The sequence below is a fragment of the Stomoxys calcitrans genome, chromosome 1, assembly GCF_963082655.1.
Source record: "Stomoxys calcitrans chromosome 1, idStoCalc2.1, whole genome shotgun sequence".
Classification (NCBI taxonomy): domain Eukaryota; kingdom Metazoa; phylum Arthropoda; class Insecta; order Diptera; family Muscidae; genus Stomoxys; species Stomoxys calcitrans.
This window is the reverse complement of record NC_081552.1, coordinates 192,481,024-193,634,456: the sequence shown is the minus strand read 5'-3', so window position 1 is coordinate 193,634,456 and position 1,153,433 is coordinate 192,481,024. Positions and strand designations below refer to the sequence as shown.

Below are 1,153,433 nucleotides of genomic sequence, written 5' to 3'. Positions count from 1 at the left end.
ATACCGAAAAGGTTATCAGACCACTGCAGTGTGTGTCAAGCGGAGATCCTTGCAATTAAGGAAGTGGTAAAATGGCTAAGATATAATGCAATAACGATGATTGGCATTAATATCTACTCAGACAACCATTAAATCCCTGGAGAACGTACTTCTGAACACAACAGCCGCCCTCGAATGTCGTTCAAAATTCACCAGTTTTAGGTGCCGGGTCACAGAGATATCCCAGGGAATTGTAAAGTGAACGAGCTTGCGAGACTAGAAACTACCCTACACATTCCAGGGATACTGGAATCTGTGGGTATACCTCTAAGCTTAGTCGACAGGACCAGGCCCTAAGTACAACGAATGATAAATGATCACAAAGAGGGTCGTTCCAGAACTATGTGACCTAATCTTGACTTGAAGAGATCTACCGCTTTGCTATCATTGGCTGGAACAGACGTCTCAGTCAGTCATGACAGGTCACTGTCTAATCAGAAACGAGGACATCGAAGAAGAAGAGGCTATAGAACACCTTCTGAGTGTGTGTGTACCGCACTAGCAGTCAGAAGGAGTTCCACTTTAGGTTCTCATTTCGTTGAGTACCCGTTTGATTTAACGGATGTGAACATTCGCAGGTTTTTGGGTTTTTGTAAGCGTTCTGGATGGTTCAACGATAGGAACTATGGTTGCCCAAAAAGTAATTGCGCATTTTTCATATAGTCGGCGTTGACAAATTTTTTCACAGCTTGTGACTCTTTAATTGCCTTCTTTTTACTGTCAGTTATCAGCTGTTACTTTTAGCTTGCTTTAGAAAAAAAGTGTAAAAAAAGTTTATTTGATTACAGTTCATTCTAAGTTTTATTAAAAATGCATTTACTTTCTTTTAGAAAATCCGCAATTACTTTTTGGGCAACCCAATAGAAGGGATCTTCCTTCTTCTGTTGCTGAGGTATCACAATGGATGAAAACGTCTAAGTGACTGGCAGACTGCCACTTAAACCTATCCTAACAAAGATGGAGAAGAGACATCATTGACATCACTGTATGGCGGCTTTCGTGCTTTCATCTCCGAAAGGCATTTTTAGGTAAATCCGGGAGACTTGCATTGTTCGAAAGAGTGCAAACTCCATCGAACACTATAACCAAGTACCAAGACTCTTCGCCATATCAGCCACCTAGCCTTTTGCCGTGATTATTGATCTTGTTGGACTTTAAAAGCATTTTCATATCCTAGTTTGCGAAAATCTGCCATAACCCGACCTTTGGGCGCTTACTTTCAAAACATATCAGTATTGTAATTTAATCATTAAATTTAGTGATCAAATCGATACGAGAACTTTTGCCATGGCAGTTTCTTTGAAGGTAACGCTTCCATATCACATTAAAATTCAATTGCATTTTAATCAGTCTCATGTCATAACCTTTTTCATACACAAGAGTAGGAAGAGTAGGAATCATTAGGGATGCCTAAGTAAATGCTGTTTCTCCCAAAGAAAACTAAAAGCGAGCACATACTTGAATTTATGTAAAATCAATGCAAAGCAATTTGATTCAATTCGATTCGGTTCAGTTGCTGCCTGCTCTTGTGTGCAACTCGAAGAACGCTTGGGGAAGAGAGTAACGAAATTATGCCACGATTATCATCACAACCCGCTGAAGATTAAAGTTTTCCATTTGCAATTTTTATGGGTTTATTTTCATTGTAGTTTGATGATTATGTCTTCTTTTTGTCATTGAGAGATTTGCAGATGTTCGATAGCGTCAAGTTACAGGGGCCTTACCCCTTCATACAGTTGTGTAGTAGGGTTTGGATTTTCCAATGGAGATTAAAACACCGCCATGGATATGGCCAAAACTGTTTTGGCATATTCTTTGAAAGAAAGCAAACGGAAAAAAAGAGCTTTTCTTGAAGATGTAACAATCCGGGAAAGAAGTATTGGGAAACTGCTAGAAAGTCCTTCGCCACATGTGATTGGGCCTTAGGAAGATAGAAAAATATGAGCAGGTATGTTCAGAATGGTGTGTCAAAGATAAAAGACCTCAAGGACATGATGGAAATTTACCAAAAAAAATTTGAAAACTTCGGTGAAGCAGAGACAACAAAGAAGGCAAAGACTCCTACGGCAACGAATAACATGCCGAAGTACTCAACGATTTGGAATCAGAGGAGCGCACCAAGTCCAGTTTATGAGCAACCCCACAATTATAAGAAAGACAAGGCCATCGAATTGTTACCACCAGCAAAAGCGGAGGCCACCGTAGCGCAGAGGTTAGCATTTCCGCCTATGACGCTGAACGCCTGGGTTCGTATCCTGGCGAGATCGTCAGAAAAAATTTTCAACTATGGTTTTCCCCTCCTAATGCTGGCAACATTTGTGCGGTACTATGCCATTGTAAAACTTCTCTCGAAAGAGGTGTCGCAGTGCGGCACGCCGTTCGGACTCGCCTATAAAAAAGAGGCCCCTTATCATTGAGCTTAAAACTTGAATCGGACTGCACTCATTGATATGTGAGAAGTTTGTCCCTGTTCCTTAGTGGAATGTTCATGGGCAAAATTTGCATTTTGCAAAAGCGGTAAAAAGGAAGAAGCCCGATTAAGACTCAAAGAAGACCCAGTGGTGAAAACATCTAGCACGAAAAAGAAAGAAGTCCGTTAAAGATGCCGAAGAGAACCCGGTGACGAAAACTTCTAGCAAGGAAACCCGACCCGACAAAACGAAAGGAGATAGCTGTGCAGACGTGCTAAGGGACCTTAGGCGGCATGCAACAAGTAAAAGCATGCTAAGTTTGGTCGGACCGAATCTTCGGAACCCACCACCATGGATTCTGCTAAAATATGAGAGCTATAACTGGTTATAGACCAACTTGGACCGTACTTGGCATAGTTGATGAAAGTCATAACAGAACACTATATGCAAAATTTCACACGAATCGGATAAAAATTCGGGCTTTCAGGGTCTCAAGAAGTCAAATTGGGAGATCGGTTTATATGGGAGCTATATCATGTTCTTGACCGATTTTGACCTTAGGTTAGGCTAGGTTTAAGTGACAGTCTGCCGTCAGACTCACTTAGACGTTTTCGTCCATTGTGATACCACAGGAACAGAAGAAGGAAGATGCCTTCTACTTCCTACCGTTGAACCATCCAGATCGCCTTAAAAAAGCCCAATAACTTGCGAATGTTCAAATCCGCTTAATAAGACAGGTTCTAAAAGAAATGAGAACCTAAAGTGGAACTCCTTCTAACTGCTAGTGCGGGACAGTTACAGTTTCTGCAAAAATCGTTGCTGGCAATCTTCAGTCTGTTAGACAGTGCCCTGTCATGATGGACACCATGACTGAGACGCCTGTTCTAGCCAATGACAGCAAAGCAGTAGACCTCTTCCAGTCTAGATTAGGCCACATAGCTTTGGAATGCTCACAGCCTCCTCTTTGTGGTAATCTATCATTCGTTGTCCTTCGGGCCTGGTCCTGAAAATTTTGTTTATATGTCGCTAGAGGCTTACCCACAGATTCCAGTATCCCTGGAACGTTAAGGGTAGTTCCTAGTCTCGCAAGCTTATCCGCTTTAGAATTCCCTTGGATTGTCTGTGGCCCGACACCCAGAACAGGGGAATTTTGAACTGTTCAGCCATTTTGTTAAAAGATATCGGCATGGTCCAAAAATGTTTACCCTTTGGTAGTGTTTTGGGGAAAGGGTGATGCCTTAAATTCATGGTCCTACCGTTAGATATCAAGTTCGTATTTTACCCCTACATATCTTTATTTGAGACCCATATTGCGATGGTAAAAAAAAATTTGCTGTTTGTTTGTGTATTTTGGGAAAGGGGTAGACCCCCAGAAAATTGTTCCCGAAGATGGGTATCAATTCTTGCTCTACCACCCAATACCTTTCATTTAAGCTTCACATTGACATGGTCGATAAATATGCACGAATTAGGGGTGTTTTGGGGATGGGGATGGTCTCCCAAACACTAAGCCTGGAAAATATATCAGCAACGTGCTCTATCCTCATATATCTATATATATTTTATTTGAACCCCATTTTGCCATTGGCCCTCAAAATTGGATATCAAATTAGTTTTCTAATCCCATTTAAACTCCCTATTGCAAAAGTCAGCAAATATGGCTGGTTTGGGGTCTTGCCCCTAAAAATTTTAAATATTTACTTCCACTCTCTTTAAGACCCAAATTGTCTTGGTGAGCAAATACGTCCTATTCGGGGTTGTTATGGTGGTGGGACGTCCGCTAGACAGTTGGCCCCTAATGTTGATATCAGATACGTGGTCTACTCCCACATGTCTTTAATTTGAGCCCCATATTTCCATAGTCGGCAAACATGACCGGCTTGGGGGTGTTTTGGGGGATGGGCGGCCACTTAGTGAGTTGGCCTTGAAAATATATATCGGCTTCGTGTTCTACTCTAAAGACCCCTCTTATTTGAGCCTCATGTTGCAATAGTCAGAAAATACTTACTAAAGGGTGATTTTTTTGAGGTTAGGATTTTCATGCATTAGTGTTTGACAGATCACGTGGGATTTCAGACATGGTGTCAAAGAGAAAGATGCTCAGTATGCTTTGACATTTCATCATGAATAGACTTACTAACGAGCAACGCTTGCAAATCATTGAATTTTATTACCAAAATCAGTGTTCGGTTCGAAATGTGTTTCGCGCTTTACGTCCGATTTATGGTCTACATAATCGACCAAGTGAGCAAACAATTAATGCGATTGTGACCAAGTTTCGCACTCAGTTTACTTTATTGGACATTAAACCAACCACACGAATGCGTACAGTGCGTACAGAAGAGAATATTGCGTCTGTTTCTGAGAGTGTTGCTGAAGACCGTGAAATGTCGATTCGTCGCCGTTCGCAGCAATTGGGTTTGTGTTATTCGACCACATGAAAGATTTTACGCAAAGATCTTGGTGTAAAACCGTATAAAATACAGCTAGTGCAAGAACTGAAGCCGAACGATCTGCCACAACGTCGAATTTTCAGTGAATGGGCCCTAGAAAAGTTGGCAGAAAATCCGCTTTTTTATCGACAAATTTTGTTCAGCAATGAGGCTCATTTCTGGTTGAATGGCTACGTAAATAAGCAAAATTGCCGCATTTGGAGTGAAGAGCAACCAGAAGCCGTTCAAGAACTGCCCATGCATCCCGAAAAATGCACTGTTTGGTGTGGTTTGTACGCTGGTGGAATCATTGGACCGTATTTTTTCAAAGATGCTATTGGACGCAACGTTACGGTGAATGGCGATCGCTATCGTTCGATGCTAACAAACTTTTTGTTGCCAAAAATGGAAGAACTGAACTTGGTTGACATGTGGTTTCAACAAGATGGCGCTACATGCCACACAGCTCGCGATTCTATGGCCATTTTGAGGGAAAACTTCGGAGAACAATTCATCTCAAGAAATGGACCGGTAAGTTGGCCACCAAGATCATGCGATTTGACGCCTTTAGACTATTTTTTGTGGGGCTACGTCAAGTCTAAAGTCTACAGAAATAAGCCAGCAACTATTCCAGCTTTGGAAGACAACATTTCCGAAGAAATTCGGGCTATTCCGGCCGAAATGCTCGAAAAAGTTGCCCAAAATTGGACTTTCCGAATGGACCACCTAAGACGCAGCCGCGGTCAACATTTAAATGAAATTATCTTCAAAAAGTAAATGTCATGGACCAATCTAACGTTTCAAATAAATAACCGATGAGATTTTGCAAATTTTATGCGTTTTTTTTAAAAAAAAAGTTATCAAGCTCTTAACAAATCACTCCTTATTTGGGTGGTGTTGTGGGTTTGGGGCGGCCCCATAGACACTTTTCCCGAATATTGATATCAAATTCGTGCTTTACTCCCAAAGACCTTTCATTTGAACCCCACCTTGCTATGGTCGTAAATTTGTCCCCTTTGGGGCATGTTTTTGGTGAAAGACGGCCCCCCAAACACTTGGTCCCATATTTCGATATCAGATTCGTATTCTACATTCAAATACCTTTTATTTAGGTCCCATATTCCCATGGTCAGTTAATAAGTCCTGTTTGGGGGGTGTTTTGGGAAAGGGGTGGACCCCCAGAAACGTGGTTCCACATTTGGATATAAGATTCGTATTCTACTCGCAAATAGCTTTCATTTGAGTCCCATATTGCCATGGTCGGTAAATATGTCCGATTTAGGGGTGTTTTGGGGCTTGGGGTGGTCCCCCTAGCACTTGATCAATTGAATATCAGATACGTTTTCATTTGAGTCCCATATTGTCGTGATTGGTCTAAGTATATGTTTGGTAGGTTTTAGGGTGGGGCAGCCCCCTTAGGTACCCCATCCGAAATTTGGATATCAAATTTTTATTTTTAGGGTACTATATGAGAGCACACAAAATTTCGTTTAAATCGCACCACGCATCTCCGAGATCTGGCGTTTCTGAAAATTAGGGTAAGGGGGAGGGTCCGCCCCCCCTTCAGATATCAAAAAATGTAGTACCCTATTTTCACCAAGGGGTCAATGTGCACCATCTGTGAAAATTTCAAGAAAATCGGTTTAGCCGTTTCTGAGTCTATAAGGAACACACAAACATACAAACAAACACAAATTGATTTTTATATATAAGAAGAAGAAGACTACACCACCTAGTGAACGTAATACTTTTAATATAAGGATTTTATCTCCAAATCTAGTCAGACTTTAGTTAAGCAGCTTATTCAAATATCAACCACAAGTTGGAGCTCCATTTTCCAGCCCGTTTGTTCCCAGTTGCCGGCCGGGTTTATAAGGTACTATGCCAAGTAAAAACTTCTCCCCAAAGTGATCTCGCTGCACTCCGTTCGGCCTTAAAATAAGAGATCCCTTATCATTGAGCCTGAAATTGTATTGGACAGCAATCATTGATATGAGAGAAGTTTCCCCGCTGTTCCTTAGTGAAATGATCAAAGGCAAATCTGCAAAATTTGCGATAGGATTCACATAGGTCTGGCTCTTGATGTCGCCGTCATTGTAACTAAACTCCCAAATTTAGTGTCATCATAAGGTTCGCCGAAAATAAATGGTGGTGGGTATACAAAATGTAGTCCCGGCACTACTAAATGTCATTTTTCTTTTTATACCCTCCACCATAAGATGGGGGGTATACTAATTTCGTCATTCTGATTGTAACTACTCGAAATATTCGTCTGAGACCCCATAAAGTATATATATTCTTGATCGTCGTGAAATTTTATGTCGATCTAGCCATGTCCGTCCGTCTGTCCGTCCGTCCGTCCGTCCATCCGTCCGTCCGTCCGTCCGTCTGTCTGTAGAAAGCACGCTAACTTCCGAAGGAGTAAAGCTAGCCGCTTGAAATTTTGCTCAAATATTTCTTATTAGTGTAGGTCGGTTGGTATTGTAAATGGGCCATATCGGTCCATGTTTTGATATAGCTGCCATATAAACCGATCTTGGGTCTTCATTCTTGAGCCTCTAGAGTGCGCAATTCTTATCCGATTGGGATGAACGACGTGTTTTGTTGTGATATCCAACAACTGTGCAAAGTATGGTTCAAATCGGTCCATAACCTGATATAGCTGCCATATAAACCGATCTGGGGTTTTGACTTCTTGAGCCTCTAGAGTGCGCAATTCTTATCCGATTGGAATGAAATTTTGCAAGACGTGTTTTGTTATGATATCCAACAACTGTTCCAAGTATGGTTCAAATCGGTTCATAACCTGATATAGCTGCCATATAAACCGATCTGGGGTTTTGACTTCTTGAGCCTCTAGAGTGCGCAATTCTTATCCGATTGGAATGAAATTTTGCACGACGTGTTTTGTTACGATGTCCAACAACTGTGCCAAGTATGGTTAAAATCGGTCCATAACCTTATATAGCTGTCATATAAACCGATCTTGGGTCTTGACTTCTTGAGCTTCTAGAGGGCGCAATTCTTACCCAATTTGAATGAATTTTGGCACGTAGTATTTTGTTATGATATCCAACAACTGTGCCAAATATGGTTCAAATCGGTTCATAACCTGATATAGCTGCCATATAAACCGATCTGGGATCTTGACTTCTTGAGCCTCTAGAGGTCGCAATTATTCTGAAATTTTGTGCGACGGATTCTCTCATGACCATTAACATACGTGTTTGTTATGGTCTGAATCGGTATATAGCCCGATACAGCTCCCATATAAATCGATCTCTCTATTTTACATCTTGAGCCCACAAAGGGCGCAATTCTTATTCGAATTGGCTGACATTTTACACAGGTCTCCAACATATAATTTAATTGTGGTCCAAACCGGACCATATCTTGATATCGCTCTAATAGCAGAGCAAATCTTTTCTTATATCCTTTTTTTGCCTAAGAAGAGATGCCGGGAAAAGAACTCGACAAATGCGATCCATGGTGGAGGGTATATAAGATTCGGCCCGGCCGAACTTAGCACGCTTTTACTTGTTTTTACTAATATTTAGCAACATTTTTGTACAACCCAAAATTGTCCTTAAAAACTATGATTTTTCAGCGAATACTTCCCACAAATGCGATAAAAAAATTTGTTGCACTAGTTTTTAACATTTTTTTAGCTGCAGACAAATTTAAGAAGCGTAAGCTCTCAATCTCTCTCAACCTCTAGACTTTGTCTTTGCATGAAAAAAAAAAAACACTTTTTGTGTTTTTCTTTTCGGATCCTTCTTAGGAAGGATGGTTATTTCATAACGTTGCTCTTGCCAAAAGATTTCGACTACAGTGTACACACATAATGACTATTTCCTTTCGACAGAATATGCTCGCGGTAGTTTTCCGTATGTGCTGTGTTAATTTGAATGCTCGACGTGCATTTGTATGTGTGCTTGCGGATGTATGCAACATATCCTTGCCATTCATAAACCATTTTCATTGCAATTATTCACAACTAACGCTTCCATACACATGGTCTTATCAGAAGCGTTAACACAAGTAATGGATTTCGCTACGAGTACAAAGATAGTATCTTGATGAAATTTTGCAAAATAGGGTTGAAACAATTTTGAACAGTTCAAATGGAAAAAGGCACTCATCATTTGTAGGTTAAGGTCATTTTTAAAATACATGCAAGAAACATCAGAAATATTCGTTAAAGATTTGTATTTCTTTATGAATTCTCATGACCAGGAAGTTCGAGGGTCAGGTGGTCCCTTAGACACTTGACCCTGAAAAAATATCAGCATCGCGTTCTTCTCTCAAATGCCGTTTATTTGAACCCCATATTGCCATTGGTTTAGGGGAGTTTACACGATGAGGCGTCCCTCAAACACATGGCCCCAAAATAGGTTATCAAATTCGTCTTCTAATCTCAAATACCTTTCATTTGAGCCACATATTGGCATGGTCGAAAAATGTTTACCCTTTGGGGGGTGTTTTGGAGAAGGGGTGATGCCCTAAATACATGGTCCAACATTTGTATATCAAATTCGTATTCTACTCCCAAATACCTTTATTTGAGCCCCATATTGCCATGGCCACTAAAAAATTGCTATTTGAGGGGTATTTTGGGAAAGGGGTAGACCCACAGAAAATTGGTCCCGAAAGTGGGTGTCGATTCTTGCTCTACCTCCCAATACCTATCGTTTAAGCTCCACATTGACATGGTCGGTAAATATGCCCGATTTAGGGGTGTTTTGGCGATTGGGGTGGTCCCCCAAACACTAAGCCCGGAAAATATATCAGCAACGTGCTCTATACTCATATATCTATATACCATTTATTTGAACCCCATATTGCTATTAGCCTCAAAATTGGATATCAGATTCGTTTTCTAATCTTTAATTTAAATGCCTTATTGCAAAAGTCTGCAAACATATTCGGTTTGGGGTATTGGCCCTAAAAACTATGAATATCGAGCTCCACTCCCTTTAAGGCCCAAATTGTCTTGGTGAGCAAATAGGTCCTATTTGGGGGTTGTTATGGTGATGGGACGTCCCCTAGACAGTTGGTCCCTAATGTTGATATCATATACGTGATCTACTCCCAAATACCTTTAATTTGAGCCCCTTATTTCCATAGTCGGCAAACATGACCGATTGGGGGAGGTTAGTTTTGGAGGATGGGGCGGCCGCTCAGTGACTTGGCCATGAAAATATGAGATTCATGTGGTATCGAAAATACCTCTTATTTGAGCCCCAAACTGCAAAGTATACGTCCAATTTGGGTTGAGCTATGGGGGTGGGGTGGCCCCATAGACTTTTTACCCGAACATTGATATCAGATTCGTGCCTAACTCCCAAAGACCTTTCATTTGAACCCCATTTTGCTATGGTCATACATTTGTCCTCTTTGGGGGACATTTTTGGGGAGAGGCGGCCCCCCAAACACTAGGTCCCATATTTGGATATCAGATTCGTATTCTACTTTCAAATACCTTTTATTTAAGTACCATATTACCATGGTCAGTAAATAAGTCCTGTTTGGCGGTGTTTTGGGAAAGGGTGGACCCCCAGAAACTTGGTCCCACATTTAGATATTAGATTCGTATTGTACTCGCAAATACCTTTCATTTGTGCCCTATATTGCCATGGTCGGTAAATATGTCCGATTTAGGGGTGTTTTGGGGGTTGGGGTGGTCCCCAAACACTTGGTCCGACAATTGGATATCAGATATGTTTTCTACTCTTAAATACCTTTCATTTGAGTCCCATATTGTCGTGATTGGTCTACATATATATTTGGTAGGTTTTAGGGTGGGGCGGCCCCCCTAGGTACCCCATCCGAAATTTGGATACAAATTTTAATTTTTGGGTTACTATAAGAGATCACACAATGCTCGAACCATCGCCGAGATCCGGCGTTTCGGAAAATTAGGGTGAGAGGGAGGGTCCGAAGGATAGGGAGAATTTGTTATGATGAGCTTCCGTACGCATCCAGGAGCAGGTGAGAAAGCTGTGGAACCACTCTTCCTCAGGACACTGCACACTTGCGGTGTGGACCATTCCTCCTTAGATGCTTCACTAGCTGCTTCTTTCGAAGTACTTTTTCAGTTCCGTGCTTCCCCGCTGTCGCACACCTGGAGCCCTGTTCAACTTAATAACCCACCCACACAGGGCTTGTCGGGTCCAGGTTGGATGCCACCCCCTGTCTCGATTGTGGCATGGGGATTTTTCAGTCTCCTGCAATCCGCCAGACTTTAGCGATGTGGTCGTTGGTTCCACCAGGAGTTCATCCTGACAAGAATCATTAGATCTTGTCATGATGAACTTCAGTACGCATCCAGGGGCAGGTGAGAAATCTGTGGAACAACTCTTCCTCAGGATACCGCACACTTGCGGTGTGGACGATTCCTCCTTAGATGCTTCACAAGCTGCTGCTTTCGAAGTACTTTTTGAGTTCCTTGCTTCCCCGCTGTCGCACACCTGGAGCCCAGTTCAACTTAATGACCCACCTACACAGGGCTTGTCGGGAGCAGTTTGGATGCCATCCCCCCCTGTCTCGATTGTGGCAGGGGGATTTTTCTGTCTCCTGCAATCCGCCAGACTTTAGCGATATGGTCGTTGGCAATCCGCCAGACTTGTTAAGGTCTGCAAGACAGCCCGAGTTTAGTACGAATACTGCATGTCTCCGGTCATCATCAGCCTCATCCAATCTACCAATCTTCCTGACGGTGGTTGAAAGATTGGGATTGCATTTCCTTAGTCTTCAAAGTGTCGATCCAGGATCTGAGAGAATCCTTGGTATCCAAGCATGCGCCATTGGTCGAGAAGGAATATCTTCCTTCTTGACTAAATCCAGCGCTGCACCTGGCCAGATCTCACCAATCTTTTTTAGCGCACAATGATACGTTTCACTTAAGCGTTGATCCCCGCAGGAATTAGTCTGTATCGGCCCCGATACCAGCCTGCATCGTCAAAAACTGGAGGAGACTCAGGAAATTTCTCAAGAACATCAGAGTATACTGATGACAGTCCATTGACTATCCCACTCCAATTATTCCTAGGTATGCAGCCCTGTTCTTCTCCTTTGTCGACAACTGCCATCACCAAACTGTCCCTAGCAACATTAGCAAAGGTTCTTGGACCCATCTAACTATTATTCGCCTTAGTTCTTTTAGGCATGGGATGCGCCCAGATGACTGATCATACTTCATCGACTATCATACACCCCATGTTGTATGAAGTGAAGCCTATTGAGAAAAACTCCACCATAGGATGGGGGTATACTAATTTAGTCATTCTGTTTGGTCTGAGACCCCATAAAGTATATAAATTCTTGATCAGCGTCAAAATCTAGCCATGTCCGTCCGTCTGTCCGCCAGCCTGTCCGCCCGTCTGTCTGTTGAAATCACGCTTCAGACAATAAAGACAGTGATATTGAGCTGAAACTTAGCACAGACTCTTTTTTTTTGGTCATAAGCAGGTAAGTTCGAAAATGGGCTATTTTGGACTATATCTAGATGTAGCCCCCATATAGACCGATCCGCCGATTTAGGGTCTGAGGCCCATAAAAGCCACATTTATTATCCGATTTTGCTGAAATTTGGGACAGTGTCTTGTGTTAGGCCCACCGACATCCTTCGTCAATTTGGCCCAGATTTGGATATAGCTGCCATATAGACCGATCCTCCGATTTAGGGTCTTAGGCCCATAAAAGCCACATTTATTATCCGATTTTACTGAAATTTGAGACAGTGAGTTGTGTTAGGCCCTTCGACATCCTCCGTCAATTTGGCCCAGATCGGTCCAGATTTGGATATAGATGCCATATAGACCAATTCTCCGATTTATGGTCTTAGGCCCATAAAAGCCACATTTACTATCCGATTTTGATGAAATTTGGGACAGGGAGTTGTGTTAGGCCCTTCGACATTCTTCGTCAATTTGGCCCAGATCGGTCCTGATTTGGATATAGCTGCCATATAGACCGATCCTCCGATTTAGGGTCTTAGCCTATAAAAGCCATATTTATTATCTGATTTTGATGAAATTTCGGACAGTGAGTTGTGTTAGGCTCTTCGATATTCTTCTTCAATGTGGCTCAGATCGGACCAGATTTGGATATAGATGCCATATAGACCAATCCTCCGATTTATGGTCTTAGGCCCATAAAAGCTACATTTATTATCCGATTTTGATGAAATTTGAGGCAGTGTGTTGTGTTAGGCCCACCGACATCCTTCGTCAATTTGGCCAAGATCGGTCCAGATTTGGATATTGCTGCCATATAGACCGAGCTCTCGATATAAGGTTTTGGGCCCATAAAGGACGCATTTATTGTCCGATGTCGCTGAAATTTGAGACAGTGAGTTAAGTTAGGCCCTTAGACATTCTTCGTTAATTTGGCCCAGATCGGTCCTGATTTGGATATAGCTGCCATATAGACCGATCCTCCGATTTAGGGTCTTAGACCCATAAAAGCCATATTTATTATCCGATTTTGATGAAATTTAGGACAGTGAGTTGTGATAGGCTCCTCGACATTCTTCTTCAATTTGGCTCAGATCGGACCAGATTTGGATATAGCTGCCATGTAGACCGATATCTCGATTTAAAGTCTTGGCCTCATAAAAGGCGCATTAATAATCCGATGTCGCTGAAATTTGAGACAGTGAGTTTAGTTAGGCTCTTCGACGTCCTTCTTCAATTTGGCACAGATCTGTCCACATTTGAATATATCTGCCATATAGACCGATCTCCCGATTTTCTTTTCTTGGGGATGACATAGTCATAAGTTGACCACAGTCAACTTTTGGATGACTGCTGTACCGTTGCGGAATTAAGGCATGCATCAATCAGGGTAGCAAAGCTGTTACTATTCCCCTAGCCCAATAAAGAGAATCTCTGTCCGTATGGGTGACAGTCGTAAAATCCATCACACCAAGCCTTTCAATAAACTCGATATTTATCTTTCCAACTCTCACAGAGCCTCCCCCCATTCAAATGATATCAAGTCAATGATTTTGCTTTATAGCAAATCCATCCTTTGTCATGGCATTACATTACAAAAGTGCATACAACAGCTACTAATTAACAACATATTATGAATGTTGTAAATATCTGACGATAGCAATGATTGAATGTGTCCGATAACCACAGTAAAAATCAATTATATGTGCCATTAAATTGAAATGTGACCGCTTGTCGACCAGCATGAATGTCAGATATCTTATTCAGGTCTACATTTCTCTGACAGATTTGCACGCAGATAACCACGAATCACAACTGAAACATTGGGACTCATTTTATGTTAGTTCAGCAATTCACTTGCCATGATATTTGATTGAGTGACACCATTGACCAATATGACACGTACAACATTTCTGTTTTGTATTCGATGTTAAGGCATTCCAAGTAATCAACCAAATTGGTATGAACCAATGATTTATTACTCCCCACATCCCAAGAGGCGAGAGCGGTCATTAAACTTTTGAACTCAGTTTCCTACAACAAATGACAAATTTGGTATCTTATTCCAATTTTTTGGGGAAAAGGCTTCATTGTAAGTTGCATTTTCCCTATTCGATTTCTTTTTGCCAAAATATAATGAGGCCTTTAATAAGATTTCGCAATGAGTGATAAACAAAAGCACACAATTCCAACGTTAAACATGAGGTAGAGCAATATGAAGAGTAAGCTAAAGAAGAGTTGCAATAATAGGATATGCCGAATATATAAAGCCAGAAAATTCAAACAAGATACATATACCAAGAAATGGATGTTTCAATGGTAATGGGCACAAATATGAATGACAGATTGGTATTATGCAACTAAAACAAGAAGGTTAGGTTAGGTTGAAAAGAGGGTGCAGATATTAATCCGCCCCATATCACTATGGTCATACACCTAAGCCAGTAATCGGCTTGTTGTGCGTTCTAAATACAAAAAAGTAACTTCGAAAAAAAAAAAATAAGTTAGGAATTCCGTGCTTCTCACAAAATCCTTAATTGTTCTTCATGCCACTTCCCTAAGTTGGTTCATGTCTGGTATAGAGTCCCCACCTAAGTGCCGGTATCTGTTAGATGCCAAAGCCGGGCAATGACAAAGGAAATGCTCCAATGCCCTACACATGCTATCACTTGCCGCACCGATTTTTTTATGAGCTCACCCATAGTCCTATGTGTCTCGTTATGATACCAATAGCTATACTGACCTCCTTTTTGCTTCCTTTCAGTATTAGTCTCGTCTTCACACGATCTGGATCTCCCCATAGGATTTTTGCCGTCCCACCGACCGATCGCCCACTCCCTTAACTTGGACTGCGTCGACCCGAAAGGCTTCGGGTTAACCAAGTTAATTGACGGCATTCCTCTGACCTTCACCGCCAAATCTATCATGCCCTATCATTTCCCCTTACTCCGATATGATGTGGATTTTCCCATCCTCAGAGAAGGCTTTAATATCCTTCCTACACTGCAAGGCTGTTCGTGACCTTACCGTTCTGGTTGTTATTGCCTTTATGGCAAGATGTTTACAATCGACGTCCTTGCGTTAGCACCACACCTATTCACGCATTTCGTGATCGCCCGGATCTCTGCCTGCATGACCGTATTATGGTCAGGCAGTCTAAAACAGATCTCAGTCCCTGGGTTCTCAATGTAAACCCCCAGGCGCACTCTGTCCTCGAGCTTTGATACATCCGTGTAACATTATCTTCCAGATGGCAATACTAGGGTTCCGTCAATCCGGTGCCAATGGTAGCTGTGCCTCGAACTCGACTTCAATGTTCATATCAGGTAACCGATCGGAAACCTCTTCCCTTCCTTCCAAGTTTCCTATCGTCGCCTCGATTATACCGCGATGGTATGACCTGCTTCCATCCTCAATCCATTCTCCCATCACCTTAAGTCTCATAGTCGTAGTGGCTGCCTCACACTTAATCTGTATGTCTATGGGTCAGATATCTAGAAAAGCCTCCAGTGCCCTAGTGGGCGTGGTTCTCATCGCTCCGCCTATGCCTAGATAACATGTTTTCTAAATCTGTTGTATGGTCCTTATGTTGCACTTTTTCTCCATAGCAGTCCACCAAGCTACTGAGACGTAAGTAAGTATTGGTCTAATCACGCTCCTGTAGAGCCAGTGGACTATCCTAGGATTCAGGCCCCATTTCGAGCCTACGGCCCGTCTACATGGTGCCCAACATCTGTGAGCCCACTCAGTACACTCCTGAATGTGACACTTTCAATTCAGTTTCCTGTCTTCTCTGGGTTAACATTGAGACCTCTGGGTCTAGCCCAGTCATATGCCATATGCAAGACCCTTTCGGCCCTTCTGCATAGCTCGTTCGGATCCTTACCTCTTAGAAGTATTACAACATCGTAGCAGAAGGGTTCAAATCCCTCCTTAGTCAGCATCCGTAATAGGTCATTTATGGTGGTCACCCTTAGGGGTGGCGACAAAATGCCCCCCTGTGGCGTGCCTTGTGCCATTCTCTCCCTTCTAGTTATGCCATGGGACACATAATTTATCCACCTGTTGCTTAGCATATGGTTTATCCAGTGTCTAAGGACCAAGTCCACCCGGTACTGGATTGGATGAGTGTGTCGGTCCGCACATTGTTAAAAGCCCCCTCGATGTCAATGTATACCGCCAGTGGGTACGTTTTGACATCGAAGGATTCTTCTATTTTATGCATAAACTCGTGCAGGGCAGATTACACCGACCTTCCCTTGTCATAGGCATGCTCTTTGTATTTGAGCAGTTCGCTGGATGTCCTACTCTTTATCAGGGTGTCCACAATACGTTCCATGATTTTGAGTAGAAAAGACGTAAGGCTTATGGGTCTGTAGGCCTTTGGTGTCGCATAACTTGCCTTGCCGGCTTGGATATAAACACCACCCTTGCCTCCTGCAAAGCTTTTGTAGTATATGCAAATCCTAGGCATGCTGTGAAAATGGTGGCGTGATGAGGCGCCAGATAGTTTGCCTCCTTCTGTTGTAACATCGGAAGTATTCCATCAGGTCCAGGTGACTTAAATGGTTTGAAGCTCTTCAAGGATTCCTTCACCATAAATTTCGTAATAATAAACCTTCGATCAACGTCATTACTCCAAGATTCTGGTGACTCAGTGAGTCCTAAAACAGATAAAAAGGCATTAAGTTCCGCCGAACCGAACCTCGGATACCCACCACCTCGGGTATATATGTAAGCACCCCTTCGTCACAATCCGGTGAAAACTGGAAAATTTAAGCACCCAAATTCGGCACGAACATTGAGTGGTCGGATGTTGGGAGGCCTTTACCTACTCACGGTTTCAAATTTCAGCGAAATCGGTTAAAAAATAAAGCTTTTATGGGCTTCAGACCCTTTATTGGGGGATCGGTCTATAAGGCAGCTACATCTAAATATAGTCGGATCTGAACCATATTTAGGTCGGATATCAAGAGGCTTAAAATAACTCACTGTTGCAAATTTCACCGAAACCGGGTAATAAATAAAGCTTTTATGGTCTCTAGACCCTTTATCAGGAGATCGGTCTATATGGCAGCTATATCTAAATATAGTCCGATCAGAACCATATTCAGGTTGGATGTTGGGCGGTCTTAACCTACTCACTGTTTCAAATTTCAGCGTAATCGGTTAAAAAATAAAGCTTTTATGGGCTTCAGACCCCTTATCGGCAGATCGGTCTATATGACAGCGATATCTAAATATAGTCCGATCTGAACCATATTTAGGTCGGGTATTGGGAGAAGCAAAGCTATTCACTGTTTCAAATTTCAGTGAAATCGGATAAAAAATAAAGATTTTATGGGCTTCGGACTCTTTATCGGGAGATCGGTCTATATGGAAGCTATATCCAAATATAGTTCGATCTGGACCATGTTTAGGTCAGATATCGAGAGGCTTAAAATTACTCACTGTTTCAAATTTCAGCGAAACAGGGCAATAAATAAAGCCTTTATGGTCTCTAGACCCTTTATCGGGAGATCGGTCTATATGGCGGCTATATCTAAATATGGTCCGATCTGTACCATATATGGGTCGGATGTTGGGAGGCTTAAGACTACGCACTGTTCCAAATTTCAACGAAATCGGATAAAAAGTAAAGCTTTTATGGTCTTCAGACCCTTTATCGGAAGATCGGTCTATATGGCGGCTATATCTAACTATAGTCCGATTTCAACCATATTTGGGTCAGTTTTCGGGAAGCCTTAAACGACTCACTGTTGTAAATTTCAGCATTATCGGGTGAAAAATAACGTTTTTATGGGCATTAGATCCTTTATCGGAAAATCGGTCCATATAGCAGCCATATCCAAATATAGTCGGATTTGACCCATTCAAGAACATAACCAGCGTGCATCAAAAAGATGTATCTGTGCCAAATTTCAGCTCAATATCTCAATTTTTGAAGGCTCTAGAGTGATTACAACAGACGGACGGACAGACACACGGACATCGTTAAATCGTCTTAGAATTTTACGACGATCCGAAATATATATACTTTGCAGGGTCGGAAATTGCCATTTCGATGTGTTGCAAACGGAATGACTAAATGAATATACCCCCTATCCTACTGTGGTGGGTATAAAAATGCCATAAGACTGTTAAATATTGCTGATTTTTGTAGATATTTACTTGGTAGACTTTGCGTTCAAGATGGCTTCACCTTTTCTTGGTCGCAAACTTGAATGCCAAATTCTTATTCTTCTATGCTGGGGTTTAAAAATTCATAACACCCTATTATATTATATCTCAACGCATTAAAATTAATAAATTCACAATGGAAAAGTTGACGAAAAATCCTCAGCTTCATTAGCATAATGGGCAAAGTGGTAAAACTGTCACATAATAGATGAGCAGCAAAAACGTTTTCTCACAGATTTACGTATACATAATGTGGCAGGTTTTCCAACGCCCTCGCCAATGTAAGTCCCAGTAGAAGTGTGACAACCAGAGTTTTCAAACCCCCTACAAAGACCCATCAACGGACAGAAACGATGTCAAAAGTTATGTTTGTCGTTTCAGCATCTGCTAACTGTAAATATGTAAAGGGTGATTTTTTAAGAGCTAAGAGGAGAGTTTTCCAAGAAAAAAAAAACAAGTAAGAGCATGCTTAGTTCGGCGGGGCCGAAACTTATATACCCTCCACCATGGATCGCATTTGTCGAATTCTTTTTAGGCAAACAAAGAATATTGAATAAGGACTGAAGGTCATGAGAGAAGCCGTTGTACAAAATTTCTGTCAAATCGGATAAGAATTGCGCCCTCTAGAGGCTCAAGAAGTCCAGATCCCAGACCGGTTTATATGACAGCTATATCAAAACATGGACCGATTTGAACCATACTTGACACAGTTGCTGAAAATGATACCAAAACAACTAATGCAAAATTTAAGTCAAATCTGATAAGAATTGCGCCCTCTAGAGGCTCAAGAAGTCAAGATCCAAGATTGGTTTATATGACAGCTATATCAGATTATGAACCGATTTGAATCATACTTTGCACGAAAACACCACGTGCAAAATTTCAGGCAAATCGGATGAGAATTGCGCCCTCTCGGGGGTCAAGAAGTCAAGACCCAAGATCGGTTTATATGGCAACTATACCAGATTATAAACCGATTTGAACCATACTTGACACAGTTGTTTTAAGTGATACCTAAACACTACGTGCAAAATTTCAGCCAAATCGGATGAGAATTGCGCCCTCTAGAGGCTCAAGAAGTCAAGACCCAAGATCAGTATATAGGGCAGCTATATCAAAACATGGACCGATTTGAACCATACTAAGCGCAGTTCTTGGAAGTGGTACCAAAACGCTATGTGCAAAGTTTCACCCAAATCGGGCGAGAATTGCGCCCTCTAGAGGCTCAAGAAGTCAAGACCCAAGATCGGTTTCTATAACAGCTATACCAGATCATAAACCGATTTGAATCATTCTTAGCAGAGGTGTTGGAAGTGATACCAAAACACTACGTGCAAAATTTTAGCCTAATCGGATGAGAATTGCGCCCTCTAGGGGGTCAAGAAGTCAAGACCCAAGATCGGTATACAGGGCAGCTATATCGAAACATGGACCGATTTGAATCATACTTTGCACAGTTGTTGAAAGTGTTACCTTAACACTACGTGCAAAATTTCAGTCAAATCGGAAGAAAATTGCGCCCTCTAGAGGCTCAAGAAGTCAAGATCCCAGATCGGTTTAAATGGCAGCTATATCAGGTTATGTACCGATTTGCGCCATACTTAGTACAAATTTTGGAAGTCATAACAGAATCCCTCATGCATAATTTCAGCCAAATCGGACGAGAATTGCGCCCTCTAGAGGCTCAAGAAGTCAAGAGCCAAGATCGGTTTATATGGCAGCTATATCAAAACATGGACCGATTTGACCCATTTACAATCCCTACCGACCTACACTTATAAAAGGTATTTGTGCAAAATTTCAAGCGGCTAGCTTTACTCCTTCGAAAGTTAGCGTGCTTTCAACAAACAGACGGATGAACGGAAAGGCGGACGGACATGGCAAGATCGACTTACAATGACTTACATGACGATCAAGAATATATACACTGTCCCTATAATTTAAAGTTTCAAGTTTATTTCATGCAAATGTTGACCGTGACTGCGCCTCAAATGGCCCATCCGCTTAGTCCAATTTTGGCATACTATTTCCTATAATACGGCCGGTGTCTCACGAATGAAAATGCTTCAATGTTGTCTTCCAATGCGTCAATTGAAGCGGGCTTGTCTGCATAGACAAGAGCTTTAACATAGCCCTACAAAAAATAGTCATAAGGCGTAAATTGCACGATCTAGGTTGCCAATTGACTGGTCCCGAACATGAAATGAAATTCCGAACCGAACTCGCCTCGCAATAAGTCCATTGTTATGCGTGCTGTGTGGCATGTGGCACCGTCTTATTGAAACCACATGTCATGCAAGTTAAGCTCCTGCATTTTGGGCAAACAAAAGTTCGATATCATCTCAATATAGCGCTCATCATTCACAGTTACGTTATGATTCGCATCATCATTGAAGAAGTACGGTCCAATGATGCCACCAGCCCATAAACTGCACCTAACTGTGACGTTTTCTGGATGCATTGGTAGCTCTTGCAATGCTTCTGGCTGATCTCCACTCCAAAATCGATAATTCTGCAAAGATAATAGCCAAAAAATCACCCTTTATTTATTTATTTCATTTAACACATTGTCACTTCAGTCGTACAGTGCGACGTTACTGGGTTAAGTGCACATTTCATAGTAATGTGTTAATTAAAAGTTAATTAAACATAAAGGTAATGAAATGGACAAGATAAAGTTCGAACCAGATTTCGGAAGATTACTTCAACGCCCACTCGCACTCGCACTCGCACTCGCACTAGGACGGTTCATTCAATTCCAATTCATTTCAATGTCTGAAAATATTTAGCCAAGACTCTACTGAAACGGTTGAGCGGGGCGGGGTTTTTTAAACCCACCACCAAACATTGATGTGGGACCCCATAGACCCCATGTCTGTCTATCCGTCTATCGAAAGATATCGATATCTATCACGATAGCGTCCGAACGAATGAAGATATCCGCTTGAACTGTTGCACAAATACTCTTTATTGAGGCCACCGTAGCGCAGAGGTTAGCATGTCCGCCTATTGCGCTGAACGCCTTGGTTCAAATACTGGCAAGACCATCCGATTTGGTTGAAAATTTGTATTAAGTGTTCTGGCTCGAATAAGTCAATAACCTGCTATAGCCGCCATATAAACCAATCTCCCGATTTGATATCTGGAGACCCTGGAAGTCGCAGTTGTAACCCGATTTTGCAAAAATTTTGCATTAATTGTTCTGTTGTGACGACCCAAACCGGTAAATAACCTGAGATTGCTCCCATATAAATCGATCTCTCGATTTGACATCTTGAGCCCTGAAAGCCGCTATCCGATTTGGCTGAAATTTTGTATAAAGCGCTCTGGCTCGAATAGGTTAATAACCTGATATAGCTGCCATATAAACCGATCTTCCGATTTGACTTCTAAAGCCCCTGGAAGCCGCAATTGTTACCCGATTTGGCAGAAATTTTGCATTGAGTGTTCTGTTAAGGCGATCCAAATCGGTTAATAACTTGACATATAAACCAATCTTCCGATTGATTTGACATCTTGATCCCCTGGAAGCCACAATTTTTGTCTAGTTTGGCATGTAGTGTTTTGTTATGAATTCCAACAACAGTGCCAAGTACGGGCCAAATAGGTCTATAACTCCTTCCAGCTCTCATAAAAACTGATCTCCCGATTTAACTTCTTGAGCCCTTACACGCCGCAAATGTTGTTCGTTGATCGATGATTGTCTGGAGATCAGTTTATATGGGAGCTATATTTGGCTATAGACCGATTCAGACCATATTTGTGCAAAGTTTAAGCCAGACAACAACTGCGCCCTCTAGAGGCTCAACAAGCCTCTAGAGGGCGCAGCTATAGCACGTTTTAGACCGATTCAGGCCATACTTAGCACGTATGTTGGTGGTCATATGAGAAGTCATTGTGCAATATTTCAGAAAAATCGAAAAAGAATAGCGCCCTATAGGGACTAAAAAGAACAAGTAAAAGCGTGCTAAGTTCGGCCGGGCCGAATCTTATATACCCTCCACCATGGATCGCATTTGTTTAGTTCTTTTCCCGGCATCTCTTCTTAGGCAAAACAGGATATAAGAAAAGATTTGCTCTGCTATTAGAGCGATATCAAGATATGGTCCGGTTTGGACCACAATTAAATTATATGTTGGAGACCTGTGTAAAATGTCAGCCAATTCGAATAAGAATTGCGCCCTTTGGGGGCTCAAGAAGTAAAATACAGAGATCGATTTATATGGGAGCTGTATCGGTCTATAGACCGATTCAGACTATAATAAACACGTATGTTGATGGTCATGAGAGAATCCGTCGTACATAATTTCAGGCAAATCGGATAATAATTGCGGCCTCTAGAGGCTCAAGAAGGTAAAATATCAGATCGGTTTATATGGCAGCTATATCAGGTTATGAACCGATTTGAACTATACTTGGCACAGTTGTTGGGTATCATAACAAAATACTACGTGCAAAAATTCATTCAAATCGGATAAAAATTGCGCACTCTAGAGGCTCAAGAAATCAAGACCCAAGATCGGTTTATGTGGCAGCTATATCAGGTTATGGACCGATTTGAACCATACTTAGCACAGTTGTTGGATATCATAACAAAACACGTCGTGCAAAAATTTCATTCCAATCCGATAAGAATTGCGCACTCTAGAGGCTGAAGAAGTCACGACCCAAGATCGGTTTATATGGCAGCTATATCAGGTTATGGACCGATTTGAACCATACTTGACACAGTTGTTGGATATAATAACAAAACACGTCGTGCAAAATTTCATTTCAATCGGATAAGAATTGCGCACTCTAGAGGCTCAAAAAGTCAAGACCCAAGATCGATTTATATGGCAGCTATATCAGGTTATGGAAGGATTTGAACCATACTTGGCACAGTTGTTGGATATCATAACAAAACACGTCGTGCGAAATTTCATTCCAATCGGGCAAAAATTGCACACTCTAGAGGCTCAAGAAGTCAAGACCCAAGATCGGTTTATATGGCAGCTATATCAGCTTATGGACCGATTTGAACCATACTTGGCACAATTGTTGGATATCATACCAAAACACGTCGTGCAAAAATTTCATTCCAATCCGATAAGAATTGCGCACTCTAGAGGCTGAAGAAGTCACGACCCAAGATCGGTTTATATGGCAGCTATATCAGGTTATGGACCGATTTGAACCATACTTGACACAGTTGTTGGATATAATAACAAAACACGTCGTGCAAAATTTCATTTCAATCGGATAAGAATTGCGCACTCTAGAGGCTCAAGAAATCAAGACCCAAGATCGGTTTATGTGGCAGCTATATCAGGTTATGGACGGATTTGAACCATACTTAGCACAGTTGTTGGATATTATAACAAAACACGTCGTGCGAAATTTCATTCCAATCGGTCAAAAATTGCACACTCTAGAGGCTCAAGAAGTCAAGACCCAAGATCGGTTTATATGGCAGCTATATCAGCTTATGGACCGATTTGAACCATACTTGGCACAATTGTTGGATATCATACCAAAACACGTCGTGCAAAATTTCATTCAAATCCGATATGAATTGCGCACTCTAGAGGCTCAAGAAATCAAGACCCAAGATCGGTTTATATGGCAGCTATATCAGATTATGAACCGATTTGAACCACACTTGGCACAATTGTTGGACATAATAACAAAATACGTCATGCAAAATTTCATTCCAATCGGATTATATGGCAGCTATATCAAAACATGGACCGATATGGCCCATTTACAATACCAACCGACCTACACTAATAAGAAGTATTTGTGCAAAATTTCAAGCGGCTAGCTCTACTCCTTCGGAAGTTACCGTGCTTTCGACAGACAGACGGACGGACAGACGGACGGACATGGCTAGATCGACATAAAATGTCGCGACGATCAAGAATATATATACTTTATGGGGTCTCAGACGAATATTTCGAGTAGTTACAAACAGAATGACGAAATTAGTATACCCCCCATCCTATGGTGGAGGGTATAAAAAGGGGTCGTTTGATTTTCATGAGGGCTAGCTATATCGGGTTACGAACCAATGTAGGCCATATTTTGCACGTATATTGAAGGTCATGGAAGAAATCATTGTGCGAATATTTAGCCAAATCGCATAATAATTGAGCACTCGGGAGACTCCAGAAGTCAAATCTTAAGATCGGTTTAGCTATAACAGATTATGAACCGATTTGGACCATACCACCTAGCGCAGTTTTTGGATATCAAAACAAAGCACCTCAAACAAAATGTTAGCCCAATCCAATAATGATAAAGTATATGTATTCTTGATCGTCATAAAAATCTAAGATGATCTAGTCTTGTCCGTCCCTCTGTCCTTCCGTCTGTGTTGAAATCACACTAGAGTCTTTAAAAATAGAGATATTGACCTGAAACTTTGGGCATACCTTTTTTTGTCCATAGCCAATCTAGGTTCGAAGATGGGCTATATCGGACTATATCTTGATAAAGCCCCCATATATACAGCTCCGCCGATTTAAGGTCTTGGGCCCATAAAAGACCCATTTATTACCCGATTCTGCTGAAATTTGGTAGAGTGATATCTTTCGTCAATTTGGCCCTAATCGGTTGAGATTTGGATATAGCTGCCATATAGACCGATCCGCCTATATAGGGTCTTAGGTCCATAAGAGGCGCATTTAAAGTGCGATTATGCCAAAATTTTAAACAGTGAGATGTGTTAGGCGCCTCGACATCTCTATGCAATTTGACCCAGATTGCTCCAGATTTGGGTATAGCTGCCATATAGACCGATCTCACGAGTTAAGGTTTTGTGCCCATAAATGCTGCATTTATGGTCCGATTTCGAAATTTGAAACAGTGAATTGCATGAGGCCTCTCGATATCTCTCTGCAATTTGGCCCAGATCGGTCTAGATTTGGATATAGCTGCTATTAGACCGATTTCACGATTTATGGTCTTGAGCCCATTAAAGGCGCATTTATTGTCAGATTTCGCCGAATTGTTGGACAGTGAGTTGTGTTAGGCTCTTCAATATCTCACGATTTGAGGTTTTGGACCAGTGAAAGGCTCATTTATTGTCCGATTTCGCCGGAATTTGGTAGATTGAGTTGTGTTGGGCTCTTCAACATCTTTCTGCAATTCGGATCAGATCGATTCAGAGTTGGGTATAGCTGCCTTATAGACCGATCTCTTGATTTAAGGTTTTGGATCCATAAAAGGCGCATTCATTGTCCGATGTCGTTGAAATTTGGGACAGTGAATGGCCCTTCTATATCCGTTTCCTTTATGGTTCAGATTTGTCTATATTTGGATGTAGCTGCCAAAGAGGTCCAATATTGAATCAAAATTAAACACTGACTTGTATTTATCAGACCACTCAATGTCGAATTTGGTCCAATTCGGATCATTTTTGTATATAGCAGCTATGTGGGCATAAATTATGCATTTTTCACCAGATTATGACGAAGGATGGTTTACATACATATATCCAAAGTTCGGCCCGGCAGAACTTAACACCTTTTTACTCGTTTTATATCGAAGGGGAGAGTGGACTCTCCCCCCAACCAGAGTTTTCAAAAAGAGGCGGATCTCGGAGATGGGTAACCCAAAACCACGAAGTTGGCTTAAGACTTTGGGTTCAAATAGTCTGGGGGAACGCCCTACCTCAAAACCCACCCAAACGGGCATGTTAATCGATTGGGACAATATTGGTATCAATTGAGAAGTATTTGGAAGTAGAATATGAAACTTATAAAAGAATTTTGGTTTAGTTCCAGTGGACCGGTCCACCCCAAAAACCACACTCAAACGGAAATGTTTATCGATTGGGACAATATGGGTACCCCAGTTTTTGATATGTGAAAAGGAAGAGGATCCTCCCAATTACCAGAGTTTTCAAAAACGCCATATCTCAGATAAAGGCGCACCGATTTAAGCAAAATTTGGTTTACACGCTTATGATAAAAACACGAAAGTGGTAAAAAAAACTTTGGGGTCAAATAAACTGGGGGAACGCCCGATCCCATAACCCACCCAAACAGACATGTTTATCGATAGGGACAATATGGGTATCAATTGAAAGGTATTTGGTAATAGAATACGAAACTTATGAAAAAAGTTGGAGTCATCTACCAGGGGGGTCTAACCACCCCAAAATCCTCTCCCAATTAGACATGTAGGCCGATTGGGACAATATGGGACTTAAACGAAAGCTATTTGAGAGGGTATGGTACCCCATTTTTTGAAATACGAAAAGGGAGCGGACTCTCATCCTTACCAGAGTTTATAAAAACGCCAAATCTCGCAGATGGGTGCACCGATTTAAGCGAAATTTGGTTTGCATGCTTATGGTAACCCAAAAACATGAAATTGGTAGAAAACTTTGGGGATAAATAATCTGGGGGAACGCCCGATCCTATAACCCACCCAAACATACATGTTTATCGATAGGGACAATATGGGTATCAAATGAAAACTATTTTCAAGTAGAATACGAAACTTATATATAAAAATTTGGACTTGCTGCCCAGGGGGGCCGCCCATCTTGAAAGCAACCCCCAAACTGACATGTGGATCGATCCGGAGTTCTGCTGAAACGAAATTGAGAGTAAAATACGAACATGAACTATTTTAAAATTTGGACCGAAAACACTTTTGTTTGTATCGATGCACACCAGGTCAGCAAGGTTTAGACAAGCTGTGGTCTACTATTAAGTCACTCTCGAATCCCGGTAAAGGGGATGGCAGGATCTTAGTCATTTTTGGCGACGTAATCGTGACTGATCCAAAGAGATGTGCCGGTTGTTCAACCGTCAATTTATTGTTCATCATGAGAGTAACAGGGCAAGGAACAGAGCCATTCGCAATATCCATGGTCTCCGAGCCAATGGACAGCCATCACAATTTTCCTTGGGCGAAGGGCCATCCGATGCACCAAATCATCCAAGGTGTTGGGCCCCGTCTGAATCTCTGCACTGATGCTGAATAATCTGGATTTAGCTGGAGTTGAGTACCTTACTACTGTCCTCAACCTGTGTTTAAACTCTCTTACAGTTCCCGATGTCTGGAAAATGGGCAGAGTGATCCTGCTACTGAATCCTGGAAAGGACTCGAGAACTGAAGCCTGTAATGGACCCAGTAGCAAAAACGCTTGAGGCATTACTCCTCCCGAGCCTCGTAGGATAATTTCCATTCGCCGAGCATCAACATGGATTTCCAAGACTGCATGGGACATGAATTGCTTTGCATGCCATCAGCGCACACATTTGCCGTCGCTTCAATCGACCCAGGCCTTGTGATAGGACGGTCCTCGTGGCACTGGAACCATCGAAGGCATTTAACACAGTCAGTAAACTGTTTGAGGACATCGCCAACACGTCTCTCCAGCCGGGTTGGATACGCACGGTCCTCGTGGCACTGGAACCATCGAAGGCATTTAACACAGTCAGCAAACTGTTTGAGGACATCGTCAACACGTCTCTCCAGCCGGGTTGGGAACGGTGGGTAGCAAATTATCTGTGTGGTCGCCAGTCATTTGTGGAATTTAAGGATAAGAAGTCGAAGCACCGCAGAGTGAAACAGGGAGTTCCCCAAGGTGGGGTGATATCTGCGGCACTGTTTAACCTCTACCTATACTCCATCACACCCCCTCCAGACGGCATAAAGATCGTATCATATGCGGATGATTGTACGATCATGGCATCAGACCCCCCACTCATTGTTGACATCTGCGATAGGTTGAATGTCTACCTCAACGAGCTTGCCCCATATTTCGTTGCTAGGAAGCTGGAGATATCAGCCACCAAATCTTCAGCCACATTGTTCACTACAAATATGTGTGAGGTGAATGCCGAGCTGACTGTGATGATCGATGGAGAAATGATTCTGACCATCAAGTGTCCCAAAATACATTCTCCCCATAAGCCACAGCAATTTGTAGGTCAAAAGTAGAAACAAGGTCCTCAAGTCACTTGCCGGCGGCACTTTGGGTGCAGAAAAAGAAACCTTTTTGACCACGTATACAGCAATTAGCCGGTCTGTGGTATATTATGCAGCACCAGTATGGTCTCGTCAGCTTTGTGACAAGCAGTGGAATGATATTCAGATCTGCCAGAATGCCTGCCTACGAACTGCGACGGGCTGTCTCCTCAATTCTCATGTGGTCCACCTCAATTAGGGGACAAAGATCCTACCAGTGCTAAGACATAACTACATGCTGTCTAAGCAATACCTTTTGGGCTGTTATCGCAGAAACCATCCACATCATCATCTTGAGGATAGATATCCACCGCCCAGAAGCCTGAAGGTAGATCTACATGATCTAGAGCGTGAGGTTCAGAGCTACAAGAGAGAACCTCTAGATCAAGCGGCATATCAAGCGGGTCTAGACAACATTCGTGCAGACACTGTAGCAGATGCGGTATATAGCTACCGGGTGAATGTAGTACTTGGAGAATTACCGCCTGCCATTGTAGCTGAAGAAATTTACCTCCCCCTCCCTCCCATCTCTTATTATGTCCATTGGGCCTGCAGTGCACTGTGGACAAAGTTATTGTTTCTGATCCTCTCCTTAAAAAGACATCCATTTCCAATTTGCTGTGGTTATTAATGCCTGCCGAGTTACTAAATCTCGGGCATACATCGCTATCATCAATTCAGTGGCTAGAATATAAAAGAATCACCATTTCTGTCCTATTCACTTTGACAATGACTAATATCTGGAAACATAGGGGAAAACAAAAATTGTTATACTCGTATCTTGGACATATTAAATAAATTCAAATATCAAATGAAGCATAATTTAATAGATTTATTTATCCCAACATTTGCTTTGAGAGCTTTATTTAAAGTTTTGTCAACCTCTTTTTGCACAAATTGAGCAAAAACAGCAACCAAATGAAACGCCAAGCACAGCACGACAATGGAATGGCAGCCACAACAAAAGGCCAGAGCGGGCAAAAAAAAAAAAAAGTATGCAATTGACACAGAAACCCCTGACAATTCGTGACAATTTATACGACATATCAATGACACCATGGACACATTGTGCCCGTATTCCTGCCCGCCGGCCGACCGACCCACCACCCAAACGTCACTATCGTTCGACCGTCACACGCACTCACAGTGTGCAATGACGAATGCCCACACACTGCCGTTGTTGTCCGTCTTTCAGTCGGTCATAGTCCAAGTGCCACTGAAGTCAAGCAATAGACGATGGACGCAGGCAGCAGTGCCGACGTCAGCAAATGCCAAATCTTGTTGAGATTGTTGTCTGTGAGGGGGAGTTGCAGGCAAAACAGCTGAAATGCAGAAATGGTTTGATTTCTATGACAGCGGCTTCGAAAAATGCACATAAAGCTCACAACTAGAAGCAGAAATCCATTCAACCGAATAAAAGTCCACATTTAGTGATGCAGAGTCATATGTTGGCCGCTTACGATGAAGTTGTGGCAGAGGTACACTCAGCGAAAAAAAAAAAAAAAACAAGTAAGTGCGTGCTAAGTTCGGCCGGGCCGAATCTTATATACCCTCCACCATGGACAAAGAATATTGAATAAGAACTGTTATGCTATTGGAGCTATACCAAGTTATAGTCCGATTCCGACCGTAAATGAATGCTGAACCTTGTAGAAGTCATTGTGTAATATTTCAGCTCATTCGGATAATAATGGCGCCTTGCAGGGGCTCAAGAAGCAAAGTCGGGAGATAGGTTTATATGGGAGCTGTATCAAGCTATTGATCGATCCAGACTATATTTGACACGTATGTTGAAAGTCATGTGAGAAGCCGTTGTACAAAGTTTCTGCCAAATCGGATGAGAATTGCGCCCTCTACAGGCTCAAGAATTCAAGATCCAAGATCGGTTTATATGACAGCTATACCAGATTATAAATCGATTTGAATCATACCTAACGTGCAAAATATCTGTCAAATCGGACCAGAATAGCGCCCTCTAGAGGCTCAAGAAGTCAAGATCCAAGATCGGTTTATGTGGCAGCTATACCAAAACATGGACCGATTTGAACCATACTAAACACAGCTGTTGAAAGTGACACCAAAACACTACGTGCAAAATTTCAGTCAAGTCGGAAGAGAATTGTGCCCCCTAGAGGCTCAAGAAGTCAAGATCCCAGATGGGTTTATATGACAGCTATATCAAAACATGGACCGATTTGAACCATTCTTAGCACAGTTATTGGAAGTCATAACAAAACACATCATGTCAAATTTCAGTCAAGTCGGAAGAGAATTGTGCCCTCTAGAGGCTCAAGAAGTCAAGATCCCAGATGGGTTTATATGACAGCTATATCTAAACATGAACCTATTTGAACCATACTTAACACAGTTGTTGAAACTGTGTTATTTTTACACTACGTGCAAAATTCCAGTCAAGTCAAGAAGTCAAGATCTGTTTATAAGACAGCTATACCAGATTATGAACCGATTTGAATCATACCTAACACAATTGTTGGGAATGACATCAAAACACTGCGTGCAAAATTTCTGTCAAATCAGAGTGGGAATTGCGCCCTCTAGAGGCTCAAGCAGTCAAGACCTGAGATGGGTTTATATGACAGCTATATCAAAACATGAACCGATTTGCGCCACACTTAGCACAGTTATTAAAAATGACACCAAAACACTGCGTGTAAAATTTCTGTCAAATCGGACCAGAATTGCGCCGTCTAGAGGCTCAAGAAGTCAAGATCCCAGATGGGTTTATATGACAGCTATATCAAAACATGGACCGATTTTCGCCATACTTAGCACAATTATTGGAAGTCATAACAAAACACATCATGCAAAATTTCAGCCAAATCGGATGAGAATTGCGCCCTCTATCGGCTCAAGAAATCAAGAAGTCAAGATCCATGATCTGTTTATAAGACAGCTATACCAGATTATGAACCGATTTGAATCATACCTAACACAGTTATTGGAAATGACACCAAAACACTGCGTGCAAAATTTCTGTCAAATCGGACCAGAATTGCGCCCTCTAGAGGCTCAAGAAGTCAAGATCCCAGATGGGTTTATATGACAGCTATACCAGACTAGAACCGATTTTAACCATACTTAACACAGTTGTTGAAAGTGACCTAAACACTAAGTGCAAAATTTCAGCCAAATCGGGCGAGAATTGCGCCCTCTTCAGGCTCAAGAAATCAAGACCCAAGATCGTTTTATATGACAGCTATATCAAAACATGGACCGATTTGAACCATACTTAACACAGTTGTTGAAAGTGACACCAAAACACTACGTGCAAAATTTCAGTCAAGTCGCAAGAGAATTGCGCCCTCTAGAGGCTCAAGAAGTCAAGATCCCAGATGGGTTTATATGACAGCTATATCAAAACATGGACCGATTTTCGCCATACTTAGCACAATTATTGGAAGTCATAACAAAATACATCATGCTAAATTTCAGCCAAATCGGATGAGAATTGCGCCCTCTATCGGCTCAAGAAATCAAGAAGTCAAGATCCAAGATCTGTTTATAAGACAGCTATACCAGATTATGAACCGATTTGAATCATACCTAACAAAGTTGTTGGAAATGACATCAAAACACTGCGTGCAAAATTTCTGTCAAATCAGATGAGAATTGCGCCCTCTAGAGGCTCAAGAAGTCAAGATCCCAGATGGGTTTATATGGCAGCTATACCAAAACATGGACCGATTTGAAACCTAGTTAACACAGTTGTTGAAAGTGACACCAAAACACTACGTGCAAAATTTCAGCTAAGTCAGATGAGAATTGCGCCCTCTAGAGGCTCAAGAAGTCAAGATCCCAGATGGGTTTATATGGCAGCTATACCAGGTTATGGACCGATTTGAACCATACTAAACACGGTTGTTGAAAGTGACACCAAAACGCTAGGTGCAAAATTTCAGTCAAGTCGGACGAGAATTGCGTCCTCTAGAGGCTCAAGAAGTCAAGATCCAAGACCGTTTTATATGGCAGCTATATCAAAACATGGACCGATTTGATCCATTTACAATTCCAACCGACCTACACTAATAAAAAGTATTTGTGCAAAATTTCAAGCGGCTAGCTTTATTCCTTCGAAAGTTGGGGTGCTTTCGACAGACAGACAGACGGACGGACATGGCTAGATCGACTTAAAATGACGTGACGATCAAGAATTTATATACTTTATGGGGTCTCCGACGCATATTTCGAGGTGTTACAAACAAAATGACGAAATTAGTATGCCCCCATTCTATGGTGTAGGGTATAATTGGATATTTTATATCCTCCACCATAGAATGGGGGTATACTAATCTCGTCATTCCGTTTGTATCATATGTTGAACTGAGCCTTAAGAAAGTAAAGGGTAACTAAACAGAATTTTCGAGAGGGTAGACTATAACTGGCCTAAACCGCTACCTAAGTTTGCTCCAAGTTTTCCAGCCTCAAATTCCGCTTATGGTCGTTGATTACCCTGTTTATATGCAGATTCAGCTCGCTGATTCTTAAATTCGTGCAACCTATCCCATCACTCTCGTCTGCGAGTGCGGCTGCCTGCGACACAAAATTGGGCAGCAGTTTAGGTATTCGACCGGCTGTTATAAAACAAGCGCCTGCTGTGCTGATGATGTCTTTGAATTTCCGCTCAACAACGAACAAATTTCACTGAACCGGTGATTGGTTTACACTCTGAAGCCGACCCAATCGGCTTTCTTCTGATTGATGAACGTCCGGCGCTCAGATGTTTTGCAGTCGGGTTGTCGGTCAATGGTTAGCATTATGAGGAGGTGGTCTAATTCCAAAAAAATTACGGCTTGTCAAGATACTCCAATCGGGAAATGCAATGAAAATGTCTGGCGAGCTACTGCACTTTCTCGTAATCCTAATGGGGATATCCTCATTCTCCATGCAAAACGTGGAGCCTTCAATCTGCTCTGCCAAAGCTATGCCCAATAATTATTCTTTCTTCCTACTCTTCTGTGTCCCTCCTACACCAGAGAACGATTGTGTATGTGGGCGTTTAGACGAGTGCTTGACAGAAATACTCACACTATTGCACTTTACTTTGTACGTAAGTAGGCCCATGGGCTTGCAAATAATTGGAATTGGGTGCTCGTCACTGGTATAGACACATACCCGCACACAATATTTTTCCTTTATTGATTTAGCTGAGCAAAGAGCAGTCAGTATATTGAGCAGTTCGGTAGAGTCCGGATGGTAAACTAGAAAAGTAAAATATTTTAATATTTCACCTCAAGTTCTAAAACTTTGGTATGTCTAGAGATGGGAGATGGATAAATACCGAAAAGGTATTTACCCGGTTAATTGGGTTAATACCCGGGTATTTACCCATTTATACCCAAAGGCAGGGTATGTAGAATTTTGCAGATATCTTGGGTATAAAAACATTTTGATGATCTCGTATCCTTTCTATACAAACCTGATCTTATGATCTCATAAAATTGGATTTTAGTTGTATGTAGCCGCTATATAGACCGATCTCCAGACTTAATCTTGAGGCAATAATTGGTAATTTTTCATTCAATTTCGATGATATTTGGCACAGTGAGTTCTGGTAGACACCTACCCATTTCCTTGAAGTGTGGTTCAGATCGGACTATATTTAGATATAGCTGTCCAATAGAGCAACCGCCCGATCTCCTGATATGGGGTATTGAGGCCATAAAAGATCCATTTATTACCCAAAATCGGTGATATTTGGCACAGTGTAATCTGGTAAACCCCTACCCATTCCAAAACGCGCTGTCTCAAATTCCATAAAAAAAGCCCCTTTTATGGGCTTAATACTCTATTTCGGGAGTAATATCCAAATATGGCGCCTTTTTATAGTACCATTACAAAAAAATCGAGCAATTTTTACACCTTCCCCATAGGATGGGGGGTAAACTAATTTCGTCATTCTGTTTGTAACTCCTCGATATTTTCGCCTCAGACCCCATAAAGTATATATATTCCTGATCGTCGTGACATTTTATGTCGATCTAGCCATGTCCGTCCGTCCGTCCGTCCGTCTGCCCGTCCGTCCGTCTGTCCATCTGTCCGTCCGTCTGTCTATCGAAAGCACGCTAACTTTCGAAAGAGTAAAGCTATCCGCTTGAAGTTTTGCACAAATACTTCTTCTAGGTGTAGGTCAGTTGGGATTGTAAATGGGCCATATCGGTCCATGTTTTGACATAGCTGCCATATAAACCGATCTTGGGTCTTGCCTTCTTGAGCCTCTAAGAAGCGCAATTGCTATTCGATTTGGCTGAAAATTTGCACGACGTGAAAATCGGTCAATCACCTGATATAGCTGCCATATAAACCGATCTTGAATATTGACTTCTTGAACCACTAAAGGGCGCAATTCTTATCCGATTTGGTGGAAATTTTGCATGTGGTGTTTTGTTATGACTTTCAACAACTGTGCCAAGTATGGGTGCAATCGATGCATAACGTGATATAGCTTGCATATAAACCGATCTGGGGTCTTGACTTCTGGAGCCTCTAGAGGGCGCAATTCTTATTCGATTCCAATGAAATTTTGCACGACGTTTTTTTTATGACTTTCAACAACTGTGCAAAGTATCGTTCAAATCGGTTCATAACCTGATATAGCTGCCATATAAACCGATCTGGGATCTTGACTTCTTGAGCCTCTAGAGGTTGCAATTCTTATCCGATTTGGTGGAGTATTCGCATGTAGTGTTATGTTATGACTTTCAACAACTTTGCCAAGTATGGATGAAATCGGTGCATATCCTGGTATAGCTTTCATATAAACCGATCTGGGGTCTTGACTTCTTGAGCCTTTAGAGGGCGCAAATCTTATCTGATTTCGCAGAAATTTTGCACGACGTGTTTCGCTAAGACTTGCAACAACTGTGCAAAGTATCGTTCAAATCGGTCCATAACCTGATATAGCTGCCATATAACCGATCTGGGATCTTGACTTCTTGAGCCTCTATAGGGCGCAATTATTATTTGTTTTAGATGAAATTTTGTACTACGGCTTCTTCCATGACCTTCAACATACGTGTCAAATATGGTCTGAATCGGTCTATAGCCTATTACAGCTCCCCCATAAAACGATCTCCCTATTTTACCTTTTGAGCCCCCAAAGGGAGCAATTCTTATTCAATTTGGCGAAAATTTTACACAATGATTTCTACTATGGTATCCAACAGTCATTCCGTTATGGTCCGAATCGGACCAGAACTTAATATAGCTTCAATAGGATAGCAGTTCTTTTCTTTTATCCTCTCCTTTCCTTTGTTTGCCTAAAAAGAGACAACAATTTTTTCATAATTTATTAAAAGGAATTCAAAATTCCTACTTTGAGTACCATATTGCCTACATTCGGCGTCATTCCACTTGATCTGAGGTGGCCCTAGGCCCGAGCCCCCAAAAACGGACTTAATATTCGTGTTAATGGTGTGACTTTGGGGGGCTGTGCAAAAAAATCGATTTTTTTGCACCCACCACCAAAGCATTGTGGTATACTAATCTAGTAATTCCATTTTTGGTCGTTTCGACGCTGTGAGTCGATCTAGCCATGTCCGCCTGACTGAAGAAATCAGGATAGCGGTCGAACGCGTAAAGCTAGCAACTATAAATTTTGCACAGATACCTAATATTGATGTAGGTCTTTGGGAATTGCAAATGGGCCATATAGGTTCAGATTTAGATATAGCTCCCATATAAACCGATCTCCCGATGTGATCTCTTGAGCCCCCTGGAATTTTTGTCTGACTTGGCTGAAGTTTTGCATGCAATGTTCTGATACGACTTCTAACAACTGCGCCAAGTACGATCCAAATCGGTCAATAACCTGATATAGCTCTCATATAAAACACTCTCCGGATTTAATTTCTTCAGCTCTTTCAAGCCGCAATTTGTGTCCGATTTGGCTGAAATTTTGCATGCGGTGTTTTGTTTCGACTTCAAACAATTGCGCCAAGTACAGTCCAAATTGGTCTATAACATGATATAGCTCCCGATCTCTCGAAATCTAAATTCTCATCGGATTTGGCTGACATTTCGCATGCGGTGTTCTGGTATGATTTCAAACAATTGCGCCAAGTACAGTCCGAATCGGTCTGTAACCTGATGTAGCTACCATATAAACCGATCTCCCGATTTGACTTCTTGAGATCTTACAAGCCGCAATTTCTGTCCAATTTGACTGAAACTTAGCGTGTTGTGTTCAATTGTGACTTCCAACAACTGTGCCACGGCCCAAATCGGTCTATATCCTGATATAGCTCCCATATACACCGATCTCCCGATTTGACTTCATGAGCCCTTACAAGTAGCAATTTTTGTCCGATTTGGCTGAAATTGTGCATGTAGTGTTCCGTTGTGACTTTCAACGACTGTGCTAAGTACGGTCCAAATCCTTCGGGAATTGACTGACCTATATGCCAAATAGGGCCACGCACATCACACCCTCACAACACCTTCACCCAAATAGTGATACTCTCTCACCATGTTTTTCTCTTACACTCACCACTAATACTCCCACCTATGGCTTTGCATTTGCAGACTCATAACAAATGCTTTAGAAAAAAAGCCAACAAAAATTTGCTGTGTCTATGCTTCTTCTTTTTTTATTGAAAATTGATTCCTCATTTTCATGGCTTTTCGTTAAGGAAAATTAGTTTTCATATATATTCGTCGGTTCTCTGAAAAAATATCTTTTGATTTCTACCAATTTCATTAAAAACCATTCAAATGTTTGGCCATAAAACGTATCACGAAATCGCCTATACAAAACTCTTGGCCGTTTAATCTTCTTCTTCTTGGACGTTTAATCTTCTTCTTCTTATATATTTAATTTGTGTTTGTTTGTCGCTTTGTTTGTTCCGTATAGAATCAAAAACAGCTGAACCGATGACCTTGAAGTTTTCGCAGATTGTAAAGTTTGGTCTGGAAGAAAACATAGGTTTTTTAATTTTTTGATATCGGGAGGGGGGCGGACCCTCCCCCTTACCCCAAAAGTACTACCCAAAAATAAAAGCATACCGATCGGGACAATATGAGATTCAAATGAAAGCTATTCAAGAGTAGAGTACGAATTTCATAATAAAAGTTGGGTCCAAGTACCTTGGGGGCCGCCGCAGCCCCAAAACCCCTTGAAATAAGTTTATTTTACGATCATGACAATATGGGACTCAAACGAAGGGTATTCGGGAATAGATTAAGAATATGGCCAGGAAGTAGGAATATGCTTTATAATTTATCGGACCCTCCACCGTTACCCCAAAAACACCACCCAAAATCAAATTGGACCGATAGGGACAATACGGGATTCAAATGAAAAGTATGCTGAGAAAGACAGAACCGATTTTTCGAAATTTTCGCATATTGTTTAAGTTGGTCTGGAAGGAAATATAGGCTATATAATTTTTCGTAATCGAAAGGGTGGCGGACCCTACCCCTTATGCCAAAAACACAACCCAAAATCAAAAGGGGAACGATCGGGACAATATAGGTATCAAATGAAAGGTATTGGTGAGTAGAATACGAATATGGTATTAAAATTTGAGTCTTAGTACCCTTCGGGCCGCCTCAATCCTAAAACTCCCTAAACAGACATATTGGACGTTCATTTCAATATGGGGTTCAAATGAAAGGTATTCGGGAGTAGATTTCGAATCTGGCATACAAAATCAGATCGAAGTATAGGAGGTCATGCCACCCCTCAAAAACGCCATTAGACCCATTATGACTATGTGATACTTGGCTGAACCGATTTTCTTAAAATTTTCAAAGATTGTGTACGTTTGTCTGGAAGTAACATTGGCAAATTTGTTTTTAGAAATCGGATGGAGGCCACCTATATCCCAAAGTGGTCCGATGGGCACAGTAAGGGTATCAAATTAAAGGAATTGGACACCAGAAAACGAATATGGTATTAAAATTTGGGTCCAAGTATCCAGCGACCCCCCCCCCCCCCCACTTTAAAACTCCTCTAAACAGAAAAGTTCGAAGTTCATGTCAATATGGGACTCAAATGAAAAGTATTAGGCAGTAGATTACTAATATGGCATAAAACGTTAGGTCCAAGTAGTGGGAGGTCGTCCACTCAAGAATTTTGAATATCGGACCACAAATGAAGATTTGTCATCCCGCATAATTTTTTGAAATTTCGGACCACCTAGAGCATTGGAATTTTGCACGCGATCGCGCTAGCACCTCAGCTCTAGCCATTTCAAATTTCAAAGATAGATCTCTACCCCTTCTCACAGGGCATATTTTTTAATAGTTTTTTCGATTATCTTCCACTGTGCGACAGCCCCTGTCCAATGAAAGGTCCAATCGGGTCAATCCGGTACATAGAAGAGCCTGTCATTGGATTGAGCTAAAGCTGGTCATGCACTTTAGTAAAAATGGTTTCACTTTGTTTTTCTACCATCTCAACAACCTATTTCCTTGAGTCTACAATGGTAGGGGGATGAAATCTCAACTGCAGTGCTTTGTTTGCCCCCCAACCATCGAACCCATTTCATTGCAGCAGCCTAGGCTAGTTCGATTGCTCAGTTGTGCTGTTTTTGTCGCTGTATGGCTCATGTTGAATGTTTTTCGAACAAACATTAGACAACGAGTCAGCCAGTTTAAGAGTCATTTAAACCCAACAAAAATTAAATAAGCGGCTTTTTATATGAATTGCCAAACAAATGTCATTTGTCAAGAGTTTTTTTTTCGATTTCGTTTGCTGCGCAAATTCATTTTTATTTTTTCGTCGATGCCATATTGTGGCTGTCGTTGCCGTTGCCATCGTTCAGACTCCTTTTCCGTTTGGATTTTGTCATTCCGTTGGGAATCGTGGCAATGCGGAGAATGGCCAAAATCTAGCCAACGAACAGAAAGTGCAATGCCCAACACGGTTACGCCGCCATCCAAGCCAAAACTGCAATAGTGCCACGTTCGATATGCTTGGTAAATGGCAAAGCAATCGCGCTCTGATGTCTTTGTCGTCAATTGTGCCCCTGTAAAGGTTCAAAGTAATGACCATAAAAATGTTCGAGAAACGAGCATTTAATAGTTAGAGAATTACTAAACTTGTATATGAGGCTTGTTTTAATTTTCAAATGTCTTTATAAGCCAGAATTGGAGTCGGCATGAAGGATTACAACAGCAAACGTGAGCCAGAATTCGGCAAGTTCGAATATTGTACACCCTTCACCAGATTTTCGAGGTGCTGGGAGAGCAAAGAAGTTTTTTTTCGCATTTCAGGATGTTTTTGAAGGGCCAATATTACTTATTTACACCATAAGACGGATTCACTCTGTTGCTACAGACTGCACCATACCACATTGATTGCTATATAAAGTCTTAAATTCTTTAAGAAAGCGTCCTTGTTAACTTTTATGGTGATAATGTAATTCAATCAGCAATGGATATGTAGAACTTGTGGGAAAATATTTTCTGATTTATCTAAAGACTTTGAAATAATGAAAGAAGCTTTGAAGCTTTGGAATATCTCATTCGCATGCTCGCATATTGCTTCTCGAAGATCTGAAAGAAATCGCAGTTAACTAAGAAAAAGTAAAAGCGTTCTAAGTTCGGAGGGCCGAATTTTGGAAACTCACCACCATGGAAATTTAAGCCAAATTCGACAAAAATTGCGGCGTGTAAGGAAGTCAAAACGGGAGATCGGTTTATATCGGAGCTACTAGCTGGACAGGGCCCGCTACGCTGTGCCTTCTTTAACTCCGTTATATCTATTTAACATCGGACAATAAATGCGCCTTTTATGGCCCCAAAACCTAAAACCGAGAGATCGGTGCGATCTGTGCGATAATGCAGAAGTATGTCAAGGGGCTTAACTTAACTCACTGTCCCAAATTTCGGCGACATCGGACAATAAATGCGTGTTTTATGGGTCTAAGACCCTAAATCGGAGGATCGGTCAATATGACAGCTATATCTAAATCTGGACCGATCTGAGCCAAATTAACGAAGGATGTCGAAGGGCCTAACACAATTCACTGTCTCAAATTTCAGCAAAATCGGACAATAAATGTGTGTTTTATGGGCCTAAGACCCTAAATTGGAGGATCGGTCTATATGGCAGCTATATCCAAATCTGAACCGATCTGAACCATGTTCACGGAGGATGTCGAAGGGCCTAAGACAACTCACTGTCCCAATTTTCGGCGACATCGGACAATAAATGCTTGTTTTATGGGCCTAAGACCCTAAATCGGAGGATCGGTCCATATGGCGGCTATATCCAAATCTGAACCGATCTGAGCCATATTCACGGAGGATGTCGAAGGGCCTAAGACAACGCACTGTCTTAAATTTCAGCAAAATCGGATAATAAATGTAGCTTTTATGGGCCTATGGCCCCAAATCGGAGGATCGGTCCATATGGCGGCTATATCCAAATCTGAACCGATCTGATCCATATTCACGGAGGATGTCGAAGGGCCTAAGACAACGCACTGGCTTAAATTTCAGCAAAATCGGATAATAAATGTGGCTTTTATGGGCCTAAGACCCTAAATCGGCGGATCGGCCTATATGGGGTTTTTAGAGGGTGGGGTGACCCCTTACACTTCGGTCTGATTTTGTATGCCCGATTCGTAATCTACTCCCGAATACCTTTCATTTAAGCCCCATATTAATATGAACGACCAATTTGTCTGTTTTTAGACATTTTAGGGCGACATTTAGTTAGGGCGATTTCCTGGGAACTTAGAACCAATTTTTAAAACCATATTCGTTTTCTACTCTTATATACCTTTTATTTGATATCCATATTGTCTTTATCGGTCCACTTGTGATTTTGGGGGGTATTTTTGTCCGACCGGACCAATTATAAAGCATATTTCTTATTCCTGACCATCTTCGTAATCTACTCTCGAATATCTTTAATTTGAGTCCCATATTGTCATGATCGTCAAATAAACCTATTTTTGGGGATTTTGGGGCTGCCGCGGCCCCCATGTATTTGGACCCAACTTTAATTATGAAATTCGTACTCTTCTCTAGAATACCTTTCCTTTGCACTTTTGCGATAGGGAGATCGGTTTATATGGCCCATTTGTAATCCCCAAAGACCTACATCGACATTAAGTATCTGTGCAAAATTTTATGCGGGTAGCTTTACGCGTTCGACCGCTATCGTGATTTTGACAAACGAACGGGTCGCAGATCAATATTTCGAGGTGTTACAAACGGAATGACTAGATTAGTATACCCCTATCCTATGGTGATGGCTATAAAAAAGAGAGATATTGAGCACAGATTCTTTTTTTGTCCATCAGGTTAAGTTCGAAGTTGGGCTATATCGGACTATTTGTTCATGTAGCCCCCATATAGAACGACCTGCCGATTTAAGGTCTTAGTCACATGAAAGCCACTTTTATTGTCCGATTTTGCTGAAATTGGTGACAATGAGTTGTTTCAGACCACTCGACCTCGTTTTTCAGTTTTGCCCAGATCGGTCCAAATATGGATATAGCTGCCGTATATACCGATCTCTAGACTTAAAATTTTGGTTCCATGAAAGGCTCATATATTGTCCGATTTCGCTCAAATTTGGTATAGTATGTTGCGTTAGGACTTTTGATATCCTTTTCCAACTTGACCCAGATCGGTCCAGATTTTGATATAAGTACCATATAGACCGATCTCCGGATTTAAAGTCTTGGGCCCAGAAATGGTGCATATATTGTTCGATTTCGCTGAAATTTGGAACAGAATGTTATGGGAGGCCCTCCGACATCTTTTTTTTCAATTTGGTTCAGATCGGTCCAGATTTGAATATAGCTGTCATACAGACCGATTTAAAGCCTTGGGCCCATAAAAGGCGCATTTAATGTCCGATTTCGCTGAAATTTGGAACAGTGAGTTGTGTTGAGCCCCTCGACACCTTCTTTTATTATGGTTCAAATCGGTCTAGGTATAGATATAGCTGTCATATAGACCGATCTTTCGATTTAAAGTCTTGGCCTCGTAAAAGGCGCATTTATTGTCCCATGTCGCCGAAATTTGCGACAGTGAGTTTTGTTAGGACCTTCGACATCCTTCTTTCATTTGGCCCAGATTGGTCCAGATTTGGATATAGCTGGCATATAGACCGATCTCTCGATTTAAGGTTTTGGGGCCTTAAAAAGCGCATTTATTGTCCGATGTCGCCGAAATTTGGTACATAGAGTTGTGTTAGTCTCGTCGACATCTTTCTGCAATTTGGCCTAGATCGGTCCAGATTTGGATATAGCTGTCATATAGGCCGATCTCTCGATTTAAGGTCTTGACCCCATAAAAGGCTCATTTATTGTCCGATGTCGCCGAAATTTGGGACGATGAGTTGCGTTAGCCCCTCGTCAACCCCATAAAAGGCTCATTTATTGTCCGATGTCGCCGAAATTTGGGACGATGAGTTGCGTTAGCCCCTCGTCATCCTTCTTTCATTTGGCCCAGATTGGTTCAGATTTGGGTATAGCTGCCATATATACCGATCTCTCGATTTAAATCTTGGCCCCATAAAAAGCGCATTTATAATCCGATTTTGCTGAAATTTGACACAGTGACTTTTGTTAGGCTGTTCGACATCCGAGTCATATATGGTTCAGATTGGCCTATATTTGGATGTAGCTCCCAAAAAGATCAATATTTGGTTCTACAAAATGGAACAATGACTTGTCCTTATTAGACCACTCAATGTCCGTGCCGAATTTGCTCCAAATCGGACCATTTTGCTTTATAGCTGCTATGTGGGCATAAATTAGGCTTTTTTTTTACCGGATTATGACGAGTGGTGGTTTACATATATACCCGAGGTGGTGGGTATCCAAAGTTCGGCCCGTCAACTTAATGCCTTTTAACTTGTTTCAAAGTTATTCCTTCAGGTTTTTCGAGTTATGTGCTACTAACCCGACGCCCCAACCTATCTTTTTAGCGTTCCATAGGGGATTTCATTTCATTTTCATTTCAGCTCACTACCTTTAACGTAGGGGAGGTTTGTGTCCACATTTTAGATGAAGGAAAACCAAAGTAAGCCTGGATTTTGCAAAGTCAAACCAATCAGAATCACTACTTGATTTCCAACTTCCCCATGTCCCCCTGAAATATTTTTTACCGCATACTAAAACACATGTTACGCCAGTTTTGGGAACTGTAGATATACACAGATGGTTTAATAGAGCGACATTTCAAGAAGATGGACTTTCTCGACACATTTGAAACATAGTCATTGATATTTTATTATGGTCTCTGCAAAAAAGTGGAGTGAAAGTGACTGTGTATTCTGATTACATGGCTATCGTAGATACGGAAACATTCCACTGCTCTCGTAGAAACGTATTTCCGGATGTTTTTCCTTAAAACGGCGAAGAGAGTGGCCAAAGATGGACTGGGCATTAGTGGTTCTTTCAGCAGTAAATACCTACGATACCGGCACTTAGGTGGGGACACTATACTAGACATGAACCAACTTAGGGGAGTGAGAAGCAATTAAAGATTTTGTAAGTAGCACGGAATTCTTAATCTAGATTTTCTTTTTCGAAATTAGTTTTTGTTGTATTGTGAGAGCACAACAAGCCGATTACTGGCTTAGGTGTATGTCCATAGTGGCATGGGGCGGATTAATATCTGCACCCTCTTTTCAACCTAACTTAACCTAACCTAAATACTTACGGTGGGTATTCTCCTGGCCAGAAAATTTAACTTCAATTTTTAATATCTTGGAAAGCACAAGTAATGCAACTCTTGCCCTATGTACCTGTAAGAGAGCCATTAGTGATAGTTGGTAGTCCGAACTTCTAATCATGCACTGTAGTTGTCACAGCTATAACGATCTATGGTGTTGTAGGCTGGTGGATATAGCTTTAACAAGTAAGAGCGTGCTAAGTTCGGCCGGGCCGAATCATATATACCCTCCACCATGGATCGCATTTGTCGAGTTCTATGCGTGGTATCTCTTTTTAGGCAAACACAAAATGTTGAATACGAATATGCAATTGTGCCATATCTCAGTTCACTCGGATAAGAATTGCGCTTTGTAGGGGCTCAAGGAGCAAAATCGGGAGATAGGTTTCTATGGGAGCTGTATCAAGCTATTGATCGATTCAGACCATATTAGACACGTATGTTGAAGGCCATGGGAGGAGTCGTTGTACAAAATGTGTGCCAAATCGGATGAGAATTGCGCCCTCTAGAGGCTCAAGAAGTCAAGACCCAAAATCGGTTTATATGGCAGCAATATCAGGTTATAGACCGATTAGGAACATACTTCGCACAGATGTTGGGAGAGATATCAAAACACTATGTTCAGTTTAATCGGACGAGAATTGCGCCCTCTAGAGGCTAAAAAAGTCAAGATCCCAGATCGGTTTATATGGCAGCTATATCAGGTTATGGAACGATTTCAACTATTCTAAGCACACTAGTTGAAAGTCACAACAAAACACCTCGTGTAAAATTACAGCCAAATCGGATAATAATTGCGCCCTCTAGCGGCTCAAGAAGTCAAGACCCCAGATCGGTTTATATGGCAGCTATATCAAGTTATGGACCGATTTGACCTATTCTTAGCACACTTATTGAAAGTCATAACAAAACACCTCGTGTAAAATTTCAGCCAAATCGGATAATAATTGCGCCCACTAGAAGCTCAAGAGGTCAAGACCCAAGATCGGTTTATATGGCAGATATATCAGGTTATGGAACGATTTCAACTATTCTTAGCACAGTTATTGGAAGTCTTAACAAAACACTTCGTGTAAGATTTTAGCCAAATCGGATAATAATTGCGCCCTCTAGAGGCTCAAGAAGTCAAGACCCCAGATCGGTTTATATGGCAGCTATATCAGGTTATGGACCTATTAGGACCATACTTCGCACAGTTGTTGGAAGTGATATCAAAACACTATGTGCAAAATTTCAGTCAAATCGGATAGGAAGTGCGCAATCTAGAGGCTCAAGAAGTCAAGACCCTAGATCGGTTTATATGGCAGCTATATCAGGTTATGGACCGATTTCAACTATTTTAAGCACACTAGTTGAAAGTCACAACAAAACACCTCGTGTAAAATTTCAGCCAAATCGGACAATAATTGTGCCCTAAGAGGCTCAAGAAGTCAAGACCCCAGATCTGTTTATATGGCAGCTATATCAAGTTATGGACCGATTTGAACTATTCTTAGCACACTTATTGAAAGTCATAACAAAACACCTCGTCTAAAATTTCAGCCAAATCGGATAATAATTGTGCCCTCTAGAGGCTCAAGAAGTCAAGACCCCAGATCGGTTTATATGGCAGCTATATCAGGTTATGGACCGATTTCAACTATTCTAAGCACACTAGTTGAAAGTCACAACAAAACACCTCGTGTAAAATTACAGCCAAATCGGATAGGAATTGCGCCTTCTAGCGGCTCAAGAAGTCAAGACCCCAGATCGGTTTATATGGCAGCTATATCAGGTTATGGACCGATTTCAACTATTCTTAGCAGAGTTGTTGAAAGTCATAACAAAACACCTCGTCTAAAATTTCAGCCAAATCGGATAATAATTGTGCCCTCTAGAGACTCAAGAAGTCAAGACCCCAGATCGGTTTATATGACAGCTATATCAGGTTATGGACCGATTTAAACCATACTAAGCTCAGTTATTGAAAGTCATAACAAAACACCACGTGCTAAATTACAGCCAAATTGGATAGGAATTGCGCAATCTAGACGCTCAAGAAGTCAAGACCCCAGATCGGTTTACATTACACGTGGACCTATTTAGCCCATTTACAATCCCAACTGACCTACACTAATAAGATGTATTTGTGCAAAATTTCAAGTGGCTAGCTTTACTCCTTCGAAAGTAAAGTGAATTTTGTGCTACACTTAATGCCTCTGGACATTGTGGCTTGGCAAGTTGCTGAGAAACTTAAGGACACGGTATTATCCTTGCGGTTACGGACACAGTATTATCCTTGATACAATGTCCGGTGTTGCAAACAGTGTTGGTTACACATTTCCTGAGCCGTTATTTCATAAAAATTTTTGTTTCACCATCTTTGATAGAACCGATTGAAAGTGCTGGTAATAGAGGGTACATGGACTTCTATACGGAAGTCTACTGCAGGACCAGGGGGTATTTGGGATGTTCTGTAGAGAATTGACGCTAGGCATATCGAAATGGTTACCTGATTACTGTAGTGTGTATCATGGCAAGATCATTGCAATAGAAGGAGTAAAAGCCAATTCAAACGGAATGACGAAATGTAATGGCTACCCTATATGGTGTAGGGTATAGCCATTATGCGTTAAATGGAGGAGTCCATACAGCATGGAGCGTCGTTTGGATTGGCAGGTTGTTGCTTTGGCATGGCATTACATTGTGACGGCGGCGGCAGTTAACAAAATGTTGCTGTCAACAAAAGAAAAATTGATTGAAGTTGTCTGTCCCCAATCAGCGATCAATTATGAAATGAATATCGAATTTCGGTGCGAGATATTCGAATGAGTTTAATTTTATTGACAGCAAATTTAATTTTTGTAATAGTTAGAAGAAAATAGTCAAGTCGCATGTTAGGAGTATATCAGTTAGCATCAGCTCACATAGTATTTCCAGAAAAATTTATTTTCCCCTTAAAGGCTTTCCACTTACCTCCCCCCCCCCCCAAAAAAAAAAAAAAAAAAAAAACAAGTAAAAAGGCGTTAAGTTCGGCCGGGCCGAACTTTGGATACCCACCACCTCGGGTATATATGTAAACCACCTTTCATCAAAATTCGGTGAAAATTTCATACCTTATGACCCATATCAGTTATATCAAAACATGTTCCGATTTGGACCAATTACTAATAAGTACAGTAGCTATATCTAAAAATTAACCGATCTGAACCATATACGACACGGATGTTGAAAAGCCTAACGTAAGTTACTATGTAAAATTTCAGTGAATTTGGATTATAAATGCGCTTTTTATGGGGCAAAGACTTTAAATCGAGAGATCAGTCTACATGGCAGCTATATTCAAATCTGGATCGATCTGGGCAAAATTGAAGAAGGACGTCGAAGAGCCTAACTAAACTCATTGTCTCAAATTTCAGCGACATCGGACAATAAATGCGTCTTTATGGCCCCAAAACCTAAAACCTAGATATCGGTCTATATGGCAGCTATATCTAAACTTGGACCGATCTGTGCGATATTGCAGATGTATGTCAAGGAGCTTAACTTAACTCACTGTCCCAAATTTCGGCGACATGGACAATAAATGAGCATTTTATGGGCCCAAAACCTTAAATCAAGAAATCGGTCTATATAGCAGCTATATCCAAATCTGAACCGATCTGGGCCAAATTAAAGAAAGATGTCGAGGGGCCTAACGACACTCACTGTCCCAAATTTCAGCAAAATCGGGTAATAAATGTGACTTTTATGGGCCTAACACCATAAATCGGAGGATCGGTCTATATGGCAGCTATATCCAAATCTAAACCGATCTGGGCCAAATTGACAAAGGATGTCGAAGGGCCTAACACAACTCACTGTCCCGAATTTCAGTAGAATCGGATAAAAGATGTGGCTTTTATGGCCCTTAGACCCTAAATCGGAGGGTCGGTCTATATGGCAGCTATATCCAAATCTGAACCGATCTCAGCCAAATTGACGAAGGATGTCGAAGGGCCTAACAAAACTCACTGTCCTAAATTTCAGTAAAATCGGGTAATAAATGTGGCTTTTATGGGCCTTAGACCATAAATCGGAGGATCGGTCTATATGGCAGCTATATCCAAATCTGAACCGATCTGGGCCAAATTGACGAAGGATGTCGAAGGACCTAACACAACTCACTGTCCCGAATTTCAGCAAAATCGGATAATAAATGTGGCTTTTATGGGCCTAAGACCCTAAATCGGCGGATCGGTCTATATGGGGGCTATATGAAGATATAGTCCGATATAGCCCATCTTCGAACTTAACCTGCTTATGGACAAAAAAAGAATCTGTGCAAAATTTCAGCTCAATATCTCAATTTTTAAAGACTGTAGCGTGATTTCAACAGACAGACGGACAGACGGACAGACGGACGGACATGCCTAGATCGTCTTAGATTTTTACGCTGATCAAGAATATATATACTTTATAGGGTCGGAAATGGATATTTCGATGTGTTGCAAACGGAATGACAAAATGAATATACCCCCATCCTTCGGTGGTGGGTATAAAAAAAAAACATATTCACTATATTTTGTGGGAGAAAATATTCTTGCCACTGTAATTGAAGCCATTAAAAGTGCAATTAACATTAAAGCACGCCTTCAGCAGAAGATGCCCCAAATTGTTGCAATATGATGTATGTATGCCAACACTTAACGCATAACCATTTAGCAACATGCACACAACAATGCCCATACAACAACATTCTAAGTGTTCTGTGGTTCGAAAAAAAAAAACGAGGAAGCTATGAAAGAAGGAAGGAAGGATCGAAGGGGGGGTAAATGCTGTTGAACACAGTACTTGAACTGCTCCAATTGATTTGGTTGAACATCAACCATCGACCATAAAATTGAATTGGGAAACAGCTTTTCACACATCATCAGGCAGCTGCCACACCACACATACACCCACCCGCCGAAACATATATGGTGGGCCAATGTGGACTACATACTGGGGCCTGCTTACAGAATGTAACTCTGTTCTGAATACATTTCTTGCCACAAAATATTGTAACTAATTAGGCGAAAAGCCACAACAATTGAAGCCATACAGCATTACAGCGATAGCTCTGTGTGGTATGGGGAAAATTGTTCAAAACATTAGAAAATATTTTAGAATTTTTTCGATAATTAAAGTTTAATAAAATTGTTTAGCTGCCTACAAACATAACTTAGGGCCCAATAATGTGTGCAGAGTTGTGGATGGAGTTGTATTGTTTCCCCTCAATTAACATTAACATCGTGTTATATGGTTAACTAGCTGGACAGGGCCCGCTTCGCTGTGCCTTCTTTCACTCTCTTATATTATCTGAGCCCTATACTGGCACGGTCTGGAGATAAGTCTTGTATGGGGGTGCTGGTATGGTAATGCAAATATTTCGCCCTAATGTGGATATCATATTGGTGCTCTACTCCCAAATACTTTTCATTTGAGCCTTATATTGCTATGGTCGGTAGATATGTCCGGTATGGGGGTATGTTTTGGGGTGAGGCGGACTCTCATATATCAGATTCTCAAGTACCTTTCATTTGAGACCATATTGTCATTATTGGTTTATATTTTCGGCGGCCCCCTAGAAATCCCACCCTCAATAAGGATACCAAATTTCTGTTTTTGTGTTATAAACAAACCAATTTCCATCTGTTTGGCTTTTGACGGCCGGTCATGCGAGTCAATTTTTATTTCATCGTCTTTCAAGTGGAGCTTAATGACCAAGCCAATGCAACATCCAACATCTCAATTTCCGTTGAAACTTTTTTGAAAATAGGGTAAAGCGAGGGTCCGCCCATTAAAGTTTGGATGTTAGGTCTACTTCATTCTCTTGGTCTTGTTGGTGGATTGGAGTAGCCAAACCCTTTGCCCCAAAAGTGGATATCAGATTCATACTCGACTCCCAACATCCACATTTGAGCTACATATTGCTATAGTCGAGGTGAGGCGTCCTGCAACATTTGGCCATAAAACAGACATCAGATTTGAGCACCTTTTGCCATAGTTCACAAATATGTTCAGTTTGGGTGGTATACACTTAGCCCTGGAAAAATATCAGCATCGTGCTCTACTCTCAAATTCCTTTTATTTGAGCCCCAATTGACATTTGCTAGGGGGGGTTTATGGGTTGAGACTGCCCTCACACACTTGGCTTCAAAATTGGATAACAAAAATCATTTTTTACCATCAAATACCTATTATTTGAGCTTCTTATTTCTATGGCAGGCAAACATGGCCCGTTTGAAGGGAGTTAAGGGGTGGACCCTAAAATCATCGTGCTAAAGCCCGATTATGTTTGAGTCCCATAATGTCAAGTAATTTGAAGGTGGCGATCAAGATATTCTAAGCTGTGTGTCTTGTTCAGATCCAAATTAATTAACTTTTCATACCCTCCACCATAAGATGGGGGGTATACTAATTTCGTCATTCTGTTTGTAACATCTCGAAATATTCGTCTAAGACCCCATAAAGTACATATATTCTGGATCGTCATGTCATTTTAAGTCGATATAGCCATGTCCGTCCGTCCGTCTGTCCGTCCGCTCGTTCGTCCGTCCGTCTGTCTGTCGAAAGCACGCTAACTTCCGAAGGAGTAAAGCTAGCCGCTTGAAATTTTGCACAAATACTTCTTATTAGTGTAGGTCGGTTGGTATTGAAAATGGGCCATATCAGTCCATGTTTTGATATAGCTGCCATATAAACCGATCTTGGGTCTTGACTTCTTGAGCCTCTATAGGGCGCAATTCTCGTCCGATTTAACTTAAATTTTGCACGTAGTGTTTTGGTAGCACTTCCAACAACTACGCTAAGTATGATTTAAATCGGTTAATAACCTGGTATAGCTGCCATGTAAACCAATCTTGGGTCTTGACTTCTTGAGCCTCTAGAGGGCGCAATTCTTATCCGATTATATTGAAATTTTGCACGTAGTGTTTTGGTAGCACTTCGAACAACTACTTTAAGTATGGTTTAAATCGGTCCATGTTTTGATATAGCTGCCACATAAACCGATCTGGGGTCTTGACTTCTTGAGCCTCTAGAGGGTGCAATTCTTATCCGATTTTATTGAAATTTTGCACGTAGTGTTTTGGTAGCACTTCCAACAACTACGCTAAGTATGATTTAAATCGATTAATAACCTGGTATAGCTGCCATATAAACCAATCTTGGGTCTTGACTTCTTGAGCCTCTAGAGGGCGCAATTCTTATCCGATTATATTGAAATGTTGCACATAGTGTTTTGGTAGCACTTCCAACAACTACTTTAAGTATGGTTTAAATCGGTCCATGTTTTGATATAGCTGCCACATAAACCGATCTGGGGTCTTGACTTCTTGAGCCTCTAGAGGGTGCAATTCTTATCCGATTTTATAGAAATTTTGCACGTAGTGTTTTGGTAGCACTTCCAACAACTACGCTAAGTATGGTTTAAAACGGTCCATAACCTGATATAGCTGCCATATAAACCGATCTTGGATCTTGACTTCTTGAGCGCTAGAGGGCGCAATTCTTATCTGATTTTATTGAAATTGTGCACGTAGTGTTTTGGTAGCACTTCAACATCTGTGCTAAGTATGATTCAAATCGGTTAATAACCTGGTATAGCTGTCATATAAACCGATCTTGGATCTTGACTTCTTGAGCCTCTAGAGGTCGCAATTCTTATCCGATTCTATTGAAATTTTGCAAGTAGTGTTTTGGTAGATTTTCCAACAATTACGCTAAGTATAGCTTTAATCGGCCCATGTTTTGATATAGCTGTCATGTTAACCGATCTTGGGTCTTGACTTCTTCAACCTCTAGAGGGCGCAATTCTCGTCCTGATATAGCTGCCATATAAACCGATCTGGGATCTTGACCTCTTCAACCTCTAGAGTGCGCAATTCTCATCCAATGAGAAAGAAATTTTGTACAACGACTTCTCTCATGACCTTCAAAATTGGATCGGATGGAAATTGCTATGCAGACAGACATAGCTAAATCGAATCAGAAAGTGATTCTGAGTCGATTGGTATCCTTATCAATGGGTCTATCTTTCTTCTTTTTGGGTGTTTCAAACAAATGCACTAAGTAATAATACCCTGTACCACAGTCGTGTTGTAGGGTATAAGAAAATGCAAATTTTGCCCATGAATATTTCACAAAGGAACAGGGGCAAACTTCTCACATATCAATGAGTGCAGTCCGATTCAAATTTAAGCTCAATGATAGGGAGCCTCCTCTTTATAGCCGAGCCCAAACGGCGTGTCGCAGTGCGACACCTTTTTCGAGAGAAGTTTTACATGGCATAGTAACTCACATATGTTGCCAGCATTAGGAGGAACAAATCTGACTAAAATTGCGGCTTTCAGGGGCTCAAGAAGTCTAATCGGGAGATCGGCTTATGTAGGAGCTATATCCAAATCTGAGCCGAAATGGCCCATTTGCAATCCCCAATGACCTACATCGATATTAAGCATCTGTGCAAATTTGTAAGCGGCTAGCTTTATGCATTCGACCGCTATCGTGATTTCGACATACGGATGGACGGACAAACATGGCTTGATCGTCTTAGATTTTTACAACGATCAAGTATATCTTCTTCTTCTTGTATATAAGAATCAATTTGTGCTTGTTTGTAGGTTTGTTTGTTTGTGTGTTCCTTATAGACTCAGAAACGGCTGAACCGATTTTCACACCTGATGCATAATGACCCCGTGGTGAAAATAGGGTACTACATTTTTTGATATCTGAAGGGGGGGCGGACCCTCCCCCTTACCCAAATTTTCAGAAACGCCAGATCTCGGACCTGGGTTGTGCGATTTAAGCGAAATTTTGTGTGCTCTCATATAGTATTCTAAAAATAAAAATTTGGTATCCAAATTTCGGATGGGGTACCTAGGGGGGCTGCCCAACCCTAAAACCTACCAAACATATATTTAGACCAATCACAACAATATGGCACTCAAATGAAAGGTATTTAGTATAAGAAAACGTATCTGATATCCAATTGTCGGACCAAGTGTTAGGGGGACCACCCCAACGCCAAAAACACCCTAAAATCAGACATATTTACCGACCATTGCAATATGGGACTCAAATGAAAGGTATTTGCGAGTAGAATACGAATCTAATATCCCAATGTGGGACCACGTTTCTGAGGGGTGGACCCCTTCCCCAAAACACCCCCCAAACAGGACTTATTTACTGACCATGGGAATATGGGGCTTAAATAAAAGCTATTTGCATGCATTATACGAATCTGATATCCAAATGTGGGACCAAGTGTTTGGGGGGCCGCCTCTCCCCAAAAATATCTCCCAAAGGGGGACAAATTTACGACCATAGCAATATGGAGCTCAAATGAAAGATCTTTGGGGGTAAAGCACTAATCTGATATCAATATTTGGGAAAAGTGTCTATGGGGCCACCCCACCCCCACAACACTACCCAAATAGGAAGTATTTGCTGACTATTGCAATAGTCAGTTGAGGCTCAAATAAGAGGGTTTTAGGGTCATGTTTGCCGATTATGGAAATATGGGGCTAAATTTAAGGTATTTGGGAGTAGACCACGTATCTGATATCAATATTAGGAACCATCGATTTAGGGGACGTCCCACCATCACAACAACCCCCAAATAGGACGTATTTGCTCACCAAGACAATTTGGGTCTTAAAGAGAGTGGAACTAAATACCCAAACCAGCTCACTTTCGCAATAAGGAGTTTAAATGAGATTAGAAAACGAATTTGATATCCAATTTTGAGGCTAATGGCAAAACACCCCCCAAAGGGAGCATACCTCACATTCAAACTTAAATTCGTAGACCATATGCGATTCAGATAAGGGCACTTATATTGTTAAACTGTTAGTCAAGCGATATATTCTTAATACTCTTTAAGCTCTTTAATTGTCGAATATAAAAATTCCAAGGAAAATTTTGTTCCATATAAAGTGAAAGAAGGCGCAGCGGAGCGAGCCTGGGTCAGCTAGTACTTTATAAAGTATACCGAGATCAATATTTCGAGGCGTTACAAACGGAATGACTAGGATAGTATATCCCCATGCTATGGTGGTGGGTATAGAAATGTGCCCAATTGGGTGATCTGGGATTTGGAATTTTTGAGTTCGATAGGTTTTTCCAATTTTTATACCCACCATACCCACCATTGTGGTTCAGTAATACCCTGAACTTTGTGCATTTGTTTGTAAAGTTAAGATGGAGTATAGCAAACGGCTTAGAATCACTCCCTGATTTCACTATGTCCGTCTGTCCGTCTGACCATGTATTCTTGTAATCAAGGTGCAGGGCGCATTTGTTGTCCGATTTTCATAAAATTTTGCACAAGTCACTTTTTTGGTCCAAGGACGAATGCTATTGATTTTGAAAAATCGCTCCAGATTTATATATAGCTCCCATATATATCTTTCATCCGATAGGCCCTTCTAAAGCTGTACAAGCTTTCTTACACGGCACATTTTTCGATTTTCTCCCACTGTGCAACGTTTCATCATCTTCCACGCATGCCCCACACATGCTTTCACTTGCCGCACTGATTTCGCTTAAGTGAGCTCGTAGTCCTATGTGTCCCGTTATGACTCCGAAAGCTATACTGACCTCCTTCTTATTTCCTTTCAGTCATAGCCATATCCACGTCACGATCCGAATCTCCCCATAAAATTTTCCTTATCCTACCGACCCTTTCGCTTAAGACCAACGTCTTACGGCCCAAATGTGTGAAATTTGCCCAACACATATATGGACCACATAGATCTTTAGTTAGATGCAAATGAATGCTTGAAAAATAGAATTTTCGTTGTCCGAAGCGTATGCTTGAGGCACAATATGCTCCATGCATATGCGGATGAGGCGATTCTTGTGCCACATACTTCAACTTCATATTCTGTTACAAGCAGACAAATAAATGCATCTTTGTACTGTTGTTCGTCTTAATCATCCGAGGGAAATGTAATGCCAGATGTGTACAATGCAACATTTACAAACAATCAACCAGGCAACAACAATGGTTTAGGCATTGTCTTCTTCTCAGGCATTGGAATAAATTGGATTAAACAACAACAGCAGGCATAACAACATCGGGGAAAATAAAGTCCTACAGATGCAGTAATAACTTGCATATGTGCATGAATATTTCCAGCTAGATGTTAGATTGAATACTTGAGAAGGGGATCGGAGAGCATTATTCTCACATTCTGGTATTCAATTGACCTTAAGGCAAAGTTATTCGAAGGACTATGTGCACAATTCTCTCCAAGTTAAATAGGGAGAAAGGTTTTAAGTGGTTATAACTGTATTGAGGCCTATCTGAGACAAATAGACGAAAGTAGATGGCTATATCGAATTTCAAGGCAGCCACAAAAACATGCTTCCATTTAATAAGCGGGGCCAAGCCATGGCAGAAGCCATAGAATTAATACTAACGACCTGATAACACTCAATATTGGTAATATCGCTATCTTTGTTAATGGGATTAGGGAGGAGGTATAAGACGTGACGATATGTTTGGAAAATCTGGGCCATGAAGTTGAGGGTTGGAGGGTCTCCAAGAATCACTCGTTCTCTCACCATCGCTACATCAGGTTAAGAATTTCCATAATAAGTTGAAAACCAACCGGCCAAAATTCGGAAGACTACTCAGAAGAATACTTGGGCAAGATAATTAAGATTGTACAGGACATTGATGACAATGTCAACAGGATAACCTTTTCGAGAAAGGAAATCTTTCTTTACTTTACTTTAATTGGCTATGACAGAATATTTGTTCCACTAGCCGAACGTAGAATAGCGTTCCAAACGCCTCGATCTTCTGCGCTCATTCTAAAATCCCTGACACCAAGTTTCGAGGTGTCTCCCACAACTTGATCTTTCCATCGGGCTTTTGGAGCTTCTTCATTCATTCTTACAACATGACCTAGCCAATGCAACCGTTGTATTTTGATGCGTGTAACTATGCTATCGTCGTTATACAGCGCATACAGCTCGTGGTTCATACGCCGGCTATATTCTCCATTAACGCAAACTGGTCCATATATTTTACGAAGAATCTTTCTCTCAAATACTCAAAACACTGCCTCATCTGCAGTACCCATGGGTCAGAACCATATAACAACACGGGTAGTAACAGTGTCTTGTATCATGAAATCTTCGTCTGTCGAGAGGTGGCCTTGTTTCTAAACTGCTTACTTAGTCCAAAGTAGCATCTGTTTGCCAGTATTACTCTTCGCTTAATCTCAAAACTGGTGTCATTCGTTTAGGTTATGGCGGTGCCAAGGTAGTTACAGTTACTGACTGTCTCAAAGTTGTGGCTGCCAACTTTCTACATTTTCTTTATCTGCTCGGTTGCGCAAGGCTTTTTGGGAGTTGAAACCATCCATTTCGTCTTATCTCCATTTACTGCCAGACCCATTTTCAATGACTCTCTTTCGATTCTTTCGAAGGATGCAGTTACTACCTCCGGTGACCGATCTTGATATCGATGTCGTCGGCATAGGCGAGTAGCATATGTTCTCTTGTGATTTGTGTGCCATATCTATTCACATCTGCACCTCGTATAAACTTCTCCAGCAGGATATTCAAGAGATCACACGATAGGCTGTCTCCTTGTCTGAAACCTCTATTGGTATTTAATGATTCGGGGAGATTCTTTTCTATTCTTACTGAGGAACGCGTATCAGCAAGTGTCATCCTGCAGAGTCTTATTCATTTTGCAGGGATACCAAATTCAGACATGGTTTGAAATTCCTTTGAACTTAAAGGGGTAGCGGCTTTGTAGTCAACATAGAGATTGCAGGTGTTTATTTGTCCTTCTCGGGTCTTTTTCAGGATTTGGCGCAGTGTTAATATCTGGTCAAGGGTGGATTTACCAGGTCTAAAGCCGCATTGATAGGGCCCAATTATCTCATTTCACTTTAGATTTTAATCTTTCACACAGTACGCTCGAGAGTATCTTGTATGCGATGGAGAGGAGACGTACTCCTCTGTAGTTGACACATTCCGTCTTGTCTCCTTTCATGTGTATGGGACATAGTATGCCGAGGTTCCAATCATCGGGTATGCATTCTTCTAGCCAGATTGCGCAGTCAAGCTGATGCGTTCGCCTTATCAGCGTGTCGCCTCCGGTCTTAAATAGTTCAGCGGGTAACTCGTCGGCTGCTGCTGCCTTGTTGTTCTTTATTCGGGTCACTGCTACTTGGACCTCATTCTGTCTAGGAGGTAAACATTCTATACCATCATCAGGGATTGGTTCTGCGATATCCTCTTCACCGCCAACGTCGGACACTAGCAGTTGGGTAAAATGTTCTTTCCATATCCTCAGCATGTTATCTGTATCAGTTACCAGATTTCCTTCGCTGCCTCTGCAGGAGCATGTGCCTGCACCAAAGCCATCGGTTTGATGTTTAATTCTTTGGTAGAATTTCCGGACTTCATTCCGACCCTGTACATCTCAATTCGCTCTCACTCACTTCTTACCATTTCCTTTTTCATTCCGAGGAATAGACGTTTCTCCTCTCTCTTTTTCTCTCGATGCCTGGCCTTCAGTAGCATCTCGACACTTTTGGTCGTACCATGGGTTTCTTGGAGGAGGTACCCAAGAACGAATTTCGCGGCATTTTCCATGGAGTGGGCAATAGCTTGCCACTGCGTCATTATATCATCGGAACAAGGAGTGCTTTCATCCAGCAGTTGGCTCAGTCGAGTGGAGTATGCCGCTGCCATTTGTTGTGTTTACAGCTTTTCAATGTCGAGCTTCCATGCAGTGTCAGATCGTACTTTCCTCGCCATGTTCAAACGGTTGCAAACCTTTGCTGCAACAAGGTAATGATCCGAATCTATATTCGCTCCACTGATCGATCATATATCTAACACGCTGGATGAATGTCTTCTATCTATCACAACGTGATCAATTGGGTTTTTCGTGTTTTGATCGGGTGACAGCCATGTGGCTTTGTGAATATTTTTATGTTGAAATCTGGTGCTACTAACTACCATGTTTTTTGCCGCGGCGAAATCTATCAGCCTCAACCCATTACTGGGCGTTATCTCGTGGAGGCCAAACTTTCCGACTGTTGGACAAAACATGTCTTTCTTCCCTATCTTTTTTTTTTTCCTTTGTTTCTCATAGTAGTTCTCAGTTTTCCGGGGGCGGTTTACTGGCCCAGCGCCCCAACCGTTTGGGTTTTGTGGGATTGCACACGTATCCCTCGTTGTGGCGAGCCGGTTGCTCCAAGATCCGATGCTCGCCGCCAGTGCCACCTGACTCCTCACTGAGACTCTCCCCTCGAAAAGAAAGGAAATCACCCCAAGAAAAACCCCGGATGATCGGGAAGATTCGCAATATTGTGAAAGGGCCCCGCAGACTTTTAAAAAGAGCACGTCTTAAAAAAGCGGCAATTTTTTGGGATGTGTATTACACACGTCTTAAGGAATACCAAAAGATTACCAGAGCGGCAAAGCATGCCTCCTGAAATCTTTACTCCGAACAGGTCGATTGAGTTAATGACGCCGCCATGATGAAAAAGTTTCTCTAAAAACTCTTGTTCAAACTCAAACTTTAGAAGGCGACATGGGAGTGAGAGCAGAGACAATGGAGGACATGTTGAGGCTTTTGAAAAACGCATTTTACCCTTGATACGACGAGACTCACGGAGACACCGGAATCTTGGAATAAAGAGGTTGATCAAAGGCTTATCATAACAGAATTCATGCCAAAGGAAGCCTTGAGGAGCTTCAAATCATTTAAGTCACCCGGACCCGATGGAATATTTCCGGCGTTACTACAGAAGGAGACGAAATATCTGGCGCCCCATGTGGCCTGTATTCTTAAAGCATGCCTAAAACTTGCATATACTCCGAAAGCCTGACACGAGGCAAGGGTTGTATTTATAACCAAGTCCGGCAAGGCAAGTTATACGTCACCTAAGGCCCACAGGCCTATAAGCGTTACGTCCTTTCTACTCAAAACCATGAAACGTATTGTGGATACCATGATAAAGAGTAGGACATCCATCTGAACTGCTTAAATAAAAAACATCATGCCTATGTCAAGGAAAGGACGGTGGAGACTGCCCTGCACCAGGTTGTGCATAAAATAGAAGAATCCTTCGAAGCCAAGACGTACACATGGGCGGTTTGCAATGACATTGAGGGGCTGTTTAACAATGTGCGGATCGACACACTGATTCAATATTTAGACCAATACCGAATGTACCAGGTCCTTAGAGGTGGATAAATTGCGGGTCCCATGACATATATATAAGGGAGAAAGTGGCACGGGGCAAGCCACAAGGGAGCATTTTATCGCCACTGATGATGATAACGGATGCTGACTAAGGACTGATTTGTTAGCATCCGTCTGCTATACCGACGATGCTATAATACTTCTCAGTGTTTTGGATCCAAACCAACTATGCAGAGAGGCTGAAAGGGTCTTGCACATAGCATATTACTGGGCTAGATCCAGAGATCTCAATGATAACCCAGAGAATACTGAAATCAGCCTGTTCATGAGGATGGCGAAGGTGAGCCAATTTGACGCACTACGTTTCCTCAGCGAAACGATTTCGATATCTGACAAGGTCAAATACTTTGGTGTGATCTTGGACAGGAAACTGAATGGGAAGTGTCACATTCAGGAATGTACTGAGAAGGCTCACAGATGTTGGGCACTATGTGGACGGGCCATAGGCTAGAAATGGGTCCAGAATCCAAGGCTCAACAGGAGCGTGATTAGACCAATATTTACTTACGCCTCAGTAGTTTGGTGGGCTGCTATGGAGAAAAAGTGCAACATAAGGACCATACAACAGGTTCAGAGAACATGTTGTCTTGGCATAGGCGGAGCGATGAGGACCCCGCTCACTAGGGCACTGGAGACTATTCTAGATATCCGACCCATTGACAAACAGATTAAGTGTGAGGCAGCCACTGCTGCTATGAGACTTAAGCCGATGGGAGAATGGATGGAGTATGGGAGCAGCTCCTGCCATCGCTGTATAATCGGGGCGACGGTAGGAAACCTGGAAAGAAGGGAAGAGGTTTCCGATGGGAAATCTCAGACGAAACTTGAGGTTGAGTGCAAGGCACTGCTGCAAGTGGCACAGTCTTGGATGGACGGAACCCTAGTATTGCCATCTGGAAAATCATGTTAGACGGATGGATCAAAGCTAGAGGACAGAGTTGACCTGGAGGTTTACATTGAGAACCCAGGGACTGAGATCTGTTTTAGACTGCCTGACCATGATACGATCCTGCAGGCGATCGGAGATTGAATTGAGGATGGGAGCGGCTCATACCATCACGGTATAATAGAGGCGACGATAGAAAACCTAGAAGGAAAGATAGAGGTTTCCGATCGGATACCTGAGACGACACTTGAGGTCGAGTCCGAGACACTGCTACCAGCGGCACAGTCTTGGACTGACGGAAGCCTTGTATTATCATCTGGATGATTATGTTACACGGATGGATCAAAGCCAGACAGACCGTGCGGGCCTGGGGGTCTACATTGAGAGCCCAAGGGCTGAGATCTGTTTTAGACTACCTGATCATAATACGGTCCTGCAGGCGGAGATACGGGCGATCACGAAATGCATAAGGTGGTGTGGTCAGAACATCTTTACCGACAGTAAACAGGACATAAGGGCAATAACAACCAGGACGGTAAGGTCACGAACAGTCTTGGAGTGTAAAAAGGAGATTTACGCCTTCTCTGAGGATGGCACAATCCGCATCGTTTGGGTGCCGGGCCATAATAGAGTAAAGGGGAATAGAAGGTGCAGACGATTCGGCAGAGAAGACCAGAGTACTGCCGTCAGAGTACCAGAGTCAGAGACCAGAGTGTTGCCGTCAGAGACCAGAGTGCTGCCGTCGGGTTAACCCGAAAACTTTCCGATCAACGCAGTCCGAGTTACGGGCGTGGCATTGTGGAACAGCGGAACAGTCGCTAGGACGGCGAACATCCAGTGGCGTGTTCGGATCGTGAGAAGACGAGGCTATTACTGAACGGAAGTAAGAAGGGGGTCAGTATAGCTTTCGATATCATAACGGGACACATAGGACTACAAGCTCACTTAAGCAAAATCGGTGCCGCAAGTGATAGCATATGTAGGGCATGTGGGGAAGATGATGAGACTTTGGAGCATTTCCTATGTCATTGGCCGGCTTTCGCGGCTAAAAGACACCAGTACTTAGGTGGGGAAACAATACCAGACATGAACCAACTTGGGGGCGTGGCATGGAAAACAATTAAGGATTTTGTTAGTAGCACCGGATTCCTAACATAAAATTTTCTTTTTCGAGGTTACTTTCTAGTTTTTGGAGCGCACAAGAAGCCGATAACAGGCTTAGCTGTATGTCCATAGTGGAATAGGGCGGATTAATATCCTCTCTCATTTTAAGCTAACCTAACCCTAACTCTAATGAAATCAATTTTTTTTTTCGTTTTTTATAGATCAATTTGAACCAAAGACAAGGTAGGTGCATGATACTTATTATACATAAAGTTAGTATAATTTTTGATCTGAACATCTGATATCTAAATATCGTCCGATATTCACTATGTTCTTGTCGGATGATAGGCTTGAAACAACTTACTGATTCGAATTTCCATGAAAATGGTCTTTGTGTCAGCTATATCTCAATATGGTACAATGTGGACTTTCTTCTGATCTCATGAAGAGCATTACACTGCTAAAATGGTGAAGACGAAAAAGAGCTCCCTGCTTTCAAGTAATCTGGGAAACCCATGCCAGCCATTCCGCAATGGAGACGCCAGACAGTGTCCTGCGGAGGTAGGCAAAGTCGCAACAGAAACGAAGGAAGCGCGCACGTCCCCTGGATCTTTATGGAGGGCTGTGACTTCCAAAAGGTTGCCACAGCCATAACGGAAGGGGATGGTGGTCGCTGAGAATGGTAAGAAGACGCCCTCTTACGCCAGAGTGGCTAGGAAGCACAACAGAGATGAACTGACCCGTGCAGTCATCAATATCGGCAGTGCATCCGGTAGGATTCCACCGGATCATCGGTCCCAAGTTGGGGATCTGGTTACCGATCGGATTTTCGTAGAGGGTCCACCCATACAAATGATGAGCTGCGAGTATAGAGGGGACATCTTTACGCTGCGTTTCCGATTTTTCGATTTAAGGTCTTGGGCCCATAAACGGCGCATTTATTATCAGATTTTGTCAAAATTTGAGACCGTGAGTTGCGTTGGGCCAGTCGATATCTTTCTTCAATTTGGGCCAGATCGGTTCAGATTCGGATATAGCTGCCATAGAGACCGATCCTCCGATTTAGGGTCTAAGGTCCATAAAAGCCACATTTATTATCCGATTTTTGCTGAAATTTGGGACAGTGAGTTGTGTTGGGCCCTTCGACATCATTCGTCAATTCGGCCCAGATTTGGATACAGCTGCCATACAGACCGATCCTCCGATTTAGGGTCTTAGGCCCATAAAAGCCACATTTATTATCCGATTTTTGCTGAAATTTGGGACAGTGAGTTGTGTTGGGCCCTTTGACATCCTTCTTCAATTTGGCTCAGATCGTTTCAGATTTGGATAAAGCTGTCATATAGACCAATCCTCCGATTAAGGGTCTTAGGCCCATAAAAGCCACTTTTATTACCCGACTTTGCTGAAATTTGGGACAGTGAGTTGTGTTAGGCTTTCCGACATCCGTTTCATATATGGTTCAGATCGGTCTGTATTGGGATATGGCTACCAAAAAGACCAATATTTTGTTCTACAAGAAAGCAAGTAAATAGTAACAAGTAAAAGCGTGCTAAGTTCGGCCGGGCCGAATCTTATATAACCTCCACCATGGATCGCATTTGTCGAGTTGTTTTCCCTGCATCTCTTCTTAGGCAAAAAAGGATATAAGAAAAGAGTTGCTCTGCTATTAGAGCGATATCAAGATATGGTCCGGTTCGGACCACAATTAAATTATATGTTGGAGACCTGTGTAAAATTCAGCCAATTCGCCAATATGGGATCTGTATCGGGCTATAGACCGATTCAGAACATAATAAACACGTTTGTTGATGGTCATTAGAGGATCCGTCGTACAAAATTTCAGGCATATCGGATAATAATTGCGACCTCTAGGGGTCAAGAAGTCAAGATCCCAGATCGGTTTATATGTTGAAAGTAAAAATAAAACACGTCATGCAAAATTTCAGCCAAATCGGATAGGAATTGCGCCCTTTAGAAGCTCAAGAAATCAAATCCCCAGATCTGTTTATATGACAGCTATATCAGGTTATGGACCATACTTGGCACAGTTGTTGGATATCATGACGAAATACTTCGTGCAAAAACTCATTCAAATCGGATAAGAATTGTGCCCTCTAGAGGCTCAAGAAGTCAAGACCCAAGATCGGTTTATATGGCAGCTATATCAGGTTATGAACCGATTTAAACCATACTTGGCACAGTTGTTGGGTATCATAACAAAACACGTCGTGCGAAATTCCATTCCAATCGGATGAGAATTGCGCCCTCTAGACGCTCAAGAAGTCAAGACCCAAGATCGGTTTATATGGCAGCTATATCAGGTTATGGACCGATTTGAACCATACTTGGCACAGTTGTTGGACATAATAACAAAACACGTCGTGCAAAATTTCATTCAAATCGGATAAGAATTGCGCCCTCTAGAGGCTCAAGGAGTCAAGACCCAAGCTCGGTTTATATGGCAGCTATATCAGGTTATGAACCGATTTAAACCATACTTGGCACAGTTGTTGGATATCATAACAAAACACGTCGTGCAAAATTTCATTCTGATCGGATAAGAATTGCGCACGCTAGAGGCTCAAGAAATCAAGACCCAAGATCGGTTTATGTGGCAGCTATATCAGGTTATGAACCGATTTGAACCATACTTGGCACAGTTGTTGGATATCATAACAAAACACGTCGTGCAAAATGTCATTCCAATCGGATAAGAATTGCGCACTCTAGAGGCTCAAGAAGTCAAGACCCAAGATCGGTTTATGTGGCAGCTATATCAAAACATGGACCGGTATGGCCCATTTACAATACCAACCGACCTACACTAATAAGAAGTATTTGTGCAAAATTTCAAGCGGCTAGCTTTACTCCTTCGGAAGTTAGCGTGCTTTCGACAGACAGACGGACGGACGGACGGACATGGCTAGATCGACATAAAATGTCGCGACGATCAAGTATATACATACTTTATGGGGTCTCAGACGAATATTTCGAGTAGTTACAAACAGAATGACGAAATTAGTATACCCCCCATCTTATGGTGGAGGGTATAAAAATGGAAAAACACAGACCCAAAGTTTGGAACCACAGCATACTATGTCCCATACTCAAGAAAGGAGACCAGACGGAATGTGCCAACTACAGGGGAATAAGTCTCCTCTCCATCGCATACGAGATACTCTTGAGCGTACTGTGTGAAAGATTAAAACCAAAATTCAATGAGATAATTTGGACCTATCAATGCGTCTTGAGACATGGTAAATCCACCCTACACCGGAGGCCGGCGTAGCGCAGAGGTTAGCATGTCCGCCTATGACGTTGAACACATGGTTTCGAATCTTGGCGAGACCATCAGAGAAAGTATTCAGCGGTGGTTTTCCCCTCCTAATGCTGGCAACATTTGTGAGCTACTATGTCATGTAAAACTTGTCTCCAAAGAGGTGTTGCACTGTGGAACGCCGTTCGGACACGACTATAAAAATGAGGCTCCTTATCATTGAGCTTTAATTTTAATCGTACTGCACTCATTGATATGTTATAAGTTTGCCACTGTTCCTTAGTGGAATGTTCATGGGCAAAATTTGCAATTTGCAATCCACCCTAGACCTGATATTCACACTGCGGCAATTCTTGAAAAAGACCCGAGAAGAACAAATCAAGACTTTCTTTCTTTTTGTTGACTACGAAGCCGCTTTCGATATCCCTTTACGTTCAAAGGTATTTCAAGACATGTCAGAGTTTGGTATCCCTGCAAAATTTATAAGACTCTGCAGGATGACACTTGCTGATACGCGTTCCTCAGTAAGAATAGGAAAGAATCTCTCCGAACCATTTTATACCAAACGAGGTTTCAGACAAGGAGGCAGCCTATCGTGTGATCTCTTTAATATCCTGCTGGACAAGATTATACGAGATGCAGATGTGAATAGATATGGCACACTAATCACTAGAGAACACATGCTACTCGCCTATGCCGACGATATCGATATCATAGGTCGGTCACCGGAAGTAGTAACTGCAGCCTTTGAAAGAATCGAAAGAGAGTCAGTGAAAATGGGTCTGGCAGTAAATGGAGATAAGGCGAAATGGATTGTTTCAACTCCCAAAAAGCCTTGCACAATCGAGCAGATAAAGAAAATGGAGAAAGTTGGGAACCAAAACTTTGAGACAGTCAGTAACTTGATCTACCTCGGCACCCCGTAAGCGAAACGAATGACACCAGTTTTGAGATTAAGCGATGAATAATACTGGCAAACAGATGCTACTTTGGACTAAGTAAGCAGTTTAGAAACAAGGATATCTCTCGACAGACGAAGACTACACTTAACAAGGCACTGATACTAGCCGTGCTGTTATATGGATCTGAAGCATGGGTACTTGAGAAAGCGGATGAGGCAGTGCTTGGAGTATTTGAGAGAAAAGTTCTTCGTAAAATATATGGACAAGTTTGCGTTATTGGAAAATATAGGCGACGTATCAACCACGAGCTGTATTAGCTGTATGACGACGATAGCATAGTTTCACGGCTGCGTTGGATAGGTCATGTTGTCAGAGTGAATGAAGAGGCACCAGCACAAAAGCATTTTGAAGGCAAACACGGTGGTACATGCAAACCGGGAAGACCAAAAGCCCATTGGAAATATCATATGGTGGGAGACACCTCGAAACTTGGTGTCAGAGATTTTAGAATGAGCGCAGAGGATCGATGCGCTTGGAAGGCTATTATATGTTCGGCTAGTGGAACAAATGTTCGGGTCATAGTCAATTAAAGTAAGTAAAGTTTTATTCTACATACCAAACTTCTGGCAAACCAGCAAAAATTAAAGCTTCATGGAAACGAGAACTGAACCGGATGAGCGAGAGAACGGTTTATATCGGAGCTATATCAGGTTATAGACAGATTTGGACCGTACTTGGCACAGTTGCTAAAAGTCATATCAAAGTACAACATGCTCAATTTCAGCCAAATCGAACAAAAATTGGCACTGGAAAAGATAAATCGGGAGAACGGTTTATATGGGAGTTATATCAGGTTGAACACCGACACGGACCATAATGGGTTAACAGAACAACACGTGCAAAATTTCAACCAAATCGAACAAAAATTGCGACTTGTAAGGGCTCAAGATGTCAAATCGGGAGATCGGTTTATACGAGAGCTATATCAGGTTGTAGACCGACATGAACCGTACTGAGCACATTTATTGGAATTTATAACAGAACACTACATGCAAAATGTAAGCAAAATCGGTCAAAGATTTCGGCTCGAAATGGCTCAAGAAGTCAAATGGTAAGATCGATTTACATCGGAACTATGACAGGTTACGCACCGATTCGGACCATATTGGGGTAACAGAACACCACGTACAAAATTTCAGCAAAATCGGACAAAATTTACGGATTGCAAGGGCTCAAGAAGTCAAATCGGGAGATCGGTTTATATGGGAGCTATATCAGCTTATTGACCGATTCGGACAGTACTTAACACAGTTGTTGAAAATTTTAACGGAACACCACACCATTCAGCCATTTCGGACAAAAATTGCGGCTTGTAAGGTCTCAAGAAGTCAAATCGAGGGATCGGTTTATATGGGAGCTATATCAGGTTATAGATTGATTTGAACATAACTGAACACTACATGCAAAATTTCACCTAAATCGGAAAAAATTGCGGCTTGTTAGGGCTCAAGAAGTCAAATCGGAAGATCGGTTTATATGGGAGCTATATCCAAATCTGAACCGATATAGCCAATTTGCAATTTCCATCAATGAGAAATATAATTTGCAAGCGGCTAGCTTTACGCGTTCGACCGCTATCGTGACAGAGGGACGGACATGGCTATATCGACTCAGAGCGTCCAGACGATCAAGAATGTACATATTTTATGGGGTCTTAGATGAATATTTCGAGGTGTTACAAACGGAATGATTAGATTAGTATACCCGCATCCTATGGTGGTGGGTATAAAAAAGGAGGAACACGTTCACTGATGCTGGAGCCCCCGGCCGATGAAAGGTTCCATTAGAGCAATACGGTACACCGAACCCGCTGGCATGGGTTGAAATCCGTACTCCCCCATTGTGAGTGATACGAATTGGCATCGCAACCCAAGATTAGGCACATTCTGCGTTCATTCTCCCACAGTAGCCTCCGCACTCCCTTGGTGTGGGGGCGGCCCGTTTTCTCTAGGGCAGATAAACCGATGAAATCAGTAAGGATCGGATTACTATTGCTTCGATTGATGGATTCGATCGATTTAAACTCCATATGGAGTTAAGATAATATAGTTCCCCTTGCTTAATCCAGAGACCTCATTTCTAACAATATAGGTGTCCTGCATGAACACATTATCGACTGGGGAGTTAGAAAGTGCTAGCCACGGAGTGATGCAGTTTAATCTGCAACACTCTTAGCCTGCTTGCTCCACTCTAAGGTTGCACCCTCTTCGGCTTATCTAAGTCCTCATTGAAACAGGACTTGTCTGGTCATTCCAAGTTTAATGAGAATCGGATAATTAAGCCTTCTTTGTCCTCAAAAAATGAAATGAGGATGTCTTTCAAAGTTCGCCAACTAAAACAAATTTCTTTGAAATGGCCAGCTAAGTATTTAAATGCTTTTGCTTATATTTAACTAGCTGACCCGGGCCCGCTCCGCTGCGCCTTCTTTTACTTTGTATGGAACAAAATTTTTCTTGGAATATTTATTTTCGACAATTAAAGAGCTTTTAGTGAAATACCATGCTACGAAAATAGTATATCGCTTGACTAAAAGTTTAACAATACAGGTAACTTTATCTGAATTCCATATGGTCTCAATTGGTCTACGAATTTAAGTTTGGATGTAAGGTGTACTCCATTATAAAATACTTCATTTCAGCCCGATATTCTCACGATGTCTGATTTAGGAGTGTTTTCGGGGGAGAGGTGGTCCCCCAGACACTTTGACTTGAGAAATTATCAACATCGTGCTCTTCTTTCACATACCATTTATTTAAACCCCATATTGCCATTGGTTTAGGGGAGTTTACGCGATGAGGCGTCCCCCAAACACATGGCCCTAAAATAGGTTATCTAATTCGTTTTCTAATCTCCAAAACCTTTCATTTGAGCAGCATATTGGTCGAAAAATTTTCACCCTTTTGGGGCTGTTTTGGTTAAGGGGCGATGCCTTAAATATAAGGTGATTTTTTTGAGGTTAGGATTTTCATGCATTAGTATTTGACAGATCACGTGGGATTTCAGACATGGTGTCAAAGAGAAAGATGCTCAGTATGCTTTGACATTTCATCATGAATAGACTTACTAACGAGCAACGCTTGCAAATCATTGAATTTTATTACCAAAATCAGTGTTCGGTTCGAAATGTGTTCATTCACCGTTCAGCGATGAGGCTCATTTCTGGTTGAATGGCTACGTAAATAAGCAAAATTGCCGCATTTGGAGTGAAGAGCAACCAGAAGCCGTTCAAGAACTGCCCATGCATCCCGAAAAATGCACTGTTTGGTGTGGTTTGTACGCTGGTGGAATCATTGGACCGTATTTTTTCAAAGATGCTGTTGGATGCAACGTTACGGTGAATGAACACATTTCGAACCGAACACTGATTTTGGTAATAAAATTCAATGATTTGCAAGCGTTGCTCGTTAGTAAGTCTATTCATGATGAAATGTCAAAGCATACTGAGCATCTTTCTCTTTGACACCATGTCTGAAATCCCACGTGATCTGTCAAATACTAATGCATGAAAATCCTAACCTCAAAAAAATCACCCTTTATATCATTTATTTGAACCCCATATTGCCATTGGCCTTCAAAGGGGATATCTAATTTGTTTTCTAATCTCAAATACCATTCATTTAAATCCCTTGTTGCAAAAGCCAGCAAAAGCCCTAAAAACTATAATACTTTAGTTCCACTCTCTTTAAGATCCAAATTGTCTTGGTCAGCAAATACGTCCTACTTGAGGGTTGTTATGGTGGTGGGACGTGCGCTAGACAGTTGGCCCCCAATGTTGATATCAGATACGTGGTCTACTACCACATACCTTTGATTTGAGCCCCATATTTCCATAGTCGGCAAACATGACCGGCTTGGGGGGTGTTTTGGGAGATGGGGCGGCCCCTCAGTGAGTTGGCCTTGAACATATATATCAAAGTCGTGTTCTACTCTAAAAACCCTCTTATTTGAGCCTCATATTGCAATAGTCAGGAAATATGTCCTATTTGGGTGGTGTTGTGAGGGTGGCGTGGCCCAATAGACACTTTTCCCGAATATTGGTATCAAATTCGTGCTTTACTCCCAAAGACCTTTCATTTGAGCCTCATATGGCTATGGTCGTAAATTTGTCCCCTTTGGGGAATGTTTTTGGGGAGAGGCGGCCCCCAAACACTTGGTCCCACATTCGGATATCAGATTCTAATTCTACATTCAAATACCTTTTATTTAAGCCCCATATTCCCATGGTCAGTAAATAAGTTCTGTTTGGGGGTTTTTTTTTTTTGGAAGGGGTGGACCCCCAGAAACGTGGTGCCACATTTGGATATCAGATTCGTATTCTACTCGCAAATACCTTTAATTTGAGTCCCATATGACCATGGTCGGTAAATATGTCCGATTTAGGGGTGTTTTGGGCGTTGGGTGGTCCTCCTAGCACTTGGTTCGGCAAATGGATATCAAATACGTTTTCTTATCCTAAATACCTTTCATTTGAGTCCCATATTGTCGTGATTGGTGTAAATATGTTTGGTAGGTTTTAGGGTGGGGCGGTCCCCCTAGGTACCCCATCGGAAATTTGGATACCAAATTTTTATTTTTAGGGTACTATATGAGAGCACACAAAATTTCGCTTAAATCGCAACACCCATCTCCGAGATCTGGCGTTTCTGAAAGTTTGGGTAAGGGGGAGGGTCCGCCCCCCCTTCAAATATCAAAAAATTTAATACCCTATTTTCACCACGGGGTTATTGTGCACCATCTGTGAAAAGTTTCAAGAAAATTGGTTCAACCGTTTCTGAGTCTATAAGGAACACACAAACATACAAACAAACAAACACAAATTGATTTTTATACACAAGATTCGATTTAATTACTATACCTGACTCGACATGCAATGTTATTCAAGATATGCTTACAAATACATATGCCATTTACGTATGTTATATATCCGCAGACAACTAAGAGATCTGTAAATAAATGGTCTGTTTGAATAGTACACAACAATCAAATATCATTATTCACATACATTGGTACATAGTCTCAAGCATTCCATTCTATTCTATTCGTCATCACTATCAGCGTCTACATTATTATCTGCAGCATCATGAAAGTGTAAATGTTGTGTAATCTAAATAAGATACACCACCAACATACATAAATATCTAAGCACTTATCATATTTATACTCATCAACATCATCATCATCATCATCGTCATCGTCATCAGCAGCAACATCTTCGCCAACATCAACTTCATCTACTTCAATTACTCGGTCATAATAAGTCGTAAGTGTTTGTCTTATTGCACTTATCTGCATTATATGACATGGGGGGGGGGGGGGGGGGTTTGTTTGGGGAGTGGAGCATGATAATCATTTTAATTGAATGTTTAACCAACAAATTTGTTCAGCGTCATGAAAGAACATTCTTAACATGCATATTTGCTGTACGAAATAGCTTTGCCGCAAAGCAAAGTCCTAGGGTTTATATCATTTGGTAGATTGTCGACTTTACTGTGGACGAACGGCCGGACAAGCAGACAGGGTCGACAGCCATTTCTCTTGCATGATTTATTTGACACCATGATGAAAGTTTCTGAATGAATTCCTTCCACATACATTCATAGCTGAAGCTCTTCTTTTATTTAATCTATTCAACCATGAAGAGATACGAGTTAGGTTCAGTATGGACAGTTTTATTTCACTTTAATTGTTCCACAGCCAGATACATATATATATCTTCTTCTTATAGTCTTTGTTTAATCAAAAGTAATGTTTCTTGGCCACTTGTCCTTTAGTGATGATTTATGGAGACTTTACAGGAGAAATATATAGCACACCATTTGAAGAAAGATAGTGTGACACATTAATGTGGATATCTCTTCATTGAATCGTTGAGTAGAGCGCATGTTTTTATACCCACCACCGAAAGATGGGGGTATATTCATTTTGTCATTCCGTTTGCAACACATCGAAATATCCATATCCGACCCTTTATATATATATATATATTCTTGATCAGCGTAAACACCTAAGACGATCTAGCCATGTCCGTCCGTCTGTCTGTTGAAATCACGCTACAGTCTTTAAAAAAAGAGATATTGAGTTGAAGCATTGCACAGATTCTTCTTTTGTCCATAAGCAGGTTAAGTTTGAAGATGGGCTATATGGGGATATATCTTGATATAGCCCCCATGTAGACCGATCCGCCGATTTAGGGTCCTAGGCCCATAAAAGCCACATTTATTATCCGACTTCGCTGAAATTGGCTACAGTGATTTGGGTTAGGCTTTTCGATAGCCCTCTTCAATTTGGCCCAGATCGGTCCTGATTTAGATAAAGCTGCCATATAGACCGATCTCTCGATTTAAGGTCTTGGGCCATAATAGGCGCATTTATAGCCCGATTTTGCCAAAATTTAAGACAGTGAGTTGCGTTAAACCCCTTGACATTCTTCTTCAAATTGGCCCAGATCGGTCCAGATTTGGATACAGCTGCCATATAGACCGATTTCGCGATTTAAGTTTTTAGACCCATAAAAGGCGCCATTATTGGCCGAAATTTGGGACCGTGAGTTATGTTAGGCCCTTCGACATCCTTCTTCAATTTAGCCCAGATCGGTACAGATTTCGATATAGCTGCCTTATAGACCGATATTTCGATTTAAGGTTTTGGGCCCATAAAAGGCGCATATATTGTCCGATGTCGCCGAAATTTAAAACAGTGAGTTAAGTTAGGCCCCTCGACATCTTCCCAGAATATGGCACAGATCAATCTAGATTTGGATATAGCTGCCATATAGACCGATCTCTCGATTTAAGATCTTGGGTCCATATAAGGCGCATTTACTGTCCGATGTCGCCGAAATTTGGGACAGTGAGTTGTGTTGCACCCTTCGATATCCTTCTTCAATTGACCGAGATCGGTTCAGATTTGGATATAACTTCCATATAGACCGATCTCTCGATTTAAAGTTTTGGCCCCATAAAAGGCGCTTTTATTGTCCAATGTCGCCGAAATTTGGGACAGTGTGTTAGGAACTTCGACATTCATTTTCAAATTGGCCCAGATCGGTCCAGATTTCGATATAGCTGCCATATAGACCGATCTTTCGATTTAAAGGCTTTTCGACATCCGTGTCGTATATGGTTCAGTTTGGTCTATATTTGAATATGGCTACCAAAAAGACCAATATTTTGTTCTACAAAATTGAAGAGTGACCTATACTTATTAGACCACCCAATATCCGTGTCGAATTTGGTCCAAATCGGACCATATTTCGATAAATCTGCTATGGGGGCAAAAATTTTGCATTTTTCACCGGCTTATGACAAAAGGTGGTTTACATATATACCCGAGGTGGTGGGTATACAATGTTCGGCCAGGCCGAACTTAATGCCTTTTTATTTGTTTTATTTCGTTACTCAAGAATATTCTGGTACTCGTATTAGGTAGTTTAGGTAAGGTTTAAGTGGCAGTCTGCCACTCAGACTCACTTAGACGTTTTCGTACATTGTAATACCACAGGAATAGAAGAAGGCAGATGCCTTCTAGTTCCTAACGTTGAACCATCCAGATCGCTTTAAAAAGCCCAATAACTTGCGAATGTTCACATCCAGTAAATCAGACAGGTTCTCAAGGAAATGAGAACCTAAGTGAAACTCCTCATTTTGACTGCTTGTGTGTGACACACACAGAAAAGGTGTTCTATAGTCTCTTCTTCTTCGATGTCCTCAGAGTTTCTGTCCTTCTGACTGCTTGTGTGGGACAGACACAGAAAAGGTGTTCTATAGTCTCTTCTTCTTCGATGTTCTCACAGTTTCTGCAAAAGTCTTCAGTCTGTCGGCATGTTTTCCGATTAGACAGTGACCTGTCATGACGAACACAATGACTGAGACTTCTATTCTAGCCAATGACAGCAAAGCGGTAGACCTCTTTAAGTCTAGATGGGGCCACATAGTTTTAAAATGCTCATAGCCACCTCTTTGTGACCATCTATCATTCGTTGTTCTTCGGGCCAGGTCCTCAAAACTCAGCTTACATAGCGCTAGGGGCATACCCATAGATTCCAGTATCCCTAGAATGTGTAGAGTAGTTCCTAGTCTCGCAAGCTTGTCCGCTTTACAATTCCCTGGGATATCTCAGTGACCCGGCACCCAGAACAGGTGAATTTTGAACTGTTCAGCCATCTCTTTGAGAGATCTGCAACAGTCGAGGGAGGTTTTTCAATTCACAAATATGTTCTCCAGGGTTTTAATGGTTGCCTGGCTGTCTGAGTAGGTATTTATGCCCTTCGTCGTTACGACATAACATCTTAGCCATTCCACTACTTCCTTAATTGCTATGATCTCCGCCTGGTACACACTGCAGTGGTCGGGTAACATTTTCTTTATGACCAATTCTTGATCTTTAGAGTGCACCCCAAAGACCACCTGGTCGTCTAGTTTGGAAGCATCCATATAGAATATCTATGTAACTTCTGTTACCAGGGATATCATAGTTCCAATCGGTTCCATCAGAAATAGTGGTACAGTACTCCACATTGCCTGGAACATTGGATATTGAATCAAGGATAACACAGTGTCCGTAGACACCACATGACCAATGAGATAGCCCCCTTAACCTTACGACAGTGGTCGCTGCAATTTGGTTGGCCACAATGTCCACAGGCATAAGATGAAGCATTAACTTCAGTGCATCAGATGGTGTCGTCCTCAGTTCGGCTGTGATGCACGAAGAATCCATCCTTTGGATCTGGTAAAGTATTGAGCAGTAGGTGGACTTTTGAAGCGCCGTCCACCAGACCACAACACCACATAGCATTTTTGGCAACTGTAGAATATACCCAATGCATGACACGCGGTCTAAACCCCCAACTTTTGCCAATGGCTCTCTTGCAGGTGTATAGGGCATGAGCTGCCTTTCTTGCCCTTTTCAAAATGTTGGATTTGTAGTTCAATTTCCTGTCCAGCAAAACACCCAGGTATTTTGCGCCTTCTGTAAATGAAGCATTCTCTCCTCCCAAGGAGACAGACGCCACTGTAGGTAACTTGTATCTCCTGCTGAAAAAAAACTACCTCTGTCTTGCACGGATTTATACCTAGACCTCTTTCGGTAGCCCACTTTGCTGTTGCACGTAGAGCGTCCTGAAGTAAATCTCTTAGAGTGCTGGGAAACTTTCCCCTAACCTCACTTGCCAATCATGAAGGATTTGGACATGACTGACGTCGGTTTTACATTATTGAAAGCACATTCAATATCAAGAAATGGTATCTTTGCCACATATTCCTTGACAGCGAGAGAACCCCTATGTAGCCGACTAGTTCGTGAAGGGCTGTTTCAGTGGATTTGCCCTTTTCATATGCATGCTGCTGCCGCGATAGGCGACATCCAAAAATCTTTTCCCTAAGATATGTTTCTATCAACCTCTCAAGAGTCTTCAGCATAAAGGATGCCAGACTAATAGGACGAAAGTATTTCGCCTTCGTTTGGTAGGGATTTCCTTCTTACGGAATGAAAATGATCTTCGTGTCCCTCCATCCCAGAAGTATATATGGCATTCTGATACAAGCAGAGTATACCTCCCTAGGCCAGGGAACCAGTCTATCCGATACAGCTTGTAATTCAACCGGTGATACATTATCAGGGTCTAGCGACTTAAAGGAGTCGAAACTTCTTATCGCCCAATGATTTTTCGGCACATACACAATTTTTCTAATAACCTCTGAGGAATGCATACCAGTGCAACCTCTTTTGGAGCCACGTTGTCCGTCGGAGAATTTCTCCGGGAAATGTGTATCAACGAGTAGTTCTAGTGTTTCCTCACTAGACATTGTCCATATATTCTCTGACTTCTGAATATATCCCACCGTAATAGGTCTCGAGGGCGGAATCTTCCTTAGTCTAGAGGCCTCAGATGTATACTCCACGGAGCTGCAGAATTCCACCCAGGATTTGCTCTGAGCCTTTTTCAGCTTATAATACGTAGCTATTTTCGAAAAAATTCAACTCACTCAAGGATAGCTGCGATAGTGTTATCCATTAGGGGGTTGATGGTCTGCGTCTGGCCAGATCTACAGCCCGGGAGTAGGCTTAGAATGAATTTCAAAGACCCAAAAGCTGCGGTAGTGGTATCGGAGCAGAGCATGCAAATTTTTTTATACCCACCGCCGAAGGATGGTGGTATATTCATTTTGCCATTCCGTTTGTAACACATCGAAATATCCATTTCCGACCCTATAAAGTATATATATTCTTGATCAGCGTAAGAATCTAAGACGATCTAGACATGTCCGTCCGTCTGTCAGCCTGTCCGCCTGTCTGTTGAAATCACGCTACAGTCTTCAAAAAAAGAGATATTGAGCTGAAACTTTGCACAGATTCTTTTTTTGTCCATAACCAGGTTAAGTTCGAAGATGGGCTAAATCGGACTATATCTTGATATAGCCCCCATAAAGACCGATCCGCCGATTTAGGGTCTTAGGCCCATAAAAGTCACATTTATTATCCGATATTGCTGAAATTTGGGACAGTGAGTTGTGTTAGGTCCTTCGATATTATTCGTCAATTTGGCCCAGATCGGTCCAGATTTGGATATAGCTGCTATATAGACCGATCCGCCGATTTAGGGTCTTAGGCCCATAAAAGCCACATTTATTATCCGATTTTGCTGAAACTTGGGACAGTGAGTTGTGTTGGGCCCTTCGACTTTCTTCTTCAATTTGGCCCAGACCGGTCCAGATTTGGATATAGCTGCCATATAGACCGATCCTCCGATTTAGGGTCTTAGGCCCATAAAAGCCACATTTATTATCCGATTTTGCTGAAACTTTGGACAGTGAGTTGTGTTGGGCCCTTCGATATTATTCGTCAATTTGGCCCAGATCGGTCCAGATTTGGATATAGCTGCCATATAGACCGATCCTCCGATTTAGGATCTTAAGCCCGAGAGAGCCACATTTAGTATCCGATTTTGATCAAATTTGGGACAGTGAGTTTTTTCAAGCCCCTTCGACTTCCTTCGTAAATTTGGTCCAGATCGGTCGAGATTCGGAATGAAAGGTGGTTTACATACATACCTGATGCCTTTTTACATGTTTTTGTTGCTATTATTTCGCCATAGCTGTTTATTGAAACAACATTTCATTGAGTTTTTCGCTCACTACTGCCGGGTATTTATTAGAAAATTTCTTTTTCAATAAAACATTTCTCATTTTTCATTTCCGCATACTTTCGATAAGAGCTGCTGCTAAATGTTCTCACACGCACACAACGAAATGCTACGACCATGATGCCCCAATAAGAACAGCTCATGCGAATTTCTTTTGCGTTATTTATGCAATCAACAACAAATTTATATATCGACGATGATGATGATGATGATGAAGACTAAGTTTGTTGCCACTATGCTTGAGTGGAATTGTGTGTTGCTCTTGTTGATGTCGATGTTGCTGTTGCTGTGTTGATGCTGTTGCAAGTTAGTGTTGTATAGTTATTAATTAAGATTAATTGACGAGGAACATGATTTGTATGACTTCACCTTCTCCTTCTGTGCCATCGCTTCGGGAAGCACTATAAAGTGTGGATAACATAGAACCGCACTTTATTAGTTCTGGTTGGCCAGTAGACAGACCAATGGACATAAAAACTAATGGATGCAGATTTCTATGACTAAAGAAATTCCATGTGATTGAAATTTGCATACTATCCAACCATTACTGAAGATAGGAAAACGACAAGAAATGCCAAATAAGATTACTCTCTGAACCTGGATATGGGATATGGCTCATAAGTATCTTGACCAAAACAAGCAAAGATTCTCAGGGCACACGCATGCATTGAAAAGATACAAAAAATTAAGTTTTGACATAAATTGAAATTTTATTTTTATTTAAGTTAGAATTCTCTGAAATGTTTATCTAAAAATCATATTTCATAGCTACCACTTGGAATACCACATTTTTAAAGATCCGCAGGTCCATCTCAAGTTGAAGGTTAAAAGTATGCTCTACTACCAAAGACCTTTTATTGATGTCCTATTCTATCCTGATTGGCCAACATATGTAATTATACCCTCCACCATAGGATGGGGATACACTAATTTCGTCATTCTCTTTGTAACACCTCGAAATATGCGTCTGTCCGTCCGTCCGTCTGTCTGTCGAAAGCACGCTAACTTTTGAAGGAGTAGAGCTAGCCGCTTGAAATTTTGCACAAACCCTACTTCGGTTGGGATTGTAAATGGGCCAAACCGGTCCATGTTTTGATATAGCTGCCATATAAACCGATCTTGGGTCTTGACTTCTTGAGCCTCTAGAGGGCGCAATGCTCGTCCGATTTGACTGAAATTTCGCACTTATTGTTTCGATATCACTTCTAACAACTGTGCTAAGTATGGTTAAAATCGGTCTATAACCTAATATCGCTGCTATATAAACCGATCTTGGGTCTTGACTTCATGAGCCTCTAGGGGGCACAATTCTCGTCCGATTTGACTGAAATTTTGCACAGTGTTTTGATATCACTTCCAACAACTGTGAGTAGTATGGTCCTAATCGGTGCATAATCTGATATAGCTGCCATATAATCCGATCTTGGGTCTTGACTTCGTGAGCCTCTAGAGGGCGCAATTCTCGTCCGATTTAACTGAACATAGTGTTTTGATATCTCTCCCAACATCTGTGCGAAGTATGTTCCTAATCGGTCTATAACCTGATATTGCTGCCATATAAACCGATCTTGGGTCTTGACTTCTTGAGCCTCTAGAGGGCGCAATTCTCATCCGATTTGGCACACATTTTGTACAACGACTCCTCCCATGGCCTTCAATATACGTGTGCAATATGGTCAGAATCGATCTATAGCTTGATACAGCTCCCATATAAACCGATCTCCCGATTTCGCTTCTTGAGCCCCGAATCGGACTATAACTTGATATAGCTGCTCCTCCGTCCTTATTCATTATACTTAGTTTGCCTAAAAACAGACAGTGCGCAAAGAACTCGACAGATGCGACCATGGTGGAGGGTATATAAGATTCGGCCCGGCCAAACTTAACACGCTCTTACTTTTTTTAATTCATTTGAGTACAATATATTCTCGGTCGTCCTATATGACAGTTTAATGATATTTTTATTGGTAGAGAGGGTCGCTCCCCCCGACGCTAAGACCCAAAAGACAAATGATTTGAGTTCTTTATTGTCGCGATATGCATGTCCTGCTGAACGACAGGATGGCTGGACTTGACCCAGATTCTTGAATCATTATATCAACATTAGATTCGAACTCTTCTGTAATAGACCTTTCTTTTACTTCACATATTAATCCGTCCGAACTACACATCTTATTGGAGGATATTTAGTGGTTTGGTCGATCCCAGGCTGTTTACCAGATTCGTAGTCAACTCGCAAAGACTTTTCATTTGATACCCATTTTGTGACGTTGGACATTCATGACCGTTTAAGTGGTTTTGGGGTTGGGAAGGATGTGTACTTCCAAGCACCTTTCATTTGATATCCATGTTCTCTCAATTGATAATTAACCCTGCTGGTGGGTTTTGGATGACAATTTTTCTATCAGATTCTTCCTCTACTTTTAAATACCTTTCATTTGATATCCACGTTGTCCTTAATTGGTAAATATGCCCTGCAAGGGGTTTGGGGGATAGGGAGGCCCTCTAGACACCAAGGAATACATTTTAATGTGAGATTTGTACTCTACTTTTAAATACCTTTCATTTGATACCCATATTGCACAAAGCAGTGAAAGAGTCCTGTTGGGGGTGGAGGTACCCCCAAAAACACTTTGGGGGAATTTATATACCAAGTTCGTACTCTTCTCTTAAATACCTTTAGTTTGATACCCATATTGTCCCAATCGATAAACGTGTCCGTTCGGGTGGGTTGCGGGATAGGGCGTCCCCCCAGGTTATATGACCCTAAAATTTTATACCAATTTCGTGTTTTTCTGAAATTTCGTGTTTCAAATTCGGAGACGAGATTTGGCATTTTTAAAAATTTGGGTAAGGGGGAGGCTGAAATTTTGCATGTGGTGTTCTGTTATAACTTTCAACAAATGTGCCTAACACGTCTCAAATCCGTCTATTACGTGATATGGCTCCCACATAAACCGATTCCCCAATTTGACTTCTTGAACATTTACAAGCCCCAATTTTTGTCCGATTTGGCTGAAATTTTGCACAAAGTGTTCCGTTATGACTTCCAACAACTGTGCTAGGTAGGGTTCTAATCGGTTTTAAACCTAATATAGGTCACATATAGACCGATCTCGCGATTTGATTTCTTGAGTCCATACAAGACGCAATTTTTGTCCGATTTGACATAAATTTTGCATGTGGTGTTCTGTTATGACTTACAACAAATGTGCTCAGTACGGTCTGAATCGGTCCATAATCTGATGTAGCTCCCATATAAACCGATCTCCCGATTTGACTTCTTGAACCATTACAAGCCGCAATTTTTGTTGCATTTGGCTGAAATTTTGCACGTAGTGTTCCATCATGACTTACCACATAGACCGATCTCCCGATTTGACTCCTTGAGCCCCTACAAGTCGCAATTTTTTTCCGATTTGGCTGAAATTGAGCATGTGGTATTTCGATATGACTTCCAATAACTGTGCTAAGTACGATCTGAATCGGCCCATAACCCGACGTAGCTCCCATATAAACCGATCTCCCGATTTGATTTCTTGAGCCCTTATGAGCTGCAATTTTTGTCTGATTTGGCTGAAATTTTGCATGCCATGTTATGTTAAGTATTCCAACAACAGTGTGAAGTACGGTGCGAATCGGTCTATAACCTGATATAGCTCCGATATAAACCGATCTCCCGATTTGTCTTCTTCTGTTCTTACAAGCCGTAATTTTTGTCTGATCTGGCTGAAATTTTGCATGTGGTGTTGACTTCCAACAAATGTGCTCTGTACGGTTTGAATCGGTCCATAATCTGATATAGCTCCCATGTAAATCGGTCTCTCGATTATCCTTGGCAGGTTCCTAGAATCTTTCAAGTGGCAACACTTGTGAGGTGCTATGCCATGCATAGAAGCCACGTAAAAACTTCTCCCCAAAGAGAGGGCCCCTATCATTGATCTTTATCCTGAATCAGACAGCACTCATTGATATGTGAGAATTTTGCCCGTGTTCCTTAATAGAATGTCCATGGGAAAATTTGCATTTGCATGCTTTTCAGGAAATCTGATTCTCCTTACAACTTCCGTAGAAGTGCATGAAACATTGCTTATATCCCTACTAGAATCCGGCACTAACGCCCGATTGCTCTGCCGTTGCATATCCTCAAACCTCGCTTAGTACTGCCGTCATCCCGCTGTCCTTATCTCTACCATCTAAAGGTAGGTCAGTACGCCCAAATAATTTTTTGGGAGGCCATCGTAGCACAGAGGTTACCATGTCCGCCTATGACGCTGAACTCCTGGGTTCAAATCCTGGCAAAACCATCAGAAAAAAATTTCGGTGGTGGTTTTCCCCTCCTAATGCTTGCAACATTTGTGAGGTACTATGCCATGTAAAATTTCTCTCCAAAGAATTGTCGCACTGCGGCACGCCGTTCCGACTCGGCTATAAATGAGCTTAAACTTGAATCGGGCTGCACTCATTGATATGTGAGAAGTTTGCCCCTGTTCATGGGCAAAATTTGCAATTTGCAAGTTTTTGGGCGTTATGTGCCCTGGGTGTTATGACCTGTCACCTGGACAAACAGGTTCTTGTCTTGGCTAAATAGTATTTCAATTTTCTTCAAGGACTTCATTCTTTGATGATTTAGCTATATCTGTCTTTCTCTCGTGCTACAGTCTTCATAAACGATTATTGCTTATAGGCCGATTATGTTAGACAATAAACTTCATCGGACAACATCTTGTTGCGGCTCCCATGTAAAGACCGATTTCTAGATTTTTCTTCTTGAATTCATAAAATTGTTTTTTAGTACGCGGATTTTAAGAGGAATAGAACCATCGCAACAATTGGTGCAGTTTTAATGAAATAATTTCCAACTGATTCTGTCTTTGAACCCCTTTCAACTCCTCCGTCTATTTATTTCTCTTTAAATACCACTTTCTTGCTTTTTTCTGACACATTTCTTACAAAACAAAAAGTCCAACCAAAAACAAGGGAAGTGCAAAAAATCGATTTATTTTATCTATCGTGATGAGTGCCACCGAAACACGTACGACCAGAGTTATGGCCAAACATTTGCTCTCTTTCTTAGTGAAAATTACGTGCAAAATGTTTTCTGTGTCAAAGTGAATAGCTTGGAATAGCAGCCACCACAAATGAACGCTGGCAAATGTACGGAATCTTTTGGCTTATTTCGCATTGTTGCTTGCTCCTCCTTTTGGAGGAAAAAAGAGTGAGTGTGAAAACTATTGAATTTTCCAAGATTCCAAAAATGTAATCATTGAACACGTTTAGTTGCAAACTTTGTCCTTTAAGTTGCACGCAATTCTTTTTCTCACCCAACCACTACCCTCTCACATTCACTCTCTACGGCTTCTTAAGTGGAATTCTCCAATCAATGAACTTTTCAATGCAACACCAAGCTTTTGTATAGCAGCAGTGCAAGGCCAGCCAAGTAAAGAGAAGCATTCACTTGAAAAGTATTTCAAGTTCTCAGCTTTTTGGTGAAAATCCATTGAAACTGCAAAACCAAAAAATTAATAGGCAAAATCAATGCACCACAATGGGATCAAATGTAAAAACCCAATGGTTTTGTTTAATTTGGCTGGTGTAGAAGGGCACTGGAGACTGTTCAGTGATTAAGTCCTATTTGGGGGGTGTTTTGGGAAAGGGGTGAACCCCCAGAAACGTGGCCCCACATTTGGATATCAGATTCGTATTCTACTCGCAAATACCTTTCATTTGAGTCCCATATTGCCATGGTCGGTAAATATGTCCGGTTTAGGGGTGTTTTGGGGCTTGGGGTGGTCCCCCTGGCACTTGGTCCGACAATTGTATATCGGATACGTTTTCTTATCCTAAATACCTTTCATTTGAGTCCCATATTGTAGTGATTGGTCTAAATATATATTTGATAGGTTTTAGGGTGGGGCAGCCCCCTAGGTACCCCATCCGAAATTTGGATACCAAATTTTTGTTTTTAGGTTACTATATAAGAGTACACAAAATTTCGCTTAAATCGCACCACCCATCTCCGAGATCTGGCATTTCTGAAATTAGGGTAAGGGGGAGGGTCCGCCCCCCCTTCAGATATCAAAAAAAGTAGTACCCTATTTTCACCACGGGATCATTATGCACGATCTGTAAAAATTTCAAGAAAATCGGTTCAGCCGTTTCTGAGTCTATAAGGAACACACAAAAAACAAACAAACAAACTGACATACAAACACAAATTGATTTTAATATATAAGACTAGCTGAACCCGGCCCGCTCCGCTGCGCCTTCATTAACACCACGCGAAAAATTGATTTTCTTTATAATACCATATGTATCTCCCCAGAGTAATTGGTTTATCTACCCTCAAATACCATACCCCTTATTTGTACCCCATACAGCCATAATTGGCAAATATTCCCATATGGACCGACGTTTGGAGTCCCAAATTGTCAAGATTGTCAAAAATGCCTATGGCCAAATTGGTAATATCAAATTCACACTCTACTCTCGAATAACTTTCATGTAGGTTCCATATTATCTCCATCGGTCTACTTTTATTTTTGTGTGATGCTTCTCAGTAAGGGGGAGGGTCCGCCACCCCTCCGATAACAACAAATTATGTAGCCTATTGCTCCTTCCAGATCATATGCATAATCTTCTCCCTATTACTTTTCATTTGAGGTCCATATTGTCATTATCGTCCAATATGTCTCTTTAAGGGGTTTTTGGGTCGGGGTTGCCCCTAGGTACCTGGGACCAATTTTTAATATCAAGTTTGTACCCTACTCTTCAATACCTTTCGTTTGGGTCCCATATTGTCATTATCGTCCAATATGTCTCTTTGAGGGGTTTTTGGGTCGGGGTTGCCCCTAGGTACCTGGACCCAATTTTTAATATCAAGTTTGTACCCTATTCTTCAATACCTTTCGTTTGGGTCCCATATTGTCATTATCGTCTAATATGCCTATTTGAAGGGGTTTTGTGGTCGGGGCGGCCCCCTAGGTACCTGGTCCCAATTTTTAATATCAAGTTTGTACCCTACTGTGGAATATGTTTCATTTGAGTCAAATATTCTCTCGATCGGTCTACTTTTATTTTTCGGTGATGGTTTTGGGGTTTTTTATATCTTTCCGATATAAAAAATGTCCTTCCAGACCAACCTACACAATCTGTGAAAATTTCAAGAAAATCGGTTCATCCGTTTTCGAGTCTATTCGGAACAAACATACAAACAGACAGACTGCTGGGGGGTTTTGGGGGGGTGGGGAGGCGTGGGCACCTCACCAGATTTTATGTCAGATTTGTATTCTACTTTTAAATACTTCTCATTTGATACCCATATTGCCCAAGCGGTGAGAGAATCCCCTTGGTGGGTTTTTTGAGGGTGGGAACTCCCCCGCCACTTAGAGTGCCATTTTTATGCCAACTTCGCACTCTACTCTTAAGTACCTTTCGTTTGATACCCATATTGTCCCAATCGCCAAACATGTGGCGGGTGGGTTTTAGGATGGGGCGTCCCCCCAGGTTATTTGACCCCAAAATTTTAGACCAATTTCGTGTTTATGGGGTTTATGGCATACAAAATTAAACTTAAATCGGTGCACCCATCTCCGTGATCCGAAGATTGTGAATATTGGGGTAAGAAGGAGGAGGATCGCCTTCGTATATCAAAAAATTTAGTACCCTATTTTCACCGGGGGCTCAAAACTCTACCATCTGTGAAAATTTCATGAAAATCGGTTCAGCCGATTTTGGGTCTGTACGGAACTGGCAAACAAACTAACAAACAAACAAAGCGCAACAATTTGCGGAATCCACTTCGACGCATCGTCAGACACCAGCTGCTTAGTGAAATGTTATTTCCATATCCTTAGCACACTATCTGTATCAGTTACCAGACTTCCCTCTTTGTCTCTACAGCATCTGTGGTGTTAGCAGTACCGAAGTCCAAGAGGGGAACTCTGTCTCCATTACACTCCTCAGCAACATCAGGAAACTCCCTGACCAAATCGCCAGTAAAAGTATCTTTCGGCTGGTCCTGCATGTACAAAGCCAACGCCTCAGCCTTACCGGCATCGTCCACCACATATCCTTCAGAAGGTGTCCTTAGGTCTCCAACAGGTTCCCGTTCTTGCCAATTCTGCTGCCTTCTTTTTATGGTCATATGTATGGCTCTTTTGTTTAGAACAGTGTACAACGCCTGATATTATCCTATACAGTTTTCAAATATTGGCCTTAGGCACCGCACGTGTCTCCGTATCAGCCTACTTGTGCATCTTCCCGCAGAGTCTCCTACGCTACCGTATAAACCCATGTATATGCGATGGTTAGACAGGCGTGCCCCTTCGGGAATATTAGTCACAGTAGCGTCAATCGCCTTTCTAAAAATCTCACTCATCCTCTCAATGCACTCATCAATCTGTTCCACCGATTCATTCTGGTCAACAGGAAGCAGACAAGTGCCCAAACCATGCTCCATGCTACGACCTATTTTTGTGTGCATCCGCCTAGGAATGTGAGAAATGCTCTTCCGTCCAGGAATGTGCAGGATTCCCTAACCCTAACTTCACCACAAGAAACGCTGATAAGAATGGCCCTATGATCCGAGTCGTAATCGATCGTGCCAAATCGATTGCTATCCAGCAAAAGAAGAACTGGAGTCAACAACAGGAGGTCAATAAATGAGCCAGAATGCCATTAGGCCGCTTTGGCTCATCAGCAGGACTTGCCATAAAGTTTGGCGTTCCCAAAAGCAGATCCGCAAGCATTCTACCTCTCGTGTATGACTCCACACCCCCCCATGGATGGATGTTTTGCGGTCAGATTCGCACCAATGACCACCTCACCACCTTTGCACATGGAGAATAAGGAATTCAGGTCATCCACAATCATGTCGGCGCCTGGTCTCAGATAAATACAAGAAATACTGAAATACTAGAATTATCTCTAAGCCAAATTCTAATCTCGCATGATTCCATATAACCAGTGTCGACAATAATACTCTCGCAGCAGAATGTTTTCCTTATAAGGAATGCCCTATAACCATCACTGCGTCCAATCCTACTTTGAGAAGTCCAGTAGCCTTCCAACTCAAGTTTGTGAGAGCCCGAGAGCTTGTGTTCTCCCAAAAGCAGCACATCAGATTTTTGCTCTCTCACAAAAGCTTACAGGGAGTGCCAGCTAATCCGTGACACGAACCAGTTAAAATTTGGAAAGAAAATGGAAAAATATCTAAATATCGCATAAAGAAGGTAGAAGGGCCGTAAGAGCACCGGCCTCACCTATTTCACCAACTATTCTACCATGGTCCGGATTAAAACTCTTGGCAAAAACCTCGATAAGATTTTGCACCAAATACACGCTGGCAATCAAGAAGCATATCAATCCATAAATTCGAAGCCATTCTCACCGTTCCCGAGGGGACTATCGACATGATCCAATAGAAGCCGCATACGAAATACTAGCAATTATGCCGGACCTAGTCCCCACCTTAGCTCTGGCCTCTGCTTAGCCACAATCGCCATCCAATGTGGACATTCCTTCAAGCCTGTCGAATGACTCACAACAACGCAATTCACACAGCGAGACCCTTGCAATACGCAGATTTGGATATAGCTCCCATATAAACCGATCTCCCGATTTGACTTCATGAGCTCCTAGAAGCCGCAAATTTCAACCGATTTGGCTGAAATTTTGTACATAGTTTTCCGTTATGACTTCTAATAAGTGTGCCAAGCATCGTCCAAATCGGTTGAGAACCTGATATAACTTCCCTATAAACCGATCTCTCGATTTGACTTCTTGAGCCCCTGGAATTGGCAATTTTCAACAAATTTGGCTGAATTTTTCAACATAGTTTTCCGTTATGATTTCCAATGAGTATGCCAAGTACGGTCCAAATTGGTCGAGAACATGATATAACTCCCATATAAACCGATCTCCCGATTTGACTTCTTGAGTGTTCCGTTAGGATTTCCAACAACTGCGCTAAGTACGGCCCAAATTGGTCGAGAACCTGATATAGCTCCCATATAAACCGATCTTCCAATTTCACTTCTTGAGCCCCTGGAAGCCTCAATTTTCATCCGATTTGGCTGAAATTTTGCACATAGTCTTCTGTCGTGACATCCAATAACTGTGCCAGGTACGGTCTAAATCGGTCGAAACCATGATATAGCTCCCATATATATCGATTTCCCGATTTGACTTCTTGAGACCCTGGAAGCCTCAATTTTCATTCGATTTGGCTGAAATTTTGCACATGGTGTTCTGTCATGACATCCAATAACTGTGCCAGGTACGGTCTAAATCTGTCGAGAACATAATATAGCTCCCATATAAACCGATCTCCCGATTTTATTTCTTGAGCCCCTGAAGGCTTTAATTTTTGCCCGATTTGGCTGAAATTTTGCAAGCCGTGTTCCGTTGAGATTTCCAACAACTGTGCCAGGTGCGGTCTAAATCGGTCTGGAACATGATATAGCTCCCATATAAACCGATCCCCCAATTTCACTTCTTGAGCCCCTGGAAGCCTCAATTTTCATCCGATTCGGCTGAATTTTTGCAAGTAGTGTTCCGTTAGGATTTCCAACAACTGTGCCAAGTACGGTCCAAATCGGTCGAGAACCTAATATAGCTCCCATATAAACCGATCTCTCAATTTCACTTCTTGAGCTCCTGGAAGCCTCAATTTTCATCCGATTTGGCTGAAATTTTGCACATGGTGTTCTGTCATGACATCCAATAACTGTGCCAGGTACGGTCTAAATCGGTCGAGAACATCATATAGCTCCCATATAAACCGATCTCTCGATGTCAACTCTTGAGCCCGTGGAAAACGCAATTTTCAACAAATTTGGCAGAATTTTTCAACATAGTTTTCCGTTATGATTTCCAATGAGTATGCCAAGTACGGTCCAAATTGGTCGAGAACATGATATAACTCCAATATAAACCGATCTCCCGATTTGATTTCTTGAGTGTTCCGTTAGGATTTCCAACAACTGCGCTAAGTACGGCCCAAATTGGTCGAGAACCTGATTTAGCTCCCATATAAACCGATCTTCCAATTTCACTTCTTGAGCCCCTGGTAGCCTCAATTTTCATCCGATTTGGCTGAAATTTTGCACATAGTCTTCTATCATGACATCCAAAAACTGTGCCAGGTACGGTCTAAATCGGTCGAGAACATCATATAGCTCCCATATAAATCGATCTCTAGATTTCAACTCTTCAGCCCGTGGAAAACGCTATTTTTGTCCAATTTGGCTGAAAATTTGCACATAGTGTTCTATTATGACTATCAACAACTGTGCTAAGTACGATCCAAATTGGTCGAGAACATGATATAGCTCCCATATAAACCGATCTCTCGATTTCAACTCTTGAGCCCGTGGAAGCCTAAATTTTCATCAGATTTAGCTAAATTTTTGCAAGTAGTGTTCCGTCCGGATTTCCAACAACTGTGGCAAGTACGGTCCAAATCGGTCGAGAACATGTTATAGCTCCCATATAAACCGATCCCCCAATTTCACTTCTTGAGCCCCTGAAAGCCTCAATTTTCATCCGATTTTGCTGAAATTTTGCACATAGTCTTCTGTCATGACATCCAAAAACTGTGCCAGGTACGGTCTAAATCGGTCGAGAACATGATATAGCTCCCATATATACCGATTTCCCGATTTGACTTCTTGAGACCCTGGAAAACGCAATTTTTTGTCAGATTTTGCTGAAATTTTGCACATAGTGCGCTGTTATTACTTTCAACAACTGTGCCAAGTACGGTCCATTTCAAATCAGTCTATAACCAGATATGGCTCCCATCTTTTAGCAGAATCCATGGTGTTGAGTTCCAAAGACTCGGCTCGGCCGAACTTAGCACACTTTTACTTGTTTTTATTACTAAATATTCACCCTAAAATTTTCAGATCTTGCCTTATCAGTTCGAATAAAAAAATTAATCTCTTTAATCCCTATGGTTGCCAACTTCCAAAGGCAGCTTTCAACAAGGAAAACCACAAATCTTCTTTTAGACGCCATGGCACTCAAGCCATTCGCTTCTTCGTTTTTTTTTTTTTTTTTTTTTTTTGGCTTAATTCTCACCATTGAATGCAATGCTTTGTGGCAACTTTAATCTTTCTTCCGTCCTTCCTTGCCTTCCATTTGCACCCAGCTGCAATCACACAGTTGGGTGTGCGTGGTAACAATTTAATTACTTATCCTCTACTCAATTATAGGACCATTACTCCAATTGCCTCGTGATTGTGGTGGATGATGGTTCAGGATGTGGTGTAGAATTGATCGTGGCATCCAGAAAATGCATTTTTATAATGTGGATATTTCATTCGAATTTTCCATGTTCACTGCTTTGCCAATATTTTAAAGAACTTAGTTTGCAATTCATCAGAGTAGAGAGAGAGAGAAGAGTTGGTGGATTACGCTAATTTGATTCATTGCAAAGGAAAGTTCGTTTTGAAAATGAATTAAAATCAAACGCAATAACAAATGCAGCCATAGAGATTTTGTAAGAGCTATGATTGTAAACACAAATACGGAAACGGAAGCTTATGAATTAAAAAAAAACAGCATAGCCACAACTTCCATTGAAATGAACGCAGCTCTTATGGATTTAGTAAAACCTTTCACTAGTGTTTAAGGGGAAGTTGGATGCCAAGTAATAATTGTGGGGTACTTCGCAAGTATTTGTCTTTGTCAGATATCGAAAACGTTATTTTGAGGAAGCATGGTGTATCAAAGTGGCCCACCTTCCTCTTCCTCGTGAACAGACTGTTTCAGTCTTCTCTGGGTTAACATTGAGACCCTTCTGCATAGTGGATTCGGATTCCTTCCTCCCAGCGGTTTCATAGAACATATGCGTAGCAGACGAGTTATATACCTTCTCAGTCAGCATCCGTAATAGGTTATTTATGGTGGTCACCCAAAAGAGTGGCGATAAAATCCCACTCTGTGGCGTGTCTTGTGCTACTTTCTCCCTTATATTTATGTCATTGGACCCATAATTTATCCCTCTGTTCCATAGCCATATTATCCAGTCTCTAAGGACCCGTTGTCTCTGTGCTCACTTCCATGTCGTTTAAGTTTGGACATGGTTTTTGAGACACACATTTTCATCTTAGCGATGTCATCAACGCTATCGACCTGTTCGTAGAAAAGCTTCCAGGGGCATGTTTTGCCGCTTCGATAATTGTGTGTAGCACACATCCCAATATCCTTCCGCTTTTTTACGACGTGCTCTTTTTTAAAATCTGCGAACCTCTTGCCCAATATTGAGAGTCTCCCCGGTCATGTAGGGTTGTTCTTTGGCTGATTTCCTTTCACGAAGAGGACAACTGTCTTCGAAAGATTCCACTATTGCAGTCGTAATCCGGTTGACATTGTCGTCTATGCTTGGACAATCTTAATTATCTCGCTCAAGCCTTCTTCTGAGTAGTCTTCCGAATTTTGTCCAGTTGGCTATCAACTTATTATGGAAGGACTATGGGCCCTTATAAGGCTGACGTTGAAGAATTTGGTCCTTATGCTCTTAGGGGCTAGCTTGGTCTACCAAACCGTTTGTTTTTATAACAAACTAGCCGAACCGGGCCCGCTCCGCTGCGCCTTATCTAAATCTCGAATATCTTTTTAGGTTGGCGACACTTTCCCCTGAATGCGGATATCGAATTCGTGCCATTGTAGCCTATGACGCTGAACGCGTTCGAATCCTGACGAGAACATCGGAAAAATCAGTTATTTATCCCCTCTTAATGTTGGCGACATTTACGAGGTACAATGTATGGCCATTTAAAAAATTTTCCCCAAAGAGGTGTCGCACTGCGGGACGCCGTTCGGACTCGGCATTAAAAAAACGTCACTTTCATTTGAGCCCATATTGCCATGGCCGGTAAATATGAACCATTTGGAGGGTGTTTTGGAACTGGGGCGGCTACCGGCACTTTGCACAGAAAATAGATATCAAATTCGTTCTTTATTCCCAACGGAAAAGAAATTCAGTTTAGGGAGTGCTTAAGGGCGTACCCCAAAATACTTGGCTCCAGAATTGGATATCAAATTAGTTTTCTACTCTCAAATACCTTTTATTTGAGTCCCATATTGTCGTAATGGTTCAAATAACCCATTTGACGTATCAATAGGAGGAAAAGCGACACCTATACTTGAACGCAAATTTTAAGGTCATATTCGTAATCTACTCCCTAGTACCTTTCATTTAAGTCCCATATAGCCATGGTCGGCTGTTATGCCCATTTGGGAGTATTTGGGGGTGGGCGACCTCCCATTACTTGGACCTAATATTTGATGCCATATTTGTAATCTACTACCTAATACTTTTCATTGAGTCCCATATCGACATTAACTTTGAATATATCTGTTTGGAGGAGTTTTGTGTTTGGGGGGGGGGGGGTCCCCGCATGGTACTTGGACCCTAATTTTAATACCATATTCGTTTTCTGGTCTCCAATACCTTTCATTTGATATCCTTATTGTGCCCTTCGGACCACTTTCGGTTATGGGTGGCGTTTTTGGGGTAAGCGGGAGATCCGCCTCCACCCGATATCTAAAAATTATATAGCCTATGTTTCCTTCTAGACAAACATACACAATCTATGAACACTTTAAGAAAATCCATTCAGCCAAGTATCATATGGTCATAGTGGTACTAATAGGGTTTTTAGGGGTGGCGTGACCCCCCTATGGTTCGGTTAGGTAAGAGTGCCAGTCCTTTACAGACTAACGTAGACAATTTTAAGTCCATTGTGATACCACAGTAGCGACAGACCAAGGCTTCTGGCGGGAATCGAACCCACGACCCCTGCACTGGTAATCCAAGGACGCTACCAACTCGGCTACCGGGGCGCCCTAATATAATTCGATCTGATTTTGTATTCGAAATCTACTCCCGAATACATTTTATTTGAGCCCCATATTGAAATGAACGCCCAATATGTCTGTTTGGGGGAGTTTTGGGTTTGGGGGGGCCCTATAGGCACTAAGAATCAAATTCTAATACCATATTCGTATTATACTCTCCAAAACCTTTCATTTGATACCTATATTGCCCCGATCGGTCCACTTTTGGTTTTGGGTTGTGTTTTTGCCCCCCTTCCGATACCGTCCCCCTTCCGATACCGAAAAATTATATAGCCTATGTTTCATTCTAGACCAACCCACACAATATGCGAAAATTTCGAGAAAATCGGTTCTGCCATTTTTTAGACCAATACGGAACAAACAAACCGAGTCCCATATATCCGTGATTGGCTAACGTGCCCATTTTGGGGGTTTTTGTGGGGGTGGGGTGACCCCCTATACTTCGACATGAATTTGTTTGACAAATTCGTTGTCTACTCCCGCATGCTTTTCATTTGATACCTATATTGTCCCGATCGGTCCAATTTTGATTTTGGGGTAATGGTGGAGGGTCCGTCCCCTTCCGTTATCAATAAATTATAAAGCCTATTCCTATTTCCTGACCATATTCGTAATCTACTCCCGAATACCTTTAATTTGAGTCCCATATTGTCATGATCGTCAAATAGACCTATTTTAAGAGGTTTTGTGGCTGGGGCAGCCCCCCGGTACTCGGACCCAACATTTATTATGAAATTCGTATTCTACTCTTGAATACCTTTCATTTGAATCCCATATTGTCCCGATCGGTCAACTTTTATTTTTGGGTAGTACTTTTGTGGTAAGGAGGAGGGTGGAGGTGGAAGCCCCCTCCCGATATCTGAATCCCATACAAGTGCCTTTATCTGAATCCCATATGAGCTTTGTTGGTCTACGAATTTAATTTTGGATGTAAGGTGTACTCCATTCTTAAAATACTTTATTTTGGTCCAATATTATCAGGATGTCTGATTTAGGTGTATTTTCGGGTTTAGATGGTCTCCCAGACACTTGGCCCTGAAAAAATATCAGCATCGTGGTTTTCTCTTACTTTATTTCAATCCCATATAGTCATTGGTCTTGAGGGGAGTTTACAGGTTGAGGCGTCCCCCAAACACATGGCCCCAAAATTGGTTATCTAATTCGTTTTCGAATCTCAAAAACCTTTCGTTTGAGCAACATATTGGCTTAGTCGAAAAATTTTCACCCTTTGGGGGCTGTTTTGGCTAAAGGGACGATGCCTTAAATACATGGTCCTACATTTGGATTTAAAATTCGTATTCTACTCCCAAATACCTTTATTTGACCCCCATATGGCGATGGTCAGTAAAAAATTGCTGATTGTGGGGTTTTTTGGGAAAGGGGTAGACCCCCAGAAATTGGTCCCCAAAGTAGGTATCAATTCTTGCTCTATCCACCAGTTCCCTTCATTTAAGCCCCAGATTGACACGGTTGATAAATATGGCCGATTTAAGTGTGTTTTGGGGAGTGGGGTGGTCTCCCAAACACTAAGCCCTGAATATGTATCAGCAACGTTCTCTCTACTCATATATTTGAACTCCATATTGCCATTGGCCTCAAAATTGGATATCAAATTCGTTTTCTAATCTCAAATACCATTCACTTAAACCCCGTATTGAAAAAAGCAAGCAAATATGTCCGGTTTTGGGGTATTGGCCCTAAAAACTATGAATATTTAGTTCCGCTCTCTTTAAGACCCAAATTGTCTTGGTGAGCAAATACGTCCTTTTCGGGGTTGTTATGGTGGTGGGACGTCCCCTAGACAGTTGGCCCCGAATGTTGATATCAGATACGTGGTCCACTCCCAAATACCTTTAATTTGAGCCCCATATTTCCATAGTCGGCAAACATGACCGGCTTGGGAGGTGTTTTGGGGGATGGGGCGGCCACTCAGTGAGTTGGCCTTCAAAATATATATCGGATTCGTGTTCCACTCTAAAAACCCTCGTTTTTGAGCCTCATATTGCAAAATTCAGCAAATACTTACTATTTGGGTGGTGTTGTGTGGGTGGGATGGCTCCAAAGACAGTTTTCCTAAATATTGATATCATATTCGTGCTTTACTCCCAAAGACCTTTCATTTGAGCCTCATATGGCTATGGTCGTCAATTTGTCCCCCCAAACACGTGGTCCCATATTTGGATATCAGATTCTAATTCTACACTCAAATACCTTTTATTTAAGCCCGATATTCCCATGGTCAGTAAATAAGTCCTGTTTGGGGGTGTTTTGGGGAAGAGGTGGACCTCCAGAAACGTGGCCCCACTTTTGGATTTCAGATTCGTATTCTACTCGCAAAAAGCTTTCATTTGAGTCCCATATTGCCATGGTCGGTAAATATGTCCGATTTAAGGATGTTGTGGGGGTTGGGGTGGTCCCCCTAGGACTTGGTCCGACATATGGATATCAGATAAATTTTCTTATTCTAAATACCTTTCATTTGAGTCCTATATAGTCGTGATTGGTGTAAATATATGTTTGGTAGATTTTAGGGTGGGGCGGCCCCCCTAGGTACCCCATCCGAAATTTGGACACCAAATTTTTATTTTTAGGGTACTGTATGGGAGCACACAAAATTTCGCTAAAATCGCACCACCCATCTTTGAGATCTGGCGTTTCTGAAAATTAGGGTAAGGGGGAGGGTCCGCTCCCCCTTCAGATATCAACAAATTTCTTGTAGTATCGTATTATCACCACGGGATCATTAGGCACCATCAGTGAAGATTTCAAGAAAATTAGTTCAGCCGTTTCTGAGTCTATAAGGAACACACAAACAAACACAATTTTTCTATATAAAATTCCGTATAAAGGTGTAGCTTACCAGTTTCAAGGCATGGTTTATCGTTAACCAATCGCCATAATTTTTCATATTTTGTTTATTAGGGTCAAAATGAAAAATTGGAGGAAAAAAATATATAGCATGGAGCATACAGTACATACGCATATCACTGATACAATTTACACTCCCTTGTTTTCAATTGTTAATTTTTTATTCAATTAATTTCATAGTTAAAGTTTATATCTACCAAGAATTCGCCTACTATTTGGGTGACAATGCGACAACGCCATTTTTGGCCGGCCAGGATGATGAGATAGATAAAAGAAATAACAATTTCATGATGTCACCGGCAGATAAGTGCTCAGTTTTTTAAATGGATATCGACAATGGCATGTTGTATTCCACCTCCGAGGTGGTTGTGTTAACGACAATTCGCTATTTTTTCCCAACTTAATACGTTAAAAGCTTTCTGCTGTTTTATTCCATGGAAGGCCAACAGTAAAGGTGGCGACATCTTAACAAGCATGGAGCCAAGCTTTGGTAGCCCCATACGATGCATTTGCAGTGACACCTTATTAACGTAAACACCTCTGCAAAAATGATTGCCATTGAAGGACATTGCAGTTGGCAATGTTTCTCTTTGTTTTCTGTTTTATTTTGCTTTTCTTAATACACAGCAAAGATTAGAGATTTAGAAGCTGGTGTGTAAAACCATCGATGTATTGAATGAAGCGTGTACTAGAGTGCGCATTTGGACGTACTGTATGGCTCAGTGTTACCGTTGTAAAGCGCCATTAACAAAATTGAATTTTCAGAATCTAACAAAAGGAATTTTTATAAAATTAGGTAAAATAGTTCCGAACAACACTTAAAAATCGATTAGTCTTAAATCCAAAAATTTTTCTCATTCCTCATTTACTCACGACTCGTTCTACCAAACGAACATACATCGTGTAAATCGTTGCCTACCTACGATTTGTTCTGCCGAACAGATGCTCATATAGTACCGTACGAACGTACCTTGTATATCACGTATCCCAACAACAACTCTATTAATGAGATGTGATCGATGAATGTGATAGTCATAGTTGAGTGTTGATACGATATTGGGTGTTTATTTTATTGCTTGTATTTTTATAATGTTTGAAATAATTCCCATTCAATTCATGATCGTTTGTAGTCTTAAGGTTGGGAGTGAACTCTCTAGTTCATCAGTGTGAACACAATAGTTCTAGAGAAAGACTGGCCAAAGTGGATAAGTGGTAGTGTCTGTAATAGAAATAATTTGTCTTAACATAATTCCAATTAGCTTGGATCCGCACCTAGTTTGCTTAAGCGACTCTTTCGCATCAGCGCCTAGCTTGCATCCGCGATTCGTTCACATCTGCGCCTAGCTTGCATCCGCGATTCGTTCACATCCGCGCCTAGCTCGCATCCGTGATTCTATCGTTTGTAGTCTTAAGGTTGGGTCTTTGCTGCCATCAGTGTGAGCTCACTAGTTCTAGAGAAAGACTGGCCAAAGTGGATAAGTGGTAGTGTCTGCAATCGAAACAATTTGTCTTAACATAGGTCCAATTAGCTTGAATCCGCACCTAGTTTCGCATCAGCGCTTTGCTCACATCCGCAATTCGTTTGCATCCGCGCCTAGCTTGCATCCGCGATTCGTTCACATCCGCGACTCATTCGCATCCGCGCCTAGCTCGCTTCCGCGCCTAGCTCGCATCCGCGCCTAGCTCGCATCCGCGCCTAGCTCGCATCCGCGCCTAGCTCGCATCCGCGCCTAGCTCGCATCCGCGCCTAGCTCGCATCCGCGCCTAGCTCGCATCCGCGCCTAGCTCGCATCCGCGCCTAGCTCGCATCCGCGCCTAGCTCGCATCCGCGCCTAGCTCGCATCCGCGCCTAGCTCGCATCCGCGCCTAGCTCGCATCCGCGCCTAGCTCGCATCCGCGCCTAGCTCGCATCCGCGCCTAGCTCGCATCCGCGCCTAGCTCGCATCCGCGCCTAGCTCGCATCCGCGCCTAGCTCGCATCCGCGCCTAGCTCGCATCCGCGCCTAGCTCGCATCCGCGCCTAGCTCGCATCCGCGCCTAGCTCGCATCCGCGCCTAGCTCGCATCCGCGCCTAGCTCGCATCCGCGCCTAGCTCGCATCCGCGCCTAGCTCGCACCCGCGCCTAGCTCGCATCCGCGCCTAGCTCGCATCCGCGCCTAGCTCGCATCCGCGCCTAGCTCGCATCCGCGCCTAGCTCGCATCCGCGCCTAGCTCGCATCCGCGCCTAGCTCGCATCCGCGCCTAGCTCGCATCCGCGCCTAGCTCGCATCCGCGCCTAGCTCGCATCCGCGCCTAGCTCGCATCCGCGCCTAGCTCGCATCCGCGCCTAGCTCGCATCCGCGCCTAGCTCGCATCCGCGCCTAGCTCGCATCCGCGCCTAGCTCGCATCCGCGACTCATTCGCATCCGTGCCTAGCTCGCATCCGCGCCTAGTTCGTATCAGCGCCCAGCTCGCATTCGCGATTCGTACATATCCGCTATTCCTTCGCATCCGTGCTTACCACCAATCCACGACTCATTCGCATCCGCGCCTAGCTCGCATCCTTAGATTGCATAGCCGGCCGTAGATATCGTGTTGTTCCAATACACACCCCCCTGCTAAAAATCTTCTCATCCCGTACACGTTGTGGCACTGACACTTGAAGTCCCAATTATAAAGTAGTGTCTTTATAGGTATAGAACGCACTTGCTTTTCCCTACCACTGAACCAGAAAACGCCCACACCGCATCCGCCAGCTCCAGCTAAAGCGAAGACGACAATCCTGAGGTCAGCCAGACCAACGCTCAGCTTACACAAGGATTGTCCGTCAACAAGACGCCCGCTATGTATCCAAACCATCATTCATTGCAAATTTTGCCCATGAACATTCCACTAAGGAACAGGGGCAAACTTCTCACATATCAATGAGTGAAGTCCGATTCAAGTTTTAAGCTCAATGATAAGGGGCCTCCTTTTTATAGCCGAGCCCGAACGGCGTGCCGTAGTGCGACACCCCTTTGGAGAAAAGTTTTACATGGCATAGTACCTCACAAATGTTGCCATTTGGAGGGGAAAACCACCGCTGAAAATATTTTTCTGATGGTCTCGCCAGGATTCTAACCCAGGCGTTCAGGGTCATAGGCGGACATGTTAACCTTTGCGCTACGGTGGCCTCAGCCACCATTCATTACCCGCACCGACAACGCACGCCTTCCACCCACGTCCCCGAAGTTCCTTGTCGAATATAAATCGAACGCAGTCGGCAACCGCACCAACAAGCAGGATTTGAAATTGCGAGGGCCTCACCGTCGGAACTGCATCAGCCTAGCCCGCATTAACATCCATAAACTTAACGATTTTCCATGAGGAGCTTCTAAAAACAAGCAAAAAAAAGCTCGCAAGCAACGTAAACCTGAAATGTCACCTTATTGTTAACCCTCGATTAACTTGTGTTATTAATTAAGCTTTGTGGGTCCTTGTCCTTGTCTTGACCCTGGAGACGACTGAACTTACTTCAGACTTCGACAAACTCAAGTTACAAAACTTCAGTGGGACAGAACACGCATACCTCAAAGGCAGGTCAGCGGAGACGTCCCTTTTAGAAGAGGTCGAGATAGTAGGGGTACACCATGGCGGTCTTCTTGCATATTGAGGGGACCTTCAATAACGTGGCGATCTATAGGATCTATAATCGTTGCCCTCACGGGGATTCACCCCATTATCTCCCATTGGATTAATAATATGCTTTATGGCAGCTTTATGCTTTATAAAAGCGAACCGGGAAGATAGTGAGGTCAGAAGGCGGGCGACAAGACGATGAGGTGCCGATTTTGAGGAACCTCGTGATAAATGAAATCCTGTTGGATCTCGGCGGAGATGGCACGAAGCTAATCGATTATGCAGACGACGTTGTGTTGTTGGTCCGGAGCAGGTTTCTGTCGATTACCAGCGAGATCATGGAAGGCTTACTGAGAAGATTGTCGCCATGGGCTATTAGAAATGGGTTGAGGACCAATCTAAGCAAGACTGAGCCGGTGTTCTTTACTCACAGATACAAGATACCGGATTTTCAGACACTCGTCCCACAGTGGGATAGAACCGAAAAAAACTAGTAAAATATATACCGCGTGAGAACGGATAGATATATTTTGTCTGAAATTTGGAATGGTTAAAGCTGAGATGCTAGCGAAAAGGCGCCCGAACATCATGTGGTCAACTCTGTATTTCAAAAATTTGTTTGGACTGCCAAATCTTCATTTATGGTCCGATTTTTTTCGCTGGATAGTGCTCTAAAATCCCTCTAAAAAAGTCTGCGTGAGGAGCAAAAACGAAGATTTGGCAGCCCCAACAAATTTTCAAAATATAGAGAGTTGGCCAAATATAGGGGACTGGCAACAAAAGGCGCCCGGACAAGCTAGGGCCTTGAAATATTCCACACGATCTCAATAGCATCTCAGCTCTGACCATTTTGATTTTCAGAGATATATCCCCATCCGTTCTCACACGGCATATGTTTTACTCGTTTATTGCGGTTCTAACCCACTGTGAAACGAGTGTGAAATTCTAACCCACTGTGCCTCCCTAGACGGTATCACCCTTCAGCTATTGAAGGAGGCGAATAACTTTGGCATAGTCCTCGATTCGAAGCAATCCTGGAAGAGGAATACGGCGGAAAAGAGCCGTAAGGCACTGTTAGCTTTTTAGTCCTGCATGAGAATGTTCGGTAGGAAGTGGGGGGGAAACCCCCACCTCCATTATAAGATCAGTACTGACATATGGGGTACTGCTATGGTGGAGGCCCATAGATAAGAGGACTCGTACGAGGGTGTTCGAGAAGGTCTTGGGATTGGCCTGCATTGAAGTCACTAGGCCATTGAGATCCGCACCTCAAGCAGGTCTGGAGGCGATGCTGTCTATGCAGCCCATTGAAGGCTATATTGGGAAGTGCGCCGCCAACATTTACGGCAACATTTGTGAGGTACTATGCCATGTAAAACTTCTCTCCAAAGAGGTGTCGCACTGCGGTACGCCGTTCGGACTCGGCTTTATAAAGGAGGCCCCTTATCATTGCCTATCCTATGTGAGAAGTTTGCCCCTGTTCCTTAGTGGAATGTTCATGGGCAAAATTTGCATTTTTTTTACTTATCCGCCAGGAGGCGTTCGTCCTCGTCGGACCCGGTCATACGAACATGCCATTTTTCGAGCTACTGAACATGGTAGAAGAGATGGCCAGAGCGGCGTCGCACAATGGGATACAACCAAAAAAAAACTAGTGAAAAATATACCGAGCGAGATCATATGCAAAATTTCAACGCCCCTTGGTTGTCCTACATATAAGTGGACATATGGCCCGATAGTAAAGATGACAGAAAGCCCATAAAAAATTAACGTTGCCCGTAAAATTTCAGTCAAATCGGAGAAAAATTGCAGCTTGTAAGGACTCTAGAAGTCAAATCGGGAGATCGGTTTATATGGATGCTATATCAGGTTATAGACCGATCCTGACCGTATTTGACACAGTTGTTAGAAGCCCTAACAGAACACTACATGCACAATTTTTAGTCAAATCGGATACAAATTGCTCCTTCCAGGGGCTCGACAAGTCAAATCGGAGGATCGGTTTATATGGGAGCTATATCAGGTTATAGACCGATTTAAACCGTACTTGGCTCAGATGTGGGAATTCATAACGGAACACTTCCCGAAAAATGTCTGCCAAATCGGACAAAAATTGCGATATTTGGCTCTTCATATTGCCCAAAAAATTATTGGACGTTATGACCGTATCGTAGGTCACAAGTTTCAAAAATTTGTTGGGCGTTATGTCCCCTGGGCGTAATGTCCCATAGGTGTTTCGTCCCCTAAGCGTTATGTCCCCTGGGCGTTATGTCCCCTGGGCGTTAAGTCCCCTATGTGTTATGTCCCCTGGGCGTTTTGACCGGTCACCGTCACACCTTGTTATGCCCTCCACCATAGAATACCTCGAAACATGCGTCGGAGACCCCATAAAGTATATCTTGATCGCCATGACATTATAAGTAGATCTAGCCATATATGTCCGCCTGTCTGTCGAAAGCACGCCAACTTTCGAAGGAGTAAAGCTAGTCGCTGGAAATTTCATATAATTACTCTTTATTAGTGTAGGTCGGTTGAAATTGAAAATAGGCCAAAACCGTATCTGTTTTGATATAGCTGCCATATAAACCGATCTTGGGTCTTGAATTCTTGAGCCTCTAGAGGGCGTAATTCTCGTGCGATTTAACTGAAATTTTGCTCAAGGTGTTATGTTATCACTTCTAACAACTGTGTTAAGTTCGATTCAAATCGGTTTATAATCTGGTATAGCTGTCATATAAATCGATCTGGGATCTTGACTTCTTGAGCCTCTAGAGGGCGCAATTCTCATCCAATTTGACTGAAATTTTGCACGATGAATTTTGTTATGACTTCCAACAACTGTGCTAAGTATGGTTCAAATCGGTCCATGTTTTGATATAACTGCCTTATAAACCTACCTTGAATTTTGACTTTTTGAGCCTCTAGAGGGCGCAATTCTCGTCCGATTTGACTGAAATTATGCGTGAGGTGTTATGATATCCAAAAACTGTGCTAAGTATGACGCAAATCGGTTCATAACCTGATATAGCTGCCATATAAACCAATCTTGGGTCTTGCCTTCTTCAATCTCTAGAGGGCGCAATTCTCGTGCGATTTAACTGAAATTTTGCTCAAGGTGTTATGCTATCACTTCTAACAACTGTGTTAAGTTCGATTCAAATCTGGGATCTTGACTTCTAGAGCCTCTAGAGGGCGCAATTCTCATCCGATTTGGCTGAAATTTTGCATGAAGTGTTTTGTTATGACTTCCAACAACTGCGCTAAGTATGGCGCAAATCGGTACATACCCTAATATAGCTGCCATATAAATCGATCTGGGATCTTGACTTCTTGAGGCTCTAGAGGGCGCAATTCTCATCCGATTTGAAAGAAATTTTGTACAACGGCTTTTCTCATGACCTTCAACATACCTTTCTAATATGGTCTGAATCGATGAATAGCTTAATACAGCTCCCATATAAACCGATCTGCCGCTTTTGCTTCTTGAGCCGCTTCAAAGCGCAATTCTTATCCGAATGAACTGAAATATTACACAACGACTTCTACAATGTTCAGCATTCATTTATGGTCCGAATCGGACTATAACTTGATATAGCTCCAATAGCATAACAATTCTTATTCAATATTCTTTGTTTGCTTAAGAAGTGATACCACGCATAGAACTCGACAAATGCGATCCATGGTGGAGGATTATCACGCTCTTACTTGTTCTCTTCTCTTTCTTTCTGGGGTATCAAAATGGGCCTATGGCGGGCAACCCATTCAACCTAACCTGAAAGAGAATCTGTAAATGTTTGTTCCATCTTTGAAAAAAAAAAGTTGTAAAAGATCTCCTTGACATACACCATTTAAAATAACTTTCAGCGTTTTCCTTCAAAAAAAAAAAAAAAAAACTGTTTCACTACGGTGGCAACACCTATTGTGGCACCATCACCTTAACACCTTTTTTCCACTATATTTTCTTGGATGATGGGCTGCACAAGTGACGCCCAATAGCTACAACCCCATAGCCGTTGTTGTCATTTGAACGCACGCCTTTTCTAGGCTTCATAGGTTACAGGAGGCCAGATAGCAGACTTGCTAGCTAGCTGCCAGCCCAGCTGACTGTGTGGCTTTGCACGCAGGCGCACAATCTGGCGTCGTTGTTCACCACTCTGAAATATGAGTAAATGCAGCCTTGTGCAACAGGCGCCCGGCTGACTTTCATCAGACACGCGACTTGTAAACCTACGAACGTGGCTTGGAAGAGAATTCTGTTTTCTGCTATTCTGCCAAGTTTCTGCCGCTCGTACTTATGATAGTTGACAGTTTTGTTTTTCGCGAATTTTATGTTTTTTTTTTTATTCGCCTTTGTATTTTGTGTTGCAATAGCTTGGGAAATTGTGGCTGCAACTCAAAAAACAAAAAAATAAAACTACGATTTATGTTTTCTACGTGGGCTTAGGTTAAAAACATTCCTTGATTTACAATTAATAATGAAAAGTTGCTTTATTGCGACATCATGAGTTAATTATATAGGAACATAGCAAAAAAGACTATTGGACTTGAAAAAAGTATATAAAACCTGGTTTCTGACATGAATTATTTGAGTAAGAACACACCAAATAGTAAACAAGTAGCCGAGCAATAATAGAATTTACTTGGAGTTTGGAGATTTTAATTAAGTCTCTACCAAATTGAAGGCAGTGCACCTTTTTATATCTACCACCATAGGATGGGGGTAAACTAATCTAGTCTTTGCTTTTGCAACACCTCGAAATATTGATCTGCGACCGCATAAAGTAAAGTTTGGTCTATAATTTCATCATGAGCCGTCTCACAAGCAAACAACGCTTGAAAATTATTGAATTTTATTGAAAAAATGCGTGCTCTGTTAAGAAAGTTCTTAGCGCGCTTCTTCCCTTGAGCGACGAAACTCATTTAGGTAAATAAGCAGAATTGTCGATTTTGGAGTGAAGATCAGCCAGAAGCATTGCAAGAGCTACCAATGCATCCAGAAAAAGTCTCCTTTTGGTTTATGGTTATGGTTTATGGGCTGGTGGCATCATTGGGCCGTACTTCTTCAAATCTGAAGCGCATCGTAACGTAACCTTTTTTTGGACAAAATGCAAGAGCTTGACTTGCATGATATGTGGTTTCAACAAGACAGTGCCTCATGCCACACAGCACGCGTAACAATGGAATTATTGAGAGGCGAGTTTGGCGAACATTTTATTTCTCGTTCCGGACAGGGCAAATGGGCGCCTAGATCGTGCGACTTAACGCCTTTGGACTATTTTATGTGGGGCGATGTTAAAGCTCATGTCTATACAGACAAGCTCGATTCAACTGACACGTTGAAAGACAACTTTAAAGCATTTGTTCGTGAGATACCGGCCGAAATTTTGAAAAGAGTATGCCGAAATTGGCCTAAACGGATGGATCATTTGAGGCGCAGTCACGGTCTACATTATTGCATGAAATAAACTTCAAACATTAAATTATATGGACAGTGATATCGATTCAAATAAAGATTTCATGGATTTTTATGAATTTTATGTGTCTTTTTTTGAAAAACCCTATAGCTCTTAAAACATCACCCTTTCCATGCCATAATACCTCACATTTGTCGCTAGCATTAGCGACCGGGCCAAAACTTTTACGATGTTCTAGCCAGAATTCGAGCGCTGGCATTCAGCTTCACAGGCAAACATTCGAACCTCTGCGCTACCGTGGCCTCATGTTCAATTTTTCCAATATTATTTGCCGTTTGGCCCACTGTGCGTCGCTCTCCTGATCAGAATATAAGAAAATACCATGATATGAACAGACAGACGGACGGACATGGCAAATCTCAGCAGATTGGGTTCAGCACACTTCCCCATAATTCTACCCATTAGACCATTTATGCTTGACCCTCGATTCCCTTGTCCGATTTTTATGAAATTTCCTTTTTTTATCAATAAGAAAAATTTTTATGTAACAAGTTAAAGCATGCTAAGTTCGGCCAGGTCGAATCTTGGGAAGTCCTAACAGAACACCATGTGCCAAATTTCAGCCAAATCGAACTAAAATTGCAGCTTGTAAAGGCTCAAGAAGTCAAATCGGGAGAGCGGTTTATATGGGAGCTATATCAGGTTATATACCGATTTGGACCCTACTTAACCCAGTTGTTGGAAGTCTTAAAAGAATACCACGTGCCAAATTTCAGCCAAATCGAACTAAAATTGCAGCTTGTAAAGGCTTAAGAAATCGAATCGGGAGAGCGGTTTATATGGGAGCTATATCAGGTTATATACCGATTTGGACCCTACTCAACACAATTGTTGGAAGTCATAACAGAAAACCAAGTGCAAAATTTCAGCCAAATCGAACATAAATTGCGGCTTGTAAGGGCTCAAGAAGTCAAATCGGGAGATCGGTTATATGGGAGCTATATCAGGTTATATACCGATTTGGACGCTACTTAACCCTACTTAACACATATTGAAAGTCATAACGGAATACCAAGTACGAAATTTCAGCTAAATCCGACATAAATTACGGCTTGTATGTCAAATCGGGAGATCGGGCATAAATTGCAATTTGCAACTCAAATAGGGAGATGGTATAGACTCAAAAACGGCTGAACCGATTTTCATGAAATTTTCATAGATAGTAGAGTTTGACCTCCGGTGAAAATAGGATTCTACATTTTTTGATATTCGAAGGGGGAGCGGACCCTACCCCATGCCCCAATTTTCAAAAACGCCAGAACTCGGAGATGCGTGCACCAATTTAAGCGAAATTTTGTATGCCAGTTTATGGTACCCCAAAAACACGTAATTGGTATAAAAATTTTGGGTCAAAAAAGCTGGGGGGACGCCCCATCCCAAAACCCACTCGAACGGACATGTTTATTGATTGGGACAATATGGGTATTAAATGAAAGATATTTAAGAGTAGAGTGCAAACTTGGTATACAAATTTCGCTCAAAGTGTTTGGGGGGTTCCCCCACCACCAAAGATTCCCCCAACAGGACTCTTTCATCGCTTTACTCAATATGGGTATCAAATGAAAGTTATTTAAAAGTAGAGTACAAATCTGACATAGAAATTTATTCCTGGGTGTCTGAGAGAACTGCCCACACCCCAAATGGCCATTTTACAGTCCGTAAAGGACCATAACACCTCACGCATTCCGTGATCGCCCGGATCTCTGCCTGCAGGACCGTATTATGATCAGGCCGTCTAAAACAGATGTCAGTCCCTGGGGCCCCCAGGCCCAATCTGTCCCCTTTTTTTGATCCATCCGTGTAACATGATCTCCCAGATGGCAATATTAGAGTTCCGTCAGTCCAAGATTGTGCCGCTGGCAGCAGTGCCTCGCACTCAGGTTTCCTTCCAGGTTTCCTATCCGCGCCTCGATTATACCGCGATGGTATGAGCTACTCCCATACTTAATCCATTCTCCCATCGACTTAAGTCTCATAGCCGCAATTTTTACCTAAATGTGAGGCAATCTGTATGTCAATGGATAGTGCCCTAGTGGGCGTGGTAATTATCGCTCCGCCTATGCTAAGTCAACATATTCTCTGAACCTGTTGTATGGTCCTTGCAAATTTGCAAATTTTGGCCATGAACATTCCACCTAGGAACAGGGGCAAACTTCTCACCTATCAATGAGTGCAGTCCGATTTAAGTTCAAGCTCAATGATAAGCCGAGTCCGAACGGCGTGCCAAATGTTGCCAGCATTAGGAGGGGAAAACCACCGGTGAAAATTTTTTCTGTGCTACGGTGGCCTCTATGGTCCTTACGTTGCAGTTTTTCTCCATCGCAGTCCACTGAGGCGTATGTAAGAATTGTTCTAATCCCGCTCCTGTAGAGCCAGTGGACTATCCTCGGATTTAGGCCCTATATCCGGCATATTTCAGTCTTCTCTGGGTTAACATTGAGACCTCTGAGTCTAGCCCAGTCATATGCCATATGCAAGACCCTTTCGGCTCTTCTGCATAGCTGGTTTAGATCCTTACCCCTAAGAAGTATTGTAACATCGTCTACATAGCAGATGGTTTCAAATCCCTCCTCAGTCAGCATCCGTAATAGGTTATTTATGGTGGTCACCCAAAGTAGTGGCGATGAAATGCCCCTTGTGTCGTGCCTTGTGCCACGTTCTCCCTTATATTTATACCATGGGACCCGCAATTTATGCACCTGATCCTTAGCATATGGTTTATTCAGTCTCTAAGGATTGGGTCCACCCGGTACTGGTCTAAGGATTGGATCAATGTGTCGGTCCGCACAGTGGTAAACGCCCCCTCGATGACAATAGATGAGGCGCCAGATAATCGGGCTCCTTTTGTAGTAACGCCGGAAATATTCCATCAGGTCCGGCTGACTTAAATTGTTTGAAGCTCCTCAAGGATTCTTTCACCATAAATTCTGTATGAGATTGTGGACTTCATGAGTCGGAAGAGTATATTGGTCGCAGCGATCCAGGAGACAAAGCTGACCAACACCTGCAGCTTGCACAGTTGTCACGGTTGCAATGTGCTACATAAGGATCGCTAAAGGAATGGAGGTGGGGGATTGGCCTTTGTGATACACCATTACGTGAATATAGACTAATTTCGTCTGCGCCTGGCGCTGGTCACCCTTATATGGTGTGTAGGGGGATAGCAGTCAGGTCCGGTACTGCCGAGATAGAGCTATACAATGTGCACATACCGCCGGTTGGTAACTGTGTCCCGATTAATTGCCAAGCTTACTATCTAGCCATAATGGTCTGGTTCTAGGGGACTTTAATATGCATCATGTTTCATGGCATTTTCCCCTAAGTAACGACCAGCGTGGCATAGCTATGTCAGAGCAGATTGAAGGCTCCACGTTTTGCACGGTGAATGAGGATGGCCCCACTAGGATTACAAGGAGATGTAGCAGCTCGCCAGATATTCCCATTGAATCTCCTGAGTGACGTGTTGTGGCAAACCGTCATCTCCTTGGGATCAGACCACCTCCCATAAATCTCATCATCGACCGACCACCACCCGACTTCATAACCTCTCAGCGCCAGACGTTTATCAATCAGAAGAAGGCCGATTGGGCTGGCCAAACGCCGCTTCAGTAAACTGACACCCCCCTCGGATGTGCTAGTTGCCGAGAAGAATTCCCGAGACATAATAAACGCAGCAGCTGCTCGCTTTATGCCAGCCGGTCGAATACCCAAGTGCGGCCGAATTTCACAGCGCAGGCAGTGGTACTCGCAGATGAGCGTGATGGGTAGTCAACAAACATAGGTGAAATTTGTGGCTGGAACACTTGAAGCAATGTAACTTAGGCAACGGTTTAGGCAAGCTGTAATCTACTGTTAAGTCACTGCCGAACTCCGTTAGACGGGATGACGGGACCTCAGTCACTTTTGGCGACGTAACCGTGAATGATCTGAAGAGATGCGCCAGGTTGTTCAACCGTCAATTTATTGTGCATCCCGAGAGTGACAGAGCAAGGAGGAGAGCCATTCACCATTTCCGTGGTTTCCGAGCCTATGGACAGCCATCACAATTTACCGTTGGGCGAAGTTACGAATGTCATCCGTGGCTCAAAATCATCCAAGGCGTTGGGCCCCGACGGAATCTCTACATTGATGTTGAAGAATCTGGATTTACCTGGAGTTGAGTGCCTTACTACTGTCCTCAATCTGTCGTTGAACACTTTTATAGTTCCCGATGTCTGGAATATGGGCAGAGTGTTCCCGCTGCTTAAGCCTGGAAAGGACCCGAGTTTGGGAGAGTCGTACAGACCGATCTCGCATCTCTCACCAGTAGCAAAAACGCTTGAGGATTTACTCGTCGCGAGTCTCGTAGGAGAATTTCCATTCGCCGAGCATCTACATGGATTTCGAAGACTGCATGGCACATGAACTGATTTGCATGCCATCACCGCACACATTTTCCGTGGCTACAATTAGCTTAGGCCATGTGGCACTGGACCTATCAAAGCCATTCGACATAGTCAGTCATGCCAAACTATTTGAGGACATCGCCAACACATCCCTCCAGCCAGACCTTAAACGCTGGCTCGCAAATTATCTGTGTGGTCGCCAGTCATTTGTGAAATTTAGGGATAAGAAGTCGAAGAACCGTAGAGTGAAACAGGGGGTTCCCCCAGGCGGGCTGATATCTGCGGCACTGTTTACTTCTTCCACCCCCTCCAGACGGCATAGAGATCCTATCAAATGTGGACGATTGTACGATCATGGCATCAGGCCCCCACCCATTGTTGACATCTGCGATTGGTTGAACGCCTACCTCAACGAAGTTGAGTCATATTTCGCTGCTAGAAATCTGAAGATATCTGCCACCAAATCTTCAGCCACATTGTTCACTACAAATACGCATGAGGTGAATACTGAGCTGACTGTGATGGTTGATGGAGCAATGATTCCGATCAACAAGTCTCCCAAAATACTTGGCGTCACATTTGACAGCTCTTACGCATTCTCCCCATATGCCACAGCAATTTGCGATTAAGTCAAAGTTTGTTTCTACTACCGGCTGTCTCCCCAGTTCTCATGTGGACCACCTCCATCAGGAGACAAAGATCCTACCAGTGCGAAGACATGCTGTCTAGGCAATACCTTTTGGGCTGTTATCGCAGATACCATCCAAATCATCATCTTGTGGATAGATATCCACACGGCCAGGAAGATCTACATGAACTAGAGCGTGAGGTTCAGCGCCACAAGAGAGAACCTCTAGATCAAGCGGGTCTAGAAGTTACAGGGCCACCCACGCTGTCCGCAGAATTTTAATTCATTATGACTATGGATTTTTGCAGCATTAGCAAAAATCCATGATCAACGAAATTGTCGCAAATGGATTTTGTATATACAAAATCCATTTACCCCAACCAGCCACAGAGAAACAGAGATCAATGCAAATATCATTTGACCACCCATAGCGAGCCATAATGAAAACATATACTATGAAGAATTCATCAGCTAATTGTAAACATTTATTTATTAAGCTAGCGTTAAGGAAAATTTGAAATAAAGATTCAGTTAGACTTGAAACTTACACAAGAGAAGTTTGTATCTAAAACTGGCGCAGTCGGTAGGATCCTACAAGGTATCCACGACTCAACACCATCCAGGAAAAGGATGAAAACATAAATCCTCGAAAAGGATTTACTTTCGGAATCCAGGAAAAGGTTTTGTCCGGGCAACAGGAAAAACCATACGACGGATAAAGGAAGAAAGAGGGAGAAACATACCAGCTCTAATTTATGGTAACTAATAAGAAAATAATATTGAATATTAAGAAATTGTGAAAAAAAAAATTGTGAAAAATTTACGCTAAAAAAAAAAATTGTTTCTGATAACTCTAATTTATGGTAACTAATAAGAAAATAATAGTGAATATTAAGAAATTGTGAAAAAAAAATTGTGAAAATTTTACGCTAAAAAAAAATTGTTTCTGATAAAAAAAAATCAGCAAAGAAAAAAGTTTTAATTTAGACAAAAAAAATTTAAATAATAGTAGAATGGCACTTAACGCAGTCACGGTTGACCCTATAAAGTATTTATCAAAATTACCGGTTTATAACGGTAGTTTTAGCGAACTCTACACCTTTATTGACTTAGTTGACAGAATTACGCAAATTTTAGAAACCTATGATGACTTGTCGAAGGGAATATTTTTAGACATAATTAAGTCAAAACTAAGTGGACCGGCTAAGGACATTTCCGAAATAAACAATCACCTTACAAGATGGACAGAGCTAAAAGAAACCCTTATTAACAACTTTGGCGATAGATTAACAGATGAACAGTTATATGATAAATTAAGATCAGTTAAATTTAAAACTAATGCAAAGAATTTTTATGACGAGATAATAACTTATCTCAGAAGACTTAACATGAAAACTCGATCATTACATCAAAACGAAGCGGGCTACAATGCTCTCATTGCAGCTAATAAAAGGGTAGCATTGGACGTATTTAAAAACAAATTAATTGAACCAATGCGTTCCATTATAATTTGTAGAAATCCAAATAATATCGAGAATGCGATGAAAATACTTTACGATACGAATTATGCTTTCTATAATCCTAATCCAATTCCAAATAAAAACGAAACAAATTCTACTCATGACAATAGAAATAAAAGCGTGAATCAAAATACGAACTTTAATAAAAATCAAAACTATAAATATCAAAATCAAAGACACAGACAAAATCAACATCAGAATCAAAATTATACCAGATATCAGGATCAATATCAAAATTATATTCCGAGACAGAATGATAGTAATAATCGAAACAACCCGTTTCAAAATAACACCGTTAGCAGTGATTCAACTAATCAGCCAATAAATGATAGTGATAGACCAACACCAATGGATATTGGAAATTTTTGTCAGACAGCTCCAATGAACTCACCTACATAGTAATTAACAAGTGCAAATTTTTGATTGATACAGGAGCCACAAACTCCTTAGTGAATCCAAATGTTTTTCATCAAAGTAAAATAGTACAATTAAAAGGACCAAAGGAAATGTTAGCTTTAAAAAATTCACATATAGTTACACATAAAGCCGTGGTGAAGGCTTTCAGGGAATTTAATTTGCCAAATCAAATGTTTGAATTTTATGTTTACAATTTTAATAATAATTTTGAAGGATTAATAGGCAACGACATTTTATTGAAAAATAAAGCGATTATAAATTACGAAGGGATGTATTTACTTCTAAATGGTTCAAAACTGCCATTACTTTCTGAGAAAATAACGACGAAAGTAAAGATAACTATTCCACCGGGAGAGCAAGATTGTAAAATATGTCTTCCTTTAGAAAATGGAGACGTATTAATTAATAATATTATGCAGGGTAATGGAATAATTCTCAATGAAGGTCTTTATAAATGTGAAAATGGAGAAGTGTGTGTAAAGATTAATAATAAATCAAATAAACCTATTGTTTTAGATACAGGAGTGATTTTGACGTATGAAGAAATTTCGGAAATTCATAATATTAATGATATTAGTGGAAAAATCAATAGCGAAATTATAGATGTTGATTCAGTTCTAAAGAAAATTAGAACCGAACACCTTAATTCTAAGGAGAGATTAGAATTGGAGAAACTAATTAGGGATTTTAAGGTTTTACTTTCTGATAATGGAAAATTGACTTTTACCCACGAAATTAAGCATACTATAGATACCACTGATGAAATACCAATAAGAAGTAAAATTTATCGGTACCCTTATATATACAAAGATGAAATCCAAAAACAGATTTTGGAAATGTTAAGTAATGGAATTATTGCACCGAGCAGTAGTCCATACAACAGTCCTGTTTGGGTTGTACCAAAGAAATCAGATGCATCGGGCATGAAGAAATTTAGATTAGTCATTGACTATCGAAAATTAAATGATAAAACCATTGAGGATAATTATCCGATTCCAAATATAACAGATATATTAGACAAGTTAGGAAAATCAAATTATTTTTCTATTCTTGACCTCAAAAGCGGTTTTCACCAAATCGAAGTCCATGAAAAGGACAGACAAAAAACTGCATTTTCAGTAGATAACGGCCATTATGAATTTAATAGAATGCCATTCGGGTTGAAAAATGCACCGAGCACTTTTCAACGATTGGTAGATAATATTTTAAGGGAAAATGTTTCGAAAAGGGAGTGTATGGTTTATATGGATGATATTATTGTATTTTCCAATGGACTAGAAGAACATGTAAAAAATTTGAAATCAGTGCTTAACAAATTAAGAAATGCAAGGCTCAAAATTCAATTAGATAAATGTGAATTTTTCAGGAAAGAAGTCGAATTTTTGGGTCATACAGTAAATGAAGAAGGCGTGTCCCCGAACCAAGCTAAAATTGAAGTTATAAGAAAATTACAAATTCCTAGAACTGAAAAGGAAATAAAAAGATTCTTGGGAATGACGGGCTATTATAGAAGATTCATAAAAAATTATGCACACATTACTAAACCCATGACTAAATACTTGAAAAAGGACTCGATTTTAGATATAAAAGATATAAATTACATCGATGCATTTAACATTTTGAAGGAAAAGTTGGTTCATGCTCCAATATTAGTTTATCCCGACTTCAGTTTACCTTTTGAAATTACTACGGATGCGAGCAATGTTGCTATTGGAGGAGTTCTATCGCAGAACGATAAACCGATTGCATACGTATCTCGAACTTTGAATGAACACGAAATAAACTATTCCACCATTGAGAAAGAATGTCTTGGAATTGTATGGTGTTTAAAACAATTTAGGCCATATGTCTATGGCAGGAAAATTAAACTTTTTACTGACCACAAACCACTAATATGGTTAAATAACTTAAAAGAGCCAAATTCGAAATTAATGCGGTGGAGACTTCAAATAGGAGAGTATGATTATGAAATAAACTATAAAGAAGGACACCTAAATAAGGTGGCAGACTGTCTTAGTAGAATTGAAATTAATAATACCATATCATCAAATCAAAATTTTAACAATAATGAAAATCTAAATTCAATTAAGGAATTGCAAAAACCAATAAATATTTATGACAATCAAGTTATATTTCAAAAAATAATATCAGGCGCTGTATCAATTAGAAACTCAGTCATACATAACCCCAAAAGAAAAGTAATAAAGGCAAAGGAATTTGACGATGATTTCCTGAAAACAATTATAGAAAATCATTTTGATCACGAAAAAACAAACGCACTATTTGTAGATGATGACATATTTAATAAATTAAAATCAATCTTATTTAAAGATTATAGTAATCTAAAAATTGTCAGATGTCTCAAGAAATTAATTGATATCCTCGACGAGGAGTATTTAGAAGAGATAATCTCTAATGAACATTTGAAAAATAACCATAGAGGATGCAATGAAAACTACAAAGAAATTAAAGATAAATATTATTACCCATATTTGTATAAGAAAGTATCGGAATTTATAAACAATTGTGAAGTTTGTATGCTGTCAAAATACGAAAGGAATCCAGATCTAGTTCCTTATAAAATATCTGAAACCCCTAGAAGACCACATGAAATTATCCATATGGATGTATTTTATTCCATAAATAAAAGTATATTTGTTACCATGATAGACAAATTTAGTAAAGTAGCACTTATAACTCGTGTTACCAATAGATCAGACCCCGAATTTAGGAAATGCATCTTAAGATATTTAAGCTCTTATGGAAATATTGAAAAAATTGTAACAGATAACGAACTCGGAATGAAATCACATGGAATGATGGAGTTCTTAAAAGAAAAGAATATTGAAATTAACTTTACATCAAGTTTAAATCATAATAGCAATAGCGATATTGAAAGGCTACATAATACTATCAATGAACATTTAAGAATTCTCAAGCAAAGCAAAATTGACATTTCTATAGAAGAACAGATGATTCAAATAAATGGTTTCTACAACCATACTATACATAGTACAACAAATATAAAACCAATTGATTTTATTCAAGGGAAGATTAATGAATCTCAATACCCGGATATATATGATAGGATGCTAAAGAAAAAGGAACAAGTAATTAATAAACTGAATGAATCAAGGATAGGAGAAAAAATTCTAGAAGACGGCATCAATTATATCAAAGAGACTAGAGGAGGCAAAAATTATCAGAAATTCAGGAAAATAGAAGGAAGGAAAATTGACGACTCTCATTTAAAAGACCAAAATTCAAAACAAATTTATTATAAAACACATGTTAAAAAGAAAAAGAAATTCCAAAACGCACAGAACGTAAGATTCCCAGTGCAACAAACCACTAGAAGGGGTAATGCTGTTAAACGAAATAATTAGTAGCAACAATACAGGAGCATAAAATCGAATTTTAAAGATTACTGCATTAATTTTATACATATATATATATATATATATCTAAATAACAAATAATTATCATAATTGTCTAAATTGGTCTTCCTTGATCTTATATTCTATTAGATCACAATGACAACTTTGTTGGTACTAATAATTTTGATATATGGAATTCATGCGGAGAATATCGAAATAATCGATTTGGACAACAACAATGGTTATTTACCAATCAAAGTGGATGAAGTGCGGCTTATTGAGTATAATATGAAAGTATTACACATAATTAATATAACAGAACTAGAAGTTGCTAGAAACCAAATAGAAGTTAATATTAAGATGTTAAATGAAACGCTACCAAGTGACACAAAAAATGACTATATACATAGGACGTTGCTTAGGAATTTTAGGGAACTGGATACAAAACTTAAAGCTTTAACACCAAAAATAAGAAATAAAAGAGGATTAATTGACTTATTAGGGAAAACATTAAAAGTTATTGCAGGAACCATGGACAGTGAGGATGAAAAAGCAATCTATAATGCATTACATAATTTAGATACAGAAAATACCGAACTTATTAATGAAAATAACAAACAAATTAAAATAAACAAGGAATTACAGGAACAGATAGAAATTCTAAACAAAAATATTTTGAATATTGAAAGATATATTTCCAGCCAAATAAAAAGTCTTGTATTAAATACTCAGATTAGGGAACATTATTACTATTTGAAAGTATGTTTTCAAATACACAATGACATTAATTCTTTACTTCATTTTATCGACACAATAGAGGACGTTATTTTGACCAGCCGATTAGGTATCCTCACAAGAAATATTTTGACAGACCAAGAAACAAAACTGATAGAATCTGACGAAGAATTTAAAAATATTGATTTAGTGTCATTACTATATAAGCATAATATTATTATATTTACTCTATTAATTCCTAAATACGGAAAAGAAAAATATGAAAAATATCGTCTTTTTGAAATTTTGGATGATAAAAATGAAACAATTAGTTTTAAGCACAAAGAAATATTGTTAAAAGACGGTATTGTTTACGAATTTAATGAGAAATCGGAAAAAGCAAGCAATCTTGTAAAATTAAATGATGAATGTATTATCGATATTTTTACAAAATCCATAATAAAAAAATTGCATTAGAATTAAGAAAAAAGCAGAAGAAACAATAAAAATTATAACGCCAGGCTCTATTGTAATACAGAAATTTCATAAAACCAAAATGAAAACTACTTGTGGTCATAATATTTTTGTAGAAGGAACAAAATGGATTAAATACAAAAATTGTACTTTATACCTTAAAAATCAATCTTTTACAAATGTCGAAAACACTATTAAACACCATTATTTAAACCCTGAGTTTATTAAAGCTATACCATTTACAAATACAACCAAAGAAGAACTTACTATGGAAATATTGGACACAAAAAATGTCCAAAATAGAAACAAAATTGAAAAACATCAAAAAGTGTCAAATTACCATTATACATGTCTGTATTTGTTAATATCAATTATAATTATACTTATTTCATATCAAAGTGTAAAAAGATTTAAGTTAAATCTATCATCGACTCCGAGGACGGAGCCCGAAACAAGCGTTGGGGGAGTTACAGGGCCACCCACGCTGTCCGCAGAAATTTAATTCATTATGACTATGGATTTTTGCAGCATTAGCAAAAATCCATGATCAACGAAATTGTCGCAAATGGATTTTGTATATACAAAATCCATTTACCCCAACCAGCCACAGAGAAACAGAGATCAATGCAAATATCATTTGACCACCCATAGCGAGCCATAATGAAAACATATACTATGAAGAATTCATCAGCTAATTGTAAACATTTATTTATTAAGCTAGCGTTAAGGAAAATTTGAAATAAAGATTCAGTTAGACTTGAAACTTACACAAGAGAAGTTTGTATCTAAAACTTCTAGACAACATTTATGCAGACACGGTAGCAGATGCTGTAAATAGCTGCCTGGTGAATGTAGTCCTTGGGGAACGACCGCCGCCCATTGCACCTGAAGAAGTCGACTTTGCCCCGGCAAACCAGAGTAGTAATGGCTCAATTACATTCTGGCAGATGCGGCCGCCTCAATTCCTACAGAGCTAGGATTGATGCCGACGTGCAAGATGTATGTCCCGATTGTAACCAGGGACCTTACGATACACGTCACCTTTTTTAACTGCCCAGCCAGACCCACTGGACTCAGACCGAGATCTCTGTGGACGCAGAGTTCCTGGGTCTTGACACTCAACAGACGAAAGATAGAAAATACAAACTGCTACAACAACAACAATTATATTTCCCATATATTGTCTACCATCAATATTCTCCAGTGATATTATCTCACCCCAGTGTCCATATAAATTGAGGAGTAGATAAAACGCAGTTTGACGACCCATTTATTATTTTGCCATGAATTGCATTTAGCTACAACACTAAACCGTGAACAAAATACAAAAACAAAACAGAAACAAATCCAATAGAAATTGAAGATAAAAAAAAAATAATTATAAATAAATGAATGCTTAACGTTAATCCTATAGATCAGTTTTTATTAATGGCAATCATTTGTTGTGCACTTAATTGTCCACCATCAGCGACACCTCCAATAATGCAAAACCAGTGACTTAGTTAATTTGTATGGGCAACAGCAACTTAGCAGGCCATAGTGGATGCCAAACTCAAACACGTACCGTTGATGTTCATTGTCACTCGGCCGATCAATCAACATTCACACCCATTTCAATGATTTATGGAAATAATGCGACAAATCTTGTATGGATGCGATAAACACTTAGCCATACATAATGTATTAGAAATGTTTGATTCTCTGCTTGCCATTAACCATCACACAGTGGGTGGAATGTTGATAAAAATTAATGTACATCCAGCCAACTTGCATCTTTTGCTATGCATTTGATATTCTTATATAAATATCCTCTTTTCAAGTTTGTTATGGGCAGTTGACACTATAGTCTATATGATGAAACTCAATTTAAGACGTAGCGAACTAATATCGGGCGATCGAAATAATTGCTTCTCACAAATAACGAGGCAATGTTGGGTGATCGATTTACTAGAGCTGCGATACAAGTTTATGGCCTAGACAACACTAAGTGTGGCCAAATCCAATCAAACATTTCCTTTGAAAAATTTGTCATTTTCTATTTCACAGATAAAAATAAGAAAAAAACAACTTTTGTTGTAAAACCGACGACGAAATTTGTTAATTTTCCTGCAACAATTTTTTTGAATTTAGACCCAAGGTACAAATTTGTTATTGAAAAGCCCTCGCCTTGCAAGCCAACATATAACAACAACAAAAGCAAAACAACAAAAACCCATTTTACCAACGATATCACACATGTGCTTGCCTTGCTGCACAGCTTCGGTGTGTGTGGTTGATAGTTAGTTTTATTTTCTTTGTTCAGTTCGCGCTGTTTTTGTTCTCGTTTGTTTATTGCTGCACTCGTGTTTTTTTCTCTGTTACACTCTCTACTATTACCCTTAAAAACAAATTTTAATCATTTTGCCTCCGCTGAGGATTGAACCCATGATCTCATGTTTGGAACTCTTGCACGCAGCCTCTAACCTACGGACATCATCTTCCTTATGGTGAAATTGCTTAATAAGTATTGAAGCACAGTAATAAATGTATCAATAAATTCAATTAAAAATTCAATTTAAAAAAAAAAACAAAATTGTGAAAGGATGACCACCACCTCGGGTATATATGTAAACCACCTTTCGTCATAATCCTGCGAAAAATGCATAATTTATGCTCCCATAGTAGCTACATCGAAATATGGTCCAGCTATATTCAAAAGTGGACTGATCTGAGCCAAATTGAAGAAGGATGTCGAAGACCCTAACACAACTCACTGTCCCAAATTTTGGCGACATCGGACAATAAATTCGCCTTTTATGGCCAAAGACCTTGAATCGAAAGATCGGTCTATGTGGCAGCTATTTCCAAATCTGGACCGATCTGGGCCAATTTAAAGAAGATTGTGGAAGAGCCTATCACAAATCACTGTTCCAAATTTTGGCAAAATCCAACAGTAAATGCGTCTTTTATCGGATCAAGAGACCTTATATCGAGAGATCGGTCGATATGGCAAATCAGGACCGATCTGGGCCAAATTAAAGAAGAATGTCAAAGGGCCTAAAATTGAAATTGAAGAGGGATGTCAAAGGGCCTAACACAACTTACTGTCTCAAATTTCGTCAATATCGGTCAATAAATGCGCCTTTAATGGGCCCAAAACTTTATATCAAGAGATCGGTCATATGGTGGCTATATCCAAATCTGAACTGATCTGGGCCAAATTAAAGAAAGAAGTCGAGTGGCATATCGTAACTCACTGTCCCAAATTTCAGTAAAATCGGATAACAAATGTTGCTTTTTTTATACAATAAAAGTCATTGTGTAAAATTTCAGCCAAATCGAATAGGAATTTGCCCCCTTTAGGGGCTCAAGAAGTAAAATAGGGAGATTGATTTATAGGGGAGGTGTATCAGGCTATAACCGATTCAAACCATATTTTGCACGTATGCTGAAGGTTATGGATGAAGCCGTTGTACAAAATTTCAGCCAATTCGGAAAATTATTGCGCCCCCTAGAGGCTGAAGAAGTCAAGATCCCAGATCGGTTTATATGACAACTATATCAGGTTATGCACCTATTTGAACCATATTTGCCACAGTTATTGGAAGTCATAACGAAACATGTCATGCAAAATATCAGCCAAATTGGATAAGAATTGCGCCCTTTAGTGGCTCAAGAAGTCAAGACCCCAGATCAGTTTATATGGCAGCTATATCAGGTTATGGGCCGATTTGAACCATACTTAGCACAGTTGTTGAAAGTCATAACAAAACATCTCATGCAAAATTTCAGCTAAATTGGATGGGAATTGCGCCCTCCAGAGGCTCCCGAAGTCAAGACCCCAGATCAGTTTGTATGACAGCTATATCAGGTTATGGACCGATTTCAACCAAAATTAGCACATGTCATACAAAATGTCAGCTTAATCGGATGAAAATTGCGCGCTCTAGAAGCTCAAGGAGTCAAGACCCAAGATTTATATGGCAGCTATATCAAAACATGGACCGATATGGCCCATTTACAATCCCAACCGACCTACACCAATAGGAAATATTTGTGCAAAATTTCAAGCGGCTACCTTTACTCCTTCGAAAATTAGCGTGCTTTCGACAGACAGACAGACTAACGGACGGACGGACATGGCTAGATCGACTTAAAATGTCATGACGATCAAAAATATATGCACTAGACAAATATTTCTGCGACTTAGGTGGGGTGAGTCCTGAGGGATCTGGTTCTCAGTCGTGTGGCTCTGGCTGGCAGCTATACACGTGACATGTGTCGTGTGGTTCGAGGTCAAGATCGGGACACACATCCAGCACTTTGTCATCAATCCTTGCTCTTCACGAGTTGAGGCGTCTTCATATGCCGGATTGTGCCAGAATTACTCGTGTTTGCCGGGGGAGGTCAATTTCTTTTGGTGCAATGGGAGGCGGTCGTTCTCCAAGGACCACATTCACCCGATAGCTGTTGACCGCATCTGCTACCGCGTCTGCATGAACGTTGTCTAGACTCGCTTGATATGCCCCTTGATTGAGAGTCTGTCTCTAGAGTAGATCATGCACATAAACCTTAAGGCTTCTGGGCGGCAGATACCCATCCACAAGATGATGATTTTCAGGGTGGGAATCCTTTCTCCATGCGACTATCATTATTATGTTTGAGTGAAAAATGTGGCTTAAGATTTGGTGGCAGAAAGATAAGTAGAATGAAAGATAAGTAGAAGTTAAACAGTGCCGGAGATATCATCCCAACTGGGAAAGTTCTTGTTTCACTCTACGGTGTTTCGACTAGCTTGTCCAGGTAGACGTTAAATCTATCGCAGATGTCATCAATGGATGGGAGCCTGCTGCCATAATTGTACAGTCGTCCGCATATGATACAATCTCTATGCTCCGCCCGGAGGGGGTGGAATGAAAGATAAGTAGGAGTTAAACAGTACCGGAGATATAACCCCACCTGGGGGAAGTCCTTGTTTAACTCTACGGTGTTTCGACTTCTTTTCCCCGAATTCCGCGAATGACTGGCGATATTTCTCTACCCCGAGTTTCAGGCCGGGCTGGAGGGATGTGTTGGCGATGTCCTCAAATAACTTGGCATGGCTGACCGTGTCGAAGGCCTTCGACAGGTCCAGTGTCATGAGGACCGTCCCATCACATGGCCTAGGCTGATTGAAGCCACGGCAAATGTATGTGATGATGGCATGTAAAACAGTTGTTGTGCTATGCGTTCTTCAAAATTCTTGCTAATGTTCGGTGAATGGAAATTCTCCAACGAGGCCCGATCATCTCGACTACTGGTGAGAGAAGGGAGATCGGTCTGTTCGACTTCCCCAAACTCAAGTCCCTTCCAGGCTTCAGTAGCGGGATCACTCTGGCCCTCTTACAGATATCGGGAACTATAAGAGTGTTCAAACACAGGTTGAGGACAGTTTTAAGCTGCTCAACTCCAAGTATTTTCAAACTCTTTAGCATCAGTGTAGAGATTTCTTCGTGGCCCCACGCCTTTTGATGACTTGACATCACGGATGACATTCGTAACTGCAACTACGGCAAAATTTGATGGCTGTTCATCGGTTCGGATACCACGGATACAACGGATGGCCCTCCAACTAGCCTTATAACTCTGGGGATGCTCCAAAGATTGAGGTTGAACAACCGGTAAATTTCTTGGGGTCAGTTACAATTATGTCGCTCCGGTAGCCGAGTTGGTAGCGTACACGAATTGCCAGAGCGGAAGTCATGGCTTCGATTCCCAACAGAGGCTTTGGTATGTCACTTCCGGTCTCAAATAGTTCAAACGGCAACCCATCGGCTCCTGCTGCCTTAATGTTTTTCAGCCTGGTTACTGAGGCTCTTTGAATTCCATTAATTTTTGGGGAGAAACTTCATTATGAAATAAATTCCCAATCTCAAAAATGGAACAAGCCCCAAGCTAAGTTTTTAGGGAATTATTTCATTATACCCACCACCATAGGATGGGGATACACTAAACTAGTCATTCCGTTTGTAATACCTCGAAATATTCGTCTAAGACCCCATAAAGACATATACTCTTGATCGTACTGACATTCTGAGTCGATTTAGCCATGTTCGTCCGTCCGTCTGTCAAAATCACGATAGCGCTCCCAGCCGACGCGGGATAACTATGAGCACCACACAAGCAGAAACTTTGAGCTCCGACTTGTGTGGTGTTCATCGTTACCACGGGAAGATTAGCTGAAAGCTATCGGCCGCGTCCACAGGGGTCAGTTACAATTATGTCGCTCCGGTAGCCGAGTTGGTAGCGTACACGAATTGCCAGAGCGGAAGTCATGGCTTCGATTCCCAACAGAGGCCTTGGTATGTCGCTACTGTGGTATCACAATGGTTTTAATTTTGGCGACAAACCTATGTCGCCAAAATTGACTGAGGTCCTGTCACCCCTATTTCCGGGGCTTGAGAGTAACTTAGCAGTAGACCACAGCTTTCCCAAAACTGTAAAAAAAAAATGCAAAATTTGCCCATGAACATTCCACTAAGGAACAGGGGCAAACTTCTCACATATCAATGAGTGCAGTCCGATTCAAGTTTAAGCTCAATGATAAGGGGCCTCCTTTTTATAGCCGAGTCCGAACGGCGAGCAGCAGTGCGACACCTCTTTGGAGAGAAGTTTTACATGGTATAGTACCTCATAAATGTTGCCAGCATTAGGAGGGGAAAACCACCTGTGAAAATTTTTTTTCTGATGGTCTCGCCAGGATTCGAACCCAGGCGTTCAGCATCATAGGCGGACATGCTAACCTCTGCGCTACGGTGGCCTCCGTACCTAAGTTAAATTCCAGCCTGAAATTCCGCTTATGTTCAACGTCCGGCGCTCAGAGGTAATGAAGTCGGGTGGTCGGTTGTTGGTGAGTGGTGGTCTGATTCCAAAAAATTGGCTTGGCAAGATACGCCACTCAGGAGATCGATCGAGGGATGCAATGGAAATGTGTGACGCGCTGCTGCACCTCCTCGTAGTTCTAGTAGTGGCATCCATGCAAAATGTGGAGCCTTCAATCTGATCTGCCAATGTTATTCCCCGCTGGTCATTACCTAGGGGGGAATGCCATGAAACATAATGCACATAAAAATCTCTTAGAATCAGGCGATAATGGCCAGACAGTGGGCCACTAATGTCTGGCCAGTAAACTTGTCCATTAATCGGGACACAATAACCAACCGGCGTTATGTACACATTGTATAGCCCTATCTCGGCAGTACTGGAACTGACTGCTATGTCCATACATTGCATGTAGGGTTCACTGGCGCCAGTCGCTGTATAGATGGGTCTTTACTGCACGGAATGTGTGTATCACGATGGTCAATCCCCCATCCCCACTCCATATGCAATCCTTACGCATCACATGCTATCCGTGGCAACTGTACAGGTGTTGGTCAACTTTGTCTACTGGATCGCTGGAACCCAATTTGTTCCTCTGACTCATAAAATGTACTATCCCGTCGTTCTTGCCTCTGAGACCATTGCAATTCAATTGCAAGAAGGGAACACCTAATTGCCGGCATTGACCCGGCAATATTGGGGCCTGGGGTGCTGCTCTTCCGTATATTGCCGCACGGGAGGCGTCAGATAGACCGACGACGAGGACGCCGAAGGCTATGTAGAGTCTATTTGCCAAAATCACTTTGAACGTTTGAACGATTTAATCTATAAACTTTGTTTTTTAGGTTTTAGAAGCATTCACATGAAAGCAAAATACCCCATTGTGCGATTGAGAGGGGAACAAATTATAGACATCCACTCGATTGATTCTCCATTCTAAAGTCGATACTGAATAACAACAGATGTAGCATATATGATGTCATTTGAAAAAAAAAACGCTGATACGGATTTCACATCTAAACTCGTCTTCAATGGAATGCTTCGATACTGAGGACTAGTAAAATATCATTGGGGTTGGATTTGCGACTCAGTGTAGAAAAAATCTAAAGTGCTTTAGGTGAAAAAACTTTAAAACGGCGAGAAAGCGAAAATAACAAAATTTCCCACAAATTAGTTCAGTTAATTACTTTATGTGGCCATTACGGAACATTTGTTCCTCTCTCCGAACGAAGAATTGATTTCCAAGCGCCTCGATCTTCCGCGCTGCTTCTCCAAACTCTGGACGCACAGTTTCGAGATGTAATTCATGACTTGGTCTTTCCTTCAGAGTTTAGGTATTCCCTGCTGCTTCTCCAAACTCTGACGCGCAATTTCGAGGTGTAATTCATGACTTGGCCTTTCCTTCAGAGTTTAGGTACTCCCCTTTGGGGGTATTCTGTTATGGTCGCCTTCAAAAGATTTCTCCTCATTTTCTCCTTCGACGCAAATTAGTCCATAAATTTGTTTATGAAGTTTTTCTCTCTTAAACACTCCAAACACTGCCTCGTCTGCTTTCACAAGTATCCATTCAGCGGAGCCGGAACACCACAAAAGCTGAAACTTTGAGCTCCGACTTGTGTGGTGTTCATCGTTACTACGGGAAGCTTAGCTGAAGGCTACCGGGTGCGTCCACAGGTTGCGGATGGTGGAAAGCTCCGTTTTTCAGCGGAGTAGCTGCAAATACGGCCGCGGGCAGTCAGCGATTTTCGAGAGAAGAGTCTCAGTGAAGAGTCAGGTGGCACTTAATTATATACTGAGTGCCAATGATACTCGAGTTGACAAGACAAGAGTTATTGGAGCCTTCAAATAACCAATGGCCAACATTAACGTCTGTTCCCAGATTAGGGGCGGCTGCAGGCGAGCGCCGGATCTTGGAGCATACGGTTCGCCACAACGAGGGACATATGTGATCCCACAAAACCCATGCGGTTGGGCCCTGTGCCAGTAAAAACGGACCCAGCAAACGAAAAAAGGACCATGATTTGCGGATCTGCATTTGGAATGTCCGCACTCTTTATAGAGAAGGTGCAGTATACACGCTGGCGGATGTATTAGAGAAGTACAAGGTAGATATTACCGCCTTACAGGAAGTATGATGGACTGGGAATGGCGTCACTACAACACCAAACGGTGACCAGCTATACTATAGCTGCCATAACACGAGGCATGAATTTGGCTGTGGATTTGTGGATAGTCGGAGACTGAAACACCTTGTCTCCAGCTTTACTCCGGTGGGTGAGGAGAGGCTAGCCAAAATCCGCATAAAAGCCAAATTCTTCAACATCAGCCTTATTTGTGCCCATGCCCCGACGGAAGACAAAGACGAGCAGACCAAGGATATTTTCTACGAGCTCCTAGAGAGAGAATATGACCGCTGGCCCGCCCATGATATTAAAATCGTTCTGGGAGATTTTAATGCGAAGATAGGCAAGGAAGAGATTTTTGCTCCAACAGTCGGAAAGTGTGGCCTCCACGAGATAACGTCCAGTAATGGGTTGAGGCTGATAGATTTCGCCGTGGCAAAAAACATGGTAGTTAGTAGCACCAGATTTCAACATAAAAATATTCACAAAGCCACATGGCTGTCCCCCGATCAAAACACGAGGAACCAAGTGGATCACGTTGTGATAGATGGAAGGTATTCATCCAGCGTGTTAGATATACGATCGATCCGTGGAGCGAATATAGATTTGGATCATTACCTTGTTACAGCAAAGGTTCGCACCCGTTTGAACATGGCGTAGAAAGTACGATCTGACACTGCACGGAAGCTGGACATTGAAAAGCTGCAAGCACAACCGATAGCAGCGGCATACTCCACTTGACTGAACCAACTGCTTGATGAAAATGCTCCTTGTATCGATAATAAAATGGCGATGTGACAAACCATTGCCCAATCCATGGAAAATGTTGCGAAATCCGTACTTGTGTACCGAAAGCCTCCTCCAAGAAACCCATGGTACGACCAAGAGTGTCGAGATGCTACTGAAGCCAAGAATGCGGCATATAGAGCAACCCTGCAATCAGTAGCAACGCTCCAGATGAAGGAGAGGTATCGGGAAAAAAGAAGAGAGGAGAAACGTCTATTCCGCAGAATGAAAAAGGAAATGGAAGGACCTGAGTGTGAGCGAATTGAAATGTACAGGAGTCAGAATAAAGTCCGGAAATTCTACCAAAGAATTAAACATCAAACCGTAGGCTTTGGTGCAGGCATATCCTCCTGCAGAGACAGAGAAGGAAATCTGGTAACCGACACAGATAACATGCTGAGGATATGGAAATAACATCTTACCCAACTGCTAGTGTCCGACGTTAGCGGCGAGGAGGATACCGCAGAACCAATCCCTGATCATGGTATAGAATATTTACCTCCTAGTCAGAATGTGGTCCAAGTAGCAGTGACCCGACTAAAGAACAAAAAGGCAGCAGAAGCCGACGGGTTACCCGCTGAACTATTTAGGACCGGAGGCGGCACGCTGATAAGGCGCATGCATCAGCTTATCTAAGCAATCTGGCTAGAAGAACGCATACCCGATTACTGGAACCTCAGCATACTATGTCCCGTATAGAAGAAAGGAGGCAAGACGGAATGTTTCAACTACAGAGGAGTCAGTCCTCTCCCCATCTTAGAAAAGATACTCTCGATCGTTCTGTGTGAAAGATTAAAACCTAAAGTCATTGCGATAATTGGGCCCTACTAAAGCGGCTTTAGACCTGGTAAATCCACCCACAGATATTCACACTGCTCCAAATCTTGGAAAAAGCTCGAGAAGGACAAATCAACACTTGCCATCTCTATGTTGACTACAAAGCCGCTACCCCTTTAAGTTCAAAGGAATTTTAAGCCATGTCTGAGTTTGGTATCCCTGCAAAATTAACAAGACTCTGCAGGATGACACCTGCTGATACGCGTACCTCAGTAAGAATAGGAAAGAATCTCTCCGAACCATTTAATACCAAACGAGGTTTCACACAAGGAGACTGCCCATCGTGTGATCTCTTTAATATCCTGCTGGAGAAGATTATACGAGAAGCAGATGTGAATAGATATGGCACACTTATCACAAGAGAACAAATGCTACTCGCCTATGACGACGACATCGATATCATAGGTTGGTCTCTGGAAGTAGTAACTGCTGTCTTTGAAAGAATCGAAAGAGAGTCAGTGAAAATGGGTCTGGCAGTAAATGAAGATAAGACGAAATGGATGGTTTCAACTCCCAAAAAGCCTTGCACATCCGAGCAGATAAAGAAAATGGAGAAAGTTGGGAAACACAACTTTGAGACAGTCAGTAACTTTATCTACCTCGGCACCACCGTAACCGAAACGAATGACACCAGTTTTGAGATTAAGCGAAGAATAATACTGGCAAACAGATGCTACTTTGGACTAAATAAGCAGTTTAGAAACATGACCACCTCTCGACAGTCGAGGATTACACTATACATGGCACTGATACTACCTGTGCTGTTATATGGTGGTTCCGAAGCATGGGTGGTTGTGAATGCAGATGAGGCAGTGCTTGGAGTATTTGAGAGAAAGATTCTTCGTAAAATATATGAACCAGTTTGCGTTAATGGAGAATATGGGCGACGTATGAACCACGAGCTGTATGAACTGTATGACGGTGATAGCATAGTAAAACACATCAAAATACAACGGCTGCCTTGGCTAGGTCATGTTGTCCGAATGGATGAAGAAGCTCCAGCAAAAAAGTCTTTTGAAGGCAAACACGATGGTACACGCAAACCGGTAAGACCAAAAGCGAGATGGAGAGTTCAAGTGATCAGAGACACCTCGAAACTTGGTGTCCTAGATTTTAGAATGAGCGCAGAAGATCGAGGCGCTTGGAACGCTATTCAACGTTCGGCTGATGGAACAAACGCTCTGCTATAGCCAATTAAAGTATGTGAATAAGGTTGAACGCCTAAAGCTAGCCGCTTGACATTTTTCACCGATTCTTAGTATTGGGGATTTCAAATGGATCATATCGGTTCAGATTTAGATATAGCTCCCATATAAACCGATCGCCCGATTTGACTTCTTGGAGCCTTACAAGCCGCAATTTTTGTGCGATTTAGCTGAAATTTCGTATTTGGTGTTCCATTATGACTTCCAACAACTGCGTCAAGTACGGTCCGAATCTGTGTATAACCTGACATAGCATCCATGAAAACCGGTCTCTCGATCACCCTTGTTCAGTTCCTAGAAGCTTGATTTTTTGCTGGTTTGACAGAAGTTTAGTATGTAGAATGAAATTATGCCCTGTAACTAAATTTATTTAGTATAAACTTTTAGCAGGATCCATGGTGGTGGGTTCCCAAGATTCGGCCCGGCCGAACTTAGCATGCTTTGAAGGGGTATGAAAATACACTACCATACAATCACTTACATTCGGTTTGGGTTCATACCAACCATTCATTATCAATGTGAACAAATTGCGTTCGTACTCGTGCTTTGATAGATAACCCAAGATAAATACAAAAGGTGTCATATTTGTACTAAACTTCAACAAAATGTTCATACAACACCTAACGCATGTATGGGCAGGGATAACCTTAATCAGATCTTAAAATCACATCCTATGGCTTAAGTTGCTGGCCTTTTCAAACATAAATATACACTGTCTACTTGATAGTGATAACTCCAGATTGTTTATTGTTTTTTAGGGAAATTTTTGTTTATGACCATTCAGGGGTCATAATCCTAATCTCATCATTCCAGATTTTCTTTCTAGGTAGTCACGTTCGCCAGAGGAAAACACGAAATTATTCCAACGAATAATACTTCTTTTTGGCTGTTAAAATCACACTACAGTCCTTTAAAATAGAGATATTGAACTGAAAATTTGCACAGATTTTTTTTTTTTTTTTTTGTTCATAGGCAGGCTATATCGGACTATATCTTCATATAGCCCCCATATAGACCGATCCACCGATTTAAGGTCTTAGGCCCATAAAAACCACATTTATTATTCGATTTTGTTGACATTTGGGACGGAGGGTTGTGTTAGCCTACTCGATATCTTTTTTCAATTTGGACCTGATCGGTCCAGATTTGGATATAGATGCCATATAGACCGATCTCTTGATTTAAGATTTTGGGCCGATAAAAGACGCAATTATTGCCTGACTTCGCCGACATTTGGGACAGTGAGTTGCGACAGATCCTTCGACATCCTCTTGCAATTTGGTCCAGATCGGTCCAGATTTGAATATAGCTGCCATATAGACCGATCTCTTGTTTAAGATTTTGGGCCGATAAAAGCCGCATTTATTGTCCGATGTCGCCGACATTTGAGACAGTGAGTTGTGTAAGGGCCATCGATATCCTTCTTCAATTTGGCTCAGATCGGTCCAGATTTGCATATAGCTGCCATATAGACCGATCTCTCGATCTATGGACATGGGCCTATAAAAGGCATATATATTGTCCGATGTCGCCGACATTTGAGACAGTGAGTTGTGTTAGGGTCTTCGATATCCTTCTTCAATTTGGCTCAGATCGGTCCAGATTTGCATATAGCTGCCATATAGACCGATCTCTCGATTTAAGGATATGGGCCCATAAAAGGCGCATTTGTTGTCTGATTTCGCCGGCATTTGGGACAGTGAGTTGTGATAGCTCCATCGACATCTTTCTGCAATTTGGTCCCGATCAGTCCAGATTTTGAAATAGCTGCCATATAGACCGATCTCTCGATTTAAGATTTTGGGCCCATAAAAGCCGCATTTATTGTCTGATTTCGCCGGCATTTGCGACAGTGAGTTGTGATAGCTCCGTCGACATCTTTCTGCAATTTGGCCCAAATCGGTCCAGATTTGGAAATAGCTGCCATATAGACCGATCTCTCGATTTAAGATTTTGGGCCCATAAAAGCCGCATTTATTGTCCGATGTCGCTGAAATTTCAGATAGTGAGTTGTGTTAGGGCCTTCGATATCCTTCTTCAAATTGGCCTAGATCGGTCCAGATTTGAATATAGCTGCCATTTTGACCGAACTCTCGATTTAAGGTCTTGGGCTCATAAAAGACGCACTTATTGTCCGATTTCGCCGAAATTTGGAACAGTGAATTGTGTAAGGCCCTTCGACGTCTCACCTTAATTTGGTTCTAGATCGGTTCATGGTTGATTATAGCTGCCATATAGACCGATCTCTCGATTTAAAGTCTATGCCCCATACAAGGCGCATTTATAATCCGATTTCGCTGATGTCGAATAGCCTGACTTATGTTAGTCTATTCGACATCCGTGTCGTATAAGGTTCACATCGGTCTATATTTGGAAAAAGCTACCAAAAAGACCAATATTTTGTTTTCCAAAAAATTGAACAATGACTTGGATATATTAGACCTCTCATTATCCGTTCTGAATTTGGTCCAAATCGGACCAATTTCGATATAGCTGCTATGGGGACATAAAATATGAATTTTTCGGCGGACTATGAAAGGTGGTTTACATGTATACCCGAGGTGGTTGGTATCCAAAGTTCGGCCCGGCGGAACTTAACATTGAATTCCCTTGTTCTGCTACATTGAATTTAGTGGCCCTTGAATTATAAATATCTAAGGTCATACTGGCATTCTAGTTTTTTCTTTGGTGGCATTTCGCATGCCTGGATTGAGTCGTTTGACGGCAGAAAGTTCAAGTAAAAGCTGCTTATAAAATGCCTTAGTTTAGAGACAGAAGACATACCACAAACCATTTTTGCTCCTTGCTGTTTAACAAGGCGTTTCCAAAATTATAAGGCCTTCCATTCTCATATCCAAAAGTAGGCTTACAGAAGGCCGTATGCCGAAGTTGGTTTTGAACGTGTAAGACAATAAAACAAAAAGAATAATGCCCTATTGATTGAGAAGGAGAGAGAGAGAGAGAGTCTACTTAATTTAAAATCTTTCTCTTTAGACTGGGATCTTTTTATTATACCCTCCACCATAGGATGGGGGTATACTAATTTCGTCATTCTGTATGTAACTCCTCGAAATATTCATCTGAGACCCTATAAAATGTATATATTCTTGATCGTCATGACATTTTAAGTCGATCTAGCCATATCCGTCCGTCCGTCCGTCCGTCTGTCTGTCGATAGCACGCTAACTTTAAAAGGAATAAAGCTATCCGCTTGAAATTTTGCTAAAATACTTTTCATTGGTGTAGTTCTGTTGGGATTGTAAATCGGCCAAATCGGTCCATGTTTTGATATGGCTGCCATATAAACCGAACTTGGGTCTTGACTTCTAGAGCCTCTAGAGGGCGCAATTATCATTCGATTTGGCAGACATTTTCTACAACGGCTTCTCTCATGACCTTCAACATACGTATCTAATATGGTCTGAATCGATCAATAGCTTGATAATGCTCCCATATAAACCTATCTCCCGATTTTACTTCTTGTAAAACCATGTCCGTCCGTCCGTCTGTCGAAATCACGATAGCGGTCGAACGCGTCAAGCTAACCGCTTGAAATTTTGCACAGATACCTAGTTTTAATGTAGTTCGCTGGGGATTGCAAATGGGTCATATCGGTTCAGATTTGGATATAGCTCCCATATAAACTGATCGCCCGATTTGACTTCTTGAGCCTCTGGAAGTCCCAATTTTTGTCCGATTTGGCTGAAATTTTGCATGCAATGTTCTGTTACGACTTCCAACAACGGTGCCAAGTACGGTCCAAATCGGTCTTTAACTTGATATAGCTCCCATATAAACCGATCTCCGGATTTGATTTCTTGATCCCCTGAAAGCCTCAACTATGACCGATTTGGCTGAAATTTTGAATGCAATGTTCTGTTACGACTTCCAACAACGGTGCCAAGTACGGTCCAAATCGGTCTATAGCCTGGTTTAGCTCCCATATAAACCGGTCTCTCGATTATCCTTTTTCGGTTCCTAGAAGCTTTAATTTTTGCTGGCTTGACAGAAGTTCTGTATGTAGAATAAAATGATGACCATCAACTAAATATATTTTGAATAAATCGTCTCGACTCAGAATCACTTTCTGATTCGAATTAGCTATCTTCGTCTGTCTGTCTGTCCATGTTAACTTGTGCCCAAAGTACAGGTAGCAGTTTTCATTCAATCATCTTAAAATTTTGCACAGGTATGTTTTTCGGCCAAGAGATTTTGTCTGTTATTCTCTCTATTGAAATTGGAAAAACTCGGTTCAGATTTGGATATAGCTCCCATATATATGTTCGTCCGATTTGCAGTAATAATGTTACAAAATGGTCATTTTTTAACCGATTCTCTCGAAATGTGGACGGAGGGATTTTCTCTTGACTCTAGACATAACTGATGAACTTCATGGAAATCGTTCAGATTTAGATATAGCTGCCGCATATGTATATCTCCCGATTTTCACTCCAAGAGCCATAATATCTAAGAAGTTTGCCTCAAATCGGATCAGATTTAGATATAGCTCTCATATATATGTTCGTCCGATTTTGAGAATTATTGCAATGAAATGCTCATTTGCTGACCGATTTTTAGCATGAGGGAAATTTAGCATGAGGGATTTTCCTATGACTGTAAGAAATACTGGTGATTTTCACAGAAATCGGATCAGATTTAGATACAGCTCTCACATATATATATTGCCCGATTTTCGCTCTTAGAGCCACTGCAAGAGCATTTATTGACCAATCTTCCCAAAATTGTTTACAACGCTTTCCTCAATGCCTACCATAATATCTTAGAAGTTTGCTTAAAATCGGTTCAGATTTAGATATAGCTCCCATATATATAATCGTCCGATTTTGAGAAATATTGCAATTAAGCGCTCATTTGTTAACCGATTCTCCACTGCCTTGAAGACCCAAATTGTCTTGGTAAGCAAATATTACGTCCTGTTTGGGGGTTGTTGAAGTGGTGGGACGTCTCCTAGACCGTTGATCCCGAATGTTGATATCAGATTCGTGGTCTACTTTCAAATATCTTTAATTTGAGACCCATATTTCCATAGTCGGCAAACATGACCGGTTTGGGGGTGTTTTGGTGGATGGGCGGCCACTCATTGTCTTGGCCCATATTGCGATGGTCAGCAAATACTTCCTATTTGGCAATATGGGGCTCAAATTAAAGGGATTTGAAAGTGCAGCACGAATTTAATATCCATATTTGAGTCGAAATGTCTGAAATGCCATCCCTCCCCTAATGAGGACATTACCTTAAGGAAGAATCTTACCACCAGGAACCGAGAAGGAGCAAATTCTCACACATCAATGAGTGCTTTCCGATTCAAGTTTAAACTTAATGATAAGGCACCTTTTTTTAAAGCCGAGTCAGAACAGCGTCCCGCAGTGCGACACCTCTTTGGGGAAATTTTTTTAAAAGACCATGCATGGCATTTTGTACCTGCCAAATGTCGCCAACATTAAGAGGGGAAAAACACCGCTTTATCCGATGTTCTCGCCAGGATTCGAACGCCTTCAGCGTCATAGGCTTCAATGGCACGAAATCGATATCCGCATTCAGGGCATAGTGCCCCACCCAAAAAAAGATATTAGAGACATAAAGAAGGCACAGCGGAACGGGCCAGGTTCGGCTAGTTCTTTGTATATAAACCTGATCTTCTGAACTCATAAAATCGTATTCTAGTTATAAATAGCGGCTATATAGACCAATCTCCAGACTTAAAGTCTTGGGGGCAATAAATTGGTCACTTTTCATCTGATTTCGATGAAATTTGGCCTGAACTCGCTGTGCCACATTTCATCGAAATGGGATGAAATGTTTCTTGTATAGGCTCATAACATTATATCGCAAGATCGGTTCATTTGGTAGCTATATCCAAATATTATCCGATTTGGACCACATTTGACAGGAGTGGCTAGTTGTCTACCAGAACACACTGTGCTAAATTTCATCGAATTCAGGTAATTAATGAATCTTTAATGGCCTCAATAACCTATATCCAAATATAGTCCGATCTGAACCACATTTCGCAAAAATAGGTAGGGCTCTAATGTATTTATATGGGAGCTGTATCAGGCTATAGACCGATTCAGATCATAATAAACACGTATGTTGATGGTCATGAGAGGATCCGTAGTACAAAATTTCAGGCAAATCGGATAATAATTGCGACCTCTAGATGGTCAAGAAGTCAAGATCCCAGATCGGTTTATATGGCAGCTATATCAGGTTATGAACCGATTTGAACCATACTTCGCACAGTTGTTGAAAGTCATAATAAAATACGTCATGCAAAATTTCTGCGAAATCGGATAGGATTTGGGCCCTCTAGAAGCTCAAGAAGTCAAGATCCAAGATCGGTTTATATGGCAGCTATATCAGGTTAGGAACCGATTTGAGCCGTACTTAGCGCAGTTATTGGAAGTGATACCAAAACACCACGTGCAAAATTTCAGTTCATTCGGACCAGAATTGCGCCCTCTAGAGACTCAAGAAGTCAAGACCCCAGATCGGTTTATATGGCAGCTATATCAGGTTAGGAACCGATTTGAACCATACTTAGCGCAGTTATTAGAAGTGATACCAAAACACCACGGGCAAATTTTCAGTTAATTCGGACCAGAATCGCGCCTTCTAGAGACTCAAGAAGTCAAAACCCCAGATCGGTTTATATGGCAGCTATATCAGGTTATGGACTGGTTGTCAACCATACTCAGCACAGTTATTGAAAGTCCTAATTAAGCACCTCATGCAAAATTTCAGTCAAATCGGACCAGAATTGCGTCCTCTAGAGACTCAAGAAGTCAAGACCCCAGATCGGTTAATATGGCAGCTATATCAAAACATGGACCGATATGGCCCATTTACAATCCCAACCGACCTACACTTATAAGAAGTATTTGTGCAAATTTCAAGCGGCTAGCTTAACTCCTTCGAAAGTTAACGTGCTTTCGACAGACGGACGGACGGATGGACAGACGGACGGATGGACAGACGGACGGGCGGACAGACGGACGGACAGACGGACGGACAGACGGACGGACAGACGGACGGACAGACGGACGGACAGACGGACGGACACGGTTAGATCGACATAAAATGTCACGATGATCGACGAATATTTCTCAGACGAATATTTCGAGTAGTTACAAACAGAATGACGAAATCAGTATACCCCCGTCCTATGGTAGAGGGTATAAAAAAGAATATCGTTTTTGCCCTGAAACTTGAAACGAATTTAACTGCCTAATGTAATGACGTGGAGATTGCTTAAAAAAATAGAAACAATCTCTTACTGCTAATCCAAAGACCATAATCATAAAATTTAAGATTAAAGGCACTTAAAATGATCACCTTCTATGAGGACAGAGACATATTAAGCGATAGAACTTTCTCCAGATAACCTGTGACAAAAAAAAAACAACTCAAAAGTTCAAACTTAATTGGGTTACATGTAAAACCGATAAGGAACAAAAAAAAATCGAAATGGCTACATTTTCCAACCACATCATGCATTAGGAAAAGTGCAACTTTTCAGGAAAACCCTACAAAAACACAAACGGCAAAATGATAAAGACTGTTGCATTCAGTGGTGGCCCAAAACGGATGTAATGCCATCTTTGGAATTTCAAATTGATGGCCTTACTTTGACCAAGTTTCTACACTTTTCACATTCGTCGCATTTTTTTGCTCTTTTGCTGTCGGAAAGTAAAACAGACCAAACGGCTATCATCATCAGTAGCAGCAGCTATTTCAAAAAAAAAAAAGTGCACACCACGTAGTCGTCAGCCTCATTCCTCGTTATCACCGCCATGTCATTATGGAGCACTTTGAAGAGACCTCGTGAAAATAGAACACAACTTGACGACATATGAACTGTTTTATGGGACTTGTTGGTGTTTCCTTCACCGGGCCAACAGAGGAGAACAGCAGCCAAAGTTCAAATAGAAACTGAAACTGAAACCTTAGACATACAAAAACTTTGTTAACAAGTTGAGGCACATTAAAAATTACTTTTACACTGCCATTGATGAGGGCAGTAAAAAAAAGAGCAGTAAAGTATGGTATGAAAAGGAAACAACTTGAAACTTGGACATTACAAACAGTTTTAATAGAGAATGAGTTTTCTTAAAAAAAGCTGAAGTTTAAAGAAATTGCCTGCGAATACCAAAATTGAAAGGATTTTTTTTCGTAAGACAAATTCTTGTACAACATTGATATTCCGATTTGCCAACAAACCACATTCATTTTTCACAAAATTTAAAAGCACCAAGAACTTGAAGAGAAATTCTCACCCAAAAATACAAAAGAATGATCAAATAGAACAAATTTTTTAAGGCAAAAACTAACAGAATTTTTTAAGCTTTTGGCAAAATTGTGTTGACACAAAACAGCATTGGTATGACATAGAAAGCAAATACAGAAAACTCTCCTACAAAATCCTGGAAAATGCCAATCCCACAAATAGTTGTTATGTTCTCTTCTATGTGGCCCAAGATTAGGCAACATATCATGATGTTGTTTGCGCCTAAAAGTAGACAACAAACCTAGCAGAACAGTTCTTGCCTTTTTGTGGGTAGCAAACTCAGTTTGGGGTATAGAAATCTGCAAAAACCAAGTCCCCGTTGACAAAGTGAGAATATCAATCAATTTTGCTGATTACAAGTTCTTAAGGCATCAGCATGTCGTGTGTGTAGTTTTTTTTGTAAATTTCTAAATGACTCATTTAAAAAGCCACTATGTGAATCACTACCGCATCACAGCAAAGGTGACAAAATGCTGCAGACAATACTGAATTCACCTTAGGTTAGGGTAGGTTGAAAAGAGGATGGGAATATTAATCCACCCCATGCGACTATGGCTGTAGTTGGCTAGTTATGCACTCTTAACACTAAAAAGTAACCTCGAAAAAGAAATCTAAGTTAGGAATTCAGTGCTACTTTCAAAATCCTTAATTTTTTCCACACCACGCCCCTCAGTTGGTTTATATCTGGTATTGTGTCCCCACCTAAGTAACGGTGTCTGTGCAATGACAAAGTAAATGCTTCAACGTCTCATCATCTTCCCCACGTGCCTTCCACAGGCTATCACTTGACGAACCGATTTTTTATAAGCAAGCTCCAAGTTCCATCTGTCTCGTAATGATGGCGAAAGCGCTACTGAACTCCTTCTTGCTTCTTTTCAGTAATAGCCTCGTACTCTCACGATCCCCATAGGATTTTCGCCTACCGACCGCAAAGTGAATGCTTCAACGTCTCTTCATCTTCCCCACGTGCCTTACACAGGCTATCACTTGACGAACCGATTTTTTATAAGCGAGCTCCAAGTCTTATCTGTCCCGTTATGATGCCGAAAGCGCTACTGAACTCCTACTTTCATAGCACGTACTTTCACTCCAAGACTGTTCGTGACCTTACCATCCTGGTTGTTATTGCCTTTATGGCGATTTTACTCTACGCCGTAAAGATATTCACACTCGACGTCCTTGCGTTAGCACCTCACCAACTCACGCACTTTCCGTGATTGCCCAGATCTCCACCTGCAGGATCGTATTATGGTCAGGCAGTCTAAAACAGATATCAGTCCCTGGGTTCTCAATGTAAACCCCCAGGCACACTCTGTCTTCTAGCTTTGATCCATCCGTGTAACATGATCTTCTAGATGGCAATACTAGGGTTCTGTCAATCCAAGACTGTACCGATAGCAGTAGTGCCTCGCACTCGACTTCAGCTCAGGTTCAGCTCAGGTATCCGATCGGAAACCTTTTCCCTTTCTTCCAGGTTTCCTATCGTTGCCTCGATTTTACCGCAATGGTATGACCTGCTCCCATTCTCTATCCATTCTCCCAACGCCTTAAGTCTCATAGCCGCAGTGGCTGCCTCACACTTAAACTGTATGTCAATGGGTCGGACATCTAGAATAGTCTCCGGTACCCTAGTGGGCGTGGTCCTCATTGCTCCGCCTATGACAAGACAACATGTTCTCTGAACCTGTTGCATGGTCCTTATGTTGCACTTTTTCTCCAAAGCAGACCACCAAACTACTGAGGCGTAAGTAAGTATTGGTCTAATCACGCTCCTGTAGAGCCAGTGGACTATCCTAGGATTCAGGCCCCATTTCGAGCCTACGGCCCGTCAACATAGTGCCCAACATCTGTGAGCCATCTCAGTACGCTGCTTAATGTGACACTTGCAATTCAGTTTCCTGTCCACGTGGTGCGTCCTCGTAAACAGGCATATTTTAGTCTTCTCTGGATTAACATTGAGACCTCTGTGTCTAGCCCAGTCATATGCCATATGCATGACCTTTTCGGCCCTTCTGCATAGCTCGTTCGGATCCTTACCCCTTAGCAGTATTATAACATTGTCTGCATCAAATCTCTCCTCAATCAGCATCCATAATAGGTCATTTTTGGTGGTCACTCATAGGAGTGGCGATAAAATGCCCCCCCTGTGGCGTGCTCTGTGTCACTTTCTCCCTTATATTTATGCCATGGGATACACAATTTATCCACCTGTTCCTTAGCATATGGTTTATCCAGTTTCTTAGGATCGGGTCCACCCGTCACTGGTCTAAGGATTGGATCAGTGTGTCGGTCCGCACTTTGTTAAGAGCCCCTACGATGTCAATGCATACCGCCAGTGTGTACGTTTTGGCTTCAAGGATTCTTCTATTTTATGTACAACCTCGTGCAGCGCAGTCTCCACCGACCTTCCCTTGACATAGGCATGCTGTTTGTATTCGAGCAGATCGCTGGATGTCCTACTCCTTTTCATGGTGTCTACAATGCGTTCCATGGTTTTGAGTAGAAAGGACGTAAGGCTTATGGGTCTGTAGGCCTTTGGTGTCGCATAAATTGCCTTACCGGGCTTGGGTATAAACACCACCCTTGCCTGCTGCCAGGCTTTCGGAGTATATGCAAGTCCCAGTCACGCTGTGAAAATATTGGCCAGGTGGGGCGCCAGATAGTCTGCCTCTTTCTGTCGGTACACGGGAAATATTCAATCAGGTCCGGATGGTTTGAAGCTAGAGTTCTTACAAGCCGTAATATTTGTCCGCCTTGGCTGAAATTTTGCATATGGTGTTATGTTATGACTTCCAACAACTGTGCCAAATAAGTTTCAAATCTGTCTATAACCTGATATAGCTCCCATGTTAACCAATCTCCCGATTTGATTTCTTGAGCCCTTACAAGCCGAAATTTTTGTTCGATTTGGCTGAAATTTTGCATGCGGTGATCTGTTGCGACTTCCGTGACAAATACGGTCCAAATCAGTCTATAACCTGATATAGCTCTCATGTAAACCGGACTCTTGATCATTCTTGTTCGGTTCCTAGAAACTTTAAGTTTTGCTGGTTTGATAGAAGTTTGGTATGTACAATAGAATAAAACTATGCCCTTCACCTTCATTTATTTTGTATAAAATTTTAGCCAAGTCCCTGGTGGTGTGTTGCCAAGATTCGGCCCTGCCGAACTTAGCACGCTTTTGCCTGTTTTTCTTTTTATTTTGGTTATCTACATTCAAAATCATATTTCAAAGCTACCACTTGGGATACCACATTTCTAGAGATCCGTAGGTCCTCCTGTGTCTATCCCAATTTGAGGGTAATTAGTGTACTCTGCTACCAAAGTCCTTTTATTGCTGTCCTATTCCAATCTGATCGGCCTTCATGAATTATTTTTAATTCCTTTCTTTGGATAGGATAGGGGGAGGGGGATTGTACTCTGATACATCCTTTCATTTGAGTACAATATGTTCTAGGTCATCCTGCATGACAGTTTGATGTTGTTTTTATTGGGAGGCGAGAGGCGCTCGCCCCAACGCTAAAACCCAAGGAATACATTTTTATATCAGATTCTTACTCTACTTTTATATAACTTTCACTTGATATCCATACTACTTGATCTTTCCATCGGGCTTTTTGGTCTTCTCGGTTTGCGTGTACAACCGTGTTTGCCTTCAAAAGACTTCTTTGCTGGAGCTTCTTCATCCATTCTGACAACATGACCTAGCCAACGGGATGCGTGTAACTATGCTATCGTCGTCATACAGCTCATACAGCTCATGGTTCATACGTCCCCTATATTCTCCATTAACGCAAACTGTTCTACATATTTTACAAAGAATCTTTCTCTCAAATACTCCAAGCACTGCCTCATTTGCTTTCACAAATACCCATGCCTCAGAACCATAAATAACATGGGAAGTATCAGTGTCTTGTGTAGTGTAATCTTCGTCTGTCGAGAGGTGGAATTGTTTCGAAATTGCTTACCTACACCAAAGTAGCATCTGTTTGCCAGTACTCGTATTATTCTTCGCTTTATCTCAAAACTGGTGTCATTCGTTTCGGTTACGGTGGTGCCGAGGTAGATAAAGTTACTGACTATCTCAAAGTGGTTGTGGTTCCCAACATTCTTTATCTGCTCGTTTGTGCAAGGCTTTTTAGGAGTTGAAACCATCCATTTCGTCTTATCACCATTTACTGCCAGACCCATTTACACTGACTCTCTTTCGATTCTTTCAAAGGTTGCAATTACTACTTACGGTGACTGACCTATAATATCGATGTCGTCGGCATAGGCGACTAGCATGTGTTTTCTTGTGATTGGTCTGCCACATCTATTCACATCTGCACCTCGTATAAACTTCTCCAGCAGGAGAAGTTGTCTCCTTGTCTGAAACTTCTTTTGGTATTTAATGATGCGGAGAGATTCTTTGCTGTTCTAACTGCGGAACGCGTATCAGCAAGTGTCATCCTGCAGAGTCTTCATTTTATTCATTCATTTACAGGGATACCAAATTCAGACATGGCTTGAAATTCCTTTGAACTTAAAGGGGTAGCGGTTTTGTAGTCAACATAGAGATTGCTGATGTTGATTTGTCTTTACTTGGTATTTTCCAGGATTTGGCGCAGTGCGAATATCTGGTCTAGGGTGGATTTATCAGGTCTAAAGCCGCATAGATAGATCCCAATTATCTCATTGACTTTAGGTTTTAATCTTTCACACAGTACGCTCAAGAGTATCTTATACGCGATGGGGACAGGACTTATTCCTCTGTAGTTGGCACATTCCGTCTTGTCTCCTTTTATGTGTACGGGCACAGTATCCTGAGGTTCCAATCATCGGGTATGCGTTCTTCTAGCCAGATTGCGCAGACAAGCTGATGCTTACGCCTTATCAGGGTGTCGCCTCCGGTCTTAAATAGTTCAGCGGGTAAGCCGTCGGCTCCTGCTGCCTTGTTTTTCTTAAGTCGGGTCACTGCTACTTGGACCTGATTCTGACTAGTAGGTAAACATTCTATACCATCATCAGGGATTGGTTCTGCGGTATCCTCTTCGCCGCCAACGTCGGACACTAGCAGTTGGGTAAAATGTTCGTTACATATCCTCAGCATGTTATCTGTGTCAGTTACCAGATTTCCTTCTTTTTCTCTGCAAGAGGATGTGCCTGCACCAAAGCCATCGGTTTGATGTTTAATTCTTTGGTAGAATTTCCGGACTTCATTCTGACTCCTGTACATCTCAATTCGTTCACACTCACTTCTTTCCATTTCCTTTTGCTTTCTGCGGAATAGATGTTTCTCCTCTCTCCTTTTCTCCCGATACCTCTCCTTCATCTGAAGCGTTGCTACTGATTGCAGGGTTGCAAATAGATCGAAGAATGAAATTTTCACTTCAAAAAGTTTAGTTGGCCACATTCTTTAATTGGCCAGTTATACTATATCCTTAATACCATACTGCGCATTTATTCCCGTCAAGTTCAGTTTATTTGCAATATAAAATTCTAAAATTAATTTCATATCCCGGCCAAATGCAATGCTTTAAAACCATATGTCCATAGCACGGCAGCAAAAAATAACACATAACTTCATTCAACAAATATAGAGGAAAATTGAAATGCTTTTGGGAAGCAGTAAGGTTAAAATAAGTTTGGCCGGGCCGAATCTTATGTACCCTCCACCATGGATAGCATTTATCGAGTTTTTTTCCCAATATCTCTTTTTAAGAATTGCTATGTTATTGGAACTATACCAAGTTATGGTTCACTTCGGACCATAATTGAACTGAATATTGCAGACTATAGTAGAAGTCATTGTGTAAAATTTCAGACAAATCTAGTAAGAATTGCACCATTTAGGGGCTGAAGAAGAAAAATAAAGAGATCGGTCTATAGGGGAGCTGTATCAGGCTATAAACCAATTCAGACCATATTCGACACGTATGTTGAAGGCCATGGGAGAAGCCGTTGAACTAAATTTCAGCTAAATCGGATAATAATTGCGCCCTTTAGAGGCTCAAGAAGTCAAGACCCCAGATCGGTTTATATGGCAGCTATATCAGGTTAAGGACCGATTTGAACCATTCTTAACACAGTTGTTGGAAGTCTTAACCAAACACCTCATGCAAACTTTCAGCCAAATCGGATAAAAATTGCGCCGTCTAGAGGCTTAAGAAGTTAAGATCCCAGATCGTTTTATATGACAAAGCTAAACCATACTTGGTACAGTTGTTGAAAATCATAACAAAACACCTCGTGCAAAATTTCTGCTAAATCGAATAATAATTTCGCCCTCTAGTGGCTGAAGAAGTAAGACCCCAGATCGGTTTACATGACAGCTGTAGCAGGTTATGGATCGATTTGGACCATACTTGGCTCAGTTGTTAAAAGTCATAACAAAACACCTCACTCAAAGTTTCAGCCAAATCGGATAAGAATTTCTCCCTCTAGAGGCTCAAGAAGTCAAGACCCCAGATGGGTTTATATGACAGCTATTTCAGGTTATTGACCGATTTAAACCATACTCAGCACAGTAGTTGAAAGTCATAACAAAACACATCACTCAAAATTTCAGCCAAATCGGATAAGAATTGCGCCCTCTAGTGGCTGAAGAAGTCAAGACCCAAGATCGGTTAATATGGCAGCTATATCAGGTTATGGCCCGATTTGAACTATTCTTAGCACAGTTGTTGAAAGTCATAACAAAACACCTCATGCAAAATTTCAGCCAAATCGGATAAGAATTGTGCCCTCTAGTTGCTGAAGAAGTCAGGACCCCAGAACAGTTTATAGGGCAGCTATATCAAAACGTGGACCGATATAGCCCATTTACAATCCCAACCAACCTACACTAATAAGAAATATTTGCTGAAATTTTCAAGCGTCTGGCTTTATTACTTCGAAAGTTAGCGTGCTTTCGACAGACGGACGTACGGAGGGACGGACGGAGGGACGGACGGAGGGACGGACGGAGGGACGGACGGAGGGACATGGCTAGATCGACTGACATAAAATGTTGTATCTTAGACGAATATTTCGAGGAGTTACAAACAGAATGACGAAATTAGTTTACCCCCCCATTCCTATGGTGAAGGGTATAAAAAGAGTACATATTTTGCATAAAGTAAAGGGGGCGAATGATGAAAAAATCAACCAAAAGCCAGATATGTTTGCATATTTTTTCAACATAAGACGGAATCGACTGCGAGCTAGCTTAGAAGTCAACATTAATGACGTCATTATGTTTGTAACCCCTGGAAATAGCGATCTGCTGTACCACAAAATGTCTCCATAAATTCATTCTTCCACATGGTCATATTTACCTCCTTCTTACTCAATCCCGATTATGTTTGAATGAATAAAACTTTCAGCTTGCTCTTGATGTAGGTTCCTGGGTATTACAAATGGTCCGTAGATTGAAAATCCAAAATTTTTTTCATACACCGTTTCGAACCTCTCTATTACACTGGAAACTTGGTAGATAGGCCAGCAGTTAGGTATGTAGGTAGGTAGGTAGGTGGTATTCATGTGGTAGAAATAAACGAGTTGTTGCTGCATTCATTTGCCAGATTACCTTAACATTTGTATCCCACTTTCATATTGCCTCTACGCCTTTTTCAGGGGCGTTTAGTTTGTGTGCAAGTGTGTGTGCTTTGGTGGTGTATATGCGTCAATGCAAATCTGCCCGTCCTTCTGATGCACTGTGAAATTCTTTTAAAAGCGTTGACTTTTTTCGGTATGAGACCATTCTGCCATACTGGTCTAAAGTTTACCATAAGCCAAGTATTTTGTTGTTGTTAAGGCATTGCACAATGTTGCTGTTGCTGTATCCAGTTGGTGTGGCAGGCCCAATGTCGTTGAGCTTTAACTCAGAGTGAGGATTCCCACGCTTTAAATATGCCCCACAGGTTTCACTGCCATGTTTTTTTTTCGTTTTGTGGCCATTGCTCTCGTTGCACTTCTCCTCTGTATGCATTTCCTTTTGGTTGTTCTTCATTCTGTTTTTTTTTTTTTTGTTTTGCTTGTTTGGAGGCAGGTATCCTCATGCAGATTTGATATGTTGTGGTTCCCCTGTTAGCATGACTGAGCAACCTTCCTCTTTCTCAAATAGGTGGCTTATCCACTGCAGCTTTTGTTGTGGTCTTTCCTGTCGTCTTCTAATACTTGTTGTTAACGAAGAAAAAGCCTGGTATTGAAGAAATCAACTCAAATACCAAGAATATGTAACAATGGGCAAGGGGAAAAAGTGAGAAAAACCGCTCAGTGTGAGAATTGGAGTGGAATTTTTTATTTCAAAAATTATATTTGTCACCGAAGGATGAGGGTATATTCACTTTTGTCATTCCGTTGGCAGCTAATCGAAATATCCATTATCGACCCAAGGTATTCTTGATCGTCAAAAAATTCTAAGAAGATCTATCCATGTCCGCTCGTCTGTCCATCCGGCCGCCTGACTCTTGTAATCACGCTTATAGAAATATAAAGCTGAAACTTTGTACAGTTCTTTTATACCCTCCACCATAGGAGGGGTATACCAAGTTCGACATTCTGTTTGTAACTCCTCTAAATATACGTCTAAGACCCCATAAAGCATATAAATTCTTGATCGTCATGAAATTTTAAGTCGATCTAGCCTTGTCCGCGCGTCTGTCTTTCGAAAGCACGCTAACTTTCGAAGGAGTAAAGGTAGCCGCATGAAATACTTCTTATTCGAGAAGGTCAATTGGGATTGTAAATGGGCCATTACGTTCCTTGTTTTGATACAGCTGCCATATAAACCGATCTTGAGTCTTGACCTCTTGTGCCACTAGAGGGCGCAATTTTTATCCAATTTGGCTGAAATTTTGCATGGGGTGTTTTGCTATAATGTCAACAACCGTACTAAGTATGGTTGAAATTGGTCCATAACCTGATATAGCTGTCATATAAATCGATCTGAGGTTTTAATTTCTTGAGCCTCTAGAGGGCGCAATTCCCATTCATTGTGGCTGAAATCTTGCATGACATGTTTCGTTATGACTTCAAACAACTGTATCATGTATGGCTTAAATCGGTCCGTAACCTGATATAGCTGCCATATAAACCGATCTTGAATCATGGCTTCTTGATCCTGTAGAGGGCGCAATGAACCTTGCTTGGCACAGTTGTTGGAAGTCATAATATAACACCATATGCAAAATTTTAGCCAAGGCGAACATAAACTACGGCTTGTAAGGACACAAGCTTCAAACCATTTAAATCACCCAGACCTGATGGAATATTTCCGGCATTATGGAAAATGACAGATCTAGCCATGTCTGTCTTTCGAAAGCCCGCTAACTTTTAAAAGGATATTAAATTCTTGAGCCTCTAGAGAGCGCAATTCTTATTCGGTTTGACTGAAATCTAGCATGACGTGTTTCGTTATGGCTGCCAACAACGTATGTTTTAAATCGCTTCATAACCTTATATAGTTGCCATATAAACCGATCTTGGGTCTTGACTTCTTGAGCCTCTAGAGTGCGCAATTCTTATCCGATTGGAATGAAATTTTGCACGACATGTTTTGTTATGATATCCAACAACTGTGCCAAGTATGGTTTAAATCGGTCCCTAACCTGATATAGCTGCCATATAAACCGATCTTGGGTCTTGACTTCTTGAGCCTCTAGAGTGCGCAATTCTTATCCGATTGGAATGAATTTTTGCACGACGTGTTTTGTTGTGATATCCAACAACTGTGCCAAGTATGGTTCAAATCGATCCATAACCTGATATAGATGTCATATAACCAATCTGGGGTCTTGACTTTTTTAGCCTCTAGAGGGCGCAATTCTTATCCGATTTGGCTGATATTTTGCATGAGGTGTTTTGTTATGACTTCTTACTACTGTGCTAAGTATGGTTCAAATCGATTTATAACCTAAAATAGCTGACACATGAACCGATCATGAATCTTGACTTCTTGAGCCACTAGAGGGCGCAATTCTTATCCGATTTGGCTGAAATTTTGCACGAGGCGTTTTGTTATGACTTCCAACAACTTTGCTTAGTATGTTCAAAATCGGTCTATAACCTAATATAGCTGTCGCATAAACCGATCTTGGGACTTGACTTCTTGAGCTTCTAGAGGGCGCAATTCCTTTCCGATTTGGCTGACATTTTACAAGACGCATTTTATTCTTACATTCAACAACTGTGCCAAATAGGGTTCACATGGGTGAATAACCCGATATAGCTGCCATATAAACCGATCTGCGGTCTTGACTTCTTGAGCCTCTAGAGGTCGCTATTATTATCCGACATTTTACACAGATCTCCAACATGTAATTTAATTGTGGTCCGAACCGGACCATATATTGATATCGCTTTAATAGCAGAGCAAATCTTTTCTATTATCCTTTTTTTTTTGCTTAAGAAGAGATGTCGGGAAAAGAACTCGTCAAATGCGATGCATCGTGGAGGGTATATAAGATTCGGCCCGGTCGAACTTAGCACGGTTTTACTTGTTTATACTCACCACTGAAGGATGGGGGTGTATTCATTTTGTCTTTCCGTTTGCAACACATCGAAATATCCATTTCCGATCCCATAAAGTATATATATTCTTGATCAGCGTAAAAATCAAAGACGATCTAGACATGTCCGTCCGTCCGTCTGTTGAAATCACGCTACAGTCTTAACAAATAGAGATATTGGGTTGAAACTTTGTACAGATTCTTTTTTTCCATAAACCGATTAAGTTCGAAGATGGGCTATATCGGACTATATCTTGATATAACCTCCATATAGACCGATCCGCCGATTTAGGGCCTTAAGCCCATTAAAGCCACATTTATTATCGGATTTTGCTGAAATTTAGGACAGTGAGTTGTGTTGGGCCCTTCGACATCCTTCATCAATTTGGCTCAGATTGGTCCAGATTTGGATATAGCTGCCATAAAGACCGGTCCTCCGATTTTGGGTCTTAGGCCCATAAAAGCCACATTTATTATCCGATTTTGCTGAAATTTGGAACAGTGAGTTGTGTTAAGCCCTTCGACATCCTGCGTCAATTTGGCTCATATCGGTCCAGAGGTGGATATAACCCCCATATAGAACGATCCGCCGATTTAGGGTCTAAGGCCCATGAAAGCCACATTTATTAACCGATTTTGATGAAATTCAGAACAGTGAATTGTGTTAGGCTCTTCGACATTTTTCTGCAACTTGGCCCAAATCTATTCAGATTTAGATATAGCAGCTATGTAGACCAATCTCTCGGTTTCAGGTTTTGGGGCCATAAAAGGCGCATTTATTGTCGAATTGTCGCTGAAATTTGAGACAGTGAGTTAAGTTAGGCTCTTCGGGGTCGTTCTTCAATTTTGCTCAGATCGGTCCAAATTTGAATACAGCTGCCATATAGACCGATCTCTCGATTTAAGGTTTTGGGCCCATAAAAGGCACATTCATTGTCCGATGTCGCTGAAATTTGGAACAGTGTGTAGTGTTAGGCTCCTCGATCGTCTTTTTCAATTTAGCTCAGATAGGTCCAGTTTTGGATTTAACTGCCATATAGACCGGTCTCTCGATTTAAGGGTTTTGGCCCATATAAGGCGCATTTTTTTGTCCAATGTCCGCGAAATTTGGGACGGTGAGTTAAGTTAAGCTTCTCGACATACTTCTGCAATATGGCACAGATCGGTCCAGATTTGGATATAGCTGCCATATAGACCGATCTCTCGGGCCCAAAGCTTTAGGCCCATAAAAGGCGCATTTATTGTCGCTGAAATTTGAAACTGTGAGTTTAGTTAGGCTCTTCGAGGTCGTTCTTCAATTTGGCTCAGATCGGTCCAGATTTGAATACAGCTGCCATATAGACCGATTTCTCGATTTCAAGTCTTGGGCCCATAAAAGGCACATTTATTGTTAGATGTCGCCGAAATTGGGGACAGTGAGTTGCGTCAAGCTCGTTGAGGTCCTTTTTGAATTTGGCTCAGATCGGTTGAGATTTGAATATAGCTGCCCTATAGACCGATCTCTCCTTTTAAGGTTTTGGGCCCATAAAAGACGCATTTATTGTCCGATTTCGCCGAAATTCGGGACAGTGAGATGTGTTAGGTCCTACGGCAACCTTCTTTAATTTGGCCCAGATCGGTCCAGATTTGGATATAGCTGCCACGTAGACCAATATCTTGATTTAAAGTCTTGGCCCATAAAAAGCGCATTTAAAATCCGATTTCACTGAAATTTGACACAATGATTTATGTTAGGCTTTTCGACATCCGTATCGTATATGGTTCACATCGGTTTATTTTTAGATATAGCTACTCTACTTATTAATATTTGGTCCAAGTCGGAAAATATTTCAATAACTGCTATGGGACCTAAGGTATGCAATTTTCACCCGATTTTGATGAATGAATGATGAATGACATATGACCATGAATGGAGGGCTGTGTATACTCCAAGTTTATGAGACCCCATCTAAATTGGAGGGGGTCTACCGCTTTGCAGTCGTTGAAAAGTCTCACTCATAGTGTCCGTCGTTATTGTTCACTGTATGATTTCAAAACATGCTGATATACTAAAAGCCGCAAATAATTAGAAGTCCTCTTTCTTTATCTATACCCGTGGGCTTATTTTCCTATCCTGTACAAAGGACTGGAATGTCTAAGTAAATCTTACTGCAGCCCGTCTCTAAATTTTTTTTTTTTTTAATTTTTCCCAATTTCTTTACTACAATTGCCCACACCTTGTTATAGGACAAAATAAATCTTAATTTATGGTTAACTATTTATTTGAATAAAAAATTATTAACACTTAGCAACAATGTTTAATTAATGAAATGATATATGGTAGCACGTTTCACAATTATACGCTAATATTCATTAAATTTCATTAATTTCTAATGACCATAAATTACACGAAAAAATCGTGATCAAACAATTAAAGCTCTCCAGACATGTGAAGCGAACAGCAAATAGGAAGTTTTGTTCACACTAGACTAGGTGTACACTAAGTGCAAGTAAATTGCCCCCCTTTGGTATGTTGCAACCGAAAATCAAAAGTCGTTGGACCTTTGCTGCCTCATTGACTGTCAAGATAATTAATTTGAACCAACTACCAGAGCGTGGCTTCTGTTATGGAAAAAGCATACATTTTGAGGAAAGTTACCATTTACCAATATGCATTTTGCAGCAGCGAGTCTTATCATTAGGAATTGATCTCTATGCAATTAAGAAGTCAAGTACCATGCCATTCATATGCACTCGTTAACAATTATAGGCATCAAATTTATTATTTATGTAATTCTTAGGAATTCCATGAGGAGAAAATAACAATTACATTAATTTCATATTAAATAGGCTGAAGAGATATTTTAATGTAGTTGAATGAGGTCACCGTGGTGCATAGCTTATTGCAACGAAAGGCTGTGATTGCATACCAAAGATCACATCGATACCATTCTTGGTTGTGGTCTACAGTTAGTGGTTATTTCCCCACTAAATGTTTGAGATATTTGTAGCATTTCCATCTTGGCAAACAAGAAGTGTCGCTGTATAAGATACGCTCACTGGAGCATACGACATATGAGAAGTCTTTGTAAGTGTAAAGAGTACCTAAACTTAGATGTTCACTATAGGTCTGGAATATATGCCTCTGCAAAAGAAACATGAATGTAAGTGTGTGGAAGTTTCATAGGAACCCCCCTAGGTTACAGAACATCATCCAAATCCCTTTATTCTCAACTCAAAGTTCAACTGTTGATTGCTTTAATCAAACATGACACGTAATGCTACTTTTCACCAGCAATACAATAAAAGCTATTTCGAAATATCAAAATTTCTCTCTTCGTTTACCATTAACTATCAAATGGTTTACAGAACAGTAACAATGAAACAGCCATCATTTAGTAATGAAACAATTCTCAGCAGGAATTTATTTAAGGGTTGTCATTTTGCCCACATTGAGTGCCAAATTCATTCATTTCGTTTCAAAAGCCCCATATTCAGCTCACCCGTTTAGATTAAACAAAACAAGTAAAAGCGTGCTAAGTTCGGCCGGGCCGGAATCCCTCCACCATGCATCGCATTTGTCGAGTTCTTTTCCCGGCATCTCTTCTTAGGCAAAAAAGGATAAAAGAAAAGATTTGCTCCGAATGATTGGTCCGGTTTGGACCACAATTAAATTATATGCTGGAGACCTGTGTAAAATGTCAGCCAATTCGAATAAGAATTGCGCCCTTTGGGGGCCCAAGAATTCAAATAGAGAGATCGATTTATATGGGAGCTGTATCAGGCTATAGACAGATGCAGACCATAATAAACACGTATGTTGATGGTCGTGAGAGGTTCCGTCGTACAAAATTTCAGACAAATCGGATAATAATTGCGACCTCTAGAGGCTCAAGAAGTCAAGATCCCAGATCGGTTTATATGACAGCTATATCAGGTTATGAACCGATTTGAACCTTATTTGACACAGTTGTTGAAAGTAAGAATAAAATACGTCATGCAAAATTTCAACCAAATCGGATATGAATTGCGCCCTCTAGTGGCTCAAGAAGTCAAGTCCCCAGATATGTGTATATGACAGCTATATCAGATTATGACCCGATTTGAACTATTCTTAGCACAGTTTTTGGAATTCATAACAAAACACCACGTGCTAAATTACAGTCAAATAGGATAATAATTGCGCCCTCTAGAGGCTCAAGAAGTCAAGACCCTAGATCGGTTTATATGGCAGCAATATTAGGTTATGGAGCGATTTCAACTATTCTTGGCACAGTTGTTAAAAGTCATAACAAAACACCTTGTGTAAAATTTCAGCCAAGTCGGATAGGAATTGCACCCTCTAGAGGCTCAAGAAGTCAAGACCCAAGACCGGTTTATATGGCAGCTATATCAGGTTATAAACCGATTTGAACCATACTTGGCACATCAGTTGGATATCATAGCAAAACACGTCGTGCAAAAATTTATTCAAATCGGATAAGAATTGCGCCCTCTAGTGGCTCAAGAAGTCAAGACCCCAGATTGGTTTATATGGCAGCTATATCAGGTTATGAACCGATTTGAACCATACTTGGCACTGTTATTGGATATTATAGCAAAATACTACGTGTTAAAATTCATTCAAATCAGATAAGAATTGCGCCCTCTACAGGCTCATGAAGTCAAGACCCAAGATCGGTTTATATGGCATATATATCAAAACATGGGCCGATATGGCCCATTTGCAATACCAACCGACCTACTTTAATAAGAAGTATTTGTGCAAAATTTCAAGCTTCTAGCTTTACTCCTTGGGAAGTTAGCGTGCTTTCGACAGACAGACGGACGGACGGACAGACGGACGGATATGGCTAGTTCGACTTAAAATGTCATAACGATCAAGAATATATATACTTTATGGGGTCGTAGACGAATATTTCGAGGTGTTACAAACAGAATGACGAAATTAGTATGCCCCCATCCTATGGTGGAGGGTATAAAAAAATATATATATAAATATATGCCCATATTTTAATAGATTTCAATTCAGTAACCACAAAACCAGCGACAAAAACTGCAAATTCATGCTGAACAATAACACAGGCCCGATGGTGTCCATGTCCGGCATCAGCAGCAAAACAAGAACAAATTGTAAAACCATAGGAACCGCAGCAGTTACAAATTCAAACAAATCACTTTTTTACAATACGCCCGTCAACCGCCATAGCCCCCACCACCCACATCACTGCTCGATGCAATGCGGATGGCAATGCACCCTGGGATGGGATTTTAAAGATCTGGTGAAATGCAAAAGTATTCAGAATTACTCCTCTGGTATATTAGTCTCCAACTTAGGCAAAGGTTTTTTTTTTTGTTTTTGTAACAGGGAGGATACCGTGTCGCACAGAGGTTAGCATGTTCGCCTTTGAATCTGAACATCAGACAAATTGTCAGCTTTGGTTGTACCCTGCTAATGCTAAAGGCATTTTTGAGGCATTATGCCTTGTTTACATGGCAAGCTGTCATGCAAGAACTTCTCTCGACAGAGTAGCAGCTCTGCTGCAAGCCATTCGAACACATCTAGACAAACCAAGGCCTCTATTATTGAGCTGATACTTGAATCTGATAGCATTCATTGATATATGAGATATTTACCCCATGTTCCTTAATGGAATGTTCGTTGGGCAAATATGCGTTTGCAGATTTCGGCTCCAATCCGATGGAGTCCATCATCAACAAGGGCTGTCGCCTCAGTGTACAACAACAACTGTAGCTCATAGGTTATCATATCCGACTTTGACACTGAAAGCCTATGTCGAGAACATCTGAAAAAAATTTCGGCAGTGGTTATACCCCCGCCATATGGCCAAAGACAAAAAGCCCTCAGCCTTAGTGCTGCGAGGCTAAGGGAGCTTTCTCGTTGGTCATGCGGCGGCTAAAAACACTGAGTTATCCTTTATACAAAGTCCTATGTTCCAGATAGTGTGTTTTACATATTTCATGAGCCGCTTTTTAATAAAAAAACAAGTAAAAAGGCGTTAAGTTCAGCCGGTCGATCTTTGGATACCCACCACCTTGGGTATATATGTAAACCATCACTCGTCATAATCCTGTGAAAAATACATTATTTAAGCCCCCATAGCGGCTTTATCGAAATATGGTCCGATTTGGACCAAATTCGACACGCAAATTGAGTCGTCTAATAAGTACAAGTCATTGTTCAATTTTGTAGAACAAAATATTGGTCTTTTTGGTAGCTATATCCATATATAGAACTATCTGAACCATAAACGAAACGGATGCCGAAAAGCCTAACATAAGTCACTGTGTCCAGTTTCAGCCAAATCAGATTATAAATGTGACTTATATGGGGTGAAGACTTTAAATCAAGAGATAGGTGTATATGGCAGCTATATCCAACTCTCGACCGATCTGGGTCAAATTAAAGAAGGTTGTCGAAGGGCCTAACACAACTCACTGTCCCAAATTTTGGCGAAATCGGACAATAAATGCGCCTTTTATGGGTCTAAGACCTTAAATCGAGAGATCTGTCTATATGACAGCTATACCCAAATCTGGACCGATCTGGGTCAAATTGGAGAAGAATATTGGAGGGCCCAATACAACTCACTGTCTCAAATTTTGGCGAAATCGGACAATAAATGCGCCTTTTATGGGCCCAAAACCTTATATTGAGAGATCGGTCTATATGGCAGCTATATCCAAATCTCAACCGATCTGAGTCAAATTAAAGAAGGTTCCCGAAGGACCTAACACAACTCACTGTCCCAAATTTCGGCGAAATCGGACAATAAATGCGCCTTTTATGGGCCCAAAACCTTATATTGAGAGATCGGTCTATATGGCAGCTATATCCAAATCTCAACCGATCTGAGTCAAATTAAAGAAGGTTGCCGAAGGACCTAACACAACTCACTGTCCCAAATTTCGGCGAAATCGGACAATAAATGCGCCTTTTATGGACCCAAAACCTTATATCAAGAGATCGGTCTGTATGGAAGCTATACCCAAATCTGGACCGATCTGAGCCCAATTTCGAGATGAATATTGGAGTGCGCAATACAACTCACTGTCCCAAATTTTGGCGAAATCGGACAATAAATGCGCCTTTTATGGACCCAAAACCTTACATCAAGAGATCGGTCTATATGGAAGCTAAATCCAAATCTGGACCGATCTGGGCCAAATTGCAGTAATTTGTCGAAGAGCCCAACACAACTCACTGTCCCAAAATTTGGCGAAATCGGTCAATAAATGCATCTTTTATGAGCCCAAACCCTTATATCAAGAGAGCGGTGTACATGGCAGCTATATCCAAATCTCGACCGATCTGGGTCAAATTAAAAAAGGTTGGCGAAGGACCTAACACAACTCACTGTCCCAAATTTCGGCGAAATCGGGCAATAAATGCGCCTTTTATGGGCCCAAAACTTCATATCGAGAGATCGGTCTATATGGCAGCTATATCCAAATCTCAACCGACCTGGGTCAAATTAAAGAAGGTTGCCGAAGGACCTAACACAACTCACTGTCCCAAAATTTGGCGAAATCGGACAATAAATGCGTCTTTTATGGGCCCAAAACCTTATATCAAGAGATCGGTATACATGGCAGCTATATCCAAATCTCAACCGATCTGGGTCAAATTAAAGAAGGTTGCCGAAGGACCTAACACAACTCACTGTCCCAAATTTCGGCGAAATCGGACAATAAATGCGCCTTTTATGGGCCTAAGACCTTAAATCGAGAGAGAGAGCTATATCCAAATCTCGACCGATCTGAGCCAAATTGAAGAAGAATATTGAAGGGCCCAATACAACTCACTGTCTCAAATTTTTTATGGGCCTAAGACCTTAAATCGAGAGATCTGTGTATATGACAGCTTTATTGGCCCAAAACCTTAAATCGAGTGATTAGTCTATATGGCAGCTATATCCAAATCTGGATCGATCTAAGCCAAATTGAAGAAGGATGTCGGCTGGCCTAACACAACTCACTGTCCCAAATTTCAGCAAGTCGAATAATAAATGTGGCTTTTATGGGCCTAAGACCCTAAATCGGCGGATCGGTCTATATGCGGGCTATATCAAGATATAGTCTGATATAGCTCAGCTTCGAACATAACGTGCTTATGGACAAAGGAAGAATCTGTAAAGTTTCAGCTCAATATCTCTATTTTTAAAAACTGTAGCGTGATTTCAACAGACGGACATATCGCTACTGACGGAGTCACCATTATGAAGGACCTTTAGACGCTTAACAGGACTATAGCCGAGCAATATATAGCTATCTTGACCTGCATCAAATCAGATGGGGGACTATGAGTCATGAATCGAACTCAGTCTGAACCAGGCAAAGGTGATTTGACCCTGTCGGATGCTAATTTTGAGACCTCTTTGATCCCAGCTCTCCCTACTAAAGCCTCAAGAACTACAGATTATGCAAAGCGGGAATCCTCTCCATCTGTGAAGATGTATATGATGAGTCCAGTATGTCGAAAGGCAACCGACCAAAGCGCTTCTGATCGATCAGAAACATGAGGCTCTATTCTCACAGGGCAGGGTGCATTGGATCTTGATGTGCCAAGTGAAGGGCACTCGAGAGGTTAAACAAGTCGAAGGCCAAGAATGCGAAGAAAGCCCATCAACCCATCAAAGGGCTTGCTCTTACCTACATGAAATTGAACTTCAAATCAAACATCTAGGAAACGGCAAGAAAAGCAACTCTGATGCTATACACCTGACAGAGAGCCTTTGTCCAAAGTGAGAGTGTTTCAATCGCGTGCCATGCACTAGGGTTTTTTCAGACTCACAATGCTATATGGTGTTGTGATCTGGTGGACCGCCCTTCAAGAGTCCATCTTCTATTCAATAGTCAGCTGTTACAGCCGCAGAGAGGACGACACCATCTGAACGTAATGCTGAAAATTGTGGCTAGTGAAATAGCAGCGACTACTGCTATGAGGCTAATTAAGCTTTCTCTTTGGTCATGTGGCGGCTACACTCAGAGAAATTTGATTGTAAAAACAGCAAACATGTTTGCTTTAACAGCATAATGTCTGCTGAAAATGAGACAGCAGTAATTGTTTGCTATACCAGCAAACATTCTTACAAGCTTATAACGTAACATTTTTCCAATTTTCTACAATTTGCTATTTTTCCATTTTTCAAGATTTTTTGCCTGTTAGGGCAAAATGCAAATGGAAAAGGAAAGCCAAAGATAGCAACACACACCAACCACTATGGGACGCGTTTCGTCTTTGGTATATATGATACAATTATGCATATATGATACAATTACCACATTAACCACACTCGACAACCCTGTCTATTAGCTGTACTTTTCCCAATGCATGTATTTTGGTATAATGACAGACATTCTTTCTGTGACAAATTACACTTCTTCCGTACTACACATGATTTTGTGCATCTGTTGGAAGTTGTATTGATGGCTTCGAACTTCAAGACAACGTCAAGGGCTCTTGCCGTTATTCCGTGTGTCCAGGTTCGAATTCTGGCCGGGCTCTGCCGAATTTTTCATTTTTCAAGTTTTTTTTTGCCTGTTAGGGCCTGTCATTACACAAAAATACATGCATTGGGAAAAGTACAGCAAACACAGTCTGCTGATATCAGCAGACTAATAACTTTGGGTGTACGAGCACTTAGCTATCCTTCATGCAATGCCCAATGTTCCAGGCAGTTTGGATTACACATTGCCTGAGCCGCTATTTGGTAAAAACTACTGTACCGCTGTAACTGATAGAACCGATTGAAACTGCAATATTCCTGATAATTAAAAGAAGTTATATAGACTTATATACGGATGGTTTCACATAAACGACCAGGTGGGCTTTGGGGTGTACTCTGAAGAACTAGGACTGGTCAAATCGGGAAGATTAATCTGTGGGACACATATTTCTGAATTCAAAAACCGCCCTCGTCTGTCGCACATCTCTCAACAACATGGCTGAACAGTTCAAAATTCACCTGATCTGTATATCGGGGAAAAGAGATATACCAGGGAATTCTATTACCTTACACATTCCAAGGGAACTGGTATCTGTGGGTATACCTCTAGCGCTGAGTAAGCTAAATCTTCAGGATCAAGCCCGAGGGCCAACGAATGGCAATTGTTGGCCATTCTTGATCGACGTAAAAAATCTAAGACGATCTTGCCATATCCGTCCATCTGGGACAGTGAGTTGTGTTAGACCCCTCGACATCCTTCTTCAATTTGGTTCTGATCGGTCCAGATTTGGATAGAGCTGCCATATAGACCGATCTCTCGCTTTAAGGGTTTGGGCCCAGAAAAGGCGCATTTATGTCCGATGTCGCCGAAATTTGGGACAGTGAGTTGTCTTAGGCCCCTCGACACCCTTTTTCAATTTGGTCCAGATCGTTCCAGATTTGGATATAGCTGCCATATAGACCGATCTCTCGCTTTAAGGGTTTGGGCCCAGAAAAGGCGCATTTATTGTCCGATTTTGCTGAAATTTGAGACAGTGAGTTATGTTACGCCCTTTGGCATCATTCTTCAATTTGGCCCCAATCGGTCCAGATTTGGATATAGCTGCCATATAGACCGATCTCTCGGTCTCGGTCACAACATCCGCTCCAATTTCCTGCCTTTGAGAGTGTTAAGTGAGATAAAGAAACGTGAGCGCGAGTGAGTGACACGACATTCATGAGTCGTGATTTTCTCGTGAGTAAAATTTTTGTCTCTTGTGCTTGAACGTGCGTCGACACAACAAGTAAAAGCGTACTAAGTTCGGCCGGGCCGGGAATCTTGGGAACCCACCCACCATGGATTCTGCTAAAATATGGGAGTTATGTTTAGTTATACACCGAATTGGACCTTACTTGGCGCAGTTATTGAGAGTCATAATCGAACACTTTATGCAAAATTTCGTCCAAATCGGATAAAAATCGCGGCTTGTAAGGGTTCAAAAAGTGAAATCGGGAGATCGGTTTATGTGGGAGCTATATAATGTTCTTGATCGATTTGATCTCTATTTTTCATCCTTTTTGGGACTCATAACAAAACACCATGTACAAAATTTCAGCCAAATCGGACTAATATTGTGGCTCAAGAAATCAAATCGGGAGATCGGCTTATATGGAAGCTATATCAGGTTCTTGACCGAAGGCACAACAGAACACTATGTGCAAAATTTCAGTCAAATCGTCAAATATATATGGCGGCTTCCATGGGCTCAAGAAGTCAAAGCGGGAGATCGGTTTATGTGGGAGCTGTATTCAAATCTGAACTGATATGGCCCATTTGCAATCCCCAAATCGACCGTTATCGTGATTTCGACAGACGGATGGACGGACATGGCTAGTTCGAATCAGAATTTCGAGAAGATCAAGAATATATATACTAAATGGGGTCCTAGATCAATATTTCGAGGTGTTACAAACGGAATGACTAGATTAGTAAGCACCCATCCTATGGTGGTGGGTAATTAAAAGTCGTGCATGAGTAACATTTTTTTTTTCTCGTGAGCGTTAGGGAAACCCCATCTCCCCCATCTCCGTACAATGGCTTTATTCAGCGCATCCATACTGCCATAGGATGGGCGGTGCACTAATTTCCGTTATTCCGTTTTGTAACAAACCTCCGCAAATTTTCCAATAATCAATTCGATGAACTTTTCATTTTCGCAAGTTTGACATTTTCTTGCTAAACGCCGTTTTTTTTTAACACATCCCATTGTACAATGATAGCTTCTAATTTTTTTGTAGTTTTTAAATGATGGAATCGCTAACCACTGTGGTGCTGATCATAATGATGCTGCTGCTGCTGGTTGCTATTCATGTCCGCCAATATAAGACGCGAACGAGATAATGATGGCGGTAGCGATAGTGGTCTATGGGCGGCAATGTTTGTTCATTCTATGGTGGTTGTGAAGGCGGTGATAATGACGTTGATTGTAACCGCTGTAGTTAATGATTCGTTGAGATTTTGCGGCTCGCTCGTGGTGCCTGAGGTTTGATTCATTTCATCGCTAACAAATTGATTTGAATTGTATTTGAGCGAGGCCGAACAACCGCACTTTTAAATGTTTGTGCCTGGTTGCAAAGCAATTTACAGTTTAAATTTTCATTTAATTCAAATGCACCCAGAAACGATATATCTTCATTAGACATCGCAGTGCCACACAGACATCACAGAAGCTAGTGGAGGAAGAGTGATTTAAGATTTTTACCGTTCATTTTACTGTAATCGATTTAAATTCAGTTTCAAATCTGAACATTTGAGCAAAATTTAAGAACATCTTTTAGAAATTGAGAGGCGACCGTGGTGCGTGGTGTATTAGAACGTCCACCCATGAAGCTGAAAAAAACCTAGAAATAAATGTTTAGTGGTGTTTGTGTGGTAATCAGCCATAGAAAACTACCTCACTGTGGGGTGTTGTCAAAGGAGGAGGTCCTTTGTTCTTGAGCTTAAACTTGAATTGGACAACACTCATAGATATGACAGAAGTATCATGCAAAATGCCATCTTAGAAATTTGGCAATTATTCCACCACATCTTCTTATATATTGGGTTGCCCAAAAAGTATTTGCGGATTTTTCATATAGTAGACGTTGACAAATTTTTTCACATTTTGTGACTCTGTTATTGCATTCTTTCTTCTTCCAGTTATCAGCTGTGAATTTTAGCTTGCTTTAGAAAAAAAAGTGTAAAAAAGTATATTTGATTAAAGTTCATTCTAAGTTTTATTAAAAATGCATTTATTTTCTTTTAAAAAATCCGCAATTACTTTTTGGGCAACCCAATATAACAAGTAAAAGCGTGCTAAGATCGGCCGGGCCGAATCTTATATACCCTCTACCATGGATCACATTTGTCGAGCTTTTGCCACGGTATCTTTCTTTAGGCAAACAAAGGATAAAAGGAAGGAATTGCTATATTATTGGAACAATATCAAGTTATGGTTCATTTCGGACCATAATTGAATTGAATATGGGAGACTATAGTAGAAGTCATTGTGTAAAATTTCAGCCAAATCTAATAAGAATTGCGCACTTTAAAGGCTGAAGAACTATTATAGGCAGATCGGTTTATAAGGGAGCTGTATTAGGCTATAAACCGATTCATGCCATATTCTTATGTTCTCATGAGAGAAGCCGTTGTACAAAAGATCCCAGATCGGTTTATATGGCTGCTATATCAGGTTATGTACCGATTTGCGCCATACTAATCATAGTTACTGCACGTCATAACAAAACACCTCATGCAAAATTTCAGCCAAATCGGATGAGAATTGCGCCCTCTAGAGGCTCAAGAAGTCAAAACCTCAGATCGGTTTATATGGCAGCTATACCAGATTATGAACTGATTTGAACCATACTTTACACAGTTGTTTGAAGTGATACTAAACCACCACGTGCAAAATTTCAGCTAAATCGGACAAGAATTGCGCCCTCTAGAGGCTCAAGAAGTCAAGATCCCAGATCGGTTTATATGGCAGCTATATCAGGTTATGTACCGATTTAAACCATACTAGTTAAAGTTATTGCAAGTCACAACAAAACACCTCATGCAAAATTTCAGCCAAATCGGATGAGAATTGCGCCCTCTAGAGGCTCAAGAAGTCATGACCTCAGATCGGTTTATATGACAGCTATACCAGAGTATGAACCGATTTGAACCATACTTAACACAGTTGTTGGAAGTGATACCTAGACACCACGTGCAAAATTTCGGTCAAATCGGACGAGAATTGCGCCCTCTAGAGGCTCAAGAATTCAAGACCCCAGATCGGTTTATATGACAGCTATAACAGATTATGAATCGATTTGCGCCATACTAATCATAGTTATTGAAAGTCATAACAAAACACCTCATGCAAAATTTCAGCCAAATCGGATGAGGATTGCACCCTCTAGAGGCTCAAGAAGTCAAGACCCAAGATCGGTTTATATGGCAGCTATACCAGATTATGAACCGATTTAAACCATACTTAACACAGTTGTTGGAAGTGACACCAAAACACCATGTGCAAAATTTCGGTCAAATCGGACGAGAATTGCGCCCTTTAGAGGCTCAAGAATTCGAGACCCCAGATCGGTTTATATGGCAGCTGTATCAAAAGATGGACCGATTTGGTCCATTTACAATCCCAACCGACCTACACTAATAATAAGAATTTGTGCAAAATTTCAAGCGGCTTGCTTTACTCCTTCGAAAGTTAGCATGCTTTCGACAGACAAACGGACGACACATCTCGGAGATGGGTGGTGCGATGTAAGCGAAATTTTGTGTGCTCTCTCTCATAGTAGCGTGCAAATAAATATTTTGTATCCAAATTTCGGATGGGGTATCCAGGAGGGGCGCCCCACCTCAAAACCTACCAAATATATTTATACACCCATCACGACAATATGGGACTCAAATGAAGAGTATTTAAGATTAGAAAACGTGTATGATATCCAATTGTCGGACCAAGTGTTAGGGGGACCACCCCAGCCACCAAAGTACCCCTAAATCGGACTTATTTACCGACCATGGCAATATGGGACTCAAAAGAAAGATATTTGCGAGTAGAATACGAATCACGAATCTGATTTGGTTTTTGGGAGTAAAGCACGAATATGATACCAATATTCGGGAAAGTGTCTATGAGGCCACTCCACCCCCACAACACCACCCAAATATGAAGTATTTGCTGACCATTGCATAATAAGGTTTAAATAAAAAGGGTTTTTAGATTACAACACGAATCCGATATATATTTTCAAGGCCAAATCACTGAGTGGCCGTCCATCCGCCAAAAAACACCCCCCAAGCCGGTCATGTTTGTCGACTATGAAAAAATGGGGCTCAAATCAAAGGTATTTGGGAGTAGCCCACGTATCTGACATCAACATTGGGAACCAACGGTCTAGGGATGTCCCACCAACATAACAATTTGCTCACCAAGACAATTTGGATCTTAAAGAGATTCAAACTGAATATTTTTAGTTTTAAGGGCCAATGCCCCAAACCGGACATATCTGCTGACTTTTGCAATAAGGAGTTTAAATGAGATTAGAAAACAAATTTGATATCCAATTTTGAGGCCAATGGCAATATGGGCTTCAAATAAATGATATATAGATATATGAGGATAGAGCACGTTGTTGATATATTTTCCGGGCTTAGTGTTTGGGGGATCACCCCAATCCCCAAAACACCCCTAAATCGGGCATATTTACCGACCATGTCAATATGGGGCTTAAATTAAAAGTAAATAGGGGGTAGAGCAAGAATTGATACCCACATTCGGAATCAATTTTCTGGGGGCCTACCCCTTTCCCAAAATACCCCACAAACAGCAATTTTTTACTGACCATCGTAATATGGTGCTCAAATAAACGTATTTGGGAGTAGAGTACGAATTTGATATCCAAATGATGGACTATGTATTAAGGGCATCATCCCTTCCCCAATACACTCCCCAAAGGTAAACATTTTTCGACCATGCCAATATGTGTCTCTAATGAAAGATATTTGAGATTTGAAAACGAATTTGATAACAAATTTTGGGGCTATGTATTTGGCGGACGCCTCATCCTGTAAACTCCCCTTAAACCAATGGCAATATGGGGTTTAAATAAATGGTATTTGAGAGAAGAGAACGATGCTGATATTTTTTCAGGGCCAAGCGTCTGGGGGACCACCTTACCCCCGAAAACACCACTTAATCAGACATCATGAGAATATCGGGCTGAAGTGAAGTATTTTAAAAATGGAGTACATCCTACATTCAAACTTAAATTCGTAGACCAATAAAGGCACTTATATTGTTTAACTGTTAGTCAAGTTTGCATGGTATTTCACTAAAAGCTCTTTAATTGTCGAAAATAAATATTTCAAGGAAACTTTTGTTCCATATAAAGTAAAAGAAGGCGCAGCGGAGCGGGCCCGGGTCAGCTAGTTTTATATATAAGACTAGTTTGTTTGTTTGTTTGTTCCATATAGACTCAAAAACGGCTGAACCGATTACCTTGAAATGTTGTGTAGGATGGTCTGGAAGGAAACATAGGCTATATAATTTTTTGTTATCGGGAGGGGACGGACCCTCCCCCTTACCCCAAGAGCACTACCCAAAAATAAAAGTGGACCGATCGGGACAATATGGGTTTCAAATGAAAGGTATTCAAGAGTAGAGTACGAATTTCATAATAAAAGTCGGGTCCAAGTATCTGGGGGGCCGCCCCAACCCCAAAACCCCTAAAAATAAGTTTATTTGACGATCATGACAATATGGGACTCAAATGAAAGGTATTCGGGAGTAGATTACGAATATGGTCAAAAAGTAGGAATAGGTTTTATAATTTATTGATAACGGAAGGGGCCGGACCCTCCACCGGTACCCCAAAAACACCACCCAAAATCAAAGGTGGACCGATAAGGACAATATGGGTATCAAATGAAAAGTATGCGGGAGTAGATAATGAATCTGGCATACAAATTCTAGTCGAAGTATAGGGGGTCACCACACACACACACACACACCCCCCCCCCCCCCCCCCCCAAAAAAAAAACGCCCAAAATGGGCACATAAGCCAATCACGGATACATGGGACTCGGTTTGTTTGTTCTGTACAGACTGAAAAACGGCAGAACCGATTTTCTCAACATATTTGGCATATTATGTAGGTCGGTCTGGTAGGAAACATAGGCTATATATTCTTTCGGTATCGGAAGGGGGACGGACCCTCCCCCTTATGACAAAAACACAACCTAAAATCAAAAGTGGACCGATCGGGACAATATAGGTATCAAATGAATGGTATTGGAGAGTATAATACGAATATGGTATTAAAATTTGAGTGTAAATACTCATCGAGCCGCCGCAACCTCAAAACTTCCCCAAACAGACATGTTGGACGTTCATTTTAATATGGAGCTCAAATGAAAGGTAGTCGGGAGTAGATTTCGGATGTGGCATACAAAATCAGATCGAATTATAGGGGGTCACGCCATTTCTCAAAAACGCCATTAGACCCATTATGACTATATGATACTTGGCTGAACCGATTTTCTTAAAATTTTCATATATTGTGTACGTTTGTCTGAAAGGAAACATAGGCTACAGAATTTTTAGATATCGGCTACCCATATCCGAAAGTGGTTCGATAAACGACGAACGAATATGGTATTAAAATGTTGGTCCAAGTACCCGGTGGCCCCCTCCAACCCCAAAACTCCTCTAAACAGACATACTCGAAGTTCATGCCAATATGGGACTCAAATGAAAAGTATTAGGCAGTAGATTACAAATATGGCATAAAACATTAGGTCCAAGTAATGTGAGGTTGCCCATCCCCAAATGGGCATATTAGCCGACCATGGCAATATGGGACTCAAATGAAAGGTATTAGGCAGTCGATTACGAATATGACATTAAAATTAGCATTCAAGTTTAGGTGGTGCTTTTCCTCCTAAAGATACGTCAAATGGGTTATTTGACCCATTATGACAATATGGGACTCAAATGAAAGGTATTTGAGAGTAGAAAACGAATTGATATCCAATTTCGGAGCCAAGTGTTTTGGTGTACGCCCTAAAGCACCACCTGAACTGAAATTCATTTCTGTTGGGAATAAAAAACGAATTTGATATCTATTTTCAGTGCAAAGTGCCGGTGGCCGCCCCAGCCACAAAACACCGTCCAAACGGTTCATATTTACCGGCCATGGCAATATGGGGCTCAAATTAAAGGGATTTGGAAGTGCAGCACGAATTTGATATCCATATTTGAGTCGAAATATCTTAGGTGCCATCTCTCGCCTAATGAGAACATTACCCTAAGGAAGAACATTACCACCAGGAAGCGGCAGGCTTAAATTCTCACACATCAATGAGTGCTCTCCGATTCAAGTTTAAACTCAATGTGATAAGAGGCTTTTCTTTGGGGAAAATTTTTTAAATGACCATGCATTGCATTGCACCTCGCAAATGTCGTCAAAATTAAGAGGGGATAAAAGCCACTTTGTCCGATGTTCTCGCCAGGATTCGAACGCGTATAAATCAAAATTGTATTGTATTGGCATTTCATTTATTACACTCGTAATGATGAGGATTACTAAGCAATCTCAACTGATGAGGATTACTAACCAATCTCAATCTCTCAAGTTTGAATGATTCCATAAAAGTTCTTGAATCATGGAAATCCACTTTGAAACCTCTTCTATCAAAGCATATGAGAGTTTTTACAAAATTAAGCTATAAATCAGCAACACAGTGGCTACATTGTTGTGACAATGTAAGGAACAGAGGTCATATTAATATTCATTTACTCATATTCTTCCTCCTGCCCCCACAGCAGAATGAAAGAGGAGAGGAGAAAACTGAAACCTCATTAGCAAAACAGCGATGACAGCAACAGACTCTGGGTAAGTCAGTCAGTTGTCAACATTTCATTCATCCAGCCATTTATCCATTCATCCATTGTTTCATTCATTTATGATGTCCAACAAATGCAATGCTGTGATGAAAGCTTCTCATGATACTGGCTAGCTGGGCGATGATGGTGACATTGATTGTAGCAGTGACTATGTACCAGCCACCGAGGTAGTCAGTTTGAATCTTAAATTGACCTCATTTCAAAGTGACATTCATGTTCCTCGAGAATGCAGTGTTATACAATACAACACCAAGGCGAGAAAGACAATGCTCCAAAGATTCCAACGGCAAATGTCAACGCCATCATAGACACAATGACATTGTATCTAAAGCGGAATTAAGACAGTAGCTGACACATCCATACACCTGTGTGACTGTCATGAGATTAAATTAAATGAATCAAAAAACTTTAAATGAAAACAAGCAAAGAAGGACAAAAGTAAGGCGGAGCCGACTATTTATTGCCTGTACCACCGAGCCTAGATACACAAAAAATACCTTCGTCTTAGCTTTAAAGCTTAAGTCTTTGAAAGATGAAGAACTTAATTTGACGATGCCCAATTTTCCAACTAGATTATACCCTCCACCATAGGATGGGTGGTATACTTATTTCGTCATTCGGTTTGTAACACAACGAACTTTGAATTTTGCAAATAAAACTGTTCTTAAAAAAAAAACAACTAAAAAGGCATCAAGTTCGTCCGAGCCGAACTTTGGAGACCCACCACCTCGGGTATATATGTAAATCCCATTTTGTTACATACCGGTGAAAATTGGATAACTTAAGCACCCACATTCGACACGGATATTGAGTGGTCTAATATATATGTCACTATTCAATTTTGTGGAACAAATTCTTGGTCTTTTTGGCAGCTATCATAAACCGATCTGAACCATATTAAGGTCGGATATCGTGAAAAACTCACTGTTTCAAATTTCAGCGAAATTGGGTAATAAATAAAGCTTTTACTGGCTTTAGACCCCTTATCGGCAGATCGGTCTATATGGCAGCTATATCTGAATATAGTCCGACCTGAACCATATTTAGGTTGGATGTTGGGAGGTCTTAACCTACTCACTGTTTCAAATTTCAGGGAAATCGGGTAATAAATAAAGCTTTTATGGGCTTCAGATCCTTTATCGGGAGATCGGTCTATATGGCAGCTATATGTAAATATTTCCCGATCTCAACCATATTTAAGTCAGATATCATGAGGCTAAAAATAACCCACTGTTTCAAATTTTAGCGAAATCGGGTAATAAATAAAGTTTTTATGGTCTTTAGACCCTTTATCGGCAGATCGGTCTATATGGCAGCTATATGTAAATTTTTCCCGATCTCAACCATATTAAGGTCAGATGTCATGAAGCTTCAAATAACCTACTGTTTTAAATTTCAGCGAAATCGTGTAATAAATAAAGCTTTTATGGGCTTCAGACCGTTTATCGGGCGATCGGTCTATACGGGAGCTATATATAAATATTTCCCGATCTCAACCATATTAAGGTCAGATGTCATGAAGCTTCAAATAACCCACCGTTTTAAATTTCAGCGAAATCGTGTAATAAATAAAGCTTTTATGGGCTTCAGACCCTTTATTGGGAGATCGGTCTATATGCAGCTATATGTAAATATTTCCCGATCTTAACCATATTTAAGTCAGATGTCATGGGACTTAAAATAACCCATTGCTTTAAATTTCAGCGAAATCGGGTAATAAATAAAGCTTTTATGGGCTTCAGGCCGCTTATCGGAGATCGGTCTATATGGCAGCTATATCTAAATATGGACCGATCTAGTCCATATTTAGGTCAGATGTCACGAGGCTTAAAATAACCCACTGTTTTAAATTTCAGCGAAATCGTGTAATAAATAAAGCTTTTATGGGCTTCAGACCCTTTATCGGGAGATCGGTCTATATGGCAGCTATATGTAAATATTTCCCGATCTCAACCATATTTAAGTCAGATGGGGCGAGGCTTAAAATAACCCACTGTTTTAAATTGCAGCGAAATCGGGTAATAAATAAATCTTTTACTGGCTTTAGACCCCTTATCGGCAGATCGGTCTATATGGCAGCTATATCTGAATATAATCCGATATGAACCCTTTTTAGGTTAGATGTCATGAGGCTTAAAATAACCCACTGTTGCCAATTTCAGCGAAATCGGGTAATAAATAAAGTTTTTATGATCTTCAGACCATTTATCAGGAGATCGGTTTATATGGTAGCTATATCTAAGTATAGTCCGATCCTTAAACTACTCACTGTTTCAAATTTCAGCCAAATCAGATGAAAAATAAAGCTTTTGTGGGCAATAGACCCTTTATCGTAAAATCGGTCTATATAGCAGCTATACCCAAATATGGTCCGACTTGACCCGTTCAAGAACTAATCCAGCGTGCATCAAAAAGACGCATCTGTGTCAAATTTCAGCTCAAAATCTTAATTTTTAAAGCCTGTAGAGTGTTTACAAAAGACGGACGGACAGACACACGGACATCGCTAAGTCGTCTTAGAATTTTACGAGTTTGGATGTAAGGTGTACTCCATTCCTGAACTACTTCATTTAAGCCCGATATTCTCATGATGTCTGATTTAGTGGTGTTTTCGGGGGGAGAGGTGGTCCCCCAGACGCTTTCCCCTGAAAAAATATCACCAACGTGTCACTATTTTCATATATCTACATATTTGAACCCCATTTTGCCATTGGACTCAAAATTGGATATCAAATTCGTTTCTAATCTCTTTTAAACTCCTTTTTGCAAAAGTCAGCAAATATGTCCGGTTTGGGGTATTGGCCCTAAAAACTATAAATATTTAGTTCCACTCTCCTTCAGACCCAAATTGTCTTGGTGAGCAAATACATCCTATTTAGGGGTTGTTATGGTGGTGGGACGTCCCCTAGACAGTTGACCCCTAATGTTGATATCAGATACGTGGTCTACTCCCACATACCTTTAATTTGAGCCCCATTTTTCCATAGTCGGCAAACATGACCGGCATGGGCGGACACTCAGTGAGTTGGCCTTGAAAATATATATCGGATTCGTGTTCTACTCTAAAGACCCTCTTATTTGAGCCACATATTGCAATAGTCAGCAAACACTTACTATTTGGGTGTGGTTGTCGGTGTGGGGTGGCCCCAATAGACACTTTTCCCGAATATTGATATCAGATTCGTGCTTTACTTCCAAAGACCTTTCATTTGAGCCCCATATTGCTATGGTCGTAAATGTGTCCCCTTTGGAGGAGGTTTTTGGAAGAGGCGGCTCCCCAAACACTTGGTCTCATATTTGGATAACAGATTCTAATTCTATACTCAAATACCTTTTATTAAAGCCCCATATTCCCATGGTCAGTAAATAAGTCCTGTTTGGGGGGCGTTTTGGAAAGGGTGGGCCCCCAGAAACGTGGTCCCACATTTGGTTATTAAATTCGTATTTTACTCGCAAATATCTTTCATTTGAGTCCCATATTGCCATGTTCGGTAAATATGCCCGATGTAGGGGTGTTTTGGGGTTGGGGTGGTCCCCCTCACACTTGGTCCGATCATCAATTTGATATCAGATACGTTTTCTCATCCTAAATACCTTTCATTTAAGTCCCATAATGTCGTGATTGGTCTAAATATATGTTTGGTAGGGTTTAGGGTGGGGCAGTCCCCCTAGGTACCCCATCCGATATTTTGATACCAAATTTTTATTTCAAAATTTCAATCAATTTGGACAAAAATTGCGGTTTTCAGGGGCTCAAAAAGTCCAATCGAGAGATCGGTTTATATAGGAGCTATATCTAAATCTGTACCGATATTGCCCATTTGCATTCCCCGATGACCTACATCAATACTTAGTATCTGTGCAAAGTTTCAAGCGGCTTGCTTTACGCATTGGACCGCTATCGTGATTTCAACAAACGGACGGACGGACATAGCTAGATCGACTCGGGATGTCGAGACAATCAAGAATATATGTACTTTATGGTGTTCTAGATTTATATAGTTGGAGGTATTGCAAATGGAATGACTAGTATACCCCCATCCTATGGTGGAATGACTAGATTAGTACATCCCCTTTATGAGGCAGACATGAAGAAATTAATTTAACCATTATCAATTTCCCATCTACACATTTTACCCCCAACCATAGGGTGGGGGCTACACTAATATGATAATTCCGTTAATAACACATCGACATATTCATCTAAGACCCAGCAAAGTCTTTATTTTCTTGGTCGTCTTGACGCTGTTAGTCGTCCGTCTGTCGAAAGCACGCTTACTTTCGAAGGAACAAAGCTAGGCGCTGGAAATTTTGCACAAATATTTTCTATTGGTGTAGGTTAGGTAAGGTTAGGTTGAAAAGAGGGTGCAGATATTAATCCGCCCCATGCCACTATGGACATACACCTAAGCCAGTAATTGGCTTGTTGTGCGCTCTAAAAACTATAAAGTAACCTCTAAAAAGAAAATTTTAATTTAGGAATTCCGTGCTACTTACAAAATCCTTAATTGTTTTCAATACCGCTCCCCTAAGTTGGTTCATGTCTGGTACTGTGTCTCCACACAAGTACCGGTATCTGTTGGACACGAAAGCAGGACAATGACAAAGGAAATGCTCCAACGTCGCATCATCTTCCCCTCATGCCCTACACATGCTATCACTTGCCGCACCGATTTCACATAAGCGAGCTCATAGTCCTATGTGTCTTGTTATGCTACAGTAATAGCCTCGTCTTGGCACGATCTGGATCCCCCCATAGGATTTTCGCCTTCCTACCGACCGTTTCGCTGTTCCACTATGTTGCATGCGCATTCATCGCCCACGCCCTTAACTCGGTCTGCGTCGACTCGAAAGGCTTCGGGTTAACCAAGTTTATTGACGGCAGTCCTCTGGCCTTCACCGCCAAATCGTCTGCCCTTTCATTTCCCCTTACTCCGTTATGGCCCGGCAACCAAACGATGAGGATTTAGCCATCTTTAGAGAAGGCGTTAATCTCCTTCTTATACTGCTAGACTGTTAGGTACCTTACCCTCCTGGTTGTTCTTGCCCTTATGGCAATTTAACTGTCGGTAAAGATGTTCAGACTCGACGTCCTCGCGTTAGCACCACACCACGTCACGCATTCCGTTATCGCCCGGATCTCCGCCTGCCTGATTTTTATACCCTCCACCATAGGATGGGGATATACTAATTTCGTCATTCCGTTTGTAACACCTCGAAATCTGCATCTGAGACCCCATAAAGTATATATATTCTTGATCGTCATGTCATTTCAAGTCGATCTAGCCATGTCCGTCCGTCTGTCTGTCGAAAGCACGCTGACTTTCGAGGGAGTAAAGCTAGCCGCTTGAAATTTTGCTCAAATACTTCTGATTGGTGTATGTCGGTTGGGATTGTGAATGGGTCAAATCGGTCAATATTTTGATATAGCTGCCATATAAACCGATCTTGGGTCTTGACTTCTTGAGCCTCTAGAGGGCGCAATTCTCGTCCGATTTGACTGAAATTTCGCACGTTATGGTTTGGTATCACTTCTAACAACTACGTTAAGTATGATTTAAATCGGTTCATAATCTGGTATAGCTGTCATATAACCCGATCTTAGATCTTGACTTCTAGAGCCCATAAAGCACGCAATTCTCATCCGATTTGGCTGAAATTTCGCATGAGGTGTTTCGTTATGACTTCCAATAACTGTGCTTAGTATGGCGCAAATCGGTACCTTGCCTGATATAGCTGCCATATAAACCGACCGTGGGTCTTGACTTTTTGAGCCTCTAGAGGGCGCAATTCTCATCCGATTTGGAAGAAATTTCATGCAACGACTTTCCTCATGACTTTCACCATACGTGTCCAATATGGTCTGAATCGATCAATAGCTTGATACAGCTGCCATATAAACCGATCTCCCGATTTTGCTTCTTGAGCCCCTTCAAGGCGCAATTCTTATTCGAATGAACTGAAATATTGCACAATGACTTCTACAATGTTCAGAAATCATTCATGGTCCGAATCGGACTATAACTTGTTATAGCTCCAATAGGACAACAGTTCTTATTCAATATTCTTTGTATGCCTAAGAAGAGATACTGGGCATAGAACTCGACGAATGCGATCCATGGGGGAGGGTATATGAGATTCGGCCCGGCCGAACTTAGCATGCTCTTACTTGGTATTTCTTTTTTGGATTGCTTTTTTGGATTCTTTTCCACTGTGCGACATGGTAGTGAGAGCATAAAAACGCACTTTCAACAGGATACGATGGGGCTTACGGAGATAGCGAAATCTTAGAACTATGAGGATGATCGAAGGCTTATCATTACAGACTTCATGGTACAAGAAGCCTTGAGGAGCTTCCAACCATTTAAGTCAGCAGGAGCTGATGGAAATTTCTGGCATTGGCATTGCGGAAACGTCAACTGCGCTGATGATGTTGTTATACTTCAGAAAGGCCGGAAAGATCTTGGAGATGGCATATGACTTGGCTAGACCTAGAGTTTGGAATGTTAACCCAGCGAACACTGAAATCTGAATATTTACGAGGAAGACGAAGTTGAGCAACCTTGAGGCGCCACGTTTCCTCAATAGAATGATTCGGATACCCGACAAGATCAAATTCTTAGGGGTGATCTTGGGCAAGAAGCTGAACTGGAATTGTCACTCAGGAGGCTCACAGATGTGTTGCAGTTTAAAAACGGGCCGCAGGCTTGACCTGACCTTCGAACCTTTTTCTGAAGACTAGCTTACATGTCGCTAGAGGCATACCCATAGATTTCAGTTCCCCTGAAATGTGGAAGGTAGTTCCTTCACTCGCAAGATCGTCGGCTCAAAAATTCCCTGGGATATCTCTGTGGCCCGGTAGTCAGAACAAGTGAATATTGGCAACTGCCTGACTGTCTGAGAAGATAAATATGTCAATCGTCCATTCCACCACTTCTTTCATAGCAAGGTCTTCGCTTGATATGCATTACAGTGGTCGGGTAACCACCTCAATATGACCAGTCCAAGTTCTTCAGAGTACATGCTAAAGCCCACCAGGTCCTTTTGTTTAGAATAATCCGTATCGAAGTCTATGTAACTTTTATTACCAGGGATAGTGTGTTTCCAAAAGCGGCACAGTCAATGTATAAGCCACACTGCCTGATACATCGGGCATTGTATGAATGATAACGCAGAGTCCGCAGCTGCCGCATGACCTTAGAGAAAGCTCTCTCAGTCTCACAGCAGTGGTCGCAACAATTTGTCTAGCCACAATATCCAGAGCCATTAAATGTAGCACTTAATCCAGTGCATCAGATGGTGCCATCCCCAGTACGGCTGTAATGCACAACCAAATCATACTTTAGATCCGGCTGAATATTGAATTTTGTGGACTTTAGAAGCGCCATCACCAGATCACAACACCATATAGTATTATAGGTGTGATAAACATATGACTGGGCTAGACCCAAGGATCTCAATGTAAACACAGAGAAGACAGAAATATGCCTCTCCTCAATAAAACGATTTGGATATCTGACAAGGTCAAATACTTAGGAGTGATCATGGATAGGAAACATAATTGGAAGTGTCACATGCTGGACCGTACAGAGAAGGCTCACAGATGTTGGGCACTATGTTGACGGGCCGTAGGCTCGAAATGGGGCCTGAATAGTCCACTGGCTGTACAGGAGCTTGATTAGACCAATACTTACTTACGCCTCAGTAGTTTGGTGGACTGTTATTGAGAAAAAGTGCAACATAAGGACCATACAACAGGTTCAGAGAACATGTTTTCTTGGCATAGGCGAAGCGATGAGGACCACGCCCACTAGGGTACTGGAGGCTATTCTAGATATCCGACCCATAGAGGCAGCCACTGCGGCTATTAGACTTAAGGCGATGGGAGAATGGATTGAGGTTGGGAGCAGATCATAAGCGATGTATTCGAGGCGACGATAGGAAATCTGGAAGGAATGGAAGAGTTTTCCTATCGGATAACTTTTTTTCTGTCAGTCAACACGCAGGGGATGTCCCCTATGAATGCAGTGCTTTGCGTTGGCGAGAGAAAATTAGGAATTGGAGGGGTGGACAAGGATGTAGTGCTTATTGACATTTGTCTTAAATATTTGGATGTCAAAGTGCGTGGGAAAAACATTAGCCGAAAGTCGATTCCACATACGAACGGTTCGGGCGAAATAAGAATTCTCTCTAGAATGTGATTGTGTGGTCTGCTGGCCAATCAATTATAAGCGGGTGTGAGTTCCTGGAATGTCTAGTATCCCTGACAGACATCCTTACATCAGGGATAAGAAGACGAATATCAGACGAACACACACCCTGAAAGTAGCGATAGAACAGCGCCAAACAACCCACATTGCGACGATGATCAAGGGAGGCAATAGAGATGGATACCCCACTGTCCCCAATCAACGCAATGGCTCTCCTCTGTACACGGTCCAGTAGCTCCAGGGATGATTTTGAAGCTCTAGCCCATACATGTGAGTTGTACTCCATTTTTGGTCTTATGCAAGTGGTGTAGATGTTAAGAAGATCAGACAGAGTGAAGTAATTCTTACACCGCTTAAGGAAGCCTAAAACTTGAATGCTTCTTTCGACACTTCGAATACATGTTTAGCCCAACGGACATCACTTTGTGTTTTCATGCCCAGAACATCAAGAGCTTCTCATTGCTCAACATCTACACCGTTGATAGACAAAGATGATCGTAATGGGTCAGCGAATCGTTTGTGTGACAACAAGCAGCACTGAGTCTTCCGTGCATTAAAATCTACTCGATACACTCGACCCCACTCAGAAATGGCCAGCAAATTCTGGCAGAGTGTATCATCCATAACCCGCCTCTTATCGTCAATCTCTCGAAGACTTGGCCTATGGTCGAATGAGTACGAATGACAGATTTCGATGTCTGACCCAACAGATCGTTGATGAAAATTAGAAAAAGAGAAGGAGAAAGAACAAAGTCCTGGCATACAACTGCGGTCAATTTGCGCTCATTGGATGAGAACCCATCTGTAACGACTCGAATAGTGCGATCTCTGAGAAAGCTCGACATAAATCGAACGAAGCCATTACCGCCACCTGAGATGAACCTTGAAATTGAGTATGCGGCACTGCTGCCAGCGGCACAGTCTTGGGTTGACGGAACCCTAGTATTGCTATCTAGAAGACGGATGGATCAAAGAGAGCGCACAACAAACCGATTACTGGCTTAGGTGTATGTCCATAGTGACATGGGGTGGATCAACATCCGCACCCTCTTTTCAACCTAAGCTTACCTAACCTATTGAGAAAAGTTGGGGCAGGTAATAGCGTGTGTAGAGCATGTGCTAAAGATGAAGAGACATTTTGACACTTCTATGTCTTTGAAAGCCTTTCAAGGACTTGGGTGGGGACACAATACCAGGCTTGGACCAACTTTAGGGCGCGGATTGGAGAATAGTCAGTCATCTTATGAGTAGCACGAATCTCTTCACTAAGATTTTTTTTGGTTACCTTTTAAATTTAGAGCGCACAAAACGTTGATCACTGGATAAGGTTAGATTTAACTTTCAGTCGGCCATCAGACTTTCTTAAACGTTTTTGTTCATTGTGAGACACCAAGAACAGGAGAAACACTATGCCATCTGGTTCCAACCGTTGAACCATCCAGATCGCTTTTAAAACCCCGGCAATTTGCGAATGTTCAAAAAATGCAAATCTTGCCCATAAACATTCCACTAAGGAACAGGGGCAAACTTCTCACATATCTATGAGTGCAGTCCAATTCAAGTTTGAAGCTCAATGATAAGGGGCCTCTTTTTTATAGCCGAGTCCGAACGGCGTGCCGCAGTGCGACACCCCTTTGGAGAGAAGTTTGAAATGGCATAGTACCTCACAAATGTTGCCGGCATTAGGAGGGGAAAACCACCATTGAAAATTTTTTCTGATGGTCTCGCCAGGATTCGAACACAGGCTTTCGGCGTCTTAGGCGGACATGCTTACCTCTGCGCTACGGTGGCCTCACCTTGCGATGTTCACATCCGCTAACTCAGACAAGTTCTCAAAGCAATGAGCTCCCAAAATGGAATTCCTTTTGACTGCCAGTGCGGGATATAAACACAGCAACTGTTCTATAGCCTCTTCTTCCTGGGCGTCCTCAAGGTAGACCTCTTAAAGTCTAGATGGGAGCACATAATTTTCGAGTGTTTAAAATCCGATCTGTGTCACCATCTGCCCTTCATTGTCCTTGGGGCCTGGTCCAAAAGACTTGGCTTTCATGTCGCAAGAGGTATACCAACAGATTCCAGTTCCCCTGAAATGGCTAAGGTAGTTCCTAGTTTTGTAAGCTCGTCTGCTCTACGACTCTCTTGGATATCTCTGTGGCCCGGTTCCTAGTTTCGCAAGCTCATCTACTCTACAACTTCCTTAGATATCTCTGTGGCCCGGCTCCCAGAACAGGAGAATTTTGAACTGTTCAACCAACTTGTTGGGAAATCTGCTACAGTCGAGGGGAGTTTTTGCCTATCGTCGTTGTGATATTCATTGTAGCCATTTCATCACTTCTTTAATTGCTAGAATATCGGCTTGATATACACTGCAGTGGTCGGGTATCGATATGACCCGTTCTGGTTTTTCAGAGTATACCCCAAAACCCACCTGGTCGACTAGTTTGGAACCATTCGCATAAAGGTCTATGCAATTTCTCTTACCAGGAATATTGTAGTTCCAATCGGTTTTATCAGAAATAGTGGTAATGCAAATTTTGCCCATGAACGGAAACAGGGGGCAAACTCCTCACATATCAAAGATTTGGGGCCGATTCAAGTTTTAAGCTCTATCATAAGGGGCTTCTTTTTTAGCCGAGTTCGAACGGCGTGCCGCAGTGCGACTCCTCTTTGGAGATAAGTTTTACATGGCTTAATACCCCTAAAATGTTGCCAGCATTAGTAGGGGAAAAACCACCGCTGAAAAGTTTTTCTGATGGTTTCGCCAGGATTCGAACCTAGGCATTCAGCGTCACAGGCGGACATATTTACCTCTACCCTACGGTGGCCTCCCAAAAATAGTGGTACAGTACTTTTCATAAATAAGTGGATCAGGCAGTGTACAATCCACACTGACTGCAACATCTCGCTTTTTATCAAGGATAACACAAAATTCGCAGCTTATGCATGACCAAAGACAAAGCTCCCTTAGTCTCACAGCAGTGGTCGCAGCACTTTGTCTAGCCACAAGGTCTAGAGGCAGTAGGTGTAGCATCAGTGCATCAGATGGTGTCGTCCTCAGTAAGGCTGTGATGCACAAACAAGCCATCCTTTGGATCCGGTTGAGTATTGAACAGTAAGTGGATATTTGAAGCGCCGTCCACCAGATCACAACACCATATAGCCTCGTAGGTCTGACAACTGCAGTATGTACCCAATGTATGACACGAGGTTTACACTCCAACTTTGTCGTTCTCAGTTAGGCTGTGATGCACAAACAAGCCATCTTTTGGATCCGGTTGAGTATTGAACAGTAAGTGGATATTTGAAGCGTCGTCCACCAGACCACAACACCATATAGCCTTATAGGTCTGACAACTGCAGTATACATCCAATGCATGACACGCGGTTTAAACTCCCAACTTTTACCAATGGCTCTTTTTGCAGGGCAAGTGATGCTCCTCTTGCCCTTTCCAAAATGTTTGGTATGAAATTCAATTTACTGTCCAGAAAATCACAGATATTTTGCGCTTTCACTGTATGGAATATTCTCTCCACCCAAGGAGACTGATGCCACTATGGATTGCTAGTATCTCCTGTTGAATAGAACAACTTCCATCTTAGACGGATTTACGCCTAGACCACTTCGCAGTTGTACGTGGGTCTTCCTGAAGTATGCCGGGAGACTATCCCTTAACCGCAACAGCCCCGTGATTTGCTTACGCGACTAATTCGACACCATTTGGTTCCATAGACATTAACATGTTCAAAGTAGAGGAGACGGTACACCTCCTTGAAGTGTGTCTCTGCTAACCCATTTTTGAAGATCTACAAATGCCAAACCTGTAGTAATGCATTTTTTTATCTTTGCCCTATGATACATATGTTTCAATCAACCTCTCTAGAGTCTTCTGCTTGTATGATGACAGACTAATAAATCGAAAATCTTTCGCCTTCGTGTGGTAAGTTTCCTCTGCATTCGGAATGAAAATGAACTTTGTGTCGGTTCGTGACGAAGAGTACAAGCAGAGTATATCTCCCTAAGCCAAGGAACCAGTCTATCGTACACAGCTTGTAATTCAATCAGTGAAACATCATCAGGCCCTGGCTACTTAAAGAAGTCGAAACTTTTTATCGCTTAAAGGATTTTCCATTCACCAGCAACTTTTGACGAATGCATATCAGTCACAATATCTTCCGGTGCCAAGTTGCCCGTTGGATAGTTTTCCGCGCAAAAGTGTATCAAAAAGAAATTCTGAGTTTTCTGACTGCTGAATTCATACCACCGTAATAGGTTTCCATGGTAGGATCTTCCTTAGCCTAGAGGTGTCACATGTATCCTCCACGGAGCTGCAGTATTCCACACAGACATTGTTCTGAGCCCTTTTTAGCTCGCCCTTGTATTTTCTTGGCTCAGCTTTATAGATGTCCCAATATTTGTTGTTATTGTTGTAGCAGGGTGTTATACACTGAGGCGGCAGTCCTTGCCGATGAAGGACTCCACCGGGTCAATTCGGTTCGTACAACCCGCTGCCATTGGACGGACATCCCAATCGTATGCCCTTGTGGCTTTCGCCCTGTTGAAGGGTTTTCTGCAGTCCTTCCTTAGACCAACCAGTCCTGCGATCCACCATGGCGGTCGCTGTTTGCCCCATGGATTGGCTCTAGGACATGCTGACGCAAGCGAGTTGTTCAGGGATTTGGTTCCCCTTCGCAGTTTCCACTTCCCTTTCAGGTCTAGAGGGGATAATAGTGCAGAATGTATGCCGAAATTTATCTTTCTTTTGTTTAGCCAAAAAACCACTGCATTTTTTTCTCCAAGGCTGAAACTAGTATAACGATGATCAGAGAAGCTATGGTCATCCAACACTTCCCAGTCACATATCCTTTCGTTGATATTCTATGATACATAGGTAATATCTAGCATCTCCCGCTCAATGGGTTAGATGCATGTTTATAGTTATTGACATAAGGGGGGGCAACTAACATACCTAACCCAATCTAACGCAACTATACTTCTGCTGTCTTATTTTACTCTTTCATAAACGTTTAGGACTTAATTTCAACTGCATTTGCTAGCACTAAGGATTCTCTATTTACAGTTGAACCACCCTTTTGGCTATTTTATGTGGCAATCATTGATTCAATCGATAAACTATTTTCATTTCACTCTGTATTTGACTTTGTGGTTATTAATACAAATCTATTTGAGAACTTCACATTATTAATTCCAATACGTTGAAACATTTATTGAATATAAATCTTCCCAAGTCTTGGGGGAACTGCACACATTTCTTGTGGAATTGTCCCCAAAGAAAATCCCAAAATTTAGTAAATCCTTTGATGGCTTATTCTACATTCCATGTATGCAGAAATCCTTGATTGTTGCAAATGTCGATTACCCTGCAACAGCAGCTTGGGCCTTTCCCTTCTTCTTCATCTCCCCAGTCATTTGTGGCAAATCCAGTTAGAATCCTGTGTGGTATGTGTGGACAGACACAAGCTATTATTTATGTGTATAAGTGGGCATTCTGCCTCATCTGCATGGGTGTGCGCATATGAGTGTGTGTGTGTGTGTGTAAGTTTGTTTTATGCCTGCATGGGTATTCAAATATTAAGCAATGAATTTTATTCCCAAGAATATCTCATCCATAAAACCCAACTCTAGCACTCACACACACACTCGCACACACACACGCAGCACTGACTGAAACGATACGAAGGAGCAAGGAGAAAAAAAATCTGGTTCTACAACATGTTTTGCATAACTTAAAGGGAACAAGTCTTAAATCATGTTTGCCTCTTCATCTTCAACTTAAAGTCAGTTAACTTCTTCTTCTCTTCTATGCCGAAACTTTAGGCGAAACAAGAGTAACCCGATGAGAAGTATTTGCTCTGGTAGAATTCACCAAACTTAGCGATGACCCTCATCGCCTGAATGTTGATGCAATATCCTCGCTTACTCTGTACCAGTTACGAGGGATGTATTCGACAATTAACGAATGTTGATTGCCAAAAGTTCTATAAAATACTAGCTGACCCGGGCACGCTCCGCAGCGCCTTCTTTTACTTTGTAAGGAACAAAAGTGTGCTTGGAATATTTATTATTGTATTTTCGACAACTAAAGAGCTTTTATAGAAATACCATGCTAACTTGACTAACAGTTTAACAATATAAGTGCCTTTATCCGAATCCCATATGATCTTTATTCGTCTACGAATTTAAGTTTGGATGTACGGTGTACTCCATTCTTAAAATACTTCATTTCAGCCCGATATTCTCATGTTTTCTCTGATTTTGGGTGTTTTCGGGGGTAAGGTGGTCCCCCAGACTCTCAGCTCATCTTGCAAATACCATTTATTTAAACCCCATATTGCCATTGGTTTAAGGGGACTTTACAGGATGAGGCGTCCCCCAAACACATGGCCCCAAAATATTGGGTTGCCCAACAAGTAATTGCGGATTTTTCATATAGTCGGCGTTGACAAATTTTTTCACAGCTTATGACTCTGTAATTGCATTCTTTCTTCTGTCAGTTATCAGCTGTTACTTTTAGCTTGCTTTAGAAAAAAAGTGTAAAAAAAGTATATTTGATTCAAGTTCATTCTAAGTTTTATTAAAAATGCTTTTACTTTTAAAAAATCCGCAATTACTTTTTGGGCAACCCAATAGGTTATCAAATTCATTTTCTAATCTCAAATACCTTTCATTTGAGCCACATATTGGCATGGCCAAAAAATTTTTCCCTTTTGGAGGGTGTTTTGGGAAAAAGGTAAACCTCCAGAAAATTGGTTCCGAAAGTGGGTATAAATTCTTGCTCTAACCCCCAATACCTTACATTTAAACTTCACATTGACAAGGTCGGTAAATATGCTCAATTTAGGGGTGTTTTGGGGTGGTCCCCCAAACACTAAGTCCGGAAAAAATATCAGCAACGTGCTCTATTCTCATATATCTCTATAACATGTATTTGAACCCCATATTGCCATTGGCCTCAAAATTGGATATCAAATTCGTTTTCTAATCTCATATAAACTCCTTATTGCAAAAGTCAGCAAATATGTCTGGTTTGGGGTATTGGCCCTAAAAACTATAAATATTTAATTCCACTCTCTTCAAGACCCAAATTGTCTTGGTAAGCAAATACGTCCTATTTGGGGGTTGTTATGGTGGTGGGACGTTCCCTAGACAGCTGGTCCCCAATGTTGATATCAGATACGTGGTCTACTCCCAAATACCTTTGATTTGAGGCCCATATTTCCATAGTCAGCAAACATGACCGGTTTGGGGGGTGTTTAGGGGGATGGGGCGGCCAATCAGTGAGTTGGCCTTGAAAATATATCGGATTCGTGTTCTACTCTAACAACCCTTTTATTTGAGCCTCATATTGCAATAGTCAGCAAATAATTTCCTATTTGGGTGGTGTTGTGGGGGTGGGCTCATAGACACTTTTCCCGAATATTGATATCAGATTCGTGCTTTACTCCCAAAGACCTTGCATTTTAGCCCCATATTGGTATGGTCGCAAATTTGTCCCCTTTGGGGGATGTTTTTGGGGAGAGGCGGTCCCCCAAACACTTGGTCCCATATTTAGATATCAGATTCGTATCCTACACTCAAAAACCTTTTATTTAAGCCCCATATTCCCATGGTCAGTAAATAAGTCCTGTTTGGGAGGGGGGGGGGTGTTTTGGGGAAGGGGTGGACCCCCAGAAACGTGGTCCCACATTTGGATATCAGATTCGCATTCTACTTGCAAATACCTTTCATTTGAGTCCCATATTGCCATGATCGGTAAATATGTCCGATTTAGGGGGGTTTTTGGGGCTTGGGTGGTGTTGTGGGGGTAGGGTGGTGTTGTGGGGGTAGCGTGGCCCCATAGACACTTTTCCCGAATGTTGATATCAGATTCGTTCTTTACTCCCAAAGACCTTTCATATGAGCCCCATATTGCTATGGTCGTATATTTGTCGCCTTTGGGGGATGTTTTTGAGGAGAGGCGGCCCCCCAAACACTTGGTCCCATATTTGGATATCAGATTCTAATTCTATACTCAAATACCTTTTATTTAAACCCCATATTCCCAAGGTCAGTAAATAAGTCCTGTTTGGGGGTGTTTTGGGGAAGGATTGGGCCCCCAGAAACGTGGTCCCACATTAGGATATCAAATTCGTATTCTAGTCGCAAATACCTTTCATTTAAGTCCCATATTGCTATGGTCGGTAAATATGTCCGATTTAGGGGTGTTTTGGGGCTTGGGGTGGTCCCCTAGCACTTGGTCCGACAATTGGATATCAGATACGTTTTCATATCCCAAATACCTTTCATTTGAGTCCCATATTGTCGTGGTTGGTGTAAATATATGTTTGGTAGGTTTTAGGGTGGGGCAGCCCCCCTAGGTACCCCATCCGAAATTTGGAAACCAAATTTTAATTTGTAGGGTGCTATATATGAGCACACAAAATTTCGCTTAAATCGCACCACTCATCTCAGAGATCTGGCGTTTCTGAAAAGTAGGGTAAGGGGCAGGGTCCGCCCCCCCTTCAGATATCAAAAAATGTAGTACCCTATTTTCACCACTGGGTCATTATGCACCATCTGTGAAAATTAAAAAAAAAAAAATTGGTTCAGCCGTTTCTGAGTCTATAAGGAACACACAAACATACAAACAAACACAAATTGAGTTTTTAGGGTTGGATGGGGGGCAGGGGATTGCCCACTTTTATTTGTGTACAATATGTTGTCAGTCGCTCTATATGAGAGTTTGGTGTTGTTTATATAGAAAGCAGAGGGTGGATTCAGCCGACGCTATGGTCGAAAACACCATTTATTTGAGTCCTCTATTGTCGCGATCTACATGGTCTGCTGAACGGCAGGACGTGACTCAGATACTTGAATTCCTATATATCAACATCAGATTCGAACTCTATAGTCATAGACCTTTCTTTTAATTCACCTATTATCCCAACTACAGGTCCTGTTAAAGGGTATTTAGTGGATGGGCAGGTCCCAGACTCTGCCAAATGTGTGTACCAGATATAGAGACACCTCCCAAACAACTTTAATTTGTGACTTTGGGCATTCATGCCCATTTTAGGAGTTTTTAAAGGTGGGGAAGCCCCATAGTCACTTGGACAAAATTCTTATAATAGATGTGTACTCACTTTCCAAATATCTTTCATTCGATATCTAAATATATTGTCCCAATCGGTAAATATGTCCTATTGAGGGGTTTTGGGGGATGGGGAGGCCTTAGATTCCAAAGAATAAGTTTGTATATCGGATTCTTATTCTACTTTGAAATGATGACATTTGATGTACATATTATCCCAGTCGGTATATATGTCCTGCATGGGGGTTTTGGAGGGTTGGGAGACCCCCCAGACACCAAGGAATAAATTTTTATTTCGTATTCTTACCCTACCTTTAAATACTTTTCATTTCATACCCATATTGCCCAAAGCGGTAAAAGTGTCCTGTTGGGTAGTGTTTTTGGGAGTGGGGACACTCCCGACACTTTGTGTGACATCTCGTTCGTATTCTACTTTTAAATACCTTGCATTTGATACCCATATAGCCCCATTCGGTAAACATGTCCGTCCGGATGGATTTTGGGATGAGACAGACGTCCGTCATCCCCAGGTTAATTTACCCCAACATTTGTACCATCGGGTGTTTTAATTCAGTTCATTGGGATAAGAATTGCGACCTGTAGGGGCTCAAGAAGCAAAATCGGGAGATCGGTTTATATGGGAGCAGTATTAAGCTATTGATCGATTCAGACCATATTACACACGTACATTGTTGAAGGTCATGAGAGAAGCCGTTGTAATAAAAATGTCTGCCGAATCGGATGACAATTGCGCCCTCTAGAGGCTCAAGAAGTCAAGATCTCAGATCGGTTTATATCGCAGCTATATCAGGTTATGTACCGATTTGAACCATACTTCGCACAGTTTTTGAAAGTTATACCAGAATACTTCATGCAAAATTTCAGCCAAAGCGGATAAGAATTGCGCCATCTAGTGGCTCCATATTTGTCCGTGCGTCTGTGTGTCGAAAGCACGCAAACTTTCAGAGTAAAGCTCATATAAACAGATCTGGGGACTTGAGTTCTTGAGCCTCTAGAGGGCGCAATTCTTATCCGATTTGCATGAATTTTGGCACGACGTGTTTTGTTATAATATCCAACAACTGTGCCAAGTATGGTTCAAATCGGTCCATAACCTGATGTAGCTGCCATTTAAACCGATCTTGGGTCTTGACTTCTTTAGCCTCTAGAGTGCGCAATTCTTATCCGATTGGAATGAAATTTCGCACGACGTGTTTTGTCATGATATCCAACAACTGTGCCAAGTTTGGTTCAAATCGGTTCATAACCTGATATAGCTGTCATATAAACCGATCTGGGATCTTGATTCTTGAGCCTCTAGAGGTCGCAATTATTATCCGATTTTAATGAATTTTGGCACGACGTGTTTTGTTATGATATCCAACAACTGTGCCAAGTATGGTTCAAATCGGTTCATAACCTGATATAGCTGTCATATAAACCGATCTGGGATCTTGATTCTTGAGCCTCCAGAGGTCGCAATTATTATCCGATATGCCTGAAATTTTGTACGACGGAACCTCTCACGACCATTAACATGCATGTTTATTATGGTCTACATCTGTCTATAGCCTGATGCAGCTCCCACATAAATCGATCTCTCTATTTGAATTCATGGGCCCCCAAAGGGCGCAATTCCTATTCGAATTGGCTGACATTTTACACAGGTCTCCAACATATAATTTAATTGTGGTCCAAACCGGACCATATCTTGATATTGCTCTAATTGCAGAGCAAATCTTTTCTTATATCCTTTTTTGCCTAAGAAGAGAACTCGACAAATGCGATCCATGGTGGAGGGTATATAAAATTCGACCCGGCCGAACTTAGCACGCTTTTACTTGTTTTACATATATAGATGGTCTTGATCGTGTTTGTATTCTGATTCGATCTAGCCATGTTCGTCCAAGAGTCTGAGGAAACCATGATAGCAGTCTACCTAAAATTTTACGCACATACTGCTCATTGGCTTAGATCGTTGAAGACCGCAAATGATTCAGATTTGGATATAGCCATATAAACCGATCCATCGATATGACTTCTTTTGCCCCTGGAGGGAGCAATTCGTCCGCAATGACTTCTTCAGTGACCTTTAATATTCGTGCCAAGTATGGTATAAACTCATCTCCCAAATGTACTTCTGGAGACCCTAGAAAACGCAATTCTTATCCAATTTGAAATTTTGCACAATGATTGCTACTGAGACCCCTAATATTCGTGTCAAGTATGGTCTGAATTGGTTCATAACCTGAGCCATAGATCCCATGCAACCTATTACTCAATCTGACTTGCTAAGCATCTGCGTATTTAGATAAATCAAGCAAAAAAAACTAGACAATCCCTATCCATTGTGGAGGGTTTATGAGATTCGGCCTAAATTCGTGTACCAAATTTTAACAAAATCGATGAAATTTGGTACTTGGTGTACACTCATGTCCTCTAACTGCCACGCAAATATCATTCGGCCCAGTAAAACTTTCCACATGTTTTGCTTATAACTGCCATAAATTTGGCATCATATATTGTCAACCTTATTTTTTGATCATATTTCAAACGCTCCTCGTACACTTTGTTAGTTTCGTATTGCTGCTGATGTTGCCGAAGTTTGTTGCTGGCTTGGAATTTTATTTTTTTTGCCAAAACACACTCACCAAATGTACGATCCTCTCTAACCCCCGCCTCCCAGTGGCAACACATGCCATGAGATATACTTGTGGATATACACCAAAGACCCGGCAGTCCCGGTTGGACGACGGTGCAAAGGAAACAAGAAACATTCCATAACGTTTTAAACAAAGCATCCGACACAAAGGTTGCGCATGTGATATTCTTGCTGTTATCGGTTGTTGGTTGCCTGTCGATGTATGCATGCATGTTTATGTGTTGCTCTTGTACGAAAAATGTTTGTTCCAATATCCTTACCTCTGTCTCACTGCCTTCGCCATAACTGTCTAAAGTGGCCTTAGTGGTGGTGCTGGTGCTGGTTGTAGGTAAGTAAAGAACTTTGGATGGTAAGAAGATGGTAAACTTGAAATAAAGGTAAACTTGAACCAAAATTAAAATTTAGAACTTCATTCTGAAAGTGAAGCAAGAACGAACGGATGATTTGAACGAACAAGCAAAGCACACCACTGGCAGCCAGGGATGCCGCCTTTGATTTAGTTTTTGGCCTGCTGAAATTTAGCAAAGGCAATTTTTAATTGATTTACACAGCCTCACTGTCCAGTAGTAGTTATCGATGTTGTGGCAGTGTGTTGTGTTTTATCTTTCGTCTGCTTGATTCTGTGGAATGTCTAAATCAAGAAACTCTGCAACTAAGATGGGGTGCGTCCAGAGAGAGCTGGGTCTGAGACCAATGGGTCTGGCTGGGCAGTTAAACAGGTGACGTAAGTCGTGACAATCGGTACATACACCCAGCACGTTGGCATTAATTCTTGCTCTGTAGGAATTGAGGTGGCTCCATCTGCTGGATTGTAATTAACCAAACCTATTCTAGTTTGCCGGGGGAGGTTAATTTCTTCAGGTGTAATGGGAGTGGGTCTTTCTCCAAGAACCTCATTCACCCGGTAGCTATTCACAGCATCTGCTAGCGTGTCTGCATGAATGTTCTCTAGGCCCGCTTGATCTAGAGCTTCTCTCCTGTAGCTCTGGACCTCACGCTCTAGATCGTGTAGATCTACCTTAAGGCTTCTGGGATGGTCTCTGCGTTAACAGTCCAAAGGGTATTGCTTAAACAGCCTGTAGTTATGTCTTCGCACTGGAAGGATCTTTGCCTCTTGATGGTCCACGGGAGAAGTAAAGAGTCTGCCTGTTGCAATTCGAAGAGCGGCATTCTGATAGATCATTTTTGAATTTCCACTATATGGCACAAAGCTAACGGGACCACACTGGCCCTGCATAACTTATCACAGACCGGCCAATTGATTTGTACGTGGTCAAGAAAGTTTCTTTGTCAGCACCCCAAGTGCTGCCGGCAAGTGACTTGAGGACCTAGTTTCTACTTTTGGATTTATCGTAAATTGCTGTGGCATGTGACACGAATTTGTAAGGGCTGTCAAATGTGATACCAAGTGTTTTGATGGCACTTGATGGTCGAAATTGTCATTCCGTCGACCATCGCTTTTAGCTCTCTACGCACCTCATGCGTGTATGTAGTGAACATTTTGTGGGAGATATCTTCAAACTTATTGCAGCGAAGAAATTTAAAGATATCTGCCACAAAATCCCCTGTAGTCCAGGCCACTAGTTCCAAACCAGTTTATTCACTAGTTCTAAAGTCATCACAACAAGTTCTACAACGGTTTACTTTCCATTATAACAACTGTTGAATTTATCAGGAGCGCGCTCAGACAGTAACCAGTTACACGTAGAACTAGTGCTTAAAGTAATTCCGACAAACTAGTTCCGTATAGATTTCTTTTGACATTTGTCAATGTTTGAAAAAATATGTTTTACGATCATTTTTTAAATCGATCCCTGTTAGCTGTACATGTTACTAGTTCGGTAAATAGTATTTGATGGCCAAATGCATAACTAACTACATTTCTTAGAATTTTGTGTAAAATGAAGAAACAATGAGTGATGAAGTCATCACAACCAGTTCTACAACAGTTTTCTTCCCATTATAACAACTGGTGAAAATGTCATGGGCGCGCCCAGACAGTAACCAGTTACACGTAGAACTAGTGCTTAAAGTAATTCCGACAAAATAGTTCCGCATAGACTTCTTTTGACATTTCCATTCCCTGTTAGCTGTACATGTTACTAGTTCGGTAAATAGTATTTGAGGTTCAAATGCATAACTAACTACGTTTCTTAGAATTTTGAGCAAAATTAAAGAGACAAAATTGCCTCTGAAAGTTAGCTACTCAACTAAATGATGGTGCTAGCTGGTTACATACTGGCTCTACTTTTGCGGGTGTTTGAGCCTTAGAAAACTCTTCTCCACAAAGGAGTGTTGCTCTGTGACAACTGGTTACCTACTGACTACTTTTGTTGGTGTTTGAGCCTTAGAAAACTCTTCTCTACGAAGAAGTGTTGCTCTGTGGTACTCCTTTCGGACTACACAAGGCCGCTAAACATTGAGCTTCACTTATATCGGTCAAGTTACTTCTTATATGACTTGGCTTAGATTTGTAAGAATTTGATTTGTTTTATTTTTCCACATCTATGCCAAGTATGATCCATAACGATTTGAAACCTGAGAGCCAAAATGGACATTTATAATCTGATTTAACCGAAATTTGACATGCAATGTTCTTTTACTACTCTGCTGTAAATAGAAGGTCTCTTTTCATTGGCCAGCTAATCTCTTATGTGATTTGGCATGTGATCTTATGATACGACTTCAAACATCAGTTTCAAATATGACTCGAGTCGGGCCATGAGCTCATATCAAACATTTATAAATAACGGTCTCCCAAATTGACTTCTTCAGAACCCAAAAAGTAGAAAGGCGTTAAGTTCGGCCGGGCCGAACTTTGGATACCCAACACCTCGGGTATATATGAAGACCTCGGGTATATATGAAGAAATCGTACAATAAATGCGCCTTTTATGGCCCCAAAACTTTAAATCGAGAGATCGGTCTATATGGTAGCCATATCCAAATCTGGACCGATCTGAGCCTAATTGAAGAAGAGTGTTGGAGGTCCTAACACAAGTCACTGTCCCAAATTTCAGCAAAATCGGACAATAAACGCGCCTTTTATGGGCCCAAAGCCTTAAGTCTAGAGATCGGTCTATATGGTAGCTATATCCAAATCTGGACCGATCTGGGCCAAATTGACGAAGGACGTCGAAGAGCCCAACACAACTCACTGTCCCAAATTTCGGCGACATCGGAGAATAAATGCGCCTTTAGTTCCTTAAAGTCTTAAACCGAGAGATCGGTCTATATGGTAGCTATATCCAAATCTGGACCGATCTGGGCCAAATTGACGAAGGACGTTGAAAAGCCTAACTCACTGTCCCAAATTTCGGCGAAATCGGACAACAAATGCGCCTTTTATGGCCCCAACACTTTAAATCGAAAGATCGGTCTATATGGCAGCTATATCCAAATCTGGACCGATTTGAGCCAAATTGAAGAAGGACGTCGAAGAGCCCAACACAACTCACTGTCTCAAATTTCGGCGACATCGGAGAATAAATGTGCCTTTTATGGGCCCAAAGCCTTACATCGAGAGATCAGTCTATATGACAGCTATATCCAAATCTGAACCGATCTGGGTCAAATTGACGAAGGAGGTTGAAGGGCCTAACACAACTCACTGTCCCAAATTTGGGTGACATCGGACAATAACTGTGTCTTTTATGGGCCAAAAACCTTAGCGCGACAGATCAGGTTCTATGGCAGCTATATCCAAATCTGAACCGATCTAGGCCTAATTGACGAAGGATGTTGAAGGGCCTTACACAACTCACTGTCCCAAATTTCAGCAAAATCGTATAATAAAAGTGGCTTTTATGGGCCTAAGACCCCAAATCGGCGGATCGGTCTATATGGGGGCTATATCAAGATATAGTCCGATATAGCCCATCTTCGATCTTAACCTGCTTGGGGTCAAGAAAAGAATCTGTGCAAAGTTTCAGCTTAATATCTCTTTTTTCTGACTGATGCTCAACTCTGACTGATGCTATGTTGACACTTGGCCCATTCGTCACCAATAATACAAACCCCACATATTTCACGTCAGCCGTCAACTCTACCCTCTTAGATTTGTTCTTTGCCGATAATTCTTTGAAGATATCATTGTATGATCAGATTTCTGTTCCATGTTTCTCTAAGCATCATCTGATTTATCTCGCCTACGATTTTGATTTGCTGGAGGAAGAGGAGAACATATCTTATCGTGACTATGAATTATGAACATTTAGTTGGTATGGTTTACCAGGTGAACTGGGATGACCTATTTACACTTTTAACTGTCGATCAGCAGACGGCTTTCATGACGGATAACATTTTTCGTCTCTATGATGGAACACTTTCAATACAGATTAAAAGGGCTTCGACCAAAACAAGGCCATGCTTCAGTTCAAGAATCAAGGCGCTTATCGGGGATAGGGACTTGTCCAACAGTAGACGAAAGCGTTTCAAGTCTCCACAGCTGAAAGAAGAGTTCCATGAAGCCAGGAGGAAAGTTAATAGTTTTATTAATGCGGCTAAAATGGAGTATTATTCTTCAAGATATGATTGCACAGTGGGCTCGAAGAGTAAGTGGAAGGTGAAGGTCATGACATCGGAGTGGGTAAACCCAAGTCAAACACTCGATACCATGGGGATCTAGATGAACTCAACAGGACCTTCGTAAGCATACCCGATATATTGGGTTGCCCAAAAAGTAATTGCGGATTTTTCATATAGTCGGCGTTGACAAATTTTTTCACAGCTTGTGACTCTGTAATTGCATTCTTTCTTCTGTCAGTTATCAGCTGTTACTTTTAGCTTGCTTTAGCAAAAAAAAAAGTATATTTGATTACAGTTCATTCTAAGCTTTATTAAAAATTCATTTACTTTCTTTTAAAAAATTCGCAATTACTTTTTGGGCAACTCAATAGAAACGGACACGCAATTTTACAGTGATGATGATGGGCCGGCTTTCCTCTTTTTGATGCCCGTAGTCCTTTTGAGTTTAAATGTGTTGGCCATGAGGAAGTTTATGAGAGTTTTGTCCGCATTAAGTCAAATGCAATTGGCTTGGACGGAGTTGATCCGAGATTTGTACGAATGTTACTTCCATATCTCCTACCTGTACCTGTTTAATTAAATTTTGAACTCCAGTGTATATCCTATTATTTGGAAGCATGCAAAGATTATCCCCATTGCCAAATCCAATTCTCTAAGGTTTTCGAGAAAATTCTTCATGGACAGATGTCGGTATGTATCTTCACCAAGAGTCCCTGTTGTCAGAAAGCGAGTCCGGCTTCCGTTCTGATCATAGTTGCATTACTGCATTGGTTAAAGTGGCTGAATCGATTAGAGATGACATTGATGAGAACAAAATTGGCTTTCTGGTTCTTTTGGATCACTCCATAAATTTCGACAAGGTTGATCACCTGAATTTGTGCATGAAACTTCGGAATTTTCTTCACATCACATCAACGACAACGAGTCCGATTATATTGTATCTGAGCGATATATTATCTAACCCCTTGTTCGTACCCAAGGGTGTTCTCCAAGGCTCGATTATAGGTCCACTTCTTTTTTCATTATATGCGAAGGACTTGCCTCGTCAACTAGCACACGGTCATATTATGATGTATGCTGATGACGTGCAGATTTTTCAAAGCGACTTTGTGGACAAAGTAAACATGAGTAAACTTAACGCGGAACTACTTAGCGTTTAAGACTGGGCGACTGCACGTGGTTTGTTGTTAAATCCAAGTAAGTCTAAATGTTTGATTGCTCACAACAACAAGAATTTCAACAGGCGACAATCGGATATTTACGTTATTGGTCAGAGGGTTGATATTGTATCTATGGGTTGCCCAAAAAGTAATTGCGGATTTTTCATATAGTCGGCGTTGACAAATTTTTTCACAGTTTGTGACTCCGTAATTGCATTCTTTCTTCTGTCAGTTATCAGCTGTTACTTTTAGCTTGCTTTAGAAAAAAAGTGTAAAAAAGTATATTTGATTAAAGTTCATTCTAAGTTTTACTAAAAATGCATTTACTTTCTTTTAAAAAATCCGCAATTACTTTTTGGGCAACCCAATTAGAGCGAAGAATTTAGGCGTGGTTTTTAACAGTTCTTTGAGGTGAACTTATGCAAAGCCTCGTGCTTTATGGATCACACACTCTTTTACATCCATAAATATCCGAATTCTTCTGGCGAAAACATTTCTAGTTCCAGGTTTGATATATGGTTGTGAACTTTTTTCGAATTGTGATTCTTCGAGCCTCCGAACTTTCTTCTCAACCGATATTGATGAATGTTTCCCATGTATTTGTGTTCTATCTTCCTCACCCATTACAAATGTGCTCTTAATCAATGAATATATAATGAAACCATCTGCAGAAATGTGCTCCTGGTAACCCCAATGCCAACACCAATTCAATGCAAACTTCTTTTGTGGCAAGTTTGGAGCATGTTTCGTAAATTTTGAGTGTGCATGCAGCACATGAGAGATGAACTTGAGGAATGTGGTCCTTCTTCTTCTTCTACTACAACTGGAGTCGTCGCTGTGACTGTCTTCGTAGGTTTGCCGCCTATCTGCACAGAACTGCCCAAGAACTGGTTATGAATTGTCTGCCTGCCTGGATGGCTGGTTGGTAGACTGGCTTTGGGTCTTTGGTAACATTTTTGCATTTTCTTCTTTTTTGCATTTGGCTCGTTTGCAACGTTTCGCTTCGTTTGGGCTGCGCTCCAAAAAAAAAAGAACATGAATTTACAATTTTATGATTCATCGCAAACTGAACATTTTATGTCTTACTTGCCATCTCCTCTTCGTGTTGTTCCTTGGGCATGGCCTGCAGAACGTCACCGCTCCTGAAAGGGGTGCTCGTTTCCACTTACCCACCACAATTGGATTGGAATGAATTTTTTATTTGTTCGTTTGTTTTTGTTATCGCTTGGGCTTTTGGCGGCGTTTCTTATTTTTTTTTTTTCGTTCATGTTTCTACCTCCACCTCAATTCTTCACTTTGGGCTTTCGAATTGACTTTTTCTTTTTTTCGGGGGCCTGCATCATCAGATGAAGAAGTTTTTACTTTTATTCGCAATTTCTGTTATGCATTCGGCATACCTTTGCATGCCTAAAGGTCTGTTGGTGGGTCACAGTGTACTGCAACCGTTTCTAACAAGGACTTTATGTGAGAGGCGTTAACAAAGAAAGTGTTTTTCGACGTGTGTAGCGATTGTAATACGTGGTGCTTGGCTTTCAAAAGCCAAGTGCAAGAAACAGTAAAATTTCTCGTACATATTTCAAATGCGATAAAAAATCCACCATTTATGAAGCCCAGAAGTTTATTCGAAAGGTTGCACCATATTCCTCACGGATATTTAAGGGGACTTGTAAAACTCCCTGGACAAAATGTATGCGCCTTTTACAGACCCAAAGCCTTGATTAATTTTGGGGGCCTTACATAACTCCCTGCACATAATTTCAACCAAAGTTGTATATGAGCCTTTTGTAATCCCAAGACCTTGATTTAGGAGGTTGATAAATATGATAGACTTGCTGAACCGGGCCCGCTCTGCTGCAACTTCTTTTGCAATATGTGGAACAAAATTATTCTTTGAATATTTATTTTCACCAATTAAAGAGTTTTTAGTGAAATACCATGCTACGCTTGCGTAACAGTAACATTGGTCTATGAATTCGCTCGGAGGGCTTAGGGTCATTTAAGTTTGGATATTAGATGTACTCCATTCTTAAAAGACTTTATTTGAGTCCGGTATTCTCATGGCGATTTTGGGTGTGGGAAGGCCCCCAGGGTGGTAGTTGGTAGGTTTAGAGGATGGTTTAAAGCCCCAGAAACGTTGTCCGGAAAATGGCTATGAATTTCGTGCTCTACTCCCAAATACTTTTCATTTGAGCCCCATATTGTCATGATCGGTAAATATGTATGACCGATTTAGGGGTGTTTTCGGAGGTGAGGTGCTCCCCCAGACACTTAGCCCTGCAAAAATATAAGCATCATGCTCTACTCTCAAGTACCATTTATTGAAAACCCATATTGCCTTTAGGGGTGAAAGCGATGCGTCTACCAACGCCCCCATATAAAGCCGAAGCTAACATGAGTACCAATTCGAGTTCACATTGTCTGGACGTGTCTTCCCCCTTGGTTAGGAGCGGAGCACTATTCAAATTTTTTCCATTCTATGGGTCACGGCACCCGGTTGAGTACATGTAACTCCACACTGAGCATCGAAATGCCCTTGCTGCGATTTAAGGTGTTATACCACAGCTACCACGTTGCTTCCAACTGGGGCCTCACCAATAATCAGGCCAACTCCAATCAGACCAACTCCACACCGAGCATCGAAATGCCCTTGCTGTGATTTAAGGTGTTATACCACAGCCACCACGTTGCTTCCAACTGGGGCCTCACCAATAATCAGGCTGGAACCGAAGTTCCAAAGGCGCCTGACTCCCGTGGTACCAGATAAAGGACTCTAGTTCTACCACGTAGTTCAACTACTACCAGTTGAACTCCAGACAGTTCCGGGCTGGTCACCTTAGGGGATGGCGCAAACACCATCCCTTAGCAAACACGTCATTCAGAAACAGTCCGAAATTAGGTGACATAACCCGAAATGACTCAGCTCAAGTTTGAGCCAAAACAGGAGTGCCACCGAAACATTCACACACACGGTATACAGTATAATAATATCGACACCGTGTTAAAAATTTCAAAAGATCCGAATTGCACGCACACCCATTCGGCCAGCTCCAAGACTTCATGGTCCAGCCGCCTTCAGCTCATCGAGCTTTTCGATGCAGCCTACTAACTGATCATCCATCCATCATCATATCACTTCACCCGTCCATCACCACATCCACCTTCTCACGAACAGTTCCGTAACTTTATGGTCCAGCTGCCTTCAGCTCACCGACCTTTTCGATGCAGCCTACTAACTGATCATCCATCCATCATCATATCAATTCACCCGTCCATCACCACATCCACCTCCTCACGACCAGCTCAGAAACTTCATGGTCCAGCCGCCTTCAGCTCACCGACCTTTTCGATGCAGCCTACTAACTGGTCATCCATCCGTCGTCCCATCGCTTGACACGTCACCGCCACATCCAACTCCTACCTACTTGCCTTCCTTCCTTCCTACCATCCCCATAATATTCCACATGCACTACGTTTATCAGCTTTTTATACCACGTTGTGTGGTACCCAGGAAATCGATTGCTAAGGAAATCCCAAAGCAACACCTGGCTAGCTTTAATATTCCACTTCAGACCGTGGTGAAGAGCTATTATATACTTTTCACCTAAATGGTCCCTCGTGGAGGGTTTCTGGGGAGCCAGTGGACTATGCTCTGATTCAGGTTTTCGCATTGTACTTCCTCTCCATCGCGGTCTACAACACTAGCGATGCGTACATCTAAGTCTGCCAGACTACATTTTCGTGAAGCCAATGGACTATATTGCCACTCAGTCCCCATTTCAAACCAAAAGCCATAGGGGTTTTCAGCATAATGTTTAATATCTGCAATAGTACTTCAACTTTTCTTTCCTCTCCAAGACCACCTAAATATGTCTAACTGCTTAGCAAAAAACTAGCTGAATTTTCAGCAGCTTCAGCAGCAGAAATTATTACCACTTTACGGATTCGTTTTTATTTCTCCCCTGTTCGTTTAACATCGTTATATGTTCTATCGTTCAATGATGGTCATGCCAAAAGCAAAGCTTCCATACAGGAGTGCTGCTTTGTATGCGGAGAAAGAAAGCAACCGCTTACGCTAGTGCACTGGAAACGCGCTAAATTCAGCACTACAATTAGATGAGTGGAAATAATTTACGCTTTAGAATAGGTATATTCTTCCCTTACATAATTACTAAGAGTAGCGCTGAAATCAGCGCTAGTAACAATAGCGCTTCATGGTAGTGCCTATAGCAATTTCAATTTTGTGAACATTTTTTGCTGGGTGTATCATTTTATCTAAGGGGCATGGGCTCTTTTATTGACCCATCTTGGTGCTCCTTGTAAACTGGCATATCTCTGTTTTCAGAAGGCTGAAGTTGAGACTCCTCGATTGGATCCATTCATATGCCATTCCCAAGACCCTCTCGGTCTACAGAGAACATTTACTTGAACCCTAATTTTAATACCATATTCGTTTTCTGGTCTCCAATGCTCTTCATTTGATACCCTTATTGTGCCCATCGGACCACTTTCGGAAATGGGTGGCGTTTTTGGGGTAAGGTAGAGGTCTGCCTCCCCCCGATTCTTAAAATATATATAGCCTATGTTTCCCTCTAGACAAACGTACCCAATCTATGAAAATTTTACGCAAATCTTTTCAGCCAAGTATCATATAGTCATAGTGGGACTAATGGCGTTTTTGAGGGGTGGCGTAACCCGCCTATGGTTAGGTTAGTGTTAAGGTCGAACCGACCTAATATCCAATAATACTTAAGATGCCCTCTGTATCTCAAATATTGTATCTGCTACACTATGTTGAATATCTTTTTCCAATGAAAATACAAAATGGTTAGCCCTAAGTAATGCGACAAGTCCACTGACTTGCTCAGTTCGACTTCAACTACAAACGAATAAACATCTGAACTCTGAAGTGAATTAGTTGCGTTTTTATTTACTACACAATTCCTCTAAAACAACAACGGTAAGCAGAACAAGGATTGGCACTATTTCCATCAGTTCAAAATATTCCTACATATTTGTGGCTAACTCCCTTGGTTTCTTCTGCCGTTCATTTCTTTTCATGTTACGAAATTGTGGTTAAATTCCGAGCCTCAATTATCCAGGTTGTTCTCCTTATAGACAAGCGGTTACATCACCCAAAGTCCTAACCATTTCCAAAGCTACAGTCCACCACTCCCAGGAAGCATTTCCCGAGCTGCACATTGGTCCTTCGAACCGGATCCCGCAGGCATAAGGAGATCCAAGATTTATTTCCACCAAAGAAGACATCCCCATCAATAGAAAAATCAAACAGGTGCGTTGCATATATAAATTGTGTGTTCAAAGTTCAAAGTAAATGCGCTTGAAATACATTATATAAAACTAAAGAAAAAGTTTAAAAATTCAACAAAACAACAATCGTAAATTTGATTTCACTCAAATTGTAGTTAAGTTGTTTTTAAAGGCCAACGACGAGTTTATACTTCCATAAAACACTTTATACGGAATACATTTTTACCTTTCTGGTTAATTATCCCACTTCTCCTCATTTCGTGGTTATTTTTCTCAGTTTTGTAAAAACGAGTTCACTTGCAGCCTTAGGGCAATTGAAAGAGTTATAGAAAAACGAAAAAGTTGAAAGAAGAGGAGAAATATCCCATTAGTCAACTATTACGATAATTTCCATTCGCATGACTTAATCCACATGGGTTTAATATTCCCCCTCTAAAATATTATAAGAGTATTCTGCCCTTGTTGGTTATAATTCCGCTCACCTTTATTTAATTTCCCAACCAAACTCTCTTATAATATCCCTTTTTTATCAGCAACACTCTATTCTCTTCTCTTGCTAAAACAATTTCTCAGTGTGATCAGATTTAACCCTATCCCCACCATTACCATTTCCCCACTTCACTGTTGGACTGTTACACTCTAGAGAAACAATTCACAACAACTATTTATGCCTTTTAAGCTCCGTGCGTTTTTGTCTACTCTTTCATCTTGTTGTTCTAATCTTGTGTTGGGAAGAAGGGTAAGTCGAGCGTTGTTGTTTCCTTAGCAGTCCGCAGTACAGACATCAAGTTAAAAGGAGAAGAATTTTTTGATTCTTTCCCCGCGTTTCTCCTCGCACTCATCTGTTTAGAAAAAATCCCTCTAACACGAGGTTTTCGCATTCAGTGAAAGAAATAAGCAAAAAAGTACGACGGGTGGTCACCAAGCAGAAGAAGTGAGAATCGAAGAAAGTTTAATAGAATTCTGATGAAGAAACATTTTTGAAAAGACGTGGTTTTGAAAAACCATTATAAGAATTATCAAAAGTTAAATAATATAGAAAGGGAAGAGTTTTTGAAGAACATTATAAGAATTACCAGAGGTGAAACAATATAAGTTTTGAAAAGGAAGAAATTGATTTTTGATGTCACAACCGAGCCATAAGAAACGGGCGGACATACATTGATGGATTAAGGCTGCTCCAGCGGGGACAAGGGTAGCGTTGGGCAAGGAAAAACGCCAACACCTCCATCGGAAGAATCGGCCATAGGCAATCAGGAACCTTGAATAAGCTTGGTAAATGGATATTTAGTCTATAATTTTTTATTCTATGCTGTTCTTATATTACGTTTATGCAAATACCAGAATACCTATTCGTTATATAGATATTTGTTAAGACCAATGTATTGTATAGAAGGGCAAGGCGAAGAGTTATTCCAAGTAATTCAAATTAAAGTGCACTTGTTTGTCGATAGATCAAATTCCTTCCAGCACTTTCAGAGGCAATCGAGGCCATCTACTGCCATAAGAATAAATTTGAATCCAAGTGTAATTTTTTAAGGAAGAAGAGGCACAAAATTTTCTAGGCATATAGTACAGATACGCGGAACTATTATTTGTGCCTGGGGATATTTGATGGTGTCCCTGGTCTAGTACATCTGCTACAAAATCAATTCTTTTAGTTAGATTGCCATTCCTCACTTGATCTGTCCACCCTATGTGCTTATTTGGTTAGCTGTCACAGACTATTCGTTTCCCAACCCAGATTGGATTTTTCTTGTTTCTTGATTTCCTTTTGAGATCTTCAATATGACCGCACTTTCCAGCTTTATTCAAATATCCGACGCTCTCATTGAATTCAATGCGGAGATATGCGGAGAATCCCTAGCGAACTCCTCCGTACACTCACTTGAGGTTCATAAGGAGGAACTTAGAGCGATTTGGAGTCGCGTTAAACCTTGTTATGAAGCCAGTCTTAAGGAATTACTGGACTCTCCGGACGATAACACTAGGCTTGATGTTGAGACATTAAAGTCTAGATATCAGTCCACATATCAGACCTACGTCAACAGCATAGCAAGGATAAGCGAATATATCGAGTCTAAAAGAGCTCCTCCTGCCCCGAGTTCGAGTCATGTTTCCCCTGGGGCATCATACATGCCAAGTGTCCATCTTCCTCCTTGTGACACGGATCCATTCGGTGGAGACTATTTATCTTGGCCAACATTTCGTGATCTATTCACAGCCATCTATATCAATAACCCCCGATTGTCCCCAGTTGAGAAACTTTTTCACTTAAATTCTAAGACACGGGGAGAGGCCAAGGAGGTAGTAAGGAAGGCTCCTCTTACGAATGAGGGTTTTGAAGTTGCTTGGAAGGCACTTCAACATCGATTTGAAAATAAAAGGCTCTTGATAAACAGTCAGCTCAGATCTCTTTTTAATATTCCAAAGAGCAATGATGAATCGGGGTCTTCGATAAAGGACATTCAAAGCACCATTAATGGCGCTATTTCGGCCCTCAGTCTTTATAAAGTTGAGATTTCAAGCTGGGACCCAATTTTCGTTTATTTGTGCTGCACCCGATTATCGGAGACCACGTTGTCCATTTGGGAACAATCGCTTACCAATAAGACTGAGAGTCCAACATGGAAGGAAATGGATGCCTTCCTCACTAATCGCTTCCAGACTCTTGAAACTGTGGGCGATTTCAACCAGCCTTCAGGTTTGAATTCCGGCCATTCTCAGACGTCTGAGAAGTCCAAGGCGGTACCGAAACTACCGAATCTTAGGCGTGTCAATTCCTACCAAAATAGTTTGGCTTCTCCACACTGTAAACTATGCCCGGAACAGGTCCACACAATTCGATTATGTCCTAAATTTTTAAATTTAGGTTACCAGGACAAGGTTTCACACATCAGGAAGTACAATTTATGCCTTAACTGTTTTGGAAAGGGTCATAATGTGAAGGCTTGCAAGAGTGCATTCAATTGTTTAAAGTGCCAGAAAAGGCACAACACATTGCTCCATCGGAATGAGGCCAACCCTCCTCCAACTGGGGATTCGGGGGCTCAGTCTGGATCTTCAAGCACCCAGTCGGTTAGCACGGATGGTGCTGAGGTTTCACAACCGACATCCGTACAGGTTCCTCCCGATACAATTCACTCTTGTACGGCAACTACTTCCAAGATGGTTCTGCTTGGAACTGCCATGGTGGACATTGTTCACCACGGAGAGCATTTTAGGGCACGGGCGCTTTTCGATTCCGGGTCGGAAGCTTCATTTATTTCCGAACATTTGTTCAATCTCCTTAAGTTGCCATGTAGTCCCACTTCTGCACAGATTTCTGGGTTAAATGGGGCAGTATCGGCCAAATCTCAGAAGATATGTTCGTTTGTCATTTCATCTCCCATTGATGATCAGGTTTCCTTGAGAATGACGGCGATAGTTCTTCCCACTTTGACTTCATGCCTGCCCACCTTTACGGCGTCCCGTGACATGTTTCGAAATCTCCCTGACATTTGTTTAGCAGATCCTGAGTTCTATCGAACGAATTATGTAGATCTTTTAATCGGATCGGACTTGCTTCCACTGGTTATGTTGGGGGGCATTCGGACGAATGTGTGTCATTCACTCATGGCCCAGGAGACCATTTTCGGGTGGATCCTAACGGGCCCTGTCCAGCCACAGTCGTTATCATCATTTCGTACTGGCGTTTCCTATTCCGACGAGATGTCATTGGAGAGTCGAATCACCAAATTTTGGGAGATGGAAGATCTTCCTCGACGGAAGTCAATGTCCGACGGCGATAGATTTTGCGAAGAGAATTATAAATTGACCACAAGGCGAGATCCAAACGGTCGGTATATAGTTACTCTTCCCTTTAAAGCTGAATTTCCTACCACAGTTCAGCTGGGTCAGTCCAAGAGTATTGCAACAGCCCAGTTCATACGAAATGAATCCCGTCTCATGAGGACTCCAAGCTTTAAGGAGCAATATGATAGTGTTCTTTTGGAATATCTCCACTTAAATCATATGCGTCCTATTACCTCTTCGAATTTCGAGAAATTTTCCTGTCACTACTATTTGCCACACCACGCTGTGGTTCGACCTCATAGCGTTACGACCAAGGTCCGTGTGGTCTTTAACGCTTCGAACCCAACTTCCAACGGGGTTAGTCTGAACGACGTCCTTTACTGTGGCCCACCTTTACAGAGTGATTTGACTCTCCTCCTTCTCCAATGGCGTTTTTATCGTGTGGTATTCAATAGTGACATCGAGAAAATGTATCGACAGATCCTTGTCGATGAAAAGCATACACCGTTCCAAAGGGTATTGCATCGAAAGTCTCCGCAGGATGATATTCATGAGTACGAGCTTAAGACCGTGACATTCGGCTTAAATTGTGCTCCCTATCTGGCAATCCGCACCCTTCAGCAGTTGGCTGAGGACGTGAAAGCCATTTATCCCATAGCCAGTCGAATTCTTAATTCCCAGATGTACGTCGACGACGTCTTGGGAGGGAGTTACGATGTTGAATCAGCAGTGAGGGCTAAGGCTCAACTGATTAGGGCTCTAGAGTCGGCGGGTTTTATTTTACGCAAATGGACTTCTAATTCCAAGGATTTCATTGAGACCCTTCCGAAAGAGCACCTTCTTGACGGTGAATTTCTTAACTTTGACGACCATAGCTCTACGAAGACGCTGGGGGTCAGATGGAACGCCAAGAAGGACGTGTTCTATTTTGAACTGCCCAAGCTGCCACTTCTTCCACATCCTTCCAAACGGCAGGTCCTTTCCGAGATATCCAGACTATTTGACCCAGCGGGTTGGTTATGTCCGTTCATAATGCTCGCGAAGTTATTAATGCGCAATATATGGATTTCGAGAATTGGTTGGGATGATCGACTGCCTGTACACCTCGAGCGAACATGGCTCGATTTTGTTGATAACTATGAATTCATTAAGGATATTGAAGTCCATCGATGGCTTCATTATTTTCCTGGTTGCAACGTGCATTTGCACGGATTCTGTGACGCATCTGAGCAGGCTTACGCTGCTGTTATTTATATCCGAGTGGAGACTCCAGACGGTACTGTAAGAACGAAGCTTTTGACTGCAAAGTCAAGAGTTGCTCCAATTAAGACGCTCTCCATTCCGAGATTAGAACTGTGCGGTGCTGTGCTTCTTGCCGAGACTCTCGAGTCTTTGATCCGTGAGCTCCCTATTGACGACTTTAAAATATTCTGTTGGACTGACTCCATGATAGTGCTTGCATGGTTAAGAAAACCTGCTTTCCATTGGAAGACATTCGTTGCAAACAGAGTGTCAAGAATTTCCGAGATCGTACCAGTTGAAAACTGGTCCCACGTAGATTCGAAATCTAATCCAGCGGATATTGCATCGCGTGGCCAATATCCTAAAGATCTTGTTGGTAATGGTTTGTGGTGGTTAGGTCCTTCCTGGCTTCAGAATCCCGCCAGTATTTGGCCAATTACGGCTCCAGTCGGAGTCGAGGAGAATCTGTTAGAGGCTAAAACCATTTCATGCAATTTCTCCTACTTTGAAAAATTTTCGGATTTATTAGATCGGTTTTCCTCATTAGGAAGTGCTCTAAGGGTAATGACATATGTTTATCGCTTTGTGATCAGAACTCGACGCCTCCCGAACGTAGCGTTTAATTCACAACGACTTACATCGGCGGAGATGACATATACACGTAATCAGCTTGTCGTAGTCACCCAGAAATCGGCTTATCCCAATGAATATCGAAATCTGTCCACTAAGGTGATGATCCCATCTTCAAGTTCAATTTCGAATCTAAATCCATTCTTGGATGCTAATGGAGTACTAAGGGTATGCGGTCGTATTTCCAATTCCAATGGCCTTACTTATGACGAACGGTATCCGATCATTCTTCCGTATGATTGTCATTTCTCTCGGCTTCTTATTCGTTTTATTCATCAAATTTCGCTGCATGGTGGCAATAGTTTAATGTTACGCCTACTACGAATGCAATTTTGGATACCCAAGGCGAAAAATCTCATAAAGAACGTAATCCATCAATGTAAAATCTGTGTTATATCCAAACACAAATTACAAAAGCAACTAATGGGCACCCTACCTCCAGTTAGGTCCAGCTTTTCAAAAGCTTTCACGAATACGGGTCTCGATTTTGCGGGACCATTTGAATTAAAAACATATACGGCCAGGAATTGTGCCTTTACAAAAGGATACGTTTGTATTTTCATATGTTTTTGCACTCGGGCAATTCATTTGGAGGTTACAAGTTCGCTTTCCACTCCAGCGTTCCTCGCCGCCTTTCATCGGTTTATCTCGCGAAGGGGATGTCCCATTAATATGTATTCGGACAATGGAAAAACATTTGTAGGTGCTTCTCGGGAACTAGCCATGGATTTTTTGAAGACCTCGCGAGACCACATTCTGTCTCAGTTTTCGTTCCAGAATATTAAATGGCATTTCATTCCGCCAGGAGCTCCTCATATGGGGGGTCTATGGGAAGCTGGCGTGAAAAGCTTTAAAGCTCATTTCCTAAAAATAGCTGGCAACCATAGATTCACGTTTGAGGAGTTCTCCACTATTCTCTCCAGGATTGAGGCTTGCCTAAATTCCAGGCCAATCTCGCCCATGTCGGAAAATCAAGATGATCTTATAGCTCTCACTCCTGGCCATTTTTTAGTAGGTGGACCAATCCTTTCTATTGCGGAACCGGCAGAGATCGAGTCGAATCTCTCAATTTTGAATCGTTGGCGAAGGGTCAAAGCACTTTCGCAACAGTTTAGTATTCGTTGGAAGCACGAATACTTAAAGGAACTCCACAAGAGGGTGAAGTGGCAAAGGCCACAGAAAAACATCGAAATCGGAGCCATGGTGGTGATAAAGGATGAATGTTTGCCACCCACTGAATGGAGACTAGGTAGGGTCATCAAATTACATTATGGCAAAGATAAACTCGTTCGTGTGGCCGATATTAACACAAGTAGGGGCGTTGTCACACGTCCTATAGTTAAGCTTGTGCTTCTTCCTCCTTGCTAAAAATCCAGTCGAGTAAATATATATATTCCTCTTACAACGCCACTTTTTTCAGAATGGCACCTATTCATCAACGTCTTAGCAAGAACCAATTACGAATCTCATCAAAAAAGTTCATATGCAAAGTTTGCAAGGGACGGCATGCTCTAAAGGATTGTAAAGATTTTCACCGTTTGGCTGTTGATGAAAGGATAAGAGCGGTTATGATCCATGGCTACTGCACTAACTGCTTAGCCCATCTTCATTCAGCTGGATCGTGCTTTACGAAATCTGGTTGCAAACGCTGTGGAGGCAACCATCATACCCTTTTACACATTCCAGATGACCATAAACCAGGAAAAGTAAACGTCAAGCATCCGAAACTGAAGAAGAGCTCATCCATTTCCTCTCTTAATAAATCGGTTACCTTATCATCAATCACATCCCAACATCACTTTCACCTTTTCCCCACTGCGGTTCTATTGGTTCAGCATGGAATGAAGCAGCACCATGTAAGAGCAGTTATAGATACATGCTCATCCTTTAGCAAAATATCAAGCAAACTTGTAAACGAATTGGACCTGTCAATAGCTAGATTGGGTGATGAGTCGATATGCTCAGTTACTTTACAATCTCGCCAGCCCTCCCAGCCAACAATACAAGCGACAATGAAGGTCAACAACAAAATTTCCATGAACACTCCGACAAAATCGATTGACTCCATCATTGCTACCAGATTTTCCAACCTAAATCTCGCCGATCCTCAATTTTTTAAATCCAGATCTATAGCCATGGTTTTAGGTGCAGATCTCTATTCGAAACTTATTCTAAATGGATTAATTCCAAGCAATAATGGCCTTCCGGTTGCCATGAATACCATCTTCGGATGGGTTCTTGCTGGGTCGTGCGCCATTTAATTAAAAATTACGAACTAAACAATTTTCAGAATTAAAACGCATTGAACTTTGAAATTTCTTTATATATGCAAACACCCTTTATATATCCTACCATGACAGGATTGAATATTTTTGTTTTAAATTAGCATAAGTTTTTTTTTTTTTTTTTTTTTTTTTTTACCTGCTTTATATTGCATTCCTGCAACACGGGCCGGTAATGTTAAGGTCGAACCGACCTAATATCCAATAATACTTAAGATGCCCTCTGTATCTCAAATATTGTATCTGCTACACTATGTTGAATATCTTTTTCCAATGAAAATACAAAATGGTTAGCCCTAAGTAATGCGACAAGTCCACTGACTTGCTCAGTTCGACTTCAACTACAAACGAATAAACATCTGAACTCTGAAGTGAATTAGTTGCGTTTTTATTTACTACACAATTCCTCTAAAACAACAACGGTAAGCAGAACAAGGATTGGCACTATTTCCATCAGTTCAAAATATTCCTACATATTTGTGGCTAACTCCCTTGGTTTCTTCTGCCGTTCATTTCTTTTCATGTTACGAAATTGTGGTTAAATTCCGAGCCTCAATTATCCAGGTTGTTCTCCTTATAGACAAGCGGTTACATCACCCAAAGTCCTAACCATTTCCAAAGCTACAGTCCACCACTCCCAGGAAGCATTTCCCGAGCTGCACAGTTAGGTAAGAGTGACAGTCCTTTACAGACTAACATAGACAATTTTAAGTCCATTGTGATACCACAGTAGCGACAGACCAAGGCTTTTAGCGGGAATCGAACCCACGACCCCTGCACTGGTAATTCAAGGACGCTACCAACTCGGCTACCGGGGCGCCCCAATATATTGCGATCTTGTTTTATATGCCAGATTCGAAATCTACTCCCGAATACCCTTCATTTGAGCCCCATATTGAAATGAACGTCCAATATGTCTGTTTGTGGGAGTTTTCGGTTTGGGCAGCCCTAAGGGCACTCAGACTCAAATTCTAATACCATATTCGTATTATACTCTCCAAAACCTTTCATTTGATACCTATATTGCCCCGATCGGTCCACTTTTGATTTTGGGTTGCGTTTTTGTCATAAGGGGGAGGGTCCGTCCCCCTTCCGATACCGAAAAATTATATAGCCTATGTTTCCTTCTAGACCAACCCTACACAATATGCGAAAATTTCGAGAAAATCGGTTCTGCCATTTTTCAGTCTATACGGAACAAACAAACCGAGTCCCATATATCCGTGATTGGGTAATGTGCCCATTTTGGGCCCTATACTTCGACATGAATTTGTATGACAGATTCGTTATCTACTCCCGCATACTTTTCATTTGACACCCATATTGTCCTTATCGGTCTTTTTTGGTCACTTTTGATTTTGGGTGGTGTTTTTGGGGTAACGGTGGAGAGTCCGCCCCCTTCCGTTATCAATAAATTATAAAACCTATTCCTACTTTTTGACAATATTCGTAATCTACTCCCGAATACCTTTCTTTTGAGTCCCATATTGTCATGATCGTCAAATAAACCTATTTTAAGGGGTTTTGGGGCTAGGGCAGCCCCCCAGGTACTTGGAGCCAACTTTTATTATGAAATTAGTACTCTACTCTTGAATATCTTTCATTTGAATACCATATTGAACCGATCGGTCGACTTTTAGTTTTGGTTGGTACTTTTGGGGTAAGGGGGAGGGATCTCAAAGGTCCTAACACAACTCGCTGTCTCAAATTTCAGCGGAATCGGATAATTAATGTGGCTTTTATGGGCCTAAGACCCTAAATCCAACATTTTGGAAAGGGCAAGAAAAGCAACTCTTACTCTATACACCTGCAAGAAAGCTATTGGTTAAAGTTGGGGGTTTACACCGCGTGTCATGCATTGGGTATATACGGCAGTTGTCAGACCTATAATGCTATATGGTGTTGTGGTCTGGTGGACGTCGCTTCAAAAGTCCACTTACTGCTCAATACTTAACCGGATCGGAAGGATGGTTTGTTTGAGCATCACTGAGGACGACACCATTTGATGAACTGAATTTAATGCTGCACTAAATGCCTCTGGATAGATAAATTGCTGCGACCACTGCTGTTAGGCTAAGGGAACTTTCCTATTAGCCATGCGGAATCTACGGGCACTGTGTTGTCCTTGATACAATGCCCAATATTCTAGGCAGTGTGGATTACACTTTGCTTGAGCCGCTTTTTTATAAAAATTACTGTAACACTATTCCTGATAGGACCGATTGGGACTGGGATATCCCGGGTAACAGAAGTTACATAGACTTCAATACGGATGGACCAAAACCATACGACTAGGTGGGCTTTGGGGTGTACTCTGAAGAACAAGGACGGGTCATATTGTGTAGGTTACACGACCACTGTAGCGTGTATCAAGCGTAGATCCTTGCAATTAAGAAAGTGATGGAGTGGCTGACATATAATGTCATAACGACGACTAGCATAAGTATCTTATCAGACGCCTGGCTGTCCGATAGGATACTTATGCCATTAAAACCCTGGAGAGCGTAGTTCAAATTCAACTATGACGCTTGAAAGCGATCATCATTCTGTGCAGCTACACGCGAAGAAGGGTTTTTAGTTGTCAATCTTAAACATTGTTTAACTTTTGCTAGCTGAAATTTTGCATGACGTGTTTCGTTACGACTTCCAACAACTGTGCTAAGTATGGCTCAAATCGGTGCATAACCAGATATAGCTGTCATATAAACCGATCTTAAATCTTGACTTCTTACCCTCTAGAGGGCGCAATTCTCATCTGATTTGGCAGAAGTTTGGTATGACTTGTTTCGTTACGACTTCCAACAACTGTGCTAAAAACGGTCCATAACCTGACACAGCTGTCATATAAACCGATCTGAAGTCTTGACTTCTTGAGCCTCTGGAGGCCGCAATTCTTACCCGATGTGGCTGAAATTTTGTAAACGACCTTCAACATACGTGTCAAATATGGTCTGAATCGGTCTATAGCCTGACACAGCTCTCATATAAACCAATCTGCCTATTTTTCTTCTTGAGCCCCAAAAGAGCGTCATAATCGGACCATAACTTGATATAGCTCCAATAGCATAACGATTATTATCTCTTTTCCCTTGTTTGCCTTAAATGAGATACCGGATTCGGCCCGGGCAAACTTGGCACGCTTTTACTTGTTACCATTCATCTTTGTCTTCTCAGAGTAATTCTTACAGTTTTCCGTCTGCTGGTTATCGAACTAGCGCCCCAACGGCATTGTTTTTGTGGGATCGCTCGAGCTGCCTGCTCCAAGTTCCGACGCTAGCCTCCAGCCGTCCCTAACCTGGGATCAGGAGCTGATGTTGGCCACTGGTTATTTGAAGGCACCAATAACACAACTTGTCATCTCGAGTATCATTGGCACTCAGTATTTAATTAAGAGCCAGTGCCACCTCAACACTAAAGGAGATGGCAGCATCCGATCATCGATATGCAGAGGAGATGATGAGAACCCTGTCACTCTGCGATAAGGACACAACAGTCTGATCTCAACTGCAGAACTTATTAAGCATTAAATACGACAGATAATTTTTCGCCAGTATACAGGTCCTATATATGATAAAATCCTTTTTATACCCACCACCAAAGGATGGTGGCTTTTATGGACCTAAGACCCTAAATCGGCGGATTTTTATGGGATTTATGGGCGCGTTTTATGCGCCCATAAAACGCGCATTTATTGTCCGATTTCGATGAAATTTGGGACAGTGAGTACTGTTACGCCCTTTGACATCTTACTTCAATTTGGCCCCAATCGGTTGAGATTTGAATATAGCTCTCATATTGACCGATCCTCCGATTTAGGGTCTTAGGTCCATAAAAGCCACATTTATTATCCAATTTAGCTGAAATTTGAGACAGTGAGTTGTGTTAGGCCCCTCGACATCCTTCTGCAATTTGGCCCAGATCGATCCAGATTTGGATATAGCTGCCATATAGACCGATCTGTCGATTTAAGGTTTTGAGCCTATAAAAGGCCCATTTATTGTCCAATTTTAATGAAATTTGAGACAGTGAGTTATGTTACGTCCTTTGATATCTTTCTCCAATTTGGCACCAATCGGTCCAGATTTGGATATAGCCCTCACATAGACCGATCCGCCGAATTAGGGTCTTAGGCCCATAAAAGCCACATTTATTATCCGATTTTGCTGAAATTTGAGACAGTGAGTTAAGTCCCTCGACATCCTTCTTCAATTTGGCCCAGATCGATCCAGATTTGGATATAGCTGCCATATAGACCGATCTGACGATTTACGGTTTTGAGCCCATTAAAGGCGCATTTATTGTCCGATTTAGCTGAAATTTGAGACAGTGAGTTGTGTTAGAACACTCGACATCTCTTTTCAATTTGGCCCAGATCGATCCAGATTTGGATATAGCTGCCATATAGACCGATCTGTCGATTTACGGTTTTGAGCCCATAAAAGGCGCATTTATTGTCCGATTTAGCTGAAATTTGAGACAGTGAGTTGTGTTCGAACACTCGACATCTCTTTTCAATTTGGCTCAGATCGCATTTATTGCCCGGTTATGCCGAAATTTGGGACAGTGAGTTAAGTAACGCCCTTTGACATCCTTCTGCAATTTGGCCCAGATAGGTCCAAATTTAGATATAGCTGCCATATAGACCGATCTCTCGATTTAAGGTTTTGGGCCCATAAAAGGTGGTTTACGTATATACCCAACGAAAGGTGGTTTACCTATATACCCGAGGTGGTGGGTATCCAAAGTTCAGCCCGGCCGAACTTAACCCCTTTTTACTTGTTGAAAATCTAGTTATATTCACTATCATCGAGCCCCTTGATCCCGTCACCGTTGATCCATGATTCCTGAATCAAAGCCATGTTCATGTTGTGCCTGTTTATGGTGAGGATAAGGTTATTAGTGGCCGCTACACAGTTTTAGAGAGATTGGTCTGAATACAACTAATCATCCTAAACTTATAGTGGTCATAACCCGAACCTCCGCTTCCGAAAACGGCCTGTCAATCGGATAAAATGAATTAAGTTCGGCAAGAGGAACAAATAAAACCGTGCAAAATCGGCCGAGACGAATCTTAGGAACCCACCACCATGGGTTCTGCTAAAATATGGCTGATTATTGACCTATTTGCGCAAAATTTCCGCTAAGTTGGACAAAAAATGTGGCTTCCAGAAGTCAAACAGTGAGATCGGTTTATATGGGAGCTATATCAGGTTATAGACCGGCTTAGACCGTACTTGGCACAGTTGTCACAACAGAACACTATGTGCAAAATTTCAGTTAAATCGAATGAATAGTGAGGCTTTCAGGGGCTCATGAAGTCCAACTGGAGATCGGTTTATATAGGAGCCATATCCGGTTATAGATCGATTTGGACCATACTTTACACAGTTATTGGAAGTCGTTGCGGAACACTTCATGCAAAATTTCAGCCAAATTGGCTTCCAGAAGCTCAAGAAGACAAATCCGGAGATCGGTTTATATGGGAGCTATATCTAAATCTGCACCCATATTAAGTACCTGGGCGAAATTTCAAACGGCATGATTTCGAAAGACGGACGGACGGACATGGCTAGATCGACTCAGGATGTCAAGACGATCAAGAATATATATATATAGGGTGATTTTTTTGAGGTTAGGATTTTCATGCATTAGTATTTGACAGATCACGTGGGATTTCAGACATGGTGTCAAAGAGAAAGATGCTCAGTATGCTTTGACATTTCATCATGAATAGACTTACTAACGAGCAACGCTTGCAAATCATTGAATTTTATTACCAAAATCAGTGTTCGGTTCGAAATGTGTTCAAATTTTGACAAATTTTGTTCAGCGATGAGGCTCATTTCTGGTTGAATGGCTACGTAAATAAGCAAAATTGCCGCATTTGGAGTGAAGAGCAACCAGAAGCCGTTCAAGAACTGCCCATGCATCCCGAAAAATGCACTGTTTGGTGTGGTTTGTACGCTGGTGGAATCATTGGACCGTATTTTTTCAAAGATGCTGTTGGACGCAACGTTACGGTGAATGAACACATTTCGAACCGAACACTGATTTTGGTAATAAAATTCAATGATTTGCAAGCGTTGCTCGTTAGTAAGTCTATTCATGATGAAATGTCAAAGCATACTGAGCATCTTTCTCTTTGACACCATGTCTGAAATCCCACGTGATCTGTCAAATACTAATGCATGAAAATCCTAACCTCAAAAAAATCACCCTTTACTTTACGGGGTCCCAGATCAATATTTCGAGGTGTTGCAAACGGAATGACTAGATGAGTATACTCCCATCCAATGGTGGTGGGTATTAAAATTTTTAAATCGGTTTATACAGAAGTTATATCTAAATATCTACCAATGATGAGTATGTATATAAAAACCTTGGGCTCGTCAATGACCACTGTTCTAATGTTCCATCATTTCGTGTCATATGCTTCTCAGTTTATTCCCCACACTTTGTGCTTTCCTTTCGATTGCCCAAATACATTCATCGTAAATATGTATGATAATACTTTGTATGTTCTTCCAACTTTTACTGATTCTTCTCTTTAAAAATATTTCTTTTCTTTTTTTTTTGTGCCCCACCAAGTTATTTCTCATATCATCAAGTGAGAGGAAAAAGTGAAAAATGTTTTAAGACTTAAAGTGTTGAATAATGGTTCACTTCAGTGGTGTTCTTCTTTACGTGTTATGCGGAGTTTTATGTTTTTTTTTTGGATTTTGAAGTTCACTTTAGTGCGCCACATTCTTTTTGAACGGTTTGAGTTTTGGCTTTAATATCTTTGATATGCACTTTTTGGTTTGTTTGAAATTCTGGCAAGTGATTTGTTGCAAATCGAACCTATTATTATAACTGTGCTGCTAAAGTGTTTCTAATGGCCATAATGTTATGGGGGGTTGGAATTTGATTATCTTGAGGAGTAATTGGAAGATTTCGGTTTATACTTTCATAAGAATATGGAATGTTTTGGATGCTGCTTACAGATTCCCTGATCGTTGCGGGAGTAGACCCTACGGCAAACAGAAGAAAGATGGACTGGGATACCTAGCTTAGGTTAGGTTTAAGTGGCAGCCTGCCATCAGACTCACTTTGACGTTTTCGTCCATTGTGATACCAGAGGAACAGAAGAAAGAAGATGCCTTCTAGTTCTTAACATTGAACCCTCCAGATCGCTTTAAAAAGCCCAATGAATGTTCACATCCGCTAAAACAGACAGGTTCTCAAAGAAATGAGAACCTTATGTGAAACTCCTTCTAATTGCTAGTGCGGGATGGAACATCGCATATGGTATTAAGGATAACACAGTATCCGTAGCCAGCACATGACCAATGAGAAAGCTCCCTTAACCTCATATTGCCTTAATTCAGGAGCCACGGATGACCCGGAACATTGTTTCTGGACTGAACCATATCAACTAACAATTATTCACTGGTACTCGACCGAGGACCTCCACTATTTGTCATAAAAATTTGCAAATTTTGCAAATTTTTGATAAGGGGCCTCCTTTTTATAGCCGAGTCCGAACGGCGTGCCGCAGTGCGACACCTCTTTGGAGAGAAGTTTTACATGGCATAATAGTACCTCGCAAATGTTGCCAGCATTAGGAGGGGAAAAACACCACTGAAAATTTTTTCTGATGGTCTCGCCAGGATTCGAACCCAGGCGTTCAGCGTTATAGGTGGACATGCTAACCTCTGCGCTACGGTGGCCTCCTAAATTTGGATTATATATTTTCCCCAGAGTTGTCAACGTCGGATGCAACAGTGGTGAGACAGGAAGACGGTGGAGCATACCTGGCATCACTTTATCAACCTTTCGACTCTCCGACACCACCACCCACGTCGGAGCTGCAACGGATGGTGAGGAAAGCAAAACAGGCCGGAAACGAGGTACTAATAGGGTGCGATGCGAACTCTCACCACATTTCGTGGGGTAGTACCAACACTAATAAGCGGGGCCAAGCTCTGGCAGAGTTCTTGAATGCTAACGACCTAATAACACTTAATATTGGTAACACCGCTACCTTTGTTAATAGGATTAGGGAGGGGGTATTATATGTGACCAAATGTTCCGAAAATCTGATCGACGTGGATCAGGATTGGAGGGTCTCCATGGAGCTTTCCTTCTCAGACCATTGCTACATTAGGTTTAGAACAGCGCGGCCAACGCCCAATCCGGAAGACTACTCAGAAGAAGACTTGATTTTCCAAGCATAGAAGACATTGACGATATTTTCAACAGGATAACAGGACATTGACGATAATGTCAACAGGTTTACGACTGCACTGTTGGGGTCCTTCGAAGATAGATGTCCTCTTTGGGAAAGGAAATCAGCCCAAGAAAAACCCTGGATGACCGGGGAGATTCGCAATATTGGGAAAGAGGTCCGCAGACTATTTAACAGAGCACGTCGTAAAAAAGCGGAAGTTTATTGGGATGTGTATTGCACAAGGCTCAAGGAACACAATAAGATTACCAAAGTGGCAAAACGTGCCTCCTGGAAGCTTTCCAGTGAACAGGTCGATAGCGTTAATGACGCCGCCAAGATAAAAAAGTTTCTCTCAAAAACCCATGTCAAAACTTAAACTTAAGAAGACGACATGGGAGTGAGAGCAGAGACTTCGGAGGCTTTTGATGAAAACCCATTTTCCATAGGGTACGAAGGGACTCACGGAGACACCGGAATCTTGGAATAATGACGTTGGTCTAAGGTTTATAATTAGGGAATTTATGGTGAAGGAATCCTTGAGGAGCTTCAAACCATTTAAGTCACCCGGACATGATGGAATATTTCCGGCATTACTACAGAAAGAGGCAGATCATCTGGCGCCTCATCTGGCCACAGCTTGCCGAAAGCCTGGCAGGAGGCAAGGGTGGTGTTTATACCCAAGCCCGGCAAGGCAAGTTATGCGACACCAATGGCATACAGACCCATAAGCCTTACGTCCTTTCTACTCAAAACCATGGGACGTATTGTGGACACCATGATAAAGAGTAGAACATGCAGTGAACTGCCCAAAACAAACAGCATACCTATGTCAAGGAAAGGTCATTGGAGACTGCCCTGCACGAGGTTGTGCATAAAATAGAAGAATCCTTCGATGCCAAAACGCTTTTAACAATGTGAGGACCGAAACACTGATACAATCCTTAGACCAGTACTGGTTGGACCCGGTCCTTAGAGACTGGATAAACCATATACTAAGGAAGAGGTGGATAATATGTGTGTCCCAAGGCATAAATATAAGGGAGAAAGTGGCACAGGACACGCCACAGATGGGGCATTTTATCGGCACTCCTATGGGTGACCACCATAAATGACCTATTACGGATGCTCACTGAGGAGGGATTTGAACCCGTCTGCTACGCAGACGATGTTAAAATACTTTTAAGGGGTAAGGATCCGAACGAGCTATGCAGAAATTTCGAAAGTGTCTTGCATATGGCATATGACTGGGCTAGACCCAGAGGTCTCAATGTTAACCCAGAGAAGACTGAAATATGCCTGTTCACGAGAAAGACGAAGGTGGGCCAATGAAACTCTCCACGTTTCCTCAAAAGACAATTTCGTTATCTGACAAGGTCAAATACTTAGGGGGGATTTTGGACAGGAAACTGAATTGGAAGTGTCACATTCAGGAGCGCATCGAGAAGGCTCACAAATGCTGGGCACTATGTAGACGGGCCGTAGGCTCGAAATGGGGCCTGAATCCGAGGGTAGCCCACTGGCTTTACAGGAGCGTGGTTAGACCAATACTTACTTACGCCTCAGTAGTTTGGTGGACTGCTATGGAGAAAAAGTGCAACATAAGGATCATAAACAGCTTCAGAGAACATGTTGTCTTGTCATAGGCGGAGCCATGAGAACCACGCCCATTAGGGCACTGAAGACTATTCTAGATATCCGAACCATTGACATACAGATTAAGTGAGAGGCAGCCACTGCGGCTATGAGACTTAAGGCGATGGGAGAATGGATTGAGGATGGGAGCAGCTCATACCATCGCGGTAAAATCGAGGCAACGATAGGAAACCTGGAAGAAAGGGAAAAGGTTTCCGATCGGATACCTGAGCTGAAGCCGAGTGCGAGGCACTACTGCTATCGGTACAGTCTTGGATTGACGCAAGTCTAGTATTGCCATCTGGAAGATCATGTTACACGGATGGATCAAAGCTAGAGGACAGAGTGGGCCTGGGGGTTTACATTGAGAACCCAGGGACTGAGATCTGTTTTAGATTCCTGACCATAATACGGTCCTGCAGGCGTAGATCCGGGCGATCACGGAATGCGTGAAGTGGTGTGGTGCTAACCCAAGGACGTTGAGTGTGAACATCTTTACGACGGATAGTAAGCTGGCCATAAGGGCAATAACAACCAGGACGGTAAGGTCACAAACAGTCTTGCAGTGTAAGAAGGAGATTAACGCCTTCCCTGAGGACGGCAAAATCCGCTTCGTTTGGGTGCCGGGCCATAACGGAGTAAGGGGAAATGAAAGGGCAAACGATTTGGCGGTGAAGGCCAGAGGACTGCCGTCAATAACCTTGGTTAACCCGAAGCCCTTCGGGTCGACGCAGTCCGAGTTAAGGAGCAGGCGACGAATGCGCATGCAACATTGTGGAACAGCGAAACATTTGGTAGGACGGCGAAAATCCTATGTGGTGATTCGGATCGTGAGAGGACGAGGCTATTACTGAAAAGAAATAAGAAGGAGGTCGGTAGTGATTTTGGTGTCATAACGGGACACATAGGACTACTAGCGCACTTATGCAAAATCGGTGCGACAAGTGATAGCATGTGTAGGGCATGCGGGGAAGATGATGAAACGTTGGAGCATTTCCTTTGTCATTGCCCGGCTTTGGCATCTAACGGATACCGGCACTTAGATGGAGACACAATATCAACTTAGGGTAATGGTATTGAAAACATTTAAGGATTTTGTAAGAAGCACGGAATTGCTAACTTACAATTTTCTTTTTAGACGTTATATGATAGTTTTTAGGGCGCACAACAAGCCAATTACCGGGTTAGGTGTATGTCCATAGTGGCATAGGGCGAATTAATATCTGTATCCTCTTTTCAACTTAAGCTAACTTCACGGCAGTGCTCGCTGCAATTTGGGTAGCCACAATGTCCAGAGGCATAAAATGTAGCATTAAATTCAGTGTAGATGGTGTCGTCCTCAGTGCGGCTGTGATGCTCAAACAAACTATCCTTCCGATCCGGTTAAGTATTGAGCAGTAAGTGGACTTTTGAAGTGCCGTCCACCAGACCACAACACCATATAGCATTATAGGTCTGACAACTGCAGTATATGCCCAATGCATGACATGCGGTCTAAATCCCCAACGGATCTCTAACAGGTGTATAGAACAAGAGTGGCCTTTCTTGCACTCTCCAAAATGTTGGATTTGAAGCTCAGTTTCCTGTCCAACAAAATACCCAGGTATTTGGCGATTTCAGTAAATGGCACATTCTTCCCTACCAAGGAGGCAGGTGCCACTGTAGGCAACTTTTATCTCCGGATGAAAATAACTATTTCTGTCTATATACGGATTTATACCTAGACCACTTTTGGTAGCCCACTTTGCTGTTGCACATAGAGCCTCCTGAAGTATATCTCTTTGAGAGCTGGGAAAGTTTCCTAACCGCAAACTGGGAAACTTTCCCCTAACCGCAATTGCCACATCATCAGCATACGCCGTCACTTTAACACCTTTTTCTTCCAGAGACAAAAATATATTGTTAATGGCTATACTCCAAGTAGAGGAGACAGTACAACTCCTTGAGGTGTTCCTTTGCTGACCTATCTTTTTAGATCCACAAATCTCAAGCCTCCGGTAATGCATCTTCTAGTAAGTAATTTATTAATAAACTTTCCTATGGTAGAGTTGATGCCTAGAAACTCTAACTCCTTCATGATTGATGTCGGTGCTTTCAGCACCATCAATGTCAAGAAATGCTACCATTGTATATTTCTTGACAGCGAGAGAACCCTCTGTGTTGCCGACTAGGTCGTGAAGGGCTGTCAGTAGATTTGTCTTTACTATATGCATGCCGCTACAGGTGATCTCCAGGGATCTTTGACCTAAGACAAGTTTCTATCAACCTTTCAAGAGTCTTGAGCATAAACGATGACAGACTAATAGTACGATAGTCTTTGGGCTTCATGTGGTTCATGTGGCAGAGTATATCTCCCTAAGCCAGGGAACCAGTCTATCACAGACTGGACCAGTCTATCACAGACCAGACACTGCTTGTAATTCAACCGGTGATTCATCATCAGGGCCTGGCGACTTAAAGGAGTCGAAACTAATTATTGCCCAAAGGATTTTCGGCTCAGACACAATTTCCCTAATAGCACGAATGCATACCACTGACAACCTCTTCTGGCGCCACATTGTCCGTTGGAGAATTTCCCGGCAAATGTGTATCAAAGAGTAGTTCTAGTCTTTCCTCACTTGACATTGTCCATACTTTCTCTGACTTCCAAAAATACCCTCCGTAATAGGTGTCTGGGACAGAATCTTCCTTAGCCTAGAGGCCTCAGATGTATCCTCCACGGAGCTGCAGAATTCTACCCAGGATTTGTTCTGAGAATTCTACCCAGGATTTGTCTCGAGGACAGAATCTTCCTTAGCCTATAAGCGTCAGATGTATCCTCCATGGAGCTGCAGAATTTTACCCAGGATTTGCTCTGAGCCTTTCTCAGCTCGCCCTTATATATTCTTAGCTCGGCCTTCCCAATCGTGTGGTGCTCTTGTGGCTTTCGGTCTGAGTTTTCTGCAGTCCTTCCTTAGATCAACCAGCTCTGAGGTCCACCATGGCGTTCGATGTTTTGCCCTTGGCTTGGCACCAGGGCTTGCTGACACAAGCGAGCCATTCAGGGCCTTCGTGATCCGCTTGACCACTATGCCTATATCCTCGGTAGTTTCCACTTCCTTTTCTGATCTCGAAGAGATGGGGATACCTAATGAAATGCATTTTCAGCTCTCTGTCTTGAGCAACTGAATAGAAGTTAATGCTCTCCAATTTCTCCTTCCTGAATCCTTAGTTTATGACTCTTTTAGAATTTTTGAATTGTCCCGGGCACCTGAAGTTGAATACGAATACTGCATGTCTAGAATAGCAATCAGCTTCATTTAATCCAACAATCTTCCAATCGATGCCCTAGAGGCACATCTGATGTTTGTTTTTTCTCTTTACCACCCAACATAATACAAAATTTTAATATGTCATTGAGGTACATCATAGACATTGCTCACTATGCAATGAATCTCCTGATTGTGGCTTTTGTTTTATTTTCTTTGCCTCGAAACACATGATAAGTCAGCAATATTTCGTTGCAAATTTAAGTCGTTCGGCTAAAGTTTTGGGTGGTATTGTCTTTTATTTTTGAGATTATGTAATTTTTTCGTTTGATGATAAAAATTTCTTAGAACTTTGATTCATGACGAATATTCCATGTGTCACAATATTCCTTTACATTTTCTGTTGTGATAAAAGTCGATAAATGTCTTGTTTTGGCACTTTAAGAGGCTACTTGAAGTCATCATGTGTTCCTTTAGCCTCCATATGAGTTTAGCTTGGCGTAGGCATGACCATCCATCGCTTTGGACCACCTTCGAGGAAAAATGTCAAAGTTTATTTTTTATGGTTGTTTCTTCCGCATTTTTCACTTGGTTTGCTGTCGTCGTTGTTGTTTTTCATTTTGTTTTGGCAAAGGTTAAATAAGCGTTTGTTTTACAAGTAGACAGCTACTTTGTCCTCCATTCGGTGCGTTGACAGCCGTCCTTTGGTAATGGAGTTGGTATTTTATCTTTATCTACTCCGGCTAAGGGATTTAGCTCGTTTCAATTTTGTGTACCCTACAACACTACCATCATAAAAGGATAATAACAAGTAAAAGCGTGCAAAGTTCGGCAGGGTCGAATCTTGGAGACCCAAACAAAATAAATTTAGTTGAACGGCATAATTTTATTCTACATACCAAACTTCTGTCAAACTAAATGAAAGCTTCTAGAAACCGAACAAGGATAATCCAAATACAAAATGCAAAATTTTGCCCATGAACATTCCATTAAGGTACAGGGGCAAACTTCTCACATATCAATGAGTGCAGTCCGATTCAAGTTTTAAGCCCAATGATAAGGGGTCTCCTTTTACCTAGTACCTAACAAATGTTGCCAGCATTAGGAGCGGAAAATTTTTCTGATGGTCTCGCCAGGATTCGAACTAAGGCGTTCAGCGTCATAGGCGGACATGCTAACCTCTGCGCTACTGTGGCCTCCAGAGACCGGTTTATATGGGAGATATATCAAGAGAAAGCGAGATGGATGGTTCAACGGTAGGAACTGGAAGACATCTTCCTTCTTCTGTTCCTGTGGTACACGATGGACGAAAACGTCTAAGTGAGCCTGATGGCAGATTGCCACGTAAACCTAACCTCACCTAAGGGCCCGGTTTATATGGGAGCTATATCAGGTAATAGACCGCTTACGACCGTACTTGACACAATGAATAAAAGCCACTACATGCTAAATTTCAGCCAAATTAGATGAAAACTGTTTTTTTGTAAGCGCTCAAGAAGTCAAATCAGGAGATCGGTTTATATGGCAGCTATATCAGGTTCTAGACCGATTCAAATGGTGCTAAGTATAGTTGTTGGAAGACATAACGGCATACTCGATGCAAAATTTTATCCAAATTGGAAGAAAAATGCGGCTTCCAGGGGCTCAACAAGTCAATTCGGGAGATCGGTTTATATGGCAGCTATATCAGGTTCTAGACTGATTCGGACCGTACTTAGCACAGTTGTTGACAGTCATAACAAACCTCTAGAGATCGTTTATATGGGAGCTATATCCGGTTATATACCGATTTGACTTCGAAGGGCTCAAGAAGTCAAAGTCAGGTTACACACCGATTCAGACCATATTAGGCTGACAAAAATTGTGACTTCGAAGGGCTCAAGAAGTCAAACCGGGAGATCGGTTTATATGGGGGCAAAATCAAGTACACCGATTTGGACAGTACTTGACACAATTGTCAGAAGTCATAACAGAACACTATGTGCCAAAATTTTAGTTAAATCGGAGAAAAACTTCCAGAGGCTCAAGAAGTCAAAACGGAACTGATATGGACCATAGGACAATGGGGATCGCAACCCAATACTAAGTATCCGTACAAAAAATGCATGTGGCAAGCTTTACGCGTATGACGATCGCGATTTCGGCGAACGGACGGACGGACATAGCTAGATCGACTCTGAATGTCGAGACGATCTACAACACATACTTTATAAGGTCGCAGATCTATATTTCGAGGTGTTACAAACGGATTCACTAGATTAGTATACCCCCAACCTATGGTGGTGGATATAAAAATAATTTAAATTGCTTGTAAGGCCATACAGAGATTATTTTTTTTAAGTAAAATGATCGCAGGTCATTGCCTCCGGAGGCGAACTCTGAAAAATATTCAAAGTTTTCTCCACCCCATATACAGCTACATGCAAATATAGTCCGAACTATACATTATTGGGAGAGAAGGTTCAATTCAAACAACTCTCTGTTCCGGAACTTTCAACACTCAAAACTTAACTGTGGGAATCAGTCTGACCCGACTGAAGAACAACAAGGCAGCAGGAGCCGACGGGTTGCCCGCTGAACTATGTGAGACCGGAGGGGACACGCTGATAAGGTCTATAAGCTTGTCTGCGCGATATGGCTAGAAGAACGCATACCCGATGATTTGAACCTCGACATAATATTGGGTTGCCCAAAAAGTAATTGCGGATTTTTCATATAGTCGGCGTTGACAAATTTTTTCACAGCTTGTGACTCTGTAATTGCATTCTTTCTTCTGTCAGTTATCAGCTGTTACTTTTAGCTTGCTTTAGAAAAAAAGTGTAAAAAAATTATATTAGATTAAAGTTCATTCTAAGTTTCATTGTATTAAAAATGCATTTACTTTCTTTTAAAAAATCCGCAATTACTTTTTGGGCAACCCAATACATACCGTACACAAGAAAGGAGACAAGGCAGAATATGCCAATTACAGAGGAATAAGTCTCCTCCCCATCGCTTACAAGATACTCTTGAGAGTGATGTTTGAAAAGATAAAAACCTAAAGTCAATAAGATAATTGGGTCCCATCATAGACCAGATATTCATCATAGACGCCACATCCTGGAAAAGACCCGAGTAGAACAAATCAACACCTACCATTTCTTAGTTGACTACAATGCCGCTTTCGACAGTCCTATAAGTTCAAAGGTATTTCAAGCCATGTCTGAGCTTGGTATCCCTGGAAAATAAAAATAAGACTCTGCAGGATGACCCTTGCTGATACACATTCCTCAGTAAGCCAATACCAAACTAGGTTTCATACAAGGAGACAACCTTTCGTGTGATCTCTTTAACATTCTGTTGGAGAAGATTATACGAGATGCAGATGTGAAAAGATATGGCACACTACTCACAAGACATCAAATGCTACTCGCCTATGCCGATGACATTAATATCAAAGGTCGATCACCGGAAGTAGAAGCTCCATCCTTGGAATGAATCGAAAGGAAATCAGTGAAAATGGGTCTGGCAGTAAATGGAGATGAAACGAAATGGATGGTATCAACTCCCAAAACCGCCCTGTACAACCGAGCAGATGGGAACCACAACTTTGAGATAGTCAGCAACTTTGTCTACCTCGGCACCGCCGTAACAGAAAAGAATGACGCCCCTACACAAGACACTGATACTACCCGCGTTGTTATATGGTTCTGAGGCATGGGTAGTTTCGAAAGCAGACGAGGCAGTTCTTGGAGTGTTTGAGAGAAGGATTCTTCGCAAGTTTGCGTTAATAAAGAATATAGGCGTCATATGAACCACAAGCCTTATGAGCTGTATGACGACGAAAGCATAGTTACACGCATCAAAATACAACGGTTGTGTTGGCTAGGACATGTTGTCAAAATGGATGAGGAAACTCCAGCAAAGAAGTGTTTTGAAGGCAAAATGAGCGCACAAGATCGTGCCGCTTGGAACGCTATTCTAAGTTCGGCCAGTGGAACAAATGTTCTGTCATAGTCAATTAAAGTAAAAGAAAGTAATACTGTCTATTAAGCGTTCACTCTTTTTCGATAGCTTCTGCAATTAGGCCCTAAGTGAATGGTCCGAGTAGGAGTGTTTCATAGAGACCCTCTATTTCTTCATTTTATCCGTACAAATATATATCGGTTTTCTTTCGGCCTTCCTAAGTTTTACAATCTTAGCAATGTTCTATTGATATTTAAAATATCCCCTGCATATAAATATGTAAGTGTAGCACATCGAAAAGTCGGTTTATTCCTTCTTAAACTTTCATTGTATTGTTCATTGTGTAGAACTAAGCTCATATGAAATCCGTTTAGCACTACGATGGTAATTTAAAAGCTGTTAAGAAGGCATATAAATCTCTGGCAATGAGGCTGAGAGAGGGGTTGTGTATGTGTTTGAGTAACTCCTATGGCGCCATAACAATCAATAAATCATTATTCTCGACCATTCTCTTGGCATCCTCCACATGTATACTCTCACATACACATGCAGCCTTCTGCTGAGACTTCACCAGTTAAAGTTGAAATATGAATATGTAACTGAATGAGTGTGATGCGATGTGCAGTTATCAAAGTTGGTCGTTTGAGGTCAAAGGTCACACATTGAATGTTATCTAATGAGCTTTTAACCTTATGATCTAAATAGTTATGGAGTAAATAACATCTTTGATAGAGGTCAAGCTGGCAAGAGTTTTCCTCTCTAAAAAAAAGGCGAATATGAACTGCAGAGGAAAGAAGGTTCTGGTAATAACCTTGAAGGTTGGATTGTCCCAACAGAGGGCTAGAAGCCATTTTAGAGATTTCCAAGTCACCCTGCAATACGCTGGTCCATTTGTTAAAGATGAGAGAACAAAAGCAAGCCACTTTAAAAATAAGTGCACATGGTAGACATTTAGCGAATTGCAAGCTCACACCTTATACTACCAATAATTATTGACGCTTACGACCCTCAACAACCAAAACATGAAATATTTGCTTAAATTCGTTCAGCTATTGTAAGTGTTTTTGCTAATGAGCATAAAATGATTGGCTGACCGTATTTTAGATTTTGAGTAATACTCACATTTACGCCATAATGAAATATCCATCACAAAAGTAGGTATTTAAATGTGCGAAAACAACAACAACAACTATTGTTTGTTTTATTTACGGCATAACGAATACAGCAGATCATAACACAAAACCATAATGGAGTTGTGGGAAAATGGAAGACAATTGATATAATTGTGTATTATAACTTCGAAATAAATCCAAATAAACTGAGATCTGCTTATAATTCGTAAACGTCTTCAATGCGAACAATCCATTTTAAACTATTGACATTATATTAATTTATAAATAAAGAAAAACTAGCTAAAAATATCAAGAATGAAAGGTATTGTCAGGGCAAAAAGCCATTCGTGACAAATACTGCAAGAATTTTTCGCAAAAACATGCACTTTTATCGTAAACAAAGTCGAAAATTTTTCAGAAAAAAGTTTACTTGGCGAAAATTTCCTTTGTGTTAAACGAATTATTTTTTGACGTGTAGGCTCGGGAGGAGAAGTCCCTCAAGCGACTTGATTTCCCTCGGCAGAAGGTAGATTAGTCTATACGACTCTCTCTTACTCGGGTCTATTCAGGGCTTGTGAGTGTTTTGTGAGTCATGAGTGTTTTGTGAGTCGTAAGCGTTTTGTGGTGAAAAACTTTATATTTGTGACAAATTCTTCCAAGAATTTATCGCAAAAGCATGCACTTTTATCGTAAACAAAGTTGAACATTTTTCAGAAAAAAGTTTACTTGGCGAAAATTTCCTTTATGTCAAACGAATTATTTTTTGGCGTGTATGCTCGGGAAGAGAAGTCTCTGAAGCGTCTTGACTTCCCTCAGGAGAAGGTAGATCAGTCTGTACGACTGTCTCTTTTACTCGGGTCTTTTCTGGGCTTCACTCTGCTTATTTTCCGGATATCGGAAAATATGACAGGTGCTTAGAGACAGGTCTAGCATCTGTATCATGTACTCGACTCCTGGTACATCCAAGTTCCTCAGCTTAGGTGTAGAGACTACGTCTGAACCCGGATAACATTTTTTGCTTCGTCCATGGCAAATTGTGATGGTTTTTCATCGGCTTAGAGACCACGAATGCGACGAATGGGGTTTCTTCTTCTCTTGTCACACTTGTGATGCTTAATAAATTGACCACCCTACTAATTTCTAGATACAGTTTGTAGATTCTGAGGTTAGCAGTTTCGAAGCAGCAAATCTCATCATGTTTGTTTGCGTGCATCACAACTTGCGCCAGGAAGTTGGGCCACACTTAGGTTATTCGACCGACTGGTATGAAGAAAGCGGCTGAGGAAGGTGGCAATTCACGGCGAAGCGGCGATTGGTGTACTGTATGAAGCCTTAATGTTATACGTCCGGCGTGAGAATTATCGGGCAATGGCCTGATCCCAATGAAATGAGGGCTTGCCAAGATACTTCAGGTGACGCAATGAAAATGTCTGGTGAACTGCTGCAGTCGCCCGCAAATCAGTTGGGCGGGTCAAAATTCACCCTGCCAAACGTGGATAAGACAATCTGCATTCCCAACGCATGCCCATCTGGTCCTTTTGGGACCAGGCCCGAAGGGCAACGAATCATAGATCGTCACAAAGAGGAGTCTGTGAGCATTCCAAAACTATGTGGCCTAATGTAGACTTAAAGAGGTCTTCTGCTTTGCTTTCATTGGCTAAAACAGACGTCTCGGTCATTGTGTCCGTCATGACAGGTCAGTGTCTAATCGGAAAACTTGCTGACAGACTGAAGGCTGTGAGGACATCGAGGAAGAAGAGACTACAGAACATCTTCTGTGTGTGTATTGTCCCGCACTAGCAGTCAGAAGGAGTCTCACTTTAGGTTCTCATTTCTTTGAGAACCTGTCTGATTTGGCGGATGTGAACATTCGCAAGTTATTGGACTTTTTAAAGCGATCTCGATGGTTGAACAGCAGGAACTAGCAGGCATCTTCTTTCTTCTGTTCCTGTCATATCAGAATGGACCAAAACATCTTAGTGAGCCTGATGACAGACTGCCACCTAAACTTAACCTAACCTTCACACTAGACATTGTCCATACATTCCATACTAACAAGATATGACCTATGGGCTGATTATTTCAACTTTGATGAAATTTAGCGCTTTTCCCGCACTATACCCATTGCTCCAAGCTTGAGTGTTGCTCTCAAGTAAACCCAATTCCCGATTTACCATTGACATAAGTTTATTTTTCCACAATAAGTACAAAACCAATTCTCCATCAAAGAAAGTATTTTTCATCCATCATGGTCATGTTGCCAGAGCGTGGTGCATTTGCCGTCAGCCTTGAATTGTTAACATTGAAGTTCACAAATCAATTTGAAAATTCTCCAATGATTTCAATTGTCATGTGCCATTCTCGTTAAGCCGTAACAAGCACTTAGGGCGCATTCTGTACTGTGGCCACTCGATGGATTGAGAAATATCTTCAATTCTTGTGCGTAGCATTGGCAATTAGAGGCAATAATTGCATTTGGTTTTTCTAGTTTTTGTCTTTAGAAAATTGCCAAGAATGCTTGAACAAACATTTCCTCTATTTGAGAGAGGAAATTATGAAAGAATTTCCTCTTCACAAAAGTGCGTATGTCGGCAACTCACACACACGCACACACACACACACAGCTGCACGGGCTACCACACTCCACACTAATTTCTCACAGGATACGAAAGTGATGATTACATGTTTCACACATTTCACAACGATAGACTGCATAACTAAATTCCTGGTGCAAGTCATCTCTCTCTTCCTGACTTTCGCATCGTCTTTCATCGTCCCATGCCAAGTGAGTGGACAGCAATTTATGAACTAGAACTCAATATTAAATAAATCAATTAAATTGCTTCTTATTGTTGCATAAAAGTGCAGGGAACAGGAATAGAACAATCAGGTATCGATCGTCGTCCATGCCTGCCACTTGCCTTCTAGAATGAAATGGCTTTGAGCTCTGCTACGGCTAGCTTGTCCAGGGGGGGGTTTGTTTGCAGCCATTCATTGACAATTTCATGTTACGATTTAAAATTCTAGGGAGCATGTGTTTCCATCCTTGCCAGTCGATTGGCCTCAATTCCGTAGCTAACAACATAATGAAAATGAAATTGTTGCCACTGGCAGGGCGGAATGAATGAGTCCACATCACGTATGAATGATAGGAGTCACAATTCATGATGTCTTGTCAATGTGAGACGATAGTGTGATGGATGGAGTACCAGTACTACATAACATTGAAGGTAACTATCAAAAGAATAAACTATCAAAGACACACTCAGACGCTAAAGATCTCTAGGCTGCTGTAATGCAGTGGAGAAATGGCACTCACAAATGATCAATGAAGCCATTGTTGGTTCTAAACCATTAATGCTTACATTCCTCTAAATCTAACGACGATCCTTATTGGTCTTCCCAGAGGTTATGCTAGGTTGAAGTGGCAGTCTGCCATCAGACCCACTTCTATTCTAGCCAGCGACAACATAGCGGTTTACTCGATCAAGCCTAAATTGATTATCACAGAATGTCTATGAATCTATTTCCTGACCTTAACAGTCTTTGCCTCATCGGGTGGCCTGTTAAGGGCTGGAAAAATATTCATAGACATTCTGTGAAAATCAATTTAGACTTGAAACTCTTTGTATCGTTGGATGGACTGATCCACCCACAAAAACCCCCAGCAGTTCAGAACAAAATGGGACTCAAATGAAAGTCTATTGGGAATCTTTTATATAAAAATCAATTTGTGTTTGTTTATGTGTTTGTTTGTTTGTATGTTTGTGTGTTCCTTATAGACTCAGAAACAGCTGAACCAATTTTTTTTTTTGAAATTTTCACAGATGATGGATAATGACCCCGTGGTGAAAAAAGGGTACTACATTTTTTGATATCTGAAGGGGGGGGGGGGGGGGGGGGGGGGGGGGGCGACCCTCCCCCTTACCCTAATTTTCAGAAACGCCAGAACTCGGAGATGGGTGGTGCGATTTAAGCGAAAATTTTGTGTGCTCTCATACAGTACCCTAAAAATAAAAATTTGGTGTCCAAATTTCGGATGGGGTACCTTGGGGGGTCGCCCCACCCTAAAACCTACCAAACATATATTTAGACCAATCACGATAATATGGGACTCAAATGAAAGGTATTTGGGATAGGAAAACGTATCTGATATCCAATTGTCGGACCAAGTGCTAGGGGGACCACCCCAAGCCCCAAAACACCCCCAAATCGGACATATTTACCGACCATGGCAATATGGGACTCAAATGAAATGTATTTGCGAGTAGAATACGAATTTGATAACCAAATGTGGGACCACGTTTCTGGGGGTCCACCCCTTCCCCAAAACACCCCCCAAACTGGACTTATTTACTGGCCATGGGAATATGGGGCTTAAATAAAAGGTATTTGAATGTAGAATACGAATATGATATCCAAATATAGGACCAAGTGTTTGGGGGGCCGCCTTTTCCCAAAAACATCCCCCAAAGGGGACAAATTAACGACCATAACAATATGGGGCTCAAATGAAAAGTCTTTGGGAGTAAAGCATGAATCTGATATCAATATTCGAGAAAAGTGTCTATGGGGCCACCCCACCCCCACAACATCACCCACATAGGACGAGTTTGCTGACTATTGCAATATTAGGCTCAAATAAGAGGGTTTTTAGAGTAGAACACGAATCCGCTATACATGTTCTAGGCCAACTCACTGAGTGGCCGCCCATCTCCCAAAACACCCCCCGACTATGGAAAAATGGAGCTCAAATTATTGGTATTTGGAAGTAGACCACGTATCTGATATCAACATTAGGGACCAATTCTCTAGGGGACGTCCCACCATCAAAACAACCCCCAAATAGGACATATTTGCTCACCAAGACAATTTGGGTCTTAAAGAGTGTGGAACTTAATATCCATAGGTTTTGAGGGCCAATACCCCAAACCGGACATATTTGCTGACTTTTGCAGTAAGGAGTTTAAATAAGACTAGGAAACGAATTTGATCCAATTTTGAGGGCAATGCCAACATGGGTTCAACTAAATGATATATAGATATATAAGAATAGAGCAGGTTGCGATATATTTTCTGGGCTTAGTGTTTAGGTGACCATCCCAATGTCCAAAACACCCCAAAAACTGACATATTTACCTACCATGACAATGTGGAGCTTAAATGAAAGGTATTGGGGGGTAGAGCAAGAATTGATACCCATTTTCCGAACCAATTTTCTGGGGGTCTACCCCTTTCCCAAAATACCAGACAAACAGAAATTTTTTAGTGACCATCGCAATATGGGGCTCAATTAAAGGTATTTGGAGGTAGAATACGAATTTGATATCCAAATGTAGGACCATGTATTTAGGGCATCACCCCTTTTCCAAAAACACCCCCAAAGGAAAAAAAATTTTGACCATTTCAATATGTGGCTCAAATGAAAGGTATTTGAGATTAGAAAACGAATTTGATAACCTATTTTTGGGTCATGTGTTTGGGGGACGCCTCATCCTGTAAATTCCTCTTAAGCCAATGGCAATATGGGGTTTAAATAAATGGTATTTGAGAGAAGAGCATGATGCTGATATTTTTTCAGGGCCAAGCGTCTGGGGGACCACCTCTACCCTGAAAACACCACTAAATCAGACATCATGAGAATATAGGTCTGAAATGAAGTATTTTAAAAATGGAGTACACCTTACATCGTGGACCAATAAGGATCATATGGGATTCAGATAAAGGCACTTATATTGTTAAACTGTTAGTCAAGTTAGCATGGTATTTCACTAAAAGATATTTAATTGTCGAAAATAAATATTCCAAGGAAACTTTTGTTCCACAGAAGGTAAAAGAAGGCGTTGCGGAGCGGGCCCTGGTCAGCTAGTATCTTATATATAAAATTCAATTTGTGTTTGTTTGGCGGTTTGTTTGTTTGTTGCGTATAGACTCAAAAACGGCTGAACCGATCACAGATTGTGTAGGTTGGTCTGGAAGGAAACGGACCCTCCCCCTTACCCCAAAAGTACAACCCAAAAATAAAAGTGGACCGATCTAGACAATATGGGATTCAAATGAAAGGTATTCAAGAGTCGAAAACGAATTTCATAATAAAAGTTGGGTCCAAATACCTGGGGGGCCGCCCAGCCCCAGCCCAAAACCCCTTAAAATAGGTTTATTTGACGATCATGACAATATGGGACTCAAATGAAAGGTATTAGGGAGTAGATTACGAATATGGTCACCAAGTAGGAATAAGCGTAATAATTTGTTAATAACGAAAGGGGGCGAACCCTCCCCCGTTACCCCAAAAACACCACCCAAAATCAAAAGAGGACCGATAAGGACAATATGGGTATCAAATGAAAAGTATGCGGGAGTAGATAACGAATCTGGCATACAAATTCATGTCGAAGTATAGCACGGCCACAAAAACGGCCAAAATGGGCACATTAGCCAATCACGGAAATATGAGACTGGGTTTGTTTGTTCCGTATAGACTGAAAAACGGCAGAATCGATTTTCTCGAAATTTTCGCATGTGTAGGGTGGTCTGGAAGGAAACATAGGCTTTATAATTTTTCAATATCGGAAGGGGGACGGACCCTCCCCCTTATGCCAAAAACACATCACATTATCAAAAGTGGACCGATAGCGACAATATAGGTATCAAATGAGAGTTATTGGAGAGTAGAATACGAGTAGGTTATAAAAATTTGAGTCTAAGTACCCATCGGGCCGCCTCAACCCCAAAACTCCCCCAAACAGACATATTGGACGTTCATTTCAATAAGGGGCTCAAATGAAAGGTATTCGGGAGTAAAGTTCGAATGTGGCATACAAAATCAAATCGAAGTAGAAGGGGTTACGCCACACCTCAAAAATGTCATTAGACGCATTATGATTACATAATACTTGGCTGAGTCGATTTTCTTTAAATTTTCTTAGATTGTGTGCTTTTGTCTGGAAGGAAACATGGGCTGTACAATTTTTAGATATCGGGTGGAGGCGAAAGGTATTAAGGAGTAAATTGCGAATATGTCATAAAAATTTGCGTTCAAGTCTAGGTGGCACTTTTCCTCCTAAATATACGTTAAATGGGTTATTTGACCCATTATGACAATATGGGTCAAATAACCCATGATTTTCATTTCCGTTGGGAATAAAGAACGAATTTGATATCTATTTTCAGTGCAAAGTGCACGTGGCCGCCCCAGCCACAAAACACCCTCCAAACGGTTCATATTTACCGGCCATGGCAATATGGGGCTCAAATTAAAGGGATTTTGAAGTGCAGCATGAATTTGTTATCCATATTTCAGTCGAAATGTCTGAGGTGCCATCCCTACCCTAATAAGAATATTACCCTAAGGAAGAACATTACCATCAGGAACCGAGAAGGGGCAAATTCTCACACATCCATGAGTGCTTTTCAATTCAAGTTTAAACTCAATGATAAGTGAACTGTTTTTTATAGCCGAATCCGAACGGCGTCCAGCAGAACGACACTTCTTTGGGGAAATTTTTTAAAAGGCCATGCATGGCATTTTACTTCGCAAATGTCGCCAACATTAATAGGGCGACATGGCTTTGTCCAATGTTCTCGCCAAGAATTCGATATCCGCAATCAGGGCAAAGTGTTCCCACCCTAAAAATATATGAGAGAGTTAAAGAAGGCGCAGCGGAGCGGGTCCGGTTAGACTAGTGTAATATATATATTCTGGATCAAGTGGCTGGGGATCGACACCACCTTTAAACTTCTCAAACGATCACATAAGTCGATCGGGTTAATATGGAAATCTAATGAAAGATCTTTGGAAGTATAGTAGCAAGCTGATATCCAATGATAGTGAAAAGTTGCAAAAGGGCCATCTTCAACAAAAAAATCCTTCAAACAGGTCGATCGTGATTATAAGAAGTGAAGTCCTTCAGACGACGACTACATCCATCTTCCACAAAAAATCCTTCAAAAGGTCTATCGTGATTATAAGAAGTGAAGTCCTTCAGACGACGAGCACTACACATCTTTTTGACTAATGGCCTGAGAAGCGGCATCACCCAAAAAAAAAAAAACCCCCCGAAAGGGATTGAGTTCCAATCGAAATAGTATAGGACTCAAGTGAAAGGTCTTTGGGAGTGCATTACGAATCTGATAGTCAATTAAATCTTTGTGCCAGTTTTATAAAAATGCCGAAAGATTTGGACTTTACTATGCTTTGGAGTTAGAGGGATTTGAAACAGTTCAAAGTTCCAAATTTCAGGGTTGGTCAGCCGCAACCATTCGAATATGGCCATAAAATGAATAACCCTTATAAAGGAGAAGTGGGCGAGTTTGATTTATTTGTTGTATTGGGCCACTAGATATCCACTCCATATAGGTTTAGATTCTCTTCTTCCCGAAGATAGATACTTCAAATCGTCTTTTCGAAGATAATCCTACAACTGTTCATCTATATATTGAAACATGGACCCATAAGGCACACAAACAACAATCGCCAAGAATTGTTTGTCATAAAAAATCTAATTCTCGGGTAAATCAATGAAAAACGCTATCTTCGAAAATCAATGCGCCAAGAAAATTGGTCAGTTTTGCAAAAAAAAAAAAGAACATTAAACACACATTCTTATTGCTCTTCGGCTACACTGATACTCTCGACATACTTTCATGCACATAGTGTCTTTGGGTCATTGTAGAAGATTGAAAACGGTAGGCTGTTTCATCAACCCATCATTTCAACCGAACTTCATTCAGGTGGATTCGTGTATGTATGAAGGAGTGCTGCTTGTTTTGTGTAATCGTATCATTATATAGCCAATGACTGATGAAACGTGACAACGAATTAAAGCAGGGATGTATCACCTATTTGGAAAGGTTTTATATGCTTTTATACCCTCCACCATAGGATGGGGTATACTAATTTTGTCATTCTTCATTTAAATGCATTTTTAATAAAACTTAGAATGAACTTTAATCAAATATACTTTTTTTACACGTTTTTTTTCTAAAGCAAGCTAAAAGTAACAGCTGATAACTGACAGAAGAAAGAATGCAATTACAGAGTCACAAGCTGTGAAAAAATTTGTCAACGCCGACTATATGAAAAATCCGCCCAAATTACTTTTTGGGCAACCCAATATATTCTTGATCGTCATGACATTTTAAAGCGATGCGTCCGGACAGACGGACGGACATGGACGGATGGGATTGTAAATGGGGCAATGCGGTCCATGTTTTGATATAGCTGCCATATAAACCGATCTTGAGTCTTGAATACTTGAGCCTCTTGAGGGCGAAATTTGACTGAAATTTTGTAGGTAGTGGTTTGGTGTCACTTCCAACAACTGCGCTAAGTATGGTTTAAATCGGTCCATGTTTTGATATAGCTGCCATATAAATCGATCTTGGGTCTTGACTTCTTGAGCCTCTAGAGGGCGCAATTCTCATCCGATTGGACTGAAATTTTGCAGGTACTGTTTTGGTGTGTCTTCCAATATCTGTGTTAAGTATGGTTCAAATCGGTCCATGCTGTGATATAGCTGCCGTATAAACCGATCTTTGATCTTGACTTCTCGAGTCCATTGAGAGCGCAATTCTCATCCGATTGGACCGAAATTTTGCATGAGGTGTTTTGTTATGACATATAAACCGATCTTGGATCTTGACTTCTTGAGTCTATAGAGAGAGCAATTCTCATCCGATTTGGCTGAAATTTTGCATGAGGTGTTGTGTTATGGCTTTCAACACCTGTGCTAAATATGGCGCAAATCAGTACATAACCTGATATAGCTGCCATATAAACCGATCTGGGATCTTGATTTCTTGAGCCGCTAGAGGGCTCAATTCCCATCCGATTTGGCAGAAATTTTGTACAACGGCTTCTCTTATGACCTTCAACATACGTGTCTAATATGGTGTGAATCGATCAGTAGCTTGATTCAGCTCCCATATAAACCTATCTCTCGATTTTTCTTTTTGAGCCCCTACAAGGTGCAATACTTATCCGAATGAACTGAAATATTACACAATGACTTCTGTAATGGTCAGCATTCATTTATGGTCCGAATCCGACTATAACTTGATATAGCTCCTATAGCAAAACAGTTTTTATTCCAAATTCTTTGTTTGCCTAAAAAGAGATACCGCGCATAGAACTCGAGAAATGCGTTCCATGTTGGAGGGTATATAAGATTCGGCCCGGCCGAACTTAGCACGCTTTTACTTGTTTGTCTTGCTTATGGATATATTGTTGTTGTTGTTTTATGTTGCCTTTCGAAGAGTGCTTTTCAACAACAAACTTGTACTTGGGGTCGTTGAGATTCAAAATAAATTGTTGCAGAAAAATAAACAAATTTCGTAGTTGTTTTTCAACCAAAGTTGTTGTTTTTCAAAATTATTTTTATCGGTGTTGGCTCTTCGATAGTCGTGTTCAATATGGTTCAGATGGATCTAAATTTGGATATAGCTGTCCTAAGGCCCAAAAAAAGGTGCATTTTATTCCCGATGAGTTTGGTAAGACCCTTACATAGCCTTTCTGAATATGGTGGAGATCGAACTATTGTTAAACATTGCTGGTGTGGGCTCAAAAATGATGCATTTTTCACCTTTTTATGACGAAGGGTGTTGAGCATGCAAAGTTCGGCCGGGCCGAACTTGTTTTCTTTGATTCTATCCCATTGTGGGACGCTTCGTCTTTTCTTAGGGCCATTTTAAAATCTCCCCAAAAGTTTTGCCTGAGCACTTTGAAACCTTTTAGAGTTTTGTTCCACTGACCTAACACCATTATCCTGATTGGAAATTTTTCACATCCTCGACCTTAATCCCAAAAATTGACTACCATATATAGTTGCCCTTAATAAGGTTTGAACCTGAAACCTGCAATTTTCCCCACCCCAGATTGGCTTTTGGGCAGTGCAATTTTTAGTTAAAGTTACTCAAGTTTTCCCATCTCTGTACAAGCTACATCAGTTACACTCACTATGCTTAATACACTTTTGATTGGCTACATCTGTAGTTGGTTATGCATTCATGGTTGCCACAGTAGCACTTGGTATTGCAATTGTTCAATTGATCACTGTAATGTCTTGATAATACCAAACTGAAAAATGCTAACAAAAAAATACCAAGTGGGCCGACATGTGGATCTGGAATGATTGGGATCCAGTCCCATCTCCATAGATACGCAGACACAAACATGGTCTCGTATGGATTCGAAATGCCAAATGTTGCTTCTGGACACGATTTCCTGCACACATTTTTTGTTTGTTTCTCATCTAGGCAACTGTAACAAAAGTCAGTTATGATTGATGGTCAAGATGGGATTTTCCATTGGGTGCGTGGCTGGTTGATGGTGGTGGCAATGATGATTATGATTGTATAGATAGATGGATGGGATGGATGAATGGACAGACAGCATTTCGAATGTATGAATGAACGCCAAACCATAGACTGCCGTAAATTCACAAAGATGTGATTCAATGGATACAAAACTGAAACTCGAAACATACTAAACATCATCATTATCATCATCACAACACACCCACCTCTGGGGCAGGATGAATCGCCTTGGCGTTTTTGCTAAACAACCAACAAGCTTCGCATTCAAATGGCAGACTTCATTGTTGATATGATAGTTTAACGAATTGTTAGCCATGAATTGCCACTTTCCTTAGCTGTCGATAAACTGAGAGCTATGCAAATGTCTTTATATGATGTTTCTTGGATCGTGTCCATGCCAATGTTGGAATTAATCAGAATTTTAATGATTAGCCTGGATTTTTTTTTGTTTTTGTGTTCAGTAGTAAATTCGAACAAATCGAATCAAGTCATTACTAGAACATGCTGTGAAATCCAATATAGTTTTGAATATTTTTTTTTTTTAACAATTTGTCTAATTGGATATTCGCTTGTGACTGCAGAGAAATGTTGCTCGACAGGGCAATGGATTTACCAGACTAACATTAGCAAAGATGACCTCATTTGGCAAGTGTGTGATAAAAAATCTGCTAAACTTGGATTTTCATCATAATTTGAATTTCATTTCAAAATTTGGTCAAAATATGATTGTCAATGATTTGTGAAAATGCATCACTTTCACGAAAATCACCAAAGAGTAGCTACTTTGGGGTTATTTATGACTAATCCCATTTCATTCCACATGACATCTGCCTTCTACATATAGAAATTCTTCAAGTGTCATCCTTATAAACATTGCATAATAACGCCTTACCATGCCAACACCTTGCCTCCTCCCATACCATAGAAAAATCTGCACGTGTCATTCGCAACTTCTAGACGAACTTGTCATAACGTAAATCAAAATTCCAAATGCCACAATTATCAATCGATCACTTTTACTTTCGATGCCTTAATGCCATCAATTACACACAACAATAGCCAAAGTAAGCCACAATAAAAACTTCAGCAGGAATAGAAAGGCAGCAAGGCAGGCAGCTTATGTCAGCAGCATAATACTGCAAGGCAATAGTTCGATAGTTGATTGCCTCAAAAAGGCCACCGCCTTTAGACGGTGGACAGCAGCACACTTGGCCAGCTATTCCATGATTTATAACAAAAGTGAAAAATGTGATGTTCGAGTCCATGTCCATGTCCATGAAACACCATCCCAGCGTGCTCATGAAATATTTATATGGACAAAGGAAGACCATGTGGAAACTATTGCAGGCAGCAGTTGTTTGCAGAAAAAAGAAGTAAGAGCGTGCTAAGTTCCGCAGGGCCGAATCTTATATACCCTCCACCATGGATCGCATTGGTCGAGTCCAATAACGGAATCTCTTTTTAGGCAAACAAAGAATATTGAATAAGAACTGTTGTGCTACTGGAGCTATTGGGTTGCCCAAAAAGTAATTGCGGATTTTTTAAAAGAAAGTAAATGCATTTTTAATAAAACTTAGAATGAACTTTAATCAAATATACTTTTTTTTACACTTTTTTTCTAAAGCAAGCTAAAAGTAACAGCTGATAACTGACAGAAGAAAGAATGTAAATACAGAGTCACAAGCTGTGAAAAAATTTGTCAACGCCGACTATATGAAAAATCCGCAATTACTTTTTGGGCAACCCAATATATCAAGTTGTAGTCTGATTCGAACAATAAATGAATGCTGAACATTGTAGAAGTCATTGCGTAATATTTCAGTTCATTCGGATAAGAATTGCGCCTTGTAGGGGCTCAAGAAACAAAATCGGGAGATAGGTTTCTATGGGAGCTGTATCAAGCCATTGATCTATTCTATCCATATTAGACACGTATGTTTAAGGTCATGACAAAAGCCGTTGTACAAAATTTCAGCCAAATCGGATGAGAATTGCTCCCTCTAGAGGCTCAAGAAGTCAAGACCTAAGATCGGTTTATATGGCAGCAATATCAGGTTTTGTACCGATTTGCGCCATACTAAACACAGTTATTGCAAATCATAAGAAAATACCTCATGCAAAATTTCAGCCAAATCGGATGAGAATTGCGCCCTCTATTGGCTCAAGAAGTCAAAAGCCAAGATCGGTTTATATGGCAGCTATATCAGACTTTGTACCGATTTGCGCCATACCTAACACAGTCATTGGAAATCATAAGAAAATACCTCATGCAAAATTTCAGTCAAATCGGATGAAAATGGCGCCCTCTAGAGGCTCAAGAAGTCAAGATCCAAGATCGGTTTATATGGCAGCTATAGCAGGCTTTGTACCGATTTGCGCCATACCTTACATAGTCATTGGAAGTCATAAGAAAATACCTCATGCAAAATTTCAGTCAAATCGGATGGGAATTGCGCCCTCTAGAGGCTCAAGAAGTCAAGACCCAAGATCGGTTTATATGGCAGCTATAACAGGTTTTCTACCGATTTGCCCCTTACTTAACACAGCTATTAGAAGTCATAACAAATTACCTCATGCAAAATTTCAGCCTAATCGGATGAGAAGCGCGCCCTCTAGAGGCTCAAGAAGTCAAGATCCAAGATCGGTTTATATAACAGCTATCCCAGATTATAAACCGATTTGAATCATACTTAACACAGTTGTTGGAAGTGATACCAAAACACTACTTGGAAAATTTCAGTCAAATCGGATGAAAATGGCGCCCTCTAGAGGCTCAAGAAGTCAAGATCCAAGATCGGTTTATATGACAGCTATACCACATTATGAACCGATTTGAACCATACTTAACACAGTTATTGGAAGTGATACCAGAACACCATGTGCAAAATTTCAGTCAAATCGGACGAGAATTTCGCCCTCTAGAGGCTCAAGAAGTCAAGACCTTGGGTTTATATGGCAGCTATATCAAAACATGGACCGATTTGACCCATTTACTATCCCAACCGACCTACAGTAATAAAAAGTATTTGTGCAAAATTTCAAGCGGCTAGCTTTACTCCTTCGAAAGTTTGCGTGTTTTCGACAGACAGACGGACGGACGGACAGACGGACGGACATGACTAGATCGACATAAAATGTCACGACGATCAAGAATATATATACTTTATGAGGTCTCAGACTCATATTTCGAGGTGTTACAAACAGAATGACGAAATTAGTATACCCCCATCCTATGGGGGAGGGTATAAAAATTAAATTATTTTTTTCCTCATTTCAGTAAGCATCAATGGAGAAGACACATTTAACCTCCTGGCAAGCTGAATTGACTGTTTATCTGCGTGGCAATTCAAGGAATGATGATGTCTGAATGGACCATTTATAAAGAGCAGAGAAAATAAGAAAATTTAGTAAAAAAAAAAAATATCACCTCTCTCATCAAACAGCTAGAGCATGTTCATCTTTTTTCATGCGTTATGCAGTCATCGATATCAGCAGGGTATCCGGTAGGATTCCACTAGATCATCCATCCCAAGTGGAGGATCTGTGTTGAACTCTGAAGAGGGTCTACTCATACTAATTAAGAGCTACGCAAAATGAAAATTTTCCATTCCACTAACGAACATGGGCAAACTTCTCACATTTCATTCAAGTTTTTAAGCTCAATGATAAGGGGCCTCCTTTTTATAGCCGAGTCCGAACGGCGCGCCGCAGTGCGACACCTCTTTGGAGAGAAGTTTTTACATGGCATAGTACTTCACAAATTGCAAATGGGCCATATCAGTTCAGATTTAGATATAGCTCCCATTTAAACCGATCTCCCGATTTGACATCTTGAGCCCCTGAAAGCCGCAATTTTTGTCCCATTTGGCTCAAATTATGCACGAAGTCTTCTGTTATGACTTCCAATAACTGTGACAAATACAGTCTAAATCGGTCTATAAGCTGATACTGCTCCCATATAAACCGATCTCCTGATTTGACTTCTTTAGCCCTTACAGGCGGCAATTAGTGTCCGATGTGGCTGAAATTTTGCACGTAGTGTTCTGTTATGACTTCCAACATCTGTACCAAATACAGTCCGAATCGGTCGATTACTTGATATAGACAGCTTGAGCCCTTACAAGCAGTAATTTTTGTCCGATTTGAAAAATTTGCACGCAGTGTTCCGTTATGACTTCCAAAAATTGTGCCAAGATTAGTTCAAATCGGTCTATATCCTGATATAGCCCTCATATAAACCAATCTCCCGATTTGTCTTCTTGAGCCCTTACAAGCCGACATTTTTGTTTGATTGGCTGAAATTTTGCATGCGGTGTTCCGTGGGCAAGACAAAAGTAGTTCTTTTCAGCAGGAGATACAAGTTGCCTACAGTGGAATCTGTCTTCTTGGGTGGAGAGAATGTTCCATTTACAGAAAGCGCAAAATACCTGGATGTTTTGCTGGACAAAACCAACATTTTGGAAAGGGCAAGACAGGCAGCTCTTGCCCTATTCACCTACAATAGAGCCATTGGCAAAAGTTGGAGGTTTAGACCGCGTGTCATGCATTGGGTTTATACTGCAGTTGTCAGACCTATAATGCTATATGGTGTTGTGGTCTGGTGGACGACTCTTCAAAAGCCCACCTACTGCTCAATACTTAACCGAATGCAAAGGATGGCTTGTTTGTGCATCACAGCCGTACTGAGGACGACACCATCTAATGCACTAAATTTAATGCTACATCTTATGCCTCTTGACATTGTGGCTACCCAAATTGCAGCGTCCACTGCCATTAGGTTAAGGGAGCTTTCTCATTGGTCATGTGGCGGCTACGGACACTGTGTTATCCTTGATACAATATCCGATATTCCAGGTAGTTGTCAGACCTATAATGCTATATGGTGTTGCGGTCTGGTGGACGGCACTTCAAAAATCCACCAACTGCTCAATACTTAACCGGATCCAAAGGATGGCTAATTTGTGCATCACAGCCGCACTGAGGACGACAACATCTAATGCACTAAATTTAATGCCACATCTTATGCCTCTGGACATTGTGGCTACCCATATTGCAGCGACCACTGCCGTAAGATTAAGGGAGCTTTCTCTTTGGTCATGTGGCGGCTACGAACACTGTGTTATCATTGATACAATGACCGATGTTCAAGGTAGTGCGGATTACACCCTACCTGAGCCGCTTTTTGATAAAAATTACTGTACCACTATTCCTGATAGAACCGATTGGAACTACGATATCCCTGGTAACAGAAGTTACATAGACTTCTATGCGGATGGTTCCAAACTAAACGGCCAGGTGGGCTTTGGGGTGTACTTTGAAGATCTACAACTGGTCATATCGAAAAGGTTACCTGACCACTGCAGTGTGTATCAAGCAGAGATCCTTGCAATTAAGGAAGTGGTGGAATGGCTAAGATATTATGTCATCCGACGATTGGCATAAATGTCCTCAGGCAGCCATTAAATCCCTGGAAAACGTATTTCTGAACACAAAAACCGCCCTCGACTGTCGCAGATCTCTCAACAAGATGGCTAAACAGTTCAAAATGCATCCACTATGGAAAAGGGGCAAATTTCTCACACATCAATGAGTGCAGTCGGATTCAAGTTTTAAGCTCAACGACAAGGGGCCTCCTTTTTATAGCCGAGCCCGCGCATATCAGCATCGTGCTCTACTCTCAAATTTCTTTAACTTGAGCCCCAATTGCCATTGGTTTTGGGGGGAGTTTATGGGTTGGCACGACCCCAAACATTTGGCCTCAAACTTGGATATCAAATTCGTTTTCTACTATCAAATACCTATTATTTATCGCCTTAATAGGGAATCATGTCCGGTTTGTAGGAAGTTTAGAGGCGGACTCTGAAGTAATATCAGCATCGAGCTAGAGCACGATTTTGTTCGAGCCCCATAATGTCAAGCATTTTGAGGGAGGTTATCAAGATATTCAGAGCTAGGGGGTCTCGTTCTGATTCATACTAATTAATTTTTTTGTATTGGTTATCTACATTCAAAATCATATTTCAAAGCGACCACTTGGGATACAACATTCTTAAAGATCCGCAGGTTCTCCTGTGTCTATCGCAATCTGAGTGTAAAAAGCGTATTTTCTACTACCCAAGATTTTTTATTTCTGTCCTATTCTATCCTGATCTTAATGCCTTCTTTTTTGGGTAGAATAGGGGGAGGGGGATTGCCCTCTGACACGTCCTTTCGTTTGAGTACAATATATTCTCGGTCTTCCCACATGACAGTTTGGCATTGCATTGCATGGCGTTGGACGTGAACCAGATACCTGAATCCTTATACCAACATTGGATTCGAAATATACTATCATAGACCTTTCTTTTAATTGACATATTATCCCGATCGAACTACACCTACTATTGAAGGGTATTTAGTGGGTGGGCAGGGTCCCCAACTCTGTCCTAATTGTACACACCAGATTCATAGTCCCAAAGACCTTTCATTCGATACCCATTTTGTGATGTTGGACATTTATTCCGTTTTGGGGGGTTTTTTGGATGGGGGGGGACCCCTAGACATCTTGGAACAAATTCTTATAACAGATGTGTATTCAGCTTCCAAATATCTTTCGTTTGATACCCATATTGTCCCAATCGGTAAACATGTCCTGTTGAGGGGTTTTGGGGGGTGGTGAGGCGCCTCAGACACCAAGGAATACGTTTTTATATCAGCATGGGACTCTACCTTTAAATAGCTTTCATTTAATATTCATATTTTCCCAATAGGTAAATTTGTCCAGCTATGGGGTTTTGGGTGGTGGGGAGGGTCCGCAGACACCAAAAAAAAAGTTTGTGTATCAGATTTGTTTTCTACTTTTAAATACCTTTTATTTGATACCCATACTACTCAAAGCGGTAAAAGTGTCCTGTTGGGTGGTGTTTTTGGGGGTGGGGCCCCCCCGTCAATTAGAGTAACATTTTAGTGCCAAGTTCGTACTCTACTCTTAAATACGTTCCAATTGATACCCATATTGCCCAAAGCGGTGAAAATGTCCTCTTGGGGCTTTTTTTTGGGGGTGGGGGACCCCCCGAAACATAACAGTGGAATTTGTTTACCAAATTCGTACTCTACTCTTAAATACCTTTCATTTGATACCCATATTGTCCCAATCAGTGCACATGTCCGTTCGGGTGGGTTTTGGGATGGGGCGTCCCCCCACCACCCATCCACCCCTGGAAGCCGCAATTTTCATACGATTTGGCTGAAGTTCTGCACATAGTGTTCTGTTATGAAACTTGAGGCTTCCAGGGGCTCAAGAAGGCCAACCTTAAGATCGGGTTATGTAGGAGCTATATCAGGTTCTTTACAGATCTAGATTTTAAATTTTAGCCAAAAAGAGTAAAAATTGAGGCTTCCAAGGCGCTCAAGAAATCAAATCGGGATATTGGTTTATATGGGAGCTATATCAGGTTATAGACCGATTAAGACCGTACTTGGCATAGTTGTTTGAAGTCATAACAGAACACTTTGCGCTAAATTTCAACCAAATGGAATGAAAATTGCGGCTTCCAGGGGCTCGAGAAATCAAATCGAGACATTGGATTATCAGGTTATAGACCGATTAAGACAGTACTTGGCACAGTTGTTGGAAAGTCATAACAGAACACTATGTGCAAAATTTCAGCCAAATCAGACGAAAATTTCAGCGTCCAGAGGTTAAAGAAGACAAATCGGTAGGTCGGCTTATATGGGAGCTTTATCCAAATCTGAACCGATATGGCCCATTTTCAATCCCCAAGCGGCTAGCTTTACGCTTTCGAACGCTATTGTGATTTCGACAGACGGACGGACGGACATGGCTACATCGACTTAGAATGTCGAGACGAACAAGAATATTTGTACTTTATGGGTTCCTAGATCAATATGTCGAGATGTTACAAACAGAATGACTAGGTTAGTAAATCACCATCCTATGGTGTTGGGTATAAAAACGGCTAAACCGATTTTTTGCCGAAATTTTGCCAGATTATGTAGGTTGATCCGGAGGACGTTAGAGGTAATATAATATTTTGATATCGGAAAGGTGTGGGACCCTCCCCCTTATCCAAAAAATGAAATTCGACCGATTGGAACAATATTGGACTCAAATGAAAGATATTTGGGAGTAGAGTACAAATTTGAAGTTAAAAGTTGAGTCGAAGTATTTGGGGAGCCGTCCCCATCTTACACCCCTTTTAACACCCATATTGGCCGATAATAGCAATATGCGACTCAAATGAAAATCATTGGTGAGTAGAATACGAATATGGCATTAAAATTTGTGAGGAATTACCCCTTAAAAACCAGGCATACATACCGGTTGTACAATAGGAGACTCTTATGAAAGGTTTTTAAAAGTAGAGCACGAAACTGACATCTATTTGCAGGATCAAGTGTCTGGGTGGCCGCCCCACCCTCAAATCACCCCAGAAGCCGGATATATTCATCGATCTTGCAATATGGGCCTCAAAAGAATGGTATTTGGAAGTATCGAATTCGGAAGTAGAACACGGATTTGGTATCAAGAGTCTGCTGCCAAGGGTCTGCGAGCCCGTCTCACCCCCATATTGTCATGTTCGATAAGTATGTCCTGTGTGTTGGTGTTTTGTGGGTGTGGTGGACAACCAGGCATTTGGCCCCAGAAGCGACTACCATTGGTCCAGTACACGCATAATCGTTTGCGGCTATCAAAGCACTTTTGCAATTAAAGATGTTTTGGTTTTATAACAAAAGGAAGGTCCTATTAAGAGTTCACAATAAACAATGTTACAATAAAATTTCGGCCAGGTCGGATAAGAATTGCCCTATATCTATAAGCTCAAGAAGTCAAGACCCAAGATTGGTTTCTATGGCACAATATATCATGTATCAACCGACTTAGACCATACCATTGGCATAATTGGCAAAATGTCAACCATATTGGATAAGAATTGCGCCCTCTAGAAGCCCAAGAAGTCTTATCGGGAGATTGACTTATACGGCGGCTATATCAGGTTATGGATCGATTTAGACCATACTAAGCACAGTTGTTAGGAGTCATACCAACACACTTCCTGCTAAATTTCAGCCAAATCGGATAAGAATTACGCGCTCTAGAAGTCAAGACCCAAGAGCGGTTTATATGGCAGCTATATCAAAACATGTACCGATTAGGCCCATTTATAATCCCAACCTACCTACAGGTATAAACCGATCTGGGATCTTGAATTCTTGAGCCTCTAGAGGGCTGAAATTTAATACAACGGCTTCTCCCATGACCTTCAGCATGCGTATCGAATAGGGTGTTGAGCTGAATCTAAAACGCACTTCTCTGATGCTAGATTTATACTGACCATTTATTTTCAAATTTCCTATCACTACAATAAATGAAAATCTTAAAACTAAACTAGAACGAGATACCAACGCAGTGATATCTCCGTTTCTCCTTATCTGATATTTTACGATCCTAAGTAAACACACACATGCATTTCTTAGACTCATTATCTATTCCCTTTTTAAAAGTACACATGCAGGGTTTATACGGCTGTGCGTATTGGTTTTATGAGATAGGCGATCGTACAAATAGACCCTAAACAGCACACAGACTCTATAAGATAACAACGCGTGGGCTATGAAATGCTAATGCGTTATCTCTCATGTTCAAAATAAATGTATTTTGAACATTCTGCCGGGCGCGTAAGTCTACATAGTGGACTGACTGTATTTTTGTCTAATTATATCTTTGATTTGTCGTTCGATAATTTGTAATAGTGGACTGTAATTTTAGATATATTATTTTACATAAGTTCTAAAGATCTAAAAATTTAAAGCTGATACATTTTGCCTTTGAATAAACTTCTTAATAAAACATATCGCTAATATTATTATTATGAGAATAACTAAAATAAGAGCAGCATGACCACTCATATGATGAATACCTTTCTATCAAATCGTTCAATAAGGTAGGTGCTTCCTTGGAAGCCGTGGAAGCGCATGTCTTCAACTCTGGAGGGGTTAGAGACCATTCCGCCTCCGGCAACAGCAGCCACTGGGGACCTTCCCACCATAGCTTTGAGTCTACAAGTTTATCTGGGGACACGCCTCTTGACCCCAAGTCTGCTGGATTCTCTTTTGACTTTACATACCGCCACTGCGCCTGAGATACCAAATTTTTTATGCCGGTTACTCGTGACCTTATAAATTTATCTTTGCTCTTGTTATTTTCAATCCAAGCAAGTGTAATTGTGGAGTCACTCCAGGCATAAACTTCCGATTCGGCTTTGACCACACTAATTATTCTATTTAGCAGCTTGGCCAATAGGAAGGCTGCACACAGCTCTAATTTCGGAAGCGTCTTTTTGTTTTTAATCGGGTTTACTTTGCTTTTTGCAGCCATCAAGGAAACTCCTTTATCGGTTTTAATATAAACCACTGCTGCATAGGCCTTCTCTGATGCATCCGCAAATCCCAAAATTTTAATTTTACTTTCGGATGAAGAGTTTAGCCATCTAGGTATCTTAACGTCTTGTAGAGACGAAATACGTGTCACGAATTCTTTCCAGCTGATCTCCAAATCTCCATCGATTTTCTGGTCCCATTGCATCTCTAGCAACCATAAACTCTGAATAAACAACTTCGCCGTTATTATGACTGGTGTCAGCAACCCAAGCGGATCAAATATTTTTGCTAGATATGATAAAGCCAGCCTCTTTGTTGTACTCTCCGCTGGGTATTCCGATATTTTAAATCGAAATTCGTCTTCCTTCGGTTTCCACTGAAGTCCCAGGGTTTTTACATTAGTGGTTTCATTGATGTTTATTATTTCGTTCTCCTTGTCTTCTTTCGATGATTTCACAATGTGTTCATTGTTTGAACACCATTTTCTGAGATGAAATCCATAACCCTCTAAGTGCCTTGATATTTTGAATCGAAGCTGGAGACACTCTTCTATTGTGTCTGCCCCCGTAAGAAGATCATCCATATAAAAATCTTCTTCAATTATTTGCTTCACCTTCGTATCCGCGCATTCTTTCGCAATCTGCATTAAGGTTCTTACGGCCAAGAACGGGGCACTTGCTGTTCCGAATGTCACTGTTGTCAGCTGATATTCTTTGATTTCCTCATTCCTATCTTTCCGCCACAGAACATGTTGATACCGCTGGCTCTCCTCATCCACCATTATTTGGCGGTACATTTTTTCAACATCTGAAGAAATCACGAACCTTTTTAAACGAAAGTTGAGTAGTATGTCGAAGACGTCTCTCTGCAACCGTGGCCCGACATGCATTATGTCGTTCAGACTTCTTCCATTATTTGTACTCGCGGAACCGTCGAAAACCACTCTGACTTTCGTAGTCAGACTGTCCTCTCGAACAACCGCTTGATGTGGTAAATAATATTTACCGCTATGAATCTGTTTCACTGGCTTCATGTGCCCCAGTGCAATATATTCCTCCATAATTCTTGAGTATTCATGCTTCATAGCATTATCCTTGATGAGCTTTTTCTCCAGGCTAATGAGTCTGGCTGCTGCCTGTTTATACGATGTTCCCAGCTCTTTATCTTCTTTGAAGGGGATTTGAACTATAAACCGCCCTTCTTCATTTCTTTTCGTTGTAGCAGCATAATTATCCAAACATTTTTCGTCATCGTTTGTAACCATGTCCATATCCAACTCTTCAGTTTCCCAAAATCTTTCAATCTCTGTAGTGACATTGACACCTTTTTTCGCTACTGGGACTCGAATCGTTAATGGGCCGGACAACATTAATCCCAGCTTGGTATGTTGCCCCAACATTCCATGCTTCTTATGTATTCCGTTCTTTAGTATGTCCACATACACATCTCCGCCAAGCACCATATCTATCCTCTCGTTCTTGTAGTAGTTTGGATCAGCCAATTGAAAGTTTTTCCATACACCCTGGTTGTGTACTAACGAAGAATCCAAATGGACGGAAGCTAACGCTGGTAAAATAAGAGCTTCGACATCGAGTGAATAGTTGCTGGGAAATCTCGGATGGATCCTAACTTTTACTTTTGATTTTGCAACTCCCACCAAATTGTCACCTAGTCCATGCAATTCCATATTGGCCTTTTCTCGAGGGATTTGAAGTATCTGTGCTGCTTCTTCCCTTAAAAACGTTGACTGTGATCCTTGGTCCACCAAAGCTTTCAAGGTAACCATCTCTCCATGTATATTCTTGACCTGCACCTGAGCCGTTGCCAGTAGGACACTCCTTGTCCCGTTAGCAAGACATGTAGTGGATGTCTTAGTTAGATGGAGTACCGAATGATGTTTAAACCCACAGGTTCCACATTTGATGGTACTATCGCATCTTGCATTCTGATTGTGGTTCAAGCATCTATGGCATATATTTTTTGTTTTAACCCATGATACTCGTTCCGCCACTGGCAATCTCAACAGACTTCGACATTCTTCCGTTAAGTGTCCTTGTTTTCTACAGTATAGACACGCACTTTTATCCGTATAGAGTGTCGTACTTTTCATAGGCTGCTGTTGCCGATGATTGTAATTGCTGCTGTACTTCTTTGTACCTGCTGCCTCCAAATTTTGATATCGTTCCTCCAAGAACTCCAAAACATCTTTAAGCTCCTGAATTTCTTTCGATTTCTTTGTATGCTGCTCGTATAATAATAAACCTTCTTTGTCTAGCTTACGGATGATTACACGCGCCATTACAGCATCCTCGATGTTGCATTTCATTGCTTTTAACCCTTGGACGCATTCAATTGTTGTATCAAGTAATCCTTTTACTTGTTTAGCGTTCTCACTACACACATGGGGTTGATCTAACAATCGGTCTAGTATCGTTTGAAACAAAATTCTTTTATTTCCAAAGCGTTGATTTAGTATCTCCCACGCTGGCTGGTAATTGCTTCCATCTGCCGGTAAATGTTTAATTACTTTTGACGCTTCTCCTTTAATATGAGCTTTCAGATAAAACATTTTCTCAACGTCCGATAAGCTCTCGGCATCATGTACGAGCTTCTTGTATAAATCATGGAAAGATGGCCATTCTTCCACGTTACCGTAGAAGTCCGGTATTTTTATCTCCGCTAGTTTTATAGGACATCTCTCCTCCTTACATTTGTCCAATCTTAAGATCAGCGTTGTTTTACTTCTTTTGTAGAGGTTTTCTACTTCATCAACTTCTTTAGTGATGTCTTCGTAAGACCCCTCATGGTTGATAGTGAGTTCCCATAATAGATCATTAATTTGATTCATCTGTGTTTCCCATGATCTTTTTGCTTCTTCCAGCAAGACTTTAATATTGAGTTGTTCCAACTCTAGTAGTTCTCCTACTAACTTTCGAATAAGTTTTCTTATTCTTTCCTTCCTTTTTTCCGCTATTCTTTCCTTCTCATTTTTGGACTCCCCATTTTCCTGCGGTTGGATTTGTTGTAATTTCAACCCCGACGATTCAGTTTTTCCAGTTTCCAATTGGCTGGCTGCATCCTCGTTCGTCTCTAGGGCTGCACAGATTTCCTCCACCAATGAGTTCACCTTCTCATAATACTTGTTTTTAAAGTACGGTTCCTCGGTGATACCCAATTCGGTTAACTTCGTGTGGTTATTTTTGAATTCCTGCCAAACTTGCCCCAACTGGGCTTTGCAGGTTTCCTTAGCCACACTTCTTGCGGTTTCCTTAAGGCAGCTTTGCTTCAAATTGATGATATATTCACCAATCTCATTTTGACGCTTGTATAACTGCTGACGAACCATTTTACTTTATTTGTAGTTTTGTTTGTTTATTTTTCTGATATTTTTATTATGTGTTTTTTTTTTTCTTCTCGTTGTCTAAAGCCACGAGAACGCTTCTTCACTGTATTTCCACTTTTTAGTGGATTGTGATTTCTATTATTATTTTTCTTCTCGTTGTTTAAAGCCACGAGGACGCTTCTTCACAGAATTTAATTTTTCAGTGGGTGTTAAACAATTTTTATTAAATTGCTTTATAGGCCTAGTTCCATTGAGCTTCTTACCTCGGGTGGGGGATAACTCAATTTTACGAAGGACCAAATGTTGAGCTGAATCTAAAACGCACTTCTCTGATGCTAGATTTATACTGACCATTTATTTTCAAATTTCCTATCACTACAATAAATGAAAATCTTAAAACTAAACTAGAACGAGATACCAACGCAGTGATATCTCCGTTTCTCCTTATCTGATATTTTACGATCCTAAGTAAACACACACATGCATTTCTTAGACTCATTATCTATTCCCTTTTTAAAAGTACACATGCAGGGTTTATACGGCTGTGCGTATTGGTTTTATGAGATAGGCGATCGTACAAATAGACCCTAAACAGCACACAGACTCTATAAGATAACAACGCGTGGGCTATGAAATGCTAATGCGTTATCTCTCATGTTCAAAATAAATGTATTTTGAACAAGGGTCTGAATCGGTCTATAGCCTGATACAGCTCCCTCATAAACCGATCTGCCCTATCGGCTCCACCAGACTTTTGCCTTTCCTTACTGGTTTTTCATTGATATTTAAATGGTGACCATATTTCGGATTACTTACTGAAATGTTTTTTCTTTCATGGTGGCGGAAATTTAAACTCTCCAAAGTTTTCCGTTTGCCTCAAAATTGCAAACAAGATTTTCTTGAATGAAAAAAAAAAAATAGAAGTGTCAAAAGGAATCATATGGAATTCCTGCGATCAACGCAAGTGTTTGACTGAAACAGTGATTTAACAACTTCCCAGTCAGGCCCCATTCCAGTTCATTACCTTCAACTTCATGTGACTCCTTTACAGGGATGTGCACAATGTTTTGACCATATTGGAAGTCAACCTTGGCAAATGCATTCGAATGATATAAAGGCTCACACGGGAAAAGGCTGTTGTGAATTCACTGAGACCTATGGTATACGTTGTTGTTGTTGTTGTTGTTGCATCATTTTTTCAAACATTCAATATGGCTATAATTGAATTTGTTGTTGAGAGTGCAATGCCAACAACAATCACAGTAACAACAACACCATCAGCAACATCATCGCTGACGGCGACCAACAACAGCTCCAAATTTAGAGAACAGCCTGCAGCTTTCAGTAGTGAGGCGGCCAAGTGGGGGGGAGGGGGGCATAAAGAAACCAAATGTTTCTCATAAATCTAAATATACCCCAAGAGGATATGATCGGACACGTACCTACTTCGAGTGTGTTCAGCATCATGCATCATGCATACATCCGTGGATAACGTGTAACAACATCCCGAAAAGTACCTCCATTGTACTTCAACCTTAGCTTCAGCTTCAACTTCAACTAAGGCTATGGCTGCGCGTTCAGTTTCAACCTTAGCCCCAGCGCAAGCTTTGGTTTCCACTTGGTTTCTTTGTGTCTTCCATTTGGGCGTTTTGTGTGCCATTGTTTTGTTAGTGCTCGCTCCCCCCAGTTCCTTCAGCTCCAATGTGGCCACAGCAAAGGTATGTCGAATTTTTGTTGCTCTTTTTGATGATCTTTGTACATTCGTATGTATGTCGATGGGTCGGATGGTCGGATGTATGTATGGAAATGGAATTCTCAGAAATCTTGTGATCTTATAACATCTCACACACAATTTAGGTTGCCTCTTATGATAGAAGAAAACTGGACAGACAATCGATTGGTTGCTTGCTTCGATGGGCAAAACTAGCAAAGGCTTCGTTTGCGCCGATGCTGATGCTGCCGCTTTGCAATGCATGCCATGTAGCATGCATGCATTCAGCGCCTTTGTTAAGGGTTTCTTGAAATGGCAAAAGGGATCTGTGAATGCCGAATATTTAAGGGAGGGGACGCTGTACGGTGTACGGACAGTGGAGAATCTGCGCATTGAGCCATGAAACCAACAAAAGAATGTTGTTTGACTGTTTTTTTGTTTTTGTTTTTTGTTGTTCTCATCCATGTTCGTTTGAAGTTCAGCACCCGTATGCGAATGTGTTGCCAGCAATGGTGATCATGAAAACGTTCCATTCAATAAAACAAAACTTTGGGTTTTAAATGCCGCTTGGTGGCGAATTTCTGTCAGAGATGCTTATACTACTAGTTGAGATGCTTGGCATCAGGAGGCGGGAATGGGTCTTTGGCTATATTCATCCAAAAGCTTCCAGTTTTTGTAGCCAAGTTGAAACCGCTGACGGAAGAGAAAGAAGGAGCCTTCTAGGTCCCACCATTGAGCCTACCAGATCGCTTTAAACAGGGCCAAACTTCTCACATATCAATGAGTGCAGTCCGATTCAAGTTTTGAGCTAAATGATAAGGGGCCCCCAAGTCCGAACGGCGTGCCGCAGTGCGACACCTCTTTGGAGAGAAGTTTTTACATGGCATAGTACCTCACAAATGTTACCAACATTAGGAGGGGAAAACCACCGCTGAATATTTTTTTTGATGGTCTCGCCCGGATTCGAACCCAGGCGTTCAGCGTCATAGGCGAACATGCTAACCCCTGCGCTACGGTGGTCTCCGGATGTGGCCTCCGCAAATGTTCTTCACTTTACCTTAATTGGCTATGAGAGAACATTTGTCCCATTAGCCGAACTTAGAATAGCGTTCCAAGCTCCTCGATCTTCTGCGCTCCCTATCCAATCTCTGTCATCTAGCTTCGAGATGCATTTCACCACTTGATCTTTCCATCGAAGTTCTGTTTGTCCCGGTTTGCATGTGCCACCATAATGATCGCCTTCAAAAGACTTCCTCATTCATTCTGAAAACATAGCCTAGCCAATGCAACCATTGCACAGTGGGATACAACCGAAAAAAAACTAATAAAAACAAGTAAAATCGTGCAAAGTTCAGCCGGGCCGAATCTTGGGAACCCAACACCATGGATTCTGCTAAAATATGGGAGCTATATTAAGTTATTGACCGATTTGAACTGTATTTGGTACAGTTGTTGGGAGTCACAACAACCAAATCGGACAAAAATTGCGGCTTCAAAGGGCTCAGGAAGTCAAATCGGGAGATCGGTTTATATGGGAGCTATATCAGGTTATAGACCGATTTGAACCGTACTTGGCATCGTGGTAGGGAGTCTTAATAGAGTACTATGTTCAAAATTTCAACCAAATCGAATGAAAATTGTGGCTTCCAGGGGCTCAAGATGTCAAATCGGGAGTTCGGTTAATATGGGAGCTATATCAGATTATAAACCGAGGGGCATTATGGCCGATGGGCATTATTTTATTCATCATACCAAATTTCTGTCAAGCCAGCAAATATTAAAGCTTCTAGGAACCGAACCAGGATGATCGACAGACCGGTTTACATAGCACCCATATTAGGTTATAGAACGATTTGGACCGTATTTGGCACAGTTGTTGGAAGTTGTAACGAAAGACCGCATTCAAAAAATTGCAGCTTGTAAGAAGTCAAGAAGTCAAATCGGGATATCGGTTTATATGGGAGCTATATCAGAATAAAGACCGATCTGAACCGAATTTGGCACAGTTGATCAAAATCATAACGGAACACCATATGCAATATTCCAGTCAAATCGGGCACAAATTGCGGCTTGTAAGGGCTCAAGAAGAGGGCTCAAAATAGAGAGATCGTTTTATATGGGAGCTGTATCAATCAATAGACCGATTCAAACCACATTAAACACCTATGTTGATGGTCATGAGAGGATGCGTCGAATAAAATTTCAAGCAAATCGGATAATAATTGTGCCCTCTAGAGGCTCAAGAAATCAAGATTCCAGAACCGGTTTATATGGCAGCTATATCAGGTTATGAACCGATTTAAACCAGACTTGGCACAGTTGTTGGATATTATAACAAAACACGTTGTGCAAAATTTCGTTCCAATCGGATAAGAATTGCGCCTTCTAGAGGTTCAAGAAGTCAAGACCCAAGATCGGTTTATATGGCAGCTATATCAGGTTATGGACCGATTTAAACCAGACTTGGCACAGTTGTTGAATATCATAACTAAACACGTTGTGTAAAATCTCATTCCAATCGGATTAGAATTGCGCCCTCTAGAGGCTCAAGAAGTCAAGACCCAAGATCGGTTTATATGGCAGCTATATCAGGTTATGAACCTATTTAAACCAGACTTGGCACAGTTGTTGAATATCAAGAATATATATACTTTATGAGGTCTTAGACGAATATTTCGAGTAGGTACGAACTGAATAACGAAATTAGTATACCCCCATCCTATGGTGAAGGGTATAAAAATGAAATTGTTGCGCTTTGCCTGTATGTCTGTTCCGTATAGACTAAAAAACGGCTGAACCGATTTTCATGAAATGTTCACATATGGTAGAGATTGGGCCCCCGGTGAAAATAGGGTACTAAATTTTTTCATATCCGAAGAGGGGCGGGCCCTCTCCCATACCCCAATTTTCAAAAACGCCAGATCTCGGAGATGCGTCCACCGATTTAAGCGACATTTTGTATGCCACCTTATGGTAGCCCAAAAACACAAAATTGGTGAAAAATAATCGGGGGGACGCCCCTTCCCAAAACCCACCCGAAACGGACATGTGCACTGATTGGGACAATATGGGTATCAAATGAAAGGTATTTAAGAGTAGAGTACGAATTTGGTAAACAAATGCCACTGTTATGTTTCGGGGGGGTCCCCCACCCCCAACAAAGCCCCAAGGGGACATTTTCACCGCTTTGGGCAATATGGGTATCCATTGAAAGGTATTTAAGAGTAGAGTACGAACTTGGCATTAAAATGTTACTCTAATTGACGGGGGGCCCCCACCCCCAAAAGCACCACCCAACACGACACTTTTACCGCTTTGAGTCGTATGGGTATCAAATAAAAGGTATTTAGAAGTAGAAAACAAATCTGAGAAAAAAAATTATTTTTTGGTGTCTGTGGACCCTCCCCACCACGCAAAACCCCATACCTGGACAAATTTACCTATTGGGAAAATATGAATATCAAATGAAAGCTATTTAAAGGTAGAGTCCCATGCTGATATAAAAACGTATTCCTTGGTGTCTGAGGCGCCTACCCACAAACTCCCCCTAAACCAATGGCAATTGGGGCACAAATTAAAGAAATTTGGGGGTAGAGCACCATGCTGATATTTTTCTGGGCTAATGTTGGCAACATTTGTTTGATTTTCGGGATTTCTCTCTGCCCACTTTTGGGGCAGAGAGAGTTTGGCTGCTCCTATCCACCACCAAATCCAAGAGAATGAAGAAGATCTAACATCCAAACTTGAAGGGGCGGACCCTCCCCTTACCCTATTTCCAAAAACGCCAGATGTCGGAGATGGGTGGAATATTTAGGGGGCCGCCCCCCTCTCCAAAGCCACCAACCAAGCGGAATAAAACCAATAATGACAATATGGAACTCAAATGAATGGTATTTGAGACCAGACCACGAATCTGATATATGGGGAATCGCTTCACTCTCAAAAACACCCCCATACCGCTCATATTTACCGACCATAGCAATATAGGGCTCCAATGAAAGTATTTGGGAGAAGAGCACCAATATAATATCCACATTGGCGCAAAATATCTGAAAGGCCGTACCAGCACCCCTAAATAGGACTTATTTCCTGACGTGACCGTATAGGGCTCTGATAAAATAAGAGAGTGAGAGAAGGCGCAGCGGAGCGGGCCCTATCCAGCTTGTCAAGCGAAAATTTAAGTTCTGCTTACAAGTGCTAAAAAGCTAAGAAAAGTATTAAACCTATCCACGAACCAAATAAGATGGACAAAGCAAAAGACGAAATGAAATTTAAAACTACTTTGCAATCTCAGTTCGAATTCTTGCATACTCCAACAAAAGTAAAAGGTCTCATTGATGACAGAACTCAGACAGGGTATGGTGGGCAGAGGTGCCACGCAGCATCCTCATGTACTAGCAACTGCTGGACGACAAGACAATACCACAGCACCAGCAACTGCAACAGCAACATTTCATGTTGGCAAAACGCTGTAGTAGCCTGGGAGGGCACAGTTAAAACCTTGCACTGCATTTATCATGTGAGACGAAAATGTATTCCAACAGCAATGCACCACCACCATTGCCTGGCAGAAAAAATTGGTCCCGATTTTTTCGCATTTTTTTGTTTTCCAACTGAAATTCCTTAGCGCATGAATTTCCCAAGTTCGGATAAGCAAAAGTTAACTATTGGCTGCCATGCTGACTGTCTGACTGACTGGCTGGTGGTGGCGGTTTCATCACTGTGGTTGCTGCAACAGACTGGCAGACAAGTCGGCTCACGCGACATGGATGGCAGCAGCAACAGTGAAAAGACACCAGAAACACATTTTAGGATATCGCGGAATATTGACAATTGCAAACAGGGCCCAGTTGGCAATACACAGCTATCCTTTTGTTCCATTTGAAGTCCAAGAATCATGATGATAACCAGCAGATGCAGGAGGCACAGTGCAGCATACGATATTCAAAATAAAATTTGAGAATAAGTAACTCAAAAGGCCGCTAGACATACCGTCAACATTTGGACAGACGAATTTGCTAAGTTCGGCAGAGCCGAATCTAGGAAGCCCACCCAACCACCAAGCTCAAAACCGCCCGAAAAGTATCGCCAAAATTCAAAGTGGACCGATCGGGACAATATGGCACTCAAATGAAAGCTTGTTGGGAGTAGAATATAAATATGGTGTCAAAAATGGGATCCAAATACCCAAGGGGTTGGCCCAAGAATACCGCCCAAAATGAAAAGCGGACCGATCGGGACAATATAGGACTCCAATGAAAAATATTCGGGATTAGAGTTATATGATATGAATAATTCGATCCAAGTATTTAGGCAGCCGTCCCAAGCCCATAGCCCAAATTAAAAAGTGGGTCACGTCCTGCCGTTCAGCATATGATATTTAAGTTTGTATGTAAGGTGTACTCCATACTTAAAATACTTTATTTCAGCCCGATATTCTCATGATATCTGATTGAGGGGTGTTTTCGGGGGTGAAGTGACCCTGAAAATATATCAGCATAGTGCTCTGCTCTCAAATACCGTTTACAATATTTAAACCCCATATTGCCATTGATTTAAGGGGAGTTTACACGATGAGGCGTCACCCAAACACATGGTCCCAAAAAAAGGTTATCAAATTTGTTTTCTAATCTCAAATACCTTTCATTTGAGACACATATTGGCATGGTCGAACAATTTTTACCTTTTGGGGGGTGTTTTGGGAAAGGGGTGATGCTCTAAATACATGGTCCTACATTTGGATATCAAATTCGTATTCTACTCCCAAATACCTTTATTTGACTCCCATATTGCGATGATCAGTAAAAAATTGCTGCTTGTGGGATATTTTGGGAAAGGGGTAGACCTCCAGAAAATGGGTATCAATTCTTGCTCTACCCCCCAAATACCTTGTATTTAAGCTTCACATTGACATGGTCGGTAAATATGCCAGATTGTACATAGGGGTGTTTTGGGGATTGGAGTGGTCCCCCAACATTGCAAATGCAAACTTTGCCCATGAACATTCCACTAAGGAACAGGGGCAAACTTCTCACATATCAGTCCGATTCAAGATTTTAAGCTCAATGATAAAGAGGAGGATAAAAGGAGGCCCTTTTGATAGCCTTTTGATTGGCAAGGACCTCACAAATGTTGCCAGCATTAGAAGGGGGAAAACCATCGTTGAAAATTTTCTCTGACATTCTCGCCAGGATTCGAACCCAGGCGTTCTGCGTCATAAGCGGACACGCCAACCTCTGCGATATGGTGGCCTCCAACAGTATCCAACATGGTCCCCAAATATTAAGCCATGAAAATATATCAGCAACGTGCTATATTCTCATATATCTATATAACATTAATCTCAACCCCATATTGCCATTGGCCTCAAAAATGGATATTAAAATCGTTTTCTTATCTCATTTAAACTCCTTATTGCAAAAGTCAGCAAATATATCCGGTTTGGGGTATTGGCCCTAAAAACTAAAAATATTTAGTTTCACTCTCTTTAAAACCCAAATTGTCTTGGTGGGCAAATACGTATTGGTCTACTCCCAAATACCTTTAATTACCCCCCAGAAACGTGGTCCCACATTTGGATATCAGATGCGTATTCTACTCGCAAATACCTTTCATTTGAGTCCCATATTGCCATGGTCGGTAAATATGTCCGATTAAGGGGTCTTGTGGGGCTTGGGGTGGTCCCCCTAGCACTTGGTCCGACAGTTTGATATGAGATACTTTTTCTCATCGTAAATACCTTTCATTTGAGTCCTATATTGTCGTCATTGGTCCAAATATATGTTTGGTGGGTTTTAGGGTGGGGCAGCCCCCCTAGGTACCCCACCCAAAATTTGAATACAAAATTTATATTTTTAGGGTACTATATGAGAGCACACAAAATTAAAATCTCACCACCCATCTCCGTGATCTGGCGTTTCAGAAAATTAGGTTAATAGGGAGGGTCCGCCCCCCTCTCCAGATATCAAAAAATTTAGTACCCTATTTTCACCACAGGATCATTATACACCATCTGTGAAAATTTCAAGAAAATCGGTTCAGCCGTTTCTGAGTCTATAAGAAACACACAAACAACACAATTTTATTTTTATATATAAGAAGATATAATGGCCGATCGGGATAGAATAGGACAGTAATAAAGGGTGATTTTTTTGAGGTTAGGATTTTCATGCATTAGTATTTGACAGATCACGTGGGATTTCAGACATGGTGTCAAAGAGAAAGATGCTCAGTATGCTTTGACATTTCATCATGAATAGACTTACTAACGAGCAACGCTTGCAAATCATTGAATTTTATTACCAAAATCAGTGTTCGGTTCGAAATGTGTTCATTCACCGTAACGTTGCGTCCAACAGCATCTTTGAAAAAATACGGTCCAATGATTCCACCAGCGTACAAACCACACCAAACAGTGCATTTTTCGGGATGCATGGGCAGTTCTTGAACGGCTTCTGGTTGCTCTTCACTCCAAATGCGGCAATTTTGCTTATTTACGTAGCCATTCAACCAGAAATGAGCCTCATCGCTGAACGGTGAATGAACACATTTCGAACCGAACACTGATTTTGGTAATAAAATTCAATGATTTGCAAGCGTTGCTCGTTAGTAAGTCTATTCATGATGAAATGTCAAAGCATACTGAGCATCTTTCTCTTTGACACCATGTCTGAAATCCCACGTGATCTGTCAAATACTAATGCATGAAAATCCTAACCTCAAAAAAATCACCCTTTATAAGGTCTTTGGCAGTAGAGTACACTTTTTGCGCTAAATTGGGATAGACATAGGAGGACCTGTGTCAGCAAGCCCTAATGCCAAGCCAAGGGGCAAACAGCGACCGCCATGTTGGACCCCAGAGCTGGTTGGTCTAAGGAAGGACTGCAGTAAACTTTCCACAAGAGCACCACACGATTAGGACATCTATAAGGCTGAGCTAAGAAAATATAAGGGCGAGCTGAGGAAGGCTCAGAACAAATCCTGGGTAGAATTCTGCAGCTCCGTGGAGGACACATCTGCAGCCTCTAGGCTCAGGAAAATTCTGTGCTCGAGGCCTATTACGATGGTGTATATTCAGAAGTCAGGGAATGTCTAATGAGGAAACACTAGAACTACTCTTTGATACACATTTCCCGGGAAATTCTCCAACGGACAATGTGGCGCCCGAAGAGTTTGTCACTGGTATGCATTCGTCGGAGGCTATTAGGGAAATTGTGTCTGAGCCGAAAAACCTTTGGGCGATTAGAAGTTTCGACTCCTTTAAGTTGCCAGACCCTGATAATGTATCACCGGTTGAATAACAAGCTGTGTCTGATAGACTGGTTCCCTGACTTAGGGAGATATACTCTGCTCAGAATGTCCTATATACCTGTGGGATGGAGGTACACGAAGGTCATTTTCATTCCGAAAGCTGGAAAACCCTACCACATGAAAGCGAAAGATTTTCGTCCTATTAGTCTGTCATCCCTTAAGCTGAAGACTCTTGAGAGGTTGATAGAAACATATCTTCGGGCAAAAATCCCTAGAGATCGCCTGTTGCGGTAGCAGCATGCATGTAGTAAAAGCAAATCCACTGAAACAACCCTTCACGACCTTGCCGGCTACATAGGGGGTTCTCTCGCTGTCAAGGGATATACAATGGTGACATTTCTAGACATTGAAGGTGCTTTCAATAATGTAAAACCGATGTCAATCATGAAGGAGTTTGAGTTTCTAGGCATTAACTCTACCGTAAGAAAGTTTATAAACAACTTACTTACCAAAAGTTGCATTACGGCATGCTTGGGATCTGTGTATCTAAAAAGATGGGTCAGCAGAGGAACACCTAAAGGAGGTGTACTGTCTCCTCTACTTTGGAATATAGCCATTAACAATATATTATGGCCTCTGGAAGGGAAAGATGTAAAAGTTGTCTCGTATGCTGATGACGTGGCAATTGCGGTATCCCAGCACTCTGAGAGATAAACTTCAGGAAGCTCTACGTGCAACAGCAAAGTGGGCTACCGAAAGTTGCCTGAGTATAAATCCGTGCAAGACGGAAGTAGTTCTTTTCAGCAGGATATACAAGTTGCCTACAGTGGAACATGTCTCCTTGTGTGGAGAGAATGTTTCACTTATAGAAAACGCAAAATACCTGTTTGTTTGGCTGGACACGAAATTGAACTTCAAATCCAACATTTTGGAAAGGGCAAGAAAGGCAGCTCTTGCCCTATTCACCTATAATAGAGCCATTCGCAAAAGCTGGGTGTTAAGACCGCGTCTCATGTATTGGGAATATACTGCAGTTGTCAGAACTATATTGCTATATAGTGTTGTGGTCTGGTGGACGGCTCTTCAAAAGTCTATCTACTGTTCAATACTTAAGCGGATTCACTGAGGACGACACCATCAGATGCACTAAATTTAATGCTACATCTTATGCCTCTTGACATTGTGGCTACCAAAATTGCAGCGACCACTGCCATGAGGTTAAGGGAGCTTTCTCATCGGTCATGTGGCGGCTACGGACACTGTGTTATCCTTGATACAATATCCGATATTCCAGGCAGTGTTCATTACAACCTGAGCTTCTTTTTGATAAAAAGTACTGCACCACTATTCCTGATAGAACCGATTGGAACTACGATATCCCTGGCAACAGAAGTTACATAGACTTCTATGCGGATGGTTCCAAACTAAACGACCAGTTGGGCTTTGGGGTGTACTCTGAAGATCTAGAACTGGTCATATCGAAAAGGTTACCCGACCACTGCAGTGTGTTGTATCAAACGGAGTTACTTGCAATTAAGGAAGTGGTTGTATGGCTAAGATATAATGTCATTACGATGATTGGCATAAATATCTTCTCAGACAGCCAGGCAGCCATTAAATCCCAAAACTATGTGGCCTAATCTGGATTTGAAGAGGTCCACGGCTTTGCCGTCGTTGGCTAGAACAGACATCTCAGTCATTGTGTCCGTTATGACAAGTTACTTTCTAACCGGAAAACATGCTGACAGACTGAAGGTTGCCAGCAACGACTTTTGCAGAAGCTGTGAGGACATCGAAGAAGAAGAGGCAATAGGTATATACGACATGTTGATACAAACAGAGTATATCTCCCTAAGTCAAGGACCAGTCTGTTGGACACAGCTTGTATTTCAGCCGGTTATACATCATCAGGGCTTGGCGACCTAAAAGAGCTGAAATTTTTTATCGGCCAATAACCTCCTACGAATGCATACCAGTGACAACCTCTTCTGGCGCCACGTTGTCCGTTGGATAGTTTTCCGGGAAATGTATATCAACGGGTAGTACTAGAATTTTCTCACTAGACATTGTCCATAAATTCTCTGACTTCTGAATGCATCCCACCATAATAGGTCTCGGGAATGAAATCTTCCTAAGCCTAGAGACCTCAGATGTATACGCCACGGAGCTACAGAATTCCATCTAGGATTTGTTCTGAGCATTTCTCAGCTCGCCCTTGTATTTTCTTAACTCAGCCATATAGAAGTGGCAATCGTGGGGGTGCCCTTGTGGCCCTCGCTCTGTTGAAGAGTTTTCTGCAGTCCTTCCTTAGACCAACCAGTTCTGGGGTCCACCATGGTGGTCGCTGTTTGCCCCTTGGCTTGGCATGCTGACGGAAGCGAGTCATTCAGGGCCTTCGTGATCCGCTTGACCATTATGTCTATATCCTTCACAGTTTCCACTTCCTTTTCTGGTCTAGAAGGGATAGACGTATAGAATGTGTGCCAAAATCTATCCCAATCCGCCGTTCTTCTGTTTAGCCGGGGAACCTCTTCTGCAGTATTTTCCCAAAGCTGAATCTAATATAACGATGATCAAAGAAGCTGTGGCCACACTTCCCAGTCGCATATCCTTTCGCTTAGATCTTTCGATGCAATGGCGACATCTAGTACCTACTGCCTGTTCCTGATTATAAAGGTCGGTTTATTCTCTTTATTACAAACCGCCAGGAATTTATGTTGAAGAAATCCTTGAGGAGCTTCAAACCGGGTGACTTAACCCGGACCTGATGGAATATTTTCGGCGTTACTACAGAAAGAAGCAGACTATCTGGCGCCTCATCTGGCCAACATTTTCACAGCGTGCCTAGGACTTGCATATACTGCGAAAGCCTGGCAGGAGGCAAGGGTGGTGTTTATACCCAAGCCCGGCAAGGCAAGTTATGCGACACCAAAGGCCTACAGACCCATAAGCCTTACATCCTTTCTACTCAATACCAGGGACGGTATTGTGGACACCATGATAAAGAGTAGGACATCCAGAGAACTGCTCAAATACAAACTGCATGCCTATATCAAGGGAAGGTCGGAGGAGACTGCTCTGCACGAGTTTGTGCAAAAAAAATATTCTGTTGCCCAAAAAGTAATTGCGGATTTTTCATATAGTCGGCGTTGACAAATTTTTTCAACGGCTTGTGACACGGTAATTGCATTCTTTCTTCTGTCAGTTATCAGCTGTTATTTTTAGCTTGCTTTAGAAAAAAAGTGTAAAAAAAGTTTATTTGATTAAAGTTCATTCTAAGTTTTATTAAAAATGCATTTACTTTCTTTTAAAAAATCTGCAATTACTTTTTGGGCAACCCAATAGAAGAATCCTTCAATGTCAAAACGTACACCCTGGCGGCATGCATAGACATGGAGGGGGCTTTTAACAATGTGCGGACCGACACAATTATCCAAACCTTAGATCAGTACCGGGTGGATCCGGTCCTTAGAGACTGGATAAACCATATGCTAAGGAACAGGTGGATAAATTGTGTGTCCCATGGCATAGATATAAGAAAGAAAATGGCACAAGGGGGCATTTTATCGCCACTCCTATGGGTGACCACCATAAATGACCTATTACGGATGCTTACTGAGGAGGGATTTGAACCCGTCTGCTACGCAGACGATGTTATAATACTTCTAAGGGGTAAGGATCCGAACGAACTATACAGAAAGGCCGAAAGGGTCTTGCATGTGGCATATGACTGGGCTAGACCCAGACATCTCAATGTTAACCCAGAGAAGACTGAAATATGCCTGTTCACGAAGAAGACGAAGGTGGGCCAATTTTACGCACCACTATTCCTCAATGAGACAATTTCGATATCTGACAAGGTTAAATACTTAGGTGTGATCTTGGACATGAAACTGTATTGGAAGTGTCACATTCAGAAGCGTACTGAGAAGGCTCACAGATGTTGGGCACTATGAGTCTACGGCCCGAAATAGTGGTAGTTGATGTAGTAGTAGTAGTTTGATAGACCTTGGCTTAGGCGGAGCAATGAGGAACACGCCCATTAGGCCCATTGAGACTTTTTTAGATATCCGACACATTGACATAAAGATTAATTGTGAGGCAGCCACTGCGGTTATGAGACTTAAGGCAATAGAAGAATGGATTGAGGATGGGAGCAGCTCATACCATCGCGGTATATTCGAGGCGACGATAGGAAACCTGGCAGTAAGGGAAGAGGTTTCCGATCGGTTATCTGAAACGAACCTTGAAGTCGAGTGCGAGGCACTGCTGCCATCGGCACAGTCTTGGATTGACGGAACCCTAGCATTGCCGTGTGGAAGATCATGTTAAACGGATGGATCAAAGTTAGAGGCCTAGGCCTAGGGCCTAGGGGTCTACATTGAGAACCCTGGGGACAGCGATCTGTTTTAGACTGCCTGGCGATAATACGGTCCTGCTAACGCTAGAATGTCGAGTGTGAACATCTTTACCGACACTAAAATTGAAATAAGGGCAATAACAACCAGGACGGTAAGGTCACCAACAGTCTTGAAGTGTAAGAAGGAGATTGAGTATGGCAAAATCGCCTTCGTTTGGGTGCCAGGCCATAACGGAGTAAGGGGAAATGAAAGGGCAGACGATTTGGCGGTGAAGGCCAGAGGACTGCCATCAATAAACATGGTTAACCCGAAGCATTTCAGGTCGACGAAGTCCGAGTTAAGGAAGTGGGCGACGAATGCGCATGCGATATTGTGGAACAGCGAAACGGTCGGTAGGACGGCGAAAATCCTATGGGGGGATTCAGATCCAGAGAAGACGAGGCTATTACTGAAAGGAGGTAGGAAGGAGGAGCTATTGGTATCACAACGGGACCCATAGGACTACGAGCTCGCTTTTGTAAAATCGGTGCGGCAAGTTATAGCATGTGTAGGGCATGCGGGGAAGATAATGAGACCTTGGAGCATTTCCTTTGTCATTGCCCGACTTTCGCGTCCAACAGATACCGGTACTTAGGTGGAGACACAATACCAGACATGAACCAACATAGGGGAGTGGTATTGAAAATAATTAAGGATTTTGTAAGAAGCAGGGAATTCTCTTTTTAGAGGTTATTTTATAGTTTTAAGAGCGCACAACAAGCCGATTACTGGCTTAGGTGTATGTCCATAGTGGCATGGGGCGGATGAATATCTGCACCCTTTTTCAACCTAACCTACAACGTACTTCGCACAGTTGTGGAAAGTAGTAACCGGACAACGAAATGTCAGCCAATTCGGACAAAATTTATGGCTTGTTAGGACTAAAAAAGTCAAATCGGGAGATCGGATTATATTGAAGCTAAATATATTCAAATTTGAACCGATCTATTCGCAATCCTTACATAGACCCTACATCAATAAAAAAGAGTATTTGTGCAAAATTTCGAGCTGCTAGCTTTGCGGGTTCAACCGATATCATGATTTTGACAGACGGACGAAAGGAGGGAGATTCGGACGGACGGATGGACATGGCAAGATCGACTAAGAATGTCTTTACGATCAAGAATATAATAATTGGGTTGCCCAAAAAGTAATTGCGGATTTTTTAAAAGAAAGTAAATGCATTTTTAATAAAACTTAGAATGAACTTTAATCAAATATACTTTTTTATACTTTTTTCTAAAGCAAGCTAAAAGTAACAGCTGATAACTGACAGAAGAAAGAATGCAATTACAGAGTCACAAGCTGTGAAAAAATTTGTCAACGCCGACAATATGGAAAATCCGCAATTACTTTTTGGGTAACCCTATACTTTATGGGGTCGCAGATCAATATTTCGAGGTGTTACAAACGGAATGACTAGATTAGTATACCTCCTATGGTGGTGGTTATGAAAAGGTTTAAGGAGTATATTTCTGGACATTCTATTTTTCACTTACCCACACCGTGGCATCGAAACACTGTTTGTTATAAATTGAACAGATATTGCATCAGCACTTGCAACTACTAAACTAAAGAATCATCATCATTGCTATGCTCATTATGACCTGTAATGGCAGAAGTAATAGCGCCACTTAAAATGACGGTTGGTTGGTAGTCTGGTTGGCTTGTCATGTATTTGCTAAAACCCAACAATCCAAAACAGTTACATTGTTGCCTAAAGAAAAACCTCTTTTCGGTAGAGAAATGTTTTAAAGAATGTCAAAAAAGGAGGTCTTCCGAAAACTGCCAATGGATATGTTTCCCATATCAATAAGTCAGTCCATAACGCTTTAAAGGTGCACAATCTCTCGATAAATACATTTGTACCAAATTTCAGCTCAAAAGCTTTATTTTGACTAGTTGAGGTTAATAACAACAGGCAGACAGACATGGCAGTTTCAGCTAATACTTTTGCTATAATACAGACATTTTTACTACAGTAGTAACTTAGATAAAAAATTCTCACTTATCCGAAATTATCCATTAAGCGTAATTCGGATAAGTGAAATTGGTTTCCAGTTAAGCGGCATAAGCACAGATTATGTAAGGTTAGGTTTAAGTGGCATTCTGGCATCAGACACGCTTAGACCTTTTCGTCCATTGTGATACCACACAGAACAGAAGAAGGAAGATGCCTTCTAGTTCCTACCGTTGAACCATCCAGATTGCATTAGAAAGCCCAATAACTTGTGAATGTTCACATCCGCTAAATCAGACAGGTTCTCAAAGAAATGAGATACAAAAGTGGAACTCCTTCTAACTCCAAGTGCAGAAGGTGTTCTATAGTCTCTTTTTCTGCGATGTCCTCACAGCTTCTGCAAAAGTAGTTGCTGGCAAACTTCAGTCTGTCAGCATGTTTTCCAAAAAGACAGTGACCTGTCATGACGCACACAATGACTGAGACGTCTGTTCTAGCCAATGACAGCAGTAGACCTCTTCAAGTCTAGATTAGGCCACATAATTTTGAAATGCTCACAGCCCCCTCTTTGTGACCATCTATCATTCGTTGTCCTTCGGGCCTGGTCCTGAAAGCTTAGCTAACATGTCGCTAGAGGCATACCCACAGATTCCGGTATCCCTGGAATGTGTAGGGTAGTTCCCAGTCTCGCATGGTCGCCTGCTTTACAATTCCCTGGGATAACTCTGTGGCCCGGCACCTAGAACTGATCAATTTTAAACTCTTCAGCCAACTCGTTGAGAGATCTGCGACAGTCGAGGGCGGTTTTTTTTGTTCCAAAATACATTCTCCAGGGATTTAATGGCTGCCTGGCTGTCTGAGAAAAAATTTATGTCAATCGACGTTATGAGCTTATATCTTAGCCATTACAGCACTTCCTCAATTGCAGGGATCTCCGCTTGATACACACTAAAGTGGTCGGATTAACCTTTTCGATATGACCAGTTCTAGATCTTTAGAGTATACCCCAAAGCCCACCTGGTCGTTTAGTTTGGAACCATCCGTATTGAAGTCTATGTAACTTCTGTTACCAGGGATATCGTGGTTCCAATCGGTTTTGTCAGGAACAGTAATTTTTATCAAAAAGCGGCTCAGGTAGGGCGTAATCCACACTCCCTGGAACATCGGGTATTGTATCAAGGATAACACAGTGTCCGTAGCAGCCACGTGACCAATGAAAAAGCCCCTTAACCTCACGGCAGTGGTCGCTGCAATTTGGGTAGCCACAATGTCCAGAGGCATTAGATGTGACATTAAATTCAGTGCATCAGATGGTGTCGTCCTCAATGCGGCTATGATGTACAAACAAGCCATCCTTTGGATCCGCTTATGTATTGAGCAGTAGGTGGACTTTTGTAACGCCGTCCACCAGACCACAACACCATACAACATTATAGGTCTGACAACTGCAGTATATCCCAAATGCATGACACGCGGTCTAAACATCCAACTTTTGCCAATGGCTCTCTTGCAGGTGTATAGGGCAAGAGTGGCCGTTCTTGCCCTTTCCAAAATGTTGGATTTGAAGTTCAATTTGCTGTCCAGCAAAACACCCAGGTATTTTGCGCTTTCTGTAAATGGAACATTCTCTCCACCCATGGAGACAGTTTCCACCGTAGGCAACTTGTATCTCCAGCTGAAAAGAAGCACAACTTCTGTCTTTCACGGAAGTTGCACATATGTAAGGCGATTTTTACGTCAACGTTTTTATTATATGGGCACTACGTAGACAGGCCGTAGGCTCGAAATGGGGCCTGAATCCGAGGATGGTCCTCTGGCTCTACAGGAGCGTGATTAGCCTAATTCTTACATACGCCTCAGTAGTTTGGTGGATTGCAATGGAGAGAAAGTGCAACACAAGGACCATGCAACAGGTTCGGAGAACATGTCGTCTTGCCACAGGCGGAGCTATGAGGACCACGCCCATTAGGCCCATAGAAACTATTCTAGATATCCGACCCATTGACATACAGATTAAATGTGAGGCAGCCACTGCGGCTATGAGACTTAAGGCGATGGGAGAATGGATTGAGGATGGGAGCAGCTCATACCATCGCGGTATAATCGGGGGCGACTATAGGAAACCTGGAAAGAAGGAAAGAGGTTTCCGATCAGATACATAAGGTGAACCTGAAAGTTGAGTGCGAGGCACTGCTGCCAGTGGCACAGTCTTGGATTGACGGAACCCTAGTATTGCCATCTGGAAGATCATGTTACACGGATGGATCAAAGCTCGAGGACATAGTGGGCCTGGGGGTTTACATTGAGTACCCAGGGACTGAGATCTGTTGTAGACTGCCTGACCATAATACGGTCATGCAGGCGGAGATCCGGGCGATCACGGAATGCGTGAAGTGGTGTGGTGCTAACGCATGGAAGTCGTGTGTGAACATTTTTACCGACAGTAAAATTGCCATAAGGGCAATAACAACCAGGACGGTAAGGTCACGAACAGTCTTGAAGTGTTAGAAGGAGATTAACGGTTTCTCTGAGGATGGCAAAATCCGCATCGTTTGGGTGCCAGGCCATAACGGATCAAGGGGAAATGAAAGGGCAGACGATTTGGCGGTGAAGACCAAGGCACTGCTGTCAATAAACTTGGTTAACCCGAAGCCTTTTGGGTTGGTGCAATCTGAGTTGAGGGAGTGGGCGAAGAATGAGCATGCAACATTGTGGAACAGCGAAACGGTCGGTAGGACGGCGAAACTCTTATGGGGGGATCCAGATCGTGAAAAGGCGAGGTTATTACTAAAAGGAAGTAAGAAGTAGGTCAGTATAGCATAACGGAACACATAGGACTACGAGCTCACTTATGTAAAATCGGTGTGGCAAGTGATAGCATGTGTAGGGCATGTGGGGAAGATGATGAGACGTTGTAGTATTTCCTTTGACATTGCCCGGCTTACGCGGCTAAAAGACTCAGGTACATAGGTGGGGACACAATACCAGCCATGAACCAACCTAGGGTAGTGGTATGGAGAACAATTAAGGATTTTGCAAGTAGCCCGAAATTCCTAACATAACATTTTCTTCTGCGAGGTTACTTTTTAGTTGTTTGGAGCCATTACTGGCTTAGGTGTATGCATGCATAACCTAACCTATTTATTATATGTGAAATAACATTAGTTGAAGAAGAGCAATGCTCAGTAGAACTCTTCAAAAATCAGAGACAATCATAGGCGACATATCAAAATATGATTTTGGATATTTTATCGATGACACGAATTTTTAAAATTCCATAGAGTTTTCTATAGAAATAACTTTTTAACTTCAAGTTTTCACAAGTTTCATATTAACACGGAATTTGGGTTGTAAAAACTTTTCAATTTAGGGGTATTTGCAGTTACACAATTTCATTTACATTGAATAACACCAAAAAAGAATGGTCATTTCCCTCAAGTTTCACTTAAGAGGAATTTTCACCAAAATGTATTGCATTTAAGCGGTTTTAACTGTATATAGTTCGATATATTGCAAACGTTATGAGTCGCTCATCATTGTATGATGGAGTTTACAGAAACACTTTAATATCAGTCCTTTCGCTGTTTGGATCAAACCCTACGTCATATTTAAACATACCAAAATACGTAAAAAAAAAAAATCCGTTCTAAATCCTCCACCATCATCAGCATCCATTCTTGTCCCAAGCAAAGATCCGGTTTCAACCTCAACTCTGTCAATGACAAACATGTCAGAACCACTAACAGTGTTAGCTTCATGTTGGCATCGATGCAACATGAAGCATTTGAATTCATGCCACAATAGTCCTTTGCATGGCTCCTTCAATCACTCTCCTCCATTTCTCCCACAGTGTATAGTAGCTCTCCTATTGCACATATAAAGGCAGTAAAACGGCACCCACTCATTAGTTGTTAGCTCTGACAGTTGCCTGTATTTGACAGTGATGACTTAAATGATTATCAGTTTGCAAGCAAGAAATGTGAATGAATCGATTGTGTTTTAGCATGAGTAAATGTTCTTGTAGGTTAGGTTGAAAATAGGGTGCGGATATTAATCCGCCCCATGACACTATAGCCATTCACCTTAGCCAGTTGTACGGTTTGTTGTGGGCTCTAAAAACCAAAAACGGTAACCTTAAAAAAGAAAATTTTAAGTTAGTAATTCCGTGGGCCCCCGGTAGCCGAGTTGGTAGCGTTCTTGGATTACCAGTGCAGGGGTCGGTGGTACGAAGCCCGCCAGAGGCCAAAATTTTTCAAGTGAGTCTGTAAACGACTGCCACGCATACCTAACCTAACTCGGAAATTCCGTGTTACAAAATCCTTAAATGTTTTCTATGCCACGTCCCTAAGGTGGTTCATGTCTGGTATTGCGTCCCCACCTAAGTGCCGGTAACAGGTAGATAGGAAATGCTCCAACGTCTCATCATGTTCCCCGCATGCCCTACACATGCTTTAACTTGCCGCATCGATTTTACATTAGTGAGCTGTTAGTCCTATGTGTCCCGTTATGATACCGAGAGCTATACTGACCTCCTTCTTACTTCCTTTCGGTAATAGCCTAGTCTTCTCACGCGTCTGGATCTCCCCATAGGATTTTCGCCGTCCTACCGCCCGTTTTGCTGTTCCACAGTGTTGCATGCGCATTCGTCGCTCACGCTCTTAACTCGGACTGCTCGGACTACCCGAAAGGCTTCCGGTTCTCAGACCTTCACTGCCAAATCGTCTGCTTCCTCATTCTCAGTTTCTTCGCTATGGCCCGGTACCCAAGCGATGAGGATTTTTGCCATCTTCATCTCCTTACATGCCAACACTGTTCGTGATTTTACCGTCCTGGTTGTTATTGCCCTTATGACCTGTTTACTGCCCGTAAATATATTCATACTCGACGTCCTCTTGTTAACACCACACCACCTCACGCATTCCCTGATCACCTGGTTCTTCGCCTGCAGAACCGTAATATGGTCAGGCAGTCTAAAACAAATCTCAGTCCCTGAGTTCTCAATGTACTCCCACAGGCCCACTCTGTCCTCTAGCTTTGATTCATCCGTGTAACATGTTCTTCCAGATGGCAATACTAGGGCTTCGTCAGTCCAAGACTGTGCCTCGCACTCGACCTCAAGTGTCGTCTTAGGTTTCCGATTGGAAACCTCTTCCCTTCCCTCCAGGTTTCCTACCGTCGCCTCAATTATACCCCAATGGTATGAACTGCTCTTATCCTCTATCCATCCTCCCATCGCCATAAGTCTCATAGCCGCAATGGCTGTCTCATACTTAATCTGTATGTCTATGGGTCGGATATCTAGAATGGTCTCCAGTGCCCTGGTAGAAGTGGTCCTCATCGCTTCGCCTATGCCAAGGAAACAAGTTCGCTGTACCTGTTGTATTATTATTGCAGTCAACAAGACTACTAAGGTGTAGGAAAGTATTGGTCTAATCTCGTTCCTGTAAACCCAGTGGACTGTCCTCGGATTCAGGGCCAATATCGAGGCTACGCCCCGTCTACATAGTGCACAGCTTTTGAGAACCTTCTCGGTACGCTCCTGAATGTGACACTTCCAATTTAGTTTCCTGTCCAAGACCACAACTAAGTATTTGACCTTGTCAGATATTGAAATCGTCTTATTGAGGAAACGTGGTACGTTAAATTGGCCCACCTTCGTCTTCCTCGTGAACAGGCATATTTCAGTCTTCTCTGGGCCAACATTGAGACCTCTGTGTCTAGCCCAGTCATATGCCATACGCAAGACCCTTTGGGCCTTTCTGCATAGCTGGTTCAGATTCTTACCCCTAAGAAGTAATATAACATCGTCTGACGTCGTAGCATCGTAGCCGATGGGTTCAAATCCCTCCTCAGTGAGCATCCGTAATAGGTCATTTGTGGTGGTCCCCCATAGGAGTGGCGATAAAATGCCCCCCAGTGGTGTGCCTTGTGCCACTTTCTCCCACATATTTATGTCATGGCATACACAATTTATCCACCTGTTTCTTAGCATATGGTTTATCCAGTCTCTAAGGACCGGGTCCACCTGGTATTGGTCTGAGGATTGGATCAGTGTATCGGTCCGCACATTGTTAAAAGCCCCCTCCATGTCTATGCATGCTGCCAGGGTGTACGCTTTGGCTTCGAAGGATTCTTCTATTTTATGCACAACCTCGTGCAGAGCAGTCTCCACCGACCTTCCCTTCACCGACCTTCCTTGTGCCGGATCGTCCATGGCTACTGAATTAAGGCAATATGAATCTTGCGCTTGCTGATTTTCTACATCAGACCGTGAGTAGTTGTCTCGCTCCGATGGAGGTTTATGTGGATGACCTCAATAATTGGTCCTCCATTAGATGGGCTTTTTAGGAGTGGGTGATGGTCTCATCGTCTGCTCCCTGTCCTTTAGACTGCATTGAGTTTCCCGCTACTGCACTGCCTGATGTCTTAATATTAGGAGTTTTGCATATCCTTGTCTTCCGAATCTTAAGAAAGTCAGCAATGGTTCCATCGTCGCTTCCCTGTTTGTTAGGCTGTATTGAGTTTCTAGTCTCTGTACTGCCTAATGTTTCACTAATAAGATCTTTGCCTATCTTAGTTTTACAAATCTTAAGTGAATAGGCTTCTTGGGAGTAGGTGATGGAACCATCGTCGGCTCCCTGTTCAGTAGGCTGCATTGAGACCCCTATCACTGCCCTATCTGATGTTTCAGTATTCAGGATCTTTACCTATCCTCGTCTTACGCATCTTGAAGTCGGTGATGGGTCCCTCGTCGTATCCCTGTTTGTTAGGCTGTGTTGGGTCTATCGCCACTACACTGCTTGTTGTTTTAGTATAAGGATCCTTGCTTATCCTAGTCTTCCCAATATTGGGAAAGACGTTGATTGTCTCGTCATCAGCCGCCTGTTTGTTGAGCGGTATTGAGTCACCTGCTACGGCACGGCCTAGTCTTGCAAATCTTGAAAAAAGACAGTCGTGCTCCGGTGTGCGCCATGCCTTTAGTCTTAGTCAAACTTGTCACGCAGAAATGATCAATGCGAACCACAAGGAGGGTTACTTTCACCTTCTCTTCCCTGCGGAAGACATCCCAATTCTCTGCGACCAAACCTTGGCTTTGCTTGCCCAAGGATCTCAACAAGCGTTCCGTTGCAAATTTACTGTCCCATCCCCTGATTAAGACCGTCGCCTTTGTGAGCTAGGGGATGTCCATCTTTCTCACCAGGTCGAGCTTTGCGCTTTTGCCCAGGGAGCGTGGATACCTATGACGAGCTGTTTGGTGGTATCAATACATTGCGCCGATGCAAAACGCATCGTAAAGGTGTCCCCTCGATACTCGTAGCTCATCATTTGTATGGGTGGACCCTCTACAGAGGGTCCTATCGTTACCCAGGTCCTCCACTTGAGACCGATGATCTGGTGGAATCCTACTGGATGCACTGCCGATATTAATGACTGCATAAGTCAGCTCATCTCTGTTGTGCTTCCTTGCCACTTTGGCGTAAGTTGGCCGGTCGTCGCTTACCATTCTCAGCGACCATCTTCCCCTTCCGTGATGACTGTGCCCTCCTTTTGGAAGTCACAGTCCTCCATGAAGTCTCAGCGGTCGTGCGCGCTTCCTTCGTTCCTGTTCCGGCTTTGTCTACCTCCGCAGGACACTTTCTGGAACCTCAATTTCTTGAGGGCTGTTTGGGTTTTCCCAGAGTACTTGAAAGTGGGGGAGTACTTGGTGGCCACCTATGACACTAAACGCAAGGGTTCGAATTCTGGCAAGACCATCAGAAAACATTTTTAGCGATGGTTTTCCACTCCTAATGCTGGCAACATTTGTGAGGTACTATGCCATGTAAAACTTCTCTCCAAAAGAGATGTCGCACTGCGGTACGCCGTTCGGACTCGGCTATAAAAAGGAGGCCCTTTAACATGAATCGGACTGCACTCATTGATATGTGAGAAGTTTGACCCAGTTCCTGAGTGAAAAGTTCATGGGCAAAATTTGTAAATTTAATTGAAAGCGGGGAGCTCCTTTTCTTCTTCAGCATTTTAGCAGGTGTTATGCTCTTCGGTAGATTTGATTCTCTTTCTAGCTTCCTTAGAAGCGCTTGGAATGTCAGTTCTATCCCTTCCAGCATCCTGCACATTCGCCCTCTGCCAGTGCACACACCTCTGTCTCCTTCGTCATGCCCCGGATCGTTTTCTCGGTCTCTTTGTGAGCTAAGCAAAGCCAACGCTCACTTCTGCCGTCATCCCGCTTTCCTCGTCTCTCGATTAGGCTCCGATGACACTGTCGCTGTCTGAATCGAGTCGGAAACACCACCTTTACTTAAAGGCTGGGAACGAACTGTGCATCCCTTTGTTCTATCTGTCTCTTCCTAGACCCCGTCTTCTTCTCTATCCCTAGTCTGACGACTAGTTGAGCACTTGAAGCTTGATTCTCGACTACAGGTGCTAAAGCACCCCACCTATAGAGCAGGAGTACAACATGTTATAGTCTGACGCCACCACCGCAGCTTTTGTAATAGGGAAGAGAAAGAAAATGTGAGACCTCGTACTAGAGGTTATACACGAATAAAAGAAAAAGACAGGAGGAATGATGAACCCGAGCTGGGGGTAAAGAACCAACCGTCGATACGCAAGCAAGGATCTACCTAAACCGGAGCTTGTGGCACCCCCCGTCGAACCCACACTGTTCCCTCAACAAACCTCAGGAGACATACCAGAGGTACATTTGCAAGTTCACCCAGAACACAGAAGAAACCACTCCCCAGAAAGAAGAGACTACGTCTCTGTAGACCCCGGACAGGAACACAGCAAGTGCTCAATAGTCTCCTCCGCATCGAGACAACTCCTACAGAAGTCACTGTGCGGTATCCCCATGCGCGCCGCCATATGACACAGTGTCTGGTTATGACTTCTCTCAAAGTACTCATCGATCTCTTATTGAAGGCCAGGTGTAAGTGAGTCTGATGGCAGAATGCCCCTTAAACCTAACCTAACCTTACTCATTGTCGGTGAAAAAATGAGTTGCTCGATTTTCAGGCCACGGTAGCGCAGAGGTTAGCATGTCCGCCTATGACACTGAACGCCTGGCTTTGAATCCAGGCGAGACCATCAGAAAAAAATTTCAGCGTTGGTTTTCCCCCCCTAATGCTGGCAACATTTGTGAGGTACTATACCATGTAAAACTTCCCTCCAAAGAGGTGTCGCACTGCGGCACGCCGTTCGCACTCGGCTATAAAAAGGAGGCCCCTTGTCACTGTGCTTAAACTTGAATCGGACTGCACTCATTGATGTGTGAGAAGTTTGGCCCTGTTCCTTAGTGGAATGTTTATGGGTAAAATTTGTTGTTGTACTCATAGTATGGGCAGCTGTTCTAGCTAATGGTCGCCCTTCCTTCGCTCGACTTAGGACGAAAAGTTACTTGGGAAGTCACTATGGACTTACCAACAAGACACGTCACCATTACCTATAGCATATGTAAACTATGTTGTATCGAGCCTGGCGCCAAAGTATCCATCGGCGGTCAAAGCTGTCCATTCCTCCACCTTCTAGGATCGGGAATAAATATGTTCTATGACAAATTAGTATACTTAGGTCTCACCATTTGAACCTTAAGAAACAAGTAAAAAGGCGTTAAGTTCGGCCGGGCCGAACTTTGGATACCCACCACTTCGGATATATATATATATAACAAAATATTGGTCTTTTTAGTAGTTATATCTAAAAATAAACCGATCTGAACTATATACCACACAAATTTCAGTGCAATCGGACTAAAAATGCGCCTTTTATGGGGCCAAGACTTTAAATCGAGAGATGGGTTTATATGGCAGCTATATGCAAATCTTGATCGATCTAGACCAAATCGCAGAAATATGTGGAGGGGCTTAACTTAACTCTTTGTCCCAAATTTCGGCAACATCGGACAATAAATGCGCTTTTTATGGCCCCAAAACCTCAAACCGAGAGATCGGTCTATATGGCAGCTATATCCAAATCTGGACCGATCTGAGCCAAATTGACGGAGGATGTTGAAGGGCCTAACGCAACTCACTGTCCCAAATTTTAAGCAAAATCGGATAATAAATGCGACTTTTATGGGTCTAAGACCCTTAAACGGAGGATCGGTCTATATGGCAGCTATATCCAAATCTGAACCGATCTGAGCCGTATTGACGGAGGACGTTGAATGGCCTAAGACAACTCACTGTCCCAAATTTTCTCAAAATCGGATAATAAATGTGGCTTTTATGGGCCTAAGACCTAAATTGGCAGCTATATCCAAATCTGAACCGATCTGAGCCATATTGACGGACGATGTCGAAGGGCCTAAGACAACTCACTGTGCCAAATTTCAGCAAAATCGGATAATAAATGTGGCTTTTATGGGCCTAAGACCCTAAATTGGAGGATCGGTCTATATGGGGGCTATATCAAGATATAATCCGATGTAGCCCATCTTCGAACTTAACCTGCTTATAGACAAAAAAAAAGAATCTGTGCAAAATTTCGGCTCAATATCTCTATTTTTGAAGACTGTAGCGTGATTTCAACAGACAGACGGACAGACGGACGGACATGTCTAGATCGTCTTAGATTTTTACACTGATCAAGAATATACATATTTTATAGGGTCGGAAATGGATATTTCGATGTGTTGCAAACGGAATGACAAAATGAATATACCCCCATCCGTCGGTGGTGGGCATAATAATGGATGCCTTTCTTTAATCGTCATCAATGAAGGAGTTTTTGGAAGCCTTTGCTCTCCTTCGTACATTTAATTGTGTCATGTATTTCCCATAGCAGTTAATAAAAACATTTGCATCCCATGCATTTTAAAGCCAAACGACGCCCTTTAAGCCAACGACAGGACCCGCTTAAGCGTCGTCAAAACTATGTTCGCTGAATACCAACACAGGAGCATTTTCATTGTGCCTAGACTTTGTTATGCTAATAAGCCGTAATGCTAAATGACTCACTGCACCAAAAGTGGTGTCTCAGGTTTTTTATGCAGGTTCATGCAATCACTTAAAACGCACACTGACCAACACAGAAATAATTAAAAGTTCTAAAGAAGGGGAAAGCAATGAAATGTTCAACAAAATTGCGGCATATCTGCGGAAATCATAAATCAACCATCTACCATTCTTGCTGTGAGACTGAGATGCCATCTCATTGGAATTTCCATGCCACCAATGGCCAATAATATTCCTACGCTGCTCTTGTTATTCATCTAGCCAAAATGTTGCTATGGTTTGGGGACAGAGTGTGAGCCCAAGTGGTTTCCAGGCTCTTATAAATACAGCCATTTAAAATATAACACCCATCAAACGCATCAATAAAGGACTGTGTTTTGTGTCCGTGTATGGCTGCAATATTATTCGGTTATATTGTATTTGAAAAAATTTTTATTGAATCTTTCTGTGGGTCGCATGGCTATGTGGTTGGGTAGGAAACACGGAATGAAGATGAAATGGATAAAAGAATTTTTTGTGCATTCACAGTCTGTTGCCAAGATATTGACATGTTGAGAGTGAAATGAAATATGAATTGGTTATCAATTTCTGACAAACTTCTAATGGGCTATAGAGTCTGTTTTATATCTCTATGCCATTTTCAAGGAACTTTTCAACCGACTAAATCAGAATTAAACCTGAAAGTTCTTTCATCCATTTAGACCACTCAGTAAAAACAAGTAAAATGGCATTAAGTTCAGCCGGACCGAACTTTGGATACCCCTCACCGGGTGTAAACCACCTTTCGTCATAATCCAATGAAAAATGCGTTATTTATGCATCCATAGCAGCTGTTTTCAAATATAGTCCGGCTTGGACCAAATTTGACACGGACATTCACTGTTCAATTTTGGTTCAATATTGGTCTTCTTGGCGGCCATGGAGGCCACCGTGCCGCAGAGGTTTGCATGTCCGCCTATGACACTGAACGCCTGGGTTCGAATCCTGGCTAGACCATAAGAAAAAATGTTCACCGGTGGTTTTCCCCTCCTAATGCTGGCAACATTTGTGAGGTACTATGCCATGTAAAACTTCCCTCCAAAGAGGTGTCGCTTTGCGGCACGCCGCTCGGACTCGACTATAAAAAGGAGCACCCTTATGATTGAGCTTAAACTTGAATCGAAAAAGAAAAAAAGATGTCGAAGGAACTAACACAGCTCACTATCCCCAATTTCAGCGAAATCGGACAGTAAATGCGGCATTTATGGGCCCAAGACTTTAAATCGAGAGATCGGCCTATATGGCAGCTATATCCAAATTTGGACCGATATAGCCCCTCTTCGAATCTGTGCAAAGTCTCTGGGCAATATCTCCGTGGCGCAGAGGTAAGCAGCTGTGAAAATCAACAAAAATGTTCAGCGGTGGTTAACCCCCTTCTAATGCTGGCTACATCCTGCCATGTTAAAACTTCTCTACCAAGTAACTTCTTGACCAAGTCACTATGTAGCCCCCCTTTCGGATTCGGCATAAAAAAGGAAGTCCCTTATCATTGAGCTTAAAAACTTTAATCGGCTTAAAAACTGTGTTCGGCCGGGCCGAATCTTGAGAACCCACCTCCATGGATTCTGCTTAAACCAGGATGGATTCTTGGGACATGAAATAAAACATCCCAAGCCCTATGTTTTAGAGATGTGACCAAGAATGTGGATTTTGCTGTCTTAAAAGTCTATATTTGATGAAATATACACATTGGAGCTACATCTAAATTAAGCCCGATTTTAATGAAATTTTGCGCACGTATTGAAACGTCCCATGCAAAATCGGACGAAAATGTTGGCTTCTACAGCCATAATGGATGAAAAATATATGTGGGAGCTATATCTAAATCTGAACCGATTTTTATGAAATTTTGCACACATCTGAAGACGTCAAATAAAGCACGCAATGCGAACATTGTGGCTTCTACAGCCTTAAAAGTCCAAATCGGATGAAAGCTATATGTGGGAGATATACCTAAAACTGAACCGATTTTTATGAAATTTTGCACATATCTAAAGACGTCAAATAAAGCACGCAATGCGAAATTTTGTAAAGATCGGACCAAAATTGTGGCTTCTATAGCCTTAAAGGTCCAAATCGGATGAAAGTTATATGTGGGGGCTATACCTAAAACTGAACCGATTTTTATGAAATTTTGCACATATTGACGTCTTTAGTCAAATAAAGCACCTAATGCGAAACTTTGTAAAGATCGGAACAAAATTGTGGCTTCTATAGCCTCAAAAGGCCACAATGGATGAAAAATATATATGGGAGCTATATCTAAATCTGAACCGATTTTTATGAAATTAGACACACATCTGAAGACGTCAAATAAAGCACCTAATGCTAAATTTTGTAAAGATCGGACCAAAATTGTGGCTTCTACAGTCTTACAAGTCCAAATGGGAGGAAAGTTATATGTGGTAGCTATACTTAAACTGAACCGATTTTTATGAAATTTGACACACATATGAGGACATTAAATAAAACACCCAATGCAAAATTTTGTAAAGATCGGACCAAAATAGTGGCTTTTACAGTCTTAAAAGTCCAAATCGGAGGAAAGTTATATGTGGGAGATATATCTAAATCTGAACCGATTTTTATGAAATTCGACACTCATATGAGGACATTAAATGAAACACCCAATGCTAAATTTCGTAAAGATCGGACCAAAATTGTGGCTTCTACAGCCTTAAAAGTCCAAATCGGAGGAAAGTTATAGGTGGGAGATATATCTAAATCTGAACCGATTTTTATGAAATTTGACACAGATATTAGGACATTAAATGAAACACCCAATGCTAAATTTCGTAAAGATTGGTCCAAAATTGTGGCTTCCACAATCTTAAAAGGCCAAATCGGATGAAAGATATATGTTGGAGATATATCTAAATCTGAACCGATTTTTATGAAATTCGACACTCATATGAGGACATTAAATGAAACACCCAATGCTAAATTTCGTAAAGATTGGTCCAAAATTGTGGCTTCTACAGCCTTAAAAGTCCAAATCGTATGAAAGATATATATGGGAGCTATATCTAAATCTGATCCGATTCTGATGAAATTTTGCACACATATTGGGACGTCACAAAAAGCCCGTCGTGCTAAATTTGGTAAAGATCGGATTAAATTTGTGCCTTCTTCAGCTTTAATAGGTCAAATCGGATCAAAGTTATATATGGGAGCTATATCTGAATCTGAACCAATTTCGATTGAGTATATATTTTGACGTCACACCAAACAGCTCATGCTAAATTTGGTAAAGATCGCACCAAAATTGTGGCTCCTACAGCTTTAAAAGGGCATATCGGATGAAAGATATATGTGGGAGCTATATCTTAATCTGAACCGATTTCAATGAAATTTTGCGTCAATAAAAACGCGTTGTGCCAAAATTTGTAAGGATCGGACCAAAATTGTGGCTTCTACAGCTTTAAAAAGGTACATCGGATGAAAGATATATATGAGAGCTACATCTAAATCTGGACCGAATTTTTATACCCTCCACCAATTCGTCATTCTGTTTGTAACTCCTCGAAATATGCGTCTAAGACCCCATAAAGTATATATATTCTTGATCGTCGTAACGCCGTGTCCGTCCGTCTGTCTGTCGAAATCACGCTAATTATTGATGGAGTAGCGCTAGCCGCTTGAAATCTTGCACAAATACTTCCTAGTGGTGTAGGTCGGTTGGGATTGTAAATGGGCTAAATCGGTCCATGTTTTGATATAGCTGCCATATAAACCGATCTTAGGTCTTAACTTCTTGAGCCTCTAGAGGGCGCAATTCTCGTCCAAGTTGACTGAAATTTCGCACATTGGTATCACTTTCAACAACTGTGCGAAGTATGGTTGAAATCGGTTCATAACCTGATATTGCTGATATATATACCGATCTTGGGTCTTGATTTCTTGAGCTTTTAGAAGGCGCAATTTCTATCCGATTTGGCTGTAATTTTGCACATGGTGTTTTGGTATTACTTCCAACATTTATGCGAAGTATGGTCCAAATCGGTCCATATCCTGATATAGCTGTCATATAAACCCATCTGGGATCTTGAATTCTTGAACCTCTAGAAAGCGCAATACTCATCCGATTTGGCACAGATTTTGTACAACGGCTTCTCCCATGGCCTTCAACATACGTGTGCGGTCTGAACACAGCCCCCATATCAACCGATCTCCCGATTTTGCTTATTGAGCCCCGAATCGGACTATAACTTGATATAGCTCCACCTCCTCCACCTCCGTCCATATTCATTATTCTTTGTTTGCCAAAAAAGAGATACTGCGCAAAGAACTCGACAGATGCGATCCATGGTGGAGGGTATATAAGATTCGGCCCGGCCGAACTTAGCACGCTCTTACTTATTTCGAAACCCAATCGTCCTTGGACCAAAAAAGAGACTTGTGCAAAATTTTGTGAAAATCGGACAACAAATGCGACCTGTACCTTGATTACAAGAATACATGGACAGACGGACATAGCTAATACAAATAGGACAACAAATGTGGCTTCCAGGGACTCAAGAAGTCAAATCGGGAGATCGGTTTATATGGGAGCTATATGTAAATCTCAACCGATATGGCTCATTTGCAATCTCCAACGACCTACAGTACTATAAAATATGTGTGCAAAATTTCAAGCGGCTAGCTCTACGCGTTCGACCGCTATCGTGATTTCGACAGACGGACGGCCGGACATGGCTAGATCGATTCAAAATGTCGAGCCGATCAAGAATATATATACCTTATGGGGGCCTTGGATCACTATTTCGAAGCAGGCCACCGTACCGCAGAGGTTAGCATGTCCGCCAATGACGCTGAACGCCTGGGTTCGAATCCTGGCGAGACCATCAGAAAAAAATTTCAACGGTGGTTTTTCCCTCCTAATGCTGGCAACATTTGTGAGGTACTATGCCATGTAAAACTTCTCTCCCAAGAGATGTCGCACTGCGGCACGCCATTCGGACTCGGCTATAAAAAGTAGGCGCCTTATCATTGAGCTTAAAACTTGAATCGGACTGCACTCATTGATAAGTGAGAAATTTGCCCCTGTTCCTTAGTGGAATGTTCATGGGCAAAATTTGCGTTTGCAGATCAATATTTCAAGGTGTTTCAAACGGAATGACTAGGCTGGTATACCCCCATCCTATGGTGGTGGGTATAAAAAGTGCTTGGTTGCTTGATCTACAATGAAGACACCCATACGCGTTCAATCACTATACATTTCTAGGGTTGGACCTGATCAAATTAAGCGCGTATTCTTGTTTGTTTCTCTTTCGAGACGAGCTCAATGATTGAAGATTTTCTTTGCAAATGGAACAGGAAAGCCAGAGATCGCAACACACCAAATACTATGGGACGCGTTGCGTCTTTGGTTAGAAGACTTTTCAACCATACTAGGTGTGATGACTTCAAGGGTCGTGCGTTGGTATTTATTGCGAAAATGCCTCTATGATACAATCACCACAATAACCACGCTCGGCAACCCTGTCTATTAGCTCTACTTTTTCCCAATGAACCGTAATGGCAGACTTTTTTCTGCGACAATTACACCAATGATGCATATGATTCCGTGCATCTGTTGGAAGTTGTATTGATGGTTTCGAACACTAGACAAAGGCAACGGCTCTCGCTGTTGCTCCGTGTACCCAGGTTCGAATCCTGGCCGGGCTCTGCCGAATTTTTACATTTTCAAGTTTTTTGCAGTCAGGGTGAAGATCATTCAATTTCACAATTTTTGTTTGTTTCTCTTTCGAGACGAGCTCAATGATTGAAGATTTTCTTTGCAAATGGAAAAGGAAAGCCAGAGATCGCAGTCCACCAAGCACTAGGGGACGCGTTTTGTCTTTGGTTAGAAGACTTTTCAACCATATTAGGTGTGATGGCTTCAAGGGTTGTGCTTACGTATTTATTGCGAAAATGCCTTTATAATACAATCACCACAATAACCACGCTCGACAACCCTGTCTATTAGCTCTACTTTTTCCCAATGAACCGTAATGACAGACTTTTTTTTCTGCGACAATTACACTACTTTCATGATGCATATGATTGTGTGCATCTGTTGGAAGTTGTATTGATGGCTTCGAACACTAGACAAAGGCAATGGCTCCCGCAGTTGCTCCGTGTACCCAGGTTCGAATCCTGGAGTTTTCGTGTAATGACAGACTTTTTTGTCTGCGACAGTTACACTACTTTCATGATGCATATGATTGTGTGCATCTGTTGGAAGTTGTATGGATGGCTTCGAACGCTAGACAAAGCCAACGGCACTCGCTGTTGCTCCGTGTACACAGGTTCGAATCCTGACCGGGCTCTGCCGAATTTTTTCAAGTTTTTTGCTGTTAAGGCGAAGATCATTAAATTTCACAATTTTTGTTTGTTGTTCTTTCGAGACGAGCCCAATGATCGAAGATTTTCGTTGCGAATGGAAAAGGAAAGCCAGAGATCACAACACACCAAGCACTATGGGAAGTGTTGCGACTTTGGTTAGAAGACTTTTCAACCATATTAGGTGTGATGGCTTCAAGGGTCGTACGTTGGTATGTTATATTTGAATCGTATTTATTGCGAACTGATCATTCATTTGAACTGATCATATTAACTACACTAGGAACCAGGAACCTTGACGCTTTTAATTCGCAGCATTAATTGAAAATTAGTTTTTAAAATTATTTACATTTTGCAGGTGCCAGAAGTGATAATTTTCAGGCACAAAATTCCTTCCGTGGCCAACATTTAAGTGGCCAAAGACTGTCCTAATAAGGCACCGGCCAGCTTATACAGCTGGAAATACTCCAACTTAGGTAGTTATAACTATCTTACGCACATACCACGCCATAAATCGACAAACATATTTGCACGCCAATAAAGAGGGACCCCACAACAAAACCACATGGAAGAGAAATTCTTGCACAATTGAGCTAGAGACAGAAGGGGCAGGCATTTGAGGAAGGGTCGCAGGCTGAAAGAAGCTTTAATTCTCTACTATGTCAATACGCAATGCGCTTCCTTGCTCCCTTCCTGGCTGGCTGGTTGGCTAACTCCAAACATGCCCGTGTCAAAGTAAAGCAGAGGCGACTAAACGAAGGAGGAACTCGCATAACAGCACACCAGCACTCGGCAAAGGTGAAATTAAAACACTGCCACATCATTAAGATAAAGTTATAAATTATCGCATAGCCATGCTATGCCGCCTCGCGACTGGTGTGACCCATCTCAAGCGATGAGTCTTGCCCAACCATTTCAATGGAGCAGCCTAAAAGACAGGGCATACAAAAATGAATTTTGGTTTTTGTGTTGGTGTTGGTGTTTCGAACATCCATCCTCCATGAAAGTTTGTTGGCTTTTTAAGGATGAAATATCGGTACATCTTGTCTCTGTGACCATTAGTCGGTGTATGTTTGAGTGTGGTGAATGTCAGAGAATCAGAGTGCGATTTAACCAATATTGGCAAACACTTTTTGACGCTTCTTAGTCATCCTTTTGATGGGAGCATTTACTCGCAATGAGTAACCCAAAAAGGCCTAAATATTTCGTGTTAATTTCACAGCTTAACTAAGTTTGTGGTTGAATATTTCCTTGAAATTTAAATGTTGTCATAAGGCTAAATTAGATTCGGAAATATTTATGAGATACATAAAAGACTCTCGGTTTATCAGACGCCTTATGGGGTAAGCTCATTAGCCTTTTTTCCCACAGTCATTTAGAAATGTGTTCATTTAAAATGATTTAAAGTCTCTCTCAACTCTATGATTTTATGCTGTGATTAATCAAGAGCCTACTTTTGTTAACAAATTCAAATATCCGCTGATAAACTACGAAAGACCACACAGGTCTTTCGTAGCAGGTTAGTATACCCCACCACCATAGGATGGGGGTATACTAACCTATAGTCATTTCGTTTGTAACACCTCGAAATATTGATCTAGGACCCCATCTGATTCGAACTAGCCATGTCCATCCGTCCATCTGTCGAAATCACGATTGTGGTCAAACGCGTAGAGCTAGCCGCTTGAAATTTTGCACAGATATTTAATATTCATTGGGTCATGTGGGTCGTTGGGCATAGCAAAAGGGCCATATCAGTTCAGATTTGGATATCGCTGTCATATAAATCGATCTCCCAAATCCCCAGAAGCCTCAATTTTTGGCTAAAACTTTGCACAAAGTGTTTTGTTATGACTTCCAGCAACGGAGCTAAGTACAGTCCAAATCGATCAAGAACCTGATATAGCTTCCATATAAACCGATCTCCCGATTTAACTTCTTAAGCCCCTGGAAGTCTCAATTTTCATCCGATTTGGCTGCACATTGTATTCTGTTATGACTTTCAACAACGGATCTAAGTACAGTCCAAATTAAGAACCAAGTCAAGAACCTCATATAGCTTCCATATAAAACGATCTCCCGATTTGACTTCTTTAGCCCCTCGGTGCTGCAACTGTTGTCCGATTTGGCTAAAATTTTGCACGCGGTGTTCTGTTATGACTTCCAATAACTAAACCAAGTACGATTCAAATCGTTCAAGAACACGATATAGCTTCCATATACACCGATCTCCCGATTTGAATTCTTGAGCCCTTAGAAGGCTCGATTTTTATCCCATCTGGCTGAAATTTTGCATATGGTGTTCTGTTATGACTCTCAACAACTGCGCCAAGTACGGTCCAATGCGGTCTATAACTAGATATAGCTCCCATATTTTAACAGAATCCATGGTGGTGGGTTCCCAAGATTCGGCCCGGCCGAACTTAGCACGCTTTTACTTGTTCTTGTTTGGCTGTAATCCTTGAACCCAAAATCTCTGTAGAAGTGTATATCCTACAACATCTCACTTATTATCAGGGTTTTCAATACCAGCGCTAGTCGTAACGGAGTCAAATCGCACAACCGAGGCGACCAATCGACTCGAGAATCATGAGATAACACTTTCTCCACACTTAGTTTCCAATAAATTGACATTCGCTGTGTGGCTTGTGGCACGGTCGTGTTACAAACTCATGTCCTCCAAGTCCATATCATCCAATTGGGGCCAAAAATATTCCTTAATCATTGAACGGTAGCGATTCGCCTTCACAGTAATGTGCCGGTCTTTATCATCACGGAAGAAGTACGGCCCAATGACGCCGCCGGCCCATAAACCCCAACCGGGTTGTAATGATTCATTTCTGGCCATTCAGCCAGAAACGAGCCTCATCGTTTATTGGACGTAGCGCTCTTAATATTGAGGCCACTGACTCTCAATTTATTTAGTTGTTGGCTCGTATATCTTTCCATCATGAAATAGCAAACCTTACTGAAGACAATTGTCAAAAGAGCGTTCTTTGTAGCTTTGGTACATAAAAGTACTTTGCAAATTGCAAATTTTGCCCATGAACATTCCACTAAGGAACAGGGACAAACTTCTCACATATCAATGTGCAGTTCGATTCATGTTTAAGCTCAACGATAAGGGGCCTCCGCTTTATAGCCAAGTCCAAACGGCGTGCCGCAGAGTGATACCTCTTTGGAGAGAAGTTTTACATGCCATAGTACCTCACAAATGTTGCCAGCATTAGGAGGAGAAAACCACCGCTGAAAATTTGTTTATGATGGCCACGCCAGGATTCGAACCCAGCAGTTCAGAGCCATAGGCGGACATGCTAACCTCTGCGCTACGGTGGCCTCCCTTAGGTACTTAAAAATACCTTTTTCAGAATAGTACCTTTGGTACCCAAAAGTACATTTGGTGCATTTAGTTCATGAAAGTACCGTTAATACAAAAAAGTACTTTTGGTACAAAAAAGTACCTTTGGTACATAAAAGTACCTATGGTACATAAAAGTACTGTTGTAACATAAAAGTACCTTTGGTACTTAAAAGTGCCTTTGGTTCATAAAAGTATCGTTGGTACATAAGAGTACTTTTGGTACATAAAAGTAGCTTTGGAACCTAAAAGTACCTTTACTACATAAAACTACCTTTGGTGCTAAAAGTAACTTTGGTACATTAAAGTACCTTTGGTACATAGAAGTACCTTTGGTGCATAAAATTACCGTTGGTATATAAAAGTACATTTGGCGCATTAAAGTTCCTTTGGTACATAAAAGTACCGTTGATATATAAAATAACCTTTGGTACATAAAAGTACCTTTGATATATAAAAGTACCTTTGGTACATAAAAGTACCTTTGGTACATAAAAGTAACTTTGGTATAGAAAGGTACATTTGGTACATAAAAGTACCTTTGGTACATAAAAGTAGCTTTGGTACATAAAAGTACCTTAGGTACCTAAAAGAACCTTTATTTCATAATAGTATCTTTGGTACATAAAAGTACATTTGATGCAAGTACAGAAGTGCAATTGGTTCATGACAGTACCGATAATACATAAAAGTACTTTTGGTACAAAAAAGTACCTTTCGTACATAAAAGTACCTTTGGTGCTTAAAAGTACCTTTGTTTCATAATAGTATCTTTGGTACCTAAAAGTACATTTGGTGCATAAAAGTACCTTTTGTACATAAAAGTACCTTTGGTACATAAAAGTAACTTTGGTACATAAAAGTACATTTGGTACATAAAAGTACCTTTGGTACATAAAAGTACCCTTGCTACATAAAAATACCTTTGGTATACAAAAGTACCTTGGGTACATAAAAGAACGTTTGTTTCATAACAATACCTTTGGTTTCTAAAAGTACATTTGTTTGTTTGTTTGGTACATAAAAGTACCTATGGTAGATAAAAGTACCTTTGGTACATAAAAGTACCTTTGGTACATGAAAGTACCTTTGACACATAAAAGTACCTTTGGTACATAAAAGTACCTTTGTTAAATAGAAGTACCTTTGGTTCATAAAAGTACATTTGGTACATAAAAGTGCCTTTGATACCTCAAAGTACCTTTGGTTCATAAAAGTACCTTTGGTACATAAAAGTACCTTTGGTACATAAAAGTACCTTTGGTACATAAAAGTACCTTTGGTACATAAAAGAACCTTGGTTACAAAAAAATACCTAAATAAAAAAGTTTCTACGTAAAAAAGTACCTCGCAAATATCGCCAGCATTAGGAGGAGATAACCACCGATGACAACTTTTTTCTGATTTTTTCGGCACCAGAACCCAGACGTTAAGAGGCGCATATGCTCCTCCTGCGTTTCAGCATTATCCATTGTTGGCAGGCCAAAGGAGTTTTATGGTTGTCCATGAGGCGAATACAAACACTGTATTATACTTGCTTCAGTGCACGATCTGTCCCAGTCTGTGTGAATTACACATTGGCTGAGCCGCTTTTTGATAAAAAGTACTCTACTAATAGAAATGATTGGTATGATATCCCTGGTAATATAAATTTATTAGGTTTCTATACAGATGGTCCCAAATTAGACGACTAAGTGGGCTTTGAGCTGTACTTTGGGGAGGTTGGTCTTGTCATATCGACAAGGTTACCCGACTACTGTAGTGTGTATCAAGCGGAGATCCTTGCAATTAAAGAGTGGAGGAATGGCTATGATATAATGTCATAACTTCTTCTTCAATAACTTCTCAGACAGCCATTAAATACCCGGGGAACATATTTCTGAAATCAAAAACTCCCCTCGATTGTCGATGATCTTTCAACCTTATGACTGAACAGTTCCAAATCACCTGTACTGGATGTCGCGCCACAAAGACTATCTAGGAAATTGTAGAGGCGACGGGCTTGCGAGACTGGGAACTTTACACATTCCGGTGGCTATGCCTCTAGCGACACGCCATACCCGCTGGCAGGTCCGAAGGGGAAACAAATGGTCACAAAGTGCGGATTATCAGAAGGAGTTTTACTTTAGCTTCTCATTTCTTTGAGAAATTACCTGATTTAGCGGATGTGAACATTCTCAAGTTGTTGAGTTTCATAAAGCGATTTGGATGGTTCAACGGTAGAAACAAAAAGGCAAACTCCTTTTCCTGTTACTGTGGTATCACAATCGAAAATAACGTCTAAGTGAATCTGATGGCTGATTTATCTGCATAAACCGGACCATAGTCAGGATTCAGAATTTCCACCACTGTTGCGTAAGCCTCTTCTCCTGACTCCGCCAAGAGTTCATCCGTGCATGATTCATTTGATTTTGTCATGATGAGTTTCCTAACGCATCCAGGCGCAGATGAGAAAGCATTGGAAACACTCTTCCTCAGGACAGTGGACACTTGCGGTGTGGACGATACCTCCTTAGATGCTTCAATAGTTGCTGATGTCGAAGTACGTATTGAGTTCCATACTTCCCCGCCGGGGCACACCTTGAGCCCAATCCATCCAGATGACTCACCCTTACAGGGCTTGTCAGATGATCCCCTTTTGACGCCTTTGCCTCCTGTGTTGATCGTGACAGAGGGATTTTCAGTCTTCTGCAATCCGCCAGACTATGGAGATGAGGTCGATAGTTCCTCAGACAAGTGCTCAGCAACAACTGCTGAGTCGTCTTCTGATTCCCCAACTCCATCGCTTCTTTCATCTACAGTTCAACTTGTTGAATCAATAGGACACAACTTCATCAGACTTGTTGAGGTCTGCGAGACAGCTGGAGCTAATTACGAATACTTCATGTCTGCGGTCACCATTAGCCTCATCCAATCTACCAATTTTCCAGTCTGTGGTTAAAAGATTGGGTTTACAGTCCCTTAGTCTCCCAAATATGGATTCAGGATCTGACGAAATCCTTGATATCCAAGCGTGTGCCATTGGCGCTTGGCCAGATCTCGCCAATCTTCTTTAAGGCTCAACGATAAATCTCAATTTAGAGTTGATTCCCGAAGAATTAGTTTGTTTTGGGCCCGATACCAACCTGCATCGTCGCAGACGCGATGTGGTCCAGGTAGTTCCGCAAGAACATCGGAGTATACTGATGACAGTCCATTGACTATCCCACTGCAATTGTTCCTAGGTATGCACAACTGTTATTCTCCCTTGTCGGCAACTAAATTTACCAAGCTGTACTTAGCGACATTAGCAAAGGTCCCTGCACCCATACTAAATTTGTTTGCCGTAGTTCTTTTGGTGACCAGGTGACCGCAGCCGTTTGCAAACTGCGGTGCCGTTTCCGAATTTAGATGTGTAAACATTGCAGTAGCCCCTTTAGCGAATCTACGACCCAATTAATTGAGCCTCTCTCCCTATCGTCGATGCGCCTTTTATTATTTTAACCTCTTGAAGAGTGTTGTGGTTTGCCAGAGAAGGCCGATGGTCTAGGCAATTTATAGGCATGCGAAGATAAAATAGGTTTCACCTTTTCCGTGAGACCCGAACCAGTTGTCTTCGTTAAAAGCCCCTGATGACGAGTCGTTTGTCGGCATGTGAAGCCTGGCGCAGCCGCTCCACCAGTCGAGGTCTCGATAGCAGACAAGATGCTACGGCCTGATACCATTACCGCAGCTGTTGGGTCTTTGGAGTCCATTCTAAGCCTACTCCCCGGCTCTAGTTCTGCCGCTCGACCGGAAACAGTCGCAGGTCATCAACCGCCTATTGGATAAAACTATCGTAGCTGTCCTTGAGTGACTTAAAATTTTTCCCATATTTTTTTTTCCCCCCTCCAGCACCAGCACCAGTCTTCAACATCAAAATATTCACAAAGCCACATGGCTGTCACCCAATCAAAACACGAGTAAACCAAATTGATCACGTTGTGATGGATGGAAGGCATTTATCCAGCGTATTAAATGTACGATCGATCCGTGGAGCAAATATAGATTCGGATCATTAGCAAAGGTTCGCACCCGTTTGAACATGGCGAGGAAAGTACGATCTGACACTGCACGGAAGCTGGACATTGAAAAGCTGCAAACACAACACGACCGACCCAACTGCTTGATGAAAGCACTCCCTCTTCCGACGATATAATGGCGCAGTGGCAAACTATTGCCCACTCCATGGAAAGTGTCGCGAAATTCGTACTTGGGTACCGGAAGCCTCCTCCAAGAAACCCATGGTACGACAAAGACTGTCGAGATGCTACTGAAGCCAAGAATGCGGCATATAAAGAAACCCTGTCTGTAATCAGTAGCAAAGCGCCAGATGAAGGAGAGGTATCGGGAGAAAAGGAGAAAACGTCTATTGCGCAGAAAGAAAAAGGAAATGGAAAGACGTGAGTGTGAGCGAATTGAGATGTACAGGAGTCAGAATGAAGTCCAGAAATTCTACCAAAGAATTAAACGTCAAACCGTTGGCTTTGGTGCAGGCACATCCTCCCGCAGAGACAAAGAAGGAAATCTGGTAACTGACACAGATAACATGCTGAGCATATGGAAAGAACATCTTACCCAATCCGACGTGGGCGGCGAAGAGGATACCGCAGAACCAATCCCTGATGATGGTATAGAATGTTTACCTCCCAGTCAGAATGATGTCCAATTAGCAGTGATCCGACTGAGGAACAACAAGGCAGCAGGAGCCGACGGGTTACCTGCTGAATTATTTAAGACAGGAGGCGGCATGCTGATAAGGCGTATGCATCAGCTTATCTACGCAACTTGACTAGAAGAACGCATACCCGATGATCGGAACCTCAGCATACTGCAGAGACAAAGAAGGAAATCTGATAACTGACACAGATAACATCATGAGGATATGGAAAGAACATTTTACCCAACTGCTAGTGTCCGACGTTGGCGGCGAAGAGAATACCGCAGAACCAATCCCTGATGATGGTATAGAATGTTTACCTCCCAGTCAGAATGATGTCCAATAAGCAGTGACCCGACTGAGGAACAACAAGGCAGCACGAGCCGACGGGTTACCTGCTGAACTATTTAAGACAGGAGACGGCATGCTGATAAGGCGTATGCATCAGCTTATCTACGCAATTTGACTAGAAGAACGCATACCCGATGATCGGAACCTCAGCATACTGCAGAGACAAAGAAGGAAATCTGATAACTGACACAGATAACATCATGAGGATATGGAAAGAACATTTTACCCAACTGCTAGTGTCCAACGTTGGCGGCGAAGAGGATGCCGCAGAACAAATCAATGATGATGACATAGAATGTTTACCTCCTAGTCAGAATGAGGTCCAATTAGCAGTGACCCGACTAAAGAACATTAGGGCAGCAGGAGCCGACGGGTTATCCGCTGGACTATTTAACACCGTAAGCTATGCATCAGCTTATCTGCGCAATCTGGCTAGAAGAATGCATTGCCGATAATTGGAACCTCAGCATACCATGTTCCGTACACAAGAAAGGAGACAAGACGGAATGTGGCAACTACAGAGGAATAAGTCTCCTCCCCATCGCATACAAGAAACTCTCGAGCGTGCTGTGTGAAAGATTAAAACCTCAAGTGAAATGAGATAATTGGGCCCTATTAATGCGAATTGAGACCTGGTAAATCAACCCTGGACCAGATATTCTCACTGCGCCAATAGCTGGAAAAGACCCGAGAAGGACAAATCAACACCTACCACCTCTTTGTTGACTACAAAGCCGCCTTCGATAGTCCTTTACGTTTAAAGGTATTTCAAGCCATGTCTGAGTTTGGTATCCCTGCAAAATGAATAAGACTCTGCAGGATGACACTTGCTCATAGGCGTTTCTCAGTAAGAATAGGAAAGAATCATTCCGAATCATTTAATACCAAACGAGGTTTCAGACAAGGAGACAGCCTTTAATATCCTGTTGGAGAAGATTATACGCGATGCAGATGTGAATAGATATGGCACACTAATCACAAGAGAACTTTAGCTACTCGCCTATGCCGACGACATCGATATCATAGGTCAGTTACCGGAAGAAGTAACTGCAGCCTTTGAAAGAATCGAAAGAGAGTCAGTGAAAATGGGTCTGGCAGTAAATGAAGATACGACAAAATGGATGGTTTCAACTCCCAAAAAGCCTTGCACATCCGAGCAGATAAAGAAAATGGAGAAAGTCGGAAACCACAACTTTGAGACAGTCAGTAACTTTATCTACCTCTGCACGGTCGTAACCGAAACGAATGACACCAGTTTTGAGATTAATCGAAGAATAATACTGGCAAACAGATGCTACTTTGGACTAAGTAGCCAGTTTAGAAACAAGGCCACCTCTCGACAAACAAAGATTACACTATACAAGATACTGATACTAGCCGTGCTGTTATAAGGATCTGAAGCATGGATACTTGAGAAAGCAGATGAGGCAGTGCTTGGAGTATTTGAGAGAAAGATACTTCGTAAAATATAGCAGTTTGCGTTAACGGAGAATATAGGCGACGTATGAATCCTGAGCTGTATGACGACGATTGCATAGATACACTCATCAAAAAACAACGGCTGCATTGGCTAGGTCATGTTGTCAGAATGCATGAAGAAGCTCCAGCAAAAAAGTCTTTTAAAGTCAAACACGGTGGTACACGAATACCGAAAAGACCAAAAGCCCGATGGAAAGATCAAGTGGTGGGAGACACCTCGAAACTTGGTGTCAGAGAGTTTAGAATGAGCGCAGAAGATCGAGGCGCTTGGAACGCAATTCTACGTTCGGCTAGTGGAACAAACATTCTGTCATAGCCAATTTAAGTAAGTAAAGTAAGGTTTTCCCCTCATAATGCTGGCAACAATTGTGAGGTACTATGCCATGTAAAACTTCTCTACAAAGAGGTGTCGCACTGCGGCTCGCCGTTCGGATTCAGCTATAAAAGGGAGGCCCCTTATCATTGGGCTTAAACTTGAATCGGACTGCACTCACTGATATGTGAGAAGTTTGCCCCTGGTCCTTAGTGGAATGTTCATGGGCAAAATTTGCATTTGCAAAGACAAAAGGCACCGAATTTCAGCTGATTAAGCCTGTGGGGGTGTGAAAGCTCTGAGTTTTTAGTGGCCCGAAAAGTCTATAACTTTGCAGTATTTGGCTAGAAAGATATTTCATTGCTTCATGTCTGGCAGGTCACTGTGTGATAGCAAAACATGCTGATGGGCTAACTGTTGCAGGTAAAAGTATCTGCCGAGCTAAGAGGACATCGGAAATCGCTCCGATCAGAAAAAGGTGACTCTTTCTAAAGCAATTTGGCTGGTTCAAGGTTAGGAGCTAGAAGCCATCTTCCTTCTCCAGTTCCTGTGGCATCCCAGTGAGTTAAAATGTTAAGTGAATTTGATAGCAGGCTACCAACTTATATCTCAAACAAATATTTTCAACATTTAATTTCCGTTTAAAATGTTTGTTAAATTTTCCATACTTCTTTAATTCAGCATTATAAAATTTTAAATCCTGTGATGGCTTTCGAATGACTTCCCAGGAGAAACAGACTGCATATTAAAATGTTGAAAAGAACTTTGAGTCCTTTTCTTTTGGTCCCCCAAAAAAAAAACCTAGGGGATAAGCAAATACAGAAATAAAGGCAATTTAAAATCCATCAACAAAATTCTAATGGCCCGTAAACAAATCCACCACTACAAGGATCGGTGCGCCCAAAATGGAATGAAACTAATTAGACCGTTAAATAGATAACAACAACTTCGCCGATAAGTAAATAAAAGTTTGCGGCAAAAATCAAAATCAAATCAGCGCCCAACAATAAGAAAAACCCCCTTAAACTCGACACCAATGTGATGTCCTTCAAATTCACAACGAATTAGGGAGAGAAACATGACGCTTAGTCCCACAATCCCCAGTAAACTTAAACTTGAAAGATATCGGAAAACAATCGGTCGTCAACAGTTTCCTTGCTGTGGTGGTGGGAGAGAGGGGAGGTGTTGGGGCATTCAAGTCAAGCAAGTCACCATTACTGGATGGACTTTGGCATCGACCAAAGGAACAAAAAATACACACAGGAAAAAAATCGGGTTGTGTTATACTCGTATTAAAGTAGATGCAAAAGGTATTTCGTTTATTATACCCACCACCGAAGGATGGGGGTATATTCATTTTGTTATTCCATTTGCAACACATCGAAATATCCATTTCCGAGCCTATTCTTGATCAGTGGAAAAATCTAAGACGATCTAGCCATGTCCGTCAGTCTGTCTGTTGAAATCACGCTACAGTCTTTAAAACTAGAGATATTGAGCTACAACTTTCCACAGATTCTTGTTTTGTCCGTAAGTTGGTTAAGTTGGAAGATGAGCTATATCGGACTATATCTTGATATAGCCCCCATATAGACCGATCCGCAGATTTAGAGTATTAGGTCCATAAAAGCCACATTTATTATCCGATGTTGCTGAAATTTGGGACAGTGAATTGCGTTAAGCCACTTGACCTTCTTCTTTAAATTGGCTTAAATCGGTTCAGATTTGGATATAGCTGCCATATAGACCGATCCGCAGATTTAGGGTATTAGGTCCATAAAAGCCACATTTATTATCCGATTTTGTTGAAATTTGAGACAGTGAGTTGTGTTAGGCCCTTCGATATCCCTCTTCAATTTGGCCCAGATCAGTTCAGATTTGGATATAGTTGCCATATAGACCGATCCGCCGATTTAGGGTCTTATGCCCATAAAAAGCGCATTTATTGTCCGATTTTGCTGAAATTTGGGACAGTGAGTTGTGCTAGGCCCTTCGACATCCCTCTTCAATTTGATCAGATCGGTCTAGATTTGGATATAGCTGCCATATAGACCGATCCGCCGATTTAGGGTCTTAGGCCCATAAAAGTCGCATTTATTGTCCGATGTCGCCGAAATTTGGGACTGTGAGTTAAGATAAGCCCCTCGTCATACTTCTGCAATATGGCACAGACCGTTTCAGATTTGGATATAGCTGCCATATAGACCGATCTCACGATTTAAGGTTTTGGGTCCATAAAAAGCGCATTTATTGTCCGATGTCGCCGAAATTTGGGACAGTGAGTTGTTTTAGGACCTTCGACATGCTTCTTCAATTCGGCCCAGATCGGTCCAGATTTGAATATAGCTGCCATATAGACCGATCTCTCGATTTAAGGTTTTGAGCCCATTAAAGTCGTATTTATTGTTCGATGTAGCCGAAATTAGGGACAGTGAGTTGCGTTGGGCCCTTCGACATGCTTCTTTAATTCGGCCCAGATCGGTCAAGATTTGGATATAGCCGCTATATAGACCGATCTCTGAATTTAAGGTTTTGGGCCCATAAAAGGCGCATTTATTGTCCGATTTAGCCGATATTGGGGACAGTGAGTTGTGTTAAGCTCTTCGTCATTTTTTTGCAACTTGGCCCATATAGACCGATATCTCGATTTAAAGTCTGGGCCCTATAAAAGACGCATTGATAATATTCGAACAAAATATTCGTCTAGTAGGAAAAAATTACGAAACCAAGTTGGAATTGCGGTTTGTTGTTTGGGAGGTATAACATGTAAAATTCCCAACTAGACCATATTTGACATGGATGTTGGAAGCAGGGATCCGGAGCGAATAAGTTTTTTCCGCTTCGCTCTTTTATTTTACTTTTAAATTGACTATATATTTTTAATGTTTCTTCTTATACACATCGTGTCCTATGAAGTGATTTCTTAATTTTGTCAATACGTTTAATACATCCCTCAAGATTCACTATATGTATTTTTTATCGCCGTCTATAACGGGTCATATCGTTGTAAAGCCCCCATTTAAACCGATATACTGAATAGATTTCCGTAGCCTCTAGAGGGCGCAATTCTTATCCGAATTGGCTGAAACTTTGCAAACCGGTTTACTTAATGACCTCCAATACTTTTGTAAAGTATGGTCTCAATCGGTTCATAACCGTTTAAAGCCCCCATATACACCGATCTCCCGATTGTACTTCTTGATCCCCTACTAACTTTACATTAATTGACTATGACAGAATATTTGTTCCACTAGCCGAACGTAGAATAGCGTTCCAAACGCCTCGATCTTCTGCGCTTAATCTAAAATCTGACACCAAGTTTCGAGATGTCTCCCACCACATGATCTTTCAATCGGGCTTTTGGTCTTACCGGTTTGCGTGTACCACCGTGATTGCCTTAAAAAGACTTCGTTGCTGGAGCTTCTTCATCCATTCTGCCAACATGACCCAGCCAATGCAGCCGTTGTATTTTGATGCGTGTAACTATGCTATCATCGCCACACATCTCGTGGTTCAACTACGCCTATATTCTCCATTAACGCAAACTGGTCCATATATTTTACGAAGTATCTTTCTCTCATATACTCCAAGCACTGCCTCATCTGCTTTCACAAGCAGATGAGGCAGTGCTTGGTAACCTTCGTCGGTCGAGAGGTGGCCTTGTTTCTAAACTGATTTCTTAGTCCAAAGTAGCATCTGTTTGCCAGTATTATTCTTCGCTTAATCTCAAAACTGGTGTCATTCGTTTCGGTTACGGCGGTGCCTAGGTAGATAAAGCTGCTGACTATCTCAAAGTTGTGATTCCAACTATCTCTAATTTCTTTATCTGCAAGGCTTTTTGGGAGTTGAAACCATCCATTTCTTCTTATCTCCATTTACTGCCAGACCCATTCTCATTGACTCTCTTTCGATTATTTCAAAGGCTGCAGTTACTACTTCCGGTGACCGACCTATGATGTCGATGTCGTCGGCATAGGCGAGTAGCATTGGTTCTCTTGTGATTAGCGTGTCATATCTATTAACATCTGAATCTCGTATAATCTTCTCCAGCAGGATATTAAAGAGATCACACGAGAGGCTGTCTCCTTGTCTAAAACCTCTTTTGGTATTTAACGATTCGGGGAGATTCTTTGCTATTCGTACTGAGGAACGCGTATCAGCAAGTGTCATCCTGCAGAGTCTGTTTCATTTTGCAGGGATACCAAACTCAGACATGGCCTGAAATACCTTTGAACTTAAAGGGTTATCGAAAACGGCTTTGTAGGCAACAAAGAGGTGGTAGGTGTTGATTTGTCCTTCTCGGGTCTTTTCCAGGATTTGGCGCAGTGTGAATATCTGGTCTAGGGTGGATTTACCAGGTCGAAAGCCCCTTTGAAAGACCCCAATTATCTCATTGACTTTAGATTTTAATCTTTCACACAGTACGCTCGAGAGTTTCTTGTATGCGATGGGGAGGAGACTTATTCCTCTGTAATTGACACATTCCGTCTTGTCTCCTTTCTTGTGCAAGGGACATAGTATGCTGAGGTTCCAATCATCGGGTATGCGTTCTTCCAGCCAGATTGAGCAGATAAGCTGATGCATACGCCTTAACAGCATGTCGCCTCCGGTCTTAAATAGTTCATCGGATAACCCGTCGGCTCCTGCTGCCTTGTTGTTCTTTAGTCGGATCACTGCTGCTTGGACCTCATTTTGACCAGGAGCTAAACATTATATACCAATATTAAGGATTGGTTCTGCGGCATCCTCTTCGTCGTCAACGTCGGACACTAGCAGTTGGGTAAAATGTTCGTTACATGTCCTCAGCATGTTATCTGTGTCAGTTACCAGATTTCCTTCTTTGTCTGTGCAGGAGGATGTGCCTGCACCAAAGCCTTTGGTTTGATGTTTAATTCTTTGGTAGAATTTCCGGACTTTATTCTGACTCCTGTACATTTCAATTCGCTAACATTCACGCCTTTCCATTTCCTTTTTCTTTCTGCGGAATAGACGTTTCTCCTCTCTTTTTTTTCTCCCGATACCTCTCCTTCGTTGCTACTGACTGCAGGGTTGCTCAATATGCCGCATTCTTGGCTTCGTTAGCATCTCGACACTGATGGTCATACCATGGGTTTCTTGGAGGAGGCTTTCGGTACCCAAGTACGGATTTCGCGGCATTTTCCATGCAAACGAAAAGGAGTGGGCAATAGTTTGCCACTGCGCCATTATATCATCGGAACAAGGAGTGCTTTCATCAAGCAGTTGGCTCAGTCGAGTAGAGTATGCCGCTCCCATTTGTTGTGTTTGCAGCTTTTCAATGTCCAGCTTCCGTGCTGTGTCAGATCGTGCTTTCCTCGCCATGTTCAAACGGGTGCGAACCTTTACTTGAACAAGGTTATGATCCGAATCTATTTTCGCTCCACGGATCGATCGAACATCTAACACGCTGGATGAATGCCTTCCATCTATCACAACGTGATCAATTTGGTTCCTCGTGTTTTGATCGGATGACAGCCATGTGGCTTTGGGAATATTTTTATGTTAAAATCTGGTGCTACTAACTACCATGTTTTTTGCCGCGGCGAAATCTATCTGCCTCAACCCTTTACAGGACGTCATCTCATGGAGGCTTAATTTTCCGACTGTTGGACCAAAAATGCCTTCCTTTCTCATCTTTGCATTAAAATCTTCCAGAACGATTTTAATATCATGGGCGAGTCAGCGGGCATATTCGCTCTCTAGGCGTTCGTAGAAAATATCCTTGGTCTGCTCGTCTTTGTCTTCCGCCGGGGCATGGGCACAAATAAGGCTGATATTGAAGAATTTGGCTTTTATGCGGATTTTGGCTAGCCTTTCATCTACCATAGTAAAGCTGGAGACAAGGTGTTTCAGTCTCCTACTAACCACAAATCCACAGCCAAATTCATGCCTCGTGTTATGCCAGCTATAGTGTAGTTCGTCACCCTTTGGTGTTGTAGTGACGCCAATTCCCAGTCCATCGCACTTCCTGTAAGGCGGTAATATCTGCCTTGTACTTCTCTAATACATCCGCCAGTGCGTATACTGCACCTTCTCAATTAAGAGTGCGGACATTCCAGCTGCAGATCCGCAAATCAGGGTCCTTTTTTCGTTTGCATGGGTCGTCAATGCTGGGGGGTCCGTTTTTACTATTCCTTTGTTTCTCACAGTAGTTCTCATAGTTTTCCGGGGGCGGGTTATAGGCCCATCACCTCAACCGCATGGGTTTTGTGGGATTGCACATGTATCCCTCTTTGTGGCAAATGAGGCCGCGGGCAGTCAGCGATTTTCGAGAGGAGACTCTCAGTGAGGAATCAGGTGGCATTGGCTCTTAATTAAATTCGAAGTGGCCATGATACCCGACATGGCAAGGGGAGTTATTGGCGCCTTCAAAACCCAATGGCTAACATCAGCGCCTGTTCCCAGGTTAGGGGTGGCTGGGGGCGAGCGGCTTGCTCTAAGATCCGACGCTCGACCCCAGCCACCCCTAACCTGGGAACAGGCGCTGATGTTGGCCATTGGTTTTTGAAGGCGCCAATAACTGGCCACTCCGAATTTAATTAAGAGCCAATTCCATCTGACGCCTCACTGAGACTCTCCTCTCGAAAATCGCTGACTGCCCGCGGCCGCATTTGCAGCTACTCCGCGCAGAAACGAAGCTTTCCACTATCAGCAACTTGTGGATGTGCCCGGTAGCTTTCAGCTAAGCTTCCCGTGATAACGATGGACACCACACAAGTCGGAGCTCAAGGTTCCAGCCTGTGTGGTGCTCATAGTTATGCCGTGTCAGCCGGGGCACACATAACATCGGTATATATTTTTCTCTCAGTGTAGCAAAAAACACATCGCCTATCTACAGACATACAAGTAACAACTGTGAAAGACAACGTGAACGAACCAAAAAAGAAAAAGGCCACAAAAAAAAGGTTTATTCCAAAAACAGGATTAACCTACAACGACCACAATAAGAACACCCAATGCCAACAACACAACGACCATAAAACGATTAAAACGGCTAAGACAACAACATCCTCAACATTTTGGCAAGAATGGGGGAAACATTGAGAACAAGCCATCGGCTGCAGAAAGAGTATCAGCACCAGAAGCTATTCCCTGTACCCCACCTTTAGTCGAGAGAATACGCAAAGCAGACTGGCCAAAAAAAATCCAAAGTATTAACGACGAAAACGACACATGAGACGCCAAATGCCGGCTAAGCATAATGTGCTAATTGAGGCGAAAAATGGCGTTAAATACCTACCACTACAAGCAAATGCAGGAGCACACACACACACGCACTGTTTGCTTAAACATGCCTATACACATACACACGGGCCCAGCTTGTAGGCAGTAAACCTCACCGAAACCTTAATTAAAATTAAAGTCATTCGGCCAAGCAGTACACAGTGTTCGAAAGTCGATTTGCAATGCATTAAAACTGGAGTATTACAGCGGGCACATGGACCCATGTTATTTAAAGGTAGGCTATGGGGTCCAAAGCAACACTTTCTTGGAACATGGTTTGCTATACCTAACAGGCCACAGTCTAGATGTCAGATTGTGGCATGGTAGTTAAAGTGTACTAAGTTCGGCCGGACCGAATATTGGAAAATATTGGGTTGCCCAAAAAGTAATTGCGGATTTTTCATATAGTCGGCGTTGACAAATTTTTTCACAGCTTGTGACTCTGTAATTGCATTTTTTCTTCTGTCAGTTATCAGCTGTTACTTTTAGCTTGCTTTAGAAAAAAAGTGTAAAAAAAGTATTTTGATTAAAGTTCATTCTAAGTTTTATTAAAAATGCATTTACTTTCTTTTAAAAAATCCGCAATTACTTTTTGGGCAACCCAATAGATTTACTTGAAGGGCATAATTTTATTCTACATACCAAACTTCTGTCAAACCACCAAAAATTAAAGCTTCTAGGAACCGAACAAGCATGATCGAGAGCCCGGTTTACATGAGAGCTATTTCAGGTTGTATAGACCGATTTGGATCTTACTTGGCCCAGTTGCAATCCCTATGGCCCATTTGCAATCCCTAACTACTTCCAACAATATTTAGGTTAGGTTGAAAAGAGGGTGCAGATATTCATCCGTCGTTAGCACCTCACCACTTCACGCATTCCGTGATCGCCCGGATCTCCGCCTGCAGGATCGTATTATGGCAATGTTATTGTCCATAAAGACAATAACACCCTAGCACCTCTCCACTTCACGCATTCCGTGATGCGGATCTCCGCCTGCAGGATCGTATTATGGTCAGGCAATCTAAAACAGATCACAGTCCCTGGGTTTTCAATGTAGATCCCCAGGCACACTCAGTCCTCTAGCTCAGATACATCCGTGTAACATGATCTTCCAGATGGCAATACTAGAGTTCCGTCAATCCAAGACTGTGCCGATGGCAGCAGTGCCTTGCAATCGTCTTCAAGGTCCATCTCAGGTATCCAATCGGAAACCTTTTCCCTTCCTGCCAGGTTTCCTATCGTCGCCTCGATTATGCCGCGATGGTATGAGCTGCTCCCATCCTCAATCCATTCTCCCATTGCCTTAAGTCTCATCGCCGCAGTGGCTGCCTCACATTTAATCTGTATGTCAATGGGTTTGGATATCTAAAATAGTCTGCAGTGCCCTAATGAGCGTGGTCCTCATCGCTCCGCCTATGCCAAGACAACATGTTCTCTGAACCTGTTGTATGATCTACCAACAAGGACCTTTTATTGCTGTCCGATTCTTCCGATTCTCCGGGCTTCATATATTATTTTTAATTCATTTTTGTTTTCGCTAGGATGGGGGGAGAGGGATTGCCCTCTGGCACATCCTTTCATTTGTGCACAATATGTTCTCAGTTGTCCTACAGTGGAGTGGATCGCTCCCCCCAATGCTAAGACCCAAAAGATTTATTTCAGTTCTTTACTGTCGTGAGCTACATGTCCTGTTCATCGGCAGGACGTCACCAAAATACTTGGATCCTTATATCAACATTAGATTCGCACTCTACTGTCATCGACCATATTATCCCGATCGAACTAAACATCCTTTTAAAGGGTATTTAGTTAGTAAGACTGTCGCCGACTCTACCAAATGTGTATACCAGATTCGTAGTCAACTCCTGAAGAACTTTTATTTGATACCCATTTTGTGACATTGAACATTAATGCCCGTTTTGGGGGTTTTTAGAGTGGGGAAGGCGCCGAAGACACCTTAGACCAATTTCTTATAACAGATGTGTACTCAACTTCCAAATACCCTTCATTTGATACCCAGATTATCCCAATCGGTAAATATGTCCTTTTGAGGGGTTTCGGCATCAAGGAATACATTTTTATATCATATACCTACTATACTTTTAAATACCATTCATTTGATATCCATATTGTCCCAATAGGTAAATATGCTCTGCTGGCAGTTTTTAGGCGGTGGGGAGGCCCCTCAGACACCAAGGAATAAAGGTTTATGTCAAAATTGAACACTACTTTTAAATACCACTCATTTGATACCCATATTGCCCTAAGCGGTGAAGTTGTCCTGTTGGAGAGTTTTTTGGGAGTGGGGGACCCTCCCGATTACTTAGGGTGAAATTTGTATACCAATTTCGTACTCTTCTCTTAAGTACCTTTCATTTGATACCCATATTATCCCAATCGGTAAACATGTCTGTTCGGGTGGGTTTTGGGATGGGGCGTCCCCCAATTTCGTGTTTTTGAGGTACCATCTGGTGGCGTACCAAATTTCGCCTTAATCGGTGTAACCATCTCCAAGATCTAGAGTTTTTTTGTTAATGGGGTCAAGGGGGAGGGTCCGCCCCCTTCAGATATCAAACAATGGAATACCCTGTTTTCACCGGGGAGTCAAGTTCTACCATCTGTGGAAATTTTATGAAAATCGTTACAGCCCATTTTAAGTCTATACGGAACAGACAAACAATCTCACAAACAAAGCGCAACAATTTAATTTTTATGCAATAAGATGGCTAGCGTGTTTATTTGACTCCCTTTCTCACTTTTAGCGCATTTGCAAGCGATCTTCTCAAAATTGTGCACAGCGATTTCCTTTATGACTCCCACAATATGCACGGAATTTGCTCGAAATTCTGCGTTTCAAATCAGGCAAATATAAATTCCGACGACTTTGCCTGTATACCAACTGTGGCATAGACTATTAAAAGGTCAGCTTTGTCCGGTTTGGTCATCCTTACATATTATTCATGTACGAGTATTTATCATGGGTTACAAAATCGCAACACTGTGCAACACACATTGCATTTGTGATTTAGGCAGGTAAGTAAAGAAATCCTCAAAGTTGGACCATCCGTTCGGCCAGAAATCCCAGTTTAGAATTTGAGTAACATGTTGGTATTAGGCAAAATGCAACGCACAGGTATTTAGCATAACAAAGAACATACACTGGACATAAACACTTACAACATGTTGGATACCACACTTGTGTGTGCAGTATGTTCGATGATGACAAACAGTAGTGGATGGCAATCAAATATGAATGAATGAAACCAGTTCTGTGTATGATTCAGCATTATGCAGCAGCAGCAATACTTGATGTGTTTTAACATGAACGAATAATAGAGATGTGTTTGAGGAAAACAACAGTCATTTGTTATAGTCATAAAATCACGAAAAAAATCGATTTTTAATTAAACAATAAGAAACATGTGAATTGAATTGGTCAAATCAAAGTTATAAATTTCCGCCACAATTAATATTTACGAACTCTATACTGAAAACACATACAGAGTTTGGATGATATCACGGCTATATCAAAAGGATGACTTATGCAAGCCCTAAAAAGGGGAGTTGAAGCTGTATTTTAAAAATTAATGAAATCGGATGAAAAAAACACCTTCTGTGCTTACAATATGAAGAGATCGGCTTATATTGGAGGTGCGTCGGAAATCGAACTCACAATTTTGTCCTTTACAATACCACAGAGGCGACGGATCAAACCCTTTAGAGGGGATGGAGTCCACGAATCTTAAACTAATAATCCGGGCTCACTATCAACTCAGCTTCCAGGGCACATTTTAATTGGAAACTTTGTTTTGTAAACGGTGACATAAATGCTGCTGCCGAAATGGTGCAGAAAGTAATGTTAATGAGATCGTCCATTCCGATTAAGAATTTATCGGTTAAATCAAAGGATAAAATTTGGTTAAATCGGACATGCAGAGATGCTGTCAGATCAAAAGAGGATGCATTTAGGACTGGGCGTCTGAACAAAAATACCAATACCGCCATGATGCAAGAACTTCATGTGCCAAAATACTTTGACAATAAAATTTTCTTTATGAACAGCGTCTAGGTGCAAAAGTTATTGCTTCTCCGAAGGATAGCAAGAGCTTTTGGTCATTCGTAAAAAGAAGAAAGGGCAACCCAACGGCAATCCCAACTATTGTTAAGGATGACCAGTTATTCACTGACCCGGTTGAAAAGGCTACTCTATTAGCTGAAATGTTTGCAGGAAATGTTTCCTTGCCTTTTAGCAATCAACCACTCCCCGCGATGGGAAGTGTCTTTAGTTCGTTGCCTCAGATGACCAGTTATTCACTGACCCGATTGATAAGGCAAATCTACTTGCTGAGATATTTGCAGGAGATTCGTTCTTGCCTTTTAGCAATCAACCCCTTCTCCGAGGGGTAGCAAGAGCTTTTGGTCATTCGTAAAAATAAGAAAGGGCAACTATCGGCAATCCCAACTATTGTTAAGGATGACCAGTTATTCACTGACCCGGTTGAAAAGGCTACTCTATTAGCTGAAATGTTTGCAGGAAATTTTTCCTTGCCTTTTTGCAATCAACCACTCCCCGTGATTGAAAGTGTCTTCAGTTCGATGCCTAAGATGACCTCAAGATGACCAGTTATTCACTAACCCGGTTGATAAGGCAAATCTACTGGCTGAGATGTTTGCAGGAGATTCGTTCTTGCCTTTTAGCAATCAACCCCTTCTCCGAGGGGTACCAAGAGCTTTTGGTCATTCGTAAAAAAAGAAAGGGCAACCCATCGGCAATCCCAACTATTGTTATGGATGGCCAGGACATTTTTCCTTGCCTTTTAGCAATCAACCACTCTCCGTGATTGAAAGTGTCTTTAGTTCGATGCCTCCGATGACCAAATCTACTGGCTGAGATGTTTGCATGAGATTCTTTCTTACTTTTTAGCAATCAACCACTCGCCGTGATTGAAAGTGTACCTAGTTCGATGCCTCAGATATTCTTTCGAACGCATGGAGTTTAAAGGGTCCTCGCACATCTTGATCTTAATCAATCTCCGTGCCCGGGAGGTATATCAACACATGTTCTTTGTAAGTGTTCTTCGACGCATAGGGTAGGTTGCGTAGTGGACGCATTACGCAACCTTTTTAACCTTGCTTGCCGTGCGAGAGTTTTTCCGGTACCTTGGAAGATGGCGAACGTTCAGCCCATCCCAAGAAAGGGTGAGGCGTACAATCCTCATTGCGATATGCTTCGCGCTCTCCAAGGCTATGGAGAGTATGGTTAACCATCATTTTGAGAAATGCTAAGAGTCCAACGGCCTTCTAAGCGATAGACAGTATGGGTTCCGCAAAAATCGCTCTACGAGAGACCTAATGGCATTTCTGTCGGAACGTTGGAGTTGCTCTATCCACCAGTTTGGATATTTCCAAGGCATTTGATAGGGTCTAGCACAAAGCACTTATGTCAAATCTAGTAGCTGTTGAAGTCGCTAATAACTTCGTTCGATTTATATCGAGCTTTCTCAGAGATCGCACTATACGTGTTGTTATAGACGGGTTCTCATCCAATGAGTATACACTGACCGCAGGTGGGCCACAAGGCTCTGTTCTTTCCCATTTACTTTTTATACCCACCGCAGCAGGATGAGGGTATATTCATTTCGTCATTCGGTTTGCAACACATCCGATCATATATAGTATATATATTCGTGGTCAGCGTAAAAATCTTAGACGATCTAGTCATGTCCGTCCGCCTGTCCATCTGTTTATTGAAATCACGCTACAGCCTTCAAAAATGGAGCTATTGAGCAGAAACCTTGCACAGATTCTTTTTTTAGTTGTCCATAGGCAGGTTAAGTTCGAAGATGGGCTATATCAGACTATTTTTTGATATAGCCACCATATAGATCGATCCGCCGATTTGAGGTCTGAGGCCCATAAAAGTCACATTTATTATCCGATTTAGCTGAAATTTGGAACAGTGAGTTGTGTTAGGCCATTTGATATCCCTCTTCAATTTGGCTCAGATCGGTCCAGATTTGGATGAAGCTGCCATATAGACCGATCTCTTACGCCCATCAAAGCCGAATTGTTATCCGATTTTACCGAAATTTAGTACAGTGGGTTGTATAAGGGCCTTCGACATTCGTCTCCAATTTGGCCCACATCGGTAAAGATTTGGATATAGCTGCCATATAGACCGATCTCTTGATTTTAGGTCTTGGGCCCATAAAGTTCTCATTTATTGTCCGATGTCGCCAAAATTTGGGACAGTAAGTTGTGTTAGGGCCTTCGACATCCTTCATTAATTTGGTCCAGATCGGTTGAGATTTGGATATAGCTGTCATATAGACCGATCTCTCGACTTAAGTTCTTGGGCCCATAAAAGGCCCATTTATTGTCCGATTTCGCCGAAATTTTGGGACAGTGAGTTGTGTTAGGCCCCTTGATATCTTTATGCAATTTGTCCTAGATCGATCCAGATTTGGATATAGCTGCCATATAGACCGATCTCACAATTAAAGGTCTTGTGCCCATAAAAGGCGCATTTATTGTCCGATTTCGCCGAAATTTGGGACAGTGAGTTGTGTTAGGCAAACAAAAATAGCAGCCATCCTAGTTACTGACCGTGGGTCATAAATTGATAGACGTTTTTGATTGAGAGTTTGAAGTTGTGGTAACAGATTTTCCACTTTGCGGTGGAGCCCATATGCCATAGGTATTATCAGCGAAAGAGTCACATATTTTCCATCAGAAAATCTCATTTATTGTCCGATGTCGCCGAAATTTTGGACAGTAAGTTGTGTTAGGGCCTTCGACATCCTTCATTAATTTGGTCCAGATCGGTTGAGATTTGGATATAGCTGTCATATAGACCGATTTCTCGACTTAAGTTCTTGGGCCCATAAAAGGCGCATTTATTGTCCGATTTCGCCGAAATTTTTGGACAGTGAGTTGTGTTAGGCCCCTTGATATCTTTATGCAATTTGTCCTAGATCGATCCAGATTTGGATATAGCTGCCATATAGACCGATCTCACAATTAAAGGTCTTGTGCCCATAAAAGGCGCATTTATTGTCCGATTTCGCCAAAATTTGGGACAGTGAGTTGTGTTAGGCAAACAAAAATAGTAGCCATCCTAGTTACTGACCGTGGGTCATAAATTGATAAAAGTTTTTGATTGAAAGTTTGAAGTTGTGGCAACAGATTTTCCACTTTGCGGTGGAGCCCATATGCCATAGGTATTATCAGCGAAAGAGTCACATATTTTCCACCAGAAATCTTTTCAGTTGCTTGTTGGAAAAATGATAATTACTATACCCTACACCACATCTGTGGCGTAGGGCATTTGTATGTAACACGCAGAAGGAAGAGATATAGACCCATTGATGAAATTGGGGAAAAAACGGTTCAGATTTGGATATAGTTCCCATATATATGTTGTTCGTCCGATTTGCCATAAGAATGCAATAAAATGATCATCGCCCCAGATTTAGATTTAGGTGTCACATATGTATATCGCCCGATTTTCACTCCAAGAGTCACTGCAAGTGCATTTATTCATCAATCTTGCACAACGCTTTCCTCGACGCTTTGAAAACATCCGCCGAGGCCCATAAAAATTGGTCCAGAATTAGATATGGGTCCTACATTGTACATAGGGTTTTGACTTGGTTAGATTGAAAAGGGGGTTGCAGATATTAATCCGCCCCATGCCACTATGGACATACACCTAAGCCAGTAATCGGCTTGTTGTGCGCTCTAAATACAAAAAGAGTAACCTCGAAAAAGGAAAAGCTAAGTTAGGAATTCCGTGCTTCTCACAAAATCCTTAATTGTTTACCATGTCTCATCATCTTCCCCGCATGGCCTATACACATTATATCACTTGCCGCACCGATTTTACATAAGTGAGCTCGTAGTCCTATGTGCCCCGTCATGACACCAATAGCTATACTGACCTCCTTTTTACTTCCTTTCAGTAAAAGCCTCGTCTTCTCACAATCTGGATCCCCCATAGGATTTTCGCCGTCCTACTTACCGTTTCGCTGTTCCACAGGTTAACATGCGCATTCATCGCCCTCGCCCTTAACTCGGACTGTTTGGACGACCCGAAAGGCTTCGGGTAAAGATTATTGATGACAGTTATCAGGCCTTCCACTGCCAAACCGTCTACCCTAGTATCCCCCTTACTCCGTTATGGCCTGGCACCCATACGATGCGGATTTTGCCATCCTCAGGGGAGGCGTCAATCTCCTTCTTACACTGCAAGACTGTTCCTGACCATTCCCTCCCGTTTTTTATTGCCCTTATGGCAATTTTACTGTCCATAAAGATGTTCACACTCGACGTCCTCGCTTTAGCACCACTCCACTTCACGCATTCCGTGATCGCCCGGATCTTCGCCTGCAGGACCATATTATGGTCAGGCAGTCTAATAGGTTAGATGTAGGGTTTTATACAGTCGGCACCGCCCGTCTGTTGACTTACTGGTTTTTCTATATCTTGATTTCTTTAGCCGTAAAAGTTAGTGGAAATTTAGTAGTTGATAATAGAACTGTAATGATGGCATCATTTGTTGCTAATATATGCTGTATCATTAAGTAGAAACTGTTCCACCTTGTTGACATTTCTTGTTGCAATGCATAAGAGAAGTCTTCTTGAGCCATTCTAAATTTTTCGCCCGCTATGGTGCTTTGCTTGAAAAATCTGACCATGGTATTACACTTTATAACCAAGGCTTTTACTAAATGGTCATTGTCCAATTTTAAACCATCTTGAACCACAAGATTCAATGTGTGAGCAAAGCATGTAAGATTTCTAATTTTTAATATTTCGCTCGCTTTTGACATTGAGCTGGTATTATCCGTAACAATACAAAGAGTTTTTTTGAGCACATTCCAATGGTTTGAAATATCTTTCAAAGTGTCAGCAATATTATGAGCCGAGTGGTTAGTTGTATTCAATAGTTTTCTTGTGGCTAATGACGCTGTGACGGTCAAAAAGCTGTGGTTGGCTCTCGATGTCCACAAATCACATGTGGCAGATATATTAGAAATACCTTTTAGCATTACTGGTTGAAGTTTCCTTGAACATATTAAGCATCAGGACATCTCTTAGGTGTGTTTTGTTTGGGAGCTTATGTCGGAGATGCAATACCCGACAGTAGTTTACAAAACCTTCGTTTTCAACTATGTTATGAGGTTGCACATCCTTGGCATTCATTTTCGAAAAAGCCTTCTTTCGCTTTGAGTTTGTGTCATGTAAAATTGCTTTTTTAAAGTAAGAAGCTACAGTTGCATTATCGACCATCTACAAATGCTGCTTTTCGATGCGATGTTGTCAGTATCCTCCGAAATAGTTGGAGTGCTGGAATCTGGGACATGCATTTTCAACCCAAAGTGGTATCTTTTCAATTGATAGTGCATTTTTGAAGTATTTCTGCTGGTTTTGTACTCCTTTCCGCAGTTAATGCACTTGGCAAATTTTTTTGTCATCTGACCTTTTAAAATATTTCCCTACTTGTGAGATTTTACTTTTATTTTTTTTGTGTTCGCCTCTAGGTGGCCAAATCTTTCTCCGAGTCCGTGCTATTGCAATCGCATGCCTGTCTTTCAGCACTCGACATACTGAGTGTGATGGAGCTCCTACGTTTACCTTAAATTCAATTTTACTTTACTTAGGCTTTAAATTCAACACATAGTCAAAATATTTCATAGCTACTTTAAATGTGAACATCATACATTTTGAAGAAAGCGATCCATTTCTCTATAAAACTCTTTTTATACCCACCATCATAGAATGGGGGTATATTAATCCAGTCATTCCGTTTGTAACACCTTGAAATATTCATCTGCGACCCCCAAATGTGCATATATATATATTTTTTGGATCCTTCGGTGGTGGGTACAAAAAAAGTCGAATATCCCCGAAACCAGTGGATATATTAAAGACCTCAAGCGGACTTTTTTGCAGGAATTTTTGTGCTCTATACAGCAAAAATAAAATTTTTCGAAATCAGACCGAAGACTGTTCATGAACTTACCGTCCTAGTTGTTATTACCCTAATGGCCAGTCCTCGCGTTAACACAACACCACCTCACGCATTATGGTCAGGCAATCTCAAACAGATCGCTCAGATCTCTCTCAATGCAGACCCTTAGGCCCACTCTGTCCCCTAGCTTTGATCCATCTGTATAGCATTAACTTCCAAATGGCAATACCAGAGCTCTGTCAAGACTGTGCCGCTGGCTGCAGTGCCTCGCACTCGACCTCAAGTGTGGTCTCAGATATCCGATCTGAAACCTCTTCCGTTCCCATCAGATTTGCTATAGTCGCCTCGACTATACGGCTATGCAGTGACCTGCTCTTATCCTCTATCCATTGTCCTATCGCCTTCAGCCCCATAGTCGCAATGGCATCCTCACACTTAATCTGTATGACTATGGGTCGGATATCTAGAATATTCTTCAGTGCCCGAGTGGGCTTGAATCGCTCAGCCTATGCCAAGACAACATGTTTTGTGAACCTATTTTATCATCCTTGCGTTGCACTTTTTTCATCACAGTATTGGTCTAATCTCGCTCCTGTAGAGCTAATGGACTAACCTCGGATTCAGGCCTTATCTACATAGTGGCCAACATCTTTGAGCCTTCTCGGTATGCTCCTGAATGTGACACTTCCAATTTAGTTTCCTATCCCAGATAACTTCTAAGTATTGGACCTTATAAGATGTAGTAGAAATAGTTTTGTTGAGGAAACCTGGTGAGTTTAAATGGTCCATTTTCATCTTCCTCGCGACCAGGCAGATTTTAGTCTTCTCAGGATTAACATTGAGACCCCTAGTTTTAGCCCAATCGCATGCCATCTCCAAAACCCTTTCGGCAGTTCTGCAAAGCAGGTACAGATCCTTACCATTTAGAGTTTTATAACATCGTCTGTGTATCGGACCGGTTTAATTCCCCCCTCAGTCAGCATCCGTAATAGGTTATTTATAGGAGTGGCGATAAAATGGCCCCGCTGTGGCGTGCCATGTGCCTCCTTCTCCTTTATATTTATGTAATCCACAATTTATCCAACTGTTCCAAGATCTGTGAGCCTTCTCGGTACGCTCCTGAATGTGATACCTTCAATTCAGTTTCCTGTCCAAGATCACTTCTAACATGCCCTTTCCGCTTTTCTGCACAGCTGATTCGAATCCATGCCCCTTAGTAGCATCGATTTTACTGAAATATTGTTTGTTTATGCTATCCAGCAAGCATATCAAATCCCGCCCACATAGGTCCATAATCCCATAAAAACGGATCCCCGAATTTGATTTCTTGAACCTCCAGAAGCCCCAATTTTTGTCCATTTTGGTTGAAATCTTGTATGTGAAGTACGATAATGCCTTGTAATATCCACATCAAACCCAGATAGGACCGGATAGATCCGTAAACAGATATAGCATCCATATAAACCGATTAGGGGTATGACATCTTGCGCCCCTAGAAGGTTTCATTTGTATTCGATTTCGATCAAATTTGGTACATGGAGTACACTAATGCCCATTTACCACCACTTAAATATAGCCCCCATATAAATTCTTGGGGCTCTTGTAGAGTCAATTATTACCCGATTTGATTTTATATTAAAATTTCTATTTTTTTTAGAACCCATGATGGGGTTTACTTAAGATTCGTCTCTTACCATAACTCTTATTCGGAGCTTACCATGCTTTTAATTATTTCTAAATATCCCAATGAAATCTAAGTTAAATTAAGTTTGAAATTTTCAATAAATTTTCATGGAATTTTTAAGTAATTTTCTTTTTTTTATATCTTTTAAATTTAATCCAACAGCATGCTTCAAAAATGCATACCTACAATCTCATTTCAAGTTCGATGGGATCTGAAGATGCTTTATAATATTGTCATGCAGCATGAATATAATGTTGCAGTTTCCCAAAACATCTTCAAATGTTGCAAAACATGTTGCCACCAGCATGTATGATCCAACAGCAGGAGTTCGACAGCAGTTTTAAAGAGAGCAAACGAGAGGTGAGCAGCGCTGCAGCCGACATAGATAGCCGTCAGAGACAATTGCCATCTCAAACATGTTTTAGTTGTATACGACTTCTGAATACGTAAAGATTACGTGAGCGTGTTCGCGGACGGTTACTAGAGTACCAGAGCAAAAAATAAAAAAATCGAAAAATCTGAAAATAATTCATGGTGGTCATTAAGAAAATTTAGAATATTTTGTGGTAATTCTACTTTGCCCCCCCAAAAAGCCAAGTAACAACGAACGAGAAGAAATCTTTATATCGATACGCAAACCAAAAAAAGTCTTACTAAAGTGAGAAATAGGAAAAAAATTACTGAAGTGTTCTATTGAATATAAAGGCTTAAATAAAGTCCCCTAATTGTCCTAAACTAAAGAAAGTGTTATTCAAAAGCCTCCAAACCCCTTAGCAGGTGATTTGTGATTATAACAAAAAAAGAAAATTCTCTTTGGCGTTGTGTAGTTTTACCAACAACACTACACGCACTCACATACATCATCATCGCATAAATGCAAGCAGCCAAAATCAAATGCTGTCGATTTAAAAATAAAGCATTAAATCTGACGCATTTATTTTCATGTTCACAACAACAATAACACCAGTTAGTATAGTACCAACAAAATATAATCATCATCAGCAGCAGCGGCGGCATCGGCATCGCCATCGCCATCCACATCGGCCATTCAAACAAACAACCAACCGTTTGTGAAAGGGGTATGACGTCTCGACCTGACTGTCAAGAAGAATAAGAAGTAGAAAAAAAACGAAGCATCGTAGGCAACGACAGCAGCAGCTAACCCCCATTCAACAAAATACTTGAAGTACAAGTTGTGAACTCCAACCACACACTTCACCTATCGGCCTATCCTCACTATCTATGGTTGTCTGGCTAACAGTCTGTCTGTGTGTCTGTCTGTCTGCTTGCCTGCCAGTCATTGTGCCCCAGTATATTTGTGTCTGTGCACATGAGTGTCGCTTTCTAAGTGTTTGTAATTCTGTGCTAGTGAGTGACTAAATAACCAAACAACCTGCGTAGCTGACAGTCCCCAACCTCCCCCACTCAAACGGGCTTAAGGAAGCTCATCACAACAACCGGGCAAACAAACAACAAATAGCAACAGCAAGAAAAAACAACAATAATTACTGGCTACTCATAACAGCCGCGGTGTCTGGCCAACTTCAAACCAAAACAAATTTTCTATCTCTTCAGTCAAACTCTCTAGCATACACAGGTTCTCTTTGGCTCTGCCTGCTGCGACGCTGACTGCCTGACAAAGAGCAGCGGAAACCTCAAATCAACACGAACACGAACATCCAGCACCGAACCATAGTGCTCTACCCCTAGTGGTGCAGCTATTCGAACATTGTTTATTCTCGTCAAAAACAACAACGTCTCTGTGGCCCATAGTCGTCTGGTCAGAGTCGTAAGCGCGAGTGTGAAACACATTAACGGACGTTGTCGTCGTCGTCGTCGTCGTTGTGGTGTGTGAGTATTGCTGCCTGGCCCGCCGTGTGAGTGCATGCATTCATCATTGTCTTCTGTTCCGTGGCGTTCGTTCAGTCGTAGTCTCGTGTAAATTATTTCGATTTCTTTTGGTGCAGTCTACTAGTGCTTGCTACCAACAACATTGTGCTTGTTATTATCGTTGTATGGTGGATGGATGTAAGAAAAAAAAATAAAAGTAAAGTAATCAGAAAATTTTTGAAGCAAAGCCAAAAACAAAAAAGAATACCGGCTTAACAACAACAAAAAGCAACAACGGTGTAAAAAAGGTGAAGTAAAATTGAAAAATAATCGAGTGTCTAGATGACGAAGATAGAGTGAGAGTGAGCGAGCGAGCGAGTGAGCGATATGAAGATCTTTTAAGAAGAGCATAAAGCGAAATAGAAGTTGAAAGCAATAGCAAAGAAAAGTGCAGTAACAACAACAACAACAAGTGAAGCATCAAAGGGCCACCACAATTCATCATTCTTTGATAAGATAATAAATGTGTTCTCAACAACAAGTAAAGCAAAATAACAAAAAGTGAAAAAAAAAAATAAAAAAAAAATTCAAAAAGAATTTAAAGTGTTGGAAAAATTATTCAAAGCATTTTACCAAAAATAAATAAATAATGAAAATTACATGCTTTCCTACATCACTGTGAAAATAATAAAAAAAAGTGCTAAAATCATAATGAGTGCTGAGAAAATTTGTTAAAGCCATAAAGTATTACCAAATCTTCTTCCCCAAAGAATACAAATAAAAGTTTTGTTATCAACTAAACCAATTTACTTCAACTTTATATACAGGAAATCCACCTCCTCCTCCCACGCACATACAATGGCTTCCAGACCTAACCTTCCCAGGCAGCAGCCTTCGTCGCTTGGCAAATCTTCATATTTGACCTCTAGATTGGACAATTTAATGAAATCCCTTGCCTTGGCCTGTCTCCTGTTGGCCACCGTCTGTGTGGTCTCCACCTCGGCCAAAAGTTTGGATTTGACACATGATCTGGATACCACCAACAGCTATTTAGAATCCTCATCACATCGTCATCATCAAGCCACCTCGCTGCATCATCAATCACACAGTCTTCATCATCATAATCGTAATCGACGCTTACAGCGTCGTGATTCCAACTCCAAAGATGGCAATAATCAGCACTGTAATGATGTACGCGTAGAATTTGAGGCGATAGACATCAAATTGCCGCAGCATTTCAATGAAAAAGGTAAGTAAGCACACTAACACAGGTGACATAGTAAACGGTGACAGAGACAAAGAGAGAGAGAGAGAGAGAGTGTGATAAACAGAGAGGGGATTAAGGGAAAGGGAGTAGGAAATAAGAATTGTTTACCATTTATCTTGGTATTCATAATGATAGATAGGTTTAAGGCACTGTAAATATTTGGGGTGTGAAAAACAATCAAACAAACGTGAATTTTTTCATCCACCTTTTGCTTTGTGGTAAATTGGAGTTTGTTTTGAAAAGCAAAACCAAAAAAAAAAAAAAAAAAAATTTTCTCTAACGACAACATTTTTAAGAAATCTTCTCTATAAGTTCTAAGAAATTTTCTCTAAAGACAATACTTAGGAGAAAAATTCTCTAAAAACAAAATTTCTAAGACAAAATTCAATTGAAGAAAATGTTTAAAATGATTTCTGTAAATCAATGTCCAAAAAAATTTTCTCTAAAGACAAAATTTTTAAGTATATTTTTTTTTTTGCAAAGACAAATTTCTATGAAATTTTCTCTAAAGACTTCGCAACTAAGAAATTTCTTTAAAATTTCTAAAAAAATCTCAAAAGGCAAAATTTCTAAAAAATATTCTAAAGACAAATTTCTAAGGAATTTTCTCTGAGGACATCGCTTCTAAGAAATTTCCTTTAAATGCAAAATTTTTAAAAAAAAATTCTCTTGGGACAAAGTTTCACAGATATTTTCTATAAAATTCTCTTAGGACAATATCTTTCAAATAATTTCTATGAAAAAAATCTAAAACATGTAAGCGCGTGCTAAGTTCGGCCGAGCCGAATCTTATATACCCTCCACCATGGATCGCATTTGTCGAGTTCTATGCGCGGTATCTCTTTTTAGGCAAACAAAGAAGGCAAAAAACTTGAAAAATTAAAGATTCGGCAGAGCCCGGCCAGGATTCGAATCTGGGCACACGGAGCAACAGCCAGAGCCATTGCCGTTGTCTTTGCGTTCGAAGCCATCAAAACAACTTCGAATAGATGAACAAAATCATGTGTAGTGCGGAAGAAGTGTAATTTGTCACAGATAGAATGTCTGTCATTACACAAAAATACATGCATTGGGAAAAGTACAGCTAATAGACAGGGTTGTCGAGCGTGGTTAATGTGGTAATTGTATCACGATTCAAATACAACATACTAATGCACGGCTCTTAAAGCCATCACACCTAATATGGTTGAAAAGTCTTCTAACCAAAGACGAAACGCGTCCCATAGTGGTTGGTGTGTTTTGCTATCTTTGACTTTCCTTTTCCTTTTGCATCTCCGATCATTGAGCTCGTCTCAAAATAGAAACAAACAAAAATTGTAAAATTTAATGATCTCGCCCTAACAGGTAAAAAACTTGAAAAAAACAAACAAAGAATATTTAATAAGAACTGTACTTCGGACCATAAATGAATGCTGAACATTGTAGAAATCATTGTGCCATATTTCAGTTTATTCGGATAAGAATTGCGCCGTGTAGGGGCTCAAGAAGCAAAATCGGGAGATAGGTTTCTATGGGAGCTGTACCAAGATATTGATCGATTCAGAGGATATAAGACACGTATGTTGAAGGTCATGAGAGAAGCCGTTGTACAAAATTTCCAGCAAATCGGATGAGAATTGCGCCATCTAGAGGCTACTAAAGTCAACATCCCAGTTCGGTTTAGATGGCAGCTATATTAGGTTATGCAACGATTTGCGCCATACTTTTCACAGTTATTGCAAGTCATAACAAAACACCTCATGCAAAATTTCAGCCAAATCGGATGGGAATGGCGCGCTCTATTGGTTCAAGAAGTCAGGATCCAAGATCGGTTTATATGACAGCTATAACAGATTATGAACCGATTCAAATCATATTTAACCCAGTTGTTGGAATTGATATCAAAACACCACGTGCAAAATTTCAGTCAAATCAGACAAGAATTGCGCTCTCTAGAGGCTCAAGAAATCAATGATGTTGAAAGTCAGAACAAAAGTCTTGGTGCCAAATTTCAGCCAAAACGTATGAAAACTGAGGCTTTAAGGAGCTTAAGAAGTCTAATCCGGGAATCACTCTCTACAGGAGCTATATCAGTGTAGTGACCGATTCGAATCATACTCAGCACTGAAGTTGGAAGTTGGAACGGAAGTCTTCGTGCCAAATTTCAGGCTGCCATATAAACCGATCTAGGTTCCTGATTCCTTGAGCCTATAGAGGGCGCAATTCTCATCCGATTTGGCTGAAATTTTGCATGAGGTGTTACGTTATGACTTTCTATAACTGTGCTAAGTATGGCGCAAATCGGTACACAACCTGATATAGCTGCCATATAAACCGATCTTGGGTTTTGACTTCTTGAGCCTCTAAAGAGCGCAATTCTTATCCAGTTGGAATGAAATTTATATCAGGTTATGTAGATCGGTATATAACCTGATATAGCTGTCATATAAACCGATCTGGGATCTTGACTTCTTGAGCCTCTAGAGGGCGCAATTCTCTTCTGATTTGGCAGAAATTTTTCACGTAGTGTTTTGGTATCACTTTCAACAACTGCGCTGAGTATGGTTCAAATCGGTCCATGTTTTGATATAGCTACCATATAAACCAATCTGGGATCTTGATTTCTTCAGCCTCTAGAGGGCGCAATTCTTGTCCGATTTGACTGAAGTTTTGCATGAGGTGTTTTGTTATGGCTTCCAACAACTGTGCAAAGTATGACATAACCTGATAAAGCTGCCATATAAACCGATCTGGGATCTTGGCTTCTTCAGCCTCTAGAGGGCGCAATTGTCTTCCGATTTGGCTGAAATTGTGCATGAGGTGTTTTGTTATGACTTTAAATAACTATGCTAAGTATGGCGCAAATCGGTCCATGTTTTGATATGGCTACCATATAAACCGATCTGGGGTCTTGACTTCTTCAGCCTCTAGAGGGCGCAATTGCCATCCGATTTGACTGAAATTTTCCATGAGGTGTTCTGTTATGACTTTCAATAATTGAGCTAAGTATGGCGCAAATCGGTACATAACCTGATATAGCTGCCATGTAAACCAATCTTGGATCTTGACTTCTTGAGCCTCTAGAGGGCGCAATTCTCATCCGATTTGGTTAAAATTTTCCATGAGGTGTTTTGATATGACTTTCAATAACTGTGCTAAGTATGGCGCAAATCGGTACATAACCTGATATAGCTGCCATATAAACCGATCTGGGATCTTGTCTTCTTCAGCCTCTAGAGGGCGCAATTCTCATCCGATTTGGCTGAAATTGTGCATGAAGTGTTTTGTTATGACTTTCAATAACTGTGCTAAGTAGGGCGCAAATCGGTACATAGCCTGATATAGCTGCCATATAAACCGATCTGGGATCCTGACTTCTTCAGCCTCTAGAGGGCGCAATTTTCATCCGATTTGGCTGAAATTTTGTACAACGGCTAATATGGTCTGAATCGATCAATAGATTGATACAGCTCTCATATAAACCCGTCTCCCGATTGTGCTTCTTGAGCCCCTATAAGGCGCAATTCTTGTCCGAATGAGCTGAAATATTACACAATGACTTCTACAATGTTTAGCATTCATTTATGGTCCGAATTGGACTATAACTAGATATAGCTCCAATAGCATAACAGTTCTTATTCAATATTCGTTGTTTGCCTAAGGAGGGATACCGCGCATAGAACTCGACAAATGCGATCCATGGTGGAGGGTATATACGATTTGGCCCGGCCGAACTTAGCCTGCTCTTACTTGATAACATTGGTATGGCTATGAAAGATTTCCCTTTCAATAGTTTTTTTTTTAATATTCTGCATATACATGAGTATATTATTAACAATTTTAACACTAAATCTTTTATTGTCGCCAATAATCTTTGCGGTTTTTTTTTTGTTAAATAAACGAGCTATTTTTTTTATATATATTCTATAGATACTTTGGATGGTTTTATGCCGGAAACGAGCCATCTACTATAACGAAGCAAAAAGTATATAAATAGCTTGTCAAAAAATCAGGCTGCAAAAATAAAAATATTTGAAATTCCAAGGAAATTGTTCTATAAATGTTTTATCTATGTATGTATAGGGTTGCCCAAAAAGTAATTGCGGATTTTTTAAAAGAAAGTGAATGCATTTTTAATAAAACTTAGAATGAACTTTAATCAAATATACTTTTTTTTACACTTCTTCTTCTAAAAGTAACAGCTGATAACTGACAGAAGAAAGAATGCAATTACAGAGTCACAAGCTGTGAAAAAATTTGTGAACGCCGACTATATGAAAAATCCGCAATTACTTTTTGGGCAACCCAATACATGCATATGTTTGGGCGTACACACGTGTTTGTTTGACATAGGATTATGTGAAATTCAACAAATAGGATTAAAAAGTAGCCAAATGGGATTAAAATAAATACTCTTTTAGTTAATTTATGTTTGGTTAATACATCATTAAAAATTTTGCGGATGTTGGTTTAGCAAAACAAGCCTTTTGCAGGCTGAGAAGGTTGTAAAGGTAAATTTTGTTGAGGCTGTTAAACCCAGAAAGGCCACCGTGGCGCAAAGGTTAACATATCCGCCTGGGTTCAACTCCCGGCGTTAACATGAGAACATTTTTCAGCGGTGGTTTTCGCCTTACTAATGCTGGCTACATTTGTGAGGTATCCTGCCATGTGAAAACTTCTCTACCAACTGGTGGAGGCCCCTAATCATTGAGGCCCCTATTCATTGAGTAATCGAACTGCACTCATTGATTTGAGAGAAGTATCCCCTGTTCTTAAATGGAACGTTAGTGAGAAATTTAGTTGTTGTTGTAACAGTTTATTGTGTTCTATCTTTCGTCTGCTTGATTTTGTGGAGTGTCAAGACCCAGGAACTCTGCGACTAAGATGGGGTGCGTCCACAGGGATCTGGGTCTGAGTCGAGTGGGTCTGGCCGTGCAGTTAAACAGGTGACGTGTGTCGTGCGGTCCCTGGTTACAATCGGGACATATATCTTGCACGTCGGCATCAATCCTAGCTTTGTAGGAACTGAGGCGGCTGCATCTGCCGCAACGTAATTGAGCCAGAACTACGGGGAAGGTCGATTTCTTCAGGTGCAATGGGTGGCGGTCGTTTTCCAAGGACAACATTCATCCGGTAGCCAATTACCGCATCTTTTCCATCTTTTCTCGGGTCTTTTCCAGGCTTCAGTAGCGGAAGCACTCTGCCCATTTTCCAGACATAGGGGAACTATAAGAGTGCTCCAAGACAGGTTGAGGACAGTGGTAAGGTACTCAACTCCAGGTGCATCCAGATTCTTCAAGATCAATATAGAGATTCCGTCGGGGCCCAATGCCTTAGATGATTTGGCGCTACAGATGACATTCATAACTTCGCCCATGTTAAATTGTGATGGCTGTTCATCGGCTCGGAAACCACGAATACGGCGAATGGCTCTCCTCCTTGCCCTGTCTCTCTCTGGGGATGCACAATAAATTGACGGTTGAACAACCTGGCGCATCTCTTCGGATCAGTTACAGTTATTTCGCCAAAAATGACTGAGGTGCTGTCATCTTGTCTACCGGGGTTCGAAAGTGACTTAACAGTAGACCACAGTTTGCCTAAACCGGTGCCTAAGTTACATTGCTCCAAGTGTTCCAGCCACAAATTCCGCATATGTTCGTTGACTACCCGGTTTATTTTCAGATTCAGCTCGCTGATTGATTCTGGGGTTAGCGGGGTCCCTAGCACGAATCCCATTACTCTCATCTGCGAGTACCACTGCTTGCGCCAGGAAATTTGGCCGCACTTGGGGTATGCGATCAGCTGCTGGGTTAATGATGCCTCGGAATTTCCTCTCGGGCACTAGCACATCAGAGGGAGATGGCAGTTCATTGAAGTGGCGTTTGGTATACTCTCTGAAGCCAGTCCAATCGGCCTTCTTATGATTGATAAACGTTCGACGCTCAGAGGCTATGAAGTCGGGTGGTCGGTCAATGGTGAGAATTATGGGGAGGTGGTCCGACCCCAAAGAGATGACGGTTTGGCAGGATATGTCACTCAGGAGATCAGGGGATGCATTGGGCATCAGGGCATCCTCATTCACCATGCAAAACGTGGAGCTTTCATTTTGCTCTGCGAAAGCTATGCCATGCTGGTCGTTCGCTAGGGGAGAATGCCATGAAGTGTGATGCGCATTAAAGTCCCCTAGCACCAGACGATTATGGCCAGATAGCAACCCACTCACGTCGGAGTTGTAAGCCTGGCCACTAATCGGCACACAGCTACCAACAGGCGGTATGTAAACGTTGTATAGCTCCATCTCGGCAGTACCGAACCCGACTGCTATCTCCATGCATTCCATGTTGGGCTCACTAGCGCCATGCGCAGGCGAGATAGGTCTATATTGCACGGAATGGTGTAGAACGAAGGCCATTCCCACACCTCCATTCCTTGAGCAATCCTTACGTAGCACATTGTAACTGTGCGAGCTGCAGGTGTTGGTTAGCTTTGTCTCCTGGACTGCTGCGACCAATATGCTCTTCCGACTCATAAAGTCCACAATCTCATCCATCTTGCCAGGAAGTCCGTTGCAGTTTAACTGCAAGAACGATACACTTCCCGGCACTGCTATCGTTGCGTAAATTGCCGTACGGGAGAGGTCGGGGGGGCCACATAGTCCGACGACTAGGACGCAGAAGGCGACGACGAAGACGCTTGTGCCCACTGCTGGCTATGTTCGCACAGCACCTTGCGACATAACCAGTATGACTATACTGCCGTAGTGAAGTGAGGCCAGAGCAAGATCGGAAATGTACCCAGTCCATGCACCGGTTACACCTCACCGACCGATGATGAAGGCGGTTCTGGCAAACCGAACAGAGCCAGAGTCCGGGGTTCTTTTCAATCCCGGCACAGACCAGAAGCGTGCGGAGAAGGCACTGCGGGATGTGCCTCTCCCATGACGAAAAAAGACGAACACATACACTGAGGGAGAGGCAGCCCTTGCCGATGGGGATTCCATTCCAGCTGCTTCATCAGTTTAGTTCTTATTTTTCCCCTCCAATCTAGATTGTCATAGCCATTTAGTTAAATGTATGACATTAATATCCAGCAATAGCAGCAATACCATATATTTTGTATATTTTATTTAATACAAGAGCATGCTCCTTGTGGATCCCCATTATGTTTGCCACCCTTTCACCATGGCACACCACACTACTGGCAGCATTCATTCAAATCCCAATTTTAATGATGCTTTCGAAAACATAACAGACGATTTCAAAATTTATTCCGCTAACATTTCTCAATTTCATAGAATTTAAAATAGTCATTATTTATTTGAACCTTTCAAAAAAAAAAATGGTTATTCGAATACAGTGTTCCTGCCCTGTACGAGTTAGGCGACGGTGGTGGTATCACACACTAGTTGACCATGGATTTATTTCACTCGGGTTGTTGTTGCTTCGGTACACATAGAAAAAAAAACTTGTCAGTCTTATTGATGAGGCAATTGGAGAGTGCAAAGGGGCCATATGGGCCCGGATTGGAATAAAGCTGCAATATGGAGTGGTCCGATGGCTGAACCGATTATCTTGAAATTTTCAACGATTGTGTAGGTTGGTCTGGATAGAAACATAGGCTGTATAATTTTTTGATATCGGGAGGGGAGCGGACCCTCCCCCTTACCCCAAGAACACTACCCACAAATAAAAATGGACCGATCGCCACAATATGGGATTCAAATGAAAGGTATTCAAGAGTAGAGTACGAATTTCATAATAAAAGTAGGATCCAAGTACCTGGGGGGCCGTCCCAGCCCCAAAACCCCTTCAAATAGGTTTATTTGCTTTATAATTTGTTGATATCGGAAGGGGGCCGTTACCCCAAAAATAGCACCCAAAATCACAAGTGGACCCATAAAGACAACATGGACATCAAATAAAAGGTATTAAAGAGTAAAATACGAATATGGTATTAAAATTGGGTCCAAGTACCCAGAAAGTCGCCCCAACTCCAAAATTTCTAAAAACAGACAAATTGGTCTTCCATATCAATATGGGGCTTAAATGATAGGTATTCGGGAGTAGATTACGAATCTGGTATACAAAATCAGATCGAAGTGTTGGGGGGTCACCCCAAAACTCCCCAAATGGGCATATGACCCATCATTACTATATGGGACTGGGTTTGTTTGTATGTTCCGTACATTCAAAAAAGGAAACATAGGTTATATAATATTTAGATATCGGATGGTGGCTGATCCTCCCCCTTACACCAAAAAACGCCACCCAAAACCAAAAGAGGACTGATGGGCACAATATGGGTATCCAATGAAAGGAAAATGAAAATCATATTAAATTTTGGGTCCAAGTAGCTAGGGGGCCGTCCCAACCCAAAAACTCCTCTAAACAGAAATATTAGACGTTCCTTTTCAATATGGGACTCAAATGAAAAGTATCCGGCAGTAGATTACAAAGATGGCATAGAAAATTAGGTCCAAGTAATGGGAGGTCGCCCCACCCCCAAATACCCCAAAACGGGCATATTAGCCAATCATGGCTATATGAGACTCAAATGAAAGGTATTTGGGAGTAGATTACAATATGCGTTCAAGTCCAGGTGGCGCTTTTCCTCCTAAAAACACGTCAAATAGGTTTATTGACCCATTTGGGCAATATGGGACTCAAATGAATGGTATTTGAGAGTAGAAAACGAATTTGACATCCAATTTTGGGGGTACGCCCTAAACCACGCCTTAAACTGAACTTTATTTCGGACTATAGCAAATTGGAGCATATTTGAGTCGAAATTTTTCCCCTAAAAAGCACTTCGTTTTACCCTGATTTCAAAAATACCAGATCTTGGAGATTGGTAAGACTCTAACAATCACAAAAAAAAAAAACATGGTTTCTATTGTTGGGTGCCGCGGGGACAGCCCAAAAAATTTGCCAAATGGACACATATAGACCAATCACGGCAATATAGAGCCATGTGTTTGGGGAGCAGCCCCACCCCAAAAATACCTCCCTATAATTGGGAGGGAGCTATTTGGGTTGGATATTTATTGATTTTCGGGAAATTTATATTCATTTTCGGCACAAAGACCCTGGGATCCACCCCACCTTCAAACACAACTTATTTACCGTTCGTGCCATTATGGGACTCTTACGAAATGTTTCTAAAAGTAGAGTACGAATCTTATATTTACTTTGATGGCCAAGTGACCACCCCCGAAATACCCCCTAAAGCCGAAATATTTACCAATACAGCAATATGGGAGTCAAAGAAAAGGCAGTAGTCAAAGGAAAGGCAGTAGAGTAAAATTTGGAACCGAGCAGGGGCAAACTTTTCATACATCAATGAGTGCTATTCGATTCAAGTTGAGTTTGTCAACGATAAGGGACTTTTTTATAGCCGAGCCCGTACGGTGTGCCGCAATGCGATACCTTTTTGGGGAGAATTTTTTACAGAACCATGCATGGTACCTCGCAAATGTCGCCAGCATTAAGAGGGGATAACCACCGTTTTAAATTTTGTCCGAAGTTCCACCAGGATTCCACAGCGAGAGCCGTTGCCATTGTCTAGCGTTCAAGGCCATCAATACAACTTCCAACCGATGCACATAATCATGTGTATACCATGGGAGTAATGTAATTGTGTAGACAAAAAATCTGTCATTACGTAATTTTGGAATGCTCACAACCCCGGGCCTGACCTGGCTTACATGTCGCTTGAAGCTTACCCACAGATTCCAGTCCCCCTGGAATGTGTATGGTACTGACTAGTCTCGCAAATTCTTGCGTTCTACAATTCCCTGGGATATATCTGTGGCCCGGAGGTAGTGACTAGTCTCGCAAATTCGTCCGTTCTACAATTCCCTGAGATATATCTGTGGCCCGGAGGCCACATCATTATCCTAGGGGCCTTCAATCATTATCCTAGGGGTCTTCAATTTGGTACATGATGTACAAAGTTTTTACCAAATATGGTCCAGGTAGGTCCACAAGTTGATATGGCCTGCTTGACTATGTGAGCCCCTATTAGCATTAATTTGCTGTCCCATTGAGAATATAGCCTAGGCTTGCTAACCCTGGCACCCCAAGGGCCGCCAAATATAAATACCATTTACTTTTTTCTAGGTGTACTAGGTACATAACCAAATAAAGAAAACGACATCACCAGCACCGCCGTCATCAAATAACCGATAATTAATAACCCATTAAAATTGTTGGCGATTATGCTGCCTGTCTCTCTGGGCTTTTGTCTAATAAATTATCGTACCCGCTAACCGAATTGCGGTGGCCAACAGGCATATAGCTAGCTGGCTACATCGAAGATAGCGGGCAGGTTTTCATTTCAAACGCTATCTCAGCATGGGAGAGACCTCCAATGAAACGACGAGAAAAAAACACAACAAAATCTAATTAAGCATCGACTTGGCAATACACAATGGAGTAGTTGTCAGATTTAGAGTTTCAGAGTAAAATGTAATTGAAAACATTTCAATCGATTGGGTTTATTGATTTTGTGTTTTTTTTTTTTTTTTGGTGGTAAAGCTACCACAAAGGGAATCACCAAAAACCCAAAGTTAAGGAGAACTTTTAACAAAGACTTTCTTTTTCGAAACTCTCACGAACAGTCATTCCAATAAACAAAGCATTGCAGAAAAACCCCCATGGAAATCCAATTATTGCGACAGCATCACCCTTATGACAAAGATCTTTCTCGGCTGCTGCCGCGTTTTTCCGACGCATCATAAAGTCTTTACATCCTCACATCGCATCGCATCGCATCCCCTCCATGTAGTTTTGAGTGAAACAGCGAAATATACATCGACATAAATTTGTAGGTGCAATGCATACCCCTGCCACAAGTGGCAAGTGGTTAGAGACTTGAGGGAGGGGAGCCAAGCATAAACGTCTGGCATGTGATGAAGATATGCATATTCTGCCTGTGGGTAGGATGTGCGACCATTAGCCACATATGATAAGATTAACACTTAGTTCACATCGGGAAATCATGACATGGCTATTTCAACAGCCACATTCATTGAGATATCATTGGAAATTGGAACATTGCCGCTGCCTTGACTCTCAAAGAGGCAGGAAGCGTTTTTAGCGAGTGCGTATCGATAGAGAGCAGGGGCGCTGCCGCCTTACAAATCGAAAACGATTAATGTGGGCTATCTCTGATGGCATGGAATGCAAAGTATCATTAGAGAGCTGCTATTTATCACACTTAACTGTGTGCGGAAAACTGAGCGGCAAAGAAATATGTTGTATATTTTTTTTTCTTGTAAAACTTTTAAATTAAAACTTATGTTGGTATGCAATATATTTTGTTATTTTGTATTTCATATATCAATATTTATGTCATACATAGACACGCTAAAAAATTATTTTGTAATCTAGCACTGGTGGCATGTTAAAGGGCTATGTTATGGTGAAATCTATTTTTATGCCAAAAAGACAGTGACATAATATAGATCTTTGATTGACAACGAGTTTTATCAAAATGTCATAGATATGGTTTGACATTCGATTTTTTTTGCAGAAAAGGTTAGCAAAGTTCGATTAAGACAAACAAGTGAAAGCGTGCTAAGTTAGGCCGGGCCGAATCTTGGCAACCCATCACCATGGATTCCGCTAAAATATGAAAGCTATATCTAGTTATAGGCCGAATTAGATCATACTTGGCGCAGTTGTTGAGAGTCATAACAGAACACTATATGCAAAATTTCAGCCAAATGGGATAAAAATCGCGGCTGGTAAGGGCTCAAGAAGTCAAATCGGGATATCGGTTTATATGGGAGCTATATCAGGTTATAGTCCGATTTGGAGCACACTTAACACAGTTGTTGATGGTCATAACAGAACACCATGTGCAAAATTTCAGCCAAATCGGATGAAAATTGAGGCTTCTAGGGGCTCAAGAAATGTAATCGGGAGATCGGTTTATATGGGAGCTATATCAGGTTATAGACCGATTTGGAGCACACTTAACACAGTTGTTGATGGTCATAACAGAACACCATGTGCAAAATTTCATCCAAATCGGATGAAAATTGAGGCTTCTAGGGGCTCAAGAAGTGAAATCGGGAGATCGGTTTATATGGGAGCTATATCAGGTTATAGACCGATTTGGAGCACACTTAACACAGTTGTTGATGGTCATAAGAGAACACCGTGTGCAAAATGTAGGCCAAATCGGATGAAAATTGAGGCTTCCAGGGGCTGAAGAAATGTAATCGGGAGATCGGTTTATATGGGAGCTATATCAGGTTATAGACCGATTTGGAGCACACTTAACACAGTTGTTGATGGTCATAACAGAACACCATGTGCAAAATTTCAGCCAAATCGGATGAAGATTGAGGCTTCTAGGGGCTCAAGAAGTGAAATCGGGAGATCGGTTTAAATGGGAGCTATATCCAAATCTTCACCGATATGGTGAACCATTTGCAATCCTTAACGACCTACATCTATATAAAGTATTTGTACAAAATTTTAAGCGGCTCTCGTGATTTCGACAGACGGACGAACGGACATAGCTAGTTCGAATCAGAATGTCGAAACGATCAAGAATATATATACTTTACTAGCAGTACCGGGGCCCGCTCCGCTGCGCCTTCTTTAACTCTCTTATAGACTCAAATTTAAATACCATATTTGTATTCTACTCTCCAATACCTTTCATTTGATACCTATATTGTCCCGATCGGTCCACTTTTGATTTTGAGTTGTGCTTTTGGCATAAGGGGGAGGGTTCGACCCCTTTCCGATACCGAAAAATCAGGTAGCCTATTTTTCCTTCCAGACCAACCTACACAATATGCGAAAATTTCGAGAAAATCGGTTCTGCCGTTTTTCAATCTATACGAAACAAACAAACCGAGTCCCATTTTGGGCGTTTTTGTGGGGGTGGGGTGACCCCCTTTACATCGACATGAATTTGTATGCTAGATTCGTTTTCTACTCCCGCATACTTTTCATTTGATACCCATATTCTCCCGATCGGTCCATTTTTGATGTTGGGTTGTGTTTTTGGTATAAGGGGGAGGGTGGGACCCCCTTCCGATATCAATAAATTATAAAACCTATTCCTACTTTTTGACCTTATTCGTAATCTACTCCCGAATACCTTTCATTTGAGTCCCATATTGTCATGATCGTCAAATAAACCTATTTTAAGGGGTTTTGGGGCGGCCCCCCAGGTACTTTGACCCAACTGTTACTGCGAAATTTGTACCTATATGGCCCATATGGGTATTCTACTCTTGAATACCTTTCATTTTAAACCCATATTGTCCCGATCGGTCCACTTTTATTTTTGGGTAGTACTTTTGGAGTAAGGGGGAGGGTCCGCCCCCTTCCCGATATCAAAAAACTATATAGCCTATGTTCCCTTCTGTGAAAATTTCAAGATAATCGGTTCAGCCGTTTTTGAGTCTATACGGAACAAACTAAAAAACCGACAAACAAACACAAATAGAATTTTATATATAAGGTGGGGTCCTAAATCAATATTTCGACGTGTTACAAACGGAATGACTAGATAAGTATAGCCCCATCCTATGATGGCGGGTCGAGCAATTTAGACTCGAATCCGATTTCGACTCTGGAAAGATTGCTCGTCTCCGACACCGACCACTTAAATTGTTAAAATGTTTTTAACACTTTTTATACCCTCAACCATTGGATAGGGGGTATACTCATTTGGCCATTCCGTTTGCAACACATCGAAATATCCTAAAAAGTATATATATTTCGGATCGTCGCGAAATTCTAGGCCCATTAAGGGTCTTAGGCCCATAAAACCCGCAAATATTATCCGATTTTGATAAAATATGAAAAAGTTGGTTGTTTTAAGCCTCCCGACATCCGACTCCAATATGGTTCAGATCGGACAATATTCGGATATAGCTGCCATATAGACCGATCGGCCGACCTTGGGCCTTAATCCCATAAAAGCCGCAATTATTGTCCGATTTCGCTGAAATTTAAAATATGAAGTTGATTGAAGCCTCCCGATATGTGACTCAAATATGTTTCAAATCGGACTTTATTAAGATATAGCTGCCATATAGAACGATCTGCCGATAAGGGGTCTTGAGTCCATAAAAGCCTCACTTATTTTCCGATTTCGCTGAAATTTGAAGAAGTGAGTTGATTAAAGCCTCCCTGAAGGCGACCCAAATATAGTTCAGATAGGTCTATATTCAGATATAGCCGCCATATAGACCGATCTGCCGACTTAGGGTATAAAAGCCGCAATTATTATCCGATTTCCATAAAATATGAAACACTGAGTTGTTTTAAGCCTCCCGACATCCGACTTATTGATGGTTCAGATCGGTGTATATTCAGATATAGCTGCCATATAGACCGATCTGCCGATTTAGGGTCTTGAGTCCATAAAAGCTGCATTTATTACTCGATTTCGCTGAAAATTGAAACAGGGAGTTGTTTTAAGCCTTCAGTCATCTCATCTAAATATGGTCCAGATCGGACTATATTTTGAAAAAGCTACCATATAGACCGATCTGCCGATTTGGGGTCTTAAGCCCATAAAAGCCTTAATTGTTATCCGATTTCGATGAAATGTGAAACAGTGAGTTGATTAAAGCCTCTCGAAATGCGACTCGAATATGGCTCAGATCGGTCTATATTCAGATATAGCTGCCATATAGACCGATCTGCCGATTAAGGGTCTTGAGCCCATAAAAGCTGTATTTATTACCCGATTTCGTTGAAATTGGACAGAGTAACTTGTATTTAGCTTCCAGTCATCCGACCAGTATATAATCCAGATCGGACTATATATAGATATAGCTGTCATATAGACCGATCTGCCGAGTAAGGGTCTTAGGTCCATTAAAAGCAGATTTGTAGCCCGTGTCTTGTATAGAAGTTCTCGGGACCTGAGTCAAATATAAGTCAGACCAGCCCCCATTTGCATACCATGGATATGGTAGTGGAGTTGTTATAAAAGAGGGTGGCTTAGTTATTCATAGTGGTGGGTATCCAAAGTGCGCCACGGACAGTTGAGCTATAAAACACATTTTTACGTAATTTCAAATTTTTTTTTGTTTAAAAAAAAAAAATCCTTTTATTCCTTAGCCTCTATGCTTTTATAACAAAAAAAAAATATTTTTCTTAATATTTTATGACTATGTTATAAAACCGCATCCGTTTTCAAAAGTAGTAGCCATATCGCCAGTAATTTATTTTTTTAACTTAGAAACCATAAAATGCAACAACACCCTAAAATAGTTTCTTGAAATATCACCTCTTAGAAATTTGAAAAAAAAAATTTTGTTTGATTTTTTTTTTCGACAAGCCAATTTTTCCCCAAGACATGACCTTACATGATGGGAAAAATTTTTATACCCACCACCATAGGACTATCCTAACCTAGTCATTCTGTTTGTCACACCTCGAAATATTGATCTGAGACCCCATAAAGTGTATATATTCCGCATCGTCTCGACATTCTGAGTCGATCTAGCGATGGCCGTCTGTCCGTCTGTCGAAATCCGTGGTGGAACGCGTAAAGATAGCCGCTTCAACTGTTGCACAGTTACTTAATATTGCTGTAGGTCGTGTGGGATTGCAAATGGGCCATATCGGTTAAGATTAGGATATAGTTCCGAAATTTTTGTCCGATTTGGCTGAAATTTCGCATATGGATGACTTCCAGTAACTGTGCCAAGTACGGTCCGAATCGGTGTATAACCTGATATATCAACCATATAAACCGATCTCCCGATTTGACTTCTTGAGCCCCTGGAAGCCATAATTTGTATCCGATTTGGCTTAAATTTTGCACAAAGTGTTCTGTTATGACCATACACAATTGTGTTGAGTGCGGTCTTAACCGGTCTATAACCTGTTATAGCTCCCATATAAACCGATTTCCCGATTTGATCTCGTGAGCACCTGGAAGCCGCAATTTTTATCCGATTTGGCTTCAATTTTGCACATAGCATTCCGTTATTACTTCCACAAATTGTGTTAAGTACGGTCTGAATCGGTCTATAACCTGGTATAGCTCCCTTATAAACCGATCTTGAGCTCCTGGAAGCCGTAATTTTTATCCAATTTGGCTGAAATTTTGCACATGGCATTCTGTAAAGACCTTCATTTGAGTCCATTATTGTCTTGCTTGGTCTATATATATATTTGGTAGGTTTAGGGGGTGGGACGGGATCCCCTAACGGTACCCTATCCGAAATTTGGATACCAAATTTTTGTTTTTAGGTTACTATAAGAGAGCACCTGGCGAGACCATCAGAAAAAATTGTCAGCGGTGGCTTTCCCCTCCTAATGCTGGCAATATTTGTGAGGTAATATGCCATGTAAAACTTCTCTCCAAAGAGGTGTCTCACTGCGGCACCCCATTTGGACCTGGCTATAAAAAGGAGGTCCCTGATCATTGAGCTTAAACTTGAATCGGACTGCACTCATTGATAGATGAGAAGGTTGCCCCTGTTCCTTAGTGGAATGTTCATGGGCAAAATTTGGAAATTTGCATAAGAGAGCACACAAAATTTCGCTTAAATCTCACCACCCATCTCCGAGATCAGTAGGACCGACAAACGGACATAATGACACACATGGCTAGATGGTCTACGATTTTTAATTGGAATCTAAACAACAACAACACACACTTGCAAATTGATAAACACTGCATTTTACTGGGAAACAATATATTCATCAAGTGGTCGGTTAGGCTATAATTACCTGGAAAAATCCATTTTACAATTAATCGTTTGACCAGACAACAAATTATTTTCAAAAGTGGTCCATCCCATGCTACGCCGAACTACGCTATAATTGAACTCTCTTCCGGGAAATGCTTGCACACTGAGATACTGACTGTTAGTACAGAGGTGAACACAAATTTATCGAAACTCAAGAGAGCAAATTTCATCATCATCACCATCGTCATCATTATTATGAATGGGGTGAGAATGTTCAATCATGGCAATGTGCGTGAGTGTATAATTAAATAGACCACTACAGTGATTGTAGATAATCTCTTTTTTGACCTTGTAGAGAACAATACCATCACGACCACCACCACTACCAGAAACCTCGTCAAACACAATTGACCATAGCTATGGTTGCCAGTTAGCCAGCAGTCATCTATTCGGGCTGTCAAAGAGTACACAATGGACAAAAGCACTTTAAACGTTGTACCTGCTGAATGACAACGCAACTGGCTGTCTATTTTTCAAAAAAAAAAAAAGAAAAAGCGAAACTCTTCATGTCAGAATAGATCAAAGGGAAAATGTTTTTCCACAAACAGGTAGTAAATGAGTGAAAGGAAAACCAATTGCGAAGGCAATAGGCACCCGAGACAGCAAAATAAAAAAAAAAACAAAATCAAAGAAAAACGTTTTGCAGAGTGCAACAAATCCAAAATACTAGAGTTATTGGGTTGCCCAAAAAGTAATTACGGATTTTTTAAAAGAAAGTAAATGCATTTTTAATAAAACTTAGAATGAACTTTAATCAAATATACTATTTCTACACTTTTTTCTAAAGCAAGCTAAAAGTAACAGCTGATAACTGACAGAAGAAAGAATGCAATTACAGAGTCACAAGCTGTGAAAAAATTTGTCAATGCCGACTATATGAAAAATCCGCAATTACTTTTTGGGCATCCCAATATTAGGAAAAGAAAAGTAGAGGAGATAAGGATATAAGTATTGAGGCACTACTAGGTTTACCCAACAGAAGTCAACGATTAACAATTAAAAGTGTGCAAGTTTGGCCGGGCCGAATCTTGGGAACTCACCACCATGGATTCTGCTAAAAATTTATGCAAACTAAATTTATTTGAAGGGCATAATTTCATTCTACATACCAAACCTCTGCCAAACCAGCAACAATTAAAGCTCTAGGAACCCAACAAAGATGATCGAGAGACCGGTTGATATGGAAGCTATATCAGGTTATAGATTGATTTGGACCGTATTTGGTACAGTTGTTGGTTATTGGTTGAGATTGGTTGAGATTGGTTTATATGGGAGCTACATCAGTTTATAGAACGACTAGCCGAACCGGGCCCGCTCCGCTGCGCCTTCTTTAACTCTCTAATATCTTTTTAGGGTGGGGACACTTCGCCCGGAATGCGGATATCGAATTCGTGCCATTGTAGTCTATAACGTTGAACGCATTCGAATCCAGGCGAGAACATTGGACAAAAACGGTGTCTATCCCCTCTTAATGTTGGCGACATTTGCGAGATACAATGCCATGCATGATCATTTAAAAAAATGTCCCCAAAGAGGTGTTGCACTGCGACATGCCGTTCGGACTCGGCCATAAAAAAAGTCCCCTATCATTGAGTTTAAACTTGAATGATGTGTGAGAATTTACCCCTTCTCGGTTCCTGGTGGTAATGTTCTTACTTCGGATAATGTTCTCATTAGGGGAAGGATGGCATCTCAGACATTTCGACTGAAATATGGATATGAAATTTATGCTGCACTTCCAAATCCCTTTAAACACTCCCACCCCCCTCCCCCCACTTTGGGGGATGTTTTTGGTGAGAGGCGGCCACCCAAACACTAGGTCCCATATTTGGATATCAGATTCGTATTCTACATTCAAATACATTTTATTTAAGCCCCATATTCCCATGGTAAGTAAGGGGTGAACCCCCAGAAACGTGGTCCCACATTTGGATATCAAATTCGTATTCTACTCGCAAATACCTTTCATTTGAGTCCCATATTGCCATGGTCGGTAAATATGTCCGATTTAGAGGTGTTTTGGGGCTTGGGGTGGTCCCCCTAGCACTTGATCCGACAATTGGATATCAGATACGTTTTCTTATTCTAAATACCTTTCCTATGAGTCCCATATTGTCGTGATTGGTGTAAATATATGTTCAGTCGGTTTTAGGGTGGGGCAGTCCCCCTAGGTACCCCATTCGAAATTTGGATTACAGATTTTTAATTTTAGGGTATTATATGAGAGCACACATAATTTCGCTTAAATCGCACCACCCGTCTCCGAGATCTGGCGTTTCTGAAAATTAGGTTAAGGGAGGGTCCGCCCCCCCCCCCCCCCCCCCCCAATATCGTCCCGGCCGAACTTATTGCCATTTTACTTGTTTCTTGCCCAATTTCAAATTTTTGGCATTACAGCCCGCCAAATAGATATTTGTGTACAATTTTGTAAGAAATGACAGACAACTGCATGGTTATATTAAAATCGCTTCTATATAATCTTAGAGCGAATTCTTTTGTTAAGTGCAGGTAGCGCCGTTCAACGCTATCGAGTCTGGACAGTAAATAATTTGTACGTGTTATTCTGCAGGGGCCATGATGACGACAATTTGCCACCATATCGCAGTACACAACAACCAAAACAAATTTTGACAAAGTACTTGAAATGCGTAATCTTAAGCTTTTTTTTTAAAGTTGAGCATTTGTAATAAGCTACCAATTGAAGTTTTATATTGTGTTTACGTGGAAATTTGTTTATCTTTTGGACATTTGTTATTTTGGATTTTTTTTACAATAGTTAGAAATTGGTTTTTATTTGGAATTTTTTGCACAACAATGAAATATTTGTTGCTCCTTCCCAGAAATATGAAATATCGTTAGAAATCATATCAAAAATCACAAGTATTTCCTTTGAATTTTTTGTTAATAATTTGTATTTATTTTATTGTTTTTTTTCAGGTATGTATAAATGACCCCATTTTATAACTCTACATTGATAAAACGGCTTTCGCCAATTGATGAAAATATCAGCATGTTATGCAAGGTAAGATTACGATTTTAGATTTTAAGGTGTCATATTTCAATGCACAATAAGTAAAACACATACACGTTTCGGTACACGCAAAACATTAATTCATTAGCCACAAACGAAATTTTCGATAAGTGAACTTCTTTTGTGGCAAACGTTGGAACTTTGTTTGCGATAAACTAACATCTTTTATGATAATTTCATGCAGGAATTTGTGACGAATACAAAGTGTGTCTAAATCATCATAATTCATTTGCCACAAACGAAATTTTCGATAAGTGAACTTCTTTTGTGACAAACATTGGAACTTTGTTTACGATAAACTAATATCTTTTATGATATTTCATGCAGGAATTTGTGACGAATACAAAGTGTGTCTAAACCACCATAATTCATTAGCCATAAACGAAATTTTCGATAAGTGAACTTCTTTTGTGACAAACGTTGGGAGTTTGTTTACGACAAACTAACATCACTTATGATAATTTCATGCAGGAATTTGTGACGAATACAAAGTGTGTCTAAATCATCATAATTCATTAGCCACAAACGAAATTTTCGATAAGTCAACTTCGTTTGTGGCAAACGTTGGAACTTTATTTACGATAAACTAATATCTTTTATGATATTTCATGCAGGAATTTGTGACGAATACAAAGTGTGTCTAAACCACCATAATTCATTAGCCATAAACGAAATTTTCGAAAAGTGAACTTATTTTGTGACAAACGTTGGGACTTTGTTTACGATAAACTAACATCTTTTATGATAATTTCATGTTGGAATTTGTGACGAATACAAAGTGTGTCTAAATCATCATAATTCATTAGCCTCAAACGAAATTTTCGATTAGTGAACTTCTTTTGTGACAAATGTTGCAACTTTGTTTACGATAAAAGTACATCTTTTATGATAAATTGCTGCACGAATTTGTGACGAATACAAAGTGTGTCTAAATCATTATAATTCATTAGCCACAAACGAAATTTTCGATAAGTGAACTTCTTTTGTGACAAACATTGGAACTTTGTTTACGATAAACTTACATCTCTTATGATAATTTCATGCAGGAATTTGTGACGAATACAAAGTGTGTCTAAATCATACCAATTATATCTGATATTTACAACATGTAATTTGAAGTTCCGTCTGGTTCTTATACCCACCACCGAAAGATGGGAGCATATTCATTTTGCCATTCCATTTGCAACACAACGCAATATTCATTTCGTACCCTATAAAGTATATAATATATTCTTGAGCGTCCGTCTGTCTGTCTGTCTGTTGAAATCACGCTACAGTCTTTAAAAATAGAGTTATTGAGCTGAAACATTGCACAGATCCTTTTTTTTTACCCACCACCATAGTATGGGGGTATACTTATCTAGACATTGCATTTGTAACACCTCGAAATATTCCTCTAAGAACCCATAAAGTACATATTTTCTTGATCGTCTCGACCCCTAGCCCCTAGAAATTTTGCACATATACTTAATATTGATGTAGGTCGTTGGGGGTTGCAAATGGGCCATATCGGTTCAGATTCAGATATAGCTCCCATATAAGTCTGTTATGACCTCCAACAAATGTGCCAAATACGATACGATATAGCTCCCATATAAATCGATCTGCTGATTTGACTACTTGAGCCCTTACAAACCGCAATTTTTGTCCTTTTTGGTGGAAATTTTGCATGCAGTGTTCTCTTAGGACTTCGAATAACTATTTTAACTACGGTCCAAACCAGTCGATAAGCTGATATAGCTCCCATGTAAACCGGCATCTTGATTATCTAACGTTGTTCGGCTCGTAGAAGTTTTACGCTTTTAGCTCAACTCTACCATCTGTAAAAATTTCATGAAATGCTGAAACTTTGCATAGATTCTTTTAAGTTCGAAACTGGGCTATATCGGACTATGTCTTGATATAGCCTTCATATAGACCGATTTGCCGATTTATGGTCTTAAGCCCACTTAAACCACATTTATTATACGATTTTATTGAAATTTTCGGCAGTTTGTTGTGTTAGGCCCTTCGACATCCATGTTCGATACGGTTTAGATCGGTCCAGATTTAGATATAGCTGCCACATAGACCGATTTGGCGATTTAAGGTCTTGGGTCCATAAACGGCGCAATTATAGTCCGATTTCACTGAAATATGGGACAGTGAGTTGTGTTAGAGCCTTCGACTTCCTTCTTAAAATTTGGCCCAGATCGGTTTAGATTTGAATATAGCTGCTATATAGACCGATCCCTCGATGTAAGGTTTTGGACCCATGAAAGGCGATTTTTATTGTCCGATGTCGCTGAAATTTGGGACAGTGAGTTGTGTTGTGGGCCTTCGACAATCTTCTTCAATTTGGCCCCAATCGGTCCAGATTTGAATATAGCTGCCATATAGACCGATCTGCCGATTTAAGGCTTGGGGCTCATAAAAAGCGCATTAAATGTCCGATTTCGCCGAAATTTGGGACAATGAGTTATGTTAGGCCCTTCAACATCACTCTTCAATTTGGCCCAGATCGGTCCCAATTTGGATATAGCTGTCATATAGACCGATCTCTCGATTTAAAGTCTTGGCCCCATAAAAGGCACATTTATAATCCGTTTTTGGTGAAACCTGTCATATATGATTCAGAACGGTCTATATTTGGATATGGCCACCAAAAGGACCAATATTTTGTTCTACAAATTTGATACAAATCGAACCAATTTTCGGTATAACTGCTATGGGGGCATAAATTATACATTTTTCACCTGATTATGACGAAAAGCGGTTTACATATATACCCGAGGTGATGGGTATCCAAAGGTCGACCCGGCCGAACATAACACCTTTTTACTTTTTATACCCTCCTCCATTGGATGCGGGGTGATGCAACTCATCGAAATATTAATTTCCGATTATATAGTCAGCACCTCCCGACTTTTGCCTTTCCTTAATTGTTGAAATTAATTTTGTGCAAAGTCTATTTTTGCAGATCTAATTTGTTTTACACCATAGGAAGGGGGTATACCAATTTCGTCATTGCGTTTTTAACACCTCGGAAAATTCATCTTAGACTCTCCGTCCGTCCGTCTGTATGTCGAAAGCACGTTAACTTTCGAAGGAGTAAAGCTAGGCGCTTGAATTTTTGCACAAGTACTTCCTATCAGTATTGGTCGGTTGGGATCGCAAATGGGTCATATCAGTCCATGTTTTGATATATAGCTGCCATATAAACCGATCTTGGACCTTGACTTCTTAGGCATCTAGAGGGCGCAATTCTCATCGGATTCGGCTGAATTTTTGCATGATGCGACTTTCACAAACTGTGCCAAGCATGGTTCAAACCTGAGATAGCTGCCGTATAAACCGATCTGGGATCTTGACTATTTTAGCCTCTAGAGGGCGCAGTTCTTATCCGATTTGGCTGAAATTTTGCATGAAGTGTTTTGTTCTTACTTTCAACATCTGTACTTAGTAGGGTTCAAATCGGTCCATAACCTGATATAGCTGCCATGTAAACCGATCTGGGATCGGACTGAAATTTTGCTCATTTATTCTCCGAATCGGACTATAACTTCATTAAGCTCCAATAGCGTAACAATTCTTATCGATTATTTTTTGTTTGTCTAAAAAGAGATGCCGCGCAAAGAACTCGACAAAAGCAATCCATGGTAGAGGATTCGGCCCGGCCGAACTTAGCACAGGAGGAAATGTGTATGCTCGAAGAAAATTCTGCTTCATTTTCCAAAACTATATTTCCAAAACTTTGCCAAAACATGAAAAAACGGCATAGCAACAAAAAGCAAAAAAAAAAATATGAAATGTCCATAAAAGTTTCAAGCATACAAAAGTGAGTCAAATAACATCGAATTAAGTTCTGTGGCTAACAGTAAAATTTTATTAATAATTAATGATGACATTTAATGGCATTTTTAAGCCTTTTTATGTCTTGACTAGATTTAGAAACTCCCCATCTCCAGTGTAGAGAAACATCTGAGGGCGTTTGCCCATTCGGTGCATAAATGGTGTGTGGGAGAAGTCAGTTTTGCCTTTCTTCTCAATTTTACAACAAAATTAAAGAATTGCCTACCAAAAATCTTCAAAGATGATGTTTGTTTGCATCATTCCCCTTATTCTTTGTTTAGTTTTTAATGAGATTTTTATTAAATGCCAAATAACAAAGGAGAGATTGAAAAATAAATGAAATAGCCCATTATACCAGCGACCAGCCACCATCATCATCGTTTAGTCATCATGATGCTCTTTCTGGAATTTGTTATGATAATAAATAAAGCTCGGAATTCGTTGATGAGCGATGCCGGCATCAAATGCCTGTAGTTGAGCCAGTTACACGTACGATATGTGGCTTTGAGAAATGCTCATACTCTACAAAACGTGTAATATGTTAATTAGTTGGGTGCGCATGCGCGTGGGATAAGATTTGTTTTGGATTGCTAGAGGTTTGGGGGCGGATGTTTCTTTGAAATCGTAGAAGCATGGTTAAATGGGATTAATAAAATCTTAATTAGTTTCGAATATTCATGCCATTTGACAACCAGTCTCAGCTAAGCTATGCTACTACCTTATCTTCAGTCAAGCATCTTCACTCTGGGATTTCTTAAGAAAATTCAATCAAATATGGAGAGAATTTATAATTTTCTTGCTTAACATTTTGTAAACAAATGCTCTTTTGAATGAGTTTGGTTTCGTAACTGAAAACTTTTGATTCATTCAGTAGGTACACTTTGGAAAAAATTTAACTTAGGGACACAGGCATTTATCTTACAAAAACATGTTTAACATTTTGAATAAAAAATTCAGGCAGTGTAACCAGCAAATCCTCTGAACTACTTGACCGATTTCGTTATAAAAATGTGCTTTCAATGCTGCGTTTCATTAGCGTAAGCTACTAACACGACGTTAAAACAAGAAGAAGTAGTGAGATTATTGTGATTTTCGGAGCATTTGTCGTTCTTTGCCATTCTCAAGTGGTTAAAATTCAGAAAGCTGACGTCGCCGAGGTACACAACTCTTTATACCAAAAAAACAGCTGACATGTCTCTTAAACAGTACACACAGATTGCAATATTCCTACTGCACATACATGCTCCTTTCGTGAGGTTTTAGGGCAGTGTCTTGCCTCCTGACACTTTCCTTTTAATTATTATATCAAATTCATTTTCTACTTCCAAATACCTTTCATTTAAGTCCCATATCGTACCAATCGGTCTCTATGCCCGCTCTGGGTTTTTTGGGGTCGGGCTTTCCCCCTAGGCACTTAACCCCAAAGAACTTTATAACGTCTTTAAATGGGGCCATCTATGAGCATAGATTTTAAATATGTTACGCTACAACACCTTTATTGGATGAAGGCATATTCATACGCTCATTCCATTTGCAAAAAATCGAAATCCAGTATCCATTTCCTATCCTACCTAGGACATATACTGAAGATCATCGAAACAACCAAGACCATTTAAAAATAAAATCGCACAGTGGGAGAAAATCGAGAAAAAAAAACTAGTGAAAAATATGACGTGGAAAAACGGGTAGAGATAACTCTTTGAAATTTCAAGTGGTCAGAGCTGGAGTGTTAGCAAGACCAGGTCTTATGTCGTCCAAGCGCCTTTTGGTACAACCCTAAAGTTAGTAACCTCGGTATTTTGAAAATCTGTTTAGGCTGCCAAATCTTCATTTCTGGTCCGATTTTCAAAATTCTTTTTTTTTTGCTGGATAGTGCTGGAAAATCTCTACAAAAAAGTCCGCTTGCGGTCTACAATATCTCCACAGGTTTTGGAGATATACAAGTTTTAATTTTTACTTGTTGCCATTTTGGCAATGATTAGCTTCGCATTTTGCAATTTACTCATGCATTTATGGTTCGTTTTTTATTTTTATGCATGATTTGGATTTGTAACAAAGTTTACAACAACTTCGCCGGTATGGTTCAAATCGGTACTTAACCTGGTATATCTGCCATATAAACTTCTTGACTTCTTGAGCTTTTAGAAGGCGCAATTCTTATCCGATTTGACTGAAATTTTGCACAATCACTTCCAACAACTGTGCATATCACTTCCAACAACTGTGCGAAGTATGGTCCAAATCGGTCCATAACCTGATATAGCCGCTATATAAACCGATCTTGGGTCTTGATTTCTTGAGCTTTTAGATGGCGCAATTCCTATCCGATTCGATATCATTTCCAACAACTGTGCGAAGTATGGTCCAAATGGGTCCATAACCTGATATAGCTGCCATATAAACCGATCTTGGGTCTTGACTTCTTGAGCTTTTAGAATGCGCAATTCCTATCCTATTGGCTGTCATTTTGCACGTGGTGTTTTGGTATCACTTCCAGCATTTATGCGAAGTATGGTCCAAATCGGTCCACACCCTGATATAGCTGGTGAGCCTCTAGAGAGCGCATTCTCATCCGATTTGGCACAGTTTTTGTAGCAATATGGTCTGAATGGATCTATAGCTTAACACAGCTCCCATATAAACCGATCTCCCGATTTTGCTTCTTGAGCCCCAAATCGGACTATAACTTGATAAAGCTCCTCCTCCGTCCATGTTCATTATTCTTTGTTTGCCTAAAAAGAGATATTGCGCAAAGAACTCGACAGATGCGATCCATGGTGGAGGGTATATAAGATTCGGCCCGGCCGAACTTAGCACGCTATTACTTGTTTTTCCTATTGAGCTGAAATTTTGTATGCTGTGTTCTATAATGACTTCCAGCAACTGTGCCAAGTACGGTTCAAATCGGTCTATAATCTGATATAGCTCCCATATAAACCGATCTCCCGTTTTGATTTCTTAAGCGTTTTCAAACCGCATGTTTTGTCCGGTTTGGCTGAAATTTTGCATGCAGTGTTCTGTGACGACTTTCAACAACTGTGCAAAGTACGGTCCAAATCAGTCTATAACCTGATATAGCTGCCATATAAACCGGTCTCTGTATTATTCTTTGCTTAATCTCAAAACTGGTGTCATTCGTTTCGGTTGCGGCGGTGCCGAGTTAGATAAAAATTACCGACTGTCTCAAAGTTGTGGTTCCCAACGTTCTCCATTCTCTTTATCTGCTCGGTTGTGCAGGGCTTTTTGGGAGTTGAAATCATCCATTTCGCCTTATCTCCATTTACTGCCATTTTCCATTTTCACTGACTCTCTTTCTATTCTTTCAAGGGCTGCAGTTACTACTTCCGGTGACCGACTTATGATGCCCAGGTCGTCGGCATAGACGAGTAGCATGTGTTCTCTTGTGATTAGTGTGTCATATCTATTCTCATCGGCATCCCGTATAATCTTCTCCAGCTGGATATTAAAGAGATCACATGATGGGCTGTCTTTTTGTCTGAAACCTCGTTTGGTATTAAATGGTCCAGAGAGATACTTTCCTATTCTTACTGAGTAATGTGTATCAGCTAGTGTCATCCTGCAGAGCCTTATTAATATTGCAGGGATACCAAACTCAGACATGGCTTGAAATACCTTTGAACGTATAGGTCTATCGAAAGCGGCTTTGTAGTCAACTATAGAGGAATAAGTCACCACCCCATCGCATACAAAATACTCTCAAGACCCTACCTACCGGTCTTTTCCAGGATTTGGCACAGTGTGAATATCTGGTCTAGGTTGGATTTACCTGGTCGAAAGCCTCATTGATAGGGCCCAAATATCTCATTTCACTTTAGGTTTTAATCTTTCACACAGCACGCTCGAGAGTATCTTGTATGCGATGGGGACATTCCGTCTTGTCTCCTTTCTTATGCACGGGACATACAGGGTGGCTGATGAAAGCCGCTACCAAAAAAAAATGTAATAACTTTTTTTCTATTTAATAATAATAATTTAATAATTAATTTAATTAATTAATTAATTAATTTAATTAATAATAATTTAATAATTAATTTAATAATTTAATTTAACATGAATAAAAGAAAAATGTATTCCATACACCGAAAAAAAAATGTAGCAATATTCATCATTGTAGCAATATTCATCAGCCACCCTGTAGTATGCTGAGGTTCCAATCATCGGATATGCCTTCTTCCAGCCAGATTGCGCAGACCAGCTGATGCATACGCCATATCAGCGTGTCGCCTCCGGTCTCAAATAGTTCAGCGGGTAACCCGTCGGCTCCTGCTGCCTTGTTGTTCTTTAGTCGGGTTACTGCTACTTGGACCTCATTCTGACTAGGAGGTAAACATTCTATATCGTCATCAGATGTATTAGAGAAATAAAAGGCAGATTTTACAGCCTTACAGGAAGTGCGGTGGACTGGGAATGACATCACTACAACACCAAAGAATTAAACATCAAACCGATGGCTTTGGTAAAGGCCCATCCTTCTGCAGAAACAAAGCAGAAAATCTGGTAACTGACACAGATAGCATGATGAGGATATGGAAAGAACATTTTACCCAACTGCTAGTGTCCGACATTGGTGGCGAAGAGGATACCGCAGAACCAATGGTATCCTCTTCGCCACCAATGTCGGGCACTAGCAGTTGGGTAAAATGTTCTTTCCATATCCTCATCATGCTATCTGTGTCAGTTACCAGATTTTCTGCTTTGTTTCTGCAGAAGGATGGGCCTTTACCAAAGCCATCGGTTTGATGTTTAATTCTTTGGTGTTGTAGTGATGTCATTCCCAGTCCACCGCACTTCCTGTAAGGCTGTAAAATCTGCCTTTTATTTCTCTAATACATCTGATGACGATATAGAATGTTTACCTCCTAGTCAGAATGAGGTCCAAGTAGCAGTAACCCGACTAAAGAACAACAAGGCAGCAGGAGCCGACGGGTTACCCGCTGAACTATTTGAGACCGGAGGCGACACGCTGATATGGCGTATGCATCAGCTGGTCTGCGCAATCTGGCTGGAAGAAGGCATATCCGATGATTGGAACCTCAGCATACTATGTCCCGTGCATAAGAAAGGAGCCAATACAATCGTTTGGTACCAAGTCGTTTATTTGTGGTATAGGAGGCCACCGTAGCCCAGGCGCTGTACGCCTGGGTTCGAATGCTGGCGAGACCATCAGAAAAAATTTTCAGCTGTCGTTTTCCCCTCCTAATGCGGGCAACATTTGTGAGGTTCTACGCCATGTAAAACTTCTCTCCAAAGAGGTGTCTCACGGCGGCACGTCGCTCTGACTCGGTTATAAAAAGGAGGCCCCTTAGCACTGAACTTAAAAACTTGAATCAGACTGCACTCATTGATATGTGAGAAGTTTGCTCCTGTTTCTTAGTGAAATGTTCATGGGCAAAATTTGCATACGGACAAATGGGCGAAATTTTTTAGATTTCGATAAATGCTATCTCCTATACCCATGGTGGTGGGAATCTAAAGCTCGTCACGTCCCTTCTTGATACATTTTGAATTTTAGTTTTTTTACATGTATGCATTTCTCAACGTGCTTTTTCCCCCATGTTTTTATAGCCATTGAAAACTATTTCATCATGGCGGCAGTTATAATGGAGGTTAAGGTGCGGTGGTGTCTGCATTACATTGACAAAGTCATTTCCAGCATATCACTCTCATCTGCGATTGCATCTGAATAGCTTATTTAAATAACATGCGTGTTTAATACTCTCTCCCTAGGGATAAACATCTAGGCATGACTTCAAATGACTTGTTTCTCTTTTAATGCTTTGGAGTCTGATTGGAAAATATTTGAAATCGTAAAACATTAATGGTTGTTAGCATAGTAATTGGTGGCGCTAATCAGAGTGATCAAGTTTCAAATTTTCGATTGTCCAATAAAGGTTTTCACATTCGAAAAGAAGTAACAAACAAAGCCTTATCTTAGAGAAACTGAAATTTTATTTGCAGTAGATTGATAATCTTAACACAAACAAGTAAATACGAATTAGGTTCGACGGTGCCGAACTTTGGGTACCCAACCTCTAAGGAACAGGGGCAAGCTCCTCACCTATATATGAGTGCCGTTTAATTCAAGTTTTAAGCTCAATGATAAGGGGCCTCCTTTTTGTAGTCGAGTGCGAACAGTGTGCCGCAGGGCGACACCTTGTTTGAGAGAAGTTTAACATGGCATAGTACCTCACAAATGTTAACAGCATTAGGGGGGAAAAACCATCTCTGAAAATTTCTTCAGATGGTCTCGCCAGGATACTAACCCAGGCGTTCAGCGCCTTATGCGGACATGCTAACCTCTGCGCTACGGTGGCCTCCATAGTTATATCCCAATATTGGCTGGTCTGTTTCATATTTGATTGAGGTAACGAGAACTCTTACATATGCCACAGTTTCAGCGAAATCGGGCAATAAATCTTTTTTTTATGGGATTAAGACCTTAAATCGGAAGTTCGGTCTATAATGCAGGCTTTGTAAATACTGTCCCATCTGGACCGTAATTGCCAATGATGTCCGATCTGGACTATATTTATGTAGGATCTCGGGAGAGTTAATCACAACTCACTGTTTCAAATTTCAACGAAATAGGATAATAAATGCACCATTAATCGACAGACAAGTATCTAAAGCAGCTATATATTTAAAGTGGTAAAATGGGTTAGCATATCCGCCTATGACGCTGTGGCTTTCCCCTCCTAATGCTGGCATCATTTGTGAGTTAATATGCCATGCAAAACTTCTCTCCAAAGAGGTGTCCCACTGCGGCACGCCATTCGGACTCGGCTATAAAAAGGAGGCCCCTTATCATTGAGCTTAAATTTGAATCGAACTGCACTCATTGATAGATGAGAAGTTTGCCCCTGTTCCTTAGTGGAATAGTCATGGGCAAAATTTGCAAATTGGGTCCCATCTGGACCATTTGAAGTTTGGATGTCGAGATCCTAATATCATCGTCATATCATTTTAAGGCAATCTAGCCATGTTCGTCCGTCTGTCTGTCGAAAGCTCGCTAACTTTCGAAGGAGTAAAACTAGCCGCATGAAATTTTGCACAAATACTTTTTATTAGTGTAGGTCGGTTGGGATTGTAAATGGGCCAAATCGGTCCATGTTTTGATATAGCTGCCATATAAACCGATCTTGGGTCTTGACTTCTTGAGCCCCTAGAAGGCGCAATTCTCATCCGATTTGACTGAAATTTTGCACGTGGTGTTTTGGTATCACTTCCAACAACTGTGCTAAGTATGATTCAACTTGGTTCATAATCCGGTATAACTGCCATATAAACCGATCTTGGATCTTGACTTCTTGACTTCTTGAGCCCATAGAGCGTGCAATTCGAATCCGATGTAGCTGAAATTTTGCATGAGTTGTTTTGTTATGACTTTCAATAACTGTGCTAAGTATGACGCAAATCGGTTCATAACCTTATATAGCTGTCATATAAACCGATCTGGGATCTTGACTTCTTGAGCCTCTAGAGGGCGCAATTCTCATCCGGTTTGGAGGAAATTTTTTACAACGGCTTCTCTCATGACCTTCAACATACATGTCTAATATGGTCGGAATCGATAAACCTATGGATAAACCGTTCTCCCGATTTTGCTTTTTGAGCCCCTAGAAAGCGCAAATCTTATCCGAATGAACTGAACCATAACACAATGACTTCTACAATGTTCAGCATTCATTTATGGTCCAAATCGGACTTTAACTTGTTTTATTTAGTATTAAGAGCGCTCCCGGTTATAGTCCGATTTGGACCGTACATAGCGCAGTTATTGGAAGTCATAACAGAACAGTACACACGAAATTTCAACCAAAGCGGAAAAAAATGCGGCTTGTATGGGCTCAAGAAGTTAAATCAGGAGATCGGTTTATATGGGAGCTATATCAGGTTGTTGACCGATGTGGACCGTACTTGGCACAGTTGTTGGACGTCATAACGGAACGTCACATGCAAAATCGCTCCTAAATCGGACAAAAATTGCGGCTTAAGAAGTCAATCGGGAGCTCGGTTTATATGGGAGCTATATCTTAATCTACACCGATATGGCCCATTTGAAACCCCCATCGACCTACATCAATATTAATTATCTGTGCAAAATTTCAAGGGGCTAGCTTTAAGCGTTCACCCGCTATCGTGATTTCGACAGACGGACGGACATGACTAGATCGACTCAGCACGTTGAGACGATCAAAGATATATATATTCTTTCTGGGGTCTTAGAAGAATATTTCAAGGTGTAACAAACGGAATGACTAGATTAGTATACCCCCTTCCTATGGTGGTTGGTATTATAAGAGAACAGCCACTGCCAAAGTTTCAAAAAACGCCAAAGTTTCAGCGCACGTCCCTTGAAGCCATCTTTCCTAGTATGGTTGAAAAGTCTTTTAACCAAAGACGGAACGCGTCCCATAGTGCTTGGTGTGTGTTGCTATCTCTGGCTTTCTGTTTCCATGTGCAAAGAAAATCTCCAATCATAGAGTTCGTCTTGAAAGAGAAACAAACAAAATTTGTGAAATTTAATGATCTTCACCCCAACAGCCAAAAAACTTGAAAACGAAAAAGTTCAACAGAGCCCGGCCGGGACTCGAACCTGGGCACACGGAGCAACAGCGGGTACCGTCGCCGTTGTCTAGCGTTCGATGCCATCAATACAACTTCTAACAGATGCACAGGATCATGTGCACCATGGAAGTAGGGTTATTGTCGCAGAAAAAAAGTCTGTCATTACACGAAAACACATGCATTGGGAAAAAGTAGAGCTAATAGAGAGGGTTGTCGAGCGTGGTTGTTGTGGTAATTGTAGAGGCGTTTTCGCAATAAATGCGATTCAAAGTCTTCTAATCATAGACGAAACGCGGCCCATAGCGGTTGGTGGGTGTTGTTATCTTTGGCTTTCCTTTTCCATTTGCAAAGAAAATTTCCGATCATTGAGCTCGTCTCGAAAGAGAAACAAACAAAATGTTGTTCTTCGTATTTTTTGGACACTATAAAGGATATCACGTACATCAAAGCATGATTTTTGTAAGGTTTTTCGAGCACTTTCCAGAAAAAAATTTAAATCGAACCATAAACCCAAGCCCAACAACATTTTGTCGGGCAAAGGTGACCAACTTTGAAGGCCCACCAGTGGGCATGGGCCTTCTATGGCCCTGAAATTTTGCACACCATCACCTCAGCTATAACCATCTAAATTTTCGTGATGATGTCTTTATCCTTTCAAGAATGACAGACTTATTTCCTCTAATTTTTTCCCATCCCACTGTGCGTCGTGTTAATGGGTTTAAGACCCTTAATCGGTCGATCGGTTCATATGGCAGCTATATCCATATTTAGTCTGATTTGGCTCGTTCGAGAACTTAACCTATGTATGGCAAAAATACGTATCTAAGCCAAATTTTAACTCAAAGTCTTATTCTTTGTCTGTTTGCGGTCTTTACCTTTGACCTCCAATATCTTTTCGTGATTTTTCAAACATTTCCTTCACGAGATAATATTGAATGCTTTCTATTCAATGAAAAGCATTGCAAAGAAATTATAAAGGCTGGGCAAGTATGTGTTATCATTCAAAACACTATGACTGGCATGGTGGATCATGATTTCTGATACGCCATGTATCTGCATCAACGCCTTCGTCAAATTGATTAATACATGGCGTATCGGAAATCGCGATCCACCAACCCAGTCAAAGTGTTTTGAGTGATAACATACACTTGCTCAATTTTTTTTATAGTTTTTTTGCTATGCTTTTCTTTGAATAGAAAGCATTGAATATGATCTCGAGCTGGAAATGTTCGAAAAATTAAGAAAAGATTTTAAAAGATGAACATAAAAGAGTGCAAACCGTCAGACCATGTGAACTGGTGGCCCGTCGGTATGCTGTAGGGCAATGCGACCTAAGCATAAAAACACTTGCAGTGACATTTAAGGAATGTTCAAATTCACAACAAACAAAGTTTGGAAATGTTGATGTGTTTGTTTTTCTAAGCATTGAAGATTCGAAGGCTTTCTTCTCTCTTACTTCGCAAGTAAGAGTTAGAGGACTAATTGAGCCCTGTTTCGAAGCAAAGGAGTGCTCTTTATCGTACTCAATAGTCTTTGGGTATGTAGAGCACCTTAATCAATTTGACAAAGCTGTTGATGATGATATGGAGTATCAGAAATCATGATCCACCATGCCAGTCAAAGTGTTTTTAATGCTAACAAGCACTTTCCCAACTCTTATAGTTTCTTTGCTATGCTATTCTTTGAATAGAAATCATTGAATATGATCTCGAGCTGGAAATGTTCGAAAAATCCCTTCAAAATCTTTTGTTTCTAAGGCTGTATGGTGATTACAACAGACGGAGGGCGATATGGACGAAAGGACGGACAGACACAGGGACCTTGATAAATCGTCTTAGAATTCTGCGACGTTCAGAGACATATAGGCTTTGTTGAATCGGAAATTCGGTTTTTTTCGATGTGTTGAAAACGGACGCCCTATCCTATGGCGGGTATAAAAATAAACATAAACATCCCTCTCTCTCGCTCTTGAAGTGAATTTGTTGAAACTTGGTTAACTCTAAATACCTTGGTTACCTCTAAGGCCACCGTAGCGCAGAGGTTAGCATGTCCGGCTATAAGAGGGAGGCCCCCTATCATTGAGCTTAAACTTGAATCGGACTGCTCTCATTGATATGTGAGAAGTTTGCGCCTGTTCCTTAGTGGAATGTTCATGGGCAAAATTTGCATTTACCTCTAACTACCGTTATTTTGCTTTCTTAACCCAAAGTAAGTATTTCATCATATTTTTATAGCTCTTAGTTTTCAATTTTTGTTTTCTTCTCCTATAAAAAAATAACAATCGCCCTTAAACTTTGTGCAAATGGTACTTTTCACTTAAAGACGTTGTTTCTGCCCTCTCTCCAAAAGGTTCAGACTCAAAGCATTTGCAGTTAAAGAATCCGAAAAGGGAAATAATAAATCCAAAGGACTTTTATATACAGCTTTTTGTCCTACAGGCAGCTGAGTATAAACAAAAAAAAAAAACAAACTCAAAAAATATCGTTTATTTTGTGCTCTCATGTGTAAATCGCTGTTATTGCAAACTTTCTGTTACTTCCTTTAACGATTGTTTGAAATGCTCCTCTTTTTCCTTCTTTGAGTTATTTACACGGTTTTGTTTATTTTCTCAAGTGCAGCAGGTATTCGGGGGAAATAATCAAATACCACAAAGACCTGCAAGGAGCTGAATGCTGGAACATATGTGAGCGTGAACAAGTGCTCAAGTTATCAAAGTTATTTGAATACTAGAAATCTTGCAACGAAATAACTTTTCTAAAAGGCTCCTTGACCGTCAGTAGGCGGCGGCCTGGAGGCATCGCCAAACCCTTAACCCACCCAAAATGTTACATCGACCGATTAAAACAATATGAGACTCAAATGAAATCTACACTCAGAGAAATGTGTTAGTAAAAAAAGCTAAACTGTTTGCTGTAACAGCAGTTAGTCTGCTGAAAGTAAGACAGCAGTAATTTTTTGCTAAAACAGCAAACATTTTCTGCTGGTTTCCAATGATTTTTTGCTAATTAATGTTGTGCTAATTATTGTTCAAATCGGTTCATAACCTGATATAGCTGTCATATAATGCGATCAGGGGTCTCGACTTATTCAGCCTCTAGAGGGCGCAATTATTATCCGATTTGGCTGAAATTTTGCACGAGGTGTTTTGTTATGATTTCCAATAACTGTGCTAAGTATGGTTCAAATCGGTTAATAACCAGATATAGCGGCCATATAAACCGATCTTAGATCTTGAATTCTTGAGCCACTAGAGGGCATTATTATTATCGGATTTGGCTGAAATTTTGCATGAGGTGTTTTGTTATGATTTCCATCAACTGTGCTAAGTATGGTTCAAATCGGTTCATAACCTGATATAGCTGTCATAGAAACCGATTTTTTATCTTGACTTCATGAGCCACTAGAAGGCGCTTATCCGATTTGCCTAAAATTTTGCATGACCATTTTAGTTTGTAAACATTTTTAGCACTCCCCATACAGAAGAGTATTCAAGATACGGTTCAGCCTAACTAGTGCGCTATTATTTTTTTCTACATTTTCGAGTAGATTAGGCCGTACTGTATACCATTAGGCTTATATCTTATCTGCCGAAATAACTATCCTAGCATACGACATACATACATGTTTATTTATGCAATTGTTAGACTGTTATCATAATGCCGCTGCGACATTCGATCGATATGCCATCGTAAGACATGCAGTTTTTTTGTTGATTGTTTTTTTTTTATTATTTGATTTGTTTTCATGTTGATGAGGAAAATGAGCAAATGGACACACGAGAATGCCTGTTTTTTGGTTATATTTATGAAATAACAAAGAAATCGAAACAATTCAGGGCGATAAGATAAAATTTATCTTATTGCGTTTGCCATACTTTGTGGCGTCCAGCTATACAGTGAAAACATATTTTTAAAATTTAGCAAGAAATGGTCACAGAGAAAAAAAAAATTAAGAAAAAACAAGTTTTCGTCCGATTCAGACCATAAATAAACTGAATGTTGAAGACCATAGTAGAAGTCGTTGTGTAAAATTTCAGCCAATTCGAACAAAAATTGCACCCTTAAGGGACTTAAGAAGTAAAATAGGGAGATCGGTTTAGATGGGAGCTGTATCAGGCTATAGACCGATCCAGACAATAATTGATACGCATGTTAAGTTCATGAGAGAAGTCGTTGTACAAAATTTCAGCCCAATCTGATAAAAATTGCGACCTCTAGAGGCTCAAGAAGTCAAGATCCCAAATCGGTTTATATGGCAGCTATATCAGATTATGAACCGAAAGTTTCAGTCAAATCGGATAAAAATTGCGCCCTCTAGAGGCTCAAGAAATAAAGATACCAGATTGATTTATATGGCAGCTATATCAGGTTATGGACCGATTTGAACCGTGCTTATGGCACAGTTGTTGGAAGTCATAACAAAACAAGACCCCAGATCGGTTTATAGGGCGGCTATATCAGAACATGGACCGATATGGTCCATTTGCAATCCCAAACGACCTACACTAATAAGTATTCATGCAAAATTGAAAGCGGCAAGCTTAACTCCTTCGAAAGTTAAGTTAGCGTGCTTTCGTCAGACAGGCGTACGGACGGACAGACAGACGGACGTGGCTACATCGACTTAAAATGACATGACGATCAAGAGTATATATACTTTACTAGCCGAACCGGGCCCGCTCCGCTGCGTCATCTTTAACTCTCTCAAATCTTTTTAGGGTGGGGACACTTTGCCCTGAATGCGATATCGAATTCATGCCATTGTAGCCTATGACGCTGAACGCATTCGAATCCTGGCGAGAACATCGGAAAAAGTGGTGGTTGGCAACATTTGCGAGTTACAATGCCATGCATGGCCATTTAAAACATTTTCCCCAAAGAGGTGTCGCACTGCGGGACGCCTTTCGGACTCGGAGCCCGATGGGTACTTGGACTCTTATCATTGAGTTTAAACTTGAATCGGAAAGCACTCATTGATGTGTGAGAAGTTTGCCCCTGCTCGGTTCCTGGTGGGAATGTTCTTCCTTAGGGTAATGTTCTCATTAGGCGAGAGATGGCACCTCAGACATTTCGACTCAAATATGGATATCAAATTCGTGCTGCACTTCCAAATCTCTTTAATTTGAGCCCCATGTTGCCATGGCCGGTAAATATGAACCGTTTGGAGGGTGTTTTGGGGCTGGGGCGGCCACCGGCACTTTTTACTGAAAGTAGAAATCAAATACGTTCTTTATTCCCAACGGAAATGAAGTTCAGTTTAGGGGGTGCTTTAGGGCGTACCCCAAAACTCTTGGCTCCAAAAATTGGATACCAAATTCGTTTTCTACTCTCAAATACCTTTCATTTGAGTCAAGTGGGTCAAATAACCCATTTGACGTATCTTTAGCAATATACTTGAACGCAAATTTTAATGTCATATTCGTAATCTACTCCCTGATAACTTTTATTTGAGTCCCATATAGCCATGGTCGGCTAATATGGCCATTTGGGGGTGGGCAACCTCTTATCATTAGACCTAATTACTTGGACCTAATGTTTTATGCCATATTTGTAATCTACTGCCTAATACCTTTCATTTGCGTCCCATATTGACATGAACTTCGAATACATCCATATAGAGGAGTTTTGAGGTTGGGGGGGGGGGGGTCCCGCTGTGTACTGGGATCCAACTTTTAATACCATATTCGTTTTCTGGTCTCGAATACCTTTCATTTGATACCCTTGTTGTCCCCATCGGATCACTTTCGGATATGGGTAGCGTTTTTGGTATAAGGGGAGGGTCCGCCTCCACCCGATATCTAATAATTATATAGCCTATGTCTCCTTCTCTATGAAAATTTTAAGAAAATCGGTTCAGCCAAGTATCATATAGTCATAATGTGTCTAATGGCGTTTTTGAGGGTGGTGCGGTCCCCTATACTTCGATCTGGTTTTGTATGCCAGATTCGACATCTACTTCCGAATACCTTTCATTTAAGACCCATATCGAAACGAACGTCCAATATGTCCGTTTGAGAGAGTTTTGGGTTTGGGGCGCCCCGGTGGGTGCTTAGACTCAAATTTCAATACCATATTTGTATTCTTCTCTCCAATACTTTTCATCTGATACCTATATTGTCTCGATCGGTTCACTTTTGATTTTGGGTTGTGTTTTTGGCATAAGGGGGAGGGTCCGTCCCCCTTCCGATATCGAAAAATTATAAAGCCTATGTTTCCTTCCACACCAACCTACACAATATGCGAAAATTGGTTCTGCTGTTTTTCACTCTTAATGGAACAAACAAACCGAATCCCATATATCCGTGATTGTCTAATGTAACCATTTTGGCCGTTTTGGGGGGGTTCGACATGAATTTGTATGCCAGATTCTTTACCTACTCCCGCATACTTTTCATTTGATACTCATATTTTTTATCGGTCCACTTTTGATTTTGGGTGGTGTTTTTGGGGGAAGGTCCACCCCCTTCCGTAAGCAAAAAATTATATCGGCTATTCTTACTTGGTGGCCATATTCGTAATCTACTCCCGAATACCTTTCGTTTGAGTACCATATTGTCATGATCGTCAATTAAACCTATTTTAAGGGGTTTTGGGGTTGGGGCGTCCCCCCAGGTACTTGGACCCCACTTTTATTATGAAATTCGTACTCTACTCTTCAATATCCTTCATTTGAATCCCATATTGGCCACTTTTATTATTGGGTAGTACTTTTGGGGTAAGGGGGAGGGTCCGCCCCCCTCCTGATATCAACAAATTATATAGCCAATGTTTCCTTCCTGACCCACTTACATAATCTGTGAAAATTTCAAGATAATCGGTTCAGCCGTTTTCAAGGCTATACGGAACAAACAAACAAACCGACAAACACAAATTGAATTTTATATTTAAGATGGGGTCTCAGAGGAATATTTCGAGGAGTTACAAACAGAATGACCAATTTAGTATACCCCAACCTATGGTGGAGATTATAATAAAGAATATTTACTAAAAAGAAGATTGAATTGAATATTTAAGCTAGGAAGTTGGTGTATGGAGGGCACAAATATTTTCATATAGATTTGAAGTGTTGTGTTTTTCTCACGGTGTAGCCATATGACAAAAAAGTGCTACAATAAAAGCAAACTAATAAATAACACAACAATAACCAAAACAACTGCCTTCGATCTGGTATTGAGCTCAAATTAAAAACGAAATTTAATGCCAATAAAAAAGCCAAAGCCTCGCAAGGAACTTTTAATTTGCCTGTATAGGGTGTGCCAAGCCATGATTGAACGTTTGGAGTTGGTTGAATATGCTGAAGTCATCGACTTCTCCGTCCGTCCGTCCGTCCGTCCGCCCGCTTTTCTGCCACCATAAAAGTGTCAGAATACATTCGAAAATTGTTACACGTTCGCTCCATGCAAATTCTAAAAAAATATATGGAAATTCAATCAATGGTGTCATGTACGAATATAACCTTTAGGAGGGTAAACATCATTCCTACTATCCCCGTAGGCCATCACTATCGTCGTGTACAACAGGTAAATCATAGGTATCCATTTTATTGGTCATTAGACATCAATTTGTTAGCTATGCGACTGAAAGCCAAATTGGAAGGGTTATATCACTAGGAAAATTTCATTATTTGCATAGGACTACCCGCATAGGGTTTGCATGGCATATATAGATACCAATAGGATTAAATACCACAGGTGATGGTATGCAAATATGAGAACGAAAGTAAATTTAGTTTGACACCATAATTGGAAAATAACATTGTGGAAATTTAATGCTTGAAATTGAGAGCACCATGCGCGTGAGAAATTTTAATTGAACCAGCAAAGGAGCAAAAGTTGAAAGAACTCAAAAGGAACAAATCTTATATGCAGAATCCCCAACAGGGATTCTGGTAAAAATTTACATAAATTATCAAAACATTTGTAAAATTTTGTTGAAAGCAAGTTGCCACTTAAATAAGTCTGCTAGCAGCTCAAGAAGTTAAACTTGAGGATTGTTCTATAGTGGACTAGCCGAACCGGGCCCGCTCCGCTGCGGCTTCTTTAACTCTCCAATATCTTTTTAGGGTGTTGACACATCGCCCTTAATGTGAATATCGAATTCGTGCCATTGTAGCCTTTGTCAGCCTATGACGCTGAATGCCCGCGTTCGAATCCTGGCAAGAACATCGGACAAAATTTAAAGCAGTGGTTATCGCCTCTTAATGCTAGCGACATTTGCGAGATACCATGCCATGCATGGTCATGTAAAAAATTCTCCCCAAAGAGGTGTCGCACTGCGGCACGCCGTTTGCACTCGGCTGTAAAAAAAGTCCCATATCATTGAGTTTAAGTTTGAATCGGAAAGCCCTCATTGATGTGTGAGAAGTTTGGCCCTGCTCAGTTCCTACTCCCAAATGTATGGTTGCCCAAAAAGTAATTGCAGATTTTTCATATAGTCGGCGTTGACAAATTTTTTCACAGCTTGTGACTCTGTAATTGCATTCTTTCTTCTGTCAGTTATCAGCTGTTAATTTTAGAAAAAAAGTGTAAAAAAACTATATTTGATTAAAGTTCATTCTAAGTCTTATTAAAAATACATTTACTTTTAAAAAATCCGCAATTACTTTTTGGCCAACCCAATAGTTATTGACTCCGTTATAAGCTCTTACATGTCGTAATTGGTCCATATATCCATTTGGCAGGTTTTGGGTGGCACCCGAGGCACCCGAGGCACCTGTACTACAGCACTACAATAATAGAAACCATGTTTTGCTTCTAATGACCGCAAGAGTGCAAACAAGTAAAAGCATGCTAAGTTTGGCCGGGCCGAATCTTATATACCCTACACCATAGATCGCATTTGTCGAGTTCTTTTCTCGATATCTCTTTTACGGAAAACAAAGGATAAAAGAAAAGAATTGCTATAATATTAGAGCTGTATCAAGCTATGGTTCGGTCTGAACTGAATGTTGGAGACAATAGTAGAAGTCATTGTGTAAAATTTCAGCCAATTCAAGTAAGCATTGGGTCTCAAGAAGTAATATAGAGAGATTGGTTTATATGGGAACTATATCAGGCTATAGACCTATTTGGACCGTATTTGACATGCATGTTGAAGGTCATGGGAGAAGCCGTTCTACTGAATTTCGGCCAAATCGGCTAATAATTACGCCCTCTGGAGGCTCAAGAAGTCAAGATCACAGATCGGTTTATATGACAGCTATATCAGGTTATGGACTGATTTCAACCATACTCAGCACAGTCATTGGAAATCATAAGAAAACACCTCGTGCAAAATTTCAGCCAAATCGGATAAGAATTGTGTCCTCTAGTGGTTTAAGAAGTCAAGACCCGAGATCGGTTTATATGACAGCTATATCAGGTTATGGACTGATTTTAACCACACTCGGCACAGTTGTTGGAAATCGTAATAAAACACCTCTTGCAAAATTTCAGCCAAATCGGATAAGAATTATGGCCTCTGGAGGCTCAAGAAGTCACGACCCGAGATCGGTTTATATGGCAGCTATATCAGGTTATGGCCTGATTTCAACCATACTTAGCACAGTTGTTGCAAGTCATAATAAAACACCTCATGCACAATTTCAGCCAAATCGGATAAGAATTGTGCCCTCTAGTGGCTCAAGAAGTCAAGACCCGAGATCGGTTTATATGGCAGCTATAACAAAACATGGACCCACATAGCCCGTTTACAATACCAACCGACCTACACAAATAAGAAGTATTTGTGCAAAATTTCAAGCGGCTAGCTTTACTCCTTCGAAAGTTAACGTGCTTTCGACAGACAGACGGTCGGACGGACAGACATGGCTAAATCGACTTAAAATGTCACGACGAACAAGAATATATAAACTTTATGGGGTCTTAGTCGAATATTTCGAGGAGTTACAAACAGAATGACGAAATTAGTATACCCCCATCCTATAGTGGAGGGTATAAAAATGTCGAACGAATCGCATCATCAATCTCAGAGATCTGGTGTTTTTAAAAATTAGCTTAATGAGAATTGCTTTTTGGGGGAGGGATGACACCTCAGACATTTCGACTTAAATATGGATATCAAATTCGTGCTTCACTCCCAAATCCCTTTAATTTGAGACCCATATTGCCATGGTCGGTAAATATGAAATTGGAGAGATTGGAGGGTGTTTTGGAAATGGGGTGCCCACGAAAAAAGATACTTTGCCCCGAAAAAAGATATCAAATTCGTTCTTTAGAGCGTAACCCCAAACACTTGGCTCCAAAATTGGATATCAAATTCGTTTTCTATTCTTACATACCTTTCATTTAAGTCCCATATTGTCATAATGGGTCAATTAACCTATTTGACGTACTTTAAGGATGCAAAACGCCACCTGGACTTGAACGCAAATTTTAATGCCATATTCGTAATCTACTCACAAATAGCTTTCATTTGAGTCCCATATTTGGGGATGGGGCGACCTCCCATTACTTGGATCTGATTTTTATGCCATGTATACTTTCATGCCGAATACTTTTCATTTGAGTCCCATATTGATATGAGCGTCTAATACATCTGTTTAGAGCGGGTTGAGGCGGCCCGCTGGGTACTTGGACCAAAATCGTAATACAATATTCGTTTTCTGGTCTCCAATACCTTTTATTTGATAAACATCGGTCCACTTTTGGTTTTGGTCCACTTTTGGTTTTGGGGTAAGGGGGAGGGTCCGCCTCCATCTGATGTCAAATAATTATATAGCCTATGTTTCCTTCCAGACAAACCTACACAATCTGTGAAAATTTTAAGAACATCAGTTCAGCCGAGTCCCATATAGTCAAAATGGGGTTTATGTCCATTTGGGGTGTTTTTGGGGGTTGGGGTGACCCCCTAAATTTCGTTCTGAGTTTGTGTGCCAAATTCGAAATCAACTCTCTGACATGACTGTCCAATATGTCCGTTTTGTGGGAGTTTTGGAGCGACCCGATGGGTACTTGGACTCAAATTTTAATACCATATTCGTACTCTATTTTGCAATACCTTTCACTGGGTACCCATATTGTGCCGATCGGTCCACTTTTGATTTTGGATGATGTTTTGGGCGTAAGGGGTGGATCAGCCCCCTTCCGATATCGAAAAATTATTTAGCCTTTCCTTTCAGACCAACATACACAATATGCGAAAATTTCGAGAAAATCGGTTCTGCCTTTGTTGAGTCTATACGGAACAAACAAACAAACCGAGAACCATATAGCCATGATTGGCTTATGTGCCCATTTTGGGCGGGAGGTTTGACCCCCTATACTTCGACATGAACTTGTATACCAAATTCGTTATATACTCCCGCATACTTTTCATTTGATACCCATATTGTCCCTATCGGTCCACATTTGATTTTGGGTGGTGTTTTTGGTGTAACGGGGGAGGGTCCGCCCCCTTCCGTTAGCAACAAATTATATCGCCTATTCCTACTTCGTTACCATATTCGTAATCTGCTCCCGAATACCTTTCATTTGAGTCCCATATTGTCATGATCGTCAAATAAACCTATTTTAAGAAGTCTTGGGGCTGGGGCGGCCCCCCAGAAGCTTGGACCCAGTTTTTTGGATGAAATTCGTACTCTACTCTGGAATACCTTTCATATAAATCCCATATTGTCCCGATCGGTCCACTTTTATTTTTATACCCTTCACCATAAGATGGAGGGTATATTAATTTCGTCATTCTGTTTGTAACTACTCGAAATATTCGTCTGAGACCCCATAAAGTATATATATTCTTGATCATCGAGACATTTTATGCCGATCTAGCCATGTCCGTCCGTCCGTCTGTCTGTTGAAAGCACGCTAACTTCCGAAGGAGTAAAGCTAGCAGCTTGAAATTTTGCACAAATACTTGTTATTAGTGTAGGTCGGTTGGTATTGTAAATGGGCCATATCGGTCCATGTTTTGATATAGCTGTCATATAAACCGATCTTGGGTCTTGACTTCTTGAGCCTCTAGAGGGCGCAATTCTTATCTGATTTGAATGAATTTTGGCACGACGTGTTTTGTTATGATATCCAACAACTGCGCCAAGTATGGTTCAAATCGATTCATAACCTGATATATCTGTCATATAAACCGATCAGGGATCTTGACTTCTTGAGCCTGTAGAGGTCGCAATTATTATCCGATTTGCCTGAAATTTTGTACGACGGATTCTCTCATGACCATCAACATACGTGTTTATTATGGTCTGAATCGGTCTATAGCCCGATACAGCTATAAATCGATCTCTCTATTTTACTTCTTGAGCCTCCAAAGGGCGCAATTCTTATTCGAATTGACTAACTTTTTACACAGGTCTCCAACATTGAATTTAATTGTGGTCCAAACCGGACCATATTTTGATATCGCTCTAATAGCAGAGCAAATCTTTTCTTATATCCCGTTTTGCATAAGAAGAGATGCCGGGAAAAAAAACTCGACAAATGCGATCTATGGTGGAGGGTATATAAGATTCGGCCCGGCCGAACTTAGCACGCTTTTACTTGTTGTTTATTACTTTAGGGCAAAGGGGAGGGTTCGCCCCCTCCTTTTTTGTCCCGAACGGCATATATGTTCGGTTGATGGTTTATTTTTTTTTTGCCCCGGTCGCCTATGGGTTTCTCTTTGGAGGTTAGCTGGATACGGGGCGGCCCCCAAAAGACCTTGGGACCAAATATTTTATATGAAAGTTGTGCTTCCCTTCCGAATACCTTTAATTTATAGCCATAGTTCGCATTATTATTTTAAATACTTTTCATTTGATACCCATATTGTCGGTTAATACGTCCTGTTGAAGGGTTTTAAGGGCTGGGGAGACCCCTCAGACACCTAGGAAAAAATTTGTATATACGATTTGTACTTTTCTTGGGGTGGGGGGATATCGTAGTTGTATGATAATTTGTACTTATATCGAACTCATTGTGAAATCGCCTCTCTAATATATTTACGACATTAACCAATTTCGATGTCGCTATCGGATTCCTCTAGGTAATTGGCCGTACTTTAAAAAAAGGTTTAACCAATTTATTCGATATAAGCACAAACTACCAACTTACGTCCCATTAAGTCTTCACACCTAAAGGCATCCGATGATAAACTCCTGATAAACACCAAGATGTCGTCATACCATGGTTGGTGTTGTTGTAACCTCTTGCCTTACTTTTCCAATGCAAGGAGAATTATTTGATCATTAAGCTCGACTGGAAGTAGTTCTCTTCAGCAGAAGATACAAGTTGCCTACAGTGGCACCTGTCTGCTTGAGAGGAGAGAATTTTCTATTTACAGAAAGCGCTAAATACCTGGGTGTTTTGCTGGACGACAGGTTATTGAACCTCAAATCCAACATTTTGGAAAGGGCAAGAAAGGCAAATCTTGTCCTATGCACCTGCAAGAAATCCATTGGCAAAAGTTGGGGGTTTAAACCACGTGTCATGCATTGGGTATATACTGCAGTTGTTACACCTATTATGCTATATGGTGTTGTGGTCTGGTGGACGGCACTTCAAAAGTCCACCTACTATTCAATACTCAACGAGATCCAAAGAATGGCTTGTTTGTGCATCACAGCCGCACTGAGGACGACACCATCTGATGTACTGAATTTAATGCCACATCTAATGCCTCAAGACATTGTGGCTAGAAAAATTGCTGCGATCACTGCCGGTAGGTTAAGGGAGATTTCTCTTTAGTCATGTGGCGGCTACAGACACTGTGTTATCCTTGATAAAATATCCGATGTTCCAGGCAGTGTGGATTACACTCTACCAGAGTCGCTTTTTGATAAAAAAATTCCTAGAATAGATAGAACCGATTGGAACTGCGATATCCCTGGTGATAGAAGTTACTTCTATACGGATAGTTCCAAACTAGACGACCAGGTGGGCTTTGGGGTGTACTCTATAGATCTAGAATTGGTCATATCGAAAAGGTTACCCCACCCCTTCAGTTTGTATCAAACGGAGATCCTTGCAATTAAGGAAGTGGTGGAATGGCTGAGATATAATCTCATAACGACGATTGGCATAAATATCTTCTCAGACAGCCAGGCATCCATTAAATCCCTAGAGAACGCATTTCTGAACACAAAAACCGCCCTCGACTGTCGCAGACCTCTCAACGAACTAGCAGAACAGTTCAAAATTCACCTGTTCTGGGTGCCGGGCCACAGAGATATCCCAGGGAATTGTAAAGCGGACGAGCTTGCAAAACTAGGAACAACCCTACACACTCCAGGGACACTGGAATCTGTGGGTATGCCTCTAGCGACATGTAAGATAAGTTTTCAGGACCAGGCCCGAAGGGACAACGAATGATAGATGGTCACAAAGAGGTGGCTGTGAGCATTCCAAAACTATGTCGTCTAATCTAGATTTGAAAAAGGTCTACCGCTTTGCTGTCACTGGCTAGAACAGACGTCTCAGTCATTGTATCCGTCATGACAGGTCAATGTCTAATTAGAAAACATGCTGACAGACTGAAGGTTGCCAGTAACGACTTTTGCAGAAGCTGTGAGGACATTGAAGAAGAGAGACTATAGAACGCCTTCTGTCTGTGTGTCCCTCACTAGCAGTCAGAAGGAGTTCCACTTTCGGTTATAATTTTTTTGAGAACCTGTCCGATATAGCGGATGTGAACATTCGCAAGTTGTTGGGCGAGCTAGATGGTTCAACGGTTGGAAGTGGAAAGCATCTTCCTTCTTTTGTTCCTGTGGTATCCCATTGGACGAAAACGTCTGAGTGAGTCTAATGGCAAACTGCCACTTAAATCTAATCTAACCTATCCTAAGCTCGACTGGAAGGAGAAATAAGATGAGAGAATTAATTTTGTTAGACATTTTCAATGGAGGCACAGAGGTAAGCAAATCCGCCTAGGAGGCTGTATATCTGAGTTCGAATCCTGACAGGAACATCCCAAAAAAAAGTCAGCGGTGGTTTTTCCTAATGCTGGCGATATTTTGAGTTACTATGCCATGCAAAATATCCACCTAAAGTGGTGTACTTATCTCGTTTGATTTTAAACTGCACATCGTATATCAGTTTTTTTTTTTTTTTTATTTTGAGAACGCACCTCGCTGTAGCTTCTTTTGGATAAATATTGTGTTTATCATTAACTATAGATGGAATACTAGGCAATGTACATCCATCATATTCGAAGCTATTGCATGTTTTGCCATCATAGATGACAGAACTAGGCCTTAGATGGTATGAAAAATATTTAAAGACCCATTGTAAGCACTCGTAGTCTTAAAAAAAAAACACACACACACACACTCACAAATTGGAGAGTGTGAGTTCTGCTCGAAAGGAGGCTATTGAGACAAGTAAAGGGAATGATTTATGATGATTTCCAACCACGAATAACAAATAAAAATTAATGTTTTTGTTTTTCTACAAAATAGTATTGCCCGCGAGAGAAGGGCCTAAAATAAGCCGTGGTTGAATCACCAAATCGATTTTATTTTGAGAAAAATTCCACATTTGTCATGGTAGTTTTATTTATTGTGTATTTATAGATTAAAGTCATTTAAGGTGTTTTTTTTTTGTGTAGAGAAACAAAAATGTCATTATTTAAGCTTAATGCTGAAGAAGTGACGCAGACATATAATATTAAAAATTTGTTTTAGTAGAAGAAAGCTAAAGGATTTCTTCAATTCAAGCATTGAAGTTTGTCCGTGTAATGGATTGGATGAGGTAGATTTTGCAAGGTCCGTCCACCAAACTAAAACACCTTTATGCGTTATAGCCATGGTAGATGTCTGGTATAAGAGTTCCCTTTTAGCCCCATTCAGACATCCTTACAAATTAAAAAGTAAATGCAAATTTGCCCATGAAAAATCTATTAAGGAACAAGGGCGAACTTCTCACATATCAATGAGTGTTGTCCAATTCAAGTTTAAGCTCCATGATAAGGGACCTGCTTTTAATAGCCGACTTGAAACCGCGTACCGCACCTCTTTAGGGAGAAGTTTTCACATGAGTTCTAGGCATGGCATAACACCTCACAAATGTCGCCAGGAGAAAACCACCGATGCAAAATTTTAACTGATGTGCTAGCCAGGATTCGTACACAGACGTTCAGCTACATAATCGGACCTGTTAACCTCTGCGCTACGGTGGCCTTCAAATTTGTACAAATTAGGGTTTCTAGAAAAACCTTCGCTACAAACGGTGTGATATTAGTTTTTCAATCCAAAGCACTTTTCATAATGACACCTGTCCCATATCTATAGCAGTCATCTTTCAAAGAGTTTCACCTTAAACAAACTCCAGCTTTCCAAGCTGTGGTGATATTTTTTCATGTTGTTGAATGTTTGAAATAGATATGAATGAGCCAAATGAAAACATTTGCATTTTATAATTCTTTTGCAAATAATGCTTACAATGGCAACTTTTTAGCACCGTTATGCTTTTTTTTTTTATTTTCTTTAGTTTTTTTGTATTTAACAGTTTTATTTAAACAGATCATAAACGCCACCACATTTTATGCGATGGCATATTAAATTATAGCAGTTTGCTTTTTTTTGCTGTACTCAGTTTTCATGGACAATCGAACAATAATCAAAAGTGCCATTTGGATGCCAAACCGAAATCTGGAAATATTAAAAACAAGTAAAAAGGCGTTAAGTTCGGCCGGGCCGAACTTTGGATACCCACCACCTCGGGTATGTATATATAAACCACCTTTCAACAAAATTCGGTGAAAATTTCATACCTTATGTCCCATAGCAGTTATATCAAAATATGTTCCGATTTGGACCAAAGACTAATAAGTATAGTAGCTATATCTAAAAATAAACTGATCTGAACCATATAAGACACGCATGTCAAAAAGCCTAACATGAATCATTGTGGCAAATTTCAGTGAAATCGGATTATAAATGCGCCTTTTATGGGGCCACGACTTTAAATCGAGATATCGGTCTATATGGCAGCTGTATTCAAATCTGGGCCGATTTGGGTCAAGTTGGAGAAAAATATCGAAGAGCCTAACACAAATCACTTTCCCAAATTTCGGCGACATCGGACAATAAATGCCCCTTTTATGGACCCAAAACCTTAAATCGAGATATCGGTCTACATGGCAGCTATATCCAAATCTGGACCGATTTGGGCCAAATTGGAGAAGGGGGTCGAAGAGCCTAACACAGAGCACTGTCCCAAATTTCGGCAAAATCGGACAATAAATGCCCCTTTTATGGGCCCAAAACCTTATATCGAGATATCGGTCTATATGACAGCTGTATTCAAATCTGGGCCGATCAGGGCCAAATTCACGAAGGACGTCGAAGAGCCTAACACAACTCACTTTCTCAAATTGCGGCGACATCGGACAATAAATGCATCTTTTATGGCCCCAAAACCTGAAACCGAGATATCGGTCTATATGGCAGCTATATCCAAATCTGGGCCGATCAGGGCCAAATTGAAGAAGGGAGTCGAAGAGCCTAACACAACTCATTTTCCCAAATTGCGGCTACATCGGACAATAAATGCGTCTTTTATGGCCCCAAAACCTAAAACCGAGATATCGGTCTATATGGCAGCTATATCCAAATCTGGTCCGATCAGGGCCAAATTGACGGAGGATGTCGAAGGGCCTTAGACAACTCACTGTCCCAAACTTCAGCAAAATTGGATAATATATGTGGCTTTTATGGGCCTAAGAATCGGAGGATCGGTCTACATGACAGCTATATCCAAATCTGCACCGATCTGGGCCAAATTGATGAAGGACGTCGAAGGGCCTAACACAATTCACTGTCCCAAATTTCATCGAAATCCGATAATAAATGTGGCTTTTATGGGCCTAAGACCCCATATCGGAGGATCGGTCTATATGGCAGCTATATCCAAATCTGCACCGATCTGAGCCAAATTGACGAAGGATGTCGAAGCGCCTTACACAACTCACTGTTCCAAATTTCAGCGAAATCGGATAATAAATGTGGCTTTTATGGACCTTTGACCCTAAATCGGAGGATCGGTCTATATGAGGGCTATATCAAGATATAGGCCGTTATAGCCCATCTTCGAACTTAACCTGCTTATGGACAAAAAAGAGAATCTGTGCAAAGTTTCAGCTCAATATCTCTATTTTTAATGACTGTAGTGTGATTTCAACAGACAGACGAACAGACGGACGGACATGTCTAGATCGTCGTAGATTTTTACGCTGATCAAGAATATATATACCTTATAGGGTCGGAAATGGATCTTTCGATGTTTTGCAAACGGAATGACAAAATAAATATACCCCCATCCTTCGGTGGTGGGTATAATAATTTAAAAGTTCTAAATTCTTTTTGGAGGCCACAGCAGCGCGAAGCCGGAAGCTGAACGCCCGGCTTCGAAACCTGACAAAAAAAAATTCAGCGGTGGTTTTTCCCTCCTAATCCTGTTGACATTTGTGAGGTACTTTGCCATTCATAGAAGCCATGTAAAAACTTCTCTCGAAAGAGGTGTCGCACTGCGGTATGCCGTTCGGACTCAACTACAAACAAGAGAAAGCGTGCGAAGTTCCGCCGGGCAGAATCTTGAGAACCCATCACCATGAATTCTGCTAAAATATGGGAGCTATATCAGGTTATAGACCGATATGGACCGTACTAGGACCGCATAGTTGTTTGCAGTACAGAACACTATGTGCAAAATTTCAGCCAAATCGGATGAAAATTGAGGCTTCCAGGGGCTCAAGAAGTCAAATCGGGAGATCGGTTTATATGGGAGCTACATCAGCTTCTTGACCGATTTCGACCATAGTTGGCACAGTTGTTGTAACTCATAACGGAACACTACATGCCCGATTTCAGCCAAATCGGACACAAATTGAAGCTTTCAGGTACTCAACTCGGAAGATTGGTGTATATGGGACCTATATCTGGTTCTTGACCGATTTCGACCGAGCTTGACACAGTTGTTGGAAGTCACAACATAACACTATATGCCTAATTTCAACCAAATCGGACAAAAATTGAGGCTTCCAGGGGCTCATGAAGTTAAATCGGGAGATCGGTTTATATGGGACCTATATCAGGTTCTTGACCGATTTTGACCGTACTTGCCCAATGTCAGCCACCCACTGAGCCAAGTATGGTTCAAATCTGTCCATAACCTGATAAAAAAAAAACACCTTTATAATAACCGATCTCGGATCTTGCCTGAAATTGTGCGAAAAGTGTATTGTTCTAGCTTCCAACAACTGTCCATGGTCCAAATCGGTTCAAAACCTGATGCAACTCCTATATAAACCAATGTCCCGAATGTACTTTTTTAACCACTAGAGGGCGCAATTCATATTCGATTTGGCTGCAATTTTGCACAATGACTTTTCCTATGACCTCAACAGATGTACCATATATGGTCCGAATCGGTTTAGAACCCAATATAGGTGTCTTATAAATCGGTCCATTACCTGAGTTCTTGAGCCCCCAAAGGGCGCAATTCTTATTCGAATTTGCTGACATTTTTCACAAGTCTCCAACATATAATTGAACCGGACCATATCCTGATATCGCTCTAATAGCAGAGCAAATCTTTTCTTTTATCCTTTTTTTTGCCTAAGAAGAGATGCCGGGAAAAGAACTCGACAAATGCGATCCATGGTGGAGAGTATATAAGATTCGGCCCGGCCGAACTTTGTACGCTTTGAGTCAGCCAAGTTTCAGAAGGCCCTCCGGCACTCAACCCCCAAGAAACAGAGTCATAGACCGACCGGACCAATGTAGTCATTAATAGACTTTAATGACTGCATTGGTCACGGTCATTAAACGGAAGACTTAAATGGAAGTTTTCACGAGTTTTTGGGGTTGAAGGACGGCTCACTTACACTCGGCCACTTATTTTGTACAGCAGGTTCGTACAATACTCCCAAATACCACCGTGCTGTACCGTTCTATCTTTGTCCCCGTAGCCGAGGGTTTTGGATATGGGATGACGCTTTATACTTTTCATTTAAGTCCTATATGATAGCGGTTAATTTATATGCACCTTTGGGGGGGGTTTCTCCTATTCCATTGACACCAAATTTTTATATATGCTATGTGGTAGCCAAACTGCTCGGAGCGTGCTCGGATTACCAGAGCGAAGGTCGTGGGTTCGAAACCCACAGTGATCTGTGTTTGCCGCAACTATGATGTCACAATGGATTTAAAATTGTCTCAATGAGTCTGTAAAGGACTGCCACGCTTGCCTAACCTAAAGTAAAAAAAAAAAATTATTAGCTTTAGTCGGTACAAACATCTCTTATATCTTCGGATATGAAGACCGCATTCTTTTTAGGCCCCCCATAAAAAGTTTGGCCTGTAAATCATTTTGGCTTTAGCCTAATATCATCATCCCACCCCCCAGATCAAGCTATCTATCACTTTTCCTTCTGAGCGATACAAACAAATGCATGAGGATGTAATACCTTGTACGAGAGTTGTGGTGGTACAGGGAAATATTTCTATAAGATTTTAGGCTTCGTAAAAATACATCTGAACCAATCTCAGATAACGGTACAGCATATGAGATAAGGGGCTTCCTTTTTCATGCCGTGTCTGAACGTCATGCCGCATAGCGACATCATTTGGTAGAGATGTTTCAACATGGCAGGCTAAATGTAAACAGCATTGGTAAAGAATAACCACCCCTAAAAATTTTCTTATGTTCACGACGGGACTTAAACCCAGGCATTCAGCGTCATAGGTTGACATGCTAACCTCTGCATCGCGGTGGTCTCCGCCCATATATACCGCCCATCCATAATATGTTCCCAATGGCAGCTACTCGGGTAAATAACAGTAAGACATCAGGAGCCGATGGGTTATCTGCTAAACTAATTATGAATGGAATAATCCCCATGTCAGAGTGGCAGTGTATTTTTCTAAAACGACTCAGACAATTTTAATCCATTTTGATAACATAGTTGCGAAAGAGCAGGCCTCTGGGGGAATCAAACAAACGCATAGTGGGATAGAATAAAAAAAAATGAAGTAAAAAATAGGCTATTTGAGAACGGATAAAGCCAACTCCTTGAAATATGAAACATTTAGAGCTGAAGTGTTATCGAGATCACTTGCAAAATTTTATAAAGACTCGGCCTTCGGAGTTTTTTTTTATATCGTGCTCAAAAATCCCAAAAAAAGTTCGCTTGAGATAAACAATTACTCCGCTTATTTCAGGGATATTTGACTTAAAATTTTTATTTTTTGAAATTTTGGCCGAGTTGGCTTCATATTTTGCGATTTACGAAGGCATTTATAAAGGGTGATTTTTTTGAGGTTAGGATTTTCATGCATTAGTATTTGACAGATCACGTGGGATTTCAGACATGGTGTCAAAGAGAAAGATGCTCAGTATGCTTTGACATTTCATCATGAATAGACTTACTAACGAGCAACGCTTGCAAATCATTGAATTTTATTACCAAAATCAGTGTTCGGTTCGAAATGTGTTCATTCACCGTAACGTTGCGTCCAACAGCATCTTTGAAAAAAATACGGTCCAATGATTCCACCAGCGTACAAACCACACCAAACAGTGCATTTTTCGGGATGCATGGGCATTTCTTGAACGGCTTCTGGTTGCTCTTCACTCCAAATGCGGCAATTTTGCTTATTTACGTAGCCATTCAACCAGAAATGAGCCTCATCGCTGAACAAAATTTGTCAAAATTTGAACACATTTCGAACCGAACACTGATTTTGGTAATAAAATTCAATGATTTGCAAGCGTTGCTCGTTAGTAAGTCTATTCATGATGAAATGTCAAAGCATACTGAGCATCTTTCTCTTTGACACCATGTCTGAAATCCCACGTGATCTGTCAAATACTAATGCATGAAAATCCTAACCTCAAAAAAATCACCCTTTAGTTTGATTTTCATTTTGATTCATAATTTGGATTGGTGACAAAAGGGAATTACTGTCACATTGCTGCAGTATGCGTCGACATCGGATAACTCAGTTAAAAATTGTGCAGTTTGAAATTAAATTAAAAAATTAAAAAAAAAAATTGATTTTTTTTTTTCCATATTTTGTTAAAAAAGTGGTTTCATTGATTGGTCTTTATTGAAAAAGTTGTTTAAATACCTTAACTTTTTATTTTTGAGGACATATTATAGATGCGTTTTAAGTGAAGTTTGAACAAATTGTCAAATGACATATTTTTTTGATAATATCCCATTGTGCAAGGGACACTGTAGTCAAAACGAAAAATCTTGGAAATATATCTGGAACTTTTGAACGAATAGAGATATGTAAACTAAACTTTACAAAATCAATGTTGAGGTGGTTTTCAATTCGTGTGCAAAATTTAAAGACCAGAGGCTGATCAATGGGGCTTGAATGTTGGTCACCTCAAGAATGTCAAAATTTTGAATTGCTTGCCAAACGGTCATTTACTGCCGATCGGCTTGATTCTTTTTATATCCTCCACCATAGGATGGGGGTATACTAATTTCGTCATTCTGTTTGCAATACTTTGAAATATGCATCTGAGACCCAATAAGGTATATATATATATTTTTGATCGTTATGTCATTTTAAGTCGATCTTGCCATGTCCGTCCGTCAGTCTGTCTGTCGAAAGCACGCTAACTTTCGAAAGAGTTCAGCTTTCCGCTTGAAATTTTGCACAAATACTTTTTATTCGTGTAGGTCGGTTGGGATTATAAATGGGCCAAATCGGTCCATGTTCTGATATAGCTGCCATATAAACCGATCTTGGCTCTTGACTTCTTGAGCCTCTAGAGGGCGCAATTCTTATCCGACTTGGCTGAAATTTCGCACATAGTGTTTTGATATCGCTTCCAACAACTATGCTGAGTAGGGTCTTAATCGGTCAATAACCTGATATAGCTGGCATATAAACCGATATTGGGTCTTGACTTCTTGAGCCTCTAGAGGGCGCAATTTTTATCCGACTTGGCTGAAATTTCGCACATAGTGTTTTGATATCACTTCCAACAACTGTGCGAAGTAGGGTCTTAATCGGTCAATAACCTGATATAGCTGCCATATAAACCGATATTGGGTCTTGACTTCTTGAGATCGGTTCATATGGCTGCTACATCAGGTTAGTGCCTTTGTTTAAAGTTATAACAAAACGCCTCATGCTAAATTTCAGTGAAATCAGATAAGAATTGCACCCTCTAGAGGCTCAAGACCTCAAAAATCGATATCGGTTTATATGAGAGCTATATCAGATTTTGGAATGATTCAAACTATACTTAATACATCGTGTAGAGATCATTGGAAAAATCACCGTACAAAGTTTCAGCTAAATCGTACAAGAATTGCGCCCACTAGAGGCTGAAGGCGTATATTCGGGAGAACGGTTAATATGGGAGCTATATCATGTTTTGGACCGATTCGGAGCATACTTGGTGCATCTTTAAGAGGTCATTGGAAAATTGCAGCCAAATCGTATAAAAATTGAGCCCCCTAGAGGTTCAAGACCTATATTCGGAAGATCGGTTTATATGGGAGCTATTTCAGGAAATATATTAGGAAAATTCGTCAGACAAAATTTCAGCAAAATTATATAAGAAATGCGCCCTCTAGTGACGCAAGAAGTATCTTTAGAAAATTGGTTCATATAGGAACTATATCAGGTTTTGGACCGACTTAGACCATTCTTGGTTAATCTTTTAGAGGTCAGAGTAGAAGTCATCTTTGAAAATTTCAGCCAAATCGGATGAGAATTGCGCCCTCTAGTGGCTTAAAAAGTATATTTGGGAGAACGGTTTATATTTGAGATATATAAGGTTTTGGAACGAGTGGATCCACACTCGGTATATCTGTTGGAGGTCATAGGAGATATCCGCATTCAACCTGTGCCTTATGTGGTCTTAGACGAATATCTCGAGGTGTTACAAACGGAATAACGACATTAGTATACCCCCATAATATTTTGAAGGGTATACTGTGTCAAATTTCAGGGAAATCGGATTATAAATGCGCCTGTCATGGGCGAAAGACCTATAATCGAGAGATCGGTCTATATGGCAGCTATATCCAAATCTGGATCGATCTGGGCCAAATTGAAGAAGAATATCCTCTGAAACTGGTCATTGGTCTCATAGTGGATGGACGGACGAGTTGTTTTAGCATTAGTAGGGCTTTGAGTACCACTCACATTAGGGCAGTTTGGTAGTTGGTAAGTTTTATAGGATTGAATGGAAATACTAATGAAACATGGGGCAACTCTCTAGCTGCTCAGAAAGTAAATCCGAAAGAAGGATTTCTATGGGAGCGATATCAGCTTAAGAAAAATTTGGATCATATTAGGTGTGAATGTTAGAATTCATAACAAAACAACATTATTACAAATCAGTAGATGTTTTTATAAGGCAATCGCACAACTTAAAGAGAATTTCTTTTACAAGTTGGGAAACTCACATCCTCCACTTATTTTCGTTTTGATCTCAACAAGAAAAATAGAAAATTTAATGCCAATCGCTATGCTTTTCCAAAAAAAGTCCTTGTTTTTTCGGACACTCTAGTGTTTATCGAGGAGCATTGACAGTTTAGAAACCAATTTGGATTTTACTACGTTCAAATTTCAACCAAATCACAAAAATTACGCCCTCTAGCGGTTAAAGAAATCAAATCGAAAAACGGCTGATTTGGATTATACTTGGTATGGATGATGGTGGATGATTGAAGTCGTAAAAAAAAAACATTTAAAACAAAATATCAGCGAATAATATCAGGACGACAACTGCGCCCTCTGGTGACTTAAGAAATCAAACAATGAGAGCCGTTTATGCAGGAGCTGCATATGAACGTGAACCGATAAGGCTCATTAACAATTCCAACCGGCTTACACCAGCTTTAAACCTTTAAAAGTTAGCGTGCTTTCGGCCGACAGATGGACGGACATTACTAATTCGATATAAAATGACAATACGATCAAAAAAGCAAAATTCTTCGAAAAAACCAACTACAAAATTTGTTTGTGAAACTTTAAATTCTCAACGAATTTTAGAATTGCATTGAAGGCATTTTTTGTTGCAGTAGGCTTGTAAAGATTCAAAAGACAAAATTATTGAAATTATTTGGATTTTCAACAAACTCTTTAGTTGAAGTAGTTGTTAACATGGGCGTACTACCATATAGCAAACCAAACTCCCATGCCATTCATGACTTGCAAATACAGGCACCAAACCTCGTGGTCGGTCAAAAAAAATGAATGTTATTTTTTTTTCTTTAAACTTATTTTAGAAAATTCCACAAAAAAAAAAACAAGTATTTCGTAATAAGACAACCAAACATGAGAACATGCGCTGCCAAATTTATTTGCTTATGGATATATAGTGATAGTTGTTCTTATATGCTGGCTTGCAAAGAATGCCCTTCAACAACAAATTTGAACTTTCGGTCGCTGAGATTGCAAAAAAAATTGTTGGAGGGAAATTAACAAATATCGTCGTCGTTTTTTCGACCAAAGTTGTTTTTTTTCAAAAATTATTTTATCTGTATTGGACCCCAGAGCTGGTTGGTCTTAGGAAAGACTGCAGAAAACTCTTCAACAGAGCAAAAGTCACAAGAGCACCAAACGATTGGGACATGTATAAGGCTGAGCTAAGAAAATATAAGGACGAGCTGAGAAAGGCTTAGAAAAAATCCTGCGTAGAATTCTGCAGTTTCGTGCAGGATACATCTGAGGCCTCTAGGCTAAGAAGATTCTGTCCTCGAGACCTATTATGGTGGGGTATATTCAGAAGTCGGAGAATATATGGACAATGTCTTTTAAGGAAACACTAGAAATACTTCTTGATACACATTTCCCGGGAAAACTCTCCAACGGACAACGTGGCGCCAGAAGAGGTGGTCAGTGGTATGCATTCGTGCTATTAGGGAAATTATGTCTGAGCCGAAAATCCTTTGGCCAATAAAAAGTTTCGACTCCTTTAGGTCGCCTGGCCCTGATGATGTATCACCGGTTGAATTACAAGCTGTGTCTGATAGACTGGTTTCCTGGCTAAGGGAGATATACTCTGCTTGTATCAGAATGTCATATATACCTGTGGGATGGAGGGACAATATGGTCATTTTCATTCCGAAAATCTTCATCCTTTATGCTGAAGACTCTTGAGAGGTTGATAGAGACATATCTTAGGGCAAAGATCCCTGGAGATTGCCTGTCGTGGCAGCAGCATGCATATAGTAAAGGCAAATCCACTGAAACAGCCCTTCACGACCTAATCGGCTACATAGAGGGTTCTCTCGATGTCAAGGAATATGCAATGTTAGCATTTCTTGACATTGAAGGTGCTTTCAGTAAAGACGACGTCAATCATGAAGAAGTTGGAGTTTCTAGGCATCAACTCCACCTTAAGAAAGGCTTGGGACCTGTGGATCTAAAAAGATGGGTCAGCAGAGTAACACCAAAAGGAGATGTACTCTCTCCTCTACTTTGGAATATAGCCATTAACAATGTATTATTGTCTCTGGGAGAAAAAGTTGTAATGGTGGTCGCGTATGCTGATGACATGGAAATTGCGTTTTGGGGGAAAGTTTCCCAGCACTCTAGAGATATACTTCAGGAAGCTTTACGTGCCACAGCAAAGTGGGCTACCGAAAGTGGTCTAGGTGTAAATATGTGCAGACAGAAGAAGTTCTTTTCAGCATGAGATACAAGTTGCATACAGTGGAACCTGTCTCCTTGGGTGAAGAGAATGTTCCATTTGTAGAAAGTGCAAAATATTTACCTGGCTGGTTTGCTGGACAGGAAATTGAATTTTAAATCCAACATTTTGGAAAGGACAAGAAAGGCAACTCTTGCCCCATACACCTGCAAAAGAGCCATTGGGAAAAGTTGGGGGTTTAGACCGCGTGTCATGCATTGGGTATATACTGCAGTTGTCAGACCTATTATGCTATAGGGTGTTTTGGTCTGGTGGACGGCTCTTTAAAAGTCCACCTACTGTTCAATACTCAACCGAATCCAAAGGATGGCTTGCTTGTGCTTCACAGCCGCATTGCCATTGGCAAAATTTGCGGGTTTAGACCGCGTTACAATTGTTAGACCTATAATGCTATATGGTGTTGTGGTCTGGTGGATGGCGCTTTAAAAGTCCACCTACTGTTCAATACTCAACCAGATCCAAAGGATGGCTTTTCTGTGCATCACAGCCGCATTGAGGACGACGCCATGTGATGCACTGAATTTAATGCTACATCTTATGCCTCTGGATATTGTGGCTACCCAAATTGTAGCGACCACTGCCATTAGGGTAAGGGAGCTTTTTCATTGGTCATGTGGCGGCTACAGACAAGATGTTATCCTTTGAGAACCTGTCCGATTTAGCGGATGTGAACATTCGCAAGTTGTTGGGCGATCTGGATGATTCAACGGTAGAAACTAGTAGGCATTTTCTGTCCTCTGTTCCTGTGGTATCACAATGGACGAAAACGTCTAAGTGAGTCTGATGGAAGACTGCCATTTAAACCTAAGCTAACCAAACCATGTTCTTTAATGGGTCTTTGACCATTATTTCGAGGTATAACTAACGAAAAGACGGAGTTTGTATAGTCATCATTATATGATGTAGGGTATAAAAACCTAGCTGCTCTATGATATGTCGGACCAATGGGATAATGCAAAAAACTCCCATTTGTTGCTGTAGGCAGGTTGACTGAAATACAATGGGGGTAGGAAGACCATGACTCAGCGGGTGTAGAAAGAAGATCATCATGTGGAAGATGTGAACATTTCATTCGATATACACACCATTCACCGGCCTTAAGCGAACTTGGGGCCATAGGTTGGAAGTAGTTTTAATGTTATGCCAAAAGCAGGGAACGGTTAAGTCATTCATAAATTTTTCGTCCAAACAGGAAAGACCGAAACCACGGTGAAAAAATCAAATTATCTCGAAGATAGATGTTTGAAATACCAGAGTAGGTGTATTTGAACAAAGAGTTTTGAGTCGTCCCCTCCCAACTAGCCTCGCCAACATTCCCTTTGTTTCACTTCAAGTAGCCGGAAACAGCTACTTGGTGCCGTTTATAATTTAATCTGCAAATCATTCAAAATCTTTTTGATAATTTATGAAGACATTATTTGTTGGTGGCCAACAAGAATAACCAATTTGCTTTTGTTTTTCTTTTGGTTTAGCAAACGTTGTCACTTCTATGTGTTTGGTCAAGTTATGTTTTCGGCTTTGTTATGCCAACAAAATTTGTCAGTTTGAATTTAAGGTATTAGAATTCTTCCTAGAATAGCTTCCAAATACTTGGAATCTTACAGCTGGCCAAAAAAAGAAGACATGAAATGGCTCTGGTGGGAGCTGGAGGAGAAAAAGTAACATGGGAGGGAGGCAACATAAAAAGGCCCAAAGTACCCAAGTAAAGTAAACATGGCGAATTTATGCAAATCCCCTGAAATATTACAATAATCTGTAGTGACAGCAGCGGCACCGCCATGGTGTCCATGCCACCCAGAAGAAGAAAGCTAATATTTTTGGGGGCGTTTAAGAGGTTTTTTATGCAAAAATATTTTGCTATCATAGAGCCGCAAAGCAGCAGCACCCCATGGATAATGTGGTGGAATCTATGGCATCTTTTAAATTATAAAGAAATAACCATTGTTGCGAACCGACCCCACGACCCTGCCAACTCACACAGAAACATTGGCAGACAACTCAGACCCCAAAATAGAAAGAATCCCCACATTTGAGTGTTGTTGTTTTGTTTTTGTTTCCCTCTTTGGGTTAATAGGTGGTAAGGGTGGCAAGGGGGGCCAAGCGTCGAAAAAGCGTTTTGAATTTAAACAGGTGCCAGTATCATTTATGCTGTCAACACATACAATCATAATTTTCACAGGATCTTTTGCCAAAAACAAACAAACTTTTCCTCTCACTCTCCCTGCGTATGTCGCCTTCATTTCCCTTATTATTGTCCTATGTAATATGGCCATTAAACCATGCAGATGTGTTCCAGGGGCCAGCTTTTTTGAAGGCACATTTTTCATGTGTATGTGTGGCAGTTTCGTAGGACCTTTTCGTTATCCTAGCAAATTTAGCTGTTTTGTTTATTGTGGCATTTCAGTTGTTGGTTTGTTTGCTTATGTTTAGAATGGATGTAAGTGGATTTAGATATGATTGTATCGTGTGTGTTTGGCCTTCCCTGCTTTCGCCTTGCCACCTAGTCATAGACTGAGATGGTAAAACAAGGTGTCGACAAATGGTACCGAGTGAATAGGACTTTTATCACTCCTTTAGTAACTCCTCGAAATATTCGTCAAAGACCCTATTAAGTATTTATATTCTTGCTCGTCATGACATTTAAAGTCGATCCAGCCATGTTCGTCCGTCTGTCGAGAGCATGCCAATTTTCGAAAGAGTGAGGCTAAGTGCCAAAAAATGTCCATACATACAATGTAATGTAAGTCAGTTGGGATTGTAAATGGGTCACATCACGTGCAACAATTTGAGATTTAGCTCCCATATAAACCAATTTCCAAATTAAACTTCTTGAGCCTTTAGAGAGCGCATTTCTTATCCGATTTGGCTGAAATATTGCACAATGACTTTTCCTAATACCTCCAATAGATCAACCAAGTAAGGTTTGAATCGCTCCGAAATATGATAATGCTCCCATATAAACCAAACTCCCGAATATACTTTTCGAGCCTCTGGAGGATGCAATTCCTATCTTACTTTACTTTAAATTGGCCGTTACCGAACATAGAATAGATGCCCAAGCGCCTCGACCTTCTACGCTTCTTCTTCAATTTCTGACACCCAGTGTTGATATGTCGTTGACCACTTGGTCACTCCACTGGAGTTTCGGTGTTCTCCTGTTGCGTTTTCTTTTATGGTCACCTTTAAAAGACTTCTTTGCTGAAGCTTCTTCATCCAGTCCGATAACATGATCTGGCCAACGCAAACGTTGTATTTCGACGCGTTTAACTATGCTATTGTCGTCATACAGCTCGTGTTTCATACGACGCCTTATTGTCTATTAGCGCAAACGGGTCCATATATTTAACGAAGGATTTTTCTCTCAAACACTCCAAGTACTCCCTCAACTGCTTTCACAAATACGCATGCCTCAAAACCATATAGATTAGGTTAGGCTAAAAAAAGAGGGTGCGGATATTAATCCACCCCATGCCACTATGGACATACACCTATGACAGTAATCGGCTTGTTGTGCGCTCTAAATACTAAAAAAAATCTGTGCTACACCAAAAATCCTTCAGCTTTTTCAATGCCACGCTCCTAAGTTCGTTCATGTCTGGTATTGTGTCCCCACCTAAGTGCCGTTATCTGTTAGTCACGAAAGCTGGGCAATGAAATAGGTAATGCTCCAACGTCTCATCATCCAAAAACCATGTAGCAACACGGGAAGTATTAGTGTCTTGTATAGAGTAATTTTTGTAAGTCGAGAGGTGGCTTCAGCAAGCAGATTAGGAGAGAAGCCACCTCTCGACTTACAAAAATTACTCTATACAAGACACTAATACTTCCCGTGTTGCCAAAAATAGCATATGTTGCGCTTACGGCGGTTCAGAGGTAGATAAAGTTGCTAACTTTCTCAAAGTTGTAATTCCCAACTTTCTCCATTTTCTTTATCTGAACGGGTTTACAGGGGTTTGTGGGAGTTGATATCATCTTTACTTACTTTCCTTTTATTGGTTATGACAAAACATATGTTCCATTATCCGAACGTAGAATGGCGTTCCAAGCACCTCGATCTTCTGCGCTCTTAAATCTCTGACACCTAGTTTCGAGATTTTCATGTACCACCGTGTTTGCCTTCAAAAGACTTCTTTGCTGAAGCTTCTACATCCATTCTGACAACATGAACTAGCCAACGCAAACGTTCTATTTTGATGCGTTTAACTATGCCCATTGTCGTCACGCAGCTCACCAGTAACGCAATCTAGTCCATATATTTTACAAAGGATTTTTCTCTCAAACACTAGAAGTACTCCCTCATCTGCTTTTACAAGTATCACCCTTTGAAGCAGTGGGAAATTCAAGCGTATGATTGAAGTGGTTTTAATTCCTAACGTGAGAAACCCAATCACTCCCTGACAAAAGACTACAGGCCGACTCTTGGCCATATTGCCAATTTTGCCGATGAACATTCCATTAAGGAACAGGGGCAAACTTTTCTCATATCAATGAGTGCAGTCCGTTTTAAGTTTTAAACTGAATGATAAGGAGCTTCCGCAGTGCGACACCTATTTGGAGAAAAGTTTTACATGGCATAATACCTCACAAATGTTGCCAGCATTAGGAGGGGAAAACCACCGTTTTTTCTGATGGTCTCGCCAGGATTCGAACCCAGGTGTTCAGCGTCATAGCCGGTGGCCTCCATATACATCTTGGCCATATACATTTGTTTCGAAGCGGGCCCAATCCTCCCCTTACCACAAAAGCGGCACCCAATATGAAAAGTTGAATTATCGTGACAATATAGAACTCAAATCAAAGGTATTTGGGAGTGGTATATAAAAATTTTATAAAAATTTGGGATCCAGATCTGGGTGGCCTACTCCTCTCCAAAAACTAACAACATATGAACGTGTATACCTATCGGAATGCTATCGAACTCAAATGAAAGTTATTTTCACTCTCTGACAAAAGACTACAGGCCCACTCTTGGTCATATACATTTTTTATAACGAAAGGGGGATCAACCCTCCCCTTACTATAAAAGCGGCACCCAATACGAAAGTGGAATCAAATTAAAGTTATTTGGGAGTGGAATACGAAAATTATATAAAAATTTGGGGTCAAGATCTGGGTGGTGGACTACTTCGCTCCAAAAACTAACAACAAATGAGCGTGCAGGTCTATCTAAATACTATGGAACTCAAATGAAAAGTTATTTTCACTCTCTGAAAATAGACTTCAGGACGACTCTTAGTCAGATCTGTTTTTTATGACGAAAGGGGGATCAACCCTCCCCTTATCATAAAAGCGGCACCCAATACGAAAGTGGAATCAAATTAAAGTTATTTGGGAGTGGAATACGAAAATTATATAAAAATTTGGGGTCAAGATCTGGGCGGCCTACTTCGCTCCAGATACCACCACCAAATGAATGTGCAGGCCTTTCGGGATAATAAAAATCTAATATCAATCTGTCTGCAACTCAATGAATTTTCCAGGGGCCAATCTTGGACCATTTAAAACAAGTAAAACTGCTTTAAATTGGGCTGGGCCGCGCTTTTTCGATACTCACCACCTCCGGTAAACCTCCTTTTGTCATAAACCGGTGAAAAATGCATAATTTATGCTTCCATAGCAGCTATATCGAAATATGGTCCGATTTGGACCAAATTCGGCACGGATATTGAGCGGTCTAATAAATACAAGTCATTGCTCAATTTTGTAGGACAAAACATTGGTCTTTTTGGTAGCTATCTCCAAATATAGACCGATCTGTACCATATACAACATGGATCTCGAAAAGCGTAACATAAGTCACTGTATGAAATTGCAGCGAAATGGGATTATAAATGTGCCTTTCATGGGGCCAAGACTTTAAATCGAGAGATATGGCAGCTATATCGAAATCTGAACCGATATGGAACAAATTGAAGTGGGATGTCTAGGGGCCTTACACAACTCACTGTCCCAAATTTCGACGAAATCGGACAATAAATGCTCCTTTCAAGGGCCCAAACCCTTAAATCGAGAGATCGATCTACAGGGCAGCTATATCCAAATCTGGCCCGATCTGTTGCAAATTGCAAAAAGATGTCGACGGGACTAACACAACTCACTGTCCCAAATTTCGACGAAATCGGACAATAAATGCACCTTTTAATGGCCCAAACCCTTAAGTCGAGAGATCGGTCTATATGGCAGCTATATCCAAAACTGGACGGATCTAGGTAAAATTGCAGAATGATGTCGACGGGACTAACACAACTCACTGTCCCAAATTTCGGGGACATCGGACAACAAATGCGCTTTTAATGGACCCAAAACTTTAGATCAAGAGATCGGTCTATATGGCAGCTATATCCAAATTTGGACCGATTTGGGTCGAATTGAAGATAGATGTCGAGGGGTTTGGCACAACTGACAGTCCCAAATTTAGGCGAAATCGGACAATAAATGCGCCTTTTAAGGGCCCGAAACCTTAAATCACTAAATCGGTCCATATGGCATCTATATCCAAATCTGGACGAATTGGGGCCAAATTGAAGAAGGATGTCGAGTGGTCTAACATTACTCACTATCCCAGATTTTGGCGACATCGAACAATAAATGCGCCTTTTATCGGTTCATTACCTTAAATCGAGAGACCGATCTATATGGCAGCTATATCCAAATCTGAAAGGATAGGGGCCAAGTTGAAGAAGGATATCGAGGGACCCAACACAACTCACTGTGCCAAATTTCGAACAAATCGGACAATAAATGCGTTTTTTTTTTGGCCCAAAACCTTAAATCGAGAGATCGGTCTATATGGCAGCTATATCCAAATCTGGCCCGATCTGTGCCAAATTGCAAGAAGATGTCGACTGGCCTAACACAACTTACTGTCCCAAATTTTTGCGACATCGGGCAATAAATGCAATTTTATGGGTCTATATGGCAGCCATATCCAAATCTGGACCGATCGGGGCCAAATTGGAGAAGTATGTTGAGTGGCGTAACACAACTCACTCTATCAAATTTCAGAAAAATGGGATAATTAATGTGGCTTTTATGGACCTAAGATGGGTGTATATGGGGGCTATATCAAGATATAGTCCGATATAGCCCATCTTCGAGCATAATTTGCATTTCCATCTTATGGTGGAGGGTGTAAAACTTGGGGATGAAAACATAAAAACGTTTTGCTCTTCTAGCCATCTCTTCATACCATCATCCTAACTTGGAATGTTTTACTCCTCAAACTGTGATCGCGAAAATGTTCTACAGTGAAATCCAGAATAAGCCTCATTCCCAACATCAACATTCCCTGACGTGTCATGTAGGTCCATCGGTGCAATGAGGCATTCAATTGAAATGTATTTTGGGTACATTTAGATAAAATTATTGCTGTGCTAGAGTCCTATATTTGGAGTCCCGTTTATGCCCAAAAATTTCCAGTCATGTAAACCGTTTAAGACGATATGGAAATTCCATTAAAGGTATTTGGTAAACGTATTGGGGACGTGAGATTTATACCACAGTTGTAGTCAGGTTTCCTTGCTATATAGGCAAGGTATAACAAATGCTAAAGGTACCAAAAATACTCTTTTGTGTCCTAAAAAGGATATAAGCCCTCATTATCATCTCTGGCCACAGGCTGTGTAGCTGCCGTTTATTGTTTTGGTTTTGGCAGAAAAAGAAAAGTGTTCAACACAGGGTCGTGAGTTTGCTTCTTGTCATTTCAGTGGTAGAAGGTTTGGGGGATTTTGTTTTCGTTTATGTTTTGTTTGCCAAAGGTGTTTTGCATATGAATATGATAATTTATGATTTTATGTAGATTGTGTATGCCATTTTGTTGTTGTTGTTGCGGTTGTTTTGTGGTTGTTGTTGCTATTGTTTCCACTGTCACTTTTTATGGTTTATTTATCTTGAAAATGGGTGGGTTTGTGACTGTAACCTAAACTTCACGATATGCTACTTGTGTCAATATTCCCAAGAAATATTCAAAAATTTCCATACGAAACGAAGCAATCTTCTATGCAAACATGGCTTATTAAGACCAAAAGCAAATGAAAATCATAATTTTTGTTTGTCTTCGTTTGTGAAGAATGCACATTTTGAAATTAGCATGCCGGGGAAATGGAATTGTCAAATGGATATGTCAGTAAATAGAAAAAAGGATTGATGCAAAAACGAGTAAATAGGCGTTAAGTACGGCCGAACCGAACTTTGGATACCCGCCGCCTCGGGTATATATGTAAACCACCTTTCGTCAAAATCCGGTAAAAATAGCGTACTTTATGCCCCATAGACAGCTATATCGAAATATGTTCCGATTTGGACCAAATACTAATAAGTATAAGCCATTGTTCAATTGTGTATAACAAAATATTGGTCTTTCTTGTAGCTATATCGAATAATAAACCGATCTGAATCATATACGACACGGATGTGAAAACGCCTAGCACTGTGTCAAATTTCAGTGAAATCGTATTATAAAAGCGCCTTTTATGGGACCAAGACTTAAAATGGAGAGATCGGTCTATATGGCAGCTATATCGAAATCACTGTCCCAAATTTCGGCGAAATTGGACAATAAATGCGCCTTTTATGAGCCTAAAACCTTAAGTCCAGAGATCGGTCTATATGACAGCTATAAATGCGCCGTTTAGGGGCTCAAAACCTTAAATCGAGAGATCGGTCAATATGGCAGCTATATCCAAATATGGACCGATCTGGGCCAAATTGAAGAAGGAATGCGAAGGCCCAAACACAACTCACTGTCCCAATTTTTGGCAAAATCGGACAATAAATGCGCCTTTTATGGGCCTAAGACCCTAAATCGGCTGATCGGTCCATATGGCATCTATATTCAAATCTAGACCGATCTAGACCGAATTGCAGAAAGATGTCAAGTGGCTTAACACAACTCACTATCCCAAATGTCGGCGACATCGGACAATAAATGCGCCCTTTATGGCCCCAAAACCTTAAATAGTGAGATCGGTCTATATGGCAGCTATATTCAAATCCGGACCGATCTGGGCCAAATTAAAGAAGGATGTCGAATTTCCAAACATAACTCACTGTCCCAAATTTCAGCAAAATCGGACAATAAATGCGCTTTTATGGGCCTAGGACCCTAAATCGGCGGATCGGTCTATATGGCAGCTATATCCAAATCTGGACTGGTCGGAGCCAAAATGAAGAAAGATGTCAAGTGACTTAACACAACTCACTGTCCAAAATCTCAGCTCAATCGGATTATAAATGTCGTTTTTATGGGCCTACGACCCTAAATCGGCGGATCGGCCTATATGGGGGCTATACCAAGATATAGTCCGATATAGCCCATCATCGAACTTAACCTGCTTATCGACAAAAAAAAGATTTTATGCAAATTTTCTGCTCAATGTCTCTATGTTTTAAGACTGTAGCGTGATTTCAACAGGCAGACGGACGGACATGAAAATTTTGATTTATAACTAATAACTCTTGATCGTCATGTCGTTTTAAGTCGATCTAGCCATGTCCGTCCATCTGTCTGTCGAATGCACGCTAAATTTCCTAGGAGTTAGTCTAACCGCTTAAAATTTTTTACAAATACTTTTTATTAGTGTATATCGGCATTGGAATTGTAAATGGGCCAAATCAAAATTGCAAATTTTGGCCATGAACATTCCACTAAGGAACAGGGGCAAACTTCTCACATATCAACGAGTGCAGTCCGATTCAAGTTTAAGCTCAATGATAAGAGGCCTCCTCTTTATAGCCGAGTCCGAACGGCGTGCCGCAGTACGACACTTCATTGGAGAGAAGTTTTACATGGCATAGTACCTCTCAAATGTTGCCAGGATAAGAAGGGGAAAACACCGCTGAAATTTTGATGGTCTCGCCAGGATTCGAACCCAGGCGTTCAGCGTCATAGGCGGACATGCTAACCTCTGCGCTACAGTGGCCTCCGATTTGACTGAAAGGGCCAAATCGGTCCATGTTTTTATATAGCTGTCATATAAACCGATCTTGGGTCTTGACTTCCTAAGGCTCTAGGGGGCGCAATTCTCATCGTTTTTACTGAAATTTCGCACGTAGTGTTTTGGTATCACTTCCAACAACTGCGATAAGTATGGTTCAAATCGGTCCATGTTTTAATATAGCTGCCATATAAACCGATCTTGGGTCTTGACTTCTTCAGCCTCTATAGGGCGCAATTCTCGTCCAATTTGACTGAATTTTTGCATGTTGTGTTTTGGTGTCACTTCCAACAACTGCGTTAGGTATGATTCTAATCGGTTCATTATCTGGTATAGCTGTCATATAAACCGATCTGGGATCTTGACTTCTTGAGCCCATAGAGCGCGCAATTCTCATCCGATTTGGCTGAAATTTCGCATGAGTTTTTCTGTTATGACTTCCAATCACTGTGCTAAGTATGGCGCAAATCGGTCTATAACCTGATATAGCTGTCATATAAACCGATCTGGAATCTTGACTTCTTGAGCCTCTAGAGGGCGCAATTCTCATCCGATTTGGAAGAAATTTTGTACAACGGCTTCTCTCATGACCTTCAACATAAATACGTGTCTAATATCCTCTGAATCAATAGCTTGATACAGCTCCCATATAAACCGATCTCCCGATCTTGCTTCTTGAGCCCCTACAAGGCGCAATTCTTATCTTCTACAATGTTCAGCATTCTTTTATGATCCGAATCGGACTATAACTTGTTATAGGTCCAATAACACTACAGTTCTTATTCAATATTCTTTGTTTGCCTAAGAAGACATACCGCGCATAGAAGTCGACAAATGCGATCCATGGTGGAGGGTATATAATATTCCGCCCGGCCGAACTTAGCACGCTCTTACTTGTTTTATACTACCATGGTATTCCAATCCAATTACCTTTTATTTGCGTCCCATAACATCTGGAGTCGCATAGTGTCTATGTGATCCCATGGGGGATGCCTAGGGCTGACACTTGGCCCAAAAATTTTGATAATAACATTCATACCTACATCCTTATACCCTTCATTCGATTCCTTTATAGTCCCAATCGGTCTCAATGTCCATTTTAGAGTTCCTAATTGCTAAATTTTTCCATGTCCCACTCTGTACAACAAATCATTTAAGGACATGGATTCACGTGTGATGATGAACAATGATACCCTTTTTTGATTTCACCATGTACATGACATTTTCTTAGACATTTTGTAGACATAGGTACTATCCTCAATATTCTGCTGCATTAAAGTTGTGGCAGTTTTTCACAAAACTATGCTAAAGCAATTCACCCCATGTCCTGAATTTTCATTTTGTTTCTTAATCAAACCATTCTCATAGTTTTTTGTATGTCATGCTGGTAAACAACAAAAACTTTCAAGGTTTTAATTTTAATTACTGCGCTATTTTGTCATTGTTTCACTTTGAAGCCTTAGCGTTTAAGCCATCATAATCCGCACTAGCAACAACAAAAAAACAGTATCATCATCCTTTTTAATGCTATTAACAATAACAAAAAAGGCGCAATGTCATTATTATTCATTGAAGGAATAATGAATTCATACACTATCATTTCAACTACAATGAAATGTACATTTCTGATTCCCCTACTTGCAATAACTCCAAAAGGATATTCAAGAACAATCAGTTTTTGTCCAAGGGTTTTATGGTCATAGCATAAAGGATATTTAGTCCTGCTCAATGTTTAAATGGACAACCATGTGACAATGTACTAGTATTTGGTTGGTTGAGTATCTGGTTTTTTGATATTTTCATTATCGAAAGGATTAGCGATTAAACGGCCAAAAGTTTTTTAAAGGCGATTTTGTGGTACATATTACAGCCAAACGGCAGAATGGATTTTAACGAAAATGACATCAATCGAAAGATATTTTTCTAGAGAACCGACGAATGTATATGAAAATTAATTTTCCTTTAAGAAAAGCCGTGAAAATGAGGAATTAATTTTCAGTAAAAGGAAAAGAAGCAGAAACACAGCAAATTGTTGTTGTTTTTTTTTCTAAAACATTCGTTATCTGCACAATATATATGAAAATTAATTTTCCGTAAAGAAAATCCATGTAAATGAGGAATTAATTTTCCTATAAAGAAGAAGCAGAAACAGCCAATTGTTGCTGCTTTTTACTTAAGCATCCGTTGATTGGGTGAATCCAAAGCCATAGGTGGGAGTGATAGTGATGAGAGTGCGAGAGGTGACTAATATGTGCGAGAGAAGGAGGATATGCGAGTGAAGAGTATGGAAAGGAGTCTACATTGGGGTATGGGTGTGTGGTGGTGTGATGCGTGTGGCCCTACTTGATGTTATTTCCCATGAAGGTCAGTCAGCAGCTTAAAATGCGGCTATAGACAATGACGTTTACGATTTAATATGTTGCAAACGGTACAATACAACTTTGGCAACGCACTTGTTGAAAAATTGAAGTAACTATTAAAATGAGTGAAAGTAACTAACTGTGTGGCAACACTATGCACTTACTGAATGAAATAGTTGGCGGAGAGTTAAAACAAGTAAAGGAAAGAGGGTGATGTATTTTTGCTTACATGTCTCGTGATAGGTCTCGAGCTGGCAAAATATCGATGGCACTATGGTTAAAGTTAATTTTTTTTTGCAAAACTAAAAAAAAAAATAATACAATCCAACATTGATTGTATCCTTTAAGATACATCGCGTCTATAGAGGGCGCAATTTTCATCCGATTAGATAAATATTTTGGAGAATGATTTCCAACTGACTTTATTAACCTTGGTTTTATTTGGTCTGTGCATTCGATATAAATCGATCTTCTGATTTTTACTTCTCATTTTCGTTTGAAATATTGGAGATGGGAAATGAACGTTAGTGTCGATATTTACTTTTAAACTACCGAAAATATCGAATGTTGCGATTATCGATAGTTTGTCAGCTCTAGATTGGTCCCTTATGTTTTAAGTTACACAAGTAAAAGCATTCTATGTTCGGCCGGGCCGAATCTTATAAACCTTCCACCGCACATGTCAAGTTCTTTGCCTGATATCTCTCTGTAGGCAAACAAAGGATAATGGATAAGAATTGGTAAGCTATTGGAGCTATATCTGGTTATGGACTTATGCGGACCATACTTGGTTTGGATATTGAAGACGATAGTAGAAGTCTTTGTGATAAATGTCAGCCAAATCGAATAGGAATTACACCTTATGGAGGCTCAAGAAGTAAAATCAGGAGATTGGTTTATATGGGAGCTATATCTGTTTGTGAACCGATTCAGACCATATATGGCACGTAGTTTTTCTTTGTAGTATGCAACTACTTCAGAGTTGTTGAGGCCTGCCAGACGGCCGAAGTTTAATACGAATACTACATGTCTCGTATCACCGTCAGCCTCATCCAATCTACCGATCTTACAGTCGGTGGTTGAAAGTTTGGGATTGCAGTCTCTTAGTCTCCCTAGTGTGGATTCTAAGGGAATCCTTGGAATCCAACCGTGTGCCATTGGTCGAGAACGAATATCTTCCTTATTGACTAAATCCAGTGCTTGGCCACATTTCGCCAATAATTGTTAGGAAGCAATCAATTTGTGTCGACGCTAATACCAGCTTGCATCGTCACATACTGGTTGAGGGTCGCAATTCCGCAAGGACTTGGAAGTATATAGATGACAGCCCATTGACGATCCTACTTCAATTATACCTAGGCATGCAGACCTGTTCCTCTCCCTTGTCGACAACTACCACCAACCAGTTGTCCTTAGCGACACAAGCAAAGGTTCTTGGACCCGGATTACTATTGTTTGCCTTTGTTCTTTTAGGCATGGGTGACCAGGTGAACGTTTCCGAATTGAGGTGTGCAGGCTTTACGGTATCCTGTGCAGCGAATCTCCGAGCCGAGGAACCTTTCTTCTTATCGGTGAGAGTTTTAGGATTATTCGAATCAATCGTTTTAATAAACCTGAGAGTGATGCACTTTTTATTTTTCCAACCTCTTATGAGGCTTACTGGATTGCCAGAAGGCCGATGGGCTAGGCAAATTATAGGCATGCGAAGATAAAAATAGATTCCTCATTGTCCTTAAGACTTAAACCAGGTGTTTTAGTAAAGAGCCGCTGCTGACCAATCGTCTCTTGGCTAGTGGAGCCTGGCACAGCTGCTCCACTAGTCGAGGTGTCAGCAGCAGACAACATGCTACAGCCTGATACCACTGCCGCAGCTGTTGAGTCTTTGGAGTCCATTTGTAAGCCTACTCCCGGGCTCTAGATCTGCCACTCTACTGGAAACAGATGCAGATCATCCATCGCCTAATGGATAACACTATCGTTGCAACCCTTGACTGACTTCAATTTTTTTCCGAAAATAATTACCTGCTACGAGTTACAGAATATTCTTGTAAAGCGAAATAACAAAACGTCCGCTTCCAATCTTATGCTTTAGACTTGAAGATAACTACATGAGACCCATAATTTGTCACTCAATATCCACTTTGGCCAAAGCAATTGCCTGTTACGCATGCTACCTAAAAACTAATTTAGCTAGAAACACACGCACATATACTTTAGAGTGAGAGATAGCCGAACGTTTTAGCAATGTATGGATGTGTTTTTCAATTTGATCGACGGACATCGTTATGAGTGTCATATGAAGCCGAAGCAAGCAGAGAAATGAGACATCAAGTTTGCAAGCACTTTCTTTTTTATTTTTGGATGAGAATTGCTTTTATCAGTGACGTCAGTGTCCTTCTGTTCAAAAGTGACATACTTAAATTTTATTCTGTATCGAAGCCATTTGCGGTCAATGTGAGCCTTTGTGAGTATTGCTCAAAATACCAACAATCAAATTATGCTCATCAGCAAAAACAATTTTAATATTTATGTTATGGTCGTTGAGAGTCATGTAGCGTCAACAACGATTGCTGGTATAAGGTGTGTGCTTGCCATTCGCTGTGTGTCTAAAGTGTACACTTATCTTTAAGGTGGCTTATTGCTGTTCTCTGATCGGGAAGCAGCCTTCCTCTAGCTTTGCATAGTTTGCTGTTCTGCTGGGCACCACGCCGCATTGCAGGGACGATGGGGGTGTGGCGACATTTTTATGCACGAGGCGACTGATTTTGTACCAGTGGTGTTCTTTCTTGAAATTTTTCCAAAGAGGGACCTATGCACTTAAATTACCCGTCTAACCCAAGACCCAAGAGGTTAGCATGTTCGCCTATGACGCCGATCGCCTGGCTTCAAATCCCGGCGTTATGATCAGACAAAGTTTTAGTGGTGGTTTTCTCCTTACTAATGCTGGCGGCATTTGTGAGGTATCCTGCCATGTTAAAATTTCTCTATCAAGCGGTTTCGCCGCACAGTCACAGAGTGGAAGTCCATTGTCATGGAGCTCAAAACATTAATCGGCCTGCACACATTGATATGAGAAAAGTATCCCCTGTTTTTTCATGGAATGTTCATGGGCAAATTTTGAAGTTAGTAGTAGTATTGGGGCAGAAGTAAAAACTTCTCCACAAAGAGGTGTTGCACTGCGGCACGCCGTTCGGACTCGTCTATAGAAATGTTACCGCGTATCATTGAGCTTAAACTTGAATTGGACAGCACTCATCGAAATGTGAGAAGTTTGCCCCACGCTTCTTAATGGAAAGTTCATTGACAGATTTGAATTTGCATTGGGGCAAGAGTTGTCATTAAATTCCGGAATTATGGAGGCTTTTCGACAGGTGGTACAGCGCGTTACAGGTGGATTTCTTCGCGGTGCTGAACTCACCGGAGATGATCTCGAGGACGAAAGCGCTGCCTGGTTACAGGTGGACTGCTGCGATAAACATAGACAGCGCTGAATGTTTTCGCGACGAGCTGCTCAGGAATTAAGCGTGGATTAAAGCCAATTAGGCTACTGTGGATACAGGGTGGCCACTGCCCATTCTGCAAGTCTTTGTAAAGGTGATTCAGCCCTTGGTATTCCTTCCACTTTTGCCACCGAGGTATTCATATTGACTAATTTTTCTTGTGTAGGGGTTTTCACAAATTTTATTACCACAACCTTTTTATACCCTCCACCATAGACTGGGCGTAAACTAATTTCGTCATTCTGTTTGTAAAACCTCGAAATATGCGTCTGAGACCCCATAAAGTATATATATTCTTGATCGTCATGTCATTTTAAGTCGATCTAGCCATGTCCGTCTGTCCGTCCATCCGTCCATCAGTCTGTCTGTCAAAAGCACGCTAACTTTCGAAAAAGTAAAGCTAGCCGCTTGAAATTTTGCACAAATACTTCTGATTAGTGTAGGTCGGTTGGGATTGTAAATGGGCCAAATTGGTCCATGTTTTGATATAGCTGCCTTATAAACCGATCTTGGCTCTTGACTTCTAGAGCCTCTAGAGGGCGCAATTCTTGTGCGGTTTGACTGAAATTTTGTATGTGGTCTCACCTTCAACAACTGCGTTAAGTATGGTTCAAACCGGTCCATGTTTTGATATAGCTGCCATATAAACCGATCTTGGGTCTTGATTTGTTCAGCCTCTAGAGGGCGCAATTCCCGTCCGATTTGGCTGAAATTTTGCACATGGTGTTTTGGTATCACTTGCAACAACTATGCCAAGTATGTTTCAAATCGGTTTATAATCTGGTATAGCTGTCATATAAACCGATCTTGGGTCTTGACTTGTTGAGCCTCTAGAGGGCGCAATTGTTATCCGATTGTAATTTACGATTGTAATTGTAATTTATTTATTTACAACCGCACAACAAGAATATAAAATTCTTATAATTAAAGTGCGGGTAATATCTCCAACAATTGTACATAGTAAACACTTAAAACTAAGAATCTATAGCTATACAATACATCAAAAAAAAAAAAACTAACAATTGTGGCTTTGTAGATTTGAATTTAAAAGAAAAAAAAACAAAAGTGAATTTATCAATTAAAGAGGAATTAGTAGACTTAGTTGATCCGAAAAAAAAGAAATTAAGGTATGTATAGAAGAATAAAAATAAATATATAAATGAGTCTTAACATTCATCAACTTAATGGAGTAAAATGTTTCCAAAGTCTGGTTTTAAATGTTGCCGAGTTACTGAGTAATTGCAGATCGTTAGGAAGAGAATTCCAGAGACGTACAGCGAATATGAACATATGCCATTCAGAAACAAGCCTCCGATACATTTTGGGAATGATTTTTTTACCTCTAGTAGATCTGGCGAAATCAATAAATCCATACAGATATTGTGGTGCCTGCGTGTAGATCAGTTTATGCAGGAAAGTAAGCGATCTTAGGAACAATAATTGCTGTAAGGAGACGCCATACAGAGATAAACAGTATTCAGAGATGGAATCGCGCCGTCTCAAGCCAAATACATAACGAGTAACGCTATTAAAAAAGGTGTTTAGCTTACGTCTACTTACCGAGTCGCAATTAGCAAACAACTCACAGCCGTAGAGAATGCCAGGAACAAGATAAGTCTTTGCCAAGAGAGACCTAACCCGCAGCGGAGTAACCGACTGAGTGGCCCAGAGAGCACGCAATTTTGAATATCCCTGACCAACAACAGAGTCGATATGATTACTCCAAGTCAGAGTGCTGTTAATAACAACGCCCAAGTTCTTTGCATGAGGAACGATTTCCAATCTAGAGTCGTTAATAAATATACCGACATCACATGAAAAACGAGACAGCCTGTTTCTGATAACCACACACTTGGACTTTACAGGGTTGAGACACAGGCCATTGGCTTTCGCCCACGTGCTGACTCTTGACAGATCATGATTAAGCAGACGTATGTTTTCAGCAATCTCATCCCTCGGACTGCCGATATATATTTGTACATCGTCAGCGTACATATGTACCTCACAATAAGACAATTGACCCGCCAAGTCGTTACTGTACAATGAAAAGAGAAGAGGACCCAGAATTGATCCCTGAGGAACACCTTTTGAAACAAGCAGAGGTGCCGATAGAGAAGACTTATAACTGACGGACTGAGTGCGGTGTGACAGGTACGACAAAATAAGACGAACGGACGTAGAGGAAAAATTGTAAAGATGTCTCATCTTATCACATAACAAGGAATGATCCACAGTGTCAAATGCCTTAGAATGGTCAAGAAGAACAAGGAAATTTATCTTGTCATTCTCCAAATTGACCCTGATCCTCTCAGTGACCTCTGCCAAGGCAGTTACGCAGCTGTGGTAAGGTCGAAATCCGGACTGTCTCACATATAACAAAGAGTTCTCGTTGACAAAAGACGACATTTGAAAATACAACAATTTCTCAAAGACCTTTGAGAAGTAACAAAGAATCGCAATTGGTCTATATTCCTTGGAATTTTTAGGCAGTGGGATGACTTTGGCATGTTTCCACGCTAATGGAAAGTAACTCGTGGTCAAAATCCTATTGAAAACATAGGTTACATGAGGAATAATAAGGGGGAGCAAGAGTCTTACAAATCTAGGATCAATGCCATCAGATCCGACAGCGTTAGACTTTACAGTCGCGACGCACTCAAGGACATCGGTGGGACCAATACAGCTGAAGCCAAAACCAGAGTCGTCATCGAGAGAGGGGGAGACATTGAAGCCATAGAAATTGGGATCAACTGGGATCTGTGGGACATTAACAAAAGCATCGTTAAGCCCATTGATGTCCAAGTTTGTTGAACATCTATTAGTATATTTCCCAATTCCTATGTCTCGAATAACCTTCCACGTTCTCTTGGAGCCTATTGCAGAAGTAAAGCGTCTGTAATAGAAGTCTTTCTTGGCTATCTTAATCAACTTATTGACATGGTCTCTTGCTAAGCGAAAGGCATCATGTAACTCAGGCGTCCTGAAACGTCTCCACCGGCGATGCGACATATTCCTCACGTGAATAGCCGAACGAATATCCCGGGAGAACCACGGTTTCGATCTGGAGGACACTTCTCTAGTCTTGAGTGGAACCGTAAGTTCCTGTAGGTCACGGATATTTCTCTGTAGAAAGTCAGTTTGTTCATCGATAGTTTCCATACGAAATATCAGATCCCAGTCGATGACCACAGCACTCGAAAGCCAAAAATCATGGTCGAGACGGGCAAAGTCTCTATATGAATAAGTTTCCCTAGTCCTGGTGAGCTCAAATTCATAACATAAAAAGATCAAGTCATGGTTCGAAAAACATGAGGCTGACAGTTGGTCGTATAGGAGGACTTTCGAAGTGTCACTAACAAAGTACAGATCGAGAAGCGTGCTAGAGGATGCGGAAAAATGCGTGGGAATTGTTGAATTGACAGGCAAAAGCCCCAAGGAAGACATTTCAAACGTCAAGCCCGTGTCCTGTAAAACATTAGAGTTGAAGTCCCCAGCAACCACAATGTCTGAGTAAGCAAGAGAGAGAGGTTCAAGGACAGAGAAAAAATCGCGCGTATCCGTACGGTTGTTCGGTCTATAAACGCACCCCACTAGGAGCTTGGTATCGGCAGCAGACACCTCAACGAAAACATACTCAATTGGGCCACCTGGGTTAGACTTTGTACATAACTGAGTATTCAGGTAGTTTCTCACATACAGAGCGGTGCCGCCCCCACGACGTAATCTATCAGCTCTAAGCACGCTATATCCTGAAAGATCAATAAACGCATTAGGTGTTGATTGATTCAGCCATGTCTCCGATACACACACTATATCAATATCAGAGTTCTCAAAAATCATCTTGAATTCGTCAAGCTTGTTATTCAGGCTTTGGGCATTAATATGACAGATATTTAATCCCTTATGTTGCCTCGACAATATCCTGATCATATTCGCCGTTGTATCTCTAGTATTAGTTGTAGCAGTCATATTTAAAGAAGTAAAAAGATTTAATTAAATCCTCAGCAACTCGGAAGATGATAAATGTTATGGGTGAAGATAAATTAGTTTTGATGAATGATAAGGTACTATAATTTAAATGTAAGAAATGCATGGCAAAAGAACTAAATATAGGATAACATAAATGACATGAGATTAGTTGTGGTTTATGAGATGATGTTAGTAGTAGAATTTTGTGTGTGGTTAGTATGACGAAACCCATTTAAAGCATCAGAATTTTCAATGCATACCGGAACGTCGCTGGGATCACGCTTCACATACACTAGTCCTTTGAAAGTGTAAGCTGAGTGTAAAAGTTTCTTTCTTTTTAGGGAGAGGGCATCTTGTAAGATTCTATAATTTGAATTCGAAATGTTTTCATTTATATAGAACTGACACGTTGAGTCAAATCCAATCAGGTTGAGAGATAAGGTGGTATTGTTTCTCTTCCGAAATTCAGATAGTCCTTTCAAAAGAAATTTTTGTCATACGGAGACATCAATGTAGCAATAATTACTCCATCCGGTGAATTTCTTTCTTTAGTGTTGTTTCTGTTTCTTAGCCGGTGTATAGATTTGATTTTTGGAGTCGGAATATTGCAGCTTGTGCAGATTTTTGTAAAAATGTTATTTAGGTTTTCATTTTCATTGAAAGGGATTCCATTTATACGAAGATCTGCAGCAACCGGAGCATTTTCTTGACGTAAGACTTGCAGTTTGATCTCTTTTAATTCCAGTTTGAGCACATCAATTTCACATACTGCAGTCTCTAGTTTCGTGACTCTATCACTGATATCAGCAATGTCTGCACGTACCTCGCATAATCTTTTGTCCAGTTCATTAAAGATTCGGTTTTCAGATTCTTTTAACAATGATTTCATACGATCTTCGATTCTATCGCTTAACTTCTCAAAACGGTCATCCAACCAACCAATGTGCGGTGTAACACGCTATCACGGTTCCTCTTGACTGCCTTGGAATCCATGCTGATGCTTTCATTAGGGTCGAGGGCCCGTGCAAAATCGCCTGGATTCGAAGATTGGGATGGAATTGTTGGGGTATTCATCTTTCTTTTTTTTTTTTTTTCTCGTTGTAAGTATTGAATACGATGAAGAAAGTTGTTCTTATTGGGGTTGAGCAATTCCGTGATAGGTGTTACTAGGTTTGACTTTTAATTATAAAGACCCAATAACACTACCGAACGATACAAGGTAAACAATACATTCGCTTTGAGCCACTGTAGAATTTAAATTTAACGGTTAAATTACTATTGTGAATTATGTTTAAGCGACTTCGCAATTTATATCTGACGTTTCGCTTGACACTTCTCTTTTACTCTCACAATCAGTTCTCTAATGTGTTTTAGCTTCTCACTCGTTGTTCTTGTAATGTTACTTGTTTGAAATTTCGTCTTTGCTTTTTATTTTACACAAAAATAAATTGCAAATGTTTGTAACACATAACACTTTCTGTTACTCGAAAATAATTATTATTAAACACAGGGTGTACCACTTGTTCAATTTGCTTTTATTTGTATATTTTTGTGGTTTATGAACAGAGTATGGAGTGTTTTATCAGGAGCTCAAATAAACACGTCTACACGCTACAAGTGATAAAATTTGGCAGAAATTTTGTACAACAGCTTCTCTCATGATCTTCAACATAGGTGTCTATTATGTCGGTTTATACGTGTCCCATATAAACCGATCTCCCGAGTTTGCTTTTTGAGACCCTACAAGGCGCAATTTTTACCCGAATGAGCTGAAATATTACACAATGACTTGTACAATGTCCAGCATTCAATTGTGGTCCAAATCGGACTATAACTTGATATAGCTCCAATAGCATAACAGTTCTTATGGAATATTCTTTGTTTGCCTAAAAAGAGAGATACCGCGCCAAGAACTCGACCAATGCGATCCATGGTGGAGGGCATATAAGATTCGGCCCGGTCGAACTTAACACGCTCTTACTTGTTTCAGTTACAAAACTGAACAGGATGCACTGTCCATATTTGTGTTGACTTCATTTCTTATCATCATGGACTTTTGTTTTTAAGCACTTCTTTTCATTTTATTAAAGATTCGTGGACTTTCCCATAACACACAAGGAACATTTGTGGCGTGGACAGGTACACTGAAGCATCGACTATTGTTTGAGAGTTTTTATTGTCTTTTTCTAAATCCAGGTTTGTCATTTGGCTGGATGGCCAGACAATTGCTTGTTCGCAAGTTTGGTTGGTTATTGGTTTTCGCTTCTTAATTTCATTTTCATGTTCTCTATGTGAGAGAATTATTTGAGGTTTACCTGGTCATTTCATCCAAGATATGATAAGAAGCAACAGAGGAATTTCAAAAAAAAAAAAAACAAAAAAATAACAACTCAAAAACCTGAAAACAAAAATTGACAAGAAACAGCATTGACTAGGGAGGGAAGGATGGACGGACAAATCAAACAAGATTGTTTTTAAACTCAGGGCGAAGGGGTATTTGCTATAGGCGGAAGATGACTTGAGTCAAACATCGAATACCTCATTGGACTTTATGTGCATTTCACACGATCATTAGTCAATTGGTAGTAGTGATTCCATGAATGATTGTCAATGATGCCACACATTGACTTAACTTGAAATTGAGACTGAATGGGTAAGCTCAGGCACACCCTATTATTTGTATAATGCGCTCACCCGCATTAATCATGGCTTTTCTTGGTATTGTACACAAATAAAAACAGAAATTCAAAATTTCAATTTTCCAAATCCCCAAAGACCAGAATAGGTTTGAGTATTTCCGAATACAAAAGAAAAATTCCAAATATGATTGATTTTCATTTTCCACATCTTGCTGCCGCTTGATTTCTCTCTGTCCCTCAAATTCTGGGGTCCATTGTTGCCATTGTAATGTGTAAGCCAATGGGAAAATGTAGATCGTCCCCATTTCACTCCTTTCTCGGCTATCATGGCAGGGCATGCCAGCTTGCCAATGTCTTTTTTGGTTTTTTATTAACATTACTGATGCCGATGCTGATGATGATGGTCTTTATTGCCCCGAGTCTTTTCCGTTCTGGTTTCCTCAACAATACCAAGTTATGGATCACCACAACGTATGCCGGGTGCTGCTGCCTGCATCCATACAAATATTCATGTGAGCGACAATGGCGCATTACTTTGGTATCCATTCATCTGCTGCCATTCATTGTTCACTTGCATGTGGTTTTAAACATTTAGGCGTTTAGATATTTTAAACTGTAACAGTTTTTGTCCGCTCTCAGCTGTGGCATTAGCAGCAGCATCGGAATATTGTTACAGGCAGTTTATTATGGACCTATGCACATGTTTTAAAATTCCTATACTCGCTGCTAAAATGAAATGTAAATGCCATAATGAAGGAAAACATTGTGGCATGAAACAGTGAATATTCAAATTGTAACAATGCCATAATCTTTCATTGTTTTGAATGAATGAAATGTAATCTGTATCGAACAACGTTAATATGGGTACGATTTTTCTATAGAAACAAATATTAGGCCTAAGTACCCGAGGGAAAGTAACTCCACCCAGGGAGAGTATGGTGCAGTTAGCCAATTCAGGTCGCTACATAACTGCTGAAGGAAACCAAGTCACGCTCTTGCATTTTGGGCCAAAAAACAAGTTAGATATCATCTCATGTTAGCGCTCACCATTCACAGTTACGTTGCGATTCGCATCATCTTTGAAGAAGTACGCTCCAATGATGCCACCAGCCCATAAACCCCAACAAACTGTGACTTTTGCTGTATGCATTGGTAGCTCTAGCAATGCTTCTGGCAGATCTTCACTACAAAATCGACAATTCTGCTAATTGACATACCCATTGAGCCAAAAATTAGCTTCGTCGCTGAAGACACAGAAGCGTGCGATAAACTTTCTTAACAGAGCACGCATTTTGATTATAAAACTCAATCATTTGCAAGCGTTGCTTGCTTGTAAGACGATTTGTGGTTAAATTATAGATCATCCTGTAAATGTTTGACAGTGTCACAAAACGCGAAACGTGCGTGAGCTATTTAAACCAGTGTTGCCAAAAAGATAATAGCTAAAAAATCACCCTTAATATATGGGATCTATATATAAATTTTTACCGAGTTTGATGAAAATCTCCCAGGGAAATTTTTTGTAAAGATCGGAGTAAAATTATGGCTACTGCAACTTAAAAACTCCATATCGGATGAAAGATATGTGTGGGAGTTATATCTCTATATATGGACCGATTTTGATTACATTTTGCACACGTGTTGGGATGTCCAATGAAACACCTCGGATGAAAGATATATGTGGGAGCTATATCTAAATGTGATCAGATTTTGTTAAAAACCCATAGCCATGGACCAAACAAGAAATTTGTGTAAAATTGTACGACAGTCGGACTGCAAATGCGACATGTTATTGATAACATGGATACATACCCAGAATCGGATGAAAACTGCGGCTTCCAGGGTCGGCTCCAGAAGTCAAATCCGGAGATCGGTTTATATGGGACCTATTTCAGATTATAGACCGATTTGGACCGTACTTGGAAATCGTAACAAAACAGCACATGCAAAATTTCAGCCAAACCGGAAAAAAATTGCGGCTTCCAGAGGCTCAAGGAGTCAATTCGAGAGATCGGTTTATATGGGACCTCTATCCAAACTCGAATCGATATGGTCCATTTGCAATCTCCAGCGTCCTACATCATTATTAAGTATCTATGCAAAATATCAAGCGGCTAGCTTTACGCATTCAACCGCTATCGTGATTTTGACAGACAGATCCTCGGACATGGCTAGATCGACTCAGATTGTCGAGACGATCAAGAATATATATACTTTAAATCAACATTTCGACTAGGTTAGTATACCCCAATCCTATGGTGGTGGGTATAAAAAACAAAGGGAAAAATGGTTTACTCTCCACCATAGGATGGCGGAATAATAATTTCGTCGCTCCGTCCGTTTGTAACACCTCGAAATATGCGTCTAAGACCCCCAAAAGTATTTATATTCTTGATAGTCATAACATTTTAAATCGATCGAGCCATGTCCGTCCGTCCGTCTGTCGAAAGCTTTCTAACTTTCGAAGGAGTAAAGCTAGGCGCTTGAATTTTTGCACAAATAATTCCTATAAGTGTAGGTCGGTTGGTATTGTAAATTGGCCAAATCGGTTCATGGTTTGATATAGCTGCCACGTAAACCGATCATGAGTCTTGACTTCTTGAGCTTCTATAGCGCGAAATTCTTAAATTCATAACCTGACAAAGCTGTCATATATAGAGCGATCTCCCGATGAGACTTCTTTCGCCTCTAGAGGGCGCAATTCTTATCCGATTTGGCTGTACGTAGCGTTTTGGTTTAACTTCCAACTACTGTGCTAAGTATGGTTCACCTCGGTTCATAACCTGATATAGCTGCCATATAAACCGATCTCCCGATTAGAATTCTTGGGCATCTAGAGGGCGCAATTGTTATCCAATGTGGTTGGAATTTCCCATATGTCATTTTGGTATGTTTTCCAACAACTGTGCTACGTGTGGTTCAAATCGGTTCATAATCTAATATAGCTGCCACATAAACCGATCTCCCGATAAGTCTCTTTGAGCTTCTAGAGTTGGTATTTTTCTAAACCGATTTGGGGTCTTGACTTTTTGAGCCTCTAGAGGGCGCAATTATTACCCGATTTGGCTGAAATTTTGCACCAAAGTTTTTGGTTTGACCTTTAACAACTGTTCTTCGTCTTGCTTCGATCCGTTCATAACCTGATATAGCTCCCATAAAAACCGATTTCGGACCTTGACTTCTTGTGCCGATAGAGGGCGCATAGTGTTTTGGTTTGACCATCAACAACTGTGCCAAGTATGGTCTAAATCAGTTCGTAGCCTAATATAGCTCCGATATCAACCGATTTCAGATCGAGAATTCTTGAGCCTCTAGGATTTTTCACACAGCGTTTGCTTCAAAACGGTCCATGGCCTCATATTACTCCCATATAACCCGATATCGGATATTGACTTCTTGAGCCTCTAGAGGGCGTAATTCTTATCCGATTTGGCTGAAAGTTTACATGAAATGTTTTGTACTGACCACCAACAACTGTGCCAAGTATAGTCTAAATCAGTTCATAACCTGATGTAGCTCCAGTATCAACCGATTTCGGATCTTGACTTCGTAAGTCCCTAGGGGACGCAATTCTAACTTCTAACAACTGCACCAAGAATGGTTCAAATTAGTTCGCAGCCTGATATAGCTCGCATATAATCCGATCTCGGATCTTGACTTCGTGAGCTAGGGGACGCAATTATTATCCGAATTGGCTTTGTTTACCCGAAGCCTTTCGGGTTGACGCAGTCCGAGTTAAGGGAGTGGGCGACGAATGCGCATGCAACGTTGTGGAACAGCAAAACAGTCGGTAGGACGGCGAACATCCTATGGGGGGATCCAGATTGTGAGAAGACGAGGCTATTACTGAAAGGTAGTATGAAGGAGGTCAGTATAGCCATTGGTACCATAACGGGACACATGGGACTACTAAGTGATAGCATGTGTTGGGCATGCGGGGAAGATTATGAGACGTTGCATCATTTCCTTTGTCATTGCCAGGCTTTCGTGTCTAACAGATACCGGCACTTAGGTGGGGACACAATACCAGACATAAACCAACTTAGGGGAGTGGTATTGAAAACATTTAATGATTTTGGAAGTAGCACGGTTTTTAGAGAGCACAACAAGCCCATTACTGGCTTAGGTGTATGTCCATAGTGTCATGGAACGGATTAGTATCTACACCCTCTTTTCAACCTAACCTAACCTATGTTCTTAGAAGATTCCCCCGTCGTGAGAAGTCGGGTCCTCAAGGCGATTCTTCTGGAAGAGTGTTTCGCAAATCGTCTATATGAGTTGCTAACGACTAAGTCAGAAGAGTCTTGGAAGGTCACAGAATCGTGTGGACGGGTAAATTAGTGTTTTGGAAGATTCTCATTTCCAAGTTTATTGCCTGTTAGGGCTAAGATTATAAAATTTTACATTTTACAATTTTTGTTTGTTTCTCTTTCGAGACAAGGGGAATGATGGGAGATGGAAATGGGAAAGGAAAGCCAAAGATAGCAACATACCAAACACTATGGGACGCGTTTCGTCTTTGGTTAGAAGAAGTTTTCAACCATATTAGGTGTGATGGCTTCCAGGGCCGTACGTTGGTACATTGCATTTGTATCGTATCTATTGCAAAAACACCTCTCGGATACAATTACCACATTAACCACGCTCGACAATCCTGTTTATAAGCTGTACTTTTTCCCAATGCATGTGTTTTTGTGTAGTGACAGACTTTTTTTCTGCGATAATTGCACTACTTCCGTGGTTCACATGATTCTGTGCCTCTGTTGGAAGTTGTATCCATGGCTTCGAACGCTAGACAATGGCAACGGTTCTTGCTGTTGCTCTGTGTGCCCAGGTTCGAATCCGATTAATAAAATAATTCTTCGAGAAGAATTGCGTATTACTCGCTCGGACGAGCAACAAATAAGTGTTGCGCCATGGATTGCCCAATGATATCCCAGATATGTGTTTCGCCACTCATACGTAAAACTCTTCCAGAAGTTGGTTTTATTCATCGCGGGGACGAAAGCCCTGCCAAAATTATTATAAATGTTTGCACGGTTATATTCCAGCTTAAAATACTTGTGTGTGCTTAATTTTTTTTCTCTATGTGAAGAGTGCAAGTCCCAACAGCAACAAATTTTTATTACAGGCCATCATAAGAGAATTATTTCTGTTCATGCATATGCACATTGAATCGCATATGACTTGCCCTGAGTGCATCGTTTTGACCTCATCTGAAATAAATGTTCCTCTTATGTCGGAGCATGAAATAAAATCTTCCCAAGAAACCCTGTTTAACACTTCAATTGATTCTTAGAACTTGTGAGGATTACCTTCCTCCTGCTGCAGTTTTGAATTGCGTTTGCCACATGAGCCACTAAAGTTAAGTTGTTGATGAGTCATACACACAGAATAAAATATAAATTCAATAGTTTAGTACAAATATCTTCTTCTTCTTATACAATATATAAAAATCAATTTGTGTTTGTTTGTAGGCTTGTTTGTTTGTGTGTTCCTTATAGACTCAGAAACGGCTGAACCGATTTTCTTCAAATTTTCACGGTGCATAATGATCCAGTAGTGCAAATAGGGTACTAAATTTTTTGATATCTGAAGTGGGGGGTCGGACCCTCCCCCTTACCACAATTTTCAGAAATGCCAGATCTTGAAGATGGGTGTTGCGATTTAAGCGAATTTTTGTGTGCTCTCTTTTAGTAATGATGCCGTGGTGAAACTAGGCCACTAAATTTTTTGATATCTAAAAGGGGGCGGACCCTCCCCTTACCCTAATTTTTAGAAACGCCAGATCTCGGAGATGGGTGGTGCGATTTAAGCGAAATTGTGTGTGCTCTCTTATAGTAACCTACAAATAAAAATTTCATATCCAAATTTCGGATGGGGTATCTAGGGGGGCGCCCCACCGCCAAAACCTACCAATTATATATATACACCAATCACGACAATATGGGACTCAAATGAAAGGTATTTAGGATAAGAAAACGTATCTGATATCCAATTGTCGGACCAAATGTTTGGGGGAACATCCCAACCCCCAAAACACCTCTAAATCGGACATATTTGCCGACCATGGCAATATGGGACTCTAATGAAAGTTATTTGCGAGTAGAATACGAATCTAATATCGAAATGTGGAATCACGTTTCTGGGGTTCCACCCCTTCCCCAAAACACCCCACAAACAGGACTTATTTACTGATCATCGCAATATGGGACTTTAATAAAAGGTATTTAAGTGTAGAATACGAGTCTGATACACAGATGTGGGACCATGTGTTTGAGGGCCGCCCATCCCCGAGAACATCCCCTAAAGGGTACAAATTTACGGCCATAGCAATATGGGGCTCAAATGAAAGGTCTTTGGAAGTAAAGCACGAATCTGATATCAATATTCGGGAAAAGTGTAAATAGTAAGTATTTGATGACCATTGCGATATGAGGCTCAAATAAGAAGTTTTTTTTTGAGTAGAACACGAATCCGATATATATTTTCAAAGCCAAGTCACGGAGTGGCCGCCCCATCCCCCATAACACCCACCAAGCCGGTCATGTTTGCCGACTATGGAAATATGGAGCTCAAATTAAAGGTATGTGGGTGTAGACCACATATCTGATATCAGCATTGGGGACCAACTGTCTAGGGGACGTCCCACCAACATAAGAACCCCCAAATAGGATGTATTTGCTCACGAAGACAATTTGGGTCTTAAAGAGAGTGGAGCTCGATATTCATAGTTTTTAGGGCCCATACCCCAAACCGGACATATTTGCTGACTTTTGCAATTAGGAGTTTAAATGAGATTAGAAAACGAATTTGATATCCAATTTTGAGGCCAATGGCAATATGGGGTTCAAATAAATGATATATAGATATATGAGAATAGAGCACGTTGCTGATATATTTTCAGGGCTTAATATTGGGGGACCATGTTGGAGGCCACCGTAGCGCAGAGGTTGGCATGTCCGCCTATGACGCCGAACGCCTGGGTTCGAATCCTGGCGAGATTGTCAGAACAAATTTTCAACGATGGTTTTCCCCTCCTAATGCTGGCAACATTTGTGAGGTCCTATGCCATGTAAAACTTCTGTCGCACTGCTGCACGCCGTTCGGACTCGGCTTTAAAAAGGCAGCCCCTTATCATTGAGCTTAAAAACTTGAATCGGACTGCACTCATTGATATGTGAGAAGTTTGCCCCTGTTCCTTAGTGGAATGTTCATGGGCAAAATTTGCATTTGCAATGTTGGGGGACCACCCCAATCCCCAAAATACCCCTATATACAATCGGGCATATTTACCGACGATGTCAATGTGGAGCTTAAATGTAAGGTAGAGCAAGAATTGATACCCACTTTTGGGACCAATTCTCTGGCGGTCTATCCCTTTCCCAAAATACACCACAAATAGCAATTTTTTACTGACCATCGCAATATGGGGCTCAAATAAAGGCATTTGGGAGCAGAATACGAATTTGATATCCAATAGTAGGACTATGTATTTAGGGCATTCCCCCTTTCCCAAAACACTCCCAAAGGGTAAACATTTTTCGACCCTGCCAATATGTGGCTCAAATGAAAGGTATTTGAGATTAGAAAACGAATTTGATAACCTATTTTGGGGCCATGTGTTTGGGGGACGCCTCATCCTGTAAACTCCTCTTAAGCATCATCCCCTACCCAAAACACCCTCAAAGAGTAAAAATTTTTCGACCATGCCAATATGTGTCTCAAATTAAAAGTATTTGAGATTAGGAAACGAATTTGATAACCTATTTCGAGGTTATTTGTCGAAAATAAATATTCCAAGGAGACTTTTGTTCCATATAAAATAAAAGAAGGCGCAGTGGAGCTGGCCAGGGTCAGCTAATTTCATTGGCAATCATATATTGTTAAATTCAAATTCCCCTTATTTCCCCAGTATCTTGGTTTCGTTTTTTCTCAGTGTACATTTCTATTTCCTTGCATTGGTGTTGGGGTGTTATAATTGTTTAAAAAGTATTTTACACTTGTTTAACATTTTTAACTCGTTTTTTATTTTCTCATATCATTCACTCCGGCTATGACTGAGTCTCCTGGTCCCTGCTCTTATTATTATTTTTTTTTTCTTTTCTTTTATTATTTTGTAGGTATTTTACATTTAGTTGGACCTTTTGTTCGCTTGCATCAGCATACCGTGTGTGTGAGTTGAAGAAAATGACTTTACAATTTTTCTGTTTTTCTCGTCGCTGTTGTTGTTGTATATCTCTCTCTAGGTTTCTCAAGAGGTTTTCCCATTGTCTTGGCCAAAGTCAGTGCTGGTAGTATATTACACTGTACCATTGTTGCATACTCTGGGCCATGAGCTGCAGCAGCAGCAGCATTGTGCATTACTTTCATTCCATTTGTGTTATTCTGTTTGTATTTCTATTTGTTTAACACCAACTCTGGAGTTTATCATGCCATGCACTTCTCCATTGCCATATGCACATAAACTTCAGACCAAAAATGCTGTTGCATTTTTACTTTATTTTCCGATTACACATTCCCATAAGAACAGCAATGAATTACAAATGTAATTCTAGGAAATAATAGATTTCCCAACAAAATGAAAATTAAACACTCGAGGACAAGGAATGCAACCCAAAAATATTTCATAAACCTTGCTGTCGTAGAGTTTTGAGCACAAATTTTATAAATCACTAGCTGACCCGGGCACGCTCCGCTGCGCCTTCTTTTACTTTACATGGAACAAAAGTTTCCTTGGAATATTTATTTTCGACAATTACAGAGCTTTTAGTGAAAACCCATGCTACGAAAATAGCTAATCGCTTGACTAACAGTTTAACAATATAGGAGCCTTTATCTGAATCCCATATGATCTTTATTGGTCTACGAATTTAAGTTTGAATGTAAGGTGTACTCCAATCTTAAAATACTTCATTTCAGCCCGATATTCTCATGATGTCTGATTTAGGAGTATTTTCGGGGGTGAGGTGGTCCCCCAGATACATGGTCCTGAAAAAATTTCAACATCGTGCTCTTCTCTCAAATACCATTTATATAAACCCCATATTGCCATTGGCTTAAGAGGAGTTCACAGGATGAGGCGCCCCCAAACACATGGCCCCAAAATAGGCTATCAAATTCGTTTTCTAATCTCAAATACCTTTCATTTGAGCCACATATTGGCATGGTCGAAAAATCTTTACCCTTTGGGGGTGTTTTGGGAAAGGGGGAATGCCCTAAATACATGCTCCTACATTTGGATATCAAATTCGTATTCTACTTCCAAATACCTTTATTTGAGTCCCATATTACGATGGTCACTAAAAAATTGCTGTTTGTGGCGTATTTTGGGAAAGGGGAGACCCCCAGAAAATTGGTTCCGAAAATGGGTATCAATTCTTGCTCTACACCCCATAACCTTTCATTTAAGCCCCACATTGTCATGGTCGGTAAATATGCCCGATTTAGGGGTGTTTTGGGGAGTGGGGTGGTCCCCCAATCGCTAAGCCCTGAAAATATATCAGCAACGTGCTCTATTCTCATATACCTATATATCATTTATTTGAACCCCATATTGCCATTGGCTTCAAAATTGGATATCAAATTCGTTTTCTAATCTCATTTAAACTCCTTATTGCAACAGTCAGCAAATATGTCCGGTTTGGGGTATTGGCCCTAAAAACTATAAATATTTAGTTCCACTCTCTTTAAGACCCAAATTGTCTTGGTGAGCAAATACGTCCTATTTGGGGGTTGTTATGGTGGTGGGACGTCCCTTAGACAGTTGTTCCCCAATGTTGATTTCAGATACGTGGTCCACTCCCACATACCTTTAATTTGAGCCCCATATTTCCATAGTCGGCAAACATGACCGGCTTGGGGGGTATTTTGGGGGATGGGCGGCCACTCAGTGATTTGGCCTTAAAAAAATATATATCGGATTCGTGTTCCACTTTAAAAACCCTCTTATTTGAGCCTCATATTGCAAAAGTCAGCAAATACTTACTATTTGGGTTGTGTTGTGAGGGTGGGGTGGACCCATAGACACTTTTCCCAAATATTGATATCAGATTCGTGCTTTTCTCCCAAAGACCTTTCATTTAAGCCCCATATTGCTATGCTTGTAAATTTGTCCCCTTTGGGAGATGTTTTTGGTGAGAGGCTGCCCCCCCAAACACTTGATCCCATATTTGGATATCAGATTCGTTTTCTGCATTCAAATTCCTTTTATTTAAGCCCCATATTCCCATGGTCAGTAAATAAGTCCTGCTTGGGGGCTGTTTTGGGAAAGAAACGTGGTCCCACATTTCGATATTAGATTCGTATTCTACTCGCAAATACCTTTCATTTGAATCCCATATTGCCATGGTCGGTAAATATATCCAATTTAGGGGTGTTTTGGGGCTTGGGGTGGTCCCCCTAGCACTTGGTCCGACAATTGAATATCAGATACGTTTTCTTATCCGAAATACCTTTCTTTTGTGTTCCATATTGTAGTGATTGGGCTGAATATATGTTTGGTCTGTTTTAGGGTGGGGCAGCCCCCCTAGGTACCCCATCCGAAATTTGGATAAAAAAATTTTATTTTTTTTTTGTATTATATGAGAGCACACAAAATTTCGCTTAAATCGCACCACCCATCTCCGAGATCTGCCGTTTCTTAAAATTGTGATAAGGGGGAGGGTCCGCTCCCCCTTAAGATATCAAAAAATGTAGTACCCTATTTTCACCAAGGGGTCAATGTGCACCATCTGTGAAAATTTCAAGAAAATCGGTTCAGTCGTTTCTGAGTCTATTTTTTTATATAAGAGATTTTCATATATAAGAGAAGATATTATATCAGTTTCTTACAGTTTGGTGAAATCTGTGCAGTTCGTCAAGGAATAGTAAATCAACCAGGTAAATATATGGTCTATATCAGATAAGACTGCATCCTCAAATCGGAAGATTGGTTAAGACCCCATTTGGATCATAATTGCCATGAATATTTGAATTTATTAAACGCCATAGAATGACAAACTTTGTTCTTCCACAGTAAAAAGTTCTGTTCTTATTCTTAGGTTAGGTAATTATAGTGGCGGTCTGTAAACGCACTCAGATAATTATATCCTACACCACCAATGTGGTACAGGGTATTATAACTTAGTGCATTTGTTTGTAACACCCAGAAGGAAGAGAGATAAACCCATTGATAAATATACCGATCGACTCAGAATCACTTTCTGATTCGATTTAGCTATGTTCGTCTGTCTGTCTGTCTGTCAGTCTGCCAGTCTGCCAGTCTATCTGTCAGTCTGTCTGTCGGTCCGTCAGTCCGTCAGTCTGCCAGTCTGTCAGTCTGCAAGTCTGTCAGTCTGTCAGTCTGTCTGTCTGTCAGTCTGTCAGCCTGTTAGTCTGTCAGTCTGTCTGTATGTCTGTCTGTCAGTCTGTTAGTCTGTCAGTCTGTCTGTCAGTCTGTCTGTCAGTCTATCTGTCAGTCTGTCTGTCAGTCTGTCAGTCTGTCAGTCTGTCAGTCTGTCAGTCTGTCAGTCTGTCAGTCTGTCAGTCTGTCAGTCTGTCAGTCTGTCAGTCTGTCAGTCTGTCAGTCTGTCAGTCTGTCTGTCTGTCTGTCTGTCTGTCTGTCTGTCAGTCCGTCAGTCTGTCAGTCATTCAGTCTGTCAGTCTGTCAGTCTGTCAGTCTGTCAGTCTGTCAGTCTGTCTGTCTGTCTGTCTGTCTGTCTGTCTGTCTGTCTGTCTGTCTGTCTGTCTGTCTGTCTGTCTGTCAGTCTGTCTGTCAGTCTGCCAGTCTATCTGTCAGTCTGTCTGTCAGTCCGTCAGTCCGTCAGTCTGTCAGTCTGTCAGTCTGTCAGTCTGTCAGTCTGTCAGTCTGTCAGTCTGTCAGTCTGTCAGTCTGTCTGTCTGTCTGTCTGTCAGTCTGCCAGTCTATCTGTCAGTCCGTCAGTCTGTCAGTCTGCAAGTCTGTCAGTCTGTCTGTCAGTCTGTCTGTCAGTCCGTCAGTCTGTCAGTCTGCAAGTCTGTCAGTCTATCTGTCAGTCAGTCCGTCAGTCCGTCAGTCCGTCAGTCCGTCAGTCTGTCAGTCTGTCTGTCTGTATGTCTGTCAGTCTGCCAGTCTATCTGTCAGTCTGTCTGTCAGTCCGTCAGTCCGTCAGTCTGTCAGTCTGTCAGTCTGTCAGTCTGCAAGTCTGTCAGTCTGTCTGTCTGTCTGTCTGTCAGTCTGTAAGTCCGTCAGTCTGTCTGTCAGTCTATCTGTCTGTCTGTCAGTCTATCTGTCAGTCTATCTGTCAGTCTGTCTGTCAGTCTGTCTGTCTGTCTGTCAGTCTGTCTGTCAGTGTGTCAGTCTGTCAGTCATTCAGTCTGTCAGTCTGTCAGTCTGTCAGTCTGTCAGTCTGTCAGTCTGTCAGTCTGTCAGTCTGTCAGTCTGTCAGTCTGTCTGTCTGTCAGTCTGTCTGTCTGTCTGTCTGTCTGTCTGTCAGTCTGTCTGTCTGTCTGTCTGTCTGTCTGTCTGTCTGTCAGTCTGTCAGTCTGTCGGTCTGTCGGTCTGTCGGTCTGTCTGTCTGTCTGTCAGTCTGGCAGTCTGTCCGTCCGTCTGTCTGTCCGTCTGTCCATGTTAATTTGTGTACAAACTACAGGTCCCAATTTTCATCCCATCGTTTTCAAATTTGGTATGGGCATGTTTTTCGGCCTAGAGACGAAACCTATTCAAATTGGAAAGAAATCGGTTCAGATTTCGATATAGCTCCCTGTAGTCCACTCTTTGGGGAAGAATTACGAAGAGACAACACCTGCTGAAACTTGTTTCTAATATTCTCATCACAATTCGAACCCAGATGTTTAGTGTAATAGGCGGACATGCCAACCTCTACGCTACGTTGACCAGGCAACACACACAGATGTACACTCGTAGCGTAATTTGCCATCAATACCTTACGTCATTACTAGAGATGGGCGATGGGTAAATACCCAAAAGGTACAGTGGATCTAAAAAGATGGGTCAGCAGAGGAACTCCTCATGGAGGTGTACTGTCTCCTCTATTTTGGAATATAGCCATTAACAATATATTAATGTCTCTGGAAGAAAAAGGCGTAAAAGTGGTCGCGTACGCTGATGACGTGGCAATTGCGGTTAGGGGAAAGTTTCACAGCACTCCAAGAGAAGCACTTCAAGAAGCTCTTCCCAGCACTTCAGGAAGCTCTACATGCAACAGCGAAGTGGGCTACCGAAAGTGGGCTAGGTATAAATCCGTGCAAGATACAAGTTACCTACCTGGAAGTGGAACCTGTGTCCTTGGGTGGAGAGAATGTTCCATTTACAGAAAGCGCAAAATACCTAAGTGTTTTGTTGGACTGAAAATTGAACTTCAAATCCAATATTTTGGAAAAGGCAAGAAAGGCCACTCTTGCCCTATACACCTGCAAGAGAGCCATTGGCAAAAGTTGGGGGTTTAGACCGCATGTCATGCATTGGGCATATACTGCAGTTGTTAGACCTATAATGCTATATGGTGTTGTGATCTGGTGGACGGCGCTTCAAATGTCCACCTACTGCTCAATACTAAAGCGGATCCAAAGGATGGCTTGTTTGTACATCTCAGGCGCACTGAGGACGACACTTTCTGATGCACTGAATTTTATGCTACATCTTATGCCTCTGGACATTGTGGTTGGAGAAATTGCTGTGACCACTGCTGTGAGGCTAAGGGTCATGTGGCAGCTACGGATACAATATCCAATATTCCAGGCAGTGTGGATTTCACTCTGCCTGAGCCGTTTTTTGATAAAAATTACTGTAGCACTATTCCTGATAGAACCGATTGAAACTACGATATCCCTGGTAACAGAAGTTACATGGACTTCTATACGGATGGTTCCAAACTAAACGATGAGGTGGGTTTTGGGTGGGTGTACTCTAAAGATCTAGAACTGGTCATATCGAAAAGGTTACCCGACCACTGCAGTGTGTATCAAGCAGAGATCTTTGCAATTAAGGAAGTGGTGGAATGTCATTACAACGATTGGCATAAATATCTTCTCAGACAGCCAGGCAGCCATTGTATCCCTGGAAATTTCTGAATACAAAAACTGCCCTCGACTGCCGCAGATCTCTCAACGAGATGGCTGGTCAGTTCAAAATTCACCTGTTCTGGGTGCCGTACCACAGAGATAACCCAGGGAATTGTAAAGCGGATGAGTTTGCGAGACTAGAAACTTTCCTTCACATTCCAGGGATACTGAAATCTGTAGGCCTCTAGCGATATGTAAGCTACGTTTTCAGAACCAGGCCCGAAGGACAACGAATAATAGATGGTCGAAAAAAGGGGCGTTCCAAAACTATGTGGCCTTTGGATTGCTCCCTCCAGAGGCTCAAAAGTCAAATCAGGAGATCGGTTAATGTGGGAGTTATATCAAGTTTTGAACCGATTGGAACCATACACGGTGGCACGGTTATTGCAAGTCAAAACAGAATTCTTATCCGATTTGGCTTAACTTTTGTTTTCAACGACTTCTCCTATGACCGTCCACATACATGCCAAATATGGTCTGAATCGGTCCATAACCTGACATAGCTCCCATATAAACCGATCTTCCCAATATATATGTCTTGAGCTTCTAGAGGGTACATATTCTTTCCTTGCACAAAGACTTGTTCTGTGACCTGCAACAGATGTACTAAGTGTGCTTCTAATTGGTCCAAAACCTTATATAGGTCCCATGTAAACGAATTTTTCGATTATACTTCTTAAACCTATAGAGGGCGCAACTCTTAACCAAACATACAACAAATCCATGGGGATTTTTTGTTATAACCTTCCATTATCCTCTTTGCCCATTAAGAGAAACAGTCCAAAAAAACTTGTTTTACCTATAAAGGAATTTCGGGCAAAGAATTTGACAAATGTGATCTATTGTGGAGGGTATATAAGATTTGGCAAGGCCGAACTTGGCACTCTTTTATTTGTTTTTTTAACTTTTGCTACTATTTTTGTATTCATAATATTTTTTAATTCTCTTTTCAGGTATGTAATAAATTCATCCAATTGAAAATGTCACGGTATGTATAACATAAACTGCGTAACTTTACTTGCTTAGTGGTTCACCGTAACATATCGTTGCGAAATTTAGAAAAGACTTTTAAGAGTGGCGGGATTCTTCACTATGTTCTAGATCAACAAGGATTGGGCCATTTATTTTTCGAATAATTTTTCTCTCAAACACTCCAAGTACTGTCTTGTCGTGTTGTTTCAGTTTCTTGTATAGTTTAATTTTTGGATGATGGGAGGTAGTATGTTTCTGAACAGCTCACTTAATCCCCTTAAAATTTTGCACATATACTTCTTATTGATGTATGTCATTGGGGATTGCACATGGGCCATATTGGTTCAGTTTAAGATTCAGCTTTAGCATGTAAAATGGTCCTTCGATTTGACTTACCGAGCCCCTGCAAGCGGCAATTTTTAGCCGATTTGTTTGTTGAAATTTTACGCGACGTGTTTTGTTATGATTTTCAACAACTGTGCCAAGTACGGTTCAAATCGCTGAATAACCTGATATATCTGCCATATAAACCGATCTCCCGATTTGACATCTTGAGTTCCTGGCAGCCGCAATTGTTATCCGATTTTGAATTTTCGTTGTATTCCGTCTTGACTTTGAACACTTGTGTAGAGTACCTTAATCGGTTCATAACCAGATATAGTTACCATACACTCAACCAAATTTGTTATTCAAAACAGCAAAAGTGTTTGCTAAAACAACAGTTTTTGTCTGCTGAAAATGGGAAAGCAGACCTTACTGCTGTTTCAGCAAACTTAGGGCTGGTGTATTAGCAAACCATTCTTACTGCTATTACAACAAACAAAATCTGCTGTTTTGAATACACAAGTCTGTTGAAAAAAAATGTGTATGCTACTTATTATGGTTGCCTGTTACTTGTTATACCCACCACCGAAGGATGAGGGTACATTCATTTTGTCATTCCGTTTGCAACACATCGAAATATCCATTTCCGACCCTATAAAGTATATAAATTCTTGATCAACGTAAAAACTCAAGACGTCTAGCCATGTCCGTCCCTCTGTCTGTTGAAATCACACTGCAGTCTTTAAATATAGAGATATTGAGCTGAAACTTTGCACACATTATTTTTTTTATCCACAAGCAGGTTAAGTTCGAAGATGGGCTATACCGGATATAGCCCCCATATAGATCGATCCGCCGATTTAGGTTCTTAGCCCCATAAAAGTCACATTTATTATGCGATTTTGACGAGATTTGGGACAGTGAGTTGTGTTAGGCCCCTTGACATCTTGTTGCAATTTGGCCCAGATCGGTTCAGATTTGGATATAGCTGCCATATAGACCGATCTTTCGATTTAAGGTCTTGGGCCCATAAAAGGCGCATTTATTGTCCGATTTTGCCAAAATTTGAGACAGTGAGTTGTGTTAGGTCAGTCGACATCCCACTTGAATTTGGCCCAGATCGGTCCAGATTTGGATATAGCTGCCGTATAGACCGATCTCTCGATTTAAAGTTTTGGGCGCATAAAAGGCGCATTTATTGTCCGATATCGCCAAAATTTTGGACGCTGAGTTGTGTTAAGGCCCTCGACATCTTTCTGCAATATGGCACAGATCGGTCCAGATTTGGATATAGCTGCCATATAGATCGATCTCACGATTTAAGGTTTTGGGCTCATAAAAAGCGCATTTGATGTCCGATGTCGTCAAAATTTGGGACAGTGAGTTGTGTTAGGCCCCTTGACATCTTGTTGGAATTTGGCCTATATCGGCTCAGATCTGGATATAGCTGCCATATAGACCGATCTCTCGATTTAAGGTTTTGGGCGCATAAAAGGCGCATTTATTGTCCGATTTCGCTGAAATTTGGGACAGAAAGTTGTGTTAGGATCGTCGACATCTTTCTGCGATTTGACCCTGATTAGTTCAGATTTGGATATAGCTGCCATATAACCCGATTTCTCGATTTTAGGTTTTAGACCCATAATAGGCGCATGTATTGTGCGATTTCACTGAAATTTGAGATAGTGAGTTGTGTAAGGCCCTTCGACAGCCCTCTTCAATTTGGCTTAGATCGGTCCAGTTTTGGATATAGCTGTCATATAGACCGATCTTTCGATTTAAGGTTTTGGGCCCACAAATGGCGCATTTGTTGACCGAGTTCGCCGAAATTTGGGACAGTGAGTTGTGTTAGGCCCTTCGAAAGCCCTCTTCAATTTGGCCTAGATCGGTTCAGATTTGGATATAGCTGCCATATAGTGCGATTTATCGTTTTTAAGTCTTGGCCCCATAAAAGGCGCATTTATAATCCGAACTCACTGAAATTTGACAGTAACTTATGTTAGGCTTTTCGGCATCCGTGTTGTATAAGTTTCAGATCGGTTTATATTTGGATATGACTACCAAAAAGATCAAATTTTTTGTTCTACAATGACTTGTATTTATTAGTCCTCTCATTATCCGTGTCGACTTTTGTCCAAATCGGACCATATTTCGACAAAGTTGCTATGGGGTCATAAATTATGCATTTTTCACTGGATTATGACGAAAGGTGGTCAAATACGCACCGGGTGATCTTTAGCATAGATGGGCAGCATACACATCCGTACATAAATTCCTATTCCCGCGGGCATACGGAACACGATTTGAAGCACACGGACAATATAAACAACTTCATGTGGCTTTAATCGGCTGCCTCTATTTCAAAGCTATTACATTTAGTTGATGTTTGATGATACTCACACAAACGCTGTTTGGTGTTTTCAACAGTGTTAATGTGTCCATCACCGTTCTATAGTGTCTTCTTCCTCGACTTTCTGCAGAGGTCGTTACTGGCAACCTTAAGTCTGTCTGCATGTGTCCTGTCTCGGACTCATTCACTGAGACGTCTGTTCTAGCCAGAGACAGTAGAGCGGTAGACCTCTTCAGTTCTAGATAAGGATAAATTTCGGAGTCTTCATAAACTCCTCTTTGTGATCAACTGTCATTCGTGGCCCTTCTGGCCCGCTACTGAAGACCTAGCTTACACGTCGCTAGAGGCATACCCACAGATTCCAGTTCCCCTGGAATGTGTAAGGTAGTTCCAAGTCTGCTACACAATTCATTAGGATATCTCTTTGCCTCAGTACCCAGCCGGGTATTAGCCAAGGACCTCAACTATGTTTTTGATAACTTAAATTAAGCCAAATATATGGGAAATTTTCATTAAAATTCTTTCAGATCTAGGATGGCAAACAAGTTCGACATGACAGCGCAGAGGTTCACATATCCGTCTATGACGCTGAACGCCTGGGTTCAAATGCTGGTGAGAATTTTAGCAAATTTTCAGTGGTGGCTTCCCCCGTTTAATGCTGGCGAAATTTGTTAGGCACTATGCCATGCATAGGAGCCATATAAAAAAGTTTCTTCCCAAAGAGGTGTCGCACTGCGGCACGCAGTTCCGACTCGTCTATAAAAAGGAGATCCTTTATCAGCGAGCTTAAACTTGAATCGGCCAGCACTCATTGAGAAGTTTGCCCCTGTTATTTAATGAAATGTTCATGGGCAATTTTGTATTTGTTTGGTACATTGGTACTAAATTAAGTACAATGGTGCTAAAATGAGTTCCCTGCCATTTAATCATTCTATGAAAACACAAACTGTTTCCCTGAAATGCTTTAAGGGAAGTCTAAAGCACATTGGCCCATTCCAATTACTCTTGTTCTCTGCCTGAGTCCTTAGCTTTAGCTCCTTGGAGTACTTGTCCCATTTGGCCGACCTTTTTGGCAGTGTGGAGTACCCAAAAATCTAGCAAAACCTTTTTCATAATAAATGTCCATGTTATATGAATAATTTTTTTTTTTTGCGGTGTTAGCATTGCCCTGATGGTCCTTTATCTGGGTTTCGGTTCTCTTAGTGCAATGGCCAGTTGGGTAAGAACAAACATTGGCCTTATATGGCGTTAAAAGAGATGTGGGCTTTTGTGTTGTGTGCCAGGCTAAGGGTAAGGAGGGGGGAGGAGCTTGAACAGGGTTATGGCTTACATTAACATCAAACTTTTTTGTTTTTGTTGTTTTAACTTCTTTTGTTAAGGCCGCTGATTCGTTGTGTAGTCGTTGTTCTACAGCGAATTTTGTGCCTCTTTCATGTACACCAGCACCACTTCTTCTTCCTCTTCTTGTTTCAGGGCTTTTCTTTCCTTTGTTATTGTTGTCATTTTTTCCTTTGTTTTTGTTTGAATGTGTTTCTTAAATTTGTTTCTCCTTTATTTTTGGTTGCTATTTTTGTTTTGTGTGTTCGCATAAAAGACCCAACGAAAATCTGATTCTTATCAACTCATCTGGCAGTTTAAGAAACTTTAACAAAGCCCACAAAAGCCGAAAATGGCACAAACACACACACACGCACACACACACACACACACAGTCTCACTCATTCACCACAAACGCAAGGAAGCCATACAGAGAAAATGAAACTGCAAAACATTGAGCAACTCCTTCGAGATGATGAGCAAGGAGGTTTTTGGGCGAACAACTTGAACGACAAAGATGAGAATGACGATGATGTTGGGCCAATCTTTGAAGTAGGCAAAAATTGTGTTGAAATGAAACTTAAAAGACAACCAACCGGTTTAGCTTTTAGGTTGGACTAGCCTACATAACAACAGAGTTGCCGCAAATAATTGACTACATTTTGTATTCAAGAATTGAAAATGAATGGGAAAAGTGTTTTGCTGTACAACCTTCGTCATCCTTCGTTCGTAGAACCTCCAAGTATTGACATAAGGCTTATATACCACTGATGGTCTTGCCATTTGGTTACAAGCCGTCCTTGCATCTTTCGAAATTTAGATAGACCCATGAAAATATAACCACACTCTTTTTTTTTTTTTTGAAGTAGTATCACAAATGAGATTGAAAATGGAACTTTTCGGTTAATATGTAGCTAAAGCTCTATTATATGCCAATTGGCTAATTTCACTTCTTGAGCCCTTATGAGTCTCTTTTTCCTATTTTGTCGCTTACGATATGACTCGGATAGGTCTATTTACAGAATAGAAAGTATTTGCGCATCATGCCTAGGTTAGACAGGCGGACGTCATGACTAAGTTGACTCTGGCTATCAGACATCAAAATCCGCATGTGGCAACACTGAGTTTAACCCCCCCACCAACTTTATCCACCCGAAACATAAACGTTATTTTTATTTGCTTGGCAAAAACATACGGCCACTTTATTAACCATGAACAGCATTGCCGGTCACTTTCTAGATATGGCTGGCTGAATGTCTGTCTGTCCTTCTGTATGGTCACATTGTTGTACTCATCAGAATGCAGTTTTGTTGGAGGGTTTTTTTTTTTTTTATTGAGTTTTCTTTTCTTATTCTATGCCGCGGGATTTTCGTTGCATTTAATTTTGGTTGAATTTTTATTCTCCCAAAAGATTATGAGCAGTGCCAATGATGGCTGAGCAATGCAGTGCAGTGTTTTTCCCATGTTCTTGTTTTCGACTGCAGATTGCTGCAGCAGTTTTTGTTTACATTGTGCCGCGTTGCATGTGCGTTGGTTGTAATATCGGTTGGTTAATAGGCGCTCTTCTTTCATTTCCTTCTTCATGATGATGTAATGGATTTTTAAGCTTCAATGATTCCCCTTTCAAGCTCTTATTAAGAGTTCTTTCTTTGTATGATTGCGCTTTTTAAGACAAAGGGCCAAATGGTATTAGTTTTGAAGACATTGATAGGGAAGTGTAACATTGAAACAGTTTTGTTCAGTAACAAAATCCAATCATATTTTAGCCACATTTCGTCAAAATACGAAAAAAAATGTCAATTTTTGAACCCCTGGCAGATTTATCGCCAGATAGGAACGCACGAGAGACCTAACACAATCGACTTTACTATAATTCAGCGATTTGGATTTTTTGTCCAACTGAAACCAATAGGCTTTGATTTTGCTTTTATTTAGAGTAGAAAGTTAAGGCTTATGCGGTGTGCTTAAAATACATGGGGCAGGCTGACCAAAGCTTCATCATCAGTCCGCTAAGCCCCAGAAGACCTCACGGATCCACCTACTCATCTTTTTGCTGCTAAGTGGACTGATGATAAAGCTTTGGTTAGCTTCGAAATCGCGATCTCCGCAACCTGCCCAATGCATTTCAAGCACACCACATATGCCTTAACTTTTTAAGAGAACCATAGAGAAACTTGTTAGCTAAAACAGCAAAAATGTTTGTTGTAGCAGCAGCAAGTCAGCTGAAAATGAGACAGCATTAACTTTTTGCTAAATCAGCAAACATTTTCTGCTGTTTTCAAATGTAAAAAAAGTTAAAAATGCTCAAAGATGGAGGCCATCGTAGCGCAGAGGTTAGCATGTCCGTCTATGACGCTGAACGCCTGGGTTCGAATCCTGGCGAGACCATCAGAAAAAAAAATGTTCAGTGGTGGTTTTCCTTTGCTGGCAACATTTGTGAGGTACTATGCCATGGAAAACTTCTCTCCGAAGAGGTGTCGCAAGGAGGTCCCTTATCATTGAGCTTAATACTTGAATCTGACTGCACTCATTGATATGTGAGAAGTTTGCCCCAGTTCCTTAGTGGAATGTTTATGGGCAAAATTTGCAATTTGCATAAAATTTTCCTAACATAAATGTATTGTATATAAATGTATAAATATATTGGGTTGCCCAAAAAGTAATTGCGGATTTTTTAAAAGAAAGTAAATGCATTTTTAATAAAACTTAGAATGAACTTTAATCAAATATACTTTTTTTACACTTTTTTTCTAAAGCAAGCTAAAAGTAACAGCTGATAAGAAAGACAGCTGACAGAAGAAAGAATGCAATTACAGAGTCACAAGCTGTGAAAAAATTTGTCAACGCCGACTATATGAAAAATCCGCAATTACTTTTTGGGCAACCCAATAGTTTGCTTTGAACTTGGCTGTTATGGAAAAGTCTTTCCAACACTTCCCAAATTCCCAAATTAAAAGTCTTCTCCAAAAACCATAGACCTACCGTCCGTCTCAACGCCCTTTCAAAAACAAAATAAAAATAACCAGGTACATTTTCTAAATGGTCTTATTCGCTACCATTTCCTCTAGCATATTAAAGTGAGCTAAAAATAGAGGTTTTACAATTAAAAAACATGAAAACGAAAGAAATCCTGCCCATAGCTTTAAAAAATTAACACAATTCCCATTCAAATGCCAAAACTTTCAACGCTGCTTTGTAAGGGGAGTATACCCATGCCAAGCTTAATCACATGCCAAGCCAAAAATTGAGTGAAAAACAGAAGAAGAAATACCAACAAAATTTGGTACACATCAACTGGTCAAGCCTTGAACTTTGTGTCTTTTCGTTAATTTGCTAGGCATCGGCTACAACGACTCTGTACATAAAACAACACTCTCGACGGCAAAATTCTTGTTAAAAGTGCTGCTGACTGTGCTCTAAACAAAATCCATGTATTTACATTGAGAATCGTGATGAGAGCGAGATGGAGAGAGTATGGAACATTCACACTCAAGGTATAATTAATTTAAATAATTGTAAACTGAGCCACCGCGAATAACATGACAAATGGTTAGTGACATGCAGAAGATGGAAAATGTTTGAGAAAAATTATCTCTAAGACGGAAGTATTGATTTGAGATCCATAAGGTAAAGTCTGGAATGTTTTCGTCTTTGTTGAATTTGAATATGATTTTGTCCAAGCCAAATTTTTTTCACCTTCCTCCAATGATTGATTTAGCTAAGTTCTTCAAACAATTCTTTTCCAATTCGCGAAACGCACCATGGTCTCTAACAACCACATCAAATATCATCCTGTCACACCCTTAGAAAAAAACCAACTACAGCGTTGTCAAATTGACCTCCATTGATTTATAAAAGTGAATCAACCACAATTGTTCACAAATCAACAACAGTTTTATTGTGAACGAAGCTTTTAAAACTGTGCCCACGTGTCCACATTCTGACAACGTCTAGTGCTAAGAGTCGAATTATGTGCCAACCATCCCATGATTGTGGGTTTACAAATCCATAACGGTCGGTACATGAAGTTGACAACGCGCATTCACAAAATCATCGCCGCACTTTGTCAATATTGCAACAACGCATATTTATGATAATGGCAGCATTTATTGAAAACTGTGCCCAGGTGTCCACATTCTGGCAATGGCTAGTGCTAAGAGTCGAACTTATGTTCCATCCATTCCATGATTGTGTGTTGACAAATACTCTACCACATATATGTATGAATGATTGATTGTAGAAATGAAGTCCATAACGGTCGGTACATGAAATTGACAACGCTTGTTCACAAAATCATCGCCGCGTTGTCAATATTTCAACAACGCATGTTTCTGACAATGGCAACATTGATTCAAAACCGTGCCCAGGTGTCCACATTCTGACAAGGTCTAGTACTAAGAGTCGAACTTATGTTCCATCCATTCCTTGATTGTGTGTTTACAAATACTCTACCACATTGATGTAGGAATGATGTTCATAACGGTCGGTACATGAAATTGACAACGCGCGTTTACAAAATCATCGCCGTCCGTTGTCAATATTTCAACAACATATGTTTCTGGCAATGGCAGCATTGATTCAAAACCGTGCCCAGGTGTCCACATTTTGACAACATTTAGTGCTAAGAGTCGAACCTTTGTTCCATCCATTCCATGATTGTGTGTTTACGAATACTCTACCACATTGATGTAGGAATGATTGATAGTAGAAACGATGTTCATAACGGTCGGTACATGAAATTGACAACACAAAATCATCCCCGCACATTGTCAATATTTCAATAACGCATGTTTCTGACAATAGCAATGGCTAGTGCTAAGAGTCGAACTTATGTTCCATCCATTCCTTGATTGTGTGTTTACAAATACTCTACCACATTGATGTAGGAATGATGTCCATAACGGTCGGTACATGAAATTGACAACGCGCATTTACAAAATCATTCCCGCACGTTGTCAATATTTCAACAACGCATGTTTATGATGATGGCAGCATTGATTCAAAACCGTGCCCTGGTGTCTACATTTTGACAACATTTAGTTCTAAGAGTCGAACTTATGTTCCATCCATTCCATGATTTTGTGTTTACAAATGCCTTACCACATTGGTGTAGGAATGATGTTAATAACGGTCGGTACATGAAATTGACAACGCGCGTTCACAAAATCATCGCCGTCCGTTGTCAATATTTCAACAACACATGCCCAGGTGTCCACATTTTGACAACATTTAGTGCTAAGAGTCGAACTTATGTTCCATCCATTCCATGATTGTGTGTTTACAAATACTCTACCACATTGATGTAGGAATGATGTTCATAACGGTCGGTACATGAAATTGACAACACGCGTTCACAAAATCATCCCCGCACGTTGTCAATATATCAACAACGCATGTTGATTTTGCAACAGTATAGGTTAACATACAAATATAGCGCTCATATTAACTGATACCTCGTTATGCCTCCTGGAGACGCCAGAAAACTAAATTATTACCCGATTTTACTTTTAATTTTTGTTTGTCCTATGGGGCTTACCTGTATGTTAGTTTCACACGCTGCAAAAAAAAAGCCAAAACTAAGCCATCCAACACTCTCAGTAATGGTAGCTGGCTGAGTGGCAAGGCCAATGGAATAACTTCAACTAAACAACAGCAATGGTCGAATCTATGCCATCTTGCCGAGCTGTCTAACACTAGCTAAATAGGCCTCAAAAGTTGCTAGGTTGCTGTGCTGGCGAGATTTAAACCAATTATGCTTCACGGTTATATAACTCAATTAATTGTTATATGCATAAATAAAAGCACAGCGCTCAACACATCCACGCGGAATGCCACAACAAAACAGGCATTGAAATTCCAAGGAAAAATGCTGTTGTATACTTTAATTGCAACAAAGGAACGTCCGAATGTTTGAACTGCTGATTCGAAGAACCCTACCCACCGTGTGGACGCTAGAACAGTTAAAAAAGTGTTGATGATGGAAATGCTCAAATAAAAATCAGAATAAAAATGAGCACAGCTTTTGCTTTTAGATACAGCTTGGTTTCTGTGAAATTTGCCCGATTGCATAAACAAAATATGAATGATAATGGCAAAAGCAATTAATGAACATTTTTCGTGTTTTTATTCATAATAAACAAAAGTCTTTGTTGGTACTCTCGGTCATTAATTGGTCAATTCCCGGAAAAAATAACTAAACTAGATGGATTCATGCCAATTTCTAATAATTTCTCACTTCCCAGCAAAAAAAAAACTTTATGGCAGAAACGTGGCTAGGATTATATATATATATTTTTTTTTTGTCTGACTTTTGTAAAAAGGAATTTTGGGGGGCTCCGCCTTGATAGCCCCTCCTTGTGTACGTCCCTGCTTGGTGAATTTTCTGTAGGAGATATAAGATTTGCGGCAGGAGGTACAAGCTAACCACGACGGCGCCTGTCTGTTTTGGAGGAGATGATCCATTCAGTGTTGGCTCTCAAGAAAACTATTTTCCAAAAAAATTTAAGAAAAATCCTACCAAACCTGATCAAAACCTACCAAATGTTCCACAAGCCCAAAATACGGTGTATATTTTAATACCCACACCGATGAGCAATACATCAAATTACACATTCCATTTGCAACCAGTGTTGCCACTCAAGATAATAATTTCCTATCAAAATTTAAGAAAAATCCTACCTAATCCGACCAGAACCTACCAAATGTTCTACAAGCCAAAAATGGTTTACATCTTATATATAAAATTGAATTTGTGGCCGAAAGGAAACATAGGCTATATAATTTTTTTGATATCGGAAGGGGGGGGGGGGGGGGACTCTCCCCCTTACCCCAAAAGTACGAACCAAAAATAAAAGTGGGCCGAGCGGGACAATATGGGACTCAAATGAAAGGCATTCAGGAGTAGAGTACGAATTGCATATTAAAAATGGGATCCAAATAAGGGGTGGGCCGCCCCAACCGCAAAACCCCCGCATATAGGGTTTTTCGACGATCATGACAATATGATCCTCCAATGAAAGGTATTCGGGAGTAGATTGCGAACATGGTCAGGAAAGAGAAATAGGCTTTATAATTTGTTGATTTCGGAAGGGGGTGGACCCTTCCCAAACCCTTGGTTATCCAAAAACACCACCAAAAATCAAAAGTGGACCGATGGGGACAATATGGGTATCAAATGAAAGGTATTGGCAAATAGATTACGAATGTATTTAATTATGGGTCTAAGTACCAATCGGGCCGCCCAAACTCCAAAATTCCCCCAAACAGATATATTGAACGTTCATGTCAATATGGGCCTCAAATGAAAGGTATTCGGGAGTAGATTACGAATCTGCCATACAAAATCAGATCGAAGTATAGGGGGTCACCCTACCCCCCAAAAACACCTTAAATGGGCATATGACCCACCATGACTATATAGGCCTCGCATTTTTTGTTTGTTCCGTAGAATAAAAAACGGCTGAACTGATACCAATATTTTTTTTACCGGCTAAACCGATTAAAAAAAATATTGGTATGTCCACTAATAAAAATAATTAGAGCAACAGGCAAAAGGCTGGCAGGTACAAGAAAACACAATACATATTACTAAGGCACATACATTGTTTGGTTAGACTCTCGCGATAAAGAATTATCCATCCCAAAGTAGGAATTGAAATGCGCGAAAACACATTGCAAGAATTAATTTCTCAACAAACATGTACTTTCATCTTAAACAAAGTCCAACGTTTTTCACAAAAGAAGTTTACTTGTCGATAATTTCCCTGATGTGAAAAGAATTATTTTTATGCGTGTATCATCTTTTTTACTGATCTTTCGATAGAAAATCTTGATTTGTTCCAATTTCAATGAAGAACTGTGCCCTGGTTGCTTTAAGCGATCTCCGGATTTAAGTGTTTGAGCCGGGAAATGCGCTTTTACTATCCATTTTCGTCGTGACAGTGAGCTGCATGGACCCCTCAATATCTGAAGATCTACCAGATCTGACTATATTTGTATGCAGCTACTACATAGCCTTGCTTTCCGATTGAAGGCATTGAACGCACAAAAGCCTAATTTTTTACCCAGATATTATAAAATTTGGAAGAAATCCCTTAACACTCATAAAAGGGCGTAAATTCTGATATTGACTGCATATTGATATCAGAATTTACGCCCTTTTTATTGAAATTTGAAGCAGTGATACACCTTGTAATGACATTCATGGTTCTGCACTCTTAACGATCATTCAAAACCACAAAAAGCAATTTAACTTTGTACTTATATGTTGGAAAAACACACCAAAAATTGTGGTCAGCCTACCAACATACCAAGAGAATAAAAGCCTACCAATTTTGGTAGGAATCTAGCAAAAATGACAACACTGTTTGTCATACATCGAACCATACATAATATGACCACTAGATCGTCGTAATATTCATGGAACATCCCTATTTTCAACCGTCTGACTATAAAAATAATACACATTGTTCAAGGATGGTCTAAATCTTGATATAACAGCCTTTAAACCAATCTCCCAATATGACTTCCTGAGTATATGAAAGTCGCCTCTTTGTTCCTATTTTAACAACCGTCAAGAGTTTGAAGCGATCTCCCTGTTTAAGGTCTTAAGCCTATAAATGCGCATTTACTACCTATTTTCCCTATAATAGTGAGCTGTTCATGGACTTTTGAACAGACGAAGATAGACAGCATGTGCATCATCGATAAAAGCAATTCTTGTCCAAGCAAGCAAGTGCAAAAAAAAAAAAAAATACAACAGAGAATAACTATGCTGCTCAACAAAACTTTATGTCTCATTCCACTGCTTGCTTTGGCTTCATATAGCACTCATCTGAGTGGTGTTCATTTGCAAACAACACACGATGTCCGTCGATCAAATGGAAAAACACATCTATTGAACGATTTTTAAAATCGTTCACACATATCTCACTCTATTGAATATGTGCGTGTGTTTGCAACTAACTTTGTTTTTATATGGCATGCGATACAGACAATTGCTTTGGCCAAAGTGGCTATTGAGTGCCCTATTTTGGGTCTCATGTAGTTCTCTGGCATGCAAACTTCTGGGGCAAACTTCTCACAAATCAATGAGTGCTGTTCGATTCATTTTTTAGCTCAAAGATAAGGGACCTCCTTTTTATAGCCGAGTCCGAACGGCGTGCCGCAGAACGACACCTCTTTGAGGAGAAGTTTTTACATGGCAAAGTACCTCACAAATGTCGCCAGCATTAGGAGGGGAGTTGCCAGAATTCGAAACCAGGCGTTCAATGTCATAGGCGGACATGCTAACCTCTGCGCTAACGGTGGCCTCTCTGGTATGTATATTTTGGAAAAACCTACCAAAAATTGGGCTCAGCCTACTTTTCTTTATAGATACGTCCTAGGGCAAGGATATTGGGATGGGACCACTCATGAGAGTCGACTAAGTTAGCCGGTAAGGAAAACAGTACCCCTTGCTGCATATAGGGTCACGTAACAAGAGAATAAAAACTTACCAATTTTGGTAAGAACCTACCAAAAACGGCAACTTTGGTTTCATTTATTAAAAACGAAAACTGCCTGTCTGTTTTCCTGGTTAGGAAATTGATCCATAAATTCATGATTTCGGAAAGGGCGGAAAAGGAAACTTTTGCCCCTTTTCAGCATATGTTTCAGTTATATCCCACCTGATCTCTGCTGTCTCTGATCAGTCTTAGGAAGTACTTGAAAATGTTACTTTTAAGGATTAAAGCGAGGTTGCGATCGGCGCACTTTGGAGTTTTCTTTGGCTAGCGCTTTCGATTTTTCATTCTCGACCAATCCATGCGACCAAGGATCCAAGTGAAAGCCTAGCTTACCATATTCCTGCTTACACGCCCTCACAAGCCTTGATGTTACTAATAAATTCGATCTGAATGCCTGGAAAGCCACTTTACTGCGTTGGCTACATTTGCTTCCTCTGAGAAAGTACCCATAACAACCATTCCAGTCTGAACTTCTCGCAAATGTTACCACAAAGGGGTGATGATTGAAGATCTTTGCAGGAGTGCAGCTCTCAATAGTATTTATAATCTACCTTGGAAAATGCCAAAGGATACGGCCATGTCCATATGACCTATCTCTTCAGCTCCTGAGAGATTTTAGTCTTGTGGCAGCGCATGTCGCCAAATGGATTCTCTAAAATAGAAATAACCAATACTTAAGAGAGGTTTAGAATCTAAAATAGTAATTTTCGAGTCCAAACAACCCCATAACCCAAACTTTTGTTGTAAAGTTGTCGTCTTCGTCAATTTCATTAGTCAGAACATCCAACTTGAAAAATTTTGTTACATGTGACTCAGAGTAAAATGTAAATAAACTGAAGCCAGCTGATGGCTCACCCTCATGTCCGACTCGATCACACCGTTATCAAAAATATTACACATCACCTTTAAGATCCCACAACACCAAAATAATAATTTATTTCTTAGCGGCTTTTAAAAGGCCGCCTTATTGTGACAAGTGCCATAAGCATCGTCATTCAAAATGATGTAAGGAAAAAATTCTATACAAGAAGGTTTCTTTTTTCCTTTTATAGAAATGTCCAAAACAAGGTGGAAACCAGTTTTAACACTTTGTTGTTACATGCCATTGAACGCAGACACACACGCACACACCCTACCTTTGAAATTGAACAACACAGACCTTAACCTAATAACTGGGGAGTTCAAAAGACGCCTAAGATAGGCATGAACATTGTAACGATTCTTCGGTCTTTCAAACCACCCATAGCAAATAGCGCCAAAGGGCAATAGGCATAGGCAGATTATTTGAAGACGGACAGACATGCAGACGAACATACCCCTTGGCAGTTAGACAGCCATCAATAAAAGAAATTATTAAATTGTAAAAACAGATATATAAGTTTCCGCTGTTCAAATTATATTCCGTGCTCGAAATCGAATTGTATGGAAATATTGTATGCAATAAAATAAAAGACCACAACAGAAAACCACAAAATAGCCCCCAACTGACAGACATTTGCCATAACCGTTGTAGGGGGGTTTATGGGATGCCATCAAAATGGTATGATTTATGAGATGTTTATAAACTTGTACGAGTACCTAACAATATAGCAAGTAACATGTAAAAAGGCGTTATGTTCGGCCGCGCCGAACTTTGGACACCCACCACCTCGGGTGTCCCCAAAGCAGCCATATTGAAATATGATCCAATTTGGGCCAAATTCGGCACGGATCTGAACCATATACGACACGGATGTCGAAAAGCCTAACTGTGCCAAATTGCAGCGAAATCGAATTATAAATGCTCCTTTTATGGGGCCACGATTTTAAATCGAGAGATCGGTTAGTATAGCAGCTATATCTAAATCTGAACCGTTCTGGGCCAAATTGAAGAGGGATGTCGAAGACCCTAACACAACTAGCTGTCCCAAATTTCAGCAAAATCGAACAATAAATGCGTCTTTTATGGGTCTAAGACCTTACATCGATAGATCGGCACCTATATCCAAATCTGTACCGATCAGGGCCAAATTGCAGAAGGATGTCGAGGGGCCTAACAGAACTGACTGTCCCAAATTTTGGCAAAATCGAACAATAAATGCGCCTTTTATGGGTCCAAGACTTTACACAGAGAGATCGGTCTATATGGCAGCTATATCCAAATCTGGACCGATCGAGGCCAAATTAAAGAAGGATATCGAAGGGCCTAACACAATTCACAGTCCCAAATTTTGGCACAATCGCACAATAAATGCGGCCTTTATGGCCAAAAGACCTTAACTCGGGAGATCGGTCTATATGGCAGCTATATCCAAATCTGGACCGATCGAGGCCAAATTAAAGAAGGATGTCGAAGGGCCTAACACAATTCACAGTCCCAAATTTTGGCACAATCGCACAATAAATGCGGCCTTTATGGCCAAAAGACCTTAACTCAAGAGATCGGTCTATATGGCAGCTATATTCAAATCTAGATCGACCTGGGCCAAATTAAAGAGGAATGTCGAGAGGCTCAACACAACTCACTGTCCCAAATTTTGGCAAAATCGGACAATAGAACCGCCTTTTATAGATTGAAAACCTTAACTTAAGAGATCGGACTATATGGCAGCTATATTCAAATCTGGACCGATCTGGGCCAAATTGCAGAAAAATGTCGAGTGGCCCACGAGAGAGACGAAGATGGGCCAATTTAACGCACCACGTCCTCCATCCATCGTCCACATCCTCAATAAGACGATTCGATATCTGACAAGATCATATACTTAGGCGTGATCTTGGACAGGAGACTGAATTGGAAGTGTCACATTCAGTAGCGTACTGAGAAGGCTCACAAATGTTGGGCACTATGTAGACGGGCTCGAAATGGATGGGGTCTGAATCCGAGGATAGTCCATTGGCTCTACAAGAGCGTGATTAGATCAATACTTACTTACGCCTCAGTAGTTTGGTGGACTGCTATGGAGAAAAAGTGCAACATAAGGACCATACATCAGGTTCAGAGAACATGGTGTCTTGGCATAGGCGGAGCGATGAGGACCACGCCCACTAGGGCACTGGAGACTATTCTAGATATCCGACCCATAGACATACAAAATTAAATGTGAGTCAGCCAATGCGGCTATGAGACTTAAGGCGATGGGAGAATGGACACAGGATAGGAGCAGGTCATACCATCGGGGTCTAATCGAGGCGATGATAGGAAACCTGGAAGGGAGGGAAGAGGGTTCCGATCGTATACCTAAGCGACACTTGAGGTCAACTGCGAGGCACTGCTGCCAGCGACACATTCTTGGATTGGCGGAACCCTAGTATTGCCATCTGAAAGATCATGTTGCAAGGATGGATCCAGATTAGAGAACAGAGTAAGCCTGGGAGACTACATTAAGAACCCACTGCCTGACCATAATACGGTCCTGCAAGCGGAGTTCGGGGCTATCATGCAATGCGTGAGGTGGTGTGATACTATCGCCAGAACGTCGAGTGTGGACATCTTTACGGACAGTAAACAGTCCGTAAGGGCAATAACAATCAGGAAGGTAAGGTCACAAACAATCTTGCAGTGTAAGAAGAAGATTAACGCCTTCTCTGAGAACGGTACAATCCGCATCGTTTGGGTGCCGTGCCATAACGGAGTAACGGGGAATGAAAGGGCAGACAATTTGGCGGTGAAGGTCAGAGGACAGCTGTCCATAAACTAGGTTAACCCGAAGCCTTTCGAGTAAAGGGCGTGGGCGACGAACGCGAAACAGTCGGTGGTACGGCGAAAATCCTATGGGGGGATCCAGAACGTGAGAAGACGAGACTATTACTGAATGGAAGCAAGAAGGAGGTCAGTAATGCTTTTGGTATCATGTGGGGACACATAGGACTACAAGCTCACTTATGGAAAATCGGTGCGTTAAGTGTAGCGCATGTGGGGAAGATGATTAGACGTTGTCATTACCCGGTTTTCGCGGCTATAAGACACCAGTACTTAGGTGGGGACACAATACCAGACTTGAACCAACTTGGGGCGCGTGGCGAGGAAAACAATTAAGGATTTTGTAAGTAGCACCGAATATCTAAATTAGATTTTCTTTGTCAAGGTTACTTTTTAGTATTTAGAGCGCACAACAAGCCGATTACTGGCTTAGGTGTATGTCTATAATGGTATGGGGCGTATTAACATCCACGCCCTCTTTTCAACCTAACCTAACCTATGACCCTTAATTGCAACATCGGTCTATATGACAGCTATAGCTATATAGTCTGTTCTTTATCATATTTGGTTCGAATGTTGGGAGGCTTAAAACAGCTCACTATATCAATTTTCAACGAAATCGGATGATAAATAAAGCTGTCATGGGCTTTAGACCCTTTATCGTCAGATCGGATTATATGGCAGCTATATCCAAATATGATCCAATTTGGTCCGTTCAAGAACTTAACCTGCTTGCAGCGACGTACCTTTGCCAAATTTCAGCTCAATATCTAAATTTTTGAAGGCTGTAGAGTGATTAAAACAGACGGACGGACAGACACACGGACATCGTTAAATTGCCTTAAAATTTTATGACCATCCGAGATATTTTTACTCTGTAGGGCCGATGGGTTGCAAACGGAATGACTAAATGAATATACCCCCTAATATGTGGTGGTGGGTATAAAAACAAACCCAGTTAAACATTCACGCTTTTATTAATAAAGAGCCAAACGAAAATGATCTCGAAATCGTATGGAACGACTCAGTTGAGCACTCCAATTGTTATTTTTTTTTATAGATTGTTGCTTGATGTTTGTTGTTGTTTTAATTTTCATTAATTGATACTGATGACAAATATTTGTCATCGTTGTCTGGCGATTAATTGAAATTGATTTCAATTGGATTTTCATTTTCATCATAAATCTGTAGCTAGCTGCCTGCGCCGTACGCTGCACTGTGGGATGAGGAAAAAATAAGTCTGTCATTTAAGAACGGATCTTCGTGGAATTTTGCATGGTGATAGATGAGATGTTAAACTGCTTATGTGCAAAAAATGAGGGCCTTAGATCACCCATTGGCGGGCCTTCAAAGTGAATCACTTTGACCCTAAAAATTTTGTTCGCCGGATAATCGGATAAAAATCGCGGCTGAAGAAGTCAAATCGGGATATCGGTTTAAGTGGAAGCTATATCACCGATTTGGACCGTACTTGGCCTTGTTGTTGGGAGTCATAACAGAATAATATGTGCAAAATTTCAGCCAAATCGGATCAAAATTGTGGATTTCAGGGGCTCAAGAAGTCAAATCGGGAGATCGGTTTATATGGAAGCTATATCAGGTTGTGGCCACCGTAGTATAGAGGTTAGCATATCCGCCTTTGACGCTGAACGCCTGGGTTCGAATCCTGGCAAAACCATCGGAAAAAATTTTCAGCGGTGGTTTTCCTCTCCTTACGCTGGCAACATTTGTGAGATACTATGCCATGTTCGGATTTGGCTACAAAAAGGAGGACCCTTATCATTATGCTTAAAACTTGAATCGGACTGCACTCATCCCTATGTGAGAAGTTTGCCCCTGTTCCTTAGTAGAATGTTCACGGTTAAAATTTGCAATTTGCATATCAGGTTATGGATCAAATTGGACCGTACTTGGCTCCGTTGTTGGGAGTCATAACAGAATACTATGAGCAAACTTCCAGCCACATCTGATGGCAATTGAGGCTTACAGGGGCTCAAGAAGTCGAGCTGACTTCTCGGGAGCTCGGTTTATATGGGAGCTATATCAGGTTCTTGACCGATTTGGACCGTACTTGACACAATTGTTGGAAGTCATAACAGAACACTATGAGCAAAGTTTCAGCCAAATCGGACAAAAATTGTGGCATCCAAAGGCTCATAAAGTCAAATCAGGAGATCGGTTTATATGGGAGGTTATGGTTATGGACCGAATTGGACCGTACTTGACTCCGTTGTTGGGAGTCATAACAGAATACTATGTGCAAACTTCCAGCCAAATCGGATGAAAATTGAGGTTTCCAGGGGCTCAAGAAGTCAGCTCGACAGATCGGTTTATGTGGAAGCTATATCAGGTTCTTGACCGATTTGGACCGTACTTGACACAGTTGTTGGAAGTCGTAACAGAACACTTTGAGCAAAGTTTCAGCCAAATCGGACAAAAATTGTGGCTTCCGTGGGCTCAAGAAATCAAATTGGGCAATCGGTATATATGGGAGCTATATCATTATCTGAACTGATGTGGCCCAGTTGTAATCCCCAACGACCTACATCGATATAAAGTACCTGTGCAAAATTTCAAATGCCTAGTTCAACGTGTTTGACCGCTATCGTGATTTCGACAGACGGACATGGCTAGCTTGAATTAGAATTTCTTTGGAGTCCTAGATCAATATTTCGAGGTGTTACAAACTGAATGACTAGATTAGTATGCCTCCATCCCATGGTGGTGGGTTTTAAAAATGGCAGACTTATTTCCACTTATTTTTTTCCCCCATCCCACTGTGCGCTGGTGGAATATATGAAATAAAAGTAAAGCTTTTGGCATTCCAAGAAATTTAATTAAAGTTTTCATATCTCAATTTGTAGCGCACACATAATTGTTGAGGCTCCCCTTTGGCATCAAAACAACTGCGAGAGGGCACAGCATTAATTTTCGTCCCTCTATGTGTGTGTACTTTAAAAGTAATTTTCCTTTTGTTACCATTCTTTCACTCATTGAATGCCCCCGCATTTCCCAGTTCCTTGCTTCCTGATGGTAAACAGGGCCAACATGTTTTATTTCCACTTAATACTGTCAATCAATTGTCTTCTTGTTTATGGGGTGCGATTTCCTAACTCTGCTTGACTCGAGCCAAGTCTACTCGACTCGTTGCTGCGACTCCATCAATTCCTGGTATTCTCTGTCATGGCATTTTGTCGCAGTGCTTAGTATGTTCGGTTAGGCAAAATGGTACTTTAAACAGCTTTCCTTCTATCCGTTTATCCTTTTTTTCCGTTATTTTCCTTTGCCTTTCCGTTAAGGAATGTTTGACAGTGTGTTTGTTGACATATCCTTTTGTTTTCAGTTTCTTAACATTGTTTTATTCTTATTTATGGGGTATTTGCTTTTTTTTATTTGTTTTCCTTTTTATTTTCATGCTGCCACACATGACTTGATTTCAATGTCAAAGAAAAAGACCCATTTTATTGGTTCTAATCAAAATTGATTTGAATGATTTACTGAGCCCCCCAAAAAACATCCCATTCTCATTTGCATATTCCATTTAACATGAAGCGTTTTTACGCTACTGTGTAATCAATACCATCGGCCATAACTTTTGTCATGCCGCAACTTGGGTACACTCAGTGAGCTTAAGATTAAGATTTTCCCTGCAAGTCCTTAAATTGAACGTGGGGATAATGCAGACTCAATTAGGTTAGGTTAGTTTTGGTTATAGTGATTACATGGAGATGTTAGTACATTGTGGAACGATAGGAACAGGAAAAGAAGAAGTGTCCTTTTGTACCGACCATCTATGGGGGGGGGGATATATTCCTTTGCACCACATTGAAATACATAACTATTTCATATATTTCCTATATAAAAACATCAGGAAAGAAGATCTGGGGGATCCTGCGAACGTATCTCTGAGAGGAAGCATGTCATTTGTTGACGGTAAGGTATGGTTCCAGCGGATCCCGTAGTGAAAATAGGGTACTACATTTTTTGATATCTGAAAGGGGGCGGACCCTCCCCCTTACCCTAATTTTCAGAAACGTCAGATCTCGGACATGGGTGGTGCGATTTAAGCGAAATTATGTGTGCTCTCATATAGTACACTAAAAATAAAAATCTGGTATCCAAATTTTGGATGGGGTACCTAGGGGGGCTGCCCCACCCTAAATTCTAATACTTAGACCAATCACGACAATATGGGACTCAAATGAAAGGTATTTAGGATAAGAAAACGTATCCGATATCCAATTGTCGGACCAAGTGCTAGGCGGACCACCCCAAGCCCCAAAACACCCCTAAATCGGACAAATTTACCGACCATGTCAATATGGGACTCAAATGAAAGGACCACGTTTCCGGGGGTCCACTCCTTTCCCAAAAAAACCCCCCAAACAGGACTTATTTACTGACCATGGGAATATAAGGGTTAAATGAAAGGCATTTGAATGCAGAATACGACTCTGATATCCAAATATGGGATCAAGTGTTTGGGGGGCCGCCTCTCACCAAAAACATCCCCCAAAGGGGACAAATTTACGACCATAGCAATATGGGGCTCAAATGAAAGGTATTTGGGAGTAAAGCACGAATTTAATATCAATATTCGGAAAAAGTGTCTATGGGGCCTAATATTTGGATATAGTTATGTGATGGTCATATTATGATGTGGTGCGTGCCGACCCGTTATAGCATACTATGATCATCCCATAACTGCAGTACCCATAGATTTTGCAGAAATCGGTAATTGCAACCTTTAACCATCAGGCTGTTCTGCGGCAAGCAAGAACAACAGCAAAACATAGATCGATTGCAATAAAGGCGGCCCCGAACTTTGGATACCCACCACCTCAGGTACATACTATATCAACCACTTTTCGACATAATTTGGTGGAAATGCAGCATTTATGAACCCGTAGCAGTTACATGATAATGTGATCTGGTCTATGCCAAACCCATCAAGGACGTCGAAGGTCGTAGGTACCTCTCTATTTCAGAATACAGAGAAATGGGGTAATAATTAAGCTATTTATAAGCAAAATACCGTTAATCCAAAATGGTCCGATCTGAACCATACTACACACCGACGACGAAGGACCTAACACAGATTACAGTGCCACATTTCAGCAAATGGGCCTTAGACCTAGCTATGAGCCTTAGACCTTAAATTGAGAGCTCTGTCTATATGGGGGTTATATTAAGATATTTTCCGATCTAGACCACATGTGTAAAAGTTCAGCGAAATCGAGCAATAAATGCGGCTTCTTTGGACCTTTGACCTTAAATCGAAAAATCGCTCCATACGATGGCCGATTAGATATTACCCGATCTAGTTCATATTCAATAACGAACTTGAGGGTCTTAACACAACTTTCTGTGCCGAAATTCGGCGAAACTGAGCATGCAGCTGTTGCAGGCCCATAACCTTAAATTGTTGATTGGGACTATATCAAGATATTGTCTGTATTAGTATATCTTCGATCTTATCTATGGTAAAAAATTACTTGGTGGAAGTTTCGGCTCATTATCTTAATTTTTATACCCACCACCATAGGGTGGGGCTATACTAATCTAGTCATTCCATAAAGTATATATATTCTTGATCGTCTCGAAATTTGATTCGAACTAGCCATGTCCGTCCGGCTGTCAAAATCACGACAGCGGTCGAACGCTTAGAACTAGCCAATTGAAATTTTGCACAGATACTTTAGATTGACATAGATCTTTGGAGATTGCAAATGGGCCATATCAGTTCAGATTTGGATATAGCTCCCATATAAACCGATCTCCCAATTTGACTTCTTGAGCCCCTGAAAGCCACAATTTTTGTCCGACTTTTCCACTAAGTGTTCAGTTATGACTTTCAACAACTGTGCCAAGTATTAAATTGATACCAAATGGTATTAAAAATCGTTGCCAATGAAGCGAACAATATAATACCAGGCGGTATTGACAAAGCACCGTCATTTTTCTAACAGTGTATGCTTTACCAGTATGTCGCCATCGCTATTAAAGAGTTCAGCGGGCAACCCATCGGCTCCAGACGGCTCATTGTTACTTGGGCCTCATTCTGACTGGGAGTATAATATTCAATGCCATTATCGAGATCTGGTTCTGCGGAATCCTCTGTGCCGCCTTTGTCGGATGCTATCAGTTGGGAATAATTTTTTTCCATATCTCAGCCACTATCTGTAACAGTTACCAGATTTCCTTCTTTGTATCTGCGGGAGCATGTGCCTGCACCAAGCTATCGGTTTGATGTTTTATAACAAAAATCAACCAATTTGCCCATGAACATTTCACTAAGGAACTGGGGCAAACTTCTCACATATCACTAAGTGCTGTCCGATTAAAATTGTATGCTCAATATCATGGCTTAAGCTCATTAACATGTTGCCAGCATAGGGGGTGGCGATAACCACCGCTGAAAAGTTTTTTCCGATGTTCTCGCCAGAATTGGAACCCAGTCATTCGGCGTCAGTTACGGTGGCCGCCAAATCAAACTTACTCTTCGATAAATCGTTTGTAACGTGTGCTGTGCGGCACCGTCATGTTGAAACCACATGTCGTCCAGGTTGATATCTTCCAATTTAGTCCAAAAATAATAAGTAACCATGGTGAGGTGGCGTTGTTCATTCACGATAACTTAACGATGGGCATCTTCGACTAAGAAGTATTTCCCAATGACGCCGCCGGCATGCAAACCGCGCCAAATAGCACATTTGGATTTTCACCTGAAAATGAGCTTCGCCAAAATGGAAGTTAACGCTCTTAAAGGAGCAGACGTTCGTGCACTTTGCCATGCTTAAAATTTTGGGGTTGCTGAATAAATTGGCGATGATTAGTGCAAAAAGGCGTTCACAAATTAAATACAAAGTTGTCAACTCCATAACCATGGTAACCCCTTTAGCAACGATTAACAAAAGTCCGCTTGCATGTATACCAGAAAATCCCGCTTTTTTGAACTTTCACTAATTCTAGTCTATTTTTCTCCCAAGGACACAGATGCTACAGTGGGTACTTTATATCTCCAACTAAAGGGAATAAATTTGGTTCATGAAGGTTTTACGCCAAAAAAATATTTCTTAAGTCCACCGAGAGTTTTCTGAAGGTTGTCTCTGAGACTGCTTACAACTCACCTTTTAATGCAATCGTCCTATCGTCAACACACTTTCCTTGCTATAACTCTTATTCTTTCTAGCAACAAATTGCTGCAATTTAACGCCTACGCATATTTGTTCCTCAGTACACCCCAATTTCAATTTAAACTCACCCACCTACATATGTACCTATTTTACCCCTCAAACCCTATCTGCCATATTATGAGTACACAGCGTGTGGTGCGAAGCATAAGTGGATGTTGTTAACGAAATTGAAATCTGTAAGTGTTTGTCAGCCAGATTGTATGCTGCTGGCTGGCACCAAAGTGTGTAGCTGCTAAAAGCTCTTCTCAAAAAAAATATCCAATTTTTAAGCTTCCTGTTCTACTCTGACGCTCATCTACTCATCCCCCAATGCTTGAAGTCTGCTAACGACCGACCGGCGGACTGACTATGGACAAAATACTTACAATGACAAATGACCTCGCACATCTGTGGGTGTGGAATTTGCTTTTTGTTTTGTTGCTCTCTCTCTCTCTCTCTGTTTTCAGGTTTATTTTGGATTTTTTTCGTTTTGTTTTCTTGTCACTCTGATTGTTTTTGACGTACGCTTTGCATCGACAGATTATGTATTTTTGTGACACCTTATATACGTATATAAGTGATGTATGTATGTGAGGCGTCGAAGAGGGGGCTCTATGTGAATATCCAAATGTAAGTGTTGGCGAGTGCCCCATAGTTGTTGAGGTTGTTAGTGTTGTTGTTATTATGTTGTTTAACGTTTTTCTGGCAATACTTCAATTCGGGTGTGAAAAATTTTACGCACCATGGTAGTCACATGCACGAACACTTACATTGTGTACCTTTTTGTTTTTTTTTTTTTTTTTTGCTTGCCATATTTCATCTCTGCTGATTGTGGTTGCCATAGGTTAAGTCATCTTTGATTGCCGCTTCAGGGGTTTCGTAGTTTCGTAAAGACATATGCCGAATATAAGATATGAACTTTTCCATAAATGAGGCAAGAATTTGCTTATATTAGCCCCCCCGCCCAGAAAATAGGTTGGTTATGATAATAAGCAGCAGGCAGGTTCATATCCCTTGTCGGCAATGATCCTTAAAAGGCGCCAAGTGGTTGAATTGGCAGCGAGCTCGGTTTGCCAATAAGGAATCGTGGATTCGATTTGTACCTAAGACGTTGATCTATCGCTGCTGCGGTATGACAATGGACAAAACATTTTCTAATTAAGTCTGATTTCAGGGTGCCACTGCCACTAAACTGCAATCTAAATATGCTGACATTGCTTTGAATTGAGTTGATTTTTATACCCTCCCCATAGGATGGGGGTATACTAATTTCGTCATTCCGTTTGTAACATCTCGAAATATTGATCTGCGACCCCAAAAGGTATCTACATTCTCGATCGTCATGACAAGTCGATCAGCCATGTCCGTCCATCCGTTCGTCTGTCGAAAACACGCTAACTTTCGAAGCAGTAAAGCTAGGCGCTTGAAATTTTGCACAAATACCTCAAATCAGAGAAGGTCGGATGGGATTGTAAATGGGCCATATGGGCCATGTTTTCATATAGCTGCCATATAAGCCGATATTGGATATTGAATTCTTGAGCCACTAGAGGGCGCAATTTTTATGCGATTTGGCTGAAATTAGGCATAAGGAGTTTTGTGATCACTTCCAACAAATGTGCTATGTATGGTTAAAATCGGTACATAACCTGATATAGCTGCCATATGAACAAATCTGGTATCTAGATTTCTTAGGCCTCTAGAGGGCGCAATTCTTATCCAAATTGGCTGAAATTTTCCACGAAGTGCTTTGCTATGACTTCCAACAACCGTGCTAAGTGTGGTTAAAATCGGTCCATAACATGATATAGCTACCATATTAACCGATCTTGGATCTTGAGCCACTAGAGGGCGCAATTCTCATTCTATTTGGCTGAAATTGTGCATGAAGTGTTCAGATATGGCTAAGTATGCTTCATATCGGTCCATAACCTGATATAAGTGTCATATAAACCGATCTAGGATATTGATTTCTTGAGCCTCTAGAGGCCGCAATTCTTATTCGAGTTGGCTGAGATGTTGCATGTGGTGTTTGGCTATGACTTCCAACAACTGTGCTGAGTATGGTGGAAAACGGTCCATAACCTGATATAGCTGCCATATAAAACGATCTTAGCCTCTAGAGGGCGCAGTTCTTATTCGAGTTGGCTAAAATTTTGCATTTGGTATTTGGCTATAACTTCCAACAACTGTGCTGAGTATGGTGGAAATCGGTCCATAACCTGATATAGCTGCCATATAAACCGATCTGAGATTTTAACTTTTACGCCCTCTAGAGGGCGCAATTTTTATCTGATTTGGCTGAAATTTAGCAAGAAGTGTTTTACTATGACTTCTAACAATTGTGTTAAGTATGGCTCTAATTGGTCCATGACCCATCATAAACCCATCTTCGATCTTGACTTCTTAGGCCTCTAGAGGGCTCAATTCTTATCCAAATTGGCTAAAATTTTCCACGAAGTGCTTTGCTATGACTTCCAACAACCGTGCTAAGTGTGGTTAAAATCGGTCCATAACATGATATAGCTACCATATTAACCGATCTTGGATTTTGAGCCACTAGAGGGCGCAATTCTCATTCTATTTGGCTGAAATTGTGCATGAAGTGTTCAGATATGGCTAAGTATGCTTCATATCGGTCCATAACCTGATATAAGTGTCATATAAACCGATCTAGGATATTGATTTCTTGAGCCTCTAGAGGCCGCAATTCTTATTCGAGTTGGCTGAGATGTTGCATGTGGTGTTTGGCTATGACTTCCAACAACTGTGCTGAGTATGGTGGAAAACGGTCCATAACCTGATATAGCTGCCATATTCAATTCAATTCAATTCATTTATTCATCCAATCATTAAGGTACTATTTACAAATTTAATTACAATAGTTTGTGAGATCTATCTTAATTTAGATATTACAGCATATAATTCTTGTGCGTTTGTTTCAGGTACTTGTGATTTTAGGCAATGAAAGACATGTTAAGGTAAAAATTGGGATAGAAAAACCTTATCTAACAAAAATAGAGGGATTTTCAAACATAATTTGGAAATATAATGCTTATAACTAGGTTATTTATATACAATAATCTACTATAAACAAAATTTTCCAGTTTGTTGATGAAATAGTTATACATAATTATTCTATGCATTCTCTAATTATTTCATAAAAAGAGTTTCTTACTTTTGTAAAAAAATTTAAATTTTGTCTTTCTATGAAATCGCGATATTTTTCATAGCCAGTTTCATCATGTAGAGATTGTGTTGGGAATCTCCAGTGTTTATTGTGTATCATTTTCAAACATTTGTTCTGAATGATTTGCATTTTTTTGATGTGGCATCTAGCAGCCTTATACCAAACGGGTGATGCATATGATAAAATAGGTCTAATGACGCATTTATAAATAAGATTTTTGTTTTTCAGATTAAGTGGTGAGCGACGATTTAATATGGGCCACAGTGCTCGCAATGACTTAACCGCTTTTTCGCAGGCGCTATTTATATGTTTGCTAAACAGAAGTTTATGGTCAAAAGTAACACCAAGATATTTAACAATCTTTTGTATCTCTATATTGTTTCCATTAAAAATAATTGGACGGGCTGGATTCCTTTTTGGGGATTTATTATAGGGAAATATTATAGCTTGTGTCTTCGCATGATTGATTTTAATTTTCCACTTCGTGAAATATTTGTTGCAGCTTTCTAAACTTTTCTCCATCTTTTTGAGTAGTGCACTGGTAAGTTTGCTGCTCGAGATTAGTGCCGTGTCGTCAGCGTAGTAGGCAACGTTGAATGATCTAGTGTGTTTGAAGTCAGATGTGTACAGAGAGTATAATATTGGCGATAATATTGAGCCTTGCGGTAGACCTGCAGGGATACTTTTGAACGATGAAGATCTGTTGTTGACGGATACACAGAAGCTACGATTTTTTAAATAATCGGCAATAATTTTGCACAAGTATTCCGGAAAATTCATGGAAATTAATTTATAGATTAGCCCATTGTGCCACACAGTGTCGAATGCTTTCTCGATGTCTAACAAAACCATACCTGTGGACTTTTTGCATGATTTGTTTAATAGAATTTTATTGCAGATCCGTTTCGTTTGGTGGACTGTGCTATGGTCTCTTTTGAATCCAAATTGTTCTTTAATTATAAGATTATTTGCTACAGCAAATTCGTTCATTCTGTAGAGAATACATTTTTCATAAATTTTGCCTAGATTACTTAATAGACTTATAGGTCTGTAGCTGCTGGGATTGTTCCTGGGCTTGGAAGCTTTATGTACAGCCACAACTTTAGCTTTTTTGAATTCCGACGGAAAATAATTTAGCTTCATACAACTATTAAATATTCGTACTAGAAGTTTGACTGCTTCTTCAGGCAAATTTTTTAGCAAAATATTGGGAATGTTGTCCAGTCCTGGAGCTTTCGTGGCTTTAATTTGGAGCAGAATAGATGTTAATTCGCTTTCGGTAATAAGCACCACATTACTCCCATCAGGCGGGTTTGAATTGAAATTTTCCACAGTTCTCAAGATATTATGTTCTGAGGGATGTTTGTAATTTTGAGTAAGTATATGACTGTTTAAAAATGTGTTAGCAAGAATTTCAGCCTTTTCTTCATCTGACACCAATTTATCATTACCAACTTCAAGGGGTGGTAATTGCATTTTTCGTTTTCCTCTCAGACTTCTATTTACTTTCCAAAATTTTTTGTCTCCTGGGGTCATGTTCTCCAGTAAATATGACCATTGTCGGTTTCGCTCTTTATTTATTTGCCTGTTTATCGTCTTAGTTAAGAACCTGATGCATTGATTGTATACTAACGTGGCTCGATCATCAGAGGAGCGATTTGCCTTTCTCTTGAATTTATTCCTTTCACGTATATTCCTCATTGTACAAGCTGGAAGGGAAGCTACTTTGGAATGAAATTTTCGAGGAACTGCTCTATCTCTTGCTCTTAGAATCAAATGCTTAAATGCTTCTAATTCTCTATTAATGGCACATGTCGTGTGGTAAGAATTGGTCGAAAATCTAATATGACTACGGACTTCCCGCTTAAATAATCTCCAATTGCATTGCGCGTAGTCATAACCACTAGTTTCAACAGAATTGAAGGCTGAACATCTTATAGTACACATGACTGGGCGGTGATCTGATGGAATCTCATATCCAAGGGTTTTGAGATGCATCGAGAGAGAGGTGTTACTCAAAACTAAGTCTACAGTAGAAGGGGTTCTATTGTTTTGGTGTGGATAGAGAGTGGGGCTGTCAGAATGAAAAACGAAGAAGTTGCACTGGTGTTGTAAAGAATTTAGAACGGTGCCTGCGCGATTATTTGATTCACACCTCCATGAAGTGTGTTTCGAATTTAAATCGCCAAGTAGAATAAATTCTCTACTGCATTGAGTTAAAGCTATCACGTCGTTCTTAAAGTTGGCCGTATACCTGGGGCAGTAAGCGGTGCATAAAACTATACGTCTCTGATTTATTGTAACTTCTATTGATAAGTTCTCAATATTTGTGGTACGCGTTAATGGTAAAAGTCTGTGTTCAATAGACCTATGAACCAAGAGAGCCACACCTCCTCCTCTTGTATCAGTTCTATCGTTTCTGTATAACAGATAATTGCAGAAGTATGGCCTGTGGTCCGAAGTGAAAAAAGTTTCATTAAGTGACGCTACATGAATACTGTGCTTTTCAAGTAACACTTCAAATTGCTTTAGAGTAGAATAGTTCGAAATTCCATTTGAATTCCAGTGAAGAATGCGAAATTGCTGATTATTTAATGTCATAAGCGTGTTTTACCATGGACATTACTACATACATTTGCTGCACCTTATTAGTGCATTGACTAAGCTCACTAAGAGCTGAGTTGAATATATCAAACAACTCATCGATAGAAAAGAGATCATTTTGATTGATATCTCTTAAATGTGCTGCGTAAGAGCTTCGTTCATTGCGAAGACTATTAAAGTTATTAGACGGGTTTCTGCTGGTGGTAGTTTGCTGCTCTGGGACGTGCGCAGTTCTACGAGGCGGTGGTGATTTTCTCTTACGAAAATTTGTAGCTCTCTCTCTGATCTCTAAATAATGAGCACGGTGTGGGCAATTGATGTCATTGGCGGAATGATCGGTTCTCTCATTTCCGTACTTTTTGCAATTAAAGCAAGAGAATGCTGCAGGTCTCTTGTCGTTCTTTTTGAACGGACAGTTGTCGGTGGGATGATTGTTCGCACAAATCATGCATGCCGAACGTCTGTTGCAGTGCTCCCCTCCGTGGCCATACATTAGGCAGTTCCAGCACTGCGTTGGTTTATTCTTTTGTTTTGGTTTTTGTTTTCTCCACGATACAACAACATTTCTAATTGCGTAAATGTTTTGTAAATGCGCTGGGTTGAAATTCTTTCGTACAAACTGTACTTTGTAAACGGCGTCGTCTACTGAGCTATACTTCGTATTTATCTCTGTCACAGAGGTTGGAGTGAGGTTGTAGTCTTTAAGGTCTTCAATGATTTCAGACGTTGGCATTTTTGGCAAACCGTGAAGAAACACAGTGTATGAACGATTTTCCCTTGAATTGAAGGAATGGAATTCTATGTCACTCTCTTTAAGAGTTTTTATACAAAAGTCATATTTTTCACTATTTTTTGGAAAGATCTTAGTTCCAATAGATGTACGTTTGAAAACACAATCGTTTCCCAATAAATGTTGAATCTCTCGTAAGGGGACTGAAGCGTCAGCGACAATTGGAGGGGGTTTTGGTACCCTTTCCTCGTCTACAATGTTTGACTCGATGGCCACTTCCATGTCATCTGGAGTGGATAAAATGCCGTATCTGTTTCGGCACGTAGTGGTGGCTCGGTCAGAACCAGTAGTACCCCCAAACGTAAACATTGGTTTGGGGCGCTTAAGAACGTTAGTCTTGCTCTTGAAACGAGCGCCAGACCTGGCCGGCCCTCGGGCCATGATGGATTTGTTTAACTTGTTTTCCAAAATTGGATGAAACTCGCGTAACCAATTTTAAGCAAGAAAGAAAAATAGAAACTTAACGAGAGTTTTAAGGGAACACAGACTATTCGCAATGACACTGCTTTTATTCTTAATGCGCTCTTTATGACCGTACAGAACGAAAGCCGAAAACGAACTGTATAGCTGCCATATAAAACGATCTTGGCTATTGACTTTTTCAGCCTCTAGAGGGCGCAGTTCTTATTCGAGTTGGGTAAAATTTTGCATTTGGTGTTTGGCTATAACTTCCAACAACTGTGCTGAGTATGGTGGAAATGGGTCCATAACCTGATATAGCTGCCATATAAACCGATCTGAGATTTTAACTTTTACGCCCTCTAGAGGGCGCAATTTTTATCTGATTTGGCTGAAATTTAACATGAAGTGCTTTGTTATGACTTCCAACAATTGTGTTAAGTATGGTTCTAATTGGTCCATGACTTGATATAACTGCCATTTAAACCGATCTGGGATCTTGACTTCTTAGGCCTCTAGAGGGCGCAATTGTTATCCGTTTTGGCTGAAATTTGGCATGCAGTGTTTTGTGATGGTTTGCAACTACTGTGCGAAGTATGGTTCTAATTGGTCCATGACCATATAAACCCATCTTTGATCTTGACTTCTTCCGCCTCTAGAGGGCGCAATTTTTATCCTATTTGACTGAAATTTTGCATGTAATGCTTTGCTGTGACTTCCAACAATTTTGTTAATTATGGTTCAAATTGGTCCATGACTTGATATAACTGCCATATAAAACGATCTGGGATCTTGACTTCTAAGGCCTCTAGAGGGCGCAATTGTTATCCGTTTTGGCTGAAATTTGGCAAGAAGTGTTTGGTTATGATATGCAACTATTGTGCGAAGTATGGTTCAAATCAGTCCATAACCATATATAGCTACCATATAAATAGAGCGGGGATCTTGGCTTCTTAGGTCTCTAGAGCGCGCAATTATTATCCTTTTTTTGGAGGAAATTTTTCATGTAGTATTTTGTTATATTTTCCAACAACCTAACCTAACCTAATATAGGTGCCATATAACCCGATATTAGATGTGGACCTCTTAAGCCTCTAGAGGGCGTAATTCTCATCCCAGTTGGTAGAAATTTTGTACAACGGCTTCTCCCATGACCTTCAGCATACGTGTCCAATATGGTCTGAATCGATCTATAGCCTGATACAGCACCCATATAATCCGATTTCCCCATTATGCTTCTTGGGCCGCTACAGCAAGCAATACTTATACGAATTTTCTGAAATATCTCCCAATGACTTGTACTATGGTCTTCAACACTCTGTTCAATTATGGCCGAATCAGACTTCAACTTGCTTCAATATTCTTGATATAGCTTATTCTCTGTTTGCCTTAAAAGACATAACACGCACAGATCTCGACAAATGCGATTTAGTTTGGAGGGTATATTTATAATTCGGCTCGGCCGAACTTGCCACGCTCTTACTTGTTTTTTATTACAGTTATCTTTAAAAAATTCTCCCTGAAGAGCAGTCGCACTGCGGCTCGCCATTAGGATTTGGCTATAAAAAGGATGTCCCTTATCATTGAGCTTAAAACTAGAATCAGACTGCACTCATGGATATATGAGAAGTTTGCTCCTGTTGCAAAGTGGAATGTTCATGGTCAAAATTAGCAATTTGCACATCTCGAAATTTTAGTTTCGTTAAAATTTAAGTTTCACCTTAAAGGGTCTTCACGAAACACAATCTCTAGAAATATCAAGCAGCCGATCTGAATGAATTTTTCTACAGTTTAAAAAGCATTTGAAGGACCCAACTGTTTAATAATCTCATTCACTATGAGTTTTCATCGTGGCAATTCGAACATCTGCCATAACAAATCCAAAAAAAGGAAGCTACGAATTTTGCCTCCCCCCCCCCCCTCTCCATAAATAAGTGCCCACTCCGAATTGTATGCCATGCATGTCGTCTTTCTTCATTTTCATGCCTCTCAAGCCGAATGTAGGCTGTCAATCAAAATATTTACCCATGCATTTCAATTTCATCAATTTATGGAGACAACAACAGAAACGCCAACAACAATGACATCAATAAAAATAATACGGTAAAATAGTTTGTTCGTGCCTCCCTTTTCCGTTAACCAACCACGCTTGACAACAAAATGTTGCGGCCCATAGGGTCGCAGCATAATGCCCCCGCATTGCTCTAGTCAATGAGGGACGGCCGCATGGACAACCGCGATGCGAATTTCGCCTCACTGAAATAGCACATCAAATTGGATTTGATGCTGTTGTATGGCGCTTTGTTCTTTTTTGGCACTTTTTTCGCTTATGTCCAACTAAATTTACATAAATAATAATGGCAGACAATTTGAGTATTCTTTTATTTTTTAATAAATTCAATTTCACACGAACGGAAGTTGCGAAAATTTCCTCTTTTTTTCGGATAAAGTCATGGGAATATAGGAAATTTTACCAAAAAGGCACAAAACTTCATGGAAATTAAATGAAATTGAGTTTGCCTTTGTTTAAATGGCAAATGGTTTCTTGATTTCTCTTGACAATTGGTGATGCGATGGTGATGTAAAACAAAAATGGTTGTATTGGAATATTTATGCAGAGTGACCAATGCAATTATGTGCTAAAACCAACAAAAACGGAGAGAACCAGCAAAACGGCATTGACTGCGGCCGGACCAAACTTTGGATACACACCACCATGGATATATTCGTCATCCTAGTTTTTTACAACTCCACTACCATGTCCATAGTAATATTGAAATATGAAATGGTCTGGACCGTTTTTGAGTCAGGTGCCGAAAACTTGTATGCCACTTCAAGGAATTTTGACCCTTAATTGGAAGATTGGTCTATATGGAAGCTATTTATAAATAGGGTCCGATCTAAACCTTCAAACAACTCAATGTTTCGAGTTTCAACGAAATCTGATCATGAAGGTGGCTTTTATGTGCTTAAGACCACAAATCCGCAAATCGGTCTGTACGGTAGCTAGGTATGACCTGCACTATTTGTGGTTCAACGAACAAAAGGCCTTCTTCAACTCACAGTTTTAAATTTCAGCGAAATTGGGTAGTAAATGCTTAAGACCCTAAACTGGAGGATCGGTCTATATGACAGCTATATCTAAATTAAGATCTCAATATAGATCATATTCAATTCGGATGACGAGAGGCTTAAATCTATTCACTGTCTCAAATTTCAGCGAAATCGAGTAATAAATGCGGCTTTTATAGGCTTAAGACCCAAAAATGGCAATACTAGGGATTGACGAAATCCTAGCATTGCCATCTGGAAGAACATGTTACACGAATGGATCAAAGCTACAGGACAGAGTGGGCCCCCATGACAAGATCTAACGAATATTGTGAGGATGAAGTCCTGGCAAAATCAGAAGACGAAGCTAACACAACAGTGGTGTAAGTTCTGAATCCTGACGATGGTCCGGTTTTTGTAGATAAATCCATACCATTCTAAGGCCGCTTCGGCCTGGCGAAATCAGAAGACGAAGCTAACACAACAGTGGTGTAAGTTCTGAATCCTGACGATGGTCCGGTTTTTGTAGATAAATCCATACCATTCTAAGGCCGCTTCGGCGGTACTAAAGGTCCTCCTGATGGCGGGGGGATTTGACGTGGTTCTTATGCAGGAACCATGATTGTGTGGGGGAATGGTTTGAGGACTAAGAATTCCCGAGATTTAAACTACTTAAGGGTACGGGGAATGGGAGACACAGAGCCTGTATTCTTGCAAAGAGTAGTCTAAATGTTTTTCTTCTTCCGTCGCTAAGCACTGAAGATTTAGTAGTAGCCAGCCTTGAAATAGACAGGTCTGATTACTGGCTAGCTTTCCTATATATGGCACACGATTTATAGATGCCGCCTTCAAACCTTAAGTTGCTGGTTAAAGCCGCTTCTGCGGGGAAAAAGCGAAAAAATCTCGTCGCCAGGCCTTGATTATGTATTACCGTCTGTATCGGATGCATCACAAGCCTTGTGCGGTAGACTGGCTCCTTGGCTTAGGGAGATATACTTGTACTCTGCGGTATGGACCGACACAAATGTCATTTTCAATTCGAAAACAGGGAAAACTTACCCCACGAAGACGAAAAAAGTACTGAAAACTGGCTGAGTCTGTAAAACAACACATATCAAGGAGTTGTATCCGGTTCAGTTTTAAGTTCAGCGAATAGTGACCTCCTTTCTCTTTTTGCCAAATCCGAACGGTTCGCCGCATGCCGACACCTCTTTGAGAAAAAGTTTTTGGATGACCTAGGGCCTCACAAATATCGCCAGTTTTAGGAGGCGATACCTGTAGCAGAAATTTTTGTAAGGCACTCGCCAGGATTCAATCCCAGTTCTTCAGCCTCTGAAGCGGGATTGCACCACGTTGGCTTCAACTTTGGGCATTTCACTAAAAACTCTACTCCTACAATAATTTTTATACCCAACACCGAAGGACGGGGGTGTATTCATATATTTGAAATATCCATTTCTGACTTTACAAGAATATATATTCTTGGCGTGGTAAAAATCTAAGACGATCTAGCCATGTTCGCCCGTTTTTCTGTTGAAATCACGCCACAGTCTTTAAAAAGTAAAAACGTTCTTAATTCGGCCGAGCGGAAACTTGCGAACCCACTAAAAGTTTATACAAAATAAATTTAGTTGAAGAGCTTACATGGGAGCTATTAAGGATATAGACGGTTATAGACTGATATGGACCGTTTTTGACACGTTTATTGGAAGTCGCAACAGATCACCACACGAAAAATTTCAGTCAAATCGGACAAAAAATGTGGCTTGTAAGGGTTCAAGAAGTCAAATCGGGAGATGGGTTTATATGGGAGCTATATCGGGTTATAGACCGATTCGGACCGCACTCGATACAGTTGTTGAAAGTCATAACAGAACACTACATGCAAACTTGCAGCCAAATCGAACAAAACTTGCGGCTTGTAACGGCTCAAGAAGTCAAATCGGGAGATCCGTTTATATGGGACCTATATCAGGTTATAGACCGATTCGAACCGCACTCGATACAGTTGTTGAAAGTCATAACAGAATACTACATGCAAACTTTCAGCCAAATCGGTCAACATTTGAGACTTGTAGGGGCTCAAGAAGTCAAATCGGAAGATCGGTTTATATGGGAGCTATATCTAAATCTGATCCGATATGGCCTATTGCAATTCCCAACGACCTACATCAATATTAAGTAGCTGTGCAAAAATTCCAGCGGCTAGCTTTCCGCGTTCGGCCTCTATCGTGATTTCGACAGACGGACGGACGGACATGGCTGGATCGACTCAGAACGTCGAGACGATCAAGAATATATATACTTTATGGGGTCCCAGATCAATATTTCGAGGTGTTACAAAAGGAATGACTAGATTAGTATTCCCCCATCCTATGGTGGTGGGTATAAAAATAGAAGCATATCCCTGAAATGGTTTAGGGTTAACATGGATTATAAGTTAGCACGTCCAGTCGTCGATCATCCGGGTCCTGATATAAACATCCAAAAATAAATTTGTTGTGGTGATCCCCTTGCGTATGCTGGCGACTCTATCTCCCTATAAAGACATACCTCAATTTGATGCATGTAGCACAAGACAATAGGAAATGAGTAAAAACGGGCTCAGTAAGGTGTAAAAATTCGGCGTTTCATTGCACCTGCCTCTATAAGAAATTTCATCACAATTGGAAAAGAATTACGCCCTCTAGAAGCGCAAGAAGTCTAATCGGGAGATCGGTTTAGATGGCAGCTAAAGGATGCTTTTTTTAGAGCTATAGGACATTAAAAAAAACCATAAAATTCATAAAAATGCATGAAATCTCTATTTGAGGCTATAGTACGGTCCATATAATTGAATGTTTGCAAAGTATTTCTTGCAAATGTTGACCGTGACTGCGCCCCAAATGGTCTATCTACTTCCAATTTTGGCATACTTTTTTCAAACATTTCGGCCGCTATCTCACGAATAAATGCTTCAATGTTGTCTTCCAATGCGTCAATTGGAGCGGACTAGTCTGCATAGACATGAGCTTTAACATAGCCCCACAAAAAATAGTCTAAAAGCGTTAAATCACACAATCTAGGCGGCCAATTGACCTGTGCTCTCAATAAGACCATTGTAACGCGTGTTGTGTGGCATGAGGCACCGTCTAGTCGAAACCACATGTCATGCAAGTCAAGTTACGATTAACATCATCTTTGAAGAAGTACGGTCCAATAATGCCGCCAGCCCATAAACCTCAACAAACTGTGACTTTTTCTTGCAATGCTTCTGGCTAATCTTCACTCCAAAATCGACAATTCTACTTATTTACGTACCCATTTTGCCAAAACGTAATGCCTTTTGCTTGTTTTTCATCTCTTTAAAATAATATTCTAATTAGATTTTTTTCTTTGCAGGTAATTTTTTTTCGATTTTCCTTCAAACCAATTTATTTTGGTAAGTTTTTATAGCAATATTCGATTTTTGGCGAACTTGGTTTTGTTTCGAATTGTTCTTCGAATTAAAATCACCTCTTTTTAGTCATGGAATTTCAACATCATGTCTGAAAATAACATATCGAATTAAACATTTTTAAAAACCCACAGATCGTGCCTGGGTCCACTTTGCCTCATATTTGGTAGCAATTTGTCTGTCGAAGGCCTTTTATTGAAATCCCATGTGTCGCGATCGGTTTACGTTTGAAGGATTTTGTAGAGGGTAAACAGCCCGCAGCCATTTGTCCCAAATTTGGATATCAAATTCGAGCTTTACTGTCAAGGACCTATGACTTGAATTTCAATTTGTTCGCATCGCCCTACATGTTTGTTTCGACTCTTTTTGAGTGGGGAATACCCCTTACCTTAGATATCTGATTCACGCTTTCCTTTCTGCCTAAAACCTTTAGTTAGTTTTCCATTAAGTCCCGCTTGATTCTTCATGCCCCTCTGGATTTTCTTCGGGAGTGGGGCGGCTCACTTTATTCCATCTGATATGTAAATTGGAACCTTAAGCTTTGAGTTCCAAATCGTTTGAATTCGCACTCTTCCAAAGACCTCTCATTTTGTCTCGATCAGCCTACATGTCCATTTGGGATGATACTTTGGGTATGGCACTACCCCCAGATATTTAATGCAAAAGTTTTACATCAGATTCGTACTGTACGTCCAAATACCTTTCATTTGATACATATCTTGTCAAAATCGGTAAATATGTCCGCTAAGGTAGGGCGCTCCCCCAATCCAAAGACCTCTCATTTTGTCTCAATCAGCCTACATGTCCATTTGGAATGATTCTTTGGGTATGACACTGCCCCCAGATATTTAATGCAAAAGTTTTACATCAGATTCGTACTGTACGTCCAAATACCTTTCATTTGATACATATCTTGTCAAAATCGATAAATATGCCCGCTAAGGTAGGGCGCTCCCCCAATCCAAAGACCTCTCATTTTGTCTCAATCAGCCTACATGTCCATTTGGGATGATTCTTTGTGTATGGGACTGCCCCCAGATATTTAATGCAAAAGTTTTACATCAGATTCGTACTGTACGTCCAAATACCTTTCATTTGGTACATATCTTGTCAAAATCGGTAAATATGCCCGCTAAGGTAGGGCGCTCCCCCCAATTGACTCAACCCTATTTTTTTAACAATTTTTCCATTTGAAATTGAATTTCAAATCATGGCAACATGGCAATCAATCCTACTCTCCTTTAGTTTTAAAGCCCGTGCATTATGCTATGGCAAATCTTTGGTGTTCCTCTATAAAATTTCAAATAAATTTTCCTCGCTTCTAATATTCTATAAATCTTTTAGCGATGAGAGCTGAAAGTGAACAAAGAGAAACAAAAACAAAACGATTGCACTTCACTGCCTACGATGACAGACACTCAATCTCCCATGTGACTGGTCAAAGCACAATGGGCCAAAAGGGAAATGTCATTCGTGGAATTGTCAATGTGTGTGTGTGTCTGGAGGTCTCCTTGGCGTTTTGCTCTAACCACAAAATCCCTTTGAATTACTGACATGTCAAGTGGTGGTATACGAGCGCTCCAGCTCCCCCCTTCGATAGATGGCTCGACGTGAGTTTTGTGATGATTGTGCTATTGTGTGTTAGGTTGACTCAAGGATGACACACACTCACACACACACACATACACACATATTAGTAGAGAAATATATAACGTCAATCATAGAAACAACCGGTAATGTTGGTAATATTTTGCTTGTTTTGTTTGTTTATTCACTTAGGTATACCCTGCAAAAGATTTGCAGACTTGATGCATTTGTTAGTAACGCCTAGTAGGAAACTTGGGATGAGCTTATGTGTGCCAAGTATGAATCAAATCGATCTAAAAACTGATATAACCCTCCTTTTATATCGATTCCTGGATTTGATTTATTGATCCCCTAGAAACGTAAATTTTAAACTGATTTGGATGTAATTTGGACCAAACCTTCAGTTCCGACATCCCACATCTGTGCCAAGTATGAATGGAATCGGTCTTTAAACAGCTAAGCCCCCACATAAACTGATTCGCGGATGTGATTTCTTGAACCCCTAAAAACGTTAATTTTCAGCTGACTTGGCTGAAATTAACCACAAAGATTTCTGTCCTGACTTCCAACATCCGTACCGAGTATGATCCAAATCAGTCTATAATTTGATGTAGGCCCCATATACACCGATCCAAAGATTGGGCTTCTTCGGCTCCTAGAAGACTACTAATTGATGTATTAATCCGCTTCATGTCACTGTGGACACATCTTTAGGCCAGTAATCGGCTTATTGTAAGCTCTAAATACTGAAAAGTAACTTCGAAAAAGGTTTACTGTCCTACTTCTTATTTCCTTTCAGTAATAGCCTCGTTCTCCCATGATCGGGATCTCCCCATAAGATTTTCGTTGTTTGTTCCACGCCCTTAATTCGGATTACGTTGCCCTTAAAGGCTTGGGACTTACCAAAAGCTTTATCAGGTTATAGACCGATTTGAACCATACTTAGCACAGTTGTTGGAAGTCATTCAAAATTTCAGCCAATTTCAGCCGGATGAGAATTGCGCCCTTTAGTGGCTCAAGATATCAAGGTCCAAGACCGGTTTATGTGGCAGCTGTATCAAAACATGGACAGATATGGCCCATCTACAATCCCAACCGATCAACATTTACAAAAAGTATTTGTGCAAAATTTCAAGCGCCTAGCTTAACTCCTTCCAAAGTTAGCGTGCTTTCGAAAGACAGATAGACGGACGGACATGGCTAGATCGGACTATATGTTGATATGGCACCCATATAGACCGATCGGCCGATTTAGGGTCTTAGGCCCATAAAACCCACATTTATTATCTGATTTTGCTGAAATTTAAGGCAGTGAGTTGTGTTAGGCCCTTGAAAATCCTACGTCAATTTGGGCCAGATCGGTCCAGATTTGGATATAGTTGCCATATATACCAATCCTCCGATTTAGGGTGTTATGCCCATAAAAGCCACATTTATTATCCGATTTTGCCGAAATTTAAGACAGTGAGTTGAGTTAGGCCCTTCGACATTCTTCGTCAATTTGCCCCAGATCGGTACAGATTTGGATATAACTGCCATATAGACCAATCCACCGATTAAGGGTCTTAGGCCCATAAAAGCCACATTTATTATCCGATTTTGCTGAAATTTAAGACAGTGAGTTGAGTTAGGCCCTTCGACATTCTTCGTCAATTTGGCTCAGATCGGTTCAGATATGGATATAGCTGCCATATAGACCTATCCTCCGATTTAGGGTCTAACGCCCATAAAAGCCACATTGATTATCAGATTTTGCCGAAATTTGAGACAGTGAGTTGTGTTAGGCCCTTCGAAATCCTTCGTTAATTTGGCTCAGATCGGTCTAGATTTGGATATAGCTGCCATATATACCGATCCTGTGATTAAGGGTCTAAAGCCCATAGAAGATGCATTTATTATCCGATTTTGCCGAAATTTGAGACAGTGAGTTGTGTTAGGCCCTTCGACATTCTTCGTCAATTTGGCTCAGATCGGTTCAGATTTGGATATAGCTGCCATATAGACCTATCCTCCGATTTAGGGTCTAACGCCCGTAAAAGCCACATTTATTATCCGATTTTGCCGAAATTTGGGACAGTGAGTTGTGTTAGGCCCTTCTACATTCTTCGTCAATTTGGCCGAGATCGGTAAAGATTTGGATATAGCTGCCATGTAGACCGATCCGCTGATTAAGGGTCTAAGGCCCATAAAAGCCACATTTGTTATCCGATTTTGCTGAAATTTGGGACAGTGAGTTGTGTTAGGCCCTTCGACATCTTTCTTCAATTTGGCTCATTTCGGTCTAGATTTGGATATAGCTGCCATATATACTGATCCGCTGATTAAGGGTCTAAGGCCCATAAAAGCCACATTTATTATCCGATTTTGCCGAAATTTGGGACAGTGAGTTGTGTTGGGCCCTTCGACATTCTTCGTCAATTTGGCCCAGATCGGTCCAGATTTGGATATAGCTGCCATATATACTGATCCGCTGATTAAGGGTCTAAGGCCCATAAAAGCCACATTTATTATCCGATTTTGCCGAAATTTGGGACAGTGAGTTGTGTTGGGCCCTTCGACATTCTTCGTCAATTTGGCCCAGATCGGTCCAGTTTTGAATATAGCTGCCATCTAGACCTATATCTCGATTTAAAGTTTTGGCATTTATAATCCGATTTCACTGAAATTTGACATAGTGACATAGGTGGTTTACATATATATCCGAGGTGGTGGGTATCCAAAGTTCGGCCCGGCCTAACTTACCGCCTTTTTACTTGTTAGTTATTTCTCTTGAACATTTGAACGATTGTTATGATTGGATGTGAAACCCTACACTTTAGCATATTCTAAAGTCGGCTTAGTTCGACCTTCATCTTTACCCTCTTGTGATCTAACACACTCACATTTATACCTACTCACAAAATAAACTTCCGGCTTTGTTGACATTTGTAATGCGGGATTCTATGGCACAGGTATTAAGGATTGAAGTCAATGTGAAAAGGTATTGGGACTTGTCTATATTTGGGTGTTTTCCTTCCATTCTTTGTGTAAACAAAGAGAGCAATGATTTTTCAAGCATTCATATATCCACACAACCATTTTTCTTTTCTGGCAAAAGGAATAGTCGGCGCTTTTCTAATCTCCTCAAAATATTTGTCAATCATAAAAATGTGTGATATTTATGAGCTAAACAATGAGACAAAACAAAATTCTAACTGAAAGAAATACCTTAAAATCTCATAGATACTAACATATCAGTAATGCGTGGAAATTCTTTATCTCATTTGTGCCGCTCTCAAAAAAAGGTTTGTTATTGTCCTTATCATAATGTTAAAATATTTTCCTAAAATTTATGTGGCATAAACATTTTAATCTCCTCTACGCGCACCTCTTTAAATTGTAGCTCAAATTAAATGAAAGTGAAATTTGTTGAAGGCATTAAAAATGCCAACCGCTTTTTGGCCTCGTTAGCGACACCCTAAGTGGCAGTATGAATTTCACACATACAACTGCGTGTGAAATGAATGTAAAAATCACCATATGACCCTTTTAAATGAAAAGTGAGTAATATGAGAGAGTCCTTTTGAAGTTCACAGCTTAAATTGCCCTTTTTAAATGACATGAAATTTCAATTTGCCAACACTATCAGCATAACAAGACAATTTGTTGGATATTTTCATACCCACCACCAAAGGATGGGGATATATTCATTTGGTCATTGCGTTTGCAACACATCGAAATATCCATTTCCGACCCTACAAAGCATATATATTTCGGAACGTTGAAAAATTCCAAGGCGATTTAACGATGTCCGTTTGTCTGGCCGTCCGTGTGTTCGCCAGTTGTAGTCACTCTAAAGTCTTAAAAATTGAGATATTGAGATTTTGCACAGACTCGTATTTCTTCTATGCGTAGGTTAAGTTCTTGAACGGGCCAACAAAAAATTTAAAAATGAAAAATTCGGCAGAGCCCGGCCATGATTTGAACCTGGACACACGGAGCAACAGCGAGAGCCATTGCCGTTGTCTTAGCGTTCGAAGCCACCAATACAACTTCCAACAGATGCACAATATCATATGTAGCACGGAAGAAGTGTAATTTGTCACAGAAAGAATGTCTGTCAGTACCCAAAAATACATGCATTGGGAAAAGTACAGCTAATAGACAGGGTTGTCGAGCTTGGTTAATATGGTAATTGTGTCAAAGATGCGTTTTCGCTATTAACACGATTCAAATACAACATACCAACGCACGGCCCTTGAAGCCATCACACCTAATATGGTTGAAAAGTCTTCGAACCAAAGACGAAACGCGTCCCATGGTGGTCAGTGTGTGTTACTATCTTTGGCTTTCCATTTGCATCTCCGATAATTGAGCTCGTCTCGAAAGAGAAACAAAAGCTAACATTTCTCTGAAATTTGAAACAGGAAGTTGCACTAGGGGCCCCGATACTCATACCGAATATGGCCCACATCGGACCATATTTACATATAGCTGCCATATCGACCGATATGACTGTTTAGGGTCTTAAGGCCGTAACAGGCGTATTTATTAACCGATTTCGATTAAATTAGAAACAGTGGGCTGTTTTTAGCCTCCTGACATCCAATTCAAACATGGTTAAGATCGGACCATATTTAGTATAGCTGTCATTTAGACCGATCTGCTAATTTAGTGTTTTCAGCCCCCAAAAGCTGCAATTATTATCCGATTTCGCTGAAATTTGAAACACTGTGTTGTTCTAAGGCTTCCGTCAGACTTAGTTATGGTCCAGATTGGACAATATTTAGATATAGCTGCCATATAGACCGATCTGACGATTGAGGGTCTTAAGCCCATAAATGCGACTCGGACTATGGTTCAGTTCGGTTTATATACTTAGATAAAGCTGCCATATAGAGCGATCTACCGATTGGGGGTCTTTGGCCCATGGAAGCTGCATTTATTTTCCGATTTCACTGACACCGATTACCTTGAAATTTTCACGAATTGTGTTGGTGGGTCTGGAAGGAAATATAGGCTATATTATTTTTTGAACTCGGGAGAGGGGCGGACCCTCCCCCTTTCCCCAAAAGTACAACCCCAAAGTGGAAGTGGATAGATCAGGACAATATGGGTTTCAAATTAAAGGTATTCAAGAGTAGAGTACGAATTTCATAATAAAAGTTTGGTCCAAGTACCTGGGGACCGCCCCAGCCCCAAAACCCCTTAAAATAGGTTTATTTGACTGTCATGACAATATTGGACTCAACTCAAAGGTATTCGGGAGTAGATTACGAATATGGTCAGGAATTATGAATGGGCTTTATAATTTATTGATTTCGGAAGGGGGCGGACCATCAAAAAACCACCCAAAATCTAAAGTGGACCGATAAGAACAATATGGGTTTCAAATGAAAAGTATGCGGGAGTAGATAACGAATCTGGCTTACCAATTCATGTCGAAGTATAGGGGGTCACCCCACCGCCACAAAAAACGCCCAAAATGGGCACATTTGCCAATCAGGGATATATGGGACTCGATTTTTTTGTTCGGTATAGAGTGAAAAACGGCAGAACCGATTTCCAGAAATTTTCGCTTATTGTGTAGGTTGGTCTGGAAGGAAACATAGGCTATGCAATTTTCTATATAAGGGGGACGGACCCTCCACCCTTATGCCAAAAACCAACAACCCAAAATTAAAAGTGGACCGATCGGGACAATATAGGTATCAAATGAAAGGTATTGGAGAGTAGAATACGAGTATGGTATTATAATTTGAGTCTCAGTACCCATCGGGCCGCCCCAACCCCAAAACTCCCCCAAACAGACATATTGGACGTTCATTTCATATGGAGCTTAATCTGGCATACAAAATCAGATCGAATTATAGGGAGTCACGCCACTTTTCAAAAACGCCATTAGACCCATTATTGCTATACGATACTTGGCTGAACCTATTTTCATAGATTGTTTACGTTTGTCTGGAAGGAAACATAGGCCATATAATTTTTAGATATCGGGAGGAGGCGGACCCTCCCCCTTACCCCAAAAACGCCACCCATATCCGAAAGTGGTCCGATGGCCATAATAAGAGTATCAAGTGAAAGGTATTGGAGACCAGAAAACGAATATGGTATAAAAATTTGGGTCCAAGTACTCAGAGGGCCGCCCCAACCCCAAAACTCCTCTAAGCAGATATATTCGAAGTTCATGTCAATATGGGACTCAAATGAAAAGTATTAGGCAGTAGATTACAAATATGGCATAAAACATTAATTCCAATTAATGGAAGGTCGCCCACCCCCAAATACCCCCAAATGGGCATATTAGCCAATCAAGGCTATATGGGACTCAAATTAAAGGTATTAGAGTATATATTACTAATATGACATTTAAATTTGCGTTCAAGTCTAGGTGGCGCTTTTCCTCCTAAAGATACGTCAAAATGGTTATTTGACCTATTATGACGATAAGGGACTCACATGAAAGGTATTTGAGAGTAGAACACGAATTTGATATCCAATTTTGAAGCCAAGTGTTTTGGGGTACGCCCTAAAGCACTCCCTAAACTGAACTTCATTTCCTTTGGGAATAACGAACGATTTTGATATCCATATTTGAGTTGAAATGTCTGAGGTGCCATACCTCCCCTAATGAGAACATTACCCTAAGGAAGAACATTACCACCTGGCTTCGAGAAGGGGCAAATTCTCGCACATCAATGAGTGCTTTCCGATTCAAGTTTAAACTCAATGATAAGGAAAATTTTTTTATAGCCGAGTCCGAACGGCGTCCCGCAATGCGACACCTCTTTGGGGAAATTATTTTAAATGACCATGCATGGCATTGTACCTTGCAAATGTCGCCAACTTTAAGAGGGGATAAACACCGCTTTGTACGATGTTCTCGCCAGGATTCGAACGCGTTCAGCGTCATAGGCTGCCATGACACGAATTCGATATCCGCATTCAGGGCGTAGTGTCCCCGCCCTAAAAAGATATTAGAGAGTTAAAGAAGGTGCTCGGGCCAGGTTCGGCTAGTACTTAAATATAGTCCAGATCGGACAATATTGAGATATAGCTGCCATATAGATTTCAATGTGTTGCAAACGGAACGACAAATTGAATATACCCTCATCCTTCGGTTGTGGGTATAGCAACTGTTGAATGAATCTTAGTATTTCTGTGTGGGTGTTGTGATTCCTCGTCAGTCTCAGCTGGGTCATTCCAGTACATAAAACCGATCACTATGGAAACCCTACTGACCTGTAGATCAGGGAACTCGTTTGAGAATTCCACACCACAAAGAGCTTGAGCCCACAATAGGGTTTTCAATTATTTGTTGTTATTATTGTAACCACATTTGCATATGGAGGTGGCAATCCTCGTCATGCCCCTGTAGAGGAGCAATCTCGTTTCGGTCCAAAGGACCAATCACTGCGGCAACAGGATGGCCATTGGCTATTTAAGGGAGCCAATAACTCGCCTTGTGATATCGACCATCATAGGCACTCAGTATTTGTGCAAGAGTATTTGTGCCGCCCGGCCTCTCACTGAAACTTACCGCTCGATATCGCTGAGTGTATGTGACTGCCTTTGCATGTTGATATTTTTGGGGTAACGTGGAGGGTCCGCCCCCGTGCAATATCAACAAATTATATAGCCTATTCCTACTTTCTGACCATTATCTTAATCTACTCCCGAATACCTTTTATTCGAGTCGCATAGGGTCATAACCGTCCAATATACCTATTTGAAGGGGTTTTGGGATCGGGGCAGCCCCCTAACTGCTTGAACCCAAATTTTGATATCAAATTTTTATTCTACTCCCGAATATCTTTCATTTGAGTCCCATATTGCCTGGATCGGCCCACTTTTATTTTTTGTTGGTACTTTGGGGGTAAGGAGGAGGGTCCGCCCCCCTTGAGATAATACAAAATTATGTAGCCTATTGCTCCTTCCGGATCACTCCCCACAATCTGTGAAAATATGAAAGTAAACGGTTCAGCTATTTTTGAGTCTATACGGAACAAACAAATTTACAAACCCACAAACAAACAAATCCAAAAACAAACAAACCCACAAACAAACAAATTGAATTTTATATATAAGATTTGTTTATTTGAAAATGTGTCATTTTCAATTGTTCGATTATTTGAAAGGACTCAAATGATCGATTAATCGTTTGTGGACCCTAGTCAAAACCACAACTTCCACTTTGCTTCCAACTGGGACTTCATCAAAGTCAGACTGAAATCGAAAGTTCCCGAAGCTCCTGACTTTTGTGGTACTAGATAAAAGAGGCCAATAGTGCCAGCTGAAATAATTTTACCATAAATTACTCTAAATCCTAAGAAACGTGCCTAAAACGTTGCCACCGAAAAACATTTAAAAATTTTTAGCCTCCATTTTAATCCAACATTCATCGCCTTAAAAAACCTTCCGAAAGTGATGCCGTTGAAAAATTTTCACAATTTTTAGCCTCTTGGCAAAAATCGTTTATTTTTTTTTTGTCTCTTCCCAAATCACTGTGCACAAGTCCATTTTAATCCAACATTCACTAACGTCATGTTGACACATTTAAGACTCAGTTGAACGAAATGACAACAAAGTAGATGTAGAAAACTATTAAAAACTAAGAACTCAACCCTCGTTTGCAAACACTAAGTCAGTTACTAAAACTAAGCTTAAAACAAACATACTCACACACACACACACACACATGTACATGCCAACGCACACATAATCGTACATATGTATGTGTATGAAAATGCTGCACATGAACCCCTTACCTCACCCGAAAAAAAAACAAATGATACGAGTAAATACACATATCCAGGCACCCAAAAGGGGCACATCATTGCCCGTTTAGAGTTAATCCTTCATTTTATTGCTGTGCATGGAAGAAAATCAATGTGTGAAGGTTAGAGGGAGTTACTTTTCTGTGTGTGTGTGTGAATATATGCCTGTGTCAGCTGTAATTGTCATACATCGAAAGAACTTTAACACAAATCTATTAAAATTTCTACAAAAAAATTGTTGTCTAAACATTTCTTTGCTACAACCAAGTTTTATTTCTCTCTGTGTATCAACGGCAAAATGCCTCCTTGTGTGTTTGAGTATTTTCTTGTGTGTACGGATTTATGTCTATGCATTTGTTAAGTCTATGTCGTGTCTAATATACAGCCATCCGTTGAGCATTTCTGTACAGCGGCAGGAAATGCCTTGAAGCTCCTGCAAAAGGATTCCTTACTTCTTCCTTTTCTTATATTTTTTGTTTGATTTGCAACATGTTTTTGTCCACTTTTTTTTTACTTCACTTTTCTATTCTCGTTTTTCCTCTACCATTTTTTTTTTATCTTTTTTCCATGCCATAGCCCTTTAATGGTTTTATTTGCCACGCGTTGTTACTGACGCCGGGAAGGGAGAGAGGATGGCCTAGAATAAACACTAAATCTTAGTTGAAAGAGTAAGGATGGCATTTCACCGAGAATTTTTCGGCATTAATAGACAGTAATACGGAGGGGTTCTTTTTAAAAGCTTTGCCGAAATTTATGTTGCCCAATTTAGTCTTTTGCCCGACAAAAGTGTGAAAATAACTTAAAAAAATTACTGTGCTAAAATGCCAAATGAATGATATTCTTAAGGATTAAAGTTGAGAGGTATCTTAAAGTATTATAATTTAAAGAAAAAGAATAGTCCTTAAGAGAATGTTAAGGGTTGGCAAATGATCAAGAATAGGAATTTGGAAGAACTCTTATGTGGTGAAAAAGAGCTGCTAGAACAAATTAAAGTTATCAGTTATACAGAAACCCACGAGATCATCGCGCCACACTTGCAAAAGTAGAAATTACACTTGCATGACTAAAACAGACACTAAGGACAAGTGTTCATGGTCTTATTAAGGGAGGTCAGAGTGGTAGTTATTCCCGAAGGGGAAAAAGTTAACCGCTAGCCGACAAAAACTGAAAGTCAAACCGTCTACAGGTCTATTCGTCTGTCATCATTCTAACGGTAAGCTCTAGAAACACTGTTTGATCGTAACACAGGGATGTAGCCATGGGGGGGGTCAATCTGGCCCGAGACTACCACGCACCCAAAAAAAGATTCTATTCTTCGGATGTTAGCGCGTATACATACTTACTATCGCTTTGTAGGCACCCCCTCACACCCACCGTCTGAGAAAATCGGAAGAAGACCGTGGAAAATCTGTTACCGTTACCATTTCTTGATAGGATTTTCCATAAACAAAATCGGCGACGGATACTGTGTTTGAGAAAGGTTTCATTTCAACCTAGATTAACTTGCGCCGTTTCCTCTTCATACACAAGAGGATCTTTAGAATTTGCATAAGATTGGGCAGCGAATGCTATATTTGAGACACATGGAACTTTCCAGCAAAAATCTATATCTTATATTGCAAATTTTGCCCATGAACATTATTACACTAAGGAACAGGGGCAAACTTCTCACCTATCAATGAGTGCAGTCCGATTCAAGTTTAAGCTCAATGATAAGGGGCCCTTTTTGTTATAGGCGAGTCTGAACGGCGTGCCGCAGTACAACACCTCTTTGGAGAGAAGTTTTACATGGCATAGTATCTCACAAATGTTGCCAGCATTAGGAGGGGAAAACCACCGCTGATAATTTTTTCTGATGATCTTGCCAGCATTCGAACCCAGGCGTTCAGCGTCATAGGCGGAAATGGTAACCTCTGCGCTACGGTGGCCTCCCCTATATATCTTATATATAAAATTTAATTTGTTTGTTTGTTCCGTATACACTCCAAAACGACTAAAACGTTTTCCTTGAAATTTTCGCAGGTTGTATAGATTGGTCTGGAAGGAAACATAGGATATATAATTTTTTGATATCGGGAGGGGGGCGGACCCTCCCCCTTACCCCAAAAGTACTACCCGAAAATAAAAGTGGACCGATCAAGACAATATGGGATTCAAATGAAAGGCATTCAAGAGTAGAGTACGAATTTCATAATTAAAGTTGGGTCCAAGTACCTAGGGGGACGCCCCAGCCCCAAAACCCCTTAAAATAGGTTTATTTGACTATCATGACAATATGGGACTCAAATGAAAGGTATTCGGGAGAAGATTACGAATATGGTCAGGAAATAGGAATAGGCTTTATAATTTATTGATTACGGAAGGGGGACGGACCCTCCCCTTATGCCGAAAAAACAACCCATAATCAAAAGTAGACCGATCGGGACAATATAGGTATCAAATGAAAGGTATTGGAGAGTAGAATACGAGTATTGTATTTAAATTTGAGTCTAAATACCCATCGGGCCGCCCCAAACCCTAAAACTACCCCATATGGGCATATTGGTTGATCCTGCCCGTAGGCGACTCAAATGAAAAGTATTCGAACGTAGTTTACGAGTATAACATTATAAATGAGGCCCAAGTAATAGGCAGCCGCCCACCCCCTTAACCCTGAAAGTCATAACAGAACACTATGTGCAAATTTTTAGCCAAATCGGATTAAAATTGCGGCTTCCAGGGGCTGAAGAAGTCAAATCGGAAGATCGGTTTATGTGGGAGCTATATCAGCTTATAGACCGATTCGGACCGTACTTGACACAGTTGTTGGAAATCAAAATGGAACACCAAATGCAAAATTTCAGTTGAATCGAACAAAAATTGCGGCTTGTAAGGGCTCAAGAAGTTAAATCGGCAGATGGGTTATATGGGAGCTACATTAGGCTATAGACCGATTTGAACCATATTAAGCACAGATGTTGGAAGTCATAACAGATCACTACATGCAAAATTTCAGCCAAATCCAAACAAAAGGGCTCAAGAAGTCAAATCGGGAGATCGTTTTATATGCGGGCTATATCTAAATCTGAACCGATATGGCCCATTTACATTGCCCAGTGACCTACATCAATATAAAGTTTCTATGCAAAATTTCAAGCAGCTAGCTTTACGCATTCGACCGCTATCGTGATTTCGACAGACGAACGGACATGGCTAGATCGACTCAGAACGTCGGGACGATCAAGACTCCAAATACTTTATGGGGTCTTTGACGAAAATTTCGAGGTGTTACAAATGGAACGGCTAATTAAGTATACCCCCATCCTATGGTGGTGGATAAAAATGGCTGAACCGATTTTCATGACAATGCAGATAGAAAAGTTTGGCCTCCCGGTGAAAATAGGTAGGAGGACCCTCCACCTTACCACAATTTCAACAATGCCAGCTCTCGGAGATGAATGCATAGAATTAAATGAAATTTGGAATGCCTTCTTGTGGTAACCCGCATACAACACAAAGTTGGTATACAACTTTGGGTTCAAATAACCGTGGGGGACGCCCTATCCAAAACCCACCTAAACGGACATGTTTACCGGGTGAGACAATATGGGTATCAAATGAAAGGTAATTTTAAGTAGTCTACGAATTTGGTATAACAATTTGACCCCAAGAGTCAGGGGCCGCCCGAGAATGGCATGTTTACCAATTGGGGCAATATGGATATCAAATGAAAGGTAATTGGAAGTAGAAACCGAAAATGCTATAAAAATTTAGGGTCAAATACCAAGGAGGCCGCCCCACACAAAAAACCACCCCCATATGGTCATGAAGGCCAATCGGCACAAATGGGATTCAAATGAAATGTACTTGAGGATAGAATACAAAACCTATGTAAAAATTTGGGGTCCCCGATTGCACTTTTTCTAGTCTGATTTCCCAGAAATTTTGCACAATGACTTCTCCTATGAACTTTTACATACTTACCAAATATGGTCTGAATTGATGTAAAACCTGATATAGCTCCCATGTAAACCAATTTCCCGATTTTAACCTTTTCAGCCCATATATGGCGCAATTCTTATACGATTTGACTGAGAATGACTGACTACGAAGGTGTTCACAATCCAAAGCAAGCATTCGGGCCATAACCTGATATAGCTCCAATAGCAGAGGAATTCTTATCCCTTATCTTTTATTTGGCTATAAAAAGATATCGGGCATAAAGCTTAACAAATGCGATCCATGATGTGGGGTATATAAAATTCGGCCCGACCAAACTTAGCACGCTTTTACTTGTTAAAAATCGCAACTACCAAAAGCATGGTCATCATAATTAAGCTAGAGTTATCGTATGTTAAACTAGTCTCAATCGAATTTATTAAATTCAAGATTTCCCCCTAAATAATTCTAATTGTATATGTATTTGTTTGTAGCACCGCTAAAAAACCTTGCATACCTCTAGGCGCATGTTAAAATTAACAAGTAAAAGCGTGCTAAGTTCGGCCGGGCCGAATCTTATATACCCTCCACCATGGATCGCATTTGTCGAGTTCTTTTCCCGGCATCTCTTCTTAGGAAAAAAAGGATATAAGAAAAGATTTGCTCTGCTATTAGAGCGATATTAAGATATGGTCCGGTTTGGACCACAATTAAATTATATGTTGGAGACCTGTGTAAAATTTCAGCCAATTCGTATGAGAATTGCGCCCATTGGGGCTCACGAAGTAAAATAGAGAGAACGATTTATATGGGATCTGTATCGGGCTATAGACCGATTCAGACCATAATAAACACGAATGTTGATGGTCATGAGAGGATCCGTCGTACAAAATTTAAGGCATATCGGATAATAATTGCGACCTCTAGGGGTCAAGAAGTCAAGATCCCAGATCGGTTTATATGGCAGCTATATCAGGTTATGAACCGATTTGAACCTTATTTGACACAGTTGTTGAAAGTAAAAATAAAATACGTCATGCAAAATTTCAGCCAAATCGGATAGGAATTGCGCCCTCTAGAAGCTCAAGAAGTTAAATCCCCAGATCTGTTTATATGACAGCTATATCAGGTTATGGACCGATTTAAACCATAATTGGCACAGTTGTTGGATATCATAACGAAATACTTCGTGCAAAAATTCATTCAAATCGGATAAGAATTACGCCCTCTAGAGGCTCAAGAAGTCAAGACCCAAGATCGGTTTATATGGCAGCTATATCAGGTTATGAACCGATTTGAACCATACTTGGCACAGTTGTTGAAAGTAAAAATAAAATACGTCATGCAAAATTTCAGCCAAATCGGATAGAAATTGCGCCCTCTAGAAGCTCAAGAAGTCAAATCCCCAGATCTGTTTATATGACAGCTATATCAGGTTATGGACCGATTTGAACCATATTTGGCACAGTTGTTGGATATCATAACGAAATACTACGTGCAAAAATTCATTTAAATCGGATAAGAATTACGCCCTCTAGAGGCTCAAGAAGTCAAGACCCAAGATCGGTTTATATGGCAGCTATATCAGGTTATGAACCGATTTGAACCATACTTGGCACAGTTGTTGGATAAAATAACAAAACACGTCGTGCAAAATTTCATTTCAATCGGATAAGAATTGCGCACTCTAGAGGCTCAAGAAGTCAAGACCCAAGATCGGTTTATATGGCAGCTATATCAGGTTATGGACCGATTTGAACCATACTTGGCACAGTTGTTGGATATCATAACAAAACACGTCGTGCAAAATTTCATTCTGATCGGATAAGAATTGCGCACGCTAGAAGCTCAAGAAGTCAAGACCCAAGATCGGTTTATATGGCAGCTATATCAGGTTATGAACCGATTTAAACTATACTTGGCACAGTTGTTGGATATCATAACAAAACACGTTGTGCAAAATGTCATTCCAATCGGATAAGAATTGCGCACTCTAGAGGCTCAAGAAGTCAAGACCCAAGATCGGTTTATATGGCAGCTATATCAGAACATGGACCGATATGGCCCATTTACAATACCAACCGACCTACACTAATAAGAAGTATTTGTGCAAAATTTCAAGCGGCTAGCTTTACTCCTTCGGAAGTTAGCGTGCTTTCGACAGACAGACGGACGGACGGACAGACGGACGGACATGGCTAGATCGACATAAAATGTCACGACGATCAAGAATATATATACTTTATGGGGTCTCAGACGAATATTTCGAGTAGTTACAAACAGAATGACGAAATTAGTATACCCCCCATCTTATGGTGGAGGGTATAAAAATCACGCATATTTTTATGCAAAAGATAGTCAATCACAAACATGAAGCATTTGGCAGTGCGGCAACGCCTTTCTTTAATAATCAAAGCGTTGAGTTCACACAGCATATTCTTAAAGCGTAGATGCGCCACAGTAGTTTCACTTAAAATCAAATATACTGCCGCAAGGCAGGAAAAATACAAGACGAGGAAGAAAAAAAATGGGAATATGGCAAAAAAAAAAAAAATGGCAAATTGCAAATAGTGAGGAAAAGCATTACAAAGCTACTGCCTGGCTAAGTGTATCCATCACACCATCTATCTAAACGTACAGACAACATTGTGATGGTTTTGCCATTGTAAGTCTTAGGGATTATGATTTTAAGCCATCGTGGTTTAGTTTAAGTTGAGTTGAGTGGAGCGATTTCTCCTCTATTTGCCATTTGCTGGCAGCTGGGGCAAATTTAATTTTGCAACAAATTGGCCTCTGCAGAGCAGAATAGCAAAGAATCTGTAAATGGCTACATTTGGAGGTCTCTCCACATTTCTTTCTTTTTATGAGCAGTAAAGACTTACTCTCTCTTTACATATCAACTAGCTTAGCCATTTTCCCTCTCTTCAAATTTTTGCTTTTCCCACTGTCTTTTTTCACTTCTTGGCTGTTGGTTTTTCTTAGCCTAGCCTGTTAGTGTATTTGGTTAAGAAATATCAAAAATCTCATTTAAACTTTTTCCATTAACTTTTATTTGATTACAAACCAACACCCAAGTGGCTGCTCCTAGCCCCCATGCGCCCAACAGCAGCCGCAAAACTCCACTATTCCATTAACGGGGCAAATTCCGAGAGCTTCAGCCAGTTTAACGAGTAGTAAAGTTTCTCATGCACTTACAGGTTGACTTTTTACTCTTCATCCTTCAGAACTGGAGTTTTTTTTCTGATGGAATATTAAAGAGTAATTTAACATCGATGCAAGGTTGGTCTTGGTGTCGCTGTTGGCTTTCCACTTCCGCTTTGGCCTCCAAGGCAAGATGTTTTCTTTTTTTTTTAATTTGGTGTTAGTTTTTGATAACGACATTTGATAAAATCCCAAAACTTTGTTCGAGTGCAAGCACAGGCAACTAATGCACTTTGAGATTGTTTCGAATTTTTAATGGACTGAGAAACTTGATTAATGACTTGACTAGAGAATTGGTTCGAAATGAAAAAAAAAAAATTGAATGTGGTGTATCAATCATATATAGCGATAGTAGAGCGGCATTGAGAAAGTTCTATGAAGTTTAAAATTTAACAGAAAACAGCTGTTAACTAAACAAATAAGTAAAAGTGTGCAAAGATCGGCAGGGCCGAATTTGGGGAACCCAACACCATGGATGCTGCCAAGAATGTCCACAAATCATTTTAGTTAAAAGGCATATGTTTACTTTGGAGGCCACCGAAGCGCAGAGGTTATCATGTCCGCCTATGACGCTGAACGCCGATAGCGCAGATGTTATCATATCACTCTGAACCCCTGGATTTTAAACCTGGCGTGAACATCAGAAACACATTCTCTGTGGTGGTTTCCCCTCCTCATGATGGGGACATTTGTGAGGTATTATGCCTTTTGGAAAAATGGTATGGCAAATGCCAATTTTGCCCATGAACATTCCACTAAGGAACAGAGGCAAACTTCTCACATATCAATGAGTGCAGTCCGATTCAAGGGCTCGGCTATGAAAGACCTCCGTTTCATAAGCTTATCATTGAGCTTAACCTTTAATAGGACAGCGCTCATTGATATGTGAGAAGTTTGCCTGCCCTGTTTCATAATGAAATATTCAGGGCAAATTTGCGTTGGATAAAAAGCTGTTGGATACCCACCACCTCGGGTATATATGTAAACCATCTTTCGTCATAATGCGGTGAAAAATGCTTAATTTATGCTCCCATAGCAGCTTTATCGAAATATGGTCCGATTTGGACCAAATTCGACACGGATGTTGAGTGGTCTCAGAAGTACAAGTCATTGTTCAATTTTCTAGAACAAAATATTGGTCTTTTTGGTAGCCATATGCAAATATACAACGATCTGAATCATATACGACACGGATGTCGAAAAGCCTAACATACGTCACTGTGTCCAATTTCAGCGAAATTAGTTTACAAATGTGTCTTTTATGGGGCCAAGACTTTAAATCAAGAGCTCGTTAGCTATATCCCAATCTGAACCGATCTGGGCCACATTGAAGAGGGATGTCGAGGGGCTTAACACAACTCACTGTCCCAAATTTCGGCGAAATTGGACAATAAATGTGCCTTTTATGGGCCCAAACCCTTAAATCGAGAGATCGGTCTATATGGCAGCTATATCTAAATCAGGACCGATCTTAGCCAAATCGAAGAAGGATGTCGAAGGGCCTAACACAACTCACTGTCCCAAATTTCAGCCATATCTGATAATAAATGCGCCTTTTAAGGGCCCAAAACCTTAAATCGAGAGATCGGTCTATATGGCAGCTATATCTAAATCTGGACCGATCTGAGCCAAATTAAAGAATGATGTCGAAGGGCCTAACAAAACTCACTGTCTCAAATTTCGGCGAAATCGGACAATAAATGCGCCCTTTATGAGCCTAAGACATTAAATCGAGAGACCGGTCTATATGGCAGCTATATCTAAATCAGGACCGATCTTAGCCAAATCGAAGAAGGATGTCGAAGGGCCTAACACAACTCACTGTCCCAAATTTCAGCCATATCTGATAATAAATGCGCCTTTTAAGGGCCCAAAACCTTAAATCGAGAGATCGGTCTATATGACAGCTGTATCTAAATCTGTACCGATCGGAGCCAAATTGAAGAAGAATATTGAAAGGCATAACACAACTCTCTGTCCCAAATTTCGGCGATATCGGACAATAAATGCGCCCTTTATGAGTCTAAGGCTTACATCGAGAGATCGGTCTATATGACAGCTATATCCAAAACTGAACCGATTTAGGCCATATTGCAGAAAGATGTCGAGGGGCCTAACACAACTAACTGTCCCAAATTTCGGCGACATCAGACAATAAATGTGGCTTTTATGCGCCCAAAACCTTAAATCGAGAGATTGGTCTATATGGCAGCTATATCTAAATCTGAACCGATCTGGGCCAAATTGAAGAAGGATGTCGAAGGGCCCAACACAACATACTGTCCCAAATTTCAGCAAAATTGGACAATAAATGTGCCTTTTATGGGCTCAAACCCTTAAATCGACGGATCGGTCTATATGACAGCTATATCCAAATCTGAAGCGATCTAAGCCATATTGCAGAAAGATGTTGAGGGGCCTAACATAACTCACTGTCCCAAATTTCGGCGACATCGGACAATAAATGTGGCTTTTATGGGCCTAAGACCTTAAATTGGCGGATCGGTCTATATGACTGCTATGTCCAAATCTGGACCGATCTGAGTCAAATTGAAGATGCATATTGAAGCGCCTAACACAACTCACTGTCCCAAATTTCAGCAAAATCGGATAAGCAATGTGGCTTTTATGACCTAAGACCTTGATTCGAGAGATCGGTCTATATGGGGGCTATATCAAGATATAGTCCGATATGGCCCATCTTCGAACTTAACCTGTTTATGGGCAAAAGAAGAATCTGTGCAAAGTTACATCTCAATATCTTTATTTTTAAAGACTGTAGCTTGATTTCAATAGACAGACGGACGGACATGGCTAGATCTTCTTAGAGTTCGACTGGGACACACTCTGGACATACGTTTATCACATCCAATTGCAAATTTTCCCAAGAACATTTCATTAAAGCGACAGGGGTCAGATTAACAACTGTTTTACCACTATCTCTGCATCGCATACCTCTCTCTACTTCGAAAAATGGGACTTATTTGTGGATCAAATTAACCACCTGCAACAACACCAAGACTGTTTTTAATGTGTATAGGGAATATAATCGCTTAAGCACTTCAAAGCTACAATTAAAATTTTTGACAGATCATTTGTCAAGAGAGGATGGAAGATATCACACCTTTGCTGACCGCCCCGATGCCAATATCAATTTATGAAATAAATATGGAGACCTGAAGGCTAGTTGCCATTCATTCCGCTAATCATACCTGTTTTCTTTTTTTTTCGTCTATAAATTAACATGACATTCGTTGTTCGTTTATTCGTTCATTGGCGTAGTCCCTAAACCTAAAGCGAAGCGTATCAATGCTTGATGATAGATGTCTTTAAGATGTTGGCTTTGTATTTCGGGGCTTTACACAAACTTCTCCTAGTCAGTCAATAAAACGCCCACACAGAAATTTACAAAGTCTCTAAAATGCAAACAGGTTCAAGCAAACTACAAATCCCTTGAGTGTTTGTAGATTTTTATGTCATCATCATTCATTGCTAAAAGGGGAAGAAACAAAAAAAACAATAAAACCATTCGAATGTTTTATTTGCTGCTTTTATGATCAATTTTTTGTGGTCATATTAATTTTAGTCAATAAATTTTTGAATTTGTCTACTTCTTTATTCACCCCATGAATGATTGTCGAAGAGTATACAACATATAGTCAGTCTTGTTGCCTTTTGACTCTTTAAGGAAATGTCATTTTATTCAGTTCTTGGTTTGGTTTTATAAAAACTCGTCCATTGTTGGGGTCTTATTTAAGTCTGCTGTAAAAGATTAACTAAAGTGTCACTTTGTCATTTTGTTGGAAAAAAATGGGGAAAAAAAATCTTTATGGCATCATTGTCATCACTATGAACGACATCAGGCATGGTACCCAACTGGAAGTAGACTTTGCCCTTGCAGCTACTCACATCTAGCAAGGACCACCACATCCGCTACAGTTTTTTGTTTTTAAAAAACACTGCTTGAGTAGTCCTCCCGAGTTGTTCCTTGAGTTCCATGCATGGTGTTTCATATGCTGTTCGAGATCGCTGCGTGTGGATATGAAATGTTGCGTGTATTACGTGTTTGACACATTTGCCACTTACGCCGATGCACAGTGGTTGGCGAAAATTTGTAATGTTTCAAATTTATGCCAACTGCGCCGAAAAACAAATTTCATCTCACCGACCAATTTGTATAGAAATCAGAAAATTTTCTGTTCACATCAGCTCAAATTGGCGAAACGGTTAATCTGATGGCTGAATGATGGCACATGGCCCCAACGCACAGTGGAAGAAAGTCAAAAAAAAAACTTTCTTCCACTGTGCGTTGAATAATCCACACCGAATTGGACCGTATTTGGCGCAGTTGTTGAGAGTCATAACAGGACACTATATGCAAAATTTCAGCCAAATCGGATAAACACGCGGCTTGTAAGGGCTCAAGAAGTCACATTGGGAGATCGGTTTATATGAGGGCCATATTATATTCTTGACCGATTTGAACCGTACAGTTGGCACAGTTGTTGGGAGTCAAAACAGAACACCATGTGCAAAATCCCAGCCAAATCGGATGAAAATTGCGGCTTCCAGGGGCTCAAGAAGTCAAATCGGGAGATCGACTTATATGGGAGCTATATCAGGTTCTCGACCGATTTGGACCGTACATAACACAGTTGTTGGAAGTCATAACAGAACACTATGTGCAAAATTTCAGCCAAATCGGACGAAAATTTTAGCTTCCAGGGGCTCAAGAAGTCACATCGGGAGATCGACTTATATTGGAGCTATATCAGGATCTCGACCGATTTGGACCGTACATAACACAGTTGAAGTCAAAAGGGGCGATCGGGTTATATGGGAGCTCTATCAGGTTCTCGACCAATTTGGACCGGACTTGGCGCAGTCGTCGAAAGTCATTACAGAACACTATGTGCAAAATTTTAGCCAAATCGGATGAAAATTACGGCTTCCAGGGGCTCAAGGAGTCAAATCGGGAGATCAACTTATATGGGAGCTATATCAGGTTCTCGACCGATTTGGACCGTACTTGGCTCCATTGTTGGAAGTCAAAACAGAACACCGCATGCAAAATTTCAGCCAAATCGGATGAAAATTGTGGCTTCCATGGGCTCAAGAAGTCAAATAGGGAGATCGGTTTATATGGGAGCTATATCAGGTTCTTGACCGATTTGGACCGTACTTGGCTCCGTTGTTGGATGTCATTACAAAACACTATGTGCAAAATTTCAGCCAAATCGGATGAAAATTGCGGCTTCCAGGGGCTCTAGAAGTCAAATGGGGAGATCGGGTTATATGGGAGCTATACCAGGTTCTCGACCGATTTGGACCATACTTGGCTCCGTTGTTGAATGTCATTACAAAACACTATGTGCAAAATTTCAGCCAAATCAGATGAAAATTGCGGCTTCCAGGGGCTCTAGAAGTCAAATGGGGAGATCGGGTTATATGGGAGCTATACCAAGTTCTCGACCGATTTGGACCATACTTGGCTCCGTTGTTGGATGTCATTACAAAACACTATGTGCAAAATTTCAGCCAAATCGGATGAAAATTGCGGCTTCCAGGGGCTCTAGAAATCAAATGGGGAGATCGGGTTATATGGGAGCTATACCAGGTTCTCGACCGATTTGGACCATACTTGACACAGTTGTTGAATTACAGAACACTAATTGTAAAATTTAAGCAAAATTGGGAAAAAATTGCCCCTTCCAGGGGCTCCGGAAATCTAATCATGAGATCGGTTTATATGGAAGCTATATACGGTTCTCGACCGATTTGGACCATACTTTGCACAGTTGTTGCAAGTCATTACTGAACACTATGGCAGAATTTCATCCAAATCGGATAAAAATTGCTCCTTCCAGCAGTTCCCGAAGTCGAATCGGGAGATCGGTTTATATGGGAACTATATCAGGTTCTTGACCGATTTGAACCGAACTTGGCACAATTGTTGAGAATAATAACAGAACACTATGTACAACAGTTCAGCCAAATCGGACAAAAATTGTGGCTTCCTTGGGCTCAAGAGGTCAAATCGGAAGATCGGTTTATATGGGAGCTATATCCAAAACTAAACCGATATGGCCCATTTGCAATCCCCAACAACATACATCAGTATAAAGTATCTGTGCAAAATTTGAAGCGGTTAACTTAACGCGTTCGGCCGCCATCGTGATTCCGACAGATGGACGGACGGACATGGCTAGTTCGAATCAGAATTTCGAGACGATCGAGAATATATATACTTTTTGGGGTCCTAGATCAATATTTTGGGGTGTTACAAATGGAATGACTAGATTAGTATACACCTATCGTATAGTAGGGGGGCATAAAAATATGACGTGTGGGACGGGTAGAGATATCTCTTTGAAATTTGGAATAGAGCTGAGGTATTAGCGAGATCTTGTGCAAAATTTCAAGGCCTTAGGTTGTCGTGCCGTTTTTTGGCAGGCCTCTAAAAGTGGTCACCTCGATATTTCGAAAATTTGTTAGTGCCGCCTTCGTTGGTGTTCCGATTTCCAATACTGCTCAACAATTCCTACAAAAAGTGCTATTGAGTTCTAAAATATCTCCACTGGTTTCGGGGATAATCGATAATTGACGGTATACTAATTTCGTCATTCCGTTTGTAAAACCTCGAAATATTCGTCTAAGACCTTGGGTCGTGACTTCATGAGCCACTAAAGGTCGCAATTTCTATCCGATTTGGCTAAAATTTTGTATGACTTGTTTCTTTATGACTTCCACCAATTGTGCCAAATATGGTTGAAATCGGTTCATAACCTGATATAGCTGCCGTATAAATCGATCTGGGATTTTGACTTCTTGAGCCTCTTCTTTTCTTTAATTGGCTTTTACAGAATATTTGTTCCAGTGGCCAAACGTATAATAGCGTTCCAAGCGCCTCGATCTTGTGCGCTAATTCTAAAATCTCTGACACCAAGTTTCGAGGTGTCTCCCACCATTTGATCTTTCCATCGGGCTTTTGGTCTCCCGGTTTGCGTGTACCACCGTGTTTGCCTTCAAAAGATTTCTTTGCTAGAACTTCTTCATCCATTCTGACAACATGTTCTAGCCAACGCAGCCGTTGTATTTTGATGCGTGTAACTATGCTATCGTCATCATACAGCTCGTGGTTCATACGTCGCCTATATTCTCCGTTAAAGCAAACTGGTCCATATATTTTCAGAAGACTCTTTCTCTCAAATACTCCAAGTACTGCCTCATCTGCTCTCACAAGTACCCATATAACAACACGATTAGTATCAGTGTCTTGTATAGTGTAATCTTTGTCTGTCGAGAGTTGGCCTTGTTTCTAAACTGCTTATTTAGTCCAAAGTAGCATCTGTTTGCCAGTATTATTCTTCGCTTTGTCTCAAAACTGGTGTCATTCGTTTCGGTTATGGCGGTGCCGAGGTAGTTAAAGTTACTGACTGTCTCAAAGTTGTGGTTCTCAACTTTCTCCATTTTCTTTATCTGCTAGGTTGTGCAAATCTTTTTGGGAGTTGAAACCATCCATTTCGTCTTATCTCCATTTACTGCCAGACCCATTTTCACTGACTCTCTTTCGATTCTTTCAAAGGCAGCAGTTACTACTTCCGGCGAACGACCTATGATTTCGATGTCGTCGGCATAGGCGAGTAGCATGTCTTCTCTTGTGATTAGTGTGCCATATCTATTCACATCTGCATCTCGTATAATCTTCTCCAGCAGGATATTAAAGACATCACATGATAGGCTGTCTCCTTGTCTGAAACCTCATTTGTTATTAAATGGTTCGGAGAGATTCTTTCCTATTCTTACTAAGGAACGCGTATCAGCAAGTGTCATCCTGCAGAGTCTTATTAATTTTGCAGGGATACCAAACTCAGACATGGCTTGAAATACCTTTGAACGTAAAGGAGTATCGCAAGCGGCTTTGTAGTCAACAAAGAGACGGTAGGTGTTGGTTTGTCCTTCTCGGTTTTTTACCAGGATTCGGCGCAGTGGGAATATCTGGTCCAGGTGGGATTTACCAGGTCGAAAGCCCCTTTGATAGACCCCAATTATCTCATTGACTTTAGGTTTTAATCTTTCACACAGTACGCTCGAGAGTATCTTGTATGCGATGGGGAGGAGACTTATTCCTCTGTAGTTGGCACATTCCGTCCTGTCTCCTTTCTTGTGTACGGGACATAGTATGCTGAGGTTCCAATCATCGGGTATTCATTCTTCTAGCCAGATTGCGCAGATAAGCTGATGCATACGCCTCATAAGCATGTCGCCTCCTGTCTTAAAAACTTCAGCGGGTAACCCGTCGGCTCCTGCTGCCTTGTTGTTCTTTAGTCGGGTCACAGCTACTTGGACCTCATTCTGACTAGGAGGTAAACATTCTTTGCCATCATCATTGATTGCTTCTGCGGTATCCTCTTCGCCGCCAATGTCGGACACTAGCAGTTGGGTAAAATATTCTTTCCATATCCTCAGCATGTTATCTGTGTCAGTTACCAGATTTCCTTCTTTATCTCTGCAGGAGAATGTGCCTGCACCAAAGCCATCGGTTTGATGTTTAATTCTTTGGTATCATTTTCGGACTTCATTCTGACTCCTGTACATCTCAATTCGCTCACACTCACACTCTCGACTTTCCGTTTCCTTTTTCTTTCTGCGGAGTAAACGTTTCTCCTCTTTCCTTTTCTCCTGATACCTCTCCTTCATCCGGCGCGTTGCTACTGATTGCAGGGTTGCTCTATATGCCGCATTCTTGGCTTCAGTAGCATCTCGACACTCTTGGTCGTACCATGGGTTTCTTGGAGGAGACTTTTGGTGCCCAAGTACGGATTTCGGGCTATAGTTTGCCACTGCACCATTATATCATCTGAACAAGAAGTGCTTTCATCAAGCAGTTGAGTCAGTCGAGTTTAGTATGCCGCTGCCATCTGTTGTGTTTACAGCTTTTCAATGTCCAGCTTCCATGCAGTGTTAGATCGTACTTTCCTCGCCATATACAAGCGGGTGCTAACCTTTGCTGCAACAAGGTAATGATTCGAATCTATATACACGCTGGATGAATGCCTTCCATCTATCACAACGTGATCAATTTGCTTCCTCGTGTTTTGATCGGGTGACAGCCATGTGGCTTTGTGGATATTTTTATGTTGAAATCCGATGCTACTAACTACCATGTTTTTTGTCGCGGCGACATCTATCAGCCTCAACCCATTACTGGACGTTATCTCGTGGAGGCCACACTTTCTGACTGTTGGACCAAAAATGTTTTCTTCCCTATCTTCGCATTAAAATCTCCCAGAACGATTTTAATATCATGGGCGGGGCAGCGGTCATATTCTCTCTCTCTAGGCGTTCGTTGAAAATATCCTTGTTCTGCTCGTTTTTTGTCTTCCGTTGGGGCATGGGCACAAATAAGGCTGACGTTGAAGAATTTGGCTTTTATGCGAATTCTGGTTAGCCTCTCATCCACCGGAGTAAAGCTGGAGACAAGGTGTTTCAGTCTCCGGCTAAGCACAAATCCACAGCCAAATTCATGCCTCGTGTTATGGCAGCTATTCGTCACCGTTTGGTGTTGTAGTGACGCCATTCCCAGTCCATCGCAGTTCCTGTAAGGCGATTATATCTGCCTTGTACTTCTCTAATACACCCGCCAGCGCGTATACTGCATCTTCTCTATAAAGAGTGCGGACATTCCAGGTGCAGATCCGCAAATCATGGTACTTTTTTCGTTTGTGTGGGTCGTCCACATTGGGGGGTCCGTTTTCACTATTCCTTTGTTTCTCATAGTCGTTCTCAGTTTTCCGGGGGCGGGTTACTGGCCCAGCGTCCTAACCGCATGGGTTTTGTGGGTTTGCACATGTATCCCTCGTTGTGGCAAGCCGCGTGCTCCAAGATTCGACGCTCGCCGCCAGCCGCCGCCCCTAACCTGGGAACAGACGCTGATGTTGGCCGTTTGTTTTTGAAGGCGCCAATAACTCGCCTTGTCATCTCGAGTATCATGGGCACTCAGTATTTAATTAAGAGCCAGTGCCACTTGACTCCTTACTGAGACTCTCCTCTCGAAAATCGCTGACTGCCCGCGGCCGCATTTGCAGCTACTCCGCATAAAAACGGAGCTTTCCACCATCCGCAACCTGTGAAGTAGCTTTCAGCCTGGGAACAGGCGCTAATGTTGGCCATTGGTTATTTGAAGGCGCCAATAACTCGCCTTGTCATCTCGAGTATCATTGGCACTCAGTATTTAATTAAGAGCCAGTGCCACTTGACTCCTTACTGAGACTCTCCTCTCGAAAATCGCTGACTGCCCGCGGCCGCATTTGCAGCTACTCCGCATAACAACGGAGCTTTCCACCATCCGCAACCTGTGGACGCGCCCGGTAGCTTTCAGCTAAGCTTCCCGTGATAATGATGGGCACCACACAAATCGGAGCTTAAAATTCCAGCCTGTGTGGTGCTCATAGTCATTCCGTTTCGGCCGGGCCATAACCTGATATAGTGGCCATAAAACCCGGGATCTTGAATTCGCCTCTAGAGGGATCTTGAATTCGCCTCTAGAGGGATCTTGAATTCGCCTCTAGAGGGCGCAGTTATTATCCGATTAGGCTGAAATTTAGTACAACGGCTTCACCTTCAACATAGGTGTTAAATATGGTCTGTATCTACAGCCTGATACAGCTCCCCTATAAACCGATTCGCCTATTTTACTGTTTGAGCCCCTAAATTGCGCAATTCTTTTTCGATTTGGCTGCAATTTTCCACAATGACTTCTACCACTGATTTCCAGTATCCAAATCAAGTGAGGCCCAAATCAGTCAACAACCTGATACAGCTCCAATTAACATTGCAATTCTTATCCATTACCCTTTGTTTGCCTTTAAAGGGATGTCGGGCAAAGAACTTGACAAATGCTATCTATGGTGGAGGGTATATAAGATTCGGTGGGGCCGAACTTAGCACGCTTTTACATGTTCTTTATTCAAGTGACCTTTTTGCATCTCCTTTTTGCCTGTGCTGAAGCAATTATCTGCTGCTTTCATAACCTCCACAAACATTAACTCTAGTGGAGAGAGAGTTTCCATTTAACTACTCCATCATTGTAACCACTGTTCTTCATCACTGCCACTTACATTTGCCGCGAATTGTTTGGTGAAAATAAATCCACTTTAACGCTATGGTAGAGTCATTAAAAGCAAGTAGCAAATGTGTTATACATTGTTGATGAGCTGTCGCCATAATTAATGAAGTCAGTTTAAAATTCTTTAACAACACCCACATCTACAGCAGCAAGCCGTAGCGAGGAAAAGATCATATGTTTAACGCCGGCAAAAAAGGCAGAACGGTTACACTCTAAAAAATAAATCCTTACTACAGAATTTTTCCCAAAATATATCATGGCTCATGGAAGATAAGTAGGAAGATTATGATTTTTACAAAATCGACATTTATGGGAGCTACGAAAATATCGCAACTAGAGGTTTGCACAGACAATTTTTAAGAAGTTTAAGCCTAGATGCAAGTTTGAAATATTTTTTTTTTTTTTTTAATTTTTTGAGGATTTTTTCATTTATTTAAGACGATGTTTTACAGGAGTTGGTTTTACTATATTTGGTACGACTACTTGTGGCGACTTTTGAATTTGAGCCATTTACAACTACGGCCGATATCGGTAAGAACTATTTGTTCAAACTTTTCAACATGCGAAAAGACCGACAGACGGACGGACATTGCTTCACCGACATGGAATTTTATATTGGGTTGCCCAAAAAGTAATTGCGGATTTTTTAAAAGAAAGTAAATGCATTTTTAATAAAACTTAGAATGAACTTTAATCAATTATACTTTTTTTACACTTTTTTTCTAAAGCAAGCTAAAAGTAACAGCTGATAACTGTGAAAGCTGTGAAAAAATTTGTCAACGCCGACTATATGAAAAATCCGCAATTACTTTTTGGGCAACCCAATACTTTACTGAATTCATGATTTTCTTCATGTGTCTTAAAGCATCAAGTCTCCTCTTTATTTATTTCCCTTGGCTCAAATATATGAAAACCATTATGTCTCCCGGTAGCATATTAATCTTGCCATATGGTTTTAATGGTATATTACCAACATTCCGAGCAAAAATTGCATCGAAAGCAATAATGAGGCAATATACCATCAACTTGGTCATAAATGCTCTACAAATTGCTTTAACTAAATCGTTTTTAAGCAGCAGCCTTACAAATCATTCTTAGAAAAACCAACCCCATTCTTTTTTCGCCCTTAACATAACAATTATGTTCTTAAAATTTTGTTTATTTATTAAAGCAGTAATTTTTGAATTCGTTTCCATATTTGAAAATGTTTATGGATTTTATTAAAAAATTTATAAAACACTGAACACATTGAAACCGCACCTATAACGAATGCCCTTTGTGGGCGTGGGTAAGGCGTTGGCACGTATCTTGCATTGCCAGCTTTGTTGTCCAATCGGGCTCCTTGAACTGCTATTCACCTTCGCCAGTGAAGTGCCTTCTTCCGTGGCCTTCCGTAGCTCATCAGAACATTTACAAAGTATAAAATTTAGTCCGCAGGCGTCTTGAGTCGTAAACAAGCGTCAGCAAACACCCCCTGTCTGAATTGAAGTGAATGTTTATGGAGGTCATGAAAACAGAAACAAATTCATGCTCAAGCATCATTTACCGCAGGCCAAAAGGAAATCCATAAAGGCCAATTTCTTAAAGAGAAATGTTAAAAGAAAAGAAACAAGAAAAGGAAGTTAAAAAAAGAAAAACAGTTTTAAAGAAAACCCATTTAAGATCCCAAAAGAAACAAAGAGAACACCCCAAACTAGTAAAAAAAAAAAATCTAAGGCTCGGCTAGGACAAATATTATGTGCCCTCAACTAGAGATATAACTTGTTTGTCGAAATAAAAGGCCGATTTCTTTCTACATTCAGAAACTGTAAGATAGCAGAAGAAGTAAGCCACCATAGCGCAGAGCTTAGCGTATCCGTCTATGACGCTGAACGCCTGCAATCGAGAACATCTGAAACAAGTAAAAGTGTGCTAAAAGTTCGGCTGGGCCGAATCTTATATACCCTCCACCATGGATTGCATTTGTCAAGTTCTTTGAATTACTTTTTCAAATATTTATATCCGATACGGACCGTACAAGTAATTAAAAAATATCGCCTCCAAAATTTCAGGGAAATAATTGCCGCCTCAAGAGGCTCAGAAAGTCAAATTGGGAGATCGGTTTACATGGCAGCCATATCAGAATATGGACTTATTAAGACCATACTTGGCGCCCTCTAGAAGCTCAATTGCGCCCTCTAGAATTCTCAATTGCGATCGAGAGATCGATTTACCTGGCAGCTGTATGCTGATTTAGACCATACTTGGCACAATTATTGGCAGTCATACCAAAACGACATATGCAAATTTCAACAGTATTGGATAACAATTGCGCCCTCAACCGAATTTGATAACAATTGCGCTCTCTAGAGGCTCACGAAGTCTAGTCGCAAGATCGGTTTATATGGCAGCTATATCAGGTTATAGACTGATTTAGATCATACTTGACACAGTTGTTCGAAATCATACCAAATCCACATGTGCAAAATTTCAACAGAATTAGATAACAATTGCGCCCTCTAGAGGCTCACGAAGTCTAGTCGGGAAATCGGTTTATATGGCAGCTATGTCAGGTTATGGACTGATTTACATCATACTCGGCACAATTGTTGGCAGTCATACCAAAACGACATGTGCAAAATTTCCACCGAATTTAATAACAATTTCGCCCTCTAGAGGCTCAAAAAATCTAATAGGAAGATCCGTTTATATGGCAGCGATATCAGGTAATGGACTGATTTAGATCATATATAACACAGTAATTGGAAGTCATACCAAATCCACATGTGCAAAATTTCAACAGAATTTAATAACAATTGCGCCCTCTAGAGGCTCACGAAGTCTAATTGGGAAATCGGTTTATATGACAGCTATATCAAGTTATGTACTGATTTAGACTATACTAGCCGAAGTTGTTGGCAATCATATCAAAACCACATGTACATAATTCCAACCGAATTAAATAACAATCGCGCCCTCTAGAGGCTCACGAAGTCGAATCGGAAGATCGGTTTATATGGCAGCTATATCAGGTTATGGACTGATTTACACCATACTTGGTACAATTGTTGGCATTCATACCAAAATGCCATGTGCAAAATTTCAACCGAATTTAAGAACAATTGCGCCCTCTAGAGGCTCACGAAGTCGAATCGGAAGATCGGTTTATATGGCAGCTATATCAGGTTATGGGCTGATTTAGACCATACTTAGCATAATTGTTGTAAGTCGTAGCAAAACGCTTCATGCAAAATTTCAGCCAAATCGGATAGGAGCTCAAAAAGTCAAGACCCAAGATCGGTTTAAATATGGACCGATATGGTCAATTTTCAAACCCACCCCAACAGACGGACGGACATGGCTAAATCGACTTGGAGTGTCAGGACGATCAAGAATATACATTCATATATACCTTGCTGGGCCTAAGACCAATACTTCAATTCGTTGCAAAGGGCATGTCGAAATTGGTACATCCCCATCCTATGGTGGAGGGTATACAAATGTTCAGCGGTGGTTATGGCGACATTTGTGAGTTAGTAAAATCTCTCCCCAAAGAGGTGACGCACTGCGGCATGCCGTAAGGACTCGGTTATAAAAAGGAGAACCCTTAGCATAGAGTTTAAAAATTGAGTCGAACTACACTCATTGATATGTGGGAAGTTTGCCCCTGGGCCATAAAGAAATGTTCATCGGCAAATTTACATTTGCAACAGAAGTCTCCTACAAAATTCAATAGCATTCCCATACGAATTACTACTTCTGCGGATCCATGAATACAATCTGTTCAGTTTGCAAGGGAGTAGCATCCTGCTCGACCTATGGCGCATGCTTGGATACCAAGGATTCCTTCAGATCCTCAATCGATACTTGGAAGACTAAGGGAATGTAACCCCAATCTTTGAACCACCGCCTGGTAGATAGGATGAGGCTGATGGTGACCGGAGACCTCAAGGTCTATAGAAGCGGTGGGGTTGGGGAATCAGGAGTCGACTCAGCATTTTTTGCTGAACACTTGCCTGAGAAACTATCGACCACATCGCTAAAGTGTACCAATTGGCAGGAAACTGAAAATTCCCCTGCCACAATTGAGACGGGAGGAGATGGCATCGAAACAGGACCCGACAGGCCCTGTGTGTCAGGGTGTGCGTTAGCTGAGAAGCATGGAAATCGAAAAAATACTTCGACAGCAGCAGCTAGTGAAGCATCTTAGGAGGAATCGTCCACACCGTAAGTGTCCAGTGTCCTGAGGAAGAGTGGTGCCACAGCTTTCTCACCTGCCCCTGGATGCATGCGGAAGCTCATCATGACAAGTTCTTACGAATCCTGTGAGGATGAATCCCTGGTGGAATCAGAACACAAGGCTAACACAACATTGGTGGAAGTTCTGAATCTTGACTATGGTCCGGTGTTTGCAGATAAATCTGCAACATTGTAAGGCCACTTCAGCGGCACCAGAGATCCCAGGCGTCCGCCGAATGCCTGGGTTTTAATACCGGCATGACCGTTAGAACCATTCTTGGCGATTGTCATCCTCTTACTAATGCTGGGTATACTGCCATGTTAAAACTTCTCTACCAAGTGGTGTCGCTATGTGGCACGAACTCTGCATAAAAAAGGAGGCCCCTTATCATTGAATTTAAACGTTAATCGGACTGCACTCATTGATGTGAGAGAGGTGTCTCCTATTCCAATGTTCAAGATATCCATCTGGGATCTTGATTTGCATTGCAGCTTTATCAGTTTATGAACACATTTAGACCATTTGTAGCGAAGTTACTGAAAGTCAAAAAATTCAGCCAAGTCGGATGAGATTTGCGCTCATTAGAAATTGAAGAAATCAAGATTCGAGATCTGTTTATAAGGCAGCTTTGTTGGGTTATATACCGATTTGAACCTTGCTTGGCATAGCTATTGGAAGTCAGAACAAAACACCGTATGTAAAATTTCAGCCAAATCGTATAAGAACTGCGCCCTCTAGAGACTTAAGAAGTCAAGAGCCGAGATCGGTTTATATGACACCTGTATCAGGCTATGAACAGATTTGGAACATGCAGAACAGAACACTTCAGCTTTATTTGATAAGAATTTCGCCCTCTAGAGGCTCAAGAAGTCTCGATCCAACGTCGAAACGATTTGGCCCATTTGCAATCCCTACTGACCTATTTTTTTGTTTCCATTGGCTATGACAGAATATTTGTTCCACTAACCGAACGTAGAATAGCGTTTCAAGCGCCTCGATCTTCTGCGCTCATTCTAAAATCTCTGACACCAAGTTTCGAGGTGTCTCCCACAACTTGATCTTCCCATCGGGCTTTTGGTCTTCGCGGTTTGCGTGTATCACCATGTTTGCCTTCAAAGGACTTCTTTGCTGGGGCTTCTTCATCCATTCTGACAACATGACCTAGCCAACGGCGCCGTGTAACTATGCTATCGTCGTCATACAGCGCATACAGCTCGTGGTTCATACGTCGCCTATATTCTCCGTTAACGCAAACTGGTCCATATATATTTTACGAAGAATCTTTCTTTCAAATACTCCATGTACTGCCTCATCTGCTCTCACAAGTAACCATGCTTCAGAACCATATAGCAGCACGGGTAGTATCAGTGTCTTGTATAGTGTAATCTTCGTCTGTCGAGAGGTGGCCTTGTTTCTAAACTGCTTACTTAGTCCAAAGTAGGATCTGTTGTACCGAGGTAGATAAAGTTACTGACTGTCTCAAAGTTGTGGTTCCCAACTTTCTCCGTTTTCTTTATCTGCTCGGTTGTGCAAGGCTTTTTGGGAGTTGAATCCATGCATTTCGTCTTATCTCTATTTGCTGCCAGACCCATTTTCCCTGACTCTCTTTCGATTCTTTCAAAAGCTGCAGTTAAGTTACTATTGGGTTGCCCAAAAAGTAATTGCGGATTTTTCATATAGTCGGGGTTGACAAATTTTTTCACAATACTTCCGGTGACCGGCCTATGATATCGATGTCGTCGTCATAGCCGAGTAGCATGTGTTGCCTTGTGATTAGTGTGTCATATCTATTCACATCTGCATCTCGTATAATCTTCTCCAGCAAGATATTAAAGAGATCACACGATAGGCTGTCTCCTTGTCTGAAACCTCATTTGGTATGAAATGCTTCGGAGAGGTTCTCTTCTTTTCTTGACGAGGAACGCGTATCAGCCAGTCACATCCTGCAGAGCCTTATTAATTTTGCAGAGATACCAAACTCAGACATGGCTTGCAATACCTTTTTGAACGTTAAGGAGTATCGAAGGCGGCTTTGTAGTCAACAAAGAGGTGGTAGGTGTTGATTTGTCCTTCTCGGGTCTTTTCCAGGATTTGGCGCAGTGTGAATATCTGGTCCAGGGTGGATTTACCAGGTCTTAATCTAAATTCCTACTGACCTGCAGTTATGAAAATTAGTTATGCAAGATCTCAACCTGCTAACTTTATTCCTTCGAAAGTTGGCCTGCTTTCGAAAGATAAACAAACGCGCGGTCATGGTTTAATAGACTTTGAGTGTCAAGACGATGAAGTATTTATATTTTGTTGTGTCTCCGATCATGATGTCGATGAGTTACAAACGGAATGACGATGTTATTATACCCCCATCCTATGGTGGAAAGGTAGTACAACAATACTAAACTAAAATTGCATACATTTTGTAAATGTACCCTAAGACAGGTACATAAATTGTTGATTGCATTGCCGAAGGAAATTTGTTGTTTCATTGCCGTAGATCTTTTTCGTGTACCCCGCATATGGGGGCAATGGATAGTGTAGCAAGAGTTTTACATGCACATTCTTCTAAACTCTATGAAAATCATCGCTTCACAAGAAATCAAACAAACTGCATAAAATAAATATTTAAGTAACTTATTAGCGGCGCCACCAACATGATGCCCCATACGAAACATGGAACAACTGATCACAGACTGACTGTGAAATGATTGCGAGAAATTTACCCATTTCGATACAGACATCCAGACATTGGCAGTTCTATGTTTATTTCCATCACTCTTCCCATTATGTTGTGAACTCTTTACCCAATAGACACCAAATTTTATATGGTTGTTGGTTGTCTATCCTGAATAAACAATTTCTTAGCCGTTGGGGGTTCCGATCGATTGCTGGTTTATTTTCTTAATTTTCCTGATAAACTAGTTCCTCTATACACACACACCCCCATACACACATGAATATAAACAAATGAAGCAATCGGTAAATGTTACATGGAAGATTTTCAAAAATAGATGGGTTTTAAAGCTATCTACAGAGAGAGAGAGAGACGCACATAAAATATTTTATTTTCATAGATAGTGCGTAAGCACTTGAATTGATTGTACACACGAATATTTTTAGACCATTTGAGGTGCTGATGAGACGAGTTATGCCAGGAAAAGGTGTTAATATGGTGCATGTTTACAACTACAGACGATGTACGAGCATACATTGTTGTTTATACGAAAGGGTGATGGGTGAGTGATAATGAATCCTTTGCACAGTGCGTTTTATCTTCGAATGTATTTTTCATTCGAAATTTCTTCTGAGTCAATAAATGTGCTTTACATTGGCTAAAATATCTTCAAAATTTAGAATCGATCCATATGACAGCCATATCATAGTATTCTCCCTTCTAGACCATATTCGGCGAGGATGTCGAAAGGTCTAATACAACTCACTACTCCATATTGTATGGCAAGCGGTAGAAATTGGTGACCTTGATGGCCCATGATGATGTTGGGTTGCCCAAAAAGTAATTGCGGATTTTTTTAAAAGAAAGTAAATGCATTTTTAATAAAACTTAGAATGAACTTTAATTAAATATACTTTTTTTGCACTTTTTTTCTAAAGCAAGCTAAAAGTAACAGCTGAAAACTGACAGAAGAAAGAATGCAATTACAGAGTCTCAAGCTGTGAAAAAATTTGTCAACGCCGAATATATGAAAAATCCGCAATTACTTTTTGGGCAACCCAATACATTGCTAAGATCAGCCTAGGCTAGGCTAGGTTGAAAAGAGGGTGCAGTATTAATCCGCCTCATGCCACTATAGACATAAATAAAAACTTTAAAGTAACCTCTAGAAAGAAAATTTTATGTTCACACTCGATGTCCTTGCGTTAGCACCAAACCACTTCAGGCATTCCTTGATCGCCCCGAATCTCCGCCTGCAGGACCGTATTATGGTCACGCAATCTAAAACTCAGTCCCTGGGTTCTCAATGTAGACCAACAGGCCCACTCAGTTCTCTAGCTTTGATCCATCCGCGTAACATGGTCTTCCAGATGGCAATACTAGGGTTCCACCAATCCAAGACTGTGCCAATGGCAGCAGTGCCTCGCACTCAACTTCAAGTGTCGTCTCAGGTAACCGATCGGAAACCTCTTTCCTTCCTTCTAGGTTTCCTATCGTCGCCTCGATTATACCGCGATGGTTTGAGCTGCTCCCATACTCAATCCATTCTCCCATCGCCTTAAGTCTCATAGCCGCAGTGGCAACCTAAAACTTAATTTGTATGTCAATGGGTCGGATATCTAAAATAGTCTCCAGTGCCCTAGTGGGCGTGATCCTCCAACATCCAAGACAACATGTTTTATGAACCTGTGACTATACAACAGGTTATGTTTCACTTTTTCCATAGCAGTCCACCAAACTGCTGAGGCGTAGATAAGTATTGGTCTAATCACGCTCCTGTAGAGCCAGGGGATTATCCTAGGATTCAGGCCCCATTTCGAGCCTACGGGCCGTCTACATAGTGCCCAACATCTGTGAGCCTTCCCAACATCTACGCTCCTGAATGTGATACTTCCAATTCAGTTTCCTGTCCAGGTCACACCTAAGGATTTGACCTTGTCAGATATCGAAATCGTCTTATCGAGGAAACGTGGTGCGTTAAATTGGCCCACCTTCGGCATCCTCGTGAACAGGCATTTTTCAGTCTTCTCTGGGTTAACATTGAGACCTCTGGGTCTAGCCCAGTCATATGCCATATGCAAGACCCTTTCGGGCCTTCTGCATAGCTCGTTCGTGTCCTTACCTCTTAGAAGTATTATAACATCGTCTGCGTAGCAGACGGGTTCAAATCCCTCCTCAGTCAGCATCCGTAATAGGTCATTTATGGTGGTCACCCATAGGAGTGGCGATTAAATTGCCCCCCTGTGGCGTGCCCTGTGCCACTTTCTCCCTTCTATTTATGTCATTGGACACACAATTTATCGACCTGTTCCTTAGCGTATGGTTTATCCAGTCTCTAAGGACCGGGTCCACCCGGTACTGGTCTAAGGATTGGATCAGTGTGTCAGGCCGCACATTGTTAGAAGTCTCCTCGATGTCAGTGCATACCGCCAGTGTGCCCTTGCTGATTTTCTCCATCAGAGCGTATGTAGCAGTCTCGCTCCGGTGGAGGTTTATCTGGATTGCCTCAATCATTGGTCCTCCAGTAAATGGGTATCTTGGGAGTAGGTGATGATCTCATCGTTTGCTCCCTTTTATAAAGTCGGTAATGGTTCCATCGTCAGGTCCCTGTTCGTTAAGCTTAAGAATTTGCCTTGCGTTACACCATTCCGTGCAATATAGACCCCTCTCGCCTGCGCCTGGGGTTAGCAATCAAGTCCAGTACTGCCGAGATAGTGCTATACAACGTGCACAGGCCGCCGCACAGTGGGAGGAAATAAAAAAAAAACTAATAAAGAATATGCCTTGTGAGTACAGGTCGAGATATCTCTTTGAAATTAAATTAGAGCTGAGGTGTGCAAAATTTCAAGGCCCTAGGTTGTCCAGTCGGCATTTGGCAGGCCTCTAAATTTGGTCACCTCGATGTTTCGACAATTTTTTCGGGCCACCAAATCTTCATTTATGGTCTGATTTTTAAAAATCTGGATTTTACCAGATAGTGCTCAAAAATCCCTTTGGGATCTACAATTTCTCCACTGGCTTCGGAGATATTCGACATAAGGTTGTCCGGGCGCCTTTTGGCCGACCATTAATGTTGGTCACCCCGGTATTTCGGAAAAATTGTTGGGGCTGCCAAATCTTTATTTATGGACTGATATTCAAAATTTTACGGGACACAATTGGGGGATCTGGCCTGGCTCTATAAGACTTTAATGCACATCACGTTTCTCGGCGTTCTCCCCTAGATAACTACTTGCGGGACATAGCTTGGCAGAGCAGATGGAAGGCTCCACACTTGACACAGTGAATGAGAATGTACCCACTATGGTTACGAGGAGGTGCAGCAGCTCGCAAGAGATTTCTATCGCATCTCCTTATCTCCGTAGATACGTAACCAGGCAAGCCGTCATTTCTTTGGAATCAGACCACCTCCCCACACTACTCACCATTGACCGACCATCCGACTTCATATCCTCTAAACGTCGAATGTTTATCAGTCAGAAGAAGGCCGATTGGTTCGGCTTCAGAGAGAACACCAATCGCCGTGAGCGACACCCCCTCGAATGTGCCAGTTGACGAGAGGAAATTCCAAAACATCATTAACGCAGCAGCCTCTCGCTTTATACCAGTCGGTCGAATACCACAAGTGCGGTCTTATTTGCTGGCGCTGGCAGTTGTACTCGCATACGGGTCTATTGGTTCTACGGACCCCACTAACCGCAGAACCAGCGAGGTGTATATGGAAATAAACAGAGCAGTCAGCGAACATAAGCGGAATTTGTGGCAGACACTTGGAGCAATGAAACTTAGGTACCGGTTAAGGCAAGCTGTGGTCTACTGTTTAGTCTCTCTCGAACCCCGTTAGAAGGGTTGGCAGGATCTCAGTGACTTTTGTCGAAGTTACTGTGACTGATCCAAGGAGATGAGGCAGATTGTTTAAGCAAGGAGGAGAACCATTCGACATATCCGTGGTCTCCGAGCCGATAGACAGCCATTTAAAACTTGCCGCTCAGGAAGTTACGTCATCCGCGGCGCCAAGTGCTCAAGGCGTTAGAACCCGAAACATCTGCCTGGAGTCGAGTATCTTACAACTGTCCTCAACCTCTCTTTGAACACTCTTATCATACTAAATATCTGGAAGATGGGCAGAGTGATCCCGTTAATGAAGCCTGAAAAAGCACAGACCGATCTCCCTTTTCTAACCAGTAGCCAAGACACTTGGAAGACTACTTAAGGACGACCATTAATGAGGCCTGTAAAGGATCCGAGCAAGGTGGAGTAGCAAAGACCAATCTCCCTTCTGTAACCAATAGTCAAGACGCTTAAGAGACTACTGCTCCCGAACCTCGTTGGAGATTTTCCATTCGCCTTGCAACAGCATGGATTCCGAAGACTGCACATCTTAACAAGTGGCCAGGCCATGTGATAGGACGTTCCTCGTGTCACTGGACCTATGAAGGCATTCGACACCAGTCAGCCATGTTAATCTATTTGAAGACATCGCCAATAGGTAAAGAAATCGAAACACCGTAGAGTGAAACAGGGAATTCCCCAAGGCGGATTGATTTCTCCGGCACTGTTAAACCTCTACCTATCCTCCACTCCACCTCTTCCAGAGGGCATAGAGATCATATCTTGTATGGACGATTGAACGATCATGGCATCAGGCCCCCCACCCAATGTTGCCATCTGCGACAGGTTGAACGTCTACCTCAAGGATTTGCCTCATATTTCGCTGCAAGAAATCTGAAGATATCAGCCACCAAATCTTCATCCACATTGATAACTACAAATGTGCGTAAGGTGAATGCCCAGCTGACTATGATGGTCGATGGAGTAAAAATTCCGTCCACCAAGTGTCCCAAAATACTTGGTGTCACCTGTTACAACTCTTACACATTCATCTCACACGCCACAGCAATTTTAGATAAGGTGAAAAGTACAAATAAAGTCCTCCAGTCATTTGCTGGCAGCACTTGGGGTGCTGACAAAGAAACCTTGTTGGTCATGTACAAAGTAATGGGCCGGTCCGTGAGAAATTATGCAGCGCCAATGTGGTCTGGTCAGCTGTGTGACATGCGGTGGAATAATATTCAAATCTATGAGAATGCCGCTCTTAGAACTGCGACGGACTGCCTACTCAGTTCTGACGTGGACCAACTCCAACATGAGACGAGGATCCTAGTCGTCCAAATACATAACTACATGCTCTCCCAGCAATACCTTCTGAGCTTGTATTGCAGGGACCATCCCAATCGTCATCCGTCACCCAAAAGCCTTAAGGTGGAACTTTTTGATCTAGAGCGAGAAGTTCAGCGCTTTTAAGAGAGAACCTCTAGAGCAAGCGGCATTTGAAATGGGTCTAGACAACATTCATGCAGACACGGTAGCAGATGCAGTGAGTAGCCACCGGATGAATGTGGTCCTTAGAGAACGACCTTAGAAATTGAACTCCCCTTGTGGAATAATATTCAGATCTGTCAACATGCCGCTCTTCGAATTGCGACGGGCTGTCTTCTCAGTTCTCACTTGGCCCCTCCATCAGGAAATAAAGAGCCTACCCGCGCGAAGACATAACTACATGCTCTCTTAGCAATACCTCCTGAGCTTGTATTGCAGGGACCATCCCAATCATCATCCATCACCCAAAATCCTTATGGTGGAACTACATGATCTAGAGCGAGAGTTTCAGCGTTACAAGAGAGATCCTCTAAAGCAGGCGTCATATCTAGCTGGTCCAGACAACATTCATGCAGAGACGGTAGCAGATGCTAATAGGTACTTGAAGAACGACCGCCTCCCATTGCACCTGAAGCAATTGACCTCCCTCGGCAAACAAGTGTAGTTCTGGCTCGATCTCGCAGATACAGATGCCTCAATCCCTACAGGGCGAGAATTGATGCCAGCGTGCAGGATGTATGTACCGATTGTGACCTGGGACCACACGACACACGTCATCTGTTTAACTGCCCAGCCAGTCACAATCGACTCATAGTCATATCCTTCTAGAAGCACCCCATCTAAGTCGCAGAGTTCCTGGATCTGCATATTCGAGAGAATCAAGCAGACGAAAGATAGAACATAACACACAACTATAAAAACAACAACGAAATTCAGGCAGACGTACATTTCTAGATCATTTTAAAATTCCTCGACGTACTGAAAATACCGCCGTCCCATGGTTACAATGGGTGCAACACAAGTGGCTTAACACTATTTTTACATATTATGCCACTGTGTGAGCTCATCTGCATTATACGTTACCAGTAATGAGGTTGCACTTCAGTCCATGCAACCAATTCATCTCCTGCTGCAGATGCTGCTGTTTAATGATCTCCATTGGCGTCCTGTGCCACACACAAACAAACAATGTCGTTAACACATGTGGCACGCACCAACTGTCAGCCGCAGCAACATGGAAAATCGAAACCAAATTCGATTGTGTTGTCTGCACAAGTCCCTAGATTTTATGAAACGCTCGTGTCTAGCGTGGCACAAACTTCAAGTGTCAATGATGAGTTTCCTCGTTCTGCTTGGGAGAGGGTGTTAAAATTTAAACTCCGGTTATTATTATATTTTATTATAATGTTCCAGCGCACCCATCTCCATATCCATAGACGTTAGGCAACACACCCACCATAATCCCAAATTCCAAAGCCTTACCATCCGATATAAGGACCCCATGCGGTATTATATTACAACAATTTTAGCAACCAACCAACAACATCGTCGTCATCGGCTTGGCCATCATCATCATCATCATCATCATTGACTATTATGTTTTAAAGGGGTGGAGTTTTTCATAACGTTCTCTTTATTTAAATATTCAAGTTATTATCCTTTTTGGGAATTTTGTGTATTTAGGTGGTATCACACGTGGCCTACACACATTCTTTAATTATTGAAAAACATGCACCAATACTTTTGCATACCTAATAGCCCTCCCAATATCATTAAAATATTAATAAATTCATTTTTCTCTCTTCTTCATTTCATTTTAGGTAAATATTTGGCCAAAAACTTTTAAATGGCATTAGAAAGGGGTATCATGGCATTCAATCCAAATTTTAACGTAAGTGATCATATTACAATATCCATAACTAATGAGGCGAACAAAATACAGAAGAGTTTAAACTCATTGTGGTAAATAATAAGCACAGCGGAAACTTTGTATCGCATGAGACAAATTTGTTTGTATAGAAACTTTTTCACGTGAGGATAAATTTTGTATCTGGAAACTGAGTCTTACCTGAAACAAACTTTCTACGGAGCAACTTTGTCTCATGGGAGACAAAATTTCTCTATAGAAACTTTGTCTCCCATGAGTTATTGTTCTTTTGTATAGAAAATTCGATTGATACAAAGTTTCCACCGAAAAAAACTATACATTAGACAAATTGGTATTCTTACTTTAATTGGCTATGACAGAATATTTCTTCCACTAGCCGAACGTAGAATAGCTTTCCAAGCGCCTCGATCTTCTGCGCTCATTCTAAAATCTCTGACACCAAGTTTCGAGGTGTCTCCCACCACTTGATCGTTCCATCGGGCTTTTGGTCTTCCCGGTTTGCGTGTATCACCATGTTTGCCTTCAAAAGACTTATTTGCTGGAGCTTCTTCATCCATTCTGACAACATGACCTAGCCAATGCAGCCGTTGTATTTTGATGCGTGTAACTATGCTATCGTCGTCATACAGCTCGTGGTTCATACGTCGCCGATATTCTCCATTAACGCAAACTGATTCATATATTTTACGAAGAATCTTCTCTCTCACTCCAAACACTCCAAGTACTCCCTCATCTGCTTTCACAAGTACCCATGCTTCAGAACCACCATATAACAGCACAGGTTGTTTCAGTGTCTTGTATAGTGTAATCTTCGTCTGTCGAGAGTTGGTCTGGTTTCTAACCTGCTTACTTAGTCCAAAGTATCATCTGTTTGCCAGTATTATTCTTCGCTTAATCTCAAAACTAGTGTCATTCCTTTCGGTGGTGCCGAGGTAGATAAAGTTACTGACTGTCTCAAAATTGTGGTTCCCGACTTTCTCCATTTTCTTTATCTGCTCGGTTGTGCAAGGCATTTTGGGAGTTTAAACAACCACACCCATTTTCACTGACTCTCTTTCGATTCTTTCAAAGGCTGCAGTTAATACTTCCGGTCAACGACCTATGATATCGATGTCGTCGGCATAGGCGAGTAGCATGTGTTCTCTTGTGATTAGTGTGCCATATCTATTCACATCTGCATCTCGTATAATCGTCTCCAGCAGGATATTAAAGAGATCACACGATAGGCTGTCTCCTTGTCTGAAACCTCATTTGGTATGAAATGCTTCGGAGAGATTCTTTCATATTCTTACTGAGGAACGCGTATCAGCAAGTGTCATATTGCAGAGTCTTATTAATTTTGAAGGGATATCAAACTCAGACATGGCTTGAAATACCTTTGAACGTAAAGGAGTATCGAAGGCGGCTTTGAACTCAACAAAGGGATAGTAGGTGTTGATTTGTCCTTCTCGGGTACAAGGTCTAAAGCCGCATTGATAGGGCCCAATTATCTCATTGACTTTAGGTTTTAATCTTTCACACAGTACGCTCGAGAGTATCTGTAGTGCGATGGGGAGAAGACTTATTCCTCTGCAGTTGGCACATTCCGTCTTGTCTCCTTTCTTGTGTACGGGACATAGTATGCTGAGGTTCCAATCATCGGGTATGCGTTCTTTTAGTCAGATTGCGCAGATAAGCTGATGCATACGCCTTATCAGCGTATCGCCTCCGGTCTTAAATAGTTCAGCCGTCGGCTCCTGCTGCCTTGTTGTTCTTTAGTCGGGTCACTGCTACTTGGACCTCATTGTGACTAGGAGGTAAACATTCTATATCATCATCAGCGATTGGTTCTGCGGTATGCTCTTCGCAGTTGGGTAAAATGTTCTTTTCATATCCATATCTGTGTCAGTTACCAGATTTCCTTCTTTGTCTCTGCTGGAGGATGTGCCTGCACCAAAGCCATCGGTTTGATGTTTAATTCTTTGGTAGAAATTCCGCACTTCATTCTGACTCCTGTACATCTCAATTCGCTCACACTCACGTCTTTCCATATCCTTTTTCTTTCTGCGGAATAGACGTTTCTTCTCTCTCATTTTCTCCCGATACCTCTCCTTCATCTGGCGCGTTGCTACTGATTGCAGGGTTGCTCTATATGCCGCATTCTTGGCTTCAGTAGCATCTCGACACTCTTGGTCGTACCATGGGTTTTTGGGAGGAGGCTTCCGGTACCCAAGTACGGATTTCGCGGCATTTTCCATGGAGTGGGCCATAGTTTGCCACTGCGCCATTATATCATCGGAACAAGGAGTGCTTTCATCCAGCAGTGGGTCAGTCGAGTAGAGTATGCCGCTGCCATTTGTTGTGTTTGCATCATTTTTATGTCCAGCTCCCGTGCAGTGTCAGATCGTTCTTTCCTCGCCATGTTTAAATAAGTGCGAACCTTTGCTGCAACAAGTAATAATCCGAATATATATTCGCTCCACGGATCGATCGTACATCCTACACGCTGGATGAATGCCTTCCATCAATCATAACGTGATCAATTTGGCTCCTCGCGTTTTGATCGGGTAACAGCCATGTGCCTTTGTGAATATTTTTATGTTGAAATCTGGTACTACTAACTGCCATGTTTTTTGCCGCGGCGAAATATATCAGCCTCAACCCATTACTGGGCGTTATCTCGTGGAGGCTAAACTTTCCGAATGTTGGACCAAAAATGTCTTACTTCCCTATTTTCGCATTAAAATCTCCCAGAACGATTTTAATATCATGGGCGGGGCAGCCGTCATATTCTCTCTCTCTAGGCGTTCGTTGAAAATATCCTTGGTCTGCTCGTCTTTTGGTCTTCAGATGACCGAAATTGCTCACATAAGACAAATTATCTCTTAGGAACTTTGTCTCACATGACATCATTTTTTTTCCTTAAAAACTGTTTCTCTCATCAGATATATTTTCTGCACTTGTCTCACTAGAGATAAATTTTGCATCACATGTGATATATTTTTTCTCGCATGCGATATATTTTCTATACTTTTACAAAATTTTTCATGAACGTTCTTTCCCTAAAAACTATTTCTCTCATCAGATATATTTTCTGCACTTGTCTCACTACAGATAAATATTTTATCACATGCGATATATTTTCTATACTACTACAAAACTTTTCATGAACATTCCACTAAGGGACAGGGGATACTTCTTCACATATCAATGAGTGCAAGTTTAAGCTCAACGATATGGGGCTTTCTTTTTTGTGTCGGGTCAGAACAGCGAGCCATATAGCAACACCACTTGGAAGAAAAGTTTTGTTTTATTTTCACGGCGAGATTTGAACCCAGCCGTTCGGCGTAATATGAGGACATGCTAAACTCTGCGCCACTATGGCTTTCGATATATATTTTCTTTACAGCAACTTTATCCCGCATGCAATAAATATTCCCTGCCGAAACATTTTCTTAGATGAGGTACTGTTCAAGTGCCAGTCTGCCATCAGACCAACGTGGACGTTTTCGTCCATTGTGATATAACAGTATCAGAAAAAGGAAGATGCCTTCTAGTTCCTACCGTTGAACCATCCAGATCGCTATAAAAGGACCAACAACATGCGAATGTTCACAGCCACTAAATCAGACAAGTTCTGAAAGAAGTGAGAACCTAAAGCGGATCTCTTTCTGACTCTCAGTGCGGGACATACAGACAGCAGATGTTCTTTAGTATATTCTTCCTCGGCTCCTGCAGAAGTCGTTACTGGTAACCTTCAACCTGTCAGCATGTTTTCCGATCAGACGGTGAACTGTCATGACGGTCACAATGACTGAGACGTCTGTTCTAGTTAGCGACAGCAAAGCGGCGGAGCTCTTCAAGTTTAGATTGGGCCACATAATTTTGGAGTGTTCACAACTTTTTTACCATATGTCACTCGTTACCATTTGGGTCTGATCCTGAAGGCTTAGCTTAAATGTCGCTAGAGGCACACCCACTGATTCCAGTATCCCTGGAATGTGTAGGGTAGTTCCTGGTCTCGCAAGCTTATCGGATGTACAATTCGCTGGGATTTCTGTAGTCCGTAGTCCATTCCCGAATACCTTTCATTCGAACCCCATATTGTCATGATCGTCCAATGGGCCTATTTTTAAGGGGTTTTGGGGTCAGGGCGGCCCCCTCAGTATCCTGGACCCAATTCTATGTATGAAATTCATACTCTAATCCTGAATACCTTTCATTTGAGTCCCATACTGTTCCGATCGATTCACTTTTATTTTAGGATCGTACTTTTAGGATAAGGTCGTACTTTTGTAAAAAGTTTTTTTTTTGAAGCCTTTGTCCAAAAAGTACTTAAAAGTACTCTTTCGGTTCCAAAAGTACCTTTTTGGTACCATATCAATATTTGTATTTTCCATCCCTGGCGTGAGGTGGTATGGGTTTAACTCGAGGACGTCAAGTGTGAACATCTTAGAGGCCAATAACAACCAGGGCGGTATGGTCACGAACAGTCTTGGAGTGTAAGACGAAGATTAATGCCTTCTCTGAGGATAGCACGATCCGCATGGGTGCCGGGCCATAGCGGAGTAAGGGGGAATGAAAGAGCAGATAATTTGGCAGTAAAGTCCACTAGACTACCGTCTAAAATCTTGGTTAACCCAAAACCGTTCGCTTCTACGTAGTCCGAGTCATGGACACGGGCGAAACACTCACGATCGGTAGAACACCGAAATTCTATGAGAAAATTCGGTATCATAACGGGACACATAGGACTACGAGTTCATTTATGCAAATTCAGTGCGGCAAGTGATAACATGTGTAGGGCAAATGGAGAAGATGATGAGATGTTGGAGCATCTCCTATATCATTGCCCAGCTTTCGCTGCTAACTGACATCGGTTCTTAGGTGGGACACTATTCCAGGCATGAACTTAGGGATGTGGTGAGGAAAGTTATTAGGGGTCTTGTAAGTAGTACGGAATTCCTGACTTATATTTTTTTCGAAGTTTCTGTTTAGAATTAAAAACGCACAAGCCGTTTATGGACTAAGGGTTAATATCCGTATTGCATTTTCAATCTAACCTAGCCTAGAGGACTCAAATGTTACATCCACGGAAGTTCAAAATTCCACGCAAAATAAGTTTGAGCATTTTTCAGCTCGCCCTTGTATAGACAACCCAATTTCATGGTGCCCTCGTGGATTTTAGCACTGTTGAACAAATTTCTGCAGCCCTTCCTTGGATCAACAAATTTCTGTATAGAAAATTCGTCTGATGTCACACAAAACGTTTTCACACAAATTTTGTTTTACTTGAGACAAAGAAATTTTTTCTCATGTAGTAAAGAAAATTTGCCTCAACATACAAAAATTTCTGTATAGGAAAATTTTCTCAACTAAGACAAACTTTTTGTCTCACATAAGAGAGTATTCCATACAGAGACTTTGTCTCAGTTGAGACAAATTTTCTATACACAAACTTTGTCAGTTGAGACAAATTTTCATAACACAAACTTTGTCTCATATGAGATAAATTTTCTATACAGAAACTTTGTCTCAGTTGAGACAAATTTTCTATAAAGAAACTTTGTCTCAGTTGAGACAAATTTTCTATACAGAATCTTTGTCTCAGTTGAGACAAATTTTCTATACTGAAACTTTGTCTCAGTTGAGACAAATTTTCTATACAAAAACTTTGTCTCACATTAGACAAATTTTCTGTACAGAAACTTTGTCTCAAATGAGACACATTTCTATACAGAAACTTTGTCTCATTTAAGACAAATTTTCTATACAGAAACTTTGTCTCACATGATACAAATTTTCTATACACAAACTTTGTCTCACATGAGATAAATTTTCTATACAGAAACTTAGTCTCAGTCGAGACAAATTTTCTATACCGAAATTTTGTCTCAGTTGAGACAAATTTTTTATACAGAAACTTTGTCTCACATGATACAAATTTTCTATACACAAACTTTGTCTCATATGAGATAAATTTTCTATACAGAAACTTAGTCTCAGTCGAGACAAATTTTCTATACCGAAATTTTGTCTCAGTTGAGACAAATTTTCTATACAGAAACTTTGTCTCAGTTGAGACAAATTTTCTCTACTGAAACTTTGTCTCATATGAGATAAATTTTCTATACAGAAACTTAGTCTCAGTTGAGACAAATTTTCTATACAGAAATTTTGTCTCAGTTGAGACAAATTTTCTATACAGAAACTTTGTCTCAGTTGAGACAAATTTTCTCTACTGAAACTTTGTCTCACATGAGACAAATTTTCTATACAGAAACTTTGTCTCACATGAGACAAATTTTCTATACAGGAACTTTGTCTCAGTTGAGACAAATTTTCTATACAGAAATTTTGTCTCAGTTGAGACAAATTTTCTATACAGAAACTTTGTCTCAGTTGAGACAAATTTTCTATACTGAAACTTTGTCTCATTTAAGACAAACTTTCTATACAGAAACTTTGTCTCAGTTGAGACAAATTTTCTATACAGAAACTTTGTCTCAGTTGAGACAAATTTTCTATACAGAAACTTTGTCTCAGTTGAGACAAATTTTCTATACAGAAACTTTGTCTCAGTTGAGACAAATTTTCTATACAGAAACTTTGTCTCAGTTGAGATAAATTTTCTATACAGAAACTTTGTCTCAGTTGAGACAAATTTTCTATACAGAAACTTTGTCTCAGTTGAGACAAATTTTCTATACAGAAACTTTGTCTCAGTTGAGACAAATTTTCTATACAGAAACTTTGTCTCAGTTGAGACAAATTTTCTATACAGAAACTTTGTCTCAGTTGAGACAAATTTTCTATACAGAAACTTTGTTTCAGTTGAGACAAATTTTCTATACAGAAACTTTGTCTCAGTTGAGACAAATTTTCTATACAGAAACTTTGTCTTTGTCTCAGTTGAGACAAATTTTCTATACAGAAACTTTGTCTCAGTTGAGACAAATTTTCTATACAGAAACTTTTTCTCTCAGTTGAGTCAAATTTTCTATACAGAAACTTTGTCTCAGTTGAGACAAATTTTCTATACAGAAACTTTGTCTCAGTTGAGACAAATTTTCTATACAGAAACTTTGTCTCACATGAGACAAATTTTCTATACAGAAACTTTGTCTCAGTTGAGACAAATTTTCTATACAGAAACTTTGTCTCAGTTGAGACAAATTTTCTATACAGAAACTTTGTCTCAGTTGAGACAAATTTTCTATACAGAAACTTTGCCTCAGTTGAGACAAATTTTCTATACAGAAACTTTGTCTCAGTTGAGACAAATTTTCTATACAGAAACTTTGTCTCAGTTGAGACAAATTTTCTATACAGAAACTTTGTCTCAGTTGAGACAAATTTTCTATACAGAAACTTTGTCTCAGTTGAGACAAATTTTCTATACAGAAACTTTGTCTCACATGAGACAAATTTTCTATACAGGAACTTTGTCTCAGTTGAGACAAATTTTCTATACAGAAACTATGTCTCTCTTCAGACATTTTTGGTTACAAACAATTTAATTTTTAAAAGATTGCTTTATCCTTTTATGCCTTTAAATTTTCCTTCCAGCCTTGTTGAGCTTCTCATACGTTGTTGATCGCCCTGCTTCTGATAAAGTACATGCGTGTATTACATGCCTTGCAGCATAAACAACCCTACAACAGTTTATTAGCCTCTCTTATTTTCATTGTACATGTATGTGCATCCTTCCCTATGTATTTATGGCTTAACCATCCCTTTAAACATTGACTTTCCCAAAAAAAATTCAATTTAATATTTTGGTGTGGATCAACGATTTCCAATATTTGGTTTAGGGCTTTCGCCAAAAATTTCTTATAAAAATGTTAATTTTTGTGCCACGTTTCATCCTCAAAACAAGAACATTAATTGCAGCATTCCTGCCAAGGGTAAAACATCCCTTGACATAAATCCCTTGTATCCTGGCAGTTGTTGTCGGACAAAGGCTGGTTCTTGTTGTTTATGATACTGTTGTTGTTGGCATTGTGTTCTCTATTCAAAGTGAATCGAATGACTTGATCTTTCGGGACTACAGCCCAAAAAAAGGACCAAATCTTGCTGCTGCTGCTGCATCTCCCCAAAATCCTCTTAGGATGCCATCAAATTAAATGAAACGAATAACGAATATCGCACGCACACACCAATTGTTATTGGACGTCGCCGCTTACCATAGCGCTTGCTTAGGAAGCACTGCCCTGCCTCAAGCAAAGGAAGCGAGGGGGAAATAAACGGTCAGACCCAATATCCGAATGAGTGAAAAAAAAGTATCAGTGTCAGTCAAAAAGCAGACAGGCTTTGGCAACATATTGCCATTATGTTATAAAGTATCGAGCATAGTCTCAAACATACTTTACATATTCGGTGAACATTAAAATATGTACATATAGGTAGTACACTGTGCAAAATAAAGTAGATTATAAATATTTTTAGCTTCGCCTTGTTTATGTGTTGATCCTAGTGAAATTAAGACTAATTCTAGGGGAAATTTTCTTTACGTAAAAGTTTTTTTACTTTATTTAATTATTTTTTACGTCAATTTTTGGACGAATTGTGTTGCCTAGAGTTATATTAGACCACTCAATACCTGCTTGGATATAACTTTAACATATGTAGATTAATTTTCTGATTCATGTTCTTCAGCTCATAAAATGTGTTATTTTTTCGCAATTTCGCTAAAATAAGAAACATTAAATTACGCTTTACACCGTTCACTGGTCTTGATCGAATCGTCCATTCAAAAAAGTTAAACGTTCGGAATATCATTACGACAAACAAATCTCTTAGTACTATTTTTACCGTAACCGGTGGCATGGTTACCTCCACCGTTTAAAGTTAGTCGTGATGTTGCCACAGTTTGATGTCAATTGGGTTACGATAAAACTTTAAACTCAAAATTTATTTTAAGCCAACAAAGCTTCGTTTACAGCAACAGACAATTTGTTACACGAAAATATAATTCTTTGGTTTGTTTATATCTTTTGTGTCCGCCATTTGTCAGAGAGTGTAGCTGAAAAAGGCAAATTTTTGTTTTTTTTTGCATTGGGTTAAACTGGGAGGTTCGCAATCGTATGCGATTGTAAACTAGGAAATGCTCATATTTATACGTATGCCACATACAAAAAACATGACACTAAACGGCGCCAGGCTGAAGGTGAAAAAAGCTAGTACTTACACGTTTATCACAAACAAAAAACATGGAACAAAACGGCGCCAGGCTGGAGGCAACGTGAATTTCTACTCTTTGACAATATTTTGTGACACAGAGAAATATCCATCCATTGTACTTATCACAAATTCGTGCGCGGAAATGCTCATATTCAGAAGTATACCACAAACAAAAAACATGCCACCAAACGGCGCCAGGCTGAAGACGAAAAATGCTAGTACTTATACGTTTACCACAAACAAAGAACTTGAAACAAAACGGCGCGAGGCTGGAGGCAACAATAATTTCTACTCATTGTCAATATTTTGGGCATGTATTTGGACTAAGTAGATTTTTGAAATTCGTGTCCACTCTTTGCAGCATATCAATCGGCATGTTTGTTGGAAATGGCCTCGCGAATGTTGTTGTTGTTGTAGCAGCTTGCTGTGTTCTATCTTTCGTCTGCTGGACTCTGTTGTGTGTCCAGATCCAGGAACTCTGCGAATAAGATGGGGGAAGTCCAGAGGGATCTAGGTCTGAGTCGAGTGGGTCTGGCTGGGCAGTTAAATAGGTGAAGTGTATCGTTTGATCGCTGATCATAATCGGGACGTACATCTTGTACGTCGGCATCAATCCTTGTTCTGTAGGGGTTGAGGCGGCTGCATCTGCCGGAACGTAATTGAGCCAGAACTAGTTTGGTTTGACGGGGGAGGTCAATTCCTTCAGATGCAATGGGAGGCTGTCGTTCTCCAAGGACGGCATTCGACCGGTAGCTACTTACTTTCTGCCTGAAAGTTGTCTAGACCCGCTTGATATGCCGCATGAACTAGAGGTTCTCTCTTGTAGCTGTGAACCTCACGCTCCAGATCATGCAGATGTGCTTCAAGGCTTCTGGGCGGTAGATATCTATCCACAAGTTGATGATTTGGATGGTCTCTGCGATAACAGCCCAAAAAGTATTGCTTAGACAGCATATAGTTATGTCTTCGCACTGGTAGGTGGAGGTGGTCCACATGAGAACTGAGGAGATAGCACCTCACAGTTCGAAGGGCGGCATTCTGACACATCTGAATATTATTCCATTGAGTGTCACAGAGCTGACGAGACCACACTGGCGCTGCATAACTTACCACAGAACGGCCAATTGCTTTGTACGTGGTCAACAAGGTTTCTTTGTCTGCATCCCAAGTGCTGCCTTGTTTCTACTTTTGACTTTGTCGAAAACGGCTGTGGCATGTGAGGAGAATGTGTAAGAGCTGTCAAATTTGACGCGAGGTATTTTAGGACACTTGATGGTCGGAATCATTTCTCCATCGACCATCACAGTCAGCTCGGCATTTACCGTATTTGTAGTGAACAATGTGGCTGAAGATTTGGTGGCAGATATCTTCAGATTTCTAGCAGCGAAATATGAGGCAAGTTCGTTGAGGTAGACGTTCAACCTATCGCAGATGTCAACAATGGGTGGGGGCCTGATGCCATGATCGTACAATCGTCCACATATGATGCGATCTCTATGCCATCTGGAGACGGTGGAATAGAGGATAGGTAGAGGTTAAACAGTGCTGGAGATATCACCCCGCCTTGGGGAACTACCTGTTTCACTCTACGGACTTCTTATTCCTAAACTCCACAAATGACTGGCGACCACCAGATAATTCGGGACTCAGCGTTTCAGGCCTGACTGGTGGGACGTATTGTCGATGTCCTTAAATAATTTGGCATGGCTGACCGCCCTTACACACTGCCTGGGCTGATTGAAGCCACGGCAAATGTGCACGGTAAAGGCTTGCAAATCAGTTGTTGTGCTATGCAGTCTTCGAATGTTCCATGTTGATGCTCGGCGAATGGAAATTCTCCTACGAGACTTGGAGGGAGTAACGCTTCAAACATCTTTCCTACTGATGAGAAAAGGAAGATCGGTCTGTATGACTCCCCCGAACTCGGATCCTTTCCAGGCTTCAGAAGCGGAATCACTCTCCCCATTTTCCAGACATCGGGAACTATAAGAGTGTTCAAGGACAGGTTGAGGACAGTGATAAGGTACTCAACTCCAGGTAAATAGAGATTTTTCAGCATCAGTGTAGAGATTCACTCGGAGCCCAACGCCTTGGAAGATTTGGCGTCGCTCGTGTTGTTCTTAAGATGTGCTCGGGTCCATGGTCGATTTCAAATAACCGCATGAAAAAAAAATCGAGCGGACTTTAATCTGGAGAGTTTGTCGGCCATTGGAGATCTCCTCTGAGAGAGAAGAAAGGCGGTCGAGGAAACGTTGTCCCAAAAAATTCATTGAGTCTCTTGCTGATTGTGCTGACGTTTAATTTATTCTTTTCTTCGAGCCTTGGTAAAAGCAAATTTCACAGCTAACTGCCTCAGTCCTTCGATATTTTCCGGAGTTCTTATGGTCCATTGAAGTCCATTTCTGGCTTTATTCATGTCTTCGAGCCTTTGAAGAAACAATTAGACAAGTAACTGCCTCATTCGTACGATGTTTTCCGGAGTTCTGATGGTCCGTTGAAGTTCATCCCTTTATTTAGAGACACTTCCACTCTTCTGAAATGAGTTAACGTACGATAGAATCGAATTACGGCCAGCAATGAGTCTGTGAAAAGGAATTTTAAAGCGGGCCCGGAAGGCACTTTGCGTACCAACAAGTGAGCGACCGCTAGAAAAGAAGCTCTCGTAAGCGAAGGCCCGCTGCTCCCTAGACCAGAGCATGATGGCATCCGACTGGAGAGAAAAACAAATTTGGTGACTTCCCCCTCCAGATGCGGCCCCTCTCGACACCCTACCCGCCTAACTAACCGCTCCGAGGTTTTTTTCAAATAAGTAAACTTCTCTGCCGCACCCTTTATTTGGAGTTTGATGCAATCGATCTCCCTCCACCACAGTCAAAAATGTTCCAAATCAAATCCGTTTTCAATGTAAGTGCTATGTAGACCAATCTCCCGTTTAAAATTTTTGTGGTCCCATATGGTAAATTGAGTTTTGTATTATTACACAGAAAAAAATAAATAAAAATCGGTTTAAACCTCGAAATTAATTGATCCAATTAAATGTTTAATAGAAACTGCTTCAATCAGGAATATGATAATATCAATCAAAGCTTTTGAAAAGAGTGATTGAAAAAATTGTCAAATATAAAAATTGCATATTCAATTAAAAAATTATTGAAAATTTTTGAAATTTCCAATTAATTGTTTTAATTGATCAAATTAAATAATGATTGAAAATGGAAACAATGATTTTTGAAATTTTCAAATAAACTTGTTTGATACAATTTAAAAGAAATGAATGAAATTTCCAAAATATCCAATTAATTTTGTAATTGGATCAATTAAAAATTTAATTGAAAATATGCAACAGTTGTAGTAAACTTTTTGTTTTCCCTTATAAAATCGGATGTTTTCAATCAATTGGGGAGCGACAAAAGGCCTTCGTTGTTTACTGGGAATATATAAAATTTTTAATCGAAAAATGATTAATTTTTTAATCAATTAATTTTTTAATTGAAAACATTTTGATTTTTCAATTAAATATTTAATTGAACAAATTTTCGTGATATTTTTGCTATGTACTTTTAGATATCGCTTCATCAAAACACTGTTTTTTTTTGCTATATGTATGCATCTTAGGATATCCTTTACATACACACAAACAACTTCATACACTATGCCACTATCCTGCATATCAGACGTCAGTGTCATATCAGTGTCATCAGCACATGTGACTGTTAAATGATTTTCCCCTGGTTATGCAAAATCACCACTGAGCCAACACATACCCTTCGCTCTGCCTCTCCTCACGTGCGGGAAACCAACATCCCTGACTGACATCAAAATACAATCAAAAAGCCCATAATGAGGGATGGAAAAGTGTATACGTCAGCAACCATCACCACCACCACCACCACCACCATCAATACAATGTGAGAATAATTTTGTATCGAAAAAGAAACTAAAATCAAGCGACAAAGCCTTAATGACATTTTAAACACATGTTTCGTTTTTCACAAGAATATGGAACACAAGCTGACTGACTGCACACCCCCACTCCCTCCGCACAACGTTGGTCAAAGCAAAAAAAAAAAATAAATTTAAAATTTTAAAAATCCTTTATGAATTTCTGACTGTTACTCCTTTCCTGGGTACCATCACGCTATGACAGACATGTTGACTACCTCTCTCTGCCTTTGTATTTTCCTCATTTAGCTTTTCACTTTCTATGACATAAAGCTAGCCTGGCAGTTATGTGTGCGCATTGTTGCCATTTATTATTCTACTACCGCACTATGGCTGATGACGATGATGCTTTTGACGACTTACAGAGCCATGCTCCACCCTCCATATAAGGAAGTTGCACAGAGCTCTGTACTCGTTTGCCACATTGAGATCCAAGATCACCTTGTGTGGAAGTTGTCTACCAGCTCGCCTTAAGTTGTCAACACATTTTTCAGCCATAAATGTGCTGGTGTCACCATATCATTGAATTGTGAGTTCTGCTGTGCCGGCATTCTGCCAGCGATGATGAATATCCAATTTGTAGAATTAAAAAACATCAGGCTGAGTATGGACTCGGGAAGAGGCCTCTTAACTAAACCAGAGGGCCTTTGGAAGATGAAAAAGACCATTCTGTGTCACAAGGCTCAGTGATTGTCAATTTTATAAAAAAAAAACAAGTAAAAGCGTGCTAAGTTCGGCCTAGCCTATATACCCTCCACCATGGATCGCACCTGTCGAGTTCTTTGCGCAGTATCTCTTTTTAGGCAAACAAAGAATAATGAATAGGACGGAGAAGGAGCTATATCAAGGTATTGTCCGATTCGGGGCTCAAGAAGCAAAATCGGGAGATCGGTTTATATGGGAGCTGTGTCAAGCTATATATCGATTCAGACCATATTGCAAACGTATGTTGAAGGCCATGGGAGAAGCCGTTGTACAAAATCTGTGCCAAATCGGATGAGAATTGCGCTCTCTAGAGGCTCAAGAATTCAAGATCCCAGATCGGTTTATTTGGCAGCTATATCAGGGTATGGAGCGATTTGGACCATACTTCGCACAAATGTTGGAAGTAATACCAAAACACCACGTGCAAAATGACAACCAAATAGGATAGAAATTGCGCCCTCTAGAAGTTCAAGAAGTCAAGACCCAAGATCGGTTTATGTGGCAGCTATATCAGGTTATGAACCGATTTGAACCATGCTTCGCACAGTTGTTGGAAGTCATAGCGAAACACGTCGTGCAAAATTTCATTCCAATCGGATAAGAATTGCGCCCTCTAGAGGCTCAAGAAGTCAAGACCCAAGATCGGTTTATATGGCAGCTATATCAAAACATGGACCGATTTAGCTCATTCACAAACCCAACTGACCTACACCAATAGGAAGTATTTGTGCAAAATTTCAAGCGGCTAGCGCTACTCCTTCATAAGTTAGCGTGCTTTCGACAGACAGACGGACGGACGGACAGACGAACGGACACGGCTAGTTCGACTTAAAATGTCACTAGGTGTTACGAAATTAGTATACCCCCATCCTATGGTGGAGGGTATAGAAACAAGTAAAAGCGCCTTAAGTTCTGCCAGCCGCATCTTACATACCCTCCACCATGGATTTCATATGTCAAGCTCTTTGCCCGGTACCTCCTTATATCCAAACAAGGGATAATGGATAAGAATTGCCATGCTGTTGGAGCTTGATCAGGTTATGGACCGATTCGGGACATACTTGTAAACGTCATTGTGCAACATTTCAGCCAAATCGGATAAGAAGTAAGCCATATAGAGTCTCAAAGAGTAAAATCGAGAAATCGGTTTATATGGGAGCTATATCAGCTATATCGACCGATTCAGAACATACTTGGGACTAATGTTGAAAGTTATAGTAGAAGTCATAGTGCGAAATTTCGGTTAAGAATTTGCCATTGTAGAGGCCCAAAAAGTACATTCGGGAGTTCGTTTAATATGGGTGCTATCTCAGGTTATAAACCGATTCAGACCATTTATGGCACGAAAGTTGGAAGTTATAGAAAAGCCATCGTGCGAAATTATTGCCAATCGATTCAGACCACACTTGCACCAATATTCGAGGTCATAGTAGTATTCATTGCGCAAAATTTTAGCCAAATCGGTTAAGAATTCGGCTTTGTATAGGCCCAAGAGGTACCTTCGGGAGATCGGTTAATATGGGTGCAAAATCAGGTTATGAACCGATGCAGACCATATTTGGCACGAATGTTGGGGGACGTAATAGAAATCGTTGTGCGAAATATCAGCCAAATAGGATAAGAATTGCTATGGTTTAAAGGCCGGAGTTCAAGTCGGAGTCAGAATATTGAGACGGAGTCGGAGTTTGGTTCGGAGTTTGCCCCGATTCCGAATCACTCTCCGACTCCGGCTTAACACTCTGGATTAACACTCCGGCTTAACACTCTGGCTTAACACTCCGACTTCTACTTAGACTCCGACCCGGGATCGAGTGCTAGATTCCGCAGCCCTGGTCTAAAGAGGTAATATCTATGGATCGGTTTGTATGGGGGCTTTATCCATATCTAAACCGATATGGCCCAATTGCAATACCCAACGACCTACATCAATAAAAAGTTTGTGGGCAAAATCCGTTCATCCGTTCCGCCGTTCACGTGATTTCCACAGACGCCCTCTACATGATTACGAAGTCAATTCGGAATATTGGTTTGTATGGGTATTACTAGTTGAATCGAAAGTACATCCAAATGGCATAATTGGAATATGGTCCTTATAGGTCTAAAAACTCTCTCGAGGGGATTTGGATCCTTTATGTTTGGATGTTAATTCCCATGGGGATCTTTTGGGAATCGGACGGCCCCTCAAAAATTCCATCCCAAATGATATCTAATTCGTGCTCTATTCCCAAATGGCTTTCATTTGATCCCCATATTACCATCGTCGGTAAAGACGTCCGGTTTTGGGGTTGGGGCGGTCCTCTAGACGTTAGGTCATATCGCTCTGATCGGTGAATGCATCCGTTTAGGCGGGTTTTGTGATGGGGAGGTAATCCAGATACCCCAAGCTGAATTGGGCTGAAAAATAACCGATTTGTGGTATGCTCTCATGGTCACTAAATATTCCCACTTAAGGGGTGTTATAGTGATTGGACATCCCCGCAAAAACTTGGACCTGAAAGTGGACATCAGATTCGAGCTGTACTCCCAAGTGAATATCATTCAAGACCCATTTTTCCATGGGCGTTAAATATGTCCAGTATGGAAGGGTTTTTGAAGTGTGACGACCCAAATACTTGGCCTTGAAATTGGATATTATATTCGTCAAGATTGTTCTATATATCCTTTTATCGGTGTTAAGGAAAGGGAGATCCGCACCGTAGGCAGGTCTGGAGGCGATGCTGGATATGCAGCCCATTGGGGTCTGTATTTAGAACTGTGCCGCCAGGATCGCGCTTAGGCTGAGGGAGTTCAGCTTGGTGGGTTATGGATACGTAAGGTAGACTGAGGAGGATCTCCGTCTACCTACCAGTGCCGAGTGGAGTAAGGGCATTCGCGATTCGACTTCCTGAGAGGGACGAATGAAGGGCGAATGGTGTACTTGAGGAGAATGAGACCTTGATGTGCCGCCAGGGTCGCGCTTAGGCTGAGGGAGTACGGCATGCTGAAGGAGGATGGTTGCAGCCACAGTTCGATTCTGGATTATGGATACGTAGGGTGGACTGAGGAGGATCTCCTACTACCTGCCACCAGTGCTGACTGGAACGAGGGCATTCGCTATTCGACTTCCAGAGAGGGACGAATCGAGGGCGAATGGTGTACTTGAGGAGGATGAGACCTCGATCTATACAGATGGCTCCAAGATGGAGTCAGGGATTGGATTGGGGGCCTACCCCGATGCACTCAATATCACTATGTCTCTGAGACTGCCGGACGAGTGTACGGTCTTTCAGGCAGAGGTCTGTACCATTACAGTGGCCGCAAGAGTAATTCTGTTAAGGGTCTTACCGCTCTCGAAACTCATTATGTGGACAATATGGCGGCGCTCAAGGCCTTAGGGTCGAGGATGGTGGGGTCGCGATGCGTGGCGGATTGCTTGCAATCCCTGGATAGGCTCCGGGCCCACGATGTGACGCTGATATGGGTCCCTGGGCATCAGGGGATTCCATGAAATGAGAGGGTGGACAAGTGCGCCAGGAGGGGTTCGTGTGCGCCGGGCGGACCAGTCATCGTGTCGAGCACAGTAGAAGGGATGGCCAGGGAGGCGTCGGTGACGAGGTGGGCCCCGATATATGGTTGCCGGATTGCGAAGGCGTTATGGCCAGTCATCGACCAGAGGAGGACGAGGGAGTTGCTGGCGTTCGATAAGAAGTCGATGAGTACCTTAACAGGAGTCATAACTGGACCATAGGCCGCATGGCGGCGCGCATGGGGATACCGCACAATGACTTCTGTAGCAGTTGCCTCGATGAGTATGAGGAGGAGACAATTGAGCACTTGCTGTTCTCCTGTCCGGGTCTGCAGAGACGTAGGCTTTTCTTTCTGGGGAGCCGTTTCTCTTGTATCTCTCCTGAGGTTTGTTGAGGGAACAGGATGGTTCCGACAGATGATGCTACAATGTCCGTCGTTTCTTCACCCCCACGCTCGAGTTCTCCACTCTTCCTGTATTTCTTTTATTCGGGTATAACCTCCGAGTCCGAGGTCTCACATCTTCTTTATCTTCCCTGTCTCACTCTAGGATACCACATTGGGCCAAACTGGCCTCCGAGTGAACTCATCTTTGGTGGGCAACCCATTCAACCTAACCTAACCTAGGTTAGGTTAGGTTGAAAGGAGGGTGCAGAGGGTTGAAAAGAGGGTAACCTAGGGAAAGAGGTAATATACCAACCCAAATTTGGATACCGAATTCGTGTTTTTGTGGTTACTATCAAGTCCAATCTCCGCGATCTGGCATTTTTCAAATCTAAGGTAAGAGGGAGGTACTGCTCTCCCTTCAGAAATCAAAAAATCAAGCACTCCATTCACACCTTGGACCAGTCTACAAAACCTTTGTCCTCCTCCGTAAGCCTGAGCTCTTGTAGACCCGAATATGAGCAAAGTAAGTGTTGGAAAGTCGCATCCTCCTCAAGACACCTTCCTCGGTAGTCGTTATGCAGGATTTCTTTGTATGCAGCCCTATTTGCTCGTCGCAAAGTGACAAGTTTCAACTTCTGTTTTAGATCTCAGAGACCTTATATCAAACGCCAGCAGTTACTTCCTCCTCCTTCGGTTAATGGCAGGCCAGAGTGTTCTGGTAGTTTGACATCCATTTACAAATTTCCACCTAGCCAATGACTCCGCATTGTGGATTCCTTCTACTTTGTCCAGTAGCTCGACAAATGGGACATAAGCAAGACTAACGAACGGTTCGCTAGTTCTCTCAGATTCTCATTTCGCCAACGACTCCCCACTGGCCATCCCCTCTCTTTTCTCCAGTAGTGCGAGAAATGGGGCCATATGCAAGACCGGCGAACGGCTCGCGTGTGGTGGAGGAGCCCTTTCTGGCATATTCATTCACTTTCTTATTTCCCAGAATGGAGGCCACCGTAGCGCAGAGGTTAGCATGTCCGCCTATGACGCTGCATGCCTGGGTTCGAATGCAGGCGAGACCACCAGAAAACATTTTCAGCGGTGGCTTTCCCCTCCTAATGCTGGCAACATTTGTGGGGTACTATGCCATGTAAAAACTTCTCTCCAAAGAGGTGTCGCACTGCGACACGCTGTTCAGACTCAACTTTGAAAAGGAGGCCCCATGTCATTGAGCTTACAACTTGAAACGGACTGCACTCATTGATATGTGCATGCCTGGGTTCGACCATGGCCAGGCGAGACCATCAGAAAACATTTTCAGCGGTGGCTTTCCCCTCCTAATGCTGGCAACATTTGTGGGGTACTATGCCATGTAAAAACTTCTCTCCAAAGAGGTGTCGCACTGCGACACGCTGTTCAGACTCAACTTTGAAAAGGAGGCCCCATGTCATTGAGCTTAAAACTTGAATTGGACTGCACTCATTGATATGTGCATGCCTGGGTTTGACCATGGCCAGGCGAGACCATCAGAAAACATTTTCAGCGGTGGCTTTCCCCTCCTAATGCTGGCAACATTTGTGGGGTACTATGCCATGTAAAAACTTCTCTCCAAAGAGTTCGGACTCGGCTATAAAAAGGAGGCCCCATATCATTGAGCTTAAAACCTGAATCGGACTGCACTCATTGATATGTAAGAAGTTTGCCCCTGTTCCTAAGTGGAATGTTCATGGGCAAAATTTGTTTTATTGGTATTTCCCAGAATACCATTGTGTCCGGAAACCCAAGTTAGCACTAAGCCATGTTAAGCCCGAGGTTTATTCAGGGATTCCAAACATTATGCCGGGCAGTTTTACCTTACCTCAAAGGGCGAAAGAGAGTATGGTAGCCCGACCTCAGGTGGTTGAGTTCTGAAAGTGGTAAATTCTTTGCCAGTATTTCATTTGCGGTTATTGTTATAAGACAGACATATGCCCGAAGGACCATACAGTCTCACTAGCATACTGATGTCATGTGTCTCAGAATAGACCCCCATCTCTGTCTCAATGCTGGAGCCATCTATGAATACCGAGGTCTCAGCCTCTTCAAACAAAGCATCCATCTCCCACTCCACTCTTCCAGGAAAGCGGATCCTGAAGATCCTATCGCGAATAGGTCTCGGTGTCAAATAGCCGGAGACGTTCCTCAGTCTACCCATCTCATCCATTGTATCCCTAACCATTCTCCTTCAGCATGTCTAATTGGCTCAGTCTAAGCGCAAACTTGGCAGCGTAGTTCTGAATGTAAACCTCAATAGGTTGCATATACAGCAGTGCTTCCAAATCTGCCTGCGGTGTGCACCTTAAAGCTCCAGTGATTCCAACTCAGGCCAATCTTTGCTCCTCCTAGAACTCTCTGGCTTGAGCCCTCCCTTCCACTGCGAAAATCGGAGTATCTGGGCTTAGTCCTTTTTTGAAACTGTCCTGAAAAAGGAATTCGCAGTAAAGAAGCAGTAAGGCGTCGTGCGTTGCAAATTATCTCAGCCTAAAAGACCGTACAGTCCTATGGCAGTCTCAGAGGTAAAAATCGAAATTGCGCTATGCGCCTACTACTTTTGCAGGAGAATGTTGGAGAGGAAGTGGCGAGTTAGCCCCAATATGATTTACTGGATATACACGGTTATTGATCTCCGATCTCCAGATTTGACTTTTAGAGCTCCTAGAAGCCTAAGTTTTAGGCCCCATTTGGCTAAAATTTGCTACATGAAGTACAGAATGCAGCGGGGTGGGTACCGAAGATTCGATCTGGCCGAACTTAGCACAGTGTTACTTGTTATTAAGGCCCTTGTAAAGAGCTTAACCACTCCATTTCGAACTTTGCAACTCCTATCGCTCACGTTTATCAATGCCTTGTGCCTCGCTTTGGATTTGTTGGTTTCAGAATTCATTGAAAACTGTCTACAAATGCGAATAACTTGAATTCCAAGTGCGAGTAATGTCACCGACAAATGCAGTGGCAGTAGTAGGAGCCGCGGCTGCGGTGGCTACAACGAAGGCTTACGTTTTTGTTGCAATTTTTGTTCACTTCATTCTTTAGTTTGTTATGGAGTATTTAATAAATTTTTCATACTATTTGGCAAAGGAATTCCATGGAATAGAATTAGAACATTTTAGCTACAAGAGGAAAGAGGGAGGGAGGAAAGGAGTCATATATATACTGAGCATGTATATAAATGCATTATTGGCAATGCTTGGCTGGTTACCCCGGTATCCTTTAGAAGAAAAATCATTTAAAGGTTTGTAGCTTGAACTCAAGCAGACGCTGACTGCAAATCTTTCGAGTGAAATTGTGCAATGATGGTGACTTTACAGGCTGGGTGGAAGTTTCTCAAGTCAATCCTTAAACACCAATTGTTTGTCATTGGCAATAGAAGTTTTCACAAAGTTAGAATTGCCGTCAATATGTCTGGCATACACAGTTCAGTGGCATTGCAGGCGTTGCAATTGGCAAACAATAGCGCAATATTGCAAAATCTTCGAGCCGTTGTGTTCCCCAATCAGTGTGACACAATGTCTGGTGCAGATTGATGAATGCGGCCAAGAATACAGCAGATAAGTGTTGCCGTTTTTGGCACTTAGATTTTCTTTTTCGAGGTTACTTTTTATACCCTACACCATTGGATAGGGGGTACTGATTTCGTCATTCCGTTTGTAACACCTCGAAGTATTGACCTGAGACCCTGTCAAGTATATATAATCTTAATCGTCTTGATATTCTAAGCCGAACTAGCTATTTTCCTCCGTCTGTCGAAATCACGGCAGCGTTGAAACTCTTGGAGATATCTGCTTGAAAGTTTGCTTAGATACTTTTTTTTGAAGTAGGTCGCTAGGCATTGCAAATAGGCCATATGGGCTCAGATTTGGACATAGCCCCCACATACACCGATCCCCAGTTCTGACTTCTTGAGCAACCAGAGACCTCAATTATCATACGATTTGGCGCACAAGGGCTTGAGTTCTGATTTCCAGTAGCGAGTACCGAGTAAGATCTGATCCCCGGATTTGGCTTCTTAAGCCCGCAGAAGCTTAATTTTTCATCCAATTTGGCTGAAAATTGATGCAATGACTTCCGTTCTGACTTCCAACATCAGTGCTGAGTATAATCTATTATAGCTCCCGTACAGACCGATCTCCGGATTTGACTTCTTGAGCACCTAAAAGCCTCAGTTTTCATCCGATTTGCCTGGCACTTGGCACAAGGTCTTCAGTTTTGACTTACAACACCATGATCTGGATTATAATTTTTAGCAGAATCTATTTTGGTGGGTACCCAAGATTTGGCCCGGCCCTGTTTTACCCACCACCATAGGATGGGGGCCATACTAATCTAGTCATTCCGTTTTAAATACCTTGAAATTTTAATTTAGGACTCCATAAAGTTTATATATATGGAGGCCACCGTATCGCAGAGGTCAGCATGTCCGCCTATGACGCTGGACGCTTGGGTTCGAATCCTGGCGAGACCATCACCAAAAAATTTTCAGCGGTGGTTTTTCCCTCCTAATGCTGGCAACATTTGTGAGGTACTAAGCCATGTAAAACTTCTCTCCAAAGAGGTGTCGCACTGCGGCTCGCCGTTCGGACTTGGCTATCAAAAAGGAGGCTCCTTATCATTGAGCTTAAAACTTGAATCGGACTGCACTCATAGATTGCCCCTGTTCCTTAGTGGAATGTTAATGGGCAAAATTTGCAAATTTGCATTTGGAATCCATTGTGGTGGGTACCCTATATTCGGCCCTACCGAACTTGGCACGTTTTTTTACCCACCACCATAGGGTGGGGGCATACTTATCTAGTCATTCCGCTTGTAACACCTTGAAATAATTATTAAAGACTCCATAAAGTATATATATTCTTGATCGTCTCGATATTCTGAGTCGAGCAAGCCATGTCCGTCCGTCCGTCTGTCGAAATCATGGTAGCTGTAGAACGAGTAAAGCCATCTGCTAGAAATTTTGCACAGATGCTTACTATTGATGTGGATCGTTGGGCAATGCAAATGGGCTATAACGGTTCAGATTTAGATATAGCTCCCATATAAACCGATCTTCCGATTTGACATCTTGAGTCCGATTTGGCTGAAATTTTGCACGTAGTGTTCCGCTATGACTTTCAACAACTGTGTTAAGTACGGTCCAAATCAGTCTACAACCTGATATAGCTCCCATATAAACCGATCTCCCGATTTGACTTCTTGAGTCCTTACAAACCGCAATTTTGGTCTGATTTGGTTGAAATTTTGAACGTAGTGTTCTGTTGTGACTTCCAATAACTGTGCCCAGAACGGACCGAATCGATCGATAACCTGATATGGCTCCCATATAAACCGATCTCCCGATTTGACTTCTTGAGTCCTTACAAACCGCAATTTTGGTATGATTAGGTTAAAATTTTGCACGTCCTGTTCTGGTATGATCTCCAATAACTGTGCCAAGGACGGTCCGAATCGGTCTATCTATCTTGATATAGCTCCCATATAAACCGACCTCCCGTTCACCGAATGTTCACCGAACTCGCCTCTCAATAAGTGCATTGTTAGGCGTGCTGTGTGGCATGTGGCACCGTCTTGTTGAAATCACATGTCATGAAAGTCAAGCTCTTGCATTTTGGCCAAAAAAAAAATTTGGATATCATGCCACGAAAGCGCTCACCATTCACAGTTACTTTACGATTCGCATCATCTTTGAAGAAGTACGGTCCAATGATGCCACCAGCCTATAAACCGCACACAGTTTGGTGCGGTTTATGGGCTGGTGGCATCATTGGACCGTACTTCTTCAAAGATGATGCGAATCGTAACGTAACTGTGAATACGTGAGCTGTTAAAACCAGTGTTGTCAAGAATATAGTAGCTAAAAAATCACCCTTTATTTGCCGATAATGGTTTAGATCGGTCTATATTTTGATATAGCTGCCATATATACCTACCTCCCGATTTAAGTTGTTGGGCCCATAAAAGGCGCATTTATTATCCAATCACGCTGAAACTTAGCATAGTGAGTTGTTCTAATACCCTTAATATCTATATCGAATAAGGTTCACATTAGATAATATCTTGGTATAGCCCCCATTTTGACCGATCTCCCACTCTAAGGCCTAAGACCCATAGAAGCCGAATTTACTAATCGGACAATATCTTGATATAGGCCCCATAGAGGCCAATATCCCCATGTAGGCTCTCAGGTCCTAGAAGCCGAATTTACTACGCTGAAATTTGGCGCAGTGAGTATTCTAAAGGCCCTGGATATTCGCATCGAATTTACTTCTGATCGGAAAATATCTTGATATAGGCCCCCATATAGACCAATATCCCCATATAAGCTCTCAGGTCCATAGAAGTCCCATTTTTTACCCGATTTCGCTGAAATTTGACACGGAGACCTGTATTGGGGCCTTCATCGTTTGTGTGGAGAGTATGGTTTAGATCAGACCACCCATAAATTGGTCGATCTTTCACCCATAAATTGTTATCCATCTCCATATATATAAAAGAGTTGCGTGACTGCCTGATCATCGCCCAGCCCAAACGGCTAAAGCTGGAATCATTAAATTTTGCACGAATGTTGGTCATGGGTCATAGGCACGGACTAAGGTTGGATTTGGTGATATTCGTACGTTTAATTACTAAGAGGTACCAAAATGTGCGAAATGGTGCATATTTGTCCAGCGCGAACGGAAAGGGCTAGAGTTATGTTCTTAAGCTCAAATTAAAGAGCGTCTCGAAAAAATAAGGTTTGTTAGAAAAAGGTTTTGGAAATCGGAATGGGGAAAACAGTACGTTTAGTACCGCAATTGGTACTTTTTGGTACTTTCTTTGTAAATTGAACTAGAGCTCTGAATTTTGGACCTTGGGCACACTATGCCAACCTTAATTGGGTGGCTATAAGAGTTGTTGGACTTTTGTACATTTAGGTACTTAAAAAAGTACCAAAAAAGGCACGAAATGTATGAACTTTGTACAGGGCGGATGGAAAGAGGTAGAATTTTGCAATTTCTCTTATCTGGTGCATAAAAAAGGGGGTGAGAAAAAAATGGGGAAAATAGTACTGGTAACGATAGAAAACGTACCTTTAGTACCGTATATGATACAATTTGGTACTTTCTTCACAGATGGAGCTAAAGGTCGGAACTTTGGGATGTAGTTACAACTAGGAGAAATATGATGAGTAACTATGATTTTTTTTAAAATCGTACATTTTGGTACCAATATTGGTACCATTTGGTACTTTCTTTACAAATGAAGTTAAAGGTCTAAATAAAATTTGTCATGCAGATGGGTGACTGAATGACATACTTACATTTGGTACTTTCTTTACAAATGGAGCTAAAGGTCTAAACGAAATTTGTCATGAAGGTACAACTAGGAGAAATATGATGAGTGACTATGATCTTTTTAAAATTCGTACATTTTGGTACCAATTTTGGTACCATTGGGTACTTTCTGTGCAGATGGAGCAAGAGGTCTGAAATTATGGCATGTAGGTCAAAATTAGAAATATGTGATGGATGGATGGCTAACTGATCTATTCATAATTCGCACATTTTGGTACTAAAATTGGTACAATTTAGTACTTTCTTTACAAATGGAGCTAGTGATCTGCAAATTGGCAAGCAGGTACCACCAGCAAAAATATGATGAGTGACTATGATCTTTTTAAAATTCGTACATTTTGGTACCAATTTTGGTACCATTGGGTACTTTCTGTGCAGATGGAGCAAGAGGTCTGAAATCAAATTGGCAAGCAGGTACCACCAGCAAAAATATGATGGGTGACTAAATAATCTATTCACAACTCGAACATTTCGGTACCAATTGGTACTTTCTTTACAGGTGGAGCTAGACATCTGACATGTGGCAAGCTAAACGTCTGAAATTTGGCGACCAGAAGATTTTGTTTTCAAAATTGTACATTTGGGTACTTATATAAACAGAAGATGATGCCACTTCACAAATTGAGCTAAAGCATTAAAAATTGGGATTCATTTATACCTTAACAATATATATTGGGCGACTTAAAGATTTTTCCGATGTACTGTTATTCTTGATACTATTTGGTACTCTTTTTACAGAAGGGGTAATACATTATGTGTTACCCGATTTTGCTGAATTTTGAGTTGCATTAGACATTCTGCATTCGTGCTGGGTTTGGCCTAGATGAGATCATAATTTGATATAACCGCAATGGATTCATAAATGCTTCATTTTCACCGAATTTTGTCGAAATTTGGCTAATGTACCTGAGGTGGTGGGTACTCAAAGTTCGGCCCCACCGAACTTAATGACTTTTTATTTTGTTGAAGATTTATTTTATGTTGCTCTGGCAACACTGCCCCTGGATACAACAGCTTAGCTGCAATAGCAAATTCAACAACAATAAGCCGGGAAGGATGGCTATGGTCTATGATGATTTGTTACCATTTTTTTCGCTTGCTATTCTATGTGCTCGATAATTTTATGGCATAATTTGAAAGTTTTCTGTTGTTTTGCATTTCCAGCAAAAGAAGAAGTCAGCTTCCGTTATTTCAAGCATACGCCCACTTTTTTATTGCGAAATAATTTTTGTATGGTCCTCATTGGAGTGAGTGGTGGAGTGATTGAGGCTGCTAGCTGTTTGGCATGCTCTCATTTTCATATGGCCAACTTTGGCATCTGCCATTTTTACTGCATTATCATTTATTATGAATGTTAAAGCAGTAGCTATGATTTATCTATAATTCATGCATATTTTCCATGTTTTTTCTCTTCTCTTTCCCCATCTTTGCATACTCATGAGACTTGGTATGATCCGGCACTGAAGTTGTCATTTCCCTGGAAGAATTACCGAAGGGCTAAAATTACTGCATTTACTTTGGACGGCCAAATGTATAGAGGATTTTGTTGAAATGGCTCCAAACAGCAAGTTTCAGCAAAAGCCACAAGAGCACCACACGATTGGGACATTTATAAAGCTGAGCTAAGAAAACATAGGGGCGAGCTTAGAAAGGCTTAGAACAAATGCTGGCTAGAATTCTGCAGCTCCGTGGAGAATACATCTGAGTCCTCTAGGCTAAAGAAGACTCTGTCCTCGAGACCTATTACGGTGGGGTATATCCATAAGTCAGAGAATGAAATCTATATGGCTGAGCTAAGAAAATATAAGGGCAAGCTTAGAAAGGGTCAGAACAAATGCTGGGTAGAATTCTGCAGCTCCGTGGTGGATACATCTGAGGCCTGTAGGCTTAGGAAGATTCTGTCCTGGGTAGAATTCTGCAGCTTCGTGGAGAATACATCTGAGGCCTCTAGGCTAAGGAAGACTCTGTCCTCGAGACCTATTATGGTGGGGTATATCCATAAGTCAGAGAATGAAATCTATAAGGCTGAGCTAAGAAAATGTAAGGGCGAGCTGAGAAAGGCTCATAACAAATCCTGGGTAGAATTCTGCAGCTTCGTGGAGAATACATCTGAGGCCTCTAGGCTAAGGAAGACTCTGTCCTCGAGACCTATTATGGTGGGGTATATCCATAAGTCTGAGAATGAAATCTATAAGGCCGAGCTAAGAAAATATAAGGGCGAGCTGAGAAATGCTCATAACGAATCCTGGGTAGAATTCTGCAGCTTCGTGGAGAATACATCTGAGGCCCCTAGGCTAAGGAAGACTCTGTCCTCGAGACCTATTACGGTGGGGTATATCCAAAATTCAGAGAATGAAATCTATAAGGCTGAGCTAAGAAAATGTAAGGGCGAGCTGAGAAAGGCTCATAACGAATCCTGGGTAGAATTCTGCAGCTTCGTGGAAAATACATCTGAGGCCTCTAGGCTAAGGAAGATTCTGTCCTCGTGACCTAATACGGTGGGGTGCATCCATAAGTTAGAGAATGTATGGACAATGTCTAGTAAGGAAGCACTAGAACTACTCCCGGGAAATTCTCCAACGGAATACGTGGAGCCAGAAGAGGTTGTCACTGGTATGCATTCATCGGAGACTATTAGCGAAATTGTGTCTGACGCGAAAATCCTTTGGGTGATAAGAAGTTTCGACTTCTTTAAGTCGCCAGGCCCTGATGATGTATCACTGGTTGAATTACAAGATGTATCTGAGAGACTGGTTCCCTGGCTTAGGGAGATATACTCTGCTTGTATCAGAATGTCCTATATACCTGTGGGATGGAGGGACACGATGGTCATTTTCATTCCGAAAGCAGAAAAACCCTTCTACACGAAGGCGAAAGATTTTCGTCCTATTAGTCTGTCATCCTTTATGCTAAAGACTCTTGAGAGGTTGATAGAAACATATCGTAGGGCAAAGGGATCTTTGCCCTACGATATGTTTCCCCATATATCGCCTATCGCTGCAGCCGCGATAGGCGATATATGGGGATCGCCTATCGCGGCTGCAGCATGTTTACAGTAAAGGCAGATCCACTGAAACAGCCCTTCACCACCTAGTCGGCTACATTGAGGGTTATCTCGCTGTCAAGGAATATAAAGGGTGATTTTTTTGAGGTTAGGATTTTCATGCATTAGTATTTGACAGATCACGTGGGATTTCAGACATTGTGTCAAAGAGAAAGATGCTCAATATGCTTTGACATTTCATCATGAATAGATTTACTAACGAGCAACGCTTGCAAATCATTGAATTTTATTACCAAAATCAGTGTTCGGTTCGAAATGTGTTCATTCACCGTAACGTTGCGTCCAACAGCATCTTTGAAAAAATACGGTCCAATGATTCCACCAGCGTACAAACCACACCAAACAGTGCATTTTTCGGGATGCATGGGCAGTTCTTGAACGGCTTCTGGTTGCTCTTCACTCCAAATGCGGCAATTTTGCTTATTTACGTAGCCATTCAACCAGAAATGAGCCTCATCGCTGAACAAAATTTGTCAAAATTTCGAACCGAACACTGATTTTGGTAATAAAATTCAATGATTTGCAAGCGTTGCTCGTTAGTAAGTCTATTCATGATGAAATGTCAAAGCATACTGAGCATCTTTCTCTTTGACACCATGTCTGAAATCCCACGTGATCTGTCAAATACTAATGCATGAAAATCCTAACCTCAAAAAAATCACCCTTTACAATGGTAGCATTTCTTGACATTGAAGGTGCTTTCAGTAATGTAAAGACGACGTCAATCATGAAGAACTTGGAGTTTCTAGGCTTCAACTCTGCTGCAAGTAAGTTTTTAATAACTTCCAAACTAAAAGATGCATTACTGCAGGCTTGAGATTTGTGGATCTAAAAAGATGGGTCAGCAGAGGAACACCTCAAGAAGGAGTACTCTCTCCTCTACTTTGGAATATAGTCATTTACATTATATTATTGTCTCTGAAAGAAAAAATGTGTAAGAGTTGGCGCGTATGCTGATTACGAGGCAATTGCGGTTAGGGGAAAGTTTCCCTGCACTCTAAGTAATAAACTTCAGAAAGCTCTTCGTGTAACAGCGAAATGGGCTACCAAAAGTGGTCTAGGTATACATCTGTACAAGACATAAATAGTTCTTTAAAGCCTACAGTGGCAACTGTCGCCTTGGGAGGAAAGAATGTTCCATTTACAGAAAGCGCAAAATACCTGGGCGTTTTGCTGGACTGGAAATTTAACTTAAAAACGAAAAATTTTGGAAAGGGCAAGAAAGGCAACTGTAAGTGGGCCATTGGCAAAAATAGGGAGTTTAGACCGCGCGTCATGTATTGGGTATACACTGCAAATGTCAGACCTTTAATGCTATATGGTGTTGTGGGTTGGTGGATGGCGCTTCAAAAGTCCACCTACTGTTCAATAGTCAATCGGATCCCAAGGATGGTTTGCTTGTGCATAACAGCTGCACTGAAGACGACACCATCTGATGCACTAAATTTAAATGCTAAAACTAATGCCTCTGGACATGGTGGCTAGACATATTTCTGCGACCACTGCGTGAGGCTAAGGGAGCTTTCGCTATGGTCATGTGGCGGCTACGGACACTTTGTTATTGTTGATATAATATCGGATATTCCAGGCAGTGGGAATTACATCCTACCTGAGCCGCTTTTTGAAAAAAAGTCCTGTACGACTATTCCTGATAGATCTGATTGGAACTACGATATTCGTGGTAAAAGAAGTTACCTAGACTTCTATAGAGAAAGCCCCAAACTAGACGAACATGTGGGCTTTGGGGTATTCTCTAGGACTGGTCATGTCGAGTAGGTTACCCCACCACTGCAGTGTGTATCAAGTGAAGATGCTTGCAATTAAGGAAGTGGTTGTTGTTGTTTTTGTTTAAGCCACATTCTCATGTTGAGGTGGCGAATCTCGTCAAGCTCCTGTAGGTGAGAGTGAACAGGGTGGCCATTGGTTATTTAAAGATGCCAATAACTCACCTTGTCACATCGACCATCATAGGCACTCAGTATTTGTGCAAAAGCCGGTGCCGCCCGGCCTCTCACAGAGACTTTCCGCTCCGATTGTGCATGATTGTCGTTGCAGCTATCCGTATGGAGTATTCCACTATCCGCATTCTGTAGATGCGCCACGTAGCTCGAAGCTAAGCTTCTCGTGAACAAGCAATGAACACCACACACATCGGATCTCAATGTTCCTGCCTGTGTGGTGCTCGCAGCTATCCCGTGCCGGATGGAATGGCTAAGATATAATGTCATTACGACGATTGGCATTAATATCTTCTCAAACAGCCAGGCAGCCATTAAATCCCTGGAGAACGTATTTCTGAACACAAAAACCGCCCTCGATTGTCGCAGTTCTCGCAATGAGATGGCTGAGCAGTTCATAGTTCACCTGTTCTGGGTGCCGGGCCACAGATATATCCCTGGGAATTGTAAAGCGGACGAGCTTGCGAGACTAGGAACTACCCTACACAGGCCAGGGATACTGGAATCTGTGGCTATGCCTCTAGACACAAGTAAGCTAAGTTTCCAGGACCAGGCCCGAAGGACAACGAATGATAGATGGTCACAAACAGCGGGCTGTTCCATTCCAAAGCTCTGTGACCTAATCTAGATTTGAAGAGGTCTACCGCTTTGCTGTCATTGGCTAGAACAGACGTCTCAGTCATTGTGTCCGTCATGACAGGTCACTGTCTAATCGGAAAACATGCTGACAGACTGAAGGTTGCCGGCATCGACTTTAGCAGAAGCTGTGAGGACATCGAAGAAGAAGAGACTATAGAACACCTTCTGTGTGTGTGTCCCGCACTAGCAGCCAAAAAGAATTCTACTTTAGGTTCTCATTTCTTTGAGAACCTGTCTGATTTAGCGGATGTGAACATTCGCAAGTTATTAGGCTTTTTAAAGAGATCTGGATGGTTCAATGATTGGAACTAGAAGCCATATTCCTTCTTCTGTTCCTGTGGTATCACAATGGACGAAAACGTCTAAGTGGGTCTGATGGCAGACTGCCACTAGAACCTAACCTAATCATTTTTATACCCTCCACCTTGGGATGGGGTATACTAATTTCGTCATTCTGTTTGTAACTCCTCGAAATATTCGTCTAAGACCCCATAAAGTATATACATTCTTGATCATCATGACATTTTAAGTCGATCTAGCCATGTCCGTCTGTCTGTCCGTCCGTCCGTCTGTCTGTCGAAAGCACGCTAACTTTCGAATGAGATAAGCTAGCCGCTTGAAATTTTGCACAAATACTTCTTATTAATGCAGGTCGGTTGGGATTGTAAATGGGCTATATCGGTCCATGTTTTGGATATAGCTGCCATATAAACCGATCTTGGGACTTGACTTCTTGAGCCTCTAGAGTGCGCAATTCTTTTTCGATTTGGCTGAAATTTCGCATGAGGTGTTTTATTATGACTTCCAATAACTGCGCTGAGTATGGTTCAAATCGACTTATAACCTGATATAGCTGTCATATAAACCGATCTTGGGTCTTGACTTCTTGAGCCACTAGAGGGCGCAATTATTATCCGATTGGAATGAAATTTTGCACGAAGTATTTTGTTGCAATATCTAACAACTGTGCCAGGTATGGTCCAAATCGGTCCATGTTTTGATATAGCTGTCATATAAACCGATCATGGGTCTTGACTTCTTGAGCCTCTAAAGGGCGCAATTATTATCCGATATGGCTGAAATTTTGCACATGGTGTTTTGTTATGACTTCCAATAACTGTGCATAGTATGGCACATATCAGTACTTAACCTGATATAGCTGCCATATAAGCCGATCTGTGATCTTGACTTCTTGAGCCTCTAGAGGGCGCAATTCTCATCTCAGTTGGTAGAAATTTTGTACAACGGCTTCGCTCATGACCTTCAACATACGTGTTTAATTTGGTCTGAATCGATCAATAGCTGGATGCAGTTCCCAAATAAACCGATCTCCCAATTTTACTTCTTGAGCCCCTACAAGGCGTAATTCTTATCCGAATGAACTGAAATATTACACAATGACTTCTACAATGTTCAGCATTCATTTATGGTCCGAATCGGACTTTAACTTGATACAACTCCAATATCATAACAGTTCTTATTCATTATTCTTTGTTTGCCTAAAAAGAGATATAGCGCATAGAATTCGACAAATGCGATCCATGGTGGAGGGTATATAAGATTCGGCCCGGCCGAACTTAGCACGCTCTTACTTGTTTAAGTTAAGCTTTTCTTTTCAATCCTTATTCATTCTCCTTTAATCTTATGACACGATTAGTGAAATTCATACTTCTGCCAAATCGCCTGCATTTGGTCATTACTCATCTAATGGCCTAACAAAAAACTTGTCGCGACAAGTGTCTGTGTAGCAAATGTATTATGACCACCCTGACTACATGTCAAGGCGTATAAAATGAGCTTCAATGCATATAACCCTCTATTATAAGTGAAAATTCGCCAACAGTTATTGTTTGTTGTTTTCCTTTCACACGCAGTAGAAGGCGTTACAAAAATACACCAATGCCCATCTGATACGAAAGATTTGGTATTTCCATCTAAAAATAACCATCCCCTACATCGTTGACTAACAGAAACTGCCGCAAACTTGGAAGGTCGAATTGAATATGAGCGCCGCTATATTTTTTTATGTTTGGATATGCCTTTTGTCTGCGCCAAATTCTGCCAAAGAAGCAGCATTGAGAATGGAACGGAAATACTGCAAAAAGGTTGGGTCGAACAAACATATCAGCAAATTGCCCTTCTTGGCATTACAATAACGATAACAATAAGGACACGAATATCGACAGCAACAACAACTCCGCCGCCGACAAGCGTAGCTACCATAATAACAATAACCGAAAGTATACAACAACCCCAAATTATAAACCTCCGGAGAAGAGTGCCGTGGAGTGGCGTTACTTGGGCTTAGCGGCTGTAACACAAAACAGCAACATTTCTTTTTTCACGGATATCAAACAACAGCAAACAATTTTCGCCTTTGTGAGCAATAACCGAAAACAGCACCAAAACATGCTCTAGACGTCGCACACAACACAAAGCCATCGTATAAATTAAGAATGGATTTAGTGGCAAGAAGAATAATGAATACCATACACTCGATGGTATATGGATAGTACTACGAAGTGCAAAAATTATGAGACCATAGGACCCTTTCCTCCACCCAACGTACACAAATCTCGTCCTTCCATTAGTAATGCCTAGAAATATTTGGTCTAAGGTCCTTTAATGTGTATATACTCTCAACTGTCTTGACATTGTGGGTCAATATAGCCATGTCCATACGTCTGTCTGTTGAAAGCATAAAAAGTGCGAGAAGGGGAGCGATTCACCCCATCCGTGTTCTCCAAACAAATGAACAACCATCACAATTTACCGTGGACGAAGCTACAAATGTCAAGAGCAATGCCAAATCGTCCAAGGCGCTGGGGCCCCGTCGGAATCTGTACAGTTGTGTTGAAGAACTTGGGTGTACCGGGAGTCAAGCACCTGACCAAGTTCCTCAAACTGTCTTTGAGCACTCTCGTGTTTGGAAGAATAATGATATCAGTCTAGGTAACCGCTTGGACCATAATATAAACCATTGTGATTGCTCAATGGCCTTTCTCCGGGGTTTAAATGGGATCCGGGTGTTTAAACTGGATCCTTGTGTTTCAATGGATTCATAATGTTCAACGGGCATTTCTAGAATCCGGGTGTTTAAACAGTTCGCAATATCTTACCTAAAACTGGACTTAAACTGGATCCGGGTGTTAAAACGAGATCCTTGTGTTTCAATGGGTTCAGAATGTTCAACGGGCATTTCTAGAATCCGGGTGTTTAAACCGATCGCAATATTTTACTTATTCCTACTATAACTTAAGCCCGGAAGTTGACAGAGATAATGAAAACAGTTTTCTGAGAGGTCAGTTTTATGACAGCAGCAACAAGGTCGTTTTTTAACGCCCAAGCGAGTCATGTAACGTTTTATGTCCTGTTGTTTTCCAATTAACGTCCCATAGCTGTTACATATGAACCGAGTTTTGCGCCCTCTAGAGGCTCAAGAAATCAAGATCCGAGAATGGGAGCTATATCAGGTTATAAACCAATTTTGATCATACCTGGAATAGTTGGTGAAAGTCGTAACAGAACACAACATGCAAAGTTTTAGACAAATCGGGTAAGAATAGCGCCCTCTATAGGCTTAAGAACTGTAGCTCTAGAAGCTCAAGAAATGTAATCAGGAGATAGGTTTATTCGGGAGCTGCATCAGGTGATCAACCTATTGAGACTATACTTGGCACAGTTGTTGGAAGTCATAGCAAAACATTGAGTGCAAAATTTCAGCCAAATCGGATAAGAATTACGCTCTTAAGAGGCTCAAGCAGTCAAGATCCAGTATCGGTGTATATGACAGCTATATCAAAAAATGAACCGATATAACCCATTTGCATTCCCAACTGACCGACACTAGTGGAAAGCATTCGTGTCAAATTTCAACCGCCTAGCTTTTTTCCTTCTAAAGTCATGCTTTTGGCAGATGGACAGACGGACATGGCTAAATTGACTTAGAATGTCTAGAGGATCATAAATATATGCACTTTATTGGGTCTTAGATCAATATTTCGACGAGTTACAAACGGAATGATAGGTTTAGTATACCCTCATCCTATGGTAGAGGGTAGTAAAACGAAGATTTGGTGAAAAATTGTGAAGGTGACAAACACTGCTACCCGCTTCGTCTCGATAGGGAGACTGGCAGATGACGAGATGTGAAAAATACAAGAAATGCAGAAATAGAATAGAGAGTATGCGACTATCTGTCACACAACCACGCGAGTGCTCCACGGAGCGTAAGCCCACATTCACTCGCCCAGTGCTACGCGTCTGCGCATGCATGACAGCGTGTGGAAGATGTCATCTCATCCCTTGTCGCAGCAACCTCGACTTTTGAAAGTATCTGAGAAGACTCTCCAGAGACACATCGGCAAGTTTGCCGAGATTGGAGAAAAACCGCTTCCTTAGGATGAAAAAGCCTATTTCCATGTAGAGCCGAACATGAGCAGAGCAGGTGTTCGATCGTTGCCTCTTTACCAAGACATCGTCCGCAGCAGTTGTTGTGCGGGACTTCCATGTGCGCGGCCATATGGCCTATCGCACAGTATCTGCTTATGACTCCTATAATCGCACTCCGTGAGAGGCCTTATCAAGGACCGGTAATTACCACGTCTTCTTCTGGTCACCAGCTGGCCAGAGTGTCTTGGCAATATGACATCCATTCACAACCCTCCCACCACCGCCGCTCTGGCTATATTCTCTACTATGGTAAGTAGTAATTAGTAGGCATGTATGTAAGTACGGCCACATGTCTGCTTGCCATCGAGGATCCCCAACTGGCATTTTCGTCCTTCATTTCATTTGCGGCAAGTTCATTCGTCGTGGCACAGACCTCTGGCCAAAAGATCGTTCACTAGTCCGGCAGTCTAACCGACACACCGATGTCGAGTGTCTCCGAGTGAATCTCAATTTTCACCTGATTTGGCTGAAACGTGGCACAATGACTTCTGTTCTGACTTCTACTATACGTGCCAAATATGAGCCATTCATATTTGGCACGAATCCATGGTTGTGGACACCCAAGATTCGGCCCGGCCGAACTTAGCACATTTTTATTTGTTTTACTTTAGACCTCATTTCATACCCCAGTCCTGCTCAATTGTATATGGAAAAAGGCCTCACAAATGTCGCCAGCATTCTACATGGACATTTGACACGACATAATCGAGTGTGAACTACTTGCCAGTTTCCGACCAGCTTTATAGAAAAGACCCACATAAAGCAAAATCTTACGAACATCACCATCATTGGTGAATATATAACCACTGCTTAATAATCTTTTTCCGATGTCCCAGGGCTTTAAATGGGCCGAATCGGTCCTTGTTTAGATATAGCTCCCATATAAACCGATCTCCTGAATATGCTGGTTGTGCCTCTAGAGGGCGCATTTCATATCCGATTTGGCATGAGATTTCGGATGATGACTTTCGCTATGCCCTCCAATATCCATACAAAGTTTGACCTTGTTTAGGTTAGGTTTAAGTGGCAGTCTACCATCAGACTCACTTTGAGGTTTTCGTCCAGAAGAAGGAAGATGCCTTCTAGTTCCTACCGTTGAACCATCCAGATTGCTTCAAAAAGCCCAATAACTTGCGAATGTTTACATCCGCTAAATCAGACAGGTTCTCAAAGAAATGAAAACCTAGAAAGGAACTCCTTCTGACTGTTAGTGCGGGACACTCACACAGAAGGTGTTCTATAGTCTCTTCTTCTTCGATGTCCCTACAGCTTCTGCAAAAGTCGTTGCTGGCAACCTTCAGTCTGTCAGCATGTTTTCCGATTAGACAGTGACCTGTGATGACGGACACAATGACTGAGACGTCTGTGCTAGCCAATGACAGCAAAGCAGTAGACCTCTTCAAGTCTAGATTAGGCCACATAGTTTTGGAATGCTCACAGCCTTCTTTTTGTGACCATCTATCATTCGCTGTCCTTCGGGCCTGGTCCTGAAAACTTAGCTTACATGTCGCTAGAGGCCTACCCACAGATTTCAGTATCCCTGGAATGTGTATAAGGTAGTTCCTAGTCTCGCAAGCTCGTCTGCTTTAGAATTCTTTGGGATATATCTATGGCCCGGTACCGAGAAAAGGTGAATTTTGAACTGTTGAGAGATCTGCGACAGTCGAGGGTGATTTTTGTATTCAGAAATATGTTCTCCAAGGATTTAATGGTTGCCTGGCTGTCGGAGTAGGTATTTATGTCAATGACATTATATCTTAGCCATTCCACCACTTCCTTACAAGCAAGGATCTCCGCTTGATACACACTGCAGTGGTCGGGTAACCTTTTCGATATGACCACTTCTAGATCTTTAGAGTGTACCAGAAAGCCCACCTGGTCGTTTAGTTTGGAACCATCCGTATTCTTTCTTTCAGGAATAGTGGTACAGTAATTTTTATCAAAAAGTTTGACCTAAATCGATCCATAATGTTATTTAGCTCCAACTCAAACCGATTTGACATCTTCAGCACCAGCAGAAGACAATTCTTATCCAAACGTATCAGAAATCCATAGGGATTTCTTCTTATGACCTCCCATTAGTATATATCCCATGCGATGCATATTGGAGTGTGTAACAGATAGGAAAATTATGTTTCAAAATTATGCGCCAACGTTGCCATTATCATACACGGGCGTTGTTGGAAATATTGTCAACAAGCGTGCACGATTTTGTGAACAAGCGTTGTTGATTCATGCGATGACCGTTGTGAACATCATCCCTTCGAAATGTGTATGTATACCAAGCTTAAGTTTAAATGACTCTTAAATCCTTGTATGTGTATAGCCGGCCGTGGTTGTCAGAATGTGAACATCTGTGGACATTTTGTTCAACATAACTGTTGTTGGTTTACAAATATTTGTTGTTGATTTAATAACATCTGTATGTTGATTCACTTTTATGAACGAATGTGACCACTTTGTCAAGGCCGTTCTTGATTTTTTCTATGGGTGTACTACATTCAGCACAGCGGACTGAGGTCTTATGTAAACTTCTTGTTTAACATAAGACCCCATGAAAATTTCTGAAAAATTCTTAAATTCTAAATATACGTTGCAAACTCGAAACCAAACTAAAATGACCTTCAGTGTTTATGTAAGTCTTAGGGAAATTGATGACCAGCCACCACCATCAAACAAAAAAAGGCAATAACCCAAAAGCAAAGCAAAAAGCTGTTGACTAAGTTCATTTGAAAGATTGAACAAAGAAACGCAAGAATAATAAATGAATGACGGATTTTCAACCAATTTCTTTTTTTTCACACCAGCTCAGCAATTCAGGCCCAATTCTACACATTAACCCTGTCATGAACAAAAGAAGGTATTAGGTAAAGCATCTGCAAACAACACCAATCAAACATTAGACCAGCTAATGTTTGTTGATATATGACCAATATAAAGTAACTTTGAAAGATGTACGAAAATGAAGAACATATTCAACACCACCTCTAGTTGGCCTTTCATTGAAAGTGAACCCAAGAATGTCAATGAGTTTGGGGTGAACCCAAAATAAACAACACAAACACTAGACCCTAAATGCTGAGGAGAAAATCAAAAAATGTTTTTTGTGGGGAGACTATAAATGGGGAAAAACCAGAAAAATTCGCGTGCCAAATTGTTGTTTAACCACTGTTGTGGGCCTGCTTACAAATAGGAGAGTTAGCATGAAATACAGACATTGCCATTACAGTCTGGCATATTTGCCTTTAATTCGCATGTTGTTGGTGTTTTACATTTGATTTGAACTTTAGTCATTTTTAATGGAAAAGAATTACAACCACCATGACGTTGTTCATGTTGTTGACAATAAAGTCTAGCATTGAAAACCAAGTTGTGTATCGTACTCCGCATTCGATTCTTTATTTGTTGAGTAATACAGGACTTATTATTCACTTGTAGTTGATCATAATCTCATAATGAGGTACTGACTTTAGTTTTCCTTTAAGCTTTCAAGAGAGTCCAGATCTTATTTGTTCAATGAACCATTTTCCATCAGATTGTATTATTGGGTTGCCCAAAAAGTAATTGCGGATTTTTTAAAAGAAAGTAAATGCATTTTTAATAAAACTTAAAAAAGAATGTAAGTAACAGCTGATAACTCACAGAAGAAAGAATGCAATTACAGAGTCACAAGCTGTGAAAAAAATTGTCAACGCCGACTATATGAAAAATCCGCAATTACTTTTTGGGCAACCCAATATTTATGTGTATTTGACAAAATTACGAATATGCCTTTCAAGGAGTTAACCATATGCCAGCTCTTGGTTTGGAAGACAAGGTGGATTTACTATTCTATAAATAGATCACTTCCATCTGAAGTTATTCACGAAGACATCCAAAATTGTACAGCTTTTGGTGTTATTATTATTAATAATAATGATAATGGTTTACATATCTGGACACTTGCTCTGCTTGCTAAGAAAATGTACACCTTACGTCAACAAACGTAATGTATTAAGTCTACGATGGATTTTTTAGATATTGTTTTCTGTTACTCCCATAAGGCCTTATGTGGTAGACAATCTCTTAAATTACGCCCTTAAGTGTTGTTGCTGCTGATAATGATGACGGTTGATGGTTGAAGACAGGGACACCAACATGAATGCGGATACTGCTATTCGCTTCCCTTGTCTACTACTAATGATGGCTTAGGGAAATAGTTGATGATGTCTCACACCAAAAATGGAATGAATGGAAGGTTAAAAAGTTCCATTTTACACGAATAGCCAGTTGGCCGTTGGCAAAATTCCGCCAGGGAGCTAAAAGTTCACTAATACGGAACGTAACAATTAAACAACAGTTCGCACAACAGCACAACAATTTGTTGAAAATACTCAAGCAAATAAGCGTAAAGCGTACGAAAACACTTTGGTGCTCGTGGAAAACTGCAAATGATAAATGATGTTGAATTATTTGTTTTTTCTTCTTCTTGTTTACCAAGGAAGTGAACAACAACTGGGAAATCTAAGTCGTTAGTGTAGTTATCTTAAGGTTACTCTTAGTTGAAGATTATGTGCCTTACCGTAGGCTGCTTGACTCTCAGCTAAAAAAGGTTGCTGTATAACCTATTATCCATCATCTTCAACATATTGTAAAGTCATTGTAAAGAGGTCATTGTAAGTTTTTTTAAAGTTGCAGCAAATGATCCGAATGTTTCAATAAAAAACATCCTGGTTAGTGAAGGTAATCAAGTCTTCAACGAAATTAGAAACTAAAGCGGAACTTTTGTTTGCCAATGGTGGATAAGGAAACATCAGATCTTCCATCAATTCCTTGACGTAGTTACAGAGTGCACCAACATTCTCTTCAGTTTTGTAGTGTCAATACAAGGTGCGTTCGGTTCAACCAGACCTATGCAAAGATTCTGCTCTTCTGTAGGTGATTTTTTCTAATCATAAGTTAGTAGTTGTGACCTATAGGTGTTGAGAAAGTCAAAACAGAAAATTGATTTATGTCAAAGCTATATGAAATTACCAGCATACCCGCGGTCGCGTTGCTACACCCAATATCAAGGTGTAACTGTATCCAAAATCTGAGAAGCTTTAGCCTTAAAGAGAGTACCATATTGTACGTTTAAGGACCTAAATATACGAATTACTAACTGAATTACGGAAGGTGTAAATGTTTTGTGGAAACCACCGTAGCGCAGAGGTTAGCATGTCCGCTGAGCGCCTGGGTTCGAATCCCAGCGAGACTCTCAGAAAAAAGTTTTCAGCGATGGTTTTCCCCTCCTAATGCTGGCAACATTTGTGAGGTACTATGCCATGTAAAACTTCTCTCCAAAGAGATGTTGCACAGCGACACGCTGTTCAGACTCGGCTATACAAAGGAGGCCCCTTGGCATTGAGCTTAAAACTTGAATCGGACTGCACTCATTGATATGTGAGAAGTTTTCTGAAGTTCCTTAGTGGAATGCTCATGAGCAAAATTTGCATTTGCATTTGTAAATGTTTCCAATTTTGAGAGTTGTACCTCAATCTGTAAAACATCACCATTTTATACGCTTTAGTACCTTAGTGTACGAATTAAAAAAAAACCCCTACCAGTTGCCTTGTATATACTCTCTAGGTATACCTCTATCCAAAATTTCCGAGCTTTATCTCAATAGGTAAAGAAAGTAGAATCGGTACTTTTTAGTACCTAAATGAACGAATTTCACAAAACTCTTCTAGTGGTCCAATAAATACAGTCAAGGTGTATCTATATGCCGAATTTCATGGCTCTATCTCAATCCGTAAAAGGGTACCATTTTGTACTGTCAAGTAGTAAATGTATCCCAAATATCTCAATCCCTAAGGAAAGTACCATTTTGGAGAACTTAGTACCTAAACGGGCAAATTAAAAAAAAACTGTCTCAGTCGCCCAATATATATTTTTAAGTGCACCTGTTACCCAAATGTTAAAGCTCTAGCTTTATATGTAAAGAAAATCCTATTTTGTACATTTTAGTACCTTAATGTGCGAAATTTCTTCTAGTCGCCCGGTATATACTCTCAAGCTGTACCTGCATTCTCAATTTCAGAGTTCTAGCTCAATCTATAAGGAAAGTAAGTTCAAAAATATCTTTTAGTCGCCTGGTATTTACTCTTAAACTGTAACTGCGTTCCAATTTTGAGAGCTCCAGCTCAATCTGTAAAGAAAGTACCATTTTGTACTTTTTAGTACCTTAATGTACAATTTCGAAAAAAATCTTCTACTCACCCGGTATATATTTTCAAAGTGTAACTACATTCTAGTTTGGAAAACTTTAGCTCAATGCGTGAAGAAAGTACCATTTGGTAAGTTTTATTACGAAAATTAACGAATTTCCAAAAAATCTCCCAGTTGCCCACTATATACTGTCAAGGTGTGCCTCTATCCCAAATGTCAGAGCTTTAGCTCAAATCGCAAAGAAAGTATCATTTTGTACGTTTTGGTACCCAAATGTACGAATTTTCAAAAAAACGATTTCTAGTCGCCCAAAGTATACTGTCAAGGTATCAATTTGAGAGCTTTAGCTCAAAGCGTAAAGAAAGTACCATTTTGTACGTTTTAGTACCAAAATGCACGAAAGTCCAAAAATCTCCCAATTGCCCACTATATACTGTCAAGGTGTATCTGTATCCCAAAATTCATAGCTTTAGCTCAAATCGCAAAGAAAGTACCATTTTGTACGTTTTGGTACCTAAATGTACGAATTTCAAAACAAATCTTCTAGTCGCCCAATGTATATTTTCAAGGTTTCAATTAAACCACATTGAATACGTGTCTTTCCACTTCTGGTACGATTTGTACTTCCGTTCGCTGTAGATGAATATAAACTATTTCGTAATATTTTGCACTTTTGGTACCAAAATATACGAATTTTGAATAGATCATTTAGTCTCTTTCTCCATATGCAAATAACCTATCAATTGCTACCAATTTGGGTAACAAAATGTACGAATTGTGAATAAATCATTAAGTCGCCCATCATATATTTCCTAGTTGTACCTGCATACCGAATTTCACACCTCTGGCTCCATTTGTCAAGAAGGAACCAAATGGTACCAAAGTGTACAAATTGTGAAAGAAATTATTTGGTCACCCATCATATATTTCCTAGTTGTACCTACATGCAAAATTTCAGACCTCTAGCTCCATTTGTCAAGAAAGTACCAAATGGTACAAATTTTGGTACCAAAATGTACGAATTGTGAAAGAAATTATTTAGCCACCCCTCATATATTTGCTAGTTGTACCTACATGCAAAATTTCAGACCTCTAGCTCCATTTGGCAAGAAAGTACCAAATGGTACCAAAATGTACGAATTGTGAAAGAAATTATTTAGTCATCCATCATTTATTTGCCAAATTTCATCATTTCGTATCATGCCAAGTATAAGACCTCTAGCTCCATTTGTCAAGAGAGTACCAAATGGTACCAATTGTTGTACTAAACGTACGTTTTCTCACCTAACCAGTACTATTTTTTCTTTTCACTTTCCTTATTTTCCAGCAGATGTCCTTTGAATTAATTTTAAAATTCTAGCTCTATCCATCCATCCAGTTCAAAGTTCACCCCCTACGGGAAATGGGACAGGTCCCAAACCAGTCACGGCGTAGGTCTTCTAGAGATAGGGGCCGGTTCCAGTTCTCGTCCCCTTATATGTAAAATATCTATCATTTTTATAAGGGTTTGTCGCTCGAGGTGACAAATTGCCGCCATTCTAACATCACAGTTCGAACAGGATTAGTATACTTTGCAAGTATTTTTAAAGGATTTATGACAATAGAAACATAGTTACCCAACTTAGGTCGCCAAAGTGTACCTAAGTTCCAAAATTCAGAGCTCTAGCTCAATCCGTAAAAAAGTACCAATTTCGGCATTAACGTACTATTTTTCCCACTTCCGGTACGATTTTTCAAAAAAATTTTTTTTTTCATGACTAATTTTTTCGAGACGCCCCTTTAATTGATCCCAAGAACATTCTCCCAGCTCTAACTGTTCGACCTAGGCGAATAGTACCCATTTTCGTACTATTTAGTACCTTAACGTACGAATGTCACCAAACCCGGCCTTATCTAGCGCCACCGACCCAAGATCAACGTTCTCGCAAAATTTCATAATGGAAGCTTTAGCCGTTTGGGTTGGGCAGTGATCAGTCAATCACGCGACTCTTTTATATACAGAGACGAACCGATTCGGTCTATACTCTGCACCGTTTTTAAAAGTTGTAATAGTATCTCACCGACCGTTTTGCAGAGGCCCTAGGCCAGGGCTTGAATCCTTCCGAGAACATCTAAAACAATATTCAGCAGTGTTTAGCCCCTCCTAATTCTGGCGACATTTGTAGGTCACTATTCCATGTAAAAACTTCTCCCAAAAAAGAGGTGTTGCACTGCGGCAAGCAGTTCCGACTAGGCTATGAAGAGGAGGTCCCCTATCAGTGAGTTTAAACTTGATTCGGACCGCACTCATTCATGGGCAAATTTGCAATATAGCATCTCGCCCAACATTTTAGCCTCATCCGAGTTATATCAATCTTTATGTTCGTCTGCATATTCTCCCCATATCTCCAATATTTTCGAGTAATTGTTTTCTTCTACATTTCTTACAATGCACAATGAGCTCATATAGAATGGAAAACAGCATTCCTTTTCTCTTTCAATTGTAGCAGTTTTTGTTTTGCCAACAATACGCATTGATTTCCACAACAATCTGCAATAACACCTTGACTTAAGGTGAACAAAACTGAAAATGTTGCCATTTGGTACTACTATTGACTATTGATTGTGCTGACTTGGCCAATTTGTCAAGCGCCACCTACTTGCTTTTCTTACAATGGAAACTTGAACATAACCTGTGGTGAAAATTCCATTTCCATCAACACTAAACTAAGGAACATAAGTCCTACCTATTCCACTCCCATGAAAAGGAAGTAATCTGTTTAAGGGTTGCCATTTTAATCTTTACGGACCGTAGGAGTTGGAAAGATGTAATAACACTACAACAGACAATCTTTGGTAGTGGAGAAGGGGCGTTTTGTGTGGGTGGTTGAAATTCTGATTAAGAGGGGATGGTGTTAGGTCAATAGAGAAACCCCCCAAAAGGACTACAAGTTCTCACATCAAACCTTTTTAGGACCCTTTTTTGATATTCTTAACCAAAAGAAGAAGGGTTGCTGTTGTTGTAGCAGTGTGTTGTAGCAGTGTATTGTACACTGAGGCGGCAACCCTTGCCAATGCAGGACTCCATAAGGTCAATCTGGTATGTGGAACTGGCTGCTATGGGATTGTGAGAAAACGGAACCGTCCCTATAGTTAGTGATATATCCAGATTATATCGGTGATGGATGGACCGATTTATGCGAATCTATGTTTGCAGCAACCCAAACCCACAATCTAGGGGTTGAAGAATCCTTCGATGCCAAGACGTACACACTGGCGGTATGCATTGACATAGAGGGGGCTTTTAACTAAGTGTGGACCGACACTCTGATCCAATACTTAGACCAGTACCGGGTGAACCCGGTCCTTAAAGACTGAATAAACCATATGCTAAGGAACAGGTGGATAAATTCTGAATCCCATGACATAAATATAAACGAGAAAGTGGCACAAGGCACGCCTCAGGGGGTATTTTATCGCTACTCCTATGGGTGACCATCATAAATAACCTATTACGGATGCTGACTGAGGAGGTATTTGAACCCGTCTGCTACGCAGACGATGTTATAATTCTTCTAAGGGGTAAGTATCCGAATCAGCTATGCAGAAGGGCCGAAAGGGTCTTGCATATGGTATATGACTGGGCTAGACCCAGAGGTCTCAATGTTAACCCAGAGAAGACTGAAATATGCCTGTTCACTAGGAAGACGAAGGTGGGCCAATTTAACGCACCACGTTCCCTCAATAAGAAGATTTCGATATCTGACAAGGTCAAATACTTAGGAGTGATCATGCACAGGAAACTGTATGGAAAGTGTCATATTCAGGAGCGTACTGAGAAGGCTCACAAATGTTGGGCACTATGTAGACGGGCCGTAGGCTCGAAATGGGGTCTGAATCCGAGGATATTCCACTGGCTCTACAGAAGCGTGATTAGATCAATACTTTCTTACGCCTCAGTAGTTTGGTGAACTGCTGTGGAGTAACAGTGCATCACAAGGTCCATACAACAAGTTTAGAGAACATGCTGTCTTGTCATAGGTGAAGCGATGAGAAGCACGCCCACTAGGGCACTGGAGACTATTCTAGATTTCCGGCCCAGATTAAGTGTGAGGCAGCCACTGCGCTGAGGAACATAAGGACCATACAACAAGTTCAGAGAACTTATATATTATAACAGGACACATAGGACTACGAGCTCACTTATGTAAAATCGGTGCGGCAAGTGATAGCATGTGTAGGGCATGCGGGGAAGATGATGGGACGTTGGAGCATTTCCTATATCATTGCCCGGCTTTCGCGGCTAACAGACACCGGCACTTAGGTGGGGACGCGATTCCAGACATGAACCAACTTAGGGGAGTGGTATTAAAAACAATTAAGGATTTTGTATGTAGCACGGAATACCTAACTTAAAATTTTCTTTTTAGAAGTTACTTTATAGTTTTTAGAGCGCACAAGCCAATAACTGGCTTGGGTGTAGGTTTATAGTGGCGTGGGGCGGATCAATATCTGCACCTTCTTTTCAACCTAACCTAAGTAGCTAAGGGGTCGCCCCAGCCCCAAAACCACTTAAAATAGGTTTATTTGAAGATCTTGACAATATGGGATTCAAATGAAAGGTAATCGGGAGTAGATTACGAATATGGTCAGGAAGTAGGAATAGGCTTTATAAGTTATTGATAACGGAAGGGGACGGACCCTCCACCATTACCCCAAAAACACCACCCAAAATCAAAAGTTTACCGATAAGGACAATATGGGTATCAAATGAAAAGTATGCGGGAGTAGCTAACAAATCTGGCATACAAATTCATGTCGAAGTATAGGGGGTCATCCCACCCCCACAAAACCGCCCAAAATGGGCACATTAGCCAATCACGGATATATGGGACTCGGTTTGTTTGTTCCGTATAGACTGAAAAACGGCAGAACCGATTTTCTAGAAATTTTCGCATATTGTGTAGGTTGGTCTGAAAGGAAACATAGGCTATATAATTTTTCGATATCGAAAGGGGGACGGACCCTCCCCCTTATGCCAAAAACACAACCCAAAACCAAAAGTGGACCGATGGGGACAATATAGGTATCAAATGAAATGTATTGGAGAGTAGAATACGAATATGGTATTAAAATTTGAGTCTAAGTAACCATCGGGCCGCTTTAACCCCAAACCTCCGCCAACAGACATATGGGACGTTCATTTCAATATGAGGCTCAAAATGGAAGGTATTTGGGAGTAGATTTCGATTCTGGCAAACACAATCAGATCGAAGTATAGGGATTCACAAAATTTTCATAGATGTTGTACATTTGTCTGGAAGGAAGCATGGGCTATATATTTTTTTAAATATCGGGTGGAGGCGGACCCTCCCTCTTATCCCAAAAACGCCACCCATATCCGAGTGTCGTCCAATGGGCACAATAAGGATATCAAAGGAAAGGTACTGGAGGCCACAAAACGAATATGGTATTAAAATTTGGGTCCAAGAACCCAGCGGGGCCCCCACAAACCCAAAACTCCTCTAAACAGATATACTCGAAGTTCATGTCAATATGAGACTCAAATGAAAAGTTTTCGGCATTAGATTACAAATATGGCATAAAACATTAGGTCCCAGTAATGGGAGGTCGCCCACCCTCAAATACCCCAAATGGGCATATTAGCCAACCATGGCTAAATGGAACTCAAATGAAAGGTATTTGCGAGTAGATTACGAATATAACATTAAAATTTGCGTTCAAGTCTAGGTAGCGCTTTCCCTCCTTAAGGTACGTCAAATGGGTTATTTGACCCATTATGACAATATGGGTGGCACTTCGAAATATCCTCCCCTAGCGAAAACATTGCCCTAAGGAAGAACATTACCACTAGGAGTCGAGAAGGGACCAATTCTCACACAGCTTTCCGATTCAAATTTAAACTCAATGATAAGGGACCTTTTTATAGCCGAGTCTGAACGACGTCCCGCAGTGCGACACCTCTTTGGGGAAAATTTTTTTAATGACCGTGCATGGCATTGTATCTCGCAAATGTCGCCAACATTAAGAGGGGATAAACACCGCTTTGTACGATGTTCTTGCCAGGATTCGAACGCGTTTAGCGTCATAGGCATTCAGGGCGAAGTGTCCCCACCCAAAAAGATATTTGAGAGTTTATGAAGGCGCAGCGGAGCGGGCCCGGTTCGGCTAGTGTTTTATATAGCCAAGATATCTGCAAAATTATTAATACCCAGCTTTTGGGTATATATGGGTAAATACCCGGGTATTTACCCGTATCTAACAATGCGCTATTTGAACGCCCGAGTAGGGATGTGGCAACTCTATTCTATTCGCATTGAATGTCAAAGGCACGCTCGTGTTCATGGTTCATTCTGGTGCTCACTTTCACTCTATATCTATCTGTCTCTCTCTCTCACTCTTTATATCTCCTCCCTCTCTCTCTCTCACTCACTAACTTTGTTTTGATTCCATTGTTGATTCTTGTTATATGGCGCAAAGTTGTTATTTTTCTTTGTTTGTTTGCTTGCAAAGATGACAGGCACAACAACTGTAACGTCAACTTCTGAGTTCGCTTCGAATAATGTCAAGACCATACTCACACTTTGCACTGCGGAAAAAAAAAAACAACCTGAAAACAAAAACAACAACAAATCGCAATAAACAAAACTAAATTTACCTTTGCGTGCTGAGAAATTACATTGATGAGTCAAAAGGTAAAGAGCAAAGGCCAAACAGAAAACATCATGCAGAAATAGTCAAGGAGAGCGCGAGAGGGAGAGAGAGAAAGAGGGAGCGGGAGATGGTAAACAAAGCCCCCAAAACAAGCACACTATGCCATTACAATAAATGTTATGAATCCATTAATAAGAAAATATATCCGCAATAAAAATAATAAAAATCCAAGGTAGCTAAAAGGCACGCAAAATTTATTTGTTATCGCATAGTTTTTACGCTCCCTCTCCATTATGGCAAGCCTGCCTGCCGTCAGCTGCATGGCCCCCCACCAACCGAAAGTAAATTAGGCAGAGATTTTTGTTGTTGCTTTTATGAGCCATGCAAGGTAATTAAAAATGTTTTAAAAGTCTTGAGAGGTGATTAATGTTATTAATAAATTATTTTTGATTTTTATGTCGATTTTTCGCGCTCTCTCTCTCTCCTTCGCTCCCTGCCATTCGGCGGCTCATTTGAATTTTAATTTACATATATATATGAGGATAATGTTATGTGTTAAGTGCATAATAATTTATAGCTCAACCTTAATATTGTGGAGAAAAAAAACCGGTAGATCTTTCATTGTGTGGTGGATAAATGGATTGATTATGACGATTTGTATGTCATCAGTTCGTACACAGATGTTCATTTGTTCACCAAGTGTGTTCCAATGTTATTTTTGCAATGATTAACGATATGAAGAATGGATAATGGTTCGTCACATTCACACTGTGGAGGGTGATCTTTCTCAATAAGATATCTATGAGTAAAAAGACAATGACCGATTTTTAGTCGGTTTAACTTTATAGAATCTGTTTTGGGTAGCTTTGGGGGAAGAAACTTTCGAGGTATGTTCTTTAAAGTTGAATTGTTATTCCATAAATCATTCCATGTCTCATAGATATATGTTCGGATCTGTCTTTTGTAGTCTTAGCATTGAAATCTCCCCCAGATATCAATGTTTCCCTCTAGTGTACTTTTTGCCAATTGTTCTACTTCCTCATTGCCGCTTATATCGAGGTGACTTAGCACCCACATAAGAACTATATGTTTCTCAGAATTTTTCGATATGCTAGTCCTAATATCTTGAATAATAGAATTTTTACTAAATGACTCAACACTTCCTTCCAAGGAACTTCTATTATCAGACTGAATAAGTAGATATGGAATATGGATTTCATTAACAATTGTCTCCAAACATTACTTTATTGCAGAGAGCGCCAGGATTAGTCTGGCAATCGCTTTTTAATCATTAGACCATTTCCCAAAACTACAAAACCTGTCTTATAGTTTATTACCGAGCCATCAGTATAATATTTCACATAATTATGAAACTTGGCATTTCTGATCTCCAAATAACGCTTCTCGGTTTCCAGGGCTGACATTTCATTCTTCCTGCAATAGGCCAAAGAAAAATCAATGTTGGGGTCTAAAAATGTCCATGGCGCTATTCTACGCCTCAATCCTATAGATGTCGCGCTCATATTTCTCCCGCAATTTCCAAAATTGGTCATAATTCCTTAGATAAAGTGGATAGTTCCGCGATGCCTTGAATCTATAGAGATAAAGTCTATTTTGATCAACTAATCTTCCATAAAGTGGGTGTCGGTGAAACGGTAACATTTTAAGAGTAAAATTTTATGATTGTCTAAATCTTCTTATTTGCAAAGATGTAGCATTCACAGATGGTGGAGTTTGAACCCCCGTCGGAAATAGGGTACTACATTTTTTGATATCCGAAGGGAGAGGGGGGGCGGACCCTCCCCCTTAACCCAATTTTCAAAAACGCCAGATCACGGAGATAGGTGCACCGATTTAAGCGAAATTTTGTATGCCACCCTATGGTATCCCAAAAACACGAAATTGATATAAAATTTTGAGGTCAAATAACCGGGGGGACGCCCCATCCTAAAACCCACCCGAACGGAAATGTTTACCGATTGGGACAATATGGGTATCAAACGAAAGGTATTTGAAAGTAGAGTAAGAACTTGGTATACAAATTTCACCATAAGTGTTCGGGGGGTCCACCATCCCCAAAAAACCCCCCCAAACAGGACTTTTTCACTGCTTTGGGCAATGTGGGTATCAAATGTAAAGTTTTTAAAAGTAAAATACAAATCTGGCAAAAAGATTATTTTTTGATGTCTGAGGCGCACACCCCTCCCCACCCACCAAAACTCCCCCGTGGGACACATTTACCGATTGGGACAATATGGGTATCAAATGAAAGGTATTTATGAGTAGAGTACAAACTTGGCATAAAAACAAGTAAAAGCGTGCTAAGTTCGGCCGGGCCGAATCTTATATACCCTCCACCATGGATCGCATTTGTCGAGTTCTTTTCCCGGCATCTCTTCTTAGGCAAAAAAGGATATAAGAAAAGAGTTGCTCTGCTATTAAAACGATATCAAGACATGGTCCGGTTCGGACCACAATTAAATTATATGTTGGAGACCTGTGTAAAATTTCAGCCAATTCGTATAAGAATTGCGCCCATTGGGGCTCACGAAGTAAAATAGAGAGAACGATTTATATGGGATCTGTATCGGGCTATAAACCGATTCAGACCATAATAAACACGTTAGTTGATGGTCATGAGAGGATCCATCGTACAAAATTTCAGGCATATCGGATAATAATTGCGACCTCTAGGGGTCAAGAAGTCAAGATCCCAGATCGGTTTATATGGCAGCTATATCAGGTTATGAACCGATTTGAACCTTATTTGACACAGTTGTTGAAAGTAAAAATAAAATACGTCATGCAAAATTTCAGCTAAATCGGATAGGAATTGCCCCCTCTAGAAGCTCAAGAAATCAAATCCCCAGATCTGTTTATATGACAGCTATATCAGGTTATAAACCGATTTGAACCATACTTGGCACAGTTGTTGGATATCATAACAAAACACGTCGTGCGATATTCCATTCCAATCGGATAAGAATTGCGCCCTCTAGAGGGTCAAGAAGTCAAGACCCAAGATCGGTTTATATGGTAGCTATATCAGGTTATGGACCGATTTGAACCATACTTGGCATTGTTGTTGGATATAATAAGAAAATACGTCGTGCAAAATTTCATTTCAATCGGATAAGAATTGCGCACTCTAGAGGCTCAAGAAGTCAAGACCCAAGATCGGTTTATATGGCAGCTATATCAGGTTATGGACCGATTTGAACCATACTTGGCACAGTTGTTGGATACCATAACAAAACACGTCGTGCAAAATTTCATTCCAATCGGATAAGAATTGCACACGCTAGATGCTCAAGAAGTCAAGACCCAAGATCGGTTTATATGGCAGCTATATCAGGTTATGGACCGATTTGAACCATACTTTGCACAGTTGTTGGATATCATAAGAAAACACGTCATGCAAAATTTCATTCCAATCGTATAAGAATTGCGCACTCTAGAGGCTCAAGAAGTCAAGACCCAAGGTCGGTTTAAATGGCAGCTATATCAAAACATGGACCGATATGGCCCATTTACAATACCAACCGACCTACGCTAATAAGAAGTATTTGTGCAAAATTTCAAGCGGCTAGCTTTACTCCTTCGGAAGTTAGCGTGCTTTCGACAGACAGACGGACGGACGGACGGACGGACGGACGGACGGACGGACGGACGGACGGACAGACGGACGGACATGGCTAGATCGACATAAAATTTCACGACGATCAAGAATATATATACTTTATGGGGTCTTAGACGAATATTTCGAGTAGTTACAAACAGAATGACGAAATTAGTATACCCCCCATCTTATGGTGGAGGGTATAATTACACCCTAAGTGTCGGGAGCTACCCCACCCTCCAAAAATTCGGCCAACAGGACACTTACCGCTTTGGGCAATGTGGGTATCAAATGAGAGGTGTTTAAGATGAGAGTACGAACATGGCATAAAAATGTCACCTTTAGTGACGGATGGTTTCCCCACCCACCAGTTATGAGGCGCCCCCCACCATCCAAAAACCCCTCAACAGGGCATATTTACCGGTTGGTGCAATATGTGTATCTAATGAAAGATGTTTCGAAGTCGAGTATACATCAGTTATAAGAATTTGGTCCAAGGTATCCATGGGGCCTCTTCAACCCCAAAAAACCCCCAAGACGGGTATGAATGTCCAACGTCACAAAATGGGTATAAAATGAAAGTTCTTTGAGAGTTGACCATGAACCTGTTATATATATATTTGGGACCGAATCTGGGACCGGCCCACCCACTAAATATCCTTCAAAGGACGCGAAGTTCGATTGAGATAATATGGGAATTTAACGAATTGTCCATGACATTGGAGTTCGAGTATAAGTATTCAAGTATCTAGTTTACATCCTGCCGTCTTAGACATAGTATCGGGTCGACCGACGGTCTCCTCCCGATAAAAACAGCACCAAACTGTCAAGTAGAACGACGGAGAATATATTGTATTGCCATGAAACATCGCATGCCAAATTTTTCAAAAATCGGATCAAAATTGTGGCTTCTATATATGGAAGAAATCAAATCGCACAATAATGGCATTTGGTCTTATGTTAATGGTTCTCATTCACCTTTTCATTCATCCAAAATTCCTTCATAATAATTTGCAAAGAGCACTGGTCAATGAACCTACTACAAAGATCTATGACACCATGTCCTAGGCCACACCAACCATTCTTTGGGCAGATCAAAAACAAAAATTATGAAATACACTTCTTGACTTTTAATAGGCATTCAATACAAATTTTTGCTTTACATTCAAAGATACAACTGCCTATCTGTTGGCGCATTGACCAAGCGAAACAGAAAAAAAAAACAAAAAATTGGCAAGAATACAATTTGCACCAAAAATCTCGTGATTGCAAACATGCAGCTTTTGCTAACGCGCTACTAATGTTGCCAGCGATCAATGCGGTCGAACGGTCTTTGACTCTTTCCCCAAAGTGCCCTAAAGTATAGACGGTAAATATTTTTTGTTTTGCGATGTTTTTTTTTTTTTTTTTGATGAATTCAATATGATGTTTTTGGCAAGCCAACAGATTAAGGAAAAGGGAAAAAATACTTACATCAGCTTCGCAGAATTTATAAAAATTTTAAAAAAGTATACTTTTTTAATACCCTCCACCATAGGATGGGGGTATACTAATTTCGTCATTCTGTTTGTAACTGCTCGAAATATTCGTCTGAGACCCCATAAATTATATATATTCTTGATCGTCATGACACTTTAAGTCGATCTAGCCATACCCGTCCGTCTGTCCGTCCGTCCTTGGGTCTTGACTTCTTGAGCCTCTAGAGGGCGCAATTCTTATCCCATTGGAATGAAATTTTGCACAACGTGTTTTGCTGCGACTTCCGACAACTGTGCCAAGTATGGTTCAAATCGGTCCATAACCTGTTATAGCTGCCTTATAAACCGATCTCGGGGTATTGATTTATTCAGTCTCTAGAGGGCGGAATTCTTATCCGATTGGAATGAAATTTTGCACGACGCATTTTGTTATGATATCCAACAACTGTGCCAAGTATGGTTCATATCGGTCCATAACCTGATACAGCTGCCATATAAAACGATCTTGGGTGTTGACTTCTTTAGCCTCTAGAGGGCGCAATTCTTATCCGATTGGAATGAAATTTTGCACAACGCGTTTTGTTATGATTCAACAACTGTGCAGGGTATGGTTCAAATCGGTCCATAACCTGATATAGCTGCCATATAAACCGATCTCGGGGTCTTGATTTCTTGAGCCTTTAGTGGGCGCAATTCCGATCCGATTGGAATAAAATTTTGCACGACGCGTTTTGCTGTGACTTCCAACAACTCTGCAGAGTATGATTCAAATCGGTCCATAACCTGATTTAGCTGCCATATAAACCGATCTTGGGTCTTGACTTCTTGAGCCTCTAGAGGGATCCATCACCATATGTGTTTATTACGGTTTGAATCGGTCTATAGCCTGATACAGCTCCCATATAAATCGATCTCTCTATTTTACTTTTTGTTTTGCCTGAGAAGAGATGCCGGGAAAAAACTCGACAAATGCGATCCATGGTGGAGGGTATATAAGATTCGGCCCGTCCGAACTTTGCACGATTTTACTTGTTTTAATTTTAAAAAACTCTTTTGCCATAGGCCTTAACCATATTTGTTTGACTCATCAACACTTTTGTAACGGATATGATGTGAAATATTTTTCCATTTTTATCTAGCAGACAATTTTATTTTCCATTTCAATTTTGTTTTATGTTTTTTTTTATTTGTTTGCTCGCTACTTTGAATAATGTTATTTTTGGCTTTCAAATGAAAATTCATTTAACATAAGAGAAGGCAAACGAATGAACAGTGATGGCAGCAGGGATGTAGAAACGTATAGACGTCTATCGTCATCCATACCCATGCACACTTGCCGCTGTAATGACGACTGACTCAGATGGCCCACCGACCCAACACCCAACATTGTTGCCCACTGTGCGCGCGCTATGTAGTTAATGGGCGAGAACGCCGACGGCCGGCATATTTTGTTGAATGGGCAAACGGGTGGATGAATCCACAGATTTGTGTATGAATGTATCTTTTTGGGCTAAAGTGTACGAGTCATTTTCATAATTTTTTATTTTTTGTTTATATCGAACAGACACCGTGTAAATATTCTATTTCTGTGCATCGCTGAAACATTTTTCAATATTTTTTCACATGCCAAAATGTTTCACTTAACAATTTGTTTCGCCAAGGAATTTTTGGCTCAGTACATTCAAAGTTAATCAGAAGATGAAAGGAATTTACATAATTGGGGGAGGCGGGAAAAAAAAAACTCAAAAATTCTTTAGAAATGGTGTTATGTTATAGGAAAAACATTTAAGGAACTAGCGAATTGTTATGTCGGCTTCTTTGATAACTCTAGGCAATGAGTTTAGAATCGAATTATGATCAGTCATGACTCATCACATGATAGAACCTTGAAAATTGACACACAGGTTAGATAAGATTGGAGGCCAAGCAATAGCTCGTCGCTTTACTCGAGAGGTTAGGTTGCCCACCATAGAAGGCCGGTTTGGCCTATGTTGATACCCTAGGAAAAAACCGAAATTAGTCCAGAGATTATACACGAGTAAAACAAAAACAATTAAAAACGCATTTAGTTCGGCTGGACTGAACGTTTGACACGCACCACCTCTGATAAAGTATATATCAATCACTTTTCTACATCACTAATGATGTCTAATAAAAGTCCAGTCTCCACCATATTCAGTAAGGCTAAGTGGGTTAGGTTAGGTTTAAAAGTGGGTGCAGATATTAATCCGCCTCATGCCACTATGGACATACACCTAAGTAATTGGCTTGTTGTGCGCTCTTAATACAAAACAAGTTATGGTCCGATTCGAACCCTACTTCTTAGGGAGATCGGTTTTTATGGGAGCTGTATGAGGCAAAAGACCGATTCAGACCATATTTGACACGTTTATTGAAGGTAGTGAGAAAAGCCATTGTACAAAATTTCAGCCAAATGAGCCCTCTAAAGGCTCAAGAAGTCAAGATCCCAGATCGGTTTATATGGCAGCTATATCAGGTTATGCGCCGACTTAAAATATATTTGGCACAGTTGTTGGAAGTCAAAAAAAAAACAATGCTGAAAGAAAAGAATTGCTTTGCAAATTGAATTTGGAAAACCACAGTAGAAGTATATGTGTAAAATTTTAGCCAACTCGGATAAGAATTGGGCCTTTTAGGGGTTCAAGAAGTAAAATCGGGAGATGGGTTTATATGGGAGCTGTATCGAGCTATTGATCGATTCAGACCATATTAAACACGTATGTTGAAGGTCATGAGCGAAGCCGTTGTACAAAATTTCTACCAACTGGGATGAGAATTGCGCCCTCTAGAGGCTCAAGAAGTCAAAATCCCAGATCGGTTTATATGGCAGCTATATGAGGTTATGTTCCGATTTGCGCCTTACTTAGCACGGTTATTGGAAGACATAACAAAACACCTCATGCAAAATTGCAAAATCGGATGAGAATTGTGCGTTCTATTGGCTCAAGAAGTCAAGATCCCAGATCGGTTTATATGACAGCTATATCAGGTTATAGACCGATTTAAACCATACTTAGCGTAGTTGTTGTAAGTGATATCAAAACACTATAATCGGATAAGAATTGCGCCCTCTAGTGGCTCAAAAAGTCAAGACCCAAGATCGGTTGATATGACAGCTAAATCAAAAAATGAACCGATTTGAATCATACTTAACACAGTTGTTGGAAGTGATACCAAAACACTACGTGCAAAATTTCAGTTAAATCGGGCGAGAATTGCGCCCTCTAGAGGGTCAAGAAGTCAAGACCCAAATTCGGTTTATGTGGCAGCTTGATATAGATGGACCGATTTGGCCCATTTGCAATACCAACCGATCTACACTCATGAAAATTATTTGTGCGAAATTTCAAGCGGCTAGCTTTACTCCTTTGAAAGCTAGCGTGCTTTCGACAGACAGACGGACAGATGGACAGACGGACGGACAGACGGACGGACAGACGGACGGACATGGCTAGATCGACTTTAGATGACATGACGATCAAGAATATATATACTTTATGAGGTCTTAGACGCATATTTCTAGGTGTTACAAACAGAATGACGAAATTAGTATACCCCCCTTAAATATGGTGGAGGGTATAAAAAAGAATTTGTGTAAAGTTTCAGCTCAATATCTCTATTTTTAAAAACTGTAGACGGACGAGCATGGCTAGATCGTCTTATATTTTTACGACGATCATGAATATATATGCTATATAGGCTCGGAAAGTGATATTTAAATGTGTGGCAACCGTTGATGGGTATAAATGAAACAGGAGGAATGGAGAACCAGAGCGGGGGTGAAACGCCCATCCCCACGCAAGCACGGATGTGCCTTCGTCGAAGCTTATGACATCCCCCACCGACACCAGGTACTTTCACAAGATCCGCCAGATCGCAAAACAAGCGGCTACCTTAAAAGGAGAGCCTGCATTCTTGCAGACGGGACATGAATATGGCAAAAGCTCGATAGTCTTATCCTCATTCTGCAAAAGTCATTGTGCGATATTTTCATGTGCGCCGCCGTCCGGTTATGGCCCCTGTTAAGCTACTCATCGACTTCTTATCGAACGCAAGTAACTCCTTCGTCCTCCTCCGATCGATGGCAGGGAAGAGCGCCTTTGCAGTCCGGCAACCATCCGCCGAGTCCCATCTTGTCACTGACGCCATTCTGGCCATTTTTTCTACTGTGTTCAGTGGCTCCGCTGAACCTCTGAACCGCTTCTGGCGCATTCATCCCCCCCCTCATTCCCTGGAATCCCCTCATGTCACATCATTGACTCGGAGCCTTTCCAGTTTCCAGCTTCCTCAACCTAAGCGGGACCTTTTCGGTCCAGTTCTCAGTACCCCTGTGACCACGACGCAGGCCAGTCTCTGGACCTTCTCGAAATTCACTCGGCAACTTGAGGTCAATTGTTTTCGCCCTAAATGAAGGTAAAAGAGAACAAGTAAAAGCTTGCTATGTTCGGCCGAGCCGAATCTGGGGTAACCACGACCATGCACTCCCAGTTTGTATTTGAATTATATTGAAACAATCATATGGAATATGTTGGAGGACACAAGTGTACTCCACATACCACTTTTTGGCCAAATCGGGCAAAAAGGCTTCTAGGATTCAAATCCGAAGATCAGTTTGTTTGGGGTCTATATATGTTTAAGAACCTATTTGATTGGTATACCAAATTTCAGGCTAGTCGGATGAAAACAGAGGCTTCTAAGGCTTCAAGAGGCCAAATCCGGGGATCGGTTATATGGGAGCTATATAAATTACTGATGTTGGAAGTCAGACATGAAGTTCTTGTGCAACATCTCAGCAAAATCGGATGAAAACAGAAGCCGCTAGGGGCTCAAGGAGTCAAATTCGGGGATGGTTTTATAAGCAGGCTATATCAGTTTATGGACCGGTTTGGATCATACATCGCACAAATCGTTGGAAGTCATAATAAAAGATTTTGTTACAAATTTAAGTCAAATCGGATCAAAATTGAGGCTTTAAGATCTCAAGAAGTCAAATCCGGGTATTGGTTTATATGGGGACTATATCTTTTTATGGACCGAATCGGATTATACTTGGTATGGGCTTTGGAAGCCATAACTCAAGTCCTTGTTTAAAAGTGCAGCCAAATCGGACGAAAATTGAGGCTTTTAAAGACTCAAGAAGTAAAATCCGGGGATCGGTTTATATGGGGGCTATATCTGTTTTTAGACCAATTCGGGTCATATTTAGCATGAATGTTGAAAGTCTTAAGCTTAGTCTTTGTTCCAAATGTTAGCCAAATCGGATGAAAATTGAGGCTCTAGGGCTCAAGAAGTCAAATCCGGGGATCGGTGTATATGGGGGCCATATCTATTTATAGACCGATTCGGATCATTCTTGGCATGGGTGTTGGAAGTCATAATAAAAATACTTGTATCAAATTTCAGCGGACTAAAATGAAAACTTAAGCTTTTAGGGGCTCAAAAAGTCAAAACCGTAGATCGGAGCATATAGGGGTTATATCCATATTTGAACCTATATGGTCCATTTGCAATCCCCAACGATCTACATCAACAATAAATATCTAGCAAAATTTCGAGCGTAAAGCGTACGCATTCGATTCCGACAGGTGGAGGGAAGGACGGACGGACATGGCTAGATCGACTCAGAAATATTGGGTTGCCCAAAAAGTAATTGCGGATTTTTTAAAAGAAAGTAAATGAATTTTTAATAAAACTTAGAATGAACTTTAATCAAATATACTTTTTTACTCTTTTTTTCTGAAGCAAGCTAAAAGTAACAGCTGATAACTGACAGAATAAAGAATGCAATTACAGAGTCACAAGCTGTGAAAAAATTTGTCAAAACCGACTATATAAAAAATCCGCAATTACTTTTTGGGCAACCCAATATTTAATTAAATTTTTTTTTTTAATCTCTTTCTTTTAAAAATCGTCGATTTTCCCTTAAAGTACGCCAGAGCTTAACATTTCCATTGCATTCTTTTGAGTCATGTTCCATGTTTTCACCCCCCCCCCCCCCCCATACACCACTTTGCCATTTGCTTAACCCGCATTAAATTCCATAAATCGATAAAATTTCATCTGTGAATGTCACAGATTCATGGCGTTGTGACTCATTTGAAATCGTTTGCCATTTGAATCGAATACGGTCGATTGTTGTAATGACCATTGAACGAACATCTGCTGCTCAGAACAATGGATGATATCATAAATACATTTGCTGCCATGCCATTGTGACGTTGACGTTGTATGAAGCAGAAAAAACAGCCAATTATTGTTATGGCATGGCATCGAACAACATACCACCAACAAACGAAACAGAAAATCTAGAAGAAAATTTGTAGGAGCAGTTTTTGCACACACAAAATATAAAATCCAAAAAATAATCCATAATTGCATTTGCCATAAAACAAATTGATGATGGCTATGACCTCGATGAAGTCAAAAGTCTAAAAACGAAATGATAAAGACAGAAAAAAGTCAAACAAAACTTATTTTGTAAACATCAAATAAAACCAAAAAAACACCGGCAAAAAAGTTATTTGAAAATGGAAAAAATCTCAAATTTTTCAATTTTATGTTTCAAGTCATGAATCCATTCTGGATGATTGGAAAAATCACTTATCCTTCACAGTCTTTCACAAAAAGTATCCAACGGTGACAAATAGTTGCACCATGCCACAGGAGCTTTAACACTCTCTTTTCCAAATTTCTGTTTTTCTCTCAAATTATTCACAGTGTAGCTGCCATCTAAGTGTAACGTAACAAACAAAATTGCATTAGAATATCTTTAGTCTGATGACTGCTTTACTTTCCCAACACCATTTTTGTGTGCTTCTTGATATTGTCAATCTCTGTATGGGACACCGCATTCAAAGGCATCTTTTTGTGCGCACAGTAACTCTATGGATGAGTGCTATAGAATGGGATGGTCTCTGAATTGTAGATAACTAATCCAGTCATTCGATTTGTAACACCTCGAAACATTGAACGATCTAGTCATCTCTGTCCGTTTGTCGAAATCACAATAGCGGTCTGAAGAGATACGCTTGAAAATTTTCCTCGATATTTCCTATTGATTGCAGGTCGTTGCGGATTGCAAATGGGTCATATCGGTTCAGACTTGAGACATATTGACCATATAGACCGATATGAAAAAAACTTGGCACTGATGTTGTAAGTCAAAATATAGGAGTTTGGGCCAAATGTCAGCCAAATCTGGTGAAAATTTAGACCTCTAAGGGCCGAAGAAGTCAAATCTGGGGATCGGTTTTTATGGGGGCTATATCTGTTTAAACACCGATTCGGTTCATACTTGGCATGGATGCTGAATGTTATAGCAAAAGTTTTGTACCAAATATCACCAAAATCAATGGGCTCAAGAAATCAAATCCGTGGGTCGGTTTATATGGGGGCTATATCTGTTTATATATCGTTTATAGACCGATTCGGGCCATACTTGGCATGGATGTTGGAAGTCATAACTCATGTCTTTGTTTCAAATTTCAGCCAATTTGGATGAAAATTGAGGCTTCTAAGGGCTCAAGAAGTCAAATCCGGGGGTCGGTTTATATGGCGGCTATATCTGTTTATATATCGATTCGGATCATTCATAGCATGGATGTTGGATGTCAATACTCAAGTCTTTGTTCCAAATTTCAGCCAAATCGGATAAAAATTGAGGCTTCTAAGCGCTCAAGGAGTCAAATCCGGGCATCGGTTTATATGGGGGCTATATCTGTTTATATATCGATTCGGATTATTCTTAGCAAGGATGTTGGAAGTCATGACGCAAGCCTTTGTTCCAAATTTCAGTCAAATCGGGTGAAAATTTTGGCTTCTAAGCGCTCAAGAAGTCAAATCCGGGGATCGGTTTATATGGCGGCTATATCTGTTTATAGACCGATTCGGATCAATCATAGCATGGATGTTGGATGTCAATACTCAAGTCTTTGTTTCAAATTTCAGCCAAATCAGATAAAAATTGAGGCTTCTAAGCGCTCAAGGAGTCAAATCCGGGGATCGGTTTATATGGGGGCTATATCTGTTTATAGACCGAATCGGAACATACTTCGCATGGATGTTGGAAGTTATAACTCATGTCTTTGTTCCAAATTTTAGTCAAATCGGGTGAAAATTGAGGCTTCTAAGCGCTCAAGAAGTCAAATCCGGGGATCGGTTTATATGGGGGCTATATCTGTTTATAGACCGGTTCGGATCATACTTGGAAAGGATGCTGAAAGTGATAGCACAAGTTTTTGTTCTAAATTTTAGCCTAATTGGATGAAAATTGAGGCTTCTAAGGGCTCAAGAAGTCAAATCCGGGGATCGGTTTATATGGGGGCTATATCTGTTTATAGACCGACTAAGGTCATACCTGGCATGGAGGTCGGAAATCATAACTCAAGTCTTTTTTCCAAATTTCAGCCAATTAGGATGAAAATTAAGGCTTCTAGGGGCTCACGAAGTCAAATCGGAGGATCGGTTTATATGGGGTCTATATGCAAATCTCAACCGATATTGCCCATCTGCAATCCCCAACGACCTACCTCCATATGAATTATCTGTGGAAAATTTCAAGCGGCTAGCTTTGACCGTTCTCGTTATTTCGACTAACGGACGGACATGTCTAGATAGACTCAGAATGTAGAGACGATCTAGAATAGATGTACCGTATGGGGTTACAGATCAATATTTTTAGGTGCTACAACCGGAATGACCAGATAAGTATAACCCCCCATCCCATGGTGTTGGGTATAACAAAATGGGTTAATAAGGGAACATGGTTAGCAGAATCCGTGGTGTTGGGTTCCCAAGATTTGGCCCGGCCGAACTAACCACAATTTTATTTGTTTTTTTTATACCCTCCACTATAGGATGGGGGGTATACTGATTTCACCATTCTGTTTGTACCACATCGAAATATTCATCTGAGACCTATTTGAGTATATATATTCTTGACATTCTAAATCGTTTTAGTCATGTACGCCAGTCAGTCCAAAGCACACTAGGTTACGAAGAAATAAAGCTAGGCGTTTGAAATTTTGCACAAATACTTTCTATAGGTATAAGTGAGTTGGGCTTATAAATGGTCCATGTCGGTCGATGTTTTGATATAGCTGCCGTAAAGAGGGCAGCTATACCAGCCTATAGAGGGCGCAATTGAGCCTATAGAGGGCGCAATTGTTATCCGATTTGGCTGAAATTTTGCACGTGGTGTTTTGTCATCACATCCGACAACTGTGCCAGGTATGGTCCAAATCGGTTCATAACCTGATATAGCTGCCATATAAACCGACCTTGGGTCTTGACTTCTAGAGAACTTCAGAATTTTGCATGAAGTATTCTGGAATGACTCCCAACAACTATGCCATTTATGGTCCAAATCGATTGATAACCTGATATAGCTGCCATATAAACCGACCTTGGGTCTTGACTTCTAGAGGGCGCAATTGTTATCCGATTTGGCTAAAATTTTGCATGAAGTGTTCTGGTATGACTTCCAACAACTATGCCGAGTGTATTTTGGTATTACATCCGGCAACTGTGCCAGGTATGGTCCAAATCGGTTAATAACCTGATATAGCTGCCATATAAACCGACCTTGGGTCTTGACTTCTAGAGGGCGCAATTGTTATCCGATTTGGCCAGAATTTTGCATGAAGTGTTCTGGTATGACTCCCAACAACTATGGCGAGTATAGTCTTAATCAGTCCATAACCTTATATAGCCGCCATGTAAACCGATCTTGGATCTTGATTTCTTGAGCCTCTAGAGGGCGCAATTCTTGCTCGATTTGGCTGAAATTTTGCACGAAGTGTTTTGTTATGACTTCCAACAACTGTGCCGAGTATGGTTCAAATCGGTTCAAAACTTGATATAGCTGTCATATAAATCGATTTCGTATCTTGACTTCTTTAGTCTCTAGAGGGCGGAATTATTATCCGATTTGGCTGAAATATTGCACGAAGTATTTTGTTTCGACTTGCAACCACTATGCCGAGTATGGTCCAAATCGGTTCAAAACTTGATATAGCTCCCATATAAACCGATCTATTGATTTGGATTTTTGAGCCGCTAGAGGGCGCAATTCTTATCCGATTTCACTAAATTTGTGTTCAACGACTTCTCCTATGACCTTCCACATACGTGCCAAATATAGTCGGAATCGGTTTATTATCTTTTTTTTTTCTTCTTGAGCCGCTATAGGATTCAATTCTTATCCAATCACGCTGAAATTTTGCACAATGACTTCTACTATGGTCTCCAACATCCAAACCAAGTATGGTTCGAATCTGTGGACAACCTGAATTAGCATCAATAGTATGGCAATTTTTATCCTTTGTTTGCCTATAGAGGATGACGGGCGAAAAACTGGACAAATGCGATCCATGGTGGAGAGTATATAAGATTCGGCTCGGCCGACCTTAGTACTTTCTTACTTGTTATGTCTCTAGCTGACAGCTATGCCAATGCTGTAGCTGCCATCTGTGTGCTGCTGTTGGTGAGAAGAAACATTGCGCCTGTTACGATTATTTGGTGTTTTTTACAAGTTTGAATGTTTTGTGCGCATTCGCCTACATTGGTTAAAAAAAACAAAAGGAAAACAAAGAACAAAATTTACGCACATCTGTATTTCTGTAATGATTTAATTTCTGTGCATATAAACATCACAGGGTATTTATCAAGCATTGGCTAATATTGGCAATCAGTGGGGTACGAAAGATTTGTAAGCATTTTATATGAGTCAGCATTAAATGGGTAGATTGAGTGATTTTTTGCATAACATCCAGCTACAGGCCCATGCATCATAGAATCTTTATGGTGTCAGTAATATTCAATCTAACACTCATAAATCATCATAGGTTAAAGAGATTGATTTCTATATTTGTCAGATTTCTTAATGATTGAAATAGGGAAAGGGTTTGCACAGGTATTGTATTCTCTGATGTTTCTGTGTAGTCCCTATATATGCCGATCCAAATATTTGTCATCTTAAGAACAGCAGCTGATAAATTTAGTAGTTAAACTGATTAAAAGCATAGAAACCAATTCAAATCCAATCCAAACGGTAGACAGATGTAGTTCCTATATGGTATAGGGTGCCATATAGGAACTACATCTGTCTACCGTAGCTGCGTCCTATGTGTTTAACGCCAATTTTTTTTTATTTGCTCTCTTATGCATGCCAGACGAATAGACAGCTTCAACGAGTAGTGCATTAGAGCACATCTGCGAATTGTTAAAAAATGAAAATTGAAAAAAATAGCACTAAAGTAAAATGCATAAAACATCTAAAAATAACACTGATGCATCTCAGTAGTTGGTCGCCTGTGGCCAAATAAGAAACAACTGGCCAACAAAACTATGCCAATGTGGCACATTTTTGATCCATTAAGAGAATCTCAATTAAATACGAATTACATTTGGATATCTATTTGAGGCACTAAGCATTCTATTGGTAAAAGAAAGACTTTTTATTCCCAAATTTCGACCGGGCCGAACTTTGGATACCCACCCACCTCGGGTATATATGTAAACCCCCTTTCGTCACAATTCGGTGAAAATCGAAATTTGTCACGGACTTTGGGTGGTCTAATAAATATAAGTCACTGTTGAATTTTAAATTTCAACAAAATCGTGTAATAAATAAAGCTTTTATGGGCTTCAGACCCTTTATCGGCAGATCGGTCTATATGGGAGCTATATTTAAATATAGTCCGGTCTGAACCATATTTGGGACAGATGTCGGGAGACCAAAAACTACCCCCTGTTTCAACTTTTAGCGAAATCGGTTAAAAAATAAAGCTTTTATGGGCTTTAGAACCTTAATGGGGAGATCGGTCTGTATGGCAGCTATATCTAAATATAGTCCGATCTGAACCATATTTAGGCCCTATGTTGTGAAGCATAAAACTACCCACTGTTTCAAATTTCAGCGAAATCGGTTAAAAAATAAAGCTTTTATGGACTTCAGACCCTTTATCGGGAGATCGGTCTGTATGGCAGCTATATCTAAATATAGTCCGATCTGAACCACATTTGAGTCAGATATCGGTAGGCTTAAAATAACCCACCGTTTCAAATTTCAACGAAATCGGTAAAAAAATAAAACTTATGGGCTTCAGACCCTTTATCGGGAGATCGGTCTATATGACAGCTATATCTAAATATAGTCCGATCTGAACCATATTCAGGTCAGATATCGGTAGCCTTAAAATAACCCATCGTTTCAAATTTCAGCGAAATTGGTAAAGAAATAAAGCTTTTATGGGCTTCAGACCCTTTATCGGGAAATCGGTCTATATAGCAGCTATATCTAAATATAGTCCGATCTACACCAGATTCAGGTCAGATATCGGTAGCCTTAAAATAACCCACCGTTTCAAATTTCAGCGATATCTGTTAAAAAATAAAGCTCTTATGGGCTTCAGACCCTTTATCGGCCGATTGGTCTATATAGCACCTATATCCAATTTAGCCCGTTTAAGAACCTAACCAGCGTGCATCAAAAAGACGTATCTGTACCAAATGTCAGCTCGATATCTCAATTTTTCAAGGCTGTAAAGTGATTACAACAGACGGACGAACTGACACACGGACATTGTTTAATCGTCTTAGAATTTTACGACGATCCGAAATATATCTACTTTGTAGGGTCGGAAATTGACCCTATCCTAACCTACGGTAGTGGGTATAAAAAAAAGAATTGTCGTATATCTTCTTATATATAAAAATCAATTTGTATTTCTAAGTCGGTCTGTTTGTGTGTTCCTTATGGACTCAAAAACGGCTGAACTGATTTTCTTGAAATTTTCCCATATGGTACATAATGATGCCGTGGTGAAAATAGGGTACTACATTTGTTGATATCAGAAGGGGAGGCGGACTCTCCCCCTTACCCCAGTTTTCGGAAATGTCAGATCTCGGATATGGTTGCTGCGATTTAAGTGAAATTTTGTGTGCTCTCTTATATTACCCCAAAAATAGAAAATTGGTAACCAAATTGCGGATGGGGCACCTAGGGGGGCCGCCCCACCCCCAAAACCTACCAAATATATATAAAGGCCCATCAATACAATATGGGACACAAATGAAAGGTTTTTTAAATAAGAAAACATATCGGACATCCAATTGTCGGACCAAGTGTTGATCCGATTCGGATCATACTTGGCACTGATCTTGTAAGTCAGAACGGAAGTCCTTATGCCAAATTTCAGCCGAACCGGATGAAAGCTGAGTCCTCTAAGGGCTAAGGAATCAAGTCCGGTTATCGGTTTATATGGGGGCTATATCTGTTAATGACCGATTTGAATCACACTCGTTACTGATAATGGAGACTCGGGGGCCGTGCGCGCTTCCAGTCTGGAGTCTCAATTGCGGGAAGGCGGGCTTGATTTACCCAGAGTACTTGAAAGCGGGGAGCTCTTTTTCTTCTTCAGTATTTTAGCAGTGTTATGCTCTTCGGCAGATCTGATTCTTTTTCCAGCTTCCGTAGAAGTGCCTGCAATGACAGTTCTATTGCTTCCAGCATCCTGCACTTTTGCCCGATTACGCTGCCAGTACACACTCCTCTGTCTCCTTCGTCGTGCACCGGATCGCTTTCTCGGTCTGCTTGTGAGCTTAGCAAAGTCATCGCTCACTTCTGCTGTCATCCCAATGCCCTCATCTATTCGGCTGCGATGACTGTTTCATTGGCACAGTCGCTGTCTGGATCCGAGTCAGAAACTGCACTTTTACTTAAAGGCTGGGGACGAACTGTGCATCCCTCTGGTTTATCCGTCTCTTCCTCATTTATTAGTCTGACGACTAGTTGTGTGCTTGAAGCATTACTCTCGACTACAGGTGCCAAGGCATCCACACCTATAGAAGGGGAGGACAACATGCTGATGCCACCACCGCAGATGTTGAGTCTGAGGCTTTGAAATTTTTCCGTAGTAGGTGGTACCTATTCCGAGATACGAATATATATTTATTTTTTCTTTGAGGAGCGAAATAAAAACACGTCCGCTTCACTCAACGGCTACACTACTCTTCTAATTCAAGTATTATTTCCAATGTATTATAGTGTGCCCCTCATATTGATATCCAATTATAAGTAAACAACTCAATCTTAACATCCCATTGTATCTTTTACTAATTAGAATACAAAACGTTTTCAGTATCATCTCAACAATACTAATATGCATTGTAAATAGAACGAAATATCCATCCATGTCTCCCTCAACCCACACACTTAGTGCAAACGGCAACTTACTTACATGCCTTAGCCCACAACTATTGTGCAGTATATAATCTGGTTGCAGTTGTTGTTGTTGTTGTTGTTGTGGCTTAAAACTAAACTTTATAAATCGGTAAAACGTTGTGGTGATTCGTAAGAGGGGAAGCCATAGAATGGCGAGGGCGAGTAGTCGATCAGGGGTTCAACTTTCATTTCAGTCTCTATGCAAGTAGACGTCATTGTTCCATGTTGTTTATTGTTGTGCTAAATGCAATTTAAAATAGTTTGCACAACAATACCACAACAATGCCCCGGCGCTCCCCTACCTACTCCTACATCATCGAATCAGCAAGTGTAAGTGGGTCATACGTAGTCTTCTCCTGCGAGAGTGCTTGTCACCACGGGTTCCCTTACATTTCCGATGGCCATTGTTTGCATGTTTTTAATTCCATTTCACAATTCAACTCAAATGCATCACTTTGTGTGCAAACTCCTTCCTCACTTATATGGAATCTGAGTGCCCAGTAATTTTCTAATGCCATTACAATCAGGGTACACAAGTATGAAAAAATTATTCTTGACATTCATAGTTGGAGGAGTACAGAGCTCTCATCGTAATAAGTTAGGTAAACAGGTTTCACTTTATTTTGGGTAAATGATGCACTGCATCTAAACAAGGGCATAACGTTAAATGAAACAACTAAAAGTGTGCAAAGTTCGGCCGGCCCGAATCTTGGGAAGCCACCACCATGGATTCTGCTAAAAATTTATACAAAACCAGTAAGGAAGGGCAAGAGTCGGGCGGTGCCGACAGTATAAAATTGCGGCTTGTAAGTGCTCACGAAGTCAAACCGGGAGATCGGTTTGACTTCGTGTGTCCTAATCAAGTCTAGATTGGGACACACAGTTTTGAAATGCTCACAGCCCCCTCTTTCTGACCATCTATCATTCGTTGTCCATAGGGCCTGATTCTGACAACTTAGCTAACATGTGGCTGAAGGCATATCCACAGATTCCAGTTCGCCAGTTGGATCCTAAATTACTTCTAGTATATCGTAGTTCCAATCGGTTCTATCAGGAATAGTGGTACAGTAATTCTTATCAAAAAGCGTCTCAGGTAGGGTGTAATCCACATTGCCTGGAACATCGGACATTGTATAGAGGATACCACAGCCGCGACATGACCAAAGAGAAAGCCCCCTTATCCCCAACGGCAGTGGTCGCTGCAATTTGTCTAGCTACAATGTCCAGAGGCATTAGATGTGGCATTGCGTATTTGATGGTGTCGTCCTCAGTGCGGCTGTGATGAACAAACAAGCCTTCCCTTGGATCCGGTTGAGTATTCAACAGTAGATAGACTTTTGAAGCGCCGTCCACCAGACCACAGCACCATATAGCATTATAGGTCTGACAACTGCAGTACATAACCAATGCATGACGTGCGGTCTAAACCCACAACTTTTGCCAATGGCTCTCTTTTATGTGTATAGGGCAAGAGTTGTCCTCACAGCTTCTGCAAGAGTCGTTATTGGCAACCTTCAGTCTGTCATCATGTTATTCGATTAGACAGTGACCTGTCACAACGGAAACAAATAGTGAGATGTTTGTTTTAGCTTATGACAGCAATGCGGTAAACCTCTTCAACTCTAGATTAGGCCACTTAGCTTTGGAATGCTCACAATGCTGTTCAGCCATCTCGTTGAGAGATCTGCCATAGTCGAGGACGGTTTTTGTGTTCATTAATACGTTCTCCAGGGATTTAATGGCTGCCTGGCTGTTTAAGAAGATATTTATGCCAATCGTCGTTATGACGTTATATCTTAGCCATTCCACCACTTCCTTAATTCCAAGGATCTCCGCTTGATACACATTGCAGTGGTCGGGTAACCTTTTCCGTATGACCAGTTCTAGATCTTTAGAGTACACCCTAAAGCCCACCTGGTCGTCTAGTTTGGAACCATCCGTATAGAGGTCTATGTAACTTCTGTTACCAGGGATATCATAGTTCCAATCGGTTCTATCAGAAAAAAAGTCAACCCTTGATCATCAACACCAGATCACAACACCATATAGCATTATAGGTCTGACAACTGCAGTATATGCCCAATGCAATGGCTCTCTTGCAGGTGTATAGGGCAAGAGTGGCCTTTCTTGCCTTTTCCAAAATGTTGGATTTGAAGTTCAGTTTGAAGTTTCGATATAACCCCCATATCTACCGATCCCCGGAGTTGACTTCTGGAACCCTTACAAGGCTATATTTTCTTCTGGTTTGGCTGAAATTTGAGTAATGTCCTCTACTAGACTTGAGTTATGGCTTCCAACATCCACGCCAAGAATGATGAGAATCGGTCTAAAAACAGATATAGCCCCCATATAAACAAATCCCCGGATTTGACTTCTTGAGCTCTTAGAAGCCTCAATTTTCATCTGATTTGGCTGACACGAAGACTTGAGTTACGGCTTTCAACATCCCTGCCAGTTATCAACCGAATCGGTCTATAAACAAATATAGCCCCCATATACACCGATCCTCGGATTTGACTTCTTGAGCCCTTAGAAGTCTCAATTTTCATCCGATTTGGCTAACATTTGAAACAGTGACTTGAGTTATGACTTCCAACATCCATGCCAAGTATGATGCGAATCGGTCTAAAAACAGATATAGCCCCCATATAAATCGATCCTAGGATTTGACTTCCTAAGCCCATATAAACCTTAATTTTCATTCGATTTGGCTGAAATTCGAAACAATGACTTTAATAATGACTTCCAACGTCCATGCCAAATATGATGCGAATCGGTCAGTAAACAGATATAGCCTCCATATAAACCGATCCCCGGATTTGACTTCTTCAGCCCTTGAGGTCTAAATTTGCACTTGATTTCGCTGAAATTTGGCCTAAAACCCTATCTTTTCACTTACAACATCATTGCCATGTTTTATCCGAATCGGTCAATGTGGTTATATAAATCCCCCTAGGTACCGATATCCCGATACATTTTTAGCAAAATCCATGGTTGTGGGTACCCAAGTTTCTTCCCGAACGAACTTTGCACGCTTTTACTCTAAGTATTAAAATTACGCCAGTGAAGAGAGTATGTTGGTATTTCTTGGCATGCTATAGACAAATTCAAAGTCCTACGACAATTTTTCAGGTGTAAAAGCTGAAAATGCTTAAAATTTTGCAACACTTGCTTGTGAAGCTCCTTCAACTACTGCAAAACGTGACATATAGGATCCATGGTGAGATTGGGCCCCATTGAACTTAGCACGCTTTGGTTTTTTTGTTGTTTGTTAACGTTCACCCACGGTGAATTTAAACCATTGGTTGCTTTACATTTACATGAGTTACAACGCTTGCTTAGCCATACATCAAGATTGGTTGGACTTAAATTTTCAAGCCATATTATTAAAACTTCCCGGTTGCTTTTTAAATGCTACCCTAATCTATGGCCATTTTATGTCAGAATGTAGTTGAACTGGATTTTTATAGCCACCAAGAGCAATGTCTAAAGTGACAAAACTATAAAAATCATACATCACTGCGTAAATTAATAGCAGTAGTAAGCAGAAAATATCATCTAAGCCAATCATAGGTGATAGTTTGCTTTATCGTCTCTACTAGTGTCCATCAAACGGTCATTTGTTACAAAGCCCGAGTGATTGAGTGAAAAACTTGTTAACCTTGCTCGAAGGCCTTTTCAAGTATCTAATGCAGGAAAAAAGTCTTTTTACTCTGTTTAAACTGCGTTGCCATACAATGCAACAAAGCAAAGTTTTGCCCCCCTCCCCCCCTCTCTCAGTAGTTTGCTGACACAAAGTTTTTTTTTCAGAGAGAAGAATTGTTTTTAGCTGGCCAACGTTTAATTCAACAACAGTGTAGACATACTACGACCAGCTTTGGATGAACGTCATACTAAAATATCTTTGCATTTTTAATGGATCCCATTGAGCGTCTGAATGTCTACGAAAGTTTTATGGAATAACGTGCGATAAGGCAAACAAACGATGAAAAGGCAAAAAAAAGAAACAAAAACGACAAAAAAAAACCATTTTGCTACTGGGCTCATATATATTTGAAGAGCATTTGTTAAATGAGCCTTAGGATTGAATTTAAAAGACAAATATTTGTGCAAGTCGCTGTGTGCATGTGGTTTGGAAAATAACGAAAAAGTTGTTATATGGGCATTAAGCCAATTCTAAGCTGAGGTATGGTTCTAATGTTTAAACCAAACTTTTAAAGCTACCGCCATGCTAATTGCAGCCATTGTTGCATTTTATTGGCATTAAGAAATTTGCAAATTGATTTTAGGAAAAAACTTGGTAAGAGGAAGGCAAATTTGTCTACCGAAAAGAAGTAAAGCAAACATTCTACAAAAGTATTTTAAATGAAACAAAAATGCTTATGGATATCAATGAAATTTTTTTTTATTTCTGGGAAAGTTTGTTCGATGCCATCATGTATGGATGTCGTTTTCTTTTGCATGGCCGCCACGGCCACATTTGCAGAAGTCCAGACGCTTAGCCCAATTTTTGACGGTTTCAATCATAAATCGGCTGATACTGCTGCAATTTTGCATTCGATATTCGTACGAAGTTCCCCAATCGTCGCTGGCTTGTTGGCATAGACCATAGACTTGAGGTAGCCCCACAGAAAATAGTCTAACGGCGTCAAATCACACGACGAGGCGACCAATTGAGTGGACAATTTCGTGAGATAACACATTCTCCAAACTTGGTCTTGAATAAATTGATTGTGACATTCGCTGTGTGTGGCCACATGTCCTCCAAGTCCATATCATCCAAATGGAATCAAAAGTTTTCTGGAGTCATTGAATGGTAGCGATTCCCATGTGCCGGTCTTGATCATCACCGAAGAAGTACGGCCCAATGGCACCGCTGGCCCACAAACCGCACCAAATCGCTTGCTTGTTGGCATAGACCATAGACTTGACGTAGCCCCATAGAAAATAGTCTAACGGCGTCAAATCACACGACGAGGCGACCAATTGACTGGACAATTTCGTGAGATAACACATTCTCCAAACTTGGTCTTGAATAAATTGATTGTGACATTCGCTGTGTGTGGCCACATGTCCTCCCAGTCCATATCACCCAAATGGAATCAAAAGTTTTCTGGAGTCATTGAACGGTAGCGATTCCCATGTGCCGGTCTTGATCATCACCGAAGAAGTACGGCCCAATGGCACCGCTGGCCCACAAACCGTAATTTTCCGGAAAGCAATGATAGAGTACATGTGGACTACTGTCTGACCAATAACGCATATTTTGCTAATTGAAGCCAGAAACAAGCCTCATCGCTGCAGATGATTTTTCGATGAAAATCCTAATCAATTTCAAGTTGTTGCTCAGCCCAATTTAAGAACATACGACGCTTCAGTTCTTGCGTCAATTTGATCTTGTAAGGATATCGGCCAAGATCTTTTCGCAATGTAAGAGACATGTAAGAGACACATTTGGGCTCTCTTCAACTGAATCCTCAGCGGAAGCAATGTTCTCGATACTGCGGGCACTTCTCTGTCTCACTGTGCCAGTGAATTCAAATGTGTCCACTAGACGCTCAATTATTGATTCGGTAGGACGATTATGACGACCATAAATTGGACATAGCGGTCCTAACGTTGAGGCAACTGACTTCGAATTTCGGTAGACAACTCGCTGTTGTCTTGTATGTCTTTCCATCATGAAATCGCAAACATTACTGAAGAGAAAGGGGTTTTTGTCTATAACCAGTTTAGTTCGAAGAAGTTTGTCGAATAAGTAAAATCGTGCTGAATTCGGCCGGACTGGATCTTGGGAACCCACCACCATGGATTCTGCTTAAAATTTATACAAAATAAATGTGCTACATACCGAACTTCTGTCAAACCAGAAAATTAAAACTTCTAGGAACCGAACAAGGATAATCGATAGACCGGATTACATGGAAGCTATGTCAGGTTATAGACCGATTTGCACCGTACTTGGCACAGTAATTGGAAGGCATAACGGACCACCACATGCAAAGTTTCAGCCATTGCGACTTCCAGAGGCTCAAGAAGTGCAATCAGGAGATTGGTTTATATGGTAGCTATATCATGTTATGGACCGATTTGGACCATATTTGGCACAGTTGTTGAAATTCTCAACAGAGCACTACGTGCAAAATTTCAGCCAAATCGGACAAAAGTTGCGGCTTCCAGGGGCTCAAAAAGTCAAATCGGGAGATCGGTTTATATGGGAGCTATTTCAGATTACAGACCGATTTGAACCGAAGTTGACACAGTTGTTGAAAGTCATAATCAAACACTACATGCGAAATTTCAGCTAAATCGGACAAGAATTGCGGCTTGTAAGGGCTCAAGAAGTCAAAACGGGCGATCGGCTTATATGAGAGCTATATCTAAATCTGAATCGATATGACCCATTTGCAATCACCAACGACCTACATCGAAATTAAGTATCTGTGCAAAATTTCAAACGGCTAGCCTTACGCGTTCGACCACTATCGTAATTTCGACAAACAGACGGACGGACGTGACCAGATCGATTCAGAACGACTAGACGATTAAGAATATATATATGGGGTCTTAGTCGAGGTGTTACAAACGCAATGACTAGATTAGTATACCCACATCCTATTGTGATGGGTATAAAAATAGCCTTCATGTGAACAGATCTCCCGATTTAATGTCTTGGGTCCATGTAAAGCGCATTTTTCAACCGATTTCGCTGACATTTGGCACAGTGAACGGTGTTAGGTTTTTCAGCATCTATGTTTAATATGGCCTAGATACGTCTTGACTTGGATATAGCTGGCATATAAAGCGTGATTTTTTTGAGGTTAGGATTTTCATGCATTAGTATTTGACAGATCACGTGGGATTTCAGACATGGTGTCAAAGAGAAAGATGCTCAGTATGCTTCGACATTTCATCATGAATAGACTTACTAACGAGCAACGCTTGCAAATCATTGAATTTTATTACCAAAATCAGTGTTCGGTTCGAAATGTGTTCAAATTTTGACAAATTTTGTTCAGCGATGAGGCTCATTTCTGGCTACGTAAATAAGCAAAATTGCCGCATTTGGAGTGAAGAGCAACCAGAAGCCGTTCAAGAACTGCCCATGCATCCCGAAAAATGCACTGTTTGGTGTGGTTTGTACGCTGGTGGAATCATTGGACCGTATTTTTTCAAAGATGCTGTTGGACGCAATGTTACGGTGAATGAACACATTTCGAACCGAACACTGATTTTGGTAATAAAATTCAATGATTTGCAAGCGTTGCTCGTTAGTAAGTCTATTCATGATGAAATGTCAAAGCATACTGAGCATCTTTCTCTTTGACACCATGTCTGAAATCCCACGTGATCTGTCAAATACTAATGCATGAAAATCCTAACCTCAAAAAAATCACCCTTTATATCGATCTTCCGATTAAAGTTCCTGGGCCCAAAAAGGGCGTAGATATTAACCGATTTCGCTGAAATTTTCCCCGGTGAGTTGTGTTAGGCTCTTCGGCATCCGTGTTGTGTATAATGAAGAATTTTAAAAATTTCATTGTTTCCGGAAAAATTTGCTTATTTAATTGTTATTTAAAGGGTTTTAGATCCCGCCCTCAACCTCTGACGTCGACGTCCCTGGCGAGGTTGGTGCAGATTGTACCATATTTCGATATATCTGCTAAAAATTCACAGATTACTTTACTTCAATTGGCTATGACAGAACATTTGTTCCACTAACCGAACGTTTAATAGCGTTCCAAGCGCTACGATCTTCTGCGGTCATTCTAAAATCTTTGACAACAAATTTCGAGGTGTCTCCCACCACTTGATCTTTTCATCGGGCTTTTGGCCTTCCCGTGTTTGCCTTCAAAAGACTTCTTTGCTGGAGCTTCTTCATCCATCCGGACATCATGACCTATCCAACGCAGCCGTTGTATTTAAATACGTGTAACTATGCTATCGTCGTCATACAGCTTGTGGTTCATACGACGCCTATATTCTCCATTAACCCAAAGTGGTCCATATATTTTACGAAGTATCTTTCTCTCAAACACTCCAAGCACTGCCTCGTCTGCTTTCACAATTACCCATGCTTCGGAATCATATAACAACACGGGTAGTATTAGTGTCTTGTGTAGTGTAATCTTCGTCTGTCGGGAGGTGGAATTGTCCATAATCCATAGTAGCATCTGTTTGCCAGTATTATTCTTCGTTTAATCTCAAAACTGGTGTCATTCTTTTCAATTACGGCGGTGACGGACTATCTCAAAGTTGTGGTTCCCAACTTTCTCCATTTTCTTTATCTGCTCGGTTGTGCAAGGCGTTTTGGGAGTTGAAACCATCCATTTCGTCTTATCTTCATTTACTGCCAGACCCATTTTCACTGACTCTCTCTCGATTCTTTCAAAGGCTGCAGTTACTACTTCCGGTAACCGACCTATGATGTCGATGTCATCGGCATAGGTACAGATGGCCTATTTTTTTACCCCAAAATTGACATAATGCGCTTAGTATGTCTACCCAAGGTGATAGATATACAAAGTTCGGCTCGGTCGATTTTCATTGGGTTGACCAAAAAGTAATTGCGGATTTTTTAAAAGAAAGTAAATGCATTTTTAATAAAACTTAGAATGAACTTTAATCAAATATACTTTTCACACTTCTTTTCTAAAGCAAGCTAAAAGTAACAGCTGATAACTGACTGAGCTGTGAAAAAATTTGTCAACGCCGACTATATGAAAAATCCGCAGTTACTTTTTGGGCAACCCAATAATTATTATTCTAAAACAGATTAAATTATCCAACAAAAAATGTCTTACAACATCTTTTTTTCTATTTTCGTTGCAGGTTGGTATATTTAAACCAAAATAATATCACACATTATATGAATATTGCTTCGCCATGGTAAGTATTCCTCCACCATTCTATGAAAGGAGTTTACAAGCTACGCAAAAGATTCGGCCCGGCCGAACTTAGCTCGCTTTTACATGTTTGAGATTATTTTTTTCTGTTTAGTTATACAATTCGTAACACTTCGAAATGTTGTCCCATGTCCGTCCGTCTGTCTATCGAAAGCACCTTAGGCATCAAATGAGACAGGATTTTCGCACAAACATTCCATTACCGAACTGTGAGAAAACTTTTTCATAATTAACTAGCTGGACAGGATCCGCTCCGCTGCGCCTTAATTCACTCTCTTGTTTTATCTGAGACATATAATTCCTGTTTAGGGGTGCTGGTTTGGCATTTCAGGCATTTCATGGATATCATATTGGTGCTCTACTCTCAAATATCTTTCATTAGAGCCTTATATTACTATGGTCGATAAATATGTCCGGTATGGGGGTAATTTTGGGAATGAGGCGGATCCCCATATGTCAAATTCGTGCTGTAGTTGCAAATAGCCCATATTGTCTTTATTGGATTACATTTCCATTTGGCGGGCTTTGAAGGTGGAGCAACCCCCTAGATATCCCACCCTAAATAGATATACAAAATTTGTGATTTTGAGTTATTAGAGAGATCTCTCGTCTTTGACAACAGGTTAAGGGGAGCGTCGGCCCAATAAAGTTTGAATGTTAGATCTACTTCATTCTCTTGGTTTTAGTGGTGGATTGGAGTAGCCAAACCCTTTGCCCCAAAAGTGGATACCAGATTTATACTCTACTCCCCAAAACCGCATTTGTGCTACATATCGGTATATATGTGGGGGTTAGGGGCAGTTTTTGAGGTTAGGCGTCCCCAAAACACTTGGCCATTAAACACTCGGCATCAGATTGGAGCCCCGAATCTCAAAAATGTCCAGTTTGAGGGGAATGAAGCGTTGGGCGGTCCCCTCGACGCTAAGACATAAAAGACAATTTATTTCAGTACTTTATGGTCGTGATATACATGTCCTGCTAAACGACAGCACGTGACCCCGATACCTGAATCCTTACATCAACATTAAATTCAAACTCTACTGATATAACAGTAGAGTACTCTGCTTTTAAGTACCTTTCAGTTGATATCCATTTTGTCCCAATCGGTAAATATGTCCTGTTGGAAGGTTTTGGGGGCTTGGGAGGCTCCTCAAACACCAAGGAATACATTTTTATGTCAGCTTTGTACTCTACTTTTAAATGCCTTTCATTTTATATCCATATTGCCTAAAGCTGTAAAAGTGTCCTATTTGTTGGTGTTTCTGGGGGTGGACCACTCCCCACCCCCCAATTCGGAGGCTGACATTTTAATGCCAAGTTGGTACTCTACTCTTAAAAACCTTTCATTTGATACCCATATTGTCCCAATCGGTAAACATGTCCGTTCGGGTGGGTTTTGTGATGGTGCGTCCCCCCAGGTCATTTGACCTCAAAAATGTATACCTATTTCGTGTTTTTGGGGAACCATAAGGTGGCACACAAAATTTCGTTCAAATCGGTACACACATCTCCGAGATCTGGCGTTTTTGACAATAGGTTAAGGAGAGCGTCCGCCCAATAACGTTTGGATGTTAGATCTACTTCATTCTCTTGGTTTTGGTGGTGGATTGGAGTAGCCAAAACCTTTGCCCCGAAAGTGGATATCAGTTTCATACTCCACTCCCAAAAACCACATTTGAGCTACATATCGGTATATATGTGGGGGTTAGGGGCAGTTTATGAGATTAGGCGTCCCTGACACACTTGGTATCAAATAGGAGCCCCTTTTTTTTGCCGTAGTCCTCAAAAATGCCCAGTTTGAGGGGAATGTAGCATTGGGCGGTCCCCCCGACGCTAAGATATACATATCCTGTTAAACGGCAAGGCATGACTCAGATACTTGAATCTGAGTCAACATTAAATTTGAACTCTACTGCCATAGAACTTTCTTTTAATTCCCATATCATCCCGATCGAACTACAGTCCAATTGAAAGGTATTTAGTGGGTGGGCGGTCCCAGACCCTGTCCCAAAGTGTATGCCAGATTTATAGTCCAATCCTAAAAACCTTTAGTTTTATACCCATTTTGTGACATTGCACATTCATGCCCGCTTTGAGGGTTTTTTGGGGTTGAGAAGGCCCCGTAGAAACCTTGGACCAAATTTTTATAAAAGATGCGTAGGGCTAAAAAAATAAAACCGAAAACAGTCAAAGTTTAGTTCCTATATTTTATTTATTCGAATGACAACTTGTCAAAACCGTAGTGAAAAGCATATGATCAACTTTGAACACTGTCTGTTGTACCTCTCACAGTCTATTTCTCTGTTCGGGTTGGCTTTACTATTCCAAAAATGTAAATCCCCCAAATAGATGGCGCTGAATTTGTTATTGGTGATGCTTGCTGTCTAAATCTGAACCGATATAGGCCATTTGCTATCCCCAATGACCTACATACATGTTAAGTATCTGTGCAAAATTTCAAGCAGCTAGCTTAACGCGTTCGGAGGCCACCGTAGCGCAGAGGTTAGCATGTCCGCCTATGACGCTGATGGACCTGGGTGCAAATCCTGGCGAGACCATCAGAAAAAATTTTCAGCGGAGGTTTTCCCCTTCTAATGCTGGCAACATTTGTGAGGTACTATGCCATGTAAAACTTCTCTCGAAAAAGGTGTCGCACTGCGGCATGCCGTTCGGACTCGTCTATAAAAAGGACTCCCTTTATCATTGAGCTTAAACTTGAATCGGACTGCACTCATTGATATGTTAGAAGTTTGCCTCTGTTCCATAGTGGAATGTTCATGGGCAAATTTTGCAATTTACTTTAAGCGTTCCACCTCTATTGTGATATCGACAGACGGACGGACGGACGGACATGGCTAGATCGAACGTCGAGATGATCAAGAATGTATAAATTTTATGGGGTCTTAGACGAATATTTCGAGGTGTTACAAACGGAATGACTAGATTAGTATAACCTCATCCTATGGTGGTGGGTATAAAAAGAATTTATGCTGATCTGCACCAACCTTGGACTCGACTATAAAAAGGCAGCGTCTTATCGTTGAGCTAAAATTTCAATCAAACCTTCTTCACTATGCTTTCACAGCTTACAAATACCTTTCATTTGAGTCTCCTATAGCTGTGATCGAGTAATGTTCCAATGTTGGCGGCTTTTTTGAGGTGGGGCGACCCCCAATTACTTGAATCTCATTTTTTATGTCATATTCGTAGTCTACTCCTCCTATATTGATATGTGTGTACAATATGTCTGTTTGGGGGAATTTTGGTGTGGGTGACTCTTTGGGTACGTGAACCTTGTAATTTTTAATACTATTTTCGTATTCTACTTTACAATACCTTTCATTTGATACCCATATTGTCGCTTTCGGTCTACTTTTGATTTTGGGTGGTGTTTCTGGAGTAATGATGGAGGGTTCCCCACCTTCCGATATGTACAAATTAAAAATGCCGATTCTTCCTTCCTGACCATATTCTTTATCTACTCCCGAAGACCTTTCATTTGTGTCCCATATTGTCATTATCGTCCAATAAACCTATTTTAAGGGGTTTTTGGGTTATGGACCCAATTTTTAATGTGAAATTCATTGTCTACTCCTGCATACTTATACTTGAGTCCCATATATGTTGCACTTTTTTTGGTAAGGGGTAGGGCCGCCCCCCTTCCGATATCCAACAAGTAAAAGCGGGCTAAGTTCGGCCGGATCGAATCTTATATACCCTCCACCATGGATGGCATTTGTCGAGTTCTCTCCCGGTATCTCCTTTTAGATAAACAAAAGATATGAAAGAAAAGAAATGCTTTGCTAATTGAATTGAATGTAGAAGACCACAGTAGAAGTATATGTGTAAAATTTCAACCAAATCGAATAAGAAAGGGGGCCTTTTAGGGGCTCAAGAAGTAAAATAGGGAAATCGGTTTATAGGGAAGCTGTATCAGGCTAAAAACCAATTCATACCATATTTGACATGTATGTAGGAGGTCATGGAAGAAGCCGTTGTACAAAATGTCAGCCATATCGGATAATAATTAGGCCTTCTTGAGGCCAAGAAGTTAAAATCCCAAATTGGTTTATATGACAGCTTTATCAGGTTATAGACCGATTTGAACCATATTTGGCACAGTTATTGGAAGTCATAACAAAACACCTCATGCAAAATTGCGCCCTCTAGTGGGTAAAGAAGTCAATATCCATGTTCGGTTTATATGACAGCTATATGAGGTTATATACCGATTTACGCACAGTTATTGGAAGTCAAAACGAAACACGTCATGCAAAATTTCAGCCAAAACGGATAGGAATTGCGCCCTCTAGAGGTTCAAGACGTCAAGACCCCAGATCGGTTTATATGACAGCTATATCAGGTTATGAACCGATTTCAACCATACTTCGCACAGTTATTGGAGGTCATAACGAAACACCTCATGTAAAATTTCAGCCAAATCGGATAGGAATTGTGCCCTCTAGTGGGTAAAGAAGTCAAGATTCATGATCGGTTTATATGGCAGCTATATTAGAACATGGACCGATTTGAGGCATATTTGGCACAGTTATTTGAAGTCATAACAAAACACCTCATGCAAAATTTAGCCAAATCGGATAGAAATTGCGCCTTTTAGTGGGTAAAGAAGTCAATATCCGTGATAGGTTTATATGGCAGCTATATCAAAAACATGGGCCGATATGACCCATTTACAATACCAACCGACCTTCACTAATAAGAAGTATTTGTGCAAAATTTCAAGCGGATAGCTTTACTGCTTCGAAATTTAGCGTGCTTTCGACATACAGACGGACGGGCAGACGGACGGGTATGTCTAGATCGACTTAAAGCGTCATGACGATCAAGAATATATATACTTTATGGGGTCTTAGACGAATAGGACGAGAAGTTACAAAACAGAATGGCCTTGAGTTAAAAAAACGCAATACAGTCTTACAAATAGTAGAGTCTTTAAATGTTTTGGTTTAAAATGCCAAATTATAAAAAAGAATTTTATAAAAAATCTTAATGGGGCAGTCATCCATGAGGTAAAATTAGAATCAATCTGCGATAAAAATTTGAAACGGATGTTCATGTCCGTTAGTAAATAGGAAATTAAATTTAAAGAAAGCATCTGTTTTTTAAAGTTTTGGTTTTCTGGCTGGTTTTCATTGCTTAAATCCTACGAATAAGGAAAAATCTTAAATTTTCGGCCAACTTTGTTTCATTGTACATACACTCCCTCTTCCTTCTGATAGTTAAATCAAAACAAAAATATTTAGTTATAATATAATTCATTTATAAAATAGTTTACTATAATTATGCACTGTTGAACTTTGTTCATTATCATTCATCGAGCTCATTGTTGTTTGCTGAATTTTTACTTTTTTTCCTTGCAGTTCAATGTATGTCAGATTACTGTTGAATAAAAACTCTGCTCTGTACGATTGCACTGTTCATTTATTTATAAACAAAAAAACAATGCTGCTATGAAACAAATCACATGGAAAAACTTTGATGTCATTGAACTGTCTGTCATGTTCCATAAATTGTGCAAATATAGTAGCGCTCAACACAGCACAAGACGTAGGCAAATGCAACATCAGATAATTTCTAAATATATATAAATACGGACGTAATTTTTGCTTCTGGCTACACTAATTTGTTTGGGAACATGGTTCAGCAAAAATCACAAAAACACAAAAGCCAAAAACCAAAACCTCATAGCAAACAGCCATAGAACCTTTAAATAATGGAATATTTCCCAGGGGATCCATAAATCTACAATGTGATTTGTGCCTGTGCAGAAAGCTAATAAAGCACTTTCAAATAAGCAGAAACAAAAAATATCAGAAAAACAAAAAAAAAAGTTTTCGTCCCTAAATACTAATGCATACATTTGTTTTGGTGATTTGGACAATTTGAGAAAGGTTTCGATAAAAGCCATGTTCAAGGGAGTGAAAATGGAGGACTATAATACAAATGCAAGTAAAAAGGCCTTAAATTAACAATAAATGCGTCTTTTATGGGCCCCAGAGATCGGTCTATACGGCAGCTTCATCCAAATCTGGAACGATCTAGGCCAAATTGAAACAAGTAAAAGCGTGCTAAGTTCGGTCGGGCCGAATCTTATATACCCTCCACCTTGGATCGCATTTGTCGAGTTCTTTTCCCGTCATCTCTTCTTAGGCAATACAGGACATCAGAAAAGATTTGCTCTGCTATTAGAGCGATATCAAGATATGGTCCATTTTGGACCACCATTAAATTCAATGTTGGAGACCTGTGTAAAATGTCAGCCAATTCGAATAAGAATTGCGCCCTTTTGGGGCTCAAAAAGTAAAATAGGGAGATCAATTTATATGGGAGCTGTATCGGGCTATAGACCGATTCTGACCATAATAAACACGTATGTTAATGGTCATAAGAGAATCCGTCGTACAAAATTTCAAGCAAATCGGATAATAATTGCGACCTCTAGAGGCTCAAGAAGTCAAGACCCAAGATCGGTTTATATGGCAGCTATATCAGGTTATGAACCGATTTGAACCATACTTGGCACAGTTGTTGGATATCATAACAAAACGTGTCGTGCCAAAATTCATTCAAATCGGATAAGAATTGCGCCCTCTAAAGGCTCAAGAAGTCAAGACCCAATATCGGTTTATATGACAGCTATATCAGGTTATAGACCGATTTGAACCAAACTTGGCACAGTTGTTGGATATCATAGCAAAACACGTCGGGCAAAATTTCATTCCAATCAGATAAGTACTGCGCCCTCTAGAGGCACAAAAAGTCAAGTCCCCAGATCGGTTTATAAGGCAGCTATATCAGGTTATAGACCGATTTGAACCATACTTGGCACAGTGTTTGGAGATCATAACAAAACACGTCGTGCAAAATTTCATTCCAATCGGATAAGAATTGCGCACTCTAGAGACTCAAGAAGTCGAGACCCCGAGATCGGTTTATATGGCAGCTATATCAGGTTATTGACCGATTTGAACCATACTTGGCACAGTTGTTGGATATCATAACAAAATACGTCGTGAAAAAAATCATTTAAATCGGATAAGAATTGCGTCCGCTAGAGGCTCAAGAAGTCAAGACCCAAGATCGGTTTATATGGCAGCTATATCAGGTTATGAACCGATTTGAACCATACTTGGCACAGTAGTTGGATATCATAACAAAATACGTCGTGAAAAAAATCATTTAAATCGGATAAGAATTGCGCCCGCTAGAGGCTCAAGAAGTCAAGACCCAAGATCGGTTTATATGGCAGCTATATCAGGTTATGAACCGATTTCAACCAAACTCGGCACAGTTGTTGGATATCTTAGCAAAACACGTCGTGCGAAATTTCATTGCGCACTCTACAGGCTCAAGAAGTCAAGACCCAAGATCGGTTTATATGGCAGCTATATCAGGTTATGGATCGATTTGAACCAAACTTGGCACAGGTGTTGCATATCATAACAAAACACGTAGTGGAAAATTTCATTCCAAACGGATAAGACTTGCGCCCTCTAGAGGCTCAAGAAGTCAAGACCCAAGATCGGTTTATATGACAGCTATATCAGGTTATAGACCGATTTGAACCAAACTCGTCACAGTTGTTGGATATCATAGCAAAACACGTCGGGCAAAATTTCATTCGAATCAGATAAGTACTGCGCCCTCTAGAGGCACAAGGAAGTCAAGTCCCCAGATCGGTTTATATGGCAGCTATATCAGGTTATAGACTGATTTAAACCATACTTGGCACAATGTTTGGAGATCATAACAAAACACGTCGTGCAAAAATTTCATTCCAATCGAATAAGAATTGCGCCCTCTAAAGGACCAAGAAGTCAAGACCCAAGATCGGTTTATATGGCAGCTATATCAAAACATGGACCGATATGGCCCATTTACAATACGGACGGACGGACGGACAGGCGGACAGACATAGCTAGATCGACATAAAATTTCACGACGATCAAGAAGGTCTCAGACGAATATTTCGAGTAGTTACAAACAGAATGACGAAATTAGTATACCCCCCATCCTTTGGTGGAGGGTATAAAAAGAGATGTTAAAGGGACTAACACAACTCACTGTCCCAAATTTCAGCGAAATCGGACAATAAATGCGCCTATTACGGGCCCAAGATCTTAAATCGAGAAATCGGTCTATATGGCAGCTACACCTAAATCTGGAACGATCTGGGCCAAATTTAAGAAAGATGTCGCTTGGCTAAACACAACTCACCGTCCCAAATTTCAGCAAAATCGGATAATAAATGTGGTTTTTGGGGGCCCCCATATAGCCCAACTTCAAACTTAATCTGTCTATGGGTAAAAAAAATCTCTGCATAATTTCAGCTCAATATCTCTATTCTTAAAGACTGTAGCGTGATTTCAACAGACAGACGGACGGACATGGCTAGATGGTCTAAGATTGGTCTTAAAATTTCACGACGATCAAGAATATAAAAGATGATTTTTTAGCTGTTATCTTTTTGGCAACACTGGTTTAAGCAGCTTACACACGTTTTGTGTTTTGTTTCACTGTTAAACTTCTTTAGTTTGGTCTATAATTTAACCTAGCAAATTATTGAATTTTTTTATCGAAATGCGTGCTCTGTTTAGAAAGTTCATCGTGCGCTTCTTCCATTTTTTTGGTCGGTTTAATTGACCCACTCAATGGGTACGTAAATAAGCAGAATTGTCGATTTTGAAGTGGAATCAGCCAGAGGCATTGCAAGAGCTACCAATGCATTCAGAAAAAGTCGCAGTTTTGTGCGGTTTATGGGCTGGAGCCATCATTGGACCGTACTTCTTTATTGGTGATGATCGTGAGATGATAACATGTCGGTTCAACAAGGCGGTGCCACATGGCACACAGCACGCGTAGCAATGGACTTATTGAGAAGCGAGTTCGATGAACATTTTATTTCACGTTCGGGACCGGTGAATTGGCCGCCTAGATCGTGCGATTTAACGCACGGATATGTTAAAGCTAATGTCCATACAGATAAGCCTGCTTCAATTGAGGTATTGGAAAACAACATTGAAGCATTCATTCGTGGGATACTATGCCCTTCCACCATTTTGAAAAAAGTGTACCGGAACCGATTTGGGGTGGGTTCCCAAAGTTCGACCAAATCAAACTTAGCAGTTTTCTGCTTGTTATACCCTCCACCGTAGGATGGGGGGTTTATTAACTTCGTCATTCCATTTGCAAGGAATCTTCGTAAAATATATGGACCAGTTTGCGATAATGGAGAATATAGGCGACGTATGAACCACGAGCTTTATGAGCTGTATGACGACGATAGCATAGACGCATCAAAAGACAACGGCTGCGTTGGCTAGGTTATGTTGTCAGAATGGTTGAAGAAGCTCCAGCAAAGAAGCCTTTTGAAGGCAAACACGGTGGTACACGTAAACCGGGAAGACCAAAAGACCGATGGAAAGATCAAGTGGTGGGAGACACCTCGCAACTTGGTGTCAGAGATTTTTGAATGAGCGCAAAAAATCGAGGCTCTTGCAATGGTATTCTACTTTCAGCTAGTGGAACAAATGTTCTATCATAGCCAATTAGCCAATTAAACAAACAAACATTTGTAACACATCGAAATACAGATGAGAGACCCAACAAAGTTTATCTATTCTTGATTGACGTGACATTCAAAATCGATTTAGTCCTGTCTGTCCGTCTGTCCGAAAGTGCGAAAACTTTCGAAGTTATAAAGCTAGGCGCTTGAAATTTTGCTTGAATACTTCCTATTGGAGGCCACTGTGGTGCAGAGGCTAACATCTCCGCCTATGACGCCGAACGCCTGGGTTCAAATCCAGACGTGAACATCAACAAAATTTTCAGCGGTGGTTATCCCCTACTAACGCTGGCTACATATGTTAGGCATCCTGCCATTTCGCTATAGGGCATGCCATTCGGACTCGGCATAAAAAAGAGATCCTTTATCATTGAGCTTAAACTTTAATCGGACTGCACTCCTTGATATGAGAAAAGTATACCCTGTTCCTAAATGAAATGTTCGTGGGAAATTTAGTAGTACTTCCTATTAGTGTACGTCGGTGGGGCTTGTAAGTGGGTTATATCGGTTAATGTTTTGATATAACTTGCATATACACCGATCCTTGATCTTGACTTCTTGAGCCTCTAGAGGGCGCTATTCTTATGGGGTTTGTCTGAAATTTTACATGACCTGTTTTGTTATAACAATCAACATATATGGTCTAAATCGGTTCACAACCTGATATAACTCCCATATAAACCGATCTCGGATCTTGACTTCTTCAGCGGCTAAAAGGCGCAATTATTATCCGATTTGACTGAAATTTTGAACGAAGTTGTTTGTTTGGACTACCAACAACATGACTGGCCCGAATCTTTCCATATCCTGATATATTGGGTTGCCCAAAAAGTAATTGCGGATTTTTCATATAGTCGGCGTTAAAAATTTTTTCACAGCTTGTGACTCTGCAATTGCATTCTTTATTCTGTCAGTTATCAGCTGTTACTTTTAGCTTGCTTTAGAAAAAAAGTGTAAAAAAAGTATATTTGATTAAAGTTCATTCTAAGTTTGATTAAAAATGCATTTACTTTCTTTTAAAAAATCCGCAATTACTTTTTGGGCAACCCAATAGCTCCCATATAAACCGTTATGCTTATTATACTTTTTAAGCCTCTAGAGGTAGCCTCATGTCTGAGCAGGCTGAAATTTTGTACAACGACTTCACCTGTGACCTTCAACGTGCTCCCATAAAAGCGATTAGTATGGTCTAATCGGTTCATGCCAGATATAGCTCCCATATAAACCGATGTCGGATCTTGACTTCTTGAGCCTTCAGAGAGCGCAATTATTATCCGATTTGGCAGTCTTTTTTGTATGAGGTGTTTTGTTTTGTCTTCCAACAACTGTGCCTAGTATGGCCTGAATTGTATATTTATAAATTTTAGCCTCTAGAGGGCGCAAATCAATCTGATTTGGCTGCAATTTTGTACAACGACCTTCAACATACGTGCCAAATATGGTCTTAATCGGTTCATAACCTGACATAGCTCCTATAGAAACAGATCTCTCGATTCATTTCTCGAGCCACTGACATATAAACCGATGCCGGATCGTGACTTCTTGAGCCTGCAGAAGGCTCAATTATTATCCGATTTGGCTGTCTTTTTAGATGAGGTGTTTTGTTTTTTCTTCCAACAACTGTGCCTAGTATGGTCTGAATTGTACATTTATAAATTTTAGCCTCTAGAGGGCGCAATTCAATCTGATTTGGCTGAAATTTTGTACAACGACCTGTGACCTTCAACATACGTGCCAAATATGGTCTGAATCGGTTCATAACCTGACATAGCTCCTATATAAACAGATCTCTCGATTCATTTCTCGAGCCACTGAAGCGCGCTGTCCTTATCCGGTTTGGCTGACATTTTCTACAATGACTTCTACTTTGGCCACCAATAGTTTTCAAAGTTCCAAATTTCAGCCAAATGGGACAAAAATTGTATTGACTCAAGAAGCCAAAAATCGGGTGATCGGTTTATATGGAAGCTATACCAGGTTATGGACCGATTTGGACTTTACTTAGTACAGTTGTTAGAAATCATAACAGAAAACTATGTACAAAATCTTAGCTAAATCAGACAAAGATTGCAGCTTCCGAGGGCTCACGAGTCAAATCGGGAGATCGGTTTATAAGGGAGCTATATCCAAATCTGAACCGATATGGCTCATTTGCTGTCCCCAACCACCTATGTCAATAATTAGAATCTGTGCAAAATTTCAAGCGGCTAGCTTTAAGCGTTTGATCGCTATTGTGATTTCAACAGACAGACGGACGGACATTGGTAGTGCGACTCAGAACGTCGAGGCGATCCGGAATATATGCACTCTATGGGGTCTTAGATCAATATTGCGAGGTGTTACAAATGCAATGACTAGATTAGTATACCCCCATCCTGTGGTGGCGAGTATCTTTAATATTGGTAACCATTGAAGAAGTTAAGCCACATTGAAATGCATGAAAAACATCCAAAAGCTTATTTATCTGAAAGTAACTTTCAAACACCGACAAGTGTTGTGTTTGGCTAGGGGAAAGATGGCTTATCTTTATTGATTTTGCATAAATTTGTTTATTTGTTTATAAAAACTTAACTTTATTTGTATAGCCTCTAGCCCCTATGTTTCTCGAAACTAAAAATGTTATCTGCCATCACAAAAATAGAAAACATTATGGATGACAAACAAAAAAAAAAAATAATCCAGCCCAACAAACCCGCTTGATTAAAATAAAACTGAAGTTAACCTTCACTGGGAGGCTCAAACAAAGCTAACAACAAGAAAAAATGGCAACATGAATAAAATTAAAGAAAACAGTTTGAAGATGTTAGAATTTCGCCAAAAGCCATTGTACTGCAAACAAATTCATTCAGGTTTTTCGATCATTTCAGTATTAGACATACATTCAAGCAGTTTCTTACCATCTTTGACTGGTGGGAAAGATTTCAAATGATATATGCATGGGACACTTAATTAATGTATTCCATCCAAAAAAAAAAAAAAAAACCAATTGATGCTAAATTTAGTAAAGTCGACAAAGACTTATATTTCAGCATTTAACAAGTCAAGGAATAGATAAAAACAAGTAAAAGCGTGCTAAGTTTGGCCGGGCCGAATCTTATATACCCTCCACCATGGATCGCATTTGTCGAGTTTTTTTCCCAGCATCACTTCTTAGACAAAAAAAAAAGGATAAAAGAAAGGATTTGCTCTGCTATTAGAGTGATATCAAGATATGGGCCGGTTCGGACCACAAATAAAATATATGTTGGAGACCCGTGTAAAAAGTCAGCCTATTCGAATAAGAATTGCGTCCTTTGGGGGCTCAAGAAGTAAAACAGAGAGATCGATTTATATGGGAGCTGCATCGGGCTATGGACCGATTCAGACCATAATAAACACGTATGTTGATGGTCATGAGAGAATCCGTCGTACAAAATTTCAGGCGAAGCGGATAATAATTGCAACCTCTACAGGCTCAAGAAACCAAGATCCCAGATCGGTTTATATGGCAGCTATATAAGAGTATGAACCGATTTGAATCCTATTTGTCACAGTTGTTGAAAGTCATAATAAAAGGAAAGAAAGGAAATGTTGTCCCATATTTTAGAGTACATCCCGCTAAAAAAAAATCAAGTAAAAGGCACTAAGTTCGGCCGGCCCGAACTTTGGATACCCCCACCTCGGATATATATTAACCAACTTTCGTCATAATACGTTGAAAAATATCTTCTGATATATAAAAATCAATTTGTGTTTGTTTCGCTGATCGGATTTTCTTGAAATTTCCACACACGGTGCATGATGATCCCGTGGTGAAAATAGGGTACTACATTTATTGACATCTGAAGGGGGAGTACCCTCCCCCTTACCCTAATTTTCAGAAACGCCAGATCTCGGAGATGGGTGGTGCGATTTTTGCTCTCTTATAGTAACCTAAAAAAAAAATGTATATCCAAATTTCAGATGGGGCACCTAGGGGGGCCGTCCCACCCCCAAAACCAACCAAATGTACATATAGGCCAATCACGGCAATATGGGACTCAAATGAAAGGTATTTAAAATTAAAAATCGTATGTGATATTCAATTGTCGGAACAAGTGTTTGGGGGACGTCCCGCAACCCTAAAACACCCCTAAATCGGTCATATTTGCCAACCATGGTAATATGGGACTCAAATGAAAGGTATTTGCGAGTAGAATGTGAATCAGATATCCAAATGTGGGATAAGGTTTTTGGGAGTCCACCCCTTCCCCAAAACACCCCCCAAATAGGACTTTTATACTGATCATGTGAATATGGGGCTTTAATAAAAGGTATTGGAATGTAGAATACAAATCTGATATCCAAATATGGGACTAAGTGTTTGAGGGGCCGCCTCTCACCAAAAACATCCACCAAAGGGAACAAATTTACGACCATAGCAATATGGGGCTCAAATGAAAGGTCTTCGGCAGTAAAGCATGAATTTGATATCAATATTCGGGAAAAAGTGTCTATGGGGTCAACCCCACCCCCAAAACACCATCCAAATAGGAAGTATTTGCTGACCATTGCAATATGTGACTCAAAAAAGAGGCAACCATATTCATTTCGAATGTCGAAGTGTCTAACGCAACTAATTACTAATTTCAGCAAATTTTGTTAGTATCTTCGCCTTTTTTGGGCCTAAAACTCTAAATGGGCAATTCGGTATATAAGGGACCTATATCCAAATATGCACCGACCCGGGCCGTATTGAACAAGGAAATCGAGGAGCCTAACACAACTCGCTGTACCAAATTTTAGATAAATCGGACAAATGGACCTAAAACCTTAAATCGAGAGATTGGTCTATATATAAGCAGCTAATTTCTAATCTGAACCGAACTGAGACACATTAAACAAGAATGTCGAGGAGTCTTTCATAACTCACTTTTCCAAATTTCTGCGAAATGTGATAATAAATGCGGCTTTTATGGGCTTAAGACCCTAAATCGACAGATCGGCCTATATGACAGCTATCTTGTATACAAAAATCAATTTGTGTTTGTTTGTCGGCTGAACCGATTACCTTGAAAATTTTCACAGATTGTGTAGGTTGGTCTGGAAGGAAACATAGGCTATATACATTTTTGATATTGGGAGGGGGCGGACCCTCCCCCTTACCCAAAAATAAAAGTGGACTGATCGGGACAATATGGGATTCAAATGAAAGGTAATCAAGAGTGGAGTACGAATTTCATAATAAAAGTTGGATCCAAGTACCTGGAGGGCCGCCCCAGCGAAAACGGACAATAAATGCAGCTTTTATGTGCTTAAGACCCTAAATCGACAGATCGGTCTAAATGACAGCTTTATCTAAACATAGTCCAATCTAAACTATATTTGAGTCGGATGTCGGAAGGCTTAAAACAACTCAGCGAAATCGGGTAATAGATAAAGCTTTTATGGGCTTCAGACCCTTTATTGGCGGATAGGTCCATATAGCAGCTATATCCAAATATGTTCCGATTTGGCCCGTTCCAAAACTTAACCTGCGTGCTGCAAAAATACCTATTTGTGCCAAATTTCAGCTCAATATCTCAGTTTTTGGGGGCTGTGGAGTGATTACAACAACGACGGACGGACAGACACACGGACATCGTTAAATCGTCTTGGAATTTTACGTCGATCCAAAATACTTTGTAGGGTCGAAAATGAATATTTCGATGTGTTGCAAATGGAATGACTACCCATCCTATGGTAGTGGGTATAAATAGTAGCTCCTGTTACTTTTAAAATCGGGTATGTCTGAATAGTTTTTCCTTGCCCAACGTTAGTCCATACTTTCTTGTCTACCGATGAATTTCGTTGAGTGTAGCGGAAATGTCATCATTATATTTTAATATTAGCTGTCAAATTATATTTCTTTTTATCAATAGCTCTCAAGCAGCCGAAACACACATCCTTTATACGTGTTTGTATACAAATAATAACCAATTGTTGATTTTAATAAATTACTCCATGACATGGAATAATATCTAAATTATGCAAAATTTGAATTCCATACAAATACAATTTCTAAGAAATCCCCAAAATACCCATTCATGACAAAAACTTGTGACAAATCGGCCAATATGCATTTGAAAATACAAAACACAATAAAAATCACTGGTGTCAATTTAAATTTGAAATTCTAGCAACAACATCACAACAAATCTGCCATATTTTGTTTTCAATTGAAAACAAATGGTAAACACCAAAGGAGGGGCCATGAGGGGGAGAGGGGGAGGAGCTTTGCTTTCATAAAAGCCAATTAATTTATTCCAATGCCTCTGAATTAACAATATTGTCCATTCATACGGACATGCATCTGGATGAATGTCTTATTCGATTTAGATAATGCCTGTTTGCCATAGATACGATGCGATTCAATCGATTGCCTTTGTCTGTTTCGAATATTGAATGACGCAAAAGACCAACATACACACATGGAACGAGCTAATGTTTAGCTTAAGGAGGAACATATTAAAATATATTTAAATGGAATACACAGTATTTATTTATCTACATGCTAAAAATTCCAATGAAGAAAAAAAAGACATTTGACTACGTAACATTAGATACATATTTTATATTTGTACTCTCTTCCATAGAATAGGGTGGAGCGCATTCCGTTGGTAACAACTCATAAGACCCTAGTTGAATACATAAACTAGGGTGATGATCGGCCTTATGTAGAAAAAAACAAGTAAACTGCGTTAAGTTCGGTCGGGCCGAACTTTGGGTAGCCACCACCTCGGGTATATATGTAAACCACCTTTCATCAAAATCCTGTGAAAATTGCATACCTTCTGTTCCATAGCAGTTATAACAAAATATGTACCGATTTGGACCAAATACTATAAGTACAAGTCATTGTTCAATTGTTTATAACAAACTATTGGTCTTTTAAGTAGCTATATCTAAAAATAAACCGATCTGAACCATATACAACATGGATGTCGAAAAGCCTAACATAAGTCACTGTGTCAAATTTCAGTGAAATCGGATTATAAATGCGCCTTTGTTGGGGCCAAGACTTTAAATCGAGATATCGGTCTATATGACAGCTATATGCAAATCTTGATCGATCTAGACCAAATTGCAGCAAAATGTGGAGGAGCTTAACTTAACTCACTGTCCCAAATTTCGGCAACATCGGACAATAAATGCGCCTTTTATGGCCCCAAAAATCTAAAACCGAGATATTGGTATGTATGGCAGCTATAACCAAATCTGAGCCGATTCGGGCCAAATTGACGAAGGATGTCGAAGGTCCTAACACAACTCACTGTCTCAAATTTCAGCAAAATCAAATGATAAATGTGGCTTTAATGGGCCTAAGACCCTAAATCGGCGGATCGGTCTATATGGCGGCTATATCCAAATCTGGACCAATCTGTTCGATATTACAGTAGTATGTCAAGGGGCTTAACTTAACTCACTGTCCCAAATTTCAGCAAATTCGGATAATAAATGTGGCTTTTATGGGCCTAAGACCTTAAATCGGAGGATCGGTCTATATGACAGCTATAACCAAATTTGTACCAATCCGGCCCAAATTAACGGCGGATGTCGAAGGGCCTTACACAACTCACTGTCCCAAATTTCAGCAAAATCGGAAAATAAATGTGGCTTTTATGGGCCTAAGACCCTATATCGGAGGATCAGTCTATATGGCGGCTATAACCAAAACTAGACGGATCCTGCCCAAGTTAACGACGAATATCGTAGTTCCTTCGACAACTCACTATCCCAAATTTCAGCAAAATCGAATAATAAATGTGGGTTTTATGGGCCTAAGACCCTAAATCGGTAGATCGGTCTATATGACAGCTATATGCAAGTCTGATCAGGTCAGAGCCAAATTAAAGAAAGATGTCGAAGGGCCTTACACAACTCACTGTTCCAAATTTCAGCAAAATCGGATAATAAATGTGGCTTTTATGGGCCTAAGACCCTAAATCGGTAGATCGTTCTATATGACAGCTATATCCAAATCGGAACCGATCCGGGCCAAATTGACGAACGATGTCGAAGGGTCTAACACAACTCACTGTTCCAAAATTCCAAAAAAAAACAAGTAAAAACGCATTAAGTTCGACCGTGCCGAACCTTTGATACCCACCACCACTTCAAACAACTATGCTGAGTATGGTTCAAATCGGTCCATAACCTGATATAGCTGCTATATAAACCGATCTGGGATCTTGATTTCTTGAGCCACTAGAGGGTGCAATTCTTATCCGATTTGGCTGAAATATTGCATGACGCGTTTGGTTATGACTTCTAACAACTGTGCTAAGTATGGTGCAAATCGGTCCATAACCTAATATAGTTGCCAAATAAACCGATCTGGGGTCTTGACTTCTTGAGCCACTAAAGGGCGCAATTATTATTCGATTTAGCTAAAATTTTGTACAACGGCTTCTCTTATGACCTTTGACATACGTGTCGAAAATGGCATGAATCGGTTTATAGCCTAATGCAGCTTCCCTATAAACCGCTCTCCCTATTTTACTTCTTCAGCCCCTAAAGTGCCCAATTCTCACTAGATTTGGCTGAAATTTTACACAATAACTTCTACTAAGGTCTCCAATATTCAGTTCAATTATGGTCCGAAATGAAACATTACTTGATTTTGTTCCAATAACATAGCAATTCTTTTCTTTTATCCTTTGTTTGCCTAAAAAGAGACCGTGGCAAGAGTTCGACAAATGCGATCCATGGTGGAGGGTATATAAGTTTCGGCCCGGCCGAACTTAGCACTCTTTTACTTGCTGAAAAATGTTTTTTCACCCTAGATATCTGCAAAATTATAAATACCCAGCTTTTGGGTAGAAATGGGTAAATACCCCGGTATTTACTCAATTTACCGGGTAAATATTCGGGTATTTACTCAATTTACCGGGTAAATACCCGGATATTTACTCAATTTACCGGGTAAATATCCGGGTATTTACTCAATTTACCGGGTAAATACCCGGGTATTTACTCAATTTACCGGATAAATATCCGGGTATTTACTCAATTTACCGGGTAAATATCCGGGTGTTTACTCAATTTACCGGGTAAATACCCGGATATTTACTCAATACCTTTTGGGTATTTACCCATCACCCAAATGGGACCTGCACCTTGATCACAAGAATACATGGACAGGCAGATGAACAGACGGACAGACAGAGCTTTATTGAATCAGGAGGTGATTCTAAGCCGATCGGTATGCGTATGAAAGGGTCTAGCTGTTCTGCTTCTTAGAGTTGCAAACAAATGCGTAAAGTCATAAAACCCTATACCACAGTGCTGGTTGCGAGTATAAAAATGCTAAAGCTATTACGGCAATATCGCATTGACCATTCTCACATTGAACAAAACACCATACATTTTAGTCATTATCGTTAGGTGCGAATTACATGATATATGGCTTATACTTATGTTTATTTATGGCGATAAACAGTTTACTAGTCGAAAGCACCTAATTAAGCACATCATTTATTGAAATATTATTCAAATTGAAAGGCAGACTTGCCCGCAAAATAAATACGAATGCCAATAATTATAAACTCGACACTGGCTATGGCCAATCAAAGCCACATTAGATGTGTGCCACTGTGTGATACCACACGCAAGCAGTGTTGCCGCAGCAGCAGTCTTCAATTAATTATTCAATAATGATTTCAAATAAATGCTGATAAAATAATTGCTAAAGCAAAAGGCCAAGAATACCAAATGGAAGAACTGGCAGAGATAAAAAAACGCACACACACACACAAACAAAATTTATATACTAAGGCCTTTTCTCTGAGCTCTATCGTTCCTCCAACGAAATCACAAGGCCTTCTGTCCTGTCCTCCTCCCCCCTCAGTGTTCTTTTTCCATTGAAGCTCTTAGCAAAATTGAAATACTGAGTGATTTTTATGGAGTAATAAAAATCTTTTGATGATTCATGGACATATGTTGGTCATCTTCATCATCAGCGTGATGGTGATGACCATTCTACGAAAGACAATTACTGTGTCCCCAGTTCGTTTTTTCAAAGTGGCTGACATAATGGCACCACGTTTTTTGGTTTTCTATTTTGTTTTGGATATCGAAAGCAACAAACGGCGTTTTTCAAAAAGACTTGAGCAGAATTTAATTATTTGCCATGCGTTTAATAAATCATTGTCACAATTAATTGATTAATTAGTAGAGAATATATTTTTGAATATAAAACAAATATGTTGTTCTACACTGAGAAAAAAATGCAAAATTTCAATGAAATGAAATAAATTTCTGTCTGTTTCTCTTTCGAGACGAGCCCAATGATCGGCGATGCAAATGGCAAAGGAAAGCCAATGAGAGCAACACACACCAAGCACTATGGGATGCGATTCGTCTTTGGTTAGAAGACTTTTCAACCATATTAGGTGTGATGGCTTCAAGGGCCGTGCGTTGGTATGTTGTATTTGAATCGTATTAATAGCGAAAACGACTCTACTACCACATTAACCACGCTCGACAACCCTGTCTATTAGCTGTACTTTGTCCCAATGCATGTGTTTTTGTGTAGTGACAGACTTTTTTTCTGCGACAATTACACTACTTCCGTGGCAGAGCCCGGCCATGGTTCGAACCTTGGCACACCGAGCAACAGCGTGGACCATAGCCGTTGTCTTACCGTTCGAAGCCATCAATACAACTTCCAACAGATGCACAAAATCATGTGTGGCAGGGAAGAAGTGTAATTTGTCACAGATAGAATGTCTGTCATTACACAAAAATACATGCATTGGGGAAAAGTATAGCTAATAGACAGGGTAGTCGAAAGTGGTTAATGTGGTAATTGTAATAGATGCGTTTTCGCTATTAATACGATTTAAATACCACATATCAACGCACGGCCCTTGAAGCCATCACACCTAATGTGGTTGAGAAGTATTCTAAAGAAGAAATCGTCTTCTAAAGAAAATCGTCCCATAGTGGTTGGTGTGTGTGGGGCTCACAGCTATTTCGTCCCATGTCTTTAGGGAAAATTTCATTGCTATTTTATCTTCTAAACAAATTTAGTTGAAATTTTGTCTTTATTTCATTTCATTTTTCAAGTTTTTTGTCCGTCCGTCTGTCTGTCGAAAGCACGCTCACTTTCGAAGGAGTAAAGCTAGCCGCTTGAATTTTGCACAAATACTTTTTATTAGTGTAGGTCGGTTGGGATTGTAAATGGGCCATATCGGTCTATGCTGCCATATAAACCGATCTTGGATCTTGAATTCTTGAGCCAATAGAGGGCACAATTCTTATCCGAGTTGGCTGAAATTTTGCAGGTGGTGTTTTGGCATCACTTCCAACAACTGCGCTAAGTATGGTTTAAATAAGTCCATGTTTTGATATAGCTTCCATATAAACCGATCTTGGGTCTTGGCTTCTTGAGCTTCAAAAGTGCGCAATACTCATCCGATTGGAATCAAATTTTGCACGACGTGTTTTGTTATGGTATCCAACAACTGTACCAAATATGGTTCAAATCAGTCCATAACCTGATATAGCTGTCATATAAACCGATCTTGGGTCTTGACTTCTTTAGCCTCTAGAGTGCGCAATTCTTATCCGATTGAAATTAATTTTTGCACCACGTGTTTTGTTGTGATATCGAACAGCTGTGCCGAGTATGGTTCAAATCGGTCTATGACCTGATATAGCTGTCATATAAACCGATCTTGGGTCTTGACTTCTTGAGCCTCTAGAGGGCGCAATTCTTATCCGATTGGAATGAAATTTTGCACAAAGTATTTTGTTATGATATCCAACAACTGTACCAAGTATGGTTCAAATCAGTGCATAACCAGATATAGCTGCCATATAAACAGATCTGTGGACTTGACTTCTTGAGCTTCTAGAGGGCGCAATTCCTATCCGATTTGGCTGAAATTTTGCATGACGTATTTTATTCTTACTTTCAACAACTGTGGTAAATAAGGTTCAAATCGGTTCATAGCCTGATATAGCTGCCATATATACCGATCTGGGGTCTTGACTTCTTGAGCATCTAGAGGTCGCAATTATTATCCGATTTGCCTGCCGACGGACCTCTCATGACTATCAGCATGCGTGTTTATTATGGTCTGAATTGATCTATAGCCTGATACAGCTCCCATATAAATCGATCTCTATATTTTACTTTTTGAGCCCCCAAAGGGCGAAATTCTTATTCGAATTGGCTGACGTTTTACACAGGTCTCCAATATATAATTTAATTGTACCATACCTTGACATTGCTTTAATAGCAGAGTAAATCTTTTCTTATATCCTTTTTTGCCTAAGAAGAGATGCCGGGAAAATAACTCCACCAATGCGATCCATGGTGGAGGGTATATAAGATTCGGCCCGGCCGAACTTAGCACGCTCTTACTTGTTGTATATAAAAAGAAGATATACCATTTGCCTCTTATTTCAATTGCCTACTAAACCATGATTTCAATTTTCTTTTTCATTACAGGTACTTATTTCTCCATTTTATGATGCTTAAGTCGAAATCATTGAAACATTGAACAGTAGATTAGATAGACCATGTGGTAAGAGGCAATGCTGGCTATAGAATATAAGCTCCAACGAAATATAATTGCCCTTTATATTAGTCTAAAGGATCATAGCATAAATAAATTGAATTTTCCATGGATATAATCGTATTGTAGAAGAACGCTTACCAGCTGTAAGGGGGGAACAAGTTATCAATTTTACAACTTAAGTTTGCATGAACAATTTGCTGTACACTGTACAGTGTATATTCTGTTGGGGATTTATCGAAAAAAAAATGGCCAAATAACTGCCACCAACCGCTTATGGATACGGTCCCGACAAATGGAACAGAACCCGTGTTCTAGCATCTTCTTCATTTCTTTAGGAAATCTTGTCAAAATGGGGCCTGCTCTTCATCGCTACGCCTTCTTTCACTCCTTAATAGCATTTGTGTGAGCCCTTTTTTCTATGGGCCTTAAAATAGTCCTGTTTTGGGTGGGTTTTTGGGGTTGGATGTTCGCTCAGACACTTCGTCCTCTACGTCCAAACTGGTTCATATTCTGATACAGTTCCCATATAAAATATACAGTTGAGCCTATAGGGGGTGAAATTATATTCTGATTTGGCTGAAATTTTGCCCGTATTATTTTGTTTTGACTTTCAAGATGTACAATATGTTAAGTATGATTATCTTCAGATTAGACTACTTGAGCCCCTGGAGGGCGTAATTTTTATACGATTTGACTGAAATTTTGCAAGCGATGGTTTGTTTTGACTTCTAACAACTGTGTAGAGTATGTTTCAAATCGGTCCATTACCTGCTTCAGCTGCCCCATAAACCGATCTCCCGATTTGACTTCTTGAGCCTCTAGAAGACGAAAATCTTAGCCGATTTGGCTGAAATTTTGAACATGAAGCTCTGTTTTAATTTTCCAACAACTATGGCTAGTATCGTTCAAATCGGCCCATTCTCTGCTTTAGCTGCCATATAAACCGATCTCCCAATTTGACTTCTTGAACCTCTAGAGGGTGGAATTTTTATCCGATTGGGCTGAAAATTTGCACGGTATGTTTTAAGTTCCAACAACTAGGTCGAGCATGGTCCAAATGGCTCCATTTTCTGATATAGCTACCATATAAACAGATCTTCAGATTAGACTACTTGAGCCTCTAGAAGGCAAAATTTTTATCCAAAAAAATTTCCCCAAAAAGCTGTCGCACTGCGGTACGCCGTTCAGAATCGGTCTAAATCAGTCTATAACCTGATATAGCCGCTATATAAACCGATCTCCCTATTAGCCTTCTTGAGGGCGAAATTCTTATCTGATTTAGCTGAAATTTTCCACATGTCGTTGATCAGTCCATAATCTGATAATAATCCCTATTGATGTCGTTGGGAGTATATTTAACTTGGGCTCCATTTACACCCACGATTTGATATCTTCATACTCATCATCATCCTCCTCCTCTTCATCCTAAAGGGTTCAAAAGCCCTCAAGATCCCGTAGGTCCTTCCCTGGTCCAGTTTTTATTTTTTGCGACATCAATGACCTGACATTCCAAATAACATTCAGGATTCCTATTAGCAGTTCTAATTCATGCTTTCTCAGCCTCAGGATAAGCGATGTCCTGTTTCATGAAATACTCGTTCACAGAAGCCGTCCACCCTGCCAAGAAGCTCGCACAGTGGAGGTATCATTGATACCAAAGCAAGATCTGCGGCAATCAGCCTGACCAGCTTCGCTTCGTTTGGCGTCACACTTTGATGGTCTGCGACCTAACAGAGCCTTATAGCCCTTCCCATAGTTCGAAGAAGCTCTTTTTATCTTCTAACCAGTTTTGACCTCGCGCGGCCGGATGCCAGAGCCTTTAGCGCCGCTTGACTGTTCACGACCTGCAAGACTTGACGTTTGCAATGACCAGTCTGGATTCCTATTAGCGGTCCTAATTCAAGCTTTCTCAGCCCCAAGATAAGCGATGTCCTGTTTCATGAAATACTCGTTCACAGAAGCCACACCCTACCAAGAAGCTCGCACAGTAGAGGTCTCACTTATTCGACTGCAAGGTCTGCGGTAATCAGCGATTTAATTCTGGCCATCTTTTCGGCCGCTTCGGTTCCAGATACATCTTGATGGTATGGTATCCAGCAGAGCCTGAAAGACCTTTCCATAGTTTGCGAAAGCTCTTTACACCATCACCTTAATTTTCATGTGGAGGTGGCGATCCTCGTGAAGCTCCCGTAGGTGAGGAAGCTTTTCCCGGTCCAAAGGACCGATCGCCGCGGGAACACGTATATCGTGACAGCCTGATCGGGTCTCCAGTTCCTTTAGGATTGCGAAGACCTCCGTCTATAAGATTCCCTGATTGCATGGAATTCAATGAAAACTTCTGCTCCAGTGGCCCCATCCAATTTAGACCCATCCGTGTATAAAGATGATCCCAGGAAGGATGGGGTGCCCCAAACCCGGAGATACCTTTTCGAGTAAAAGACTTCCATCCCATCCACAAGGAAGGACTTCCCTGGCATATAAACAGTCACCACGCGGCATCACCATTACCCCCTCAGAACCGAAGAATGGCCTAAATTAGAAGAGCACCAGTGCCTTCAGGATAGCGAAAACATCCGCCTAAAGATGCTGCACCCCTCCAGAAGTCTACAAGATGTCCTGATTGCAAGGAATTCAATAAAGACTCTTGCTCCAGTGCTCTCATCCACTTTAGACCCATCCGTGTATACAGACGATCCCGGGAAGGGTGGGGTGCCCCCAACTCGGAGATACCTTTTCAGAAAAATTAATCTCTTGGTATATATTCAGTCGGCACGCGGCATCAGAATCCCCCCGCAGAACAAAAGAATGGTCTAAATTAGAAGAGCGACATGTACATCGAGAATGATATTCAGCGCATCTCTAGGTGCACTTCTCTTTGGTCAAAGATTAGAACTGCCCCGGTTACCTGCACCTTCTCGATCATCCGGCGGAGATCACAATTGCCTAGAGCTTTGTGCCACACCAGACAATCATAGGTGAGAATTGGCCGAAGGATTGCCGTAAATATGCAGTGCACCATCCCTGGGCTTAGCCCCCAACTCCTTTCCAACGGGTTGCGATAGAAGTAGAGCCCATTCTGCCCCCTTTTAAACATTCCCTCGATGTTTCTTCTCCATCTTAGTTTCTGGCCAAGAATCACCGCCAAATCATTGACCTTCGAAGAGAGTGGTAGCTTCAACCCATCCAGCACAGGTAGAATATTTGGATAACAGATTCTTATTCTACTCTCAAATTCCTTTTATATTAGCCCTATATTGCCATGGCCAGTAAATAAGTCCTGTTTGGTGGGAGTTTTGGGGAAGGGGTGGACCCCAAGAAACTTGATCCCAAAAGTGGGAATCAATTTCACGCTCTACTCCCAAATACCTTTTATTTGAACTCTATATTACCATGGTCGGTAAATATGTCCGACTTAGGATAGTTTTGGGGGCAGGGGTGGTCCCCCAAACACTTGGTTCCACAATTGGATATCAGATATGTTTCTTCTACTCTAAAATACCTTTCATTTGAGTCCGATATTGTCGTGATTGGTTTATATATATTTGGTGGATTTTGGGGATGGGGTGCCCCCCCTAGGTACCTAATTTGAAATTAGGATACCAAATGTTTAATTTTTCGTTGCTATAAGAGAGCACACCAAATTTAGTTCCCATCCCCATTTAGATATCAAAAAATGTAGTACCCTATTTTCACCACGGGGTAATTATGCACCATCTGTGAAAATTTCAAGAAAATCAGTTAAGCCGTTTTTGAATCTTTATCAAAATTTAAAATTTGTAAAAATTTTGTGAAAATAATCAAAAATCTACTATTTTAAGGATTTTCCTTTCAGTCGTACAACATGTGTTGTCTACATTTAGGGGCCATTAAACAAATTTCTTTTATAGATAATCATTCGTAATTGCATTACTCATTGAAAAAGTTTCAAAGGACTCATAAAGCTGTACATATTCAAATACTCCCAAAATAGTCTCTATTCATCTGCAACAGAAGTTCAATATTTGTACTACATAAATTTAGCTGTAGTTGAAACAGTTTAAATCCCAATATGTACAAAATGTCAAATCGGAGATTAATGGCATACTTTTAGGCTTATTTTGTTTTATGCAACTTTCTTTCAATTACATTCACTCTCATTTGTATTCGATGCCAGTTGTAATTGTATGGACTTTAATTTAACACAAAACCCATAAACAAAAGATTGGACAGAGAATAGAAAACCAGAAATAAAAATAAAGTGCATACAATTGTACGAAATCTCTCCCATTGAGAGAGTAGAGAAGTTTTTGCAACAAACAACATCGAATTGTGATAGTAAAGGACAATGTTGAAAATTGATAAACTGCTTGTGTCTTTAGGTTCTTTTTTGTGGGAAAACTAGACTCCAAGGAAACAGACAAACAAATAAACTGCACTTGAAACTTGGAACTTTGGATGCTGGTGGTGGTGGTGGCATAGTTGCATAGTCTGTTTCTGATACAACATTTATTTGCCTTGCCAACTCCCAGAAATGTAGAACAGAAGAGATCTCAAACAATGGGGCATCCCAATGAGAGGACCGGAAATATTTTAAGGCAACTTCATTGTGTCATCGTCATCATTGGCTAGAGGAACCATGGTTGCCTCAGCAAATACGATAAGGGCAACAATGAAATTGAAATACAAACTCGAATTTTTTTCTCCTCATCATTATCAAGTGTTGGCCGGGGCTGCAGTAGCGCAGTGCCAGATTTACCATAGCAACTTGGAGCCCAGGAGTTTTCAAATGATCCAATGCTTGTTGTACTGCATAGAAATTGAAGTACTCGCATGTAAATTGCAACTCAACATTTGAGCAAATATAATGAATAGCTGACATTAGAAGTAGTCCGTCATTCAGATACACAAATCTCATTTGAAGGCCCGCTGCTAAGGCAGATAACATCGAATGGTGCATGCAACAAATGCTAAAGTTAAGGAAATGTAAAACTCTGGCTAGAGCATTCAGCCAAATTGTAGGCTCGTTATCTCTTTGCCTAAGTTAACGAAATATAAAAGCAAACGAGGACGACGACAAAAACACTTCAACAACAACGACATTTGCTCTGCAGGCACAATAGGGAGTTGTATACAAAAGCTTGTTAAACTTCCAGTTACTTGTTTTCTGTCGTCCGTCTTTCCATCAATCCGTCTAGTTATTTGTCTGTCTGTGTCTAAGTGGAGTTTCCATATGCAATCAGATGCTCCGCATGTATGCTCATATGTTTATGTGCACACAATGCTAAAAAAAAACTTCAGAATTTTCAACAAGCTCTACAGTGGTGGAGGAAAAAGTAGCATAAATCTGAGGACTTTTTAACGGACAGTAAAAAAATTTTAAAATTTTAAAAATTTTAAAATTTTTTAAAAATTTAAATTCGTACCAGTGTTTTAAGGTGGTTGGTAAAAAAATATCTTCTAAACCTACTTTTACCAAAAATTATCACAAATAATTGTCAGATTTTTTACCCAAACTTTACTTTATTTTAGTGGGCCATTACAGAAAGTTTTTCCTTTTGGCCCACCGAAGAGTAGTTTTCCAAACGCCTCTGACACCCAGTTTCGAGGAATATTTGTCCACTTGATTTCTCTATAGCAGTTGCGGTCGTACTCTTTTGTGTATTCTATTATGGTCGCCTTCTAAATACTTCTTCGCTGGTGCTTCTTCATTTATTCTCAGTACATGACCTAGCCAATGCTACCTGCAAACGGCGAAGAAATTGGAAATATGTCCACAACTTTTTCCTGTTGATCAGACAGGTAAAAAATGTTCTATGCATTTGAATGAGAGTTTACGTCCTTTCCATAAACTCTCAGGAAATCAAAAATACCGAAATGGAGTTTACGTTTGTATGGGACCTACACCTTAAGTTAGACTGATCTGGGTCATATGCGCCAAAAATGTAGACAGGTCTAATAAAGCTCTCCGTTCCAAATTTCATCGTAAATTTCATCATAATCGGATAAAAAATATGCATTTTATAAACCTAAGATGCTTAATTTGTAGGTTGGTTCATATGGCAGCTATACCAAGCTCTTTCTCTAACGACAACCTCTTTCTTCAGAGTTATTAATCATGCAAATCGGTTCAATAGATCAAAATTTATAGTCGCTTGAAGATAGGAGAAGTGGAAAGTGGTCAACTCACATCAATTAATCTCACCCTGTATTAAAGATATAGTCCAACAACGCCATTTTCCTGAAAGTTTGAGGACAACGCCAATACGTCCTTCCAGCCAGGCCTGAAACACTGGGTCGCGAATTATCTGTGTGGTCGCCATTTTATTTGAGGAATTTGGGGATAAGAGACGAATCACCGTAGAGTGAAACAGGGAGTTCTCCGAGGCGAAGTTAAATCTCGGGCACTGTTTTACCTCTACCTGTCCTACATTCCACCAGCGTTCCAGATGGCATAGAGATGGAGCAGGTGCCACCCATTGATGGCATCTGCTGTAGGTTAAACGTCTACCTCAACGAACTTGCCTCTTATATCGCTACAAGAGATCTGATGATATCAGCCACTAAATCTTCAGCCACATTGTTCACAACATACACACATGAGCCCAGCTCCCAGCTAGGTAGCTGAATGCTATGGTCGAAAGAGTAACAATTACGACCATCAAGTATCCCAAAATACTTGGTGTCACATTTGACAGCTCTTACAAATTCTCATATGCCACTGCAATCTGCGTCACATGCCTGCAGCACTCTGTTAAGAAAGTTCATCGCGAGCTTCTTCCATTTTACGACGAAGCTCATTTCTGGCTCAATGGTTACGTAAATAAGCAGAATTGTCGATTTTGGACTGAAGATCAGCCAGAAGTATTGCAAGAGCTACCTATGCATCCAGAAAAAGTCACAGTTTGGTGCGGTTTATGGGCTGGTGGCATCATTGGACCGTACTTCTTCAAAGATAATTCGAATCGTAACGTAAAAAATGAATGGTGAGCGCTACCGTGAATGGACTTATTGAGAGGCTACAGTTCGATCTTTACAGACAAGCCCGCTTTAATTGACACATTGGAAGACAAGACATTGAAGCATTTATTCGTAAGATACCGGCCGAAATGTTGGAAAGAGTATAGGGATGGGGGACTCCCTGACACTTTCTGTGACATTTTCATACCCATATTATCCCAATCGGTAAACATGTCCGTTTGGGTGGTTTTGGGAAGGGGGGTACCCTCCGGATTATTTGACCCCAAAATTTTATACCAATTTCATGTTTTTTGGGTACCATAAGGTGGCATTCAAAACTTTGCTTACAACGGTGCACCCATCTCCAAGTTCTGGCGTTTTTGAAAATTGTGGTAAGGGGGACGGTCCGCCCCAAAAAAAATTCCTTACAAATCATTATAACTCTTAATGCTCTTTGATTATCCATTACTGTTCTCATTCCATACAACATGTATTGAAATAACAATATCCTTGAAGATGCTAATGTTACAGCAAACTTTATAGCTCTGTGGTATAGAAAACGAGTATTTGTTTCGAGTTTGCCTTGTTACAGCAATTTATCATAAAGATTTCCAAAAAAAAAAAAAAACCAAAAAGAGAAAATGTATAAAGCCATCCTCTAAATCTTTCAATATTCCCCATTACCTTATACATCTCTATGCTGGGGAACCGGCATAAGATTGTGTAATGTCTATAACTCATGGTTTTGTAGATATATTTTGTTGTTGATCATATTGATGGTATGAGCTTATAAGCCCTACAACACGAAGCTATGGGGCAGACCTTCATCATTATGATGTTCAGGTAATGCAGTGTATTGGGGCCAATGAGAACTCTGTCCATATCCTTTCTCCCAAAGGCGATAGGATTGTTCTTCAGATATTATCATGGTTTTGAGTAATGGCATTAAAGAGTATCGTTTCAAATATGTAACTTTTTTTAAGTCAAGCTTCATAATTGGTAATATATGACGCTATTATTAATTGCCATCTATTAAATGTATGGATCATTAAAGATAATATTGGACATTTCCATTAATTAAGTTCAATGCTTCAATTCAAAGTTTAGCTTAACAAATAACTCTTTAAAAACAATACTGAACTGTTGTCAAATGGATCTCTCGAATCGCAAGTTTTTCTCATCCAATAAAGTTTCCACGAAATTTGTTACCTGGATTATGGTACTCTACATACCCATAACTAGTGAGTACAGTGTAGAGCAACTGGACTCTCTAGGTTTTTTTCCCTCCAAAACGCCATAAGAGACCTGGAAACTCATCTTCCTCGTTCTGAACCAACATACCTAACAATTCTTGAGGGGAAAGTAAGCTTAAAGAGCCCCATTTGAACTAAATACACTGCTCTACACTGTACTTACTAGTTAGGGGCATGTAGAGTGCTTAAATATATTTAGCAAATCCCGTAGTGGTAGATGTTACTATATTTTTTTCTCCCTTTCTGACTACCTCACAGCTTCTGCAAAACTCTTTACTTGACCATTTTAATCTAACAGCATGATTTCCAATCAGACAGTGACCGGATATGAAGGACACGATAAGTAAGTCTTCTAGCCTAGAACTCTTCAAGTTCGATTGGGCCACATTATCTTGGAGCATTCAACGTCTCCAATTCGTGAGTATCTGTAAATTGTTGCCCTTCGCTGTTCCGTGACACTAGAGGCTAGCCTAGGCAACTCGTATACTCTACAATAGGTGAAGTGTAAAGTCTTCAGCTATCTCGTTGAGCGATCAGTGAATGTCAAAGGCGCCTTTGAATTCGGAAATACATTATGCAGAAATCAAAAGGCTGTCCGAGAAGTACGCCCATCTGAGTTGTATCCTGTAATATAAGCGACATAGTAGCGCCACTCCGCTCTATCAGGTGCAGTGAGACAGTATTTTTATACCCACCACTAAAGGATGGGGGTATATTCATTTTGTCATTTTGTTTGCAACACATCGAAATATCCATTTCGGTTCCTATAAAGTGTGTATACGAGGGCTGCTACATAAATTTTTGGCTAGGACTTGCTTATACTCCGAACGCCTGGCAGTAGGCAAGATATGCAACACCAAAAGCCTACAGACCTATAAGCCTTTCGTCCATTCCACTCAAAACCATGGAACGTATTGTGGATACCATGATAAAGAGTAGGACATCCAACGAATTGCTCAAATACAAACATCATGCCTATGTCAAGGGAAGGTCGGTGGAGACTGCCCTGCACGAAGTTGTGCCTAAAATAGAAGAATCCTTCGATGGCAAGACGTATACATTGGCGGTATGCATCGACAACGTGGGGTCTTTTAACTAGGTGCGGACTGAAACACTGAGCCAATCCTTAGACCAGTACCTGGTGGACCGGGTTCTTAGAGACTGGATAAATGCTAAGGAACAGGTGTATAAATTGTGGGTCCCATGACATAAATATAAGGGAGAAAGTGGCACAGACCAAAGTAGGGCATTTTTTCCCAAGCCTTATGGATAACCATCATCAATAACCTATTACGGATGCTGAATGAGGAGGAATTTGAACCTGTCTGCGAAAATCTTATATTACTTCTAAGGGGTAAGGATCCAAATCAGCTATGCAGAAGGGCCACAGGATCTTGCAGATGGTATACGACTGGGCCAATCCTAGGCGTCTCAATTTTAACCCAGAGAAGCCTGAAATCTGACTGTTCACCAGGAAGGCTAAGGTGGACCAATATGACACACCACGTTTCCTTAATAGAAAAAATGCAAATTTGCCCATGAACATTACATTAAGGAATATAGGCAAACTTCTTACATATCAATGACTCAAATTTATGCTCTATAATAAAGGACCTTGGGGGAAGTTTTTACATGGAAAAGTACCTCAAAAATGTATCCAGCACGAAGAGGAGATAACCACCCCCGAAAATTTTTTCTCTGATGTTCTCGCCAGAATTCGAACCCTGGCGTTCAGCGTCATGGGCGGACTTGCTAACCTCTGCGCTACAGTGGCCTCCTCAATAGAGCGATTTCCATACCTGACAAGGTCAAATACTAAGGAGTGAACTTGAACAGGGAACTGAATTGGAAGTTTCACATTCAGAAGCGTACTGAGAAGGCTCACAAATGTTGGGCACTATTTAGACGGGCTGTAGACTTGAAATGGGGCCTGAATACGAGGATAGGTCTACATGAGCTTGACTAGACCAATACTTACTTACGCCTCAGTAGTTTGGTGGACTGCGATGGAGAAAAAATGCAACGTAAGGATAATACAACTGATTCAGAGAACATGTTGTCTTGTTATAGGTGAAGCGAAGAGGACCACTTCAACTAAGGCACTGGAGACTATTCTAGTTATTCGACCCATAGACATACAGATATAGTGTGAGACACCCACTGCAGCTATGAGAGTTAAGACGATGTGAGAATGGATTGGGGATAGGGAAACTTGACCTGGGGTCTACATTGCGAACCCAGGCACTGAGATCTGTTTGCGACTGCCTGACCAAAAGACGGTCCTGCATGCGGAGATCCTAGCGATCACGTCAGGTGGTCTAGTGTTGACGCAAGGACATCGAGTGTGAACATCTTTACGCACAGTAAACTGACCATTAGGCCAATGTTAACCCAGAGATGACTGCAATCTGCCTCTTGACGACGAAGACGAGGGTGGGCCAATTTGATACACCACGTTCCCTCAATAACCTGACAAGGTCAAATACTAAGGAGTGAACTTGAACATGATTTGGAAGTGTCACATTCAGGAGCATACCGAGAAGGCTCACATATGTTGGGCACTATGTAGATGCACTGTAGGCTTGAAATGGGGCCTGAATTCGAGCATACTACACTAGCTCTACAGGATCGTGACTAGACCTATGCTTACTTACGCCTCAGTAGCTTGGTGGACTGAGATGGAAAAAAACGCAACGTGAGGATAAGACAAAAAATTCAGAGAACATATTGTCTTTGCATAGGCGGAGCGATGAGGACCACGCTCATTAGGGCACTGGAGACTATTCAAGATATTCGACCCATATGCATAAAGATTAAGTGTAAGGCAGCCACTGCGGCTATGAGACTTAAGGCGATGGGAGAATGGGTAGAAGTATGAGCAGCAGTTCATATCATCGCTGTTTAAACGAGGCAAGGGTAGAAACCTGGAACGAATGGAAGAGGTTTCCGATCGAATACCTGAAACGACATTTGAGATTGAGTACGAGGCACTGCTACCAACGGCACAGTCTGGTATTGGCATCGGGAAGTTCATGTTACATTGATGGGTCAAAGCAAGAGGGGAGAGTGGGCCTGAGGGTCTACACTGAGAACCCAGGAACTAAGATATGTTTCAGACTGCCAGACCATAATACGATCTTGTAGGCGTAGATCCGGGCGATCACGGTATGCGTGGGGTGGGGTAGTGTTAACGCGAGGACGTCAAGTGTGCACATCTTCACAAACAGTAAACTGGCCATTAGGGCAATAACAACCTGAACGGTAAGATGATTGGCATCGTTAGGGTGCCGGCCCAAATTGTCTGAAACAGCAGACGAAAGGTTACTGTTTAGTATTTAGAGCGCACAACAAGCCTATTACCGGCTTAGGTGTATGTCCATAGTAGCATGGGTCGGATTAATACCCCCACTATCTTTTCAACTTGGCTTGTTGTGCGCTCCAAATACTGAAACATAACTTTGAAAATTTCCAAGTCAGATATTTCGTGCTGCGAACAAAATCCTTAAATATTTTCCATACCTATTCCCTTAGTAGGAGCCGATGTCTGTTGGCCGCGAAAGCCGTGTAATGACATGGGAAATCCTCCAACGTCCCATCATCTTCCCCACATACCATACACATGTTATCACTTGCCGCACTTATTCTGCATAAGTGAAGTCGTAGTTCTATGTATCCCGCTTTGATAACCAAAGCTATACTGACCTCCTTCTTACTTCGTGTCAGTAATAGTCTCGTCTTCTCACGATCCGGATGTCCCCATGGGATTTTCGTCGTCTTACCAACAGTTTCGCTTTTCTTCTTTATTCGGACTGCGTCACCCCGAAAGGCTTCAGATTATCCAAGCTTATCTATGGACGGCAGTCCTCTGGTCTTCACTACCAAATGGTTAGCTCTTTATTTCCCCTTCGCCTTACTTTACCCAAACAATTAATTAAAGTATGTTTTAGTTATATATACTGCTGCCTGACCACATTTGCAAATGGCAAACAGGTTTCAGGTAGACGTTTTTCACCCTACTTTAGGCTACACTCTACTTATCAAATACTATGCAGCCTAATGGTATGCATTGTATTTTACCCTAAAACTACACATCATTGCTGAACCTGAAAGCATACATTTAGGGGAGATTTTACATAGAAATACATTATTTAAATTAGCTATACTTGAAAAATGTAGAAATGAATGAGCCAACGATATGCAAAAAATAAATTTGCGGTAAGCATCATATTTTGAAAGGCATTAAGGCATGATAACAACGCAATGGCCATTTAAGATAACATTATCGAACTAAGTTTTTTTTTACTGATTATATAAATTTAAAGTTTCAGTAACGAACAAATCGATAAAGTTGTTTATAAAATTTAAACGACCAATAAGTCATATGACATTTTCCGTGAACTTCCTAACTGAATTTAACACTTGTATTCTCATAATGTCTCATGTAGGTCTTTCCTCAATTTGTTTAGTAAACAAATGACCCTAAATTAGTGGCACACACACTATTGAACATAAGTCCATGGGCTTGGAAAATTACGCACACTATTACTATCACTGCACGGCACGGGTTAGCTGTGAGCACTGAACAGGCTGGAACATTCAACTCCGATTTTGTCCATTGTTGTCACAAGAAGCTTAGCCGCGAGCTAACGGGTCACCAGGTTGCGGATAGTGGAATGCTCCATTCAGAGTAGCTGCAACGGCAGTCGCGGACAATCAGCAGTATCGAGCGAAGTGTCTCAGTGAAAGGCCGGGCGGCACTGGCTCTCGCACAAATACTGAGTGCCTAAGATTCTCGGTATGACAAGGCGAGTTATTGCCGCCATTAAATAACCAATGGCCAACCTGTTCCCACGGCGATCGGTCCTTTGGACCGGAACGAGCTTGCTCACCTAGAGGAGCTTGATGAGGATCGCCACCTCCACAGGAAAATGTGGCTGAAACAACAACAACTGCTCTAAATTTGCATTTACAGCAGCAGTTCTTTAGATCGTTAAGTTTTGCCGGGCGAACTTTGGATACCCACTACCTCGAGTATGTATATAAACCACCTTTCGTATTAGTCCGGTGAAAAACGAATAATGTATGCCCCTTATAGCAGCTACATAGAAATATGGTCCGATTTTAACTAAATTTGGCATGGACATTGAGTGGTCTAACTAGTAGCACATAATTATGGACTTTATGGTAGTTACATCCAAATATAGGCTGATCTGACCCATATACGACACGGATGTCCGAAAGCCTAACAAAAGTCACTGTGTCAAATTTCAACGAAATCGGATTATAAATGCTCTTTTTATGGAGCCAAGACTTTAAATCGAGAGATCGGTATATATGGCATCTATATCGAAATCTGAACCGATCTGGGCCATACCGAAGAAGGATGTCGAAGGGCCTAACACAACTCACTGTCCTCAATTTCGGCGAAATCGGACAATAAATGCCCCATTTATGGGCCCAAGACCTTAAATCGATAGATCGGTCTATATGACAGCTATATCCAAATCTGAACTGATCTGTCCCAAATTTCGGCGAAATCCGATAATTAATGAGCCATTCATGGGCCAAATACCTTAAATCGTCAGATCGGTCTATATGGCAGCTATATCCGAATCTAGACCGATCTAGACCAAATTGCAAAAGAATGTCGAGGGGCCTAACACAACTCACTGTCCCAAATTTCGGCGACATCGGACAAATAAATGCGCCTTTTATGAGTCAAAACCTTAAATCGAGAATCTGACAATAAATGCGCCTATTATAGGCCCAAGACCTTAAATCGGGAGATCGGTCTATATATCGACTGGCTTAACACAACTCACTGTTCCAAATTTCAGCAAAATCGGATAATGAATGTGGCTTTTATGGGCCTAAGAACCTAAATCGGCAGATCGGTCTATATGGGGCCTATATCAAGATATAGTCCGATATGGGAGTTGCATCAGGCTATAGACCGATTCTGACCATAATAAACACGTATATGGATCATGAGAGGATCCGTGTACAAAATTTCAGGCAAATCGGATAATAATTGCGACACCTAGAGGTTTAAGAAGTCAAGATCCCAGATCGGTTTATATGGCAGCTATGTCAGGTTATGAACCGATTTGAACCTTATTTGACACAGTTGTTGAAAGTAAGAATAAAATAGGTCATGCAAAATTTCAGCCATATCGGATAGGAATTGCGCCCTCTAGAAGCTAAAGAAGTCAAGTCCCCAGATATGTTTATATGACAGCTATATCAGGTTTTAAACCGATTTGAACCATACTTGGCATAGTTGTTGGATATCATAACAAAACACGTTGTGTAAAATTTCATTCCAATCGGATAAGAACTGCGCACTCTAGAGGCTCAAGAAGTCAAGACCCAAGATCGGTTTATATGGCAACTATATCACAACATGCACCGATTTATACCATACTTAGTTGCAGTTGTTGGAGGTGATACCAAAACACCATGTGCAAAATTTCAGTCAAATCGGACCAGAATTGCGCCCTCTAAAGACTCAAGACCCAAGATCGGTTTATTTGACAGCTCTATCAAAACATGGACCGATATGGTCCATTTACAATCCGAACCTACCTACACTAATAGGAAGTATTTGTGCAAAATTTCAAGCGGCTAGCTTTACTCCTTCGAAAGTTAGCGTGCTTTCGACAGACAGACGGACGGACACGGCTAGTTCGACTTAAAATGTCACGACGATCAAGAATATATATACTTTATGGGGCCTCAGACGAATATTTCGAGTAGTTACAAACACAATGAGGAAATTACTATACCCCCCTCCTATGGTGGAGGGTATAAAAAATACCGTGTGAGAACGGAGATATCTCTACTCATTCTCACATGTACTCATTTTTTACCAATTTTTTTTTTTTTTTTTTTGGTTTTCTCCCACTGTGCAGTACAGCTTAACATATTACTAGTTTTCATTGCATATTATCAGGCATATTTTCAATTTAACATATGCGTACTTTGTATTGCCTATTTTCAGGCTAATACACCTCTGTTCTTAATTATTTTAATATCTGTTATAATCATTATTAAGCCTTTTACAAAAAAAACCATTAACACAATGCGTATACAAACTAACAATTGGTATTGAATTTAATTTAATGCAACTTTTATGTAAAATACTATACATATACAAATTAATTAAAAAAAGATTAACGTCACATATTCATAAACATACAAATCAATTAAATCTTGTATCTGCACATCGGCTGATATCTTAATTATAATGATAATGTGTTCATACATATTTTTGCATATGGTAGAGTAAATTGAAATTTAGAAAAAAAAAACTAGGGGCAACACAGCAACATATGTTAAGGGTTAAAAATTGTTTACAGAAAAAATTAACATTGTGTACATTTATAAACAAAATTTTTGTTTTGTTTACTTTACTTATCTTTGATATACTAGCTGTTCAAAACATCAATTGTCTCATTGCTTTGTTTGTGATAATAGAAATATCCGATTATTATACATCTGATGTATGTAGGGCTCCCAAACGAGAAAAATGGACTATGGGAATTTAATGGAATTTAATACTTTTTTTTTTTTCATTCAAGTTCTGTTTTGAAGAAAATTTTATTGAAATTTTGATAGTATTTGATGTCAGAATGAATAAAGAAGATAATCCAGTGAAGAAAACCTTTGCAACTGAGCATTGTAGTTTACGCAAAAGGGGAAGACCAAAACTTCGATAGAAAGTTCAAGTAGAGAAACTAGGTGTCCGAAATTGCAGGAGCGCAAAAGATCTAGTCGCTGAAAATCTATTCTGAGTTCAATTATTGGAACAAACGTTCTGCCGAAGTCAATCAGATTGATATTCTACTCTTAAAAATTTTTCATTTAATGCCGCAGATCCCAACGTAACTAAATCCCGTGGCAAGTGTTGTTATGCAAGTGTTCTTCGACGCTCGCTCGTCCTTTACGCAATCTTTTCAACCTTGAATACCGTGCGGGTGTTTTCCCGGCGCGTTGGAAGACTGCGAACGTGCAGCCTATCCCCAAGAAGGGTGAGGCAACCGATCCTGCGAATTACCGACTAATAGCGTTATGCAAATGCAAATTTTGCCCTTGAACATTCCACTAAGGAACAGGGGCAAACTTCTCACATATCAATGAGTGCAGTCCGATTCAAAACTTAAGCTCAATGATAAGGGGCCTCCTTTTTATAGCCGAGTCCGAACGGCGAGCCGCAGTGCGTCACCTCTTTGGAGAGAAATTTTACATGGCATAGTACCTCATAAATGTTACCAGCATTAGGTGGGGAAAACCACCACTGAGATTTTTTTTATGGTCTCGCCAGGATTTGAAGCCAGGCGTTCAGTTACGGTGGCCTCCTTTTGGGAATTACTTCATGCGATCTGGATCCCCCATAGGATTTTCGCCGTTCTACCGACCGTTTCGCTGTTCCATAGGGTTGCGTGCGCAGTCGTCGCTCACGCCCTCAACTCGGACTGCGTCAACCCGAAAGGCTTCGGGTTAACCACGTTTATGGACGGCAGACCTCTGGCCTTGATCGCCAAATTGTCTGCCCTTTCACACCCCCCACTTCGCTATGGCCCGGCACCCAAACGATGCGGATTTTGTCATCCTCAGTGAAGGCGTCAATCTCCTTCTTCGCTGCAAGACTGTTCGTGACCTAACCATCCTGGTTGCCTTGCCTTTAATACAATTTTAAGGTTTATATGGATAACCTTCATCATTGGTCCCCCGGTAGATGGGCATCTTGGTAGTAGGTGATGATCTCATCGTCTGCTCCCTGTTCTTTAGACTGCATTGACTTTCCTGTCACTGCACTGCCTGATGTTTTTTATATTAGGATCTTTGCCTATCCTCGTGTCCCTAATCTTTTTAAAATCGGTAATGGTTCCATCGTCGGGTCCCTGTTCATTAGGCAGTGTTGAGTTTCCATGCCCTGTACTGCTCGATGTAGAGGAGTTCTCATCTGACGAATATAAATTGACCGCAGGAGTACCACGAGGCTTTGTTCCTTCTCCCTCTCTTTTTCTTGTTTTCATTGACGATATACTGGGTCTGACTTCGAATCCGATCTACTCGTTCGCAGATGACAGCAACCTCTGACATTCATTTTTATTCGACCATAGGACGAGTCTTCGAGAGATTGAAGACAGGAGACGGATTATGAACGTAACACTCTGCCTGGATTTGCTGGCCATTGCTGAGTGGGGTTGAATGAACAGAGCAGAACGCAAAACGCAGTGCCGTTCGTTGTCCCACAAACGATTCACTGACACTTTACACTAACGTCAATATCTATCGAAGGTTTAAATATCAAGCAGTCAGAGGCTCTTGATGTTCTGGGCATGAAGATTCAATGTGATATCCGTTGGTTAAAACATGTATTCGAAGTGTCGAAAGAAGCATTCAAGTGCTTGGGCTTTCTTAAGCGGTGTGGCACTGTTCTATCAATTCTTCCATGGTGTGTGTTCTTTGGAAATCAATCTTCTGATTCCTGACTTCAGGTTGTTTGTCAGAAATACACGATTTTCTAGAAGCTCGCGACGGTTTATAATCGATTGGGCAGCTGATCGGACCTTGCACTACCGAGAGAATTCCTTTTTCGCAAGGACGGTTCGTATGTGGAATCGACTACCGGCGGATGTTCTTTCCGCTACTTACGACATCCAGAAATTCAAAGCAAGTGTCAATAAACACCACTTCCTCTTTCCCCCTCCTATCATCTCCAACGCAATGCACTGCATATATAGGGGATATCCCCTGCGTGTTGGTTGATTGAGAAAAAAAGAAGCATTACATCCAGAAAAAGCTTCAGTTTGGTGCGGTTTATGGGCTGGTGGCATCATTGGGCAGTACTTCTTCGAAGATGGAGCGAAGGGTAACGTTACTGTGAATGGAGAGCGCTACTGTGAGATGATATCCAACATTGCAAGAGCTTGACTTGCATGACATGTAGTTTCAACAAGACGGTGCCGCCTGCCATGTAGCACGCGTTAGAATGGACTTATTGAGAGGCGAGTTCGCTTCGTTCGTTCAATTAGTCGCCTCGATCTTGCGATTTAACGCCTTTAAAACGTATGTCTATACAGACAAGCCAGCTTCAATTGATGCATTGGAAGACAACATCGAAATTGGACTAAGCGGATGGACCATTTAAGGCGCAGTCACGGTCAACATTTACATGAAATAATCTTCAACCATTAAATTAGAGGACCGTACTATCGATTAAAATAAAGAGTTCATGCATTTTTCCGAATAATAGGTGTTTTTTTTTTTTTTTTTTTGAAAAACTTTCCTATAGCTCTTCAAGATTATCCTTTACTATTCAAAACTCATCCGGCTCCAAAGGATGGCTTGTTAGTGGACATGAACTAAAACTACGTTCTTTGGTTTGCCAAGGATTAAGTTGTACTGCTTATACCCAACTACGAGAACATTTTACCTAACCCATTGTGATATAATTCGCAATTTTATGATCCTATGAATTATGGATGTAAAGAAGAATTCTTTCAAATTTGAATTTGTATCATAATTTTTCGTGGCAATGGTAAAAACGAAAAATTATGATCCAAATACAAATGTGAAAGAATTCTTCTTTACATCCTTAAGTCATAGGATCATAAAATTGCGAATTATATCACAATGGGTTAAGTAAAATATTCTCGTAGTCGGATATAGAAAGTATAATTTAATCGTGGCAATGGTAACGTTGATAGGAGGCCACCGTAGCGCAGAGGTTAGCATGTCCGCCTATGACGCAGAACGCCTGGGTTCGAATCCTGGCAAGACCAGAAATAATTTTCAACGGTGGTTTTCCCCTGCTAATGCTGGCAACATTTGTGAGGTACTATGCCATGTAAAACTTATCTCCAAAGAGGTGTCGCACTGCGCCACGCCGTTCGGACTCGTCTATAAAAAGGAGGCCCCTTATCATTGAGCTTAAAACTTGAATCGGACTGCACTCATCGATATGTGAGAAGTTTGCCCCTGTTCCTTAGTGGAATGTTCATGTGCAAAATTTGCATTTTGGTAACGTTGGTAATGCTGATAATTATCATTATCATGGCATATTACTTTTTCCTTGTTCTTATACCCTCCACCATAGGATGGGGGTATAGTTATTTCGTCATTCTGTTTGTAACACCTCGAAATATGCGTCTGAGACCCCATAAAGTATATGGGGTCTGTTCGTCCGTATGTCCGTCCGTCCGCCCGTCTGTCTGTCGAAAGCACGCTAACTTTCGAAGGAGTAAAGCTACCCGCTTGAAATTTTACACAAATACTTTCTATTAGTGTAGGTCGGTTGGGATTGTAAATGGGCCAAATTGGTCCTTGTTTTGATATAGCTGCCACATAAACCGATCTTGGGTCTTGACTTCTTGAGCCTCTAAAGGGCGCAATTCTTACCCGATTTGACTGAAATTTTGCACGTTGTGTTTTGGTATCACTTCCAACAACTGCGCTAGGTGTGGTTCAAATCGGTCCATGTTTTGATTCAGTTGCCATATAAACCGATCTTGGGTCTTGACTTCTTGACCCTCTAGAGGGCGCAATTCTAATCCGATTTGATTGAAATTTTGCACGTAGGGTTTTGGTATCACTTCCAACAACTGCGCTAGGTGTGGTTCAAATCGGTCCATGTTTTGATATAGCTGCCATATAAACCGATCTTGGGTCTTGACTTCTTGAACCTCTAGAGAGCGCAATTCTCGTTCGGTTTGACTGAAATTTTGCACGTAGTGTTTTGGCGTTTCTTCCAACAATTGCGCTAGGTATGGTTCAAATCGGACCATATTTTGATATAGCTGACATATAAACCGATCTGCGATCTTGACTTCTTGAACCTCTAGAGGGCGCAATTCTCGTCCGATTTGACTGAAATTTTTCACCTAGTGTTTTGGTGTCACTTCCAACAACTGCGCTAGGTATGGTTCAAATCGGTCCATATTTTGATATAGCTGCCATATAAACCGATCTGGGATCTTGACTTCTTGATCCTTTAGACGGCGCAATTCTCGTCCGATTTTACTAAAATTTTGCACGAAGTGTTTTGGTTTCACTTCCAACAACTGTGTTAAGAATGATTCAAATCGGTTCATAATCTGGTATAGCTGCCGTACAAACCGATCTGTGATCTTGACTTCTTGAGCCTCTAGAGGTCGCAATCATCATCCGATTTGGCTGAAATTTCGCATGAGGTGTTTCGTTATGACTTCCAATATCTGTGCTAAGTATGGCGCAAATCGGTACATAACCTGATATAGCTGCCATATAAACCGATCTGGGATTTTGACTTCTTGAGCCTCTAGAGGGCGCAATTCTCATCCGATTTGGAAGAAATTTTGTACAATGGCTTCTCTCATGACCTTCAACATACGTGTCTAATATGGTCTGAATTGATCAATAGCTTGATACAGCTCCCATATAAACTGATCTTCTGATTTTGCTTCTTAAGCACCTACAAGGCGCAATTCCTGTCCGAATGAACTGAAATATTACACAATGACTTCTACAAGGTTCAGCATTCATTTACGGTCCGAATCGGGCTATAACTTGTTATAGGTCCAATAGCACAACAGTTTTTATTCAATATTCTTTGTTTGCCTAAGAAGAGATACTGCGCTCCGTTTGCTCCATTTCATTCAATACCCCTTTGATATGTGACAAAATAGTTTACAACTTCTAGTTTCCATGAATCTACCCATTTGTGTCCAAGAAGATTCTTTTATACTCTGGTTTTGACAGAAATTCATTAGAATTCTTCCATGTGCCTGCTATACAGCTTGGGAATATGGCCATATTTGTGCATACACATGGCAATGGCGATGGTAACGAGGACAATGATGTTGATGATTATGGATGTGTATTTGTACATGCATACATTTAATTTTGTCAATTCTAGATTTAATGCTGACTTGGTTTTCTTATGTCATTCACCAAGATGTGGATATATGTGAATATCTGATGTCGCCCTTTCCTTTAGTTAAACATCTCCAAGCATGGAAATGCCAGGGTTTCATTGTTTATTTGTTTTCGTTTCATTTCTGCTGATTTCTTTATTCTTCTTTGTTTACATAATGACATCAACTCGGAGAGTTCCAACAGCTGTTGAAATTCACTTTCTTGTATCTGTCGTGCGACAACGCCAACAGTTGTTGCATGACATTTACCACAATCATAACCGAATAAATTCTTATGTATGTACTTACATATGTATATACATTCGGCATATGAACCTTATAACATGTTTCAAATGCTATATAGAATGTGGGAGTCAGTTTTCTTCTTGTCTACTACGTATTATTATCATTGTTCATCATAATTTGCTGTTTACGATACACTGCTACAAAAAAATATTTGTCTTGTTCTAACGAAGGGTTTGTAATTTAAATTTATCATTGTTGCAAATAATTTCGTGGAAACTTGAAAGTTGTATTTGTTAAACCTGTCATTTAAATTTCCTATTATATAACGCAAATCAACTCCACGCATTTGATTGGTTTCCTAGATCGCGATTTCTTTTGATACCACCAAACTCGTCAGTAGGATTTTACAAAAATTAGTTTGGCGGAACCAAATGAAACCGCAAGCTCGGAAACCAGTCAAATGCTATTAAAGAGCAAAAACACATTTTCTGTCTATCATTAAAAAGCGAGGAAAGCTATATAGGGCAAGAGAAAGGCCACTCTTGCCCTATACATCAGCAAGAGAACCATTGGCAAAAGTTGTGGGTTTAGAACGCGCGTCATGCTTTGGGTATATCGTGCAGTTGTCAGACCTATAATGCTATATGGCGTTGTGGTCTGGTGGACGGCGCTTCAAAAGTCCACCTACTGCTGTTTGTGCATCACAGCCGCACTAAGCTACATCTTATGCCTCTGGACATTGTGGCTACCCAAATTGCAGCGACCACTGCCGTGAGGCTATGGGAGATTTCTCTTTGGTCATGTGGGGACTACGGACACTGTGTTACCCTTAATATAATATCCGATGTTCCACACAGTGTGGATTACACCCTACCTGAGACGATTTTTGTTACAAAGTACTGTACCACTATTCCTGATAGTACCGATTGAAACTACGATATCCCTGATAATAGAAGTTACATAGACTTCTATACGGATGGTTCCAAACTAGACGACCAGGCAGGCTTTAGGGTGTACTCTGAAGATCTAGTACTGGTCATATCGAAGAGGTTACCCGGCCAAGCGGAGATCCTTGCAATGTCATTACGACGATTGGCAAAAATATCTTCTCAGACAGCCAGTCAGCCATTAAATCCCTGGAGAATGTATTTCTGAACACAAAAACCGCAGCAGGCAGGCTTTAGGGTGTACTCTGAAGATCTAGTACTGGTCATATCGAAGAGGTTACCCCGCCAAGCGGAGATCCTTGCAATGTCATTACGACAATTGGCATAAATATCTTCTCAGACAGCCAGTCAGCCATTAAATCCCTGGAGAATGTATTTCTGAACACAAAAACGGCCCTCGACTGTCACAGATCTCTCAAAGAGATGGCTGAACAGTTCAAAATTCGCCTCTTCTGGGTGCCAGGCCACAGAGATATCGCAGAGAATTGTAAAGCGGACGAGCTTGCGTGACTAGGAACTACCCTACGCATTCCAGTTATACTACAATAGAATCTGTGGGTATACGACATGTAAGCTAAGTTTTCAGGACCAGGCCCGAAGGACAACGAATGATAGATGGTCACAAAGAGGGAGCTGTAAGCATTCCAAAACTATGTGGCCTAATCTAGACCTAAAGAGGTCTACCGCTTTGCTGTCATTGGCTAGAACAGACGTCTCAGTCATTGTGTGCATCATGACAGGTCACTGTCTAATCGGAAAATATGCTGACAGAGTGAAGGTTGCCAGCAACGAATTTTGCAGAAGCTGTGAAAAAGAGACTATAGAACACCTTCTATGTATGTGTCGCGCACTAGCAGCCAGAAGGAGTTCCACTTTAGGTTCTTATTTCTGTGAGCTGTGAAAAAGAGACTATAGAACACCTTCTATGTATGTGTCGCTCACTAGCAGCCAGAAGGAGTTCCACTTTAGGTTCTTATTTCTGTGAGAACCTGTCTGATTTTGCGGATGTGAACATTCGCAAGTTATTGGGCTTTTTAAAGCGATCTGGATGGTTCATAGGATAGGTTCGATAGGAACTAGAAGGTATCTTCCTTCTTCTGTTCCTGCGGTATCACAATGGGCGAAACCGTCTAAGGGAGTCTGATGGCAGACAGACACTTCAACCTAACCTTAACTTAAAATAAAACTATCCCCTTAGTGGCATTCAGTTATTGCACTTCAAATCAGTGCCGAGTTTGATATGAATCGGTTCTTAACCCGGTTTAGCTACCATATAACCGTTTTCGTCTTAACTTCTGCAAAATCAAACTCAATGAAGGGATAATCGTGCCGGCCGAACCAAGCGCAATATTACATGTATTTTTTTTTCTTTATACCCACCACCATAGGATGGGGGTATACTTATCTACTCATTCCGTTTGTAACACCTAGAAATATTCGTCTAAGACCCAATAAAGTGTATATATATTTTTTTGATCGTCTCGAGGTTCTATCTGACGATAGAGGTCGAACGCATAAAGCTAGCTGCTTATATACTCAACAGCAGCATGCCAGCTCTCATATTGTCAGGCCGGTGCCGGGAAGTGTATCATATTTGCATTGGAATTGCAACGTTCTCCGTACCGAGATTGTGGATTTTAGGAGTCGGAAGAACATATTGGTCGCAGCGATCCAGGAGACAAAGTTAACCGACACACAGTTACAGTTTTCACGGATACAATGTGCTACGTAAGGATCGCTCAAGGAATGGAGGTGGGGGATTGGCCTTCGTGATACACCATTCCGTGCAGTGCAGACCCATCACGCCTGCGCCTGGCGCTAGTGACCCCTACATGCAGTGCATGGGGATAGAAGTGAGGTCCGGTACTCCTGAGATAGAGCTATACAACGTGTACATACCCCCGGTTGGTAGCTGTGTACCAATTAATGACCAAGCTTACAAACTCGTAAACTAAATATCGTCTGGTTCTAGGGGACTTTAATGCGCATCAAATTTCATGGCATCCTTCCCTAGGTAACGACCATCGGGGTACAGCTTTGGCAGAGTAGGTTGAAGGCTCCACGTTTTGCACGGTGAATGAGGGTGCCCCCATTAGGATTACGAGGAGGTGTTGCAGCTCACTAGACATTTCCATTGCATCCCCCAATCTCCTGAGTGACGTAACCCGGCAAGCCGTCATTTCTTTGGGATCAGACCGGGGATGTGTAATTTTCGTAATTTTCACCATTCACCGACTACCTGACTTTATAACCTCTGAGCGCCGGACGTTTAAGTGGGCTCCCGTGTGGCCATAATCGTCTGGTTCTTTAATGCGCAACACATTTTATGGCATGCTCCCCTTGGTAACGACCAGTAAGGCCAAGCCTTTGGTAATGCAGATTGAAGGTTCCACGTTTTGCATGGTGAATGAGGGTGCCCCCACTAGCATCACGAGGAGTTGCAGTAGCTCGCCTGACATTTCCATTGCACCCCCCAATCTCCTGAGTGACGAAACCCGGCAAGCCGTCATTTCTTTTGGATCAGACCGGGGAGGTGTGATTTTCGTAATTCTCACCATTGACCGACTACCCGACTTCAGAACCTCTGAGCGCCGGACGTTTATCAATCAGGAGAAGGCCGATGCGGCTGGCTTCAGAGAGTACACTCGTCAGCTTTGTGAAATTTTGCACAGATACTTAATATAGACGTAGGTCGTTGGGGATTGCAAATGGACCACATCGGTTCAGATTTGGATATAGTTCCCATATAAACCGATCTCCTGATTTGACGACTTCTTGAGCCCCTGGAAGCCGTAATTGTCCGATTTTGCTGAAATTTTGCACGGAGTGTTTTGTTATGACGATCGATAACTGTGCCAAGTACGGTCCTAATGGGTCTAGAACCTGATATAGTTCCCCTATAAACCGATCTCCCGATTTGACTTCTTGAGCCCCTGGAAGGCGCAATTTTTGTCCGATTTGGCTGACATTTTGCATGTAGTGTTCTGTTAAGACTTCTTATAACTGTCCCAAGTGCGGTTCTAATGGGTCAAGAACCTGATATAGATCCCATACAAAACGATCTCCCAATTTGACTTCTTGAGCCCCAGGAAGCCGCAATGTTCATCCGATTTGGATGAAATTTTTGTGTCTCTGTTTTGACTCCCAACAACTGTGCCAAGTACGGTCCAGATCGCTCTATAAGCTGGTATAGCTCCCATTGAAGCCGATCTCTCGATTATCCTTGTTCGGCTTCTGGAAGCTTTAATTTTTGCTGGTTTGTCAGTAGTTTGGTATGTAGATTAAATTTTGCCCTTCAACTAAATTTATGTTGTATAAAGTTTGAGCAGAATCCATGGTGGTGGGTTTCCAATTTTCGGGCCTTCCGAACTTAGCACGCGTTCACTTGTTTCTAAAGAGCAAACGTGATATGCCAAATTGGCCCACCTTTGTCTTGCTTGTAAACAAGTAGATTTCAGGCTTCTCTGGGTTAACATTGAGACCCCTAGGTCTAGCCCAGCTGTATGCCACTTCCTATAACATCGTCTTCGTATCAGACGGTGTCAAATGCCTTCTTAGTCATCATCTGTAATAGAATATTTATGGTGGTTACCCATAGAAGTGGTGATAAAACGTCCTTGTGGGGTTCCCTGTACCACAATCTCGTTTATATTAATTTATCCACCATTTCCATAGCATATGGTTTATCCAACCTCTAAGGACCTGGTCCACCCCGGTGCTTGTTTAAGTATTGGATCAATGTATCGGTCCGCACATTGTTAAAAGCCTCCTCAAATGTGTACGTCTTGGCATCGAATGACTTTTCTGTTTTATTTACAACCTCGTGCATGACAGTCTCCAATGACCTAACAACGGCATGCTGTTTGTTTTTGAGCAGTTCGCTGGCTGTCCTACTTAATAACGTGATATCCACAGCATTTTCCATGGTTTTGAGTAGAAAGACCGTAAGGCTTATAGGCCTTTGAAGTCGCATAACTTGCTTTGGGCTTTGGTGTAAAAGCCAACCATGCTTTTGTCATGCTTTCGGGGTATATGCAAGTCCTAGGCACGCTGTGAAAATAGTGGCCAAATGGGGCGCCAGATAGTCGTCCGAGTGACTCCTCGTAGCTTCCTTTACCATAAATTCTGTTATGATAAGCCTTTGATCAATCTCATTATTCCAAGATTCCGGTGTCTAGGTGTGTCCTGTCGTATGCTGTGAAAAATGCGCTCTCATCAAATGCCTCAACATGTCCTCCGTTGTCTTTGCTCTCACTCCCATGTTGTCTATTAACGTATCAGTGTTGACATGGGTTTTTGAGAGAGAGAGAGAAAATAAAACTGACGACATGGTCATTAAAGCGGGCTGATTTGTATGGATGAAAAACTGTAACTTTTCCGAAGTAACCATGTATCTGAAATATAATCCTAATCCGCGTCAGGTACTATGCCATGCATAGAAGGCATGTCAAAACTTCTCCCCAAAGAGGTATTGCTCTACGGCACGCCGTTCGGACTCGCCTTCACAATGGAGGTCCCTTGCAATAAAATACAATCCTAGGGTGTCAATAATTCAAGAGGCTTTTCCTGGACGGGCCTCTATATACATGGTGGGTACACCATAAGTGGGTCGTTGTACTTGTTGATGGTTTCATCTCTCCTCCTTTCAAGTATCACAACCTGTCTATAGGTTATAATTAGATTCACCACCTGACATTTTGTATTGTTATACCCACCACCGAAGGATGGGGGTATATTCATTTTGTCATTCCGTTTGCAACACATCGAAATATCCATTTCCGATCCTATCAAGTATATATATATTCTTGATCAGCGTAAAAATCTAAGACGATCTAGACATGTCCGTCCGTCTGTCTGTTGAAATCACGCTGCAGTCTTCAAAAATAGAGATATTGAGCTGAAACTTTACACAGATTCTTTTTTTGTCCATAAGCAGGTTAAGTTCGAAGATGGGCTATATCGGCCTATATCTTGATATAGCCCTCATGTAGACCGATCGGCCGATTTTGGGTCATAGGTCCATAAAAGCCACATTTATTATCCGATTTTGCTAAAATTTGGGACAGAGAGTTGCGTTAGGCCCTTCAACGTCCTTCGTCAATTTGGCTCAGATTGGGCCAGATTTTGGATATAGCTGCCATATAGACCGATCCTCCGATTTAGGGTCTTAGGCCCATAAAAACCACATTTATTATCCGATTTTGCTGAAACTTGGTACAGGGAGTTGTGTTAGGCCCCTCGACATCCTTCGTCAATTTGGCCCAGATCGGTCTAGATTTGGATATAGCTGCCATATAGGCCGATCTTCGGATTTAGGGACTAAGACCCATAAAAGCCACATTTATTATCCGATTTTGCTGAAACTTGGGACACTGAGTTGTGTTAGGCCCCTCGAGATCCTTTGTCCATTTGGCCCAGATCGGTCCAGATTTGGATATAGCTGTCATATAGACGATTCTCCGATTTAGGGTCTTAGGCCCATAAAAGGTGCATTTATTGTCCGATGTCGCCGCAATTTGGGACAGTGTGTTGTGTTAGGTCCTTCGATAGCCTTCTTCAATTTCACTCAGAACGGTCGAGATGTGGAAATAGCTGCCGTATAGACCGATATTTCGATTTAAAGTCTTGGCCCCAAAAAAAGCGCATTTATAATCCGATTTAACTGACATTTGACACATTGACTCATTTTAGGCTTTTCAACATCCATCTTGAATATGCTTCAGATCGGTTTATTTTTAGATATAGCTACGAAAAAGACCAATATTTTCTTATACATAATTGAACAATGACTTGTTATGTGTTGTACTCGTTAAGTCTTTGTTTCAATTGTTTTTTTGTTCCAAAGCCGAAATCAGAATTGGTTCATTTCTTCTTTAGACTGCTTTCTACCATCTACCTGCGAAAGTAAAACAGAAGTCGAAATGTGAAGCCATCGCTTCCAATTACATTCAACAAGAGCTTCTGGCGCTCATTGTTTATGCACGACATTTAACATGTGTTGTAGGCAATCAACACTTTCGTCACCAGCCACCATGACAGGCAAAGGCAGAAGAGCAGCAGCCATTCATGTGCCTGACATCCTTTTGGGTAGCAAGCACATTGCCGGTCTGTGTATGCGTCTGCGTCCCCAATGCATCCTAATAAGGCCAAAGAAACTTTTGCTTTTCCACACTTCCTTGAACACACAAAATGAAAACATAACGAAAACTGAAATAGACACAGATACATACATACGCATAAATAAATATCAACAACTTCGAGTACTTGAGGGGACAGCAAACAATCAGGAGACACAAATTCTACCAGATAAAATTAAGGTAGAAATGCTTGTTGGGAAAATTCCCTAGCCACACACACTTGGAAAAGAGAAATTTTTATAGAATTTCATACAAATTAGGTTCAGAGCTTATTAAAAACTCACTCAAATAAAGTCAATGTTGCATTCATGGTAAGAAAGATACTTCCTAAGTACTTAAATTAGGTCAAATGCTTATACAATTTTTGTTTTATCCTTTTTTCCCGGTGCACAATGAAAGAAGGATAGCATGCCACAGCAACTAAAAATCTACCTAAATATAGTAGCTTGCCATCTTCAGGATTAAACGAGGGCAGCTAACCAGTTAAAATGGCATTAAAATTGATCATGTCAAACTTTTGCATTTAAAATTTGTCCCCATCCCACTGCACCATACCTCCTTTCCTCATTAACATTTAACTGGGTCTATTCATAGTATCAGCTAGCAAATAATACTCGTCAGAATCTTGCCTAATGAGTTGTCTTAGCATTTGTGCTGCTAGAACTCATCTTCATATCTCTCTTTAGTTTTGGCCCATGGCCCTTGGGTGATGTAGCATGTCTTTTGGTACAGCACATGAAATAAACAAACGAAAAAATGTTCACCCCAACCAGAAGAAAAGGAAATGAAATTAGACAACATTCAACAGTCATTAAAGAGCTGGAATTATATTTTAATGTTTCTTTTTTTTAATGCATGTATATATACAAGTATACAAAAATAAGCTCTAAGCTAATGTTAAGCATTCGCATTTATATAAACACTTGTATGTAGAACACTAAAAAATGTTTATATATAACGTATATTTGTTTATAATTAGGTGCAAAGATGTATGGATGCATACACTTTAATTATCTAAAAGGCAAGAACAGTAGATGTTATTTGGAACTATCCATGTGTTGCTTGAGAACATATATGTTCGCATATCCATTCACACATATGCAATGGTTTTGCGTTAAGATTGAGTGCCTAAAAGTAGGCACCATTAACTTCTTGCTCTTTGAGGAAGCAGAAAAAATGGCATAACACTAACTTGACATGACAAGTAAGTGCTATTAACTTAGGTTAGGTGGAGGCCGCCGTAGCGCAGAGGTTAGCATGTCCGCCTATGACGCTGAACGCCTGGGTTCGAATCCTGGCGAGACCATAAGAAAAAAATTTCAAAAATTTTCCTAATGCTGGCAACATTTGTGAGGTACTATGCCATGTAAAACTTCTCTCTAAAGAGGTGTCGCACTGCGGCACGCCGTTCGGACTCGGCTCTGGCAAGGAGGCCCCTTATCATTGAGCTTCAACTTTAATCGGACTGCACTCATTGATATGTGAGAAGTTTGCCCCTGTTCCCTGTAGTGGAATGTTCATGGGCAAAATTAGCAATTAGCATAACTTAGGTTAGGTTAGGCCGCATGCCACTATGGACATACACCTAAGCCAGTAATAGGCTTGTTGTGCGCTCTAAAAACTATAAACTAACCTCCAAAAAGAAAATCTTTAGTTAGGAATTCCGTGCTATTTAAAAAATACTTAATTGTTTTCAATACCACTCCCCTAAGTGGGTTCATGTCTGGTATTGTGTCTCCACCTAAGTGCCGGTATCTGGTAGACGCGAAAGCCGGGCAATGACAAAGAAAATGCTCCAACGTGTCATCATCTTTCCCGCATGCCCTACACATGCTATCACTTGCCGCACCGATTTTGCATAAATGAGCTCGTAGTCCTATGTGCCCCGTTATGACACCAATAGCTATGGTGACCTCCTTCTTACTTCCTTTCAGTACTAGCCTCGTCTTTTCACAATCTGGATGCCCCATAGAATGTTCGCCGTCCTACCGACCGTTTCGCTGTTCCACAGTGTTACATGCGCATTCGTCACCCACGCCCTTTAATCGGACTGCGTCGATCCGAAAGGCTTCGGTTTAACCAAGTTTATTTACGGCAGTCCTCTGGCCTTAACCGCCAAATCGTCTGCCCTTTCATTTCCCGGAGTAAGGGGCCCGGTAGCCAAACGATGCAGATTTTGCCATCCTCACAGAAGGCGTTAATCTCCTTCTTACACTGCAAGACTGTTCGTGACCTTACCGTCCTGGTTGTTATTACCCTTATGGCAATTTAACTGTCGTTTAACCACACCACTTCAGGCATTCCGTGATCGCTCGTATCTCCGCCTGCAGGACCGTATTATGGTCAGGCAATCTAAAACTCAGTCCCTAGGTTCTCAATGTAGACCACCAGGCCCATTCTGTCCTCCGGCTTTGATACATCCGTGTAACATAATCTTCCAGATGGCAATACTAGGGTTCCGTTAAGACTGTGCTGATGGCAGTTGTGTCTCGCATTCGACTTCAAGGTTCATCTCAGGTATGCGATCGGAAACATCTTTCCTTCCTTCTAGATTTCCTATCGTCGCCTCGCTAATACCGCGATGATATGAGCTGCTCCCATCACCTTAAGTCTCATAGCCCCAGTGACTGCCCCACACTTAATCTGTATGTCAATGGGTCGGATATCTAGAATAGTCTCCATGGCCCTAATGGGCGTGGTCCTCATTGCTCCGCCTATGCCAAGACAGCATGTTCGCTGTTGTATGGTCTTTATGTTGCACTTTTTCTCCATAGTAGTCCACCAAACTACTGAGGCGTAAGTAAGTATTGGTCTAATCACGCTCCTGTAGAGTCAGTGGACTATCCTCGGATTCAGGCCCCATTTCGAGTCCACGGCCCGTCTACATAGTGCCCAACATCTGTGAGCCTTCTCAGTACGCTCCTGAATGTGATACTTGCAATTCAGTTTTCTTTCCAAGATCACACCTAAGTATTTGACCTTGTCAGATATCGAAATCGTCTTAGAGGAAACGTGGTGCGTTAATTGGCCCACCTTCGTCTTCCTCATGAACAGGCATATTTCAGTGTTCTCTGGGTTAACATTGAGATCTCTGGGTCTAGCCCAGTCATATGCCATATGCAAGATCCTTTCGGCCCTTCTGCATAGCTCGTTCGGATCCTTACTCCTTAGAAGTATTATAACATCGAACTATGACATTCAGTTCTCGGGTTCAAATTCTGGCGAGAACATCAGAAAAAATGTTCAGCGGTGTTTATAGCCTCCTAATGCTGACGACATTTGTTAGTTACTATGCCATGTGCTATACCTCCCATGGAAGTATCGCACTTCGGTACCGGAAGTCTTCCCCAAGAAACCGATGGTACGACCTAGAGTGTCGAGATGCTACAGAAGCCAAGAATGCGGCATACAGAGCAACCCTGCAATCAATAGGAACGAGCCAGAAGAAGGAGACGTATCGGAAGAATAGGTGAGATTAGAAACGTCTATTCCGCAAAAAGAACAAGTAAGGACGGGATAAATTTGGGCGAAGCTGACCTTTTGATACCCTACACCACATTGTATATGCAGGCTAAGTCGTCGAATTTAAACTCTGCTTGAATATTATGAGTAGAATTTCGTCCAAATATAGGCCGGTCTGAACCATATACGACACGAATGTCGAAAAGCGTTACATGTGTCAAATTTCAGTGAAATCGGATTATAAATTCGCCTTTTATGGGCCCAAAACCTTAAATCGAGAGATGGGTCTATATGACGGCTATATCCAAACCTGAACCGATCTAGGCCAAAGGAGACGAATGTCGAAGGGCCCAGCACATGGTGAGCAAATACGTCCCATTTGGGGGTTGCTATAGGTCTGGGACGTTCCCTAGGCAGTTGGTCCCGAATTTAGATAACATATTCGTTGTCTACTCCCAAATATCTTTCGTTTGAGCCCCATATTTCCGTAGTCGCAAACATGACCGGTTTAGGGAGTGTTTTGGGGGATGGGGCGGCCGTTCATTGACTTGGTCCTGAAAATATATATCAGATTTGTGTTCTTCTCTAAAATACCTCTTATTACAGCCCCATATTGGAATGGTCAGCAAAGACGTCCTATAAGGGTGGGGTTATGGAGGCAAAGGCGTCCCATAAGGGTGGGGTTATGAAGTTGGAGTGGCCCCATAGACACTTTTTCCCGAACATTGATTTCAGATTCCTGCTTCACGCCCAAATAGCTTTTATTTGATCCCCATATTTCTATGGTCGTAAATTCGTAGGTAACAGATTCGTGGTCTACTCCCAAATATCTTCCATTTGAGCCCCATATTTCCGTAGTCGCAAACATGACCCGTTTGGGGAGTGTTTTGGGGTATAGGGCGGCCGTTCAGTGACTTGGCCCAAAAAATATATATCAGATTCCTATTATTCTCTAAAATACCTCTAATTACAGCCCCATATTGAAATGGTCAGCAAATACGTCCCACAACAGAGTGGTGTAGCCCCATAGACACCACCCCGAAAATTGATATCAGATTCCTGCTTTACGCCCAAATAGCTTTTATTTGAACCCCATATTGCTATGGTCGTAAATTGGTCCTCTTTGGGGCGTGTTTTTGGAAGGGTAGCCCCCCAAACACTGGGCCCCACATTTGGATATCAGATTGGTATTCTACACCCAAATACCTTTTCTTAAAGCCCCATATTGCCATGGCCAGTAAATAAGTCTAGTTTGGGTGGTGTCAGATTCGTTTTCTACTCTCAAACACCTTTCATTTGAGTCTATTGTTATGGTCGGTAAATATGACTGATTGAGAGAAGTTTTGGGGTTTGAGGTGGTCCCCCCCAACACTTGGTCCGACAATTCGATATCAGATATGTTGTCTTATCCTAAATACCTTTCATTTGAGTCCCATATTGTCGTGATTGATCTAAATTTATGTTTGGAAGGTTTTAGGGTGGGGCGGCCCCCCTAGGTACCCCATCCGAAATTTGGATACCAAATTTTTATTTTTGGGGTTCTATAAGAAAGCACACAAAATTTCACTTAAATCGCACCGCCCATCAATTTTATCTGGGGTTTTGAAAATTAGGGTAAGGGGGAGGGTCCGCTCCCCCTTCGAATATCCAAAAATATAGTACCCTGTTTTCACTATGGGATCATTATGCACCATCAGCGAAAATTCATGAAAATCGGCTCAGCCGTTTTTGAGTCTATAACGAACACACAAACACACATACAAACAAACAAAGACAAATTGATTTTTATTTATATAAGATTTTTAATTGATGCATATCTCTTTTTCCATTCTAGGTATGTCATGGTGGTCTTGTGGTAAGATTTCAATTTTTTAAACCTCCGAAAGGCTTAGTATTTATGTTTAACAATATTTTTGAAGGTGTATATTATGTTATATAGTCCTAAGATGGTTAAGATTTGGCATTTTAAACCCCACGAAGTTGCAATTTGAATACGATTTGAATAAAAGATGTTATATGGTCTCTTGCCATTTCGCAGCTTCTTAAGAAGCTGCAAAATGACATCTTCCTAACCATACCTCGCCCAATAAGAAGGGATAACATTTAGTGAGAAAAGTCGGTCAATATTCTGGCTAATGGATTGAACACTGCGTGTTCTTCCCAGCCTTTGCAAAGGTTACCAAATCAAAAGGCCTTCCAGTGGGCCCCTTTGTCTTTCTGGAGCTCTGAAATGTTGCTCATAGTCTGCCATACACCTCATGAGTAGCCATCTAATGTAATTTCGTGAATATATCTTTATCCATTCCTAGACATTGCAAAGGTTAAGGGTTAAAAGGCCTTCCAGTGGGCCCTCTGTCTTTCTAGGGCCCTGAAATTTTGCACATGCAAATGCAAATTGCAAATTTTGCCCATGAACATTCCACTAAAGTACAGGGGAAAACTTTTCACATATCAATGAGTGCAGTCCCATTCAAGTTTAAGCTCAATGATAAGGGGCCTCCTTTTTTTAGCCGAGTCCGAATGGCGTGCCGCAGTGTGACACCTCTTTGGAGAGAAGTTTTACATGGCATAGTACCTCACAAATGTTGCCAGCTTTAGGAGGGGAAAACTTGATCATCTAAACATTCGAAGTCTATCGAGCCGTGACCTTTGATGGCATGTTTTTACTTTTTGACCCATCCCACTGTGCATAGCCCGATATTTGACTTTTCAATAATTTCATGATTCTGGTATTTGTTTGATCACATTTTAAGACTTCTGTCTGTGAAAAGATTTCCTTTTAGACAATTGTCCCTGCAAGTGGGTAAAAAAATGTTCCCCTGAACGAAATGTTGGCCTTTTCAACTTTTTTCGTTCAATTTAACTCGTCATTGACAGTTTTATTGACGAAAATTGAACATAGTTTTATGATGTGCAACACTTAATGCCTATGCATTTGCTTGAAATGGCTATGTTAGACTTGCAACAGCATGATAATCATTTTCGCCATCATGACACTTGCTATGTCGTGTCTTGTCCAATACTTATATGCCTCTGGTCGACTTTCTATTTGCCACACGCAAATTTCAAACAACCATGACGAATGCTGGCAAATAGCAAATCGAACCGGATTTAACAAGTAGTACCATATCATATGGCAACTAAGTTCAGACTAGATGAATCTAATATGCCCTAAACCGAGGATTACCGTAGACAAGTTTCTACAGTTGGGCTTTATATAAAGTCAAATAAAAGTAAAGTTTTTTCGGAAGCATAATATTTTCCCCAAACTAAAAAAAAAACTCAGACTTGGTATTAAGGGTTTCAGAAGTAATATTAAATGATCGGTTGAACTATATATAAAGGGTGATTTTTTAGCTTATAATCTTTTTGACAACACTGATTTAAACATCACACCCACGTTTCGTATTTTATTTCACTGTCAAACATCTTCAGCTTGGTCTATAATTTAACCATAAATCGTCTAACAACGAACAACGCTTGCAAATGATTGAATTTTATTATCAAAATGCGTGCTCTGTTAAGAAAGTCCATCGTGCACCTCTTCAATTTTACGACAAAGCTGATTTTTGACTCAATGGGTTCGTAAATAAGCAGAAATGTCGATTTTGGAGTGAAGCTTTGCAAAAGCTACCAATGCATCCAGAAAAAGTCACAGTTTGGTGCGGTTTATGGGCTGGTGGCATCATTGGACCGTACTTCTTCAAAGACAATGCTAATCGTTACGTAACTGTGAATGGTGAGTGCTACCGTGAGATGATATCCAACTTGTTTTGCCCAAAATGCAAGAGCTTGACTTGCATCACATGTGGTTCCAACAGGACGGTGCCACATGTCACACACAGCACGCGCAACAATGGACTTATTGAGAGGCGAGTTCGGGAAATTATCTGCGATTGATATTTCCCTTGGGGTTGTCTCTGACTTTTAAAGGGTTCTACTAGGCATTGCTCATTTTCAACTCATGTTAATTCATACATAATTAGAATGGGACGGCCACCGTAGCGCAGAGGTTAGCATGTCCACCTATGACTCTGAACGCCTGGGTTCGAATCCTGGCGAGATCATCAGAAAAAATTTTCAGCGGTGGTTTTCCCCTCCTAATGCTGGCAACATTTTTGAGGTACTATGCCATGTAAAACTTCTCTCTAAAGAGGTGTCGCACTACGGCACGCCGTTCGGACTCAGCTGTAAAAAGGAGGCCCCTTATCACTGAGCTTAAACTAGAATTGGACTGTACTCATTGATATGTGAGAAGTTTGCCCCTGTTCCTTAGTAGAATGTTCATGGGCAAAATTTGCAATTTGCATAGAATCTTGACGTAACAATTCGACCGATATCCGACCCATAGACATACAGATTAAGTGTGAGGCAACCATTGCAGCTATGAGACTTCAGGCGCTGATAGGATGGATAGAGGATAGGAGCCGGTCATACCATCGCGGCATAATAAAGGCGACGATAGGAAACCAGGAAGGAATGGAAGAGGTTTCCGATCGCATACCAGAGACGACACTTGAGTTCGAGTGCGAGGCAATGCTGCCAGCGCCACAGTCCTGGATGGACGGAACCCTAGTATTGCCATCTGGAAGATCATGTTACACGCATGGATCAAAGCTAGAAGACAGAGTGGGCCTGGGGGTATTCATTGAGAACCAAGCGACTGAGATCTGTTTTAGACTGCATGACCATAACACTGTGCTGCAGGCGGAAGACTGGGCAATCATGGAATGCGTGAGGTGATGTGATGTTACGGCGAGGACGTCGAGTATTAACATATTTACGTACAATAAATAGGCCATAAGGGAAATAACAACCAGGACGGTAAGTTCACAAACAGTCTTAGAATGTAAGAAGGAGATTGACACCTTCACTGAGGGTGGCATGATCCGCCTCGTTTGGTTGTCGAACCATAGCGGAGTAACTGGGAATGAGAAGGCAGACGATTTAGCATAGAAGGCCAGAGAACTGCCGTCAATAAATTTGGTTGACCCGAAGCCTTTCTGGTCGACGCAGTCCGAGTTAATGACGTGGGCGACGAATGCTGAAGCAACCTTGTCGAACAGCGAAACGTTCGGTAGGACTGCGAAAATCCTATGGGGAGATCCACATCGTGAGAAGACGAGGCTATTACTGAAAGGAAATAAGAATGAGGTCAGTGTAGCTCTCGGTATCATAACAGGACACATTGGACTATGAGATGACTCATGTAGAATCGATGCGGTAAGTGATAGCATGTGTAGGGCATGAATGGAAGATTATGAGACGTTGGAGCATTTCCTATGTCATTGCTCGGCTTTCGCGTCTAACAGATACCGGCACTTAGGTGGGGACACTATACCAGACATGAGCCTACTTAGCGGAGTGATATGGGAAACAATTATGGAATTTATAAGTAGCACGGAAATCCTTACTTGAAATTTTCTTTTTCAAGGTTACTTTTTTGGTATTTAGAGCCCACAACAAACCGATAACGGGCCGGTATGTCCATAGTGGCATGGGGCGGATTAATAACCGCATCCTCGTTTCAATCTAGCCTAAGCTTAGTTACGCTTATATCGCTTAACTGATAATAAATTGCACTTATCCGAACTACTCTTAATCGAAAATTACGGATAAGTGAAACAAAATTTGTGAATTTTTAGCGTATCACTCATACGGTTTCGACTGTATTTCGAAAAATCTTTGAATTTCCTAAAAACAGTCATAAGGAAGTCATAAAAAATTACTCCGCTGGAAATTTCAGCCAAATCGGACAAAAATTGCTGTATCCGAGGGCTCAAGCAGACAAATCAGGAGATGGGCTTATATGGAAGCTATATCCAAATCTGAACCGATTCCAATGATTGCATATGGCCTACATATATAATAGGTCCCTGCGCAAAATTTCAAGCGGAGTTTTGTAATCTTTCGACCACAATCGTGATTTCGACAGGCGGAGGGTATGGACAGACATGGCTAGATCAACTTAAAATGTCAAAATGATCCACTCTATATATCCTCCATATATATCCACGCTATACATCCGCCCTATATATCCATCTTATATAGCGTCCTAGATCAATATTTCGAGGTGCTACTAACGGAATGACTAGGTTAGTATATTTCTGAACACAAAAACCGCCCTCGACTGTTGCAGATCTCTCAACGAGATGGCTGAACAGTTCAAAATTCACCTTTTTCGAGTGTCGGGCCCAGGGAATTGTAGAGCGGATGAGCTTGCGAAACTGGGAACTGCCTTACACATTCCAGGGGAGCTGGAATCTGTGGGTATGCCTCTAGCGATATGTAAGCTAAGTCTTCAGGATCAGGTCCGAAGGGCAACAAATGATAGATGACCACATAGGGAGGTTGTGAGCATTCCAAAATTATATGGCCTTATCTAGACTTGAAGAGGTCTACTGCTCTGCTGTCTTTGGCTAGAACAGATGTCTCACTCATAGTGTCCGTCATGACAGGTCTTTGTCTGATGGGAAACCATGCTGAATAACTGACAATGTCAGTAACGAGTTTTGTTGAAGCTCTTTGGACGTTGAAGAAGGAGAGACTGCTGAACATCTGCTGTGTGTGTATCTCGCACTGGCAATCGTTAGGAGTTCCACTTTAGGTTCTCTTATCTTTGAGAATTTGGCTGATTGTTGTTGGGCTTTTTAAAGCGATCTGGCTGGTTCACCATTGGGAACTAGAAGGCATCTTCCTTCTCCTGTTTCTGTGGTATCACAATGGACGAAAACGTCCAAGTGAGTGTGATGGCAGACTGCCACTCAAACCTAATCTAACCTATGTGGCAAATGCATTGATAAGCTGACTTTACTGTCCCATGCTATTGTGGAGGCTATGACAACAAACCGCAAATTTCGCACACTAGACAAAAAGTGAGAAAAATTATTTAATTTCGCATACTGTAACAACATTGTAGGGGATCTGAATGCAAATGCGATTATGTTTAAGCTTTTTTCTCTCCCACACTTGGAAAAAATTCTTACCAAAGTGTTTGCAATGAAACACAACATAAAAGAAAATCAAAGCAGAAGGGAAATTGGCAACGATTAAGCTGTTTATCTGCAAAGAGATAAAGTCTGTTATTCTGTTTTTCTAACATTGTATTGGGTTGCCCAAAAAGTAATTGCGGATTTTTCATATAGTCGTCGTTGACAATTTTTTTCATAACTTGTGACTCTGTAATTGCATTCTTTCTTCTGTCAGTTATCAGCTGTTACTTTTAGCTTGCTTTAGAGAAAGTGTAAAAAAAGTATATTTGATTAAAGTTCATTCTAAGTTTTATTAAAAATGCATTTACTTTCTTTTAAAAAATCCGCAATTACTTTTTGGGCAACCCAATATATCCCCGCAGTTTTTATGTCTACTTGCTAAAGTTTTGCTATTTTTTAGAGTGTATCGATACCAAAATCCGCTAAAGAAAAAAATCCCAAAACAAAAAAAATGAACGCTTCACTAAGTAAACATGTTTGAGTTTAGCATGGCTTTTCATGGTGTTTGCCAATATTGGCCACAATTTCAGAAAATGCCTCCATAGCCTAAAGGTGCGTTCGTTTTTAGCAGGTAGGGAGATAAAACACATTTTCTGCAAAATGTTTGAGCCCAAAAAAAAAAGAAGAAAAAAAAAGCAAACCAAAAGCGAAACGAAACGAAACAACCGTCAGCCTCAATTTGAGCCTGGCCCTGGTTGGTGTGACTGCCTTGCTGGCGGCTAAATGACATTAAGGTGGGCGTTTGCTACTTTTGCAGTGGGCTGGCCAAAACGGTGTTTGACGACGACTGCAACAACGCCAGTCGGCAGTGAGTGTCTGTGGTCTCATGTGTCACATATTTGTTCGCCATCGGTAACGGTGATAAAAATTGACAAGTGTTTGCAATTTTAGCAGCGTTTTTTTGCTTCTTTCTCTTCTCGAGTGGGATGCAGAGGACATTTGAATGAAGTGATTAAATGGGAATGCATGAAATAGGTTACGCTCAATCTTGTAGTATACTCTACATTAAGGAGCCATTTAGGAGTCATTTTAGCCGGTTTAAACAATGGCATCATATTTTTATGGGGAGCAAAGAAAAAAATATCAAATTACTTGGCTGCCAAAAATTTGCAAGGTTTGTCAGTCTGCATCAGGGATGGACAATTTTGATAGCCCTCTTAGTACTCAAATATGGTGTTTTTAGCCCCGCAAAAAAGTACGAGAACATAATGCAAAACAAGTGAAAACGCGTTATGTTCGGTCGGGCCGTATCTTATACAACCTTCACCATAGGTTGGATGCGACAAATTCTTTGCATAACTTTTTACACCCTCCACCATAGGATGGGGGTATACTAATTTCGTCATTCTCTTTGTAACACCTCGAAATATGCATCTAAGACCCCATAAAGTATATATACTCTTGATCGTCGTAACATTTTATGTCGATCTAGCCATCCGTCTAATCCGTCTGTCCGTCCGTTTGTCTGTCGAAAGCATGCTAACTTCCGAAGGAGTAAAGCTAGCCGATTGAAATTTTGCACAAATACTTTCTATTAGTGTAGATCGGTTGGGATTGTAAATGGGCCATATCGGTCCATGTTTTGATATAGCTGGCATATAAACCGATCTTGGGTCTTGACTTCTTGAGCCTCTAGAGGGCGCAATTCTTATCCGATTGGAATGAAATTTTGCACAACGTGTTTCGCTATGGCTTCCAACAACTGTCGCCAACCTTAGGCCAATGTAACATGGGCGCATTAAAATCTGTATCCTCTTTTCAACCTAGCCCAGCATAACCGAACATAGGCGTAAATAACACCTCCAATCTTCCCAGATCGGTAGACATATTGCAGGCCATGAAGATGAGCTTCAAAGTGCCAAAGTATCTGATGAGGATCGTGATAAGCTAGTTGAAAAACAGATTTCTCCACAACACATCCACCAATGGTTTGCAAATGCAAATTTAAAATTTGTCCGAATTTCCATTAAAGAACAGGGACAAACTTCTCACATAACTTGCTGTCCGCTTCAATGATAATGGTCCTGCTTTTTAAAGCTAAGTCCGAACGATGTGCCGCAGTGCGAAACCTTCTTGGAGAAGTCTTTATATGGCATGGTACCCCACAAATGTCGCCAGCATTTAAAGGGGATAACCACCGTTAAAATTTTTTCTGATGTTTTTGCCAGGATTCGATCTCGCGATTTTGGATTGTGTGGTCATAAAAGGCGCATGTATTGTCCAATGTCGCCGAAATTTGGGACAGTGAGCTCACTGTCCCAAGTTGGATCCTTCGATATCATTCTTCAATTTGGCCCAGATTGGTCCAGATTTGGATATAGCTGCCATATAGACCGATCTCTCGATTTAAGGTTTTGGGCCCATAAAAGGTTCATTTATTGTCCGATGTCGCCGAAGTTTGGGACCGCGAGTTAAATTAAGCCCCCCGATATAATTCTGCAATTTCCCAGAGACCGGTCCAGATTTGGATTTAGCTGCCATATAGACCGATCGCTCGATTCAGGGTCTTGGGCCTATAAAAAGTGCATTTATTATCCGATTTAGCTGAAATTTGGGACAGTGAGTTGTGTTATGCCCTTCGACATTCTTCATCAATTTGGCTCAGATCGGCCAGATTTGGATATAACTGCCATATATACCGATCCTCCGATTAAGGGTCTTAGGCCCATAAAAGCCACATTTATTATACGATTTTGCTGAAATTTGGGACAGTGAGTTGTGTTAGGCCCTTCGACATTCTTTTTCAATTTGGCCCATATCGGTCCAGATTTGGATATAGCTGTCATATAGACCGATCGCTCGATTTTAGGCTTTGGGCCCATAAAAGCCGCATTTACTCTCCGATGTCGCCGAAACTTAGAACACTGAGTTCCGTTAGGCTCTTCGACATTTTTCTGCAACTAGGCTCAAATCGGTCCAGCTTTGGATATAGCTGCCATATAGACCGAAATCTCGATTTAAAGTCTTAGTCCCATTAAAGGCGCATTTATAATCCGATTTCGCTGAAATTTGACACAGTGACTTATGTTGGGTTTTGCGGCATCCGTGTCGTATATGGTTCAGATCGGTTTATTTTTAGATATAGCTATTACAAATACCAATATTTTGTTATACACAATGAAAGGATGACTTATACTTATTAGTATTTGGTCCAAAGCGGAACATATTTCGATGTGGCCGCTATGGGGCATAAGGTATGCATTTTCACCGTATTTTGACGATAGGTGGTTTACATATCTACCCGAGGTGGTGGGTATCCAAAGTTCGGCCCGCCCGAACATAAAGCCTTTTTACTTGTTTTTCATTCCAAATCCATCGTCGTCTTCATTATTTTCATCCTCATACTAGACTGCAAGCATAAGCGTAGGGTATAGAAGCAAAATGTAATTACACGTTGTTGTTACAAGCCATGTAATTGGCAACGTGTGAACATGCTGTCTGTCTACTGACATGTTTGGGACAAATATTAAGTGGTTTTCCATAAGCGTATGGAAAAAAGGCATTAATAACTACCAGTAATTACAATGGTGTTTCTGCTGTTTTTTGCTTTCGCCTTCATCGATTTTCTGCATAAAAACATTGTGCTGTTTTTATTTTATTTAGCAACAGCAACACCTCTATGCGCCCGCCTTGCTGGGCGTCCGAGAATTTGTAGTGGAAGCAATGAATGCAGGCATTAAGTATTACAATGAAAAATATAATAATTATAGTTATTTCTTTGTTTATAAATGATTGTATTTTGTTGCCACCATTAAAAACGCAACAGAAAATCCAGACAAAAAAACAACAAAAAAACATTTGCTCCACACGCCCATTATTACATGGTAAAATTGTCTTGTAATTACCAGCTAATTAAGAGTCATTATATGTTCATGGCAATGTTGAGTGGCCAGAAAGAATTAAACTAAGGTAATTATGTTACAAAAGGGCTGGCAAAAATCCTACAACATTATAAGCCAAATTTGCCACAAATGAAAATGATTGTCATCTTTGCTAGAAAGTTGTCAGTATTTTTTATTTCACTAGCCTCCCATAGACTGTGTTAATTTTAAGTTAACACGGTTTGTGTGAAAGATAAACAATAATAAAGTATTAATTAAACCTAAAAGTATGCCATGAATTAAGAGGCATTAAATGCTCTTGAAAACTTGGCTAAAACTTGTGATATACTAGCCGAACCTGGCCCGCTCCGCTGCGCCTTCTTTAACTCTCTAATACCTTTTTAGGGTGGGGACACTTCGCCCTGAATGCGGATATCGAATTCGTGCCATTGTAGCCTATGACGCTAAGCGCGTTCAAATGCTGGTAAGAACATCGGACAAAGCGGTGTTTATCCGTTTTGGTCATTTAAGAAATGTTCCCCAAAGAGGTGTCCCACTGCGGGACGCTTTTCGGACTCGGCTATAAAAAAAGTCCGTTATCATTGAGTTTAAACTTTAATGATGTGTGAGAATTTGCCCCTTCTCAGTTCCTGTTGGTAATGTTTTTCCTTAGGGTAATGTTCTCATTATGGGAGGGATAGCACCTCAGACATTTCGACTCAAATATGGATATCAAATTCGTGATGCACTTCGAAATCCCTTCAATTTGAGCCCCATATTGCCATGACCGGTAAATATGTACCGTTTGGAGGGTGTATTGGGGCTGGGGCGGCCCCCGACACCTTGCACTGAAAATTGATATCAAATTCATTCTTTATTTCCAACGTAAATGAAGTTCAGTTAAGGGGGTGCTTTAGGGCGTACCCCAAAACACTTGGCTCCAAAATTGGGTATCAAATTTGTTTTCTACTCTCAAATACCTTTCATTCAGGTTCCATAGTGACATAATGGGTCAAATAACCCGTTTGACGTCTATTTAGGAGGAAAAGCGCCACCTAGACTTGAAGGCAAATTTTAATGTCATATTCATAATCTACTCCCTAATACCTTTCATTTGAGTTCCATATAGCCATGGTCGGCTAATATACCCATTTGGGGATATTTAGGGGTGGGCGACCTCCCATTACTTTGACGTAATGTTTTAAGCCATATTTGTAATCAAATGCCAAAAACTTCTCATTTGAGACCCATATTGACATGAACTTGGAATATATCTGTTTAGAGGAGTTTTGGGATTAAAGAGGGCCCGCTATTTTAATCCCATATTCATGTTCTGGTCTCCAATACCTTTCATTTGATACCCATATTGTGCCCATCGGACCACTTTCGGATATGGGTGGCGTTTGTGGGGTAAGGGGGAGGGTCCGCCTCCACCCGATATCCAAAAATTATACAGCCTATGTTTCCTTCCAGACAAACGTACACAATCTATGAAAATTTTATGAAAATCGGTTCAGCTAAGTATCATATGGTCATTAAGGGTCTAATGGCGTTTTTGAGGATTGGCGTGACCCCCTAAACTTCGATCTGATTTTGTATGCCAGATTCGAAATCTACTTCCGAACACCTTTCATTTGAGCCCAATATTGAAATGAACGTCCAATATGTCTGTTTGGGGGGTTTTGGGGTTGGGGCGGCCCCATGGGTGCTTGGACTCAAATTTTAATACCATATTCGTATTATACTCTCCAATACCTTTCATTTAATATCTATATTGTCCCCATCGGTTCACTTTTGGGTTGTGTTTTTGCCATAAGGGGGAGCGTCCGTCCCCCTTCCGATATCGAAAAATTAGATAGCCTATATTTCCTTCCAGACCAACCTACACGATAATTTCGAGAAAATCGGTTCTGCCGTTTTTCAATCTATACGGAACAAACAAACCGAGTCCCATATATCCGTGATTGGCTAATGTGCCCATTTTAGGCGGTTTTGTGGGGGTGGGGTGAATTTGTATGCCAGATTAGTTATCTACTCCCGCATACTTTTCATTTGATACCCATATTGTCCTTACCGGTCCTCTTTTGATTTTGGGTGGTGTTTTTGGGGTACTAGTGGAAGGTCCGCCCCTATTCCTACTTCCTGACCATACTCGTAATATACTCCCGAATACCTTTCATTTGAATCCCATATTGGCATGATCGTCAAATAAACCTATTTTAAGGCGTTTTGGGGATGGGGCTGCCCCTGAGGTACTTAGGTTAGGTTAGGTTAATTGAAAAGAGGGTGCAGATATTAATCCACCCCATGCCACTATAGACATACACCTAAGCCAGTAATAGGCTTGTTGTGCGCTCTAGAAACTATAAAATAACCTCTAAAAGGAAAATTTTAAGTTAGGAATTCCATGCTACTTACAAAATTCTTAATTGTTTACAATACCACTCCCCTAAGTTGGTTCATGTCTGATATTGTGTCTCCACCTAAGTACCGGTATCTGTTAAACGCAAAATCCAGGCAATGACAAAGGAAATGCTCTAACGTATCATCATCCTCCCCGCATGCGCTACACATGCTATCCTTTGCCGCACTGATACTGCATAAGTGAGCTAATGACCTCCTTCTTACTTCGTATTAGCCTCGTCTTCTCACAATCTGGAGCCTCCCATAGGTTTTTGGTAGTCCTACCGACCGTTTCGCTGTTCCACAATGTTGCATGCGCATTCGTCGCCCACTCCCTTAACTCAGACTGCATCGATCTGAAAGGCTTCGTGTTAACCAAGTTTATGGACGGCAGTCCTCTGGCCTTCATCGCCAAATCGTCTGTCATTTCATTCCCCCTTACTTCGTTATGGCCCGGAACCCAAACGATGCCGATTTTGTTATCCTCAGAGAAGGCGTTAATATCCTTCTTACACTGTAAGACTGTTCGTGACCTTACTGTCTTGGTTGTTATTGTCCTTATAGCAGTTTTACTGTTCGTAAAGATATTCCCACTCGACTTCCTCGAGTTAGCACCACACCACATCAGGCATTCCGTGATCGCCCGGATCTCCGCCTGCAGGACCGTGTTATGGTCAGGCAGTCTATAACAGATCTTAGTCCTTGGGTTCTCAATGTAAACCCTCTGGCCCACTCTGTCCTCTAGCTTTGATCCATCCATGTAACATGATCTACCAGATGGCGATACTAGGGTTCCGTCAATCCAAAACTGTGCCACTGGCAGCAGAGCCTCGCACTCACACCCTATATCCTATGGTTGTGGGTATAAAAAGAATATCGAAGGGCTTAACACATTTCACTGTTCCAAGGTTTACCTGTTCTGATATACAATCGGCATTGCAAAATCATGCACCAATGGTTTCATAATCATAAAAGACGTTGTTGATAATATTGACCACCTGTGTGTGTAGATACACACAGGTTTGATTCTCTTCAAAGGGCTACACAATGGGATACGATTTGTGTGATACCAAAACATTGTCAGGTTACACTATGCTGAACTTAATTGCAAGGCAGAGAAAAGGGAACATCACTACATTGATGCCCATATATATAGCCTGAAGGTAAATTGACGCATGGGGAGAGAATATTAGGAAGGAGTCATGCCTTTTGTCTTGATATCCTGGGCGAATTTCATATGTCCATTGTCGCCTGTGATGCAATGTGATAAGACACAATCTTGGTATGGATGAATACACAAAGGTTTAATTCTTTGAAAAGTGCTGCATAATCCGAAATGAATGTAGAGCCGTTTGTGTCACACCAAGACATTAATCAAGTTACGATATGCTGTAGTGATTGCAAGACAGAAACGGGCAAACAACTCTTGACATTTAGGCTCTTGCCTTATAGCTTCTTCTTTATTTGCTTTATTTCTACTTCCAGCATATACTTGACCTCTAGTATATTGAACAAAATATTCAAATTAATATTTAGTGAAATATCCTGTTGTCTTTTCACCATTCTCATAACCCCTTACTTTCCACCCCCTTAATTTTTGTCCTTGTATATTGAGATTCCTATTTACCAATAAACTTCCACCTTATTTGCATATTTGAATGCTGGGTATTACAATTCAATTTAATTTTTCTTTTTATATCACACTGATCCACCCACATAATCCCGCTATGCTTTATTTGTGTGTTGGAGCCTAAAAGCATGCGACACTTTATGACCACAACAAATGTAATAAATTGAAGGTATAAAGTAAAGATTAGCCGAATTGAAATCGTAAGGATTTTAAGAATTACATAGAATAGAATGAAATTGAATTGTGGAATTCTTTTATTATTATTTATTTAATTTTTGAAGTTTAATCATTGGAGCTATGGTCTTAACCCTTCTAAGATTTCACCTTAAATCAATTGAAGCAATGAATGTACAACCATGGAAACCTTTAAAACATTTTTGGGTGTTTAAAAGAGAGTTTTTGTATAATGAAGGACTAACTAAAAATAATTTCCCATGAACATTTCATTAAGGAACAGTGGACACTTCTCTCATATCAATGAGTGCAGTTCGATTAAAGTTTGAGCTCAACGATAAGGGGCCTCCTTTGTTATGCCAAGTCCGAACGGTGTGCCGTATAGCGACACAATTTGGTAGAGATGTTTTAACATGGCAAGTAGTCAGCATTAGTAGGGATATAACCACCACGAAATATTCGTCTAGAACCCCATAAAGTGTATTTATTCTTGATTGTCATGCCATTTTAAGTCGATCTAGTCATGTCCGTCCGTCAGTTCGTCTGTCAGTCGCCTAGTTTTATTCGAAGGCGGTTGAAATATTGCACAAATACTTCTTATTAGTGTGACTGCCATATAAACCGAACCAGGGGACCGATCGCCGCGGGAACATTGGTTATTTAAAGGCGCCACTAACGCGCCTTGTCACATCGAGCATCATAGGCTCTCAGTATTTGTGCAAAAGTCGGTGCCGCCCGGCCTCTCAGTTACACTTTCCGCTCGATACCGCTGATTGTCCGTTACTGCCCTTGCAGCTACTCCGTATGGAGCATTGCACTATCCGCAACCTGTGGACGTGCCCGGTAGCTCGCAGCTAAGCTTGTTGTGACAACAATGAGCATCACACAGATTGGACCTCAATGTTCCAGCCTGTGTGGTGCTCACAGCTATCCCGCGCCGGGTTCACAGTTTGAATACGTAGTTCGTAGTCTTTCAAAGGTGAAAAAAGAGGTTGCTCCATCACTCGGTAGTGATGGCATCATCACCTACTATTTTTATACCCACCACCGTAGGATAGGGGGTATATTAATTTAGTCATTCCGTTTGCAACACATCGAAATATCAATTTCCGACCCTACAAAGTATATATATTTCGGATCGTCGTAAAATTCTACGACGATTTAACGATGTTCCTGTGTCTGTCCGTCCGTCTGTTGTAATCACTCTAAAGCCTTCAAAAAATTTAGATATTGAGCTGAAATTTTGCACAGATACGTCTTTTTGATGGACGCTGGTTAAGTTCTTGAACGGGCCAAATCGGACTATATTTGGATATTCGTGGACATGAACTCATTTTTTGGTTCCTAGGAGTTTCATTCTAGAGTTTACAACTTGACTCCCTGCATGCTTCGCTTTGGAGTTATTAAGATGTTAACCAACACCTTGTTAGGCTAACTTTTCATTTATCATAATTACAAACTCGGTCTCACATTGAGATAAATACATAAACATTCTGAAACAGTTGATAACGAATTTGGCGAAACTTTTTCAAATTTGCTTTAATTTTTAATTAATTAAAACATTGCAACAAGATGCGAGCCCTTCTCATCGCTCTACAATTTTGCTTCAACACGAACTTTTCGCTTAAAATAATTACCTTCTGGCAACAAGCGAATATTAAGCATATACTCGCCCATACACAAGCAGCCGAAAAGTAGACCCCACATTTGGTGCAACTTTTAACAATATGCTTTAATTTTTAAATAATTAAAACATTTAAACAGGATATTGCCTGGACTTCTTTAGATGATGGCTTGATGTTTGTTAACCCACCACCCATCCACACCTTTAGCATTACCATCACCTACCACCGAAACATTGAAACTGTGGGTTGAAACTTTTTACTTTGAAGGTTTTATCTTTTCGTATAACACTTCTTGTGATTCATTTAATTTCTTCGCTGAACTGCGACTCTGGGAATAACTTTTGTATGATTTATTTAATGACTTTTTTGCCAAGTGTTTGTATGATTTAAAGCTGAATTTTCATTTCATTTAACCACAATTAACATTTTTAATGCCCTCCACCTTGGTATAGGGGGTATAAATTTTTATACCCACCACCATAGAATGGGGGTATACTAATCTAGTCATACCGTTTGTAACACCTCGAAATATTTATCTGCGACCCCATAAAGCATATATATTTTGGATCGTCTCGAAATTCTAAGTCGATCTAGCCAATTCCGTCCCTCCATCCGACCGTCCCTCCGTCCATCCGTCTCTAGAAATCACGATAGCTGTCGAACGCGTAAAGCTAGCCTCTTGAAATTTTTCATAGATACTTACTTTTGATGTAGGTCGTTGGGGATATATCGGTTCAAATTTGGAATAGAAACCGATCCCCCGCTTTGACTTCTTGAGCTCCTAGAAGCCTCAATTATCATCCGATTTGGCTGAAATTTTGAACAACGACTTCTGTTTTAATTTCATCCATGCCGAATATGATCCGAATAGGTCTTAAGCTGATATAGCCCCCATATAAACCGATCCTTCGATTTGATTTCTTCAGTCCCTAGAAGACTCAATTTTTGTCCGATTTTGAACAAGGACGTGTGTTATGACTTCCAGCATCCATGCCAAGTATAATCCGAATCGGTTTATAAACAGATATAGCCCCCATATAAACCAATCCCACGATTTGACTTCTTGGTCCTCTAATAGCCGCAATTTTCATTCGATTTGGCTGAACTTGTGACTTGTGTTATGACTTCTAGCATCCATGCCAAGTACGATACTAGTCGATATATAGACTGATAAAGCTCCCATATAAACCAATTCCCCGATTTGACTTCTTACCTAGAAGCTTAAATTTTCATCCGATTTGGCTGAAATTTCGAACAAAGACGTATATTATGGCTTCCAATATCCAAGCCAAGAACGATCCTAGTCGGTATATAGACTGATATAGCTCCCATATAAACCGATCCCTGGATTTGACTTCTTACCTAGAAGCTTTAATTTTCATGCGATTTGGCTGAAATTTGGAACAAGGACTTGTGTTATGACTTCCAACATCCAATATGCCAAGTATGATCCGAATCGGTCTATAAACTGACATGGCCCCCATTTAAACGGAAAAAAACGGAAACGGATCCCCGTATTGGACTTCTTGATCGCTTAGAAGCCACAATTTTTGTCCGATTTGGCTGAAATTTGGGACAAAATCTTGTATTATGACTTTGAGCACCCATGCCAAGTATAATCCGAATCGGTCTGTAAACCCCCGCTTTGACTTCTTGGGCCCCTAGGAGCCTCAATTTTCATCCGATTTGGCTGAACTTCGGAACAAAAACTTGTGTTATGACTTCCAGCATCCTTTCTAAGTATGATCCGAATCGGTCTATAGACAGATATAGCGCCCATAGCACCGGTTTTGACTTCTTAAACCCCTACGAATGGTACATTTTTAGCCGAATTCATGGTGGTGGGTATCCAAGATTCGGCCCGGCTGAAATTGGCGCGTTTTTACTTGTCCATACTAAGGGGTAGTTTTTTTAAAGCTATCGGAAAGTTTTTCAAATAAAAAACATAAATTCAAAAAAATTCATGAAATCTTTATTCGCATCAATAGTAAGGTCCATACAATTTAATATTTAAAGAATATTTCATGCAAATGTTGACCGTGACTGCCCCTCAAATGTACAATTTTCTCGCTTAGTACAATTTTGGCACACACTTTCCTATATTTCGGCCGTTTCTCACGAATAAATGCTTCAATGTTGTCTTCCTATGTGTCAATTGAAGCGGGCTTGTCTCTATAGGCATGAGCTTTAACATAGCCCTGCATAAACTAGCCTAAAGGCGTTAAATCGCGAGATTAGGCGGCCAATTGACCGGCGCCAAACGTGAGATAAAATGTTCACCGGACTCGCCTCTCAATAAGCCCATGTCAAGCTCTTACATTTTGGGAAAAAACGAAGTTGGATATCAACTCATGATAGCACTCTCCATTCACAGTTACGTTACGATTTGCATCATCTTTGAAGAAGCACGGTCCAATGATGCCACCAGCCCATAAACCGTACCAAACTGTGACTTTTTCTGGGTGCATTAGTAGCTCTTGCAATGCTTTTGGTTGATTTTTACTTCCAAAATCGAAAATTCTGCTAATTTACGTAGCCATTGAGCCAAAAATGAGCTTCGTCGCGCTATAAACTTTCTTAACAGAGCACGCATTTTGATAATAAAATGCACTAATTTGCCAGCCTAGTTCGTTTGTTAGACGATTCATGGTTGAATTAAAGACCAAACTGAAAATGTTTGCCAAATGTTACCAAAAATATAATAGCTAAAAAATCACTCTTTATATTCTTGGTCGTCATGCCATTATTGACAATGTAGTCATGTCGTCCATCTCTCTGACCGTCTGTCGGTCGAAAGCACGCTAACTGTGGAAGCAGTAAAGCTAGGCTCATGAAATTTGCACAAATGCTTCTCTTTAGAGTAGGTCGATTGGGATTGCGAATGGGTTATATCGTTCTAAAACCTGATAGCGCCCATATAAAGAGGGCGCAATTCTTAGCCGATTTGACTGAATTTTGCACAATGACTTCTCCTATGACCCTTAACATATGTGTAAAATATGGTGTGAATCGGTCTAAAACCCGTTCGGGAGTATTTTTTGACCCCTAGAAGGTCATATTTGATTGAAATTTTGCACAGTGTGACCTCCTCTCCTATGACCTCCAACATACTTGCCAAGTATGGTCTGAATTGGTTTTAAACCTGATGTAGCACCCCTAGAAACCGTTCTACTTCTTGAGCCCCTAAGGGCGCAATTCTTTTCCGATTTATTTGAAATTTTGCACAATGACTTCTACTATGGTCTCCAACCAATATAAACCAAGTATGCTCTAAATCGGTTCATAACCTAATATGGCTCCAATATATAAACAAATAACGGGCAACGAACTTGGCAAATGCGATTCACGGTGGATGGTTTGTATGATTCGGCCAAGCCGAACTTAGCGCGATTTTATTGTTTCTCTTCAGAACCATTGTTTCTTGGGCAACAAGTCTTAAAATTACGATGTTAATACCTGCTTCGTCGCTACTTATTTGGTATAAGTAGCTAATCCATTGTAAAAACAATAGGGTCACTGGTGGGTTATAATCCGCACCCACTTGTCAGCCTGATCCTAGCCTATGCTGATGTTGTTATATGCCCCAACAGCTATTGCTCTGCCCTGTAAAAGCTCATACCTTAAAGCGTGGCTTCAACACTTTGAGCTCATATAAAATTTACTTCGAAATTGGATTAAGTTGAACTTTTTTAAACCTAATCTCCATATTTTTATTACAACTTTATTGCTGAAATTGAGACGAGTTGTCCCTTAAATCATTTATATCCCTATAAAGGCATAGCCTCCATTTGATACACGCTTATCTATTTCTTTAATTTGTGAATGCGACAAAACCATTCTTTGCTCATAAATTTGCCAAACCAAACCATTATGAGTTATAGGCTTGGCAAAAAAAACCAGTTTGCAAATACCGAATGTTATATGGGTGCAATAAAAAGAAACTAAACGTGGTTGAAGGTTGAGAGGAGAGACGACAAAACACATCCAGTAAATCATAATTTCAATTTGTTATTTCAGCAGCCAAAGCCAAAGCGGCAGCCCCCATTAAAAACAAACCTTCCCAAATTCACATAAACAACACTTTTCACATTAAGGCTGCGGTTTTACAGGCCAACACCAGGCAATTTGTTCAAGCATAAATTTCCCCCCGATACGCATGTGCAAATACCCCAGAACTACCGTGAATTTTGTTTGATTTTTCGTTTTGTGGACACACTACTGGAGGCATGTGTCGTTCGTAAGGCAAATTGTAAACGACTGCCTGTTGACGGTGGGGGTATCCGAACTTTGAGTTTTTTTTTATTTTGTTTTGCTATGTTGCTTGCCATTTCAGCACTATCACGAAAATCTGAAATTATGTCATTTAAAACAGCACAACAACTGCAGCGGCATAAAAAGCGACACAAAAGAAAAACAAAGTGTAAACGAATTATTATTTCATGTGTCAAACAGATTTTTGTTCTTTGTGAAAAAAAACGAGTAAATTAAATGGCAACAAGCCGCCACATTCACACGTCTATAATACAGAATATTTGTCAGCAATATTATAAATACCATTTTTTTTTTAGTTGAGTTGAAACATAAACGAATACCAAAACAAAAGGCGTGTGGGATGTCGAAAAACATTGCGCATTGCTATGACAACATATGCAGTTAAATTTGGCCTAAATAAGGGAAAATATGTTTGCATCCAGAAAGATATCGCTTCTCAAGCCAAGGGTGAGAAAGAAGTTAGACTTTGTGATACTTCGTTTGTCACACCTCGAAATATTGATCTAAGAACCCATAATGTATACATTCCAGATCGTCTTAACATTTGAAGTCGATCTACAATATTTCCGTCCATCTTTCGAAAGCATGCTAACTTTCAAAGTAGTGAAGCCAGCCGCTTGAAAGTTTGCACAAATACTTCTTGTTAGGCTGGTGGGTTGGGATTGTAAATGGGCCAAATTGTTCCATGTTACGATGTAGCTCCCATCACCAACCAAGTGAAGCCAGCCGCTTGAAAGTTTGCACAAATACTTCTTGTTAGGCAGGTGGGTTGGGATTGTAAATGGGCCAAATTGTTCCATGTTACGATGTAGCTCCCATCACCAACATAGCTCCCATCACTGACATAGCTCCCATCCCTGAAGTAGCTCTCATCACTAACGTAGCTCCCATCACCAACGTAGCTCCCATCACTGACATAGCTCCCATCACCGACATAGCTCCCATCACTGATGTAGCTCCCATCCCTGAAGTAGCTCCCATCACTGATGTAGCTCCCATCCCTGAAGTAGCTCCCATCACTGGCATAGCTCCCATCCCAGACGTAGGAGAATTTTCTTAGAATTTTACATAGATCACGTTTTTGCTATACGATTTTTATACCCACCACCGAGGGATGGGGGTATATCCATTATGTCATTCCGTTTGCAAGACATTGAAATATCCATTTCCGACCCAATAAAGTATATATATTGTTGATCGTTGTACAAATCTACGACGATCTAACCATGTCCGACCGTCTGACTGTTTAACTCACGCTACAGAATCTGAAACTTCCCACAGATTCTTTTTTTAGTCCATAAGCAGGTTAAGTTTGAAGATGGGCTGTATTGGGCTATATGTTTATATAGACCGATCCGCCGGTTTAGGGTCTTGGGCCCATCAAAGCCACATTTATTATCCGATTTTGCTGAAATTTGGGACAGTTGGGAGTTGTGTTAGGCCAGTCGATGTCATTCTTCAACTTAGCCCCTCTCTCTCAATTTAAGATTTTGGCCCATAAAAGGCGCATTTATTGTCTGATGCCGCCGAAATTTGGGATAGTGAGTTGTGTTAGGCCCCTCGAGGGCGCCGATATCCTTCTTCAACTTAGCCCTCTCTCTCTCTCTCAATTTAAGGTATTCGGCCCATAAAGGCGCATTTATTGTCTGATGCCGCCGAAATTAGGGATAGTGTTAGGCCCCTCGAGACCGCCCGGTAGCCGAGTTGGTAGCGTGAAGCCTTGGTCTGTCGCTACTGTGGTATCACAATGGACCTAAAATTGTCCAGGTGAGTCCGTAAAGGACTGCCACTTTTACCTAACCTAACCTAGGCCCCTCGACATCCTTCTGCAATTTGCCCCAGATAGGTCCAGATTTGGGTATAGCTGCCATATGGACCGATCTCTTGATTTAAGGGTTTGAGCCCATTAAAGGCGCATTTATTGTTCGATGTCGGCGAAATTTGGAACAGTGAATTATAGTGGGCCTCTTGACATCCTTCTCTAATTTGGCCCAGATCGGTCCAGATTTGGTTATAGCTGCCATATAGACCGATCTCTCGATTCAAGGTTTTGGGCCCATAACAGGCGCATTTATTGTCCGATGTCGTCGAAATTTGGGACCGTGGGTTGTGTTGGGCCCATCAATATTCGTCTTCAATTTGTCCCAGATCGGTCCAGATTTAGATATAGCTGCCATATAGACCGATCTCTTGATTTAAGGTCTTTGGCCCATAAAAGGCGCATTTATTATCCGATGTCGCCGAAATTTGGGACATTGAGTTGTGTTAGGCCCCTCAACATATTTGTGCAATATGGTCCAGATCGGACCAGATTTGCATATAGGTGTCATATACACCGATCTCCCCATTTAAAGTCTTGGCCCCATAAAATGGGCATTTATGATCCGATTTCGCTGAAATTGGCACAGTGACTTATGTTAGGCTTACATATATACCCGAAGTGCTGGGTATCCAAAGTTCGGACCGGCAAAACTTAACGCCTTTTTACTTGTTATTTAGTTTTTTTTTCAGTAATTTTAACAATTTTCACTGTTCAATAATAAACTTCTAATTTTTCACACAGTGATATTTTAAACGATTATTCTTCTTGTCGAGGACTTTAAGCAAAATAATTTTATTCAATTGTATTTTTTTAAATCGATTTGGATTTTGTGGTCTAGCTACTTCTATCTGTACATACTAAATTATTCTGGGTGTTTCGAACACAGCATAAAAGCTCTCAATCACATTGAATGGGGTTTTGTTTTTATGGGAACGCATGAAGTGCGTGTCAAAAAATGTCACACACACATATGCACTTGAAACTTATTGATTGTTCGGCCGGAATACATACAAAATAAACCCATATAGGTGTTTGTGTGTTACAACTCAGAAGCGGAATTCAAGGCATCATCCGCTATAGGTTAGGTTAGGTTTAAGTGGCAGTCTGCCATCAGACTCACTTAGACGCTTTCGTCCATTGTGATACTATAGAAACAGAAAAAGGAAGATGAATTCTAGTTGCTACCCTTGAACCATCCAGATCGCTTAAAGAAGCCCAACAACTTGCGAATGTTCACATCCGCTAAATCAGAGAGGTTCTCAAAGAAATTAGAACCTAATGTGGAACTCTTTCTGACTGCTAGTGCGGTACACACTCACATAAGGTGTTCTATAGACTCGTTTTATTCAATGTCCTCACAGCTTCTGCAAAAGTCATTAATGGCATCCTTCAGTCTGTCAGCATGTTTTCCGATTAGACAGTGACCTGTCATGACGGACATAATGACTGAGACGTCTGTTCTAGCCAATGACAGCAAAGCAGTAGACCTTTTCAAGTCTATATGAGGCCACATAGTTTTGGAATGCTCACAGCCCCCTCTTCGTGACCATCTATCATTCGTTGCCCTTCGGGCCAGGTCCTGAAAACTTAGGTTACATGTCGCCAGAGGGATACCCACAGATTCCAGTATCCCTGGGGTGTGCAAGGTAGTTCCTAGTCTCGCAAGCTCGTCCGCTTTAGAAATCCCTGTGATATCTCTGTGGCCCAGCACCCAAAGCAGGTGAATTTTGAACTTGTTGAGAGATCTGTTACAGTCGAGGGCGGTTTTTGTGTTCAGATATTTATGCCAATCGTCGTTATGACATTATATCTTAGCCATTCCACCACTTCCTCAATTGCAAGGATTTCCGCTTAATACACACTGTAGTGGTTGGGTAACCTTTTCGATAATACCCGCTCTAGATCTTTAGAGTACACCCCAAAGCCTGTCTGATCGTCTAGTTTGGAACCATCCGTATAGAAGTCTGTGCAACTTCTACTACCAAGGATTATGTAGTTCCAATCGGTTCTATCAGGAGTGGTCGAACAGTACTTTTTATCAAAAATCGGCTCAGGTAGGGTGTAATCCACACTGCCTGGAACATCGGACATTGTATCAAGTATAACACAGTGTTCGTAGCCGCCACATGATCAAAGAAGAAGCTCCTTTAGCCTCACAGCAGTGATTTGAGCACAAACAAGCCATCCTTTGCATCCGGTTGAGTATTGAACAGTAGGAGGACTTTTGAAGTGCCGTCCACCAGACCACAACACCATATAGCATTATAGGTTTGACAACGTCAGTATATTGGAGTATATACCCAATGCATGACGCACGGTCTTAACACCCCAACTTTTGCCAATGACTCTCTCCACCAGACCACAACACCATATAGAATTATAGGTTTGAAATGTAGCATTAAATTCAGTGCGTCAGATGATGTCGTCCTCAGTACGACTGTGATGCACAAACAAGCCATCCTTTGCATCCGGTTGAGTATTGAACAGTAGGTGGACTTTTGAAGTGCCGTCCACCGGACCAAAACACCATACAGCATTATAGGTTTGACAACTGCAATATATTGCAGTATATACCCAATGCATGACGCGCGGTCTAAACCCCGCAAGTTTGGCCAATGGCTCTCTTGCAGGTGTATAGGGCAAGAGTTGCCTTTCTTGCCCTTTGCAAAATGTTGGATTTGGAGTTCAATGTCCTGTCCAGCAAAACATTCAGGTATTTTGCGCTTTCTGTAAATGGAACATTCTCTCTTCCCAAGGAGACAGGTGCCACTGTAGGTAACTTGTATCTCCTGCTGAAAAAAACTACTTCTGTCTTGGATTTCCACCTAAACCATTTCGGTAGCTCTCTTTACTGCGACAGATAGAGCTTCTTGAAGTGTATTTCTTAGAGTGCTGGGAAACTTTCTCCTAACCGCAATTGTCACGTCATCAGCACACGCGACCACTTTTACACCTTTTGCTTCCAGAGACAATAATATATTGATAATGGCTACATTCTGCTGACCCATCTTTTTAGTTCCACAGATCCCAAGCCTGCCGTAATTCATCTTTTATTTAGAAAGTTATTAATAAACTTTCTTACGATAGAGTTGATGCCTAGAAACTCCAACTCCTTCATGATTGACGTCGATTTTACAAAGCAACCTCTATATCCCACATGCATTATGTCTAATATATAAGGCCCTGCATAGAATTATTTGCGCTGCTGGTTTATCGTTCGTAGCACACTCCCTTGAATCAACTGGAGCCTGCAATTGAGTTGGAAGACAGGGCTTGCATAGTTTTCTAAGTTTGAAGGCGTCACCAGCAGCATAAACAACACCAACATCATTCAACGCCAATATGGAGACTAAGTGCGTGTGCGTGCATTCCCACATACATAGGCATATTGGGTAATTAATAGTGACACTTGTGTGTCAAAATACACTTCAAACGAAACAAAATCACAGAAATGTCTGTCTGGCTGTCTCAATTTTATGCGACACCAAAGACAAGCACTTGAACAGCAGCAAGGCTATATTGGAAACCTACGACAAGGCAAGTAGCTAGCATACAGCATACTCGCAGCACACTCAGTTGCCTGTATCTTGCCGATCCTAGAGACTAGAGTGACAAGCACTGTGTCTGTGGGTAGGGACTTAGTTGAAAATGTTAATGGGTTAATTAATGGGTTGACGGTGGATTATCAAAATTTACCATATTTTATGTTCGTTTATTAGACTAGATGAGAAATGGTGAAAAAAAGTGCAAAGAAGCATGTATACTATTAAGGAATAATTTAGATAGTTTTTTATTTAAGAACTTTAATATCTGAAAATGTTGCATACTTTTAGGTTTCAAAATGTTAACAGCCTTATTCACAAAACTTAATGAAGCCTAAAAATAGATTGATTTGACAGGTCTGTTAAGGAAATCTGTCAAATAAATCTATTTCAAATCTACATTGAGTTTTGTGAATAAAGCCATTAATACAAATTATACAAATTTTGCCAATGAACATTCCACTAAAGAACAGGGGCAAACTTCTCACATATCAATGAGCGCAGTCCGATTCAATTTTTAAGCTCAGTGATATGGGGCCTCCTTTTTATAGCCGTGTCCGAACGGCGTGCTGCAGTGCGACACCTCTTTGGAATGAAGTTTTACATGACGTAGTACCTCACAAATGTTGCCTGCATTAGGAGGGGAAAACCACAGCTGAAAATTTTTTCTGATGGTCTCGCCAGGATTCGAACCCAGGCGTTCAGCGTCATAGGCGGGCATGCTAACTTCTGCGCTACGGTGGCCTCCAAGACTGTTAAGAAAATAGGCTGTCATTCTTGCCTAACCTAACCCTATTTTAAAAATTATTGCATAACTTTAGGCATAAATTTAATTGCCTACTATTAGGAGCTGCCTTCGGTTAGGTTATAGTGAATAACTGAATAACTTAATTCATAGTGATACGCATACGTATGCCATCAAATATGCCTTTGTCTTCTCCCCGTTTAACTTAGCCAGAGTATACAATCCTAAAACTCTAGCAATGTGGCCTTACCAAAATATAGCCGACCTAATATACCCTCTTGCCGTAATTAAATTCATATGTGCGTACAACACCAGACTATTGTCTATAAATTTGTGATTAAGACTAAAATTACAATTCTTTTGCGGAATTGTTTATATGTGAGTTTTTCCTCTTCAACACAAAATGTTCGCAGTTACTCGAACATTTAAATCCCCATGGATTTACATACATTTTTAGGTATTTATTTTAAAATAATACACCATCATTGTCAATGAACAGATATACGACGTTGCAACGACATATGAGGGTGTGTTACTATTACTATCACATTATTATTTTAATCTAGACAACATTATATTTACTTATATTGAAGCAGTTGAAGTTGTATTGCCATTCGGGGCCAACCTAAGGCCCCAAGGTATTGTTCAATGAAATGTGGGTATATAGGGTTGGTTGTAATATTGTTTAAATATTCCTATAGTCCTAAAACTACACTGTACAACAGTCAATTAGGGGAATAAGAAATTCCAAAGTATGGTGATGGTCAGTAGAGCAAAAACCAATAAACCAATGGGGAGGTTTATAGTTTTGAAGTCAAATTTTCTTAGGCCCCTTTTATATTTAATCTTAACTTAATTTAATCTTAACCACTACCATAGGAAGGGGGCATGCTAATTAAGTCATTCAGTTTGTAACACCTCACAGTTTTCGCCTAAGATTTTCGAAATCACGAGAGCGGTCGAACGTGTAAAGCTAGCCGCTTGAAAATTTGCACAGATACTTAATATTGATGTAGGTCGTTGGGGATTACAAATGGGCCATATCGGTTCAGATTTAGATATAGCTCCCATACAAACCGATCTCCCGATTTTAATTCTTGAGCCTCTGGTGGCCGCAATTTTTGTCCGATTTGGCTAAAATTTTGCACGTGTTCTGTTATGACTTCCAACAAATGTGTTAAGTACGGTCCGAATAGGTCTATTAACTGATATAGCTCCCATATAAACCCGATTTGACATCTTGAGCCCTTACAAGACGCAATTTTGTCCGATATGGCTGAAATTTTGCATTTGGGGAAAGAGGGCTTTAGTTATTATTTATATTCGTCTTAAATTTCTGAATGTCAATGTCGGTGGGAAAAACATTTGCCGAAAGTCGATTCCACATACGAATGGTTCAGGCGAAAAATGAGTTTTCTCGGTAATGCATGGTTCGATCGACTGGTCAATTAATTACAAACGGTTGTGAGTTCCTGGCAAGTCTTGTATTCCTGGTGAACATCCTAACGTCAGGGAATCCCTGGAACACACGCCATGAAAGTAACGATAGAGCAATACAACGCTGCCCACTTTCCGACGATGTTCAAGAAAAACAATAGAATTGGATACTCTACTGTCCCCAATCAACACCATTGCACTCCGTTGAACCCGGTCAAGTAGCTCCAAGGATGGTTTTGGAGCTTCTGCCCATATATCAGAGTTATGTTCCATCCTCAGCCTGATGTAGGTAGTATAGATATTGAAAATATCAGAAGAGGTGAAATACTTCCTGCACCGCTTAAGCAAGCCCAAACACTTGAATGCTTCTTTCGATAATTCCACTTCGTGTTTTGAACAACGGACACCACATTGTATCTTCTTGCCCCTAACATTAAGAGCATCTGACTGCACAATATCTATACCGTCGATAGATATCGACGATTGTAGTGCGTCAGTGAATCGCTTGTGAGACAAGAAACAGCACTGCGTCTTCTGTACGTTAAAATCTACTCTGTTCATTCTACCCCACTCGGAAATGGCCAACAAATCCAGGGAGAGCGTCTCATCCATAATACGCCTCCTGTCCACTATTTCTTGAGGACTGGGCCTATGGTCGAATGAATATGAATTGACACAGACTACTCTCATCGGCAAATTAGTAGACTAAATTCGAAGTCTGACCCAATAGATCGTCAATAAAAATATGAAAAAGGGAAGAGAAAAGAACAGAGTGGCACACCTACGGTCAATGTATACTCACCGGATGAAAACCCATCTACAACAACTCGTATAGTGCGATCTCGGACAAAGCTCGATATAAATCGAACAAAGTTATTACCGACTCCAAAAGAGAATAGCTTTGATAAAAGGGCACCCTGCCAGTGGATATATATGGACTGGAGATGAGTTCTCATCCGATGAGAAGAGGAGATATCCGGAGCAACTACCTTACTCTCACCTAACTGGTGGATAGAGCGACTACATTGTTCCGACAAAAAGGCTATTAGGTCTCCGTTTCGATTTCTGCAGAACCCATACTGTCTATCGCATAGAAGGCCATTGGACTCTAAGTATCTGACAAGATACAAGTATGGTTAACCACATACTCTCCACAACCTTGGAGAGAGCCGAGCATATCTCAATTGGCCGGCAATTCGCAGGGTTATTCTCCCCATCTTTTTTGGGGATGGGCTGAAAGTTCACAACCTTCCAATGCGCCCCGGCGTTGGAAGCAAGGTTAAAAAGGTTGCATAGTGGATGAGCAAGCGTCGAAGACCTCTTACAAAGGACAAGTGTTGATATACCGTGCGGGCCCGGAGATTTATTAACGTCGAGACCCGCAAGGACCCTTTTAACTTCACGTGTTCGAAAGAATATCTGAGACATCAAACTAGGTACACTATCAATCACGGCTAGCGGTTGATTGCTAAACGGCAAGGAAGAATTTCCTGCAAATATTTCATCCAATAGATTAACCTTATCAAGCGGGTTAGTGAATACCTGATCATCCTTAACGAGAGTTGGGATTGCCGATGGATTGCCCTTTACTCTTTTTACGAATGACCAAAAGCTCTTGCTTCCCCTCGGAGAAGCAATAACTTTGGCACGAAGACGCTATTCGTAAAGAAACTTTTCGTGTCTAAGTACTCTGGTACACGACATTCTTGCCTATTTGCGCAACATTTCGGTATTGACATTTTTATTCAGACGCCAAGTCCTAAATGTATCCTCTTTTGATCTGACAGCATCTCTGCATGCCCGGTTAAACCAAATTTTATCCTTTGATTTAAACGATAAATTCTTAGTCGGAATGAGCGACTCATTCCTATTAATATTACTTCCTGCACCATTTCGGCAGCAACATTTCCGTCGCCGTTTAGAAAAAGTTTCAAATTAAAATGCTTGAAAAATTCGTTGAGCTCAGCCCAACGTGCCCTTTTGTAAACAAAAATTTACCGCTTCGTGGCTGAGGAAGAGGCGGTGTGAAAAGCAGAATACGAAGGACGCTAAAATGGTGCAGTGATCGGAATTACCAAGAGGCGCAAGGACATTAACTCCATACTTCTCAGGATGCGAAGTTAAGAATAGGTCAAGAGTGTTATGTTGGTGCCATTAGACTTATAAAATGTGTGTCGGTTCATTCCGACAGAACCTCCGGAGTGGTATGTCCCGAATGGGAAAGCGAAGAGGAGTTGTGGACATTGAAATCGTCAGCAACAACGATTTCACTGTCCGGAACATCCCTTAAGATTGTAGCAATTGAGTCAGAAAGGGAGGCGCTTATGGAAACCTCCCTTCCTGAGTGTGGACTTCTTTATATAAATCCGAAGTAAAGTACGTGTGTTCCAATCCTAAATTTAACCCAAATGGAATTAAATTCCCGATCTATAACACTATATCATTACGTACATATAGCACAAGGCCTCTGTGGGGGATGAAAAGAGATAGAGTGTGATACCCTTAAAAGTAAAAATCCTGTGGATCAGAATCCTCGCCCACCTGGGTTTCACATAAAGCGAGGACATCAGGTCGATGGTAATGAATATAGGAATATACCCTCGTATCTTGGCAAAATGTATTCTAAACTCACCAAACATTGTGCGAATCAGAAATATTAAACGCTATCAGTGTGTACAGTGTATTCAAACATGTTCTCTTATCGTCATGAATACCCCTACTGTTTAGTGTTATGCCTTAAACAGCGGGATGACAGCGACAAGAGAACAAGAGCGTCAACCACTGCACACGAAGCGGGAAAGGAAAGAGGCAACGAATACACCACAAGCAGGAAGACATTAAAGCCCTTTGTGTGGTGGAAAGAAACAAACGATTCGCGAGTGCTGCCGGTCTGCCCCAGTCACAGGTAGCGATGGATGGTTTATTATTTTAGTTTCGGCTGCGTTATTAAACAGGTGAAGTTGATGGGGCTTACTCTCACCACTAATACTCCCACCCATGGCTTTGCATTCACACCCATAGCGAATGCTTTAGAAAAAAAACCAACAACGATTTGCTGTGTTAATGCTTCGACTTCTTTTATTGAAAACTAGCCGAACCGGGTTCGCTCCGCTGTACCTTCTTTAACTCTCCAATCTATTTTTAGAGTCGGGACACTTCGCCCTGAATGCGGATATAGAATTCGTGCCATTGTAGCCTATTACGCTGAACGCGTTCGAATTCTGGCTAAAACATTGGACAAAGCAGTGTTTATCCCCTCTTAATGCTGGCGACATTTGCGAGGTACAATACCATGCATGGTCATTAAAAAAAACTTCCCCATAGAGGTGCCGCACTGTGGGACGTCGTTCGGACTCGGATGTGAAAAAAAGGTTCCTTATCATTGCGTTTAAACTTGAATCGGAAAGCACTCATTGATGTGTGAGAATTTGCCTCTTCTCGATTCCTGGTGGCAATGTTCTTCCTTAGGGTAAAGTTCTCATTAGGGGAGGGATGGCCCCCCAGCATTTCGACTCAAATATGGAAATCAAATTCGTGCTGTACTTCCAAATCCCTTTAATTCGTGCCCCATATTGCCATGGCCGGTAAATATGAACCGTTTGGAGGGTGTGTTGGGGCTAGGGCGGCCACTGGCACTTTGCACTGAAAATAGATATCAAATTTGTTCTTTATTCCCAACGAAAATGAAGTTCAGTTTAGGGGGTGCTTTAGGGGGTACCCCAAAACACTTGGCTCCAAATTCGTTTTCTACTCTCAAATACTTTTCATTTGAGTCCCATATTGTCATAATGGGTCAAATAACCCATTTAACGTGTCTTTAGGGGGAAAAGCGCCACCTAGACTTGAACGCAAATTTTAATGTCATATTCGTAATCTACTCCCTAATACCTTTCTTTTGAGTCCCATATAGCCATGGTCGGCTAATATGCCCATTTGGGGGTGGGCGACACCCCATTACTTGGAATTAATGTTTTATGCCATATTTGTAATCTACTGCCTAATACTTTTCATTTGAGTCCCATATTGACATGAACTTCGAATATATCTGCTTAGAGGAGTTTTGGGGTTGGGGGGCCCGCTGAATACTTGGATCAAAATTTTAATACCATATTCGTTTTGTGGTCTCCAATACCTTTCACTTGATACCCTTATTGTGCCCATCGAACCACTTTCAGATATGGGTAGCCGATATCTAGAAATTCTATAGCCTATGTTTCCTTCCAGACAAGCGTACACAATCTATAAAAATTTTAAGAAATCCGGTTCAGCCAAGTATCATATAGTCATAATGGGTCTAATGGCGTTTTTGAGGGGTGGCGTGACCCTCTATACTTCGATCTGATTTTGTATGCCACATTCGAAATCTACTCCCGAATACCTTTCATTTGAGCCCCATATTGAAATTAACAGCAGACATATTGGACGTCTGCTTGGGAAGTTTTGGGGTGTGGTCGGCCCAATGGGTACTTAGACTTCAATTTTAATACAAAATTCGTATTTTACTCTCCTATGCCTTTAATTTGATACCTATATTATCCCGATCGGTCCACTTTTGATTTTGGGTTGTGTTTTTGCATAAGGGGGAGAGTCCGTCCCCCTTCCGATACCGAAAAATTATATAGACTATGTTTCCTTCCAGACCAACATACATAATATGCGAAAATTTCGAAAAAAAAACGGTTCTGCCGTTTTTCATTCCGTACGGAACAAACAAACCGAGTCCCATTTATCCGTGATTGGCTAATGTGCCTATTTTAGCCGTTTTTGTGGGGGTGGGGTGACCTCCTATACTTCGATATGAATTTGTATGCCAGATTCGTTGTCTGCTCCCGCATACTTTTCATTTGATACCCATATTGTCGTTATCGGTCCACTTTTGATTTTGGTTGGTATTTTTGGGGTAACGGTGGAGGGTCCGCCCCCTTCCGTTATCAATAAATTATAAAGCCTATTGCTTGTTCCTGACCATATTCGTAATCTACTCCCGAATACCTTTCTTTTGAGTCCCATATTGTCATGATCTTCAAATAGACCTATTTTAAGGGATTTTGGGGCTGGGGCGGCCCCCAGGTACTTGGAACCAACTTTTATTGTGAAATTCGTACTCTGCTCTTGAATACCTTTCATTTGAATCCCATTTTGTCCGGATCGGTCCACTTTTATTTTTTGATAGTGCTCTTGGGGTAAGGGGGAGGGTCCGCCCCCTTCCCGATATAATAAAATTATATAGCCTATGTTTCCTTCCAGACCAACCTACACTATGTGTGAGAATTTCAAGGTAATCGGTTCAGCCGTTTTTGAGTCTATACGGTACAAACAAACAAACAGAAATTGAATTTTATATACAAGAAGATGATTAATTGCTCTTTTTCATGGCTTTTCCTCAAGGAATATTAATTTCCATATACATTCGTCGCTGCTCATTCAAATCCATTTAGCCGTTTGGCTGTAATATGTACCGCAAAATCGCCTTTATAAAACCTTTCCACGTTTAATAATATTTATGAGATTTTTCTAAGAAACAAATTAATTCATTAATTTTCATAAAATATTTAAACAAAATTTAATTTTCTTCTAAGACAATCTAAGGGTTGCTTGAAACCCTGGGACCATATGCTGCCAGTACGTTCCAACTTATTCATAGTGTGAAGGACCGACCAATTATAGCCTACAAGAGAATTATAAATATTTATGCATTAACCCCTCGTTACATCTTCGTAACAACCATTCCATCAAATTTTATGAATTCATTAATTGAAATGTATCTTTAACAATACGGTTGCACAACTCCGTGTGCAATTCATTCAGCCAACCATCCATCCGTACATAACTTGGGTACATATCACCCAATCAACAGACAATAAAAAAATCGGATGAGATGGTTGGGTTTGTTGCATACTCAACACACACACACACACCCTCACCGCATTTCAATACGCTCAAATATAAATGACAACAGTGATATTGCCAAGACAGCGTAGTGCTTAAAAATTGGAGTCCAGAGGGTTGGTTGGTTGGCTGGCTGGCTGGTTGACAGACTCCAGAGTGTAATTTACAATAAATTTCAAATTGTCATGTTTACGCATTTTGCATTTTTACAACCATTTTCATTATGACTTGTTTCCATTCTTTTGTCATTTCTCGCCCCCCAACCCACCAAAAACTTGTTTTCCGTTTCCTTACTTCCTACAAGGCGGAGTTGTTACAGCTTGGAGCTCTTTTTTCACTTGGCCATATAACGATTTGTGAGCTTGTTATGTTATGTAGCAGCAGTGTGGGGTAGGCTCAGTGAATGAGCCCCATAGATTTCTGGGCAACTTTATTTAAAAAGTCATAAAACCAAATCTCCCAGAAGCTCAGAGGGTGGCCATGGTATGGGGGTATGGTTTGAGGGGAACTGAAGTGGCTCCTACTCCAGCACAATTGTCTTTTTTCGAGTGGAATGTCTGTCAGCCTATGTGCGAGCGTCATTAAATTTAAAATTTTCTTCGGTTGGATTGGATTTTTTTTGTGGCCTTTCGATGTTTGGCTGCTTGAGAGGCAGTCGAAGAAACCAACAGACAGACAGACGCATATTTGAAAACTGAGTTTTTTTTTATTACCGGTGTATGTTTGCTATCTTCCATGGAAGCATTACTTGATTCCCTAGAGTATGTGGAATGGTGTAAACGCGTTAAGAATTTAAATATAAACCGCATGGATTCTAAACATTTAAACAATCGTAAAAACGCACAAGTGTGCAAAGAAAAAACAAAAACAATGAAACAACCTTACAACTACAAACAAATCGTAAACACATACACAGCCATTTATAATTTGCATATAAGATTGAACCATAAACAACATTGACTACTACGAAAACAAATACAGGATATGGCTAAAATATGGAAGAGGATTTGTATTTTGCCAGAAAAAACAAAAATCCCTTGAAAATTGCACTTAAGGCAATGATGGGCTATGGACCTGTTCGCAGAAAAACTTCCAGAAGGTAAGTTTTGCCGCTCTAATCATCCTCTCCCCTTTAGCACAATTTCGAGGTGGCACAAAAAAAAAAAGCAAATTTTTGTGTGCCGCCTCGTCGGTACTCCAAAAACACAAATGTGGTATAAAACTTTGGAGTTAAATAACCTGGGGGGACGCCCGATCCTAAAACCCACCCGAACGGGCATGTATATCGATTGGGCATAAAAATGTCACCCCAAAACATATTAACCAACAGTACACTTTTACCGCTTTGGACAATCTGGGTATCATATGAAGGGTACTTAAAAGTAGAGTACCCATCTGACATAAACATGTATTCCTTGGTATCTGAGGGGCCTCCCCACCCCACCAAAAGCCACTAGCAGGACATATTTACCGATTGAAACAATATGGGAATCAAATGAAAGGTATTTCGGTGTTAAAAACGAATATGGTACTAGGTAAGGTTGAAAATAGGGTGCTGATATTAATCCGCCCCATGCCACTATGGATACCTAAGCCAGTAATCGGCTTGTTGTGCTCTCTAAAAAGTAACCTCGGAAAAGAAAATTTTTAGTTAGGAAGTCCGTGCTACCTTCCAAATCGTTAATTGTTTGCCATGCCACATCCCCAAGTTGGTTCATGTCTGGTATTGTGTCCCCATCTGTGCCGATATCTCTTAGACGCGATATCTCTTAGACGCGAAAGCCGGGCAAAGACTTTGGAAACTCTCCAACGTCTTATTATCTTCCCCACATGCTATCACTTGTCGCACCGATTTTACATAAGTAAGCTCGTAGTCCTATGTGTCCCGTCATGATACCTATAGCTATACTGACCTCCTTCTTACTTTCTTTCAGTAATAGCCTCGTCCTCGCACGATCCGGATCATAGGATTTTCACCGTCCTACCGACCGTTTAGGTGTTCCACAGTGATACGTTCGTCGCCCACGCTCTTAACTTGGACTGCGTCGACCTGAAAGGCTTCGGGTTAACAAAGTTTATCGACGGCAGTCCTCTCCCCTTTCATTCCCTCTTACTCCGTTATGGCCCGGCAACCAAACTATGCGATGTGCCATCCTTAGAGAAGGCGTGAATCCCCCTCGCATTCCAAGATTATTTGTGATCTTACAGTGCTGGTTATTATTGCCGTTATGGCCAGTTTACTGTCCCTAAAGATGTTCACACTCGATGTCCTCGCGTCAGCACCACACCACCTTACGCATTCCGTAATCGTACCTAGGAGGCCGCCCAGGCCTAAAACCATCCGAAAATAGTGCCCAAAATCAAAAGTGGACCGATCTGGACAATATGGTACTCAAATGAAAGGTTTTTGAGAGTAGAGAATGAATATGATATTCAAAATTGGGTCCAAGTACCTAGGAAGCGTTCCAAGCCCGAACCCGCCCAAAAGTACTGTCAAAAATCCGTAATTGCGTGATCGTACCTAGGAGGCCGACCCAGGACCAAAACCGGCCAAAGGTAGTGCCCAAATTCAAAAGAGGACCTATCGGTACAATATGGTACTCAAATGAAAGATATTTGAGAGAAGAGTATGAATATGATATTTAAAACTGGGTCCAAGTACCTAGGGAGCGTCCCAAGCCCAAAACCGCCCCAAAAGTACCGTCCAAAATCAAAAGTGGACCGATCGGGACAAGATGGGAGTAGAATACGAATGTGGTGTCAAAAGTCGCCCCAAGAGTACCGCCCAAAATCAAAAGTGGACCGATCGGTACAATATGGTATTCAAATGAAAGGTATTCGGGAGTGGAGTATAAATATGATATTAGAAATTGGATCCAAGTATCTAGGGAGCCGTCCCAACCCCAAAACCGCCGAAAAAATATTGCCCAAAATCAAAGTGGACAAATCGGGACAATATGGGACTCCAATGAAAGGTATTTGGGAGTAGAATACGAATGTGGTGTAAAAAATCGGATTCAAGTACATAGGGCGTCGCCCCAAGAGTACCGCCCAAAATCAAAAGTGGACCGATCGGGACAATATGGTACTCAAATAAAAGGTATTCGGGGGTAGAGTATGATATTAAAAATTGGATCCAAGTATCTAGGGAGCCTTCTCAACCCCAAAACCATCCCAAATGTACCGCCCAAAATCAAAGTGGACAAATCGGGACAATATGGGGCTCAAATGAAAGGTATTTGGGAGCAGAATACGAAAATAATTCAATTTTTAATTTGTAATTTATTTATTTATACCCGCACAACAAGAATATAAAATTCTTATAATTAAAGTGCGGGTAATATCTCCAACAATTGTACATGGTAAACACTTAAAACTAAGAATCTATAGCTATACAATACATCACAGATTTTGAATGAATAACTTACGGAAAAAACTAACAATTGTGGCTTTGTAGATTTGAATTTAAAAGAAAAAAAAAAACAAAAGTGAATTTATCAATTAAAGAGGAATTAGTAGACTTAGTTGATCCGAAAAAAAAGAATTTAAGGTAAGTATAGAAGAATAAAAATAAATATATAAATGAGTCTTAACATTCATCAACTTAATGCAGTAAAATGTTTCCAAAGTCTGGTTTTAAATGTTGCCGAGTTACTGAGTAATTGCAGATCGTTAGGAAGAGAATTCCAGAGACGTACAGCGAATATGAACATATGCCATTCAGAAACAAGCCTCCGATACATTTTGGGAATGATTTTTTTACCTCTAGTAGATCTGGCGAAATCAATAAATCCATACAGATATTGTGGTGCCTGCGTGTAGATCAGTTTATGCAGGAAAGTAAGCGATCTTAGGAACAACAATTGCTGTAAGGAGACGCAATTGTTGGAATCGCGCCGTCTCAAGCCAAATACATAACGAGTAACGCTATTAAAAAAGGTGTTTAGCTTACGTCTACTTACCGAGTCGCAATTAGCAAACAACTCACAGCCGTAGAGAATGCCAGGAACAAGATAAGTCTTTGCCAAGAGAGACCTAACCCGCAGCGGAGTAACCGACTGAGTGGCCCAGAGAGCACGCAATTTTGAATATCCCTGACCAACAACAGAGTCGATATGATTACTCCAAGTCAGAGTGCTGTTAATAACAACGCCCAAGTTCTTTGCATGAGGAACGATTTCCAATCTAGAGTCGTTAATAAATATACCGACATCACATGAAAAACGAGACAGCCTGTTTCTGATAACCACACACTTGGACTTTACAGGGTTGAGACACAGGCCATTGGCTTTCGCTCACGTGCTGACTCTTGACAGATCATGATTAAGCAGACGTATGTTTTCAGCAATCTCATCCCTCGGACTGCCGATATATATTTGTACATCGTCAGCGAACATATGTACCTCACAATAAGACAATTGACCCGCCAAGTCGTTACTGTACAATGAAAAGAGAAGAGGACCCAGAATTGATCCCTTAGGAACACCTTTTGAAACAAGCAGAGGTGCCGATAGAGAAGACTTATAACTGACGGACTGAGTGCGGTGTGACAGGTACGACAAAATAAGACGAACGGACGTAGAGAAAAAATTGTAAAGATGTCTCATCTTATCACATAACAAGGAATGATCCACAGTGTCAAATGCCTTAGAATGGTCAAGAAGAACAAGGAAATTTATCTTGTCATTCTCCAAATTGACCCTGATCCTCTCAGTGACCTCTGCCAAGGCAGTTACGCAGCTGTGGTAAGGTCGAAATCCGGACTGTCTCACATATAACAAAGTGTTCTCGTTGACAAAAGACGACATTTGCAAATACAACAATTTCTCAAAGACCTTTGAGAAGTAACAAAGAATCGCAATTGGTCTATATTCCTTGGAACTTTTAGGCAGTGGGATGACTTTGGCATGTTTCCACGCTATAATGTTAAAAGTGTAATCCAATTACCTAGGCCACCGACCCAAAACCGCACCAAAAGAACCGCCCAAAATCAAAAGTAGACCTATCGGGACAATATTGGACTCCAATGAAGGGAGAGTACTCTACTCTCAAATACCTCTCATTGAGTATGATTATCGAATATTAAAAATTGGGTGTAATTACCAAAGGGGCCGCCCCAAAACCGTTCCAAGAGGCAAACATGATAATATAGGACTCAAATAGAAGGTACTCGCGAGTAGACTATGAGTATGGTATTAACAAGTAAAAGCGTGCTAAAGTTGGCCGAGCCGAATCTTGGGTATCCACCACCATGGATACTGCAACAAATTTTTACAAAATATATTTAGTAGAAGGGCATACTTTTATTCTACATACCAAACTTCTGCCAAACCAGCAAAAATTAAAGCTCGTAGGAACCGAACAAGGATGATCGAGAGAGCGCTTTACATGAGCGCTATCTTAGGTAATAGACTGATTTGGAGCGTATTTGACACAGTTGTTGGAAATCGTAATGGAACACCGCATGAAAAATTGCAGCCAAGTTGGACAAAAATTACGGCTTGTAAGGACTCAAGAAATCAAGTCGAGAGATCGGTTTACAGGGGAGCTATATCACATTATAGATGGATTTGGATTCTACTTGGCACAGGTGTTAGAAGTCATTATGGAAAACAACGTGCTAAATTTCAGCCAAATCGGATAAAAATTAATGCTTCCAGGGGCTCAAGAAGTCAAATCTGGAGATCAGTTTACATGGGAGATATATAAGGTTATAGACCGATTTGCTAGATCGACTCAGAACGTCGAGGTTTTATATGAATATTTCGAGGCTTTACAAACAGAATGATCATATAAGTATACCCTCATCCTTTAGTGGTGGTTATAAAAAGCAGGTTCAAGTGATAGGAGGTTATAGGAGGACATTTGGATTCCTATTCTACTCGCAAATACCTTTCATTTGAGTCCCATATTGCCATGTTCGGTAAATATGTCCGATTTAGGGGTGTTTTGGGGGTTGGGGTGGTCCCCCTAGCATAAGGGGGTCCGCCCCCCTTCAGATGTCAAAAAATTTAGTACCCTATTTTCATCACGGGATCATTATGCACCATCTGTGAAAATTTCAAGAAAATCGGTTCAGCCCTTTCTGAGAGTCCGTAAGGAACACACAAACAAACACAAATTGATTTTTATACCCTCCACCATAGGATGGAGGGTATACTAATTTCGTCGTTCTGTTTGTAACTACTCGAAATATTCATCTGAGGCCCCATAAAGTATATATATTCTTGATCGTCGCGACATTTTATGTCGATCTAGCCATGTCCGTCCGTCCGTCCGTCTGTCGAAAGCACGCAAACTTCCGAAGAAGTAAAGCTAGCCGCTTGAAATTTTGCACAAAGACTTCTTATTAGTGTAGGACGGTTGGTATTGTAAATGGGCCATATCGGTCCACCTTTTGATATAGCTGCCATATAAAGCGATCTTGGGTCTTGACTTCTTGAACCTCTAGAGTACGCAATTCCTATCCGATTGGAATGAAATTTTGCACGACGTGTTTTGTTATGATAACCAACAATTGTACCAAGTATGGTTCAAATCGGTTCATAACCTGATATAGCTGCCATATATACCGATCTTGGGTCTTGACTTCTTGAGCTTCTAGAGGTCGCAATTCCTATCCGATTTAAATGAATTTTTGCACGAAGTATTTTGTTATGATATCCAACAACTGTGCCAAGTATGGTTCAAATCGGTTCATAACCTGATATTGCTGCCATATATACCGATCTGGGATTGTGATTTCTTGAGCCTCTAGAGGTCGCAATTATTATCCGATTTGCTGGAAATTTTGTACGACGGATCCTCTCATACGTGTTTAATATGGTATATAAATAGATCTCTCTATTTTACTTCTTTAACCCCCAAAGGGCGCAATTCTTATTCGAATTGGCTGACATTTTACACAGGTCTCCAACATATAATTTAATTGTGGTCCAAAATGGACCATATCTTGATATCGCTCTAATAGCAGAGCAAATCTTTTCTTATATCCTTTTTTGCCTAAGAAGAGTTGCCGGGAAAAGAACTCGACAAATGCGATCCATGGTGGAGGGTATATAAGATACGGCCCGGCCGACCTTAGCACGCTTTTACTTGTTACATATAAGAAGATGTCTATTGCCCGAATTTATAAATGTAGTGTAGGTGTAGGGTATTATATAGTCGTCTGTCTCCGACTTGCCTTTCCTTATTGGTTTTCTATATAAAATTTTTTTTATTTTGTTAGTAAAACTAAATCCTTCTCTATTTTCAATTTCATCTCCAATATGATGGTCGGCCACTTTACCCACATCTTTTGGATTTATTTATTGATATAAAATTTCACATACGTCAACATTAACATGCATTTTATGATTCTAAACAAATAAAAGAATCTAAACACTCTGTAAACATTTCTTTTTGATGGTTTTTTGTTGTTTAAATTTTTGTGATTTTTGCCAGCTTTTCTATGCTAGAGCAAAAGGCCTCTTTGACTAATGAATTATTGTAAACTTTTTCAGTTTTTGTTTCTTTTTTTCTTTTTTCATTTAAAGCCAATGCAAACAGAAGCTCTTCAAACATTTTGTAAATGAAAATATACGCCAATGTTTATAATAAAAAAAACAAGGCTAGAAATTGTTATACAGAATTATGGGGAAAAAGATTTTTTATGACACTCATACAGGGTGGCTGATGAATATTGCTACAATGATGAATATTGCTACATTTTTTTTTCGGTGTATGGAATACATTTTTCTTTTATTCATGTTAAATTAAATTATTAAATTAATTATTAAATTATTATTAATTAAATTAATTAATTAATTAATTAAATTAATTATTAAATTATTATTATTAAATAGAAAAAAAGTTATTACATTTTTTTTTGGTAGCGGCTTTCATCAGCCACCCTGTACAATGAAATATTGATTTAATGTTACTCAAGCGAGAATGGCCATTACAAAGTTTGGCCGTGCCGAATCTTATATACCCTCCACCATGAATCGCATTTGTCGGGTTCTATGCGCGGTATCTCTTTTTAGGCAAACACAGAATATTGAATAAGAACTGTTCTGCTATTGGAGCTATATCAAGTTGTAGTCCGATTCGGACCATAAATGAATGCTGAACATTGTAGAAGTCATTGTGTAATATTTCAGTTCATTCGGATAAGAATTGCGCCTTGTAGGGGCTCAAGAAGCATAATCGGGAGATAGGTTTATATGGGAGCTGTATCAAGCTATTGATCGATTCAGACCATATTAGACACGTATGTTGAAAGTCATGAGAGCATGAATTGCGCCCTCTAGATGCTGAAGAAGTCAAGTTGCCAGATCGGTTTATATGGCCGCTATGTCAAGTTCTGTACCGATTTACGCCATGCTAAGCACAGTTATTGGAAGTCATAACAAAACATCTCGTCCAAAATTTCAGCCAAATCGGATGAAAATTGCGCGCTCTATTGGCTCAAGAAGTCAAGATCCAAGACAGGTTTATATGACAGCTATACCAGATTATGAACCGATTTAAGTCAAACTTAGCACAGTTGTTGGAAGTGATACCAAAACACCACATGCAAAAGTCAAATCGAACATTGCGCCCTCTAGAGGCTCCAGAAGTCAAGGCCCAGGATCGGTTTATATGGCAGCTATATCAAAACATGGACCGATTTGAACTATACTGAGCGCAGTTGTTGGAAGTGACATCAAAACACCACGTGCTAAATTCCAGTAAAATTGAATAAGAATTGCGCCCTCTAGAGGCTCAAGAAGTCAAGACCCAAGATCGGTTTATATGGCAGCTATATCAAAACATGGACCAATATGGCCCATTTACAATACCAACCGACCTACACTAATAAAAAGTATTTGTGCAAAATTTCAAGCGGCTAGCATTATACCTTCGAAAGTTAGCGTGCTTTCGGTAGGCAGACGGACGGGTGGACGGACGGACGGGTGGACGGACGGACGGGTGGACGGACGGACGGGTGGACGGACGGACGGACGGGCGGACGGACGTACAGACGAACGGACATGGCTAGATCGACTTAAAATTACATGATGATCAAGAATATCTACACTTTATGGAGTCACAGATGCATATTTCGAGGTGTTACAAACAGAATGACAAAATTAGTATACCCCCATCCTATGGTGGAGGGTATAAAAAGGGAAACATATTTATGGGACATCAAATTTCTATGGGTCTCTCTCGCTCTCTCTGTCTGTTTAGTTAATAACATAAATGCCTTTATGGACATCAACGTGTTTGAGTGGCATACCGATATCCTAGATTTGTTTTATAACTTTTTAAGCTTTTTTTCAGTCTCCAGACCATAAAACTCTGTGGCGTTTAACATAACTCTGTGGTGGTAATGTTTCGTGATGCTGAAATTAGGCATTTTGCAAAACATAAAAAATTAATGCCAATAATAGCCCATCAAAGCCATGGACAATATTTTGAGATGTACATAAAAGCAATTAAAAGGGACAGATTGGTCATGAAATAAATTTGGTTGTGTTTTTACAAACGCCGCTATTAGACTAAGCATTGACTAAGAGATTCTGCAAATTCTGGTAATTGGTGTTGCCGAGGAAGGGAAGAGCTTACATAAAAATCTCACTATGAATTTTTTATGGCCATTTAATTTATAACCCATAGCCAGCGAGGACAGCAATTATTGCTACAGCTTATGAGATAAAAACGAAATTAAAAATTTGTTATTTGCTACATAAAATTTAATGGAGATGAATTTTCCCTAAAAACAAATTGAAGAAAACAAAATAAATGACATTAATTAATTTATTTAAATAGTATACATAAAAATCTGTATTAAATGGTAAAAGCAGCTAAAACCTATCGACAAGCAGATTGCAAATGCAAATTTTGCCCATGAACATTCCAAACTTCTCACATATCAATGAGTGCAGTCCAATTCAAGTTGAAGCTCAATGATAAAGGGCCTCCTCCGAGTTCGAACGGCGTGCCACAGTGCGACACCTCTTTGGAGAGAAGTTTTACATGGCATAGTACCTCACAAATGTTGCCAGCATTAGGAGGGGAAAACTACCGCTGAAAATTTGTTCTGATGGTCTCGCCAGGATTCGAACGCAGGCGTTTAGCGTAATAGGCGGACATGCTAAACCCTGGGCTACGGTGGCCTTCATCGAAATACAGATTAGTTGTATAATAAAGGATCCGCTACCGTGTCTGCATGAATGTTGTCGAGACTTGCTTGATATGCCGCTTGATCTAGAGGCTCTCTCTTGTAGCGCTAGACCTCACGCTATAGATCATGCAGATCTACTTAAAGGCTTCTGGGCGGTGGATTTCTAACCACAAGATGATGATTTGGATGGTCTCTGCGATAACAGCCCATAAGGTATAGCTTAGACAACATGTGAGTTGTGTCTTCGCACGGGTAGGATCTTTGTCTCCTGGCTTGCCAGGATACGTCACTCAGGAGATCAGGGGACGCAATTGGAGATGTCTGGCGAGCTGCGGCACCTCCTTGTAACCCTAGTGGGGGCATCCTCTGTATTTGGTCTGCCCATGCTGTGCGTTTCAAAGTCTGAGAGTAGTGCAAATACCGAATGGTGAGTTTCAGTTTCACAATAGCTTATTAGAATTGCAGAGCGACTGCTGGCCGATGGTTGAACTGGACATCCAAACAAAGAGTGAGGGGAGTGCAGTTACGGCAGACGACCAAGAAACATTCTCATAGAGAACGATCGGATGACGAAACTGGCCTCGCTCTTGTTTGGTTACTCAGTTCAACCATCGGCCAGCAGTCGCTCTACAATTCTAATAAGCCAGTGTGAAACTGAAACTCACCACTGCTCTCATACTTTGAAACGCAGAGCATGGGCAGACCAAATACAGAGTTTGAGAAATGATATGGTTAACTTAAATAAGCAGAATTGTCGATTTTGGAGTGAAGGTCAGCCAAGACCATTGCAAGAGCTACCAATGCATCTAGAAAAAGTCTGGTGCGGTTTATGGGCTGGTGGCATCATTGGACCGTACTTCTTCAAAGATAATGGGAATCGTAACGAAACTGAGAATGGTGAGCTCTACCTTGAGATGATATCCATTTTTTTTTTTGCCCAAAATGCCCAGTTAAACCATCGGCCAGCTCTGGAATTCTATTATGCCTGGTGGGATCATAATATGGGCTGGTGGCATCATTGGACCGTACTTCTTCAAAGACAATTCAAATCGTAACGTAACTGTGAATGGTGAGCGCTACCGTGAGATGGTATCCAACTTTTTTTTGCCCAAAATGCAAGAGCTTGACTTGCATGACATGCGGATTCAACAAGACGGTGCCACATGCCACACAGCACGCGTAACAATGGACTTGCTAAGAGGCGTGTTCGGTGAATATTTTATTTCACACTCGGGACCGATCAAGTGGCTGCCTAGATCGTGTGATTTAACGTCTTTGGACTATTTATTGTGAGGCTATTTTAAAGATCATATCTATACAGACAAGCCCGCTTCAATTGACGCATTGGAAGACAACATTGAAAAATGTTCTTTCGTGAGATACTGGCCGAAATGTTGGAAAGAGTATGCCAAAATTAGACTAAGCGGATGGACCATTTGAGAGGCAGTCCGCTATCCCCCCAAAAACAGCACCCAGCAGGATACTTTTATCGCTTTGGGCAAAATGGATATCATATGGAAGGTATTTAAAAGCAAAGTACAAATCAGGGGCCTCCCCACCTGAGCGGCCTCCTCACCGCTGGTGGGGAGGCCCCTGATTTGTACTTTGCTTTTAAATACCTTCCATATGATATCCATTTTGCCCAAAGCGATAAAAGTATCCTGCTGGGTGCTGTTTTTGGGGGGATAGCGAGGTGTCTACGGGGCCTCCCGAACCCCAAAAACTCTCAAAACGGGCATGAATGTCCAACGTCACAAAATGGGTATCAAACGAAAGGTTTTTGGGCGTTAACTACGAAACTGGTATACACATTTGGGACAGAATCTGGGACCGGCCCACTCACTAAATACCCTTCAATAGAACGTGTAGTTCTATGGGGAGAATATGGGAATTAAAAGAATTCGAATCTAATGTTGATATAGGGATTCAAGTATGTGGGTCGCGTGCTGCCGTCAGCAGGACAAGTAGATCGGGACAATAAAGGACTCAAATAAATTGCGTGTTAGCGTCGGAGGGACCGACACACTCCTCCCAATAAATACAACACCAAACTGCCATGTAGGACAGCTGCGAATATATTGTACTGAAATGAAAGGATGTGGCGTAAGGGGAATCCCGCTCCCCCCAACCAACCCAAAAAAAGGAATTAAAAAAATATTTATGAAAACCGATCCGGATAGAATAAGACAGCAACAAAAGGTCTTTGGTAGTAGAGTACACTTTTTGCCCTCAAATTGGGATAGACACAGCAGGATTTGGGGATCATCAAATGGGCTATAACGGACTATATGTTGATATAGCCCCCATATACGCCCTTCGACTAATTTTTCAATTTGTTTCAAATCGGTCCAGATTTGTATATAGCTGCCATATAGACCGATCTCTCGTTTTAAGGTCTTGGGCCTATAAAAGGCGTATTTATTATCCGATTGCTTCGAAATTTGGGACAGTTAGTTGTGTTGGGGCCTTCGACATGTTTCTGCAACTTGGCCCAGATCGGTTCAGTTTTGGATATAGCTGCCATATAAGGTCTTGGGCCCATATAAGACACATTTATCGTCCGATTGCGCCGAAATGTGGCACAGTGAGTTGTGTTAGCCCCTAAGACATCTTCCTTCAATTTGGCTCAGATCGGTCCAGTTTTGGATATAGCTGCCATTATAGTCCGGTCTCTCGATTTAAGGTCTTGGGCCCATAAAAGGCGCATTTATTGTTCAATTTCGCTGAAAATTGGGACAGTGTGTTGTGTTAAGCCCTTCGACAACCGGTTTTTTCAATTTGGACCAGATCGGTCTAGATTTGGATATAGCTGCCATATAAACCGATCTCTCGATTTAAGGTCTTGGGCCCATAAAAGACTTATTCATTGTCCGATTTCACTGAAATTTGGGACGGTGAGTTGTGTTAGGCCCTGCGACATCCGTTTTTTTTTAATTTGGCCCAGATCGGTCTAGATTTGGATATAGCTGCCATATAGGCCAATCTCTCGATTTAAACTTTTGAACCCATCATCAACTAGGCATTTATTATCCGATTTCGGATAACAGTGAATTATTTTAGGCTTTTCGACATCCGTGTCCCATATGGTTCAGATCGTTCTACATTTGAATATAGCTACCAAAAAGACCAATATTTTGTTCTACAAAATTTAGCAACGTCTTGTACTTATTACACCACTCAATGTCCGTGGCGAATTTGGTCCAAATTGTGGTGGTTTACTTATGTACCTGAGGTGGTGGGTATCCTGAGTTAGGCCCGCCCGAACTTAACGCCTTTTTACTTGTTTATTAAAACATTTTTTACTACTTTGTCCAGAGTCCAGATAATTTTCTTGCAGCCCTGAACTTCCTCCTTTGTTGCCATGTGAAAGTTAAGGTGTACGCCAACAGCCCTGCGTCGATTCAAGATTTAGAATTCGTAAGGCTATCGAAGACATAAGGCAACCACATTACGAATTGTTTAGGGAAAATTTCATGAAAATGATATGGTACTGTAAGTTGTTGCTGCCTTGGAAGTTGTTGTAAATCCAGTAGACGGCGTTGTGGAGTAGATTCTGTTGTTGAAGAACAGATGTCCCTTCAACAGATTTTCTTCTTTTCCTTTGGACTGCGGCCCTAAAAACCATTGTTGGTAACCCATCGGCTCCTGTTGCCCTGTTGTTGTTTAGTCAGGTCATTGCTACGCTGACCTCATACTGGAGTTATACTTTCTTTACCAAGATTGGTTCCGAGGGATAACAGCAGCAAGAAAAAATGTTATCTCCATGACGCGAACACACTTTCTGTAGCTATAACCGGATTTTCTACCGTCTCGCCAGAAGACATTGCATTTCTACTACTAAATTTCCCATGAACATTCTTCTCTCATATCGGTGCAGTCCGATTGAAGTAATAAGTTCAATGATGAGGGGTCTCCTTTTTATGCCGAGTCCGAACGGCGTTCCGCAAAGCGATACCCTTGGTAGAGAAGTTCTAACATGGCAGCATACTATACAAATGTAGCCAGCATTAGTAAGGGGATAAACGCCGCTGAAAATTTTGAACATAGGGGTTCGGCGTCATAGGCTAACATGCTAACCTCTGCCCCACGGTGGCCTCCATTAGGGTGAGCTTAGTCCAATTTTGGCATACTCTTTCCAACAATTCGGCTTTCCAACAATTCACGAACAAATGCGTCAATTTAAGCGGGCTTGTCTGTATAGACATGAGCTTGAACATAGTCCCACAAAAAAAATAGTCTAAAGGCGATAATCGCACGATATAGGGAACCATTGTTACGTGTGCTGTGTGACATGTGGAACCATCTAGTTGAAACCACATGTCAAGCTCTTGCATTTTGAGTAAAAAAAATTGGAGATCACCTCACGGTAGCGCTCACCATTCACAGTTATGTTACGATTCGCATCATCTTTGAAGAAGTACGGTCCAATGATGCCACCAGCCCATAAACCGCACCAAACTGTGTCTTTTTCTGGATACATTGGTAAGTCAATGCTTCTGGCTGATCTTCATTCCAAAATCTACTTCGTCACTGAATGGAAGAAGCGCACGATGAACTTTCTTAACAGAGCACTCATTTTGATAATAAAATTCAATAATTTGCAAACATTGTTCGTTTGTAAGACGATACACGGTTCAATTATAGACCAAACTGAAGGTGTTTGACAGTGAAACAAAACGCGAAACGTGCGTGTGCTTTTTAAACGAGACCCTTTATAAATAGACAAAATTAAGCTTCCGCTAAAATGTTCTTAGAATCTGTCATAGATTACGATTTGCTCTGCCAGTCCTTACTTCTTGACTTAGTCTAATGAAATGGGTTATCACCATCACCACAATGTGATACAATAATCATATGCATATGTACTTATCAATATTGTTTGCATTTGCAACACTGCAAAATTGTTGAACATGAAGCTTATTTCAGATTATCGCAAATATTAGACATAAGATTTCACATCCACTTTAACGACAAGTCGACGTGAACGGCTAATTATAGAAAACGAGAAACGTCAGCAATAAAACTAACCAATATAAAGTGTTTTTTGTTTTTTTGCACTCCATATAAATGTTTGCGTGCATATGAGCGCTCATTTTGAACATGGCTCCATGGCAAACTCTTTGGACTCAATAGCGCTTGGCGCCACTTGCAACCATAGTCATAGGAATACAAACGTATGGTGTTGTTTATCCTCAAATATTCATTGAGCAATGCACATCAAACCAACGAGCCATACTTTAGCATTTGCCTGCCTGCTTGCAGGCATACATGCTGCATGCCTTATGAGGCCAAAACATATTTCTCTTCTTCTTCTTCTTCTTGTCTAATACAAAACGCATGCAATAATATTTTCGTTAGTTTTGCATAATTTCCCATGACACGTTTTTTTTTTGTCTCGCTTTGCGTCAATATCACGACGCGTCGTAGTTGGTGTCGCCAGCCAGCATTGCTTCATAGACTAATTGAAAATCAATGCGTCTTTCTATTTTGAGAAGTGATTAAAAAGCAATTTTCAGGCAATAATAGTTTGCAAAAATAGATAAAATTGCTTGTGCTAAATACTAGACGCGGTTTAATTCAAGCATCGTTTCTTTAACTCTTGTGCACAGGAAAATAGACACAGAGTTTGATGAACATACAAAATGTATGGACTTTTATATCCTATTCAGCCAAACCGGATGAGAATTGCGCCCTCTAAAGGCTCAAGAAGTCAAGATCCCAGATCGGTCTATATGCAGCTACATCAGGTTACGAACCGATTTGCGCCATACTACGCACAGTTGGTGGAAGTCATAACAAAACACCTCATGCTAAATTTTAGCCAGATCTCATTGGAATTGCGCCCTCTAGCGGCTCAAGAAGTTAAGATCCAACATCGGATTATGTGACAGCCATACCAGGTTATGAATCGATTTGCGCCACACTAAGCACAATTGTTGGAAGACATAACAAAACACCTCATGCCAAATCGTATGATAATTGCGCCCTCTAGCGGCTCAAGAAGTTAAGATCCAACATCGGATTATATGACAGCCATACCAGGTTATAGACCGATTTGCGCAATACTAAGCACAGTTGTTGGAAGTCATAACAAAACACCTCGTGCAAAATTTTAGCCAAATCGTATCAGGTTACGAACCGATTTGCGCCATACTAAGCACAGTTGTTGGAAGTCATAACAAAACACCTCATACGAAATTTTAGCCAAATCGTATGAGAATTGCGCCCTCTAGCGGCTCAAGAAGTCAAGATCCCAGATCGGTTTATATGGCAGCTATGCCAGGTTATTAACCAATTTGAACCATACTAAGCATAGTTATTGGAAGTCATAACAAAACACCTCATGCAAAATTTTTGGCCAAATCGTCCCAACCAACATTTACTAACAAAATATTTTTGTGCAAAATTTCCGGCGCCTGGATTTACTCCTTCGAAAGTTAGCGCGCTTTCGACAGACAGACGGATGGACGGACGTATATGGCTAGATCGACTTAAAATGTCATGACAATCAAGAATATATAAACTTTATGGGGTCTTAGACGCATATTTCGAGGTGTTACAAATTATTGTAGAATACCCCCGTTCTATGGTGGAGGGTATAAAAATATGTTTAAAGATTTGCCTTTTAATAATTATTTATCGTATTTCAATAATAATCTTAAATCTTAATAATGCGATATCCCTGTTTCCCAATCTGATTTACACATTTTTGAAAATTCTGTCCTTAAACTCCTATCTATTCCAATTCTTATTCTTGATAGGACAACTGTCGCTCAATTATCTTTCTATGAAAACAGGAAATAGAAAAAATATTTTCATTTTTGTTTTCATAGGAAAATATGCTGACAAAATGTTTTTTAGTTTTTGTTTTTACCCAAAGCAAGGATCAGAAATGCTATGAGAACGTAACAAAAACTTTCCATTTTGTGTTTTCATAGAAAGAGAGAGTTAAGCCCCTGGTGTTCATTTCAGTCTAATTTTCGAGTTGATAATCCCTCCTGCTATTATTTTACCCTATGATGTGCTTGTTTTGTAGTTTCAACAAACATAGCCAGATTGAAGATAGACAATAAACGAACATAAATTAAGAAAACACAGACAGTTAGGCCCAAACATAATTCTGTAGCTCCAATATATTGTAATCACATAAATTATCTATAGCATTGAAAATACATGAAATATATGGAAAATCTACCTGTTTGCCAAGATGTATCAATAGAAAAACGAATATGGTTAAATCGAATTTTATGTCTAGCAAATTAAAAACTGCATTTTTATAGCCTTCCTCATCGGATAGCGGTTACAATTGCGCATTTCTTCGTATGAGATAGTAAATAGGCCAAAGCATGGTCATCTGATCTGTAGCACCAATATAAACCCATTTACCGATTCAATTTCCTATGGCTGTAGGTCTTAAGAGACATGAGGGCTTAAACATTGCTGGCTTCTATTATCCAGGTCAAAAAGGAAACAAATCGGTCGACCACCTATTTAGTTCATGTGAAGGGTGCTTTAAAAGAGACATAGGAAAGTTTTTCAAAAAAAGCTTGAAATCATTATTTGAATCGATAGTACGGTCCATATAATGCAATGTTTGAAGATTATTTCATGCAAATGTTGACCGTGACTGCGCCTGGTCCATCCGCTAAGCCCAACTTTGGCATACTCTGTCCAAAAATCCGGCCGGCACCTCACGAATAAATGCTTCAATGTTATCTTCCAATGCGTCAATTGAAGTATAGACATGAGCTCTAACAAGCCCCACAAAAAATAGTCTAAAGGCATTCAATCGCATGATCGAGGCGGCCAATTGACCGTTTCCGAACGTGAAATAAAATGTTCACCGAACTCGCCTCTCAATAAGTCCATTGTGACGCGTACTGTGTGGCATCAGTCAAGCTCTTGCATTTTGGGTCAGCATCTCTTTTAGAAAACTTTTTCAATTCTCTCTACCACAAAGAAATTTGTATTCCTTTTTTTTTGCAAAATCTTCATAAATCCATTTGAATACCTTTCTAACATCAAATATTTTTTCTATTGCAGGTATGTTTTCCCATACAAAATTTGGTGACAAAAATTAAAATCAAATTTCTTTAACAACAGGTAAGCAAATTTTTCCTTAGTTTGGTTAAAAACAACCCTCTCTGGATTTTACATATGATGGCTATTGCAAAAGGTCAATGCAAATTTACCCAAGAACATTCAATTAAGGGACAGGGACAAACTTCTCACATCTCAATGAGTGCTGTCCGATTCAAGTTTTAGCTCAATGATAAGGAGTCTGCTTTTCATGGTCGAGTCCAAAAGATGTGCCGCAATCCAACACCTCTTTAGGGAGAAGTTTCTACATCGCATAGTTCTTCACAATTGTTGCCAGTATTACGAAGGGGTAACTACCGCTGAAAATTTTTAGACCCTCCAACATAGGATGGGGGTATACTAATTTCGTCATTCTTTTTGTAACACCTCGAAATAGGCGTCTGAGACCCCATAAAGTATGTATATTCTTGATCGTCATGTCATTTCATTTAAGACGATCCGTCCGTCTGTCTGTCGAAAGCACGCTAACTTTCGAAGGAGTGAAGCTAACCACTTGAAATTTTACACAAATACTTTTCATTAGTGTAGGTCGATTGGGATTGTAAATGGGCCAAATCGGTCCATGTTTTGATATAGCTGCCATATAAACCGATCTTGGGTATGGACTTCTTGAGCCTCTAGAGGGCGCAATAGCAAACACTGTTTGCTATTGTCAGCTGTTAGTAGTTAACTTTGCTACTATAACAGCAGTGGGTCTGCTGTTATAGCAAAATGTTTGCAATTTCAGACAAGCAGGCTGCCTGCAAAAGGTCCAATGTTTACTGAAAATGTTAGCTGCTCAATTTATGATGGATTCCATGGGATCGGCTACAAATTTGTATCTGGATTTTTTTGTAGTCAATCAAATTGGGTATTGATTGAGGTTTCTAGGAGTTCAAGTAGTCAAAAGCGCAAATAGTATATATGGGAACTTTATCAGTTTATAAACCGACTTCAGATTATAAAGGGTGATTATTTAGCTATTACCTTTTTGGCAACACTGGTTTAAGCAACTCACTCACGTTTCGAGTTTTGTTTCACTGTCAAACGTCTTCAATTTGGTCTATAATTTAAGCATGAATCGTCCTACAAACGAACAACGCTTTTAAATTATTGAATTTTATTATCAAAATGCGTGCTCCGTTAAGAAAGTTCATTGCGCCCTTCTTCCATTTTATGGACGAAGCTCATTTTTGACTCAATGTGTGCGTAAATAAGTAGAATTGTCGATTTTGGAGTGAAGATCAGCCATAGGCATTGCAAGAGCCATCAATGCATCCAGAAAAAGTCACAGTTTGGTGCGGTTTATGGGCTGGTGCCATTATTGGACCGTACTTCTCTAAAGACGATGCGAATCGTAACGGAGCTGTGAATGGTATCGTGAGATGATATCTAACTTTTTTGCCCAAAATCCAAGAGCTTGACTTCCATGACAATTTGGTTTTTGTTGTAGCAGCCTATGGTATTGGAAGTCGTAACAGAACACCGCATGCAAAATTTCAGCCAAATCGGACTAAATTTGCTACTTGTAAGGACTTAAGAAGTCAAATCGGCAGATTGGTTTATATGAGAGCTACATCATGTTATAAACCGTTTTAGACCGTATTTGGCACAGTTGTTGAAAGTCATAGCAAAACACTACGTGCAAAATTTCAACCAAATCGGACAAAAAATTGCGGCTTCCAGGGGCTCAAGAAGTCAAATCGGGAGATCGGTGTATATGGGAGCTATGTCAGGTTATAGACCGATTTGGAGCGTACTTACACAGTTGGTGAAAGTAATAAGAAAACACTATGTGCAAAATTTAAGCCAAATCGGGCAAAAGTTGTGGCTTCCAGGGGCAAAAATCAAATCGGGAGATTGGTTTATATGGGAGCATAGAAGGTTATAGACCGATTTGGACTGTACTTGACACAGTTGTTGGTGGTCATAAAGGATTCCTATGTCCTATGATTTCGAACGGACGGACGGACGGACATGGCTAGATCGTCTCAGAATGTCGAGACGAGCAAGAATAGATATACTTTATGGGGTCGTGTACGAATATTTCTTTGGACTTTGTGTGTCGAGTTTTTATATCCTCCACAAAAGGATGGGGGTATACTAATTTCAGAACTCGGTTTCAAACACATCCAAATATTGACCTGAGACCCTACAAAGCATATAAGTTCTTGATCGTCTTGATATTCCAAGTCGATTTAGCACTGTCCGCCCGTCCGTCTGTCTGTCGAAAGTACGCTAATTTTCGAAGGTTCGTCTGGTTCGCTATACCTTTAAATTTTTGTACAAAGTACAGGTCATCAGGCTGATATCACCTATCGGCCTGATGACTTCGGCTAATATGCCGTTAGGACCGGGGCTTTTCTATTCTTTCCATTGTTCTTCTGTCCACTAACGCCGTTGGACTCCGTGTGCCGAGTTTTTATACAGCCCAGAATTTCTTATCAGAATGTTCAACCAGTACTGAAAATAGTTGTTCCGGATGTATGGAAGAAATAAATGCTGGTACTTATAAGCAATGGCATAAGTGATCCCACGCCCCCATCCTTATACAGGCCACTCTGTGCTGCATATAGGCGGCAAGCTTTTGTAGTGGCTAACAAAGCCTCTGCCCCATGATGCCATCATTGAGGGAGGTGAACTCTTAATGGGACAATATGGCTCCCGGACAAGAATTTCCAAAATCGAAGCTCTTAGAGATGTGGTAGAGATAATAAAGGCGGCTGGTTGAAGAAACCACTACTCCAGGTCAATTGTACTCTTAGTTACACTGGATGCGAAGAACGCATTCAGACGCCTCAGATGGTTAAACGTCGTCCGGACACTAAGAGATGATTTTAATATATCGGCGTATCTGATGAGAATAATGAGAAATTATAACAGGATACTGATTTACATCTCTCAACATGGAACGTGTGAATATGAGATCATATTCGGAGCGGTGCAGAGCTCAATACCTAGATCGGATATCTGAAATGCCAGTTATGATGGAATACTGTGAACAAAAATAGAAGACGGAACCTATCATCGCTCATTACGAGGGGCTCTCTCAACATGGAATGGGTGAATATGAGGTCACATTCGGAGCGGTGCAGAGTTCAGAGATTGGATCGGACACCTGAAATGTTATGATGGAATACTGCGATCAAAAATTCCAGACGGAACCCATCATCGCCATTACTATAGCTCAGCTGAGAGGTACCAGGCTCGTCCACAGATTGCGGTTGGTGAAAGACATTCCGGGATCAAGTGGAGAGTCTCTGTGAGAAGCCATCTTTCTTCAATACTGATGTCTGTGACACTCCATATGACAAAGCATTCTCACGGCGATCGTTCCAAAGGACCGAAATACATATAGATCTTGACGAGAATCGCTACCTCCAAATACAATTGTCAACAACAACAACAAAGAATCCTTTCTATTAGGATATACAAAGATATCGCTGCAGTCATGACGACAAAAGACACCGAAGGCCCAAAGGCCAAACGACGCCAGGTGTGCATAGAGTTAAGGACTGGCTAGACTCACACGGCTTGTAACTTGCGATGCAGAAGACCGAGTTGTCACTCCGTACGAGAAAAAAGATCTCAGGGAATGTGGTAGTGCGCATAGACGACACTCTGGTGAATAAAAAGAGATCGGTTAAATATCTATCTAAATATCCAGTCCTATCTGGTTCCACAGACCTACGGACATAGCAAAATCGAATCAGAAAGTGATTCTGAGTCCGTCGGTATCCTAATCAATGGGTCTAGCTGGCTTCCTTCAGGGTGTTACAAAATATTTCTTAAAATCACTTATTTGTCACCATTTAATTCCAAGAAAAACGAAACTTTTGAATAAACTTTGCTAGAGCATTGAATGCATTACTGTGTGCTGGAGGCCACCGTAGCACAGAGGTTAGCATGTCCGCCTATGACGCTAAACGCCTGGGTTCGAATCCTGGCAGGACCGTTAAAAGAATGTCAGCGGTGGTTATTCCCTTTTAATGCTGGCAACATTTGTGGGGAACTTTGCCATGTAAAAATTTCTCCCCCAAAGGAGATTTCACTCTGCGGCACGCCGTTCGGACTCGGCTATAAAAAGGAGGTCCCTTATTATTAAGTTTGAAATTGAATCGGACAGCACTCATTGATTTATGAGATGTTTGCCCCAGTTCCATAATGGAATGATAATGGGCAAATTTGCAATTTTGTGTTAATTATATCTCACTAGCTGGACAGGGCCCGCTCCGCTGCGCCTTTTATCACTCTCTTATTTTATCTGAGCCCTATAAGTTGACATCAGGAAATAAGTCCGGTTTGGGGGTGCTGGTAGGAACTTTTAGATATTACGCGCCAATATGGATATTATATTGGTGCTCTTCTCCCAAATACCTTTCAAGGGAGCTTTTTGTTGCTATGGTAGGTAAATATGTCCGGAATGGGGGTGTTTTTGGGTGTGAGTTGCATATTTATATATCAGATTCGAGCTCTGGTCTCAAATACCTTGTATTTGAGTCCCGTATTGTCATAATTGGTTTATATTCTATTTGGCTGGCTTTGGAGGTGGGACGACTCCCTTCCACCCTAAATAAGGATACAAATTTCTGACTTGTAAACAAACTAAATTTCGCTTAAATCGCCCCACCCATCTCCGAGATCTGGCCCTTTGAAAATAGGGTAAGGGGAGGGTCCGCCCATTATAATTTGGAGGTTAGATTACTTCATTCTCTTGGATTTAGTGGTAGCCAAAATGTTTGCCCCCGAAAGTGGATTCAGATTCATATTTCACCCCCAAAAAAACACATTGGAGCTACATATTGCTATAGTCGGTATATATGTGTGGTTCAGGGGGAGTTTATGAGGTGAGGCGTCCCTGAAACACTTGCCCGTGAAACAGATACAGATTTGAGAGCCTTTTTTCCATAATACACAAATATGTCCAGTTTGAGGGGTATGCGGGGTGGGGCTGCCACCCACGTACTGAGCCCTGAAAAAATATCAGCATCGTGCTCTACTCTCAGGTTTCTTTGGAGGAGCCTCAGACACCAAGGTATACATTTTTATATCAGCATTGTATTCTACCTTCGAATAGCTCTCATTTGATATCCATATTGTCCCTCTCGGTAAATTTGTCATGCTGTCAGATTTGTATTCTACTTTTAAATACCTTTCATTTGATACCCGTATTGCTCAAAGCGCTTAAAGTGTCCTGTTGGGTGGCGCTTTTTGGGGTGGGGGCTCCCCCGATACTTAGGGTAGCATTTTGATGTCAAGTTCGTATTCTACTCTTGGGGCTTTTTTTGTGGGTGGGGGACCCCCCCGATAATTACGGGTAAAATTTGTATACCAAATTCGTACCCTGCTCTTAAATACCTTTCATCTAATACCCATATTGTCCCAAACGGTACACGTGTCCGTTCGGGTGGGTTTTGGGATGGGGCGTCCCCCAGGTTATTTGACCCAAAATTGTTTTAACAATTTCGTGTTTTTGGGGTACCATAAGGTGGCATACAAAAGTTCGCTTAAATCGGTGCACGCATCTTCGAGATCTGGCGTTTTTGAAATTGTGGTATAGGGGAGGGTCCCCCCCCCCAAATTTCAGGCAAATCGGATAATAATTACAACCTGTGGAGGCTTAAGAATTTAAGATCCCATATCGGTTTATATGGCAGCTGTATCAGGTTTTAAACGGATTTGAAACTTATTTGTATTTGTGTTTATATAATCGAATAAGAATTGCGCCCTCTAGAGGCTGAAGAAATCAAGACCCAAGATCGATTAATATGGCAGCTATATCAGGTTATGGACCGATTTGAACCTAAGTTAGCACAGTTGTTGGAAGTGATAGCAAAACACGTTGTGCAAAATTTTATTTCAATCGGATAAGAATTGCGCCCTCTAGAGGCTCTAGAACTCAAGACCCAAGATCGGTTTATATGGCAGCTATATCAGGTTATGGAACGATTTGAACCATACTTGGCACAGCTATTGGGTATCATAACAAAACACGTCGTGCAAAACTTCATTCCAATCGGATAAGAATTGCGCCCTCTAGAGGCTCAAGAAATCAAGACCCAAGATCGGTTTATATGGTAGCTATATCAAAACATGGACCGATATGGCCCATTTACAATCCCAACCGACGAGATAAGAAGTATTTGTGCAAAATTTCAAGTAGCTAGCTTTACTCCTTCGAAAGTTAGCGTGCTTTCGAAAGACAGACAGACAGACGGATGGACGGACAGACGGATAAACATGGCTAGATCGACTTAAAATGACATGACGATCAAGAACATATATACTTTATGGGGTCTCAGACGAATATTTCGAGTAGGTTCAAACAGAGTGACGAAATTAGTATACCCCCATCCTATGGGGGAGGATATAATATTGGCAAAACATCAAGAGGATGGTTTTATGCATACGAAAGCTATTGTGCCATCAAAAAAACTGTAACGGCTGGATCAACTTCAAATAGTATGGCGATTAAGAATGCATTCACTTTGTAAAGTACCATTTTGACATATCGAGGTGTTAGTGGCAGAACCTGCGTTCTTATTATATTAATTCACTTTCCCATGTAGGTGTCCTAAAACTGACTCGACTTTGTCTTTTCTGATTTATTGTTCCCCACATTCTCACTAAAAAAGACCATTTAGTTTGAAATAAATTACGATACATATCTAAAATGTCTAAGAGGCAAGACAAGTGTTAATTATTGAATTTACAAGCAATTTGCATTACAATCGACCATGTCAATAGCACGTATTTGAAAGCAACAAATAGGGGAAGCCTTAAGTTGTAGACCCCCCCCCCCCCCTTCCCCCATACCTAACCACGTGTAGAATAAGACTTTAGTCTAGACCATCATTACTCCAGGAGTTAATAGTGATGTGGTGGGGGAAGAGGGTGAGGACTACGAACCCTTTTTCACCAGAAATTCGAAATTCATTTGAATATGAAATAAACATAAAATCGAATAATCAACGAACTTTGGTTGAAACAACAAAATAATAATAAAAATATAAACAATTACAAAATCCAATCACGTGGACAGACCTTCGACGACAAAAGCACGAAAATGGGTGTTACAATTCCAAAAGGTTTGTTAGTTGTTCAAACATTAAAAGTGGAAATTGTGATGGGAATATATAATTGTTTCTTCAACGACAGGACGTTGGGGAGCGAGTGCGTGAGAAAGGGGTGGGGAGAAGTACAATTCAGTCAGTGGGGGGGAATTGAATTGTTACACCTTCAAAAAGAACATGGTAGTGCAAAAGAGTAAAAATCGATGTCGAAGCCGAAATCTTGGCGTCTCCCAATGACAAAGAATAAAAACAAAATTGATCTGCATAATTTCAAGCACGATTAAAATGGGGAAATCAGCAATAAATGGAATTAAAAGTACAATGAGAGAGACAGCCACAGGCTAACCAGGCTGACTTGGGGGGATAGATGGGTAGCATTGGGGTGATTGAGAAATTATTGACTTTTAAACTCGGTTTTATTGAAACCGAGTAACCCAAACCATGCAAACTTTTAAACTCGCTTGAATTGGACATCGAAACCGATTTCACTTCAAATCAGCTCTTTCAATTCCAAAGGCAAACATTGTAACCCAAACCTTGCAAGAGGGTATACTTAATTCGTGATTTCTTTGAAATCCCTTCCAGTTTTTATACCCTCAACCGTAGGAAGGGGGTATACCAATTTCAACATTTCGTTTGTAACACCTCGAAATATGCGTTTCAGACCCCATAAAGTAGACATATTCTTGATCGTCATGACATTTTATGTCGATTTAGCCATGGCCGTTCGTCTGTCCGTCCGTCCTTCTGTCTGTCGAAAGCACGCTAACTTTCGAAGGCGTAAAGCTAGTCGCTTGAAATTTTGCACAAATACTTTTTATTAGTTTTAGTGTCGGTTGGTATTGTAAATGGGCCAAATCGCTCCATGTTATGATATAGCTGCCATATAAACCGATCTTGGGTCTTGACTTCTTGAGCCGCTAGTTGCAGCAATTCTCATAAACAAAAAAAAAATTGCATGGGGTGTTTTGTTATGACTTCCAATAACTGTACTAAGTATGACACAAATCTGCCCTATAAACCGATCTTGGATCTTGACTTCTTGAAGCGCTAGAGGGCGCAATTCTCATGCGACTTGTCTAAAATATTGCATGAGGTGTTTTGTTATGACTTCCAACAACTGTGCTTAGTATGGCGCAAATTGCTTCATAACCTGGTATTGCTGCCATATAAACTGATCTGGGATCTTGACTTCTTGAGCCTCTAGAGAGCGCAATTGTAATCCCAATTGGAATGAAATTTTGCATGAGGTGTTTTGTTATGACTTCCAACAACTGTGCTTAGTATGGCGCAAATCGGTATAGAACCTGATATAGCTGCCATATAAACCGATCTGGGATCTTGACTTCTTGAGCCTCTAGAGGTCGCAATTATTATCCGATTTACCTGAAATTTTGTGCGACGGTTCCTCTCATAACCATCAACATACGTGTTTATTATGGTCTGAATCGGTCTATTGCCTGATACGCTTTTTCTTGTTTTTATCCGATTTCGATAAAATTTGACACAGAGAGTTCTGGTGGACCTCTACCCATTTCTGAGAAGTGTGGTTCAGATCGGACTATATTTGGATATAGCTGCCCTTAGACCCTTATTGAAGCCATAAAAAATCCATTTATTACCCGAATTCAATGTTTTTGCTGAATATCGTCAAGTTCAGACCATATTTGGATATAGCTGCCATATAGACCGATCTCCCGATATAGAGTGTTGAGCTCATAAAAGTAGCATTTTTCATCCGATTTGGATAAGATTCGATGCTTTTGCGATACGATTTTATTTTCGTAGCATGGTCACTAAAAGCTCTTTAATTGTCGAAAATTAATATTCAAAGGACAATTTTGTTCCATATAAAGTAAAAGAAGGCGCAGCGGAGAGGGCCCGGTTCCGCTAGTTTTATATATAAGAAGATAAGATATCTAAATCTGAACCGATATGGCCCATTTGCAATCCCCAATGACCTACATCAAAATTAAGTATCTGTGCAAAATTTCAAGCAGCTGGGTTTACACGTTCAACCGCTTTCGTATGAACATGGCTGGATCGACTCAGAACATCGAGACGATCAAGAATTGCCATACTTTATGGGGTCTTAGACGAATATTCCGAAGTGTTACAAACGCAATGACTAGATTAGTATACCCCCAACCTATGGTGGGTATCAAAATGCGTAACCGGTTTTGTACAACAGTTTTAATTACTCCAAGCAATCAATGTTCGGAAAAGCCCAAATCAGCCTCAACTTCAACTGGGGTTGGCATGCACGCAGCACTTTTTGTTGGGGAGCTCAGCGTCATAAAATATTATTTCAGCTCTCGCAATGGCAAAACCCCCCGCCCCTCAAAAATTAACAAACTGCAATAAAATTAAATTAACTATAATTTGCCTTGTCTGTTGCCTTTTTTGATATTTTCTTCATTAAGGCGTTCAATTGCCATGAATTCGACAGTTGTTCGAACCGAACCCAATGAAGACGACACATGGAGATTGTCCATAAAATCGTTTGGTAGCAACAGCTCGCACTCGCAACCTTCCTCTGGTCTAAGTAGGCTTTTGTGGGTGCTGTCATTGCTGCATATGGCCTCAGCAGCACATGGAGGCATGCCCCAAATAAGAAACACACGCTGCCGCTGTTGTCATGGGCCAATATAATTAATTTATTAGAGAGTCATAAAAATGAAATGTCGAAGTTATTTTTATATATTTTATGCAGGAAATTTATTGTCATCAAGAAAGAGTTTTATTGAGTTGTTAATTAATTCTTTGCCATTGCCATGGGCATTTGTAGTCGGTTATAAGTGTTATTGATTTTTTTATACACCATGCCATTGTGGTCTCCCCAGTTGGATTGTGGTTAAAGTGACTTCCACGAAATGAACTCAAATGTTTAGGGAAAATTTTAATATAATGCAAAATGCATTCAATTTGCCAACTTGTGGCTTTTGCCAAGTTATCTATTGTTTCCCCTTTTTCAATGGAAACCATTTCTGAGAAATCACTTATCTTCTTTATTCAAACTGATATTTGATATCAATTCGATATCAATGCTTTAGTTTGCCCCAAAGGCATAGTGAAATTAAAGTTGTCAAGCTTTGAAAAGCAAAATAATTTAATTGTTAGCAAATGCAATGTCTTGTGCATATATGTAAGATAAGTAAAAACTAGTAAAAAAAAGTTAAAAAGTCGGGCGGAGCCGACGATATATTGGGTTGCCCAAAAAGTAATTGCGGATTTTTCATATAGTCGGCATTGACAAATTTTTTCACAGCTTGTGACTCTGTAATTGCATTCTTTCTTCTGTCAGTTATCAGCTGCTACTTTTAGCTTGCTTTAGAAAAAAAGTGTAAAAAACGTATATTTGATTAAAGTTCATTCTAAGTTTTATTAAAAATGCATTTACTTTCTTTTAAAAAAATCCGCAATTACTTTTTGGGCAACCCAATAATACCCCAGACCAATGAGTGTAAATTCGGTCATGCTTTTATATGCACGATATTGTTAAGATCGGAGCGGAGCGGGCACGGTTAGGCTAGTATCTACATATAGTCCGACTTGAATCATATTTGGGTCCATATTTGATTATTTATATTTCATTGTCTTAAAAACCCAAATCGGCAGTTCGGTCTATACGTCAGCTATATCCCAATATGGTGCAATTTTTCCCTTTCAAGAACTTATCCTGCGTGTAGCAAAAAACAAGTAACCTGTGCCCAATTTCAACCCAAAATCTCAATGTGTGAATACTATAGCGTGATTAAAACAGACGGACGGACACACAGGCTTGGTTAAACCGCCTTAGAATTTCACAATGATCAAGAATATACATATATACATTGTAGGATCGGAAATGGGAATGAGCCTTATGATCGATCCTCTGCTGGGACATCTCGCTGAGTCCTTCACAATCAGTGCATATGCGTATGACCTGCTCATCCTGACTTAAGAAGATTCCAGACTTGCCCTGGAAACTCGCGGTGCGCTTGCCATGGGCATTGTGCCCGAATGGAGCGATCATGTTAGTGTTGACGTCGCGGAGGACAAAACCGTGACAATGTTGCTCAAGGGCATCTTGTCGCGAAATCATCCACCCACGATTCGATCTGGTAGAGCTAGCATCAGGAATGTAGCACTCGTCAAATATCTGGCAGTGACTGTTTCGGAGAGAATGGGATTGGGGTCTTAGTCGTCGCGCTGTTCGGTCCATATATGGTGGTCTATTTGTTGCTTGCGCAACTTATGGAGCGCCTGTGTGGCACGGAATTGCTGCGACTGTCTTAGGACGAAAGAAGATCCTCTCTTGTCAGAGGGTGGCAATGCTGGCTTGCTTGTCTGTGTGCAGGACTGTTTCGACAGATGCACTACAGGTATTGCTTGGCGCGCCCCCGCTTGACTTACTCGTGAGTTACTTGGCCGCTCTGTATAGTGTGAAAAAGGGAATTCCATTAGTGCGTGAGGATTGGCTCACCGCTTCGGAGCTTGCAGATGGGGATATTAGGCGGCTCAAGACACTCCTTTTGGAGCGTCTTGATGATAGGTGGAGGACTAGATGGACGAACAGTGACAATGGTCGGGTGACTTACGAATTTATTCGTGACGCGACGTTCGTACGAGACCGCCCGGACTTTGGCTTCGGCCTAAGTCTGGGCTTCATACTGACGGGACATGGTTCCTTTAATGCATTTTTGCATCAGAGGAACCTGTCCGCGACTGATTTGTGCGACTGTGGGAGACGTGAGGACTGGAGGCATGTACTGACAGAATGCCCGTACTATGCAGACATTAGAGATTTAGGCGCGATGGGGATTAGCGAGGCGGTGTGGGATTTCACTAGGGCCCTTGAGGACGAGACGACTGTTGCAAGGCTGGCCACCTTTTCCCGGGAAGTATTTCTTAGGAGGCGGACTAGACTTAGTGGAGGTATGAATGCACGCTAATTATCCATAACGAGGTGTTGCTGTGCTGGCGCGACTGTGTGATTTGGTGCTGCGCATGGCATGGCCTGGCACCTGCCTTGCCCATGTTGATGCAGCGGTGTTTGCCCATTGATGATTCCCTTAGCTGTTGTGGTTGTGATCGGTCACCCGTGAGGGTGGCCGCGTTGATTGTAAAGTCCCATGTTGTTGCTGATTTATGTGGCGTAGCCCGTGAGGGCTGCCGTGTCCTGTTTGTGTTTTGTGCATATTGTCTGGCTGTATGCTTGATGCATACTTTTGTATGTTGGCTGAGGTCGGCGTAGGGTGATTTTCTCCCATTCAGGTGACCAGTCCGGAACTGTTTGGGGTTCAACTGGTAGTAGTCTTTTAAGGCTACGAAGTCTGACCGGAGACTTTAATCTGGTACCACGGGAGTCAGGAGCCCCTGGAACTTTGGTTCCAGCCTGACAATGGTGAGGCCCCAGTGGGGAGCAACGTGGTGGCTGTGGTTTGTACCCAAATCGCGGGTAGAGCATAAGCTCGGCGTGGAGTTGCGTTTTCAACCGGGTGCCGTGACCCATAGATCGGAAGGAGTTTTAGGTAGTGCTCCGCTCCTAACCAAGGAGGTGAACACGTCCAAATACGTGGGATCAAATTGGTACTCATGTGTGGGTTGCCACATGTGGGGGCGTTGGTAGACGCATTGTATTCACCCTTGGGCCTCGCAGGTTTGGGCCGTGATGGCAGGTATCTGCGTAAAACTCGACATTCGTATACCTCCTTCCCTATGGTGGTGGGTAAAAAATATCTAATTTTTATACCCACCACCGAAGGATGGGGATATATTCATTTTGTCATTCCGTTTGCAACACATCGAAATATCCATTTCCGACCCTATAAAGTATATAAAGGGTGATTTTTTTGAGGTTAGGATTTTCATGCATTAGTATTTGACAGATCACGTGGGATTTCAGACATGGTGTCAAAGAGAAAGATGCTCAGTATGCTTTGACATTTCATCATGAATAGACTTACTAACGAGCAACGCTTGCAAATCATTGAATTTTATTACCAAAATCAGTGTTCGGTTCGAAATGTGTTCAAATTTTGACAAATTTTGTTCAGCGATGAGGCTCATTTCTGGTTGAATGGCTACGTAAATAAGCAAAATTGCCGCATTTGGAGTGAAGAGCAACCAGAAGCCGTTCAAGAACTGCCCATGCATCCCGAAAAATGCACTGTTTGGTGTGGTTTGTACGCTGGTGGAATCATTGGACCGTATTTTTTCAAAGATGCTGTTGGACGCAACGTTACGGTGAATGAACACATTTCGAACCGAACACTGATTTTGGTAATAAAATTCAATGATTTGCAAGCGTTGCTCGTTAGTAAGTCTATTCATGATGAAATGTCAAAGCATACTGAGCATCTTTCTCTTTGACACCATGTCTGAAATCCCACGTGATCTGTCAAATACTAATGCATGAAAATTCTAACCTCAAAAAAATCACCCTTTATATTCTTGATCAGCGTAAAAATCTAAGACGATCTAGACATGTCCGTCCGTCTGTCCGTCTGTCTGTTGAAATCACGCTAAAGTCTTCAAAAATAGAGATATTGAGCTGAAATTTTGCACAGAGTCTTTTTTGTCCATAAGCAGATCAAATTCGAAGATGAGCTATATCGGACCATATCTTGATATAGCCCCCATATAGATCGATCCGCCGATTTAGGGTCTTTGGCCCATAAAAGCCACATTTATTAACCGATTTTGCTGAAATTTGACACAGTGAGTTGTGTTAGGCCCTTCGACATCATTCGTCAATTTGGCTCAGATCAGTCCAGATTTGGATATAGCTGCCATATAGATCGATCCTCCGATTTATGGTGTAAGGCCCATAAAAGCCACATTCATTATCCGATTTTGCTGAAATTTGGGACAGTGAGTTGTGTTAGGCCCTTTGACATATTTCTTCAATTTGGTCCAGATCGGTTCAGATTTGGATATAGCTGCCATATAGACCGATATCTAGGTTTTAGGTTTTGGGGCCATTAAAGACGCATTTATTGTCCGATGTCGCTGAAATTTGAGACAGGGAGTTTGGTTAGGCTCTTCGACGTCCTTCTTCAATTTTGCCCAGATCGGTCCAGATTTGAATATAGCTGCCATATAGACCGATCTCACGATTTAAGGTTTAGGGCCCATAAAAGAGGCATTTATTGTCCGATTTCGCCGAAATTTGGGACAGTGCTTTGTGTTAGGCTCTTCGACATGTTTATGCAACTTGGCCCAAATCGGTCCAGATTTGGATATAGCTGCCATGTAGACCTATATCTCGATTTAAAGTCTTGGCCCCATATAAGGCGCATTTATAGTCCGATTTCACTGAAATTTGACACAGTGACTTATGTTCGGCTTTTCGACATCCGTGTCGTATATAGTTCAGATCGGTATGAGGTATATGAGTATAAGGTATGAAATTTTCACCGAATTTTAATGAAAGGTGGTTTACATATATACCCGAGGTGGTGGGTATCCAAAGTTCGGCCCGGCCGAACTTAACGCCTTTTTACTTGTTAGTAATCTTGTTTTTACTCTCATCCATTTTTAGCACATTGTTTGTGAGTGTATTTACCACATGCCACTCATGTTGCTCTAAAATATGCTTTAAAACTAAACAACTTAATTTAATCCCTTAAAGTAGGCCTTAAGTAACCCATATAAAAATAAGCTCTACACTGTCGTTAGGTGGATAAGCTATATTTAAATTTTTACCCAAAGTTGACACAAATATTAAACTAAAACTCCTGTGAAAGGTTATTTCTATTTGTAAGCAACAGCAGTATATGAACTGCAATGTCAGTTGCTAAGCTACCTACATTTCTAAAAAAAAAAAAAAAACTACACAACCAAAAGGACTTCTAACTCCTCTCTACAGCATTGCTGCTACTAACTCATTCATCAAACTTCGTAGTGAATTACTTTTGGTGTGTCCACATGTATAAAAAGTACAAACTGTCAGTTTGTTTTATTTTAGTTAACATAAAGCAAACATTTGATGACATTTTGCTATGTATGCACTTTTTTTTTTTTTGTTTGCTAGTGTCAAACTCGCCCGCATTTGAGTGTTGTTGCAGGCATTTCCCAAACAACAACAAGAAAAAAAGCTCATCCTGAAAACTAACTACATAATGGAAACTGTTCCACAATCGCTTTGTCTATTTTTTTGTAGAAAAAAAAAGTTTTAGAGGAAGTGAAAATAAACCTTGTTGAGACCGACACATGGAGAGTAAAACATTTTCGCCGTAAGAATGCCAGAAATAGCAGGAACAGGAAAGCCTGCAAAAAAAAGTATGTGTGCTGCTACAAAGCACACTTTAAATGGTTCATATTTGTCACTCTTACGTTTGGTGGGGACATTTTGCAATGCAATAGGGGAGCATTCTAAATTTATCATTTCGTTTTGCAACTCCACCAAATTCACTATACAACAGCCAATCGGCGGTTGAGAAATCCCAAGTAGGGTTGGAGTTATAGTTCTTTAAACTAAACCCCTAAAAGGGTTTAGTGTTGACAAGCCAAACTTTTCTGGACCTAAACAACAGACGAAGTGTGCCCATATTGTGCAGCATATCGTAGATTTTGCCAGAAAATGAGAGAGCAGAAATGTCTATTCCTCTGAAAGAAAACGGATATGAAAAGACGTGAGTGTGAGCGAATTGGGGTATACAGAAGTCAGAATGAAATCTGGGAATTCTACCAAAAAATTAAACATCAATCCAATGGCTTTGGTACAGGCACATCCTCCTGCAGAAACAAAGAAGGAAATCTGGTAATAGACACAGATAGTATCAGTGCCCCACTGCTAGTACCCGACGATGGCGGCGAAGAAGGTACCGCAGAACCTATCCCTGATGATGGTATTGAATGTTTGCCTCGTACTCAAAAAGAGCACCAAGTAGCTGTGACCCGACTGAAGAACAACAAGGCAGCAGGAGCCGACGGGTTACCCGCTGAACTATTTAAAACCGGAGGCGACATGCTGATAAGGCATATGCATCAGTTTGTCTGCGCAATCTGGCTAGAAGAACGCATACCCGATGACTGGAACCTCAGCATACTATGTCCCGTACACAAAAAAGGAGACAAGACGGAATGTGCCAACTACAGAGCAATAAGTCTCCTTCCCATCGCATACAAGATACTCTCCAGCGTACAGTGAGAAAGATTAAAACAACAAGTCTATGAGATAATCGGGCCATATCAATGATTTAGACCTGATAAATTCACCCTAGACCAGATAATAGCACTATCCCAAATCATGGAAAAAACCCAAGAAGGACAAATCGACACTTACTACTTGTCGAGAAGGCCAAATCAACACAACCATGGTGACTACAAAGTCGCTTTCAATACCCCTATACGTTCAAAGATATTTCAAGCTGTATGTCTGAGTTTGGTATCCCTGCAAAATTAATAAGACTGCAGGATGACACTTGCTGATACACATTCCTTAGTAGGTTAGGTTAGGTTAGTCAAGAGTGGCAGTCCTTTACAGTCTCATTTAGACTTATTTAAGTCTATTGTGATACAACAGTAGCGATAAACCAAGGCTTCTGGCGGGAATCGATCCCACGACCGCTGCACTGATAATCCAAGCACGCTAACTCGCGGCGCCCTTAGTAAGAATAGGAAAGAATCTCTCGGAACCATTTCATACCAAACGGGACTTCAGACAAGAAGACAGCATATCGTGTGATCTCTTTAATATCCTGCTGGAGAAGATTATACGAGATGCAGATGTGAATAGATATGGCACACTACTCACAAGAGAACACATGTTACTCGCCTATGCCGACGACATCGATATCATAGGTCGGTCACCGGAAGAAGTAATTGCAGCCTTTGAAAGCATCGAAAGAGAGTCAGTGGAAAAGGGTCTAACAGTAAGTGGCGATAAGACGAAATGGATGGTTTCAACTCCCAACTTCATAAAGGAAATGGAGAAAGTTGGGAACCACTACTTTGAGATAGTCAGCAACTCTATCTACCTCGGCAACGCCGTAACCGAAACGAATGACACCAGGTTTGGGATAAAGCGAGGAATAATACTGGCAAACAGATGCTACTTTGGATTAAGTTAGCAGTTTAGAAACAAGGCCACCTCTCGACAGACGAAGATAACACTGTACTAGATTCTGATTATACGTGGTTATAAGGCTCCGAGGCATGGACACTTGTGAAAGCAGACGAGGCAGTGCTTGGAGTGTTTGAGAGAAAGATTCTTCGTAAAATTTGTGGACCAGTTTGCGTTAATGGAGAATATAGGTGACGTATGAACCACGAGCTGTATGAACTGTATGACGACGATAGCATAGTTACACGTATCAAAATACAACGACGGCGTTGACTAGGTCTTGTTGTCAAAATGGATGAAGAAGCTCCAGCAAAGAAGTCTTTTGAAGGCAATCACCGGGACGACCAAACGCCCAATGGAAAGATCAAGTTGTGGCAGACAACTTCAAACTTGGTGTCAGAGATTATAATATGAGCGTAGAAAATCGAGGCGCTTGGAAAACACTACATGCGAAATTTCAGCCAAGTCAGACAAAAATTGCGGCTTGTAAGGACTCATGAAGTCAAATCGGGACATGGGTTTATATGAAAGCTATATCAGGTTATAGACCGATTCGAACCGCAGTTGGTTCAGTTGTTGAAGGTCATAACAAAACACCGCATGCAAAATTCCAGCCAAATCGGACAAAAGTTGCGGCTTGTAAGGGCTTAACAAGTCAAATCGGGAGATCGGTTCATGTGGAAGCTATATCAGGTTATATACCAATTTGAACCGTACTTGGCACAGTTGTTGGAAGTTATAACAGAACACTTCGTGCAAAATTTCAGCCTAATCAGACAAAAATTGCGGCTTGTAAGGACTCAAGAAGTCAACTCGGGGGTTGGGTTTATATGGTAGCAATATCAGGTTATAGACCGATTTGGATTGTATTTGGCACAGTTGTTGGAAGTAATAAAAGAATACCACATGCACAATTTCCGCCAAACCAAACAAAAATTGCGGCTTGTAAGGGGTAAATAACTTAAATCGGGGAATGGTTTATATGGGAGCTATTTCAGGTTATAGACTGATTTTGATCGTATTTGTCACAGTTTTTGGAACTCATGGCAGAACAATACATACATACAAAATTTCAGCCAAACTGGACAAAAATTGCGGCTTGTAAGGGCTCAAGAAGTCAAATCGGGAGATCGGTTTATATGGTAGCTATATTCAAATCTGAACCGATGTGGCCCATTTGCAATCCCCAACGACCTACATCAATATTAAGTATCTGTGCAAAATTTCAAGGGGCTAGCTTCACGCGTTCGACCGCTATCGGGATTTCGACATACGGAATGACGAAAATGGCTAGAACGTCGAGACGATCGAGAATATATGTACTTTATGGGGTCTTAGACGAATTTTTCGAGGTGTTACAAATAGAATGACTAAATTGACTATGCCCCCATCCTATGGTGGTGGGTATAAAAACAACACCACACCGAAATTGTGCAGCATAGCACATGTGGTGGCTGGTTAACTGGTTTTTACACCCACCTCCGAAGAGGTGTTGTTTTTATACCCACCACCCAGCTTATGAGGTGGTTGGTTAATTGGTTTTTATACCCACTTCCGAAGAATGACGGTATATTCATTTTGCCATTCCGTTTGCAACACATCAAAATATCCATTTCCAACCCTAGGTTAGGTTAAGTTAGGTTTAAGCAGCAGTCTACCATCAGACTTATTGAGACGTTTTCATCCATTGTGATACCACAGGAACAGAAGAAGGAAGATGCCTTCTACTTCCTACCGTTGGACCATTCAGATCGCGCAACAACTTGCGATTGTCCACATTCGCTAAATCAGACAGGTTCTCAAAGAAATGAGAAAGTGGAACTTCTTCTGAATACTAGTGCGGGACACATACACAGAAAGTGTTTTATTGTCTCTTCTTTTTCGATGTCCTCACATCTTCTGCAAAGGTCGTTGCTGGCAACCTTCAGTCTGTCAGCATGCTTTCCGATTAGACTGTGACCTGTCATGACAATGCCACAATTTCTGAGACGTCTTTTCAAGCCGGTGATAGCAAAGCGATAGACCTCTTCAAGTCTGGATTAGGCCACACAGTTTTGGAATGACCACAGCCCCCTCTTTGTGACCATCTATCTTTCGTTGTCCTTCGGGCCTGGTCCTGAAAACTTAGCTTACATGTTGATAGAGGCATAGTCACAGATTCAAGTTTGCCAGGAATGTGTAAGGTAGTTTCTAGTCTCGCAAGCTCGCCCGCTTTACAATTCCCTGTGATATCTCTGTGGCCCGGCACCCAGAACTAGAGCTGGCAAACTATCGATAATCGCAACATTCGATATTTGCAATATTTTTAATAATAAATATCGATAGTATCGATACTATCGTTTATTCTTCATCACCTATATTTCAAACAGAAGTGTGAAGTAAAAACCAAGAGTCCGATTTATATAGAATCAATATCAATGCAAAGACTCAATAAAAACAAGTCCATTTAAAGCCATGAGAGAAATAAATATTTAGCCCAATCGGATGGAAATTGTGGATTCATTAACTTTGCCGATAGTATAAATCGGAAAAATATCAGTCGATATTCAGACAAAAAATATCGATAGTATCGATAGTCCCATCGATATTTTACCAGCTCTACCCAGAACAGGTGAATTTTGAACTGTTCAGCCACCTCTGTAAGAGATCTGTGCCAGTCGAGGGCGGTTTTTGTGTTCAGAAGTACGTTCTCCAGGGACCGACCCTATAAAGTATGTTAAACGATCTAGCCACGTCCGTCCGTCTGTCTGTCGATTTTTCTGAAATTTGATTCTGTGAGTTGTGTTAGGCCACTCGACATCCTTCTTCAGTTTGGCCCAGATCGGTCCAGATTTGGATATAGTTCCCATATAGGCCGATCTCTCGATTTAAGGTCCTTTCGACATCCTTCTTCAATTTGGCTCAGATCGGTCAAGATTTGGATATAGCTGCCATATATTCCAATCTCAAGATTTAAAGTCTTGGGCACATAAAATGTGCATTTATTGTTACGATTTGGGTTAGTGCGCTGTGTTAGGCCCTTCGATTTTTATACCCTTCACCATAGGATGGGGGTATACTAATTTCATCGTTCTGTTTGTAAAACCTCGAAATATATAAGTCGGTCTAGCCATGTCCGTCCGTCTGTCTGTCGAAAGCACACTAACTTTCGAAGAAGTAAAGAGAGCCGCTTGAAATTTTGCACAAATACTTTTTATTAGTGTGGGTCGATTGGGATTGTAAATGGTCCAAATTGATCCATGTTTTGATATAGCTGCCATATAAACTGATCGTGGATCTTGACTTCTTCAGCCTCTAGAGGGCGCAATTCTCATGCGATTTGGCAGAAAATTTGTACAACGGCTTCTCTCATGACCTTCAACATACGTATCTAATATGGTCTGAATCGATCAATAGCTTGATACAGCTCCCATATAAACCTATCTCCCGATTTTGCTTCTTGAGCTCCTACAAAACGCAATTCTTATCAGAATGAATTTAAATATTGCACAATGACTTTTACAATGTTCTGCATTCTTTTATGGTCCGAATCGGACTATAACTTGATATAGCTCCAATAGCATAACAGTTCTCATTCATTATTATACCCTCCACCATAAGATGGGGGGTATACTAATTTCGTCATTCTGTTTGTAACTACTCGAAATATTCGTCTGAGACCCCATAAAGTATATATATTCTTGATCGTCGCGATATTCTATGTCGATCTAGCCATGTCCGTCCGTCTGTCCGTCCGTCCGTCCGTCTGTCTGTCGAAAGCACGCTAACTTCCGAAGGAGTAAAGCTAGCCGCTTGAAATTTTGCACAAATACTTCTTATTAGTGTAGGTCGGTTGGTATTGTAAATGGGCCATATCGGTCCATGTTTTGATATAGCTGCCATATAAACCGATCTTGGGTCTTGACTTCTTGAGCCTCTAGAGTGCGCAATTCTTATCCAATTGGAATGAAATTTTGCACGACGTGTTTTGTTATGATATCCAACAACTGCGCCAAGTATAGTTCAAATCGGTCCATAACCTGATATAGCTGCCATATAAACCGATCTTGGGTCTTGAATTCTTGAGCCTCTAGCGTGCGCAATTCTTATCCGATCAGAATGAAATTTTGCACGACGTGTTTTGCTATGATATCCAACAACAGTACCAAGTATGGTTGAAATCGGTCCTTAACCTGATATAGTTGCCATATAAATCGATCTTGGGTCTTGAATTCTTGAGCCTCTAGAGGGCGCAATTCTTATCCGATTTGAATGAATTTTGGCACTACGTGTTTTTTTATGATATCCAATAACTGTGCCAAGTATGGTTCAAATCGATCTATAACCTGATATAGCTGCCATATAAACCGATCTCGGGTCTTGACTTCTTGAACCTCTAGAGGGCACAATTCTTATCCGATTTGAATTAATTTTTGCACGAAGTATTTCGTTATGATATCCAACAACTGTGCCAAATATGGTTAAAATTGGTTCATAACCTGATATAGCTATCATATAAACAGATCTGTGGATTTGACTTCTTGAGCTTCTAGAGGGCGCAATTCCTATCCGATTTGGCTGAAATTTTGCATGACGTTTTTTATTTTTACTTTCAACCACTTTGTCAAATAAGGTTCAAATCGGTTCATAACCTGATATAGCTGCCATATATACCGATCTGGGATCTTGACCCCTAGAGGTTCCAATTATTATCCGATATGCCTGAAATTTTGTACGACGGATCCTCCCATGGCCATCAACAAACGTGTTTATTATGGTCTGAATCGGTCTATAACCCGATACAGATCCCATATAAATCGTTCTCTCTATTTTGCTTCGTGAGCCCCAATGGGCGCAATTCTTATACGAATTGGCTGAAATTTTACACAGGTCTCCAACATATAATTTAATTGTGGTCCGAACCGGACCATATCTTGATATCGTTTTAATAGCACAGCAACTCTTTTCTTATATCCCTTTTTGCCTAAGAAGAGATGGCGGGAAAAGAACTCGACAAATGCGATCCATGGTGGAGGGTATATAAGATTCGGCCCGGCCGAACTTAGCACGCTTTTACTTGTTTTTTATTTGCCTAAAAAGAGATACCGCGCATAGAACTCGACAAATGCGAACCATGGTGGAGGGTATATAAGGTTCGGCCCGGCCGAACTTAGCACTTAGCTCTTACTTGTTTTCTTTATTTGGCCTAGATCGGCCCAGAATTGTATATAGCTGCAATAAAGACCCGTTCTTTGTCCGATTTCGCTTAAATTAAGGACAGTGAGTTAAATTAGACCCTTCGATATCCTTCTTGAAAACGGCCCAGATCGGTTCAGATTTGGACATAGCTGCCATATAGACCCATCTCTCAATAAGGTCTTCAGCCCATAAAAGTCGCATTTATTATCCGATTTCGCTGAAATTTGACACAGTGCCTTTTCGTCATCCGTGTCGTATATGGTTAAGATCGGTCAATATTTGGGTATAGCTGCCATAGAGACCAATATTGAACCAAAACTGACCAGTGACAGGTATTAGGTAGACCACTTAATGTCCGTGCCAAATCGGGTCCAAATCGGACCATATTTGGATACAGCTGCTATGGGTGCATAAATAATGCAGTTTTCCTCGGATTATGATGACAAGTGGTTTATATATTGGGTTGCCAAAAGTAATTGCGGATTTTTTAAAAGAAAGTAAATGCATTTTTAATAATACTTAGAATGAACTTTAATCAAATATACGTTTTTACACTTTTTTTCTAAAGCAAGCTAAAAGTAACAACTGATAACTGACAGAAGAAAGAATGCAATTACAGAGTCACAAGCTGTGAAAAAATTTGTCAACACCGACTATATGAAAAATCCGCAATTACTTTTTGGGCAACCCAATATATACCCACGGTGGTGGGTAACCAAAATTCGCCCCGGCCGAACTTAATGTCATTTTAACTTGTCTGTCTTGTAAATGGATACGTTGCTATTGTTGTTATTTGTTGGCTTGCAAAGAGTGCTTTCCAGCTCATTGTTGAATTGTTGCAGAAAAGTTAACAATTTTCGTTCTAGTTTTTTTCGACCATAATTGTTGTTTTTCAAAAATATTTTTATCTGTGTACAATATGCGACTTAAATCAAAGTTATTTGGGAGTCTAGTGATATTCTAATGTATAGGACTAGACAAGGGACAAAGGCGACTATCAATAAGAGTTCTCTTATCATTGAACTAAGGCTTGAGCTGGGCTACACACATTCTGCCAATGATATCCTCAGTGGAGGGTATCGACAATTCGGTTCGACCAAACTCAAACCCATATTTACTTAACATTACGTTTTTCCGCATTTTGCTTTCATCCTTTTTGTTTTTGTTGCAAAGCGAAATTCTTAAACAACATATTTTGTGGCTTTTATGCTGACATGCCCTGCAAGTGAGTGTGACACTTAAAAATAGTGTTAACTTTTAAAGCAAGGATTTCCTCGTATAGTAAGCCTTGAGTGCTACCACGTATACACAGTAAAGTGTGCTTAAATTTTCTAAAGGATTTTCAAAACATTTGAAATAAAGCTCACACACAAGTATTTGGGTGAGTGTTTTTTTTTTTTTTATTTAAACGTACATATTTTTTAAAGCATATTCTATGGCGTTGTGTGCTTTGCTTTGAGCCGACAGCTACATCAACATACCCATGTATACTTTCTTTTTTTGGAAAACACTGAATAAGGCCAACAATATGGTGATTGTAGAATGGTTGCGGTTTACTGCAAACAATTAGTTGTTACATTATAGCTGTATGTAAGTACTATACATGTATAACAAACATGGGTAAAATGGGGATTTGCGGTAGCTAGACAGCTGGTGCTTGGTCAGCAGCAGCAAGAGTACTGGAAAGTGGATTAGGGACACGAATGAGGACAAACAATGCGCTATTTATGCGTTTGAGGTGTTTGTATTATTCAAATTGAACGAAAAACCAAATTGCACACACACACACAAGAGAAATCAAACTCACTTGCATGCATACTCAAAAATTCGCACACACATGTGCTCAAAGTCGTAGAAGTCAGCACACTTTCGATGTACATTTGAGGACATGGCAAATTGATTAGGGTCCTCTTGCGTATATGTATGTGAATGTTTAGAAATTTAGTAGTAGATGGCAAGGCTAAACAAGTACATGCAGATATACAATACGAGGAGTGGTTTAAAAGTGCATTACATATATATTGCCAATTTGTGCATGAACATTCCGTACAGGAACAGGGACAAACTTCTCACATATCTGTGAGTGCTGTCCGATTCAAGTTTAAGCTCAATGCTAAGGGACCCCCTTTTTATAGGGAATTTGTATGGTGTGCCGCTTTGCGACACCTCTTTGGGGAGAAGTTTTTGCATGACTTCTATGAATGGTATAGAGGCTCACAAATATAAAGCATTTAGGGGGTGGGGGGATAACTACCGCTAGAAAATGTGTTTGATGTTCTCGCCAGCATTCGAACCCTGGCTCTCAGCGTCATAGGCAGACATGCTAACCTCTTCGGTACGGTGGCCTTCTATACATATAACAGACTTACTGGGTATTTTCGTTGCGAAATAGGGTCAAATTTCATTTAAAACAAACCCTAACCATATATTGAATGGGTTTAGTTGGATTTTGGTGAGGATTTTGTAAGCAGCACGTTATTCCTAACCTAGATCTTTTGGGGATATTTTTGAAATAAAGGGTGTACAATAACTTGATTACTGACTTAACTGTATGTCTATAGCGACATGGAGCGGATAATAAGCCGCAACCTCATTTCATACTAATCTAAATCTATTTTTGATCGTCTTGACATTTAAATTTGAAATAGCTCTGTCCGTCTGCCGGTCTGTGGAAAGCACACTAACTTACTCGAACGAGTAAGGCTTCACATAAAACTATTGGGACATTTTTACGACAAACAAAGTACCTTTACTACGAAGCTTTTCTTTTATTGTAACTATGTAACAATTCGCTACAACATATCAAACGTTATCCATAAACGTAACATTATTGACCGCCACTAACATTGTTTATTCTTTCCCCTTTAGCAACTTCGCGTACGGAAAAAAGCCTTTCTTTTTGTGTAAAACCAAAAAATCTTTAATGCCAAAAGTGTTTCGATAGCCGCAAACCGTATTTATTTGTTATTTGTTTACCGTACGAAAAATTATTCTCTTGTGTCTCTCCTACTAGAAAGGGTTAATATTTGAGCGTATAGATCAGTGACGGGCAAAAATACTCACACTATTGCACATAACAGCGTAAGCACACAAACAAGTAATTCCAAGCAATTCCATGGGCTTGCACACTATTACAATTGTAAGCTTGTAACTGGTATAGACACATTTTCACACCCAACATTTTTCTTTTTTTTTTTTTGACTGAGCAAAGAGCAGTCAGAATTTTGAGCAGCCTGGCCGATTGCGGAGCGTAAGGTTTCGCCTTAGGTAATTTGGTATGTCCAAGTACAAAGATTATTAGAGCAAAAGACAAATGGCTACCAGGTATAAGAAAACAAAACAAAAATTTCTAAGGTTCATACATGGTTCGGTGGTTGTTGTAGCAGTTTGTTGTGTTCTATCTTTCGTCAGCATTAAGCATCATAGGCCAATTACTTACCACAGACCGGCTAATTGCTTTGTACGTGGCCAACATGGTTTTTTTGTCTGCACCCTAAGTGCTTCCGGCAAGTGACTTTAGGCGAAATATGAGGTTGAGGTAGACGTTCAACCTATCGCACATGTCAACAATAATTGGGGGCCTGATGCCATGATCGTACAATCGTTTGCATATGATACGATCTCTATGCCGTCTGGAGATGGTGGAATGAAGGATAGGTAGAGGTTAAACAGCGCCGGAGATATCATTCCAACTTGGAATCTCCCTGTTTCACTCTACAGTGCTTCGATTTCTTATCACTAAATTCCTCAAATGACTGGCGACCCCATAGGTAATTTGCGACCCAGCGTTTCAGGCCTGGCTGGAGGGAAGTGTTGGCAATATCCTCAAATAGTTTGTCATGGCTGACTATGTCGAATACCTTTGACAGGTCCAGTACCACGAGGACCGTCCTATCACATGGCCTGGGCTGATTGAAGTCACGGCAAATGTGTGCGTTGATGGCAGGGCAAAGCAGTTGTTGTGCTATGCAGTCTTCGGAAACCATGTTGATGCTCGGCGAATGGAAATTCTCCTACAAGGCTCGGGAGCCTCAAGCGTCTTTGCTACTGGTGAGAGAAGGGAGATCGGTCTGTACGACTCCCCCAAACGCGGGTCCTTTCCAGGCTTCAATTGCGGGATTACTCTGCCCATTTTCAAGACATCCCGAACTTTAAGGTACTCAACTCCAGGTACCAGGTAAATCCAGATTATTTAGCATCAGTGTAGAGCGCCACGGATGACATTCGTAACTTAGCCCACGGTAAATTGTGACGGCTGTCCATCGGCTTGGAGACCACGGATATGGCGAATGGCTCTCCTCCTTGCCCTGTCACTCTCGGGATGCACAATAAATTGACGGTTGAACAACCTGGCGCATCTCTTCGTATCAGTCACGGTAACGTCGTCAAAAAAAAAAAATAAAATTCAGTCCGTCCAAGCTCATTCCCTATTGCTTGTTTAAACCATAGCATTGCTACAAATCTGAAAAACTTGACCTTCACTACCTCGTTGTATTACTTCGCAGTCACTATGGCAATGTCTACTAATATACGCATATGCATGTCCGTCTAACCATTTGGGGCCATAGATTTATGGCATAGTATATTGCGGCATTGTTATTTGCCACTCAATGTCAGTTGGGGATTTACTGTCAATACGATTGTGGTAATAGTGTGGTGGTGGCGATGGCGATGTCGTCGTTAAAGTCATTACCAACGTTGGCGTTCCACTTTGCAATATTGGCAATGACTTTTACTCATCCTTTTTAAACATTCATATGTACATTTGCCTGAATACATGTCCGTCCGTCTATCCTGGCAGCAGTCTAGTTGTCTGGCAAAGTCTTGCATGAGTAAGTTTGTGGCAGTGTTGCCATATAGTTTTCTTGCCAATTGTGGAGAGTAAACTAAATTAAACCTTCAGGTTGATTTTTATTCTGGCAACTGTTGTTGGAAAAAAAAGGGAACTTCGTTCATAGCGATTGCAACAAAAATCATTGCTAAGGGTCCTCTCTATTTCAACCGAACCCAAAAGACGTGCCAGAGACCCCTTATTTTACCCTCCACCATGGGATGGGGGCCTACTAATTTCGTACGATTGTTTGTAACACCTCGAAATATGCGTCGAAGACCCCATAAAGTATATAAAGGATGATTTTTTAGCTATTATCTTTTTCGACAACACTGGCTTAAACAGCTCACGCAAGTTTCGTGTTTTGTTTCACTGTCAAACATCTTCAGTGGACTATAATTTAATCATGAATCGTCTTACAAACGAACAACGCTTGCAAATTATCAAATTTCATTATCAAAATGCGTGCTCTGTTAAGAAAGTTCATCTAGCGCTTCTTTCATTGAGCGGCGAAGCTCATTTTTGGCTCAATGGTTACGTAAATAAGCAGAGTTTTCGACTTTGGTGTGAAGATCAGCCAGAAGCATTACAGGAGCTACCAATACATCCACAAAAAGTCATAGTTTGGTTCGGTTTATGTGCTAGTGGCATCATTGGACCGCACTTCTTCAAAGATGATGCGAATCGTAACGTAACTGTGAATCGTGAGCGCTACCTTGAGATGATATCTAACTTTTTTTTGCCCAAAATGCAAGAGCATGACTGGCAAGACATATGGCTTTAACAAGACGGTGCCAGATGCCACACAGCACGCTTAAAAACGGACTTATTTAGAGGCGAGTTCGGTGAACATTTTATTTCACGATCGGGTCCGGTCAATTGGCCGCCTAGATCATGCGATTTAACGTCTTCAGAGTATTTTTTGTGGGGCTATGCTAGAGCTCTGTGCAGGCAAGCCAGCTTCAATTGACGCATTAGGAGACAACATTGAAGCATTTATTCGTGAGATATCGGCCGAAATGTTGGAGAGAGTATGTCAAAATTGGAACAAGCATATGAACCATTTGAGGCGCAGTCACGGTCAACATTTGCATGAAATAAACTTCAAACATTAAATTATATGGACCGTACTATCGATTCAAATAAAGCATTTCTCAGAATTTTATGTTTTTTTTTCTTAAAACAACAATTTTTCATCGTCAAGACATTTTAAGATGATCTAGCCATGTCCGTCCGTCTGTCTGTCGACAGCACGCTAATATTTCGAATGGATAAAGCTAGGCGCTTGAAATTTTATATAAATACTTCTAATTAGCGTTGGGCGGTTGGGATTATAAATGGGCCAAATCGGTCCATGTTTTTATTTGGCTGCCATATAAACCGATGTCGGATCTTGATTTCTTGAGCCTCTAGAGGGCGCAATTCTTATCCAATTTGGCTGAAATTTTGCACATATCGTTGAGCAATGACTTCCAGCAACTTTGCCAATCATGGTCTAAATCAGTCCATAACCTGATATAGCCGCCATATAAACCGATCTTCCGATTAGACTTCTTGAGCTTCTAGAGGGCGCAATTCTTATCCGATTTGGCTGAAATTTTGCACATATCGTTGAGCAATGACTTCCAGCAACTTTGCCAAGCATGGTCTAAATCAGTCCATAACCTGACATAGCCCCCATATAAACCGATCTTCCGACTAGACTTCTTGAGCTTCTAAAGGGTGCAATTCTTATCCGATTTGACTGAAATTTTGCACATATTGTTGAGCAATGACTTCCAGCAACTTTGCCAAGCATGGTCTAATTCATTCCATAACATGATATAGCCGCCATTAAAACCGATCTCCCGATTAGACTTCTTGAGGGTGCAATTTTTGCCCGATTTGCCTGACATTTTGGAGGTGATATTTTTCTATGATTTCTAACAGCCATGACAAGTAGTTTCAATATCGGTCAATAACTTGTTGTCAGGTTATGTTGAAAGAAGGGTGCGGATATTAATTCGCCCCATGCCACTACGGACATACACCTAAGCCAGTAATCGGCTTGTTGGCGCTCTAAATGCAGAAAAAGTAACTTCGAAAAAGAAAATCTAAATTGGGAATTCCATGCTACTTACAAATATTCCTAATTGTTTTCCATGTCACTCCCCCAAGTTGGTTCATGTCTGATATAGTCCCCAGCTAACTGCCAGTATCTGTTAGACGCGAAAGCCGGGCAATGACAAAGAAAATGCTCCAGCGTCTCATCACCTTCCACGCATTCCCTACACACGCTATCACTTGCAGCTCCGATTTTACATAAGTGAGCTCGAAGTTCTATGTGTGCTGTTATGATACCAATAGCTATACTGACCTCCTTCTTACTTCCTTTCAGTAATAGCCTCGTCTTCTCACAATCTGGATGCCCCCATAGGATGTTCGCCGTCCTATCTACCGTTTCGCTTTTTCACAGGGTAGCATGCGCATTCGTCGCCCACGCCTCTAACTCGGACTGCGTCGACCCGAAAGGCTTCGGGTTAACCAAGTTTATTAACGGCAGTCCTTCTGTCTGTGGCAGTCTGGCCTTCACCGCCAAATCGTCTGCCCTTTCATTCCCCCTTACTCCGTTATGACCCGGCACCCAAACGATGCGGATTTTGCCATCCTCAGAGAAGGCGTTCATCTCCTTCTTACACTGCAAGACGGATGGGATATACTAAAAAGACCAATAGGTATGCATTTTTCATCGGGTTTTGACGAAGGTGGTTCACACATATAGCCGAGGTGGTTGGTATCCAAAGTTCGGCCCGGCCAATCTTAACGCCTTTTTACTTGTTTCATAATATTTATGATTTTCATTAACATAATAAAGCTTTCGTAATATTTATGAACAAAAGGTTAAAGGTTTTTCGTCATAAATGTAATGATTAGGTTGCATAACCTTTTGTTCATAAATATTACGAAAAGTTTTATTATGTTAATGAATATCATATATATTATGAAAAAATTTTTAGAATATCATCGTTTACAAAAAAAAGTTCTTATATTTTTAAAATTTTATTTCATAGATGTAAAGAAATTTTTCATAATATTTACAGTTTTTCATAATAATTATGTGTTTAATTTTCTTACCATATGTTTGAGTTTAATGATGAAGTTTTATTGCGACAAAATTAAAAATTTGTTCAAAAACGTTGTAACAAAATGACATTTTTTTGTCGTTCTTACAAATTAACAAACTGTGGGTCACCAGGCATCTTTTGTGTCCTATTGGATTGAAATATATTTTCTGACTAAAATTCATTGTACTTCTTAATATTTTTTCCTTTTGGCAACACTCTTCGAGTCTAGGACTGTTGTGCGTCTGCTGACAAACTGCAACACCAACATGGTTATGGAGATTGTAATTTATTATAGTTCAACTAAGGACAATAGTTTTGCATGCAGTCCTTGTGTGGCTTTGAATTAATGCGGGCAATCACATATCGATGTGTACGTGTATGTGTACATATACGAGCATTATGTATGGGGTGTGTGGTTGTGTTAAGGTCTTAAAATCGTTGAGCGTGTTACACTTCCATCCATTTTCAATATTCATTGTCAGTGTTACATGCAATTCGTTTCCACTTGATTTCAATTAAAATTTCAGGTGTTAATATTGTAGTTTAGATTCCGAACATTTGATAGAAATATACAACGATATATTTGTCAACATTTTCTCAGGAATAATGAAGGATTTCTATTGGCTAAACGATAGATAACTGTAGCGTTTTAATATTTAAATGCTGTTTTATTTACTGTGATAACATTTCTTTTAAAATTTAAAGTTGATTTAAATGTGAATTAAAACCATTTAAAAGAGAAAAGCAAAACGATGAAAACTCTTAAAAAAGTTAGGCAAAATGTGGTGTGCAAATATATTGATTGCGATTTCGGGCTTACCAGTGACCTGTTCCGACTGTTTTGCCACTAAAAGATTACATGCTTCCGCCTACTCACTAATCAGTAAGCAGTATAATTCTAGAAGCATGTCTTTCGAGCGCAGCTTTGCACAGTGGGGAATAACCTAAAAACGCAGAGAATATTTCAAAACGGATAGAGATAACTCTTTGAAATTTGAATTGCAAAATACAAAGCAGGTATTGGTCAAAATTGCAAAAAATAATTAAAAGTCGAATATCCCCCATATTGTAGACTTTAAGCGGACTTTTTGTAGGGATTTTTGAGCACTATCCAGCAAAAGAAATGTGAAACTTGGACCTCAAATGAAGCTTTGGCAGCGCCAACAAATTTTTGAAATATCGAGGTGACCAACTTTAGGGGCCTGCCAAGAGGCGCCCGGACAACGCAGGACCTTGAAATTTTGCGCACGATCTCAATACTACCTCAGCTCTAACCATTTCAAATTCCAAAGAGATTTCTATACCCGGTCAACTCATACAAAGTCACAACTTCTCATCCAAGCTTTCAAATACAAGGTAGCTAACGCGAAGTGTTACCAATTCAACGCCAATCGGAGTTTTGGAATAATGATGTTGATCGAAGGCTTATCATTACAGAATTCATGGTGAAGAAATTATTGAGGAACCTCAAACCATTTAAGTCACCCGGAGCTGAAGGAATATTTCCGGCGTTACTAAAGAAGGAGACAGACTATGTGGCGTCCCAACTGGCCTATATTTCTACAGCGTGCCTGGAACTTACATATACTCCGAAAGCCTGGCAGGAGGCAAGGGTGGTGTTTATACCCAAGCCCGGCAAAGCAAGTTATGCGACCAAAGGCCTACAGACCTATAAGTCTTACGTCATTTCTATTCTAAAGCATGGAACGTATTGTGGATACCATGATTAAGAGCATGCCTATGTCAAGGGAAGATTGGTGGACACTGCCCTGCACGAGGTTGTGCATAAAATAGAAGAATCCTTCAATGCCAAAACGTACACCCTGGCGGTATGCATTGACATCGAGGGGGCTTTTAACAATGTGCGGACCGACACACTAATCCAATCCTTAGACCAGTACCGGCAGGACCCGGTCCTTACAGACTGGATAAACCATATGTGTCCAATGGCATTAATATAAGGAAGAAAGTGGCACAGGGCTCGCCACAGAGGGCATTTTATCGCCACTTCTATGGGTGACCACCTTAAATGACCTATTACGGATGCTGACTGAGGAGGGCTTGGAAGTCGTTTGAAGACGATGTTATAATACTTCTAAGAGGTAAGGAACCGTACGAGCTATGCAGAAGAGGCGAAAGGGTCTTGCATATGACTGGGCTAGCCCCAGAGGTCTCAATGTTAACCCAAAGAAAACAGAAAAATGCCTGTTGACGAGAAAGACGAAGGTGGGCCAGTTTGACGTACTACATTTCCTCAACAGAACGATTTCGATATCTGACGAGGTCAAATACTTTGGAGTGATCTTGTACAGGAAACTGAATTGGAAGCGTCACATTCAAAAGCTTGCTCACAGATCACAGGCACTATGTAGACGGGTTTGAAATGGGACCTGAATCCGAGGATAGTGCACTGGCTCTAAAGGAGCGTGGTTTGATAAATACTTACTTACACCTCAGTAGTTTGGTGGAGAAAAAGTTTAACGTAAGGATAATACAACGTGTTCAGAAAGCATATTGTCTTGGCATAGGCGGAGCGATGAGAACTACGCCCACTATTGCACTGGAGACTATTCTAGATATCCGACCCATTGGCATACCGATTAAGTGTGAGGCAGCCACTGCGGCTATGATGGGAGAATGAATAGAGGATAGGAGCATGTCGGCTCGGTATAATCGAGGCGACAATAAGAAACTCGGATGGATTATAAAAGGTTTCTGATCGTATACTTGAGATGGCATTGGAGTTCGTATGCGAGGCACTGCTGCCAGAGGCATAGTCATGGATTGATGGTTTTGAGTTAGGTAAGAGTGGCAGACTCACTTAGACAATTTGAGTCCATTGTGATATCACAGCAGCGACAGACCAAGGCCTCTTGGGGCAATCGAACCCACAATTCCACACTGGCAATTCGAGCACGCTACCAACTCGGGAAACTCTTGTATTGCCATCTGAGAGATCATGAAATATACATCGATCAAAGCTCGAGGACAGAGTGGACTTGGGGGGTCTACATTGAGAACGCAGGGACTGAGGTCTGTTTTCGACTGCCTGACCATAATACGATCCTGCAAGAAGAGTTCCGGGCTATCACGGAATACGTGGGAGGGCATGGTGTTCACATATTTACCGACAATAAACTAGCCATCAGGACAATAACAACCTGAACGGTAAGGTCACGAACGGTCTTGAAGTGTAAAAAGGAGATCATTGCCTTCTCTGAGAATGGCACAATCCTCACAGTTTGGGTGCCGTGTTAAGTTGGAGTAAGGGGGAATTAAATAGCAGACGATTTGGCAGTGAAGGCCAGAGGACTGTCATCAATAAACTTGGGTTCGGGTCGACGAGTTAAGGGCGTGGTCGGAGAACGCGGTAGAACTATCGGTAGGACGGCGAAAATTCTATGGGGTGATCTGGATCGTGAGGACGAGACTATTACTGAAAGGCAGTAAGCAGTAGGTCAGTATAGCTTTTAGTATTATAACGGGGACACATAGGACTACGAGCTCGCTTATGCAAAATCGGTGCGGCAAGTGATAGCAGGTGTAGGGCATGTGGGGAAGATAATGATACGTTGGAGCATTTCCTATGTCATTGCTCGGCTTTCGCGACTAAAAGACATCGTTTCTTGGGTAGGGATACAATACCAGTTATGAACTAACTTAGAGGAGTTGTATGGAGAACAATTAAGGATTTTGCATGTAGCACGGAATTCTTAACTTAAAATTTCTATTTCGAGGTTATTTTTAGTTTTTAGAGCGCACAACAAGCCGATTACTGGCTTAGGTGTTTGGCCATAGTGGCATGGGGCTGATTATAATCCGCACCCTCTTTTCAACCTAACCTAACCTGTGGCATCCAAATCGATCTATAAACTATTTTTCAAAAAGCATGGTGGAGTGTATAAAGGATTCAGCACGACCAAACTTAACCCGTTCTTACTGGTATTATTGTAATTATCCACAGTTTGAATTAAAGTCTCTGTAAACAATTACACTAAGTACAGTTTTAACGTTGCTTAATCAAAAGCAAAATATTTGAGTTTGCTTGCGATTTTGGCTACGATTTGTTTGCATACTTTTCGGAGTTGTTGATATGAAGCAGAGGCAAATGTTTGATTAGCTAGCTCCATGTACTCAAACATTATATCACGCGGCCACTTAATTATCTACATGAAAATGTTAAGGAAATAATCCTTAAATTTTAAACTTTTCCTCCACTATTCAACACCCTCGATTTGTGCAATGATGTCGTAAAACGAATTTCCCTATTTCCCATCATCATCCATTTAAATTGTGCAACATGAAAATTTTATATGGAGCGCGTATTGCTAGCATAGCATTGCACTGAGTAAACACGTTTACTTTAATGCCACTCACTGTAAAGCAGCGTAAATGTATTTTCCACCACACACGCATAGACACACACATAAAGCTATGCATTTATTTGCTCTTGCGTTGTTGAGAGTTTGCTTGTGCATAAAGCCAGGCTATTGTACGCCAGGCAAATGGGTATGTAAATTATGTGCATACATACTTAAATGCACACACTCACACACACACACACACACACAATCGTTGTTTACATATTCAAAAATGTACACTTAGGTAGATTTGTACTCACAAATTTGTGCAGGTCTTGCAAATTAGGGAGCCTTATTACTTTATCCTGGCATAGGCTTTGGAAGCCGATGGATTGCTAGCTAAACTATTTAAGACCGGAGGCGACACGCTATTGCTGTGTATGCGCAAACTGGCTAGAAGAATTGATTTTTATAACCTCTCCGCACTGAAGAAATTGGTAAACTTAATTTAAAAGATTTTTAACAAGGATCCCGAACTTAATTTAAAGATGAAACATTTTCCACCGTAGCGCAGAGGTTAGCATGTCCGCCTATGATACTGAACGTCTGGGTTTGGATCCTGGCGAGACCATCAGAAAAAATTTTCAACAGTGGTTTTCCCCTCCTAATGCTGGCAACAGCACCAAAGAGGTTTTTCACCAAAGAGGTGTCGCACTGCGGCAAGCCGTTAGGAGTCGGCTATAAAAAGGAGGCCCCTTATCATTGAGCTTAAAACTTGAATCGGACTGCACTCATTGATATGTGAAAAGTTTGCCCCTGTTCTTTAGTGTTCATGGGCAAAATTTACAAATTTGCATTTTAGATGCGGTCCAGATCTGCAACAATAGACCCTAGTATCAACACGTTGTTAAACCCCCACTGGGTATGCAGGAAGAACGTCATGGCGTTCTCCTTTAAATCGTGAAAGACCGACGCTGGTAGTGTCCTGCTCTTGAACTATGCGTATTGTGCTACCTTCAGGTCTATTAACCTTTTCTGTGATAAAAAAAACAATGGCAGACTTATGGGCTATAATCCTTTCTCGTGCTGTGATTAATGCCCTTGGTGTGTACAAAAATGCAAGGCTTACCCTGAAAACACGACCAAGCTATGGCAGAGTAAACCTAAAGGAGATGTCTTACGATTTAAAACGAGGGCCTCTCCACCGACATTCCTTTAAGATATGCGATATTTGCCCCACCGGAATTCTCCAGCGTAAATCCTTACCTCACTGTCAGGTCTATTTGCTTTTCCAGTGTTTACAGTTAAAAACGATGACCGACTTAGTAGGCCTACAATTCGGTTTTTGTCGTGATTTATTTTTCCCGCCTTCAGGATAAAGAGGACTGTGACCTCTCTTCATGCGTCTGGTAGGTACGACCATCCATCAGGCTTATCCCTGCAATTCGACTTAGCATGGCAGAGTATATCCTAGGAAAGCCTGCAGTAGAGCTGGCCGATTTTAAAAGCTGCACACAGTCGTGGACACCAATTAGGTCTTACGTTGTAGCCGTTCCCCGACCTTTTTCCGGCCTCCTAAAAAATATGTCTCCTTCAATAGTTCTCCATCAGCGGTAGCGGTGGGACTACAGCTCAAGAAGTCAAATCAGGAGACTAGTTTATATCGGACAAATTGCATAAAGACTGAGCCATCCACAGTCAGAAATAGTAAAATCGAGAGATGGACTTGTGTGGCAGCCAGGGACGTAGCCAGGGGTGCTATCGGGCCCAACACTCTATGCACACTTTATGGACTTAATGACTAAAATCGAGAGATCGGCTTTTATGAGAGCTCGTAACAGAAAGGGGCCCATTTCGGTGCGTCGGGGCGCTATCGGGCCCGATACTCTATGCACACTTTATGGACTTAATGACTAAAATCGACGGATCGGCTTTTATGAGGGCTCTTAACAGAATGGGGGCCGTTTCGGTGCGTCTTCTTTCACTCTCGAATGCCTTTTATTTGAGCCGAAGTCTTGTTGGGGGAGTTTTTGGGGCTTGGATGGCCCCTCCCTCATTTCGCCTCAAATGCGAACATCAAATTTGTGCTCTAGGCCCAAATTCATTTCTTTTGAGTCCCATATTACCATGGTCCGTAATATGTTCGGTTTGAGGGAAATTCGTGGGTGGGATTGGAGGGTTTTTAGAGGATAAAAGATTTGTTCTCTATTATCAAATATCCTTTGGTGGATCCCAAGAGACTTGGTTCCGAAAGTCGGTATCAATTTTGTGTTCTGCTCCCAAATAGCTTTCACGTTAAATGTTCCTCACAAATACTTGGTATCATAATAAGATGTCAGATTCGTTTTCTATTCCTTAATATCTTTGATTTTAGCCCCATATTGCAGTGATTGGTCTTTTTATACACTTGGCGAGTTTTAGTGATGGGGTGGCACCGGCAGTGTGACATCATTTTGGGGAGAATTTTGTCAGAAATTTCACCAACATTGGGTGGGGATCACAATCGCTGAAAATGTTTTTTCTGATGTTCTCTCCAGAACTCGATCAGCGTCCTAGCTAGACTTGTTAACCTCTGCGAAATGACGAAGTCGGGAAACCACAATCCTATGGTGAAGGGTATAACAAGTAAAAGCGTACTTAGTTCGGCCGGGCCGAATCCTTTGAACCCACCACCATGGATTCTGCTAAAAATTTATGCAAAATAAACTTAGGGGCATAATTTTATTTTAACATTCCAAACTTGTGTCAAACCAGCAAAAATTAAAGTTTCTAGGAACCGAACAAAGATGTTTGAGAGATCGGTTTACATGGGAGCTATATCAGGTTATACACCGATTTGAACCGTACTTGGCACAATGATTGGAAGTCTTAATAAAACACTACATGCAAAATTTCAGCCAAATCGGACAAAAATTGCGGCTTCCAGGGGCTCAAGAAGTCAAATCGGGAGATCGGTTTATATGGGAGATATATCTAAATCTTAACCGATGTGAGCCATTTGCAATCCCCAAAGACCTATTGGGTTGCCCAAAAAGTAATTGCGGATTTTTCATATAGTCGGCGTTGACAGATTTTTTCACAGCTTGTGACTCTGTAATTGCATTCTTTCTTCTGTCAGTTATCAGCTGTTACTTTTGGCTTGCTTTAGAAAAAAAGTGTAAAAAAAGTATATTTGATTAAAGTTCATTCTAAGTTTTATTAAAAATGCATTTACTTTTTTTTAAAAAATCCGCAATTACTTTTTGGGCAACCCAATACATCAATATTAAGTATCTGTGCAAAATTTCCAGCGGCCAGTTTTACGCGTTCGACCTCTATCGTGATTTCGGCAGACGGACGGACGGACATGGCTAAATCGACTCTGAACGTCGAGACGATCAAGAATCTATTTACTCTATGGGATCTTAGGCGAATATTTCGAGGTGATTCAAACGGAATGACTAGATTAGTGTACCCCATCCTATGGTGCAGGGAATAAAAACGAAATGGCAAACAAAAATCAGAATATCATCAAAATATACCCTAAAATCCTGTGACAAGTTGGCACACCATGACTGTGGGCTGTTTATGTGTTACTATTTTTTTGGTTTGGTCGGTAGGCCATTACTGCCTCGTCGGCATTATTCTTACACAAACCCTCACATACGTTAACAACTACATTCAAGTACTGCATCACTTAGATTTGCACTCATATATGAGCAATTTATGCATGGCAGGATACCGTAGCATATTTGTAGGGATAAGTTGGCACGTTGTTTCGTCCGTTATTGGATAATGCATATGTTTAGGCATTATATGTACGGGGAAAAGTATAAGCATGGTTTTAGAGTACACAACATAGAGTGCGTGTTTGTATTGTAGCCAGTTATTGCAGTAGTGTTAGTGTTTTCTTTTTGTTTTTGTTTTTGCTACCATTCCTCCACATTCTAAAGAGCTATTTGCTATCCCATTGTGTATTATGGCGCTGGACAAATTGTTGTTGAGCAGTAAATCGACAGCAGTAAAACAACAACAATAACTATTACTATGTGTAGCTGCACAGAAATGTAGGACAATTTGCTTGTTGACTTGCTGTGGGGTTTCCCAACTCGCAACGCTAAGGCCTACCCTACCATTGCCTAGGTTCTCATGGTGTCACGGCCATTGTTTAAACCATAAACAGGCGACAACGTTACACATTCTGTTGGCGTCATTTATTTTATTTTATTTTTTGCCATATTTTCTTGGCACGAAATTCATGGCAGACATATGGACGCCAAGAAGACATGCAGTTGCTCCCTCCCCAAGCTTTGCAATTAAATTTACAAGTTTGCAGTTTTTTTATTATTATTTTTTTTTTTTATATGGGTACTGTGCATGTTTTTGATTTATATCGGTTTAAAAGATATGCTTAGAATTGTGCCAACTACAGTCACTCCTTAAAATATGCAATGGGATTTGGCCATAATTTTCAAAGGTCATAGCATAAACAAAGTGGATTATTTTCACAGCAGACGTTTTGTAGCTTGTAGACTAAGAGTAGTTTTGTAATAGCGTAAGTCATTTCCTAATGCTTTGTGTATGTATGTATTATATAACTAAATGCAAAACTTGCTTCCGGTTAATACATAACAAAGCTTAGTCTTTGAAGTTGTCTTTCGCTAGCGGTAAACACTTCACTTTACACCCAGGTTTTTATAATGAGTTGCAGTGTCTGTGTCCTTGCAAAATTTTGCTCAACCTTGAAACACATCATTGGGTCACCAATAACAACAGCTTTGCTTGTCAACTTTGATACAAAAAGGCTTGGCTTTGCAATTATCATACAGCAATTAGTGATGACCGCGACAAAAAATGTTTTTGCTTTATGTTCTTAGGTTGTATTTGATCTAATGAAGTAGACATTTTATTTGTTAATTTAATTAAAACAAGCAAGAAGGACTGCCTTATATGTTACAATATTCCAACTCCTAAAAATATGCAATGATTAACATAAAACTAAAAGTTCGATTTTAAAAACTTTGCAGTTCATTGTTTTTTTTTTTTTTGTTTTTGATAAAATTTTAAAAAATTGTCTATCTTTCATAGCATAACATGTGTTTGTAGTCTTTTTTTTTTTCCTCAGACCTCGGACCTTTTTAGTTTTACCAAAGTGTTGTCTACATATGCACCATTAGAACAAAACCTTAATTTATTCAGATGCAATACAAAACCCTTCTGGTCTTTGAAGTTGTCTTTAGCTGGCGGTAACCACTTTTCATAATGAGTTGCAGTGTCTGCGTCTCAAGTCCTTGCCATAAATCTTGCGCAACACAAAAAGTTTCCCAATAACAATTGTTTTTCTTTGAATGGCTCGTTTTGTTTGTGTTTTTCTTTCTTTTAATTCTACCAGACATAGTTATACCATGAACAAACTGCAATTAGTGATGGTCATGAAAAAAAAAATAATATTTCTTTTTGCTTCATAGGTCTTTCTAGGCTTTAATTTTTATTTTTCTTTTAGATAGGCAAGTAAAAACTAGTACAAATTGGCTAGCTTAGGCCTGATCAAATCCAACCACTTAACTTAGTTTAAGTTTAAATTGTGCTGAAGATGTCTTATCCGGCTTTTGGGGGCTCTAGCAGTAAGTTTGGCGGCTTATCTATTTTTTCATTGAGCTTAAACTTGAATCGAACAGCACTCTTTGATAAATTAGAAGTTTGCCCCTGTTCCTTAATGGCAAATTTGCTTTTCCCACAATTTTTATATCCCACACATTGAAATAACTACAAAAGTATATTTATCTTAGAAATTATTGTTGTGCGATCGTGTGCCTGGCGCCATTTGTCTGTTGCTCTAATGTATTTTTGTTGTTGAACATACAACGGGAAGTCAACGTTTTTCGACACCTGAAGAAGTGGTTGATGCGTTCAGAATGCATGTTTTAGAGATACCATAATCAGAGTGGCAAAAGTGCTTTGACAATTGGTTCAAACGTGATTCATATTTGTTTTCTGTTCCCTAATCCCGAAATATAAAAGGCAACAATCGTAAAAAAAATCCATTTTGCTTACATAAACAAAAAATTTTATTTTTGGGAAAAAATATGTAGCAATCATTTGTTAAAAAAAAAACTTCGTAAGAAAACACCGATACGTTCTTATTTGAAGTAGTTTTTTTAAATGACTGTTAACAAATTTCATAAAAATTTTCATTTTGGATTTTGTCATTTTTGTCCAACGATCCTTAGGTCAGCCAGGCCAGCGCTCAATTTCCTCACCACGGGCATCCGACAACAAATCGCTGGCTATCTATCACAAACACCACCCTATGCCCGCACCAACAATCGACACCTTCCACGAAAGTCCACCGTAAGTTCCCGATGAACTATAAATCGACTGCCATAGGCATCCTCACCAAACAACAGCACCGAAAAGTGGCCTTGATCTTGCGACTGCCTCACCACCAAGATTGCACCAATCCAGCCCGCATCAACACCCACCCAAAGTTCCCGATCAACTATTAATCGACTGCCATCGGCAACTACACCGAGCAAAAGCAACAGTAAGGGGCCTTTGAACGCACAAGTGCCTCTCCGTCGAGCTAAATCCACCCATCCTCCAAGATACTTTTCTATAGGTGAACGCTCATAAGCCAAAGCCGAAGAGGATAACCAACTCACCCTTCGTCGCATTGTCATACAGTTACATAACACAAGTAGATTGTAACACAGAATTAAACCAATTAAGTCACCTTATTGTCAACCCTCGATTCTAATTAACTTCGTTTTGAGGTTAGTGGGTCCCTAGGTTGGCACTTGAGACGAATGATCCTTACTCAGCCTTCGGCAAAATCACGTTGCAAATGTCCATGAGCAAATTTGCATTTGCAACCAGTTATGGCACAAAAAAATTGAACCAAAAATTGTTATACCCACCACCATAGGATGGGGGTATACTAATTTAGTCATTCCGTTTATAACACTTCGAAATATTGATCTAGGACCCCAAAAAGTATAAATATTCTTGATCGTCTCGACATTCTGAGTCAAACTAGTCATGTCCGTCCGTCCGTCTGTCTGTTGAAATCACGCTAGCGGTCGAACACGTAATACTAGCTAGAAATAACAATTTTGCATAGATACTTAAAATTGATGTAGGTCGTTGAGGATTGCAAATGAGCTATATCGGTTCAAATTTAGATATAGCTCCCATGTAAACCGATCTCCCGATTTGACTACTTGAGCCCCTGGGAACCTCAATTTCCATCCGATTTTGTTGAAATTTTGCACATAGTGTTCTGTTATGACTTCTAACAACTGTGCCAAGTACGGTTCGAATCGGTCTATATCCTGATATAGCTCCCATATAAACCGATCTCCCGATTTTACTTCTTGAGCCCCCGAAAGCCTAAATTTTCATCCGATTTGGCTTAAATTTTGCACATAGTGTTCTGTTTTGACTCTTAATAACTGAGTTAAGTATGCTCCGAATCAGTCTATAACCTGATATAGCTGCCATATAAACCGATCTCCCGATTTGACTTCTTGAGCCCCTGGAAGCCTCAATTTTCATCCGAATTGGCTGAAATTTTGCACACAGTATTGTGTTATGGCTTTCAACAACCGATTCAAGTTTGGTACGAATCGGTCTATATCCTGATATAGCTCCCATATAAACCGATATCCCGAGTTGACTTCTTGAGCCCCTGGAAGCCTCAATTTTCATCCGAATTGGCTGAAATCTTGCGCATGACTTCCAACCACTGTGCCAAGTACGATCCAGATCGGTCAAGAATATGATATAGCTTCCATAAAAACCGATCGCCGATTTTTATACGCGCGATTTTTATACGATTTGGCTGACATTTTATATTGTGCGTCTGAACAAATGTGCCAAGTACGGCCCAAATCGATCTATAACCAGATATAGCTCCCATATTTTAGCAGAATCCATGGTGGTGTGTTCCTAAGATTCGGCCCGTCCGAACTTTGCACGCTTTTACTTTTTTTCAATAAAGTTTACCAAGCATAAAGTCAAGGAATTTCATATGCTGGTTCCCAAGATTCGGCCCGGCCGAACTTAGCACTCTTTTACTTGTTTTCAGTTATATTTACTATGCATAAAGTCATCGAATTTCATATGTTGCATATGCTTTTTGCTTACATTAACATACAACTTTTAAAAACCAAAAACAAAATCCGAATTATCTGTCTTCAAAAAAAATGTTCTCCGCAATTATTACGAAAATCAATATTGATTTTAATTATTATTCAAAATCCATACATATTAAAATTCTCTGAATTCTTAATTAAACAAAATTGTATTTTATACATTATATAGTAATTAGTTTTTTTACAAAGGTTTTTGTTTATTGCAGTATTGAATACACAAAATAAATAGCAATTAAATTTAGAGTCATGTTATAGACAATTAATGAAAACATACATTTCAGTATTTGGCAATGCTTGTATTAAGCGTTTGCAAAAATATTTATTTTTATGCAACGCCCCAAGGTATACTATAATAAAATGCTACCAAATCAATGCAACCTTGACATATGTTATGCAAGAATGCAATATTGCTGCATAATGCATAGCAAGAAATGAGAACAAGCAAGTTTTGGGTTGAGTTGTAAGTAATGAGTGAAGTTTAATTCGATAAAAATCCAACACATTTTTGTAAAATGTTTTGTCATTACAAGGCTTTTGGTCTTTTACCTCCCACACAAATTTTTTTTTTGAATGCGACAATTCGCAAGACCGCGGTCACAGGTCGCAGCCCTCCATCTGGTCTATGGACTATCAAATCCCACTTACCCCTCGCTTATACTTATTCTTCATCAAGATATCTCTATCGGTAGATCTATTCTTCCTATTCTATGGTTCATGGGGATTTTTTTTGATGGTGAATTTTAATTACTGTGTTTTTTTTTTCTCTGCAAACCTTAAGTTGACTAAATCCTTTATTGGCCATTTTCATTGCAGTGCCCAGTTCCTTGTCATGATGGTGGCCATTTGACCACATCACACCCTCACTTCTATCTATCCAATCAATATCACATAACATAACAGCATGGCTTTGGCCTTTTGCCAGGATAAGAGTTTGGCAAATACTAATGCGAATACAAAAAGCCTTCTAGAATATACCTTGACATACATTTTCAATTTCGATTTTTCTGTTTTCTTGCTAACGTGATTCAGGCAACATTATGTGTTTGGCACTGAGCTTTGGATGAAGACAATGTCAACAGCTTTGGCCAAATGCATTTACGTTGTATGCTGTATGCAGGTGAAGTAGTGCAAACTAATTTCACAAATGTGTGTTTGCTATGATAAATAGTTGGTGTACTACTCCCTTCATACTAACCTTTGACTCTTTGAAATGTTTAAATCATTTTTCATCTTTTACTAATAACAAATTTCTCCTCTCTTCTCTATATTTCAGGTGCACAATGTGGAGGTCACTGTTGTACGAATTCTACAGAAATCGAATTAAGAAAAAAGGCAGCAGCAGATTTCGAGCGTTCATTGCATCATCACACCAAAAGTTTACGTGGTATTTTGGAGTCAACGGCAAATTTATTTGAATGTAAGTAAAGCGAAAACAAATTCAACGCATCCCATTTGTATGCCAAAAAGGACTTTGGAATTCTCATCCCCGAATAAATATCACATATTTTTTAATAGCCCACTGTCACTGCGTTGGATATTAGCATATTGTCATTATGGAATGATTTCATAAAATCATTATTTCCTTTTTGGAAAAAAAATGCTAACGTTGCCTTTAGTATATACACTCAAAAAAAATACAACGTTGGGAATATCTTTGGGGCAAACAAAGTAACTGTGCAACATTTGCCCACCACCGTTGAACGTTTATCGTGAATTTGTCATATTATGATGTTAAAGTCACTTCGGTTATGGTAAAACTTTAGTGACCTTCGTCTTTAACGCAGCAGCTCAAAACTTCTTTCAAGCCAAAAATGTTTCGTTTACAGCAAAAGACGATTTGTAACACAGACCAAGCGGAGATCATTGCAATTAAGGAAGTGGTGTAATGGCTAAGATATCATAACGACGATTGGCATAAATATCTTCTCAGACAGCCAGGCAGCCATTAAATCCCTGGAGAAGGTTTTACACAAAAACCTCCTCTAGACCATCGCAGATCTCTCAACGAGATGGCTGAACAGTTCAAACATAACCTGTTTTGGGTGCCGGACCATAGAGATATTCCAGGGAATTGTAAAGCGGACGAGCTTGAGAGATTAGAAACTACCCTACACATTCCAGTGAAACTGGAATCTGTGGGTATGCCTCTAGCGACATGTTAGCTAAGTTTTCAAAACCAGGCCCGAAGGAAAACGAATGATAGATGGTCACAAAAAGGGGGAGCTGTGAGCATTGCAGAACTATGTGGGCTAATCTAGTTGTTGTTGTAGATGGGTTCTCATCTGATGAATATAGATTGACCGCAGGACTACCACAAGGCTCTGTCCTTTCTCCCTCTCTTTTTATACCATCCACCATAGGATGGGGGTGTACTTATTGCGACATTCTGTTTGTAACTCCTTAAAAATATTCTTTTAAGACCCCAGAAAATATATATACGCTTGATCGTCATGACATTTTAAGTCGATCTAGCCATGTCCGTCCGTCCGCCTGTCTGTCGAAAGCACGCCAACTTTTGAAGAAGTAAAGCTAGCCGCTTGAAATTTTGCACAAATACTTCTTTTTAGTGTAGGTCGGTTGGGATTGTAAATGGCCCAAATCGGTCCATGTTTTGTTATGGCTGCCATATAAACCTATCTGGGATCTTGACTTCTTGAGCCGCTAGATGGGACAATGCTTATCTGATTGGGCTGAAATTTTGTACGACGTGTTTCGCTAAACTTCTGGTGACAACAATGAACACCACACAGATCGGACCTAAATGTTCCAGCCTGTGTGGTGCTGAAAGCTTTTCCCTGCGGGGAATTTATGTCTTTTTCATTGGTTTAACCTCCGGTTGCCGCAGTCAGTATTGAAAGGTGTGCTAAAAAAGTGACATTTTCTCACATTTTATTTTAGGTGAAAAAAAATGCTCGTACTTACAGTACCACAAACAAAACACAGCCCACCAAACGGCGCCAGGCTGGAGGTAACAAAATTCATAAACTGTTTGACAATATTCTCTGTCATCATTTCTTGCATTTTTTATCATAAACGTAGTCTCAACGTTTTTCATAAAAGAATTTTACATGTCGAAAAATTCATTTATGGGAAATGAATTATTTTTTTTTTTGTGTGTATATAAGACATTTAAAAGAAATTAATCATTTTCTCTTTGGGTGTGTGATGGCATAATTAATTTTGACAGATTACCCAAAAATTATTAAAAGTCATCACATGGTGCATAAAAATTAAGCGAAGCAATGCTTAAAACGAAATCCACGAAATAATGAATGATTGGAATATTAATTTTACCACATGTGTAAAACGAATTTAAGAAGATTTGGAGAGATGTAAAACAATTGAAAGAAACTGGTACAGTCGAAACCGCATAAATGTAGAACGCTTTAGCAAAAAAATCCCGCTTAAGTGAAACTTCCTGGAAAACACCATTCTTATCTGGTGTTAAGTGTAAAATTGCTGAAAATACCGCTTAAATGAAAAGGTTTTTACACCCCAAATTATGTTTTAATATGAAACTAAAATCGCATGAGTGAAAAAATTATTTCTATGGGAAATTATCGGGAATTAGAAAAATTTGTGTCATCAATAAAATGCTTAAAACCATATTTTGATATTTCTCTAATGAGATTGTCTTTGAATTTTAAAGATGTACACAAAGCATTGCTCTTTTCAACTAAAGTAATTTCATACATATTTAATATGTTGTCGCTTTCACTTGTGTTGAAATCGCTTAACTAGAACTTTTTTTCACTAAACCGTACTACGCTTAACTGCAAATAACGGATAAGTGAAACAAAATTTATGAATTTTTAGCGTTTCACTTATTCGGCTTCGACTGTATCTTAATTTTGCCTAAATGTATGCAATATATTATAACGGGTTTTACAACTAAAGGCATAATGTGAAGTAGGGGATGTCTGAAAGCAAATAACGGTTGCGATTGGCCTTAACATGGCAAAACTAATCTTAGTCTAATTTTAGTCCCTCCTTCTTCTCAAACATGGAAGCTGAGCTTTTTCTGGTGTTCTCTTTTTTTGCGTGTCGAGTTTCTCATTACAGCTATAGAAGAGTCTTGGCTAATGGGAAGAGAAAGATGATCGTTCTGCACGAGTCTTTCTTTCTCTAATCCCTGTGCAGTAATTTTCTAGTTCCCATGAATCCAATTTTAGGACCTCGGTCAAAAACTCGACTCCAACGGTTTCAACATTAACAGCCTCTCGGATATCCATTACTTTATTTGTTTATCGTATTATTCTCAATTTCGATGAATGATTCGTACTCTTATTTTCAAGATTCTTAATTTAGTTCCCATTCTGTCCCGAAAGGCATGCATGCCCGTTGCAGGGGATTTGTGGCGGGCCTCACATACTTTTCCCCAAATTCTGATATGTGATTGGTATTAGATTCCTAACATTTAAGTCCTGCATTACACCAGCCATTTTGCATGAGAGTTTGGGTGATATTCGGAAGATCTCAGACATTTGGTCTTATCATTGAGTTTAAACTTGAATCGGACTGCACTCATTGATAGGTGAGAAGTTTGCCCCTGTTCCTTAGTGGAATGTTCATGGGCAAAATTTGCAAAAATTGCCACATGTCAGTGTTGGGGGTTTTTTCTAAGTCAGGCGTTTCCCCAAAAACTTGTTGTCCAAATTCAATATTAGATCAATGACTTTCTTTTGAGCTACATATTGTCTCGATCGGCCCACGTGTTCTTTTGGGGGTTATTTGGCGGGCCCCCACACTTGCCCCCATTTGGTAGGCAAATTTTTACTCTACAAACGAAGCCTCATATTACTCCGATCACACCACTTTTCCCTTTGGGAGATTTTAAGAGTAGAGGAATTATTAGGGATGGATGGATTTTGGGTGGTGGATTCCTTATAGGTTAGATTAGTTTTAAGTGGCAGTCCGCTCACTTAGACGTTTTCGTCCATTATGATACCACAGGAATAGTAGAAAGAAGATGCCTTCTAGTTCCTACCGTTGAACCATCCAGATCGCTTTAAAAAGCCCAATAACTTGCGAATGTTCACATCCGCTAAATCAGACAGGTTCTCAAAGGAATGAGAACTTAAAGCTTGACTCCTTCTGACTGCTATTGCGGAAAACACACACAGAAGGTGTTCTATTATCTCTTCTTCTTCGATGTCCTCACAGCTTCTGTAAAAGTCGTTGCTGGCAACCTTCAGTCTGTCAGCATGTCTTCCGATTAGACAGTGACCTGACATGACGGACACTATGACTGACACGTCTGTTCTAGCTAATGACAGCAAAGCAGTGGACCTCTTCAAGTCTAGATGGGGCCACATAGTTTTGGAATGCTCACAGCCCTCTCTTTGTGACCATCTATCTATTCGTTGTCCTGCGAGCCTGGTCCTGAAAACTTAGCTTACACGCCAGAGGCATACCTACAGATTCCAATGTCCCTGGAGTGTCCATAGTCTCGCAAGCTCATCTGTTTTACAATTCCCTGGGATATCTCTGTGGCCCGGCACCCAGAAAAGGTGAATTTTGAACTGTTTAGCCATTTCGTTGAGAGATCTGCCACAGTCGAGGGCGGTTTTTGTGTTCAAAAAATACGTCCTCCAGGGATTTAATGGCTGTCTGAGAAGATATTTATGCACATCGTCGTAATGGCATTATATCATAGCCATTTCACCACTTCCTTACAAGCAAGGATCTCCGCTTGATACACACTGCAGTGGTCGGGGTAACCTTTTCGATATGACCAATTCTAGATCTTTAGAGTACACCCCAAAGCCCACCTGGTCGTTTAGTTTGAAACCATCCGTATAGAAGTTTATGTAACTTCAGTTACCAGGGATATCGTAGTTCCCATCGGTTCTATCAGGAATAGTGGTACAGTAATTTTTATCAAAAAGCGGCTAAGGTTGGGTGTAATCCACACTGCCTGGAACATCGGATATTGTTTCAAAGATAACACAGTGGCCGTAGCCGCCACATGACCAATGAGAAAGCTCCCTTAACCTCACGGCAGTGGTCGCTGCAGCCATCCTTTGGATCCGGTTAAGTATTGAGCAATAGATAGATTTTTGAAACGCCGTCCACCAGACCACAACACCATATAGCATAATAGGTCTGACAACTGCAGTATATACCCAATGCATGACACGCGGTCTAAATCTCCAACTTTTGCCAATGGCTCTCTTGCAGGTGTATGGGGCAAGAATTGCCTTTCTTATCCTTTGCAAAATGTTGGATTTGAAGTTCAATTTCCTGTCCACCAAAACACCCAGGTATTTTGCGCTTTCTGTAAATGGAACATTCTCTCCACCCAAAGAGACAGGTTTCACTGTTGGCAACTTGTATCTCCTGCTGAAAAAAACTACTTATGTCTAGCACGGCTTTATGCTCAGACTACTTTCGGTGCCAAGTTTTGATATGAAATACGAATTATTATCGCAAATACCTTACCTCATACCCCAAAACACCTATCGTTTGAGTTCCATATTGTTGCCATCGGTCCACTTTTAATTTTGGGTGTTACTTTTGGGGTAAGGGGGAGAGTGCGCCCTTCTTCCGATATCAAAAAGTTATATAGCCAATTGCTACTTCCAGATAAACCTACACAATCTGTGAACATTTTAAGTAAATCGGTTCATCCATTTTCGAACAAGCATACTTTTACTTTTATATGATTGATGATGACATACCACAACAAGTACTATCCTAAAAATATGCAACATTTTTCAAAGACGGCTTTTATTTCCAAAAAAACAAAATTCAAGAAAATCAGTTCAGCCGTTTTCGAACAAGCACACTTTGAATTTTGTATAATTGATGATGAAATACCACAACAAGTACTATCCTAAAAGTATGCAACATTTTTCAAAAAGGTTTTTAAACATAATTGTGTGTAGCCAATTTTACAGTTTACATAAAATACATTTGAGTTGATGTGTAAAAATTTCTATTTATATATTTTTTCTATTTTTCATCATCTAGTACATGACAACATATTTTAAGCTTCTTATTGCAATATTATATTCATTGCCTATAGTAAGGCTTATTTATATTTCAAGCATTTGTGAATGTTTTCTATTGGGTTGCCCAAAAAGTAATTGCGGATTTTTTAAAAGAAAGTAAATGCGTTTTTAATAAAACTTAGAATGAACTTTAATCGAATATACTTTTTTTAAACTTTTTTTCTAAAGCAAGCTAAAAGTAACAGCTGATAACTGACAGAAGAAAGAATGCAATTACAGAGTCACAAGCTGTGAAAAAATTTGTCAACGCCGACTATATGAAAAATCCGCAATTACTTTTTGGGCAACCCAATATTTAGCCCCCTTTGCTCTATTCATAAATTTATTTACGCATATTTCCTAAGAAGTTGCCTGGGAAACCGAATGGATGTTTACACCTCAAGAAATTTTAATTAAAAAACCAACGTTTTAAAGCATAGTTGGGAAATATTTAATTAAAATGCTCAAATACAAATGCAAAAATATATTTTTTTCTTTACCACACGCACACACTCTCCCTCTCTCTCTCTCTCATGCATAATGGTTTAGATGATTTGCCCACAGAAAAATAGAACGACAAAAATAAGCAAGCGAGCAAGTTGGAATGATAAACTCTGCCACCTTTAAAATCTTTCAGAAACGATGACATACACATAGGGATTTTACCATAGTACAGCTTGGGTAATGGGGGAGAACAAGAAAGGATTGGTTTATATTTATATATCTTTGCCACAACAAAGTCTTTTGAAGTTGCTTTCATTTTTAGTTATGCCCTAACGATGATGAAGATGAGACAGAAAATCTTAGTATTTCTATGTACAACCAGCCAACATGATAATTAAAAACTTACAGGATATGCTATAAATTATAAGGTAGAAAATACCTATGAAATTCAAGCAACTTTTGTATAATTAAACAATCACATAGAATTTTATATTATTTTGTTTTAGAGATGTTGTGTACATTGTGAAATTCTGTTTTGTTTCATTTAACTATTGCAGTTACAATGCAAAAGTAACACTACATTGAATTTATTAAAAGCTTTTCAGTACATTGCCTGCAATGTACAAAATAAAAATTGTGTTTCTTCATATTTTTATTATTATGTGTTTTGTTTAATTACATGTTTTCTGTGGAAAGAGATTTCTATTTAATTGAATAAAATTGAAATTTCTGTTGAATTGGTATACAAATAAAATATTGTCGTAAATTGAAAGCTGGAGTAAATACACCAAGGAGAAACCAATTCAAAATACTACAACCTAATATGAGAAAAGAGTCAATATCAAAGCATACGTTTAGGCTTATGTTTTGTTTGCCAACAATGCATACCTTAAGACTGTAGCTGCCATAAAAAAAACCTATTCTGTTGCATGGTATTAGTTAAGCACCCTTTTAACTGAATTGGTGGTGAGCTAGGTTTGTCTGCTGATAATAGCAGGCACTGTCTGCTGACTAATGGTATTTAATTTTGCTGCTTTTACAGCTTTAGTTCTGCTGTCATAGCAAAATATTTGCAATTTTAGACCAGCAGGAGAGGAGAGTAAAATAAAATAGAATAAACTGAAGTATAGTGAAACAAATATAATAAAAAAGAAAATTTATTATATAACAAGTAAAAGTGCGCTAAGATCGGTCGCGCGGAATCTTGAAAACCCACCACCATTGATTTTGCTGAAAATTTATACAGACTCAACTTGGTTGAAGGGCATACTTTTATTCTACATACCAAACATCTATCAAACCAGCAAAAATTAAAGCTTCTAGGAAACGAACAAAAATAATCGAGAGACCTGTTTATATGGGAAGCCACCGTAGCGCAGAGGTTAGCATATCCGCCTATGACGCTGAACGCCTGGGTTCGAATCCTGGCGAGACCATGAGAAAAAAAATGTCAACGTTGGCTTTCCCCTCCTAATGCTGGCATCATTTGTGAGTTACTATGCTATGTAAAACTTCTCTCCAAAGAGGTATCGCACTGTGGCATGCCGTACGGACTCGGCTATAAAAAGGAGGCCCCCTAATCATAGAGCTTAAAAAAACTTGAATCGGTGTGCACTCATTGATATGTAAGAAGTTTACCCCTGTTCCTAAGTGGAATGTTCATGGGCAAAATTTGCATTTGCAACTTGCGAATGTTCACATCCGCTAAATCAGATAGGTTCTCAAAGTAACTTACTTACTTTAGTTATTAATTAGCTATGACAGAATATTTGTTCCACTAGCCGAACGACCCCATTTCGATCTTACGGCCCCCAGACCCCATTTCGATCCTACGGCCCGTCTTCATTGTGCCCAACATCTGTGAGCCTTTTCAGTACGCTCCTGAATGTGACACTTCCAATTCAGTTTCCTGTCGAAAAGATCATACCTAAGTATTTGACCTTGTCGGATATCGAAATCGTCTTATTGAGGAAACGTGGTGCGCTAAATTAGCCCACCTTCGTCTTCCTCGTGAACAGGCATATTTCAGTCTTCTCTGGGTTAACATTGAGACATCTGGGTCTAGCCCAGTCATATGCTATATGCAAGACCCTTTCGGCCCTTCTGCATAGCTCGTTCGGATCCTTACCCCTTAGAAGTATTATAACATCGTCTGCATAGCAGACGGGTTCAAATCCCTCCTCATCCAGCATCCGTAATAGGTCATTTATGATGGTCACCCATATGAGTGGCGATAAAATGCCCCCCTGTTCCACTTTCTCCCTTATATTTATGGGACACACAATTTATCCACCTGTTCCTTAGCATATGGTTTATCCAGTCATCCTTAGAGACTGGGTCCACCCGGTACTGTTCTAAGGATTGGATGAGTGTGTCGGTCCGCACATTGTTAAAAGCATCCTCGATGTCAAGGCATCGAAGGATTCTTCTATTTTATGCACAACCTCGTGCAGGACAGATCTTCCCTTGACATAGGCATGCTGTTTGTATTTGAGCAGTCCGCTTGATGTCCTACTCCATGATGGTGCCCACAATACGTTCCATGGTTTTGAGTAGAAAGGATGTAAGGCTTATGGGTCTGTAGGCCTTTGGTGTCACATAACATGCCTTGCAGGGCTTTGGTATTAACAGCACCCTTGCCTCCTGCCAGGCTTTCGGAGTATATGCAAGTCATAGGCACGCTGTGAAAATATTGGCCAGATGAGGCGCCAGCTAGTCTGCCTCTTTCTGTATTAATGCTGGAAATATTCCATTAGGTCCGGGTGACTTAAATGGTTTGAAGCTCCTCAAGGATTCCTTCGCCATACATTGATAATAAGGTTATCCCAATAAGAATTCTATTGCTGTAATCAAAACATTGTGTTTGTATGTTCCTTATAGACTCAGAAACGGCTGAACCGATTTTCAGATGGTGCATAATGATCCCGTGGTGAAAATAAGGTACTACATTTTTGATATCTGAAGGGGGGTCGGACCCTCCCCCTTACCCTAATTTTCAGAAACGCCAGATTTCGGAGATGGATGAAGTTTTGATGAATGAAATTTTGTGTGCTCTCATATAGCATCCTAAAAATAAGAATTTGTTATCCAAATTTGGGATAGGGTACCTGGGGGGGCCGCCCCACCCTAAAACCTACCAAACATATATTTAGACCAATCACGACAATATGGGACTCAAATAAAAGGTATTAAGGATAAGAAAACGTATCTGATATCCAATTGTCGGACCAAGTGCTAGGGGGACCACTCCAACCCCCAAAACACCCCTAAATCGGACATATTTCCCGACCATGGCAATATGGGACTCAAATGAAAGGTATTTGCGAGTAGAATACGAATCTGATGTCTAAATGTGGGACCACGTTTCTGGGGGTCCAGCCCTTCCCCAAAACACCCCCCAAACAGGACTTATTTACTGACCATAGGAATATGGGGCTTAAATAAAAGGTATTTGAGTGTAGAATACAAATCTGATATCCAGATGTGGGACCACATGTATGGGGACCGCCCATCCCCGAGAACATCCCCCAAGGGGACAAATTTACGACCATAGCATTATGGGGCTCAAATCTAAGATCTTTGGAAGTAAAGCACGAATCTGATATCAATATTCGGAAAAAGTGTCTATGGGGCCACCCCACCCCCACAACACCACCCAAATAGGAAGTATTTGCTGACTATAGCTAACTGAGGCTCAAATAAGAGGGTTTTTAGAGTAGAACCCGAATCCGATATATATTTTCAAGGCCAACTCAGTGAGTGGCCGCCGATCCCCCAAAATACCCCCCAGTCATGTTTGACGACTATGGAAATATGGAGCTCAAATTAAAGGAATTTGAGTGTAGACCACGCATCTGATATCAACATGGGGACTGATTAGGGACCAACTGCCTAGGAGACGTACCACCACCATAACAACCCCCAAATAGGACGTATTTGCTCACCAAGACAATTTGGGTCTTAAAGAGAATGTAACTAAATATTCATAGTTTTTAGGGACAATACCCCAATCCGGACATATTTGCTGACTTTTGCAATAAGGAGTTTAAATGAGATTAGAAAACGAGTTTGATATCCAATTTTGAGGCCAATGGGGTTCAAATAAATGATAGATAGTTATATGAGAATAGATCACATTGCTGATTGGGGGACCACCGCACTCCCCAAAACACCCCTAAATCGGGCATATTTACCGATCATGTCAATGTGGGGCTTAAATAAAAGGAATTGGGGGGTAGAGCAAGAATTTATACCCACTTTCGGGACCAATTTTCTGGGGTCTACCCCTTTCCCAAAATAATCCACAAACAGCAATTTTTTACTGACCATCGCAATATGGGGCTCAAATAAACGTATTTGGGAGTAGAGTACGAATTTGATATGCAAATGTAGGACCATGTATTTAAGGCATCACCCCTTCCGCAAAACACCCCCAAAGGGTTCAAATGAAAGGTATTTGAGATAATATTTGAGAAGAGCACGATGCGGATATTTTTTCAGGGCCAAGCATCTGGGGGACTACCTCACCCCCGAAAACACCCCTAAATCAGATATCATGAGAATATCGGGCTGAAATAAAGTATTTTAAGAATGGAGCACACCTTACATCCAAACTTAAATTCGTTGACCAATAAAGATCATATGGGATTCGGATAAAGGCACTTATATTGTTAAACTGTTAGTCAAAAATCAAATATAGGCAAATCATTATAAAGATTTGCCCATATTTGATTTTGAGAGAAATTTTTTTCTTTTTTTCTGCTTTTATAATAATTTTTTTTTTTTTTATTTAAGTTTCCAGTATTTTTTCCTTTTGTTTTGTTACACCTACAACTGCAAAACTTGCTACTTTGCAAAATGTTTGAAGCAATTCTTCCAAAAATAAAGCACCTTTTCAAGCATCCTTTCCGCAGTTACTAATAACATTTTTGTAATATTCAAAACTCTCTTCTATCATAAGAAGATTGTATATACATAAGTAGTGCCCTTTCGCCTAAGTCCCATACTGCAAACCAAAAAAAAAAAAAAAAAAAAAAAAAAAACAAAAAATAAGAGAAAACCAAATTACAAAAGCCCATCGATGGCCAAGCCATAATAAAGTAATGCTGGAAACTTCCCCATTTGCTCTTATGCGCCATTCATTTTTTGTGGGACGTGCGTTTGCATTGCAGCAAGAGCTTAATATTTTATTTAATGCAATGCCTTAACTGCAGCAATGTAACTCGGAACGCTTTATGTCATGCCTTGGCATATTTATGGATACTTTCTTCATATATTCCATATTCCACATTCAGTATGCAGCTTTTGTGCTAAGCTGTGTGTGTGTTTGTGTATGCAGCCCATTTCCATTTTCTGATAGAAAAGTATATTCGTAAATAAATAAATTTCCTGTTTATTTTTTTCGTTTTCTTCTTAACTTCTCTTACCTGCAAATATCCACCAGCTGTAGGGTTGGTCATGCTACCGGAAATACTTTTAAAGATGCGAACAACAAATGCTTAACCAAAGGAGATGAAAAACTTTTTCGTTTTCGGTTTTAGGGTGTTCGTTCAAAAACTTTGGTTATACAGATAGTGATCAGTATGATAAAGAGTTTGGTAAAACTTTTCTTTTTCTCTCAGAGAAAAAAAAAACCGAAGAAGGAAGTTGCAAAAGTGTTTAAAAACAAAATTTAGAAAACAAATTTGTTTAAAATTGATATTCAGAGTAGCTTTTAAGGCAATTGTGAACACACACACACAAGGCAGTTATCGTTTCGCTAGAGGTGATATATATTGAAAATTGCCCTTAATGTTGTTTTTTAAAAGCATTGCCTTTACATGCGACAAATATGTAGCAGACTTTACGGGGCCCATCTTTATTTCCCTTTCGTTTCATTTTACATTGGAATATCGCCAAATAACTCCCACACAAGTTGTAGTTAGCCAAGATTTCAAATGTTAACTCTTTATTGCCAATAGGAAATATTTGCTAAAACTTGCCAATATGGATATCTAGAAGCACACAGGAAAATCATTATGTGATATAATCGGCTTTTATATGTTTGTCATGTAGTTGTATTGTGTTTTAAAGCATAAGAATAATCTACCAAAATGTAAAAGCAACACAATACGGAAATGTCTGCTATTTCATTAAATCATGGCAGAAATAGAAATTTACAAGTAAAAGCGTGCTAAGTTCGGCCGGGCTGAATCTTATATACCCTCCACCATGGATTGCATTTGTCGAGTTCTTTTCCTGGCATCTCTTCTTAGGCAAAAAAAAAGGATGAAAGAAAAGATTTGCTCTGCTATTAGAGCGAAATCATGATATGGTCCGGTTTGGACCACAATTAAATTATATGTTGGAGACCTGTGTAAAATGTCAGCCAATTCGAATAAGAATTGCGCCCTTTGGGAGCTCAAGAAGTAAAATAGAGAGATCGATTTATGTGGAAGCTGGTATCAGGCTATAGACCGACTCAGACCATAATAAACACGTATGTTTGTGGTCATGAGAGCATCCGTCTTACAAAATTTCAGGCAAATCGGATGAGAATTGCGCCCTCTAGAGGCTCAAGAAGTCAAGATCCCAGATCGGTTTATATGGCTCGCATTTGTCAAGTTCTATGCGCGGTATCTCTTTTTAGACAAACATAGAATATTGAATAAGAACTGTTATGCTATTGGAGCTATATAAAGTTATAGTCCGATTCAGACCATAAATGAATGCTGAACATTGTAGAAGTCATTGTATAATGTTTCAATTCATTCGGATAAGAATTGCGCCTCGTAGGGGCTCAAAAAGCAAAATCTGGAGATAGGTGTATATGGGAGCTGTATCGAACTATTGATCGATTCAGACCATATTAGACACGTACGTTGAAGGTCATCAGAGAAACCGTTGTACAAAATTTCTGCCAAATCGGGAGAGAATTGCGCCCTCTAGAGGCTGAGGAAGTCAAGATCCCAGTTCGCTTTATATGGCAGCTATATCAGTTTATGTACCGATTTGCGCCATACTCAGCACAGTTATTGAAAGTCATAACAGAACACCTCATGCAAAATTTCAGCCAAATGTTGTAGGTCGTGAGAGAAGCCATTGTACAAAATTTCTGCCAAACCGGATGAGAATACCGCCCCCTATTGGCTCAAGAAGTCAAGATCCTTCCGTCTCTCTTTCGAAGACACGCTAACTTCCAAAGGAAATTTTGCAGAAATACTTCTTATTAGTGTAGGTCGGTTGGTATTGTAAATGAGCTATATCGGTCCATATTTTGATATAGTTGCCATATAAACCGATCTTGGGTCTTAACTTCTTGAGCCTCTAGAGTGCGCAATTTTTTTCCGATTGGAATGAAATTTTGCACGACGTGTTTTGTTATGATATCCAACAACTGTGTGAAGTATGGTTCAAATCCGTCCATAACCTGATATAGCTGCCATATAAACCGATCTTGGGTCTTGACTTCTTGAGTCTCTAGAGGGCGCAATTCTTGTTCGATTTGAATGAATTTTTGCACGAAGTATTTTGTTATGATATCCAACAACTGTGCCAAGTATGGTTCAAATGGATTCATAACCTGATATAGCTGCCATATAAACCGATCTGGGATCGTGACTTCTTGAGCCTCTAGAGGTCGCAATTATTATCCGATTTGATCGGATAATCATAACAAATCGGTTCATAACCTGATATAGCTGCCATATAAACCGATCTGGGATCTTGACTTCTTGAGCCTCTAGAGGTCGCAATTATTATCCGATTTGCCTGAAATTTTGTGCGACGGTTCCTCTCACGACCATCAACATACGTGTGTATTATTGTCTGAATCTGTCTACAGCCCGATACAGCTCCCATATAAATCGATCTCTCTATTTTTCGCATTGGCTGACATTTTACACAGGTCTCCAACATATAATTGAATTGTGGTCCAAACCGGACCATATCTTGATATCGCTCTAATAGCAAAGCAAATCTTTTCTTATATTCTTTTTTGCCTAAGAAGAGATGCCGGGAAAAGAACTCGACAAATGCGATCCAGGGTATAAAAAATTCTGCCTGACAGAACTTAGCACGCTTTTACTTGTTTGTACTTAGAATAATCCTGCTAAACGCACTCTCAAAGATTATGCCAATCCGTTTAAAAGATACAAAGGAAACATTTGTTTGCCTCTTGCGAATTCGTGAACTTTAACACAACCTTAACTTTGATTTTCTTTTCTGAAACACATTTTTTATTCATTTAATATGATTTGTTTGCCATAATGTTGCCATTATTGTAATTTTTATTTGACCGAAATCGTTCATCTTTTTGGATAAATCCAAGTAAGATTTGTTTCCCAGTCCCCCTCTTCGATGTTTGGAATTTGGCAAAGTGGTTCATTTATCCCCGAAAACCATGATTATTTGTATTTTTCATTCAATACACTTATTTGTATTTGAAATCGTGATTTTATAATTTTATTGCTCTCATATGGGATTTATTCAAAGAATTTTTGCAAACAAAAGTAAAAATTATGCGGTTTTGTATGTTATGGCGTATACATGTGTGTGTGTGTGTGTGTGTGTGTGACATACAAAGCAAACATCCTCATAAATTCAAACCACCGATGCATAAATGTAACACACACACCCACACAAAGCAATAGAAGAACTTGCAACATCAAGGGATTTCAGAAGAAAGGAGGTATACGATGTTCTTTCGCAAGCCCCTTTGCCCAATGCTGGTGGTAATGCAAACAAAGCGAAACGCCAACATTTTTTATGGCTTTAATGGCAATGCCACAAAAACCACACACACACACAAGCACTCAAAGGACGTGGAAATTCGAAAAGGAATTTCAGTGGTTCGTCCCAAGCAAACAACAAACAAATTGCAAAAAAAAAGTAAAAAAAAAAACAAAAACTGCAGAGCATAAATTAAACCGAACACACTCCACCACTCATAATACTCGTAAATCTTGAATTGAAATTTGAATTACATATCCTGGGCGAATCAATAACAAATAAATATAAGCACAAGAAAACCATGAGATGAATCTCACTAAAACTATTAGGGAGTGCGACTCCCTAAATTGGGCTCGAGGATTCGCTGCACAGGCTACCCCAAAGACTATACGTCTAGATTCGGAAACTATATCGTTGTAGGCCAAAAGGCTGCGGTCACCTGGAGGACATCCCATGCCTAAAAGAACTAGGGCGAATAAAATGGTAAGATGGGTCCAAGAACCTTTGCTATTATCGCTGGGGACAGTTTTGTGATGGCAGTTGTCGACAAGGGAGAAGAACAGGGCTGTATACATAGGAATAATTGGAATGGGATAGTCAATGGACTGTCCTCGGTATACTACGATCTTCTTGCGGATTCTGGGTCTCCTCCGTTTGGGATGTCGGAGCCGATACAGGCTAATTGCCTTCGGGGATCAACGCTCAATTGAAATATATCGTTGCGCCCTAAAAAAGATTGGTGAGATCTGGCCAGGTGCAGCACTGGATCTAATCAAGATGGAAGATATGCCTTCTCGACCAATGGCGCACCACTGGATACCAAGGATTCCCTCAGATCCTGAATCCATACTCGGAAGATTAAGGAAATGTAATTCCGATCTTTCAAGCACCGACTGGAAGATTGGTAGATTGAATGAGGCTGATGGTGACCGGAGACATGCAGTATTCGTACTAAACTCTGGTTATCTCACACACCTTAACAAGTCTGAAGAATTTGTATCCTACGGATTCAACAAAGTGAAACTGAAGCGGTCTATAGAAGCGGTGGTTTTGGAGAATCAGGAGACGACTCAGCATACTTGCCTGAGGAACTATCGATCACATATCTAAAGTCTGAAGGATTGCAGCAGACTGGAAGTCCCCATGCCACGATCGGAAGGGGAGAGGAAAGCGTAGAAACGGGACCCGACAAGCCCTGTGTGTATGGGTCATTCAGTTGGATTAGGCTCAAGGTGTGCTCCAGCGGGGAAGGACAAAACTCAAAAAGTACTTCGACAGCTGCAGCTAGTAAAACACCTACTGCTTTCTCAACTGCCCCTGGATGCGTAAGGAAACTCATCATGACAAGATCGAACAAATCTTGTGAGGATGAACGCCTGGCGGATTCAGAAGATGAGGCTAACGCAACAGTGTTGAAAATTCAGAATACTGACTAGGGTCCGGTTTCTGCAGATAAATCTCCACCATTGCAAGGCCGCTTCGGCGGCACTTAAGGTCCTTCTGATGGCAGGAGGATTTGACGTGGTTCTTACCCAGGAGCCATGGGTGTGTGAAGGAATGGTTCTTGGGCAACGTTTTCCTGGATTTAAACTATTCAAGGCTAAACTATTCAAGGGTAATGGGAGACACAGAGCCAGTACGGGGGTACGGGGTATGGGAGACACAGAGCAGTCTAAATGTTTTTCTTCTTCCGTCGCTAAGCACAGAAGACTCAGTAGTAGCCAGCCTTGAAATTGATATGTCTCATAACTGGCTGGCTTACCTATATATGGCACACGATTCAAAGATGCCGCCTTCAAGCCTTAAATTGCTGATTGAAGCCGATTCTGCAGGGAAAAGGAGCCTCATTGCAGGAGGCCATGCTTATGCACATCACCAGATATGGGGAAGTTCGGAAGAAAGGGGTCAGCTGCTTATCGTATATATTACAAGTAGCAATCTGCCGATTTTTAATAAAGAGTATAAACGGACCTTTATTACCAGAAACAGGCAACAGGTACTAGATGATACCTTTGTATCGGAAGGATAAGCGACTGGGAAGTGTTGGATAACCACCGCATCTCTTATCATCGGCATATTAGTTTCAGCCTTGGAGAAAATGCTGCAGCAGTGGCACCACTGGCTACACAGAAAAAAGACGGATTGGAATAAATTTCGGCACAAATTCTGCAAGTCTGTCCCTTCTAGACCAGAAAAGGAGGCGGAAACTGCGGAGGATGTAGAATCAATGGTCAAGCGGGTCACGAAGGCCCTGAATAACTCGCTTGTGTCAACATGTCCTAGTGTTAAGCCAAGGGACAAACAGAGACCGCCATGGTGGACCCCACAACTGGTTGGTCTGAGGAAGGACTACAGTATGCTCTTCCATAGAGCGCAAGCCACAAGGAAACCACACAATGGGGACGTCTCTAAGGCTGAGCTAAAAAAAAGGGCGAGCTGAGAAAGGGTCAGAACAAATTCTGGGTAAAATTCTGCATCTCCGTTTAACGATACATTTGAGGCCTCTAGGCTAAGGAAGATTCTATTCTCGAGACCTATTATGGTGGAATATATTTAGAAGTCAGAAAAAGCATGGATGGGCTACACGAATGATCGTTTATGGCTATCGAAATACTTTTACCATTAAAGAGTTTTTATTTTCAGAACAAAAGAAAGGTCGTTTTACTGAACGCAAAGCTGCTGAAGGGTTTACAATAAATAAACTTATATACGTTTATCGCTAATGTTTGATATGTTGAAACGAATCGCTATACAGTTGCGATAAAGGAAAAAACTTTGTAGCAAAAGTATTTTGTTTGTCGTAAAAATATTTCAAAGGAGTTTTTTTTTTCTTTTAAGTCACTCTAACTTTCGAAGGTGTCAAGCAAGGCGCTTGATGTTATAAATGGACCAAATCGGACCATTTTTTATTATTATATAGCTCCCATATAAACCAATCTCTCATTTTGTATTCTTAAGCTTTTAGAAGGCGCAATTTTATGCGATTTCGCTGTAATTTAACAAACAGTGTTTTGTTACGACTTCCACCAATATTGGCAAGTAAATGCACCAAATTTAAATACCCTATACCGCAGTGTTGTTGCGGCACATACAAGTTATCCATGTCAAACACTGAGCACGATACAGCGCAAAAGGCAAATGAAAAACGAAAACAAAATTTTCAATTTTTGTTGGTGCTTCTTAAGTCAACAAACACCACAGAAGTGAATCGTCAAAAATAAACATTTGACCAGTGATGAATGTTCCAGATGGAGGAAAGGCAAACCGTTAAATGTTCAATCAAGCTTTTAAATTAATTTACGAAGCATTCCTTGTTTCACTTTTTCACCAGAATCGAATAGAATCGATTGATGAGGCAGTGCTTAAAAAAAAAACCAGTAAGGAAGGGCAAAAGTAGGGCGGTGCCGACTGTATAATACCCTACACCTACACTATACGTACAATGTGGGACCTATATCCAATTCTGAACCAATTTTGATGGACCTCGGCGAGCAAATATGTTCCAACTGTAAAAACTACGGTTGACAAATGACAACATTACGGCAAATTACCCAAAATCTGACGAACATATATATGGGAGCTATATCTAATTCTGAATCGATTTCGGGCATACTACTCACATAATGTGGTAGTCGTCGAGGAAAGCGTTGTGCAAAATTTTGGCAAGATTGCTCAAACAATGCGCTTGCAGTGGCTCTTGGGGTGAAAATCTGGTGATATACATATATGCAGCTATATCTAAATCTGGGGCGATTTCTATGAAATTCACCAGTTATATTGAGAGCCAAGAGATAATCCCTCCTGCCAAATCGGTTAACACAAGACCATTTTAATGCAATATTACTGCAAATTGGACGAACATATATATGGGAGCTATATCTAGATCTAAACCGATTTTTTCCAATTTCAATAGGCTTCGTCTCTAGGCCGAAAAACATGCCTGTACTAAATTTGAAGACGATCGGATGAAAACTGTGACCTGTAGTTTGTACACAAATGAAGATGGACGGACGGACAGAGAGACAGACAGACAGAGAGACGAACATAGCTAAATCGAATCAAAAAGTGACTCTGAGTCGATCGGTATACTTATCAATGGGTCTATCTCTCTTCCTTTTGGGTGTTACAAACAATGTTATAATACCCTGTACCACAGTAGTGGTGTAGGGTATAGAAAAGCACAATATTTAGAATAAGATAAAGTGAGATGCTTAAAGAGCGGTTAAAGCAACCAATTATTTATTTGGAGTGATGAATGGATCCTAGGGAGGTTTTCCATTTAGGCATTTCCGTCGTCAATGTAAATTGAGTTGTAATGTGCAATAGGCAAATCTTTTGAAGCATTTATTCGACATAGCCGATTTAAATTTGTTTTAAGAATTTTCCTTAAAAGAAGGAAAAACAAAGAAACTTGCATTTCAATTTAGATTGCAATGTTTAAGGTTAGCAATCTTTCAATTGCAATTTCTTTGGCATATTAATTCTCATTTTACTTTAGAAATGACAAGTAATAAATTTTTCTCATCAAACTAGAGTTTGCCCAAGAACATTCCATAGGCGAACAGCGTGGATACTTCCCTCAAATCATGAAGTGCTGCTCGGCAATTTTAGCTCAATTTTACAATGCTTGTATTTTACTACAATGACTTTAATTGGAGACTAATACAAATGTCTAAAACATATTAAACTTGTTCTGTTAAAGTTCATGATGTTCCTTGTCATGCAGGCATTAAAGAAGCTTACCTTACACATTTCGCATTGAAGTTTTCACTTTGAAATTCAATACGACACAAACATTCTTTTGCCATTTTCAACTATTATTGCTAGCATGTCATTCAATTTTAATTAAAATCATCAACAAGACATTTACTTGATCTTCCCAGATACACTAACTACTTGCACTTAATACTTCCTTTATCTTCTATGACATTGGCATACTCGTATATTTTGCATACCTATGGGTATGTCACAAAGTTTCGGCAGTGTCATTTAGTCACAAAATAATTCAATTTTTTTTTAATTAATGAAAGTTTTCAGAAGAGGCAATAACATTACATTTTTGTAAACTTAGATTGATATGTATTGTAGATTGTTGAGTGTTCTGGTAGCTGGGTTGGTAGCGAGCATCGATTACCGTACTTTACTACTACTAGAGGTTTTGGTATTTCGCTTTTTTGGCAACACAGTGGAAAAGGATTGTTGAAGTGAATCTGATTTCAGCATGCCACAATTCAGATTTCTAGAATTAAGGGAATTTTCTAAGACCAAGAAGTGGGCAAATAATTTTTTAGGTTCTCCTCTTTGTCCAGGGTTACGAGCGAATCATATAAACCCTCTGGAATCTTATATACGGCCGGACCGAACCTTATTTAAACTCCACAATGGATCGCATTTGTCGACTTCTTTGCCCGGTATCTCTTTATAAGCATACTAGCCGAACCAGGCCCGCTCCGCTGCGCCTTCTTTAACTCTCTAATATTATTTAGGGTTGGGACACTTCGCGCTATCTCCCCCTACAACGCTGAACGCCTGCGTTAAAGCGGTGGTGATCCCCTCTTAATGCTGGCGACATTTGCCATGCATGGTCATGTAAAAAATTCTCCCCAAAGAGATGTCGCACTGCGACACCGCATTCGGACTCGGCTATAAAAAAAATCCCTTATCATTGAGTTTTTAACTTGAATCAGAAAGCACTCATTGATGTGTGAGAATTTGCCCCTTTTCGGTTCCTGGTGATTATGTTCTTCCTTGGGCAATGTTCTCATTAGGGAAGGGATGGCATCTCTGACATTTCGACTCAAATATGGATATCAAATTCGTGCTGCACTTCCAAATCCCTGTAATTTGAGCCCCATATTGCCATGGCCGGTAAATATGAACCGTTTGGAGGGTGTTTTGGGGCTGGGTCGGCCACCGGCACTTTGCCCTGAAAATAGATATCAAATTCGTTTTTTATATCCAACGGAAATAAGGTTCAGTTTAGGGAGTGCTTTAGGGCGTACGCCAAAACACTTGACTCCAAAATTAGATATCAAATTCGTTTTCTACTCCCAAATACCTTTCATTTGAGTCCGATATTGTCATAATGGGTCAAATAACACATTTAACGTATGTTTAGGAGGAAAAGCGCCACCTAGACTTGAACTCAAATTTGAATGTCATATTCGTAATCTACTCCCTAATACCTTTCATTTGAGTCCCATACAGACTAATATACCCATTTGAGGGTACTTGGGGGGTGGGGCGACCTCCCATTACTTGGACCTAATTTTTTACGCCATATTGGTAATCTATTTCCGAATACCTTTCATTTGAGGCCCATATTGACATGAACGCCCAAATGTCAGTTTGGGGGAATTTTAGGGTTGGGGCGGCCCACTGGGTACTTAGATCCAAATTTTAATACCATATTCGTATTCTATTTTCCAATACCTTTCATTTGATACCCATATTGTCCCGATCGGTCCACTTTTGATTTTGGGTGTTGTTTTCGGGTAAAGGGGGAGGTTCAGCCCCCTTCCGAAATCAAAAAACTATAAAGCCTATTTCTCGTTCCTGACCATATTTGCAATCTACTCCCGAATACCTTTCATTTGAGTCCCATATTGTCATGATCGTCAAAAAAAAACCTATTTTAGGGGGTTTTGGGGTTGGGGCGGCCCCCCAGTTACTTGGATCCAATTTTTAATATGAAATTCGTTCTCTACTCCTAAATACCTTGCATTTGAGTCCCATGTTGCCGGGATGGGTCCACTTTTATTTTTGGGTAGTACTTTTGGAGTAAGGGGGAGGGTCCGCCCCCGTCCGATAACAAAAATATAAAATATATTATATAGCCAATGTTTCCTTCCAGACCAACCTACACAATCTGTGAAAATTTCAAGGTAATCGGTTCAGCTGTTTTTGAGTCTATACGGAACAAACAAACACAAATTCAATTTTAAATATAAAATAAAGGATGTGAATTGCAATGCTATTGGAGCTATATCTGGTTGTGGAACGTTTCGGGCCGTACTTGGTTTGTATGTTGGAGACCATGGTAGAAGTCATTTCATTCAAATCGGATAATAACTGCGCCCTCTAGGAGCTCAAGAAGCACAAACAGGAGATCGGTTTATATGGGAGCTATATCAAGTTATAGACCAACAATGTTCGACAATGTTGTCGCTTTTTAGAGGCTCAAGATGTCAAATCGGCAGTTCGGTTTACATTGGAGCTATGTCGGGATATAGACCTTTTGAAAACATACTTGGCACGGCTTTTGGAAGTCACACCAAAACTACAAAGTTTCAGCCAAATCGGGTGGTAATTTGCGCCTTCTAGGGGCTTAAGAAGTCAAATTTGTAGATCGGTTTATATGGCAGCTATATCAGGTTATTTATAGATTTAAACCAAACAGTTGTTGTAAGTCCAAACCACTCCGAAAATGGATAAAAACAGCACCCTTTTGAGGGACAAGAAGTCTGGATCTGCTGGCTATATCAGATTTATACCATACTTGACACATTTGTTAAGGTGCCCTTGTAGCCAAGTTAGTAGCGAACTTGGACTGCCAGTGCGGGGTCATGGGTGTGATTCCCAACAGAGACCTTGATCTGTCGCTACTGTGGTATCACAGTGGACTAAAATTGTCTGTAGAGGTCTGTAAAGGACTGCCACTCTTACCTAACCTAACCATGCACATTTGTTTGAAATCAAAACAAAACACCTTGTGCATAGTTTCAGCCTAATTGGAAAAGAATTGCGCCTTCTAGAGCTTAAGAAGTCGAGATCCGGGATCGGTTTATACATCAGCTATACCAAAAGAGGACCCTCCTCATTATCACAATTTTCAAAAACGCCAGATCTTGAAAAGTTGGGTGCAACGATTTAAGCGAAATTATGCATGTCGCCTTGTGATAACCCAAAACATAAAATTGGTATACAAATTTGGCGTCCAATAACCTGGGGGACGCCCCACCTCAAAGCCCGCCCAAGCAAACAAGTTTATCGATTGGGACAATATGGGTATCAAATGAAAGGTATTTAAGATTAAAGTACGAACTTGATATAAATATTTAACCCTAAGTGTCGTATAGACTGCTCGCCCACCCTCAAAAAACTGCATAAAAAATGGCACGCTCATCCTTTGGGGCAATATGGATTTTAAAATAAATTAAAGGTAATTGGCTGTATAGTACAAATCTCTTATAAAATGTTACCCTCAGGTGTCTGGGAGTCACTCCAGCCCCAAAAATTGGGGTGAAGTATAACTCTCATGGCAAGAACATGGTCCATTGGTTTCCGAGTCGCCCTACCCCTAAAAATCCCCAAAACGGACATATATACCGACACAATATAGACCTGAAATGGAATGTCTTTGGAAGGTAATAACGGAATAATATAGGACTGAAAGGTCTTTGACAGATTTTGGGAAACAAGCCTTTCAAGAGGACATGTACATCGCGCCAATGAGCGACTCGTATCAAAATCGGTTCAGATTTAGGTATAGCTCCCATATGAAGAATGTAGCCGAAGTTCAATTATTTGGCTGTAGTGATTGTAGGTTGATAACTTTAATGTCATCTATGTATAGCCAAATCTGAACCAATGTGGTTAAAATTTGGCAGAGGGTTTTAGATTGGCATCAAAACATTCCATACCCACCCACTCATTCGAGTTCGATATATATTTTCAGAGCCAAGTCACCGAGAGGCATCATCCACATCCCCAAAACACCCCCCAAACCGGAAATGTTTGCCGACTACAAAATGTAGGATACAATGGGTATTTGGGAGTAGAGTACGAATCTGATTTTAGCATTCGGGATTAACTGCCTAGGGGATGTCTCACCCCCATAACAACCCTTGAATTTGCTCACCATGACAATTTGGGGCTCAAAGAGAGTGGAGCACGATGTTAATAGTTTTTAGAGCCCACTTCCCAAACCATATTTGCCATATTCATCAATTTCAATATCCATCAATTTCAATATTGGGTTCAAACAAATTATATTTGAGAGCAGACCACGATGCTAATATTTTTCAGGGCAATGTCTTTGGGTGACAACCCCACTCCCCAAAACACCCCTAAATAATACATATTTACAGACTATGGCAATATGGGGCTCAAAAGAAAGATATTGGGGAGTAGAGCACGAAATTGATACCAACTTTCAGGACCAAGTTTCTTGGGGTCCACAACTATCCCAAAACACCCCCCAAACAGGACATATTTATTGCCCATGGCGATATGTGGCTCAAATCAAGGGAATTTTGGAATAGAATACGAATCTGATATCCAAATGTGGGACCAAGTGTTTGGGGGACGTCTCATCCCATAAACTAATGGCAATATGGGGTTAAAAGGTATTTGAGAGTAAACCACGATGCTGATAGTTTGTCAGAGCTAAGTGTCTGGTACGTATTTCATTCATGGACCTGAAATCTTTAGTAGGTACTACCTCCAACTTCAGGCGTCGCACAGTGGGCCAAAAATTGGAAATATGTCTACAACATTTTATCTCTTGATCTTTGTGGTACAAAATGTTCTAGACATTTTTAAAGGAGGACATAGGCTTTCAGAAAAGGCTGTGGGTCCATATCTTTATTACAGGATGATATGCAGGGTGTCAAAGTTGCCCACTTTTGACTTCTCCAAACTTCTAGCATGATCTGGACCATATTCGGCGTAGTTGCAGATATGAGTAAAGCAACTGACTATTCCAAATTTCAGCCAAATCGAATAAATATATCCATTTTATAAGCTTAAGAAAATTAATTTGAGGCTATGCGTATTCTTATTTGCAAAAACGAATTTTTTCTTTATAGCGTAACACATCCTACTACATATACTCTACAATTGTATGTGTCTAAAATTACCTAAAAATAAGTTCTAAATTTCTTTATTCACATGCTATATGCCAAAAAGACATTCTGTAATACATACAAAAAACTTCTTTTAATTGTCCTGTGGCTTTGCTTGCTTTAAAGTTTTTACATTTGATGTTCTACTCTCGTTTTGTCGTCTATCACTAACATACTCAGACTTACACGAACTATGTCACTTTTAATGTCATTTACCACATACCAGGGCAACACATTTTTACCTTCATTAAGGTTTTAATCAGGCGACAACGAACACTAACACAATTTTTACATTTTCACACACGCATACTCATACTCACGCAAACTAGCAGAGAGTCATACATAGTAGTTGGGCGAAAGGAATAGTAGAATTTATATAGACTAACTAACTGCATTTGACACGGATGTTGAAGTGAGTGTGTGTTAGTTTGTTGTTGTCTCTTTACCATGCGTAGCTAAATGGTTTGAAATTTAGTTCGTGCTTTGGTAAGGACGCAAGACCTTCTTAGATACATTGTCATTAGCACAACAAAACACGTTCGGAAATTATGTCAACCTGAGGAGAGAAAGAACATTTATTCAGGAATTAATAAAGAATGTTAGAGCCAGGTTCGTAGCCAGTGAGGGCTATAGGGACCGAATTGACTTCCTGAGCCCCTGGAAGCCGCAATTGTTGTCCGATTTGGCTGAAATTTGGCACATAGTATTCTGTTATGACTCCCAACAACGGAGCCAAATACGGGTTTAATCTGTGTATAACCTGGTATAGGTCCCATATAAACCGATCTCCCGATTTGACTTCTTGAGCCCCTGGAAGCCTCAATTTTTGTCCGATTTGACTGAAGTTTTGTACATGGTGTTCTGTTATGACTCCCAACAACTGTGCTGTGCTGTGCGGTTCAAATCGGTCAAGAACATGATATAGCTCCCATATAAACCGATCTGCCGATTTGACTTCTTGAGCCCTTACAAGCCGCGATTTTTTTCCGATTTGACTGAAATCTTACTTGACTCTCAACAACTACGCCAAGTACCATCCAATTCGGTCTATAACTAGATATATTGGGTTGCCCAAAAAGTAATTGCGGATTTTTTAAAAGAAAGTAAATGCATTTTTAATAAAACTTAGAATGAACTTTAATCAAATATACTTTTTTACACTTTTTTTCTAAAGCAAGCTAAAAGTAACAGCTGATAACTGACAGAAGAAAGAATGCAATTACAGAGTCACAAGCTGTGAAAAAATTTGTCAGCGCCGACTATATGAAAAATCCCCAATTACTTTTTGGACAACCCAATATATCTAGTTATAGACCGAGTTGGATGGTACTTGGCGTAGTTGTTGAGAGTCAAGTAAGATTTCAGTCAAATCGGAAAAAAATCGCGGCTTGTAAGGGCTTAAGAAGTCAAATCGGCAGATCGGTTTTTATGGGAGCTATATCATGTTCTTGACCGATTTGAACCGCACAGCAATAGCTCCCATATTTTTGCAATATCCATGGTGGTGGGTTCTCAAGATTCGGCCAGGCCGAACTTAGCACGCTTTTATTTGTTCAATTTGGCCCAGATCAATCCGGAGTTGGATATAGCTGCCATGTAGACCGATCCGCCAATTTAAGGTTTTGGGCCCATAGAAGGCGCATTTATTGTCCGATGACGTCAAAATTTACGACAGTGAGTTGTGTTAGGCCCCTCGACATCCTTCTGCAATTTGACTCAAATCGTTTCAGATTTGGATATAGCTGCCATATAGACCGATTTCTCGATTTAAGGTCTTGGGCCCATAAAAGGCGCATTTATTGTCCGATGACGTCGAAATTTGGGATAGTGAGTTGTGTTAGGCGCTTCGACATTCCTCTTCATTATGGCCCAGATCGGTCCAGATTTGGATATAGCTGCCTTATAGACCGATCTCTCGATTTAAGGTCTTGAGCGCATACAAGACTCATTTATTGTCCGCTTTTGCTGAAATTTGGGACAGTGAGTTGTGTTAGGCTCTTCGACATTCTTCTTCAATTTGGCCTAGATCGGTCAGATTTGGATATAGGTGCCATATACCGATCTTTTGATTTAAGGTCTTGGGCCCATAAGTGGCCCATTTATTGTCCGATGTCGCCGAAATTTTGGATACTGAGTTGTGTTGGGCCCCTCGACATCCTTCTACAATTTGGCTCAGATCGTTCCAGGTTTGGATATAGCTGCCATATAGACTGATCTCTCGATTTAAGGTCTTTAACCCGTAAAAAGCGCATTTATTGTCCGATTTCGCCGAAATTTGACACACTGACTTATGTTAGGCTTTTCGACATCCGTGTCCTATATGGCTGTTTTGTAGGGATTTTAAAGCAATATCAGCAAAAAAATTGAAAATCGGACCACAAATGAAGATTTGGCAGCCCGAAAATTTTTTCGAAATGCTGAGGTTACCAAAGTTAAGGCCCTGCCAAGAGGAGCCCGAACCACCTAGGGCCTTGAAATTTTGTACATGATTTGACTTTCTTGTAAGGAGATTTGAGCACTATCCAAAAAAAGAATTTCAAAAATGAATTACAAATGAAGATTTGGCAGCCCGAACAGTTTTTCAAATGCTGAGGACTTCCTAGGACCCTACAAATTGACTTTTTTGTAGGGTTTTTTGAAAAAATTTGAAAGTCCTATTACAAATGAAGATTTGGCAGCCCCAACAATTTTTCGAAATGCCGAGGTTACCAATTTTAGGGCCTTGCCAAGAGGCCCCCGCATCACATAGAATCTTGAAATTTCGCACATGATCTCCATTACATCTCCACTCCGACCATTGCAAATGTCAAAAAATTATCTCTTTCTGTTCACATATGGCATATATTTTACTAGGTTTTTCATCGATTCTACCCCACTGTGCAATGTCTCGTCATCTTAACTTGATTGTCTTCTTTCCCTCTTTGAAGACTCCTTTTCCTCGAATGTAATACATAAAATGTTGCACAGATCTTTTTTCAAACACCCCAATAGAAACCCTGCACTACACCAATACAATCCTCTAATTAAAAATCGGCTACATATATAATTACCCTGCAGACATTTTTGATCGCCAAATAATCTTCCGTGAATCTTCTAGATGAAGGTTACTATTGCGGAGGAGCTTGTCTAAGAGTCGTAGACGATTCTTCCCTCGTGAGGAGTTGCGTTCTTCTTCGGGAAGAGTGTTCCGCGCATCTTCCTTAACGAGCTAACGAGTAAGTCACAAGAGTCTTGAAAGATCTAAGAATCGCGCAAAAATCGTATGGACGAGTAGAAAATGAGTGTTTTGAAAAATTAAAAAATACTCTTCTCAAATAAAAGTTGTAGTATTTTTTAAATATTTTTATGTAAGGGTTGCACGTTATTCTTTTGGAAGATGTAACAAGTAAAAGCGTGCTAAGGTCGGCCAGGCCGAATCTTATATACCCTCTGCCATGGATCGCATTTGTGGAGTTCTTTTCCCGGTATCACTTTTTTGGCAAACATATAATAAAAAGAAAGAATTGCTATGACATTGGAGCTATAATATCAAGTTATCGTCCGATTCGGACCATAATTGAACTGAATTTTGGAGACCATAGTAGAAGTCGTTGTGTAAAATTTCAGTTAATTCGTATAATTGCGCCCTTAAGGGGCCCAAGAAGGGAGATCGGTTTATATGGGAGCTGTATCAGGCTATAGACCGATTAAGACCATAATTGACACGCATGTTGAAGTTCATAAGAGAAGTCGTTGTAAAAAATTTCAGCCAAATCGGATAATAATTGTGATAATTTGTGATAATTGTATAATAATATGCTCAAGATGTCAAGATCCCAGATCGGTTTATATGACAGCTATATCAGGAAACACCTCATTCAGCCAAATCGGATAAGAATTGCGCCCTCTAGTGACTCAAGAAGTCAAGAACCATGATCGGTTTATGGGGCAGCTATGTCAAAACATGGACCGACATAACCCATTTACAATCCCAACCGACCTACACTACTAAGAAGTATTTGTGCAAATTTTCAAGCGGCTAGCTTTACTCTTGCGAAAGTTTCCGTGCTTTCGATAGACAGACAGACGGACGAACGTAGACGACGGACGGCCATGGCTTGATCGTTTAAAAATGACAAAGCGATCAAAAATATATACACTTTATGGGGTCTTCAGAGGAATATTTCGAGGAGTTACAAACATAATGACGAAATTAGTATACCCCCATCTTATGGTGGAGGGTATAAAAATGCATTTGTTTTACTCGTCATATTCGCCATACCAAATACCAATCCTCATATAAGCCAAGTGAGAACTCTATTTGGTGTTGTTAAAGTTGTCCACTCAAGACAGAACATCGAATAACATAATTCAACACAAGTCCTAAACGCACCACGTATTAAAATAAAAGCAATCGGAATCTCGTGATTTATTAACAAATTTTCTGGACGATTATAACGTCGCCAGGAAGAGTCGTTAAGACTTCCGCTTATGCAATTGATGGTCCAATGATATTCTAGAAGAGTGTCTCACGAATCATACGGACGATTATAATGCAATGACTTGTAGAAGAATCGTCTCGAAGAGTTGTTAAGACTTCCGCTTATGCAGTTGATGGTCCAATGATATTCTAGAAGAGTGTCTCACGAATCATACGGACGATTATAATGCAATGACTTGTGGAAAAATCGTCTCGAAGAGTTGTTAAAACTTTCGCATACGCAAAGGATTGTTCAATGATATCCCAGAAGAGTGTTTCGCGACTCGTACGGACGATTAAAACGCAATGAGTTGTAAAACGCGAAGAGTTGTTGAAACTTCCGCATCAGAGGATTGTTTAATGATATCCCAGAAGAGTGTTTCGCGATTAAAACGCAATGAGTTGTAAGTTGTATCGCCCACGTATTGCTCAATGATGTCCCGGAAGAGTGTTTCGCGACTCACACGGATGAACAATTATGTAAAAACCTTTAAGAAGATTGTTTTATTTTTCGCTGGAACGAACGCTCTTCCAAAATTATGAAAAATGTTTGCAGGAAATAGGTTGCTATAGTTACAACTGCTGCAGCATTTGTTTACTGACAACTGTCTCCAAATGCAATGTGAGAAATATAAAATTGAATCAATAAACATATTAAACTCTTCGCCAACCATCAATATCAAATATCCACAAAGATCTACGAGTATTTTGCATGTAGGCTGGGGAGCTACACATCAATTTTTCCACAATTCTGTGGTTTCATTTCATACCAAGATATCAATGGCAACGAAATTATCAGAAGGCATCTCCTGCTGACAATCTGACTTTTACCGACAGACAATCTCAACACACAGAGTGTTGATTACATGCAAAATGAAAGTGCTCAAAATAAATGGAAAATGTGTGAGGCGATGGGACTGAGGAAGAACAGGCGGGAAATGGCAAAATGGGATTTACACCTACAGTTACAAACGTTCATAATGTCTAAAAACTTTACTCAAATCTCAAAAACATTTTAATTTTGATACTGAATCTAATCCAAAACACTGCGAGTATCATTTGGAACCTTCTCGCCTTCTTCTTGGCAGCAGCTAAGTAGTACTGACAAGGGATCCCTTGGTGTGTGCTGGGTACAAAGGCATGACCTAATGTGGCCTTTGCGCCAACTGTAGTCATTGGCGAACATTCCTACACATCCACTACCATGCTCACGCTCGCCTCGAGACATCACATTGTTAGTAAAAGAAGGAAGCTGCCAAATTTTGGGAGTTTTTAAATGTATGTTGGGTGTGTGAGTATGTGAGGCACTTTTAGAAAGTAAATTAATTTTTAATGAAGCAACAGAAAAATTTTTAGTTTGACTCATCTTCGCATACACAACAGCAAAACCGCCAGCCATCATCTAACCTCTGCTGCAATCAAAAACAAAAATGGAAGTGCAGAGTTACCATATTTAAGTACATAGTTCACCAAATTTGATGTATGTCTTTGACAGATATAGCCTTGAGTCTTTAGAAGCGCCACATACTTTTTTTAATTTTTTTCTCCCCCTTACTCCAATTTTATCAAATGCAATATTTCGGTAACGGGTAAAAGCAGCTTGAAATTTTGCTCAAATACTTCTTTTGAGTGTAGGTCGATTGGGACTGTAAATGGGCCATATGGGTCCATGTTTTAATATAGCTGCCATATAAACCGATCTTGGATCTTGACTTCTTGAGTCACTAGAAGGCGCAATTCTTATCGGATTTAGTTGAATTTTTGCATGACGCATTTTGTTATGACTTCCAACAACTGTGCTAAGAAAAGTTTAAATCGGTCTATAGCCTGATATAGCTGCCATATAAACTGATCTGGGGTCTTGACTTCTTGAGCCACTAGAGGGCATAATTATTATCCGATTTAGCTGTACAATTATGGTCCGAAATGAACCATAACTTGATATTGTTCCAATAACATAGTAATTATTTTCTTTTATCCTTGGTTTGTCTAAAAAGAGATACCGGGAAAAGGGCTTGACAAATACGATCCATGGTGGAGGGTATATAAGATTCGGCCCGGATGAACTTAGCACGCTTTTACTTGTTTTTCTTTACTTATAAATTCATTTAACGTTATGTTTATGTATGTTCTTTTGATACCCACCACCATAGGATGGGGGTATACTAATCTAGTCATTCCGTTTGTAACACCTCGAAATATTGATCTGCGACCCCATAAAGTATATATATTCTGGATCGCCTCGACATTCTGAGTCGATCTAGCCATGTCCGTCCGTCTATCGAAATCACGATAGCCGCCCAACGCGTAGAAGTAACCGCCTGAAATTTTGAACAGATACCTATTATTGATGTAGGTTATTGGGGGATTGCAAATTGACCATATCGGGTCAGATTTGGGTATAGCCCCAATATAAACCAATCTTACGATTTGATTTCTTGAGCCCATAGAAACCTCATTTTTCATCCGATTTGGCTAAAATTTGGAACAAAGGCTTGAATAACAACTACTAATATATATGCCAAGTATGATCCAAATCGGTCCATAAACAGATAAAGACCCCATAGTAACCGATCCCCGGATTTGACTTCTTGAGCCCTTAGGAGTCTCAACTTTCATCCGAATTGGCTGATATTTGCAATAAGGACTTAAGTTACGACCTCCAACATCCGTGCCTAGTATGGTCCGAATCGGTCTATAAACAGATATAGCCCCCATTGAAACCGATCCCTCGATTTGACTTCTTGACCCCCTACATGGCTCAATTTTCATTCGATTAGGCTGAAATTGGGAACAAAGTCTTAAGTTACGGCTTGCAATATACATACCAAGTATAATCAGAATCGTTCTACCAACCGTTACAGCCCCAATATCAACCGATTCCAGATTTGACTTTTTGAGCTCCTAGAATACTTAATTTTCATCCGATTTGGCTGAAATTGGGAACAAAGTCTTAAGTTACGGCTTGCAATATACATGTCAAGCATGATCCGAATCGGTCTATAAACTGATAAAGCCCCCGTATTAATCGATCCCCGGATTTGACTTCTTCAGGCCTAAGAAGCCTAAATTTTCCACTGATTCTGCTGAAATTTGGCCGAAAAACCTATCTGAACATCATCATATCATAGCAATATGGTGATATAGGCACCCCTAAGTACCGATATCCCGATATGACTTCTTGAGACCAAAACAAGTAAAAAGGCATTAAGTTCGGATACCCATCACCTCAGCTATATATAGGGTTGCCCAAAAAGTAATTGCGGATTTTTTAAAAGAAAGTAAATACATTTTTAATAAAACTTAGAATGAACTTTAATCAAATATACTTTTTTTACACTTTTTTTCCAAAGCAAGCTAAAAGTAACAGCTGATAACTGACAGAAGAAATAATGCAATTACAGAGTCACAAGCTGTGAAAAAATTTGTCAACGCCGACTATATGAAAAATCCGCAATTACTTTTTGGGCCACCCAATATGTAAACCCCCTTTCGTCGCAATGCGGTGAAAATTTGAAAACATATGCCCCCAAATTCGGCACGGACATTGAGTGTTCTACTAAATGTAAGTCACTGTTTAATTTTGTATTTTAAACTTCAACCAAATCGGGTAATAAATAAAGCTTTTATGAGCTTCAGAACCTTAATCGGTATATCGGTCTATATGACAGCTATGACAGTCCGATCCGAAACATATTTGGGACGGATATCGGATGACCTAAAACTACCCACTGTTTCAAACTTCAGCGAAATCGGAGAAAAATAAAGCTTTTATGGGCTTCAGACCCTTTATCGGCAGATCGGTCTGCCATATAGACTTATATCTAAATATAGTCCGATCAGAGTCCGTTGTTGGCTGGCGTAAAACTATGGACTGTTTAAAATTTCAGCGAAATCGATTAAAAAAATAATGATTTTATGGGCGTCAGACCCTTTATTTGGAGATCGGCCTATATGGTAACTTTATTTAAATATAGTCCGATTAAATCCATATTAAGGTCAGATGTCGGGAGTCCTAAAACTACTCATTGTTTCAAATTTCAGCGAAATCGGATAAAAAATAAAGCTTTTATGGGCTTCAGACCCTTTATCGGCAGATCGGTATATATGACGGCTATATCTAAATATAGTCCGATCTGAACTATATTTGGGTCCTATGTTAGGAGGCCTTAAACTACTCACCACTTCAAATTTCAGCGAAATCGGTTAAGGAAAAAAGCTTTTATGGGCTTCAGAACCTTTATCGGGAGATCGGTCTATATGACAGCTATATCTAAATATAGTCCGATCTGAACCATATTTGGATCAGATGTTGGAAAGCCTTAAACTACACAGTTTTTCTAATTTCAGCGAAATCGTATAAAATATAAAGCATTTATGGGCATTAGACCCTTTATTGGCAGATCGGTCTATATAGCATCTATATCCAAATATGGTCCGATTTGGCCTGTTCAAGAACTTAGCCAGCGTCCATCAAAAAGACGTATCTGTGCCACACTTCAGCTCAATATCTCAATTTTTGAAGGCTGTAGAGTGATTACAACAGACGGACGGACAGACGGACATCGTTAAATCGTCTTAGAATTTTACGACGATCCGAAATATATATACTTTGTAGGGTCGGAAATTGTTATTTCGATGTGTTGCAAACGGAATGACTAAATGAATATACTCCCTATCCTACGGTGGTGGGTATAATGAGTCAAATACGAACTCAGTTAATAATCTACACTTAAATACTCACCCTCTCTCATTATTAGCAGAGACATAAGAGAATAATTATTGGTTCGTTAAACGAATAATCGTTTGTGACTATCGAAGCACTTTTGTCATTAAAGAGTTTTTGGTTCTACAACAAAAGAAAGGTATTTTTATCGTAAGCGATTTAGCTAAGTTAGTTACAATGAACAAAGTTAGTAACATTCGATAATACTAAACAAAAAGAAACACTTGGTAACAAACGTGTTTTGTTTCTATTTTTACGAGAAACAAAACACGTTTGTCTCAAACGTTTTAGTATGACGATTTAATGACTTTTTTTTCAAGAAAAATTTTAAGATTTTTTCTCAGTTTTGAAAAGACCTGGCCTGAACTGTAGCCATCTAAAATCTTCCCTCACAAAGGGGTTTTGTTTTGGTGCCTGCTGTTCGTGCTCGTCTTTTAAAAGGAGGTCCCTTATCATTGAGCTTAAACTTGTGCGCAGTTTGTCCTCTGTTCCTAAAAACTCCCTAGTTTTCATCAAACACATGGCAATCCTTATCTCTATTATTATTATCCTGCCGCTACTAACCTCCAAAACACTCTCCTTTTGTCCACACTTACTGCATCAACCATCAGACCAGCCAACACCACAAATTATATTAGAATATTTTTCGGAAGCTTTTTGAATTATTCAGTAGATGCAAATAAACCACGGAATAATTCCAATTTAAAGTGCGGATGCTGAACTTTGTTCGTTAAATATTAGAATTACCGTCAGTGTGTTCGTGTGGGTGGGTGTGTGAGAGAGGTTTTGGTTATTCTATTTAAAATATTTTAAATTATGTCTTCTCCCTTGTCTACCGAGTACAGCCAATGATGCTCTTATCTATAGCCCTTAGTGTTACAGTTCATATCCCTGGAGTATATAAAACGCAGCCATTTATATTCATACGCACATTGCGAATATATGATTATGTCTAAATTTAGTAATAGTATTTTTCCTTTTCTGGGAAATCGTTTAGTTTGAAAGTCAGCCAAAGAACTTAACTTTAAGTGTTAAAGCATCACCTACCAACTCTATGTTTTTATTTCGTTAATTGTCTATAAAAATTAAAAACGTTGCGTTTTTGGATTTTGCTGACTTGGAAACTAAAATTTCCCAAAGATGCTTCTAAAGTTCATAAAACTCACTTACATATATCCACAGATAAGGTTCGATAATGTCATCCACCTTTCGAACAAAATATGAATATACGAATATTAAATTTTGAAATTTAGGTCATTTTGCGTTTTAGCCAATCCATTGTACAGAGGTCTTATACATTTGGCTGTGAGTGTCATTCACGGTTATGTGAGAATTATCTACGCTCAAGGTGAAACTTGAAGGAACATCAAAGTCATTCTTCAACAGTAGTTATCCCGAGTTGTGATGCAAACTCTATATTCACGCATATAGCAAGCAAGCATATACTTTCAAGTTCCCTCATACGATAAGGTTAGAAATCATCCGGCAAAACGAGTTATGGTACTCCAAAGACCTATAAGCCAAGTTGCCTGACTTATCCAAAGGCATATAAACCAATTTGCCTCACTTCTCAGACCATGGACAATGGGCCATAAAGCGTATTGTGTATACCATGACAAAGAGTGAGAGCGAGTTCCTCCAATATATTTAGAACACATGTCAGAGGTAACACCTCTACACCCAGAAAAATAAGTTTACTGTTGTAAGCAAACATTATCTACTACTTACTTTACTTTAAGGAGGCCACCGTAGCGCAGAGGTTTGCCTATGTCCGCCTATGACGCTGAACGCCCGGGTTCGAATCGTGGCGAGACCATCAGAAAAAATTTTCAGCGTTGGTTTTCCCCCTCCTAATGCTGGCAACATTTGTAAGGTTCTAGGCCATGTAAAACTTCTCTCCAAAGAGGTGTCGCTCTTATCATAGAGCTAAAACTTGAATCGGACTGCACTCATTGATGTATGAGAAGTTTGCCCCTGTTCCTTAATGGAATGTTCATGGGCAAATTTGCATAGATAAAGGTGGAGTATGTTCCAAATAGGTCTATAACGTGACACAGGTCCCATATGAACCGATCTCCCGATACAACTTTTTAAGCCTCCAGAGGTCGCAATTATTACCCGATTTGTCTTAAATTTCGCATGATGGCATCTGTAAAAAGTTTCATCAACTACCACAAGTATGGTCCAAATCGTTCTATAAGCTGATAAAGGACTAACTTGGGAACGCATAGTCTTTCAGTGCAGCTATATTTCTTTAAGGACAGGGGCGAGAAGCATACACATGACACATTGGAAAGAAAAAGCTGGCGAAAGAGCGGAAAGTTCCTAAACAGATGTCTGGACTGTAACAACACTAGAATTATAGTGGTTAAGGGAGAATAGGAAGGATATTGCAAGGATCTCCGGCTTTTACGCGCGACGTATATCACTCACTCATCGTGTCTGTCGTGTCACTTTTGGAAAACAGTCTCAGGGACTGAAGGGTGCAATTGTGAAAAATACGAGATCGTTGGACAAATCTCAGTTGACTGATGTAAGCCACTTGCATCGAGAGCTCCCTTATCGAGCTACAACTTGCTTGCTTTGGGAGAAGTTTCCCTGCTGTTCCTTAGTGTGTGATGTTCGTAAGCAATTTTGCTTAGCATCGATACCCATTAATGAAATTTCTGAGAATATTTAAATAATATATTGATGGTACCATACCATCATCAATAAATGTCCCTGGTTAACATGTTGCAAAACTTATAACCAGTTTACAAAAAACTAAATTAATGTGATATAATTTGTAATGAAATTTATTTTAGTTTTTGTTTCTCTTTTAATCAAAGGGCGGTCTCGCTTCTTTCATATTTAAATTAGCACATGTTACTCTTTCTAGATTATTAATTTAAGTCAATAAGTGACTGACTGGACTGTAACAATCAACTCAACGACGATGACAGCAGCTCAACGGCCACCCAATCTTCAGAGTGACCACATTTTTCTGGATAATGAAGCACAAATCCATATGGAACATGTCTTTCATGTCTTTTACTGAAAATTAATGGAAGCAACAGGTTTTATTTTTATTATTATTGTCCAAGCAATCCAATTGGTCAGCAGTCTTTGTTGCAACGGCATAAAAACTGAGCCTATCTGCATATCACTTTCATAGTTGACCTGCTGGTATGGATGTGTGGTTGATTGGTGGCTGCACTACTTCAATCTGCATATAAATATGAAAATGAATATGGAATGGTTTCGAGGGAGAATAAAAATTGCCTAGCAAAAGCAGACCTGCAAAGATGGTGTCAGATCGAAAAAGGAGGCATTCAGGAACTGGCGCCTGGGTAAGAATTCCTATGCTGAACTGCTGCGCGTACAGCAAGATCTTTGTGTGCCAAGGTGATTAGGAGCGTAAAATTTCTTTGCGAACAACGCCTATGTACTAAGGTTCTTGCTTGTGCGCGAGAAAGTAAGAGCTTTTGGTCTTTTGTTAAAAATTGTCGTTTGATTTATTTCGAGCTTTCTCAGAGATCCCACTATTCGAGTCGTTATAGATGGGTTCTCATCCAATGAGCACAAATTAACCGCAGTTGTACCCCAGGGCTCTGTTCTTTCTCCTTCGCATTTTCTAATTTTCATCAACGATCTGTTGGGTCAGACATCGAATCCGATTTACTCATTTGTGGATGACAGTAATCTTTGTCATTCGTACTCATTCGACCATAGGCCGAGTCTTCGAGAGATTGGCGACAAGAGGCGGGTTATGGACGATACACTCTGCCAGGATTTGCTGCCCATTTCTGAGTGGGGTCGAATGAATCGAGTAGATTTTAATGCACGGAAGACTCAGTGCTGCTTCTTGTCACACAAACGATTCGCTGACCCATTCCGATCATCTTTGTCTATCAACGGTGTAGATGTTGAGCAATCAGAAGCTCTTGATGTTTCGGGGGATGAAAATACAAAGTGATGTCCGTTGGCCTAAACATGTATTTGAAGTGTCGAAAGAAGCATTCAAGTGTTTAGGCTTCCTTAAACGGTGTAAGAATTACTTCACTCCGTCTGATCTCCTTAACATCTACACCACTTCCGTGAGGCAGAAAATGGAGTACAACTCACATGTATGGGCTGGAGCTTCAAAATCATCCCTGGAGCTGCAGGACCGTGTACAGAGGAGAGCGATGGCGTTGCTTGGGGACAGTGGGGTAACCAACTCTATTGCCTCCCTTCATCATCGTCGCAATGTGGGCTGTTTTGCGCTGTTCTATCGGTACTCTCATGGTGTGTGTTCGTCTGATATTAGTCTTCTCATTCCCGATGTAAGGATGTACATCCCAGCAGAGTAGGTATGCTACGTTGGACAACCCAAGGTTCAACTAGTTCACAAAATTCGAACTAAGAAGAATTCGTTTAATATAAGGCAAGGAATTGGATAAATTAAAAAGTGAATAGGCCGAATTAAAATATCTACAGGTGTGTTAAATGGTTTAAAGAGTTCTTAATTAAGTTTACAAAATTTGTTTTTCATTTTTGCATAATTTCTAATGCGATTTCTTCATTAATAAGCTTAACAACAATGAAAATAGAGCCTAACATAAAACGTCTATGTTCAAGTGTGGGATGAGCAATTATTTTAAGTCGATCAATGTATGGGGGTAAATCGTATAAGCTACTCCATCTAAGACCTCTAAGCGCATAAATTAAGAACTGTTTCTGAACCGATTCAATTCTATCGATTTGGTGTCTATAACAAGGAGACCAAACAGCCAATGCATATTCCAATACAGATAAAAATAATTTTAAACAACAACAACTTTGGTCGAAAATACAACTATAAAAGTTGTTAATTTTCCTGCAACAACTTATTTTGAATCTCAACGATCCAAAACACAATTTTTTTGTTGAAAGGCGCTCTTTGCAAGCCTACATATAACAACAACAACAATATATCCATAAACAAGGCAAAAAAACCATCTAACCAGCCAACGCATGTGCTTTGCTTCGGGTGGTGGTGTTTTTCTTTTCTTTGTTCGGCTCGCGCTGCTTTGTCTCATTCGTTTTACTGTTGCTCTCGGATTTTTCTCTGTCACTCTCTACTATTATCCTTAAAAACAAAATTAAATAATTTTGTTGCCGCAGAGTATTGAACTCATGATCTCCAATATTGGGTAATATTTCGGTCCATTCGTATAAGAACTGCGCCTTGTTGAGGCTCGAAAAGCATATTCGAGAGATCAGTTTATATGGGAGCTATATAAGGCTATAGATCGATAAAGAATGGTCTTTATCAGACACGTATGTTGAAGCCGTTGTACATAATTTCATAATTTCCAAATCGGATAAGAATTGCGCCCTCTAGCTGCTCAAAAAGTCAGAATCCCAGATCGGTTTATATGGCAGCTATATCAGTTTATAGACCGATTTGAATCAAACTTAACACAAGTATTGGAAGTCATAACAAACAACTTAATGCTAAATTTCAGCCAAATTGGATGAGAATTGCGCGCTCTATTGGTTCAAGAATTCAAGATCTCAGATCGGTTTATATGACAGTTATACCAGATTATGAACCGATTTGAATCATACTTCACACAGTTGTTGGAAGTGATACCAAAACACCACGTGTGAGAATTGCGCCCTCTAGAGGCTCAAAAAGTCAAGACCCAAGATCAGTTTATGTGGCTGCTATGTCAAAACATGGACCGATTTGGCCCATTTACAATCCCAACCGACCTACACTAATAAAAAGTATTTGTGCAAAATTTCAAGCGGCTAGCCGAATGAATGAATGACGAAATTACTATACCCCCATTCTATGGTGGAGGCTATAAGAATAGACCCATTGATTCTAAAGAATCTACATTGCAGTTATAAAATTTAGAAGAAAAGACCGCAATAACCAAACAGAAAGTCTTGGTTCTTTTTCCTTTGTCTTGTCTGGATTCTTCAGTGTTAAACTTGATTGCAAACTTTCTTTAAATAATGTTAACACTGTCCTCGTCATTTAAAACAAAGAAACCGACAGGCCAATCAAGTGTAAGCAACCAACTGGTATGCAGTCATTTGCATTGCTTCAATGAGCAACTATAAAGTCATTTGGTGGCTTCTTACGAAATTTCTTACATATTTTAGAAGATAATTAATTAATTAAATTAAGTGTATTTTCTTGTAAAAATGCACAATGAATTTACACATTTTCTGGTTGGTATGTTTGGCAAGCAATGGGAAAGCAACAGCAAAACAGATGGCTGGTAACTCAAGAAAGTTTCAATAGTTTAAAAGTAACAGACGAACAGACGAAGTATGTTCTCCTTCCTCGCTTTAATCCTTTTAATTGCATCCTTCATTATGCCAATTTCGCATAGGAAGAAGTCTGCACAAAGATAGTTATAGAATGGCACCTTAAGAAGTTGTAAACAGTATAACAAAAACTTCATTTAGTAAATAAAAGCTATCAGTATCCGTGTTTCACAAGTTTTTATTCACTTTCGCCAAGTGACGACAAACATGTTTTACCCATGTAAATGGACTTCCAAATGAAACACAGTGATTATTTATCAAAATACATTAGCCAAGTAATTCAGAATCAACGCTCGTTAGCCAAGTCTCGCTTAGAAAATTTAGTCCACTGTTATATTTACAAGAGCGGAAAGGATTTCTTGTAGTTTATATTCTTGCCTTTTAAACAGGCTAATAACAGCATCTATTCTTCAGGTTCTTCATGCTGGTCATCCACAGCTTTTGCAGACAACGTTACTTACAATCTTTAGTTTATAAGCGTCTCTTTTATCAGTCTGACAGTGAACTATCAGGATGTCCGCTATAAGTGATACTTCTGTCAACGACGGCAATCCGATTAGTCTCTTAAGGTTAAGGTTGGGCCACCGAAGCGCAGAGATTAGCATGTCTGCCTATAACGCTGAACGCCAGGGTTCCATTCCTGGCAAGAAAATCATAAAGATTTTTCAGGGGTGGTTATCTCTTCCTAATGAAGAAGATATGGGGAAGTTCAGATACCAACGAAACATGAACATTCCATTAAGAAACAGTGGCAAACTTCTTACATATCACAATAAGTGCTGTCCGATTTCAGTTTAAGCTCAGTGATAAGGGAGCTCCTTCTCATTACCAAATCTAAACGGCGTGCCCAAGAGCGACACCTCTTTGGGGGAGAAATTTGTACAGGCCTACCATATCAAATGGTACAGTTCCTCACAAATGTCGCCAGCATTAGGAGGGAAAAACCACCGCTGATAAATTTTTTCTGATGTTCCCACGAAGATTCGAATCCAGGCTTTCAGCGTCATAGGCGGACATGCTTGTAATAAAAGAGACAAATCCATCGCATCGGAACAGGCACGAGTTATTAGATATTTCCTTTGTATTGGAGAATATCAGCTGAGGTCGTGTGTGACTGGGAAATTTTGGATGACCAAAGCTTCTCTGATCATCGCTACATTAGGTTCATCCTTGGAGAAAATGCACCAGAAGTGGTCCCTCGTGTGCGCAGAACAAAAAGGTGGATTGGGATAAATTTTGGCATTCACACTGCTTGGAGTGTAAACTGCGGAAGAAAGAGAAAACTGTCAAGGACATGTAGAGTCTCTTCAGTATTTGTCAAGGTAAAAGCCACAAGGACACCACAAGACTGGGACGTCATTGAAGCTGAGCTAAGAAAATACAAAGGCGAGCTGAAAAAGTCGCAGAACAAATCCTGAGTGGAATTCTACAATTCCGAGGAGTATATATGTCCGACGCCTCTAGACTACGGAAAATTCTAGCCTCCAAATCTATGGTGTACATTAAGAAGTCAGAGAATGTACGGACAATATCTAGTGAGGAAACACTAGAATAACTCTTCCACACCCATTTCCCTGGAAACTCCAACGCACAGTGGGATAGATTTAAAAAAAAAAATATTAAAAAAAACTAGCCACTAGAGAACGGATAGATATAACTCCTTGAAATTTTAAATGGTAGGAGCTGAACGGTTATCGTGATCATGTACGAAATAACCTGATATAGCTTTCATATAAACCGATCTCCCGATTTCACTTCTTGAACCCTTACAAGTCTTAATTTTTATTCGATGTGGCTGAAATTTTGCATGTGGTGTTGACTGATATGACTTCCAACAACTATGTCAAGTATGGTCCGATTTCACTTCTTGAACCCTTACAAGCCGCAATTTTTATCAGATTTGGCCGAAATTTTGCTTGCAGGCTCTCGAGATGGTGGTGGGTTTCCAAGATTCAGCCCGGCTGAACTTGGCACGCTTTTACTTGTTTTCTGTATGTAGGTACACATTAGATTTTATAAATATTACTGTTGCCTTGATTCCCTATATTGGCTCGCGATTCAGAGACGCTCCCCTTAAACCTTAAGTTGCCGCTTTTGCAGAGAAAAATAACTTCATTGTGGGAGGTGATGATAATGCACCTCACCAGACATGGGGAAGTTCGGGATATGAATGGACCGAATCGGAACAGGCATAGAGCTGGCAAACTGTCGATAATCGCAACATTCGATATTTACGATAGTTGTAATAATGAATAGCTATACTATCGTTAACTTCCCCTCGCCTATATTTCATATGAAAATTTAGAAGTAAGAATCAGGAGATCGATTTATATAGAAGCAATGTACGGACCAAATAAAACCAACTGACCAACCAGTCAGTTGAAAGTCATGAGGGAAATCAATGTAACAAATCTTAGCCTAATCGGATAAAAATTGCGCCCTCTATAGGCGCAAAGTATCTTAAAGGATGCATTCAGTATCGGATTGATTATTTTTGTTTAGCTTTGCAAAGAACTTAACTTTTGCGATAGTATCCATCGCAAAAATATCGATCGATATTCAGTCAAAAAATTAAATATCGATAGTATCGATAATGCCACCGATATTTTGCTAGCTCTAAACAGGCATAGTTTCTCATGCCTGTTTAGTTCCTTTTGTATCAGAATATCAGCAAAAGTATATGGGACTGGGAAGTTTTGGATGTGCATAACTTCTCCGATCATCGCTACATTAGCTTGAGCCTAGGAGAAAATACAGCAGAAGTGGTCCCTCGTATAAACAGAAGAAAGGTGGATTGGGATATATTTCGGTAAACACACTGCACGGAAGTCTAAACTGCGGAAGAAAGTAAAAACTGATCTACAATCTGTAGGTATGCCTCTAGCGACATGTCAATTAAGTCAATCAGGATAAAGTCCGATGGGCAATGGATGACAGTTGATCACAAAGTAATGGCTGTGAACGCTCAAAAATTAACTGGACCAATCTAGACTTGAGAGGTCTACTGTTGTTCTGTCGTTGGTCTCATGACAGATCACTGTCTATCGGAAAAATGCTGATAGACCGAAGATTGCAAGTAACGACTTTTGTGAGAGCTTCGAGAAAGAGGAGACTATAGAACATCTGCTGTGTGTGTTCCACTGGTTAACAGAAGAAGTTCCCATTTAGGGACCCATTGCTTTGAGGAATTGTCTGAATTAGTGGCTGTGTGCTGCCTTGTTGTACTTCAGCCGGATTACCGCTACGCAGACACCACCCCTCTGACTAGGCATTATACATTCTACATCGTCACAGGTAATCGGTATACGTTTGTCAATAGCCCTATATTTGCCCTTTACTTAATGTCTGATTTGAAATTTAAGTTCCTATCCAGCTAACTTGTTTTCCTCGTAAGGTGGTATGTGGCGTTTCTTATGTACCCCACTGATAGGAATATCTCTTTAAGACTTCTTTTACCTCTTCAATATTTATATTTAAACTGTCGAAAGTTAAATATTGTCATAACATACACCAGGATTTATTTAATTTCTTTAATGCTGACTATAAAAGGTTTCACTGAAGACAAGTACGAGTAAATCATTAATTCACATTGGCAACATATCTTTAACAAAAGAATAACCCCCCATACATCTTAATTGGATTCCTCTTACATTGTCTTAAACGCAACACTTACACAAGACATGTGTGCAGTTGACATTACAAGCACAGCAGGTCCAAACATTTCCATTTATAGGGCCTTTTCCCTATCTCTCTCATTCCACTCATTATAATAAATCGAAATTTAATTAAGAGAAATATTTCATCCTACACAAACAGAAAGATTCCATACTCATACCATAAGTTTACATGCGGATACATACAAACACATGTATGCGCAGAAATTTTCATAGATATTATGAAAATATACTATGTACATATACTCGTACATGTACAAATATTAGTAGCATACATTACATGCGAGGGTTGAGCTAAAAATTTTCCAACTACATCAACTATATATCATACAAGATTCAAATTAATAAGGACTGACTGCGATCAGTGGACACTACCCAACCTAATTAGGGAGCTAAGATGGAGGAGGATGTTCCGCAGATATAACACTGGGGCAAAGGTTAGCATGTCCGAGTGGATGGCCAGGGCGGCGTCGGTGACGTGATGGAACGGTGGATAGTTGACGAACTGCAAAGGCGCTCTGGACTGTCATCGACCGGAGGAGAACATGGAAGTTGCTGGCGTTCGCTAAGGGGTCAGGGGTCATAACCGGACACTGTGCCATAGGCCGCATGGCGGCGCGCATGGGAATACCGCACAATGACTTCTGAAGGAGTTGCCTGGATGAAGAGGAGACTATTGAGCACATGCTGTGTTCATGTCCGCGTCTGCAGGGACTTAGGCTCTCTTTTCTGGTAAGCCGGTTCTTCTGAACTTGCAAATGTACCTGTGGTAGGTCTCCTGAGATTTGTTGAAGGAATAGGATATTTCTCCATTCCTCCTGTTTTTCTGTTATTCATGTATAACCTCTAATCCGAGGTCTCACATCTTCCTTCTCTTCCCTTTCTTTCCAGGGTACCACAATGGGCCAGAGTGTCCTCCGAGTGAACTCACCTTTGGTGGGCAACCCACTCAACTTAACCTAACCTAATTTTTATACACTCCACCATAGGATAGGGCTAAATCGTCATTCTAAGCCGATTTAGCCCTATCCGTCCATCAGTCAAAAGCACGCTAACTTTCGAAGGAATAAACGCAGGCGCCTCTGAAATTTTGCACAAATACTTCCAATTGGTGTAGGTCGGTTGGAATTGTAAATGGGCGGCTATATCGGTCCAAGTTTTGATATGGCTGCCATGCAATTCTTACCCGATTTGTCTAAAATTTAGCATGAAGTGTTCTGTTTTAACATCTAACAACCGTGAAAAGGATGGTCCAAATCGGTTCATAACCTGAAATCTTGACTTCTTGAGCCGCTAGAGGGCGCAATTATAATACGATTTGGTTGAAATTGTGCACGATGTGTTGGCTCCCATATGAACACATCTCGGATCATGACTTCTTGAGCCACTACAGGGCGTCTCGATTTGTCCGAAATTTTGAATTTAGTATTTTGTTCTAACTTTCAACAATTGTGCCAAGTATGGTCCAAATTAGTCTATAATCTGATATATTGGGTTGCCCAAAAAGTAATTGTCAGTAATATAGTAGTAATATAGTCGGCGTTGACAAATTTTTTCAACGGCTTGTGACTCTCTAATTGCATTCTTTCTTCTGTCAGTTATCAGCTGTTACTTTTAGCTTGCTTTAGAAAAAAAGTGCGCGAAATTTTGTTTACATTTGTTTGTTTGGCGTCAATTTTAATATGAGTACCACATGTATTGAAAGAAATTCATTTAACAAACCGAATCAACGCTTGTGATATGCACCTTAAACGCAATGAATTCGATCCGTTTTTAAAACGAATCATAACTGGAGATGAAAAATGGATTGTTTACAACAACGTTAGTCGAAAACGATCATGGTCCAAGCATGGTGAACCAGCTCAAACCACTTCAAAGGCTGATATCCACCAAAAGAAGGTTATGCTATCTGTTTGGTGGGATTGGAAGGGTGTGGTATATATTTTGAGCTGCTTCCAAGGAACCAAACGATTAATTCGGATGTTTACTGTCAACAATTGGACAAATTGAATACAGCCATCAAGGAGAAGCGACCAGAATTGGTCAATCGTAAAGGTGTCATATTCCACCAGGACAACGCTAGACCGCACACATCTTTGGTCACTCGCCAAAAACTGAGTGAGGCTTGGCTGGGAACTTTTGATGCATCCACCATATAGCCCTGACCTTGCACCATCAGACTACCATTGCAATCCCATGGCAGCCGGTTGTATGTACCGGATTGACCCGATGAATTCCTTCATCGGCAAGGGCTGCCGCCTCAGTGTACCACACACTGCTACTACAACAACAACAACAACAACCATTTATTTCGATCTTTGCAGAACTCCTTAAATGGTAAAACTTTCGGCAATGATGAGGCTATAAAATCGCACTTGGTTCAGTTTTTTGCAGATAAAGGCCAGAAGTTCTATGAGCGTGGAATACTTAATTTGCCAGGAAGATGGCAAAAGGTTATCGAACAAAATGGCAATTATATATTTGATTAAAGTTCATTCTAAGTTTTATTAAAAATGCATTTACTTTCTTTTAAAAAATCCGCAATTACTTTTTAGGCAACCCAATAGTTCCCATGTAAAGCTATCTGGAATCTTGACTTCTCGAGCCGCTAGAGGGCGTCTCGATTTGTCCGAAATGTTGTATGAAGTATTTTGTTCTTACTTTCAACAACTGTGCCAAGTATGGTCCAAATCGGTTCATAACCTGATATAGCTGCCATATAAACCGATCTCGGATCTTGACTTCTTGAGCCGCTAGAGGGCGCAATTATTTTCCGATACGGCTGAAATTTTGCATGTAGCATTTTCTTTTAACTTCCTACAACTGTGATAGGTATGGTCCAAATAGGTTCATAGCCTGATATAGCTCCCATATGAACCTATCTGGGGTTTTGACTTCTTGAGCCACCAGAGGACGCAAGTTTTGTGCGATATGGCTGAAATTTTGCATGAAGTGTTTTGTTTTAATTGCCAATAATTGTGGTCTAAATCGGTTCATAACCTAATATAGCTCCCATATAAACCTATCTGGGATCTTGACATCTTGAGCCTCTAGAGGGCGCAATTATTATCCTAGTTGGCTAAAATTTTGCGTAATGAATTCCACAATTAAGGCCCCTATCGGTTTATAACTTGGTATTGCTTCAAAAGCATAGTAACTTTTATCCATTATCCTTTGTTTGCCTGTAAAGAGACATCGGGCAAAGAACTTGACAAATGCGATCCATGATTGAGGGTACATAAGATTTGGCCCGGCCGAACTGAGCATGCTTTTACTTGTTAGTATATAGAGCGCACAACAAGTCGATTGCTGGCTTAGGTGTATATCCATACTGGCATGGGGCCGACTAATTTTCTGTACTCTCTTGTCAACGTAATCTAACCTCAATTAACCTAACCCATCATTGAACTTGAAGTTGAATCGGACAGCACTCACCCCTGTTCCTTGATGGAATGTTCATGGGGAAATTTGCTTTTCATGGTGGCGTAGGTTTCTTGGTCTATATTTAGCTAATCTAGTTTAGTACATTTTTTCTAAGTCGATCTAGGTCCATTTTGCTGCAATATGGTAAAATCGCCTTCTTGTGCCGTTAGGCATTACACAAAGTTCAAATGATTGGCTCTATTCTATTTAACATTAGCCATATTGTCTCGTAATCCTGTTTTATCAAAATGTCAAAAGATTTATGACTCAACCCTCATATCATTACTAAGATAGTATGGCTAAAAGGAAAATGAAAGAGATGAAGATTAAAAGATAGATATGATCATGTGTATGTATGTATACAACATAGATTATAAACAAGCAAACACAGACATAGACACAATGACATTGTATCGAATAAAGACAAACTGTCTGATAAACTCAAAAAGTCTCTATGAAAGGCATTAAAAGATAATAAAATAAACAACAACAACAACCGCATCAGCAGCAGAAACAGAAACAGTAACAACAATAAGAAACTTGTAGATGATGTTATTAAATGAATCACTGTGGATACAGCCAAGTGATAACTCGTTATAATCATTGACATGACTGCTGTACATAACACACACACACACACACACACATGCATACATACATATGTTTTAGCGAATGGAGATGGCTGGCTAAATAAAAAGTTTACTTTATTAACTTGGCCCCAAACATAGGGAATATAAATGGAGCCGGGTAAACTGAAGTAACAGAAACATGTTTTCGACCATAACAAGAACAACCATCATAATCTTCATAATGTTATGGGGCTGGGCCGGATGGTTGACTGGCTTACTTAGTCTAATCAACATAATAAACATTTAATTGACACATTTTCCAAGAACTTTTGGCCAAATGGTCTGGCGAAAACCTTCAAGGCTAAAGTTAGATGAACTGTTTGGAAAATGCTGGTCGAGAATCTTTATTAGCTTGCGATGGCACTGTGTTTAATGGCAGTTACTTTTTCCCTCATTATTATTGTCTAACAAATATTTGATGTACACGTTTTGCTATGTCTTTTCTTAATGGTATTGTTGTTCTTTTTTCCCATTACAGCTCATGTCCTGGAACTGGCTCAACAATCTGAAAATCGTACCTTAAATGTATTCTCTCAAGTGTACAAACGTATGCTACCATTGTCAAGGAAACTTATTGTGCAATTATATTCTGAAATTACAAGGTAATTATGATGTGGAAGTGATTGAAGTGTTCTTTTCTTTCTGATTTCATTTTCCCTTTTCACGTTTAATCAGTGCAGATGAGAAATAATTCAATTAATTTGAGATCAAATAGGGGAATTTATAGGAGCTTCAATTTACTTTAGTAAAATAAAATTCATAAGCTCAGAATATTGTTTTCAAAAAATTAAATTTTTGACAAACTTTTTATGAAAATTTTCGTCGTACGTTGCTAAAGATTAGCTGAATACGACCTAATGCGCCTTTTTGTACAAGATGTACTCAAAATTGCATTTGCATATCTGTGATTTACTCTTCAATTGTTGAAACGCTACCTCTGCGCTTCATTCCAAATTCTGTTAAAAGTTTCTTACTCTACTAACAAAAACCTTTCCCATGTTATGGTAATCATCCCAAAAGTTCCAAATCGAAGTTTTGAAGGTAGAACTGGCCCCCTGTAACTCAACTCCAAATAAGGAAATCAGTTGTGTTCTCAGCTTTAGGTTAGGTTAGCTTAGGTTGAGAAGAGGGTGCAGATATTAGTCCGCCCCATGCCACTATGGACATACACCTAAGCCAGTAATCGGTTTGTTGTGCTAAAGTAACCTCTAAAAAGAAAATTTTAAGTTAGGTTTTCCATGCTACTTACAAAATCCTTAACTGTTTTTCATGCCACTCCCCTAAGTTGGTTCATGTTTGGTATTGTGTCCCCATCTAAGTGGCGGTATCTGTTAGACGCGAATACGCGGGCAATGACGAAGAAATGCTCCAACGTCTCATCCTCTTCCCCGCATGCCCTTCACATGCTATCACTTGCCCCACCGATTTTACATAAGTGAGCTTGTAGTACTATGTGACCCGTCATGATACCAATATCTATGCTGACCTCCTTCTTACTTCCTTTCATTAACAGCCTCGTCTTCTCACGATAGTATTTTCGCTGTCCTACCGACCATTTCGCTCTTCCACAATGTTGCATGCGCATTCGTCGCCCACTCCCTTAACTCGGACTGCGTCGACCCGAAAGGCTTCGGGTAAACCAAGTTTATTGACGGCAGTCCTCTGACCTTCACCGCCAAGTCGTCTGTCCATTTATTTCTACTTACTACGTTATGGCCCGGTACCCAAACGATGCGGTTTTTGCCATCCTCAGAGAAGGCGTTAATCTCCTTCTTACACTGCAAGACTGCGCGTGACCTTACCGTCCTGGTTGTTATTGCCCTAATGGCAATTTCACTGTCGATAAAGATGTTCACACTCGATGTCCTCGCGTTAGCACCACACCACTTCACGGATTCCGTGATCGCCCGGATCTCCGCCTGCTGGACCGTATTATGGTCAGGCAGTCTAAAACAGATCTCAGTCCCTGGGTTCTCAATGTAGACCCCCAGGCCCACTCTGTCCTCTAGCTTTGATCCATCCGTGTAACATGATCTTCCAGATGGCAATACTAGGGTTCAGTCTATCCAAGACTGTGCCGATGGCAGCAGTGCCTCTCACTCAACTTCAAGGTTCATCTCAAGTATCCGATCGCAAACCTGTTCCCTTCCTTCCAGATTTTCTATCGTCGCCTCGATTATACCGCGATGGTATGAGCTGCTCCCATCCCCAAACCATTCTCCCATCGCCTTAAGTCTCATAGCCGCAGTGGCTGCCTCATACTTAATCTGCATGTCAATGGGTCGGATATCTAGAATAGTCTCCAGTGCCCTAGTGAGCGTGGTCCTCATCGCTCCGCATATGCCAAAACAACATGTTCTCTGAACTTGTTGTATAGTCCTTATGATGCACTTTTTCTCCATAGCAGTCCACCAAACTACTGAGACGTAAGTAAGTATTGGTCTAATCACGCTCCTGTAGAGCCAGTGGACTATCCTCGGATTCAGGCCCTATTTCGAGCCTTCGGCCCGTCTACTTAGTACCCAACATCTGTGAGCCTTCTCAGTACGCTGCTGAATGTGATACTTCCAATTCAGTTTCCTGTCCAAGATCACTTCTAAGAATTTGACCTTGTCATATATCGAAATCGTCGTAGTGAGGAAGCGTGGTGCATTAAATTGGCCCACCTTCGTCTTCTCTGGGTTAACATTGAGACCTCTGTGTCTAGCCCAGTCATATGCCATATGCAAGACCCTTTCGGCCCTTCTGCATAGCTCGTTCGGATCCTTAACCGTCAGCGTAGCAGACGGGTTCAAATCCCTCCTCAGTCAGCATCCGTAATAGGTCATTTATGGTGGTCACCCATAGGAGTGGCGATAAAATGCCCCCCTGTGGCGTGCCCTGTGCCACTTTTTCCCTTATATTTATGCCATGGGACACACAATTTGCCCACCTGTGCCTTAGCATATGGTTTATCCAGTCTCTAAGGTCCGGTCCACGTGGTACTGGTCTAAAGATTGGATCAGAATGTCGGTCCGCGCATTGTAAAAAGCCTCCTCGATGTCAATGCATACCGCCAGTGTGTACGTTTTGGCATCGAAGGATTCGTTTATTTAATGCACAAGCACGTGCAAGGCAGTCTCCACCGACCTACCCTTGACAAATACAAATTTGTTTGTATTTGAGCAGTTCGCTGGATGTCCTACTCTTTATCATGGTATCCACAATACCTTCCATACCTTTTGAGTAGAAAGGACGTAAGGATCATGGTTCTGTAGGCCTTTGGTGTCGCAAAACTTGCCTTGCCGGGTTTGGGTATAAACACCACCCATGCCTCCTGACAGGTTTTCGGAGTATGTGCAAGTCCTAGGCACGCTGTGAAAATATTGGCCAGATGACGCGCCGGAAATATTCCATCAGGTCCAGGTGACTTAAATGGTTTGAAGCTCCTCAAGGAATCCTTCACCATAAATTCCGTAACTATAAACCTTCGATCAACGTCATTATTCCAAGATTCCGATGTCTCCGTGAGTCCCTTCGTATCCTGTGGAAAATAGGAAAGAAATCATCTGTCAGATCTTATTTGACTATCCCGGAATTTTCAACAAAAGGATAGTCCGTGGTCGAATGTTGTGGATGCCTTGGATAATTTGGTAACAATGCACATTCGCTCCAAAACTGGCATTGTATCAGTGATTAAACAATTGGATGGCAAGCTATCGGAGACGCGAATAAGTTGGGATGGTTTCGAGTTAAGGTTTTGAGGCTGAAGTCGGGATTAATAAGCCGGAGTTCGGTTCGGAGTTGAGCGCGCTTGTCCTAATTCCGAACGGCACTGCGACTCCGGCTTAATACTCTCACTCCGAGTTAGTCTCGGACCAAGGATCGGAGTCGAGAGCCAGGCTCTGCAGCCCTGGTTTCGACATGAACTTCAGGCCCGGTCATGTGCTAATAGACCCTTGCTATAATCATAGCAAATCTTTTTGAACCAAAAAGCCAATCTTCCTTCCGGCGGGTACATTATTGAAACCTTTCGAAACTTCTGATTGCTAAGAAATCATCTGCCACATCTTATTTGACTATCCCGGAACTAGTTTGTTCAGCTAGTTCACTAGTTCTGTTAATTTAGTGGCGTGGTTTCGTTCCTTTCAGTGGCTTTTTATTGAACTAGTTCGTTTTCGTTTACCTCTGCTGGTGACTCATTTTCAGTCCAAAAGTTTCCAGGTTACCAATTTGCCTGCCGGCAGGTTCATTATTGAAACCAAACGAAACTTCTGATTGCTAAGAAATTCTCTGTCACAACTTCTTTGACTATTCCGGAATTTCAACAAAAGGATGAAAGACTAGTGAAATGGAAATCTTTTGGTTTCCTAGATTAGAATACGACCCATGTAACTAATAATCTCAAAGTTATATACGACAAGATGATACAAGCAGAGCAAACCGCTTAATCGACTAGCTTGTTCAGCTAGTTCACTAGTTCCGTTCATTTAGTGACGTGTATTGTTCAGTTCGTTCATTTTAATGGATTGTTTCATTGAACTAGTTCGTTTTCGGTAAGTTCTAGGAAAACGTTTAACGCGAGACTTTTTTCGAGGACGGTAAAGAATTAAGATTCAAAAAAAACATTACAAAAAAATTCTGCAAAATTTATTTTACATCAAAACTTGTGTAATACTTTGTAATAATTCTTTTGAGAGATAATTTAAATTACTTTAACTTATTACCTGGTACCATAGCAAATGTAATTAATTGAAAAATGTTTAATGTTTATTCAACTCTCGTGTTTTTAACCTGCAGCAACATAAAATCGACCGGATCCAATGCACTCAATGCCAATACACTGGAGTCTGTCATACATAAATTCTTTGTCAATCTGTTTCCTGTCGCCTACCACCAAGTCGTCCATTTGAATAAGCAAAGCTATGGAGAATTGCATGAGGATTACATTAATTGCTTAAAACATGTGTATGACGATGTGCAACCCTTCGGTACCATACCCAAAGAAATCAGTCGAAATTTAATGCAAAGCATCCAAACGGCTCACATCTTCATCAACGCCCTGCACCAAAGCGCCGAGGTACTAAGCGAAACGGATGACTTGTATGCGGCACATCTGAGTGAAAGCTGCCAGAGGCATCTGCTCAAGATGAGTTATTGTCCTCGTTGTAATGGTTTGCTGAAATCCCATGTGAAAACATGCTACAGCTATTGCATGAATGTTTTGAGGTATGTATGTTCGAGTTCTTTGGTAAAGGATAAACGAGAATGATCATCACTCTTTTTTATACTTCCTGTTTGGAATTGGTCCTTTGGCTTTTAATTAAATTTTATACAAAGTGAATTTCTTTCTACCATCCTCCACCACCACCCACAAATATTTGTTTGGGGTTTCTTTAGCATTTTCCTTTTCTCATTTATCATGACGTTGTTGTTGTCGTTGTTGAATTTTTTTCTCATTTATCCTGTTGTTGTTCATTTTCATTTGCAGAGGCTGCTCGGCTCAATATGCTGGTGTTCTGGACAGTCCATGGTCGAATGTTGTGGATGCCTTGGATAATTTGGTAACTATGCACATTCGCTCCGATACTGGCATTGTAACAGTGATTAAACAATTGGATGGCAAGCTATCGGAGACAATAATGAAAGCCATGGAAAATGGTCCTGAATTGGAGAAATTGGTAAGTGCCACAAGCCACAAGAAATCTACACTCACATAACTAAAATAGCCAAAGAAATAGAAGAGGCAAGGTGATGTAGGGCAGCACAATGTCAGGGAAGCCAATTAGGCAAATGAAAACTTAATGAAAGTACTTAAGCAAGGCGACTGTGGTGGCAAAGATTTTTTCTACATTTTCACATATGTGTCTAATGAGTTTCAAGTTGAATTTCCAAATGGCAATAAAATGTTAAAAAGCCTTTTAAAAAGCAAATCGATTAGTTGCTCTATATGGGACTTGATTAAGGTTATGCAAATGTGCCCGATTTAAGTTTAAGCTCAATGATAAGGGGCATCCTTTTTACAGCCGAGTCCGAACGGCCTGCCGCAGTGCGACATCTCTTTGTTGAGAAGTTTTTACATGGCTGACATACCAAATGAATGGTACAGTACCTCACAAATGCCGTCAGCATTGGAAGGAGATAACCACCGCCGAGAATTTTTTCCTATGTTCTCACCAGGTTTCGAACCCAGGCTCTCAGCGGCAGACAAGCCAACCTCTGCCCTACGGTGGCCGCAGCGAAATCGGATTATGAATGCCCTTTAAATTGGCCCATGACTTTAAATCGGGTGATCGGTGTATATGACATCAATCCGGGGATATTCAAATATAAACCGGTTTGGACCCGGAGTTGTGGGGCCCTAACACAACTCACTGTCTCAAATTTCAACGAAATCGTATATCAGATGTGGCTTTAATGGCTCTTAAATCAGCAAATCGGTCTATATGATGGCTATATCAAGATATAGTGCGACATGGCCCATCTTCGAACTTAACCTGCATATAGAAAAACAAGTAAACACGGGCTAAGTTCAACCGGGCCGAATCTTGGGTACCCACCACCATGGATTCCGGTACAAATGTACCCTAATTAACTGAGTTTGTATTTGATTTTTTTTTTTTTTTTGGTCTCAAAAATGCATATCGGGATATCGATACTTAGAAGGGCATATACGATTAGGATAAAACTTGACCCTGATATTGTAAATCATAAGACAGAGTTTTGGGCCAAATCGGATGAAAATTCAGGCTTCTATAGACTCAAGAAATCCAATCCGGGGATCGGTTTATATGGGGACTATATCTGTTTATAGACCAATTCGGATCTTACTTAGCATGAATGTTGAAAGTCATAACTCAAGTCTTTGTTTCAAATTTCAGCCAACTCGGATGAAAATTGAGGCTTCTATAGACTCAAGAAATCAAATCCGGAGATCTGTTTATATGGGGGCTATATCTGTTTATAAACCGATTTGAATCATACTCGGATGGATGTTGAAAGTCATAACACAAGTCTTTGTTCCAAATTTCAGCCAAATCGGATGAAAATTGAGGCTTATAAGGACTCAAGAAGTCAAATTGCAACGACCTACATCAAAAAGAAGTATTTGTGCAAAATTTCAAGCGGCTAGCTATACGCGTTCGACCGCTACCGTGATTTCGACAGACGGAGGGACATTGCTAGATCGACTCAGAATGTTGAGACGATCAAGAATATAAATACTTTATGGGGTCTTAGATCAATATTTCGAGGTGTTACAAACGGAATGGCTAGATTGGGGTATACTAATCTTCCTATGGTGGTGGGCATACAAATTGTATGTTCGCTGGCCGCTTTTCACAACCTTTTTTAGTGTATCCTGGATTTCATGGCCCCGTTGCCCTCAACAGGCTTCTCATAACTACTGGATTGGTCATTTCATTAGATTGAGGTTCCTTTTTTAAGTAGAAGACTCTTCTGAAACCCTTTCTTGACTTTGGCGGAAGGATTGTAAAAATGTTCAGATTCAATTATAAAATTAATTGTATTTATTAATTTTTTAATTGAAAATGGCAAAAATTTCAATCTCGACTGTATTTGGAGAAAACTTATATTCAATTGAAAAATAATTGAATCAACTAATGTTTTAAGTAAAAATAGTTTTTAATTGAAATTCAATTTTTAATTGAAAATTTTTTTTTCTGTGTAAATGATGCTGCACTAAATCCAAGTTGAGACCACGATTTTGCAAATGCAAATTTTGCCCATGAACATTCCACTAAGGAACAGAGGCAAACTTCTCACATATCAATGAGTGCAGTCCGATTCTAGTTTAAGCTCAATGATAAGAGGCCTCCTTTTTATAGCCGAGTCCGAACGGCATGCCGCAGTTCGACACCTCTTTGGAGAGAAGCTATATCAGGTTATAGACCGATTTGATCCATTTTTATCGCAGTTGTTGAAAGTCATAACAAACAACTTCATGCGAAATTTCAACCAAATCGAATAAGAATTGCGCCCTCAAGTGGTTCAAGAAGTCAAGATCCAAGATGGGTTTATATGGCAGCCATATCAGGTTATGAACCGATTTGAACCATACTTAGCACAGTTGTTGAAAGCACCACGTGCAAAATCTCAGCCAAATCGGAAAGGAATTGCGCCCTTTAGATGCTCAAGAAGTCAAGACCCAAGATGGGTTGATATGGCAGCTATATCAAAACATGGACCGATTTGACCCATTTACAATCCCAACTGACCTACACTAATAAGATGTATTAGTTCAAAATTTGAAGCGGCTAGCTTTACTCCTTTGAAAGTTAACGTGCTTTCGACAGACGGACGGACGGACATGGCTAGATCGACTTAAAATGTCATGACGATCAAGAATATACAGGGTGGCTGATGAAAGCCGCTACCAAAAAAAAATGTAATAACTTTTTTTCTATTTAATAATAATAATTTAATAATTAATTTAATTAATTAATTAATTAATTTAATTAATAATAATTTAATAATTAATTTAATAATTTAATTTAACATGAATAAAAGAAAAATGTATTCCATACACCGAAAAAAAAATGTAGCAATATTCATCATTGTAGCAATATTCATCAGCCACCCTGTATATACTTTATGGGGTCTTGGATGCATATTTCGAGGTGGTACAAACGGAATGACGAAATTAGTATACATAGTCACTTTTTAAAATTCTACACATGTACAACTTGACACTGCTGCAACGCAATAAAAAGACTACCAAACAGTAAAACATTGCTCTTGGTGGTTGTTTGGCAGAACTCAAAATTACAGAGTTGAAAGCGTTTACATCGTTTAAATAATCAAAAAGGCAATTCATTACAAGAAGTGCAACTTAGTTGATGCTACATTCACAATTTCAGTTTGCAAAGATAATTAGTTATACCTACCACTCACATATGTACGCATGTGGATATATGAGAAGGGCCATGCAAACATTTTTAATCGCCAAACAATCTTTCGCGAATCTTCTCGAAGAAGGTTACGTTCGCTCACATGGTCATCTAAGCGTCGTAGACGATTCCCCCGTCATGAGGAGTTGTGTCACCATGACGAATCTTCTGGAAGAGATCTTCTATATGGGTTGCTAAAAAGTAAGTCAAAAGAGTCTTGGAAGATCCTACAATGGCGCAAGAAACGTGTGACAAACAAATCGGGTGACAAATCAAAGCTTTGAAAGATTAAAAAAATACTCTTCTAGAAGAGTTGGCATAACTCGCCTGGACGATTAACAAATAAGTGTTTTGGAATATATATTTAATATTGCTCTAAGAGGGTTGCGCGTCAATCGCTTAGAAGATCTAAAAACGCTTGACAAGATTAGTTTTTCATCAAAAACGTAACAACTACGAAAAAACTAAAAAAAAATAGTTTTGTTTACTTGTCATATTCGTTATGTAAATACCAATCGCCATATAAGCAAGGTGAGAATTCTCCTTGGTGTTGTGAAACATAACAAAACATCGAATAACATAATTCAATACAAGTCCTAAACGCACCACGTAAGATAATAAAAACAATCGCGAAAAGTTAACTCAGGTGATTAATAAACAAATCCTCTGGACGAGTATAACGCAATACACAAGTCTTTGTCGACGATTAGTACGCAACGTAATAATCGTCGCGAAGAGTTGCTAAACCTTCCGCACACGCAATGGATTGCCCAATAGTAACCTAGAAGAGTGTTTTACGAGTCATACGGAAGATTATAACGAAATGGGTTGTAAGAGAATCGTCGCGAAGAGTTGCCAAAACTTCCGCACATGCAATGGATTGTCTAATGATAACCTAGGAGAGTGTTTCACAAGTCATACGCAAGATTTTAACGAAATGGATTGTAAGAGAATCGCCGCGAAGAGTTGCAAATACTTCCGCACATATAATGGATTGTCTAATTATAACCCAGGAGAGTGTTTAACAAGTCATACGGAAGATTATAACGAAATGGGTTGTAAAAGAATCGCCGCGAAGAGTTGCTAAAACGTTTGCACATGAATGGATTGTCTAATGATAACCTAGGAGAGTGTTTCACAAGATTATAACGAAATGGGTTGTAAAAGAATCTCCGCGAAGAGTTGTCAAAACTTCCTCACATGCAATAGATTGCCCAATAATAACCTAGAAGAGTGTTTCACAAGTCATACGAAGGATTATAACGAAATAGGTTGTAAGAGAATCGCCGCAAAGAGTTGCCAAAACTTCCGCACACGCAATGGATTGTCCAATGGTATTGTTTCGCGACTAATACGGAAGAAAAATTGGGTAAAAGTCTTCTAAAATATTGTTTTACTCATTGGGTGGACGAACACTCTTCCAAAATTGTGAAAATTGTTTGTTGGGGAACTCTTCCCATTTACCCACAGCAGAGGAAGCCAATTTTGTCTAATTGTATGCACATGTGAGTGCGTGTGCTGTGAAATGTGCATATGTACCTGTGCTTATTAAAAGTGTTAACATGTCTTTGTAGTGTAAATAACAAGAGATTGCAATTTGCAACTATCGTTGGCATGACTTTCGACACGATTATGTAGCCAAGGAAATGAAAGGAAAACGTGTGGCAAAGTTAGTTGACAACCTTAAGCGTTTAAGGACATTTTAATTTTAGTGCAGAAAAATGGACTTCCAAAACCTAGAATAGACTTCACAGTTCTCAGCTCATTAAATAATTAAATAAATAAATACAAATAAATAAATTTGAATGTAAAATTTTTTAATTGAAACATTTTCAGTTCCGTGACTGAAGTAATTAGTTAATTTCAGTTAACCAAATTAATGAACCAAGTTCCAAAAACAAGTAAAAGAGTGCTAATTTCGGCCAGGCCGAATCTTATATACCCTCTACCCTGTGTCGCATTTGTCAAGTTCTTTGTCCGGTAACTCTTTATAAGCAAACAAAGGATAATGGATAAGAATTGCTATGCTATTGGTGCTATATCAGGTTATGAACCGATTCGGAGCATACGTGATTTGAATGTTGGAGACCATAGTCAATGTTCAAAATTTGCAATCAAATCCGATAAGAATTGCGCCCTGTAGGGGTTCAAGCAGTAAAATCGAATGATATATCACGTTATGGATCGATTCAGACTATATATTGCATGTATGTTGAAGGTAATGGGAGAAGTCGTTGCTCAAAATTTTTAACCAACTCAGACAAGAAATGCGACCACTAGGGGCCCAAGGAGTGCAATAGGGATGTTGGTTTATATGGAAGCTTTATCAGATATTAGACCGATTTAAACCATACGTAACACTTAAGTTGAAGGTCAAAGGAGAAGTCACTGTGCAAAATTCCAGTCAAATCGGATAGGAGTTGCGATCGGTGGAGGATTAAGAAGTATGATCGGGAGGCCGGTTTATATGGGAGTTATATCAAAAGATGAAACAATATGACCCATTTATTCCAATTCCAATCCGGCCCTAATTAAAATTTCAAGCTGCTAGCTTTATTCCTCCGAAAGTTTGTGTACTTTCGACAGACATGGCTAAATCGACTTAGGTTAGGTTGAAAAGAGGGTGTGGATATTAATCCGCCCCATGCCACTATGGACATAAACCTATGCCAATAATCTTTTGTTGTGCGCCCTAAAAACTAAAAAGTAACCTCGAATAAGTAAAAAGTCGTTAAGTTCGGCCGTGATGAACTTTGGATACCCACCACCTCGGGTATATATGTAAACCACCTTTCGTCAAAATCCGGTGAAAAATTCATACCTTATGCCCCATAGCAGCTATATCGAAATCTGTTCCTATTTGGCCTTACTACTAATAATATCGGTCTATATGGCTGCTATATCCAAATCTGGACCGATTTGGGCCAAGTTGCAGAAAAATTTCGAAGTGCCTAACACAATTCACGGTCCGAAATTTAGGCGAAATCGGACAATAAATGCGCTTTTTATAGCCACAAAACCTTAAATCGAGAGATCGATCTATATGTCAGCTATATCCAAATCTAGACCGATCTGAGCCGAATTGAAGAAGAATGTCGAATGTCCTAACACAACTCACTGTCCCAAATTTCGGCTGCATCGAAATTAAGTCAATCCATTTGCAACACATCAAAATATCAAGTTCCGACCCTACAAAGTATTTATATTTCAGATTGTCGTAAAATTCTAAAACAATCTAACAATGTCCGTGTGTCTGTCCGTCCGTCTGTTGTAATCACTCCACAGCCTTCTAAAATTGAGATATTGAGTTGAAATTTTGCACTTTTTGATGCATGCTGGTTAAGTTCTTGAACGGGCCAAATCGGACTATATTTGGATAAAGCTGCTATATAGACCGATCTGATAAAGGGTCGAATGCCCATAAATGCTTTATTTTTTCCGATTTCGCTGAAATTTGAAACAGTTGGTTATTTTAAGCCTACCGATATCTGACCTTAATATGGTTCAGTTTGGACTATATTTTGATATAGCTGCCATATAGACCGATCTCCCGATAAGGGGTCTGAAGCCCATAAAAGCTTTCTTATTTAACCGATTTCGCTGAAATTTGAAACAGAGGGTTATCTTACGCCTCCTGATGTCTGACTTAAATATGGATCAAATCGGACTATATTTAGGTATAGCTGCCATATAGACCGATCTCCCGATTAAGGGTCTGAAGCCCATAAAAGCTCTATTTATTACCCGATATCGCTGAAATTTGAAACAGTGGGTTATCTTAAGCCTCCTGATGTCTGACTTAAATATGGACCGAATCGGACTATATTTAGATATAGCAGTCATATACACCGATCTGCCGATAAAGGATCTAAAGCCCATAAACGCTTTATTTTTTAACCGATTTCGCTGACATTTGAAACAGTGAGTACTTTTGCGCCTATCAACATGGGACCCAAATATGGTTCAGATCGAACTATATTTAGATATAGCTGCCATATAGACCGATCTGCCGATAAAGGGTCTAAAGGCCATAAAAGCTCTATTTATTACCCGATTTCGCAGAAATTTGAAACAGTGAGTAGTTTTGGTTCGGATCGGATTATATTTAGATATAGCTGCCATACAGACCGATCACCCGATAAAAGGTCTGAAGCCCATAATAGCTTTATTTTTTAACCGATTTCGCTGAAATTTTAAACAGAGTAGTTTTACGCTTCCCAACATCCGACTCGAATATGGTTCAGATCGGACTGTATTTAGGTATAACTGACATATAGACCGATATGCCGCTTAAGGATCTAAAGCTCATAAAATCTTTATTTATTACCCGATTTTGTTGAAATTTGAAATACAAAGTTCAACAGTGACTTATATTTATTAGACCACTCAATGTCCGTGCCGAATTTGGGTGCATAAGTTATCCAATTTTCACCGGATTGTGACGAAAGGGTATTTACATATATACCCCAGGTGGTGGGTTCGGTCCGGCCGAACTTACTGCCTGTTTAATGGTTTTTTTTTTCTTTGGCAAAGGCGGGCATATACATTTTCAAGTCGATAGGCGCATATTAGAATTTTATTTTAGATAGATGATTTCTTCAAAGAAATTTCTTAGAATTTTAAGAAGTTTACGTTCCATACAATTACAAAATATCAACCAACATTGTTGGGCGTCAAACCAATATTTCGATGTGTTAGAAATGGAATGACGGTATTAGTATTCCCCATCCTATGGTGGCGGGTATAAAATAGATAATACAAGCTATTAGTAGCTTCTTCCTTCTTCTTCTATGACCCTTGATAAACTTTGTATACTTCCTTGCGCTCCCGGTTAGCCTGTTGTTAACAACAATCTTGTTGTTCATTAATTGGTATGCAATTCAACAGCTAATTAAATTCTAGTAAACATTTCCAACCCTTCTAACCATTCACGCTTTCTTCAACAAGACTTCTCCACCACTCTCGGTCCATGCAAATGGGCAAGTAAACAGGTAAACGTCTTTGCAGCTCTTATCAAGAAAATGAATTGAAGAACAAGTTGCAATAACAAAAGAAAAAGAAAAAGAGGAAAATAAAAAAAAATATTGCCGCAAAATGAAAAAGAACTAATTTATGTACTCGTAATTTTATTATTCAAAGCACAGATAGAAGTTGTACACCACACTCACTTGGGTTCTATGTTGCATACAACTTTGATGCATTTACCTATTCAAGCAGCTACGTTAAATGACAAGTAGAAGTAAAATTTGCCTAAGGACCGTTTTCGCAATCTCAAGTTTTAAATTACAAGATTCCGTAATCGAATACCATTGTTGTATTTGTTGAAAAAAGGCATAACTAAGAACTACCGATAAAAATGGAATATTATTAAAGTGGTCCTGAATCTCTTAAATAATTCATTAGGTTACCAAGTTGTGTTTTTTTTCCTTTGAATGTTTACATTATATCTAAACTGATAATAATAATTCTTTCTGCATGTTGTTTCAAAGCAAGTTTGTTTCACTTTGCATTGTCGCGTTTTAATTGGAAAAGACAACTGCGATAGCTGCCAAAGTAGAAATTACACGAACAGCTTGTTTTATTATCTAATCTTGAAATAATTGTGGTTGGCAACACTTCATTGCCATTTATCATTGCATTGACAGCTGAGTAAAATTGGGCGATGATATGATATGTATACCACCCAGCTAAGAATATGATCAGACTTTGTCTGACGTCCGACATGTCTGCACATATTCGGACGAAACATGCGACAATTCTTAGTAAATCCGGAAAGAAATCGGTTCGAGGGATTCTTTTTTTGTTTCTGTTCCGAAATTTAGGAATGTAAAGCTTCTGTCAACAAACTGACTCTTTTTATTATATTTTTCAAACAAACAACATTAAAGGAACAAGCTAGTCTACTTAGTTTCATCAAAAGTTTCTTATAAATACGAGTATTAGAAGTTATCATATTACAGTTCGGCCAACCTGACAATATGATTGCCCACAATCATGATATAAAAATTGTGTATATTATATAAGTGTGACCAATAACATAAATCTATAACCTAGGTGTCAACCATTTCCGAAGTCGCTTTGCTTCAATTATACCCTTTTATGGGATCTGTGTCAGTTGACAATTGTCAACATCTCTCACAACGTAGCGATCATTATCTAATACTTTTTCAATAATGTAGGGACCACGATATTTTTCACAAAATTTCTTATTCTTCCCAACTGTATTGGCAATATTCATAATAACAACATAATCACCCTCATCGTAACGTTTTGCCGGTTCATGATGTTTGGAAAAGTATAATTCGTTGTAGTTCTGAGATCGCTGTATAGAATTCAATGCCTTAACCCTCATATCCCTCAAATTTAGTTTCTCCTCATTACCCATTTTCTCATCTAGATATTCCGACAGCTTATCTACCACCACCCCTCGTTGATTCGTTCCAAAAAGTAACTTCGCTGGGGTTTCCTTTGTAGAACTGTGAACACAGTTATTGATAGCATATTCCACCTGGGACAATTTCAATGACCAATCGGAATGATCTATTGGGTCACTCAATTTGCTCAACATGGACTTAATAATACGATTTACATGCTCAACCTGCCCATTTGCTTGTGGAGAGGCAACCGCCACCTTAACATGATTAATATTATTTTTCAAAATGAATTCAGAAAACTCCAATGACGTAAAACATGATCCTCTGTCCGAGATTAGGCGTCTTGGTCTACTGTAATAACTAAAATACTTTTCGAGAGAACAACAAACCTCCTTAGTGCTCGTCGAATTTACAGGATAAAGTCGAACAAATTTTGTAAAAGAATCAACTACCACTAAGATCGCTGTATAGAATTCAATGCCTTAACCCTCATATCCCTCAAATTTAGTTTCTCCTCATTACCCATTTTCTCATCTAGATATTCCGACAGCTTATCTACCACCACCCCTCGTTGATTCGTTCCAAAAAGTAACTTCGCTGGGGTTTCCTTTGTAGAACTGTGAACACAGTTATTGATAGCATATTCCACCTGGGACAATTTCAATGACCAATCGGAATGATCTATTGGGTCACTCAATTTGCTCAACATGGACTTAATAATACGATTTACATGCTCAACCTGCCCATTTGCTTGTGGAGAGGCAACCGCCACCTTAACATGATTAATATTATTTTTCAAAATGAATTCAGAAAACTCCAATGACGTAAAACATGATCCTCTGTCCGAGATTAGGCGTCTTGGTCTACTGTAATAACTAAAATACTTTTCGAGAGAACAACAAACCTCCTTAGTGCTCGTCGAATTTACAGGATAAAGTCGAACAAATTTTGTAAAAGAATCAACTACCACTAAAATGTGTTTTCTTTTCGATTTTAATGATGGAAGTGGTCCGAAGTGATCCACGTGTATCGTATCGAATGGCTCCGCCACCTTTGGAATGCTGTACATGTTCTGTTGGTTTATTCTAGCTGGAGCAGCATAAATGATACATTTTATACAATTCTTAATGAAGCTATCTATCTTATTGCGCATGTCTGGGAACCAAAAATTCTCTCGAATCTTATAATAACATTTATCTGTCCCCAGGTGTCCAAGCTTCTCATGTATCATTCTTATCACATTATCTTCCATTTCCTTTGGGACATATAAACAAACGGTTGCACCCACTTTCTTAAATAAGAGACCGTCTATTAGGTCAAAATCACATATCTCTTCCTTTTCCAAACGTTTACATAAGTCCTTAATAACAGGATCTCTAGCTTGGGTCAGTTGAATTTGGACATCGAGTTGATTCGAATCTACAGAGCAAATCATGTTACATCCCACATGAGGGGATATTTCCTTTTCTATACATCTGCTTAACATATCCACATGACCCATAGAAGAACCCTTCCTGTGTTCGATAGAATAGTCATAGTTCTCTAGTTCCAATGCCCAGCGGGATATCCGAGGATTAACTTGTCTCTTGTTCAAGGTCATTGTAAGTGAATTGCAATCTGTGACTATGGTAAAATGTAATCCTTCTAAATACACACGAAACCGGCGCAACGCGTAAATAATTGCGAGTGTTTCCAGTTCGAAGCTATGATATCTCGATTCTGCATTGGTTGTAGCCTTTGAAAAAAATGCTAGGGGGTGGAACTTTTTATCATCCTGACGCTGCATCAATATTGCTCCGAATCCATGAGAACTTGCATCACAATGTAACTCCGTATCGCTTTTAGGGTTATAGATAGCTAATACTGGGGCCCGAAGTAAACGAGACTTTAATTCTCTAAAGGCCTTTACACATTCTTCAGAGAAAACGAATTTTTTCTCTTTACGAAGCAAATCTAACAATGGCCTTGCAATATTTGAGAATGACGGAACGAATTTCCTAAAGTAGGAAAACAACCCAAGACAAGTTTGTAATTCCCCATGATTCCTTGGCATTGGTATTTGTTTCACAGCTCGCAAGTGATTTTCTGTCGGCCGTATACCTTTTGGGCTGATTAAGTATCCTAAATACTCTAAACTCTGATAACCAAATTTACATTTAGTTAACTTGATTCGAAATCCGTACTCAAAAGCACGTCCAAGTACAACCGCCAATGTCTGAACATGAGAATCGAAATCAGAGGATGCAATCAATATGTCATCCATATATATAACCACTCTATGGTCCTCTATTAAGTCGCGAAATATACCATTTATAAAGCGTTGAAAGTTTGCTGGAGCATTCTTTAAACCAAATGGCATCTTCAAATACTCGTACTGTCCAAATGGGGTTACAAATGAAGTGTATGGAATTGAATCATTATGCATTTCTATGTTGAAAAATCCATCCTTCAAATCCATGAGGCTAAACCATTTTTTGCCTGATATGCTCTCAATACAGTCCTCGATGAGGGGTAAAGGAAAGTTATCCCTAATAGTCTTTTTGTTTAACGCTCGATAATCGACACACATCCGCGTTTCCCCTGTCTTTTTCTTTACCAACACAATTGCTGACGTGTATGGAGAATTGCTGTAACGTATTATTTTCCTTTCTAACAAATCACTAACAATCTTCTGCGTTTCCTCACGATCGCGAACCGACAATCTACGGGGAGAGCAGTGTATTGGAATATCATCAGATAATTTAATCTGCATCCTATAATCAGATGACTTTTTATCAATTCCCTTTGGAGTTATATAACGATTATGAATAAGATCTTCTAAAGTCTTCTTCTGGAATGAATTTAACAAAGGATTTAGATCAATATCGTCCGTACGTATCACTTGAGAATTCACAGGACTATCATAAGAATTGCTTATCGTAGATGGTGTAGACACCGAGGTTATATTATTATTGTCATTTATTTTTCTTGTGGATTCAAATACTTCTATATCATTCGTAGTTTCCTTGACTTGAAGTAATTTTACATTAAATGCATGCATAAAGTTCCGTCCAAGAATCATTGGAACATGAATGCTCTCGTTCGGAACAACAAGTAATTCTATTTGTTTAGACGATTTTTTAAATTTTATTAAACAAGAAATATTTCCATATATTTTCAAAGGGGAATTGCCAACTCCAACATACGAAGTTGGTATTAAATTCTTCGAACGTATCACACCAGTCGGTAATAAAGCCATCTTAACCAAACTAATTGGGCTACCGGAATCGATCAAGCACGAAATATTCGCAGAATTAGTATATTTGGATCCACAAGAATATTTAAAGGCCACACTTACCATTTGTGTTGTGTCTACAATATCATTACTACAAAATATGGGAGCAGTAACATTCATCCTTTTAGGACAATCCTTGTAAAAATGTCCCATTTGGAAACAATGGAAACAAGATCCCGGTGGACGTCGAGGCTTATTGCAGGTGTTCTTCATATGTCCAAATTGAGAGCAATTGAAACATCGTATGCCTTTAGTATTGTCACGGCCTTCTTTATGAGTACTGACTGTTTTTGACCTGCGTTTCTCGTATCTATCTATTCCATGCATCAATTCTTGTAATGAGTTTGATCCGTATAGAATGGATATGTTGTTGATTTTATCTTCCATTCCGTCTATTATAATGTCAACCAGTTCTTGCTCGTTGATTTCGCCTTCTGCTGCAATAGTTTGCATTGCTACTATATAGGCAATACACGGCTCTGTTGGCTTCAACTTGCGCAAACGCAATTTTTGATAAACTTCTTCTTGCGTTACCGTTCTCTTGAAAATGTCTAAGAGCGATCTCTTCAACTCCTTATATTCTTTGTAATTTGAATTTTCCATGAACTCTCGCGCAGTTCCAACCAGCAAATATCTTAAGCACATATATTTTTCTTGGTCAGTCATATTTATAGTGTAGCTTTCAAAAGAGTTTATCCATTTTTCAATATTTCGTCCATCATTCCCAGAAAATTTCGGAACCATCATAGAGAGCTCGTCATAATTGATATTTGTAGAAACCTTTTTTCCACCGTTTTCTAAAGATTCAATTTGGTTTCGAAGAGCCAACATTTCTCGCTTCAATCTCAAAACTCTAATTTCACTCTCTAGTTCATCAGCTTCACGGGATAAAACGCTTGAACGAATGAAAGGGTCTGTTACCTGTGATGGAACAGAAGGTCTAGAAAATTGTCCTCGAAGTAAGTTTGCAGGAACGGAAACTGAGGAATAATTGACGGAGGGTACGGAAGAAACAACACAAGAAGATACGGAAGGAGGTACGGAAGTTTGTGTTTGCGGAAGAACATCACAGGACACGCCAATTGCTCTATTGTTAAAAGCGACACCCAATGTATTTGTATTCATTAAATCGGAAATAACTGATGAAGTCCGGGCGGCAGAAACAGAAGCAGCAGTCCCTGAAGTACCAGGAAATTGTCTTTGAACTGTATTTACAGGAACGGAAGCAGAAGAATTATAGACGGAAGGTACGGAAGAAATTACGGAAGGAGGCACTGAAGTCTGTGTTTGCCGAAGATTTGCACAGGATACGCCAATTTCGCTGTTATTAAAAGCGACACTCAATGTATTTCTAGATATTAAATCGGTTGAAGTCCGTGCGGCAGAAAAACAAGCGGCAGTTCCAAGAACCAATTCAGTTTGATTTGTGGACTCACCATTACATTGAAATGACTGAAGCAAATTTTCAGGATCGGCAGTTGCGGAATTAATAACGGGAGTTTCATTCAAAGTATTGGATGACATTGTAGTGACAGTTACAGATGAATTCCCAGCAGAATCAGAAGAAACCACATTTCCAGAAGGCAATTCAGTCTGCTTTGATGAACCACCGTTAACTTGCAAAGAATCATATAATGTTCTCAATTGTGCAATTGACGCTGTTTCTGGAAATTCCACATTTGAAGCTTTCAAAGCTGAAAGAATTCTTTCTCGAGTAGGGCGTGAATCCATATTAAAAAAAAAAACATTTTTTTTTTTTGAGTCTTCTTTTTTTATTTATTTTTTTTTTTTTGGGATCCCCACACCTGAATTGTAAAGCTTCTGTCAACAAACTGACTCTTTTTATTATATTTTTCAAACAAACAACATTAAAGGAACAAGCTAGTCTACTTAGTTTCATCAAAAGTTTCTTATAAATACGAGTATAACAAGTTATCATATTACAGGAACGAAATCGTAACGATTTCTGTACGGCGGAGGAATTCGTATACCCCCATCCACCAGAGGATGGGGGTGCTGAGTATGGTTTAAATAGGTCCATAACCCGATATAGCTCTCATATAAACTGATCTGGGGTCTTAACTTCTTGAGCCTCTAGAGGGCGCAATTCCTATCCGATTTGGCTGAAATTTTGCACGACATGTTTCGTCATGACTTCCAACAACTGTGCCAAGAATGGTTTAAATCGGTTCATAACCTGATACAACTGTCATAGAAACCGATCTTGAATCTTGACTTCTTGAGGCACCAGAGGGCGTCATTATTGGGTTGCCCAAAAAGTAATTGCGGATTTTTTAAATGAAAGTAAATGGATTTTTAATAAAACTTAGAATGAACTTTAATCAAATATACTTTTTTACACTTTTTTTCTAAAGCAAAGTAACAGCTGATAACTGACAGAAGAAAGAATGCAATTACAGAGTCTCAAGCTGTGAAAAAATTTGTCAACGCCGACTATATGAAAAATCCGCAATTACTTTTTGGGCAACCCAATACTATCCTATTTGGCTGAAATTTTGTACGACGGATCCTCTCATGATCATTAACATACGCGTTTATTAATGAATAATAGTAATCTGAATTGGTCTATTTCCTGATACAGCTCTCTTATAAACCGATCTCTCTATTTTACTTCTTGAGCCCCCAAAGGGCGCAATTCTTATTCGAATTGGCTGACGTTTTACACAGATATCCAACATATCATTTAATTGTGGTCCAAACCGGATCATATCTTGATATTGCTATAAAAGCAGAGCAAATTTTTTCTTTTATCCTTTTTATGCCTAAGAAGAGATGCTGGAAAAGAACTCGACAAATGCGATCCAAGGTGGAGAGTATATAAGATTCGATCCGGCCGAACTTAGCACGCTTTTTCTAGTTATATATAAGAAGATTCGGTTCATACTTGGCATGGATGCTGAAAGTCATAGCACAAGTTTTTGTTCTAAATTTCACTCAAATCGGATGAAAATTGAAGCTTCTAGGGGCTCAAGAAGTCAAATCCGGGGATCGGTTTATATGGTGGCTATATCCAAACCTGTAACGATGTGGCCCATTTGCAATCTTTAACTATCTACATCTCTGCAAAATTTCAAGCGACTAGCTTTGACCGCTACCGTTATTTCAACTAACGGACGGACATGGTTAGATAGACTCAGAAAGTAGAGACGATCCAGAATAGATATACCTTATGGGGTTACAGATCAATATATTTAGGTGCTAATATATACTGTGGTGGTGTGTATAACAAAATGGGTTAATAAGGGAACATGTTCAGCAAAATCTCTGGTGTTGGGCCTGGTCAAATAAACAAACAAACCCACAAATAAACAAATTTTCTTCCCAGCGTGGAGGAAGTTATCAAAAACATCCTATATTATACAGGTATCTAAGGAGACATCTCAGTAACTCATCTGCAAAATCGTCTAGACCAGAGAAAACCGTCCAAAAAGATGGAAATCCTGTGTCCAAGTGGACCCGGAGATGGTTAACTCTATACGCTTTCCATAATATTTTATAAGTATTTTTAATCAATTTTAACATCCATGTACTCATCTTGAAATCCATACTTATATTTTATACGACTTCCCTTTATTTATTTCAGGTCAAAAAAACTTGTGGTACACCCAGATTATTGCCTTCCTCAACATCCGACAGCGAACACAAACCACAAATGCCACACAACATGAAATGGGCGACACCTGTAGATTCGGAACTTTTGCGTTTTCTATCAACCATTGATAAATCCAAAGATTTTTACTCGAACATCGTCAATAAGTAAGTTTGTTGAAGCAAAATCCTTATGTAAATATCTAGGACATATTCTATGAATTCATGTTTATTTTGCTAACGAAACTTCATTGCAAGAGTATTTTATTGATATGTATCAATGTTTAAATTTTATAGTTTTATATGTACAACTCCATAATTTATCCACAAATTCATGTATAAGGCAAAAATATAGGGGACTTAAAACTGCTGCTCCGAAAAATATGATATTCAATATATAATCACGCCACACCATTGGTTGACATGGCTGCAAGGCGTAGAAAATATTTTGAGCATATCAAATGTGTCTTATATCTCATAACTTACCACACAACATTGGCTGGAATAAGTCAAGGCTTGGCCCATGAAAATGCTGTGAATAGCTTCTTGGACTTTAAGTATAATTTGGATTAACATAATTTCTTTAAAAAAAAGAAAATTTTACAAAGCTAATGAAATAGTGAACAAGTTTTGACAATAGAAGAAAATGAATGGATTTTTTATTGAAACCAGGGTGCACTAATATTTTTAGGTTTCGCAAGTGCCTAACAAATATTTACTTTACTTTAATTGGCTATGACAGAAATTTTGTTTCACCAGCCGAACGTAGAATAACGCTCCAAGCGCATCGATCTTCTACGATTATTCTTAAATCTCTGACACCAACAAGTTTCAAGGTGTCTCCCACCATCGGAATTTTGATCGTCCCGATTTGCGTGTACCACCATGTTTGCCTTAAAAAGACTTCTTTGCTGGAGCTTCTTCATCCATTCTGACAACATTACCTAGCCAACGCAGCCGTTGTATTTTGATGCGTGTAACTATGCTACCGTCGTCACACAGCTTAATGCAAACTGGTTTATATATTTTACGAAGAATCTTTCTCTCAAACACTCCAAGCACTGCCTCGTCTGCTTTCACAAGTACCCATGCTTCAGAACCATATAACATCACGGATAGTATCAGTGTCTTGTAAAGTGTAATCTTCGTCCGTCGAGAGGTGGCCTTGTTTCTAAACTGCTTACTAAATCCAAAGTAGCATCTGTTTGCCAGTATTATTCTTCGCTTTATTTCAAAACCGTAGGCCACTGTAGCGCAGAGGTAAGCATGTCCGCCTATGACGCTGAACGCCTATCTGATACATGTTTTATGGTCAAGTATTTCAGGGAGGCCTCACCTCATAAATTCCCCCTAAACCACACATATATACCAACTATAGCAATAGGTAGCTCCAATGTGGTTTTTTGAGTAGAGTATGAATCTGATGTCCACTTTCGGGGCAAAGGGTTTGGCCATTCCAATCCACCGCCAAAGCCAAGAGAATGAAGTAGATCTGACATCGAAACTTTAATAGGCGGACCCTCCCCTTACCATATTTTCAAAAACGCCAGATCTCGGAAATGGATGTTAATTTTAACTCAAAAACATAAATTTGATATCCTTGTCCTTATATTATCCTATCCTAGGGTGGGAAATCTAGGAGGACCATGCTACCTCCAAAGCCCGCCAAATGGAAATATAGACCAATAATGACAATACGGGACTCAAATGAAAAGTATTTGAGACTAGAGCACGAATCTAACCCCCAAAAATACCCCCATACCGAGCATATTTACCGAACATAGCAGTATAAGGATCAAATGAAATATATTTGGGAGTCGGAAAGGCCGTACCAGCACCCCCAAACAGCACTTATGTATTTCCTGACCGTGCCTGTATAAGGCTTAGATAAAATAAGAGAGTGAAAGAAAACGCAGCGGAGAGGGCCCTGTCCAGTTAGCTATCCATATAGTCTGATGCGAGAGATGGGTGGTAATCTTATTGCCTCTGTCTTCTTGCGCAAGTTGTATGCCAGACTTTCTGTTGTGACATGAATTTTATCTTATGAAAAAAACTTTCCGGCGAATCAGCATTTAAAATTAATTGTTTCCTCCTTTTTTTCTTTAGTGTCTGTGATGATGAAGAAATGCAAAGAAGTGATCGTCACTGTTGGATGGGTGACCGTATCGGTGATTATACACAGTTAGTGATGACACCCGGAACAGATACACAACGCTACAATCCTGAAGTACCTTTTGAGTCAACTTCACAGCCAACGAAATTAAATGAAATGGTGGATAAGCTATTAAAAGTACGAAAAACTATTGCAACAGCGGTAAGTATTAAGCCATTATTATTCTTTTTTGTTTTTGTTATTACGAAATGAGAAAAAAGACACGGTGGGTATAGGTAGGATATTTTCCAAATCGGAAAATACAGAAATATGGTAGTTATACTCAATAATGAACCCATTTGGACCATACTTGATCCATCATCAGTGATGAAGCCACTTCAACAGCGAACAACTCCAGACAGCAAGATTATTTTAACAGTGCCATCTGCAGCATTTTGTAGAATTACCCTATGTTACAATAATTGAATTGGCAACGCCACAACAAATTATCATGATGATCTATCATCTGTTTTTTCGCTGGCGTCTGTCATGGTCCTTAGGCATCAATAAATCTGACATTGAAACATAAAGTGAAGAGTTTTATTTTCTTTTTTCTTAGTTCCCCCATATTAGGGCGAACGTAAGCATGGTCCTTCGAAACCTAACGCGATCCGTGAAATAGATTAAAAAAAGCTATGGAAATTTTAAAATTGGTTGGATTTATTTGTATGTCGCCAAAAATACATCGAGAATTCCATCAACAAATTCCATTACTGGCTTAACGAGCCCATCGTCTTTTATGGAAAACCAGACTTAACGAGTCATTTCATAGAACACAAGAGAGAGTGTTTAATTCAACAGAATACAACTTTTCTAAATGGTTTTACGAATCACTTCTTAATTCTTCATTGAATGGTTCCATTACATAGGACTACGCTTCACGAGCTTAAATATAACTTCCGCTGGGTTCATAATTGAATATAACTTCCCTATTTCTGTATTTAACGATTTGGAATTTATCCTAGGACTTTAAGAGAATCCTTTAGGATGAATATTGTTTTGGCTAAAATGCTCTTTTCAGCAGGGCACACACGTAGGCACCCACGGTTTATGCAAAAAAATGAATACATCAGAGGGTTTACGAATTGGAAGGCAACTAGGTTAGGTTAGGTTAGGTTGAGTGGGTTGCCTATCCAGGGATTCCAACCAATCCGCCACGCATCTCGACCTCACCATGCTCGACTCCAAGGCTCAAAAAGTCAAATCAGGCTATCGGTATATATTGGAGCTATATCAGGTTATATTGAGTTGCCCAAAAAGTAATTGCGGATTTTTTAAAAGAAAGTAAATGCATTTTTAATAAAACTTAGAATGAACTTTAATCAAATATATAATTGCCATTTTGTTCGATGACCTTTTGCCATCTTCCTGGAAAATTAAGTATTCCACGCTCATAGAACTTCTGGCCTTTATCTGCAAAAAACTGAAGCAAGTGCGATTTTATAGCCTCATCATTGCCGAAAGTTTTACCATTTAAGGAGTTCTGCTAAGATCGAAATAAATGGTAGTCTGATGGTACAAGGTCAGGGCTATATGGTGGATGCATCAAAAGTTCCCAGCCAAGCTCACTCAGTTTTTGGCTAGTGACCAAAGTTGTGTGCGGTCTAGCGTTGTCCTGGTGGAATATGACACCTTTACGATTGACCAATTCTGGTCGCTTCTCCTTGATGGCTGTATTCAATTTGTCCAATTGTTGACAGTAAACATCCGAATTAATCGTTTGGTTCCTTGGAAGCAGCTCAAAATATACCACACCCATACAATCCCACCAAACAGACACCATAACCTTCTTTTGGTGGATATCAGCCTTTGAAGTGGTTTGAGCTGGTTCACCATGCTTGGACCATGATCGTTTTCGACTAACGTTGTTGTAAACAATCCATTTTTCATCTCCAGTTATGATTCGTTTTAAAAACGGATCGAATTCATTGCGTTTAAGGTGCATATCACAAGCGTTGATTCGGTTTGTTAAATGAATTTCTTTCAATACATGTGGTACCCATATTAAAATTGACGCCAAACAAACAAATGTAAACAAAATTTCGCGCACTTTTTTTCTAAAGCAAGCTAAAAGTAACAGCTGATAACGGACAGAAGAAAGAATGCAATTACAGAGTCACAAGCCGTTGAAAAAATTTGTCAACGCTGACTATATTACTACTATATTACCGACAATTACTTTTTGGGCAACCCAATATTTGAACTATGCATGAAACAGTTGTTGAAACTTTAGATGCAAAATTTCAGCCAAATCGGGTGGTAATAACGCCTTCTTGAGGCTCAAAAAGTCTAATCTGAATATCGTTCTATATGGCAGCTATATCAGGTTATACACCCTTTTTGACCATAGTTGGCACAGTTGTTTAAAATGAAGACAAAACAAATCAAATATGAATTGTGCCCTCTAGAGGCTTGAGGAGTCCACATACGAGATCGGTTTGTATGGCAGCTAAACAGGTAAAGGACCAATTTAGATCATTCTTTGCACAGTTATTGAAGGTCAAAGCCAAAGCGCCTCATGCGATAATCGGATAGGAATTCGGTTTGGCTGAATTCCTACATCAATGTTGTTGTTGTACCCACATTTTCATGTGGAGGTGGCGATCCCTTCAAGCTCCTGTGTGAGCAAGGGCAACAAGGTGGCCATTGGTTTTATTATTGGTTTATTTAAAGGCGCCATTATCATCTCTTATCTTACTCAGCATTTGTGCAAGAGCCATTGCCACCCGGCCTCTCACTGCGACTCTCCGCTCGATACCGTTGATTGTCCGCGACTGCCGTTGCAGCTACACCGTATTCCACTATCCGCAACCTGTGGACGCGCCCGCTAGCTCACAGCTAAGCTTCTCGTGACAGCAATGAACACCAGACAGATCGGACCTCAATATTTCAGCCTGTGTGGTGCTTACAGCTATCCCGTGCTGGGCCTACATGAATAGGAAGTAGTTGTGCAAAATTTTAAATGCATAGCCTTGTTCCTTCGAAAGTTAGAGTTCTTTCGACAAACAGATGAAAGGATATGGCTAAATCCACTTGGAATCTCAAGATCTCCTTTTTAACACTTAGGACCCAAAGAGAGCAATTATAAGGAATAAATCCCATTTCCATTCGAAGGCAAGATTGTGTTAATAGAAAAGCAAGTAAAAACGTGTTATGTTCGGCCGTGCCGAACTTTGGATATCCGCCACCATTGATAAATGAACCATCCTCTTTTAAAACAAATAAAAACTAGTTAAGTTCGGCCGGGCCGAACTTTGGATACCCACCACCTTGGGTATATATGTAAACCACCTTTCGTCAAAATCCGGTGAAAAATTCATACCTTATGCCCCATAGCAGCTATATCGAACCAATTACTAATAAGCACAAGCCATTGTTCAATTGTGTATAACAAAATATTGATCTTTTTAGTAGCTATATCTAAACATAAACCGATCTTAACTATATACGACACGGATGACGAAAAACCCAACATAAGTCACTGTGGTAAATTTTAGTGAAATCGGACAATAAATGCGCCTTTTAAATCGAGAGATCGGTCTATATGGCAGCTATATCCAAATCTGGACCGATTTGTGCCAAGTTGCAGAAAAATGACAAAGAGCCTAACGCAACTCACTGTCCCAAATTTCAGCGAAATCTGACAATAAATGCGCCTTTTATGGCCCCAAAACCTTAAATCGAGAGACCGGTCTATACGGCAGCTTTATCCAAATCTGGACCGATCTGAGCCAAATTGAAGAAGAATTTTGAAGGGCCCAACACAACTCACTGTCCCAAATTTCGGCGACATCGGACAATAAATGCGCCTTTTATGGGCCCAAAACCTTAAATCGAGAGATCGGTCTAAATGGCAGCTATATCCAAATCTGAACCGATCTGTACTAAATTGCAGGAGTATATCGAGGGGCATAACTTAACTCACTCTCCCAAACTTCGGCAACATCGGACAATAAATGCGTCTTTTATGGGCGCAAGACCTTAAATCAAGAGATCGATCTATATGGCAGCTATATCCAAAGCTGGACCGATTTGAGCCAATTTGCCCATTTGTCGAAGAGCCTAACACAACTCACTGCTTCAAATTTCAGCGAAATCGGACAATAAATGCGCCTTTTATGGTCGCAAAACCTTAAATCGAGAGATTGGTCTATATGGCAGCTATATCTAAATCTGGACCGATCTAGGCCAAATTCAAGAAAGATGTCGAGTGGCCTAAAACAACTCACTGTCCCAAATTTCAGCAAAATCGGATAATAAATGTGGGTTTTGTTCTAGAATTCTACGACGATCAAAAATATACATTCTTTGTAGGGTCGGAAATGGATATGTCGATGTGTTGCAAACGGAATGACTAAATGAATCCTAAGGTGATGGGTATAAAAATTCGTGTAATTATGTTTAAAACCAGTAAGGAAGGGCAAAAGTCGGGCGGTGCCGACTGTATGATACCCTACACCTACCCTATAAGTACAATGTGGAAGGTATATCCAATTCTGAACCATTTTTGATGACAGCTATATCTAAATTTGAACCGATTTCGAGCAAACTGTATAGACATTGTGGAAGTCGTGGAGGAAATCGATGTACAGGAAATCGTTGTAGGCTTCGTCTCCAGGCTACAAAACATGCCTGTATCAAATTTTAAGACGATCGGCTGAAAACTGCGACCTGTACATTGTACACAAATTAACATGGACAGACAGACGGACATAGCTAAATCAAATCAGAAAGTGATTCTGAGTCGATCGGTATACTTACCAATGGGTCTGTCTCTCTTCCTTCTGGGTCTTACAAACAAATGCACTAAGTTATAATACCCTGTACTACAGTTGTGGGCCGGGCCGAATCTTGTATACCCTCCATCATGGATCGCATTTGTCGAGTTCTATGCGTGGTATATCTTTTTAGGCAAACAAAGAATATTGAATAAGAACTGTTATGCTTTTGGAGCTATATCAAGTTATAGTCCGATTCGGACCATAAATGAATGCAGAACATATTTCAGTTCATTCGGATTAGAATTGCGCCTAGTAGGGGCTCAAGATGCAAAATCGGGAGATCGGTTTATATGGGAGCTGTATTAAGCTACTGATCGATTCAGACCATATTAGACACGTTTGTTGAAGGTCATGAGGGAAGCCGTTGTACAAAAGTCAGTCGGTTGAGCTTCTTTACATCTGACGTGTTTCTAATGGATCTCCCTCCAAATACTCTCTGTGCGAAGTGCTTCAAGGCTTTGAACGGGAAGTTCATAGCATGCCACATTTGCAGAGCTAAGCTACACTTCTTTTGTGCCAACGTCGATACTAATATTGGCGAATTATTTGTTAAAAATTCAAATATTGTATTTAATTGCAATGACTGCCTATCAGTTTCTTCTGATTTGGTTGCTCGCATTGCCTCTTTGACCAGTGAAGTGAGAGAGCTAAAAGTCTTAATAAACTCATCTTTATGTGCTGAAGTGCGAGAGATAAAAAAAACAGTGGAGAAAAACAACAAACCTCCAAGCAAAGAAGTTCATCAACAAAATGCAAATCATTATTCTGAGACCAGTGGTAGCGATGTTGTTGGTACTGTCCAAAGTCTTATTATACCAGTTACATCTACAGGTGCACAATCCATGAACAAGCCGAGCTCGCAACATGTTGTTTCATATGCACCATCGGTTTCGTCAGTGAGTACAAATGACGTTAATGCAGTAAACAATAGGAATGAAATGTTCGAACCAAACCATCAAGCAAGTATGGGTTGGGAAACTGTTCAAAGGCGTAGACGAAAAGGGGGCAAAGTCATATTCGGTGAAAATAATGTACCTAATGATTTGGAAGTGGTGGCGACCAAGAAATGGATTCATATATCAAAGTTTAAGCCAACTGTTTCATGCGATCAAATTATCAATTATATTGCTGCCAACTCCAACATTGATAAAGCTAATATTGAATGCTATAAATTAGTAAAGAAAGACGCTAATTTAAGTGAATTAAAAAGTGTTAATTTTAAGCTGGGTGTAGTATCTAGTTTTTATAATGATATTTTTAACTCTAAATTGTGGCCTACCGATATCAGGGTACGTCCGTTTAAAAATTTTCAAAAAAGGGAAATACAACCCTTAGTTCAGTAGTAGATGCTGCACATAATCTAAAAGTGTTTTATCAAAATATGTCAGGTATTCGCACAAAGGCCAATGAAATCATGAATTTTACGTCCCAATGTGACTTTGATTTAATTCTCATTGTTGAGACCTGGCTTAATTCCGACTTTTATGATGCCGAATTTTTCGACATGAATTTGTTTAATGTATATCGGAAGGATAGAAATGCTTATCGTACAGGATTATCCCGGGGTGGGGGTGTTCTTATTGCTGTAAAATCTAAATATAAATCCTATTTATGTAAAATTGATGATGATGATGGTCTTTTGGATCAAATTGCACTATATGTAATTGGATTTAATCAAAAACTGTTAATATCTCTATCGTATATACCTCCTGGAAGTCATGATAATATCTATTCTAAACATGTCTCTAATATTGTTAATTTGGAAGAGAATATGTGTTCTGATACTAATTTATGTGTAATGGGAGATTTTAATTTATCAAGTATTTGTTGGACCATGATGAACGACAATTATTTTTTAACGCCTAGTAATGTTAATAAAGGGTTTGAAGTTAATTTTATCGATGCGTTATTGAGCGTTGGTTTGGTTCAAATTAATCATATTGCTAATAAAATGCGTCGATTTCTTGATTTAATTTTTGTATCACGCGACTGCAATTTTAAAATATATGAATGTTTGATTCCAGTATCTCCTCCAAGTGTTCATCATGTTCCTACAATTATAGAAATGGAATGTTTTATGTACATCCCAAATGATACTTCTGAGTGTTTCAATTTTAATTACAACGCATGTAACTTTGATGTGCTAAATTCGATGCTTTCATCTATAAATTGGGTATCGATGTTTCCTACGTGTGAACCATCCAATTGTTATGATATTTTTCTGGCAAAGGTTTTAGACATTCTTAAATTGAATGTTCCTCTAAAGAAGAAAAAGCCCTATAAGCTTCCATGGTATACTAAAGGCCTAAAAAAACTAAAAAATCTGCGCAATAAATTCCATAATCGATTCATTAAATCTGGTAATCTGGAAGAGCAAGTCAAATTTTTACATTATCAAAAAGAATTTAATTTTTTAAACAAATTTCTTTATAAACAATACATTCTTTCTAAAGAGAATGAAATTAAAGTAAATGTTAAACATTTTTGGTCGTTTGTGAAGTCTAAGAAGAAATCTTCAGATATCCCATCTACTGTTCAATATAACAGTTGCATCTCGCAGTCTGGCCATGATGTTGTAAACATGTTTGCTAATTTTTTCCAATCTAATTTTGAGCAGCCTTCCACTTGTAATATGACGCTACCATGTTCTTATTCAGCCATAAACTTGGGAAGTATTTATATCTGTGAGGATGATGTTTGTGAAGCTATTGGTGCAATTAAAAATAGCTATAAAAGTGATGCTGATGGTCTTTGTGCTTATTTCTTAAAAAGTTGCTGTTTTAGCATTGTTTCCGTTTTGACTTTTATATTTCGCCTATCTCTTAAGGAAGGTATTTTTATAGCCAAGTGGAAGATAGCATCAATTACTCCTGTATTTAAAGAGGGTAGAAAAGATGATGTTACATGTTACAGGCCAATATCAAAACTTTCGTGTGTTTCGAAAATATTTGAAAATATCATTTTCAAAAAATTATTTTTTCTTTGCAAGTCTACTATCTCTCCTTACCAGCATGGGTTTTTTTCGGGTAGATCTACCACATCGAATTTAACATTATTTACAGATTACTGTATGACCGCCCTCGAGCGAGGTAAACAAGTAGAAGTTATTTACACTGACTTAAGCAAAGCTTTTGATAAAGTTTCGCATAGTATTTTACTTGCTAAGTTACAGAATCTAGGTTTGCATTCAAATTTTCTAAAATGGATTCATTCATATCTAACTAACAGAGTGTGTAAAGTTAAAGTTGAAGGATACGTGTCTCAGCCATATTTTCAGACATCGGGAGTACCTCAGGGTAGCATCCTTGGCCCACTTCTTTTTAACTTATTTATCAATGACATCTCTTCATGTTTTTCGCATTCCAATTTTCTTTTGTATGCTGATGACTTGAAATTTTTTACTAAAATTGAGTCTCTACAAGATATAAATAATTTGCAAGTTGATTTAGATAACTTAGTCATGTGGTGCAACATCAATAAGCTTTTTTTGAACCTTTCAAAATGTTTTCACGTTTCTTATTTTAGATCACTTAATCCCATTCAACCAACCTTCAAAATTGGCAGCCACAATCTTACTAAGCTAACTTCCATTCGTGATCTAGGCATTATATTTGATACATCACTATCATTTATTCCACATATAGACCACATTATTCCTGAGGCCTACAAGGTTTTTGCATTTATCAAAAGAAATTGTGCGGAATTTTCTGATCCTAATACCGCAAAATTAATTTATACGGCATTTGTTAGGTCTAAACTAGAATACGCTTCAATTGTTTGGGATCCTCAATGTAGTGCTCACATTGTTCGCATTGAGAGAATTCAAAAAAACTTTACAAAGTTTGCCCTTAAAAACTTATTTCCTGCTCAGATGCCTCCATATAGATCTAGATTTTTGTTACTTGGCTTGCAATCCTTAGAATCTCGTAGAAAATATCAATCGGCTTGCTTCATATTTGACTTGCTTAATAATAATATTGATTCACCGGATTTGTTGTCTTTAGTTCCAACATTTGTTCCTCCAAGAAGCTTACGAGTTGTAAATTTGTTTGACATACCGTTCCACCGCACCAACTATGCGAGAAATGGGCCTTTAACACGAACTTTTTTGAATTTAAATTTTATCAACAACAGGCTTCAAAGGGAGTCAAAACCATGTATTGATTTTAGCACATCAAAAGAAATTTTTAGATCCATTTTATATTATATATTTTTGTAGTATGCACCTCTTTATTATCATACATTACTATTTAAACATTTGTTACGGAAGTCATCTTAGTCTGTAAGGATATTTGTTCCATTGACTAATAAACAAATAAACAAAAAATGTCTGCCAAATCGGATGAAAATTGCGCCCTCTAGAGGCTCAAGAAGTCAGTTATGAACCGATTTGAATCATATTTAAGACAGTTGTTGGAAGAGACACCAAAACACTACGTGCAAAAGTATTGAATTGTGCCCTCTAGAGGCTCAAGAAGTCAAGACCCAAGATCGGTTTATATAGCAGCTATATAAAAACATGGACCGATTTGAACCATACTTAGCGCAGTTGTTGGAAATGATACCAAAACACCACGGACGGAAGGACGGACGGAAGGACGGACGTAAGGACGGACGGACGGAAGGACGGACGGAAGGACGGACGGAAGGACGGACGGAAGGACGGACGGAAGGACGGACGGAAGGACGGACGGAAGGACGGACGGAAGGACGGACGGAAGGACGGACGGAAGGACGGACGGAAGGACGGACGGAAGGACGGACGGAAGGACGGACGGAAGGACGGACGGAAGGACGGACGGAAGGACGGACGGAAGGACGGACGGAAGGACGGACGGAAGGACGGACGGAAGGACGGACGGAAGGACGGACGGAAGGACGGACGGAAGGACGGACGGAAGGACGGACGGAAGGACGGACGGAAGGACGGACGGAAGGACGGACGGAAGGACGGACGGAAGGACGGACGGAAGGACGGACGGAAGGACGGACGGAAGGACGGACGGAAGGACGGACGGAAGGACGGACGGAAGGACGGACGGAAGGACGGACGGAAGGACGGACGGAACGACGGACGGAACGACGGACGGAACGACGGACGGAAGGACGGACGGAAGGACGGACGGAAGGACGGACGGAAGGACGGACGGAAGGACGGACGGAAGGACGGACGGAAGGACGGACGGAAGGACGGACGGAAGGACGGACGGAAGGACGGACGGAAGGACGGACGGAAGGACGGACGGAAGGACGGACGGAAGGACGGACGGAAGGACGGACGGAAGGACGGACGGAAGGACGGATGGAAGAACGAAAGGACGGAAGGACGGACGGAAGGACAGACGGAAGGACGGACGGAAGAACGAAAGGACGGAAGAACGGCAGAACGAAAGAACGGAAGGATGGAAGAACGAAAGGACGGAAGGACGAAAGGACGGAAGGACGAAAGGACGGAAGGACGAAAAGACGAAAGGACGGAAGGACGGACGTAGGACGGAAGGACGGACGTAGGACGGAAGGACGGACGTAGGACGGAAGGACGGACGTAGGACGGAAGGACGGACGTAGGACGGAAGGACGGACGTAGGACGGAAGGACGGACGTAGGACGGAAGGACGGACGTAGGACGGAAGGACGGACGTAGGACGGAAGGACGGACGTAGGACGGAAGGATGGACGTAGGACGGAAGGACGGACGTAGGACGGACGGTAAGACGGACGGAAGTACAAGACTAAGTTGACTTAAAATGTCACGACAATCAACAATATATGTACTTTATGGGGTCTCAGACGCATATTTCGAGGTGTTACGAACAGAAAGACGAAATTAGTTTACCCCCATTCTTCGGTGGGTGGTACAAAAAAGTTATTTCGTTTAAGTATTTCACAACTATTCCATAAACAGAACAGAGAACCCTGCTTTAGAAATAAAGAATTTGTAGCGATAGATTAATAGTTAGTGAATAAATGTATGAAGAAAACTATTTTTATTTTTATTTATTATTTCAGATACCCTCTACGACTAGAACCTTTAATGATGTTCAAAGTGATATGGCTGGTCGTGACGATGAGGGATCAGGGCGTATGCCTGATGATGTGGATGATGATGAATACCGAATGCAGGGCTCCGGTGATGGCGATGGTTCAGGAGATGGTATGGCCATAAAAATTCAATATTTTTAAAATTCTAGATTTGATTTTGTTTTATTTTTTAATTTATTGTTATAGGTGCCACATCTTTACCCTATGATCCTCGTACGAATAATAACGAAGACAATGAAATATTACCACCATCTACCAAATCGCCAGCCAGTAAAATTGACTCATCGATGAGTTTGGCAGCTCTATTCTGTCTGCTACTAGTCATGCATCAAACATTTTCAACAACGATACGATCTTATAAACTGAAACTAAATTAAAAATGTTAAATATGCTGCTGCTATAGTTGCAATAGATGCATCAGGCAACAGGCAACAAATCCAAGGGTGCAACTCTGTTTTATAAATTATGTAGTTATTATATATAATATATATATATATATATATATATATATATACAATACGAAACAAACAAAAAATCGCGAAAAGCAAAAAAACAGAAAACAAACAAAAGAGGTAAAGTAATGCAGAAGAAATAAAAAAAAGCAATTACAACAAAATCTTGCATATAAAATAGTAATACCATAACATACAAAAGAACAGGAAATTCCCCAGAAATTAAATGCATATAAAATTGCTCTTAAAGCTCTTAGAGTGTAACTAAATGAAGTGAAAAAATACACACACATGTTATATTACATAAAACATAGGAAAAAAATTCTCTTTTAAAACAAATATGTGAAGAAAAATGGAAATTTCATAAAAAGAAAGAAAAATTGATAGGCCAGTCGCAAAAAGCAAGTTTTGCTTACTTCAGTACAAACCACATGAACAATTTTGTTAACATTAGATACCCCCCACACACTTACATAAAACCCCTTTTAAACAAAAGTCCTTCAGTGATAAATCAGCAAGTGTGTTGTAACTACCCCCTATTTAGTTCTTATATTTAAATAAAATAAAAAAAATTGTAATGTGGTTTGTAAAATCGACGTAACATTTACATAATTATAACAAAAACAATTTAAGGAACAGTGAAAACAGTCCAAATAGCCTAAAAATGTAAACTTTTTTGTATTAGAATTTAACAATTACTACAAACCCCGAACATGACTAATTTTTTTTGTTTGTTAACAAAAACGAGGAAATATATATTGATTTTTTTAGGGATTTATTTTTTTTTTTTGTTTTTCAAAAGTGAAATTGAAATGCCTTTGTTCTCCCCAATGTTTCAACAAATACAACTCTGTGTTCATTGTCAAAGTCTAAAAGAGACATGGTTGTATTTTCGATAACAAAACAACATTTGCAGAAACACATAAATGCTTGCATTCATAACAGAAAAAAAAAACAAAATAATCAACTCAAAACAGTGCCATAAACTATGATATCCACACACAGCATACAGAGTAAAATATCCCAGATCGCACAAATATAAGAAAATAAATGCTCATTTCAATATAGGAAACTGTCAATAATAGCACGTTTACATTGAAATTTTTACGATATGGATTTAAGTAAAGCCAAAAACAAATCCTGACATACACAAGCGTACATGCATATACGTGAATGTGCAAATCACACAAAATCATACACAATTCTTGAAAACAGTTGCATATTTTGGTACTTTTATCGATTAATTAGGCATGAAATAGAGCTGGCAAAATATCGACGGCATTATCGATATTTTATTTTTATAACCTCCACCATAGGAAGGGGGTGAACTAATGCCGTCATTCTGTTTGTAACACCTTTAAATATGCGTCTCAGACCCCATAAAGTATATATATTCTTGATCGTCATGTCTTTTTAAGTCGATCTAGCCATGTCCGTCCGTCTGTCTGTCGAAGGAGTAAACCTAGCCGGTACAAAATTTGGCACAAATATTTTTTATTTGTGTAGATCGGTTGGTATTGTAAATGGGCCAAATCGGTCCATGTTTTAATATAGCGCATAGAACTCGACAAATGCGATCCATGGTGGAGGGTATATAAGATTCGGTCCGGCCGAACTTAGCACGCTCTTACTTGTTTGTCTGAATATCGATTGATATTTTTCCTATCGATGCTATCGGCAAAGTTCAATTTCGTGCAAAATTTTACAAAAATAAGCGATCCGACACGATCCGATACTATTAGATATATTGTGCCTATAGAGGGCGCAATTTTCATCCGTTTGGGCTAAAATTTTGCTGCTGAAGAATTTGGAACAATGATTTTCTTCATGACTTTAATAAATTTGGTTTTATTCGGTCTGCATTGATATTGCTTCGACCTCCTGATTTTTCTTCTCATATAAGAGATGGGAAATTTACGTTAGAATCGATACTACCGATATTTATTGTAAGAAATATCCAATGTTGCAATTATCGATAGGTTGCCAACTCTTGCATGAAATCGGGTTAAAAAAAAATACCGCAAAAATTGGATTTTTTTGCATGGTCAAACTTGCAAAAAACATAGGATTTAGCACTTAAATCTCAAAAGGCCATGCATTCGGATTTAGTGGCCAATGTAAACGTACTTTAATTTAAACCAAGTCATTCACAACCATTGAAGAAAAATCGATGAATTTGTTGATGCTTACACAAAGACCACTTTTGGTCCTTATCTAGGATAATTTATAGGTCTATTCGAGTACTTTGTCAGTAAAAATTAGCAGGAGAATAAGAACCATTTTGCTCTCTTTAAAAAATTTGGAAGCAAAAGTACGCTAACGACTTCCAGTGAAAAGTTTGAAACAGGTACGTACAACCGATTGCCATGGTCTTGATTTATGGTGGTCATCCTTAAAGGCCCAGCGTTGTTTTTGAGCGTCGCGTTGCAATAATGCAACTCTGCACACAAATCCCACAAAAGTTGCGTGAAAAAGTTAAACAATTTTCAACATTGACGCTTGTTTTTAGTTAAAAATTGCCTCAATTTTTCGAGTTGCTTTTTTGGCATTTATTTGGAGAGTTGCATTTCTCAACGTGACGCTCCTCAATGCTCATTCTGTTTGGACCTCTAAACATTTTTAACTTTGACGCCTAAAAACACCACTTCAAGCGTGGCAACACAGACTGGCCCTCGATTTCAGTCGTCAACGTTGAAAATTCTTTAACTTTTGTGCGTTGCTTTTGTGGGATTTTTTTGTAGAGTTTCATTTTTCATTCTGCGGCGATGGAATTGAATGACAATAGAATTCCATTCATTCGAACATAATAACTCCAATATTGATAAATGCGTAATTTACCAGTTAGAAAGTGTTACAGATTGTTTGTCGCCCAGCATTAACCTAAGGAAAGCATTGCAAGAACTGCGTACCGGCTTTGAACAATTGTTGCACAAGTAATCGTCAAATGTGAACACCCCTTAACATGAACCAAACGGCTTGCAGAAATATACCGTTATCGGTGTAATTATGGCATTATCAATCATTCACAAGCAATGATCATTAGTTCAGATATTACAAGAATGTGGTTCTTACAAATATGTTTACATTCTTCTAGTTTATTGTAGGTTTCAAAAATTTAGAGTTGTCAAACTGCTTACAGTTTAAGAATATTTATACAACTCATTTGAAATATTGGCATACTTTTTGGTATATTTTGTGACTATCAGGGAATCACATTTGTTTATGAAAATCTATTAAATTGTAAGAAATTTCAGTCTCCAGCCACGAAGCAATTGTTTAGCATTCCCAGGAGTTCATCTCATCTAATATTTGTGAACGAACCATTTCATAGAAAAAAACGTTAAAGCATTGTCCATTTCAAAGCAACACCTTAAGCACATGTTACAAAACCACAGCAGATGCGAAAAACAACTGAATTGTTCCTTCGTTAAAATAACATTACAATATAACTTTCTGAAATAAAACACAAACAAATTACTATAAAGCGGAAAATTAATTTTTTTGTTTTTTATATATAAACAAAAAAATAAAAAGCACCAATAATTAAAGTCAAAACATCTAAATCACCATGTATTTTAAAACATTCTTCAGTATCTGAGCCACTTTAAGTTTCAGTCAACATAATTTTACAAAAAAAAAAATAATATATAGTAAATTACAATCACAAAAATTTTTGTTAAAAAAAAAAACAAAGTGCAAAACTTACCAGCCAGCTAAAACACAAAACACTATGTAAAGCAAACTAAGGAAAACAAACAAACATTTAAGTACGTAATTAAAGAACTGAAATTTACTAGTAGTAAATTTAATAACAAAAACAACAACAAGAAAAAATCATACGAAATCCATATATCGATGAAATTATAGAAGACTTACAGCTTTATACTTTATTCTGAACCTTATTTATCAAAAAGAAAGTTAATTAAACTAAATTCTACAAAATAATATCATACTGTACATTATAAAAATTTACAAACATGTAGAAAATATACTACTGACAAAACCATTAATTCAGTGTCACTCACATGAGCGGCTTACGTTCGCATGTCACAGTCAGCTGTTTTCATTTTGGGAAAACAGATGTTTGAAAAAATTAATCGAACGGGAATCGTTTATACGTGAGAAACCGAATTCATGACATTGGTTATGAAACTCTAGCATTTAACGCCTAAAAGCACTACTACTTCAAGTATGACAACACAGATGACACTCGATTTCAGTCCTTAGAGTTGAAAATTCTATAACTTTTCGGAGTTGTATTTGTGGAATGTTTTATGTTTCCAGATGTTTTATCCAAATAAATAGCAAAAGAGCATATAGCCTTTTCCTAATCTCCGGCAAATCTTTACTGGCAAATTTTTAGTGGAAAAGTACGTGAAGGACCTGTAATTATTGAGCAGATAGTGGCAGTTACACAACAACAAAATATTGAGTGCACTATCTGTTAAAATCAGTGATTAGTGCAACTCGGATTTTGTGTAAATTACTAGTACGCGCAAACCAAAACTCGTTGACAGATATTGCCCTTCGCAGGAAAAAAATTTTATTCAGCTGTTACACTACCTGGTAATTATGCCATGGATTTGAGATGTATGGTTCCTGCTCGGGTGACCCTGAACAAAGTAGTGTCAAAAGATCAACAGCAATCATATGTCGAAATTTGTACTGCATTTTTGATGTCACCACATAAAAAAAGTATATAAAATAATGTAATTTTTCGTGAAATTAGGGTAATAACGATATTTGAACAATATCTTTTAATGTGAATAGCCCTTTAAGCATGCTAACAGATCCCTATTGTGTAAAACTCTGATTTCTTGATTATGATTATATTGGAAGAAAGATCTTCCCTTGAATGCTGTGTTATATTTTCGTACAGTACAGTGCAAATCACATATTATCGAATGACATCGATTACTATCCGATTCTTTTGACTTGCACTGAATAGAACTTAAATAAAACATAGCGGGCGTAGTTTAAAGATGAGCTTTAAAATTTGTTATGTTTGAAACTTAAAATGAAATACCCCAAACCCCTTGCGCATACACCGATAATGATATACAAATGTATGTTGTTAAGAGAAATCCTTGAATGTATAATGTTTGAATGTAAATTATATTTATATACACCCATAAAAAAAAACTAAATAAAAAATTATTATTATTATTATAAAAAGTAAAGCAACATAATATAAATTCCTAGATAGTAGTTAATAATTAATTAAAATCAGAATAGTTTATAAAGGGAAAGATTAGGAAGGTGCACAATAATAAATTAAAATAAAATAACTAAAACTAACAGTTTTATTTTAAAGTGTACAATTTAAGATATACAAATTGTCAAGCGTAATTGAGACAATATTTTTATTGGGACGACTCAATTCAATAAATTGTTTCACTCGAAGGAATGGCTTGCGTTCGCTTAGCATAGCATATCAGCTGATTTTAAAATGGAAACATCTGATTAACACGAATCAGACGAACAAAAACCTTTCGTTTGAGTGCGGCAAGCTAACGTGTTTTGAAATAGGTAAATGTTGAAAATAATTTCGGAACTTTTGAATGGATAGATATATGAACAAGAAATTAAAAAAAAGTCAATAGGTTTGTTCGCTGACTCTTCCAGTTAAAATTTGCCAGTAAAAACTTGCAGGAGAGTAAGTACAGCTTTTACTCTCTTTTGCTATTTATTTTAAACAGCTGTTCGATGCTGCAAATTTCTGTTGAGAAAAAATTTCCAGTAGAAATTTGCAAACTCTCACTTAAGGCGCTATTACACGACATGTAAATACCTTATACCATGTTTCCACTTGGAGCAAATCTATTTTTGTGACGAGATTTCGGAAATCTCGTGTTTTCAACGAGGTTTCCCATACATTTTCAATATGATCAAATCCACTTATTTGAGGAGATTAGCAGCAAATGCAGCACTGCTTTTGCATTGAATACCGGAATATTGGGATTTTTGGACAGTATTTTTTCTTAACATCTGACAATTTCTTATTGAAATTACCAAATTTAGTAGTAATTTAATAAAATCGTATCACAAACTCAATTGCTGACCGCAATGTATATGCTGAACACAATAAAAATGGTAATCACAATAAAAACGCTGTCAAAAACGTCTCTGTTGACCAACGGGTTTTAGAGATTATCTCAAATCAAATGGATTTGGGCTCCAGCGGAGACATGGTTTTATGTCATGCCACTTTTTGTATTCACATGTAATTGAAAATGTTTGTCAAAATTGTTAATTTACATACTATTCATCATTTTTGCTATCGTATGACATAACCTAAAATTTGAGCAAAACCTGATTTTTTATGCGTAAAAATTTTAGTGGCAGTTATTTTGAGTGCACTTTTTGTCAAAAACAGTGATTAGTGCAACTCTGTTTTTGAATATGTTACTAGTTCGCGCTATTGTTCGTTGTTTGTGTGAGTTATGGTCTTAACTATAATATACACACACAACCAAAACTCGTTGACAAATAGTGCACTTCGCGAGAAAAAATTATACTCAGCTGTTTACAGTACACTACCTGGTAATTACGTCATGGCCTTTACCAAACTTTCAAAATTTTGCTCGCTCGCACGCACTCTCCCGCTCTCGTCTGCTGACAAATAAAGTACGCGAACGACTTCCAGTAACTATTTGTGCAAATTTGCACAAATTTTTGAGTTTCCGAACACACCTAATGTTGATACTCAATTTTCAAAATAAAAAAGTTGTTGTAACTCCAATGTGTCATAAACCGTTATTTGCCATTACATGATATGTATTGTCATGTGTATTTTCAAAGATAACAACTCTGAAAATTGTGCACATTGTGTGATACATACAAAAATATTGATTTTCGAGTAAATATGCGACTCTTTCGATTTAAGCGAGTTTTTTTTATCGAAACATACATATAGACACATGTCTATAAGAGAAAACACAACAAATATGAGAATACATGCCGATTAGAGCGCCCTCTATTCGTATTTGGGGTACAAAAGAAAAGTCTTATGAATACAGAAAGTGACAGCACTTATGTAAAGCACATATCGTGTGATAGCATCTTTAGGAATATTCCGGGCATGTTCTTTGAAGGATTTTTTACGAGCTCTAACTTTTAAGATAGTATGGAGCCGAGCCTATGTAAAACAAGCAATTCAAAAATTGCCATCGAGGTGTCCAATTTTAAAGTCCCATGCATCAGCCTCTGCACCGACTAGGCAATGCAAATTAAGCAAAGTTATTGGAAATCTCAACACAGACCATGTTTCCTAACGTATTGATATCTCCATACGTTCAAAAGTTCTAGAATTATTTTCAAGGTTTTTCGATTTGAAAACAGTGTGCGACCTAAGTGAGTTGAGCTGTAAACATATGATTTTTTGAAAGAAGCTGCAAGCCATAGCATCCCATGGCTTAATACGACTTGTCTTTGAAAATGTTTCACTATAATACCCCTGGCTGTTGTATTGTGTTTTTACTGACCTTTAGTGAAATAGACGAATCACTTGAGATACACTCAAACACAACATTTCTGTTCGCCATGATATAAAAATCAGCTGTATTTATAGAAGGAAATCAGCTGACTCTTTTCAAGCAGCTACTTGAAAGGCTCGTTAAATGTATTGTCTATATTTTTCTATTTCTTTAACCATCTTTGAGTTAATAAACATATTGGATAAGTCTAAAATTTCAACAATTTCCTCGCAATAAATATTTTTTTTTTTTTTTTCTAAAAATAATTTGTATTTCAACTCAATTCGCTGATGATTTAAAATTCTATGTAAATTACAATACTTTTGTTTAAATGATGTCAAGTTTCTCTTCTTGTTAATACATTTTAAAATAAACAAATAATTTTAAAAGCAAAAAAAAATATATTTAATAAAATTTTGCATGTGATTAATATTATTTAAGTTAAAACACTATAATTTTTTATTATTATTCTAATTACTACAATATACCATATTTATGCATAAGTATATTATTAATCGAAATCGTGGTCATTTGACAAATCATCCATCTGATGTTAAGGATGGCCATTTTCTAGACAAGTTCAATGATAGGATATCCGTTATTGGAAAATTTCCTTTCGAACAATTGAGGGACAGCTGATATCTAATGGGCTCTTCACACATAGAGATTTATCGGCCAATGTTGTAAAACACATTATTCTCTTGTTTGATAGATCTTGAATTACTAATCCTAAATCCATTCCTCACTGCTCAAATCAGTACAGGCTAGCAGGAACTTGTGACTTTTCCGAGACCTTGAAATGCATAAATAATAGTAAAACAAAAAAAAAACTAAAAATAAATTTACCGCCAATCACAATTAACACTAATTTATAAACTACTACTTTAGATAACTTTGATTATTTCTATTATATTTAGTTCTTTATTAATGTAAAGTAATTAAAAAATAAAAAAAAAATCGTATATAGTAGCAATTTAATTTAAATGGACAAATTAACAACAACAACAAAATACAAACTCTCAAAAACCATACTAAGATAACAGTGAAATAAATGACTCAATGTTAAATAATAGAAATAAATTACTATGTTTCCCTAACAGAAGGAAAACTAAAAAAAATTTAAATGTAACTTTATAAATGTCAACCATAATATTAAATAACATAACTAAAAAAAATAACTACAACATTAAACATTGTTTAAACATTTCCGCAAAAGAAACCAAATTTCTTTACACACCCAAACACACACACACACAAAATTGTATTAACATCATCTAATCTTTTAGAATTGTGGATCAGATCTTAATATTATTATTATCATAGATAGTATGTAAAACATAAATACGAAAGTATACACAGGCGACACACATATATACTTAGTATAATAGAATCATATAATGCGATACCATACCACACGAATTTGATGTGCAAGATTTGCCAAGAGACAAACAAAATAAATAATTAAGTGAAATAAAGTCTTAACATCAGATATCGCCAACAAAAATCTTACAAAACAAAACTAAGTTTTATTGTAAAATTTATTTCCGTTTCCTCCTTTTTGTAAACATACTATAATCTTCTATTTGTTGTTTTTTTTTCTGCAAACAAATCCCATATACACAAAATAAAATGAAAATAATTTTATTTCGAATTAAAACGAAAAAACATTATCAAATTGAAGTTTTATTTAGGATGGTGGCTTTGGCCAAAAAGGCAACAACATTGCAACATTATCGATAACGGCTTCTTGGGAATGCCAAGGGAGGACACAAACACAGCAGTAATGGAATTCTGTAAAATGTTTTAACGAAAATCGTTTAGTGAAAAAGAGATAACAGAAATGTTAACGAATTTGATATTCAGAAGTCACTTTTAACGTTAATCGACATTTGTGATTTTATTATTGACCTTTGTAATGTCATAACTTTGTCTTCTTGGTTTGGCTCGAGGTCATCGAACAATTTACAAAAACAGGAGTTGGTGTTTTATTTACTTGTTTTATTTGTAATTTTTACCAATATTTTGACCACAGCCGGTGATCTTCATCAGGGGTTTAACTATAAATCTAACAAACAAATAATTTTACAAAAATTAAAAAAACATTTATACATTTGAAAATAATTACATTTTGAAACAAAACAATCGACTTTTCCTTTACAGCGCACAAGTTCCACTAAAGGTCTCTCATTTTTGTCTGTATTTTTGTACCAAATTCCTGTAAATTTGAGCACAATTGTCCGTGACTTTCTTAACGTTCATACGTTTGTATACAGGGGTGTCAATAATATGTAACATTTCTGATTGGATTCTTGAGCTAGTATGTCTACGTCTTTAAAATTTGCCCTGTTAAAGAGTAATGTGCTGCAAGTGCAGTTTTTTGTTCTAAAAGTTTGTCTTTCATTTTCTGGTCAGATTTATGAGACGATAATCTTGTTTTTAATTTAGTTTTGATTGTTCCTACATATGTCATATGACATAAATTAGCTTCATCCCCGTTACATTTAGTCTTATAAACTACATTTGATTTGTCCTCCTTTTTCGTCCTTGATTTAGTCCTGCTGAATATACTATTTAGTGTGTTGTGGCTTTTTAAAGCAAACTGGTATTTTTCCTTGTTGTATATATTGGAATTGGTAAGCCTTTCCGAAAACCCTGGAATATACGTCGTTTTCTTGAAGATTTGTGGCGTTGGTTCAATTTCGTTATTCGGTGTTCTATTCTTGGCGACTTTAATTAGATCGTTAATAGCTTTGCTTGGGAAGTCATTTAATCGAAGTATTTGTTGAATTTTTCTTTCGTTTTCTTGATGATATATTTTGTCACTGATTTTTAGTACTCTGTCGATGAAATTAGTAGCCGTATTTATTTTTATTCTTCTCGGATGATTTTAATAATAATTTATGAGTCTCCCAGATGCTGTATCTTTTTGATACCAATTTAATTTTAACTTATTTTGACGGTGGACGATGGTGTCAAGATATGGCAATTTGTTGTTCGATTCACATTCCATTGTGAAATGGACGTGTGGGTAGAAGGAATTAAGAACTTGTAGAGTATTTTCGACTTCCGTTCTTTCCAATACACAAAATATATCGTCCACGTATTTGGTCAGAAATCTTGGTTTTGTTGTCATTTTCTCAACTGAAGCGTCTAGTAAGGTTTCCATTACAATATTGGCGATTATCGGAGAGATGGGCAAACCCATTGGCATGCCTTTCTTTTGCTCATACAATTTCTCATCGTATGTAAAATATCTTGAATCCTTTATGCATAATGCTAACAGTTCTATAAATAAATCCTTTGGCATCTTTATGTGCTCCTGAATGTGATTCCATTTTTCGGTTATAGTGTTTATGGCTAAATTAACCGGTATGCTTGGAAATAGGGACACAACGTTGAAAGATATTAATATCTCATCGTCTCTGAGTTATTGTTATTTAATACGTCTGTTAGATATTTTGGTAGTCCATATGTTGGAGAATTAATCGATGAGCAAATCGACGTGAGTGGTGTTCCCTCCTTATGGATTTTGGATAAGCCATAAATTCTTGGAGCAATCGCGGTATAATTCGTCAACAGGTTCTTGTTCGTTTACAGTGCTAGGATTAATGCCAACGTGCGGGATGTGTGTACAGATTGTGACCTGGGATCACACAAAACTTGCCATCTGTCGTCTTTTTTCTCCGACCTCAGGCCGAAGTTGAAATGGAAGTTAGGGCAATCATGCTCAACTGCTAAACGCTAACTCCGACTCCGCAGCCCTGAGACTGACAGCCCTTTCTCTGGCCCAAAGAAGCTCTTTGCATCTTCTCACCAGTCTCGACTTCACATAGTTCCTCGCTCGAGCCTTTAGCGACGACTGACTTTCCACATATATCATGATATTCTGCTCCAATTGCCACTCCCGCAATGCCTTCAGGACCACCAAAACGCTGTACACATCCAAAAGCCTATATGATTCCTTGTTTAACAAAATACAGAAGCTCTCGGGGAGGGCGAGGTGCCTCCACGCAGAAAGGCAGAGGTGGTGTTGTTCACTAGAAGGAGGAAGTATGGCGAATTCAGGGGACCGGTCCTAGAAGAAGTGAGCTTCCGCTCTCTCGGAAGGCTATAAATGGAGAATGAAAGTTGAGGAGAGAGTTAAACGGAGGCTGAGTGCGCTCTTATCATGGCACAACTCGTTCCGGCAAAAGCAGCTTTATCAATTCCTAAAGTTCTAAGATTGATGCCAATGTGCGGGATGTGTGTACTGATTGTGACCTGGGATCACACTGTCTTTTTTTCTCCGACCTCAAGGCGAAGTTGAAGCGGAAGTTAGGGCAATCATGCTCAACTGCTAACCGCTAACTCCGACTCCGCAGCCCTGAGACTGACAGCCCTTTCTCTGGCCCAAAGAAGCTTTTTGCATCTTCTAACCATTCTCGACTTCACATATAGTTCCTCGCTAGAGCCTTTAGCGACGACTGACTGTCCACATGTATCATGATATTCTTCTCTATTCGCCACTTCCGCATTATCTCCCATGCCTTCAGGACCACCAAAACGTTGTACACATCCAAAAGCCTATATGATTCCTTGTTTAACAAAATACAGAAGCTCTCGGGGAGGGCGAGATGCCTCCACGCAGAAAGGCAGAGCTGGTGTTGTACACTAAAAGGAGGAAGAATGGCGAATTCAGGGGATCGGTCCTGGAAGAAGTGAGCTGCCACTCTCTCGGAAGACTGAAGAATGAACGTTGAGGAGAGAGTTAAATGGAGGTTGAGTGCGCTCTTATCATGGCACAACTCAATAGCCAGGATTTGGGAACTTGGACTATCGGCGGTCCAGTGGATGCACACTTCTTTGGTTAGGCTGATCCTCATCTATGGGCGCTTGGTGTGTCACCTGGCCCTGGGGAGGGTGAGTCTACGCGGTATGATGGAGAAGGAAAAAGGTATTAAGCCAGTGCTGATATCGGGAGCTAGAAGGAGTGCCCCGAGAGCAGCACTAAACGCGACCCCAGACCTTTGCACATGTACAAATCGTAGCGTTGAGGTCTGCCTTCTTACTGAGGCTGTCAGCGACGTGACTTTCTTCTGATTTCGGGCATTCCTTTGTTCTGCAAAAGGCCTCTGGAGTAGAACGACTGCGTGGCTTTGGCGATGCGAAGTACAGTACTGTGGCTTTGTCTCTGAACAGCTTGCTTAATCCAAAGTACCATCTCTTAAACTATATTAACACTGATCCTGATTTCCGATGAACATTCCATTTAGGAACCGAGGGATACTTCTCTCGGGGATATCGTAGTTCCAATCGGTTCTGTAAGGAATAGCGGTACAATATATTTTTCAACAAGAGGCTCGGGCAATGTGTAATCCACACTGCTTGAAACATTGGACATTGTAGTGTTGACAATGCAGTGTCCATATCCCCTGCATCAATTTTTCTAGCCACAATTTCCAGAGACGTTAGGTGTATTAAATTCAGTGTATCATAGCAGCTGCGATGCACAAACAAGCAATCCTTTGGATCCGGCGGAGTATGAAAAGCAGGTGGACTTTTGAAGCGCCGTCCACCAGACTACAGCACCATATAGCATAATGGGTCTGACAACCGCAGTATATAACCAGCAAAAGCTTCTTTTACAGATGTATAGTTAAATTTCCTTTCCAGCAAAAAACCCAGGTTCCTTATATACCCTGGAAGAGGAATATTTTGGAGGGCCTGTTCTTTTTGATCGGAGAGATCCAAAAGACAAATCTGAGTAACATCACTAGTTGGCCCAAGTTAGCCCAATTGTCACGTTACAATGTGCAACAAAGGGACCACAAACGAAGAAGAGATTGGCATGCATGGGGGTCGAATGCATATTGGTAAAGATCGAAACTGCCGAGATAGAGGTATATGTATATGTTTACCGCTGGCTGGGAGATATGAGCCAGGTTATAAACAGTTTTAAGCCAGGAAAAGGTTCGAGCAAGCGAGAATCGTACACACCGACTTCCCTTATATCCCCAGTAGCTACGATGCTTAAGGCTTTACCCCTCTCGAGCTTTATTGGAGAGTTTTCAACTGCTGAGCGTTAAAAGATAAACTGCAGTAGCGACCCGGCTTTATCGACAATATTTGTTTACTTTCGTTAAATATACCTTCGGTCCTTCTCTCTATTGCACCTAGAGTGGTAACACAGACACTACGATAACGCAGTGCAATAGTGAAACGAGTTGCCAATGCGTATTTGTTAGGACGATAACAGCGTATTTCATGCATGCCACTGTCAGCTGATCATTGAAAACAAAAATTTTATTTGGATAGCAATTTTTAAGCTTTGCAATATGCCCACAGAAATTGAAAATATTAACCCCAGTGTTTACACCAAGTCAAAAGAACGGGTGGTCACCAAAGACGAAACGGATGAAAACATTCCCGATCCATTCGATGAGAGAGAAGTTTTTGGTAAGCAACAGTGTGTAAAAGCATATTTCAATATAGTGAGTTTTAAAATAATTATTAACCAGATTTAATACGCAATATAAATGATCCGGAACATCCGCTAACACTGGAGGAGCTTCATGTTGTACAACAAGATTTGATTAAAGTGAACGATAAAGGCAATACAGTTTTTATTAATTTCACACCTACAATTCCTCATTGTTCTATGGCCACCTTAATTGGCTTGTCCATTAGAGTAAAACTGTTGAGATCATTGCCACCACGCTTTAAGGTTACAGTTGAAATCACCCCAGGAACACATGCCTCCGAGAATGCAGTCAACAAGCAATTGGCCGATAAGGAGCGAGTAGCAGCGGCTTTAGAAAACAAGCATTTGGCAGAGGTTATTAATCAATGTATTGCTTTAAAAAACGTTGATGCGGCATAACTGTAAGATTTAAATCGTACGGGTTCATTTTTAGAGTATAGTTTCTAATAAAAATTTTAATCAACATCCATTTGGTTTGCCAAAATGTGGTGAAATATTTATTTTTTAACAAAAGAACACTACTTTCAGCTAGACTTGTGCCTTCTAAAAATTCACCATGGATTGCTTTTGCTTAGTTCTCCTGGTGAACTTCAATAGACCCTACATAATATCCAAAGGTAAAACGTAAGATCCCATACAAAATTTTCTGGAGCTCACGGAGTCAAATTGGCGGGCGGGTTAATAAAGATGTGTCTCAACTTATAGATCGTTTTGTACAACACTTACTACGAATGTTGAAGTCATTAAACAACTTCAAATACAAACTTTTAGACGTAGAAGAAGTCAAATGGGAAATTAAGTCCATTTGAAAGGCTAACAACCGATTTGAGCCATACTTCTCAAGTAGTTTAGCATTCAAAACAGAACAAAACATGTAAATTTTCTAGGGGGATAAAGTGAAACCATGTACAGGCCCATATTTCTTGGATTTTAGGAACACTCCGTTGGTAATTGTTAACGTTTGTTTTTTTTTTGTCGTTTTATTTCTAATAAAAAAAATTAATACAACAATCATTATTCCCTTATTTACAGAAAATACAAGTTATAATGGGCTTAACTACTCTTCTTGGCTTCTATACTACTGGCTGTAGGTCCCGTGGGTCGTGGCTTAGTAGGGTCATATTTGAAAGTTTTCACCAAAGGTCCTCTTCCAGCCTTAGCAAATCGAATTTCGTCTAATCTTGAACGCTCTTCCAATTCTTTGGTGATTTTCATATTTTGCCAAGCTGCAAGAAAGAAATTAAAAAATATCAAATATTTATTAGCGATATAAAGTATTAAAAGTTTATTGTTGTTGTAGCAGTGTGTTACACACTGAGGCGGTAGCCCTTGCCGATGAAAAACACCATCGGGTCAATCCGGTACGTACAACCGGCTGCCTTGGGATTGATTAAAAGTTTATTATGTTGTTGTAGTTCTTAAGTTTATTTGCAATGACTAGAACATTGATCACTCACTGAGCAGCACTGGTCACAAACTGGCCTACTCCTAAATCCCATGCACAACACTTAAGGGGTTATCGTACAGTTCTCGTCTATGAATCCTTCCGAAAACCAAACAATTCTTCTTTTTCTTATCGACAGATTGTAAAGGGTTTTAGCAATCCGGCATCCATACTCCTAAATCCCATTCACGACGATAAAGGGCTTATCGTACAGGGCTCGTCTATGAATCCTTTCGGAAACCAAGCGGTTCATCTTTTTCTTATCGACGGATGGTCAAAGGTCCTAGCAATCCGGCATTCATACTCCTAAATCCCATGCACGACGCTAAAGGGCTTATCGTACAGTTCTCGTCTATGAATCCTTCCGAAAACCAAACGCTTCATCTTTTTCTTATCGACGGATGTTCAAGGGTCCTAGCAATCCGGCATCCATACTCCTTAATCCCATGCGCGACGTTAAAGGGCTTATCGTACAGTGCTCCTCTTTGAATCCTTCCGAAAACCAAGCGGCTCATCTTTTTTTTATCGACGGATAGTCAAGGGTCCTAGCAATCCGGCATCCATATGTAGACTTCCAACTAACTATAGCCTCCGCACTGGCGATCCCTCCTACTAGGTTTACTAGGCACGGGATAGCTGTGAGAACTACACAGGCTGGAACATTGAGATCCAATCTGTGTGATGTTCTTTGCTATCAAGAGAAGCTTAGGTCTTGCCACAGGTTGCGGATAGTGAAATGCTCCATACGGAGTAGCTGCAACAGCAGTCGCGGTTAATCAGCGGTATCGAACGGAGTGTCTCAATGAGAGGCCGGGTGGCACCGGCTCCTGCACAAATACTGAGTGCCTATGATGCTCGATATGACATGCCGGGTTATTGATGCTTTGAAATAACCAATGGCTACAATGTTCCCGCGGCGATCGGTCGTATAGACCGTAACGAATTTGCTCAACTACAGGTGCTTGACGAGGATAGCCACCTGAACATGAAAATGTGGCTACAACAATTGAATACCAGTTCGCTTGCCCAAGACAAGCCCTTCCTAGCATGCTCGTCCCCCATTAATTTCCAGGAAAACCTGAAAATTATGCAATTTCTTTGAATACTTGCATGTGGGGTTACGATCCCGTGGGGGCTAAGCCATTCCGGTACAGATTGTTGTAGCCACATTTGCATGTTTCCATTTGAAGGTAGCAAGTCGGAGCTTTGAGTTCCAACAAGTAATGTGCATAGTCAACCCGTGCCGGCTACATTCTGGTACAAATAACCGATCGCTGCGGGAACGACGATGAAGTGGATTGTGAACTAGATATGCGGTCGATACGCAGAGTTTAAAACTAAGTCGAAGCCCCTTTTCTCAATACATTTTATGACCTCGAAGAAAGAACTGCCTAAATATGCCGGTTGTATTGCCTTCAGTTAATTATGGGGACATGACACACTATACATTCGCCTGTATAAAAGCTGCCTTAATATTCAAACTTACAGTCTTTCATGCCTTCCACAAACTTCTTTTTCTTAACCGGCAAATTTTCCGCCTTGTGTATAACCATTTTATCGATTTTGAAATATTCGCGTACGGAAGGAATTTTCAGAACTGCAACCTAATGGTTAAAAAAAACACACATTACATTTAAATTCGACATTTGCGTTAATTCAAGCTCACCTGCCCCAAAGAAATGAAATTACTGCAAGCCCAATATGTTAAAATGGCTGCAGGGAAATTCATCGTAAATGGGAAAATGGCAATGGGCAATGCCCGCAAGACATACTTCATCATACCCATATTTTGCGCTGATAATCTAGCACTGTCTGTGCCAATTTCCACAGTCAACAACAGAGTCAAACTTGTGATGACTGGCAGCATAAATGTGGGATCCGCTATGGTCAAATCAGAGAACCACCACAGTCCACCATCTCTCATTGATTCTACTGGCGTATTGGCCATGCTTCTTAGGCCCATAAAGAAGGAAATGAAAAGAGGCGCCTGGGCCAGCGGAACAATAAGATTCTTCAATGGATTCATTTCCTTTTCCTTCATGAACATCATCATCTCCTGGGCATAGCGGGCTGAATCTATGGCATTACCCGACTGCCGAGCCTCAGTCATTTTCATTTGTAGCAATTGCATCTGGGGCATGTTATTATTCATTTTGGCAGCATTACGTTGGGCCATAATAACCAAGGGGAAAATAAGTGTACGCACCACCACAGTACCAATGGCAATTGCTCCCCACCAGGGTAGATCACATGAAACATGTAGGAACTCCATGCAGTTTTGAACCAAGCCAACCGGAGACCATCCGCCCAAACCAATGGAAGCAAATGTAGGTTCACCCAGGGCATTTAAAGCTGTTGCCGCAACCTCCCCGGCATTTTCTGGTATTGCTGGTGCTGCAGGTATGTCAGCCAGATTGATAATGGTCTTTCCAGCTGCTTCACTTGCCGCACCAGCCTCAGCACTAGCGAAACGTATACCCATTGTGGGCATAGCCAAAGCCATTAAAGGTAATTTTGATGTATATGGACGATGACATCTTTTATCGGCTTCCAGTCCAACATGTAAATCTCTTGTATTTATGAATTGGCTTGAAGTTGCCGGTGATGTAAACTTTTGGTGGGCAATGCAAAAAAAGAAACGAGAAAATCATTCATAAATGTTACAGGTTATGTCATTGGTCTATTTTGTTTCCAACGCCAACAATTGAATTCCTCTTGTTTACTTACCTTATTCAAATGCCTCAATGCATTGGCTTGGCGTAAAAACTGGACACGTTGGAATATCATGTCTCAGCTTGGGCACTTTAAGTGATAATCTTAGGGAAAAAACGAGAATTTTACTAAGCTTATTCCTCGCTGTCTGTCGGTTGCTACAGCACAAAAAACATATGATTTAAATTGCTACCTAATATAAGACGTGGATGCTATTACGTATGGCAATTGAGAGAAGTTTAACATTCAAATGGGTCGAAATTTGGCAAAAGCATGTTGTTTTTGTTGCCGTCATACTGAAAAGGTCCCAATGAATGTTTTTCTGGTCAAAATGTGATTATAATACTTTAGAAAAAAATCTTAAAATAAATGTTGATGATAATGAATGATTTATGTTGCTATGGGAGTTTAATTTAACCTCGTTGACGCTGTTTATTAAATCCGGTTTTATGGCACACGTCAGCTGATTTTATAAAGGGAAAACAGTTGTTTGATCACTAAAATAGGGTTTAATGAATAGTGAAAACGGAGCTTGAGAGCTGCTAAAATAAGTAGGCATTGACCATAGCGCTTGTGTTGTGAAGTGAACACCGGATGATATATAGGAATTATTTCCAACTCTGAATCGATTTCGTCCAAATTTGTTTAGTATTGCGCACAGATTTGTAAGATCGGTTGAAATATGAGCTTGCTATGGGTTTTGGATCAGGAGATACCATTGATAGTTGTTATTGCTTGGCAACTATCCTATCCTTGTTAAATGTACCTTGTGTTGGTATTCAATGAAATGTTTGTGTCTGGCAACGCTTTGTACAAACATAACGGTTTATTCAGTAGACATTTGCGATTGCATTTTGTTAGTCGATAAATGCTCGCGAGGTTAATTAGAAGCAATACTAAACAAAAGATCCGCGGAAAAAGTGTTGGCGTTGATGTTACAGTGATTACTAATTAATTTAATGTAACAAAATCGTGGATTCAAAACGATACATAATTAAAGTTTAAGAAAAATTGTTTTTGCTGCTCTGCACGGACACGTCGGAAATATGTATCCTTAAATCTCGCAATACCAAACAAAAGATACGCGGAAAAAGTGTTGGGGCTGATGTCGCAGTGTTTATTCATTATCTTAATACATATTGCAAAATTGTGGATTTAATAAAGATACATGCAGACACATCGGTAATATAAATCCCTGAATCACACAAAAAAAGAGAAAAGTGCGTCGGAAATCATAAAAATTTAAACGGGTATACGGTACGTCAAACAAAAAAGCGGAAGTGCAATAAAAATAAAAACAAACTAGAGAACCGGCCTATGCGACGGAAAAGCCTTGCCCTAAAAGCGAGCTTGCCAAAAATCTCTACATCCCCAAGCAAGTGGCTACAACAACAATATGTTACTTTGAGTGAATTGTGGCTACAACAACAATATGTTACTTTGAGTCAATGTGTGAGTGTGTGACGGAATATGTAAATTTGGTAAGTGGCTATCATCCTTGTTCTTACTTTACATAGGTTTATACAAAGGTTAGGCTGAAAAGAGGGTGCGGATATTAATCCGCCCATGCTATTATGGTTATAAACTTTGCTAGTCCATTCTTTTCAATGGAAGTTGTTGTTGTTGTAGCAGTGTGTTATACCGGTACGTACAAGCGGCTGCCATGGGATTGTTTAAAGGGCAGTAAAAAAGATCAGCAATGAACTTCTAAGGCATTTATCATATTTAGATTTTTTTGTCAAACATGTCATCGAAGCCATTCGGCCCGCTAAAGAATTTAATTTTTAACATCAAAAGAGTTCAAACGCGCCTAACCTATTTACGATCGTTGCGGGCACATGATGGCCATTGGTTATTTAAAGGCGCCAATAACTCGCCTTGTCATATCGAGCATCATAGGCACTCAGTATTTAAGCATGAGCCGCTGCCGCCAGGCCTCTTACTAAGACTTTCCTTTCGATACCCCTGATTGAGCACGACTGCATTTGCAGCTAATCCGTATGAAGCATACCACTATCCGCAGCCTGTGGACGCGCCCGGTAGCTCGTAGATAATCTTCATAACAAAGTGACAAAAACAAGAGCCGGTGCTACCCGGCCTCTCACTGAGACACTCCACTCCCTACCGCTGATTGTCCGCGACTACAGTTGCAGCTACTTCGCATGGAGCATTCCACTATCCGCAACCTGTGACGCTGAGGCCTCGGCTTATATCTGCAGTAATAGTATGCAAAGCAGGCATTGTGCTATGTAATTTAAAAAATCCATGCTGAAGGTTAGCACATAAAAATTCTCCAACAAAGCTCGGGAAGAGTAGTGTCTCAAGCGCCTTTGCTATCGGCGAGAGAAGAAAAAGCGATCTGTATCATTCTCTCTTGCTCACATATATTCGTGTGGAGTAGGCGATCCTCATCAAACTCCTATAAATGAGCAACCTCGTTCCGGTCCAAAGCACCGATCGCCGCGGGAACAGTGTGGCCATTGGTTATTTAAAGGCGTCAATAACTCGCCTTGTCATATCGAGCATCATAGGCAATCAGTATTTGTGCAAGAGCCGGTGCCTTCCGGCCTCTTACTGAGACTCTCCGCTCGATACCGCTGACTGTCCGCGACTGCCGTTGCAGCTACTCCGCATGGAGCATTCCACTATCCGCAACCTGTGGACGCGCCCCGTTGCTCGCAGCTAAGCTTCTCGTGACAGCAATGAACACCATACTGACGGACTTCAATGTTCCCGCCTGTGTGGTGCTCACAGCTATCCTGTGTTGGGTTGTTGTTGTTGTCGCAGTGTGTTGTGTTCTATCTTTTGTCTGCTTGATTCTGTTGAACATCCAGATCCAGGAACTCTGCGACTATGGTGGGGTGCATCCAGAGTGGTTGGGCAGTTAAACAGGTGACGTCTATTGATTGGTCCCTGGTCACAGTGGGACATGCATCTTGTACGTCGGCATCAATCCTTGATCTGTAGGAGTTTGGGCGGCTGCATCTGCAGGATTGCAATTGAGCCAGAACTACTCTGGTTTGGCGGGGGAGGTCAACTTCTTCAGGAGCAATAGGAGGCGGTCGTTCTCCAAGGACTACATTTACCCGGTAGCTTTTCACCGCATCTGTTACCGTGTCTGCATGAATGTTGTCTAGGCCCGCTTGGTACGCCGTTTAATCTAGAGGTTCTCTCTTGTAGCGCTGGACATAACACTCTAGATCATGTAGATCCACCTTAAAGCTTCTGGTCGGTGGATACCTATTCACAAGATGATGATTTGGATGGTCCCTACAGTGGCATGTGAGGAGAATGTGTAAAAGCTGTCAAGTGTGACACCAAGTATTTTGAGACACTTGATGTGTCCATCGACCATCACATTCAGCTCCCTATCCACCTCATGTGTGCATACAGTGAACAATGTGACTGAAGATTTGATGGCAGATATCCTCAAATCTCTTGGAGAGAAATCAGCGGCAAGTTCGTTTAGACGTTTACCCAAACGCAGATGTCATCAACGAGTGGAGGCCTGATGCCATGATCGTACAATCGTCCGCAAAAGATACGATCTCTATGCCGTCTGGATATCAAACCGCCTTGGGGAACTCCCTGTTTCACACTACGGGGTTTCGACTTCTTATCCCTAAATTCCAAAAACGACTGGCGACCACACAGATAATTCCTGACCCAGCGTTTCACGTCTGGCTGGAGGGACGTGTTGGCGATGTCCTCAAATAGTTTGGCATGGCTGACCGTGTCGCATGCCTTCGATAGGTTGAGTGCCACGAGGACCGTCCTATCACATGGCTTGGGCTGATTGACGCCACGGCAAATGTGTGCGGTGATGGCATGCAAAGCAGCTGTTGTGATATGCAGTCTTCGAAATCCATGCTGATGCTATGGAGATTTTCCAGCGAGGCGCGGGAGGAGTAGTCGGTCAAGCTTCTTAGCTTCTAGTGAGAGGCTCTGCTCATCTTTCAAACTTCGGGTATTATAAGAGTGTTTAAAGACAGGTTGAGGACAGTAGAGATTCCGTCGAGGCCCAACGCCTTGGATGATTTGGCGCCACGGTTGACATTCGGTACTTCGTCCACGGTAAATTGTGATGGCTGTCTATCGGCTCGGAAACTATGGATACGACGAATGGCTCTCCTCTTAGCCCTTTCACTCTCGGGATGATCAATAAATTGAAGGTTGAACAGCCTGGGGCATCTCTTCCGATCAGTCACAGTTACATCGCCAAAGGTGACTGAGGTCCTGTCATCCCTCCTACCGGAGTTCGAGAGTGACTCAACAGGAGACCACAGCTTGCCTATAATGGTACCTAAGTTACATTACTCCAAGTGTTCCAGCCACAAATCCCCCTTATGTTCGTTGACTACCTTGTTTATTACTAAATTCATTGCTCAAATCCATTCCCGGATTCAGTGGCGGGATTCCTTTGCCAATTTTCCAGAAATCGGGAACTATGAGTATCCAGAGAGAGTCTGAGAACATTGGTCAAGTACTCGATTCGCAGTTCAACCAGATTTTTAAACATCAATCTAGAGATTCAGTCTGATCCTTATGGCTAGGATGGCTTGGCACTGTGGATGACATACGTTATCTGTCCATGGTACATTATGATGTATTTTCATCTGCTCGGAGACTATGCATGCGATGAATGACTCGACTTCTCGCCCTATCATTCTCGAGATATTCCATAAATTTTCGTTTGGCACTCCACATCAGTTATTGCTAAGCAGCTCAAAGTGACCGAAATCACAGACTTGCTAGCATACGTCAGCTTACCAATGCGTACCGTTGCCTAAATTACAGCGCTTAAAGTTTTGTTTCCATAAATTATTGCTATGTTGTTGTTGTAGCAGTGTGTTGTACACTGAGGTGGCAGCCCTTGCCGATGAAGGATTTCATGGAGTCAATCCGGTACGTATAACCGGCTGCCATGGTTTTGATACTTATGTTCGTTGGCCATGGTATTGATTTCCAGATACAGTTCCCCTAATTTTGGGTCAGTAGCATTGGAGCTATGAATTACATAAAGCACATCTGCTATAAGCAGCACACAGGATGGAACGAAAAGCTCAGTTGGGAGAAACCGCGCCTTCCCCACAAGTTGTGCATAGTGGAATGCTTGGTATTAGGGATGCTTGGAACCGCATTCGCGGACAATTAGTGATATCGAGTGGAGAGTCTCAGTGAGAGCCTCTCGCCCAAAAGCCGCCTGCACCGACTCTTATTCAAATACTCAGTGCCTATGATACTCGATATGAAAAGGCGAGTAATTGCCGCCCTTTAATAACCAATGGCCATAACGTTTCCTCGCGATAGGTCCTATGTGCCGGAGCGAGATTGGTCAGCTATGTGGGCTTGTTGATTATCGCTATCGACTGGAAAAAGGACCCCACATGGGATAATTCTACCGATTGGTATAAAGTAAGCGGCTGGTGCGTTCATGATGGTTCATGCGTCTGAGAGAAGTAGCAGTTAACTGAAGCGGCGACTGGTTAATTCTCTGAAGCTCTTCGTGAACGGTTCCATTCTAAAACCTTAGTTTGGATTAGCGTTTTGCTAGATCATTTGTGGCATATTTGTAACACATCCAAAAATTACAGCGAACAAAAAACACCAAATTTTTGATTTTGTCATCCTTTTTAATAAATAAAAAATTGCACTACTCAATGGAAGCCAAATAATTTGGCTATTACAGGGTAAACAAATTACTTTTCACTTTTATTTTACTTTTTTGTACATCTGGTGTCGTAACACCTACAATGGTGTTTTCCTGTTGGACATTAACACTACTACCTAGGGTATCGGTTGTCTTGTCCACCACAGTCTCGCCGGATATAATTTGTTTGTGATGTTTGGCTTGATGAACAACGAGAAGAGATCGATTTATGGTGGTGAATGGGCAGTGGTTACATTTGTGTATAACACTGTCGGCTTTATCGGGATGTTTATGACGTATGTGTTTCTAAAAGAAAGGAAATGTTATTTTAATTTTATAAGCTACCGCCTCTTTATTTTGCACACCTACTTGATATGTCACACTTTGTACAGATTTATAATCACAGAATTGGCATTCATACATTTTTTTATTTTCATGGCCCATACGATGTCTTCGGAAGGCATTATGGTCATTTGTTGCATAATCACACTGCTGACATTTGAAACGTTTCTCAGAGTCGCTGTGCATTAGTAGATGCAGTTTTAACGATGCCTTTGTGCTCATCGTCTTTTGGCAAATATCACATTTTAGGGAGCTTTCGCCATTTTTGCAATAATTGCAATGGTCTTTCAAAGTTTTAAAATTCTTGAATGTCGATCCACAATCCGGGCAGCGGTGAATTTGTGGAGGTGCCTCGGCATCTTTGTTTGTGCTTAGGGAGTTTGAAACCTGAACTCGATGCCATCTCCGATGATTTTTCAATTGTTTCGAGTTTTTAAAACCCTTTCCACATTGTTCACATTTATAGGAGCGATCATCAAAATGAATTTTGGCATGAGTGTTCACTAGCCTTGAAAAGATGGGCGTTTTAAAGTCGCACAACTCACATTTGTATAGTTCCATGTCGATTTGATGGGCTCTCCACAGATGGGTGTGTAGTGTATTCCAATTATTAAATTCTGCCGATTTACATTCTGGGCATATGATAGCTTGCAGATTACTGTTGTCGGTGGACACAGAAGTGTCGTGACATTTTTGATGGTATTCCAGGGTTTCGGTTCTTTTGAATCGAAAGGCACAACCTTTTACAGAACATTTCACAAATGATTCGTCAGCAGCAATGCCTTGTTGTGGCTTTAGTTCCTTTACACGTCTACCCCCAAATGGTCTTCCGCGCACTGAAGTGCCACTAGTAACAGATACTGGTTTCTTTGGAAGTTCCATAAGATTATTGGCAACATAAATGCGACCTTTTTCTTGTATAACGGGAGCTTCTTCTTGTTTGTTCGTTACAGACATTGTGGGTTCTTTTGCAAGGGCCTTATTTATTTTAATCAGCGGTGGTAAAGGTATTAATGTTGGAATGTCATTCGAAGTTACGTTGCTTGGAGTTTGGGTTGGAAATTTTGTTACCGGTACCAGAGGCGGAAGATCAGGGGTTACGGACGCTGATACAGTTTTGCTCAAATCTTCGCTACGTATTTTAGATTTGGGAGAGTGCTGATTTTGAGCAAGTGACACGGAAGATGTATTGCAAGTATCTGAATAGGGCTGTATAGATGAGTTCATTGGTTCTTGAGCGAGTTTACCCATGCTATGACCAATACTTGATGGCGGGGCATTCGCTTCACTTGACGAATGCTGCGGAGATCTTGTGTTCACTGTTGTTACTTGAGCACCGTCATGCTGCTGTTCATTGGCAAATGCTGGGTTCGAAATAACAGAGTTTTTCAATGCTGAAGAGTCTTTAGACTCTGGCGTAGCATTGCTTAATTCACGCTTGAGGCTTTCAGCATTTTCGCTGTTATGGTGTTGTGTTGCTGAATTCAGGTTTATAGCACTACTATTTTGATCTATAGCCTCACTAGAATTGCTTCCCATCGCAGTGGCAGTATGAAACTCTTGGCCATTGTTATCATTGGAATAATTAATAAAATATTGTGTCTCAGCCATGGCACTTCCGCCTGTTAACTCCTCTATATCTCTAATGGTTATTAATGACACCTGAGGAGTGTCAATATCCAAAGTGTTTGTATTCTTTTGATTATTTTCGCTAGTACAATCTTCATTCTCGTCATTTTTGTTGCCGCTTCCGTTGGTGTGATTGGCAACATCCGTAATAATGCCGCTAATATCCACAGCTAGATCTTCGTAAGTTTCTGCCCAATCATTAGCCATTTGACTATCTAGATCTTGAAATTTAAAAGATTCCGTCTCGTATAGGGAATCACCTATTAGATTGCCATCACCATTCATATTGATAGTGGATGATAGTGTCTCACTGCTATGATTGTTATCTAGATTGGGTGCTATCAGATGCTGTACTTCATTCAACTCATCAACGAGTAAGTTTAATTCGTCCACGGTGCGCAAGTGCAAAGTTCCCCTATGCTGTTCTTGGCAAGTAGGCATGGCTTTGTTCTGGCGAGTAAAAAAAAAAAATTGTAAAATATAAATGAAAAGAGGAAACTTAAACTGTCTACATACCACAAAATTATCAGTTTCTGGCATGTGGTGGTGTGGTGCGCCAACCGATGGAGAGGTGTTTTCTGTAACCAATGATAAACTTTCGACTTGTCCACCTGTGGCATTTGTATCACTCATATTGGTCATGTACAACGAATTATCCATAATGTAACCACTAGTATTTTGTGTAGGATCATTAACTATTTGATAGGCAGCATCTACTTGGTGACCATTTAAGAATGTTGCATTATTAGTTACTGCATTTGCACTTGATGCGTTAGCGTTAGTTTCGTAAATGTAAGGCATGCTTACGAAGTTTGAATCATAGTTCTGATTTGTCGTACTGCTACTGCTTCCTATGAAATCAGAATTTGCAGAATGCAAAGCCTCCAAGGGCATTAGATTAAAACTTTCTACGCTTTTAACGTAAATTTTTGGCTTTCTTGGTTTCTCAGTTGTCTGCTTTTGAGAGCTAACACTGTTAGAAATTGCCATAGAGGTTTTGCTATTATCACTACCCACATTGTTGCAGGTGTTATGTTGTAAACTATTTTTCCTGCTTGGATTGTATGCTTCGTGAGTGCGATTGGATATATCTAATGGTGTTAGGTGATTGCTTCCACTTCCATTATAAGAATTAAAATTTACACTCCCCAATTCATAGTCTCTCCTTAGCAAAGCCGGTTCTCTAAGAACATCCACACTTTTAATGGATATCTTCTGCTTGGGAGGTTTGAAGTTTTGATTCTCAGTTCCATGGTTGTTGTTATTATTTCCATTCCCGCTCAATTGGTTTTCAGTCTGTTCAATGGGTTGACGATTGGGTTCACGTAGACATTCTACGTTCTTCAAATAAATTCTGCTTTTTCTCGGAGGTTCTACATTTTCATCGCTCTCATTTGTAGCCTTGCTGACTTTTTGAATTTGCTCGTTTGTTCTGTTTTCCATATATTTTACAAATTTCGAAATCTCATTTTCTGGCACCAAATGGTCAAGTTTCAGATGTATCTCTAGGGACTGCTGTGCAAAAAATATATTGTTGCAGCCTAAAATATAGATGTTGAAGATTTGTAAGTGGTTAACTTAATGGAAAAATTATTTATTACCTGGGCATTTGATTTCCTTTTGCATCGCAGCTTGTTTCTTTGATTCATCACTGTGTTGCAGTCTTTCGTGGTCATTTCTTTCGCATTCCCTTAAGCTGATATATGGACAAATAGAACATTTATGTATGCTGGGTCTGCCAAAAATCTCTTCTTCACATTCCCGTTGATCCTCAGTATTCTCATTTGGTATCTGCTGTGTTGCTGATGGCACTCTAGGCGGAGTAGGTGTGGCATTGGTGCGATCTTTCGAAGCCTCAGAACTTTCTGATTTTATAGGCTCCGATTTTATCTCCTCTTGCCTACTAATGTTCCTTCGAAACACATTGCCATAACTTCTGTGTGGCGGCTGAACATCTGTGGTATGTATCTGAACAAATGGTATGGTACTAAATCCATTCGTTGTGGGAGCGCTGCTGGCACTGCTGGAATCCTTTAGTCTATCTTGCTCCTCTCGGGTATGTGACAGATATGGAAATACATTAGTTTGGCTGGAATGTCTCTGCTCTACAGAAGACGAGGCGGGTGGTAAGTCACAAGGCATATTGTTTAAATAGTGATTTTGTGGTGGCAAATCATAGTCCATCAATTCACTCTCAACTGAAGATATCTAAACGAAAAAGAAAACATTTTGTTTTGCAAACCAAAAACTAGTGTTTGTTTTTAGTTTCCTACCGGGAAATTTGTACTGCCAAAGTAGCTGTCGTATGTGGCAAAATTCGTTTCGTTCATGGCTATAAATCTGTGTAAAATTTTTTTTTAGAAAATCTTATTCTAAAAATTGCAGAAATTTAATATTTATACACAAAACAGCTGATCTTTGTTATCTTCACTGTTGCCACTTTGATTTGTTTTGAACAACACTGATGACTTGATTTGCGGCCAATTTCTAGATGAAGAAAGTGTTAGGTGTTACCCATTCCGTACTCATAAGAATTAAAATCTTTACGTCGTTTTATTTACAAGTCTAGCGGTTCGCTAGCTTATGGGCAGGATGCACTTATAAAATGAGGTCATGTGAACAGCTGAGTAAAATTTTTCTATGTTTCTATGCTTTGATTTTGCAGTAAATCTAAATGTCAAAGTCTTGATAAATTTTATTCTTAAATCTTAAAAAGAAATTCTATTTGATCCGATATTACACACATAAGCAACAAAACAGTGTTATAATGATGAAAATACAAACATAAAACACATTTCAAGAAGATAAATTGTAAAACAAAGTTTATTTCTAAAAGCACTTTGACAATTCAGTTTACGGCATTTACCACTCAAGATAGTTTCGTTGGGGATACATTTTTGTTGTTGTTCTAAAGACGCTAACTCTTAATTGTATAATGTTTATGGATAAATAAAACGCTCTTCTCGCTAAATTCTTTGTACTTTGAAGGTTGCCAGCACTGACACACATAAAAAAAAACAAATATTAACAAAACAAAAAAAAGTAATTTTATTTTTAACTCTAGGAAGCGCAGATTGGTCTGGCCAGACTAATTTTGACTTTTATGGATTCCCTTCTAATTCAATTATAATTTCTATGAAAAGGGAACTTATTTTAAAATTATAAAATTTTGAATTATTTTGGATATTATATGCAAATGAAATTAATACCTACCTGATACTGTCAACAGATTTAAAACATTTATTTTCATATTTTAGCTAAAAGCAAAATTTATTCGCTAAAGTAAATACTTTATTTATCTAGACTTAAAGAGGTCTACTGCTTTACTGTCATTGGCTAGAACAGACGTCTCAGCCATTGTGTCCGTCATGACAGGTCACTGTCTAATCGGAAAACATGCTGACAGACTGAAGGTTGCCAGCAACGATTATTGCAGAAGCTGTGAGAGCATCGAAAAAGAAGAGACTATAGAACACCTTCTGTGTGTGTCCTGCACTAGCAGTCAGAAGGAGTTCCACTTAAGGTTCTCATTTCGTTGAGAACCTGTCTGATTTAGCGGATGTGAACATTTGCAAGATATTGGGCTTTTTAAAGCGATCTGGATGGTTCGATGGTAGGAACTAGAAGGTATCTTTCTTCTTCTGTTCCTATGGTATCACAATGGACGAAAACGTCTATGTGAGTCTGTCGACAGACTGCAACTTAAACCTAACCTAACCTGAATACTATTTGTTCATTTTTTTATGTTTTTATCTGCTTAGTATAAAATTTCAGTAAAATGTTGACTACAGACAAATTTTCAAAATGAATTGAAACTCATTTTGAAACTTTTAAACTTAAATTTAGATTTTTTCACAGAACTTTTTCCATTATTACAAAAATTTAATATAGGATTAGCAAATAATGCATCTTAAAAACGAGGTGGCACAAAAATAGATATTGTAAAATCACTGTATTACTATATTTAACAAAAGACAACCGTTTTTTCCAATATAGGCCTGATTACCTTAATAATTATGTGATTTTCAAAGTAAAAAAAACTGATTTTAAGACTACTGTTTTTGGGCCGGGCCTCACTGCATCTGTCGAAGGAGGTGACATATCGAGGCTAAGCCCTTGGATCAAAACTTCTGGAAAAAGAATAAGGAGAAAATAAGTCTAAAATCGTTGGGCACCTTTCACTCCTGCTACAGGATGTTTGTAGAAAGAGTGAAGTGACTTACTTGATGTACGGCCATTGTGAGACCTCTGTGAGGGCACTGGTTCGTGGTTAAATGTAGGTTTTATGTTCGCTTTTCGAAAAACAATAATGTCGCCAAGACATTTTTGTAAAACACTACAAACATCTTAATAATAAAATAACACATTAAAACGTTACCATAAGAAAAGTAGGTTTGTCCTACTGAATGAATTCAGCAAGTTTTTGGCTACGATATTTATTAATGGGAATGGTGTAGGATGTCTCAGGTAAATGGTAATAGCATTGTTATTTTAGGGTTTGTGAATTTCTAATGTGTTTCTTAATAGTTAATAGAAATCTGCCTTCCCTCGTTATGACAACGTCATGTAGGCAGGCAACAACTTTCTTTATATTTCTTCAAAGGACCAAAGAATTCAATTTATAATTAAATGCCCTACTAGAGGGGATACGTATATATCTAATCCCTTCCTTTGGTGTTTCCCCAGTAAAAAAGTGGCTACAATAACAAATACAGCAATCGTTATTAAAAGTTTTACTCATTCATAATACAAAATTTCACTGGAAATCGCTTTTATTTTAGTCGAATTGCTTTATAATAATCATCATAGCGGAATGCCCCATATGACAATGTATTTGGCAATTCTAGACAATTTTTGAGCAGATGGCAACGCATGAGTTCGTATGGTTTTGACAGCTGGCCGGTGCTTGCTGTTGCCCAGTTAAAACGTTTACAGACTCGCAGTGTTTGGTTTAGTTGTAAAAATATAAATAATTTTATAATTTGGCAATATTCAGTACAGCAACGGGACACAAATAATCAACGAAAATGCCACGAATTATGATAAAGGGTGGTGTGTGGCGGAACACCGAGGTAAGCAAGATAAGAAAGAAACAAGTTGCAATACTGAATGGATAATTTTTCCAGGATGAAATCCTTAAAGCCGCTGTTATGAAATATGGCAAAAATCAGTGGTCACGTATCGCTTCACTGCTACATCGAAAAAGTGCCAAACAGTGTAAAGCTCGTTGGTATGAGTGGCTGGATCCGAGCATTAAAAAAACCGAATGGTCCCGCGAGGAGGATGAAAAACTGCTACATTTGGCCAAACTTATGCCGACACAATGGCGAACAATTGCACCTATAATAGGGAGAACGGCTGCCCAGTGTTTGGAACGTTATGAATATTTATTGTGAGTAATGAGGGAAAACAAAGATAGGAAAACATAAAAATGCCCCGTTTTTAACTTCTTCAGAGATCAGGCTCAACGCAAGGAGGATGGTGAAGAAGCTGCAGATGATCCGCGTAAACTGAAACCTGGAGAAATTGATCCAAATCCTGAAACTAAACCAGCTAGGCCAGATCCGAAAGATATGGACGAAGATGGTGTGTTTTATATCGTTTATTATTCATCAGCTATTGAGGGATATGTTCTATTCTTATAAACCTTTTAAAAATTTAGAACTGGAAATGCTGTCGGAAGCTCGTGCTCGTTTGGCCAACACACAAGGTAAGAAGGCCAAACGTAAGGCTCGTGAAAAACAATTGGAGGAAGCTCGACGTTTAGCCGCTCTACAGAAACGACGTGAACTTCGTGCTGCAGGTATTGGCAGTGGCAGGCCGAAGCGCATCAAGGGAATCGATTACAATGCTGAGATACCATTCGAAAAGCGCCCAGCTATAGGCTTCTATGACACTTCTGAAGAGCATATTGACAAAACGGATCCAGACTTTAATAAAATGCGACAACAGGATTTGGATGGAGAATTGCGTTCTGAGAAAGAGGAGCGTGAACGAAAGAAAGACAAACAAAAACTCAAGCAGCGCAAAGAAAATGATATGCCTACAGCTATGCTTCAAAACATGGAACCGGAACGCAAACGTTCAAAACTGGTATTGCCGCAGCCCCAAATATCAGATCAGGAACTACAACAAGTAGTGAAGCTAGGTCGTGCCAGTGAGGTTGCCAAAGAGGTGGCAAATGAGAGTGGCATTGAAACCACAGATGCTCTATTGGCTGATTACTCCATAACGCCACATGTAGCAGCAACACCAAGAACCCCAGCTCCTTACACAGATCGCATTATGCAAGAAGCACAGAATATTATGGCGCTTACTCATGTTGAGACCCCGCTTAAAGGTGGCGTGAATACACCTCTATATGAGTCAGATTTTTCAGGAACGTTGCCAAAGTCATCTGCTATTGCAACACCAAATACTGTAATAGCAACACCCTTTAGGTAAGATTGAAGTAAATGAAACATTTCCAAGGAATACATTTTCATTTTGTTCAAAATAATAATAGAACACAACGCGGACAAGAAAACGCAACGCCTGGTGGGTTTGCCACACCTATGTCTTCGGCCCTTGTGCCTGTAGGTAGAACGCCGCGTGGAGGTGAAGGTTCCCAAACGGTTGCCCTTGTACGCGATAAACTCAGCATCAATCCCGAGGAAAACATCAATGTTGGCGACACGCCAGCTCTGTATAAAAACTATCAAAAGCAGCTCAAGCATACTCTTCGGGAAGGTCTAGCCACACTACCCGCGCCTCGTAATGACTACGAAATAGTTGTACCCGACGATAACACTGACAATGGACCCACGGAAAGCAATGACGATTTGGCAATGGTAGAAGATCAAGCTGATGTGGATGCTCGCCTTGTAGCAGAACAAGAGGCAAAGAGAAAACGCGAATTGGAGAAACGATCAAAGGTTATACAACGCTCTTTGCCCAGGCCCACAGAAGTCAATACCAAAATTCTTCGCCCTCCCACAGACAAACAAAATCTAACAGACCTGCAGAAAGCGGAAGAGCTTATAAAACATGAAATGATCACCATGTTGTTGTTCGATTCTACCAAAGATCCGGTGCCAGGACAATCACAAGCAAAAATGGATCAGCTGCAAAATTATTTCAAAGCTAATCCCTATGAGGAAATCTCGAAGAAGGAATTGGAAGGAGCTAACGAGTTACTCGCAGAAGAAATGGATGTGGTCAAAGAGGGAATGGGCCATGGTGATTTGCCATTGGATGTCTATTCACAGGTTTGGGAAGAGTGCTTGGGACAAGTTCTTTATTTACCTTCACAAAATCGTTATACACGCGCTAATTTGGCCAGCAAAAAAGATCGTCTGGAGTCGGCTGAAAGGCGTTTAGAGCAAAATAGACGTCACATGGCCAAAGAGGCGAAACGTTGTGGTAAAATCGAAAAGAAACTAAAAATTCTCACTGGTGGCTATCAAGCTCGAGCGCAGGCATTAATAAAACAATTGCAAGACACTTATGAACAAATCGAACAAAATACCACGGCTTTGTCTACATTTAAGTTTCTAGCTGAACAGGAATCTGTGGCCATTCCCAGGCGTTTAGAGGTTGGTGTTCATTAAAATTTGCTTAAAGTGTAAATTGTATTTAAAACATTCTTTTTTTATGGCAGTCACTTCAGGAAGATGTACGCCGACAAATGGAGCGTGAAAAAGAACTACAACAAAAGTATGCAAAATTTCAAGAAACAATTGCTGAGCTGGAGGTCCCCAATTCACATTAAATGTGCCCAACTAAAGTTTAAATCATAAAACAAAGATTTTAAAAATACATTCAAATAATGAAATCCTATTGTTTTTTTTTAATTGATTTCAGTAAGAAGTATTGGTAGATGTTGGTGCGCTTAATTTGTCTTTTCGAGAAATGAGAAGTCTTTTCGCATTTCCTCAATGGAATGATGATTTTACTATGCCAGCATCTTTTGTTAAGAGTTGGAAAATATTTTTGCTATTTTTTATGTTAGCCTGTTATAGGCCGGTCATGTTTATGATTACATTAGTTGTTTTCTCCCTAAAGAGTTGAGCTTAATGACCATGAGAATTTTGTTAAGTGGAAAGATTTGATTATAGAAAAGTGACTGAATACAAATTGCCTGGTAAACAGATCCTTGAACATAGACATAACAGTCATTGGTTTAAGTTTCGTTAGGTGGCTAAACTTTCATGTTACTACCATCGCTTTGCTCATATCCATATTCAACATCCTATGAAATTTGCATATGTGTTGAAAGACCACAGTGACAAAAACACCGTTCACCTGCAGGGGCCAATATCTCATTCATGAAACTGAAAATTTTAAACCACATACCACCCTTGTGGTACAGGGTATTATAACTGTGTGCATTTGTTTGCAACGCTTAGAAGGAGAGGTGATAGACATACCATTAAGTGTAGCCATATAATTCTAATTCAATTAAGCCATGCGCGTCTATCAGTCATGTATTCTTGTAATCAAGGTACAGGTCGAGTTTATGTTTCAACTCTCACAAAATTTAGCTTTGCTTTAACTTTTTAGGCCAAAAAATAAATTCTGCCTGATTTTTTTTTTTAATTCCTAAAATACTCATTTTGGGCAAAGATAGTTCCCAAATCGGCATTTTCTACGAAGTTTACTGTGGAAGTACAAACATTTTTTTGGTGCAAAAGATTTTTTGCCTTTAACGCACCTGTAATATATTCTTTTAACAAAAGAGAAAGAAAAAATTATAGTACACAGAAAAAAAAAATAAAAATCGATTTTAATAAAGAAATTAATTGATTCAATTAATTTTTTAATTGAAACTGCTTAAATCACGAAAATGATAATTTCAATCACCGTTTTTGAAAAACTGTTGCATATTGAATTAAATAAACGATTGAACATTTTTGAAATTTCAAATTAATTTTTCATTTGATCCAATTAAATAAAATGATTAAAGTTTTTGATATTTTCACTCAATTTTTTAATTGATCCCATTAAAGAAATGATTGAAATTTTCATAATATTTAATTAATTTTTTAATTAGATCCATTAAAATGTAATTGAAAGTATTGCAAATGTTGTATTGAAAATTTTCAAAAATGCGTGCTGTATAGGGCGCAAGCTCGATGCAACATGATTCACATATGTAAAACTCCTAGAACACCAATTTGTGGTTTATGTTTGGGTACGTAAACACTCCTTAGTAAAAAAAAGACCTCCGAGGGATTTTCCAAGAAAGAAACGGAAAATATTGTTCATCTTCTATGTATAGAAAATATTTATCAAAATTTTGAGAGGCTAGACTTTTTCAAAAAAGGCATTCCTAACAGTGTTGTTGGTTCTAAAACAGTTTCTGATTCCATTAAAAAATGATTGAAAGAACTTACTAGGTCTATTCGCTTTCATTTCCTGTAAACATTTGCAGGAGAGTAAGAACAAACCTTAGTCTCTTTCGTTATATATTTAAATTAAACAGCTGGTTTTCCTAAAACAGCTGTTCGATGTTGCAACTTACTGCTGGGAAAAAACCTCCAGTAGAAATTCAAGCTCTCAATTACCGAACTCTCAGAATTTTTAATCGCTCTCACGCACTCACCCGCTCTCTTCTGATGGCAAATAAAGTACGCGATCGACTTCAGGTAACAATTTGTGCAAATTTGCACAAATTTTTGAGTACACGAACACATTGGCGAACGAATCGAGTGACAACAAGTAAAAGCGTGCTAAGTTCGGCCGGGCCGAATCTTATATACCCTCCACCATGGATCTCATCTATCGAGTTCTTTGCGCAGTATCTCTTTTTAGACTAACAAAGAATAAGATATAGCTCCTCCTCCTTGTCCTCCGCCCTTAGGAGGACCTATATCAAGTTATAGTCCGATTCGGGGCTCAACAAGCAAAAACGGGAGATCGGTTTACATGGGAGCTGTATCAAGCTATAGATCGATTCAGACCACATTGCACACGTTATTGAAGGCCATGGGAGAAGCCGTTGTACAAAAATTGTGCCAAATCGGATGAGATCAGTTTATATGGCAGCTATATCAGGTTATGTACCTATTTGCGCCATACTCATGACAGTTTTTTGAAGTAATATCAAAACACCTCATGCAAAATTTTAGCCAAATCGGATGAAAATTGCGCCCTATAGCGGCTCAATAAGTTAAGATCCAAGATCGGTTTATATTGCACCTATACCAGGTTATGGACCGATTTGGACCATACTTCGCACAAATGTTGGAAGTGATACCAAAATACCACGTGCAAGGGAGGTCTACACGATCTAGAGCGTGAGGTTCAGCGCTACAAGAGAGAACCTCTAGATCAAGCGGCATATCAAGCGGATCTAAACAACATTCATGCAGACACGGTAGCAGATGCGGTAATTGGCTACCGGGTGAATGTAGTCTTTGGAGAACGTCCGCCATCCATTGCACCCGAAGAAATCGACCTCCCCCGGCAAACCAGAGTAGTTCTGGCTCAATTACATTCCGGCAGATGCAGTCGCCTCAATTCCCACAGAGCTAGGATTGATGCCGACGTGCAAGATGTATGTCCCGATTGTAACCAGGGACCGCACGATTCACGCCACCTGTTTAACTGCCCGGCCAGACCCACTCGACTCAGACCCAGATCCCTGAGGACGCACCCCATCTTAGTCGCAGAGTTCCAGGGTCTTGACACTCAACAGAATCAAGCAGACGAAAGATAGAACACAATAAACTGCTACAACAACAAAAGCAACCACGTGCAAAATTTCAGTCAAATCAGACAAGAATTGCGCCCTCTAGAGGCTTAAGAAGTCAAAACCCAAGATCGGTTTATTTGGCAGCTATTGGGTTGGCCAAAAAGTAATTGCGGATTTTTCGTATAGTCGGCGTTGAAAATTTTATTCACAGCTTGTGACTCTGTAATTGCATTCTTTCTTCTGTCAGTTATCAGCTGTTACTTTTAGCTTGCTTTAGAAAAAAAGTATATTTGATTAAAGTTTATTCTAAGTTTTATTAAAAATGCATTTACTTTCTTTTAAAAAATCCGCAATTACTTTTTGGGCAACCCAATATATCAAAATATGGACCGATTTGGCCCATTTATAGTAGCAACCAACCTACACTAATATAAAGTGTTTGTGCAAATTTTCAAGCGGCTACTCCTTCGAAAGTTAGCGTGCTTTCGACAGACAGACGGACGGACGGACGGACAGACGGACGGACATGGCTAGATCGACTTAAAATGACATGACGATCAAGAATATATATATATACTTTATGGGGTCTCAGACTCATATTTCGATGTATTACAAACAGAATGACGAAATTAGTATACCCCCATCCTATGGTGGAGAGTATAAAAAGAAATAAGTTCGTGATCTCGGCCGTTATTTTTTCTTGAAAAAGATAAAATTTTCTAGCACATTTTATATATACAATTTTTTAAGATTCAATTAAAAAAATGATTGAATCAATTAAATTTTTAATTGAAAATTTCAAAATAATTCAATCACGTTCGTGATTGGAAAAAAGTTTAAATTTCAAATAGAAAAATTATTGAATTAATTAATTTTTAATGGAAAATTTCAAAAATTCAATCACATTCGTGATTGGAAAAGAGTTTAAGATTCAATTAGAAAAATGATTGAATCCATAAATTCTTTAATTGAAAAATAGCTTCATTTCAATCACATAATTGAAAAAAATCCGGCTTCAAATTAAAAAGATTCAAATAATTTTTTAATTGAAAACATTTTTATTTTCAATTAAATTTTTTATAAAACAAATTTTCTTGAAATTTGTGTCTGTGTATTTAAGATAGTCTTGTCGATAAAGACTAATCAATGAAAAACCTTTCTTAACCAAAAAATGGAAAAAAATACATTTTTAAAATTTTTATATCCACCACCAAAGAATGGGGGTATTCATTTTGTCATAGCGTTTGCGACACATCGAAGTGTTCATTTCCGACTCTATAAAGTATATATATTCTTGGTCCTCGTAATAATCTACAATAAGACGATCTAGCTATGTCCCTCTGTCTGCTGGAATCACGCTACAGTCATTAAAAACGAAGATATTGAGCTGAAACATTGCACACATTTTTTTTGTCCATAGGCAGTTTAATTTCGGAGATGGGCTTTATCGGTCTATATGTTAATATAGCCCCCATATAAACCGATCTACCAACTGAGGGTCTTAGGCACATAAAAGCTGCATTAATTAACCGATTTGGCTAAAATGTTGGAACAATGGTTTGTGTTAAGATACTCGACATCCGTGCCTAATATGGTTTAAACACCTACACATCCTCCCCGAATATGGTGCAGATCGGATCATATTTGAATTAATCTGCTTTATGTATCTAACTCCCGACTAATGGTCTTGTACCCTTTTTTTTTACCAGATTTTGCTGAACTTTTGAACTGTGAATAATGGCAAGTTTGGTTCAGATTGGTCCATATATCGATTTCGCTGCTATAGATTCAGCATCGTGCATTTTTCACCGGCTTTTAACCAAATGTTGTTTTATATACCCGAGGTGGTGGGTATCCCAAGTGCGGCCCGGCCGAACTTAGTGCCTTTTTACTTGTCTGACTTCCAAAATGTATAACTTTTAAGTGAATTATCGGATGTTGAAGCATACTGTTATTGTAAATTTTGTCACCAATCCAAAACATGCATCAAAATGAAAATCGAACCACTAATGTCTTCGTAAATCGCAAAATATGAAATCCAATCTCGGTCAAAATTAATATGGAAATTAAAAGTCCAATATCCTCGAAACCAGTGGAGATATTTTGTAACTCAAGCGGACTTTTTTGTAGGGATTTTTGAGCACTATTCAGAATTTCGGAAAACGGACCAAAAATTATGATTTCCCAGCCTGAACAATTTTGTCAAAATTCCGAGGTGAATAAATTTGGGGCCCTACCAAGAGGCGCCAGGACCAGCTAGGACCTTGAATTTGCCATATGATCTCGATAAACCTCATTTTAAATTTCAAAGAGTTATCTCTATCCGTTCTAAAATGGCATATTGTTTACTAATTATTTTCGATTCTATCCCACTGTAAAATTGCAAATTGCAAATGTTGCCCATGAACATTCCACTAAGGGACAGGGCCAAACTTCTCACATATCAATGAGTGCAGGCCGATTCAAGTTTAAGCTCAATGATAAGGGGCCTCCTTTTTATAGCCGAGTCCGAACGGCGTGCCGCGGTGCGACACCTCTTTGGAGAGAAGTTTTACATGGCATAGTACCTCACAAATGTTGCCAGCATTAGGAGGGGAAAACCACCGCTGAAAATTTTTTCTGATGGTCTCGCCAGGATTCGAACCCAGGCGTTCAGCGTCATAGGCGGACATGCTAACCTATGCGCTACGGCGGCCTTGTCTATCCCACTGTGCAATGCTAAAAATGTTTTTTATTTGTCCTAATTGCGAATATTAGATTCGTACTCTACTCTCATAGAACTTTCATAATCAAGCGGCATATCAAGCGGGTCTGGACAACATTCATGCAGACATGGTAGCAGATGCGGTGAATAGCTACCTGTTTGTTGTTGTTGTGGTTGATGTAGTCACATTTTCATGTGAAGGTAGCGATCCTCATCATGCTCTTGTAGGTGAGCAAGTTCGTTCCGGTCCAAACGACCGATCGCCGCGGGAACAGGATGGCCATTGGTTATCTAAAGGCGCCAATAACTCGCCTTGTCATATCGAGCATCATAGGCACTCAGTATTTGTGCAAGAGCCGGTGCCGACAGGCCTCTCACTGAGACTCTCCGCTCGATACCGCTGATTCCATAATCTGTAACCTGTGGACGCTCCCGGTAGCTCGCAGCGGTATTCTCGTGACATGAATGAACACCACACAGATTGGAGCTCATTGTTAGCTTCTCGTGACATCAATGAACACCACACAGATCGGAGCTTAATGTTCCACCCTGTGTGGTGCTCACAGCAATTGCGTGTCTAGTGAATGTGGTCCTTGGAGAACGAAAACCCCCTATTGCACCTTAAGAAATTGACCTCCCCCGGCAAATAGAGTAGTTCTGGCTCAATTACGTTCCATCAGATGCAGCCGCCTCAAATCTTGCAGACCAATTGTAAGCTGGGACCACATGAGACACGTAACCTACTCAGACTCAGATCCCTCTGGAAGCACTCCACCTTAGTCGCAGAGTTCCTGGATCTGAATATTCAACAGAAACAACCAGACGAAAGACAAAATACAACACACTGCTACAACAACGGAAAGACCAGAGTCCATATCTCAGATAAGGAAAGAACCAAGATTGGCCTGGACATTGCCAAGTTAAAGCCAGTCATAAGTGTTAATTTATATCTCTTATACCCTACGCCACCCAAAAATTAGGACCAAAACAAATGCAATTTTTATGCCTAGCACCATACGATAGGGGGTGCATTCATTTAGCCATTCCGTTTGCAACAGATCAAAATAGGTATTCATTTCCGACCCTACAAATGATCGTCCGTCTGTTGTAATCAATTGAGATATTGCGCTTAAATTTGGCACAGATTCGTCTTTTTGCTACACACAGGTAAAGTTCTTGAGCGGGACAAATCGGACTATATTGGGATATATTTGCCATGTAGACCGTTCTGTCGATTGAGGGTCTTTAGCCCATAAACCGTAAATGTTATCCGATTTCACTGAAATTTTTAATAGTTAGTTGTTTCAAGCCTCCGGATATCCGACTCAAATATGATTTAAATCGGACTATAAAGGGTGATTTTTTTGAGGTTAGGATTTTCATGCATTAGTATTTGACAGATCACGTGGGATTTCAGACATGGTGTCAAAGAGAAAGATGCTCAGTATGCTTTGACATTTCATCATGAATAGACTTACTAACGAGCAACGCTTGCAAATCATTGAATTTTATTACCAAAATCAGTGTTCGGTTCGAAATGTGTTCATTCACCGTAACGTTGCGTCCAACAGCATCTTTGAAAAAATACGGTCCAATGATTCCACCAGCGTACAAACCACACCAAACAGTGCATTTTTCGGGATGCATGGGCAGTTCTTGAACGGCTTCTGGTTGCTCTTCACTCCAAATGCGGCAATTTTGCTTATTTACGTAGCCATTCAACCAGAAATGAGCCTCATCGCTGAACAAAATTTGTCAAAATTTGAACACATTTCGAACCGAACACTGATTTTGGTAATAAAATTCAATAATTTGCAAGCGTTGCTCGTTAGTAAGTCTATTCATGATGAAATGTCAAAGCATACTGAGCATCTTTCTCTTTGACACCATGTCTGAAATCCCACGTGATCTGTCAAATACTAATGCATGAAAATCCTAACCTCAAAAAAATCACCCTTTATTAAGATAAAGCTGTCATAGCTGCAGACCGACCGATCTGCCGATTAAGGGTCTATAGCCCATAAAAGCTGCACTTTTTAGCCGATTTGGCTGGAAATTGAAACAGTAAGCTTTATGAGAACTTCCGACATCCGACTCAAATATGGTTGGGATCGGATTATATTCAGACATGGCTGCCATGCAGACCGATTAAGTGTCTTAAGTCCATACATGCTCCATTTATTATCCGATATCACTGGAATTTGAGACAGTGACTTGTATTAAGCCTCCCGTCATCATCCGACTATCAATGAAAGCAACTCGAAAAATACGTCAATTTGTCTTTTATTAAGTCCAAATCGATTCATAAAAAGGATATATTCGGATACATAAAAAATAACCTACATATTTTTACCAATTGAAAAAATTCCAAAATCCGCGACGGGCTCGTAAAATGAACTTTTCTCTCTTTTTGTTCCTAATATAAAAATATTTTTTTCAAAGATATCGGAAATAATAACCGTACATAAAATTCACTACATTGCCCTCGTGCAAATCTACATTCAACCAAATTTGTTATTCCAAACAGCAAAAGCAGAAATTACTGCTGTTTCAGCAAACATAGGGCTGCTGTCTTAGGAAACATTTCGGTCAGTTAAATCAACAAAGTACAAAAATCTGCGGAAAATAATTTTATTATATTTTTTATGTTCGCTTTTTATTTATTTTGATTACTTTAGGCATTTTTTTTTTTTGGAAATTTCGTTGGAAAAGATGATTTTAATTTGAGGAATGTTACTGTGAAGATGCTACCTGATCCATCTATTAGTATACATTTTGAAATGTGGCTGAGCTCGCTCGTATTTTTTGTTACTGCTCTACTAATGTGTACATGACTGGCATGGCAAAGGACAAAAGGAAAGAATTGCTACAATAATTGAGCTACATCAAGTTATTATCTGAATCGGGCCATAATTGAATTGAATGTTGGAGACCATAGTAGAAGTCATTGTGTAAAATTTTAGCCAATTCGAGTAAGAATTCCGCCCACTAGTGGCTCAAGAAGTCAAGATTCAAGATCGGTTTATATAGCAGCCACATCAGGTTATAGACCGATTTAGACCATAATTAGCACAGTTGTTGGAAGTCATTACTTACAACACCTCGTGCAAATCGGATAAGAATTGTGCCCTCCAGCGGCCCAAGAAGTCAAGATCCCATATCGGTTTATATGGCAGCTATATCAAAACGTGGACCGATATAGCCCATTTACAATCCCAACCGACCTACACTAATAAGAAGTATTTGTGCAAAATTTCAAGCGGCTAGCTCTACTCCTTCGAGAGTTTGCGTGCTTTCGACAGACAGACGGACGGACGGACGGACAGACGGTCGGACATGGCTAGTTCGACTTAAAATGTCATGTAGGCGAATATTTCGAGGAGTTACAAACAGAATGACAAAATTAGTATACTCCCATCCTATGATGGAGGGTATAAAAATTCAGAAAATGCATGAAATCTTTATTTTAATCGATAGTACGGTCCATTTAATTAAATGTTTGATGATTATTTCATGCAAATGTTGACCGTGACTGCGCCTCAAATGGTCCATCCGCTTAGTCCAAATGTGGCATACTCTTTTCGGCATTTCGGTTTCATTGTTGTCTTTCAATGCTTCAACTGAAGCGGGCTTGTCTGTATAGACATGAGCTTTAACATAGCAGTTAAATTGCACGATCTAGACGGCCAACTGACCGGTCCTGAACGTGAAATAAAATGTTTACAGAACTCGCCTCTCAATAAGTCCATTGTTACGCGTGCTGTGTGGCATGTGGTACCGTCATCATGAAACCACATGTCATGCAAGTCATGCTCTTGCATTTTGGGAAAAGAAGTTGGATATTATCTCACGATAGCGTTCACCATTCACAGTTACGTTACGATTCGCTTCATCTTTGAAGAAGTACGGTCCAATGATGCCACCAGCACATAAACCGAATCAAACTGTTTCTTTTATACCCACCAGCGAAGGATGGGGGTATATTCATTTTGTCATTCTGTTTGCAACACATCGAATTATCCATTTCCGACCCTATACAGTATATATATTCTTGATCAGCCTAAAAATCTAAGACGATGTAGACATGTCCGTCCCTCTGTCCCTCTGCCTGTTGAAATCACGCTACAATCTTTGAAAATAGAGATATTGAGCTGAAACTTTGCACAGATTATTTTTTTGTTCATAAGCAGGTTAAGTTCGAAGATAGGCTATATCGGACTATATCTTGATATAGTCCCCATATAGACCGATCCGCCGATTTAGGGTCTTAGGCCCATAAAAGCTACATTTATTATCCGATTTTGTTAAAATTTGGGGAGTGAGTTGTGTTAGGCCCTGCGACATTCTTCTTCAATTTGGCCCAAATCGGTCCAGATTTGGATATAACTGCCATATAGACCGATCCTCCGATTTAGGGTCTTAGGCCCATAAAAGACGCATTTATTGTCCAATATCGCCGAAACTGGGACAGTGTTGCGCCCTTCGACATTCTTCTTCAATTTGGCTCAGATCGGTCCAGATTTGGATATAGCTGCCATGTAGACCGATCTCTCGATTTAAGGTTTTTGGCCCATAAAAAGCGCATTTATTGTCCGATGTCGCCGAAATTTGGGACAGTGAGTTGTGAGAGGCCCTTCGACAACCTTCTGCAATTTGGATCAGATCGGTTCAGATTTGGATACAGCTACCATACAGACCGATCTCTCGATTTAAGGTTTTGGGCCCATAAAAGGTGCATTTATTGTCCGATGTCGCCGAAATTTGACCGTGACTTATATAAGGCTTTTCGACATCCGTGTCGTATATGATCCACATCGGTCTTTTTTGGATATGGCTATCAAAAAGTCCAATATTTTGTTGTACAAAATTGAACAATGACTTGTACTTAATAGACAACTCAATGTCCGTGCCGAGTTTGGTCCAAATCGGAACATATTTCGATATAGCTGCTATGGGGCATAAGGAATGCAGTTTTTCACCGGATTATGACGAAAGGTGGTTTACATATATATTCTAACATCCTCTTCATAATGAAGCATCAGTCATTTTCAGCAAACAACAGACTTTTCAGCAGTCAGCCTGCTGTTCTGAAATTGCAGAACAACTGCTGTAATAGCAGAACTACAGCTACAATAGCAGCAAAATTTACTACTAATTTCAGCAAGCAGTGTTTGCTATTTTCAGCAAACTTTTTTCAGTGAATGTAGTCAACTGTATAATTTGCCAAAGATTTTGTAATAAAGGCAAGTTTAAAATTTTATTTCTTCGGTGAAATTTAAAAAAATTGTGAATCTTTTAAATGTTCCACTTGAAGCTGTGTAAAAGAAAACATTGGTCCTTGGTCAAAAACAAGTTATGGTCTTGTGACCATTGGATTTTGATTCTGAATGTTTTACGCCCTCCGCAGCCTTCTGTTAATAGGAGATGTCTTTATTATTGAGCAAAAAGTTGAACCGAACGGCACATCTTTATCTAAGAGAAGTTTTCCTGTTCTTTAATGCGATATTTGTGAAAAATTCGCAAAGAAATAGACTTTTGTAAGAATTTGTGTATTAAATTTGCCTTTTAATGTTGTCTTTTAGCCCATATTGAAAAATGATTAACGATAAATATAACATACTTCATGCTTCGTATTGTCATATTGTCGTATTGCAAGCCATTGCACATGAATGTACAAATCATAACTCTTATATGTTCAACCCCTAGTGGTCAACTTTGATACTCAACGGCTAGGACTTAAGACTGTCGGCCTTTGCTAAATACAAGATAAAAATGATTTCACATTGACCGACCACAACAAATGTGTCAAATTGCAATTTTATGCGCATTTTATGTTAATCAAATACTGCCTAAGAATATTACCCATTGTCCATCGCCCTGTCAGTCTGCAAAAAAATCAGAGAAAGAAAAGTCCAGTCAGTTAGCCAGCAAACTAATCGGTCAACAAAAGACAAATATGTGTCAAAATCTGGTCATTTATTAAAGATTTTCCACTCTGTTCAGATGTTGCATCTTTGAATGGTGTGTCCTCTGTTTCTTAGTTTGTCTATAATGTATGACAGAATGCGAAAGAGAACAACATCATTTATAAAAATCCGTTCTGAAGGATTATGTTATAATAAAAAGTAAATTTGTTGCACATGTTACCCAAAGTATCATATTTGTTTTCTTAGACCTTGCTATGCCATTAGGCACTCAGGAGTCTAGCAAATACAGCCATTAATATAAAAAATGAAGTAGCCGTTTTTGGGCAAGAGTTCGAACATGAGGGTGTTTGCGATTTTTTTACCCTACACCACTACTGTGGTACAGGGTATTATAGATTTGTGCATTTGTTTGCAACGCTAAGAAGGAGAAGAGCTCGATCGATAAGTATACCGATCGGCTTAGAATCACTTCATGTATTCATGTGCATGTATTCTTGTAATCATGGTACTGGTCGCATTTGTTGTCCGATTTTCACAAAATTTCACATAAGTCTCTTTTTTGGACCCAGGACGAACGCTATTGATTTTGAAAAAAATCGGTCCAGAACATTCCACTAAGGAACAGGGGCAAACTTCTCACATATCAATGAGTGCAGTCCGATTCAAGTTTTGAGCTCAATGATAAGGGGCCTCCATTTTATAGCCGAGTCCGAACGGCGTGCCGCAGTGCGACACCTCTTTGGAGAGAAGTTCTACATGGCATAGTACCTCACAAATGTTGCCAGCATTAGTAGGGGAAAACCACTGCTGAAAATTTTTCTGATGGTCTCGCCAGGATTCGAACCCAGGCTTTCAGCGTCATAGGCGGACATGCTAACCTCTTACCGTCCTGGTTTGTTTTTACTCGACGTCCTTGCGTTAGCACCACACCACCTCACGCATTCCATGATAGACCGGATCTCCGCCTGCAGGGCCGTATTATGGTCTAAAACAGATCTCAGTCCCTGGGTTCTCAATGTAAACCCCCGAGCCCACCCTGTCCTCTAGCTTTGATCCATCCGTGTAACATGCTTTCCAGATGGCAATGCTACGGTTCCGTCAATCCAAGAGCGTGCCGCTAGCAGCAGTGCCTTGCACTCTACATAAAGGTTCATCTTAGGTATCCGATCGGATACCTCTTCCCTTCCTTACAGATTTCCTATCGTCGTTTCAATTATACCGCGATAGTCTTGGTTAACCCGAAGCCTTTTGGGTCGACGCAGTCCGAGTTATGGCAGTGGGCGATGAATGCACATGCAACATTGTGGAACAGCGAAACGGTCGCTAGGACGGCGAAAATCCTATAGGGGGATCCAGATCGTGAGAAGACGAGGCTATTACTGAAAGGAAGCAAGAAGGAGGTCAGTATAGCTATTGGTATCATAACGGGACACATAGGACTGCGAGCCCACTTATGTAAAATCGGTGCGGCAAGTGTTAGTATGTGTAGGGCATGCGGAGAAGATGATGAGACTTTGGAGTATTTCCCTTATCATTGCCCGGCTTTCGCGTCTAACAGATACCGGCACTTGGGTGAAGACGGCATTAGGAGGGGAAAACCTCCGCTAAACATTTTTTCTGAAGGTCTCGCAAGGATTCGAACCCAGGCGTTCGGCGTCATAGGCGAACATGCTAACCTCTGCGATAAACCACTACTGTGGTACAGGGTATTATAACTTAGTGCATTTGTTTGTAACATCCAGAAGGAAGAGACCCATTGATAAGCATACCGATTGACTCAGAATCACTTTCTGATTCGATTTAGCTATGTCCGTCTGTCTGTCCATGTTAATTTGTGTACAAACTACAGGTAGCAAGTTTCATCCGATTGTTCTTAAATTTGGTACAGCCATGTTTTTCGGGCTAGAGACGAAGCCTATGGAAATTGGAAAAAATCGGTTCACATTTAGATATAGCTCCCATATCTATATTCGTCCGATTTGCAGTAATAATGCAATCAAATGGTCATTTGTTAACCGATTCTCGCGAAATTTGGCAGGAGGAATTTTCTTATGACTCCCGATATTACAGTTGAAATTCAGAGAAATCGGTTCAGATTTGAATATAGCTCCCGTATAAATGTTCGTCTGATTTGCAGTAAAACTGCAATAAAATGGTCATTTGTTACCCGATTCTCTCGAAATTTGGCAGTAACGATTTTCTAAAGACATTACTGGTGAATTTCATGGAAATCGGTTCAGATTTCGATATAGCTCTCATATATATACATATATACCCCGATTTTCACTCCTAGAGCCACTGCAAGCGCATTAATTGACCAATCTTGCCAAAACTTTGTACAATGCATTCCTCGACGACTTTTACAATATCCATAGTTTTCTCGAAATCGGTTCAGATTTATACATAGCTCTCATACATATATTTCGTCCGATTTGCAGTAATATTTCAATCAAATGGTCATTTGTTAATCGATTATCTCGAAATATGGCAGGAAGGATTTTTTCTTGCTTCTTGACATTTTAAATGAATTTTATAGAAATTGGTTCAGATTTAGATATAGCTGTCTTATATGTATATCGCCCGATTCTAACTTCTAGAGTCACATCAAACGCATTTATTGACCCATCTTGCCAAAAAATGTTGCAAAACGCTTTCCTCGACAACTGCCACAGTATGTGAGAAGTTTGCTCAAATCGGTTCAGATTTAGATAAAGCTTCCATATATATGTTCGTCCATATATTGGGTTGCCCAAAAAGTAATTGCGGATTTTTCATATAGTCGGAGTTGACAAATTTTTTCACAGCTTGTGACTCTGTAATTGCATTCTTTCTTCTGTCAGTTATCAGCTGTTACTTTTAGCTTGCTTTAGAAAAAAAGTGTAAAAAAAGTATATTTGATTAAAGTTCATTCTAAGTTTTATTAAAAATGCATTTACTTTCTTTTAAAAAATCCGCAATTACTTTTTGGGCAACCCAATATATCTCCCATATATATGTTTTGAGAAATGTTGCAAGAAAGTGCTCATATTTTAACCGATTCTCTGGAAATTTGGAGGAAGGATTTTCGTAATCGGTTCAAATTTAGATATAGCTCCCATAGTTCGTCCGATTTTGAGAAATATTGCAAGAAAGTGCTCATTTGTTAACCGTTTCTCTCGAAATTTGGAGGAAGAATTTGATTTGGATATAGCTGTCATATATGTATATCGCCAGATTTTCACCCCAAGAGCCACTGCAAGCGCATTGTTTTTGACCAATCTTGCCAAAATTTTGCACAACGCTTTCCTCGACGACTACTAAGAAGTTTGCTCGAAATCGGTTTAGAATTAGATATAGCTCCCATATATATGTTCGTAAGATTTTGGGTAATTTGCAATAATGTTTTCATTTGTCAACCGTAGTTATTACAGTTTGAACATATTTGCTCGCCGAGGTCCATCAAAATTGGTTAAGAATCGGATGTAGCTCCCACATTGTACTTATAGTGTAGGTGTAGGGTATTACACAGGCGGCACCGCCCGACGTTTGCTCTTCCTTAATGGTTTTTACTAGTTATACCCATCACCGTAGGATATGGGGTATATTCATTTAGTCATTCCGTTTGCAACACATCGAAATATCAATTTCCGACCCTACAAAGTGTATATATTTCGGATCGTCGTAAAATTCTAAGACGATTTAACGATGTTCGTGTGTCTGTCCGTCCGTCTGTTGTAATCACTCTACAGGCTTCAACAATTGAGATATTGAGCTAAAATTTGGCAGAGATACGTCTTTTTGATGCACGCTGGTTAAGTTCATGAACGGGCCAAATCGGACCATATTTGGATATAGCTGCTATATAGACCGATTTTCCGATAAAGGGTCTAATGCCCATAAAAACTTCATTTTTCATCCAATTTTGCTGTAACTTTAAACAGTGAGTAGTTTTAGGCCTCCCGGCATCTGACCCAAATATGATTCAGATCGGACTATATTTAGACATAGCTACCATATAGACCGATCTCCCGATAAAGGGTCTGAAGCCCATAAAAGCTTTATTTATTACCCGATTTCGCTGAAATTTGAAACAGTGAGTAGCTTTAGGCATCCTAACATAGGACCCAGATATGGAACAGATCGGACTATATTTAGATATAGCTGCCATATAGACCGATCTGCCGATAGAGGGTCTGAAGCCCATAAAAGTTTAATATTTTATCCGATTTCGCTGAAATTTGAAACATTGGGTTATTTTAAGCCTCCCGACATCTGACCTAAGTATGGTTCAGATCGGACTATATTTAGATATAGCTGGCATATAGACCGATCTGCCGATAAAGGGTCTGAAGCCCATAAAAGCTTTATTTTTTAACCGATTTTGCTGAAATTTAAAACAGTGAGTAGTTTTAGGCCTACCAACATCCGACCCAAATATGGTTCAGATCGGACTATATTTAGATATAGCTGACATATAGACCGATCTGCTGATAAAGGGTCTGAAGCCCATAAAAGCATTATTTTTTATACCCTCCACCATAGGATGGGGATATACTAATTTCGTCAATCTGTTTGTAACTCCTCGAAATATTCGTCTAAGACCCCATAAAGTGTATATATTCTTGATCGTCATGACATTTTAAATCGAACGAGCCATGTCCGTCCGTCCGAAGTAGTATACCAAGCCGCTTGAAATTTTGCACGATTACTTCTTATTAGTGTAGGTGAGTTGGGATTGTAAATGGGCTATATCGGTCCATAACCAGATATAGCTGCCATATAAACCGATCTTGGGTATTGACTTCTTGAGCCTCTAGAGAGCGCAATTCTTATCCGAATGGAATGAAATTTTACACGTATTGTTTTGTTATTATATCCAACAACTGCGTCATGTATGGTTCAAATCGGTTCATAACCTGATATAGCTGCCATATAAACCGATCTGGAATCTTGACTTCTTGAGTCTCTATATGTCGCAATTCTTATCCGATTTTCCTGAAATTTTGTACGACGGATCCTCTCATGACCGTCAACATACATGTTTATTATGGTCTGAATCGGTCTATTGCCTGATACAGCTCCCATATAAATCGATCTCTCTATTTTACTTCTTGAGCCCCTAAAGGGCGCAATTCTTATTTTAATTGCCTGACATTTTACACAGGTCTCCAACATATACTTTAATTGTGGACCAAACCGGACCATATCTTGATATCGCTCTAAAAGCAGAGCAAATCTTTTCTTTTATCCTTTTTTTGCCTAAAGAAGAGATGCCGAGAAAAGAATTCGACAAATGCGATTTATGGTGGAGGGTATATAAGATTCGGACCGGCCGAACTTAGCACGCTTTTACTTGTTATCCAATTTCACTGAAATTTCAAACAGTGAGTAGTTTTAGGCCACCCGCCATTCGACCCAAGTATGGTAAAAATAGATATAGACCGATATGCTGGTTAAGGGTCAAAATTGAACAGTGTATTATATTTATTGGCAGACATTGGGTGCATAAGTTATCCAATTTTCATCGGATTGTGACGAAAGGAGGTTTACATATATACCTGAGGTGGTGGGTATCCAAAGTTCGGCCCGGCCGAACTTAATGTCTTTTTTGTTTTTCTTTTTCGATTTTCTTCCACTGTGCGCCGTTTGGACTCGACTAATAACAGCAGGTCCCTTATCAATCAGCTAAAATTTCAATTGGACAGCACTTAAAGATGAGATGAGGAGTCTCCCCACTGTTCTTTAGCGAATGTTTGTGGGCAAATTGGCATTTGCATTTCTATATATACAACATTTTTTTTCTCTGTAAAACAAACCTCATACCTGTTTGCTATCGTTTCATGGCGGAAATAATTCAACTCAGTTGGTAGTTTTTTGTATTTTTATCATATTTGTTTATTATTTATCATAGTTTTTCATATTTCTTGTGTATTTAGATAATAACTGTAGTGCTATTATTTAAATATTATGGAGTTTTGTTTTTTTTTATATTTTGAAAATAGCGAACATTAAATATATTAGCAAAAAATCGTTCTTATGATTATAGTTTGTTTTTTCAAGATTTTATTTTTGTTCTTTATATTTTGTTGTTTTGTTTTACATATACAATTTGTGGCTATAGACAAAATAGAATAATTTTGCTTTTCAATACCTTACTAAATTACGAATTAAACTATTAACAAAAAAGGTAAACAATCATAATAAGAAAAAACACAGTTATAACTTAAAGCGACGACATTTGGGGTATAAAATAATTATAGCAGAAAACAACTTGAACTTTAGTTATAAAATAAAACAAAATATTTATTACAATAACTCATAGTAATATTCATAGAGATGTATAATTAATTTTACCTTTTTCAAAAAGACATATTTATACTAAATTTAAAGTATAGACATATGTGTAAAAAACAGGAAGCATTTGATATGTTGTTTAAACAAATTAAGTTGAAGTAAGAGAAGAAGAGAAAATTACAATTAATTTCTGTTTCTTTGCTTCATTTCGATTTTGTTTTTGTTTCATTAAATTATTGGCACACTATCTAAGTCTTGGAAGTTGTTTTGTTTTTTTCTTCTTCTTTTTCATCTTCATATACATACATAATATGAATTGTTTAATTTTTCTTATATAAATGTTTTGTTGTTTAAGCTTTCTTTTTGTTTTTTGTTTGAGAGTTATGCAAATAATACAATTTTACTTTGAGTATATGGGGAAAGGGGGAATGCGATTTTTAAACTTATCTATATATATATATGTATTGTTTTTTAAATCTCTTTTGCATTCAAGAGTTTTTGAGTATTATTTAGGGTAATGGTTGCACTTTATGTAGTATTGTATGCTTTAAATTAATTTACAAATCTTAACAATTATTTAACAACATTTAATGTTTTAACATGCTATCATTGAGACAAAAATAGAATTTACAAACCGAATGTTTAATTTGTGGTTGAAATTAATACATAAACTGTTGCGCAAATCTATTGTATATATATCTTGGGATATTTTTAGAACTTTTTGTATTTTTTTTTTATTTTTTAGATTTTTTTTTGTTGGGTTGATCTTAATTTTTTGTTTTTTCTTTTTTTTTTTGCAAATATTTACATGCCAAAGCATTTTTAGCATCAATTTATTTTCCATATTTAATTGACACATTTTGCAAGGGCTAATGACACAATTCAAATGTCTACACTGGGTGTTAAAAGTATTCAGCATCCGCCAGATGCTGCTTACATGTTGTTGTTTTTTTTTATTTTTCGGGAGCGAGAAATTTAATTTTATTAGTATACTCGTCCATCATAATTTAAGGTTAATTGGATGGTTCATCGCCTTTTAGTCTTTTTATTAGTTTTAATAGCATTACCTTTGGCTTTTGGGGGCTTTAGCTTTTTATGGACCCAACTATGCCAATTACATACATACAATACATCCGAGGAAGATCCTGTCCTCGAGACCCATTACGGTGGGGTATATTCAGAAGTCCGAGAATGTATGGACAATGTCTAGTGAGGAAACACTAGAACTACTCGTTGATACACATTTCTTGGGAAATTCCCCAACGCACAATGTGGCGCCAGAAGAGGTTGTCACTGATATGCATTCGTCGGAGGCTATTAGGGAAATTATGTCTGAGCCGAAAATCCTTTGGGAGATATACTCTGCTTGTATCAGAATGTCATATATACCTGTAGGATGGAGGGACACGAAGGTCATTTTCATTCCGAAAGCAAGAAAACCCTAACACACGAAGGCGAAAGATTTTCGTGTCCTATTAGTCTGTCATCCTTTTTGCTGAAGACTCTTTAGAGATTGATAGAAACATATCTTAGGGCAAAGATCCCTGGAGATAGCCTGTCACGGCAGCAGCATGCATATACTAAAGGCAAATCCACTGAAACAGCCCTTCACAACCTAGTTGGCTACATAGAAGATTCTCTGGCTGTCAAAGAATATACAATGTAAACATTTCTTGACATTGAAGGTGCTTGACATGAAGGAATTGGAGTTTCCAGGCATCAACTCTACCGTAAGAAAGTTTATTAATAACTTACTAAAATATGCATAACGGCGGGCTTGGGATCTGTGGATCTAATAAGATGGGTCAGCAGAGGAATATCTCAAGCTGGTGTACTGTCTCCTCTACTTTGGAATATAGCCATTAACAATATATTATTGTCTTTGGAAGAAAAAGGGTCTAAAAGTGGTCGCGTATGCTGATGACGTGGCTACTGCGGTTAGGGGAGAGTTTCCAGCACTCTTAGAGATATGCTTCAGGAAGCTGTACCAGCACAGCAAAAAAGGCTAACGAAAGTGGTCTGGGTTAGCTCTTTTCAGCAGGAGATACAAGTTGCGTACAATGGCACTTGTCTCCTTGGGAGAAGAGAATGTTTCATTTGCAGATAGCGCAAAATACTTGGGTGTTTTGCTGGACAGGTAATTGAACTTTAAATCCAACATTTTTGAAAGGGCAAGAAAGGCAACTCTTGCCCTATACACCTTCAAGAGAGCCATTGGCGAAAGCCGGGGGTTTAGACCGCGCGTCATGCATTGGGTATATATTGCATATAATGCTATGTAGCGACTATGGACACTGTCCTTGATACAATATCCGATGTTCCAGGCAGTGTGAATTACAACCTACCTGAGCTGCTTTTTGATAAAACCACTATTCCTGATAGAACCATTTCGAACTATGATATTCCTGGTAACCGAAGCTACATAGACTTCTATACAGGTGGGCTTTGGGGTGTACTCTTAAGATCCAAAACTGGTCAAATCGAAAAGGTAACCCAAACACTACAGTTTGTATCAAGCGGAGATCCTTGCAATTAAGAAAGCGGTAAAATGGCTAAGATATAATGTCATTATGACGGTTGGCATAAATATCTTCTCAGACAGCCCGGCAGCCATTAAATCCCCAGAGAACGTATTTTTGAACACAAAAACCTCTTTCGACTGTCGCAGATCTCTCAACGAGATGGCTGAACAGTTTAAAATTCACCTGTTCTGGGTGCAGGGCCACAGAGATATCCCAGGGAATTCTAAAGCAGACGAGCTTGCGAGACTATTAACTGCCCTACACATTCCAGAGATACTGGAATCTGTGTGTATGCCTCTAGCGACATGTAAGCTAAGTTTTCAGGACCAGACCCGAAGGACAACGAATGATAGATGGTCACAAAGAGGGGGCTGTGAGCATTCTAAAACTATGTGGCCTAATCTAAACCTGAAGAGGTCTACCGTTTTGCTGTCATTGGCTAGAACCGACGTCTCAGTCATTGTGTCAATGTCACGACAGGTTACTGTCTAATCGGAAAACATGCTGACAGACTGAAGGTTGCCAGCCATGACTTGCAGAAGTTGTGAGGACATCGAAGAAGAAAAGACTATGTGTGTCCCGCACTGGCAGTCAGAAGGAGTTCCACTTTAGGTTCTCATTTCTTCGAGAACCTGTCAGATTTAGCGGATGTGAACATTCGCAAGTTATTGGGCTTTTTAAAGCGATCTGTATAGTTCAACGGTAGGAACTAGAAGACATCTTAGTTCTTCTGGAGGGAATAACCAGCGCATGTTCTCGCCAGGATTTGAATCCTGGCGTTTAGCATCATGCGCGGTCATGCTAACCTCTGCGCTACTTTGGCCTCCAATGATAAGCAGTAGGTGCTTTAATTGTAGGTCTCATGACATAAGAATAGGGGAGAAAGTGACACATGGCATGCGACAGGGGCACCATTTTTCTCCCAATCCTATGTGTAACCACCAGAAATAAGGGATAGGAGGTTCAAATTGACGAAGTTATAATTCTTCTAGGTGGTAGGAGTCTGAATCAGCTACGGAGAAGAACCAAAAGCTTCATGGAGATGTCAGACTGAAAATTGCCAGCAACGACTTTTGTAGAAGCTGTGAGGACATCGAAGAAGAAAAGACTATAGAACACCTTCTGTGTGTGTGTCCCGCACTGGCAGTCAGAAGGAGTTCCACTTTAGGTTCTCATTTCTTTGAGAACCTGTCAGATTAGCGGATGTGAACATTCGCAAGTTATGGAGCTTTTTTAAGCGATCTGTATAGTTCAACGGTAGGAACTAGAAGGCATCTTCCTTCTTCTATTCCTGTGGTATCACAATGGACGAAAACGTCTAAGTGAGTCTGATGGCAGACTGCCACTTAAACCTAGGGGTCTGAATGTAAACCCAGAGAAGACGGAGATCTATCTCTTTACGAGGTAGACGAGGGAGGCCGATTTGCGACGTCACACTTCCTCAAAAGAACGATGTTGATATCCGACAAGGTCAAATACTTGTAGTGATCTTTTGTAGGAAAGTAAACTGAATGTGCCACATCGAAGAGCGTACGGGGAAGGCCTACATATGTTGGACAATATTAAGACGGAGCGTAGGCTCAACATGGGGCCTGCATCCGAGAATAGTCCACTGGCTCTACAGTAACATGATTAGATCAAAACTAACTTCCGCCTTAGCAGAAATTATAACAGGTTCAGAGAATAGGTTACCTTAACATAGGCAGGGCGATAAGTGCCAACTAAAGCACTGGTGACTATTCTAGACATACAAATTAAGTATGAGGCAATTACTGCGTCTATAGAACTTATGGCAATGGGAGATTGGATGGAACTGGTCACACAATCTCGGTGACTTAGAATACGGAAGGTCGCATCGTTTATATGCCCAGTCATAACGGGGTAAGAGGGAACGAAAAGGCAGTCAGATTGGTCATAGGGGCCAGAGGAGTGCCATCAGTAAACTTGGAGAATGTGCGGCCTTACGGAGCTACTCAGTCCTCGTATAAACTTGGGCAGTGATCGCGCATGTAGCACTGTGGAACAGAGAAATGGTGGGTACACAGACAAAAAATCGATACAAGTTTTTCAATTAAAATTTTAATTTTAATTCAATCTACACAAGAAGTCAGGTTATAGACCCATTTGAATCATACTCAGCACGAAAGTTCGAAGTCAGAACAAAGTCCTTGGGCAACATTTTAGACAAATCGGTTGAAAATATAGGCATCTGGAAGCCCAAGAATTCAAAACTGAGGATCGGCTTATATGGGGTAGCACGGATATTGGAAGTCAGAACAGAAGTCCTTGGGCCAAATTTTGGACATGCCAAGATCCATTTTGAATGTCAAGACGATCAAGAGTATATATACTTTAAGGGTCGCAGATCAATATTTCGAGGTATTACAAACAGAATGACTAGATTAGTATACGCCCCATCCTATGCTGATGGGTATTATTAAGAAAAGAATCTTTAGGAAAAATTGCAACAAGTTATTTTAACTGGTACCGCCTAATGTCTTCTTCGTATATTATTTTTATGTAAAAGTACACACTTCGACGAAGGTTAGGTCATAGTGGCAGTCTTCAATCGGACTTACTTGGAAAGTTGTTTCCCATTATAATACCATGGCCGCAAGAGACCAAAGCTTCTGAAGAGAGTTGGACCAATGGTGAATGCCGTTCTATTGAGTCTTTTCATAACCGTGGGCCTATATTGACACTCTTTCACCCTTTGAAAACCAAAAAATGTCAAATTAGAGCAAAAACTGTTGAAGAATGTAGCCAAGAGGGCCAAATGGCTTCCCGATTTTCTGAAAATCCAAAATGCTACACTACCGGAAAATTAACTGAAAAATGTGGCCAGGGTACTCAAAATATCCTACATCGTACGGCTCCTTGTTTTAAGGCTGTACCATTGGCCATGTTGACTCTTTTTTGACCCCCCGCCCATTTTTCTCAATTTGGATTGAGGGCTATTTTTTTTCTCAATTAGAATTGGGCCATATTTCCTGGGGCTTATTTGCGGCCCTGGTAATTCTTAAGCAGACCCAATACCCCATTTTCTAATTACCCTTTCTTACATTGAAAAACATTCGCGCCATTTTCCCCAAAGTACCCACAATATCCCAACCATCTTTTCTATTCAATGCATTGGAGCGAGGTGTGGCATAATTCTGATGCTGTAGACAATGGGAAGGCGATGAGACATCCATTAACATTGGAGCTGTGTCATAATTTGAACTATAACTAAAGTCGGCCTATGATGGTGTGGAATACCAGCCACTTGTCGGGCCACCCTTATGATACAAATGGAAACTCGAATGTGTAGGAAAATATTGAGGCTGATCTAAATTACTGTAGGTTAGGCCACCAGATCCATCTGCTCCACTTGTATGATGCATTGCTGCTGTGGCCGAATATGGTTGAGGTTTAAGGGGCAGAGCTGAGGAGACATCTGTTGTACTGCTGGTGGTCAAGGAGGGGTATTGGGATTTGAGGGGATCCACATATTCGTAACTGCCATTTAGCGTGGTAAGGGCCGATGTAGTTTTGCCTGCGTTAAGGGAATTATTTGAATCACGTGGCGAAACCGAGCTGGGCGGCGTCATAGCATTGTGATAGTCTATGGAACTGTGATGGTAGGTGCCATAGGTGGACACAAGATTGTTAAAGGCATCCGTGGAGGTCTTTTGCGGATGGGAATGCAGCTGCAGGTATTGATTATCATAGGACGACTCACTGCCCGGTGGGGTGGGTAGGGGTCCCGTTTGTTGGTCTCCATAGAATGCACCTGTGGGAGTTTGCCTCGCTGTGGCTCTTATCACACTTTCCCTATTGGCATAGAGCTGCCTCAGCAGAGCAGTGGCTGGCATGGGAGCAGCAGGTTGTTGATAGTGGGGTGCACCAATCCATTGTATGGTACTGCTTTTCTCATTTTGTTGTTGCTGTTTGAGCAAAGAGTCGGCACTGAAATCTGTGGTATTGCTTACCGCATTTGAACCAACTACTACAGCTCCACTACTGGGCGAAGGCAGATGTTTTGACATGGCTTGTTCCAAATCTTTAACAGAGTTCTCGGAACTTTGTATTTGGGAAGGAGCTGGTTGTTGGGGTTGCTGTTGATGCTGCTGCTGTTGTTGTTGTTGTTGCTGTTGTTGCTGCTGCTGCTGTTCGTCTATGATTGAGGGCAATCTGGTGCGTGGCGTATCACGATCTAAAGAAGGAACTTTGGCATTTGGTTCATTTACCACCCCCGAGTCAACTACATTCTCATTGCCCTCCACCTGCTGAGGCACAGCTTTGGATTTGCGCTTTCGCTTGGTAGTTGTAGGAGTCGGCGTAGGCGCCGATGGTACCGTGGTGGGTAAGGCATTAATTGTAGCATCATCTAAAGCACCCACCACAGTGGGTGTGGCACTTTCTTTGATAAGGGACAAATTGCTGTTGTTGCCACCATTGCCCCCACGGCCTCTTGATTTCTGCTGCTGATGTTGCTGTTGTGTATCCGGTTCAGTTTTGGGTGAAGCCAATTTGGTATCACTGCCCACCAGACCATTGTGGCCATTTTGATCTAAACAAGTGGGGGCTGTGGCATCTCCCCCTGGGGAACCCGAACTCTTGTCCAGACTTGAGAGGTCCTCGTGTTTGATGCTATCTATGCTAGGCTCCAATTGGCAACAATCCAAAATTAGATTTTCATGTTCACGATTGCTAATCACATAATTCACACAAATGATATTCTGCTCATCGGCATTTTTGGAATTACACACAACGGTGGCACAGCTCTGCATCCAGGTGTAGCCACCGCTTTTGTTCATCAAACGATAGTAGCCAGTAAGGACCTGACCTTTTTCAATAACTGAAAGGAAGAGGGTGAGAGAAAAAAAAATTAAATATACATACAATTTCGATATACGTTTAAATTGCAAGCATTTGGTTTTTCAAATTTGTGAACAATTCATAAAGTAATTACACCCCAGGTTCCCAAGAAGTCAAATCAAAAAAAGTTTTCATCACATATCCAATGTTTTTGACCGGCTTGGACAATACTAAACGTAGATTTTGAAAGTCATAAAAGAAAATATTGCATCAAACTACGAACTAATAGAGAGTCAAACCAAGACACTGGTTTATGTGTGAGTTATGCCAGATTATGAACGGAGTCATGAGGCCATCGTACCACAGAGGTTGGCATGTCCGTCTATGACGCTAAACGTCTGGGTTCGAATCCTGCCGAAAACATCAGCGTTGGTCTTTCACTCCTAGTGCTGGCGACATTTGTGAGGTACTATGCCATGTATAGAAGTCATTTGCAAACTATAGGTGTCCGTTCGGACTCGGCTATAAAAAGAAAGCTCCTCATCATTAACCTTTAACTTGAATCGGATTGATGTGTGAGAAGTTTACTCTTGTTCCTTGAGGGAATTTTCATGGGCAAATTCACCTTCTCATGGAGTCAAACCATACTTGGCATTTATGGGCATTGGAAGTCATAAAGGAAGTTATAACGTAAAGGGTTGTGCCCTACAGGGGTTCAAAAATTCAGTTTGGAAGATTGATTTATTTGAAAGGTATATTTAAACTTTTCCGATTTGTCCCGCATTCATAACAAGTAAAAGCGTGCTAAGTTCGGCCGGGCCGAATCTTTTATACCCTCCACCTGGGAACGCATGTGACAAGTTCTTTGTATGACTTGTCTTGTATGTCACATCCAGAATTTCAGGCAAATCGAGTAATAACTGCGCCTTTCAGAGGCTCAGAAAGTTAAATTGGGAGATAGGTTTATATGGCAGCTATATCAGGTTAAGATCCGATTTAGGTCATACTTGGAGATAGGTTTATATGGCAGCTATATCAGGTTAAGGTCCGATTGAGATCATACTTGGCACAGTTGTTGCATGTCATACCAACACGACATATGCTAAATTTCAGCCAAATTGGATAAGAATTGCGCCCTCAAGAAGCTCAAGAAGTCAAGACCCGAGATCGGTTTATATAGCACCTACAGTGGCACAGACCAGTCTTCATACCTTTTCGTAAATGACAGCTTCGTAAACTGACAGTTACGTAATGAATAGAGATGGGCGATGGATAGAGACCCAAAAGGTATTTACCCGGTAAATTGGGTAAATACCAGGGTATTTACTCATTTATACCCAAAAGCTTCGTATTTATAATTTTGCAGATATCTTGGGTATAAAAAAATGTTCCAAAAAATTTTTCATGATTTCATATACTTTGTATAATTTCATCGAAATATGATGAAAAATGGTCGTTTAATAGGCTCACTACACTATTTCGGGAGCTATATATCCAAATATGACAGCTATATCAAAATATGGTCCGATCTGTACCACATTTGACAGAAATGGGTAGGGGGCTACCAGAATACACTGTGCCAAATTTCATCGAATTCGGGTAATAAATGGATCTTTTGTGGCCTCAATACCCTATATCGGGAGATCGGGTGGTCGGTCTATAGGGCAGCTATATCCTAATATAATCCGATCTGAGCCGCACTTCACAATCCCAACCGACATACACTAATAAGAAGTATTTGTGCAAAATTTCAAGCGCTTAGCTTTACTCCTTCGGAAGTAAGCGTGCTTTCGACAGACGGACATAGCTAGATGGACTTAAAATGTCATGACGACCAAGAATATTTCTTAGACGAATATTTTTCTTAGACGGATATTTTTCGAGGGGTTCCACCCTATGGTGGAGGGTATAAAAATTTTTTTGGAGTATTTTGGCGCTATATATTGAGAAGTTATTGAGCTTTAACAAAGAGATAAACGAACGGACATAACTTGGTTAACTTAAAGTGTCGTTGACCAATAGGTCAATAGGGTCTTAGACTTATATTTCTAGGTGTTGCAGAGGAAATGTAGAAATTAGAATGATGATAGGACATATGCTCAAGGGAATAATCAACCGTACTTTGCTATTGAAGAAATTTGTGAAAAGCATTATATCGCTTCAATGAGATTGATGTGACTAAGTCAGATTGCCAGCTATCTTCTTCAATCAATTTCTGCCCAGTTTTTTATAAGCTTACATCAATTTATACATTGTTCATACTTACGATCTGTGTGATGTTTCCTCATGCGATTGGAATCTTCTGCATGGCACAGTGAGTACATACTTTTGCCCACCATTTCTTCAGGGGAATAATCCAATAATTCAGATACTCTGCAAGAGCAATGATACAACAATAAATCACAATTAGCCTCAATTAATTAAAGGGAGGGTGTTTTGTGAAAACCTTTCCTTGTCTTATGTTAAACTTACCTTGGCTCACAGTGGGCAATTCGAAAATCGAAATTAAGTCGTGTCACAAACATATCGCATTCCAATCGAATTTCATGCACCGAGGGTGGTGGCAATGCAATGGCCAGTGCCACCATACCCAGTAGAGGGGGTTGTGATTTTCTCGTATGCGAAAAGGTGTATTGCGGGCGTAGTTTACACAATAATAGCACAACCTTTAAATAGAGTTAAAAGTATAACGAACTCAAATTAGACATGAATAGAAATTTGAGAGTATTGAAAAGGCAGAAATACAGAAAACAACACAAAAATTGTTAGGAAAAAAAGAATAATAAAAAAAAAAATATCTATCAAAATGTTTGATTTTTCTTTTCTTAAAATAATTTCCCTGGTCTTAATTTTATCGAAATTTCCATGTTTTAGTAACTGAACTAAATTTCTAAATGTGTTTTCAATTCTCATCAGTTGCCAAAACAACTTTCCTTTTATATTTAATTTTTGTTTATATTACAAACAACAACCAAGAGATGGATGATGTTCCCATGGTTTAACCAAGTATATCGCTTTTAAATGTCTACTAATACTCAGAAAATCTATACATTCGCTAATTCATACAAATCTGCAACGAAGTGAAAGCCTAATGTACAACTCCTTTTGCTTGCCAATCAGAAAGCGAGCTTTCAAGATGGACGCATTGAGTGATGTTTCTGCTATAGTCAACGACAGCAAACAGATATACCTAATCAAGTTTAGGTTAAGACAAATCATCTTAGAAGCTCGCCGTCTTCAATTTTTTATCATTTTCCATTCCTAGACCTGGACCTACCAATCAAAATATCCCCAGTCCTCAGTAAAGTATTTCCTAGTTTTATAACATAACATTCTGAGAAAATATTCATGTCCAATGTGGTGAAGTTGGGCAATAGCCACGATAGTAAAATGCCTAACACCTTTTCGTTCCTATTTTAAAAGCATAACAACAACTGAATGTTAACATCCTCCAATTCAAATAAGTCTTCTAAAAAAACAAAGTTTAAGGGGAGATCCTGCTGTTTGCCAGTGCGACACACACACGCAACAAATGTTATATAGTTTCCTCTTTCTTCCTCTTCTGGTTACTTGCAACCTTTCCTATATTAGCATGTTTTCCAATCAGTCATAAACATAGACCGCTACAGCCTCCAATCTGTGACTATCTGTGGCTGGATACTTCACAAATTTCGTCAACATTAGTGAGGGAATAACTACCCAGACTTTCGGTGTTATAGGAGGACATGCTGAATTCTGCCCCATTCTGCACTCCACCCTTTTGCCCAAATCGCTTTATCTAGATGAGGCATGCTAATACAGGGAAAACCGCATAACTGCAATACACTTAAGAGACAAATTTTGCTTAAGTGAAACTTGACGGAAACAGACATTCATATTTGGGGGTAATCTGCAATTGAATTCGATTAAGTAAAAAACGACTTAATTGATAATACCGCTAAACTGAAAAAGTTTTTGTAACCCAAATTCCGCTTTTATAGGAACTGGAAATCGTGTAAGTGAAAAAGTTATTTCTATTGTAAACTATGAGGAAAAATTCCCATCATCAAGAAAATTTGCAAACCCATTTTTGTAAAACCATAAAATTGTAATCGTTAATTATTTTCTCTGAATTTTAAAGAGTTCTACAGAGCATTGCTCTTTTCTACTCAATTTGACACATAATTAATTCGTCAACGCGAAAATTCGTTTGCATTTATGCTTTTGTCGCTTAAGTGGAAACAAGTTTCACCTATCCGAACTACGCTTAACTGAAAATTACGGATAAGTGAAACCAAATTGATGTATCTGTAGCGTTCACTTGTCCATTTTCGACTGTATATGTCCAGTTTTATTTCTTTTGAGTATACCCCATATGGTAATCTTGTTTGGAAAACTTCGTATAGAAGTCCACGTACCTTTTATAAACAGGAATATTGCGGAATTGCAATAAGCATTGTTGCAAACTTTTTATACAATTTTTTTATACTTCTTGAGATATCAAAGATTACGCATTGTCCGCAACCACTGCTTGGCTAAATAGTAATAAAACAGCCAACTGATCTCGAAATCTATTGTCGGCTGTCTAAAACCCTTCGCCAAAAAGCAATTTCGCAATTTTCGTCCAGAGGCAGACCTATCCACTTCCTTTGCATAAACAACTCATTGCATATTCTACTCCGTAATGCATCATAATTTAAAAGTCTTTTATGATATAAAGGGTGATTTTTTTGAGGTTAGGATTTTCATGCATTAGTATTTGACAGATCACGTGGGATTTCAGACATGGTGTCAAAGTCTATTCATGATGAAATGTCAAAGCATACTGAGCATCTTTCTCTTTGACACCATGTCTAAAATCCCACGTGATCTGTCAAATACTAATGCATGAAAATCCTAACCTCAAAAAAATCACCCTTTACTAAATGTTTGTATCTATAGTCTGATTTGAAGATGAAATATACAAAGTTGTCTCAGCTATTTTTTCGAGTGGTAACAAAACAGCTTCTCGAAGTCCCGCAATTCATACATTTGAGCTTATAACCATCCTGTCTTCAAGGTAATCCATAAAACGATGCCCAGTCTTTATGCAATTTCAACACCTATGTTCCACAATTCTTCCAACCTCTGAAATCTCAGTATGCATAGTGTGTTCAGGAATGTTATACACAATCTCTTTAACCTACCTTAGAGGCACGCGAAAATCCTCTCCTCATTAATCAGATTTTCTCTCCATTGCACTAGGTTCTCAAGGGATTACCGGAATTATAGGCATGTAGAAGAGTTATTTTCACAATTGAGGTTGTTACTTCCGAAATTTTGTAAATTTTGCCCATGAACATTCCACTAAGGAACAGGGGCAAGCTTCTCACATATCAATGAATGCAGTCCGATTCTTGTTTAAGCTGAATGGTAAGGGACCTCTCTTTTATAGCCGAGTCCGAACGGCGTGCCGCAGTGCGAGACCTCTTTGGGGAGAAGTTTTACATGGCATAGTACCTCACAATTATTGCCAGCATTAGGAGGGTTTCCCCAACGCTGAACATTTTTTTCTGGTGGTCTCGACAGGATTCGAACCCAGGCGTTCAGCGTCATAGACGGACATGCTAACCTCTGCGCCACAAAGCCGGACGCAAGCTATAAAATTGACGTATAACTACTCTAAAAAATCTTCCTATTCCGAATCATTTCCTTAAGATCAAAATCGTATAGGTGGTCGGCAAAATGTGTCCAAAGAGCAATCTTACCCTATAACGCCAATACATCTCCCTTGCACGGCCAGTCAAAAGAATATGAAATAAGTTCCAGCAGTGGTCGCAACAATTTTTATGTGTTGTAGAATAACATTTAGTGCTTTAGATAAAGTCGGGATCAGCGCATCTGTGATATTCTGAATCTAACCATCCGTTTGTATGTAGTTTTTTTTAAGTGCCGTCCACCAGACCACTGTAGTGTACAGTCAATGCAGGACACCCGTTTAAACTCCAAAAGATTGATCTTGCTGGTGTATACGACTATAGCTGTTTTATTTTTCCATTGGATTTGAAGGGGAATTTTCTGCCCGGCAAAACACTCCAGTATTTTGTTTTCCTCCCAATATGAGTGGCGACATCATTGCTACCTTATAAATTCTATTGAAAAGAACAAATTCTGTTTAAGAGTTCTTATCGCCTTAACCACCTTGTCCTCACCATATAACTTTGTCAATCTGGCAACTGCAGCATACTGTTAATGCAGGCCAAGCGTTTTAGCTCCAGAGGATAGCCAATAGCTCTTTTACAAGAATCTAGGGGTAGAGTTTTGTATACCCTCCACCATAGGAAGAGGCTATACTAACAACGTTATTGCGTTTACAGCTCATCAAAATGATGATCTAACACCTAACAATATAATAAATACCAAATTTCGTGCAAATCAGTTGAAAATTGTAGTAACTATGCCCTTCTAAATGTAAATCGAGCGTTTTCTAAAGGGTGAGGTGAAAACACACACCCACAAAATCCGAAAATTTTTGAAGATATTTTCATGCAAATGTTGACCGTTACTGCGCCTCACATAGTCCATACGCTAAGTACAATTTTGGCATACTCTTTTCAACATTTCGATCGGTATCTCACGAATAAATGCTTCTATGTTGTCTTCCCATGCGTCAATTAAAGCGGCCTTGTCTGTATAGACATGAGCTTCAACATAGCCCCACAAAAAATAGTCTAAAGGCGTTGAATCGCAAGATCTAGGCGGCCAGTTGACCTATTTCGAACGTGAAATAAAGTGTTCACCGAACTCGCCTCTCAATAAGTCCATTGTTTCGTGTTAATGTGTGGGGCATGTGGCACCGTCTTGTTGAAATCACATGTCATGCAAGTCAAGCTCATGCATTTTGGGCGAAGAAAAAGTTGGATATCATCTCACAATTACGTTACGATTCGCATCAGCTTTGAAGAAATACGGTCCAATGATGCCGCCAGCCCATAAACCAAACCAAACTGTGACTTTCACTTTTTCTGGATGCATTGGTAGCTCTTGCAATGCTTCTGGCTGATCTTCGCTACAAAACCGACAATTCTGTTTATTTACGTACCCATTAAGCCAAAACTGAGTTTCATCGTAAAATGGAAGAAGCGCGCGATGAACTTAGAACTTTACAGATCATGCATTTTGCTAATAAAATTCAATAATTTGCAATGTTTGTTCGTTTGTAAGGCGATTAATGGTTAAATTATAGACCAAACTGAAGATGTTTGACAGTGAACCAAAACACGGAGCGTGCGTGAGCTGTTTAAACAAAATGCAAATTTTGCCCATGAACATTCCACTAATGAACAGGAACAAACTTCTCACATATCAATAAGTGCAGTCGGATTCTAGGATGATAAGGGACCTCCTTTTTATAGCCGAGTCCGAAAGGGGTGCCGCAGTGCGACCCTCTTAGTGACTCATAAATGTTGCCAACATTCGGAGGGGAAAACCACCGCTAAAAATTTATTTTCTTATGGTCTCGCCAGGACTCGAACGCAGGACTCCTGAGCTGTTTAAACCAGTGTTGCCAAAAATAGAATAGCTAAAAAATTACCCTTTGTATATATGGGAGCTTTATCTAAATCTTAGCCGATGTTTGCCAAATTTTGTAGCGTTTGTTTCTTGGCTAAAAAAGTGATATATGCGAGTTTTAGTGATAATCGGATAACAAATGCGATATCCACCTTGATTACAAACAAGTAAAAGCGTGCTAAGTTCGTCGGGCCGAATCTTGAAAACCCACAACCATGGATTCTACTAAAAATTTATGTAAAATAAATTTAGTTGAAGGGCATAATTTTATTCTACATACCAAACCTCTGTCAAACCATCAAAAATTAAAGCTTCTAGGAACCGAGCAAGGATGATTGAGAGACCGGTTTACATGGCAGCTTTATAACGTTATAGACTGATCTGGACCGTATTTGGCACAGTTGTTGAAAGTCGTCATAGGCCACTAAATGCAAAATTTCAGCCAAATCGGACAAAAATTGCAGTTTAGAAGGAGTCCAGAAGTCAAATCGGGAGATCGGTTTATATGGTAGCTATATAAGGTTATAGACCGATTCGTACCATACATACAATTGTTGGAAGTCAAAACAGAACATTGCATGCAAAATTTCAGCCAAATAGGAAAAAAATTGTGGCTTCCAGGGGCTCAAGAAGTTAAATCGGGAGATATATCAGGTTATGAACCTATTTGGATCGTACTTGGCACAGTTGTTAGAAGTCATAAGTGAACACTTTGTGTAAAATTTTAGCCCAATCGGATGAAAATTGTGGGTTGCAGGGTCTCAAGAAGTCAAATCGGAAGTTCGGTTTATATGGGAGCTATATCCAAATCTTAACCGACATGGCCCATTTGCAATTCGCGAACGGCGTGCCGCAGTGCGACATCTCTTTGGAGAGAAGTTTTACATGGCATAGTTCCTCACAAATGTCGCCAGTATGAGGAGGGAATAACCATCTCAGAAAATTTTTTCTGATATTCTCGCCAGGCATATAGCGTCAATGACGGACATGCTAACCTCTGCTCTAGGGTGGCCTCCTGAATCGGACAGCATTGAGTGATATGAGAGAAGTTTGCCCCTGTTCCTAAATGGAATGTTTATGGGCAACTTTGGATTTGCATACCACACATCTGTTCAGTTTCATAATAATGCAAAAAACCTTATCAGTTGATTTTAATTTAAATTAGTTATGCTTGTATATACGGTGATATTTTCGAACATATTTTAGTTAAGAAATATACGCCTAAAACCTATAAACTTTTTTTTATTTATTTTTACCATTTTTCCTATAACACTTAATTTTTAGATTCGATACTGATCAATAAAATCAGTTAAGTTCTCTTCAAGTCGTTATAAAATGTTAGTAAAATTTGGAAAATTTGGTTCATATTCTTTGTTTTTGTTTTTGGTTTGGTTGTTATTTAATTTCAAAACAAATGGAATTTAATTTCAAATTCGCACACAAAAAATACAACAACAGAAAATAAAATATCTGGATTGTAATTTGTGAGAGTTAAAGATAAGTTCTTTGTTGTTTTTTTTAACGATTTCGATTCTTTGTACTGATTTTGATTGATACGTACCGAATAATTGGTGCCCAAGTTTTTACCATTTTTACCACCATTGGCCGATTGGTCATTACTATTAGCCTGTAGATAATGAAGGGGAAAAGGGAGAGGGTATAAGATGGAGAACTTAGTTTTTTCTTTGGTTTTTTTTTGTTTTTACTTGTCATGAGGGAGAGTTAATGAACATAATTAGTTAACAACAAAAACAAACATAATTGCAACCAAAATAATAAAACTAAAATAAAAAAAAAAATCAACTACTATCTAATATTTGTACACACTACACTCTCTTTTCTCTACTACTGCTACTTAAAGACACTACATTGACAAAACATACATAAATTAATCCTTGCTGGTATTGCTGAAAGAAGCATCACAACTCACCCTATAACCGCTAGATTTAAAATGACAGCCTCGTTTGGTTAAAGTCGATTTCATGCGCACACAAAATGAGCGTTCGAAACCTTTATAGCCGCTATTTGAATTCATAGTCATTTGGCCGGAAACTGTAAAGAAATTTCAAGAAAATTGTAAATAAAAAAAAAAAATGATAATAATAAACCAATAAATGTTGTTGTTGTTGTTATGTGAACTCACCATCTGGATTATTGGTGCCATGCGAACCCACACCATCATCTGAGCCTCCTGAATGCGGCGAGGACATGCCAGCTGGACCTGAACTTGAGCCAGCACCGGATATACCTCCACTGGTTAAGCTTAAGCCCAATTGCTCAGCAATTTCGGCATGATCGCCCTGGTGTATATAATCGAATATACTGCTGCCTGTCATTTCCACCTGTGACAAGCCCAAATATATGGATACCGTTTCCGATATGTACAGGAAACGGCCATCAGCAGCCACTGCCAAAGCGAAGCCATCCAAAGACTGAATGGGTGCAATAAAGGAGAAGGAAAGAAAAACGAACATAGTTTTAACTTCAATGCAATAATTTTCCATACAAATTTGCATATGAATCAACAAAAAAAAAATGCCTTAAACTTTAAGAATGTTTGCCTGACCCTTTTTAGGTGCCAGCTGCATTACATTTCATTCTTACCTGTAGTATGTGGGTGCCCTGATGTTGTTCGAATAAATCAACGGCGGGGCTGCGTCTTATGGCTGCACCTACAATAAAATGAGAGAGCGTAAAGGAGAAAATTAAATAATTACACCGAAAGAAAAAAATCGATATTTGTTAATATTAAAAATTTAATAAAATTTATAAAATATCCTTGAAAACCTCTGCTAAGGAACAGAGGGCAGATTTCTTCAGATCAATTAGACGATTTTACATCGTTGAACGCACAATAAAATGGTACCATTGTATATTTCATGACAATAATACAATAGAATCTTACATGTAGCCTAATCGGTCATACAGGATTGATTCAGTTCTTGCTCTAGCTATAAGCGTGATGTAGTCGAGACAACGATGCCAAGAAATCATCTTCAGTTTTCCTCATTAGGGATTACAGACTAATGGGACGACAATCCATTACTTTCGTGTGTTAAGGCTTTCCTGCCAATGTCAGACAGAGCCTGCGATTTTACCATTTGGAGAGTTTCTGGGAAGCCCAGAAGTAGTTGTAGCGATACCTCATTAAAGATCTCATGCACATTCAATTCGTTAAAGAACTTGGGAGTGTTAAAATCACGCTACATTATTTAAATATAGAGATATTGAGCTGAAACTTTGCGCAGATTATCCATAGGCAGGTTAGATTTGAAGATGAGATATATCGGTCTACATCTTGATATAGCCCCCATATAGACTGAACTGCCGATTTAAGGTCTTAGACTCATTAAAGCCACATTTATTATCCGATTTGGCTGAAATTTGGGACAATGTGTTGTGTTAGGCCTCTCGACATTCTTGTTCAATATGATCCAGATCGGCTCAGATTTAGATATAGCTGCCATAGAGACCAATCTCTCGATCAGAGTTTTTAGGCCCATAAAAGTCGCATTTATTATCCGATTTCGCTGAAATTTGGGAGGGTAAGTTATTTCAAGCCCCTTGCCATCCTTGTTTGGCCCAGATCGGTCCAGATTTTGATATAGCTGCCTGCCATATAAACCGATCTCTCGGTTTAAGGTGTTTGGCCCATAACAAGCGCATTTATTGTCAAATTTTGCTGAAATTTGGTATAGCTTGTTGCGTAAGGCTCCTCGACATCCCCATTCTATGCGGCCCAGATCGTTCCAGATTTGGTTGTAACTCCCGATTTAAATTTAGGCCCATAAAAGGTGAATTTATTAACCGATAGGGCCTTCAACATTCGTACCGAGTATGGTCAAGATCGGGCTATATTTGGATATAGCTGCCATATTTACCGATCTCTAGATTTAAGTTATTGGGACCATAAAAGCACGTTTATTACTCCATTTCGCTGAAATTTGACCCAGTGGGCTTTGTTAGGCTCCTCGACATTTGTGTTCTATGTGGTTCAGATGTGTTTTTATTTGGATATATCTTTAATATACATATACCGATCTCCCGATAAACGTGGTACAATGAGTTTTGCTAGTCCCTTACGTAGCCTTCTTGAATATGGTGGAGATCGGACTATATTTAGATATAGCTGTTATGGGTTCATAAATTATGCATTTCTCATCAGATTATGATGAAAGATGGTTATTCTTATCTTATATATAAAAATCAATTTGTGTTTGTTTGTAGATTTTGTTTGTGTGTTCCTTATAGACTCAGAAACGGCTGAACCGGATGAACATGTTTTGATATTTGATTTAAGCGAAATTTTGAGTGCTCTCTCATAGCAAACTACAAACAAAAATTTCGGATGGGGTACCAAGGTGGGCCGCCCCACCCCCAAAACCTACCAAATATATATATAGACCAATCACGACAATATGGGACTCCAATGAGAGGTAATTAAGATTAGAAAACGTATCTGATATCCAATTGTCGGACCAAGTGTTTGGGGGACCACATATTTTCCGACCATGGAAATATGGGACTCAAATGAAAGCTATTTGCGAGTAGAGTACGAATCTGATATCCAAGTGTGGGACCAAGCTTCTGGGGCACCGCTCCTTCCACAAACAGGACTTATTTACTGACCATGACAATATGAGGTTTAAATGAAAGGTATTTGGGTGTAGAATACCAATTTGATGTACAAATGTAAGACAAAGTGTTTGGGGCACCGCTCCTTCCACAAAACACCCCCCTAAAGTATAAAAATTTACCCGCCATGCCAATATGTGGCTCAAATGACATACATACGGTACATAACCTGATATAGCTGTCATATAAACCTATCTGGGGTCTTGACTTCTTGAGTCAATAGAGGGTGCAATTTGTCTGAAATTTTGCATGACGTTTTTTGTTATGACTTTCAAAAACTGTGCTAAGTATGGTTCAAATCGGTCCATTACTTGATATAGCTGCCATATACACCGATTTGGGGTCTTGACTTCGTGAGCTACTAGAGGGCACAATTATTATCCGATTTGGCTGAAATTTTGCACAAGGTGTTTTGTTATGACATTCAACTGATGGGCTAAGTATAGTTAAAATCGGTCCATATCGCGAGAAATTGTAATATGAGTCCAAGAACCTTTGCTAATGTCAGCTTGGTGATGGTAAAAACCGGTAAGTGGTATAGCTGCCATATAAACCAATCCGGGTCTTGACTTCTTAAGCCACTAGAGGGCGCAGTTATTATCCGATTTGACTGAAATTTTGCATGGCGTTTTTTGTTATGACTTTCAACAATTGTGCTAAGAATAGTTGAAATCGGTCCATAACCTGGTATAGCTGTCATATAAACCTATATGGGATCTTGACTTCTTGAGCCTCTAAAGGGTCCAAATATTATCCGATTTGGCTGAAATTTTGTAAAATGGCTTCTCTCATGAATTTTAACATACGTGTGGAATATTGTGTGAATCGGTTTATACCCTAATACAGCTCCCTTATAGACCGATCTCCCTATTTTACTTCTTCAGCTTCTAAAGTGCGCCATTCTTACTACATTTGGCTGAAATTTTACACAATGACTTCTATAATGGTCTCTAATATTCAATTTAATTCTGGAAATGACACCTCTTTGGAGAGAAGTTTTACATGGCATTGTACCTCACAAATGTTGCCAGCATTAGGAGGGGAAAACCACCGCTGAAAATATTTTCTAATGGCCTCGCCAGGATTCGAACCCAGGCGTTCAGCGTCATAGGCGGACATGCTAACCTCTGCGCTACGGTGGCTTCCGTACGTAGGTATGTTTTACTTATATTCTATTTGTTGCGAAAACGCCTCTAGATATAAATATCACATTACCCACGCTCAACAAACCTGTCTACTAGCTGTTCCTTTCCCAATGCAGGTGTTTTTGTGTAATGGCAGATTTTTTTCTACACAATTACACTACTCCCATGGCATACACATGGTTCTGTGAGTCTTTTGAAAGTTGTATTGATGGCAACGGCATAGGCTCTCACTGTTGCTTCGTGTGCCCAGGTTCGAATACCGGCCGGGCTGTACCAAATTTCAATTTTCAAGTTTTTTTTTTGCCCATTAGGGGTGTTTTTGTGTAATGACAGTTTTTTTCTACACAATTACACTACTCCCATGGCATACACATGATTCTGTGAGTCTTTTGGAAGTTGTATTGATGGCAACGGCTCCCACTGTTGCTCCGTGTTCCCGGGTTCGAATCCCGGCAGGGTTCTACCGAATTTCAATTTTCAATTTTTTTTTGCCTATTAGGGCGAAGATTATTTTAATATTACAAGTTTCGTTTTTTTCTCTTTCAAGACAAGCTTAATGATAGGAGATTGGTTTTGACATTGAGTGATTGAACTTTTCAATTAAATCCCAGATTGAGGATTGTAGTACCTTTTCTTTTTGATTGTGCAATTATTGCAAATAGAAGATGATCTCAGACTGGAAAATTGAATTTAATGGATTGTATAGACTTTTGAAGACATTCATTATATGCTTGTAAATGATTTACCTATCTACACTTGTTTGTATATAAATTCGCATAATTTACGAGTATATAAAACTGTATTGAAATAGAATAAAGGGGCACTGCTGTCATTTATTTCATTCATTCATTTTGAAACCTTATATCTATCTATAAAAAAAAACAAATCCATACGCTTGCTTGTCCCTCTAATTCCCCCTTTGCCTGTCCATCCGTTTATCCATTCGAGCATTGTCACAAGTTTCGATTGTATATCCCCTTCAGCTGACGACATATTGCCGTCGTTGTTGTTGTTGTTGTTTCTTTTATTAATAAAAACGAAAAAAATAAGCCAACCAAGTTGACAATATTCAATTAATTTGCATAAAAAAGTGTGTAAATATACAAATTGAAGTTGGGTTTTCTACCCAGCAACAGAAACAACAACACCAACAGCACAATGAGACAACAATCATAATGTTTATTTTCGATTGTTTGCTAGCCATTGCTGCTTTTTTATGCTCATGCGCAACCATTTTGTTTTGCAGTAAATTTTTATCGCCTTTTTGTGTGTGTGTGTTGCCAAAGTCTCTTTCATTTATTTGAGGTAATTTCAATATTTGTCGATTTTTTTCCTCTTCATTTCATTCGTTTTTTTCCATTTGTAAGGTAACGGAAGGTTAAATTTTATTATTGTATTTAATTTAGTGTTGCTTGGTTTGTTGTTGTCGTTTCCATGCCATTCGATTGAAATCCATTTGATTTTTTTTTTTCGTTTGCGTTTTAGTACAAAATGGTGACCATAAAATCAGAGTAGCAACCATTTAAAGAGAAAATATTTTTATTACCTTGATTTAAATTGAGTCATTATTTGAAATAATGAAATTTGTTTTGTAATTATTGTGGATTTTTTTAATCGTTATGGACTTTTGTACAAATGTGGAGGTGGCATTGGTTGATTTTGGTCTTTACAGGGGAAATTGTTTGCATTATTGTGCAGTTTTTAATTAATTTGATGTTATTGAAAAAGGGCATTTCTAAAACAAAGTTTGCTTTGATGTGCTAAATTGAGGTGTGAGCAGCTTAAATGACAAAGCGGTCATACTGCGTTCATCCTATGGTAGTTTTTTATACCTTCCAACATAGGATGGGTGTTTACTAACTTCGTTTTTCCTTTTGAAGCACCTCGAAATATTGATCTGAGATCCTGAGATCTGAGATCCTGAGATCTGAGATCCTGAGATCTGAGATCCTGAGATCTGAGATCCTGAGATCTGAAATCCTGAGATCCTGAGATCTGAGATCTGAAATCCTGAGATCCTGAGATCTGAGATCCTGAGATCTGAGATCTTGATTGTCTCGACATTCTAGTCGGTGCAAATGCAAATTTGCCCATGAACATTCCACTAATTAACAGTGGCAAACTTCTCACAAATCAATGAGTGCTGTCCGATTCAAGTTTTAAGCTCAATGATAAGGGACCTCCATTTTATAGCCGAGTCCGAACGGCGTCCGCAGTGCGACAACTCTTTTTGGAAAGTTTTTACATGTTTGCCATACCAAATGATACAGTACCACCTAAATGTCGCCAGCATTAGGGTCCGTCAGTCTGTACGTATGTCGAAATCACGCTTATTTTCAAACGAGCGAAGCTAGGCGCTTGGAATTTTGCACAAATACTTCTTCTCAGTGTAGCTCGATTGATGTGCTTTGTTTTGAATTCCAACAATTATGTCAAGTGTGGTCTAATACGGTCTATAACCTGAGGTCCCGGCCGATACGGGATAACTATGAGCACCACACAGGCTGAAACTTTGAGCCCCGATTTGTGTGGTGTCCATCGTTACTACAGGAAGCTTAGCTGAAAGCTTCCGGACCCATCCACAGGTTGCGGATGGATGGAAAGCTGTGTTTTTATGCGGAGTAGCTGCAAATGCGGCCTCGGGCAGTCAGCGATTTTCGAGAGGAGAGTCTCAGTGAGGAGTCTGGTGTCATTGGCTCCTAAATTAATACTGAGTGTCAATGATACACGAGATGACAAGGCGAGTTATTGGCCCCTTCAAATAACCAATGGGCAACATCAGCTTCTGTTCTCAGGTTAGGGGCGGCTGGAGGCGAGCGTCGAGTCTTGGAACAAGCGGCCCTCCAGCGGCTCAAGAAGTCATGATCCAAGATTGGTTTATATGGCAGCTATATCTGGTTATGAACCGATTTAGACTATGCTAAGCACAGTTGTTGGAAGTAATACCAAAACATCGCTTGCAAAATTTCAGTCAAATCGGACGAGAATTGCGCCCTCCAAGAGCTGAAGAAGTCAAGAACCCAGATCGGTTTATATGGCAGCTATATCAGGTTATGTACCGATTAGCGCCATACTAAGCACAGTTGTTGGGAATCATAACAAAAAACCTCAAGCTAAATTATAGCCAAATCAGATAAGAATTAAATTAAAGCTGTAGATGTCAAGACCCCAGATCGGTTTATATGGCAGATATATCAGATTATAAACCGATTTGAACTATATTAAGCGCAGTTCGAGGCTCGAGAAGTCAAGACCCAAGATCGGTTTATATGGCAACTATATGAAAACATGGACCGATTTGGCCGATTTACAATTCCAACTGACCTAAACTAATAAAAAGTATTTGTGCAAAATTTCAAGCACCTAGCTTTACTCCTTCGAAAGTTAGCGTGCTTTTGACAGACAGAGGGACGGACATGGCTAGATCGACATAGAATGTCATGACGAATATATCGACATAGAATGTCATCAAGAATATATGTACTTTATGGGGTCTTAGACGCATATTTCGAGGGGTTACAAACAGGGGGTTATTGACCAATCTTGCTTAAACTTTGTACAACGCTTTCCTCGGCAACTGATTCAGATTTAGATATAGCTCCCATATATATGTTCGTCCGATTGGCAGTAATATTGCAATAAAGTGCTCATCTGTTAACCATTTCTCTCGAAATTTGGCAGGAAGGATTTTCTTATGACTCTCGACTTTACTGGTGAATTTCATAGAAATCGGTTCACATTTAGATATAGCTGTCATATATGTATATCGCCCGATTTTCTCTCCAAGAGCCACTGCAAGTGCATTTATTGACCAATCTTGCTTAAACTTTGTACAACGCTTTCCTCGACAACTGCCACAATATCTGAGAAGTTTGCTCGAAATCGGTTCAGATTTAGATATAGCTCCCATATATATGTTCGTCAGGTTTTGGGTAATTTGTAATAATGTTGTCATTTGTGAACCTTAGTTATTACAGTTTGAACAAATTTGCTCAAAATTTGATACGGATTGTTTAAGAACCCATCTGAAAACATCCGCCGAGGTCCATCAAAATTGGTTCAGAATTGAATAAAGCTCTTACTTTGTATTTATATGGTAGGTGTAGGGTGTTATAAAGTCGGCACCGCCCGACTTTTGCCCTTCGTGACTACTTAAACCGACATTTTTAATTTTAAATTAACCTTCAAATGTTTATTAGAGTCATTAAGGTTGGTTTTTTTTGAAGGTAAAGAGACAAAATCCCCCAAAAATACTGAATTACACCACAACACATGACGCCATGAAAACACCATGACAAAGAAGTAACGCTTTAATTGAACCAAATATCGTATTAAGGCTTTCAAGTGGAATTTTCTAAGATTTGTTATCACTAAGATGTTGAAAAATAGAGAATTAAAAGAAAATCATATTAGACTTTGAGTAAAAAAGACTCAAAAGACTAAACAAGTCAAGATGAAAGGCTATAATGATTTCTTCATAAATAATTCATAAAGCAAAATTTCTAACCCCCCTAAAAAACAATAACACATTGCCCGCTATGCCTTTGCCCGGCAATGGCAGTGCAGCATGTGCTTTAATAACACTTAAACTAACACCTTGTGCTCATCTAAGGGTTTCCAACAGTTTCCACCTTAAATCTAAGGGATGTGCTTGTATTAGAACGAGTCGCCCTCCCCTCCAACGGCAACATGGTCCAGTGCTGTCATGATGATTGTTTTTATTGAATTGTCATAAAAAAAGGCAAAAAGCTAAGGCCAAAGAAAATGTTTTGCCAAATGGAAGGCCAGCGATCCAGCCATCCAGCCAGAGCCATGCATTGCCATCGCCAGGACAATGTGTGGAAGAAAGTGCAAATGAAGCATATGTGTTACTCCAGGGAATGCTGTGGTCCTTGCTGATGCCTTCGACCATGGGGGTCACTTATATTATTTTTGTTATTCTCAACTCATTGCAGGTCTAGAACTTTGAACTTTTGGCCCGAGTCCAAATAATGTGAACACCACTGTGTTGTTAACCTGTACAAGTGTTGAGGCAAGTGTGGCAAGCCAAGTGATGTGGTGGTGAAGCAGTGTTTTGATGGCGTTAAGCTGCTGGGCGTAAGGCTATAATAATAATAATCGTAATAATCATAAGAACCATGTGAGGGCATGGGAAGAAAATTCATACAATTTTTATGTTTTTTTTTTCTTTTTTTGTTTTTGGGAGGATACTTTTTTTTATTTGTGGGCTATTTTGGGTCAAAATCATAAAAATCCTTTAATTGAATTAAACCAAAATGTTTTTTCAAGCTTTAAGATTTACGACTTGAAACCATGGTGGGCGAAAAGCCAATCACATAGTGGTTCATGTGAGCGTGTGTGTGCCTTTGCAATGATTTATGAAAAGTGGCCAATGGCATTAAGTGCTTCCTTCAAACATTTGTAGTCTAATTATTTTTACACTCTACACTACGACTGTGGTACAGGGTAATCTAACTTAGTGCATTTGTTTGTTACACCCAGAAGAAAAAAACGTTGTCCCATTGCGAAGAAGATGGATCAACTTAGGATCACTTTCTGATTCCATTTAGCTGTACCCGTCTGTCTGCCTATCCAAGTTAAATTGTGCTACAAGTACAGGTCGCAATTTTCATCCGATTGTCTTAAAATTCGGAGAAGACATCTTGCATCTCCGATCATTGAGCTCGTCTCGAAAGAAAAACAAACAAAAATTGTAAAATTTAATGATCTCGCCCTAAAAGGAAAAAAACTTGAAAAATTAAAAATTCGGCAGAGCCCGGCCAGGATTTGACACTGGACACATGGAGCAACAGCGAGAGCGTTCGAAGCCATCAACACAACTTCCAACAGATACACAAAATCATTTGTAGTACGGAAGTAGTGTAATTTTTCACAGGAAGAATGTCTGTCATTACACAAAAATATATGCATTAGGAAAAGTACAGCTAATAGACAGGGTTGTCGAGTGTGGTTAATGTATCATTGATGTGTTTTCGCTGTTAATATGATTCAAATACAACATACGAACGCACGGCCCTTGAAGCCATCACACCTAATATGGTTGAGAAGTCTTCTAACCAAAGACGAAACACGTCCCATAGTGGTTGGTGTGTGTTGCAATCTTTGGCTTTCCTTTTCCACTTGCATTTCCGATCGTTGAGCTCGTCTCGAAAGAGAAAACAAACAAAAAAAGGCATTTTTTTTTGCCTGGGGACAAAGCCTATTGAAACTGGAAAAATAGTCTCAGATTTGGATATAGTCCCCATATACATGTTCCTCCGATTTGGACTAATATAGCAATAATGTGGTCATTTGTAAACCTCTTCCCATGAAATTCAGCAAAAATTACTTCCATCATTATTGGTGAATTTCATTGGAATCGGTTCAGATTCCGATATATCTCTCATATATATGTGTATCACAGATTTTCTCAAAATTTTGCAGAATGTCCTCTTTTATGACTTGTACTAGTGTAACGATTTGGTTCGAAATCGCTTCAGATTTCGATAGAAAGGGTGATTTTTTTAGCTATTATCTTTTTGGCAGCACTGGTTAAAACAGCTCACGCACGTTTCGTGTTTTGTTTCACTGTCAAACATCTTCAGTTTGGTTTAGGAATCGTCTTACAAAGAAACAACGCTTACAAAAGATGGCATTTTATTATCAAAATGCGTGCTCTGTTAAGAAATTTCATCGCGCACTTCTTTCATTTTATGGACGAAGCAGAATTGTAAATTAGCAGAATTGTCGATTTTGGAGTGAGGATTAGCTAGAAGCAATGCAAGAGTTACCAATGCATCCAGAAAAGTCACAGTTTGGTGTGGTTTATGGGCTGGTGGCATCATTGGACCGTACTTCTTCAGAGACGGTGCGAATCGTAACGTAATTGTGAATGGTGAGCGCTATCCTTAGATATCCAACTTGTTTTTTGCCTAAAATGCTTGAGCTTGACTTGTATGATATGTGGTTTCAACAAGACTGCGCCACATGCCACACAGCACGCGTAATAGTGGACTTATTGAGCGGCGAGCTAGGTGAACATTTTATTTCACATTCGGAACTGGTCAATTGGCCGTCTAGATCGTGCGATTTAATGCCTTTAGACTATTTTTTGTGGGGCTATGTTAAAGCTCATGTCTATACAGACAAGCCCGCTTCAATTGACACATTGAAGCATTTATTCGTGAGATACCGGCCGAAATGTTCGAGAGAGTATGTCAAAATTGGACTGAGCGGATCTACCATTAGAGGCGCAGTCACGGTCAACATTTGCATGAAATAATCTTCAAACATTAAATTATATGAAATTTACCAGCGATTCAAATAAAGATTTCATGAAGTTGTCGGAATTTTATGTTTTTTTTTTGAAAAACTTTCCTATAGCTCTTAAAAAATCACCCTTTAGAAAAGCCTGCTGAAAATAGCAAATACTGTCTGCGGATTGTTAGGATTGTCTGCTGTTACAGCAGTAATTCTGCTGTTACAGTAGTAGTTCTGTAATTTAAGAGCAGCAGGCTGATTGCTGTAATGTCTGCTGTTTGCTGAAAATTACTGCTGCCTAATTTATGATGGGTTTGTTAGAAGAAATAAAATGAAAGAGAAGATGTTTGGAAAGAAAATTAGAAAAAACAGGTTCAGGTCACACACCCTTACTGCACTTTCCGATGTTATCTTATTGTTGTTGTTTATGGCACATGCTGTTTGTAGAAGAGTTTGGAGCATAGGCGCATGAGCGCTTCCTTTTATGACATAATAAGAAGTGTCATCATTATTGTAAACAATACACAGCACACATGCGTCTAAGCATCAAGTAGGTATAAAGCACTTATGCGACATTTCCCTGTTTAAAAAACGTTTGCACTGTTGTTGTTCTATTTTACTGAACGTTTCTTTAGGGAACGAAGGAACTGCTGGCCTTTGATAAGAGGTCACTGGGTTATAACCGAGTTATAACTGGCCACTGTGCGATAGTCTACATGGCCAAGCCCTTGGAAATCCTATCTAACGATTATTGCGGAAGCTATCTTCATGAGGATAAAGAGGAAACGTTTGAGCACGTTCTCTGCTTATGACCGATTCTATAGTAGCACAGGCGGGTTTTTTTAACAATCTCGGCGATCTTGCAGATGTGTCTGTTGAAAGTTACTTCATGTATGTGGTTAAGACGGGTGGACGCTATGAAATGACTTCTTCTATGACCTCAAATATGGTATGAATCTACCTATCTAAGATCTACCGATTTTAATTATTGTCCTTTAAGGACGCAATTCTTATCCGAATTAGATTAAATTTTACTCAATGACTTTTGCTTTAATTTACGACACCCAAAATAAGTGTGGCCCGAATCCGTCCAAAAACGGATCTAGCTCCCAATATAAACCAATCTCTCTGATATACTTCGTGAACCTCTAGAGGGCGCAATTCTAATCCAATCTCACTGAAAGTTTGGAATATGACTTTTTCTATGAGCAATTCTTATTAATTATTCTTTGTTGGCCTATAAAGAGATACCGGACAGAGAGGAACCTTTGATGGTGGGCTAGCCATTCAACCTAAACCTAAGTGGGCCTTTAATTGTGGCCCTTCAATTTGACATCTTGAGCCCCTAAAAGCCTCAGTTTTCGTCCGATTTGGCTCAAAACTAGTTTCTGAAATTCTATAAAAATATATAACCCCCATGTAAACCGATACCCCGTTTTGACTTCTTGAGCTCCAGGACTCAATTTTGACACAGTTGGGCTGAAATTTGGCACACAAAATACGTTTAAACCCTACAACACCCCATCAAATACCGCCCAGATAGTTTGATTAATAGATATAGCACCCATACACTCAAAAATTGTTGATCCTCATCACTAGTTAAAATCAACTAAGTTTGGGAAATATTGAACTTCCTATGGCGTTAAAGAATTATGTGCTCGCTACGAGTTCAATAATTTCATAACAGTTACGAAATTGTTTTTACACACTGTTAGTTTACTTTTTACTTCCCATTAGTAAAATATGAACTAACCAGCATTAAAATTCATAGGTAAAATTATTGAAAAACAAAATCGCTTTTTCCCGTACTCTTCGAAGCACCTAATTGGAGATTGGCGCACACATCTTAATTACATAACCCAGTTTGGCCTGTCTCCCACCCTCATGCTATCAATTGCTCAGCTGTTTGGAAGATGTTAAAACTTTGCCGCAGCCGAGTGTATAACCTTGCGTTTACAAAGCAGACGCTCTACGCATTCACCCACATCACTATTATTTTAGTCTTCCACTATTTTCTTCTTTCAATATTTGCTAACAACACAAAAGCAAAACATTTTCTAACTCTTTTCCATCAAAGATGACCATGCGTTTTTGTTTAGATTTGACATTTTCTATTTATAGACACAATATTATCACTCTTACCAATGTTTTGTGGAACACAGCATGCGTTTCTGCTTCTCAAGACAAAGGTTCCGAGTTCGAGTCTGGAACCAGCAAAATGGTTTTTAATTATTTCATACTTTAAAATTATGTCCCACGTTATTCCGCGCGATTATGGTATGAGTCGAAAGAAATAATTAAATATATTTTTGGAGCTGACAATGCTAGAGTCAGCAAATTTAATTTTAGTTCAACACTAACTAACAGCTATTACCAATGCGGCTTTAGACCTGGTAAATTCATCCTGGACTAGATATTCACACTGCGCCAAATCGTGACAAAGACCCGAGAACGACAAATCAACACCTACCATCTCTTTGTTGACTACAAAGCCGCTTTCGTTAGACCTATACGTTCAAAGGAATTTCAAGCCATGTCTGAGTTTAGTATCGCTGCAAAATTAAAAAGACTCTGCAGTATGACACTTGCTGATACGCGTTCCTCAGTAAGAATAGGAAAGAATCTCTCCGAACCATATAATACCAAACGAGGTTTCAGACAAGGAGACAGCCTTTCATGTGATCTCTTTAACATCATGCTGGAGAAGATTATACGAGATGCAGATGTGAATAAATATGGCACACTAATCACAAGAGAACACATGCTACTCGCCTATGCCGACCACATCGATATCATAGGTCGGTCACCGGCAGCCTTTGAAAGAATCGAAAGAGAGTCAGTGAAAATGGGTCTGGCAGTAAATGGAGATTAGACGAAATGTATGGTTTCAACTCCCAAAAAGCCTTGCACAACCGAGCAGATAAAGAAAATGAAGAAAGTTGGGAACCACAACTTTGAGACAGTCAGTAACTTTATCTACCTCGGGACGGTCGTTACCGAAATGAATGACACCAGTTTTGAGATTAAACGAAGAATAAAACTGGCAAACAGATGCTACTTTGCATTGAGTAAGCAGTTTAGAAACAAGGCCAACTCTCGACAGACGAAGACTACACTATACAAGACACTGATACTACCCGTGTTGTTCTGAGGCAAATCAGGCAGTACTTCCAGTATTTGAGAGAAAGATTCTTCGTAAAATATATGGACCAGTTTACGTTCATGGAGAATATAGGCGACGTATGAACCACGAGCTGAATGAGCTGTATGACGACGATAGCATAGTTAGACGCATCAAAATACAACGGCTTCAAAACGTTGGCTAGGTCATGTTGTCTGAATGGATGAAGAAGCTCCAGCAAAGAAGTCTTTTGAAGGCAAACACGGTGGTACACGCAAGACCAAAAGCTCGATGGAAGTGATGGGAGACACCTCGATACTTGGTGTCAGAGATTTTAGAATGAGCGCAGAAGATCGAGGCGCTTGGAAGGCTATTCCACGTTCGGCTAGTGGAACAAATATTCTGTCATAGCCAATTTAAGTAAAGTAAGGATACCCAAGTTTTGGCCCGGCCGAACTACACTTAATTTTGTTGTTCTTATAGCAATATATGGAGGCCACCGTAGTGCAGAGGTTAGCATGTGCGCCTATGACGCTGAAAGCCTGGGTTCGTATCCTGGCGAGACCATCATAGAAAAATTTTCAACGGTGGTTTTCCCCTCCTAATGCTGGCAATATTTGTGAGGTACAATGCCAAGTAAAACTTCTCTCCAAAGAGGTGTCGCACTGCGGCACGCCGTTCGGACTCGGCTATAAAAAGGAGGCCCCTTATCATTGGGCTTAAAACTTGAATCGGACTCATTGATATGTGAGAAGTTTCCCCTGTTCCTTAGTGGAATGTTCATGGGCAAAATATGCAATTTGCAATAGCAATATACTACGAATTTCAATAAGTTGTTATACCCTCCACCATAGGATGGGGGTATTCTAATTTCATCATTCTGTTTGTAACTACTCGAAATATTCGTCTGAGACCCCATAAAGTATATATATTCTTGATCGTCGTGATATTTTATGTCGATCTAGCCATGTCCGTCCGTCTGTCTGTCGAAAACACGCAGTAAAGGTAGACGCCTGAAATTTTGCATAAATACTTCTTATTAGTGTAGGTCGGTTGGGATTGTAAATGGGCCATATCGGTCCATGTTTTGATATAGCTGCCATATAAATCGATCTTGGGTCCTGACTTCTTGAGCCTCTAGAGGGCGCAATTCTTATCCGATTGGATTGAAATTTTGCACGACGTGTTTTGCTATGACTTCCAACAACTGTGCTAAATAAGTTTCAAATCGGTCAATAACCTGATATAGCTGCCATATTAACTGATCTTGGGTCTTGACTTCTTGAGCCTCTAGAGGTCGTGATTCTTATCCGATTAGAATGAAATTTTGCACGACGTGCTTTGTTATGATATCCAACAACTGTGCCTAGTTTGGTTCAAATCGGTCCATAACCTGATATAGCTACCATATAAACCGATCTTGGGTCTTGACTTCTTAAGTCTCTTGAGGGCGCAATTTTTATCCGATTAGAATTAAATTTTGCACGACGTGTTTTGCTATGACTTTTAACAACTGTGCTAAGTTAGGTTCAAATCGGTCCATAACCTGATATAGCTACCATATAAACCGATCTTGGATCTTGACTTCTTAAGTCTCTTGAGGGCGCAATTCTCATCCGATTGGAATGAAATTTTGCACGACGTGTTTTGCTATGACTTTTAACAACTGTGCTAAATTAGGTTTAAATCGGTTTATAACCTGATATAGCTGCCATATAAACCGATCTGGCATTTTGACTTCTTGAGCGTCTAGAGGTCGCAATTATTATCCGATTTGCCTGACATTTTGTACGACGGGTACTCTCATGACCATCAAGATACGTGTTTATTATGGTCTGAATCGGTCTATAGCCTGATACAGCTCCCATATAAATCGATCTCTCTTTTTACTTCTTGAGCCCCCAAAGAGCGCAATTCTTATTCGAATTGGCTGACATTTTACACAGGTCTCCAACATATAATTTAATTGTGGTCCAAACCGGACCATATCTTGATATCGCTCTAATAGCAGAGAAAATCTTTTCTTTTATCCTTTTTTTGTCTAAGAAGAGATGCCGGGAAAAGAACTCAACAAATGCGATCCATGGTGGAAGGTATATAAGATTCGGGCCGGCCGAACTTAGCACGCTTTTACTTGTTAATTTTCAATTTGTTCTTTAAAATTCAAAATTCTTATTGTTTGGTACTTTTCCATTGAATTTTTTTTTATCTTAAAGTAATTAACAAAACCGCGAACTTTAAAAATTTATTTTTATTTATTTTATTGCAGTGTTATTTTTTAAAAACAATTTTATGTAAAAATCCATAAATCCTAATGCCTGGCTTATGAAACACTCGTATAGCCATTAATTATGCACAGCACATACAATAATTTTGGATAATGCTTATAAATATAAACCAAAAGCTATTTATCTGAAAAAAAAAGTTTCACTTCCTCTTAATTTAATGTGCCAGTTGCTTATTGAGTTAGAAAAAAAAAACAACAAATTGTCCATTGTTATCAATAGCAATAATAGCGTTTTCTTTGATAGATAGTAAACGCTCTCTAACTGTGGCTCTAGCTCTCTCTCTTTCTCTTTCCCTTTCTTTGTCTTTCTTTTGCTACAATAAGTTGGAGAAATTGTTGTTTATCGTTTGCATTCATGTGTTTAGTTAGCATTTTGATGGTGCATTTCATTAAGTCACCGCCATATTTTCTTATTGAATTATTTTGTGTGAGTCTTATTTTCTTCGTTTTATTCCTTCATTTTTTTGTCTTTGCTATTTAAATATGGCCGCTGTGTTGTTGATTGGTCTAGTATGGGCAATACAATGATTCAGTGGGTAAACCCAAGTGGAGGTCCCATTGTGCACATTGAACGATTAAGAAGGGAAGAGTTGTATGGAAATATCGAAAAAGTCTAGTTCATGTTGGGTAGAAAACAAAATATAAGAGACCAGCCGAATATTCGGCAATGGCATAATCTGAATAATGTTGTTTTGCTACCTTTCTATGTGTGAGTAAAAACCTGCGAGAAGTTTGGTTGGGCCTAAAAGTGGAGATTCGGGGTTTCTTAAAAAAGTTATACAAATTAAAGCCTTTTATGTTGTAGAATTCACATGGCAAGTGAATGAGGCATCATGAAGTTAATATTCAAAGTATAATTGTATTTCATCTACTAAATTTCAACAACCTGGGCACACGGAGCAACAGCGAGGACCGTCGCCATTGTCTGGTGTTCGATCCCATCAATACAACTTCCAACAGATGCACAGAATCATGTGCACCTTGGAAGTGGTGAAATTGTCGCAGAAAAAAAGTCTGTCATTACACGAAACCACATGCATTGGGAAAATGTACAGCTAATAGACAGGATTGTCGAGCGTGTTTAATGTGGTAATTGTATCATAGATGTGTTTTCGCAATAAATACGTTTCAAATACCAACGCACAGCCCTTGAAGCCATCACACCTAATATGGTTGGTGTGTGTTACTATCTCTAGCTTTCTAGTTTTTAGTTTTTCAAGTTATTTGCCTGTTAGGGCGGGATCATTAAAATGTAAAATTTTTGTTTGTTTCTCTTTCGAGTCGAACTTAATGATCGGAGATGCAAATGGCAAAGGAAAGCCAAAGATAGCAACACACACCAACCACTATGGGAAGCGTTTCGTCTTTGTTTAGAAGACTTTCCAACCATATTAGGTGTGATGGCTTCAAGGGCCGTGCGTAGGTATATTGTATTTGAATCGTATTAATAGCGAAAACGCATCTACGATACAATTACCACATTAACCAAGCTCGAAAACCCTGCTTATTAGCTGTACTTTTCCCAATGCATGTGTTTTCGTGTAATGACAGACTTTTTTCTGCGACAAATTACACTTCTTCCGTACTATACATGATTTTGTTCATCTGCTGGAAGTTGTATTGATAACTACGAACGCTAAGACAATGGCAATGGCTCTTGCTGTTGCTCCGTGGCAATGGCTCATGCTGTTGCTCACAATTCAAATTGCAACCAAATTATAGCTTCTAGATTCACTTAGAAGTTTTCGTTCATTGTGATACCACAGGAACAGAAAAAGGAAGATGCCTTCTAGTTCCTATCGTTGAACAATCCAGATCGCTTTAAAAAGCCCAATAACTTGGAGGCCACCGTAGCGCAGAGGTTAGCATGTCCGCCTATGACGCTGAACGCCTGTGTTCCAATCCTAGCGAGACCATCAGAAAAAAAATTTCAGCGGTGGTTTTCCCCTCCTAATGCTGGCAACGTTTGTGAGGTACTATGCCATTTAAAACTTCTCCCCAAAGAGGTGTCGCACTGCGGAACGCCGTTCGGATTCGGCTATAAAAAGGAGGCTACCTATCATTGAGCTTAAAACTGGAATCGGACGGCACTAATTGATATATGAGACGAAACAAAGGAATAGTCAAAACGGTTCTCAAACATATGAGAACCTAAAGTGGAACTCCTTCTGACTGCTAGTGCGGGACACACACACAGAAGGCTTTCTTTAGTCTCTTCTTCGTCGATGTTCTCACAGCTTCTGCAAAAGTCGTAACTGGCAATCTTTAGTCTGTCAGCATGTTTTCCGATTAGACAGTGACCTGTCATGACAGACACACTGACTGAGACGTCTGTTCTAGCCAATGACAGCAAAGCAGTAGACCTCTACAAGTCTAGATTAGGCCACATAGTTTTGGAATGCTCACAGCCCCCTCTTTGTGACCATCTATCATTCGTAGACCTTCGGGCCTGGTCCGGAAAACTTAGCTTACATGTCGCTAGAGGCATACCCACAGATTCCAGAGTCCCTGGAATGTGTAGGATAGTTCCTAGTCGCGCAAGCTCATCCGCTTTACAATGCCCTGGGATATCTCAGTGGCCCGACACCCAGAGAGATCTGCGACAGTCGAGGGCGGTTTTTGAGTTCAGTAATACGTTCTCCAGGGATTTAATGGCTGCCTGGCTGTCTGAGAAGCTATTTGTATGGCAATCGTCGTAATGACATTATATCTTAGCCATTCGACCATTTCCTTAATTGCAAGGATCTCTGCTTGATACACACTGCAGTGGCCGGGTTACCTTTTCAATATGACCAGCTCTAGATCTTAAGAGTACACCCCAAAGCCCACCTGGTCGTTTAGTTTGGAACCATCCGTATCTATGTAATTTCTGTTACCGGGATATCGTAGTTTTAATCGGTTCTATCAAGAATGGTGGCACATTAATTGAATCAAAAAGCGGCTCAGCTAGGTTGTAATCCACACTGCCTGGAACATTGGATATTGTATCAAGAATAACACAGTGTGCGTAGCCGCCACATGACCAATGGAAAAGCTCTCTTAACCTCACGGCAATGGTCGCTGCAATTTGGGTAGCCACAATGACCAGAGGCATAAGATGTAGCAGTAAATTCAGTGTATCAGCTGGTGTCGTCCTCAGTGCGGCTGTGATGCATAAACAAGCCATCCTTTGGATTCGGTTAAGTATTGAGCAGTAGGTGGATTTTTGAAGCGCTGTCCACCAGACCACAACACCATATAGCATTCTGGGTGTGACAACTGCAGTATATACCACATGCATGACAGGCGGTCTAAATCCCCAACTTTTGCCAATGGCTCTCTTGCAGGTGAATAGGGCAAGATTGGCCCACTCTTGCCTTTTCCAAAATGTTGGATTTGAAGTTCAATTTCCTGTCCACCAAAACACCCAGGTATTTTGCAATTTCTGTAAATGAAACATTCTCTCGACTCAAGGAGACCGGTTTCACTGTAGGCAACTTGTATCTCCTGCTAAAAAGAACTACTTCTGTCTTGCTCGGATTCATACCCAGACCATTTTCAGCAGCCAACTTTGCTGTTGCATGTGGAGCTTCCTGATGTATATCCATAGAGTGCTGGGAAGCTTTCCCCTAACCGCAATTTTCACGTCATCAGCATAAGCACTTTTACACCATTTTCTTCCAGAAACAATAATATATTGTTTATGGCTATATTCCAAAGTAGAGAAGACAGTACGCCTCCTTGAGGTGTTTTTAGATCCACAGATCCCAAACCTGCCGCAATGCATTTTTTGGTTAATATGTTATTAATAAACTTTCTTACGGTAGAGTTGATGCCTAGAAATTCCAACTCCTTCATGATTGACATCGGTTTTACATTATTGAAAGCACCTTCAATGTCAAGAAATGCTTGTATATTCCTTGACAGCGAGAGAACCCGAGAGTAGCCGACTAGGTCGTGAAGGGCTGTTTCAGTGGATTTGCCTTTACTATATGCATGCTGCTGCCGCGACAGGCGATCTCCAGGGAGATATGTTTCTATCAACCTCTCAAGAGTCTTCACCATAAAGGGTGACAGACTAAAAGGTAGGTAGGTGTGGTAGGGTTTTCCTGCTTTCTGAATGAAAATGACCTTCGTGTCCCTCCATCCCACAGGTATGTATGACATTCTGAAACAAGCAGAGTATATTTCCTTAAGCCAGGAAACCAGTCCATCAGACACAGTTTGTAATTTAACCGGTCATACATCATCAGGGCCTAGCGACTTAAGGGAGTCAAAACTTCTTTTCGACAAAAGGATTTTCGGCTGAGACACAATTTCCCTATTCGCCCCGACGAATATTGTCGGGCTGTCCCTGGCTTAAGGAAATATATTCTGCTTGTTTCAGAATGTCATATATATCTGTGGGATGGAGGGACACGAAGGTCATTTTCATTCCGAAAGCAGGAAAACCTTACCACACCTACCTAACTTTTAGTCTGTCACCCTTTATGGTGAAGACTCTAAGGCTTTGGAACTTTTGGAACTTAGTTGGTATCTATTTGTTGGCTGCCAATTAGACAATTATTTGCTTTTATTTAGTCTTTAAAATTTTTATTTGGTTCAATCTTTTCAATCCACCATATGGTACTTACTTTTCAATTTGCTGCTGGTGCTTTGTTCTCTAGTCCATGGGGGATCACCATGACTGGAAAAGTCTCTTAATTTCAAATAGCTTATGGTCAGTCTTATTATCGAAGCCTTATCCAATTGACTGGTAATTGCTGCGGGTAGTGGTAACATTTTGGCCAATTCATAAAATTCAAAATTTTCCTTGCCTCGTCTTGAACGAGCTGCATCGCGGGATTTCTCTTTGCGTAATTCTAAAATTCTGTAAATGTAAGAAAAATACAAACAGATTAGTTGAATTTCAATATCACAGATCCATTACAGATCCATTTCATATACATTGGATAGTTAAATTCGACATCATTATATCATCGAGATTGAGACTAATCTAAAAGGGTACTGCCCATATTATAGCACTAGTTCTGCTGTCATAGCAAAACGTTTGCAATTTCAGACCGACAGTCTGTCTGCTTAAAAGTATGTTTCTTGCTATAAATGACCTGATAACGACCTTGTTACAATTAAAATTGGTAACACCGCTATCTTTGTTAATAGGATTAGGGAGGAAGTTTTAGATGTGCCAATATGTTTGAAAAATCTGGTCGATGAGGTTGAGGAGGAGCACTTCCTCGCTGACCATTGCTACATAAGGTTTAGAATAGCACGGCCAGCGCCAAATCCGATAAGTTTCCGTAATAAGTTGAAAACAAACTGGCCAAAATTCGGAAGACTGATCAGGATAAGACTAGAGCAAGATAATTTAGATTGTCCAAGCACGCTACCAACTCGGCGCCCCAGTAGCCGAGTTGGTAGCGTGCTTGTTGTGGGGGTCGTGGGTTCGATTCCTGCCAAGAAGCCTTGGTCTGTCGCTACTGTGGTATCACAAAGGGATTAAAATTGTCTAAGTGAGTCCGTAAAGGACTGCCACTCTTACCTAACCTAAGCATAGAAGACATTGACAACAATGCCAACAGGATTACTGCTGCAATAGTGAGGTCTTTCGAAGATAGCTGTACTCTTAGAGAAAGGAAATCACCCCAAGAAAACCCCTAGATGACTGGGGAAGATTCGTAACATTGGGAAAGTTATTCGCAGACTTTACAACAGAGCATGTCATAAAAAAGCGGAAGTTTTCTGGGATGTGTACTACACACGGCTCAAGGAATATAATAAGACTACCAGAGCGGCGAAACGTTCCTCCTGGTAGTTTTTCCTCGAGCAGGTCGATAGCGTTAATGACGCCTCCAAGATGAAAAACTTTATCTCAAAAATCCATATCCAAACTGAAACGTTAGTAGAAGACATGGGGGTGAGAGCAGAGATAACGGAGGACATGTTGAGGCCTTTGATGAAAACTGACACCGGAGTCTTGATATAATGAGGTTGATGGAAGGCTTATCACAACGGAATTTATGATCAAGGAAGCTTTGAGGAGGTTAAAACCATTGAAGTTACTCGGATCTGATGGAATATTTCCGGCGTTACTACAAAAGGAGGCCGACTATGTGGCGCATTATCTGGCCACTATTTCGACTACTTCGAAAGCCTGGCAGGAGGGAAGGGTGGTATTTATACCCAAGCCCCGACAATACAAGTTATGCGACACCAAAGGTCTACAGACCTATAAGCCTTACGTCCTTTCTAATCAAAAACATGGAACGTATTGTGGATACCATGATAAAGAGTAGGACATGCAACGAACTGCTCAAATACAAACAACATGCCCATGCCAAGAGAAGGTCGGTGGAGACTGCTCTGCACGAGGTTTTGCATAAAATAGAAGAATCCTTCGATGCCAAGACGTACACATAGGCGGTTTGCATTGACATCGAGGGGGATCCAATCCTTAGATCAGTAACGGGTGAACCGGGACCTTAGAGACTGGATAAACCATATGCTGAGGAACAGGTGGATAAATTACGGTTCCCATGACATAAAAATAAGGGAGAAAGTGGCACAGGGTAAGCCACGGTGGACATTTTATCGCCACTCCATAAATAAGCTATAACGGATGCTGACTGAGGAGGAATTTGAAGCCGTCTGCTATGAGTATTATGTTATAATACTTCTTAGGGGTAAGGATCCGAACCAGCTATGCAGAAGAGCTGAAAGGGTCTTGCATATGGCATATGACTGGGCTAGACCCAGGCGTCTCAATGTTAACCCAGAGAAGACTTCACGGGGAAGATGAATTTAAGCAGCTCATACCATCGCGCTAAAATCTAGGCGACGATATTAAACCTGGAAGGAAGGGAAAAGGTTTCCGATCGCATACCTGAGACGACACTTGAGATTGAGTGCGAGGCACTGCTGCCAACGGCACAGTCTTGGACTGACGGAACCCTAGTTGTGCCGTTTGGAAGATCATGTTACACGTATGGCTCAAAGCTAGGGGACAGAGTGGGCCTGGGGGTCTACACTGAGATCTGTTTTAGACTGCCTGACCATAACACGGTCCTGCAGGCGGAGATCCGGGCGATCACGGAATGCGTGAGGTGGTGTGGTGCTAACGCGAGGACATCGAGCGTGAACATTTTTACGGACAGTAAAATGATCATAATGGCAATAACAACCAGAACGGTAAGGTAACGAACAGTCTTGCATCGTAAGAAGGAGATTAAGGCCTTCTCTGAGGATGGGAAAATCCGCATCGTGTGGGTGCCGGACCATATCAGAGTAAGGGGGAATGAAAGCGCAGACGATTTGGCAGTGAAGGCCAGAGAACTGCACTCAATAAACTTTACAATCCCAACCGACCTACGCTAATAGAAAGCATTTGTGTGAAAAATTTCAAGCGCCTACCTTTATTGCTTCGAAAGTTAGTGTGCTTTCTAGAGACAGACTGACAGATGGACGGACGGACATGGGTCGATCGACTGAAAATGTTATGGCGTTCAAGAATATATATGCTTTATGGGGTCTTAGACTTATATTTCGATGTGTTACAAAAGGAGGCCACCGTAGCGCAGAGGTTAGCATGTCCGCCTATGACGATGAACGCCTGATTTCGAATCCTGGCGAGACCATCAGAAAAAAATTTCCTAATGCTGATAACATTAGTGAGGTACTATGCCATGTAAAACTTCTCTCCAAAAAAGTATCGCACTTCTCTCCAAAAAAGTGTCGCCATTCGGAATCGGCTATAAAATGGAGGCTCCTTATAATTAAGATTAAACTTGAATCGCACTGCACTCATTGATATGTGAGAAGTTTGCCCCTGTTATTCCTTAGTGGAATGTCCATAGGCAAAATCTGCTTTTTGCATTTACAAAGGGATGACTTTGTTAGTATACCTCCATCCTATGGTGGAGTTATACCCGTCTTCGATCCAGGTTATATTAAAATCACCTAACAAAAATCACCTTACCAAAGAGGTTTAGAGTTCAAACCTCTTTGGTTTAAGCCCTACTATTATCACCCTAAGTTGAGATTTCCCAAGACCCAGAAACTGAGACCAAGACCCAGAAACTGTTCTTTGGTGTTATAAGCTCAGTAAATCGGCTATTGATTACAGCTTCTTGGGGTTCCAGAAGTAGAACCGTGGGATTGATGAGTTCACGCACAAAATATCAGAAGGATTGGCTAATAAGTGAAGTTTCTTGTGGGTTAACATGCAAAGGTCTATTCTAATTGAGTGGAAATTTCGCCACAAAATAAGCAAATATAGGACTAATACGTAAATTTTTGTTATTTTGTCTTAATTTTGAAAATAGTTGTTATCCAAATGATAAAATTTTGCCGATTGTATCGATAGTATTAAAAACTATCGATTGTGTCATCGATAGTTTACAAGCTCTTATACGACTGATGTAACATTGAGTGTATATCCCAATTTCCACAACAAAGCTTTATAAACTCTAAAACCGCAAGAACTTATCAATGGTGCTACTAAAATTACCAGCTAAAAATCTGTTTTTGTGTTTTCTGTGAATGCTCCGGTATTGCATAAAACATTTAGTCACCATGTCATATTTTATGTTCTACAAACACCGTTATGTTTGGCAGCTAGTGTTCCTTGTTTCCTCATAATAGCTCACACGCAACATGAGGTCCTTTTTGCAGGCCTTTGACTTCTTTAGAATTACAGCTGGCCAACTTTATGAGTTGAAGAGTGTAAGCGTTAGTACGACACCCCTTATCTTTGCAACAACTGCAGTTATAGATTGTTATTGTGTAAAAAGTGTTCGAGAAAAAATCTTATTGTGTTTTTTTTGATAACAATAATGATATGAAGTCAGTTACAGTTAGATAGGAAGAGGTGTGTTACATTGTTCTCTTGAAAATGCTCATAAAAATTATGAAGGACATAATTGTAAGGTATTTTTCTATGGTTAAGATATTTATGTTTCTCATAGTTGAGAGGTAACAACAGGCGTTTGGGTAAATATTTCAGGGTCATAAATCGTTTTCACTTTCAATTGCCAAAAGTCCTTGACAAACAAAAGACCTCAAGCAGTGATGTAAGATTAAATAAAAGATTTTCTACAGTGGTTTTAATAAGTCATTTAAATGTAATTTTATGATGTTTAGTCTAGATGGTATTTCAGGTTAAATAAAAGATTTTCTACAGTGGTTTAAAGAAGTCATTTACATGTAATTTAATGATGTTTAGTCTAGATAGTATTTCATGCCACAAAATTTTGTATTATGTAAATTTTATAGCAGGTTTTTGTTAGTAGTTTTCCTTTATAAAATTTACTTAGGTGTATAAAATGTTCATTTATTTCCAACCAACCATATTATACTTGAGGCAAAGGAGATTTAATAGTTTGTAATAAATATGATGTGATATGTTATAATAATCGGATATTTGTAATCCCAAGATATCATATCGGGAAACTATTTTTGTTGATGCTATAACTAGTATTTAATAAAGAAATCATCTTTTTTTTCTTCTTTCTTTTACATTGATCTTAGATATATTATTCATTTTTACAATGAATATCCTTTAGGGAACAAAACAAAAATGTCTCTTGTTATCAAAGAGCAATGCTGGATTCAATAATGCGGAACCATATGGTCCTACATTCTTAACGGCTCCATCTCACTTACTTTCTTCGATATCAATCTTCACTTTTCCCCATCTTCACTCTTAGTTTTAGTTCTCTAAAAAGTGCCACAATCACTGCCACCCATAATACCTTGATCGATTGGAGTTGAATACAGAAATGTTCACTTTGAGCTGTATACAGCACCCCACACACAAAGCGTTGTAAAATAAGACTAATTGCGGGCAATTAATTTTGACGAAGACACGTCAGCAAAAGGTCATTCAGTTAAAGCAAGTGTCCGACTAAATAACTTAAGAAGACTGCGACGGCGATGACATATTCTCACATTAATTTTAAAAGGCAAGATTTCTTTTATGCCATTCAAACCTTGCTTAGGACATTGTGCTGGGAAATGAGTTATTGCCGCATATAAGTGTAACAAATCCATAAAAGGTTTTCTTTGAAAAAAAACAGAAACAATTTTAGATGAAAATATTATAAGTTTTATTTAATGGTGAGGATTTCTACAATTGAGATATGGGAAACAGAAAATATTTAATAGTGAAGAAAGAAAGGAAAAAGTTTAACTGTATTTAGAAATAGATTGTTTCAGTAAAACGTTTATTTCGACACAAAAAGAAAAAAACTAAGACTTAACAAATAAACAAAAAAAAGTATATATAAGGAAAGAACGACAACATATTCAATCTTACAAGTATTATCCTTTTGAACTGAAGGAATAAAAAGAAAACATACGCCTACTTTGTTGACTTCTCTGCCGCTTTTGACATGATACCGTGAAACTCATTGCTTTATAAACTAGCCAGAATGGGACTTCCTACGAAGGTCATGAATATATTGCGACTTATATATAGCAACACTACAAGTCATGGGACTTTCTACGAAGGTCATAAATATATTGCGACTTATATATAGCCACACTACGATTCAGGTATGGGACGGCTCATCATTATCTGAGCCTTTTGAGGTCACTCAGGGGGGTTAGACAAGGGTGTTTACTGAGTCCAGTTTTGTTCGCGCTGTTTTTAAATGAGCTACACGATGTTTTACCCAAGGGCGTTCGAATGGGGGATGTCAAAATTAGGCTGTCGATGTATGCGGATGATATAGTCCTTTGATCGGACTCCCATGTGGAATTACAGTTGATGATTGATGCGCTTTGGGAATATTGCTCGCTTTGGGGCCGAAGTCTAAACTTAACGAAATCTAAAATTGTCATCTTCAGGTAGTAGTAGAATTGGCTGAATTTTGTCATGGTATTATGGTACTGGTTCCATAGAAGTTGACAATGAGTATAAATATCTGGGTGTAAATCTCACTTATAACCTATCTTTCAAGAAACATCTTTCGGACAAGCTATAAACTCCATGTGGCTCCACTACATTCACAATAGAAGAATCCAGATTTCTAATAAGATGAAAATATTTACCGCAGCCGCTAAGGCAATCCTATTTTACGGAGCTCAAGTATGGTGGTATGGACGGTAGGACCAGGGTATAAAAACCTGAATAGCTATTCAGGTTTTTATACCCTCCACCATAGGATGAGGGTATACTAATTTCGTCATTCTGTTTGTAACACCTCGAAATATGCGTCTAAAACCCCATAAAGTATATATATTCTTGATCGTCATATCATTTTAAGTCGAGCTAGCCATGTCCGCCCGTCCGTCTGTCTGTCGAAAGCACGCTAGCTTTCGAAGGAGTAAAGCTAGCCGCTTGAAATTTTGTACAAATACTTTTTATTAGTGTAGGTCGGTTGGTATTGTAAATGGGCCAAATCGGTCCATGTTTTGATATAGCTGCCATATAAACCGGTCTTGGGTCTTGACTTCTTGAGAGGGCGCAATTCTCGTCCGATGTAACTGAAATTTTGCACGTATTGTTTTGGTATCACTTTCAACAACTGTACAAAGTATGATTCAAATCGGATCATAATCTGGTATAGCTGTCATATAAACCGATCTAGGATATTGACTTCTTGCGCCAATAGAGCGCGCAATTCTCATCCGATTTGGCTGAAATTGTGCATAAGGTGTTTTGTTATGACTTCCAATAACTGTGCTAAGTATGGCGTAAATCGGTATAGAACCTGATATAACTGCCATATATACCGATCTGGGATCTTCTTCTTCTTGAACCTCTAGAGGGCGCAATTATTATCCGATTTGGCTAAAATTTTGTACAACGGCTTCTCTCATGACCTTCAACATACGTGACTAATATAGTCTGAATTGATCAATAGCTTGATACAGCTCTCATATAAACCTATCTCCCGATTTTGCTTTTTGAGCACCTACAAGGCGCAATTCTTATCCGAATGAACTGAAATATTACACAATGTCTTCTACAATGTTCAGCATTCATTTATGGTCCGAATCGGACTATAACTTGATATAGCTCCAATAGCATAACAGTTCTTATTCAATATTCTTTGTTTGTCTAAAAAGAGATACCGCGCATAGAACTCGACAAATGCGATCAATGGTGGAGGGTATATAAGATTCGGCCCGGCGGAACTTAGCACACTCTTACTTGTTTTTTTTTTTAACAAAAAACTATTTTACCTACCCAGCTATATGTAACATATTGAAGCTAGGCTTCCTAGTATATATTCGGAGACCCTAAGACATCACTTCGGCTATATTAATAGGATTCTTTCCTTTCCGAATAACTGATTTTCTCGCGTGCTTGCAGAGGAGATTATTGGAACAGGTGTTTCTTGGCTTAGAAATTGGACCGAACTAAGTAGTAGTGTAAATTTTAACCTTAGGGGTAGGGAATTTGGTAGAATGCACGATACTATACTATGCGATCTTGTAAGACGGTAGAGAATCCTTGACGAAAATTGAGCACTAGCGTCTCAATTCCATGAGCCCTACCCACACCTTCAGTATAATATTCCTCTATATTTCCTTGATAGGGATTCCCCGAGACTAGTAGGTCTGGTTTTTCGCGCCAGAGGCGATCTCCTCAACCTAAATACACGAGCTTTCAAAGATAACACAGACGGAAACTACTCCATTAGCAATTTACAGGTACCTGAGAGAATTTTTTCCTATATCGTACTTATATGTCCTTAACTTTCATAAAATCACATATCTTCATGAGCATGCAGCTCTACTTTCCTTCCCATCAATTAATGATTGGCTTATTCAATTGAAATTCTTTTAATGCTTTGTGATCAACGAAATAAGCTTATCATATAATTTAAATGGAACAATTTCAACAATAAGGCCAAAAGACGCCGCTAACACACAAAGAAGATTTCTCCTGAGTTCAATGCAAGACATAATGCTTTACATAAAAATTTACAAAGCTTGCTACAAAGTGTAAGACAAGTTAACAAGATTTTGCCGCCGCCTGTAAAGCATAAGAAAACAGCATTAAGCAAAAAACCCCCACGAAAATAGACCATCATAATAAGCAAAGCTACATTAAAGATATGGTTAAGAAAAAAATACGCTCAACATTAGCATGTGGTTAACAACCATTTCATCATAGCGAAAACCAAGCTTGAAACAGATAAACTGCTACTTGATTACTTGTTGACGGCTTATGTTGTTCTTTGCCTTGTTATATTTTATTTTGATCTTAATTTAAGAAACCAGACAAAAACTAAGACATTGAGGTTTTTTATTGTTTGCCGGCTTTTAAGATTTCATTTCATTTAAAGCGAATTTTGTCTTAAGCCCAGAAGGATGACTATGATGTTGTGGCTGCTGTGTAAGATTTTTGTTGTTTTTTTTTTTCATGTTATACCATGAATGGATGCTTTTTTTAAAGTCAAGTTTTCTTGGGTTTACTCTACCAACGGCTGCAACACCACAGAGATGCATATCATTTTCTGTGCCATGATGATAACTTCATAAGAAAGCCGGTGTAGGGGTTTGGAGAAAAAAAAAATAATAAAACCGAAACCTTTGCTTATAAATTCCCTGTATCTTTTTTATAGTTTGTTGGTTTATTTTTTGTAAGCGTTTGTTTTTTGACTCGTGCTTTTTTCATGTTGTCGTTTTTATGATTTAAGAAGTCATTTCATTTACTATTTTTTTTTTCAGAGTTATTTTTACTTTTTCAAAGAATAGTATTTTTTGGAGGGAGTCTTGAATTCATTCTTTAAATATTCCGTTTTAACACTTCGTTTCGTAAGCCTTTTTCGAGGGTTTCATTGCAATCATAAAAATATTTGTTGTATAATTAAATTTTATATGCCAAATTTTTGAGATGATGGTGATGCGATGGTGACATTGTCCCAAAAATTCATTAGTGTGTGGAGCCAGTCTGGCACGGGCCAAAGATGAAGTCAGCGTAACATGTTCATAAAGAACCAAGATTTAGTGTAGCTGCTTAATTAGGAACACTTTAGCAATTTAATACATAGCAACGAGTTTACATGTTTAGTTTAGATTATTATTATTTGTACATGACAATTGAATTCAACTGAGGAAATGTGAAGAGGTTATAACAACAAAGCACCTAGATTATTTTTAACTTTAAGAGATTTTTTAGTTAAAAAACATTATCTCATAAAATGATATAAAAAATAACCTATGTATATTTTTTCTTTTACATTTTATTTGCAGGCGATTAAGGTGAGACAACATTTTTGAATATTTGGTTTCAGTTATTTGGATTCATTTGAAAAACCAATTACAACTACAATTTAAGGTAATACAACATTTTAAGTTATCTGAACAAGCAAATACGTGCTAGGATCGGCGGGCCGAGTATCAAGTAGGTACCACCATCTGCTGCTAAAAACTTACACATATTAACTCTGTGTATATCTGTATTAGTTTAAGGAAATCAATCGATAAAGTCAAATTAGGGAACGTTTTTTATAGGGGCGACTTTAACGTGGTGGTTAGATGGCTAAAGCGTACTCCACCTTTCAAATTGCAACTAAATCGGAAAAATAATTGGTGTGTGTAGAACTATGAAATCAAAATTCGGAGATTGGTTTATATGAGGCTATATCTTTTTATGAACCTATCTCTGTGGAGTTTTCTCTTGGTGTTTGAAGGCGTATGTATTCTTCACATATGAAATGTCAGCTCCATTGTGTACAAATTGTAGCCTTTAAGGGCTAAATATGAGGAGACGTTGGGGGAATTCCTATGTCATTTCCCCGAATTTGGCGGCTAACAGACACCGGTACTTAGGTGGAGAAACAATACCAGACATGAACCAATTTACGGTAGTGGTATTGAAAACAATATTTTGTAAGTAGCATGGATTTCCCAAATTAGATTTTTTCGAGGTTATTTTTTAGTATTTACAGCGCACAACAAGCCGATTACTGGGTTAGGTGTATGTCCATAGTGGCATGGCTCGTATTATTATCCTCACCCTCTTTTCAACCTAACCTAAGAGCTGAAGAAATCAATCCGGCGATCGGTTTAAATGGGGGTTTTATATATTTATGCATCTTTCCAAGCGAAACTTGGCAAATTGTAGTGGGTATAAATGTACTCTACATGCCAAACTACAGACAAATCGTTCAAAGTTGAGGCTTCTGTTGGCTCAAGAAGTCAACTTGGGGGGATCAATTTTTATGAAAGATTTTTCTTTTTATGAACCGATCTGACCGGAATTTAATGTGATGTAGTTGAAGGGTACAAACGTGCTCCATATATAGCATTTCAGCCAAATCGAACAAAAATGTAGGCTTTTATGGACTCTGGAGGCTAATTTTCAAGTTTACATCTTTATTCTTTCGACCGCTACTGTTTTCGACAGGCGGACAGTTGAATGGGGCTACATGCATTTAAATTGTCAAAACGAGCCACAAAATTATGTACGTTATGGGGTCGCAGATAAATATTTAAAGGTGTTACAAACGTGAAAATTTGATAAGTGGTGGTAATTCTATTGTGGTGGGTATAATAATTCCATAGTATGTTATATGAGCTAAAATGCACAACTAAGAGATTTTTGATAACTTACATCTAGTCATTCCATTTGAAACGCCTTGAATTGATGATCTAAGACCTCGTTAAGCATATATGTTTTTGTGCAGTTTGTCATTTTGAGTCGATTTGTCATGATATTCCGTCCGTTCCTCTATACGTCCGTTCTTCTGGTCTTCTATCTGTAGAAGTCACGGTAGGGTCTCAACTAATAAGAATTCAACCAATTCGCTTAAAATTTTGGAAAGACACTTTTTAAAGTTATAGATTGTGAAGTAATGACGGCCAAATCAGTCCTCCTATATTAACCTCTATTCATATATTACTTTTTGAACCCCTAGAGGCAAAATTCTTCTACGATTTGGCTGAAATTTGCCACAAATATTTTTGTTATGGCATCCAATATCCATGCCATGTATGAGACGAAGTGGTCCATAACGTGTTAAGGTTAGTATATAAACCGATATCCAAATTTTAATCCTTGAGCCTTTATATTGCCTAATGCTTCCCCGATTGGGATGAAATTTTTATGATGATTTCTCCTATGATCTATACGACATATGATTTGAATCTATGATCCAATCCAATTATACTTATTGAGTCTATAGAGGGTGAAATTCTTATCCGATTTGGTAGAACTTTGTCCTATGATTGCTGCTATGACAAGGACATAGCTAGGTGGGAGAAGGCTATTGGGCCCGAGACTGATGTTTTTCAAATGTTAATGCGTATACGAGTTTATTATTGTTTTGTAGTTCTAATACGCAACCCGCCCAAAATAAAATCCTTGCTACGTCCCTGTCTCTAGCATATAAACCAAGAATGGTTCAAATCGCTTCATTACTTGAAGTAGCTGCCATATAAACTGATCTCCGGATTTTACTGCTTGAATATAGGCTAGATTTTGGTACACTTTGCATGCAGATTCCTTTAAACATTTTCGCCCATTGCGATATCACAGGAATCATAGAAGAAATATTCCCCCTAATTCTTGCCCTTGAATCATCCAGTATGTTTTATAAAAAAACTCGAACCTACAGATTGCGATCAGTGTTGCCGTTGTTGGTAGGTTCCCACCAAAGTCGGTAGGTTTTTATTCTCTTGGTGGGTTGGTAGGCTCACCTCAATATTTGGTAGGTTTTTCCAACCTACGCTGGGAATAATTCAAAACTATTTCACTTCTTATCCTTTCTGTGTTTTCGTTAAGAGTCTAGAATAAAACCATGGATGAGGGGCCAAATATTGTTACAACGGGTATCACCGCTTCCAATTTCAGAAACAAATCTCTTCCATATTTCCAAAATACTGGGTGAGAAATGCGGTTTTTGTGGGTTCAACGCCTTCGATCGGAAAAAAGGGCTTTATGGCAGCTGCAATATGTTCAGATCTGCCCCAACTCACTGCATCGACGAAAATGGATATCAAAAGCGCATTTCTGGGCTCAAACCCTTAAATCGTTTTACCCAAACTCGACACGGTTGCTTATCGAAATCGGGGCATAAATACGACCATTCTCTCGATTTAAGGTTTGGGGCCCACAAAAGGCGCACTTATTGCTCGATGTGTCCAAAATTTGGGACAGCGAGTTGTGTTAGGCCCTTCGACATTCTTCTTCAATTTGGCCCAAATCGGTCCAGATTTGAATAAAGCTGCCATATAGACCGATCTCTCGATTTATGGTTTTGGGCCCATAAAAGGCGCATTTATAATCCGGTTTCAGTGAAATTTGACGCAGTTACTTATGTTAGGCTTTTCGCCATCCTTGTCGTATATGATTCAGATCGGTTATTAATTTTTAGATATAGCTACTACGAACACCAATATTTTGTTTTACACAATTGAACAATGTCTTTGGTCCAAATCGGAACATTTTTCGATTTAGCTGCTATAGGGCATCAGGTATGCATGAAACATGGTTTACATATATACCCGAGTTGGTGGCTATCCAAAGTTCGTCTTGGCCGAACTTAACGCCTTTTTACTTGTTTTAACTTAGTAAAGGTTAAACTAAAGAGCTCTAAAGCTCTGGAATTTGATCAAGGGTGATATTGTTTTATAAATATTTGGTGCAATTTTTTCCCAAAATTTTTGCAGTTGCAATCAAGATGTTATGAAACTTATCGTTTACGCTAAACCTAATTTTATTGTATTTCCTTCCTTCTTCTTCAAATTTCTATTTCTGTTTCCTGCGCCTGAGAACTTAATTTTCCAAAAAACAAAAATTTGACTCAAAATAATTTTCTTTCCCCCTTAAGCGGCTTTTAGTGATTTTCCGCTTGATTTCCTACTTCTTCTCCCTATTGGCAAATAATTCGCACCTCAACATTTGAACGTAATACCGGCAACATGAAATGGTTCAATGGTTACATTTAGAAAAAATGTAATCCCTCTCTGCTAATCTGATTATTTGTGTATAAACATGGCAACCAAAGAGATTATGGCAATTGAAAATGAAAACATTACGAAATACACAAAAGGGGGATTAGGGAATTAAAACTTAAAAATGAAAACCGCAAACAAATTCCCGAAATCAAACAGGTAGAAAAAGTCAACATAGAGCTCAAAGGAAATGATGTTGGAAAAAAAATTAATTATAATTTAATTAAGTTTCTTAATAAATTGATTTTCTATTTCTTTTAATAAATTTTTAAAATTAAGAAATTTTCATGGTTGTCTTGTGCAAATTTAGACCTATGTTTTTGTTCAGAACAATTTCTTTTTTTCGTTTTCGTTTCATTATCATTGCACTAATTTGACAAATGGCATTTTTGCATTTGTCATCTTAAATGAATGTTGGCAATTTGTTCAGCCATAGTCGGATGAGGGAAAAACTCCTAATAGTGCTTTGCTATTAGCAAAAGTATTGACAGCCAATTTGTTAACGATTGATTTGCTTCGAAATCCTTCTATTGAATGTCTGTCGGTATGGTGTGACTGAATGGTCGTTTTTAGGTGGTTGGTGTGAAAATAAACCAACTCAGTTTCTGAAGAGAAGAAGATTAATTATTTTCGTCTGAAGAAGATGACGATAATGATGGCAAAAATGATGATGATGATGATGTCAAATGAAGGCAAATATTAAACTCGAATATTTTTCAACAAAAGTCTGAGATGAAGGCTACAAATAACCAAGTGTTTAACTTTTTTTGCCCTGTTGTTAGCTGGTTGGTTGATTTGTTGTCTTTGTATGGACGGACAAGTTTCGCGCCTTAATTGTTCCTTTAGCCATGTATTTACATGATTGTTGTGACAAATTGAAGCGTAAATAATTTTGTTGTAATATAGCCAAGAAATGAGAAACGTTTAGGAGGAATAAAATTAAAATTGTATTTGGCCCAAAAAAGGTTAAGAAAACAATTTGAAAGATTTTTGCAGTAATATAGATGAGAGCATAGAAATCGTTTTGTTTTAGAATAGACATAGCAGCCAAATCGGATAAAAATTGCAGCTTCTAGGGATAAGTTTAAACCGAAGATATCCTGATATCTTCATACGTTCAAACGCTATCGTGATTTCTTCAAACTGATAGACGGACGGATACATTCTTTAATGGATGGCAGATCAATATTTTGAGGTACAACAAACGAAATGGCTAGATTAGTATACTCCCACCTTATGGTGGTGGGTATAAAAGTTGAACAAGTCATCTCAGTGCATATTATTTCAGTCTTAGGCAATGTTATAATAATTCTAATGGGAAAGAATCCGAACCAGCTATGCAGAAGGGCCGAAAGGGTCTTGCATATGGCATATGACTGGACAAGACCCAGAGGTCTCAATGTTAACCCTGAGAAGACTGAAATATGGTTACTCACGAGAAAGACGAAGCACCACGTTTCCTCAATAAAACGATTTCGATATCTGGCAAGGTCTAATACTTAGGTGTGATCTTTGAGAGGAAACTGAATTGGAAGTGTCACATTCAAGTGCGTACTGAGAAGGCTCATAGATGTTGGGTACTATGTAGACGGGCTATAGGCTCGAAATGGGGCCTGAATCCGAGGATAGTCCACTGGCTCTGCAGGAGCGTAATTACACCAATACTAACTTACGCCTCAGTAGTTTGGTGGACTGCTATGGAGAAAAAGTGCAACATAAGGATCATACAACAGGTTCCAAGGGCATGTTGTCTTGGCATAGGCGGAGCGATGAGAACCACGCCCACTAGGGCACTGGATATTTAACTAGATATACAACCCATTGATATAGAGATTAAGTGTGAGACAGCCACTCCGGCTATGAGACTTAAGGCGATGGGAGAATGGATTGAGGATGGGAGCAGCTTATACCATCGCGGTATAATCGAGGCGACGATAGGCAACCTGGAAGGAAGGGAAGAGGTTTCCAAGCGGATACCTGAGATGAACCTTAAGGTCGAGTGCGAGAACTGCTGCCAGCGGCAAAGTCTTGGATTGACGTAACTCTGGTATTGGCATCTGGAAATCATGTTACACGGATGGATCAAAGCTAGGGAACAAAGTGGTCCTGGGGGTCTACATTGAGAACCCAGGGACGGAGATCTGTTTTAGACTGCCTGACCATGATACTGTCCTGCAGGCGGAGATCCGAGCGATCACGGAATGCGTGAGGTGGTGCTAACGTTGAGTGTGAACATCTTTACGGACAATAAAATGGCCATAAGGGCAATAACAACCAGGACAGTAAGGTCACGAACAGTCTTGCAGTGTTAGAAGGAGATTAAAGCCTTTTCTGAGGATGGAAAAATCCGCATTGTTTGGATGCCGGGCCATAACAGATTTAGTGGCGGTAAAGGCCAGAGGAATGTCGTCAATAACCTTGGTTAACCCGAAGCCTTTCGGGTCGACGCAGTCCGAGTTAAAAGGATGGGCGATATTACGCGCATACAACCCTGTTGAATAGTGAAACGGTCGGTAGGACGTCAAAAATCCTATGGGGGGATCCAGATCGAGAGAAGACGAGGCTATTACCAAAAGGAAGCAAGATGGAGTTCAGTATATTTATTGGTATCAAAACGGGGCACATAGGACTGCGAGCTCACTTATGTAAAATCGGTGCGGCAAGTAATAACATGCGTAGGGCATGCAGGGAAGATGATGAGACGTTGGAGCATTTCCTTTTTTATTGCCCGGCTTTTGCGTCTAACGAATACCGGAACTCAGGTGAAGACACAATGCCAGACATGAACCAACTTAGGGGCGTGGCATAGAAAAAAATTAAGGATTTTGTAAGTAGTACGGAATTCCTAACTTAGACTTTCTTTTTCGAGGTTACGTTTTTTTAGTATTTAGAGCGCTCAACAAGCTGATTACTGGCTTAGGTGTATGTCCATAGTGCAATGGGTTGGATTAACATCCGCACCCTCTTTTCAATCTAACCTACAAACTAGGAGACCTGTTAACCAAATTTTAAACCTATTTGCCTATTTACATGCTAAAAGACCTATACATCTTCTTTTAGGCAGCCATGGCATAGATTGAACCACAAACCTTAGTTACTCGAATTCACACAAACACTCCTATTATTATTCCATTAAGGAACAGGGGATACTTCTCTTAGCTTGTTAGATCCCATATAATCTCAAAGCTCTCTTGACCAAATTAATTAAGTTGAGTTTTTTATCATTCACCGAATCCAATAAATGTCTGTGACGAACTCCGTACTCACAATCTGTACCCCCAGCAAGCATAATAAACTTACAGTTATCGACCTCACATGCGAGATGCCAAAACGAAAATCGTTATTTACCCAATTGTGATCAAACTAAGCCATCCAGACGCCAATTTCTTTTTAGTACAGGCTTAAAACTTTAGATCCTGTCAAAACGATCTGCAAATTGAAAATTTGATCGTGACCATTCCATTTAAGAACAGCGGGGATACTTCTCTTATATGAATGGGCGTACAGTAGAGTGTCCCAAAAAACAAAAAGTGTTTTTTTTTTTTTTAAACACATACCCGATTTACCCGTGCTAGGGCGTAGTTACTACAATTTGCGGCGGATGTGCACGAATTTTGGCATGGAATGAATGTTGAATTACCCATCTGAAAGCCTCTGCCAATTTTTAACTAAATCGGTTCAGATTTACATATAGACCATTTCAAGCTTTAACTCATGTCCACAAAAAGGGAAAAATAAGCAGGAATGTGGAAACTTTTGAAATTTAATGAAAAATATTAGCCATATTGGCTTTAAGATGGCGGGGTGGTTTAATATAAAAATGAGCTAATTTATATCTTGATGACAAAAGTTTACAAAAACTTATATTGGAAACAGAACTATCTCATATAGAAAATTTTCAAAATTTTTTACATAAAGTTGAAGCGTCTGCTTTTTGCAAAAGTTGACTTTTGCCATTTTGATAAAAGTCAAAAATTCTAAAAAGGCCCGTGTTACCCGTGCTGTTATATGGTTCTGAAGCATGGGTACTTGTGAAAGCAGATGAGGCAGTACTTGCAGTATTTGAGAGAAAGATTCTTCGTAAAATATATGGACCAGTTTGCGTTAATGAAGAATATAATCGACGTATGAACCACGAGCTTTATGTGCTGTATGACGGAGATAGCATAGTTAGACTCTTCAAAATACAACGGCTGCGTTGGCTAGGTCATGTTGTCAGAATGGATGAAGAAGCTCCAGCAAAGAAGTCTTTTGAAGACAAACACGGTGGTACACGCAAACCGGGAAGACCAAAAGCCCGATGGAAAGATCAAGTGGTGGGAGACATCTCGAAACTTGGTGTCAGATATTTTAGAATGAGCGCAGAAGATCGAGGCGTTTGGAACGCTATTCTACATTCGGCTAGTGGAGCAAATGTTCTGTCATAGCCAATTAAAATATAGTAAAGTACTTGTTTGAATTTTTTGTAAAATTTAAGGATCAATCGAGGTGTATGGATTGGCACGCTTATGGCGTTAAACAACGTTGATGCAATATGCGATATTTTCTATAAATTTTTGGGTCATTACAAAATACTTGAGAATCAGATATCCTAGGTTTAAGCCTAATCTCGTGCTCATAGGAATACAACAATAAGTTGGTAACTATAGTCAGCATAGGGCCTAGGTCTAATTTTAATATTGACCAAGAGACCATATCCATTAGTAAGAAAAAAATCTAATAAAAATGGAACATCATTGGATAGACTTGTAGTACCATTAACCATATTCCCCAACGGAAGGTTTGTAGTACCTATTCTCTAAAGATGATCAACTACGCAGAAACTGATTCAAGATTTCAGTTTGCATTATAACATCGCAAGAAATTGGTAAATGACTATAGCAAGCATAAGTTCTAATAAAGTTGGTTAATTTTAATTTACACAAATAATCGAAATCTTGTTTGGAGTGTAGACATTTTCCAAAAGATTTTTATCTGCATAGTTTCTATAACGACAAAATTCCACTTTCACAATATTTTGAAGACAAATTTAGTATGACGATTCTACATTGATTGCCGCCACACAAATGCAATGCAAATGCAATTACAAATTTGCCCTGGAACATTCCTCTATGAAACAGGAACTTCTCACATATCAATGAGTCCTGTCCGATTCAATTTTAAGCTCAATCTTCTCAACATCTATACCTCCTACATCAGGTCGAGGATGGAATATAACTCTCTTATGTGGACAGGAGTAGGGTATCCAACTCTATTGCTTCTCTTGAACATCGTCGGAATGTGGGTAGCGTTGTATTGCTCTATCGTTATTTTCATGGCGTGTGTTCCAGGGATATTCGTCTTCTTATCCCTGACGTTAGGATGTTCACCAGGAATACAAGACTTGCCAGTAACTCACACGCGTTTGTAATTGATTGGCCAATCGACCGAACCATGCATTACCGAGAAAATTAATTTTTCGCCTGAACCATTCGTATGTGGAATCGACTTCCGGCTAATGTCTTTCCCTCCGACATTGACGTTCAGAAATTTAAGACGAATATCAATAAATACTACTTCCTCTTTCCCTCTTTCCCCCTTCCAACCCTTAACTTTCCTATTTGCCAACGCAATGCACTGCATATATAGGGGACATTCCCTGCGTGTTGGTCACATGAAAAAAAATAAGTGCTGTCCGATTCTATTTTAAGCTCAATGAAAAGGGGCCTCCTTTTTATATAGCCGAGTCCGAACGGCGAGCTGCAGTGGAGAAGTTTTTACATGGCAAAGTACCTCACAAATGTAGCCAACATTAATAAGGGGATAACCATCGCTGAAAATTTTCTGATGTTCACGCCGGGGTTTGAACCCAGGCGTTCAGCGTCATAGGCGGACATGCTAATCTCTGCTCTACAGTACAGAGGTTAGCATCTGCCGATTGCTGCCACACAGTTGTCCAAAACTATCGGCCAAAGTTTTTTTTACTAGTAGTACCGTACAAAGCAGAAAATAGGATCAAACGTTTCTTCCGAACTATGACCCGTGAACTTAGGCACAAAGAAATACTTAATAAAATGCTCAATTTGATGACTAGTATTTAATGTTTTCTTCTTTTTCGAAGTAAATTTGTTTTGATAGTGAATAGAAGACTTATTACATAAATTACATGCTTAAAAGCAAATGCATGGATTGAGGTTCATAGAGTTTACTACCAACTCGGCTTTAGCACTTTTGTATGAAAGATCTGTTCGAAAATCGTGTCTCCACAGATTAAATACAAGTTAAAACACAACACAACAATCTAAGAAACTCTCCAAAATTTTTATATTTCTATAATTTTGTTTTTATTAAAATATTTTTTTTTTTTAACTAACCCGGGTTCCAATGGTTGTGGTTGATGTTGACCCTGATGATGGTGATGTTGATTTGGCATTTTATTATAAGGCACAGCGCATAAATCTTGTGTGGGCACTAGCCACGAATGTGTAAAGGGACCAGCGCCCACCGCCGGCATGCCCAAGGAGCCCATGGGAGCCATATGGCTGCCGGGATGACCGGGAGTCTGTTGACGTTGATAGCCAGCATAATCCATGGCCACAGCTTGATAGGGTAACATGTTCCAGCTAGGATTTGTCTAAGGTAGGAATGTTATGAATGTTTGATGTGTTTTTCTTAGATATTTTGAGGTAGTTTGCTTTATATTGGGGGAGATGGGAAGTTTGTTTATGCAGAGTTTCGTTGTGAAGAGTAGGAAGCTTAATTTCCTGAACTCTTGGGTTTTTTGTAGTTTTAGGTTAAAAGCAACATTTTTTGTTATAAAATTTTTGTTTGAGGACAATATCTAATAAATGACCTTTGAACTGTTGCTATAGAATAACAAAAAATTTATTTTTTTCTTTTTAATATATTTGAGGTCAATCACTTTCACTTTGTAGCTTCACTTTTTTCTGTTTCAAGAGTGTGGTGGGGGAGTTTAGTGTTGGTTTTGATGTCTTTCCTTGTTTAGGATATTGCAGCTTGCTGTTGTTTTGCTTTGTGTATACTTTTGTTGTTGGTTTTTTCGTTAAACTTATCAAAATTCAAATTGCAATCTGCCGCCAATCGAACGTGTGTTACGTTTTGAATTAACTCCGGCCAAAAATTGTAGATGATGATTGCACAAAAATTCACACGCGCTCGTCCACTCTAACGGAAGTTGCCGCCACCGAAAAAATCACAAAAAATAAAACACTCGTTAGCCTTGTCTTGTGTTAACCGGCCAGAATGACTGACTACCAGGCTGGCTGGCTAACTGGGATGCAAGTTTTTGGCTGATCACGTTAAACGCGTTACGTTTTTTTTGCTTGGTTTGTGTGTTACGTTTTCGTCGGTATTGTGTTGCCTACACAAAGATATTTAACGGATTTGGCACGTAATAGACGTTATTGAACTAAAGTCCAGCATCCGATTGATGTTACAACACTACTACAACACCATCACTGGGCACAAAAACATCACGACGACAATGATGATGATGATGATGATGGCGATGACGAAACTCACTCACTTCTTGTGGTACGAAGGAAGACATGTACACGCACTCACGATTTGAAACGCGTCGCGCTCACGTTGAGGGGGCGGCAATTATGTTGCGCTACTGCCGCGACTGGCTAGTTAGCTGGCTGGTCGTTTATATGTTGCTTGATGGTTGCCCCCTCGCTCTCTCTTGTTCGCTTGGCACCGACCGCTTGAGTTTGAACAGGCAGAAGAAGAATCAAGAGTTTTTGACTTGGTTGAGGTTTAAATGAAAACTGTATAAAAATTCAGCACGAATCTTCTTCCTTTACGATTTGCTATGGCTGTATGTATGTTAGTGTGCGTGCGTGAGTCTAATATCTTTTTTGTTGTTGTTTTTTTATTTGGGGGGTATTCGTTCCCAAAGATATGCCAAGCGTCGTAATACGAGCGTACGTCCGTTGTTGGCAACGAGTACGTGCAGAATAATTCGAAAAGCCCACGTTCACGTCACAAACAAAACAAAAACCAAAGTGGAATTGAAGATGTCTCACACATACATTGAAGGCAGCAACAAAAAAAAAAACAAAAGAACAATAACAACAACGGCAATGGGAATAATGACAAACGCACACAAAGTCGGTGACAGTGGCGGCAGCGAACGGCAATGGCCCATTCGAGACACACACAGCATACAACGACGTTGTGATTCTATGACAAATTTCCAGCCATAAGATTTACCATAAAAACACAACAATAACAACAGCAATAGTACAAACCAAGGAATCTTAACAGTTAACGTTTCTCTCTGTGCTGTCTAGCAGAGCCACTCTAAGCAAACCCCCTCATACATGCACGCACTCTTTTTACTATCAAAAAACACACACATACCACCAAATAGTTACTCCTCTCCCAGAGTGTAAAAAGAAGCAAGGCATTCAGTCATACAGTCTTCTCCCCCTTGTAACGGGCAACAACATTCTTATGCACGCACCCATTACAAGAATAAAGACAACAACAAGAAAAACAAAGGTTACTACGGTGACTTACAAATCTTAGTAGAGAAATGAAATTTCTTGTGCATGGCTGTGTGTGTGTGTGTGTTCTTTGGGGTGACATGGTTGACTCGGCATGCACAACACGAACAGTTACAAAAACAATAAAGCAAAAGCAACAACAAATATACTCAACAACGCGCCGAAGAAAAGGAAGAGCCTTAAGCCAAAAAAATAAGCAGTCACGCACACATTCATGTAAGCTCAAAGATATACTCTCGTCGGCAAACAGGCAGCAACAGCAGCAGCAGGAGTAAACGACCAACGAACGTGCAATGTTAACCAAACTCAATAAAACACACACACACACACCATAGATCCATGGTGGAAAAAGGCAGGACACACGAGCCCAAGCAGTATATAGCAGTGAATGCGAGGATTTTGTTGTATTTGCCAGGATTTATTTCAGCACACATACACATTGGCAAAAGTTTGAACTCATCATCATCATCACCAGATTCGTTGTAGTGGTAGTAGTGGTTGTGGTGCACCTGACTTACCATTTGGTCATGTACTTGTCGCACCAGTAGCATTTTAAGCAGTCTCACGCTCGCACATTACTCTTTAGACGTGAACATTCAAAAAGTCACACTCAAATTCCAACCACCACTACGGACGCAGGCTCTTAAACTGACACACACACATACAACAAGATTCGAACACCCGGTACAATCATCATCATCCGTCTCCTGTTTCGTCGTAGAGGAAACAACAATTTCTTATCAGGCACATAGTACTCTCGACTCTCATCTAACTCTGAATGAGCATTCTTTTTTTCATTCAGTGGGAATTTTAGTTACTTATATATGTAAGAGTACATACCATACAAATACCTTGTCACATATATACAATGAATAGTGTGGCTGGATTTTTGGGCTTATTTTTCATTCTGTGCCGATGTGCAGTGCCCCTTTTTGTTGCTGTTAAATGCAAATTAATGAGTCCTCAATAGCGGTCAGTATTAAATGGAGGGGTGGGAGTATTGGGTTACACGTTCCGCATGAGATTTCCTATCTCGCCATTGACTTCAATTGAAATCGCATCAAAAATGGTCCTACCTTAATGTGACAGCCCAAGGAAATTTTTTATTAACGGAATTATAAAAATATGGTTTTGTAAAGAGGATCCGGATCCTGGCTGACTTCAAAAAGTAAATATCTGAGAACGGAATGAAACTCTTGTTCGGAATGTTTAAAAGGTGCCTGCTGGAAGTCGGTTTTCTGATACTCATAAAGCCACTTGTACACCGGGAACAGCCTAAAAGTTATAAAGTCCGGTTCCACGGTGCCATCATTGAGAGAGAGGTAATATATTAACGAGACAATAAGAATATAATTCCAAAGTTAGCAAGTCCGCCTATGACGGTGGTTATCCCCTCCTAATGCTGGCGACATTAGTAAGGTACTTTGTAAAACTTCTCCTCAAAGAGGAGTCGACCTGCGGCACGTCATTCGGGGTCGGCTGAAAAAATAGCACGTCCGTATGCATACAGTGATATGTGAGAAATCTGCCCATGTTAGTAAATGGAATGTTCGTGGGCTAATTTGCCTTTGCAGAATTGAGAAGGTGCATGATAGTGGGCCCCAAACAAATATGCCTTATATTGAAAAAGAAAAAAATATTCCCAAATTTGAATATTATGCTTTTGCAAAATGAACAAGTTACAAGTAAAAGCGTGCTAAGTTCGGCCGAACCGAATCTTATATACCCTCCACCATGGATCGCATTTGTCGAGTTCTTTTCCCGGCATCTCTTTTTAGGCAAAAAAGGATATAAGAAAAGATTTGCTTTGCTATTAGAGCGATATCGAGGTATGGTCCGGTTTGGACCACAATTAAATTATATGTTGGAGACCTGTGTAAAATGTCAGCCAATTCGAATAAGAATTGCACCCTTTGGGGGCTCAAGAAGTAAAATATAATAAAGAAGTCGATTTTTATGGGAGCTGTATCGGGTTATAGACCGATTCAGACCATAATAAACACGTATGTTGATGGTCATGAGAGGATCCGTCGTACCTCTAGAGGCTGAAGAAGTCAAGATCCCAGATCGGTTTATGTGGCACCTATATCAGGCTATGAACCGATTTGAACCATACTTGGCACTGTTGTTGGATATCATAACAAAATACTTCCTGCAAAAATTCATTCAAATCGGATAAGAATTGCGCCCTCTAGAGGCTCAAGAAGTCAAGACCCAAGATCGGTTTATATGACAGCTATATCAGGTTATGGTCCGATTTAAACCATACTTGGCACAGTTTTTGGATATCATAACAAAACACGTCGTGCGAAATTTCATTCCAATCGAATAAGAATTGCGCACTCTAGAGGCTCAAGAAGTCAAAACCCAAGATCGGTTTATATGGCAGCTATATCAAAACATGGACCGATGTGGCCCATTTACAATACCAGCCGACCTACACTAATAAGAAGAATTCGTGCAAAATTTCAAGCGGCTAGCTTAACTCCTTCGGAAGTTAGCGTGCTTTCGACAGACAGACGGACGGATGGACATGGCTAGATCGACATAAAATGTCGCGACGATCAAGAATATATATACTTTATGGGGTCTCGAGTAGTTACAAACAGAATGGCGAAATTAGTATACCCCCCATCCTATGGTGGAGGGTATAAAAAGGCATTAAGTTCGGCCGAGCCGAACTTTGGATACCCACCATTTCCGGTCCCACCTTAGGTCATAATCCGGTGAAAATTGCATAAAATATGCACCCATAGCAGCTTTATCGAAATTGATCCGATTTAGATCAAATTCGGCACGGACATTGAGTGGTCTAATAAATACGAGTCACTGTTCAATTTTGTTGAACAAAATATCGGTCTTTTTGACAGCTATATCCAAATCTGCACCGATCTGAATGATATAGGACACGGATGTCGAAGAGCCTAACATAAGTCGCTATGACAAATTTCAGCGAAATCGGATTATAAATGAGAATTTTATGGGGCCAAGACTTTAAATCGAGAGATCGGTCTATATGGCAGCTATATCCAAATCTGAACCGATCTGGGCCAAATTGAAGAAGGATGTCGAAGGCCCTAACACAACCCACTGTCCCCAATTTCGGCAACATTTGACAATAAATGCGTCTTTTATCGGCCCAAGATCTTAAATCGAGGAATGGGTCTATATAGCAGCTATATCCAAATCTGGACCGATCTGGGCCAAATTGAAGAAGGATGTCGAAGGCCCTAACACAACCCACTGTCCCAAATTTCGGCGACATTGGACAATAAATACGCCTTTTATGGACCCGAGACCTTTAACCGAAAGATCGGTGTATATGGCAGCTATATCCCAATCTGGACCGATCGGCGCCAAATTGAAGAAGGATGTAAAAGGGCCTAACATAGCTCAACTGCAGTATATAAACATTGTATGACACTCGGTTTAAACACCCAACTTTTGTCAATAGCTCTCTTGCAGGTGTATCGGGCAAGAGTTGCCTTTTTAGCCCTTTCCAAAAAGTTTGATTTAATTTTCAATTTCCTGTCCAACAGAACACCAAGGTACAATATTTTGAGCTTTCAGTAAATCAAACATTCCCTCCCAAGGAGACAGTTGCCACTATAGATAACTTGTATCTCTTGCTGTAAAGAACTTCTTGTGTTTTACACGGATTTACTCCTAGACCACTTTTGGTTATCCACTTCGTTGTCGCACGTACAGCTTCCTATAGGATATTTCTAAGAGTGCTGGGAAACTTTGCCCTCACGACCACTTTTACACCTTTTTCTTGCAGAGACAATAATATATTGGTAATGGCTATATTCCGAAGTACAGGAGACAGTATACCTCATTTTTAGATCTACAGATTACAAAACTGCCGAAATGCATATTTTGGAAAGTAAGCTACTAATAAACTCTCTTACGGTAGAATTGGATGCCTAGAAACTCCAGCTCCTTCATGATTGACGTCGGTCATACATTATAGAAAGTACCTTCAATGTCAAGAAATGCTACCATTGCATATTCCTTGACAGGATAACATCCTTCACAGGCAAGGGCTGCTGCCTCAACGTACAACACACTGCTACAACAACAATAACAGACTAATAGGAGGAAAATCTTTCGCCTTTGTGTGGTAGGTTTACCTGCTTTTGGAATGAAATCAATGAGGACATTATAAACTTTATTTTTTAATGCGTATTCAGCATAAATGTACACTGTATGCATTGATTTTTGAGTAAAATTCGGCCGATTAAAGGTCTTAAGCCCATAAAAGCCACATTTATTATAGGATTTTGCTGAGATTTGAGACAGTGAGTACCGTAAGGCCCTTCGACATCCTTCCTCAATCTAGATTTGAATAAAGCTGCTATATAGCCCGATCTATCGATTTAACGCTTTGGACCCATAAAAGGCGAATTTATTGTCCGATTTCGTCAAAATTTGGGACAAGAGTTATGTTAGACTCTTCGACATCTTTTGGCAATTTCGCCCAGATCGGCCCAGATTTGGATATAGCTGCCATATAGACTGATCGCTCGATTTAAGGTTTTGGGAACATAAAAGGCGCATTTATTGTCCAATGTCGCCGAAATTTGGGACAGTCAGTTGTGTTAGCGCCTTCAAGATCCTTCTGCAATTTGGCCCAGATCGGTCTAGATTTGAATATAATTGTCAAATTGATCGAACTCTCGATTGAAAGACTTGATCCTGTGTTGTATATGGTTCAGATCTGTCTGTGTATGGATATAGCTACCAAAAAGACCAATATTTTGCTCTACAAAATTGAACAGTGCAAATGCAATTTGCATTTTGCCCATGAACGTTCCACTAAGTGCAGTACCATTCATGATTTAAGCTCAATGATAAGGGGCCTCCTTTTTTAAAGCCGAGTCCGAACAGCGTGCCCTAGTGTGACACCTCTTTGGAGAGAAGTTTTTACATGGAATAGTAGCTCCCAAATGCTGCCTGCATTAGGAGGGGAAAACCACTGCCGAAATCTGGTGGTCTCGCCTGGATTCGTAACCAGTGCAGCGTCATGGGCGGACATGCTAACCTCTGGGCTACGGTTAAACAATGACATTTACTTATTAGATCACTCAATGTCCGTGCCGAATTTGGTCCAAATCGGACTATATTTTGATGTAGCTGCTATAAGGGCATCAAATTATATTTGGTGAACTTTTGTTGTAGCCAAAGTTGCATGTGAAGGTATAGATCCTCGCTAAGTTCCAGTAGGTGAGCAAGCTCGTTTCGGTGCATGGTACTAATCGCCGAGGGAAAGTGACGGCCATTTATTGAGAAGCACCAGTACCTTGCCTTGTTCTATCTAGCATTATTAGAGATGGGCGATGGGTAAATACCCAAAAGGTATTTACACGGTAAATTGGGAAAATACCCGGGTTTTACCCTTTTATACCCAAAAGCTGGGTATTTATAATTAAGCAGATATCTTGGGTATAAAAACATTTTCCAAACAATTTTTGATGATTTCGTATTCTTTGTATATAAGCAAGACCTTCTGATCTCATAAAATCGGATTTTAGTTATATAGTGGCGCAATAAAGACCGATCTCCAGACTTGAATTGGTAATTTTTCATCCAATTTCGAAAATTTGGCACAGTGAGTTTAGGTAGACCCCTACCCATGTCTCTGAAATAAGGTTCAGATCGGGCACAGGGTGGTTCAGATCGCGATATAGGGAATTGAGGCCAAAAAAATCCATTTATTGCCCGAATTCCATAAAACTTGACACAGTGAGTTCTGGCAGACCCCTACCCATTACTGTCAAATGCGGTCCAGATTGGACCATATACCTGAGATGAACCTTGAAGTTGAGTGCGAGGCACTGCTGCCATCGGCACAGTCTTGGATTGACGGGACCCTAGTACTGCCATCTGGAAGATCATGTAACACTGATGGATCAAAGCTGAAGGACAAAGTGGGCCTGGGGGTCTGCATTGAGAATCCAGGGACTGAGATGTTTTAGACTGCCTGACCATAATACGGTCCTGTAGGCGGAGATCCGGGCTGGCTTTTGCGTCCAACAGATACCGGTACTTAGGTGGAGACACAATATCAGACATGAACCAACTTAGGGGAGTGATATTGAATACAATTACGAATTTTGTAAGTAGCACGAAATTCCTAACTGAAAATTATCTTTTTAGAGGTTACTTTATAGCTTTTAGAGCGCACAACAAGCCTATTACAGGCTTAGGTGTATGTCCATAGTGGCATGGGGCGGATTAATAGCTGCACCCTCTTTCAACCTAACCTAACCTAAACTAATCGAAAAAGTAAAAAAATATCTTTCCATTCCAGATAATGGATGTTCCCTGATAACCGAGGTCCGACTGTATATTAAGACTATGACAATTTTTACAATTTCTCATATTCTAAACTGTTTAACTAAAAAGATTTTTTATTGTTTGCAGGTTAAAAATGAACCGGATACCAGGTAAGCTGAAATAGTTTTTAAAATTCAATAACAACAATAATTGTGCATTGCTTATGTTCACTATACAACGAATTCAAATTTGTTATTAATTTTGGCAAATTGGGCAATAAAACCGTTTTTTTTTATGGGATTAAGACCTTAAATTGGAAGATCGGTCTATATGACAGATATAGCTTTATAGTCCGATTTGGATCATATTTGGATCGGATGTTGGGAGACTCAATATTTCATATTCAACTAAATCGGGATATAAATAAAGCTTTTATGGGCTACATAACCTTAATCGGCAGATCGGTCTATATGGTCTATGCGCCCTTTCCTATAGTGGTGGGTACAAACATTTGACAAAGGTGTTAATAAAGATACATGGCGTATCAGAAATCGCGATCCACCATGCCAGTCAAAGTGTTTTGTATACTAACACAAATTTGCTCAAATTTTGTAAGTTCTTTGCTATGTTATTCTTTGAATGAAATACATTGAATATGATCTCGAGCTAGACGATGTTCGAAAGATCACGAAAAGATTTTGAAGAACAAAATAAAAGAACGCAAACAGACAAAAAATAAATATTTACAAACAATGATGGTTGCTAAACATTGCTACCCCTGAATGACCAAATTAAAGTCAATCAGAACTTGGTATCCAAAATCTCCTATGCAAACCTTATTTGTATAAAGATGCCATAAGGTCAGTTCTTGCGAACTTCTAAACTCATAAAAATGTATATTTATTTAAATTCGCTGAGTTTTTATTACCACTGACATGCAGACTTCTCCAACTTAACTTCTGGGTAAAGTTTTAGGTAAAGCTTTATATTGGTTTAGAAAAATATCTCTGGGTATCCAAAATTGTATTGTATGGAACAACATTTTTTTTGGCAATTTTTAGGAATTTACGTATGGATTGCTACACAAATCTTTTGCAGATTAATTTAAAGCTGGTTACTAAAATTCCATTGGCATTGGGATTAGTATAAAACCATTATTATAATGGTTTTCAATTTCAATCAAAAATGTTGCAATATCTTACTAAAATATAGATTGAAAATATATTTTTCTCTCATAAAACTCATATCTCAATGAACTTTTGTACACAACAGACACCATTTAATGGCCAAAACTCTCATAATGTATGTGTGTTTTGTGTGTTTCGAAAATTCTCTTACTCTCTGAGGGCAACCATTTATATATCTTTTTAAATATATACTCATTTTATGTACAAACAAAGCATTCATTTTGTACGTTTCAATGTACTCTCTGAATGGATGGGTGTGTGTGTGTGTGTGTGTGTGTGCATGTGGGTTTGTGAGGTTGCGTACGCAAATGGGCGGGACGTGACTGTTATATACGGTTGTTTTTGTATGGCAGCGCGTGTGTGTGTGTGAGTGCAGTCAGCAGCAATCACATTGAACAATTCGCACGAATCGGAATCGACGTAGCACGCATACATAATGAGCACACATACCATCACAAATGTGTATAAACCAAACAAAATGCCAGGAGTGGGTCACAAACACTCCAAGTCACTCACGTAGTTTTTTTTTGTTTGGTTTTGCTTCTCTCCCACTCGGTGGGGCTATATACATTTAGCACTCTGATTGTTGCTCTTTGGTCTTTGCTTCCTCATGATTGTGTGTTTGGGGAAAAAAGGCCTTTTGAGCCAAAGAGGAAAGAGTGAGAGAGCGCCAGAGTGAGCGTGAGTTATTAAGAGAGCCATACCAAGCAGCAGAGAGAGCTCCCCCCGTTTGAAATGAAGTGTGTGTTTGTTGTTTGCCTTTTTTTTATTGGGGACGTGTTAATGTTGGCTGGCTTTTGCTTGTCGTTGTTGGTGTTACAGTGAAACAAGTTTCTTTGCTTTATCTTTCCGTCCTTTTCTAGCATACATGGCCACTCTTACCACGCCCGTATGAACAACGGCAATGAAATGCAGACTATTTTGTATGCCTGGTGTCGCTTTGTAGTTGTGTAGCCCTCTCGCATACAAACGCAGTCACGCTCCACAATTAGCTGAAATGTTTGATGTCTCTTGGTTTGGTTTTGTTTATATTCTCCTTTACTGCTCTTTGCTCGTAAGGGGGGGAGTGCAGAGTAGAAGAGTGCCAGCCAAGAGTGAATGGTTGAATGTGTTTGACTCACTTTCGTTGGGTATAGAGTGGCGCTGTTGTGTTGTGCTCTCTTGTTGTCTTTGTCTAATGTTTGGTTGCTGACTGATGGAACCGTTATGCATAGGAAGGGGAATTGCTGCTCAGAAGGCATTCATCGTTGTGTGTTTACAGAGATGCCAGATGCCCGAGTAGAAGAAGAATGTTGGCATTTGTATATGGCACTGGCAGTGGTGGCGCATAACATGGATGTATAAAACTGTTGTTGTTGTCGTTTTTGTTTTAGTATGTATTGGTATGTGACCGAAATTTCAATTACCAATCGTAGGGTCGGCTGTTTTCATCCATGGCTTTTTCGAAATGAGTGTTGGTGTGAGTATATGTGAGTGTAGTTACAGGTTCATATTGCACACACACTCGCACTCGCACTCACTACTCTGCACATAATCCCCTCATTTGCATTTGGGCGTCTTTTTCATACCCAAACCAGGTTTTGTTGCCTTCTTTCTTTTTGCCTTTGCCACCGCTTTAGCGTGGGAGTCGTACTACCGAATTCCTTGGCCAAGTCGTTGCTGATTTTGGATTTTCTTTTTTTGTTCCTAACTTCCCACTCCACTTTTAGTTTGTTTTTTGTCCACCTTAAGCTGTCCGGCACGTCTTACCCTTTGTGTTTGCATAGATGGTGAATTAATTTCGTAAAAATGCCTATAGTTGGAATTTTAATTTTGAAAGTTTTTCTTCTTTTTCTCTTCTCTACAACAGAAATGGAATTATTTGTTCATACTTTCCTTGCGGCGACCGTCATTTATTTTCAATTTGGCAAAATTTATTTTAGTTTTCTTCAATTATTTAAATGAATTTTAACAAATTGTGTAGGTCCTCACATACATACATATGTGTGTAAATATATAGGTATGGTAAGCGCTTTATTGATATTAAAAGGTTCTCTTTGATAATCAAAACCTAAGTTCGGCGGGGCAGTATTTTGGGAACCCACCACCATGTATTCGGCTAAAAATTTACCCAAACTGAACTGAGATGAAGGGAATTATTTTACTTTACGTACCAAATTTCTGCCAAGCCAGGCAAAAATTTAAGTTTCCGGGAGCAATTAATGGCTAATCAGGAGATGGAGCTATATCAGATTATAGACTGATTGGGATACTTACCAAGGCTTCTGCAAATAACAAATCACTACTAAGTACAAAATTTCAGCAAAAGCGCCCAACAATTGCGATTTCTAAGGGATTAAGAAGTAACATCGGGAGATCGGTTTATATGGAAGCTATATCTGGTTCAGTGTTACCGGTTTTGGTAGGTTCCTTTCAAATTTGGTAGAATTTTTTTTTCTCTTGGTGGTTGATTGGCTGACCTCGTTTTTCCCAATACAAATTAAATTCCAGAAAATTTTTACTATTTTTTGAGCACGATCTCGAAATTAGTTACATATTTTATTTATATTTATTTTATAATTTCCTAACGCCCTTCGAGCTTCGCTACACCCTAAAATGGCTTCCTAAAAATGAATTGTTCTTTAAATATTTTATAGCTGTACCCAGAGATTTGGGACTTTCAAGGCTAGAAGTCCTTTCCAAATCCATATTATTTTATATTTGTTGCGTAGTTCTGTCTATCTATCTACTGGGTTGAAGGCCAACTTCTTGCTCTGAAATATAACTGTTCGATAAGTACTCTACAATTCAAGACCATTTATGCTGTTTGAGTCCTATATTGTCTTGGTAGTCCTATATGTTTGATGTTTATACCCTACACCACCACATTATAATTTAGTGCATTTGTTTGCAACGCTAAGAAGGAGAAGAGCTGAACCCATTGATAAGTGTACCGATCGACTCAGAATCACTTTCTGATTCGATTTTGCCATGTCCGTCTGTGAGTCCATGTATTCTTGTAATCAAAGTGCAGGTCGTATTTGTTTTCCAATCATCATGAAATTTTGCACAAGTCACTTTTTTGGCCCAAGGACGAACGCTATCGATTGTGTTAAAAATCGGTTCCGATTTAGTTATAGCTCCCATATATATGTATCGTCCGATTTGCACTTAAATTGTCGTAGTAGTTACAATTATCAACCGATCTGCACAAAATTTGGCACGGACTGTTTTTTTTACTGATCTTAACATATCTGCAAGGTTTCGCCAAAATCGGTTCCGATTTAGTTATAGCTCCCATATATATGTATCGCCCGATTTATACTTAAATGGTTAAAACAACAAATTTCGACCGATTTGCATAAATATTGGTACGCATTGTTTTGTTCCTCATCTAAACATATATTTTGCCCGAATTTATAATCTTAGGGTAGGCGTAGGGTATTATATAGTCGGCCCGACTTTTGCCTTTCCTTACTGGTTTTTTGTTTGTTTTTGGATGGCACGGCCTCAGGTACTTGATCCGAAATTTATGTATCAAATTCGCACCCTACGCCTTACTGAATTTTATAAAAGACCCATATTGTCCTTGCTGGCCCTCTGGTCAATATTGGAGGTCTTTTGGGCGTGAGGCACCACCCAGATACCTTATCGCTAATATTATTATCTGATTCCTATTTTTTTTTCTTCCTTTCTCTTTCGAGACAAACTTAATGATCGATGCTGTTTTGCAAGTAAAAACGTATTAAGTTTCTGGATACCCACCACCATGGATATATTACACATCCTATTTTATTATAACTCCTCTACCATATCCATAGTTATATATAAATAGGTGACAGCAAATCAAGCAGTAAATCGGTAAATCAGTAATCGGTTTATATGGCAGCTATATCTGTATAGTCTGTTCTCAACCATATTTGAGTCGAATGTCGGCTGTATTAACACAACTCGCTATTTTAAATTTCAGCGAAATTGGGTAATAAATGCAGCTTTTATGGGTTTCAGACCCTTAACCGGCCGATATATCTATATGGCAGCTATATCTAAATATAGTCCGAACTGAACCATATTTAGGTCGGATGTTGGGAGGTTTAAAACAACTCACGGTTTAACATTTCAGCAAAATCGGGAAATAAATAAAGCTTTTATGGGCTTCAGACCCTTTATCGGCAGATCCGATTTGGCCCGTTCAAGAACTTGACCTGCGTGCAGGATAAAGACGTATTTGTGCCAAATTTCAAGGGCTATACATTGGTAGGATGTACATATATCGAATATACATATCTTGGAAACGTGTCCACGATCTAAGTTTGTCACTTACCAAGTTTGACACCTTTCACGCTGTTACTGTTCTCTTACACCGCATGTGTTTTTTTCTGTGTAGCGATGGACTTATTTTCCACGCGTGTACATGGCCTCCATGGCATACACATGTTATTTGTGCATCTTTTGGAAATTGTATTGATGGCTTTGAACGTTAGACAACGGCTGTTCGAATTCCGGCCGGGCTGTGCCGAATTTTTTATTTTCTAGTTTTTTTTGCTTACAATTTTTCGTTTGTTTCTCTTTTGAGACGTAGATTTTTTGTCAAAGCTCTTTGATTTGAGTGCTAAATTGACCCACATGCCCATTTGGGAAGGTTTTACTGGGGTAGGCAATTTTCAGAATCTTGGCGACTTCTCGCATTCCATCCCCAAAGGGTATTTGGCTTTGGACTAAATACGTTTTGGGGATGGGTCGCTATACCGCTTTTCGCTTGGTCGCTTTTTGTCCCATATTGTCATAGTCGGTAAATATTTTGGTTGGTTTTCGAGCGGTTACGCAGATACTTTAATAAACCTTTCTTTTCATACTCTTATTGTCCTAATCGGTAAAAATGTCTGTTTGAATTTTTGTGTTGGGCCGTTAACCCAGGTCGAATTATATAAAAAGATTTGGACCAAATTCGACAAGGACATTGAGTGGTCTAATAAGTACAAGCCATTGTTCCATTCTGTAGAACAAAATATTGGTCTTTTTGGTGGACCGATCTGAACCATATACGACACGGATGTCGAAAAGCCTAATATAAGTCATCGTGTCAAATTTCAGCGAAATCGGATTATAAATGTGCCTTGTATGGGGCCAAGACTTTAAATCGAGAGATCGGTCTATATGGCAGCTATATCCAAATCTGAACTGATCTATGCCAAATTGAAGAAGAATATGGCCCCGATCGGTTCAGATTTGGATATAGCTGCCATATAGACCGATCGTGGGTCTTGACTTTTTCAGCTTTTAGAGGGCGCAATTCTCGTCCGATTTGACTGAAATTTTGCACGTAGTGGTTTAGTGTTACTTCCAATAATTGTTGCAAGTATGGTTCAAATCGGTACATAACCTGTTATAGCTGCCATATAAACCGATCTTGGATCTTGACTTCTTGAGCCGCTAGAGGGCGCAGTTCTCATCCGATTTGGCTTAAAATTTGCATGAAGTGTTTTGTTATGGCTTCCAACAACTGTGCTTAGCATGGCGCCAATCGGTATGTAATCTGATATAGCTCCCATATAAACCGATCTTGGGTCTTGACTTATTGAGCCTCAGAGGGCGTGATTCTCATCCGATTTGACTGTAATTTTGCACGAGATGTTTTGTTATGACTTCCAACAACTGTGCTTTGTATGGCCCAAATCGGTACATAACCTGATATAGATGCCATATAAACCGATCTTGAGTGTTGACTTTTTCAGCTTATAGAGGTCGCAATTCTTATCCGATTTGGCTGTTATTTTGCACGTTGTGTTTTGGTAATACTTCCAATAACTGTTGTAAGTATGGTTCAAATCGGTACATAACCTGTTATAGCTGCCATATAAACCGATCTTGGATCTTGACTTCTTGAGCCGCTAGAGGGCGCAGTTCTCATCCGATTTGGCTTAAAATTTGCATGAAGTGTTTTGCTATGACTTCCAACAACTGTGCTTAGTATGGCGCAAATCGGTTCATAACCTGGTATAGCTGTCATATAAACCGATCTGGGATCTTGACTTCTTGAGCCGCTAGAGGGCGCAGTTCTCATCCGATTTGGCTTAAATTTTGCATGAGGTATTTTGTTATGACTTCCAACAACTGTGCTTAGTATGGCGCAAATCGGTACATAATCTGATATAGCTGCCATATAAACCGATCTGGGATCTTGACTTCTTGAGCCTCTAGAGGGCGCAATTCTCATCCGATTTGGCTGAAATTTTGTACAACGGCTTCTCCCATGACCTTCAATATACTTGTTCAATATGGTCTGAATCGATCTATAGCTTGATACAACTCCCATATAAACCGATCTCCCAATTTTGCTTCTTTAGCCCCTACAATGCGCAATTCTTACCCGAATGAACTGAAATATTACACAATGACTTCTACAATATTCAGCATTAAATTCATTTATGGTCCAAATTGGACTATAACTTGATATAGCTCCAATAGCATAACAGTTCTTTTTCAATATTCTTTGTTTGCCTAGAGAGAGATGCCACGCAAAGAACTCGACAAATGCTATCCATGGTGGAGGGTATATAAGATTCGGCCCGGCCGAACTAAGCACGCTTTTACTCGCTTCATCTCAGAGCATCTCTTTTCGCTGTATCGTACGTAGAGCTCCCAGGTGTATGTGACTAAGATCGCCGAGATACTTTTTCCTAATAGCCCCAACAACACTAATATAGCCCCAGAGACACTAATATAGGATTAATGGCTATATTCCAAGGTAATGGAGACAATACATCTTCCTATGTCTAGATCTACAGATCACAAACCTGCCGTAATAAGGATTTTAGTGTGCCATTAAAAACCTTTCTTGCGTTAGTAATGATGTCGAACGATTCCAGCTCCTTCTTAATTGACCTCGGGTTTATATTATTGCAGCCATCTTCAATGTCCAGAAATACATTCATTGTATATTCCGAGAGAAAGTCTTTTATGCAGTCAACTAAATCATGAATCATGAAACTGGAAATTGGGCCATGAAGTTGGAATTGGAAATTGGAACCCTCCATCCTTCAGGTATATGCGACATGCCGATACAAGCAGAGTGTATCATTCTAAGCCACGGCAGCTGTCTATTCGATACAGCTGGTAGTTCAACCGGCATAGCATTATCAGGTCCTGGTGATTAAGAGGAGTAGAAACCGCAGATCGGCCAAAGCATTCTTGACTCAGAAACAATTACCTCAACAGTCCTCGACAGTTGCATAACCGTGAATACCTCTTTCATCGCCACATTGTTAGATGGAAAGTTTGCAGGAAAAAGTGTGTCCAATATTAGTTTTTCTTTACATACTTGATATTGCCCATACATTCTCTGACTTCTGAACGTGATCATCACAATGTAATAGGTCTGTGTGTCTTCCATAGCCTAAAGGACTCGTGTGTATATTTCACAAAGCTGCGGAATTACATGCAAAATATGTTGTCAGGCTTTTTCAGCTCGCTATTGTAGTTTCTTAACTCGGCCTTATAGATATCGCAGTCCTGTGGTGCCCTCGAGATTTAGCTTAGCTTAGTTCTAGGACATGCGGACTTCAGCACATTTGTGATTCGCTTGAACATCACAGTCTATACAGTTTGCACCTCAAGTCTTTTCAGGTCTAGAAGAGATATCACTGTAGAATGTGTGCCAAAACTTTACCTTTCTTCTGTGCAGGGAAGAGACCACTTTTGCAGTTGTTTCACCAAGGCAGTTGAGGTAATAGGACTTCAAAGTGGATTTATGCACATACAATTGCTATGTAGCAACACTTATGGATATTTTGTTGTACTTGCATCTACCTCAATCCCCATAAAATTTAAGGTCAATGTCATGATCAAAGTTGGGGTGGGGGCTAACATTTAAAGCATGGAATTTGAATTGAAATTACCCCTTCGGTTGACTAATGAAAACATTTGTAGTTTGCTGCAAACCCCAAATAACCCCAGACAAACTTGGAGAAGAATTGTAGCTGTATCAGTGGCACGTGATCTATTCGAAACGTTTTCCGCTCTCTCTCTCTCTCTCTGTCTGGGCAAAAAGACTAAAATCATTACAAAAAAATAAAATAAAATAATAATCATTTTCAATGCCACCCTGTTGAGCCAAGGGAAGGAGTAGGGGGGTGTTTACGAAACGAGCATGAATGTACAGAGGCACGAATTGACTCATGGCCGGACGTGAGGACGTTTGAAAACCACACGTCATAGTTTAAGTGAAAACATAGAATTTTAAAAAGGAAACACAACACAATATGAGCACACTAACCTGCAGACCGTCCGTCCGTCCGTCCATCGGTACAACGAGACGAACCAACTAACCGTCCATCCATCCATCCATCTATCCATACGCACAATATGACTAACCAGGCGTCCACCTACAAGCGCTATTGTGGCTGCCGCCGTTCTTCGTGATTTGCCTTGGGGGTGGTTGTCAGCCGTAGAGGGTGAAATGAAACAAAGAAGGAAAACAATGGAACAGTGGCAGCACATCCACACAACAGCGGTACATTAAACGTGGTCAGGAATCAAAATAGCATCACAGTTGAGTAACCAAAGACTCAAAACAATATTCAATCGGAGGCACCGCCACTGCCACTGCCACCATCACCATCATAATCATCATCATCGCCACCATTGGCAACGTCATCATCGATCCGGGCACTTGGCCGGTAGCACGTCCGTCAACATACCACATATTCACGTACCATGGCTTATTTAAAACGTTTTTCGAGGCATACAAAACCAAACTTAAACAACATCCACAATGGCAACCAAGTCAGTCAATGCAGTAGCTATTGGCCACGCCGGCGACTATACGACAGCGAACTATCACAACTGGAGCTCCTTGAGTTTTGGGACACGTAAACAGTAACGACATCAACCACAATAACAACAACAGCAATCAGAAAGAGGCTTCTTTCAGACAACCGCCAGACGTAGCTAGCGTCATAACCACAGCGCCGTGAAATGGATATCTAATTCAGTTCTGGCTATGATGACGCGACTAATAATTTGCCATTTCTAGGTCTTGAAAATCAATAATCTAGTCGACACTTTTAAAATGTGAAAGAACACAAAAGAAAGTCTATGCTCTTTAGGCCAGACTAAAAATTAAAGGAGTCAGGGGATAGCTTCAAAGCTAACATCCACACACGCACCTAAGTTTTTTTTTTTTTGTAAGCTTTGGGTCTCACCCACAGATAATCGGCAATTGGCACGAACACTGGACGTGAACTCCTTATTAGTGCATAGCGAGGCACCACACACACACACACACACTCTCAAAGACTTGGCGGTGAATTTTTATGAAAATGAAAAAGGCGTTTCATTTCATTTGTCAAGTAGCAATTGTTCAATGCAATTTGTTTTAGGTGGATTTTGTTTCTGTCTTCCAGGCATGGTGAATGGCGAATGGCGCTAGGCCATCACATTTCACACTTTTGAGGGCAAAATAAAGTTGATTTCGTTTAAATTAGATAATCCCATTTCCAGTTCTTCAGATTACACCCCACATGGTCGTCGAGGCTGGAACCATCCGTAAAGAAGTCTACGTATCGTCTATTATCAGACCTATTGTACACAGAAAAAATTCTCCAAAAAATTTTCAATTAAAAATTTAATTGAAAATAAAATCGTTTTCCATTAAAAAATCAATTGATTCAATCATTTTTTAATTAAATATTAATTAGAACTTTTGTCATTTGCAATTAAAAATTGAAAATGTTTTCAATCATAATCGTGATTGAAAATTTTGTTGTTTACAATTAAAAAATTAATTGTTTTAATCATTTTTTTTATCGAATCTTAAAACATTTTCAAATATGGTGCTTAAGTACATTAAATTAAAGGCTATTTTGTTCCCTACAATTTCGAAAAAATTCCATAGCAATACCATGGCGGCCGGTTATATGTGCCGATGGAGTCGTTCATCGGCCAAGGACTGCCGTCTTAGGGCACAAATCACTGCTACGACAACAACAATAAATCTATAAGGCAACCCTACCCGAAACCCGAAATGGTTTTGGAGAACCCCTGCGGGGGAGTTCTTTTCTACGGGCGCCCTCGGACCTTTGCTATAACAACTCACTCCAAGTTCATATTTCAGGAGGTAAACATCTGTGTACCATCTGTGTAGAAATGAATTGGAAATTTCAAAAAATTTTAATCACTTTTTTAATTGGATGAATTAAAGAAATTTTCTGAAAACTTTAATTATTTATTTATTTTAATTGAATAGGCAATTTTTATACCCTCCACCATAGGATGAGGGTATACTAATGTTTCATTCCATTTGTAACACCTCGAAATATTCGTCTAAGACCCCATGAAGTACATATATTCATGATCGTCATGCGTCCGTCCATCCGCCGGTCTGCCGAAAGCACGAAAGTGAAATCGGTTCATGTTTTGATATAGCTGCCATATAAATTGATTTTGGGTCTTGAGTTCTTCAGCTTCTAGAGGGCGCAATTCTTATCCGATTTGGCTGAAATTTAACACAAAGTATTTTGTCATGACTTCCAACAACTGTGTCCATAATCAGTCCATAACCTGATATACCTGCCATATAAACCGATCTCCCGATTAGATTTTTTGACCTTCTAGAGGGCGCAACTCTTATCCGATTTGGCTGAAGTTTAGCTCGAAATGTTTTGTGCTAAGTATGGTCTAAATCAGTCCATACCCCGATATAGCTGCCATATAAACCGATTTCCCGATTAGGCTTCTTGACCCTCTAGAGGGCGCCATTGTTATCCGCTTTAGACTTCTTGACCTTCTAGAGGGCGCAATTCTTATCCGATTTGGCTGAAATCGGAAGTGTTTCGTTATGACTTCCAACAACTGTGCTAAGTATGGTCTAACTCAGTCCATACCCCGATAAAGCTGCCATATAAACCGATCTCCCGATTAGACTTCTTGAGCCTCTAGAGGGCGCCATTGTTATCCAATATGGTTAAAATTTAGCACGAAGTGTTTTGTTATGACGTTATGACTTCCAACAACTGTACTAAGTATGGTCTAAATCAGCCCATATCCCGATATAGCTACCATAATAACCAATCTCCCGGTTAGACCTTTTGAGCCTCTAGAGGGCGCCATTGGTATCCAATGTGGTTGAAATTTTGCACATGTCGTTTTAGTATAACTTCATAACCTGATATAGCTGCCATATAAACTGATCTCTTAATTTGACTTTCTGGGCCTCTTGAGGATGCATTATTATTACTCAATTTGCCTGCAATTTTAGAGGTGATATTTTTCTATGACTTGTACGGCATGACAAGTACTGTCTATATCGGGCATAAACTTCATATATTGTAGCTCACATATATTTGAAAAAGTAATTCAAAGAACTTGACAAATGCGATCCATGGTGGAGGGTATATAAGATTCGCCCCTACCGAACTTGTTTTAATGAACATGTTTTCCATTACTTATTAAAAAACGGTAATTGATAGGATATAATCTAATGTTTGGAGATTATTTCATGCAAATGTTCACCGTGACTGCCCCTCAAATGGTCCATCCGCTTAGTCCAATTTTGGCATACTCTTTCCAACATTTCGGCCGATATCTCTCAAATAAATGCTTCAATGTTGTCTTCCAATGCGGGTTATCTGTATAGACATGAGCTTTAACATATCCGCACAAAAAATAGTCAATAAGTCCATTGTTACGCGTGCTGTGTCTTCTTGAAAACACGTGCCATGCAAGTTCTTGCATTTTGGGCAAACAAAAGTTGGATATTATCTCACGGTAGCGCTCACCATTCACAGATTCGCATTATCTTTGAAGAAGTACGGTCCAATGATGCCACCAGCCCATAAACCACACCAAACTGTGACTTTTTCTGGATGCATTGGTAGCTCTTGCAATGCTTCTGGCTGATCTTAACTTCAAAATCGAATATTCTGCTTTTTTACGTACCCATTGAGCCAAAAATGAACTTCGTCGTAAAATCGCGCGATAAACTTTCTTAACAGAGCACGCATTTTGATAAAATTCAATAGTTTCCAAGCGTTGTTCGTTTGTAAGATGATTTATGGTTAAATTATAGACCAAACTGAAATTGTTTGACATTGAAACAAAACACAAAACGTGCGTGAGCTGCTAAAATCAGTGTTACCAAAAAGATAATAGCTAAAAATCACCCTTTATTATCATTTTCGTGATCTAGACATGTCCGTCGGTCTGTCTGTTGAAATCACGCTACAGTGTGAAACTTTGCACAGATTCTTTTTTTGTCCATAAGCAGGTTAAGTTCGAAGATGGGCTAAATCGGACTATATCTTGATATAGCCCCCATATAGATCGATCCGCCGATTTAGGGTCTTAGGCCCATAAAAGCCACATTTATTATCCGATTTTGCTGAAATTTCGGACAGTGAGTTGTGTTAAGCCCCTCGACATCCTTCGTAAATTTTGCCCAGATGGGTCCAGATTTGGATATAGCTGCCATATAGACCGATCCTCCGATTTAGGGTCTTAGGCCCATAAAAGCCTCATTTATTATCCGATTTTGCTGAAATTTGGGACATTGAGTTGTGTTAGACCTTCCGACATCCTTCGTTAATTTGGCCCAGATCGGTGCAGATTTGGTTATAGCTGCCATATAAGCCGATCCTCCGATTTAGGGTCTTGGGTCCATAAAAGCTACATTTATTATCCGATTTTGCTGAAATTTGGGACATTGAGTTATGTTAAGTCCCTTGACATATTTCTGCAATATAGCACAGATCGGTCCAGATTTGGATATAGCTGCCATATAGACCGATCCTCCGATTTATGGTCTTAGGCCCATAAAAGCCGCATTTATTATCTGATTTTGCTGAAACTTGGGACAGTGAGTTGTCTTAGGCCCTTCAATACCTTTCACAACTTGGCCCAAATCGGTCCAGATTTGGATATAGCTGCCATGTAGACCGATATCTAGATTGAGTCTTGGCCCCATAAAAGGCTAATTTATAATCCGATTACACTGAAATTTGTTACCAATACCAAATACCAATATTTTGTTATACACAATTGAACAATGACTTGTACTTATTAGTATTTGGTCTAAATCGGAACAAATTTCGATATAACTGCTATGGGACGTAAGGTATGCAATTTTCACCGGATTTTGATGAAAGGTGGTTAACATATATACCCGAGGTGGTGGGTATCCAAAGTTCGGCCCGGCCGATTTTAACGCCTTTTTACTTTTTTTTATCAAATGACGGCTTAAACAATATCTGTTCCACACTGTTTGGGATATCGAGCAATACAATACCCGTAGCTGCTGCTAGACCAAAGAAAAAGCTTCCATATCCTTATGGTAGTGGTTGCAGCAATTTATCTGGCCACAATGTCGAGGGGTATTAAGGTAGACTGGATTAGGTATGATTGAAAAGAGGGCACGGTTTTAAACCACCTTATGCCACGGTGGGCATAACCCCAGAGCCAGTAACCGTTTTATTGAGGTCTCCAAATCAGAAAAGCAACCCCTAAGAGGTCTAAATAAGGAATTCCGTGTCTTTCACAAAAATCAAATCTGGTAACGTATCTGTACTCAAGTGCTGAAGTCTGTTAGACGCGAAAATCGGTAATTGACAAAATGTTTCAACGTTTAATCGTCTCCCCCACATGAAGAACACACGCTGCCACTTGCCGTACCTATTCTGCAAAAGTGCTCTCTTAGATCTCCTTCCTACTTCCTCTCAATAATAGCCTCGTATTCTCCTCGCGAATATCGGGAATTGACAAAGGAAATGTTCCAACGTTTAATCAACACACACAGCCACCTGTCGTACCTATGCTGCAAAAGTGCTCTCTTAGTCTTATGTCCCACATAATTACACTGAAAGTCATACTGACGACCTACTTCCTCTCAATAATAGCCTCGTGTTCTCCTCGGAAACCTCGGTAGTGGTCAAGTTAGTATGTCGAATCCTGGACGAGAAAATCAGAAAAAATGCCAGCGGTGTTTATCCCTCTCCTCCTCATGTTGGTGACATTTGTTAGGTACCATGCCATTTAAAAATTCCTCCCAAAGAGGCCCCTTATTATTGTACTTAAACTTGAATCGGACAGTACTCAATGATATGTGAGATATTTGCCCCAGTTTCAAAACAGAATGTTCAAGGTCAAATTTGCATTCTCCCGAGCACTATTCTACTGCGTTCATCTCCCAAGCCTTTAAATCCCCGAAAGGCTTCACATTCCCCACGTATACTGATGACAGTCCTCCGGATCCTACCAGCCGGACGGTAGGGGCATGGGTTAAACTACTTTTTATGCACCAAGGAGGCCACCGTAGCGCAGAGGTTAGCATGTCCGCCTATGATGCTGAACGCCTGAGTTCGAATCCTGGCGAGACTATCAGAAAAAAATTTCTGCGATTATTTTCTCCTCCTAATGCAGGCAACATTTGTTAGGTACTATGCCATGTAAAACTTCTCTCCAAAGAGGTGTCGAACTGTGGCACGCCGTTCGGACTCGGCTATAAAAAGGAGGCCTCTTATCATTGAGCTTAAAACTTGAATCGGACTGCATGGGCAAATTTTGTTTGATCATGGGCAAAATTTGTTTGTATACACCAAGATCATCCGTGACCTCACCGTCCTGGTTGTTATAGCCCTCATGGCCATCTCACTGTCCGTAAAGATGTTCACACTCACACCTCACACATTCTATGATCACCCGAATCTCCGCCTGCAGTGACGTATTATGGATAGGTTTAAGTGGCAGTCAGCCATCGGACTTCCTAGACGTTTTCGTCCATTGTGATTACCGTATTATGGTTAGGTAGTTGGAAATAGATTTCAGTCCTTGTTTCCTCAATGTTGATCCCCCCAGGCCCACTTGGTAGCTTTGATCCATGTGAGTCTCATGTACTTACAGAAGGCTTTACCAGAGTTCCTTCAAACCAAGACCGTGGTGCTGCAGAAGTGCATCACATTTGACCACAATTGTAGTCTCAATTATACGATCCCATACCACTTCTCCGATTATAACGCTATGGTACAATCTGCTTCTATCCACTTTCCCATCGCCTTAAGTCGCATAGCCACAGCGACTGCATCGTACTAAGTCTGTACGAGTATGTCTATGGGTTGGATATCTATAATAGTTTCCAGTGCCCTTTTAGGCGTGGTTCTCATTGCCCCGCCTTTGTCAAGACAAAATTTTTTCGGCACCTGTTGCAATGTCCATATCTTGAACATTTTCTCCCTTCCCCAAACTACTTCGGCGTAATAACATTTATGTAGATCCTGTGGTTTATAGCCGGACGGCCCATTTCGAGCCTACTACCGATCTACATACTGTCCGATATCTGTGAGCGTGGATTTGGCGTCGGTCACAATGCGCGTATGATGCACATACAAGTTATTCTGTGGTTCCGGCTGAGTATTGAACAGTTGTTGGATTTTTGGAGCGCTGTCCACCTGACCACAACACCATATAGCTTTATAGGTTTAATAACTGTAGTGTACAGGCATTAAATGACATGCGGTTTAAGTCCGCAATTTTTGCCAATTTATTTTTCGTTTGCTTGGACCTGTGGAATACCCAGATCTAGAAACTTTGATACTAAGGTGAGGTGCGTCCAAAGGGATTACTAAGTAGATTTTTGGAGTACTGTCCACCTGACCACAACACCATATAGCTTTATAGGTCTAATGACTGCATTATACAGGCATTACATGACACAACTTTTGCCAATTTATTTTTCGTTTGCTTGGATCTGTTGAATATCCAGATCCAGAAACTCTGAGACTTAGAGGGATCTGGTTCAAGTGGGTCTAACTGGGCAGTTAAACAGATGACGTGTGACATGTGTCGTGTAGTCTCAGATCACAATTGAGACACACACCCCGCACGTTGGCCTTCAATCCTTGCTCTGTAGTTGGTGAGGCGACTGAGTCTCCCGGATCGAAATTGAGGCAGAGCTACTCCGGTTTGCGGGTGAGCTAAATTTCTTCTGGTGCAATGGGTGGCGATTGTTTTCCCAGGGACCTCATTTGGCGCATCTGCTGCCGACTCTGCATGAATGATGTCGAGACCTGGATTATATGCCGTTTGATCTATAGGTTCTCTCTTGTAGTGCTGAACCTTAGTCTCTAGATCATGTAGATCCACCTTAAGGTTTCTGTGTGGTGGATACCTATCCACAAGATGATGATTTAGATGGTCTCTGCGATAAAAGGGCAGAAGGCTATGCTTGGACAGCATATAGTTATGGCTTCGCATGGGTAAGATTTTTCTCTCTTAATGGAGGTGTTCCACATGAGAACTAAGGAAACCGCCCGTCGCAGTTGGGAGAGCGTCATTCCGACTGATCGGACTATTATTCCACTACGTGTCAGATAGTTGACGAGACCACACTGGCGCTGCATAACTTTCCACAGACCGGTCAATTGCTTCGTACATGGTGAACAAGGTTTCAAGACAGCACTTGGCGTGCTGACAGGCAAGTGACTTGAGGGCCTTGTTTCTGACCTTTTCGCAAATTGCAGTGGCATCTGTGTTAGAACTGTCCAATGTGGCACCAAGTATTTTGGGACACTTCATGGTCGGAATTGTTACTTCATCGACTATCACATTCAGCTCCTTACCCACCTCACGTGTGTGTATGTAGTGAATAATGTGGCTGAAGATTTGGTGTATGTCGTGACCTCCAGTAGTTTGTTGAGGTAGACGTTTAACCTATCGCAGAGGTCAACAATGGGTATGATGCCATGATCATACAATGATCCGCATATGATACGCTATCAATGCCATCTGGAGGGGGTGAAAAAGAGGTTAGGTAGAGGTTAAACAGTGCCGGAGATATCACCCCGCCCTCTTGCAGGTGTATAGGTTGGGATGTTGTCCAGCAAACACACACATATATCTCTAAGAGTGTCTGCGTCTGACAGGAGTTCATCGGTAGATCCGGAGCCTAATGGGAGCTATTTCCAAACTTGAACCAATATGGCCAATTTGCAATCCCCTTTATCAATAAAAAGTATTTGTGCAAAATTTCAAGCGGAAATCTTATTCGTTCGACGCTATCGTGATTTCCACATACGAATGGACAGGGGTACGGACGGACAGACATGGCTAGATTGTCTTAGAATGTAAAGACGATCACGAATATCAAGAATATGACGGAACGACTAGGAACCCCCCATCCTTTTGTCGTCTGTTCGGTACTGTAAATCGTACCACCTACTCAGCCTCTTGCCCCAGTCATTTAGAAATCATTTGCAAAAAGGAAAAAATTTCTAAATATCTACACTTCATATATTTTGTTATGGCAAATAACAAATATAGAAAAATAGTACATACACACATACACACTTCGCCACATATATACTAACATATATGCCAAATATATATAAATTTGTATGTATTTTTAATATACCGCAAGTTTTAAAATGGATCTCTCGTAACAGACGCCTGCAGCACGTGATGGACGAACGTGTCTTTGGGTTGCTTTTTCATTCAATGGACGACAAATAAATGAATGAAGTCGATGGACGAGTGAACGAGCGAACAAATGGGTATGAAAGTGGTGGCAGCAATGGCTGGCTGCATGGTCGTTTTGGTTAAGTGCATGGATATTTTGCTCCTCTTGCTCTTGTTATGGCAGAGAAGTCCCCCCCAGTCGGTCTCAGAAAGGGGGTAGTTACCGCCAAATCTTGCACACACACACACACACTCTCATATTTGTACAGGAGCTTTGGATGTGACACAACATTGCATCACATCTTGAATGAAAACGAAAAAAAAACACAAAAGTGTGTTTGCCCCAGTAAGGCGTGTGCGTGACTGTCCGCCTGCTGTTAAATGCGTGTGACTGACTTTGTGAATCAATTCCGTTCACATTAAGATGCTGCGTGAGTGTGGCTACCGCCAGCAAACTAATTTTTTATACCCACCACCGAAGGATGGGGGTATATTAATTTTGTCATTCCGTTTGTAACACCTCGTAATAGGCGTCTAAGACCCCAATTTTAAGTCGATATAGCCATGTCCGTCCGTCTGTCTGTCGAAAGCATGCTAATATTAGAAGTAGTAAAGCTCACCTCTTGAAATTTTGCACAAATACTTCTTATAAGTGTAGGTCGGTTGGGATTGTAAATGGGTCATATCGGTCCATGTGTTGATATAGCTGCCATATAAACCGATCTTGGGTCCTCACTTCTTGAGCCTCTAGAGGGCGCAATTATTATCCAATTTGGCTGAAATTTGGCGCAAAGTGTTTTGTTATGACTTCCAACCAATTTGCTAAGTATGGTTCAAATCGGTTGATAACCTGATATAGCTGCCATATAAACCGATCTTGGGTCTTCACTTCTTGAGCCTCTAGAGGGCGCCATTCTTATCCGATTTGGCTGAAATTTTACATGAATTGTTTTATTATGACTTTTTATAACTACGCTCAGTATGGTTAAAATCGGTTCTTAACCTGATATAGCTGCCATATAAACCGATCTTGGGTCTTCACTTCTTGAGCCTCTAGAGGGCGCAATTCTTATCCGATTTGGCTGAAATTTTACATGAATTGTTTTATTATGACTTCCAATAAATTTGCTTAGTATGGTTCAAATCGGTTTATAACCTGTTATAGCTGCTATATAAACCGATCTTGGGTCTTGACTTCTTGAGCTTCTAGAGGACGCAATTCTTATCCGATTTGGCTGAAATTTTGCACATGGTGTTTTGATATCACTTCCAATAACTGTACTTAGTATGGCTTAAATCAGTACATAACCTGATATAGCTGCCATATAAACCGATCTTGGATCTTGACTTCTTAAGCCTCTAGAGGGCGCAATTCTTATTAGATTGGGCTGATAATGTGCATGAAGTGTTGTGTCATGACTTCCATCAAATGTGCTTAGTATGGCTTAAATCGGAACATAACCTGATTTAGCTGCCATATAAACAGATCTGGGATCTTGACTTCTTAAGCCTCTAGAGGGCGCAATTCTTATCCGATTTTGCTGAAATTTACGTTGCTGGACAACGGTTTCTCCCATGATCTTCAATATACGTGTCCAATCTATATCTATAGCTTGATACAGCTCCCATATAAACCAATCTCCCGATTATGCCTCTTGAGCCCCTACAAAGCGCAATTCTTATGCGAATGGACTGAAATATTACCCAATGACTTCTATTATGGACTTCAACATTCATTTCATTTATGGCCCGAATCCGACTGTAACTTCTTAACCATCGTATTCATCATTCTTTATTTGGTTAAAAAGAGATACCGCACAAAGGACTCGGCAAATTCGATCCATTGTGGAGGGTATATAAGATTCGGCCCGGCCAGGAACTTAGCACGCTCTTACTTGGTAATTTTTTTAAATGGCTACATTGACGAACATATGAAAAATTATTTAATTATTACAGAGTAGATAGAGTAGCATCTTTCAAAAGCTGAACTACTGAGGATATGCCCCATAGAGCTTTCGCGGAATTCAGTGCCTTAGTGAAAATAGTAATTTTTACATTCACTTGGATTTGGACGGTGTTGTTACTCCGTTTCGCAGTTAAATCGTATTTCAAACCCTCCTAGAAGGAACATTTTCCAAGAATGCATCAAAATAAAGTTTGATTCCCTTTTTGGACTGATCTTCATTTTTAATTGAATGGTTGAAAGTACGGCCTCAAAGAAGCTGAATATTTTCCAATAACAATAAAATAAGATTGGTTGCATTAGAGCATGTACCCACTAAGAATATCTATTTTCAATAGACATTTTCTACAAATTATTCTCAATATGGCCCTACAAGCAAGGACTTGAAATATTTAACATTTTAATTAGACATGTTCGTAGGTTTTTTTTCCATATAAAACCATAATTAATTTTCAAATAAATCTTAAATGTAACACATGAACACTCCATAGAATTTAGGAATTCATTTGCGCCTGCTGGTGACGGGCTTTCAAAGAAAATTCTTTATCCTTGAAAGGCAATACAGTCCTTCATGGTCATTAAACATTTGGTTTTTTTTTCTACTTCTTTGCATTGCCTTCGTACAGAGAGCTCTGTGCTGTGCCGAACGAAGTCTTTGCAAAGAGTTTATCTCATGGATTTAGCGGAGTTATAAAAACGTTCCATTGACCATTTGGAACTGAAGAGATCATACGATTGGGTGTTTGGCAAGTGAGTGAGTGGCCTAAGAGAACGCCACCACTGCTACCGGATGATGATCAATATGATGATGATGGCTATGACAACAGATGACATTGCCTCCTTGATGGCCCGTACAACTCGAGCATGTTGTGTTATTGTGTGTTTTCCTGTCCGTCTTGGTATTTAACAAATAATTCACATGCCAAACCGTAGCCAAACAAACTACGCCGACACAGAGTTACAACTTGTGATCAGAATTATTAATTAATATTCTTGCACCTTTTGCTTTCAGAGCTATGCGATTGCAATGAAAACGTGTTAAATCTCTGCACTGTCACCATGGCTGCAGCGGTGCTCTCAAAGTACAACAAACGCGCTTGCGCAACATGCGTATGACATATGGTGGATTTCGAAAATATTCCTCTAAAGTTCTGAAATTGATGGAGGGGGTTTTAAAAGACAGGATTTGTCCATTTACTGTTTGTTGGCCTGCTCTTAGGTTTTTAATAGGAAACATTGGCAAAGTGAATAACTTAGCTTCGGCAGTTTGAAGCTTAAACATACTGCCCAGCTTCTATTAGAAAGGCATATCATACCAGATATCAGCTAAATAGTAAAAAACTTACACCTTCCAGTTTTTCAAGAGCTGTCTAGGGTACAAACCAGCGATCTAAAATCGAATTTTTTAATTAAACAAGTAAAAAGGCATTAAGTTTGGTCGGGCCGAACTTTGGATACCCACCACCTCGGGTATATATGTAAACCACCTTTAGTCATAGTCCGGTGAAAAATTCATAATTTATGCCCCCATAGCAGCTATATTCAAATACGGTCCGATTTGGACCAAATTCGGCACGGATATTGAGTGGTCTAAGAAGTACAAGTCATTGTTAAATTTTTTAGAACAATGTATCGGTCTTTAGGTTAACTACATCCAAATATAGGCCGATCTGAACTATATAAGACACGGATTTCGAAAAGCCTAACATAAGTCACTGTGTCAAATTTCAACGAAATCGGATAATAAATGTACCTTTTATGGGCCCAAAATCTTAAATCGACAGATCGGTCTATATGGCAGCCATATCCAAATTTGAACCGATCTAGGACAAATTGCAGAAAGATGTCGATGGGCCTAACACAGCTCACTGTCCCAAATTTCGACGACATCGGACCATAAATGCGTCTTTTGTGGGGCCAAGACCTTAAATCGAGAGATCGGTCTACATGGCAGCTATAACCAAATCTGAACCGATCTGCGCCAAATTGCAGATAGATGTCGAGGGTCCTAACACAGCTCCTTTTCCCAAATTTCAGCGACATCGGACAATAAATGCGCCTTTTATGGGCCCAAAACCTTACATCAAGAGATCGGTCTATATGGCAGCTATATCCAAATCTGAACTGATCTGGACCAAATTGAACAAAGAATGTCGAAGGGCTTAACACAACTCACTGTCCCAAATTTCGGCGATATCGGACAATAGATTGCGCCTTTTATGGGCCCAAAACCTTAAATCGAGAGATCGGTCTATATGGCAGCTAAAGGGTGATTTTTTTGAGGTTAGGATTTTCATGCATTAGTATTTGACAGATCACGTGGGATTTCAGACATGGTGTCAAAGAGAAAGATGCTCAGTATGCTTTGACATTTCATCATGAATAGACTTACTAACGAGCAACGCTTGCAAATCATTGAATTTTATTACCAAAATCAGTGTTCGGTTCGAAATGTGTTCAAATTTTGACAAATTTTGTTCAGCGATGAGGCTCATTTCTGGTTGAATGGCTACGTAAATAAGCAAAATTGCCGCATTTGGAGTGAAGAGCAACCAGAAGCCGTTCAAGAACTGCCCATGCATCCCGAAAAATGCACTGTTTGGTGTGGTTTGTACGCTGGTGGAATCATTGGACCGTATTTTTTCAAAGATGCTGTTGGACGCAACGTTACGGTGAATGAACACATTTCGAACCGAACACTGATTTTGGTAATAAAATTCAATGATTTGCAAGTGTTGCTCGTTAGTAAGTCTATTCATGATGAAATGTCAAAGCATACTGAGCATCTTTCTCTTTGACACCATGTCTGAAATCCCACGTGATCTGTCAAATACTAATGCATGAAAATCCTAACCTCAAAAAAATCACCCTTTATATCCAAATCTGGACCGATCTGGGCCAAATTGCAGAAAGATGTTCAGGGGCCTTACACAATTCACCGTCCCAAATTTCGGGGACATCGGACAATAAATGCGCCTTTTATGGGCCCACGACCTTAAATAGAGAGATCGGTCTATATATCAGCTATATCCAAATCTGGAGCGATCAGGGCCAAATTGAAGGAGGATGTCAAGTGAGTTAACGCAGCTCACTGTCTCAAATTTCAGCAAAATCGGATAAAAATATGGCTTTTATGGGTCTTAGACTCTAAATCGGCGGATCGGTCTATATGGGGGCTAAATCAAGGTATAGTTCGATATAGTCCATCTTCGAACTTGATCTGTTTATGGACAAAAAAAGAATCTGTACAAAGTTTCAGCTTAATATCTCTAATTTTAAAGACTGTAGCGCGATTTCAACGCATCTGGCCATCTAGCCTGCAACCATACGTACGGAAGTCTTCGCACCTTCTATTACCAGGGACATTCTAGTGTCAATCGGTTCTATCGGAATAGTGGTATAGTACCTTTTATGAAATAGCGGCTAATACAATGTGTAGTCCACATCGTACGGCTGGGTATAAGACTTCAAAATGGCGCCTAATTGATTTTTCCGAAATTTCCGATGGAGAAATCGATTTTTGATCTACGTTAAAAGAGACAAAATTTTTCGAGGTTAAGATGCTAAGTTTAAATAATTGGACAGCCCTCTATGAAGTAAAATAAGAATCAATCAGCGATCAAATATTCCAATCAGTGATCAATCAGCCCTATACAAGAAAGCAAGAAAGCCATTGGCAAAAGTTGGGCGTTTAGAACGCGCGTCATGCATTGGGTACGTACTGCAATTGTCAGACCTATAATGCTATATGGTGTTGTGGTCTGGTGGACGGCGCTTCAAAAGTCCACCTACTGTTGAATACTCAATCGGATCCAAAGCATTGCTTGTTTGTGCATCACAGCCCCACTGAGGACGACACCATCTGATGCACTGAATTTAATGTTACATCTTATGCCTCTGGACATTGTGGCTACCCAAACTGTAGCGACCACAACCATGAGGTTAAGGTAGCTTTCTCATTGGTCATGTGGCGGCTACGGACACTGTGTTATCCCTGATACAATATGCGATGTTCCAGGCAGTGTGGATTACACCCTACCTGAGCCGTTTTTTGATAAAAATTACTGTACCACTATTCCTGATAGGACCGATTGCAATTACGATATCCCTGGTAACAGAAGTTACATAGACTTCTATACGGATGGTTCCAAACTAATCGACCAATTGGGCTTAGGGGTGTACTCTAAAGATCTAGAACTAGTCATATCGAAAAGGTTACCCGATTAAGGAAGTGGTGGAATGGCTAAGATATAATGTTATTACAACGATTGGCATAAATATCTTCTCAGACAGCCAGGCAGTCATTAAATCATTGGGGGACGTATTTCTGAACACAAAAATCTCCCTCGACTGTCGCAGATGTCTCAACGAGATGGCTGAACAGTTCAAAATTCACCTGTTCTGGATGCCGGGCTACAGAGATATCCCAGGGAATTGTAAAGCGAATGAGATTGCGAGACTACGAACTACCCTACACATTTCAGGGATACTGGAATTCTAGCGACATGTAAGCTAAGTTTTCGGGACCAAGTCCGAAGGGCAACTAATGACAGATGGTTATAAAGAGGGGGCTGTGAGCATTCCAAAACTATGTGGCCTCATCTAGACTTGAAGAGGTCTACTCATTTGCTCTCATTGGCTAGAACAGACGTCTCAGTCGTTGTGACCGTCATCACAGGTCACTGTCTAATCGGAAAACATGCTGACGGACTGAAGGTTGCCAGCAATGACTTTTGCAGAAGCTGTGAGGTCATCAAAGAAGAAGAGACTACAGAACACCTTCTCTGTGTGTGTGTCCTGCACTAGCAGTTAGAAGGAGTTCCACTTTAGGTTCTCATTTCTTTGAGAACCTGTCTGAATTAGCGGATGTGAACATTCGCAAGTTATTGCGGTTTTTAAAGCGATCTGGATGGTTCAACGGTAGAAACTAGAAGGCATCATCCTTTTTCTGTTCCTAAGGCATCAAAATTAACGAAGACGTCGTAGCGAGTCTTCCACTTAAACCTAACCTAACCTACGCGTGCTGTGTGGTATGTGGCAACGTCTTGTTGAAACCACATGTCATACCAATCAAGCTCTTGCATTGTGGCCAAAAAAAAGTTGGATATCATTTCATGGCAGCGCTTGTCATTCACAGTTACGTTACGATTCGCATTACCTTAGAAGAAGCACGGTCCAATGATGCCACCAGCCCATAATCCACACTAAACTGTGACTTTTTCTGCATGCATTGGTAGCTTTTGCAATGCTTCTGGCTGATCTTCACTCCAAAATTGACAATCGACAATTCTGCTTATTTACCTACCCATTGAGCCAAATATGAGTTTCGTCGATGGAATGGAAGAATCGCGCGATGAACTTTCTTAATAGACCACTCATTGTTCGTTTGTAAGATGATTCATGGTTAAATTATAGACTTAACAGAAGATGTTTGACAGTGAAATAAAACACGCGTAAGCTGCTTAAGCCAGTGTTGCCCAAAAGATAATAGCTAAAAAATCATTCTTTATTATCAAGACCTTGGCCTTGATAGAGTTTGAGTAGCCTCGTATCTTCAGCTTCAGTAAGTATAAGTCTAATTTTGAATAAGCTTTATAAACTTAAATGAGAGTCAATCTTACAAATGTTTTGTATGATATTGATGACAACTGTCTGGGCTAAAATCACCATGGGAACATAAAACTCTTTTAAGGAAATTTTTCATGTACAAATTTCTCAAACATAACTACGAAAAATTTATGTAGGACTTCCGTCTACACTTTAAAGTATAATGTACTAAAACACCACTACCTTTAAATTACGAATGGAAGCTTCTTAATGGGAAACAATCTTCAACAAAGAGTTAATAACAGAAGTTGCTACTTTAACACCAACAACAAATGAGTGATCAATACAATGTTGTTCGTATCCAGTAAGAAAGTAAAGTCTTCTTACAATAATCCTTGCTAAAAAACCAAACATTAAGCGATCATTATTACATTGTTACTTAGTGATGGTGACAACTACAAAGGGTATTGCAAGTGGCATGTCACATTTTACAAATTATCTAATTTTACTATGCCAGAAATAAAAAAGGAATGGAAATTCCCGAGCGCAGCACGGGGAATATGATTATATCCATGTTACACTTTGCATTGCATTACACTTTGAATTGGATTTTCCGTATGACCCACTACCTTATGGTAGTGACTGTAACGTCTTCTAACTCACTATTCCTCACTATGTAAATAACATCATTGTAAATCATTTTGGAACCTACTTAGTTGAGGTAGTACATGTTTATAGCAAAGGTCTGTAACATCCATCACTCCCAAATAATCCTTGTAAGCATTCAGAGACCAATGCTTGTAAACATTAGGCTTATGACATTTAATGTTCAAGACTAATTTTTGCCCTCATATCATCAATATGTTGACTTCAACGCTTCGGTGCTGGCGTTCAACAACAAATCCCCCTTATAGTAGTCTTCAAGCAACTTTCATTGACTTTGATCATTGTTGTTGCTCATTTTATGGTTGATGACAGCCGGCTCCGCTCTGTGGTGGCTAAAACATTATAAGTAAATTTTCCAAATATTTTCTGTTTGATTGGAATTTGCAGTTGTTCATGACACATCATGTATTGAATCGATGGTTGGTTCAAGCTTTCGACCTGTCGTTGCCTGGATCATCAATTCGTCCATCTTCGAGACTTGGCCCATTTTTTTGTGATTTGTATTATTTTTTTTCTTCTCAATTAATTGCACAAATCAATTTAAGAAATGCACTACTTGCAACTTAAAGTTGAATTTTAAATTGTGTCGGAAAAAGGTGGGGGACCGTGTGTGTAGTTAATGTTTCCATGTTTCTGCAAGATGTTTCAACTTCATTTCAATAGGGATAGACTATGATTGTTTACCTCGTTCTATTGATATTTCTGCCCATGTCTTCTTTTAATGACTATTCGCAATTTAAAGTATTTACTACGGATTAAAAGGGATTTCCAAGGGGCTTATTGAGGATAAAGTGTGCAAAACCAATTGTAATCTTTGTTTAATTGGTTTTATTTTTAAACATATCATAGACCCCTACTTGAGCTCTTCAACTCAAGATGGCTCATTAATTATGTGAACATTACATACTTTTTTGATATAATTATACCACTGTGGGTATTATAACTAAGGTTAGGTTAGGTTTGGTTGAAAAGAGAGTGCAGATATTAATCTGCCCCTTGCCACTATAGACATACACCTAAGTAATCGGCTTAATGGTCGCTCTAAAAACTAAAAAGTAATCACGAAAAAGAAAAATTTTGTGAGTTAGGAATTCCGTGCTTACAAAATGCTTAACTGGTTTCCATACCACTTCCCTAAGTTGGTTCATGTCTGGTGTTGTATCCCCAACTAAGTACCGGTGTCTTTTAGTAGCGAAAACCGGGCAAAGACATTGAAAAATGATTCGACGTCTCATCACCTTACCCACATACCCTAAACATGCTATCACTTGCCGCACCGATTTTGCTTAAGTGAGCTCGTAGTCCTATGTGTCCCGTTATAAAACCAAAAGCTATACTGACCTCCGTTTTACTTCCTTTCAGTAATAGCCTCGTCCTCTCATCACCCCATAGGATTTTCGCCGTCCTACCGATTGTTTCAATGTTCCACAGTGGCACATGAGCGTTGGTCGCCCACGCCCTTAACTCGGACTACATCGACCCGAAAGGCTTCAGGTTAACCAAGTTCATTGACAGCAGTCCTCTGGCCTTCACCGCCAAATCGTCTGCACTTTCATTCCCTCTCACTCCGTTGTGGCCCGGCACCCAAACGATGCGAATTGTGCCATCCTCACAGAAGGCGTTAATCTTCTTCTAACACTGCAAAACTGGTAGTGACCTTATCATCCTGGTTGTTATTGCCTTTATTGGCCATTTTGCTTTCCGTAACGATGTTCACACTCGACGCCCTCGCGTTAGCAGCACACCAACTCATGCATTCCATCTTCGCCTGCAGGACCGAATTATGGACAGGCAATCAAAAAACAGATCTCAGTCCCATGATCTTCCAGATGGTAATACTAGGGTTCCGTCAATCCAAGACTGTGCCGATGGCAGCAGTGGCTTGCACTCGACTTCAAGGTTCATCTCAAGTATCCGATCGGAAACCTCTTCCCTTCCTTCCAGGTTTCCTATGAGCTGCTCCGATCCTCAATCCATTATCCTATCGCCTTAAGTTTCATAGCCGCAGTGGCTGGCTCATACTTAATCTGTGTGTCAATGGGTCGGATATCTTAAATAGTCTCCAGTGGCCGTGGTCCTCATCGCTCGACCTATGCCAAGACATCATGTTCTCTGAACCTGATGTATGGTCCTTATGTTGCACTTTTTCTCCATAGCAGTTCACCAAACTACTGAGGTGTATAGCCAGTGGACTACCCTCGGATTCAGGCCCCCATTTCGAGCCTACGGCCCGTCTACATAGTGCCCAACATCTGTGAGCATTCTCAGTACGCTTCTGAATGTGATACTTCCCATTAAGTTTCTTATCCAAGATCATTTCTAAATATTTGACTTTGTCAGATATCGGAGGCCACCATAGGGCAGAGGTTAGCATGTCCGCATATGACGCTGAACGCCTGGGTTCGAATCTTGGCGACACTTGGTTTTCCCCTCCTAATGCTGGCAACATTTATGAGGTACTATGCCATGTAAAACTTCTATCCGAAAGAGTTGTCGCACTGTGGCAGGCCGTTCGGACTCGGCTATAAAAAGGAGGCCCCTTTTCACTGAGCTTAATCGGACTGCACTCATTGATATGTGAGAAGTTTGGCCCTGTTCCTTAGTGGAATGCTCATGGGCAAAATTTGCAAATTTCCATATATGTGGAAATCTATTTATTGAGGAAACGTGGTGCGTTTCTTCGTCTTCCTCGTGAACAGGCATACATCTGTCTTCTCTGGGTTAACATTGAGACTCCTGGATCTAGTCATATGCCATATGCAAGACCCTTTCGGCCCTTCTGCATAACTGGTTCGGATCCTTACCCTTAAGAAGTATTATAACATTGTCTGTGTAGCAGACGAGTTTAAACCCCTCCTCAGCCAGCATCCGAAATGGGTTATATATGGTGGTCATCCAAAAAATGTCCCCTTGGCGTGCCCTGTGCCACTTTCTCCCTTTATTTATGTCATGGGACTCACAATTTATCCATCGTTACTTTGAATATGGTTTATCCAGTCTCTAAGGACCCGGTCCACCTGGTACTGTTCAAAGGATTGGATCAATGTGTCGGTCCGCACATTATTTAACGCCCCCTCGACGTCAATGCATGCCGCCAACGTGTACGTCGAAGGATTTTTCTATTTTATACACAACCTTGTGCTGCTGTTTGTATGTGAGCAGTCCGCTGGATGTGCTACTCTTTATCATGGTGTCCGCAATGCGTTCCATGATTTTGAGTAGAAGGGACGTAAAGCTTATAGGCCTGTAGGCCTTTGGTGTCGCATAACTTGCCTTGCCGGGCTTGGGGTTAAACACCACCCTTGCCTCTTGCCTGGCTTACGGAGAATAGGCAAGTCCTAGGCACGCTTTGAAAATGGTGGCCAGATGAGGCGCCAGATATTCGGCCTCCCTATCTTCGCATTATAATCTCCCAGTACAATTTTAATATCGTTGACGGGACAGCGGTCATATTCTCTCTCTAGGCGGTATCCTTGGTCTGCTCGTCCTTGTCTTCCGTCGGGACATGGACACAAATAAGGCTGATGTTGAAGAATTCGGCATTTATGCGGATTGTGGCTAGCTATCATACACCTAAGTATAGCTGGAGACAAGGTGCTTCAGTCTCCGGCTAACCACAAATTCACAGCCAAACTCATGCTTCGTGTTATGACAGCTATAGTATAGTTCGTCGCCGTTAGGTGTGGTTATGGCTCCACTCTCGTTCCATCGCACTTCCTTTAAGACAGCGCGTATACTGCACCTGCTCTATAAAAAGGGGCGGACGTTCCAGGTGCAGATTCGCAAATCATGGTCCTTTTATCGTTTGCGTGTGTCGTCAACGATAGGGGAGTCCGTTTTTATACCCACCAATATCCATTTCCGATCCTATAAAGTATATATATTCTAGATCAGCGTAAAAATCTGTGACGATCTAGCCATGTCCGTCCGTCTGCCTGTTGAAATCACGCTACAGTCTATTAAAATAGAGATATTGAGATGAATATGTGCGCAGATTCTTTTTTTTTGTCCATTAGCAGGTTAAATTCGATGATGGGCTATATCAGACTATATCTTGATATAACCCCCATATAGACCGATCCACCGATTTAGTGTCTTAAGCCCATAAAAGCCACATTTATTATCCGATTTTGCTGAAATTTGGGACAGGGAGTTGTGTTAGGCCATTCGATATCCTTCTTTAATTTGGCTCAGATCAGTTCAGATTTGTATATAGCTGCCATATAGACCGATCTCTCGATTTAAGGTTTTGGGTTCATAAAAGGCGCATTAATTGTGCGATTTTGCTGAAATTTGGGACAGTGAGTTAAGTTAAGCGCCTCCACACTGCACTCAATAATATGGCAAAGATCGGTCCAGATTTGGATATAGCTGCCATATAGACCGATCTCTCGATTTAAGGCTTTGGGACCATAAAAGGCGCTTTTATTGTCCGATGTCGCCGAAATTTGGGACAGTGAGTTAATTTAAGTCCCTCGGCATACTTCTGCAATATGGCAAAGATCGGTCCAGATATGGATATAGCTGCCATATATACCGATCTCTTAAGTTAAGGTTTTGGGCTCATAAAAGGCGCATTTATTGTCCGACATCGCCGAAATTTGGGACAGTGAGTTAAGTTAAACCCCCCGACATATTTCTGCAATTTGGCCAAGATCGATCCAGATTTGGATATAGCTGCCATATAGACCGATGTCTCGACTAAAGGTTTTGGGCCCATAAAAGGCGCATTTATTGTCCGATATCGCCGAAATTTGGGACAATGAGTTGTGGTAGCGCCTTCGACATTCTTCTTTAATTTGGCTCAGATCGATTCAGATTTGGATATAGCTGCTGTATAGACCGATCTCTCGATTTAAGGCTTTGGGCCCAAAAAAGTCGCATTTATTGTCCGATGTCGCCGAAATTTTGGACAGTGAGTTGTGTTAGGATCTTCGACGTCCTTCTTCAATTTGGCCCAGATCGATCAAGATTTGCATATAGCTGCTACATAGACCGATTTCTCGATTTAAGACTTTGGGTCCATAAAAGACGCATTTATTGTCCGATGTCACTGAAAATTGAGACAGTGAGTTATGTTAGGACCTTCGTCATTCTTCTTTAATTTGGTTTAGATCGGTCCAGATTTGTATATAGCTGCCATATAGACCGATCTCTCGACTTAAGGTTTTGGGGCCATAAAAGGCGTCCGATTTCGCTGGATTTTGACAAAAGGTGGGTCACATATATACCCAAGGTGGTGGGTATCCAAAGTTCGGCCCGTCCGAACTTACCGTCTTTTTACTTGTTACTATTCTTTTGATTCTCAGAGTGATTCTTATAGTTTCCCGGGGGTGTGGGTTACTGCCCCAGCGCCTCAACCGCAGAGGTTGTGTGGGATCGCCAGCTGCCTGCTCCAAGATCTGACGCTCGCCTCCAGCCACCCCTAACCTGGGTTCAGATGTTGCTGATGTTGGCCATTGTTTATCTGAAGACGCAATGTCATTTCGAGTATCATTGGCCCTCAGTATTTAATTAAAAACCAGTGCCACCTGACCCCTCACTGAGACTCTCCTCTCGAAATCGCTGACTGTCCGCATTTGCTGCTACTCCGCATAAAAATGAAGCTTTTCACTATGCGCAACCTGTAGATGTGCCCGGTAGCTTTGAGTTAGGCTTCCCGTGATAACGATGGACACCACACAAATCGGAGCTCAGAATTCCAGGCTGTGTGGTGCTCATAGTTATCCCGTGTTGGGATTGATTGTTATTGCTGTGGCTTAAATGTTGTTCCTTTAATTTGCTGAAGCGGAAAAATGTCATACAGTTCATCATCATTTTAAATTATGGCCTTTAGTTTTTGTTTTTGGCGTTTAAGTCTAAAAACAAAAAAAGTACCAAAAGCTTGGTATAAAAAACCAAGCGAAAAACGCCTTCAGTGATAACCATCGATATTTTATTAATTTTCAAAACCGTAGACAAACTAAGAACGAACCTTCTTCAACTCGCATTGTAGTTTTGGTTTGTGGGTTGTTTGTTGTTGATTTTATAGGTAATGCATTTTATTGCATCATTTGTTGGAAGGTAACTCTTCTTCTTTTTTTCTCTTAAATATGATCCTTTTTGCTCTCCCATAGCCAATGCAGGTATTTTGTGTCACAAAAATATGTCTGGTAGCAAATTATGAGCTGTTATTATTAGAGAAGGTGGGCTGTTGTGCTAGCACATCATGTGATCTTATCTTAAGAAACAATACCCAAATCCTGTTAAAGGATCTATGGCAATGGACACACTTGTATCTCTGTCTATCGCTCCTACTATCTTTTACGAGATGAGGGACAAAAATAATGTCGTTTGGGTATTTTATCACCTACTGTCATTTTTATTGGTTTTATGGTTCCTCCCTCCTCCTTTAGTTATTCGCTACTAGCTGACTACGGTCTTCTAGCTGTAGTTGGGCCAATCCCAAATGGAAATATTTTGATTTAGATCGGTTTGTTTGTATTTTATGGCTTCCTCCTCTGTCCGGATTTTGGGTTTCATTTCAGAAAATCCCGTTTTAATTTGTTACTCAATTCATTCGAATTTATTTCACTTCCAGTAAAAAATATTCTGTTTTTTTTTTCTTTTTTTGAAAATTAAGGATCACCATTGTCTTGGTCACGTACGTGTGGCTACAACATTCTGTGGTCTGTTGGCCTTTTTGTTGTTGGTTGGTAGATACCAAAAAGTGAGAGTGTTTGTAAACATTGTAGGCAGAGAGATAAGATAGACTTGGATAGTTGGTTGGTTATGTTTATATGGTGAAAAGTTCTTCCCATTCTATTGGAATCTTTTTCCTAGGATTCGATTTTTTTTTTATAAATTTGATAAATATCTTTAGAAGAAATGTTGGAAAATTAAAACATTGTTCATTTATTCTTCCTTATTCTTCACAATTGGTTAGTTGCTGTTAAGATAAGGCACGTATTACAAACATAGACTTTTTGAGGAAGTGAGTCGAAATAATCTTTAATAGTATGCAAATTTAGGAAAAATTTGTTTGAATGGGTTTACCTTCTGTAAAAATATTCCAAAGACAAAATTTTTACAAAGTTTTCGAGCTTTTTAAATTAAACGTTGACTGGAGCGGACATGTTGTAATTTCGCTCCGCAAGAATATCTCTACACCTCATAGTGGGTAGTAATTTACGCAAACATTTTTACAGGACAGTTAGGACAATGTTATCGTATCCATTGGGCGGTTGATGACCTGCGTCTGTTGCCAGTGGAGTAGCAGATCTCGAGCCTGGGTGTAGGCTTGGAATGGACTCCAAAGACCAAGCAGTTGCGGTGTTGGTAGCCGATCGTAGCATGTTTTCTGTCACTGAGTTCTCGACTGGTGGGGCGGCTGCACTTCAAACTTCGCCAATAATACGCCGAGGCCATCGGGTTTCTCTGGCAAACGAATATTCCCTTTGAAGTCGTGAAATCTGGAAAGGCACATCGCTCTCTGGTAAATTGAGGGGCTTGGTTTGACTGATCCTAAGATCCTCACCTATAAGAAGGAGGAGACACCTTTATTTGGGCTCAGCTCCGGATTGGGACCAAACATGATCTGATCGCTACCATTTTTGGTTCGGATATGGAGGGCCAAGGGCATCCTACTGTTCCAAACGTCTATGGAATCAGGTAATAAGAGAGGCTTTTACGGACATAACACTCCTAATCGGCTGATCGGTCTATATGACAGCCATATCCAAATATGGTCCAATATGAATGATATCCAATTCGGATATTAGGGTGACAAATTGCAAATTTTGCCAATGAACATTCCACAAAGGAACAGGGGCAAACTTCTCACATGTCAATGATTGCAGCCCGATTTAAGTTTAAGCTCAATGAAAAGGGGCATTCTTTTTATAGCCGAATCCGAACGGTGTGCCGCTGTGCGAGAGTAGTTTTTCATAGCATAGTACCTCAAAAATATTGCCAGCATTAGGAGGGGAAAACCACCGCTGAACATTTTTTCTAATGGTCTCGCCAGGATTCGAACGGTGGCCTCCACTTATAGGGGCAGTGTACCATAAATTTGGATAAGAAGACTTGTCTTCGGGAATTAGCCAAGATCCACAGACTGAATTAGGTTGAAAGCGATGCTAAGAATACCACTGATGAAGAGATGAAATCCCAGATATAACAGTCCGGTTAACCTTTCAACCATATTTTTATTAATAACAAGTAAAGGCGTGCCGAATCTTATATACCCTCCACCGGGCCGAATCTTTTTAACGATACGTCCAAAATTTCAGCCAAATCTGATAAAAATTGCTCCCTCTACAAGCTCAAATGGTCTAATAGGGAGATCGGTTTATATGGCGGCTATATCAGGTGATGCACTGATTTAGACTATGCTTGGCACAGTTGTTGGAAGTCATTCCTCAGCGTTATGTGGAAAATTTCAACCAAATCGGACAAGAATTACGCCCTCTAGAAGCTCAAGAAGTCAAGACCCAAGATCGGTTTATAAGACGCCTATATCAGGTTATGGACTGATTTAGACCATACTTTGCATAGTAATTGGAAGTTATTTCAGCCAAATCTGATAAAAATTGCTCCCTCTACAAGCTCAAATAGTCTAATCGGTTTATATGGCGGCTATATCAGGTAATGCACTGATTAAACTCAGCGTTATGTGGAAAATTACAACCAAATCGGACAAGAATTACGCCCTCTACAAGCTCAAGAAGTCTAATCGGGAGATCGGTTTATATGGCTGCTATATCAGGTGATGCACTGATTTAGACAATACTAGGCACAGTTGATGGAAGTAATTCCTCACCGTTATGTAGAAAATTTCAGCCAAATCGAATAAGAATTGCGCCCTCTGGAAGTTCAAATAGTCTAATCGGGAGATCGGTTTACATGGCGGCTATATCAGATATGCACTGATTTAGAGAACACTTGGCACAGTTGTTGAAAGCCAGTCCTCAGCGTTATGTGCAAAATTCCATCCAAATCGGATAAGAATTGCGCCCTCTGCAAGCTCAAGAAGTCAAGACCCAAGACCAATTTATATAGCAGCTATATCAGATTATAAACCGATTTGAATTATATTTTGCACAATTTGTGAAAGTAATATCAAAACCACGTGCAAAATTTCAGCCAAATTGGATAACAATAGCGCGCTCTAGATGCTCAGGAAGTCAAGAGCCAAGATCAGCTATATCGAAACATGGACTGATATGGCCCATTTACAATTCCAACCGACCTACCCTAATATGAAGTATTTGCAAAAAATTTTAAGCGCTTAGCTTTACTCCTTCGAAAGTTAACGTGCGTTTGACAGATGGACGGACGTGGCTAGATCGACTTAAAATGTATTGACGGTCAAGACTATATATGTGTTAAAAATTGCGGATTCTAGGGCCTCAGGATGTCAAATCGGGAGAAAGGTTTATGTAGGACCTACATAAACCTATCTCGTCATACACCAATTCAGACCATACTGGGCACGGTTGTTGGAAGTCGTAACAGAATACTATGTGCAAAATTTCAGGCAAATCGAATAACTCATGAAGACCAGCGGCTCATGAAGTCACATCAGGAGATCGGTTTATATGAAAGCTATATCCAAATCTGAACCGATATGGCCCATTTAGAATCCCTAACGATGCCTATTGATGTACAACAATAAGAAGTATCTGTGAAAAGTTTGATTAGACAGTGAGCTGTCATGACGGACACAATGACTGAGACGTGTGTTCTAGCCAATGATAGCAATGCAGTAGACCTCTTCAAGTCTAGATGAGTCCACATAGTTTTGGAATACTCACAGCCCCCTCTTTGTGACCATCTATCATTCGTTGCTCTTCGGGCCTGGTCCTAAAAATTTAGCTTACATGTCGGTAGAGGCATACCCACATATTCCAGTGTGCCTGGAATGTATAAGGTAGTTCCTAGTATCGTAATCTCGTCCGCTTTACACTTCCCTAGGATATATCTGTGGCCCGGCACCCAGAACAGGTGAATTATGAACTGTTCAGCCATCTCGTTGAGATATCTGCGACAATCAAGGCGTTTTTTGTGTTCAGAAATACGTTCTCCAGGGATTTAATGGCTGCCTGGCTGTCTGAGAAGATATATGTATGCCAATCGTTGAATGACATTATATCTTAGCCATTCCACCACTTTCTTAATTGCAAGGATCTCTGCTTGATACAGACTGCAGTGGTTGGGTAACTGTTGGAGCATTTCCTTTGTCATTGCCCGGCTTTCGCGTCTAACAGATACCGGCACTTAGGTAGGACACTATACCAGACATGAACCAACTTAGGAGAGTGGCATGGAAAGCAATTAAGGATTTTGTGGTTAGAACGGAATTCCTAACTTAGATTGTCTTTTTCGAGGTTACTTTATATATTTTTTTTTGTATTTAGAGCGCACAGCAAGCCGGCTACTGGCTTAGGTGTAGGTCCAAAGTGGCATGGGGTAGATTAATATCTGCACCCTCTTTTCAACCTAACCTAACCTTTTCGATATGACCTGCTCTACATCTTAAGGATATATCCCAAAACCCGCATGGTCGTCTAGTTTTGGAACCATCCATATAGAAGTCTATTTAACTTCTATTACCAGGGATATCGTAGTTCCAATCGGTTCTATCAGGAATAGTGGTACAGTTCTTTTTATCAAGAAGCGGCTCAGGTAGGGTGTAAGCCACGCTGCCTGGAACATTAAACATTGTATCAAGGATAACCCAGTGTCCGTAGTCGCCACATGATCAAAGAGAAAGCTTCCTTAGCCTAACGGCAGTGTTCGCAGTAATCTGTCTAGCCACAATGTCCAGAGGCATTAGATGTGGCATTAAATTCAGTGCATCAGATGGTGTCGTCCTCAGTGTGGCTGTGATGCACAATCAAGCCATCTTTTGGATCAGGTTGCCTGTTGAACAGTAGGTGGACTTTTAAAGCGCCGTCCACCAGACCACAGCACCATATAGCAATATAGGTCTGACAACTGCAGTATATTCCCAATGTACGACGCGGGGTCTTAATCCCCAATTTTTGCCAATGACTCTCTTGGAGGTGTATAGGGCAAGAGTGGCCTTTCTTGCCCCTTCCAAAATGTTGGATTAAAAGTTCAATTTCCTGTCCACCAAAACACCCATTTTGCGCTTTTTGTAAATGGAACATTCTCTCCTCTCAAGGAGACAAGTGCCACTGTAGGCAACTTTTATCTTCTGCTGAAAAGGACTACTTTTGTCTTGCACGGATTTACGCCTAGACCACTTTCGTTAGCCCACCTCGCTGTAGGACTTCCCGAAGCCTATCTCTAAGAGTGCTGGGAAACTTTCCCCTAACCGCAATAGCCACGTCATCAGCATACGCGACCACTTTTACACCCTTGTTCTTCCAGAGACAATAATATATTTATGGCTATATTCCAAAGTAGAGGTGACAGTACATCTCCTTGAGGCGTTCCTCGCTGAGCCATCTTTTTAGATCAACAGATCCCAAACCTGCCATAATGCATCTTTTAGTAAGCAAGTTATTAATTAACGTTTTTAGAGTAGTGCTGATGCCTAGAAGCACCAGCTGCTTCAAGATTGACGTCGGTTTTACCTTATTGAAAGCACCTTTAATGTCAAGAAATGCTGCCATTCTATATTTCTTGATAATGAAAGAACCCTCTATGTTGCCAACTAGGTTGTGAATGGCTGTTTCAGTGGACTTGTCCTTACTTTACGTATGCTGTTGCCGAGACAGGCGATCTCCAGGGATGTTTGCCCTAAAATATGTTTCTATCAACCTCTCAAGTCTTGAGCATAAAGGATGACAGACTAATAGGGCGAAAATCTTTCGCTTTCGTATGGTAAGGTTTTCCTGCTTTTGGAATGAAAATGATCTTTGTGTCCCTCCATTCCACAGGTATATGCGACAAGCTGATACACACAGAGTATATCTCCCTAAGCCAAGGAGGCAGTCTGTCGGATACAGCTTGTAATTCAACCGGTGATACATCATCTGAGCCTGGCGACTTAAAGCAGTCGAAGCTTTTTATCGCCCAAAGGATTTTCGGCTCAGCCATAATTTACCCAATAACCTCCGAAGAATGCATACCAGTGACAACCTCTTCTATAGCCACATTGTTCGCTGGAGAGTTTCCCGGAAAATGTGTGTCAACGAGTAGTTCTAGTTTTTCCTCACTCTACATAGTCCATGCATTCTCAGACTACTGCATATATCCCACCATAATTGACCTCGAATATAGGATCTTCCTTAGCCTAGAGGCCTCAGATGTATCCTCCACGGAGCTGCAGAATTCGATCCAGGATTTATTTTGAGCCTTTCTTAGCTCGCTCTTCTATTTTCTTAGCCCAGCCTTAAAGACGTCCCAATCGTGTGGTGCCCTTGTGGCTTTCGTTCTGTTGAAGAGTTTTCTGCAGTTCTTCCTAAGACCAATCAGTTCTGGGGTCCATGATGGCGGTCGCTGTTTGCCCCTTGGCTTGGCACTGGGACATACTGACACAAGCAAGTCATTCAGGGCCTTCGTGATCCGCTTGACCATTGTGTCTATATCTTCCGCAGTTGCCACTTCCTTTTCTGGTCTAGAAGGGATAGACCTGCAGAATTTGTGTCGAAATTTATCCCAATCCGCCTTTTTTCTGTTTAGCCGAGGGACCACTTCTGCAGTATTTTCTCCAAGGCTGAAACTAATATAACGATGTTCAGAGAAACTGTAGTCATCCAACACTTCCCAATCGCATATGCTTGCGCTTAGATCTTCCGATATGAAGGTAACGTCTAGTACCTCCTGCCTGTGCCTGGTAATGAAGACCGGTTTATCCCCTTTATTACAAATCGCCAGATTGCAACTTATAACAGCTCACCCCTTTTGTTGACATCCGATTTTCCCCATATCTGGTTGTTGTTGTAGCAGTTTGTTGTGTTCTGTCTTTCGTCTGCTTGATTCTGTTGAGTGTCAAGACCCAGGAACTCTGCGACTAATATGGAGTGCGTCCACAGGGATCTGGGTCTGAGTATGGTGGGTCTGGCTGGACAGTTAAACAGGTGACGTGTATCGTGCGGTCCCTGGTTACAATCGGGACATACATCGTGCACGTCGGTATCAATTCTTGCTCTGTAGGAGTTGAGGCGGCTGCATCTGCCGGAAAGTAATTGAGCCAGAACTACTCTGGTTTGCCGGGGAAGGTCAATTTCTTCGGGTGCAATGGGGGCCGGTCGTTCTCCAAGGTCTACATTGACCCGATAGCCATTTACCGCATCTGCTACCGTGTCTGCATGAATATTGTCTAGACCTGCTTGATACTCACGCTTCTTGCGCTGATACTCACGCTCTAGATCATATATATCTACCTTCAAGCTTCTGGGCGGTGGATATCTATCCTCAAGATGATGATGTGGATGGTTTCTGCGATAACAGCCCAAAAGGTATTGCTTAAACAGCATGTAGTTATGTCTTTGCACTGGTAGGATCCTTGTCTCCCGATGAAGGTGGTCGACATAAGAACTGAGGAGACAGCCCGTCGCAGTTCGAAGGGCGTCATTCTGACAGATCTGAATATTATTCCACTGCGTGTCACAAAGTTGACGAGACCACACTGGCGCTGCATAACTTACCACAGACCGGCCAATTGCTTTGTATGTGGTCAACAAGGTTTCTTTGTCAGCACCCCAAGTGCTGCCAGTAAGTGACTTGAGGACCTTGTTTCTACTTTTGACCTAATCGCAAATTGCTGTGGCATGTGGGGAGAAAGTGTAGGAGCTGTCAAATGTGACGCCAAGTGTTTGGGATACTTGAAGGTCGGAATCATTTCTCCATCGACCATCACTTTCAGCTCAGTATTCACCTCTCGTGTATTTGCAGTGAACAATGTGGCCGAAGATTTTGTGGCAGATGTCTTCAGATCTCGTGCAGCGAAATATGAGGCAAGTTTGTTGAGATAGACGTTCGACCTATCGCAGATTTCTTCAATGCATTGGGGGCCTGATGTCATGATTACACAATTGTCCGCATCCCCTCCCCAGACGGCATATGTCTATGCCGTCTGGGGAGGGGAGTAGAATGGAGGATATATAGAGGTTAAACAGTGCCAGAGATATCACCCCGCCTTGGAGAACTCTCTGTTTTACTCCACGGTGCTTCGACTTCTTATGCCTAAATTCCACAAATGACTGGCGAACACACAGATAATTCGCAACCCCGCGTTACAGGCCTGGCTGGAGGAACGTGTTGACGATGTTTGCAAATAGTTTGGCATGGCTGACCGTGTCGAATGCCTTCGGTAGGTCCAGTGCCACGAGGACCGTCCTATCACATGGCCTGGCCTGATTGAAGCCACGGTAAATGTGTGCGGCGATGGTATGCAAAGCAGTTGTTGTGCTATACAGTCTTCGAAATCCATGTAGATGCTCGCCGAATGGAAATTCTCCTACAAGGCTCGGGAGGAGTAGTGCCTCAAGCGTCTTTGCTAATGGTGAGAGAAGGGAGATCGGTCTGTACGACTCCCCCAAACTCGGGTCCTTACCAGGCTTCAGTAGCGGGATCACTATGCCCATACTCCAGACATCGGGAACTATAAGAGTGTTTAAAGGCAGGTTGAGGACAGTAGTAAGGTACTCAACTTCAGGTAAATCCAGATTCTTCAACATCAATGTAGAGATTCCGTAGGGGCCGAACGCCTTGGATGATTTGGCGCCATGGATGACATTCGTAACTTCGCCCGCGGTAAATTGTGATGGCTGTCCATCGGCTCGGAGACCACGGATATGGCGAATGGCTCTCCTCCTTGCCCTGTCACTCTCGGGATGCACATCTAGTGATGTGCATTAGCATCACTTTGAAGGCGGCATCTCTGAATTGTGTGCCATATATAGGGAAGCCAGCAACTAGTGAGTTGTTTATTTCAAGGCTGGCTACTACTAATTTTCTGTGCTTAGCGACAGAAAAAGAAAACCATTTAGACTACTCTTTGCACGAACACATGCTCTGTGTCTCCCATTCCCTGTATCCTCGAGAAGTTTAAATCCCGGAATTCTTAGACCACGAACCATTCCTCCACACACCCATGGTTCATGGATAAGAACCACGTCAAATCCCCTTGCCATCAGGAGGACCTTTTGTGCCGCCGAAGCGACCTTACAATGGCGGAGATTTATGTGTAGAAACCGGACCATAGTCATGATTCAGAACTTCCACCACTGTTGTGTAAGCCTCGTCTTCTGGATCCGCCAGCAGTTCATCCTCATAAGATTCGTTAGATCTTGTCATGATGAGCTTCCGTACGCATCCAGTGGCAAGTGTGAAGAGATAGTTAGCACGGCGACGTCAACTATTACGTTACACAGGTGTAGACAGGCCATGGTTTCTTCCGGAAATACTTGCATAGAATGGGCAAATGCTCTTCCAGCAACAGAATTTATAAGGAGCTAGAGGAGAGTAGTCGATGTAGGACACACATTCTTCTAATGTGAGCGCTGGGCCGCAGGGAACTGATAATAGCGATTGGCGACGTTTCGCCTAGAACAATAGTCCAGAGGATGCTGGATGGCAAGAAGAACTGGGAGGCGGTGTGAAATACGCCCAATAAGTACTGCGCAGGTAGAAGATGGACCTGACGCAGCTACGTAGAGTATGAATGCAGAGGACAGAACGTAGACACAACGAAAATGATATGGATGATACAGGGTCCATCTTGAAGTAATGCGAAAGTGGTTTCGAGGTAGAATCAATTTTTAGGGTTGACACGTTGTGGGTTTTTATTCGCTGCCATGGAAAACAACAGAGTCTGGCAAAAGGCGAAAGACGTACTCTACTAGGCGTATAACATTTTGCCATCCTGAGCCGAAAAAACTTCATGGTCGTTTCTACTATTTGCACCTTACTAGAATGATCTATTTCTGCGTTTCTTCATCTTTCTTTTCTCGCCTACCTTCTCCTAGGCCGATTACAATGGCTATAAGGTCTCGCGTGCGCTCCAACGTACTTAGCCCTCCAGGGTATGAGAAAGCGGACGAATGTGTAAGCAAGGAGGACCATTTACTGGAAGACCAATCATTGAGGTAATCCAGATAAACCTCCACCGGAGCGAGACTGCTACACACGCTCTGATGGAGAAAATCAGCAAGGGCAAGATTCATATTGCCTTAATTCTCTGACCATCGCTACATTAGATTTCGAATAGCATGGTCAGCGCCGAATCCGATAAGCTTCCGGAATGAGTTGAAAACCAACTGAACAAAATTCGGAAGACTACTCAGAAGAAGACTTGGGCAAGATAATTTAGATTGTCCAAGCATAGAAGACATTGACGAAAATGTCAAGAGAATTACGACCGCACTGGTGGGGTCCTTCGAAGATAGATATCGTTTACGGGAAAGGAAATCAGGCCAAGAAAACCCCTGGATGACCGGGGTGATTCGCAATATTGGGAAAGGGGTCCACAGACTTTTTAACAGAGCACATCGTAAAAAAGACGAGGTTTATTGGGATGTGTATTACACACGGCTCAAGGAATACAATAAGATTACCAGAGTGGCAAAACGTGCCTCCTGGAAGCTTTTCTGCGAACAGGTCGATAGCGTTAAAAGTTTCTCTCATAAACCCATGTCCAAACTGAAACTTTAGTAGACGACATGGCAGTGAGAGCAGAGACAACGGAGGACATGTTGAGGCTTTTGATGAAATGACCTATTACGGATGCTGACTGAGGAAGGATTTTGACCCATCTGCTACGCAGGCGATGTTATAATACTTCTAATGGGTAAGGATCCAAACGAGCTATGCAGAAGGGCCGAAAGGGTCTTGCATATGGCATAAAACTGGGCTAGACCCAGAGGTCTCAATGTTAACCCAGATAAGACTGAAATATGCCGGTTCACTAGGAAGACGAAGGTGGGCCAATTTAACGCACCCCGTTTCCTCAATAAGACGATTTCGATATCTGACAAGGTCAAATACTTAGGTATGATCTTGGACAGGAAACTCAATTAGAAGTGTCAGATTCAGGAGCCTACTGAGAAGGCTCACAGATGTTGGGCACTATGTAGAGGAACCGTGGTCTTTAAATGGGCCCTGAATCCGCTCTACAGGAGCGTGATTTGGCAAATACTTACTTAGGCCTCAGTAGTTTGATGGTCTCATAGATGTTGGGCACTATGCAGACGGGCCGTAGGCTTGCAATGGGGCCTGAATCCGAGGAAAGTCCACTGGCTCTACAGGAGCGTGTTTAGACCGATACTCAATACAATACTCCTAAGTAGTGGACTGCTATGGCAAAAAAGTGCAACACAAGGATCATACATCAGGTTCAGAGAACATGTTGTCTTGGCATAGGTGGAGCGATGAGGACCACGCCCACTAGGGCACTGGAGATTGATCTAGATATTCGACCCATTGACATACAGATTAAGTGTGAGGCAGCTACTGCGGCAATGAGACTTAAGTCGATGGGAGAATGGATTGAGGATGGGAGCAGCTCATACCATCGCGATGTTGATCTCTCGAAATCGGGCCTAAATCCGAGGATAGTCCACTGGCTCTACAGAAGGGTGATTAGACCAATACTTACTTACTCCTCAGTAGTTTGGTGGACTGCTATGGAGAAAAAGTCCAACATAAGGACCATACAACAGGTTCAGAGAACATATTGTCTTGGCATAGGCGGAGCGATGAGGACCACGCCCACTGGAGACTATTCTAGATATCCGACCCATTGACATACAGATTAAGTGTGAGGTAGCCACTGCGGCTATGAGACTTAAGGCGTTGGTTTAATCGAGGCGACGATAGGAAACCTGGAAGGAAGGGAAGAAGTTTCCGATCGGATACCTGTGATGAACCTTGAAATCAAGTGCGAGGCACTGCTGCCAGTGGCACAGTTGTGGATTGGCGGAACCCTAGTATTGCCATCTGGATGGATCAAATTTAAAGGACAAAGTGGGCCTGGGGGCTACATTGAGAACCCAGGGACTGAGATCTGTTTCAGACTGCCTAACCTGCAGGCGGAGATCCGGGTGATCACAGAATGCGTGAAGTGGTGTGGTGTTGACGCAAGGACGTCGAGTGTGAACATCTTTACCGACAGTAAAATTGCCATATGGGCAATAACAACCAGGTCGATAAAGTCACGAGCTGTCTTGCAGTGTAAGAAGGAGATTAACGCCTTTTCTGAGAATGGCAAAATCCGCATCGTTTGGGTGCCGGGCCATAACGGAGTAAGGGGTAATAAAAGGGCATGTGATTTGTTGGTAAAGGCCAGAGGACTGCCGTCAATAAACTTGGTTAACCCGAAGCCTTTCGGGTCGACGCAGTCCGAGTAAAGAGCGTGGTCGACGAATGCGCATGCAACCCAGTGAAACAGCCAAACGGTTGGTAGGACGGCGAAAATCCTATGGGGGATCCAGACACGTGAGAAGACGAGGCTATTACTGAAAGGAAGCAAGAAGGAGGTCATTATAGCTATTGGTATCATAACGGGACACATAGGACTACGAGTTCACTTATGTAAAATCGGTGGGGCAAGTGATATCATGTGTAGGGCATGCGGAGAAGATGAGGAGACGTTGGCGCATTTCCTTTGTCATTGCCCGGCTTTCGCGTACAACAGATACCGTCACTTAGATGGAGACACAATACCAGACATGAACCAACTTAGGGGAGTGGTATGGAAAACAATTGAGGATTTTGTAACCTCTAAAATTTTATTTTTAGAGGTTATTCTATAGTTTTTAGAGCGCACAACAAGCCGATTACTGGCTTAGGTGTTTATTCACTGTGGCATGGGGCGGATTAATATCTGCACCCTCTTTTCAACCTAACCTAAATAACTTTTTGGCGAAATTTTTCATGGAAATCAAATGACATATCTGATAAAATTTTCTAATGGAAATGGTGTTTCGACAAATTTTTAAAAAATTTATAAGGTCTCCTTGAAAATAAGTTGTCTATACATTTTTCTTTAAAAATCAAATTGTTACAAATTATTTCAAATAATTTAATTTTGACAAGATATTCTAAGATTATTTTTTTAATTTCGAAAAAAAAAATACCCAAAATATTTATGTACATATATTTATTTTAATAGTCTGCATATTGGGCTTAGCTCTGACGAATCTTTAATAAATTAAGCCTTTACCCAGCGAACATTCCAAATGAAAACATAAAATTTTATTAGCTGCAGGTTTTTTTTTTTCATATCACTGTAATGCATTTTAAAATATTTTTGGTATAAAAGCGAGGTAATAATTCCTGGGAACTGCAAGGCACAAAAAAAAACGTCCACTCAGTTAAATTCTTAACTGATTTAATTTTAATTTTTATTTCTGTTCATGGTTTTTATCCAGAAATGTCCCTTTGTTTGGTCACTGTCTCGTCTCGTTTTTATGAGTTACGAGTATCTGAATATTTTGGGCTTTATTTCCACTGGCTGTGTCTCTGATATCAAAAAATTAAAATGTTTATGCAGCATGCTGTGGCCTAAAAGGAAGGTAATTTGAGAATGTGTTTATGGCGATGGCGCACAATCGTATCGTCATCAGCATCAACATCTGAAATTGCTGCCTGGCGATCTTCAGTATCGCTTTAGTGGTGGCAAACTGCAGCGATGATTTAGTTTTTGATGCTTCTGCCTCAACTCCAGAGATGCTGTCAACTCCTGCTGAGTTTGGATAGCTTTTCTTGGCTGCTTGATTTCCGTTCTTTACGACCGTGATAAACGGTTACAGACATTTTTATGGCTTTCGGTGGCAACCGGTGACACATTACAATAGTTTGTAGTTGTTTTACGATCGCTCATGATTCGGTATATTCTGTCCTTCTTGGGGTTTTTTTTCAACGGGCCAAAAATGACACAAAGTTTAGAGAGAATGTTTTTAATAACTACATCATGGTTATCGCAAGTGTTGGTTAATTATAACAAAATTGAAGAACACCAACTTTTGTGATTCAATCTAAGGCGTTTTAAAGGAAAGAGCTTCAATAGTTGAGAGTATAGTTCTAATTTTTAGATACTTGGAAGGAAACGGGAACAATGGAGTGTCTAAGGACCATGATTGGGTCTTCTGCATATGGAATGTCAGAAGTAAATGTATGCGAGTCGAGATGTTTATGAGTTAAAATGAAAATTCTTACAAAGGATTTCACATAAATCTGGTAACAGTTACAGATAATGTGTGTAGTATAAGGAAAAAAACATTTTTGCCAGCTGCTGGTATCCGATAGTGGTGGTGTTGAGGATACCACGGAACTAATTCCAGATGGCTGTATTGAATATTTGCTCCCTAGTTAGTTAGCACATCAGCAAATAACAACAATCAGCAGGAGCCGATGGTTTGCCAGCTGAACTATGCTAGACCAAAAGCATCACTTCATCTTAGCATTCCCGACGCATTCACGCCTTGCATGGTTCATATCATAAAGCTTTTGGACGATTTTTTTTTTGGGTAACGATGGGAAAATGCATTGCTGCATGCGTATAAGCCGTGCTTACAATCCGCCGTACCGTTTAAAAACCCACCTTATTACCGCTGAAAGTTGTAACGAAGCTATTGTTACATACCATCACTCTGATCTATTTCTATTTTTATACCTTCTACCATAGGATGGGGGTATACTAATTTCGTCATTCTGTTTTTAACTCCTCGAAATATTCCTCTAAGACCCCATAAAGTATATATATTCTTGATCGTCATGACATTTTAAGTCGATCTAGCCATGTCCGTCCGTCCGTCTGCCTGTCGAAAGCACGCTAACTTTCGAAGGAGTAAAGCTAGCCGCTTGAAATTTTGCACAAATACTTCTTATTAGTGTAGGTCGGTTGGGACTTAAACGGGCTATATCGGTCCACGTTTTGATATAGCTGCCATATAAACCGATCTGGGATCTTGATTTCTTGAGCCGCTAGAGAGCACAATTCTTATCCGATTTGGATGAAATTTTGCATGAGGTGTTCTATTACGACTTCCAACAACTGTGCTGAATATGCCGCAAATCGGTACATAACCTGATATAGCTGCCATATAAACCGATCTGGGGTCTTAACTTCTTGAGCCACTAGAGGACGCAATTATTATCCGATTTGGCTGAAATTGTGCATGAGGTACTTTATTGTGACTTCCAACAACTGTGCTAAGAATAGTTCAAATCGGTCCATAACCTGATATAGCTGCCATATATACCGATCTAGGGTCTTGACATCGTGAGCCTCTACAGGGAGCAATTCCTATCCGATTTGGCTGATATATTGCGTGACGTATTTTTTTATGACTTCCAACAACTGTATTAAGAATGGTTCAAATCGGTCCATAACCTGATATAGCTGCCATATAAACCGATCTGGGCTCTTGACTTATTGAGCCGCTAGTGGGCACAATTCTTATCAGATTTGGCTGAAATTTTGCATGAGGTGTTTTATTACGACTTTCAACAACTGTGCTGCCGAGTATGGTGCAAATCGGTACATAACCTGATATATTGGGTTGCCCAAAAAGTAATTGCGGATTTTTCATATAGTCGGCGTTGACAAATTTTTTCACAGCTTGTGACTCTGTAATTGCATTCTTTCTTCTGTCAGTTATCAGCTGTTACTTTTAGCTTGCTTTAGAAAAAAAGTGTAAAAAAAGTATATTTGATTAAAGTTCATTCTAAGTTTTATTAAAAATGCATTTACTTTCTTTTAAAAAATTAGCAATTACTTTTTGGGCAACAACTGTGCTAAGAATAGTTGAAATCGGTCCATAACCTGATTTAGCTGCCATATAAACCGATCTAGGGTCTTGACATCGTGAGCCTCTACAGGGAGCAATTCCTATCCGAATTGGCTGATATATTGCGTGACGTATTTTTGTATGACTTCCAACAACTGTATTAAGAATGGTTCAAATCGGTCGATAACCTGATATAACTGCCATATAAACCGATCTGGGGTCTTGACTTCTTGAGCCTCTAGGGGGCGCAATTATTATCCGATTTAGCTGAAATTTTGTACAACGGCTTCTCTCATGACCTTTTACATAAGTGTCGAAAATGGCATGAATCGGTTTACATCCTAATGCAGCTCCCCTCAAACCGATCTCCCTATTTTACTTCTTCAGCCCCTAAAGTGCGCAATTCTTACTAGATTTGTCTGAAATTTTACAAAATGACTTCTACTATGGTCCCCAATATTCAGTTCAATTATGGTCTGAAATGTACCATAACTTGATATTGTTCCAGTAACATTGCTTTGTTCTTTTCTTTTATCCTTTGTTTGCCTAAAAAGAGATACCGTGGCAAGAGCTCGACAAATGCGATCCATGGTGGACCGGCCGAACTTTACATTTATATTAATTCCATTCAATTATTTTTCTTCCGAGTTTATATTCACTAGCTGGTAATTATGACAACACGCAACAAACACCAATTGGCTGCCATCTGCTGCGCTCAAAACCTGTTTTTTGCAACAATATCTAGCTCTCATATACTGAGAGATGATGGTCACTTAAACTTGGTCATAGCATCACTACAACAATGGTTGGCTGTACACTCCTATCTCACAGATACTCATACTCCGATATCACAGAAACTCATGAACCGATAGCATGTTCTACTCTTCGAGTGATCACCACTACTTCCTCATATCATCACTACAACAATGGTTGGCTGTACACTCCTATGTCACAGATACTCATACTCCTATGTCACAGATACTCATACTCCGATATCACAGATACTCATACTCCGATATCACAGATACTCATACAGCCATAGTAAAGATACTCATACTCCGATATCACAGATACTCATGAACCGATAGCATGTTCTACTCTTCGAGTGATCACCACTATTTCCTCATATCATCACTACAACAATGGTTGGCTGTACACTCCTATGTCACAGATACTCATACTCCTATGTCACAGATACTCATACTCCGATATCACAGATACTCATACTCCGATATCACAGATACTCATACAGCCATAGTAGTAGTAGGCAGAGGGATGCTACTGGTTATCAACGGCCATAGATCCCAGGCACCATAGTTGTAGAGTACAGGGAGTAGATCCCAGACATTTGAATTACACTAACTTATCCATAATTTACCATCCAGACAACCTTCCTTTTTGGGAAAGAGGCATTCTATTCTGGACCTCTTTAAAGTTTTGACGAATAAATTGACAGTAATTTTTAAGCCTGAATTAAATAAAATTGTTAAATACGCTTATGAAACTACTTTTGTTTTGAACCTTGGAACCCGCTAAGCTTATTCCAGCAAAGGTTATTATAGAGTCAAATCTACCTAGGCAACGCTTTCGAATTACTACGAAGTGGTTCTCTAATCTGTTCTTAATCCTTCGTTCATTACAACGCTTGCATCTAAGCTCACATCGTTGAGATCATTTATGGCTCTTCGAGATTAGTTTTCTTTCGTCCTAGGGCGTCTTCCAGTTTCTTGCTACTGCGGTGCAGTTGTCAATACTTCCAATCATTTTGTCTACAACATTTTCTGCAGTTATTGGGACTCGCGTAGCCCCTTCCATCGTGTACAGTGGAAGAAAGAATGTTCAGCGTCATCCAGGTGTACTTCATCATCGTAGAGACAACAAGTAAAAGCATGCTAAGTTCGGCCGGGCCGAATCTTGGGAACCCACCACCATGGATTCTCCTTAAATTTATACAAACTAAATTTAGTTGAAGGGCATAATTTTTGTTCTACATACCAAACTTCTGTGAAATCAGCAAAAATTAAAGCTTCTAGGAAGCGCACAAGAATGACCGACAGACCGGTTTACATGGGAGCTATATCAGGTAATAGACCGATTTGGACAGTACTTGGCACAGATGTTGGAAGTCGTAACAGAACACGGCATGCAAAACTTCAGGCAAATCCGACAACAACTGCGGCTTGTAAGGGCTCAAGAATTCAAACTGGGAGATCGGTTTATATGGGAGCTATATCAGGTTATAAACCGATTTGGACCGTACTTGGCACAGTTGTTGGAAGTCATAGCAGACCACTATGTGAAAATTTTTAGCCAAATCGGACAAAAATTGCGGCTTTAAAGGACTCAAGAAGTCAAATCGGGAGATTGGTTAATATGGGAGCTATATCAGATTATCGACTGATTTGAACCGTACGTGGCACAGTTGTTGGAAGTCTTAGCAGAACACTATGTGAACATTTTTAGCCAAATCGGTCGAAAATTGCGGCTTCGAGGAGTTCAAGAAGTCAAATCGGGAGATTGGTTAATATGGGAGCTATATCAGGTTATAAACCGATTTGGACCGTACTTGGCACAGTTGCTAGAAGTTATAGCAGAACACTATGTGAACATTTTTTGCCAAATCGGTCGAAAATTGCGGCTTCCAGAAGCTCAAGAAGTCAAAGCGGGAGATCGGTTTATATGGGAGCTATATCCAAATCTGAACCGATATGGCCCATTTGCAATGCACAACGACCAACATCAATTAGAAGTATCTGTGCAAAATTTCAAGCAGCTGGCTTTACTCGTTCAACCACCATCGAGATTTCGATAAACGTACGAACGAACATGGCTAGATCGAATCAGAATGTCACGACGATCCAGAATATATATACTTTACGGGGTCGCAGAACAATATTTCGAAGTGTTACAAACGGAAAGACTAGATTAGTATACCTCCAAACTATGGTGGTGGGTATAAAAAGGGTTGCGGCACTTCCCTATTTTGTGCAAATATTTGGTGGTGTTTTTGGGGGTGAGATCGTGTCCCAGACACTTGGCCCTGAAAAAATATCAGCATCGTGATCTACTGTCTATAAACCATTTATTTAAACCCCATATTGCCATTGGCTTAAGAGAGGTTTATGGGATGAGGGGTCCCCCAAACACTTGGCCCCAAAATTGGTTATGAAATACGTTTTCTAATCTCCTATACCTCTCATTTGAGCCCATGCTCGGTAAATTTGTAATCTTTGTGGAGTGTTTTGGGGAAGGGGTAGACCCCCAGAAAATCGGTCCTGAAAGTGAGTATCAATTTCGTACTCTTCTCCCCAATACCTTTCATTTGAACCCCACATTGACGTGGTCGGTAAATATGTCCGATTTAGGGGTGGTTTGTGGAACAGGTGGTCTTCCAAACACTTATATCAGCATCATGCTCTACTCTCAAACATCAATTATTTGAACCCCATATTGCCATTGGCTTCAAAATTGTATATCAAATTCGTTTTGTAATCTCAAATACCTTTCTTTTAAACCATCAATTGCAAAAGTGAGCAAATATGTCCGATTTGGGGTATAAGTCCTAAAAACTATCAACATCAAACTCCACTCTCATAAAGATCCAAATTGTCAGGGTGAGCAAATACGTGCTATTTGAGGGTTGTTACGTTCCTTGGCAATTGGCCCAGATTCGTGGTCTACTCCCAAATACCTTTCATTTGAGCCCCACATTTCCATGGTCGGCAAACATGACCGGTTTGGAGGGTGTTTTGGAGGATGGGGCGGCCACTTAGTGACTTGGCTTTGAAAATATATATATGTTTTAGGATAGGGGTGGACCCTCAGAAACTTGGTCCCACATTTGGATATCAGATTCGTATTTTAATCGGAAATAGCTTTCATTTGAGTCCCATATTGCTATGGTCGGTAAATATGTCCGATTTAAGGGTGTTTTGGGGCTTGGGGTGGTCCCCCAAGTACTTGATCCTACAATTGAATATCAGATACGTTTTCTAATCTTAAATACCTTTCATTAAAGTCCCATATTGTCATGATTGGTGTATATATATATTTGGTAGGTTTTGGGGTGGGGATCCCCCCTAGGAACCCCATCCAAAATTTGAATACCAAATTTTTGTTTGTAGGTTACTATAAGAGAGCACACAAAATTTGGCTTAAATCGCACCACCCATCACCGAGATCTGGTATTTTTGAAAATTAGGGTAAGGGGGAGTGTCCACCCCTCAGCTCTAACCATTCCAAGTTTCAAAGAGATATCTCTACCCGTTCCCACACGACATATTTTTTTACTAGTCTTTCTCGATTTTCTCCCACTGTGCACCGTATCTGCAATTGTAGTCTCTTCTCTTATTGCAAATGTGTAGTCTTGGGTAGATTCACTGTTGTTCAACCTCGCCTTGAACAGTGCAGAGCGTTCCTCGGCTTGCAGGTCTAGCGGTGCCCTTCCTGCTATTATCTGCACCGCAGCGGCCGAAAAGGTCCGAAAAGGTCCGAAATGCCGATGCCAGAGGTGGTCCGAAATGCCGATGGCCGTAGAGGCCACCGTGCCCCAGAGGTTACAAAGCCCACCTATGACGCAGAATGCCTGGGCTCAAAACTGGGCGCAAACATCAGAAAATTTTTCAGCGGTGGTTATACCCTTACTAATGCTAGCTACCTTTTTAAGGTATCCTGCCATGTTAAAACTTTCTACCAAGTGGTGTCGTTTTGCGGCACACCGTTTGGACTTGGCATTGAAAGGAGGCCGCTATCAATGAGCTTACACATTTTTTAGTAAATTTGCTGTGGAGGCTACAAATATTGTTAGGTGCAATATGGAGCAAAAAAAAACAAACAAAAATAGCAATTTGAGAATTCGAGGGGTTTTTTAAATTTTTGATAGAAAAATGCCAATGCTGAAGTACACACAGCATATTTTTTTACCCATTTGTTGGGTTAGTTGGGTAAAATCATTTCAAATTTTAAAAAAGATATCTCTACCCGTTCTCACATATCATATTTTTTTAGCTCGTTTTTTTTCGGTTCTATACCACTGTGCAACTGTTGATTTTCCTGGACAAAAGCCGAGCTGCGTTGCGGTTAGCCCACCTTCCATGTTTACAGCTTTTTCTGGTCTAGGCCTTATAAATCTCTGGAATTGTTTATCGGCTGTGTCAATCATGCATAGAGGTCTGTAGGCCGGTGGGTGCTCTCCCCTTTGCCTTTCTCATCAATATCAACTAGGAGACTTTAGTGTACATCACGTTTCATGGCATTCTCCTCTAGGTTACGACCAGCGGAGTATAGCTTTGGTAGAGCAGATTGAAAGCTCCGTTTTGCACGGTGAATGAAGATGCCCCCACTAGGATTACGAGCCAGAAATTTTTATTGCATGCCCTTATCTCCTGAGTGATGTATCCTGGCAAGCCGTCATTTCTTTGGGATCAGAGCACCTTCCCATAATTCTCACCATCGACCGACCACTCGACTTCATAACCATTGAGCGCCGGACGTTTATCAATCAGAAGAAGGCCGATTGGGCCGGCTTCAGAGAATACACCAATCGACGCTTCAGTGAACTGACACCCCCTCGAATGTGCTTGTTGCCGAGAGGAAATTCTGAGACATCATTAGAGCAGCAGCCGCTAGCTCTAGCCGCAGGAAGTGATAGTCGCAGACGAGCTTGATGGTATTCGTTGTACGGACCCCTTTAACCCAAAATCAGAGAGCTGAATTTGGAAATAAATAGGGTAGTCAACAAACATAAGCGGAATTCGGAGCAATGTAACTTAGGTACCGGTTTAGGCAAGCTGTGGTCTGCTGTTAAGTCCCTCGCGAACCCCCGACAGGACCTTAGTCACTTTTGGCGACCTAACTGTTACTGATCCGAAGAGATGCACCAGGTTGTTCAATAGTCAATTTATTGGTCATCACGAGAGTGACAGGGTTAGAAGGAGAGCCATTAGTCGTATCCGTGATCTCCGAGCCGAGGGACAAATATCACAATTTATCGTGGGCGCATTTACGAATGTCATCCGTGGCGCCAAATCATCCACGGCGTTGGGCTCCGATGGAATCTCTACATTAATGTTGAAGAATCTGGATCTACCTGGAGTTGAGCACCTTACAATTGTCCTGAACCTGTCTTTGAACACTCTTATAGTTCCCGATGTCTAGAAATTGGGCAGAGTGATGCCGCTACTCAAGCCAGGAAAGGACCCGAATTTCGGTCCTTTCCGTACAGATTGATCTCCCTCCCTTCTCTCACCAGTAGCCAAGACGCTTGAGGCATTACTCCTCCCGAGCCTTGTTAGAGAATTTCCATTTGTCGGGCATGGATTTCGAAGACTGCATAACACAACAACTGATTTGCCTGCCATCACCGCTCACATTTGCCGTGGCTTTAATCAGCCCAGGTGCCACGAGGATCGTCCCATATGACTGGACCTATCGAGGGCATTCAACACAGTCAGCTATGCCAAACTATTTGAGGACATCGCTAAAACGTCCCTCCAGCCAGGCCTGTTACGCTGGGTCGCGAGTTATCTGTGTGTTCGCCAGTCATTTGTGGAATTTAGGGATAAGAAGTCGAAGCACTGTAGATTGAAACAGAGAGTTCTCCAAGGCGGGATGATATCTCCGACACTGTTTCACCTCTACATATCTCCTCCATTCCACCCCCCTCCCCAGACGGCGGCATAGAGATCGTATCATATGTGGACGATTGTACGATCATGGCATCAGGCCCCTCACCCATTGAAGACTTTTGCGATAGGTTGAACGTCTAGCTCAACAAACTTGCCTCATATTTCGCTGCAAGAGATCTGAAGACATCTGCCACAAAATCTTCGGCCACATTGTTCATATATACATATACGTGAGGTGAATACTGAGCTGAAAGTGATGGTCGATGGAGAAATTATTCCCACCTTCAATTATCCCAAAACACTTGGGATCATATTTGACAGCTTTTACACATTCTCCCCACATGCCACAGCAATTTGCAATAAGGTCAAAAGTAGAAACACGGTCCTCAAGTCACTTGCCCGCAGCACTTGGAGTGCTGACAAAGAATTTTTTTTTTGACCTCGTAGAAAGCAATTGGCCGATCTGTGGTAAGTTATGCAGCGCCAATGTGGTCTCGTCAGCTCGGTGACATGCAGTGAAAAAATATTCTGATCTGTTGGAATGCTGCTCTTCGAACTGCGACGGGCTGTCTCCTCAGTTCTCATGTGGATCACCTCCATTAGGAGACAAAGATTCTACCCGCGAGAAGACATAACTACATGCTGTCCAAGCAATACCTTTTGGGTGTTGGTCGCAGAGACCATCCAAATCATCATCTTGTGGATAGGTATCCACCACCCAGCAGCCTTAAAAGGTAGATCTACATGAACTAGAGCGTGAGATTCAGCGCTACAAGAGAGAACTTCTATATCAAGCGGGCCTAGACAACATTCATGCAGACATGGTAGCAGATGCGGTAAATGGTTACCGGGTGAATGTAGTCCTTGGAGAACAACCGCCTCCCATTGCGCCTGAAGAAATTGACCTCCCCCGGCAAACCAGAGTAGTTCTGGCTCATTAAGTTCTGGCTGATGCAGCCGCCTCAACTCTTACGGAGCAAGTATTGATGCCGACGTGCAGGATGTTTTTATTCAGATTGTGACCAGGGACCACACGGCTCACGTCACCTGTTTAACTGCTTAGCCAGAGCGACTCGACTTAGACCCAGATCAGAATCAAACAGACGAAAGATAGAACACAACAAACAGCTACAACAACAACCAGCAACTGTACTTTTCAGCATTCTGGGAAAACTAAAGACACGTATTATACACACCTGAGAGTATGCCCGCCCCGCTACGTCTATTTTCTTCAGTACCTCTATTGGTATTCCATCAGCACCTGCTGCCTAGCTATTTTTCAGTTTTTTTAGCTGCTTAAGGTATGAAGTCCATTAAAGACCCATTAATTATCTATCCTAGCCAAAAATGCTTCAAATTGGACAATATTTAGATATAACTGTCATATACAATAAACTGGCGATTTAAGGCCTTAAGCCCATATTTCGCTGAAATTTAGCTTTACCATACATTAGAGTCGAAAACAAAGTTCCCATTTTCTCAGCTTTATACTGCACTCTTCCATAAACCAAATCCCATTCGCTTTCAATTCCTTATACACAAAGGATATTTAACGGTTGGTGACATTTAACATAAAACGCAGTTAACAACAGCTTGTCAGTGCAAATGAGCGATAATGTTTTCCTGTTTAAACTGTCACAAATTATCTGAAACCTGGTAATTAGGAGGGCTTTCAATACAAATCACTGATGCATAGAGAAATTCCACATGCCATCTTCGAATAGCACGTAAAAACAAGGCTTTTGGTTTTTCTGTTTTTTTTTTTTTTTTGAAGAGAAACAATGCAGCAAGTAATGCCACATAAAAGTAAAGCTGCATTATGATAAGTTTATTGACAACTTGACAACAACATTGGCAAGTAACAAGATGACATTCAGCCAAAACGGCCAATGGAACATTGCAGACATTGGTGATAGACAAACGCATGGACAGAAGGACGGACGGACGGACGGACGAATGTGTGGTCACTAGGACTGCCTTCAACTGACTGAGTGACTTTGTGAATATATGTGGCGCTTCAGTTTTTCTTTTTTTTTTTCATTTTTAACCAACATTTTTGCTTCCTTTTTTAAAACAAAAGTCACGAGATAAATCCAATTAGTCTGATATTTGTACTTTTTATGCGACAATTCTCATTAAAACACAACAATGATGACAACAACAGCAATGGCAGCATAACTTCATGTAACATACACAAGAACAACAATAGCGCAGCTAAACTCACAAACAGTGTTGCCGTCATTCCCTGAATTATTCCGTTTAATGGTAACAAAACAAAATAATGCCAAAAGCTTGATCAAGTGTACTGCTTGCCACAAAGTTTCGATTTGCCTGCGGAAGCACACCACAGGCAGTTGTCCTTTCTGGTTGTGAAATCTTCTATTCTCTTAATAGTGGACTATAGGGTTTTGTGAATAAATTTACTGCTGATCACTCCAAGTCACGTTTTGTCCAATTTTTTATTTCAATGTTTTCTTACCTATATCTATTGGGTTGCCCAAAAAGTAATTGCGGATTTTTCATATAGTCGGCGTTGGCAAATTTTTTCACAGCTTGTGAGTCTGTAATTGCTTTCTTTCTTCTGTCAGTTATCAGCTGTTACTTTTAGCTTGCTTTAGAAAAAAAGTGTAAAAAAGTATATTTGATTAAAGTTCATTCTAATTTTTATTAAAAATGCATTTACTTTCTTTTAAAAAATCCGCAATTACTTTTTGGGCAACCCAATATGTCCCTAAGGAAGTTATTCACTGCTTGTATCAGCATGTCGTATATACCTGTGGGATGGAGAGACACAAAAGTCATTATCAATCCAAAAGCAGGGAAACCGTACCACACGAAGACGAACGATTTTCGTCCTATTAGTAGTCCGCCATCCTTTATGGTGAAGACTCTAGAGAAGCTGATAGAAACATATCTTAAGGCAAAAAGATCGGCTGTCTCCGGAACAGCATGCATTTAGTAAAGGCAAGTCCACTGAAACAGCCCTTCACGACTTAGTCGCCTACATAGAAGGTTCTCTTTGTGTCAAGCAATATATCGGGTTTTCCAATAAGGACCAGACAATTTTTTTCTGTAAATAAAACGCAATTGATTTGAGATATTTCAAAAACTTTACTTGACTTCGAGTTCCACTTTAGATTCTCATTTCTTTGAGAACCTGTCCAATTTAGCGGATGTGAACATTCGCAAGTTATTGGGCTTTTTAAAGCGATATGAATGGTTGGAGGCCACCGTAGCGCAGAGGTTAGCATGTCCGCCTATGACGCTGAACGCCTGGGTTCAAATCCTGGCGTGTCGCACTGCGGCACGCTGTCCGGACTTGGCTATTGATTGAGCTTAAACTTGAATCGGACTGCACTGATTGATATGTGAGAAGTTTTCCCTTAGTGGAATGTTCATGGGCAAAATTTGCATATGGATGGTTCAACGGTAGGAAGTAGAAGGCATCTTCCTTCTTCTGTTCCTGTGGTATCACAATGGACGAAAACGTCTAAGTGAAACTGATGGCAGACGGCCACTTAAACCTTACCTAACCTACTTGACTTGGTTCATATGGCCATGGCGGGCAGATTTGCATCTGCCATATATGGGACCCAATTTTCGATGTCTTCGCCACATTTCAAACGTTACGGTCGCTATTTATCCTTCAATGTTAGGAGGGCTTAGAGCCCTTCTAACATAGCACAGTGGGATATAATCGACAAAAACTAGGTTAAAAACATGCCATATAAGAACGAAAAGAGACAACTCTTTGAAATTTGAGAAGATTGGAGCTGAGGTGTTATCGAGATCATGTGCAATTTCAAAGCTCTAGGTAGTTCGGGCGCCGCTTTGCAGGGCCCCTATAGTTAATCACATCGGAATTTCGAGAAATTATTCGACTTATTTAATTAATAAAATTAAACAAGTAAAAGCGTGCTAAGTTCGACCGAGCCGAATCTTGGGAATCCACCACCATGGATTCTGTTAAAATATGGGAGCTATATCTGGTTATACGTCGAATTGAAACGTACTTGGCGCAGTTGTTGAAACCCATAACAGAACACTATATGCAAAATTTCAGCAAAATCGGACAAAAATTTAGGTTTCGAGGGGCTTAAGAAGTCAAATCGGTTACAAACCAAACAATTTCGAAACGGCAAGAAAGCCAACTCTTGCCCTATCTATACACCTGCAAGCGAGCCATTGGCAAAAGTTTGGCGTTTAAACCGCGTGTTTTGCACTGGGTATATACTACAGTTGTTACGACTGTAATGCTGTATGGTGTTGTGGTCTGGTGGACGGCGCTTTAGAAGACCACTTAATGCTCAATGTTCAGCTGGATCCAAAGGGTGGCTTTTTGTGCACACACAGCCACACTGAAGACGACACCATCCGATTCATTTTAAATTCAGGCTACACCTAATGCCTCTGGAAATTGTCGCGAAAACAAATTGCTGCGTCCACTGCTGTGAAGCTAAGGTAGCGTTCTCTTTTGTCATGTGGCGACTGCGGACACTGTGTTATCCTTGATACAATGCCTGATGTTTCAGGCAGTGTGGATTGCACATTGTTGAGCCGCTTTTTGATAAAAAGTACTGTACCAATATTCCAGATAGAACTCATTGGAACTTTAATATCCCTGGTAATAGAAGTTACATAGACTTCTAGCTAGGATTGGTCATAACGAGAAGATTACCCGCCCACTATAGTGTATACCAAGCGGAGATGCTTGTAGTTGAAGAAATGGTGGAATCGCTAAGATGTAATGCCATGACGACAACTGGCATAGATACAGCCAGGCAGCCAATAAATCCCTGCACAACGTATTTCTGAATTCAAAAACTCCCATCAATTGCCGCAGGTCTCTCAACGAGATGGCTGAACAGTTCAAAATTCACCTGTTCTGGGTGTCTGGCCGCAGATAAATCTCAGGGAATCGTAAAGCGAACTAGCTTGTGAGTCTAGAAACTACATTACACATTTCAGGAATACGGGAATCTGTGGCTATCTGTGTAGACGAAGCTTACATGTCAGCTGTGTCTACAGCAGGATCAGGCCCAAGAACCAACGAAAGGCAGATGTCACAAAGTGTAGGTTATGAACACTCCAATATTATGTGGCCCAATATAGCCTTGAAGAGATCTACAGCATTGCCGTCACTGGCTAGAACAGTCGTCTCCGTCTTTGTGTCCATTATGTCAAGTCATTATCTGATTGGAAAACATGCTGACCGTCTGAAGGTCGCAAATAACGACTTCTGCAGAAGCTGTGAGGACGTCGAAGAAAAGGAGACAATACAAAATCTGCTGTGTGTGTATCCAGTACTGGATAGGCAAAAAGAGTTCCCCTTAAGGTTCTCATTTCTGTGATAATATGTCAGATTAAGCGAATGTGAACATTCTTTTTTCTCCTGTTCCTGTGATATCAACTGAATGACCAGTCGAATGTTGTACACAAAGGGAAGAGTTTTGAAGAAAGAAATTGCCAGATTCTTTCAGATTCAGGACACAGATATCACACCACAAGTTTTAGGGTGATGTCAACGAAGAAAACACAGCAAGAATTTCTAAGGCACACGGATTGTTTGGCAACATTTACGCGACAAAGAAATATCCACATAAAGTAGGTATTTAAATGTGCGAAAACAACAACAATTTCTTTTTTTTATACCAAAAAGAATACAGCAGATAGAGTTGTGCAAAAATTTACGGATTTTAATATAACAGTGTATCATAACATCGGAATAAATCTATTGTATATGAACTCTGAAAGATTTTGAATTACCAACTTAGATCTTTTTATAATTCGTAAAAATTTGAGTTTGAATTATGTTTCAACATTAAATTGAACTTGGCAACCTTTTAAATATGCAATCTGCGGTTCAGATCCACACTAATTATCATTTTTTGTTTGTTTTTGGTCATCTACATTCAAAGTCATATATCAAAGCTACCACTTGGGATACCACATTTTTAAAGATCCGTAGGTCCTCCTGTGTCTTTTCCAATTTGAGGGTGAAAAGTGTACTCTACTACCAAAGACCTTTTATTGCTGTCGTATTCTATCTTGATCGGCCTTCATATATTATTATACCCACCACCGAAGGATGGGGGTATATTCATTTTGTCATTCCGTTTGCAACACATCGAAATATCCATTTCCGACCCTATAAAGTATATATATTCTTGATCAGCGTAAAAATCTAAGACGATCTAGACATGTCCGTCCGTCTGTCCGTCTGTCCGTCTGTCTGTTGAAATCACGCTACAGCCTTTAAAAATTGAGATATTGAGCTGAAACTTTGCACAGATTCTTTTTTTGTCCATAAGCAGGTTAAGTTCGAAGATGGGCTATATCGGACTATATCTTGATATAGCCCCCATATAGACCGATCGGCCGATTTAGGGTCTTAGGCCCATAAAAGCCACATTTATTATCCGATTTTGCTGAAATTTGGGACAGTGAGTTGTGTTAGGCCCTTCGACATCCTCCGTCAATTTGGCTCAGATCGGTCTAGATTTGGATATAGCTGCCATATAGACCGATCCTCCGATTTGGGGTCTTAGGCCCATAAAAGCCACATTTATTATCCGATTTTGCTGAAATTTGGGACAATGAGTTGTGTTAGGCCATTCAACATTCTCCGTCAATATGGCTCAGATCGGTTCAGATTTGGATATAGCTGCCATATAGACCGATCCTCCGATTTGGGGTCTTAGGCCCATAAAAGCCACATTTATTATCAGATTTTGCTGAAATTTGGGACTGTGAGTTGTGTTAGGCCATTCGACATCCTCCGTCAATTTGGCTCAGATCGGTTCAGATTTGGATATAGCTGCCATATAGACCGATCCTCAAATTTAGGGTCTTAGGCCCATAAAAGCCACATTTATTAGCCGATTTTGCTATGATTTGAGACAGTGAGTTTTGTTAGGCCCTACAACGTCCTACGTCAATTTGGCTCAAATCGGTTCACATTTGGATATAGCTGCCATATAGACCGATCCTCCGATTTGGGGTCTTAGGCCCATAAAACACGCATTTATTGTCCGATGTCGCCGAAATTTGGGACAGTGAGTTAAGTTAAGCCCCTTGACATACTTCTGCATTATCGCACTGATCGGTTCAGATTTGGATATAGCTGCCATATAGACCGATCTCTCGGTTTTAGGTTTTGGGCCCATAAAAAGCGCATTTATTGTCCGATGTTGCCGAAATTTGGGACAAAAAGTTAAGTTAAGCCCCTCCACATATTTCTGCTATGGGACATAAGTTATGAGTTTTGCACCGGATTTCGACGAAAGGAGGTTTACATATATAGCCGAGGTGGTGGGTATCCAAAGTTCGGCCCGGCCGAACTTAACGCCTTTTTACTTGTTTTTTATTCTTTTTTTGGGGGAAGGATGGGGGGTAGGGGTTAGGTGGATTGTCTTCAAACACATCCTTTCATTTGGGTACATGATAGTTTGGTGTTGTTTTTATTGCGCTCGCCCCGATGCAAAGACCCAAAAGACAATTTATTTAAGTCCTTTATTGTCGCGATATACATATCCTGCTGGACGTATTCTTGAATCTTGAATCTTTATATCAACATTAGATTCGAACTCTACTGTCATAGACCTATCGTTAAAATCCCCTATTATCCCGATCTAACTATTAAAGGCTATTTAGTGGGTGAGGCGGTCCCAGACTCTGTCCCAAATATAGGATTCGTAGTGAACTCTCAAAGAACTTTAATTTTATACGCATTTTGTGACGTTGGACATTCATGACCGTTTTGGGAATTTTTGGAGTTGGAGAGGCCCCGAAGACATCTTGAATCAATCGATTTAGGGTCTTAGACCCATAAAAGGCGCATTTATTGTCCGATGTCGCCGAAATTTGGGACAGTGAGTTAAGTTAAGCCCCTCGACATACTTCTGCAATATGGCACAGATCGGTCAGATTTGGATATAGCTGCCATATAGACCAATCTCTCGATTTAAGATTTTGAACCCACAAAAAGCGCATTAATTGTCCGATGTCGCCGAAATTTGGGACAGTGAGTTGTGTTACGCCACTCGACATCTTTCTGCAATTTGGCCCAGATCAGTGCAGATTTGGATATAGCTGCATTTAGACCGATCTCTCGATTTAAGGTTTTGAGCCCATAAAAAGCGCATTTATTGTCCGATTTTGCCAGATTTGGAACAGTGAGCTGTGTTAGGCCCTTCGGCTCCATTCTTCAATTTGGCCCTGATCGATCCAGATTTGAATATAGCTGCCATATAGATCCGCCGATTTAGGGTCTTAGACCCATAAAAGGCGAATTTATTGTCCGATGTCGCCGAAATTTGGGACAGTGGGTTAAGTGAAGCCCCTCGACATCGTTCTACAATATGGTACAAATCGGTCCAGATTTGGATGTAGCTATCATATAGACCGATCTCTCGATTTAAGGTTTTGAGCCCATAAAAAGCGCATTTATTGTCCGATGTCGCTGAAATTTGGGACAGTGAGTTGTGTTAGGCCACTCGACATCTTTCTGCAATTTGGACCAGATCGGTGCAGATTTGGATATAGCTACCATATAGACCGATCTCTCGATTTAAGGGTTTGGGGGCATAGAAGGCGCCATCACATCTAATATGGTTAAAGGTCTTCTAACCAAAGACAAGACGCGTCCCATAGTGGTTGGTGTGTGTTGCTATCTTTGGCTTTCCTTTTCCATTTGCATCTCCGATCATTGATTTCATTTATTTCTGCAGAAAATATTGTCAGAATTCTATTTTTTATAAAACAAAATTGTCAACATATTGTTTCTGTGGTAATTTTTTTTGGCAATATGGCAACTCTGTTCATAACGCTGCTACTGTTTGCAAGCTGCATCATCCGTCTCCAACTGCAGCCAACAACAGCAGAAACATGCTACAACTTCAGCACCACTACCGGCAACAGCATCAAAAATCAAAGTAAAATCCATCCATTTCATAAACCGAAAACATCACCTCATCGATGGATCAGAAGAGTGTGGAATAAACTGCTAGACATTTTGTTAATGGTTGTGAAAGACTATCGCCAAAGAGAAGGGGGCTGGGGCGCTAGGATAGACACATGGATTGGATCGGATAGGCTAGGCTGAAATGAATCGCTGTGGAATGGAGAATTGGTAACATAACTTCGATGATGCGCTTTCAATAATTTTATGTTAAGCAATTCAATAGCATCATCGTCCCATACATTTATTACTATAGCAGCGGTCGCAACAACAACAAACACATTAACAACATTAACTTCAAGCAACATGAAATGGTGTAATTGAAAGCAAAACAACAACTGCAGCAAATAACACCAACATTTTGTTGGTTACTTGAACCAGTTTTCATTGGCTGTAATCGAACTTTGTTAACTGTATTTGAGAAATAATATTTTCAACTTTTTAACAAATTGCAAAGAGGGTTTCTTTGAGATTCTGACAAGTTTTTAATAAAAGAAAATTAAGAAAAGAAGAATTTCGGTTATTTCGGAATTTTGTCTAAATTGTATTTTTTCGAGAAATTTGAGATTTTTTTTGGTACATTTTGTAAAAATTGGTTCTGTAAACGATTTTGTTTAGTAGTAGTTTTACTAACAAAATTTTCAAAATTTGAATTTTAAAGAAAATATTGAAATGTAGATCAATGAATTCTATTACGGAAAAAATATTTCGTTTGACATAAAGGAAATATTGCCCAAGTAAACTTCTTTGCTGAAAAACGTCAGACTTTGTTTACGATAAAGGCCTAGTTAGGAGGCCACCGTTGCGCAGAGGTTAGCATGTCCGCCTACGACGCTGAACGCCTGGGTACGAATCCACCCCTCGCGAATCACGCCACCCCTCAAAGACGCCATTAGACCCATTATGACAATATGATACTTGGCTGAACCGATTTTCTTCAAATTTTCATAGATTGGGTTTGGATTGGGACCCTCCCCCTAACCTCGAAAACGCCACCCATATCCCAAAGTGATCCGATGGATTACAAATATGGCATAAAAAATTAGGTGCAAGTAATGGGAGGTTCCCCAATCCCCAATTACCCCCAAAATGGGCATATTAGCCGACCATGTCTATATGGGACTCAAATGAAAGGTGTATGGGAGTAGATTACGAATATGACATTTAAATTTGCATTCAAGTCAAGAGGGTGCTTTTCCTCCTAAAGATACGTCAAATGGGTTATTTGACCCATTATGACAATATGGGACTCAAATGAAAGGTGTATGGGAGTAGAAGACGAATTTGATATCCAATTTTGGAGCCAAGTGTTTTGGGGTGCGCCCTAAAGCACCCCCCCCAAAATAGAACTTCATTGCCGATTATGGCAATATGGAGCTCTAAGCAACGATATTTGGGAGTAAAGAACGAATTTGATATCTATTTTCAGGGCAAAGTGTCGGTGGCCGCCCCAGTCCCAAAACACTCCTCCAAACTGTGCATATTTACCGACCATTTCAATATGGGGCTCAAATTTAAGGGATTTGGGAGTGCATTAAGAATTTGATATCCATATATGAATCGAAGTGTTTGAGGGGCCAACTTTCCCCTAAAAAACACTTCTCATTACCCAAATTTTCATAAAAACCAGATCTCGGAGATTGGCAATGCCATTCGTTCCAAATCTGTTTGCACTCTCAAAGTCAAAACAAAACATGGTGTCTATTGTAGGGGTCGGGGGCCGCCCAAAACCCCGTCAAATGGATATATAGACCAATAACGACAATATAGAGCACAAACGAAAGTTGCTGGAGAGAAAAAAAAGAATTTCATATCCAGTTGAAGAGCCATGTGTTTGGGGAACCGCCGCATCCCAAAATGACTCCCTATTATATGAAAGCTATTTGGGGTGGAAATTGATTGATTTTCGGGAAAGTGATACCCATTTTCGGGACAAAGACCCTGGAGTCCACCCTACCCTACAGAACTAACTTACCGATCATGCCATTATGGCGCTCATATAAAATGTATTTGAAAGTAGAGCACAAATCTTATATCTATTTTAAGGACCTAGTGTCTGTGTGGCCACCCCACCCCCGACTTATGAGAATGGCATTTATGAGTAGAGTGAAAATTTGCTCAGGAACCGAGCAAGGGCAAACTTTTGGCACATCAACGAGTGCTTTCCGATTTAACTTTAAACACATTGATAAGGAATCTTTTTTATAGCCGAGTCCGAATGGCGTTCTCCAGTGCGACACCTCTTTGGGGAGAATTTTTTATATGACCATGCATGGCATGGTACCTCGCAAATGTCGCCAGAATTAAGGGGTCCGATGTTCCTGCCAGGATGCGAACCCAAGCGTTCAGCGTCATAGGCTACAGTGGTACGAATTCGATATCCACATTCAGGGCGAAGGGTCCCTACCCTAAAATGATATTAGAGTGTAAAAGAAGTTCGCAGCGGAGCGGGCCCGGTTCAGCTAGTACTATTTATATATTTAGCTTATGTTTTGCCACAATTTGATGCCAATGGTCATATGCGATTTTATCCAAGATGTAGGGTGATGATATCAGGAACAAAGAAAAAAAAAATCCATTATCACTTACCGCGCGTTTACCGATGACTGAGCGGCTCCAATCTCCTCCATTGATTTTCTGTGAAAGAGCAAAAGGCAAAAAAAAAAAAACAAAAGTGAACACAAGGAAAAACAGAAACATATTTGTATTAAATGCTGTTTGTGTTCAGCAAATTTAAGTTTTTCTTTGGTTTCTTGGCAGAATTTTCTTTCTTATGTGTTGCGAAAAGAAGAAGAAAAAATCTGTTGAAAAAAATGCGAAAAGTTTTTGTTCCTCTTCTGCCGCCTTACGGTGTTGCTGTTCGGCGATTTGCTTTGGGCCGAATCCATCCATCTGGCGAGAGTGCAGGAAAAACGTTAAATGCATTTTTGCTATAAATTTAATAATGCGGTAAATGTGTTGCGGTGTTAGCAAGAATTAACACAACAGCACTGCTGTTGTTAGTACCACAAATAACAGACAGATTCGCGTATCTTGCGTCTGCTTAGAAATATGCACATAATAATTTTTTAATCGATTGAATGCTGAGAAGAAAAGTTGAAGAAAGCCAGTTAGCCAGTCTTAAGCTCCAAAGAAACACATGGAAAGGCATTTGCAGCCAATGCGATTGAGCGCCTCCTGGCACTGTCCCATGTTAGATTCTAGAAGTAAGCTTAAACTATTGGATTTGAGACTTACCTATCACCCCAGCAAAGAGCATCTTCACGGTATCTGAAAATGATATTGAAAAGAAATTTTACTGGATTGGAATTAAGCTAATGTGGTTATTTATTGGTAATATCACTAGCACTTGTGTGGAGCTTTTTGGATTTTTTGGGGGATTTTTGATGCTAACCGTAAAAATCGATGTAGTCTAAGTCGAACTATTGAGTCATTGGTATTTCAATGAAAAACTCAGTTCTTTTGGCCTATCCGATTAGAGCGATATCAAGATATGGTCCGGTTTGGACCACAATTAAATTATATGTTGGAGACCTGTGTAAAATGTCAGCCAATTCGAATAAGAATTGCGCCCTTTGGGGGCTCAAGAAGTAAAAAAGAGAGATCGATTTATATGGGAGCTGTATCGGGCTATAGACCGATTCAGACCACAATAAACACAATAAATGGCCATGAGAGAATCCGTCGTACAAAATTTCAGGCAAATCGGATAATAATTGCGACCTCTAGAGGCTCAAGAAGTCAAGATCCCAGATCGGTTTATATGCCAGCTATATCAGGTTATGAACCGATTTGAACCTAATTTGACACATTTGTTGAAAGTAAGAATGAAATACGTCTTGCAAAATTTCAGCCAAATCGGATAAGAATTGCGTCCTCTAGAAGCTCAAGAAGTCAAGTCCCCAGATCTGTTTATATGACAGCTATATCAGGTTATGGACCGATTTGAACCATACTTGGCACAATTATTGGATATCATAATAAAACACGTCGTGCAAAATTTCATTCCATTCGGATAAGAATTGCGTCCTCCAGAGGCTCAAGAAGTCAAGACCCAAGATCGGTTTATATGGCAGCTATATCAAAACATAGACCGATGTGGCCCATTAACTATACCAACTGACCTATACCAAAAAGAAGTATTTGTGCAAAATTTCAAGCGGCTAGCTTTATTCTTTCGGAAGTTAGCGTGCTTTCGACAGACAGACGGACCGACATGGCTAGATCGACTTAAAATTTCGCGACGATCAAGAATATATGTATATACTTTATGGGGTCTCAGACGAATATTTCGAGTAGTTACAAACAGAATGACGAAATTAGTATAGTATATATACCAGCCAACGCATGTGCTTTGCTTCAGGTGGTGGTGTTTTTGTTTTCTTTGTTCGGCTCGCGCTCATTTGTCTTGTTCGCTTTACTGCTGCTCTCTGTTTTTTTCCTCTGTCACTCTCCACTATTACCCTTAAAAACAAATTTTAATAATTTTGTTACGGCAGAGTATTGAACCCATGATCTCATGTTTGGTAGTCTTGCGCGCATCCTCTGGCCTTCTTTATGATGAAATAAATCAATAAGTACTGCTGCACAGTAGTAAGTGTCTCAATTAATCAAATAAAAAAACGGCTCCAAAAATTTTTTTCTGAAAACGAAATTCATTTTTTTTATGCCGAATTTTCTAAAATAAATTTATTGAAAAAAAAAAATATAAACATTTTTTTTGGCCGACCGAGGGACTCGAACCTGTGTTTGGAAGTCATGAATGGCATGGAAGTTTTGTGCCGAATGACTTCTTTTTATTCCCGCACGTCCCGTAATGTCTGCCCAGTATTTCTCCAATTCATCCGCTAGTGCATATACTACGCCTGCTCTGAAAAAAATGTGGACATTCGAGGTGCAGATACTACCCAAACATGGTCCTTAAAACATTTGCGGGAGTTGTCAAGATAGGGCGGAACCTTTTTTCTCTTCTTCGTTTTTTCAAAGTAATTTCTTCAAGTTTTCCGGGTGCTGGGCTACAAACCCGACGCCTCAATCTATCTTTTTATTGTTCTACAGGTTAACTCTAAATTGGGCTCGGGGAATCGCTGCACAGGCTACCCCAAAGACTGCACGTCTAGATTTGAAAACTGCACTACAGTCAGCCAAAGGCTGCGGTCACCTAGAGGGCATCCCATGCCTAAAAGAACTAGGGCGTACAATAGTAAGATGGGTCCAAGAACCCTTGCTAATGTCGCTAGGGACGCTAGGGTGTTGTCGACAATGAAGAAGAACAGGGCTGTATACCTAGGAATAATTGGAGTGGGATTGTCATCAGTATACTCCGATGTCCTTGCGGAATTTCCTGTGTATCCTCCAGTTTGTGACAATGCGGGCTGGTATCGGGCCCGATACAGACTAATTGCCTTCGGGGATCAACGCTCAATTGAAATGTATCGTTGTGCGCAAAGAAAGATTGGTGAGATCTGGTCAGGTGTAGCACTAGATTTATTCAAGAAGGTAGATATTCCTTATCGACTAATGGCGCATGCTTGGATACTAAGGATTGCCGCAGATCCTGAATCGACACTAAGAGAAGGTAATCCCAATCTTTCAACTACCAACTGGAAGATTGGTAGATTAGATGAGGCTGATGGTGATCGGAGACATGCAATATTCGTACTAAACTCAGGCTGTCTCGCAGACCTCAACAAATCTGAAGGAGTTGTATCCTACGAATTGAACAAGTTGAAACTCTAGGTATATAGAAGCGAAGAGGTTGAGGAATCAGGAGACGAGCAGTTGTTGCTAAATACTTGCCTGAGGAACTATCGACCACATCGCTAAAGTCTGGCGGATTGCAGGAGACTAAAAATCCCCCTGCCACAACCCAAAAAGGAGGGGATGGCATCGGAACGGGACCCGATAAGTCCTGTGTAGATGGGTCAACCAGTTGGACTGGGCTCAACGTGTGCGCCAGCGGGGAAGCACAGAACTCAAAAAGTTCTTCGACAGCAGCAGCTAGAGAAGCATCTCAGGAGGAATCGTCCACACCGCAAGTGTCCAGTGTCCTGAGGAAGAGTGGTTCCACAGCTTTCTCACCTACCCCTGCATGCTTACGGAAGCTCATCATGACAAGTTCTAACGAATCTTGTGAGAATGAACTCCTGGTGGAATCAGAAGACTTCCCGTAGTGGAAGTTCTGAATCCTGACTATTTTCCGATTTTTACAGATAAATCTCCATCATTGTAAGGCCGCTTCGGCGGTACTAAAGGTCAGGGTGATTTGACGTGGTTCTTATCCAGGAACCATGGATGTGTGAAGGAATGGTTGTGGACTAAGAATTCCGGGATTTCAACTTCTCAAGGGTACGGGGAATGGAAGACACAGAGCTTGTATTCTTGCAAAGAGTAGTCTAAATGTTTTTCTTTCTCCGTCGCTATGCACTGAAGATTCAGTAGAAGCCAGCCTTGAAATAAGCAAGTCTCATTACTGGCTGGCTTCCCTATATACGACACACGATTCAGAGATTCTGCCTTCAAACCTTATGTTGCTGGTTGAAGCCGTTTCTGTAGGGAAGAAGAGCCTCATTGTAGGAAGTGATGCTAATCACCAGATATGGGGAAGTTCGGATGTCAACGAATGGAGTGAGCTGCTTATCAAATATATTTTAAGTTGCAATCTGGCGATTTGTAAAAAGAGATAAACCGACCTTTATTCCCAGGAACAGGCAGGAGGTACTAGATATTACCTTTGTATCCGAAGATATAAGTGGCAGAATATGCGGCTGGGATGTGTTGGATGGCCATACCTTCTCTAATCATCGTTATATTAGTTTCATCCTTGAAGAAAATACGGCAGAAGTGGTGCCCCAGCTAAACAGAAGAAAGTCGGATTGGGATAAATTTCGGCACGAATTGGGCATGTCTATCCCTTCTAGACCAGGATGAAAAGAAGAAACTACGAAGGATATAGGCATAGTGGTCAAGCGGATCACTAAGGCCCTGAATGACTCGCTTGTGTCAGCAAGTCCTAGTGCCAAGCCAAGGGGCGAACTGCGACCGGCATGATGGACCCCAGAGCTAGTTTGTCTAAGGAAAGACTGCAGAAAACTCTTCAACAGAGCAAAATCCACAAGAGCACCACACGATTGGGACATCTATAAGGCTGAGCTCAGAAAATAAGGGTGAGCTGAGAAAATAAGGGTGAGCTGAGAAAGGCTCAGAACAAATCCTGGGATCTGAGGGAATCCTGGGAAGTAGAAACTATGGAGGATATAGACATAGTGGTCAAGCGGATCACTAAGGCCCTGAATGACTCGCTTGTGTCAGCTAGTCCTAGTGCCAAGCCAAGGGGCGAACTGCGACCGCCATGGTGGACCCCAGAGCTGGTTTGTCTAAGGAAGGACTGCTGAAAACTCTTTAACAAAGCAAAATCCACAAGAGCACCGCACGATTGGGACATTTATAAGGCTGAGCTCAGAATATATAAGGGTGAGCTAGGAAAGGCTCCGAAAAAAATCCTGGGTAGAATTCTGCAGCTCCGTGGAGGATACTTCTGAGGCCTCAAGACTAAGAAAGATTCCGTCCTAGAGACCTATTATGGTGGGTTATATTCAAAAGTCAAAAAATGTATGTACAACTCGTTGATAAACATTTCCCGGGAAACTCTCAAACGGAACTTAACAAGGATGATCGAGAGAAACCGGTCTCCCATGGGAGCTATATCAGGTTATAGATTGATTCGGACCGTACTTGGCACAAATGTTGAAAGTTAAAACGGAACACCACATGCAAAATTGCAGCTAAATCGGAAAAATTTGCGTCTTGTAAGGGCTCAAGAAGTCAAATCGGAAGATCGGTTTACATGGGGGATATATCAGGTTATTGACCCATTTGGAGCGTACTGGGAAGAGTTGTTGGAAATCATAACAGAACACTTCTTGCTCAATTTCAGCCAAATCGGGCAAAAATTGCGGCTTGTAAGGGTTCAAGAAGTCAAATCCGGAGATCGGTTTATATGGGAGCTATATACTAATCTGAACCGCTAAAGCCTATTTACAATCCCCAACGACCAACATCAATATTTAGTATCTGTGCAAAATTTCATGCGGCTAGCTTTACGTGTTCCACCGCTATCGTGACATACGCATGGACGGACATGGCTAGATCGACTTGGAATCTCGAGACGATCAAGAATGTATATACTTTATGGGATCCTAGATCAATATTTTGAGGTGTTACAAACGGAATGACTAGATTAGTATACCCCCTTCCTATGGTGGTGGCCATTAAAACATGTGCCGAAGTGGGGGATCTGGGCTTTGGAATTTTTGATCTCGAGGTGTTTTTCCAACTTTAATACCCACCACCATAGAATGGGGTTATAAAGGGTGATTTTTTTGAGGTTAGGATTTTCATGCATTAGTATTTGACAGATCACGTGGGATTTCAGACATGGTGTCAAAGAGAAAGATGCTCAGTATGCTTTGACATTTCATCATGAATAGACTTACTAACGAGCAACGCTTGCAAATCATTGAATTTTATTACCAAAATCAGTGTTCGGTTCGAAATGTGTTCATTCACCGTAACGTTGCGTCCAACAGCATCTTTGAAAAAATACGGTCCAATGATTCCACCAGCGTACAAACCACACCAAACAGTGCATTTTTCGGGATGCATGGGCAGTTCTTGAACGGCTTCTGGTTGCTCTTCACTCCAAATGCGGCAATTTTGCTTATTTACGTAGCCATTCAACCAGAAATGAGCCTCATCGCTGAACAAAATTTGTCAAAATTTGAACACATTTCGAACCGAACACTGATTTTGGTAATAAAATTCAATGATTTGCAAGCGTTGCTCGTTAGTAAGTCTATTCATGATGAAATGTCAAAGCATACTGAGCATCTTTCTCTTTGACACCATGTCTGAAATCCCACGTGATCTGTCAAATACTAATGCATGAAAATCCTAACCTCAAAAAAATCACCCTTTACTTATCTAGCCATTCCGTTTGTAACACCTCGAAATATTCGTCTAAGTCCCCATAAAGTATATATATTCTTGATCGTCTCGACTACCGACGAACATTTTACTGATGTTTTTGCCAGAGCATTCAGCGCCAAAGGCGGTCATGCCAACTTCTGCGCCACGGTGATCCTTTTTGGTAACCCAATAACTTGAATTTGTTATATAATAGCTCGAATTAAGAAATGTGATCTTATTTTATTATATTTTTCTCTTTTTTTTTTTGCAGGTAAATTACAAAACAAAAATGCAAAGTGTGAAATTTGTAAGTATTTAACCTTATAACTGACCGACCTACAATTTTGAAGTCCTGTAATAATTTTGGCCTTGTAAATGGATGTGGAAAAAGTAAAAGTCCTTCACCAAATGTAGGTGATCTTCTTCAATGTGATGATCTCTAGGTTTTTGTATTCGATTAAGATATGTCCATGCGTCCGTTCGGTTTTGTCGGTATTTTGTATTGTTGTAATTGCTGGCTTCTTTAGAATGGACTTAGGAACGACGAAAGACTATTTCATTTCTTAGCCAATACATTTGAAATTTGGCTGATTGTGGCACAAAAGAATCACAAAAAAACTCATATGAAGCTAAAGGTCTTAGAAACGAAAGTTTGTAGTTGCTTCCACCGAAGGTAACATTAATAATAACTGCAAATTACATCTGAATTTATGGTTTGATACATTTTAAGCCGGCAAAATAAGCACACAAACACACACCCATACATATCTGTAGCAACAACAATTTCGATGGAATAAACGACCCCAAATAATAAAAAAAAATCCGGGTATACTTGATAATCGATTTTAGAATTTCACTGCCTGCCATCACAGCCAACAGCAAACATCAGTTCTCACAATGCGACAATGGAAACCTAAAACCTCTTCATGAATGAAGGAAGTCAAATTCACGGACACATGCAGTAAATCAATACAACACACAATTTGTGGCCGCAATTTGAAGCGAACGCCAAACTCACTCACATCCCCATTCATCCTTACCAACGCATGCGTATGTACCCCAATTTTAGAAATTTATGTGGAAAGTGGAGTGAAGGAAACAGCGATTGTTTTAAAACACACATGCATGTGGGGCTGCCATGGCCACGATTTGATTGCAGGACACAAACGTCCTTTACGTATGTGATGATCATAATTTAAAAGTTTGTTCAACCAGCGATGATAAGAGGGTGACAATCGATCGAGGCGATCGTGGTAAATATGGGGGATACACTAAATTTTAACTGAAATTGAGCAATTTTAAGTTTGCATAGGCCGATATCACTTTCATATACAGCGGTCTTAAAATTTGATTTCTGTGAATGATGAATTTTTAATAGATCATTTAGTCACCAATCATTTATTTTTTAGTTGTACTTTGATGCAAAATTTAAAACTTCTAACTCCATCTATGAAGAAAGTACCAAATGGTACCAATTTCGGTACCAAAATGTGAGAATGGTAAATACATCTTTTACCCACCCATCAAATATATCTTAGTTGTGCCTACATGTCAAATTTCAGAACTCAAGCTCCATCTGAACAGAAAGTACAAATTGGTGCCATTTTCGGTACCAAAATGTACGAATTTTGAATAGATCATTTAGTCATCCATCATTTGTCTTTTAGTTATAACTGCATGCCAAATTTCGGACCTCTATTTCCATCTATAAAAAAAGTACCAAATAGTACTAATTTTGGTACCAAAATGTTCGAATTGCGAAAAAAATCATTCAGTCACCCATATTTCTAAGTTTTACCTAAATTCCAAATTTCATACGTCGAGCTCGATTTGCACAGAAAGTACCAAATGGTACCCTAATGTACGAATTGTAAAATGATCATAGTCACCCATCATATTTTTCCTAGTTGCACTTGCATAACAAATTTCAGACCTCTAGCTCCATCTGTAAAGAAAGTACCAAATGGTACCAATTTTGGTACCAAAATGTACGAATTTTGAATTGGTCATTTCGTCACCCATCATATATTTCCTAGTTGTACCTACGTGCCAAATTTCAGATTTCTAGTTCCATATGTAAAGCAAGTACCAAATGGTACCAATTGCGGTACTAAACGTAGGTTTTCTCCGGTTGTCACTACTATTTTTTCTTTTCACTCTCATCCTTTTGCACCAGATGTCTTTAAGTTAAATTTAAAATTCTACCTCTATCCATTCGCCCTGTACAAAGTTCACCCATTTCGTACCCCGTAAAAAAGGTGCATATTTTTAGTACCTAAATGTGCAAATTTGCAAAAACTCTTATATTTTCCTAATTTAGGTTCAATTTACAAGAAATGTACCAAATGGTACTAATGGTGGTACTAAACGTACTATTTCTCCCACTTCCGATACGATTTTCCAATTTTTTTTATCAAACTTTTTTTCTCGATAAGCTCTTTAATTTGAGCCGAATAACATAATTCTAGCCCTTTCTGTTCGCGCTGTGCAAATATGTACCTTTTCGTGCTTTATGATACTTTTTAGTACCTAAACGTACGAATATCCATATTATACGAATACAATGTTATCTTTATTGGTCTATGAATTCGGTCGGAGAGTTTAGGGTCATTAAAGTTTGGGTGTTTGATATGCTCCATTCATAAAAGACTTTATTTGAGCCCGATATTCTCATGGGGATTTTGGGAGTGCGAGTGCCCCCAGAAACCTGGTCCCGAAAGTGTGTATGAATTTCGTGCTCTACTACAAAATGCCTTTCATTTGAGCCCCATATTGCCTTGATCGGTAAATATGCATGTCCGATTCAGGACAGAAACTTAGCGCTAAAAAAACTCAGCATCGTGCTCTACACTCAAATACCAGTTATTTAAGTCCCATATTGCCATTCTGATCTACAGTACCTTTAATTTGCACCACATATTTTCATGGTTGGTAAATTTATACTCTTTGGGGGGTGTGGTGCCCCAAGTACATGGTCCCACATTTGGGTATCAGACTCCTATTCAACTCCCAAATACCTTAATTTGAGCCCCATATTGCGATGGTTAGTAAATAATTGCTGTTTGTGGGGTGTTTTTGGGGAAGGGATAGACCTCCAGTAAATTGGGTATCAATTTCGTGCTCTACTCCCCAATATCTTTCATTTGAGCCCAACATTGACGTGGTCGGTATATATGTGCAATTAAGGGTGGTTTGGGGAGTGGGGAGCCCTGAAAATATATCAGCATCGCGCTTTACTCCTAACTATCAGTTATTTGAACCCCTTTTGGCCCCAAAATTGGATATCAAATTCGTTTTCTAATCGCCAATGCCTTTCATTAAAACCCCTTGTTGCAAAGCTTGTAAATATGTCCGCTTTGGGGTATGGGCCCTAAAAATATCGATCAATATCGATCTCCACTCTCTTTAAGACAAAATTGTCATAGTGAGCAAATACGTCCTACATGGGGGTTGTCATGGGGGACGTTCCCCAGACAGTTGGTCCCGAATGTTGATATCAAATTCGTGGTCTACTCTCAAATACCTTTCTGGGTTTTTTTGTAGACTACGTATCCACTGAGAGGCGGGGGTTCCATCCCGAAGGAGGATGGATACATGGTCATGTAAAAAATTATCCCCAAAGAGGTGTCGCACTGTGGCACACCGTACGGATTCGGCTATAAAGAGGCCCCTTATCGTTGATAAACTCAACTTGAATCGGAAAGCGTTCATTGATGTATGCAAAATTTCCCCCTGCTCGGTTCCTGGGAAAATGTTTTACTCTACTCCCAAATGTGAGCCCCATATTACAGTATTGGTAAATATTTCGGGTTTAGGGGGTATTTCGGGGGTGGTCACTTGGCCATCAAAGTAAATATAAGATTCGTGCTCTACTTTTAGAAACATTTCGTATGAGTCCCGGGAGGTCATGGAGAGGCCACCGGCACTAGAATAGAATAGATATGAAATTGGTTCTTTACTCCCAAATACCGTTGATTTGAGCTTCATATTGCTATCGGAAGTAAAATTCAGTTTAAGAGACGATTTAGGGCGAACCCCCAAAATTGGTTATCAACTTCGTTTTGTTCTCTCTCATATACCTTTCATTTGAGTCCCATATTGGCATAATGGGTCAATTAATCTATTTGACGTATTTTTAGAAGGTAAAGAGCGATCTTGACCTGAACGCAAATTTTAATGTCATATTTTTAATCTACTCCCAAATATCATCATTTGAATCCTATATAGCCAGGGTCGGCCGATATGCCCAATTTGGGGTATTGGTGGATGAAGCGACCTCCCATTACTTGGACTTAATTTTTTATGCCATATTTCTAATCTACTACCGGATACTTTTCATTTAAGTCCTATAGGAACATCGAATATTTCTGTTTAGATTTTTTAGATTTTGGGTTGGGGCGGCCTGCTGGGCACTTTGACCCAAAATTTAATATGATTTTTATTTTCTAGTCTGCAATACCTTTCATTTGAAGCCCATATTGTGTCCACCAGTCCTCTTTTGGTTTTGGGTGGCGTTTTTGGTGTAAGGTCGAGGGTCAGCCATCATCCGATATCTAAAAATTATATAACCTAAATTTCCTTTTTTTTTGATTCTACGGAACAAACAAACAAACCGAGTCTCACATAGTCATTGTGGGTCATATGCCCATTTAGGGCTTTTTTAGGGGGTGGGGTGACCCCCTACACTTCGATCTGATTTTGTATGCTAGATTCGTAATTTTCTCCCGAATACCTTTCATTTAAGCCCCATATTGTTATGGACGACCAATTTGTCTGTTTTTAGGCATTTTAGGGCGACATTTAGTTGGGACGACTTCCTGAGTACTTGGACCCAATTTTTAATACCATATTCGTATTCTACTTTTCAATACCTTTCATTTGACATCCTTATTGTATTTATCGGTCCACTTGTGATTTTGGGTGGTATTTTTGGGGTAACGGGGAGGGTCCGCCCCCTTCCGATATCAACAAATTATAAAGCCTATTCCTATTTCCTGACCATATTCCTAATCTACTTCCGAATACCTTTCATTTGAGTCCCATATTGTCATGATCGTCAAATAAACCTATTTTAAGGGGTTTTGGGGCTCGGCCAGGCGCCCAGGTACTTGGTCTCAACTTTTATTATGAAATTCGTACTCTACTCTTGAATATCTTTCATTTGAATTCCATATTGTCCCGATCGCTCTACTTTTATTATTGGGTAGTACTTTTGGAGTAAGGGGGAGGGTCCGTCCCCCTTATGTTTCCCCTATGTTTCCTTCCAGACCAACGGCGGCTCCCAGACACTTGTTCCGACATTTTTTATCATATCATATCAGATTCGAATTCTACACTCAAATACCCTTTATTTGAGCCCCATATTGCTATGCTCAGTATATAAGACCTGCTTGGGGGGTGTTTTTGGGAAGGGTTGGACCCCCAGATTGGACCCACATTTAACTACCAGATTCGTATTCTACTCACATTTGAGTTCCATATTGCAATGGTCGGTGATTTTTATATAAGATTGCAGATATTACTTTTAGTACGTTGCCCAGGGAACTCAGCAAATGGGATCCGTGGTAAAGGGTATATAAGATTGGGAGTGGTCAAATCTTGTGTACCCCCCATCTCTGTAAAACCAATTTTTACTAAATTAGAAAAATTTAATTAATGTTTTGAAAAAGATATTTGGGCTCAATTTTTTTGGGAATTAAAATTTTTTAGGAAACTTCTGCTCTGCTGAACACTTAACCCCATATGCCGATCGTAGCGTAGGGTGACAAATCATGCTCCAGCCAATCTTTAGTGGTTGTGACCAATTTTTGTACGCGTAGACAGTGATTATAAGTTTTGAACGCGTACAAGCAAACGCCACGGCTTTATTGCAGATGCCAAACCGACAGACAGAAAGCAATTATCAAAATTGTATTTTGGTTATGTGGACGACATGGTCCAAAGAACCTTGCAAAATGTATTCAATAAAGGAAAAAAATCCCCAAAAAGAAAGACCTCTTTATAACATTGATTGAATTTCGTTCGATAGATAGATCAATCGCTCCCATTATGATTTCTTAATGACAAAGCGGCGAATTTGTTTTTTTTTTTACTTCCCGGAACTGTGATTTTGCAAAGGTGAATGTCATCAACCTAACACAGCTGTCTGGGCACAAAAATAGTCTTCAAAGGTTCTAAAAGATTGAAAAGAGTTTTCTGTGTTTTTTTTTTATGAAACAGATTAAAGGGCGCCACAACGAAAAAAATTCTATTTTGATCTCATTAGTCATATTGGGACTTTATATAACCAATGGCATTAATGCTGGAAACGGGGGTTGGTTCTAGTTGCAAACGGCTCACTGCATCAAGAAATACCTATGTAGGGTGTTGATTTGAAATACTTGGCTTTACCATTTCTATATTAAGTTCAAAATGCATTCGGCCAATATACGAGGGTTGAGGGCGAATTTCAGTGCGGTGCATTCATCATTTTCACCGTCCTAACATTCTATCTCTTTGTGAGACCCAGGTGCGTTCAGATCACATGATTTTCACATCACTGGGTAACACACTCTGTCTCTTTCTATTTCGCACAGAGGCCTCGTGGTATATGTACGTAAATTCGGGATTGGATCACAAACTCAGAAAGAGAGGCTTCCATGAACGGCTTTGACGCCCTTTCTGATTCCATTACAAATATTTTGGAGGATTTTCCGGGCATTGAAATCGTTGTCGCTGGGGGTTTTTAATGTCCACAACTTCTCCTGGCTTTCCCATTCGAGTCATACGACTCCTGAGGGCCAATACGTTGAGCTCTTCGCTGCGCACAATGGTTTGGCGCATCTAGTGAACGAAACGACACATATCGCATGTGTCCAAGGGCACCAAAATAATACTCATGACCTTTTTTAACTTCACACCCTGAAAAGTATGAAGTTAATGCTCTTGCACCTCTTGGTAACTCCGATCACTGCATTGTTTCAGCATTTTTTTCGTATTCTGCTCTTTGTACTGCTTCCTCCCTAGTCTCGAAGCGGTCAATATTTTTATACAAAAAAGCACGTTGGGCTGAGCCCAATGGATTCTTTCAGCTTTTTAATTGGAAACTAGGTTTTCTAGATGACGATATACTACTGCTACTGCTGAAATGATTGAGAAGATAATTTTAAATGGAATGAGGACATTTGTTCCAGTTAAGACTATAACGGCCAAATCAGACGACAAAAGTTGGTTTAACCAGACATCCAGAGATGCTGTCAGATCGAAAGAGGTGGCATTCAGGAACTGGCATTTGGATAAAAATGCCAATACTGAACTGCTGCGCAAAGATGCTGTCAGATCGAAAGAGGTGGCATTCAGGAACTGCCGCTTGGATAAAAATGCCAATACTGAATTGCTGCGCAAGCAGGCAAGATCTTCGTGTGCCAATGTACTTAGGCATGAAAAATTTCTTTACGAACAGCGTCTGCCAACTAAGGTTCTTGCTTCTACACGAGGAAGTAAGGGCTATTGGTCGTTCGTGAAAATGGTAAAGGGTAGTCTTTCATCTATTCCAACTCTTGTTAAGGATGATCAAGAGTTCACTGACCCGGTTGATAAGGCTAACCTGTTGGCTGATATATTTGCAGGAAACTCTTCCCTGCCGGATAGCAATCAACCACTCCCCTCAATCGAATACATATCTGGCATCATGCCCCAAATATTTTTTCGAACTCGTGGAGTTAAAAGGGTTCTTGAAAATCTAGACGTAAATATATCCCGGGCCCGGATGGCAAATCAACACTTGTCTTACGCAAGTGTTCTTCGACGCTCGCTCGTTCATTACGCAACCTTTTCAACTTTGCCTACCGTGCGGGAGTCTTCCCGACGCTTTGGAAGGTTGTGAACGTTCAGCCAATACCCAAGAAGGGTGAGGCAAACAAATCTGCGGCCAATTGTGATATGCTCCGCTCTCTCCAAGGTCATGAAGAGCAAGGTTAATCACCATCTTGTGAGGTATTTAAAGTCTAATGGCCTTCTTAGCGACCAACAGTATGGGTTCCGCAGAAATCGCTCTACGGCCGACCTCATGGCACTTCTGTCGGAACGTTGGAGTCGCTCAATCCACCAGTTTGGTGATAGTAAGGTTGTGGCTCTGGATATCTCCAAAGCATTTGATAGGGTCTGACACGGTGCACTACTATCAAAGCTTGTCGCATTTGATGTCGGTAATGGCTTCGTTCGATTTATTTCGAGTTTTCTCAGAGATTGTTCGTTCTCATCCATTGAGCACAAATTGACCGCAGGTGTACCCCAGGTCAATCTGTTGGGTCACACATCGAATCCAATCTACTCATTTGCGGATGACAGTAGGCCAAGTCTTCGAGAGATTGAGGACAAGAGGCGGGTTATGGACGATACACTCTGTCAGAATCTGCTGGCAATTTTTGAGTGGGGTCGAATGAATCGAGTAGATTTTGATGCACGGCAGACACAGTGCTGCTTGTTGTCACACATACGATTCGCTGACCCATTACGATCATCTTTGTCTATCAACGGTGTAGATATTGAGCAATCAGAAACTCTTGATGTTCTGCACATGAAAGTACAAAGTGATGTCCGTTGGTCTCGACATGTGTTTGAAGTGTCGAAATAAGCATTCAAGTGTTTAGGCTTCCTTAAATGGTGTAAGAATTACTTCACTCCGTTTGATCTTCTTAACATCTACACCACTTTCATAAGGCCGAAAATGAAGTACAATTCATATGTATGGGCTGGAGCTTTAAAATCATTCCTGGAGCTACTGGACCGTGTACAGAGGAGAGCGATGGCGTTGATTGGGGTCAGTGTTGTATCCAACTCTATCGCCTCCCTTCATTATCGTCGCAATGTGGGTTGTTTGGCGCTGTTCCATCGGTACTTTCATGGTGTTTGTTCGTCTGATATTCGTCTTCTTATTTCTGATGTAAGGATGTATGTCAGGAATACTAGACCGTTTGTAATTGATTGGCCAGAGAGAATTCTTATTTTGCCCGAACCGTTCATATATGGAATCGACTTCCAGCTAATGTTTTTCCCACCCACTTTGACATCCAAAGATTTAAGACAAATGTCAATAGACTACATCTTTTTACTACATCCTTTCCTTGAGAGAGTGTTTATGACATTACTTGCTTGTCATTGGTTTTTGAAGATAAGATTGACTGAAAGTACTAGCCTTCTTCATATGTAAAAGGCGAACAAGAGGTTTCTGTTTGGGATAGCGGCTTAAAAGTTAACACGCGCAAAAGTACTCAATACAAGTTTTATTTTCGACAACCCGATTTGGGTAACTTAACCTAGGCTTTATAATTTATTGATAACGGAAGGCGGCGGACCCTCCACCATTACCCCAAAAACACCACCCAAAATCAAAAGTGGACCTATAGGGACAATATGGGTATCAAATAAAAAGTGTGTGGGAGTAGATAACCAATCTGGCATACAAATTCGAAGGGGGTCACCCCACTTCCACAAAAACGCCCAAAGTGGGCACATAAGCCAATCACGGATATATGGGACTCGGTTTGTTTTTTCCGTGTAGACTGAAAAACTGCAGAACCGATTTTTTCGAAATTTTCGCATATTGTGTAGGTTGGTCTGGAGGGAAACATAGGCTATATATCGCAAGGGGGACGGACGGTCCCCCTTATGCGAAAAACACAACCCAAAATCAAAAGTGGACCGATCTGGACAATATAGGTATCAAATGAAAGGTATTGGGGAGTAGAATACGAATATGGGTTTCAAATTTGAGTCTATGTACCCATCGGGTCGCCCCAGCCCCAAATTCCCCCAAACAGATATATTGGACATTCATTTCAATATGGGGCTCAAATGAAAGGTATTCGGGAGTAGGTTTCGAATCTGGCATACAAAATCAGATCAAAGTATAGGGAATTACGCCAACCCTCAAAAACGCCATTGGGCCCCTTTGTGACTATATGATACTTGGCTGAACCGATTTTACCCAGCGGGTAGTGGAAAACCAGTTTGATATCAAATTTTGGAGCCAAGTATTTTGGGGTATGCACTAAAGCACCCCCTAAACTGAACTTTATTTCCGTTGGGTAATTTCAAAGTGCCGGTGGCCGCTCGATTCCAATTCAAGTTTAACCTCAATGATAAGGCCCCTGTTTTAGCCGAGTCCGAACTGCGTCCCGCAGTGCGACACCTTTTTGCGGAAAAATTTTTAAATTACCATGCATGGCATTGTACCTCCCAAATGTCGCCAACATTAAGGGGGATAACACCGCTTTGTCCAATGTTCTCGCCAGGATTCGAATGCGTTCAGCATCATAGGATACAATGGCACGAATTCGATATCCACATTCAGGGCGAAGTGTTCCCACCCTAAAGAGATATTCGAGAGTTAAAGAAGTCGCAGCGGAGCGGACCCGGTTCGGCTAGTAAAGTATATATATTCTTGATCGTTTTGACATTTTAAGTCGATCTAGTCATGTCCGTCCGTTTGTCCGTGTGTCTGTCCGTCCCTCCATCCGTCCGTCTGTCCGACCTCCGTCCGTCTGTCCGACCTCCGTCCGTCTGTCCGACCTCCGCCCGTCTGCCCTTCCGTCCGTCTGTCGAAGGCACGCTAACTTTAGAAGGAGTAAAGCTAGGCGCTTGAAACTTAACGCAAATACTTCTTGTTAGCGTTGGTCGGTTGGGATTGTAAATGGGCCAATCGGTCCATGTTTTGATATAGCTGCCATGTGAACCGATCTTGGATTTTGACTTCTTGAGACACACTAAAGGGAACAATTCTTATCCCATTTGGCAGAAATTTAGCATATTAAGTTTTGTTATGACTTCCATCAATTGAGCTTAGTATGGTTGAATTGGTCCATAACCTGATATAGCTGCCATTAACGATCTTGCATTTTGACTTCTGGAGCCACTAGAGGGAACAACTCTTAGCTGATTTGGCTGAAATTTAGCACAAGGTGTTTCGTTATGACTTCCAATAACTACGCCATGTAGGATCAAAATCGGTACATAACCTGATATAGCTGCCATATCAACCGAACTTTACCTCTCAATCCACTAGAGAGCGCAATTCTCATCCGATTTGGCTGAAATTTTGCATGAGATGTTTTGTAATGATGTCCAACATTTGTACTAAGTTTGGTTCTAATCGGTTCATTACCTGATACAGCTGCCATATAAACCTATCTGGGATCTTGACTTCTCTCCTCTAGAAGGCCTCTAGAGGGCGCAATTCTTGTCCGATTTGGCTTAAATTTGGCATGAAGTGTTTTGTTATGACTTTCAACAACTGTGCTAAGTATGGTTCAACCAGATATAGCTGCCATATAAACCAATCTTGGATCTTGACTTCTTTGGCCTCTAGAGGGCGAAATTTTGTACAGCGGCTTCTCCCATGACCTTCAACTTACATGTTCAATATCGATATATAGCTGATACAGCTCCCATATAAACCGATCTCCCGATTATGCTTCTTGAGCCCCTACAAGGCGCAATTCTTATCCGAATGGACTAAAATATTATCCAATGACATCTACTATGGTCTTTAACCTTTGATTCGGGCTAAAACTTGATAAAGCTCCAATAGCAAAGCAATTCTTATCCATTATTCTCTGTTTGCCTAAAAAGAGATACCGCGCAAAGAACTCGACAAATGTGATCCATAGTGGAGGGTAGATAAGCCGAACTTAGCACGCTCTTACTTCTTAGATTTCATGCAGCTTAAACCAATATGTTTTCATTTTTTTTGCCTCTATGCCAAATAGAAAAGCATAACAGAATAACCCTTTAGCAATGTGGTATGTTAAATGTATTTGGGCGCGGGCTGCAATGATCGCGATTTCGGCCTGTGCCAGAGGCCTCATCAGATTGCGATCCCACCAAAAGATTAAATGCTTTCACCTACTCTCTATTTAGAGAACAGTGCATTGGAGAAGCATGCCCTTCGAATGTAACGTTGGATCTTGCTAGTTAATTTCTTCTTATCGCGCAGTACAAAATATCAAAAACAGCAATGTGACAACAACAACATACACAAAGTCAAAAACTCCGGATAATATCCAGAGTATCTTTGATTGCCATAGATGAGGTGCCGTGACATTTGTTTGGGGGCTCTGGGCGTTTTAAGAACTCGAGGGGATTTTCCAGAAAGCAAAACAGAAAAACCCTTTAAAGAGTCTCAGCAATGTGGTATGTTAAATGTATTTGGGCGCGGGCTGAAATGATCGCGATTTCGGCCTGTGCCAGAGGCCTCATCAGATTGCGATGCCACCAATAGATTAGATGCTTCCACCTACTCTTAATTAGTGAACAGTACATGGGCATGGGAGAAGCATGCCCTTCGAATGAAACGTTCGATCTTGCTAGTTAATTTCTTCTTATCGCGCAGTAAAAATTTTAAAAACTAACAGCAATGTGACAACAATGACGCACACAAAGTCAAAAGCTCTGGATAATATCCAGAGTATCTTTGATTGCCATAGACGACGTGCCGTTCGTTTATTCATTTGTTTGGGGTCTCTGGGCGTTTTAAGAACTCGAGGGGATTTTCCAATTGTTATACCCACCACCATAGGATGGGGGTATACTAATCTAGTCATTCCGTTTGTAACACCTCGAAATATTGATCTTCTTTAGAACCCTATAAAGTCTATATATTTTTAATAGTCTCGAAATTCTGATTCGAACTAGCCATGTCCGTGCGTTCGCCCGTCTGTCGAAATCACGATAGCGGTCGAACGCGTAGAGCTAGCCGCTAGAAATTTTGCACAGATACTTTATGTTGATGTAGGTAGGTTGATGGGCCATATCGGTTCAGATTTGGATATAGCTCTCATATAAACCGATCTCCCATATAAACCGATTGACTTCTTGAGTCAAAGAAAGCCACAATTTTTGTCCGATATGGCTGAAATTTTGCATGTGTTGTTCTGTTATGACTCTCAACAATTGCGCCAAGTAGGTTCTATGGTTCTAGAGGTTCAAGAAGTCAAGAACCAAGATCGGTTTATATGACGGCTATATCAGGCTCTTGACCGATTTCAACCACACTAAGTACAGTTGTTGAAAATCATAACGAAATATCTTGTGCAAAATTTTAGTGAAATCGGATAAGAATTGCGCCCTCTAGTGGCTCAAGAAGTCAAGATTCAAGATCAGTTTATATGGCAGCTATATCAAAACATGGACCGATGTGGCCCATTTTGTATCCCAACCGACCTACGCTAATAAGAAGTATTTTTGCAAAATTTCAAGAGCCTTTACTCCTTTGAAAGTTAGAGTGCTGTTGACAGAGAGACGGACGGACGGTCGGACGAACAGACAGACAGGCAGCCGGACGGGCAGACGGCCGGACAGACGGACGGGTATGGCAAGATCGACTAAGAATGTCACGGCGGTCAAGAATATAAATACTTTATGGATTCTTAGACGAATATTTCGAGACGTTGCAAACAGATAGTTGAAATTGTATATACCCATCCTATGGTGGAGGGTATAACAATTACTTTGGCTTGGCCATATTGCCAGAAACAATGAACAAGCTCCAGCGAAGAAGTACTTGATAGGTAAAAATTGTGGTACACGCAGAAAGAAAGAGCCAAAACTGCTGGAAAGTCCAAGTGGTCTATCCAAACTAAACAAGTAAAAAGGCGTTAAGTTCGGCCGGGCCGAACTTTGGATACCCACCACCTCGGGTATATATGTTAACCACCTTTCGTCAAAATCCGGTGAAAAATGCATACCTTATGCCCCATAGCAGCTATATTGAAATATGTTCCGATTTGGACCAAATACTAATAAGTACAATTCATTGTTCAATTGTGTAAAACAAAATATTGGTCTTTTAAGTAGCTTTATCTAAAAATTAACCGATTTGAACCATGTACTACACGGATGTGGAAATGCTTAGCATAAGTCACTGTAAAATTTCAGTGAAATCGTATTATAAATGCGACTTTTATAGGATCAAGACTATAAATCGAGATATCGGTCTATATGGCGGATCTGGACGGATCTGGGTCGAATTTGAAACGGATGTCGAAGGGCCTAACACAACTCACCGTCCTAAATTTCGGCGTCATCGGACAATAAACGCGCCTTTTATGACCCCAAAACCTTAGATCGAGAGATCGGGCTATATGGCAGCTACATCCAAATCTAGACCGATCTGAGCCAAATTGACAAAGGATGCCGAAGGGCCTAACACTACTCCCTGCCCCAAATTTCAGCATAATCGGGTAATAAATGTGGCTTTTATGGGCTTAAAACCCTAAATCAGGGGATCGGTCTATATGGCAGCTATATCCAAATCTGCACCGATCTGGGCCAAATTGACGAAGGATGTCGAAGGGATTATCACAACTCACTGTCCCAAATTTCAGCAAAATCGGATAATAAATGTGGCTTTAATGAGCCTAGGACCCTAAATCGTAGGATCGGTCTATATGGCAGCTATATCCAAATCTAAACCGATTTGGGCCAAATTGACGAAGGATGTCGAAGGGCCTAACAAAACTCACTGTCCCAAATTTCAGCATAATCGGGTAATAAATGTGGCTTTTATGGGCCTAAAACCCTAAATCAGGGGATCGGTCTATATGGCAGCTATATCTAAATCTAGACCGATCTGAGCCAAATTGACAAAGGATGCCGAAGGGCCTAACACAACTCACTGTCCAAAATTTCAGCAAAATCGGATAAAATATGTGGCTTTTATGGGCCTAAGACCCTAAATCGGAGGATCGCTCTATATGGCAGCCATATCCAAAGCTTTACCGATCCAGGCCAAATTGACGAAGGATGTCGAGGGGCCTAACATAACTCACTGCCCCAAATTTTAGCAAAATCGGATAATAAATGTGGCTTTTATGGGCCTAAGAGCCTAAATCGGAGGATCGGCCTATATGGCAGCTATATCCAAATCGGGACCGATCTGGGCCAAATTGACGAAGGATGTCGAAGGGCCTAACAAAACTCACTATCCCAAATTTCAGCAAAATCGGATAATAAATGTGGCTTTTGTGGGCCTAAGACCCTAAATCGGCGGATCGGTCTATATGGGGGCTATATCAAGATATAGTCCGATATAGCCCATCTTCGAACTTAACCTGCTTATGGACAAAAAAATAATCTGTGCAAAGTTTCAGCTCAATATCTCTATTTTTGAAGACTGTAGCGTGATTTCAACAGACAGACGGACGGACATGTCTAGATCGTCTTAGATTTTCACGCTGATCAAGAATATATATACTTTATAGGGTCGGAAATGGATATTTCGATGTGTTGCAAACGGAATGCCAAATGAATATACCCCCATCCTTCGGTGGTGGGTATAAAAATTGGAGAAGAAGCACAGAAGGTCGGGCGCTATTGTGGGTTCGGCTATCGGAACAAATGTTTTGACATAGCCAATTTCTAGACCTAAGGCGAGTTTTTTCATTTTCAATTTAATTTCAATAGCCTTATTCAGTACATCATACAAGTCGTAAGTTTATAGTTGACACCATATTAGATATCTTTTAGGATCTACTGCCACCGCAAAGTTTTCTTTAGCTCATAAATAAGAATTTTCACCACTGTCATTCAAAATCACTTTTTCGTCATGCCACACCTCGTGATCTTTGCAATTGCCATGCAAGGTAAGAACCTTATTATCTACCATTACCCTCCCTCTACAACCTTGAGCCAAACCTACAGCTAGTATTGTCACCCATTCCCCTGGGCTATCCTAGTGTCATTTTGCAGAGTTGATGTTTATTGCTCTTCCAAATCAATTCATAGAATTAAGCCCCTTACTAATTAGGCTTTAAAAATAGAATACTTAAAGTTGCCGAAGTAATCATCCCAGCCCATGGAGATTTTAAAGAATTTAAGCATTCTCTATGAATTTCTGCATAAATTCTCCTTAAAAAAAAACGAAAGAAAACAAAGTCATGCAAAAGTTACAGATATCTGCTACATCAATATTATGGTGCTTGGCTGATGATGATGGTTGATGGCTGCGGTGGCGGTAGTTGAGTTGACATCTTGCTGGAATTTTGTAATATCACTTTACCACAAAAAACAACAACAACCACAGAAATGAGAGAGAGAAAAAAAGACATCAACGATGTGCTGTAATGGCCCACAAAAGGCATTGTATGTCCTTCCTTTTATAGGGGGTTATCATTAATGTTTCTGTTAAAGCTGCGATAGATTGGCCAGCATAGTGGCACATTGGTTGTAGGAACTGTCCTTAATGTAACAAAAACCTAAATTACAGGTCTGACAACTGCAACCCAGTGCATGAAACGCGGTTTTAATCCCCAACTTTTGCCGATGGCTCTCTTGCAGGTGTGCAGGGAAAGAGTTGCCTTTCTTGCCCTCTCCAAAATGTAGGATTTGAAGTTCAATTTCCTGTCCAGCAGAAAACCTCCAGGTTCTTGGCGCTTTCAGTAAATGGAACATTCTCTCCTCCCAAGGAGACAGGTGCCACAGTAGCTAACTTGTATCTCCTGCTGAAAAAAACTACTTCTTTCTAGCACGGATTTACGCCTTGACCACCTTCGGTAGCCCACTTCGCTGTCGAGAGTTTCCTGAAGTATATCTCTAAGAGTGCCAGGAAACCTTTCCTTAACTGCAGTTGTCGCTTCATCAGCATAAGCGACCACTTCAACACCACGTTTTTTCTGAGACGTTTTATTGCTAACGGCTGAACGAATATTCCATAAAAGTGGATAGTTGAACCTTCTTCAGGAGTTCCAGGAAACCTTTCCTTAACTGCAGTTGTCGCTTCATCAGCATAAGTGACCACTTCAACACCACGTTTTTCCTGAGACGTTTTATTGCTAACGGCTGAACGAATATTCCATAAAAGTGGATAGTTGAACCTTCTTCAGGAGTTCCTCTACGCACCCATCTATGTAGATCTTAAGAATAAAGAACGCCCCAGCCCCAAAACACCCTCCAAACGGTTCACATTTACCGGCCATGGCAATATGGGGCCAAATTAAAGGGATTTGGAAGTGCAGCACGAATTTGATATCCATATTTGAGTCGAAATGTCTGAGGTGCCATCCCTCCGAACCGAGAAGGAGCAAATTCTCACACATCAATGAGTGCTTTTCGATTCAAGTTTAAACTCAATGATAAGGGACCTTTTTTTATAGCCGAGTCCGAACGGCGTCCTGCAGTGCGACACCTCTTTTTACATTTTTTAAATGACCATGCATGGCATTGTACCTCGCAAATGTCGCCAACATTAAGAAGGGATAAACACCGCTTTGTCCGATGTTCCCACCAGGATTCGAACGCGTTCAGCGTCATAGGCTACAATGGCACGAATTCGATATCCGCATTCAGGACGGAGTATCCCACGCTAAAAAGATATTAGAGAGATAAAGAAGGCGCAGCGGAGCGGGCCCGGTTCGCCTAGTTAATTATTTATCTTGAACCTCCTTTGTAGCCACTTATATCATGACAAACTATATTTGTGAACCTGTCTTTGCTATAGTCGTTCTTTAGCTACCTACGCCCTAAAATATTTTGCGTGATGCCAGCAGGGTATCAGTCAGAAAGCCTGTCTATTGGACACCACTTGCAGTCCGGTCCTGACGATTTCAAAAGAGTCGAAGGTTTCAATAGACCAAAGAATTCTTGACTCAGAAACAATGTTCTCAACGATAACCGACGAACACATATCAGTGACAGCCTCTTCCGGTAGCACGTTGTTCGTTCAAGAGTATCTCGGAAAATGTGTATCCCTGAGTAGTTCAAGAGTTTCTTCACTAGACATTGTCTGACTTCTGAATGAATCCTATCCTAATAGCCATGGGGGACGTTATCCCACGTAGTCTAGAAGCCTTAGACGTATCTTAACGAAGGATTCTATCCGGGGTTTTTTGAATCGACTCAGAGTCACTTTCTAATTCGATTTAGCTATGTCCGTCCCGGGCTCGAGTTATCAGTATTGAAGTGGGCCTTTATCAGTTATAGGTCGATTGGCATGGATGCAGGAAGCCGTTACAGAATTCTTTGTGCCAAATTTCAGCCAAATCGGATGAAAAAGTCGGTTTATATGGGGGTTATATCAGTATATAGACCGATTCGGATCATACTTGGCACGGATGTTGAAAGTCAGAATAGAAGACATTGAGCAAATTCAGCCGAATCGGATGAAAATTTAGGCTCATAGGGGCTTTGACAGTTAAATTCGGGGATCGGCATATGTGGGGCTATATCAGTTCAAAGACCGATTCGGATCATACTCAGTGGTTGGAAGTCATACTTGGTATGGATTTTGGAAGCCAGAAAAAAAATCCTTGGGCTAAATTTCAGCAAAATCGGATAGAAATGGAGATCAGTGTATATTGTGGCTGTGTCGGTTTATAGATCTTATGGTGGTGTGTATAAAACTAAATGAACTAGAGAAATAATCCATCGTCGTATGATCTAGTCAGCCAATTTAGACCTCTACAGGACTCCAGAATGACAAGAGGTTTGAAAGACAGTAGGGAATCCAGGCTTAGAAAGAGGTGTTCAACCCATTATCCTATGACTTCTCCGAACAATTGCGGGATAGTGACACAACAGGTGCTCCACCTTCTACTCTTCATCGCAGATGCTGCAGAAGTCTGCCTCTCTCTGCGCCCAGCGCGAAGTCAAAGACCTGACGTTACAATGACCAGTTAGGGCTCCAGCTTACGTCTTATTCGCGCAGTTTTCGTAGTAGGCGTCCACCCTACCAAGAAGCTCAAACAGTGGAGGTCTTACTGATACCACACACAGAAAAAATAAAAATCGGTTTCACTCACGAAATTAATTGATCCAATTAATTTCTTAATTTAAACTTCTTCACTCACGAAAATGATAATATCAATCACATTTTTTGAAAAGGGTGATTGAAAAATGTTTAATTAAAAAAAAATACATATTCAAGAACTGAAAGCTCTAACTACCTAGACCACTAAAATTGTTTTTAGGTACTCGATTCTTCGCCAATTCAAAGATGACAGCTGTTTTCTCTCTATAAAATCAGCTGTTTTCAACGAATCGAGTGAAAACAATCAAAACTTCAGTTAAAAAATTATTGAATCAATTAGTTTTTTTAATTGAAAATTGCCTAAATTTCAGTCACGATCGTAATTAAAAAAAATCCGGATTCAGTTAAAAAAATTATTGATATTGAATCAATAATTTCTTAATTTATTCAATACTGATACCGAGAATGACATTCAGCGCCTCTCTCGGGGCACTTCTACTTGCCACAGAGATTAGTACTGCCGCTGTTCCCTGTACCTTCTCGATTATCCTACGAAGGGTACGGTTGTCTAGAGCTTTGTGCCACACCAGACTACCATAGGTGAGAATTGGCTGAACGATAGCCGCAAACATCCAGCGCTTGAGGCTTTAGGCCCCAACTCCTTCCCATCGAGTTGCGACAGGAGTAGAGCACAATTTTACCCTTTCTTCGAAGGGTCTTTTCTTCAATTTAGTTTCTGGGCCCATCCGGATAGCTTCCTCTAAGCTCCCTGAACAAGGTTCGGAATAGTAGAGAGCAAACAGCCACCTACCATGATAACGATATCATTCGCGTAGGCAACGACCTTCACCCTCTCCCTCTCGAAAGGCCTCAGAATCCTATGGATCGCCAAAAGCCACAATGAAGGTGTCCCCTCCTTGCGGAGTTCCATTGGTGTTACTTATCGAGCTAGGCGGTAGCCGAGTCAGTAGTGTGCTTGGATAACCAGTGCAGGGGTCATGGGTTCGATTCCCTCCAGAAGCCTTGATCTGTCGCTACTGTGGTATTTCAATGGGCCTAAAATTGTCTAAGTGAGTCTGTAAAGGACTGCCAATCTTACCTAACCTTACATACTTATCGAGCTATCTGCCAGTGATGCGTTGATAGCCCGACCTTTCAGCATTGTATCAACCGTATCTCCTAAAATAGGAGCGACCTTCATGTCCACCAGAGCGCCATTAATGGAATCGAACATCAAGTCATTAAAAGCCCTTCTATGTCCAGGAGTTGAGCGCATTCAGGCCCCTTTTAACCTCTCTTCGACGCTTCTGCTCCAACTTAGTTTATGGTCAAGAATTTCGCCCCCCCCCAGAGAATTACCGCCTCCCAAAAGAGCGGTAGCTCCATCCCATCTAGAACAGATCTCTTACAAACACCCAGCTTCCTCCTCCTGGTGAAGAGTAAAAGTTCTGTCATACTGTGATTAATGCCAATCCCGTTGGCCCTCGCCCATCCGGACAGCTTCCTTAAAGCTCCCTGAACAAGGCCCGTAGAGTGGAAAAGGCCACCAACCATGACGACGATGTCGTCCGTGTAGGTAATCTCCTTCATTCTCTCCCTCTCGAAAGATCTCAGAATCCCTTTGATCACCAAAAGCCACAATAGAGTAGATAAGACCCCTCCTTGCGTTGTTCCTCTGATAACTATCTACAATACGTATCGTAGGACATAAAGTCCTCTCCTATTTTCTAAAATAGGAGAGGACTTTATGTCCACCAGAGTGCCATGTATAGACCCCAACATCAAGTTATTAAAAGCCCCTTCGATGCCCAAGAAAACCGCCAAAGTGAAGCCGCCCACACCCCAATTTCCCTCGAATTAACCAACAACATCATGAAGGGCACTATCAACCGATCGACCCTTAGTGTTCGGATGCTGGTAGCCGCATACCTGTGAAGGGTCTTGACGGTCCCCAACACGAATATCAGTTAGTCTCTCCAAAGTATTCAAAATGAAGTATGGGAAGCTTATAGGCCTATAGTCCTTGGTTGATAATGCCTCGGTATCTCCACTTTTGGAATAAAAAAAAAAACACCCTAACCTCCCAGTTAGCTAAACGCAGCTCCTAAAAATCATCTCAAGCAGCCGTATGATAATCGGTCCTGCTCTTTGCAGCATAGCAGGCAGTACGCCATCCGGTCTCATTGACTTGTAGGGTTCAAACTAACTCACCAACCAGGCTACCTTTCCTTAGTTATTATGTCCTCAATTACGCACAGTGACTCGGCAGTGTGTTGTATCAGAGGGATATCGATACCATCCAGGTTGATTGACCCACCAGCCACGTCCGAGCATTCAGGAAAGTGCGTAACAGCCAGTAGCCCAAGCGTCACAGAACCAGCTTCCGCCCAGGTTTCGTCATCTCTTAAAATGCTTCCAATAGTTTTCCCATCCTTGGATAGCAATCTGCAGAACATGGAGCGCTCATTCAAATTTGATGGTTTCTCTTAGAACACTTCAGATCACTACTGAATTTCATTGAAGTCGGTTCGGATTTAGGTATAGCTCCCGATTTACCAATTTTCATTTTTAGGCCGTTTGCAAAAACATTTATCAACCGATCTTCTCAAAAGTTTCGCAGCAGATTCCTCTATGCTAATTGCAAATTTTGCCTTGGAATATTCCATTAAGGAACAGTGGGAAGCTTTTCACATGTTAATGAGTTTTGTCAGATTCAAGTTTAAGCTCAATTATTAGGGCCCTCATATTTATAACCGAGTTCGAAAGTTGTGCCGAAGTGCGACACTTCTTTGGTAACATGTTTTTACATGACATAATACTCACTTGGAGGCCACCGTGGCGCAGTGGTGGTTATCCCCTTACTAATGGTGGCTACTTCTGTGAGGCATGCTGCCATGTTAAAACTCCCACCAAGTGGTGTCGCTATGGGGCAGGCCGTTCGGAGGCACTCCGTTCGGATTCAGCATGAAAAAGGAGGCCCCTTATCATTGAGCTTAAAACTATAATCGGACTGTTCTCCTTAATGGAATGTTCATGGGAAATATAGTATAGTATCTCACTAGGGTCGTCAGCAACGATTCGCACCCAGGTTTTCAGCGTCATAGGCGGACATGCTTATCTTTGCGCTGCGGTGCTCTTGTTTATGATACCCACAATAAGTACGGAATTAGAATTTTAAGTTCGAAGACTTATCCTGCGTAGCCAATGTGGTTTAGGGTATCAATAGGTCGGCTATGTCTGAAGGGCTAAACCGTCGTTACTTTTGTTAGATCGTACTTTGTATTTTTTTAACTCAGCCTTATAGATATTCCAGTCCTGTGGCGTCTTTTTTGCCTTCGTCTCATTGAAGAGGCTTCTGTGACCTATCCATAGACCAAGTTGTTCTGTCGTTCACCTCTTCAGTATTTGTTTGCAACTTCGTTCAGCCTAAGTCATAGGACATACAGACTTAAGCGAGTCGTTTGGGGCGTTCATGATACGCTGAACCATGATTTCGATGTTCTTCGCAACGTCCACTTTTTCTCAGTCGTAAAAGGGACTGCGTTAAAGAATGCGTACAGAGATGAGCTTGTCCGCCTATGACGCCAAATGACTTGGCTCAAACGCTGGCGTGAAAATGACAAACAATTTCAGCGGTGGTTATTCCTCTACTTATGCTGGCAACTGCCGTGTTTAAAAAGGAGGCCATGCCATGGAATTAAAAAGGAGGCCCCTTATCATTGCGCTTAAATTGTAATTGGGCTTCACTAATCGATATGAGAGAAGTCTCACCTGTTCCTTAATGGAATGTTCATAGGAAATTTTGTAGCTAGAGAATGCGTGCCGAAACTTATCGCAAGACGTCTTCCTTCTGTTTAGCGGAAGGATCACTTCTGATTAAAGGCGGCAGGTAATGTAAAAATTATCAGAGACTCTTTTTTCTTCCAAAGCTTCCCAGGTTGTAAATAAACGGCTCTAAGAAACTTTTGGCCTGTGAACTCTAAACTCTTTTGAGGTTCTTCTCTACTGAACTAAGGCCATCAATCTAATTTGGAATTATCAAGCCCCCAGACCATGACCCTGCAATTGTTTCGCTCTATAATTATACCCATTACCATAGGATGGGGGTATATTCATTTAGTCATGCCGTTTGCAACACATCGAAATATCCATTTCCGACCCTCCATCTGACCCTCCATCCGACCCCTCATCCGACCCCTCATCCGACCCCCCAACCGATCCTCATCCGACCCCTCATCCAAGCCCCCATGCGACCCCTCATCCGAGCCCCCATCCGACCCCTCATCCGACCTCCCATCCGACCCCTCATCCGACCTCCCATCTGACCCCTCATCCGACCCCCCATCCAATTTCCATCCGAGCCCCCATCCGAATTCCCATTCGAGCCCCAATCCCACCCCCAAATATGACCCAAATATGGTTCAGATCGGACTATATTTCGGTATAGCTGCCATATAGACGGGAGGCCACCGTAGCGCAGAGGTTGGCATGTCCCCTTATGACGCTGAACGCCTGGGTTCGAATCCTGGCTTTCCTTTCCTAATGCTGGCAACATTTGTGAGGTAATATGCCTTATAAAACTTCTCTCCGTAGAGATGTCACACTGCGGCACGCCGTTCGGACTCGGCTATAAAAAGGAGGCCCCCTATCACTGAGCTTAAACTTGAATCGGACTGCACTCATTGATAGGTGAGCATTTTCCCCTGTTCCTTAGTGGAATGTTCATGGGCAAAATTTCCAATTTTGCCACATAGACCCTTAATCGGTAGATCCGATTAAGGGTCTTGAGCCCGTAAAAGTCTCATTTATTACCCGATTTCGCTCTGAAACTTGTAACAGTGAGTTGTTTTAAGCCAGCGCATAGCCCAGATCAGACTAATTTAGATATAGCTGCCATATAGACCCATCTTTCTATCGGTTTTAGTCCCATAAAAGCCGCAATTATTACCCGATTTCGCTGAAACTATGACTTGTATAAGAGTTTTCGGGACCTCAGTCAAATATGATTCGAATCAGCTCCGATTTGCATATCACAATGGATATGGTAGTGGAGTTGTAATAAAAGAGGATGGTTAATTTATCCATGGTCGTGGGTATCCAAAGTTCGGCACGGCCGAACTTGTTTTCTATACAACATATGTCTCTCTCTCTCTCTGGTGTTTTTTGCATTTAAGCCCAAAACATTGACATGGTAGACCAATGTGCATCGTTCCATTACCGCAGCATTCACTTAACCTGCATCTTTTTCTTTCAGTATCGCTCACACTGTATATGGTAGAACTAGTGTTGGGGAGTTTTTCTTTGGCGTTGCATTGAAGTGATCGTCGATCTTTTCATTTCTGGAAATTTGCGTTTGGTTGTCATTTGTGTAAGACACGTGTCTATCAATGGCAATCATCATCGATTCGTCCATACCTAACTCAGCGAAGGATGGATGCTAAAAGCCCGACTATAATTGTGTATCGTTGAAGCTATAAGGCATCGATGGATGCCATCGATCTGTTTCCACTCCACTTTGATTTATTTTGAATTTTACAATTTAATTGTGGTCTGTGCCGTTTTGATGATGATGCTGCTGATGATGACCACATCGGGGGCTGGAATTGGTTAATTCTGTACGAGATTGCCATCAAAAGTGTTTAGCGAACACGTGTTCTGATCTAATTATGGCAAATGCCTTTGTCCCAATATAGAATCCTTGGTCTAGAATATTTGGTTATAATTGTTGTCCGGGCCGTTTATATGATATCTCATTAACAGGCAATAACAGGCATAACAAGAATATCATTGTCTAGCCAAAAATGTTTTTGCGCTCTTTAAATGCCTTGGCAATGTTGTTGTCATGGTTGTTTTCGTTATTGTGATTACTAAGTGTGCCAATTAATGCGAAGGACTGTCATGACTTTGGCAAAAACGAAATGCCCATAACGCAGTTGTTGTTGTTTTTTGTTTTTCTTTTGTCTCAGGGGGTCATTTTTGAAAAAATAGTTTTCTTTAAAATTCCTTTTGACGATTTTAACTTGAAATTGGTTTAATTGATTCGTGTGGTAGCCCTAAATGGAAATTCATCAAAATTAAAATTATTATTAATGTTTGTCAATGGTGGTTTTATTTTTTTTTAGAAGCTTGGGATTCGTGGAATCCTTTATTAATTTGTATTCCTTTGAGTTCATAGAAAATAAGTTGCCTTGCTCTTTTCTGCTACAGCATATTTTACGAGTATGTATAAAAATGAAAACTTCAAGTCAATGTTGGCTTGCAAACATAGATCGGTTTATTGCATCAAACTAAAAAAAGGAACATAAACAGGTTAATGGGTATTAAGTTCGGCCAGGTCAATCTTTAAATGCCCACCATCTCGAGTATATATTAACCACCCTTCTTCACAATCCTATAAAAAATGTTTAGTTTATGAACCCCTTAGCAGCTTCATCGAAATATGGACCGACTTGGACGAAACTCGGCACGCAAGTCGAGTGAGCAAATACAATTCACTGTTCAAAACGGCTAAACAGAATAACAGTTGTCACAGACAACTGGGGGCCACCGTAGCGCAGAGGTTAGCATGTCCGCCTATGACGCTGAACGCCTGGGTTCGAATCATGGCGAGACCATCAGACAAAAATTTCAGCGGTGGTTTTTCCCTCCTAATGCTGGCAACATTTGTGAGGTACTATGCCATGTAAAACTTCTCTCCAAAGAGGTGTCGCACTGCGGCACACCGTTCGGACTCGGCTATAAAAAGGAGGCCCCTTATCGTTGAGCTTAAACATGAATCGGACTGCACTCATTTATATGTGAGAAGTTAGCCCCTGTTCCTTAGAGGAATGTTCATGGGCAAAATTTGCAATTTTACAGACAACTATATCTAACTATAGTCCAATCTCCACTTTTTTCAGGACGGTTATGTAAGGGTCTAATTAAATTTGTGGTACAAAATTTGAGCGAAATCGCTTAATAAATGCACCTCTTATTGGCTCAATGAAATCGGATGATCGGTATATACGGCATCTACATCCAAATATGGACCGATCTGAACCAGGGATTTGGAGCAGACCTATTTTTGCCCAGAGGGGAGCGGTTCCCAATCTCAAAATCCGCTCCGCTCTGACGAAATAAACATTTTTATACCAACCACCATAGCTTGGGGGTATACTACTCTAGTCATTCCGTTTGCAAACATCTCGAAATATTGATCTAGGGCCTTATAAAGTATACATGTCCGTCCGTCCGTCTGTCGAAATTTTGCACAGATACTTTGTATTGATGTAGGACGTTCGGGATTGCAAAAAGGCCATAATGGTTCAGATTTGGATATAGCTCCCATGCAAACCGATTTCCGGATTTGACTTCGTGAACCCATGGAAGCCACAAATTTTGTCAGATTTGGCTGAAATATTTTACATAGTATTCTGTTATGACTTCCAACAACTGTGCCAAGTACGGTTCAAATCGGTCAAGAATCTAATATAGCTCCCATATAAACCGATCTCCGGATTTGAATTCTTGAGCCCCTTTAAACCTCAATTTTCATCCGATTTGGTTGAAATGTTGCACATAGTGTTCTGTTATGACTTCCAACAACTGTGCCAAGTACGGTTCAAATCGGTAAAGAACCGAATATAGCTCCCATATAAACCGATCTCCCGATTAGACTTCTGCGCCCCTTAAAGCCTCAATTTTCATCCGATTTGGTTGAAATTTTGCATATAGTATTCTGTTATGACTCCCAACAGCGGAGCCATGTACGGTCTAAATCGGTCTTTAACCTGATACAGTTTCCATATAAACCTATCTCCCGATTGGACTTCTTGAGCCCTTACAAGCAGCGATTTTTATCCGATTTGGCTGAAATTTTGCGCATGGTGTTCTTTTATGACTCCCAACAACTGTGCTAAGTACGGTTCAAATCGGTCAATTACATGATATAACTTGTTTATAAACCGATGTGACTTCTTGAGCCTTTACAACCCGCGATTTTTATCCGATTTGGCTGAAATTTTGCATATACCGAATTGGCGCAGTTGTTGAGAGTCATACTCTCAACAACTGCGCCAATTCGGTTTATAAATAGTTTAAATTCACATTTTTATACCAAACACCACATGATAGACGGTAGATGAAGGGTGATTTTTTAAGGGTTATACGAAATTCTTTAAAAAAAAAAAAATCATAAAATTCAGACAAATTCATGAAATCTGCGTGACTGCGCATTTGCGGCGCATTCTACATTTTTGAGCCATCATCTCTTTGGCAACCCTGGTTTCAACAGCTCACGCACTTTTCGTGTTTTGTTTCACTGTCAAACATCTTCAGTTTGGTCTATAATTTAACCCTGAATCGTCTTACAAACGAACAACGCTTGCAAATTATTTAATTGTATTATCAAAATGTGTGCTCTGTTAAGAAACTTCATCGCGCGTTTCTTCCATTTTATGGGTGAAGCTCATTTTGGGCTCAACGGGTACGCAAATATCAGAATTGTTGATTTTGGAGTGAATATCAGCCAGATGCACTGCAAGAGTTACCAATGCATTAAGGAAAAGTCACAGGTTGGTGCAGTTTATAGGCTGGTGGCATCATTGGACCGTACTTCTTCAAAGATGATGTGAATCGTAAGGTAACTGTAACTGTACGTTTACTTTACGTTCGGGAACGGTCAATTGGCCGTCTAGATCGTGCGATGAAAAGCCTTGAAATTTGAATTGGTAGTACGGTCCATATAATTAACCGTGACTGAGCCTCAAATGGTCCATCCACTTAGTTCAATTTTGGCATACTCTGTCCAACATTTCGGACGGTATCTTACCTCGCGTCACCTTCCAATGCGTCAATTGAAGCGTGCTTGTCTGCATAGACATGAGCTCTAAAATGGACCCACAAAAAATAGTCTAAAGACGTTAAATCGCACGATCTAGAAGGCCAATTGACCGGTCCCGAACGTGAAATAAAATGTTCAACGAACTCGCCTCTCAACTAAACCATTGTTAGCATGCTGTGTGGCATATGGCGCCGTCTTGTTAAAATCACATGTCATGCAAGTAAGGCTCTTGCATTTGGGGCAAAAAAAGTTGGATATCATCTCACGGTAGAGCCCACCATTCACAGTTACGTTCCGATTCGCATCATCTTTGAAGAAGTACGGTCCAATGATGCCACCAGCCCACAAACCACACCATGGTTAGGTTAGGTTTAAGTGGCAGACTGCCATCAGACTCACTTGGACGTTTTCGTCCATTGTGATACCACAGGAACAGAAGAAGGAAGTTGCCTTCTAGTTCCTACCGCTGAACCATCCAGATCGCTTTAAAAAGCCCAATAACTTGCAAATGTTCATATCCGTGGTGTAGTAATTTTTATCAAAAAAGGGGCTCAGGTAGGGTGTAATCCACACTGCCTCGAACATCGGATATTGTATCAAGGATATGAACACATGAACAATGAGAAAGCTCCCTTAACCTCACAGCAGTGGTCGAAACAATTTGGTTAGCCACAATGTCCAGAGGCATAAGATGTAGCATTAAATTCAGCGCATCAGATGGCGTCGTTCTCAGTGGGGCTGTCATGCGCAAACAAGTCATCCTTTGGATCCGGTTAAGTATTGAGCAATAGGTGGACTTTTGAAGCGCCGTCCACCAGACCACAACACCATATAGCATTATAAGTCTGGCAACTGCAGTATATACCTAATGCATGACATGCGGTCTAAACCCCCCAACTTTTGCCAATGATCTCTTTTAGGTGTATAGGGGAAGAGTGGTCTTTCGAAATTATTGGATTTAAAGTTCAATTTACTGTCCAGCAAAACACCCAGGTATTTTGCGCTTTATGTAAATGGAACATTCTCTCCAACTTGTATCTCCTGCCGAAAAGAACTACTTCTGTCTTGTAGGGATTTATGCCACTGATCAGCGTACGCGACCATTTTTACGCTTTTTTCTTCTTCGATAAACAAGAATATATTGTAAATGTCCATATTCCGAAGTAAAGGAGACAGTACACCTCCTTGAGGTGTTCCTCTGCTGCCCTATATTTTAAGACCTACGGATCCCAAGCCTGCCGTAATGCATCTTTTAGTAACTAAGTTATTAATAAACTTTCTTACGGTAGAGTTGATGCCTTGAAACTTCTAGTCCTTCATGATTGACGTCGGTTATACATTATTGAAAGCACCTTCAATGTCAAGAAATGCTACCATTGTATATTCCTTGAAGGGCTGTTTCAGTGGATTTACCTTTACTATATGAATGCTACTGCCGCGACAGGCTCTCTCCAGGGATCTTTGCCCTAAAATATGTTTCTATCAACCTTTCAAGAGTTTTCACCATAATGGATGACAGACATATACGACGAAAATCTTTGGCCTTGGTGTGGTTAGGTTTTCCTGCTTTCGGAATGAAAATAACCTTCGTGTCCCTCCATCTCACAGGTATATATGACATTGTGAAACAGGCAGAGTATATCTCCCTAAGCCACGGAATCAGTCTATCAGACACAGCTTGGAATTCAACCGGTGATACATCATTAGGGCCTGGCGACTTTAAGGAGTCGAAAATTCTGATCGTTTAAAATGATTTAACGGCTCAGACACAATTTGCCTAATAATCTCCGATGAATACACACCAAAGACAAGCGCGTCTGGCGCCACGTTGTCCGTTGGAGAATTTCCCGGGAAATGTGTATCAACGAGTAGTTCTAGTCTTTCCTCACTAGACATTGTCCATACATTCTCTGACTTCTGAATATACCCCACCGTAATAGGTGGTAATAGGTCTCGAGGGCAGAATCTTCCTTAGCCTAAAGGCCTCAGATGTAGCCTCCACGGAGCTGCAGAATTCTACCCAGGATTTGTTCTAAGCCTTTGTCAGCTCGCCCTTATATTTTCTTAGCTCAGCCTTATAGATGTCACAATCGTGTGGTGCTATTGTGGTTTTTGCTCTGTTGAAGAGTTTTTTTTTGCAGTCCTTCCTTAGACCAACCAGCTCTGGGGTCCACCATGGCGGTCGCTGTTTGCCCCTTGGACCTGCTGACACAAGCGAGTTATTTAGGGCCTTCGTGATCCGTTTGACCAATATGTCTATATCTTCTGACTCTGTAATTGCATTCTTTCCTCTGTCAGTTATCAGCTGTTACTTTTAGCTAGCTTTAGAAAAAAAGTGTAAAAAAAGTATATTTGATTAAAGTTCATTCTAAGTTTTATTAAAAATGCATTTACTTTCTTTTAAAAAATCCGCAATTACTTTTTGGGCAACCCAATAGTACCTCCTGCCTGTTCCTGGTAATAAAGGCTGGTTTATCCTCTTTATTACAAATCGCCAGATTGCAACTTACCCCTTTCGTTGACATCCAAACTTCCCCATATCTGGTGATGTGCATTATCATCACTTCCTACAATGAGGCTTTTCTTCCCTACAGAAGCGCCTTCAACCGCACCAAACTGTGAGAGTAGAAAACGAATTTGATATCCAATTTTGAGGGTACGCCTTAAATCACCCCTTAACTGAACTTCATTTCCGACTATAGCAATATGGAGCTCAAAACCAACGCTATTTGGGAGTAAAGAACGAATTTGATATCTATTTTCAGATGCCGGTGGCCTCCCCAGCCCCAAAAACATGCTCCAAATGGTTCATGCTTACCGAACACGACAAAATGGGGTTCAAAGTCAAGGGATTTGGAAGTGGACATGAATTTGATATCCATATTTCAGTCGAAATGTCTCCCCTAAAAAGCAGTTCTCATTACCCTAGTTTCAAAAATTCCAGATCTCGGAGTTTGGGAAATTTTTTGCATCACCCAAGAAAAACATGGTTTCTATTGTTGGGGACGGGTGCTGCGGGAACGGCCCAAAACCCGCCAAATGGATATATAGACCAATCACGACAATATAGAGCCATGTGTTTGGGGAGTCGCCCCACCCTTAAATACCTCCCTATTATATAAAAGCTATTTGGGGTGGAAATTTATTGATTTTCGGCACAAAGGGAGAATTTTTTACATGACCATGCATGGTATGGTACCTCGCAAATGTGGCCAGCATTAAGAGGGGATAACCAACGCTTTTTGTCCAAAGTTCCGCGAGGATTCGAACGAAGGCGTTCAACGTCATAGGCAGACATTGACTGTAGTCTAGCACGATATCCACATTCAGGGCAAGGTGTCCCCACCCTAAATAAATAGATATGAGAGAGTTAAAGAAGGCGCAGCGGAGCGGGCCCTGTCCAGCTAGTTTGGTATATTTTTCAAGTATAAACGCCTTCAATTGCCAATGCGAAAGATCCAAAGCTGGAAATTATTTCAAATTTTTAACACACTTCTCCCACTGTGCGCCGATTATAAGTAATTATTCAAAACAATAGTTCTTGGTAATAATATTTCCAGCAAATAATTGTATAATTTTTCAAACAAATTTGTAAGCTTAGGTCCATCCTATACAACACACATTTGTATTCGCATGTATGCTACGCATAAAAACATCACCCCTTACTTTGTCAGAAATTCGTTTGAAGGTTGCTAAATGGTAGTAATTGTTGACATTCCTTATACGCTTTCCTAATGGGCTCTGTTGGTTGGTAATTGATATGACTGACCAGCATCATCATCATCATCTTTGTCGTCACGGTGTGATTATTTAGTATTCCAGTGACCACTTGCATCTGTTGGAGTGCAGCGCCATTTAAGTGTGTGGCCACCACAATATGACGGCAATGAGACGCACTTCGACAACTCCAAGATTTGATGACACCATAGAATGTTTGTTACATCGAGCACTCGTGTCCATTTTGTATGTAAAACACAAAATGCAATTAGACAGACAGATCTGTGCTCTTAATGGCCGTTGGTGCGCCGATTGCAATGACTGCCATAAGTTGGGTGGCCAAACATGGCATCTCGAAATTATCTCGTTTAACATTTATCGACCAATTACATGCATTCAGATGCATGCAAAAGGAGTTGGTCTCGTGCTGCTTTCAGATCGCTGCGAGTGATTTTGTAGTCAAATATTTTGTGTATTTTGGAAAATTAGAAAAACAAGTATTCTATGGGGCAGGCAGGCATTTTACGGTATGCCTCGTTGTCAATTGGTGGGATTAAGGTGAAACGTACACAACAACAACTTGTCATATTCGATTTCTTGAATGTTTAAGAACGCACTTTGTTAGGTAAAAAAAAATTTAGAGATTATGAACAAGTAGAAGCGTGCTAAACTTCGGCCTGGCCGAATCTTGGGAATCCACCACCATGGGTTCTACTAAAAAAAACATCACGTTGAAGGGCATAATTTTATTCTACCTACCACACTTCCGTCAAACCAGCAAAAAATAGAGCTTCAGATGACGGCTTAATCCACAGTAGTCAACAAAGCTGGCGCAGCTCACTCTGCTTATACTAAACATGTACCCAATATTAACTCATTTGAATAGAGCCCCGGTAGATAAATTGGGAACGAGCTCGGTTTGTCAATATGGCCTTCCTGATTTGGATTTCCACAAGAAGCTTTTGTCTCTTGCTACTGGGATACCATAAAGACAAGAAACCCATTACGGGGATAATTTTTTTTGGACTTCAGCAGTCAAAGAAGGAGACCGGTTTATATGCGGCAATCCACTATATGCGGTCTATTCTATTGGTTCTAGTGGTTCTTCATATACAAAATTTCAACCCATTTGGGTAAAAAAAAGGCAAGGTTGCGATCTAAAAAGATTGGTCAGCAGAGGAACACCTCAAGGAGTTGTACAGTCTCCACTACTTTGGAATATAGCCATTAACAATTTATTATAGTCTCTGGAAGAAAAAGGCCGCGTATGCTGATGACGAGGCAATTGTGATTAGGGGAAAGTTTCCCAGCACTCTTAAAGATGCTCTATGTGCAATCGAAGTGGGCTTAATGACGACTAGTCTTAAATGTGTGCAAGACAGAAGTAGTTCTTTTCAGCAGGACATACAAGTTGCCTACAGTGGCACCTGTCTTCTTGGGAGCAGAGAATGTTCCATTTACAGAAAGCGCAAAGTAATTTGAAGTGTTGCTGGACAGGAAATTGAACTTTAAATCCAACATTTTGGAAAGGGCCAGAAAGGCCACTCTTGCTCTATACACCTGCAAGAAAGCCATTGGCAAAAGTTGCGAGTTTAAACAAGGTGTGATGCACTGGGTATATATATTGCAGTTGTCAGACCTATTATGCTATATGGTGTTGTGGTCTGGTGGACGGCGCTATAAAAGTCCACCTACTGTTCAATAGTCAACCGAATCCGAAGGATGGCTTGTTTGTGCATCACAGCCGCACTGAGGACGACAACATTTGAGGCATTGAATTCAAATGTGGCAAATGACAAATTGCTGCGACCACTGCTATGAGGCTTAGGGAGCTTTCTCTTTGGTCATGCGGCGGCTGCGTATACTGTGTTATCCTTCGAACAATGTCCGATGTTCCAGGTAGTGTGGATTACACCCTGCCTGAGCGGCTTTTTGATAAAAAGTCCTATACCACTATTCCTGATAGAACCGATCGTCACATAAAATCGTCATAGTCACATAGAAAAGGTTACCCGACCACTGCAGTGTGTATCATGCAGAGATCCTTGCAATTAAGGAAATGGTGGAATGGCTAAGATATAATGTCATAACGACGATAGGCATAAATATCTTCTCCGACAGCCAGGCAGCCATTAAATCCCTGGAGAATGCATTTCTGAAGACAAAAACCGCTTTCGACTGTCGCAGATCTCTCAACGAAATGCCTGAACAAAATTCACCTGTTCTGGGTGCCGGGCCACAGAAATACCCCAGGCAATTCTAAAGCGGACGAGCTTTAGAATACATCCAGGGATACTGGAATCTGTGGGCATGCCTCTAGGACATGTAAGCTACGTTTTCAGGATCAGGCCCGAAGGATAACGAATGATAGATGGTCACAAAGAGAGGGCTGGGAGCATTCCAAAACTATGCGGCCTAATCTAGACTTGAAGAGATCAAATGCTTTGCTGTCATTGGCTAGAACAGACGTTTCAGTCATTGCGTCCGTCATGGCAGGTCACTGTCTAATCGGAAAACATGCTGACAGACAGAAGGTTGCCAGCAACGACTTTTGCAGAAGATGTGAGAACATCGAAGAAGAAGAGATTATGGAACACCTTCTGTGTGTGTGTCCCGCACTGGCCGTCAGAAGGAGTTTCACCTTCGGTTCTCATTTTCTTGAGAACCTGTCTGATTTAACGCATGTCAACATTCGCAAGTTATTGGGCTTTTTAAAGCGATCTGGATGGTTCAACGGTAGGAACTAGAAGGCATTTTCCTTCTTCTGTTCCTGTGGTATCATAATGGACGAAAACGTCTAAGTGAGTCTGATGGCAGACTGCCACTTAAACCTAACCTAATGTCTCCTAGAACCACACGATTATCTCGGCAGTACCGGACTTGGCGTCTATCCCCATGCACTCCATGTTGGGGCCACTAGCGCCAGGCGAAATGGGTCTATACTGCATGGAATGGTATATCACGAAGGCCAATCCCCCATCTCCATTCCTTAAGCGATCCTTAGGTACATTACACATTGTATTCGTGACTACTGTGCAGGCTGCAGGTGTTGGTCAGCTTTGTCTCCTGGATTGCTGCAACCAATATGTTCCTCGGACTCATAAAATCCGCTATCTCGTCGAACTTGTCGATGTGGCACCGTCTTGTTGAAACCACTTATCATGCAAGTCATGCTCTTGCATTTTGTGCAAAAAAACAGGTGGATATCATCGCACGGTAGCCCTCACCACAGTTCACAGTTACTTCACGATTCGCATCATCTTCGAAGAAGTACGGTCCAATGATGCCACCAGCCCATAAACCGCACCAAACTGTCACTTTTTCTGGATGCATTGGTAGCTCTTGCAATGCTTCTGACTGATCTTTACTCCAAAATCGACAATTCTGTTTATTTACTTACCCATTGAGCCAAAAATGAGCTTCGTCGATGGTATGAAAGAAGCGCACGATGAAAATTTTTAACAGTGCACGCATTTTGATAATAAAATTCAATAATTTGCAAGTGTTATTCGTTTGTAAGACGATTCAAGGTTCAAGTATGGGCCAAATTGAGAATGTTTAACAGTGAAACAAAACACAAAATGTGCGTGAGCTGTTTGAATCAGTGTTCCAGAAAGATAATAGCTTAAAAGATTATCCTTTATATTGCCACATGGGTGATGTCGGGGACGCAGAGGGCTTCTACGACGGTTGTGACCCACTGTTGTCCAAGTTCGCACAGTATCTTGCAAGATGTCCAGTGCGACTATACTCCCATAGTAACGTAAGGCCAGAGCAAGATCGAAAATTCACCTACTCCATGCACCGTGCGGGGATCTTCATAATCCCGGCACGGATCAGAAGAGTGCAGAGATGGCACTCCGGGATGTGCCTCTCCCATGACGAAAAAAGGACGATCACGTACACTGAGGGGGCAGTCGTTGCTGATGAAGGATTCCATCGAGTCAATCCGATGCGTACAACCGGCTGCCATGAGATTTCAGGTGGTCACCCAGGGAGTGGCTACGCAGTCTCGAACCTCTGTGTCACAAATTGGTGGAAAAGCGCTGAATAACGAGGCGCTTAGAAATTTATGCTCAGTTTGGCCTGTGGAGAAAACATTGTGTGCTAGCTAACAAAGTCAATAAGAAAGAATGTTTGTTTTGAAGAGGAAACCTCAGAACCTACAACTGACGAAAGTATACCTCCTAGTAAGAATGAGGTCATAATAGCAGTGACCTGGCCAAAGAACAAGAATAGACCCGTATGCCAATTCAATTCCAAAATCTGGCTATTTCTAGGGAATCCTCACCATAACTCTAAATTTAAAGTGGATATTTAAAGAATTAAATAAAATTCGTCGAAAAAAGGATAAGAATTTTACCAACTATTTGTGTTATTTTTGTAAAAGCTGTTATTAAAAAGTAACCTATAAACAATGTTCTAAATATATCTTACCAAGCACCACTGAAGGTCTGAACCTTCCACATTAGTTTTTACATAATTAAAAACTGATCTTTCCATTATGTGGGCTGTTTCAGCTTCTATGCCGAATCTTACAGCTCCACATCGCGACGGTCATGGTCATAACCCAATCATCACTACAAAATATAATCAAACTGAGTTCAGCAGTTATCATCGCCAGTGACTGGGCTGAAGCTTCAACTTGTCGATGTTGATGTTGTCCATGGTGTTGCACTGATGTCCGTCCCACATTGTTTTCTGTCTTTCTGATGAGAAGGAAGCTTGTGTTTCGTTGTATGTGGCATAGCCATACTTATATATGTATCTTCTTTGTGGGCTGGTATTATTGCGACCTTTAGTTAGTGGTCATCAAAATCTTTCAACTTTTGTGAAATCGTTGGCTCACCGAGGAGTAGCTGTTCCTTTTCCACTTGGCCACTTGGCGGTGTTGTGCTGGTGTTCATCAAAAGAGGGATTCCAATAATTTTAAAATTCATACATATTTATAAGTTTTCGGTTTGCCGATGACGATCGCCGTCATCATAATTATCATCAGCTTCAGGAAGATGTCGAAGTTTTTTGGCTTTTCTTTTGCCTGTTTCAATTTTTTTCTTAGCAATGCATTGATCGATTGTGAATTTTGCCCTCCATTCGTTACGATTTATTTCTTTATCTCAATTATTTTATCAAAACATTAAAGTTTTTGTTTTTTTTCTACACTTTGTTTCTTTACGTCTTTTTCTCGGGGTTCATTTTGCGTAAATTTTATTTTGTTATATAAAATGCTTGAACAAAGGAATTTTGCAGGTTATTCACTTGATAGTGGTGTGGGCAGTGTGTTCTGAGGTAGTATATCCTGTCCTTGAATTACGATTCTTAATTTTTGTTGTAGTTTTTGGGGTTCTTCTGCTTTATTGTGAACTTTTGTAATACTTAAATAAGGACACATCAATTCGAAAGATGCAAACTATGCTTCACAGGAAATATTTGTTATGTAGATCATTTTTTGATAACTAAGTTAAAAACAAGTAAAAGGCCGGGCCGAACTTTAGATACCCACCACCTCGGTTATATAGGTAAACCACCTTTCGTCAAAATCCGGTGAAAATTGCATACCTTATGTCCCATAGCAGTTATAACGAAATATGTTCCGATTTGGACCAAATACTAATAGGTACAAGTCATTGTTCAATTGTCTATAACAAGATATTGGTTATTTTAGTAGCTATATCTAAAAATTAACCGATCTGAACTATAAACAACATGGATGTCGAAAAGCCTTACATAAGTCGCTGTGTCAAATTTCATTGAAATAGGATTATAAATGCGCCTTTTATGGGGCCAAGACTTTAAATCAAGATATCGGTCTATATGGCAGATATATCCAAATCTGTACCGATCTGAGAAAAATTGAAGAATAATGTCGAAGGGCCTAACACAACTAACTCCCAAATTTCGGCGAAATCGGACAGGAAATGGGCTTTTTATGGCCCCAAAACCTTAAATCGAGAGATCGGTCTATATGGCAGCTATATCCAAATCTCGACCGATCTGGGCCAAATTGGCGAAGGGTGTCGCAGGGCCTAACATAATTCACTGTCCCAAATTTCAGCCAAATGGAACAATAAATGCGCCTTTTATGGGCCCAAAACCTTAAATTGAGGGATCGGTCTATATGGCAGCTATATCCATATCTGATCCGATCTGGGCCAAACTGAAGAAAGATGTCGAAAAGCCTAAGACAACTCACTGTCCCAAACTTCTGCACAATCAGATAATAAATATGGCTTTTATGGGCCTAAGACCCTAAATCGGAGGATCGGCCTATATGGCAGATATATCCAAATCTGGACCGATTTGGGCCAAATTGACGAAGGGTGTCGAAGGGCCTAACACAACTCACTGTTCCGAATTTAAGCCAAATCGGATAAAAAATGTGGCTTTTATGGGCCAAATACCCTAAATCGAGGGATCGGTCTATATGGCAGCTATATCCAAATTTGGTCCTCTTTGGAGAGAATTTTTACATGGCACAGTATCTCACAAACGTTGCCAGCATTTGGAGGGGAAAATCACCGCTGAAAAATTTTCTGATGGTCTCGCCAGAATTCGAACCCAGGCGTTCAGCGTCATAGGCGGAAATACTAACCTCTGCGCTACGGTGGCCTTCAGTAACAGTTTGGTGCTGTTTTTATTGGAAGAAGATTGGAATTTGAGTCCTTTATTGCCGAGATCTACATGTCCGGCTGAGTCCTCAAACCCCAAGGAATAAATTTTTATGCAAGATTTGTACTATACTTTTAAATACCTTTCATTTGATACCAATATGGCATAAAGCGGTAAATGTGTCCTATTGTGTGATTTTTTTGGGGGTGGGTTACCCACCCTACACTAAATGTAGCATTTTTATACCAAGTACGTACTCTACTCTTAGATACCTCTCATATGATACTCATATTGCCCAGAGCGGTATAATTGTCCTGTTGGGTGGTGCTTTTTGGGGGTTGGATACTCCCCGATGCTTAGTGTCATTTTTATGCCAAGTTCCTACTCTTCTCATAAACACCTTTCATTTGATATCCATATTGTCCCAATTGGTTGGGATGATGTCCTGCCGGGGTGTGGATAAATTTTTATGTCATACATACTTTACTCTTAAATACCTCTCATTTGATACTCATATTGCCCAAAGCGGTGAAAATGTCCTGTTAGGTGGTGTTTTTGGGGGTGGGGTACCCCCCAATACTTTGAAGTTTAATTTTTAATGCAAGTTCGTACTCTACTCATAAATACCTTTCATTTGATACCCATATTTTCCTAATCGGTAAACATGTCCATGCAGGGGTTTTGGGGTGGTGGGGAGGGGTGGACGCCTCAGACACCAAAAATTAACTTTTATGTCAGATTCGTATTCTACTTTTAAATACCTTTCATTTGATACCCATATTGTCCGTATCGGTAAAAATTTAGGTCCGGGTATGTTTTGGAATAGGGCGTCCTCCCAGTTATTTGACCCAAAAACTTTATTCCAATTTCGTGTTTTTGGGGTACCATAAGGTGGCATACAAAATTTCGCTTAAATCAGTGCACGCATCTTCGAGATCTGCCGTTTGTGTGGTATAGGGGAGGGTCCGCCCCCCCCCCCCCTTCGGATATCAAAAAATGTAGTACCTTATTTTCACCGGGGGCCCAAACTTTATCATCTGTGAAAATTTCATAAAAATCGGTTTAGCCGTTTTGAGTCACGGAATAGACAAACAAACAAACAAAGCGCAACAATTCAATTTTTATATAATAGACTAGCCGAACCGGGCCCTCTCCGCTGCGCCTTTTTTAACTCTCTAATATTTTTTTTGAGTTGGGACACCTTGGCCTGAATGCGGATATCGAATTCGTGCCATTGTAGCCTATGACTCTGAACGCGTTCGAATCATGGCGAGAACATCGGGCACAGCGGTGTTTATCCCCTCTTGCGAGATAAAATGCCATGCATGGTCATTTAAAAAATTTTCCCCAAAGAGGTGCCCCACTGCGGAACGCCGTTCGGAAGCGGCTCTAAAAAAGGGTCCCTTATCATTGAGTTTAAACTTGAATCGGAAAGCATTCATTGATGTGTGAGAATTTTCCCCTTCTCGGTTCCTGGTGGTAATGTTTTTCCTTATGGTAATATTCTCATTAGGGGAGGGATGGCACCTCAGACATTTCAACTCAATTATTAAATTCGTTCTTTATTCCCACCGGAAATGAAGTTCAGTTTAGGAGTGCTTTAGCTCGTGCCCGAAAACACTTGGGTTCAAAATTGGATATCAAATTCGTTTCCTACTCTCAAATTCCTTTCATTTGAGTCCCGTATTGTCACAATGTGTCAAATAACCCATTTGACGGATCTTTAGAAGGAAAAGCGCCACCTAGACTTAAACGCAAATTTTAATGTCAAATTCGTAATCTACTCCCTTAAACCATTCATTTGAGTCCCCTATAGCCATATGTCCTATAGCTAATATGTCCATTTGGGGGTGGACGACCTCTCATTACTTGGACCTAATGTGTTATGCCATATTTGTAATCTACTGCCTAATACATTTCATTTGACTCCCATATTGACATGAACTTTGAATATAGCTGTTTGGAGAAGTTTTTGATTGAGGGGTCCTGCTGGGTACTTGGACCCAAATTTTAATACCATATTCGTTTTTTTGGTCTTCAATACCTTTTATTTGATGCCCTTATTGTGTCCATCGGATCTCTTTCGGCTATGGGTGGCGTTTTTGGGGTTAGGCGCAGGGTCCGCCTCCACCCACTATCTAAAAATTATATAGCCTATGTTTCCTTCCAGACAAACGCACACAATCTATGAAAATTTTGAGAAAATCGGTTCAGCCAAGTATCTTATAGTCATAATGGGTCTAATGGCGTGATCCCCTATACTTCGATCTGATTTTGTATGCCAGATTCGAAATCTACTCCCGAATACCTTTCATTTGAGCCCCATATTGAAATGAACGTCCAATATGTCTGTTTGGGGAAGTTTTGGGTTTGGGTCGGCCCGATTGGTACTTAGACTCAAATTATAATACCCTATTCGCATTCTACTCTCCAAAACCTTTCATTTGATACCCATATTGTGCCAATCAATCCACTTTTGATTTTTGGTTGTGTTTTTGTCGTAAGGAGGAGGGTTCGTCCCCCTTCCGATAACGAAAAATTGTATAGCCTATGTTTCGCTTCAGACCAACCTACACAATATGCGAAAATTTCAAGAAAATCGGTTGTGCCCTTTTGTAGTCTATACGGAACAAACAAACCGAGTCCCATATATCCGTAATTGGCTTATGTGCCCATCTTGGGCGTTTGAGTGGGGGTGGGATGACCCCCTATACTTCGCCATGAATTTGTATGCCAGATTCGTTATCTGCTCCTTCATTCATTTGATCCCATATAGTCCCGATCGGTCCACTTTAGATTTTAGGTGGTATTTTTGGGGTATCGTTAGAGGGTCGCCCCCTTCCGTTATCAATAAATTCTTAATTCCTGACCATATTCGTAAACTACTCAAGAATACCTTTCGTTTGAGACCCATATTGTCATGATCGTCATATATATCTATTTTAAAGGGATTTGACGCTGGGGCGGCCCCCAGGCACTTGGACCCAACTTTTTTTTATGAAATTCGTATTCTACTCTTGAATACCTTTATATTGAATCCCATATTGTCCCGATCGGTCCCCATTTATTTTTGGGTAGTACTTTTGGGGTAAGGGGGAGGGTCCGCCCCCCTCCCGATATCAAAAAAATTATATAGCCTATGTTTCCTTCCAGACCAACCTACACAATCTGTGAAAATTGTACGCACCAGATTTATTCGATGGAATTTTTATAGGTAAGAGCTGCTCAGGAGGCTGGAGGTCACCGTAGCGCAGAGGTTATCATGTCCTCCCATGACGCTGAACGCCTGGGTTCGTATCCTGGCGAGACCATCAGAAAAAAATTTCAGCGGTGTTTTTCCCCTCCTAATGCTGGCATCATTTGTGAGGTACTATGCCATGTAAACTTCTCTCCAAAGGGATGTCGCTCTGCGGCACGCCGTTCGGACTCGGCAATAAAAAGGAGGCCCCTTATCGTTGAGCTTAAACCTGAATCGGACTGCAACTCATTGTGAGAGAAGTTTGCCCCAGTTCCTTAGTGGAATGGTCATGGGCAAAATTTAGATTTGCAAGAGCTGCCGCTTCAGTGCACGTATTCGCCCTTTTATCGTCATGGGAGAGGCATACCACGAAGTGCCCTCTCCGCTCACTCCTAAAGATGTTGAGAAAATTTTTGGTTTGATATTTCTGGATATAAAAGATGGCCAAAAGAATTTGAGTTCCAGCGGAGCGATGTAATACAGGGTTAATCTACTATTGACACATTTTTCTGCGTCAAATCACCACATAACAAGTAGCGCTCTTTAACCCCATCGCCTGCAAGGCATGCATGTCAATTCATTGCTCATTTAAGCAACACTTACACCCTCTTCACAATCTCGATTTTTAATTACAGTACCTTCTATGGCTTAGAGAGTAAACATGCAGATCTTGCCACACACTGTCGCAATTATGGTACAACCTTTCTTCCTTTAGGGAGGGTGTGAATTAAAGGTTCCGTTTGGCTAATTCTAAGCAAAACGGCGTATAATTGAATGGGAAAATATGAGCACATTGTTGTCAACACTTCATAAATTTTCCCGGGTGTTTATTTAGCAAATTACACCGCCACCGCTGAGGGCAACAAGCGGGCAAGCCCAAGTCAAAGTGTCGACAATAACAATAATACATAATTGCCCAATGCCAATGCATCGCAAGCAAGAACAACAAAAAGTGCAAAGTGAAAAAGAACATGCAATACGCTGCAAGCGGTTTTGCGGCATTAAGTATGCGAATCAGGAATTTGTACTTTTGCACTTTAGTTCCAGCTTGAGTGTCAGTCAGTGCCGGTGCGGTTGGTTGGTCGGTCGCTTGGTCGGCCCAGTCCCGTACCAGGCCACAGTTCGCAGTGAGTGTGTGTCACATGCGTTATTGCAACTCGCTAACGAGCCACCATGCCATAAAATGCCCATTCAACTTAATGCACTTGACAATTTTGTCTTTGGGCCAAAAATATTTGACACAAGTGTTAAGACTGGGAGATTTGATGTGCTGGAACACAAAATTCTTTGAGATATTCATAGATGTCTCCTTTAAACTTCCTGTTGTTTCAGGTAGAGATGCAACAAAAAAAGTGGAACTGGATGCACTTCTAATGAATTCCACAGGGCGTCAGTAGTAATGCCAATAGGGGTCGAACATGTCCGAGATATGTTGCATATTAAATTGCAAAATCCCAAAGGACCTACAAAAAATATTTAATTTACTAAATCTGTAAATGCAAATTTGCCCATGAACATTTCATTAAGGAATAGGGCCAGCCTCGTCTTCTGAACTCCTGGTGGATTCAGAGGACGTGGCTAACGCAACAGTGGTGGAAGTTCTGAATCCTGACTATGGTCCGGTTTCTACAGATAAATCTCCACCATCGTAAGGCCGTTTCGGCGGCACTAAAGGTCCTCCTGATTGCTGGGGGATTTGACGTGGTTCTTATCCAGGAACCATGGGTGTATGGAGGAATGGTACGTAGACTAAGAATTCCAGGATTTAAACTTCTCAAGGGTACGGGGAATGGGAGACACAGAGCCTGTATTCTTGCAAAGGGTAGTCTAAATGGTTTTCTTCTTCCTTCGCTAAGCACTGAAGATTTAGTAGTAGCCAGCCTTGAAATAAACAAGTCTCATTACTGGCTGGCTTCCCTATATTCTGTGGGGAAGAAAAGCCTCATTGTAGGAAGTGGTGTTATTGCACATAACCAGATATGGGGAAGTTCGGATGTCAACGAAAGGGGTGAGCTGCTTATCGAATATATTTTAAGATGCAATCTGGCGATTTGTAATAAAAGGGGTAAACCGACCTTTATTACCAGCAACAGGCAGGAGGTACTAGATATTACCTTTAGATCGCAAGAAATATGTGGAAGAATATGCGACTGGGAAGTGTTGGAAGACCACAGCTTCTCTGATCATCGTCATATTAGTTTTAGCCTTGAAAAAAATACTGCAGAAGTGGTCCCTCGGCTAAGCAGAAAAAAGGCAGATTGGGATAAATTTCGGCAAAAATTCTGCACCACTATTCCTTCTAGACTAGAAAAGGAAATGGAAACTACGGAGGATATAGACATAGTGGTCCAGCAGATCACGAAGGCCCTGAATAACTCGCTGGTGTCAGCACGTCCTAGTGCCAACCCAAGGAGCAAACAGCGACCGCCGTGGTGGAGCCCAGAGCTGATTGATCTAAGGAAGGACTGCAGAAAACTCTTCAACAGAGCAAAAGCCACAAGAGCATCACACGATTGTGACATCTATAAGGCTGAGCTAACAAAATATAAGGGCGGGCTTAGAAAGGCTCAGAACAAATCCTAGGTAGAATTCTGCAGCTCCGTGGAGAATACATCAGAGGCCTCTAAACTAAGGAAGATTCTGTCCTAGAGACTTATTACCACCTATTACGGTGGGGTATATTCAGAAGTCAGAGAATGCATGGGCAATGTCTAGTGAGGAAACACTAGAACTACTCGTTGATACACATTTCCCGGGAAATTCTCCAACGGACAATGTGGCACCAGACGAGGTTGTCACTATATATTCATCGGAGATTATTAGGCAAATTGTGTCTGAGTCGAAAATCCTTTTAAGCGATCAGAATTTTCGACTCCTTAAAGTCGCCAGGCCCTTATGATGTATCACCGGTTGAATTACAAGCTGTGTCTGATAGACTGATTCCCTGGCTTAGGGAGATATACTCTGCTTGTATTAGAATGTCATATATACCTGTGGGATGAAGGGACATGAAGGTTATTTTCATTCCGAAAGTAGGAAAACCTAAGCACACCAAGGCCCAAGATTTTCGTCCTATTAGTATGTCATCCCTACTCTGAAGACTCTTGAGAGGTTGATAGAGACATATCTTAGGGCAAAGATCCCTGGAGATCGCCTGTCGCGGCAAAAGCATTCATATAGTAAAGGCAAATCCACTGAAATAGCCCTTCACGACCTAGTCGGCTTTATAGAGGGTTCTCTCGCTGTCAAGGTATATACAATGGTAGAATTTCTGGACATTGAAGGTGCTTTCAATAATGTAAAACCAACGTCAATCATGAAGGAGTTGGAGTTTCTGGGCATCATCTCTACCGTAAGAATGTTTATTAAAAATTTACTTACCAAAAAAGGTGCATTACGGCAGGCTTGGGATCTGTGGATCTAAAAAGATAGGTCAGCTGAGGAACACCTCAAGGAGGTGTACTGTCTCCTTTACTTCGGAATATAGACATTGACAATATAGTATTGTTTATCGAACAAGAAAAAGTTGTCAAAGTGTTTGCGTATGCCGATGACGTGACAATTGCGGTTAGGGGAAAGTTTCCCAGCACTCTGAGAGATATAATTCAGGAAGCTCTACGTGCAATAACAAAGTGGGCTACCGAAAGTGGTCTGGGTATAATTCCTTGCAGGATAGAAGTAGTTCTTTTCAGCAGGAGATACAAGTTGCTTACAGTACAACCTGTCTCCTTGGGTGGAGAGAATGTTCCATTTGCAGAAAGCGCAAATTACCTGGGTGTTTTGCTGGACAGGAAATTGAACTTCAAATCCAAAAATTTTGGAAAGGACAAGAAGGCAACTCTTGCCCTATACACTTGCAAGAGAGCCATTGGCAAAAGTTGAGGATTTAGAAGGGGAGTCATGCATTGGGTATATACTGCAGTTGTCAGACCTTTTGTGCTATATGGTGTTGTGGTCCGGTGGACGGCGCTTCAAAAGTCCACCTACTACTCAATACTTAGCCGGATCCAGAGGATGGCCTGTTTGTGCATCATAGCCGCACTGAGGACGACATCATCTGATGCACTGAATTTAATGCTACATCTTATGCCTCTGGACATTGTGGCTACTCAAATTGCAGCGACCACTGCCGTGAGGTTAAGGGAGCTTTCTCATTGGTCATGTGGCGGCTATAGACACTGTTTTATCCTTGATATAATATTCGATAATCCAGGCAGTGTGGATTACACTCTACCTGGGCCGCTTTTTGATAAAAATTACTGTACCACTATTCCTGATAGAACCTAGTAACACAAGTAACATACACTTCTATACGGATGGTTCCAAACTAAACGACCAGGTGGGCTTTGGGGTGTACTCTAAAGATCTAGAACTGGTCATATCGAAGAGGTTACCCCACCACTGCGGTGTGTATCAAACAGAGATCCTTGCAATTAGGGAGGTGTTTGAATGTCTAAGATATGATGTCATAACGACGATTGGCATAAATATCTCCTCAGACAGCCAGGCATCCATTAAATCCCTGGAGAACGTATTTATGAACACAAAAACCCCCCTCAACTGTCGCAGATCTCTCAACGAGATTTCTTAACAGTTCAAAATTCACGTGTTCTGGGTGCCGGGCCACAGAGATATTCCAGGGAATTCTCAAGCAGACGAGCTTATACGACTAGGAACTACCTTACACATTCCAGGGATACTGGAATCTGTGGGTATGCCTCTAGCGAGATGTAAGCTAAGTTTTCAGAACCAGGCCCGAAGGACAACGAATGATAGATGGTCACAAAGAGGGGGCTGTGAGCATTCCAAAACTATGTGGCCTCATCTAGACTTGAAGAGGTCTACTGCATTGCTGTCATTGGATAAAACAGACTTCTCAGCCATTGTGTCCGTTATGACAGGTCACCGTCTAATCGGAAAACATGTTGACAGACTGAAGGTTGCCAGCAACGACTTTTGCAGAAGATGTAGGGACATTGAGGAAGAAGAGACTATACAACACCTTATGTGTGCGTGTCTCGTACTAGCAGTTGGAAAGAGTTCCATTTTAGTTTCTAATTTCTTTGAGAACCTATCTGATTTAGTGGATGTGAACATTCGCAAGTTATTGGGCTTTTTAAAGCGATCTGGATGGTTCAACGGTAGGAACTAGAAGGCATCTTTCTTCTTCTGTTTCTGTGGTATCACAATAGACGAAAACGTCTCAATAAGTCTGATGACAGAATACCACTTAAACCTAACCTAACCTAACAGGGGCAAACATCTCACAATTTCTGTATTATCTGTAAAAAAAAGTTCATTCTTAAGTGACACTTTCGCAATTTTTTCGGGTATTGTTATGTGGCATTGCTCTCTCTCTCTCTCTCTCTTATTTATAAAACGATATGTAAATTGTTCATGTCTAGCTGATTTGTCTCCTGGGTAATTTGTATCATCAAACTTTTGTCATACTGATCTCGGATGATAGAAGGCCACAAATGCTTTGACTACCATTGTAAACAACCACATTGCAAAACATGTTTTAGTCATTCTTTTGCCTTGGGGTGTGTGAACATCAAATCATCGTCATTTTCATTCTCTTCCTCATCATCTTGTCTTCAATGTCAGTCTCAGAGGTATCTATATCGCAATAGCTTGCGATATCATCTGTTGCAATCTTTATCGTTCCTTCGTTTTGGCATCAACATTCTTCATTGGGACAAGTGTTGATGAAAATGAAAATCATTTGTCTTTGGTGAGAGTATATTTTCAGCCCACAAACAGGTGTGTTTCGTAAAGTAGCAGTCATTTAATAATACCTAAGGTATTGGAGTTTAAAGCGCATATTGTATGATATTTAGAGAAAGTTGTGGCAACTCGCAACTCGCAAAATTTACATATCCTAGAGCCAAATCAAAGCGCAATAAAGGTTCGTCATGTTGATTGACAGAACTGGTTGATGTAAGGAAGGGTTGCAGAAGACTCTTCAATAGGGCGATGCTACAAGAAAACTGCAGGACATGAGGCTCAGTTGAGAGTATACAAAACAGAACTGAAAAAGGATCAGATGAAATCTTGAGAGATACATCTGAGACCTCTACACTATGGAAGATCCCATCCCCCACACCTATTAAGTTAGTGTACATTCAGAAATGAGAGAACGCAGGGATAATGTCTAGTAAGGAATAACTTGAACTATTCGTGGCGACACCATTCTCATCAAACTCTCCAAAGTACAATTTGCCTTTAAAATGCTTGTGTTGTTGTTGTAGCAGTGTGTTGACACTGAGGCGGCTGCCCTTGCCGATGATGGACTTCATCGGGTCAATCCGGTACGTACAACCGGCTGCCATGGGTCTGAGAATACTTGTGTTTGTCGGTGGTTGTGTAGGGAATTGTGTCTTGAGTCAGTAATCCTTTACGAGATGAAAAGTTTTGACTCCTTTGACTCGCCTAGGCCTAATAATGTATTACCGGCTGAATTGTAAACTGTGTTCAATAGATTAGCTCCTTGGCTTAGGGAGATATACTCTGTTTGCAGCGTACTGGACGTAATGAGGTTCATATGTATACCCACCTCAGAGGTGGGTATACAATGTTTGGCTGGGCCGAACTTAATTTGTTTACTAGTTTCTCACTTACCTAGTCAGCGAGAGAGCCTTCTTTTGTCATGTTACCAACACGCAGGGGATGTCCCCTATATATGCAGTGCATTAGGAAAGTTAAGGGTTGGAGAGGGAAAAGAGGAAGCAGTATTTATTGATATTCATTTAAAATCCTGAACGTCAATGTCGGTGGGAAAGACATTAGCTGGAAGTCGATTCCACATACGAAAGATTCGGGCGAAAAATGAAATTTCTTGGTAATGCATGGTTCGGTCGAATGGCCAATCAATTACAAACGGTTTTGAGTTCCTGGCAAGTCTTGTATTTCTGGTGGACATCCTAACGTCAGGGATAAGAAGACGAATATTCCTGGAACATACGCCATGAAAGTAACGATAGAGCATAGTACCCCAAAAACACGAAATTGGTGTAAAATGTTGGGCTTAAATAACCTGGGGGGACGCCCCATCCCAAAACCCACCCGAACGGACATGTTTACCGATTGGGACAATATGGGTATTAAATAAATGGTATTTAAGAGTAGAGTACGAATTGAGTAAAGAAATTTCACCCTAAGAGTTCGGGGGGTCCCCCACCCCCCAAAAAACCCCCAACTGAACACTGTTACCGCTTTGGGCAATATGGGTATCAAATGAAAGGTATTTATAAATTGAGTACAAATCTGACATAAAAACTTTTTTCCTTGGTGTCTGAGGGGCCTTTCTGCCCCCCAAAAACCCCCCTATAGAGCATATTTATCAATTGGGTCATTATGATATTAAATGAAAGGTATTTAAAAGTAGAGTAAGAATCTGATATAAAAATGTATTCCTTGGTGCCTGAGGCGCCCCACCCCAAAACCCCTCAACAGGACATATTTAACGATTGGGACAATATTGGTATCAAATGAAAGGTTTTCGGAAGTTGAGTACACATCGGTTGTAAGAATTTGGTCCAAGGTGTCTACGGGGCCTCCCTCACCTTAAAAACCTTCAAAACGGGCATGAATGCCCAACGTCACAAAATGATTATAGAACGGAGGTTCTTTGGGTGTTGACTACGAATCTGGTATACACATCTGGCAGAGTCTGGGACCGGCGCACCCACTAAATTCCCTTCAATAGGTCATGCAGTTCGATCGGGATAATATGGGAATTAAAAGAAAAGTCTATGACAGTAGAGTTCGAATCTAGTGTTGATATAAGAATCCAAGTATGTGGGTCATGTCCTGCGACCAGAAAGGACTCAAATAAATTGTATTTTCGGTCTTAGAGACGGGTGTACTGACCCTCTAAATAACATCACCAAAATGTCATGTAGGACTACTGAGAACGTATTGTATACAAATGAAAGCAAGTGTCAGAGGGCTATCCCTACCCCCCCTCCTACCCAAAACAAAAAGAAATTAAAAAAAATAATATTTGAAGGCCGATCAGGATAGAATGGGACAGCAATAAAAGGTCTTTGGTAGTGGAGTACAAATTTTGCCTTCAAATTGAGATAGACACAGGAAGGACCTTCGGATGTTTTAAAAAGTGGTAGCTTTGAAACATGGGAACCCACCACCATGCTTAAAAATTTATATAAACTTAATTTAGTTGAAGGGCTCAAAAAGTCAAATCGGGAGATCGGTTTATATGCGAGCTATATCAGGTTATAGATCGATTCGGATCGTACTTGTCACAGTTGTTGGAAATCATGACGTATCACCACAAAATTTCAGCCAATTCGGAAAAAACTGCGGCTTCCAGGGTCTCAAGAAGTCAAATCGGGAGATCGGTTTACATGGGAGCTATATTAGGTCATACACCGATTTGAACTGTACTTAGCACAATTGTTGAAAGTCATAACAGAACTTTACATGCGAAATTTCAGTCAAATCGGACAAAAATTGAGGTTTTCAGGGGCTCAAGATGTCAAATCGAGAAATCGGTTTATATGGGAGCCATATCAGGTTATAGACCGATTTGGACCGTTCTTGGCACAGTTGTTGAAAACCATAATACAACACAGCATGCAAAATTTCAGCCAAATCGGAGGAAAATTGCGGCTTGTTAGGGGTCAAGAAATCAAATCGGGAGATCCGTTTATATTGGAGCTATATCTAAATCTGAACCGATATGGCCCGTTTGCAATCCCCAACGACCTACATCAATATTAAGATAGATTAGGTTGAAAAGAGGGTGCAGATATTAATCCGTCCCATGCCACTATGGACATACACAATCCGTCCCATGCCACTATGGACATACACCTAAGCCAGTAATCGGCTTGTTGTGCCCACCTAAGCCAGTAACCTCGAAAAAGAAAATCTAAGTTAGGAAGTCCGTGCTACTTACAATATCCTCAATATCCCCATTCCACTCCCCTGAGTTGGTTCATGTCTAGTATAGTATCCCCACTTAAGTGTCGGGATCTGTTATACGCGAAAGCCGGGCAATGACAAAGGAAATGCTCTAACGTCTTATCATTTTCCTCGCATGCCCTATACATGCTATAACTTGCCGCACCGATTTTATATAAGTGAGCTCGTAATCCTATGTATCCCGCCATGGTACCAATAGCTATAATGATCTCCTCCTTACTTCCTTTCAGTAATAGCCTCGTCTTCTCACGATCTGGATCCTCCCTCCTTTTCGCCGTCCTACCGACTGTTTCGCTGTTCCACAATGTTGCTTGCGCATTCGTCGCCCACGCCTTTAACTCGGACTGCGTCGACCCGAAAGGCTTCGGGTTAACCTCTCGCCTTCACCGCCAAATCATCTGCCCTTTCATTCCCCTTTACTCAGTTATGGCCCGGCACCCAAACGATGCGGATTGTGTCATCCTCAGATAAGGCTTTAATTTCCTTCTTTCACTGCAAGACTGTTTGTGACCTTACCGTCCTGGTTGTTATTGCCCGTATAGCAATTTTGCTGTCGGTAAAGATGTTGGCACTCGATGTCCTCGCGTTAGCACCACACCACTTCACGCATTCCGTGATCGCCCGGATCTCCGTCTGCAGGACCGCATTATGGTCAGACAGTCATGCTAACCTAGCACAGAGGTAAGCATGTCCGCCTACTTGACGCTGAACGCCTGGGTTCAAACCCGGCATGCTGGCTACATTTGTGAAGTACTTTGCCATGTTGAAACTTCTCCTCAAAGAGATGGCGCACTGTGGCACGCCGTTCGGACTCGGCTATAAAAAGGAGGCCTGATATTCTGATTTCATATCTTGAATTTTTGCAATTTTTGTCCGATATGGCTAAAATTTTCCATAAGGACTTTTTCTATAAGGACTTTCAACAACTGTACCAAGTGCGATTCGAATAGATCTTTAACCTCATATGGCTCGCGTATTAACCTATTTCTCGATCTTTGTTTGGCTCCTAGTAGCTTTAGTTTTTGAATTGTTTTGCAGAAATTTGGAACATGGAGGAATGTTATGCCCTTCAACCAAATTTACATCTAGCCATGTCCGCCCGTTTGTCTGTCGAAAGCACGCTAACTTTCGAAGGAGTAAAGGTAGTTGCTTGAAATTTTACACAAATACTTCTTATTAGTGTAGGTCGGTTGGGATTGTACAATAAATGGGCTATATCGGTCCATGTTTTGATATAGCTGCCATATAAACCGATCTTGAATCTTGACTTCTTGAGCCACTAGAGAGCACAATTCTTATCCGATTTGGCTGAAATTTTGCATGAGGTGTTTTATTATCACTTCCAACAACTGTGTAGAGTAAGGTTGAAATCTGACCATAACCTGATACAGCTGTCATATAAACCTATCTGGGGTCTTGATTTCTTGAGCGTCTAGAGGGCGCAATTCCTATCCGATTGGGCTGAAATTTTGCACGACAGGTTAACTTATGACTTCCAACAACTATGCTAAGTATGGTTTAATTCGGTCCATAACCTGATATAGCTGCCATATAAACCTATCTTGGATCTTGACTTCTTCAGCCTCTAGAGGGCGCAATGTCTATCCGATTTAGCTTAAATTTTGCACGACGTGTTTTGTTATGACCTCCAAAAACTGTGCCGAGTATGGTTGAAATCGGTCTATAACTTGATATAGCTGTCATATAAATCTATTTGGGGTCTTGACTTCTTGAGCGTCTAGAGGGCGCAATCCGATTTGGCTGAAATTTTGCATGACGTGTTTTGTTATGACTTTTAATTACTGTGTCAAATATGGTTCAAATCGGTTCATAACCTGATATAGCTGCCATATAAACCGATCTGGGAACTTGATTTCTTGAGCCTCCAGAGGGCGTAATTATTATCTGATTTGGCTGAAATTTTGTACAATGGCTTCTTCCATGACCTGGTTGGAATCGGTCTATAGCGTGATACAGCTACCATATAAACCGATCGCTTTATATGACTTCTTGAGACTCTAAAGGGCGCAATTCATACTCGAATTGGCTGCAATTTCATACAATGTCCTCTACTATGGTCTCCAATATTCAATTCAATTATTGTCTGAATCGGACCATAACTTGATATAGATCCAATATTATAGCAATTCTTATATTTTATCCTTTGTTTGCTTAAAAAGGGATATCGGGAAAAGAACTCGACAAATGCGATTTGTAGTGGAGGATGTATAAAATTCGGCCCGGCCGAACTTAGCACGCTTTTACTTCTTATACCCACTACCGTAGGATAGGGGGTGTATTCGTTTAGTCATTCGGTTTGCAACATATCGAAAAATCAATTTCCGAACCTACAAAGTGTATATATTTCGGATCGTCGTAAAATTCTAAGACGATTTATCGGTTTGTCCGTCTGTCCGTCCGTCTGTTGTAATCACTCTACAGGCTTCAAAAATTAAGATATTGAGCTGAAATTTGACACAGATACGTCTTTTTGATGCACGCTGGTTAAGTTCTTGAACGGACCAAATCGGACCATATTTGGATATAGCTGCTATATAGACTAATTATCCGATTTGGCTGAAATTTGAAACAGATGTAGGCCTCCCGACATCTGACCCAAATATGGTTCAGATCGGACTATATTAAGGTATAGCTGCCATATAGACCGATCCAACGATAAAGGGTCGGAAGCCCATAAAAGCTTTATTTATTGACCAATTTCGTTGAAATTTGATACAGTAGGTTATTTTAAGCCTTCCGACATCTGACCTAAGTATGGTTCAGACTGGACTATATTTAGATATAGCTGCCATATAGACCGATTTACCGATAAAGGGTCTGAAGCCTATAATAGCTTTATTTTTTATCCGATTTCACTGAAATTTGAAACAGTGAGTAGTTTTAAGCCTCCTAACATTTGACCCAATTATGGTTCAGATCGGCCTATATTTAGATATAGCTGCCATATAGACCGATCTGCCGACAGAGGGTCTGAAGCCCCTAAAAGCATTATTTTTTATCCAATTTCACTGAAATTTTAAACAGTGAGTAGTTTTAGGCCACCCGCCATCCGACCCAAGTGTAGTAAAAATGGGACTGTATTTAGATATAGCTGCCATATAGACCGATATGCCGGTTAAGGGTCAAAATTCAAAAGTGACTTATATTTATAAGACCACTCAATGTCCGTGTCGAATTTGGGTGCATAAGTTATCAAATTTTCATCGGATTGTGACGAAAGGAGGTTTACATATATAACCGAGGTGGTGGGTATCCAAAGTTCAGCCCGGCCGGACTTAACGAACGAACTTTTACTTGTTTTAAATTAATACATAATATCTTACAAGGGGGAGAGCTTACAAACATCTTACAGCAAACATATTTGCTTCGTATTTAGAGATTCCTTTTTTTAGCGAGATCGATGCTCTCTTAATCAACACTACTGTTAAAAAAAATACTTTCTTCAATCAACGCGTAAAGTAGGGACTTGATCGCATCTCTCCTGATCCACTAATTACCCATACGAGTAACGATGGCCCCAGGGGCACACTAAGTATTGATGGCGTAATTTATGCTACTGCTTTATTCCCCCTTTGGACCAATCTAGTCCATCTTCACCTAGAGTCTCATATTTCTTTTTGGCTCCATTAGATGCATCGATTCAACTTCCCATCATGATGATCTACGAGGTATTAAGTGGGTGGAGAAGAACATTTATTGTCGGCATGTTTTCGTTTGTACCTCGTCCAGATTGCACGAAAAAAAAAAACGGCAATGGCGGCTAATTCTTTGGAGGCATTAGATCATAAAGTCACTCGTTTGTACATCCTCGCTTTGTGGCTGTGCCGCCACATGCTGAAAATTAGCATAATTTAATTGAAACTCTTTTCGTGCCAAGTCTAGGATTGGCCTAGCCATCCTATAGGCTATCTGGACGAGTACGAAAGCCATTCTCACTCTACCAGTTAGGATGGTGATGCTGTTGGTGATTTAATTTAGAAATTGTCCATTTAATTTTAAATGACCCGTACTGAGCATTTAAAGTAATTTCGCATAATTTCAAAGAAAATTGCTTAGATCGAATTGGCTAAGAACCAGAATGGCAAACAATGTTTTGCCATTCGGTCTGTCTTCCCACCAACTTTTTGGTTTATCTGTTGGTTTTGGTTTTCTCTTGCTCTCTGTGTCTGATTGTCTTGAAGGCGTAACAGGTTACAAAACTAAGTAAAAGCTGCAATCGACCATTCATCTCACAATAGCAATGTGAACTACTGGCCGACCACACATCTATGCCACTGAATTGATCCCGAAACGAAATCAGATGAAAAAGAATTGTGGGTTGGTTTGATCCACTGTGACTGGGGCAAAATATTAAAGATGTAATGTAATGTTGATTGCTGATGGGAGGCAACAAAGCGGTAAGTTCAACTAGGCTATACCATGGATCGCATTTGTTATGTTCTTATGCACCACTACGCTTAATAGGGAGAAACTAAAAGAGGATTACATGAAAAGAGGGTGCAGATATCAATCCGCCCATGCCATTATGGACATACACCTAAGCCAGTAATCGGCTTGTTGTGCTCTCTAAATACAAGAAAAAAGTAATCTGGAAAAAGAAAATTTAAGTTAGGAATTTCGTGCTGCCTACAAAATCTCTAATTGTTTTCCATACCACGCCCCTTAGTAGGTTAAGTGCCGTTGTCTGTTAGCCGCTAATACCCGGCAATGATAAAGGAAATGCTCCCCGCATGCCCTACACATGCTACCATTTGGCGCACCGATTTTTCACAAGTGAGCTTGTAGTCCTATGTGACCTGTTATGATTCCGCAAGCTTTACTGACCACCTGCTTACTTCCTTTCAGTAATAGCCTCGTCTTCTCACAATCCGGATATCCCCATATGATTTTCGTCGTCCTACCGACTGTTTTGCTGTTCCACAGTGTTACACGCGCGTTCGTAGCCCACGCTCTTAACTCGGACTGCGTCGACCCGAAAGGCTAGGGGTTAACCAAGTTTGTTGACGGCAGTCCTCTGACCTTCATTGCCAAATTGTCTGCCCTTTCCTTCCCCTTACTCCGTTATGGCCCGGCACCCAAACGATGCGGATGATGCCATTCTCAGAGAAGGCGTTAATCTCCTTTTTACACTGCAAGACTGTTTGTGACTTTAGGGTTCTGGTTGTTATTGCACTTATGGCCAGTTTACTATCCGTAAAGATATTCACACACGACGTCCTCGCGTTTACACCACATCACTTCACGTATTCCGCGATCGCCCGGATCTCCGCCTGCAGGACCGTATTATGGTAGGGCAGTCTACAACTCAGTCCCTGGGTTCTTAATGTAGACCTCCAGGCCCACTCTGCCCTCTACCTTTGAACCATCCGTGTAACATGATCTTCCAGATGGCAATACTAGGGTTCCTTCAATCCAAGACTGTGCCGCTGGCAGCAATGCCGCGCACTCGACTTTAAGATTCATCTCAGGTATCCGATCGGAAACCTCTTCCCTTCCATCCAGATTTTCTATCGTCACCTCGATTATACTGCGATGGTATGAGCTGCTCCCATCCTCAATCCATTCTCCCATCGCAGTGGCTTCGGTTATGAGACTTGTCAATGGGTCGAATATCTTGTCTCCAGTGCCCTATTGGGCGCGGTCCTCATCGCTCCGCCTATGCCAAGACAACATGTTCTTTGAACCTGTTGTATGGTCATTATGTTGCACATTTTCTCCATATCAGTCCACCAAACTACTGAGGCGTAAGTAAGTGTTGGTCTAATCACGCTCCTGTAGAGCCAGTGGACTACCCTCGGATTCAGGCCCCATTTCGAGCCAACGTCTATATAGTCCCCAACATCCTCCGGAGGTTAAGACAAACATAAATAAAACACTTCTTCCTTTTTCCCTTCTGACTCCTAACCCTCCATTTCCATACGCAATGTCCCGCATAGTGGCTATTGGGTAAAAAAAAATAGCAACTGCTACATGGGCCCCTAAAAGGACACGGATTTTTTGCCAACACTTTTGTTGTAATGGCGAGTCGACGTTCCGAGTCGATCTAGCCATGTCCGTTTGTCTATCTTTCGAAAGCACGTTAATTTTCGAAGAAGTAAAGCTAGCCGCTTGAAATTTTGAACAAATACTTCCTATTAGCGTAGATCGGTTGGGATTGTAAATGGGCCATATTGGTCCATGTTTTGATATAGCTCCCATATTGACCGATCTCCCGATTTAACTTCTTGAGACCCTGGAAGCCGTAATTTTTCTCAGATTAGACTGAAATTTGTCACGGTGTTCCGTTATGCCTTCCATTAACGGTCCAAATCGGTGTGTAACCTGAGATAGCTCCCAAATACTCCGACCTCTCGATTTGACTACTTGAGCCCTTACAAGTCCCAATTTTGGTCCGATTTGGCTGAAATTTTGCGTGTAGTAGTTTGTTATGACTCAAGTACGGTCCAAATCGGTCTTTAGCCCAGTATAGTTCCAATATAAACCAATCTCCCGACCAATTTTTGTCCGTTTTGGCTGAAATTTTCTTCCAACAACTATCTTAAGTACGCTGCGAATCGGTGTATAACCTGAGATAGGTCCCAAATACACCGATCTCCCGATTTGACTTCCTGAGCCCTTACAAGCCGTAATTTTAGTCTAATTTGGCTGATGTTATGCGTGTAGTGTTCTCTTATGACTGCCAATAACTGTACCATGTAGGGTCCAAATCGACCTATAACCTAGTATAGCTCGCATATAAGCTGATCTCCCGATTTGACTTCTTGAGCCCTTACAATCCGCAATTTTTGTCCAATTTGGCTGAAATTTTGCAGGGGGTCTTCTGTTGCGACTTCCAACAACTGTGCCATATACGGTCCAAATCAGTATATAACCTGATATAGCTCCGTTGTAAACCGGTCTCTCGATCATCTTTGTTCGGTTCCTAGAAGCTTTAATATTTGCTGGTTTGACAGAAGTTTGGAATGTAGGATAAAATAATGGCCTTCAACTAAATTTATTCTTACCCGATTGGGCTGAAATTTTCCACGAAATGTTAATAACTGTGCGAAGCATCGTTCAAATCGATCAATAACCTGATATATCTGCCATATAAACTGATCTGGATCTTGACTTCTTGAGCCTCTAGAGAAACCGCCGTTCTTCTCCGAGTTGGCTGAAATTTTCCATTATATGTTTTTTTATGACTTCCAATAACTATGCTAAGTATGGTTCAAATCGGTGTATGACCTGATAAAGCTGCCATATAAACCGATCTGGAATCTTGACTTCTTGAGCCACTAGAGGGCGCAAATTTTTATCCGATTTTTTTTTTTTAAATTTTCCCCGATACGTTCTGTAATGACTTCCAACAACTGTGCTGAATATGGTTGAAATCGGTCCATAACCTGATATAGCTGCCATATATACCGATCTGTGGTCCTGACTTCTTGAGCCACTAGAGGGCGCAATTCTTATCTGATTTGGATGAAATTTTTTGTTATGACTTCCAAAAGTACACTAAGTGTGGTTCAAAACGGTCTGGGATCCTGACTTCTTGAGCCTTGAGAGGGCGCAAATTTTATCCGATTTGGCTGAAATATTGCACAACGGCTTCTCCCATGACCTTCAACATACGTGGCAAATATGGTCTGAATCGGTTTATAGCCCCGATACAGCTCCCATATAAACCGATCTCTTGAATTTCCTTCTTGATCCCCTAACGGACCCAATTCATATTCGATTTGGCTGGAATTTTACCTACACTATATTCTCCAACATTCAATTCAATTATAGTTCAAATGGGACCATAACTTGATATAGCTCCAATAGCATTGCAATTCTTTTTTTATCCTTTGTTTGCCTAAAAAGAGTTACCGGCAAAATAATTTGACAAATGCGATCCAAGGTGTAGGGTAAATATTCGGCCCGGCCGAACGTAGCACGCTTTTTCTTGTTTCGGATATTTATGTCCGACGATGGTGGCGAAGAGGACACCGCAGAACCAATTCCTGATGATAGTATAGAATGTTTACCTCCTAGTCAGACTAAGTTCCAAGTAGCTGCGACCTGACTGAAGAACAACAAGGCAGCAGGAGCCGACGGGCTGCCCGCTGAACTATTTAAGATCGGAGGCGATACGCTGATAAAGCGTATGCATCAGCTTATCTACGTAATCTACGTAAGTGAGATAATGGGGCTCTAACAATGCGGCTTTAGACCTGGTAAATTCACCCTAGACCAGATATTCACACTGCCGAAGATCCTGGAATAGACCCGAAAAGGACAAATCAACACTTTGGTGACTACAAACCTGCCTTCGACAGACCTATACGTTCAAAGGTACTTCAAGCCATGTCTGGAAAATTAATAAGACTCTGCAGGATGACACTTGCTAATACACGTTCCTCAGTAAGAATAGGAAAGAATCTCTCCCGACCATTCAATACCAAACGAGGTTTCAGACAAGAAGACAGCCTATCGTGTGGTCTCTTTAATATCCTGCTGGAGAAGATTATACGAGATGCAGATGTGAATAGATATGGCACACTAATCACAAGAGAACACATACTACTCGCCTATGCCGACGACATCGACGTCATAGGTTGGTTAACGAAAGTAGTAACTGCAGCCTTTGAAAGAATCGAAAGAGAGTCAGTGAAAATGGGTCTGGCAGGAAATGGAGTTGAGACGAAATGGATGGTTTCAACTCCCAAAACGCCTTGTACAACCGGGCAGATAACGAAAATGGAAAAAATTGGGAGCCACAACTTTGAGATAGTCAGCAACTTTATCTACCTCGGCACCGCCGTATCGGAAACAAATGACACCAGTTTTGAGATAAAGCGAAGAATAATACTGGTGAGCAGATGCTACTTTAGACTAAGTAAGCAGTTTAGAAACAAGGCCACTTCTCGACAGACGAAGACTACTCTTTACAAGACACTGATACTACCCGTGTTGTTAATTGGTTCTGACCCATTGGTACATGTGAAAGCAGACGAGGCAGTGCTTGGAGTATTTGAGAGAAAGATTCTTCGTAAAATACATGAACCAGTGTGCCACCACGAGCTGTATGAGCTTATGACGACGATAGCATAGTTAAACGCATCAAAATACAACGGCTGCGTTGGGTAGGTCATGTTGTCAGAATGGATGAAGAAGCTTCAGCAAAGAAGTCTTTTGAAGGCAAACAAGGTGGGTTGACCAAAAGCCCCATGGTAAGATCAAGTGGTGGGAGACACCTAAAAACTTGGTGTCATTGATTATAGAAGGAGCTCAAAAAATCGAAGCGCTTGAAAGACTATTCTGAGTTCGACTAATGGGACAAACGTACTGTTATAGCCAATTAAAGTAAACTATTTATGTCATTTATTGCTGCGATTTAAAATTTTTGCCAAGTTTTATTTGTTGTTATGGACTTTTGCTTAACTTTTGGCAGTCACTCCCGCATCTGCTCTTTGAATAAAAAGTTCTCAACATCCAAATCTAAGATTATGTTTACTTTGCATTTTTCATTTATGATGGATTATCTTAACTAAGGCTGAAGTCCCACTTCAACGACCAAATTAGTGAGAACCAAAACCAACTGCAGATATCACTGTTCGAGATGTGCAATAGTAAAAAAAATTGTAAAAAAAAGAGTTTTATTCAAAACCATAATTTGTACAATTTATTTATGTACGTGATTGGCCAAAGTGATTTTTCTCTACCGCTTTTATTAGTGGTGCGGATGATGACTGGTGGTGTCTATACAAGTATTATTGGATTTATTTTTGCTTTATTCCCCACTTTCTGGTTTACAAATTTTCTGTTTCATTTTGTTTTATGTCGAAATCGCCATTTCTCAAAAAACAACATAATTATGTTTAAAAAAAATAGCCTTACGACACTGTGGGCCAAACATTTCTGGTTGATTTAATTTTGTCCTTACAGAAAATTTCCCTGAAATTTTGTCTTTAGAGAAAATTTCACTGAAATTTTGTCTTTAGAGAAAATTTCCCTGAAATTTTGTCTTTAGAGAAAATTTCACTGAAATTTTGTCTTTAGAGAAAATTTCACTGAAATTTTGTCTTTAGAGAAAATTTCATTGAAATTTTGTCTTTAGAGAAAATTTCGTTGAAATTTTGTCTTTAGAGAAAATTTCATTGAAATTTTGTCTTTAGAGAAAATTTCATTGAAATTTTGTCTTTAGAGAAAATTTCATTGAAATTTTGTCTTTAGAGAAAATTTCATTGAAATTTTGTCTTTAGAGAAAATTTCATTGAAATTTTGTCTTTAGAGAAAATTTCATTGAAATTTTGTCTTTAGAGAAAATTTCATTGAAATTTTGTCTTTAGAGAAAATTTCATTGAAATTTTGTCTTTAGAGAAAATTTCATTGAAATTTTGTCTTTAGAGAAAATTTCATTGAAATTTTGTCTTTAGAGAAAATTTCATTGAAATTTTGTCTTTAGAGAAAATTTCATTGAAATTTTGTCTTTAGAGAAAATTTCATTGAAATTTTGTCTTTAGAGAAAATTTCATTGAAATTTTGTCTTTAGAGAAAATTTCATTGAAATTTTGTCTTTAGAGAAAATTTCATTGAAATTTTGTCTTTAGAGAAAATTTCATTGAAATTTTGTCTTTAGAGAAAATTTCATTGACATTTTGTCTTTAGAGAAAATTTCATTGAAATTTTGTCTTTAGAGAAAATTTCATTGAAATTTTGTCTTTAGAGAAAATTTCATTGAAATTTTGTCTTTAGAGAAAATTTCATTGACATTTTGTCTTTAGAGAAAATTTCATTGACATTTTGTCTTTAGAGAAAATTTCATTGAAATTTTGTCTTTAGAGAAAATTTCATTGAAATTTTGTCTTTAGAGAAAATTTCATTGAAATTTTGTCTTTAGAGAAAATTTCATTGAAATTTTGTCTTTAGAGAAAATTTCATTGAAATTTTGTCTTTAGAGAAAATTTCATTGAAATTTAGTCTTTAGAGAAAATTTCATTGAAATTTAGTCTTTAGAGAAAATTTCATTGAAATTTAGTCCTTAGAGAAAATTTCACTGAAATTTTGTCTTTAGAGAAAATTTCACTGAAATTTTGTCTTTAGAGAAAATTTCACTGAAATTTTGTCTTTAGAGAAAATTTCACTGAAATTTTGTCTTTAGAGAAAATTTCACTGAAATTTTGTCTTTAGAGAAAATTTCACTGAAATTTTGTCTTTAGAGAAAATTTCACTGAAATTTTGTCTTTAGAGAAAATTTCACTGAAATTTTGTCTTTAGAGAAAATTTCACTGAAATTTTGTCTTTAGAGAAAATTTCACTGAAAAATGTTCACTGAAATTTTGTCTTACATCCTTTCTACTCAAAACCATGGAACTTATTGTGGACACCGTGATAAAGGTAGGACATCCAGCGAACTGCTCAAATACAAACAGCATGCCTATGTCAAGGGAAGGCCGGTGGAGACAGCCCTGCACGATGTTGTGCATAAAATAGAGGAATCCTTCGATGCCAAAACGTACACCCTGGCGGTATGCGTTGACATCGAGGGGGCTTTTAACAATGTGCGGACCGACACACTGATCCAATCTTTAGACCAGTACCGGTTGGACCCGGTCCTTAGAGACTGGATAAACCATATGCTAAGGAACAGGTGGATAAATTGTGTGTCCCATGGCATAAATATAAGGGAGAAAGTGGCACAGGGCACGCCACAGGGGCGCTTTTTATCACCACTCCTATGGGTGACCACTATAAATGACCTATTACGGATGCTGACTGAGGAGGGATTTGAATTGATGTTATAATACTTATAAGGGGTAAGGATCCGAACGAGCTATGCAGAAGGGCCGAAAGGGTCTTGCATATGGCATACGACTGGTCTAGACCCAGAGGTTTTAATGTTAATCCAGAGAAGTCTGAAATATGCCTGTTCACGAGGAAGACGAAGAAACGTACCACGTTTCTCAATAAATGGATTTCGATATATGCAAATTTGCAAATTTTGCTCATGAGCATTCCACTAAGGAATAGGGAAAAACTTTCCACACATCAATGAGTGCAGTCCGATTAAGCTCACTGAAAAGGGGCCTCCTTTTTATAGGCGAGTCCGATCGGCCTGCCACAGTGCGACAACTCTTTCGGATAGAAGTTTTACATGGCAAAGTACCTCATAAATGTTGCCAGCATTAGAAGGGGAAAACCAAGTGTTGCCAAGATTCGAACCCAGGCATTCAGCGTCATATGCGGACATGCTAACCTCTGCGCTACAGTGGCCTCCGATATCTGACAAAGTCAAATACTTAGAAATGATATTGGATAAGAAACTTAATGGGAAGTGTCACATTCAGGAGCGTACTGAGAAGGCTCACAGATTTTGGGCACTATGTAGACGGGCCGTAGGCTCTAAATGGGGCCTGAATCCTTGGATAGTCCACTGGCTCTACAGTAGCGTGATTAGACCAATACTTACTTACTTGGTGAACTGCTATGGAGAAAAAGTGCAACATAAGGACCATACAACAGCTTCAGAGCACACGTCGTCTTGGCATAGGCGGAGCGATGAGCACCACGCCCACTAGGGCACTGAAGACTTTTCTAGATATCCGACTCATTGACATACAAATTAAGTATGAGGCAGTCACTGCGGCTATGAGACTTAAGGCGATAGGAGAATGGATTGAGGATGGGAACAGCTCATACCATCGTGGTATAATCAAGGTGACGATAGGAAACCTGGAAGGAAGGGAAGAGGTTTCTGATCGGATACCTGAGATGAGCCTTGAAATCGAGTGCGAGGCACTGCAGCCATTGACACAGTCTTGGATTGACGGAGCCCTAGTAATGCCATCTGGAAGATCATGTTACACGGATACATCAAAGCTAGAGGAGATAGTGGGCCTGGGGGTTTACATTGAGAACCCAGTGGCTGACATCTGTGTTTTGATTGCCTGGCCATAATACGGTCCTGCAGGCGGATCATGGGCGATCACGGAATGCGTGAAGTGGTGTGGTGCTAACGCTATGACGTCGAGTCTGAACATCTTTACCGACAGTAAAATTGACATAAGGGCAATTACCATCAGGACGGTAAGGTCACGAACAGACTTGCAGTGTAAAAAGGAGATAAACGCCTTCTCTGAAGATGGGAAAATCCGCATCGTTTGGGAGCCGGGCCATAACGGAGTAAGGGCAAATGAAAGGGCAGACGATTTGGCGGTGAAGGCCAGAGGACCGCCGTCAATAAACCTGGTTAACCCGAAGCCTTTCGGGTAGACGCAGACCGAGTTAAGAGATTGGGCGACGAATGCGCATGCAACATTGTAGAACAGCAAAACGGTCGATAGGGCGGCGAAAATCCTACAGGGGGATCCAGATCGTGAAGAGACGAGCTATTACTGAAAGGAAGCAAGAAGGAGGTCAGTATAGCTTTTGGTACCATAACAGGACAAATAGGACTACGAGCTCATCATGTGATATCATGTGTAGGGCATGCGGGGAAGATTATGAGATGTTGGAGCATTTCCTTTGTCAATGACCGGCTTTCGCGTACAACAGATACCGGTACTTAGGTGGATACACAATATCGGACATGAACCAACTTAGGGGAGTGGTATTGAAATCAATTAAGGATTTTGTACAATAAGTAGCACAGAATTACTAATTACTTTATGGTTTTTAAGGGCGCACAACAAGCCGATTACTGGCTTAGGTGTATGTGCATAGTGGCATGGGGCGGATTAATATCTGCATCCTCTTTTTAACATAACCTAACGTTACCTAGAGAAAATTTCACTGAAATTTTGTCTTTAGAGACAAAATCTGGGTATCTTTATATACCCACTACCATAGGATAGGGGTATACTAATTTATTCATTCCGTTTGTAACACCTCGAAATATTCGTCTAAAAGCCCATAAGTTATATATATTCTTGATTCTCTCGACGTTCTGAGTCGATCTAGCCATGTCCGTCCGTCCGTCGAAATCACGATAGGGTTCGAATCCGTAAAGTTAGCCGCTTAAAATCTTGCACAGATACTTAATATCGATGTAGGTCCTTGGCGATTGCAAATGGGCAATATTGTTTCAGATTCCGATATAGCTCCCATATAAACCGATGTCCCCATTTGACTTCTTGTTCCCTGGAAGCCTGAAATTTTGCATGTAGTGTTCTGTTATCACTTTCAACAACTGTGTTAAGTATGGTCTAAATCGGTTTTTAACCTGATATAGCTCTCATATAAACCGATCTCCCGATTTGACTTCTTGAGTCCTTAAAGGCCCCAATTTGTGTCCGATTTGGCTGAAATTTTGCATGCGTTGTTCTGTTACGACTTCCAACAACTGTGTTAAGTATAGTCTAAATCGGTTTTTAACCTGATATAGCTCCCATACATATCTATCTCCCGATTTGACTTCTTGAGTCCTTAAAGGCCGCAATTCTTGTCCAATTTGGCTGAAATTAGAATTATTTGGTATAAATTTTTATCAGAATCCATGGTGGTGGGTTCCCATGATTCGGCCCGGCCGAACTTAGCACGCTTTTACTTGTTAAATGTGACTCTACTGAGATACTCCTGGCAAAGTCTGCTGGTATCGTACTCAAATATTACTTCAACCAGAAACAGCAATGGCAGAAGAAAATATTAAAGAAAAGGTTTCAGAATATGAAATAAACCAAACACAAGTAACTGAAATAAAATGCGCAAAATTATGACTGTTATGAGTATGAGACGATGACGATGATGATGATGATGTGATGCGATTGCGAATGTGGATGTTAATGGGCGCACTGCGAGTTTAGATACAAATCCAAGCTTTCACACACAAACACGGCGGCTAACTCACTCATAACCTGCCAATTCGCTCATATTGCACGTCCCAATACTGAGTAGCCATTGGATGGATGGATGCCTAAGTTAGCTGGCCACAATCTGGCCATCCACCCATTTGTTCATCTGTCTGTTGGAATATTGGCTTTGTCGGTTTGACTGACCAACATGGGGAGTAGGACCCCCTGCCCCTTGCTACACCTTTGGGGATGACTGCTTTTGTAGATTTGTTTGAAGGCGAACAGATTTTTTCCCAGTTGGTGGTGCCTGTGCTGGTATTGTCTGTCTTCAGTTGAAACTTTGTTTTTGTTTTTTTTGTTCAATTGTTTTGGTCGGTTATGGTGCCTTTGTTCATTTATGATTATGATTTTTGTACTTTTGCCTCTTTTTTGTTTTTGTTCTTCATTAGCCATTTTAAGCGCAACGAAAACAAAAACAACAACAATACCAGCTACGGCAAGAACTCACCCAGCATTGCTGTATAAGGATTGGCAAAGATTTTTACCTCCGAACAAGGTACGGGAAGCGACCAGGAACAATTTCATTTATTCATTCTCATTCTCAATTCGGTTTTGTTTCATTTTTTGCAAGTTTGATATTTTCAAAATCCATATTTGTTAGTGTTGTTCCTGTTTTCCTCGTTCTCCAAGGTGTGCCATAACTGCAGGTGAGTTAGTTGCCTTACTTGCACATTCCCTTACACTTTTGCATTGATGATCTGATAAAAATAATTGTGTTCAATGAATATGGTAATTGGAATTTTATGATTTCCCAGCAAATGAATTTTATGACAAATCTAATGCCAAGGCGGAAGCAGGGTACGTTTGTTAAGGTTGCCTATTCCTAAGAGAAATTGAAATATTTTTTTGAGTTCAAAGTATGTAAAGAACAGGTGTATTACTTTGATAAGGAATATTTATGAAGGACACAAACTCAAATTGGAATCTTTTAAAACTAAAAAACTTATAAAAAGTGATTGATTGAATTTAAAAAGGAGATATTGAATGTAACTAAGAGTAACTCTTAGGGTTATTAGATCTTACAAACACGACAACAAAAAAGTGGAAATCTAATTCTTGCATCTCAACTCATGGGACCATGTGCCTTTTATGGGACCAAGACTTCAAATCGAGAGATTGGTCTATATGGCAGCTATATCCAAATCTGGACCGATTTGGGCCAAGTTACAGAAAAATGTCGAACAGCCTTACACAACTCCCTTTTCCAAATTTTGGCGACAGCGGTCAATAAATGCGCCTTTTATGGCTATATCCAAATCTGGACCGATCTGAGCCAAATTGAAGAAGAATGTCGAGTAGCCTATTTTTAGCGACATCGGACAATAATTGCGCCTTTTTTGGGGGCAAAACCTTAAATCGAGAGATCGGTCTATATGGCAGCTATATCCAAATCTCAACCGATCTGTGCTATATTGCAGAAGTATGTCGAGGGGCTTTACTTAGCTCATTGTCCCAAATTTCGGCGACATCGGACAATAAATGCGCCTTTTATGGGGCCAAGACTTAAAATCGAGAGATCGCTCTATATGGCAGCTATATCCAAATCTGGACCGATTTGGGCCAAGTTGCAGAATAATGTCGAACAGCCTAACACAACTCACTGTCCCAAATTTCGGCAAAATCGGATAATAAATGCGCCTTTTATGGGCGCAAAACCTTAAATCGAGAGATCGGATTGTAGAAGGATGTTCAGGGGCAGAAGTATGTCGAGGGGCTTTACTTAACTTACTGTCCCAAATTTCGGCAAAATCGGATATTAAATGCGCCTTTTATGGGCGCAAGACCTTAAATCGAGAGATCGGTCTATATGGCAGCTATATCCAAATCTGGACCGATCTGCGCCAAGTTGAAGAAGAAAGTCGAAAGGCCTAACACAACTCACTGTCCCAAATTTTGACAAAATCGGACAACAAATGCGCCTTTTATGGTACCAACAACTAAAATCGAGAGATCGGTCTATATGGCAGCTACATCAAAATATGGACCGATTTGAGCCGAATTGTAGAAGGATGTTCAGGGGCTTAGTTTAACTCATTATCCCAAATTTCGGCTAAATCGGATAATAAATGCGTCTTTTATGGGCGCAAAACCTTAATTCAAGAGATCGGTCTATATGACAGCTATATCCAAATCTGGACCGATCTGTGCCATATTGCAGAAAGATGTCGATTGGCCTAACACAACTCATTGTCCCAAATTTTGGCAAAATCGCACTATAAATTGCGCCTTTTATGGGCGCAAGACCTAAAATCGAGAGATCGGTCTATATGGCAGCTATATCCCAAACTGATCCAATTAAAGGCAAATTGAAGAAAGACGTCCTAACAAAAAGAAAGGGCCTAACAAAACTCTCTGTTCCAAATTTCAGCAAAATCGGATAATCAATGTGGCTATTATGGGGCTAAGACCCTAAATCGGCGGATCGGTCTATATGTGGGCTATATCAAAATACAGGAGGATGTTCGGTAGGATGTGGGGGATAACTCTCAAGATGATTAATTGGATGAATACGGCCATCGTGAGACTAGTACTGACTATGCAGCACTGGTATTGTCGAAAGACGTAGAGAAGAAGACGCGTGCGAGGGAATTCGAAAAGGTCTAGAGACTGGCCTGCGTCGGGATCACAGGGGTACTGAGATCCACACCACAGGCAGGCCTGGATGCAGCCCATTGAGGCCTGCCTCGCCAGGGTCGCGCTTAGGCTTAGGGAGCTCGTCATGCTGAAGGAGGATGGTTACAGCCAAAGTTCGATTCTGGGTGTTATGGATGCCGAGGGTAGACTAAGGGGAATCTCCGACTTCCTGGCACCAGTGTCGACTGGAGTGAGGGCATTACCGAATCGATTTCCTGAGAGGGATGAATGAAGGACGAATGCTGTGCTTGAGGAGGATGAGACCTTTGCCATTGCAGAGGTCTGTGCCTTGGCAGTACCGCAAGGGAAATTCTTGTAAGGGCTTTACCGCCCTCGAAACTCAGAATTTATGTGGACAGTATGGCGGCGCTCAAGGCCTTAGGGTCGAGAATGGTGAGGTTGAGATGCATGGCGGATTATTTGGAGTCCCTGGATAGGCTCCGGGCTCACGATGTGACGCTGATATGGGTTCCTGGGAATGAGGGAAATGAGAGGGCGGACGATTGCGCCAGGAGGAGTATGTCTGCGCGAAGGTTACTTTCTCTTACCAGCACAACAAGAAAAACATGGAAATCTATTTCTAGCATCTAACCTCAAAAAAATTTTATATAATCAAATTAAGTAGCGAAAATAAAAGTGAGTTAAGTTCGGCCGCGATCGCATTTGTCAAGTTCTTTGACTCTTTATCGGAAAACATAGGATAATGGATCATAATTGCTATGCTATTGGAGCTTTATCAGATTGTAGACCTGTTCGAACCATACTTGGTTTGGATGTTGGAGACTAAAGTAGTAGTCATTGTGCAATATATCAACCAAATCAGTTAAGAATTGCGGCCTATAAGGGCTACATAAGTAAAATCGGGAGATCGGTTAATATGGAAGTTTTATCAGATTATGGCCCCGGCCGATACGGGATAAAGGGTTGGAACTTTGAGCTCCGACTTGTGTAGTGTTCATAGCTATCACGGGAAGCTTAGCTGAAAGCCACCGGGCACGTTCACAAGTTGCGGATTGTGGAAAGCTTCGTTTTTGTGCAGAGTAGCTGCAAATTCGACCGCGGGCAGTCAGTGAGAGTCTTCGTAAGGGGTCAGGAGGCACTGGCTCTTATTTAAATACTGAGTGCCAATGATACTCGAGATGACAAGGCGAGTTATTGGCGCCTTCAAATAACAAATGCCCAACATCAGTGTCTGTTCTCAGGTTAGGGGCGACTGAAGGCGAGCCTTGGATCTTGGAGGAAGCTGCACGCGACATCGAAGGATACACATGCGATCCCACAAAACCCATGCGGTTGGGGCGCTGGCCCAGTAACCCGCCCCGGAAAACTATGAGAACTACTATGAGAAACAAAGGAATCGTAAAAACCGACCCACCCAACTATGACCACCCACGCAAACGAAAAAAGGACCATGATTTTCGGATTTGTATCTGGAATATCCGGACTATTGATAGAGAAGGTCCAGTATATGCATTGGCGAATATATTGGAGAAGTACAAGCCAGATAATACCGCTTTACAGGAACTGCGATGGGCCGGAAATGGCGTCACATCAATACCAATCGATGATGAACTATACTATAGCTACCATGACACCGGGTATGAGTTTGGCTGCGGATTTGTGCTTAGTCGGTGACTGAAACACCTTGGCCAACCAGCTTTACTCCGGTGGATTAGAGGCCTGCCACAATCCGCATAAAAGCCAAATTTTTCAACATCAGCCTTATTTGTGTCCATGCCCCGACGGAAGACAAGGACGAGCAGACTAAGGATATTTTCTAGGAGCGCCTAGAGAGAGAATATGACCGCTGCCCCGTCCACGATATTAAAATCGTTCTGGGAGAGTATAATGCAAAGATATGGAAGGAAGACATCTTTGGTCCAAAAGTCGGAAAGTTTAGCCTCCACAAGATAACTTCCGATAATGAGTTGAGGCTAAAAGATTTCGCCGCGGCAAAAAATATGGTAGTTATCAGCACCAGATTTCAATATTAAACCAGTAAGGAAGGGCAAAAGTTCGGCGGTGTCGACTGCATAATAACCTACACCTACTCTATAAGTACAACGTGGGTATATCCAATTCTGAACCAATTTTGATGGACCTCGGCGGATGTTTAGATGATGGAAACGTCTATTCCGCCGAAAGAAAACGAAGGAAATGGAAAGACGTGAGTGTGGGCGAATTGAGATGTACAGGAGTCAGAATTAAGTCCGGAAATTCTACCAAAAAATAAAACATCAAAGAGATGGCTTTGGTACAGGCACATCCTCCTGCTGAGACAAAGAAGGAAATCTAATGACCGATACAAATAGTGTGCTAAGGATATGGAAAGAACATTTTACCCAGTTGCTAGTTGTTATTGTAGCAGTTTGTTGTGTTCTATTTTTCGTCTGCTTGATTCAGTTGAGACACTCAGGAAGACCCAGGAACTCTGCGACTAAGATGGGGTGTATCCACAGGGATCTGGGTCTGGCTGAGCAGTTGAACAGGTATCGTGTATCGTGCGGTCCCTAGTGTTAGTGTCCGACGTTGGCGTCGAAAAGGATACCGCGGAACTAATCCATGATGTTGTTATAGAATGTTTACCTCCTAGTCTGGATAAGATCCAAGTAGCTGTGACACGACTGAAGAACAACAAGGCAGCAGGAGCCGACGGTTAACTCGATGAACTATTTAAGACCGGAGGCGACATGCTGATAAGGCTTGTCTGCGCGATCTGGCTAGAAAACGCATGCCCGTAGACTGGAACTTAAGCATACTATGTTCTGTACAGAAGAAGGGAGACATGACGAAATGTGCCAACTACAGAGGAATAAGTCTCCTCCCCATCGCATACATGATACTCTTGAGCGTACTGGGTAAAATATTAACACCTAAGGTCAATGAGATAATGGGGCTCTATCAATGCGGCTTCAGACCTGGTAAATGCACCCTGGACCAGCTATTCATACTGCGCTAAATCCTGGAAAAGACTCGCGGAGGACAAATCAACACCTACCATCTCTTTGTTGACTACAAAGCCGCTTTCGATAGACCTGTACATTCAAAGGTGTTTCAAGCCATGTCTGAGTGTGATAGCCCTGCAAAATTAATAAGACTCTACAGGATGCCAGTTTCTCATACACGTTCCTCTGTAAGGATAATAAGAACCATTCAATACCAAAGGAGGTTTCAGACAAAGAGACGGCGTAACGTGTGATCTCTTTAATATCAGATTTATACGAATGCAGTTATAAATAGATATGGCACACTACTCTCAAGATAGCACATGCTTCTCGCATATGCCGACGACATCGATATCATGGATTTGTCACCGGAAGTAGTTACTGCAGCCTTTGAAAGAATTGAAAGGGAATCTGTGAAAAAGGAGGAAATCAACTCCCACAACGCCTTGAACAACCGAGCAGTTAAAGAAAATGAAGAAAGTTGGGAACTACAACTTTGAGATAGTCAGCAACTTTATCTGCCTAGGCACCGCCGTAACCAAAACGAATGACTCCAGTTTTGAAATAAAGCGAAGAACATTTTTCCCAGTCATGGATATTTGTGAAAACCCTCGTCTGTTTCCAGTGCTTGGAATGTGTAAAACATTTTTCGTAAAAGTTATGTTTCCATTGATTGAGAGTGTTGGCATCGTATGAACCACGAGCTGTATGACGACGTTAGCATAGTTAAAGGTATCAAAATACAACGGTTGCGTTTGCTAGGTCCTGTTGTCAGAATGAATGAAGAAGCTCCAGCGAGGAAGTCTTTTGAAAGCGATCACGATGGTACAAGCAAACCGGGACGGCCAAGAGCCCGATGGAAAGATAAAACTTGGTGTCAGAGATTATAGAAGGAGCACAGAAAATCAAGGCGCTTGGAAGGCCATTCTACGTTCGGCTATTAGCACAAATGATCTGTCATAGCCTATTAAAGGAAAATTAGTATCAGATTATAGACCGATTCAAACCATATTTGGCAGATATGTTGAAGGTCGTATGAGAAGTCGTTGTACTAAATCAGTCAAATTGGATAAGAATTGCGCCCTATAGAGGCAAGGAGGCAAGAGGTACCCTCGGGAGATCTGTTTATATGGTAGCTATACCAGGTTATAAGCCGATTTCGACCATTATTCCTTTGAAAGTTAGCGTGCTTGCGACAGAGAGATATTCGCACCCACAGACATACGGACGGGCATATCTAAATCGACTTATTGTAGCTCTATTCACCAATACAACAGACCTGTGCTATGTCTTTTAATTTGATTATTGTTCTTAAATAAGTTAAAAAAGCCTTTTAAAAAATTCTTCACTTTACAGATTAAACGCAACGCATATACAGCGGTAAGTAAACATAACAGATTTTTTCTGTTGTAAATTAATAATTTGTCCAAATTTTATATATCTTTAATTGGACAAAAATAATTGTAGTAATAGGAAGTTTTAACATATAAATATGAAAAGTTTTTGGGTTAGGTTAGCTTCGATTTTCGAAGGAGGTAAAGTACCGTGGCATAGTCCTCGATTCGAAGCAGTCCTGGAAGAGAAATACCGAAGAAAAGAGCTGTAATGTAGGCACTCTGTTCTTGTGGTGTCTTCATTAGAACGTCAAAAGTTACCCAATACCTACCAATACTGATGAAGTAAGAAGTCAAAAAGAGCCTAAATCGGTTTTACAGCTTCTTAAGAAAAAGCTATTTTAAATAGAGCTTTCTATTTTTAACACGATCTATATCCCCCCATAGCATTTTCGCCGTCCTACCGACCGTTTCGCTGTTTCACAGGGTTGCATACGTATGCGTCACCCACGCCCTTAACTCGCACTGCGTCGATTGACGGCGGTTCTCTGGCCTTCACCGTCAAATCGTCCGCCCCTTTTATTTCCCCTTTCTCCGTTATGGCCCGGCACCCAAACGAAGCGGATTTTGTCATCCTCAGAGAAGGCGTTAATCTCCTTCTTGCACTGCAAAACTGTCCGTGAGCTTACCGTCCTGGTTGTTATTGCCCTCATGGCAATTTTACTGTCGGTAAAGATATTCATACTCGACGTCCTCACGCCACACCGCCACACCACCTCACCAATTCCGTGATCGCCCGAATCTCCGCCTGTAAGAGCTTATTTTGGTCAGGCAGTGTAAAACTGATCTCAGTCCTTGGGTTCTCAATGTAGACCCCCAGGTCCACTATGTCCTCTAGCTTTGATCCATCAGTGTAATATTGTCTTCCAGATGACAATACTAGGGTTTCGTCAATCCAAGACTGTGCCGCTGGCAGCGGTGCCTCGTGTTCGACCTCAAGTGTCGGCTCAGGTATCTGATCGGAAACCTCTTTCCTTCCTTACAGGTTTCCTATCGACGCCTCGATTATGCCGCGATGGTATGAACTGCTTCCATCCTCAATCCAATCTCCTATCGCCTTAAGTCTCATAGCCGCTGTGGCTGCCTCACATTTAATCTGTATGTCAATGGGTCGGATATCTAGAATAGTCTCCAGTGCCCTAGTGGGCGTGGTCTTCATCGCTCCGCCTATGCCCAGACAACAAGTTCTCTGAACTTGTTGTATGGTCCTAAAGTTGCACTTTTTCTCCATTGCAGTCCACCAAACTACTTAGGCGTAAGTAAGTGTTGGTCTAGAGGATAGTCCACTTGGTAGAGCCAGTGGACTATGCTTGGATCTAGAGTCCATTTCGGGCCGTAGGCTCATAGTGCCCAACATCTGTGAGCCTTCTCACTACGCTTCTGAATGTGATACTTTCAATTAAGTTTCCTATCCAAGATCACTCCCAAGTATTTGACCTTGTCAGATATCGAAAATATCTTTAAGAAACCAAAAGTAAATACTGCCCGAAATTTTTCACAGAAATACCCAAAATTCCCATTTTGGGCAAAGATAGTTTCCACATCCGTATTTTTTAGGAAATATCTATTGATCTGGGTATATAGATAGGTGCAGACAATTTTTTGCATGGGGTTTGCGGACATATGGAGAATCAAATGAAAGTGTGCTAAGTTCGTCCAAGCCGAATCTTGGGAACCCACCACCATGGATTATGCAAAAAATTTATACAAAATAAATTTATTGTAGTTGAAGGGCATAATATATTCTAAATACATACCAATTTTCAGTCAAACCATCAAAAATTAAAATTCTACTAACCAATCAAGGGTTATCGGGAGACCGGACGGACATGGGAACTATGTCAAGTTCTTGACCGATTTGGACCGAACTTGGCGCAATTGTCATAACAGAACACTATGTGCAAAATTTCAGTCAAATCGGACATAAATTGCTGCATCCATGGGCTCAAGAAGTCAAATCGGGAGATCAGTTATATGGGTTACGGACCGCGTTAAACCGTACTTGGCACAGTTGTTGGAAATCATAACAAAACACCATATGCAAAATTCCAGCGAAATCGGATGAAAACTAAGGCTTCCAGGGGCTCAAGAAGTTCAAATTGGAGATAGGTTTATATGGGAGCCATGTCAGGTTATTAACCGATTTGGACCGTACTTGTCACGGTTATTAAAAGTCATAACAGAACCCTATGTGTAAAATTTCAGCCATATCGAGCAAAAATTTAAGCTCAAGATGTCAAATCCGGAGATCGGTTTATATGGAAGATATACCAAGTTCTTGACCGGTTTAAACCGTACTCGGCACAGTCATTGGAAGTAATAACTTCACACAAAAATTGCAAATTTTGCCCATAAACATTCCACTAAGCAACAGGGGCAACCTTCTCAGTCAAGCTCAATGATAAGGGGCCTCCTTTTTATAGCCGAGTCCGAACGGCGAGCCGCAGTGCGATACCTCACAAATGTCGCCAGCATTAGGAGGGGAAAACCACCGGCTAGAATTTTTTCTGATGGTCTCGCCAGGATTCGAACCCAGGCGTTCAGCGTCATAAGCAGACATGCCAATCTCTGCGCTACGGTGGCAACTTAACACTATACACAAAATTTCAACCAAATCGGATGAGAACTACGCGTTCGACCTCTATCATGATTTCGCAGACGGACGGACGGACATGGCTAGATTGACTCAGAGTGTAAAGACGATCAAGAATATATATACTTTATGGGGTCCTAGATCAATATTTCGAGGTCCAACAAACGGAATGACTTGGTTAGTATACCCCCTTCCTATGGTGGTTGATATAAAAAAACATAAGCCTAAATGGGGGATCTTTGTCAATTTGAGAACTCGAGGGTTTTTCCAATTTTTCGACGAACAATTGTCTATTTTGAAGTACATATAGCACCCGTTTAGGTTGACACATCTTGTTCAAGTTTCACTCTTCCTCTTCAGTTGTCCTCTTTACAAAACAATAGAACCAAAATGAGGTATTTAAGCAAGTTTTTTCAATACAATCTAATCAAGGATTTTTTTTGGACCAACAAATTACAAAAAATACTATTTTCACATTTTTATACCCTCCACCATAGGATGGAGGTATACTAATTTCGTCATTCTGTTTGTAACACCTCGAGATATGCGTCTAAGACCCCATAAAGTATATAAATTCTTGATCGTCATGTCATTTTAATTCGAACTAGCCGTGTCCGTCCGTCTGTCCGTCCGTCTGTCTGTCGAAAGCACGCTAACTTTGGAAGGAATAGAGCAATCCGCTTGAAATTTTGCACAAATACTTCTTATTAGTGTAGGTCAGTTGGGATTGTAAATGGGCCAAATCGGTCCATGTTTTGATATAGCTGCCATATAAACCGATCTTGGGTCTTGACTTCTTGAGCCTCTAGAGGGTGCAATTCTCATCCGATTTGATAATAGCTGCCATATAAACCGATTTTGGGTCTTGACTTCTTGAGCCTCTAGAGGGCGCAATTCTCATTCTCTCTCGGTCCATAACCTAATATAGCTGCCCTACAAACCGATCTTGGGTCTTGACTTCGTGAGCCTCTAGAGGGTGCAATTCTCATCCGATTTGACTGAAATTTCGCACATAGTGTTTTGATGTCACTTCCAACAACTGTGCTAAGTCCAAATCGGTCCATAACCTGATATAGCTGCCATATAAACCGATCTTGGGTCCTGACTTCTAGAGCCTCTAGAGGGCGCAATTCTCGTTCTCTCTCGGTCCATAACCTGATATAGCTGCCATACAAACCGATCTTGGGTCTTGACTTCTTGAGCCTCTAGAGAGCGCAATTCTCATCCGATTTGACTGGAATTTTGCACGTAATGTTTTGATGTCACTTCCATCAACTGTGGTAAGTCCAAATCGGTCCATAACCTGATATAGCTGCCTTGTAAACCGATCTTGGGTCTTGACTTCTTGAGCCTCTAGAGAGCGCAATTCTCATCCGATTTGCCACAATTTTTATACAACGGCTCGTTTCCATGGCCTTTAACATATGTGTTCAATATGGCCAGAGTCGATCTATAGCTTCTTGAGCCCCGAATCGGACTATAACTTGATATAGCTGCTCCTCCGTCCTTATTCATTATACTTTGTTTGCCTAAAAACCGATACTGCGCAAAGAACTCGACAGATGCGACCATGGTGAAGGGTATATAAGATTCGGCCCGGCCGAACTTAGCACGCTCTTACTTGTTTGATTTCTAATCTGCATTACTTTTACCTGAAGCAGATATCGGTCAAAATGCCAAGAAAAATAATTAAAAGTCGAATATCCCTGATGCGAAACGAAATTTTGTAGACCTCAAGCGGACTTTTTTGCGGGGATTTGTGAGCCTTATCCAGCAAAAAGAAATTGGAAATCACAGACTAAGATTTGGCAGCTCCAACAAATTTTCGAAGCACCGAGGTGACAAACTTCAGGGACCTGGCAATAGACGGCCGTACAACCCAGGGCCTTGAAATTTTGCACACGATCTCGTATGGTATTTTATGGTCGACTCCCACCGAGACATGACTTTTTTTTACTTGTTTATTTATACCACCGTGTGTCGCTCAGCAGTTTGATTATAAAGAGCATGAACATTTAATTGTTACTAGTGATGGAGGTTACAACAGTTCCTTCACTATGTCCCACATTTGCTAATGCTCAGCTTTTCTCAACTAAATAGATGACAAATTATTTTTAAATTATTGTCAATTGCCTGCTAATAACTCAATTAAATATGTGTTGTAAGAATTTTAATAAAGTCATAACATTCCCACATTACAGCCTTTGATTTGAAGTTGAGCCTCATCTCATTGCTTCAGGCATTCATATACAATGCAATGTTGAAATTTAAATTCATTTCAAATATTTTTCTAATTTTGTTTTGTAAACACCAATGCACAACGTGATTGCGATCAAATGCGATTCCATTATAATGAAAATGTTATTACAGATTACATAATGGCAAAATAATAAATGTGGGCAGTTTTGGTTAGCTTTCCCCTCCCACCATTTTCAATGAAATTGGCAATGATCAAAGTAATCCACAACTGATTTGCTGGAGAGAATAAAAACAAAAGTACCAGCCAACGAGTACATGGTAGTTCGAAAATGATGCATTAACTTAAAGAACACTGAGAAAATTCATAATTTGTGGTTATTTTCAATATCTGAAAGTGAAATCCGCTTCAAAAGGAATTATGCCGCCCGTAGTGTCCTCAGCAAAAAGGGCCACCATCATCTTTAACAGATTTCAAGCTTATGACAAGCAAATGACGAAAACCAGAATGATGATGATGATGATGCTGTTTGGTATCATGATGGACGTCATTGCCCATCTTCTTTTCGTATGCCTCGTTCCCATTACAACCTAATGAATTCCCACAATAGAGAGTTATGGCGTGAATAAGGCAATTCATAAATTGAACGGATTGATATGATGGTACGGCAGTTCCTCTCTCTCTCTCTCTCTCTTTCTCTCTCTATCTTCTTTTTTTGGTTTTGATGAAATGTGTGCGATTGGTGCTGTAAGAAGGAATGCTGTAAAGCTCCATCCAATCTTGTCGTACAGCAGTGGAAAACAAAATTCCCAAAGAGTAGAGTAAACCAATGCGCTGAAGCAAATAATGCATCAGCTTCAAGAATATGCATTACGGTTGGGACTTTTTTTAAAACCTCATAACTATGCATCATATTTTGATGAGTTGTTGTTTAATACTAGCCGAACCGGGCCCGCTCCGCTGCTTCTTCCTTTACGTTATATGGAACAACATTTTCCTTGGGATATTTATTTTCGACTATTAAAAAGCTTTAAGTGAAGAACCATGCTTGTATGTGTATATCGCTCCTGTTGCTCGAGCAACATTAATATAAATGCCTTATCTGAATCCCATATGATCTATATTGGTGTATGAATTCGCTCAGAGGCTTAAATGACATTTTAAGTTTGGATGTTAGATGTTCCCCATTCTTAAAAGACTTCTATATGGATACTGGGAAGGATCCCAGAGTGGTGGTTGGTGGGTCAAGGGGGTGGTGTGGGCTCCCAGAAACATGGTCCCGAAAGTGGGTGCGAATTTCGTGATCTACTCCCAAATGCCTTTCATTTGAACCCCATATTGTCATGGTTGGAAAATTTTCTTCAATTATGTTCAATTTAGGGGATTTTTCTGGGGTGAGGAGGTCCCCCAGACACTCAAATACCATTTATTTAAACCCCATATTGGCATTAATTTTGAGGGGACTTGACGGGATGAGGTGTCCCCCGTCGTTTTCTAATCTCAAATACCTTTCATTTGAGCCACATATTGGCATGGTCGAAAAATTTTTACCCTTGGGGGGTGTTTTGGAGAAGGGGTATGCCCTAAATACATGGTCCTACATTTGGATATCAGATTCGTATTGTACTCCCAAATATCTTTATTTGAGGGGTATTTTGGGAAAGGGGTAGACCCCCAGAAAATTGGGTCCGAAAGTGGATATCAATTCTTGGGTATTTTGGGGGATGGGACGGCCACTCAGTGACTTGACTTTGAAAATATACATCAGATTCGTGTTCTAATCTAAAATACCTCTTATTTGAGCCTCATATTGCAATGGCCAGCAAATACTTCCTATTTGGGTGGTGTTACGGGGGGTGGAGTGGCCCCATAGCTCCTTTTCCCGAACATTGATATCAGATTCGTATTTTACTCGCAAATACCTTTCATTTGAGTCCCATATTGCTATGGTCGTAAATTTGTCTTCTTTGGGGTATGTTCTCGGGCGGGCAAATACCTTTTATTTAAGCCCCATATTGCCATGGTCAGTAAATAAGTCCTGTTTGGGGGGTGTCTTGGGAAAGTGGTGGACCCCCAGAAACTTTGTCCCAAATGTGAATATCAGATTCGTATTTTGTTTTTTATTTCGCAAATACTTCCTATTTGGGTGGTGTTATGGGGATGGAACATTGTTATCAGATTCGTGCTTCACTTCCAAAGACCTTTCATTTGAGTCCCATATTGCCATGGTCGGTAAATATGTCCGATTTAGGGGTGTTTTGGGGGTTGGGGTGGTCCCCCAAACTCATCGTCCGACAATTGGATATCAGATACGCTTTCTAATCTTAAATACCTTTCATTTGAATCCCATATTGTCGTGATTGGTCTAAATATATGTTTAGTGGGTTTTAGGGTGGGGCGCCTCAAAATCGGCAGATCGGTCTATATGGCAGCTATATTCAAATATGCTCCGATCTGGACGATTTTTGGTTTGTATATCGACGGGCCTAATAAAACTCACTTTTCCGAATTTTAGCGTAATCCGGTAATAAATGGGCCTGTTATAGGCTTAAGACCCTAAATCGTCAGATCGTTCTATATGGCTGCTAAATCCAAAAATAGTCCGATGTGGCCCATTCCGGAACTAAACCTGCGTATAGTAGAAACACGAGTCTCTGCAAAGTTTCAACACAATATCTTAATTTTTAAGACTGTAGGGTGATTACAACTGACGGACATACGGACGAATAGACACAGGGACGGAAAGACATACGGAAGGAAAGACACGCGGACGGACAGACACACGGACGGACAGACAACAATATATACTTTGTAGAGTCGGAAATAGATGTTTCGATGTGTTACAATCGGAATGCATGAAATAATGAATATGCCCCCTATCCTATGGTGGTGGGTATAAAAATGAACGCCCTATTAATTTCCCACCGTAAAGTTTCTCATTCTTTGAGTACAAAAAGCTTGGCAAGTAGGATTTGGCTGCCTTACAAACGGTCTCATAAAACTTAAAGTAACTCTTGAAACTTTAGACTCACATCTTTCTTCAATTTGCAACAACGATTACTTAGAACTGCGTTCAATTCTTGTCATATGTTTTACTGCACTTTGCAGATTACAGCTGTCACAAACTCTCTTTTCGACAACAGACTGCCTTCAAAGGATACATCAACATAACTATGTGCGCTATAAGCAAAGTCCCATGTCCCCTTGGCAATGCCATATATTCCATTCAGTGCCAGTAACAATCCAAAAGGTAGCAAGCCAAAGTGCAAATGTATTTCGGCCTTTTGCACTTCTGCAAATTCAGTTTTTTCTTCTTCCACAGCTTTGTGGTATCCCCATAACTTTTGCAATGTGCAATGGCACTCGCACTCATATTCGCGTCATCGTCTTCACCATCATCATCATCATCATAATTTTTTACAATCAGTGTCTATCAGAATTTTTCAATTATATCGAAATAGCGTTATCTGTACTTGCATCGCGTCAGAACGCATAATTACTATAATCACCTGAGTTATTACCTCAACAACGTATAAACCATGGATGGGCATCATCGGCTTCAGCTACGAAAATACCCAAACTTAAACCTCAGACAATCATACATTCTAGCCAGCCAGCCAGTCAGCTAACCAACCAGTCAGCCAGCTTGCCACTCAGTCAACCAACCATCCAGCTGAACAGACAGCCATCTAAGACAACCCCTTTAACTAACCGCCGCCACTATAAAACACCAAACGGGCAACCATCATCAACGGATCAGCGGCGATCATTGCGATTTACTCAACAACACAGCTCTGATGGAGAAGCGAGACCATAATTTTCCACCGCATAGCCGGCTGACTAAGGGAGACTTCTGTGATCGGTTTATGACGAGTATATCGCCGCAATGATAAGCGTTCGCATTGATGCTGCAGGAGCAGCAGGGATACTAGCACAGCCACTTGCTGACAAAATGACCAATTGACTGAAAACTTCAGCAGAGAGCCCCTAATAAAGTTAATACATTTTTCTATAATCATATTAAAAGAAAACAACGATAAACAATAAACGGCCAATATTGTGTTAAAGTTTATCGATCTCAATGCAGTGCAGTGAACAGTGTTTTTAAACCCACCACCAAAGGATGGGGGGAATATTAATTTTGTCACTCCCTCTCTGTGATCAAAAATCTTAAAATTCTTTAAATCCTTCGGTAACTTTGAAATGAAACACTCCCAAATTTTTTATGGAAAACTTTAGTCGCTACTGGCTCCAGCAATGGACCAACCCATGGATTGCTTGCCAAAACACCATTTATAGCTGGGAAAGGATAACCACCGCTGAAATTTTTTTCGGATGTTTTCACCAGGATTTGGACCCAGGTGTTCAGCATCATAGGCGAATATGCTAACCTCTGCGCTGAATTGAGGCAACCACTTATGGCTATGAGACTTAATGGGAAAGTGTATAGAGGATAGGAGCAGTTCGCACCAGCGCGGTATAATTGAGCTGACGATAGGAAACCTGGATAGTATGGAAGACATTTCGTATCGGATACCTCAGACGATACTTGTGGTCGTGTTCGAGACACTGCTGCCTGAGGCACAATCTTGGATAGATGGAAACTCTGTTATTGCCATCTGGAAGTTCATGCTACACAGATGGATCAAAGCTAGAGGACAAAGAGGGTCTGGAGTCCACATTGAGAATCCTGGAACGGAGATCAATTTTCGACTGTCTGATCATAATACGGTCCTGCAGGCGGAGATCTGAGCGATCAAGGAATGCCTGTGGTGGTAAGGTGTTGACGCGAGAACTTCGAGTGTTAACATCTAAACTGGCCATCAGGGCAATAACAACCAGGACGGAACAGTCTACAATAGAACAGTCTTGAAGTGTAAGAAAGAATATTGCACGTCCGCATTGGTTGGGTGTGGCCCATAGCGGAGTAAGATGAATGAAAGCGCAGACGATTGTGCCATGCAGGCCAAAGGACTGCCATTAGTAAATTTGTTGAATCCGAAGCCCTTCGGAGCGAAGAAGTCGTAGTTAAAGGAGTGGACTATGAACACGCATGTAGCACTGTGGAACAGTGCAACGGTCGGTAGGATGATGATAATCCTATGGGGAAACCCGAATATTGACAAGACGAGGTTTATCCTGAAGGGAAGGGAATCAGAATAGTTTTCCGCAGGGACGCATGGGACAATGCGCACACTTATGGAGAATAGGAGTAATAAGTAATAGTATGTGAAGGACATGTTCGGAAGAGATAAGACGCTGGGGATTTCCTATGTCATCGGCCGGCTATCGCGGCTAGCAGACACAGGCACTTTGGCGGGGACATAATACCAGACTGGAACCGACTTAGGTCTGTGGATGGAGAGCAATTAGGGATTTTGTTAGTGGTACGAAATTCTTTGCCTCGATTTTTTTCAAGGTTAGGTTAGGTTTAAGTGGCAGTCTGCCATCAGACTCACTTAGACGTTTCCATCCATTGTGATACCACAGGAACAGAAGAAGGAAGGTGCCTTCTACTTCCTACCGTTGAACCGTTGAGATCACTTTAAAAAAACCCAATAACTTATGAACGTTCACTTTCGCTAAATCACCCAGGTTCTCAAAGAAATGAGAACCTAAAGTGGAACTTTTTTTAACTGCTAGTGCGAGGCACACACACACACAGAAGGTGTTCTATAGTCTCTTCTTCCTCGATGTCCCTACAGCTGCTGCAAAAAGTCGTTGCTGGCAACCTTCAGTCTGTCAGCATGTTTTCATGGGAGCTATATCGGAGGTCATAACAGAACAACACAGGCAAAATTTCAGCCAATTCCTATAAAAATTGCGGCTTGTAAGGGCCCAAGAAGTCAATTTGGGAGATCGGTTTATATGGGAGCTATATCAAGTTATAGACCCATTTGGACCATACTAGGCACAGTTGCTAGAAGTCATAACGGATAACCACATGCTAAATTTCAGCCAAATCGGACAAATATTGCGGCTTGTAAGGGCTCAAAAAGTCAAATCAGGAGATCGGTGATTATTGATTAATAACAAGAAAAAGCGGTTTATATGGAAGCTATATCAGGCTATAGGCCGATTCGGACCGTACTAGACACAGCTGTTGGAAGTCATAACAGAACACAACATGCGAAGTTCCAGCTAAATCGGACGAAAATTGCGCCTTGCAAGGGCTCAAGAAGTCAAATCGGGAGATCGGTTTATATGGGAACTATATCAGGTTATGTATAGACCGATTTGGACCATACTAGGCACATTTGTTGGAAGTCAGAACAGAACTCCATATTCTCAGTTTCAGTCAAATTGGACAATAATTGCCGCTTGAAAGAGCTCAAGAAGTCAATTCGGGAGATCGGTTTATATGGGATCTATATCAGATTTTAGACCGATTTGGACCATACTAGGCACAATTGTTGGAGATCATAGTGGAAAGCTACATTCAAAATTCCAGCCCCATTGGGCTCAAGAAGTCAAATCGGGTGATCGGTTTATATGGGATTTTATCTAAATCTGGACCGATATGGCACATTTGCAATCCCCAATGACCTACATCAATGTTAGGTATCTATGCAAAATTTCAAGCGGTTAGCTTTATGCGTTCGATTACGCTATCGTGATTTCGACAGACGGACGGACATGGGTAGATCGATGCAGAACATCGAAACGATCAAGAATATATATAGTTTATGGAATCTTAGACGAACATTTCGAGGTGTTACAAACGGATTGACTAGATTAGTAGACCCCCACCGTTTGGTGGTGGGTATAAAAAACGAACTGTCCCCAACATAGAGACTTTTAAACCGGTATTTTCACCGGTTTATTCTGTGAAAAGAAACATAAACCAAAACAGCCACACAATAGACTGGAATGACTGGTGATATGACCGGTAATTTGTGTTTATAGGGGTGAATTGCAGTCCCCTGTAGAATGTTTGGGGTTTTTGCAAGGGACTGTTAATCGATTAGACTTCTTATAGTGGGGACGTTTCTGAGGCGTTCAGTACGACTTTTCTGCAAAGAGGTGTCTGCTATGAAAATGGTACGCACTCACTGGTATGGGATGTTCGTGAGCAAATTTGCAAAAACGATAGCATTTACATACTGGAACCCAAAAAATCTAAGCACTAAGTTTTCTACGATTACAATTCGATTATAAGCGGTTTGCTATAAAAAACGATATTCAACTTCATGCTCCATTATCATCAAATCAAATGTCAAACGATACTCAACTACATACTCTATTATCATCAAATCAAATTTCAAACTATCTTTAACCACTGTTTGATATATTCTGCCAATATAGAGTTGTGCTCAGCTTTGTCTCACAAACGCATACAAGCACAATCAAAATAACAGAACGAAGGGGAAATCTTAAAATTGTTCATTGCAATTTAATTGGAACGTTTTTTTATTTTTCTAAACATGTTCAGTTTAATCATAGTTGTTTACTATTACATCACAACAACAACAACAAAATCATAAATTTTTGCAATTTATAAAAATTGCTAACATCATATATGAGTGGTGATTCTCTGCCAAATTTGATGCTGTCGCCTCAAAAAACCTCTTCATAATTTAATAATAATTTTGAAAGTTGCCACTGAAGTTTTCCATAATACCGCCATTCACTGAGTTCAGTTCGAATTATGTTGGAAATGTTCGTTAGCTTTAAGCACTTTCTCATCCTGGTTGGTAAAATTTAGATAATCACATTAAATTGTTCCCGATATTTGCCACATGATTGTGTGGGAGATGAATCCCAATGTTGTGTTTGGTAATTGAAAGTTGACAGTTTTAGCCCACTGAGGAAAGACAATATGAAATGTCGTATCTTAACTAGGACTGTTTAAATTTTCTTTTCAGATTCATTTTAAAAACATATTTCGGTTTGAGCGTATGTTACATCTTATGATGTCGAGGTGCTTTTGTTGTTATTCATTAAGCTTTAGGTTATTTTCCCACCTCATTAATCTAGGTCAGAAGAGAGATTACAATATTCATCCTTGGGGAGCCGAATGGTGGGAAACAAATTTAACTTAGAACACCATTCAATAAAATTTGCTCTAAGAATTTATCTAATTTTTGAATAAAATTTCAGAACTCGTAAAACGAAGGCTTTGGAGAAAATTGTTCTTTGGGCTGAATCTTCGTTTAATTATATCCGCCATCATAGGATTGGGATATACTAATCTATTTAGTAAATCACTTTGTAGAACATCGAAATTTTTGATCTTTGAGCCCACATTGTTGTCCTATTTTTATACCCACCTCCATAGGATGGGGGTATACTAATCTAGTCATATCGTTTGTAACACCTCGAAATATTGATCTAGGACTCCATAAAGTATATATGTATTCTTCATCGTCTCAAAATTCTGATTCGAACAAGCCATGTCCGTTTATCCGTCTATCGAAATCCCATATAAACCGATCTCTGTTATGACTTCGAACAACTGTGCTAAGTACGGTCAAGAACCTAATATAGCTCCCATATAAACCGATTTCCCGATTTGACTTCTTGAGCCGACAGAAGCCAAAAATTTGTCCAATTTGGCTGAAATTTTGCACATAGTGTTCTTTATGACTTCCAACAAACAACTCTTCTAAGAACCGTTCAAATCGGTCAAGAACCAGATATAGCTCCGATATAAACCAATCTCGCGATTTGACTTCAACTGTGCCAATTACGGAAGCCTTAATTTTCATACGATTTAGCTGAAAATTTGCACATAGTTTTTGTTCTGTTAAGACTTCCAACAATTGTGCCAAGTACAAATCCATATAAACCGATCTCCCGATTTGACTTCTTGAGCCCCAACAAGTCGCAATTTTTGTCCAATTTGGCTGAAATTTTGCACGTAGTGTTCTGTTATGACTCTTTACCATTGCGCCAAGTACGGTGCAAATCGGTCAAGAACATGATATAGCTCCCATATAAACCGATCTCCCGACTGGACTTCTTGAGCCCTAACAAGCCCTGATTTTCATCCGACTTGGCTGAAATTTTGCGTGTAGTGTTCTCTTATGACTTCCAACAACTGTGCCTAGTACGGTTCAAATCGGTCTATAAGCAGATATAGCTCCCATATAATCCGATCTCCCGATTTAACTTCTTTAGCCCTAACAAGTCGCAATTTTGTCCGATTTGTCTGAAATTTTGCATGTAATGTTCTGTTATGACTCTCTACAATTGCGCCAAGTGCGGTGCAAATCGGTGAAGAACATGACATAGCTCCCGAATAAACCGATCTCCCGACTGGACTTCTTGAGCCCTAACAAGCCGCGATTTGTATCCGATTAGGCTGAAATTTTGCGTGTAGTGTTCTGTAATGATTTCCAACAAATGTGCCAAGTACGGTTCAAATCGGTCTATAACCAGATATAGCTCCCATTTTTTAGTAGAATCATTGATAGTGGGTTCCCAAGATTCAGCCTGGCCGAACTTAGTACGCTTTTACTTGTTTTATATCCACCACCGAAGGATGGGGGGTATATTCATTTTGTCATGTCGTTTGCAACATATCGAAATATCCATTTCCGGCCCCATAAAGTGTGTATATTCTTGATCAGCGTAAAAATCTAAGCCGATCTAGACATATGCGTCCGTCTGTCTGTTGAAATCACGCTACAGTCTTTAAAACTAGAGATATTGAGTTGAACTTTTGCACAGATTCTTTTTTTGTCCATAAGCAGGTTAAGTTCCGAGATGGGCTATATTGGACTATATCTTGACCTAGCCCCCATATAGGCCGATTCACCGATTTATGGTCTTAGGCCCATAACAGACACATTTATTATCCGATTTTGCTGAAATTTGGGACAGTGAGTTGTGTTAGGCCCTTCGACATCCTTCGTCAATTTGGCCCAGATCGGTCCAGATTTGGATATAGCTTTTGCAAAAGATAGAGCTCTTAAAATCCTACAAAAACATCCATAGATGTCTGGTGTATTTACAACTTTTTATTGGACAAAGAGCAAAAAAAAAAAAATTTTTTTTAAATTTCGGCCAAGGTATCGTCGTTATTTTTGGAATTGTGGCACAATTTTTTTAATAATTGCAAATCTGATTCTTCCATTAGGAAGGTTACAAAATTCTCCGAATTATAAAAATATTAATGAAGATTGTCCTTTCCTATTAAAAGATATACGCTTCACAACTTAAAATTTCCGGAAAAACTAGAATACGAATTGAGATAAACATTTTTTAAGAAAATTTTTGAAAAAAACAATCTTAATTTTTGGTTGATAATTTTAAAATATTCAAGCTTAAAAAAGAATAAAACATATCTAAAATTAAAAAAAAAAAATATTTATTTCACCCAGTTACCATTTTTCCACAAATTGTGACTTTGATAAGCCATAGCAAAGTTAATTGGCTATGACAGAACATTTGTTCCACTAGCGGAACGTAGAATACCGTTCCAAGCGCCTCGATCTTCTGCGCTCATTCTAAAACATCTGACACCAAGTTTCAAAGTGTCTCCCACCACTTGATCTTTCCATTGGGCTTTTGGTCTTCCCGGTTTGCGTGTACCACTTTGTTTGTCATCAAAAGACTTTTTTGCTGGAGCTTCTTCATCCATTATGACAACATGACCTAGCCAATGCAGCTGCTGTATTTTGATACGAGTAACTATGTTATCGTCATCATACAGCTCGTGGTTCATACGTCGCCTATATTCTCCATTAAAGCAAACTGGTCCATATATCTCACGAAGAATCTTTCTCTCAAATACTCCAAGCACTGCCTCATCTGCTTTCACAAGTACCCATGCTTCAGAACCATATAACAGCACGGGTAGTATCAGTGTCTTGTAAAGTGTAGTCTTCGTCTGTCGAGAGGTGGCCTTGTTTCTAAACTGCTTACTAAGTTCAAAGTAGCATCTGTTTGCCGGTATTATTCTTCGCTTAATCTCAAAACTGGTATCATTCGTTTCGGTTATGGCGGTGCCGAGGTCGATAAAGATACTAACTGTCTCAAAGTTGTTGTTCCCAACTTTTTCCATTTTCTTTATCTGCTCGGTTGTGCAAGGCTTTTTGGGAGTTGAAACCATCCATTTCGTCTTATCTCCATTTACTGTCAGACTCATTTTCATTGAATCTCTTTCGATTCTTTCAAAAGTTGTTGTTACTAATTCTTCTTCTTCAGCAGGATATTCAAATTTGATCACACGAGAGGCTGTCTCCTTGTCTAAAACCTCGTTTGGTATTATTCTTTCCTATTCTCTTATCAGCAAGTGTCCTCCTGCAGACTCTTATTAATTTTGCAGGGATACCAAACTCAGAAATGGCTTGAAATACCTTTGAACGTAAAGGTGTAACGCAAGCAGCTTTGTAGTCAACAAAGAAGGAATGAATGGCAGTGAATGGCGTTGTGTGAGTATCTGGTCCAGGGTGGATTTACCTGGTCTAAAGCCGCATTAATAGTGCCCAATTATCTCATTGAATTTAGGTTTTAATATTTCACACAGTTCGCTCGGGAGTATCTTGTATGCGATGGGGAGGAGACTTATTCCTCTTTAGTTGGCTTACTCCGTCTTGTCTTCTTTCTTGTGTACAGGATATAGTATGCTGAAGATCCAATCATCGGGTATGCGTTCTTCTACTCAGATTGCGAGGACAAGCTGATGCATACGCTTTATCAGCGTGTAGCCTCCGATCTTAAATAGTTCAGCGGGTAACCCGTCGGCTCTTGCTGCCTTGTTGTTCTTTAGTCGCGTTACTGCTACGTGGACCTCATTCTGACTAGGAGGTAACCATTCTATACCATCATCATGGTATAGAAATGGTATTAAATAGTTCAACCCATAACCCGTCGGCTCCAGCTGCCTTGTTGTTCTTTAGTCGGGTAACTGCTACTTGGACCTCATTCTGTCTAGGAGGTAACCATTCTATACCATCATCAGGGATTCGTTCTGCGGTATCTTCTTCGCCACCAACGTCGGACACTACCAGTTGGGTAAAATGTTCTTTCCATACCGTGAGCATACTATCTGTGTCAGTTACCAGATTTCCTCTTTTGTCTCTGCAGAAGGATGTGCCCGCGGCACCAAAGCCATCTGTTGGATGTTTAATTCTTTGGTAGAATTTCCGGACTTCATTCTGACTCCTGTATATCTCAATTCGGAATAGACGTTTCTCCTCTCTTCTTTTCTCCCGATACCCCTTATTCATTTGGCGCGTTGCTACTGATTGCAGGGTTGCTCGACACTCTTGGTCGTACCATGGGCTTCTTGAGGAGGCTTCCGGTATTCAAGCACGGATTTCGCTAAATTTATTTTTTATAAATTGTTTGCAGAATTCACGTTGGCGGGTTCCCAAGATTCGGCCCGGCCGAACTTAGCACGCTTTTGCTTGTTTATGCATGTATTGTATCAGCTTCTTGGTTTAAATTGTTTTTACCCTACACCCCTACTGTGTTAAAATACCCTGTTGTTAGTTATAATACCCTATTATAACTTAGTGAATTTGTTTGTAACACCCAAAAGAAAGAGAGATAGACCCTCTGATAAGTATACCGATTGACTTAGAATCACTTTCTGGTTCCATTTAGCTATGTCCATGTATCTCTCTGTCTGTTTATTTGTCGCAATTTTCATCCGATCGTCTTCAAATTTGCTATGGGCATGTTGTTTGGCCTAGAAACGAAACCTATTAAATTTGAAAAAAATCGGTTCAGATTTCTATATAGCTCCCATATATATGTTCGTCTGATTTGAGGTAATACTGCAATTAAATTGTCATTTATTAACCGATTCTCTCGAAATTTGGCAGGATTTTTTTTATGACACCCGACAATACTTGTGAATTTCATAGAAATCGGTTCAGATTTGGATATAGCTCCCATATATATGTTTGTCCGATTTTCATTAATAATGCAATAAAATGGTCATTTGTTAACCAATTCTCTTGAAATTTGTTAAGAAAGATTCTCTCTTGACTCGCGACATTACTGGTGAATTTCATGGAAATCGGTCCAGATTTAGATATAGCTTTCATACATATATATGGCCCGATTTTCACTTTTAGAGCCACTGCAAGAGCATTTTTTGAACAATCTTGCCAAAATTTTGCACTACGCTTTCCTCGACGACTTCCGCAATATCCATAAAGTATTGTGGAAATCGGTTCAGATTTAGATATAGCTCTCATGTATATGTTCGTCCGATGTTGAGAAATATTTCAATAAAGTGCTCTTTTGTTAAGCGATTCTCTCGAAATTTGGCAGGAAGGATTTTCTTATGACACCTGACATTACTTGTGAATTTCATAGAAATCGGTTCAGATTTAGATATAGCTCCCATATATATGGTGGTCCGATTTTGAGAACAACCGAGTTTCCGTATTAGCAGCTCACTACGAGTTCACTTATGAAAAATCGGTGTGGCAAGGGCATGTGGGGAAGATGATGAGACGTTAGAACATTTCCTATGTCATTGCCCGGCTTTCGCGGCTAACAGACACCAGAAACAGAAATTCAGGGAGTGGTACACAGAAAAAAAATAAATCGTAGAAAAAACCACTACCAAATTTGTATGTGAAATTTGAAACTCTTATCGAATTTTAGCATTGAATCGAAGACATTCTTTGTTGCAGACAAAACTATTGAAATTTTGCCGACTTTCAACAAATTGAGATAGACGCATTACCATGTAGAGCACAAAACTCCCATGCCACTCAGGACTTGCAAACCCAGGTTCGAGTCCCCCGGTAGACCAAATTTTATATATATATTTTTTTTTATTTAACTTATTTTAGAAAATTCGGCATAAAAAATATGAATTTCGTATTCAGAAAAAAGAATTTTTAGAATGGTTTTAACTTTTTTTTAATTTAATTATTTGAGAAATCTATTACTGTGCAGCAGTAATGCAAATTTTGCCCATGAACATTCCACTAAGGAACAGGGGCAAACTTCCCACATATTAATGAGTGCATTCCGATTCAAGTTGAAGCTCAATGATAAGGGGCTTCCCTTTTATAGCCAAGTCCAAACGGCGTGCCGCAGTGCGATACCTCTTTGGAGAGAAGTTTTACATAGCGTAGTACCTCACAAATAGTGAGGGGAAAACCACCGCTGAAATTTTTTTTCTGATGGTGTCGCCAGGATTCGAACCCAGGCGTTCAGCGTCTTAGGCGGGCATGCTAACCTCTGCGCTACGGTGGCCTCCACTGTGCAGCAGTACTTATTGATTTATTTCATCATAACGAACATGATGCTGGTAGGTTAGTGGATGAGTGCAAAACCACCAAACATGAGATCATGAGTTCAATCCTCTGCGGTAGCAAAATTATTAAAATTTGTTTTTAAGCGTAATAGTAGAGAGTGACAGAGGAAAACCCGAGAGCAGCAGTACAACGAACGAGACAAAGCAACGCGAGACGAACAAGAAAACAAAAACACCACAATCCGAAGCAAAGCACATGCGTTGGCTGGTTAGAGGGTTTTTTTGCCTTGCTTATGGATATCATGGATATGGATATCACGCTACAGTCTTTAAAAATAGAGATATTAAGCTGAAACCTTGCACAGATTATTTTTTTTGTCCATAAGTAGGTTAAGTTCGAAGATGGGCTATATCGGACTATATCTTGATATAGCCCCCATATAGACTGATCCGCCGATTTAGGGTCTTAGGTCCATAAAAGCCACATTTTTTATCCGATTTTGATGAAATTTGGGACAGTGAGTTGTGTTAGGCCCTTCGACATCTTGCGTCAATTTGGCCTAGATCAGTCCAGATTTGGATATAGCTGCCATATAGACCGATCTCCTGGTTTTAGGTTTTGGGGCCATAACAGGCGCATTTATTACCCGATTTTGCTTAAATTCGGGACAGTGAGTTGTGTTGGGCCCTTTGACATCCTTCTTCAATTTGGCCCAGATCGGTCCAGAATTGGATATAGCTGCCATATAGACCGATCTCTCGGCTTAAGGTATTGGGCCCATAAAAGGCGCATTTATTGTCCGATTTCCCCGAAATTTTGGACAGTGCGTTGTGTTTGACTTTTCGACGTTTTTCAGCATTTTTACCAAAATCGGTCCAGATTTGGATATAGCTGCCATGTAGACCGATATCTCGATTTAAAATCTTGGCCCCATAAAAGGCGCATTTATAATCCGATTTCACTGAAATTTGGCACAGTGACTTGTGTTAGGCTTTTCGACATCCGTGTCGTATATGGTTCAGATCGGTTTATTTTTAGATATAGCTAGTAAACAGACCAATATTTTGTTATACACAATTGAACAATGACTTGTACTTATTAGTATTTGGTCCAAATCGGAAAATATTTCGATATAACTGCTATGGGACATAACGTATGCAATTTTCACCGAATTTTGATGAAAGGTGGTTAACATATATACCCGAGGTGGTGGGTATCCAAAGTTCGGCCCGGCCGAACTTAACGCCTTTTTACTTGTTCAAAATCATTTTTATCTGTGTATGGAAAATAATGAAGGATTTTGTAAGTAGCACGGAATTCCAAGCTTAAAATGTTCTTTTTCGAGGTTACTTTTTAGTTTTTTAGTGCACGCAAAAAGCCGATTACTGACTTGGTGTAAGTCCATAGTGGCATGGGGTGGATTAATATCTGCAACCTCTTGTCAACCTAACCTTCTGTGTTAGCGTTGAATAATTGGTAGTTGATATGATTCAGTCCAGAAACTTTGTTCGCCCATGGCTCCGGAATTGTTGCATCTTGCCGCTGCAGATTATTTTCTCTTTCAGAGCGTGTGTAGCCATTTCGCACCTCCACTTTTAATGTCTTATCAAATTATTATTATTGTGAGAGGTTTCATAAAGCAGTCTTTAATTAAACCTTTCATCATACGGCAAAAAATGTCCTGAAACTACTGAATATCCAATGAAGTTGGTATTTTCCCAAAAAGAGAACAACATTTGACATCCACAGTTTTTGTAAGTTTGGCAAAGATTTCATAAATATGATTTTGTAAGCAGATTACATATATATGTCCATCTTTGTCAGCACACTCTTATAACATTTAAAGCTCTTAGAAAAGCACAAATAGATTATTTTTTTGAATCTTTTGTAAAGGAGATTCAAGAATTCAGTGGCAAACAAATGCCGTCGGCACATTTTATACTAAAACCACCTTCACATATAAAAACAAGCTGCAGCAATAAAGTCAGGTGACAACGCCCCATTAAGGGGCAAGGGAAGTGGCAGGGTCGAGTTGCCTTTGGGGTGGGGCATAACGTGACACAAATACTTATACGCATTCCCTTCACTGCTGAACTTTTTGGGGATGAAACTTGGCGAACAACAACATTACTGTCAAGTTATGATGAATCTCCTCATCAAGTCGAGTCGAAGACAAACAAACGCACCATAAAATACGAAAAGAGACAAAAGGCATTCTTCATCTTTCCGCCGCACACAGCTATGGGCCATAAAATATGTGATTGTAGTTGTTATCCTCCATCTTACTGTGTGTGATGTGGGTGTGTGGGCTTCGGTGGGAGGCCATAAGTTAAGTAGGGTCGTTGTGCGTATCTAACAAATCTGCTCTTGGAAAAGCTTGAACTGTATATACAGGGGCAAAGGTTGGTTGGTATTTCTCTTTTTGATTTTTTTTTATTACCTGTAATAGGGAAATCCTTGGGGCACATGCAAATCCATTGGCATTCCACTCGGACTCAGGTGATGCGAGTGCGGGTGTGTGTGATGGTGGTGGTGATGATGATGCGGATGTGTTGTATGCGGATGTCCATGATGGTGTGAATGATGAGCAGCAGCGGCTATCTGATGATGAGAGTGGTGATGATGCTGGGCGGCCACAGCCACATTTTGCACATGCGCTGCTGCAGCGGCGGCAAATCCTGCATCGGCTCCTGCGGTGGCCGCCATGGCATGATGGCCCAAAACAGCGGCCCATGGAGAGGCAACAAATCCGCCGCTATGATGATCCATTTCCGAAGGGAGTTATGCACTTTCAATTGGCTTGCAGCAAAAAGGATATCCTTTTTTGTTTTTAGATTTTCAACACTTTTTCAGCACAAACGCACATTTTTAAGCAAGGGATATGTAAAGGATATATTTTTGACCTTTTCTCATATATGTTTAGTACACAACACTTTTCTCATATGTAATTTTTGTTTTATTTAAAAATATTTCAATTTATTTCAGCGAGTTTTGCGTTTATCTTTCGTTTGTGGCGATATTTTCTACCGACGGCATATTTTTTTCATATTTCATCTACGTTTTGGCAGGACCTGGCATTGGCTCGTATACGCAACAGCATTTTTTCGTGGCTCACGAACATTCGTCTGTTACCATAAATTGTGTTTTTTTGTGGGTTTTGTTTTTTGTTTTTGTTGTGTCTCCTGGGCACAAACAACAAAAAAGGAGTCTCGTGTAAAGCAAATCGTTTTCGTTATTTGGCGATGTTGGGCATCGTGTTCCACGCTTTTGGGGATATATATATGTGTGTGTGTGTGTGTGTGTGGATACTAGGGAGTGGGTGTTTGGGTTTTTGGGGTATACCTTTTACTTTGGTGGGATTAGTTAGGGGTGCTTCGCTGGGTGGGTGATTGAATGTTCTTGGTCTTACAACTGGCTAGATGTGGTTATTGTTATTGCTGCCTCGTTGTCTCCAGTCGCTAAGAGGAACCACGAATTCGTTAAATCGTTGCTCGTTTGTTCGCACGTCGTCTTTTGTTCCGCGTTCACCTCTGCACGGCATGAAAATTGGCGATAAACTATCGCCTCGCATCGGAAAACATGGTCACAACAATTCAGTCATTCAGCAGCAAGCACATCATATTGTAGCACCACCACTCCGCCACAACACAACATCCCAACAACAACAACAACAACGACGACGATCAACATAAACACAAGAGCAATAGCAGCCACCAGCAGCAGCCGCCTGCCTCAGTCTCAACAACAGATAAAAAGAGGCACAATCAGACCAACCCGACCAAAAAGCCAGCAAACCGGCAGTCAAACTGGCAACAAAGCCCAAGACACGGCCCGTAAGGAAGGCCAGGCCAAGCCAAACCAACAGCGAAAAAAGCAGACCCATGCCAATCGATTCCTGGCTTAACTGCTGTTGCTGCTGTTCCTCTCGTTGATGCTAGCTAGCATTGCTGTTGTTCTTGTTGCTGCTGCCAATGTGCAACTTTAATGTAATTGTTGTTGTTGTTGCTGCTGTTTTTATGATGGTGTGATGCCTGCTTCAGTTTTAACGTCATCACGTGTTGAATCTGCTACACCATCTTCATCTCCCAATATCTGTCTCACCACCATCATCATCATCACCATCATCATCATTGTCATTATTACCTGCAGTGTACATATGAACTTCATTAACTGCAGCATCCTTTCAGAGTTGTCGTATTGTTCAACAACAGGAGCACAATCATTGTCACAAACATAATCATCATCTTGGTTATAAGCTGAAGTGGTAGTTTTTTTTTCTCAGTTATTATTTAAGCTCCAATAGAGAGCGAGAGAAAGACAGAGAGCTTGAGAGAAAATCGAATCAAATCGAACCAAAACCAGCAATAATATCAACGAAACCAAAACATTAGTCAGGGCCAATTTATCGGTGGCTTAGTTAATTGAACCTTAAATGTTATAAAATGTAGGGGTTCTTCCGTCCGCTTATGACGCCGAATGTCTGGGTTCAGATTCCGGCTTGAACCTCAGGAAAAGATGTTTAACGGTGTCGGCATTTGTAAGGTTTCCAGCCGTGTTAAAACTTCTCCAACAAGTGGTGTCGCTAAGCGGCACACTGTTCATACTAGGCTTAAAAAAGAGAGCTAATATGGGGCCTGAGCTCACTCATTGATATGCAAGAAGTTTGCCCCTATTCCTTAAAGGAATGTTCATGGGCAAATTTGCATTTGCAGGGACTCTCCAGATATTGGAAATGCTCTCCAAGAGATTTCAATAAATTTAAACTCCAAAAAAAAAGTACTCTCATACAAAGCTGAACCGATAGTTCTGAAATTTTTACAAAATGCCAAAATAGTTTTCAAAATTTTGTTACCCTCCACCATAGGATGGGGGTACATCAGTTTTGTCATTCCGTTTGTAACACCTCGAAATATTGATATACTTTTGTCTGTCCGTCCCTCTGTTTATCCGACTGTTGACATCAGGATAGCTTTAATTTTCTTTAATTGGCAATGACAGAATATTTGCATCACTAGCCGAACGTAAAATAGCGTTCCAAGCTCCTCGATCTTGTGCGCTCATTCTAATATCTCGGACACTAAGTTTCGAGGTGTCTCCCACCACTTGATCTTTCCATCGGGCTTTTGGTCTTCTCGGTTTGCGTGTACCACCTTGTTTGCCTTCAAAAGACTTCTTTGCTGGAGCTTCTTCAACCATTCTGACAACATGACCTAGCCAACGCAGCCGTTGTATTTTGATGCTTGTAACTATGCTATCGTCGTCATACAGCTCGTGGTTCATACGTTGCCTATATTCTCCATTAATGCAAACTGGTCTATATATTTTACAAAGAATCTTTCTCTCAAATACTCCAAGCACTGCCTCATCTGCTTTCACAAGTACCCATGCTTCAGAACCATACAACAGCACGGGTAGTATCAGTGTCTTGTATAGTGCTATCTTCGTTTGTCGAGAGGTGGCCTTGTTTCGAAACTGTTTACTTAGTCCAAAGTAGCATCTGTTTGCCAGTATTATTCTTCGCTTAATCTCAAAACTGGTGTCATTCGTTTCGGTTACGGCGGTGCCGAGGTAGATAAAGTTACTGACTATCTCAAAGTTGTGGTTCTCTGGGACACCAAACTCAGACATGGCTTGAAATACCTTTGAACGTAGAGGAGAATCGAAGGCGGCTTTGTAGTCAGCAAAAAGATGGTAGGTGTTGATTTGTCCTTGTCGGGTCTTTTCCAGGATTTGGCGCTGTGTGAATATCTGGTCTAGGTCTGCTCTGGATTTACCAGCTCTAAAGCCACATTGATAGGGCCCAATTATCTCATTGACTTTAGGTTTTAATCTTTCACACAATACGCTTGAGAGTATCTTGTTTCCGATGGGGAGGAGACTTATGCCTCTGCAGTTGTCACCTTCCATCTCGTCTCCGTTTTTGTGTATGGGACATAGAATGCTATGGTTCCAATCATGGGGTATGCGTTCTTCTAGCCAGATTGCGCAGTTAAGCTGATGCATACGCCTTATCAGCGTGTCGCCTCCGGTCTTAAATAGTTCAGCGGGTAACCCGTCGGCTACTGCTGCCTTGTTGTTCTTTAGTCGGGTCACTGCTACTTGGACCTCATTCTGATCAGGAGTTAAACATTCTATACCATTATCAGGGATTGCGGTATCCTCTTTGCCGCCAACATCGGACACTAGCAGTTGGGTAAAATGTTCTTTCCATATCCTCAGTGTCAGTTACAATCGGTTTATATGGGTGCTATATCCCAATAGAAACCGATGTGGCCCATTTGTAATCCCCAAAGATCTACATCGTTATTAAGTATTTGTGCATAATTTCAAGCGGCTAGCTTTACGCGTTCGAACGCTATCGTGATTTCGACAAACGGACGGACGCACATGGCTAGATCGACTCAGAATTTCGAGACGATCAAAAAAATATATACCCACCACCATGGATTCTGCTTAAAGTTTACACAACAGGTTTTTACCGTACGTGACACGATTCTTGGAAGTCGTAACCGAACACTAGGTAAAAAATTTCAGCCCTATCGGATAAAAATCGAGGCTTCTAGGAGCTTGAGAAGTCAATTCAGGAGATCGGTTTATATAGGAGCTTTATTAGGTTATACACCGATGTAGACCATATTTGTCACGATTGTTGAAATTCAAAACAGAAATATCAATATATATAGGAGTTTTACCCAAATCTAAACCGATATGGTCCATTTTCAATCCCCAATGAGCAATTCATCAGAACGAAGTATCTATGCAAAACTTCGTGCAGCTAGCTCGACGCGTTCGACCGCTATCGGGATTTTCACAGACGGGCGGAAAACATGACTAAATCGACTTAAGATGTCAAGACGATCTAGAATATATTAAAGTCTGGGGTCGCAGATCAATATTTCGAGGTATAACCCACTTATGGTGGTGGGTATAAAACCCAAATCTTACATGCAGGCCAAATATGACATGAAAATTCTTAGGTAGCAGAGTACAAATTTTACGCCCAAAGTTTATTTTGGATGTACTTCTCATAAGAAGAAAGGAAGCTGGTGAAGCATCTAAGGAGGAATCGCGCATACCTCAAGTGTCCAGTGTCCTGAAGAGGAGTTGTTCCTCTGATTTCTCAACTGCCCTTGGATGCATAAGAAAATTCATTATAACAAGTTCGAACGAATCTTGTGAGGATGAACACCTGGCTGATTCAGAAGACAAGTCGAACGCAACAGTGGTGGGAATTCCAAATGCTGATTATGATCCGGATTCTGCAGATAAATATACACCATTGTAAGGCCGCTTCGACAACAATAAAAGGTCCATCTGATGGCAGTAGGATGTGACCTTGTTCCTATCCAGGAACCATGGATGTATGAGGGAATGGTTCGTGGACTAAGAATTCCTGGATTTAAACTAATCAAGGGTGCGGGGGAGACACAGAGCCTCTGTTCTTGCAAAGAGTAGTCTAAATGTTTTTCTTCTTCTGTCGCTAAGCCCTGAAGATTCAGTATTAGCCAGCCTCGAAATTAATAAGTCTTATTATTGACTGGCTTCCCTATATATGGCACACGAGTCAGAGATGCCACCTTCAAGCCTTTAGTTGCTGGTTGAAGCTGCTTGCATAGGGAAAAAGAGACTCATTGTGGGAAGTTATGCTTATCCACTAACATGATATGGAAAATTTCGGATATCAGCGAAAGGGGAGAGAGCTTCTTATAAAATATGTTATAAGTTGCAATCTTGCGATTTGTAAGAATGGAAAAAATTACTTTTATGACCAGGAACAGACACAATTTACAAAACGTTGCCTTTGTATCGAAGAATATTAGCGGATATGAGACTAGGAAGTGTTGGATGACCTTAGCTCTACTGATCATCGGTATATTAGTTTTCAGTATTGGAAAAAATACTGCAGAAGTGGTCTAAAAATAAAAAGGCGGATTGGGATACATTTCGGCAAACATTCTGCATGACAATCCCCTCTAGATCTCAAAGGGAAATGGGAACTACGGAGGACACAGACATAAAGGTTAAACGGATAACGAAGGCCCTGAATGACTCACTTGTGTCAGCAGGTCGTAGAGTCAAACCAAGGGAAAATAGCGACCATCATGACGGTCCTTAGAACTGGTTGGTCTAAGAAAGGGTTGCAGAAAGTTTTTCAAAAGGGCGAATGCCACAAGTGCGCCACACGATTGGAACGTTTATAAGGCTGCTACTAGGGAGAGATGGAAAGGGTTCCGAATAAGCCCTGGCTTAAATCCGTGCAAGACAGAAGTAGTTCTTTTCAGCAGGTGACAGATGTTGCCTACAATATAACTAGGTGTTTTGCTGGAAATTGAACTTCAAATCAAAGATTTTGGAAGACGTACAAAGGACACATCTGCAAGAGAGCCATTTGCAAAAGTTGAAAATTTCAATCGTGTGTCATGCACTCGATGTATACTGCAGTTGTCAGACCTATAATGCTATATGGTGTTGTGGTCTGTTGGACGTCGCTTCAAAAGTCCACCAACTGCTCAGTACTCAGCCGGATCCGAAAGGTGATTTGTTTGTGCATCACAGCCGCACTAATGGCGACAGCATCTGATGCGCTGAATTTAATGCTCCACCTAATGCCTCCTGATATTGTGGCTAGACAAATTGCTGCGACCACTGTTGTAAGGCTGAGGCCACAGTAGCGCAGAGGTAAGCATGTCCGCCTATGACAATGAACGCCTGGGTTCGAATCCTGGCGAGAATATCAGAAAATTTTTAGCGGTGTTTATTCCCTCCATGCCATGTAAAAACTTCTCCCCAAAGAGGTGTCACACTGCGGCACGCCGTTCAGACTGGACTATAAAAAGGAGATCCTTATTATTGAACTTAAAACATGAATCGGACAGCACTCATTGATATGTGAGAAGTTCCCTCTTGGAATGTTCATAGACAAATTTGCATTTTTACTGCAGTGAAGATAAGGAAGCTTTCTCCTTGATACAATGCTCGATTTTCCAGGCAGTCTGAATTGTACAGTGCCTGAGCCGCTTTTTGATAGAAAGTACGGTACCAATTTTCCTGATAGAATCGATTGAAACTGCAACTGGTAATAGAAGTTATATAGACTTCTAAACGACTAGGAGGGCTTTGGGTTGTAGTCTGCAGAACTAGGACTGGTCATATCGAGAAGGTTACCCGAGTGTATATCAAGCGGTTATCTTTGCAATGAAAGAAGTGGTGAAATGGCTAAGATATAATAACGATGATTGGCACAAATATCTTCTCAGACAGCCATTAAATCTCTGGGGAACCTGTTTCTGAATCCAAAAACTGCCATCGAATGTTGCAGATGTCTCAACGAGATGGCTGAACAGCTCATAAATTCACCTGTTCTGGGTGTCAGGACACAGAGATATCCCAGGGAGTTGCTCTACAACTACCTTGAACTACTTTACACATTCCAGGAAAACTGGAATCTGGCTCGAACGCCAACGAATGACAGATGGTCACAAAGAAGAGGTTGTGAACGCTCTCAAATTATGTGGCTCTACCAGACTTGAAGAGGTCCACCGCTATAATACCCCAACTTTTAAGGCACTCCGGGCCCTTTAGAGCCCTGAAATGTTACCCATAAGCAGGCTAACATCTCAGCTTTAACCGTATAAATTTGAAATTTCAGGAAGATATCTTTATTCATTTGAAAATGACAGATTTACTTCCTTTTTTTTCCATCCCACTGTGTGTCGTTGGCTGGAACAGAAACTCAATTATAGTGTCCGTCATGACTGGGCACTGTCTAATTGGAAAACTTGCTGACAAACTGAAGGTTGCAAGTAACGTCTTTTGCAGAAGCTGTGACGACGTCTAAGAAGAAAATATTAAGGAACATATCCTGTGTGTGTGACCCGCACAGCCAGTCAGAAAGAGTTCCACTTAAGGCTCTCATTTCTTTCAAAACTTGTCTGATTAAGCGGATGTAACCATTCACAAGTTGTTGGGGTTTTTAATACAATTTGGATGGTTCAACGATAGGAACTAGAAGGCATCTAACTTCTTCTGTGCCTTTGGTATTACAATGGACGAATACGTCTAAGTGAGTCTGATGGCAGAATGGCATATAAACCCAACCTAAACCTAACCCTAAACCTAACCTAAACCTAACCTAAACCTAACCTAAACATAACCTAACCTTAATCTAACCTTAATCTAACCTTAACCTAAACCTTAACTTAAACTTAAACTTAACTAAGGAACAGCGGCAAACTTCTCACATATCAATGAGTGCAGTCCGATTCAAGTTTAAGCTCAATAATAAGGGGCCTCCTTTTTATAGCCGAGTCTGAACGGCGAGCCGCAGTGCGACACCTCTTTATAGAGAAGTTTTACATAGCACAGTACCTCACAAATGTCGCCAGCATTAGGAGGGGAAAACCACCGTTGAAAATTTTTTTCTGATGGTCTTGCCAGGATTCGAACCCAGGCGTTCAGCGTCATAGGCGGACATGCTAACCTCTGCGCTACGGTGGCCTCCCTCCTATACCTATACCTATACATATACCTATACCTATACCTCTACCTCTACCTATACCTTTACCTATACCTTTACCTATACCTATACCTATACCTATACCTATACCTATACCTATACCTATACCTATACCTATACCTATACCTATACCTATACCTATACCTATACCTATACCTATACCTATACCTATACCTATACCTATACCTATACCTATACCTATACCTATACCTATACCTATACCTATACCTATACCTATACCTATACCTATACCTATACCTATACCTATACCTATACCTATACCTATACCTATACCTATACCTATACCTATACCTATACCTATACCTATACCTATACCTTAACCTTAACCTTAACCTAACGCTAACCTAAACATAAACCTTAACCCTAACCTAAACCTATACCTTAACCTAAACCTAAACATATATCATAACCTAAACCTAACTCTAACCTGAACCTAAACCTATATCTAAACCTTAACCTATACCTATACCTATACCTATACCTATACCTATACCTATACCTATACCTATACCTATACCTATACCTATACCTTAACCTATACCTATACCTATACCTATACCTATACCTATACCTATACCTATACCTATACCTATACCTATACCTATACCTATACCTATACCTATACCTATACCTATACCTATACCTATACCTATACCTATACCTATACCTATACCTATACCTATACCTATACCTATACCTATACCTATACCTATACCTATACCTATACCTATACTTATACCTATACCTATACCTATACCTATACCTATACCTATACCTATACCTATACCTATACCTATACCTATACCTATACCTATACCTATACCTATACCTATACCTGTACCTATACCTATACCTATACCTATACCTATACCTATATCTATACCTATACCTATACCTATACCTATACCTATACCTATACCTATACCTATACCTATACCTATACCTATACCTATACCTATACCTATACCTATACTTATACCTATACCTATACCTATACCTATACCTATACCTATACCTATACCTATACCTATACCTATACCTATACCTATACCTATACCTATACCTATACCTATACCTATACCTATACCTATACCTATACCTATACCTATACCTATACCTATACTTATACCTATACCTATACCTATACCTATACTTTTACCTATACCTATACCTATACCTATACCTATACCTATACCTATACCTATACCTATACATATACCTTAACCTAAACCTAAACCTAACTCTAACCTAAACCTTAACCTAACGCTAACCTAAACATAAACCTTAACCCTAACCTAAACCTTAACCTAAACCTATATCATAACCTAAACCCAAACCTAACTCTAACTCTAACCTGAACCTAAACCTAACCTGAACCTATATCTAAACCTATACCTATACCTATACCTATACCTATACCTATACCTATACCTATACCTATACCTATACCTATACCTATACCTATACCTATACCTATACCTATACCTATACCTATACCTATACCTATACCTATACCTATACCTATACCTATACCTAAACCTAAACCTAAATCTAAACTTAAACCTAAACCTAAACCTAAGCCTTGACCTTACCTAATATAATTTAAATCATCTTTCATAACCACGTTAGGTCAATCTTTGGTTGGCTTCTTAGTCCAAGGAATATTAATATGAAAATTGAAGTGAATTGTACTAAGTTGTACATTGAATTGTATTCTGAATCGCATTTCAAGAATGACAGATATGAGTTGATAAGTATTTTTCATTTGCAACGACCTATTTTGGCAGCAGAAATAAAGGCATTCAGCTTTTTAGCAGCCATGGCCTTAAATTTTCTTTGATTCAGCCCTGCATGATGTGTTTAACGTCGATATACTATCGAAACCTGCAGACTCACCTGATATTTGCTTGGTGTATGGATGACAGGTATTATATCCATAGCTTCCAACATCCGAGACACATCTAATGCTCACACTTCTATGTTGTGGGCCCCAACATGGTTTCTATATACACTGCACCCTTTCACTGAACTTTTGTTGGTGCATTCATCTCTAATGGGGTTGTTTTGCCTTGGGTTACATGTTGGTTGAGTGTGCGAATGTGCAAGAATGAATGAGAGCTTACATGGCTGTATTTTTCACTTTGGAGTTTGAGTGCATGAGAGAGGTCTCTCATCTTCGTGTCGATGTTTCTCTGACAATGTTTGTTGGCTGCACTCATGGGTGTGTAGCTGTTGGCGAATTTAGCCACTTTTGCTCAACAATGATTGGTAAGCTTCGTTTTGTTTGCCTGTAGTGTTGGTGCTGCATTCAAAGCAGCATCCACAACATGGCCATAATCGTTAGAATACATTGCTGCATGTATTGCTCCTTCCTATTTGAGCCAAACAAATGCCCCAGCCGTGATGCATTTTGGCTTCTGTGTTGGCTGCTTTAAGTGGGGTGGTACTTCGACATGGGTGTTCAACTGGGATGCCTTTTTGTCATGAACGCGAGCTGCTACTTATTTTGCATATTTGATATAGGTAATCGGCAAATGAATGGTTTAGCAGGACAATTTTAAGATGTATTGTCAAGTTTTATCAAAAAAATAAAATCACCAAAATGTTTTTATAATTGGAGTTTATAATGGAATAAAATTAAAATTTATTGTTTATCATTGATGATCATTGAGCTCGTCTCCAAAGAGAAAAAACAAAAATTGTAAAACTTAATGATCTACGCCTTAACAGCCAAAAAACTTGAAAATGAAAAATTTATTGAATTCAATTGAAACTTGCTGAAACTGGGAACATGACAATTTCTGCTCAATTGGGACGGTATTTGGACATAGCTATCATATGGATGGATATTTGGAAATACGTAATTGACTAATATAGGGCATTTTTATGATCTGCAGAAATTAAAAAGGCAAGGAAAACATCCTTGGCCCAACAGTCGGAAGGTTTAGCCTGCATGAAGAAACTTCTGATAATGGATTGAGGCCAATAGACTTCGCCGCGCCAAAGAACATGCTTGTTAGCAACACCAGATTCAAACATTTAAGGATTCACACGGATTCAACCAATCAAAACACGAAGAAACAAATTGATCATGTTGTGATAGATGGAAGGCGTACAACCAGCATGTTAGATGTATGATCGATCCAAGGGGAAAACACCGATTCGGATCACTAACTTCTGTCAGCAAAGGTTCGCACTCATTGTAGTGTGGCTGTAGAAGCTGGACATCGGCAAGCCCAATTGCATGAAGAAAGCACTCCCTGTTTCGTTAGAACGTTAGAACATCTGTACTTGGTTGTCAAAAGCCTCCCCCAAAGGAATCCATGGTACGACCTGCAGTGCCAAAAAGCCAGTGAAGCCAAGAATGCGAAATACAGGGCAAATTTACAGTCAGTTACAACAAGCCAGATGAGAGAGATGTATTGGAAGAACAGCAGAGAGGAAAAACGTTTCTTCCGCAAGAAGATGAAGGAAATGGAAAGACTTGAGTGTGAGCGAATAGAGATGTTCAGGAGCCAGAATGAAGTCCGACAATTCTACCAAGAATTAAACTTCAAACCAATGGCTTTGTTACAGGCTCATCTACCTGCAGAGAGAAAGAAGTAAATCCGGTTACTGATACAGATAGTGTGCCGAAGAAAGGGGAAATAAAAAGTAAATCGGGTTACTGATACAGAGTGTGTGTGCTGAGGATAGGAAAAGTACAGTTTTCCCAGCTGCTGGTATCCTATCATGGTTACGAACCAATCCCTAATGATGGTATAGAATGTATACCTCCTAGTCAGAACGAGTTCCACGTAGTAGTAACCCGGCTGAAAAACAACAAGGCAGCAGGAGCCGATGCGTTGCAGGCTGAATTGTTTACGACAGCAGGCGGCAGACCGCATATGCATCAGCTCGTCTGCGCAATCTGACTAGAAAAACGCGTCCCCGATGATTGGAACCTTAGCATGTCCCCTACACAAGAAAGGGGTAAGACGGTATGTGCCAACTACAGAGGAATAAGTCCCCTCCCCATCGTATACAACTTACTATCGAGTGTACTGTGTGATTGGTTAAAGTCTAAAGTCAACGAAATAATTGGGTCCTATCATTGTGGCTTTAGACCTGGTAAATCCATCGTAGACCAGATATTTACATTGCGCCATATGCTGGAAAAAAAATCAGCACATACACAGAAAAAAAATGATTTCGCTCACGAAATTAATTGATCCAATTACTTTTTTAATTGAAACCGCTTCAATCACGAAAATTATAATATCAATCACTGATTTTGGAAAAGTTTTTGAAAAAATTTTCACTTAAAAAATTGCATATTCAATTACCAAAATGATTGACATTATTGAAAAAAATTTTTGAAAAAAATTATTGAAAATTTCGATTGATTTTTTAATTGATCCAATTAAACCATGATTGAAATTCTTTAAAAATTGCAAGTAGTCTTTATATTTTATACGCAGATATGTGCCAGGAACATTGCAAAGGTCCGTGGACACCCGTCTAAAAAAAACTTCCCGCTGGAGTTTTCGAAAAAAAAAATCGGGTGTCGGGAAGGAGTGCCTTATAAATTTGTTGTTGTTGTCGTAGTAGTGTGTAGTGATTTGAGGCTCCAGCCCTTTGCCGATGAAGGACTGTGTTGGATTTATCCAGGACATAATGTGTGACATATGGGTCTGAAATTTCATTCCCTTTATATTGTAGGGGTACAAAATTGCCTCATTGAATTTTCTTAGGCACCGTACTTGAAAATTTTAAATTCTATTAAAAAAATGATAGTTGATGCTATCAACACCCACAAGTCTCTGTAATCGCGAGCAGATCATTAAAAGGAGAAAGTTGGGAACTACATCTTTGAGATAGTCAGCAACTTTATCTATCCAAGCACACATCAGATGTGGATACTTTTTACTACAAACACGTTATACATTTTGTAACGATGCCTTCATAAATTGCAACAACGAATGCGAATATCCCCTATATAAGACCAGATATTGTCTTTTTTGAAAGGATTTTTGTGCACTGTCCAACAATTATTTTGGAAATCGGACCACAAACGAAGATTTGGCAGCCACAACAAATTTGCGAAATACCAAAGTTACCAACTTTAGAGGCCTGCCAATAGGCGCCCGGACAATGTAGGGCCTTGAAATTTAACACACAATCTCGCTTACACCTCAGTTCTAACCATTTCCAATTTCCAAAGAGATATCTCTAAGCGTTCTCACACGGCATATTTTTAATTTTTTTTTTCTATTTTCTCCCACTGCGCAACATGTCATCATTTTCCCCACATGCCCTATACACTCCATCACTTGCCGCACCTATTTTGCATAAATGAGCTCGTTGTCCTAAGTGTTATATTAACCTTCACCTTGAATCCTTTCAGTAATAGTCTCGTCTTCTCACAATCCGGAACTCCACATTGGATTTTCGTCGTCCCGCTGACCGTTTCGATGTTCCACAGTATAACATGCACGTTCGTCGCCAACTCGGACTGCGTCGTCCCGAAAAGCTTCGGGTTAACCAGGTTTATTGACTGCCGTCTTCTTGCCTTTACTGTCAAATCGTCTGCTCTTTCATTTCCTCTTACTCCGTTATGGCTCGGCACCCAAACAATGTTTATCGTGTCATCCTCAGAGGAGGCGTTAATCTCCTTCTTACACTGAAAGAATATTCGTGACCCAACTGTCCTGGTTGTTATTGCCATATTGCCTGTCATCCCTTCTACCCGGTTTCGAGAGTGACTTAACAGTAGACCACAGTTTGCCTACACCGGTGCCTAAGTTACATTGCTCCAAGTGTTCCAGCCTCAAATTCCGCTTATGATCGTTGACTACCCTGTTTATTTCCAGATTCTGCTCGCTGATTCTGGGGTTAGCGTGGTCCATATCACGAATCCCATCACGGTCGTGTGCGAGTACCCCTGCTTGCGCCGGGAAATCGGGCCGCACTTGGGGTATTCGACCGGCTGGTATAAAGCGAGCGGTTGCTGCGTTAATGATGTCTCGAAATTTCCTCTCGGCCACTAGCACATCAGAGGGGGGTGGCAGTCCACTGAAGCGGCGATTGGTATATTCTCTGAAGCCAGCCCAATCGGCATTTTAATGATTTATAAACATCCGGCGCTCAGAGGTTATAAAGTCGGGTGGGCGTTCGATGGTGAGAATTATGGAGATCAGGGGATGCAATGGAGATGTCTGGCGTGCTGTTGCACCTCCTCGTAATCCTAGTGAGGGCATCCTCATTCACCGTGCAAACCGTGGAGCTTTCAATCTGCTCTGCCAAAGCTATGCCACGCTGGTCGTTACCTAGGGGAGAATGCCATGAAGTGTGATGTGCATTAAAGTCCACTAGCACCAGACGATTACTGCCAGATAGTAACCCACTTATGTCGGGGTTGTAAGCTTGGCCATTAATCGGGACGCAGCTACCAACCGGTGGTATGTACACGTTGTATAGCTTTATCTCGGCAATACCGGACCTGAATGCTATCCCCATCCACTCCATGTAGGGGTCACTAGCGCCAGGCGCAGGCGAGATGGGTCTATATTGCACGCAATGGTATATCACGAAGGCCAATCCCCCACCGTCATTCCTTGAGCGATCCTTACGTAGCACATTGTAACCGTGACAACTGTGTCAACTGCAGGTGTTGTTCAGCTTTGTCTCCTGGATCGCTGCGACCAAAATGCTCTTCCGACTCATGAAGTCCACAATCTCATCCATCATGCCGCGAAGTCCGTTGCAGTTTAACTGCAAAAACGATACACCGCCCTGCAGTGGCCTGGCAATATTTGGGCTGGGATGCTGCTGTTGCGTAAATTGCCGTACGGGAGAGTTCGGGGAGGTCACATAGTCCGACGACGAGGACGCAGAAGGCGACGACAACGATGCTTGTGACCCACTGCTGGCTATGTTCGCACAGCACCTTGCGGCATAACCAGTATGACTATACTCCCGTAGTGAAGTGAGGTCAGCGCAAGATCGGAAATGTACCCAGTCCATGCACCGGTTACACCTCACCGACACCGACCGATGATGGAGGCGGTTCTGGCAAACCGAACAGAACCAAGGTCCAGGGTTCTTTTCAATCCCGGCAGGGATCAGAATCGTGCGGAGAGGGCACTCGGGGATTTTGAAGAAAGGGGGTTTGCCTATATTCCCGAGATGGTGGGTATCCAATGTTCGGCCTGGCCGAACTTAATGCCTTTTTATTTGTTTACTTTCATTTTCTTTTAATTTATTTAGGGTGTGTCTAGTCATGTCAATTGTCAAGTAGCACTACTTTCACAGTTAAATACCATGTGCTTCGTCACAGTTTTTTGCGCATTATTTTCTGTATTATTTTTCTGTATTATTTTCTGTATTATTTTTTTTTTTTACTTCCCTATGCGATTTAATGTTACCGTTTGTTGACTTATTTCCAATTTTTTCGTCGGTTTGGCCCACTGTGCCTCTTCTCGATTAAACCCTGATGGTTTAGGTTCACTAAAATACTGAGGCTTTAGTAAGCATTGCTCTAATCACGCTGGTGTAGAGCCAGTGGACTATTCTCGAATTCAGGCCACATTTCGAGTCCATCTACATAGTGTCCAACATCTGTGAGCCTTTTGGTGAGTACTCCGATGTGACTCTGAATGTGACACTTCCAATTCAGTTTCCTGTTCAAGATCACTTCTATGTATTTGACCTTGTCAAATATCGAAATCGAGGAAACGTGGTGCGTCAAATTGCCTTACCTTTATTTTCTTCTGGAACAGACAGATTTCAGTCTTCTTTGGGTCAACATTGAGACCCCTGGGTTTAGCCCTGTTGTATGCCATCTGCAAGATGTCATAATACTTCTGAGGGATTATGACATCGACTGTGTAGCAGACAGGTTAAAATTCCTCCTCAATCAGCATCCGTAATAGGCTCTTTATGGTAATCACCCAAAGAAGTGGCTATAAAATGCCCCCAGTGTCATGCCCTGTACCACTTTCTCCCTTGCATTTATGTCATGAGACCCACAATTTAGCCACCTCTTCCTTGGCATATGGTTTATCGAATCTCTAGGGATCCGGTCCAAGCGGTACTGGTCTAAGGCTTGGATCAGTGTGTCGGTCCGCACATTGTTAAAAGCTAGTTTAGGGGCGAGTCGTCTAGTATCACTCCTCCTCTTTGAAAGGCCAGTGGTTCTAGCAGGAAAGGCTGGTGGCTTAGCCAATTGTCCTTATAGCAAAATTAGATTATATCGGTCTTATCATCAAGCCCAAATTCAGTCGAAAGCTTTTGTGGATCGACCAGTATTTGTCCGTTAGTAGAGACCGTTGCAACCAATCTACTTGTCGAGATTGCAGTATCTCACGATATGTAACGGTCTGGTATATGGAGCACTTTTGGTCATAACTGATATATGCATGTTCTCAAGAGGCATTTATTCTTAATCACAATATTTGCGTTGTCAATATAGGCTAATGACCCCCAATGAACTATTTGGTCCTACAGTTTTGAGTATTGAAAAACTTTCACCATCGTTTGGTGAAGTATCAAACTCGGCTTATGTCTCAAAAATTGCACTTCGACTCCTTTCATGGCAATTTATGAAAATATAGGAAAGACATGTTGCCCTTTTCCAACTCCCCCCCTCCCCCCCATGCAATTCGTTCTCTCTCTATATTTAGTATCAGATTAACATACGATTTATTGGCCATCGCATTAGGGCAGATAGTTAGGCAGATAGGCACCCATTGTTGGTAAATTTAAATAAATTGTTAAATTTTCTAATATATTTGTCCAACAACTGAATAATGTTATCGATCGAAAAAACAACGACTACTTTAACATTAACTCAAATGTTGGTATAATAAAATACATGATTTTATTTAGTTAGCTTTTTAGTTGCGAGTTAGAAGCCAATCACGTTGTGACCTCCAAAGTTCACCTCTAACCAAGACAAAAGCCAACATGTGTGTGGCGCTGTAGAATTGGGTTTACCCACCGTCTGCCTAGCTATTTGCCACAAATATCTATTTTGGCCAACCTCAGCATTGGCAGCAGCAACAACCAACGTTTCCATATATTGACCAGCTTGGGAATAATTACACACATCCAATCGTACTCATACTCGTCTGCATGGGATAGTTGGTAAAGAAGTCCCTAAAATCGATAGGAAAAAAAAAACAAACAATTGGAAATATTGAAAGAGTCACGTTAACCACGTTCCAACACAACATTTTGTCAAGTTCGTTTCTTATGATTTTGTTGTTGTTATTGGAGGTCTGAGTGGTTAAAATACTATGCCAATTTGCAGTTGTGGTTAAAAGAATAGCAGAGAATTGTTTACATACAAGAATTAGTCGAAATGTGATTTTGAATGAAAGAGTCGAGGATTAGATTGATGGGAATTTAAACATTTCTACAAATAGAAAGCGAGCTAAACCAAGACCGCTTCGATGTCAGATTCGTTACTGTTGGCTTGACCGATATATGCATATTTCCAGTTTAGGCCTACTCGTCTTTTGGTATCAAAATTCGCACTGTACTTGTCTGCTTGGAGGGCCAACTTAAATTTCGGATTCGCATTCATTCCAAACTACCTTTCATTTGAGTCACATGCTGTCCCAATTTATTCGCTTATTAGCAGGGCGAGTCCTAAAAATTTTCAATGACTTTGGATGCACTGGTTTGACCTCGTCACGCTCTTGCTGGTAAGTAAGCCCGTTCCGGTCCAAGAGGACCGATTGTCGCGGGAACAGGATGGTCATTGCTTATTTCAAGGTGCTAATAACCCGCCTTGTCATATCATCGAGCATCATAGGCACTCAGTATTTGTGCAAAAGCCGATGCCGCCCAGCCTCCGCTCGATACCGCTAATTGTCCGAGGCTGCTGTTGCAACTACTCTGTATGAAGCATTCCACTATCCGCAATATATGGATGGGACCGTTATTTCGCAGCTAAGCTTCTCGTGACAGCAATGAACACCACACAAATCGGACCTCAATGTTCCAATGTGTGGTGCTCACAGTTATCCCGTGCTGGGTCGGTGTACTCGTAGTTTCATATGAGGGTTGGAGTGCTTATTTTTCCCAAATTTTGATATTTTTTTTTGCCAAATTTCGGGCAGATTAGTTTTTTGTAGAAAATAGATCGAAGGCATGGATGCGATGGATGCAGATTACCTTGCGCCCCTTTATTTGCTATATTCACAGCGCGCTTGGCATATATTCCAACGGTCTGGCAGGAGGTAGTAGTGGTGCAATGCAAATGTAAAGGTACCAAAAGCCTTTAAAGCATTTTCTACTTAAAACCATGTGCGATACCCAGCGAGTTATTCCTATATAAGCGGCATGACTATGTCAAAGAGAGGTCGGTTAAGACCGCCCAGCAAGAGGTTATACTTTAGCGGTAAGCTCTGACATAGAAGGGACTTTTAACAATCTGAGGACCGATACACAGATCCAATCCTTAGACTAGTATCAGGTGAACCGGGATCTTAGTGACTGGATAACCCATATTGTAAGGAACGCACGGTTGACGTGGCGTAGTGCACCCCACAGCCTATAACTAGCCTGCTACGTATCCCAACTGAAGAGGGATTCCAACCCATCTGCTACGCTCACGATGTTCTAAGCATTCCAAGTGGTATCAATCCCACTCAGCTACGCAAGAAAGCCGAAACAGACTTGGAAACGGCATATGACAGCGCTGGACCTAGAGGTCTGAACGTAAACCCGGAGAAGACTCAAATCTGCCTGTTTAGAAGGAAGATGAAGGTAGGTCAATCCGAGGCCCCTCATATCCTCAACAGAACAATTTAAATGCTCGACAAGGTCAGATCCTTGGGAGTGGTCTGGTATAAAAAAATTAAAATTTTGGCCGTGGTTATAGCTGAAACCTTTAATCCTTTGGTATGCAGAGGGCATAGAGCCCATTGGCACACCTTTAAAGTTGTTCACCTCGACCATACAAACAAACAGCATTAGGAGTGGCCAGGATTCGAACCCAGGCGTTCGGCGTCAGGGCGGACATGCTAACTCTGCGCTACGGTGGCCACCGTTAAAGGTAGTGAGCTAAAATGTGCCATGAGTTCCCCTATAGAACAACATTACTATGGGTTGGGCCGTCACGCTAGTAGACCATCACCCGGAAAACTAGAAGAGAATACTTTGAAAAATCGAAGAAGACTAAAAACGAACCCTCCCCCTATGTCACAGTGTTGTCTCAAACCGTAATCATTGGACAAAAATACTTAGAGTTAACATAGAGCTCTAAAATTTTGCACAGAGACATATTTGAGTGTAACATAGAAAAAAGTGGAGAATGGTCCAAATCGGTCCATATAAACCGATCTCTTGATTTTACTTCTTGAGTCCCTGGGAGTGGCAACTTTTGTCCGATTTGTCTGAAATTTTGCACATAGTGTTTTGGTATGACTTCCAACAACTGTGCCTAGTACGGTCCGAATCTGTTTAAAACCTGATATAGCTTCCATATATACCGATCTCCCGATTTGACTTCTTGAGCCCTTACAAGCCGCAATTTTAGCCCAATTTTGCTGAAATTTTGCATGTAGTATTCTGTTATGACTCTTAACATCTGTGTCAGGTACGGCTCAAATCGTTCTATAACCTGATTTAGCTCCCATATTAACCGATCTCCCGATTTGACGTCCTGAGCCCCTGGAAGCCGCAATTTTTGTCAGATTTGGCTGAAATTTTGCATGTAATGTTCTGTTATGACTTCCAACAACTGTGCCAAGTACGGTCTGAATCGGTATATAACCTGATATAGCTCCCTTATTTTTCCAGAATCCTTGGTGTTGGGTTCCCAAGATTCGGCCCCGCCGAACTTAGCACGCACGAATCAATCTTTAATTGTTTGTTTTTTATACCACTATAGTAAAGTGGGGATATTCATTTAGTCATTCCGTTTGCAACACATCAAAATGTCCAATTCCAACCCCACAAAGTATAGTCGTAAAATTCTAAGGCGGTTTAACGATGTCCGTGTGTCTGTCCGTCCGTTTGTTGTTATCACGCTGCAGCCTTCAAAAATTGAGATATTGAGCTGAAATGTGGCGTTTTTTTGCTACTCGCAGGTCAATTTTTGAACTGGCTAAATCGGGCCATATTTGGATATAGCTGCCATATAGACCGATCTGCTGATTAGGGGCCTGAAATCCATTAAAGCTGCATTTATTACCCGATTTCGCTGGAATTTGAATAATTGAGTGGTTTTAAGCTTCCCAAAGTCTGATTCAAATATGATTCAGATTGGACTATATTTAGATATAGCTGCCATATAGACCGATGTGCCAGTTAGGGGTCTGAAGCCCATAAAGTCTGCATTTATTATACGATTTCGCTGAAATTTTAAATAGTGAATTAGTTTAAGCCTCTCGAAAGCAAAATGGTGGAGTGCAAGCCCCGCCCCTAAACGCTCCCCAAATCGTGCATGTTTACCGACCATGGCAATTTTGGCTTCAAATGCAAATAGAGCATGAATTTGATATCCATATTTAGGGTGACTGAGATGCCATCCCACCCCCAAAGAGCACTCTGAGATGCGTAGTGCGATTCTTTCAAAAGTTTTTTGCTTATAGTCATCTGAAACAAATCTTTGGTATCTATAATTCGAATGGGATTCCTCGGAGGCCGCTTGAACACCAAACCCCTCCAAATGGGTATATAGACCAATCACGGCAATATAAGGCTCAAATCGAATACGACTTATTTAACGTCTATGATAATGTGGTGTTTGAGTGTATAGCACGAAGCTTTTATTGACTTTAAGGGCCCAGTGTCTGGGAGGCCACCTCAGCCCCCCAAATTAACCCCGAAACCTGATATACTTGCCCACAATTTGACCTTTTTTCTCTCTTTTACAGCCGCATAAGAACGGCGTGACGAGGTTCGATACCTATTTGGGGAGAAGTTTTACATGACTTCTAGGTATGGCACAAACTACGCCACCATTAGGGGGGGGATAAACTCCGATGAAGAATTTTCCAATGCTCTCGCCAGTATTCGCACCCAGGCGTTGGGCGCCATTGGCAGACATGCAGCGATATCCACATTCGGGGCCCACCCTAAAACTTTCCTAAAACATCACTAATTTACTAAGCATGGCATCATAGGGCTCAAATAAAAGTTTTAAGAGCGTTAAAGAAGGCGCAGCGGCGCAGGCCCGGTTCGGATAGTCTATCATAAATCAAAATGCAACATTAAAAAGACCTTTAAACCAAACCACCGCCATGGATTCTGGTGGTGTCATAGCTGTTTATAAAAACCAGGCAGAAATAACAGCTTCTAGCGGCCATAGAAGGCTAATAGGGAGATCTGCTCAAGGCGTAAACTCTGCGGAAAGTTTTATATGAGACCTATATCAGACCATACATCGATTTGGACCTTGTCACGATTGTTGGAAGTCGGCTTCTAGGCGCTCAAGATGTCGAATCGGGAGATTGGTTTAAGGTTAGGTACAGAGTTGGACTTGACACGATCGCTGGAAGTTGTAACGGATGGCTATGTGCAAAATTTTAGACTAATCGTAAAATAATTGCAGCTTCAAGGGGCTCAAGATGTCAAGACGAAGAACAACTGCAACAATATAGTAAGGCCGCTTCGGCGGCACTAAAGGTCCTCCTGATGGCAGGGGGATTGGACGTGTTTCTTATCCAGGAATCATGGGTGTGTGATGAAATGGTTTGTGGAATAAAAATTCTGGCATTTAAACTACTCAAGGTTACGGGGAATGGGAGTCACAGAGCCTGTATTCTTGCAAAGAGTAGTCTAAATGTTTTTCTTTTCCGTCGCTAAGCACAAAAAATTTAGTAGTAGCCAGCCTTGAAATAAACAAGTCTCATATATGGCATACGATTCAGAGATGCCGTCTTCACGCCTTAAGTTGCTGGTTGAAGCCGCTTCTGTAGGGAAGAATAGCCTCATTGTAGGAAGTGATGCTAATGCACATCACCAGATATGGGGAAGTTCGGATGTCAACGAAAGGGGTGAGCTGCTTATCGAATATATTTTAAGTTGCAATCTGGCGATTAATAATAGAGGGGATAAACCGACCTTTATTACCAGGAACAGGCAGGAGGTACTAGATATTACACTTATATCGGAAGATATAAGTGGAAGAATATGCGACTGGGATGTGTTGGATGACCACAGATTCTCTGATTAGCGTTATATTGGTTTCAGCCTTGGAGAAAATACTGCAGAAGTGGTCCCTGGGCTAAACAGAAGAAATGCACATTGAGATAAATTTCGGCACAAATTCTGCTCGTCTATCCTTTCTAGACCATAAAAAGGAAGTGGAAACTGCGGTGGATATAGGAAGGCCCTGAATGACTCGCTTGTGTCATAATGTCCTATTGCCAAGCCAAGGAGCAAACTACGACCGCCATGGTGGACCCCAGAGCTGGTTGGTCTAAGGAAAGACTGCAGAAAACTCTTGAAAAGATCGAAAGCCACAAGAGCACCACACGATAGGGACATCTATTAGGCTGGGCTAAGAACCTATAAAGGGCAAGCTGAGAAAGGCTCAGAACAAATCCTGGGTGGAATTCTGTAGCTCCGTGGAGGATACATCTGAGGCCTCTGACTGAGGAAGGTTCTGTTCTCGAGACTTATTACGGTGGGGTATATTCAAAGGTCAGAGAATGTATGGACAATGTCTAGTGAGGAAACACCAGAACTACTCGTTGATACACATTTCCCGGGAAATTTTTCAGCAGACAACGTGGCGTCAGAAGAGGTTGTCACTGGAGAAGACAGAAGAGGTTGTCGGAGGTTATTAGGAAAATTGTGTCTGAGCCGAAAATCCTTTGGGCGATAAGAATTTTCGATTCCTTTAAGTCGACAGGCCCCTGATGATGTATCACCGATTGAATTACAAGTTGTTAGACTGGTTGCATGGCTTAGGGAGATATACTTTGCTAGTATCAGCATATCATAAATACCTGTGAGATGGAGAAACACAAAGGTCATATTCATTCCGAAAGCAGGAAAACCCTACTACACGAAGGCGAAAGATTTTCGTCCTATTAATCTGTCATCCTCAAAGAGATATACTTCAGGAAACTCTTTTCAGCAGGAGATACAAATTGGAAGGAGAGAATGTTTCATTTACAGAAAGCGCAAAATACCTGGGTAATTGGTTTTGTTGAACTTCACTCTTGCCCTATACACCTGCAAGAGAGCCATTGGCAAAACTTGACCGCGTGCCATGTATTGGGTATATACTGCAGTTGTCAGACGTTCAATGCAATATGGTGTTGTGGTCCGGTGGACGGCGCTTCAAAAGTCCACCTACTGTTCAATACTCAACCGCTTCAAAGGATGGCTTGTTTGAGCATCACAGCCGCACTGAGAACGACACCATCTGATGCACTGAATTTAATGCTACATCTTATGCCTCTGGACATTGTGGCTAGACAAACTGCAACGACCACTACCGGAAGGATAAGGGAGCTTTCTCATTTATCATGTGGTGGCTTCGGAGACTGTGTTATCCTTGATACAATATCCTATGTTACAGGCAGTGTGGATTACACCTTACTTGAGCCGCTTTTTGATAAAAAGTACTCTTTCACTATTCCTGATAGCATCGATTGGAACTACGATATCCCTGGTAACACAAGTTACATACAATTCTATGCGGATGGTTCCAAACTAAACGACCAGGTGGGTTTGGGGTGTACTCTAAAGGTCTAGAACTGGTCATAATAAAAAGGTTGCCGGACCAATGCAGTGTGTTTCAAGGGGAGATCCTTGCAATTAAGGAAGTGTTTGAATGACTAAGATTTGATGTCATAACGACGATTGGCATAAATATCTCCTCATTAGCCAGGCAGCCATTAAATCCCTGGAGAACATATTTCTGAACACAAATATCGCCCTCGACTATTACAAATCTCTCAACTATATGGCTGAACAGTTCAAAATCCAACTGTTCCGTGTGCCTGGCCAAAGAGATATCCCAGGGAATTCTAAAGCGAACGAGCTTGCGAGACTAGGAATTACCTTACACCCTCCAGAGATACTGGAATCTGTAGGTATGCCTCTACCGACATATAAGCTAAGTTTTCAGGACCAGGCCCGAAGGGCAACAAATGATAGATGGTCACAAAGAGGGGGCTGTGAGCATACCAAAACTATATAGCCTATTCTAGACGTGAAGAGGTCTACTGCTTTGCTGTCATTGGCTAGAACAGACATCTCAGTTATTGTGTCCGTCATGACAGGTCACTGTCTAATCGGAAAACATGCTGACCGACTGAAGGTTGCCAGTAACGACTGTTGCAGAAGCTGTGAATACATCAAAGAAGAAGAGACTGTGTGTGTGTCACGCACCGGCAGTCAGAAGGAGTTACATTTTAGATTCTCATTTCTTTGAGAACCTGTCTGACTTAGCGGATGTGAACATTCGCAAGTTATTGGGCTTTTTTAAGCGATCTGGATGGTTCAACGGTAGGAACTAAAAGGTATCTTCCTTCTTCTGTTCCTGTGGTATCACAATGGACGAAAACGTCCAAGTGAGTTTGATGGCAGACTGCCACTTAAATCTAACCTAACCTATTTAATGACTAGATTAGTAAACCCCTCATAAAAAATGTTTAGTCATCACCATGAATTTTTAGATCTTTTGCTGGCGTATGCTTTTTAAAAAACACACATGTATTGTTTGTCACATAATCTGCTACTTTGGCTATTTAACTAAGCACACATTAGACTGGGTTCAAGTTGGAAGTTATACCAACCATCGAAGGACGGATGCATATTAGTTTTGAGTTTCCGTTTGCAAACTATAAAAAATATTCACTTCCGATCCCATTGCAAATTTGCCCATGAACATTCCACTATGGAACGTACGCAGACTATACTGATCTTCTGCTTCTTCTTCTTTCTTTTCAGAAATCGTCTCGTCTTCTCACAATCTGGATTTTCCCATAGGATTTTCAAAAGATGGTAAGTGCCAATCATTCTCTCTTTGGTTCTTCTGTGATCTGACCTAGTGTAAATATCTGCTATAAAGTGCACTAACCATATTTCAAAGCCTTATCCCTTAAAAAGGGTGATTTTTTAACTGTTATCCTTTTGGCACCACTGGTTTAAACAGCTCACGCATGTTTCGTGTTCCGTTTCACTGTCAAGCATCTTCTGTTTGGTCTATAATTTAACCATGAATCGTCTTACCAACGAACAACGCTTGCAAATTATAGAATTTTATTATCGAAATGCGTGCTTTGTTAAGAAAGTTAATAGCGCTAAAATTGTGTACAGCGACGAAGCTCTTTTTGGCTCAATGGGTACCTAAATAAGCAGAATTGTAGATTTTGGAGTAAAAAACCAGCCAGAAGCATTCAAAGAGCTACCAATGCATATAGAAAAAGTCATAGTTTGGTGCGGTGTGTAGGCTGGTGGCATCATTGGACCGTACTTCTTCAAAGATAATGCGAATCGTAACGTAACTGTGAATGGTGAGCGCTACCGTGAGATGATATCTAAAATGCCCAAAATGCAAGAACTTCACTTGCATGACATGTGGTTACAACAAGACGGTGCCACATGCCATACAGCACGCGAACTCACGTTCGGGACCGGTCAATTGACTGACTAGATCGTGCGATTTAATGCCTTTAGACAATTTTTTGTGGGGCTATGTTAAAGCTCATCTCTATGCAGACAAGCCCGCTTCAAATGACGAATTGGAAGACAACATTGAAGAATTTATTCTTGAGATACCAGCCGAAATGTTGGAAAGAGTATGCCAAAATTAGACTAAGCGGATGCACCCGGCCGACACGGGATAACTATGAGCACCACACAGGCCGGAACTTTGATTTCCGACTTGTGTGGTGTCCATCGTTACTAAGGAAAGCTAAGCTGAAAGCTACCGGGCGTGTCCACAGGTTGTGGATGGTGCAAAGCTCCGCTTTTATGCGGAGTAGCTGAAAATGCGGCCGAGGAGAGTCTCAGTGAGGAGTCAGGTGGCACTGGCTCTTAATTAAATACTAAGCGCGAATGATACTCGAGATGACAAGGCGAGTTATTGGCGCCTTCAAATAACCGCCCAGGTTAGGGCCGGCTGGAGGCGAGCGTCGGATCTTGGAGCAAGCGGCTCGCCACAACGAGGGATACATGTGCAATCCTACGAAACCCTTGCGGTTGTAGCGCTGGGTCAGTAACCCGCCCCCCGAAAACTGAGAACTACTATGAGAAACAAAGGAATTGTAAAAACGGACCCCCCCCCAAAGTTGGCGACCCACGCAAACGAAAACAGGACTATAATTTGCGAATCTGTACCTGGAATGTCCGCACTCTTTATAGAGAAGGTGCAGTATACGGAATGTATTAGAGAAGTACAAGGCAGATTTAACCACTTTACAAGAAGTGCGATGGACTGGGAATGGCGTCACTACAAACCACCAAACGGTGACGAACTTTACTATAGCTACCATAACACGAGGCATGCATTTGGCTGTGGATTTGTGGTTAGTCGGAGACTGAAACACCTTGTCTCCAGCTTTACTCCGGTGGATGAGAGGCTATCCACAAACGGCATAAAAGCCAAATTCTTCAACATCAGCCTTAATTGTGCCCATGCCCCGACGGAAGACAAGGACGAGCAGACCAAGGATATTTTCTACGAGCGCCTGGAGAGAGAATATGACCGCTGCGCCGCCCATGATATTAAAATCGTTCTGGGGGATGGACGAAGATAAGGAAGGAAGATATTTTTCGTCCAACAGTCGGCAAGTTTAGCCTCCACGAGATAACGTCCAGTAATGGGTTGAGGCTGATATATTTCGCTGCGGCAAAAAACATGGTAGTTAGTAGCACCAGGTTTCAACATAAAAATATTCACAAAGCCACATGGCTGTCACCCGATCAAAACACGAGGAAACAAATTGATCACGTTATGATAGATGGAAGGCATTCATCCAGGGTGTTAGATGTACGATCGATCCGTGGAGCGAATATTGATTCGGATCATTACCTTGTTGCAGCAAAGGTTCGCACCCGTTTGAACATGGCGAGGAAAGTACGATCTGACACTGCACGGTAGCTGGTCATTGAAAAGCTGCAAACACAACAAATGACAGCGGCATACTCCACTCGACTGACCCAACTGCTTGATGAAAGCACTCCTTGTTCTGATGATATAATGGCGGAGAGGCAAACTATTGCCCACTCCATGGAAAATGTCGTGAACTTCGTACTTGGGTACTGAAAGCCTCCCCCAAGAAACCCATGGTACGACCAAGAGTGTCGAGATGCTACTGAAGCCACGAATTCGGCATGCAGGGCAACCCTGCAATCAGAAGCAACGCGCCAGATGTAGAAGATGTATCCGAAGGAAAAGAGAGAGGCGAAAGTCTATTCCTCGGAAAGAAAAAGGAAATGGATAGACGTGAGTGTGAGCGAATTGAGATGTAGAATAAAGTCCGGAAATTCTACCAAAGAATTAAACATCAAACCAATGGTTTTGGTGCAAGCACATCTTCCTGAAGAGATGAAAAGAAACAAGTAAAAAGGCGTTAAGTTCGGCCGGGACGAACTTTGGATACCCACCACCTCGGGTATATATGTGAACAACCTTTCGTCAAAATCCAGTGAAAAATGCATACCTTATTCCCCATAGCAGCTATATAGATATATCAAACGATTTAGACCAAATGCTTATAAGTAAAAGTCATTGTTCAACCGAGAGATCGGTCTATATGGCAGCTATATCCAAATCTGGTTCGATCTGACCCAAATTGAAGACCAACATCGAAGAGCCCAACACACCTCACTGTCCCAAATTTCGGCTACATCGGACAATAAATACGCTTTTTATGGGCCCAAAACCTTTAATCGAGAGATCGTCTATATGGCAGATATATCCAAATCTAAACCGATCAGTGCCAAATTGAAGAAAGATGCCGAAGGGCCTAAGGGCCTCACTGACCCAAATTTTAGCAAAATCGGATAATAAATGCGGCTTTAATGGGCCTAAGACCCTAAATCTGAGGATCGGTCTATATGGCAGCTATATCCAAATCTGGACCGATCTGGGCCAAAATGACGAACGATGTCGAAGGGCGCAACACAACTTACTGTCCTAAATTTCAGCAAAATCGAATAAGAAATGTGGCTTTTATGGGCCTAAGACCTTAAATCAGAGGATCGGTCTATATGGCAGCTATATCCAAATTTGGACCGATCTGGGCCACATTGACGAAGGATTTCGAAGGGCCCAACGTAACTCACTGTCTCATATTTCAGCAAAATCAGATAATAAATGTAGCTTTTATGGGCCTAAGACCCTAAATCGGAGGATCGGTCTATATGGCAGCTATATCCAAATTTGGACCGATCTGGGCCAAATTGACGAAGGATGTCGAAGGGTCTAACACAACTCACTGTCCCATTTCAGCAAAATCGGATAATAAATGAGGCTATTATGGGCCTAAAACCCTAAATCGGTGGATCGGTCTATATGGGGGCTATATCAAGATATAGTCCGATATAGCCCATCTTCGAACTTAACCTGCTTATGGACAAAAAAAGAGTCTGTGCAAAATTTTAGCTCAATACCTCTTTTTTTTACAGACTGTAGCGTGATTTCAACAGACAGGCGGACAGACGGACGAACATGTCTAGATCGTCTTAGATTTTTACGCTGATCAAGAATATATATACTTTATAGGGTGGGAAATGGATATTTCGATGTGTTGCAAACGGAATGACAAAATGAATATACCCCCATCCTTCGCTGGTGGGTATAAAAAGAAGGAGATGAAAAGAAAATACAAAGAAGGAAATCTGAGGATATGGAAAGTACATTTAACCCAACTGCTAGTGTCCGATGTTGACGGCGAAGAGGATTCTGCAGAACCAATCCCTAATAGAATATTTACCTCCTAGTCAGAATGAAGTCCAAGTAGCAGTGGCCCGATCAAAGAACAACAAGGCAGCAGGAGCCGACGGTTTACCCGCTGAACTATTTAAGACCGGAGGCGACTTGCTGATAAGGCGTATGCATCAGCTTATCTGCGCAATCTGGCTAGAAGAACGCATACCCGATGATTGGAACCTCAGCATACTATGTCCCGTACATAAGAAGGGAGACAAGACGGAATGTGCCAACTACAGAGGAATAAGTCTCCTCTCCATCGCATACATGTTACTCTCGAGCGTACTGTGTGAAAGATTAAAACCTAAAGTCAATGAGATAACTGGGCCCTATCAATGCGGCTTTAGACCTGGTAAATCCACCCTAGACCAGATATTCACACTGCACCAAATCCTGGAAAAGATCCGACAATCAACACCTACACCATTTCTTTGTTGACTACTAAGCTGCCTTCGATACTCCTTTACGTTCAAAGGTATTTCAAGCCATGTCTAAGTTTGGTATCCCGGCAAAATTAATAAGGCTCAGCAGGATGACACTTGCTGCTACGCGTTCCTCAGTAAGAATAGGAAAGAATCTCTCCGAACCATTCAATACCAAACGAGGTTTCAGACAAGGAGACAGCCTATCGTGTAATCTCTAAAAGATCCTGCTGGAGAAGATTATACGAGATGCAGATGTGAATAGATACGGCGCACTAATCACAAGAGAACACATGCTACTCGCCTATGCCGACGACATTGATATCATCGGTCGGTCCCCGGAAGTAGTAACTGCAGCCTTAGAAAGAATCGAAAAAGAGTCAGTGAAAATGGGTCTGGATGTTAATGGAGATAAGACGAAATGGATGGTTTCGACTCCCAAAATGCCTTGTACAACCGAAGAATAATACTGGCAAATAGATGGTACTTTGGACTAAGTAAGCAGTTTAGAAACAAGGCCACCTCTCGACTGACGAAGATTACGCTATACAAGACACTGATACTACCCGTGTTATTATATGGTTTTGAGGCATGGGTACTTTTAAAGACAGATGAGGCAGTGCTTGAGAGAAAGATTCTTCGTAAAATGTATGGACCAGTTTGCGTTAATGGAAAATATAGGCGTCGTATTAACCACGAGCTGTAGGAGCTGTATGATGACGATAGCATAGTTGCACGTATCGAAATGCAACGGCTGCTTTAGCTAGGCCATGTTGTCAGAATGGATGAAGAAGCTCCAGCAAAGAAGTCTTTTGAAGGCAAACACCGGGAAGACCAAAAGCCCGATGGAAAGATCAAGTGGTGGCAGACATCTCAAAACTTTTAAAATAAGCGCAGAAGATTGAGGCGCTTGGAACGTGGAATTCCACGTTCGGCTAGTGCAATGGAGGTTCGGTCGTAGTCAATTGAAATAATGTAAGGATGGACAATTTGAGGCGCATTCACGGTCGACATTTATATGAAATAATCTTCAAACATTAAATTATATGGACCGTACTGTCGATTAAATACAGATTTCATGCATTTTTCTGAATTTTATATGTGTGTTTTTTAACTTTCCTATAGCTCTTATAAATCTCCCTTTAGCTAGCACATACTGGCTTGCATTTCTTGTGTAGAGGCTATAAAATACTGAGGTCTTTAGCATCGGGAATGCATTCTTCTAGCCATATTCCGCAGATAAGCTGACACACATGCCTCGTCTGTGTATCATTCCGGCTTTAAATAGATTTACTGGCAATCCGTCGGCTCTTGCTGCCTTTTTCTACTTCAGCCGGTTAACTTCTGTGTAGACCTTATTTTGATTAGGGGTATACCTTCAATACCGTCATAACCCATGGTCGTACCATGCTGCTTTTGGTACCCAAGTACCTATTTTCATTGCACTTTCTACAAAGTGCAATGCCATTTGCTTACGGGGTATGTTCTCCAGTCCAGTGGCATATGCCGTTGTTATCTGTTGTATTTGCAGCTTACGGACGACCAGCTCTCGTGCATTGTCAATTCGTAAGTTTTTGGTTGCGCTTAGATTGGGTGCAAACTTCCGCTATAACAACGTAATGTTGTCGTCCGTCTAAGAGGCTGTAGAAAAAAACTAAAGGAAAACATATGACCAACTCTATTATCCGTTGACGATTACTACGTGTGCATTTATGTGACATTGTGAACAGTTTCATTTCATTCATTTATTCGATATCCAGTGTTTATAAGTAAATGATTATTTTAACACAACATAAACAAAAAAAGCCCACAAATCGACAACAGACAACTCAACAACAACAAACAGGGCTAAAAAAAAAAACAGAAAAAACTATAATAAATAAAATACAAACAAAATGAACCACAAAAATACTAAAAAAAGAAGAACAAACCAAAAGCAGAAAAACAATGCATTGACCTAACACGATTTCGATTTCGGAAGTTGAAATGTCTCAATATTTTCCAGACTATTTACGTTTGCTGTATGTGATCACATTAAAGAAAGACTCCACCACCAACTATACGACATCTTTATATGCTAGCACAGATGATTATATGGGATGGGCATTTAAGTGGAGTTCCAGTCTGTAAGGCTGATGAGGGGATATCATCTTTGGCATCATTTTGTCCCGTGAGACTCTTTTGTTTATTTGGTCAATTTTTTTCTTGTCAGCTAGCACATGTTTTTGTTTTCGAATATGCGAATACAGTGGAACATTGGGTTGGTCTACATCCTGCTACATAGCTCCAATATAAATTATTCTCTCGATTTGACTTATCAAGTTTCGTTGAAGTTTTGCACAATGTGTTGCATTAGGCTCCTCAGCTCTCTTACCGAGTATGGTCAAGATCGAGCTGTATTCCGATAAAGCTACCTTAAGGACCAATCTCCCGATTTTAGGTCTTGAGGCCCCTAAAAGACGCATTTATTATCCAATTTCGCTGAACTTTGGCACAATGACTTATGTTCGGCTTTTCGACATCATTGTCTTATATGGTTCAGATCGGTCTATATTTGGATATAACTTTCATATATACCGATCTCCCGATTTAAGGTCTTGATCCCATAGAATTATTACCCGATTTCGCTGAAACTTGACACAGTGAGATGTTTTTGATAATCGTGTTCAATATGGCCTCGATCTTTGCATTTATGGATAAAACTGTCTTGTAGGCCTGGAAGCCACCGTAGTGCAGAGGTTAGCATGTCCGCCTATGACGCTGAACGCCTGGGTTCGAATCCTGGCGAGACCATAAGAAAAACAAAAATTTCAGCGGTGGTTTTCCCCTCCCAATACTATGAAGTACTATGGCATGTAAAAACTTCTACCCAAAGAAAAAAAAGAGCCGTTCGGACCCGGCTATAAAAAGAAGGCCTCTTATCATTGAGCTTAAACTTGAATTGGACTGCACTCATTGATATGTGAGAAGTTTGCCCATGTTCCTTAGTGGAATGCTCATGGGCAAAATTTGCAATACCTTTCATTAGAATCCCTTATTGTTCCGTTTGGTATACAGGTCCATTTGGGGCATAATTTTGGGGTGGAACGGCGCCTCAAAAATTTACCCAAATTTTTTAAAATTGCCGTATTCCACTTTAAAATACCTTTCGTTTGACTTCCATATTGTCACTTTCGGTGATGTACACCGAAAGGGACATGTAGTCCATATAGAGCATAATTTTGGGTTGGGGGCAACCCGCCTGGGAATAGTCCCCACATCTTTTTATATATAAAAATCAATTTGTGTTTGTTTGTGTGTTTCTTATAGACTCAGAAACGGCTGAACCGATTTTCTTAAAATTTTCACTAATGGTGCATAATGATCCCGTGGTAAAAATAGGGTACTACATTTTTTGATATCTGAAGGGGAGGCGGACGCTCCCCCTTACCCTAATTTGTAGAAACGCCAGATCTCGGAGATGGATGGTGCGATTTAAGCGAAATTTTGTGTGCTCTCTTATAGTAATCTACAAAATAAAATTTGGTATCCAAATTTCGGATGGGGTATCTAGGGGGCCTCCCCACCCTAAAACCTACCAAACATATATTTAGACCAATCATAACAATATGGGACTCAAATGAAAGGTATTTAGGGTAAAAAACGTATCTGATATCCAATTGTCGGACGAAGCGTTTGGGGGACCACCCCAACCCCCCAAAACACGACTAAATCGGTCATATTTACGGTCCATGGCAATATGGGATTCAAATGAAAGGTATTTGCGAGTAGAATACGAATCTGATATCCCATTGTGGGACCAAGTGCTAGGGGCACCACCCCAAGCCCCAAAACACCCTTAAATCGGATATATATATCGATCATGGCAATATGGGACTCAGATGAAAGGTATTTTGTGAATAAAATACGAATCTGATATCCAAATTTGGGGGTCCACCCTTTCTCCAAAACCCCCCCAAACATGACTTATTTACTGACCATAAGAATATGGGGCTTAAATAAAAAGTATTTGAGTGTATAATTCGAATCTGATATTCAAATATGGGACCAAGACCTCTCCCCAAAAACATCCCCCAAAGGGGACAAATTTACGACCATAGCAAAAAGGGGCTCAAATGAAAAGCCTTTGGAAGTAAAGCACGAATCTGATATCAATGTTCGGGAAAAGTGTCTACGCGGCCACCCCACTCCCATAACACCACCCAGGCTCAAATAAGAGGTATTTTAGAGTAGAACACGAATCTGATATATATTTTCAAAGCCAACTTACTGAGAGGCTGCCCCATCCCCCAAAACACCCCCCAAACCGGTCATGTTTGCCGACTATGGAAAAATGGAGCTCAAATGAAGGGTATTTGGGATTAGACCATGAATCTGACATCAACATGTCTAGGGGACGTCCCGCCGCCATAACAACCCCCCAAGTAGGACGTATTTGCTGCCCAAGACAATTTGGGTCTTCAAGTCTGTGGAGCTCGACATTCATAGTTTTTAGGGCCCATGCCCCAAGTCTTCAAGTCTGTGCAGCTCGACATTCATAGTTTTTAGGGCCCATACCCCAAGTCGGGCATATTTGCTGGCCTTTTCAATAAGGGGTTTAAGTGAATGGTATTTGAGATTAGAAAATGAATTTGATATCCAATTTTGAGTCCAATGGCAATATGGGGTCTAAATATAAGAAAATAGAGCACATTGCTTATATATTATCCTGGCTTAGTGTTTGGGTGACCACCCAAGCCCCAAAACACCCCTAAATCGGGCATATTTACCGACCATGTCAATGTGAATCTTAAATGAAAGCTACTGGGGAGTAGAGCAAGAATTTATCCTCACTTTCGGGACCAATTTTCTCTTTCCCAAAATACCCCACAAACAGCTTTTTTTACTGACCATCGCAATACGGATCTCAAATAAAGGTATATGGGAGTACAATACGAATTTGATATCCAAATGTTGGACCATGTATTTAGGGCATCACCCCTTTCCCAAAACACCCCCAAAGGGAAAAAATTTTTCGACCATACCAATATGACTGGCTGACTGGCTCAAATGAAAGGTATTTGAGATTAGAAAACGAATTTGATAACCAATCATGGGGCCATGTGTTTGGGGGACGCCTAATCCTGTGAACTCCGGTCAGTATTATTAAATATTCCATCAGGTCCGGGTGACTTAAATGTTTTGAAACTCCTCAAGGAGCAATTGATACCCACTTTCGGGACCAATTTTCTCTTTCCCAAAATACCCCAAAAACAGCAATTTTTTACTGACCATCGCAATACGGGTCACAAATAAAGATATTTGGGAGTAAAATACGAATTTGATATCCAAATATAGGACTATGTATTCCCCAAAACACCCCCCAAAGGGAAAACATTTTTCGACCATGCCAATATGTGGCTCAAATGAAAGGTATTTCAGATTAGAAACGAATTTGATAACCTATTTTGGGGCCATGTATTTGGGGGACGCCTACTCCTGTAAACTCTCCCAAATCAATGGCAACATGGGGTTTAAATAAATGGTATTTGAAAGAAGAGCACGATGCTGATATTTTTTCAGTGCCAAGTGTCTGGGGTGTCACCCCGAAAACACCCCTATATCAGATATCATGAGAATATCGGGCTGAATTAAAGTATTTTAAGAATGGAGTACACCCTACATCCAAACTTAAATTCGTAGACCAAGAAAGTTCATATGGGATTCATATAAAGGCACTTATATTGTTAAACTCTTAGTCAAGCGATATACTATTTTCGTAGCATGGTATTTCACTAATAGCTCTTTAATTGTCGAAAATAAATATTCCAAGGAAAATTTTGTTCCATATAAAGTAAAAGAAGGCACAGCGAAGCGGGCCCGGGACAGCTAGTTTTTATATAAGAATCATATTCTACTCTCAGGAACCTTTTGTTTGAATCCTATATTGTACCGATCGGCCAACATGTCTGTTTGGGACGGCCCCTCTGGGACTTGACCCAAAATTGTTATAAAGGGTGATTTTTTTGAGGTTAGGATTTTCATGCATTAGTATTTGACAGATCACGTGGGATTTCAGACATGGTGTCAAAGAGAAAGATGCTCAGTATGCTTTGACATTTCATCATGAATAGACTTACTAACGAGCAACGCTTGCAAATCATTGAATTTTATTACCAAAATCAGTGTTCGGTTCGAAATGTGTTCAAATTTTGACAAATTTTGTTCAGCGATGAGGCTCATTTCTGGTTGAATGGCTACGTAAATAAGCAAAATTGCCGCATTTGGAGTGAAGAGCAACCAGAAGCCGTTCAAGAACTGCCCATGCATCCCGAAAAATGCACTGTTTGGTGTGGTTTGCACGCTGGTGGAATCATTGGACCGTATTTTTTCAAAGATGCTGTTGGACGCAACGTTACGGTGAATGAACACATTTCGAACCGAACACTGATTTTGGTAATAAAATTCAATGATTTGCAAGCGTTGCTCGTTAGTAAGTCTATTCATGATGAAATGTCAAAGCATACTGAGCATCTTTCTCTTTGACACCATGTCTGAAATCCCACGTGATCTGTCAAATACTAATGCATGAAAATCCTAACCTCAAAAAAATCACCCTTTATTAGCTTCATATTCTACTATGATAACCATATTGTCCCAATCGGCAAACATGTCATTATTGAGCTCAGTAATGACATAATGACAATTTTTTGGCATGGAGCGGCCCCCCGACACTTGGGGCTAAAGTTTTCTATAAAGTTCGTACTCTACTCTTAAATACTTTTCATTTGCTGTCATATTGCCCCAATCAAACTCAGTCATTGCAACTTTTGCGGATGATACTGCTATACTTGCTGTGGCAGATACAGAGGAGCAAGCAATCACTAAATTGCAACAAGCTCTTAATGAAATAAATCGTTGGGCCTCTGTTTGGCAAATAAAGTTGAACCATTCGAAGTCGGTTCATGTAAACTTTACAAATAAAGCTACCAGGAACATCCCCGTGCATATAAATGGAGTCAGTATCCCTTATTCGGACAATGCGAAATATCTTGGTATGACCCTGGATTCGAAATTACGCTGGAAAGCGCATGTCAAGAAGAAAATCGAAGAACTTAATATTAAATGGTCAAAACTCAAATATCTTATGGGCAGGAAATCTGAACTTTCCATTCAAAACAAATTACTTTTATATAATCAACAATTAAAACCAATATGGCTATATGGCATCCAACTATGGGGTTGCACGCATAAGAAATATATCTACATGATTCAAAATTTTCAAAATAAAGTACTAAGGAGCATAGTTAACGCCCCTTGGTATGTTCGCAACAGTGATCTCCATAGAGACCTCCGCATGAACACAGTGTCAGAGGAAATATCAATTGCAGCAACGAAACATGATGCCAGATTACGCCTTCATGTAAATCCAGAAGCCATTAATCTCAATGATCCAAGTACCAGACGTAGACTGAATAGAACTAAACCCTATGATCTCTTAATATCATGAGCTTTAAACTTATTTATTTTCTTTTTGTTTCCAATGTAAAATAAATTTTCAGATAGATTATATAAAATTTACATATTTTCAATGATAATTATGTTAAATTTGAAAAAAAATTGCTTGTTAGCTTCTTATTGAAAGCTAGTTGCAATTAAAATAAAAATAAAAAAAAAAAAAAAAAAAAAAAAAAAAAAAAAAAAAAAAAAAAAAAAAAATATTGCCCCAATCGGTAAACATGTCCTTTTGGGTTGTTTTTGGGGTGGATCATTCCCCCACAACAATTTCGCTTAAATCGGTACACACATTTCCTAGATCTGTCGTTTTTGAAAATTTGGGCAAAGAGGAGAATCTTCCCGCTCCTTCAATGCCAAGAAATGCTACCATTGTATATTCCTTGACACCGAGAGAACCCTCTAAGTATCCGACTAGGTCGTGAAGGGGTGTTTCAGTGGAATTGCCTTTACTATATGCATGCTGCTGCCGCAACAGGCTATCTCCGGGGATCTTTGCCCTAAGATATGTTTTTTATCAACCTCTCAAGAGGCTTCAGCATAAAGCATGATACATTAATTGGACGTAAATCTTTCGCCTTCGTGTGGTAAGGTTTTCCTGCTTTCGGAATGAAAATAACCTTTGTGTCCCTCCATCCTACAGGTATATATGACATGCTGATACCGGCAGAGTATATCTACCTAAGCCAGGGAACCAGTCTGTCAGACACAGCTTGTAATTCAACCGGTGTTATATATCATTAGGGCCTGGCAACTTACAGGATTTGAAACTTATAGCCCAAAGGATTTTCGGCTTAGACACAATTTCCATAATAACCTCCGACGAATGCATACCAGTGACAACCTCCTCTGGCGCCATGTTGTCCGTTGGAGAATTTCTCGGGAAATGTGTATCAACGAGTAGTTCTAGTGTTTCCTCACTAGACATTGTTCATACACCGTAATAGATCTCGAGGAGGCCACAATAACGCAGAGTTTAGCATGTCCGCCTATGATGCTGTACGCCTGGGTTCCAATCCTGGTGAAACTATATGAAAAAAATTTCAGCGGTGGTTTTCCCCTCCTAATGCTGGCAACATTTGTGAGGTACACTGTCATGTAAAACTTCTCTCCAAAGAGGTGTCGCACTGCGGCATGCCGTTCGGACGCGGCTATAAAAAGGAGGCCCCTTATCATTGAGCTTAAACTTGAATCGGACTGCACTCATTGAAATGTAAGAAGTTTGCCCCTGTTCCTTAGTGGAATGTTCATGGGCGAAATTTGCAATTTGCAGTAGGTCTCGAGGACATAATCTTCCTTAGTCTAGAGGCCTCAGATGTATCCTCCACGGAGCTGCAGAATTCTACCCAGGATTTGTTCTGAGCCTTCGTCAGCTCGCCCTTATATTTTCTTAACTCAGCCTTATAGATGTTCCAATCTTGTGGTGCTCTTGTGGCTTTTGCTCTGTTGAAGTGTTTTCGGCAGTTCTTCCTTAGAGCAACCAGTTCTGGGGTCCTTCAAGGTGGTCGCTGTTTGCCCCTTGGCGTGGCACTAGAACATGCTAACACAAGCGAGTCATTCAGGGCCTTCGTGATCCGCTTGACCCATATGTCTATATCCTTCGCAGCTGCCACTTCCTTTACTGGTATAGAAGGAATAGACGTGCATAATTTGTGACGAAATTTATTCGCCTTTCTTCTGTTTAGCCGAGGAACCACTTCCGCAATATTTTCTCCAAACCTGAAACTAATATAACGATGAACGGAGAAGCTGTGGTCATCCAACACTTCCCAGTTGCATATTCATGCTCTTATATCTTCCGATACAAGGGTAATATCCAGTACCTCCTACCTGTTCCTGGTAATAAAGGTTGAGTTTTCCCCTTTATTACAAATCGCCAGATTGCAACTTAAAATATATTCAATAAGCAGCTCACCCGTTTCGTTGACATCCGAACTTCCGCATATCTGGTGATGTGCATTAGCATCACTTTCTATAATGAGGCTTTTTTTCTCACAGAAGCAGCTTTAATCACCTCTTTCGTTGTCATCCGAAATTCCCCATATCTGGTGATGTGCATTAGCATCACTTCCTAAAATGAGGCTTTTCTTCTCACAGAAGCAGCTTCAACCAGCAACTTAAGGTTTGAAAGCGGCATCTCCGAATCGTGTGCCATATATGAGGAAGCCAGCCAGTAATGAGACTTGTTTATTTCAAGGCTGGCTACTGCTGAATCTTCAGTGCTTAGCGACGAAAGAAGAAAAACATTTAGAATACCCTTTGCAAGAATATAGGCTCTGTGTCTCCCATTCCCTGAACCCTTGAGAAGTTTAAATCCCGGAATTCTTAGTCCACGAACCACTCCTTCAGACACTCATGGTGACTGGATAAGAACCACGTCAAATCCTTCTGCCATCAGGAGGACATTTAGTGCTGCCGAAGCGGCCTTACAATGGTGGAGATTTATCTGTAGAAAACGGACCATAGTCAGGATTCAGAACTTTCACCACTGTTGTGTTAGCCTCGTCTTCTGATTCCGCCATGAGTTCGTCCTCACAAGATTTGTTAGATCTTGTCTTGTTATGATGAGTTTCCGTACGCATCCAGGGGCAGTTGAGAATGCCGTAAAACTACTCTTCTTCAGGATACTGGACACTTGATGATGCTTCACTAGTTGCTGCTGTCGAAGTACTTTTTGAGTTCCGTCCTTCCCCGCTGGCGCACACCTTGAGCCCAGTCCAACCGGATGACCCACCCACATAGAACTTGTCGCGTCCCGTTTCGATGTCTTCCCCTCCTGTCTCGAATGTGGCAGGGCGATTTTCAGTCTCCTGTAATCCGCCGAACTTTAGCGATGTGGTCGGTAGTTCCTCAGGCAAGTGTTCAGAAACAACTGCTGAGTCGTCTACTGATTCCCCAACCCCACCGATGCTATAGACCTTCAATCTCAACTTGTTGATTCCGTAGGATACAACTCCTTCAGACTTGTTGAGGTCTGCGAGACAGCCGGAGTCAAGCACGAATACTGCATATCTGCGATCACCATTAGCCCCATCCAATCTACCAATCTTCCAGTCGGTGGTTCAACGATTGGTATTACATTTCCTTAGTTTTCCAAGTATGGATTCAGGATCTGAGGAAATCCTTGGTATCCAAACATGCACCATTGGTTGGTTTATAGGGAACAAACAAATAAAACGCAACACTTCCATTTTTATACAAGAGTGAACAAATTTAAAAAATCTTTTCAAATTATTCCAACTTATTATGACTTCCTTAACCTTTCGCTATTTTAATATGCAATTTTTCAAATATCTCCGCGTAACACAGTGCAAATTTCTATTTTCCTTTTCAATGTTTCACTTTAAGATAGTTACCTTATTTCCCGTTTACTTTAAATCTTCAATATGTTGTTTAATAATCGGTCATGCTTACATATCTTTTCATGATTGTCTTCATGCGAAGATTTGGAGTTGTTGCTGCTCTTGGAATGATCCCAACCAAGTTTTCAGTTAGTTCATGTAATCACGAATTTATATTTATTGTAATTTAGTGACAAGTGGCGCTCCAGATGGCTAGCTGGTTGTCTGAGGGGGCAAGACGAATGTTCGATTACATATCGGGAAAAAGTGATATGTGGGAATAATGCATTTTGTATGTTCAGATTTGTTTTATGAAGAGAAAAGAAACGTACTGAAGTACTTATAGAAACGACTGATAAAATTTCCATGGAGTATGACAATACCCTACATATTCCAGGGATACTGGAATCTGTGGGTGTGCCTCTAGCGACATGTAAACTAAGTTTTCAGAACCAAGCCCGAAGGACAACGAATGATAGATGGTCACATAGAGAAGACTGTGAGCATTCCAAAACTTGTGGCCTAATCTAGACTTGAAGAGGTCTACTGCTGCATTGGTTAGAACAGACGTCTCATTCATTGTGTCCGTCCTAACAGGTCATTGTCTAATCGGAAAACAAGCTGACAGACTTAAGGTTGCCAGTAACGACTTTTGCAGAAGATGTGAGAACATCGAAGATGAAGAGACTATAGAACACCTTTTGTATGTGTGTCCCGTACTAGCAGTAATTTCTTTGAGAACCTGTCTGATTTAGCGGATGTGAACATTCGCAAGTTATTGGGCGTTTTAAAGCAATCTGGTTGGTTTAACGTTAGAAACTAGAAGGCATCTTCCTTCTTCTGTTCCTGTGGTATCACAATGGACGAAAACTACGAAGTGAGTCTGATGGCAGACTGCCACTTAAACCTAACCTAACCTATGACAATATTGTCGTTGCTGGTGATTTTAATAGCAACTTGCTTGTTGGCTACTGCCTGTGAATGATTCTGAACCAACTCATGTTACAAGAAGTAACGCGAATCTTCTAGATGTGTTTCAGCTATCTGCCTCGCATTCTCCAAGCGTGATCTGTTTTTTTGTCACATACAACTTTGCAATGAATCAGCCCAAGAAAAACCCTGGATGACCGAGGAGATTCGGAAATATTCGTAGAGTTCCGCAGACTTTTTAACAGAACACGTCATAAAAAAGCGGAAGTTTATTGGAATGTGCATTACACACGGCTCAGGGAATACAATAAGATTAGCAGAGCGGCAAAACGTGCTTCCTGGAAGCTTTCCTGAAGATAAAAAGTTTCTCTCAAAAACCCATGTCCAAACTGAAACTTTAGTAGACGACATGGGAGTGAGAGCAGAAACAACAGAGAAGCTTTTGATGAAAACCAATTTTCCACAGGATACGACGGGACTCACAGAGACACCGGAATCTTGGAATAATGACCTTGATCGAAGGTTGACAATTACGGAATTTATGATGAAGGAAACCTTGAGGAGCTTCAAACCATTTAAGTCACCCGGACCTAATGGAATATTTATTAATATTGACGGGAGTTTACAGGATGAGCCGTCCCCCAAACACATGGCCCCAAGATTGGTTATCAAATTCGTTTTCTAATCTCAAATACCTTTCATTTGAGCCACATATTGGCATGGTCGAAAAATTTTTACCCTCTGGGAGGTGTTTTGGGGGGAAGGGGTGAAACCTAAAATACATGGTCCAACATTAGGATATCAAATTCGAATTCTACTACCATATACTTTTATTTGAGCCCCATATTGCGATGGTCAGTAAAAAATTGATGTTTGTGCTCTATTCTCATATATTTGAACCCCATATTGCCATTGGCCTCAAAATTGGATATCAAATTCGTTTTCCAATCTCAAATACCATACACTTAAACCCCTTATTGAAAAAGCCAGCAAATATGTCCGGTTTGGGGTGTGGGCTCTAAAACTATGAACATCGAGCTCCACTATCTTGACGGCCCAAATTGTCTTGGTGAACACATACGTCCTACCTGGGGGGGTTGTTGTGGTGTTGGGACGTTCTCTAGACAGTTGGTCCCGAATGTCCCAAATACCCTTCATTCGAGCTCCTTTTTTCCATAGTCGGCAAACATGACCGGTTTGGGTGGTGCTTTTGGGGATGGGGCGGCCACTGAGTGATTTGGCTTTGAATATGTGTTCTTCTCCAAAATATCTCTTATTTGAGCCTCATATTGCAATGGTCTACAAATATTGGGTTGCCCAAAAAGTAGTTGCGGATTTTTCATATAGTCGGCGTTGACAAATTTTTTCACAGCTTGTGACTCTGTAATTGCATTCTTTCTTCTGTCAGTTATCAGCTGTTACTTTTAGCTTGCTTTAGAAAAAAGTGTAAAAAAAGTATATTTGATTAAAGTTCATTCTAAGTTTTATTAAAAATGCATTTACTTTCTTTTAAAAAATCCGCAATTACTTTTTGGGCAATCCAATACTTCCTATTTGGGTGGTGTTATGGGGGTGGGGTGGCCCCATAGACACTTTTCCCCGAACATTGATATCAGATTCGTGCTTTGCTGCCAAAGACCTTTCATTTGAGTCCCATATTGCTATGGTCGTAAATTTATCTTCTTTGGGGTATATTCTCGGGGATGGGCGGCTCCCCAAACATTTGGTCCCACATCTGGATATTAGATTCGTTTTCTACACACAAATACTTTTTATTTAAGCCCCATATTGCCATGGTCAGTAAATAAGTCCTGTTTGAGGGGTGTTTTAGGGATGGGGTGGACCCCCAGAAACTTTGTCCCAAATTCGGATATCAGATTCATATTTTACTCGTAAATACCTTTCATTTGAGTCCCATATTGCCATGGTCGGTATATATATGTCCGATTTAGGGGTGTTTTGGGTGTAGGGGTGGTCCCCCAAACACTTGGTCCGACAACTGAATATCAGATACGTTTTATAATCTTAAATACCTTTCATTTGAGTCCCATATTGTGGTGATTGTTGTTATATATATATATATATATATATATATATATATATATATTTAGTAGGTTTTGGGGTGGGGCGCCCCCCCTAGGTACCCCATCCGAATTTTGAAGACCAAATTTTAGCTTGTAAGTTAAAAGAGCACACAAAATTTCGCTTAAATCGCACCACCTATCTCCGAGATCTGGCGTTTCTGAAAATTTGGTTAAGGGGTAGGGTCCGCTCCCCCTTCAGATATTGAAAAATTTAGTACGCTATTTTCACCACGGACTCATTATGCACCATCAGTGAAAATTTCAAGAAAATCGGTTCAGCCGTTTCTGAGTGTATAAGGAACACACAAACAAATTAATTTTTATATATAATATATCCCAATCTGGACCGAACTGTGCCAAATTGAAGAAGGATGTCCAAGGGCCTAATACAATTCACTATCCCAAATTTTGGCAAAATTGGACAATAATAGCGCCTTTTATGGGCCCAAAACCTTAAATCGGCGGATCGGTTTATATTGCAGCTACATCCAAATCTGGATCGATATGGGCCAAATTGAAGAAGGATGTCGAAGGCCCTGACACAACTCGCTATCTCAAATTTGCTAAAATCGGACAATGAATGTGGCTTTTATGGGCTAAAGACCTTAAATCGGCGGATCGGTCTATATGGGGACTATATCAAGATATAGTCCGATATAGCCCATCTTAACCTGCTTATGAACAAAAATAGAATCTGTGCAAAGTTTCAGCTCAATATAACTATTTTTAAAGACTGTAGCGCGATTTCAACAGACAGACGGACGGATAGACGGACATACAGACGGATTTGTGTATTTGTCACTTTCTTCATTAAAGACTCAAAAACTCTGAGCTGATTTCCTTATAAATGTTTCAATGAATCCTGAAGATACCATCTTAATTGTGTCTTTTCAATGTCCCGAAATGATAAAACAAACTCTGAGCTGATTTCCTTATAAATCTTTCAATGAATACTGAAGATACCATCTTAATTGTGTCTCTTCAATGTCCCGAAATGATAAAACATGTTTTGGTGTTCTTGGTGGCGTCCAAGACGATGAATGGTTCTTTTGCATATCCCATATTTGTTCATAAGCTGTATCACTCTTGGAATGTTAGAAACAACCTGCAACAACCATAGGATATGTACCTTGAGAACCATTTAATGTTCACATGCTGCTCATACTTAGTCACCTTACAAATACTTTCTATTGACGATGAGATTCACACGCTTAACAATAATATTTAATATTTGGCATTTTGTTTGTCACAATAAAATCACGAAATTTGCATTCATGATATGAGGTAGAACGCCAGCAACACCAACAAACAAAAAGAAAAATCAAAGTTCCTGTTCTCGTTCATATTCATAACCATTTGTTTTATGTTTCAGTTGTTGTTGTTGTTGCTGCTGTTGCTGTGACGGCGACAACTTAATTCGTGTTTAAACCAAAATAAGTTGTCATGCCCGAGGAGAGTTAACAGGGAGGCGGAAAGTTGGTATTGTTCTTCAAAGCGAGACCATATTTTCCTCAAACTGCCATAATTCATGTCGGCACGAATTTTCAACAAATGCTGTATACTACAACTATGGATTCCGGTATGTATGACTGCAACTCGCTGCTAGAAGCCTTTAGGCCCTTCTGCTGTTGCTGCTGCGTGTTGTATTTGTTTTGAGCATTGAGCTTGTTGGACGAATTTGTCATTGTTTGGGAATTCAGAAGATTCATTAAAAACGAAAGGAAACTTGTTTCATATTGTTGGCCAATTTTGGTAGAACACAAATTCTTGAACTGAAATGAATATTGATTTAGTCTAAAAACAACAATTTGCAACAACAAGATGTTGTAGTTTCCTTTGGTTGGAGAACGATCGGTGGTGGTAGCAACATTGCAATTAATTAGTAAATTGTTTAACAATACAAATGGAATGTGATGGCGGTGGGCATAAGTCGACTAAGACTTGAGCTCTAGATGCACATTAAACATTGATGCATATTAAACACTGATTCAATGGATGCCGCCTTTTACATTCCACTGACATGTCTTGCCAGTGAAAGCAGCTCATCTTGATTGAACCTTGCACATCCAACACCTTAGATTGTATAAAGGTTTAATTGTTTCATATTATAGAGGCAGGCTGCAGTCGGAACATTGATAAACTCAACTCACTCCATTGTGATATCAAAGACATAGGACAAGAATGAATGCCTTCTTATTTCTACGGTTGAACCCAACCCATTTCTTTAAAAAGCCTTAAAACTTTAACTCACATGCATTAATTCTGACTTTCACCGATAACAAAGACAAGAATTCAGCAGATGTTCCATAATTTCTTGTTCTTCTGCGTTCTAACAACTTTGTGAAGAAAACGTTAGTTGCATCCTTACCATAAGCGTTTCTTTAAATCCAACTCCCGGAAAGATGAATCTGCTAAGATGCGCATAAAAAATATCAGAAATAAAACTCAATTTGTGTTTGTTTGTAGGTTTGTTGTGTGTTCCTTATAGACTCAAAAACGGCTAAACCGATTTTCTTGAAACCTTCACAGATGGTGCATAATGATTGCGTGATGAAAATAGGATACTACATTTTTTGATATCTGAAGGGGGGCGGACCCTCCTCCTTACTCTAATTTTCAGAAACACCAGATTTCGGTGATGGGTGGTGCAATTTAAGCGAAATTTTGTGTGCTCTTTTCGAGTAACCTAAAAATAAAAATTTGGCATCCAAATTTCGTATGGAGTACCTAGGGCGGGTGCCCCACCCCAAAAAACGTACCAAATATATAAACAATATATACCAATCATGACAATATGGGACTCAAATGAAAGGTATTTGAGAGTAGAAAACGTATCTGTTATCCAATTGTCAGACTAAGTGTTTAGGGGACCACCAAAACACCCCTAAATCGGACATATTTACCGACCTTGGCAATATGGGACTCAAATGAGAGGTATTTGCGAGTAGAATACAAATTCAGTGTACAAATGTGGGAGCAAGTTTCTGGGGGTGCACCCCTTCCGCAAAACACCACTCAAACAGGACTTATTTACTGACCATGGCAATATGGGGCTCAAATAAAAGGTATTTAAGTGTAGAAGTGTATGGGGGTCCGCCCCCTCCAAAAACAACCCCCAAAGAGGAAAAATTTACTACAATAGCAATATGGGGCTCAAATGAAAGGTATTTGGGAGTAAAGCACAAATCTCATATCAATATTCGGGAAAAGTGTCTATGGGGCCACCCGACCCCCACAACACCACCCAACCCCCAAAACACCCCTAAATCGGACATATTTACCGATCATGGCAATATGGGACTCAAATGAAAGGTATTTGCGAGTAGTATACGTTTCTGGGGGTGGTGGACCCCTTCCCCAAAACACCCCTCAAACAGGACTTATTTACTGACCACGGGAATATGGGGCTTAAATAAAAGGTATTTGAGTCTAGAATTTGAATCTGATATCCAAATATGGGACCAAGTGTTTGAGGGGCCGCTTCAAACCCAAAAAACATCCCCCAAAAGGGACAAATTTACGACCATAGCCATATGGGGCTCAAATGAAAGGTCTTTGGGAGTTAATCACGAATCTGATATCAATATTTGGGAAAAGTGTCTATGGGGCCACCCCACCTTCACAACACCACTCAAATAGTAAGTATTTGCTTACTTTTGCAATATGAGGCTGAAATAAGAGGGTTTTTAGAGTCGAACACGAATCCGATATATATTTTTAAGGCCAACTCACTGAGTGGCCGCCCATCCCCTAAAACACCCCGAACCGGTCATGTTTGCCGACTATGGAAATATGGGGCTAAAATGAAAGGTATTTGGGAGTAGACCACGAATCTGATATCAGCATTTGGGACCAACTTCCTGGGAGAGGTCCCACCCCCATAACAACGCCCAAATAGGACGTATTTGCTCACCATGGCAATTTTGTGTCTTAAAGGGAGTGGATCTCGATATTGATTGTTTTTAGGGCCCATACACTAAACCGGACATATTTGCTGACTTTTGCAATAAGGGCAATAAAAGAAAGGTATTTGAGATTAGCAATCCAATTTGATATCCAATTTTGAGGCCAATGGCAATATGGGGTTCAAATAAATAATATTTGAGAGTAGAGCAAGATGTGGATATATTTTCAGGGCTAAGTGTTTGGGGGACCAACCCATTCCCCACAACACCCCTAAATTGGGCATATATACCAACCACGTCAATGTGGGCCTCATATAAAGGTATTTGGGAGTAAAATACGAATCTGATATCCAAGTGTGGGACCATGTATTTGGGGCACCGCCTCTTTCCCAAAACACCCCCCAAAGAGTACAAATTTTGGGGCTAAATGTTTGAGGACACCTCATCCTATAAACTCCTCCTAAACCAAAGGTACTATGAGGTTTACATAAATGGTGTTTGAGAGAAGAGCATCACTCTGATATATTTTTCTAGGCCAAGTGCCTAAGGGACCACCTCACCCCAGAAAACACCCTTAAATCGGGCATCATGACAATATCGAGCTGAATTAAAGACTTTTAATAATGGAGTATATCTAACACCTAACACCATGTGAAATATTTCAGCCATTTATATGGGAGCTATATCAGGTACTTGAGCGATTTAAACCGTACTTAGCACAGTTGTTGAGAATCGTAACAGATCACCGCATGCAAAATTTCAACGAAATCGGATGCAAACTGAGTCAAATCGGGAGATCGGTTTATATGGGAGCTATATCAGGTTCTTGACCGATTTGAACTGTACGTGGCACAATTGTTGGAAGTCAAAACAAAACACTGCTCACCCAATTTAGATGAAAAATGAGACTTCCAGTGGCTCAAGAAGTCAAATCGGGAGATCGATTTAAATGGGAGCTATATCAGGTTATAAACCGATCTGGACCATATTTGGCAGTTATAACAGAACACCATGTGCAAAATTTCATCCAAATCGGACAAAAATTGCGGCTTCCAGGGGTTCAAAAAGTCAAATCGGGAGATGGGTTTATATGGGGTCATACTTTTCAGAACGCTCCTGGAATTGCCTTTCCTTTCCCTTTCAATAACCTATCATAGATCACTCCCACGTATTAACCTTATCGGCTATCGAAAACGTGCTTTTGTGGAATCGTGGTGCTTCGAATTGACCTAGCTTTCAGTCTTCTAGGCGGTAACGTTGAGTCGCATGGCATTTTGAAGACACTTTAGGCCTACCCGCATAGCTGATTCAGACTTCCACCACTTTGAAGCATTATTACGTCGTCTATATATCAGGCGAGTTAAAATTAGAACTGGAAAACTATCGATATTCGCTCCATTAGATAGTTTTGATATTTGTCTTCTTAATTATGGATAGCATATTGTAAACCTTATAAAAATGCCTAAATTCGACCTGGGCAAGCCTTGAATACCCACTACGTATCTCGTTACTTACACTGCAAAAAATTCGTAGGATTTAAGCAATGAAACCGCGGCAAAGAATCAAAACTTAAACGTAAAGATCATATTTTTAAATTTAACTTCCTATTTACTAACGGACATGACTATGCGTTTCAAATGTTGATCGCCAAAGCCGGGCAATGGCATAGGAAATGCTCCAACGTCTCATCATCTTCCCAGCACGCCCTAAACATGCTATCACTTGTCCCACCGATTTTACATATGTGAGCCCGTTGTCCTATGTGTACGGTTATGATACCGAAAGCTATATTGACCTCCTTCTTACTTCCTTTCGCCGTGCTACCGACCGTTTCGCTGTTTCGCAGGCTTGCATGTGCATTCGTCACCCACACCCCCTGACTCGAACTGTGTCGACCCGAAAGGCTACGGCTTAACCAAGTTTATTGACGGCCGTTCTCTGGCTTTCATCCCAAATCGTCTGCCCTTTCCTTCCCCTTACTTTTTTATGGCCCGGCACCCAAACGATGCAGATTTTGCCATTCTTAGAGAAGGCGTTAATCTCCTTCTTACACTACAAGACTGTTCGTGACCTCACCGTCCTGGTTGTAATTGCCCCGAACGGCTAGTATACTGTCCGTAAAGATGTTCACACTCGAAGTCCTCGCGTTAGTACCACTCCACCTCACGCATTCCGTGATCGCCCGGATCTTCGCTTGCAGGACCGTAATATGGTCAGGCAGTCTAAAGCTGATCTCAGTCCCTGGGTTCTCAATGTAAACCCCCAGGCCCACTCTGTCCTCCAGTTTTTATCCATCCGTGTAACATGATCTTCCAGATGGCAATGCTAGGGTTCCGTCAATCCAAGACTGTGCCGATGGCAGCTGTGCCTTGCACTCGATCTCAAGGTTCATCTCAGATATCCGATCGGAAACCTCTTCCCTTCCTTCCTCTTCCCTTCCTTCCTCTTCCCTTCCTTCCTCTTCCCTTCCTTCCTCTTCCCTTCCTTCCTCTTCCCTTCCTTCCTCTTCCTTTCCTTCCTCTTCCCTTCCTTCCTCTTCCCTTCCTTCCTCTTCCCTTCCTTCCTCTTCCCTTCCTTCCAGGTTTCCTATCGTCGCCGCTATTATACCGCCATGATATGGGTTGCTCCCATCCTCAATCCATTCTCCCATCGCCTTAAGCCGCAGTGGGGGGCCTGTCCTCGAATACAGGCCCCATTTCGAACCCACGGCTCGTCTACATAGTGCCCATCATCTGTGAGCCTTCTCAGTACGCTCCTGAATGTGACACTTCCAATTCAGTTTCCTGCCCAGGATTACACCTAAGTATTTGACCTTGTCAGATATCAAAATCATGATATTGGGAAAACGTGCTGTTAAATTGGCCCACCTTTGTCTTCCTCGCGAACAGGCATATTTCTGTCCTTTCTGGATTAACATTGAGACCTCTGGGTCTAGCCCAGTCATATGCAAGACTCCTTCGGCCCTTCTGCTTAGCTCGTTCGGATCCTTACCCCTTAGAAGTATTATAACATCATCTGCGTAGCAGACGGATTCAAATCCCTCCTCAGTCAGCATCCGTAATAGGTCATTTATAGTGGTCACTCAATGGAGTGGCGATAAAATGCCCCCCTGTGACATGCCTTGTTCCACTTTCTCCCTTATATTTATGCCATGGGACACACAATTTATCCACCTCCTCAGCTTATGGTTTATCCAGTCTCTAAATACCGGGTCCACCCGGTACTAAGCTAAGGATTGGATCAGTGTTGTTAAGAAACCCCCTCGATGTCAATGCATACCGCCAGTGTTCTATTTTATGCACAGTAGAAAGGACATAAGGCTTACAGGTCTGTGGGCCTTTGGTGCCACATAATTTGCCTTGCCAGTCTTGGATATAAATACAACCCTTGACTCAAGTCTCAGGAGCGTTGTAAGTATAGAGGCCAGATAGAGCTCCATGTAGACCGTCTCTCTCTCTCTCTCTCTCTGCAGTAATGCCAGAAATATTTCACCAGCTCCTGTTGACTAATTCCATAATGATGAGCCCTCGATCAACCTCATTGTTGTTTTATTCCTACGTTTTCGAGTGTCCTTCTGAAGCCTGTGTAAATCCTCAACGTGTTTTCCGTTTTCCTTGCTTGGAAATATTTTGCTACTTGCCCTGTTATAAAGATTGCGTACCCTCATGCCAATGTTATGTACCTCCCCATTCATCCAGGGTTTTTCTTCGACAGATGTCCTTTCTCAAAACGAACAAAGACCCCACCATTGTTGTGAAAAGACCCCATTGTTGCAGTCGTCATCAACAATCCAAAGTATCTAGCCCAAGCCTTGCTCTGAGTAATCTTCCAAATTTTAAACAGTCGGTTTTTACGTTATTTGGAGAGCTTATCGCTTTCGGTGATGGCCGTACTTTCCTAAACCTAATGCAACTAAGATTGTTTGGGAAGAAGGGTTCCATAGAAACACTTCAGTCCTAGGCTTCACCGTAACCCCTATATGTCATTTGCCTATTTGAAATGTATTGCTTCCCCCCCAATCTACCACAATCATCTGTAGGGTGCATTGCTGAAAATACCTCAGACACAAATTGTGAAAATCCATTAACAGCGGTTAATGCATGACAAGAAGTTTTGTTGCTTCTGCGCACATATGGTCAGAAATAGAACTATGACAACTTGAGTCCTGCCGAAAAAACATGATTTTCAATGATCTTGACTTCCTCCATAACGAGGCGGACATGTAGCAGCAACGGCATCAGCACACATAAAAGGAACACGCAACATGCAACCGATGTTCTCTGCGGCCAGCAGAGGGAAAAAAATCACAAAAACACCGGCGGCATAAGCGTCATGCTGTCTGCCAATGTTTTGAATACTCTAAATGGGAAGAAGGAAGGACATCCCAAGAAAGTTGCTGTTTTCCACTTCTCTCGTCATCTCGTATTGCTTTGCATGCAGCCTTTGTTCGCGGTGCCTGACAATGCAGAGCGGAATACCCCCAAATCAAAGGCTGTTTAAGGCTAGTTTACACTTCACCTAATTGCCAGTTAATGTCTTTACCCCCTGAGGGGTGTGTTATTTGTTTTGCAAAGCGCTGCTTCATGCACGTTGGACTGACCACCACCGCCAGCATTCGGCCATAGTAATTCAGGTAACATGTGCTCTTACCGGGCATCACATTAGTCCGAACCGGTGTTTTTTCTTTTTTTTTTTGCAGTGAGCCACGAATGCAAAGTAGCAATCATAAGTTGGGCACAGTGGTAGTGGCTATGCTAAGTATATCTTATGTAGTGGGGTTTTTTTTTTTTTTTTGGCTGCTGCAGATGATCCACTTTGCGTTCCAGACACTCTTCACCTTTTGGTTGAAAGTTGTTGCAGCGAAACTGTTGCTGGCCGGTTGGTATGACTCTCAAGTTCGCCTCGAGTTGTTTTATATGCAAATTACTGAGGATTTGTTTTTCTTGTTAAAACTTGGTTGGCTGGTCGGTCGATTTCATTGTTAAGCTGACTGAATTGATGTGAGAATTTAGGAATGTCAATGGAGAATTTAATGCATTTCTCTAAAGACTTGATCTGAAATTTTCTTTCTACAAAAATATTTTTAAAATTTTATTTGTATTTTATATATTTAATCAAAATTTTGTCAAAATTTTATTTCTATAGAAAATTTTTCAACATTTTATTTCTATAGAAAATTTTTCAAAATTTTATTTCTATAGAAAATTTTGTCAAAATTTTACTTCTATAGAAAACTAGCCGAACCGCTGCGCCTTCCTTAACTCTCTTATATCTTTTTAGGGTGAAACACTTCGCCCTGAATGCGGATATCGAATTCGTGCCATTGTGGCCTATGACGCTAAAAGCGTTCGAATCCTGGCGAGAACATCGGACAAAGCGGTGTTTATCCCCTCTTAATGTTGGCGACATTTGCGAGGTACAATGCCATGCATGGTCATTTAAAAATTTTTCCCCAAAGAGGTGTCGCTCTGTGGGATGCCGTTCGGACTCGGCTATAAAAAAAAGTCCCTTATCACTTATCGGAAAGCACTCAATGATATGTGAGAATTTGCCCTTCTAGTGTCTTGGTGGTAATGTCCTTCCTTAGGGTAATAATCTCATAAGGGGAAGGATGGCACCTCAGACATTTCGACTCAAATATGGATATCAAATTCGTGCTGCACTTCCAAATCCCTTTAATGTGAGCCCCATATTGCCATGGCCGGTAGATATGAACCGTTTGGAGGGCGTTTTGAGGCTGGGGCGGCCACCGGTACTTTGCACTAATATATATCAAATTCGTTCTTTATTCCCAACGGAAATGAAGTTCAGTTTAGCGGGTGCTTTAGGGCGTACCCCAAAACACTTGGCTCTGCTAATATGCCCATTTGGGGGTGGGCGACCTCCCGTTGATTAGACCTAATGTTTTATGCCCTATTTGTAATATATCGAATATATCTGTTTAGAGTAGTTTTGGGGTCCGCTAAACACTTAGACCCAAATTTTAATACCATGTTCGTTTTCTGGTCCCCAAAACCTTTTATTTCATACCCCTATTCTGTCCGTCGAACCACTTTCGGATATGGGTGGCGTTTTTAGGGTAAGGGGGAGGGAACGCCTCCACCCGTTATCCTTCCAGACAAACGTACTCAATTTATGAAAATTTTAGGAAAATCAGTTCAGCCAAATATCATATAGTCATAATGGGTCTAATGGCGTTTTTGAGGGGTGGCGTGACCCCTTATATTCGATTCGATCTGATTTTGTATGCCAGATTTGAAATCTAATCCCGAATACCTTTCATTTGAGCCCCATATTGAAACGAACGTCCAATATGTCTGTTTGGGGAAGTTTTGGGGTTGGGGCGGCCCGATGGGTACTTAGACTCAAATTATAATACCATATTCGTATTCTACTCTCTAATACCTTTCATTTGATACCTATACTGTCTCGATCTGTGCACTTTTGATTTTGGGTTGTGTTTTTTGCTTAAGGGGGAGCGTCCGTCCCCATTGCGATATGTAGCCTATGTTTCCTTCCAGACCAACCTACCCAATATGTGCAAATTTCGAGAAAATCGGTTCTGCCGTTTTTCAGTCTACACGGAAAAAACAAACCGAGTCCCATATATCCGTGATTGGCTAATGGGCCCATTTTGGGCATTTTTGTGGGGGTGGGGTGTCCCCCTATACTTCGACATGAATTTGTACACCAGATTCGTTATCTACTCCCCCATACTTTTCATTTGATAATCATATTGTCCTTATCGGTCCACTTTTGATTTTGGGTGGTGTTTTTGGGGTAAGGGGGGATGGTCCGCCCCCTTCTGTTATCAAAAAAAGAAATATAACGCCTATTCCTACCTCGTGACCATATTCGTAACCTACTCCTGAATACCTTTCATTTGAGTCCCATATTGTCATGATCGTCAAATATACCTACTTTTAGGGGTTTGGGGGCTGGGGCGGCCCCCCAGGTACTAGGACCCAACTTTTATTATGAAATTCGTACTCTACTCTTGAAAACATTTCATTTGAATCGCATATTGTCCGGAACGGCCCACTTTTATTTTGGTGTAAAGGGGAGGGTCCGCCCCCCCAAAAAGTGAAGCATCTAAGGAGGAATGGTAAGTGACCCATGCCCTAAGGAAGAGAAGAATCACCCCTTTCTCAACAGCTCCTGGATACGAAAGGAAACCCATCATACAGCCCTGTAGAAAATGGTAGAGAAAAAAGGCGTATTGTGATAAACATCGGCACACCATCTGCACGACTATCTAGACCTGCAAAAGGTAGTAGAAACTGCGGAGGACATAGACACAAAAGTCAAGTGGATCATGAAGGCCCTGAATGATTCGCTTGTGTCTGCATAGCCTAATGCCAAGCCAAGCGGTAAACAACGACCCCCATGGTGGACCTGAGGGATCGTGGTAGGTCTATGGAATCGCTACAGAAAACTCTTCAACAGAGCGAAAGCCACAAGGGCACCGCACGAGTGGGACGTCTATAAGGCTGAGCTTAGAAAATACAAGGGCGAGCTGAGAAAGGCTGAAAACAAATCCTGGTTGGAATTCTGCAGCTCCGCGGAAGTTGCATCTGAGGCCTCTAGCTCAAGGAAGATCCTATTCTCGAGACCTATGACGATGGGGTAAATTCAGAAGTCAGAGAATGTATGGACAATGTCTATTGAGGAAACACTAGAACTACTCGTTGAAACACATTTCTCAGGAAACTCTCCAACGGACAACGTGGCGCCAGAAAAGGTTTTCACTGATATGCTTTCGTCGGAGGTTGTTGGGCGAAATTATGTCGAAGTCGAAAATCTTTTAAGCGATAATATGTTTTGACTCCTTTAAATCGCTAGGCCCTGTGGATATATCACCGGTTGGACTACAAGCTGTGTCCGTCAGACTGGCTCCTTGGCTTAGGGATATATACTCTGCTTGTATCAGCATATCGTTTATACCTATGGGATAGGTGGACATAAAGGTCGTTTTCATTCCGAAAGCAGGAAAACCTTACCAAACGAAGGCGAAAGATATTCGTCTTATTAGTCTGTCATCCTTTATGCTGACGCCTCTATAAAGGTTGATAGAAAAATAACTTAGTGCAAAGATCCCTAGAGATCGCCTGTCTCGGTAACAGCATGCATATAATAAGGGCAAGTCCACTGAAACAGACCGACACAACTTAGTTGGCTATATAGCAGCCTCTCTTTCTATTAACGAATACAAAATGGTGCCGTTTCTTGATTTTGAGGGTGCTTTCAATAGTGTTTAACCAACATCAATCATGACGGAGCTAGCAAAACTGCATTAGGGCAGGCTTGGGATTTGCAGATCTAAAGAGATGGATTAGCAGAGGGATACCTCATGGAGATATACTGTCTCCTCTATTTTGACTATAGCCATTAACAGTTTATTATTGTCTCTGAAGGAAAAAGGTGTACAAGTTGTGACGTGGCGGTCAAGGAAAAGTTTCTAGAAATCTCTAGAGATATGATTCTGGGAGCCTTATATACGACAGCGAATTGGGCTACGAAAGTGATCTAGGCGTTAATCAGTCTAAGACGGAAGTTGATTTTCAGCAGAAAAACAAGTAACCCACCCTGGCACCTGCCTTAACCATGCCTTCCTTATACACATTACCTGCCTTATACATTCCAGGGGGATTGGAATTTGTGTGTATTCCTCTAGCGAAATGTAAGCTAAGTCTTCAGGATCAGGTCCGTAGGGCAACAATGTGGGAAATTGTGAACACTCCAAATTTATGTGGCCAAATCTAGACCTGAAGAGGTCTATCGCTTCGCTGTCGCTGGCTAGAACAGACGTCTCAGTCATAGCAGGTCACTGTTTGAAACGACTTCTGCAGAAACTCTGAATGATGTCGAGGAAGAAGAGAGACACACATCTGATGTGTGTGTCTCCCGCACTGGCAGTCAGAAGCAGTTCCACTTTCGGTTCTCACTTCTTTGAGAATTTGACTGTTTTAGCGGATGCGAACTTTCTCAAGTTGTTGGGTTTTCATAAGCGATCTGGATGGTTCAATAGTAGAAACTAGAACGCTTCTTCCTTCTCCTGTTCTTTTTGGGTGCCATAATAGACGAAAACCGTCCAAGTGAGTCTGATGGTAGACTGCTACTGAAACCGTACCAAACCTAACCTATAACTACAGAAATTTATTTAAAATTTTAATTTCTTAAGAAAATTCTTCATTATACCCACTCCCATAGGATGGAGGTATACTAATCTAGTCATTCGTCCGCCCGTCCGTCCGTCTGTCGAAATTACGTTAGCGGTCGAACACGTAAAGCTAGCCGCTTGAAATTTTGCACAGCTACTTAATATTGATGAAGGTCTTTGGTGATTGCAAAGAGGGCATATCGGTTCAGATTTAGATATAGCTAAATTTTAACCGATATGGCCGAACTGATATAAACCGATCTCCCGATTTGACCACTTGAGCCATTATTTTGCCGCAATTTTTGTTCGATTTGGCTCAAATTGTGTTATGTTATGACTTCCAACAACTGTGTCGAATACGGTCCACATTGGTCAGGTCGTTGGGGATTACAAATAGGCCATATCGGTTCAGATTTAGATAAAGCTAAATCTTAACCGATATGGCCGAACTGATATAAATCGATCTCCCGATTTGACCACTTGAGCCATTATTTTGCCGCAATTTTTGTTCGATTTGGCTGAAAATGTGTTATGTTATGACTTCCAATCACTGTGTCATGTACGGTCCACATTGGTCTATAACCTAATACAGCTCCCATATAAACCAATCTCCCGATTTGACTTCTTGAGTTTTTGCAGCCGCAACTTCTGTCCGATTTGGGTGGAATTGTGTTATGTTACGACATGTAGTGTTATGTTATGACTTCCAAAAGCTGTACCAAGTACGGTCCAAGTTGGTCTATAATCTGATATAGCTCCCATATAAACTGATCTCCCGGTTTGATTTCTTGGGTCTTTACAAGTCGCAATTTTTGTCCGATTTGGCCGAAATTTTGCTTAGGGTGTTCTGTTGCGACTTCCAACAACTGTGCCATATATGGTCCAAATCAGTCTATAACCTGATATAGCTCCCATGTAAACCGGTCTCTCGATTATCTTTATTCGGTTCCTAGAAGCTTTAATTTTTGCTGGTTTGATAGAAGTTTGGTATGTAGAATTTAGTTACGCCCTTCAACTAAATGTATTTTGTATAAATTTCTACCAGAATCCATGGTGGTGGTTTCCCAAGATTCGGCCCGGCCGAACTATAGTATGGGGTATACCACATAGAAATATTGGCCTAAGACCCTATATAGGATCTGTATTCTTGATCGCCATGACATTTTCAGTCGATCTAGCCATGTCCGTCCGTCTGTCTGTCAAAAGCACGCTAACTTTCGAAGGAATAAAGCTAGGCGCTTGAAATTTTACACAAATACTTCTTTTTAGTCCTTAAAGGGTGCAATTACTATCCGATTTGGCTGAAATTTTGTACTTGGTTCAAATCGGTTCACAACCTGATAAAGCTGCCATATAAACCGATCTTACAATTTGATACTCGGAGCCACTGGAAGGCACAATTTTTACACGATTTGCCTGAAATTTTCTCAACCAAATTTATTATTCAAAACAGCAAATATGTTTGCTACAACAGCAGTTTTTGTCTGCTGAAAGTGGGAAAGTAGACATTATTGCTGTTTCAGCAAACATAAAGCTGCTGTATTAGCAAACATGTCGGCCAACTAAATCAGCAAACAAAATCTATTTTTTAGGTACAAAAATCTTTTGAAAAAAAATTGTTATGCTATTTCTTATGTTTGCCTGTTGCACTCAAAGAAAATTTGATACCAAACGTGCTCATTTCAGTACCATATTGATAGTTACCCAACACCGTATGGTAGAAAAACATTACCGGATAGTATGGATGAAAAATAAAATGATTAGTACCGTTTGGTACTAGCCTTATTACCGAACTGGTATTGGTTTTAACATAAAGGTGCTGTATTAGCAAACATTTCGGCCAGCTAAATCAGCAAACAAAATCTATTTTTTTGGTACGAAAATCTGTTGAAACTATTTGTTATGCTATTTTTTATGTTTGCCTGTTACATACAAAGAAAATTTGATAGCAAACGTGCTCATTTCAGTACCATACGGTATTGATAGTAAAGCAACATCGTATGGTAGAAAAACATTACCGGATGGTATGGATGAAAAATAAAATGATTAGTACCGTTTGGTACTAGCCTTATTACCAAACTGGTATTGGTTTTAATACCAATCTTTTATTGGTTTTAGCACCAAACCCGTTTTAGCATCCCATCGGTTTTAGTATCAAACCGTTATAGATTATTCCCCCTAACGAACCAAAAAAAAAAAACACTTAAAATAATTTTAATGAATTTTTATTTCGATTATTTATGTTAATTATTGCAAAAAGTAATGTTACACCTTGACCAATCTCAATTCTTTGTATTCGTCAATATTTTAAGCACAAAGCTCAAGAACACTTCTGACGCGATGACAAGAATACAAATGTGACGCCGTAAATTCTGCATAGCCTCCTTTGTCTGCTATCAAATTGATACCAAATGGTATTAACAATCCTTGCCAATGATGCTAACAAAATAATACCAGGCGGTATTGGCAAAGTACCGTAATTTTTCTACAAGTGTACTTGTTTTGATTACTTTTGGCATTTTCAGATTTTTTTTTTTTTGTTGGAAGAGATGATTTTAATTTTTGTATATTACTGTAAAGTCGCTACCCAATCCATCCATTGGTATACTTTTCGAAATGTGGCTTAGCTCGCTCGTTCATTGGTATAACCTTTTTGTTTCTAAATTTAAAGAAAATAGATTACGGAAGTATGCATAACATCCACTGAGACACACATTTATATTTTACTTTTTCTTCCAACATCCCTTTTATAATTAAGCAGCAGCAATTTTCAGCAAATAACAGACCTTTCAGCATTAAGCCTGTTGTTCCGAATTTGCAGAACTACTGCTGTAATAGTCGAACTACTGCATTAATAGCAGCAAAATGAACTGCTAACAATTAGCAGACAGTTTTCGCTATTTTCAGCAGACTATTTTCTTTTAGTGTATAGATTGCTCAGTTTTATTTCATTCAACATTTTAACTTTTATAAAAACCTAATTTCTATACAAAATGCCTGTAAAAAATAAAATGTCCTGGGATTATAATCATGCCGTCCATAGCTTGTCATCCCTACTTTATGAGCAGACGTCTAGGTAGATGTTCTTTGCATCTACCCTAGCCTTACAATGTGTTGATGCTGCCCTCAATGCTAGTTTGACTAAGTGTAGCTGACTCAATGTCTGAAGGCGGATTTGCCAACGTTTTGACATGGCTTTTAGTTAGTCCAAACATGAGGCGGCGCATCTGTTTTATAATAGAAAAACTTTTTTCGTCTGCAAATCTACGTGGATTGTTAAAAAATGCTGCATGTTGTCTCCAGTGGTCGAGCGAATGCAAGGCCAGGAAAATTAATGTCATTATTTGTTTAGCATGCTTCAAAAATTTCAATCTTTGTTAAGAACAATATTTTGTTTATAAAATTAATGTCAACAATTTTGCAAGTATTTTGAATTGTTAGCTTAACAACGGGAACCAGAGAGGTATTACAGGTTAGCTGAGAAACATTTTTATTGATGCCAAAAAACGGGCAGATTCCATTCATGCAGTTTCCAACTCTTCTTTTGAACGACTCAGAGCAATAGCCAAGGCAAAAGCTCACTCAACCAAAGCAGACATTACAGCTGATTCAGCAAACATAGGGCTGCTGTACTAGCATTGTAAAGAAGCTACCTGATCCATCCATTGGTATAAATTTTGAAATGTGGCTTTTTCGTTATTGCACTACCAATGTTTATATGACTGGCAGGGCCTTTTGTTTCTAAATGTAAAGAAAAAAGATTATGGAAGGTTTCCATCATCCAAACATCCACTGAGACACACATTTACACTTGTATTTCATTTTCGCTTCTAACATCGCCTTCTTAATTAAGCAGCAGTCATTTTCAGCAAACAACAGACCTTTCAGCAGTCAGCCTGCTGCTCTGAAATTGCAGAACAACTGCTGTAATAGCAGAACTACTGCTATAATAGCAGCAAAATTAACTACTAATATTTAGCAGGCAATGTTTGCTATTTTCAGCAATCGTTTTTCTTTGAGTGCTGGTCGTATCGGGCAAAACTGAATGGATTCGGAAATTTAGATTTCTTTCACACAGTTTTGTGTGTAGCTGTTTCAATTGGTAACACTTTGTGTCAGCTAACCTGTAGGTTGAATTGCCCGTTTATATAGTATATAGTAACGAGATATTCACAACCCTTAGGTTTTGAGGTCTTTGACGAAAACTGCCCATATCAGACCTTCAGCATATCCTTAGACATTTGAAACACTGGTACACAATGATTAGGTTAACAAAAACATTATACTAATCGTGACTAATTGTGGCTTCCGATTTTGAGGCTCATGCAAACTGCCTAAATAATCAATTGGAAGGGAGGCCACCGTAGCGCAGTGTTTTGCGTGTCCGACTGTGACGCTAAACGCTTGGGTTCGAACCCTGGCGACAGCATCATAAAACATTTTCAGCTGCTAGCGACATTTGTGAGGTACTATGCCATGTAAAAACTTCCCCCCAAAGAGGTGTTGGTTTGCCGCACGACGCACAGTGTTGCCTCTTAGTGTATTCGTTGGACAAAAATAGTTAGAGTTAACATAGAACTCTAAAATTTTGCACAGAGGTATATTTGAGTGGAATATAAAAAAGTGAAGAAGGGTCCAAACCGGTCTATAACCTGATATAGCTCTCATATAAACCAATCGCTGGATTTAATTTCATGAACCTCCAGAGGCCACAATTATTATCCGAGACTCTTAACAGATGTCATCATGCAAAACTTCAGGCAAATCGGGTAATATTTGTGACATGCAATCAAGCTCTTGTATTTTGGGCAAACAAAAGTTGGATATAATTTTACGTTACGATACGCACCACTTTGAAGAAGTACGGTCTAATGATCCCACCAGCCCATAAAACGCACCAAACTATGACTTATAATAAAATTCAATAATTTGCAAGCGTTGTTCGTTTCTAAGACTTTGAATTTTTTTAAGACTCACTTAGACGTTTTCGTTTACTGTAATTCCACGAGATCAGAAGAAGGAAGATGCCTTCTAGTTATAGTCTTTTCTTCTTCGATGTCTTCACAGCTTCCGCAAAATTCGTTGCTGGCAACCTTCAGTCTATCAGCATGTTTTCCAATTAGACAGTGACCTGTCATGACGGACACAATGACTGAGACGTCAGTTCTAGCCAGTGACAGCAAAGCGGTAGACCTCTTCAAGTCTAGATTAGGCCACATAGTTTTGGAATACTCACAGCCCCTTCTTTGTGACCATCCATCATTCGTTGTCCTGCGGCCTGGTTCTGAAAATTTAGCTTATACGTCACTAAGGGCACACCCACTGATTCCAGTTTCGCAAGCTAGTCCGCATTACAATTCCCTGGGATATCTCTGTGGCCAGGTACCCAGAACAGGTGAATTTTGAACTGTTCGGCTATCTCGTTGAGAGATCTGCGACAGTCGAGAGAGGTTTTTGTGTTCAGAAATACGTTCTCTAGGGATCTAATGTCTGCCTGGCTGTCTGAGAAGATATTTATGCCAATCATCGTTATGACATTATATTTTAGCCATTCCACCACTTCCTTAGTTGCAAAAAAGTTGGTCGGGTAACCTTCTCGATATGACCAGTTCTAGATCTTTAGGAGTTTGGAACCATCCATATAGATGTCTGTATAACTTCTGTTACCAGGGATATCGTAGTTCCAGGAATAGTGGTACAGTATTTATTATCAAAAATCGGCTCAGGAAGGGTGTAATCTACACTGCCTGGAACATCGGATATTCTGTCAAGGATAACGCAATGTCCATAGCCGCCACATGACCAATGAGAAAGCTCCCTTGACCCTACGGCAGTAGTCGCTGCAATTTGTCAAGCCGCTATGTCCAGAGGCATAGATGTAGCATTAAATTCAGTGCATCAGATAGTGTCGTCCTCATGCTTCCTCGGAGCCAACCTTTGGGTCCGGTTAAGTATTGAGCAGTAGGTGGACTTTTAAAACGCCGTCCACCAGACCACAACGCCATATAGCATAATAGGTTTGACAACTGCAGTATATACCCAACCCCAAACTTTTGCCAATAGCTCTTTTATCCATCCACTTGCCAATAGAATATATGTATTTTCTGTCCAGTAAAACACCCAGGTATTTTGCGCTTTCTGTAAATGGAACATTCTCTCTTCTCAAGAAGACAGGTGCCTCTGTAGGCAGCTTGTGTTTTTTGCTGAAAAGAACTACTTCTGTCTTTTCCGAATTTATTCCTAGACCACTTTCGATAGCCCACTTCGCTGTTGCACGTAGAGCTCCCTGAGGTACATCTCTTAGAATGCTGGGAAACTTTCCCATAAGCACAATTGCCACGTCATCAGCATAAGTCATCCTTTGGCTCCGGTAAAGTATTGAGCAGTGGGGGCACTTTTGATGCGCCGTCCACCAGACCACAACACCATTTAGCATTATAGGTCTGACAAATGCAGTGTATTTCTAATGCACGACACGCGGTCTAAACCCCCAAATTTTGCCAATGGCTCTCTTGCAGGTGTATAGAGCAAGGGCGAAGTTCAATTTTCTGACCAGCAAAACACCCAGGTATTTTGTGCTTTCTGTAAATGGAACATTCTCCCTTCCTGAAGAGAACTACTTCTGTCTTGCACGAGTTTATACCTAGACCACTTTCGGTAGCCCACTTCGCTATTGCACGTAGAGCTCCCTGAAGAACATCTCTTAGAGTGCTGGGAAACTTTCCCCTAACCGCAATTGCCACGTCATCAGCATACGCGACCACTGTTACACCTTTTTCTTCCAGAGACCATCGTATATTGTTAATGGCTATATTCTAAAGTGGAAGAGACAGTACACCTGCGTGAGGAGTTCCTCTGCTGACCCATCTTTTTAGATCCACAGATCCCAAGCCTACCGTTATGCGTTTTTTCGTAATTTCTTAGGTAGAGATGATGCCTAGAAACTCCAACTCCTTCCTGATTGACGTCGGTTTTACATTATTGAAAGCACCTTCAATGTCAAGAAATGCTTGACAGCAAGAGAATCCTTTATGTAGCCGACTAGGTCGTTAAGGGCTGTTTCATTGGATATGCCTTTACTATATGCATGCTGCGGCCGCGACAGGCGATCTCCAGGGATCTTTGCCCTAAGATATGTTTCTATCAACCTCTCAAGAGTCTTCAGCATGAAGGATGTCAGACTAATAGGACGAAAATCTTTCGCCTTTGTGTGGTAGGGTTATCCTGCTTTCGGAATGAAAAAGACCTTTGTGTCCCTCCATCCCACAGGTATATATGACATTCTGACATTGTCCATTCTCTGACTTCTGAATATACCCCACCGTAATGGGTCTCGAGGACAGAAACTTCCTTAGCTTAGAGGCATCAGAGTATATGTCCCTACGCCGGGGAACCAGTCTATTAGACACAGCTTGTAATTCAACCGGTGATACATCATCTGGGCCTGGCGACTTAAAAGGTTCAAAACTTTTTATCGCCCAAAAGGTTTTCGACTCCGACACAATTTCCCTAATAACCTCCCACGAATGCATAGCAGTGACAATCTCTTCTGGCGACACTTTGTCCGTTGGAGAATTTCCCGGGAAATGTGTATCAACGAGTAGTTCTAGTGTTTCCTCACTAGACATTGTCCATACATTCTCTGATTTCTGAATATACTCCATCGTAATGGGTCTCGAGAACATAATTTTCGTAAGCCTGGAGGCTTCAGATGTATCCTCCACGGAGCTGCCAGGATTTGTTCTGAGCCTTTCTAAGCTCGCCCTTATATTTTCTTAGCTCAGCCTTATAGATATCCCAGATCTCGGAGATGGGTGGTGCGATTTAAGCGAAATTTTGTGTGCTCTCATAAAGTAACCTAAAAATATAAATTTGGTATCGAAATTTCGGATGGGGTACCTAGGGCGGCCGCCCCATCCTTAAACCTACCAAACATATATTTAGACCAATCACGACAATATGGGACTCAAATGAAAGGTATTTAGGATAGGAAAACATATCTGATATCCAATTGTCGGACCAAGTATTAGGGGGACCACCCCAACCCCAAAACACCCCTAAATCGGGCATATTTACCGACCATAGCAATATGGGACTCAAATGAAAGGTATTTACGAGTAGAACACGAATCTTATATCCAAATGTGGGGCCACGTTTCTGGGGGTCCAGCCCTTCTCCAAACAGGACTTATTTACTGACCATGGGAATATGGGGCTTAAATAAAAGGTATTTAAGTGAAGAATCTGATATCGAAATATGTGACCAAAGGTTTGGGGGGCCGTCTCTCCCCAAAAAACATCCACTAAAGGGGACAAATTTACGACCATAGCAATATGAGGCTCAAACGAAAGGTCTTTGGGAGTAAAGCACGAATCTGATATTAATATTCGGGAAAAGTGTCCATGGGGCCACCCCACCCCCATAACACCACCCAAATAGGAAGTATTTGCGGACTATTGCAATATGAGGCTCAAATAAGATGGTTTTTAGAGTAGAACACGAATCCGATATATATTTTCAAGGCCAACTCACTGAGTGGCCGCCCATCTCCCAAAACACCCCCCAAGCCGGTCATGTTGGCCGACTATGGAAATATGTGGCTCAAATAAAGGTATTTGGGAGTAAAATACGAATTTGATATCCAAATTTAGGGCTATGTATTCCCCCAAATACCCACCAAAGGCAAAACATTTTTCGACCATGCCAATATGTGGCTCAAATGAAAGTTATTTCAGATTAAAATTCCTCTTGAGCCAATGGCAATATGGGGTTTAAATAAATGGTATTTGAGAGAAGAGCACGATGCTGATATTTTTTCAGGGCCAAGTGTCTGGCGGACCACCTCACCCCCGAAAGCACCCCTAAATCAGATATCATGAGAATATCGGGCTGAAATAAAGTATTTTTGGAATGGAGTACACCTTATATCCAAACTTAAATTCGTAGACCAATAGAGATCATATGGGATTCAGATAAAGGCACTTATATTGCTAAACTCTTAGTCTAGCTATATACTATTTTCGTAGCATGGTATTTCACTTAAAGATCTTTAATTGTTGAAAATAAATATTCCAAGGAAAATTTTGTTCCATATAAAGTAAAAGAAGGCGCAGCGGAGCGGACCCGGGTCAGCTAGTATTCGATAAGCAGCTCACCCCTTTCGTTGACATCCGAACTTCCCCACATCTGGTGATGTGCATTAGCATCACTTCCTACAATTAGGCTTTTTTCCCCTACATAAGCGGTTTCAACCAGCGACTTAAGGTTTGAAGGTGGCATCTCTAAATCGGGTGCCATATATAGGGAAGCCAGCCAGTAATGAGACTTCTTTATCTCATGCCTGGCTACTACTAAATTTTCAACTACACCAAAACACCGACCACCAGTTACCCCAAGATAGTTGGTGCCACGGCATTTACGGGTCCTACGTAGATGCTCCTCAATTTGTCACAAAGTCTGAGGTAGAAACAAAGTCCACCAGTCACTAGCCGGTAATTCTTGAGGCACATATATACAAACCTTTTTGATTAATCTTTAACTATACAGCGCCAGTGTTGACTTGTTAACTGAGCGACACTTAGTGGAATTAATTCCAAATCTGTCATAGGGCTGCTCTACGAACTTCGACGGGCTTGCCTTATATAGGCCACTTCCATCAAGACGCAACTATTTTTCCTGTGCAAAGAGGCAGTTATATGTTGTCTAAGTAGGATATTTATATAGGTTGATAAAAATTCCTTCATCCCGAGCTCCCTAGAATTATTAAACCTTCCTACGAAACAACATTTGTCTATCTTCTCGCATAGATTTGCAAAGCATAGGCGGCGTAATTCAAATATTCTGCAAAAGACAGTCTCATAAATGACCAAGCTAGACACAATTTCAAAACGAAACCAACACCTTTGCATGGAATCAAGAACTACCGAAAAGCAGTGCCATTTTCACTGCAGAGCCACTGGCAATTCCCTGTTAACACTCCATGGCTGTCGCAATGGCCAAAAGCAACAGAGAATGGGCGAGTGCCTAATTACCATTTTTAATGTTAAAATCTTGTAACTTTTGGTGGTGTTTTCCCACAAAAAAAAAAAAAAAACTTACAACGAAAGCGGAGGAAGTTTCCAGTTCAAAATCTCAAAAAAAAGTGAACAACAGCCAACTTTAGGCAACAAGGACAGACTTTTAATTGTTCACTATCAGTTACAAATGCGTGTAATTGACTTGGGCGATAAGCATTAACGTTGAGGTGTGGAATTGCATTGCCGCCACAGGATATGGCAAGACACTACCATCGAGTAGATAAGGATCTAATCTTAAAAAGTGTCAAAAGTTAAATTAAAAAGTGGCATCAAAAGTGATGCTTCTTCGCTTTTCTTTTTGTTTTTAGGCTCTTAAACGTTTTGTTACATTTTAATTGAACATTTTAATTTGGTGTTGCAATTGCCTCCATCCCCGGGATGGTATAGAATTAGAAAGGACATATGCTGGTAAATTGCAAAAAACAAAAAATCCCTTGTCATAAGTGAGGGGAAGGAAGGCAATTTGCATATGGCGCCGCCACTGTTTAAGTAATTAAAGTTCCATAAAACCCAAGAATTAAGGCGGCACAAGTTAAAAGATTACCAGACTGGGCTCTAAGGCAAACATGATACTTATATAAAGTGTCTTATTAAGCATGCCACGCGTTGGGGCTCTGTCAAACTGACCAATGGCCTGTGCCAAGAAGGGGTGTAATTTTATTAGGCAGCCTTTCGGACCACTTCTATGATATGCTGACCAGTGCTGCCACTGAAAGCAAAATTTTCCTATAAATAATTGTGAAAAATTTTAGAAAATCTAACAAATGAGAATTTATCCACTGAATTTAATTCAGTAGTGCGAAAAGACTTTGTAAATAGATAGTTGTACATTCAATTTGTCATTTCATTTTTATACCCACCCCTATAGGATGGTGGGCGTATACCAATCTAGTCATTCCATTTGCAACACCTCGAAATATTGATCTAAGACCGCATAAAGTATTTACATTCTTGATCGTCTCGACATTCTGAGTCGATCTAGCCATGTCCGTCCGTCCGTCTATCCAAATCACACTTGAATTTTTGCACAGATACTAACTATCAATGTAGGTTGTTGTTGTTGTAGCAGTTTATTGTGTTCTATCTTTCGTCTGCTTGATTCTGTTGAGCATCAAGACCCAGGAATTCTGCGATTAAGATGGGGTGCGTCCACAGGGATCTGGGTCTGCACGTCGGCATCACTCCTAGCTCTGTAGGATTGATGCTAACGTGCAAGATGTATGTCCCGATTGTAACCAGGGACCGCACGATACACGTTACCTGTTTTACTGCCCGGCCAGACCCACTCAACTCAGACCCAGATCCCTGTGGACGCACCCCATCTTAGTGGCAGAGTTCCTGGGTCTTGACACTCAACAGAATCAAGCAGACGAAAGATAGAACAAAATAAACTGCTACAGCAACAACAACAACTCCTAGGTCTGTAGGAATTGAGGCGGCTGCATCTGCCGGAGCGTAATTGAAAGCTGTTGTTGTGCTGTGCAGTCTTCGAAATCCATGTTGATGCTCGGCGAATGGAAATTCTCCTACCAGGCTCGGGAGGAGTAATGCCTCAAGCGTCTTTGCCACTGGTGAGAGAAGGGAGATCGGTCTGTACGACTCCCCCAAATTCGGGTCTTTTCCAGGATTCAGTAGCGGGATCACTCTGCCCATTTGCCAGACATCGGGAACTACTGTATAAGAGTGTTCAAAGACAGACAGGTTGAGGACAGTGGTAAGGTACTCAACTCCTGGTGAATCCAGATTCTTCGACATCAATGTAGAGATTCCGTTGGGGCCCAACGCCTTAGATGATTTGTCGCCATGGATGACATTCGTAACTTCGCCCACGGTAAATTGTGATGGCCGTTCATCGGCTCGGAGACCATGAATACGGCGAATGACTCTCCTCCTTGCCCTGTCTCTCTCGCGATGCACACTAAATTGGCTGTTGAACAAACTCTTCGGATCAGTCACGGTTATTTCGCCAAAAGTGACTGAGGTCCTGTCATCCCGTCTACTGGGGTTCGAGAGTGACTTAACAGTAGACCACAGTTTGCCTACACCGGCACCTAAGTTACATTGCTCCAAGTGTTCCAACCACAAATTCCGCTTATGTTCGTTGACTACCCTGTTTATTTCCAGATTCAGCTCGCTGATTCTGGGGTTAGCGGGGTCCATAGCACGAATCCCATCACGCTCATCTGCGAGTAGCACTGCTTGCGCCGGGAAATTGGGCCGCACTTGGGGTATTTGACCGGCTGGTATAAAGCGAGCGGCAGCTGCGTTAATGATGTCTTGGAATTTCCTCTGGGCCACAAGCACATCAGAAGAGGGTGGAGTGGAGTTCACTGAAGCGGCGATTGGTATACTCTCTGAAGCCAGTCCAATCGGCCTTCTGGCCATTAATCGGGACACAGCTACCAACCGGCGGTATGAATACGTTGTATACCTCTATCTCGGCAATACCGGACCTAACTGCTATCCCCATGCTTTCCATGTAGTTGTCACTAGCGCCATGCGCAGGCGAGATAGGTCCATATTGCACGGAATGGTGTATTACGAAGGCCAATCCCACACCTCCATTCCTTGAGCGATCCTTACGTAGCCATACATTGTAACCTTGACAATTGCGCAAGCTGCAGGTGTTGGTCAGCTTTGTCTCCTGGAGCGTATGACTATACTCCCGTAGTGAAGTGAGGCCAGAGCAAGATCGGAAATGTACCCACTCCATGCACCGGTTACACCTCACCGACACCGACCGATGATGAAGGCGGTTCTGGCAAACCGAACAGAACCAAGGTCCGGGGTTCTTCTCCATCCCGGCACGGACCAGAAGCGTGCAGAGACGGCACTCCGGGATTTGCCTCTCCCATGATGAAAAGAGACGAGTACGTACATTGAGGCGGCAGGCCTTGCCGCTAAGGATTCCATCGGGTCAATCTGGTGCGTACAACTGGCTGCCATGGGATTGATCGTTGGGTATTGCAAATGGGTAATATCGGTTCAGATTTTAATATATAAACCCCCCCCCCCCCCCCGCCCCTTTAAGGACGTAGCCTGGAATGTAATTTGGGAGGGGGCGGGGCACCCTACAATTTTTTTTTAAAATTGAAAATTAGTTTTTGTTGTTCTTGCCGATGAAGGACTTCATCGGGTCAATCCGGTACGTACAACCGGCTGCCATGGGATTGTGGTCGCTATTCGTTGCAGGAACTGACCCATCGGTGGTGACATTTGGTCATAAAGTCAGAGTTGAATTTTTTATTGCCAACACACTATTTATAGGCCTAATCCAATCTTTCAAAGCCTTCAAAGTGTGGCTGTCTTTGCGAATATCTTTTCGAAGTTGTATTAATGGCTTCGAGGGCTAGACAACGGCGATGACTCTTGCCGTTGTTCCGTGTGACCAGGTTCGAATCCCACTACGGTGGCCTAACTTCGGACCACGGAATCGAAGGTCAGGCCTAATAGGTTACAATTTTATCTTTAACAAGTAAAAAGGCGTTCAGTTCGGCCGGGCAGAACTTTGGATACCCACCACCTCGGGTTCAATGTAAACCACTTTTCGTCAAAATCCGTTAAAAAATGCATACCTTATGCCCCATAGCAGCTATATCGATTTGGACCAAACACTAATAAGTACAAGACTTTGTTCAATTGTGTATAACAAAATATTGGTCTTTTAAGTATCTATATCTAAAAATAAACCGATTTAAACCATATACGACACGGATGTGGAAAAGCCTAACATGAGTCACTATGTCAAATTTCAGTGAAATCGGATTATATATGCGCCTTTTATGGGGCCAAGACTTTAAATTGAGATTTCAGTCTATATGGCAGCTATATCCAAATCTGAACCGATCTGGGCTAAATTGACGAAGGATGTCGAAGGGCCTTCCCAAATTTCAGCAAAATCATATAATAAATGTGGCTTTTATGGGCCTTAGACCCTAAATCGGAGGATCGGTCTATATGGCAGCTATATCCAAATCTGTCCCGATCTGGGCCAAGTTGAAGAAGGATGTTGAAATGTCTAACGCAACTCACGCAAATTGACGGTGTACATGGCAGCTATATCTAAATCTTCACCGATCTGGCCCAAATTGTCGAAGGATGTCGAAGGGTCAAATACAACTCACTATCCCACATTTCAGTAAAATCGGATATTATAAGTGGCTTTTATGAGCCAAAGACCCTAAATCGGCGGATCAGTCTATGTGGGGGCTATATCAAGATATAGTCCGATATAGCCCATCTTCGAACTTAACCTGCTTATGGACAGAGAAAGAATCTGCGCAAAGTTTCAGCTCAATATCTCTAGTTTTAAAGACTAGCGTGATTTCAACGGACGGACATGACTAGATCGTCATAGATTTTTACGCTGATCAAGAATACCTATGGATTGGAATTGGAATTGGATATTTCGACAAAATGAATATGCCCCATACTTTTGTGGTGGGTATAAAAATATTTAATGAAATTTATATGAAGACAAAATTTTTGGAGGGCCCTTTCCTGGCTACGTCCCTGGCGCCAATACAAACCGATCTCCCGATTTGACTTCTTAAACCCCTGGAAGCAGCAATTTTTGCCCAATTTGGCTAAAATTGTGCAGATAGTGTTCTATAATGACTTTAAACAACCGTGTTAAGTGTGGTCTAAATCGGTCTAAAACCAGATACAGCTCCCATATAAACCGATCTCCTGATTTGACTTTTTGAGCCCCTGGAAGCCGCAACTTTTGTCCGATTTAGCTGAA

General features: G+C 40.6%; 7 protein-coding genes and 1 long non-coding RNA gene across 8 annotated transcripts; 3 read left to right on the top strand and 5 right to left on the bottom strand.

Annotated features, from left to right (window-relative positions):
- Nucleotides 1–221,266: 221,266 nt before the first annotated feature.
- Nucleotides 221,267–246,091, bottom strand: LOC131997324 (uncharacterized). The gene is made up of 2 exons (XM_059368140.1): nt 242,286–246,091; nt 221,267–221,309 (listed from the first exon to the last, which is right to left on the bottom strand). The coding sequence occupies exons 1-2, from the start codon at nt 246,089–246,091 to the stop codon at nt 221,267–221,269; spliced, it is 3,849 nt and encodes a 1,282-aa protein (XP_059224123.1).
- Nucleotides 246,092–309,233: 63,142 nt separating this feature from the next.
- On the top strand, nt 309,234–798,781 carry LOC106086620 (division abnormally delayed protein). The gene is made up of 9 exons (XM_059362923.1): nt 309,234–311,887; nt 715,249–715,392; nt 763,640–763,763; nt 767,941–768,369; nt 768,632–768,821; nt 785,302–785,474; nt 787,413–787,620; nt 798,249–798,393; nt 798,468–798,781. Exons 1-9 carry the CDS (start codon nt 311,497–311,499, stop codon nt 798,656–798,658), a joined length of 1,995 nt encoding a protein of 664 aa, XP_059218906.1. The 5' UTR covers nt 309,234–311,496; the 3' UTR covers nt 798,659–798,781.
- LOC106086621 (uncharacterized) lies at nt 785,520–785,971 on the bottom strand. Its single transcript, XR_001221153.2, has 2 exons — nt 785,793–785,971; nt 785,520–785,733 (listed from the first exon to the last, which is right to left on the bottom strand). It is a non-coding gene; the product is annotated as an uncharacterized LOC106086621 (long non-coding RNA).
- A 13,667-nt stretch (nt 798,782–812,448) lies between the features above and the next one.
- LOC106086627 (MIP18 family protein galla-2) lies at nt 812,449–813,168 on the top strand. The gene is made up of 2 exons (XM_013251371.2): nt 812,449–812,643; nt 812,706–813,168. Exons 1-2 carry the CDS (start codon nt 812,523–812,525, stop codon nt 813,065–813,067), a joined length of 483 nt encoding a protein of 160 aa, XP_013106825.1. The 5' UTR covers nt 812,449–812,522; the 3' UTR covers nt 813,068–813,168.
- Nucleotides 813,169–813,616: 448 nt separating this feature from the next.
- On the bottom strand, nt 813,617–816,991 carry LOC106086625 (mitochondrial inner membrane protein OXA1L). Its single transcript, XM_013251370.2, has 4 exons — nt 816,840–816,991; nt 815,779–816,723; nt 815,599–815,716; nt 813,617–813,894 (listed from the first exon to the last, which is right to left on the bottom strand). The coding sequence occupies exons 1-4, from the start codon at nt 816,897–816,899 to the stop codon at nt 813,722–813,724; spliced, it is 1,296 nt and encodes a 431-aa protein (XP_013106824.1). The 5' UTR covers nt 816,900–816,991; the 3' UTR covers nt 813,617–813,721.
- Nucleotides 816,992–822,481: 5,490 nt separating this feature from the next.
- LOC106086624 (uncharacterized) lies at nt 822,482–826,851 on the bottom strand. Its single transcript, XM_013251369.2, has 5 exons — nt 826,719–826,851; nt 826,047–826,653; nt 824,962–825,986; nt 822,844–824,895; nt 822,482–822,780 (listed from the first exon to the last, which is right to left on the bottom strand). The coding sequence occupies exons 1-5, from the start codon at nt 826,773–826,775 to the stop codon at nt 822,508–822,510; spliced, it is 4,014 nt and encodes a 1,337-aa protein (XP_013106823.2). The 5' UTR covers nt 826,776–826,851; the 3' UTR covers nt 822,482–822,507.
- Nucleotides 826,852–829,336: 2,485 nt separating this feature from the next.
- LOC106086628 (cell division cycle 5-like protein) lies at nt 829,337–832,258 on the top strand. The gene is made up of 6 exons (XM_013251372.2): nt 829,337–829,517; nt 829,572–829,837; nt 829,901–830,031; nt 830,108–830,885; nt 830,951–832,019; nt 832,085–832,258. The coding sequence occupies exons 1-6, from the start codon at nt 829,473–829,475 to the stop codon at nt 832,193–832,195; spliced, it is 2,400 nt and encodes a 799-aa protein (XP_013106826.2). The 5' UTR covers nt 829,337–829,472; the 3' UTR covers nt 832,196–832,258.
- A 22,548-nt stretch (nt 832,259–854,806) lies between these two features.
- On the bottom strand, nt 854,807–1,082,916 carry LOC106086623 (protein trachealess). The gene is made up of 10 exons (XM_059362911.1): nt 1,082,291–1,082,916; nt 983,295–983,327; nt 982,647–982,694; nt 887,938–888,173; nt 867,481–867,548; nt 867,020–867,308; nt 866,807–866,928; nt 859,819–860,012; nt 859,613–859,719; nt 854,807–857,386 (listed from the first exon to the last, which is right to left on the bottom strand). Exons 1-10 carry the CDS (start codon nt 1,082,617–1,082,619, stop codon nt 855,786–855,788), a joined length of 3,027 nt encoding a protein of 1,008 aa, XP_059218894.1. The 5' UTR covers nt 1,082,620–1,082,916; the 3' UTR covers nt 854,807–855,785.
- Nucleotides 1,082,917–1,153,433: the final 70,517 nt, after the last annotated feature.

Excerpts from the sequence above, each read along its gene's own strand:
- LOC131997324 (XM_059368140.1), bottom strand. The coding sequence starts at position 246,091 with ATGGTTCGTCAGCAGTTATACAAGCGTCAAAATGAGATTGGTGAATAT. Across the intron at positions 221,310-242,285 it reads TTGAACGATTTGATAGAAAG|TTTAAAATGGATTGTTCGCA; the intron begins GTATTCATCATA and ends TAATGTCAATAG.
- LOC106086620 (XM_059362923.1), top strand. The coding sequence starts at position 311,497 with ATGGCTTCCAGACCTAACCTTCCCAGGCAGCAGCCTTCGTCGCTTGGC. Across the intron at positions 311,888-715,248 it reads GCAGCATTTCAATGAAAAAG|GTGCACAATGTGGAGGTCAC; the intron begins GTAAGTAAGCAC and ends TCTATATTTCAG. Across the intron at positions 763,764-767,940 it reads TTATATTCTGAAATTACAAG|CAACATAAAATCGACCGGAT; the intron begins GTAATTATGATG and ends TTTAACCTGCAG.
- LOC106086627 (XM_013251371.2), top strand. The coding sequence starts at position 812,523 with ATGCCCACAGAAATTGAAAATATTAACCCCAGTGTTTACACCAAGTCA. Across the intron at positions 812,644-812,705 it reads CGATGAGAGAGAAGTTTTTG|ATTTAATACGCAATATAAAT; the intron begins GTAAGCAACAGT and ends ATTATTAACCAG.
- LOC106086625 (XM_013251370.2), bottom strand. The coding sequence starts at position 816,899 with ATGATATTCCAACGTGTCCAGTTTTTACGCCAAGCCAATGCATTGAGG. Across the intron at positions 816,724-816,839 it reads CATTGAGGCATTTGAATAAG|TTTACATCACCGGCAACTTC; the intron begins GTAAGTAAACAA and ends GCCCACCAAAAG. Across the intron at positions 813,895-815,598 it reads TGTGGAAGGCATGAAAGACT|CTTGGCAAAATATGAAAATC; the intron begins GTAAGTTTGAAT and ends TCTTTCTTGCAG.
- LOC106086624 (XM_013251369.2), bottom strand. The coding sequence starts at position 826,775 with ATGAACGAAACGAATTTTGCCACATACGACAGCTACTTTGGCAGTACA. Across the intron at positions 824,896-824,961 it reads CAGAAACTGATAATTTTGTG|AACAAAGCCATGCCTACTTG; the intron begins GTATGTAGACAG and ends TTTACTCGCCAG. Across the intron at positions 822,781-822,843 it reads TACAAAGTGTGACATATCAA|AAACACATACGTCATAAACA; the intron begins GTAGGTGTGCAA and ends CCTTTCTTTTAG.
- LOC106086628 (XM_013251372.2), top strand. The coding sequence starts at position 829,473 with ATGCCACGAATTATGATAAAGGGTGGTGTGTGGCGGAACACCGAG. Across the intron at positions 829,518-829,571 it reads GTGTGTGGCGGAACACCGAG|GATGAAATCCTTAAAGCCGC; the intron begins GTAAGCAAGATA and ends TAATTTTTCCAG. Across the intron at positions 830,032-830,107 it reads GAAAGATATGGACGAAGATG|AACTGGAAATGCTGTCGGAA; the intron begins GTGTGTTTTATA and ends TTAAAAATTTAG.
- LOC106086623 (XM_059362911.1), bottom strand. The coding sequence starts at position 1,082,619 with ATGGATCATCATAGCGGCGGATTTGTTGCCTCTCCATGGGCCGCTGTT. Across the intron at positions 867,549-887,937 it reads CACCAGCAGCAAATTGAAAA|GTGCAGCCATAAGACGCAGC; the intron begins GTAAGTACCATA and ends ATTTTATTGTAG. Across the intron at positions 866,929-867,019 it reads TGGCACCAATAATCCAGATG|TTTCCGGCCAAATGACTATG; the intron begins GTGAGTTCACAT and ends ATTTCTTTACAG.